This window comes from Natator depressus, chromosome 10 (genome assembly GCF_965152275.1).
Source record: "Natator depressus isolate rNatDep1 chromosome 10, rNatDep2.hap1, whole genome shotgun sequence".
Lineage (NCBI taxonomy): Eukaryota > Metazoa > Chordata > Testudines > Cheloniidae > Natator > Natator depressus.
In genome coordinates this window covers 9,993,021-11,027,326 of record NC_134243.1, presented here as the reverse complement: position 1 = coordinate 11,027,326, position 1,034,306 = coordinate 9,993,021, and the positions used below count along the sequence as shown (strand labels likewise).

The 1,034,306-nt window shown below is 41.8% G+C and overlaps 7 protein-coding genes, 1 long non-coding RNA gene and 1 pseudogene across 10 annotated transcripts; 3 read left to right on the top strand and 6 right to left on the bottom strand.

Moving 5' to 3' along the window:
• Window positions 1-17,115: 17,115 nt before the first annotated feature.
• Window positions 17,116-87,503, bottom strand: CARD11 (caspase recruitment domain family member 11). Of its 2 annotated transcripts, none has more exons than XM_074965179.1 (24): window positions 86,900-87,503; window positions 55,458-55,670; window positions 54,655-54,792; window positions 53,483-53,808; window positions 52,792-52,971; window positions 50,685-50,837; window positions 50,099-50,224; window positions 49,394-49,588; window positions 48,562-48,741; window positions 47,629-47,680; window positions 46,360-46,475; window positions 45,085-45,188; window positions 40,466-40,518; window positions 38,792-38,924; window positions 37,958-38,159; window positions 32,570-32,696; window positions 31,265-31,505; window positions 30,755-30,851; window positions 29,557-29,646; window positions 28,111-28,243; window positions 27,091-27,318; window positions 24,448-24,572; window positions 23,423-23,538; window positions 17,116-22,883 (listed from the first exon to the last, which is right to left on the bottom strand). In XM_074965179.1, the coding sequence occupies exons 1-24, from the start codon at window positions 86,910-86,912 to the stop codon at window positions 22,679-22,681; spliced, it is 3,546 nt and encodes a 1,181-aa protein (XP_074821280.1). In that variant the 5' UTR covers window positions 86,913-87,503; the 3' UTR covers window positions 17,116-22,678. The 2 variants fall into 2 exon arrangements, with proteins under 2 accessions (XP_074821280.1, XP_074821279.1); XM_074965178.1 differs by lacking the exon at window positions 86,900-87,503 and adding an exon at window positions 69,983-70,189 and having other exon boundaries at window positions 27,091-27,270.
• A 29,408-nt stretch (window positions 87,504-116,911) lies between these two features.
• On the bottom strand, window positions 116,912-148,241 carry LOC141994366 (uncharacterized). The gene is made up of 4 exons (XR_012641109.1): window positions 148,150-148,241; window positions 119,188-119,269; window positions 117,820-118,050; window positions 116,912-117,141 (listed from the first exon to the last, which is right to left on the bottom strand). It is a non-coding gene; the product is annotated as an uncharacterized LOC141994366 (long non-coding RNA).
• Window positions 148,242-190,148: 41,907 nt separating this feature from the next.
• On the top strand, window positions 190,149-846,040 carry SDK1 (sidekick cell adhesion molecule 1). Its single transcript, XM_074965177.1, has 46 exons — window positions 190,149-190,233; window positions 190,762-192,173; window positions 434,135-434,294; window positions 450,834-450,940; window positions 455,528-455,675; window positions 561,782-561,915; window positions 635,232-635,343; window positions 636,314-636,504; window positions 647,491-647,574; window positions 652,056-652,250; window positions 653,421-653,537; window positions 653,807-653,974; window positions 657,871-657,973; window positions 660,053-660,229; window positions 674,223-674,359; window positions 685,380-685,527; window positions 686,408-686,548; window positions 690,732-690,913; window positions 700,951-701,066; window positions 703,338-703,530; window positions 706,497-706,595; window positions 713,416-713,607; window positions 717,156-717,277; window positions 733,337-733,446; window positions 736,366-736,516; window positions 738,680-738,917; window positions 744,599-744,714; window positions 745,543-745,732; window positions 748,549-748,647; window positions 758,311-758,505; window positions 763,336-763,537; window positions 767,125-767,228; window positions 768,091-768,161; window positions 774,591-774,726; window positions 776,452-776,511; window positions 778,507-778,608; window positions 806,221-806,336; window positions 807,693-807,879; window positions 809,363-809,500; window positions 814,748-814,909; window positions 816,197-816,322; window positions 824,984-825,148; window positions 827,788-827,925; window positions 831,436-831,556; window positions 831,950-832,079; window positions 841,675-846,040. The coding sequence occupies exons 2-46, from the start codon at window positions 191,699-191,701 to the stop codon at window positions 841,945-841,947; spliced, it is 6,831 nt and encodes a 2,276-aa protein (XP_074821278.1). The 5' UTR covers window positions 190,149-190,233; window positions 190,762-191,698; the 3' UTR covers window positions 841,948-846,040.
• A 24,315-nt stretch (window positions 846,041-870,355) lies between these two features.
• Window positions 870,356-891,587, top strand: LOC141994802 (cytochrome P450 3A24-like). 2 transcript variants are annotated; one of them, XM_074965176.1, is made up of 13 exons: window positions 870,356-870,553; window positions 873,023-873,116; window positions 875,232-875,284; window positions 876,446-876,545; window positions 877,098-877,211; window positions 879,100-879,188; window positions 881,230-881,378; window positions 881,993-882,120; window positions 883,072-883,159; window positions 885,426-885,586; window positions 886,166-886,392; window positions 888,425-888,587; window positions 888,991-889,095. In XM_074965176.1, exons 1-13 carry the CDS (start codon window positions 870,483-870,485, stop codon window positions 889,078-889,080), a joined length of 1,527 nt encoding a protein of 508 aa, XP_074821277.1. In that variant the 5' UTR covers window positions 870,356-870,482; the 3' UTR covers window positions 889,081-889,095. The 2 variants fall into 2 exon arrangements, with proteins under 2 accessions (XP_074821277.1, XP_074821276.1); XM_074965175.1 differs by lacking the exon at window positions 888,991-889,095 and adding an exon at window positions 891,423-891,587 and having other exon boundaries at window positions 870,360-870,553.
• Window positions 891,588-906,848: 15,261 nt separating this feature from the next.
• On the bottom strand, window positions 906,849-923,825 carry LOC141994365 (cytochrome P450 3A9-like; annotated as a pseudogene).
• A 5,276-nt stretch (window positions 923,826-929,101) lies between these two features.
• Window positions 929,102-945,465, bottom strand: LOC141994364 (cytochrome P450 3A9-like). Its single transcript, XM_074964574.1, has 13 exons — window positions 945,395-945,465; window positions 942,327-942,420; window positions 941,759-941,811; window positions 939,416-939,515; window positions 938,713-938,826; window positions 938,305-938,393; window positions 937,155-937,303; window positions 936,197-936,324; window positions 935,307-935,394; window positions 933,479-933,639; window positions 932,317-932,543; window positions 931,081-931,243; window positions 929,102-930,479 (listed from the first exon to the last, which is right to left on the bottom strand). Exons 1-13 carry the CDS (start codon window positions 945,463-945,465, stop codon window positions 930,381-930,383), a joined length of 1,536 nt encoding a protein of 511 aa, XP_074820675.1. The 3' UTR covers window positions 929,102-930,380.
• Window positions 945,466-951,471: 6,006 nt separating this feature from the next.
• LOC141994363 (cytochrome P450 3A19-like) lies at window positions 951,472-961,762 on the top strand. The gene is made up of 6 exons (XM_074964573.1): window positions 951,472-951,496; window positions 953,252-953,339; window positions 955,602-955,762; window positions 956,342-956,568; window positions 958,601-958,763; window positions 961,598-961,762. The coding sequence occupies exons 2-6, from the start codon at window positions 953,276-953,278 to the stop codon at window positions 961,691-961,693; spliced, it is 711 nt and encodes a 236-aa protein (XP_074820674.1). The 5' UTR covers window positions 951,472-951,496; window positions 953,252-953,275; the 3' UTR covers window positions 961,694-961,762.
• A 17,907-nt stretch (window positions 961,763-979,669) lies between these two features.
• Window positions 979,670-995,848, bottom strand: LOC141994362 (cytochrome P450 3A9-like). The gene is made up of 13 exons (XM_074964572.1): window positions 995,778-995,848; window positions 994,001-994,094; window positions 992,953-993,005; window positions 990,772-990,871; window positions 990,269-990,382; window positions 989,863-989,951; window positions 989,088-989,236; window positions 986,609-986,736; window positions 985,844-985,904; window positions 984,481-984,641; window positions 983,376-983,602; window positions 981,290-981,452; window positions 979,670-979,762 (listed from the first exon to the last, which is right to left on the bottom strand). The coding sequence occupies exons 1-13, from the start codon at window positions 995,846-995,848 to the stop codon at window positions 979,670-979,672; spliced, it is 1,503 nt and encodes a 500-aa protein (XP_074820673.1).
• Window positions 995,849-1,001,099: 5,251 nt separating this feature from the next.
• LOC141994361 (cytochrome P450 3A9-like) lies at window positions 1,001,100-1,018,350 on the bottom strand. Its single transcript, XM_074964571.1, has 13 exons — window positions 1,018,207-1,018,350; window positions 1,014,721-1,014,814; window positions 1,013,962-1,014,014; window positions 1,011,618-1,011,717; window positions 1,010,911-1,011,024; window positions 1,010,509-1,010,597; window positions 1,009,378-1,009,526; window positions 1,008,420-1,008,547; window positions 1,007,530-1,007,617; window positions 1,005,788-1,005,948; window positions 1,004,336-1,004,562; window positions 1,003,099-1,003,261; window positions 1,001,100-1,002,497 (listed from the first exon to the last, which is right to left on the bottom strand). The coding sequence occupies exons 1-13, from the start codon at window positions 1,018,275-1,018,277 to the stop codon at window positions 1,002,399-1,002,401; spliced, it is 1,536 nt and encodes a 511-aa protein (XP_074820672.1). The 5' UTR covers window positions 1,018,278-1,018,350; the 3' UTR covers window positions 1,001,100-1,002,398.
• Window positions 1,018,351-1,034,306: the final 15,956 nt, after the last annotated feature.

Here is a 1,034,306-nt window from a genome sequence, read left to right as displayed (position 1 = left end):
CTATGTACAGCACACTGCAGTAATCCAGCGCTGAGGTGACAAAGGCATGGATTATAGGAGCAAGAGCTACATCTGAACAAAACTGCCACAGTCTCCTGGCCAAGCACTGGTGGAAAAAAGCACTCCTGGACTTGCTGTTTGTGATTCCCTGACAACAGGCAGGGATCCAATACCCTCTGGCTGCAAACTCAAACAATAAATAGTCACACACCCTCAATCAAGATAGAGAGAGATGTCTCCATATGTTGTTGCTTCTCCCCCCTCTCTTGTCCCTCTCTCAATTATTGAATGCACAGACGTACAGGGAACAATTAAAAACAAGGTCATCCTTTCTGGAAGTGTACAGACTGAACATTAACCACACATGATGCTGTTGTGAGCACTCCAAACCCTTTTAGTCTTAGTAAGTGCAGTGACTTAGGCACTGCAAGAATCTGGAGCAGCAGAGCATAGCAGTTTGTCACAAACTGTCCTCTACTCACTATTGCAGGACCTAATGGGGGTTTTGTCTTTCAGGACCTTTCCTCTTTATAGGGGTTGAGATGGTGCATTGGACCTATCTCCATGGGCTGGATGACTCTAATATATTACATGTAATTCACCAATTCAGTCACCAGATGTCACCAATGTCCCACAAAGAAACGAGTCAAAAGAATAAGATGGGGGGAAAATCCTATGGCCGTTCAGAGCAGCTGAGAACACAGGTGTCACTCCAGCTGACATCAGTGAGATGTGCAGGTGCCCAACACTTGTGAAAATCAGGCCCGAAGTGCCTATAAAGTGAGCAGCCTGGTACTTTCTCATTAGCTCCAGAACTCTCCTTTAGTATAATGCTGACACCACTTCCTCTCTGCACTCCAGGCTGCTTCAGGGATTCAAGGGATTTAGAGAGTTCAGACAAGTACCAAGCTTAATTTTCCTGGAGACTATGGTCCCAGATGAATTGCTCAGCAAACAAACCAGCAGCTAGAGAAATCTCAGCTCCCATTACTGGATCCACATTAACAATACTCACTTGTGGGTTGAAGTGGCTTGTCCATTCATTCTTCCATCCAGCAGAAGGAAAAGGTCCATCCCCCCTCAGCACTGCGGCTGTTCATCCAATCATTGCTAAGCTATTCTCACTGCAGTGCAGAATGAAGTTTGATCACCATTGCAAAACTGCTACAATACCTCTTCTGTCGTCATGCTGAGAGGGTGGGAAAGAACCTCACTATGGCTGGGCAGTGCTCGTGTAGCCACCTATTGATGTCGTTGCTAATTTTGTGTGTGTGTGCAGCACCATTAAGTGTGTGAGCACCCAAAGAAAACAGCTTGTAAGCAACATACTGTGCTCAGTCTGCCACTACTCCTCAAATACACCACGCTCCCCATTTCCTTGACTCCTGCCTATCTCCCCACCCCATGACTCCCAACCATTCCTCTCCCCCATCCTTCCATTTAGGAGACATCAAAACCACAACCAGTGCATGAGTAAATTAATACAATGTAGTGACCATAATACTGAGTCTTGTCTATCAATTTCATTCTCTCACTCCCTCTGTCTTCCTCCACCTCCCAGTTTCATCCTTTCTTTATCTCTATTCCATACCCCTTTGTTCCTTCTCTATTAGTTCCTCTATTATTGTTCTTTGTGTCTTTTTCCTCCTCCTTCTGAGGTGAAGAGCTAGCTGAGAAGTTGAGCATATTTCTTACCTGCCTGTCTCTCAGTTGCTGGCAGCATAACGAAGAGGAAAAAGTAGAGTGAAAGATGAGTGTGGGAGAAGAGAAATAGGGGCAAGGTGGAGTAACAGTCTCTCCATTTCCCTCACCAGCTGTGCAGCAGTTGAGTTCTGAATAAAAAGATGGTTCTCGGGGAGCTGTTGGGTGATGTCACAGGGTGGCTTGCCCCTTTAGGGCTGGAGGCTTGGTGCCAGCCAACCCTGAATACCGAAGGAACTGCTCCAGTCCACCTGTACTGTGCATGGATGGGGCCTGATGGAGGACAGGTGATTCACCTATAAAAGAACATAAGAACGGCCATACTGGGTCAGACCAATTGTCCATCTAGTTCAGTATCCTGTCTTATGACAGTGATCAATGCCAGAGGCTTCAAAGGGAATGAACAGAACAAGGCAATCATCCAGTGATCCATCCCCTGTCATCCAATCCCACCATCTGGCAGTCAGAGCCCGAGGGACTCCCAGAGCATGGGGTTGCATCCCTGACCATCTTGATGAATAACCACTGAAGGACCTATCCTCCATGAACTTATCTAGTTCTTTTTTCAATCCAGTTATAGTTTTGGCCTTCACAACATGTCCTGGCAACGAGTTCCACAGGTTGACTGTGCGCTGTGTGAAGAAGTACTTCCTTGTGTTTGTTTTAAACCTTCTGCCTATAAAGGCAGCAGGAAGCTGTGCATAGACAGTAGAGAGGATGGAAAGACTCTTGCAGTGAAGATCCTGAAATGAGGGGAAGTTGCCCCACCCAAGAGGACTGGGGGTAGGCTGCTAAAACAGGAAGAACACCCTGCTACCAGAGCCTGAAGGCTGAGGTCCATCCACGTAAAATCTGAGCACTGGTGAATTAAGACTGTGCTTGGAAGGAGGGCTGGGAGATCCCTACCAGAAGAAGAGAAGGAGGCGGGGGGCAGATATTGAACTGGGAATTCGGCTTGGAGGGCCAATGTGAGTAAAGACTAAATAAACTGGATCCCATAAAGGGAGTGTTCTAATTACCTTTTGAACTGTGCTGTTGATTTATTGAAGCAGAGGCAGGGTCCTACAGAGTGACCTTTGGTCATGAGTGGGTGCTAGGAGGCAGCTGACCCACTACGGGGGGAATGCTGTGGATTGGAGGTTGTGAAGCAGTTGGGAGCTCAGTTGAATGAGGAAGAAAGTAGTAAGCTTGAACCCCCAGCATCCCTGTTTTACTCTTCCAAGTTGACCCACTGCACCTAGAAGGCCCAGAAGAGGACACAGTCACAGAAGAGAGCACAGGCATAAGGTAACTGAAATGAGGAAGGGTGGTGCCATGGTCCTGCCTACCTCCAAAGCATCTACCAAGTGGGCCGGACACGGAGTGGGGCAAGTGCTGCAATTCTTGAAAGAAGGCAAAGCTGCCACTTCTGGCTAAGCCAGAATTCCTCATAGGGGACTCCATGGATAGCACAGCCCCTCCACACCCATTCTGTCCTCTAGTGTTACAGAATTATCTGGAGGCAACATCATCCTATTGTGTCCGGTCAGGAGAATGAGGTGTCACTATCATTTCAGTTAAGAGCTTCCTGTGAACAGAATCAAAATTAATAAGTGTTACTTTCATCACACACTGGACACTTACCCATGCTGGGGACACTGATTAGCAAGAACATGACATTGCAATCACAGTTGCACCTGCCTGGTACTGGCATTACTAAAGATGCCACTCAGAGCTGCTGTGGAAAACATGTTGAAATGGATCAACAAACCAAGTGACAGCCAGTGTCTTAAACTTCTGAGCCATGTGGGGTTATAGAACTGGGAAACTTGAGAGGAGGAAATGACAGAATATGTAGCAATGGAATCCCTGTTGATAAATCACCTGAGTTGTCCTTTCTGATCAGTGGGTTAGGCAATCAAACTGAGTCAGATTACCAGGCTACTATTACTTCAGGGCAAAAGCAGTCATGGTTTCTCTTAGTTTAGTTAAAGACGCCATAGAATTGCTTACTATACTTTTAGATGGCAAAGCTGAGATTTGAAGGAGTTTTATGATCTGAGCTCCCTTTGCTTCTCTTACATCAAGGTGATTGTGACTATCACAGCCCAGATGAGGAGGTGTTCAGTTTCCAGGTACACTTCAAACACTTAACTAATCTGGTAGATTTGTAATGTTAAAAGACCAGGCTCCTGTTCCAGTCGCTGTGTTGCCTGTGGTTTTATGAGAATCTCTTGACAGCCTTCTCTCTGTGTATTCTTGATAGCTGAATAAAAAGAAAATGGTCAGACACAAATTAAACAATGAAATTCATGCGGAGGAATCAGAAAAAAATTGTTCAAATGGAGAGGATGCTTTCTAGAGATCTCAGCAATGGGACCAGAGGCTCCCAGTATGGTAATTCAGGTTCTGGTATTGGAATCTTGACTGAATAGTCTCCACATGTCTGATCATCCCTAATACAACTGGCTTTTTTCTTTCAGGGCCCTATCCTTCAAAGCACTAGTACCTGTAATCCCCAAAGAACTCAATGTAAATTGATGTTATCCAGCATCCCCAGGATATGACTCTTAATTATGAATTTGGCTCCCAGCTTCTGCCTTTTTTCCATTTCACTTTACTTTCCCCCACAGTGGAGCCTGGGAATATTCAAACCCCTATCCCACACAATTGGCGGTAATTTGGGATCTGAAGTTTCCCAAGATGTAATGGGCTCCATGTTCATAATTAAGGGCTTCATTGAGCTATTGAGGGCAGGGGAAGAGACATTTGAAACAGGACTGGACAAAGCACAAGAGAACAGGCAACAATCCTGCATTGGTCACAGTGGACTGGATGGCCAGATGGCCCAATAGCATGTTCCAACTCCTGTGTGATTTCAGTACATTTCTATGTTTAGTTATTCCTTCTTTCCCCTTTCTTTTGTTAAATTCACAAACACAGAGTCAGTTCTTGCTCTGTGTAATTTATTTCCAGCATGCGTTATGCTGCGGATGGTGCACCCACCACTAAACAGTGCGGGAGCTTGAGACAGACCTGGAGGGACAAAGCAAGTCTGTTTCTTTTATAAAATTTGTAGCAGAGGGATTTTTTGTGCGTGTTCTTTGTAGCACTCATTTTTTGTCCCCTAGGGGATGAAATTGGAATAAAAGAAATATGTAAATTGTGGCTTTTTACCCAATTAATCTTCATTCGCAGACTAGTTGGCAGCAGCCTGTTCTTTCCACGCAGCGCCAGCCACTGTCACTCAATTAACTTTCAAAACACTAAACCTCCTATTAGTCTCCAAATTATTAGTAGTTGAAAGAAGCTGATATTTTTAAATCTAATTTGTGGCTTCCCCATAGAATTTCTGCAACATGATACGTATTGTGTACCCTAGCAAGTGTCCTGATGAGTATAAGGGTAGGCCTCGAGTGCTCACAAGGCCTAGGTTCTGAGTATAGGGATATCTTGAGAGCATACAGGGACTGTGACTTATGGTTCTGAGTGCAGGACTAGGTCTTGAAAGTACAGGGACTGAACCGCCAAGTTGTGCTGGGATGATGTGTTGTCATCAGAGTACATGGGCCTTTGGGGTCCAAGCAATGGGCCTCTCTGAATGTTTGGTTATGTCCCAAGAAAACACAGAGGCTGGCTCTTTTATGTTCTGCCTGGGAGGATGGGTCTTGAAAGCACGCAGGGTCTGGAATCTGAGAATGGGCATATGTCCTGGGAAAGCATGCATAGTGGTGGGCTTGTGGCTTCTGAGCATGGGAGGTGCAGCCCTAAGTAGTCCTGTTGGTTCACACTTGTCCGTGGGTCGTCTATATTATAAAACCAACCACTCAGTAATAACATGAGAAACGGGGAGAAAAACAACTTGGCAAAAATGACAAACGCAAGCCAGGGAAAATGGAGCTCCCTGAGAACGGAACTCATCACAATCACTTCTAAACTATGCCTGGTTTTTTCTGCAGTGTTTTTTAAAATGACTTATTTAGTGATGCTGAGCCAAATATCTCTATGGGTAATATAGAGCTTCCCAAACCAGTAGGAAATTAGCAAGGCTTAATATGTGCATGACCTGATAGTGAAGCTCAAATATAAAGGGGACAACAGATGTTCTCTTTGGTTATTCTCTCAGATTCAAACAAGGGCTCTGTTAGTTACTTAAAAAAAAGAAGCCAGGTGCTAGCTGTAAAAAGGTTACAATGATGTCAATTTTATTAATCTATTGCAGAGCTGTCCAGTGACCTGAATCTTGGAGGTGACACTCACAAATGCAGGGCCACCCACTTGCCTGTCACCTACTTCTTAACACCTGCACTTTAAGAAGAATGAAACACTGTCCCTAGTGTTTGCATGAGGTCATTGATGGGCTGGTATGTTGGAGGTCCAGCCTTGGTGTGGAGATCAGTATTCTGCTCACTCTGCCTGGGTTCGTTTCAGAGAACAGACAGAACAACTGGAGCATGAAGTTTGGTGGTATTTGAGTTGCCACGGAGCGAGTCCATCTCTGAGGAGAATCTGAGCTCTTTTACAAGGATCTCCTGGCTCCCCTCCTCTAATTTATGGTGTGGAATCTGCCCTTGTAATTTTGCACTGAAAATTGCAGGTGGACAACCTTCTCTTTCCACTTCTACACAATATTTTCAGGGTGTAAAAACAGCAGTACTTACAGTAAGAGTTTGCCACTTGAAAGAACGTGCCACTGCCAGACTGTATGCATGTGTCCATGCATAGGGATAACCCTCATTTTTCACTTTATAGATGTGCATCTAACATAGATTTAAAATGCTAGCCCACAGTGCTTGAGAATCTAGTTGATCCTGTGAAATGTTTATTCATTGTCCCCTGGATGGGGTGATTACCAGCCTTCTCTAGTCTTCTGCAGAGATTCCTGTGGAAAGGGGACGCTTATTAGCAGAAAAGTAAATTTCCAGAACAAAAGTGCAATAGATATTCCTCCAAGTACTGACCTGGCATAATATTGCTTAGCTGGTGAACAGTTCGGAGGTCACAGACAATCGCATGCACCCAGACAAGAGATTACTAGCTAATTTGGGATTTACTGGTCTCTGATGAGGAGGAGGGGACTGTGTAATTTAAAGAAAAGGTAGTAAATGCTGCAGAACCTGGCCAGCAGGAAGGCGGAGGAGAGCTGGCAGAAAGCTAACCAGAGGAGTGATCAGCATTTCACTGAGACGATATGTCTGAGTCCACACAGAGGAGATTAAGTATCCTATCCCCTTAATGCAGAAAGGGATAAATAAATCAGGCTTTACTGCAAGCAGGGTGGCAGGGAGTTAGTTAATAATGGAAAAACATATTTCAATTCACAAAGGAAAAGAAATGAGTGAGAAAGTAAACTGGAATAAACAGAAAGCAGTTTGAAGAGCACCTGGGGAACAGAGACTAAGAATCTGGCAAGCAGCCTCAAGCTACTTACTCTACAGCAGGGGTCTGCAGCCCCAGTGGATTCACAAACCAGGTGCTGTGTGATCTAGCCAGCTGAGTTAAGAACAGAAGCCTAGTAGCCACTCCAACCTCCCCCAGGAAGAAAGTAAGCTGTGGACCATTCCACTTCAGCAAAGTGGTATTGCTCTGCATTGCCACATAGAAGCCTAAGCTTTTTATGTCCTGTCCAGCTCTCGCTCTCACCAGCAGCAAATCTGGTGGAAAATGGCCGGGATGTACAGACAAACCGGGTTCTGTTGTAAACTAACAAGCTGTTAAAAATAAAAAGCTGCAAATAAAGATTCAATTTAAACTTGGGGATAAACTCATTCAGCTAAATCCTGACAGGTGCTGAGTGCAAGGCTCTGACTTCAATGGCTAGATTGCACAGAAGCTGACCTCTGGGTTTTACCCACAGGGCAGAATGTGGCTGGTTTTGCTACAAACAAACAAACAGACAAACTAAGAGAATTGATAACTTGGTGTGCACCACTTAGTGGCAGTGTTAGGGGGCAGCTGCAGGTCGGAGTATGGTGGTGAAGCACCTCCCCTGAGTCACTCAAGAATGAAAACTAATTGATGAGCTGCCATTGGACTTATGCTGAGTTATGCCAGCTGAACATATGGCCCTGCGTTTATATATATATCTGCCCAGTGGTACGGGAGCACAATGCATGGGCAAATATTCTCCTGGATGAAATCTGACCTGACTAGCCAAGGGTCTATGGTTACCACCCTCTAGTGTCTGGCACACAAGGAGACTATAGACCCTAATGCTAGTGACAGTTTATTGATGGAGGTTATCTTTTACCTCAGTGGCTCTCAACCTTTTGAGACTGCTGTACCCCTTTCAAGAGTCTGATTTGTCTTGTGTACCCCCCAAGTTTCATCTCACTTAAAAACTACTTGCTAACAAAATCAGCCATAAAAATACAAAAATGTCACAGCCACACTATTACTGAAAAATTGCTGACTTTCTCATTTTTACCATATAATTATAAAATAAATCTATTGGAATATCAATATTGTACTTTCATTTCAGTGTATAGTATACAGAGCACTATAAACCAGTCATTGTCTCTATGAAATTTTAGTTTATGCTGACTTCATTAGTGCTTTTTATGTAGCCTGTTGTAAAACTAGGTAATATCTAGACGAGCTGATGTACCCCCGGGAAGACCTCTGCATACCCCCAAGGGTACACGTATCCCTGGTTGAGAACCACTGTTTTACCTCAAGTGATAAAAGCCTGTGTTTTGGGAGCAGAAGATGGTGACTACTAGGTCCTGGGCAGCGTGTGTGCAGGATAACTGGTCACTGCTGTGTCTCTGTGTAGCACTGTGTCACCTGCCAGTGCACATGAGCATGAGAGAACAGGTCTAGGTTTTCCGCCCCATCCATTATTACAGGAGCACAGCTGTACGGCAGCAGAGCAAGAGCACAACTGCGGGTGGAATGGTGCAAGAGGGAAGTGAGAGTGCTGCCTTGCAGCAACTAACTCATGACTCTGTATTTAGAGCTCTTATTTATGTTCCAAGTTACTTTGCTTGCAGCATTGTGCTGACAACTCCTTGATTCCAAAGGCATTTCAGCCTCTGACCGTGAAGCAGAACAATGCACTGTTCCTGTTAAACAGCCTCCCCACCCCACCACTGTTGTCAGAATGCAGGGATTAGATGCAGAATAATGCAGTCCCTGCTCAAACCTCCAGCTCTAACTCAGTCTCTGGACATTGCTGCTCAGGGATGCTGGAACAATTTGTATAGTGGGGGTGCTGAGAGCCATTGAACCAAACTGTAAACCCTGTATATGATGGAAGCAACTTCAAGCCTGGGGGTGGGGTAGCCCTCCCAGTACCCCTAGTTCCAGCACCCATGTTGCTACTGCCATAATTTTGTGAGGAAAGTGCAGCTCAGCGGTTTGAGAACAAAAGCTGGTGAGTCCAATTGAATTACAGCTCTAGGAGGCAGCTGGGATCCCCCTGCGCAGGACTATTAGTGAGGCTAGCCAGGTGTAAGGGGACTGTTGCCCGCTTACTAACATTCAGTGGAGGTGTTTTAATTGCAAGCTCCCAGTACTAAAAAGCGGGAAGGGTCGATGGGGAATCCGGACCCTGAGACTGATAGTCCCCAAGAACAATGGGGAGAGGCCAATGCTCCAGGTCAGCCTGAATGACAGGGCGGGCAGGCTAATCAGGGAGTCAGGAGGCCAGGGAGGTCCCGTCCCCCGTGAGAGCTGGATTTGCGTGGGTCAGACAGAGTGGGGCTGAGCTAAGGAGAAAGCAGCGGCCCAAGCTGAGGTGGGGAGCAGAGCTGTGCTAGATCCAGAGGGACCAGAAAAGCAGCCCAGAGAGAGCAGACCCTGCCCTGGGAGCAAAGCTGCAGCCCCAAAGCCAGAGGCACAGCCCAGAGAGAGCAGACCTGTCCTGGGAGCAGAGCTGCAGCAACCAGAGCCAGAGGGGCCAGAGAAGCAGCCCAGGGAGCTGGAGGCAGAGCAGCAGCAGCCGCCGTGCTGAGACAGAGTGGTGGAGCTGGGGCTGGAGCAGTCCGGAGCTGGGTGCGGTGAGCAGCTCAGGAGACCGAGGGGGACCCTGGGCAGCAGGCCCAGCACAGGGAGACGCCTCAGCCAAGAAGCTCTGCAGGCCAGGCTTGGATTGTAACCCTGACAGGACGGGGGCGACGCTGGGAAGAAGGGTCCTACCACTTAGAGCCTGAGAGCGTGTGGCCACCACCGGAGCAAGTGTCCAACCCACAGCATCCCTGCAGCAAAGCCAAGGCCAGAGAAGAAGGCCTGGGACTTACAAGGAACAGACTGTGAACTGCCCTGACATTCCAGAGACACTGTTTGTGATGTTCCCTGCCACAGAGCGGGGTGATGTGTTTCCTTTAACCTTTCCCATTTTTCCTTATTCTTTTTAAAATTAATTGTTGATTAAATAACTTGCATTTGCTTTAACTTGTATGTAATGGTCAGTGAGTCAAAAAAGTGCCCAGTACAGAGAGAGTACCCCGAAGTGGGGACACCCTAGCCCCTGTCCTAGGTGACCACAGCGGGGTTGGGGGTCGAGCCCCCCAGGAATCCTGGGCCCAGCCTTGTTGGGGTTACGAGGACTCTGCCAGACAGGAGAGTGGAAGGGGAGTCCTCAAGGGCAGGGAGGCCACTGGGTAAAGGAAGTGGGAGCAAGGACTCAGATCCTTTCGCTAGCCAACTTCACGGGGTAGTACAGAAGCCAGGAAGGTTCCCCACAATAGCGGGACTATTCCCCCGCTTACACAGGGAATGAATTTAATGAAACAGATATCATTTATAACCTAGGCTGGAAGAGGAACAGGTGACACAGGGGGGAGTTGGGTGTGGGTGGCAGGACCGGATAGAACAAGGAATCCAGAATAACCCAAATCAAAGTGCCTCCAACAGGAGGGAGCAAGATGACAGCGTCTTTGATAAATCTGGAATGTTTTAGCAAATGGCTGCAATGCAGTGTGGATCCAAGGAAATCATTCCATGTAAGGGCCAGATGACAGAGACAAGGCAGATGACACAAGTTACAAGATGGAGGTATTTCCCTTTGACTCACCACAGCCCGTTTATAATATTTTCAGTGTAATCTGCCACACTGAGATTTTCTGAGCTGTTGCAAAAGGGACATAAGACCCTCTGGGGACACGCGAGGTACATATCATGCATAAAGGCTGCAACTAAACACTGCCTCTATCACTATGAACATGTCTGGAGAAATAGGATGGTGCTCAGAAGAAGGAGAGGGGCTCAAAAGTGTCCAAAACCATCATAGTCCATCATTCCAGAATCCAATCATCAGGATGTCATGAATAGATAGTACTGACATTCTCATCGGATCATCATGTTCAGCTTGTTTTATGAGGATCCAATTTTGGCATTAAATGGATATTTACTGGCAGCAAAAAAAAAAAAAAGCAAACAATGCTAAATATCAGTTGAAACAGAGTGAGGTACGGTTCTGTGGCATTCCCAGTCTTGGAACATCCCCCCCATTAGTTCAATATTCTTTGTAATACCACACTAGGGAATACAGCTGGGCTCACAGTCAGGCCCGTGGTTATCAGGGACAGGGAGCTGCGGAGTTCATACCGGAGACATGGAGATGAGAAGATCTAGGGAGCAGTAAAGCGTTCGTTTATAGCCAGGAACACATGATGGATAATTAAGAGGAAGTTACAGTGGTGTTTACAGCAGAGGCTGTCAGACTTGGGGCTCGCAGCCGGAGGCCTGCAGCTCAGGGATGATTAGAGTGATCTGGGACACACAGCAGAGGGGATGAGACTTGGAGCTGGCAGCAGGGGGCACAGGAATCAGACAGAGTTCAGAAGAGGCGGTGAAAAGTGCCTGGCCTCTTGGCTTTACGTACGTTTTTACAGAAAGTAAATCAATATTGCCTCACTCCAGTGCACTTGTATGATATGGCTGAGTTACAAGGTGATCAGGGCTGGAACATGTCTTGTCTGAACTGAAAACAGCTTAACCCAAAGAGATTTTTTCTGCAAAACGTATGAAGTGGTCTATTACCCTATCCCCTCTTGGCATGACCCAGAATTTTATCCTACATCGCAGGAGTTAGGAGGGAGAAAAATCCCGTCCTACGACTAAAATGATAATTCATTGTCATTCGGGGCATTTTAAAAGGCTGTTATTGCAACGGGGGCATTAAAATGGGATTTAATATACAACAGTTGGAAATCAAAGATAAGGGGGGTTTCTAAGAGACAGAGCATTATAAAAGTAAACACCTAACACTGGGGATTTGACCCCTTAGATTGGTCACATCATTAGTTCACATACATATGCACTCCTGTGCGCACACATCTGCATGCCCATTGCTTCTGGAAACTGAAGTTAACCCCTTTCACCACTAGAGGAAGATAGAATTCTTTTAAAAAGTCAATAACATCTTTTGTTGGCATAAATGCACCAAAGAAAGAAAGGAGAGGAAAAATCTTGAAAACCTTTGCAGCTGATTCTGATCCAAGCCAGCTGCAGTACATCCTGGGCCCTAATAACAATAATAAAAAAATATGAATGAACTAGTGCCAGATTTACAAAGATATTTAATGCTTTCACCAATACAGCTCAACTGAATCTTATCCAGACTTCTGTACTTGGTCCTGGTTAAATCCATCACTAATGTCTAGGTACCTCACCTCCTCCCATCACTCACAAGGCTGTGCTTGTAAAAACACATTTACGATACCAACTCCTCAAACGCTTGTTTCCTAACCCTGGGTGTGAAACTTCACGTGTGAGCAAATATTGGCTTGATTGATGGGGTCATCTGAGTTTCCACTGACTGTGGCCTGGTGGCCCATTGTGCAATCACTCAACTACCCCTCCCGCTGCTCCAGAAACCCAGTAAGAAAACAATTATTTGGTGTAGCCCAAGGACCTCAGCCACAGGAGGTGAAGGGACCATCATAAAAACTCAGTCACCCCACTCAGATGCTATGGGACAGCAGAGCACTATATGCATGTGGTACTGAGAGGCATCTCCAACTTCAGAAAACAAAGGCTTCGGCCAGTGGGGCTAAAGGAGCTATCTGAGCAAGTAGCGGAAGAATGGTTCTCTCTGATCAATTCTGCCACGCTCTGTCAGAAGGTAGTGGTGACACACTCCTTCCCCCTCCCCAATCAGTACAAAACAGCATCTGAACAAGATAAAGCACATGATAAGACAGAAATTCCTGTCTGAAGGAGACTCACATTTCCAGTAACAGTGAAGAACCACCCATGGAAACTTTCAACGCAGCTGAATAGTTGTGGTTTCTTTTATGAACTTTATTAATGAAACGGTGCTAAGGGCCTTTGTCACCTGACAGCTGCCCCCTCACTCCTGACTTGGGCTAATTATAAAATACAAGTAGAAAAACAACTCTCTCTCATCTATTTTCATTACTTCCCTCCACAACTGCCTTTCACACCCATGACTGCAACCAACCCTGGGCTTCCTGTTGTATTCCTTGAATAAGGCAATTGCAGAATAAGTGCAACCACAGGCTCAGATGATCGAAAATCGCTAGTGTGAAATCTTGGTCTCCAATAAAACCAATGGGAGTTTTGCCATTGACTTCAGTATGACCTGGATTTCACCCCTAGTACCTGGGGACTCTAGGTTCACCACTACTTTATTTATGGGGCTCAGATGTCTATTGAGGGCGATTTGTAAGTCCTGTTGCAGCCTCAATCCTCCCTTTATTGATGCAAATGTCAACTTCCACGAGAACATTTCACTGGCCACTTCACACCACCACCAGCTCCAATCTTTTAGATCCGCCCTGCTCTGATAGTCTAGGCAACAAGGAGGAAATCTGCAAAATTTGCTCCAGTCTGTTTGGAGATTAAAGTCAAATTGCCAGGAATGGTGATTTGGGAGATTAATGGAGATCCAGGGAGGAAGAAGGCCGAGTGTATTTCATCACCAGCACAATCTCCATTCTTTCCACTGCAAGACAAAAGCGTCACCATGAAGCTGCCAGACCATCCTTGCCCTGAGCCAAATGTAACCATGCAAGTCCTATCCGTTTATCAGTTTATCCCCCCACCTGCTGCAACCCTGGCCAATATAGAGGATCTGTCAGACATAACATCTTGGGCTCCGGTTTTCAGGGCACCCATGGAGCTCACTGATTCCAGCAGGATTTGTGGATAGCAGCTCTGAAAATCTGGACTTCCATATGTCTCAGAAGGACTCCATTTCTATAACAACTCCACTACTCTTTCTGTCCCTTAGTAGAGAAGTTACTGACCCCTAGCCATTGGAGAACTAGTTGTTCTTACGGCCATAGTAGGAATAGCAGGTGCTAAAAAGAGAATCACAATAGGTACCCACCACACATTACAGTTCAATCTCTTTTGAGGCACACAAAGTAAATAATAGTAATAAACTATGACGGGAAAATCAATCAGTACAAACGAAGCACCGTCCACAGCCTTCTCTGTCTCACTGTTAGTGCTTTGATTAATGAACAGCATCTGGTAATGAGGGGAGCAGCTCACCACCAGGGTGTAGAGAAGCAGCAGTGCTACAATGGCAGAGTTCAGACTAAGCAGCATGACGTTGTCTTTAGAAAAAGGCTCATTTATTCCAGGCTTCTAGAGAGAAAAAGACCATTAGCACGGGAGGGGCCGGCGCATTCCAGGGCAGAGCTCACTGGGAGCAATGCCTATGGGAGCCACTTGGTTTTCAGTTATGTGTTCTACCTGAATATTTAGAGGCACATTCTGATCCCCTTACTCCCCCTAAATAGAACTGTGCCCCACTAGCAGCCCCATGGAGGGACGTGAGTACAGGAATCAGAATCTGGCCCTTACTACTGTATTTAATCATAAATTTACATTGGTGTGAAGAACTCAGGCTAGGTCAGAGAAGGGACTCAGCTTAATTCCTTCTGGACCATATTTAAGACCAGCTAGAATGAGGTGCAAATCAATGGAGTTATGTCCACTTACACCAGGAATTAATTGGGCTCTTTTCTCCTCTCTCTTTCACCTTATTTTGCTTAATTGTGAATTATTCTTTACTTTTGACAGCTTGGCTTAATTTTCTTCCTTCCTGCACATTCTGGTCTTCTCCGAGCACAATGCTAGGACTCGGTCCGTGTATGTTCTGGCCTTCTCTGAGCACTGTGCTGGGACTTAGCCCTTGTACATTCTGGCCCTCTTTGAGCGTCACACCAGGAACTGGCTCCCTGCATGTGTTGGCCCTTTCTGAATGCCACACCAGGATGGGAGTCCTGTGAGTTCTGGCTCTACATGGGCTCTGATGGGACTTACGTGTGCTTCCATGGGCATTTCCTCGCTGTTTTGATAGAGCCATAATAAACAAAATTACTGCGGGCTGTGCTGGTGATTCCTTTTGGTTTCTCCGGACCCCTTTGTTGGCAAAATGAACCGGCTTGTAGAGCACTTCTCTCCTGAGAGCGCAGGGAGCACCGTGCTTTAGTGAGGTACTTATAAGAGGAATAGTTATGGTGACTTTAGCTCAGAGAGGAAGGGACATTCTCCAGTGGATCAGAGGTACCTACCCCTTCCCATCAAGAAATGCTTCCAGAGTCTACTTGTCAGCCCTGCAGTTAATGACAAGAGAAGCGAATGGGAGACAGTGCAAGACAGACGCCATCCTTCTCCTAGATTGCGGTCTGAATTCTTCCACTCTCTTGTTCTGTGTTTTCCCTTTTCTCCACCTTCTCCTGAAGCTGCTTACCATTGTGCAGATTGAAATAGCAACTTCATGTGATGCAGGACACCCCTGACCAAAGCTGACAGGTTCTGGTGCAGAAAAGGGGAAACTAACTCTTTTAGCCCTTTAGTCTGGGGCCTTGCTCCGTGATGAACTGCGTAGGCTGAACTAGCCCGCACATCCTTCCTGATAACCTCCAACCTGCTGTCTGCTATTTACATACTAGCTGATTCTGGTGCTGCAGTTACTTTGCTAGCTGGCTTGTCATTCCCCCCAGGCCTGATCTGCAGCCTAGGGTTTTCCATATGAAAGCACCACCTCTCTATCTCTCATGAGGTCTGTAGTTTGGAATAAAATCAATACTGCTGTTTGTTGCTAAATTGACAAACGGCTTTTGATACTAATATCTGATGAAGCAGCTGGGCTGGTATAGATATTTACACTCAGAACAGTTTTTCTATCACCCACCAAATGTTTTTAAAGGGTCTTTTTTTCCTCAGTGACTAATGGCGCATTTAACCCCCGAGAATCTGCTTGTGATCTGAACATCAGAGGGTTGCTGCAGCGGAGGAGCAGAAAGAGACGGCGGGGGAGGAAGGGGGAGTGTGTGAAACAGGACTCATGCAGGAGCTTCCTGTTGTTCTAAACTTGGCTTACTGGTAAGGTTTTCAAGTCAAACTAGAAACCTCACCTGATAGGGCAGCTGCCACTCAAATGCTAGACAGGCGTATCAGAATTGGCCTGTGTGTTCATTCAGAGCCTTGAGCCTATTTCAATGTATCACTCTATATATCTATGTGACTCAGCATTGTCCTGTGGCTAGGGCACGAGTCTAGCAGTCAAGAGACCTGGGCTCTATTCTTGGCACTGCCACTGACCTGTTGTTTAACCTCGGGCAAGTCCCTTCACGACTCTGTACCTCTGTTTTCCCCATCTGTATGATGCAGATAGCAATACCTTCTTTTACAGATGGAAATCCTAAGAGCTAAGTGTTATTGTTCATCTTGGAGACTCAGGGGTGGGGGCCTGGGGCCAGAAGAGATTTCCCTAGAAAGACTCAGGGGACAGTCTCTGAGAGCAGAGGAAAGTATCACGTGGAAGGGTCAAGGATGATCCTTGAAGGCTAATGGTATCTCTGCAGAGAGACTGAGCGCTATCTCCAGAAGCATAAGAAAACTCTATGTGCCTTGCAAGATTCTATGAGCAGCAGCATTGCAGTGGCTGAATTAGATGATCTGCTCAGGAAAGGGACAGACAGAATGGCCACACTGGTTCCATCAGGTATTGTGTGGGAGCTACAGAGCTCTGCCAATAGAAAAACTACTACTCCAGACTGAGACATCTCAACCAGATACTCTGTTAACATGGGGCTAAATGGCAATTTAGCAGCGAGGGCAAAATAACCTGATTTGTTTCACTTGTTGCAAAAATCACATTGGGATTCAGGTCTTCCATGCTGAAAGACTGTTGCACTGACCCACAGTAGATTTGCCTACCCATCTTCGGGCCTTTCCTTGTGTGGATAAATCTGATAAAGCCAGTTCTCATCTGGGATTATTGTTGTTGATGACCCCTCCCCCATTTTAATCATTTGGTGCCACACACCGCCACACAGCACAGCTCTACAGTGAAGGACCCTAGGGCAATGCAAGTGCACTGCAGGCCCTGATTAGATGCATTTATAGATGGGCTGGCCCACAAGAACTTTGACAACTGGACAAGGCAGTTGCAATGGGAAAAAACAAAAGAACTTGTAAGAGACGAACCAAGCATTTAGTGGCTGGCAGTTTTCTTGTACATTTTAATTTTGTTCAGTGGGTAGAACAATAGAAACAGTGCTACATTAAAACAGAAATTGCAGTGCTGCACATTGTCTTACAGGCCCTGTAACAAGACTGTTCTGATGTGTGTGCGCATGTAACTCACCCTCTGATTTACAGGGGGACTAGATGTACAGAGCAGACCCATCAGGGCAATAATCCCTGGATAAAATTGCAAATGATTTGGGTTCCAAGGATGTTATTTCTCAGAGCTGCAAGTCTCTTAGCACACTTAAAAGGGGAAGTAGTGAACCAGCCACAAATGCAATCAGTAGGTCTAACAATATGGCTAGATTAAATCCCAGTGCTCCAGCTCATTCAGCTTTAAACACAGATGCAAAATGCTCGATTGTCACTGTTGCAGAAGCCCTAAATCCCGGCTGTGCCTTGCCTCCCCAGAGTCATCATGAGATGGAGTAATTACTGCAGCTTAAAAGCCCCAATTTTACGTAGCCATTTGGCATGTCCTAATCCTCCTGAGAGCACTGGGTTTACACACAAATTCTGAATCCCACAGCACTGAATTCAGTCTGCCTGGATACAGCATTCTGATTTCAGCACCTGGTCACTGCTATAGTCCTCCAACCTCAGGCCATGAAAATGGTTCGGCATAAACCAACACAAATATATAAGTGACGTACAGACATTTCTATAATTGCAGCTGACCTCCATCTAAACTTTGTAGGGAGGAGTCTGCTTTGTGCATGCTCTCCCTCCCTGGCAAATTGTGCTACCACTGCTGTCTGCTACTGCAGAACAATTGACAGGTTAGCCTCCAACCAGCATGCTGATGCAAAAGAAAAACAAATAGTGTAATAAAGTTTGCATGAAATTCTTACATGCAACAATTCCCCACTGTGCTGACCTGTATGATACTGACTTACATAATACAGCATAATTTAAGAGTTGGGCAAAGCAGAATGGAAAGTTGTCTTTAGTTTGCTTTTCTTTATTATCATAAATACTGCCCCACATCTGATGACTGGAAACCACTATTAACGTTACTTTAAAGCTATATAAATACACTTTAATACCCCACCCACGACTTACTGGTACTTTACCAAAAATATAGTAAACATAGCTTGTTTTACTAGAGCTCTGTGGGAACCAGAATTTTTGTGTGTGGAAAATTCCATTATTTTTGAGATATGTTTTTGTTCTAAATTGGAGCAAAACATAGAATTTCAAAATTTCCTGTGAAATTAAATTTTTGAAAATGTTTTGTTTTTGGTCAATTGAAACATTTCATTTTGATTTCAACTTAAAAAAATGAACATAAACACTTCAAAACCAAAAATCAAAACATTCCATTCTGAAAATGTCAAAATGGAATGTTTTAACATTATCAGAAGGCTTCATTTTGATTTAATGATATTTAATCAAAATGATCTTCCTTCTGTGGAATGTTTCGATTTTCATGTAATGCACTTTTTGGTGGAAAAACATACCATTGGAAAATTGTCGACCAGCTCTTCTTATTGCAATTACTTAAGGGTAAAGAAATAGATTTTCCAACAGTTCATTTTTTAAAAAGATTTTTATTTCCTGGTTCTGTAAGTGTTCTTAGAGAATAAATAGCTCATCAAGTGACAAGGCAATTACCTTGGATGTTGGAAATCTCACCTTTTCAATTTAAGATTTTGAAGAAAGTTGAGACATTTTCCAGCCTCCAATTACAAACCTTCAGCAACTTGTACTTTAAGAGTCTGATGTAAACTTTGCTTACTTACTATAGGCCTATACAAATCAGATGCATCTTCAGTAGAGATGGGCCTGAGCCAAATCTCCAGATTCAAACCCTGGATTCCAATTTTAATGTGGTATATTGAAGCTTGAATGTTTCTTTAATGGACTGCCTTATTGATACTATTTACTTGTATCGTGGTAGCACCTAGAAGTCCCAGTATTGGACCAGGACCCCCATTGTGTTACGTGCTGTACAAATGAAGAACAAAGAGACACTCCTTGAGCTAAAGAGCGAACACCCTGAAATTTGGGAAAGCTTGGATTCTAATCTGGATTTCAAATCCCCACACCCAGGAGAGTTCAGACTGGGATTTTTGGCCCATCTTTATTCTACAATAAATTAAACCAATTTCCAATTAGTTGTCTGGTGGGCAATTTGCTTAGTTATTGCTTCTAATCCCTTACAAACTCTGAATAAATGTTGTCTGCTACCCAAGGATGATTAACAGATTGGCTGTGCTCAAAAGAATGTCCGGGTGACTGTGGGAGGTGGGGTTGGTAATTTAAAAAGATACATCACAAATAAGAACTAGATGAATCAAAAACCTGGAACTGAGCCCCAGCTCCAAGGGTGGATCTCAAACCTATCTCTGGAGCAGGCGGAATCCAAACACAGATGCTGAACACCCTCAAATTTGGAAAAAAACTCATTCACATTTTAAGCCTGCATGTTTGAATATGTGTAGATACCAGAGGTTACTTTGCCCCATCACAGAGAGGTGGCACTTGGATCAGGATCCAGATCCTCAGCTGATGTATATTGTCATAGATAACTCCACTGACTTCAATGAGGCTATGGCAATGTACACCAGCTGTGGCTCTGCCCCTTGAGTTCACATCTGGGGATCAGATGGGGAATAAAGCTTCCAGCCCACCTCCAATAATTCAGCCTGGAAAAATAGATAAGGATTACACATACTATACAGGTTGCCAGACACCTGTGTAAAGGAATTGGGCGTAGTAGAACTGGGAGCTCTGCCTGTTGAGCTAGGGATGACTCCACTAGTTCACACCAGCAGACACTCACAATTCCTTACAGTATCAACGGCCTTGGGAAACACAGTAGGTGCTTTAAGGTGCCAGGAGACTGCATCTCTTCCATGGAGTCACTCCTTTTACAAAAAGAATTCATTCTATCGTCTCATCCAACCGCAGTCTCTATTGCCACCTTCCCATAGTCTCTGCATAAAGATGGTTCAACACTAAGACTTGTGATCTCAGGACATTACAAATACCTGGAAAATGCCACTCTGACATGTATCCTAAATGATATTGCCTTCAGCTCTTGTAAATGACAGGTGACCTCTAGAGAATCATGCAATGTGCTGAGTACACCAGTTATTTGTTACCCCCTGCCACGGAATGGCTGCATGTCATTGCATATGTATACGATAATCTGTAAATAACTTTGGGATTACAAACTACTAGGAGTGGTATAATCTCTCTACTCCCCACACTGCAGAAGAGGGCAGATTCCCAGCATATGGAGTGGGACAGACAACTAACTATTCTCAGATAAATACTTGCTATGAACAGCTTTTCAAACATTAATGATGTGATGGGCACAGTAGCAGGGAATGAGAGGGAAAATAGGCAGTGATTTCTATAAGGTACCATAAGAAAAAATAAATAAAGTACACCACTGCACGTGTAGGCCCAGTCTGGCAAGCTGACCAGGTCAGAAAAAAGTGCATGACCGTGGAGAGGCACCCAGCACACATGAACATCAGAGACACCTCCCAAGGAGAATGCAGTCCACTCATCTAGCAACTGTGACAGTGCCAGATGTTTTGCTTGGGCTCTGTGTGCCTTTTTATTACCAGCTGCTGCATGCTGGCCTGAAGCACTGAAACCAGGGACTTTGGATGAGCACAGGAGCAATGACAACTTTCAGGGTAGAATCCATCTAAAAAGGGAGGCGAATGGGGAGGCTTGGATGACTCAAGGGAAAAGGGATATACAGCCACAGGTCCCTGTTTCATTTATTCCAGGTCAGTAATGGTGGACATCATTATTATTGGAAGGCTGCTGTGAACATTAATTTGGTGGTTTCAATCCAGTGCCTAGTGTACAGGCGTAACATTTTCGAAAGCACATAAGTGGCAAAGAAGCTTACGCCCCACTGACTCAGCAGAAGGCAGTGCTTTGAAAACGGGGCCTACACTCCTAAGTAATTGGGACGCTTTTGAAATTTTTACCCCAGCTGTCTACAGCCAAGTGTGATACTCATTGGCTTCCATTCTGGCAATCATGGCAGAGGCCAAGGTCATGAAAACTGAACTTCCCCTAGAGGAAGAACTTCCTCCATCTTCCTCTAAAAATGCCCCCTCCCATTCAGAGCAGGCATGTTGGCAGATGGCAGTGCTGGGGAAGCATGTAGGTCTCTGGGGTAAATGCAGACACCCAGTTTCCAGGAGTGTTAGTCCTGCACCCTCCCACAGCACTAAAATGCATCATCTTCTTTCTTGCCACCTCCCTATTGGGAGTCAGCGACTTTTATAGCCTTCTTCCAAAACTCATGATTGTATGCCTGGCTGTCATGCAGATTGGTCTCTTTGAGGTCTACAGATATTTGGTCTACATACCGAATCTTCGGTCTCCTCTTTTGTCCTCTTCTGTCTACAAACATTGCAAGAGCCATCCTACCGATATAGCTCTCAGGTCTCCATACCGACATAACCTAATCTTCCTCAATTTGTCTTCAATCAGCAACCCACATTAGGCCCCTTACAAACTCATTACATTTCCTATCACAGAGCATCCAACCATTTGACAATCTCAGCATCTTCATTTCCATGGCGGAGAGCATACTGATTTCCTGTCTTGTGGCTGGCCAAGTCTCTGTTCCGTAGATTAAGATAGGTTGAGTTATAGTTTTATACACTCTACCTTTTAATTATATTGGCATCTTTTTGTCACAGAGAACTGGAGTCAGCTCCCATCGTTTGCACCAAGCAGCTTTAGTACTAAAATATGCTTTTGAAATTAAGGATTGAAGTGGTGGGACTAGTAAAATAACAGTAACAGGGATAAACTAAGTGAAGTGTGGGCAGATTTGGAAAGGTTTGATTTGCCATTGGGGTGCTGGGAGTTTGCTTTGTTGAGGGTGCCATGACTAGGCAGGCTCCTAAAAATTGCTAAACAGAACTGAGGTTTAAAGATAAAGGGAAAATTGTCATTTTCATTCATTCCAGGAACAATGATTATTTTCTTTCCCTCCAACATGACTGCACATGCATGTACACACTGGGCGGTGTAGCTGCTGAGGGTATCAGCTGCAGTGTTTCTGTTGCTACTGGGCACCCTGTAGCTTCTTTAATGGAACATACTCAGCTTTTCACTTTGGATTGGGCGTGGGGCACTCCATAGATTCCATGTCCTTCAACCTGACCCTCATCCTTTATCTCCCTATAGATTTCACTACTCTGGTCACGTGGGGAGATTAAATGAGGTCCATCTTTATACATAATAAATTACCTCAAGCTCCCTCTCGAGATCTTTGGCCTTCTCATATGTTAAACAGCTGCCGACTCTGAGTGGGGGATCCAGCGCTATGCTGGTAGCCGTGTTCTCATCCATGTCCTAGCTACCTAGCATCTGTGACATTGTTAAACACACAGCTCTGATTCCATTCGACACACAAATTCTGCCAGCAGCAAGAGTCCCCAGCCAGCAAAGACGAAACAGGAGCGGCCGGCACTGCATCAGAGAATTCTGAAAGCCCCAGCTCCACTTTACTGTGTCCTTTCATTGCCACTGAGCTCCACTTTATTTGCTGCTATTTTTATAGCTGATCTTCGTCTATCCAGATGGTTTTACGCTGCTCTTCCCCAATCTTCTCCTTAATTATTCGGATGAGATCCTCAATACTGCTCCACATGTCTGCCTCTAAGGGGGCATAAAGGCATGGTAGTGCCTCCAGTTCTTTCTCCTTCTGGCGACACATGCGTAGGAACTCCTCCTCAGTCTCTGGCTTTGGCAACAGCTTCCTGCATCAGATGACCAAGCCGAAAATAAGCAAAATAGGTTTATGTTTAAAGTGAATCCCTACAATCTCCCTCTCTCCCAGCAAGAGTTGACGTAAAGAAGGGCAGAGGAGAGCCAGAACATCACAGCTACTTCGGCCATGTTCTCTCCCACCAAAACTGACATGGGGAACAATGAAGGAGTGCTCGTTGTAGGGAAGTTATCACTACTCCAGACCCAATCTTTCCCAGCAGGAATCACTGTAGGGAATGGCACAGGAGTGCTAAGTATGGGGGAGCACACAGATATTCCCGTTCAGTGCCATCCTCCTGCAACAAACATTGCCATCAGGAGTGGTGATAGAGTGCTGGATTTGGGGAAACTCATAGTTACTCCAGTGGTCATATTTCTAGGGAGGAGTCATGAGAGGAAATAGTGCCATACTGAAGTACTAGATTAGCAAGAAGAAGCTCTGTCTCTCTCAATGATAAAGTCATTGGACTATAGTGTTATTCAGTGACAAAGACAGAATAGCAAATGTTCGAAAGATTTGATATGTTACCTGAACCTCTTGATGTTTTTCTCTGAGACTCTGATAAAGATAATAATAGGATATATCTTGGCTTTGATTAAATCCTTTGTGCAGCTTATTCCAGCTTCCAGTAGACAATGCTTATTCTAAAAACAAAGTCATAACAGGGTCATGAGGGAACATCCACAGCACTAATAGCTTGTGATACAGACAGACATATCTCCACAGGGTCAGGTGAATTGCTCTTCATTCATCAGACCTGATGTAAAACCTTTAAATCAAATGTACATTTCAGGTCCAAACTCCTCCCATGAATTCAAAACTAGCCAATCAGACAAAAGCTAATTTTAGTACTCAGTATGAGAGCTCTCCTTTTGCAAAGATTTAAAAATGAGTGACTCGATTTAAAGATAACAAACAAGCTAAAATACTATAAATAAAAAAATAAAGTCATACATATATTATATATTCACATGCACAGGTGTGGTCTTTGTTCAAAGAGAACATATACTGTAATTTCTTCTGAAAAACAACCAACTACTCACTTTAATCCTCCTTTTTTTCTCCACCGTGTAACAAATACACTGTATTTGAAGCTATCTCTCTGTCTTTGACAATGTTATCTTTATACTGCATATCATTGTCTCTCTGTGTGTCCCAGTCTATCCTTTTCCTTGTCTAGGTCCCTGTCTCTCTCCTTTGCATTTGCACACAGATGAAACAAAAGGGGGACTGACTAGGGAAGAATGGGTAGGAAATGAAAGGGTATTTCACTATGTCAAGGTAGGCCATCAGAGAGAGAGAGAGCGCGAATGTAAAAGGATATGGTTAAGGATCAAAAAGAAAGGAAAAATAACTGCACAAAGCTAAAGCTATTTGGGGAAAGATAAATAGAAATCTGGGAAGAGGATGAGAAAGGGAGAAAAAAGAAGTTACTCTGAAAACATAAGCCCTTAATGTGGCAGTTAATTGACCACTTTGTTTATGAAAAGCAACCCGCTCTGTAGACAGACTCACAGACAGCCTAAATACTGGCTACATTCCACTCCCCTCACCTTGGCAGTGACGGCCTCAATATTGGCAGGTACAATGCATTCATAGGTGTTTGGATTCTTCTCTCTGGAAAAGATGACAGTCTCCGTCCTTTGCTTCTTTAGGAACTCTTCCTTTGTTACAATATCTGGAGAGGGAAGGGGATGAAGGCAAGGTTAGTAGGTTCACATAATATGTGCACCTAGGAAACTGTCCAGCAGGAATTCAGACAAGACTCTCTGATGGTACAGTGAAAGAAGACCAAGAGTCTTTCTGAGTGCTGATCTCATTTCATTCATTTAATTGAACTGAAGCCTTGGCTCAGTACCTCAAATATGGCCTGCCCCAGTGAATTTCTGAGCAATCACCACAACACAATCAAGGCACCAAATGATGACAATATGATGCAGTAAAAATTATACCAACACCTAAGATCCAAGAGCAATTATGTTCCACAGCACCAAATCACAAGGCTGGAATATTACATAGTAGCTGAGACAGCATTTCACACAGTAATATGTTACTATATCACCACATTATTACTGATGTTGCCATGGGGCCAAGGCGTCCAAGTGCCATTGAACTAGGTCTTGGACAACCACATAACAGAAAGATGGTCCCTCCCCCAAAGAGCTTACCCAGCTCTTGTAGTCATACTAAATAAACACTGCAAACCAAACTCTATAGCATTGTACAGAGCCTGCGAATCTGAAAATCAATCTGACTAGCAACAGACAATTTCACTGTCCAAGGTGCATGAAATGCAGAATAGTAAACAAACCATACATATATCAAAGAGTAAATTAGACTCTTAAAAATACTGTATTTATATTAGTCTAAGTTGTTCATAATAACACAGACCAGGGTACTTGGATTTCAGAACAGATGGTTTTTAACCTAAGAGTCTCTCTTCATGAGGTAGTTGTGATGGTCTGGGGAATCTGTATAATTTATTATTTTTGTATGGGATTATGAATTCTTTGTCTGTAACTCTACCAAGCTGCAAACTCCATTTTGAATGTGGGGCCTTGTTACCTTCTCTGTGACCTCTTTACCTCTGTGTTGGACTGAAATTCGAAAGGGTATTGATACAGAGCTGACAACAGTGGGTCATTAACTCAGATGGTCTTCTATTCAAATATAAACATCCTGGACTATCGACAGGTTCCCAACCAGGAAAATTGGTTTGTCAGGGGAGAGATCACCTGGCAATGAAGTCACTGATAATGGTCTGGGATCATCAGAACATGCTGGTTGAGGAGTCACCTGACCGAAGAACTGAAAGGCTAGGAAAGGGCTCACAGGGAGACACACAGAAAGTGTGGGCAGGAGAGGGGAAGAGGATGGACTGGCCAGCCAAAGTTGGCATGGGTGAGCCTGGGGAGAAGGCTACATGTTTCTGAACACAAATCATGCACTGCAACGGAAGGATGCTGGATGGCCTCAAAGGACTCTGACTCCCTAATGCTCCAGAATGGTGGAGAAACTAAGGCAGTGCAATGCACGTAGGGTTTATTATTTGTGTATAGGGATGTATGTCTAATGCTATTAAGAAAGAGCAATAATGTGTTAGAATCCTGTGCGAAGTCTGTATGTGCTATGTGCTACGCCTTACCACGTGCCCCCAAGAGAAACCCAGAAGCCTCAAAACTTCAGGTGGAGTTCTGAAAGAGGGTGTGTTTAAGCTATGGCAGGAGTCTGAGGGTGCGTTTTGATTAGTTGCTGTGGAATTGTTGCAACTTAAGCTGTTGCATCCCTACTGTATTACTCAGAAGCACTTGAGCTTCAGCCCAAGACCCCACCAATGGGCTAGCTAGCCCAAGCCTACAGCACCAATTCAAGCTAGAGATTTGTGTGTGTGGATGGGAATTGAGTTAGTGGTCACAGTCAAGTTATAACCCGAGGTAACTGTGCTGTGAAGACATATCCTGACGGCCCAGCACTGGTTCTAGGGACTGGGCTGTGCAGTCTAAGCTCTCGGGAGGGGGTGCCAGATTAAGATCTGTATGCTGAAGGTGTGTTAGGGACCCTAAATCAGGGTAGTGACTGTACTCTGTTCTTAGTCTGCAGGCTTAAAACACAAGGGATTCAGCACTTGGATCCTCATAGCTGTCTGGTGAGTGGAACTCAGGTGGCGCTTAATTGGAGCGGTGACAGTAGTATCCCAGAGCAATCACGTACAGGATACTGCTTTGAATGGTAAACAGTTAACGAGAAAGAGTTTCACTCAGAAACCCAGTCTTTGGAGAAGATCAAATGCAAGATCTTCATGCCCTGGACTGGAAAGAAACCTATAATTGCTTGGAAGGAAGATATTCATCATTATAGCAACAGCTAGACACGAGCCGATCAAAATGTCACATTACCTAGAGTTAAACACATTAGTACTGACAAAGAGCACTCACAACATGCCAGTCCCTGGAGTGTATCATGACAACTATAGAACATGTACAACATTCACAGACAACACCTCAGGACCATTTATGATGGATATCTCAGACACATTCAGAATATTCTTACAAATTGTCACATTGCAGGATCCAGAGCTACCCTGTGTTGTGACATGGCAGCAGGAGTCCCCAGCAGTTGGCATTTGTGTACCTACAGTAAAAAGGCTTGCTAAATTTAGCATGTAAATTTAGCACTGCAATCTTTTACACAATTACCTGGCTTGCACATGTTGAATTCCAAGGCACCTCCAGAATTGAGAAGCTTCTGCACCAAGGTCTTTGCAAGCATAGTGGGAGTGAAGAGGACCGGGCGCCTGCGGTCACAGTGGATTGGTCGCACCAAACTATAGGGGATCAGACTTAGGCTCTTATTGATTTCACTTTCTGAATCCAAATCTGAGTAAAGAGGAGACCGTTTACAATCTAGTTTGTTCTTCACCAGTACTGGGAGAAGGATGTAGAAGAATCACATATGTTAGAGAAGGGAATTGCATGTTTGGTCATTTTATCAATCCCTCCACCCAGAGCAGTACTGTCCCCTACAGTATATTCTCCAGTGCAATGTCCAGTCTAGTTGTAAATGACTCAAGCAATAGGCCCCTCGTCATTTTCCTCGGGAGACTATTTCACAGCTAAATAGACCACTCAGTTAGACATTTTTCCTGATTAACAGCTTAAATTTTCCTTTGCTCAACTCTAATTCACTACTTGGAGTTATGCCTCCTTGGAGGAAGAACAGGAGAGAACCTAGGAACAGTTGTCAACAAAATAGGCAGTTTCAGTCCAGCGGACTTGTTTTCAAGGGCTATCTTCCCCCTGCCTCTCCAAAAAAATCCAAGGATTGAGTCACATGCAGAAGAACATAAAAATTAGATTTCAGAGTAACAGCCGTGTTAGTCTGTATTCGTAAAAAGAAAAGGAGTACTTGTGGCACCTTAGAGACTAACCAGTTTATTTGAGCATGAGCTTTCGTGAGCTACAGCTCACTTCATCGGATGCATAGCATATCGTGGATATGCTATGCATCCGATGAAGTGAGCTGTAGCTCACGAAAGCTCATGCTCAAATAAACTGGTTAGTCTCTAAGGTGCCACAAGTACTCCTTTTCTTTTTTCTTTTTATAAAAATTAGAGATGGAAAAGGCCTCGGACCTGATTGTGCCCTACCTTCCACCTGTGTAGTCATTTAACCTATGTCAAGTGGGTGTAAAATGTTGTCATGCTGTTATGTCCTTACCTTCCAGTTTATCAGGCAGCAGCTTCATTGCTTCAGAAGAGGTCCGGGCCAGACTGGAGGGATAGCCAGTGACAATGCGGACTCGCTCATTGCTGTTCATACGTTTGTATTTGTTTTCAGACCTGCTAACAAACTGAAAGGAGCAAACAAAGAGGCTTGACCTTCATCCATTCTATGGAATTATATTCTTTATTCTTCCACATATTTGTTTGCTCCATGTCCCCTTCCATTATCTACCAGATTTGAATTACCTCAAAAACAAGGCTACAGGTTCACCAACGCTTCCACAGAGCTGCTGGCTGAATTCCAGGGCTATTTTAAACAACGTAGATCTGACCTTCAGCTTTTGTTATTCCCTTGTGGGATTTTTTCCCTCTTGTTCTCTCTACTTGTGAGTCATGTTCTATTTCTTTCTCAAAACCCTTCGGCATCAACCGAGTTACTACAGCTGGACTCACTGGGGAGTAGCATGCCCACTATGAATGTTAGCACAGCAGTTCCACAGACTCTCCCCATTTCTGTACCCTTAACTTATTGCAACCCCCAACATTTAGCTTGTCAGCACTCGACATTTTTTCCTATAGGAGAATTTAACACCTAACAAAATGCTTCTTTCATCCACCATCCACCCAAATATTCATTCCCCAACCTGGGCATTCTCTAACCTTCCGAACCACGCCCTTAGGGATTTTTGTTAATAATGTGCTCTTCAGTCTAGCAGAGAAAGGCATAACATGGTCCAATGGCTGGAAGCTAAAGGTAGATAAACTGAGACTAGAAATAAGGTGCAAATGTTTAAGTGAGAGTAATTAACCATTGGAACAATTTACCAAGGGTCATGGTGGATTCTCCATCGCTGACAATTTTAAAATCAAGATTGGATGTTTTTCTAAAAGATCTGCTCTAGGAATTGTCTGGGGGAAGTTCAATGACCTGTTATACAGGAGTTCATACTAGATAATCACAATGGTCTCTTTGGACCTTGGAATCTATGAATCGTACCATTCACCCACCCATTCTCCATCCTCTCCACGATATCTGCCCCTGCAATTAAAAAGCTATTCTCTTCTGGGATTTCATTCTCCTAAGTACCAAGAAAGTTAGTCTGGCCAAGAGAATTTATTGTCATGCTTCAGATGAGGTCCATTTCAGCCCTTCAGGGCAGGGCTGTATGATATATCCAGATTATATTAATAATGGAGATGAGAGTATTAAAAGCTAAAGGTCCCACATGATAGGGACAGTTAGAAAGTATAAATCAATCAGATTTCTCATATGTTAAAGTTCTTTGTCACAATCATAAGCACTTCTACAAAGTCTCCAACATGGGAAGTTAGACTCAGAGAACATGATACCTGAGAATGTCACAAAGAGATGTCTGACTCAAAGCTCCCAGTGAAAAATCATGCTCTGATGTTTTGTAGAGGAGAATTTTAACTTTATTACCTGTAAAATTTGTCCCAAAAGGAAGCTTGCACGGGAGAGGCGAGGGCTGGCTTTGGGGTCATTCTGTGGGTCCTCTGGCTGCAGTGTATTCTGATAAGAATTGTACAGGAAAAGATCAATTTCAGTAAATTGCAGCATCCAAAAACAAAACAGGCCTTGAGCAGCTATTCGGCTATTTACAGTTAAGGAGATAGTGACTCATTAGCATTCATATCCATTACAAAGTCAAGGAGTGCTCTGTACAAACTACAGACCTAGCACTGCCTATGATGAGAAACTCTGCTCCTGTTTCTACTTCACCACATGCCTCTCTTCAGAGGAAGCTCTGTGACTGTGTCTGCACTAGAGATTTGACCAGAGGCCACCTGTGCAGTGACTAGTTTGCTGTGGGATGGCAGGGCTATTTGCATCCAGTAACGCTTTTATGCCAATGGTTGCCATCTACCCTGACACTTGATCAGTGGAGACTGGAGGACCATCCGGTGCTTTGCCTTGTTTGAAGTCTAATCCGAATGGTGATTGTAGCATCTCTTGATTATTGGAAGCATTCTTACGTGTGATCCCAAAGTGTGTTAAAGGAGGGCTAGGTGCACACAAGGTGGCTAATACAGCAGAAAACTAATGTACTAGTGTAGATAATAGGAACTCTTGGGGCTAAAGGAATAGACTCAACCCAGTATCACTGTGAGTAGGGGAAAAGGTCTGAAGACCTGATGCACAGAAGATACAGTAATCCCACTTCTCTGCACGGGATATACTTTTGGAGGAGACAGATTCTTTGGGCCTGGGACAAAGAGAACTCTAGGGGTTAGATGCTTGTTCAAGATAGGAGAGAAGAAATTCTGATTATTAGCTCTAAAGACATAGCTTCTTCCCCAGGTAGGATTGAGGGAAAGACCTTTGGGAGGTTTGAGGTGTGGAAGACTTAAAGAGACTAGAGACCAGGGAGAGTGGATATTAAATATGTGGAGACTTCTCCCTGCCAGCATCAGGAGTTAAAATTACACTGGAGCTAGCCTCTGAGCAGGGAACACTGTGGGTAAAAGGAATGGAGACACAAGACAGTTACCCACAGGGTGGACCAAAGGAAGCTTACAGAGAGTGATTCAAAACAGGAATGTAATGTAAAGATGAAGTAGTGATCAATAAAGAATGCTGGAACAATTGGTGTGGAAAAACCCTGGCTGTGGAGACCTACCCGGAGTGCTCGAAGAGTGTTGGATGAACTTTCCGTCTCATCCCTGCTGCCTCTGTGCATCAACCGCTGTAGCTTCACCAGAAAGAGTTGCTGGGCTCTGCAAGAAACAGTGGACATGTGGATCAAGAAGATGCATTTGAGACCATCTAGAGGAAGAGTGGATGCAATGGTCATTGTTTGGGAAAAGACTAAAGAGAACAGCAGTGAGGAATGGCTGAATCACACAGTAAAGACATGGAACAAAATAGTCAGCAGGACTGTGGTACGGAGCTGAGGAAAAGGGGGTCTCCGTTGTACATCTTCCTATCCTGCTCTCTGAGAAACTAACAGTCTCTTAATAAAATCTGGAAACCCTTATGCTCACCTTTCAACCAAACACCCGTCCTGACCACCAACTCTGAGAGTTGCACCTCCCCCCATTATAGCAGGTACTGATTTACACAACAGTGCTCATATAGTTGCTGCTCATGGTCATGGTCACTGTCCTATTTCAGCCTGCATTATGCTCACCTGCTGTAGCTGGGGATGGTCCCCATTTCCAGGTTCCTGTCAGTGAAAGGGTCAACTCTGGCACACAGCCACTCACACTTCCCCTGGTACATGGTGTCAAGAATATGCACAATCTCATCACACTTCACCGACAGGGAGCAGCAGTCCAGCTGGCTAGAGATGTTCAGATTCAGGCGGATGTGAAATGAGTCCCCTGACGTGATCAATCCTTCTTCCAGTTCCGTCAGCAGTTTCCTGTAACCTGTAGCAACAAAGGAAGGAGCCAAGCATGGTCAATCTGTGGCCAAATGCTGCTGTATTCCTAGCTTTCAATGAGTAGGCACCGTTGTGGTAGAAGTTCACCACACTGAAATCCTAGTTTAAATTGATAGGGCACTTCCGAGAGGAAACTCATACTTCTAGAGTGATAGCTGGAATGGTCTGGGAGCAGCTCACGCTGCAGGTATCCCAGTCCATAAGAGAATCCTGTTGTAAGGATACATTTCTGATAGGTTATATACAAATCATCCATAAAACAGTGAACTTCCCAACAAAGTCACAGGCTGAAAAGCTTAAGCTGCATCCTGCAAATATAACATGAATTCTACCAGGCGGTCTAATGGCAGGCTATTCACTTTATTAGCAGCTGTAACTGGCACTCCCACAATCTGTAACATGCTTTATCTGCAGCCAAGTGGTGCTCAGAAAAGTGTGATATTCTTTTCTACTTAAACATCAAAAGAAAATCAAAGCAATCACTTCCAGCATGATCTGTACAACTGAATTCCCCTGACCAGGATAAAGAAGGGGCCAACAGAGCTACACAAGTAAAAAATGGGCTTTGGAATGTAATTTTTAATCCAAAATACCAAATTATTACTACAAGCCATGATCATTAAAACCAAACTCCATTCACCATGCATGCACTTCAGCTGTTAAAGATAAGATAAAACTGCAACAGTAATAAGGTAATCTCCAAAGTGTAACTGTTAAATCAGACTTTAGAGGTGTAAAAGAAAACTTAGCACACCATGTTACATCACAGAAAATAGTATACAAAAATCATCTGGCGCATTGTGATTATTGTTTCCAATGACCCACCCACTAAGCTCTGCAGACTCTTGGAATGCCAGATGTATGGCCTATTTCTGCTTTCAGTTACATTGGTGTAAATCTGGAGTAATTCTATAGAAACCAATGGATTTACCCCAGGTTTACACCAGTACAACTAAAAGCAAAGTTTGGCTCAGTGGATTCTGATTTAGCAGTGGACTTGCCTTAACTAGAATTCTGGCAATCTGTGATGAGCCAAACTTCAGGTCTTACCTTCATGGTTTGGTTTATACTGGAGTGTTACTGATCCACTGCACCTCTGAATTGTCCAGTGAGCTTCTTCCTTTGTGCAGGTATCCAAGGGAACGCTCTGATTTTCCCCTTTGATGCAGCCTTCCAGCTAGATGAAAGAGAGACTCTTAGCTGTGAGCTCAGTGTGTGAGCCAACTATGTCACCCATTACATTCTATAGTTTCTTTCTAGATTAAACAACCTGCCTATTTTTGCTAGCAATGCAATTAGATTTAAATTATTTGTCTGTAGCTTCTTTTCTCTCCTCTAGAAATTCTAGAAGTTGATGGAACTGTAACTCCATGATAATCCATGTTTCTCCAGTAGGAGTCACTACTGGGAATGGTATAGGGATGATGGCTTTAGGTTAAGCTGGCAGCTATTCCTTTCCCAGCTTCTCCTATCAAGAGCGGCAATAGGGAAGGGTGTAGGAATCCTGGTGGTGGGGGGAAGCTCATAGTATGTCCAGTTGCTGCAGGAGTTATAGTAGGGAATGGTGCACAAGCCATGGGGCTGGACAAAACACAGAGCTACCACAATGACAGCTTCTCCAGGCAGAAGTGGCTACTGGGTATAACAGTTTAAAGGATAACAGCTCATAGACTCGTAGACATTAAGGTCAGAAGGGACCATCATGATCATCTAGTCTGACCTCCTGCACACTGCAGGCTGCAGAACCTCACCCACCCACTCCTGAAACAGACCCCTAGCCTCTGGCTGAGTTACTGAAGTCCTCAAATCATGGTTTAAAGACTTCAAGTTACAGAGAATTCATCATTTACACTCGCTGAAACCTGCAAGTGACCTGTGCTCCATGCTGCAGAAGGTGGCAAACCCCGCTCCCCTCCACCCCCCCGGATCTCTGCCAATCTGACCCAGGGGAAATTCCTTCCTGACCCCAAATATAGTGATCACTTAGACCCTGAGCATGTGAGCAAGACCCAACAGGCAGATACCTGGGAAAGAATTCTCTGTAGTAACTCAGAGCCCTCCCCATCTAGTATCCCATCTCCAGCCATTGGGGATTTTTGCTATTGGCAGTTGCAAATGGGCCACATGCCATTGTAGGCAGTCCCATCATACCATTCCCTCCATAAATTTATCAAGCTCAGTCTTGAAGCCAGTTAGGTTTTCTACCTCCATTGCTTCCCTTGGAAGACTGTTCCACAACTTTACGCCTCTGATGGTTAGAAACTTTTACCTAATTTCAAGCCTAAACTTTTTGATGGCCAGTTTATATCCATTTGTTCTTGTGTCCACACTAGCATTTAACTTAAATAACTCCTCTCCTTCCCTGGTATTTATCCCTCTGATGTATTCATAGAGAACAATCAGCCTTTGTTTGGTTTGGCTAAACAAGCCAAGCTCTTTGAGTCTCTTCTCATAAGGTAGATTTTCCATTCCTTGGATCCTCCTAGTAAGCCCTTCTCTGCATCTGTTCCAGTTTGAATTCATCTTTCTTAAACATGGGATATCCAGTGTGACATTCTATACCTTGGGGGAGCGTCCTGTAATCCCCATATTCCTCATTTTTATATCATCATGATCTTACATATAAAGCATGCCTTGTAAGGTATCAGGGGAAAGGTTATGATCTGCTGAAAGTAATTTCTCTATCCATATATGTATATCATTAATGCATATGAAGTTATGAGAATTGTGTTGTATGATTGTCACTAAAACATGCTGTAAATTGGGGAATCAGCCAGATATTAACTCCCCAGATGCAACAGCAAGGAAAGTAACCAATGTCTGGGAGGGGTGTCATACAACCACCAGCAGCCATTGTACAGCAAGGAAGCTACAATTCAATGACTCACCTGCACGAGGCCACACCAGGGGAATTGCTCAACCTTGCCTAGAGACTCAGTAATGCCCACCAGACATGCCTGAATTTGTGTGTTCCCCAAGCACATGGGACTGAGGGTATAAAACAGAACAGAGCAGGCCCATGCTTCGCCTTTCTTCTGCCCCCACCTATGCTGCAAGCAACCAAGACATTCGGAAGAAGACTGAAGACTCCAACAGAGTAGACTGGTCCAGATTTAAGGGACAAATCTGTATATTAAGAACTGCAATATCCAGTGGGGTGAGAAAAACTGTGTAGTCTAGTTGGTGCCCAGTCTAATAGGGTTAAGAGTTTAGACTGTGTGCTTATATTTTGTTTCTTTTGGTAACTAACTCTGACTTTTTGCTTATCACTTATAGTCACTTAAAATCTATCTTTTGTAGTCAATCCATTTGTTTAATTGTTTATCTTTACCAGTGGGTTTGCTTAAAGCGTGTGGTAAATTTGCTCAGGTTTTATACAAAGGCTGGTGTATATCCACTTTCCATTGATGAAGAGGTGAACCAATTAATGAATTTGCACTGCTCAAGATGAGCAAGACGGTATATTCCTGAGGTACAGTGCTGGGAGCTGGGGGGATTTGGCTCTGGTGCCTTTCTCCATGTGATTCATGAGTGGCTCTGGAAGCATTCATGCAATCTAGCTGGGTGTTGGGTCTTCACATGCGGTTGTGCTGAGTGATAACAGCCCCTGGAGGGATTTGCTGCAGGTCACTAGCAAGGCATTCTGAGAGACAACCCAGGCTGGAGAGAGTTCAGGGGGCACAGTTCAGGCTGCACCCTGGGGATCCCATCACATCCAGAATTGCACACAGTATTCCAGATGAGCTCTCACCAGTGCTTTGTGTAATGGTACTAACACTTCCCTGTCTCTACTGGAAGTGCCTCACCTGATGCATCCTAGGACAGCATTTTTCATGGCCGCATCACATTGACAGCTCATAGTCATCCTGTGATCAACCAGTACACCCAGATCTTTTTCCTCCTCTGTCCTTCCAACTGAAAAGTCCCCAACTTACAGCAAAAATTCTTGTTGTTTGTCCCTAAACATGATCTTGCATTATTAAATTGCATCCCATTTCTATTATCCCAGTTTACGAGGTCATCCAGATCTCCTTGTATGATATTCCGGTCTTCCTCTGTATTGGCTATACCTCCCAAATTGGTATCATCTGCAAATTGTATTAGCACACTCTCACTTGTGTCAAGATCGTAATAAAACTGTTAAGTAAGATTGGTCCCAAGACCGATCCCGGAGGAACTCCACTAGTAACCTCGATCCAGCCTGGCAGTATGACATGTTGTAGTCTCCCCTTTAACCAGTTCCTTATCCATCTTTCAACTCTCATATTAATCCCCATCTCCTCCAATTTACCTAATAATTTTCCATGTGGAACTGTATCAAATGCTTTATTGAAATCCAGATAGATTAGATCTACTGCATTTCTTTTGTCTAAAAAAATCAGTTATCTTCTCGAAGAAGGAGATCAGGTTGGTCTGGTAAGATCTATCTTTTGTAAAACCATGTTGTATTTTATCCTGATTACCATTCATCTCTATATCCTTAACTACTTTCTCTTTCAAAATTTGTTCCATGACCTTGCATACAATTGAGGTCAAACTAACAGGCCTGTAGTTTCCTGGATTACTTCCCCCCACTTTTTAAAAAAATATTAGCTATTCCTTTCTACATTGCTGTGTCCATTCTTACTTGATTTTCCTTCCTCTTAATGTTAAGAGCAGACATGGAGATTACATGAGCATCTGCCAACCATCTCCCCCTGAGTTCCTAATTTAAAGCTCTTTTAATGAGTTGTGACAACCTCCATCCCAGAAATCTATTTCTCTTCCTACTCAGATGGAGTCCAACCCATGAGAACTGTCTTCTGTCCATGAATGCCTCCCAATGGTCAAACATCCCAAAGTCCTCCTTATAGCACCACTGCCTGAGCCATCTGTTGATCATCATAACTTTGTGTCGCCTTCGTTCTCCTCCTCTAGGGACAGGAAGAGTCCCTCTGCACATCAAACGAGCCTCCATTTCCTTATATGTTCCAGTGAGAATCTAGTTGTGTCATTTGTTCCAACATGAAGGATAATCAGTGGATTCTTTCCTGCTTCCATTAGGATCCTCTTCGGCCTCAGGTCCACATCCCATATCTTAGCTTCTGGCAGACCCTTCTGTTCTCTGGTTCAGCCCTCGGGACAAGCCTGTCTGTTCTTCTTAGTAGGGAGTCCCCAGTCATGTAGACCTGCCCTTTCCTGGTGATGGTATGATTTTCCGGCCTTCCTCCTGTTCTTTCTGGCTGCGAGTCCTCTTGTCTTCTATTCTCCCTTACAATCTTCTGCAAGTCATCCTGTATCCTCCTGAGGCTCTGAACTCCGGCTATTTCCATTGACTCTTCCCCTCTTCTTGTAGGACTAGCAACTCTTCTCTTCTTCCTTGCCCTCCCTCCTTCAGTTACAGCCTGCTGTGCCCCTTCTTCATTTTCCAACTTGGCAAACCTGTTCCTGAGCTCTATTTCTCCTTCACCAGCTGGTCTTTTCCTCAGCCTGGTTCTTGTAGTCACATGCTTCCACTGACCACTCTCCTCACCCATCAGACTCTGCTCTGAGTCCTTTCAGTCTAGCTTGCATCTGCAAGTCTTGACTTTCCCCTGCAGCCTCCTCTTGCCTTTGCTCCATCATCTTCTGGAATCCCCCTCGAAACTCAACCATAGTTTCCACCTGCATCTCCATGCCTCGGATCTTCTCTTCCATCAGCTCTATCAAGTGGAACTTCATACAAACAAAGCTTTTTTCAGGTACCCGCTGTAGGATCATGTACATCCCACAGCTTCCACGTCCGGTCATCTTCATTGTCTCTTCCATGGCTTGGGTCACTACCACTGCTGCCTCTGTACCTGCCATAGCTTTCCTGCCTAAATTTCTGTGAAAGAAAAAACAAAGACCCAAAGACCCAAAGAAACACCAGATCAAAATCAGAAGACCACCCATCCCTACCCCCATACTCCCCTTACACACTCCCACTCAAACTCCCCTGTTTACAGCTCTGTTTGCTGCACCTGTGCCGCTGGCTGACTGTTTGGCTGCCCAATCAGGGCTCTGTTTCTCTCACAGCATGCTGCCTCCTACCAGCCTCTACAGACTGAACAAGAGAAAACAAACAAGCAAACACACAAGACAGAGGTGACAGGGAAAGCTCACGGCCACTCCCGTGCTAGTCTTTTCCAAGGGGTATCACTATAATGAAGGGTGTACAAGGAGGGGACAGTCACTCCTGTCCCAGCTTCTTCCAGCTGGAGTCATTGTAAGCTGTAATTGTGCAGGTGTCTGGGAAGCCCACAAATACACCCACTTCCAGACTTGCTCAGCAGGATTCCTGATTGGATCTAAAGATCTAGGAGTATTGGCTGCAGAGACACTCAAGTTTTGTCATTACTAGAGAATTAAAAGAAGAAAAAAGAAACAAAGGGATTAGTGCAATGAGCACACACTGTTCGTTGTTTGTTTAATGCTCACCAGAAGCAGCTGATGTCCCTCCCGGAGGCCTGCTTTCTCTGCTAGGGATCCCAGCTTGACAGAGCTGATGAAGGTTCCTTTGTCATTGCCCCCCAGCAGAGTGATTTCTGAGTTGAGGCTGTCTCCATTCAGTGTGATGCGCTGGATAGTGTGGCAAGAGTTCTTAATGCGACCAACAGACGTCACAGAAGGACGGAAAGGTCTGTGTTCATGAAACAAACAAACAGCTTAGACAATGCAGTTCTCAGCTTCTCTCAACTAGTCTGGGACCAGCAGAGAAATTCTCCACTCAGGATAAATGTGGGGAGGGAACGGGGCATGCAAATGAGCTTTCTACATTTATCAAGCACTAGGATCTAATACCCCCGAGAAATCTGTCCTCTCTGCTACAATACTACATAAGTCATACTAGAGAGCTGCATCTGGGCACCTCCTAAATGCCCAAACAAAACTGAACAGCTTCAGATATATAATGGCACAGCGTCTAGTAACTAGCAGCAGGGAGACAACAAGGTCACTAGGGTGAAGCTACTTTCTTCAGATCACTTGCCTCCCCTGATTTTTCTGAGATAATCTTGACAGTCAATCACAGCCTCAGTTTGCAGGATAAACGGTCCTCACATAACGTTCTTGTGTTGCTGCACTGTGACATGAGGACATAAGGAAGCGAACTGCCCATGCAACATTGTGATATCACCTTGCCATACGATATCCCAGCCTCTGGTATTCATGGAGTGATCTAATATCTTGCATTTAAAGATGGCAACCTTACCCTGGGTAGCCTTTATGCCCCCAGATCAGCCTAGGGCAGATAAACCAGCATCCCCAAAATACCTTTCCAGAGAGAACTTCCTAAAAATGGAGCTGACATGCTCAAGGTCATAGGCTTCCATGCCTTCAGACTGGTGAGAGGAAGAGGAGGAGTGCACTGAGGGAGCTCCATGAGAGTATCTGTCATGACTGTCATCTGAAAAAGGACACAAAAATCAGAAGGAATTCCCAATGCCATGAGGAAACAGAGACTGGGGAAAGGTGCAGGCGTAGCTGATCTCAGGGCAAGGATTGGGGAGAGACACATTCTTTTGATTCACAGCAGGGAATGGGATCCACCAGCCCTGGAGGCAGGAATGAGAATCCCCCTCATCCAAAGTCTATCTGGTCACTCTCAGCTTCATATTTCTGTCATGCTGTCTATTAAGCCTGGAACAGTCACCTAGTCCTTACCAGCCAAATGCCCTCTCTCTCCTCCAAATCAAATCCCTCCCTAAGACCACTTCTTCAAGCAATCGCTCCCCCCTCCTTCTCATCACTAATCACCACCTTGCCTTTCCTCTTCTGAAGTGCAAACCTGGGCTTTTTCTTGTGCTTTTGTGTCCCATCTTATTTAGACTGTTAAATCTGCAGGACAGAGGATGCATTGATATCTGTAAGGCACCTTGTAAATTAGCAGCCCCACAGAAATGGTTTTCCATAAATGCTCCAGGGCCACTGGAACAGTGAAAGAATGATGGAATGTAACAATCCCTTTGAGAAATTCTTTATAAACATTAACTAATGGTCCCAACAGCCCAAGAAGAAAAGCATCATTATCCCCACTCTGCGCAGGGATAGACTGAAATACAGAGTCGTTCAGGGACATGCCCAAAGATCACACATCCGTCCTGGACCAGAGCCAGCATGAGAACTCAGGAATTCCTGGTTCCCAGTCCCTTGCTTAGTCCACACTACCTCTTCCTTCAACAGCCAGAATCCATTCACCATTCCCTATAGCAACTCCTGCTGGGAAAGGCTGGGCTCAGAGAACTGCTCCACAGCCATTGCCCCTATATAACTTCTCATTGTGATTCCCGCTAAAAGAGGTTTGGACGAAACAAGCCGCAGCTCCCTCTACAGCCAGTGCTCCAACACCATTTTCTAAAATACAAGGTTCAATTGTCATTTGTTTCCTTTTCAGCACTGAGTGTCACTTCTGGTCACTACAATCCCTGCATACTGGGGTCTATTCCATATTCCACATGAAAAAAAGAGTCTTGTGTGAATTGATTTGGTCTTAATTGTTACATTTTCCAAAAGGTGTGAGGGTGGGAGTCCTTTATATCCCTGCTGAGGTTCTACCTGTGTTAATGGAGGTCAGTGAACATCAGGCATCCCTCTCCTATCCCAGTTCTGCCTGTGATAATGGAAAGCCAGTGCATATCACGTATCCGCCTTCCTCCAACCATATGTAACACCGACAGACCCTGGGAGCAAACCTCGGGAGCTAAATGCATGAGCCTCTACTACGTGAGCTAAAAGCCACACAGCTGTTAGCTAAGGCTGTAGCAGACTCATTAATCTCTTTCTAAGTGGTCTCAGTGCCATTAGATGGGACAGAAGACCATATCCAGGAGGTGTTATACCTTTATGTGATCATAGGGGCTGGTGGATAGTATCTGCATCTGGTGAGTTAAGGAACGATGATCATGGCTCAGAGCTAAGGTTACGAACTGGTATCCTCCCCTCACTTACCATCTAGTTCCAAAGTATCATAGGCAAAGCTGTCATTGTCCTCTTCAGCCAGACTGGAATTAAAAAACAAAGAGAGAGAGAGAGAGAGACTCACTTTTCAAAATTCAGCCGGTATCGGTAGGCTCTGACTGAGGAAGCTCTGTGATGGAAGAAGGTGTTGAAGGTGGCAGGTGAAACAGCAGGACAGCACCAACAGACTAAGCTTTACAGACACATGTGGCACGGGGAAGAAGCAGGAAGGCTGCATAGGAAACATTATCTAGAGAGGCCTGTGGAGGAGAGAGAGGCGCGGGAAGCAGCAGGAAGTTCAGAAGGAAGAAGTGTTAACAGAGAGGTAGTGAAGGTTCTGACAGGTGGAAGGAAACTGTGGTCTCTGGTGGCCTGAACTGGTTGATCTGCACTTACTATTTCAGTTCTTCTTTTGAACACTTTGATGCAGTGCATGCATCGTACCTGCTTTAGACGGCAATGTGCTTTATTCCACACTGGGTCCAAAATGTAAGGGAAGGGCTTCAAGTAGAGCAATAAAAATGATTTATTTTAGTTATACCTTTGAAGTGTACTTGCAGTATTATAACAGCTGCACGGGTCTTTCTGAGGGACCTTTGACAATGGAATGTCTGGTGAAATCAGAGGAATGTCTGGGTGTACCTGGCTATGTGCAGAACCTCCCACTCCACAACCATCGTCCCAATCCAAATCCCTTTGAAATCGGTAAGATACATCACTTCAGTGGAAGTTGGATCAGGCACCATGACAAAATACTAGCCACTTCGGGTCTTGCTGACATCTTTATTAAAAATAAAAATAAGGGGCCAGATTGTGATTCCCTTACATGTTACTGAACAGCACCTTCCTACACAATAGGTGACTTCACAGGGACTTCTTGAGAAGGGAGTAAGATGCTGCTCATCATGAAGAAGATCAGCCAAGATTAAAAACAATGCAATTTCCATTTCTGGTGTTGACTCTGACTTGCAGCCTCACTGCTGGAAAAAACACAGGCCCAGCACCTGTCGTATCAGTCACTCTGAGACCTGACAAACTGGTACCAGCACTGGGCTATTTAGGGCATTGCATTAGTTGCCTTTTTGGTAATAGGCTTTCCTTATTAGACAGAAGGAAAAGGAGAGGATAGGAAGGTGAAACAAGGTGGGGAAGGAAAAGGACACATAGGAGATGACAAAGTCTCACACCTAGCTTGTATTTGGCATTAGCTGGAGTCAGTGTAGATGGTGATGTCATCTGGTCCCTCTCTATTGGCCCAGTTAGGACACCTTTCAGGATCGGATGACAAAGGTCAGGGGTCCCAGGAGATGGTGGGGGAAGTAGCCATGATGATGAGGCTTGCTCCTTCCCTATCTCCTGTCTTTTACTCAGCTAGTTTTATGGTAGCCAGCTTACCCTGCTATCCCCAAAGTCTCTTAAGGACCCCAAAAGGGAATGATGGGTGGACTAGCCCATCCCCTCATTATTCTGTCCACCAATTAGGCCTAATTTCCAACACATCAACTTTGGTTCATTAATTTCCGGTCCCACACTTCTCTTGTTTACCAGGCATGATCTTAACAGTCCTTGAATTATATTAGTAGCACCTTTTGTTTAGACTAATTCAGTCTGTTTCCCTATTGCATCTTTTCTCTCCAACATTTGTTATTATAGGTTATTGTGACATTTTATGAAATTTCATTCACTTTTCACCACTGAACTCACAATTAAGGTAAATTTGTAGGCCCAGTTATTATAGGTCCAGCCAATTGAGTGATCCAATTGGCTAAATATGTAGACTCTAACTCTGCTGGACACTATGCACATCTGTCTTGTCAGACAGAAACAGGATGTGCTGCTGGGACAGCTTGCATGAAGGAAATGTGAGTCCCTCTCTCTCTCTCTCTCACAAACACACACACACAGCTCCACAAACAACCAACCAACCAAAAAACCACCCCAGTGCCGTAACATCTGGAACTAGAGACAGTCATGGGTCCAAAGGTTTGCGAACATGGCAGATACTATGATTTTAAGATGGCATTATAGTTTTTACTGCATGCTGCAAATGTTAAGTTTTCGTTTGAAAAAACTAAGACAAATTTTCAAAAATGGCCACTGATTGTGGGTGCCCAGCTTGAGATACGTTGGTTCTGATTTTAACAGGCTCTGAACCCTCTGCTCCTAGTGACTTCAAATGCACAAGGGCTTGCTCCTCTGAAAACTAGACCCAAGCTGCCTCAGCCTGGGCATTCAAAAACGGGGGCAGCCCAACTCAGTGGCCTAGATGTCTATCTTTTTCACATGCTGACACACAGCCAACACCTTGTACGCAGATGGGCTGCTCTCTCCTCTCAGCTCAACCATGCTGAAAACTGTCTCAAAGAGATGTGAACTCTGCTTCCTCTTCCACCCCATTTACCTCAATGAGGTGTGAACTTCAGAACCTCTTTGGGACCATTTATGTGTTAATGTTACCAAAGCACTGGCATTTGCCTATTCTCTCTCCTTTATAAAAATAGCTATCACATGCAACCCTCTGGCCCCCACAACAGCACAACTGACAGAGGGCACAGTTAAACCAAAGAGAGTCAGGAAATGTGAAAAATTAAGTACCTATGGCAACATGTTGTACATTTTACAGTAAACATGTAATGAAACAACCAAAAATGTAATACCCTAGATTTTAAGAAGAAAAATAGAAATAAAAATGCTACATATGTGCAATGTACCAAAGTTAACATTTTAGTAAGAACCTTAACTTCTGTATTTCTTGCTTTTTAAAATTTCCACGGATGTTAGGAGTGCTGGATGAGTTGGGATTACCAGTTAACATGAATAAATGGATTGCAGTAACTGTTTTTGTAGCCAAAAGAGTTATTCTGAGAAAGTGGAAATCTGCAATTCCTCCCTCAAACACAGACTGGCTTAGTAAGCTCTCTGCTACTGCATTAATGGAAAAAATGACTCTGATTAATAGAAATGCTTGGGAAAAATTTGGTCACACATGAAACTATTGCATACATTAGCAGCATATATTAGTCCCCGATACTCACAGGTTATGTTCTCACTTATTTATCTAGATAGTCACTTTAAAAATTGATACCCTGCATGACCTCTATGGGTTCAGGTTTGTGTTTCTTGGTTTGTTTGTTTCTTCCAGGTTTTACAAATAATGAACACTGAATTGTGTTATTTATATGGTATTTCCATGTTGTGCATGCATTTATATATGTTTTGTTTCGTTATATGTTTATATAAAAATAAAGTTTAAAAAAATTTCCACTGTGTGTCCGGAACACCAGTGTTTTGCATTTCCTAATAAAAGACCAATATTTGGTGTGACAACAATAGCAGCAGTTGGGGTGCTACAATCCCATATGAACACATATCAAGGTCAGGTCCCAGGACTTCTGCTTTTTTTTTTTTAAAAGGAAGTCTGAACTTAAATGACACATCAGCAATTATGATGAACTGGGAAGTATCTGTATTATTTGTTATGAATATGGTTCAGGCTTCTGTATGTTTGGTTATGATGGAGGTACTTCCTATGGAGTTTAATTAAAGAAACCAAGAAGGACTGGTAAAACAATGACACAGATAACAGTTAGTTGGGGAATACCCCCTAACTGACTTCATCGAGACTAGAATGGATTACTCTTCCCAAGGTTAAAGCCTGGAATCAAGGGGGACCCTACCCTCAAAGACCTTAGAAAAGGGTGGGGGGTTGCAGAAGCTAGGAGAGGCTGTTCACAGTGTGTCAGTGAAGAGCTAACAGGCTGACAAACACAGCAGAAACTGCAGCACGGTCAGTCTGTTTCCCCCTGCCAGAGATGGAGAGAGCTGGGCTGAGGGGAATTTACAGAGGTGTAATGATAGCCATGCATAGGCAGGCCATTCGTCTGGTTTTAAACCAGACAGCCCTGCTTTTCTAAATCTTTGTCCCCTGCTGAGTACTGAGACTAAACCACCCATAGTTTTGTCCAGTATCGGACGAGAGATGCCGTAATGAAGAGTGCATTGCTCTGCCCTTGCCAATGTAATGTCGCATGCACTGTGTGAGACAAGTCACGCCGGCAGGGGCAGGGTGGCATGCTCTTCAAAACAGCACCCCCATGCGGCATGACCTGACCCGAACCATGCACATGAGGTCACAACAAGAGAGGTAGGGTTATGCCGGCGAGGGCAGGGCCCATGCCATTCTCAGAAGTACCAGAATGTCCGCTACTCCAGGAATGTGTGAGTGGCCATCCTACCCATGCGTGTAGGGGCTTTTTATTTTTTTAACCCTGGGTTCTATGTACTTTGCACCTTTGAAGAATGAATAAAGAAAGCTTTGTTTTGAAGATGCTGTTTCTGTATCACTGCAAACATATGCTTGTCACAGGCTCCTCAAGGGAAATTCGTACCAGTGTCAAAACCAAGCTGGGCCTGTATCATTAACATAGTAGGGAGCCATGCATCCAGCCTGAGTCTGGTTGGACCACAGGATTCCACTCAGAATGAGGTGTGGGAAGCCAGGCCAGTCACCTGAGGGGTGTCTTGGGAAGGACTGAAAGGGGTAGGAGGCACAGTTAGTTCTATAGCCTTAACAATGTTTTTACCCATCTTTCACCAACACAGCTACTCACCTGCAATGAGGAGCATCTTCTTTGCACCGTCGGACAATTGAATCATTTCCTGGAGGTTCTGGAGTGGTGGACATGATACTGTGGTTGCGATTTCTCAGGGTTTGCTTTTATTTTAAAAAGAAAGAAAGAAAATCCATGTTAAGTGTCATCCATTTCTCATTTTCAGAGTAACAGCCGTGTTAGTCTGTATTCGCAAAAAGAAAAGGAGTACTTGTGGCACCTTAGAGACTAGGTGCCACAAGTACTCCTTTTCTTATTTCTCATTTTAAAGGTCATAAGTGTTTTGGTCTGGTGCTTTACTGACAGTCTCTGTCTTATATGGAGTAGGATAAACTCATTCCATGGTCACAGAGTACAATGCACATGAGCAATGCAAAGTGGCTGATTCACTGCAGAGTTTTAGCTTTAACCTTGTTAAGTGGGACATATGTTGCATTGTGAATACATGTATCAGAGGATACAGAAAAAGAAGGAAAAATACATGTCTACTCATTCTAAATAAATTAATAGCACCAGTTCATAAACTATTCTAAACTGCACTATAATCAAGACAGTGTAATTCATCAGTGTATCTGACTAATAGTCCCAAGAGTATCCCTATAAAGACAGCTGAGCTTATTATGAGTGGCAGAGGGTCCCCCACTGGCTAGTCTAGGCTATAGTTTTTAATTTCCTGGGGGCAGCATTTCTTACAGTGCTCCGGCAAGGTGTTTTGTTCTTCATCAGGTCTTTTATTAACACTCTGCAAGATCATTCTAACTACACCTGCTGTGCCAGTGCTCACATTGTGTATAATGGCATGTCTACCTTGGGAGATTATGGGGCTACTGCAGAAATGGATTGGTTAGTGTGTGCAGAAATTAGCAGCTGCTAGCTGCGCCCCTTCTCTGACCCACTGTGGGTTATGGACATGAAGGGCATGAGAAACTCCAATAGAATTTCAAATGTTCCACTAAAATCAATTACAAAGCAGCCTTTGAAGAAAAGCCTCCACCTCCTACACTAAGTGTTAAATGGAGAGATGAGATACCGAGAGCCTGTAAAGTCCTGTTGAAATATCTTTAAATAAACATAAGCCAGGTATGTGATTTTGGGAAAGGTTAATAACATGGTTCTAATAAAATGCTGGTAAAAAGGATTAGGGAACTAGTGACAGGGCCCTGAGTTTGATTGCAGCTGGGCTGCTAGTGCAGAGCTAGTGCTAGAGTGTGGGAGCTCTGAATCACATTACAGGGAAGGTCACAGACAAACAAGGGGCACCCGAAGGTTCCTTACAATTTTGCCAACTTCACAGCCGCTGACTGAGTTATTGATGGAAACAGGATTGGAGGAACTGGTGTCTGTGCGGCTGCTGCTGGCATCAGCCCCATCTTCATCCTGTGCTCTGACTGCTGTGCTCACAAATGACAGAGACAAAGGCAGAGAGGGAGACGTACACCAGAGATATTTATATTAGATCTGCTTCAGTATAAAACTCTTCCTCACATTCCCAACAAGACGTAGGATTTTCCAACCATTCGAGCTTATCTTCTGTCTGTCCCTTCATTCTCTTTACTAAATGGGAGATTGAGGAAGCTCTCCATTGACTTCTGATTCTATCACCCTTTCCTCCTTATCTTGTTGGGAGATGCTCTAAAGCAGGAATATGCACACTTCTGGAGACCACCCTGCCCCTCATTCAACCCCTTCTTTAAAACACATTTCTCCTATGAGGTTCATGAACATTAAAGAAATAGCTTATTTGTATAAAAACTTAAATGAGCTGGAGCTGATCATCTGCTCCATGGGTGGAGATTAATCCATCTGCTCATTTAACATACTGTGTGTCTGAACTCTACTGATTGTCTGCTTAACATGTAGGCTCCAAGGAGCAGTGACCATGTCTTCCTCTACCTTTTGTACAATGCTGAGCATACTGCCTGCACACAACAAATAATGCACATACTCCCTGCTCAAACCATTACTTTTTGTTAAGTGTCTGTTAGTTAAATGCAGGGCACTAGGAAAATTCAGACAGCCAAGATGCACATGGTAATTTGGCGAGATTACAGCTAACTGATGGATATGTAAAAATTAATATCAGCAGTTAAAAATGAGTTAAAAATGGACTCCAGCTTGCCAACAGATAAGGGGACTGTTTAGATGACCCAGTAGATTAGGGGACCTTCTTACTCAAAGATTTCATCAATATTCAGAATCAGAAGAATGGTTTGATGATCTTTAAAGTAGATCTAATTTTGTCCCTTTTTAAATTATAATCAGATAGAAGATGCAAGTTAAAAGTAGCTAGAAAGCTGAGACTGTCTATGGGACAGGATAAAGGAGTCTATAGAGTGACCATGGATGGAAAGAATGATCAGACAGCCTCTCGTCAATTTGAAATGATGATTAACATCATTTAGTGCAAAAGAAGACTGTTCCTTAGGTCTCTCAGGTTTAGTTCTGAGTTCGCCCTGTTGGCATGTTTGTTAGAACAAACTGACGCAGATGGACTAGATGAGACAGACTGAGACAGACAATTGGGACACTGGTGCTCTCTCTGACCTTGAAAATCTGATGCTTTGCTTGTATTGATGGGGGATTTAGCTCGTGGTAGCTGAAAGAAAGAAGACAGAAATCAAGCCAAACTCAGGGTAGGTGTCACATTCACTGTAAAACAGAGACCTCCCTTCCTTCCCCTTTGTCACACTGCAGAGTCTATGTGCCTTCATCAGATAGGGCCTGGAGAAGAGTTATTTAAACACCAAATGCACTGCAGTTCCCATATTCTGGAGAGGGAATGACAAAAGATGAAGTGGGTCTCTTGTGACTGGTTTCAACAAGCTGCTCATACAAGAAGCCTCCCTTTGCCATATAAAAGGGAAAAATGGACCTCTACTGCTTCCGGCAATGAAGGCAGCCGGGGCTCAGAAAGGTTAGGAAAGGCAGAGAGAATTCAGATGAGGACACAGAGAAAGAGCAGCTCATACATTCTATACCAATCTTAGATGGTAGGTTTTTACAATTCATGAATGCAGTGGCAGCCACAGTCAGCCCAGTAGTCAGGGAAGTCAAGGGCCTCAGTCAGGCTGCCGCTTATATTTGAATGAGTAGGACATGCTTCATGTAATTCCGAATTAGCTAGCTAATTTTGCTCCAGATTTTGTTTATTTCTTCCAATCATTCCTTCCAGATGATGCCAGCTTTTCCATCGGTGCTGCATTTCCCACCAGCCATTCCACATGTGCTGGGCTTAGGGCATTAAACCAATTTTCAAGACATACTTTTTTCACTACTATTAAGGAGGCAAAGATCCATTTTATTGAAGCCACAGTGAGAATATAAATGAGCAGCACGAGTACAGAGAGCATGGGGAGGAGGAAAAGGGGGCAGCAATTGTCTCGCAAAACCTGATTGCTTTCTTCCCAACAAAGCCTGACTGTATCTCCTCCACAACCCATCTGAACTACACAGTTCTGGTCTCAGATTGGGACACACCTGGATTCCCTTCAGGTTCATTCTTCTCTTAAGTCGAGACTGATCAAGGAGGAAGAATTTATTGTCTTCTGCTGACTCTTCAGAGGTGGAGGAGTCATCTGCTTCCTGACCATTGGCTTTGGGGCTAGGAGCACCAAAGGTCTGGGAAATCATGGTAACTGGCAGATTCCTTGGTAAACTCTAGAGATAAAAGAGAGATTTTAGTGACCTTTTTCTGAAGGCTACTGCCAAAAGCATAGCACCACTTCTGGTGGCCTCCCTTTAGTACATCTGGCAGGACTGCCTGTGGACCGAGTGAGGCCTGCATGCTCTGTTGTCATGGTGTTCAGGCCACATACCTGTAGTTCAAGTGGTTCAGCCGCTGTCTATCGACCAAACAGATTGTGGTTCAGGTCTCAAACTAGAGACTGAAACTGAAATTCACAGAAATTTCTGTTCGTCTTTAGCAATAGTTCATGGCCCGTTACCAGTTTACCTATTTGCAAACTTCATTAGAACTAGCTCCTCAGAAAGAGTTGTTAGGAGTTTCCTTCCCCAGTATGCAGGTAATCCACCCTCTACATTTCCTCCTCTTCCATTTGGTGTCAAGGCTCAGCAGAAGTGAACTGCCAGTCTCGTGGTGGCAGAGCCAAGTTCCAACCCTTAGCCCTGGAGGGCTTCTCACAGCATTGAAACTGAATAGAAGAGAAATTTCCCTCAACTGCTTTTTTTCAGGCTAGCATTGCTGCTCACAGACGGAATAAAAATAAAATCCCATCCTCCTCTACATCATGCTGTAACTGAGACAGAGCCATGAAGAGAAGAGAGCACAGCTAGCTCTTCCTGGACCTACCTGGTCATTACAGTTCTCCTTAGAGAGTCGTCGGAGTTTGCACTCCAGGTTAACAATGCAAGCCTCCTTTCGGACTGCCTCGATCCGAAGTTCATCATTCCTCTCCTCCAGCTCCCGGATCTGCTTCCTGTACTTGTCCTTCTCAATCAGGCACTGTGAGTACTGGGTCTGTGCCTCATCTCGGGAACGGAATGCCTGCAGAGGAAGGAAAACACTGCTTCACACGTGTGTCACTTGGGTTCTCGTCTTAATTTAGATTGCGCCGTCTTTGGGACAGGGACTGTGTGTTTGTACAGCTCCTAGCACAATGTTTGGGACCTCTGTGCACTATAGTAATACGATTAATGAAGATGATGATGGCTGACAACTTTTAGTTGGCAGCAAATGTTGCAGAGTGCTAACCAAAAACCTTGACACTAATAAGCAGCTTACTGTGTTGCCATTAAAGAGTCAGCACCCACTGGCAGCTGCCACAGAACCTCGAAGAATTTCCCTATGCTTAGACTAGTAGATAATAGCAGTATTGGAAATGCCACTACCTAGCAAGTGTTTCCTTTTTTTAATAGCAACCATTATATGCAACAAATGTAGTGACAGTTTGGGTCCAATTACCCCCAATTCCCAGAGGTGGCTTCCAACAGAAACAGAAGAAAGAGAAGATCCAATTTCTCATTGTTACTTCGCCCCCCTCCAAATGTGATGTACCTGGTCTCGCTCCTTCTCTACCTCCTCGAGCTGTATCATCACCGTGGTCATACGGTGCTTGTACATCTCACAGTCTTTCCCCAGAGTTGAGCACTTTAATTCCAGGTCTTCTTTCTCCTCAAGATACTGCAAATGACACAGACTAATCAGTAAAAGCAGTACATCAAAGTAGTCGGGAGGTCTGCCCTGTGCCACGGAGGAGATTCCTGTTCACCTCCAGGTGCACACTAATCTATACATTTGCTTATATAAGACATAGACACATATGGCTAGAGTGTAGCTCCATGGCTGTGAGGAAGCTCAGACTACTGCAGTCCAAGCTGATGCTGATGGAGTCTTGTAAATTACCCCCACAGCAGTGAATGTTGTCTATGTGAAAATTAATTGATTTCAAGGAATTGCACCTGCCCTGCCCAGATGACCCTAGACAGATTCATGTGAACAGCTCAGGATGGGAAGTGAGGACTGAACCAAATTGCTACTGCACTTCTCCATCAGCAGTCACCTGCAGGTATCACTGGTCATCGCAATCAGAGATCCCTCAAAGAGATCTGATCCCACTCTTTCAGTCTTGTCTTTCTCTCACCTTGTCTCTCAGATCCTCCACATGACGGATCTCCTCCTGGAGATAAAAAATCTTGTTGACGAGCTCCTGGCGGTCCTCTAGCGCCTCCTTACGGTCATGCTCCAAGATATCCAAGATGGCTTTGTCCGAATCTGGCAAGCTACGTTTGCCAGCCTGAGGGGACAAGGTTTAAAGATATAGGACAGGAGGAGAGAGAAAGAAAGAAACAGAGGGGTGGGGAGAAGAAAGAAAGAAACAGACAGTAGAAGAAAAAGAAGAGAAAATGAGATTGCAGCGGGAAAGTAGGAGAAAGGAGGGATATTTGTTAATGTTTTGAAAGCTGAACAAAGCCCAGCTCACTGTCAGAATGGCTGTGGAGAAGGGGTTGTTTTTACTGGATCTGATATAATTGGATACATTTTGGATGCAATGACAATGAACAGCCTCTCCTTTGCTCCAGGCCCTGCATTCAAAACCTCTCTCTATTAATCAGCCCACACTGAGCACAGAGTTTGCCCTTTGCCAAGGAGCAGGGCCCAAGAAAACATGTAGAGGAATTTTTAAAGCATGCAGACTTTGCATGACTATGCTTAATGAATATTAAACACATGCCTAGAGTCACCAATGCCCCTGCCTAGAACTAATACTTCATTTTCTACAATGTCCAGAAACTTTCTTTTCCCCTTTAGGAATTAAAGTTAACAAGATGACTGTTGGCGAAATAAATTGCATCCAAAAATAACTACATAAACCGGGAATCAAAGACAAAAATCTTAAGCAAGAAAAATTGCATATTTATTTTAAAAATACTTATACTAAGTTAGAGAGTCCACTGACATTTTGGTTACTGAATAAAATAAGTATTTCTAAAATAAGTTGGCTTTTTGTTATTTTGAGAGAGTTATTTTTTGGTGATTATTTCCTTATTTCCTTGTGTGTCATAGTAATCATCATGTTAATTTTTTAACAGCATATGAGTCTTCAGATTAGATCGCATCTCAATGTAAGATTGGATAGTTTTATACCTTTTTTTAAGATTTGAGCTTCACCTTGTAGAAAACTAAGGCCTGGTCTATATTAGGAAATTAGGTTGGTATAACCACATCGCTCAGGGGTGTGAAAAATCCACACCCCTGAGTGACACAGTCAAACAGACCTAATGCCCGGTGTAAACTGCGCTAAATCAATGGGAGAATTCTCCCATTGACCTACCTCCTGGGAGATGGAGTGCCTACATAGCATAGGTAGCGTCTTCCCTGAAGCACTCTAGTGGCGTAGCGGTTTATGGGAAGGCAAGCCCTAAGGCTTCTTAGGCACTGCCAGAGAGGCTACAGTTCTGCTCTGGCATAAGAATGAGTTGAGAATCTTTAAAAGGTTTCATTCTAAAAAGGAAAGTCTGTTCCTGCAAGGTGCTGAGCACCCACATGTTGAGATAGATCCTGGGGTCTGGCCAAGCCCTGCTTAGCACATCACCTGAAAAGGAGGGCTAAAGTGGCTGTGCCCTCCTTTATGCCCTTCCCTTACCCCAAACCTGGAGCTGGCCACCCCCGGTGAAGCCCCCAGTGCAAGTTAGAGTAGTTTTCTGCAATAACCCACAAGGAGGTCATCTCAGTAGCTTGTCCCTTCTGGAGAGCAGAAACATTCTGAACAGGCCTCCTTTCCCCAGTCAAATCCCTTACTCCAGCGTGGGTGATGACATAGGGCTGGCTATGCAGACCCTGCACCAGAAGAATTTAGGGGAGCTTGCTAAGGTGGTTTTGCATTGGTGAGGTTGGGCAAAACAACTCCAGCAGAGCCAGGATTTGGCTCATTGATTTCAGTAGGAATTGAGAGGGCTCAGCACTTCATAGCAGACACTCAGCATCTTGCAGGATCCATCCCTGTATTTGCATCTAGCTTTACTAGGTTAAGAATTCCTTTTGCTTGTGCATCTGCTTTATATGGGGTAATCTGCAGAAAGTTGGGGGCTGTGTAACCTTTTGGTCTTTGCAAACACGGTGATTGGGTTCATTGCAGTTTTGGGGGCACAGCTTCACCCCACATTTCCCACCAGTATAATGGGGGGGAGGGTGTACTGATTACGAGGCAGAGAGTAAGAGGACGGGGTGTAATTCCTCCTCTGGTTTACCTGAATGATAGATTGTAACTCTTGGATTTTGGTCTTCATGATCTCATTCTCCCGCTCCAATTCCAGAACCTGTTCCTTCTTGGGTCGGTTTTCAATGTCATTCTTCAGCTTCAGTGACTGGTTCCTCTCCAGCTTGCATTCCTCCTCCATCTTATTCAACCGATGCTTCAGCTGGTCAATCTAGGACACCCCAGGAACAAATGAAAAGCAGAGAGAGGCACAGAAAAAAAAAGATTATCCAAAATACATCAAGCCTCTGGTATGTGCTTCTCTAAATACATCCTCACCTCTAGCTGAGTGCATACAAAACATGGACTTCATGCTCTTGGGGTGGTTAATTCCCAACAGCTCAATACAGTGCTAGCATGGTATGTTGGAATCCTTGGATAATCCACCATGGAACTTCAGTGCATCCTTGGGTAACTGTCCCAATATATTTTTGATGCTGAAAAAACAATGTTTTTCCTTTCTCCATAGGCTGGGAAGTGCCACCCCTCACAGGGAATCTTACACCAATACACATCATCTCAGCTTAACATTTCATTATGCTGTGAGCCTCTAACCTGGATAAGCAAAGCAAGGATGAGTTCTACATACCTTTAGCATAACTGAAAATACCACTGAGCCAATTGCTACACTTCATCCTCCATCTGTGATTTAGACCCAAACCAATCCAGAGCATCTCTTTTACCTCTAACTGGAGGTCCCGGCTCCTCATCACAGCCATGTTCTTCTCTTCGCTCAGCTGGGCGTATCTCATGGCCAGGTTGTAGTTCTCATCCTTCACCTTGATCAGCTCGTCATTGTAGTTGTTCCTTTCCTCCTTCATCTTGTTGTATCTCTCCTGGAAGGTCAGTAACTCTATATTGTTCAGTTTCAGCTGCTTCCTGTCATCCTCCAGCTGGCGGGACTTGGCCAAGAGTTCACAGCGCTGCACATCCTTTGTCTTCACCTGCTGCTGTAGCTTAATGATTTCATTCATTAGGAAATGGGTGAGACCTTCATGTCCCTCCTCCACTGAAAAGAATGAAACAGCCCATCAGCTCCAAGGTCTTTTGCACTGCACTAGAGCAGGTTAATAATGTGGGTTCAGGCAAAGTTGGAACAGCACAGGTGGGGAACAAACAAATGCACACACACAATACACACACAATGAAATATACAGACACAGTCAAACTCACTACCAGACACACAAATACCAAACATAGACAGTACAATCATCCATATATGCACCCCATCATATATAGAGTCACTATACACACACACACACGTATATTTATAGTCATGCATGCACACGTTCAGAGTACACACAGACATCATATGCAACTGCATATGTACACTCAAACTCATCTAGTCAGTCTTCACACACATTCTAATACACAGGCATATATACTACAATGGTGAATACACACATATACATGCACCTGGTTTTGGACTTGGTGGAGCAGGTTCATGTACACCCATTGGACCTGATTCTGATCTCAGTTATGCTGTTGCAAATCCAGAGTATCTTTGTCTATTTCAACAGAACTACCCCAGACTCACATCAGTGTAACTGAGATGAGATTCTGGTCCCTAATTTATTTCCGTGAGGCACCTTGTAATGACTACCATTCTAGAAATGGAGGCAGACTGGGTAGCACTCCTACTGAAGCTCTTCAGCTTCACTGCAGCAACCAGGGGTGTTGCTTTCACCAATAGCTTAGTCAATGCTATGCCGTACCAGACCAGAGAGTGAGAGGTGGGAATGAGCTACCACCCGTCACTACGCCTCATTAACACTTCTCATCTGAAAAAAAAATCGGAGTCTTCTCTCATGCCTTGACTCCAGCCCTTATTTCCTCAGGTACTGATCCTACTCACCGACAATGGTAGAAAATCTCCGTGTGGGCTCCTTCCCCGTCACCAGTTTGTAGAGTTCAGGATAGTAAAACTCCAGGCTTTCTAAGAAAACTACATAGCCCCTTTGCCCCTTGGTATGAAGGATGTCCAGCAGTCGGCCTAGGGACAACCCAAAAATAGTGCAATGAGAAAGGACACAGGAGTATTGGGAACAGGATAATCAGATATTGTAACCCTGAGGTCAACCCCGCTTCAGATTGAACAGTCGCTGGCACATAAATACACTCCGGAAAAGCCAGTCTTGTCACACTGTGCGCAGCAGATCTCATGAAGCTATGCCATGTATTCTCCATGTTTGTGCGGGCTGTTACTCTGAAGGAATGGGGTAAGGAAGGTAGCGTTTGGATTTGAGCCTTTGAAAGACAGTGGTATTCAACACAGCCCACGCTGTACAGTAGTGAAATGCCAGAATGGCAACCTTTCCACAAAAAGTGATGCTCAAATCAAAGGGTTGCTGCTGACTAGCCCCAATTGACAGAGATATCTGGGCACCTGGCATGGAAGTGGTTGCTGCCTATCATAACTGCAATGGACTGGCAAATGTAGGAATGAAAGCTTGGTGAGCGCCATTCTGTACAACACAGGCTTGGCCATAGTCACTATTACCAAACAGCTCTTCATTTTCGTGAACATCAGATTTTTCCCAAAAATCTAACTTAAAGGGAACAGAGACCCCTTCGTAGATTTTAATTCAACGCTGGGGTCAGGTCAAACCCAACCCAGGAAATGCAGCACATAGTCTTGGCTGTTCAGGAATGAATTACCTGCTCGGTTAATTTTGGAGAGCAGCATATGCGAGTTGAGCACCTCATCCTCATCTTGCTCGTCGATGACTTTACACTGACGCAGATACGGGGTCAACTTGGCTGGATTGATGTACCGGCTCAGCATGTGCCGATTGCACTCTACATTCTCCCACAGGGCTTCCTCCTCATCTTTCAGCATCTCTAGGCAGTCATCCATTTCTGGCTCGGCTCCTTAGCAAGGGAAACAAATCAGCACGGACTCAGGGGGGTTTCAGTCCTGTTTACCATTCTGAGCTGCCCTGTCACATACGATGAACTCGGCTGCACCTCCCAGGAATGCTGATATTGCCCTATATTAAAACTGTTTGTGCTGAAGTGCAACCTGTCTTCAGCTCATCTGAGAAGTGACAGCTTAGAGAGGTTCTAGCTAGACTCTGAACGACGGCATATTGCTCAAGTGATGCTTCTGCATCCCAGTGAACTCTATGATGGTCCCTAAACATCAGAGAATTCCTCTTCTGAATGGTTACTGTGCTGCAGGAAGTGTAATGGAAGAAAGGGGCCTGAATTTGCAGAGCTCAGCAGCCCAAAGACATGCAGTCACGAAAGTACTATGGGGCATTCACTCTCCCCCCGCCCCACGCAGGTTTAGCTCAGCTTTACAGATTTGAGCATGTACTCTTTCAGGTGTATGTGCAATGTGCAGGTACATGTGTAAGTGACTGCATCTGAATTTCCAAAAGTAGCTATATGCATGCGCAGTACATGGTGGCTGTCTGTGAATCAGTGCATGGGCATGAATGTAAGTACCTGTGTGCGTACAGGTATCTGTGTGTGTGTGCATGAATGGGTTTAAATGTGTGTGACACCATCGGAGCATGAAAATGTTCTTGACTCATGCAAATGTGGTCACATAATATTTGACCTGTTGCTAAGCGGTCTCCTGCCAACTTTTTCTCGGTGACCAGCTCATCTGGGGAGGTTACAGGGCAGGCAATGAGGTGAGAAAACATGTCGCGAAGTAAGTCAGCACACAGCAAAAGAAATCTCCCAGGAATCAGGGAGGAACGCTAGGTACTCTGAATTTTAAATGTTTTTATAATGCACTCTAAACTCAGCAATCAAGTCAGAGTTAGCCATTCTCGCTGGCTGGACTCAGCCTGTCTTCAAGACGTTAACAGCAGCCTCCCATTACTATATCACAGTAGTGCCTGGGAGAGCCCAACCCAGACTGCAGATCCACTTTACAAATACATAGGGAGAGATAGTTCCCCCCTGAGGAGCTTACAATCTAAACAGACAGGACAGACAAAGGCTGGAGGAGATGGGGAGCTGAGAGCACAGAGAGATTTAGTGACTTGCACAAGGGGCCGTCCACAAATTACATAACTCATTGGGGTCCTTAATCTCTGTGTTTGTTCCAGCGTTCCAAGGGGGTGGGTGGATCTTAAAAAAAGTCACCAAAATGTGTTATGTAATTAATGGACAACCCCTAAGTTCACAGGGAGAAAGTCTGTGGCAGGAGCTGAACCCAGCTCTCCTGACTCCCAATACAGGGTTTCCAAGACCTTCCTTCCTAGCGATCTGTTTGAGAAAATAACTTTCTATGTGCATGGCCTACAATCAAGTGTAATAAGTGTGAAGAATGCTGCATACAGCAGATATATCATGTAAACACCACAACACCCTCAGATGGGGAAAGGAAAGGCAGAGACAGTCTCCTTAAAGCTCCTTCCAGAGGGCTCAGATCAAGGATGCGGTAACAGATTTTTGGATGGAACTAGGAGAAGGAAGTGCTCTGGCCCTACTGCAAGCAATCCCCAAAGAACTCTGTCGAGCCCTGAAATCCCACCAGGGACAAAAGGAGGTTAGGGGCTCTATCCAGGAGGTTTCCTTAAGCCAGATATTGAAGCTTTTAAAAGGATAGGTTTCAGAATAGCAGCCATGTTAGTCTGTATTTGCAAAAAGAAAAGGAGTACTTGTGACACCTTAGAGACTAACAAATTTATTTGAGCATAAGCTTTCGTGAGCTGTAGCTCACGAAAGCTTATGCTCAAATAAATTTGTTAGTCTCTAAGATGCCACAAGTACTCCTTTTCTTTTTTAAAAGGATGTGATCGAACAACAATGTGCTGTTCTCCAGGTCTGAGAACAGAGTTCTGCTTTATGAGACTTTTCTTAGTAACTGACTTTTAATCAGTAACTAATTAGCTCAATAGCAATAAATGATTTTCCTTGGGCCAGAAGAGTTCTCTTCAGTGTGTTATGACTTCCTCAGCCTCCAGTTTTAGGAACTGCAAAACTGCCTGGCAAACACTGGGAATCACTGGGCTGAGCCAGCCTTTAGGTCTATGAAGCCTGGGGCCGAAAGCGCCTTCTAATGTGGGGGAACTAGAAATTTGACACCTTGTCTACGTGAGATTTTTCTGAATATGGTTTACTGCTAGAACTAGAATGCAGAATACTGCTAGAATGCAGAATAACATTATAACATTCAAAAACCAGTCGGAGAACACTTCAATCTCTTTGGTCACTCGATTACAGACCTAAAAGTGGCAATTCTTCAACAAAAAAACTTCAAAAACAGACTCCAACTAGAGACTGCTGAATTGGAATTAATTTGAAAACTGGATACAATTAACTTAGGCTTGAATAAAGACTGGGAGTGGATGGGTCATTACACAAAGTAAAACTATTTCCCCATGTTTATTCCCTCCTCCATCCTCAGACGTTCTTGTCAACTGCTGGAAATGGCCCACCTTGATTATCACTACAAAAGGTCCCCCCGCCGCCACCGCTCTCCTGCTGGTAATAGCTCACCTTACCTATCACTCTTGTTACAGTGTGTATGGTAACACCCATTGTTTCATGTTCTCTGTGTATATAAATCTCCCCACTGTATTTTCCACTGAATGCATCCGATGAAGTGAGCTGTAGCTCACGCAAGCTTATGCTCAAATAAATTTGTTAGTCTCTAAGGTGCCACAAGTACTCCTTTTCTTTTTACAGTAAGGGAGTATGCACACTGCTTTGTTGATGCTGTCTGTGGTCACTTGGGTGCCTTTGGCAGTTGTTACAGTGCCATCCAAGGCCTTCCTCCCCATGCTGGGGTTTGGTGGTGATCTCCCTTGCAAAAATCCAGTCCAGCTCCTCATAATATGGACAGGTAGTGGGCGCATTACTGTAGGTCCCATTCTTGCCTCTTGCCAGAGCTCCTTTATTTTGTAGCAGCACTGGCCTGTGTCCCAGGACTACCCCTTCTCCTCCATTTGTTTCTCTTTGCATCTAGTGACGCTGTTCAGATGGGCCTGGATGATCTACTCTTGCCAGAAGGCAAGGAAGTCCAAAACTGCCAGATGGGAGCACGAGGAAGCACAGGGCATGGCTGCTATATTGGGTATGCGGCTCCAGGTGTGTAAACTCACCACAGGCAGGAATTGCAAAGGAATGCACTTGCCTGAGTGCCAGCATTTAAAAGAAAAGATGACATCCATTCAAAACAACCCCAGAACAGAGGAGGGCACACAATCCAGATGTGAAGCTATGCAGTTTCGACAGCAGTGGGAGGACTGCCTGAAGCGAAACAGTTAATCCAAACTACAGATGTGTTCACAGGAACATTACACTGAAAAAACTCATTCTGGAATAGTGATATTTCACTTCCAAAGTAGAATAATAAGTGTGGGATACGATGCCAGAGAATTAAAACAGAAAAAAGTATGTGTGTGTAAGGTAGTTTATCCCCGCCCCCCTGCAAAAAACCCTAAAGTTCCATGCACACAAGGCCTAAGAGTATCGTAGCTTTCATTCTTTTAAAGCTAAATTTCTAGCCCTTTTCCTTTAGAGGATGGACCAAATGTGGGCCAAAGCTTGGAACTAAAGATCACAGGGCTAGTCTTTTGCATCCAAAAGCCCAATGCCCCAGAACCTTTGATTTTTGATAGGTTCCCAAAAAGCTCACAGCTGGGCCCTGAGGGGAGCAATATAAACTCTTCTCTGGAGTTCACAACACCCCAGAATCTCTTCTAACCTGCTCTTTGGAATCAGGAGCTGTTACATTCTTTGCCAGTGCTCCCTTGGGACATCACTGAGGATCAGATCCCTCCATGAGATGATTCAGAGCGGAGTTCACTCAGCAATACCACTCTATTGCAAAAACGTTTTCATAGGAATTAAAAAAACCCCTCCATCAATATCCCCCACATTTAGGAATATAAGGATTTCATTATAAAACAAGGATTTACTACACATGCACTAGCCATCAAAAACATCCAAGAGGCGTGGTCCTCCGTCTCCATACAAGAGCCTTTTTGCTTCTTTCTTTACAACTCCCACCTTTGAAGTCCAGCATGACAAACATCCTTGACTCCTCTCAGAGCTGCTGCTTGGTCTATTACAGGGGCTATTAGTGAGTAAAATACAGCACCCTCGTCCCTTCAGGAGCTCAGGGTTTTGCTGTTGTGGGATTCCTTGGGTCCGATTCTGTTCTTATTTACAAGAGTGTGAGCCTGGAGTAACTCCATTGTCTTCCATAGAATTACTCCAGCTGTTCACTGGAAAAACTAAACGTGATTCTATGACAGCACCAAATGTCTATTTAACCTAATACTCTACAATGAATTAAATAATAGTGAGAGGCTGGAGCCTTGGTGCTCTGGTCAGGAAACAGAGGAGGTCAACTGAAGGCCAATGAAAACTAACAAATTCACTGCATGAGTGGCTAAGCGTTTTAAATGGAGAAGAGATTTCCAGCAGCACACACTTCCTGCATGTCTGAAGTGCATTATTCCCTGCCTCTGCCCTTCCTTCTTCTGACACCTTTGCAGAGAAGCTGTTTTCACTTAAAATAAAAACCAATTAAAAATGACAGATTTCAATGTCCTTGAAATGTGTAACCATTTATTGCATCTGATCTTTATAAGCATTCTCTAGCATCTGATTCCAGCACTTCTTGAGTTGTAACCTGACACCTTCAGAGACTATTAAATACCATGGAAACACTTTGGCATCCATCACAAATCACAGGTGCAAATACACAAACTTGGGCTGACTTGAACAGTGAATTGGCCATAAAGAAATAAGACTAACCACAGCAGTTGAGAAATTGCTCTCCCGCTGTTCCTTTCAGTGTTTAGTATACAAGATATTCTTTAACAGTTGGAGATCTTAATCCAATAATAACCTCCAGCTAGTCCTAACTATTTCAAAGGTCTTTGTGGATTCAGAAGAATAAAAGACAGAATCCCTTTTTACATTAAAAGAAGCATTCTCTTCCCCTCTCTCTTTCTCTCTCAGCCTTCTCCTGGCTGTTTCACACAAACGCACCTTCCTATGTGTTTGCTATTTTTTTCTTTTTGTTATATTTTTTGACTGAACAAATCACCTCACAGTTAAAGCTCTTCTCTGGTCTCTCTCAGCCTTCACTCTTTCACATGCCAGGGACTGCTCTCCACTGATCAAGGGGAAAAAACCGCCCAGGCTTCAGAGCCAGGGTTCCATAAAGCACTCATCTCCAGGTCAGATCTAAAGCTTCATTTTTAGACAGATAAAATGCTTGGGGTTTAATTCTTATTCTAACAACAGCCAGTGAATGAGTTTAGCTTTGAATCCTGGGGTCTCTTAGTTAGGCGGAAGTCCAAAGGCAGGACAGGCAAAGAGCTTCCCTTAAAAGCAACAAGAACAGCATGGGAAAAATGCTGGGGATGGAGGAGTTGTTGTTCTGCAATTCAAGCGAGCATCGCTAAAACACTGTTGTGAAAAAGCTCTCATGGCCAGACTTCTATTCAACACAGCAGCGTTCACCATGATGGTGCAGAAGTTAATCCCTCCAGCCCCTTAATTGTTTCCATTACTTTGCTCTGAATTCTTGCCACTCTATCAGTCCTGAGGTGACCAGAACCAAACCCTACTCTCTAGAACTGAGTGGGACCACAGTGTTCAGCTATCTCTGTGGGTCACTTGGTTGCTCCTTCGTGAGATATGAAAAAACACAGGGTGCCGTGCAAGTGAGGAGGAGGAGGAAGTTTATTCTGGAAGTGGTGAATTATCTGGGTCTCTTGGACTTCCGCATTTTGTTCACAGATGTTCATAGTGTGGTGGCAGTTAAAAAGAAACCACAACACAGAAAATTCTCATGTTAACTACACATTAATATACAAACGGGGTGGGGGTGGGGAGGGAGTGGGTTACTGTTTGATGCTAAATAGTTGAAATAAAAGCAAGGTCTTAAATAATATTTATAAAAAAGAAAAGGGTTATATAAGAAAGATAACATTTTAAAGCTGGAACCTGCAAGCTGTGTGCCTATTATCATCAGCAACACTTTGTGTGTATGTTTTAGCTCATTCTCTTCCTTTGTATGTTTCTTTGGCACACAAGGGACAGGAAGTGCCCTCCTAGCATGTGTCTGCAGAGCACCTAATACAATAAATCATAACTAAGGCTGCGAGTTTGTCACGGAGGTCACAGAAGTCACAGATTCCGTGACTTTCCAGGACCTCCGTGACTTCTGCAGCGGCCAGTGCGACTGGCCCATGGGGCCACCTGAGCAGCTCAGGCAGCCCCTGGGTCAGCCGCAATGGCTGCTGCTGGGGCAGTCTCAGGTCACCGTGCCTCTCTCCCCGAGCAGCAGGAGTTTGGAGGGGGGTGTGTGTGTGTGTGGGGGGGCCCCTCAGGGCTGGGGGTTGGGGCACGGGAGAGGGTGAGGGTGAGGGCTCTGGGTGGCGCTTACTTTGTCGGGGGGGGGGCTCCCCAGAAGTGGCTGGTATGTCTGGCTCCTAGGCAGAGGCGCAGCCAGGGGGCTCTGTGCACTGCCCCTCCCTCCCGGCACAACCCCTGCAGCTCCCATTGGCGGCCAATGCAGCTCATGGCCAGTGGGAGCTGGGGAGCTGGTGCTCGGGGTGGCAGCAGCATGCGGAGCTGGCTGGCCATGCCTAAACCTAGGAGCTGAGGGACAGGGTTGTCGCTGCTTCTGGGGATGCATGAAGCCAGGTAGGGAGCTTGCCAGCCCCACCAACCCCCCAGCACCAGCGGGGGTCCTGGGCTGCACGCCACTGCCGCCCTCCCCCCCAGCACCCGCGGCGTCCCAGTCTGCCCCCCCCAGCACCCGCAGCACCCCATGTCTGCCTTCCCCAGCACCCGCGGTGCCCCCCGGCCTCCTCCCCTCAAATACCCATGGCACCCCTGGTCTGCCCCCCACCTCAAGATTTTGTCTGGGGTATATAGCAAAAGTCATGGACAGGTCACAGGCCATGAATTTTTGTTTACTGCCCGTGACCTGTCCGTGACTTTTACTAAAAATACCCTTGACAAAAACATAGCCTTAATCATAATAATGACAGCAGAGAGCTTTTTTCATAAGCCCTCTCTTTGGATAGATGCAGCTTTGCAGTATCAGAGCAACATACAACAACAACAAAACACAATAAAAAGAGAAGGATTTAGTGCTATTTTTTCTCCCAAAGGAAAATCAGATATGTGAAATGTGATAGGGAAATCACTTCTTTTTTCTTAAAGAACCAGGAAAAGTGTTTTTTGTCTTGACTCTGCCACTAGTTTTTCATATAGCCTTGGGTAGGTCATTGAAGGCCAAATGTTCAAAAGTGGCCTCTGAATTGCAGGTGCTGAACTTTAGACAACCACAGCCTAGTTTCAGAGGTTCTGAGCACCCACCACTCTCACTGATTCCAGCTGGAGTTCTGGGTGTTCTGCACTACTGAAAATCAGGCCCCTTTTATTTAGATGCATAAATATGGATTTAGATACCTAACTCTGGGCACCACATTTGAAAAGTTTGTCCAGACAGGTGTCTAAATTTGGATACCCTAAAGGAGGAGAACCTAAAATCAGAGCCTGCTTTTGAAAATTTGAACCTTAGTCCTGGTCTACACTCGTGGGGCAGGGGGCGGATCGATCTAAGTTATGCAACTTCAGCTACGTGAATAACGTAGCTGAAGTCAACGTACTTAGATCGACTTACCGCGGTGTCTTCACCGTGGTGAGTCGACTGCTGCCACTCCCCCATCGACTCTGCCTGCGCCTCGCACAGCAGTGGAGTACAGGAGTTGACGGGAGAGCGCTTGGGGGTCGATTTATCGCGTCTAGACTAGACATACCCTTAGTCTCCCTGTGTTGCAGTGTCCCCATCTGAAAATGAGGATAGCAATAAATACCAACATCACAAGGCAGGATTCATTAGTAACTGCAAAGCACTTTGAAATCCCAGGATGGTAGGTATTCGGGAAGTATTATTTATTATTACTACAGTATTATTACTTCAGATTCTGAAACCCTCAAAGTATCTCTAGGAGGCTGAGAGCATTGCTGGATAATCAGGGTTGAAAATAGCTATGTTTCTGCTTTACGTAGTTTGGGTGGACACTGAAACAACCACTGCTATCAGCACTCCCTCTCTCTGTCTATAAGAGAGTCAACCAGCTTGCTAAATGCCCCAAGGTCAACAAAATGTAGAAGATATAAAATGACGGACCCATAAAAAATAGAATAGAAAGTTTTAAACACAATATAGTTTTCCATTAGCATAAATACCTTCTATCCACTTCTCTTACCGAGTCAGGCTTCTTGTAACAAATAACTTACAGAGGGAAAGAGACCATTACTAGATTTGCAGGGAATCAGTGAGGTAAAGCTGGGTCCTTGTCATAAAGCATGCCCTCATCCCAATCAGGAGAAGGCTAACAAGCTTCTCTGGGCTCAAATGGTACCAAATTGGCACATCTGCAAAGCGTGTTCCAGCTAAAGGAAGCAAGCTTAAAAAAGAAAGCTTGTCACAGGAAGAAGCAGCAACCAGGAGGAAAGCTGGTGTGTCTCAGAAGTAGTTGACTCTTGCAACAGAGCAGCTGAGAGGGAAACAGCTGACAAGCCTCTGCTGCCTACAAGGACTTACTAGTCCCAGGACAACCTGATCACTGCAGGGCAGGGGTTGAAGATAAACCCTGACCCAGGTCCATCTGTGCCAGACTGACATACAAATCAGACCTCTATAAGGGAACTCAGAGGCTGAATGTCCCCTTAAGCAGGAGATCCCCATAGCGCCATAGAGTTTGGAGTAAAGTTCCCAAATGGGGAAAGGACTCTGGAAGTGAAAGAGACTCAAACTGCCTGAGTGTGACCCAAAGGAGAGGCTCAGCCTATCACAGTCGTCACTGAGGACAGTTGAGAGGCACGCTCATACATCACTCGATTTCACTCCCAGTTCACAAGAGAGTTACCCGTTATTCAGTTTCCCTCTGGGTCCACAAGGAACCAACTATCATTTTCAGTACACATCAGAGAAGCGAGGGAGGGACAATCCAAATCAAACACCTACACTGTGGTTCAGAATGCTCTAGAAGCAAACCCAACTCACTGCTGGCAAAAGGAGAGAGAAAGAATTCCTCTTCACTTTTCATATTTATCACTTCCTCAAGAGATTCAGACCTAGAAGAATAAAAAGGAGAAATCTACAAAGTTGTCCCTATATTCATGTTTATGTCCTTACGAAATATTAAACGAGTGGAATAAATCCCAGGAGATTAGTTCCTAGTCAGGAGTTGTAAACAGGAGAGAACAACTGGAATGAACCTCAGAAGAGTTCTACTTTCCCAACTAATAACAGAGCCACATAAAACTCCATTCCACCAAAAGTGAAAGAATCATGCATGGATGAAGCAAGGATCAATTATTATCGTTATTGCGTAGTGCTCAGAAGTGGCTTTGCACTTCACAGTCTAGAAAAGATGACACATATCGAAGACAGAATGCTGGCAATTGTTCCACATGCCAGGATAATCTTGGTTAATATCTGAACCATACACACTCTTGCTTATTCCATTTAGTTTTACTTGGGGTTGCATGGGGATTCCCATCCCTAGCTTTAATCTATTTTGTGGAAGGGCAAATTGGTCCTTTACTGAAAATGCTGGTTTGTCCTATAAGATGTTGCTGTGGAGGTCATGTGTTCTCCTAATCAGTGCAATAATATTTAGTATGTCCCTGCAGTGACTTCAGTCCGGTACAAGATTAAGATTCATGTTTTCTGCAGTTCTCTCCATCTGGTAAGATATCTGTGGTCCAGGGCAAACCTACTGTACATTCCTCAAGTCTGTTAGCGTTAGCCCTTCAGAGTTCTTATCAAGTTCTCATACAGGAAGGAAAATGACTAATTTTGTCTGAATAGCAAAACCCACAACAGATTGTAATAGCCCAGACAGGCAGCATCCAATCAGATTTGCCTGCACAACATCCATTACCAATAATAAAAACACAGAAAATGGAAAAAACCCTCCTTCGCAAACAGCGGGGTAGCTACTCTTAGGCTTTTTTGCCACCCTTTCTATGTGTATTCTCTTCTATGCAGGTATTTCTATCCCACCCACCACCATAGCATCTGAGCACTAGTTGTGTGAGGAATCATTCTGAAAAGCATCTGTGAGTGACTTAGGAGTCTACATCCCATTTTGAAAGCTGTGAGGCTATGCCTGCACTTAAAATGCTATACCAGCATAGCTGCAGCTGTGCCACTGTAGTGCTTCAGGGCACACACTCCCTACAGTGCCGAGAGGGGTTCTCCCATTACTGTAGTTAATCCACCTCCCAGAGAGGTGGCTAGGCTGTAGCTCGCAGTAGCTAGGCTGACAGAAGAGTTCTTCCATTGACCTAGTACTGTCTTTACACCAGGATTAAGTCTGTGGATTTTTCACACCCTGAGACATAGCTATGCCAATGTAAATTTTCAGTGGAGACCAGCCCTAAGACAATGAGACTTGGGCTCCTAAGAGTCTAAGTCATTTTTGAAAATGGGATTTAACTTAGACTCTTCTGAAAGCATTACCCATGGCATTTCCCAATACAAACAAAGAGAAAAAGGAATGATTAAACCTGTGATCTGGACAGACAACTTGACAAGTAGGACTTGTGGCACCTTAGAGACTAACAAATTTATTTGAGCATAAGCTTTCGTGAGCTACAGTTCACTTCATCGGATCACCCATTGTTTCATGTTCTCTGTGTATATAAATCTCCCCACTGTATTTTCCACTGAATGCATCCGATGAAGTGAGCTGTAGCTCACGAAAGCTTATGCTCAAATAAATTGGTTAGTCTCTAAGGTGCCACAAGTACTCCTTTTCTTTTTGTGAATACAGACTAACACGGCTGCTACTCTGAAACTTGACAAGTGTTACTCCTGGGGGAATTCTGCGCCACTGCACAATGCAGAATTTTGCAGAAATTAATGTTGTGCACACAGAATTTCCTTTTCCCCCCACAGAAATGGGCTGCAGAGATGCTCGCTGCCACTAGGACAAGTGCAGAGCCCAGCTCGCAAATAGAAGACAAGGCCGGGGGAACTGGAGGGTTCCCAGCAGCTGCAGTTTCCAGCACACCCTGAAGGAAGGAGGGGGCAGTGCGCAGGAATCTCCATGCAAGCCCGGGACCCAGCATCAGGCTGTTTCTCCCTCTGGATCCCTGGCCTCTCGGGGGGGTGGGGTGGGGGGTAAACGATAAGAGTGTCTGGGCTGGGGGGGCCATGAGTGCTGTGAGTGTCTGGGCTGGGAGGGCCATGGCTGGGCTCTAGAGGGGAGAGAGTGTGAGTGTCTGGCCCCCCGGCTGGGCTCTGTGGGGGAGGGAGCAGAGAAAAAGGAACTGGGTTGTTGTAGGGTTTCTTTAACTTTCTACTTCTGGGGGAATTTTTGTGAGTGTCTGTATTGTTACAGACATACTTGCTGACAGGTATTTTGAAATAAATTACCAAAATAACTGAAACTGGTGTGATTATATAGTGAAATTTTGACAAATAAAATTTGCAGAATTTTGAAGAATTTTAAAATCTTGTGCGCAGAATTTTTAAGGTGCAGTATTCCCCAGGAGTGTCTGAAGAAGGAAAGGTGAGAGAGAGGGGAATGCAGACAGAGACAAAGAGGAGACACAAGAGAGATGGGGATGAAAGTAAGAAGGGTTGTAGTAAAAATGGAGAGAGGTGAGAAGCAATTGGGGAGATACAGGGAGTGTAAGATTGGGAGGTCCGGAGACAGACCTTGGCATGTTAAAGATTAGGGTTAGTTCAGAGCATGCAAATCAAGCTAATGGCACAATAATTTTAATAATTTACCACAGGAATCTACTTCATGCATTTAAAAGGATTTGAGAAGCAGCAAGCAGAGAGACGAAAGCTTGACACTTAGTAAGTACTTTAATTTACACATCCTCTATGCTACTGTGCATGATGATGAGGACAACGACAATGAGGATGATAGTGTAATACAAACATGTTTAAAAACTGGAATTTTTTTGTTTGAATGCAGCATTTAGCTGCTGACACAGACACTCTCTTTTTACTTGTGTGTGGGAAAAGCAGAGGTATAAAAAGAGGCTGTTGTCCTTGGGTAGTACATGGCTCATGAGATACTTGATCTAGGGAAAGGTGTTGAGATTGCGGAAAGCCCGTTGCCAGGCTTCACACTTGTTTTTAGTGGTGGTGAACAGTCTGCTTTTACAACTGGGATCTGGACTCCAACGAGGCTAAGAGGAGGAAGAGTTATGAGTTAAGAGGAAGAGGAGGACAAGATGCTAGGTAGAGGAAGGTCAATTCGCCAGCCTTTCAACTCAGGAGATCTGGGTTCAAAATTCACTTTGGCCACCAGTGCAAATGAGTCTGGTGATTTTAGCTTAGGTCTTATTGTTAAGGCTAAGATTTTGTCACACATATTTTTAGTAAAAATCACGGACAGGTCACGGGCAATAAAGAAAAATTCACGGAAACCTGTGACCTACCTGTGACTTTTACTAAAAATATGCATGACAAAATGGGGAGCTGTGGGGTCCCCACACCATCCCAGAGGGCCCCAGCTTGGAGCTGTGGGGTCACCCCACTTCCCATGGCTCCCAGCTTGGGGCACCTCAGCAGCTTGCGGTGACTTGAAGCTCCAGGGCACCCCCACCGCCCGTGGGGAGCTGCGTGGCACCCGCCCGTGATGGCTGGGAGCTCCCGGGGGCCTTGCCACCCGTTGTTTGCCAGGGACTACGGGGCACCCCACCGCCCACAGCAGCTGGCTACGGGGGCTGGGGGAGGAGGGAACCCTGCAGCTCCCAGTTGCCGCGGGCTCAAGTCACGGAGGTCTCTGGAAGTCATGGATTCCGTGACTTCTGTGACAAAATTGTAACCCTACTTATTGTATATATTTGTGTGTGTGTTCGTCTCCATCATAAACTAGCACATAACTCGGGTACAGTGAGCCTTGGCTCATGATTAAGTTGAATCGACAGAGCTGTGTGGGAACCAAGGTTGGGACAGAGGTTCATTCCCACATTAGCAAAAGCTCCCACTGCCCTTGCGTGCATTATAGCCGGTTTTCACCAGTGCTATTAGCATCTCCCTTTTATGAGTACAAATAGATAAATATTAAGAGAGAAAGAAATGTAATTGTACCATATACAATTATCATAGGTGTTATTTACTTAAGTTTTGGCTTATTGTAAACCCATATGTTACCTGGGTTAGAACATGCATCCACAAAATTCAAACTTGCAATGTTTCTCTCATCCAGTGAGGTCAATGGGATTCTTGTTGAAAGTACAGTATTCTGTCATTTCCAAACAACCAATTCATGACATGGAATGTCTGAGAGTCAGGACCAGATTGTCTCATTTTCCAGGAAGTGTCCAAATTCAGCAAGAAATAAGACAAACTCATGTGACATTCCAATGAGCAGAAAGGCCCAAATTTTCATCTGTTACATTCATGTAATTCCGCTGTCTTCATCTTGGCCCAGATAAATTCATGAATAATACTTTACTCAAAAGACTGTATGAGATCCAATAACACCATACTGTTAGGAATGTATTGTCACACTCCCGCTCACAAATGAGAGTACTACACTGTGGCTAGACAAAATACAAGAAATATGAGATATGAACAAGTGACAAGCTGACTGACAGTTTCAGCAGACAGATGGATCTTTGCAGACCTACTACTCCCAACACATAAGGCAATATAAGACACAAAACCTCACCACTAAAATAAAATATCACAGTACAACAATTCTGTCCTTTCTTGGGAATATGACAGCTATTTCAAACATCTCAAGTGCACTATACACAGGTATAATGATTTCACACCTAGCTCTCTATATAGAATCAATTACTTGTATGTTTACCAGCTGTTTACCACTGAATTTGTCGTCCCAAAAACCGCTCAGCATCCTATGACCAATGGTTGTTAACATCTGTGTCCTACTTCTTGAACCTCAGATATATAGTATTCACCTAACTACTTATTCAATTTTGTACCTCCCTGTAATTAATGCCTTCGAAATGCCAACAGTTGTAATGTAAAGACTACTCTTTGGTGCACCATCCATTAATTTACTAGTCCAGGTGCTCACACCTTTCTTTCTCAGATCTGCCTGAAGAATGAAGTAAATGCCATACATAACACAGGCATCAGGTATCTTTCCAAGCCAGAATCAGTGGGTCAAATGATGGGATATGATGCTGTGCTACAACTTAGCAGAGGGTGTGTTAGCCTCTGGGGGGCACATACTTACTCAACTGGTGATAGGCTCCATTCTCAGTCATGAAGCTCCTTGGAAATGCCTCTTGATGGGCAGTGCCAGTGTTCCTCAGACTGCCTTTATGGTATCCCTGGCTTAAAGCCGGTAGTGCCATGAGCTCTTCCCAGCCAGCGAAGCACAAACCACACATAGAAATCTGGATGTCACTTGGCAAGGAAAGTTACTCAACAGATAAAATGCAACACTGCTGAGGAAGGACAATGCCCTGCTAGGAGTGAGAAGCAGCTCCTGGCAGGTTACCTGCTGTTCTGCTGGTTAGAAAGCTGTGCCTTTCATATAGAACTGGCTGAATCTTTTAAATAAGTTTCATCTCATTAAACTGGCTTCCCCTCGTCGTGACCCCCTCTGATCCCCTCTCCTTCCTCTCACTCTGCGTCCTGCCTTTTCACTTGCTGCTGCAGCGGGACTGTGTGACACAGCTCCGGAAGCGCACACCCACCATCCTCTCTCAGAAATGCTGTGTCTATATATAGCAGGTGGAGAGGTGTTGGGGGCTGCCTCACTTCCCCATTTCTTCTAAACAGAGGCTGTGGGTGACTTTAAAACATGACACCTCTGTAGAGGGAAATCAAAGAGGAAGTGTCTCATGGAGATAGAGAGCTCTGCTCTGGATGTGATGGGGGAGACGGGTGTTACCTGAAGGCAGCCCTCTCTTCCGCAGACATTGCAACAGAGGTCCTTCTGCAGTGACATGTGCATCAGTGAAAGGGTGGGGAAAAGAGAGATGTAATGCACAAGATCACTCCCAGCCTGGGAGAACATTCCCTTGAGACAGCCTATTAGGGAAGCAGCATGATGAGCCCCACTGTAATGAACTCCTAACTCCTTAACAGGTGGGACTGTACTTTGTTCCTGTAAGCAACGTTCTCCATTAATCATTATCCCACTGCCAGGGAAAAGGAATAACAGCAATACTCAGGACCTTTATAGCAGGTCCTGTAGCATCAAACATTACTGTTTGTGCTGTGCAGACATTACTTAGTTAAACAAATACCTTTGTGCTGCTTTACGCTGAAACTGTACACATTGCTTTAGCCAAGGAGAATAAGATGAGGTACAAACTCCAGTATGGAAAAGTTGTTCCCAGAAGGACTAGTGAAACATGGCAATTCCACTTTCACCACAGAAGAGGCCAGTTTGTACAATTCAGAGTCAAGCTGCATCACTGATGAAGAGTGGAGAAGCCAAGAACTGAATGAGTCAGAAATCTAACTACCGTCTTCTCCTAAGAGAATGTGGTCATCATGAGGAGCAGTATGGGGAAACCCAGGATGAAGGAGTACTATTGACTGAATTCCCCTTTCTCACCATAGGAAAGGAGCAGTTAGGAACTGCCAGATCAGATCAGAACAGTGCTCCATCTACATGCATATCCTGTTTCTGAGAGTGGCCAGTACCAGTAAAACACCCTTTCTGGACAATACTGTAAAAACATGGCGGGGGGTGCGGGTGGAAGAATCCTAATCCCAAGCATTTAGGGAGACTTCTTTTTAAAGGCACGGTACCAGAGTATCATTTGGGCCCTTAAAAATTTCCCCTTTTGTATTTGGTTTCTCTCCTGAAACATGAGGAACAACAATCCTTACCCATGTTTCTTCTAGCTCGTGGAACTGAAGAGATTGCAGGTACAAGTTATACGCCTCACTATCTCATTTCACCCACTACCAAGGGTTAATTATGTTTTATGCAAAAGAGCTATTCGCTTTCATTAAACGTGTTGCCTTTGAGATCCATTGATGGTCACCTTCTTCTTGTAATCTGAGAATGGGTAAATAATTCCCACACTTGAGGACTGAATTCTTTCAGCTCTCACCTCTACTCAAGAGCCTTAGGACTAGATTTTTTATTTTTTTTCAACAAGCTCAGAACCCACAATCAAGATCATATTTTGCAAAGAGCACAGCTGCCATGTAAGCAGCAAAATAATGGCTGGTGTGACTCAGGGACCCCTTGGTGTCAATTGGCAGAGGACATAAGGGATGCATAGGAGTTTACAGGGATAGCCTGGGTCTGATATCTACATAATAGTGCATCAAAGGGTGGGATGTGAGGTCTCTACCAACAGCTAGTAACACACTGGTTGTCCTAATCATTGCAAGACGTATGAATGGATATTTAAGCAGCTATGTGTCTACACTGAAAATGATATTCTTAAGGTATGTAAGTCATAAGACAGCTCCCCAGAAGATGACAAACAGGTTTGCATCAGGCAGGGGGTAGTAGACACTTCTCTCTCTGGCTGATCATTGTGTGACTTGCAGTTTAATCTTGGCTGGAAAATGCTGCAAAGACTTTAGATGGGCTAAACTTCACTAGACAGGAGAGTATATCAGTAATTAAGTCTTGTGTATCATGATGTTATTTTACATGTAACCTTTTGTTTTCAACACTTTGACTTGCTGCTTCTCAAATCTCTAAGCTTTGTTAAATAAACTTTTACTTGTTTTCACTTCAACCATATTTAAGTGCTGTGTGTTAAATAGAGCAGTGATCTGAAGGAAAACTGGTAAACTGGTGCACAATACTTCTTTGGGAGCAGCTAATCTGTGAATACTGTGAGTGTTCAGTGGAACAGGAGCTAGACACTCCAGGGTGGATGCTCAGAGGGCTCTGGGGTTGGAGTGTGCTGATCACTAACCCGCAGAGGGAATGTGGGACCTGCACACGTCTCGAGGGAATGCTTGTGTTGCCGGTGGAGTTGGGGAGCTGACTCCTGGTAGGCACAGACAAGAATTCCTCATGCTAATGGCAGGTGGTGGTGGGGTGCCTCACAACCCTAGATGCCCTCGGGAAATATCACAGCTGGACTTTTGAAAGACCTAGCCCAGATGGTGAGGAAATCTGGTCCTATGTGTCACAATGGGCGGGAGCTGCTGGGTACCAAGCCCTTCAAAAAATCTGTCCCTTATTTAGGTTCATAAATTGCCTGAGCTCTTTGAAAATCTTGGCTCAGTTATAGATGCTGAGCACTTGAAAATCTGTCCCTTAAAGCCTTCTTCAGATGTTCGCTTTGCATGAATAGGATGCGGCTATAGAGCACTTCTTGCATACAAAGCTTGCTGGGAGTAGTAGTTTATAGTTCTGGTTTGCTGACACCATATAAATTCTACACTACTACAGAAAAACTACAGATTCCAAGAGGAAGACACTTGGCACCATGAATCAATGCTTATGTGTGGTAATATTTAATCCTTGGGAACCCAAGACACAGACATTCTACTGGTGAGTAGATGGTGGTAATCATTGTCAGTGGACCAGTCTAAAGTCTTTTTCAACATATTATCTCCCATCACAAACAAACTTTTGAGAGTTAGATTAGTATTTACATCCTGAACCCTTCAAAAAATCAAAAAGGTTCTTTCCCCTCTTCTCAGCAACACTGCTTTCTGAGAAGAGCAAACTGAATTGTTTTTCTTGCATTAAAAAATTAATATAGTGTAATAACTACATGGTTTCAGAGTAGACTCTCCTTCCATCATTATTTGTTCTATTTATCTTCCTTGTGAAAGCCGGTAAGTTTCATCTTTGCAGCCGCTCTACTGCTGACTCAGCTGCCTGAGCCAAAATGCAAAAAAAAAAAAAAAGAAAAAAAAAACGGGGACTATTTAAAAAAGGGTCAATGATTTTATTTTCTCATCATAAATATGAAATTTAATTAGCAGCTCACTGCTAATGAAGTCACCGTGGAAAATGAGGTGACAGGCAAGCATAAAACACAACTGTGATGCAGCAGCCAATTTAACTCCTGCTTTGCCCTGCCAGAACTTCAGCTCTTCTACGGCTGTTGTGCCCCATTTTTCTTTACTGGGAAGGATTCTCTGTCCTTGTGGTAGCAATCACTCCAGTGTGAAACAGCAACATAAACAGTGCAGAAGAGGAGCACTGGGGGGCTTACCAGAGTCCTACAAAATATATAGAAACCTAGTGTCCCTCACAAGAGTCTTCAGCCCACATCCAGGCCTCTGTGGGCTGTGCACCTTTCCCTCTGGGCTTACCATGTCTCTAGCTCCCATAGCTCCAGAGGGAAAGAGGTTGTGTGAAGGGGTAGGGTTCCCGAACTCGGGCTCCAGCCTGAGCCTGAATGTCCACACTGCAATTGCCTGAGCCAGCTGACATGGGCCTAAGACATACCCTAAGAGCAAGGGGCTTGTTCCCGGGAGTGTGTGTATGTGTGTTATTCTGCCAGCTCCTCTGACGCGGCTCCTGAGCAGCAGAAGACAGAAGTTCTTGCAACTGGGTCTGTGTATCAGTGTGAGTGTAAGGGGGAACGAGTGTGCCAGGTTCCTGCACAATCACACAGCCACAGCTGCCTGTGGTAAGTTCAGAGCAAGGATGCACAGGTCCTTTTTGCCCTAGTGGAGGAGCACAAATTGCCAAAAAAAAACCCAAACAACCCTGTACAGAGTCATCACTGAAAAGCGGGGAAGCACTGTGGGAGAACACTGGGAGAGCTGAGTGAACCAGTGCAACCACAAAATCTGCACTTCCCACCTACTCTATCAGTAAAAGGTTGGAAATGAATTGGTGGGGGTGGAAATGTTCACAGGAGCTGCCCGGGGCTAGTGCAAGTGAAATGATTTCTGGACTATTTGGGAAGCATTTGGAGCAATGCTGTGGGTGGGCAAGAGTACTGCTGGTACTTGAACTAGCTGTAAATGACAACCTTTTCTCATTGCTGTATGCAGTGTTGTTGTAACCATGTTGGTCCCAGGATATGAGAGAGACAAGGTGGGTGACGTAATATCTTTTGTTGGACCAACTTCTGTTGGTGAGAGAGAGAGAGAGAGAGAGAGAGAGTCGAAAGCGTGTCTCTCTCACCAACAGAAGTTGGCCCAACAAAAGATATTACCCCACCCACTTTGTCTCTCTAATATTTTCTAAAGTAGATGGGCCTTAACAGCACTGGCCCTGGTTACTATTTAATTCTTAAAAAGAAAAGGAGTACTTGTGGCACCTTAGAGACTAACCAATTTATTTGAGCATAAGCTTTCGTGAGCTACAGTTGCAGCCGATGAAGTGAGCTGTCGCTCATGAAAGCTTATGCTCAAATAAATTGGTTAGTCTCTAAGGTGCCACAAGTACTCCTTTTCTTTTTGCGAATACAGACTAACACGGCTGTTACTCTGAAACCTATTTAATTCTTCTGGCTTCATTGCTGAGACTTCAGGGCAGGGCTTGAAATCCTGAAAGACGCAGGATTGAGGTTGCATACAAAACAGTTTGCCTACCAATGTGACATACCCAGTGGCTAAGAACCAGCAGCATTCTACCCAGTGTGGAACTGCTACAGAGATGGCTCGGGGCTGCTGAGGATTTTCCAGATGAAACAGGATCTTGTCGTCCTCAGCGTGGCCTAAAGGCAGGGAGTTTACATCTCTGATGTTTGTTTGGAAAAGTAAGAGCTTTGTAATGCTGGCCCAGGAAAGTGCCAGGTGCTGATACCTGACCGCTGGCAAAGCCTCTCAGATCAAATCAAGCTCACTGGGTGTTCGCACAGCACTTTTCAATGGAGGATCACAGAGCATTTTACAAACATCATTTAACTCTCACAACACCTCCATGGGGCACATAAGTATCATTATGCGCCCTTTACATTTGGGTAGACAGAGGAACACCGTGAATTGGCGGCAGGGCCAGGAATACATCCAGGAATTCTGATGCCCAGTTGCCCTACTCTAACCACTGCACTGCCCTCCATTTCTCATCATAGATTTTTCCCCAGCTGAGATTGCAGCCCCTATTTATACCCTGACGAAGAACAGTGAACAACAACTCAGATTCTGGATTCTATTCTCACCCTCCTCCCTGCAGACAGTAGCTGAAGCTGGATCTGAGCAGGTAAAAAATAAAGAAACCACCTGCCCTATTTTGGCATTCTGGCTACTTCTATTTCCTGTCTCTTTTTGTAGCCTGCCTGTTCAGAATTACTTCTTACCAGCTGAGGATGTTGGGGGAGAGAGGGCTGGAAGAGTGATAACACACCAGGAATAATGAAAATGGAGTTAGCAAAGATAGAGGTGACTTTTCACGTTTCCACTCACCAGCAGTGATTAATATGAAGCTTTTACATGCTAATGTTTTCCTGCCTTCTGCCAGTAATAAATAACCAATATGCTTTAATACCTAGTTATTATTCATCCCTTTCAGATATTTGGATTTTGATTCTTTGCTGCAGCTCAATCACATTGAATTTCTTTAACCGGGACAGCTCCATTAAGGCGCCTCTCCAAGGACATCCTGGCAGGGCTGGTGACAGTAATGGATAACATGGCACATGAAAGAGAGGAAAACTACAACACAAAATATTACTAGCCATGGGGAAACATAAGAGAAAACTCCAACATACACAAAACTACATTTAAAGTAATGTTAGGCATGTAACACAAGCCAATACAACGAGAAAACGCACAATTACGCCTGACACTCCATTCTTAACTTGCTCTGTAATGTCTGGGCACTACAGCAAATAAGTTATGCTACTTAATCACTGTTTGACATCCTTACACTACCCGAATATAATGTGGTGAGTTAAGAAAGCAATGGCACCATTAACTATGAATTTCCTTGGGTTTTTCTTTTAACTCATCTGTCACAACTTTAACTTTCGTGTGTTAATTATTTTGGTCTTTTCAGAGGTTTTTTTTAGAAGAAATGAAGGGTAACATTATCAAAAGCACTTGAGTGACTTAGAAGTCTCAATCCCACTTTCAAAATTTTAGGTGCTTAACTCCCATTGGGATTTTCATTAAAATACGTGGGACTTTAGGGTTACCATATTTCAGGTTTCCGAAAAGAGGACACTGTCGGGGAGGGGCGAAGGGATCTGGAGGAGAGTACATTTGGGGCAGCTGGAGATGATACGTGCAGCAGGGGTACTCACTGGAGGTGGTGGTGGGGGACAGCGTCACTCCCTGTCATGGTGGCAGGGCAGCTGGCGCAAGTCCAGGATGCAGCAACAGCTGTCAGTCAGTGCCTCTCTGCAGGCCCCCACCCTGGGCTAGGAGCTGGGGCCTGGGTGGGTGGGATCTGCCAGCTGTGGCTGCAGAGGAATGGACCAATCAGCTGTCAATGCAGGGAAGGGACCCATCAGGAAGTGGACCAATTGGGGTTCTTTCTGAGCTGCAGCATCTGGCTCTGAAAAAGTCCTGGACATTGCCTGTTATTTGAATAATCCTCCCAGACAGAGGATGGGGCTCAAAAAAGAGGCAATGTCCAGGAAAACTCAGTGTATGGTAACCCTGCTTATGAGCCTAAGCCACTTAGGTGCTTTTGAAATTTTTATCCCAAACAACATTCATAATCATAAAAAGCTGATTAATGGACATTCATTTCTAGGATACATGCTCTGCAGTAATCTGCCAATATACCCCAATCCTAACCGGCAAAACTTCTACTATACCAGTGCTGAGGAGACCTTGGGAAAATTCAAATTAAATTTGGCAGCTTCAAATATAGGTAAGAGTATGCTTATAACATTTTCAGATGATACCAAATGGGGGAGGGGGAGAGGGAAAGGGTTGCAAACACTTTGGAGGACAGGATTAGAATTAAAAATGACTTTGAGAATTGGTCTGAATTCAACAAAATGAAATTCAGTAAAGACAAGTGCTAAGCATGTTCCAGATGAATGGAAGAAATTGAAAACAATACTATTGATGAAGAAAGGTGATACAAAAGAACTGAGCAATTACTGTCCGATCACACTCCTCTCACAAGTGTATTAAGTCTTCACCCGTGTCATACTCAATCAGATTAAGCAGGATCTTGAAATGCACAAAAGCAGAGAACAAGCTGGTTTCCGCTAAGGGTATTCAACAATTGATCACATCCACTCATTTGAAGTGGAATGCAGTAGGAGGAGAAAGGCGGGGTGGCCAAGTTTCAACAAAATAAAGATTTCCCTACTGGACGATGAACTGCCCATGAAGAAAAGGAAAGAACTGTTTAACTCCACTGTTCTGCCAGTAATGATATACGGAGCAGAAAGCTGGTCAATGACAAAAGCGGAGGAAGAAAAATTCGCTGTCACCCAGATAGCAATGGAAAGGCGAATGTGTAAGATATAGCTCCATGATCATATACCGAATGAGGAGATCAGAAGGCATACAGAGGTGAACAATGTAGTGCAGGCGATGTACGATGCAAAGTGAAGGTGGGTGTGTCATGTAGTCCGCAGGCAAGACAATACGTGGACAACCCGCATCAGTGACTGGATCTCCAGAGACCACAAGCGACTGATGGGCAGAGCGAAAATGCACTGGGCTGATCCCATGACAAAACTCTTTGGCCAGAAATGGAAAGAACATGCTTGCAACAAAATAGAATGGTGTGGCATTGACTTGCGTTCGTAGAGGGACAGACGAGGACAAGCCAGACAAAGGTGACAAATGCAAAATACTTCACTTAGGAAGGAAAAATCAAAATGCGCAACTACAAAATGGGGAATAACTGTAATACTGCTGAAAAGGATCTGGGGTTATAGTGGATCACAAATTGAATAAGAGTCAACAACGTGATACAAGTGCAAGGCTAATATCATTTTGGGATGCATTACCAGAAGTGTCGTAGGTAAGACACGGGAGGTAATTGTCTTGCTTTACTCAGCACTGGTACATAGCTGGAGCACCAGTGCCAAGGCCAGACACCAGCTGGCCTCAGCTGGAGCACTGTGTCCAATAGTGGGCACCACACTTCAGGAAAGATGTGGAGAGTCCAGAGGAGAGCAACAAAAAAGATAAAAGATTTAGAAAACCTGACCTGTGAGGAATGGTTAAAAAAACTGGGCATGTTTAGTCTTGGGAAAAGATGATGGGGAGACGGGGATCTGATAACAGTCTTTCCATATGTTAAGGGCTGTTAGAAAGAGGATGGTAATCAATTGTTCTCCATGTCCACTAAGATAGGACAAGAAGTAATGGGCTTAATCTGCAACAAGGGAGATTTAGGTTAAATATTAGGGAAAACTTTCTAACTCTGAAGGTATTTAAGTTCTGGAATAGGCTTCTAAAGGAGGTTGTGGATTCCTCATCATTGGAGGTTTTTAAGCAGGAGTTGGACGAACACCTGTCAGGGATGGTCTAGGTTCACTTGGTCCTGCCTCAGCCCAGGGGCTGGACGTGATGACTCCTAGCCCTACGTTTCTATGATTCTATCAGTATTCATAAATTCAACCTTTTCTTCTTCTTCTTCTCACAAATCAATAATGGGCCCATTAAAAACAAAATTCAGATATATATGAAATTCAGGCAGGTGAAACCTAGATATCAGAAAAAGAAACAGAAACAAAGAATGTTTACAATTTGTCAACTTTTATCCAAATTGGAATTCTATCCCTTGCTTGCCTCCAGTAGCTAATGTTTCAAATGTAGGCTCAGGATCCCATATAGGGTTGGTGACACCTGTAATTTAACAGGCTCAAAAGCCATTTTTCTGATGTTATCCCTGAAACAGCTTCAGGTTGACACGCTATCAGGTTGTGACTTAGCATCAACGCCATGATGATGCAACTTTGAGTCATTGTGGCTTCCACATTATAGAAAAAAGGTCGGAACCTGTTGCCACAGCTTTCTGACAACTTGCCAGCCTCCAAAGTGATGGTTAAAATTACCAGCATTTCTGCCCAGACTGTCAGCCATGAATATCATTTTCTGATTGCTTTCTTCAAGTGGAGAGTTCAACCTATCCTCAACAGTAATGTACATAAAAGGGCAGCAGATTCTCACACCTGAGCAACACCCCTGAATTCACTGACATTGCATGTCCATAACTGTCAGCAGCATATAACCAGGAGCTCCTACTGTCATTAGCCCCAACAAGCACAGGGGAGTCATACAAACGCCAACATGTACAACAACACTCCAAGTGGAGATGCCTCAGAAGTCCCATCCTCCCTTCTGACCAGAGAGTTTCAGGTAAAAATAAACTGACTCAGTGTTTCCAGCCCTATAGGAAACATAAGGCCCCTTTATTTCTTCTAACAATCAAAGCAGAAGAAAAAAAAAGCACCCCCTTTCTGACTTGAGACAAGAGTTTAAATACTTCGTGTTTCATATTGCACCAACATCTTTCACAGCAAAGGCTGCACAAAGAAGCACAACTCTCCCAGGTCACCAGTGAAATGAGTTTGATAATCTCAACAAAGTGGATCTTTGGGTTTGCTACAAAGCCATTAGAGATTGATGGAACTGCAATTCTTTGCTCAGGAGAAGCCAATAAATAGAAGCTGCAGTGTGGGAGCAAGGTCTGGAATGGAAGAGTTCATTCTTGTTCAGGACTAAGGTGCAGTGGTAGAGTTTTGGAAGAACCCATAGAGTGCTGCAAGTAGAAAGTAAATAATCCTATTTAAAACACACACACAGTAAAGTGACTTCAGGTGTTTTCCCAGCTTACTTATGCTCAGGATTCAGAATTCACAGAGGGATATATTTTAAGAGTTTCTTCATGGTTATTTCTAATTTTTATGGAAATGGCTCTTCTGCTTAGGTGTAGAAACAATATCCGGAAACCCATTAAGCAAACCTATAGCCATTAACCAATCTAGCATTGCACATACTGATATCTGTTACAATGATCATTATGTAGAAGGATTTTATGTATCACATATAAATTTTTCAGAATTAGTTTATGAACATATGTCCACAACATACTCACAAAACAAAAGGGAAACAATCTGTTAACTGCTAATGGCATCCATATACATACTACCACAATATAGCCTATTCCAGCATTCACAGAGCAAATATCCTATTTTATCCACATTAATGAGGAAAACTTAATCACCAATGAAGGACCCGATCCAGTGCCCACTGAGGTCAATGGGAGTCTTCCCACTGACTTCAATGAGGTTTTGATCAGGTCCAAAGACTGTTTTTCTAACACTGATAAGGAACCTTCATGCTTATGAATTTTCTCACAACTCACCCAATTTACTTTAAAATGTTACTATTTAGGAGGGCTCAAAGAATAGCGTGATATTCATGAAGAGAGAAAGTATATTTGACTATGCCAAACCAGACATTAGACACCAGAATCCAAGCATCTGTCATCGCTATACCTATTTACTTTACACAGAGATTCAGTCACCGAAGAAACAAGTATTAAGCCTATAGTAATTTTTTACAGAACTAAACTAAAAATTTAAACTAAAAAGTCTTTAAACTAAAACATTTAGTTTGACATTTCTGATAGACTTCCAGGGATGTTTGACACATTCCTCTTTCCTGTTGAGTTGCTACACAGACCCATCACAGCTGATTACATTGGAAAGCAATGCAACATACAGCAGTGAAAGCAGATGAGGTTTAGTGGGGCTTTCACAAGAACTAGCCCTCTGCCACACTTGCACAGGAACTACATACATTATGCCCAGCTGTTAATGGTGCTATTCGTTCTTTACTTTCATGAGCTTTGCAAAATTTACTAGGTTTTTTTGTATAAAAATGGAAGAGCCCTATCTGCCAGTGATTTTAAAGGCAAAACTCCTCACTGATTTCAGTATATAGTTTTGCATGTGAACTGATGGCAGGATATGGCCCCCACTAAATTTTGTCTCTTCTGGAATCCAAATATTTGGCAGGAGAATGTGGAGCGGAAGAGACGTCTAGATTTAAAGTAAAATCCGAAAACCACTTTTAACTTCAACTGAAGTCATTGTGACAATCCTCCAGAAAGAAGTAATTCACCAACTACATTTAGGACACGTCCTATGTGAAATGGGTATAACCCAGTTCTGCCAAAGCTGCAATTTAAACGGACTGACATTGTTTTCCCTTTTTGTCTGCAAGGGGCAAAAGTGAGGGGGGGCCAAGAGGAGAGAAAAAAGTGACTGAGGAAGCTAGAACAGACACACTTTTTATTACCTTGTTGGATCTGTGCCACAGACAGCAATCATATAAATCTTATAGCGACCATTATAACTCCTGAGCCGTTGAACAAATCACAAGCTGAAAGGTTACTCTCCTGAAAATATTCACCTCCATTAAAACTACTGACCCAGAGAGGAGGGTGAAGGCAGCATTTCTGAGGAAACGTTGGGGCGGGGGAGATGGAAGCTGTTTTACGTGCACGCTTGTAAAAATCCATCATCTGTACTGAAAATAAACTTATTCTTTTTCTTGTTTCCTTTTTTAAAAGTACAGGCACTGTACCATCAGCCATGAGGGCAGCACTCTATCAGCCCAATCCAGCTTCTGCGGAAGTCAGTGGGCAAAGCTCCTATGGGGTGCCAGGGAAAAGTCAAATGGAGAACTTTATTAACTGTTTGATTTACGGAAACACTTTTTGTCAGTTTCTGGTGTGTTTTCATAAATTCATCAAAACTCTTGACATTGGAGCATGGAGCATTACATTCTGGGGGTGAAATTCTCCTCTCTGTTACACTGAGGGAATGCTACTGACATCAATAGAGTTGCACTGGCAAAACCATGGAGAATTTGGCCCAAGGTTTATGTTAAAACCAATAAAGGCTTGATCTTACATTCCTTGCACGCCCAAGGAGTTTGGGATACATAAGGAGTCAGGATTGGGCCCAAAATGTGCTAAAAGTCTGTTAAAGCAAAAATTCAAGATAGTTTATTATAAACATTACACTGGAAATACCACATTTGCTGTTTTTGCAGCATTGGAGATTGTCTACAGAGGGGGCTGGTGGACTCTTGAAGTTCTCACAAAATGCCTTGGAAGCTCATCCCAGAAAACACCAGGCTCCAAAGGGGATGAATTTGTACATAATTCAGAGAAAATAAGGTCTGGTCTACACTACGGATCTAAACCAGTATAACTGCATCACTCAGGGGTGTGAAAAATCCACACCCCAGAGTGATGTAGTATATTGACCTAACCCCCAGTGTAGACAGTGCTATGTTGGTGGAAGAGCTTCTTCTGTCAATATAGCGACTGCCCCTCAGGGAGGTGGATAAACTGCGCCCATGGGCGAGCTCTCTCCCATCGACAACTGCACCAATGCAGCATGTTAAATGTAGACCTGCCCTAAGCGTTTAAAAAACTGTTATTTGCTTTTTAACAGGAATCATAATTTGCCCGAGTAGCAAAATGAAGATTCAGAGAAAAACTGTCTAAACCCCTCATTTTCATAAGTGGTCCCAATTGCCATGCTGCTTTCCCTTGGCTATGAACTGGCAACAGCTCTTGGTCACTAAAGTTAAATTAGTTGGGAGAGTTTGTTCAATGAAGGGTCCAAATTTAGTTGCTGCAAATCAGAATGGTGATAAATTGACAGAGGTGCATGGATGAAGACTGTACTGTTTCCACATACATTATAGGGTTTGTTATTTGCTTAGTTCAGGGCCATCTCTTACTGGAGACAGCGACATGAAAACGTCTTGGAGTCAAAGACTTATGTCCTGATTCTCCATTCTGGAGTAACTGTTCTCAGTGCAGTGGAAGGGAAGGCAAAGTGGCTTTAACCTTTAGACCTATATTGGAGCAGACAGAGGAAAAGCTAGGGGTTAAGAGAAGTTGTCCATGCAAATTCAAAACTTCTACTAGCTACAATGACAAAGAGCCCACCTCAGACCCCTCCTGGTAATTAATGAAGCCACTGTAAGTAAGCTCATGAACTGAATAACAGCCAAGACATTGTTGCCCTGGGGAGAGATTTTCAAAGGCCAGTTACTTATCAGGTGTCCCAGCCTGCAACTTGGTGCAGTGAGAGGGAAATGCTCTGAAACGGGAGGTCTGATTACCTATGGCGATTGTATTGTAGTCCCACAATCCTTGCAGGAGGACATAATGAAAGGGTACACGAGAAATGCCAGGGCCTCACAAAATGTCAGGTGTGGTGACCCAGCACACAGAAGAACCTCAAATGCCAGGTGGAATCATGCAGAATGACTAAAATGGTGCAACTGAAAGCGTGGGGCGGGGTGGGGGGAGAAGAAGGAGGAGCAAGGGGAGCTACTAAGACTGGGGAAGGGCAGGGAGCTGGCTCCAGCCTGGGAAGAGGCTTCCTGGTAGTTCCTACAGCCGTTCCTCTGTGGTTAGTGCCCAGTGCCCCCTGAGCTCCAACACACACTTCTTAGCTACTGGCCCCCTGCCGCCCTGCTCAGGTGCTGGTGACCTGTGCAGTTCCCCACCCCAGCACCTGATGCATGTGTTCCTGCCCCTCCCCCATGCTGGGCTTCTCCACCAGGACCCACTGTGGCTAGTGTCTGAAAGATAGGCTTGGGCTGGGCTGGGGAGTCCTACCTGCTCCCCGGTGGCCAACCTGATCTTGTGCACCTTGGTGGCCACTCCAGCCCCTCCTTCTGGTCCCCCTCTTGTCTGCATGAGATATTGTGGGGGTGGAAAACATCGGGGGGCAGATAGATCCACACCCCCAATATTTTCACTGTGGGGGCACTAATCCTCCCCCTCCCCAGTGCCCCTGACTCAAAGTACTTTTCATGCCCACAAAACTAGCCAACAGACCATGAGATATAATAGCATGAAAGGCTCCCAGATAGTCGATTGCTTGTGATAATATTCTCGACTTGTAGAAATTCTACTTCTCAGTAGGCCCACAAGCCAACAGGTGATAGAAAAATTAGACTGCAGTTGTTTCAGCATTCCGGAAGGAATGGTCACTCACAAAAGGCCATAGATTGCCAGCTCTGCATCCCTGAAACTCTTGGGATGCTGTCACATTTCAAGCATGCTATTTGCAGCCCCTCCCTTCCCCCCACCCCCGCCATCCACAAGATTTTACTTTAAATCTAGACATCTGAGAGAGCAGGACAGAGTGCTAGAAGAATTCCAGAACATAAAGACCCCTTGTTACTTCTGCTGGGATATGGGGCAATTTCCTTGCTTTACGCTGAGAAATCTGAAATCAGAACAACACCGCCAGCCCTGGAAGTAAATCTTCATCTTAAATGGCCCTGGTTTAAGGATGTGAGGGTGTGAGATGTCAAATCTAAGAAGTCTCAGGCCTTGCTTTTAAGTGTCACAATCCAGTCCAAAACGTATCCAAACTTAAACCAGGACACAATATCAGCTGTTGTCACTGCGTGTACTTTTACCCCAATATCCTACATGTTTGAGATGGATCAAAATTCTCAGTACATAAGAAACAGGGAGCCTCTTCAGCTGTTTCTAACCTCTGCTGAATTGTTGTGAGGTTCTGGTAGCAATCACACCTTAGTCTTAATGGAGAGACACACACTTATCGGAGTCTATATGTTTGGGATTTGATAATCCAAGAGAATCGACAGGACAACCTCCTCCTCAAGGCTCAGAAAGTCCTGAGCAGAACCTTTGCAGTCAGGCAGAGGGAACAGTGTAATTGTTTCTCTGTTTTAATTAAGTTCCTTGTCCAGCTTTTGAAGCACATATCTCGTTCTATGATTCTTTACCATTCTCCAAGGACATTTTGGACCAAACCATTCCCTTTCTCTGCCCACCCTCACTCCCCTCACTGCTCTGCTCATACAGCCTGCAATGGAAGGGGAAAGCACAGATATCGCAGTACTTCCTCCAAATTTCCTGCAGGCACCACTGGGGGATGCAAAGGCCGGGAGGCAGCAGAGAGCTGGACCGCCCAGGTGGGCTCCGGTCCAGTATGGCAGCACCAGGAGTGAAAGGGAAGAAATGGACAAAGAAAAACTGGGGGAGAAGAGCAAATAGGAACATGGGGGAAGCAGGAAGATAAGTGGGGGAGACAGGGATACATGGGGGAAGGGCTGGGCCAGAACTTGGGGAGCAATGGGAGGACAGACAAACTGGGAGGGGTGAGGGGAGAGATAGGAACTGTGGGAAGAGGAGAACACTTGCAGCAGGAGAGAATGGGTCCTTTTCAGAGGAGACCGTATATATGTACAAACGTGCATGGAGAGGAAGCAATGTGCGTATAAAGGGAGATACAAGGAGGCTCTGTGCTTGACAGTCAGACAGTGTGGGGAAGGGGGAGGCTGTCTGTTGTGTATTAGTGAGACAGTTGGAAGAAACCTGCATAGGCATGTGTGTGTGTGTGTGAGTGAGTGAGAGATGGGGAGATTTTAAGGGGGCTGGGGAGCTTTTGAAACAAATCCTCCAAGTGTGGACAGGTGCAAAGGGAGGCAGCATGTGTTTGGAAGGGTAATTTTGGGGTAAAGCAAGAGCAGTGCACAAGACTGATTTTGCAGGGCAGGCAGCCCTATGTGTGAGAGAGATTTTGGGGAGAGGAAGTGGAGAGAGATTAGAGGAGGGGAAGAACAAAGAGATGGGAAAGGGGAACAAGACAGAAAAGAACAAAATAATAGAGGGAGAGGGGAGAGAAATTAATAACTTGGGGGAAGAGGTACAGCCCACTGCAGAGGCTAAAAAAAGAGGAAGGTGATGGAGGAGGATGAAAGGAAAAATAGGAACAGTTGTCATACAATAAAGAAAATATGTTGGATGGAAAATAGACGTAAAAAGATGGCAGAAAAGATAATAGACTATATATCAGGGTCAAAGAAAACAGAGTGGAAGAAATGAGAAGTACAACTATAAAGCAAGAAAACATTCAAAGTGGTTTTATTACTTAGAGGAAGCATAAATCCTCAAACAAGAGTTTTACAGAAAGGGGCAGGATGGATTGTACTGTGAGTGTGAACAGAAACTTCCCTATCACCAGCCCTGCTCAGTCAATCTCCTTCCCTCTTACCTACCCCCTAATTCTTCCTCCTGATCCCCCCAAAACATTTTGATTTGTGCTTGCACCTATGAATGCAACCTGGGCTTCATATATCTGTACATGCAAAGTGGAGCTAGACCTGCCGAGGGTGAGAAAGGAACTCGCAGAAAGACTATCAAAGAAGTCTCCTCGGGGGGGGGGGGGGAGGAGTGAAACTGAAAGCTGAAGTGATCAGAACCAAGTGCCATCCCAGCTGACAATGGTGTGGAGCTGGTCTGGCAGGTGGCTGCTTTCCTTACCTTGGGCGCTCATGAGTGACCAGGCTCACTTGCTGTCCTGCTGCTGGGTGAAATTCACTAGGTCATCTCCATGCACTTGTCAGTATCCCTCTCCAGGAGCCCTAGAGAGGTGAACCGTGCTCTGCATCTGCTGGGACGGAAGGGAACGGCAAGGGCCAGAGCCCTGCAGATAGCCAAGAGTCTAGGGAGAAGAGGGCTCTGGAATACAGGATGCAAGTGCACCAGTGTCAGAATGAGCAAGTGGCAAGACAGAAAGTAAGAAAAAGTGTGTCACAGGCTGGGAGGGGCGGAGAAGGAAAATGCAAAGACCTGACAGGAAACCAGACTCTATTAATCTGCACAAGGTTAAAAAAAAAAAAAAGAAAAGAAAAGAAAAAAAGAAGAAGAAGAAGAGCTCTGCTCTGCAGTATAGGGACTGCTTGCAAAGGCTTCTGGACGCAGGTGGAAGCAGAGCCCAGAGGTGCGCACTGCAAGCAAACTCCAGCCTCTAAACCAGAAAGGGATTGGGCAGCCCAGCAGCAGCACAACCACAAACTACAGCTTTCGGTGGAAGTATCAGATTGCCTCCCTGCCTCTTACGAGTCTGCCTGCATCACCAGGGCTCAGAGTCTGCACAATCTGTTCCCCTTTGATGCAAAGGCAGACATGGCAAATGCACATGTTACAGGTATTGCTCCTTTCCTAGCACAAGGTAATAGCCCTTCCCTGCCCACAGCCCACGCCAGCCAGAGGGGGGAAGGGAAAGGACGAATGGACACTTCAGCCTGCAGTGAAAAATAAAAGATTCAAGAGCAGCAGTTTCAGGTAGAGTTTGCGGGGTTCCAGCGTTTCCAAGTTCCAGAGGCTTCTCCAGGAGACATCCACCTTATTAGCTGCTTGTTCATTTTGTTGTTTTTAAACACGGGGAAGGGAGGGGGAATTTAAATACTATTATTTTTAAAATAACATTTTACATGTTTTACCAAGGAGGACCAAATCTCTGTTGACTTCAGTATAAAGCAGGGCTTTGACTTGCAGAACCTCTGCAGGCTTGATGCTGGGCTGCTGGCTCAGGGCCATACGTGGGCAAACCCCCATATACTGGGGTCTTACTGAGCACCTTCACCTTCCAAAATGTGGAAAGAGGCCTCTTACCGTAGGCACAGCCACAAGGAGTAAGGGGGAACAGAATGCAACAGATGGTAGCAGTATAGTAGTACACTAACTCCCCAGCAGGGGGCACTAGGGCAGCCATAGAGCTGGACCCACCTTGACGCTTCATCAGGAATCAGCACCAGGAGTTAAGTGGGAGTAAAGAGACAGATGAAGAGGAGACTGTGAGCGTGTGGGTAAGGGAGCCACCATGTGTGTGCCCCAGTGTGTGGGGGGAAAGAGACACTGGTGTGTGTGTATTTGCTGGGGGGGAAATAGGAGAGCGTGAGAGATGCTAGATGAGTGGAGAAATCAGAGAGACTGGAAATGGGGAACCTAGAGAGAGAAGAGAGCAAGGGCATGGGGAGAGACCACTACACTGGAAAAGAACGAGGAAGGGAGAGACGGAAAGAGGAACAGTTGGTATGCTATAAAGAAAAATACAGTGGACGGAAGAACAAATGTAAAAAGCCAATGGAAAAATACTGAGAGACACAACAGGGTCACAGACAACAGCAAAGGAAGTGAGGGGGCAAAGTGAAAAGAATGAATGCAAGGCAGAAAATGCAAGTCTCAAATACTTGTATTACTGAACAGAAAACTTACATCCCTCATGAAAGCGTTTTTTAGAAAGGGGCCAAATGCGCTGTGCTGGCTGAACTACATTTTCGTAGGGCAGCAAAATGGCGAGGGCCAGCCTGCCTCTTCTTCCCTGTCCTCAACTTTAATTCATCCTCTTGGTTCCCCCACTTTGCATCCACACCTCCGCCTCTCTCCTTGATGGCTGGGGAGCACTTGCAAAAGCTCCCCCAAGGGGAAGGAACTGGTGAGGGCTCAAACTGAAGGGGAATCCAGTTTCCTGTTAAAATGCTGTAATTACTTTAATAAATAGAACAAGAACCCAAAGATCAAAGGATACTGGAGTTCCTCATTTCCAGCAGAGAGCTGCAGCACAGTATGACACACAGCCCAGTACACCTCTCATTACCGCCTTCTGTTCCAGTTTTAAATGAGGGCCATCTTTTACCAGACCTCTCACAAACATGTCCTCGTCAGCCTGTGGTGAAACCTCTGTACTGCGTGTGTGCATTTACAGAGAGGATTAGTGGGAGACCGAGGAATGCTGCTCAGCTGCATGCTTCCTTCTTTGAGCAGGAAGAACCCAGTGAGAGGACTTGGGGGATGGGAGCGTGAATTGACCCCGCAATGTTTTGGCACTTGCTTAAAGTTCCATAAGCCTCAGAGCTGGAGGGGGCCATGACCCTATTATTTTTAAGCAGTGGTCCTGTTCTACATCAGTACAACTGCTATTGGAGTGGGCCAGAGCATCGCTCCAGCTGCGTGCCACAACGCCATTGAAGTTGACCCAACTGCCCTTTCATACGGACAGAGGGGCAGCCGAGCCTAGTGGTGTTGTGACCAGGCGCATGGGGAATCTGCCAAGAACTTGACTCCTGGCAGCGCTGGCTCATGCGCTGGTGACTGAATTACAGTCAATTAGTGCCTACATGGGGAACAAATACTTAATAATGGACTCTTCAGTCTAACAGAGCAAGGTACAGCATAATGCAATGGCTGGAAGCTGAAGCTAGACAAATTCAGAATGGAAACATGTAAATTGTTAACAGTGAGAGTAACTAACCATTGGAACAACCTACCAAGGGTCATGATGGATGCTCTGTCACTGACAATTTTTAAAATTAATATTGGATGTTTTTCTAAGAGAGACACTAGGAAATATTTTGGGGACATTCTATGGTCTATGTTATATAGGACGTCAGAGTATATGATCGTTCTGGCCATGGAATCTATGAAGGAGAGAGGGGAGGTTTCCTGACCTAGAGAGAGCTGGACTCTCAGAGGCAGGAGGGAAGCTGGAATTTGCCTCGTACACTCCCCAAATATCTGAATTGGTGCTACTGGCAGAAGTGCCATTTAAACACTGCATTCTAAGAGGTTCTGCAGCTTTTGGGGAAGTGTGGCCAACAGGCTGGGGCAAAGGAAGGAAACAGAAGAATATTTTTGAGAAAACAAGTATAGTACTAAGTTCTGTTTTATGCTTTCTACTCTTTTCACAGAGGAAGCTGATATGCAGATGCACCAGGGGAACCATTTGCAGCACAACTACTGGGACTAGCTATGCCTGTAGCTCTCACTTCCACACAAATACCAGGCAGTTCAGAGCTGAGATTTCCCAAAGATCTTTCACATAAATACCAAGCCACAGTTCCTTTACAACACTGATAATCCCTCCCTGACTCCCAGGGGGAAAATGGGTTGGAAATAGGGCATAAGGGAATTAGGATCTGTTCCTGGTTTGTTTTGCAAGGTGCTGTTAGGTAAACATAAACAGCTTTCAAAAGACTCAGTAACTTGTTTTAAAGAAGAGCCAAGCATTCACTGGGCTCAGAGTGGGGTCTTATAGACTGGTTAATTATCTGCTGGGGCTTTAGTAACCCTAAGGATCCTGTCACTGAAATCTGCAATGATTTAAAATTATCCTTAATCATAAAATGGAAGCCCCATACACTGAGATTAGCCCAGTGTGATCCAGCCCCCAGACACAAGGTCACACTCAATCCCAATTTCTTTCATAAGAACTTTTTTTTACCGTTGATCCCGATTTTCAGTGTCATGGAGAAGGCTCTTGAGCAAGTGGTATTTTCCCCCTTTAGCTTCTTAGTCCAGATTCACTCAGCCTGGTACGGGAAAGTATAAATTGCATCTCTCTGACAAGAAGGGATCTGGCATTGGAAGAAGTAATTCACCAAGAGGGAACATAGGTGGTGTGTCCACTGCCACTCTTCATCAGGATAGCTATAAGGGAAGAGGAGTTTTAGTTTCCTCTGGTGGCTCCATAGAAACCCTGCCAATGGAGGCTGCCGAATGAGTGCGCCCTTCGGCTGCCCTGTCCATAACCCTCCCCCCCAGCCCAACCCCACCCACTTTTGGGGCTTTGCTCATGCCCTGCACTATCCCACTATACCTTCCCTCCCTGTAGGACTTTATCCATTGGGAGCCTTGTATCTGAGTTTACACCTTCAGAAACCAGTATAAGCTGGAGGTGAAGCTAGCTCATTTGGTCTACCAGGGTGGCCAAGCAATAGAGTGGATTTAGCACATTAACAGAGTCCCTTGTCAGGTTGCTGGACTTGCTTTGTATGCAACCTTCCCATTAATGCTTCCAAGACATAAACTAGAACTCTTGTGGTCTGTAGGCAGGCATCCTCTCTTTGACTAGGCCATAGGAGCTGTGCAAAGCCTCTCTCTCCACTGGAAGATCCTCTTTGCACAACTTCCCATGTTCCTCTCTTTCCATGGCAGTTAGATCACTGGCACCCAGGAAGGCATTCTGTAGTCCAGCAATAAAGCTGCTGAATGTCTTTGGATATTCCCATGCTGGAGAGGCTGACCAGAATCAGCCATGGGATGCAGAGGAACACTAAACTATCCAGCTCTTAAATTGTCATCCCTGTGCTTCTCTTCCTTCTCCCAAGACAGTAATCCCAGCCCATGCAAAGACTGCCCTTAACTCCTAGAAAATCTTTCCTTATCAGCATAATAGTTCTGAAAGTCCCTGGATACAAGAAATGCATTTCACAAGCTATTGATCTGAGAAATAATATAATGCATTTGTCCTGGAGGCCATAGCTCTGTGCTCTTGTATATATGGTTAACACAACTCCTTTACAGCAAAGAAACAGAACTAAGGAATACCTTTCATGACAGAGATGTCAATTTCCTGCAATATCCTTGAAGAGCCTTATTGTATTACGTTTATGTATTATTGCGGTCCAGGATTGTGTGTATCCTCTTTAGTGGGGAAATGTGACAGAGGTGAGACCTGGGAGTTCAAAAGTCTATACTGAAATTGTGCCTGAGAAGTATTGACTTTTGGGACAATAAGTGTTAAATCGATTTCCTGGGAAATCCCTAGGGGAAAGTTAACCCAAATTCCCCAAATCCAGTTATAAAAAAACGCAGCCTTTTGAAGCAATACCCGCAGAGGGTAATTGTCTGCTGATTGTCTGTTACAGAAGGCCAAGAGCAAAGGCCAAACTGTATAAAGAAATAGATGATCTGTCCAGATGTTGTTCTGGATCTAAGACAGATACGAACTTTAACCATGGGGAAAGCCCAATTCTGGGTTTTGAAGGACTGAAACCTACCAGAGTCCTAGGTTGAAGTTGGGGGTGGCCTTTGATAAGTTTTTAGCATGTGTGTAGGCTCTTTTATTGTCTTAATATGTTTTATCTGTAATGCTTTTACTGTAAGAATAAATGTGCTTGCTTAGAAGGAGCTGTGTAATAACTTATAACTGTGGGCAATACACGGGTCATAGCCCTAGGCCTTTTTAGGCTGTCTGGCTTGTGGGGCTATCACAATGTAAGTCAGGGAGCTGGGAAGCCTTAAAATCGCTGCTCAGGAGGGAGAGAGACATGGGTCTCCACCCCACAGAGGTGATGGTTGGGAGCCAGAAGTCTAAAGTGGGTGCCCTTGGTAGACCATGCAGGGGGAATCCAGGCATATTTTATTATTATTAGCGTTTTTAATTATCCTAGATCAATGGTTTTCAACCTGTGGTCCGCGGATTTCTGGGGGTTTGCAGACGACGTCTAAGATTTCCAAAGGGGTCTGCACCTCCATTAGAATTTTGTTAGGAGCCCACAAACATAAAAAGGTTAAAAACCACCGCCTTAGAACATCATTCTTAATTAAAGATATTCATAATTTATTATGTCGCTCTGGAGGTTTGACTCAGATGTATTTCCCCATTCATTTCACCACCCTGTGGACAAGTAGCTGTTAAGCCTTCAGCTCTAACATCAGATATCAGAAATGCCCCTTGATCTTAAAAAGCAATATGCAGGTGGATTTTTGTAACACCTATGGGGATAATGGTTTAAATCCAGCAGGAAAATGTTCCCATCTGTATGCTTATGATACACATTCAAATAGTGTTTCAATTGCCTGAACTATGAAATATTGTGCTAGTGAGGCATATATCACATGGGCAACAGATAGTATAAAATTTTCTCTCATATGACTGTACAGGATTTTATGTATTTTTGCACAAATTTGTAGCCATTAGTGACTGGCACAGTATTATTGAGTCTAGCAGTGTGTGCCCGTTCTTAGTACATTCACCCTTGTTCTGTAAGGTGTTGGGGTCAAATCCCACTCCAGGACTTTGGTTTGTATCCATCAAGACCTCACAGTAAAGTAATGATGGGTGGCAACTAGAGATGTAAAAGGTTAAACGGTTAACTGGTAAGCATTAGGCTTACAGTTAACCCTGGTGACCCTGCACCAATTGGAGGGACCCCAACCCTGGCCGCGTCAGTCCAGCGGGACCCCAGCCCCAGCTGCGGTGGCTGCTTGGAGTTACCCCAGCCCCAGCTGTGCCAGGCCAGCCGGAGCTACCTCGTTTAATGGTTAACCGATATAATTTTAATCATTTAACTGGTTAACTTTTTAAACCGGTATTTACATCCCTAGTGGCAACCTATCAGAAGAGCAACCCTCAGCTGAAATGGTGAACTCGGATCCATTTTGCCTGCCTCGGGGTTGCATAGATGAAGGTTTAAGATACTATGGCACTCTTTCCAAAAGAATACGGGTTTATTTAATGTCTGACTCTAGGCTAACAGCCCCACGCTGCTACACAGACATTAGTTACTAATGCTGTGTGTGAGCTATTTCTCAGCACGCTAGCTGCACTATTGACTTTAATTATACTTTCTATAGGGCTTCAAATCCAAGGATCTTAGTTTTACAGATCAAAAATTTAGCCTCACAGCAACCCTGCGAGATAAGTATTCATATCCCTGTTTTATAGATGATGAAGCTAACTCATATGTAGGGAGGTTAGAAGTCTTGCCCACTCACCCAGGAAGTCTATAATGAAGACAGGAGAAGAACTTAGGACTCCCAGATAGCATTGGTCAAAAATGCCAATTTTTTCGTCTTCAAAATTTCCCATGAATATATTTGGTGAAAAATGAAAAAAAAAAAATTAAAAATAATTTAAAAAAAGTTTGGTTTCCAAAACAATATTTTCGGTTATCTCTGCCCACACACAGAGTGTGTTTGGGTCTTGTAAACCAAAAATATTGTCCAAAACCTGAAAACATCCAGTTTCCGTCTTTCACTGAAAAACCTGAAAATGTCATTGTTGTTGAACCATTTGTTGTAAAAAAAAAAAAAGTTTCCACTATAGCCCTGATCAGCTCTATTCCCAGTCCGAAGCACAATGCCATCCTTCTGTCTATGCAGTGACTCCACTGTCAATACGTACTCTTAACGGATTAAGCTGGGAAGAATGTTAGGACACCCAGAGTGAGAAGGCCACTCTATCAAAATTAAAATCGAGCAGCACTCGGGCTTGGCAGGCTGCTACTTCTTGTTCCTTTATGTTAAAGTGGAAATTTTGCAGTCTTCTTCACAGGTCAACATTTATTTTAATTAGTAATTTGCCTGTATTTTTAATGGAAACAAATTGAAAACATCTGCACAGTCTTAATGATTGTGAGTTATTCTTAATTTTCTCTCTTTTTAATTCCATAAAGCTTGCATAAAAGGTCAGGAGGAAGCAAATCTTTGCTAAGTGCCATACACAGAGGGATCTACTACATCACAGACATAGTATAATAATAATAATTAACAAATCCAAACCCCTTCCAGTTCTGTGGGGAGGCAGGATTCAGTTTAAAATCCTGTTTCTGAACCCACCCCCCCGTGGTGTTAGTTCCAGTTTGGGTCTGAAATCAGAAGATACTTGTTTTCTGGGCCCATTCAGCTGCAAATACAACAGCTGTTTTTATGAGAAATCTCTTGAGATCAGCTGATCCCACAAAATTTCTTATGTCAAATCCCAAAAGAGCTTGAAAATTTTCGCTTGCTCCTAATTGGACCGCAGTCTTTTACCTTAATTTAGCTTCCAACCTGAACCATACTCTAAATCTATTTTGCATTTATAAGCAATTACGTTTTTAGAGGATCTGGCCGAATGTAAGATAGGTAGCAGGGAAGTGACTCAGAGAGAACTATTAATAGCATACCCAAGTAAAACCTTCTACAAATGCACCTCCAATGCAACTATATGAGTAAGTTTGGGGAGCAAACGTGACATAATTCTATGGCAAATTGGAAAAAAACCCAAAACCCTGTAATTCCAAAAGTGGAATGCCATAGGAGTCTACCACAGAGCTCAAAATAAGTGCTATCTGAGGAAGACAGGAGCTGATGCAATTGTAAAGTTAAAATACGAGTAGATCCAGCTGGCTATCAATCACTGTTTGAAAAAATAATTGTGTTTCAGATTTATTTACATCCTGTCAGATTTAGACTTCCCTTGAATATCAAAATTGTAAACAGGTTTCTCTTTGTCTATAAATACAAAGGCTGAACTTCAGAGTTATAATGGGAAAATATCCCTTGTGGAAAGGAAAACCGACGAAGAGAGGGATATGCAGTAGAAGTTGCATTAAGGTTGTTTGAATTTCCATCATCACGGTGGAGGGTGATACATTCATTTTGGTCATTGCTTGAGATATTCTCGGGGTGTTCCTGCTACTTCCCTTTTTTATTTGTGGGTGTGTGTTGTTTCAAAGCATGAAACTCTTCTTTTCCACCCAAGGACATTTGAAGTAAGCACTGTGCCACCCAGCATCAGTACACTATGCATCAAGTGGACTGCCAGGCTATTTTCTGAGACGAACCACTCGTACGCAATGCAGTAGTCCCAAATGTCGCATGTTCCTATGTCATATCCCAGGGCAACGGAAAGCCTTCAGGCAGACACTGACTGTTATAGCATTGTCATGGGAAATCAGCAGAAAACCAGCAGGACTTAATCAAAAGTTTGTCACTTAACTTCAAGGGTGAAAAATGTAGATCCCTGCTTGTCCAGGACTAAAAACTGCGAAGAGGGCCTGAAGGTGAAATTCAATGCCATTGGAAAGACACTGAATCCCTGTAGTGGCCCCTCCCTCTCAGGCTCGGAGGGAAGCCACTTGGATTCCTGCATCAGGCAGAAAAAGCACTATTAATGAGCAGTGTATACGCCCTGACGCTCTGGGTGGGGCCGAGGAACATGTGGTCTTTAGCCCAGCCTCCTGTCTAGGCCAGACAGCAAACATAATCTGGGGCTCTGACCCTCAGGCTGGGGCAGAACAACAAGCAGCCTGTAGCTTCAGCCTTCTGGCTGGGGCATGCCACCAACAAGGTACAGGCCTTCTGACCTAGGGTGAGTAGGCCACCATCCCAAGGGTGGGGTTGGCAGCAGGCAGACCCTGGCCCACCCTACTCCACTAGGTCCCAGCCCAGGCCTGTAACAGAGGCAGGTGGTCCCCCCAGTGGGTCAGCAGGGATCCCACCAAAACACGCTGACTCATTTCCGGGCAGCACAACTGGACTAACGTCTGGTTCCCCTGGGCTACTTCCTACTGCCCTCCGTTGGCGTGGCTCCGTAGTCTGCAAGTCCTCCAACTCTTCTGGATAAATGGTGGACGGCAGTCCCAGCAGCTCCTCTCTGCATTCAGTCCTCTGGGGACAGGGTGCTACAGGGCTCAGCAGCAGGGCCACAGTCCTGAACTGGGCTAGAGACGTAGGCCTACTTTCCTGGCTCCCACCCAACCGAATTGAAGGGCCCACCTCTGAAACTGCCTGTCCTGCCGCTCTGCTTCCGGCTCTGGCTTGGCTCCACCCACCAGGGGTCTGTAGTGGCAGTTCCCTGTCAGGCTCAGAAGGAAACCACTCAAAGGTGCGCTGCTCCGGGGCTGGAGCACCCACAGGGAAAAATTGGTGGGTGCTCTGCAAGCACCCACTGGCGCCAGGGAAAGTTGGTGCCTATGAAACCACTCGGCCTCACTACAGTCCTACAACTAAGGAAATACATTAGTAGTTTGGAGAAAGTAAAAAACCAAAGGAAGGAGAAGCTGGTACGTGTTTTGTTTTAATAAATCTATTCTGACAAAACATCAAGGCACTGAAGTAAAAATGATGCAATATACACGGATGATGCATGGACAGTTGGGAGGCAAGAGCAAAGACAATAATAAAAAACTAAATGGAAAAGCCTGGCTTTGAAAATTCTGGACACGGGATATGAATATAGGAATTAACTTTATGGACCAATCTAGAAAGTAGAAAGTGAAAGAAACCCTGTAATGGAGTGACCTGCCCATAAATAGAATTTAAATGGCAAAACAAAGGAAAGATGTTACATGTGCTGAAAACAAGCAGAATCTATTATCTTCCACTTATTCACCCTATTCCTCACTTGTAAAGAAACCATTGCAGGAAGAGGGATTGGAAGCTGCTAGACCGCAGGGCAAATGTGAAGGGAAGATACTCTTAGTTTAGGACCTGGAGTCTGCAGAAAAAATTTGGGATAGGTTAGTAACTTGACGGCAGTTGAGGAGAGGTTATCAGGGTCCAGAGAACCAGTTTTCAGACCTTTGGACTATGATATAAACATATTGTTATAACTGTTATTTCTCTTTATGGGCTCATTAAAATAGGACAAGATTCAGGTAACAAGTTACAGGGTATTCAGAAGTCAGTTTAGACAGTTTAGATGCAGTATGTTTGATTGTTCTATGACTTGTTGCTTGTGAAAGATTTTATCGTATTTGGTTCTATTTGTTCTTTTCAGGCTCTGATGTTCACTTTTTAACTGTGTGCCCTCCAAAGGAATGAAACTAACTTTAAGTGTGGAGGAACTCTCAAATTGCTTATAAATAGCACTCATATTTCACTCACTATTATACTTACATGCGATTAAACATGGCTGTAAAATTATATGGCTGCTATTTATTAACCCGTAATACCTAGTTTTACTTATGTTATGTTCTTACGTTTTACATTTTTCATAGTCCTCTTTGAAACAATGGTACTGATAGGTAGAAGCTAGGCTCCCTCGATGCATGATATGTCTATGAAATTAAATAATTTTGTGTGTATATATATATAGATAGATAGATAGATATAGCATTTCCATCCAGCCTGGTTCCAATGCTTTTTACACACACTACACATTGTGGGCCAGATTCTGATCTCCATTATATACTGTAAATCCATCGTCACTAGGTATGGCCAAGTGGCTAAAGCAGTGGACGGGGACTCAGGAGACCTGCCACTGGTTTGCTGGGTGACCTTCGGCAACTAACTTCCCTTCCCTGACCCTCAGTTTCTCCATCTGTAAAATGGAGGTGATGATACTGCTCTTTTGTGAAGTGTTTTGAGATTTAGAGATTAAAAACCAGGCCTCATCATCATAATCTATGGAGTTACTTCAGATTTACACTGTGGAACAGGTTGGAATCTGTACCACAATATGTAACTGAAATCTAAATGTATATAAAGACTGAGCACAGGTGTTTTTTGTGTTCACTATATAACTCCAGGTTCCCATTATGATGATGATTTATTGCAGTACTTCCCAGAGGCCCTTATCAGAGCTGGCGAGGCACTGCACAAATTAAGTCCCCAGTTCAGCAATTTATAATGTAGAGGGAGACCGCTGTGCCCCTTGTGGCTCCCTGCCGGCACAGCGTTCTGCCTGCACATTGTACATTGCAGGTTTGGGATCAAGGAGGTGGACACTGTCCCTTCACCTACAAGCTTAATTTCAAAACAGAATTTGTGCCTAAATTTGGGGTAACCTTTAGTGAAGCTCAAATGTTCTGGAGAAAACATACAATTGCCCCATATAATTATTTCGGAAAGATAACCATTATGCATCCATAATTTTATAGGTCATGTAGCTCTCAGAAGCTGCTCAGCAACCTTCAAGATCAAGCTCCTAATGAGTACAATACAGTGCATCTTGGGAAATGATTTAATCTTTGTCCAAGATGAAATAGCTTTTTCTCAGTATTTTATTTTAGTGGTTACAGCTCTGTTGCATCCTGTTTAGCACTACACTTGAAGGACACTCTGAAACTAAAATTTAGCATGTGGTTGGCCACCTATTTGGTGGTAATACTCTCAGAGAGGATAGTCCTTGCCAGCTGCACTGGCTTCCTCTTCTCTTTCAACTGAAATTCAAGATGTTTGAGAAAAACCTGTATGGTTTGTATCCTGGCTACTCGAGAGACCATCCCTCTACTCATATATTGGCCTCAGAGTTGAGGTCATCCAAGGCAAGCACAGCTATCTGTCCCAAGACTGAATTAGCAAATGGTACTGGTGTGATGTTCTCAACAATAAGTTCTGTTCTCTGGAATTTGCTTCTCTGCTTCCCAGAGCATGTTGACCTTTAGACACAAGGCAATGGGTGTCCCTTGGCACAAGCTTTTACCTGGGAACAGTTGTATGGGGGAGTTATATTTCTTTCACTTTTGGCTTTCATTAAAACTGTGTTGAGAAATGGGTGCATTTTATAAATTAAATACATATGCTGAATATGGAAATTCATTCGGAAGAAAGTTAATTAAGAGAAATGAACAGGTGGTTGCCTGGGGCAGCTTAATTTAACTGTGTATTTTGCAAGTGGCCATGGGCTTGGAGGGGACTATATTTTCCAGTTGTATTAGGGCAACAATATGCTATAAGGCCTGAGAGCCCACTGAGCCCAGGAACAGGTGCTCAGCTCTCTTTCATGGGAGCACAGAGCTGGAACACCCTGTTAGACAAACCATAAAGTACTCTCATTCTGTGACAGTTTAGGGACTGTGAAGACATGGAGAGTGGGAAGGATTTATTTAAAAGGAAAACAAAGGTCTGCATTTTTAATGAGCTGGGAACCGTTACATTGATGCCAACTACAGTCCTGACTGCCAGAGACATGAGTGAGACAGATGGCAAAATTGTGACCAACTTTGGAAACAAAAACAAACTACCACCCAAATCCTGCAAAGACCCCAGCAGATGCCCTCTCACCGGACCCCTAAAACAAACAGTGGTTTAGTTTATGGCTTTATTTGAATCTGGTTTTGTCCGGCAAGATGTTTCTGAACAGCTCTGTAATATATGACTGAATTTCTTGAACACTTGTAATTTAGTTCAAATTGCTACTCACCAAAGGAGCTCTGCACACTAAAACAAACAAGATTCATACTTATATTCAAGTGTACTGTAATACAAGCAAAATTAACTTAGGTAAATAAGATCCTACTGTCACAGTAAGCATGCATGCATAAACTATTCTGTACAAAGAAAAATAATCCAGAAACAGCAAGTACCCAGTAATAAAGAGAAGGACTACAGGTTTTATTTTTATTTTCATGCTGCAGACAAATAAAGAGAGGCGAGGAGGGTGGAGTCATTCTCACTGGGGTACAATTCAATCCAATTTATTTTTGCATCCTTCATACAGACATTTAACAAAATGCATCACTTGTATGTGTAGGTAGAGACTGTAAAGTATGCAGGTCACAATATAGTATACAGGCAGCATCTGCAGACACCACGGCAGTAATGAACAAGGGTACAAAGGATAAAGCTACGCCTACTCTTAAACCACTACAGCACTGGTGTAGCTGCAGCGCTTCAGTGTAGCCACTCACGACAGCGATGGGAGGGATTCTCCCGTCACTGTAGTTAATCCACTTCCCTGAGACATGGTAGCTAGGTCAGCAGAAGAATTCTTCCACTGACATAGCGCTGTCTACACTGAGGGTTACGTCGTCCTAACTACGTTGCTCAGGGATGTCGATTTTTCACACCCCTGAGTGACATCGCTGGATCAATTTAACTTATTGGTGTAGACCAGGCCTTAGTTTCATGGAAAATAGCTGAACAAGGGGAAACAGCCAGACTGCTTTTGGAGCGTCTTTTTGCTGGTTTTATTAGCGAGGAGTAAGAGCCGGGGCCAGGCAGAAGAGAGTGCACTGGAGATGGAATTTGAAGGGAGTCAGAAAGTCAGTAACAAACAAGGACATTCGAGGTGATGAGGGAAGCTGAGAGAAGGAACCGCTGCCCACTGTGGAGAGACAGAGGTGGGGCATAGGAAGAAATCTTGTACATAAAATGTCTACAGGTCAGGCTGGAGAACAGGAGGAGATAGTGAGGCATGAGAGGCTGAAGCTTAATCCCTAGAGAACCACGGAGACTAAGAGGAAGACTTTCTACCAATTGCTTGAAATGGACAAGGAGTTAATATTTCTGAGCAGGAGATGGGCAACAATTGTAAGTAACAGTACTCTGCACCTCCATTAAGCCTTTCATTTGAGGCTCTCAAAGCACTTTGACTCTAAATAAACTTCACCCTGTGGGGCAGGTAGGTAACAATTATTCTCCTCCTGTCATAGCTGGGTAAAGTGGGGGCACTGATAAGAACAAAATTTGCAAAAGGCTGCATGGGAGAAAACTGTGATCTGGGTGCCAATACAGGGGCACAAGTTGGAAAGGGGCAGCTAGATTGTGTTAGATCACAGCCAAGTTCCCTGAGCATTCTAGGACTAGTGTGCTCTAGGTGAGTCCTGATTCCCAGCCCCTCCTCTGACCACTAGACAACACTTCTCTGATCTTCACAGAGAACATGCCCAAGTTCCAAGCTGCTATTGTATAAGAACATGACGACCCTGAGTCCTCAACATGTGTCATTAAGAGATAATTACAGCCATACACAGAAAGAGATGAAGTCACAAAAAAAAGTGTTGACAGAGGAGTGATCAGCCTAGGATTAGATACACAGGTGGGGGATCTGGAGCTGAGTAGTTAGCATTGTAGAACTGGGAGATGTGAGAAGCAAACGATATGTCAGAGTCAAACCAAACTCCCATGTTAGGTTTCTGGCACTGGGGGCAAATATAGCAGTGAAGGTAGTTTTGCTGGGAGCACATTTATTGCCATTCAGAAGGATTTCAGTTTTGGATGTGTTAAGCCAAATAATCAGAAGATATCATCTGGAGGTAGGTCCCCAGAAAAAATCCGTATGAAAGATCTCTGGATTAACAACCTAACCTACACTGCACTAATTATAAACAGAAAGAGGGACTGAGATGGAACCCCTGGGATTTCTTTAGTGGCTACATATCTGGGATCAACTAAAACGTTCTGGGCCTGGCATATTAATGGAGTGCACACACTGATGCACACACGTACACTGAACAACTGGAAATGGGGATCAGCTGGCAAAAAAAAGTATAACTATGTGGACAGGGAAGCAAAAACAAAGGATGAGGCAGTGGTCTCACAATAGGCTATTTTCCTGATCCTAAAAGCTACCCTAGTCTAGGAACAGGCCTGAGACACTGATTTGAGAAAGCCAAGACCCCTGTGCAGGGCTTATCCTGAAGATAATAGATTCTACCTCAGGAAGGAAAGAATTAAATGAATTTCTCTCTCATACACTCGGATGACTGAGCAAGGAAACAGAGAGGACAATGGTTGCCATTTTGTCTCAGAGAAAGAGCCTCATTGATACTGACCTACATGTGTAGGAAAATGGGGACATGACACTTTGTGCAGAGAGACATGAAGCACAGGAATACATAGCACTGAGACCTCCCTGCAGTGCCCCTATCAGACAAGGTACAGCTTGATACCTATTTGCCATACAGTTGTGCCCTGACTTTCCTTCAGCAGGGGAAACCATGGCTGACACCCCATCAAACTCAGAAAAAAACCCTAGGACTATAGCAAGTAAGAAGAGGATTAGTAGCGATGAATTAACAAGGAAAGAGAGTGAGAAGAAAGACTTGGAAGATGTTCACAGTGCTTTCGGCTGCAGTTCTCTCTTTGCAGAGTCTAGTCCAAAGTGACAGCCCTTGCTGGAAGCTAAAACACAAGTGTTCAAAGGGGTGGAGAAGTGGATTTCACTTTTATTTTTTGCTGAGTTGAAAAGTGTCACTTTTCATTTTATTTTTATAGTTGCCTGAGACCATTGCAGCTCACCCCATATTGGCTGTCTCTGCCCTGGAGAAAGTGGACGACATCTGAGAATGCAATAACTGTGTGGTTTATCGGCCCATTACATGGTATCCTATGAAAATTACCACAGGCTTATCTATAACATTTGAGCTTTATGTCAGCTAGATGAATCAGTGAACAGGGGGGTGGCTACATTTGTTTATATAAATCTCAATAATTTTACACTAGAGAAGCAGGAGGACGATGTCTGCTCTGATAGGTCTAATAGGAAACCGTGATCACCACAGAGGACATTTGAGGAACTCAATGCCCTTGAAACGAGACGGGGGTGGGGCGGGGAGGGGGGAGGAAGGAAGAGGAACCAGGGGTGTAGCGGAGAGCAGACCAACTTTATTTTTGGAGTCCAGAATAGACACATTTTTGGCAACTCAGAATGTCTCCATATGCTGGGGGTGGGGAGGAGATACTGATTATTTCTGGCATAACCCCAAAGGCAAAGTTGGGGCACTGGAACAGAAAAATAATTCTTTTTGATTGCAGACAGATCTTAGATTGACCCACTGCAGATCATTTGATGGAAGAGACTCCTTTGGGGATAATGGCACCTCTCTTTTCCTCCATTGATTCTCTAGTGCTCCCAGGGGAGAGGAAAGGGGGCCATACTACTGGATAGGTCATGAGCGAAGGCTAATTAATTCTGTCATGGTGCAAATAAAGAGAGAAGAAAAACAGGAAGGAGAAGTGTTGGCAGATGCTCTGTGAAAATGAACTTTACCAGGGCTGCATTCACAGAGACCATATGATTTAAGCAGAAGCTAAATCTCTCGCTCTGCAGCTCTCTCTAATTGAGATGGAACAACTGTCCTAGACAGTCACCTGGGGAAAGATACAATTATAGTTAGGAAAATACAAAAACACAATTAACATTTTAGGCCTTGATCCTGCAAAGACTTAGGTAAACGTTTAATTTTTCACATTGTGAACAATCCCAGTGAAGTCAGTGAGCTGCTCAGAGTACGCGGAGTTAAGGCTGTGCACAAGTCTTTGCAGGATGGGCACCTTGGTTTGGATTTTTAATGTCATGTTACTCCATGAAGGTGGCAGATAGACATGAAAGGCTTTAAAAAAAACAAAAGTCTTTTTAAGATTGTTAAGATTCAAGAACCCCCATAAGCCAGACTGATTAACACTTGTTCCTCCCTGACGACACCTGAAGAGAGGTTAACATTCTTGCTATAGTAAAGGATTAAAAGCAGTACTGGGAGGCAGATCTCTCTGCTGGAAAAAGGGAATGCAGTGTCATGTCTCAAAACAGAAGCATAAGGAACAAGAGCCAAATTCTCAACTTATTTACACAAGTGTAAATCCAGAGTTATTTCATTGGCTTCATTGTAGTTACTCCATATTCACATTGGTGTATCTGAGATCAGAATCTGGCCTCAAATAAGCACTCATTCTGCTGTGGGTCATTTCCAGCACCAGACTTCACCAGTGTGAAACAACCCAAGGCCAGCTCAGGACGACAGTTGCCAACTTTCACGCGGTAAATAAGCACAATAAGCCAAAAATCAAGCTAATCCCATTTCAAAACAAGGCCAAAACAAGCCAATCCTTAAGAACCCCAACACTCTACATCAGAGGTTCTCAAACTGTGGTCCGCGAGCTCCATTCAGGTGGTCCGTGGATAGTTCCCTCTAAGGTGCACACCTGGGCGGCCGCACACAAGAGAATGAAGGGCCACCCACCTAATTAGTGGAGCCTCACAGGTGTGGTTCCACTAATTAGGTGCCTGGACCCTGGAGAAGATGCACATGTAAGGTGAGGTGGTGGCCTTGGGGGGAATAAGAGGTAGATGGGAAGGGACAGTGGGGTGAGAAGAAGGGGTGGGGGGAATTTGGGATGTGCAGGGCTGCGGTGGCCAGAGAAAGAGGCGACTTTCCCCAGCTCCAGGGCTGAGGCTGCCGGGGAGAGACGGCCCTCCTTCCCAGCCTCAGCTCTGTGGCGGAAGAGAGACCCCCCACCTCCTTCCCAGCACCAACTCGGGGGCTGCTGCGGAAGGGTAGAGAGGACACATCAATCACATTAGAAAGGTAAGACTACTGATATTAAAATATGAGTTGTGTGCTTTAATTTGTAGAACAAAAAACATTAATTATTATTAAGGCTTTTTTTATATAGACGTTTAATCAAAAGTGCTTTACAATAGTTAGCTAACGGTACAAACAACATCTGGAAAGATCATTAAGTGGTCCGCCGAGATCCTCAGCAATTTTCAAGTGGTCTGCGAAAAAAAACTTTGAGAACCACTGGTCTATGTGACTAGATCCCCCTGGTGTGCACTCTGGGACTGTGGTGGGCCTGCTGTGCACCCCGACTCTCTCCCCCACTTGTCCCTGGTTGCCCCTAGCTCCTGCTTGCCCCCAGCCCCTGCTTGCCGGGAGCCAATCAAAAAAAAGGAAGCAACAAGCTACAAGCCAAAAACTAGCCAACAAGCAACTCACAAGCCAATTAAGCCAAAACCAAGCCCAATTTCTGCATTTTTTTCGCAGGCTTGGCATGTCTGCTCAGGACAGAACAAAGGAGAAAGAACCTACAGCATGCGTTTGTGCAGGTCTGACATTCCATCCAACAGAGGGTACCTGCTATACAAACACACACAAATGTTTATTACCCATGCAACTGATGTAGAGGAAAGGGGAGATTTTTCTGCATGTGAAAAAAATAGGTGAAAAACAAAGCTCTTTCATGCTGCGTTTGTAATGGTGGCTCCCTCTGTTGCGTTGCCACAAAGTTATGTTAACAAACAAACAAACTACCAGGTATCTTACATTATTTCCCTGTGGCTGTAGTGCAGATCATTTCAGACATTTTGCTTTTTATTCAGAAAGTTAATGATTTCAAATACCTTAACAGCACAAAAAACATAACAAAACAAAACAAATGCTAGACTGGAAGTTTGAAAGGTCTGATTTAAACTCATAAAAATTAGGAAACTCAAGAGTCAGAAGGAAGGCTTTCAGGCTAGAGAGAACTCCAAGATATGTTTCACTCTCTCTGTTACTTTTTCAGATTTGTTTTAAACTAAATTATTGACTCTTCCACTTAAAAAATATATAGTTGAGTTTAAACAAAGGCTTTCGCCCTACAGGGCGTCTCACCCTCTTACCTGTAGAGCCCTGCAAATCCAGAGATATCCACTTTATATCCGCATCTGCGGATCGTTTGTGTGGACCGAATGCAGGCACAAATTTTGTATCCAGGCAGGGCTCTACTTACCTCTACTTTCAGTTCCCATTTAAAACCACATGGAAGGGGAGGACCTACCTTGGATATTTTAAAGGTATCCTTAACCTCAAAAGCGTGACATACGCTCCTCTCTGTGAGGCAGAGTTGGTGGTCCAGGACTGACTGGGGAGTCACCTGTTGAACACACAGAGCCTGAGAATCTGAGTTATGCAGGTTCAAAGCCCTTGGGCCACCCACGTGCAATGTACAACTAACTGTCTCTGTTCTCTCTCTCCTACTAGTGGCAGGCAGCAAAGCTGCCTTAGAATGGTGCCTTGGTGGTACTGGTTTCTCCTCTACTAGCCGCACCCATGTGACCCTGACTCCTTCTGCCTTCTCCAGGTCAATTCCTTTTCTCAGGTGCTTCCTATGACACATGGATGTGGATGGGTGGGGCTGGTGGCAGCTAAATTGTGGGAAGGAAAATTCTGCATGGTCATCTTCCCCACCAGACTGCACAATGGAGGGAAACAAAGTGCCCAGATTGCTGAATTTGACGCTGCAATACTTCTCCATCACCAGAGATTTTTAAGAGCAGGTTAGACAAGCACCTGTCAAGGACGGTCTAGATAATACTTAGCTCTGCCATAAATGCAGGGGACTGGACTAGAGGACCTCTCAAGGTCCCTTCCAGTCCTACAATTCTGTGATTCCCATGGCCACAAGCACATCAAGCCAGTAGAATCTCACAAACTCTCACTTAGCTACTCCAAAAAACTATTTATTGTTACCTTGGACATTTCCCACTTCAGGAAAGATGTGACAGATGAGAGCTTTAGCATGGTCTCTTATTACAGTGACTTTGTTACGCTCACAAAATATGCTGCAGCACATTTACTAGTGTGCTGTGAAGTATTATAAATAATTAAAACTAAGCCAGACTTGTCAGAAATAAATGAATAAAGCTCATTTTGCAACGCAGCATCCCTGATTTATTTTTTATTGTGTTCACTTACAGCACTTGCTAATTCACAAAATTCAGTAATCCACAATGGGTCTCCCAATCATTAGTGAGGTTCTGCTACACAGGATTATGTTTTCACTACAGGCTCAGCTAGGAGAAGTAGATGAGTTATGAGGAAAAAAAGCTTTTATTCAGAAACATATCTTCAAAAATAAATATCGGATACCCAAAATTACTAACCAAGTTAATTGCTTCTTGGATAAATGTTCTATTTTCTTTTGCACCATTCTGGAAGCCTCTTGAGGATCTTATCTTCTTTTATCTGAGACTATTGTGCTTCTGGGTATTGCAGTACATAAAGGCACATAATATCGTGTAGAATCACATTCTAATAATCACACATAATATTAAAGACAACCACAGCAATATCTACACCTCGTGGGAGTGAGAATTCTTAATCCTGACTATCCAGGCTTCTGCCTGACTTTCAATGTGTTCGTTTGTGAGGAATATAATTAATGTTGCTTCTTTTTAAAGTTTTGTTTCACAGGTTTGTTGTTGTGTCATTGTCTGTTTCACTGATATATTTTGCAAGACAGCTGTGCCCAAGTCTAGGAGAGGATAAATATGCATATTGCTTCTCTGATGTTACCAGTGATATGAAGTCATGTTGACAGGAAAAAAACCCTGCTTTTTCTGCTTTGTTTCATATTTCTACAAAGCAGATTCTGTTTGGATGCTTATGCAAACCCAAGGGCAAGTTCTCTCATTACCAGTACCTGTGTAACCCTACTGAAAGCAATAAAGTCGCCCCGGTGTCAGTGAGGTTAAACATTCAGCCCACAATCCTTTTTAAACATGAACAGACCCAGTACAAATGTACTACTACAAAAGGTAAATGTACCATATATAAATGACTAAGCATGCATGACCAGATGTGGTCTTGGAGTCATTTCGGACCCTTCAAACCCCATTCATTTTATAGCATACCAGCACCTCATTGTGGCTCACCCTCTACCAGAAGTTACACCTTTCACAGGAACAGCTCACTGGCCCTCTTTTGCTGGAAAAACGCTCAAGCAAATTGGAAAGAGTCTGAAGTCCATGTGAGAAATGCAAAGTGCTAGTTTGCTCTCAAGCTTCTTGTCTTATTCTGCCAAAGGTTCCAAAGCTGCTGCATGTTTTTTTAATGCTGTATATTGAATTAATTCATTTAAGTAATTCACACTGTCTAAATATGAATTATCCTACAAGAATTCTCATCTTCCCTTTGTGAGATTTCTCAGGCTCATTTAGTAAGGGTCAATAGTTTTTACTGCACATATGTAATCCTTCTGCCCGTCAGAGTTGGCAGCAACAAGGGCCAGGTTCAGTAGCTGGGCGCCTCTAAGAGGCAATACTTCCCCTCTCGCAAGCAGAGTCGGAGTGTAGCAAAAGCCTTTTAATAACAGAGAGAAACAATGTGGCATTATGTTGGGGAAACACCACCAACAGGATTCATAATACAACCCATGAGCAAAAAACCCACCCCAAGCAATTTGGGGCGTGTCCTTTCCCTTTGGTTCTTGAGTCCAGCAACCCAAAGTCCCAAAAGTCCAACAACCCAAAAGTCTCTGTCCCTGGTCAGTGCAGCACAGCACCAGAACTCAAAAGTTTATCTGCAGAGTTTTACCTCCCAACCAGGGTGGAGATGGGGGGAGGGGGAGATTTAAGGGGCACCTTATGTGGTCCAAAGCTGATTGCCCCACCTCTCCATGGGGCTCCGCTCCTCTCTGACAGCCATGCCCCATGAGCTGCTCCAGCCATCCTACAAACTGCTCCGCTCCACCAGCCACTCTGGTCTGCCAGCCATTCCACGAGCCGCTCCAGCCGTCCCATGAGCCGCTCTGCTCTGCCAGCTGTCCCGCAAACTGCTCCGCAATATATCTTCAGGGTCCCCCACTACTTAACACAACACTCAGTGATTTCAGCTCTTAGTAAGTTTAGCTCTTTTGTGATTTCAGCCTGTAGTAGGGGAACCTCAGTGCTGGTGCACCATTAGCCCAAAGTGAATTCAGCTCAGCAGCCTGTAACTAGACTCCTAAGGAAATCAAAATTAGCTCTGATATTCCACAGTGAAAAGAGGAGGAAGTGCAATTAGCATGTAAGGCCCTCATCATCAGCCCCATACCACCAGATATTAATACCTGTCCCCAGCCTCTCTCAATTCACTGAGTTTTGGAACCTATGTCCCTTGCCTAGCGAGTGCTACTTAGTTGATGGCGAGTCCCTCCATCATAACAAAAGGCCAAATACAGTTCCACTGTCCTTGATTCACATAATCAAGATAATTACAATTTATTCTTCCTGCCCCAATAACAGAGAAACTGGGGATCTCACAGCAGCCAAAGTGACCAGTTGGGCAGCTGTGGGCTCATGCCAGGCGGGGTGGGTGTGTCTATGCAAATGAGATCAGCCCCTGAAGTTCTTTTCCACAACTTGCCACACCTCACCACCAGATGTCAACCTGACTCTGCTTACACATATTTTCCACTGATAGAGAAACTTCAGCAAGGCTTAAAAAAAATGCTGAGATGAGCTATTCCTTCATGCCTCTCAAACAGGATAAATCCCTTCAGACACTAGGGATGGGAGTGGTCCGGGAACAAGAGCAGGGGAGAGGGAGTCCTGACTCCCGGGTTCCATATGTGCCGATTCCGTGGGTGCTCTGGGGCTGGCATGCCCTGAGTGTGCCGCGCCCTGAGCATGCCGCGTTCCCGCCTATCTCCCCGCGTTTCCTGCCTGGCCATCGCCAACAGCTGTTTGGCGGTGTTAGCACACGCCGGGGGGCTGGAGGGGGGGGAGAGGGAACATGTCGTGCTCAGGGGTGGAGGATTTGGGGAAGGAGTTGGAATAGGGGCAGGGACTATGGGGAATGGTTTGGAATGGGGGCAGGGAAGGGATGGGAAGAGTCGGGGCGGGGGGGCCTCATGGAAGGGGTGGAGCGGGGACAGGGCTGGGGGCAGAGGTGGGGGTCGAGCACCCAGAGAAAAGAGGGGAACTCGGTGCCTATGCTAGGTTCTAGTTCCAAATCTGCAATTAGCTTGCTATGTGATCTCAAGTCACTCCTCTGGGCCTCAGTTTATCCATCTGTAAAATTACAGTAAACACTTATGTATATCACAGGCCTTCTGTGAGAATGAATGGTCCCAATCTTGCAATCTTTGGGTTGTCATAACTCTTACCAAAGTCAGTGGTAGCTTTGCCAGCATTAGGCTGCAAGGCTGGGCACACAGGCCCCTCCTGCAAACAAACACTCACTAACCTGCATAGTGTTTTCTGCCATGAGTAGTCTCTGCATTGACATCCAGGAAACCACTTGTCAAGGTTCCTCCCCCACTCTGAACTCTAGGGTACAGATGTGGGGACCTGCATGAAAACCTCTTAAGCTTACTTTTACCAGCTTAGGTTAAAACTTCCCCAAGGTACAAATTAATTTTATCCTTTGTCCTTGGAATAACCACTGCCACCACCAAACTCTAACTGGGTTTACTGGGAAATGTAGTTTGGACACGTCTTTCCCCCCAAAATCCTCCCAACCCTTGCACCGCACTTCCTGGGAAAGGTTTGGTAAAAATCCTCACCAATTTGCATAGGTGACCACAGACCCAAACCCTTGGATCTGAGAACAATGAAAAAGCATTCAGTTTTCTTACAAGAAGACTTTTAATAGAAATAGAAGTAAAGGAATCACCCCTGTAAAATCAGGATAGTAGATACCTTACAGGGTAATTACATTCAAAACACAGAGAATCCCTCTAGGCAAAACCTTAAGTTACAAAAAAGACACACAGACAGAAATAGTCATTCTATTCAGCACAGTTCTTTTCTCAGCCATTTAAAGAAATCATAATCTAACACATACCTAGCTAGATTACTTACTAAAGTTCTAAGACTCCATTCCTGGTCTATCCCCAGCAAAAGCAGCATACCAACAGACAGACACACAGACCCTTTGTTTCTCTCACTCCTCCCAGCTTTTGAAAGTATCTTGTCTCCTCATTGGTCATTTTGGTCAGGTGCCAGCGAGGTTACCTTTAGCTTCTTAACCCTTTACAGGTGAGAGGATTTTTCCTCTGGCCAGGAGGGATTTTAAAGGGGTTTACCCTTCCCTTTATATTTATGACACCACTCATGGTAGTAACCACTACATCCAAGAGTACATGTTCACAGCATCAGGCCTATCATCTGGAAAACATATTGAGATCCTTGGATGAAAAAGCACTCTGGAAGAAATCCAGCCTTCACCTCCATAACTGCAAAGGCTCCACCCAGTGGAACAAGTGTGCTCTGCTGTGCAATGGAAAGTGCTCAATGTACGGAGAGTGCAAAGGAGATGATCTCCCACTATGCAGTATGGAGCTTGGTGAGCTGCAGGAGGGAGGGAGTGAACACTCATGGGGCTCATAGTTGGCAAAATGTGAGCAGACTGGGGGAAGCAGATCATCCTGTCCTATCTCACGGTGGGAGACAACTGGCCTACTCCAGCCTAGCAACTGGGCTAGCAAATTCTTCATGGAATAGCTGACAAGCTGGTCTGCAGCTTGCAGGAAACAATTTCTTCCTCCCCTCTCCACACCTAGTACCCGATCTAGCTCCCACTGATCTCAACAGAAGGAATCCCAATGACTTCAATAGGAGTAGGAGCATGCAGCTGGCTACTTGTGGCATGAACTGAGCTCTGGGTTTGAGCCTATACACAATTATTATTCCAATCTGATCATCTTTATGCTAGTCCTGGATTTATTTTATTCTTATGAGCCATTACTTAACAGAGCATGCGATGCAGAAATTAAGGAACTAATACCATTACTGCTGCCCTATAGTGCATGTTCATATGGCTGCAAATGTACAAAATGTCAGCTTATATCAAGTAAACTGAAGATGCTTCTGGGCCCAATGGAGCATTGCAGTGATTTAATTTGTAAAAATTATCTTTCCCAATAATTACGTTTCTCGTGCCGCGCTTTCAGCACTCAACAGTTTGTTTTTCAAAATTTTTCCTTACTGAGTTTTAAACATCTACAAATTATGAATGCCAAACATTTAACAAAGCTACAGAGCTCGAGCTCTCGACACAGACAACAGTTTTTAAAGGAGCAAGTTTATTATGGCTGAACTTTTACACAACCTCCAGAAGTGGAGGCATCTATTTCTTACAAATGAAAGAGCTCTGTTATCTATTTCAAGGCAATTAATATTAGTGACTCAAATACTGAGACTCAGGCCTCTCAAATGTCCCTTATTTCGAGGGATGTCACTCAGTTTCAGTCCCAGAGTTCTCCGCATTCCACACAGTTTGTGTCCCTGCACTTTTAGTATTGCAAATTATTTCCTCAGAAAGAATCATGAAACTAAGATTACATAAAGAGCTATTTACACTAGATGAATGAATCTCAGAGTTGTAAGTTCCGCCACATGTAAATTTTTTGTCTCTCTCATTTTAGAGTCTTTGTCACACATTGCATTCAAGTGGGGAGGCTGAGAGGTATGCTGATGTGATTGTCATTGTCTAGGCAAAAACACCATGGCTTGAACTGGGAGCATTCAGAACTAAGTGCATGAGTCTTCAGAACTTGAGATAAAGATCTAGGCTCTCTGGGCAACATTGTAACAGATTCTAATCCTCTGTGCATCAGCCACAGTGAAGGACACATCACATGCACTGACCAGTGGATTACATACTTCCCTGGGACAGAGGAAGTCCATCTTGAGGATCTGAGTCTCACAGCAGTGGAAATCCCAGATGAGCAGTTATGCGATGACCACCATATTTTCATAAATCACTATAGCTTGAACTAAAGAACCAGGCTCCCAAGCTAAGAGCTGTAACAGACCCATTGCACACAGAAAAGGGACACATAATACACATTGACTAGTGAGTTACACTGTGACTTTGATTCAGTCAGCCATATTTATGCTATCATAGCTTAACAACCCACACCAGTAGATCGCAGCACAGAAACACAAATACATTACAGTGTCCATTCTTCTTTGATAAGGAGACACTGTTTTAACTTTTTTCACTCTATTAGAACACTAGAAAAAATCCCACTTAAGTGGTGGTGAGATTTCCTTTGACAAACAGAAGTGGATCATATCATCAGATCATGTACGTTGTCATATCTCCATTAAAATCAATGGACTTTTACAATGGTCAGTTTAAACCAGACGAGAATCTGGCCATAATGAGATTTATTTTAACGCATTTGTAATGCTGGTTGAAATTAATATGAATTTTTTCTTTGTTTGCTCATCTCAATAATAAATTAGGCCAGCATAATGTGCACAATGGGCCTTTCATCTGTGTCCTAAATAAATATTAGCCTTTAAAAAAAAATTATCCGGATTGTAGTGATTGATTAGAAATCCTGGAGCATTTTGGAGCAGATTACCCTATTTTTAAAATCAAGTATGGGGCCTAATCTACTTGACAGTGTGTCTAACTCAGAGCCCCTTTACATGTCAGAAAACTTATCAAGTTAAAAGTTAAAAAAAAGAAGACAAAAAGGAAGGTGAAAAAAGAGGGGTCACATACCAGCTGTAGAATCACAGCTGAAATAAAACACAGTTAATCAAAGTGTTTCAGAGACATCTGCAGGCTCCCTTCCTGGGAGGCCTCAGCAGTATTCTTCAATTATAAAGAATCTCATAACTGGAGCTATTCAGAAAGCTTCCGGGTATAATTTGTCCTGTTCTAATTTATTAGAATGTCTCTCTATATCACTTTTCTTATTTTAACAAAGAGGTCTTTAAACAAATAGAACTAAAGGTAGGTTTAATTTGTTTTGCCCAGTAAAGAATCCTTGAGAAAATCAATTCTCCTTTACAAGGATGTCCTGGCAGGTTGGAAGCCCCATTATTACACTATTGTACCTTTTACATCCAGGTTTATGTGACATATGGCATCGTTTTTCCTCCACGATTTCAGAAAACTATGTTTAAACAGCATTAAAGGTCTAACTTCAACTGACAAAAGTCAGGAAAAACAAAGTGAGTGCTGACAGCCTCTTTAACTTGTCCTATTATAGATGGAAAAAGCAAAACGAGTGGGTAAAGAGCAAAGTGTTGGCAATAATGTAGAATTCCCGCCAAACCCTATATGTTATTTAAACAGAGAGCATTTTCTCTTTCCAATGAATGGGGATCTATCCACGTAACTCTCATGGACTATTCAGTATCTGGGCTGTTAGGTCCAGTCTTGCAGTCTTTACATAGCTAAAACTCTCAGAGAAGTTAACAGGCGTTTTGCCAGCGTGGGGACTAAGGCCCTGATTCAGCAAGCATCCTTGTTTAAGAATGCAGTTAAGCACATGCTTAAGTCCTATTTAAGTTGACAGAATTTAAGTATTTGTTTAAAGTTAAGCACACTTTCCTAAATCACAATCAAAGGGCTGCAGAACGGCGCAGTGGGACTGTCATTAGAAACTCACTACCACTATCGAGTATCATCAACCCTGTATTTCTGCAGCCATGTGATCAGCTAAGTTTATGTTGTACCTTCCATCTCCCCACCTGCACTCTGTCTACTAATTCATTGCCACTGGCACTATTTCTGACCACCTAAGCCTCTGAGCAGCTTCCACTTCATTTAGCCAAAAGAATCTTCCACAAAAGGTATTTTCTTCTTTCCTCCCATGTGTTTAATTTCCTAACCCGAAATTACACTGATCTAAGATCCAGGATAGGTAATATTTAGTGCTGAGCCAGTGATAGATTTAAAATCTGCTGGCTAGAAATATGTACTGCATTTCAATAGGGAGATGGGAATCCCCATGTTCCAGTGGCATAAAGTTTTTGTTTTTGAGGGGTTTTAATTTTATTCTAGTTTTTTTTTATTCTATCATTCTGAGGCCTGGTAGATGATAACTAAGGCAACTTGGCTACACAGATGTAGGGATATAAAAATAATGCCAATGTGTGCCAATGCAGCTCTAAGAACAATTTAAAATAACCTCTACAATAAAATGAGGCATAAATAGAATACATGCTGGTGTATGATGATATAAAAGCATTTGTCTGGGATGACCTGGTTGTATTCAGGGGAGGAATCCTATTCCTGTAGTCCAGGCTGTGTCACCATAGTTGATCTCTTGACACTCCTTTGCTACAGTTTCTTCTGACCTTTTACCATGCAGCACCAAGGAGCCAAAATGCCCTATAGCGTAGAAGCAGTGGTTGGAAAGATAGTCTAACACAGGGTTTCTCAAACTTCATTGCACTGCGACCCTCTTCGGAAAACAAAAAATTGCTACACGACCCCAGGAAGAGGTACTGAAGCCCGAGCCCCGCCGCCCTGGAGTGGGGCCGAAGCCAAAGCTTGAGGGCTTCAGGCTTCGGCTTCAGTCCTGGGAGGTGGGGCTCAGACTTTGGCTTCAGCCCTGGGCTGCAGCAAATTTAAACACCAGGCATGGCGACCCCATTAAAGCGGGGTCACAACCCACTTTGGGGTCCTGACCAACAGTTTGAGAACTGCTGGTCTAACAAACTAAGTACATTCAGGCTCCAATGCTACACCCACCTCCATGTCCACTTGATTGTAGATCCTGGACCAGGCTCAACAGGTGTAATGCCCAGGGTGGGCTAGGGGGCAGTCCAGAGCAGCAGTCAAGTGTGTGAGGGTGGTCCGATAGCCAGCAGGTCAATCCATATTAGAGGCAGTCCGGGGCAATGATCAGAGTTCTCACAGGGGTCAGAAGCCGGAAGATCCAATCCAAGAAGCTGGGTCAGCAGTTAGGGAGATGAGGTTAGGCAAGGCAGCAAGACTGGGGCCAGTGAGGCAACAGGGCAAGGCACTCTAGGCAGCAAGCAATGGGCGGCTGCTCAGACAACTTCCTCTTCCTGTTGGGCGCTTTATATAGTGCGGGTACCCAATGAAAGTGCTGCCTGTCCATCCAATCAGGGACCTGGGGAGTGGTTGCTGTGAGTCTGTAGCCTTTAGCACCAAGGCTGTTGGTCGGGGGCAGCAGTGCAGGGACAGCAGCTCAGGATATCTGGTGTCCTCCCCAAGTTGTGACTATGGTGCAGCATCACCTATAACAACTCATTGTGCTGGAAGAGAGCCCAGCCCAACATCTGGAGGGCGGTCTACAATGCCTAGCCTCCCTTGATACAGAGATCCTCCTCTGGTTACAGAACCTGGACCTCGAGCTCTGATGCCTGCATATGAAAGACAGAGAGACCCGAATAACTCATATGTGGCTTCCTCCACTTGTGAGAAATGCAGCCAGGATAACTGCCTCATGTCAGGGTTTCAGGATTTATTAGGCCCTCAGAACTGCCTCCAAACTCAAGCCTTTTGGCACATGATGCAGCCATGGTGGTTTCAGCCCTAAGGGCAGGGGTGGAGCATGGGCAATGTGACAATGCAGGTGAATCTCTGCCTACCCTGTGTACTGCTCGGATGGGCTCCAAGAAGCTGGGGGAGAGAAGCCATCAAATGCAAGGGTCCCTGGAACCAGAGTTACACAGATTCTACTGCAAAGCCCTACTCCCAGCCCCAGAGTTCCATCCCATTGACTCCCATGTAGTTCCACACACCAAGGCTTTGGGCAAAGTAGAGTACAAATGTGTAAAAGTTAACAAAACCATTCAAAACCTCTCAGCCACACTTATCAATCATTGTAAATTTCACGTCAGACTTGTAGCAACTGTTGCCAAGAAAATACATATTTGCATCTACAGTCACCAGACCCTGACCTTCTAACTGTAACAAAATAAGGATCCAAACCTGCAATCCCTTATGCGACTGGTTGACTTCAACAGGGCTATTTACATGAGAAGGTTTTCAGGGTTGGGCTTAGCCTGACATAAGACATGTCCTTACTTTCCCCTTGTTTTAAATCTACATTTGCATTATCTATTTTCACTGGCTTTTAAATTATTTTAAATAATTATTAGCTCGGCTGCCCCAGATGGCTTTTCATTTTAATGTTATTGTAAAGCAGTGGCCTTGGTATGATAAAGCTCTATAAAAGCTTGTTATTTTGGTTAGCAAATAAACCCAAGCATGGCGGTGATATTTAATTCTTCTGCTTCATATAATGCTCTGTTGAGAAAACCACTGCAGAAAAGAAAAAAATAGCTGTGTGAGGCATGCTATTAAATATAAAAAAATACGTGTGCATGTAATAAATAACAAGCAGCTGCAAATTACAGGGCTATAATTCCATCAAGATGTTCTGATGACATCATAAACCATGGGAGAGAAGTTCAAGTAGATTGTGTAATCAGCAGAACTCAGAGCAGGAATTATAGCCCTGTAATTCACAATTGGTCTGCTTTATATTTTACATAATACACTGATATGAGTCCCTGTGGGTCCTGCCCCCCCCAGAGTCCTGGATTATGACAATTCTCCCTGCCCCCATATTCTTTGATAGCTCCTGCTGAGGCCTCCCCAACTATAAACGTCATCCCCAAGCGGTTTCTGTTTCTGCCTGCTTTCCACCAAAGTGCCCAATTATTATTACTACCAACTCCCCCATTCAAAAAATGCCAGCAACCCCTACAGCTACCCCAAAAAACATTCAGTTTCTGAGGCTGCCTCTTTCCGACAGTACCCAAACTGGGCTACGTTCTGCTATCATGCCACCGTGAAAACTTGAGGAACACCACTGAAGTCAATGGAACTACCCTGGATATACACTAGTGTAACTAAAAACAGACTCTGGCTCACTGCCTCCAAACCAGCCTACCCCATGCCTATGACGGTTATCATTTTAGTGCCACTTCAACCTACCTCTCATTCAGTGTAGTTTATCCTGTCTCTCCAGCATCAGATCCTTGACAGGCACTAGACTGCTTGACCTTGACTGCTCATGGCTCTTCTTCAAACACTGTTGGAGAGTTCTCATAGGTGCGCTTTTGTAATTTATGAGTGCAACATCACACAGATGAATGTTGATTTGAGTGCATGCTATCATACCCATGATTATGAGGGCCTTTTCCAGGAACTGCAGTGTCCACAGCACTGTAATCAATATATCATAGTTCATCGATATACTAAACAACCTGCCTCAACCCCCCCCCCCCCCACACACACACTATTTTTAGAGAACATTACGGTTGCAAAGCTAGACACCCAACAGTAAAAAAATTACAAGGTTAAGGATGTCCACGAAACTTTAGTCCATGAAACCTTTAACTTCCAATAAAGCTTAGTGGGGGTTGAGTGGAGAACTTCCTTAGGACTTGTTTACGTTGGGGTACCCAGGAAAATTAACTCAAATTAACTAAAGGTGTAGATGAGTAGATGATACTGAGATGTAGATGTAGATGAGTTAAACTGCATTAAATCCCTGTATGGACACACTCAATCAGAATTAAAGTAGCCTTAATTTGGTTTATCTTAATTCATTTTAATTAACTTCCAAAGTGAATTAGGAATCCAATTCTTACCTGTGAATTTTCATTCTAGGCTCTCCCATGGCAGACAATTTTCACAGTGGGGCACTCCCCATTTCATGGCAACCGGAGACAGATCAGATCTTTCCTTTGAGCCTGAGTATAGGACTGCCCCTCAGGAAGAACTCTTCAGAACAATAGCTTCCAATACTAGCTATATAAAGGTTCACAGGTGCTATTCAATTCCAATCATTTGCAGCAGAGCCTTGACATGAAATTTAGGGATTCCTCAGAGGAACACCCTTTTCCCTTTCAAACTACTTAACCAGCAAGCAGTAGCTAGAAACCCCCCCAAACATAATGCAATCCTCTGAGTGAGGGTCAGCGTGCTTGACGTGGCAGTATCCTGGAATGAAAATTCACAAGTTAGAATTTTTCCTTTCTCAGTCCTCTCCATGTCATGAAATTTCCTTCACACTGGGATGTAGCAAACAGTGTCATTCCTAGGGAGATAGGATGATTCAGTTTACCTATGTAGAAATGAAAAGGCACCTGGTGGTTAATGGAGAACCCTGTTTCATAATACCTTTCTACCAAATGTTGCACCAGCAGATGTGAGGACGTCAGTTCTATAGGATTTGAGAAAGTATGGAGGAGAGGCCCTGTAGCAGCCTTACTGATCTCCTCATAAGATGCATGTGATGTCTCTGCTTGCAAAACAGCTGCACTTTTCACAGAATACATAGTACTGAGAGTGTCGTACCTGAGGTTTTGAATGCCTCTTCTATATACACCTCTATTCCTTTGTAGACTCTGTTTCCATCTAGCTGATGCATGTCTTCTTCCTTCAATCCAAAGGGCAACAATACCACTTATTATATGAGAAAGATTGTGGTGACGGAGATGGAGGCTGGTTAGTTCACAGAACTACCATGTCTGACAGAATGTGTAACCAAGGTTTCATAAAGAGCACACCAAGTTCCAAAACCCCCTTTGGCAAGGCGGTGATGAGTAGACAAGCTACCTGCACTGAGAAAAGGACAAAAACTACCAACCTCGATGGAGTAAGGTAACTTTATTAGGACTTATGACCCACAGATCAAACTCATGACATGTATCTGCGCATGGGGCCAATGAAAGTGGTAGCCCTCAGTAATCGGTTGTGTGCCAGTGACTAGAGATTCTTATGGGTTTCTTATTGCGTAATATGCTTGCAGTTCCTGACTTGTCTTTCCAAAAATTGATAGCCTTGAGCCCCATGGGTAGGCCATCTTGTAAAAATGCAAAACTGTCCTTTGCTTCAGCTGACTTTGACTTTGTGTGTGTCCCTTATATCACCAACATCTAGATAGACCCCATTTGTGAATTTCCTCCAAAATGCTAGGAAGGTGTTTATTACCTTCTTAGAATGAGTGACTATAGTTCCTTCCTCTCAGCTTCCCAGCTGACAACTTAGGCAGCACTAGATATTGGTGCAGGATAGGTCCCTGTTGTACTGTTTTGTATGGGTGTATTAGGAGCTTGAGAGGAAGTTCCAATTACATCTGACTAAGGTCTGAGAATCAAGATCTGAGGATTAATGAGAAGATGACTACAGTCATAGTGGCCTGTTCCTTTACAATTTTCTTTACCATCTTTACTCTCACTGGCTGCAGGGCGGAAAGCATAAAGGACACCTTTAGCCCACTGAGGTAAAGATAAAGCTATGTGACAAAGCGACCATAGCGTCCACTTTTGACCATCTCTTTCTCACACAGGACTTCCTTTTGTTTTCTTAATTGAGTTTTGATGGACATCGGTTCCATTACTAGGTTTCCAGCCCGGGCAGCGATGCACCGAAAGGCTAGCTGATCTAGATGGCCTTACCTTGGTTCTAGGTACGTCTTGCTGAGCCAGCTGACTCTGACTTTTCTTTTTGGTGTGGGAATCCTGAGAAATAGATAGAGCTTCTGCCCAGGACATGGACAAGGCTACTTTCTCTAAGCGGTGCTGAAGGTTTGCTGCCCTCATAGTAGTTGTATAGACATCATGCTTAAGAATCATCTGCTGAAAATGGAGGACTGAGCTTGGGGGCCATAGTATGAGACAGGTTATACTACACATCTCCTCCTTGGGCCTCAACCTCCCCAGAATCACATCAGACTCCAAATATGTTCCCTCTATATGGGGTCTAATATCTGCCCTGATGACCAGCTTCTCTGGACCTAACATCAAACAACATTAAGAATGAAGTCACCAATGCGTTCTAGTGACGATCTTCTTTATTAAGAGGCCACAGCAGGCTTAACCTTAGGCAGAATAATGAAGATATTTTAGTACATTTAGGTACAGGAAGTTCTTGATAGGGAATTCCTACTCCACTTAAAAACCAACCTTCAAAATCCAAGTGAAGAAGAATTACACAGCTCTTCAACTTCGCTTGGTCGGTGGGTGGTGCGTATATTTTCTGAAAACATAATGTATGCTTAATTCTGGGAAGCTTAGTTGAGAGGCCAAGGCATCTTGCTCAGAGCCCCAGCTTGAGAGAGCTCTCATTCTCTTTAGAGGAGACACTCTCTCATGAGAAGTTTTAAGACTTTGTGCTGCCCCTTAAGGAGCTGGTTGTGAGCAATATCCTTCACCAGTCCCTGAGCCAAACCCCTGCAAGAAAGAAGAAGGGCCCCTGTAAAGGCGTTACTAGGCAGATTGAGAGTCTGCAGGCATGCATCCTGTATGTCTCCCTAAAGAAAATAGTAGCCACTTTATGACCTCCTGTGGGACCCCAAAAGGCTGGAAGGGGAGACAAGGTGGGGCCATCTCCAAGGGAGGGGGAGCTGAATCACTTCACCCCATGCTGCCTGCTATGGGGTCTCAGCTGAGTGGGGCTCAACCACACAAAATGAGGAATGAACCAGACCCAACGGAGAAAATGATTCATTGGTATCAGCAAGGTTGTAGGAGCTGGCACCTGCTGTGACAGGTGAGGTTTTGCAAGTAGAACAGCTTGTTGGAAAGGGGAATGAAGCTTTCTCAACCATCTCACACCAGACTTTGCCTACATGCTGGCTGGGAGCAGGAATTTCTTCCTCCTAGTTGCTATGGGACAACCTTGCTTTCACCTAATATTAGGTGCAAGAGAAACTTTCCTGCTTCTTCCATGAGCTGTGGAAATTGGGGTCCCATGCTGAGGGGAAAGCTGGGGGGGGGCTTTAGAAAACTTCTCCCCAGTTCCATGCCACTGATTCCGGCTTGGTCTTGCTCAATTACGTCAGTGTGGCTCTTGACCACACAACAGATGGGAGATGGGTTTCACTGTAGCCTGCTCAACTGTCTCAGCATGCACAGTGCCCACTGTCACACACAGCCCTCAGTAAAGCACCCTCTTCCGGTGCTTTACTGAGGGCTGTGTGTGTGACAGTGGGCACCCTCACCAGGCTGCTGTGTTGGGTCCCAGTCCACGGAACTCACATGCTTTAAGCTTCCCTGGCTCTCAGCAGGCTGCAGCAGGTACATTTCCTGAGCACAGGCGCTCGTCTGTTACCCTTTCATGGAAATGGAACCACACAGACCAGATGCCCTCGGCCCCCAGGACTAGCGATGACCTCTTCCCTAGATTCCCTCGTAGGTTAAGCACACCCTTTCTCAGAACATTCGCGGTGAGGGTGCTATGAATTTACAGTTTAACCCTTCAGGGACATCTGACAGCGAAAGCAAACATATATTAAAGGCTTGTCTACATGAACATTGAGCTCGTGGCAAGCTGGAGTGTGCAATCTACCCTGCACAACTCTGTCTATGTGCACCCTGCTAATGTGTGCTAAGATTTCATGAGTGTGCTTTAATATACTCCAGTTTCATAGACGATTAGGTTGGAAGAGACCTCAGGAGGTCATCTAGTCCCATCTCCTGCTCAAAGCAGGACCTACACCAACTAAATCATCCCAGCCAGGGCTTTGTCAAGCTAGGCCTTAAAAGCCTCTAAGGATAGAGATTCCACCACCTCCCTAGGTAACCCATTCCATGCTTCACCACTCTCCTAGTGATCTAGTTTTTCCTAATATCCAAACTAGACCGCCCCCACTGCAACTTGAGACCATTGCTCCTTGTTCTGTCATTTGCCACCACTGAGAACAGCCGAGCTCCATCCTCTTTGGAACCCCCCCTTCATGTAGTTGAAGGCTGCTATCAAATCCCCCCTCACTCTTCTCTTCTGAGACTAAATAAGCCCAGGTCCTGCAACCTCCCCTCATAAGTCATGTGCCCCAGCCCCCTAATCATTTTTGTTGCCCTCCGCTGGACTCTCTCCAATTTGTCCACATCCTTTCTTTAGTGGGGGGCCCAAAACTGTACGCAATACTCCAGATGTGGTCTCACCAGTGCCAAATAGAGGGGAATAATCACTTCCCTTGATCTGCTGGCAATGCTCCTACTAATGCAGCCCAATATGCCATTAGCCTTCTTGGCAACAAGGGTACGCTATTGACTCATATCCAGCTTCTCGTCCACTGTAATCCTGAGGACCTTTTCTGCAGAACTGCCTCTTAGACAGTCGGACCCCAGCCTGTAGCATTGCATGGGATTCTTCCATCCTAAGTGCAGGACTCTGCACTTGTCCTTGTTGAACCTCATCAGATTTCTTTTAGCCCAATCCTCCAATTTGTCTAGGTCACTATTGACCCTATCCCTACCCTCCAGTGTATCTACCTCTCCCCCCAGCTTAGTGTCATTGGTGAACACAAGTGAACACCTGGCCCATGTCAGCTTAGTGTCATTCACGAACTTGCTGAGGGTGCAATCTATCCTATCGTCCAGATCATTAATTAAGATGTTGAACAAAACCAGACCCAGAACAGACCCCTGGGGAACTCCACTTGATACAGGTGTAGCTGTTTCTAAACTAACTCATGGGAATGATGGTCAGGATACACAATAAAAATGCCTATGTATACCTCCTTATAACCATTGCTTTTTTATTTGCTGCAGCTAAGTGATGGATGCTTACAAAAATAAGTATTGTTAAGCCTGTAACAATAGCCACTGGAGTCAGTGGATAGTGACCTGGCCATGTGACACGAGGCAATAAACTATTACCCCTGGCCCATGTCAGGTGACTGGGGCCAGGAAATAAAGAGCAATCTGTTGCCAGCATTCCTCTGTGTCAGGCCTTTATTACAAAGCCCTATCTCCAGCAGCTCTGGATTGTAATTGGGGGAGGCAAAACATACTATATCCCTCATACAGAACCACCAGCCTAAGAATAAATTCCAGCAAACCATTAACTCCACAAGAATCAATGAAAAACCAGAGGCCAAGCTGTATCTATATAAGATCAGAATTTCTTTATCACTTGTCCTATATATAGACACACACTGTTAATTCCATACCAAAAGCTGTTATCACCTCTCAAGCAGCATGCCAGAAGTGCTAAGCCAGTGACCACCATCTTTATCTTTGTCTCAGTCTTCATCCTTCCCTCCCCCACCTCCAGCCCTTACAGAAAAAGCAACAACTAGTCCACCCCATGAAGCCACGCTGAAGGCCTTTTCAGTCACTGTTGATGGACCTGGACTGGTCATTTTTGCATATTTCATCTTTATAGCCTTCACATCAAATTCAGAGTAAAAACCTAAAAAGGACTAATATGCACCAAAGGCAGAACCAAAAAAGGAAATCACCTTCCAACAAAAGGGCCTAGGAAAAATTATGTATACTCTCTCTAAATTCCCTGTCCCCACCACATGCAGGTTTGCTTTGACATCTTTAATCATTTTCTTTATATACTATTCTTTAATGAGTGATGCTCAAGGAAATACAATACCATTGAGAAGAGCATGTGCAGTATTCTAGCATGAGGGCATAGAAGAACAGGAAGAAAAGGAAGGGCTGCATTTGTGTGTGTCGGGAAAGATCAAACAATAGGAAGACAGAGTGAAAGGGACTGGGGCATAGGCGTTCTTACTTAGCAGCTGCAGCTGGGTGGAGGTCTGCCTACCAGGGACAAAAGTCACCGGGCCAGAGTTAGAGGGAATCGTAAGACCTGATTCCATAAACAAGAGCCAGGGTCAGAGACCAGAAATAGTACCAGGTTTGAATCAAGAGGCAGGAATTGGGGTCGAAGTCGGGCTGGTGTCAGGGTTCAGAGATGAGGCAAAGTCCAGCATAGTAACAGGTCAAGGTCTGTATGGTTGCCCAGACAACTTCCGGGGGCAACCCCTGGGGTTAAATATGGGCAGTGGGCCAATCAGAGGGCTGCAGGGTACTGTCATTCTGGGTCTTCCTGGCAGTACTTCCTGCGGTGCCTATTCTCCACAGTTCTCCCTTTGTCCCACTAGTCAGAGCTTCCTTTACAACAGCACTACTCCCTAGAAAGCTGCTCTTCTATCACTAGAACACGTGACACTTTTGTCACATGTGGTCTGCTGAGCCCAATTCTAATTAGGCTTAACTGGGGGGCCACTTGTACAGAGAGAGTTAGGCCCACAGGGAAAGATTCAAAGCTAAGATGGGGAAGGTTACAGAAGCTTTTACACAAAGCGTGAGAGGATGCCTGACAATACTTAAGAAAAACATCCCTCCAGTTGTCATCACAGGCGGTGTAAATATTAGCTATGTGAACTGGAATAAAAGGGCCATTGTCTGAGAGGACGCCAAGTAATAGATAAGAATGGGATCATTCTCGATTTGCATACAAATTAGCTAATATTTTCCCCTTCTCACATAGAGTGTGAAAGGCCAAAGACTCTCTTTCACCGCCAAAACCTTCAAGGTCTTTCACAGCTGAGTCCAGCTTATGTTTTATTCTTTAGACAAGTTGTTTACGTTTTCATGAGCTTTGCTAGCACATCTTAATCCTGATGAGCAGTACCTGCCTTATTGCCGGCTCCATCAATTCTGCCAATATCCCTCAAGCAGCAGCTCACTTTTCCAGTCCCAGCACACCAGCTCAGTCAATGAGCCTCCACCCTGCTCTGGAGTACCCCTCATACTTCACACCCAGTCTTGCTTCCTCTTCCCCTCCACTTGGTCAGTAGCCTTCAGATCTTTGTAGTTCCCCTGCTATTCTAACCATAGCCTCTCAAGCTGTTCTGTCAATGCACCAAGGTACTAACCTGCAGGACCTATGTAATTTCAGCCTTGGTTAATCCTAAACAATCTAAATTCCACAGTAGGATTGTATGTGATATAGTTCTGTGAGATCAGGTAATTTCCTCCCTGAGTTTATGATACATTTCAGTGATGTGCTTCACTGTCTGTTGCAGAGGCTCACAGCAGTAAGGAAAGAGGAGAGGGAGCCAGTTAGATGGAAACTTTTGAAATCCAGTGACAGCTCTTTTGTGCTTATTGATCCCTCCCCTTAGTTAATCCTGTAGCCCTTTCTCATGTTGTTCATACGGCAGATGGATAAGGCTGAGAAGTCAGACACCATGTGGTTCCACTGAGAGCACAAGCATTAGAGAGACTATAAATGCGAATTAGGAAAACTATCACTTTCCAGATTGATTTTTATAAAGTATTTTAATATTTCAAAGAAATCCTTCTAAATGTTTTAAGAGCTTTAAATTAGAAGCTGTAACCTGATCATAAATTAAAAACCAGCCTTTACCAGTGAAAAGCACTGCAAAGTTATTTATATGTTTATAATTTATTTCCATTTCCCACCAAGTTTTCTCTGGAGACTATGATTCTCATCTCCAAGAGAATTGTAAGAGAGAATGCAGCATTCATGCTAAATCTTCTACTACACCTAATTTAAGTATCTGCAACACTTGTCATTTGTCCTCATGCACAAACATCCATCCACAGAACATGAAATTTTAAATATCAATAAATATTCTGATGTCCACACAAGCAGAGCATCTAATTTCCACATCAGAACGCAGATAAGTAGGAATACAGGTGTATATTCATATCCAAAAGGAATTTCAGTTGGTGCAACATCTCAAGAAAAGAGATCTAGGCATGTGCAGGAGCAGTGTTAATGCGAGTTTCCCTCTACAGATGCAGATGAAGCTCAGACTCACAGTTGTGCAAACAAGGTAAGACTGAGTTCTGTATTATTATATTATTTGTATTACATCTCTCATCTGAGTTGGGCACCCATTGTGCTAGTTATAGTACAGACATACAGAAAAAGATAGCTGAACATCGGCAAGACTGGGGGGATGCTAGTATGAAGAAAAAACAAGCTGATGAACTTGCCTCCTCTTTGATATACCCCACTATTGAGGGCACCTTCCCTCAGACTGTTAAATAATTTCACAGCCTTGGGATTTGCTTCAGGCTTCTCAATGTTAATGGGTGTCCTAATAGCCATTGCAACAAAACACACCCACTTCCATCTGTGACTGGCTAGAAAACTGAGCCCCATCCAACTGGCCACAGAGTTCCACACATTTCTATTCTGTAAGTCTCATGTCTGCAACTTGTTCTATTTAGGAATGAAGACACCCACCCTGAGTAAAGTCCAACTAGTACAAACCATAGCAGCCCAGCTACTCAGCAACATAGGTCACCATTAACACGTCTCCCCAGTACTCTGCTCTCTGTGCTGTCTCTCTATTTACTGCAGAGTGCAAGTTAAGATCTCTGTCCTAATAGTCAAAGTTCTCCATGGGTTTCATCTTAGCTATCTGAGAAACCTTTTCCTCTGTAATTATGACCTCTCATGACAGATACATTCCACTAGAACAATGAAACTGTCACCAAACATATGAAAGGTTGTAAGAACAGGAGGCAGACTTTTCACAGAAGCTGGATCTACACTCTGGAACTCATTGCCACCAGAAATGAGAACGACCATGGACCTCACCACATTCAGAACTAAATGCAAAATTTTTTTTTAAACTTAGCATTAAATTAGATTAAACAAACAGTTTACAATAACATCCCCCCCCACACACAAAAAACCTCCACCATGCTCGGTACTCAGATATCGTGGGGATGGGGCCCATAGAAATAAAGAGTCAGACAGACAGCAGTTAGAATTACTAGAGACACGATTTTGATCATGCCGTAAGAACTGGAAGAAAGGTACAGTCATTGCTTTGCACACTACAAAATATCTACAAGGCCTCACGTTTAAACATCGCTTTGTTTCATTTAAAAAGTCTCCCTACTTTGTTCCGTGTAAATTAAAAGGTAGATGATTCACCAATTTTCATCTTGGTTCCACAAGTTATTTCATGGCACACCATACCTGCCAAACCAACAGCTCTAAAGCGCCACCTAATGGCCTTAGAGTCAAGTACATATTTACGAGACTTGCATAGCAAATAAAACCTGGAGAGAAACCAGCCACATTGTTTTGGGATTTTCTTTGCATTTTTGTAAAGGATTTATCCAAATGCCTGGCATGTCATTAGTAATTCTGAAGGTCTGCAGGGGAATAATTCCACAGTGGCTCCTTAAAACTGTTTGATAAACAAGCATTTTGAGTATGATAATGAGGTTAAAGCCATCGAATAATTAATTAGAGTGGTTACAAACTGCTGAAAACTTTGATACTCAAGTTGCCTTTGTTTAGTTACAGTTTGACTGCCAAATGACTGCAATTTCATACGCATTTGTGCTGAGTGGCAGTGACATGCTCAGCCCTGCTAAATTAATCTCAGTTATTTCTTTTATTTATTAAGATATTTGCACAGGGCAGGATCAATTTAGCTGATATAATCTATTTAGCAACGCAGCCCTGTTTTCAAGGTAGGTTTGTGCCTTGAAAGGCATACTGAAAATACATCCATCCATACATACTGGAGCCACGGATAACATTAACAACTGTGATACAATTCACAGAAACTACATGAGAAAATTATAATTACATTACAAAAGAAATACCACAGTAGCATACGCTAATGCACTTAGCTGTCAAACAAACAGGGTTCTTTAAACTGATTGAGTATTGAAAAGCATTATAAGACTGATAAACAGATACAATTTATTTTACGTAACATCTTTCATACTGCAGATCACAAGCTACTTTATAATAATTTACAAAAGCGGTGGAAGAGCTACATGTTAAATAAATGACTTACATTTGGTTACGTACTTAGTAGCCAAACACTGAAATACAAAGGAGGTAGTAGAATTTGCATATACTCTGCAAATTAAGATACCTTTGGATCAATGCCAGTTTACTATCATTTGGATACCTGGTTACACTTCAGGGAACAGGTTCAATGGAAGATTTAGAAAATAGAGATGTTTGGGTGGGACTACATGGGGTTTTATCACAAACAATACATCCCACTATATGGAATTTGATGGCAAGAGGTTCCCTCAAAACTATATTTATTTCAAATATTACAAAATATACATGTACATAATACTTTCCCTTTGTTTCCAGCAACATATCTAAATGAAGCAAAAGCGGCCCTATACCTCCACAATAATAGCAAATGAATACAAAACCAGATAGTAATTTAAAGTCTGTTATTTATTTTGAAATAATTGATAGTTGTTTCCCATTTCCTTTCAAACAGCTCTGAATTCCGTGTTGCTCTTGCTGAGACTTGCTTCATTATCAAGTTCAGGTTGAGCCATTCAGTCTTTGGGTCCTGTCGAGTTAGTGCATGCCATCAGAATTGCTTTTTTTGGCTAGCGTTAACAACAGTAACAGAGCAATTATATCTGTTTTATGGAGTTGCAACACTTCAGTAATATCTCTAGGATACCATTGTGATAACTGAGCCTACAAATTTATTCTAATTGTGAGCTCAATTGTAAAAAGTATGTTAAAGTTCATAAGATTTCACAATAGCCTATAACAACAAATATTGATAAGAAACGGTATGAAAAGGTGACAGAAAAACTGAATTAATGTAAACAAAAAGACCTACTAATATAACTCAAGGACTGTGTGAAGATCATGCCTGGTAAACAAGAAAATGTGGGTCCAGAAATCAGTGAACCAAAATTGGCATGTAAGAAACGAGGCCTAATTGGTGGACAAAGTAATAAAAGGATGGGCTATTCCACCCCTCACTCTCTTTTTAGGCCCTTAAAGAAAGAGACTTTGGGGGGAAAAATAAGAAGAATAGATGAAAGCTACTGAAGCAAGCTTCACTATCATGGCTGCTACACCCCCCACCATCTGCTGGGATCCTATGCCTTCATCATCTTGGTCCTAAGGGATGTCCTGACCAGACCCATCCAGAGAGAGGAACCCAGATAACATCACTACCTATTCTGGTTCCAACTGAATCCCAAACACCAGCTGGGATGAAATCGGATCAGACTTCAACAGCTTCAGCTAACTTCTTCTCTTTTCCCCAAAATGACAGTTATCATCATCTCTGATACAATCTAAGAGACTGTCAAACAAGAGGCTTTTCCTTTTAAAAACTCTCTCCAGCTAAGGGGAAAGGGATGTTGTTAAAATGAAACCCATATTTAATACTTACTCAAATTTTTTAACTGTTTTTACTTCTTTTCTTCACCTTTAATAAAAAGTTAAAAGGATTTTTAATGATGTGTTTGTCATGGTACTAAGCAGGCTGAAGTCTCTGTATACTAAAGCCTGAACCTTGCTTAACATTGTTTAATGGTGCACAGTGACTGGGTTATGTTAACACCTTTGGCTCATTTATTCCATCTAATTTAATACAACAATTGTGGTATTTTAGGAACAAAAAGTTCTATGGTGAGCATTAGGCTTATATAACTGACACAAACACAGTAACACTGCATGCTTAAGCATTCCCACACATGGTAGTGACCTCCAATAGAATGGAACTTCATTTATAGTGAAGTAGGATGAACATTCTAAATTCCATGCATTCCAATGTGTGCATTTAATTCCAGGTCTAGTGACCCTCTTCTGCTTATTGTGAAGTTCTTTTGTGGGGAAGAAACTGACAATTATACGAGGTTTCACTTTGCTTGGAAGGAGACAGATGATCTTACTTAATGCAGCATTTGAAAGAGATGCAAAACCAAACTAAATTAATTCTGTGAACACCTAATGAGATATGGTCCAGGCTCTTTTATTTGCTTAAGGATGGCTGTTAACTCATTACTGGCTAATGTTTTATGTCCTTCCGTACTGATATTCCAAACTGGAGCCATATAGGCCAGGTCCTCAGGTGTGGCTGAGGAATGCATAGAGCAGGGGATGCAAAGGTGATTTTATGCCACATTCACATTCTCTTTATACTGATCCAGCTGTGCACCAGACCAGTCCCCCATCATAAATTAGAACAGCCCTAAGACTACTCCATCCCCTACATAGGCAGCAAGGGATATAGGGGACACTGCTAGCTTTCTACCACTAGAGGATCTACCTTGCATTGCATAATCTCAGGGACAGCTTTGCTGGGTTCAGGGCGATACTTTGCCATGATCACAGCAAAAAGCAGCCACAATAGGGAAGAATTTAGGCCACATATCTTACGCTCCTTTACAGAGGATGGGACTCCAGTGTGGTCTCCAGCACAGGATCTCTCCTACAAAGTCTTTAAGCACAAGGACAATGCCACACTAACAGAACTAGAGACGCAAGGATGTAAGCTAATGAAGACTTAATCCCCTTATTCTGCTGGCTATTGATCTTTGCCATGAAGATGGAGCTGGCACATGTGATTCAAACCATGCTGCAGGCTGCACTAACTGACGGGACCAAAGGGATAAGGAAAGAATGAGCTGGTCCAGAACCAGAGCCGGATGACAGGGCTGGCCTTAGACAGAGGGAACTCAGCTGAGCATTTGTTGACATTTTGGCTTTGTGTTTGCTTTCCCCATTTCACCACATTCACACTCTGGAGGTTTTGCACTGATTCACACTATCCCTTCTCCAACAATAGCACCCAGGGGCTGCAAGGTCCCCTGCCAAGCCAAATAATCACTTCCAACAAGGGGTGCCAAGCGGTAGCTTGGGGCCTCACAAATTGTAAGCCCAGCCCTGACAAAAGATAAATAAGGGTATGTCTCCATCATAAATGGAGCATGTAATTGCAGCATATGTAGACAGACTCAGCACATGTAGACACACTCAAGTCAGCTGTGAAGCCATGGTAGCACGGGTTTCAGTGCGGGCTAGCTACCTGAGTAAGTGTTATGCTATACAGTACCCAGAGTCCTAGGTGGGCTTGTACATCCTGCACGGAATCCCATTCTGCCACATCTTCACTGCTATCGACGTACCTGAGCTTGGATATCTCTACATATGCTGCAATCAGACTGCCCTACAGACATAACCTAAAAGGCAGAAAATTCCCCAAAGGGATTGAAGAGTCCAGGCTAGAGGCATTTCTAAAGAGATGCAGTTTAAAAAAAACAACATGGTATATGCATATGTGTTGTCCCTACCTTATTACCAGTCAGTGCTGGTGCTACAGTCATGTACACTAAGCCTTTAAATGGCTGCAGTTTTATCTAAGTATTATACTCAACCTGCCTTGTATTGTGTCACTGGTATATTCTGCTAACAAGTGGAAGATGCATTCGTTATACCTCTAATTACAGCAGGAATTGAACCAAATGCTCTATCTTAGTGGAGACTAATTTCCACTGCAGGTGTCCGTAATTAGCAGAGCATGAGTCCGTTGATGTTTGCAGACACAACCTTTCCAACTTTTTATTTGGAAACAAACTTCCCGAATATACAGCTCCCCCTTAATGTATGTGTGTAACTTTCCACTGTAATTCTGCATAAATATTTTAAAATAAATCAATAATGGTTTCCTCCAGTGATAGAACATAAATGAAATTTGCAGGGAAAAGAAAAAATATTTTTAGTGAAATCTGTTGAAAACTGCATGAGGTTTGCATGGAAATTCTTCTCACCACTTCCCCTCCTGTTTCCTATAATCATAAATAATTCACCACCAAAATCCCCATCCTGAGCAGGGACTGAACAAATGAAATAAACACAAGACCTGCAGATATCTATGCGCTTTGCAAAAGGCGTAAACAAAATTCTACTTAAACTAGATTTTCACTTGTTGGGAAACTTGCATGTAGATGGAATTGTGCTTGAGAGGCTGAGATTGATTCCCTTATCAGGCTCAGTAAGTTGGCCAACACGAAGCAGAGTGTTTGCAGTGAGCTCCTGTATTTCAAACGTGGGGAAGGAAAAGTAATTTCACAGAGATGGTTCCAATTCATGGTAAACATACGTTACTAAAACAGGTGAACAATTCAAACATCACATATTTGCCAAGGTAGAGGACTGGGCCAGGCTTTCTGCTGTCAACTGCAAGATGTTGCTAGACCTTTCTGCGTCTGTCTCATCATGCTCCAAAGATCTTGAAGGCAAAGAACCTTGTTACTGAATAATCCAGTTTTAGATCAGTGGAATACGATTTGCAATTGTAGGATGATGTTGTATACTTTCATGCTATTGGTGTCAATATCACTCATCCCCTCCTCCCTCTCTCCCCCGCAGTTCAAACATCATTTCTAGTAGAAGAAACAAAGCCATCTAGACAGAATACTGTTTCAGATCGGGGGAGCCTGTTGAGGCCGCTGCTCCTGCGGTGACGCCTCTCTGATCTCTAGGGGTTAATTTGAGAATTACAGCTTGACAGTGGGATAGTGTCTTCTCAAAGCAATAATAAATAATAATAACCACCAAAGTGTGAACTTGCTTAACTCTTTTTAGTTCTCATTATAGAGACACAATTATAGCACTGGCTGGAGACATGTACTGTGTGACAGGCACTGCCTCAGCCCTGTCACAGCATTGCATTCTCCCCTCACTGAAGTTGGTGTAAATCAGGAATTGAAGTCAATGGAATTACATCAGTGCTGAAGCAACTTGGAGGAGAATCAAGCCCAGCATTTGGCCAGAGTGCATTAATCCTGACCTGCAGCTGCCTCTTTTAATCTACTAATGGGTGATACTGAAAGGAAAGAGTCAATAGAGATAGATAAGAAAGGAAAAGCAGAAAGAATATAACAATAGGAGGAAGGGAAGAGCTGTAGAAAGAGAAAGGTGAAAGGCATCTTACCAGAAACACCACCTTTGGTTGCTCACATTGAGGGTAATGAACTTAGAAAATCCAACTCAGGCCAGGTGTCAGGAAGTGGGACAAGTGACAAGAACCACCTGACCTGGAAAATGCATTTGAAAATAATAGATGGAAAGGGCAAAGCATGTTGCATTTCTTGTGGCACAAAAATTCTCCCTGATTGAATCACTTTTTTTCCTCAGAAGGATCCATGGATTTAGCCCACAGTCCTAGAATTAGGATTCAACCCTCGTAGCACATCCATTTGTTCCTCTTCTCCCCCCCATTTAACTGTGAATTAACTGCAAAGACAGCACACGCTCAGCAAGCCTTCCCAATGGAACCTACTCCAACTACTCCTTGTCACAGCCCAGTCCTCAAGTCCTGGGTTTTAACAACCTTTATTTCAGTTTCCTGATCTAAAACTTCTAAAATACCTCTAAACCACTGGTACGGCCCCAATAAGCTCTTCTTGTCACTTCATTCCTGACTAGCAATTCCCTAGCTGTTCTAGTCTCAGGCCCCTCCTGAGCTATTACTGCCAGGCACGCTCAATACCTAGGGCTAGATATTCCCAACTGGTATAAACTGACATAGCTCCACTCAAAACAGTGAAGCTATGGGGATTTACATCAGCAGATGTTGTTTCTGATGTCAAAATGCTTCCTAAGGGCAAATTCATCATCCTGTGACTTAATCCAGACATGAACCTAGGTTGCCATAGATAAAAGGTTTATGCATTAAATCACAGCTGATCTACTCCTAAACACTGGTATAAACTCAAAGATCATTTTCCCCAGCATGTGCATTGTGCTTTGACATAATTTACCAGCAAGTTAGGGGAAAAAAAGAGAACTGGAGTTCAGGTCATTACATTATTCTGCTGTTGACCCTACTTGTCCCAAAACAGCCTATATGTTGAAGGACGCTTTTGTGTGTATTGTACTGGAGACAGTCATTACTGATTCATCTACAGGGCAAAAACACCAGTTTTGTGAGGCCACATTTACCGTGTGGTTTGGTATTATCTGTACAGAGGACCCCAAATCATACTAATTGTGAGACAACTGCATGAAAACTAGGACTGTAGCAAGGTTCCATCACACAGTTACAACAAGGTTTTGTCCCATCTACACAGGCAAGACCAAATCACATTATGAAACTATGAGGGGGCTATCATGTTATAATACTGTAGCTGTCCTGCTGAGTGGTTGCAGATGTCGGGGACATGCAGGTTGGTTTCCCATTGGAGAAGAAGTCAGTGTCATGGAGGCATTTTTTAAAGCATACCTTGTTTTATTTAAATTATATACATCAGTTCTTGAACAGAGGTGGTCACAAATGGTATGCAGAAAACCCATCTTTAAGAAATCTCAGCCCAACATCAGTGCCCAGTTTTTAGGGAGCAATTCTTATTAATTATTTGCCATAAAAATTGACTAGATAGAGAGATGAAGGCACAGAACAAACTCTCTTGATATTGGCAACTGCTCCTCCCAAAAGAAACTACAACCCAAAACAATCAAGAATATAGCATTTCTTCAAAGACTCAACACTAGCTGTTAACCATACCATATGATGATCAAAAATCCAATTTGTGGCATAACCCGGTCTTTTGTAGGAGATGAGAGAAAACTGATGTCATCAAAGGGGAAATATCTCAGCTTTGTGAAAGATTTGCATGGGTAAATTCTGCAATTATTAAAGGTACCTCCAGGCAACCCAGTTAAATTCAATAGGATTGCATGGGTATAACTCAAGATAGAATGTAACCTGCAATTCATAATCTATTCTGTACTCTGCAGGAGTCTGTAGCTGCGTTGTGCTGATATTTAGCTGTTCTATTATGAGCTTCTTACTTTGATATGAATGACATACATTGATGATAGAAAGCCTGGGCAAAGTTAAACTCAGGGGGACTGCAAAAGGGTTTTTTGTTTGTTTATTTTTTAAAATTACTTCAAATCCCCTTCAGTGGTTTTATTTTGGGGACCAGGATTTTTTAAGGGATCCAGAAGAACTTGCAGAAAATATCAGCTGCCTATCTTACTTTCTGAGTTATTTTTTTTCCAAGCAGTTTGTTGCAAGGTAATTAAACACACCCCATGCTAACAAATTCTGTCTCTGTGGAAGCAGAAGTGAGAGAATTTGCTAGTAAAACAAAATAAAACAGTTGTAAAAGAAGATTATGGATGTCATTGGGTTGTGCTGCAGCACTGATCTTTGGGAGATAACACCAGTAGCCCACTCCTCCATCCCAAAGTTTGTGGGGGAGAGGGTACACTGATGACCATCTTCTGAAGTCCAGAGATAGCAGGATCATAGAATGTAGCAATTAATTCAACACATATGCACACCATCAGCTAACTGTACATATGCAGCATGGGATATCAAGTCACAATATTCAGCCCTCGGACCATGGGTCTATACTGGGCCAGGTAAGACTGCAGCTGCACTAAATTTAGGTAGCATATTTTTTACTGTTCTAGAGCCCAGTGCAAAGTATCCAGTTGACAGCAGTGAAAAAATATATGCTAGCATGGTTAAGCCACTATAGTGCTTTGGTGTTACTGACTATTTGGCTGTGTGACATACTGGCAGCAAAATTGAAGGTCTGAATGAACATGGAGACTCGGTGCTTACTGGGTTGCATTTGAAAAGGGGATGCCTACCCTCAAGTCCATTGACCCAGCAATAGATATGCTCCAAAGCCCCACTGAACTCACAGAAAGTCTTTCAATGGGCTTTGAACCAGGCCCAATGTGGGGAAATCCAGGAGGACTAATTCCCTTTTTGCTTCAGCAAAAGGTATCCCTGCCAGGTCAGAGTTTAGGATTTAGTTGATGAAGCAGGGTTAGGGGAACTCAGGACCGAATGCACATAAGAACTAATTTCTGTTTCATCCCAGGACAAGGTGATCCACCAGATGGGAGCTGGGGTACAAAGATGGAACAATATGGGGGGAAAACAATGCTGAATGCAGGGAGGCTGAATGGCCTTCTTATCCTAGAAGGGAGAAGTCACACCAGGTGAGTGGTGCAGTGCACTGGTAGAGAAGGATTGTGAAAGCCCTTGGTTGATTTTGCTTGAAAATTCCCTTAACATCTGCTTCCTTCATCTACCCTTATAAAAGTGATCCTCAGCACAATGACAACAGTGGCTTTTGATACATTGGCATCCTGTTTCTCTTCATCATTATTGTGAAGCTTTACTGGTGGGGAGGTGCAGTTATTGTCAGTCTTCAGCACTAGGTAAGGTGTGAAGCTCACCTTTTCTATCCTCACTCCTTGTCTGTTAACAAGTGAGAACCAGCTTGTGCTGGAAATGGCTGATCCAAAAGACAGGGGAATTTTCATCTCTCCCATCATTCCAAGCAACTATTTCTGACTTCCCTCAACAATCAGACAGCTCTGCTGCTGCTGCTGTACTGTTTGCATTTAGGGCTCAGTCCTGCAAGGTGCTGAGTACTCCCGACTCCCACTCAGCACCACAGATAAGTATTCAGTACATTGCAAGATCAAACCCACAGAAAGCAATACCGTATCAACTCACTCTCTCCAAGGCGTGAATCTGATCACAGACCCTGTGTGAAAGAGCCATTGCTCTACCCACCACCTCATGTGTCTGCAAAGCCTTTGCTGCATAAACAACAACAATCATCTCACCCTCACATTTTGAACCTTCTTCTAGCCAAGCCATTGGGCCAAGTGAATATAAAACTTGAAACATAAAGAAGCAAGCAAGCTCTCATTTGCAATTTTCTCCCAGTGAACCCGCTAACACTGAAGACAGCGTTACAAATTCTCAGAATATTTAACTGCAATCAAGGGATTACCCTCCATCATTATCCTATAACTAAGAACAGGTTAATAGCTGTCACTGCCATTTCTAAATAGAGTACTATATAATTATGGGTTGTTAACGCACATCCCCACCACAGCATATCTGTAACCTAACACAATAACAGCAGTTATGTTTCACAAGACACTTTGATTTCTTGTAGTCTTTATGAGATTTTAGTAATCACAGTATTTATGGGAAGTGGGGGGAGGAAGAGGGTAAATCTTTTTCTTCTTTTTTTAAAATTTTTGTTTACCACACAGTTCTTACAACTTTTCTGACATGCGAGAACTGCCTGGGGGAAGCCAGTCTCTAGCAAAACAGCCAGTAAGCAATTTATTTACTGTAAGAACAGGGGTGTAGTTACCAAAAAAAAAGGCACATCTCACTTCACAGGTGTGTGCGCGATTATAAACAAGTGATAGAATGATGACCAGGGGCTGGCCTTTAATAACCCCTTTCCCTTCCAAGCACCCTAATTTATTTTCCTCCGTATAAATCCCCTGACCACATACACCTTTCCTTTCCTTTCCTTTCTTCTTTGGAATGTTAACAAGGGAGAGGTGCCAGCTGACTCTTGTTATTTGTGCCTTGCTCTCTGGCTCCTCTGGTCTGACAGCAGCTGTCCATCTGCAGAGGGATTTGGGGTGGAAAGGGACATCTGCCATGGTCTGTAACCCGAGGGTCTCCCCACCCAGCACATGAGACGCCTAGTCAAAGGCCAAATGCTGATCTTGTTTGCCCAGTGCAATCCCAGTGACTTCAATATGGTAGCACAGGTTGCAAGCAAGGGTGACTTTTTGGACCCCAGTGGGAAATAACTGGGTATATGTAGGAGCTGCCGTGTTGCATGGGCCTAAAACAGCATGAGCCTAATTGCCCTACAGAGCATAAAAAAGGTGCATACAAATATTCATGATCTGGGGGGGGGTGTTCAGTTTAACCCTCCTATCCCCCCAAAAAGTAATGTTCAATAGCCCTTTTCACTGCATGCCCCAGTAATGAGGGATGAGTTGAAGCTGCCATAAGTTCCTTTCTATTATGACAATTCTTAAGACAATAAGAAGCAAGAGCCAGCACTAATGAGATTCCCATAGGGGTCTTCCCCATACCATTCAGGCAAAGTGTCCATTGGCTGCAGCAAAAGGAACACTGCAGGCATAGCGTTTGCATTGGCCTAGGTGGGTAGGGCATGATGCAAGCAACTTGTCATAGGTGACTGCATGGTTTTCCCCACAGTAAAATGGGTGTTAATTACAACTATTACAGAGAGGCAGCATGAGCCAGTAGAGAGTGACTGCCAGGTCCAGCTGGTCAATTTTTTTTGGACAAAACTTTACCTTTTGTGCAAACTGAAAAGTTTCATGAAAACATATTGGTTTCAACAAAAATTTAAAATGGGATGATTTTTATGGTCAAGGATGGAATTTCTGGTCAAAACAAGAAACTGAAACCACTGAATAGTCATTAGCCCAGTGATCGGAGCACTTGCCTGGAATGTGGGAGACCCAGGTTTGTGTTGCTGCTTCATATCAGGCAGAGTGTGTGTGTGTGTGTGTGTGTGTGTGTTCTTCTAACACTACATAGCCAATGATGGAATTGCAGGGCCACTGTGCCAAGGCCTACAAGCTTACTGCATAATATATCAGAGTCTAGACTACAGTGTTCCCTTTGCTCCTTTTACAAAGGTGCTCCTCCTGAACCTGTCCCATGGAAGGGTGAGAGAACCCATCTCCCCTACAACCCTATACCATCTGAGCAAGTTAAAACTGCTGGCGGCAGCTTTAACTTGCAGCCTCTGTATACACTGTTTTACATGGCTTTTGGGTGCAGCATGTAGTGACCAGCATGGACCCCACACCTACTTTTCATTTGACACTTTCATAGTGTCCCCCTTCCTAACCAACATGTCCCTCGTACGTACAAGTTCCAAGAACAGCTGTGGCCTCCCTCACCCTTCTGCTGAAGGAACAAAGGGTCTATCTTACATACCTGCCTAAATCGTGGGGATCAGCTATAGGTATTTTGTGAGCAGATACCCTGACTTCAATGGGAGCCAGACCACTTATGCTAGGGTGGTACAAACTTATGAATGTAGTCCAGCGTTTCATCTGTAGCTTATTTCAAGGGAGGGTCTTTGCTGCAAGGAAATGCACTCCCACACATATTCTCTTTCCTCCCCCAGCCGCCACTCACAAATGCTCCTGCCTTCACATGAATCTCTTTGCAGCATACTAATTAAATATTTCAAATGGTTTTATCCATGGTTAAGCAAAGATAAAATTTTAATGATTTAATTAGCAAGCTCTAGGAAAAAAAATAATAATGAAGAAAGGCAGGTGCAACTGTCCTGGGCTTTCAGTGTCTCTCTTTCATGTTGCATTAGAATTGCAGGAAGATGCAACACTTGACAACCATTCTCCTACTGCGCTCTGCAGTGGAGACCCCAGCCCAGGCCCTTGGGGAGATTGTACTGTAGTGAGTTATGCCAGCTCTCAGCTGTGTGTCAAGAAGGGCATCTCCCTAGCACGAGGCGGCAATTTTCCGGTAGGGGGAAAACAACTCAGCTCTCATTTGGCCCATTAGCCTTGAACTGAAGTGGAAAAGCCTGATGCTATTTTCCAAAGGATAAACTGAAAACAGGTTCTTTTTAACATCTCCTCAAGATTTTGGTATTTTTCTTTACGGTTTACTGCTTTACCCTCCCAGGCCTCTGCATTCAGGGCTTATTAAAGGAAATTCCAGTTCTGTGTTACATGTTTTGGAGGAAAAAAGTAATTATCCTGTTTGAATAATTTACTTATTATAATTTGGATATTTTTCTTCCGCTTTGTTCTCCCTCTCAGATTAGTCTGTGCAAATTGCTGCACAGGTATTACTGACACAGATCACGATACAAAGGCTGTCTGAGTCTGCCTCTGGGATACAGCTATTCCAATCAACCCTTTCTGCTTCCCCTCCCCAACCACAGAGAAGTCAGTTATAATATTCTTCTTCATAACATGCACTGTGCTCTAATATGCATATTGAATACCAAAGGCAGGCTAGGAAGGAGGGGGAGGGGCAGAGAGTCTGGATTGTTCACTCATTAGAAAGTGTCCCCTGTTCAGAGATGTTAAATATGCCAACAGGCAATCTCGGTAGAAGTCAGAAGGACCAACGATGTGCTTCGCTACTGCTTTAAGAATTAGAGGAGACCGAGCACAAGGAGGGCACAGAGAACATGCATTTTACAGCAATTAGAATTTCAGCCCATTGTAATTTATACATTTATTTAATCATCGTTTTAAGGTCAGAAAATTTGCAGTTGGCAGAGATCTCATTCTGTCAGATGCCACAAAGCCTGCTCCAGAAAGACCAAGGCTTTGTTCACAACTGGTTGTTGGAAAAAGGGGTTGCTGTGCAGTCGCTCAAAGCACTGTGAGATCTATATCTCATGATAGCCATTCTTGTCAGTCAGACTCCCCAGTCAGAAGGAATAGCTGGCTACGGTCTGTGTGTGTGTGTGTGGTTACTCATTTGTTTTGCGCTATATTTTATTGAATCCACTCTATTCTAGTCTGGTTCTTATACAACGCAGGCGTAGTCTCTACCTAAAAATTAGACTGACCTAGCTAACATCACTAAGTGGGGTGAAAAATTTTGCACCCTGTGCAACACAGTTGGGTTCACCTGACCCGCACTGTGGACACGATTAGGTCAGCGGAAGACCTCTTCCATCAACACAAGCTACCACCTCTAGGAGAGATGGATTACCTACCTGGACAGAAAAAACCCTTCTACTCTGGCACTTCAGTTGCACAACTGCAGTGCTCTGGCTCTGCTGCTGCAGTAAATGTAGTGTAGACGCGGCCTCAGCACCATGATATCTGGGCACCACCTGTGCCTTTAGTCTGCGAGTCCTTTGGAGCAGGGATTCTATTCTACGTGTGGCACATTCAACCAATTGTAAACCCCTGGATACAACTAATAGCACTATATACATTATTAATAATAAACCAGTGATAATATGGGTGGTGAGGCATCTGGAAAGGTAAGAAGAAGAGCACAGGGAGCACCTGTAGAATTTATATGAATGTAGAGAGAGATTGGACTGAGTACCACGAGTTCTACTTAAAATTCAAAGTTCTGGTGTTTGGCTTCAGAAGCAAACTGGGTGATATGTGTATATCCTAAAGTTCCTTTTTCCTGCACTTTTTTATACTGCTCCCTGTCTATGAACCGCATGCTTTTCAACACCATTCTTTTCCCTAGCGGGAAAATGACAAGAAGAAATAAGGTGCACATATCAAAAGTGTTGCAAACCATATTATTCTGTTCCACTTCAGCTGACATTTTCCAGTTAGTCTGTTTTGTCCAGCCTCCCCCTGCCCAAGAGTCAAAGGGTTTGATGTTCTGGAGCCAATGGAGTTATGCTGATTTACACTAGCTGAGTATTTGGCCTTTTATCTTTAAATATTAAGTAAACAAGAATCATGACTTATATTCCCAGTATTTAGACTGGATAAGACGACAGAAAAGCTTCAGGCCACACCAGACCCTTGTCGTCTGTTACATTTTTTGCTGATCTTTCTCCAATACTTAACGGATCCACAACATCCCTGTCATTTCTAGGGAGCCTCTGTCTTTTCCCCCTACTTTAAATAACCCAAGTTATGGCTACAATTTTTGCATGAGAAAGACTAGGTGGGGTTTCCTTTGGAAACCCTCAGTATTAACCCTTAATCATCCGGAAGGATTGTAACACAAGGCATGTCCTCCCCCACAAAGGATAGGTGCACAATCTCAGCATTGATCCTTACCCTGATGACCTGGGGACTGAAAAACAGGGATGGGGAATCAAAGTATATCTATCTTCCTAAGGATTTTCTGTAGTGTCTATCACTGTAACATCTAATTATTACCACGTAGCATGGTACAGCACTGCCACCTTAGTTCATTGATGTTAACAATGGATTGAAGCTTGTGATATAGACGGGCACACACTAGCCATTTGTGGCCTGTTTTTCAGAGGTTCCTAGTGTGACAGATTGACAATTTCCTGCAATGTCTCTGAATTAAGTTAAACCTTATTGAATAAGGGTTTATACCTTTGGGGTACATTGTATAAAAACTGCAATTGTGTATATGTTATTGTGGCATTGTACATATCTTCTGTAATAGGAATGGGGATGCTAATATATTTCCTCTGTTATCAGCCCTTTGGAGCCAAATCCTGGAAGGTGCACATATCCTTGTTCAAACTGGATTCTCCAGGGACCAATAGACAAAGAAAGGGTTTTTGGATAAATACCCTGGTTTTAAACCAGCTCAAGTCCTTCTTCCTGATCCAGCAAATGGACAGGACTGCTGGTCCACAGAGGGCCACGATCCTTAGGTTAGGGTTGAAAAGGGCTGGGCATACTGAGGTCCCATCAGACTGAGTACTTATTCTGAGCTGAAGCTAGGATGAAGTGGTAGCCACAAGGAATCTCCCTTGGGTGGGGATTTGAAAGACTACTCCTGCCAGAATCCATGTTAGGGTTGCTGTTAACTCTAGTAAACATATTAACATGTGTGTAGGTTCTTTTATTGTTTTAAATAAGTTTTCTCTGTAATGCTTTTTATCTTAAGAATAAAATAAGCTTGACTAGAAAGAACTCTGCGGTACTTAAAACTGTAGCAATTACATCTGTTGACCATCTCTGAAGAGAAAGCAAGCATGTGCCTTGGGCAACCTGTTTGTGCTGGGAATAATGCAGCGAAGGCAGGAAACTGTACAGCCTGGAAATACCTCGGTCAGAAGGGAGAGAGATGCATATCTCCACCCAAGAGAGGTGTGGGTGCCCTTGCTGGACCATTGCAGGGAAATACAGGTACAGTAGCCCTGTGACAACTAGCACCCAACGATCTTACTGAAGCAAATGTGTGTTCTCTGCAGAGGAGTTGGTGAGGAGAGTTGGCAGGAGAGCAAAGAGGAGCCACAGAGATATAAAATATTTGGGATCTGTGCATTTTCTCTGGCTTTCCATATGAGTTAAAACACTGTGATTATTTTCAGTCCTTTTGAAAATGGAAAAATCTTAAGTTACAGGTGAGATTGACACTGATGAGAACATGGCCAAGGCATGGAAGCTCCACGCTAGAATTACTAACTACTTTGCTGCATAGGCATGGCCTGTTTTGAAGAACTAAGCTGGACAGAAGCAAACCATGAAAGTGCAGCAATATCTTTAAAAACGTTGAGCAGAGATTCTCAGAGTGGTGTTGCTTTAGTAAAACATCTATCGGCATTTCCATTATAATTCCTGTTTAGTTCAACTGTGAAAATCTGCTTGGGACTGAGACTTGTGATTTAAATTCTTCGCCTGGGAATAAATTTTTACTTTTACACATTTTGAATATAAATTCGGCAATAGCTCAGTTAGAGGAGAACAAAATGGTCTCCTAGAAGTTTACCTGTGACAGAAGTTGGGAAGAGCTGGGGGATTTGCACATTTGAACAGTGAGAAAAATCCCATTACCACCCTGACTGACTTGTGCATATGCATGATGCCTGACATGAGGAATTAATTCATAGGTTACTAGATATTCTACAGCTGTGTCAAGAAAGATGGAATGAGTAAGAAAGTTTAATAAGCAAACCTTCTGAATGAAACTATATTTGAGCACTTTGATGAGCTTAACTAAGAAATTTTAAAACATTTCCAAGGAATCAAGGTCTTGGTCTTTATCCTCAAGGCACTTACTAGTCTGAACTTGGGATACTGAAAAAAATCACCTAAAATCTCCAGGATGAGGACTGTGGTCAGCAACTCCATTCCTCTGGAACAGTGGAGATTTATGGCGCCAACGTAAAGCTCATTTGTGCAGGACTCAGAGCTTTCTCAGGGGCTGCTCTAAGATTACTTGTGGCACCTTAGAGACTAACCAATTTATTTGAGCATTAGCTTTCGTGAGCTACAGCTCACTTCATCGGATGCATACTGTGGAAAGTATAGAAGATCTTTTTATACACACAAAGCATGAAAAAATGGTTGTTTACCACTACAAAAGGTTTTCTCTCCCCCCACCCCACTCTCCTGCTGGTAATAGCTTATCTAAAGTGATCACTCTGAGTGATCACTTTAGATAAGCTATTAGCAGCAGGAGAGTGGGGTGGGGGGAGAGAAAACCTTTTGTAGTGGTAAACTCTCTCTAAAGAGAGTGATCACTTTAGATAAGCTATTAGCAGCAGGAGAGTGGGGTGGGGGGAGAGAAAACCTTTTGTAGTGGTAAACACCCATTTTTTCATGCTTTGTGTGTATAAAAAGATCTTCTATACTTTCCACAGTATGCATCCGATGAAGTGAGCTGTAGCTCACGAAAGCTAATGCTCAAATAAATTGGTTAGTCTCTAAGGTGCCACAAGTACTCCTTTTCTTTTTGCGAATACTGACTAACACGGCTGTTACTCTGAAACCTGCTCTAAGACTGTGAGGTGAACTCCCACAGGGAGTAAGAACCACCATAAACATCACCAATATTTAATTCTAATTGGGTCTTTGCTAATAAAAACACATGGTGTGTCATACATTAATTTAAAAAATCAAATATTCAAAAATATTGTTTTTTAAATCCACAAATGATTTTCCCCCTGAGGAGAGCCTGAGAAAAAGATCAACCATACCTGACAGAGGGTAGTTATATCAGTTAGTGGGCTTCTAGAAGGTGCTCAGACACCGTGATGATGGACGTAGTACAAGAACATTAATAGAACAGAACAGAACCTATTCATTCCGAACTGATTGGGAAAACAATACTCTCGTCCATTATTTTTAGCATTCTTTTCTGATCTCTCTCTGGGTGAGGGGTGGGACGTTGCTTCCCCTCCAATCATGGTTACAGAGTGAGCTGCACCACTGTCCCATCTCTGAGGGCAGTCCCCTCTCCCAGACCCTCCAGCCCAGGTGACAAGCCCCAAGCTTTCACCTCTCTCAGGGTGGACTCACATGGTTCTCCCACTCAGACCCAGTCCTGGCTTACGGACCCCTGTATACTAGAGATTACCAGAATACCTGACTTAGGTTCAGTACCAATAGCTTTGCTCTCTGGGGCTTGTGAACAGTGGCATATACAAAGGCTTTCTGATTTTTGGTTTTAACGGATAAAAACGGATAAAACTTGCTAATACGTACCCCCTCCAGCACCCCAAGCCCCTCATCCCTGGCCTGACCCCAGAGCCCAAATCCCCAGCCAGAGCCCTCACCCTCTCCCACACTCCAGCCCCCTGCCCTAGCCTGGTGAAAGTGAGTGAGGTTTGGGGACAGCAAGCGACGGAGGGAGCAGGGATGGAGCGAGTGGAGGCGGGACCTCGGGATGGGGCAGGACAGGGCCTCAGCTGAGGGGCTGGTCAGGGTGTTCATTTTTGTGTGATTAGAAAGTTGGCAACCCTACTTTGAGGGTGTCAACAAGGGTGATCCAGTTGGTATAGTATACTCAGATTTTCAGAAAGCCTTTGACAAGGTCCCTCACCAAAGACTCTTAAGGAAACTAAGCAGTCATGGGATAACAGGGAAGGCCCCGTCATAGACCAATAACTGGTGAAAAAGACAGGAAACAAATGATAGGAATAAATGGTCAATTTTCACAATGGAGAGAAGTAAACAGTGGGATCCGCCGGCACCAAGGATCTGTACTGGGAACTGTGCTGTTCAACATATTAATTATTTCTTTGGAAAAGGGAGAGAATAATGAAGTGGTGAAGTTTGCAGATGATACAAAATTATTCAAGATAGTTAAATCCAAAGCTGACAGCAAAGAATTATAGATCTCACAAAACTGGGTAACTGGGCAATAAAATGGCAGATGAAATTCAACATTGATAAGTGCAAAATAATGCACAATGGAAAAAAAATCCCAAATACACATCTATAATGATGGGTTCTAAATTAGCTGTTACAATCAAGAAAGAGATCTTGGAGTTATTGAGATAGTTCTCTGAAAACTTCAAGGGTAACAGAATGTTAGGAACTATTAAAAAAGGGATAGAAAATATGACAGAAAATATCATAACTTCACTATATAAATGCCTGGTGTGCCCACACCTTGAATACTGTGTCCAGTTTAGTCACCCCTTCTCAAAAAAGGATATAGTGGAACTGGAGACGTTTCAGAGAAGGGCAACAAAGAAGATCCAGGTTATGAAATAGCTCGCATATGAGGAGAGGATAAAAAGATTAGGGCTGTTCTGCTTAGAAAAGAGATGATTAAGGGGTGGGATATGATAGAGGTCTATAAATCATGAATGGTGTGGAGAAAGTGAACATAGAAAAGTGTTATTTACCCTTTCCCACAATACAAAACCCAGGGTGAAATTAGTAGACAGCACCCAATGAAATTAATAGGCAGCAGGTTTATCTTTAAACAAGAGGAAGTACTTTTTCACACAATGTACAACTAACCTCATGCCAAATGCCATGGGATGTTGTGATGGCCAACAGTATACCTGGATTCAAAAAAATAACTAGATAAATTCATGGAGGATAGGTCCATTAATGGCTATTAGCCAAAATAATCAGGGATGCAACCCCAAACATCTGACTGACAGAAGCTGGGAGGGGAAGACGGGGTGGATCCACGGGCGCCGACTCCGTGGGTGCTTTGGGGATGGAGCACCCATGGGGAAAAATGGTAGGGGGGCTGCCAGTGAGTGCTCAGCACCCATCAGCTCCCCCCACAGTGCCTCCCACCCACTGCCGGGCCCCACCAATCAGCGCCTCCCTCTCCCTCCCATGATCAGCAGTTTTGCGGTGTGCAGGAGGATCTGGGGGGCGAGGAGGGAGGAGCGGGGACAGGGCAGACTTGGGGGAGCTGGTAGAATGGGGTGCAATGAAGCAGGGCAGGAAGGGGTGGAAAGAGGTGGGGCAGGGGTGTGGCCTTGGGGAAAGAAGTAGAGTCGGGGTGGGGCATGTGGGCAGAGCCGGGGATCAAGCACCCCTGGCACACTGGAAAGTTAGTGCCTGTGGGTGAACCTCTCAAAAACTGCCCTGTTCTGTACACTCCCCTTGAAACTCTGGCACTGGCTACTGCCGGAGACAGGATACTGGGCTAGATGGACCGTTGCTCTGACCCAGTATGGCAGTTCTTATTGTTTAATTTTCTCCTTGTTTTTCCTAATAGCCCCTTTTGACTTAATTCCCTACATTCAGGAAACTTCCTTTACAGCTACTGGACAATGGTATAACATACGCAGAAGATGTAAATAATACAGACCAGGCCTATGTCCTCCTCCCCACTCCCTCAATCAATTTTATCTTCATTTCTCTATTGGATTATATTGATTACTTTAGCATTTAAAACTGACAAGATCTAAAAAGAATTTAAAATACAAAATTTAAGGTTGCATGAAGGGACAATTGTGTCTGAGTTACCATCTGACTTTTGCCAAACACTCAACAATCACTCCCAAAACATCTGGAAAGTGGTTTACACAGAAGCAGATCAGAAATTGGATATTGGCTATCACAATGGCTGGACATATGATCAGCCAATGGTAAATTTAAGATAATTTTTTCACTTTCTTCTTTTGCAGAAATTGCTTTATTGGAGATTCTGTTAAAACTGATTACAAAAAAATGTGTGAAGAGAGAGAATGGAATATTCCATTAAAACCCCCTTGAAAAAGTCAGAATGCACCTTTTCATATATGCACACTTTTTTCTCTTTCAGTCTGTGTAAGTGGACTTTAATTTTACTGCAGTCACTGTCTATCACTGCTCTCAAAACATTCTGGTAGCAGCATGAGGCAAACAAAACTGGAAATGACATAGTCCTGGATATAACACATGTGTAGGGTTGCCAGGTGCCCAGTTTTCAACTGGAAAGTGTGCTCAAAAAGGGGCCTGGCAGTGTCCAGTCAGATGTACTGACTGGACACCAAAAGTTCGGTTACTGTGGGGCGAGGGGAGGCGCTGGGTCATGGGGCTGGGGCTGCCTCCTACCTGCAGACAGCTCCTTGTCAGGCTGCAGCCACTCCTGTCCCAGTCCTGGAGCAGAGGGAGCCCACTGAGGTGGAGATGATCCAGTGAGGAACTGTGGGAGAGGAGCAAATGAAAGGTGTGGGACCTTGGGAGGAAGAGGTGGAGCGGGGGGGGGAAGAGGCGGGAAAGGGACGGGGCCTCAGAGGTCCAGTTACCAGCAATTAGAAAGGTGGCAACCCTAAACACGTGACTGCAAAGTGCTGAAGGTGGCAGAATCCTGGACATATGGTATAGGCCCACAAACTTCTGGAAATTTGTTCAGGATGTTAGGCACATATGCACAAGATGCCAGAGACGCCATGTTCCAGCACACAATTCCAGACATGTCAATATTCATATGTCCACGGAACAAAAATGTGTAATAAATCCTGAACAGCAACTGTGCCCATTCACCATACAAACAGCATGTGTGTGTTTTTCCACTGTCAGGAATCTCATCGATAATCCTACAGATTGTTTTCCATTTCCCCTCCGGTATTATAATTTCTGCCAAACTGTTCCATCACCATAGAGCCTAACTGTAAAATGATCGAACAAAGAATAAAGGGACAAACTTGCCAGACTTGACTTTGACTAGTTCCTATGTTCTTTGTCTAGGTGAGTGTGATAGGTATTTCTTCTCCAGGCCTTAGTGGACTATCTACTTGGGGACACACCATTATTTGTCTCCTTCTACAGTTCCCCACAGCTGAGAGCTTGCATGACAACTATTTTCAGCAAACTAGAAGACTGATATGAGACTTCGTGAAGGAGTGTGAAGAACTGGCTGGAGCCTACAACTGGGTCACCTGGAGTGTAATCAAGCAGGCCTTGTCCCACTCTGGGGCTGAGCAATTTAAACAGGAGCAGGAAGCAGCAGAGCACAGGAGAGTCCAGGCAGGCTACAGTGGGTGGTGGTTTCTCTCTCCGGAAACTAGTCTTCAGGAGTCTATTCAGTGACTTGGTTTTGTGGATTTTAAGTTTGGGATCTCTGAACCAGGGTCCTGATAAACTGTTTATTGTAATTATTCCTGTCTTGAAACCTTGCTAACCTAATTAAAGAGGGACATGCTATTTGGTTAGCACTTCTCCTTGCCCCAACTGGGGGAAATTAAGGCAACGACACAGCTTTTCTGGTGATCCCTCAAGCAACCTCCTCTGAAAAAGCCCTCGAGGTCAATACATTCAGGCTGGAATGGACCCAGAGAAGTGAATTCCAGAATTGAGCGTCTTCCATGGAAAAAGTTCTGGCCTCAGCTTCCACATGAATACTTCTAGAGACCATCAATCAATTAATCCATCTCAGACTATTTCAAATGCCAGGGTAAGACATGAGGAGAGAAGTGGTTTCTAAGCTACCAGGACCCACACCACTACAGACGTTATACTGTAGATCCAAATCAAGACCTTGAATTGTATCCAAAGACTAAATGGATGCCAGGGCAATCTACAGAGAACAGGGATAACTTGGTCCATTATGTAAGTAGCAAGTGGCATTCTGTGATCTTCAGGTGTAGTCCCAATATAAAGTACACTGCAGACATCCATTCTGGAAGTGATAAAGCTATGGATAATTGCTGTGAGGTCTCTGGAGACTGTGATTATTTTAAAGGTAGAGGAACCCAAATGAAATTCAAGGAAAACAGGTAATATTTCAAAATTCTGAACACTTAAAAAAGTTTCCTCTGCTTAAATTAGTAAATATTTTACTTAAAGATTTACACAGGAAATTAAATTTTCCTATAAAAAGTTACTGTGCCAAATCTTGAAAGTAAATTAAGTCATTAAAGTATGAAAGTCTTTTTTACATTAAAATCTCAATGCAACCTTAACTACAGATTCCCTGCCAATGTCTATAAAATATCTAATGTTACAAAACATTGGCCAAAATTTTCCAAAATGGGTGCCTAAAGTTAGACTCCTAAATCCTTTTTGCCTGAAAGCTACTAGGCACTCACCACTTTTGCTAATCAGGCCACTTACGTGTCTAAATATAGACTTAGACATTAAGTAAATAATCATCACAAGCCTCCCCCCTGCTATCAAGTATTAATATTATCTGAGGTAGTAATATTATCTTACGCACCTATAGGTTTTGTTTCCCAGTGCCAATACCCCCAGGTGTGTTGTGACATTTAATCCATCACTCTGCAAAGTGCTGTGAGATCCCTTGATGAAAGGCACTAAAGATGTGTTTCCAGGATCCTTTTCAGAACTCTGGGAATATTTAAAAACCATGGGAGCTAAAAAGGAAGGAGGGAGACCCCTGCAAAGCCCCTTCTTCCTCTATATGATTTACAACACACGCTCTCCAAAGGAAATATAAGCAATTCCCGTTTATATACACTGCCAATCAGAATTCTGCCAACCGGAGCTCTTTTCCCTCTACCTATGCTCTCTTCTATTTTTGTTTTTCTCTCGCACTCTTTCTTCCCTTTAATGGTAAGGAAGGCAGACCTACTATAAGATGTGTACTTTTAAGGAAAATAAGATACAGCATCTCACTTCTAGCTTATTAGGACTATTTTACTTTATTACTCTCTGTACATATGCTTGTTTCTTTTAAACTTTTTTTTTTTTTTTAAAAATAGCATATGCTGAAAAAAGAAAGGAAAGTGTATGTTAAGTCTAAGGCCACCAAAACGGGATAAAATAATTAGGCAATCTTCCAGCAAAGTCACAGTAAAAGGAAGGCACTAGCTTTTGTTGCATATTTGATCTGTCCAGAGCTTTTTCGTATATGATGACATCTGGTTTACAGCCTTGGTGCCCGATTTAGTGAATAATGAAGATTGTCTCATTAACTCTATTAAATAAACAAACCAAAATGTTCTAGTGACTGCACAGGTTGAAAAGGCTATCTCTACACTGAAACTAGAGGGGCTGCTCCTTACTGTAAAAAGCATGGCTGGTTTGCAAACGTTCAGTTAGCCGGTCTCAGGATACTCAACTTTCAGTATAGAATGAAATTGGAGCTGAACTTCTGCAAAACAAAACTCTAGTGCCCTGTTGCTCTCACGCTGACTGGAAAACTTAGTCACTGGAGAAGCAGGAAATAAAATACAGGGGGAGGGGTAAGTAGACAATAAAACCTATTCTCTCCACATATTTTCATTTGCAGATTGATATTAAAGCCTACTGAGTGGTTTTTAGTTACATTCAGACAAAACCTTGGCTTCGTTTTCCCTATGAAGCTTTAACTTCACTCACTGAGAATAAATATCACTAATTCTGCATAAACAAAAAACGCCTCTTCTGAATTTTTTGTAATTTTAGTTTTTAAAAAATGACAATGGTGTAGCAGTGAGGCAGAGCAGCGCAGGGAGACCAAGTGGAGGACAGGAAACTGTTCAAGCTTTCATGCGGGAGTCTTGCGTAAGAAGAGGGAGAAGTGGGGAAGCAGGCTGAACTCCTAAGTACATTAAAACAGCCCTCTGCCAAAAGGAAAGCAAAGAAATTACACAGCACTTAAATGCTGGTATAAATCAGAGGAAAATCCTCTGACCTGAATGGAGTTACAGGAGGTAAAAGTGTTGTAAGAGACAGCAGAATAATGCCCAACATGTGCAAAACAGTTTTCTGCTGCAATACAGAGGCCAAAGCTACCCTACATTTCCGTTCTAATATTCACATACATACCTACACAAAACCCCCTCTCCCAGGTGCACAATGTGGGATGGACAGAGCAGGAATTCCATTCCACTGAGATAAAAGGTCTCACTCCTTGTTGGCCAGGTGTTTCTGATAGTGCAGCGCTTTAAGCTCCAGCTGTATTGCAACAAATTAAAGCCACATTCATCCTATTCATCATACTGATCTCCCCGTCACCAAATTCTCCTCCTCTTCCTGATGAAGGCAAAAGATCTTTCAAGCAACAGGCCTCTGACATGCTGTAGTTTGTCCTATGTTATCTTTCCGGTCTCATTTTGGATGGGTTTCTGCTTATCTACACTGATAATAGGGTCTGAGAATTGCCATTTTTCGGAAGGAGTGGAAAATAGGACAGAAAAGCCATATTGGCTTCATACACATACACAACCATATAAAGGCATACACGCTTACATATAGAAACACACTACATAAAGAGGATGATGGGAAGTGAGAGATATGAAATTGATAAAGTCACCATGCAACTGGCCTCCCACACATTTGTAATGTGGTATAATGGCCATAAATATAATGATCTACCAATATGTTGCTTCCTGTTCTGTAGTGGGTTCCTATAAGACTTGGGGAGAGATGAGGAAAATCTCCCAACAGCCCTCCTTAGCACAGAACATATATGGTACCATATGGCTGCACTGCTACCACACACAACCTCCAGCCTATAGCTACCTCTGCAATACCTAATATTTCCTAAGATCTCTAAACAGTAGATTATCAAAAAACAATGCTAAACAGAACTGGGAAGGACATATGTAAAGGAAAAATGGCCATGCAACAGTAAGTCACAGAGCTATTGGCAGGAGCATCCATGCTACATAGGACACGGGTGCGGGGGCGGGACACAGTGAGGAAAAAAATGTTGGCAGCCCTTAGGAAATGAGGAACACTCACTGTATATGGTATGTCTCCAAATCAGGTTCGCTGACTAAGACAGCACTAAATACACAGACCCTCAGATGGAAGGTGCAATAAAAGTGCAAAGTATCGTACCAACGTTTCTGCCAGCTGTGTAAACACAGGGAACCATCTGCCACTGTTAGAATATAATACATAGGAGATCTAGGACAGCAACAGGCTCAAAAACATGATCTTCCTAAGTAGATGAGGCTGGATTGGGTCCTAGCCTCACTGACAATAGATCTGTGGGTTAGGACACAAGCTCCTATGTCTTTCCCAACAGAGCACCTGCACTTAGGGTCTTAGATTAATGGGTTTTATGCTTATGCCTCTAATGCTCTCAGACACCGCATGCGGTACTTGAATCTCAGGGGATGACAACACTCCAACATAGCTTTGCGGTGGATGTTGGCTTTCTTCACAATTTCCACCATAAAGGAGACTGTGTGCACAACAAGAGAAAAAACAGCAAAAGTGTTTTTGTGGCCTAATAGTATCTGATTTAAAAATCTTGTATTGCTTTGTTTCTGCTTTGCTAACACTGCATTGCAATGTATGTCATGTCAAACTGTATCACATTAAAGTATGCCATACTCTTACAGTACCTAATACAATGTCACAATTACTATAACAAATATACATTACTTCAGACTGACTATTCACTATCAGTGCATATGTGAGAGATCAAAACCTCAACTCATGAGGAATGAATGCAGCTCAGTAACATGCAGAAAACAGGAGCTGGGGTAGTTTCTATTACTTATAGCTAGGTTATTATTCTGTGTCAGTAATGCTGTCTTGCAGAGGTTACTGCAAACACTGACTATTTATTCTTGTAAGCAGACTAACCACTTGTGCAACATATTGGAAAACATACATTATAAGGAAAGAGAGAATGCCAAGGCAGAAATTGATCTACAAATCAAAAAGGACTAAATCATAGTTTCATATTGTGAATGCTTAGCACTTATATTGTGCCTTACATTTCCAAACACCGTACAAATATTAATTCTCAAGAATGACTTATTTTTGAAAACAAAAATAGTAACATCTCAGTGATATCTTGTGTCCCATTATTAAACTGTGGATGCTGCAAAGCATGTATTTAAGTATATATTAATCCATAAAATTGTACAATTATGGAAAACAATCCACTTAAACGCAAACTGCTTATATACATAGCAGGCACCCACTCCAAATCTTTCTCTCATGAACCCAGGGGTGAAAGTAAGTTAGAGGACTTACCAGTACGCCAGAGTACTGAGCAGGGGGCGTGGCCTCAACCGGAAGAGGCAGAGCCTTAAATCCCCAGGCCCTTTAAATCTTGATTTAACCCTTTAAATCTTGATTTAAAGGGCCAGGGCTCCAGCTGCGGTAGTGGCGGCTGGGAGCCCGGGGCCCTTTAAATCGCCCCCGAGCTACCAGCAGCAGAGGCGGCTCGGGGGCGATTTAAAGGACCCAGGGCTCCAGCTGCTGCTACCGCAGCAGAGCACCGGGCCCTTTAAATCACTGAGAAGCCCTGGGGGCTCCCAGCTGCCACCGTTACCCCAGGGCTCTGGGGTAGCAGCTGCCGGAGCCCCGAGCCCTTTAAATCCCCGCCTGAGCCCTGCTGCCCGAGCCCTGGGGTAGCGGCAGTGGCGGGGCTTTGGCGGGGATTTAAAGGGCCCCGCTACACAGGGCTTTGGCAGCAGGGCTCCAGCGGGGATTTAAAGGGCCGGGGCAGTAGGGGTGGCTGGAGTTCCGGGGCTCTTTAAATCCCCACTGCTGCTACCCCAGGGCTTTAAATTGCCCTCTCTGAAATCCGGTCCTGGTACAGCGCACCGGCTCTTACCGGTACGCCGTACCGGGGCGTACCAGCTTACTTTCACCTCAGCATGAACCACATGTTGATTCCCCTCCATAAAATGTGTATATTGTTTATATAAATAACCCAGTTAAGTGCTTGCCTAATTGTGTCACGAGTTGCCTTCCCCTATAAACTGTGACTGCATAAATATATAGGTAAAATGCACTGCATTGGTGGAATGTGAAAATGCAGCACTTGCATGAAAAAAGTATCACATGGACTGCTAATTCATCAGTGTTACTGTGACATACTATGAAAATCAACCTGTGGAACTCATCGGCACAAGAAATCACATGCCAAAAAGTTAGTAGGATTCAAAGAAAGGATCAGACTTTTATAAAGGTAATGAGATCGTCCACGATTATAAGGGAATATAAAGCCTCATGCTTCAGGGCATAAACCAAACAATTAACTGATGAGGGTTATAAAGGACTTTTTCTTACAGACAAACTATTCCTTAAATGTTTGTTATGGGCTTTCCTGCACCTTCCTCTGAAGTACCTTGCACTAGCCACTGTCAGATACAGGATATTGGTCCAGGTGGACCACTGGTTTTGATTCAGTATGGTAATTCCTATATCCTAAAGAGCAACTATCAATGCTTTTGTAACATTCATTGTGAAAGCCAGAATCAATCAAAATCAAGTCCAATACAGTAATTACTTTAATGTTTTTTAAAATGAATGTACAATAACATTGACAGTGTTAATAGGTTAACTGAATTTTTAATTTGAAATGTTTGTATTAAATGTGACACATGGGTACCATACAGTACTATGGTTTAATTCTTTTTTTTTTTTTTTTTAATCTTTGCTTCTAAAAAATTCAGTAACCATGTTACAACACAGTGGTTTTTATACAGGAGTTATTAAGTGCTCATTAGCATACTGTATACTTTTGAGCTACAAGTATACTTTGGTAACAACCACAATTAAAAATCTATATCTTTTAGTATATTTTCAAGCATGAAACTGCCTTATTTAGATGAAGGCACATTGTGCATATGTGCAGACTACTGCGATGGCTCAAGAACTATGCAGGTAAGAGTGCATTGTATATACACAAGAACAAAAGAGTGTACCTCTTCTCATGTTCATATACTGTAAGGCCTTTTCCATTAAACTGTATTCTCTTGATGTCTGTCTCTCTCTCCCCCTTTCACACACACAAAAGCACATACATGCTGTCTACATTTCTCAAACTATAAACTTTTCCCACCTGCAATGTAAAGTTATAAGTGATAGCCACTGGAGGCTAACTACTGAGAATTTCTTTATATGCACTGAAAAAAATACATAGTTTCTTGGCTAAATACTAAGGCTTTAATTAAATCACAGGGTTCTGCTGACATTTATAACTTGCTCCAGCTTCTATGATTTCAGCACAGCACCATCTTTTGAAAGACAGACTGGTGTTCAACTATAAAACATGTATTATTCTAAACGTACAAATACGGTTGTACCCACATGAGCATTAACCTAAAGGAGAGCTGTTCTTTCTGGTGAGAATTACTGATGCTATTCACCAGGATGAAACGTGTTTCCTTGCGTGTGGGGGAGGAGGCAAACCTGCTTTATACTTAAAGGCAAATCCATAATGGAAACCAGACCAAAAATGTTTCAGATCAAAGGTTACCTTTCTCTTACTACTATTGCAAGATCTTGTACTTTGTACTGTAAGGAAAGGTTGTCTGGGTTCTAGTGAGTCTTGTAACATGAGCTAGCAGCACCCTTCCCAGAGGGCAGTGTTTTCATGGGATATATTTCATTGTCATAAGCAGCATACAATTACAGTAAGAAAAACCATAAGCTTGAAAAAGCTCAGGGAAAGCTTAAAGAAAGCCAATGGAAAAGAATTAGGCCACCGGGGGAAAAATCCCTGATAATGAATATTAGAGGAGATAATGACAATAAGGAAAAGAAGAAAGAGATGTTATTTCTTAACTGTGCTTTGGATTTTTTTTTGTTGAAGTCCCCAACCATCCTTAGTTCAGCAAGAGAGATGTGATGTGTTATGCATATAACTGCAGCCTCTCTCACATAGCTATATGTTTCTAGAACACACATTTGTTTTTGTTCCTGCTAAGTAGGCAAAAGCCATGATATTTTGGGAGGGAGGGAACAGAGACAAATCACTTGAAATTAAGAGGGAATGGAGGGGAGAGTTCACTTGCATTAATTCCCATTCACAACCACCTTCATGCTTGAGCCAGAATCATTCCTCTCATCTTTATTATTATTGCCTCTTTTTCTGATACCAGTGTCCCATTCTGACACCAACACAGTCCCTCTGACAAGCAGCAAAAGGCATTGGAGCCTTGGAGGTCAGCTTCCCCATGGAGAAGAAATCAGTGATGTAAATTCTGGGTATATTATAAGCATAACTTGCTTTATTTACACACATATACCAGTCTTGAAATGAAATGGTCAATCAGCAAGCAAGGCTATCCCTCCCAGAAATCTCAGCCCAACACCAATGCCCTGTTCCCAGGGAGCAACTCTGCCATAAGAAGTGACTTTAACATCCTCTTTCCTCAAATTGCCTCACTTCAAAAACCTTGTGTTACATAACCCAAAACTAAGAGCAACTCAGCATGTCTTCCTAAGGGTCAAAACTTGCTCGGACACGAAGAAATATAACTTGAGATACTGTGTAACAGCTCCACCTGGGGACACCTGCCATTACATTATTTGCATGATGCCTGGCACTGACCACTGTTACTATGGGGTACTTATGGAAGCCATGGGGTTTAAAGAGAATCTTGAAGGAAGAATATGGGGCCCCTGTCATCACCAGTTTCTTTACACTTCATCGCACATGGGTGGAAGATTTTTGACTGACACTTACCAGGCTATTACCAAAATGTTCAATGCTTCCATGAGTAACCTCTAGTGAGAGGTTATTTAAGTTTTTCTTATGTCAACAACTCTGCTTAGTCTTTTAACAGCTTGAGATAAAAAGGATGGCACTTGGTACGGTTCAATAGTTTCACTGGTTTCCCTATTTGGGAATTAGCACTGACACCCTATTGCTCTTCAGGGGAATTTTTTCCAGGTCAATTCCCAAGTAACACTTCAGCAGCAGCAGCATCTCTCTCTCTCTCACTGGTCTTAGACTATTCCAACAGAACTTGTGAGGCCTAGAGAAGAGGGACTCATTGTAGTGGTTGCGGTCACCAATGTTTTTTAGAAAGTGTGCATGTGTGAGAGTTGATTTTTCATCTGGCTAGTAACCCAGGAGAATGGCAGAGGAGGGATGAATATGGGGATTATTGCAAAGAAAATCCAATAAATTAAAACATAACTAAAAAAAGCAGGTTTTTTGGATGTGGTTAGGGTTGTGAATGGGACCCACAACACCATCTGAGAGAAACAATCACAAAGGAGAAAGCACACTGAGCCAAATTTTATACTCAGGCCCAACCATCTCTGTTGACTTTCAGGGGATTGTACAGTTGTAACAAGAACCGTAATTTGATCCTTTGAGAGGCAATAGGAATCAGGCAATCTAGTTAATTTTTGGAGAGAGATGTTCTCAGGAAGCCAACATAGGGCCCAGATGTAAACTTTTATCTGAATCCAAAACCAGCCACAGTACCCCTCCTCCAGCTGAATATTTCACAAAATCTATGCAAGTAGAATGAGTTTGTACCTAAGTAAAGACAAATCTGATTCTAAATACTTTGAGCCCAATTCTCTACTGCCTTGCACCTTGTGTAGTCATTTATACCTATGCCAAGTGAGTGTAAAATGCCACTGTTGCCAATCACTTGGCAAAAGTGTAAATGACTTCACAAAGCACAAGGCAGTGGAGAATCAGATCTCTTATTTTACATATTGCTCATCTGTAAATAGCATTTCTGAAGTGCCTCTTGTCTTCTTCAGAAATCCTTCAGTTTACGTATGTCCCTGCCCCTGCTTTTTTCATCCATTTATTTAAATGAATCCTGTTTTGGAGGAGCAGATTTGGTAGATGAAAGTCCCACCTGTACTTTGCATGCTCTGGATCCTGAAGACATAACACTATTGTATGTCACACATTCATCCTTCTGTACTGAAGCTCTGTCAGTTTTAATCCTAATGCATTATCTCCCCTTTTTGTTTTGCTTTGCTATATTTGGTTTTTGTGTGAGCATATTTTTTTTAACTTTTAGTCAGGCCAACACAGAAGCAAGTCAAAACGTGCTGCTTATATTCTAACCTAATGCCAGCTGATTTCATGTGGGCTGGCTAGTAGCCAGTCTCCTAATGGATTTTTCTGTGGTTTGCATGAACAGAGGTCACAGGCTGAAATCCTGGGAAACCAGCAACATATTTCCATAAATGCTTGATAATCTAAATCCAGAGTAACTGAACAACCATTTCTCCCTCTGTTTCCCCAAGATAAATAAGATGAGCTGCCTGACCTTGCTTTCCATTCCAAGTTTCCATCTGGAATAGGTCAGAGATAGGATTTCCTCAGTGGAGGGAGCCAGCCTATTGCACACCCTTCCTCGTTATTTGCAGTGCACCACAATCCCTGAGTTACTAACTTCAGATCCATGAAAGAGACTCTTTCTGTCAGCTAATCTTTATTGATTTCAGCCTTCCTTTTTACCACTTTTTTAAAAGTCTTATCTTTTTGTCCATTTTTTTGTTTGCAAGAATGGCTGATCTTTTTGGGGGGAACCATTGAGTCTGGGTTGTATATAAATATTATTGGAGTTTGTAACAGCAATCCTGATGCTACAGATGGATGTCACAAAATTGATAAATATAAATTCCATCGCATAGATGGACCCCAGCCACAGCAAAAAGTGGTATGAAAGTGAAGAATGAGATACCATATATCTTTTATACACCAGTGTAGGAAGATTCATGATTCTCTCTTCTACAAGGCGTCCAAGCCTAATTAGATAACCTGAGACGTCCTACTCTGCGAAGGGCACCAGAATAACAAGAGACTCTTTCAGTATATGAGAAAACTGGACAATGAGGTCAAAAGAGGCAACTTGACTTTCTTTACGAGCAACTACTTTCTCCATAAACACTATCTACTTGTTTCTCAGATAAATACAGAAAGCCAAATTCTGCCTGAATTGTACAAATGCAAGCCCTATCACATTTTTTGTTGTTGGTTATTTAAAATCAGTGGGATAGCTGAGGTAAATGAGGTTAGAATTAGGTCCTGAAAAATATTTAACTGTCTAATGCACTAGCCCAGTTAACAGTTTCACGTTTGTCCTTCTACAGTATGGGGTAGTTCCCTCCTACTCACATTTAGCCATTTAAACTCTGAGCGCTACTTTCCCAGGCTTGGCCCCAACTGAAAATCAGCCCTGAGGAACTCCCATCTTCTCGGTTCTAGAGATTGCCATTTTTTCTGTCATCAGATTTCACCACTCCAAAAAATGGTGGTTGCAAACATCAGATTCTGACCAGAGGAACAAGTGAATCGCTTCATTTGAGTCTGATGCCAACACCACTTCTTGCAAGGAGGACTTTGTACAATGAGCAAATACCACTTCTTTTCCCTGTCACTTCACTTGGACTAGTGGGTGAGAAGAGTGAGAGGGAAGAGTAGTATTTGCTCATTATACAAAAAGCCCAAGTGTGTCATTCCTATTTAGTGCCGGATTTTCATCAGTCTGGGCAATGGAAGAATCCCACATCACAAGGCCAAAGCATTCAATCAGTCAGCATTCTGTGGTTTTCCTATTGATCCTTTTCAAACAGGGAGAAAATGTTCAACCTTGAAGTTCCTGCACATCTTCCCCTTTCTTTGCAATGAAATCACCCAAAGAAATAAATGATTGTTCTAAATAAAGCTCAGCCTTGCTGTAGCAATATACATGTCTGCTAATGTATGTGACTGTCAGCCAAAATAAGTTAACCGCCAATAAAAATCATTTTAATGAAATTAATTATTCCCATGTCAGCTAAAAGAGACAGGTGCACTGTCACTTTTCCTTCACCCAGACTTGGCAGAGCAGTGTGACAAAAGCAGGGAGTGTTCACCTGTACTGGGAATGACCCTAGCTTGTAATATCAGTCCCTCCCATTCATAAACATCAAATTTATACATATAAAACAAGTGAAAACAATTATAGGATTCTTCAGGTTTATGTACTAGGCAGCCACACCTCTAGGTATCTACTTACCTCACTAGGCAATACAGCAAAGCATACTAATGGAACTTTTAGTGCAGGGTAGCGGGGTCCAGAAAGATGTGTGTTATGGATGGCAAGCTGGTGTGCTATGGACTTACACCTTAGCTTGCCGTGCACTAGGTCTACCTATAGACAAACACTGAATAAAGAATTTGAAAAACTGAAGGAGATAAGTAAAGAAGCTCCAATCCTGAGGTACTATGACAGTAAGTACAAAACTAAGTTGTCCACAGAAACCTCTAAGGAGCATATTGGCACGGTCCTCTTACAGCAGTTCGGTCAACACTAGAGACCAGTAGCTCATGTGTCATAGGCACTAACAAAAACTGAGTGTCAATATGCTCAAATAGAGAAAGAGGCTTTGACTGTGCCCCATACGTGTAAAAAGTTTCATGTCTTTATTTATGGAAGCCCGTGTTAACTGAAGCTGACCACAAACCATTTATTGCCATTGCTGGAAGGGACATGGCAAACATCCCCTTCAGAATATAGATATTATTTTTTCAGCTACAAATGCATGATTTGCAAATTAAATATAAATCTGGGAGAAAGTTGGTGGTTCCAGACACACACTCTAGAGCATTTGACAAAAGCGCAATGTATAAAAGTCCAGAGCTAGATTTTGCACGTCAATCTGATTTAAAAAAACCTGTCCAACGTCAGACGAAATGTGGACTGTGATTGTCAGAGATACTAGTCAGGATGAAATCCTTCAGCAAGTAATTAAGCCTATTAGCACAGAGTGGCCAGGTCAACAGGTTCTCAACTCCTATTATCAATTTAATGGGGAGCCTTCAGTACTCAATAGGACCTTTTCTAAAGGCACCAGGTTGGAAAGTCCTCCTAAAGTGTTACATAAAAATATGACTAATTGAACATTGTTTAGTTATAAGTATTTGTAACTGTGATATATTAGTTGTTGGGGGTTTTTAAAGTATTATTGTTATTAAATTTTCAGATGGAAAAGAAAGATGTGGTATTAGGGACTATGCCTTTAAGGGCTGAACTTCCCATACAAGAACCTGGATGAGGTGCTGCAGAATTTCATATTGTTGTCATGCAGACAGTTGGCACTGATCACAGAATACAGCAAAGCTTTTGCAAGCACCTTGAACTCCACAGTCAAGTCACTCACGCCAGTCTTTTCACAGAACAGACAGTGAGATCCTGAGTTGTAGAGCCCTTCAAATCTGCAGATATTCGCTTTAAATCTGCAGACCATTTTTGCAATTGCGGCTCAGGTGCAGATACAAATTTTGTATCTGTTCAGGGGTCTGCTGAGTTGAGATCCTGGGGTCTGATCTCCAGTAGTTCTGAGCACTCACAGCTGCAATTGAAGTCTTTGGGAGGTGTGCTTTGAGCATATAAATTTGGGTACACAAAATTAGTGGATACTTTTGATCTTAATCTCTCTGTGCCCCAGTTCCCCACCTATAAAATGGGGATAATGCCTCATTTCACAGAGGTGTGGTGAAAATAAATTCATTAGTATCTGTGAAGCACTCAGCTACTATTGTGATGAGCACCACAGAAAAGCCCACAAGGAAATTAGTAATCTGTCGTCAGAGCAGGGTTTGAATAATGTGCAGTAAATAAGGCATGGGGCCACACATCGAACAATGAAAAGAAAAAAGTATATTGAATAGTATCTTGTTAAGTGATCACTATGCATCCTGTGCACTGAATCAGGTTGGGGTCTCATGTAAAAAATAGTATGTGATCATGTAATTAAAGACAGTAAAGACCATATTTTGTAAATCACTGGGCATATTTACAGTTCTATATATGGATGATTATTAATTCTTTAGACTCTGGTTATGACACCATAGTTAAGACTGAATTTCATTGTGCACCTAAAGCAGGGATTCCATGTCTTTGCTATGTATGAAAAATAAGTGTATCCTCCCCAAACTTACAGCACTTACCCTGTGTTCAGAATGAATTCTGAGAATTTACAAGTAAAAGCATTAATTATTTTATAAGTTAAAAATAATTAAAAACTGGGTCCTATATTAAGATAGAGTTTAGGTTGAGAGTACATATCAGTAACTTAAAGGTAAAACAAACAAAAACATGTTGTAATTATCCCCAAACCAAATATTACCAATCTTAGCATTAACCACAGTCTAAGAGGTAAAACTTAAAAGAAATCCAAACACGTCAAGGTTTGGAAAAGAATAGTTAAGGCACCCACCCTTCATTCTGCTCTGTAGTGACACTCTGAGTTGGAGGGAAGTATGTTAAAAAATAATCAAATGCATCTTTAAAAGTCAATTTAATCTAGAGCTACAAACATGAAAATGTCTTAATCATAATCATATAGCTATTGCATGGTGTCACTACACGAGAAAGTTAAGGTTGTTTGTGTACCTTCACTCTGCATTTTCATACCTTAACATATTTGGATTTCTTTCAAGTGTATCCTTAATCTGAATTTTATAGGTTTGTAATGCTGGGTTTTGGGATAACTACAACTTCACATCTAATAAATAAATAAATAAATAAAAAATCTTTGACCCCACTTGCCTCTCCAACTACCATCTCATTTCTCTTCTTCCTTTTGTTTTTAATTTCACAGAATGTGCTGATTATAAGTGCTGTCTGAAGTTCCTCTCTTCCAGTTCCATCCTAGACCCTTTCCATTCCAGCTTCTGCCCCTTCCATTCCACTGAAGCCACTCTTGTTGACATCTCTAATGACCTGTACCTAGTGAAAGCTCAGAACCAGTACTCCATCCTCAGCTTCCTTGACCTGTGAACTGCCTTTGACAAAGTTGAACATGCTCTTCTTGAAATCTTGTCCTCCCTTGGCTTCCAAGACCCTGCTTTCTCCTGGTTCTCCTGCTTCCCCTTCAGTTGCTCCTTCAGCGTGTCCTCTGCCCTCCAACTTTCTCTGGGGGCTCCACAGGGCTTTGTCCTTGGTCCCCTTCACTTCTCCCTCTATATCCTATCTCTGGGTAAGCTTATCTGCAATCACAACTTCAGCTACCATCTCTGCTGATGACTCAGAGATCTACCTCTCTCTCTACTCCAGACCTGTCTTCTTCTGTCCAAATGAAAATCTTGGCATGTCTCTCTTACATTTCCTTGTGGATGTCGAGCCACCAACTCAAGCTAAACATGGATACAGCAGAGCTCTTAATCTTCCCCTGCCCCACAAGCCTTCCCACTTCCTCCTTTCTGGATCATGGTGGACAACACCACTATCCTGCTCATCATGCAGGCCCATAACCTGGGCATCATCTATGCTTTGGACTTATCTGGTATTCTCATCCAGGGTATGTCTAAGCCTTGCCAATTCTTTTTGCATAACATCTCTAAAATACAGCCTTTCCTATCTATCCACACAACTAAAACTCTCATCTAAGATCTCATCATCTCAATTACTGCAACACCCTTCTCTCTGGCTTTGACAAATGTAATCTTGTTCTGCTCTCCACCACTCAAAATACTGCCTCAAAGATGATATTCCTAGTTCATCACTTTGACCATGTCATAGCTAAGATGGTGAAGGACACAACCCCATGCTCCAGGTGTCTTTAAACCTTCAGCTGCCGGAAGCTGGGACTGAACGACAGGGGATGGATCTCTTGATAAACTGTCCTGTTCTGTTCATTCCCTCTGTGCCATCTGCCGCTGTCGGAAGACAGGATTACGGGGGTAGATGGACCATGGCTCTGACCCAGTATGGCCATTCTTATGTCACTCATCTCTTTGAATCCCTCCGCTGGCTCCCCTTTCTCTGTGGCATCAACCTTTAAGCTGCTTGAATTCATTTCAAGCAGAGGTGCAATAGGGAGCTGGGAATCTGGGCTCCTTCCTTGGTCTCTGACTGGAGCTGGCTGACTTAATGGTTGAGCCACTTCCCTGCTGGCTTAAAGCAGGAGTGGCTGGGCTGAATTTGAGTGGTGTTGTGACCCTGTGCACCAGGTCACAATACCACTGCTACATGGACAGCTGGGCCAAATTTGAGTGGTGTCGTGACTCTATATGCCTGCTTGGCTCCCCCTACTTTTGCAGTCTTTCCAGCGAACATGGACACCAGACACCCCCCAGTCCCTAGGGAAAAACAGAATGGGAGGCACCTGGAAACCCCAGTCCCTAGGAGTGTGAGAGGACTGGATCCAGGCTTTTGGTGCTTCCTGGAGAAGCAGAGATGCAGAAGGAGGATAGGGTCTGGGTTCCCAGAATTGCCTGGCACCTGGTAGGGATGGTGCTCTTCAGCCTTACCAGCTTTCTGGGTATGAGCTCAGGGCTCGGTATGGAGTAGGGAGACTTGGGGCTGGGTGTGGGGCAGTGTCGGAGGAAGAGCATAGGGCAGGATGTGGGACTGCAGGAGTGGAATGTGTGCAGAGCTGGATGAATGGGGGAGAATGTGGAGCTTGGTGCATGGGCAATGTAGGGGAAGAGCATGGGTCTGGTTGTGGGGGCAGCAGGCAGGAGTGTATGGAGTTATGTGCAGAGTGGAGAGCATGGGTCTGGGTGCAAAGATAGCATGGAGGGCTCAGGGCTGGTGATGGGGGAGTAGCAGGGAGAGAGCTTGGGGCCGGATGCAGGGGCAGCAGCGGGGAACATAAGGGACTGGCTGCATGGCAGTGGAGGGAGAGCTCTTGGCCTCCTCCTCAGGAAACTTCTGCTTGTGTCCCTACTTTCAAGGCCCTTCACAGTTAATCCCCACCCTACCTATCAACTTTCAGTTGTTACTGAGCTCTCCATGCTTGCCTCCAATTCAGCAGTCATGCCTAGTGATGAAAGCAAGAATTCAGCCTACCGGTTAGAGCTGGGTCCAGGGTGGGCAGAGTCGAGGAAATGAGTCACGGGTCAGTACTGAAAGAACAGAAGCCAAATGCTAGAGCCAGAGGAGGTAAATCAGCTCCTTAAGCCAGAGCTAGGGGTCAGGGCCAGAAGTCTGAAGCCAGAAGGGAGCAGGGGCTGGAGCGGAGTAGAGACTGAAAGCAAGCTGGAGCAGGTGCAGGGACTGGAACAAGGGCAAGCTCAGCTCTGGGCATGGTATGCGTTGAGCAGCCACTGAACTGCTGTGGGGGCCAGGCCTATAAACAGGACTTCTGAACCAGCAGGCAGTGCAGCTGGGCTCATTAGCCGTCTAGCAGCACAGTTATTCGGGGAGCAAGCCAGCAGCTGTTCCTAGTTGGTCTGGTCCCTGAAACCCTGCATTCCAGCCTCCACCACCCTTGTTCAATATTCAAACACTGTTGTGCTGTCTCCCATCCTGCCCCACTTACGTGGCAGATGCTCCCCCTAAGCATTGACAAAGCCACCTCATTATTCACTTTCAAATTCCCCCTCAGAATTCTGCTTTGCCATGATGCCTACCAAAAAATTGACAACAATTAGGCTGCTACTGTGCAGCCTTTAATGTTGACCAATATTTGCCACTGTTTACTTATACTCCTCCGTCTGTCTCTATCCATTTGTTGTCTTATGCTTAGATTGTAAATCACTGGGGGGAAAGGACAGTCTTTTTGTTCTGTTTTTGTACAGCACCTAGCACAATGGGTCCTGGTCCATAACTAGGGCTTCTAGGGGCAATGATAATACAAATAATAAAATAAACAACAACAACGTTTTTTACCCTTAAGGTTACTGATCTGTACTCTCAATCTTAACTCCATTTTAACCTAGTTTTTTGTCTGGAAATATACAGATTTGCTGTGTTATCATAATGGTATATTGAAGGTGACAGCTACATATTAGTGGTGGAGGAGTTTAGCCATACAGCAACTTATATATGGGTAGGGAAAGATCATAATGCTCTAGACAAGGCTTTGTTGCTGAATAGAAGTACACAGAAGTACTTTTTTTTTTATCACAACATTCCAAGAGAGAACTGGAGCATCTACTATTCTATTTTGCAAAACTGTTGAATTGTGCACTTGAGATGGTAAATATGGACAGCATGATAAACAGACTGTTTTTATTCCAGGAAAATATTTTGTGTTGATGTTTTTTGTCGTAAGATGCATAGAAATAGTTGCCCTGGGGCAGGACCCCATTGCACTCAAGTTGTCAAGTTTAACACAGATATGCTATAGAAATATCTTTAATAAATAAATGAAGGGTTGGGGCTACTTGCAAAGTAGGATACTTGCTATTTCACAGGCAGTTCAGGCATTTTTTTTCTGTGCAATAGCAGGCTGCCATAAGACATTTAGAGGGTGATTTTCATCACCTGCAGGATAAACAAACCCAAGTTCCCCACGCTCAATCTCTTTCCCATCTATGTTCTCACACATCAGCACACTAGTGAGGACATGTGCCCTGTCAATTTGTTGGGCTAAAGCACTGTGTTCAAACAGATCTTAGAATACAACTTCAAGTTTATTTCATGCTGCTGCCTGTTTTATTATTTGGAGATTTGAAAAAGCTTGGGGGAAATGAACATCCAACTTAGAATGACATAACAAAAGTACTGTTTCCCCACCTGCTAGCGTTTGCACCCTCTTAATATATTTGCTTCACAAAGGATAAACAATAGGATTTTAAAAGAAATACTCCATTAATTATTTGATCGGCATTATTCTCTTTTGCCTAATCTGATGTGAAGTATTGGAACACAACAGAAGTGTTAGAAGAAATATTCTTTTCCTTGTTGTCATTTTTGGGCAACAAATATACAGTGGGATTCTATTTGTCTGGCTAAACCACAGAAAAATGAAGGTACGATCAACAGTTAAATTGGTTAATATCAGCAAGGAATTCCCAACAGTGGGTATTTTGTTCTCATGACTTCAACAGTTGGGAAAACTAGTGACAGTAATTAGCAGTAAGTTTGGTTTGCAGAGCAAGGGATGAAGGGAATAACGTCAGCGCAGCTGTCTTTTTCACAGGTACAAGGAAAGCAGAGCAGATGCTCAGCTAGGCTACTTCGCCCAGTTGGCTTCGTGGACAGCACTGGAACAGTCTTTCTTGACAGAGCTTTCAGTCATTTGGATGTTGTTATGGGAACTGCAGAATTAGAGCCAAATTGGAGGTGGTGATAAAAGAAAAGAAAAAAATTGCTGTTTCTCTTCAAACATATTTTGGTTGTTCGCCATATGCTTGGAACAATAAAAATCAATGGGTAGCAGAAATATTAGGAGCATTTAGCCATTGTCATGGATTATGGGCCAGGTTTTATATTTGATAAGATGGTTTAAAGAAAGAATACTGTAACATCTTATTTTCTCTTCTATGTTAACTTGTGGAAACATGCTGTAATTTTGGGTCTGTGCAGAAATTCAATACTGATCAAATATTTTGCTTTTGCTTTCACTTGTCACTTAAGCTAATGTAGTATATGTCCAAACCTTATTATTTATCGTACTCTAACGACTCTTGCCCACATTTAATATTTTATTCAGAGTAGCCCACTGATTTCAGTACAACTGGTCATGGAGTAAGGCACCACTCACCATGGGAAGAAGTATCAGAATCAGCTCCTTGGGGTGTGGGTGGAAGGGAGGACGGAGAATAAGAGAGAAGAGCTAAACACTTTACTTTGCTGAATATAGGCCCCAGCAAATATTATCCTGGAAGGACTGCTGCAATCTCTACTATGCAAATGAGTGCCCTACAAAAAGCTAATTACAGAAAACTAGTAACCAGAAGACAAAGGCAATACACTGTTTAATTTAAACAATTCTCTAATACTGTCATCAGCACACCATAGTTCATGCTTTGTAACTAGCAACTGCTCCAGAACTAAAGAATTATTTACCTAATCATATTCATCCACCCTTGAGTAAAGTTTTTCAGCTGAAGTTTTTATAGTGTGGCATGATTTTAAATTGAAGGAACATAATGGGGTTAACATAGCTGAGTGCCAATACTTAACAGCCTTTTAACAGAAACGTTTGTCATGAAAGAAAAGTGTAACTGAAGAACAAAAACCTCTACAATTTGGATAGCAGTTAAGAGACTCTTATTGATGTGAAATTCTGCACTAAAATACAGCTAGAAAGCACTTGAACAGAAAACAGCAGTGGAATTTGTCTTTATGGAGAGCAACTTGTATGGAAAATAAATCACTAAGGGCCGGATTGTGCCACCCTTACTCATGTTGAGTAAACCTCACTCCACTAACTGTAACTGATTCAATGGGACCACTCGCAGGGTGACATACTACTATGTGAGCAAGAATAGCAAGAATCTGTCCCTAAACATGGTACTGTCTGCAAAATATTCTAATATATTGTGACATATTTCCCATGGGATGAAAGTTTTCTGATATTCTATATGTCTGTGGCCATGTGTACACGCTTTACACTTTTGTTAATTTTATGTCTGATTAATGCAAAACTTACAAAAATATATTTTATAATTAACATTTTTTGTCATTAGAGGCACCCTGCAAAGAGACTTTGCAAACATATCCAATTTCATCTATAAACAGCACATTAAGTAATTTTAAAATCATTTGGAAAAAACCCTAAAAACTTCATTACAGAATTCAAATTACAGAACTTATTCATGCCAGTGTTAAAATACAAACAGACCCTATACAATTCTCCAATAGAAATTACTGACCCATTCTTGAAAAGTAAATCCAAGAAATACAATTTGTCTCGAGGCTTTTGATAAGATTTTAATCATTTAAAACTTTCCTGGTCCCAAGTAAGGCTCCAAGACAGTTTTGATCCATTGATGAGTTCTATCTAATATATTCCCTAAAGTACAGTTCCCCTAAATCTATTAGACATTTACAGCCTTTCAGAGAGTGCTGCCTAAGATGCTCTATCACACTGTATTAACTTGACAAGTAATGTACTGCTATCCTTTATTTTCATACAGAGAACTATATTTGACCTTGAAACTACTAACAGTAGTTTACTATAACCTCCCTTAAAGGGCCGTTGTGATGTATTGCCATTAGATATCATACTGGACTTCCAAGACTTGCAAATATCCTTCTAGGAAACTATAGGATTTCTCACCCTGGACCAGACCACTGGTCCATCAACATTCAGTATCTTGCTCCTGACCAATACCCAATGCTTCAGAGAAAGTCAAAACAAAAAACCCCTTCCCATGATACATCTAGCTAATTATGCAACACAACTAATGGAGGGAAAAATATCCCTGACCATCTGTCTTTTGCTCTGTGGTTTCTACATAGTGCCTAATACTGCAGAATCTTAGCATTGACTCCTGTGGTGATCACTTACCACTCGCAAACATAGATGCAATTTCTCTTCTCTTAACATATATGATTACAAATATTAGTGGTCATAAATTATCCTTCCCTTATTTGTTCCTCAGTAGCTTTCAAAAGAGCACCCATATATAACTGCGCTCATGTAAAGAGATGAAATACATTAAGCATAGTCGTAAACTCACCTTTCAATGGCCTTTGTAAGTTTATGCCTCACAATAAGCTTCCAGGAATAAGAGCTATTTGTACATTAATATTCACCCGAATAAACCCTTTGTTCCAAATAATTTAACTATACTTAGCTATGTAGAAAGACAGTGAACTGCACTGACCAGGAAGAGAGCTTTGCTCTCATCTTTCTTTTTCAGAACTGCTCTCCACTCAAGTGCTTATCAGCCAACCTGTGCTACCATGCCACCAAAATGCAAATAAGATTAAAAGAATCCATCTCCTCCACCTCTTAACTGTGCTGCTCTGAAGGAAAAAGATTTCAATGTACATAAAAGAAAATCTAAAATTGGAACCATTTAAAATGGTCTTTATTATGAAAATGCTGTATCTGCAGTGTTGGGTAACAATATGGGATTTATTGTTTGGTCGACTTTCTAGGGAGTTTATGGTCAGCTATATTCTAGAAATTTTCCAAGGATGTTTTTAACTACTTGTTGCTAAGATAAAGAACCAGAAGTGACTGTAAACCTGCACAACTTGTCACTGAGATCATCCAACATGTGTAAGTAAAGAACAATGTCTCCTCATATAGCACCAAATTCTGCTCTAAATGACATTGGTTTAAATCTCGAGTAACTCCTCTGAAATTAAATCCTGCAGAGATTTACACACATGCTTCATTTTCATCCCATTGGACTATATGGAATTCCTCTGGCGCTTAAAGTTAAGCATGTGTGTTAAGAGCAGAGCTTTATTCTGGATTTACACCAGTGTGACCAAGTAGAAATGGTCTCAAAATTACTTAGGAGTGGCCTAACAGCTCCAAGTATGTACAACTGTTTGATGAGAACTCTTACTGATTACATGCAAGTCTCTGAGACTTCAAACATCCATAACAGGAGTCAGACTTCATCAAGATACTCAAATGTTTAAAGCTATTTGCTTGGGCCAAAAAAAGACGCATTTTGTAAAAAATTAATTAAGAGTGAATGAAACAACTCTCTGAACATATGGTTTTGAGTTTTGCCAACATTCAATGCCAATTTATTTTTTATTAATCTATGCTTGTAAGATGTCTGAGCCACTCTATAAATCAGGTTTCAGAGTAACAGCCGTGTTAGTCTGTATTCGCAAAAAGAAAAGGAGGACTTGTGGCACCTTAGAGACTAACCAATTTATTTAAGCTCATGCTCAAATAAATTGGTTAGTCTCTAAGGTGCCACAAGTCCTCCTACTCTATAAATCCTCTCCTTTCGAGAGGCTAAAAACCTAGAGTCTCTGGAAACAAAAGTAGGATGGTGTCCTTGATCAGATGCTTTTGTCAAATGTCAGAACTAAAAAGGGAGACTGCAAAATATTTCTTTATTTACATTTTTAAAGCTCCACTTGTTTTGGATTTTTCTTAGAAGATTTAAATGTCTTCCTTCACCAATTTAGTTCTTACCTTGGCTACCAACATGTTTCCCCCACCCACCTACATTTCTATTGACAAGTGGAATTAATATATCTTTCTTTACTTTGCTTGTTACTCAGCTTCACTGCTCTCTGAGCCCAGCTGCAGTAGGTGCTGACTGCTATCTATTCCCATTAACTTCTACAGGAATTGAGGGTACTTAGCATCTGACAGTATTGGGTGAAATTCTGGCCCCAACGATGTCAATGGCAAAACTCCAATTGATAGAGTCATGATTTCACCCCAGGTTAACTAATTGCTCCTATGTGTCTTGATCCTTCCTGTACCAAATGAAGTTAATGGCAAAACTTCCATTAAATTGCAGTGGTGCAGAATCACGCTCACAGAGCTTGAAGAGGGAGCATACACATTATTTTTATGTAGGGCCAACATATAAACATTGGATTTTGAAAAATCTCTTTCAGTAGGAAGGAACAGATCTTGTTTAAACTTTTAAATTTATAGAATTTTTATAAACAAACAACATATTATGACACATTTCACAACTCCCAAAGCATGTACTCTGCATGCTTAAAGAAATCACATAGATAAGTGTGCATCAAGACTGGATTTAGCAAGCATCATAAATATCTTGAAGAAAGGGAGTATATCTATCTTATCTATTTAATAACTTTTAGGTCACTGTTTATTGCTGGGGAGAACAAAAAAAGAGAGGGAAAACTATGTCAGTGATTAAAACAAACCTGTTTACTACAGGAAGAAAAAAGAATAGATAAACTGAAGTAGTTACATATTAGCCACAGAAACAAGTCAATGTACCATTAAAAAGTCTGACTTTTCTAACTTTATTTTCTCCTTTCATATGGTAACAGCGTCTACCCAGTTTGGTGAACATTCACTAAGAATACAAGAGTCAGTAGGCTGTATTCCTTCATTTAAAAACAATATTTTAAATGTTGTACTGCTGCTTTACAAAATACCTGCACCTCAGGCAAAGTACAACTCCTGGGCTACTTGATGTGTTGCAGTCAGTATGTCATAAGATTATACTCTGATTAAAGGGAACACTGGAACATCAGGGGAATGCTGCAGGAGTAGGGAAGCAGCAGCAACACATTGTATGTGATGAGAAATAACACACTTAAGAAAGGAGTATTGTACAGAACACACGGTAAAGCAATATATTTCTGCTTTGACTAGGGCTGCTTTTGGGTGCACCGTTTGTTTCTGCTAGTTTGTACAACGTGGTGAAATCTCTGCACAGGATCTCTCCTATACATCTCAGTAAGGCAGCAGCAAATATCCCTTGAGGGTATGTGGACATTAAAACATAATGCGGAGCCTCATAACCAGCTCTTAGTGGACTGCTGGCTTCATGCTAAGCAGTCCATGATGGGAGTCTCCAACACTGGCATTTCAGCAATGACTTAGGAACAACTGCCCCTTTTTTTCACCACCCATTCTTATTCCAAACTACTCAAATGTATTATAGTTCTTGTTTAAAACACCCAACAAAATAAATGCCATACACGAATCATGTTGCTATGCCACCACTTTCAGATAACAGCGGCTTAGAAGTCTGATCACTGAGTAGCCTAGCCTACCTCCATACTGTGATTCTCAGAGGGTTACTGTGTCCATGGAGTACTGTAGGGAATCATTTTCATCTTGTACTGGTAGATTCGCTCTTTCTCTGCATCTTTACCACAGATACCCTGTTGTTATGGTTTGTTGCCAGACTGAATATAGACTCATAGACTTTAAGGTCAGAAGGGACCATCACGGAATCATAGGATTGGAAGGTACCTTGAGAGGTCATCTAGCCCAGTTCCCTGCACTCATGGCAGGACTAAGTATTATCTGACCATCCCTGACAGATGACTGTCTAACTTGCTCTTAAAAATCTCCAACGATGGCGATTCCACAACCTCCCTAGGAAATTTATTCCAGCACTTAACCACCCTGACAGTTAGGAAGCTTTTCCTAATGTCCAACCTAAACCGCTCTTGCTGCAATTTAAGCCCATTGCTTCTTGTCCTACCCTCATAGGTTAAGGAGAACAATTTTTCTCCTTCCTCCTTGTAACAACCTTTTTATGTACTTGAAAACTGTTATGTCCTCTCTTCTCCAGGCTAAACAAACTCATTTTTTTCAATCTTCCCTCATAGGTCATGTTTCTTAGACCTTTAATCATTTTTTGTTGCTCTTCTCTGGACTCTCTCCAATCTGTTCATGTCTCTCCTGAAATGTGGCACCAGAACTGGACACAATTCTCTAGTTGAGGCCTAATCAGCATGGAGTAGTGGAAGAATTACTTCTTGTGTCTTACTTACAACACTCCTAATAATACATCCCAGAATTATATTTGCTTTTTTTTGCCACACTGCAATCATGATTTTGTGCAATCATGATAATCTAGTCTGACCTCCTGCACACTACAGGCCACAGAAGCTCACCCATCCACTCCTGAAATAGACCCATAACCTCTGGCTGAGTTACTGAAGTCCTCAAATCATGATTTAAAGAATTCAAGTTACAGAGAATCCACCATTTACACTAGATTAAACCTGCAAGTGATCCGTGCCCCATGCTGCTGAGGGTCTCTGCCAATCTGACCCAGGGAGAAATTCCTTCCCGACCCCAAATATGGCAATCAGTTAGACTATGAGCATGTCAGTAAGACCCACCAGCCACACCTGGGAAAGAATTCTCGGTAGTAACTCAGAGCCCTCCCCATCCAGCATCCCATCACCAGCTATTGGAAATATTTGCTACTAGCAGTCGCAGATCGGCTACATGCCATTGTAAACACTCATCATACCATCCCCATCAAACTCAGTCTTGAAGCCAGTTAGGTTTTTAATTTAATTTTAAATCTAGAAGGGACAATTACGATCCTCTAGTCGAGTGGTTTTCAACCTGTGGTCTGCTGACCCCTGGGGATACACAGAGGTCTCCCGGGGGTACATCACCTCATCTAGATATTTGCTTAGTTTTACAACAGGCTACATAAAAAGCACTATCGAAGTCAGTACAAACTAAAATTTCATACAATGACTTTTTATACTGCTCTATATACTACACATGAAGATGTAACTATAATATTTATATTCCAATTGATTTATTTTATAATTGTATGGTAAAAATGAAAAAGTAAGCAATCTTTCAGTAATAGTGTGCTGTGACACTTTTGTATTTTTATATCTGATTTTGTAAGCAAGTAGTTTTTCAGTGAGGAGAAACTTGGGGGTAACACAAGAGAAATCAGACTCCTGAAAGGGGTACAGTAGTCTGGAAAGGTTGAGAGCCACTGGTCTAATGGGTCTACAAAAGGTTGTTGTTACCATAGAACAGTGGTTTTCAACCGGTGGTCTGTGGACTCTGGAGGTCCGCAGACTATGTCTAAGACTTTCATAGGGGTGTGCACCTCCATCCAAAATATTTTAGGGGTCCACAAACAAACAAAAAGGTTGAAAACCATGGATCTAGTCTGAAACGCTGCATCACAAAGGACAAAGAATCTTGCCCAATAATTTCTGCATCAAATTCCTAACTTCTGTTACAACTATAGCATGTCTTTTAGAAAGGCATCCAGTCTTGATTTAAAGACTTCAGGTGATGGAGAATTTGTAAATTGTTCCAATAGTTAATTAACCTCACTGCTAAAAACTTGTACCTTATTTGTTGTCTGAATTTGTGTAACTTCAACTCGCAACCGTTTCGTCTCATTATACCCTTGTCTACTAGATTAAAGAGTTATTCACTATCACAAATCTCTTCCCTACATAGGTGCCTGAATAACACTGACCTGAGACTGGGTCCCCATGAGACCCCGTAAGAAACACCTCCAATGGATGATGATTCACCATGTCTGATTACTTTATAAAATCTATCACTCAACCAAAATGTATGATTTCATTAAAAAATTATTAATTTGTTGGACAAGATAATTTTCAAAAAAATCATGTTAATTGGCATTGATTAAGCTACCATCTTTTAATTATTTACTAATTGCTCCCCCATCTCAGCCTTTTCATAATTTTGTCTGGATAGATGTCAGGTTAACCAGCCTATGGCTACCTGGGACATCCTTCCCTTTTTAAATACTGCTACCACATTAGTTTTTTTCTAGTCCTCTGGAACTTCCCCAGTGTTCCAAGCTACGTTAAAAATTAACATTAATGGTTCATAGAGCTTCTTGGACAATTCTTTTAATATTCTTGGATGTAAATTACCCAGCCCTGCAATTTTAAAAGTGTTTAACTTCCTCCCTATTTGCTGAAGGAATAGAAAGTATTTCATTGTCACTGTAAGATATGAATTCATCATTCTGCTTCTCACCACATAAAAAAAGAGAACTATAATAGAACAAAGGGGTGACTGCAGGTCTATTGTGCAGCAGCCTAGGTACCAGCCCCCTACCTTTTATCAGCCATATATGTGAATATTCTGGCATTTGTGGGTTGTTGCATTATAATCTTTATATTTACTTCAATATACTGTATGGGCATACATGTTACTATTGGGTATTGGAGTTAACCTAAATTTGGTACATTTTTGTTCTCATAAGATGGACTCTGAAATGCTCTTCAGAAGATCACCATGAAGAACTGCAATGTGCACACTCTGGAATATGTTATGGGCTTGATTCAAAGCTCGCAGGAGTCCATGAAATGACCCCTATTAACCTAAATGGGCTTTGGATCAGTCTCTTCTACAGATATAAATCAGAAGCAATCCCACTGAAGTCCACAGAGTTGGATCAATTTAAACCATATGTTAGTGAGATCAGAATCAGGCTCTATATTTTCTTAGTCCTCCAGACTTGGCTGGATCCTGTTTTGCTATTTGTTAGATGCTGCAACAGGTGCACAGCTGTGACTAATGAGAGATTTATATGTCATGGCAGCTCCCCATGCAGTTTTGTAATGATAAGGGCTCTGTAGGACAGCTCTACTGGGGAGCTCCTTTACTAGCGATGCTTGATCTTAAAATACTTAAAAACTGATATATATACACACACACACGTGCGTGCGCACACACATACACACACAAAATCAGGAACTATATCAATTTTAAATATGAATCTTAAGGTTTACCATGATTATTTAGAGTGGTATGTTTTAAATGGAGCTTATGTTCATAAAGCAGCAACTGCAAAAAACTTCATACAGTTATCCCTCCTAATGCAGTTTCCACTCAGAAAATGCTAAGAAGGCTAATGGCATTTTGGGATGGACAAGTAAGGGCATTGCCAGCAGATCGGGGGACGTGATCGTTCCCCTCTATTCAACATTGGTGAAGCCTCATCTGGAGTACTGTGTCCAGTTTTGGGCCCCACACTACAAGAAGGATGTGGAAAAATTGGAACGTGTCCAGTGGAGGGCAACAAAAGTTATTAGGGGACTGGAACACATGACTTATGAGGAGAGGCTGAGGGAACTGGGATTGTTTAGTCTGCGGAAGAGAAGAATGAGGGGGGATTTGATAGTTGCTTTCAACTACCTGAAAGGGGGTTCCAAAGAGGATGGATCTAGACAGTTCTCAGTGGTAGCAGATGACAGAACAAGGAGTAATGGTCTCAAGTTGCAGTGGGGGAGGTTTAGGTTGGATATTAGGAAAAACTTTTTCACTAAGAGGGTGGTGAAGCACTGGAATGCGTTCCCTAGGGAGGTGGTGGAATCTCCTTCCTTAGAGGTTTTTAAGGTCAGGCTTGACAAAGCCCTGGCTGGGATGATTTAGTTGGGGATTGGTCCTGCTTTGAGCAGGGGGTTGGTCTAGATGACCTCCTGGGGTCCCTTCCAACCTTGATATTCTATGAGCTTATTCCTTCCCGTTCTCCCATCTTTCAGTCAATAACTGTGTCTGGCACACAGCTTCTTCTTCTTGATTCCCCCTGCCCAAAAGGTAGCAAGAGACATAAATGATAACAAGAAAACATTCTACAAATACATTAGAAACAAGAGAAAGACCAAGGAAAGGGTAGGCCATTTACTCAATAAACAGAAAGACAATAACAGAAAATGTGGAAATGGCAGAAGTGCTAAATGCCTTTTTTGTTTCAGTTTTCACCAAAAAAGTTAGTAGTTATCAGATGTCTAACATAGTGGGGTTGGATCTATGGGGAAAGAAGAAGTTAAAAATTACTTAGACAAGTTAGATGTCTTCAGGTCAGCAGGACCTGATGAAAACCATCCTAGAATGTTTAAGGAGCTGACTGAGCCATTAGCAATATCTTTGAAAACTCATGAAAGACAGGAGAGACTTCAGAGGACTGGAAAAGGGCAAATATAGTACCGATCTTGAAAAAGGGAAATAAGGACAACCTGGGGAATTACAGACCAGTCATCTTAACTTCAGTTCCCAGAAAGATAATGGAGCAAATAATCAAGCAATCAATTAGCAAATACCTAGAAGATAACAAGGAGATAAGTAACAGTCAACATGCATTTGTCAAGAACACATCATGTCAGACGAACCTAATAGCTTTCTAAGACTTTTGATACTGTCTTACATGACCTTCTCATAAGGACACTAGAGAAATATAGCCTAGATGGAGCTACTATAAGGCAGGTGCATAACTGAAAAAACATTCCCAGAGAGTAGTTATCAGTGGTTCACAGAGAAGCTGGAAGGGTATATCAGGTGAGGTCCCGTGGTAGAGTTGCCAACTTTCTAATAGCACAAAACCGAACACCCTTGCCCTGCCTCCCACTCACTCGATCCCCCCTCCCGCTGTTGCTCGCTCTCCCCCATCCTCACTCACTTTCACAGGGCTGCGGTGGGGGGTTGGGGTGTGGGAGGAGGTGAGGGCTCCAGCTGGGGGTGTGCGCTTCAGAGTCAGGCCAGAAATGAGGGATTCAGGGTGCAGGAGGGGGCTCCAGGCTGGGGCAGGAAGTTGAAATGTGGGAGGGAGTAAGGGATCCAGTTAGGGGTGTGGGGCTGGGGGGTTGGCGTGTCGGAGGGGGTGAGGGGTGCGGACTCTGGGAGGGAGTTAAGGTGAGGGAGGGGGTTCTGACCTGGGGTAGGGGAGGCTGTTTAGGGTATAGGCTCCAGCCAGGTGGCACATACCTCAGGTGGCTCCCAGAAGCAGCCAGCATGTTTGGCTCCTAGGTGGAAGAGCCAGAGGGCTCTGCACACTGTCTGCACCCGCAGGTGCCACACCTGCAGCTCCCATTGGCCATGGTTCCTGGCCAATGGGAGCTGCGGAGCCAGCACTCAGGGCTGGGGCAGTGTGTGGACCCCCCGTGGCCGCCCCTCCACTAGAAGCTTGACATGCTGGCTGCTTCCAGGAGCCGTGCAGAGCCAGGGCAGGTAGGGAGCCTGCCTTAGCCCTGCTGTGCTGCTGACCAGACTTTTAGTGATTTGGTCAGCAGCGTGGACTGGAGCCATTAGGATCCCTTTTCGACCAGGCATTCCGGTTGAAAACCGGATGCCTGGCAACCCTATCCATGTGGGGATCAGTCCTGGGTCCAGTTCTATTCACTATCTTCATAAATGATTTAGATAATGGCACAGAGAGTACATTTATTAAGTTTGTGGATAATACCAAGCTCAGAAGGGTTGTAAGTGCTTTGGAGGATAGGATTAAAATTCAAAATGATCTGAACAAACTGGAGAAATGGTCTGAAGTAAACAGGATGAAATTCAATAAGGACAAATACAAAGTATTCTACTTAGGAAGGAACAATCAATTGCACACATAAAAAATGGGAAATGACTGCCTCGGTAGGAGTACTGCAGGAAGACATCTAGGTGTTACAGTGAATCACAAGCTAAATGTGAGTCAACAGTGTAACACTGTTGCAAAAAAAGCAAACATCATTCTGGGATGTATTAGCAGGAGTGTTGTAAGCAAGAGAGAAGTAATTCTTCCATTCTACTCCACACTGAGACTTGTGTCCAGTTCTGGGCACCACATTTCAGGGAAGATGTGAACAAATTGGAGAAAGTCCAGAAGAGAGCAACAAAAATGACTAGAGGTCTATAAAACATGACTTATGAGGAAATATTGAAGAAATGGGTTTCTTTAGTCTGGAGAAGAGAAAACAGAGAGGATACATGATAACAGTTTTCAAAATACATGAAAAGTTTTTACAAGGAGGATGGTGAAAAATTGTTCTCCTTAACCTCTGAGGATAGGACAAGAAGCAATGGGTTTAAACTTCATCAAGGGAAATAGGTTTAGGTTGGACATGAGGAAAAACTTCCTGTTAGGGCTGTCAATTAATCGCAGTTAACTCATGTGATTAACTCAAAAAAATTAACTCTGATTAATCGCAGTTTTAATCACACTGTTAAACAGTAGAATACCAATTGAAATTTATTAAATATTTTTGGATGTTTTTCCACATTTTCAAATATATTGATTTCAATAGCAACACAGAATACAAAGTGTACAGTGCTCACTTTACATTATTTTTTATTACAAATATTTGCACTGTAAAAATGGTAAAAGAAATAGTATTTTTCAATTCACCTCATACAAGTACTGTAGTGCGATCTCTATTGTGAAAGTGCAACTTACCAATGTCAATTTTTTTGTTACATAACTACACTCAAAAACACAACAATGTAAAACTTTAGAGCCTACAAGTCCACTCAGTCCTATTTCTTGTTCAGCCAATTGCTCGAACAAGATTGTTTACATTTGCAGGAGATAATGCTGCCCTCTTCTTATTCAGAAAGTGAGAACAGGCATTCGGATGGCACTTTTGTATCCTGTATTGCAAGCTATTTATGTGTCAGATATGCTACACATTCGTATTCCCCTTCATGCTTCAGCCACCATTCCAGAGGACATGCTTCCATGCTGATGACGCTCGTTAAAAAAATAATGTGTTAATTACTTAGTGACTGAACTCCTTGGGGGGAGAATTGTATGTTTCCTGCTCTGTTTTATCTGCATTCTTCCATATATTTCATGTTATAGCAGTCTCGGATGATGATCCAGCACATGTTCATTTTAAGAACACTTTCACTGCAGATTTGACAAAATGCAAAGAAGATACCAATGTGAAATTTCTAAAGATAGCTACAGCACTCCACCCAAGGTTTAAGAATCTGAAGTGCCTTCCAAAATCTGAGAGGGATGAGGTGTGGAGCATGCTTTCAAAAGTCTTAAAAGAGCAACACTCTGATGTGGAAATTACAGAACCCGAACCACCAAAAAAGAAAATCAACCTTCTGTAGGTGGCATCTGATTCAGATGATGAAAATGAACATGCATCTGTCCGCACTGCTTTGGATCATTATCAAGCAGAACCCGTCATCAGCATGGATGCATGTCCTCTGGAATGGTGGTTGAAGCATGAAGAGACATACGAATCTTTAGCGCATATGGCACGTAAGTAACTTGCGATGCCAGCTACAACAGTGCCATGCAAATGCCTATTCTCACTTTCAGGTGACATTGTAAATAAGAAGAGGGCAGACTTATCTCCTGCAAATACAAACAAACTTGTTTGAGCGATTGGCTGAACAAGAAGTAGGACTGAGTGGACTTGTAGGCTCTAAAGTTTTACATTGTTGTGTTTTTGAGTGCAGTTATGTAACAAAAAAAATTGACATTGGTAAGTTGCACTTTCACAATAAAGAGATCGCACTACAGTACTTGTATGAGGTGAATTGAAAAATACTATTGGTTGAACAAAAAGTAGGACTGAGTGGACTTGTAGGCTTTAAAGTTTTACATTGTTTTGTTTTTCAATGCAGGTTTTTTGTACATAATTCTACATCTGTAAGTTCAACTTTCATGATAAAGAGATTGCACTTCAGTACTTGTATTAGGTGAATTGAAAAATATTATTCTTTTGTTTTTTACAGTGCAAGTATTTGTAATAAAAAATAAATATAAAGTGAGCACTGTACACTTTGTATTCTGTGTTGTAATTTAAATCAATATATTTGAAAATGTAAAAAACATCCGAAAATTTTTAAATAAATTGTATTCTATTATTATTTAACAGTGCAATTAATTGTGTGATTAATCACGATTAATTTTTTTAATCGCTTGACAGCCCTACTTGCTGTCTGTCAGGGTGGTTAAGCACTTGAACAAATTGCCTAGGGATGTTGTGGAATCTCCATTATTGGAAGTTTTAAAGAACAGATGAGACAAATACCTGTCAGGAATGGTCTAGTTATAATGTAGTCCTACCTTGGGTGCAGGGGACTGGACTGGACGAGCTATTGAGGTCCCTTCCAGTCCGACACTTCTGTGATTCTATTTTCTTTTAAGGACCCTAAAACAAAGTGATGGGCGGAATAGCTTATCCTCCACATTAGTTTGCTTACCAATTACGGCTGATTGATTTCTAGTCCCACACTTTTCTGGTCTACTAGGCATGATTTTAACACAATCCTTGAATTACATCAGCAGGGCTTTTTTTGTTTGGAGTTATTCAGTCTGTCTCCTTTTTGCCCCTTTCCTGCCCATCAACATTTACTGTTATAGGTTATTGTGACATTTTATAAACTTTCACTCAATTAGGGTAAATTTGTAGGCTCAATTATTACAAGAAAACATTTTAAATTACTACTATATCTGGATAAAAAAAGATGTTCAGAATAAATTAAAGTAGCATTATAAGAAGTGACCACAAGGCTTTGATGCTTGCTTACTTCTTTAAGGATTCATTTTTACTTTTTTACTGCACTATTCCCCCTTCATTTCATCTGCCTTAGTATTGCTGCAAGTGCAACATTCTGCCATTTGGTTAAGTTAATTACAGTTGAATACTGCTATGGCTTTTTCAAGGAACATGTATTTCAGATCATGTTTACTACTGAAAAGTGACAGTCAGAATTTGAATCAAATGTGCACAGCCAGATAAACTTTATTACACATTAAAATAAATTTCTACAACTTACCTAAAGAATGTGCAGGAACAGCCCCTTGGAAAATCTTTGTAATTAGCTACTTTTAAATAGATGACAATGGATATGGACAAGTCAGAATTTCTGTTACTGGGAAATATTCTTCCCTTCCAAAGCAAAGAACTGCCCTATTGACCTTGAGTCAAAGACTATACTTATTGGTACTCCTGAGATGGGAACCATATAAATGTACACAGCCTGACTTGCTATTTAAACTACTTTTCTGTATGTATGAGCAGGATACGAATGGCAATAACTAATCAGGTGAGCAAAATTATTGTTAGTGTTCTTCTTGCTCTGACCCCAGGCCTAACTTGACTACATTCAAAGATATAGTCTATTTGCTGTTGATCACCTTTAAATGAATAACTCCATGAAGAAGGGAAGAATCATGTCACTCAGAAGAGCAAGGCTTGAAAAGCAGAGAGGTGCTGATTAGATGCCGGGTGAATAATGGAGAGTCAGTCCAGAGAAGGGGTGAGTTGATTTATGCAAGGATGCAGCCAAGGAGAACAGGGCAACAATTAAATTATTTTGGCTGCTAAGGATAAGAACCTGTTGGTGAAGATCCTCAGCACCAACTGCCTGGGAATAAATATACTAAATGACTTTAATATTGTGCCAACACCCCAGAACTTGTAAAGTCAGCTAGCATATTGGCTCATCTGCTTTAATCCTCTGTCTTCATCTCCCTTGAGTCACACAATCTAGTTTAGCTTTTGTTTCGGCCACCTGGAGTTACGAGATTTAAGCTTGATGCCTAAACTTGAGCCATCAGTAAATTCGGAAAATTCTTGTATATGCAAGTATATGCATGCACAAAAGATTAGCTACCAACAGAATATCATTAAAAGATAAGCAACACTCTAAATACAGGTAAAAACTCCGTTGAAATCAACATAATGGCAAATTACACTGGATTTGAATCTTAGTCTAAATCACTACTAATTAATACCTTTTTATATCCTTCCAAAAGAAAAATAATTTACAGTTAGGTCAAGAAGCCTATACTGTAATCACTATAAACACCTAATGTGTGTTTAGAAACTTATGCTCTCATTTCATGATCCGTTTATTGTTCAAGTCCTCATAATAATTGTTTTCATCCTTCTTTCTGTTATATCTTTATTACCTTGTATTAAATATGATTTTTTGAAAATTACTCCATTATAATCATTTCAACCAATTAAAAAATGCAGCCTTGTAATAATGGAATCAATATATTTATTTCTATGCATTTTTCAACTAACAGTTACAGTAACTCAAGTATATACTAAATTTATTTTAAATTAGGTTTTCTTTGTATATGTTTATATATTTCTTTAAAGAAAAATACTGATAATGTAACTTCATAATATCAAAATTCAACAGGTATCCTTCCTTACTCAAGATAAAATAGCTATGAACAGAACGTATGTATATCATACATTTTGAAACAAGTCTTGTATATAATAAAAATATTATCATTTGTACTTCTATAGTGCTTTTCAAAACACTTCAGAAACTTTAACTGAGCCCTCACAACACCCTTGCAAGGCAGGTAAGTGATACACAGGGATTATTTCTTCCACCATTAAAATGCAGCTCTCTCTGCGGTGAAATTCAGCACCTAACAGTGCAAAGGAACACTCCAGAACAGTTTAGGTCAGGAAATGAAGAAAATTGTGATCAGCTGAAACTGCACTGTAATTAAGGTAAAAAGAATATAATCCCGTAGCTGCCTTTTTGCCAAAACACTGAGGTCACCTCTTCTCATATAGAAACTGCCATGGAATCTTTAATTATTACAAGTGGTCAAGACTTCAGTTTTGTGTCTCGCCTTAAAGACGGGACCTCCAGCAATAGTACACTCATAACATTATGCTCAGGCACTGGTTCATTAATGGATCAGGGTGTAAGTGTACTGAATCACCAGCACCTCTCCCTGCAGCCCTAGGTGTTCCTTGGAGGTCTCCCATCTGGCATGACCCTGCTTAGGTTGACATATTACTGGAATTCAGCATGAAGTGGTATGACTGCAGGTTTAAATGTAATTTATTAGAAGCTTTCTCTTTTGTACATATGATCAATTTTTACTTGTATTTTAATCTTGATCACTAAGTAGATTCAGAGACCTGCAGGCAGACGCAAAAGGAAGATCAAAATTTAAGAAATTTAATATGATGGAAGAAGTACGGTATAAAGGTTTGGTACAACCTATACATTTTGTGTCTATAGTATTTATGGACAATCCCAGCCATTGCTCAACTTGCTCAGGTCACCTTTGCCTGGGGCATCGTCTGAATCATGAAAGGTAATCATTGCTGCCCGTTGCTGGATGTCCAGACCGATTGGTGTTTGAAGACTGCAGACTTGTTAAAATAAGTCTCTCTCTACATTTTATCCAAACTCGTCTGGAGTAGAATCATTACAGCCCCTGTGGTCTTCCTCCTGGAGGCTCTAAGAATGTTTTCAAACATCTACATTTCAAAAACGCAGAACCTGTTGTCTTGATCCTTTATGTTACTCCGCTAACACTCTACTCCACAAAACACAGCAGGGGAACATGGCCAGGTCATTGTAAGTTTCTTCTGACAGGGAAATGGGATGGCCTTGTGTTACATTGGCATAATGCAGAAGATGGGGGTAATTTAGAAGCTACACTTACCCTTTTCTAGAGACTGTACAGACACTGTCCATATCTGCTCATCTGGCTTTTGAATATAGTAAACACAGCTGTGTTAAAGCACTATGAGGATAGGTCTTAAACTCATAAAAGCCATGAAAAGTGGAGTTCAGTCAGTCTGCTCACTCTGCCCTTAACTCTTACCGCTGTGCCTTAGTATTGTAGCTCTACTGTTCTCAGATTCCTATGTCTTGGCACAATGGTACTACGCAGTAAGTGAAGAACTTTTAACTCTGAATTTGCTGGCATCTTGGAGCTTAGGTTCAAATGCCATCCAGAGTCTGAGCCTATCTTCTATGGTTAACTGCTTTTTAGTAAATTAAAACCAAACAGAAGAAAACACAAGACTGTTACTGTGTTTGTGTAAGAGGCATTATAACTCATATCATATTAAGTTCTTTAAGCCCTAGAATTCTATCTGAATTCTTATTGTTATTCCTGAGCTGTCTTCTTTGCTAAAGACACTTCCAGAAGTATGGTGAGGTCATTGTATAATGCTTCTCATGGGATTCCCAGCTATGTAATGTGATATTTTTTCATTCTCTTCCAATCTTTATTATTGATGTTGGAGCAGATTTACACCATTAAAGCAGAGCAGCTGGCTAGTGACGCTTGGGACTACCCCCTTGTTTAGGAAGATTTCAGACCCTCCAATAGTTTACTATACTCAGACTGATTTAGTGGGTTCCAAAATCATCCTGTTTGTAAAACAAGTTATTTTTCAATCACATACCTGTTGTTTTCTAAAGCTTTGTCTCTTGGGAAGAAAGGAAGAGTATTCAAAGTAGTATAAAACCTTTTGGGACAACCATATAGTTAAGTTAATGCAATTGTTTTTCCTAGTGATAAATTTGCACTGTAATTTTAGATTAAAGCAAAATCCAAGTCTAGGAATAAGCTCCAGCACTCAGGAAGCTGGGAATTCTTATTGTCACCATTATACAGACAAGTGTTGTAGAGAACCCTTCTGTGTATACATCAGAAACTTGAATTGCTCTATGGTTTAGCAGCTTATTGAAGATGGAGCAAAGGAAGGCCTGGATGGAGATCATAGAGCAAGATATGCTGTTCAAGTACAAGAGGATAAATAGTGTTCTTGAGAGTTTGAATATTAACACCTATGCTGGTGCCACTTCTTTGTTCTATGGTATTACCTGTCAATGTAGAAATGTCTTTCCTCTTATCTTTCAAAGCTATTGCTGTTTTTTTTCTTTACCAGCTATATTTTCTGAGTACAGTAAAACATCAAAGAAAACATCTTGGTGAAAAATAATATATGCTGGCATAAAATTAGTCAGAAATGCCTTTTCTAGAAGAATGTATGAAAGGCAATGACTAAGTTTAATGACAGGACTAACATAAGCAACAAAATCATAGTGATTTCCTGGTTGGAAAACTAGAATTTGGTGTGATTTGCAACCTTGCAATTCAGTATTATCCATCAGTGAATGGGATAGTTTTAGGAAAGTAAGATGGGATACATTTGTTGAAAATAAATATAATCAGGCACGTTTGAGATACTCTCTCCACAGGAGTCTGACTGGCTGACAAAAGTCACAACTGTAGCAGTATTCAGTACAATTGTATGAGTCACGACAAATTAACTATTTGTGACAAAATTATAAAATTTTTGTTAATGTCAGAAGTACAGTTACAACAAATACACCCAAGCCATATGAGTAACATAAAGATGCAAGTTATCAATTGGTTGCATGGCAATTTGTTTCCCCCTTCTCTTTTCTACCAAACCAAGAACTGTGTTGTTTATCTTTAGTTAAGTTCCTCCATAGAGTGGTTGTATGATCCTTCTTTTTTAGCTAAACAGCTGCCCTTAGGTAGCTGGCATCTCTTCGGTAGGTGAGTTTTTTATTCCTTCCCCCACCTTTTCTCTGCCCTCTATTCCCAATGTTTCTCTATGCTCTCATCACGTATGTAAATAAAATGATACAATATTCTACAATGCTGATACAAAACTATATAGCTTACAGTAGAATTGGTATCATGTTTGCATTTTAGACATTTTTAAATTACAGAATCTGCCCCATATTTATCTTTTTTTCTCCATTATCTGCCTGTCTTTTTATACCATTGGCTCCATCTCCTTCTCTTCTATGCTTCCCCCCACTACTGGTTTGCCTTCATAAATCTCCAATAGTTGTCTTGGTCATATGAGAGAGCTGATCTACTGCCTTTCCTGCCACTGGTTCAGCAGTTTGCTCCTCACTCATAATGTACCTTAGGGAGAGCGGAGAGCAAGTGTAGAACGGCAGCATGGAAACAGCAAAAGCAATATTACCAACATCCAGGCAGGCACCTCACATTGCAACACTTAAAAAACCCCAAAACCAATTCTCCAAAACAACAGAGCTGCATTTTAGAGATATGGCCAAAATGGTATTGTCTTCAATTGTCTTAGCTTAATACAATTTAAAAGCCTTCTAAACACTTGTTAAGATGAAGGCTAGCTTCTTTGAAGTCAGGCTGGTTGTGTTGCAGCCTAAGTTCCGCTCAGCCCCACTAGCTGGTATCCAAACATGTTATTCTGTGTCTTAGCAAACCAGGTAAGAGGGCTGTTCAACTGTGTTAAACTAATATGATTGAAGAAAACACCATTTTTGCCCTTCAGGAGACCAAAGGCACTTTACCAGGTCAAAAGAAAGTAATCAAACACACACTGCCTCCCTACTGAAAATAAAGGGGGGAATAATTTTAAAGAGACATTATCAAGTTGAAGAGATTTTTTTTAAAAAAGCAGATACCTTTATTTGTTACTAAAAGCACCCTGAAATACTAATTTTAAAATGTTTTAAAACTGATTTACTGTTATTTAGATGGTGTATTTATTTTTTTAATTTCACTCAACTTCATATGCTTGGAGGATGAAAATTGACTAGTTTAGTTTAATTTTCCTGTTTTTAGACACCAGCACAATCCTGTGGGTTTGAGACTACTATAAATGAATGTTTAATTCCAAGGAAAAACATGGCTTCAGTGAAAACAAAATTATGGAAACAAACATATTAATGCTAGATTTTCTATAACTCGTCTTTTATAAAGCCTTAATTTGGGGCCTAAACTGCCCGACGATTATTTTAACAACCGCTACTTCTTCAGTAATGATAACCACTTTCAACTTCACCATAACTCAAATAGAGAGTACCTGAGCCTTTCTTCCTACATGCAGGAATGTCATTTCAAGAAAAAAAAAAAAAGAATTGGGGTGTGTGGCAAAGTTGCATCAGCACATAAAACATTATATATCATATTATATCCTCCAAAGTCCAGGAGGGGAGCTAAAAAGTGGAGCACATATATATATGTCAGGGGGAAGTTGCCCTATAGGAAATGACACCTACTGATTTCAAACTTAAATTTTCAGACCTTAAAATCTGAAACTGAACTTCCAGACTTGTCAGGCAGATCTACAGTCATAATACTGCTTTGTAGTAATTAAAAACCCAATTAAGTGTATTACGCATTCCCAGTTAGGGAAAATTAGAGCTCCACCCCTCCGTCCAAACAACTAGTTTTAAAACACAGTTTCTCCCCACTACAGTGAATTGTTGATAGCTCAACAGAAATTATAAACACAGTTGTACCCCTGAGATCAGTTCTCTACAGTTTAAAACAGGCTTGGCTCAGCTTGTACTGTAATGAAAACAGACCTAAGGGAGGGATGACTATAAAAGTAGAGCCCTGAGTTTTATAATTATTCACCTGTTTCATACCAGAGAGGGAAAATGTACTGGGACACAGTGTATCATGCATCTGGTTGTTAATAAGGTTGGGGCTGAGATATAGCTTGTATCTTTCGGTTACTAGGGAGAGGTTACAAAGCACTGGGATAGCATAGATCTCCAGTTAGTGGATATGGAACACAGTGGGATATCGGTATCACAGAGATGTTAGATACTGGAGTGGAAAGAGTTCATTTGTAGGGGCAGAGACATACTATACACTAATTCAATAATGGAAACAGAGAAAGCCTGGAGAAAAGCTGGGATATATAATGTATTTATTAGATAATAAGTGGAAGAGGGAAAGAATGTGCAGGGCACTGGCTATCATGAGCCTGATACTGACTGGGGGTGTTATAATCACCTATTAGTTACTGCATAGGGAAAAATGTGCACCCGTGGCTATTAGATATCAATGAACCTGTTACACATTAGGGAGAGGAAGGGGCTAAAGATAGATTGCACCTGTCGGATACTATGTAGGAAAGAGGTGTGGAGCTGGTAGATATCATGCACCAGTTTGTGAGGTAGCGTGGGAGACTTTCCTTTTTATTATGCAAGAAAACAGGGGAGCCTGGAAAAAGAACTGGCTTAATTTAAAGGCCTCTCATTTCTTTGCCAAAGCTTCCTACATCCCCTAATAATACAAAAACCTCTTACATTTGACGTGACAGTTTACTGTGTGCCCCTGGTGAATCCAAAGCAATAGATATCTTGCCAAGGTATAAAAAAAAAGAGTTGGGAGCAAACCTAGTTTAAACATTTGCTGGTCTATCAAATAAAACAAAGCTCAATAACTTTGCAGCGCTGCTAGCCCTTGCACGCTGAGAAGCACCATACAAAGAGAGAAGGGGGGGTGTTAATTTGTACCTCTAGGCTCCCTGGTTTTCGTCAAATCCCTCTTTTTGCTCGTTGCCGCAAAAAATTAATAGCTGCAGGGGATGCACAGACAAAAAGATTCTTGGCCAGCGGCTACAGCAGTCTCACCCATTCTTTGCTGGGCGTGCCTACCCTTTCGGCTGCAGAGGCTGGCTTGCAAACCGAAAGGGGGCGCAGCGAGCGCGAGGACCAGGGGCAACGTTCCACCAGGCTACCGCGCGCGGCCGTTAAAGAACGCCCCACCCCTCCCGCTCTCTTTTTCCTCTTCCCCCACGCGTCTTCTGGCCAATCAGCCGCCTGGCTGGAGGCGGTGCCTCGGGAAGGGTCGCGGGGGAGGGAACAGAACCGGTGGAACTGAAGGTCGGGACGGCTAGCGTTCCTTGCGGCGGCTGGAAGGTCCCGCGCTCGTTGCTAGCTAGTGTGTGAGGGGAGGGGAGCTGGCCTGCCTCCCTCCTCCTCCTCCTCCCCCCCCCCCCGCGCCTGTACAGAACGGGCGCGCAAACCTGTGTGAATACACCCAACCCCCGCACATCGCCTGCCTCTGACAGCCCCCCCCCCCGCTTTGCTTGGCCCCGGGAGGGATGTTTTCCTCACACAGACCCAGCCCTCCTAGGTGTAGGTCAGGGGATGAGGGAGGAAATGGGAGGGCTGAGGGAGGGCAGGGGAGGTGGTGAGATGGGGTATTTATGGCTGGGGAGGAGAGATGGGAGGTGAGTGCGGATTGAGTCAGAGGGGTTGGGGGAGAAGGGAGGCGCTGAGGTAGGGGACACGAGAGGAGTGTCCGGACGCAGTGTAAAGTGGGGGTGGGGTTGTGAAGTGTGGGCGAGAGGGGTAGGGTTGATACCAGGTGACAGAGAGCGAGAGGTGAGGAAAGTTCAGGCTCAGGCTTGTGGCGGGCAAGGGAGGGAGCTGGCAGGATTTTTGTTTGATCCGTTTCCCTCCTTGGTGATTTGTTTTACTTTTGGTCCTGATTCGCTTTTTACTGTTTGTATTTTAAGAATCAGGACAAAATCTGTGCAGGAAAAACCCTCTTAAAAAAAAAACTTCCCCCCACTCTCTTTAAGGAGGTGGGGGAGCAATTCCCACTGTTTGTTTAAATGTTAAACCTTTAGTGTTTACTTTTTTTTTTTTTTTATTGTGTAGGGGTTTATTGCTGCTGCTGCTGCGATAGAGCTTCCCCCCTTGTGTTTACAGCCTCTGTGAGGGAGAGACACACAGGAAGAACCAGGAGCCCTGGGCTGAACAAACAAGGAACGTAGGAGGAGTCCATATAAGCAAAGGGACTGGAAGGATTTCACCTTGTTGCTGCTTGTTTCAGGCGATTTTGCGTCCTCCTCCTTCTTGAAACGCCCCAGCAGAGGGTTTCTTTGTTGCTTCCACAACCAAGCAGAAGCAAAGGCTTTGCATGTTTTTGGAGGTGGTTTTTACTGCGGTTCCCTTGCAAGAAACAGACCAGCACCTTCCTGCTAGGAGGGAAATCTGATCAACTGAGGTTTTCCCCACCTCCGGCTGAGTGTGAGAGTTCGAGTGACACCCCCACTGGCCTGTAGCTGACTTCAAATCTAACTGGAATCACGCATAGGGCTGCTAAATTTACCTGGTCAAGGACCCTTCAAACCCTCATATTGATGACAGATTTGTAGCCAAAGGAAAATCGGATTATTATAATTGTGGAGCACTGGGGGGATATCTGGAGACTACTCTGTCTGCACGGCTAATCTTGAAATTGTCTGAAATAAATCCTTAGTGCAAGGAGTAGTGCGATATTTCCCCTTGGTTTTAGGTTTATTTTCTTCTTATACAAGAATTTAACACTTCTGTAGCAGGGGTTTCACGAGGAATGGGACATATACAGAAAACTAACCTGCTCCATAAAAATCACAAGTGGGAATAGTTTCCGTCATCTTTGCGGTATGGGAAAGGTGCTCTTTGAATTGTCTGCTAGTGGCTCTCTAGATGGATCAATTTCTCTCTGGTTTTGCTAGCGATATGATGAAGGATCCAGATTTATTGGAATACTAACGCCAATAAACTTACTCTCTCAGCGTTGAAGGCATTGGATGTGACGGTGCAAAGAAACATGTGTTTCACATTTCTGCCTGGTTGTTTTGGTGCAATCAATACCTCCACAAGATACATTGATTTAGATGGCGATTATAACACAGTCATGCACACGGCGTGCTGCCTTCGGGTTGCATGCAAAGTGAGCACAAATCACCAAGTCCTCCGTTCTTGTAAACCGGGGGTTTCTGTTCCCCCCAAACTTCAGGATGAAGGCAAAGGGCGATCTCCTCAACCCACCAAAGAGAACCCGGCCTCGGGGCGTGGAGTGATCAATGGCCAAAGAGCTGACAAAACTGTCATCAGGCAGTCGGATCGACTGGGGATCCGTGAAGAAATAATGGTTGGAAGAAAGGTGGATCGAGAAATTATTGCACGAAGGAATAGCTGGAGAGACCGGATGATGATAAAGTTAAACTTCTGTTTCTTCTTCTGTCGCGGATGGTGGGCGTTTCTGTTGATTCAGCTCCACATGTTGCAAGCACTGGCACAAGGTAGGGCTCAGAGACATTTTTGTTTGGAGAAACGCTGCATCTGCCCTTTAAGACGTAGAAATCCTGTTCAGGCATGGATGTAGCCTTTTGCTTTAATCACAGAGAACAAATTTCAGAAATCGTAATTAACAATTGATTTACTATATAATGGTATTTTATTTATAAATAGCCCTTTCTTTATAGGAACAAGCGTTTACCCCCTTACCTAATTCTGTTAGTTTACTACCCCGTTTCGACCCTCTAGATAAGTATCAATAGCTATATCGGGACCTCGCTGTTAATCGTCACACAACCTTGCATGTTATTTAATTGGAGATAAACATACGTTTCTGTTATTTCTTAGGCAGCAGAAGAGTTAACTTCTGTGTGAGTTTAAAAAAAAATTGTGACTGACATAAGTTGTCAAGAGAAACGGACTCATAAATTCACCTACAAGAACTAAATCAGGCATGTAAACAAAAATCTTTAAAAATAGTACCAATGCATGTGAACTTTGATTCGAGTCTTGTTCATTTCTTATATTGTTAAAAAACAACTGCGATTGATTCGTATCTGAGTATTTTCAAATCAGAGATCCTTGCTGTCAAATGAGTCTCTTGTAAACAACCAATCGACTTCAAATATCAAGTGGCAATCACCTTCCATCTAAATTTGCCTCTTTAAAAAAATCGCCAAATGCAGGGTAATTCTAAATAATCCTCTGACAGAGTAAACAATAAGTGGTAGGCGATGGCATTACGGTTGGCTGAGCAAAATAACATGCTGAACAAATGCAGCTTTCACTTTCTTTGCTGTTTTGTGTTTTATTGCTGAGTGTATTGTGTGTGCTCCACTAGTGTGTTCGTCTCTATAGGGTGGGCTGACGAGTCAGTGATTAAAACTTAGAAATTAATAATATCTTTAACAGGAGAAATGAGTCCTGTGAACAAATCTTTAAAATAAAGTACCCTCTCTGTTTTGATTAACCCTGTATTTAATAGATGCTTATGAATTTCATTTTTAAAGTCTAAAACAGTATATCTTGATTTAGTCAACTAGCCTTTTACAAATAAAATCAGTGGTTTGCTTCTCTTTGAACGGTTTGTGTGGGTGCTCACTAGCGCTTTAGTTTTTGTACATAGGGGAGAATGCTACAGCTAAAGTTTAATAACTGGATAGTCTGTTGAGGGAGAGGGCTATGAAACAAAGTTTGCTGTAATCTGTCTACTCAGCCTTTACTATTGCACCCTTTCAAACATTTTCAGCCCCAGGGTATGGAGTAGTTCTAATCCACTGTCTAATAGTGAACTCCACCCTCATAAATCTGTCTCTTTTGAAGTTTTGTTTATGCTGTCATTCCTATTCCCAAACTACTTGTGCTGAGGCCTGCAAACCTTAACAGAGGGTATTGTTATAGTAAAACAGAATGTACTTAAATCTAGTTAATGTAATCCTCTGCAAATTATAATTCACATTTCTTCTCTTTTTTTGTATCCTTGGTTGACATCTACCAATGTGACCTTTTATTTTGAGAGGCAAATATTTTAATATATCTATTTAAATTAGACTTCTTGAGACTAGCAGTGAAACCAGTTTTACATGTAGATTCCTGAATCAATTAAATTGACTCTTTAAAAAAATATTTTCGATGAATAGTAAAAGTAACCTTCATCTTGCAGTAAAAACTATGCACATACACGTGTGCAGTACTTAATATACTGAAACAATATTTCTTTTAGTACCATATTTCAAAGTTTACTAAGCACATTCAAAATGCATCTTTATTGAATTTGTTTGGGATTTGTACAAAGTCTAGTGTTACAAACTATCCTAAACTTTAAAAAAGCCCTAACACCAAATCAGTTTATTAAATGCATAGACAAAGCATTAATTAAATAAGCAATAGGCCTGCGAGGGGGTAGAAAGATAAACTACTTTCTCCTTCAGTAGAAAAGCACTTGTGCAACTACATGGGGTTCGGGTTTAGTAACTATTAGTCTGTGAAGTATGAACAATTCATTCAATGAGGTGCCAACAAAGGGTGGGCTACAGGAAGGAACCTGGGCATTGCAGTGTTGAGGGTCTGGGCCCCTAACTTTTAGATGCCAAGAGAATCGCAAGAATACTACTGTGATCCACAAAGCTGAGTTAGGTGCCTAGGTTCCCTGTACAGTAAAATGGGGAGAGATAAGCACCTTAGAATGCAATCCACAAAAGCCAGCATGCCAGATAGGGACCTGCTTAAACTTGCCAATGGGAGATGGTGGTGAGAGTGGTGTGTCCTAAGTCCCATCCTTCTGTTGGAGATAGGTGCTTGAGCCTGGGCTACAGGGAAACACCTTCTCTCTGCTTAGCAACCCATGAATGGGAATCAGGCTCCTAAGGTGATGCTTGTGAAAATGAGTTAAGCACCTGCCTCACGCCATACAAGATGGCTGCAGGAGGAGGTGTTGCCGGTGCTGCCATCCACCTTATAGCTTTTAGCCCAGTGGTTAGAGCACTCATCTGGGATGCAGGAGACCTAAGTTAAGTTCCTCCCTCTCTGCCAAAGGGGAAGAAAAGATGTGAACAGGGGTCTCATCGCTCAGGAAAGTTGAGGGTGACCAGACAGCAAATGTGAGAAATCAGGACGGGGTGGGGGGTAATAGGAGCCTATATAAGAAAAAGACCCCAAAATCGGGACTGTCAGTATAAAATCGGGACATCTGGTCACCCTAGCAGAGTTCTCTAACCACTGAGCTATGGGATATTCTGATGTGGGGCTCCCTCAGTGTCTCCTGCTAAAGTTGTTTCAGTATGGATGAACTATGATGCAGGGGGACTGGACCTAGGGTCACCCCCATTCCAGATTAGTGTCCTAATCACTGGACTAGCGAATCCATCTCACATTTTCTCTCTCTGTCTGGCTCAGTGACTAATGAGGTATTTATCTACAGTGGAACAGCCACTGGGCCAAAAAGAGAGTGTGTGTGAGAATGATTCTGTAGTCCAGTGGTTAGAGCACCCATCTGGGTGCTAGGCAAGCCTGTGTTTAGTCCCCATACTCTGATCACTCTTTTGTTATTTAGCCACAGTGGAACAGCTTGAACAGGAGAGACTGAGGAAGCCCCACATCAGTATATCCCATTGCCCACAGTAGTATTCCTTTTAAAATGTGATGTAATAAAAAACAGTACCAGTCTTAATGCGATGCACTTCAAACAGGTTATCACAAATTTTAAATTCAGTGACAGGTTGCTGTTCTCTATGCTTTCTGAATTGTATGATATATCCATCATTTTTATATCAAATTGAAAATTCACATTATAGAAGATATGTCAGTTTATGACAAAAGCTCATGTATCTTGAAAATGAAAGTTCTGGTACAGCTACACAGGGTTTCTAATGGGATGATGAGTTGGTCATATGGACAAGAGTATTACATGACTCTCTAATCTTTTTATCTGATAAAAATAAAATACAGCATTCTAAATGTGAAGTCTATGGCTGTTAGGATCTGAAGTCTTCACAGATGACTGTTCCAGCACTTTTAAAATTAAACCAGGTACACTGAAATGCACTATCAGTTCTCTTCCCAGTAAACTGAATGGAAAGGATCGAGACTAAGTATTTAATATTTTCTAATAAACAATAAAATATTTTTGTGGTTGTAACTAGTTTGAGTACTGGCCACAACTGCATGATCTACATAGAACTTTGGATTCAGAGATGAACATACAAATAGAACATTTTAGCAATATGCTTTGCTCAAAGTTTTCATTGCAATTTTCTTAGGCTATGTGAAGAGGATATTTAAGCATTAAATATTCATCAGCTTTTCAATCTTCATTGATGGCTAACTGTGATACTGGCTTATTGTGGTGGATTTTTATTTTAAAATTAATCCAGTGCTTACGAAAGGTACAAAGACTGAAAGTACTGGAAAGTGAAGTCTTCCCTTCAACTTGCAACATTAGTGCAAGCCTTCCCATGTTGGTCCACCAATGAGCTTGAACTTGTTTGGATAGACAACCTTTAAGGATGAGAGTGTAATTTAAAATTTTTATGTGTATTCAGTCCTTGGTCTTTCTGCGGAGCCTGCCCACCATAATGCTTGTGGTGATTTTTGACAGGTTTTCCCATTAGGAATGAGCTAGTTAGCACCATAGAATCATAGAATATCAGGGTTGGAAGGGACCTCAGGAGGTCATCTAGTCCAACCCCCTGCTCAAAGCAGGACCAATCCCCAATTAAATCATCCCAGCCAGGGCTTTGTCAAGCCTGACCTTAAAAACTTCTAAGGAAGGAGATTCTACCACCTCCCTAGGTAAAAAATTATTCATAGAATATCAGGGTTGGAAGGGACCTCAGGAGGTCATCTAGTCCAGCCCCCTGCTCAAAGCAGGACCAATCCCCAATTTTTGCCCCGATCCCAAATGGCCCCCTCAAGGATTGAACTCACAACCCTGGGTTTAGCAGGCCAATACTCAAACCACTGAGCTATCCCTTCCCCACCAAATTATCATAGGCCATAAAATAGCCATAAGACAGTCATTTATAACCACTGTTCGTCACTGTTTAGGAATTTCAGGTTCAGATTAGCAGATTAGTGATGAAAGGCTTCAGATCACATTAACAACACCCTAACTTAACGAGTGCTCCTGTAGGTAGCTACTGTATTTTAAAACGAAGGTCCTGATCCTGCAAATTACTCTCGTTGGGTGGATCCCTGTGACTATGCAGAGCCCCACTGACTGAACAGAGCTCATTACAGGATTGGGCCATTAGTGTTTAATAGCCCTGGTCTACACTACGAGTTTAGGTTGAATTTAGCAGCATTAGATCAATTTAACCCTGCACCTGTCCACACGATGAAGCCATTTTTGTTGACTTAAAGGGCTCTTAAAATGGATTTCTGTATTCCTCCCCGACGAGGGGATTAGTGCTAAAATCGACATCGCCGGGTCGAATTTGGGGGTAATGTGGATGCAATTCAACCGTATTGGCCTCTGGGAGCTATCCCAGAGTGCTCCATTGTGACCGCTCGGGACAGCACTCTCAACTCAGATGCACTGGCCAGGTAGACAGGAAAAGCCCCGTGAACTTTTGAATTTCATTTCCTGTTTGGCCAGCGTGGCAAGCTGATCAGCACAGGTCACCATGCAGAGCTCATCAGCACAGATGACCATGGAGTCCCAGAATCGCAAAAGAGCTCCAGCATGGACTGAACGGGAGGTACTGGATCTGATCGATGTATGGTGAGATAAATCGTGCTATTAGAACTCCGTTCCAAAAGACGAAATGCCAACATATTTGAAAAAATCTCCAAGGGCATGAGGGACAGAGGCTATAACAGGGATTCGCAGCAGTGCCGCGTGAAACTTAAGGAGCTCAGGCAAGCCTACCAAAGAGGCAAACAGCAACTCCAGGTCAGACCCCCAGACATGCCCCTTCTATGATGAGCTGCATGCAATTCTAGGGGGTGCCCCTACAACTACCTCACACCTGTACATGGACTCCTGCAGGGGAGCCTCACGCAACAGGGATGTGGGTTTTGGGGACAAGGAAGATGAGGAGGAGGAGGAGGTTGAAGATAGTGCACAGCAGGCAAGTGGAGAAACCATTCTCCCCGACAGCCAGGAACTGTTTATCACCATGGAGACAATACCCTCCCAACCCGGGCTCTCGGACTTTGAAGGTGGAGAAGGCACCTCTGGTGAGTGTACCTTTGTACAGCCCCTCCTTTTAAATGGCCAACCCAATGGGTGCTTGGTATGGGAAATGAGGGTGCTGCTCTTTGAAACCATTCCCACATGTTACGAAGGTTAAAGAAGCCAAAAGACTGTGGCTTACCATGGCTGCCTGCAAGCTGAAGTCTGTTGCCCGGCCCTGCGTGTGTGATCTCTCACACCAAACCGGTAGGCCCTCAGTATAAGAGGCAAAATGCAACCTTGTAAAGAAAGCACATGTGCTATCTAACGTTAACAGCTTGGTTCACTGTGAAAGAGTCTACCCATTGTTCTCTAAAATATGTCTTTTTAAATACTGCTCTCCTTTTTTCCCTCCCGCAGCTGCAAATATTTCAATGCTCCCCCTATCATCTCCGTCCCGGAGGCTAGCGCAGATAAGAAGGCGAAAAAATTGCACTCGAGATGAAATGTTCTCTGAGCTCATGCAGTCCTCCTGCACTGAAAGAGCCCAGCAGAATGCGTGGAGGCAGACAATGTCAGAGTCCAGGAAAGCACAAAATGAACGCGAGGACAGGAGGGACGCGTGAGCGGATAGATGGCTGGAGCAAGAGGAGTGGTGGCGGCAGCATGATGAGAGGAGGGAGGAAGCAATGCTGAGGCTACTGGAGGATCAAACTGATATGCTCCGGCATATGGTTGAGGTGCAGGAAAGACAACAGGAGCACAGACTGCCACTGCAGCCCCTGTTAACCAACTGCCCTCCTCCCCAAGTTCCATAGCCTCATCACCCAGATGCCCAAGAATGCTGGGTGTGGCGGCTCCGGGCACCCAACCACTCCACCTCAGAGGACTGCCCAAGCAATGGAAGGCTGGCATTCAATAAGTTTTGAAGTGCAGTGTGGCTTTGTCCTTCCCTCCTCCCCCACCCCTCCCGGTCTACCTTGGCGGTTATCCCCCTATTTGTGTGACAATTAATAAAGAATGCATGAATTTGAAACAATAATGACTTTATTGCCTCTGCAAGCGGTGATCGAAGGGGGGAGGGCAGGGCGGTTGGCTTACAGGGAAGTAGAGTGAACCATGGGGGCAGGTTTTCATCAATGAGAAACAAACAGAACTTTCACACCGTAGCCTGGCCAGTCATGATGTTACCCGGGATTCTTTCAACCCAAAGCTCTTGGTAACTTCTACACTGTGCGAGGTGGTGTCAGGAAATAAATCAGGGGAGACACGGCTGTCCGACCGATAGATGGCTGGCACAAATAGGACAACACAAGAGTGCTTTCACTTAAAGCTAAATTTTACTTAGTCTCAAGCACTTATACACATGTCCGCAACAGGTTAGTAAAATACCTCCAACCTTTGATAATTACCAAAGCTGAGTGTGGCTCTCGAGTGGCACAGTGGCAGCCCGTCTGCTAGTGGGGAACACAAGATGCATCCAGAGGGAGAGTCCAGTCCTGAAGAGTCCCACCATCTCAAACTTTTCCCCTTTATTTATACATTAGTAATAGAATGACATGTCCCTTAAAGAAAACTTGTTAAGCAAGCAGTTCCAATGGGCAAGCAAGAGGCTCCTTCTGATTATCGATTAACCATAGATTCATAGATACTAAGGTCAGAAGGGACCATTATGATCATCTAGTCTGACCTCCTGCACAACACAGGCCACAGAATTTTACCCACCCACTCCTGTGAAAAACCTTTCACCTATGTCTGAGCTACTGAAGTCCTCAAATCGTGGTTTAAAGACTTCAAGGAGCAGAGAATCCTCCAGCAAGTGACCCATGACCCATGCTACAGAGGAAGGCGAAAAACCTCCAGGGCCTCTTCCAATCTGCCCTGGAGGAAAATTCCTTCCCGACCCCAAATATGGCGATCAGCTAAACCCTGAGCATATGGGCAAGATTCACCAGCCAGATACTACAGAAAATTCTTTCCTGGGTAACTCAGATCCCACTCCATCTAATATCCCATCACAGGCCATTGGGCCTATTTACCATGAATATTTAATTTCCAAAACCATGCTATCCCATCATACCATCTCCTCCATAAACTTACCGAGTTTAATCTTAAAGCCAGATAGATCTTTTGCCCCCACTGCTTTCCTTGGAAGGCTATTCCAAAACTTCACTCCTCTGATGGTTAGAAACCTTCATCTAATTTCAAGTCTAAACTTCCTGGTGGCCAGTTTATATCTATTTGTTCTTGTGTCCACATTGGTACTGAGCTTAAATAATCCCCCTCCGGTATTTATCCCTCTGATATATTTATAGAGAGCAATCATATCTCCCCTCAACCTTCTTTTAGTTAGGCTAAACAAGCCAAGCTCCTTGAGTCTCCTTTCCTAAGACAAGTTTTCCATTCCTCGGAACATCCTAGTAGCCCTTCTCTGTACCTGTTCCAGTTTGAATTCATCCTTCTTAAACATGGGAGACCAGAACTGCACACAGTATTCCAGGTGAGGTCTTACCAGTGCCTTGTATAACGGTACTAAAACCTCCTTATCCCTACTGGAAATACCTCTCCTGATGCATCCCAAGACCGCATTAGCTTTTTTCACAGCCATATCACATTGGCGGCTCATAGTCATCCTATGATCAACCAATACTCCAAGGTCCTTCTCCTCCTCCGTTACTTCTAATTGATGCGTCCCCAGCTTATAACTAAAATTCTTGTTATTAATCCCTAAATGCATGACCTTACACGTCTCACTATTAAATTTGATCCTATTACTATTACTCCAGTTTACAAGGTCATCCAGATCCTCCTGTATGATATCCCTGTCCTTCTCTAAATTGGCAATACCTCCCAGCTTTGTATCATCCGCAAACTTTATTAGCACACCACACCAGGTGTGGGTTTTCCCAGAGTTTGCAGCCTTGAGGCCCCAATAAACATTCTTGGGGCACATCCTGCTCTTCTAAGATGTATGTATCAGCAACTTCAACACAATTCTTATCAGGAAGGACACGGGGTCAAGCTGCCCTCTCTGTGGCACCCAAAACCCCCCCTCCCCTCCTGCCTTGGTTAAACTGAGACTGCTGAATGGCCAATTTACAGCCTGCTGACTTGGCTGCTTTTAGCAATAAGCCATAGTGGTTTCAGGCACTTTACTGGTTTGCCAAAGTCTCCCCGTACAATGAAACTGGTTTTCAAAGCTTCTCTGATGCGCAGTGCACCCTGCTGCACTTCTAACTGCTCTGGTGTCGGGCTGCGCGTATCAGCGGCCAGGCGATTTGCCTCAACCTCCCACCCCGCCATAAATGTCTCCTCCTTACTCTCACAGATATTGTGGAGCACACAGCAAGTAGTAATAACAATGGGAATATTGGTTTTGCTGAGGTCTAACTGAGTCAGTAAACTGCACCAGCACACTTTTAAACGTCCACCATTCTACACTTGCTCAGCCTATAGTTGAACAGCTCCTGACTACTGTACAGGGTGCCTGTGTTTGGCTTCAAGATCCATGGCATTAAGGGGTAGGCTGGGTCCCCAAGGATAACTATAGACATTTCAACATCCCCAACGGTTATTTTCTGTTCTGGAAAGTATGTCCCTTGCTGCAGCCATTCAGACAGACCAGAGTTCCTGAAGAGGCAAGCGTCATGTACCTTTTCGGCCATCCCACGTTGATGTTGGTGACATGTCCTTTGTGATCCACCAGTGCTTGCAGCACCATTGAAAAGTACCCCTTTCGGTTTATATACTGGCTGCCTTGGTGCTCCGGTGCCAAGATAGGGATATGGGTTCCGTCTATCACCCCACCACAGTTAGGGAATCCCATTGCAGAAAAGCCATCCACTATGACCTGCACATTTCCCAGAGTCACTACCCTTAATAGCAGCAGGTCAGTGATTGCGCTGGCTACTTGGATCACAGCAGCCCCCCCAGTAGATTTGTCCACTCCAAATTGATTCCCGACTGACCGGTAGCTATCTGGCATTGCAAGTTTCCAGAGGGCTATTGCCACTCGCTTGTGAACTGTGAGGGCTGCTCTCATGTTGGTATTCTTGCGCTTCAGGGCAGGGGAAAGCAAGTCACAAAGTTCCATGAAAGTCCCCTTACACATGCGAAAGTTTCGCAGCCACTGGGGATCATCCTAGACCTGCGACACTATATGGTCCCACCAGTCTGTGCTTGTTTCCTGGGCCCAGAATTGGCGTTCAATGGCATGAACCTGCCCCATTTCCACCATGATGTCCAAATTGCCAGGGCCCGTCCTTTGAAAGAAATCTGTGTCCATGTCCTCATCACTCTTGTCACCATGCTGCCGTCGCCTCCTCACCTGCTTCTGCAGGTTCTGGTGCTGCATATACTGCAGGATAATGCACGAGTTGTTTACAGTGCTTATAACTGCCGTGGTGATCTAAGTGGGCTCCATGCTTGCCGTGTTATGGTGTCTGCAGGAGAGCAGAGTGGCAGCAGAAGCGGTCGTTAGATGATGATGGTTTGCCGCCATACTGCACCGTCTGTTACCAGAGCAGGAGAGCAGAGTAGCAGCGGAAGCGGTCGTTCAGTCGTTCGATGACGATGGTTTGCAGCCCTACTGCACCATCTGCTGTCAGCAGCACCCAAGACACAACACTGGTGGCTGAGCTGAGCGGGCTACACGCTTGCCGTGGTATGGCGTCTGCACGGAAAAAAGGCGCAAAACGATTGTCTGCCATTGCTCTCGTGGAGGGAGGGGCGACTGACAACACGGACCCAAAACCACCCGCGACAATGTTTTTGCCTCATCAGGCATTGGGAGCTCAACCCAGAATTCCAATGGGTGGTGGAGACTGCTGGAACTGTGGGATAGCTACCCACAGTGCAATGCTCTGAAAGTCGATACTAGCCTCGGTACTGTGGTCGCGCTCCGCCGACTTAATGCGCTTAGTGGGGACACACACAATTGACTGTATAAAATCGCTTCCTAAAAAAACGACTTCTATAAATTTGACCTAATTTCATAGTATAGACATACCCTATAGTGCCATGTCTACTAGTGGATTGGAATTGAAGTACTACTGTTTGTTTAAATATGATGGAGGTTGCTAAAGGCTGGGATACATTTTGGGGAGTGTCTTTAAATACTAACAACAAATGATCTCACTTTTTATTAGGATTGAATGAATACTTTTTAAAATTTGATGGTAATGGGTAATTTTGAAAAAGATAAAAACCACTGCAAAGCTCTAAGCATTTCTTAAGAAGAAAAACAGTATCTTAATATTTAAAGAAAGAGAAGCTTGTCTGATTCTTAGTTTAACAGAGATGAAAGTGTAATTTTTCATGCCACTTGATCAAATTTATAATTTAAAATTGTATAAGAAGCAGAATCCTTATTTAAAGTGGTATTAATATCCATTATGCTTTTGATAGAACCTGTGAAATGGATGGTTGAGGAATGTATTTTCATGGGGTATGGTTTTTGTTAATGCCAGTTTGTAATCTGGTGGGATTTGTAAACGTGTTAAGTGCAAGAAACTTGTGAAACAAATTGTACGCTGCATTTGATACAAAAAGAGGATGAGGAACTTGCAAAGGATACTTAGCAAATTATGTCAAGAGATAAATAGTTGTTGTGTAAGGGGAAAGACAGGCAGGCAGATGAAAGGATGAACTTATTGAAGAGCAGAAGGTATGGCAAGTTAAATGTTAGGAGAGGTATTTTTAGTCTTATAACAGCCTTATGCTATTTGTCAGAGGGCCATCAGATCACAATACATTTTCCTTTTGTGTTCCCTTTTCTTAGTACGGTTTTTACGTCAGTTTTCAAATGTATGAATTCTTCTTCCTGTGCATTTAAATAGATTTATTAAAATGGATTCATTTGTATACTTTGCTAAAAAACTTAAATCTAATATTCTAAGCATCATACATAGCTGCTAATTTACTCATATTTTGAGTGAAGTGCCTCAGACAAATTAATGAGAGAAGACCTTAAAGGTAGTGTGAGAGAGGATGGAGAGAGTGTATGTAAGCCACACCAGAGATATTGGTCTTGTTGCTTAATGCACTACTGGAAGGTGGATGACATAAGAATCCAAATGGAATCGTGTGATAATAGGGGTTTATACTCATGCCATTGTTCCATAAGCTGCATTTATAGGGCCAGGTCATCAACCCCCACTAAAGTCAACATGCACTACTGTAGTGGTGCAAAGTGACTGTGAAGATGTCCTAAAGGAGGAGCTGAGGATTCGTACATTTTAGGGTAATTGTCAGATGCCTCTTGTGGCATCATCAGTGCAGAGGGCATGGTTGGTCCAGCAAAGGGCATGAGAGGGTAGAGTATGATGCTCTTGACTGTTTTCTGACGACTGGAAAATAGGGGACTGTTTTAGCAGATGTAAGTTTAAACAGTCTTATGGCCTGATTCACCTCTGCATTACTCTGTTTTATGCTGATGTCACCGGTTTCAGTGAAGTTAAGTTACAGTGGTGTAAAACTGGAGTGATGCAGTATTGAATCAGATTCTTTAGGAAAGTTTGAACCAAATGTGTTCAGATGACTTTGTGATAAAAATGTTGAAAAAAAAATCAAATGTTTTCTGCTTTAAAATGCCCTATTTGAATCAACATCATAAAACTTCAAATTCAACATATAAGAAAATTATTCTCCTGTTTTCCCTTCCTCACCTATTGATGATATTCAAAGGAAACCAGCAAAGCTGGTGGCTTTTCTTCTTGACCAAACACCTACTGTAGGATGTTGGGAATAGACTGGGAAGTTAGTTTTGGGGGTTCCCCAAACCATCTCACGCAACTGCCTCACAAAGTTGTGATGTCTTCATCAGGTTTCTCTCCTGATTAGTTCAGGCTCCCTCACTCTAGGAGTACAGCTTCTACTTAGTTCAGGCTCTCTAGGAGCTCCCCTCCTCCAAAACTTTCTTTCTTCTCATGGGTCTCCTCTAACTGAGCTGTCATAAGCCTTTATTTAATTAGCTTCCTTATTTACTTAACTCACTGTCATACACCTAAGCAGTTAACTAGGGGATTAATTGGGTTGGCTGAATTCCCCTGTGAAGGATGTCAGAGGTGGGTAGGGCTTCTGACCCCTTCACATGGCCAACTACCCTATGTCATTATGTTAAGTGGCATCATATTGGTAGCCACATGGTTCAGCAGGATTGGAATCTATAGATCCACCACACAGACCCGTCACTTGAACTAATGGAAAAACTGATAGCAGTAGTAGGTTGTCATCTTCAGTATGGATCAGCACTAGCATGGTATGGGACACTTTATCAGTGGATTTCACAGATATTAGCAGATGGCAGAGGAATGGTGAGAGACAGGAATCTTGGGTTCTATTCCAGGCCCTGAAGTGGAGTATGATCTGGTGGACACAGACTCTTCTACCCATTTCTCCCAAGCGTGGTCCCTTTTGACCCATCTGACTCCAGTTTCCATATCCAGCATGTCCCTCAGGACATTCTGTTTCAGTCTCTGTTTCCCCACCTATCTCTGTTCCTGTCTCTTTGCTCAGTTGCTCCTTGTCCTCAGTTTCCTTGCCTAGACTTTCCCAGTCCTGACCCTCAGCCAGCTCAACATCCAATCTATTTCTCCCCTACTCTGGCCTCCATTAACCCCTCCCTGCCCACATTCCACATCCCCATTGGCTCCTTGTCCAATCTCAGTGTCCCATTCCCCTTTCCCCTTCTTCCCTGGCTCCTTGTTCCAGTCTTCTTCCCCTGCTAGTCCTAGTTCTCCTGCCCCGCAACCTGGCTCTTCATCAGATTTGATTCTCCTCCTTCCCTCACTTCCTTCCCCCTACTCACTGTCTCTCAGGTCCAGTCTCCTTGCCTAACAAGTTCCAGTCCCCTTTGCCTGGCTCTTCCTTATCCCACTCTCTCCTTGTCCCATATACTTCTCCCCTGTACCCCGGGTCCAACTCTTGTTCCCTCTGCATCTGAATCAGGCAACTTTCTCCTCCATGTTGCCTGGTCGCAGCATGGGATCACTGAGAGCTCATGAGAGACAGTATCCTAGCTCTCAGTTGACATGCCCATACATAGAGGTTACATGGCCTGCAGCAGCCCAGAGCTGCAATGGCATGGAAAGTCCTGCTCACTGGGCTGAATAACGCCCAGTGCAGATGGAATTACTGGGGAATTCAGCTGCTAAATCTCAGAAGTCTCTACTGGCCATGTGCAAATTGTGATGATCAAAGTCTTATAACTTGGCCAAATTTGGGCAGATTTTCATGGGAACAGTGAAAGGCACATCTCTGATAACTAAGAGCTTCTGTCCATCTTATTTAATATCTTTGCTCCAGGGTGCTAAAGTTTTTCACAGAAAAGACTGCCAGAATTTTTTAACATGGCCAAGATATTCTCCCCCCCTCCGCCCCCACACACATTGTTTTCAGAAACAGCTGAAACATTTTGTCTGAAATTTAAACAAAACAAAACAGCCTGAGGCAGACACCTAAAACAGAATAAATAGATCAGCCAGTTGGTTAAACTTTGGCAAAGTTCTAAGCAACTGGAAAAGAGAGTGTTGGGCAACCTTCTTAATAGGGATTGCTACCAGCTCTATTTCTAATCCCAACTATAGCTATTTTTCTTCATACAGCTAATTTTTCTTCATAACTTACAACTCTGGCATCCTATATTCCATTGCTGAACAATTTCAACAGTGTCCTTTCTATAATTATTTTAGTTTGCTGTGAAAACATATAGAAGTGCCTATCCAAGACTGTAAGAGTCTTTTCCAAAAATTTAGAAAGCTGTCCAATCAAACATGACAAACAGAATAGTTAATTCAGTCCACAGATGCTGAGGAGTAGTTTTTAGATGCAGATAAGTTTTATAATCTTCAAATGTGCCATTATTATTAAGGTAAAGTGACCCAAGTTTTATAAGACACAATGTATACTTTGATTAGTATCATCTCCACTTTCCCTAAGTGGTTGGAAATCAATTCTTACATTGGCTGCTCAGTCATAACAATGAAAGAAGCCATGGTGCACCATGCACTTGAAGATTAAGAACATAAGAGCATAACATAGTCTATCAATCTGAGGCCAATTGTGTGTCAGCATGAGCTGCCAGAAGGCAATAGAAAAGGTTTAGAAACATATCTAGAGGTGGTCTTAGCACTTGTCGGGATAGGCGTGGCTGATAGAGCACTGGGAGGTGTGTTGGGCCCAGGTCCACAAAGGAGTTTAGATGCCTAAAACGAAGATTTAGGTGCTACTGCAACCCACAAACCACACTCATTCAGCTGTTACCTAAATTTGTAGGCACCTAATCTTACTAAGCACCTACATTTTTGCTGTAAAATTTCTCAAAGCACCTAAGTTTCTGCCTCTTGGCATGTGCATTGCTGCCTCAGGTTGATTTCTGGACACCAATGTCACGCCTGAGCCCCATCACGATCCTCAATTCAGATAAGGTGGATATTTGTATTCTTCCTTCTATGTCGCCTGTGGGGCCTGATCCCATAAGTATGCTCAGCGCATGTCTAACTCCACTCAAAATGGCTAAGAGAAGAGGAGGCCTATCCTGTAGCTCAGTGGTTTGGTTATGGTAGACCCTGGTTCAATTTCCTCCTTCCCCCTGAAAAGGAGGAGAGATTTCCCAGGTGAGGGCCCTAACTGCTAGATTATGGGATATTTTGATGAGCTGTCTCACAGTCTCTCCTACTGAAGTTGTTCCACTGTGTATTAAATATGCAATGGACCACAAAGCTCACAAGAGTGACTTTGTAGTCCAGGGGTTAGAGCACTCACCTGAAAGCTACTTAAATCCTTTATGTGGTGGGGGAGGATAGAATGGGGGGGGGGTCTCCCCCATCCTGGGGAGTTCCTAACCCCTGGGTTAATAGGGAGTCTGCCTTCCTCCCTCCTGATGTCTTGTGTAGAGTTTGGTGTATTTTGCCACCATTCTGTGGAGAAACAGCTTAGGCACCTGTTTTCAGGAGAGGGTCCTGTGGATTGCAAACAGAGATAGGTGCCTCCTGCTAGCCTGGATTTAGCAGGACTTGAGAAGGGCAGGGTTTAGAACACACCGTTTTTGTCAGAAACTGTGATTGGCCAGTTTCAGCAGCTCCCTACCTAGTGTGCAGGCCTTTGTGGATCCCATTCCAAGGCCCCTATCTTTCTCCATGCATTGTATAGGGAGCCTAGGCACCTAACGCAGGGTTTGTGGATTCCAGTGATTTTCATGGCACCTAAAAGTTAAGCATTGCAACACCTAAGTCCCTTTGTGGTCTGAGCCTTGGTGCTGGAAGAAGAGCTGTACTCTGCCTAGGGTGACCAGACAGCACGTGCGAAAAATAGGGACAGGGCGTGGGGGATAATAGGAGCCAATATAAGAAAAAGACCCCAAAATCGGGACTGTCCCTTAAAATCGGGACATCTGGTCACTCTAACTCTGCCTGAAAATGTCTGGAGTATGCAAGGAGCGAGTGTGCTATTGTGGGGGAAGGGTCTTGGAGGAAGGAGTCTCCTAAGACAGTGGCTGTGAAGGTTTCCAGATTACTGTATCCCTTTTAGGAGTCTGATTTGTCTTGAATATCCCCAAGTTATACCTCACTTAAAAACTACTTGCTTACAAAATCAGTCATAAAAATACAAAAGTGACACAGTACACTATTACTGAAAAATTGCTTACTTTCTCATTTTTAGCATATAATTATAAAATACATTAATTGGAATATAAATACTGTACTTTTACATTTCAGTGCATAGTATATAGAGCAGTATAAACAAGTCATTGTCTGTATGAAATTTTAGTTTGTACTGACTTCGCTAGTGCTTTTTATGTAACCTTTTGTTAAACTAGGCAAATATTTAGATAAGTTGATGTACCCCCGGAAGACGACTGCATACCCCCAGGGGTACATGTACCCTTGATTGAGAACCATTGTCCTAAGACAGTGTTGCACTGCGGCTATGCTTATCATTTTGTCTAGGGGAGGTATCCAGACATAAAGATCCAGACATTATGTGAGGGGGTGTACAGTTCTTTTAGCAACTCTGGAGGATTCTGTGGCTACAGTGTGTTCCAATTCAGTGGTGCTATTATGGGGAAGACCTTACGAAACCAGAAAATAGCATGGTATTTTTTTGGATTAAATTCCAGAATGGATATTCAGAGTCCTACCTTGGAGAGCCTCTCTCATATGAGGTAATTGGGTGGATGAGAATCTTAGAAAGAAACTGGACTGTTTTAATGCTGGAAAGAGAGAAGGGTTTGTTTTCTTGAAGCTGGGGCAGGCTGCTCTGAAGATGGATTTGGTTTGTTTATATAGCATTTGTGTGATGAACTTTTAAAAAAAATATGAATATAAAGATTTTTACTATCAATTTATAACACATTTCTGAGAACTTCACATATTGTTACCAGAAAGGTTGTCACAACGGTTATTATAAAACAGAGAGATTAAAGAAAAAATGTTTTTACTGCATGTTATGTGTAGACCAGTTTTATGTTCCCAATCTAGTGAATTAGTTTCTCATTGTATGAGTTTTTCACTCAGTAACAGGAGATAGAGAAAAACACTTTAAATGCAACACAATGTGATATTACAACTGCAAAAATGTCAGGTGGAATATCTGGAATTGCTTTTAACTAACTTTTTTTTTAATTGACTAGATTGCCAACTTGAAATGTCCCTTTAATCTCTAATAAGGGGAATGTGGCCATTGACTCCTATTGGTTATGTTTATAATTGTACACAATAAGCCTTATAAAACAAACATAAAACCCCAGAGAGTACCCTGGGACTCTTGCAAAGTTTCTCCTGAGCTCTGCTGATGCTGGTCTTAACTAATTAGTTCAAGCAGTTGATGTAATAGTCATTCAGTAGCACAAGATACTTTCCTTCCTATGGTCATAGTGCCCTAGGGTAGTGGCTCTCAACCTTTCAAGATTACTGTAACCCTTTCAGGAGTCTGATTTGTCTTGCATACCCCAAGTTTCACCTCACTTAAAAACTACTTGCTTACAAAATCAGACATAAAAATTAGGGCTGTCAATTAACTGCAGTTAACTCACATGATTAACTCAAAAAATTGTGATTAAAAAAATTAATCACAATTAATCAGTTTTAATTGCACTGTTAATAGAATAACAATTGATACTTAATACATTTTTTGGGATGTTTTTCTACATTTTCTAATATCTTGATTTCAATTACAACACAGAATACAAAGTATACACCGCTCACTTTATATTATTTTTGAGTACAAATATTTGCACTGTAAAATGATAAACAAAAATAGTATTTTTCAATTCACCTCATACAAGTAGTGTAGCACAATCTCTTTATCATGACAGTGCAACTTACAAATGTCGATTTTATTTGTTACATAACTGCACTCAAAAACAAAACAATGCAAAACTTTAGAGCCTACAAGTCCACTCAGTCCTACTTTTTGTTCAGCCAATCGCTAAGACAGACAAGTTTGTTTCCATTTATGGGAGATAATGCTGCCCACTTCTCATTTATTATGTCACCAGAAAGTGAAAATAGGCGTTTGCATGGGACTTTTGTCACCAGCATTGCAAGGTGTTTACGTGCCAGATATGCTAAACATTCATATGCCCCTTCATGTTTCGGCCACCACTCCAGAGAACACGCTTCCATGACGTTTATTAAATAAATAATGCGTTAATTAAATTTGTGATTGAACTCCTTGGGGTAGAATTGTATGTCTCCAGCTTTTTTACCAGCATTCTGCCATATATTTCATGTTATAGTAGTCTCGGATGATGACTCAGCACCTGTTGTTCGTTTTAAGAACACCTTCGCTGCAGATTTGACAAAACGCAAAGAAGGTACCAATGTGAGATTTCTAAAGATAGCTACAGCACTTGACCCAAGGTTTAAGAATCTGAAGTGTCTTCCAAAATTTGAGAGGGACCAGGTGTGGAGCATGCTTTCGGAAGTTTTAAAAGAGCAACACTCCAGTGCTAAATGACAGAACATGAACCACCAGAAAAGGAAATCAACCTTCTGCTGGTGGCATCTGACTCAGAGGATGAAAATGAACATGCATCAGTCCGCAATGCTTTGGATTGTTACTGAGCAGAGCCTGTCATCAGCATGGATGCATGTCCTCTAAAATGCTGGCTGAAGCATGAAGGTACATATGAATCTTTAGCACATCTGGCATGTAAATATCTGGTGATGCCAGCTACAACGGTGCCATGTGAATGCCTTTTTCTCACTTTCGGGTGACACTGTGAACAAGAAGTGCACAGCATTATCTCCTGCAAATGTAGACAAACTTGTTTGTCTTAGCAATTGGCTGAACAGAAAATAGGGCTGAGTTTTACATTGTTTTATTTTTGAATGCAGTTATTTTCTGTACATAATTCTACATTTGTAAGTTCAACTTTCATGATAAAGAGATTGCACTACAGTACTTGTATTAGGTGAATTGAAAAATAAATATTCCTTTTGTTTTTTTTACAGTGCAAATATTTGTAATAAAAAATAAATACAAAGTAAGCACTGTACACTTTGTATTCTGTGTTGTAATTGAAATCAATATATTTGAAAATGTAGAAAACATTCAAAAATATTTAAAGAAATTGTATTCTATTATTAAGTGTGATTAATTGCACTATTAATTTTTTTAATCGCTTGACAGCCATAATAACAATACAAAAGTGACACAGCTCACTATTACTTAAAAAATGCTTACTTTCTCATTTTTACCATATCATTATGAAATAAATCAATTGGAGTATAAATATTGTACTTACATTTCAGTGTATAGTATATAGGTAGTAGAAACAAGTCATTACCTATATGAAAGTTTAGTTTGTACTGACTTTGCTAGTGATTTTTATGTAGCCTGTTGTAAAACTAGGCAAATATTTAGATGAGGTGATGTACCCCCTGGGAGACCTCTGCATACCCCCAGGGGTAAACATAGCTCTTGTTGGGAACCACTGCCCTAGGGAGGTGCCAAGCATTTCTTAAGTTGGAGGCTTGAAGTATCTAGCTATGTTTACTTGTAGACACTTAATTGTTAATTAATTGGTTTCCACTGAATGCATCTGATGAAGTGAGCTGTAGCTCACGAAAGCTTATGCTCAAATAAATTTGTTAGTCTCTAAGGTGCCACAAGTACTCCTTTTCTTTTTGCGAATACAGACTAACACGGCTGCTACTCTGAAACCTGTTATTAAATAGCTGTTACAATAAAATATTTTGTTCTAAATAGGGCTTCCATATGCCTTTGCAGATCTATGGCTTGATCTGTCAAATGCTCCATTCTTGGAACTCTAATTGACTTCAGTGGGAATTAGTGCACAGAGCCTTGCAGGATTGACCCCACTGGGCTATACAGTTGGGAGGGAAAGAGTTTCTCTTTTAGTGTGCTTTTTACCATTATTTCTTAACAAATACTTTATTGCATTAAAACCCACTTTGCTATTGCAAGACCTCTCTGCATTATTATTTGGCTTCTCACAATGGTGTTGTGTATTGTATTTTACATATTACTATTCTCATTTCAGAGGTATTATTTTACTCTGTTTTGCTATAAAAATAGAAAATATTGTTTAATGTTACTAGAATATTTTTCGTTCCATACTTTGTTGCCAATCCTGTGGCTTACCTGTGTGTTGCCAAACATGTACAAAAATATATTTTGCCCATGAGATTCAATGTTAACAGCCTGCTCACTAATATTTAAGTATAGGTTTAGGTTTTCAAAAGTGTGCAGTGTTGGTAAAACTCCCACTGACTTCAGTGGGAACAGAGTTAGTCCAACACTGTGCTTTTGAAAATCCCACCTTTTATGTTGCACAAATGATTGTATGTGTTGATATAATGTAGTACCCTCTGGCAGTTCAGCTATACTACAGTCTTATTTTTTAAAATTAAAATGATTGAAATACAGAGTGGACATTTAACATAATACATTTGGAAGTTTAACTGATGGATTTAAGTGACTAGTTGATCAACTAAATCCTAAAAAATAAAAAAAATGTCTTGAATGGATGTACTTGAATGTACTTTTGTGCATTTGAAAACTATACATGAGGATGGAATTCTGTCAACACATGTCCATTTAATTTTCAGCTATGTTTCAGGGCTGCATTTTCCCTTTTGGGGAGATTTTCCTCCTCAGCTCTGCTTCATTTCTGAAGTGTTTGCAATGGTTGGTGCATTTTTCTAATAAGGACAAGGCCCTAAGTTACAAGGTGTAGTGGGGAAGGACCTACCAATCTGAATAGGCTAGCACCTAAAAGCATTTATGAATTCACCTTTTATCTCTGGAGACTTGGTTTCAAACATAGGTTAGGTCATAATTGAATGAGTTTGGTAGTCTCAAACTAGTCCCTATTAGACTTTTTTCTAAATTCCTGAAGTGCAATATAATTTGGCTTGATAACATTGCATATTCTTGGAACAGTAGAAGTGTTAGAGGTTAGGAGGGGTGAAGTTTGTTGACAGAACTGCTAAAAAGAAACTAGCACTGTCTATACCATGCCTATTTCTAGCCAGTCCTGCCACTTCCATCACTGCGTAATGAAATTCACTCCCCAACATCTCCCCCACCCAAAATAATTAATGGGGAATCAATTGTCTCAACAAAGTGAAGTAGTTAATTGTTTTATGCTAAAGAAAATTTCAGACATGTAATTAAACAAATCCAAAAATCAAGCAGAACATATTTATCCATTCAGTCAATTAGAATTCTCAAGTATTATGGAACTGGAAATTGGCACAGGTAGTTGTTTTTGTTTTATTTTTTTAACACAGCTAATGTGTTCCTTCTGAAGAACTGGTACTTCCATCTACACAAGCCATCACAGTGATATAAATTGTCCTACCAGCAGATGGAGAAGGGGAAAACATTTCTGTGACATGATCATCCCGCTCTCTCTAAAGGTGACCGACTAATCCTCTTGATTTGTTTTCAGATCTCCTCACAATCTGGCTAAGCACGAGTGCGCACACTCTCTCTATGTAATTAGAATTACCTTTGGTAATTTCCTCACCAATCTTTTACTTTTTAACAGGATTAAGCAGGTTTGTTTTGGATGTTCTGTAATGAAGTTTTATTTTCCCCTCATTCTTTTTGGAACACACTGTGTGGAGGTAATTGTCCAGGTGCAGTATGTTCTGCTTTTTCTTAAATGGGTAGAAGCTGGATAATCATCTCTTGAGTCAAAGAGAGGATAGCTTCTTGTCCATTGACTCAGTGGAAATAGACTTAGTGTGTGCTAATGCCCATGGTTGCACTGATTCTGCAAGGCCCCAAATCTGAACATGACCTCCCAGTGTGATGCTATGGTGCAAAGAGCTAATGTAATCCTGGGACACATAAACAGGGAAATCTCGAGTATGATTAGAGAGGTTATTTGCTTGTATTTTTTGGCACTCGTGTGATGGCTGCTGGAATACTGTGTCCAGATCTGGTGCCCACAATTCAAGAAGGATGTTGATAAATTGGAGAGGGTTTAAAGAAGAGCCACAAGAATGATTAAAGGATTAGAATGCATGCCTTATAGTGATAGATTGAGCTCTTTGAGTGTATTTCGATTAACTGAGAAGGTTAAGGGGTGATTTAATTACAGTCTATAGGTATTGATAAGAAGAACAAATATTTAATAATGGGCTCTTCAGTCTAGAAGAGAAAGGTACAACCCAATCCAGTGGCTGGAAGTTGAAGCTAGACAAATTCGGATTGGAAATAAAGCATACATTTTTAACAGTGAGAGTATTAACCATTGTAACAATTTACCAAGGTTCACGGCGGATTCTTCATCACTGAGTATTTTAAAATCAAGATAGGATGTTTTCTAAAAGATGTGCCCTAGGAATTATTTTGGGGAAGTTCTATGGCCTGTGTTATACTGTTACAGGAAATCAGGCTATAGGATCACAGTGGTCCTTTCTGGCACTGGAATCTGTGATTATATGAAGTCCCATGTTGGAGTATGATAGAAGATGCTTTGAGCTCAGTAGGTTGTTGGTACATCAGTTCTGCTGTAGATGTAGTAGCTAGTGGAGTAAGGTGAACCCTTTCTGAAGGAAACTCCTGGATGTGAATCAGTTCTGTTTTCTTGGTTGCTTACTATGCTGTTCATGGAAGTTGATGTGGCCATATCACACAAAAGATTAGGAACTGCCAGTGCTTTTGGGAAGGGAGTCCTTCATCAGATAGCTTGATACTTTAAAAAACTCTTTGTTTTGTAATTTTTTAAAATGTTGTTGAACAAAATAACAAGTAAGCAAAAGTTATAGGAAATGTAATAAAACAACAAAATGTATCATAATACATCTAAGTCATCCAAAAAACTGAAAACATTTTCCTAGTGTAAGATTATGCTGCTGCATTCTTTTTTCCTTTGCATGCAAATAAGGTCCTGGATATTTTTGCAGATAATGACTTGTAGGCTAAGCTTTTAGTTCAAGATAGACCCACTTAGCAATGATGGTGATGACATGGAGAAAGGGGTTAATTCCTGCATGGTATATTTCCCTTAGTTCTTTTCTTTTGTGGCCTTGATCCTGATCTGTCAATGCAAAGTTTTGCCTGAAGTTTTAGAATTCTTAAGGCTCTCAGATGAGTGTGGCATAAAAGACAGGGTGGATGGATAGAAAGCCATTTTGTCCTGTAAGTTCTGTTTTCCCTTTTTCCAAATTTGTCTGTTGGGGTGTGTGTGTGTGTTGGGGGGAGCATATCAGCATATATACCATGGTGATCAGCTCTCTACAGGAACATAAATTCCTTTCCACTATTTCAGCGTCATCATGTGGATGTTGCTGATAATACAGCAAAAGATGATAATACAGATATGGATGATAAATAGGAATGATGATAGGAGGAAGGATGGCTTTGTAGTGGAATAAGACTCTGCCACAGACTTTCTTTGTTATCTTAGGCAAAACACTTAATCTCTTTGTATCTCAGTTCCCCATCTGTAAAATAGGGATAGCATGTCTATTTTGTCTATTTAAATTGTAAACTCTTTGTGACTGTCTCTTTCTATGTGTTTGTATTGTTCATAGCACAATGGAACCCTGATCTTATTTGGGTCTCTGGTTGTTCACATAATACAAATAATAAAAAATGTGAACTCAGCAGATACAAGTGGTGGTACAAGAACCAACAACCCTGATAAGGGGGAAATCCTTTATGACCAGTTTATGCTAAATGTAAGAGGGGATTATAGTGTTTATTATAAGCCACCCCAGATATATTTTGAAGTTATACTCTTTAACAAGTGATAAGGTATATATGCTGATTAAGCACATTCTTAATTTGAAAGATGAGTTGCTAGAGGAGGAAGGTTGGCAGACAGAGAACATACCTTGGCTGGCCAGAAAAGCAATTCTACTTTTTTACATTTCAGCACACTATCATTACTGCTTGAAGAGAGAGTAGGCTGCTCCAGATAAATCATTGTCCTTTAGACCTCTTTAGACACCTTTCAAAGGATAAGACTGATAGCCTTCAAGAGTAGACTCTTATGACTCAGGTGTTACCAAGAAAACTATTCTCCAAGTCAATTGGGTAATGAACCTCATAGATCAAAAGGCAGAGAGGAGTGTTTCAGGGTCTCTGTGCAGATGGCCAAGGCAATGTGGTTACAATTAGTTTCTGGGCAAAACCGAAGAACTCTTTTCTCTGGGTGATCAACCCCTTTTACTCCTGGTACAGACTATTTTCTACCATGCCTCATAACTCTTCCATTCTGAGATTCAAAATTAAGTAAAGATCAACATCTATTAGTTCAGAATGTTGTGGTTATGACAACAAATTCTTGTATCCCCTTAGTATTGTGTACATAGGAAACATGCCCAGTGCTTTTTGTGGTTTTTTTTTTTTAAAGGAAAATGTCAATGAATTAATGAGGAAAACAAAAGCATTTACAATTTTTTGAAAGAAAGTAGAATATATTTATGTATACCAATTATACACACACATATGCACACAAAATTTATGCTGTTCAGTTATACTGGTACTGTTTTTGTTTATAGCCATTTTTAAAAGAATGTTTATGGACTAAGATACTCTCAAGAAGATACAAGAAATGGGGCAAAAATAACACTTAATGAATAGCTGACTTAAGTTACTGATTGTTTGTAGTGTGGCCTAGGGTATAGAGTGCTGAAGCGGGCCTCAGGAAATCTGGGTTCTACTCCCAGAGCTACCACTGGCTTGTAGGTGGCCTTGGGCAAGTCACTTGTTCAGTTTTGCCATCTCTAATATTGGGATAATAATGCTAACCACATTTGTAAAGTGCTTTGAGACCTATGAATGAAAAGCACCGTACAAGAGCTAGGTATTATTATTACAGGGAGAAAAGAAAGACTTTTTCTATAAGAAGAGAGCTATCATTTGAATTTACCTTAGTGTGAAGGCCCTTTGCACCACTTAAGCCTTGTAGAGGGGGCTGCCAGCAGATTGGCCCTACTAGGAAGTCTTCTCACTTCTTGTCCACTGTGGTGCAGACTCCAGGCTGGCATCACATAGACTGATGAAGAGGGAGGCAATGGAGGTTTCAAAGGGGAGGGGCCACAAGGGATGCATTTATGCTGATACAATGTCCTAATGCCTTGTATGTGGGTGTTGTTTCAGTTTATAAACTGGCATAGCATCTAAGTGGGGGGCTTACCCCTGACTTTTTGAGGTGGTGGTGGATTTCATTCCCCCAATACTTTGCCTGCATAAAGACTGATTACTTGGGCTTTATGAAGTAAAGTGACTTCCACTTATTTATGTGCTTTTACATGTAAAGACATATTAAAGGCATATCAAACTTTTACGAGGAAGAAATCTAAAATCCACTTCTCTTTTGGAGGTATGGTTTGGAAAAGATATTAAAGAAAAATGCTGCAAAGACCTGCAACAGTAATGCAGCCCTGTGCGCTCAGAGAATCACAGTTTTACCCTTGCTTTCCCCTTGCTCCAGGGGGACAGGCATCTGCACTTGGTACAAATTGCTTCTCACCTCTGTGGTTGCTATAGGGCTAAAGCTCCACCCCCTCCCCACCTCTGCCTGTCCACTTCCCCGCATCTGCACAGGAGGTGTAGTAGCAGCCTGACGGCAGCTGTTCTCCCCCTTGCACAGGCTCTTGTGATGATGCAGCCCGCTTGGGCTTACATGGGGAGTGAGTCCTTATATCTCTTTTCTCCTCTGTGCGGGAGTGCAATAAGAAATAAATCATCCACATATAAAAACACTATTTACTTCTCTTGTTTACAACAAGTTTAGTTTACTTAGATGCCAAGTAAGGCTGATCCATCCAACTTCCACATTTTATGGGTCAATATTTTAAGGCATCCTTGACACACATTTACACTGTGCAAACTTGTACTAATAGTCAAAATTAAGTTTGTCATGCTGGTTTAAAGTTCCTTCTTCCTGGCTGTCAGACACGGAACTAACTCGTTAGTCATTCTCTAACTGAAATCTACACAGAATATCCTGTCTGTGACTAACATTATCTGAAGCAGGGCTGTTATTGTGCTGGAAGACCAAGTTCACAACAGATAATCAGAAAGATTGTTACATGATGAATTATCCCAGATGTTGTTTTTCAAAAATGTCAGATAACACTAAGAGGCAAAAGATCAAAAGCAGTAATTTCTGTGCTATGCCTTCTGTCAAGTCATTTTTATTATCCCCAAGACGTTAGATTTTTTCTTTTTCTAAAAGGGAGTAGTAAGAGTTGCAGTATTTTTTGTGGCATTATGCATGCATGTCATTCAAACAATAGGCATGGCACACACCTGTTTTTTAGAAGTATATCACAAAATACTGTAATCGTCTCTTACATTGTCTTTTTTTAAACAAATATTTCCTAGCACACTAGGTGTATTTAAAATAGTTAGGAAAATGATTACAGTTTACTTTTATCAAAGGTGCATCCTGAAATTCTCACAGCAAGATTTGATCCTGCTCAGTTTGTGGGGCAGTCTTTAAAGCTGTCAATCATAAGCTGAGCCTCTGGAAGAACTAATCCATTAGTTCATTGTGAGAAATTTTGCCCATGTAAGATCATTTGAAATTCCTGGTTTGTTTTTTACTAGTGTAGCGCCTTTATCCATCTGGTTACCTCCTTTAACCCCAGTCTCCTTATGGATTTTGTTGGACAGGCCTGGGTTCATCTGGATCCTGACCCCCACCTTGCACCTTCCTGGCAGAGTCACTAGGGCAGGTTGGAAGGAAAATTGTAACCACAGGGTAACCCTCACTTACTTGCCAGATAGTTGGATACTCCCAAGAAATAACACAAACACACACAATATATTCAACAGAGTAATTATATTAAATAGGAAGTAAATATAACATGACAGGGTAAAACACTACTCTCAAGGTCACCAGTGCTTCAATAGAAGGTTCTGCCAGAATAGCCACTCCCATCTGAGCCTCTAGAGGTTTGCATGCTGGTACTCAGAACTGATCCTGTCTTCATACAAACGTTTAACTCCAGGTTCTGGAGAGCACAGTAAATTGTCCTTCCATCTTTCTCCCCAGCTCCAGTGCAAAGAGAAATTGTGGCATCCTTTGCACATCCACAGAGCTCTCCAAACATATATTCACCATGCAGCTCAGTTCAGAAAGACAAATGTTTTGTTTGTGCTTTCTTACTTCGTGTCAAAGGGAAAGGTTTCAAAATCATCCATTTTTAGGTGGCTGAGGTATTGTATGGTTTTGACATGCAATTCAAAAAGTGTAACTTCATCTTCCAATATCAGAACTCACTCTCTCAGAGCTGTGGCAACTTCATGAGCAGGAAGATTATATGCCTCATATGAGGAAATCTGTAAAGCTGCCATTTAGTCATATGTTCTTCAAATTCAGCCATCTGGACATCACTCATTGACTGACGTTGTCCTTTGTAGATGAGTGATCCTCACTGTAGTAACCCAGTAACTATTAGGAAAGGCCTGTTGCCTTTTGAATCTCTTCATAACTGTAGATAGTTGACCCTCCTCCACTCCAGTGGACACTGCTGTGAAAATTCTACTGTCATGAATCTGTGGACATTTTTATGAATAAAAATAGGAAAATTATCTCTGCCTTACTTGAAAATTTACTATTTTAGAGTAATGAGGTCCACAAATCCACCCCACCCTCAATGGGCTGTTACCTGGGGAACGATGTGGGATTATTAATTGGTACTCAAGAGTTTGTTTTTTCATTCAATTTGTTGCTCTGCAGGAGGATTGTTCTGTTTAGTCATAATGCTTAATTTTTCCTTACCAATATAAAATGAACAGTTTTCCTAGGCTATGGAAATGTTTTAACTGGCAGTTTGTCAGAGGTGGAGCCATACCTCCCCTGTCACTGATTGATAGGTTTAGTCTGCCTCCAAGGTTTTATAGAGAGGAGACCCAACGTCATGGATTTATGGACCTTATTATTCCATCAGCCCAGTGGTGTGGAGGCTGCAACCTGGTTAAGATGGTCCTCTTAGTGGCTCCTGTAGTCATCTAGATAGGCAGCAGAGTAGGTGCTTTGGGGCTGTAAGGCACAGTCCATCAGCCACTGAAGGTCAGTAGGGCTCCATGGAGACCGAAGAGCATCCGTGTGAACTGGTATAGCCCGGTCAGCGTGGCAAAGGCTGTTTTCTCCCTAGAGCTTGAATTTAGTGGGATTTGCCAATACAGTACTCCTTTGTGAGATCCAAGGTGGTGATAAACTGGGTATCACCAAGTCGATTGAGCAGCTCATTGATTCAAGGCATCGGGTATGCATCATATTTCAAGATGGGGTTCACCCTTGGAAATTGATGCAAAATCTAAGATCCCATCTGGTTTCAGGATCAGAACAATGGGACCGTGCCACTTGCTTTGGGATTTCTCAATTATTTCTAGCTCCACCATGGTTTGAACCTCCTTTCCCACTATCTCACGCATCTGTCACAGAAGGGGTTGGGAGGTCTCATGGACGACTTCTCCTGGGCTTGTTAATATAGTATGATGGGCGAGGGAAGTTTGGCCTGGCAGGGGTGTGAAGATTTTGGGGAAAGGCTTCAATAGACTCTGGGCCTGCCTCCGCTGTTCTTTGGTGATTGTGTCCCCCCAGTTGCAGGTTTCCAGAGTCTGTTGGTTGGGGATCTGGGGACGCAGATCTGGCTCAGGGAGATATGGGGCAATTAGCAGCCCTCATGCTACTGCCATGGCTTTAAGAGGTTAACATGATAAATCTGTCGTTTCTTCCATTGGTCAGGTTGCCGTATTTCATAAGTGACCGGCCCCACTCAGCGAATAATTTCATAAGGTCCTTTCATCGGGCCAGGAGCTTTGATTTGTCCAAGGGAAGCAGGAGGAGGACCTTCTTGCTGGGTTCAAAGGTTCGTCTTCAAGCTCCCTTGTTGTACATCAGCTCCTGAGTTCCCTGTATGGCCTGGAGGTTTTCTTTGACCAACTCCCTTGCTTGGATCAAATGCCCTTGCAGCTGTAAGACATACTGAAGGAGGCCCTGGAATGGAGATGGCATTTGTTCCCAGGTCTCTTGCATAAGGTCTAGCAGCCCCCATGGCTGCTGACCACATAATAATTCAAAAAGGGAGAACTTTGTCGAAGACTGGGCTACCTCTTGAATGGCTAGAAACAGGGGTGGGACAAGCTGAACGCACTGGCAAAATTCCTTGGGAGGGAACTTCTGTAGTATGTCCTTAAGGGTCTGGTTAAAATCCTTCACCAGTCCATTGGTCTGTGGATTGTAAATGGACTTCTGCAACTTCTTTATCCCTAAAAAAATCACAAATCTATCGGAGCAGTCTTGAGATAAAATTCATGCCCTGATCTGTCAATATTTCACGGAAAGGCCTACCTGGGGAAAGATTTTAAGAAGTCCCCCAGCAATGGTTGAGGCTGTGATGTTCCACAGGGGGATAGCTTCCAGGAACTGGATGGCATGATGAGGATATACTTGAATCCTGCAGCACTCTTTGTAAGGGGCCCCATGAAATCCATGGTGTCCCTCTTGAATGAGGTCTCGATCACTGGCAATGGTAAGAGGGGGGCTTTTGGTACTCCTTGTGGGGCCACAAGTTGGCACTTGGGGCAAGAGTTGCAGAATCCTTTATATCCTGGTGTATCCCTGGTCAGAAGAAGCGGGTCAATGTTTGGTCTAAAGTCTTCACTTGTCCTAGATGTCCTGCTACAGGGTCATCATGGGTAAGCTTAAAGACTGTATGTTGGTGGCACTGTGGTACAACCAACTGGGTCTGAGTGTCTTGGATCTGAGGGTCACAGTAGATGCGGTAAAGGCTGTCACATGTCAGTTGAAAGCCGGGGTCCTGCATCACTTGATGGGGTTCAGTCACTTCCCTGTTGACACAAGCCAACAGTTCATAGGCCCAGCTGAGTGTGGGGCCTTCCCACTGGTCCCAGTTGAAGTCAGTTCCCAAACTTGGGGACTCTTTGCAAGTGGGTGGCAGTCGCAGTTAGTCTCCCAGGTTGGCTGGTCATCCAGATCAGGGTGCTTGGGAGGCTCATCTGCTCCTGTGAGGGAATCTCTCTTGAAGTCCATCTCAGCATGTGGGGTCCCAACGTTCTGCAAATTCCTACCAGTCACACCATAGGATGACAGGGTATGCTAGCTTCAGTGCCAGCCTACCGTCATGATCCACATCACCCCATTCACTGTCATATTGACCCAGGCACTAGGGTATGGCCTCACATCTCCATTGACGCACTGGAGCCAGATAACCCCAAGGGATGTATCTGATGTTCTGACAAGATTCTGACGGACAAGGGTCGGCTCACCACTGCCCACAGCCCTTCCATGTCCAAGGGGATCGTCATGTTACCAGCGGGCTGTTTGTGGGCCCGCGATTCCCCAGTCCAGTCATGGCCAAAGCTGCAGTCCATCATTGGACACTTGCATTGCAGGTGCCCAAAATGGCCCGAAATGAAATGGGCTGATTTCAGGCCACCTGGGCCTATCTTCAGGATTTGGTGAGTGTGTGGGCTGGCCCAGGGTTGGGGATCTTCCCACCACGTCGGGACCTCTGCAAGACGCCAGGGGTGAGCGCTGAGCATGGATGACATCCCTCCTGTTGGGGCATCTTGGGCCTGGCCAAGAGTCGTTCTTTTAACCCTGAGTCCTCTCTTCCGGCAGTAGGGTCATCACTGGTATCACAGGGCAAGGACCGGGGTCGTAGGGGTCTCTGTCAACAAAAAGTCTTACGTCAGGGAGACGGCTGCTCTCAATGTTGTCGGATGGTGGTGAAGGATCCAAGCCCTCTCTCAGAGTGGGAGAACATTTGTAAATTGTTCGAGTGCCACTTGGTCCGCATCTTTGGTGCTGGAGTGCTGCTCAGGCTGTAGGTCACCACCAGCATGCATCTTTTAGCTGTTGCACTGCCATTGTTGGCCAGGTGCTGGGCAGGTAGGTCTTTCCCCGGAATCGTCACCAGAATGTCTCAGGTGCGATGTCGAGAGCTTTCAACTGCCATTGGGCTTCCTTGACTGGCAGTGGCACTGAAACAATTTTTACAGTGGGGTGCTAAAAGCCATTGAAAAAAACTGTAAACCCTGTATATGATGCAAACCACTTCAAGCCAGGGAATGCTGCCATGCCCCCAGCACCCCTAGCAGTATGCTGCTTGTGCCAGGCCTGTTAGATACGGGGCCACTTGGCAGCTGAGGTAACCTGCTCAAACGTAATGATCCGGGTTGTCCTTGGACCCCATCTTCACCAAGCCTACAGGTACGGCGGGGACAGCCAGTGGTGCTGCTTCTCTGGGGTTTGAGCCTCCGGGGTTAGGTAGCAGGTCAGAGAGTTGTTACAAACATTGTAGCTGCTGCTCCCAATGTTGGGCCCCCAACTCTCAGACCAGCTGCTGCTGCTCATTACCGTTTTGTTGCAAGAGTTGTTGTTGTTGCTGAAGCTGTGCCACAAGTTGCTGCTGCTGGCTCTTGGCTAGCCGCTTAATTTTTTGACGTCCATTCTTTGTGGTTGTGTAGTTCACTTCTGCCTTAGGCTCAGCCCCTTATCTCAGGGGTGTGGTGTTGCCCACATTCTACACCACATGTAATGGTCCGTCACGGTCGAGTCTGGAGGGACGCCACTCTGTCTCTTCGATGCTGACACCAACAGTTGGGCTTCTGGGCCTCTGACCAGGGTAGAGTAACAAACAGTCTATAGCCACAGCTTCCCAGCTGGGCAGACAGGAAATAATTAATTTATAGGCTCTGGCCTACTGGACAGGGTAGAGCAACAAACAGTCTATGGCCACAGCCTCCTGGCTGGGGCAGACAGTAAATAAGCAGTCTATATAGCAGTGATCCCCAAACTCGGGGTGCAGAGGAACTATATAGCAGTGGTCCCCAAAATGGGGGTGTGGAGGAACTTTCAAAGGGGTGCAGCAGGGCCCGGGCAAGTCCCCCCAAGCCCGCTCTGCCCCCAGCCCTGAGTCCAAGCCCTGGCTCCGAGTGGTGGCCCTGGCTCCCACCCCCTGCCATGGCCCTGGCTCCTGGCTCCCAGCCTGGGCCCCGAGCCATGGCTCTGCTCCCTTTGCTGCAGCCCCGCCCCCAGCCTCATCCCCCAGCTGTGGCTCTGCTCCTGGCCCCAACCCCGCCCCCAGCTGCATCCCCAGCTTTGGCCCCCTTACCTCTGTTTGCACCCCCCACCCCCACCCCCGAAGTCGTGGCCGCGCTTCCGACCCTGGCTCCCGGGGGGGGGGAGGGCACAGACAAGGGTATGGGGAGGCATGACGTGAAAAGTTTGGGGACCACTGGTCTATATACTCTGGCCCTGTGGGCAGGGTAAAGCAACAAACAGTCTGTGGCCACAGCTGTAGGCCTCAGGTGCGTTGGTCACTGGCCCCAAGTGTGGGCTCTTGGTGAGAGGGGGTAGGTGGTCCTTGCCCCCCCATCACTCCACTGGGTCCCAAGTGGCAGGTAGTCCCACCACTGGGTCAGTAGGGGAACAACCGAAACTTGTTGCCTCGCTTCCCAGCAGCACAAGCTGATCAGTTTCTGGTTCCCCTGGGCTACTTCCTACAGTGGTGTTGCTCCGCTGGCAGTTCTCTCTCTCTCTCTCGCTGTTCTGTAGTCTGCTGGCATTGGCTCTAGCAACTCCTTGCTGCCCTCAGCCTCCTCCATTGGCAGGGCACTGTGCAGCTCAGAGGCTGATCTGGGATCCTGCAGAGGGCTCGAGACATCCACCTGCTTGCCTGGCCCAACACCAACTGAGCCGTAGGTCCCTCTCTTTATACTTCCTGTCCTGCCCCTGTGCTTCCAGTGTGTGGGGGAGGGTGGGTTTGGCTCCGCCCACGATGAAGGCGTGTAATGGTCCCTCCCTCTCTGATCTAGAAGGAGGCCACTCTGCCTCACTACGAAAGGACTGCTAGTCAGTCTGGATTAATACAGTGCAGTCATAAAGGAATTGTTGGGTAATAAATGATCAGGTAAGAAATAAGCCTATTTGAAACATGCCCTGCAGGTTTTGTAGAATTTAGCGCAAAGCGTTCATTCTGTATATTTGTACTGTACATTTTTTAGATTTCCTAACTTTGAAATGAGCAAATGCATATCTTCTTTTAGGAACTTTCTGTGTTTTTTCAGTGTTATTGTCATAGCACTTCCTGAATAAACCAGCTCTTGTATGAATGTGCACTATTGTGGAATAAGCGTTGGCTGTCATTTTCTTTGTATTAATGGTGTACTTGTGGTGTGTTTACTTGGAAATCATTGCAGCATGAAGTGAATAGGCATCAGTGCTTTGGTAAATTATGGCATACTCCACAATCTTTATTCCCCATCTGTCAGTGACTGTTGGGGCTGGGTACAGCTAGCCCATTCAGTTGTCAGTTGCATTGAATATTGAGTTAATGTAAAACCAAAGTCTATACATATAGTAGAACTGTTCTGTGTCACCCATCAATGCATGACAAAGTGGATTAATTCCCAGCTTGCAAAGGCAGTAGGCATTATATCATTAGGGAAAGGAAAAGCAATTTTCTACTTTGCGAAGTGATGTTACTTTTATTATTTTTGTAGACAAATTATTACTTATATGTAAGACAGAAGTTGTAGATTAACTTATTTTTATAGCTATTTTTGGTCTCTTACATAATTCAGTTTTTGTTTCAAAATGATATTTTAAAATCTCTAACTGGCTCTTTAGTATTCTTGCTACACAGGTTGATTTTTCACATATCTTGAGGGATGTTTTTTGTCACTTGGGGTCAGGTTAAATAATTATCTCTCTTTTGGCCTTTTTTGTCATCTGGCTGTTCAGAAGAATGGCCTTCAGGGTGCAGTGTAAGATGGGAAATACTGTTCCAGCGGCAATAGCTTAGCATTCATTTCCCCCCAAACACTTGTCACTTGGCACAAGTAGAACTGAGAGAAGCAACAGGGGAACTGTCTGAAGCAGTGCTTTGAGCAAGGAAGAAAGAAAATACCCTGAAAGCGGAGTTAAGATGCAGAAAATGGCATTTGTAACCTTCAGATGTGTGCATAGTGTGTTCTCTTAACATAGGCCTTCTAATATGTCAGTTTTCATAATATTCATTTTGAAGTCCTCCTTTCTCTTCATTTTTATGATTTGCTTATTCCCAGTTCGTTATCTGCTTTAACTTTTGAGAACTTCCACTGTATTAAGATCCTTCTGATAGTTACTGTGTTGAAACTTCTAACCTCTGCATTGATGATTATTAGTACTTCTTGAAGGATTGCTTATGCAGTGCTTAACTGGATTCTAGACACATCAAATTGCCAAATACAGTAGATGTTTATTTCAGTTAATCATATTAACTTGTTTTAAATTGATCTCTTCAAAATTCATTAGCTATCTATTTCCTTTTTTTCTTCATTAGATGTCTATTTTGTATAATGTGAAAAATTGCACTGTGGTTTAATAATTTTAGCTTCCCATTTGGACCATAATAGCTATTCTACACATGTACATATTCCCCCTGCTCCTTTGTTAGGTGTCAGAAACTGAATGGAAGGAGTGACACTTGAAGTAATCAGCTGAAAAATAGTGACCATCATAAACAATAAGATGTCACTCAGAAGCCAAATGATATATCATAGTTTGGATTATTTTTCATTTTAATTTAAGATAGGTACGTTAATGTATTATTTTGTATGATATGTCATGGAGTAACGTGGGAAAAAGTCAAAACTATTTTTGTGATCTACATTTATGTACTGCTGGGTTTCAGATTTCTAAGCATATTTTAAATTTGTTAATGCATCTAAAGGAGGTTTCATTTTAGCTTATTTAGGGCAGAGCCAAAAGTATAAACTCCTTCTGTAATCATGAATGCAAATCCCAACTTTCATAAATCTGTGTTGTCAACTGTAATATTAGAGTAAAAACACTGGAGTGCTTATTGAATTATTGAATTATCCTTTGTTTCTGTGTGTGTGTGCAATAGTTCTATCAGAAACAAAGATTATAGGGTTGCAGCAATGCTTCATTTTAAAGAAACAGGTAGCTACAAGAAACAGGTTTCAAACTTTTTTTTAGCTTTGGCTATGAGTTTGGTAAAGGAGGGCCTATCGTCATGTTTGGTCATTGCACATGCTGTTAATGTTCGTAAAAAAATGGAAGAGCATTAAGTCCTTTACATATAATATTTGGAAACTTTAAATTTTTTGCCTAACGCTATACACAGGAAAGTGAATGCAAAACTTGTATCTGGTGTGAACTTCCAGTAAAGTCTAGGACAGTTCCCAATAAATCCTTTGGGCATGTGGAAACTAATGACATTTGAATTAGTGTTGTAAAAACAAAGATTGTGGCTTGATTTGATTAGCATTGTAATTTTAATATTTTCAGTTGTAGTTTAAAAATATAGTTGATTTTAATTTCAGCTTGAATATACCCCAGTCAAACTGCCTCAGTCCAGGTGTTAAATTATCATTCAAAATAAAGTTTTTTTTAATTTGAAAATATTCTTCTTAAGGATTATTTTACATTCTGTGAACTCTTTTGTTGATATGATGGGATTACTGATACAGAATACTTAAAATTTTATATTTTAATAGGGAGTTTTAAAAGCATGACTTGCACTGGTCTGCAGCTTTTAAGCTCTTCATTTTTTGTCTGGGTAATTAATGTGTAGAACAGGGCTTACTAATAAGTATCACTGAAGTTATACAGATTGATCCCAGTAAAGTTCCATTCTTTAATGTCAATGTGTAAGTTGTTCTCCTTTCATTACTATTGCTCTGATCTAATTTCTTGCACAGATATAAATCCCTTTTTTGTGTGTGTGGAAAGGGATATGGTTCAATAGGGTTCAAGAACTGAAAAATTAGTCTGTCCACTTAAATTGTTAATGGGCAATAATTCCTTTTCCAAGTAAAGAGTCAGTTTAAATGTAAGGCATTTATAATGGAATCACTTATCTTTTTGGTCGTGTAGATTTTATTGGTGTTCATAATAAAATCATATGGTCTTGCATTTATTTAAGAAAAAGTTATGAGATTCCTGGATCCTAAAAAGGTTCAAGAGGATAAAAAAGATGAAGTACTCAGCTGATAATTGTCAAATTTGAAAAAAAAAAAAAAAAAGGTAAACATAGAGGAATAATTTATTTGCATGTTTGGAGCAGAGGGAAGGAAAGGGGAAGTTTATGAGAGAGTGTGTGTCCTCATATGTGTAATACATATTTTTTAAAAATGAATACTTAACTAAAGAAATTTTCTATACTTGGGCTGAAAATTAATGTCTGCATTGCAGAATGCACTGAGCAGTTTGATGGCTCATTTAGTACATTACCATTGTCTATCACTGCAGATCATTTTTTACTAAATTAAAATCACCTGGTGCACACAGTCATATGCTTTAACCAGTTCTGCTGGGGAAAGTATAAGCTGTTGACTAAAATTAAATATTTTTTCCAAGGGTTATGTCTAAGTCTTAACTTGAGATGCATATTAATGCAAGTGTCTTAGACAAATACAGTCTGTTGAATATTGAATGAGAAGTGTGTCCATTTAATGTGATTGAAAGGCCTAGTTTTAATAATTGGATCATCAATAGAAGGTGAAAAATTTAACAATGAAGAAATAAAGCGAGAGGATTCAGTACTCTAAAATCCATTTTAAATGCAATCATTTGGATATTTGGATTTATTTAAAAAACTTAGAAAAAAATGCAGGATTTCTGATTTAAAAACTGAAAACAAGTTAGTTGTTTTAAAATAACATTACATTTAGCAATGGAAAATAATAAAGAACTAGCATAACATCTTAAAAATCAAAATGAAGTCTATCATCTTTCAGAACAGTCTGACTATGGAGGCAGCTTCCACTTCTTCATTGTAGGGCGGGTATGTCTGCAGTGCCTTCTTTGGTCACTGGGTGGAAATCCAAGGAGTGATGCCCATCCTGACAGGAGCAGCAGTGTGAGTGGGGCTGACCAGGGAGACCTAACTTTGCTTCAGCAGCAGAGTTCCAAGACAACTTAGACAGGGAAATGGAGGAGAAAGAGAAAATAAAGCAGAGGATTTGGCCTAGATCATGAGGAGTTCAGAATTTTTCTATACTTGGACCAATATTCCAGGATTATTCTGATATGTGTGTCCCTCATTCATTAAAAAGAAATATTCTAGTCTCTTCCCTTCTCCTTTCCCAAGATCCAAAGAAGAGACAATAATCATTGTGATCCTTCAGCAACTCATTCGGATAGGGCTTATTACCCTGGTTTGCGTACATTTTGGTTCTCAAGAGGATGGAATACATATGCCTTGTCCTGGACTGAGAGTAGCTAAACCAATTAATTAAATTATAAATGTTGAAGGTAGGCAGTCCTTTTACATGACCCTATCAGCTGTAGATAAAGAGGAATTTCTTCCATAAGTTTCTCACTTCCCCATCCCCACTGCTCCTTTCTCCCACTCCCCCGAAGTACCTTTCAGTTACAGTATGGCATTTGTATTTCCAGAACCGGTCCCTTCTTTTCAGCCTGTCCTCAGTTTCCTGTATATTTTACAAAAATAATGGCCCACCTAACAGAGAGAATGTTCATGTAGGAAGCATCTTCAGGTGGCCTCATCAGAAGATGAATATAATCTTCCTATTCAAGAACACAGAAACTAGATCCATCTTGTACTTATGTTTCTCATGAAAGGATCCAAACCTCTTGTAAGTTCTGTGCCCACTTTTATTCCTGACCTTATAACAGTCCCTCCTGTCCATTCTTTCTTGGGCAAGACAGTTTGGAGAGACTGGTACCCTTCCCCCTTGGAGTAAAATCATTCCTGAATTGGTGGCTGGACAAATCCCCCTTCATTGTACTTAGCAAATTCACATTACTGTTGATGTCAGCTTCGTTGTGTGGGAGGCCCCATTCAGCTCCTATGTTAGTGCACGGGAAATCAGTTAGCAGCAGGTTGAGGACTCTCCAAATCAGTGCTCTGGAACTTTGAGCAGTCTGCCACACTTTTCTGTCCATGGAAAAAGTCATGTCAGCATCATTACATTTTGGTTCATATGGACAAGTCGATCGTAGCCCTTGTTCCTGCTTTTTGACCACAGCAGCTGGTCAATGTTTGGGCCTTGGGAATGTATGCAGTTGGAAGTAGAAATTGGTGATAGTTAGGTATTTCTTTGCTACAGTTTTGTTTATTTAAAAAGAATGTACAAAGTCCGGTGTCTCTGAATACAGAAGAACTAAAGGAGCAGTTTCTTAGCTCAGCCCCTCAGTCCTAGCCAACATCAGATCCTAAAACTCTCTTTCTCTACCTTTTTTCATACCACATTGTGCTTACAGGTTCCTGCTTGGCTTTTTCTTGCCTCTTTTCCTCCTCCTTTCTCTCTGTTCTTGTCTGTGATGTCAGTATTTCTGTTCTTTCACCCTCCCACATACACCTGTCTGAAACAATACTGAGCCCAAAAGCTCCTGGGTGGATTCACACACACCTTTGTCTTAGGTGGGTCTTATTTTTACAGTTATCTTAGGTGTGAACTCACCCTTCAATTATCAACCTCAACAGGGCTTTTAACCCAACCCATAACACACATCTAAATAGCCCAGGGAGGATCAAGAGTAGCCCCCTCCTATACAAGTTCCTTATACTGTTCATGTGATCAGAGAATAAAATGAAATCTTTGATGGCTCTGCATATTACAGTAAAGCAAGATCAATAGGAGAACAGGCTAATGAGTAGTTGGTTCTTTCCAGGACAGTGATCTCACAGGGACATCTTCTTGGGACTGATCACCAAGATGGGCACTCTATCCTTGGACCTGCTTGCGTATCTTAGATATTGCCGTAGATACCCTGGCTTGGCACATGGACTTAACCATATTCTGAATGGGGGAGTTTGCTTACAAATTTCCACTCTTCCCTCTAATCTGGAAAGACTTGGAAGATTGCCAATGGGGAGCATTTTTCATGGTCACTCACTATAGCTTCATAGTGGCTGAGATGGTCCTGGTTTATTTATCTTCTTTATCTCTCAGAGGGCCATTGAATTAGCCAGCACATTATCAATAGATTTGTTTGTTAAATTGCAACCAGTTACACCTCTGTAAACCCTGTGAAGGTAGTGGGGCAGCACAAATACCACCGAATGAGATTGCACAGGTATAACAGAGGGCCTAATTTCTCATGTATGTACTTTTATTACTGGTGTTGGTGTTCCAAAAGGAAAGAACCCAGGTTGACTCTCATCTGCCAGGTTGAGCAAGACTGTCAGTTACCAAAAAAACCCCTTTTTTATTTGTAAATAGAAATCATTGAAAGACAATAATCTTGGAAGCACATTACCAATTTTACAATCTCTTTTCAAAGTAGAACAGAGCTTTAAAGTTCAGGCATGAGCTAAATCAGTACTAAGGGACAATACTGGGAGGTTTCATATGGTGAAAATTTTTTGTGTCTTCCAAGGCAGTCACCTATCTTAGGCCTCCACTTATTATAATTTATTATTTATTTATGTAGCACCAAAAGTATGGTACACTAAGTGCTTTACAAATAATTTAAAAGACAAGGTCTCTAATCTCAGAGTTTATAGAAATCTCAGTTCCCTTCCTGAAGCCTAAATTCAGTCTACCTGTAATGTTGGGACAAGATTTTAAAATGTGCATATACCTGACTTGCATATTGGGAGTTGCATATGTACAAGTTGAGCTTGGATAAATTTGCAAATGTGAAAAACTAGTCCTTGGAAAGTGGTTTATTTAGTGGGCATTTATTGGCTAGAATGATGGAGTTATCAGCCCTTTTCTGTATTCTTTCTCCCTATTCTGAATTGTTCATTCATTAGAACACTTTTTGTCCTTTGTACCAGTTTCCTCCCTGAAATCAGTCTCCCTTCCACTTAAAGGAATGCTACCAACTTAAAACGCACATTGCTATCTAAAAATTTAATAACCATAGTTAAAGCAAGTAACACCTAAGACTTCTGGAGCTAAGAGAATTTAGACATTATTTCTACTTCTTTTTTTAAAAAAGTGGTTACCCTGTGCATTTGACAGCATTCTGTATATAGTTGGTTTCACTTTTTCCCTTATATAGTTAGTCAATGTCCCCTTTATTTAGGTATGTTCTTCACACAGCAAACATTTAACAAAATGGGAAAATGTGATAATTAAATCAGCAACTTACGGGAGAACTTAGAGGCAGATGTAATATTTGACACCTCTAAGTTCATAAAAGTGATTAAATTTTAGATTGACAGATACCTTTAAAATAAGGAGCTGTTCTGCTTAGTGTCTATCCCAATCTGAAGGGAGAGTGGAGAGGAAAAAAAACCTGGTTGAGGTTAGACATGCACAGGATAGGGTTGTTAAGCTTGACCACATCAGAGTCCAGGAAATTGCCTTAAAAGTCACAAATCAGACCCCTAGAACTTATTTTGTTCTGGACATATGATAAGCTCTGTGAAGTTGTGGGCATCCATTGTTCCTGTCATAAATAAGGCTCATTTATCCTCTTTCATATCCTTTTGGGCTGAAAGGGGAGATGCTTCAGCTGAGTAACTGCGATGTTGTTACTTGGTGTTTTCACTCCATGCTTTCACTAAGAACTTTCACCTCATTGTGCTACTTTCAGCAGATGTCACCTTTGTGAATCATTACCTCTGATCAGTTTTTTAAAAAAGATTTGCTCTTTTCCTTTTAATTGGAGCCACAGGTTAATTTTGTTGATTGGGGCTCCTTTTCTTGAGTTCTGAAGTAAGTACATGTTACTCCCACTCCCGCCCCAACTCTTAATTTTATGTAGGCTCTGTTTAACTAAGGGCTCTTTCTTTCCCCCTCCCTGCCTTTTTGTGTTTTTTTTTTGTGGGGGGGGGGTTGAGGGGTGAGAAGGAAGGAATACTATGCCAATTCCATCTCTTTGCACTGACAACTAGGATAGGGAAAAGGAAATTTCGTACTTGCTAAGTATTTTCTGTGTTGTAGCTCCACCAATCAAAAAGTTCTGTGACATCAAAATAGTTATGTTACTCACTAATCTAAAAGATTTTACATCACTGTAAATCTTGCACTGGAGAAGAAGAAAAGATGGTGAGGCTTGGCTGGCTATGGGGAGTGAACTTGGAAGAATTCTATTGTGTGTCACTCTGCCTAGCAGATGGATAAGAAGGAGCCCAGCATTGCTGCGCAACTCATGTTACTAGCTCACAGAAAATAATTAATAGATAAATTATTTTATCAGAACCAAAGTCCTTTTTTGTATTTAGCCACTGGGAATTATTCTAGTTGCCATATCTTAAGAATTGGAAGGGATTTTTCTTGTCCTGTTTAAATTCCTGGCTCACTGTTGTGCTTAGACCACAGGTGGATGGATGTCCATGAACCTCTTTCCACTTTTGACACCTCTACAGAGGTAAAAGTGTAGCACATTTAAAACAATATGTTACTAAACTCCTTGAATCCAGATTTTAATTATGTGGTCTGATGTCATACCACAAGTTATCACTCAAGTTAAAAAAAATGGAAAGCAACACTATTAACGTTAAAGAGCAGTTATTCTGAGATTCTGCTGTCACTAATCCCAGTGAGTGAATACTCCCTTGTCAGAATTTCATGCCTTCTGCTTTGCTACTGGTCAACGTATCAGCAAATTTTACAGACAGAACATAATTTTGCCATCTACAAGTATACTTAGAAGCCCAGTGTTAGTGGTCCTCCCTGTTCAGCATATTCATTACTTGTGAAGGTTGCTGTAGGAACATGTAGAAATGTGGACTTCTCCGCTTCTATGAGTTGCCATAAAAATAGAACTTCTTTCTTCCTAGGTTCAGTTTGGAAGATTGAGGAGCTCGTGGTCCTTTTATGTTAACAATCACTTATGTACCATTCCATGTTTTCTCTGAACTGTAGGTCAGCTTTATCCATTTTTTGCCTCTGGCGCTCCTCTGAATACGAAAGGATGTTACTCTTTCTATAAATTAATCTATTTTAAAAGTTCTGTTGCCTTAAGATGCTGGATCCAATTATTCTGCTTGTGCTGTTAGAAGACCCTTAATGTTAACTTTGTAGGTCCAGCAGTGCATCAACAATGAACTACAATGCTAAAATGAAAACCCAGAAAGATATACTGAATGTCCCCACTAACCAGACACTTTTAACTTTACTCTTTTATGTTCTTTTTCACTCCTTTTGTGAAATCTTTAACACATCAGCACTTCCTGGTTTGCTAATGACAACCTAGAATTCATCCACAGCATCACTGATACCTGATGTATCAAGTAACCTAGGGTAGTCAATCCTTAAATTTAGCATGCTTGGTCTCAGAGGAGAGCTGAATAATTTAAAAGAAAGTTTCAGCTTCAAGTAAAAATTTTAAAAATACATTGCATTAATATTATTTGGCATAACACTGCTTTTTCTGCTGAAATACTTCTACAGTTAAAAAGATAGGTGATAAATCATTCTTCTTTGATTTTTGCTAATAACTTCATGTGTGGATCATTAATTCCTGCATCCCCTCCACAAAAAAATAAAAATAAAAAAGCTTAATGGAAAAAATGGTATTGAACAGAGAAATAAATAAAATAAATTTACTTTCCTTTTTTAAATAATAAAAGTAAAATCCAAAAATCACATTGCTGCTTTTTTTTTATTATTATGAGCAGCAAACATTGTTTTCCTCATTAAGAATTTACCTGGCAGTTGCTATTTAAATGCCCAGTGGAGCTACTCATCAAGCCTAAACTGTTTCAAGTCCCAGCACTGTCATGACAACAGACTGTGAATCATTGAACACAGGGCTATACCTATACAGCTGATGTTAATTATGTATTTACACAATTTGCAGTGTCAATAATATGGATTTAGGACTTCCAATTATTTAAAGGGACATTAAAGATTCTTATAAAAAGGGATAATGAACATTCAGTTTCAGAACAAGTTTGTTGACAACATAGCATAATTTTAAACACAGAAAAATGGTGTTCAAAGATTTAGTAATATATATGTTTTTCTATATTACTAAACAACAGTTTAGGAAAAAATGAAATAGGTTAGCTTGGGTTTGTAGCTAAGGACATTGTTGTTTTAAAAGAATTGCACAAGACAAAAAGTCTATATAGATATACTGCCCACTTTGTACAGAATAATCTTTTATTTCTTTCATGCTTTGTGTGTGTGTGTGTGTGCGTATTTATGTGTGTGTATATATATATAGTGCATCATAGCGGGGTAGACATGAAACTACTTTTCTATTTAAAAGAAAAAAAAATCATAAAGCACAAATCTGAGGGTTGAAACTTCGAAGACATTTGTGGTCAGAGTATACTAGAGACTAAACCATTCTCATTCATGCCAGCTCGTGTAGAAGTGTTGATAAGGACATTTGAAAGGTGAATAACGTGTGGATTCTTAGAATAGTACCTGAGGAAAAGAGAAAACTCCGATGTCTGGATAAACTGAGAGAAATTTTTTTAAACTTCTTCAGTAATTTTCATTAATAAGCTAAAATTCTTTTATAACTGGTCAATTTATATATTTTTAAAACAGTTAGGGACTTGTGGTTAATTTTGTATCAAGTGATTGGCTGGCATAAATAATACTTGATATAATGCAAAATGTACATTTAGTTAATACTAGTAGTTTCTTTCTGAAAGTTTGGTATTGTAGTTATCCTAATTTAACATCAGCATATATTGTCATCTAAGGCAATATAACAAAATACATGTGGAATTTCAGTTACATTTTTATTGGAAAGTAACTGTAAAAGTTCATCAGTTTTGCATAGAGATTTGTTACTTTAAGCCTGAACACCCAATGGAGATGAATGCAACCTGAGACAATAACTTTGAAAGGTATGAACTACTCCATGTCAGTGGATATTTCTGTCCTCTCTCCCCAATGCTGGAGAGTTTCTGATATCTGTTAAGCAAGCCTGTTCTCAGCTCTTCACCCAGTGTCAGTAGTGCGGTGGTGCATGGTCCGAGCATGCCTATTCTAAGCTTCCCACCTAGAGGGGCCGGGCTTCCCAAAATGCTGAATTATGTGGGAGGGAGCTCTGGGACCCTCCCACCCTGCAGGGTCCTAGAGCCCAGGCTCCAGCCTCAGCCTGGAAGACTACACAGCAATGAAACAGCCCCGCAGCCTGAGCCCCGCGAGCCGAAGTCAACTGGCACAGGCCCGTCACAGGTTTTACTTTGCTGTATAGACATACCCTTGGTTCATTAGCTGTTGTTGCATAAACACTATCAGAAGCATCACTGAAATTGTATCTAAAGTTTAGATGCAGGCGCACAAAGGTGCTTTTTCTTCTATGGAAATTTCTAGTCTTGTTCTACTTTAATACAGAGTGAGGCGTGGTCTACACTTAAAAATTAGATTGACCTAGCTACGGTGCTCAAGGCTGTGAAAAATTTAGTACCTTGAGCGCCTAACCTCTGATGTAGGTTGGCTTAACCTCTGGTATAGATGCAGCCACATTGACAGAAGAAGTCTTCTGTCGCCCTATCTACTGCCTCTTGAAGAGATGGATTAATTACATTGATGGGGGAAAAACCAACCCTTCTGTCAATGTAGGAACATCTGCACTATGGGGATACGTTGAACTGCAGTGCAGTAGCTGTGCCACTGCAGTGGTTGCAGTATGGACATGGCCTGAGTTGCACAAGCACACTCCTTCAGTATGGCTGAAATAGATTTGCTTCATTTTGATTAATTTTCTAAAGGCAAATTAACTAAAATACTACACTGCTGCAATTCACTTCAGTCTATGAGCTGGTCTACATAGGGACACTCAGAAAAGTTAAGAAGAATTGACTAAAGGTGGAAAGCTAAAGTGCATAAATTAAAGCTCATTAAACCTGTGTATAGATATTCTCATACAGAAGAAAAGTGACCTTAACTCACTGCAACTTAATCCTCTAATGCAATCAGGCAAACAACTACATTGACAGAAATAGATGTTGGATTAGAAATCTTCCTCCAAGGAGGATTAAGCTACAGTGAACCATGGCCATTTTACGTCTGAATGAGGAAATCCACACAGGGATTTAATGTGCTTTAATTTATGCACTTTAACATTCCACCTTTAGTTAATTCATCTTAACTTTCCTGAATATCCATGTAGACAAGCATTATGAGCCTATTTACCTTTTCCTGCTCTACTACTCCAAATTCTCAAGATGGTCTTACAGACACCTAGTACACTTCACCCTTCTATGTCAAGTAGTTTTGACAAACCTGTTTCAATTGCACTGAAATATGAAGAGATTTACTAACTTCATAACCAGTTTCATTTTTCAGATGGATATGTAATTGTCCTTATATCTTTTCTTCTTGAGCTGCCCTTTAATAGTGAAGGAGAGGGAAAAATACAAGCTGTTTACTCAGCACAGTCTCCTTCTCCAAGCTTCCAAGTTCAGTGTAGCTAGCTGGATATGTTTTACAAACTAAACAATATTGTCAATCTGTCCAGGATTAAAAATCCATTCTTCCTATTCTGTGGAAGCCTCTGGGGCAGAGGTGAAGCTGGTCAGGAAGAGCTGTACAACATGGCAGTCTGAGCTTCCCTAAATATCTAAATAAAGTACTACAGACTGGATGCTTTCGCTTCTGCTGATATGGCCCCTGGTCAGGGAGTGCTCAGGACCTTTTTTTTGCCCAGTATGGGTTTAATCCTTCTCAATTTAGTGCATTCCCTGCATTTTCTGGTGTCTTAGTTTAGCAATCCCAGAAAGGGAAGTATTCAGACCTCCATTAGCTTTGAACAAGAATACTAAAGATGCAGAAACAGATTTTACCGTGCAATTGGATTTCTATATTTGATGATTCCAATTTATTTCAGAACTACTTATCTGAGGATAGGCCAATAAAAATTCATTCTTTAGGATAAGTTAAAATATAAGGTTTAGTTTTCTTAGCCTGAAGTTCAGCTGCATTCTCCTTAGTCTCTAGTAGTTAAGCTTAAATTTTTTTGTTGTTGAGAGAAACTGAAAGTTATTCACATTAACAGACGGGTTATAAAGAGTATGTATTCTACCATATTATAGGATGTAGCTCTGGGAATGCCATATTAACTAGTATGAGCAACTCTTGGAAGGGAGGGCCAGCAGAGGACACCAGAGATCATGCCTGTTTATTGGTTATTTTCTGCTCAGTGCATCGATGAACTCCAAAGTGCAATCTGTCAATTCTGAAATTCAAAAGTCAATTATAAAGTAATATAATATTAAAAATATAAATGGCTTTACATACAGCACCTTCTTACCTTTTTTGGCAATGGTGCGTTATAAATTATCTAAATAAATTTATTTAATTTAGTTGAAGTATAATCTCTCTTTTAATAATCTTAGTTGCAGTATAACCTGTCTTTTTATAATACAGAAAGGATGCAGGAGGACTAGTTTGTGGCATTTCAAATCACCACAGAATCACTTTACCCTTTACATTGAGAATAGTTTTTTAGGTTAATATTTATAAGGTATGCAAAAACGGTATGGCTGAGATTTTTGAATATTTTTCAGTTTGTAAACATGCACAATAAAGTGCTCCTATCAGGCTGTGGATCTCCTACCAACACTTTAAATTACAAATCTATAATACATATCCCAATCAGCTTTACCCCTTTACAAAAATCTAGCATTCTTTAAATAAGACAAACCCACATCCCTTCCCATGTGAACCCTAACCCTCCCGAAAAGTCAGGTAGACTTTGCAGCATGCCCAAAGGTCAGCAGATAGCGGGGCAATGAATCCCAAACTCAGGAGGTCCTCAAGGAGAATACCCTGCCAACCCCCTCTTTTATTATACCACTGTTTTTCCAATAATAGCTTGTGTTGGTGGACTTTTCAGTTGATGTCAGGAGAGTGTAAGAAGACTTATGCCACAAAACTTCTCATTTTATTGAAAAAAATCTCAACACTTTTATTGAACACTAACTTCCTACTGCCTATGCTTGGCAAAGGAGAGAATTACTAATATGCAGTCAAAATCCATAGAGCAAAGATTATATTGTTTTACTGGTGCTTTGCATTTTTTATTTCAGATTCCTGAACTTGGCTCATTCTATCTATGTTCTGCATAAGTTTGGGTTTTTTTGTCCTGCATTTTTACTAAATGTATTCTGCCACTGCTGAAATTGTTTCATGAGTTTGCACAAAGTACAGCTTCTCAGTTGCATACCATGTTCCAATTTCTTAGGTCTTTTCCCCAGAAGCTCTGCTGCTGCAATACTATTGAACAACTTTAAGCAAAATGATAAAATGTATTTTCTTCCTAAATTTGTACAAGTACTCCTTTTCTTTTTACAGGTCATAGACTTTCCCCAAAATAATTCCTAGAGCATATCTTTTAGAAAGACATCCAATTTTGATGTAAAATTCAGTGAGGGAGAATCCACCACAAATTTTGGTAAATTCTTCCCATGATTTACTACCCTCATTGTCAAAAATTTAAACTTTATTTCCAGTCTGATTTGTCTAGCTTCAACCTCCAGCTATTGGATTGTGTTATACTTTTCTCTACTAGAGTGAAGAGCCTATTATTAAAGATTTGTTTCCCATGTAGATACTTATTGACTGTAATCAAGTTATCCCTTAACCTTGTCTTTGTTAAACTAAATATATTGAACTCTTTGGGTATGTCTACACTGGAATTAAACACCTGTGACTGGTCTGTGTCAGCTGACTCGGGCATGCAAGGCTAGGGTTGCAGTGCTATAAAATTGCAGTGTAGACATTTGGGCTCATGCTGGAGTCTGGGCTCTGGAACTCGCGATGGGTAGGTGTGACGGTTTGGGTCACAAAAAACCCCTTCGGACTGCCACCTGATGTGCTAAGACTACCTCTGAGCCTGTTTTCCGTGCCAGCTTGGGACTTCAGTGCCCTGCCTGGTTGTGCCAGACACGCTAGCCTGCTACAAACACAGACCCAGGTCAGAACCACATCCCCCAAAAGCTGCAGGCTTAACTGAAAACAACTTAAGAAGTGCTCCTGTCTCCAACACCCAGATGCCCAGTTCCCAATGGGGTCCAAACCCCAAATAAATCTGTTTTACCCTCTACAAAGTTTATACAGGGTAAACTCATAAATTGTTTGCCCTCTATAACACTGATAGAGAGGTATGCACAGCTGTTTCCCCCCTCCCCCCCCAGGTATTAATACATATTCTGGGTTAATTAATAAGTAAAAAGTGATTTTATTAAATACAAAAAGTAGGATTTAAGTGGTTCCAAGTAATAACAGACAGAACAAAGTGAATTACCAAGCAAAATAAAATAAAACACGCAAGTCTAAGCCTAATACAATAAGAAAACTGAATACAGATAAAATCTCACCCTCAGAGATGTTTCAATAAGCTTCTATCACAGACTGGACGTCTTCCTAGTCTGGACACAATCCTTTCCCCTGATACAGTCCTTGTTCCAGCTCAGGTAGTAGTTAGGGAATTTCTCATGACTGCAGCCCCCTTTGTTCTGTTCCACCCCCTTATATATCTTTTGCACAAGGCGGGAATCCTTTGTCCCTCTCTGGGTTCCCACTCCTTCTTCTAAATGGAAAAGCACCAGGTTAAAGATGGATTCCAGTTCAGGTGACATGATCACATATCACCGTAAGACTTCATTACTCACTTGCCAGCACACAGGTATACAGGAAGACTTACAAGTGAACAGAGCCATCTACAGTCAATTGTCCTGGTTAATGGGAGCCATCAAGATTCCAAACCACCATTAATGGCCCATACTTTGTATAATTACAATAGGCCCTCAGAGTTATATTTCATATTTCTAGTTTCAAATACAAGAATGATACATACATACAAATAGGATGACCACACTCAGTAGATTATAAGTTTTGTAATGATACCTTACAAGAGACCTTTTGCATGAAGCATATGCCAGTTACATTATATTCACACTCATTAGCATATTTTAATAAAATCATATAGAGTGTAGTGTCACAGTAGGGTCTCAGTGCCTGGGCTACAGCCCGAGCCTGGATGTCTACCACTGCAGCTTTATAGTCTCACAGCCTGAGCCCTAGTCAGCTGATACAGGCCAGCTGTGGGTATTTAATTGCAGCATAGACATACCCTTTCAGTCTATCACTGTGCATGTTTTCTAATCCTTTAATTATTCTTTTGGCTCTTCTCAGAATGCTCTCCAATTTATCTACATTCTTGAATTGTGGGTAACAGAACTGGAAACAGTATTCTAGTAGTGGTCACACCAGTGCCATATGTAGAGGTAAAATAACTTCTCTGCTCCTCAAGATTCTTCTGGTTATGCATCCCAGAATCGCATTAGCGATTATTCAGACAAAACTGAGTAAAGGAAAGTTTAAGGAATCACTTTATAATAGTGAAGTCTATGTTTCATAGTATGTATCATTGTCCCAGGAACGGTAGTGGAAGTCCCACCCTTGAATAATATAAAACTAGACTGGACAAAGCACTTGAATGTATGGTAGAGAAATATCCTGCATTGGTAGGAAACTAACAAGTTGAATGACTGTCTTCCATCTCTAATTACTATTCACGCATTTAAAATTAACACTTGTAAATGTATTTTTTTAAGTTTCCAGGTTGCTGCCTCTTATTGCACACACAGAAGCCATTTGATAGCTTCTCCCTACTGTTCATTAAAATGTTTCATGGAAACTAATTGTGTAGTTCAAAGAATGTCACCAGACTTTTTGGACTAACAACCTTCCTAATCCATGTGGTGTCCTTGATTAGGGTTCAGATATATAGCCTTAAATCACTCTTAATAAGTAAATTAACCCAAACTAAAATCCTTAGAAAACTGGATGGAGAGTCCCAGAGCACTCTATTTTTGTCTTCCTTGATTGTTTGTTTTCTTCCAACCAGTCTGCTTAGATGATAAAAGGATTCATAGAAAAAAGGATTTATTATCTTATAAATTCTTTTCTAAGAGGCCTATGTTACTACAGATGTCTGCCCTAGAATTCAGGGATTTTTTGTTTTGTTTTGTTTTTAAGACTGTACTTAAATCTTGATGGATGGAAGATCTCAAATAGAGAGAGATGGATGATGTGACATTTCTCACTTCCATTTGATTGATCATCAATGGAAAGTGAAAATGGTCACAACTTTCAAACATAAAGATTGTCTTGAGGGAACGGTGGATAGTCAGCCTGTAGTTGTGTAATCATATTTCCAGAAAGGATAAAGGAGAGACATATTTTTCTTTACAGACTCGCAATTGTACAATATTTTCTGTGCTGTCTTAGCCTTATTAACATTAGTTAAAACAAATATTTACCTGGAGAATGATTGCAAATATAGTGGCTGGGGCACTGATTGATTGCAGCTGAGATATATATGACAGAAAGTAAGAAGAAAATGAATAGACAGCAAGAGAAGCAGTGTGAGTTTAGCCCTGGGAGGAAGCCAAGAGAAAGAGTTTCTTTTGGATAGAGTACTTGCTTTCTTCTGGTGTCCATGCCTTTTGGCAGGACAGCTTGCATGCTCTAACGATCCCCAAAGTCTGTGTCCGCTGGGGCTTTTTGCTCCCGGTAGGTTCAACCATGCTGGACTTGTCTGTGGGGGACCGGCCACACAAAACAGATGCCCTGGTCCTCCAGGTTGGGGGTTTGGCACACGGCTAACAATCCTATCCCATAAAAAACAAAATATGTTACGGAAACAGTGCCGGAGAAATTGACCATTATGTTTGTGATGGCCTTCAGGAGTCAATGACCTATGTGATTGCCAGTGGTGAAAGCCGAAAGGAAGCCACTGGCATGAAGACTGAAGTGCTCAAAACCCAGACAAAAACCAAACTTGTTTTTTGGAACTTGTGGACATTTACGAAACAGGGAAGCTAGCTCAGGTCACAGCAGAGATGAGACGCTACAGCTTACACATCCTGGGTGTCAGCAAGATCAGATGGACAGAATCAGGAAGATTAACAACAGCCTTGGGAGAAACTTTGCTGTATTCTGGATGGGATGATGGACAACCCTGAGGGTGTTGCCATCCTTTTGAAGAAGGGAATGGAGCGGTCCCTGCTTGAGTGGAAATCCATCAGCAGCAGACTTATGAGAGCTAGACTGAAAAGGAAACACAGTAATATCACCCTGATTCAGTGCTATGCTCTGACAAATGACAGTGATGAATAAGCAAAGGACAAATTCTACCTTACATTACAGATGGAGTTAGAGAGAGTATCACGCCATAACCTATCATCATGCGAGACCTGAATGCCGAGGTCAGTAAGGACAACACAAACAATGCCAGAACAATGGGAAGACATGGGTGTGGCACCATGAATGAAAAAGGAGAAAGGCTTGTTGATTTCTGCAATATGAACAATCTAGTAATCGGCAGAACCCTATTTCAACATCGTGAAATTCACAAGCTGACATGGTGTTCTCCAAATGGCAGACAAGAACCAGATTGACCATATGACACTCACTGACAGATGTGAAAGTGAGAAGGGGAGCAGATGTTGGCAGCGACCACCACCTGCTGACAGCCTCCATCAAGCTAAAACTGAGACATGTGGGTTCACCAAACAAGCGACATAGACATTATGACATTAACAAGCTAAAGTTCCTTGAAATACAGAAAGCCTTCATTCTGCAGTTAAAGAACAGATTTCAGACACTTGAAGACCTTGATGAAGAGGAGGGGAATGCAGATGAGGGGACCAACAAGAAGTGGACAAAGTAACAACAATCTATAAACAGAGAAGTGAAACTTTTCTAGGCTACCAGCAGAAGAGAAGAAAGGAGTGGATTACACCCAACACCATAGAAACCAGACGAGCCCTGAAGAAAAAAGTTTTAGACACAGAATCCCAGAAGCTAAAGGACAAATACCATAAGCAGTATAGCAAGGCATACCAGGAGGTCAAACGCCTTGTGAGAGCAGACAAATGACACTATATTGATAATCTGGTAACACAAGCAGAGGATATAGCTGCTCGTGGTGAACAAGGAACTGTCTACAAAATGACGTGCTTTATCAGTGGTAAACGGCAGACACCAACAAATAGTCTCATTGGGGACAAATAAGGCCACCTACTGACAACAGAAAAAGAACAAGAAATGCACTGGACAGAGCATTTCAAAAAATTGCTCAATAGTGAGCCACCTAAAGAGTAAGCAAACATCCGGAAGGCAGAAGAAGATCTTGATATTAACACAGAAACCTCAACTAAGGAAGAGATCATTCAAGCTGTCAAGTCCTTAAAAAATGGGAAAGCTCCTGGCAAGGATAACTTGAATGCAGAATTGTTTAAGGTAAATCCTGAATTAGCAGCATCTATCCTGGCCCCTCTATTTACATCAGTCTGGGAAAGGGAAAAAGTGCCAGATGAGTGAACCAATGGGGTCATAGTGAAGATAGTCATAGTGAAGATACCAATGGAAGGAACTCTCAGTGATTTGTAATAACTGGTGTGGTATCACACTTTTATCTGTGCCAAGCAAAGTACTGCATAAGATCATAGTACAGAGTATTTCAGAGGCAGTTGATAGTGTTCTCAGAAAAGAGCAAGCCAGTTTTCGGAAAGGGTGTGGATGCACAGACCAGATCTTCACTCTATGAAACATAATAGAATAATGCTTAGAATGGCAACGGCAACTCTGCATAAACTTCATAGACATTGAGAAGGCTTCTGATAGCATTCACAGGACCAGCCTATGGTGCATTCTGTGGGCATTTGGAGTCCCTCCCCGTATAATCAACATAATTAAAAGCTTCTATTCCAACTGTACATGCAATGTTGATCACAGTGAGCTCAGTTTTGAAGTCAAAACAGGAGTACATCTGCAAGTCTGCAATCCTCTTCAACATTGCCATTGACTCCTATGTGAACTCCTCACATCTGAGGAGTTCACACAGGAGTCTCACATTGACTCACATCTGTGAAGTCAATGTGAGACTTTGAATCAATCTCACATTTGACTCACATCTGTGAAGTCCAGGTCTTCAAGGGATGAGAAGCGTGTTCATTGAATACCTCTTGGCATGTCTTCTGTTGTACGTCGCATTACCCAGTCAATCAAAGTTTGAACATTTTGTAAACCTCAGAAGGTGTTTGGTGGCCTGATTTTTAAATTGTCATAAAAGTAAATCTTGAGTATATGGTTACAGTGAAATGTTTATTTTCCAACATGATAATTATCAGACAAGAACTGTATTCCAGACAACTTGGCAGATGGTGTTCTCTTAAATATGGGTTGTGTCAACAAAAAGAGACAGCTACACAAATGTTAACCCTTAAGGGATAGAACAATCTCTGTCTTGCCACTCTCCCCCTACCCACTCTTCCCCCCGCCCCACTATTTTGTTTTGAAGAGAATATTGAAATGGTAATTTTGGTCTAATTATTGAAAAATATTGCATTTAAAAAAAATTATCAGTGCAAACCTTTCCAAGTTCTCAAAACTCTCTAGAGAAACACAGCATACTTTGGAAGCTGATATTTAACATGTAGTTGCATAGATGAGGTGTGAAAAATGCACTCTTTGCCTCAGGTCAAGTGTATATCAATTGCAACATCATGAAAATGCTGACATACTGAATATTGGATTCTCCAGTGTCCATCTATGCCATCCCAGTCAAGTGAGTTTTGTCCTTCTTTTCTCAATGGGTGAAGACAAGGAAACAGTTTAATATTACTCTCTATTTGGGGGTGGGGAGGGCTTCCTCCTTGCTATACTCCAGTTATTCTTGTTTCCATAAGGTGAAAAAGCTTGCCTGACTTGAGTGACTTAGCTTACTAGGAAAGGTAGATATACTTTGTTCTGTGTGGGGTTTTTAGCTTTAGACTAATTAACTTAAATTTTGTTTGTTCCTTTAATGGAACTTTAGTAAGCTCTCAAAAGTGCTTATCTTTTCACAGAAAAAAGAATATCTGCCATCCCTGCCTTTAAAGCTTACAGTCTAAATTTGACAAGACAAAAGTAGTGGTGATTATAAACAGACAAAAAAGGGAGAATTGGCAGAAGGACAAGGGTTTAAATAATAAGATAACATGATTATTTAATAAGGCATTTATACTTCTCCATGGTTCTGTCTGTTAGATCAGTCTGTGAATTCTTTTTACATCCTCTTCATAGGTGACGTGGTGTAAGTGAGTTTTTAGTGCTGATTTGATCCGAGGTGAGGGAGCTGGCTTGGTGGACCACATGTGGAAGGGGCTTTAATGCGTTGAGGTTAGCATAGAAGAGGCATGAGATGGGAGTAGGATATAGAAACGGGTCATCATGATTGGCTTCACTGGTGAAATGGAAAGGACTGAAGCGTCTCTCTCTCTCTCTCTCTCTCTCTCTCTGTCTCTCATATATAGCATCTGCAGAGCAACATTCTATAGATGCAGTTGTAGGTCCATAAGCCATTTCAAGGCCTTCTCTGTGATGTTGTGGATATGATCTAATTCACCTTTGAATCCATATTTGGGGCAATGCATTATGATGTGTTCGATGGATTGGATGTTCTTACCTTAGTTGCACGAAGGGGAGTCTTTGATTTTTCACTTGTACATCAAGTAGCTGCATCTTCCATGGTTTGTTCGGATGCACTTCAATGTGGTGCAAAGTCTGCGTGGCAGGTTGAAACTGGGAGAGTGGCTTGTTGGGTCAGTAATAGTGTGCTTGTTTGGAATGATAGATGAGGTCCATCTGGCTGGATGCAGAGACATGAGGTGATCACCTGTGGTCAATAGTGGTTTTTGTGATTTGAGGCATTGTTGGGGTAAAGTGAAGGCTCACATCAACATTACTCAAAAGTCAGTGGGAACAAGCTGGGGATCAAGTGCATGGGTGCTACCAACATGCCTTGGGCCTGGTGTATTCAGTTGCAGAGTACTGTGCACTGGTATGGACAAGAAGCTGCCATACCCAACTTGTGGATAGGGAGAGGAATCAGACCATGCAAATCATCACAGGAATTTTAAAATCAACATCTCTACCATAGCTTTCTGTATTAGCAAACATTGAACCTCCAGCTATCTGCTGAGATATAGAAATAGTTTTTGGTACATTTAAGTTCTCGTACTATCACCCATCCATCTCCCTCCACCTCAGACTGGAGCATGGTGCAACAGAAAAGAAAACGAGGTCAGAGATATAGGCTGACAATGTTTGCTGCTTCAGGATAGTTATCTGTGAGCCTAATGCTCAGAAAGAGACTAGCCTTGTTACTCTTTTTTTCAACATGCGTAGGAGGTACCTCTCATGTTGGATGGAAATAAGTTATTGGCAGCCCAATGGGTGAAAGTTCTACTGACTCAGGGTGGTGAATGCACCATTTTGAGATAGAAGAAATAATTTCCTCGTAAAGAGAGTGACTTGCCTGAAAGCTAGTAGCTCATGGTACTTTCCACAAGGGTGAGGGGAATCAGTTATTCAGCAGATGAGTGGATTTGTAGACGTTCGGACTCAGGCCGGAGCCCAGCCTAGGATCCTGTGAGGTGGGAGGGTTTCATAGCTCAGGCTGCAGCCTGAGCCCAAACATCTACATTGCAATTAAACAGTCCCTTAGCCTGAGCCCTGCAAGCCCGAGTCAGCTGTCTAATCTGTGGGTGTCTGAGGCATAACTGAGGAGCAACTTGTTGATGTTTTGAAATACCTTTAGTGGGGAAGTAAAGGCATGTTTAGGTGGCTCTGTCTTCCTGCTTTTACATAGGAGTTCACTAAAAGCAGGAGGATCCCATTTTCTATCATCAGGAAGCGTTTGAACCTCATTTTACATATGTAATGTCCTCATTCTAATCCAGTGTCTCTACTGGTGGGGGTACCCCAGAGATGTCTCACACACTCTGGTCTATGTGATCAGTGAGCTAGTTAATTCAGCCCTAACTGAATTGGTTTTGCATCATACTATTTTAACATCATGTTATTTATCAGCTAGGATATTTCTTTTTATTCTGATCAAAGAAACAAGTCAGAATCTCTTAATGGGATACTTAGACTTTGGTGATAAAGACAGTATCTTAACTTTTCCATTTCTTAATTTCATCCCATGAACTCTTACTTACTCTATCTACTTGCTGTTGTCAGAGGCTTGTAGATGGTTATCATATCCTCCCACCCAGTAATAAATTAGCTAAGATTTGCTTATTTAATTCTCTTAATTATTCCTCATAAAACAATCCTCACAATCTCCTCACAATTTTTTGTCATTCTTTTTTGAGCTTGCTCCAATTTGTATCTTTCCCAGAGCTGAATGCAGTATTCCATGCCCTGTGCCTTGGTTTTCTCATCTGTAAAATGGGGGTAATGACAATGATCTCCTTTGTAAAGTGCTTTGAGATTTAAAGATGAAAAAGCACTATATAGGATTATGCATTACTATTGCATTCTAGGTGTGATCCCATTGAAATCGTGTAGAGGAACTTGTCTCAGTACTATGACATCATATTTCAGTGCATGCAACCCACAATTTCATGTTTTTTGTTTTGTTCTGTTTTTTGAAGTGCTGTTTTATTTTTCCTATTGACTGTCACCCTCAGGTCACTTTCAACATTAGTACTTCCCAGATTTCTTTCTTCTACTGAACATTTTTGCATTTGGCATTTTTCCTAAGTTGTACTAACTTGCATTTTGTCAAGATGGATCTCATATGTGCTGCCTATATTTCCAACTTCTCTAAGGCCATGATCCAACAAAGTGCTTAAGCATGTGCTTAACTTTCAAATACATTAACTTCAAGGAACTACTCGTATGATTAAAAGTGAACTATGTGATTGAGTATTTTGTTGGATTGAGGACAAGATCTCTTTCTTTTACTATTACGGAGCAGCATACCACCACAGTTCAGATTGCGTCCATTCTATTATCCATTTTGAGATAGATGATCAATGTCAAATACCTATTGTACTTTGCGAACTGCTTGGATTTTCCAGGACATTTTGAAGAAAGTCCTTGTTATAACTAGAACTATTTCAAAGAGCACCATATGACCAATTTTTTAAAAGGGACTAATGTTTTCTTCAGACTCTTTTTAAAATGTACTAGAATAGTATGAGGTATTAAATGCATATAATGTTTTTCTACAAGAAGTTGGGAAAAATGTTTATTAAAAGGTGCACCATGTTTTGTATAAATAAATAAGGTTAAAAACTTACTATTTTGAATATCAACATAACTTGTGTTGACACAATGTTACTGATGACATAAAGTATGAGGACCTCATAGGTCTTATGTTGAGACAATGATAGAGGATTTAGGATGAAACAGTGTATCAGACATACTATTTAGTATGATTTGAGAAGATTCAGAAAATATGATTTTTACCCACCATGCAAGGATCTGATCCCAACACAGCCCCTCCTTGAGGTGTTGCAGTGGATTTGCATGAACTCACTCAGGTCCAGTTACTCCAGCAGGGGCATTCCATAGAACTCTGCCAATGTTGGGTTCTAAGTTGTCTGGCCAAGCCCTTCTGGATACTTCTCCCTCTTTTAAAATTCCAGGGAACAAATAAAGTGCTCAGTAGCAGCAACAGTAAATAAACAAAAGAAAAAAAGATACCAAGAGTCACAGCCAGGACACTGATCGCCCTTCCTGAAGAGGGGCCTTAGATGGGCCACAGTCCAACTCAAAGTCCGCTAGTTCTTTAGCAAAAATTATAGATTACAGTCTCCTCACTTCATCCCAAGAGATCTGCTTTCCTTTTAGTCAAGGGCATGGCCTCTGCTTGCTACCGGGCTTCTTCCTGGAAGCTGAGAAGCTCAGCAATCTGCTCCCCTCTCAGAGGTAATCCCTACTGAGCTGAGTCTCCTTTTAAACTCCTCCTCCATTCCTACATGACTTGCAGGTGCAGCGGGGCAGGGCTACTCCAGCCCAGAGCAACTCCTTAATTCCTGTATGCCCCATGTCACCACCCCAAAGTTATTTTTCCTCCCTTGGTATCCTGCTGTTAATTGATTTAACTCGTTAGACTGTTACACTTGGTAAAGCAACACTTGGTAAAGCAACCCCCCATTCTTTCATGTATTTATACCTGCTCCTGTAATTTCACTCCATGCATCCGAATAAGTGGGTTCTAGCCCGTGAAAGCTTATGCCCAAATAAATTTGTTACTTTCTAAGGTGCCACAAGGACTCCTCGTTGTTTTCACCCTAACATCCTGAAGAAATAAAGTGTCTCTTTATCCCTCTGTAGGGCTAGACCACAGGTAGTGATTTATGAGTCTGCTTCTGCCTTTAGGTAATGAATCTGGTCCTTTAGCTCATGCACTACAGACACATGCTTTTAGATCCAGATGGCCCAGATTTAATCCTTGCAGACATGTATGGAGATTTCATTTTTTGTGGACCTGGGATATTGGAATGATCTTCCCTTGCTGGCCTACTTTGCAAGTATGCACTAAAGCAATTAGGTTTTTGTGTAGCCACTAGAGTGGAGACAATTTGTAATTATGCCCCTATTCAGGTCTCTGGATTTAAAACCATGAGCCTTTATTGTTTGCACTGAAATACCAGGTCCATTAACTCAAAGACAGTACCAGACTCATAAAACTCAATAGGTGATATAGCTGTTACAGGGGAACAAAGCCAAACTGTGTTAGCATGGATTACACAATATTTTCTGTAGCAAAGGAGGCTCAGGGCATTTTGGAATAACCATTACATTACTATGGTGGTGTACAAAATAGGGTCAATGTATTATTTGTTGACAAAATTTTGTTCATGTATTAGCAAGCATGATTGATGTCATTCACTGCTGGCTCTGAGTGTCAGGGAGCTTGGTCTCTCCCATTGGAGCCTGTGCCTCCGTTCCTCTGTCCCACCCCTGTTTGATTCTCCTCAAAACCCAGATTCCAACCTCTTTCACCCCAACTTCTGCTTCTTCCTGATGGGAACAAAAAAGTACCAAGTTTGTGTTAATGTGGTCCTATAGTGCTATGCTAGCAGGGTCTACACAGGACAATTAGAGTGAAACATTTCAGAGCACTCTACAAATCACACCCCCATAGTCTGGACTGCAGCACCATGTAGACAAGCATAAAACCAGCAATCACTCATGTGAGTGTAAGGTTTTACTGCCTTGGAAACTCTTCTGAGGAATGCTGCTAAAGTTAAAGGCTATTTTATGACTGGAATAGTCCAGCTTAAAATAAGTATTGGAAAAAATGCCGCTTCTCATTCCAAGTGTCCACCAGTCCATGGAAATTAGAACCTTCACCATGAAGACTGAAGGGAGTTCTTAGAATTATCAGTGCTGGCCAACTAGGGCCTGCTCTCAACATGTTCTGTTTAGAACATTTTGCCCTTGTTGTGTGGACAGGCAAAGCACTTCAGCTGATACCCAGCCTTCTTCGGGAGAATTTTCAGATTTCTCTTCTTTCAGTTTCCCTCATAATTTCCAACTGTTATTGAGCCACAACACAAAGCAATCTGTCAGGACAAACTAGAAAATTAACTGAAAATAAAAATCCCTGAATTTGGCAGATCAAGAAGATTCCACTGTGATAAATGAAGTAAACCTTCATAACGGAGTGTAATAAATGGGCTAAATTCCTAGAGCTCAGATTTACACAGAAGGAAACCTTACAAGAGAGACAGAATTTTCCTACTCTGTCCTGTGTCCTGAAATGTTAATGGTCCAAGTATTGCTGTTTCTGAGCAAGAGTTGACCTCTTAAAATGCAGCTGCTTGAAAAAATATTCCAGGGAAAATATCTTGCAGAGAAGCTAGGCACATCAAAAAATATCATTAGAGTAAGTGAAAATATCAATTTTAATAGCACTTCTGTTGCACTTGCATCAGGGACCTTGGTACTCCTTTCTGAAGTTTTATGCAATGCCTCCAGCATTCAGCATGAGGAAGAGGACATTGTACCAAGTTTTTCCTTGGCTAAACAATCTGTCCTCAAAGAATATGGTCATAATATTATCATTTCCTCTGCAATATGAGGCTATATTGTCTAAAGATGAAGATATTCAGAAAGCTGCCTCACCCTGAATAAGGAATCTGAATTCCTAATTTTACATTTTCTACTCTCTTCTGACAAGTCTTTTGGAATCTACTCAATCAGGAAAAAGTAGGAAAACTCGATCAAAAAGTAAAAATAGAAATAAAAGGTATTAATTTTTGTGTTTCTTTGGATATCAGTTTAAATGGAGCCATCAGTATATAGTAATTATGCCCAAACTTCAGTACAGGATAAGTAAACACATAATTAATATCCATGCACACTCTTCCCAAAGTGCACAAATATTTTGGGGAAAAATTAAATAGGCTTTTGAGAAGTTAAATTCAAGAGAGGTATCAGCTCTCATTCTAAAATTTCTTAAGATGGCATGAATATAGGCTTGAGACATTTCACATATGGCAACACTTAGTATTCTTGGTCAACGTGGAATTCCATCCTCACATTATAAGATTAATTTATGCTCTTAACTTACACTATCTTCATCTAAAATATCTAGACACCATCAAGCTCTAAAAATAAATACAAACGGAGAACAGCCCAAAGTAAGGGGTGTTGTGGAACTCTCCTGGGGGATACAATGCTTGATCAAAAATTCACTAGAGTTTACTTAAACTCTGTTTTAAAATTAAAAAAATTAATTGAAGTATGGGACAGTGAGCAAAAGATCAGATTTAAATTGAAACTTTTTTAATTAAGCTATTTAGTTTTATTTTAGCACTAGTTAAATGAAATTGAAGTGCTAAAAATAGTTTTAAGATACATATAGTTCTAATATGCTGGTCTAATAAAGTGTAATAAACAAATTATGAAATTCACATTGTAATACCTAGCAGTTACAGATTCATGGTAATATGAAGCTGTTCAATTGCAATCCATCTGAAACACATTTTTTTTTAAGGGATATACATATAATATGGACTTTGTGACTGATTACTTATGCAATTTGTTTCCGAATGAATACCCTTTATAAACTACAGCTTATGCAATACAGAGGATAACTTTACATTGACTCAAGAACCTCTGAGGTAATATTATTTGTTACATAACATTACTATTGACAGTATGTGACATAAAAAGGACCTTTAGGATAGAGCCGAAAGAATGTTTTTAGAACATTTACGGTAAATGTTCTTTAAATCCTTAAAACCTTTAAATTTAAAAACAATATTAGGGGCTTTTATGAACATAAATATTTGTTTTCTCTCATTCTTGATAACTAAACTGTTATATGTTTGTGAACATGAAAATCTTTACTGTGGATTAAAAGTTTTGCTGTGAAGGACTGCTGTTCATGATTTGCCAAAATCCAAAGTACAATCAGTCTTTTAAAGGAAGGACTCCAAATCTCGTTCTGAAGGAATCCATGGATATATTTTTTTAAAGCGAATTGTTCTTGTGTATTTTCCATAATTCTGTGGTTAATTAGTGAGAACATTCATTGTGCTGATAGTTTTCACTCCTTTTGCTTAGCAATAATCCTGCCTGTTAGCATGCAAAAAAAAAAAAAAAAAAAAGGGAAATCGTCATATTGTAAATATTGTCGTGTGGATTATGCATTTTTGTTGTTAAATGGTTAAAGAAAAGAGACAGAAAAAATGGGAAAGATAAGTTCTACTTATACACATAAGATAGCTAACAGCAATCAAGACATGAAATGAGCTGACATAGGAAAATTGAAAGATAGTGAGGCAAAAACTAAGTTAAGGATTTAGAGCCCATCAACAAAACACTTCAGAGGGTATCTATGGGAAGAGAACTTCCATGGTTTAATTTGAAGTGTAGTAGGATTATTAGAAATGAACTGTATCACACGAGATCATAAATTTCTTTATGAATTGGTACCATATGTCAGCCTGTCAGTTTGCAAATATTTACAGAATGAATATGTCTAATAGACACATCTCATTACAGCTTCTATTTTGATTATCAGAAAAACCCATGTAACAATAAATGGGTAAGAAACAGAATGAGTTTAAAGGGCAAGTGTAGTTTCAGTTGCAATTGCAACCTAAACAGCCCCAAATTGTAATTTTTAAAGCTTTTTATTAATTCTTCATTATATTATGTGAGGTGAAAGAGATGGCAGGTTACATGGAATGAAGGAGTAAGAATTCATACAGGAGAAGGATTCTGTCATGAGAACAAGTGTTGTATGTTGGTTTGAAGTGTTATATTGTTCAGTTTTTCTTTGTGGACCAAGAAAATAGCATTTCTTTGTACTGTACTTTATTTAATATTTTAACCAATCTTACTGCTCAAAACAAGATTATACAATCTGAGCTAAATTGTGTAATTTATGCACTGCCCTCCATTGTGGGCAGTAAAGAGCTTCCAGAATGGATTGTCCCTCGTAATAGCTTCCAATCGATGGGTGAATGCAAGGGGGGCAGGCATGCTACATCCACCCTTAGACTGATGCAACATGCTCCTCTCTCCATGTCTTACTGGAGTAGTCTGCTCCTTCAGAGACACTTAACAGGGAGCAGTCTCTGCATTCCCCTTATTACGGGGAATGTGATTTCCCGTAGTCCTTGCACAGGAGGCACAAAGCTGATGGAACCACTACTGTATTTGCATTCCCATCTCAGCACACTTGCATAAGGCTCAGGTATAACCTTAGCCCTAAGTGTTTTGGCTTAACAACTGGAGAACATTCTTTGTGAGAAAGGTCTTCAAATGGAAGCATTACTTCTTAAGTTATCTTTTTTTATTGTTTTCATAGTTGGTGCATTAACATTTTCTGATGTTTCCTCCTGTACTTTTACTGCACCAGTAGCTTGCGTTAGAGAGTGCTTTCTGTCCCTTTGGCAGACTAGAAACCTGCTACGGGCATATGCACAATTAAGGTATTACGTGTTTCTAAAAAATAGAGCTGTCTTGTGGAAGTCCTAGAAAGATACTGGTGAATCTCTTGGCAAATCACTACCTGATACACTTAATTGGTCGGCAAATAATTTCCCAGTAGCAAAATTCTATCTTTCTCATTTATCTTCAGTGAACAAATGTATAAAAATAATCTAATTTCAATAAAAATATAAACAAATGACACAACAAAGAAAAACATAATGGGTTTGATTCTTGACTGACTTTCACTTTGCGTAGTCATTTATCCCTGTGAAAAGTGAGTTCACCACCCATGCACATTAGTGGACAGTTCTGGTCAGCTTTATAGTCATAAGTGTAGTGACTATGCTAGTTGCAAGGCAATGGAGAATCAGGCCCAATAAACTGGATTTTTGTTGTTGCTGTTTTGTTTCAGCTTGGTATGTTTGAAGAACTGAAGTCCAGTTCTCCAAAAGTCAAAGGAGGCTGTCACATTCCAGGGTGCAGTCCAGATCAGTGATGGGTTGTGTCACCATCTGCCCTGCAAACGTAGCTACCTCACAATGCTTTGCTGTTGTAGTACCAACCTGGGTTGCTCACAAACAGTCAAACAGCATGACAGTCACATCCTGAGTATCTGTGTATAGCTGCAGTCCTGGTACAGCAACTCTGACCCCAGCAGCCTATCAGCAATACATCAGCAACATTCCAGCATCCAATAGCCTTTGTTATTACGTGCAGGCTGAGCCCAACACACTCACAGTCCCAAATTTTCCCCAGATTTGTTCTGAACTGTCCAATATTCTGGACAGTTCATATATTAAAGGTCTGTTGCCCTGTAAGGGGTCAATATCCAACAGCATGCTCCTTTAAATGGAGTCACCGAACAGCTCACTTTAAACACAACACTGAATTAAGTTTGATTAAAAAATAAAGTTTACTTAACTACAAAGAGAGATTTAATATATAAGTATAAGGTATTAAAGTCAGAAATGGTTACAAGAGAAATAAAAATAAATGGGTTTCTAGTAGCTAAAACTTAACAAATTAGATGTGGTTCAAGGTAAAATCCTTACCACATGTTCCCAGCAATATTGCTAATCCAATTTTTGTGTCAGGATCTTTCCCAAAATCAAAAGGCTGGTTCCTTTGTCTTCTTAGGTGAAAGAGAGAGAGAGAGAACCTGGAGTATTTTTGCCCTTCACTTTTGTAGTCCAGTCACCCATTACAATGCATTTTCCTGAGGGTTACCCCTAAATGTAATTCCTTCCCACTGCTTGAGTCAAAAAGGGGTAATAGTTTTTTGTAGCACACTGGACCTAATCACAGTTGAGACACTCTCGTTTCTGTGATTTAGGGCATGTCTATACTTATGGCTAGATAGATGCAGCGGTGTCGATTTAGCGGGTCTGGTGAAGACTTGCTAAGTTGATGGCAGGCACTCTCCGGTTGACTTCTGTACTCCAGCTCCCCGAGAAGAGTAAGGTAAGTTAGCAGGAGATAATCTCTTGTCAACACAGTGCAGTTTAGACCCCTCTGTAAGTCAACCTAAGTCATGTTGACTTCAGTTACGTAATTTACAGATTACAGCTGTAGTGTAGATCAGCCCTTAGTAGTGCTAAATTCTGTGTATGTTTTAACAGGTTCCAAAATCATGCCTTCCTGTATGACTTAATGAAATACATCTAATAATGGGCCACATTTTAATATATGTTTAACACTCTCTCAAATATTTGCTCTGTGAAGATGGCAAACACAGTAACATTTTCGCAGTCTCTTCTGATTTGTAACAGAGAAGTACCACCTGCCATTTATGGGCTGCAAATGGATACCTTTAACACTTCATATTCCAGATTTATGGATGTTCAAAAAGCTCCCTTTATCTGTACATTCCTGAAAAAGATGACAATGACCATATACCACATGTGAACAAAGGCAGGGGAAAACACATGAAACCAGTTTACCCGATAGGAGGGTGTGTGTGCGTGTGTGTAATATATATACTAGGGGTAGTCACATAAAAAAAAAGGGGGGGGACGGCAACAAGTACAGGATAAAATACAAATGAATTGAAATATCTGAAAGAGGAAAACATGACAAGCTAGTATGTTGTGGTGGAAAAGTATATAATTAGAGTGGGAATCACAGAAAAGTAAATGTTCCTTTTAAAACATCAAAATTCTTTGAACTTTGAAAAATAGTATGTAATAAAATTTAGTTATAAAATTAAATACAAAGAAAAAACAATCTGTAAAATAGAAACAAATGTGCACCCAGAAGTTAAAGGAGATGGCATTTTAAAGTAATATGCCAAGGAATTTAAAAAAAAAAGGCATTGTGCCAATTTTTGCTGCTTTATGATGTATTAAGAAGGTCTGAAAGGTGTGGTAGGTTTGAGTTTTTAATTTTACTTTTTCTGCATGGTTTTTAAACTTTGAAATAAAGTTAAATATACTCTTCCCCGATTTTGTTGGTGGACCAGTAGGAGGAACAAGATATGTTTATAACATCTTAACTGAAGTGCTTAGGCTGTTTGTATATTTTACAAAGGCTTCATTGATTCATAATGATAGTAACTGAAGTTAAAGATTTCAGAGTGGTAGCTGTGTTAGTCTGTATCACTCTTGCTAAGTCAATTCACACTTGGTAAGGCAACTCCCATACTTTTATGTATTTATACCTGCTCCTGTATTTTCCACTCCATGCATCTGATGAAGTAGGTTCTAGCTCACGAAAAGCTTATGCCCAAATAAATTTGTTAGTCTCTAAGGTGCCACAAGGACTCCTCATTTTTTTTTTGAGGTTAAAGAGGTACGGATCAAACAAACACATGTGGAAACTGAAAAAATCACTTCCCCTTTAACCATCTCAGTTTTCACTCTTACTTATGCTCTTATCATGTCATTATATTATCTCCTATAATCTTAATGTAAAGAACACTTTTAGACTTTCTTTTATGCATAATGAAAAAGGATTCAAGCTCAGTTTGTTTATTTTAACTTTGCAGGTTACTTTAATAATTAAAAAGAAAAGGAGGACTTGTGGCACCTTAGAGACTAACAAATTTATTTGAGCATAAGCTTTCATGAGCTACAGCTCATTTCATTGGATGCATCCGATGAAGTGAGCTGTAGTTCATGAAAGCTTATGCTCAAATAAATTTGTCAGTCTCTAAGGTGCCACAAGTCCTCCTTTTCTTTTTGCGGATACAGACTAACACGGCTGCTACTCTGAAACCTTTAATAATTAAAAATATCAAAACTTAGAGGTACTAGTTTTAGTATGGGGATGCTTCCTGTGGTCGTCTTTTGCTGCAGTAGAAGGAGGTGTGTAGCAAGCATTCCATATGAACTTGTCAGTCAAAAGTTGGGGGGGGTCTTTGAACTTTTATTTACAATGTATAACCCAACATATATCCTTTGACTAGTGGAAAAAGCAGGATATGTAGGAAAGTGAAGAAGCACAAGATGGCAGCTGAAACTACTGCAAATGCAGCAATGTTGTCAGGAATTTCCCTTTCCTTTAGCTCTTGCCCCCTGTGACGGTACACACTTGTTCCGCACTGGTACTGCGAGAGTTAACTCTACTATCTGGGCCGAGGAGGTCACGACCCCGCAGCCCTGGTGGGCATGCTCCGGCTGGAGACTAGGTATAAAAGGGAGCAGCTCAGCTCAGCTTCAGGCTGACCGCTGAAGAGAGAGGATGCATGCTGCAAGCTCCAGCCCAGGAACCACAGAAGCCCCAGACGGCGGAAGCCAAGGATGCTGAGACTCCAGACGACACCCAAGGAGTGGCAGAGCTGTTGGGAGCCGCGCTGACCAAGGAGCGCAGAGACCCTGGAGATGCCGGGACCACGACATCAGGAACTGGGTAGGAAATAGCTTTGGAAAACTGGCTGTGGTGCCGAGTGGGGTCAGCAAGTTTTGGACGGATTCCCCACTGATCCACTGACAGGGCCCTGAGCTGGGACCTAGTGGAGCAGGGAGGGCCTGGGTCCCCCTACCCAGCTGCCACCCACCCTGGGGTGACAGTCCACTCCCCTGACAGGCCACACAGCCCCACGGAAGGGGCAGTTATACGGACTCAGGCCAATAGGCTATGCAGTTCCATGGAAGGGGCAGTTATACTGACTCTGGCCACGAGGCCCATGCGGCCCTTAGAACAGCCCTGACCGAGAGAAGCCCTCCGGACTTTTGCTATTACATATTTTGCCATTATTGAGAAAGTTTGCTTGGAAGAGGGCAGAGATATTGCTTGGAAGAGGGCAGAGATAGATATGACTATCAGAATGTGGGCTTAATTACCTTAACCCTCTAGGTCAATGGTATAAGCAAACAGTATTCAGAATAAGGTTTTTAACCTTTCCATAATGCATTAGACCATTTAATTTTTTAGATACAGAAATCAATTATTTAAAAAAATGAGTAATTTGAACAATGGTTGATTGCTAAAATGTATTATTGCAAAGGGAATTATCTTTTTAATTATGATTTGGAGTTTGATATTTAACTCCTGATTCATCTGCTTAATGAAAAGTAGGTGTTCTAATTATGCTGTATTTTTCACATAGTGATGAGAAATAATAGAAAAAGTAATATCTAATATATGTTTTGTGAGTTTATGAGGTTTATACCAAACTGATACTGGTTTTTATTCTGAACATTCTGAAAGAGTAAATAATCAAATATAATACATTACTCTTATATATTTTTCTAGCTAGTATTTGGCTTCTAATTCAGCTTTGTACGAATGCTACAATTACACATTTGGTATGTCTCTAAATTCCCTGAGTAGCTCAAAATTGGTATTCGGAAAACTGGTGAGTATGCAACTTCATACTTTTTAATTCAGAAGATTTGGCTGCCAACAATAGCACTTTTACTTGTCCTTCAAGCAAAATAAAAATTCCCAATAGTAAATCATTGAACTTTCCTCCAAGATTAGTTGCAAGTCTCTGTGTAGTCAGTTGTTTTCAGTTGAGTGTTAATAAACCCTGTAAAAAAATGACCATAAAAAGTTTAAATTTAGTTGCTGCTGGGGTATAAAAAAAGGACAATTATTCCAATGAGATTCCCCGTCCCAGTTAGCTCTAACTGAAGCGTGTATTCCCAGAAGGTTTAGATTTTGTAAGGGTCTTTGAGAAAGTAGCCTTTAAATATGGGAAGGCAGAATCTCTGTTTGTTTGGGTAGTGCTGCTGTGGGGTGGTGGTTGTGTGTGTGTTCCCTGGTTAATTTCAGATGAGGTGGCCTTGTGTATTGCAATCTATTCTGCTGCTTCCATCCAGCTGACTGACAATGCCATTTTCACAATATTTCTAGCATAGACAATGTGAAACTTGATAGAGTTCAAATCCATGTCTCTTCTTGGTAGCGCTCTATAGCAGTTAATTTAGTTTGCCTAAATAATTCCTCATGTCATAGCCCAGCATGTATGTATGCAACAATTTGAGTTCAATTAAGTTTTAATTTATATTTCTATCCCATTTTAACAAGTAGTGACATCTTCAACCATTTGCTTTATCTAATGATTAGAATCACCCTTTTTCATGCCATAGGAAGAGGCCAAAATCTAAGTAGCCTGATCATATTTATCTATTAAATATTGACATATTGTTCTATATCAGTGTTTTCTGACTGTGAGATCCTTTCTTCTTTAAAACATAGTTGGTGACCGTACCATTGCTTCTCACTCTCCTGCGGTTACTACCTCATTCCGTTCAATCGCATACACTTTTAAAAAGTGTTGTTGCCACTGCTATTTAGAAAAATCTGATCAACTTTTGCACAATTGATCAGGGATCATTTAAGACCAAGGTTTGCTCCTTGGTACACAATTCCAATCTTATATAGTTCTGCCCCTCCATGCCCCCTGCCACCCCCCGTAGCGTCATGGCTTCGCCTTCTGATTTCTGGTCATTATCACTTCAAGAGTTAGACACTAAAACTGATGCTAGTATATAGCTCTAGATGCTCAAGAGGGAGAGTAATAAGAAGGTAGGAAGAGTGTGATCAAGGGAAGGAATATTATAATTCTCTCTCAAGTTAGCTGCCACTGATCCTCAACTGCTGGGTTGAGCCCTTTCATGGCAGTGTCAGGAGGTAAGTACAGCAATTAGTCTTCCTGAACCACAATGTGAAGCAGACTGCCCAACACCTGTCTGATCCACATTTTCTGCTCCCCAGCAGGAGTGCATAGCACTTCTGTGCTGTTGCCTTTAGAAAAAGAAATCTTCTTCCTACTTTTTTTAATCCATTTTTTTTAAATAAATCTCTCTTATTGCTTTTTCTTCTCTTCACTCAGCAGCATGCAGAGCTGTCATGTTTTACAGTATCTTTAGAGCAGTAAGCTTTCAGAATTGTAGAGAGAAAGTAGAAAAAACGGCCAGGTGTAAGGCATCTCTCTCTCAGTTCTTAAGGTTCAAGAATTCTTCTTGGATTCAACCTAACACTCTCTATATCAGGGGATTTTTCACATCCCTTAGCGATGTAGCTGTGCTGATGTAACTTTTCAGTGAGACCAGCCCTTAGAAAGTAACAGGAATAAAACCATGAGTGTTCTGCAAATATCCTACTTAGGGCATGTCTCCATGAGGACACTTAGGAAAGTTAAGGCAAATTAACTAAAGGTGTGAAATGAAAATCCATTAGTTAAAGCCCATTAGACCCCTGCATGTTCACTCTTCATTTACAAGTAAAGTGGCCTTAGGCCTGTTCTACGCCTAAAATTTAGGTCAACCTAGTTATGTCGCTCAGGGGTGTGAGAAATTCACACCCTTGAGAGATGTAGTTAAGCTAACCTAAGCCACAGTATAGACAGTGCTAGGTCAAAGAAAGAATTCTTCCGTTGATTTAGCTACTGCCACTTGGACAGGTGGATTTAGTACAGTGACTGAAGAACCACTCCAATCACTGTATTGCTACAGCTGTGCCACTGCTGCATTTCTAGTGTAGACATACCCTAAATTCACTTTAGCTTAATCCCCTAAACTAATGCCTCTCTACTTCCGAATAAGTGTCCACACCGGGGTTTAGTATGCTTTAACTAATGCACTTTAACTTCACACTTCTAGTTAGTTCATTTTAACTTTCCTGAGTGTCTGTCAGACCTGCCTGTAGAAGCTGAACTTTGTACGTCAAGCTGTTACAGCTGAACCATTCAAGCCACTAGTGGACACTGAATATATAGATGAATGGCTAATGTCTTCAGGAATTGGAGTCCATTCACTACCTTAGCCTACCTAAAAGACAAATTGAATATTAATTTCAAATGCGGCAAAGACTAAATTAAAGAGAGGAAATATTACCAAATGTTTCTATGAATGTTTGAGGATTTTAATTGTGAAAACTCAACTGTGGTTGATTGTTGAATGGAAATTACCAGGAAGTTGTTATCAAGCTGTGACAAAAATGCTTTAAAGGTCATACACAAAACACAATTATATTTCTCAAATGAAACAATAACATGCATTGTGAAAGCAAAATAATTTGAAGTATTTTTAATGCTGAATAATGCATTATGACATTTGAGTTATTTAAATAAATCAAAATGTGTTGTTCTTCCTCTTAATTGAACTTTTCCCCTTCCACTTTGGTATGTTCTTTAAATACAGAAGTTAAAAGTCTCAAAATTTAGAGGTATAGTCACCTCACCTGTTCATAGGGTTATGCTAGACGTACCCAAAAATTAACTGGTTCATTCTTCAGTGAAAATGTTGCTGTTCTTATACCAGTATCTTTGAAACAACTTTTAGTTGAGTAACTAAGCTTTAAACTACCTAATTGTTTATGGTAGAATGATAAAATGTAATCCATTAATTATATGCTTTCATAATTTTTAATTATTTTATTGTTAGTTTTATAAAATGCATCTATCAGAGTCCCAGAGTGAGTTTACAATTAAACTATTTAAAAATCACAACTATTTTACAATGTCTGGTGTGACTAATATTTTAAAAAAAGAACTCTCACAAACATGTCCCTTTTTGTCTGTAATAAGACCATGTACTGAGATAGATGTAAGGGAGGGAGTGAAGGATGAGGAAGATAAGTTTTGGTCATCCTACTTAAACTAAACTGTTTTTTTCCCCATAATTCAGGAAAGAGGCAACAATCTTACATTAAGCAATACATGCTGGAAATGTTTACACTTTGTTTTGGACAACTATATAGAGCATATTAATAATATAACAGAGCATTCCACTTGGGTAATTTGGAACGAGGGGGAGAGCATAATGGATAATATTTTATGAGGGTATTTTCCCCTATTATAACTTAAAAAAACCCTAACAATTGTGGCAAACTGGTAAATTCCAAAGGAAAAGGATTTTGCTTTTCAGATGTGTTTTTTATGAAGTAGGGGTAAAAGTAATTTCTGGTAGGGATGATTTAGCAATATTTAGAGAGGGGGAGAAATCACCCCAACCCTCACTTCATTTGGTGTCAATCTTTTTCTTGAAGCGCCCATGAACTCCATACCCTGTCCAGCACATCATTGCACCCACTCACCCCAGCTCAGGAAACAGCCTGAGTGAAAAGGCAAGGCTTACACTGTATTACTGAAGAACAGCACATTTGGTCTCTGTCTAGGACCTACAAGTTTCACAGTTGAAAATTTCTGTTCCTTTATATAAATATAATACCTTATCAATTAAATATGTTTATTTAGATATTTAAAACATGTTTATAGTTTACAAGTAGAAAACTGGATGGAGCAGTGCAGAGATGTAGTAGGGGATCCAGGGGGACAGTGGTCAAGAGCCAGTGTGGCTTCTGACAGTCTGTAGTAGGGCTGAGGTTCCAACTCATCAAACTATTTAAGCATTCATATATGTAAGGTCATCTTATTCAATAAAAAACGTAAGAATTGGCTGAACTATACACATGTGCTTCATTCCTATTGAAGTCAATGGAGCTAAAACACACGCTTGAGTGCTTTGCTTAATAGGGATGGGCTTAAAACCCATTCAGTATTCAATATTTGCAGAATTGGGGCCCAGGAGAGGAGCTTCAGTCTTTTTTACTTTTGGAGGTTATGACCCTAATAGCATCCTAGTGCCAAACAGCAAGGGGCTCACTGGTAACTGGTAATGAGTTTCAGCTGGCCTGAACAATTCAATGTGCCCCAATTCACTATGGTTATAATCTGTATTTAAAAGGTGTCATGTCATTTGAAAACTAATAACTCACTGATTATTACTATTCTTGCATGATGTATGTACATAGTATATATTAAGAATTATGGCTATTCACTGGAATTATGCCTAAAATGTGTTTAAACCGGGCATGTCAGGGGGTGTTGGTAAACAGATCTACCCGAGACAAAGGAATGTATTTTCTTCTCTGACCAGCCCAATCATCAGGCAGAGACAATGAAGGTCTATTTACATATTAGGTAAACAAAGCTATCAAGCTAACAAGTGGGGGAGCAGACAGCCTGGTGTCTGTTCTCCAGCTGAGAAGAGAAACTTTATCTGGGCTATCAAGACAGGAGGCTGAACCTCAAGCAATAAGCAATTGACTCCACTGATTGTATACAATATTACAGTATTATAAAAGTATAACGAGCGAGGTGTTTGATGAAAGACTGACACACTGGTTATGAATATCATCATAAAAATGTATGTGTTAATATTATATAAGGAATTATGGATGCTCACTGATATTAGGCTTTACAGTCTATGTCCAAACAAAGGGAGAAACTGATCTGTTGCAGACAGGAATATCACAGCTATTTACTTGTCTCCTATGTAATTAAACATGGTGGAATTGAAACAATGGAAGCCCTATTTAAATACAGGGGGATGGGAAGCCCACAGGAAGGGAAAAACAGCAAGAGGACATCCTGCCTCTTGAAAGATGTTCATTGAACTTTGAAAGATATAAGACAGAAGCATCCATCACTAGACAGACAAGGAGCCAGAGCTCTTGCAAGCTGAGAAAGATGGATGCTTCAAACAAATGGAGGGGTTGAAGTCTCTGGAAACGGAACATAGGTGAGAAGCCATCTTGAACAAAGCCTTTACCTTGTTAGATTAAGTTTTAGACTTTTAGATGCACGTTTTCACTTTTAGTTGCTTATAATTCTTTCTAATTTTATTCCTTTTATGTGGGATCATTTAACTTATGTCCTATTGTTAATACAATTATTTTATTTTTACTATAAACCAATTCAGTGCTGTGTTTGAAGGGAAGGGTGTATTTTACTCCAGTTAAGTTAATAAGCTGTAATGTGTTGTTGTCTTTTTAAAGGAGCTATGAACCTAATTATTTATCTGAGCAGTTCAGAAGGGGGCTGGACATTTCAGGGCACATGGTTTTTGGGAAATTCAGGACTGAGAGTGTGTTGGGGTGGCTTTGCTGGTTGTAACCAAAGCTGGTGGAAGCCAGAGTGGGACTGTGGGGCTGTCAACAGGCTGCTGGGGTCAGAGCGGCTCAACTAGGGCTGTGTAGCATGGCAGAGAGTGTCCCAGGCTGGGAGCTTCAGTAGCAAAGCACTGTAGGGCACTCAGGGTTGCAGGCAAATGATGACACCACCCTTATTGGTCTGGATTGCATCCAGAATGTGACAGAGGTGCATACGAGGGGAATTCTTCTGCTGATGTTAGTAAGCTATTTGGGACAGGAACTATCTTTTTGTTCTGTGCTTGTAAAGCGTCTAGCACAATGGAGTCCTGGAGCAATAGTAATAAAAATAATACAAATATTACAAATTACAAATTAATACAAATATTAATAAATAACAAGAGCAATTCCTCTCTTGCAGACTTCCCAGGAGCTAGGAGTAAAGTTCTGGTTGTGTGTACTTTCTTGTAGCCCATCCAGTGAAACACTGAATCATTTAAATACTTGTATTCCAAGGTTTTCCTTTTGAATCACCAAAAAGTAATTTATAATTGTTAACTCATAAACCAACAGGTTTTTTTTATAAATTCTCAGAAAATTTTGTTCCAAAAGAGTAAGTGAATCTAAGGTGAATACTATTGTTCATATATTATTCAAAAATAAGAAATTGATTTAGACCCTGATTTTCCACTGCTTTGCACCTTTCCACCTGTGCAAAATGGCTGTTAAATACTACCAAATGGTAGATTTTACAATAACTTTTCACTTTCTTTGCACAGCTGTAAATAGCTACACAAGGTGCAAGACAATGTAGGAATCAATCCTCCTATCACTGCTTTAAGTGCAAACATCAATGCAGTCATCATAATTATATCATATAATGTTTGTCATCAGATTCATTTGTCTTCATCTCCACTTGTCATCTGAAGTTGTAGAAGTCAGAACTTTGAGCTTGTAAGCCAACGAATTTGTCACAGTAGCTGGATGGTTCTTCTAAGAATGAATTCTTCCATCAAGAACGAAGTAGTTAACATTTATGTTTAAACTGTCTTCTTAGGTCTCAGAGTTAATTGCTCATTTAGATGAATGTGGCAGTTCACACCAATCTGAGCTATTTCAGGGTGGCTACAGATTTAAGAATGTGAACACTCCATTGTTTTAAAAATGGTTCACATTTTGGGGTGTTCTTTGTGAGGATTGCACAAGTGCCAAGTGAGGGTGCAATCTTGTATGAAAAATCTTAATGGTGATGACGCATGTAAAGGAAAGAACCCAGATTGACTTTCAGATCCCACCATGAACTTGTTAGGAGCCTCAGTAGTGACTTGTTAAGAGCCTCAGTAGTGATTTTGAAGGTTCCCTGGGCTGGAAGCCAACTCATTCTTGTCAATGTTCTTACATGACTATGGTCAATTACTGCAGCATTCAACAGATGCAGACCTGGTAAATGGTCCAAATCAGGCCAGTCAATACATTATGTGATTCTTTTTAATGTTATAATTGGTATTTTAATAAATGTGTTTTGATTGGACAAGAATGTAAAAGCTGTTTTGGAGTATTTTAGAAGACACAAGTTTACTGTGGTGTAACTTCCTAACCTTGTTTTTCAAGACTAATAAAACTGAGCTTTCAGTGTGTACAGTGAATGAATGTTTAAAAATAACCAAATAAACTGAAAAGAGGTATTGTGTTGTATGTATATTGGAAATAATGCATGTGCATTATTAACTTCAGGCATGTGCTTAAATCCATACCTACTCAGCAAAGCACTTAAGTGCTTTGCTGAATCAAGGCCTTATTTAGGAGAAGTCACACTGAAGAACAAGAGGTGGTTAATGGGAGGTGGTTAATGGGAGTGGGTTCAAACTGATGACTTGGCCTTGCTGAAGCATGTTTAAGGTATGGATGTGGTCAAATATATTAAAGAAGCTATCTGATAACAATTCTGACTTCCTGGATTTTTTGGGAGAAATAAAACATACTTTGAAATTCTGTGGCAAGAAATGTTATACATTATGAGTTTTAATTTCTCTAAACGCCAGGCCTAGAGCCCTTCGTAATAGTCCTAGGAAATCTTGTTGTTCATAGCATATTCATTATGCAAGAAGAAACGACTTTTAAAATTCCCACAGAAGGACAGGGAAAAAATCACACAGTGTGGTCTGAATTTCAGTGACCAGACCCAATCAAGAATGGTTGCAAATTGGATGCAGCACTAGAGTGAATCCAACCCTTTGTTCAAATTCATCTGTAACATGCAGAATAATTGCTTTAATATATAATTTCTTTTTCCTGTTGAGTAGACTTAGAGCATTAAAATCCCTTTGTTTTAAAATGATCTTGATATTCTTTCCCCCCACTTATTTAGCCATTTTATTTAAAACAGCAACAACAAAAACTTTGAACAAGAAGTTTTATAGTGATGTTTCTGATCAGTAAAAGTGAAGGTCACAAATATTTTTATTCGGTTAAGGTTTCGAATTACAGCATGATTTCCTGTGTATTTCCCTAGTGTGTTTTTTAAGCAACAATACACGTGCTCTTTCTATGAGTTCTCTTCATATTATTAAAATAATTAATTCCAGGAACTTATAAAATAGAAGCTCAATTTACATCTCCTACCATTGGTTTTGTACACACATCTGATTAAGAACTATCCTTTGGAGATGATGTTGGAGGAGCTAGTGTTTTGCTCTGATTTGTTCAGAGAACAAATCTGCTGTTCTTCCAAGCAGTCATGATGATATTTAGATTGTCTGTAAACTTTAAATTACTAAACCACTTTTATCCTGTGTCTGAACATATAGACATTATTGTAAATGTTCTGGAAAATAATATAAATCAAACTAATCTGGTTTTCCAATATGGGGAGCAGATTCTGTTGCCAAGAGATTTCCATGCTTGTCCCCTTAAGCTCCTAGTAAAAAGGGCCATACAATCTGCATGAAGAAGAATTACTATTAACACCTTTTGAGGAAAGACTTCTAAGAAATTAATCAAGATTTCAATTTTTTTCCAAGGCAACATAATAGAAATATCAGGACTGAAGGAACCACAAAATCTCACATACAGCGTATGTTCATCTTGAAAACTGTAAGGGTATTCAGAAACATACTGTATTCGTATAGACTAGATATAATAGTTTTCAGTGCAGGTAAGTTGAAGTGTTCTATCAAGAACCAGGAAAAATGCCTGAAATACTAGAGGTGTGACTGACCCCAGATCCTAGTAGAGAGCCCCCTCTCAACCACTCACTGGATTTCTGTGAGGGAAACCAGCTGCTGGGTCTCTGGGGGCACAGGCTACAGAGGGTGTGTGTGTGTTTGTGTGTGTGTAAGCAGCGCCATGGCCTGACCATCCTTTCACTGGGCCGTACCTGAGTGGCGCTGCAATTCTGTGTGCAAGGTTGAAGCACCACTCACTCAAATGTGTCCTGGCTGCCCCTCCATTATGACAGATGAATCTGAGCCAAACCTGAGTGGCACTGCAACCCCATGCAGCTGATCGTAATGCCACTTAGTCAGATTTGGAGGAGGTGGGTAGGGGGGCTTGTGGGCCATGAGGACTTGGGAGTAGGGAGTCTCAGGCTGCTGGCAGGGGCGCCTGAGTGGAGTAGATGATTAAGCTTTCTTGGTTCTTGTTTGTAGATTTTTCAAAATAGCTTGTTCAATCATCTCCTTTATATTTTTGTAAAACAAGGTGTAAGATGAAAGGTAGTATTTTTGCATTTGGGTCATCTTTGGAGTATGGAAAAAGAAGGCAAGATCAATAATTTTTTTTTTACATAGAGTGAAAGAGACCTTCTGACACAAATAAACCTACAATCTTTTAAGTGTGTGACCCAAATAAATAAATAAAAATCAACAGTTTGTTTTCTCATCAGTCACTATTAAATATACTCTGACTTCTGTTAAAAATAGAAAAAGTCACTATCTTTAAGAGACAGAAAGGTTATACTGTTTCCCTGTAAGTTAAACAGGGTCTAACAGGTTGATGATATTCCTTCAAAAAGATGTAAATGGAAAACAAATGTGACTTTTTATATTGGAGTCCCTGAATTAGTGTTTGCTGTGCTCTCTCCACTTCTGAATTATGTATGGATGTCCATAGGTGTATTTTATATGTGTTTAACTGCAATTTTCTTTAAATGCCCTTTTGGTACCTAGTTATTTATTCTCTATATATTTTTGCATTGCTAGTCTGTCAGTGGGAGGGATTTTTTCCTGTGAAAACATGATTATTATGACTTTGGAATATGGTAATATTGGACTTAGTACTTAGATCCGTAAGGAGAATTACTGCAAATCTTTTATTATGCTTGTATCTTTATAGATAATATGACAGAAGACAAGATGTTACTGTGGCATATGACATTTAGTTTGATTTGAAGACTCCTTTTAAAAAAATATAGACTGCATTATTTCAAAATGGTGGTTTTTTTCTTTTATAGTCAGGTCCAGTATTCCTAACGATGAACTACTTTTATAACCCATCTGCCACTTGTAAATATCAGGAACAAAGACCAGGTTCACTCTGATGTTTAAGAGTCCCTTTTAAAATAGATCAGCAGTTCTGAAACTTCATTGCATCACAACCCCCTTCTGACAACAAAAATTACTACACGATCCCAGGATGGGGGCCAAAGCCTCAGCCTGCCTAAGCCCTGCCACCCTGGGTGTGGGGACAAAGCTGAAGCCTCACCATCCCATCTGGAGATGGGGAGGAGGGGAGTGCAAAGCCAAAGCCCAGGGCTTCAGCCTGTAACCTGAGCCCCACTGTCCAGAGCTGAAGCCAAAGCCTGAGCCCCGCAGCCCAGGGCTGAAGCCCTTGGGCTTCGACTTTGGCCCTAAGTGGTGGGGCTCAGGCTTCAGCCTCAGGCCCCAGCAAGTCTAACACCAGCCATGGCAACACCATTAAAACAGGGTCAAGATCACAGTTTGAGAACCACTGAAATAGATAATATGTCTGGTTTGAGCTCCTCTCTACAGCCATACTCATAGTTCTGGTTCCAGGGAGAAAAAATAAATACCTTGGTCACCTTTAACAGTATTTATCTTCCCCTCTTGCAGGCACACACAGGAGTCTTGGTAAGTGGGAGGTGAACTAATTTTATTTTGGGGGAGAAAGCAAACTAATTGGTGTATGGTCCAGCCCCCCCAAAACTCTGTGTCCAAGCAAAAGCGCTATTTAGGCTTCACCCACAAGTCCTGTCCAACCTAGTCTCAGTCAAGTAGGCTTAGGGTTCCATTCAGCTGGTCCTCTGAGTTGTAGATTTGTTTCAGCTTGCCATTGTTCAGCTTGATTTTCTCTGGCACCTAGCTGCCATCTGGTTTGCTCCTGCCATTCCATGAGATTGGCTTGGGTCCATAGCTGCTTGCTCTCACCTGGTATCTGGAGGAGTCCAAAATGCTCAGGTTGAGCCCCTCTTTTCAGAGCCAAGATGAGACCAGAAGGAACCCCATATTCTTCCTCTGTCCATCTTGGGCCTGTATACCCGATCTAGTCCCCAGGATTTCCAGATCAGAAGTCCTCATTGAATAATCCTCCATGAATTTATGCATTGCCTTTATTAAACAGATAGTTACATAGCTTATTTAACACAGTTTGAGGGTAGAATATGGGGAAACTGCATATGGTACAGATTTGAGCACTTTATGGAACTCCTCTGAAGCACATCTAAATTATATCAATCGTTAGGAAGACTACCCATTTTTCCCTTTTTACCTATTGGGGGAGCCAGAGATTAGAATATACAAATGACCTTGTCATCTGGTATGAAAACATCATCAATCCTCTCATTTCATTTATAGAGGGAGTCAAAGAGTTGTTTCCACAAGCCTGCCAGCCTTAGTGCTTACACTTTCCTTTGCTGCTTTTGATGCAGAACAGCACAGGAACAGGATTTAGTTCTCTCTGCTTTGAAGAAACTGACAGGACTGTTCTGCCTACAGGGAGTGACACAGGCATCATTTTCTTTCTACAAGGGACATTCAAAATTTATCTTTTCTGCAATTAAGCCTTTTCTCTGTGGGCACACAATAAAAATAAGTAGTTTTCAAAGTGTGGTATGTAAAACATGTATTGGTGGACTGTGAAGAACTGGCCAGGCATTTGGTATTAATTCTCTTTGTTTCCATCTTTTAAATTATATGCAATTAAAATACACTAAGTACTTTCCTAATACTTCCAATATAAGCAATTGTTGTCGTTGCTACAGGAATAATCTACAATCATGAATAGGAGGGGAAGTGGTCCATGGAAAATCTGTCTATAAGAATCAGAATATACAAGGAAAAAGTTTGAGAACTTCCGATCTAATTGCTTTTAAGGCTCTGTGTGTAGGAGGAAATACTCTGTTCCACATCTGTGATGGCCCACCACTTCCAAAAGCACAAAATGTCAATATATTGGCTGGAAAGAAAAACAGGAAGTTCCAGGTGCACCCAGCCAAAGCATAGCTATATTGAGATTGGAAGCTTAACTTTCTAAATTGTTTTTATTTTGTTTGATCAGTAGGAGCAGTCCCTCAAGCATTACCAACTTCTACTCTCATCTCTTCAGACACTTGTAAAACAGACAAGGAACATATGGGAGGTCCTACAGAGTACTTGAGGCAACCAACACTATAAAAACTTAGAGTTAAGTCATCTCTACTGCAACTTTCAAACAGGCCTCTTTCAAAACTGCCAAAGCTAATGACATCAGAGAAATAACTTATGTCCCCCTAGCCTTCTCCTGTACCTTCATGGTTCTGTGTCAGGCATACCTTTTTTAGACAGCAGCAGTTTCTTCCCACAGGAGGGAAGCTTCTCCTATTGTCTTGTTAGATATATTGCTCCATGAGGAGAAACAGGTACCTTTTCAATGCCTGGCTTTCCACTACCTCCACTTTCCCTCTCAGACTATAGTATCATTTCAGAGAACAGTTTTTATGGTATTACCCTTTGGGACCTCCGAGCTTTGAACCCTTTGGACAGCCTCTCCAACCTCCCTGTACCTCCAGAGGATAACCAGGAAACTTCTCAACCTTTCAGAGACCCTTCCAGGCCATAAACTCCCAGGAACTTCCTGCTCAGAGACCTAGACCAGGATCTCTCCTAGCTAAAGGTTAAAGAAAGGTCTTCCTCCCATTTCCACTTTACCTTGTGAATACAGAAAGAGAAGTTGCCTACTGCACAATCTTCCCCATCTTCAAACGGAGAGAATCCAAGTTCTAAGTTTGTAATAAAGAAAAAGAAAATTGTCCATATCTGTAGAGGCTTCTGAGCTCCATCCTAAATCCAAAAGACAGAAGGTTTACAATATTAGGACACAGGTACTCCATTTTAGGAAAAAAGATGTCCATCAAAAATGGGGGAAGTGGAAACGGTGCTCCTATGTTTGTACAAGTGCATGAGGAGGAAATCAATTTGTGTAAGATTAGAAGCCACTATAGTAATATTTCTCAATGACTAGATGTGTGCATGCAGCAGGCTGATGGCACAGGAAGTAAATGGTATGCTCAGGTGAACACAAATCAGCATCCAGTAGAACTCTTTATCTCACCTTTCAAGAGTATGAACAGACAATCTAGGGGAATTGATCCTCAGTAAATACTACTTTGTTACTCTTCTGATCTTCCATTATTGGGGAACATAGATGTGATGGGAACTAGTTTCTACTAAGAAGTTCTGAAGTCTACAAAAGGGGTTCAGAATACAAAGCAGAAGGAAATTTGAGAATAAAAAAACCTCTTCATCAGGGTATTGCATGATCGTAAATTTGTGTGCTGTTGGAGCAAAAATGTGGTCTTATAAAATTATATAAGGGGAAAATGTACCTTTGTCCAATTAAATGGAAATTATTATAAATTCTGTTTGAAATATTAACAGTGCTGTAGTGAACAAAGGAGGGCTTGCAAGGGAAGATGTGAAGTGTCCTATTCCAAAACTAACATCCTGTTTAATAAAACAAAATTCCATTTAATATACAATTCCTGGATTTAATTATTAATTGGATGTTAAACTGTGAGTGGTAAAATTAGAAGAGGAATGTTGTAGTATTTGCCTTATCAAAAACTTGCAAAATGTGTACATGGGATTGGCCCATTGAACCTGAAAATAAAGTTTTAAACAAAAAGATTTCAAAATGGTTAGCTAGATTAGTATTTACGTTACACCAGTGGTGGGCAACCTGCGGCCCGTGGGCTGCATGTGGCCCATCAGGGTAATCTGATTGTGGGCTGCAAGACATTTTGCTGATTTTGACTGTCTGCAGGCACAGCCTCCCGCAGCTCCCAGTGGCTGCGGTTTGCTGTTTCCGGCCAACGGGAGCTGTGGGAAGTGGCGGTCCGCAGAGACGTGCCACCGTTTCCTGCAGCTCCCCCCCATTGGCCAGAAACAGCGAACCGTGGCCCCTGGGAGCTGCGGGGGGCTGTGCCTGCGGACAGTCAACATCAGCAAAATGTCTCGCTGCCCACAATCAGATTACCCTGTTGGGCCACAGGTTGGCCACCACTGCTTTACACAGTTTGATGGATTGCCGGGAGCCTGGTTCTGGAAGGTTTTACAGCTCATGTGGTTTCAACATCCGTCTGTTCTGCTTTCTGCATTTTTGTTTAGATCTCATTAGTTCTTTTTAAAGCAGTAAACATTTTCCTGGAGGCAGAGAATGATTCTTATGTGGAGAGGTGTTAGTGAATCCCTCCTGTGCATGTGTGTGTTTGTTTTATTACAAGTTTTGACAGCCTAGTGCTTATATGGAGTTTTCTCAGTCTGCTAGTTCTGTTGGTTTAAAATAATAGCTTGATTTTGGGATCTGTTTTTATCTTTTACACTGCCTGTTATGTGGGTTGAGAATGTGCAAGGTTATAGTAAGTTAGTGTTCACGTTGTTAAGAGAAATGCAATGCTATCTTTTGTTGTTCATTTCACATAGATAAGTTCGTGATGCTATTGTGGCTTAAAAGCAACTGCCATGACACTGTAGAAGATCTTGCCAGGACTCATGACAAGTTATCTTTCAAGTACTTTGTTTTCTACCTTTATATTATTTATTATCCTTACTGAACTAAGAGAGTACACCAAGGCTATTTGGTAAATACTGATTTCTCTGATTTCCCCCCCTCCGCCCCCTGCCTTTAATCTCTTATCTTCACCAATACCTATGTTAATGCACCTCTTAGTGAATTGATAGCAGAGCTATAACTAAAGCCTTCTTCATAAGTGATCTGCTGAACACCTGTTGTATGTTATCAGAATGTTCTCTTTGTATTAGATCTATTCTCGATCAGCAAACTTGTTGCTCAATAGCCACAACTAAAAAATCAGGTAGAACCTGATTTTCAGAAATGCTCAGCAATTACAGTTCCAGCTGAATTCCATAGATGCGATTAGTGCTCAGCACCTCTGAAATCCAATTTGGTTTCCAGCATGGCTTCATCCCATCCTAACTTGACCTAGCTGAAGAGTGGTTGGGGAGCTACTTTCTGTGGTATCATTACACTGTAAATACATGGGGATTTTCTAGGGTACATTAATGCTGATATATTTCTATCTGGGGGCATGACTTGAACTTCAGATAGGAAAATATCATTATTCTATGTGAGCAAGTAAAGAAAACCTGGAAGTGGGAATATTATCAACACCATTTAAAAAAAAAACAAAACCCTGTGAGGAAGATTCTGCCTGGGCAACAAAATGGCAGATGAAATTCAGTGTTGATAAATGCAAAGTAATGCACATTGGAAAACATAATTCCAACTATACATATAAAATGATGGGATCTAAATTAGCAGTTACCACTCAACAAAGAGATCTTGGAGTCATCGTGGATAGTTCTCTGAAAACATCCGCTCAATGTGCAGCGCCAGTTAAAAAAGTTAACAGAATGTCATATTGTCTCTGTATAAATCCATGGTACGCCCACCTTGAATACTACATGCAGATGTGGTTACCCCATCTCAAAAAAGATATATTAGACTTGGAAAAGGTTCAGAAAAGGGCAACAAAAATGATTAGGGGTATGAAACAGCTTCCATATAAAGAGAGATTAATGACTGGGACTTTTAAGCTTGGAAAATAGATGAGTAAGACGAGATATGATAGCGGTATATAAAATCATTACTGGTGTGGAGAAAGTAAATACAGAAGTGTTATTTACTCCTCATAACTAGGACCCTATCAAATTCATGGTCCGGTATGGTCAATTTCACAGCCACAGGGTTTGAACATTGGTAAATTTCATGTTTTCAGATGTTTAAATCTGAAATTCCACTGTGTCATAACCGTGGAGGTCCTGACCCAAAAGGGGATTGTGAGAGGGGGTGTCGCAAACCTGCTGTAGGGGAGTCATGGGATTGCCACCCTCACTTCTTTGCTGCTTCAGAGCTGGAGCGCAGAGCTTCCTGCAGCTGCAGGAGGTTCCCAGAGGTGGAGACGGGTCTGATCTCCCTCCCACAAGTCCTGTCCCTCCCCAGCCCAGCCAGAGCTAGGAGCCCCCTTTGCTGGGGTGCTCCCAGCAGCACAGGGAAAATCGGACCCAACTCCACAAATCTCCTCCAGCTGCAAGAACCTCTGGGGCTTCTGCCCAGTCCCAGAGTGTCCTGCAGCAGGGGCAGGCATCCAGAGGTGGGTCTGATCTCCCTCCCCAACCGGGCAGCTACAAAAGGATCTCTCAAAACTGGGTGATTGGGCAACAAAACGGCAGATGAAATTCAATGTTGATAAATGCGGAGTAATGAACATTGGAAAACATAATCCCAACTCTACATATAAAATGATGGGGGTCTAAATTAGCTGTTACCACTCAAGAAAGAGATCTTGGAGTCACTGTGGATAGTTCTCTGAAAACATCCACTCAATATGCAGCGGCAGACAAAAAAGCGAACAGAATCCTCACAAAATTGGGGTTGGGATGCGGGAGTGGGTGAGGGCTCTGGTAGGGGCTGGGGATGAGTACTTTGGAGGGGAGGAGGCTGCTCTAGGCTAGGACCGAGGGGTTCGAAGGGCAGGAGGGGGATCAGGGCTGGGGCAGAGGGTTGGAGTGTGGGAAGGAGTGCAGGCTATGACTGGGGGTGCAGGCTACGACTGGGGGTGTGGGCTCTGGGGTGGGGCTGGGGATGAGAGGTTTGGGGTGCAGGAGTGTGCTCCAGGCAGGGGCGCGGGGAGAGGCTCAGGGGTGCAGGCTTCAGGCGGTGCTTACCTCACGCGGCTCCCAGAAGCATCACATGTCCCTCCACCAGCTTCTATGCGTAGGTGTGGCCAGGGGGCTCTGCACGCTGCCCCATCCGTGGGCACTGCCCCTGCAGCTCCCATTGGAGCATTGGAGGGGACCATTGGAGTGGGCCATTGGAACTCGTAGGAGCCAGAGTGGGGCCATGCCGCTGCTTCCGGGAGCCACATGGAGTGGCCCCCGACCCTGCTTCCCAGCTGGAGCACCGGCGAGTAGCAAGCCCCAGATCCCGCTCCCCAGCGGGAGCTCGAGGGCTGGCTTAAAATGGCTGGCGGGCCGTAGTTTGCCCACCCCTGCTTTAGATAATCACTTAACCTTCTCTTTTTGAATATGTCGAGGAGCCCTCCCTTACTTTCTTTTGGAAATTTTTCCTGTTAGCCAGGAATCTGAGGGCTTGTCAGAGGGTGTGATTTGTAGAGCTCTTTAGAGTGTTATGCTCTAACTGCCCCCTTTAGAGCCTGCTGGTGTGAAGTAAAAGGCACCTAACCTTAATGTGAACTAGATACCTTTCAGTTTGCCCCAGCAGGGTCTATGCAGGGTAGTTAGAGTGCAGCACATTAGAGCACTTGATATATTACATACCTTTAATTTGCTTTGTTAGTGCGGTGTAGACAACACCTCAGTAAGTTTGGGGACTGTATTCACCTGGAATGCTTATGTGCAGTTTTTCCCAGATAAGGTGATTTCAGGCCTGAACCAGAATCTGGTCCCATAAATTTGTTTTTCACTTGAACCAATCTGTTTATTTGATTTCTGTGTGTGCCAAGCCCCTCCACAACTAGAAGAATCTGTTGCACGCCTTATTATTGTTTATGCTAACCATATCCAGGAAGAAAGTCAATACAATTTCAGAAATAGTTGGGTGATCTAAAAAGGGGCACAAGTCATCCATAATCACTGTTTTCGTACAGATAAATTCAGTACTTTGGCTTGCAAATTGTTCATAAAATATTGCTCTCCTTCCGCGATGGCTTGCTCAGGCAGGCACATGGCTATTTCTTCTGCAGAACAGCACAGTGCTTCATTCCAGTAAATTTGCTCTATGGCTATGTGGTCTTCAGTGTATTCTTTTATCCATTACTTTAACATACATGCTGTTTTTCTTCTTGATTCAGATTTCTTGATGTTTTAAATTTTCCTGCCATTTGTAGAGATTGTTTTTACTGCTGGCTACTTCCCAGATGTAGTGGCTCATGGAGCAACAGGTGCTCACCAGGGAGTACGATAAAATGTACTTACTTACCCAGCTGTAATTTTTCCTTCTCTGTAGTGGACACCTGGTGTTCCCTGAGACCCCAGCCTCACAAAATCTTCCATTAAATTCCTGTTGCAGAGGAAATATCTGTCTTTATTTTTTCCCTTTATGGAGCATTCCTACAGAGAGAAGGAGAAGTCTTGGATTTCCCTCATATTGGAACCAGAATTTGCAATGTCTTCATTTCCATTTTTGTATAATAAATGAATAAGTAGATAAAAGATAAAATTTTCTGCCTTCATTTGGCTAATTTTTTAATGTTTGTTTATAGAATATATATAGTTTGTTTTCTCAGCTTGGGCAATTGGTTAGGGAGTTAGAGAGGTAGTCACTTCTCTGAACGGCAGTTGGTGGAGCTTATACATTGTGAAGCTAGAGAGAGAGGGGTTTAAAAAACAAAAACAACCCCCCCCCGCCACAAAAGAAGAAGAGCATCCTTTTGAAAGATGAGGAGGAATAATCCTGTTGTAATGGATGATGGAGTACCAGGTGAGCGCTTCAGAGGAGGAAAAGTTATGGATGGGCAAACAATTGTTACTATTTTTGAATAAGAGATCCTTCAATGTGTTCTCAATCCTTTTCAGGATGAAGGTGTGTATAACTAAGTAAATACATAAAAATTATATGTAGATATATGTAAAATTATTCCTTTTGGGAAGTAGTAATTTGTGCATGCACAGTTAATTGAAAGTAGAGTTTGATGTATATTTCTAATCTCAGGTCAATTATAGTTTGAGTATGGTCTTTTCATTTGGCTCACAGTCATCTCTGTAGTTCCTTTATTTGAAAGGACTATTTTTGCATTTATTGACTATTTTATAACCCTCTGTATGTGGTTAGTGGTTGTTAAGGCTGCAAGTCCGTGACTTTCCGTGACCTCTGTGACTTCTGCAGAGGCCGGTGCTGGCTCCAGCTGCCTGAGCAGGGCAGCCCCTGGGCCAGCAGCAGCAGTTTTGGTGTGTGGGAGGGGGCTCAGGGCTAAGGGCAGGGGTCGCTTACCTTGGGGTGCAGGGACTCCCTGGCTCCCACTGGCATGGCTCTTCAGCTCCTAGGCAGAGGGGCCAGGGGGCTCTGCGCACTGCCTGCGCCCTCAGGCCCCACCCCTGCAGCTCCCACTGGCTGCAGTTCCCAGCCAATGGGAGCTGCCAGCGCTTGTGGTGGGAGCAACGCGTGGAGACCCCTGGCTCCTCTTCCGCCTAGGAGCTGCAGGGACATGCGGAGCTGGGTAGGGAGCCCATGCCAGCCCCACCAAACAGCCCCCCCCAGCACCAGCGGGGGTCCCGGGCTGTGCACTGCTGGCCCCCCCCCCCCGAACCATGGGGTCCCTGGCCATGCACCGCTGCCCTCCCCAGCACCAGCGGGTGTCCCGGGCCACCTCCCCCAGCACCCGCAGCATCCCACCCAAGCTTTAGTTAGGGGTATATAGTACAAGTCATGGACAGGTCACGGGCCGTGAATTTTTGTTTACTGCTCGTGACCTGTCCATGACTTTTACTAAAAATACCCGTGACTAAAATGTAGCTTTAGTGTTTGTTGATCACTGCTTGCTACTTTGAGTTATGATTTCTATTCAGAGAAGTGGATCCATCATAAGAGAAAAGCAAAGTTTGATTTCATATATGTAATGATCAATTGTTCAGGACAGACTCTCTCTGTGTTTACCTAGTATTTATTTACTTATTTATATTTATACAACAAATTAAAAGGACTCCTCTTCTAGACATCCCTGTCATAAATTATATAAAAAAATAAGTTAAATCATCTGCAGAACACCAAACTCCGTCCCCACAAATCTGATTTCCCTCAAAAGTCCACCTTGTAATTTACCCTGAAGATCAATAGATTTGGGGTTTTCAGACCTAGTGGGGGGATCTGTTCTGTAGAGATTTGGCTTAACATAGGATTTCTGTCAAGTCAGGAGAAGAGGAAAAGTCAAATGGAGCTAAAAATGTCACAGAATGTCATCAACATAATGCTTATGTTTATTTAATCAGTTTAAATGATAATTGTCCTATTTGTTGCATCTTCTCACCTTTGGAAGTACTCCTCTGGGGGAATCATGGTTGATTGAGCCATCAGGAAGAGCTTTAAGTTTTAGTTTGACACACAAATGAAGGAGGAACTCTGCCTCACCTCCATTTATTTGACTGGATGGACATGCTTTATGATCTCTGTCCAGAGTAGTGGATCCATATTGGGAAAAATGAAATTACAGGAAACCCCCTTCTTTTGTCTTTCTAATAACTCACTTTTAATTAAACAAACTGATGATTTTCTGATGGTTTTTAATAGAGTGAGAAGTAGTTGGTAGTTCTTTATTCAGTAGTTCAATAACTTTGTAGTAGTACATCTAAATGTTCTTATTTTACGTATAGTATTTGTGTTTCAAAATTCCTAAACTTGTTATCTGCAGTGCCAGATCTTTTATTTTTATGTTTGAAGTAATAATTACACTTTTTGTGCCTTAGGGCCCTTGCTGGATATTGGCATAATTGAATCTGTGGTGGTGTATGTCAAAATGCACCTTTTCTTTTATAAGAAATATATTAAGCTTTTTTATTTTAAGAACAATAATTTCTGACTACTCTCGTATAACCCAATTGAAAATACATCAAATGCCATTCAGTCTATACACCTTGTTTTTATTGAATAATGTAATTACAGAATTTCACTGGAAAATGAAATTATTTATTTTTATTGTTTTTATACAGGATTTTATGTCTGTCTTTCCATAGTTGCTCTAATAGAAAATTGAAAGATAAGTGTCTCTTGGGCTTCTTATTGTGGGATTACCTCTTTAAAATTCGATGATCTAAAAAGCTTATAACCTGTACACACTTGTATAACCCCAGAGCAATTCTCAACATTCTGTTGACTGTACTGATTATCTTCATAGCCTTATTGCTCCTGAATTTTTAAGGGGGTTGTGGTATTTAGAAAGTTAAGGGAAACTCTGAACTGATTAATAATGTCATCATTCAAATATAAGTTTCAGAATATGGCATTGATTATTACTGGGTAAATTTAGATGGTGAAGAAAGAGAGGGATTTGTAGCACTGGCTAAAATCAGGCATAGTATGCATATACATTATACTCATTTTGCCTGAGTAGTTCTTCTAAAATGTTATAGTACCATTGCTGCCATCTCATTTGCAGTCACACCTAAGTAGGATATTGTGTGATTGTATTTAGGATCATGTCTAAGCAATTGTATCAGATAACATGGTGGCTTTGTAATGTGGACAAAGGAATAGCATGAGACTGCTTACACCAGGGGTTCTCAAACTTTTGTACTGGTGACCCCTTTCACATAGCAAGCCTCTGAGTATGACCCCCCTAATAAATTAAAAACACTTTTTTTTATATATTTAACACCATTATAAATGCTGGAGGCAAAGCGGGATTTGGGGGTGGAGGCTGACAGCTCACTATCCCCCATGTAATAACCTCGCGACCCCCTGAGGGGTCCCGACCCCCAGTTTGAGAACCCCTGACTTACACCCTTTCACTTGTTTTAGGATGGAATTTGAATCCAGCTTCTTAGAGGTAAAAAGCAAGTGCATGAAATTGTGCTATCTGTAGTAACATCCTGGAGTCCTGAGCATAATGCAGGGCTCCCTAAAACCTTTCAAATGTACCAAGAAATGTCTTCTTAATATAATTTAATAAACACTAGCTTCCAAAATTCATCTGTGAAGAGTAGAAATTATCTTTGTATATTTAATCAAATTCATCTTAAAGGTAACCAGAAAGTATTGTTTTAAATTACTTTACTGTAGTGTTATGTACTGAACACCAAACAAGAATATGAGGGGCCTTCAGAGCACAGATTATTGTTAAGGAAAATTCTCTGCATCTACAGCATACTGGTTTGGAATGAGTTCAAGGGCCTCTCATTAGTTCCTTTTTCTGTAACATCTTGTATCCCATTGTTGTTCTGCCTGCCACAGTAACACACTAAACAGTTAGTTTCTAGCTCCTTTCTTCAAAATTTAACCAGAAAATAACTGGCTAAAGGAACAGTAAATATGCTTTCATTAATATACACAGCTTGTGATTAGAGCACTACTGACAAGTCTGGCAGACAATTCTAAGACCTTCTTATTTGGTCTTGGCTCTAGAGGTACAACTTCACAAACTGGTGGTTTGACACATTCTGGCCTGGCCATCAACAGACTTTAGTCTTTTATTCTCAAAATGTAAGACTTCCCATTTTGGGCCTATTGAGTCATTTGTGTGCATCGTAATAGATAATTCCTCTGTAGCCATCTACAGAGTTTTTTGCAGGGGTGAACTCATGCAGCTCCATTGATGGCGTACCAATCCACTGCAAATATATCTTGGGCTTTGTCTACACTACAGGGGAAATTCGATCTAAGCTACGCAATTTGAGTTACGTGAATAGCTCTCCCATCGACTCCTCCTACTCTTCTCGATTCTGTGGAGTACAGGAGTCGATGGGAGAGCGATCTGCAGTCCATTTAGCAGGTCTTCACTAGACCCACTAAATTGACCGCTGATGCATTGATCGCCACTCATTGATCCCCCAGTAAGTGTAGACAAGCCCTTGGTGTATATGGAGGTAGTGTAGGCTAATAATTCTGTAAGGCAGAATGTTAGACTCTGATTTAGTGGAGGGGTAAAATGAAAATTGTGAAGTCAAGTATGTCCGTGAGTTATCATCAGTGAATTTAAGGTGCGGAACTTAATGCTGGATTTAGAAAAAAAGAGGATCCTTTTATAAAGAAAACAAAAAAGTTTAGAGTCACTTTTGTGCTGATAGTTGCTGTTTTATTGTCCCTATTTGAGATGTATAGCCCAGAACCCTTCTGTTATGTAATTAAAAACCCCTAATATATATGAAATTCTTCTTTAAAAGGGCAGTTTTGCTGTGCTTTTTATGTGGAGGAAAAAAACAAAGCCTTGTAATGGTCTATGGCAACTGTTGCTAGGTGCATTTGGAGACTTTATGGGAAACAGACCTACAGTACATATGTAATGTACATTTATAATGGCAAATACAGTTTGCTTCTGAAAATCACTCACAAATAAGATTGCCTACAAGTAACAAAAACAGCACTTCCTTGGAATTGTGTTCTGGGATTAACAGAAAAACACTGTCTCTTGTGGGATTGTGGAAGTCAAAATTCACTGAAGAATTCATGATGTAGCAGACCAATAATGTCAAGCCATTTAGTGCATGGTTTCTGGGCCTCTTTCAGTCTGCAACTCCAGATCTACCTATGTTCCTCCCACACCCATCTTTCACTCTTATCTAGGAGTTCTTTGTATATTTTCAATCTAAGACCAAAAATGCTGTGGTACATCATAATTTATTAAAATAAATTCAGATTTTCTCAATATATACATGGAATGTAATTGCCTAATTTCACATTAAAATATATAATTTATACATTGTTATAAGATGTCATAAACTTCACATTCCCCAATGTTTTTATAGCTAATACTTCAGGATGTCACATATAGCCCTAAAAGTGGTATAAAATTCAAAATTATTAATAGAATTTCAATATTCAATGATATATAGACCCTGATACTGCTGTCAGGATCTATGTGGGTAGACCGTTGTGCCCATGTGGAGCCTAGTAATTTAGATGATTCTGTTCAATAATTCAAAACAGTAAAACAAAATATTATCAAAATATATCCAGCTCTGTGTATGCACGTGCATACACAATGTGAAAAATAGGGAAACAATTTCTTTAGAAATATATGTTAAAGACAAACAATATATTTATAAAACACTCCTCTTGAATGTGAGTTATACCATAACTGATTATTCACTGTTTTTTCAGAAGTAGTTACATTGGAAAAACTAGAAATGGGTAGAACAGAAGAAAATGGGCCTAATTCTTGGGGCTGGCCAAGCTATGCTAGATACACTATCTTGATGGGGAGGGGAAGCAATCATCTGATTCCAGTCCATAAATTAGAGTAGCCTCAGTTTATATTCTGAAGATTATTTTTATAGAGTCTGGAAACATTTATTTTTAAATGAAAGCTTTAGAATCTCTAGCATATACCTCAACTCTCAGAAGACAACTTTGGATTCACCAGGGGGTTGAGCACTGGTTGGGGCCTGAAAATATTTTCTAGCAGCTGTAGTGCTTACTACTTTGAATAATCCTATCTATAGCAACATCAGGTAAGAGCATCTGCAACAGCATAGCACCCACCTCTCATGAGCATCCCTTCTGGTCAGGTGTGGCTGCAGTCTTTAAACAGTCCTGGCCCTGGTGTCAGGCCATACCCCCAGTGCTCTCCCTGGAGGCAACGATTTTGCCCTCTTGGTCTGTTCGGGCTCCAGGTGGGCCTCTTAGCAGTTCAGTCCCCCTTCCAGGGGTTTATCACTGTTCAATTATAGGCCACTTCCCCATGGCCTATAGGGGAACCTGGGCCCACCCACTACTCCAGCTCCCAGCCCAGGGACCCTAAGAATAGAGGCCATATGCCACCATGTCCCTTTAACAAAACTGCTTTCAGTTCCCTGAGCCACTTCCCCACATCCCCAGCCTTCACCGATGCTTCACCCGTAGCTCAGGGCTCTTCTGTGTTCAGGCCCAACAGCCAGCCAGGAGCTCTTTCTCATTCCCCCTGTCCCTGCGAGCACTGAGCTGTCCAGGGTGCTGCCATTCCTTTTGGCCAGCTCAAAGCACAAACTGCACCCCTCCAGCTCCAGCAAGGAATTACTTGTCTCTGGCTCTGAAGCTCTTTTTATATGGCCCTCCTGGGCCCTGATTGGCAGCTCTCTGCAGCCTCTTTGGTTGGCTAGCCCTTTGCAGCCTCTCTAGACCACTTGGAACACTTAACTCCATTGCTCCTTTCCTGGGATGGGTGTGGCAGGACCCCATGGCCTCCAGCATGGGGCTTCTGAGCCTAGTCCACCCCATCATAGCATCTTAAATAGTTTTCTGGAAATATCTGATCAGTTTTCTAAAAATAATGCTGATAGGGGTTAATCAACTTGTCATGATGGAATAATTTTCTTCCTTATAAAAATGAACAAAAATGAGACACTAAATAACAGTTGGTACACAACTAGGATGCTCGCCATTTGGAGACATAGCTGCAGTCACTATAGAGAATTTTTTTTGACAGATAAGCTATGTGCTTAAGAAGTTAAATGTTATGCTAAGACTTTGGAAAACAGATCACAATGTACAGTGCTGCATTCACATAGAAGACATAAACAACATTAGCTGCACCATATAGGTCTGTTTGCTAAAACTCTTATAGCTATTGTGTAGTATATGCAGAGTTAATAAACTATATACCAAACACCCTTAAGTTTTGACACAAACATTAATTTATTTCTTTTAGTGAAAACAGTTCAACTAGTGTTTTAATTTAGAAATTTACATTTCCTTTTTTTCCCTCTCTCATTAAGATGGTCTTCTGTTATCTTTTTCTTCTTGGTGGCCATCAGCTTGGCCAGAAGGGTCTCTGAAATCAAGGCCCTTATGTTGGAACTGCCTTACATGGTGTTCTTCAAGGACAAGATCCAACTGCGCCTCCTCCTGGCCTTCCTGCCAAAGGTCGTGTCACAGTTCCATAGCAACTAGACCATTTTCCTGCCAGTTGTCTTTCCGAAGCCTCACAAGAACTCTGAGGAATGGAGTCTTCTTTCATTGGATGTTAGGTGTGCCCTCACCTTCTATATTGAAAGGACTAAACCCTTCCGCAAATTCACACACCTCTTTGTAGCAATAGCAGAAAGGATGAGAGGGCTATCTGTGTTAGCCCAGAGGATCTCGTCCCGGAGAACTACCTGTAATTGGGCTTGCTACAAGCAGGTGAATGTCCTGTCACCAGCCTATTAAGTGTTCACTCCACAAGAGCACAGGCTTCATCAGCAGTGTTCCTCACACAGGTTCCCATCCAGGACATCTGCAGGGCTGCAACCTGGTCATCGGCATATACCTTCACATCTCACTATGCTATCACCCAACAGGTCTGAGATGACACCAGATTCGGGAGAGTGGTGTTACAGTCAGCATGTCCATGAACTCCAAGTCCACTTTCTGGGTACTGCTTGTAAGTCACCTCACATGGAATGGACACGAGCAAGCACTCGAAGAAGAAAAACAGTTATTACCTTTCATAACTGTTGTTCTTCAAGATGTGTTGCTCATGTCCCTTCTGTGACCCACCCTCCTGCCCCTCTCTTGTAGTTAACTTGCAAGAAGGAACTGAGAGGTTACATGGCCAGCGGCACCCCTTATACCGGTGCATAAGCGTGTGGCACCAGAGGGTTCTAAAGCCAGCCTGACAGGTACCACTGAGGGAAAAATCTCTGGTAGTGGTGCACGCAGTGCACACACACCTAACATGGAATGGATGTGAGTAATATATCTTGAAGAACAACAGTTACAAAAGGTCAGTAACGATTTGTTTTCATCTGCAACTAGCAGGTGGAGTCAGGAAAATAAATCAGCAATTTCAAAAGGTGTGGAGACACAATACTAAAACAATTACCATCATTTACACTGAAGAAGCAAATGCAGCCATTTTGTTGATAACACTGACATCTGAGCTCAATTTAACATTCTCTCTTGTCCTCACTTGAAGTAAGACAAAATTCCATGCTAAACCACACCTGTATAGAATACTAGATATGCATAGGGAGTGTCAGTTAAGAGCGATAGATTCATATTAGGAGAATTAAAAATTAAAGGTAAGAAAACTAATCTTGCCATTGTTCTGAAATGGATGCACAGATCAAGACAAAAGCCATAACTCATGAGAAGTAGCTTGAGGACATGCATATCTGGACTGTTAGCCACCACACAAGTGCAGCTGTAGGAATTTCCAACATGTTCCTCCATGTCCTCTGGAAATTGTGTAATAACCAGGTAGAGAGCTGTCAGTCCAACACAGAGAGCACTTAAAGTGCTAAGGCCCACCTGATGCCTTTGGGACATAAGTAAATTATTATAGTAGTTTTCTGCCTGGGTCTTTATTAAGAGTTTTCCACCCTTTACCTGCAATTGCTTAAGGCTTTGTGGGTTCAGGCAGGTTTTGGTGAGGAAGTAGACTGCCAGTGTTGGTTCAAAAATGCTCTACTGCTGATGTAAAACTGTTGCCAACAAAGTACAAGGGCAGCTTGGACAGAAGCATCACTCTGACCTTGAGAAGACAAATTCAGGTCCTAAAACTATTTTGCTGAACCCTCTTGATATGTCCACAATCTATTGGGCAGCAAAGTAGGGCACAGCTAAGATTCTGGATACATGAGCAGAGGAGTTGCTGCTGAACAATATTGGTGGGGAGGTAAGGGAAGAAAACCTCTGATGCTAAGAGAATATGTCCCAAGTGCTCTATTCCATTTTAAAAGAAGAATATTTTTTGAACTGGAAAGCATACGCAGGAGCCATTTGTTGTTGCTGTTGGTCTGCACAACTGCTTCAATCACTAACAACAGCTGTGGATTTACTGCTAAGTTACGGGAATCCCTGCCCTGTCCCCAACATGCTCCAGTGAAGATCTTCTCCTTTCCAGATGGGTGTGGGCCAAGCTAGAAGAAGAGGAAGAAAATGAGCAGGAATAAATAAAGGGAAACTTGTTTGGCAGGGTAAAAATTCCCTTACAACAGACTGTCCCGCAGGCAGCAGAAGAAGAAACATTTGCCCCTCTCCACAGAGGCAGAGACACTGATGAGGACACAATCAGTTCAGCAAATATACTATCAGGAGGAACCTTTTACCTCCAAAAAGGAATTATGCTTCAATTTTGCAAATATTCATAAGTTATAGGTCCTGTTCAGAAAAATGGATCTGTTACAGGAGAAAGTTGCTTCCTGGACCCTTTTGTGGTTTAATAATTATGTCTAGCAAACCTAATAATAAACTTCCTTGAACTTCTCAAGCAGAAGTACGGCTGTGCAAGTCCTCTTGCTAGGGAAAGGTTATAGCACTGGATTGACCTGTCAAGTAGAAGAGCAAAATCCATAAATCCAAGTTACTGTAAGGAAATTGCAGAAATCTGATTTACAGGTCGGATTTTTTCATCATCATAATAATAATAATAAATAATAAAAAGCCCTAACCATATTGTGTGTGGGGAGCAATTGACATTTTAAAAAAAGATTCTCTTTAATCATTTTGTTTTGGATAAAAATATCATATATGGCTTTTCTAAACCTTGCTCAGCAATCTCCATTCATGTTTGATAACTAGTGGTGTGAGCTCATAAACTCTGCTGCTGGCGAGGAAGCGTCTCATTAATCCAATAGGTATTTTTATTAAGCAAATGAGAACCTTATGAACCTTTTTTCATTTTGTGATGAAGCTTTTCCCTCCAGCAAGTTCTGAGATGTATATCTTATACTGAATTTACTGCATATGTGTTTTTAAATACTAAGCCTTTGGTCGACGCAAGTTACGTGGGTGTACACCTGCCAAAATTAGTGTATTGCCTACCTCTTGCTCCCCTGGCTCATGAAGCCATATACTGGCTGCCTTGATAGCCCCAAGGAAAGATTCAACTACCAGCTAAGCAGGTGCAGAATGACAGTTAAATGTGCTTTTGTTAGATTGAAGCGACGTATGCTCACTGGATTAGATCTCAGAGAGAAAGAAATATCTCAACAGTTACAGCTACCTGTTGTGTGCGGTGTGATATATGTGAGGCAAAGGGAGAAAAGTTGCAACTGGGGTGGAGGATGAAGGTGGAGCAGCTGTCTGCTGAAATTCCAACATGGAGCTTTGCAACTACAGGAAGTCTTGAAAGACCTCTTTTATGGTCAGCCTGTGCTTGTCTGCACTCTGGCCCTGAGGGTTTGTGGGCTGTTAGGAATTGTGTAGTGCATGGTGTATGTTTATGGATATAACACTGTGTCTTATAATGAACCTATGAACTATTCTGTTTTGCTATACATTTATAACTGTTGCACTCATTCACTGAAACTATGAGTTATGCGGTGCTTACTGTACATTTACGCATATGACAGTATTTTCTTAAACCTGTGAGTTCTGTGGTGCAGTACACATAGGAATACTGGATGGTTTGAGTACTGCTATACATTCTGCAGTATGTGTGGTGAACTAAGAAAGATGAATTTATTTTCAAAAATTGAATTTTATTGACTGTCAAAAGAAGTGAAAAAAACACTGTACAAATAAAATAGGACACTGCAATACAAACTTCCAATTTAAGTGAACTGAACATTCTGTGGGTGTGGAGGGGACACCCCTCAAGGTCACATTGGTAGCAACTACAAGTAAAACAAACAGATGTATCATTGTATTTATAGTCATAACGGAGTGTAAAAAATAAGTATCAATGCTCCCTTCCCCCATTCCCACTACATTTTAAAATAAATCTCTGCACAGCAACACTCTCCAGCCCAAGCCATAGTGAATATTGTCCGTGAAGGGGTTGGGGGGAGGAGAGAAGGAGGGCATTAAAATTTTTAGTTGCATGAAACAATTTGGTCCCTATTTTCATGGGTACAAGTATACGGCAATGGCACTGGAAAAATGGCACTATTTTCCACAGGTGATTTTAGCTGATATCTCACTCCTGAGGATCACAAAGGCACAGAGAATGCAGCTGCTGCTGGCTTCCTGAAGCCACCCAGGCTGTTATGCCACTAGACTGTTTACTGCAATGGGTGCCAGCAGAAGTTATCACGAACTGGTGTGAGAAAGTGCCCTGCTGCAGAGGAAGAAGTAAGGTGGTCATCCCTAGACACCTTTGGGAAGATTGCAGAGTACTTCTGTGAAAGTTTCATCAAGATCTCTCAGGAAGATACTAGGGACATCCCTATGTACATCAACAAACTGTTCTGCATGCCGCTTCTCCCTCCCGCCCCCATCCTATAGGGGAATGAAAAGCAGATAACAACTCTACCTGTTTTTTATGCTACCTCTTCTCATATGAATAAAAGAACGAAAAGTCGATACATGTGTCTTTGGTGACTTGGAATGAGCCCGATGCTGTCTTTTCATTTAAACATTGCAAGGGAAGATTTATACACACACCTGAGGTTCCTTCCCCTGCATCGGGCTTGTCCATGCTTGGCTGATGGGGCTGGTTAGACTGCAGGGGAGTCTCAAACAGGTCCTAGCTTGCGGCATAGCTGGATTCCCCTTCGCACCCCCCCCCCTCCCCTGCCACGTTTTCGTGCTCCTGCTCCACCTTTTCCTCCTCTTTATTCATGGCAGGGTTCTCTGTCTTGGGCTCCACTCAGGTATCCACAGTGGTCTGTGGGGTGCTAGTGGTATCTCTGCTGAGTATGGTTTGTAGGTCATCGTAAAAGCAGCAGGTTTGAAGCTCAGCACCAGATCAACTGTTGGCCTCCCTGGCCTTGTGGTATGCCTACTGTAGTTCCTTCACTTTCATGTGGCACTGCTGCTCATCCCTGGCCAGAATGTTCATACGTTGGTGTCTAAATTTAGGCACCTAAATCTAGGTGCCTTTGTCTAAGTAAATGACCGGATTTTCAGAGGCTCATGGTGTGAAAGTCTGAAAAATAGCTCCCTTGCATTACTGCAGCCACTTACACACACGCTTCACTTGACTTCAGTGGGACTACTGGTATGGTTAAAGTAAAGCATAAGTGTTTGACGGATTGGGATTATATTTCATTTTCTAAATATGGATTTAGTTGCCTGACTTTAGACACCCACATCTGAAAATTTTGGCTGAGCTTCCACCAATATGTGTTATAATTTTGTTGGAGCTGCATTTTCTTTTGCTTGAGATAAAAGGTGCTAATTCAACTGTAAAAAGTCTGGTAAGAGACCAGATTCTTGGTAGTTTAACAAATAATTTAATATGGTAGCCTGCTCAACTAGCATTTTATACTATCAGTAGAACAAAAATGATATTCAGATCCCCAAAGGGATCCTGCCAGACATTGTGATTCAGAGCAGAGGTGTATTCTGCTGTGCTGCTTTTCTAATAAAGAATTTTGTCGCTGATCATTTGCAGTCTGTAGAGTCAGGCTTGTCATTACTACTTATAATTTGCAGAGAATACCGAATAAAACCATTATATTTTAGGAATTTTCTTATACCACATATAAGATTTCTGTGTAGTCATCATTAGCATTTCTTTTCAATACATAAGTCAGGAAAAGATTAAGTCAGTATACTAAACAAATTGAAGAGATCTGAGAAATTTCACCTGTCATTTCCCTTCAACTTAGCAAACTACATTTATTATCAAATAAAGTGCTCTAATATTACTTTATGTAACTGTACTGGAAAAATTGGTTGTCTTAGAAAGATTAGTTTCTGTCAAAAAAAGTGGGCTCATTTTTGCTTGAGGAAGGAACTCTGGGCATCACAAATGTTTATTAAAAATGAAGATGACTCCTGTGGTGACAGCAACTGACAGACTTAATAACACTACCTTCTTTAAAGTTACCATTTTAACTCTGTATAGCAGAGGCTTTTGAGAAGTGACAAGCTCCAGCTCTTTCCTTGAAGTAATTTTACAGAGGATGTTTGACTGCTACCTGCAGTTTCAGAGTTATAGTTAGTTGTTTCTTTCTCACATATGTAAGAAACAGATCGGTGTGCTATAAATGCACTCAAGTTTAACTTTTGCTTTCTTTAAACTGACACAGTTGCATTACATGTTAGAGGAGTAAAGTAATTTAGTGAGTGAAAAAGCTACCATGTTTCCAAAAAATTTCCAGATTCAGCTGTTTTGTGGGAGATTCTTCAAAAACATTGTAATAATTTATTAGGCAACTAAATGCTTATTGGGGCAGGAACCTTGTCATTTTATGTTTTTATAAAGCAGTATGCACACCAAATATACTGCATGAATAATATTAATCTGTAAAATATAAATAATTCCTGTGTAAACTTAAAAAGTTGAGGATGTTGGAATGGTAAAATGTTATTGCTAAAAAGCTTAATAATAATGTAATTCTTCCTGAATGGTGCTAAATAGAATATTTCAATAGGCTTTTGGATGTCAGTATATGTCGTATATTTTGTTCTTTCTTTACTAGAAAAGCTTAGTCAAGATAAAATGTTTTTTTTTTAATTTATTTTCAGTTTTGATTGAAAGGGAATAATACAGTGAGTGACAGGTTGTTGTGGTGTTGGTATTTGCTTTATTTTTATGATCCCTAAGTCTGTGATACAGACATATAGCCGTAATACTCTAATATGTTGATGAATCCTGTTGCTAAGAAGGACTATAACTGCTCTCAAATGGCTTTCAGTAAATATCTGAGGAAGTGTTTTAATAAAATCTTAGTCACTCTAATTACAATTAATAGTAAATCAAGTGCTGCTCAAGGAAAGGTAAGGTTTAACTGACTTTTCAATCATTCTCTTTTAGCATATGTTAATCAGATTACCAACCACTTTTGCAACAAATAAAAAGTATTTTATGGCAGAAATGCATTTCATCATCTGCAGAAAGTGTGACGCAACTGCCTTTCTAAAGCCCAAATCTTTGCCAGAATGTAAAGGAATATGGTTTGATGAGATGTTTGCACCTCCTGAAAAGTTTGAACATGACCATGGTTTTGTCTGCACTTCTGCAGCAATTACATATTAACCCTAGTCTGCTCACTGTAATGTCTTCCTATAAAACTTTAGAGGCATGCCAGTTTTAGTGACCAGGCCCTAATCATAATATATGCTGAAGGGCCTATAAAAATGTAGAGCTCCCCACATTTTGGGATCCAAAACTACGAACTCCCTTTCAACATACCTGAGGAAGCTTGGTGCTGTATATTTCCAAAGAGGTGCCATTGTTGCCACTATACCATTTTCCCTTTAAAAAATATTTTTAAAGCATCTTTATTTCTGGTAGATCCAAGCCACATTTAGCTTTAATTCTCCAAGACCTCCTGTACTCTTGCTCTTCATTGGCTTCATTTACCAGTTTGGAATTAGTAGGAAGGAGAAGGGGAAGCTCAGGTCTTCTAGGTCGGGGTCTTCCTGTGTTAGTATGTATTTTATTAGTGTGTATCCTGGGACTACTGAAAAGACACTTTTCTGGGATGGCTCTATTCTCAGCATAGTTTGTGATATTATTTACTGGGAATGAGCTGTGATTTACTGGGAAGTGGGAGTTTAATACTAACTACCTGTTTGGGCAATTTTTAGCCTGCAGAAAACAAATAGTTACTTGTTCTAAACCCACCCTCCTCATCCCAAAGGAATTTAGGTATGGATCCCCCATGCACATTTTAAAGTGGTTATTTACTGCAGTTATGTTCCTCCATGGTGAGGAAAACTGACTGGAATTTTGGTGGTATTTACAGACTTGGGAGCAATTATTCAGACTTTTATTAGTAACAAAACAAACAAAAGAGTTCCCACAAAGAGCACACTACTAGTGTGATCTCAGAATGAAGCATTTATCAAATAAAGCATATGTTTAATATTACTGATGTTTAAAGTTACTGTGGGAGGTAGTTGCTCCTTTTGTATTTACTGTACAATATATAAAAGTTACTTTGTGGTAAATACTTTCCTTGTGGGAAAAAAGTTCAAAATAGCTTTGTATTACAAAGGCATAATTTAATTCTAGTTGTAATCATCAAGTTAAAATCAATACCACTTTTCTAGAGCACTTCATATGGAAGCATATTCTTAAATACAATGGTATAATCAATAATCAATTGGACACTTCGTTTTTAGTAATTAACTTTATCTAGTAATTTTTCAAAAGACCCTACACGAGCTTATACCATACAATAAAGCTCTTTCATCTCATTCTATTTACAGATGGACACAAACTTAGACAGGACAAAATTACTTTCTGGATTCTGGATATATATGTTTTTTCATTTGCCCTCTTGGATTTTTTAATTGTCATCCTGGGAATGTGTGTTCAAAAGGTTAAGGCCTAGCTACTTTGCTACAATCAAGTCAACAGTATTTTTTAAAAATCAACTTGTTAGCAGATCTGGCACATTCAGGTATTGTGTAACTGTTCTGGTAAAAAGAAAAGGAGTACTTGTGGCACCTTAGAGACTAACAAATTTGTTTTAGCTCACGAAAGCTTATGCTCAAATAAATTTGTTAGTATCTAAGGTGCCACAAGTACTCTTTTTCTTTTTGCGAATACAGACTAACACGGCTGCTACTCTGTTCTGGTAAAAATATTGTTTGCAGTCTAGTTGAAGCCATGTTGATTCCAGGATATTAGAAAGATAAGATGAATGAGGTAATATTTTTATCGGACCAACTTCTGTTGGTGAAAGAGACAGAAAATGGTCCAATAAAGGATATTAACTCACCCACCTTGTCTAACTGGTATAAATACAACATTTTATTTAATTTAAACATATGACACAAGGCAATTACATGCCAATTTGTTAGTGGGTAGCTTCCTATTTTCATACCTGGCCTGGCAAACTAGCTGAGATCTTGAGTATCTCCCACCATTTTAAGAGGACACAGCGGCAAGGGAGTGACCCCAGGCTCTGATCAGAATACTTTTCTGAATTTATTCACCCCTATAAACATAATGATATAAAAAATCAGTGCTGAACTTCACAGATGAACTTGATTTTAAATAAATAAGGACATTTTTATTTATGTATTTGATGGATAACCTTTTCTGTGACACTTATCACTGTGGAATCTTAGTGCCTCACAATTATTGATGAATTTATCATTTCAACACCATTGTGGGGTGTGAAAGTATTATTTCCATTTTACAGATGGGGAACTGAGGCACAGATGGATTAAGTGATTTGCCCAAGGTCACTCAGGAAGTCGGTAGCAGAGCTGGAAATGGAACCCGCATCTTAAGGCATGCTTAAAGGCAACAAAGCAGAGTTTTCCTTTTCTTTTGAAAACTGAAGTAATTTTTTTCTATTTCTGAAGAACTGATTCCTCATACTGACAAATTTCCTTCAGCAGAGTCAAAACTAAAAACATTTTTGCCTTGCCTTGTTTTCTCTAACAGTATTATCCATGTTCAAAGTATTTACGTTTAGTAAAAAAACAATGATCTAAAACAATTTTTTCCCAGAATGATAGCTCTTAGAAATGTCAAGAGAATGGTTGTTGTTGTTTTGTTTCAAACAAACATTCACTAAGGGCTAAATTCTGCCACCCTGACTTATGTTGAGTAGTATCTTGCTAAGTGAGTGGGGGTTTGTTCTATGTATGCTTAGTCATAGAATCCAATTTCTTAGCCTCCATTTGAGAGACCTACTGATATAAAATAATCCTATAAATCCACGCCCCCCCCCCAACCCCCCCAAACCAAAACAAAACAACAAAATAAGGGACCAGTCTTGGTCTTCTTTAAAAGCAAGGAAATCCAGTTAATCTTATATAGTGTTGGGTGCCCAGTCTAATTATCTCATTTCCTCCTGTTTCTTAAGAATAGTGGAGGACAAGAGGTATAGCACTAGAAGAGCGGAGGACAAGAGGTATAGCACTCCTGGAGAGCTCACTGGGTGATATATATGCAGTGAATCTATTTGCTTCTGCTTTCCTCTCTAGTAGCAGACTTTATTGTTGCCAGAAAAAAAAGATCAGTCAATTCGGCAATCTGTCACACATACCTCAAACCAGGTTGCAGTGGTCCTAGCAAAAAAGCCCCATTTCCTCTCACCTGCTGATGGTAATGTGCAGAGGAGTAGAGGAGGGAATAGAAGCAAGAAGGTGGGTGGTTCTGCCAATGTAAGCAGTAGTATGAGAAATATAGCTAGCCTGCTGATTTCCTTACGGCACAACTCCCTCTCACGGTAGTGTTAGTATGGGATGATGTTTTTCCTCTGGACACATCCTCAGTCCTGGATATGTGGTGGGAAGAGCTGGGGAGAACAGCTTCTTCTCACATTCCTTTTGATTGAAGCTGCTGCTGAAGTTGGAAATAAATACAACTTCCCCTCCACTTATGCACTGAAGAAGATGAAATATGTAGACAAGTTTGTGACAGTTTGAGGAATGTCTCTGTCTATGTCCAATTATGAATTCCATTTGTTATTATGAGCACTATTTATGTAGCAAGGTGAGAGAGACCAGAACCAGAAGACTCAGCTGGAGGAGTGGGGAGAGCATGCATAAACCATTAGGAAGTCTTGAGAGGTTCAGCACTGATCTCAGTGTTGAGGGCAGTTGGACTCCAAATTACCATATTCAAAACTGGAAGTCTGGCCTGAGAACCCAGAACGAGAGAGAGAGAGGATCTGGACACTACTCAGGCCCAGCTGATATATAGCAATGATGGGCAACCTGTGGCCCATCAGGATAATGTGATTGCGGGCTGCAAGACATTTTGCTGACATTGACCGTCCACAGGCACAGCCCCCTGCAGCTCCCAGTGGCCATGGTTCACCATTCCCGGCCAATGGGAGCTGCGGGAAGCGGGAGCCAGCAAGTCCCAGTGGCCCGCTGCTTCCCGCAGCTCCCATTGGCCAGGAACGGCGAACCACGGCCACTGGGAGCTGTCAGAGGCCGTGCCTGCGGACATTCAATGTCAGTAGAGTGTCTTGTGGCCCACAATTAGATTACCCTGATGGGCCACACGAGGCCCACTGGCCGCAGGTTGCCCACCACTGGTATATAGCATGTGAGATTCAAAGGTTGGATCCAACACAGTAGACCTGTGACTATCCAGTAGGACTGAATCAGCCCGGGCTGTATCAAAGAGTCCTTCCTTTAAAACGAACAAACAAGCAACCCCACACATACAACACCAGGAAGGCAAATATCAGATATTTGTAGTGCAAAATTCTGTTGTCGTCTACCGCACTGTGTGAAAGCCACTTGAAAGATCTTCTTATCCATATCTATACTTCAGGATGATTTGATAATTGATTTGGAGTTTTATAAACAGAGAGTTTAACTGACAAACCATTCAGTAAGGTTGGGATCAACTTTCCATTTTTTCAGTTATTCACACTGAGATAGGTAAGACTTCAGTGAAAAAAATACCAGTAGCAGTTTAACTGTACTTTGGACTCAAAAATGTGTCCATTTCTGGTCTTAGTTTCATCTGTTGTGAATTCTAACCAGTTTTTCAATACTCTGACTCTGCCAAGTCAAACAAAATATAAAAGAATGACTGTCCAAGCAAATATTAATCTCTGAATGGCAGGCTCTAGAGACAACCATCTAGTGCAAACACGCAGGGGAAACCTCTTGCCATGCCAACTTAACAAAGTAAAAAAAAAATCCTTGGCATGCTGCTCAATGCTTAGCTGACAAGCAGATGTGATCATAAATTTTAAGAACAAACTCAACAGCAGCATCTTACTTATCAATCACATGTCTGACAGTGTTGTGGATTATGGGAGCAATGTAACTGGCTTTGAATAAGATACCTTAAAAGTCTGACATTTCAAAATTTTGCTAGAGTCACTATGAAACAGGCCTCCCTTTTTTTAAAAGTAACATTCAGGGTGAGAAAATGGCCAATCAAAGTATTTAGCTGTTTTTAATTTTAGCTATTTTGAGACTCTGAGGGATTCTTTCCCTTTTCTTCCTGCTTACAGGAGGAGTTGCTGTCTTGCTGCTCACGTGGTTTCTAGTGTCATCATCAGGGAGCTGGGGCCAGAAGAAGCATTAAGGGGGTAACATTCTGCTAATGAAACAGCAGTCTAAGTAGTACAATGAAGAGTGTCTTGTACCAATGGCATCTAGAGCAAGAACAGTGGTTCCATCTGCTTTTCACTTCACCGAGATACTGGCAGGCAGTAAGCCATGTGATACAGAGAAAATAGGGTAGTGTAATTCTTTACATCTCTATATTTTACTCTCATTAGAGCTAGAAATAATTATAATGTTTAGCTAGGTGCCTTTACAAACATTAAATAATCTAATAGCTATGATTAAACTTTCACTTGGTAAAGTTATTCGTGTTTGGAAACAAATTACTAATTTCTTATATGGCAAGGAGCATATATAATAGAATAGTGATTTGGAAGTATCAACTACAAAAAAGTCTGTAAATAAAGATAAAGAACTAGCAGAGGGCACCTGAAATCATTCTTGGTTATTGATAGTGATGGTTGTCCTGCAGGCAGTACAAAGAACTGCAACCCATTCATTTTGTGTCTGTACACTGATATCAAGATAAACAATTACTAGGCAGATTTCTATTTCCTATTCAAGAATGCCCCAGGAAATTTGTAAGGGATGCTTAACGGAAGCAGTGCTTTCAGCACATATTTCTACCCTTCAGACTCTCAGCTGCCCCAGCTGTATTTACATAAACATTAATTTTGGTCTTTGCATCACTGAGAACAAGGGGAATATACTTATTTCTTCCATCTGGTGGCACATTAATAACATTACAACTCGTAGAAGCCACATTCAGAGCAGCGATATCTTGGTGGTTTCATCCCTTCAAAACCTTGCAGTTTTAAGAAACTTGGACGAGAGTACTTTGAATCCTGCTCAGAGCCTGGTGTATCTGGTATTTACTGGTAAAGTATATACACTGTAGTGAGAGTATTCCTATAACATATATCTGAAATCTTGCACTATTTGTCATTTCAAAATGGAAAGGATGCAGTTAGTTTAGCATCTGGACAGCCAGTGGCAATAAGGTGTTTCTTGACTCCCCTCTTGATCTCTTTGCCTTAGGGAATCAGTTTTCTCCAGGAGTCGTATCTCTCACAGAAAGTAGTTCATAATGAGAAAATGGCTCCAAATCAAGGAACATTTAAGCTGAAAAGTAAAACAAATACTGTACTGAGCACTGTGCAAGAAGACAGCTGCTGATCTGGAAAAGAAGCAAGTAAGTCTTACAGATAAATTTAAAGCCTCCATACTTGCTCTTGGGCCTTAAAGAGGTGATTCCACAAACCAGCAAATCAGGGCAGTCAAACTAAAGCCTGTTCTTGAGTTAAGTGGTATGACTTTAAAAACTAGTGAGTGAAGAACCTGGTGTTATATGACTTTGGGACACAGTAAATAATTTGTTATCCCCAACCTGTCTGGTCCCAGTGTACTATTTCAAATAACTTTTTTTTAAAAAAGATGATTATACTACACATTCCACACACAGAAAATGTGTCCTGGTTGATGGAGAGCAATTAATTATTTAAAGGGAGACTATTAGCCTCTGACTTGGCAGGTGTAAATTGTGAAATGATTTTTATCACCCCCAAAATGATAATCAATCAGCTGAATATGTAGAGCATCCCTAGAGCTCTATGAAGCCACTAGATGGTTTAAAGCAGAGACCTAGGTTTGTTTGGCAAGATTTTTGGCTAAAGAGTTTTTAATATTTAAACATGATTCATCAAACTCCAAAAAGCTTTCAGAGGCTTTAGTGCTAAAAGAGGACACTGAAATAATTGGTAATAGTGAAGTTACGTAAAGCCCTTAATTCAATATCATTGGGAAAATTTCCCTTCTAGAATATCCAAAATAAATTCTTCATGGACAAACTTTTCAGTTGCATGAAAACCCTTTTTACCTTTGGCTGGCACATCCTGTGGACTGCTGAGCCTATCTAGGATTTCTTCCTTATCACTACATGCTCCCCTCTCATTCTAGATAGTTTGGCAATTTATTACTTAAGGGATTACTATGCAGATACCATTTTTTCTAAACTGGCATACAGAAACTGGCAAAATATAAAATTGTACTTTCTAACTGACCTGCTGCATTGGCAATGTGCCATTTTAGAATGATGTTGCTTGTAAAGAATCTCACTATGGGTATTCCATGTTGAGCTAGTTTCTTATAGCACTTACTTCCTTTCTCTACATGTTGATGGTTTCCATTGCCATGACAAGTTTCAGGTATTGCTAATAGCTTGTTGAAGCATTTATTTGAGAATGAGCAAAACTCTGGAAGTCTAATCTGAGGAAAATATTCTTTTAGGAGGTTTCCACTGGAGAGTGCTAAACAGTCCCCTTTCGTGAACAGGATGCTGTTGCCTGTGCAAAGGTACTGCTGTCCATTAGTCCTAAAGGGGGATGCACCTGGAACAGTAAGACAATTAACTGGAAGGGTCTCCATGAATGACAGACACAGAGATGGATTTAAGCAGCAGGCCACTACTTCATGAATTAAACTCTGGGGTGGGGTGTGATATCCCCACTCTTCAATCTTACATACCAGGCATTTGACTGGGTCCACTGTCGGGTGAGAGGGCTCCCAATATTACTAATTACTCAAGTTAAACCCTCCTTGGCCTATCCCATCTCACTTCTGAATCCTCTCACCTTCCCCCCAGATAGAGGTTGCAACAAGCTAAACAGTCTTACCTTTCCTTATATTAAACTTTCAAGTCCTCGTCTTTTCATTATGATGCAAGGAATGCAAGAACCCTCTGGATCTCAGACAGTTTGGCCCAATGGGAAAAATTCCTTCTTGATCTCAAAACATGTCATCAGTCAGTACCACAGCATCCTGAAAAACACATCTCCTGTACTCCCCCTGAGGTGAATGACTGAGAGTGGGGCAGCTAAAGGGGCACAATTCTTTTGAAAAGCCCAAGAAGGATTTAAATAGAAGGATGAGGAGTCGGGGTGGAGTGCAAGAGCCAGTCAGCACACCCAGTCCCCCCTGCCTGGCCAATGGAAGATCGAGGATCCAAGGAGGAGAAATCCAGCTCTTCCCTCCCCAACCTTGCACTCTCCCTCTCCCCTATACCCTTTCTGGGTACTGTGTCTTATCCCTTCTGAGCTGACTAACAAACCTTCCCATTGAGAGGTAAAACTCCAAGAAAAGTAGATCTGAGAATTCTGGAAAATTGCAATAGCCTCATTTGTAATTGAATCCAAGTCACCCTGATGAAAGATACCAAAGTACTGTCATTACAGTCAGTGACAATAGTTTGCTCTCTACTTCATATTTCTGCAATGACAATTCAGATCACTATAATGAGTAGACACATCTGTATGAAGGGAGTGCCAAACCTTTTCAAGTTTTCATAAAGGATTGTGATCTGAATAGCTGTCAGCCTGAAGGGACAGAAGGGTCTGTGACCCATTTCAGAAGGAGAATACTCATGGAAACAATGGAAACCCCCACTGAGTTCCAACAAGAACAAAAGACAGAAAGACTGGCTTCCTAAGGATTCAATCATCTCACTGGAGAATAAAATATCATGTTGGAAACATGACAGACTTCATACATAACCAATCAGAAGAGTAGAAGAGTAATTCTGAATCAGGAGGTAATAATTACATTGAGGTGAGCACAAATTAATGTGTTATCAGACCTATGGGTTTAAGATATAAGACTGATTAAATTCAAAGTAATTTAATCTAGTTAAAATGGTGGATACTAGGAAAGTTTGAAAGATCTGGAATAATTGACCTCTTTTAGGTACAGAAGAGGAGCCACAAAGTTCAGGTGTTAAATACGTTACCTCAGAATTGGTCCAATTACCTGATTTTTCACATATTTTTTCTCCAAAATTAATTTTTTTTTAAACTTACCTAATAAAGGTAGTTCTCAAGTGGCCCCAAAGATCTGGTACTGAAATCTACCATTTAAACAGGAAATTCTGAACTAGGGCACAGTATTTTTCCAGACACCATTAAACTGAACCTGGTTATTGAAAAAGCTGGCATTCATTTTCCTCAATGGACAACGCCTGCAGCATGATCCATACCCGATTTACCTTGGTGTGACATTGGATAGGTCATTAATGTACTGCAACCACTTGAGGAAGACGGCAGCCAAAGTCAGCACTCAGAACAACCTTCTCAGAAAATTGGCTGGTTCAACCTGGGTTGCGACTGCGTGGACACTCAGAACATCAGGCCTTGCCCTCTGCAATTCAACAATAGAGTACTGTGCTCCTGTCTGGTGTCACTTATCTCATAAAAGGCTGGTCGATGTAGAGCTTAACAAAGCTATGGGTATTGTTACCAGGATTTTACAGGCAACTCCATTGCCACAGCTACCAATACTTAGTAACATAACACTGCCCCATATTCGCCATGAGAAGGCCTCTTTCATGCTGCTGGCCAAGATCCATGAGAATAGTGACTTGCCTTTGTATGCAGACCTCTTCAACCACTCGCCAGCTCTCCTGTCTTCTAGATGCTCTTTATAGTCATTTATGCCACCACAGGACATGACGGTGGAATCTGCTTGGCGCAACGAGTGGTCAGCAGCAACAGTTGTTAATCACTCTCTTGTCACTGACCCAAATATCTGTCCACCAGGTTTTGATCTGCCAAGGCACCTGTGCTCATCTCCAAACCGGTTTCAAACAGGACAGGGGCACTGTGTGGCCAATCTCTTTAAATGGGGTTTTCTAATGACCTGCGATGCAGCTGTGGTCAACATCAGACTATGTTGCATATCCTTGATGAGTGTCCACTGACATACTTTGACAGCAGGCTCTCCACCTGGCTGACGATGACACCATTAAATGGCTGGGCAGATTGCACATACGCTGATATATGAGAGAGGATACTGCAATTCTCTGTTACATTAATCTAAGTAAAACCTCAACTCAAATTATTCTGGAGTCTGTACATTGGGTGGGTGTATTGAAAAAGAGATGAATCCAAGAAAGCAGAAGATTTCATAGATATCAGTTTTTACTTAGGATGGACTTACTTCTTAGGGCTTAGTGTTAATATGTTAGGAGTGCAGTATGATGCTTTGGGAGTTCACCCACACCAGTAAGGGGCTCTGTCACTACCTGCCCTGTAACCCTCACACAATGACCTCACTTTGGCTTCCACCAGCCTGGTTACTCCTTGCAGGGAAACACCAACAGCCCTTCCAGTCCTAAAACTACCCAAAACCATCTCCCTTGCAGTGTCTAGTCCATCTTGCTGTACCCTCACAGAAGTAATTAAGTTTGCTATCTCCAAGGAGACAGAATACATACCAGCCTGTTAGTTTAGCTGGAGGGCCACAGTTCAGTTTAATACACAGCACTGAGATGTTTTTGTAATATAGTTACAAGTAAAACAAAACAAAACACGCTTTCTAGTGATAAAACTTAACTTCAGCAAGTTACAATCATTGTCTAAGCAGGTTTATCACCTATAGTCAGTTCCTAGAGACTTCAACCCTCTTGCCTGAAGGATTCACCTTTCTCAGTTTACAAGAGCTCTGGTCTCTTGTGTTCCCCAGGTGATGGATGCCAAAATGGCTTTCTGCCTTTGTTTGTATTTCTCCAAAACGTATTGCCTCTGTTTCAAGAACTAGGGAGGCTTCCTGGGAGTGCAAGCTACATCCCCCATCATAATCATTAAAACTGCAGTCTTCCCCCTCCTGCTTGTTTAGTTTGATGGCTTTATTTACCTTTTATGTAGATATACTTTTCATTGTCCTCTGAGGTGTTACCTGTCTCGCTTTACATAGGAGACACAGGAAAATAGGCAAAACAACTTTCCTGTGGCTAGGACAGGCTGAGTGTATGCACTGCTTGCAAAACACCTTTTAAGAACATATTTCCAGGACACATCTATAATTCATTATACTCTGCCTGTACATACATCATGCAATAATATTCATGACCAGTGAGTTACTGGATTGCATATGATACCTTACATGACACCTTTTAGATACAGATTATGACAACACTATGTTTGGGCAATGAGTGTACCAGGCCTGATGTGATTTATGGCATGGTGTGCACTCTGCCAGTTGGCATTGAGGGACTTCCTGGGTCATATGCAGGTATTTCCATTGAAAGTATAATTGCACTTGACAGTTAGATTAGCCATTTGATACATCCACATAGTAAAAGATATCTAAAAGCATCAAATGGACTAAAACCCTCACAAATTAGAAAATGTTTAATTTGGGCACTGAATTGAGTTCTTCAGGCTATTATGAGTCAACCATTTGAACTTTTAAAGTTAATTTGAGTATATTTTCCATTTAAATTGCTTTTACTCATTGCAGTAACATCAGGCAGGATAATTTACAGATCAGAGGGATTGTTTCTTTAGAAGGTCAGTACTATGTTTTTCAACAGTATAAAATAATCTAGGAATCTCACCTTAATTTATTCTTAAAATATTTGAAAGATCACAACAGCTAGTATTGACTTCCTTCTGTCATACTTATGTGAGGAGAAATTATGGCATAGACTAGTTAGTAGCGTGGTGAAGGTGCACATTAAAAGGACAACTGAATTTAGAAAGATGTGTGCTCTTTTAGCAACATTTCATCCTAATGTCAAAGGTAATAATGGGTCAAGATCATTTATTTCCAGCTGGAACAGGGATGTATTTTCAAAGCATAAACCTCTAAGGGACTGTCTTCACCCCATGGTATAAGAATTCAGTCAACTAGAACTATAGCATTATCTTGGGCAGATAATCTTATGTACTTTTAGTATAAATATGCAGAAATACTATTTGATCTAATATTCATACTTGTGATAAGTTTAGTAAACCAGATTGGTTCTACAAGCCTCAAGTTAATGCAGTATTTGTAAGAGGTGTTCTACACACGGCAGTAACTCAGTAAAAACAATTAAGATGGGGATATTTTATCATGCTTCCTTTTATTCCCTTACTTTCTGTGGTTAGAAGCTTGTTATGACTTTCTCCTCATATAGTTCCAATGACTGTATCACAGAAGTGTAGAGAAGTAGTGGGATGTGGTAAATATGAATTGGAATCCTGCTTGCTGGCAGGACAGAAAAATGTTGCTATCTTATCAGCAATACATTTTCTCCCAGTTTAGAAATAAGAAATAGTGTGCTGCAAAGATAGTGACAACTTGAAAAATAGTTTTAGTATAAACTGATTAAATTTTTGTAGCTATTTGGCTCCTGTATTTCAAATTCAAGCATAATTTAAGTACAATAGTTGACAGATGTCAGGCATGCTAACAAAATTTTGATACTTATATATTCTATTTGGTAATTCACTCTACAGAAAATGAGACCTGTTTTTGTCACAAAAGGCTTATTAATGAAGGGGATGATGACTAGTTACACAAAAGCTGGTATTAGCTGGGTATGAAGTTTAAGTAATTTATTTTATAGCTGGTATGTAGAAGAGTTGTACTAGCCCAGTACTTACATGCCCTTAATGCCATCATACAACATTGACAAGAGGAAAACTAATTTTATTGTATTTCTCTGGGTAACCTTGAAGATACCAACTTTATATTTTTCAGTGAATAATTGTGCCCTCATTTTAAAGTCCCATTTCATAAAGCTCTTGTGCCACTCAGCTAGCATCAGTCACAATTATATAAATCCACATAATGAAATGCAAAGAAATGACTTCAAATTGCATTAGTACCACAAGAAGTATTAAGTATCCATAAGGCTTATAGACATGCATGTACACCATTTGTAAACTGAAAAGGATTAGCATCAAAATACGGACATAGAGCTGTTGTTCATTAAAACAGCATTAGTTTATAATCTAAGATAAAAAATACCAGGTTGGAAGATGTAATTCCATACGTAATAATTAGTTCACATTGGAGTCCTGTCAGTTGAAAAGTTCACTTCCTGAAAAGCTCCACCGATCGTACTATTAGAGTCATGATGCCTGTTTCAGACCTCTGAAATCACAAACTTGACTTCTTCATTCAATTTGCCCTCTTGTAAGTAAAAGAGTACATCAGTCCTAGAGGCATTCCTTTAATTTTGAGAAAATAAATTTGTAAATAGTCTGATATGTGATCCCTGAAACTTAAAGTTCTTACAGTACCAATAGATATTGCCATAGTTTTAATTATTTTGGGGTGGATTTTTTTGGAAAATATGCTAGACTGAAAAAACTGTACAAAAATCCTTTTTCAGAGTCTAGTATTTTAGTAACATTTGGTCAGAAATCGGATTGAAAGGTAAATTATTCCCAAACTTGCACAGAAACTAAAAACTGATTAGGAACTGCTCTGTTATCTTCCCATAATTCTTAATAATGAGTCTAAAACTTCTCAGCCAGACTGGTTAAAAATACATAATTGCGGGAAACCTTATGCCAAACAGGATGGGCTATTAGGCTCTACTCTGTAGAGAGCCATCACAAGACCTGTGTCCCATTTAAATTCCATTATTTTAAGGTCTTAAGTTGTGCATAGGACATGCTGAGTCTTTGCCCAGGGGAAAATTTCAGCCGTAGGCCCCAGTTCATAAAGGTACTGAAACACAAACGTAACTTTAAATCTATGAGTAGTCCATCCTTAAAGTTAGGTATATGATAACTTGATGAATAAGGCCCTTAGTGAGAAACACACTTCAGGAAGACTAACAAAATAAAATGAATACATTTTACATTTGCTTTAGGAGATGAATGCTAGATCTGTTAACTTGTAGGCAGATTTGATTTCATTATCATGCCAAATCCCAAAGGGATGTGGGCTCTTTGCATATCGACTGCCACCTGGATCGATCTCTGGTTACGTCCTTAAGGTAGTCTGGCTGGATATCCAGTGTTATGTCCATCACTAGAAATCTTTATCGCACTACTGAAGCATTTGACACACACGTAATCAATGGGCATGTAGTAGCATTCCTTGGTAAATATGCTTGGAATTCTTTGATCTTCCACTCAGATAATATGTCCATACCAAGAAAGCTGCCAAAACTGAACCCAGGCGGATGGAGGTGGTTGCTGAGTTCAGCTTCAAATATCTTCATTTCTGATCCTGTCCTACCTCTTAATATGGAGAAGCAGATGAAGACAGTGAGAATGGAAACATCAGTCAAGTATTCTTCAGCGTTCCTCAGTGCCACATTTCGCTTCCATACAATAAAGTTGATATAGTCATGGTTCTACAAATTCATAGATTTGTGGCAAGCTTGATGTCATGATGTCCCCACAGAGTTTGGTGAAGGACCTTAAAAATGGCAGCAGCTGCTGCTATGTGAATATTCACATATTTTGAGCATTTTCCAGCACTGTCTATGATGTTGCCCAAGCATTTGACAGTTGCTGCCTCTTCAGTGTTCTGTCTGTACAGGTTAATGCTGAGCTGATTTTAATTTTGACCTGGAGGATGCTTGATGAAAATGTCCAGGGATTTAGTTTTATCCAGATTAATGAACAGGCAGTGCATGCTGCTACTTGCCTGACCAGACCAGCCACCAGCTGCAGCGATTAACCAAACTGAGCCAGCAAGACAACATCATCAGTGTATTCCAGATTTCAAAGCAGAATAGTGTTCAGCTCAATGCCACAGACAGCTGCCTCCTCAAGCTTATCCATCATCCAGTCAATGCCAGTATTGAACAATGATAGTGACAGAATGCAGCCTGGCTGATCTCCCATGGAGATACAAAACCTTGCCATGTTTCTGCCATTGATGCAAACACAGCTTTCTGTTCTGTTATAGAGCTCTTCTATCAATAATGTTCTCTTCCTAGCAATTCCGAGTTGCCTCATCAGATCCCACAAACTTGCTTGCTGTGCTGATCAAAGCCTGGATGGAAGTCTTTAAAAAGTGCTATGCATGGTTTATTGAATTCAGCTATCTTCTCAAAAAGTTGTTGCAAGGTAGAGATCTGGTCAGCAGTGGAACTACCAGATCTAAAGTTGCACTGAGTATCCAGCCAGTGCCATGAAGTCTGCCTGTTGATTGAAGACATTAACAGGGAAGTGAAGACTTTCCCTGGCACCGACAACAGTGTAATACCTCTCTAGTTGCTACATTCAATTTTATCACCAATTTGACTTAGCTGAATGATGAATCTGCCCAACTGTCATAGAAGTTGCCTAAAGAAGGAGAAAGACAAAAAGGAACAGCATGCTGTATCCATAATTTCATTGACTATGCAAAACTGTACAGATAAAAGTCAGTTGTGGAAATAAACTCACTTCAGCCTCAACGAATGAGAATAACTAGTTAAATATCAGACTGAATTTCCGAGGGCTTGTCTATATGATGGTGGGATAATGTGCACTACAAGGGTGTGATTTCTATAGCACACTAATATGCTGTGCATTAATTGGTCCATGGAGATGCTGCTGGTGTGCACTATGGGTATGTTTACACAGTGAAGAAAAAGCCATGGCTGGCCCATGCCAGCCGACTTGGGCTCACAGGGCTCTCAGGGCTCTGAGACTCTCCAACTTCACAGGGTCCTAGAGTCTGGGATCCAGCCTGAGCCTGGAAGTCTACACAGAAATGAAACAGCCCCACAGCCCGAGCCCCTTGAGCCCAAGTCGACTGGCATGGGCCAGCTGTGAGTGTCTAGTTGCTGTGTAGACATGCCCTAAATGTTCCTAGTGCACTTTAACATAGTGCTGCTTGAAACAGTACTTGTTAAAGTGCATGGGGAACTTTTAGCGTGCACCAACAGGGCAATGCACAAAACATTAGTGCTCTTTAGAAATTACATCCCCATCATGTGCATTACACCACCATGTAGACAAGGCCTTAAGAACCACATTTGGAGAAAAAATGTCGTTATCATTTGATTATTTGAAAGGAGTTTGGGGGCAGAACCCTGATCTTATTTAAATAATGGATTAAGCTATTATTTGGTCCTGGACACTCAGTCTGACCCTATATATAGGGCCCTACCAAATTCACGGTCCCATTTTGGTCAATTTCATGTCATAGGATTTTAAAAATAATACATTTCATGATTTCAGTTATTTAAATCTGAATTTTCACAGTGTTGTAATTGTAGGGGTCCTGACCCAAAAGCGAGTTGTAGGGGAATCGCAAGGTTATTGGTGGGGGGGGGGGGGTTGCGGTACTGCTAACATTCCTTCTGCACAACTTCTGGCTTGGCGTTGTCTTCAGAGCTGGGTGCCCGGTCAGCAACCACCCAGTTCTGGCTTCCCAGTTCTAAAGGCAGCACAAAAGTAAGAGTGGCAATACCGTGACCCCCCTAAAATAACCTTGTGATCCCACTGCAACTCCCTTTTGGGTCAGGACCCCCAGTTTGAGAAACACTGGCCTCCCCTGTGAAATCTGTATAGTAAAGGGTAAAAGCACACAAAAGACCAGATTTCACGGTCTGTGATGCATTCTTCATGAATTTGATAGGGCCCTACCAATATACCACTATATTGATTAGGTCCTGTATGATTACCCACAGGACCAATTATAGCATACCAATCAGGGAATTGCAACAACTGTCTTGGTGAGAATGTCCAGCCTTTAGGACAAAGACCAAGGCATCACTCTTGCAAGCTGCTGTGTATGCAGAATAGCTTGCAGGATCAAGGCTTTGCATATAGTAACAGTTTGGAACTACTAGAGAGGATATATTTTTCCTCAGTTAAAAAATTATTTTAAAATAACAAGCAAACTTCTCATTGTAAACCTCAACTATAGTATCAAGCCAGCAACACTAATAACATATTATACTGTAGATGCCTTCTCTTTTATGGATGAGAGTGTCTATCTTGCACATAATGGGTTAGCTTCAAGTCACAGTTGTGGGAAATAAGACTAGTATGACTGACTTTCACATTTCTTCCCAAAAATTTCATAAATATGTAAGGAAGACAATCCAGATTGTATTGGGCAACTGGATGTAATTATAAGTTTTATAAACAGAATAATCAAGAGCATGACTTTTGTTTGACTCTAGTCAACACTAATTTTCTAGTGCCTTTCCGGGAAACTCTTCCACAGACTTTTTTCTTTCTCTGGAGAGCAACGTGTTGTAAAATTTCCCTTTCCCACAGGCTGAGAGTAGGTTTCTCAGGGCTTTATTTAATTCTCTAGGATGTGGATCTCAGGGAGGTGCTCTCCAAGTTCAAACGGACTAGATAAAGTCACCTCAGTCAATGCCAGGGTTTGATGTCCCTCAATTTTGTGATTTGCAGTGTAGATGTATATAGTTCCTACTATCTTGTTCCCGTTCTTGATCTGCTCAAAGCACTCCCTCTGCCCAACAAACTTCTTTTTGAGCTACTATAGTTTATGATATTGTCCTTCAGTCTATTGTGAGTTCATTCCAAAAATATATTACTGTGTTCAGCTTCACCAGCAGATTACCCCTGATATCTTTTAAATTAAATCTTAGGAATCATAAGGAAGAAAAGTCTGCATTACATAAACGTCAGAAAAGCACTTAGCTTCCTTTGTTGCACAGTCTCTCAGTCTATTCAGTCTTTTCTATTTAGTACTCAGGCAAAGTGATTTATAAGTTGAAATGTGAGTGGAATACTTCTGAGATGGAATGAGAATGGAAAAGCCCAAAGTCATTTATTTCTCTGTTTTTATTGAATATAATTTCTTTTTATCTGAGTTCTTCACTGTGTTAAAACTACAAATACTTGATCATCCAATTATTGCACCTGGGTTGCGTTGTCATTGTTGAAATTTGTCCTTCCAGTGAGCAAGTCATTCAGCACGGAGAGGGCAACTGAGCAGACCAAGTACTTGGAATGGATAATAGATAAAGACAATCATTTATGAAGTTTAAGTTTTATAGATGGTGTGACAATGAAATAGATTGATTCCCAATCTTCTTGGAACTAAACTTTGTTATTCAGCTCCTGGAGTGTATGTTGTATATATCAACCAATTTTAATTAGGATATACTGTTAATTTAATGTTTTTCTGTATTCTACTGTTAGCTCCTAAAGTAATAGGAGATCAAATTAATCACCTGGCTTCATACAGTGAATGTAGAACCAAGCTGGCTTGTTCCTCTCAAAACCTAAAGAGTCCATCTTTTAAATTTGCCTGTGTTGTAGAGGAGTAATGTAGTTATGAGGTTTTGCCTAAGAAAAGGCTTAGACAAAAGTCACTGTTTATCCAGTTCTTTGAGTCTTCTACCAGCACGAGACATAATGGATCCATTCATCAGGTTTGAGTGATCTGTGCCTGAGAGGAAGAGTGGGGGAACATTGCTGTATGCCACATTTATGTCTCTCCAGTATTGGTGTTACCCAGGAGCTGGTTGGGTCTCCATCACAAATTAGAACAGACTCAGGACTGCTTTAACTTACAGCTGGCTGTAACTTCTTTCCAGGAGCTATTCTGCCAGCAGACAGTTGCTAGCATTCAGTGACATTCTGGCCATGCTCCCTTGCCCTCCAAGCTACACCTCTGACAATTTAGGACAGATTTGAGTCTTATTTGCATTGCTGGAATGGCACAAAGCAGCTTTAATGAGAGGCTATGATATGACTCTGATTGGTATTTGGTATGAGTTTAGACTGCCTTCAGATATGGAAGTATTTTAAGATGCTATTTTTGTGTAGTCTGATTTACTGAAACTTACCTCTGATTCAGATCCTAGAGGTGCTTTTAAGGGTAGGATCTGAAACCTGGTTGTAATCAGGTTCAGTAATCATCCCTGATGGACAACACTCTTAGGACTCCAGCTGCAGAATTAATGATACAGCTTCTCCAGCCAGTGCAATAGTTATTTTAAGTTCTGCATTGATTAATCTAATTTACCAATAAATTTACTATTAATTTTGCCTTTAATTCTAGATTCTCTGTTTTCTCTAATAACTCAGATGGGGAGCAGCAAGGTTGTGGTCAGTAAGCTTCCTTTCTGCAAGTGTAAGATAGAATTAAAAAGGTTTAAGGGATAAATTCCTCATTTGTAAGTACAGTATATACTATACAGCATATGCTATAGCAGAGAATTAGTGTAATTATGTTCTCATGATAGTTGCCAAGTAGAATGCTACAGTTTGTAGCCTGTCAGTGTTATAGTTGCTGATATCATCTAAACTACAAATAAAGGATGTTAATATGTAGATTGAAAGAAGTGGACCTGAGAAAATAACGTTTTTCACTGGTAGACTTACTAGATAGTTTGGAAACAGAAAAGTCAGGTGAGAAGGACTGCTTTTCCCTCTTTTTATCTATATCAGGGGTTCTCAAACTTCATTGCACTGTGACCCCCTTTTGACAACAAAAATTACTTCCTAACCCCAGGAGTGGGGACTGAAGCCTGAGCCTGCCCAAGTCCCACTGCCCCGGGCAGGGGGGCCAGAGTCCAAGCCCCACTGCCCTGGGTGTGGGGGGCCACAGCCTAAGTGCTTCAGTCCCAGGCAGGGGACCTGTAACTTGAGCCCCATCACCCAGGGCTGAAGCCCTCAGGCTTCGACATCAGGCAGTTGGGCTCGGGCTTTGGCTCTAGCGACTCCATTAAAACAGGGTCGCAACCCACTTTGGCATCCCAACCCACAGTCTGAGAACTGCTGGTCTATATTATGAAGAGTGGTCTGTCTAAAGGGGAAATGTTAACTATTTTGAACAGTACTACTTATTTTATTTTTATGAGTTACTCTTAATTCAAAAATCCTGCCTTTCACTTGATGACTATAATATTGTCCTTGAGGAGCTTCTTACGCAAATAGGATTGTCAGATGCTCTTCTGGTTTTCCTAGCTTGGTAACTGTGAGAATGAATCACACTTCTGTTGTTTCTGTTAATACTGATCCACAGTACACACATTTTTTGTCATTTTTCCAAGGTTAGAATCATAGAATCATAGAATATCAGGGTTGGAAGGGACCTCAGGAGGTCATCTAATCCAATCCCCTGCTCATACTTACATAGAATCTCATCTTCTGACTAGTGATTACATATCTTCTCTAAAATTATTTCTTTTGTAGTCCCATTGGAAATTACTTAGGGACTATATAATGTCTCAGAAATCTAGTTGTCCCTTTAGGTTGCTGATTGTTGATGGTACTTTTTTTAAATGATCTGTTAACTGATTTTTTATAAAGACATTTTACATACCAAAGAAGCTATGTTAGTATGTGTAGAGCAATACAGTATGTTGCTTTCACTAGTATAAGATAGTAATAAGTTATCATAGTAAACCTGAAATGAAATGAGTCAAAGTTCACGGCATTTATAAATTGTAAAGAATGCCAGTAACAACAAAAGATTAGCATAAATTGTTAGAAGTTAAAACTAAAACTAAGTTTATTGTTAAGAACTCTCATTTGTCTTAGTGGGTGAAATTTAGCTACTATACAGTAAAAAAAAAAAGTCCTTTAAAAGAAGAAGCTGGCATGGCAGTGAAGTGAAGATGAACCTGTAGACATGGTTGTCAGGACAGGAATATATTATTTCAGTATCTAAATTAAAAAAAACCATACTGAAGCTATATTTTCCCTTCCCTGCAGCTCTAGTCAAAGGTTCATGCCCATTTCAAAGCCGTATATAGCTTATTATTGAATTTTTTTTGCATAATAAATATTGCACTGCTAATGGACAATGACATGGGTCATATGGGAGAACCAAAACTTTGTGAAAGTTCTCATATTTTATAAAATTAAATTTTAGATAATCCTCTGGAAAAAAATATTGAGTGAATGGATAAACATGACACTATAGAAGAGTGATTACCAAATTACAATTTGCAGACTGCCAGTGATCTGTGGATCTTTTGCTGGTGCTCCACAGTGAGTTGGCATATTATATGGTGCTGACACTCCTCCTTGTGTGCAGCTGCTAAATAGCATTTTAAAAGATTAAATAGATTCCTAATATTGTTTAGCCATTTAAGCATTTGCTACATTATTGTTTATTTGTATTATGGCTGTGCATAGCAGCCAGGGCCCCATTGTACAAATATGTAACTAAGAGACAGTCTTTGCCTCCAGTCACAGGAATGTTATTCAATTGCCAACACAAGGGAAGGTAGTGTTCAAGGCGCTCGCTCTGTTAAGACACGATACAAACAGAAAATGCTTAAGGGATAGGATAAGAGAATCGGCTCTAGCTAATCATGTGGGATCCATTTTCTGGATTCAAATAGTAGATTTGTCATTATCTGGTTATCATGGTTTGTTTAGGGCTCTGTGAAGTCCTACAGCACATCATGGAGGATGAGTGGAAGTAGATAATAAAAAGACCATATGTCTAATCTTAGACCCTATGAACTGTCAAAAATGATAGAAAGATTGGCATGTATTCCCAAAACATAAAAAATATAAGAGCATTAAATTGGGTTACATTTGGATGCAGGAGGGAAACTGGCATCCTAGAAAGGATAAATGCCTTTACATCCCAGTGAAGGGCAAATAGAGAATTTCTTAAATATTTGGAATTTTTTTGTGAGGGAGTGGTCCAGTTCTCAGTTACAAACTATATGTTGCATTTCAAAACAGGGAGCCTCTGAGGCTTTTGTTAGGAATTACAGAAAACAGAAATTGAATCAGCCAGTAAATCTTTCCCTTAAGAAAGGTGATGAAATGTTTTTAATACCCAGTTAGTTTAATAAGACTTAATCAGATTCACCTTTATCCCTTACAGACATCCCCATGAGTGTTGTCATTATAGTATACCAGTTTTATGGGGGTCTTGTTAAATTAGTTTGGTTACAGTTGGGACTTAAAATTTTACATACTATCTGCATTATACGTATAAAAGATTTCACTTCTGAGTATTGTAATTGAGGAACATATTACTTCCTCCAGGTAATTCAGAATGGACAGTGATCTTTTCTCTCTCAAATTGCTGTTAGATGTAGAACTCATGCGTTTGGCCCTTCAGCTCTGAAGAAAAGTTAGAGGAAACAGAAAATTGAGGATTTTACAGCAGATACTTCTGTGACAGGTTCCCCGCGGGGTCCCACCACAAACTGGGGTACCACTGAGCTTCCCTGACCCACCAGCCTGGGCTCCCTTTACACTGTACTGCTGTGACCAGCCTGCACTTTCACCAGCACACATACAGGTAGGGACACACCCAACTGCAGTTACAGGCAGACGCTGTGAGCAGCTCTGTATGGGAAGGCTCCAGCTAGGGAACTTACCAGCTACTCAGGCATGCACCTCATCTGGAGTATAAACCCAAAATTATACTGTCTTGTGCTGCACAGGGAACTGTACAGTGTAAGCTCATGAAATTCACCTACCTCAATGTGGAGAGGAATACACAACAGCTTTCTGCCCCGAGTTATGACGCTCACACACTGGTTTAGACAAAGTAAAAACAAATTTATTAATTGCAAAAGATAGATTTTAAGTGATGATAAGGGATAGCAAACAGATCAAAGCAGATTACCTAGCAAATAAACAAAAAACACAAACAAAGCTTAATAGATTAAATAGATTGGATATGAATAGCGGATCCTCACCCTAAGTGATGATATAAGCAGGCTTCAGATTCTTAAGGGGCAAGCTTCACTTGCCTACAGCTTGGGATCCCCAGATGTTCCTTTCACAGGCTAAAAATCTCTTTAGCTTGGGTCCAGCACTTCCCCCCGTTCAGTCTTTGTTCCTCAGGTGTTTCCAGGAGTCTCTTTGGGTGGGGAGTCAGTGAAGAACCAAGATGATGTCACTCCCCTGCCTTATATAGCTTTAGCGTATGGTGGGAATGCTTTGTTTCAAAGCTTGGTTCCCATGACAGTCAGTGGAAAAATACTGATATCCCAAGATGGAGTCCAGCACCAGGTGACCTGATCACATGTCCCTGTAGTGTCCCAGTAGCCATGACTTGGAGGCTGTCTGCAGCGCCTTCAGGAAGGCCCCCAGGAGAGAGATAAGCTTCTTCTAAGGCCTATTGCTTTCTCTAATGGCTCTTCCCCACCCAGCTTTTCAGAATGAAAGCATCTTGTCTAGTGGGCGTTCCCCAAGTGTAAACACATTTGTAATACAGATACATAGTCAATATTCCTAACTTCAGATACAAAAATGATACATGCATACAAATAGGATAATCATATTCAGTAAATCACAACCTTTTCAATGATACCTCACATGATCTATCTTGCATAAAATACATCATAACTATGTCATAATCATATCATAATAATATCACTGTGAAGAATATAGGGTGCAGTGTCACAACTTCTATTACAGATATTTGCTGTGCAGTTGGGGCTGATGACATTTTGTGAATGAATAGACAGATTGACAGGTAAAGTGTGCTCACAGCAGTAGGTACTGTAAATACGGATATCTGACTCTTCTAGACAAAGCCTGCTGTGGGCTGCCTCCATTGCTTTTGTATGAATTGTTCAGTTAATAGTTATTTCAAAGTTGGGTGATAATGCTATTTGTGTACTCAACAAGTCAGAAATAGGTTAAAATTCACAATCTCCAGATCTGCTAAAACCAAGGAAATGGGAGTGATGAAAAAAATGATAAACTTATTGCAAATTTTTGTGTATTTTGAAGAACAATCTCTGTGTTGGTTATTCCTATTAAACAGTAATGTATGGTTTTGTTGAAAGCTAAGAAAAGTTTTATCTGTGGTAGGACTTTGGAGAAGCAGTTTAGTTTTAAGAAATTCTCATGGGATTTGGCACCAACAAATGGAATTCAGAATAAATACTGAAGTTTGTGTAATAAAAAGCTACTGGAAAGAGTATTTTTAAGCAGCTTTACTATTTTATCTTTAATTCTGCACATTAATGACTTAAACTCTGTCCATTGGACTTTCACTTCATGGCCTGCAGCAACAGCAGCAGAAGCTTATACCCTAATTTTACAACAAAGATATCTATCTTTGGGGATAGTTAATGGACCAAATTTTTTACTCCTGATAACCCACTGGAATTGCTAGGGATGTACAGGCCTAAGTGAGGGCAGAATTTGGCCCAGTTTTCATATAGAAGGTAAGGGTTTAAATGTTTCTTGGTGGACACAAATTTTTGATGCCCCTCTTAGTGTTATTAATCAATCTGGCTCTTTTCCTAGGTACTGAGATATAAATATTATAATTCCAGTTTTGAAGGAGGGTGATAAAATTGAACCTTCATGTTATGGACCGATTAGCCTTATTGATGTCACAACTAAATTCTATGCAAGGTTTTTGCTGACCAAACTATTGCAGTAAGAGGCTGAAGTTTGTTATTTTTGTGAAGAACAGATTGGCTTCTGGTTTTCTCATTCTGTTATTGATCAGTGTTTTGTATTGTCTCCCTTTGTCAATAAATATGTAAATATCCCAAAATCAAAAGCTGTATGCTGGGTTTGCTAACCTTTGGGCAGCCTTTGATTCCTTACATATGAATCTTGTGAGCCGCAAGATGCTTGAAGAAGGGATTGAAAATGAGTTTGAAGTAAGTTTGAATTTTCTTATAAGAATCCTTCACTTCTCTACTGTCTCTCAGGACAGACAACATGGGGAACTGAGATTGGGACAACATGGGGCAGAACTTCTTCTCTGAGTAGTTTCAGAGTAGCAGCCGTATTTGCAAAAAGAAAAGGAGTAATTGTGGCACCTTAGAGACTAACCAATTTATTTGAGCATGAGCTGTAGCTCACGAAAGCTCATGCTCAAATAAATTGGTTAGTCTCTAAGGTGCCACAAGTACTCCTTTTCTTCTCTGAGTAGTGTCTCTATGAGTGCCACTATAGGTGTATCTGCGCCCCTGCACCTCTAATTGGAAATTTCAGGTAGCAGTGTCCATTCAGCCCACACATTTGCTCTCACTTATGCTATACTATCGTGTATTTAGCTGTAACACTTTGAGTACCTTTCCTAGACCCGAAGAAGAGCTCCGTGTAGCTGGAAAGCTTGTCTATCTCTCTCACCAACAGAAGTTGGTCCAATAAAAGATATTAATTCACCCACCTTGTCTCTCTAATATCCTGGGGCAGGGTGTGTTAAACCGTGAGGCCTCCAGCAAGGAGCCTCAAAGGAGCTGTTACACCCTGTCACAGCTCCTCAATATATCTATGTAATATTCCCCTACCTGAATGAACAGTTAGATCACAAGGGGTTATTAAAAGAAACCAATCGGAAAAGGTAAAACAAATGCCTAAGGTAAGAAGCATTCCCTCAAACAATAGCCAGGTTTATAGCCTTGATGAGGGACTCCTCAGGTTCCAGTGCTGTTTGGTCAAGGCTGAGAAGAGAGAGATCAAAGAACACTGATCTGTTGAAAGGTGCCCCTTGGAGAAAAAGAGCAGGGAAGGGTCAACAGGCAAGCTGACACAGAGGCAGCAGGCTGACTGAGAACCAACTAAGCAGGTTATAACTTGGTCCCCAAGATAATGGAGGACACCAAGGTTGTTATGTCCACCTAGGGACTTGAGAGGAATAACAAGTGTAGATAAGACAGTATGTGTGTAGGTTTTTTTGTTGTTTTACATTCACTTCTCTGTGTACCTTTGGGCAAAATAAAACATACTTTCTTTTGGAGACGCTGCTGTGTGACTGTTACTATCAGCAGGCTCCCAAAGGGAAACTCTTGCAGGCACCAATCCCATAGGGCCTACAAAGTAATAGAACATGGTTGGCAACCAGAAGGATGTAAGCCAGAGACCCATTGTTGCAATGAATCATAAAACTAGTGTCTATTTAGTTCATGGTTTTTAATGTCTAGCAGAGATATGAATTTAAATTTAAATAGCTCATCTTTTGAAGGGGTTGTGGAGCTTTCCTTTGAGAATGAGGACAGAGGTCAGATATGGACCTTCAAAAAGATGAGCTTTGGAATTTAAATTCATAACTCTGTTATATACTAAAAAACATGGCCTAAATAGAGACACTGGTTTTATGGTTCATTACAACAATTTGTAACAAACCGTACTGCCTGATAACCCTTAACTGCCCACTTCATTTTTAATTGATTTTCTACAGAATGTGTGAACCCCTTATGTTTAACAATCTGTCCCAACTTGTATTTAGCTCAGACACTCTGGCTATCTTCCCCAGACCTGAAAAAGAGCTCTATGAAGCCTGAAAGCTTCCCTTCCACCTGCAGAAGTTAATTCAATAAAACATTATCTCACATATGTTCTCTCTCTCATTAGAACTATCTATCAGTCATATTGTTTATTTCTGTCATTTGTCATTTAAAATGTAACAGTGCAGCCATGTTGTACATGTCGGATTATAATTGTAGCATCACAATTAATTCTGTTCCACTTTGTACAGTCCCCCCCCCCCCAGAAATTCACACAAACATCTTTTTTTTTTTTAAATTGACACTTGTTCCGATACTTGCAGCCTGAAATGGCTAGAATATTTTTTGTCAAATGTAGTGGCTCAGGAAGAACACTGTAATGTTCTGATGAGTTTTGCTCACTCATTGTAAGTTCAGTGCTCCAAACTGACTCCTTGAGCTAATCATCATTGTTCCTTTAAATGGTCATATTGGCCACTTGTAAGATTCTTTACCTCCCTTTTCCAAAACAATGTTCAATGTTAAATCAGCTGTATCGCAAGTACTGACCACTCCTTTCTACTTTACCATGCCACTACTTTGTGTTTTCTCTCTAATGTTCTGCATGTTTTGTTCGATTGTAAAAAAAAAAAAAAAGTTCTATTTATTGGATACCAAGTATATTAAATTTTATTATTTGTGGTTCTTCATACAACTCAGAGATAATCATGCTTTTAACAACTAATTTTATTTCTGCTGAGATTATTTAATTTTTACAATATTTAAAAAAATAAAGTAGAGAGAAGTTGCCAATTCCCCGCGCTGGAAGAGGTAAAGTGCACCCAGTCTTACTACAGTTACTCTCAGTGAAGAGGAGCTGATCTTCTTACATTCCTTGGAAATGAACATATGGCCTTCCAAAGACATCTTCCTGCCAATTGCCAGTGTCCCCTGCAAGTGCAGAGAGTGAAAAGGAATTATGTCTCCACTCTTGAGTGAAAGATGTTTACCAAGTAGGCCCTTTCCTCTTGCAATGAAGCTCTACAAACTCATTTTTTGTTGGAGGAAACTCAACTCTCCGGGTATACTATGAATACTTCTGAATGTCAGTCTGTGTTTCAAAATTTCACTGTGTACCAGTACTCATTATTTAAAGCACAAATAGAAGGGATCTTTTTACTGCACCTTTTTCTTCCTCTCTGCCTGATATAAAGTTTGTTTAAAGATGTAGGAGAAGAGACGCAAGGCCAGACTGATCTTTTTTTTCCCCCTTTAGGCATTTGCTTACCTCTTGTTGTCTCCTGTGTTAAAAATCACTGAAAAATACTGTTTTTTTTTAATTAGTACACTAATATAAACATGACCAGCACGTGATTTAGCTGATAAATAAAGTCACCATGGATTAGGTATTGATTTGGGAAACCAGTGTTGGAGCTATTCTCAGCATTTGGAAAAACATCACCTAAGTGATTTGGAAGCTTACTCTATTATCTCTATATAGTTATCACTACTGTAGTTATAGAGCTCCAAGTAGTATTTTAAAACAAAATTAACATTTTGTTAAGTTTAATTGAAAATTAAAATTAAGTTTAATTGAAAAACTTTACATATTTTTAATGTTATTGACTGAAAGCTTTGCATGAAATCTTCAAACAAAAATAAAAAATTAGCCCTAATATCCTCTCTTCAATTCATTTAATTGAAGGAAATAATACTCATAGGACACATTTGATATTGTATGTATTGTGAGTTTATGCTGTATTTTTCTTATCTCTAATTTGCAATGAATCTTTGACATTTAGTTTTAGAGTGCACAAATTAGTTTTTATTGAACAAATAAATGACAATAGCTTGATTCACTTGTAGGCTTTATACAAAGTATACTCTGAATATCCCTAAACCATGGATACATAGTTTAGATGGCCACAAACTATTGAGGTGTCTATCTTGCAAACACTTATGTTCACACTTGAAGCCAATGGGATTACTCATGTTCTTATAGTTCAGGCACGTGCATAAGTATTTGCTGGATCAGGGCTTCAGTCAGTAACTTCTGAAAAATTGAACTTAAGGTATAAATCTTAAATGATATAAAATCTGATATGTATAAATGACAAATGATTATCTGTTTCATATGTAAGGCCTAAGGTAGTTCAGTAAAAGGCTTATTCTGAATGATCTATCCCTTTTCACCATGGCTGACCATTTTAATTATGTGAACAAGGAAAGGAACAGAGTTTAATTGAGGCTTTAAATTCTAGCAGGAGATGTGTGTGCATGTTATATATTTCTCAATGTACCACCTTCACTTGCAAGATTATCCCCAAGAATCATATATTATAATAGTTTCATAGTTAGTGAACATTAGTAATGTAAAATAAAATTTAAAAAATAAAGTAAATGTCCTAGGCAAAAACAGAATAACTTCAATCATTGCCAAGGTTTATCTAAATCTTTCAGGTAATCACAGTGTTATTGTAAAGTATAGTAATTCATTTCTACACTAGATTGGTTTATTACTTCTACAGTAATTTCTCTGTAAGCAGTATACAGGTGTGTGTGTGTGTACACACAAACACATAACCTATATACATTCTGCCCCCAAATAAGTGTGTGTACACACATACACACTTAATTCAAGAGAGGATGAAAGGTAACCCTACTGTATTTTAATGGATAATTCTGATTCCTCTTACCCCCAGCACAGAAAATATACAGATTAAACAGGACAGCAACTAATACAAAACTTTCATTCTGGTGCCTTTCAGCCAGCCTAGTTTCACTTCATTTCCATTCCATTGTTTTCTCAGTCTCTCTCCTATCTTGCTGGGATGAGGCAGCAGAATACAGTCTTTCCTGCATTCTGAAGTGGTTTCTGCCATTATGCCAAAGTAGCAATCTGGGTTTCCAAGCTACCCAGCCTGCACCAGGGAGGACAGCCAGCTTCGCAGGGACTCGCATTAGCTGGAGTGTCCCACTAGGGTCTTGGAACAGAGTGCCTGAAACCTGTTAGTTGACTCTCCTCCTCCTATCATCTGCACAGCACATTAAAGTGATCTTCACCTCAGGGGTTGTTGCTTGACTAAACAAGGACTTTGCCAGATCAAAGGTGAATATAGGGAATCCCTATTCCCCCCCACTCCCAAGTAGCTCCTACAATTGGGCCTCCCCAGAGTGTTATTTCATTTTGGTGGGCAGAGAATAATTTATCTCCAAGTTCTTCAGTAGGGTGGCCAGGTGCCTGGTTTTCGACTGAAAAGTCCAGTTGAAAAGGGGACCCGACTGTGTCCGGTCAGATCTACTGACCGGACACCCAATGTCCAGTTACTGCAGGCAGGAGAGACCCATGCCAGCTCCTATTCAGCCAGGGCCACCTCCTACCTGTGTCGGGCGGCTGCAGCTCCCAGCCCTGGCTCCACAGGTGAGTCCCTCCTGACCTGGGTGGGGGAGTGGGAGGGGAAAAGCAGTGAAAACAGGGAGGAGGGGAGAAGAAGAGTGGATGGCGTGCAGGGCCTCAGGGGAAGTGGCAGGGCGGGGCCTCGGGATGAGGTGGGGTGGGGGAGGTTCCCGAACTCCTGCTGGAATGTACAGTTTTTAAATAGTACCAAGTTGGCAACGCTATTCTTCAGTATGCCCAGGCCTGCTTTTCCTCCTTTTCTCTGCTATTCACATGGACAGAGGAGTGGAAAGTCCTGTTTTCTTGAGTCTAAAGTAGTGGTTATAGATGCTCAGAAGAGGATTTCTGAAAAAAGACGGGAACATTGTTATTAAATATGTACCTGGTACATTTAAGATTCACCCATTAGGGAACAGGAAGATGATTTATCTCTCTGTTTTTTTGGATGAAGCCCAAAGGGAGGATACCTTGCCTATCTACTCTTCAGTTAAAAAAGACTGACAATACTTGTTGGGAATCCCCAGATGCCATGGTTTATGTGGCCACACCAGTGCACTATAGTGTAGACAGTAAGCCTTAGGAGCTCTGGTAATCAAACCTACCTCACTCTGGATGGATCCCTCAGTGACAGCCTGTATGAAGCCTTGTATGAGACCAACGTTTTATATAAAATCATTTCAGGAAGAAAGATCGGTTTCCTCTGTAGGACTTTTGAGTTGGCTGGGACTCAGCTAGAGTGATTTCTTTAGGCCTCCTTTATCTCTGGAGCTTGTGTACATGGTAGGGCTCACGGGGGCAAGATTAGTTTCATTTTCCTTATGTGGGGGCTCAGGTTTAAAAAGTTTGTGAAATGCTGTTCTAATCCAATGCTTTCTGAAAATGCAGTTTTAAGCTAAAGAACCAGCAGCTTTGTTTAATATGACCTATCAGAGAAGAAATCTACATAGGCCAGATAAACTCTTAAGTGTTCTATCTCAGGATACACTTTGTCTTGTCTTAAACCACAGATTTATTCTTGAGGGAATATCATTACTTTAGTCAAAAGCCTGGGTCCATTATATGTAGTTATTTCCATGACTTTGGATGGTTGTTTCTTCCCAGTTTCAAACTGGTCAGCTAGAATGACAATAGAAAAAATATTCCTCATCAGGAATCATAGTTTTTCCAGCATTTCTTCTGGAAACACAGTCTTGGTGCTTGAATAAAAATGTTTTGCTGCATGGGTCAGTCTCTGGCTCTTTTATGATTTGTAGAGAGACAAACCTATAATCAATAAAGGATATTTTAAAAGATAAAGCTGCATCAGTTCATAATTGATACAGAAATCATCACTGCAGTTTGAACTATTTTCTATATGACAGGCTATTTTACTTCTTGTCCTACAACTTGTTACTCCAATTGAAGGATATTAGTGTGCAGTCATTTTTTATGTTCAAGCATATCAGTATTAACTACTTTGCTGAAGTTCGTTCAAGTTAAGACCTCCCTCTCATAAATCCACTTGGGCTATGTCTAATCAAGTTATGTTTTTAATGATATCCTCTAAAAATTCATTTATAGTGTCTTTCTCCACACACGCTGGAAAGCCAACTGGTCTAACAGTTTGCTGATTTTTTTTTTTTAAATGCTTGCTACTTCCCAGTCTTCAGGCAAGGGGACCATTAGCCCCTGTTACTAAGTCCATTGATCATTAGCCTTTGTGGCCCACTGTGTCATCACAGCTCTCTCATAGTACTAGCACCCCCTTCTATTGGTCACTCTGGAATTGTGGTGGTTTCTCTGCCAGTTAACTCAGCCCTCTGGCTGGGTAACCATCTTAAGTTCACCCCTTTCAGGGTCACAATTGTCCAAAGTAAAAAGTCCCCAAAATGTCTTAATACAAAAGATCCTTCTCCCCTCTCTGGGGCTGTTCCTCAGTCTGTCTTTGAGGTTCAGCCTGCATCCCCCTTCACTGGGGCCAGTAGCAAAACCCAGTTCCACCCTTGACTCTGGGTTTAAGCACAAGGCCCTATATAGCACAGCTGAGTCAGCTCCTTTACCTGTATCATGATTTTGCCTGGGCCATTTCCTATCTTGGCTCTTTACTTCCTCTCTGGATCTCCCAGTCTCTTCACTGTTTTGATCAGGATCTCTCCCAGGCCTCCCTGCCTGAAGAGCTTGCCTTCCTACTCTGAGTTTCATGTCGTCATGTCATGTCATGTCATGTCATGTCATGTCATGTCATGTCATGTCATGTCATGTCCTGCTCTGACTCTCTTTCCACAGTTGCACCCTGTCAGTGCTTAAAATCTGGCTCCTTTTATACAGGAATCACCTGATTCCTCACAGGCAGGGCTAATCCTATAATTAGGGCCTGATCAAATTCAAGGCCATGAAAAGTGCATCAGGGACCGTGAAATCTAGTCTCCCCCCTGAAATCTAGTCTTTTGTGTGCTTTTATCCTAAACTATATAGATTTCACAAGGGAGACCAGCGTTTCTCAAACTGGGGGTCCTGACCGAAACGGGAGTTGCAGGGGGGGGTGCAAGGTTATTTTAGGAGGGTCACGGTATTGCCACCGTTACTTCCACGCTGCTTTCAAAGCTGGGTGGCTGGGGAGCGGCAGCTGTTGGCCAGGCACCCAGCTCTGAAGGCAGAACTCTGCCAGCAGCAGCACAGAAGTAAGGGTGCCAATACCATACTATGCCATCCTTACTTTTGCGCTGCCGCCTGCAGAGCCGGGCAGCCAGAGAGTAGTGGCTGTTGGCTGAAAGCCCAGTTCTGCAGGCAGCAGCACAGAAGTAAGGGTGGCAATATCATACCAGGCCATCCTTACTTCTGCGCTGCTGCTGGTGGCGGCTCTGCCTTCAGAGCTGGGCACTCTGCCAACAACCGCCGCTCTCCAGCTGCCCAGCTCTGAAGGCAGCGCCGCCGCCAGCAGCAGTGCAGAAGTAAGGGTAGCAGTACCGCAACTCCCCCCTACAATACCTTGTGACCCCCACACAACTCCTTTTTGGGTCAGGATTCCTACAATTACAATACTGTGAAATTTCAGATTTAAATAGCTGAAATCATGAAATTTATGATTTTTAAAAACCTATGACTGTGAAATTGACCAAAATGGACCATGAATTTGGAGGGCCCTATCTATAATCAGGTTTGGCTTAGCCCTAGATTCCCCAGCTATGGGCAAACCACCTTGTTACAGTCCCCAACAGATACTGCTTATTCCAGTTTATTGAGAGAATCCTTTATCCCTCAGTAACATCTTTTTGGACAGCCTGTACAACATATGAAAAGGTTTTGACATTTTTTGATGTAGAGCATTTTAGAGTTTAGAGCAGCTTGTTCCAACTGTAGTGTATATGTGCCTTTTCACTCACTTCCTTTCTTCTAAAAATATGGCCAGATCTTGTCCTTCATCTCTTTGTGCATTTTGCCCTTCTCTCTCTTTATGAACAGGGGGAGGGAGATGTTCATCCACCTCCTCTGCACTGTCTTTCCTGCTATTGGGGTTCAGGAATCTCACACATGGCTGCACTTAGTTCCCCCACTAAGCCCTTGGGGAATTTGACTAAAAGTTAATGCTTTGTGGAGTTTTTGCCTTTGCTTCTTGGTCTCCTCCTGCATGCTTTACCAGTCGTCAGGCATTGGGCAAAGGTGTGTGTCAGCACTCCTGAGGAATAAGGCTCATTTTGAAACCTCAACTGATACTTCTTCTGTGAGACCTCCAACTGGTCCAAATTACCAGCCTTCATAGCCTCTGTGGCTACCTCTTCATCTAGCACCCGGTATGCTGCTTGTGCCCATCCCATCAGAAAAAGGGCCTATGAAGGGTTGGATCACAGAACCCCCTATGGACTGCCACCTGATGTGCCAAGACTACTTCTGCCCCTGCTTTCCTGCCCCGTCAACTTAGGACTTCAGTGTCTTGCCTGGTTTGAGCCAGACTCGCTAGCCTGCTGCAAACCCAGACCCAGGTCTGAACCACGTCCCCTAACAGCTGTAGGCTCAATTGAAAGCAGCTTACAGAAGTGTTCCTGTCTTTAACACTCAGATGCCCAACTCCCAATGGGGTCCAAACCCTAAATAAATCCATTTTACCCTGTATAAAGCTCATAAACTCATAAATTGTTTGCCCTCTATAACACTGATAGAGAGCTATGCACAGCTGTTTGCTCCCCCACCCCAAGTATTAATACATACTCTGGGTTAATTAATAAGTAAAAAGTGATTTTATTAAATACAGAAAGTAGGATTTAAGTGGTTCCAAGTAGTAAGAAAACAGAACAAAATGAATTACCAAGTAAAATAAAATATGCAAATCTAAACCTAATACAGAAATACACTAAATACAGGTAAAATCTCACCCTTAGAGATGTTTCAATAAGTTTCTTTCTCAGACTGGACACCTTCCTAGTCTGGACACAATCCTTTCCCCTGGTACAGCTCTTGTTCCAGCTCAGGTGGTAGCTAGGGGATTCCACTTTGTTCTGTTCCACCCACTTATCTATCTTTTGCATAAGGCGGGAATCCTTTGTCCCTCTGGGTTCCCACCCCTCCTTCTCAGTGGAAAAGCACCAGGTTAAAGATAGATTCTAATTCAGGTGACATGATCACATGTCCTGTGAGACCCCCCAAGCATTCATTCCTCCCAGCCTGACGCACAGGAAGGCCTGCCTGCAAACAGAGCCATCCACAGTGAATTGTCCTTATTGATGGGAGCCATCAAGATTCCAACCACCATTAATGGCCCACACTTTGCATAACTACAGTAGGCCCTCAGAGTTATATTTTATATTTCTAGTTTCAGATACAAGAGTGATACATTCATATAAGTAGGATGACCACACTGAGTAGATTATAAGCTTTGTAATGATACCTTACAAGAGACCTTACAAGAGACCTTTTGCATGAAGCATATTCCAGTTACATTATATTCACACTCATTAGCATATTTTTAATAAAATCATATAGAGTGCACCACAGGGCCAAACAAATATCCCTGGATTCCTCCCAATAAGCTTCAGTAACTACCAACTCAAAAATGATCAGGTAGACAGTGTGTCATCTTCCAATCCAGTTTGGGGGGGGCTAAGACTTAATTAAGGCCTGCTTTTGTGTTAATCATCCTGTGAAGCACCTGCTCCTGGAATTGTTAATATTGTTGCTATTGAGTTGTAGCCTGGGCTTATTGCTCCTTCTTAAACTGCAAAAAACATGCTGCTGTTGCTTCCATGATTCCATCATCTATTTCAGGATCTTTCCATTCTTTGGACAGACGATGTTTCATACCACTTCTGGTACCATATGTAAGCAGCTGGAGTGCCTCCTATGTTCCAGACAGAGTGTACAAACCCTGGATGTGATGAAAACTTAGCTTATTTGTGGGATTTTACTTAACTAACAACAAAATACAAACCCAAGCCTAAGCTTTCTCTTGATAATGGACATCTATAGGGTTTTCTCCCGCAAGACCCCCAGGGTTCTGCTCAGAAAGTCACTCCAAACATTCATATATGCTAGTTTGGAGCTAATAGGACCCACCTGCAAGCAGAAATAACCATCTTTTTAATGGGTTCCTACCAGCTGACATTAGGGCAACTTAGCAGAAGGGCTCCATGTCCCTTTGAAATTCCTAAATCCTGAGCCCAGTTAAAATATGTAACAAATCTTTTTGTGGAATCATGTTTTTAATGGCTGAATTCATTTTGGAAGGCTATGCAGAAGAAATGTATTTAAAGGAAATCTGAATAAACTCTTGCCCCCAGTTTATTTGGCAGAACCTGGTCAAAGTAGTCAAATATTCTTTTTTTTTTCTCTTTCTTTTTAAAAAGAATCCCAAATTTTCTTGATTAAAGTTGTTGTGGGCATTGTATTACATGGTGAGATAGCTCTGTTCCTGAGATACAAGATTCCAGAAGATACAAGATACCAGCAATGCCCTTCTGCTATGTACATTGGCCAAACCGGAGAGTCTCTATGTAAAAGAATAAATGGACACAAATCAGACATCAAGAATTATAACATTCAAAAACCAGTCGGAGAACACTTCAATCTCTCGGGTCACTTGATTACAGACCTAAAAGTCGCAATTCTTCAACAAAAAAACTTCAAAAACAGACTCCAACGAGAGACTGCTGAATTGGAATTAATTTGCAAACTGGAAAGCATTAAATTACGCTTGGATATAGACTGGGAGTGGATGTGTCATTACACAAAGTAAAACTATTTCCCCATGTTTATTCCCCCCCACCCCCCACCGCTGTTCCTCACACGTTCTTGTCAACTGCTGGAAATGGCCCACCTTGATTATCACTACAAAATTTTTCTCTCCTGCTGGTAATAGCTCACCTTAACTGATCACTCTCGTCACAGTGTGTATGGTAACACCCATTGTTTCGTGTTCTCTGTGTATATAAAATCTCCCCACTGTATTTTCCACTGCATGCATCCGACGAAGTGAGCTGTAGCTCATGAAAGCTTATGCTCAAATAAATTTGTTAGTCTCTCAGGTGCCACAAGTACTCCTTTTCTTTTTGCAGAAGTCCATACAGTAATTAGAAAGTTGGTCTCTGGCTTGAAAATCTGCCTTGGAATTGGTCCTCTTGAGCATAAGTGCCAATGACATTTTTGAGATTATTTCTTTGGTTTTGTTAAATTAACATTTGAACATAGATAGCCAGGGACATTTATTCTGTCAGTCCAATTGTAGACACTGTTAAGTAAAAGCAAAAACTATTTTTGAATATAAGCCTCTTGCATATGCTCAGACATGCATTTTAAAACAAAAACTCGTTCTGTCTCTGAGTGTTCTCATTAAAGGCACTCATCACATCTTGGAAACACTGAAATCTATACATTAGGATGTTTCAAATAGCCTTCAGAATCTAACTTTTTTTTAACATTTATCTGCCAAGTGTATTAATTAAGTAGTATGTAACCCACCTATTGTGACACTCTGTCTCTCTCTAGTGGTGACTGGATTACATATAGAGGTTTATGAGCATGCTACAGCCTTGGTTTACAGAGCTAACTCTTTTTTAGCTAAAGCAGTAGAGGCTCATGCTTTTAGAACAAGAGGTCCCAATTTCAATCCCCTACTGACAACCCACCCAGCAGTGTGGCATTACAAGTACATAGTATTCTATACCCATGTTTGAGTTCAAAAAATGTAATGCTTATATTTCAAAATAATCCAAGAAGTAAAGATTTGAATGTACCAGGGACTTTTTTTTTCATTTTACATTTACTTTGATCCTGGAAAGCATAGTACTGAGAGACCATAATATTTTACTATTTGAGCATTTTAGTTATTGTTACCAATTTGATTTCAAGGCAGGTGTCACAGGAAGAAACCAGTTATCAAACAGAAAATTTTAATAATGGATGGTCAAGCTTGAGTTGAGAAGTTCTGTTAGAAATGAACTACCTTTTCTCACTAACCAAAAAATACATTGTACCTTAAGAAAGAAAAACTGTGGGCCTTGCTCTACCTTCTCTCTCACCTTGTGTCTCCATTTACACCTGTGCAAATTGGATGTAAAATGCTACTATTCTGTTTTGGAGGCATTCTACCTCTTTGCCCAGGTTTAAGTCATGGCACAAGGTACAAGATGATGAAGAATCAGGCTTCCTTATTTTAAAGGTCCTCTCCCTGCCTTTCAAATATTGTGGGTAGTTGATACATTATTGGAATTCAGTGACTGATAATTTGTTGGGCTTCTGTTTTCCAATTAAAGTTTATATCTAATGTCATTCTGCTATGAGTTACTGTAATTTTGAGTAATTTTCTGAAACTCAAATTGAGATTAGCCATCTGGTCACTGGATTTTTTAACACCCTGAGGTTTTTTAGTTTGTTTGTTTTTTGGGTTTTTTTTTTCTTTAAACATTTGATTAAATGTTACTATTAGGAAACCCATTTATCTGAAAATGAAAAGTGCCACTTCTTAGTGTATGTACGGTGTTTGTTTTTTATCAGCAGTATTTAACTTTTTTAAATTGGTTCTCTGCTTAAGAGGAACAATTGTTAGCATGACTAAATTCCACAGTTAGTGGTTATTTCCAGGTTGGTTTTCCAATGACATTTTTTAGCAAATGCCAAGGTTTTCTCCTTCTTTTTTTTTAATCCATTGACCTTTTTTAGGTTTTGTACTCTCCATTCTGCTGCCTGATTACTTAAGAATTCACTGAGCAGTTCGCTTGAAGGCTGTTCTTTTTCGTAGCCACTGGCATGAAAATGCATCTGTCTGTCTGAGTGAGGCCTCTTTGATCTTCAGAGAGCTTTAACTAAAAGCAGATTAAAAAGAAAGCTGTCAGGCAATTTTTTTCCTGTGAAATTGGAAGTACTTCCTAAGATTTCAGGTCAGGTGAGGCTTTCCCTTCTCAAGGACTTAAGATTTGGGAAAGTGATCAGACTGTTTTGACCAGCATTCTAAGATACATAAATGTGTGTGATGTACAGCTTTAGTGCTGTGCCAAAAACCAATGCAGGGCATCATATAATCATATGTTAGTTAAAACCCAGAGGGATAACGATCCTGCTAACCCCTGGATAAAGTAGTATTTAAAAACCTCATTAAGAACCTAGAGTCCAATAAAGTAATTAAAACTGAATCTGTCTCTAAGTAGTCTGAATTTAATTCCTATACTAAGGTGCTGATTTGCAGATAAATCAAGTGACTCCTTAAAGTACCTAGTACCTTTGTTTGTTTATAGGATAAGGACTGCAGAAATTTACTCTGCAAATCTTGGGATGTCTTGAAATCCACTGCAGCAATATGAAATATTCTTTTGCAAATACATGCCTACAAAAGTGGATTGAAGGAGCCTTAATTAAAAAACCCACATAATTACATCTTTTTCGTTGTTTTTCTTTTGAGCCTGTGTATTGATAGTAAAATTATATAGAATTTGCTCTACTGAATCAGACCGTTGATCTGCCTATAGTAGTCAAATATTTTGCCTCCAGTAGTGGCCAATTCCTGGTTCTTCAGAGAAAAGCAAAAGACTCTTAGGGCTTGTCTACACCTACAGTGCTGCAGTGGTGCAGTTGTTCTGGTACAGCTGGGCCGCTGTAGTGCTTAGTGAAGACATTACCTACACTGACAGGAGAGCTTCTTCTGTCAGCATAGGTATTCCACCTCCCCGAGAAGCAGTAGCTATGTCAATGGGAGTGTTAATTCCAACTGGAGTTTTAAAAGCGGCAAAGAGTCCTGTGGCACCTTATAGACTAACAGACATATTGGAGCATAAGCTTTCGTGGGTGATGACATGCATCCAAAGAAGTGGGTATTCACCCACGAAAGCTTATGCTCCAATACGTCTTTAGTCTATAAGGTGCCACAGGACTCTTAGTCTGGATCTGTAAAAGTGGCAAACACAGCTACCCCTCTGATACTGGAGTTTTAAGTTATTCTCCATAATTTTTACTGACTAAAACAATTTAGCATCATCAGCAAATTTCACCAGATTGCTAACCACTTATTTCTATAAATCATGAAGTTAATTAAAACACTGGGGGTAAATACTCCACCACTTACCTTTCCACTTTGAGGAGAACTGTTAAGATTTTTCAAGGGGAAGTGATCTGTAAAAAAGTAGTACTATAGTATTTTTCTTGTGTCCCTTATTTCACTGTAAACTAGGGAAATCTGATTATTATTTTATTGCACAATATAAGGAGTTTGTGTTACTTCTAGTACATGATAGTTTTTATTTTCCTTAGTTTTAGTAATTAGTTAACAAAAGTATTTTGATTTTTATATACAAGTGCTTATTAATTATTTTATCATGAGAAAAATGAGTGAGATCCAAGTGTTCTATTAATGCATTTCAGTCTGGAAATTTTCTTATAATTGGCTTGGCAAGTGGAATGAGTGAGATTAGTTGCTAATGAGAAGATAAGTATAGTAATTTTTGCATGATATAAACCTGTGATTGTCAGTAGGTAGAAAAAGGAAGTTAGATTATTTTCCATGAGACCTTGCTGCTTTGTGAGAAATCATTAACATCTTCTGATATTGTAAATTAGGTTATTTCACACCTGTATTTTTATCACTAACCATTAATGCTCCAGCCACAGATTCTGATGTTTTGCTAATTAGGGAGACATTAATGAAGTAAGGGATATGAACAATCATTTATGGCTTGTTCTAGTAATCTAAACAAAAACCTAATTGCATAAATTTATCTTGTACGTCCATCCTTTGGCAGGATATTTGTGAAATGCAGCGAGTGTCAACTTTTCACAAGCAACAGGTGTGACCTATATACATTCACAAGTCTTTCTAATGTTAAATTGCAAATAACTTGACTTGACTCATTATATGAAGTGATAGATTAATGGCTTGTTGAAATCCAGGGGCTCCTATAAGCAAGGATTTTGCATTTATGCTCTGATTCATTTTCCTTGAATTATTTATGTAGCTAGTTTCTGCTAGGTAACTACTGTGTGTTATTATTCTGAACTTCTACTGATTGTTCACAGATTTCAACATCGTTAAGTTTCTGTGTGAACAAAATGAGGCACTTCTCATCTCCTGTTTCAAATTCAAATGTATTGTCCTCATCCTCAAGGGCCTTCAAAATCCCTGACCCTGCCTAACTCTCAGCTTTCATCTTCTCCTCCTGTCTTTCCCACTGTTCTCTCTACCCAAACCACCCTGGCATGGTACCATTCCCTATTTATTGCCTCTTAATGATTTCTGTTTCAGATTTCCTTAATTTAGAAGTAAAAATAGTTATCTAATTTAGCAGCCCTGAGATAAGAGTCAAGCTAGCATTTTAGCTTCTTATTCATCACCACCAGTAATGAAGTCTTTACAGACCAAATCGTACCCTCGCTGAGACCTGTGCAACCCAACTGATGTCAGTGTATTTACATAGATTTAACTGAATAGAACATAACAAACAATTCTGTTAATGCACAAGAAGGAATGGAATCCAGGTCATTGTTGCAGCTTGGGGCAGTCTGGGCTCGAGGCTGCCCGGGCTCGAGGCTTCAGCCCCTGCGGCTCCTGCAGGGGCTCAGGGTGACCCAGTAGGAGCTTCTTCCATGGCTGGGGCACCCATTTTTCCTGGGGGCTCCCAAATTGGCCAGGGTCACTTGCCTTAATCTGTCCCTGGCATGGACTCGCAGCTAAAAGCCCCCAGCTGGGCCACTCCGAGCAGCATGGAGGAGATCCTGCCCACCTCCAGCTCCAGGGGAACCTCCTCTACCTGCAGGAAGCTGGGAGGGTGCTGCCTTCAGAGCCCAGCTCTGAAAGCAGCACAAAATTGAGGGTGGCAATCTGGGGACCCCCCCTACAAAAACTTTGCAACCCCTCCCCCGATCCCATTTTGGGTCAGAATCCCTATGGTTACAACACTATGAAATTTCAGATGTAAACATCTGAAATCATGAAACTGACCAATTTTAAAACCCTCTGGCCATGACATTGACCAGAAAGGACCTTGAATTTGGCAGGGCCCTAATTATGTATTAGTCTGAGATACGGTGAGGATATGAAGGTTTTAATAGATACTAACATCTGAAAGAAGGATCTTTTTTGCCTCAAAGCCTGTGACTTATATCTGTTTCTTGGCCAATAGATGTTATTACATTATCTATGTTGTTCAGAGCTACTCAGGTACAAATTTGGGAAAGAACTGAAAAACAACATTTCAAAAGACTTAATTAGGCATTCCATCATTTGGGGGCTTTAGTTATTGTAAAAACAGGAGTTTTTTCATGAATTCATAAAACTAGGAAAAATTCTCAGAAAAAAGGCAGGATTCTTTTTTAAAGCAAAGCAATATCAAAATTTGCCACCTTTGCAAGCTTATGAAAACACAGAAGCAATGTTAAATTACTAGTCTCAAAATACACCAGTTAATTATTCCAGAGCTAAAGTGCTAAATAAAAAAGTGAAGTAAACAGTTTTCTTAGAGGAATGTTCTTGGAAGAAAGTTATGGTTAGATAAAAAAATCTTGCACCAAGGCATGTTATGAAATAGTGCCCACTATGTATGAAGCAGTCAAAAGTTAATACAGCTAATTGCTGGATTTTTAAAAAAAACTTACTTTATCGCTTGTTTCTTTGGAGGGACTGATCAGAAATGATATAATGTCAGTTGCCTTCTAGCTGGAATTATTTTGATGTTTAGGTTTAGATTCCAAATAACTCAAATCTTTCTTCACGGAAATTACCACAAGTGTAGTGTATTCTTGTCAGTAGCAGTTTGATCCTATAGCTGCTAGGTTTCTTTAGCAAGTAGGCAGATACTTTAACATGAATGATGGGTTATGAAATTCCGTTTATAGGGAGTAAACATATTTTAGGTTAATAGTTCTTATAACTGATGCCAATTAAAGGAAAGAAAATGAATTATTTTTCTCTTGATAGCTCTCCTTGAATAGCTGTCTCACTGGGATTGTGGAGAGATCTTTGCTAGCCATGCCTACTAATCTGTGATATCATATCTAGTATGAAAGGAAGTGGCATGTCCCTGTTAAGTCTTTTTATACTTGCACTTTTGGCCCTAGGGAAATTGTTCTTGGCTTTTCTGTATCATTTAAGATGTGTGTAAAGGAGCTCACATCCAAGTGTTAACTCTTTTGAATAGAACACCAGCACTGATTCAAAAGTATTTTTTTGTCTCTAGTGCCAGAATGAAGAACTTTCTCTGCCATCTCTCAGCTAAGCCTCCCAAGTACTGTTCACAAACTCCAGGCAGAAAGAAACCAGCTCAGAACTTCTTCCACTGATCCAAGACCCATCATGTTAAAGCACATAAGAGAAAGGAGTGGTTTCTCAAACAGCCAGAACCCAAACTTTTGAGGGCCAGTCTTTGAAGAAATAGCTTAATATGTTCTCAGAAGTTTGAGTCAGAAACTTCCAAGTGATTTTTTAAGGCTAACCCTATGTAGAGCATATTGCAGTAATCCACTCCTAAGGTAACAAAAGCATGAATAATTATGGCAAGGTGAATATCAGAGAGAATAGGTGATGATCAGTTTATCAGGAGTAGACAAAAAAGCAGCATAGGCCATCAAGGCTATGTGGCAATCCAGGAGTAATTATGACCCATAAAGTACCTCTAAATTGCTAATCTCAGGGATAAGTATGGGGGAGCTCCTTCAGTAACATTAGAAGACCTCCCCACCAGTATGTCCTGCTTTATGATCTAGAGCAGATGCTTTTGCCAGCTTACCAGTGTCACCTTCAAGTTGTCTGGCTTGAGCTCAAGCTTTCCTACTTTTCCCCCTACTTTTTTCTCGCATTCCTAGATCCCATCTTTTTCCACAAGAAGGTTGTTCAGTATATCCAGCTGTGTTGAAGTACCATTCCTGATCAGAATAAAGGATTCATGGTTATTCACTCTAAAGATGTCCTTGTTCTCTTTTGGGTACTGCTCCTTCTGAACACATTGAACATCTCACACATCTCTATTAGCTTAAATATAATCTTTCTTTTGTACATTCAGAAAAAAAATAAATACCGAACTAATACTAAGCCTCTTCCCTTTGTACCTACAGCATGAAGAATTAACCTTTTTCTGAGTCTTCCTGCTGAAACTTTCAGTGATGTAGAGCAGTGGTGCCTATACTTTTCCTGTTGGGCCCCCCTTACCAGTAATGGAATCTATCTGTGCTCCCGCCCCCATTACTGCACAGTTGGCTCAGCAGAGAGGCTTGGGCAGACAACAGAGCTAGGGGCAGAACTGGGGATGGGGGAGAAGCTGGGGCTAGAGCTGGGCAAGTGGCAGAATGGGAATGAGGGCAGAGCTGGGCTTGGGATGGAACAGGGGGAAGAATGGAGCTGGAGCTGGGCTGGGGCTAGTGCAGGGGGCAAAGTGGAGCTGTGGCTGGGGATGGAGAAGAGTTGCAGCTGGGGCCGGAGCTGGGCTGGGGGAAGAGTGGGGCTGGGTGGCGCTCCTGCCCCCTGTGGGGGCTGGCCTGTGCCCTGCTGTGCACGCCCTCAAATGTTCCTCTGTGTCCCCCTACGGGGGCATGCCCCACAGTTTGTGGACCATGATGTAGAGGGAAAGGATAAAGAAACAAATATCAGTTTCCCTAAGGGGATCATTCAACTCTAGAAGTTCTGTTATGGATAATAGCAATTGAGCATGTGAAACAGTTTAAACATTTCTTCAGAACTTGTCTTATTCTGGACTACATAAGAATGGCCATACCGGGTCAGACCAATGGTCCATCTAGCACAGTATCTGTCTTCTGACAGTGGTCAGTGCCAGGTGCTTCTGAGGGAGTGAACAGGACAATTTATCAAGTGATCCATTCCCTGTCATCTAGTTCCAGCTTCTAACAGCCAGACGTTTAGGGACATCCAGAGCATGGGCTTGCGTCCCTGGCCATCTTGGCTAATAGCCGTTGATGGGCATATCCCTAATTACTTTTTTAACTGATTTCAGAGTAGCAGGCGTGTTAGTCTGTATTCGCAAAAAGAAAAGGCACTCTAAGGTGCCACAAGTACTCCTTTTTTTTAACTGAGTTATACTTTTGGCCTTCACACCATCCCTGGCAACGAATTTCACAGGTTGACTGTGGGTTATGTGGAGAACTATTTCCTTATATTTGTTTTAAGCCTGCTGCCTATTAATTTCATTGAGTGACACCAGATTCATGTGTTATGTAAAGAGGTAAACAACACTTCTCTATTCACTTTCTCTGCATCATTAATGATTTTATAGACCTCTATTCTATCTTCCCTCAGTCATCTGTTTTCCAAGATGAACAGTCTCAGTCTTTTTAATCTCTCCTCATATGGAAGCTGTTCCATACCCCTTATAATTTTTGTTGCCCTTCTCCATACTTTTTCCAATTCTCATATCTTTTTCTGAGATGAGGTGACCAGAATTGCATGCAACATTCAAGCTGTGGCTGTACCATGGATTATATAGTGGCATTATGATATTGACTGTCTTACTATCTAGCTTTTTCCTAATGTGTCCTAATAGTCTGTTAGCTTTTTTGACTGCTGCTGACCATTGAGCAGATGTTTTCACAGAACTATCCACGATTACTCCAAGATCTTTCTTCAGTGGGAACAGCTTATTTAGACCCCATCATTTTCTATGTATAGGTAGGATTGAATTTCATTTGCCATTTTGTTACCCAGTTTTGTGAGATCTCTATGTAACTCTTTGCAGTCTGCTTTGGACTTAAATATCTTAAGTAATTTTGTATTGTCTGAACATTTTGCCATCTCACTGTTTACTTCTTTTTCCAGATCATTTATGAATATGTTAAATAGCAGTGATCCCAGTATAGATCCTTGGGGGACCGTAATATTTACTTCTCTCCTCAGTGTAAACTGTCTGCTTATTCCTTTTTGTTCCTGTCCTTTAACCAGTTACTGGTTTGTGAGAAGACCTTCCCTCTTATCCCACGACTCCTTACTTTGCTTAAGAGCCTTTGTTGAGGGACCTTGTTAAAGACTTTCTGAAAGTCCAGGTACGCTATATCCACTAGATCACCCTTGTCCACATGTTTGTTGACCTCCTCAAAGAACTGCAATAGATTGGTGAGGCATGATTTCCCTTTACAAAAGGTGTGTTGACTCTTCCCCCAACATATCGCGTTTATCTGTGTGTCTGATAATTCTGTTCTTTGCTATAGTTTCAAACAGTTTGCTTGGTACCAAAGTTAGGCTTGTAAATTATGCCTGTAATTAACAGGATCGCTTCTGGAGCCTTTAAAAGAAATTGATGTCACATTAGCTATCCTCTAGTCATCTGGTACAGAGGCTGATTTAAATGATAGGGTACATACCATAGTTAATAGTTCCACAATTTCATATTTGAGTTCCTTCAGAACTCGTGGGCAAATACTATCTGGTCCTGGTGACTTCTTACTGTTTAATTTATCAGTTTGTTCTAAAACCTCTTCTACTGACACTTCAATGTGGGACAGTTCCTCAGATTTGTCACCAAAGAATGGCTCAGGTGTGGAAATCTCCCTCACATCCTCTGCAGTGAAGACTGATGCAAAGAATTCATTTAACTTCTCCACTACAGCCTTGTCTGTCTTGAGTGCTCCTTTAGCACTTCAATCATCCAGTGGCCCCACTGATTATTTGGCAGGCTTCCTGCTTCTGATGTACTTAAAAAAATGTTGGTGGTTAGTGTTTGTGTCTTTAGGTAGCTGCTCTTCAAAGTCTTTTTTTGCTTGCCTAATTATACTTTTACACTTTACTTGCCAGAGTTTATGTCCCTTTGTTTTCCTCAGTAGAATTTTACTTCCAATTATTAAAGGATGTCTTTTTGTCTCTAATCATCTCCTTTTCTCTATTTAGCCATGGTGATATTTTTTGGTCCTCTGATTTTTTATTTGGGGTATACATGTAGTTTGAACCTCTATTATGGTGTTCTAAAAATGTTTCCATGCAGTTTGCATGCATTTCACTCTTGTGACTGTTCCTTTTCATTTCTGTTTAACTAGCCTCCTCATTTTTGTATAGTTCCCGTTTTTGAAGTTAAATGATGGTTTGGTGGGCTTCCTTGGAATTTTCCTCCCACAAGGATATTATATTTACTAATTTTTAAATGTATGTTACTACCTTTTCATAAATGCCTTTTTAATACATAACATTTTTGTAGCACTTTATATCTTCAAAGCATTATTCAAACATAAACTAATGCTTAAAACAGTCTTTTGAGGTAAGTAAGTAACTATATTACTATTATCCCATTTTACTGATTGAGACTGAGGAACAAGGAGACTAAGTTACTTGGCCAGAATTAACCAAATGAGTCAGTGAGTAAACATGTTCTTCCTGTATGTTAGTTCATTGTTACTTAACTGAAATATAGAGCATGTTATTCAAAATTCTGTTGCCTCTAAATCAATCACTTTCATATGAACACTTATCAAATTATGAAATAGCTATTTAAAGTTGCTTTCAAAATGATGGAGAGAGTATTAAATTGAAACTTGAGCAAAATCAGCTAAATTCAAAAGCTGTTGCAGCATGTATCAAAAGCTTAATGTGGTAGTGAAAATGAAACATTAAATGCATTTTTTTTTACTGTTTTCAAAGATGACAAACCTTCCCCAGGGGAAACTTTAAAAATGTAGTTAAGCATACAGCGTATGAGGATGCTTTGTAAAACAGATACAAGATGATTATGTTATTTCTGTTAGCTAATTGTTAGTGAGGACAAATTTGTGGCCTGATCCTGTAAACATACACATGAGTAATTTTATTCATTGTCCCTTGACTAAGAAAGTACGGTAATATATTTACAAATATTGGGAAGAGATGTAAGAGAGCACCTTTGACTTAGCCATATTCGTGAAAATCCAAGGAATACTTATACTTGATTGGAATGTTTTATTTGACAATTTGATTAATGTATGTAGATATATGGATGCTAGTATAGCATCCACCTCTGTCATAATTTTTAAGGGTTATTTACCCCAAGAAGCACTGACTTTTTCAACAGCTTTCTTAAGGTTTAGAATTAATAATACTGAATATTAAAATACTAATGCTGGGGCTACTTGATACCTAATTACCTGAAAAAGCATCTTGTTCCCTGTGATATACTGTCATACTTGGGATCAGCAGAGAAACTTGAGCTGGAGTTCCCTCAATAAAATGGAGATGGAATCGCTAGCAGGGCATTCTCTGTCAAGTGTCCTCCATTTTGAAAATTCCCCTCCTCTCCCACCTTGTCTGCCATACCCCAGATTTGTTAACTTTCCAGGTACTCTTTGTTGAGGATGTTGAGGAAGGTGTTGGCTGAATGGACATTCTTTTATTTATGTTGTAATTTTTAATTTATGGGATTGAGAACCAGAGCACTGGATATGTGCCTGCAGATGTGTTTTAATTATTTGAATAAATAAATAAATTTGTCAGTGCTCACAATGAGCAATTTTATGCCTTCTTTGTCTAACTTATAAGGTGTGTGCGTGTGCGTGTGTGTGTGTGTATACATACTCACATACAGAGTAAATGCTTAGCAGTTCTAAAATAATGTTAATATTTAATATCCTTGTACTGTCTGGGGAAGAAAGATTATGTAAAAAACATTATGTAATCTACTATTAAGTGTCAGAGCCCTGGAATTCTGTGGCAGTTCAGTGCAAAAAGAAAACTTTTCACATATTAGTTCAGAAATACTGATGCTAACTATCCCTGTTTCCCTTTGACAGTGCACTATGAGTAAAATAACATAGGATTTGCAATGTCAGATTAGATCATTGGTGTCTTCTACTATATTCTGTAGAATTTAAACATTTTCTGGCTCTCCTGACGTTCTTCCCTTGTTTCACAAAATAATCTGACCCTCACTTTAAATCCATTGAACCAGAAAAATTAGCTTAGATTGCTAGAAACATAAACATGGTCATCTTTTTCATTTTTGAAACTTAAATGTTGGCAGTTCAACATGATGTCTATAATTCTTCTGGAAAATGCATGAAAGGCATGACTGTCCATTAACATTTTTAGCAGGGCAATATAGGTGGGTATGAATGATGCTTTAGAAATAATTATGACCATTTATATCATTGATATATTCCTGTTATACAATTGCAACAAATCTTGTACACAATATGTCATGTAAGGCGTCAATGGAAAAGTTATGATTTGCTAAGGATGCTTATCCTGTTTATATGCATGTATCATCTTTGTATCTGAAGTTGTGAATATTGGCTATGTACTGGTATTATACACATGTGTTGTTATCCTGGGTAACACCCCCTAGATAGAATTTACATTGAGGCCAGACAGAAATATATTGATGGCCCATCAAAGACACTTAGCTCTCACAATGGGCCATAGACGAAACTCATCCCACCCAGTAGGTCTTCCTTCAGACTCCGAGAGGTGAATAGCTACCCCTTGGAAGTCATCAAAGCATATACGGTCATATGATATGCTCCTGTGTCCCTAGACTCCATCTTGGGCCAGTAACTTTCCACAAACAGAGGCTGTTGCCTTTGTTTGTGACAGTAAAATTCCATGCACATGGCAGAGAATATAAAAGGACCCCCCGAGATACCTCCATTTTGTCTTAATTTCCTGCTTCATTTCTCTGGGCTGGATTTCTAACAAGGAAGCTTTGCACAAGGACTGATGAACCCCAGTATGTTTGGGTAAATCTAGAGAGACTTTTGCAAGCTCACAGTTTATTCCATCACTGCTATGTTTCTGATCTATGAACAATGAAAAATTACCTGTATGTATATGATCTATTAACCATTTACAACTCTCTTCTTTTCTTTTATTATTAAACCTTTAGTTTTTAATTACTAAAGGATTGGCATCAGTGTGATTCTTGCGTAAGATTTGAGTTACATATTGACCTGGCTAAGTGGCTGATCCCTTGAGATTAGAAGGCCCTATATTTGATTAAATTGTTTTTCAGTAACCACTCATCATAGAGTCTTGTATCTGGGTGATGGGTCAAGGTCTGGAATGCCTAAGGAGACTGCATTGTTGGCTTCTTGTTAACCAGTGTGGTGAGACAGAAGTTTACTTTTGTTAATCTAATGATAGAATAACCACCATTCTGGAGGGAGTCTGCCCCATTTCTCAGCAGTCTGTCCTGAATTTGGTATTCTCAGCTGTGACCCTCTGAGGCACGGTGACAGTATGCTCTAATAAATAAAAGGAGATTTACTCATCCAGGAAGAGAAGATTCTTGTTAACTTTGTTTCAGTAAGTCCTCTAGAGATATATTTAGTCAAATATGCCTGTTTCCCCTTATGAGAGAAGAGGGACTATCCTATAGTTTGCAATGATATAACAAATCACAGGAAAGAATAGACATGCACAAAAACCATATTCATTAAAATGGAGGAGACCAGCTGATCATATATCATGATTTAAGCAATATTTCTGATCTCATACTCTCTGAGATTAATAATTACAAGATAAAAGCCCTGTATTTAGTACTGTATTCCTTAACTGGTTTGGACATTTATTTTACTTTACAGTGATTTAATATTTACTGAATTTACTGTGTTGTATGTCCTAGTGCTCCTGAGGAAATTCTGAACCATTGCATGTGTGCAGAATTCATGTGGCATGCAGAATATTTTCCTAACAGAAAATATGTTCTGCCAAAAAGGTGTTGTAGTTACTCCTTTTGCCCACCAGGGGCTGCTGTGGTGACAGAACAGAGACTAGCCACTCCCGGGCCAGCGCCAGCTGTGGAAAGGGAGAGAGCAGTGGCTGCCTTCCTCACAGCACCCTGCCTGTGGGACCAGGTCAGGAGGCAAGGGATATGGGGGGATGCACAGCATGGGGCACCTGGAGCTGCTGGGGGGGTCACAGACTGGGGTTCAGAAGGGCTCATGGAGGGGAACAGACTGGGGCAGGGGCTGGATGGGAGTGGGGGCACAAGGGCACATGGGGATAAGGGGGTGGCAGAGTGGGGGTGCAGGGCCACATGGGGATTAGAGGGTGGATGAGTGGGGGTGCAGGGCCACATGAAAATGGGGGATGGGGTGCAGGGACACATGGGGGAGGAGGGTGGCTGAGTAGGGGTACAGGGACACATGGGAAAGCGGGCAGATGTGTCTGACTGAGGTCAGACAGGGTCTGCATGGGGAAGGCTCCCTAACAATTGCTTCCCCCCCACCCCCCAAAAAAAACCCCTGTTACATACTTCTCACACCCAACAACCCTTCAGTTTCACACCCAAGCTCCTTCCCAGCAATTACTTCCCTCTCCCTCAGCTCCTCTGTTACCCCTAACTCCCTCAAGCCTTTTCACTGCTTTTCAGGGGTGCAGGAAATACATTTCTGTATTCTATTTTAAATAAATTATTACTCAAAATTCTGTAATAATATTGCTAGTAAGGAATCTATTTGTCAAAAAACATTTCCTGAATCTTTTTTGTTGTCTATATTGTTACAGACATACTTATTGACAGGTATTTTGAAATAAATTACCAAAATAATTGAAACTGGCATGATTATGTTGTGTTATTTTGAGAAATAAAATATGCAGAATTTTGGAGAATTTTAAAGTATTGTGTGCAACATTTTTTAATTTTGTGACACAGAATTCCCCCCGGGGTAGTCCTAGTCAATATGGCTATTTTTACTATTAACAGAATGTACACATCTAAGCTAAATTGCAATATCTGGAGATGTGAGAAATTTTGTACTGAAATTATATGAAATTGATTCAGTGCTATATACCCAGGCTTTGTAACTTTAAAAATACGATTCAATAAACTTTAGCTAATACTAAGAAAGTTTTATGCACATTAGCACATCAGAGACATATGCTATATTTTATTTTTTAATTTGTGCTCTTGTATACAAACACCTAAAGAGAAGTGTAGCTCTAATTTCCTTAGTGTATGGTGGGAACATTTTAAAATGTCAGAGCAAATAGTTCTTATTTTTCTGTTTCATTGTTTCACATAAAACACTTAACACTAATGGAAAAGTTAGTTTCAGTGGGTAATTTGTCATATATAAATTATATGAGAAGTGTTCTATTCAAATGGTGTTTGACTATTTTTGGTGTTTCTAGAATAAAATATTTATTAGTACTAAGGCTATTAAACATTGCAGGGCTACATATTATAACTATAGCTTGAGGGGAAATAGACATACTGTACTACTTGTTTTCACTTGAGTGATATTAGTTCATTTATTTTTACTTTGTTATGCTTTTAGGGAAATAAAATAACATTGTAAGGAAGGTTTTCAGGAAAAAAAAATGGAGTTTAGGTTTTAATTGATCTGCTGAAGCAGGTATCTACAGCCAATGCTGACATTTAAGCAGGATGGAAGTTATCTGGATGGTCAAAAAATCTTGAAGACATTGATAAGGACAACCATGGCCACTGGGAGCTGCGGGCGGCTGTGCAAATGTAAACAAATGGTCTGATGGGCTGCATGCAGCCCACAAGCCACAGGCTGTCGACCACTGTGTTATGTGCTCATCCCCTGCTCTCACATACCAGGCATTTAACTGGTTCCAGTGTGCGGACACAGGGCTCTCAACATATAACCAATAACTTGCAATAGACAGTCCTTGAGTTAGGACTCAGCTCACTTATGAATCATCCTCTTCGTCCCCACACAGTGGTTACCAAAAGGGTCTCCATCTCCTATAGGCACAAGATCCACCAGCAAAATCCTGGGTGTCATTTACCTCTGGGAGGTGGACTTTTTAACCTTTATCCTCACTAGACACCAGACACAAGTTGCAATGAGCTAAACAGTCTTACTTTCCTAGTATTAAATTTTAAAGTCCTGTTGGTTTGAACCTGACTGTGCTTCCGTAACGCTGTAAGGAAGACAAAAGGACCATCTGGACCTCAGCCAATTTGCCCCAACAGGAAAAATTCCTTCCTGATCTTAAACCAGCCAAATGAGCATACTCACAGCATCCTAAAAACACAGCTCCTATACTAGTAAGGGAAGGCAGGGTGCTGCAAATAAAATAGGCAAGAGGCTTTTAAAATGCCCCAGAGAATTTAAATAGGCAGGGCTGGGGGCATGCAAGAGCCAGTCAGCCCACCCAGTCCTCTTAACCCCAGCCAATGGGAAGGTGGAGGACCTGAAGAATGAAGGGCCAGCCTTTGTTTTGCCAAGTAAGTGTTCTCACATTCCTACACACACTCACATTCCCTCCTCTCCAACCAAGATCCCTCTCCCACTGAATGTGGGCATGGGGTGGTGGGGTGTTTTTGTTTGTTCTTGTAAGTTAAAATTCTTGTAAGTTAAAAACTTTAAAAGTGTGCTTAGCCTGCGTTGCACTTTTTTATCTCATAATGATATATGATCTATATCATCATTCATAAGAACTTTGATTGTATAACTATAGATATAATATCTGCTTTATGATGAAAGGAATGTAACTTAGTAGTCATTGCTATTCTATAGTGAGTTTCTGAAGCAGCAGGAGAGAGATTATTTTGCAAATCGTAATATAATACCAGATATGATCTAGCCTGAACCTGTAATATCTGTCCCCTCACAGAAATGACATTTAATTATGGTAATATCTTTCCTGATAGCTGATACACAGCATGGTGTATGTTAAAATTATGCAGTTTGTGGTAAAATATTTTAGAGCATTGTTTAAAAATATAAAGAATGAAAATGTTCACACTTTGGGGAAAACGCTAAGAAACTTCTATTAACTGTAGGGACAACAGCTTGGGGTTTGTTTTCTTTCTTTCCCCACAAAGGTAAAATAATTTGACAAACACTGTCAAATATGGTAACCCCATCTAATTCCTTCACTGCACATCTTAATCCCTGATGGACTCTTCTCAAATAGATGGGCTGTGAGGTTAGGGAGTTTTTAGATGTGACGCCTTTGCAGCAGTCTCCCACTGACAGATGCAGTGACCTTATCATACAGACAGCTCTATCCAGTGTGACAGCCCAGCCATCTGCTTGTATCGATTATAATTGATTTAAAGAAACTGATCCTCCAAAGCTTGGTGCAGTTAAACCCCACAGCTAAACTGACATACATTTTATTTGGAGATTTGAATCTTAAGGATTTTTTCCTTTCATTACAGACTGATTTCTAAACCACAGTTTTAAAAAATGGTTGTAAAACAATCTGCCTTTGTTTTTTCAAACAGTATATTTAAAACTCAAGACAGAGGCAGTTCAAACTCCAGGGGGAAGGGACAAGAACTGGAATTCACTACTATTGAAATAGCTAATGACTGCCCATTTTTTAAAAAATGACAGGCTCTTTTGTATGCTTCCACAAATTGAGGATAAATGTACTCTTCAGTTCTCCAACACTGTTTACTGCTTCCATGAAAATGTTATGTTACATATATATGTGTGTGTAAATATACTATGACAAAGTTCCTCCTCTGCCTTGGTGGGTCCTGCGCTTATTGGCGGATTTTCTTGCCTCAGAGGTTCACGGCAGCCCTCAGATTGGCCACTTTTGCTAGTGCCTCAAACCTGCTGTTCACTCAGTTTACCTCATCACTGGCCAGCATGGAAAAAGGAAGAAGAAAAATCCCCGCAGTCTCTGCTGATCCACCTACTGGATCGGGGAACAGGCCAGAGACCTTCCCCTCTGGTGGAACCCACACAGTCCAGTTCAACTCCTCCAGTATCAAGTAGGGAGTTGGAGGGATGGGGGGAACCGGGCCCGCCCTCTACTCCACGTTCCAGCCCAGGGCCCTTTAGGTTGCAGCTGTCTACAGTGGCTCCTGTAACAGCTGCGTGACAACTACAACTACCTGGGCTACTTCTCATGGCCTCCTCCCAACACCTTCTTTATTCTCACCAGAGGACCTTCCTCCTGATGTCTGATAATGCTTGTACTTCTCAGTCTTCCAGTAGTATGCCTTCTCACTCTCAGCTTCTTGCGCCTCTTGCTCCCAGCTCCTCGCACACACCACAAACTGAAGTGAGCTCCTTTTTAAACCCAGGTGCCCTGATTAGCCTGCCGTAATTGATTCTAGCAGCTTCTTGATTGGCCTGGTTGTTCTGGAACCTTCCCTGTTACCTTACCCAGGGAAAAAGGACCTACTTAACCTGGGGCTAATATATCTGCCTTCTATCACTCTCCTGTAGCCATCTGGCCCGACCCTGTCACAATACGTAATATGTATATAACTGTCCACAACCCAGCTATGTCTTATGATAATGTATTTCATCGTATAGATAAGTGAAAATATATAACAATGCACACAAATTATATGCAACAATATATATACTGGCTGTGCCAGTTTTCTCCTTTAAGTTTTAAATCACAGAACCTATCTAGAATAACCGTAATATTTTTTTAGTTGTATTTTCCTATGCAGTTCAATAGATTGTATTACAATAAAACATCTGGAATATTTTATTTTAATTTTGAAATCTCTTACTTAACATTTAATCAAAAAAGTAGTATTTCTAATAGTGAAGAACTGTAGTATTAGTTTATGGTATGAAACAAAGTCCTGGAGAATGTCTGGCTTAGGGGTGGGAAAGTTTGGAGTGAACCATACACTGTGAAATGCTACTATATAGTCCCCTCTATCCTGAAGGATCCCAAAGCACCAAACAGGAAACACTTCACCTAACGTTAGAGTGCTGCCACCTCTGAGTAGGAATGTAGCAGATGTTTAACACTGTACAGTAAGCTACACAACAGTTTAAAACAGGTGGTGAAGAATGTTGTATTTGAAAGAAATTGCAAGGCAGTCAGCATACTGCAAAGATTGAATGGGCATGGAGTCTAAATTATTCTCTCATTTCTAGAGGTGATCCCTTCGGGTCAGGTTTTAAGTACATTATCTGTGCAAGCATGCATACCTGCTCACAGATTATACCTGTTTTGTGGGTAGAGAGCTTTAGTCTGCAGTGCTGTCAATTCAGCACTTTTCAGAAACTCTAATGGGGAGATCTTCAAAGTCACAAAGGAGAGTTAGAAGTTAAGTTTTGAAGTCTCATCCAAAAGATGACATATGTGATGCCACAGTGGCCATTACATCATCCTTGAGAGAACCACTTTCTTGAGGTCTCAGGACCAATGGGAAGAAATATTAAAATCTACCTATGTAGAAACAGGCTGGGGAATCCAAAAAAGACAACATAATCATGGTGCAGCAGAGTACTGTTCTTCTGGAAAATAAGAATGTAAGGAACATGAAGGGACCAATGTGTCTTCACTAGAGTACTTGCAGATCGGACGTTTTTAAAAGATAAAACTCCAAAATCCACAACCAGTACTGTAAATGGAAAAGGGAAGAGGCATCCAAACAAATGCACTGTTTATTAAGACTTGCAAGAAAAAGATAAAGAAAAGGAAAACATAGTTAATGATAACTAGATGTGTTGAGGGATTATGAAGAGTTTTTGTGCATGGTGAGAAAGGTGCTGTGAAGAAGGGAGTTCTATAAAAATGAAAGCGATAAAATTAATTATAAATTCAAAAGTAGCTAAAATACCAAAGTCCTTTAGGAAATATTATTCAAAGAGAAAAATAAAGCAAGCAATTTAAACAACTAAGAAATGTGGAAGACCTTACAAAATAGCTATTGATAAAGAGAAATTAAAATATGTGTTTAGGTAACCCTCCCCTCCCTCTGAAGAAGGATAGATGTGCCTCCTTGTGGAAGTAGGCAACATTGCCCCTAACATTTGATGAAAGTTACTAGAGTGAAGTGTTTCAGAGTAGCAGCCGTGTTAGTCTGTATCCGCAAAAAGAAAAGGAGTACTTGTGGCACCTTAGAGACTGACAAATTTATTTTTTGAGCACAAGCTTTCATGAGCTACAGCTCACTTCATCGGATGCATTCAGTGGAAAATACAGTGGGGAGATTTATATACACAGAGAACATGAAACAATGGGTGTTACCATAGACACTGTAACAAGAGTGATCAGGTAAGGTGAGCTATTACCAGCAGGAGAGCAGGGGGTGGAGGAAAAACCTTTTGTAGTGATAATCAAGGTGGGCCATTTCCAGCAGTTGACAAGAACATCTGAGGAACAGTGGCGGGGAGGGGGGTGGAATAAACATGGGGAAATAGTTTTACTTTGTGTAATGACCCATCCACTCCCAGTCTTTATTCAAGCCTAAGTTAATTGTACCTGATCACTCTCATTACAGTGTCTATGGTAACACCCATTGTTTCATGTTCTTTGTGTATATAAATCTCCCTACTGTATTTTCCACTGAATGCATCCGATGAAGTGAGCTGTAGCTCACAAAAGCTTATGATCAGATAAATTTGTTAGTCTCTAAGGTGCCACAAGTACTCCTTTTTTAGAGTGAAGTGATATACTTCTCTTTTCTCCAGGAGCTTACCATGCTGCCTTTGCTGGTTTCACAGGTTTTGTGGGCCTGGGAGCTTGGATGGCATTTTGTTTTGGTTACGCTAGATTGCCAGATTGACCATCTATAATTAGGTCTTCTAGTGAAAGTGGAAATTGGGGGGGAGGGAGAAAGCTGCAAATGTTCCTTTTGAAATTCTGCAGTAGAGTAGTACTGTGGGTCCAGTTACATCAGCTGTAGAAGGTCAACTATAGTTTATCTATAAACACCATAGATTAAAATCTGTGTTTCAGGAGTATAGTTGCCAGTCTTGATGATGGTCATAGCAGTAAAGATTTAAAAAAATGTTTAATAAAACTTGATAGTCAAAAATACTTAAAACAAAAAATAGTAAACACTGGTGTTCTGGGAATTTGGCAGCTAACTTTTTGCATTAGTACAGTAAGCTCAGTAGACTCATAAGAGCAAAAACATTTATGGTAAAGTAATCCACTTTTTGCTCAGCTGTCTTCATTTGCTATGGCATGGTTAATGTCTTATTTCACTGTGCAAGCTGCATGTACTGTGCAGCATTGTCCTCTGACCCAGAAAGGTAGCTAGTGGTTGAAATATCAACAAGCCACCAATTCACTATCTAAAATGCAAAAGAGACCCTGCTTTGACCTCCATGCTGTGTGTACCTTGAAAATGTCTTCAGGTTCTTATAGAATCAAAACTTTGGAAAATATAGTTGTTGAAAGGTGAAATCTTTTAGTGGCTAAGAACATTTCATTTGCAGATCAAATCTTTTTTTATTGATTGGAATTACTTGATTGCAAAGTTAATTATTTAAAATTAGATTTTCCCCCTTTGGTCTACTATTACATATTGCTTTATTAATTTAAGAATTTCATCATGTCATTATATATGCAGTTGTGTATGTATTATATTATACTATTAAGCACTGACTTTGAGCCAAAAACAAAACCGTTATGAATTCAAACTAATGTAGTTTGCATTTCTAATGCATTTCTGTTGGACATCCAGCACTATTCATTTCTAAGCACCTTGCAAAATGCATTTCTGTCAGACACCCTGAAATCCCACAAGATTCTATAGGATTCCCCAAACTGCATTGCACCATAAGTAATTTAAGGTGATGATATTTTATACAAGCAGAACCCTCTAGAACAGCTGTGTTTAATTGCTTGGCTGCTGCTGAATTTTAAACAGACTATACCTGTCCTTTTGTGCTACCTGCCTAATATAACAGGTGTGTCTTGTCATTCTGTTGATTTGAGTATCTCTGGAAAGCTGCCTCATGGCTATTGAAGTGAAGAACCAGCAACAAAAAGATTAGATTTCTGACAGCTTTTCCACTATTAAATCCTGTTTTTAAGGATTTAGAATTTTATGGCCAAATTTTGTTCCCAGCTAAGTCTTGGGGTAATAGCATACTTTTTGCTTATCAAATGTGTCTAGGTTTATAACTGCAAAAAAGTAGCAGTAATTTTTGTGTGTGCGCTCACATCCTTTTAAAAAATGGCTCTATTTAATGAATTGAAATGTAGAGTAACTAAAAACTCCAAACTTTTTTTGTTCTTAATAAAGAAAAGCAGTTTACTGCAGTTGCACATGTTTTCAATGATAAATATTAAGTATTCATGGGTAACTTTTGTACGATAAATGCACTGACTCAATAAATGTACTTCTACTTTGATACCAGCAGTTGGCAAGCATTAACAAATACTTTGGGTGTCTTTCACCTTACTCAGGAGCATTGATTTAGGGATCTTTCCTTAGGGTCAGATAGGTATCTCACATATCAAAAATTGAAAATTGAAAGGGTAGTGGAGTAGTGGTAGTCTTCAATCTGTCTCCTACCATGTTTCCTTTCTAAGGTAAAATAACAGTAAGAATATATTGTGATTTTTCTATTTCTGGCAGTATTATGTATAGAAGAATGTTAATAAAGATTCTTGTGTTTCCTTTTTCGGGTTATACTCATATATTTGTGTAATGTTAAAACACCTAAAAAAAATTAGATGACTGCTAAATTGTATAAAACTTCCTAATGGGAAAGACCCTATAAACACTGGACCTCTTGTTAACCCTCCTGTTTGGGGCAACAAAATATCTTGTTAGGTATGGAGTCTCCTTGACTCTATATGAATGCAAATTAAGTACAATTTTAAAACTTGAATATAAAAAGTTATGTATGAAATACACAGTCAATGTATTTATACACATTATCAAATATTCAGTGTTTCCAGTAAACATCATTACAGGCAGTGATGAGCTGCCAAAATCTTAACAACAGGTTCCCTCCTCACCCCACGAGGGAGTCTTTGCCCACCCTGGCCCCGCGGGACTCCTGCCGCATCCAACCCACCTGCGTTCCTTGACGACCCCCCCCCCCAAGACCTCTGTGCCATCCACCTTCCTCCCTTGTCCCCTGACTACCCCCAGAGCCGGGCAGGAGGGTCTTGTGGGCCACCATAGTGGGTGCCCACCCCTAAGAGCCAGAGGCACCTGCCGGGGGGCAAGGTGGGGAGTCCTGGCGGTGCTTACCTGGGGCAGCTCCCAGGAAGCATCCAGCAGGTCCCTCTGACTCCTAGGGATGGGGGAGCGTAGCTGGGGGGGAGCAGGGGGAGCAGCCGCTCCCCCACTTATCACATCAAAAGTGGCGCCTTAGGTGCCGACTCCCTGGGTGCTCCAGGGCCGGAGCACCCACGGGGAAAATTTGGTGGGTGCAGAGCACCCACCGGCAGCTCCCCGCCCTACACCCAGCCCCAGCTCACCTCACCTCCGCTCCGCCTCCACCCCTGAATGCGCTGCCCTGCTCTGCTTCTCCGCAACCCCCTCCGCCCCAGCTTCCCGCGAATCAGCTGTTCGGTGGGAAGCTGGGGAGGGCTGAGAAGCAAGCTGCGGCTTCCCGCTCAGGCCGAGGGTGGCGGAGGTGAGCTGGGGCGGGGAGCGGTTACCCTCCCCCTGTTGATTTGTTGATCAACCCCCCCCGTACTCCCCCCCCCCCGGGTTACCTGCTGCGGCGCAGGCGACCCTCCTCACGCCCCCCCGCCCCAGCTCACCTCCACCTCCCTGGGCCTGAGCGGGAAGCCGCGGCCTGCTTCTCAGCCCACCCTGGCTTCCCGCGCAAACAGCTGATTCGCGGGAAGCCTGGGGGAGGCGGAGAAGCAGGGCAGGGCGGTGCGTTCAGGGGAAGAAGCGGAGCAGAGGTGAGTTGGGGCCGGGGGCGGGGCGGGGAGCTGCCGGTGGGTGTTCTGCACCCACCAAATTTTCCCCTTGGGTGCTCCAAGGCTGGAGCACCCATGGAGTCAGCACCTAAGGCACCACTTTTGGCTGGTTAAATTTAGAAGCCCTTTTAGAACCAGTTGTCCCTCACAGAACAACCGGTTCTAAAAGGGCTTCTAAATTTAACAACCGGTTCCAGTGAACCGCTGCAAACCGGCTCCAGCTCACCACTGATTACAGGTCATTATTATAAATGTAGCCTATTTAAGTAATTCTAATGTTGTTAGACATGTTCAATGCAGCGTGTTAGATATTGACGCCATTGTTTTGTCTAATGTGGTTTTTTTTAATTAAAATTACATAGAATTGTTGGGAAACTTACTGCAATCATGTCCTCACTTGCAAGTGGTGAATGAGCATAAAGTAGAAATATTTAAATTATATATAATTGCTAGGTTCTTGACAACAATTTAGTTAGCTCTACAGAGAGGGAAAGGGGAAGAATGGGGACTCAAGGATTCAATCCAGGGTGTTAAAAGGAATTGGATTATTTGGTTTACAGTGTCCTTAACAGATTCAATTTCAGCCAAAGATAATTAAGGTCTTGTCAAAGTTGTGTGCATCACTGACAGACACGCAGAAAGACATGGCTCCCAAGAGTTCAGTAAAATGATATAGAACAACATGGAATAGCTGTTCAGAGATTTAACTGGTATTACATAGATTTAATGAGAATTAATATTTTTAGAGTTTTTCTTCACTGATGTTTGTTCATTAATTATATTATTTTTCTTAAAACAAGTTACGTTGAGTGCTTGAACTATAGTAATCCCTCAGTGTTTTTGATTACTCTAGTACCTCTCTAAAACTCTCAACATTTCTCTGTATAATTCTTCATTACTGTAGGTCTGGATTCGATTTTAAAGCCTTTTTTATGCAATGAACACCATTGCAGCTAAAGTCAGTCTGGAAATGTTTGGTTTCATTACTATTTGAAGCTAGACCAAGCTATATTAGCTGGAGAAATTCACTAATCTACCCTTCAGTTCACCATCTCAGCACAGACTATTGTTACCAATTTCAGCTCACTGATTTGTTGTCTACACCTTATATGTTGCAAAGGTTGTTGACTGGCAGTACTTTGTTTGCCAGACAAGGATTCTACCACAATATCATAACCAAAGAGGTTCCTTCATGATGCAGCACAGGACAGACTTAGTTCTGTTTTCTTTTACATAGGTGATCTGCTGGAAGTCCAGGTCATCTTTTAAATAAGAGTATGGAAGCTATTTCTTCTTAAGCAGGAAGACAACAGGAACAAAAATCCCCTGAGGTACTCAGGAATTGGTTGAAGTCCATAGAGAGTTTAGAATTGCAGCACCCTTTTAAACTATTTTAACTGCTTTGATGGAAAGGAATTGCTTGCTATAAAAAATATCACAACTAAATGATAACAGAAACTTCCAGAGGGAATAGATAGTTCTTTTGGAACTCATACAGAAACTGTAGGAATTTTGAGAGAGACTTGATACAGCAAGAAAAGGTGCTGTAAATGAAACAGAGGAGAAGGTAGACTTAGACAGGATAATCCTTCCTCCATCAAGAGCAGTTACTATTATAGGAATAGCAGAATGACTACGCCAGGCATCTGGAGGGTACTGAAGCTAAGGAAAATACAATTGCATTTTGCCATAGGATGAGAAAAGTTACCACCAGGATGGTGGCTATTGGAAGCAGTAAATCTGGGGTATTCCTTATAACTTGGGAAGTTTCCAACTCTTCATGGTAAATACAGTCCTAGGCTTCCAACAGCCCCCAACAAAAGCATATAAAGGAGTTGGTGACAGCCTGTTTTTTGTTAGAACTAGGAGTTATAAAAATCTTAGTCAGAAATTCTCAGTACTATATTCAGTTATCTTCATTGTAAGTAATCTTGAGTGTCATATTATCTCTCAAGAAACTCAGCAGATGCATAGTACAGTCAACATTCCAAATGGATGCTGCATCCTGTCTGTGAACTATGATTTTTACTGCCTCTTGGCTTGCAAGGACAGGATATGCTCTTTTGTTACCCAAATCTGTTATCTTCAACACATTTAATACATTATTTAAACAAATATGAATTGAGATTCTGAAATCCATAATAACAATCTTTTAGAGTACTTCATAGATTTCTGTAAGATCTGCAGAGGTTATCTACACATGCCTGGAAGGTCAGGCAGCAGAATAGTCCACTGGTTTGTTATTTTCACAACCATTATCAGTATTGAATCCTTCTGTTTGGTCTCTAAACAACACATTGAGTTTTAACAAAGCTTCTAGTGACTGTAGGGGCAAAAACTAGAGGAATTCAGGTTTACCCACCTCGAGGGGTTCATATTTACCCATAATAATTTATTATTGCTCAGGGAACAAGCCAAAGAAGCCACTGCAGTTCTGAGGAATCAGAAACTCATCCTAAAATTGTACAAGTTCCACCTGAAGCTGACACTTCACCACTTCATTGGACAAAGGTTCATGTACATATTGCTTCCAGCAGAGGTTTCCTAATGGAGAGAGGTGTTTCAAGGTGATCTAAATACAAGTCTCTGTTAGACTATGAGGTACAAGGTACAATCAGGCTCAGATTAAAAATTTTCCCATTTGACCTTTAAAAATGTTCATGAGGAGCAATTGGTGTTTTCTCAGCATGTCACCGCTTATGACTCTGTTACAAGTCCACTATTCAAATAAAGGTGTCTGATTCTATGTGACATTGCTTTCCAAGCTGAAATTTGCAAAAATAAATCAAATTAAATAATAAAAGCTACCTTGCTTTTGTGATGTGAACCTTTTGTAAATGGCATAGCACTTCTTCATGTCTTGGTGTACTTTAAAGTGAATGGTATATTTACTCAACCAGGAAGAATAAAATTATTATTTGAGTTATATCATTACCTATTTCCTTTGAAAGATCACATCTGGTGGGTTGGTTCACACTCTTTAGTTGTCAGTTCATCCTCACTTAAACATCTATTTAGCTTTAAGCATGAGAGTAGTCCTGTTGACTGCAATAAGACTACTCGGGTGCTTTGCTAAATCAGTGCCAAAGAAACACTATGGCATAGGAGGCAGATAGTCCTCGACTCACTCATTGACCTTAGAGAGGTTCTGGGGAGAAGTTCCCTTCCAAACACCACAGAGAATTACTATCCCATTTGAAATCAGTCTTAGGGAAACAATATGTGAAACTACTCAGCCCATGCACTGTCTACAGAAAATGAAAAAGACAGCAATATCAGCATCCTAGAGATTTAGGCAATACAACTGGTGCTTTTATAATTACAGTGCCTCCTTGAGAAGAAAACTTTTTTGCTAATGTCAAATGTGACAAAGCTCTGTCCTTGTCTCCGTGGGTCCTGCATTTCCTGGCAGATTTCACTAGCCTCAGAGGCTCACTGTGACCCTCCACGTAACCCTTCTCTCTCTAGAGACAAGGGTCACAGTCTACTGAGCCATTTTCATCATAAGCCAGTGAGGGAGGTGAGGAGAAGCTATCCTCCCTTGCACAGTCTCTGTTGTCTCCCAGTCTCAGTGATTAATCGGGGGGGGGGGCAAAGGGCGGAGCCCGGGCCCACCCTCTACTCCAGGCTACAGCCCAGGGACCCTAACAGTATCAGCTATGGTAGCTGACCTTTTAGAAACGTGACACATACAATTCCCTGCGCTACTTTCCCACAGCAGCCCCCACTTCCTCAAGCTCCACTTCACCCTTACCTCAGGGCCTCCTTCCTTGTGCTTGATATGGTGTGTACTGCTCAGTCTCTCCAACAGCACAACTTCCTCCCACAGCTCCTGAAATCTGCACCCAACTGACTAACTGGGAGGCTTTTAACTAGTTTCAGCCAGTCACCGATTGGCTTCAGGTGTCCCAATCAACCTAGCGTTCTCCCTGCCTTCTGGAAAGTTCTTAATTGGCCCCAGGTGTCTTAATTGACCTGAAGCAGCTGCCATTTAACTTATCCTGGTACCAAGGATTTGTTTAGCCTGGAGCTAATATATCTATCTCCCACTACTTTTCTATAGCCATCTGGCCTTGCCCCGTCACACAAAGTACACCACTGTGGTGGTGGACAGGTATAAAAGGAATCAGGCTATCAGGGAATTAATGTTCCTGTTTCAGTGAACAAAATAACATGTTTTCAGTGGACAGAAGAACAAATTCTCTTGCTCAAGACCAATCATGTAAAAGGCACTCTAAATAGGATGGTAAAGATGTTCATCTGAAGCATGTCAAGACCAGGGAACTGGTCATTGAATCCTGCAGTATTATGGTTGATAACATACAAATTTCAGACAACCACACTTTTGCTCTGCTTGCAGAGGTGGACAAGTATTAAAGTCTGATTAATCAGTAATGGAAAATAAGATCAGTGGATTCACTAATCCAGGAGTGATAACCTACTGTCTAAGGTTTTAGGAGTATAGATTAGGGGATAGAATGGCTTCCGTATGAGGAGAGATTAATAAGACTAGGACTTCTCAGCTTGGAAAAGAGGCGACTAAGGGGGGATATGATAGAGATCTATAAAATTATGAGTGATATAGAGGAAGTAAATAAGGAAGTGTTATTGACTCCTTCTCATAATTCAAGTACAAGGGGCCACCAAATGAAATTAATAGGTAGCAGGTTTAAAACAAACACAAGAAAGTATTTTTTTCATAGAATGCACTGTCAACCTCTGGAACTCCTTGCCAGAGGGTGTTGTGAAGGCCAATACTATAACGGGGTTCAAAAGGGAGCTAGATAGATTCATGGAAGATAGCTCCATCAATGGCTATTAGCCTGGATGGGCAGGAATGGTGTCCCTAGCCTCTGTTTGCCAGAAGCTGGGATTGGGTGACAGGGCATGGATCACTGATGATAACCTGTCTGTTCGTTCCCTTTGGGGCACCTGCCATTGGCCACTGTCAGAGGACAGGATACTGGGCTTGATGGACCTTTGGTCTGACCCAGTATGGCCGTTCTTATGTTCTTGTGTTTACCAGAGCAGTACAGATTATTAAACAGGACAAGGCCAAAGTAATCCTACTTTCCAGTTTCAGCTTCCTGGTACATTAGACAATGGTTCTGAACTGACATTCCTTGCATCCCAGTGTGACACTGCACCCCATATTCGTCATAGTACTATTATGATGATATGATTATGGCATAATTATGATACTTTTTGTACAAGACTGGACATGTAAGGTGCCATTGGGAAAGTTATGATTTGCTGAATATGATTATCATATTTGTATGCACGTATCATTTTTGTATCTGAAGTTATAAATATTGAGTATGTATCTGTATTTCACATGCTGTCACACCTGGTTGACGCCATTAAGCAATGCTTCCAGTCTAAAGAGCTGGTTGTGAAGGGCCCATTCAGGATAATTGGCCATTAGGGAAAACAATAGGCCTCAGGAAAAGCTTATCCCCCGCCTTGTGAGCCGTCCTGTGGATGTTTTGGCCAGCCTGTAAGTAATGGCTGCTATGACTCTGCAAGGGCATGTGACCAGGCCACATGACTCTGGACTCCATTTTAGGATGTCTGTATTTTTCCACAAACTGGTCTGGGAACCAAGTTTGAAACAAAGGGATTCCGGCTCTATTCTAAAGCTATATAAGGCAAGGAGTGACATCATCTGTTGTTCTTCACTCCCCACACAAGAGGACTCCTAGAAACACCTGAGGAATAAAGACTGAACTGGGAGCAGTGCTGGATCCAGGCTAAAGGGATTTCTAGCCTGTGTATGGAAACCTAGGAAACCCAGGTTCTCAAGCAAATGCAGCTTGTGCCTTAAGAATCAGCAAGCCTGCTTGTATCATCACACAGGGTGAGAGACTACTAATTCATATCCAATCTGTCTAATATGTTAAGCTTAGTTTGTGTTTTTGTTTATTTGCTAGGTAGTCTACTTTGATCAGTTTGCTGTCCCTTATAATCAATTAAAATCTATCTTTTGTGGTTAATACACTTGCTTTTGCTTTATCTAAACCAGTGAGTTTGAATAAAGTGCTTGGAAATCTTAGCTCAAGGGGAAAAGGTTGTTGCATTTCCTCTCTACATTGAGGGGAAGGCAAACTGGATAATAAATTCATACTGGTTGGGGTTTTGACCAGGGCAGGATGGTACAGTTCTGGGGTCCTAGGCTGGGAAATTGGTGGTTATTTTTGCTGTAGCCTCTCTATTGTTGGTAACTGCAGCTGGTTGTGTTCCTATCTGTATGAATGCTGGTGGAAGTGTAGTACTGGGAGCGGGTCTGCAGCTTGTCACAGGAGCACAGTGTGAGAGGGAGCCCAGGCTGGTGAGTCACAGGGCTCAGTGGTACCCCAGTTCCAGGTGGCATCCCAGGGGGAACCCTTCACACCTAGTTTCTGCTACGACCACAGGATAGTCTGCTTAGACAGAGAACTTTCATATAGAGGAATCCTGGAAGCCACAGCCTAGCTACTGTCTACATAAGGTATTTGTAAGTTACCTATCACCTTGGTATATAAACATATGAAATTATGACATTTCTGCCTACAGTGAGACAACGTACTCCTAGGGGAATTCTGCACCACTGTGCATGTGCAGAATTCATGTCCCCTGCAGATTTCACCCCCCCACCCCCACAGAAAATATATTCTGCTGGGGAGACACTTCTATTACAACTTTCACCAGGAGCTGTTGTGTTGGCAGCCAGCTCAGGGGCTGGAGCAGCCAGCTGTGGAGAGGGGAGGAGGGACAGAGGCTACATTCCTCAAAGTGACATGCCCGCAGGGCCAAGTGAGGGGGCACAGGATATGGGGAGGATGGACAGAGTGGTGCACATGAGACTGTTTGGGGGGGGTCACATAGACTGGTGTTCAGAAGGGCTAGTGAGGGAAGAAAGACTGGGATGGGGACACAGGATCCAATGGGATGACAGCATTGAGCCAGGATCTGAATGGGTGAGGTGCAGGGCCACATGGGGACAGAAAAAGAGGCGGAGGAGGAGGAGTGTTCAGGGACACATGGGGATGGGGAAGGAGGAGTGACTGAGTGGGGGTGCAGGGACACATGCGTACGGGCAGATGTACCTGACTGAATGGGAGAGGCTATGGGTCAGCTGGGGTCTGCATGTGGGAGGCTCCCCAACTCCCTAACAATTTCTCTCCTTCCCCTCCCCAGAAAAAAACCTGTTCCATACTTCTTCCACCCACACCCAACAACCCTCCAGGTTCACTCTGAGGCTCCTTCCCAGCAATTAATTCACTGTGCTTTAGCTCCTCCATTATCCCTCACCCCCAAGCCTTTGCACTGCTTCTGAGGGTTTCGGAAAATACATTTCCGTATTTTATTTTAAATGAATTATTACTAAAAGTTGTGTATTAATATGCCTAGTAAGGAATCTATTTGTCAAAAAACAATTCCTGAATCTCTTTTTGTTGTCTGTATTGTTACAGACTTACTTGCTGACAGGTATTTTTTTTAAAAAAATCACCAAAATAATTGAAACTGGCCTGATTATATTATGACAGGTTTCAGAGTGGTAGCCGTGTTAGTCTGTATCAGCAAAAAGAACGAGGATACTTGTGGCACCTTAGAGACTAACAAATTTATTTGAGCATAAGCTTTCATCGGCTAAAACCCACTTCATCGGATGCATGCAGTGGATAATACCATAGAAAATATATATACACACAGAGAACATGAAAAAATGGGTGTTGCCATACACACTATAATGAGAGTGATCAATTAAGGTGAGCTACTATCAGCAGGAGAAAAAAACCTTTTGTAGTGATAATCAGGATGGCCCATTTCCAACGGTTTACAAGAAGGTGAGAGTAACGGGGGGAGGGGGGGGAGAAGAAGCATGGGGAACTAGTTTTACTTTGTGTAATGACCCATCCACTCCCAGTCTTTATTCAAGCCTAATTTAATGGTGTCCAGTTTGCAAATTAATTCCAATTCAGCAGTCTCTCGTTGGGGTCTGTTTTTGAAGTTTTATGGTTTGGCTAATGTACATGGCAGAGGTCTTTTTGAAGCCTTTTTGTTAATAATATTGCAACCTTTAGGTCTGAAATCGAGTGACCAGAGAGACTGAAGTGTTCTCCGACTGGTTTTTGAATGTTATAATTCTTGACATCTGATTTGTGTCCATTCATTCTTTTACGTAGAGACTGTCCAGTTTGCCCAATGTACATGGCAGAGGGGCATTGCTGGCACATGATGGCATATATCACATTGGTAGATGTGCAGGTGAACGAGCCTCTGATAATGTGGCTGATGTGATTAGGCCCTATGATGGTGTCCCCTGAATAGATATGTGGGCACAGTTGGCAACGGGCTTTGTTGCAAGGATAGGTTCCTGGGTTAGTGGTTCTGTTGTGTGATATGTGGTTGCTGGTGAGTATTTGCTTCAGGTTGGGGGGCTGTCTGTAAGCAAGGACTGGCCTGTCTCTCAAGATCTGTGAGAGTGATGGATTGTCCTTCAGGATAGGTTGTAGATCCTTGATGATGCGTTGGAGAGGTTTTAGTTGGGGGCTGAAGGTGACGGCTAGTGGCGTTCTGTTACTTTCTTTGTTGGACCTGTCCTGTAGTAGGTGACTTCTGGGTACTCTTCTGGCTCTGTCAATCTGTTTCTTCACTTCAGCAGGTGGGTACTGTAGTTTTAAGAATGCTTGATAGAGATCTTGTAGGTGTTTGTCTCTGTCTGAGGGGTTGGAACAAATATGGTTGTATCGTAGAGCTTGGTTGTAGACAATGGATCGTATTCTCTGTGTGTGTATGTGTATATATATATATATCTTCCTGCTGTATTTTCCACTGCATGCATCCGATGAAGTGAGTTTTAGCCCAAGAAAGCTTATGCTCAACTAAATTTGTTAGTCTCTAAGGTGCTACAAGTACTCCTCATTCTTTTTGCTGATTATATTGTGTTATTTTGACAAATAAAACATGCAGAATTTTAAAATATTGTATGCAGAATTTTTAATTTTTTGGTGCAGAATTCCTTCAGGAGTAATAACATATCAAGCAGCTTGATTACTCATCAAGAGGGGGATGGAAAAGGGGAGATTCTTGGGCAAACTGACACCTAAAAAAAGTTACTGTTTATATGCCATATATTGTTTTTCTGACCCAACAGACTGTCATGACTTTAATATATTCATATAGGCCATAGCACTTTAAGTGTCTTTTAATTTCACATTTAAACAGTGGTGCATAAAATTACCAAAGAGCCTTTAAAATTTATTCTATTGCCTCATGTATTACAGTCAAAGATTGCTTTGTTTTTCTTAGCAGGATGGGAAATGTTGCATACTGTTTGACTAGAACTGGATATATAACTGATTTTTCAGTTGCTGGCAGTTCTGGAAAATAATATTAAAAAATTTGTTTCATGTCAAACCAAAAAGAATTTTTAAATTGTGATTCTAACAGTTAAATAAAATTCAGTTTGGGTTGAACAAAATATTTCATTTCTATTTCAATCATTTAAAAACATTTTTTGATTGTTTTTGTATTAAAGAAATTTTTAAATGAAAAGTCATTTTGAACTGAAAAAAACAAAACATTTTGTTTCAATGTTTTGGAATTTAAAAAAAAATGTTTTAAACTGAAACAATCTGGTGAAGTGACACGAATTTGTGGAATGTTTCAGTGTTGCCAAATCTGCATTTTTGCCTCCTCCCCACATTTTTACCGGGGTCTGTTTGACTTTAACTCGCAATAGCAAGGAAATTCACAGTTAAAGCTGGACATCTGGACCAATGCTTCTGCCTTCAGTGAACACTGTGGCTGAAATGTTCAAACTTGGGTGCCTTATATTAGGCACTTAAATACATATTTAGCTCCTAAATAAATTGCCTAATCTTCAGAAGATATGAGGACCTACAACTTTTTTTTTTAATTAGTGGGCATTCAGCACGAAACTGCTTTTTTAGGTTTCTAACCTTAGGCATCCAGGCCTGGGCATTTTGGCCTGTCTTTTTCATTTTAATAGAATATTCTGAGTTAATGCTTGTAAAGTTGACCAGAATTGTATATTGTATACTTATACGATATTTATTTAAAAGCACGTTGGTAATTTAATTAGAAGAAAACTTTAATTTATTTTACTGGACTGAAACTTGAACTTTGCTTTAGATTTAATTCATGGCAGTCTAAAGAAATGTTTCAACTTTTAAATTTTGGAAACTGCTTTGTGACCCTTTTTAATAATATTACTTCTCTTCCAACTTATCTCTCACTTGGGGCTTGATTTTGTGAGCTGCAGAATGCTCTGAACTTAGGACTGCGGCCTTGAAGTCAGTTTTAAATTTGTGGTTATGACCTCTGTATTCATAGGAATGTGATGTCTCAAAGAGAGAAAGTTGACATCAAGCAAGAAATAAGCAGCAAAGACAGACGCAATAAAGATCTTGTTTTCACTCACTTGTTCCTCGTCATAAAATGCTTCAGAATTAAAACACAAAGTATGACATGTAACAAGTGTCACTAAAAGAATTTTTAGTAAGGTGGTAATGGAGAAAAAGAGATCACAGTGCATGTGCTTCATAACTGACCAATAGAGTTCCAGATGCACTGCTTCATTACTCATAATATCCTTTTTTTAAACATGGTTTGAGGTCTAATAGGATTTGTGTGAATCATGATGTGGTAAATATGTCCTTGGGGACATCTGTAAGAAGAATTCACATCAACAAGTGTCTGCCTTTCTATGGCGATCTGATTACTGTGTTGAAATTACAAGCCGCATTTTAGACATGGTTACAGTAAAGGTTACAGGTGCTCTTTGGAGCTAAAACTTCATTTTGGAGCAAAAGGTCCCCAAGGGCTGGTTTCATTTATTTAATTACATTTTACAAGACATGGGTAATAGTTTTAGATCAAAGTATAAAAACCTACTTCCAGGCAAATTTGTAATGTAATTCAAAGTGGTAAATTGCTAAACTCTTTAACATTTGTTTCACATGACAGATGAAATATAGAGATGTGGATTGAAATGAAATAATAGAGTTCAAGCTTCATATTAAAATAAATAAGCTGAAAAATATATCTTTAATTTTAACAGCAGACCTTTTTGAGAAGATAGAGGTATAATACTACATAAAATAGTTCCTAGAAAGCCTTTTAACTTTACTTTTCCTTTTTTAGTCCTGCAACCTTAATATTTTGGACAAAAGTTGGATTGTTGTGAATCTAGTATCTTTTTAAAAAATCATTTGGTTTCAAATGGATCTTACTGTAGTAAGGCTGATTTCATCAATTTTACACTCTCTCTCCCTATTTAGATGAGTATACAGCTATCTTTATAATTTTATTTTTCGTATATAAACCATGGAAAGGATATTATATTGTCTTTTTGCTGGAAAAGAAGTTCCTCAAGTAGTTTCCCTGTCCCAGGGTCTTGGGATTTATTTATATCGGAAGCATAGCACAATTCCTCTGTTAGGTCCCTTTGAGCTTGGAATTTAGATGACTGCAGTTTTTTTTCATATCTGTTAGGTATCTTTGAGAAGTCTGCCATATTATCTACTTAATCTTAGTGATTCTCTCAGTGCAGCTAAAAGTTGTGATTCATCTAAGTTGTTTTCTGTCTTGTGTTCTTCCACCTTCTTAAAATTTAGTCTATCTAAATAAAGTACAAATACAGAACTTCTTAATATTCAAACTGTTATTGTCTGGAACTTGAAAAAGAACAAAAATGTATATTTCAGATACTAATTTTTAAATTTACTTGAATTAAAAATAAGGGTTTATTAGATTTAAAAATTATTTCTTAAAATGGAAATAAATTGGTAGTTATTCTTTGATTTACCCTTTATCTTAGGTTTCTCTATAGTACCTATCAATGTTATAAGCAAGCACTTTGTCATATGGTTATATTTAAATTTTATGGTGGGAGTAATAGATGTATCAGTAAGTCTTTGCAAGGAGGAAAACGAGACTCTGGGGGCCAGATTCAGTACTTAAGCACGTGCTTAACTTTACACATTTTGAGTAATACCAATGACTTCAACGAGAAGTCCCTAGGTAGTCACATTGACTTTGAATAAGTTGCTAGTGTATTTTCCCTGTTCCCTGCTCTTGGGATCTGTTTAATCATTTCCTTCAATAGAACTACTTAAATGCTGAAAGGCAGGCAAGTGCTAAACTACTTTGCTTAGTCTGAGCCTCTGTGAGGAAGGTACATAGCTGAAGTGTGGGTAGTGAGGTTTTTAGGGATTGCTTTTGTTTTCTTTTGAGGGAATGGGAGATCGGATCGGCTAGAGTTCATTAGGATCTCTGTAAGGGAGTGGTTGGAGGGCCATCTCTGGAACAGAAGCAGTACAGTGTGGTCTGTGATGGGAAGTAAAGAGTATTTGGGAGTCCCTTGTGAGTATAAGAGCTCATGGTTTCTAGAGTTTAAAGGCAAAGAACAACAGAATCTAGTGGCATAATCCACTTCAGATATAACTTGCTATGGATTGAGTGGCTTCTCCTTTACATCCCTCAGCTCCACTTACTGATCTGTTTTTTAATTTGTCAAGAGACAAAGGTTACCTCTTGCCCCTCTACTGGATCCATTTTGAGTGTTTCCTTGATTAAGAAAAAATGTGTTGGCTCCTTCCCTTTCCTCATCTCTTGAGTTACTTCTTTGTGAGTATTTTTACTTCCGGTTTAATCTTTTATTCTTTAAACTTGCAGTTAATAATTTAGGGAGTCTTTTCTTTTGTATCAGTCTGGAGGTCTCAACTGAGAACCCACAGTAAAAATATTAAACTCTGTTTCTAAAGACCTGTCACCATATTTAAGCCCTTTTATGTAACTAAGAATTAAAGTTGCTCCATTGTAGCCTTCTTTCTCAGTTTCTTTATATTATCTGGCATCCTTTGATCACTATTAATAAAAACAAAACCCAACTATTTATTCATTTATCTGTCAAGAGTGGATGGGTACAGTTTGGGAAACTGCAAACTACTTATATGTGGTATTTAAAAGCACAATGGAGTACCAAAAGGTAATGTTTCCAAATGTTTCTTGGCCCAAGCATGAATGGATCCATCTTATCAACTACTTGCCGAACTATTTTACTAGTGGGCAGGACTGTTAGCCTAAAGGCTAAATCAGTGGTTCTCAAACTTTTGTACTGGTGACCCCTCTCACATAGCAAGCCTCTGAGTGCAACCCACCCCCTTATAAATTAAAAACACTTTTTAAAATATATTTAACACCATTATAAATGCTGGAGGCAAAGCGGGGTTTGGGGTGGAGGCTGACAGCTCGCGACCCCTTATGTAATAACCTCATGACCTGAAGGGTCCTGACCCCCAGTTTGAGAACCCCTGGGCTAAATCAATGTGGTGCTGAGAAAGCATATGAATAATCTGGAATTTTAAATGTGGACACCCATTTTTTTCAGTCTCAGTAATGACTGATGGTGTGATTACATCCGAGCCTTTTCTCCATGGGCAATGGGTATAATAGGCCAGGAGAGGCTAAGCTTCCCCAAACAGCTAAGCTGTGGCCTCACCCATGCTCTGGGTGGCTCGGGCTGGCCGGAGCTCAGGGCGGCTTGGGCTGGCCCACGGGCTTTGGCCAGCTGGTGGCCTGGGGCTGCCAGCAGCCTGGAGTGGCCCAGGACTTAGGCCGGCCTGTGGCCTGCGACTCGGGGCAGCTGGGGTGGGCAGGTCACGGGCTAGCCGGCAGACTGGGGCTCAGGCCAGCCAGTGGCCTGGGACTCTGGGCAGCTGAGGTTGGTGGGCTGGAGCTCGGGGCTCCTCCAACTCCGGCGGGCGAGGCAGAAGGGGCAGGGCAGGGGACTAGCCTCCACAAACAGGGGGTTCACATGCCACCCATGTTCTTCTCAGATCCAAGTTATATCTGATTTACATTTGTATAAGCAAGAGGAGAATCAAGCACATTGTCTTTAATTAACTGACTCAACTCAGCCCCCCAAATATTTCTTGTAAATCTATCATTTAGAAGAGAGCTGTTATTTGGAAAACTGTAGTCTTTTCTATTTTAATTAAAAAGGAAGGGAGGGTCCTCCACATTCCTGCCAGAGGGTTCAGCATACTCCAGTTTTCCCTCAACATAGTTTTTCAAGCAGAGAACTGGACAGGTCTTCTTTTGCAGGCAGTCAGTTACTCATTAATGAGCTGCAGTGATTATTACTGAGTGCCATGAGGGATTTTTCCTTTCATTCCAGAGAACTCCAGCCCCTGATTGCCCAAGGTTTGAGCCTTGGATGAGCAATCTAGTCAGAGTTTCTTGCTGAATGGCAATGCAGAGCAATGCAGTTAAGACTGTTGGGCTGAATTGTCTACAGTTCTGAAACTATCAATTTTGCCTGCCTCACTTCTTTAAGTAGAAAAAAATTCCCAAATCGAGTTGCTGGTCTGAGTTGTAGTCTCACCAACAGACTTCTAGTTCTGAGAGTTTTCATCCAAGTTTTAGCTTTAACTGATTTATCCAGCTTCACTGAATTAGAGTTTATTTCCATAGAAGACTTTAAAACATCTTTCCCCTCTTCTACTTCCGTTTTTCTGTCTTAATCCACAAATCTCTTTTGAATGGACTAGAAATCTGTGGACCACAAAGCTTGGCCATTCATATGGATAAAACCCAGTCTTCTTTTCCCCTTCAGGAATGGTTACCTGTTGTGACTGTGGTGGATAAAAGACAGTTGAAGCAAGGGATAGTGCTAGGTTGCCTTTCTCTCACTAACACTTTTTTGTGTACTTGTGGTGCCTTAGAGACTAACAAATTTATTTGAGCATAAGCTTTTGTGAGCTACAGCTCACTTCATCGGATGCATGCTGTGCAAAATACAGTGGGGAGATTTATATACACAGAGAACATGAAACAGTGGGTGTTACCATACACACTGTAACCAGAGTGATCAGGTAAAGTGAGCTATTACCAGCAGGAGAGCGGGGTGGGGGGGGAAGCCTTTTGTAGTGATAATCAAGGTGGGCCATTTCCAGCAGTTGACAAGAACGGGTGAGGAACAGTAGGGGGGAAAATAAACATTGGGAAATAGTTTTACTTTGTGTAATGACCCATCCACTCCCAGTCTTTATTCAAGCCTAAGTTAATTGTATCCAGTTTGCAAATTAATTCCAATTCAGTAGTCTCTCGTTGGAGTCTGTTTTTGCAGTTTTTTTGTTGAAGAATTGCCACTTTTAGGTCTGTAATTGAGTGACCAAAGAGATTGAAGTGTTCTCCGACTGGTTTTTGAATGTTATAATTCTTGACATCTGATTTGTGTCCATTTATTCTTTTACGTAGAGACTGTCCAGTTTGCCCAATGTACATGGCAGAGGGGCATTGCTGGCACATGATGGCATATATCACATTGGTAGATGTGCAGGTGAATGAGCCTCTGATAGTGTGGCTGATGTGACTAGGCCCTATGATGGTGTCCCCTGAATAGCTATGTAGACAGAGTTGGCAACGGGCTTTGTTGCAAGAATAGGTTCCTGGGTTAGTGCTTTTGTTGTGTGGTGTGTGGTTGCTGGTGAGTATTTGCTTCAGGTTGGGGGGCTGTCTGTAAGCAAGGACTGGCCTATCTCCCAAGATCTGTGAGAGTGATGGGTTGTCCTTCAAGATAGGTTGTAGATCCTTGATGATGCGTTGGAGAGGTTTTAGTGGGGGGCTGAAGGTGATGGCTAGTGGCGTCCTGTTATTTTCTTTGTTGGACCTGTCCTGTAGTAGGTGACTTCTGGGTACTCTTCTGGCTCTGTCAATCTGTTTCTTCACTTCAGCAGGTGGGTACTGTAGTTTTAAGAATGCTTGATAGAGATCTTGTAGGTGTTTGTCTCTGTCTGAGGGGTTGGAGCAAAGGTGGTTGTATCGTAGAGCTTGGCTGTAGACAATGGATCATGTGGTGTGGTCTGGATGAAAGCTGGAGGCATGTAGGTAGGCATAGCGGTCAGTAGGTTTCCGGTATAGGGTGGTGTTTATGTGACCATCGCTAATTAGCACCGTAGTGTCCAGGAAGTGGATCTCTTGTGTGGACTGGTCCAGGCTGAGGTTGATGGTGGGATGGAAATTGTTGAAATCATGGTGGAATTCCTCAAGGGCTTCTTTTCCATGGGTCCAGATGATGAAGATGTCATCAATGTAGCGCAAGTAGAGTAGGGGCATTAGGGGACGAGAGCTGAGGAAGCACTGTTCTAAGTCAGCCATAAAAATGTTGGCATACTGTGGGGCCATGCGGGTACCCATAGCAGTGCCACTGATTTGAAGGTATACATTGTCCCCAAATGTGAAATAGTTATGGGTGAGGACAAAGTCATGAAGTTCAGCCTCCAGGTTTGCCGTGACATTATCAGGGATACTGTTTCTGACGGCTTGGCTGCTACTCTGAAACTTTTTTGTGTGTGTAAATTCTCACTCTTCTGAAACTTTTTGAAGAAGATAAGAGAATAGACCATCTAATCCAGGGGTTCTCAACCTTTTTCTCTCTGAGGCCCCCCTCGACATGCTATAAAAACTCCAGAGCCCAGCTGGGGGACGGGGAAGGAGGGAGCTCGGGGCAGGGGTCTTAGGCTTAGGTGCAGTTTGACATCTATGGGTGTGCAGGGGCCAGTGGGGCTCAAGCCACAACCTCATGGCAGGGTCCAGGGAGGAGCGCCACCTCCATCCCCCAATTCACTTCAGCAGGCCACTCGCCTGTTTGGGTTGTGGGGGGCAACCAAAAATTATAACTCATAGGTATGGGGGCTTAGCTCTAAAAATTTGAAAACAGCTTAAGGCACAGGAAGGGGGTAGCTAGGAGCTGTGTGCAGGCAGTGGGGTAGCTCAGGATGCAGGGAGGTGTAGCTGGGGCTGTGGGTGCAAGGAAGGGGGTGGCTAGGGGCTGTGTGCGGGCAGGGGGGGTAGCTCAGGGTGCAGGGAGGGCGTAGCCTCAGGGTGCAGGGAGAGGGATACTAGGGGCTATGAACTGGGAGGGCTTCCCTGCAGTCCCTGTTCCCAGAGGGGTCTGCCAGCCGTGGAGCTGGGTCTCCCCACACGGGCGGCTCTTACTGGCTGCCTCTGCGGGAGCAAAGGGACCTGGGACTCTGGAGCTTCAACTCGGGGCACCAGCAGGAGAGGAGGGAACGCTGCCGCTGCCTGCTCCATGCACCAGCCAGAGCAGCAGCTGCCCCGCACTGCCCCGTGTAAGGGCAAAAACAGCAGCCGGCACATTTTCCCACCAATAGCAGTTACCTACTGAGCCCGCTCAGTTCGGTTGAGCATGCTCAGTACAACCTAGATAGGAAATTCTGTCAGGGAGCTGTTTGTGCCACTACACTTGGGGCTTCAGCCCCATAGGGGGCGCCGGGGACCGGAGCTTCAGCCCTGCGCCTCCCAGCTTCAGCCCCATGGGGGGGGCCGCCGGCAGGGATCGGGGCTTCAGCCCTGCATGCTTGAGCCCTGTGTGGGAGCGGTAGGGCTAAGACTCTGGGTTTCAGCCGCAGGGACCCCTTGAAAGGGCTCACGGACCCCAGGTTGGGAACCGCTGATCTAATCTACATGTCATAAGAGGTAGAACAAAGACAGGGTTTTAAATCAACTAGCTGTGCAAGTACAGTATACCTATTTGTATATGATTGGAGACACTTGAGTACATTCCTGTTAAAGATTTCTTGACTCTTACCAATCTGTGCTGTATCTATATCGGTTTCAGAGTAGCAGCCGTGTTAGTCTGTATCCGCAAAAAGAAAAGGAGTACTTGTGGCACCTTAGAGATTAGCTTTCGATGAATGCATCCGATGAAGTGAGCTGTAGCTCACGAAAGCTCATGCTCAAATAAATTTGTTAGTCTCTAAGGTGCCACAAGTCCTCCTTTTCTTTTTGTATCTATATAGGCATCAATAGGCCATTTTGATAATAAAAGATTCTTAGCAATGCAAGAAGCATTGTTGATAATGTCATGCATTTTGGCTTGGTGTCATCACAAGTAGTATTTATCAAGCTTTTAGGTATTATACAAGTATTTAAAGCACCTTCTACTTGGATTCTTAAGAATTATTGTTGAACAGTAAATGAAAACAAATGTCCTGCATTTTTCTAGGATTGTAACACACTTGAAAACCATACTTAATTCAGATAAAGAGAGAAAAATTTAAAAGTGCAGGTAGCCTCACTGATTATCAGGTAAAAAGTTGTAGTATTGCTTGTAAATGGAGAAAACTAGTTCTGAAGGCAGCGTGGCATCACTAGCACCACCTTTATCAAATTCATGTGTACGTCATCGTTTGAGTGGATTCAAAATCTTCTACGAAAATATTCTCCTCCAGCCCTGTCTCACCCCAACATCCACATCCTCTGGTCCTGCTCTCATGCTGTGAAGTGACTCTGGCAGAAATTCTGTGACTAGGCTAACATCGTTCAATAAAAATTTGTTCTCTCCTTCTTCAGTTCTGCCATCTTCCTTGCTAAACAATTTTACTTTTCCAACTTAATTGAATCCCACATCCACAATCCCAACTGCCTTTTCACCACCCTTAACTCCCACCTCAAACCCTCCGTTCACTTTTCTGTCCACACAGGATCTTGCAGAGTTCTTCAAAGATGAAAACTGAGAAAATATAATGTGTCCTTTCCCTTCTTCTCAGCTTGCCTTTCCTTCCTACAACTCTCACCTCCTTCTCCCTATCACAGACACAGAAGGTGTCTGCTCTTATCCTCTAACTCCTCCACCCTCCCCAGTGACCCCATGCCGTCCCCTGATCTGCTTCATGCACACTCATCCTCTGCCTTACTCTTCTCCTTAACCTCTTGCTCCATCCCCTCACAATACAAATGTTTTAGTTTCTTCCATCTTTAAACCCCATCTTTTATCCCATTTAACTCTCCAACTACCAACCAATTTCCCTTCTCCCTTTCATCTCTAAGCCTATTGAACACCCTAGCTACATTTACAGTCTGAAGTTCTTATCCTCCAGTTTCATTCTCCACACTCTCCAGTCTGGCTCCTGCTCCTTGCACTCCACTGAAACTATGCTGGCTGAAGTCTCTAATGACCTCTTCATAGCTATAGCTCTGAACTGGTACTCCCACTTCTCATCTTCTTTGACCCGACATCCACCTTTGACAGTCAACCATGCATCTCTTGTCCTCCCTTGTTTTCCATGACTCTGTCCTTTCCTGGTTTTCCTTCTACCTCTCTAATCAATCCTTCCTCATGTCTTTTTGAGGATCTTCCTCATCTGCCCTCCAACTTTCTGTGGGGGTTCCATAGGACTGTCCATGGTCCCTTTCTCTTCTCCTTCTATACCTTATCTCTGGGTCATCTCATTGGCAAACACAAATTCAACTATCATCTCTATGCAGATGACTCATACATCTGTGTCTACTCCAGATTTGTCCCCTTCTATCCAAATCAAAATCTTGGCCTGACTCTGTGACAGCTCCTGGTGGATATGTAAGCCATTAGCTCAAGTTCAACATGGCTAAAACAGATGCTCCTAGTCTTTCCCCACCTTCTCCACAAACTTTCCCCACTATCTCTTTCCTCAATCACTGTGGAATATACCACCATCTTGCATGCCATGGCCAGTAATGTAAGTGTCCTCTCATACAGGTTATGTCTAAATCTTGCTGATTCTTTTTGCATAACATCCTTAAGATACAGTGTTTCCTATATATCCACACAGCTAAAACTCTCACCCCACCTCTCATGATCTCATCTAAATTACAGCAAAATCCTTCTCTTGGGCTATTACAAATGTAGTTTTGCCTTGCTTATATCTATTCAGAATGCTGCTGCAAAGATCATTTTCCTAGCCTATCTTTTTGACCATGTCGTTCCTCTCTTTGCATCTCTCCATTGTCTTCCCCTTCTTTCTCACATCAAACGTAAGCTGATTGTCTTCACTTTCAAGGCCCTTCATGATCGATCCACACCCTATCTTCTCATATTTGCTATTGAGCTGCCAATGCTTACCTTCAATCAGCCCATGATGCCAGCCTCCATTGCCCACTTGTTAAAATTTTCAAACAAGCATCTTTGTGCTTTCTCCGACGCTGCCTTTCATACCTGGGAGATGCTCCCCAGAAACACCTACAAAACTACCTCATTATCCACCATCAAATCCCCCCTCAAAATTCTCCTTTGCTGTGATGCCTATCAAAAACTTGACAAAGATTAGACTGCTGGTGCACTGAGACCACTTCCTATCGTACAGATCATTATTGTTGTATTGTTTCCTTATACTCTGTATACTCTGTATCCAACTGTTATCTCTTGTCTCATACTTAGATTAAAAGCTTCTTGGAGTAGGAACCGTCTTTTTGTTATGTGCTTGTACAGTGCCTAGGAGAATGGGGTCTCGGTCCATGACTAAGGCTCCTAGGTGCTCTGATAATAAATATCATAAATACTAACAGTAATAATATAATATTTCACAGGGGAAATCTCAGTCAGTAGAATCTTGAATCTTATTTATTTGGGTATCATATAAAGTCTAGAGGGGATGTGTAAACATGGTAAGACATACGTACATACAGAATAATTTCACCATGAAATATGAGAATAATCACAAATATCAATATTCAACAATTAAATGTAGAGCTCAGTTAAGACAATGTGCTTGAACTTCCAGTTATAAAGTTCAATAAGGAAATTATATTTTATTTATTATAGACATATCAAATGGGAAAACTCCATTGGGTTGTTGATTACTGGACTTTAAAGAATATCCCAGGCTGTTAAAAGAAAATAATGAATAATAAAAATAATATGTATGAGTTGTCATTTAAGTCTTTACATATTATTAACAAATTTGATGGCAACTTTGTTATGCAAAGACAACTGCATCTTGTACTTATCAAAATAAACAAAATAGCATCACTATAAATTAGAAGGTTGGGGGGATTTTTTTTTGCTCATCCCGTTTACTCCCTCCCCCCCTTCTCTTGATAAAGTAAAATGACACAAAGGAAAACACAATATACACATAAACAAAAGAACATTTCAGAATAAACCACATCCCTTTTATTCAGCAGTTCTTAAATTAACTGGGTAATAACCTTTTTTCAAATAGACAAAGGCACATAAGAATTTTATATTCTATCTCAAATTCATCTTGGATATAAGTTAATGTGCACATCAAAAAGGAAATGAGAATCTAAGCAAACACCTCAGTACTTAAATTCTTGCATAGAGTGTAATAATATCCCATCAAAGAAATGAATACTGAAAGAGCCTATGAATTTAACCAATTTGCATCTACAGCCAAATAACAGGCAGATTTTTTTAGGTTTTTAAAAGCAGTATATTCTTTCTTTTTTTTTTTTAAAGGAAAAGGTTAAAAGCTAGCAAAATCCAATTGTAAATCTTGCAATATAAATTAATAGGACTGCAATGATGATGGTGATGATAAGGTGTCAGTATTATGTCTATTATAAGTTTAGTACTAAGCAAAATTTAGGGAAAAATATATAGAAAATGGAAATTAAAGGGCCTGAAATTGACTCTTATGGTTATTCAGTGTAGGTATAAAATGAATAAATAATAGTCAGTCCTACATTGTTTTGTGCTTTTCTCCTGCAGAGCAAAGAGAAGAGAGCACAAGTTAATTAACAAATCTTACTTGCATATATATTGATTTCATCTGTAATAGTCATGAAACAATAGGAAATAAAGGGCATTAAGCCATGTTAATTTTAAGGAGCACAGCAGTGAATTAATGTTAATTTATGGTCAAAAACTGGAAACATTTTGTGTAGAATAGTAAGGATAACTTCTTTCATGGTAGAGCTCTCTTAAGGTATGTCTACACTAAATCTGGGAACAAGCCTCCCAACCTGGGTAAACAGACTTAAGCTAGCAGGGCTTGAGCTAGCACTCTAAAAATAGCAATGTGGATGTTCCAGGTTGGGCTCTCAAGGTCCTCTGAGCTCCAGCCCAAGTTGGAACATTTACATTGCTATTTTGACTCTGCTAGTTCAAGCTCCGCTAGTGTGAGTCTGTCAAATTGGACTGGGAGACTCACTCCAAGCTGAAGTATAGACAAACACTCATGGCCTGATTCTACAACCCTTGTCATATTGATTAGTATTTACCCATGTTGTCCCAGTAGAGTTACTTGCCCACATGCTCAGGGTCTAATTGAATGCCATATTTGGGGTCAGGAAGGAATTTCCCCCTAGGTCAGATTGGCTGAGACCCTGGGACGGTCGGGTTCGTCTTCCTCTGCAGCATGGGGCATGGGTCACTTGCAGATTTAAACTAGTGTAAATGGTGGATTCTCGATAACTTGAAGTCTTTAAATCATGATTTGAGGATGTCAATAACTCAGCCAGAGATTAGGGGTCTATTACAGGAGTGGGTGGGTAAGATTCTGTGGCCTGCAATGTGAAGGAGCTCAGACTAGATGATCAGAGGTGGGCAAACTATGGCCCGCGGGCCTCATCTGGCCCATGGGACCGTCCTGCTTGGCCCCTGAGCTCCTGGCCCGGGAGACTAGCCCCTCCCCCGCTGTCCTCCCTCCCCTACAGCTACGCCGCTGCGTAGGCTGCGCTCTGGCCAGCGGGGCTGCGCGCTCATGCAGGGCAGTGCGTCTGTCTCCAGCCTGGCACGCAGCTCCAGACATGCTGCTCTGAGCGAAATGGTAAGGGGGCTAGGACCAGGGGGTTGGATATAGGACAGGAGGTCCCAGCGGGCAGTCAGGGGACAGGGAGCAGGGGGTGGCTGGATAGGGCAGAGGTTCGGAGGGGCAGGGGACGGGGAACAGGGGGGATTGGATAGGAGGTGGGGTCCCCAGGGGCCTGTCAGGGGGCGGGGGTGTGGACAGGAGTCGGGGCAGTCAGGGGACAGGGAGCAGGGGGATTGGATGGGGTGGGGTCCTGGGGGCGGTTAGGGGTGTGGGTCCCGGGAGGGGGCGGTCAGGGGACAAGGAACATGGGGGGGTTGGATGGGTTGGGAGGTTGTGAGGGGGGCAGTCAGAGGGTGGGAAGTGGGAGGGGGCAGATAGGGGGTGGAGGCCAGGCTGTTTGGGGGGCACAGCCCTCCCTACCCAGCCCTCCATACAGTTTCATATCCCGATGTGGCCCTTGGGACAAAAAGTTTGCCCACCCCTGGACTAGATGATGCTCCCTTCTGACCTATGAGTCTATGAGTAAATGCTACTCAGTGTCAGTAATGGTTTAAGACAGGGGTGGGGAACCTTTTTTCTATCAGCAGTCACACACAGCCCAGAGTGGGTGGAGGGGGTGGAGGCTCGGGGCTTCCCCCCGCAGCAGGGTGAGCCAGCACTTGTGGCTCCAGCCCTGTGGGGAGGCACAGGGCTTCCCCTAGGCTCCACGGTGGGGCCAGAAATGAGGGGTTCAGAGTGCAGGAGGGGACTCCGGTCTGGGGCAGAGGGTTGAGGTGCAGGAAGAGGTGAGGGCTCCAGCTGGGGGTGTGGGCTCTGGTTTGGGGCTGGGGATGAGGGGTTTGGGGTGCAGGAGGGGGCTCTGGGCTGGGACGAAGGGTTTTGGAGTGCAGAAGTGGGCTCAGAGCTGGGGCAGGGGGTTGGGGGGCAGGAGGAGGTTCAGGGAGTGGGCTCCAGGAGGGAGTTAGGGTGCAGGAGGGGGTTCCAACCTGGGGCAGGGGGTTCAGGAAGAGGGCTCTGTCTGGGCGGCACTTACCTTAGGCAGTTCCCGGTTGGTGGTGCAGTGGGGCTAAGGCAGGCTCCCTGCCTGCCGGGGCTCCGCACTACTCCCAGAAGCAGCTGCTATGTCCACCCCTAGGCGGAGGGGCCAGGGGGCTCTGCAGGGTGCATCCACAGGTGCCAGCCCCGCAGCTCCCATTGTCCGGGAGCCATGGCCAATGGGAGTTGTGGAACTGGCGCTGCGGGCAGGGGCAGCGCGCGGAACTTCCCTGATCACCCCTGCTTCTAGGGGCCACAGAGACATGCCGATCACTGCTGGGAGCTGCGCTGAGCCGTCCAGACTTCTGGCAACCTGGTGAGCTTGGGGGGTGCTGAGGGTTCAGAGCTTCCAGTCTGCGGTGCGCAGACTTGCCACAGACTGGAGTAAAGGAAGCAGTGGGCTGAATCCAGCCCATGGGCCGTAGGTTCCCCACCCTTGGTTTAAGAAACATGATCTGAATCTGCAGCACTCTGCAATTTTATTATTCAATATGTACAACATTGTGTGTATACCACTCTTGACAGTCTTGTATGCCTAGCTTCCTCACCCAGTCTTGAGTGTGTTCCCAAGACTAATGCCTTTCTGTTTCCATGGGCCTAATTCCTTTTCATTTTCCATCACCTAGAGCAGCAGTTTCTTCTCCAGCACCATAACTAGATGATGTGAAAATGAGCAGAGATGCAATTTCATGTATAAAGATTGTATTAGTTGATCTGATTTAATATTATTGACAGACTGATTCAAATTTACCCATAAATTTTCTTCTGTTTCCAAAGAGATTTAATACATAGATTCATACAGGTAAGAAGAGGAAAAGACTAATTATATCCACCAGTGCTTCTCCTGCAAATTCAGAATTTAATCAAGCCTCTTAGCCCCTGTTCAGCTGTTGGATACTTTTGCAGTCAGACTAAAGGGATTCTTTCTTTCACCAAGAATGATGCAATTTGCATGAAGTCTAATATATGCATGTCTCACATGTATCTGTCCATTTTCCAGCATGTTCCAAGGTGCATTTCCAAGATGGAATGAGTGTCCCTTATTTAGTACTCATGTTTTTAAGGGTTCATTTCCTTTCCATCTTTTTCTTTGTCAAGCCATATTTCTCCAGTTTACAGTACTGATTATTTTGGAGATGAAGTTTTTCTGCCCATATTTTTTGCCTAGTATGTTTAGAAGTACATTTTTTTAGGAAGCTGGGACAAAATCTCAGAATGCTTCTGCACAATCCTGTGCAGTTGATAATAACTAGTTAGTATGGATCCCATGTTTTTCTTGAATTAACAGAGGAAACCTGTCTTTTACTACCTTTTGACTCTGCACCCTGGATTTAACTCATGAATTTAAATATATATTCTTAACCAGAATTCAGTATGAACCTTATTTTTACAACTCAGATCTCCTACCTAAAATAGTTCAGCAATATGGTTTTTAACATATTTTAATTCAGCAATAGGATTTTTACTAGTCCTTCACACTTCTTGTAATCTATTGTTCCCAGTTTAATTTATTATAATATTTTACATGATCCATTATTGTAACAAGCACACTGACAACTCTGTCTGAACTACATATTATAACATTAAATTACATTGCACTGTATGTTTAAGTAGAGCTAAACAAAGTCCCGTTAGTACAATGCTTATTATGATTTTACTTTAATATCAGCAGGACTTCTCTAAAGAGTGTACATTACATCCAAATGATACGACATCCAGTCTCTTACATTTCTACATTTATTGTTTAGTTTAGCTCTCTAGTTTAGTATAGGCCAAATGCTACTACCGCAGAGTTTCAAATGAACTGATAGATGACCAGAGGTGTCTTGACCAGACCTGCCCACCTATTCTTCCTAATCCAAAGCATTTGGCATGCTCCAGGAACTCCCTCCCTCCCCATGCCTTAGCTTTTTCATATACATTATAAGATATGAATGACTGGTATAGAGAAAGAGATATATAAGGGGTTTCCCTTTCTTATTTGTCCACAGTTTCATGACACTGGGTCTCTGCTCCATGCAGCCTTTGAGGCAGACAAAACCTGTCAGTCATTGGCAGGGGAGATGTGGCTGTACCTCTGACAAACTGCTAGTTTTTTGTCTATCTCTGTAGCTGCAGGTAGGCAAACCAGCTCATCCCTGCTGCAGAGCAGATTTAAAAAACAAAACTTCAATTGACTTAAGATCTCGATGGGATTGCCCATTTCCTGTAGTTATTGGGACTCTCCGTACCTCCCCACCCTGATCACCCAATCAGAGTACAGCAGGGTAGAGAAGAAGAAAGGAAAAACCAGAAACTGTGTGTTCTGCATCTCTCCAGTGATTGTGGCTGGATGGAGATCTGTGCCTATTGTGTCTCCTGCCCCTCTCAGGCCAGGGAAGCATATTCTGAAGCCTCCCTCCTCAATTAGGAGAACTCCCAGAAAGCAGCCAAATCCCCAAAGTCTGCCCCAAGACCAGAACAGTGGCAGTTCGTTTCCCACCCATGCTGTGGAAGGAGCATAGGTTGAATCACAATATGAAAGGGCCAAGGAAGCTTCCTGCTCATCCCCTGCAGTCTTTGTTCACAGCAGCAGTTGTCCAGCCCCTCACCCTGTGGCTGCTGTGGCAGCCAGAAGGTACTAAAATGGATCCAGAGCAGACAGAGACTGGTAAGGAGCCCTTGCTGTGAATGCCTCCCTCCATTCGACAGCATGCCCCTCTCTGTCAGCTCAGCTCTGTCTGCCAGTGCAGCAAGCAGGCAAAGGAGAAGGAAGAAAACCTGTCTAATAGGGAAACTAAGACCATTAAGTGACATTACCCCTCTGGTTCCAGGCTAGAACCTCATTTTCCTTTAACAATAAAATTATAAAGGAGGAATGGGAGCTTCCAGGGAAGGCCAAAAGGCTGAGGGCAGTGGCTAGACAACACAGTCCACCAATCAAAATCAGATCTGGCCTCGCTCCCTAAAGTTTATGCGGTCCTGTCCTCTCTGGTAAAGGACACAACAATTCCATCAGAGAAGTCCCTGCCACCAGAGAACCTTCCAGATAGGAGGGTTGAATCAGCAACAAGAACAATTTTTGAAGCTTCTTCAGCTGCCCTTAGAGCTTTGAGCGCTACTGATGTAAAACACTATATGTTTTTGCCAGACTAGCACGGTCTAGCATGGGTTGAGAATCTGGCTGACACAGTACCACTAAATTACAGAACAGCCTTAAATCTAGGCACATCTCTAAAAAAGATATCCTTAGCTGTTGCATTGGTATCTGCTGCCTTCCTGGTTGCTTTCCAATATGCTGCAAGGGCCATGGGCTACAATGTGGTAGCATGCTGACATACATGGCTCTGGAACTGGAAGTCAGACCCACTGGCTATGCTGCTTTTAGCCACTTCAAGATTCTCTGAAGGCAAGCTATTCAGTGAACCCATGGATTGGGTGTTAGTGGACTTATCGGAAAAGTCAAAGACCTTAGTCCCCTCAACAACGAATGAAGGAGAGAGACGGGAGAGGCTGAGGAATTCCATCAAAAAAGTCTCTTCTGGGATCAGTGGTCTCCTGTGTGGTTATTCTTAGTGATCTCATGCTCTCGTGAGGCTGCCTTAGAACTTCCTCTCATCCCTTCATCAACAATCTTTTATCCACCTCTCAGTGAAGGTCTCTCTCCCCAGGAGGATTCTCAGGTCATTCAGATGGTGGATGAATCCAAACAATTGCAAATCAGACTTTCCAATAGGTGAGACTGTCAGGACATTTATCACCACAGATGACAGCGTGGAGGGACAAGAGACACTGATGGAACCCAAGCCTGATCCAAACAAGAAAGGAATACCATATAAACCAGTGAGCACTCAGGGCAATCCATTATGATCTTTAAGCTCTGCTCTCATATCTGGATCCCTCTCATTTGCTGATCATGACATACAACACTTGAGCCATGTCATACTTCAACAGACAAAGGGGAGCAATATCTACAGTCCTTCAAAGGAAAGCTCACCTGCTGATGACTTGGGCAGAGGAAAATCTGTAGTCACTCTGCTTCCTTGACATCCAAAACTCACAGTAGTAAATGTATATCACATATTAAAGGTTTCCAGGACTGGCTCATAGGTATATAACTTTTATTTTGAACTTTATAGATCAGCTTTCCATATAAGAGGGTTATCATTTAATTTACTTGCAGCCATTTTTCTCCTCACAATGGCTCCAAATGCACCACAATTTGATTATTAAATTATGTTCAGAGCATTTGGATTAAATATATGCAGTGTGCTGCTATCATTGACCCCTGGATCTTATATAATTGTGAGTTACAGATCCGTAATGATACTTTGCTGGCATGAACCTTGTTTTCTTGTATCTATTAGAGCATTTTATTGCCCTGTCTGAAATTCTGCAGCTTGAAACAGTTCAGCTATTGGTTTTTAACCTTTTTGAGCCATTCTAGAAACTAACAAATGTTGTACAGAGAGTTGAATGTCTTCAAATAACCAAGAGTAATGAATCCTTCAGATTGCTCTCATATATTAAATAGGATCTTTTATAAAGCTAGGAAAAAGATCTTGAGTCCTAATTACCTACATTAAATTAGTCCAGTGTGCTAATTTGTTTTCAAAATAATCCCTTAATAAAATAAAACCCTGTACTTCAACTTATAGTGATTGTGTGTTAAGTATATGTATTTCTCTTTCCTGCAAGAAAAAAATAATGACAGGAATGGTGGAGAGCGTGGATGTAGTTTAAAAACTGATAAGCAGCAATGAAGAATATTTTGTGCTTCATGATCCATTGTTGATTTCTGTATCATTCCTAGTATAACTGTCATTATTTCTTTAAACAGTATCTAAATGAGGCATAGTGTGATGGACTGGGTTTAATTTAAAGAAGAAAAGTGGAAATGACATCTAAGAAAATGAGGGGCAGGAGCAATTGGTGGCAGTGTAGAAGAGTGCAAAATAAAATGCAACAACAAAGCAATGCTGGAGAGCGCTAAGCACCCGTCACAGAAATCTGATTGGAATATAGGCTAGATGCAGAGTATGTAAACAAGACTTGGAGGGGAGTAAAAACAGTTTGTGCATCAGAGAGAAGCTGGGACCAGCTTGAAGAGAGTTGGCCTCCTACAAGTAGCTCTTAGAATAGGCAAATTCTGAAAAGAACAAAGCTCTTTGGAGAAAATCTGGGAGAAAGACGGAAACTTTTGAGCATCCAAGTCAGTAAGCATTCCAACTGATTCCCAGCTTGCCACCAACAGTGCAGATAAATTCTTCTGTGTAACTATAAGAACCCTGTATGCCAGACACTAGCCAGTTGTAGTGTTACTGGAGTATCCTGAGAATTTAAGAGTGGAGTTCCAGGGACAAATCCAATGCAAAGCCAGGATGTATAATTGGATATGACCAAGGAAGAGAGTATATTATTATAAAATGGGTACTTTGTAAGCTATGTATGACTGAAAACGAACAATTGTGAAGCTGTGCATAGAGAATGCTGGACGAAGTCCCAGAGATTCTTTGACAGGTGCTAAGGGTATTGCAGGTAGTGACCAATGGGAGACTGAAGAGAAAGACATTTGGATTGAAGCCGGGGCAAATAGCAGGAGCAATGCAGTTCTGTTGTTTTATATGCCTAACAGAAATCTCAGACTCTACTAGCTGATTCTTATTGCAATCTGAGCAACTTTGTCATGAACTTTGCAAAGCAGCCTAACTGTTTAGTTTGTAAATCATTCCTGTGCTCTCTGAGTAGCGTGACCAGATGTCCCGTTTTCAAAGGGACAGTCATGTATTTAAGCCCTCCTGCAGGTGTCTCAACTTTTTCTTTAAAACGGGCAAATTGTCCTGTATTTTCTGTCTCCCCCCTGACATCAGTACTGGCAGGTCCTGCAGCTGGCTGGATCTCCCCACCAGTGGTCTCTGGGGGAGACCAGTGACCAACGTTGTGGGCGGGTGTGCAAGGTTGGTGGCAGGGCGAAAATACAGTGCATGGGGCCAGCTGCTCCCCGTGCTGGTCCTTCAGCACAGCCCCCGCTGCATGCTCTCAGCCAGCAGGGCCCCATCCCGTTTCCGGCTGGCACTGGCTGCGCGCTGCAAGCTGCAGTGGTTGGGGTGTGTTGGCAGCCGGTTACGTCTCCTCTGCTGCCCACTCATTGGCCCTTTACGTGCTTCTCCTCTCGCTGTCTTCTCCCTGCTTTGTCCCTTCACCCACCCCCAGCCCTGCTGCTCCTCCATATTCCCCCCCAGCGGGGTGCGTCCCACTCTCAGTGCTGGGCAGAGAACCAGCCCCTGGTCTGAATGCTCAGCTCACCAACAGCCTGGCTTCCCCCACTGCCTCTGGCTGGGCCGGTGCCCCAGGAAAGCCCAAGACCCTCTGGCTCAGCCAGGAGGAGCTGAGCCCTGCATGTGCCAAAGCCCCACACAGCACTGGCACGGGGAAGCCTCTCCGCGTCTCAGCTAAGCTCTGGAGTGGAGGGTGGGGAGGGGGAGATTGGAGGGGGAAGCGATTTCTAGTCTGTTCACATCCCCAACCTGCAGGATCCACAACTGCCCCTGGGGCAGGGGCTTAGCACCCTCTTCGCCCACCCTTCCAGGGTCCTGCTGACAGGGAGCGTGGGGCTGCTCTGTCCCCTAGGCACCCTCCTCTCCTGAGCCACCTCTCTGGCTGGTTCGCTGAAGTCCCCGCAGCCAGGTTCCCTGGGCCCTGGTGCACAACGCAACCTTAGGACTTAACCCCTTCCTGCCTGCATTGTAGCCAGGGGACTGGAGTCGGTTGGATTATGTCAGTGACCACCAGCAGGTTGGAGGTGTTAGCTGCCTTTCGGCACTGTGGGGGCAGGAAGGGATAAGCTGCTTCCAGCCACATGGGAGCGGGGTTGGGGAGGGGGGGAAGAGATGAGCTCTGCATAGATACAAGCTTGGTCATCCCTTCCCCCCTTCTTCCTTCCATGTGGCTGGAAGCAGCTCCCGTCCCTTCCCTCCCACACAGTGCCAAAAGGCTGCTGCTGGCCTCATTTTGGGGTGAACCCTGGCAGAAATCTTGGGAGCGGGGGCATGTGACCCTGCATGCCCCCCCATGTGTTGTCTCAGGAAGGTGTGGTGCCAAGTACAAGGAGAGGCAGGTCCGTCCTGGAGTTTCAGCCAGGCATGGAGGGTCAAGAGCGCCGGGCAGGGAGGGTCATGTCAGTTGGTCATCCTCACTGTGTGAGAAAGGTGTACGGGAGTGTGTGCATGTCATCCCTCTCCCTGTGTGTGGGGGGGGAGGAGGAGGGGAGGGGTGTGTGTGTGACCCTTCCCCATGTGAACCCTAAAGCCTTAAAGATAAGAAGGTAAATAAAAAGAATCCAACTACGCAGTATTTCTTTTTAACAGGGGCTCAGTCAACATTATGTTAATTTGAACATTTGTATGATTGATTGCTGTTGAACTCGCTTGAATACGAGTAATTTTACCAGGTGTCCTGTACTCACCATAGGAAATATGGTCACCCTATCTCTGAGGTTACCTTATACCCCAATCTTTGCAATAAACTGAAGCCTTAGCCAATCTGAGTAAAGTACTACCAGTCATTGAGACAGACTGTGACATTTGGCCACTGGCTATACTGATCAGGAGACTTTTTGCTCTCTGTTCCCCATATTCTTTGAGTATCAGTTCTCAGACAGCACACAAACTTGCACATACTGGTAATACTTCTGAAAAGAAATATTGCCTCACAGTATATGTTTGGACTTAACAAAGCTACTGCTGAAGTCTGTACTGGCTGTTTTGAAATGGCACTGGCCAAAAGTTGATTGTATAGAAATAATAGATGCATATTCATAGTAGTTAATGTGAAAGAGCTGTTAATGTTAATAGTAAAACTTTAGATTATTTCAGAAAGTATTGCAAAGTGTTTAAAGCAAATCTAGTGACAGGGGAAATAAATTACTGATTATAAATGGTTAAAATCCTGGGTCTCATTTAAGATAATTTTTGTAATCCTATGAAAAACAAAAAGGATAATTACTATGTATTTGTTTCATGGAATAAAGGCACACTCCAACAATTGTTTTGTTGTGTAATAAATACATATTTGCTTTACCAAATTTAGTATTGAGAAACTATAGTAATAAGAACCATTAATGGTAATGAGTATTGAAAATTGTCATTTTTGTCTAAAAGAAGAAAAAAACCCTTCTTTCTTAAAGTAAATAGTCACTCCTGACTGTTAAAATTGTGTGTGATTTGAATCTTTCTGGAGAGTTATTTTGAAAAGCCTAATCAAGGGAGAATCTACAGCTTACAATAAAAAGTATGTGCACAGATGCTAGCTGGTCAGATAGCTACTGAAAACACAAACTTTATAAGTAATAAGTCCCATACAATTTTGATAAAGTTGCTGTTTAACTTACTTACCTGTCACTTGAATTGACAGTTTTATCGGAGGTAGGTGACTGCTGCAATATTCAAAATAATTTATAATTTTGTGTACAACATTGCAGCTGTAGCTCATACATATAAAAAGATAAAATATTTAATAAACTATGCAAAGTTAATGACAACTTTTTAATATACAAAAAAGTTTGTAGGTTTTTCCCTTCTTGAATGACAATGCTCATGAGGTGTAGCCTGGGTGGCAATATGAAGTCAAAGATGGCTTTAGGCCAGCTTTGTGCTTTCCAAATTCTGGACCTGGTCCCTGATTCATCATCCCATAGCCGTGTTATGGCACCTCAAATGGACACACGATGGTTGCTCCACAAGTCCAGGATAGCTGGAGTGTAGTGTGCTCTGGCCATGCTCTCTCCTGTCCTGGGGCATGTCCCTGGTATATACCACATTGGAAACTGCCTGGCGTGGTGGTGTAAGGCTTACCTACCAGCCTTATGCCACTGGGAGGACTGTTTTATTAACGGGTGGTGTTTATTCATGTATAGTTCAGAATGTCTGGCTTCTATGTTTTGGCTTTATTTTAATTTTTTGCTTTCCAATGCTTTTCATTTTTACACTAGATTTACAGGAAGATATTGCCATTGTGGTATTCCACTCTCTTTAATATATATTAGGGTTTTTACTTATGTCAAGGTTCCTTCCCCACTCTGAACTCGAGGGTACAGATGTGGGGACCTGCATGAAAGACCCCCAAGCTTATTCTTACAAGCTTAGGTTAAAAACTTCCCCAAGGTACAAACTTTGGCTTAAGAAGAAAAGGAGTACGTGTGGCACCTTAGAGACTAAAAAATTTATTTGAGCATAAGCTTTCGTGAGCTACAGCTCACTTCGTCGGATGCATGCAATGGAAAATACAGTGGGGAGATTTTATATACACAGAGAACATAAAACAGTGGGTGTTACCACACACACTGTAATGAGAGTGATCAGGTAAGGTGAACTATTACCAGCAGGAGAGCGGGGGAGGGGGGGCAGAAACCTTTTGTAGTGATAATCAAGGTGGGCCATTTCCTGAGAGCAGGATTGTCTGACTATGTAGACTCCTTCTTCAGGCCCAATGCTACTAGCACTCCCAGCTATCTTAGAGACACCACTGACTTCCTGAGGAAACTACAATCCATCGGCAATCTTCCTGAAAACACCATCCTGGCCACTATGGATATAGAAGCCCTCTACACCAACATTCCACACAAAGATGGACTACAAGCCATCAGGAACAGTATCCCCGATAATGTCACAGCAAACCTGGAGGCTGAACTTCATGACTTTGTCCTCACCCATAACTATTTCACATTTGGGGACAATGTATACCTTCAAATCAGTGGCACTGCTATGGGTACCCGCATGGCCCCACAGTATGCCAACATTTTAATGGCTGACTTAGAACAGTGCTTCCTCAGCTCTCATCCCCTAATGCCCCTACTCTACTTGCGCTACAATGATGACATCTTCATCATCTGGACCCATGGAAAAGAAGCCCTTGAGGAATTCCACCATGATTTCAACAATTTCCATCCCACCATCAACCTCAGCCTGGACCAGTCCACACAAGAGATCCACTTCCTGGACGCTACGGTGCTAATTAGCGATGGTCACATAAACACCACCCTATACCGGAAACCTACTGACCGCTATGCCTACCTACATGCCTCCAGCTTTCATCCAGACCACACCACACGATCCATTGTCTACAGCCAAGCTCTACGATACAACCGCCTTTGCTCCAACCCCTCAGACAGAGCCAAACACCTACAAGATCTCTATCAAGCATTCTTAAAACTACAGTACCCACCTGCTGAAGTGAAGAAACAGATTGACAGAGCCAGAAGAGTACCCAGAAGTCACCTACTACAGGACAGGTCCAACAAAGAAAATAACAGGACGCCACTAACCATCACCTTCAGCCCCCCACTAAAACCTCTCCAACGCATCGTCAAGGATCTACAACCTATCTTGAAGGACGACCCATCACTCTCACAGATCTTGGGAGACAGGCCAGTCCTTGCTTACAGACAGCCCCCCAACCTGAAGCAAATACTCACCAGCAACCACACACCACACAACAAAAGCACTAACCCAGGAACCTATTCTTGCAACAAAGCCCATTGCCAACTCTGTCTACATAGCTATTCAGGGGACACCATCATAGGGCCTAGTCACATCAGCCACACTATCAGAGGCTCATTCACCTGCACATCTACCAATGTGATATATGCCATCATGTGCCAGCAATGCCCCTCTGCCATGTACATTGGGCAAACTGGACAGTCTCTACGTAAAAGAATAAATGGACACAAATCAGATGTCAAGAATTATAACATTCAAAAACCAGTCGGAGAACACTTCAATCTCTTTGGTCACTCAATTACAGACCTAAAAGTGGCAATTCTTCAACAAAAAAACTTCAAAAACAGACACCAATGAGAGACTGCTGACTTGGAATTAATTTGCAAACTGGATACAATTAACTTAGGCTTGAATAAAGACTGGGAGTGGATGGGTCATACACAAAGTAAAACTATTTCCCCATGTTTATTTCCCCCCAGTACTGTTCCTCACACGTTCTTGTCAACTGCTGGAAATGGCACACCTTGATTATCAGTACAAAAGGTTCTCCCCTCCCCCACTCTCCTGCTGGTAATAGCTCACTTTACCTGATCACTCTGGTTACAGTGTGTATGGTAACACCCACTGTTTCATGTTCTCTCTGTATATAAAATCTCCCTACTGTAGTTTCCACTACATGCATCCGATGAAGTGAGCTGTAGCTCACAAAAGCTTATGCTCAAATAAATTTGTTAGTCTCTAAGGTGCCACAAGTACTCCTTTTCTTTTTGCGGATACAGACTAACACGGCTGCTACTCTGAAACTTTGCCTTGTCCTTGAACTGCATGCTGCCACCACCAAGCATCTTACACAAAGACCAGGGAAAGAGCCCACTTGGAGACGTCTTCCCCCAAAATATCCCCCCAAGCCCTACACCTCCTTTCCTGGGGAAGGCTTGATAAAAATCCTCCACAGTTTGTACAGGTGAACACAGACCCAAACCCTTGGATCTTAAGAACAATGAAAAATCAATCAGGTTCTTAAAAGAAGAATTTGAATCGAAGAAAAGGTAAAAGAATCACCTCTGTAAAATCAGGATGGTAAATACCTTACAGGGTAATCAGATTCAAAACATAGAGAATCCCTCTCGGCAAAACCTTAAGTTACAAAAAGAAACAAAAGCAGGAATATACATTCCATTCAGCACAGCTTACTTTACCAGCCATTAAACAAAAGGAAATCTAATGCATTTCTAGCTAGATTACTTACTAACTAACAGGGGTTGTGAGGCTGCATTCCTGATCTGTTCCCGGCTAAAGCATCACACAGACAGACAGACCCTTTCCTCCCCCACTTCCAGATTTGAAAGTATCTTGTCCTCTCACTGGTCATTTTGGGTCAGCTGCCAAACTAGCTTACCTTGGCTTCTTAACCCTTTACAGGTGAAAGGGTTTTGCCTCTGGCCAGGAGGGATTTTATAGCACTGTATACAGAAAGGTGGTTACCCTTTCCTTTATATTTATGACAACTTATTTTAATAGGTGAACTCCAGTTATTGAATTTCATATGGGAAATGTAGCTCTTCCCGCCAGCTTGTGCCTGCATTGTGGAAGTTAGAAAAGAGTCAGCAGGAGGAGAGTCTCAGGAGGGATTTGTGAATGACAGCATGACATAAAGCAGCTGACTGTCGTCCATTATAACAGGAGAGATTGGTTTGTAAACTAGGCGAAACAGAGGAAACTTTTTCACATCAGGTCAGTTTGCAGCACTGATTTGGATACAGCTTACTGTCATTCAGGAGATTATTTACTGAGGACTGGAATTTTGTCTGTGTACATGGGGAGGAGAAGGCATTATACTCACACTTCTGCCATCTCTTTTTCAACAGCTGCCACAGCTGTGAAAAGAGATTTATCATAACCATCTATACTCCACAATTCAAGCAGTTACTAATACAGTTTTCAATTCTGTAAACATTTGACATAGTCTGCAGCTTTTGTATCATTTAGAATAAAATTATGTAAATATGTAGCTTTTGCTTTGGAATTACAGATTGAAAGTGGCATGCATGAAATCATTGAAGTTCTGAAAATTAATCAAGAGTGGTTCTGGTGTGAAACCATATTAATTTTTATTTAATTATTTATTTATTATAAAGCCATTAATCCAATATAATTGAATTAGAAAATTTTGTTTGTCTTTTGGCATCCTCTAAGTACAAAGTCTCAATCTCCTCCAGCAAGGGAATATTGCACTTCTTTATATTTTAGGAGAATTTCAGTATAGATAATTGAAGCTCCTCTGAAAACATTGGGGGCATACCATTAATTTTCAATCAGTGTTCACTGCAGAAGCTCAGAAACCCAATATGTGTCAAATTAAAATAGAAATTTGAAGCCCTCCAATTATTTCCAATTGCTCAACTTGCAGTATATTGTTTGTTTAATATATATGCTTCAATTTGAGGGTGAATCAAGGTGCAATCTTGTGTGATGACCTAAAACACCCAGAATGAAAGTTTTTTGTTTTGTTTTTTAAGTTCACCTTCATATAAGGATGAGAGGCTGTTTCAAAGTCATGTCTGATTACAAACTCCAACTCCTTCAGGCTCAGATATGTAACAGTCTCTTAATATATACTAGGTAACGACTCAAGATGAACCCAATTTGTTAAGAAAAAAGGTGCTCACATGTTAAGGTGGTAAAGTTGCCATTTCTCCGATGTAAGTGTGGTAAATAAAAGAGGGAAGGATTTCTTGAAAATACAAGGTGGCACCTGATAAGTATTACATAACATACTAGATTGTTTCAGGTGTATCTGGATTTCTTCTTCTTAATGTCATGTTTTAAAATTTTCTGTTAGAGCAATGGTTAACCACTGCACTGGTTAATAAGACCACGTCAGAACTTTCACTGCAAACTGGACTTCTCAGACTATTGAAACTCTGAACTCAGACATACAATTTCTCTTTGGGCTGTAGCTTGACATTGAAGACCTCAGCTTGGAAACATTTTTTGTTGTTACAGAATTTTTGTTTAAACAATAAGCTTTATTTTTGTTTTAGTATTAGAATATTTCATAAATGATAAAATAAAAAAGCAATTGGCCAGTTTTTAAATGACATTTGAAACTCCAAATAAAAACTGTTTTTATTTTTAAAAATTGAGTATATAGTAGTATAACTGTTTTCAATATTGCAAAACAAATAAAACAGTAATATTGTAATGAAATTGCTGGCTGCAAGTGTTGGGTTACTTCTCCCCACTCTGGTTGAGCTGGAGGGAAAGTTCTAGCCAATGGAGTGGATTATGTTACCCAATTCAACAGTTAGTGGGCTCCATGATCACCAGACTAACAAGAAAAGGAGGAATTATCCTGAGATCAGGAGGAGATCAATCTAAGGAGGAACCTGCACGACAGCAGGAGCAGTAGGCTAGAGGGAAGTCTGGATAGTAGACTGAATGGGAGCTGGAAATGGAAAACTGAGAGCTGGGCTCACTGTTCCCTCTAAGCTGTGCGCGTGTGCACACAGATCTTAAACCCCATGCACATGGCGAAACACCGTGCGAAGTCTGGCTTCGGTGGCTTTTTTTTTTTTTTCTTCAGCGGTGGCACAGAAGAAATTTTTTGCACACGGCCTGTTAAAAATTAGAGGGAACACCTGGGCTAGTAGTAGTCACAGCAGGAAGATATAAGGCTGTAGCCCATAAGCAGGAGCGCAGTGTAGAGATATTACAATGAGACATGTTCACACTTATACCCCTTTACTAGACTGTCCCTATGAGCTGCGCTAGGAGCTATTGGGTTGATCTTTTATTTTAACTTAAACTAACTGTACCTGGATATTTGCACTGCTTCAATTCCAGCAGCGCTAGTAAAATAATTCTCTGTTACACAAAGTGTGTGAATGTTTATGGGCAGCTACTAAGGACTAGTGATAGAACTGCCTAAAGCTTGGAGTGCCTGCATTGCTCCTCTCTGGGAACTTGGTACCCAGAGCATGCTACCCAAAATCTAAAGGGAACTGATGTACTGTAACATTCACAGTGACACATTGCAGTATGATTGGTTATGTTATCTTCCTCATGTTGCCCAATGTCACACACAATTTTAAAATATTTTAGTTGTAATTTTTTTCTGCATTAAATAGTATCCTCTGCAATGTAGTCACTGCCACATATATTTTTGGGCATTTAACACAGAATTCTCAGTCGTAGACAGAAGTCCACCGTCTGATCCAGTAGCTGCACGCACCTCGACATGTGAATAATTTTATTCATATGAAGTGTGTGTAGGTTGGTCCATTAGGGTGGCTGTGGCCATCATCATAGCTGCTTCCAGTGCACTCATTTGCTTTCAACAATTTTCATGGCTAAAATCCATTAAATTGAGCTGGTGATGTCAAACGATGATAATTTTTCCAAAAGAAGTCTTATACCTAACATGACCATCTCATGGAAGAAACTGATACATTTTGTAAAATGTTAGAACCTTTGTAACAGAAATGTCTAATTCCAGATTTGGGTTTTCCCCCCCATGTACTCAGTGTTTCATAGTGAATATGTACCAAATATCATGACTGTAAGTCAAGGGGAATGCAAACATTAATTGTATCACTTCACCTTGTACATTTATCTGTGTCATAGTGATGTTATAGATGATGCATAGCCACTCACAGATAAATTCACCTGTTCCTATTTTCAATTCCATGTAACTTTTTCTTAAATTTCAGGCTGAAATTTTCTCAGTCTTGTTTATGCTTGTAGGTGAATGTTTTTGGAAAGTTTGAACAATAACTGTTCAAGTATTTCTGAACATCGAGATAGGGGGCAAAAATAAGGTGTTGTCATTTAAAATTAATTCACAAAATTGTTATAATAGCTTTAGAACCTGTTATTAGGGTTAGAGACATGAAATTTGGTATAGAGATAGTCATGTGCCTTTTGGTGGTTCTAGGAACATCTGCAGTGATTTGGGTGAATTATAGCTGTTTTTTAAAAAGTATATTCACAGTGATTTCTTTTTTTAACGCATACGGGTTACTTTCACTAATGATCCACCAATATTCTATTAGAAATTTACATGTATAGGTAATTAGTCATTTATCTCTGATGTATGTGGAACAAAGGGGAGTTGTGAGGCAGTATTTAATTACACAGTTGCATGCTATGTTTTTCTTCAGTATTGATCCCTGCTTTGTTAGGACATAACCAGACAAGAAGATGAACACCCCAAACACCCATTGAAATCAATGGAAGTTAAGGGTGCCCAGGACTTCACAGGAATTTTCAAGCACCTTGCAGAATGGAGATCTCAATATTCAGGTTGGACGATGTTTGGTGAATGAAGCAGGGACTTGTATTGAAAAATAGGTCCTGGGTATCTGTCCCTTATTTTTGGCCAAATTTTACTTGTAGTTACTATAATGTAACTATGAATTTACTCCAGTATGATGGAAAACATATTTGAACCCTCACTGGCAGCTCATGCATCGAACAGTGAGGATAAAATTGAATATTAAACAGCTGCTATCAAACTTTTAAATATTGTGGTTATGTGGAAAAAATAGTGTATGACATGAGTTCTCAACCTTTTTCCTTCTGAGGCCCCCCCAATATGCGATCAAAACTCCACGGTCACATGTGCCACAACAACAGTGTTTCTGCATATAAGAGCCAGGGCCAGCATTAGGGGGTAGCAAGCAGGGCAATTGCGTGGGGCCCTATGACACAGAGGGCCCTATGAAGCTTAGTTGCTCAGGCTTCGGCTTCAGCCCTGAGTGGTGGGGCTCCAATGAGTCTAACGCCAGCCCTGCGTGGTGGACCCCCCCCCCCCGAAACCTGTTTGCAGATCCTCAGGGGGCACAGACCCCTGGGTGAGAACTGCTGGTGTTTGATATACCAAGCACAGTATCAAAATGCATACACTCAAGTGGATGCTACCTTAGCTTTGGCATTTTCTTACACTCTAGTTACCCACAGGCTATTTCCCCAAACTGCACTTTCCAAGTTGGTTTGCAGACAAAGAAAGGGAGTTATTGCAGGTTCCTCCATCAGTGGTTTCCAGGCAGCTGCTCATGTGCTTTCCTACGTCTTTGCCTGTTTCCTTCTAGCTACAGAGCAGCTGCAGTAAGGTCTCTATACTCTCTGGGACCAGGGAGGAGCATATATTGACATTTTTGTTGGTCTCCCCTACTGCTTGTTTCGTACATTTCACATCTATGTGCATTAATAAGTTGGGAACATTTGGTTCTGAGTTTCTAATAAAAGTTTGATTCTTCCGCAGAATGCATCAATAGTTTAAGCTTCATTGACTTCAAGGATTCTGATTTTTTTGTACATTTAAACTGAGTTTCTATCATTTCAATTCTCCTTGATAAAAAGGTGTTCTCTCTTATAACTGCAGTTGACAATGCCTTTACAGGATCAAATTTAATTTTTAAATCTTTCTTGAGAGGTACTTACAGCTTTTAAATTCTCTTGTCTGGATTCCAAAGAAGTCTTCCCCTTAGAAATCCAAGGACCATGTCCATTCATCTTTGCTTTTGAATGGGTTATAGCTGCCAGAATAGATTTAAGTGAAATTTTTCTGCAATTTGATCTACACTAGAAGACTCATTAGCAATAACAACAGGGTAGAAGTGGGAATAATAGCTGCCGTGGATTTGTAGTTCCTTCACCCGACATCAAGGTCTAACCTTAAGGCTCAAGGAAAACTACTGCTGGCTTAAGTATTCTAGAGAGGTGTGAATGCCTGACACCATCACACAATATTCAAGAAGAAATACACCAAGGAAATCACTAAGAGATAAAAAAGTCTAGAAACTAACATTTAAAAAATGAAAACTCAAGCAAGCACACAGTGATTATTGTGTTCACCGAAATGCAGTTCAGACAACAGATTCAACATCATGGGCCACCTATTACATAGTATTTAGACTACGAAGAAGATTAAACCAGGCACACTCTGGGATCTGGCTGATTAACTCAATTAATGTTGGTGGGGTTGAAATGTGTTCTCCAAAATGTTTAACTACTGGTTTTTGCACGTACGTATTTATGCTATAGCCTATATTGCTTCTTCTAAAGGCTATTAGCTTATCTTATGAAGTCCTGTAAAAGTTTGGAAATGCATGTCCATTATATAGTATTGTAAGCGGTTGGAAATCAGGACAGACAGAAGTTTTAATGTACATTAGATTGCATTATTTAATGGAGTTTCTGACTGGTATGGGCTATCACTTTGACTTTCCAGGTAAAATTTATGTCGTATCTTAGCTCTTTTCATAATACATATTATAACAATATGGTTTATAAAAGAATCTTCCCTGTAGAGACGTTCTGTGATATTTGCTAAATAAGGCCTGAAATGGACAAAGTTTCAGATCAGAATTGTTAGTTTGCTTCCAGCTTTTGGTAGATGTGTTTTTATTGGTTTTTGTTTTTGTTTTTTTGTTTTGTATCTGTAGAGTCTTTGTAGTAAAATAACACGGGCATAACAACATGATAAATTAAAATACTTGTCCCGAAATGGAGTTTTAGAAAGAGCTATAAAAAATATTGGCACTATGTAAATAATTAAACAAATAAAATGGATACAACATCATTACAGGATGAAGTATCTTCAGCAGTGTTTCCTCTCCCCCTTTTTGGGGCCAGAGGTTGAGTGTTACTAGTTGCAAAAACGCATGAATCATTAAGAGTGATCATTTCAGAAGTGCTCGCTGTTGGGCTAATTGCTTCCAATGAAGCCACTGGGAGCAGAGTTAGGCCAGCATTGAGTGCTTTTGAAAACCCCTCCATAAAATGTTGTGTTTGGACAAAAATATCAGATCATCGAAGCCATTTTCACAATCTGATATCGATTAGGTCATGGGAATGTAGATCTCCATCTAAATGTTGACAAAAGCAAAAACACTTCCAAAGCTGTAAGGTAACTTCTGACCTTTAAAAGGTTGATTAACTTAATCCAGAAATAGTAATATAGCCAAATGGGAGAAAAACTGAACTTAACTGCACAATTTTGAATGTTTTCTGCCTTTTTCCCTACCATCTCTATGTATTACTCTATATTATTGTAACAGGTTTCAGAGTAGCAGCCATGTTAGTCTGTATTCGCAAAAAGAAAAGCAGTACTTGTGGCACCTTAGAGACTAACAAATTTATTTGAGCATAAGCTTTCGTGAGCTACAGCTCACTTCATGCATCTGATGAAGTGAGCTGTAGCTCACGAAAGCTTATGCTCAAATAAATTTGTTAGTCTCTAAGGTGCCACAAGTACTGCTTTTCTTTATATTATTGTAGTAGTTCTTTTACTGGGAAACATCAGAAGATAGCATATCTCAGTGAGTAGTATTATTTACTATGCTTGTTTTTTCACCATGTATATATTAGCTTCCATGGCGATGTGAATATAACTATTCACAAGTTTTTCTTTTAGTAACAATTCTAGCAGTTGCCATTATGATGCAGTGTAGTTATTCTACATGATAACTTAGCTTTCCAACCTGATGATATCTGCTGGAAGAAAAGTGTAAGCTATTGTTTTGATCTTTCATTTTGTTGATTAAAAGTGAATTTAACAATTGGGTAATATGTGACAATGTATGACATCTTTTTACTTTGATAAAATTAATCCTTAGTGTAAACCTTGAGCAAAGCACTTGTAACTGAAGTAATATTGGTGAAATGTTTTCTGAAATAAGTTTCTATTAGCAATATTATTTCACACAAGTAAACAGAAAAACTTATTGAAACAAATAACTTATTTATCTTGATCTACAGTTTCCCTCTCTCTCCAAGTAAACTCTGGTGCTAAGTTCCTTCTTTGCATCATGCTGTTTGTGTGATCTGGCCCTAGAACTAGCTAAGGAAACAGGATCACCTCAGAGCAAGGGTGTCTCTATGGTAGTGTTGAGCTGATGTAGGGGTTTTTATGCCATTCTCCCTCCTTGCTGCCAGAGTAGCAACAAAAAGGTCGCACCGCTGAGATGCCATTGTCATGTGTATTCTGGATACACTTTCAGCTCTCTAGGGCTTTTTGCAGGCATTGAAAGTTGTAGCTCCCTGAAGACTTTTCTACCTGGTGTAATACCTCTGCACATCGTCTGCAGTAGGATCAAGGGAGCCCTGGACCTCTGCTGTGAAGATTAGCCATACTCCAGGCTCTGGCCAAGTAACTGAATTAATGGAGAGGAGTTGAAATATATTGTCCAATAAGTTTGAGGCACAAGAATTGTGTGCAAGGAAGTAATGTTTTGTGTTGACTGGTGGGCTCAATAATGTATCATTCACAAGCTTCCATTCCAACCACTTTTTTTGTGTGTGTGTGTGCATCTTTCAACAGACAACAAAGAACAGATATTATCTACCTTGGAATAATGGCATACTTCCAATTTCACAGTACGTGATACAGTGATTTTATTCTGACAGCTGTCTACTTATGGACAAAGAGAGCTGCTGTGTGTCTAATTCTTTTTAATGTTTGCAAAATATAATACTATGAAAATTATCTCTTGTACCAAAGAAAATCAGAATTTTTCCCAGAGCTGACTGCTTCACACCTTACAGCATTCAGAGAAAAGTAGATATCATTGCTCTGGTATAAAGACCCATCATCAAGCACACAATGCATGCACACTGATTTTATAATGGTTGCTTCCTACTGGCTGTTATCAGAGACCTCTTTTGCCTCTGTGTAGTCTCTGTGTATGGTTTTGGTTTTTTTTTTAAATGCTTATAATATTGAATGCTATATCACAAAGAAGCTGAATTTTTACTTTTACAGAAGAGCTGCTATGGTTCATTATCAACAGTGAATGATCCTAAAACTAAATAAAAATACTTTTCATACAAGCAAGAAGTATATGTGTGTAGCTTAAGGAAGGTGTGTATATTATTCTAGCTTTTACCAATTTTCTTCTGCAAGCAAAGTAAAGCAAACTAAGAAACAAGGTTCAGGAACCGTATTCATAGATTTAATGTTTCCTCAACTCAAAGCTCTGTAAGAAAAGGAACCATCCGTACAGTGCAGATGTTGGAATCCCAGTCTTATAAACACTGTATCAGTGCCAAAGTGAAGCTCACCACACCTTCATTTAAAAATCATTGTCTGATCTAAAGATATTGCATTATGTGTTGTCTTTCAAGTCCATTAAACAATACTTCAGTTGTGATGATAGCACCTCTCCATTCATTCATTCATTCATAGATTCATTCTAGCAGTCCTTAATGCATATCTACCTAATGAATAGAGCTGACTGAATTATTCATCCAGTACAAATTAAAAAATAACAAACTTATTTTTGTGAGCCAATTCTCCTTTCTGTGAATGTATTTATCTGTGTCTGCTGAATAGTTCAGATAGACAATGGATTTAGCCTGTGGATTGATCATAATTGGTTCATTTCAACTGTTTGCTGTTTGTTATTTGTGGTATGTAAATGGTCATCTTGGTCACCAGGTATTGTTTTTCCTCCCTGCCTATAGGGCTGAATGCTTTTAAACAAAAAAACAAGAAATCACTAATAATTAAAAAAAGAATAATTTTGTTTGCACGCACAAACCCATGTATTATTATGAAGAACTGTCATTCATCAAACATTTATGTGAACAAAAAGCTGTCCATGCCTGTTTGAAAAGAGCAAGTAAAAGGGGGCACAAACATAGTCAATCAAAGTAACACTTGAAAAGATTATTTGTTTTTGCAGTATTCAGCTAGCTCTGATCCCAAAGAAAATGGTGCATGAAGATGAAGTGTAGCTATATTTAAGACTGTATTAATAGTATGAAAGTGACATTTTTAGTTTCACCAGCTAAATGGTTGAAGTGATTTTAAATAGCAAAGAAAACAAAGTCAGCATTTATTAAACTGCACATTTATGCAGGTTTTAACCTTTACATTTTAGTCTTTCTTTTGAAATGATTTTGGTCTCTACCTCTAGCCTTCAGATGGGTCTGTCTATTTGAAATTGTTTTCAGATGTCAAGAACAAAATTAAAGATGTTGGCACAGGTTGGCACAGATCAGGGTAGGTCTTCTTATTACTAGGTACCACACATCACCCTTCATTTTCAGAATGTCTGGTCTTGAGTGTCAAATGTTAAATCTCATGTGATTGTTGCCCACAAGCATCTAGTAACAGTGTTTAAATGTATAATTGTGTGCCTGTGTAGTGTAAATTATTTTGGTCTCCTGTACCCTTCCTACTTGACTTATCGCCACTAAAAGTGAACTTTCAGAACAAATGTAGAACAAGGAAGGCATGGCCCTGTTGTATTGATAATATCAATTTGACAGATGTATTCTGAATTTTGCCTGCAGCTATTTAAAATGGGAAGCAAAGTCTGAAGTGTTTTATGTGAGTTTTTTTATTATTATTATTATTTTATTGCTTGTAGAGGCTAGTATTGCACTTATTTTCTCAGAGAAAAAACAGCCTTTCTTGTAACACACTTGTGGTCCTGTTGACTCCCAAGTGGAATAAATGTATTTTAGTGCACCTTCATATAACTTTACTGATTAAGAGTTTACCTGCAATAATGCACAGGGTCCATTTTCTTTTACAGTATTATAAACCAGTGGCCAAAAGGCCAGATGAAATAAATGTTATGTTTATGCTGATTATTAGCAAAATTTGTTGGCTGGAAGCAATAAAGAGGGGTTACTAAAGTCACTCCAGAGCTTTGTGTACACAATTTCGTTATTTTGTCATCTAAAGATAAAATCTGCTCTGACCATATTTTATTTTGTTCAACATGTAAATCACTTAAGCAAGCTTCCCCTCCCCCCCCAATAAAGCTATATTTGATATTTGTAAACTATGGAGTACAGTTACACAAATAGCAGATTGTGGCCAGATGTTGCAAGCTGAGAAGAAACACATGTAGAAAACTATATAATGCAATTTAACGTATGTTGCTTTAATTTAAAACTTATCAATTTTGTTGTTGGCCTCCTGATTTGGCACTTGTCCAGTAAGTGTTTTCTGTAATCATAGAACTTGCTAATTTAATGTATTTGCAACTGAAACCAATTTCAAAACTGCCACGTTTAGTATTGCCTCAGGATGTTAAGCAAACAAAAAATGCAACTAATTTACATTCTAGTGAACCAATAATAATGTGTTATTATTTCAGTCTATTTTATTTTAGGTCAGGCACAAAGATTTCTGGGTAAGCATGTATTTTTCAAAGATCTGTTATTACAAGTAGATCCTGAATTGTTTGTAGTCAAAGGGAATCTTTTCATAAACTACATGAATGTAAGATTAAAGGAGTTGCTTCTCTTGCTGAAAATTGTATAAACAGACAATGTTCATATAACACTCTACAATTTTTTTAAAAAGTAGATAAAGGTATTTAGAATGTGAAGTAATTTTAAGATGGTTCAATTTTCAGCCTACAATGCTCGGCTTACTGCAAGCTATTTTTCCTTCTGTAATCTGAATGCTAAAAATAGTAAGATGAGGTATATCCAATGTACCCTTCCTTTCTTTGTGCCTTAGTTACATTACAAAAGAAGGTGAAGGAAAGCAAGTGTCCATCACAGAAAGCAGCTCATTGTCTCAGCCTGTCAGTATCACTGTGATACCCCCTCCCAGAAAATGTGTATCCTGCCTCACCTGTTAGTTCATTTTATAAACTCCTCTATCTTCACAGTAGGTAATGTAGCAGAGTATTATCATAGGATTACAACATCCATTGGTTTACATTACAAAATACATCTTCATATTGTATCTGACTAAAGCCTCCAAAATCATTTATTTCTAAATGTACAAAGATCTCTTTTCTCCTGTTACCCAACATATATTGACATTTCCATTGAACTTCCCCTACGATTTTTTTCTTTAATTTTTCTTGTATTGGTATAGAGTATATTCCTTGTATTGGTTTTTGCTAAATCTTTTTTTAGTTCCAAAATTACAATAGCCTCCATGCCTGCTTCAAATGAATGTTTTTATTGTATTGGTTTAGGTTGGTCAAACAATTGCTATGCATGCATATGGTTTTGTCTTGCAATTGGGTATATGATAAATTGTAGAGGCTAATGGGAGAGATGGGCTGCTCTGCGAATCATGAGGCTCAAGAACATACAGACTAGGTTATCTTCCAATTGGCTTAACACCAAATATCCAAAACTTGAAGTCAAAGTTAAGTGTTATGGATTGGGGGGAAGCAGTAGATGTGACATGTCTAGATTTTAGTAAGGCTTTTGATACAATCCCACATGACACTCTCATAAGCAAATTAGGAAAATGTGGTCATAGATGAAATTATCATAAGATGCATTCACAACTGGTTGAAAGACCATACTCAGAAAGTAATTACCAGTGGTTCACTGTCAAACTGGGAGGGCATATCTCGTGGGGTCCCACATGAGTCAGTCCTGGGTCCAGTACTAGTAAATATTTTCATTAAGGACTTGGATAATGAAATAGAGTGTATGCCTATAAAAATTGCAGATGACACCATGCTGGGAGGGGTTGCAGGCACTTTGGAGGACAGGATTAAAATTCAAAATTAAAATTGACGAATAGTATGAATTCAACAAGATGAAATTAAATAAAGATAAGTCCTTTACTTAGGAAGGAAAAATCAAAAGCACACTTACAAAAGGGGGAGTAACTGGCTAGGTGGTGGTACTGCTGGAAAGGATCTGTGGGTTATAGCGGATGACAAATTGAATGAGTCAACAATATGATGTAGTTGTGAAAAAGGCTAATATCATTCTGGATGTATTAACAGGAGTGGCGTATGTAAGACACAGAAGTGATGAGGCCTCAGTTGGAATACTGTGTCCACGTTAGGAAAAAATGTAGCCAAACTGGAGAGAGTCCAGAGAATAAAAATGATAAAAGGTTTAGAAAACCTGACCTATGAGGAAAGGTTAATAAAACTGGGCATGTTTACTCTTGAGAAAAGCAGACTGAAGGGGGACCTGATATAGCAGTTGTGGGCTGCTATAAATGAGGACTGTGATAGATTGTTCTCCATGTCTACTGAAGGTAGGACAAGAAGAAATAGGCTTGCAGCAAGGGAGATTTAGGTTATATATTAGGCAAAGCTTTCAAATGATAAAGGAAGTTAAGCACTTGAATAGGCACCCAAGGGAGGTTGTGGAATCCCCATCATTTGAGGTTTTTAAGAACAGGTTGGACACATACTTGTCAGGGATGGTTTAAGTTTACTTGGTCCTGCCTCAGTGCAGGGTCTCTGGACTTGATGACTTCTTGAGGTCCCTTCTAGCCCTATATTTGTATGATTCTATGATCATTTGGAAATTTGTTATTTTTTTCCTTATGTCCCCATTGGTGCTTTGCTGTAGCAAGAGGTCAGAGCTATTGCTGGGCAGTGAACTGTTCTTAATTGTAAAAAATTATCTTCTTTGAAATAGTTGGCAAGTGTATTTCCTCAGTGAAATAAAAAACATTACTTTTTTTTTTTTGCTTTGTTCAGTGGCAGTTTGCTTCTTGGGAAAAAGCATATTATTAGGATACATTTCAGTTATCAACGTTTTTCTTATCTAGTGGACCTTGCAAGAGTGACCTCAGAAGAGCGGTACACTATAATGTAGTACCAGTAAATATGTGTAAAATGTCATATATAGCCTTCTCAGTCTCCCACACAATTTGCAGAATAAATTAGTTTGATTAATAGCTTTTACTTTTTACAAACAACTTTGTTGTTTTGGTTTACAAATCTGTCTGGTCCAATTTCTAAAGTGTTATTTAGATGATGCATTTTAATGTATACAGCAGAAACAGAATACTGAAGGGACTTGTGAGATCTTGCAGAGAATCAAAGAAATCAGTGGTACGGTAGATTGTCTCCTGCAGAGAGTGATTTTACAAAACTGGCAGACATGCCCAGGGCTCACTCTCTACAGGACACAGGGGCTCTCGTAAGTCAAGAGTTAGAATTAAGAAAACCCTGTTCTGTTTGGGTGTAAGCTCAAAAAGAAGGGGACAGATTGAAATACTTAGACACTGTACAGTGTCTAATTTCCTAATTCTTAGAGTGGCTCTGCATATTCCCACTTATAGGTTTTGTGCCTCCCAGTGCAGCCTAATGGTTGAACCTTTTCCAAGCAGTGCTTGTTGGAACACATGTGCATACCCTCTTATTCCTCCCTTCAGCATCTTCACATGTCCTGAGGGTGAGGCTCTGCATTCTCTGCCACCTCAGTTCCTTCCAACTGTTGCACCAGACAAAAGCGAATTGATCCAGTCCATTGGATCCGGGGGTTTCTCCTACTGAGTGCCTCTGGATAATTTATAATAGTTTAGTTTAGCGCACAGTGTAGATTAAGGCAGTTATAGTTAGTTAGCAAAATTTGTAGGTTTGGTTCCATGTAATCACAGAACCAAAGAAGAAGAAGCAGGGATTTAACAAATGTGCTTCATATCCAGTTGTATTCCTGATGTCAGATGACCACATTAGGTGCCTTAAGTGCCACAGGGAAGGTCATTCTCCTTCTGAGTTGTCATAAATATAAAGGGAAGGGTAAACACCTTTAAAATCCCTCCTGGCCAGAGGAAAAACCCTTTCACCTGTAAAGGGTTAAGAAGCTAGGATAACCTTGCTGGCACCTGACCAAAATGACCAATGAGGAGACAAGATACTTTCAAAAGCTGGAGGGAGGGAGAAACAAAGTCTCTCTCTCTCTGTCTGTGTGATGCTTTTGCCGGGGACAGAACAGGAATGGAGTCTTAGAACTTCGTAAGTAATCTAGCTAGATATGCGTTAGATTCTGTTTTCTTTAAATGGCTGAGAAAATAAGCTGTGCTGAATGGAATGTAGATTCCTGTTTTTGTGTCTTTTTGTAACTTAAGGTTTTGCCTAGAGGGATTCTCTATGTTTTGAATCTAATTACCCTGTAAGGTATTTACAATCCTGATTTTACAGAGGTGATTCATTTACTTTTTCTTCTATTAAAAGTCTTCTTTTAAGAACCTGATTGCTTTTTTATTGTTCTTAAGATCCAAGGGTTTGGGTCTGTGTTCAGCTATGCAAATTGGTGGGCATTTTTATCAAGCCTTCTCCAGGAAAGGGGTTGTAGGGCTTGGGGAGGATTTTGGGGGGAAAGATGTTTCCAAGCGGGCTCTTTCCCGGTTATATATCTGTTAGACGCTTGGTGGTGGCAGCAATAAAGTCCAAGGGAAAAAGGAAAATAGTTTGTACTTTGGGGAAGTTTTAACCTAAGCTGGTAAAAATAAGTTTAGGAGGTTTTCATGCAGGTCCCCACATCTGTACCCTAGAGTTCAGAGTGGGGAAGGAACCTTGACATGAGTGTTCTATTTGATGGACCTTTACATCCAGAGCACATAAGGAACAGCAGAACTTAATGAAGCTCTTGCTGCTAAACTGTTGGATTCTGAGGGATTGTCAGATCTGAAGACTAAGACCTGTTTCGGCTCTGGTTGCTTTGTCTAGCAAGACTGAGATACCTAATGGATCCCGGAGATCAGGATCTTTGTCAGATCTGGCTCCTGTTCCTGTTACATCAGATCCTCCTCTTAAAGCTGTCAAGGCATTGAAGGCACTGTCTAGCTAGCTGCTAAAGAACCTAGGTCTGTGTCTGTGAATGTGGAGTTGGATGGGCCACGCTGAGAATGCCAACTCAGGGCAGACTGGAAGATTTAGGGCAGACAATCCCCAAGACTGGTGATTTATTCTATAATTAGATTCACCAAGTCAGTAACAGAACAACTGCTGTAATACCACACTCATTAATCAGAAGTCATATACAGTCCCCTTTAGGCAATCCAGCGTTTGGCTCGCACCTAGACAGCCAAGTCTAATATAGCGAGGGGTTATCAAAAACCTTATTCACCATACTTAAAGTTCTACCAATCCCAAAGGACCAGACACATTTCCCACCAGCTCAATGAATGTTTCAGATCTTACCCAAAGGCACACTTACAGCCAATCATTAATTAAATCTAGGATTTATTAACAAAAGAAAAAAGAAAGAGAGAGAGAGTTACATGCTAAGAGATCAATATACATACAAATGTGTGTGAAGTCAGTTTCATAGCAGAGATGGTGAGGCTGCTGATTTGTAAAAATCTTTATGGAATCAAGTTAAAAGGTTATAGTCCAATAGGCAGTTCAGGTGTTGAGTCTGTTAGAGTTTCTCCATGAGAATTCCAAGGTAATCCAGATGTCTACTTGGAGACCTCAGTCCTATGGCTTAAGCCTTCCCTGTTAAAGTTTAAGCAGACCTGAGATTAAAAGGATCAGACCCGAAGCTTCCTTTATAGTTGAAGCAAGCTAGGTGCTCACAGGTAACTCCACCTGGTAGGCTTTGATTCATAGATATTAAGGTCAGAAGGGACCATTATGATCATCTAGTCTGACCTCCTTCACAATGCAGGCCACGGAATCTCACCCACCCACTCCTGCGATAAACCTCTCACCTATGTCTAAACTTATTGAAGTCCTCAAATCATGGTTTAAAGACTTCAAGGAGCAGAGAATCCTCCAGCAAGTGACCCATGCCCCATGCTACAGAGGAAGGCGAAAAACCTCCAGGGCCTCTTCCAATCTGCCCTGGAGGAAAATTCCTTCCTGCCCCCAAATATGGTGATCAGCTGAACCCTGAGCATATGGGCAAGATTCATTACCCAGATACCCAGGAAAGAATTCTCTGTACTAACTCAGATCCCATCCCATCCAACATCCCATCACAGGCCATTGGGCGTATTTACCATGAATATTTAAAGATCAATTAATGAATCAATCGATGAAAGCAAGCTGACAGTTTGATCTCTACTCAATAGGTACTTTCTCAGACAATACAGTTAGCAATAGCCATTCAAACTATCAAGACAGTTCACTATGTGGAATTACAAGTTTCAAAGAGAAATGAGGACAATACTATTATTACACCACAAGTCCCATCTAAATGTAACAGCCCCTGTTGCTTTCTGAATCAATAGAATACAATAATGAAGCATTATGAGACAGGAACAGGATTTTAGCATCTACAAGCTCATTAGATCACATTGTTAAACTTCTAACAAGATACATATAAACACAGACAAGTACATTTAGCATCTGCTCTTAATTCTCTAATTCTCTTCAGCCTTTTGGACAGTTTGTCACTCCTCCTATGGGTATGTTTCCAGATCCCAGCTATTGGAAAGATTGGCAGTCCTGGGCGCCATAGCCTTATTGGGTTCCACCACCTGAATTCTTAAATCATCCGACTTATGGGTTGAGATATGACATCTCATATGATAAGGATCTGGTGGCTGGGGAATCCTTGGATCCAGTTCTACTAGATCTATCTGCAGCCCAGGCAGTAGTGGCTCATACTGTGTCTGAAGAGGAGGATGAGGAGGTGGCTTCTCTTTTTGAACAGGATCAGATGGATACAGACTTTGATCCTGATTTCTCACTTGGTGAACATGTGGGTGTTGCTTCTACAGTGTCTGTTTGTGAGGATGATTTTCAGTTCTATGACCTAGTGGATCATATGGCATCCACTTTGAATTTACCCTTAGTTGCTTTGGAGGAGGTGTCACATCTGGTATTTGACTTTGTTGTTGCTCCTTCCAGGAATAGAATGTTTTTACCCTATACTTGGTGGTCTTTTGCCTCCTGTTTGTGCTACCCCTGCTTCTTGTCATATCTCTCTAAGAAAGTGGACAAGATGTATCAGATTCTTCATGAGGGGTTTTTGTATTTTTACTCACTCCAAGCCAAATTCTCTGGTGACTGCTACTGCCAGTAATAGGCTCAGGTCAAGCCCATTCGATTCCTTCAGACAGAGAGGGGAAGAAGATTGATGCTCTTGGGAGGTATTTTTTTCTTCCTATTCTCTTGGATTTAGGGTGGATAATTACCAGGCAGTGATGGCCTATTAACAGTTCCCTCTGTGGAAAAAGATGTCTTTGTTTGTGTAGGATCTCCCAGATTATAAGAGGATATTAGCAAATGCAATATCAATGGAGGGACAAAATGTGTTGAAGCATGCTTTTGGGGCTTCCTTTGCCTCTGACTCTTCAGCCAGAGAATGGACATCTGCTGTTACTTTGAGGAGGCATGCATGACTGCCTTTGTCTTCACTGACTGTAGATATTAGAGTTAAAGTGGAGGACTTCCCTTTTGAAGATCATAGTCTTTTCACTAACAAACTTTATTAACTTTTAGAAAATTTGAAAGAAACTAGACTGATGCTAGAAGGAGACTGCATATTCCTTTTTATCAGAGGCAGTCCTATCCTCAGTCCTTATCTTATTGTTCATCTCAGACATTAGCATCAATATCAACAGACTATGTCTTCTTCAGAGTCCTAGAATAAAAAGAAATCATTCTGGTTGGGAACTGCAATCAGTCAAAACTATCTGCGCCTTCCTCTTTGACTTCAATGAATACAAGGCCTCATATTTGATGTGAGGGTTGGGAGTTGTGGATCAGTTGGCATTGGAGCATCTCTTTGTTTGAAGACAAGCTAGCCCATTTCATCAACAGTTGGAGCCTTGTTACATTGGACAGGTGGGTCCTAGAAATCAAACAAAAGGGCTGTGCAATAGAATTTGAAAAATTACTATGACAGTCTATACCTCAAGTTCATCCTTTTTCAAAATTGTACTATGACATTCACCAGGGTACAGCCTGGACTGTTAAATAGCTGTGTCCCCTCAATTCTCCAATCTGGAGTGCCTTTTACACTGCTTTGCTGTGAGAACAACCACTCCTGATCCTGCTCACACACAGCCTCTACCATGCAAAATTACTTCCAGCTGAATTACATGAACGTACTGATGAACATTACTAATGTACTGCCTAGTGGTTAATCTCCTGCAGCTCCCATTGGCCGGGAATGGTGAACCGTGGCCACTGGGAGCTGCGGATGGCCGTGCCTGTGGACAGTCAATGTAAACAAACTGTCTCATGACCCGCCAGCAGATTACCCTGATGGGCCTCATGTGGCCCGTGGGCCACAGGTTGCCCATGACTTCCCTAGATGCTAGAAAGATTTTAGCCTATTATTTAAATAGAAATAAGAGTTTTAGGAAGTCATCCAGGTTATTTGTTTCTTATGCTAAGAATCACATGGATTATAATGTATCTGCTCAGACTGTTTTCAGTTGGGTTTAACAACGTATCATTGAATGTTAGAAGTTAGTCTCAGTCCTGGTGCCTTTTGTTGTAAGGTCTCATTCTACTGGGGTCATGTTAGCATCTTTTGCTTGTCTTAAACATATTACTATTCGAGAAATCTATAAGGCTGCTACTTGGAAGTCAGTCCATACCTTTACTAAACATTATGCTTTGAATCTGGGTGCAAGAGTGGATGCTAGATTTGGTAGAGTGGTGCTTCAATTGTTATTTAATTAGGACTCCATTTTCCTCCTCATGAATTTTCAGCATTGCTTGCCAAACTACCCACAAGTGGAAATGTGCAGAGCCACTCTGTTCATGTTCACACTTCCTGCCCACCTTCCCCGTTTTCTCAGAGTCCTATTATGGTTTCTCTGGGTTGGCGGTGTAAGGAACTGAGGCAGTAGAATTTGCAGCAGCCCCTTATATACCTTTTGCCCTCAGGACATCCGGAGTTGTTGAGAGGAGGGCCAAGAAGGAGTGCACATGCTCCTCTGATAGGCACTGCTTGGTGAAGATTCTGCAAGTAGGCTGTACTGAACAGTGCAAAACCCATAGACATGAATATGCAGAGTCATCTTGAAGAACTCCAGTTACAAGTAAGCTTCATATTTTCTGCCAGCAGGACTTGACAAGGTTCTTAGTGTTTGATTGGTTTAGGTTCCAACAGAAACTAGTAGATGTTTCAGGGATTAAAGAAGAGAAAACAGTAGAGTCTCATCCAGATCTTTTCAGAGAATACATAAGGTGCAGTCTGTTTTCAGGTCACTGGTACCACTTAGGAATTTTAACCTTGTTTCAAGAATTCAAATGGAGCATTTTTTTAAACAAGACTAGTAATAATCATAACACTTCTCATGCCCAGAAGTATTTATGTTGAGGAAAATCAGGTTGGTTGGGGGTGGGGACCACAATGCAACACATGCATCATACAGTATGGAACCATGTCTGTTGTTTTTTTCCCCATGAAACTAAAACTAGTGTGATACTTCACATCATTCCCCTTTATTTCTCTGGCTTGATACAGGAAGTGGTATTTTACTTCATTCTATACCAAAGATTCCAAAATCACAGGAATATGTATTAGGAACAGGAGCCATTATGGAAAATGTTTATCATTTTGGACAGATTGTTGACTTCCAAGTGGGTCAGAAAAGAAATGCTACAGCTCAGACTTAACTGAGGTTTTGTAGATAAGTGAATGTCAGCTGGTATATATAGTATATTGAGTGGAAAGAAGGATCCTGATAATTTCAAACTCTGTTCTAATAGAGAACTGGCTAATTTGTTGACTTACAGATCAGAGACTTTGGGCTAGAAATGCAGGTCAGGTGCTGGGCTTTGTTAGATAGTAGCTGGCCCTCTGAAGGGGTCAGAGGCCCAGCCTACCTCTGACAGGCTCCACAAGGAGTAATGAGATGACTCAAGTTTACCTGGGAGTAGTTATCTCACTGAGTAACTGGGAGACAGTTAATAGGCAGGGAAGGACCTGGGCATGATAAAATGTTAAGGACCTCAGAAAGACTCCTGACGAGAAAGGAAACTCTAGAAGAAGGGAAAGGAGTACTAGTGGCACCTTAGAGACTAACCAATTTATTTGAGCATAAGCTTTTGTGAGCTACAGCTCACTTGCATCCGATGAAGTTGCATCTGAAAGCTTATGCTCAAATAAATTGGTTAGTCTCTAAGGTGCCACTAGTACTCCTTTTCTTTTTGCGAATACAGACTAACATGGCTGCTACTCTGAAATTTAGAAGAAGGGAGCTCCCAGGGAGTCTGAATCAGGCAAGAGCTGTGCTCCTAGGATAGAGAGACTTCATCAGGTGGAAGCTGTACTTTTTAAAGTAGGGAGATTATGCAAGGCAGGATCTGTGCTCCTGGGGCAGGGAGCCTGAGTCAGACAGAAACAGTGTTCCTAAGGCAGGAAGCCAGAGTTAAGCAGAAGTAAATCTTCTAGGGCAGAGAATGTATAGGGGGATCCTGGAAACATGGCAGCCTACCTAGGCTGGGAGCCTAGGGAGCCTACCAGGCTGGGAGCCTGGAAGAAATACTTCAAGAGAGGAGAGGCAGATACACAGTGGACCCTGCCTAATATGTGGAGTGGTCCTGGAGAAATTTCAATCTTAGAAGAAGATTCTACCCTGGCAGCATCAGGAGACCTGAGGTGGGGACAACCAGATTGATGTGCCTGAACAGGGGTGAATACTGAACTCCAGGGAGGTGGCAGATGGGCTGGGTGGAACTGACTGAGTCCCTTACCCAGGAAGCTGAGATAGAAAGGGGGTTGTGTATGCAGTTTAATACCAAAAGCTGGCCTGGACTTGTTTACACTCCAGGTTGAGGTTAATCAAAGCATGACTTGCCTGCAGTGCTTTGCTTGACTATGGGGGTATGTGCCAGGGTGACTGTCCATGTCTTTACAGGAGTTTAATAATTGTTGTTTCATAAAACATTAGATACTGAGGCTCCCCAATGGCAGGTTTTGAGCATGCCTGTGTTGATCTCCATTGCACATTGAGAATGGGTGCATAAAAAGCTTTTGCAGAAGTACTGTATTGCCAATTCCAAACTTTCAGAAATCATGTCAGATGGTTTTTGAACTTCTTGGTTTGTTTCCTAGCTTTTCTCCACAACTGAAAGGGCTAAACATTTATTTTAATGAAATTTGAGATTCTAATGTAATTACATTACTCTAGGACCTGGGGCTTTGCTACAAATCTGATAGGTGAATCTACTAAAATCCTGAGAGTTTCCAGTGCTGTAAGCATCTTGAGATCAATTTAAGCCTATTTCATTGCATATCTGAAATTAATTTCCAATTGAATGTTCAACTTTCAGTGTTCACACCCTCAGATGCTTAAGATTCTTGAGTAAATATTTTATTCAATATTAAGATTTTTTTCCCATATGGCTTTAGGGAACGACTGTATTTGTGTTATAGGAATTAAAATAGTCTAGTCTAATTTGCTAATAGTACAGGGAAACAGGCAAACAACCGTTTTGTGGTGGTTTTGTTTGTGTTTAAGCTATATGGATGAGAGTCAGCTGAACCTGAACTTGAAACCTTTTTCTAAAATCGCTGTACTGTTTAGCACATTTGTAAACTTGGGTTTTGCTACAGGACTTGAGAGCTGCAGTTGAAATATTACTGATTAACAGCTGTGACATCAGTTGTTTCTCCTGAGTTGAATCCACTGTGCGGGACTGAAGTCATAACTCCTTGGCATTTCTGCTTAATCCAGCAGAATGGAGTAAATTTCCTCTTTTCCTTTTGAAACATAAAGTTCCTCCTGATATGTATGTTGAACTGACCAAGTCTTCCATGGTATAGGTGTCTCCACGGAAGAGAGCTGATGTTTCCTCTTCTGTTCTTTATGATACAGTCTGCCACAGAATGCCTTTTCTCTTGGCAATGAATGTCCCTTCTCTCCTCCCCCTCTCCAGGTATCTTGTTTTTGGAATGTATTCCCTAAGCACCAGAGGTTTCTCCTCAGGTTTACCTACAAACAGCAAAGTTGAGTGGCTCCTCATTTGCTCATTCAATCTTGCTGCACAATAGATTGTCCCCAAATGAGAGGTTGAGAGAGAATATCAGAAGGAGATTGTTTAGGCTCAAATTTCAGCATAACTTGCTATGGACCTTATCTTCTTCTGCTATAGAAGTCTTCAGTGCCATCCCACTATTTCATCTTTGTAGTTGTGGCTCATGGTTGTCTCCTTGTATGAACTCAGGTTTTCTAAAGAGTTGTGATAAGCTGTCATTAAAGTCTCTTACAAACAGCCAACCAGGGACTCTCCTTATTTTCTAATTTTCATGGCTTTTACTTTGGTGAGAAGGTTAAGTGTGCAGAAATTCTCTTTTGTAGATCTCTATTTCCAACTCTTTGGTGGGGTGGTCTGCAGGCCAGCCCTAGACTCTATCAAACTTGTATAACTGAGCTCCACCGAAAGTAGTTGATTTTTCTCTTCTTTTCCCAAAGCCTTTTGACTACTTAGAAGTGCATTTTCACTTTGGTCTGGACAATTTTAATCAAAACCATTTAAATCTGTGTTTTCTTCTGGTGTTTGCAGTTCCATGAAAGTATTACATTATCCTCCAAGTCCTGCTTTGGCAGACAGACCAAATTCTCTGACTTTTTTTTTCATTTGAGTTTGCAGTTTATTAAAGATATAGTGTAAATCCTATTTAATCTCAGGCCAGTGCTAGTCTGAGAAGATTGCTCAGTGTGGGGTTGTGGTTTGTTTTGTTTTTCTTTTTGCTTTGGCTTCACCCATAGTCACCGTTCTTTTCTTTATTTGTAGTGATTTTTGTTTCCTATTTCATTACTCTCACTAGGTGATTAATGGATGATAGTCACTGTTTTCTTCTTCCCATGACCTTTGTCCAGGCAGTGGATCCAACTAAGGAGATTCTGGTTATGCCTAATTTAGTTTTCTGTATGAATTTGATACAGCCTGGGATTCTTTCATTTTCAGGTCAGAACAAATTAAGCTGAAATGTCATGTCAACACAACTGTCTGTTTCTTTAATTCTGAATTCTAATTTTTCTTGTGTTGTGTTGCTTAACCTTTGCAAATACTACGAGAATGTCATCATTTTAGGAAGCATGTCATAGATTCACAGCGTTTAAGGCAGACGGGACCATTAGATAATCTAGTCTGACCTCCTGTATATTGTCACAGGTCATTAAATTGACCATTCTGTATTGAGCCCAATAACTTGTCTGACTAAAACATAACTTCCAGAAAGGCATTTTGTCTTCATTCAAAGACATCAAGAGACATAGGTGCTGGAACAAGGTATGCTGGGGGTGTTGGCTTGAAGTAATTTCTATGATATACTGGGCTTAGAGTTTGGTTCAGTGGCTCTCAGCGCCTACACTGTACAAATTGTTCCAGCACCTCTGTCAAGAGATGGAGAATACACCATTTCCACTGGTAGTTTGTGTCAATGGTTAATCATACTCACAGTTAAAAATCTGTGACTTTTTCTAATTTGAATTTGTCTAGCTTCAACTGTCAGCCATTGGTTCTTGTTATGCCTTTCTCTGCTAGATTAAAGAGACCTTTAGTACACAGTATTTTCTCCCTTGTGGAAGTACTTATGCACTGTAATCAAGTCACCTCTCAATCACAGTTGCCAACTTTCAAATGGTAAACAAGTACCCCAACTTTCACAATAAGCCAAAAGTCATTTCAAATCTCATTTCAAAACAAGGCCAAAACAAGCCAATCCCTAAGAACCCCAACACTCTATGTGACTAGATCCCCCCAGAATGCAGTCTGGGACTGTGGTGGGGCCCTCTGAGGACTCTCCCTGACTCTCTCCCCCCTTGCCCCTGCTTGCCCCCCCCCTTGCCCCTGCTTGCCAGGAGCCGATCAAAAAAAGAAGCAACAAGCTTCAACAAACTACAAACCCAACAAGCTACAAGCCAAAAACTAGTCAAAAAGCAACTCTCAAGACAATTAAGCCAAAAACAAGCCCAATTTCTGCATTTCCTCCCCCTCCCCCCCGCCCCGTGTTTGGCATGTCTGCTCTCAAATTTTTTTTGACAAGATAAACTGATTGACTTCTTTAAGCATCTCTACTCTTCAGTTTTTCAGTATCCTCTTTTTAAAAAGTTGACACCAGAACTGGATACAATGTTTCACTGTCTAACTAATGCCATATACACAGAATCACCTTCCTCCATCTCTTCCCCTGTTAATTCATCACATTGTCCCTTTTTGCCCAAGGATCCCTTTTTGCTTTGGATCCTGATCGTTCTTCTTATGGTGGATTTTTATCACTTCTAGGAGTGAGTTGCATTGTCAGAACTTTCACAAAAGAGATCCGATCTCTTGGGCTCAGTTTTTCTGTGTTTGACCAACAGTTGTAGCACTGTCATTGAAATTATAATGCTGTGTGTATTAGGCTAATCTAAAATATGATAGCGACATACACTGACATCAAAAGCAAAAGATGATCTATGCAAACATTAAAACAAATTATAACATCTATTTTCAAAATGCGGTTTTAAATTCTCTCTCTGGCTAGCTAAAAGTTAAGCTTGTCTCGCTTTCAAACAAATCTTATTTTTCTTTTTCTTGTCATTTGAATGCAAGTATGTCATTTACTGACGTTAAAAAGAGCAGCAAATGCATTTATCTATTACTACACTTGACAAGCTAAGTAACATTTTATGTAAGTAATACTGATTTATAAAATGCAGTACATGTAATTAACATTAGAACTGTCAAAAGATTAAAACAATATTAAATTATCTTTTGTTTATAATCTGAAGAAACTAAATAATGGACAAGTTTCCTCATTAATAAGCTAAAAGCATTTCTGCCTTGAAATATGTTGGGCTGAATTGTGTTTTCAGGTTCAATGAAATGTTTCATCCTATTCCTGACAAGTATAAATTAGGTGTTTAGTCAGTATTGGGATTTTTGTTTATCACTCCTTATGAAGGCAAAGTTGCAATAATAATATATTAAATATTCAGGATCAGGGTAATAGTCCAAGAACCTGGCTAAAGATTCTGGCCTGCTGGCTGCAGAACTCTCCTGCTGAGTGTGCTAGAAAGGGTGATCAAATTTCTAAATGCCTATTTCTTTCTGGTGCTTCCCTTGTGTACATACTTTGTATGAAAGATCTTCTATTGCTAGGGGAGTCCATATTTTACTATACTACAATTCATAGGTGCATTGCACAGTTTCCAATAATGTGAAATACAAAGTCTAGCTGCTTGACAAATTAATTTTTATTGTTTTCTGTTTAAAACATGTGGAGTATGCTGGGGGCCTGGGAAAAAGGGATCTATGAGCCCTCTTAATATTAATGGGATCTTTGTTTCCCAGTTTTAATTTGTCTTGGAAAATAACATCTGTGTGTCCACAAGACTTCTCCCTTCAGTCTCCTCTGGAGTACCTTTTAAACCTTAAGTTATTCCTGTATTCTCTATTTTTCCATGTTTTCCAGTTTTAATTTTGTCTTTTTTTCCCAATTATTTGGATTCTTTCATCTAGATTAGTAATCCTGTCGAATTGCTCACTTAATTTTATCTCCACATCTGATATTTCCCCACTAATCTAATTTCATTTTTCATATCTTTAACATAAGACCAGGACTCTTCCCTCATCTCCTTATCCATCTTTTTAATTTCTAACAGCAGTCCTTTCAGGTCAGCCTTAGTGACTAGTGCTGCTTCACCTGTCTCCATTGTTTGCAGGAGGCGGAGTTACACTCTTTTGTGACTCTTTGTTTTAGTGGGGACAGATCTTTATGTCGGAGGACTCCTTTCCTTTCCTGGCTTTCCTCCTTGCATGTTACACCTCTTTCATGGTGTCTGCTGCCACATTCTTTCCCAGCCACAGTAGTACAATTTTACTTATTTAATTTTAAATCTTATTGCACTCATCCACCGTTTCTTTATAGGATAACAAAGGTCCAGTTCAACATTTGAGTTTGCAGAGCCATTTTTGCTGATGGCACTGGATTCTGTTGCTGGATTTTTATTACTGACACACTCTGTATCTCAAAGTGGCACCCTGGAACCCCCATATGCACCACTGATATTGATTTGTACAAAGTATGCTTTGTGAGGTATCATTTTAAAAGTCTTGATCTGTTGAACATTAATATCCTGTTGGATTGTATGTGCTGTCATTACATGTGAAGTTATGAAGTAATGCTGTATGTGTCACTGAAATATGTTGAGGTTGGGAACCCCCACAACCAGCCTTTCAGGTACAACAAAGGTGTAGCCATCAGTAGTCAGACAGCATTAATGTCTCTTCAACACCGATCAAGAAAAGAATCCACTATCCTAGAGACTTCTTGAAGGAGGCAGGTACGCTCTGGGGGTAGACTAACCCACATCATAGCAAAGATCCTTCCAGCAAGCTGGAAGAAAATATAAAAGACAGTAACATCACTTGGCCTCTCTTTTCCTGCCCCCCCAACTCAATACCTGGAAGAATGACTGGAGGATGAAGACTGATCTGGGGAAGGGTGGTCCCAGGCTGGGAAAAAGTCCCAGCTTGTGTATTGAGGATCTGTAACCTGCTTGTACCACTATCAGGGTGAGACACTGATTCAAATCATGTTTAGTTTGTAGAACTTAAACTGTGAATTTATTTTTGTTAAGTAACCAACTTTGATATTTATGCTTGCTACTTATAATCACTTAATTGATTTGTAGTTAATAAATCTGTTTTATATTTTACCTAAAAAACAATGTTTTGGTTGAAGTGCTTGGGAAATCCCAGCTCAGTTTACAAAGATTGGTGCATGTTCACTTTCCATTGAAGAAGTAGCAAACTAGATAATGAACTTACACTTGCCAGGCTTCTGATCAGTGCAAGATAGTACAGTTCTGGGGTGCAAGGCTGGGGGAATTGGCTGGATCCTCCCAACTGATTCATGAGTGGCTGGGAGATCATTCATGTAATACAGTTGGGTGTGTCCCTGCCTGTGGATATCTGTGTGAGTGTCATGCCTATCAGAGGTTTGTAGCTTGACATCAGCATCACAGTGTGAGAGTCAATCCAGGTTGGTGGGTTTGGAAGGCTCAGTGGTTCCACAGTCCAGGTTGCACCTTGGGAACACTCAATCACCCAGAGGCTGCTCTTTGGGACTAGGATTTGCCAGCTTTCTTCAGCCTCCCTCCCTCTAATCCCTGCACAGATCAGTGGATTCAGGTTGCCTTGGTTCTTATCATCTTAACCTTTTTCATTTATTCCCACCTTATTTCAGAGAGCAGGATTAAGCCACCATCTTCTCTGCTGGTTTATCCGCACCCCTCTTTAGTCAGTATTGTTTAAAATACTTGGTCATAAAATAAATATGTGCCTAGGGATGACACTAAAATCTTACTTGGATAGCTTCCTAAAGGATCTACTAAAGTTGAGACAAGCTTAGTGCCAAATTTCCAAGGGTGCTTTGATCTGGCCTTGAATTTTGTGTCTGCACTTTTGTATGCATCCACGTATGTGTGCTGCAATATAGGTGTGTGCAGATTGTTATTTTTGAGGGCTCAGATGTCTATGTGGCTGTTGTTGTTGGTTACAGGTTCAGATGCAAACCAAACCGAACCAAAGCTTGCTGAAGTTGATGGGGAATTTTTCCGTTGACCTCAGTGGAGTTTGGATCATGCTGCTTGTCAACATTGATGCCCTAATTCAGCAAATGACTTATGTGAACCATCCCATGCCTACTCAGCATAACACTTAAATCAACTACAATCAGACCACTCAGATGCTTAAAGTTGAGCATGACTTTAAGAGATTTATTGAATCATGCCTTCCCATATATATACATTTTGCTAGACAAAGACACTTAAAAGTTATGTACATAAAATAGCAATAGTAAGGAATGCACATAATTTTATAACAAAGAACAACTGTACATAAACCATTTCCACTTTAGCTCCTAAAGACTGTGCCAATAAATCTATGTTACCTTTCATAGATATTCTCAATTGCTTTGCTATTTGGAAATCAGTATCATGGTGACTTTCTCCTCATAATAGGGAATAGGCCTACTTACTTGGCTTCCAGGTCTGGCAGTGCCTCTGCTGTGCCATTGTTTGCTGCCACTGCAATAGGGTTTCTATTCTTGGATTTCCAGAATTGGAGGCTCTATCAGCAGCATAACCTTATGACTCATAGTATGTGATCTAAAATATCCAAATAAGAGTGTTTGCTGCTCTGCCAAGGGCAGACTTTTGAAATGAACACGTGTTCTGAATTTTTTCCTCTTTTCAGCTGTATTCAAAGGGGTCATTTGGATCTCTGATAATGCAGTGGAGTGTGTTCAGCACAAGGTCCTTAATGCCCTATTGGAAAGCAATAGATTACATGGTACCAAGGCTAGCTGCTCTCTGAAGTATTGGTGGAAGTCTTTCTGCAACAAGCTTATTTCCTGTTCAGTCTCTATTGAGGAAGAAACTGTCTTCTGCCTGCTGAGATTTAAACTTTAGCAACGTATTTCCTTCAGAACTCTGTAAGTCACTGGAAACATCACCAGATATTAAAAAATCAAAACCATGATTTCCTATTGAGTCCGGCCTGAAGTGTTGTAGATTGCTGCATTTCTTTGTTCCCTCCTTCCTTGATTTAGTAACATTTTAGGACAGAAAGAGGCCGTATGATGCTAGGCTCATCCACCTGCTTATGTAACATTTATACTCTGTCATGCCTTTTTTCATTTAAGTGCATTTCTAACTTTCTTTAAAATATGTTCATGTTGCAGCTGCCTTCAATACCATTTTTCACAGATTAGCTACATAAAGAAGTTCTTAGAGCCTGATCCCTTTTTTTAGTGTTGGTTCTTATCCTTTTGTTTCTGAGCCTGCCACCTATTTGAACAGTTTAGAACCATCCACCATAATCTTTCTAATTAACATAGAATAAATCAAACTTTTCCTAAACTCCGTTTATAAGTATAATCCCAGAGATTCTTTATGTATCCCCACTTCTTCCCCCTGCCCCACACATTCTGTCCTATAATACAGAGCTGAAAATTGTGAAATCACTCCATAAGTGATCCCACAGGCTCTTAGCAAGGATGCTGCAATGGGAATAAAGCACACGTGAAGAGACTGTGTTTACAGATGTTCAGAATAGAAATAAAACTCTAGCAACTACCAGAGGTTGAGCTCTTATGTTCTCTCAGCCTGCAGAAAACCCTAACAGAGCCGAGTGAGCTTGAGCCACAGTGTGTTCTTGTATGATACCATGGCAGGCTGATGTACTGAGGCTCTTGCTGGATCTGCAGTGTTTGGTTAAAATGTCAGTGACTTATACAAACATGAACTTTTACTAAATTGCAGCTGCTGAAGCAGATCTAATTGCATACCTGAAACACTGGCTCTTATTGCCCAAGTGTAGGCCTTTATTTGGGCGTTCTTTTTTTTTTAGGTACTAAGAGCATTTGTACTGAGTTTCCTTTCGATAATCTTGTAGCATTCAAAGAAGCTAATAACCTTGCATTAATTCTGACAGGGCTATGGGAGGTGTACAGTTTTCATGAGATGATGAGTTCTCTGTTTGAGTTCTAGTTAAGGGACAACTACCAATAATCTATTTTTATTAAGACTGCAATTTTGTCAAATAGAGAGTAAAATGCTTCTAAATATCAGGAGTCTTCCCACTTATTCTCAAGGCAAATACTCAACTAGTCCTCTTTAGCTTTTATTTCTGTTCATTAGAGGAAAGACTTTTCTGCCAGTGCCTTGCTTTTCTTGCAGCAGATAAACTTGAAGGTTTATTTAAAATGAACAAGAATATTGAGATTATGGATTTTCATAGTAGAATCTGGAGTTTAATTTAGTATGTTTCTGCAAATACAGATAGCATTGTCAAATAGCTAGAGAGCAGGGGGCTGGGAGTCAAGAGGCTGAAGCCTGCAGTTGCCAGCAGGGACTTTCCCTCAGGCTCATAAGATGGATTTTAATATCTACTGGGGGGCAGGAAGAAGAGAGCTATAAAATGGCAGAATACCATTGCAAGACTCAAGAATTTTAGCCCCATCCTTTTTGCAGGTGATGATGATGATCAGCTGGGAGTTAAATGTCTATTCCTATCTCACTGTTGTAGCCACATTGGTCTCATGATATGAGAGACACAAGGTGTGATCGGTAATCTTTCATTGGACTAACTTCTGTTGGTGAAAGACACAAGCTTTTGAGCTCCACAGAGCTCTTCCTCAAGACTCTTTTACTAACAGAAGTTGGTCCAATGAAAGATTACTTCACCAACTTTGTCTGTCTGTCTGTCTGTCTCTCTCTCGGAAATGGCTTATTACCCCATCCAAATATGAGTGGTGGGAGTTGACCTCTCTTGGGTTGAGCAATCAAAGATAACACCAAGGAGCAGCCAAGTCTAGGGAGAAATGTTGGTTTGGTATTTTTTGTGTGTGTGTCTGTGTGGGTTTTATGTCTTTGTGAGTAAAGTCAAGCTCCAGGAAGTTTTTGTTCTCACCTGCTACAATTTATGAGTACTCTGTTTTGGAGCAGGATGGGGACACCACCTGCTAAGAGACTCTGATAATCTTAAAGTTACATTATTTGATACATTTTCTCTGCCACACCATTAATAAATGTTTAAGAGGCACTCAGCAAGGTGAGCCAAGACCCTAGCAACAGTATTCTGAACGTAAATTACTATTAAATGTGTGTGTTTTGTTTTTCAACAATTGTAATTTCAACAAACTTTTATTCTCCTTCTCTCTCTTTGCTTGACAGTTTCTCAGTTTGATCAAATGCCCTTCTTAGGAGGGTGAGAGAAGTCACTTTTAGTTCAGATCCTTTGATTTTGTTACAGGCTGTTCTTGGATTATCTTAAGCCAAGAAGACACACAGAGGAGAAAGAACAGTAAAATAGAACATCTGGTTCTGGGTTACAATTCTGTTGTTGGAAAAACCACATGTACCTATCATTCAGGGGTGCAATTCAGACCAGTGAGGGGTTGTCACGACCTGCTCTGTAACCGTGGATGCCTCACAATGCTTTGCTGCTCTAGTTCCCAGTGTGGGCTCACAACTAGCCCACCAGCATACAGGTCACACCCTGAATGTCTGTATATAGCTGCAGCCCAGCTCCAGCAGCCTGCCAGCAACATACTGTTCGCACTCTCTAGCTTCTACCAGCCTTGGTTACAACCAGCCAGGTGACCCCAACACAGTCCCAAATTTCCCCCAAACCATATGCCTGGATTGTGTCCAGCCCTCTACTGGACACCTCAAAGAAATGATAAGGTTTGTTGCTCTTGTAAAGAGACACAACCACATCACAGCTTATTAACTTAACTGGGGTAAGTACACCCTTTCATTTAAACACTTCACTGAGTTGGTTTATAGTAAAAAATAAAACAATTTTTATTAAAAATAAGACTTGGGTTAAGTGAAGCTAAGTAAAAAGGAATAAAGTTAGAAAGGGTTATAAGCAAATAAAAGTGAAAATATGCATCTACAAGGCTCTCTCACATGTCATTTTTCTTCCAGCCATGGCTAACTTACAACCTTCCCTAAAAGTACATGGTGCTGGCTTCCCTTGTTATCTTGGGTGAAAGATCTCTTGCCTAAGCAGGTTTCTTGCCTCTAGTCAGTTCCAGAGACTTCAATTTCCCAATTTGGTTAAAGGACCCATTCTCCTCAGCTTGCAAGCGTTCTGGTCTCTAGTCTGTCTAGTGATGGATGCCAAAGATGGCTTCTTTCCTTGTTTATATCTTTCAAAGTTCAATGAACTTGTTTCAAGAGGCAGGATGACCTCATACTGTTTTTTCCCTTCCTCTGGGCTTCCCATCCCCCTATATGACATCCATTTAAATAGGTTTTCCATTGTTTTTTGATACCGCCATGCTTAGTTTACATTGGAAACTGGTAGATAGCTGTGGTATTCCCTTCTGTCTGGGCACACTGCATAGCCTAATATCAACAAGCATCTACAATTCCCCACACAGTGCCAGTATAATAACATTTCACAATGATATCACCAGTGTTATTAGCTTTCAGAAAATACCTCACTCTATACAATCAGTTGATTCAATTGTTTATCACTTGAGGTTTAGCCCCTTGTCTTTATAGATCAGTCAACCTTTGAAATAGATTCTCCTGAAAAGAAAACCCCAGACCAAGCTTGTCTTTCCTGCTGGTGTAGGCACCATGCTGTCTTCTCCTCCAGTTATGTGTGAGGTTTGCATCTACTCCTTGTTAGCTTGAGGGGGTCTGTCTACTGCTTGTATGTAAAATGAGGTAAACACAGATTCCTTTGTTTAGGATAGACCTGTTTAACAACTCCCCTGAGGTACATGATTAACACACCCTTTACTTATAACTCCAGTATATAGTCATAATTTAATACCTATTGCATGCATACATATATCACACGAGAATATTTATGATCAGGTGAGATCAGTTTTAAAATCTCACAAGGCATATTTTGTTCAAAGATTACTATAAAAGTACATAGGCTGTGAATACAGGGGTGCTTAGTGTCACAGAATGGTGTTGCTTTTAGCTTGCCAAACTAATCACAGTAAAATGTGGTGATGTTAGACTGTCCTTGTTGGCAAAATGAGCGTATTACTAGACAGAAGGTGGTAAAAGAAAAACTGAAATGGGAGAGGTGGAAATTGACATGCTACCAAGGGAATTTCAGAACCTGAGGTTAACATCTCAGGAATTGCTCAGAAGTTAGCCATGAAGATAGTGATGGCAGCTAGTTCCCTTGTCTGGTCAAGACATATTTCAGGCTTAAGAAAAAGAAAACCGAATGGTATAATGGCACATCCCTTTCAGCGTTTGGTGGTGGTAACCAAGATGGTGATATCCTTAGTTCTAAACACAATGAGGTTATTGGTCATCCTCAGCCCTTGTGACAGTGCCCAGCTCCTATAAACATTCTGTTTTGTTCACTTACAAGTCAGCCTCCTATTGGTTCATAATTTTATGATTCCAGCAGAACATACCTGTTTAGCCTTTGATTAATGTAGGTTGCAAAAATGCCAAGTCACTAAAAACAAGTTCTTTTATTCAGGCAGCTACTTGGTGAGTCATGTACAGAGAAACACTAAGACTTTTTGTTTAGCACTTACATACAAACAAATACAATAGTAACCATAGAAAAGATAGATAAGTGTAGCAAAATGACCTTTTGCATTGCACATACTCACAGCTTTGTGGAAACCATCAGAAGTGAAGATGGAAAGAATAAGATGTGGAGAAGCATTAAGTGGGAATGAAAATGTCATTCCAGTGTCTCAAGTAGGGGTTGGTCTGACAGCCTTTTATATAGGACGGATTGATTTGAACCAACACTATTTAACTCATGATTTTAAATTACCAGGTAGAAAGCCTCAATTTAAATCAATTTTAATCAACTTTTCTATTTCTACTTTAGTTATTTTCAAAAGAGAGGTGCATTCTCATTGGTTGTTTTAAACATTAAAACATGTTTGATTTACAAGCAAATAGTCTTTCCTCTAGATTTGGTACATATTTTTGCTGTGTAGGAGGATACATTAACTATATACATTTAAGCAATGTATATAGGTTAATATGTATAAATGCTTATTGTACATTTCAATATGTTAGAAAATGGTAAATTTTAACTTTTTGCTCATGGTTTGTCAAGCTGCATTACAATGGTTACTGGAATTTAATTAAACAAGTTTTTTTTTATTAAACAAAACTACTTTAAATGTTTTGGATACTTAAAAGCTTATCAAAACATGTTTCACATTTACAGCTAAATGATTTATTAAGAGGAACACAGATATTAACTGTAGTCAATTAAATAAACTGATTTCAGGTCAGCCTGGGAAAATTTTCAAATATGACTAAATGAAAGGTGACTGGAGCTTAAGTTTCTACTTGCCTAAGTCTCTGGAAAATGTGTGTAAGTTACTGTCATAAATATAAAGGGAAGGGTAACCACCTTTCTGTATACAGTGCTATAAAATCCCTCCTGGCCAGAGGCAAAACCCTTTCATCTGTAAAGGGTTAAGAAGTTAAGGTAACCCCACTGGTATCTGGCCCAAAATGGCCAATGAGGGGACAAGATTCTTTCAAACCTGGAGGGGGGACGACAAAGGGTTTGTCCTGTCTGTGTGATGCTTTTGCCAGGAACAGATCAGGAATGCAGCTTTACAACTCCTGTTAAGTTAGTAAGTAATCTAGCTAGAAATGCGTTAGATTTCCTTTTGTTTAATGGCTGGTAAAATAAGCTGTGCTGGATGGAATGTATATTCCTGTTTTTGTGTCTTTTTTTGTAACTTAAGGTTTTGCCTAGAGGGATTCTCTATGTTTTGAATCTGATTACCCTGTAAGGTATTTACCATCCTGATTTTACAGAGGTGATTCTTTTACCTTTTCTTTTATTAAAATTCTTCTTTTAAGAACCTGATTGATTTTTCATTGCTCTTAAGAGCCAAGGGTTTGGGTCTGTGTTCACCTGTACAAATTGGTGAGGATTTTTACCAAGCCTTCCCCAGGAAAGGGGGTGTAGTGCTTGGGGGAATATTTTGGGGGAAGATGTCTCCAAGTGGGCTTTTTCCCTGTTCTTTGTTTAACACGCTTGGTGGTGGCAGCATAGGGTTCAAGGACAAGGCAAAGTTTGTACCTTGGGGAAGTTTTTAACTTAAGCTGGTAAGAATAAGCTTAGGGGGTCTATCATGCAGGTCCCCACATCTGTACCCTAGAGAACAGAGTGGGGAAGGAACCTTGACAGTTACGCAGACTATCCTTCAAACTTTTAAAAGTAGTAGATCTCATCCTCCCCCTTGTCATTTTTATTTCTAGCCTAGAAAAGAGAGACAAGTTTTTCTGCTTTTTCAACTCCCAATCAATTTCTTAACATTGAAGGAGTTAGTCCAAATTCTTCCTGTGCCTGCACAGGAGGCTACTGCTGTTAAAAGCTGGTTTAGCACTTCAACAAACTCTGGTTCCAGGTGCTTAGCTAGTGCCTTCCAACAGTTCAGTGGTATGACTTTCTTTAAAACATCATCAAGAAACCTGTATTAGGTAGCTGGGGTACATACACCCCATGACAGAAGCTTTGCTCATGTAATATCATTATGTGAGAATTTCAAATCATAATAGTATTTAAAAAAACAATCAGGTATCTTAATGGTGATTTATCTGTTTTGAAATATACGCTTGGAGAATGGCAGTAAAACATTTGTTTAATTTAATTGGTGTGTTCAACGATTTATCACACTTACAGCCAAAACGATCTGAATCACAACTAGCGACATATTGGCTAGAACAGCCTTCTTGCAGAGCAATACTGCTAAGGAGACACCAACATGTTAATGTACCTTTGACATTGTAGATGGTGATCTTCTACTGTGTCTCAACGCTGTATTTTAAAAGTTTAAACTCAAGCATAAGACTAATTTAAAAAAATCTGGGCCCCTGAAACTAAGCCATTCAATTTGGTCTCTATGCTGTAAGGGCCCAAGATTCAGTGCCTGACCTTCCCCATACTCCTAAGCCATACAAGATAGGCAGGTTCAGTTGCACAGGGCAATAAATCTTGCATCCAGAACTTGTGTGTGTGGGGGGAGGGGTGGGGGAGTTAAGGGAATAAGAGATGGAAGTTTCCTTTTGAAAAGAAGGAAGAGAAGAGACTTGGGATGTGTCCAAGCCAGGGCATGATAAAAAGAGGTTTTGATTCCCCAGGAGGTTCTAGTTATCAGCTGTCAATCAGTACAAAGCTGTTTGCACTCCATGCCATGTGCACTGAAGCATCAGTAGTAAATGTTACACCAGCATTTTAACCTGTCTTTGATGGGGTGTTGCTCTTGTCTGTGGTTAAAGATTTGGCACTGTTGACAGTACTGGCCCTGGAAATGAAAATTTCTGGTATATCCGTAGCATTATAGGTAGGAGAAATGTAACTTGGTGGAATCAAGACCATTATCCATAGAAGAAAAAATCCATAAAGGGAAATATAAATATATGAGTTTAATTTTGATTAATTCATAACATAAGACTCTGGATATTATTCAGCATGATACTTTCAAAATGTATGTAAAATAACAATGATGAAAGTGTTTTCTTTGTTGATTTCATTATTTTGCTTGCTTGCTATTTTATATATTTATATTCCATTTCTTTTTATTGCATTCTTCTTTCAAGCTCACTGAAAAGATTTTTCTTTCTTTCTTTTAGTCTGTTAACCCCATGCTGTTCCACTTTGGTTTTCTTAATTCTGTTGTTATTAATTATTATTATTATTACTATTTTTAAAAGTAAGCTTAAAGTAAACTGCTATAGTTTTGTGTCATCCAGTTAGTCATCTATGACCAATCACAACCAATCGCCAACCAACAGGATGGACTGCCTTTTAGTACTCATCTTTCCGTGTTGCTCAAGTTGGCTTACATACACCCTGCTTCTTCAGCACAGCCCTTATCAAGGTCCACTTTACAGACTAGAAATAAGATCTTGAGGGTCAGATGCTGCAGGACAACTTCTGTACAGAGGAACTGGAGATAAATTTCCCTGAAAGGAGCTGGTTCAGGTACAAAGCTCCTACTTAAGATCCGTTGACTCTCTAGATCTAAGGCACTCCTCTATCTAAGGTACTCACAAGGACCCACTTACCATAGTATCTGAGCACCTCATAGTGTGAACTTTTATTTATCCTCTCAACAACCCTAAAATAGGGAATTGGTGTTCTTTCATTTTACAGAAGGAGAATTGAGGTGCTGAAAATCTAAGCGAGTTGCCCAAAGTAGAAACTTGAACCTAGATCTCCTGAGTCTCAGGCTAACACCCTTACCACTGGACTATCCTTCCTCTCGTTGTGCTTTGAATCTGAGGTGAATATTTTTTGAGATAATAAGTATCACAGTTTAGTGGCTGTTTCCCATGATATTGTATCTCAAGAATGGAATCCAGTTGCCAGACGCCTTTGTCATTTGTCTCTCACTAAGCTATCACTATGAAGTAATGTTCCCTCAGTTAAATTTTTAAGATCTCAGCAGTGGCCTTTAGAACTATTGCTCCCAGTCCGTTCTTACAGGGCTATGCAGTTAGACCTCCTCTTCCTCCTGGAGACTAACACATTTATTTGAGCATAAGTTTTCGTGAGCTACAGCTCACTTCAGTAGCTACTGTACTACTGTACAGTACTACTGTAGATCACGAAAGCTTATGCTCAAATAAATGTGTTAGTCTCTAAGGTGCCACAAGTACTCCTTTTTTTTTTTTTTTTTTTGCGGATACAGACTAACACACCTGCTACTCTGAAATCTTCCTCCTGGGATTCTCTAGTTGTAGAACCTTTGCCTGACTGATTTTTCAGGGCAGATATTGAGTATTGGACAGCTAGCTCCTTTTATCTGATACACCATACCTGCTAGAGCTATCGAGAAATATATAGTAGACAATCAAATACAAAATAATTGTATTGTATTTATATAACACCATCTACCAAAAGGGCGGAAGGATGGCCCACTGGCTGGGACACTGGCCCAGCTTCAATTCCCTGCTCCACGATGGACTTCCTGTATGATCTTGGACATGTCACTTAGCCTCTCTGTGCCTTACATCCCTACAACCAAGACAGTCACAGGTTACATATATCTATCCAAAGCATAGGGTAAGGCTAGTTTGCTGGGATCATCTGGGTATATCTCACCAAATTATTTCCCTGACATTACCTTGGACCTTGGTGCACTTCCATTCTTCCTGTAGTTTAGTCTCCTGTAATACTTTAGTCTAATCCAGGTTATTAGGTTCAATACAGGGATAACTGGGTGGAATGTAGTGGCCTGTGATGTTCAGGAGATCAGACTAGATGATCAGGTGGTCCGTTCTGGCCCAAAATTCTATGACTATCACTGACTTCTTTCAGAGAAAGAAAAGGAGTACTTGTGGCACCTTAGAGACTAACCAATTAAATATGTTGATGATCTTGGAACTACAGTCTGAGATAAAATCCATCCAGGCTCTTCATGTGCTGCAGATAGAGGGAATAAAAGATAGGTAAAATGGCTAATTAGGCAGTGTATTCCAGTTGGTGAATCACTTGGGCATAGGAGGAACACTGACAGATTTTTTAGCAGATATCCAAACCATGAGGTATGATTGTTTGATCCTATTTTGAATTCAGTTAGTTGTATGCCGTGTCTCTCTCCTGCTCCTTTGGGAGGGTGCTGAGAAAGATAAATTAGAGCCAGTCAACTGTCAAGTTAGTAGTGCCAATCGGTGTCTAAAGAGTTTGGACATTTTCAGGAGGCCTGAAAATAAAGACGACATAATCCACCACACAGATCTGCTGTGCCTCGACTCTTTCCTGCATCCCAACTGAAATCCACTTTTGCTATCAGCCCTTGAATATGAAAGGAACATGCTAAAGAGACTGGGGATCTCTAAGAAAATCAAGAAGATTCCATTAGCATCTTGGTAGCATAGTGAATATAGTTCAGGGTGTACTTGATGCGTTGTGCTAAGGAACCCCGTTCAGCTACAAATCTGACAGCTTCACTGTTCTGTCTTTTCTGCTTGCAAGATTTGAAAAAGGCCTTTCCCTCTGTTTTCTGGTTTATCATCCTTAGAGAGGAAAGGTTGGAGGTGTTCTTGTGGGTCCCCATCTCCTTGCTTCTTAAACTGTCAAACTTTTTTTTCCCCCCCTTACACACCCAAATGGATCTTCCTTGCCTCCCAGGAGCCTGGTCAGAGCCCTGGTTCTCTGCCTTTATCCCTTCAAACTGTTTTATTTAAATCCCCTCTTCCTCTGTCCTGAAGATTGGTTTCTTGGGGATCATTGCTTTATGTAGGTAAGTCTAGGTCTTAGCAACACTCCCCTACAGTTTGTTTGTGGGATAAAGTAATCTGTGCTTATCCCAATTTCCTTCCCAAAGTTTTTTATCCTCTTTCTGTCCACGGTTATGGCTTACTTCTGTCCATAATCCTTAAGCAATGAAAGAGAAATTATGGCATAGTCTCAACATATATCTGGCTTTACAGTTTTATTTAGACAGAGTGTATAACTTCAGGTGTTCTGAATCCCCTTTTGTTAACTTTGAAGGCTAGAGGAAGGGCCACAGAGTTTCTGTATATGTGATAGCAAGGTGGACAAATTTTCCCTCCTACCCTGTGTAGTACACACTGAGCCTTACTCTGTTTGAACTATTGCACTGTTCTGGGATGAGAGAGGAAAGGTTACAATAAGGGAATTTAGGGTAGTTTATGTTCAGTTCCCTGCATCTAATCTCTAGAAATTAGGTTTGATATTCCTGTACCTGTGGCTATACCCTCTGGTAGATGCATGTTCCATATTGTAACTACTCGGCCTTTCCCAAATCAGTAGTCCTTAGTTTGGGGCCCCAGCTGTCTTCTTTTAATTTGTTTGTGTCCTCTTAGTACTTCAGTTGGAAAAGTTTCTTTCTATGAGATCAAGATAATTATAGCATCTTCTACCTTTTCAGAAAGGGGTTAGGGGTGTTAGGTGCCCAACTCCCTCTGAATTTCAGTTTCAGTCAGATTTACCAGCAGGTAAAGCTCCAGTCAGGTCAAGAAGAGTTGATTACCAGAACAAAACATATAAAAAGAAGCAAATAATGTGAATGTATAAGGCTTTGGTGTGCAGGAAAAATATGCTTCTGGGCTATGCATGTATAAACGCTACTTTTGCTTCTAAATTATACCCTGGCTTTTTGGTGGTGAGGGGGAAAATTAATTAATTGGTTTTATACAGTTAAAATGTATGTATTTTATTAATATGTTCAATTTTGCTTGTGTAGCACTGTGAATAGAAGGGAGGGTTGAATGGAATATACAAGCACAGAAGTACTCACTTGAAAGCTGAACCAAACTTCAGTGCAGTGAAACTGAAATAGTGCCTTAAAGGAACTTGTCGTGGGGCTCCTTTACTTCTTTTGAGCTCTGCTGAACCTTGAGTTGCCCCGGTCCCTCTTTGGATTGGGCTTTTCTGTCTGTCCAACAATTGAACTAATAAAGAGAGACTCCCTGTGTCATGTTGAATTGCTCAGCTGTGTCCCCACATTCTAACTAGCTTCTGCATCCTTCTTTTCTTCCTGAGTCAGCTTTCCTCATTCTGGCTGAACTTACACTTCCTAGAGTGGTTATTCTGGGTCTGCCATATGGGAGTCATAGTTAACTTCCCCCTAATAGTCCAATTTGAAATTTAAATGCCTCCCACTTTAACTGCCTCTATTTAACTCTGTTTAAAACATGCTTTGGGGGCATAAGTATCACTATACTCTCTAAAAAGAAAAAAGAAAAGGAGTACTTGTGGCACCTTAGAGACTAACCAGTTTATTTGAGCATGAGCTTTCGTGAGCTACAGCTCACTTCATCGGATGCATAGCATATCGTGGAAACTGCAGAAGACATTATATACACACAGAGACCATGAAACAAAACTTCCTCCCACCCCACTGTCCTGCTGGTAACAGCTTATCTAAAGTGATCATCAGGGAGGGCCATTTCCAGCACAAATCCAGGTTTTCTCACCCTTCCCCCCCCCCCCCCAGACACACATACAAACTCATTCTCCTGCTGGTAATAGCCCATCCCTCTTTGAAACCTCTCTTTATAATGCGCATGATAATCAAGGTGGGTCATTTCCAGCACTAATCCAGGTTTTCTCACCACCCCCCCCCACACCCCCCTCCAAAAACCACACACACAAACTCACTCTCCTGCTGGCAATAGCTCATCTTACAATGTGCACAGCAATAATCCAAGTTTAACCAGAACGTCTTGGGGGGGGGGTTGTAGGAAAAAAACAAGGGGAGATAGGCTACCTTGCATAATGACTTAGCCACTCCCAGTCTCTATTCAAGCCCAAATTAATAGTATCCAATTTGCAAATGAATTCCAATTCAGCAGTTTCTCGCTGGAGTCTGGATTTGAAGTTTTTTTGCTTTAAGATAGCGACCCTCATGTCTGTGATTGCGTGACCAGAGAGATTGAAGTGTTCTCCGACTGGTTATACTCTCTATAAATTTATACTCTCTATAAATGAACACCAATACTGAAAATATGGCTAGTTCTCCATGGCACTACACTTGGCTTCGAAGAACACACAGTCATCAAGGCTTTTTGGCTACCTTTTCTTTTAGGAGCTTTGCTCAGTATCTTATTTTCATTTTTTCTTTTAGTGAATTTTTAGTGATTGCTGATTACATAATTGAATTTGTTAAACTAATGGTGAATGCTTGATGAGAAAATCAGGAATAAAAGATTAGAGGATAAAATGACTTAAAGGGTTTAAGTAAATTTTCTGGATCATCAGGATAATTTATATTGTGTGCTATATTCTTTTTTAAAACATTCCAGTAGGTCTATTAAAATTTAGCTTCAAAGAAAATTTGATTGAATTCTGAAGACCACTTTAATACAATACCAGCTTGATTATAACATTTGAAATCTGAAAAAAACCTCTTGGTGGGCTGCATCAGCAGTGAGGTTTTAAATCATTGTGGATAAGGCTAGGTGCAAAGTTTTGGACAGCAGTTTTGCTCTGACTTTTAAATAAAATTGTTTTTTAGAAAGGGTAAATGCTTACATAGGAGTGAAGTAACAGAAGGATTTTTACCAGCATAATGTCTGCTTCTTATTAACATGGATGTTGAAACAGGAACAAATAGCTTATTAGGGCAACCATTTATTTTGCTGATGTCCATTTCATTGGATATTAATCTCAGTGGATGGCTCAATAGTCTCATAAGGAAGAAATATGACAAATGGTCTTATTCCATGCATTTCTTTACACATCTGTGGTTAGCTTGGTTAAACAAAATCTGCCACTTTATTTACTTAGCAAAACTCCACGAGAATGGATATATGTACTTGAATGCTTTTTATTATTAGATTGAAGTATTAAAATGTATTTATCCAGTTATATACAGTAGAACCTCAGAGTTACAAATACCCTGGGAATGGAGGTTGTTTGGAACTCTGAAATGTTTGGCACTCTGAACAAAACATTATGGTTGTTCTTTCAAAAGTTTACAACTGAATATTGACTTACCATAGCTTTGAAACTTTACTATGCAGAAGAAAAATACTTCTTTCCATTTATTTATTTATTTAGTACTTTACCTTTAACACAGCACCCTTCTGCATTTCCTTCTTTTTGTTTTGTTTTTTGGTGTGTTGGGTTTTTTTTGGTGGCTGCTGCTGCCTGATTGTGTATTTCCAGTTCCAAATGAAGCATGTGGTTGACTGGTCAGTTTGTAACTCTGAGGTTCTACTGTATTTTTTCTTATTATTGATTCTCTGTACTTACAGCTTTCAATACATTTTTAGAAAAGTTAGACATATTGGAAAAAAATTTTCTTTCTTTTGCCTTGGATGAAATTGATGGGATTTGATTCCGTATGTCTGACATGTTCTGTACCAAGTATAAGACAAAAACTGTAGAATCTTATTAATTTGCTCTAATCACTGACCCATTTGGAATTAATGAATTGTTGAACATTTTCAAGGAAGTGGGAAAATATAATTAAAAAACCCCAGCAAGGATGATAACATCATAGAATGCACTGTCCATTTATTTTAGTAATGGCTATGTGGCTGGGTTTAATTTATGATAGTTATAAAGCAAAATACCTGGAAATGTGCCATGACTTATTATGCTAAAGTATTGAAATCTTTCTGCTGTTAAAACTTTGAGAAGTTTCTTTGCGGTAATCTGTGCATTTCATAATTTTCGCAGTTTTACTGTTGTACCCAAAATTATCTGCAAATGAAGTTTGGGTGACTATTTACCAAAACAAGAAGAGATCCATAATTTTCATATTGATTGACTGACCAGAGAGATAACAAATAGTGCATTAGGTCTTTTCCTCAAACTGTAAAGCTATAACTTTCAGTCCTTCAGTAGTAAATCCATGCAGTGTGCTGGAGAATGAAAATGTTTGAGTTTGATATAAAATAAGTTTTGAAAGGAAGATTAGCAGTTTTAACCAAAAGGTTAGTCGCCCTGGGAAATTCAGCTGTCTAAAAACCAGAGTGCGATTAATAAAGGTCCCATTCAGGCTGATTGCTCCATTCATGCTGAGATTTCTAATCCTTCCTCAGCTGGACTCTAACCTGATTGATAGCGCTTATTATGATGGCTTAATAAATTTTATTGTCACTTTACAAGAACGTTTTAGAGAATTTGTGTGCTAGTGGCACCCCTTGTTTATGGTACAATTGATTCTTCTGGTATCTGGGGGTGGATTATTATTTCTTTTTTTAAAAAAAAGGAAAGGGAAAATAAAAGAGAAGGTCAGGTTAGGATATAGATTACAGTCATTAGGTCTCTCAGCTCAACTAGTTTATAAAAATTTGGGGGGGGGGCATTCTTTGATGTCCTGTTGTCAGTTTGACAATTAAAATACAAAAAGTATTCAAGTTAATGTGGTAAAGTGGATAATGTAAGATATTTACTTTATTAGTTCCTTTATGTAGACTATATATTTAAATTCTTTAAATTTAAAAATATAATTATATTGATAAATTATTGCTAAATCATTGGCAAAATAGAAGCATATACATAAGAAAAACATAAGATCTAAATTTTAATGTACTATAATTAAAACCTCTAAACATCTAGGATAAACATTGCCATTAAAAATATAACCACCACCACAACAAAAACCCCATGCACTGCTAGAATATAATGTTTCATTGATTCTTAAGAACAGTATTGCCACAAATTGGTAACATAATCACAAGATATCTATTTACAAAAAAAAGTGGGGTGGAAGAATGAATAACATCCGAGTTACTTTTTTTTTTTTTTTTTTTAAGAATTCATATCAGAAAGCACAGAATAAGATACAGTAGCATCATTGTACAACCCAGTCAAGTTAACGTTAATCATAATATCATTACTTTTCATTTTAAAAAGTAAAAAAAATTAATAAATACATATTTTTGTCTAGAACAATAACACCAAATTTGTTTGGAAAAAGTACTGAAAGTTTTTAAAATGTAATGAAAACAAAACTTTATAAAATGTAACTGAATTCAAAAATCATCTGGTGTAACTGAGTAGACATTATGAGACCCAGATAGATATAATTTTCCTCCTTAATAATTTGGAATATCCATGCACTTCTCCATAATTCTTTCTCTCTCTCACCATTAATGGGCATAAAAATCACAATAAAAGTTCTATATTCAATCAGAAGAATTGGGTATGGCAGTGGAGTGAACAGAGCTTATTTTAATAGGGATTTTTAAGTATTAAAAATGATGAGAAGGAATCATTCAGAATGTGATATTAATTCTAAAAATGTAATTTATATATCTAATTCTATGAGTTTTTAGGTAATACTAACATATAAATGCTACATACTTTGGTATTGTTTTCCAGGAGCTCAGCTTTTATGATCTACAGAAAAGTTATAGAGTAATAGAAATGGGATGAAATTTAATAGTGCAAAGTGCAAGGTCATGCAATATGGAGTTAACAAAGAGTTTTTGTTATAAGCTGGGGCTGTATCAGTGGGAAGCACAGAGGAGGAGAAAGACCTGTGTGTATTGGCTGATCTCAGGATGACTACGAACTGCCAATGTCATAAGACTGAAAAAGGCTACTGCAGTCTTAGGAAGCATCAGGTGAGGTATTTCCAGCAGCAATAGGGAAGTGTTAATACCATTGTACAAGGCACTGGTGAGGCCTCACCTGGAATAGTGTGTGCAATTCTAGTCTCCCATGTTTAAGAAAGATGAATTCAAACTGGAACAGGTGCAGAGAAGGGCTTCTAGGAGGATCAGAAGAAGGGAAAACCTACCTTATGAGAGGAGACTCAAGGAGCTTGGCTTGTTTAGCCTAACCAAAAGAAGGCTGAGGGAGATATGATTACTCTCCATTAATGTATCAGATTAATAAATACCAGAGAGGGAGAGGAGTTATTTAAGGTCAGTGCCAGTGTGGACACAAGAACAAATGAATATAAACTGGTCATCAACAAGTTTAGGTTTGAAATTAGGTGAAGGTTTCTAATCATCAGAGGAATGACGTTCTGGAACAGCTTTCCAAGGGCATTGGGAGCAAAAAGCCTAATTGGTTTCAAGACTGAGGCTGTTACATTTATGGAGGGGAATTGTCTGATGAGACTGCCTACAATGGCTACAGTGCCTTGCTAGTACTTACCTCTCAAAGGAGCTCTGGCATGAGCATCTCCACTGATTTCACCAGCAGCTATATGTTGGGTTCCTTTCAGGTTTTTGTTTTTAATTTTTTTTTCTTCAGTACACAGGTGAAATTGCTTTCACACCTGATTAAACCTCTATCTCTTCATATTTTTTGTACTGAAACTCTGTGATCTGGAAAGCAACATATTTGTATTTATGCACTATTACACCAATGGGAGCTGAATTTTGTAGACTTTCTTGTTGAATAACTTGGTCTAATTTAATTGGAATTTGACTAGTGCATAAAACCAGCGTTGACTTATACTCTACTGGAAAGTAATATTGCTATAGTTTAACACTGATAGGAACCTAATTTAATGGAATGTTTAACTGAATAATCTGACAGACAAAAAAGCAGTTTTGACTCAATTCCGTATTGACTTTTTTTCTTTCAAGCTCTATCTGGACAGTAACGTATTCTATTAATGGGGCTCATTTTGTATTCATATCAGGTCCACATTTTGTGTAATGCGGTAAATGTAAAGTTTGTCTTAGTTTTCTGTTAGAACCGTCCTATATGAGCAACAGAAATTCTTTTATATTCTTAGGTTTTTAAGTTGCTTATATTTTTTTAATTTGTCCTCACAACACCCATGTGGGTAAGGGAAGTATTATTACCCCCAAATTACAAATGGAAAATAAAATATAAAGACTGAAGTCCTTGATTTCATACAGGGAGATTAAGGCAGTTTTTCACCTGGTGTAAATTGTCATAGCTCCAAACTTGAGCAAGAGCTATGACAATTTAAACCAACTGAGGCTCTGCCCCTAAGTGACTTGCCCAAGGTTACACAGGAAATCTATAAAACAACTAGGAAGAGAGTCCAGATTCCATGCACAAATAGGCCTTGCATGTTTACTAAATAGGCTCAGTACCATTAATGGGGTATTTTGTCAGTGTAATTTAAATAAAAAGACATACCCAGAATAAGAAAATCTGAACATTCAACTTTCTTTTGATCTGTCTTTTCAAAATGGTCTATTAGTAGTGGTAATGTCTGGTTTCAGGTAGTTTGGTAGTTGATGATAGTTTGAGCTAACTTGACTGTATCCGTGATTAGATAATATCGGCCAGATCCTGCTTTAGTGAATGTCAGTGGGTGTTTGTTTGGGCTCAGAATGTTTCAGAATCCTGTTGGATATTTCCTTCCACATGAAAGAGGAGCATCTTTTTTGTTTGCATTAACAACCCCTAATTTCATCTAATGGACTATGGTTAGCAATTGTGATCCACAGAAGAATAAGAGTTTGCATGCTACATCTATCTGACCCTTGAACGTTATTAAAACACCCTAATTCAAAACCTGTGATTGGTCACAGAAAATATAATTTAAGACACTGTAGTTAGAGACAATATTGAAAGATATATTAATCTTGCTATTTTGTAAGATGTTTTGTTCTAAGCTGATCTTTTGTCAGAATTCTTCATTTGCCCTGAGACTTGTCCTGCTGTGATGATCACTTCCGTTCAACCTTGGTTTTCTGATATTTTTTTTTCAAAGGGATTTTTAAAGTTTTGTGAGTGGATTTAGTGTTAATGAAAGTAAGAAACTAATAGCAATGGCTACTACCAGACACATTAAACACAGATGTAGGCACTGTGTAGATTTCTGTTGTATAGCTCTGATGAGCAGAGGCTCAAGAATATGTTCCAGGTTGTCCAGTGCTTTTGCCATGTAAATAAACACCTACGAAGAGGAGCCTAGGCTGAGGATTCCAAACTTGTTTTTAACTTGTGAACCAAGCAAAATTTTAACCAGTAGCATGTTTCTAGATACAGACGGTTGATGCTTAGGAGGTTGATACTTAAGTACTGGACAGCCTAGTCCCCTATTTTATTAAATAATTTAGAAGGAAATTGGCTAAATATTGGTGGCCTAAAATCAAGGATAATATCCATTTTCATAGTCATGAAAACATTTTTTTCTCTTGTATGTTTCAGATGACGTTGCACCCTACTTCAAGACTGAGCCTGGTTTGCCCCAGATCCATCTAGAGGGGAACCGTCTTGTACTCACGTGCCTTGCGGAAGGCAGCTGGCCTTTGGAATTTAAGTGGTTACACAATGACACTGAAATCACTGCCTACTCCACTGAATATAAGTAAATGGATTTTTTTTAAAATATCATTTTAATTGCAATATTTTTTGTGATTGCACTTAGAAAAGATTTGCTATTAGTTACAATAACACAGTGTGGTAATGATGACAGGCAGTGCCAATGCATCATGAAGAAAGTTGGAACAATGGCACTATATAAATAAAATGTGATGCTATGTACAGTAAATTGAGTGGAAGTTTGAAAGTGTCTTGCTGTTTTGCTAAAAGAATGCTTATAACTTGCTACAAATCAGGCCCTAAAATAGGAATGCAGTGGAAGGGAAATGCTTACAATATCATCTTCAAAGATTTCTTAAATGATGCCTATATAAGTGTACTCACCTTTGAAAATAGAAATTTTCCTGGTACAGTAGTGTCTTCTAAAACAACAAAAAAACCGTGTTTTAAATTAACAAAAGGCTTTTCATTTCACTCTCCATTTTCACTTCACTCTAGCTCCTACTCTAGTACCTTGCTTCTCCATTTTGGAGACCAAGTATGGTGGGTTGAAAGCAGAGCCAATTTTACACAGTTGTATGTTATATTGACTTAGCTACATTCCCCTAATAGAGAACTGAGTTCAGAGGGGCTATTGTCCTGGCCAAGCAGGAAGAAAGACAAGATGCAAGGAATGTGGTTTTAATTCGGCCTCAACTACCCAGCAAGAAATTGTACAGTGCAGGTCATCATTCCTTCCTTAATCATTTCCATGTGTTTGGGGAGAGCTGCCATCAGCCCTCCCCTCTCCCGTTTTGGCCCCAACTCATTGCTGGGACCCCTCAGCCTTCCCCTCATATGAAGATTTAAAGGAGCTGGGGAAAGGAGGTTGAGTCCCCAATTTACTAGATGTTAGAGGCTCCAGCTCCCCTTCCTCAGCTTCCCTAGGGGGTGACTTCCCCTAAATCCAACTCCCTGGTTTACCAGGGAGCTATTCTTCCTTATGGAACAAGTATCTGCACTGGACACCTCCCATCTGCTAGGTTGTGACAACCCAACCAGGCCACTGACCTGCTGTGGGGAAGGAGTGGGGGAAGCCTGCTCTGCCCTGGACAACCTAGTGAGGGAAAATTCCTTTCCAGCAGAAACAAGTAACTAGTGCAATGCCTACAGCAGATGATAAAACCTGTTTATTTTCTGATTACATGGCAGGGAGGATGGGTGCTGCTGCTTCAGGGTGAAAGATGACTGTCTGCAGGGAATGGAGTAGAAATACCCCTCCCCCAGATGCACATGGGCCAGTGGCCCACCTGAGCTCATTTCAGTCAGTCCCTGACTCAGGTGATGCTCTCCCATCCTCCCTTCTTTAGCCCAAAAGGGAGGGATCCCTGAAAGTAGCCAAGAATCTTCTTCTCACTGGCCAGACAAAGCCCCCCTGCATTCAAAGTTATAGGAAGTGCAGAATGAAGCCTGTAGTATAAAATCACCACTCTTTTTATTTCTGCTTCTATGAATGTGAAGTTTAATTTTGAAATTAAAAAAAAGCTGCATCCTTCTATTTACATACTCACGGTAAACAAAAATGGTTCATAACATTGTATGTGGAAATAATGCCAGTGCATACATTCTGATAACTATCTATTTTAGAGTTTTATACCACTGCCCATCTCCATAATGTGTGAATGCCTTCCATGTGACATCAACAGCAAAGTTCCTGGACTTCAGGACGTATCTGGCACTTCTCTCTTCCTGGGCTCAGATATTTATAACTATTTTATATATTCGCTTTGATATCACTGCTTCTATCAAAATTGCTTCTTAAAAATCTCTACTCACACCAATAATTGTTCTTGTAATTCAGTTGCATAAACAGACTAGCTCATAATTCATTTTTGTAGATTTTTCAAAAATATAATTTACTAATATTCAGCATAATTTTTCATATTCTCTGCACTTCCAATAACAACAGCAACAACAGACTTTTAAAATGTTGAACATTTACATTGAGGAGGAGGAGGAGGTGACATCTCGGCACCTGTACCATAAAAATGCACAAACATGTGCACCATTTTTAAACAGTATCCACAATTGTAAAGAATTAATCTGATAATACATCCAATCAAAATTCACCCTACAGCGGTTTCCAAGGTAACTAACACATAGTTATTAGAATATAAGATTGCACATGTTGAAAGAAACAAAAAATATGGGTAGCATTTCTTCTTTTTATTAAAAAAAGATTTTGAATAAAGTTACAAAAATACAAATTGGTAAAATAGTAATACAATGCAAACTGGTAAAGCTTCATGCTGGCCACTTGAATACTTTATGTGACATATATATTTTCCTAGATTTGGGGTTTTTGAAATTGGGTTTTACGTCATTGAGAATAAATTAAATGCAATTAATAAAATGAAGTTTGCTAATCTAAAAGTTGTCACTTTCACCTATTTCCATTTCTCTACTCCCTCCTTTTACTCTTTCTTCATAAAATCATAGATAGTAGAATTGAGGGAGCCCAATCAAGTCTCGTTGATCCTTTAGCAACACAGGATTGTTACCTATCGAGAGTGCCTCCATCTTTCTTGGATTATTTTTTGGATTTTATCTGCATGTCATTATTGTTTTTCTGTTGCCTTTGCACCTTGCAAAGCAAGGCATTTTAGAACATACAGTCCCCATACTTATGTAGGCCACACCTCTTTCATAAACATGTAGCGTAGCAGAAATGTGCATTACAGGGCTCTGCTGGCCACATTGTGGCCACCTTTGCAGTATACAGAGTTGCTGGTAGTGCAATATTATTTTAGGATACAGTTGCCACCAGAGTAGACATACAGAAGGAAGCACTACCATTCTCTATCAATCAGGTAAGTGACAGTAACTCACAAGGGAACATTTTCTCATCATCTCTCCTTCACCTCTACTCGCAGGAGCATGTTTCTTAGTTCACAATACTGGTTGTTTTTCTGCCTCTTAAGATAGTTGTTCACTATGGAATGGGTCCATTTTAATTCCATTTATACTTTCAGCTTTGTTTGAGGGGCTGCAGTGCTTTGGGGCTGTTTGTGGCACGACTGGAATGACCATTTCATCACAAAGCATTAAAGACACACACAAGCAGCTGCACCACTTGCAGTAGAACACTGTAAATCGGAATACTGAAGTTAAATCACTTTGCTCCGCTTCCTTCACTGGATAGTCTATTTGCAGTATCTCATGCCAGCATCACAGTTTCTCTTCTTTCAGACAGTACAGATCCAGCCGAATGACATACCCAGCTGACTGTAGCATATTTATGGAATAAAGCCTGTTCCCTCTACTGAAGAATATAATAACCTAAGTATTAAGTTTTCCTACATTATCTACTTTATGCTATCCCATATGCCTGTGTTCTTGGAAGACAGAGGTATTCTTGCCTTAAGTCTCATCTACTTCTTTTAGGACTAGCTCTGTTAACGTCTTCATCCAGATCTATTCTTGTCTAGTATAGAAAGACAAATCTAAATTTCCTTACTGTGTATAAACTTAGATAGACTTATCATTTCTTCTGATTAAGCCCAGGAAAGGGTTTCTTTCTATAACTTTAATTTTTACCAGGACCTTACTGTGGAGAAAAGAAGCTTGCTTTTCCCCAAAACCAGTGGTTCTGTACTGCATAGAATATGTGGGTTTGGGTAATAACTTTTGGGGAATAATTAACAGAATTCCCTGTATCCTCTTTCAATATAGTAAATGCCAGTAATATACCTTCTACCCCAAAGAAGGGAATGCTTATGGAGACATTCAGAGTCTCTATTTCCACATCAACTTTACTTCTGATTGCACTTCTGCTAAACATTAAGGGATTCTACTTTGTGGGACCACTTATGGTTGAACAGTTTTGTGAATGCCAGCTATTCAGATATGTCAAAACGTGCTGTACACACACCATGGACTGTGGTGTTTAGGTTATAAAATGGAGATTTTTAATATTTTTTCAGAAGAAAACATCTAATAGGATGATTAATCACAGCAGGAAGCATGAGCATCACTGAGTCAGTGCGACACTTCTTTTGATTGACAGGAGCAAAGTTGACTGCAGTGTATCAGCAGCAGGGAAGCTGGTAGAAGGATCTGAAACCACTAACTGTCACTGAAGGGGTAAGAAGGAAGAGCGTAAGGGGAGGGCAGGACCTGGGACCTCTGGGGTGGTATCAAAAGGCAGAGAGTAGGACTCAAGAACGTTAAAGATGCTTGGATGAGTGAGAAACTTCTTATTTTCTGCTCCTGGGAAAAAAAATCTGAATAACAATATGCCTGACACATGTGAACTGAAACAAAAAGTTCAGATTGCCATGGTATTCAGTATTCAGATTTGTGCACATCTGTAATAAATTAAAACAACAATTATCATTTTACCATGTACTGGTCTTGTAACAAACTCAGATCAGTGGACTGTAACTGTGTGTGTGTGTGTGAGAGAGAGAGACCACATACCAATTACATACACAGTACCTTGTTTCTTATCTTTATATTCAATTTAGTCTAATGAATTTCAGGCCAAGATGTAAGGCACGGTTATTTTATTTAGCACTTAACTGTTCTTGTTTTTGATATCTAATTAAAGCACATTTGCTACAGCTATATGTGCTTGAAAAGCTCGTAAAATATGAACTATTGATAATTACAATAACTGTTACAAAATATTAATTTTGCAAGCTAAATAAAATTTATTAATTTTAATAGCTCTCTGTAACCCAAGGTAAGCACAAAAGGGTTGTGAACTTGTATGAATGAAAAACCTCTAGATTTGCTGTCTTCATATTCATGTGCTCTCCCAGGAAGGTTTTTGTGCTGTATGTATGTTGGAATGTATTGCAAGAAAGGGCACGTTTTGACATAAAGATTTTGGTTGCAGGATTTAAACTCTGGATGTGATAAAACTGGTTCTGGTTTCATCTCAGGAGATAAACATCCTCGTTAAGCTTGAAAGCTGCAAACCAGTAATGCCACTGCCTGCCAATCCCCATATATCCTTTGGGGATTGTCTAGTGCCCTTTTTCCACACTTGGAGTGCAATAACCATGGACAAGTGGGTATTAAATATCATCCATTCTGGCTATGTGATTGAGTTTCCATTGCCCCCTCCAAAACCTTTTGCTCCACCCTTTCAGGGGCCATCCTTCTGAGTAGATTCTCAAACAAGAAGCAGAATCTCTTAGAACGAGGTGCAATAGAGCCCTGGTACCTCTACAGTACTAGGGGAAAGACTTTTACTCAATGTACTTCCTAGAAGCATGGCCTGATACCCATTGTCATTCTCCACTATCTCAACCATTTTATTTGGATACTCAAGTTTCCAGTGGTGACACGGGCACATACCAGGGTGGATAAAAATCAATGATTTTTTTTTCAAAAATATGGATTTTTGAAATTTAAATTGAATTTTTTTGATAAAATGCTTTTTGCAGGAAAAAGCCTATCTAAAGATAGTTTTAATTAAGATATATTATAGCTCAAAGATATCTCATCATGGAATAGGGATTATGAATTCTAATTTGATAGTATAAGACAATATATTCATGTAATGTTTAAGAAAAGTTTTGTAAATGAGTTTCAATAGTTCATGGATTAGGGACCCAATCTTATGGAGTTCCAGGGGCTTCTGTATAGATTATGTAGGTTAATCTTTTTATCTACCCAATGGGACTCAGTGCTCAGTCTAGAAGATACCATCAGAGATGCTTAGTTTTGCAGTTCTCAAACTGTGGATTTGGGTCTCCAGCGATAACATGCTTGTTAACAGCAAAAATGATTTTAAATAAATAATATATAGAGGTGAGAAATAACAGACCTCAAGGCTATTGTTCCTCTGCAAATTTGTGTACATAGAGTCAATCCCTTACCTCTCTCTAAAAGTGCAAAGTTTCAAAAAGTTGAATGAATAGAAGATTGTTGGGGGAGGAATAGATCTGGACAAGGAGAAGAAGTCTAGAGATAAATGTGAGAAGGGAGGAACGGGCAGGAGAAACAAAAGTGAAACTGTTTGTTTGAGCAGCATATTCCAGAAGCCTTGAGGTCTTTCTGAGTGTAGCCTTCATTGATTTGAGATCTACCATACCATTCTCTTACTAGAAAGGAAAACCTATAATGGCAGCAGGCCATAAAAGAGACCCAGTTTGGGAATAAGAACCATTCAAGAAATATACGTTTGCTGATGATGTTTTAAAGAAAGACATACCAGTGAACTGGTGGAAGTCACTTAAGCATTTGGATTGAGAGACTGTTGAAGTGATAATCTCACTTTTAACAGCAGTAGCTTCTTCTGCTGGTGTCGAAAGAATATTTTTTTCTTTTGGACTAATTCATTCCAAACTGAGAAATCATTTGGGACCTGAAAAAGCAGGAAAGTGTTCAAAAACAAACAGGAAAATGAAGGTGAAGACGACTGTGTTAGCTGCAGAAACCAGTATTTTAAGTTTCTCGTGTTGACCTGGCTGACATAGAGATTTAATTTGTTTGTTTTTTTTAAATATTTCATGTAACTATTTTAGTTAAAAGCAATTTTAACAAAAACAAACCTGATTTTAAAAAACGTGAATGATTAACTAAATTCAAAAATTCATATGCTTGTTTTGTTAAAATATTGTGTGTTTGCTGTTGAAGAAAAAAATACAGAATACATAACGTTGTTTTAGTTAAATAAAACAATTTAAATGTCTGTCTGGTGATGTTCTCCTCCTAATACAGCATGGCAAGAAAATCTTCCAAATATTAATGATTAACCTGTTGAATTGGAGATATTCATCTCCCAATGACTTCATAAATACCTGCTTCAATGACCTTTGGTAAATGAAATAACCAAACAATCATTCATTTTCTGATTTAGCTGTAAAACTAATCTGAAAAATTTTCATAATAAATCACTTAAAAATGTATAGTGTGTACCTTCTAAAAATGAAACCTACATCTATCTCTGAGTTGTGAAGAATATGTATTAAGGTTATAACTACCGACAAGAATGCACTTTTATGTAGAAATCCATGATTAAATCGAGTCTTCCTGGCTAGTGATTTAAATCAAATCCACCCTGGCACATACCATCCCTAGAAAAGGACATGTGCTTTACAGCTCTTGATATGAAGGGCATGTACTTTCAGGTGGACATTCACCCTGCTCCCAAATGTTTACTCAGGTTCATGGTAGGGTTCGACCACTTTAAATACAGAAAAGGAGTACTTGTGGCACCTTAGAGACTAACCGATTTGAGCTGTAGCTCACGAAAGCTTATGCTCAAATAAATTGGTTAGTCTCTAAGGTGCCACAAGTACTCCTTTTCTTTTTGCAAATACAGACTAACACGGCTGTTACCCTGAAACCTTTAAATACAGAGTAATTAGAGTCTTTGCACAGTACTGTCTTAACACAAATGATCCTGAATGAACACCTTACGTTCTCCAGGTTAGAAATTATGTATGCAGAGCATGGCTAATTAAGTATGCAGAGCATGGCTTTTGTAGTGACTTTGCATACACTAGTTTGTCTTACATATTTATAGATGAACCTTATAACTTTGTGGCATGAGATAGACACGTCACAATGAAAAACAAATCACTACTGGCTGACTGAAGTAAGGATATTGGTTAATACACATTAGCATGCATCAAGTCTGAACTAGTATGTCTGAACTTCAGACATCATTCCCCCCCCCCTTTTTTTTTAATTAGAACAAGACTCCTTGGATCTCATCCACTCCTTTGTCCCAAATTTGGTGATCTTGGAGGTTGAAGCAAATGTTATTTAGCTTATCATAAAGGTTTTTGAGCAGTAGCATGATCTAGTTTTCTATCTGGCAATCTCGGTGTTTTGATGTGTTTTAATTTTAGTGGGCCACATTTTACTTTAAAAAACTATATGTAAAAGAGGCTAAATCGGTAGATGGATAAGGCTCTGGTAACATATTTTGAATAGACATTAGTCTTTCCAACAGCTTTTTTTTAAAAAAGAGTTTTTTTTTTTCTGAATTTGCCTTGTATTGGCATCTTTATGGTCACAGCTATAAAAAGCCTTTCTCCAGTGCTTAATTTGTGCCAGGGTATGCCAGGGCTGAGCCTGGTACCTCTAGGCTTGGTAGTTTATATCCCCAGCACCTCTGGGCATGCCACGTCGGTTATGAAAGTAAAAAATTGCTTGAGACCTGGACCTACTTGCTTGAGCTCCGGCATGTCTTTCATTACAAATCAAGCACTGCCTTTCTCCTGCAGCCACACTGTCTTTTAACTTACATTCTGCATTTAAAAAAAAAAAGGAAATTTGAAAAAGTCTTCTAATGAACTAAACTTCAACTTGCAGTTCTGCATAGATCTTTGGTCAAGGTTTTGTCCTTGAATCCCAAGATCTCACAATCACTCTGGCTGAGTAAGCCCTTATGTTCTGGAACAGGAGCTTTTTAGGTTTCTTTGCTACATGCCACTATCCATCTTGCAATAGAAATCTTCTAGGCAGCTAGTCTCTACTTGGCTGTTCCATTCAAAACAAATAGGCTGTCCATCTTTCTAAATTACTTGCAGAAACTTTAAGTGCCCTGCTGGCATCCAGATAATGGAAATTCCTTTTCTCTTGTGGTTTAGAATGCATACAAAATGAAAGCAAAATAATCTCTTGATCACTGTAAAAATGCTGTACATTTTTTGGGATGAAGTTATATTTGGATCAACTTTCTGCTTATGAATTTTGAAAGTATTATATTTCTGTCTCTAGCAGAAAATGCTGAAGCTTTTTTAAATGTGGAGAACATAACATAAAATGGCTTTTTTTCAACAGCTGAATGGATAATCATGATTTAAAAAAATAAATCAGTTTTTTGGATTACAATATTTTTTAAAAATATGTAATCATTTTTATTTATATTTTGATGATTCTCTGTGTTCTTCCTATCTCATGGTCTTAAATCACTGAAGTAGATGTTTTGTAATTGTTTCTTTAGTTTCCTAGTTTTAGAATTGTAAAATTTCATATTTTATAAGGTGGTATTTTCTGCTAAATTTCATACATAAAATGCTTATATCTTCTAAAAAAGACAAGTCTGGGGCTTTATTAATATCCTTTCTGTGAGAATCACATAAACTCAGATCCAAAATTGATAAGCAATTATCCCATGCTATATTTTCATCCTACATGACCTTCTGGTATATTGAACTTCTAAAAGTCAAGAAAGCTGAAGAGATTCAACCTGGCTAAACCTCTATCAGCATTTTCAGTTTGAAGTCAATGGGACTTGTGCTCCTATGTCACTTGAGAGCTTTTCAAAAACCCACTCTCAAGTGCCTAAATTTGGACTAAAGACCCTAACTTTAGGTGCCTTGTAGGACTGTCAAGCAATTAAAAAAATTGAGATTAATCGTACTGTTAATAGAATACCATTTATTTAAAATTTTTTGGATGTTTTCTACTTTTTCAAATGTATTGATTTCAATTATAACACAGAATACAAAGTTTATTTTTGATTACAAATGTTTGCACTGTAAAAAACAAAAGAAATAGTATTTTTCAATTCACCTAATGCAAGTACTGAAGTGCAATCTCTATCATGAAAGTTGAACTTACAAATGTTGAATTATGTACAGAAAAATATCTGCATTCAAAAATAAAGCAATGTAAAACTTTAGAGCCTACAAGTCCACTCAGTCCTACTTCAGTCAATCGCTCAGACAAACAAGTTTGTTTACAATTTTCTGCCCGCTTCTTGTTTTCAATGTCACCTGAATGTGAGAACAGGCATTCTCATGGCACTGCTGTAGCCAGCGTCGCAAGATATTTACATCCCAGATGCGCTAAAGATTCATGTTCCTTCATGCTTCAACCACTATTCCAGACAACATGCGTCCATGCTGATGACGGGTTCTGCTCGATAACAATCCAAAGCAGAGTGGACCAACGCATGTTCATTTTCATCATCTGTGTCAGATGTCACCAGCAGAAGGTTGATTTTCTTTTTTGGTGTTTCGGGTTCTGTAGTTTCCACATCAGAGTGTTGCTCTTTTAAGACTTCTGAAAGGATGCTCCATGCCTCGTCCCTCTCAGATTTTGGATGGCAGTTCAGATTCTTAAACCTTGGGTGGAGTGCTATAGCTATTTTTAGAAATCTCACACTGATAGCTTCTTTGTGTTTTGTAAATCTGCTGTGAAAGTGTTCTTAAAATGAACATGTGCTGGGTCATCATCTGAGACTGCTGTAACATGAAATAGATTGCAGAATGGGGTAGAACAGAACAGGAGACATATAATTCATGCGCAAGGAGTTCAATCACAAATTTAATTAACGCATTATTTTTTTAACAAGCATGGAAGCATGTCTTCTGGAATGGTGGCCAAAGCATGAAGGGGCATATGAATGTTTAGCATATCTGGCACATAAACACCTTGCAATGCTGGCACCAAAAGTGCCATGCGAACGCCTGTTCTCTCTTTCAGGTGACATTGTAAACAAGAAGCGAGCAGCATTATCTCCTGTATATGTAAATGAACATGTTTTTCTTAGCGATTTGCTGAACAAGAAGTAGGAGTGAGTGGACTTGTAGGTACTAAAGTTTTACATTGCTTTGTTTTTGAGTGCCACTATGTAACAAACAATCAACATTTGTAAGTTACACTTTCACAATAAAAAGATTGCAGTACAGTACTGGTCTGAGGCGAATTGAAAAATACTATTTCTTTTGTTTATCATTTTTACAGTGAAATTATTTGTAATCAAAATAATAATATAAAGTGAACACTGTACACTTTGTATTCTGTGTTGTAATAGAACTCCACATATTTGAAAATGTAGAAAAACATCCAAAATAGTTAATAAATTTCAATTGGTATTCTATTGTTTAACAGTGTGATTAATTGTGATTCATTTTTTTGATATAATCATGTGAGTTAACTGCAATTTATTGACAGCCGTAAAAAATGGTCTATTTTGTTTGTGTGTGTGTGTGTGTGTTTAAAAAAATTCATTTAACTTCATTAATGTATTGGACATCTAAATAACTTTTCATTGTTAATGCTGAAGCAATTTTGTTTTGAAATTACAAAGATTTTATACCTCTAAGAGGGACATTTTTAATAAAGATGCCATTTTAGCCTCATAATTCTGCAATCACATATGTTCATATTTTAAGACCATGAATAATCCCATGTAAATCAATCGGACTAGTCACGTGAGTGAAGTTACGTTCCTGTTTAAGTGTTTGCACAATCAGGGACTTAATTTTCAATTTAATATTTATTTCCTTTAGCAGTTTGGGAAAATTCAAATACGATTCCCTAGCAGTAGTGGCATTTGAAAACAGTGTTTATAATTTAGTTCCCGATAAATTTGCAATCATTTTCAAATTAGACAAACTTCAAACTGATTGAAATCACCTTGATTTCAGTTGCTCCATCATGTTTGACTGATTAAGGGTATCAATTAGAGATTAAAATGGAGTTTAGTCGATGCTTGAGCATTTTTTTTTCTGACTGGCCATAATATACTTGCTGTTCTCAGAAATGTCAAGTTATCTAGACAGTGGTATGGCATTTGCATGTGTATGGATATGAATATTTTGGATTTACTGGTAATGCCACTAGCTTCTTGATGCCAGAGATCAAACAAATGGCATATTTTGTGTTGGTAGTGTTCTTTACCTGCACTAAGCCTCAGAAAATGTAGGTGAATGGCTCAGGTTGGAACATGTTTTTAGACTTCCTCCAAGTCCATTTTTCAGAGTGGTAGCCATGTTAGTCTGTATCTGCAAAAAGAATGAGGAGTACTTGTGGCACCTTAGAAACTAACAAATTTATTTGGGCATAAGCTTTCATGGGCTAAAACCCACTAAAACCAAGTCCATTGAGACTGCAAACTGTCAAGACTGGACAACTAAGGAGTTAGAGTGCAACATCTGCTTGAAAACTTCTGATTTAATAGAATCATTGAATTGTAGGACTGGAGGAGACCTCAAGAGGTCATATAGTTAAGTGCGGTGTACTCATGGCAGGACTAAGTATTATTTAGCCATCCCTGACAGTTGTTTCTCTAACCTGCTCTTTAAAATCTCCAGTGATGGAGATTCCACAACCCCCCTAAGCAATTTATTTGAGTGTTTAACAACCTTGACAGTTAGGAAGTTTTTTCTAATGTCCAATGTAAACTGCCCTTGCTGCAATTTAAGCCCATTGCTTCTTTTACTCTCCTCAGAGGTTAAGGAGAATATTTTTTTCTCCCTCCTCCTTGTAACCACCTTCTAGGTACTTGAAAACTGTTCTCACATCCCCTCTCAGTCTTCTCTTCTCCAGACTAAAGAAACCCATTTTTTTCAATCTTCCCTCATAGGTCATGTTTTCTAGACTTCTAGTCATTTTTATTACTCTTTTCTGGACTTTTACCAATTTGTCCACATCTTTCTTGAAATGTGGTGCCCAGAACTAGACACAATACTCCAGTTGAGGGACATTGCTGTCCATATTTCAGCTCTCTTTGAGAGGGTATTCTGTAATGAGGTCTTGACATGGCAATAAGGAAAATGGCTCTGAGCAAATGACCACTGCTAAATTTGGAGATTGCCTCCAGGGACTGGCTTGGATTCATGGATCCACAGATATTCAGGAGTACTTAGGGAAGTATAGGAAGAATGACTTCTCTCCTACATCTGTTACCACTGAGGTCTGGAACTGATGATAATAAAACTTGAATTCGTATTCCCTTTGTCTGAGACTGAATAAGTTCTGTTTTTATGATGTTTCTGGCAAAAGGTTGGAGAAGAAAAATATTCCTGAGATTAAGAGTCTTTCCAGTCCTGAATAGCAGAAGCCTTTCATAGGGAATCTGGTTAGTCATTTTTGTAAACCAAGATCTGAGCAATAAAAGTTGGCAGGCATAAGCACTAGTCTCTGTGATCAAGAGTCACATCACTGGCTCCCCATGGCACTGCGAATGAAGTTCAAAAATCTTGTCCTTGCTTTTAAGGTTCTACATCATAAAGTTCCTGTCTAGATCTTTTTCCCTGTCTGTTTAGCATTCTTCCTCTTAACCTCCCGACATGCAGCCAGTCCCCCAGTTATACCAACCTTGATTCCCGTTTCATCTGCTTCCATAAAAGGCTTTTTGCCTTCTTTCATGCTGCCATTTGCTCATGAATCACTGTTCCAAAATATTTTGGAACCTTTTGCCTCATTCAGATCGCTTTTAAAAGCATATTATTGAAGCATTATATATAAAAAAAGACCCACGTTTACACTCAGAACAGAAACTAACAAAAAATATGTTGAACCCACATTATGTACATATAGCTAAACCCAAAGACTGTGGAATCGGCTCTATAATCATCTCCTTCTTAATCTCTCCTTCCCAATGTATGTTACAGCTTCGCTTGTCTGAGCCATCATCCTGACTGTAAGAATTTTGGGTAGGGACTTGTCTTTATCTTTTTTCTTCCTTTGCAGCATATGGGAGCATTTATTATTATTTTGTTATCTAACACTTATATTGTGATAGCATCTAAAAGCCCCAGCCAGGCACTGTATAAACATATAATAAATGGCAATCACTGCTTCAAAGAGTTTACAGTCCCAAAGCAGACTGGGGTGGGGAAAATGGGATAGCAAATACATATTTATGGGTGCAATGAAATAACTAACAATAGTTATGGTATAATTGTGATGTCAAATTTAACCGTTACCAGAAACTGATGGTATCTGAATTCAAGGGGACAATTTGCCATTTTAAGACTGTGGATGCTTCTGAAAATGAAAACCTGCCTAAATCACAATACCATCCTTCCATCTCTTCATGAGGACTTGATGGTATAGGTTCCGTTGTTGAAATAGCAGCATCCACCTTTGGAGCTACTGACCAGAACCTGTATTGGGAAATGGGAAAGAGAGGTATATGGACTTTCCCTGAATGTAGCATAAACAAAATGCATTTAAATTGACATGATCAATAACCACAGGATGCAGGTGGACATCACAATTAATGGTCAAGTGTGAGGCAGTAAATGCATTTAATTACGTGGGATCATACATATCCAATGAAGGAGGCTGCTCCAAAGAAATCTGAAGACTATAGATAGCTTGCTCAGCCATTGTCCCCCTTACAAAAGTGTGGAAAAACCATGGCATCTTGAAATGTATGGGGGTTCGACTAATGAAAAGCTTAGTTTTTTTCCATAGTGACTTATTGATGTAGTTCCTGGGAAACTAATGCTTCTGACAAGAAGAAAATCGAAGCCATTGAGATGTGGTGCTGGTGAGGACTCTTGCATCTCTTTTGGACAAAAAAAGAAAACAAATGCTTGTTAGAAGTATTATAGAGAAATGAACTCTGTTGTCAGAAATCAACAAATGCAAACGTATGTACTTTGGTCACATCAGGCGTAGAAATGGAAATAACTTGAGAAGTTATCATGGAAAGCATGGTGATGGGTCATCGTAGTAGGGGACAGCCAGCGGGGAGATGGATAGATGATTTGCAGCAGATCACTGGGAGGTCAGCTGCTGAGTGTGTGATGTTAGAGATGGATCGAGAATGCTTCCAAAAATTCTACTATGTCACCAGTATTCAGACATGAATAAATAGGCTTTACACTTAAATTGAAGAGCCTAGAGCTAAAATTTTGGACCTGCTTGAAAATTGGATGTTAGAGGAACTGAGAGATCTTCTTTTTAAAAGAAAAGTTTTAGTAGGTTTCTAAGACACTTAAAATGTGCTCATAATCCACTAGAGAGTAACAGAATGATCCCCCCCAAAGTGTGGGAAACTAATTCTCTTGTGCATCCAGTTGCATTTAGGAGTTCCATTCCTGTGCTGGATATTTGGTAGGTGAATGGGGTTGAAAAGGAAAAAGACCAATGGCTTGAGTCCACTGCATTGGGTTATAAGTTGTATAACAACTTCCTGCCGTGGTATACTTGCTTCAAGTGTAAGCCGATATCTGCATCATTTTAGAGCATATGCTGCAACGATTTGTGCCAGAAAGTGTGTCTCCACTTGCCCTACTTGACACATGGGAAGACAGTAGATCCAGAGTTAGAAGCTATCTCTTATGTGGGTTTAGATGGTTTCTTCTTTGCAACCTTTAAAGGGGTTTAAAGGGTTTTCATTCTGATACACAAATAAGTCTGAGAAAAGGACATCAAAGCAGCACACTTCTGATCCACTCGATCTGGTCTACTGGCAGGAAATCTAGCTCTGCAGTCCTGGCTTGCTGCAGATGAACACAGGAAAAACGAGTGTTTTAATTTTGGCTCCATTTAAAACACAAGGGGGGAAAAATCTAGTGGCCAAACAGAAAATAACAAAATATTTTAGAAAAAGTAAACTAAATAAATTTTAGCTTGTAAGAGCTATAAACTATAAAGAAAAACTAAAAATAAAAATGACTTGTCAATGTCCAATTAAGTCACTCTTTTTTTTTTTTTTATGGTTTATGGTGTTCAGCGTTAGTCTTCTTAGCAAAAAAGAAAAACATTAGTCATATTTAATCGCTGAAACTTGTTGATTTTAATTTGATTGTAGTCTACCTTACCTAGATACAAATGTGTATTTAGTGGTAATTATAATACAGGAATCATAGCTGGTGACTCAGTTCTATATTTATTTTTAAAAATGACTTTCCCTACCTCCCTCATTTTCATTGCATCTGATTCTGTTCATGGATTATTTGTGTGTGTGTTTGTGTGTGTGTGTGTGTGAGAGAGAGAGAGAGAGAAAATGAACACCTTTTCCTCTAATGGCATAAAATTGTAAAGATTAAAAGTCAGCAGTATTATTTTTCCTTATTTTTTCATAAAGAGTTTCATTAATCCTGCCATAAGATCTCCAGAAGGTGACCTGAGGGTATATGTACTTTGATTAATATTTGTTTAATGCAGGATTATCTATATTACTCAGATGTTTTATTCATATTACAATTGTGCCTATCAGTTGATTTTCAGGTTGACTAGTCGGATATAGTTGAACGAAGAAGATGAACAATTAGTAGACTAAGTGACTTTTAAAGTGTGCTGAGGGGCAGAACAAATACAATATATAATGCACCTTGTCTGTTCAGTACTCTTATGAGTTAAGTTGGTCGCACAGTATAGTAAAAGATTTTTCCATACCTGAATTTTAATGTTGTTGGAAAGCTTTGCCAATGCCATTATTTAGATTTCTGTTTTGTTATAGCACCTCTGGGAAAAGTATTAGACTTTTCTTGCCTTATGGATGAAGGTAAATTGAGTTGAGGGAAAAACTCAAATCAATACTACTAGGCAAAATGTTGAGTCTAGTTAGTCTTATCATAAATGGATCTTAAGACTGTAAGTTTGCCATACAATTCAAATGTTTTGTTCTTGGATCTAGTACAGGATGTATCAGGGGATCATTGATAATTTGAGAGTGCAAGTCATTTATGCATTTTTGTTCACGGGAAAGAGGTGTAAGATATGCATGAGGCAATGTAAGATGTTAGAGTAGGATGTAGAAACTCAACACACAATTTAAGAGTGGATAGGACACTCTTCTTAAGGCATAACCTATTTTTGGAAATAGATAGTAACATTTTCATCCATAACAGAGGATATGTTATAACTCTGCCTTTCTCTTTGTGTCTTGCAGATACATTATCCCAACCTTACAGAGATCTCATGCTGGGTTTTATCAATGTGTGGTGCGGAACAGGATGGGGGCGCTCTTGCAAAGGAAATCTGAAGTTCAAGTGGCATGTATGTGTTATCCTGTAACTTATTAACAAGCCAATTAAGTTCTTATGTGCAGGAAGAATAATAAAGCAATAATGTTTGTCAATTCATTACAGGTATGTCTTGAGATAAGTCATATGTTTAAAAATTGTTATATTGCAAGAATTTTCACATTGACAGTGGTTGCCATCTGGTAGGAAAGTTCGAACTGGAGCAGTGTGAAATGTGTGCAGCAAGTACTGAATCACTCAAACCGAGACTGGATTAGAGGCTTGCTATGGCTTACCTTCCAAATCTCATGGGTCTTTTTGCACAGCCAGTAAGCAGGGCTGACTTCCCCTTCACACACAACTGCAGTAGACATAATCAGGCCAGGTAAGGCCAGGCCTTCTGGGAAAGGAAAAAGAGGGATCTCAAAAAGTGGTTTAAAAGGGGAGACAATATTTTGGGGCTAAACTATGGAGAAATGAGGCCTCCCCCCCAAAAAAAACACCTAAAATGGCACAAACGTGGAACAATAATGGAGGGAGTTGACAGTTTAAAGTCACTTATAGCTGAGCTTTTAGTGTGTTGGAAGTAAAGAAAGAAACTTTGACCACCAAGCAAGGAACAAGAATTTACTGGAAATCCATAAGGATTTTGAGACATGGTGATACCTTGGTGATTATGGCCAGCAAAGGTACTACTCTCTGAGAAGGACAGATTGTCTTCTCCAATGAATCAAAACACACAAAAAGGAGCTTTGGAGCTGATTTGTCATGTAGCTGATATAAAGGGCAGGCAAGCACTGATTGATTGATCTTGCTTTCTGTGTCCTCCAATTTTAGCAATGGCTCCTACTTGCAATGGCTTGCTCTGGAGGGAAATAGGGAGGAAAGATGTGTCTCAATATAGTTTTAGTTTAAACACACTCTTCTCACAGGAGTATTGAGAAAGGCCTCCTAAGAATCCATAAAAGTTCTGTGGTACTGTCAGGGCCTTGCAGGAAAAGAAGGAACCCTATATAATTCCCTAGCTAACATGCTAAGCCTAGTGGAGTGCTACCTGCCCCTGGATTTAGTATAGGGCTGGCAACATCAGAAGATGGAGGATTTCCATTGGCTGCTGTTTGTGGGGGAAAGGATGTCAGACAAATTTCTAGCCCCAACACAACTCTTTTGGGAGACAGTGGCCCTACTGCCAGTCCTCTCTTCCTGGTCTCCAACAACAGAAAATGGAAAGAGCAGCCAGTTGTCACGCTCTACTCTCACACTCCTTCAAAGACTCTTGGGAGGGAGATAACTAGAGACAGCAGGAGGATGATAGGAGAACACCATGCCTTTCCCCGAAGACATCAATGATAGAGACCCTAGAACATGAAGGAGGCATGGAGCTATTAGGAAGACAGGTACAGAATACCCAAGGAAGAGAGAGGTGGGATGTTGCCTTGGAGGTTCCAGTTAATCACCCTTGCAATAGAAAATTAATGGGTTTATTCACAGTCAATACCTCACTAACTAAACTCTGAAATTCTGTTCCTGAACATGATTGTGAACCAAATTTGTATGATATTCATATCTGTAGTTCAGAATACAAAGGCTGTCAGACTTGACCTCTGATTTGATTTTTGACTTTCATTTGGAAATGTTAGTTGATTTTCTCAATCATTGGTGCTGAATTACTTGACTTGGCTTGTAAAATATGAAAGATGACATAATTCAGTGTACTTTTGCTCTTGTTTCCTCCATTAACATCTAGAAAATATAAATCAAATAACTTGTTTGAAAGTATTTTTAAAGAATTAGACTGTGATCAATTCATTACTCTTTAAAAAGTATGTTTGAACATATGCCAGCTTTGGACTTAAATTCAGCTTCTTACTTCCAATCCTCCTCCTTTCACCAAAACAATAGCATTCTTTTGAAGTAAATACTTCAAAATCTATAAGTAAAGTACCATTTGTTTGTAACACTACATGTTAGCTGTCTGATGCATAGGATACTGTTCCTTAGGGTACATAACTGGAAGATCAGCAATAATAAAATAGATAATGGTTGATAAATGGAAGTAAGATTAAGTAGATGAGTTGAATTCTTTTAGTCATAACCATTTTCAAGTAAGTGAGTAGACTGTACTTTAAAATGAAAAGTTGTAATGAGAATAATACATTGCACTCATACACTCTTTTACAAAGTTCAAGTAATTTATCCCTTAAAACATCAGTCTCTAATAAGTATTCTTATTATCTCAGTTTTACAGATATAGAGATTGACACAGAGGGTTTAAGTGACTTGCCCAAGGTCACACAGCAAGTCAACAGCAAAACTGAGATTATGACTCATAGACTGAGCATGGAATTGGGATTTCCCAAGAGTGTGCTGCAGCGGCATAGTGATTTTGCAGAACATAAAAGTACTATACAATTGTTTTCCAATTTAAAAAAAAAAGAGAGAAGACAGGAGTGGAGGAGATAAAGCATGAAGGATAATAGCACAACTGGAAATGTGGTATAAGGATAAATTTGAGCATCTCTATTCTGATGGTTATACCCAAATGGTCAATAAATGCAATTTCACAAAAAACAGTGAATTCCCAAATCAGACATATCCTTAGAAGCACAACTTCCATCTCAGAAGGACAGAATGAGTCCTGCTCATTTTAGTCTGTTTAGTATTGTCTCTATTAGCAATCCCGCAAGATGTGATGTTCTACACCTATAATCAAATGGTACCCAAGAAAGGTGTGAAATTCTTTCCTTCCTTTGAAAACAAACAATAAAAATTACAGAAACTATTTCTTATTTGGTCTTCACAACTGACTGTCCCCTGATTAGTATACATGAGGGACAAATATGTCAGCTACGGTATAAAATAGCTTTTGAAAAATCACTTTGGTCCATTGTTGAATTATCTCTGTAAAATACAATCATTAAAACTGAATTCTATTGTAAATATTAATCTGTCACCATTATATTTAATATTATTAAATACCAAAAAGCCAATTTTGGTAACAAGAGTCTGAATTACTGTAAATCAACACAAATCTGGAAACTCAGCACCCAATGTTAAGATCTGTTCCTACAGATTAAAATAACTTTTAAAATATCATAGAAGTTTTTAAAAAAATGTGTTAAATACCAAGGGACTGGATTTCTGTACCTAGTAGTGACCGCTGCTATCTTATGACTTAACATTTGCAAAACTTTAATTTTCAAATCTAAATAGTTTTAAGTAATGTGCATGCAAGGAAGTACCTCAAACTTTGTAGTGTTTTACTGTTGTCACTTTCACAGTATAAAAGTCCTCCAATTTTTTTTCAATTCATGCTCAGAAAAATTAGTTGAGATATAAATGAATGAAAAAAGATGTTTATAAAAAAATGCTGACCAGTTCTTTTTGGGCTTAAAAATTCCTGAATTCTGAAGGCTAGACCAGTCACATGACAGTGAGATTAATTAGAACTATCTACATGGTTCAAAACTTCTTTTCAAGTAGGTGATCTGATTAGTTATAAACAAAAACATGGAGCAACAGTGCTGATTATGTCTGAATAAGTAACTTGCAAATCACAAAGATGATTAAAGACAAAACAAAAGCAGGAAGAAAAAACATAGCATTTTTAAAAGGGTTTTAGTCTCTTATTTCCATTCTTAGACAGGGCTGCAGGTTCATGTTCTTCTGCTGTCCCTGCATCCCTTTCTGCTCCAGAGAACTTGAATACTGACCCCTTGGCCTTTGGGAGATGGGAATTCAGTGGGGAAACCAAAACAGTTATTTCTGTACACCAATTCGTAATTTATAGAAAAATAAAATGTATACAGATTTTTAGATGGCAGAAGAGTAGAAACCTGCAGCTCAAAGACAACGCTCAAAAGACCAAACAAAAGCAGGAAGAAAAAATGCAGAGTGTTTTTAATGGACTTCCAACTCCCCGGTCCTTTCCCATAAAAATATAAACTACATGAGTGCACTTGTGGGAGGACCCATAGTAGAAGTTTGCATTTAAAAAAAAAGTCAAATACATAGATTGGGTGTTTGGGTCATGGAAGGAGGCCAGAAGAATCAACAGCTAATGAAATATTGCAGATAACCATGGCCTTGATCCTACAGTTCTATCAAGTGGGCACACAATGGTCCATCAGCGTGAATCTGATTGGCTATTGGTGTGACTAGACCATGATACAGTTATGCCTGTGGGTTTAACAATAGACTGAAGGAGTATCATGATCAGAAAGACTTGGGAACAAGAAAACTGTGCTAAAGACTTCATAAAACATTTACACTACTTTTGCATTTACATTACAAAGTATTTTATCCAATGTAAGAATATATTCCAAAATTATTTGTACATTAAAAATGACACTTTCTGGTTTAAAAAAAAAGTCAGTTATTGCAATAGGACACGTTAAATCGTGTAGCAGTGCTGAGTGATGCACTTGTGTGCTCTGGAGGTACTGTGTTTTGCCTTGTGCCTCACCACACACCTGAAATCTGCATTAATCAACACTATTGTCAGATCTTTTTACTTATTTTACGGCATTGCCATCATTATAACTTTTTCTCTGATGCCTTTTAAAAGAAAAGAAAGGGGAGAAGAAACTTCCAAAACTTTGAATATAACTTTTCTCTTCAGATATGGGAAATTTCATGGACACAGACCAGAGAAAAACAGTGTCACAAGGACAAGCTGCAGTTCTAGCCTTCCTGCACATCATCAGCTATCCCAAACCACAAGTGACTTGGTTTAGAGATGGCCACAAGATTATTCCAAGCAGCAGAATGTAAGTTGATGTGCAGTTCAAACAATTAAAGATGTGAAATCTGACTAATTACATTTGTTAACAGCTTACATTTTAAGCAGACTAATTAAGGTTGAAAGAAAATGAAGTAGTCATGAAGTAGCTCATCCCAAGTTTGAGATAAATGGCTATTTCAAGACTGGCTCTGAAATTCCTAAGTAATTCAACAAAATAATTCATGTGATCTTAATGGTGGTTGTACAGCAGCGGGCAGTGGTAATGGAGAATGGCTGCTTTCTCCTCCTCCCATTCATTTTCCTGGTGTGCTTTAGAGAAGTAAGTGTTTGTCCCTGGATTGTATTTATTTGAATGCACTAATTTAATGAATGCTGGTATTTACTTATAAGGCTGCATTTTATATTGAGCTCTGCTTGATGCTATTTTCCTTGACAATAAAACTGTAATCACTGATTATTTCTCTTTATTCTTTTATCCTACTGGCAGTTTTATTTCCTTTGGTCTAATTAGCAGTTCATCCACTCGTGGCAAGGTTGTTGCACTGTGATTAGCTAAGCATTATCTCAAGGTTTACTAATTTATCCCTTACCTAAGACATTTAAAATGCCAATGTCTATCAATACACTCATGCGTTTATTTAAAGCTTTGTGTGGTCAGCTGGAGTGTTAAATTTTTTTTTTGTCCCTGCCTCTTTGTCAAATTTAATAGAGAATCACTGGGTTTTTTGGAGAATGAGAATTTCGAAAGGATCCAGTAGCTGGCAGCTTATGGTGAGAGATATTTTTAGGTTCCAGGATGGCTGCTGAGCGCTAAGAGTTCTTAGTAGGGAAAAAAGGCTTTTGAGTTTTGACTTTTTATCTGGAGAGTCATACTTTTATAAGAGCATAAGATCAGCCATACTGGGTCAGAACAATGGTCCGTCTAGCCCAGTGTCTCTGACAGTGGCCAGTGCCAGATGTTTCAGAGAGAATGAACAGAACCAGGCAATTTCAAGTGTTCCATCCCCTGTCATCCTGTCCCACCTTCTGGCAGATGGAGGTTTAGGGACACCTGGAGCATGAGGTTGTGTCCCTGACCATCTTGGCTAATATTTTACTGCAGTCCATTTATACACTTTGTAAACATGAAAGCTAGTGTTACAGGCTCTTTTGAAAGTCAGTTGGAATTAGTGTGGTAAAGGATGTGGAGCAGCTCTGTAATGAGTTATGACTATATGGCCTGCTAATTGGGGTAGTTACTGTACGGCTATATTCAGTTATTGGAATATTTAGTGTATATATGTTGGTTTAGTTTAATAGCAGCTAGTTGGGGAAACAAACTGGAAGCAGAAACAGTACGTTGTTCCAGATGAAACATCTCCTGGTAAACACTTCAGTGGGGCTAAGAGACAATGCCTGAACTCTTTACCTGTGAGGAATATACTCACTGACACCAGTCAAGTTACAAAGCTTGTTTTGCTAATGCTGGGAACAAACAGATCAAAAGAGCTACAGACAGCTAAAAAGTCTCTTTCCAGAGGTCAGGCATTTCTTTGGGAGCTGTTTGCAGGGAACAGATTGACACAAGCAGATACCTGTTTGAGTGTCTGAAGGAGCAAAGCTTTCTTAGGCCTTCCATCAAAGGGTGGGAGAGCTTTAGGTAAGACAGATATGCATATAGGCTGGCTGTTTATTTTAAAATCCTATTTCTTGTATCTTATGCTGCTTCCAACTGTTAAGGTTAAACAGTATTTTGATCTAAGAAGGCTGTTTTGCATCCCTGTGTTAACCACTGGTCACGAGCTCCTGACAGGAAGAACTGCAGGTATCAAACCTAGTCAGACCTATTGGGATAAGTGTAGTGGATACCCAGATAGTGGTTTAAGAGTGGGAGAATCACAGGATTCCATCTTGAGAGAAGTGAAGGCATGAAATCTGAGACCTCAGGGGGTGCAGTCAGAGGCTAGAGAAGTTGTCAGATGTGCACCTAGCCCTCTAAAAATCAACTTGGAAGTTTAGCCTTGACCTCACCCATCACGTAGAAGATGGAATATTTGATTCTGGAAATTTTAAACAGTTCCTAAAGGAGAAGGTTAAGGTCAATGGAAAAACTGGAAACCTGGGGAACATAGTTCACATTGAACGTTTTAAGAACAAGATCACAGTCATATCTGCGAAGCAGTTCTCTAAAAGATATCTGAAATACCTCACAAAGAACATCCGATGAAGTGAGCTGTAGCTCACGAAAGCTCATGCTCAAATAAATTGGTTAGTCTCTAAGGTGCCACAAGTCCTCCTTTTCTTTTTGCGAATACAGACTAACACGGCTGTTACTCTGAAACCTCTCAAGAAGAACAGTCTTCATGACTGGCTTTGTGCGGTCGCATCTGATAAGGAGACAGGAGCTGCACGGCTTCCAAAATGAGGAAGGATGAGAGTCTGAGGAATAAATGAAGCTTTTACTGAAAGCTTTATACTCTTAAACAGCATACAAAAGACTAAACATCTATTTATGACAGCACTTTAACTTATTGGTGAATAAAGGTTTTGTACACTGTTTAAAAAAAACCATGAAAATGTGTAATGCCTCCCTTATGGGGACTGAACTACTTGCCTCTGGGCAACAGTTTTCTGAGCAGCAGCCCTCCAATTTTAAATAAGGCCTTATATACACACAAGTTGTATCAATTTAACTGAATCAGTTTAGAAACTGATCTGATTAGATTGTTTTGACCCTTTGTGTGGATGCTCTTAAATTGGTTTGAGTGCTTTATATTCCTAAATCAATACAAATCACTTTATATCCTATTAAGAGTGTCCACAGAAGGGGTTTGCACCCCTCTACCTAAATCAATCAACTATTCAATCAGCTACAATATTTCCCAATAATGACAACATTACACTTTATGCAGGCTAATGAAACATTCAGGGCATGTCTGCACTGCAATTAAAAACCCGTGGCTGGCCGATGCCAGCTGACTTGGGCTTGCAGGGCTTAGGCTAGGGGGCTATTTAATTATGGTGCAGATTTTGGCTTAGGCTGCAGCCCACACTCTGGGACCCTCCCACCTCACAGATTTCTAGAGCCCAGGCTCCAGTCCAAGCCCAAACATTTACACTGTATTTAAATAGCCCCTTAGCCCAAGCCCCACGAGCCTGAGCCACCTTGCATGGGCCAGCTACAGGTGTCTAATTGTGGTGTAGACATACCCTCAGTGCACGAACTGGAGAGAGCATAGGTGGTTATTCCATGCTGAAACTTCTTATTGCCACCCCAAAGAAAAGTTGACACTTATTTTTTCACTGTCACATCATTTAAGAAAACCATTGGCTCAAAGACCAATTATTGGAACTGCTTCTCATTTACACTAAGGCCCATCCACTGCTTTGTCAGTGTAAAGTGGACTCAAAGTAAGCATACTTTAAAGTTACACACCCTTTAAGGTCCCTTTATATTTCCAGAATGGTGTAAACGGGTGTTAGTGTAAATGAGAACCAGGCCCATTAGGAATACAGGGATAACTACCATTATTCAATCGAATTTACATCACTGTAATAGAAATCCAGGTGAATGTACAGGCTTTGTCATTATTGTATAAACTTAAAAGATCAAAATTAATAATAGTTATGCAAAAATATGAATTCTTCAGCAGTTCGTAAGAATCTGTCATTTAATTTTCCATTATTGGCATTCGCAGTGGAGCTGACATAGCAGTTTTAAAGCAGCTAATGCTCATTAATTTGCTTTTTTTTAAACTAATATTTTCAGTTTTTTTCCTGCCAGTGTGTTAATGTTTCAGTTGAGCCTGTTCAGCATTCCCATCTTTATTTGTTTCTGGGGAACGCAGGTAGCAGAAGATATTATTGCATTGTCGTAAATTCTGGCATCACATTATTATTTTGGAGGTATTTTACAAATATATTGAATAGGACTAGCCTTTGTTCTTTTTCTTTTCTAATGTCAACTTCACATCTTAGCATGGTCTCCAGTTGTAACAGATACTTCTTGAATTTAGAATAAGCAAATGTAACCGTTCTGCCTGTCAGAGTTGGCAGCAACAAGGGCCAGGTTCAGTATCTAGGGGTTCCATTCCAATAACACAATGCAAAACCGGCTCGAGCCCCCACCCAGTGACCTGGGACAAATATATACCACCCCCGCTGGGCGCCTCCAAGAGGCAATACTTCACCTCTCGCAAGCACATAGTCTGAGTGTAGCAAAAAGCCTTTTAATAACAGAGAGAAACAATGTGGCATTATGTTGGGGAAACACCACCAACAGGATTCATAACACAACCCATGAGCAAAAAACCCACCCCAAGCAAATTGGGGCATGTCCTTTCCCTTTGGTTCTTGAGTCCAGCAACCCAAAATCACCCAAAGTCCCAAAAGTCCAACAACCCAAAAGTCTCTGTCCCTGGTCAGGGCAGCCCCAGAGTTCAAAAGTTTATCTGCAGAGTTTTACCTCCCAACCTGGGTGGAGATTTGGGGGGGTGGGGTTTAAGGGGCACCTTACGTGGTCCAAAGCTGATGGCCCCACCTCTCCATGGGGCTCCGCTCTGCCAGCCGCCCCATGAGCTGCTCTAAGCATCCAACAAAACTGCTCTGCTCAACCAGCCACTCCGCTTGCCGTCCCACAAACTGCTCTGCTCCACCAGCTGCTCCGCTCTGCTCTCCATCCCGCAAACTGCTCTGCTCTGCTCCACCAGCCGCTCTGCTCGCCGTCCCGCAAACTGCTCCACCATATATCTTCAGGCTCCCCCACTACTTAACACAACACTCAGTGATTTCAGCTCTTACTAAGTTTAGCTCTTTTGTGATTTCAGCTTGTAGTAGGGGAGCCTCAGTGCTGGTGCACCATTAGCCCAAAGTGAATTCAGCTCAGCACCCTGTAACTAGACTCCTAATAGAATCAAAATTAGCTCTGATATTCCACAGTGGAGAGAGGAGGAAGTGCAATTAACATGTAAGGCCCTCACCAGGGGGGCCCATGCCACCAACTATTAATACCTGTTCCCAAGTCACAGAGTCCCATGTCCCTTGCCTAGCGAGTGCTACTTAGTTGATGGCGAGTCCCTCCATCATAACAAAAGGCCAAGTACAGTTCCACTGTCCTTGATTCCCATAATCAGGGTAATAACAATTTATTCTTCCTGCCCTAATAACAGAGACACTGGGGATCCCACAGCAGCCAAAGTGACCATTTGGGCAGCTATGGCCTCATTCTAGGCAGGGTGGGTGTGCCTATGCAAATGAGATCAGCCCCTGAAGTTCTTTTCCACAACTTGCCACACCTCACCACCAGATGTCAGGGTGGAGCTCATCCTGACTCTGCTTACACAAAGATAATAGACCAATTTCTTATTCCTCTTACTAGGTCAGTTGGTTAGACTGGAGAAAAAAACATTGATTCAATGGATAGATTAGTCTTCCCGTTCTTCCACAAGTAAAAAGTCATGATGATAATCCTGCTGTGTGAGAGTGCAGAGCTGTGATATTTACTGGGATGGGGCTTCCTTTTGAGATACAGACAATTTCTTTCAAAGAGAGTGGATTTTAATTAATTTAAATGGCAATGAAACTCATGGTGGAAAGATTATTCGACTTTGTAGAAAATAACTGTATTAATTCAGATGTTAACCAGTAGCTTAGCTGCATTGATTAGATAACAAATTCTTAAATTGTGTTAAAGCCACAGGATATAGATCGGAATAATGGCTTAATTTGTACAAGCTTTTCACTTTCAAATCCACTCTGAAGATCTTTAGTTCCTGCTGCATGCAATCACAGGTGGGCTGATGTAAAGATAACACAAGCATATGGAGCTCATCATATCTAGTAAGAAGCCTTTCATGTAGTCCTGAGGTTGCTGATAAAATTCCGCATAGAAGATGACTGATATGCCACAGAACATTTATTCAAGTAAAACAATGGAGTATATTTACAGTATTTCAAAGTCCCAGATACTTTCAAAGCCCCTGAGTTTGTTTTCTTTCCACCCTATTTCAGTGTATTCATGTGTGGTGTGTAATACAACAAACCAATACAAATTTTGCCTATTGGGAGTTTTCTTTCATCAAAGTCTTATTTTGATATTTTAAAGGTATGTTTATGCACCATCAAAGAAAAGCCATGTTACTTCATCTGTAATAAAATTTGTACGATGCTCTTAATCATTATTCTCTTCAGAATAAGGGAAACTTGACAATGTATTCAGATGAATTCATATGGTGGCCAAAGAAGGTGTGTTCGTATAGAAACATCATAAAGGATTAGAATGTTTTGTTCATTATTTCATTATGGAATCTTCGTTTAGCACAGGATTATGAAAATCTTATTTGCAGCACAGGTGTTCTATTACCTGAGTCACCAGTTTCCTTGCTGCATTGTTTCCTCTCATGTGTCCCACTTTTCTCCACCTGTTCATGGGCCATTTGGAATTTTTTATGAAGTAAAAATATTTGGGAATCAAACTTCATTTTGCAGAATGTTGGTCAAATATATTGCTGTTCAGAAATACTTTTCATATGTAGCTAGCTAATTTGTTTCTACCAGGAAGTGGTAACTTTAGTCAACACTCAAAGTAAATTTGAGAAAGTATTGGAAAAAGTGTGGAAATTCAGTGGAAAGACTCCTGTTGACTTCAGTGGACTTTGGATGAGGGCCTTAAATATTGTAGCAGAAGACCAAACTTTGGGGAAGAGCACAAAGAGTTGAAGCGATACACAGCTATTAAATTACTAGATGCAAGTACTACAGAGTAGGAGTGAGGAAAAAGGGAGGAACAGTGCAAACCTTCATTTGAGAGGAAAGTAACTGGAAAGTGACACTTGGTAGAAGATGGAACCAAAAGTTATCCAGAGAAATATTTTTCTCTGTGGCTAAGCTGTCTTTGCTTTGGAAACTTACAGTTTCTCAGACAATCGGCATCTGGTTTAAGTAGTTTACTGTTCTTCCTTCTTTAATCTTTCTGTTCTGTGAAATCTATTCTCCCGTTAATACACACACATGCAACATTCATTAAAGTGTGGATTTGAAAACCAAGAGTCTGATTTTCAGCTCCTAACTGGGTGCACGTTTGCAAGGGATGCACCTTTCTAGCCACACGTGCACAAATCAATTGTTTTCACACATCCCTCCACATATATACATGCAAAAATATACATACCAACCTACACCTAAAATTAATTTCTTGTCCAAAATCATATCTCAAAAGCAAAGAAAAATCTGTAGATGCCTTTATGAATATGACTAACTGGGTATTAAAACCATTTCTTGCAGTTCTGCACTGGTATTTATAACTGAAAATTTTAAATGATATAGTAGGGGCATGAGATGAAATCATCACTTGAATATCTGCCCGGAGCAAGGGGTTTCATGTAGTTGTACTGCCCTAAGAGCAGCCTGAGAAGCAGATTGTGACAATGAGGGTATGTATCCACAGCCAGTAGAGGTGTGGTTGCTTCTCATGTAGACATACCCAAGCTAGCTTTGATCTTCCTAGAGTAACAATAGCTATAAAGCTGCAGTAGCATGGAGGGTGACTGCTGAAGTATGTACCCAGGGTCCTTGGTGGGCAGGTGTTAGCCGATGGCCAAGGATGTTTGGTGAGGTGCCAGCTATGCCCGTTTTATACCATCCGTGACTTTAACAGCTAGGACGCACTGTCCCTTCGCGGCGGGCAGCCCGGTCTAGGCTGACGGATGCCCCAAGGTCCTAACCTCCCGTGACTTTAACTGCTAGAGCTCAGAGCTCCTTCGCAGCGGGCAGTCAACACTGACTGACAGGTGCCCCAATGGCAGTACTAAGAGCCTCTCCACACCCGTGACTTTAACTGCTAGAGCTCAGAGCTCCTTCGCAGTGGGCAGTCAGGATTGACTGACAGGCGCCCCAAGAGTTTGCCCCGTGGAGGCGGCACAACTCAACGCTAGGCTCTTAGTACTCTCACCTAATGGCCAGGCTTTATAGCCAAAATGGCTGAGGTTCTTTAATTGTGTTGGCTGCTTTACAGTAAACCAGAGAAACAAGTCAGGCTTATGCACAAATGGTTACCAAAATTTATTAAACTAGATTCTAATCATGTGGTTACAAAATTGCTAGTGCCTACTTATTTAAATGTAGAGATGTTACACACACAAACAAGTTACAAAACTGAAGCTACAATCCCAAAGAAAGAAAACAAAGTATAGAGCTCTATTTCAAAATATGTGTACACTAAAGATAGGAGATCAGGTGTGGGTGCTTCTTACCCTCCTTGCATCTCTCGATTCCAGCGGTGCCAAGCCAGGATCGGTCACTCAATTCCGCGGAAAGACGAATAAGGGACAAGGCTTAGGGACCCTCTTAGCTGCAGAAGCCTTGGGAGGCTGTCACTTATCTGACCAGCAGATAGATAGTGAAAAAGCACTCAAAAATCATGGTGCTGTAGGTCCCATGCTTATACCTCTGTACTCCTTTATTCTCTTTCTCCTTTCTTATGCCAAATTGGGGCTGGTCTGTCTGGGTGACGCCAGCGCTCTCAAGAGTAGTTTACACTTGCAAGGGAGAGAAACAATAAGTTTCGACTACCGGACATTCCTTTTATTAGGGTAAATATTTTCCCACCTAGGATGTTGGGGTGTGTGCATCACGCTATTTAGTAGGGGCTAAGAGCCATGTCTGTCACAGCTCCTCTGTCTGCTGTGAGCCTAATTGTTGTATATGTTCCCAGAGGCACATTGTAGCAGCACACCTGTGCTTCTCACAGCTTCAAAGGCTGTGCTGGAATTTATGTTAAGTGCCCTGTTGTTTTGGCTCCCCTGTGTTCCCAGCCATGCTGGTCTGAGAAACGGGGGGGCTGGCTGTCTGGCTACAGCAGGACAAATCCATGCCCCAACCAGTGCTGCCATGGCTTCACGGCTGCTGTTGCTCGATCTAACTAGATTGCAAATTTGGGTAAATCTGGAGATTCTGTAGTCCCACCTCCTGGTTGCAATGTAGACAAACCTTGAAAGGGACATGGACTTCAGTGAGACTTAAGCATATACATACAGTTAAGAACATGCTTAAGTGCCCTTCCTAAAAAGGGATGCTTTCCTAAATTGAACCCTTTGTGATTTTCACTGTGGAACCTCAATTTTGCATAAATATTTATTTTTCATTTATAGTATTTTACATTCTTGATCCCCGTGCCTTTTCTAGATGAAACAGTAAAGTTTTACTCAGTACAATCCACCCTAGCTGTTTCTGAAGTGCTGCTAAGCACTGCAGTCTGGCTATCAGAAAAACCTGACAACTTCATGGACCATGGCCAGTAGCAAAGATCAAAGAAGAGTCTGGGCTGTGATGTTTGTAGGATGGAGAGGGAGGCTGGAGGCCATAGTAAAGATAAACTTGCACTCTTTTGGATGGGAAAGGGGAGTGAGGGGGAATCTGCTCTTTGATATAAACACAATCAATGCTCTCCTGGAGAAAATTTGGGTCAAATTTGTTCACTGATTCATAGATTATAAAGCCAGAAGGGACCATTGTGATCATCTAGTCTTACCTCCTGCATAACACTAGTAACAGAACTTCCCTGTTTGAAGTAGAACGGATATTTTAGGAAAAAAATCCAATCTCGATTTAAAAATAGCTATTGATGGAGATTCTATCACAGTCCATGGTAAGTTGTTTCAATGGTTAAGTACTCTCATTGTTAAAAATGTGAGCCTTATTTCCTATTTGAATTTTGCCTCGCTTCAACTTCTAGCCATTGGATCTTGTTGTACCTTTTGTCTCCTAAATTGAAGGGCCCCTGATCAAATTTCTGTTTCCCACTCATGTACTTATAGACTATGGTCAAGTCACTCCTTAACTTTCTCCTTATCATGCTAAATAGATAAAGTTCCTTGAATCTAACTATAAAGGGCAGATTTTCCAATCCCTTAATCATTCTCATGGCATTTCTCTGAATCCTGTCCAATTTATCAACATTCTTCCTGAATTGTGGACATGTAACAATTTAGATGGCATATAGGGGCCCAAAGGTGTTAATATAACCCAGTCCAATATTAAATGATTTTTTAAAAAGGCTTGGTACACAGAGACCTCAGCCTTCTTAGTACCATGGCAAATTTCCCATTAAAAATATTTTTAACCCTTTATTAAAGATAAAAAGGGAAAATGGTTATAGCATTTGAAATATAAACTATTAAGTAAGGCCTTTTTTTTTTAAGCAACATCCCTTTTTCCTTTTCCCTTTAGCTGGAGAGAGTTGTTAGAAGGAAAAAACCTTTGTTTTGACATTTTCTTAAATGGTATTAAAAAGGGTAATAACTTTCCTTGGGGGGGGAGAGAAGTTAGTGGAGATGGGGTGGAGCTGTCATTGCTGCTGCTGTTAAAGTCTGCTCCTGTTTCCTAGAAGACAAAACAAGACAAGCACACACACCCAAGGAGAAAAAAGAACAGCAAAGATAGAAAATGCAATCTCTGGTGTTGGCTCTCTCTTCCTTATTGCTGGAGAAACAGGCATAGCACAAGGTCTTATCAGTCACCTAACAAACTTATACCTGCATCAGGCTGTTCAGGGCATTGCTTGTAGTTGCCTCTTTCTGGTCACAGGCTTACCGCAGTGTTGCAAATATACAGTCTTGCCCGGCTAAGCCAGACTCTTATTAGACAGAAAGCAAAAAGAGAAGGACAGGAAAGAGAAGAAATAAGATGGGGAAGGTAAAGGAGACATGGGGGCAGGGATGAGGGGAGACAGTCTCACATCCCTGGTGGTATTCAGCTGGAGACAGTGGAGGTGGCGGCATGGGCGTCGGATGTAATAGGCTGGACAACTGGGCCACAGTGCCTGCCCCCCCCCGAGACCCTCACCACCACTTCCACTCCACCCCCCACCCACAAGGTCCCCGCTGCTCCCCACGTCCCTTTGGGGGACTGAGGAGCGATGTGGAGAGCCAGTGGCCGTTGGAGTGAGGAGGCTCAGTTGGGCACTGCTGGGGCCGGCAGCTTGGCAGGAGGGTGGGGTCTTCAGGGCTTGGAGGAGCTGGCGCTTGGGGAGGCTGCCGGCGGCTCTTAGTGGGCCGGGGGGAGGGCCATCAGGGGCGGGGAGAGCTGGCGGCTCAGCCTGGCCCAGCCCAGCGCTCGGGGAGGCTGCTGGCTCAGCCTGGCCTGGCTCAGCGCCCGGCCTGGTGCTCAGGAGGTCCAGTGGCTTGGCCTGGTGCTTTGGGGGGCTGGTGGCTCAGCCCAGTACTGAGGCTGGCCCAACTATGGTGGTGCTGGGGCCAGCCTGGCACTCAGGGGGGCTGGCGCCGGTGGCTTGGTCTGGTGCTGGGGTGCGGGACGTGGTGGGTCGAGGGCGCGGCTGGGGTGGGTGGGCCGGAACTCCTCTGGTCCGGGGGGCCCTCAGGGCTTTTCCTTTTATGGGGGGAGTGGGGTGTTGGGGCTCCGGCATGCGGGGGACAGGGCCTTGCACAGAAGGTGCAGAGCTGGTGGGATATCCTCCCCAAAGTGGGGGTTCAGCTGCTGCCCATGGGTGGGAGTGTCATCTGGGTCCTCTTCTTTCTCTGGACCCATCTGGTCAGGACTCCTACTGGGGTGGGGAGGTGGCAGTGATGGTGGACAATGTTTCTCCCAAAGTCCTTTCTTCAAGGACCCCAAAAGGGAGTGATGGGTGGAATAGCCCATCCCCTCACTATTTTGTCCACCAGTTAGGCCTGAATTCTGACATACCCATTTTGGTTTCCAAGTAGAGGATTTCCAGTCCTCTACTCCTCTTATTTACCAGTTATAATCTTAACTCAGTACTTGAATGTCATTAGTTCCTTTTGTTAGTACTAATTTAGTCTCTGTTTCATTTTTGCATCTTTTCCCATCAACATTTATTGTTACAGGTTACTGTGGCCCTGTATGAACTTTTACTTACTTTTTACAGTTGAGCTCACAGTTCGGGTAAATTTGTAGGCCCAGTTATTACAATGCACACCAGAACTGGACACATTCCAGCAGCAATTGCACCAGTGCCAAATATAGAGGTAATATAATCTTCCTACTCCTCCTTGATATTCCCATTTATACATCCAAGGATTGCACTAGCCCTTTTGGCCATTGCGTCACACTGGGAGCACGTTAAGCTGACTTTCCACCATAACCCCCAAGTCTTTTTCAGAGTCACTGCTTCCCAGGATAGAATCCCCCATCCTCTAAGTATGGCAGGAAATGGCCCACCTTGATTATCATACACATTGTGAAGAGAGTGGTCACTTTGAATGGGCTATTACCAGCAGGAGAGTGAGTTTGTGTGTGGGGGGGGCAGAGGGTGAGAAAACCTGGATTTGTGCTGGAAATGGCCCAACTTGATGATCACTTTAGATAAGCTATTACCAGCAGGAGAGTAGGGTGGGAGGAGGTATTGTTTCATGGTGTCTGTGTATATAATGTCTTCTGCAGTTTCCACAGTATGCATCCGATGAAGTGAGCTGTAGCTCACGAAAGCTCATGCTCAAATAAATTGGTTAGTCTCTAAGGTGCCACAAGTACTCCTTTTCTTTTTTAAGTATGGCCTATGTGCTTTGTTCCTGAATGTATAACCTTACGTTTGGTCATATTAAAATATATAGTTTGCTTGTGCCCAGATCACTCAGTATCAGTGACCTGTCTTTGTTATTTACGCTTTCTCCAATTTTTGTGTCATCTGCAAACTTTACCAGTCATGACTTTGTTTTCTTTCAGGTAATTGATAAACATGTTAAATACTGTAAAGCCAAGAACTGATTCATGCAGAACCTGACTAGAAACACATCTACTTGATGATGATTCCCCGTCAACAATTGTATTTTGAAACTTGGCAGTTAGCCAATTTTTAATCCATTTAAATGTGTTTCAAGTTAATTTTGTATCATTCCAGTTTTTAAAACGTCATCTGGTACCAAGTCAAATGCCTTACAGAAGTCTAAGTATATTACATCAACACTATTCCCTTTATCAACTACACTTGTAACCTCTTTAAAAAAAGATACTTTAGAGTCTTAATGGGCTAACTGGCTTCTTTCATACTCCAGCAATTGTTGCTTTTATACTGAAAATTGTAAATAAGGATTCCAAAGTTAGTTTATGTTCTGAGACCAAAGAATTCAGGCACTGGCATTGCAAAGAGCAGGCATATGTTCATTTACCTTGCTCCATTTACTTTGCATAACAAAAGGTGGGAACAGTCTTGCATTAGACATGTAAACAGCAATATCCTCATTTGAAAGTTCCAGTTATTTGAATTTTACCTTTACACATTTGTAACTTCTTTTTCTTCCTTGGAAAATGAAATGTATAGACTATCAGTCTGGGGTTTTCTGTTCCAGGAGGAGGTAATTTCTACTGGTGTTTATCAGATTAGTATGCAAGAGCATGTTTTGTACCATGCTAGGCTCCTACTTAATTGCAGGTTCTTGTCTTCAAATTGCATCCTGTGGCCTACCTGACAAGAATGTTAGCAGAGTCTCCTTTTATATGTTGTTTTCGTTGTGTGGTTTTCCTTGAGATATGAAGTTTATGGTTTAAACATCTAAAATCTCCAGTTAGTTTTGCAGTAGTATGCTTTCCTAATAATAATCTTAATTGTTACATCTCGGGGGTAAACTGTATCCCAGGTGATTTAGAAAACAATATAATGCATAATTGCATATATTTAAATAGTTCAACGTCCATTAACTTATTACTCTTTCACTTCAATTACTTTAAGAAAGATTTGTCTAAATTTAGCATTTGAAATGGAAAGAACATAGTGATGTCAAATGTTTTTCATTTTTACTGGACTTTTAGTGTACATATTTATTTTTATTGACTTATGAAATAGTGGCTCTGTGTTAATACTTCTGTTAAGTTGTGGTTGTCATTCATCAGCTTCAGTAAAACTCTTGATAATTCTGAAAATGGAGTCTTGGTTTAAATGTATAATAAAGTCAATCTGTCACTATACACATACATATATAATGATTATGCCATAGATTGGGCCTTTTAAATATATATTTAAATATTTTAACTTAATTTTATTGAATTTTTATATAGCATAATAAAAAAGAAACCCTAACATTACAGCAGAAGTTACCAGGACTCAGGTAAATATTTAATTATTAAAAGGTAATTTGAAAGGACTATTACAATGTGTTCAGGAATGAAATATTTTAGATATAAGATCCAAGCCTGGGAACTTTTCTGCAAAAGAGCAAACTAGGTTCATTTTGCTGTGTTTTAAGTTGAAAACGAGTTGACTCATTTTATAATATAATAATAAACATATCTGTCTCTGGTGTTTTTGTAAATTCAGGTATAAAAATATCTTTGTTTTTCAAACTAAAATTTTGTGTCAGCAGTAGTTTATAGTGGTCCTGATGCAAAGCCTGCTAAAGTCAGTGGAAGTCTTGCCATTGATTTTCAATGGATCAGATCCATTGTGAGCTAGTTAATGTGTATTTCTGAATATTTGTTTACATTTAGAAAAATTTAGACTTCAGGTGTAATATATGCTTGTTTCACATTACTGACTGGGATAGTGGCAGCAAGAATGCAAGTAGGGTTAGTTCATCTTTTGTTATTTTGCTATAATTCTTTTAAAGGCAAAAATAGCTCTTCTTGTGAGGTGACCTCTCTTTGGCCTCTAAGGATTTGGTTAAACTAATTGTGATTTTTTTTCCCGTTTCTTCACTGAGATTTTACTGCATTTTACTTCATTTTCTAATGGTTGATATTTACATTTTTTTTATTGTAGCACATGTCTAGTATTGAATTAATGTCCCCTGGTGCTTTTAAGCACTAACCTAAGTGTGCCCAAAAGATGTCACTCATGGCCTGTTGTATTTTGGGGTGGTCATGTTTGCTTATAGTTGTAGGAATTGCTTGAAGATTTCCTCAGAAGTTTTCAAGGTCCAGTAGACACGAAGAATCTCCTGATGTCTTTCAAGTAGATGCCCCACTGGTATAGGATCCTGCTTCAAGATCCTTCTCTTCAAAGAAGCCTCAGCATGCTGTGTCCCTGAATGAAACTCTGAAATTATTGAAGTGCTGCACAAATAGAGCTTAAGCAGAGAGAAAGGGGAGGTGTTAAGGCATTCAAGAGCCCTTTTGGAATGACGGTATGCTTCATCCTCAGTATTCTCTTTAGATACATGGTCCTCAGCATTATTTGTTGAAGGGTCTACAAGATAAGGTTTTGAAAAGCAGTCTCCAAATTATCTTCTTATGAAGGTACTCAAGGTACAATATAAAGAAAGTCTTAAAGAAATTTGTTTAAAAAACCCCCCAAGCCCAAAAACTAGAACTGGTGAAAACATACAGAGTGGATTTATTTAAGGTTCTTACTGACTCCAAGAGATCAGGAGAATCACAGCATGGAGAGAAGCTAACAGAGAGTTTCTCCAGAGTTAAGTAACTGAGTCAGTTATTAACAACTTGGAATTTGAGGTAGAGGAAATAGTGCAGTGCCAAAATTGCTGATGACATTTCATTTGTTAATCATAATTAGGGAGGATTATGAGGAACTCCAGAGCATGTGATAAAACTAGGTAACATGCAACATGATGGCATTTAAAATTCAATATTCAAATGCACAGTGGTGTGCATCAGAAGGAAGAACTTAAAATACTCATACATCTTGTTAAAGTCCTGAATTATTTGTAGCCTCACAAGAAGTAGTATCTAGATATCATTGTGAACAGCTCAGTGAAGACACTTGCTTTAGGCATTGTAGCAGTCAAATAAATACATTTTTGTTCTGCAACTAGATAAGAATATGGACAATATTCTGTTTCTGTAATATAAAATAATGGTATATTCTCACATTGAACACTGCCTGCATGTTTAGTAGCCTCATATGAAAAAAAAAAATGACAGCGGCAGAATAGAATGACCTAGTGATTGATGTGTGATGTTGCACTCCATATTTTTATAAAAATATGTTTATAAGTGTGGATATGATCTACCTTGAATATGCTTTATGCACAAGGTCTCTTGTAAGGTATCATTACAAAGCTTATAATCTACTGAGTGTGGTCATCTTATTTGTATGAATGTATCATTCTTGTATCTGAAACTAGGAATATGAAATATAACTCTGAGGTCCTATTGTAATTATGCAAAGTGTGGGCCATTAATGGTGGTTTGGAATCTTGATGGCTCCTATTATCCAGGACAATTGGTTGTAAATGGCTCTGTTTACTTGTAAGACTTCCTGTATACCTGTGTGCCAGCGAGTGTGTAATGAAGTCTCACAGGACATGTGATCATGTCACTTGAATTGGAATCCATCTTTAGCCTGGTGCTTTTCCATTTAGAAGGAGGGATGGGAACCCAGAGAGAGAGACAAAGGATTCCTGCCTTGTGCCAAAGCTGTTAAAGGGGGTGGAACAGAACAAGGGGGCTGCAGTCATGAGAAATCCCTTTTGTTACCACCTGAGCTGGAACTAACAAGAACTATACCGGGCAAAGGATTGGGCCCAGACTAAGCGGGAGTATAGTCTGTGAAAGAAGCTTATTGGAACATCTCTGCGGGTGAGATTTACCTGAATTCAGTTTCTTAATGTATTAGGCTTAGACTTGCATGTTTTTGCTTTATTTCACTTGGTGACTTACTTTGTTCTTTCTGTTATTACTTGGAACCACTTAAATCCTATTTTTCATTCTTAATAAAATCACTTTTGTTTATTATTGAACCCAGAGTAAGTGCTTAATACCTGGGGGAGCAAACAGCTCTGCATATCTCTCTATCAGTGTTATAAAAGGGGTCAATTTATGAGTTTACCCTGTATAAGCTTTATACAGACTAAAACGGATTTATTTGGGATTTGGATCCCACTGGGAGCTGGGTGTCTTGGTGCTGTAGACAGGAGCACTTGCTAAGCTGTTTTCCGTTAAGTCTGTAGCTTTGAGGGCGTGGTTCAGACCCTGGGTCTGTGTTGCAGCAGGCTTGCGCGTCTCGCTCAACAAGGCAGGGTTCTGGAGGTCCAAACTGGCAGAGAAAATGGGCTCAGAGGTAGTCTCAGCACATCAAGTAACAGTCCCAAGGGGGTCTCTGTGACTGAACCCGTCACATGATGTATGTCAATTAATCAATGGAATAGAAATGTTCAATTCCTTTGCTCATGTGCCTGTTGTTGCTATGAAAATCTTTACATATGTCTTTGTATGTCACTAAAATTACTGCAGTTTTGTTGTCTCCTTGCTAAGGCAAAAAAGTGAAGATTTTAAGAGCGATCCCTGTAACTATAGCTCTAATCAAATATTTCAGTGTAGAAGATGACAAAGGTGGAAAAAGTCTGAAAATTACTTATTAGGCTTTGAATCTAGGTTAGAATGTTTTGCCTTGATGGTGACAGTTCAGTGTAATGTTCCATGTACAGATTTTTCATTTGAAAACAAACATCACTTCATTTTACATGAGCAGATTCATTGCCAACAATGCATTTCTCTACAAATATTATCCTGTTACACAATTTACACTGGTCATGCATAATTGCATTTCACATACACCAGATAATACTTTAATTAAAACTGTGATAATTAGCATGTATATTTAATCAACAATAAATTCTGAGACTGCCAAGTCTTTAGTGCATTAGCTGAATAATACGTAACTTTTTTTAGCAGAGTTTCTAAATCTGCAGTTATGAATTGGAATGGGCAGCTCTTTTGAGCAAGACAGATGATAGTACAGTACCTGAATAATCTGGGTTGTCTCAGTATATATGCAGTTGTACAGACTTCACATACAGTTTAAAAACAACCTCTTTTAGTACTTGGGAGATGGTGTTTTCTTTGGGGGGAGGGGACTCATGGAATTATATCCTTAAACTCATCCTTTTCTTTGCCAAATGCTGCATAGAGTACTTTCCCTTCCAAGGTCCAGCCAGGACTAGAAAACAGCTGATATAAAGTTTTGTTATTCCTCTAGGGCATCTATTGTGAAAATTATAGGTAAATCTTCCAAATTTTGCTCTAACACTGGTACAACTTGAGCAGTGGTAGATAGAGAACTAGTGCAAATGGTTTGCTATTATATGTAGTGGAAGAAGGACACTAATACTTCAGAATAAAGGAAGCTGGGATTATTCTCTCAGGCTGAGTTGACAGGATTCCATCTCTCTGTTCTACGGAACATAGGTTCATCCCTTTGCTCATAGTATCTTCTGGAATATGTTCTCCACTGGATAGTAAATGTATAGCTCAGAGATGATTTCATTACATCTACTTTACATTTTGTACTAGAACTAAAAAGTGCAAGTACATTTGTAGGAAAAAAGTGAATTCTTGGGGCATGTTTATTTACTGTGATGGGCTTCTTAGACCAAACTGTACCTGGAAATCCTTCAGTGCAGTCTTCAGTAATCATAGACTCCAAGGCCAGAAGGGGCCATTGTGATCATCTAGCCTAACCTGTATAACACAGACAATAGAAGAACTTCCTCAAAATAATTCCTAGAGTATATATTAAAAAAAAATCCAATCTTGATTTAAAAATGGTCAGTGATGCAGAATCCACCATGACCCTTGCTAAATTGTTCCAATGGTTAATTAACCTCACTGTCAAAAATTAATGCCTTATTTCCAGTCTGAATTTTTTTAGCTTCAACTTCCAGCCATTAGATCATGTTATACCTTTCTCTGCTAGATTGAAGAGCTCATTATTAACGTAGATTGAGCTCCTTGAGTCTATAACTATGAGGCATGTTTTCTAATCCTTTAATCCTTGAATACTGCCTGCAGATGTGGGCACCCCACCTCAAGAAAGATATATTGGGATTGGAAAAGGTTCAGAAAAGGGCAACAAAAATGATTAGGGGTATGGAACAGCTTCCATATGAGGAGAGACTGATAACACTGGGACTTTTCAGCTTGGAAAAGAGACCACTGCGGGGGATACGATGGAGGTCTATAAAATCATGATGGGTGTGGAGAAACTAAATAAGAAGTGTTATTTACTCCTTCTCATAACACAAGAACTAGTGGTCACCAAATGACATTAATAGGCAGCAAGTTTAAAACAAACAAAAGGAAGTATTTTTTCACACAATGCACAGTCAAGCTGTGGAACTCGTTGCCAGAGGATGTTGTGAAGGCCAAGACTATAACAGGGTTCAAAAAAGAACTAGATAAATGCATGGGTATTAGCCAGGATGGGCAGGGACGGTGTCCCTAACCTCTGTTTGCTAGAAGCTGGGAATGGATGACAAGGAATGGATCACTTGATGATTACCTGTTCTGTTCATTCCCTCTGGGGCACCTGGAATTGGCCACTGTCAGAAGACAGGATACTGGGCTAGATGGACCTTTGGTCTGACCCAGTATGGCTGTTCTTATGTTTTTATGTTCTTAATCATTCGCATGGCTCTTCTCTGAACCTTCTCCAATTTATCAACATCCTTCTTGAATTGTGAGCACCAGAACTGGACAGTATTCCAGCAGTGGTTGCACCAGAGCCAAATATAGAAGTAAAATTATCTCTACTCCTCCTCAAGATTCCCCTGGCTTATGCATCCCAGAATCACATTAGCTTTTTTGGCCACAGAGTCACACTGGGAGCTCATGTTCAGCTGATTATCCGCCATAACCCACAAATCTTATTCAGAGTCACTGCTTCCCAGGACAGACTCCCCCATGCTGTAAGTATGGCTTACATTCTTTGTTCCTAGATATATACATTTACAGCTGGCCATATTAAAACACACATTGTTTGCTTGCTTCCATTTTTCCAAGCGATCTAGATTGTTCTGAATCACTGACCTGTCCTCTTTGTTATTTACCACTTCCCCAATTTTTGTGTTTTCTGCAAATTTTATCTGTCATGATTTTGTGTTTTTCTTCTAGGTTATTAACAAATATATTAAATAGCATAGGGCCAAGAATTGTTCCCCATGGAAATCCACTGGAAACACACCTGCTCAATGACGATTCCCCATTCACAATTACATTTAGCCAATTAGCCAGTTTTTAAATCCATGTAATGCATGCTGTTAACTTTATATCATTAAAAATTAGAATAAAAATGTTATGCAGTACCAATTCAATTGCCTTACAGAAGTCTAATTATATTACATCAACACGATTACATGAATCAACCAAACCTGTAATCTCTTAAAAAAAAAAGATATCAAGGTAGTTTGACAGGATTCGTTTTTCATAAACCTCTGCTGATGCTTTAGAGCAACACAGTGCAGGAGACTATGCCGTTACTGAATTACAGTACTGAATACTGAATAGAGATCAGCACTGTGTCTGTATCGCCACAGTTTGTTAACCATAGATGTGGAGCTGGTGAAAGTAAGGAGAATGGGAAGCTAATCCTCATTCGACAGGAGCCTTTTAGTATTAAAGATGATTCAGTTAACTCTGCTTAGGTTAGGAAGTTGATTTACAAGTTTGTGTAGGTTCTTAGAGGCAAATGGATTTTGAGAGTAAATATAAACTGCCAAAAGAGAATGAATAACATTCCTCTTTCAAAGGGTACCCGTGATATGTCTTTTCAAGAAAGAATCTCCAATTTGTAGGTAGGCAGATTATAGGATTTAAAAACAGAGTTTGAGTATCACTTCTGTGATTTATGTTATCAGAATTATTTGAGATTAAGTCAAATAACTATAACAAATAGTAGGTTTTATAAAAGCATTATTTCTTTTAGAGATGACTGGATATCTACCTCACCCTCATATATTGTGCTTTCTGCAAGTGAATTATTCTTATCGTAACCAAGACAAAATTTGCTTGGCTGTTTTTGCAATAGCCATTCTTGGAAGTTGGTTGTGCAAACAGAAGAGTCTTGCATTGTGCCTGAAAAGTTGAAATACTTCAGATCTATACTCTTGTGACCACCTCACATAGGTTTACTTTTACAGAAATAGATGCAAAATGCTTGTGACTTATCAAATGATACACTAGGTAATGCCTTGTGTTTACCAATTTTATTTTATTAATTGAAACTGACTCATGTAAAATGCATCTGTTAGTACTGGTTGCTGCAGACTATGATGAGACATTAATTTTGTTCTTGTGCAGACGCAAGCAAATCCTGTCTGGTTCAGATGCCTAGTGAATATTTTTATGATGTGTAAAGATGAGTAAATTAGTAATAACATGATGGGGATTTTTGATGAATGATTTTAGAATCCTGTCAGTTTGGGGAAGATTCCTTTTCATATAAAAATTTTTAAGCCTAATTCAGAAAAAAAAACACAACTTTCGGATATATTGTGGCTTTTTTGGTCGATTTGCACCAGGTCAACTTTGACCAAATTCAACTTGAGTTCTAAGAATTTGGTCCATTGAAGCAAATGTGAAGCAAACCATACATTAATTAAAGCTGGAGAGGAAGGAAGGAGCTGGCAGCCTGCCTGTGGCTTATCTCTTATCGTTAGTTGTGAGTGGAATCTCTAGCTGTTTTGTGTCTGGCCTTCATCTAGCAGATTCAAAATGAATATAAATAAATTGTAAATGCCTTGTCTGAGATTTCATGGATCTGTTGATCTGTAGGAGAAGCATGATTCTTGTCTCTGGTGAAACCTTTTGATGGAGCCTAACAATTAAAAGTGAGAAAAACATTGCCTCAAAATACTCATGTAGAAATCCATCTCACTGATGTAAGTTAAAATTGTCCCCTCTTTTGTGAATGTGTGCACACATATTTAAATATTGCATGAGCTTACTATTATTTGCTACTTTACAGAAGTCACAAGTTTGGTAGCATTTCAAAAAATCACAAGGGAGATGGGGGTCAAGCTGTCTCGAGTGTCTCAGAAGCATGCGTACCAACCTCTGGGCAGATTGTTAAGAAGCAGGTTACAAACCCCAAACTGGTTGTGAGTTCTATGCTTAGATTTCACCAACAAAGTATCGAGTGTGAATTCCTCAGGCATTATAACAGCCTTAACATGGAGTCACAGACAGACCCCTTGGTACTCCAGTCTATCTTGCCACCCAGACAAGAGTAACAGAAGCTGCTGTAATATGCAAGCTCTAGAAGTCCTTTAGGGTTAACCCAGGCCAAGCACTGAGAATCCTTCGCTTATGCTTAGAAATCTTGCCCACTCTAAGTCGAAGCAGCATAGAGACCCAGTTGTTTCTTGTCAGGGGGTTTTATTCCCTTCCTCCCAGAATTCAAGCTGATGAGTTCACTTGCGGGGTCTGCTCTTCATGGGGTGTCGGGGGAGGAATGCAATGAACAAAGTCTTTCTCCTTTGATTTTTCATGATGGCTCATTTGGTTTCAATGGGCCTTCTTATGTGTTGGTCCTAACACCTTCTGTATATTCCCAACAGCACCTGCCATTACGTTAATTAATGCTTCTTTCCTGTTTAGTGAGTACACAATTACGGAGGCTTACAATGCAAACAGTTGATCTAACCTGATAACATGGGGTACATGCTAAGTGAGATTAATACATGTAGTATCCTACAAACATTTCATAAAGTCTAAACACATTTTGATACATCTAATACCTATTTTAATAATACTAACACACAGGTGAGCAAGACTGGTTTCCAGCTTTGAATTCATCAGTGTTCAGCTGGGGCCTAAGGGCCTTGGCATGAGTTGGCACTTGGTCTGCCAGAGTCACAATGAGTTCCTGACCTGAGGAGCCTACAATATAAAGCCCCGCCTCTGCACATTTTTATGCATGTGTGTGAAGTTGTATGTGTGTTTGCAGGATTAGGGACTAAATGATAGGCTTGATAGAGACATAAGGATGTGACATACATTAAAAAGTAGGGAGAATGAGGAAGGACATGGGTTATAGATACCTGATCATGTAGATATTCAGTTCAGGCAACTTCCTACCTGTTGTACGAATATATATTACTGGCTATTACAGTTCTCAAGGCAGAGTTGGGGATAGAGTGGGAGGGAATGGTTTAAAAGAAACCTATGTTTGTTATGTTTTGTGGGCTACTCTCACACATGATTAGGGGGTACCTTACTGAAATCAGCCAAACAAAAGATTTTTGTGTACAATACAATAATTTATATACTCTTTCTTTGAAAGTTCAAACATACACTTTGAAAGAGACTGTTTACTAAAATGTCTTAGTGGTGCTGATGAAACTGCATTTGCAGTTGTCATTCAGCAACCAATGACATTTGCAAGAGTTCTACCAACTTTGTTTCTGGCTTCCAGCTGCCATGTGTTCTTATTTCCACTCCCTTGGGAATACAGGAAAAAGAGTGAGGTGCTTTTATAATAGATGCTGGTTCAAAACACTGATTATTTTAAAGCATCATTTCTCATTTTTGGCAATCCATCACCTGTTTCCATGGGAACCAGAATGGGAGCAAACAGCCGCCAGAAGCAGAGTTTATTGGAACACTTGTAAATTTCAGTGACTGCCAGTAGACAGCTGCAAATGCTGTTTTCCCAACAGCACCTGCAGACACTAGGACAGAACACCCTTCCAAAGCCCAGTGTTAACTTTGTAAACATTTTACTTTAAAAAAATCTTAAAATAAGGAAAACATCATATAGATTTTTCTCTTTATTTTTCCTAACCTAGCATAAGTGTTAAGATCAGGGAAAAAGTAAACTGGCCAATAGTTCCCAACACATGGAATTAGTACTGGATAGTTGCCGTCAGAATCCTTGCGAGCTGAACTGAGTGCTTCCCTTTATACTGCCCATTAACCAAATACATGTAGTAAACCATTATAGCAGTGTGCATTAAAACGTTGTTTCACTGTGGCTCCTTACTGAGGAATAGAGCATTACAAGAAAGAAAATCAGGCAATTAGTTGTATACAGTATCAGCATGCATGTCTACATCATTTTCTCATCTCCTTTTTTATTAGAAAGCCTTAGTCTTTTAATCTGCTACTATATGGTGCAAAATAGAGACAGGGTCAGTTGGGATCCCTAGCAAAGCTGTTCTATTACAAGGTGTTACACTCCGCAAACTACCCTACCCTCATCTTCCTGACACTACTCTGTCATGCCAGCTGGATGGGTCCCAGGAGGGGGTGTAAGCAGGTGGAATAAGTTGTGTACTGATAAGTGTGCTGATAGAGAGACTCAGTGAAATAGTGGATGGAGGTTTCTTGTTAAACAGGAAGAGAGAGGAAACTGTGATGTGCCCCCTCTAGGGCGAAGATGCCAGGGGAGACTTCTTGATTTCTCCAAGGCCTTAGATTATCACCACAGAGCTCAGATAGCATGAAGCATCTCATAAAACTAATCAAGAGGGTAGCAAAAAAACAGTCTCCGTATCCAGCTCCACCTGTCAGTTGCCAGTATCCTGAATCTTTCTTCTCAGTCAAGCTTCAGGCCAGTGCACAATATATAGACAGCACTTGTTGCTCTGATGGATGACCCTATCCTGCCCTCAGACATGGGAAATACATCCATATTCATTCTGCTATGGTATTTGATAGCACTGATCACAAAATATTCATATGCCATCTCCAAGAGGCTGCAGAGGTAAATGGAAATGCTCTGAAAAGGTTCAGGTTCTTCTTGTGTGTGTAGGAGACAGAATTTTCACTGGAGCTGGACCTAGACTATGGATGTCAGTGCCTCAAGAGATAATAATTACCATTGAATTAACCACTTTTAGAACTAAATGCAAAACCTCACCTCTTTGACTTTGCTTTTCCTCAGTAATTTCTTTATACCCAGAGACACAAACTATTAACAATTCAAGCTATTTCTCCTTTAGGCTGGGAAGAGGGTTGATTATTTTGATTTCTTTTTAAAATATTTGGGTGGCATTCAGGCACTATGGTGACAGGGATACATAAAAGTACTTGGATAAGCAGGTGATACCCCCTACAGTATACAACACTGGAGAATGAGCAATGAATGTCATGCTAGCATTTTAACTGTGTGCCAGGGCCTGCATAAATTGCTTTCCCCTCGTCTCCCACCCGCCACCCCCAGTAGATTTGGCAATATTGTCTAAACTGACTCTCAGTAGACAAACAATATAGTATTATGATTTTTTTTTTTGCTAAGATACCATTTTGATTAGAGGGGTGGAAATATGACCTTGTGAATTGTGTCTTCACAATGTGTCGATTTATTTAGATTTCCATTAGCAGGGGTAAACTGATATATTATTGATAATTTAATGGACAAGTAGCTTGCAAAATCTTTTTGTTTAATGGAAGCAAAAAGAAGTGAAGGTTTAATAGTTTAATGCCTGATAGCTTTTAATCCATAGTTGTCAGTGTTAATTTCATTGAATAAAAAAAGTTCACGGCACTGAGCTTTACTAATCAAGATACATAAAGGTACAATTTCCCTTGTCACCTTCTTATTGTACATGATAAACCAATTTAATTCAGAAAAAACTCCACATGGGGAAAAAAGGCCATTCCATTGAATTAAGAGCTAAAATGTTAACGTCATTTAAAAACGTATACAGTTTTCTCTGCTGAAAAATATCTAAGCAACCTCCTGATATATTGCATTTCAAAAAAAAAGTTGTCATGTGCAGCTCGGGTCATTGATTATGCCATGCCTTTTAGAAAAACGAGGAATCCCATGGCACCTTAAAGATTAACAGATAGTCTTTAATCTGGTTAGTCTTTAAGGTGCCACCGGACTCCTCATTGTTTTTGTGGATACAGACTAACATGGCTACCCCTCTGATACTTGATGCCTTTTAGAGTTATTTTGTTATTCATTGGTAGGGGCTAATGAATTATGGGTACTCTGAGAGTTATATTATAGACCCTGGAACTCACAGTTCCCAATGGGATATTTGCTTCATCTTTTCAAATAAATGACAGTAGTTATTGCTAGGTGCTACGTTTTAATCATCATCATAGCAAAATATATGTTTATTAAGTATTCCAAATATTTTTTTTTCTGTTCTGTGGGTAAGTTTGTGTTAGGTAATGACAGGCAAGTTTTTATGTCAGAGCATAATAGACACCCAAATCATTTTAAACAATTTGCCTTATTTTATCTGAGTCCCTTGAGTTATACCAAGAGCATATGCATTAGGTTAGAATGGGGAAACAATATGAAAATTGATCTAAAATGTCCAGATAGATGCAGATTGATCCACTAATCATTTAAATCTTGCAGTCCCTAAAGTTTCATTCATGCCTGTGAAATAACATCATAGTAGTGTCTTTCATGGACAAGATTATCAAAGCACTTTAAAAAATCTGGATTATTCTTTTACGTCCATGTTTTAGTAAATGGTCATCAACGTTTCACTCTCATGGAAATATTGAATGTCTCCTCTTAGTAAACAAAGAAAAGGGATTTACCAGAACTACATAAAATAATCTGAATTTGTACTTTATAAAATGCTAACATAAAATCTAGTCTTACGCATTTTTAAATTTTATTTTGGGGGTCAACCTTTTTAAAAAAATTCCCCCATTTTGATTCTTACTACTTGTTCCAATAGGGTATCCCATTCCATTAACAGAGCCATAACTCCTGATTTATTGGCAGTGGGAAGTAACCCTCCCGCTCTGTGTCAGCTCAGCTATGCTTGCCCAGGGCTATGCTCACCCAGTCCCCACCCATATGCACAGGAGGGGAAGTAGCAACCTTGCAAAGGGTGATCTCTTTCTTCCTCATGATGCACAGCAGCAAAATGCCCTTTAGCAGAACAGTGAATAAATAAATACTAGATATTATTCTTTGGTATTAAAAGGTTAAAAAAGCTGGACATTATCCATAATATTAGTTAGAAATTAGAAATTTAACTTGACTTTGAAATAAAAGTATCAGTCTCATTTTGTCTTAGTCTGGTGGTAGCAGTGGCATTTTAATTTATATGAAAGTGAGGGAGACAAAGTGAGAATCAGAGTCAACTAAAAAGAATAAAATGGGGTTGCACAACAGAATGGAGAGAAATACGTCACTTTATACTTTAATATTAGTATTAATAGTATAATAACTGTTACTACAGCAACTAACACCTAGAAGCCCCAGTCATGGATAACGACTCCATTGTGCTATGTGCTGTACAAACATAAAACAAACAGATGTTCCACGCCCCAAAGAGCTAACAATCAAAATATAAGGCAAGAGACAGCAGATGGATAAGGCAGAGAGGGAGTACAAGAAAAACAATGAGGAGTCCGGTGGCACCTTAAAGACTAACAGCTTTCGTGGGTAAAAACCCCCCCTTCTTCAGATGCCTGTATCTGTAATTTTCACTCCATGCATCTGAAGAAGTGGGTTGTTTTTACCCACGAAAGCTTATGCCCAAATAAATCTCTTAGTCTTTCAGGTGCCACCTGGACTCCTTGTTGTGTTTGTGGATACAGACTAACAGGGCGACCCCTCTGATACTAGGGAGCACAAGGAAACAGTGAGATGACTGGTCAGCAAGACAGGCAGTAGTTTCAGCACACCAGCTGCCTAGTCATGGTCAGTTTTGGGGTTTTCTTTGTAGGCATCATGCCAATGGAGTGTTTTCAGGAAGGTTTTGGAAGAGGATAATGAGTTAGTTTTGTAGATGTTTATGAGCAGCTCCTCCCAAGTCTGAGGGCAGCATGGGAGAAAGTTTAACAAGTGGACAATGGAAGCTGGCACCACAGATCAAGTGGAGGCAAGAGTCAACATCTCAGTAGCAAATGAGAGGTGATAAGTACAGTGGGGATAGACTATGGAGGACCTTGAAAGGTGAAGACAAGCATTTTTGATGCAATAGTGAAAAGAGAGCTAGTAGAGGGATGCAAAGAGAGGGGAAACATGGTCAAAGCGAGAGGCAAGGAGGATGATCTTTGCAGCAACACTGGACAAGATTGCATTTGTCAAGGCCAGAGAGAAGGATGTTGCAATAATCGAGATGCTGGGCTACTGGGTGACCTTGGGCAAGTCATTTCACCACTCTGTGGGCCTCAGTTTTCTTATCTGTAAAATGGGGATAATGAAGCTTACTTCATAAATCACTTTGAGATCTACTGATGAGAGGTTCTATATGAGAGCTAGGTGGTGGTGGTGGTGTTATTATTTATTCTCTCTCTACATCTCTTGGCCAGTTTCTGATACCTGACAGCACTTTGCCTCTTATCCTATGACTACTTAGTTTCTTAAATAGCTTCTGGTGAGAGACTTTGAAAAGACTTTTTGAAAATCCAAATAAATTGTCTTCTGGTTCTCTTTTATACACTGGTCTGCTGTCATTCTTTAAGAATTCAATTGAAGAGCCAATTAAAGTAGATGACAAAGTGTGTATGTATATATATATTCATTTATCATTACTGTGGAAATTCCCATTCCAAAGGCACTTTCATAGTGATTCAGTGTGGACTTAACAGAGACTGAATCCCCTAAAGAAGAATCCTTAAGCCACTTTATATTCTTATATATTAAGGACACAATATTGCAAGGTGCTGATCCAGCAAAGCACTTAAGCACATGCTTAACTTGAATGCATCCATTGCATTCACATGCATAAGTATTTGCAGAATCTGGGTTTAGATTGTAAGATTAAAAAAGTACACTTGATTAAGTATAATCTAATCAGATCAAACCAGCACAGTTTTTATCAGAGAAGATTATGCAGCTCTTACATAAAGATTATGCAATTCTAATAGTTGATAAACTAGGAGGTAAAATGACTGAATGTATAAAATTTACTAGGATTTTTAAAAAAGAACATTTGATAATCTCACTCAGAATAGACTACTAGTGGTGAATAATAAAGGTTTTTGAAGAAAAAAAATTCCAAACTCCTTGATAAGGTTCCAAACCAGGAAATCAGTACACTATATATATTATCCATTGTTTAAAACTGAAACAAGCTTTGTATTTAAATAAAATGCATATAACCACCTCAGTAATAAGAATAAGAATACTTCCCCCTCCTATGGTGGCGTTTTTTCTGGAGCTCTCAAAAATTCTGAGAAATCTGAACTGCAGACTTTCCGGTTTCTTTGCCAGGCTAAATGTCATCATCATAAATACAGTACCATATGCTTGAGTTTGAAAGAATCATTTCATTTTATATGCTTTTTTTCATTCCCATGCTTTATATTATGGTAATTGTGGTGTCACTTATTGTTGCAGAAAAAACCAGAAAATCTGGTGCTCAGATTTCTCAGGAATTTAAGAAGCAATTTTGTAAAACTACTGTGTTAATTACATTTTTTTTCAAAATAGCCATTTAATAGATTCTGCTTTTGGAACCCTACAAACATGTTTTTAACTTGGAACTCTTCAGTTTATCTTTGGAAAATGTATAACCACAAGACAAGGGAGTGAAGTCTTGTTGCAGATTAAAAACTGCCAAACAATAGGAAACTATAGTTGATGGTTGCCCTTCAGAGTGAACAGAACTTGATAAGATTGGTTCTGGATCCAATATTTTAATGTATTCTTTAATAATTTTGGCAAAGGAAGATACATCCAGTTGATTAAATCTGCTGATGACATTAAATTGTTGGTTTTTAGTCAAACTTTGTAGGACTGAGAAGCTCTAGATGTTTAAACTTGGTTGATTGGGCAGGTGGATGCCTGAAAAAAGTTAACTTGAGTAAATGTAATATATTGCACATTGGCAAAAAGTAGTATAAACTTCTCAAATATGCTGATGGGCTTTGAATTTGTGGGATGCTCAGAGGGAAAACTATGGATAGCTCAATGAATCATTATGGATAGTTCAATGAAGATATCTGCCCAGTGGGTAGTGGCATTACAAAACAAATAGGATGCTTGGGTGCCTTAAAATAGGGACACAAGATATAGTAATGCCATTATACTGAACTAATGGTATGCTTTTGTCTGGGGTAATGTATCCTGTTTTGGACATCTTCCCTTAAAATATATATAGCAGGGATTGAGATAGCACAAAGAATGGCAATGCAAATGGTTAAAGGTATGGAAAGACTTTTCTCCATAGAGGACATAATCTACTCTGCTTTACACTCTGGATCTCAGTTAACTTCAGTGGTAATCACAGCTGAATTTGGACTAGTCTGAGAAGATATCAAAAATGTCAGGATTATTCTGTACTGAGGCACAGTATTCAAAATAAAGACACAATGAAAACTCATTAATCTCTTCTTTTAGTGTGTCAATATATCAGAGCAATGGTTTACTCAATAGATTTAGAACAGATAAAAACAAATATTCCTATATTCATGCCCAACCTGTAGAATTCACTGCCACAGGAGGCCTTCAGCTCAAATGCTGTAACTGGCTACAAAAACATTGTTGGAACTTTTTATGACCACTAGTATCATAGGCGCTAACATAATGATAAAATTAATCAAATCTCATGCTTCAGGGCATATGCTAATACTTACTAACCTACTTCACAGGGGTATTGTGAGGATTAATTAGTTAATGTGTCTAGAGCATTTGGAATAGTACCGTGTAAGTGTTCAGTGTTACTACATGCTGATCATCTGAGAGGCAGAGGAAGAAATTTGGCCATGTGTACAACACTGTACAAATGAAAACATGCATTAAGAGTTTTTTCACCTTTTCCTGATGATGCCGATATTGGCTACTGCCAGACTTTTTAGATCAGTTATATAGTCCCATATAGCATGCGCTACAGTATGTTCCTCTAAATCATCATATCTGGCAGTTTCTACATTTTTTGGCACTATGCAACATGTTTATGAGCAACATTCTTCCTATATCGCAAAATTTGTAGCAAAGGCAGGACTTAAAACCCCTCAACATTTTACATGAATTTCCTGACAAACTGCCTAAATGGCCAGTTTACAGCCAGAGTTACAAAATTGACACAAACTGATGCATAGATGAAGGAAAAGAACAGTTTAGTGATAATGCTGGGTATAGAACAGGTTGAAAATGTCCTGCATGGGGTCCTAAAGGTATTGCCTGTCTCTGTCTGAAACAGACTGTGATATCACCTAAACTACAGTATTTCAATTCAGTGGTAGTGAACAGTGTCTTTGTAAAGTGCTTTATGGGGTTTGTGTAGTTAGTACTACTTTTGGATGAAAGATGTATAAGAGTGAGATATATAGACTCATAGACTTTAAGGTCAGAAGGGACTATCATGACCATCTGTTCTGACCACCTGTACATTGCAGGCCACAGAACCTCACCCACCCACTCCTGTAATAGACCCCTAACCTCTGGCTGAGTTACTGAAGACCGATGAAGATCCATGCCATTCGTGAGTTACTAGGTCTCCTGAAGCTAAATGCCAAAACAAATGATGGACCTGCATGAAGTCTTGCCCTTTCATTAACCACTTCATCCAGTCAAAAAGAAAGTTAAGAAGTGAAGAATAAAATTGTCAAAGGAAGGATAGCAACTATATGGCTCTTTCTGAGCACATGTTCAGTGGAGTTTTCCATCCCACCACCCAAGGAAGGCCACTCTGTCTCCAAAGAAGCTCTCCATTTTCCCTACCCACGTTGGCCCCTCAAAAGGTGTCCTGTAAACCAGTGGTTCTCAAACTTTTTTTTTCACGGACCACTTGAAAATTGCTGAGGGTCTCAGTGGAGCACTTAATGATCTTTCCAAATGAAGTTCAGGAGGGCACAAAGATGGTTGAAAACCACCTTAATACCCCTTCCTCCTGACATGCAAGTTTTTTGTTGCCTCACTAAGAAGCACAACAGAAAATCTCACTTTGCTGTAGACAAGGCCTTAGAGACATTAACTGTGACTTGGAAGAATTATATGATCTTTGCCTTTTAGTAGTGTGCCATTTTTGAAAAACATTGTCTGGCAAAATCCATTGTGGAACAATTTTATTGGGGTGGTTTTTTTTTTTGGCTGTGATTTTAGCCTTTCAGTGTAAGCATAAATGTGCTTTAGTTAACGTTATTCCCAGTTAGGGTTATACTCTCTGAAGGTACAAGTTAAAGAAGCTGTAAGGAGCTAATTTAGTGCTTGATTGCCAGTGCAACACACACATTTAAACCAACACTACAATGTAAGGCAAGCCCACAAATGAGACTATTAATAGAATTAGTGATTATGTGTTTTGAGCTACGGGGAACTGGAAGCCTCTGAGTTTCCTCCCAGAGCCAGATTGCTTTTGCAAACAAAGAAGATTTCCTCATGTTGAGTTCTACTGGATAAATATGGTGACAATTACTTTATAAGGGTTGGCTGTGGATAAATGTTTTTAGTATCTGATAGTAAATATTAACTCTTTTAGTCTTTTACTTTCTGTATATTTGATTTATACATTATTCTTTAGCATCTTTAGGTTATAAACAAAGAGTGTGTTGAATTCTAAGGTCCAGAACAATGGTCCTTGATTGATAAGTAACCCTATTCAGGAATTCTATGTGTTAGACTGTATTTTACAATCTTCGGTGCCTCTATGTCCATAGAACTCCAGATAGTCTGGGAAACTATTCTCTTTATATAGATGTGCTTATTTAAGCATATGTAAACCTGGGAAACTGATAAGGGATAATTTTTACAGCAGATAAAAAGAATAATTATGGGGGAAGAAAGACCCACTGAACTATATTTTCTTGTTAGTCCTCTCTGCTGTAAATAATTATGCCTTCACAGATAAATCAGGCAAACTGAGAATGTATAGAAATGACATCAAAACATATTTCTTTTGGCAAAAAAGGTTTTCTTTGTTTGGAAATCCTATATAATGACACTAATATGGGAATTTAGTTGGGGAATGAATCTGCTGCATCCCTCCAGATACAGTGAAGGAGAGACATATAACAAGCTCTTTATCATCAATCATCATCATCATCATCACATCAAAAGGTGATAATGTATCTATTCTTTCAGTATTCTGTATAGTTCTTTCGGTATTCTGTGTAGTGCTGTACTAATCTCTGATTAATAATCTTTGATTAAATAATTCCAATTGAGCCCCTTATTCGACAATCTTGAGTCATAATTAACTCAAACATGCAACAATGTGCCCTTATACACAGGGATTTTGCTAAACTCCATACCTACTTCTGTCCTCAGAATTGAAAATGAAAAAAGATATAGCCTCGTTTGATCTAGGGTGCCTGGATGTCCTGATTTATCTGTCCTGAGAGGCTGCTTTGATATTCGGACTGATTTTTATAGAAATTACATTTTTGTCCCAGCTTCAGCGTACTTCCACTAATATTACAATGTTGAATCCACATTATTCTTTCTGGAGCAGTCCCTTCTCCCAGCAGCACACTCTTCTCCCTTACAGGAACACGAGGCCCTGCTGCCTCTGTCTTGGGCTCTGGTACATCACCGGCTGGCTTCCCTAGTAAAGCATGGGTACATTGGTGTGTTGTACCAATAAATTCAAAACCAGCAGGATCTTATTAAAGGGAAAAAGGCAAAATACCACATTTATTGTGAATACAGAAAGAATCATAGTGAACAGTTAGTTACAGCTATAACATTCCATTCAATCTCATATTTATTCACACATTCATTCACACACACACACTCACACACACACACACACACACAGGTTCTGCAAGGTTGTTATCATAGTTACCAGCCTTAGAGTTGCTCATGCCAAGCCACTGGCCAGGTGGCCTGGACATGAGGAGGGAGCAGGGCCTTGTCAGATGCTCATCTGATGCTCCTGGAAGTTGGTTTGCAGAATCAGACCCCAAAGTTCTCACTTTTTAGAGTCTCTTTTTATAGGAATTTCTTCCTAGGCCAGTCTGTGGGAATCGCTTCATCATGCTGTTGCTGAATCAATCAGCAGATGGCACATTCCTGACGGCTCCGTGCTGCTAGATGTTATCTTGTTCTTTGGTTCTCCCATTCTTGAGGCTGTTGGGTGGATTCCAGTCTGCCCTCCGGGGGTCCTCTGGTTATTTCCACTTGACGCCTTCTTCAGCCGATGGACACTGGATTCTTAGGCTGGCACCTCCCTGATCATTCAGTTCTTATCCACACCAAGCATCCATCCACATCCATCCTCTATCTCTATTTTAATCACAGTTGTTAATACAACAAAAGGGCGGGGAGTCTCTGGGTGCTGTGTCTGTTGTTAGAGTATTGCTTTGAGTCTCTCTCTGTGAATTGCTTTGAGAACAGACTCTGTCTTAGAATGTACTAACACAATTAGCAGCTTGCAAGTTTCACATACAGAGGGAGAGAAACAGTACCAAAAACCAAGAGACCTCTTAATTAGTAATACCCTGGAATTTAAACTATGGGGAATCAAACTCATTTGTGATTTTAATACAGAACTTCTTTAATATGATCCAACATAATCCCCCTTTTGACACTAAGATTTATAATCGTCAGTGTCACTTTCTATGTAGCCAATTCAAGAGAAGGTACCGTGAGGCAATTTGAGTTTGTGATTCCAATTCATGCCACATACATGATCCTAGTGATGTATCTTTACTACAAGGTTCTGGGGCAACAGGCAAGGTGAGGCACACCCACTTTTGAGGAGTCCATTCGGTACAACCTCTAGTGTCCAATAGCTTCCCTCCCTCCCCAGCCCACTGGCTCGAGGTCCAGGGTAGCCAGAAGGATCCCACGTGTAATATGGGGAGTGGGCTAACCTTCAATACCTTTGCCTCCAGGGACTGTTGGTGTGCAATTTTGACAACAATTTCTCCCATTAACAAGTCTGGTTTTACAATACTGGAAACATATTGCATCCATTCATATTGATAAGTGTCAAACAATGATCTCTTTCTTTGTTTTAACAAATGCATCAAACCCTTAATATTTCCCAATATGACCCAGAACATTTCGTGTTCCAAAGTAGCTAGTGCAAGTATCTGCATTTCAGTGCATCCCATAGCTATGGCTGTGTGGTTTCCTATTTCTAATATTTTTTTTTTCTTATGCATAAGCCATGTGGTAGTATTAAGCCATTGCCAAAGATTCCATCGGGCTTTTAGGTTACCCAGACCAATTTGGACCAAGTCTACGTTGGCATGTACTTGTTTTTGTATCAGGCTGTCCTGTAGCTGGGACAGAAAGCTTAATTTATTTTTAAGTTCCTGCAGGTCTTCAGTATTTTTTTTTTTTTTAAACACACAACAGTGCTAGCAACAAGACAAAACACAAGACAAAACATAGAACACAAAACACAATTTCTATTGTGACAGTAGATTCATGGTTTTGGGTTGCTTTTCAGCTGGCATTAGCTTTTCCTGATTTTCTGAAAGACAAAAAGAACATGTTTCTACCCCTTTTGGGGTGGCAGATTATTGCTTAAAATATTTCTTTTACAAATACCCTTGCTGATTGCAGGCAAAACAGAGGAATTGCCCCCACATTTTCCTGTTTTTGTTCTATAGGCAGGCCAGGTTTCAATGGCTTTTATCTTTTAAGGGTTATGGGGAAATTATCCCACTGTTTAGTCATTAAATCCCTGAGTTTTCCTTCTTATACTGCAGACCAAGTTAATAATGTTTTTCCTGCTGTGTTAAGCTTTAAGTTTTATTTACAGGTAATAACTGAGAAGCATCATTACCATACGACGTTAAAGGGTTTTTCCAAAAATCATACACACTATACATTGTTACAGGGATACTTATTATCATTAAATTTATTAAAATTATCTTGTTATCCCATGCCTTTTATTTAGACAATTTGTTTGCTGACCAGGTATGTCCTTTATCTGCAGCTCCTTTGTGCTGCTAATTCTTTCCTTCCTTTATCATTTAGGTAATTTGCATTTTCACAGAAGCTTCCTGCTTTTGGATTTAAAGCCATCAGCAGCTCACTAAAAGGGACACCATCAACTTTCACCAGAGTTTTGATTACTTTTAACTTCTGCTTCCAAAACACACAGCAATCTGAAAAAGAAAACCCAACCTATTGTGGCTCCCTTTGGAGCCCTAATAGCATTTTAATTAAGTAGCATGGTATGTTTGCATTTCTTTTGCCCCTTCTACAATATACCCTGCACATGTTCTGGGGCAAATGCACATTCCTTCCATAGTTTAACTTCTATAACATTATCCAGATCCATTTTTACATAAGGTGTCACTATTTCTTTTTTTGCTTACAGAGGTTTCATGTACCTTTATCAAAGTGACAGTCTGATTACTCAGAGCCATTTTAAGACTCAGTGTTTCTAACATTGCTTCTTTTTGTTTTGTGCACCTCACCCCTGCTGTTGCTTCAGAGGGGCACTGTCTTTAATTTTTTTTTTTTGTACTACAACTCTCATCTGCTATTTTGTTACAAAAACAAACAAACAAAAAGAATCCAGAATTTTTTTTTTTTATATTCTCCTGATTTTGACTGCACTGCTGCAGCCACAACTTAAAAACATTTTAAATTTTGTAAAGCATTGAGTTACCTTTTAAGGGTTAAATGCCAAATCCCAAAGCCAAACAACACTAATTACCTGTGTCTAGCAAAAAGGTCTGTCAGTTTTGCAACTTTGAATTAAAGAGTCAAATGGATTTTTAGTGGCATTATTTAAAACAAAACCAACTGGTCCTTAGAACTTTACATATTTACACACACAGAGATAGATACATACACATTTTCTTTAACATCCCTTCCACACTGCTCTGGTTTTTTTACATCTTACATTCCCTTTATACATTTGAGGCAGCTAAGTTCCAATAGAACCCTCTTATGTTCTTTTAGCAAATTTGACTAAATTGTCCAGTCAAATGATTTTAATCAGTTTATTTTTGCCTGGCTAATTTACAGACATTCCTTTGGAAAAGGGCCCATTTTTCTTTCAGAATGGCTGCAAAGAAACCAAGAATGCTCTTTCTCTAACACTTTTCCTTTTTAACATTTTCACAAAGTTTAGCTGCTTAATTCCCTCCAGCCTCTGCAGAGTTAACTTTTTTTTTTACTCTTTCTCTTTGTAATTATGCCTGGGGGTGCCATACATAGGACCTTCTCCCCCTTTACCTGCCTCCCTCCAGCCTCTGCAGAGTTAACTTTTTCACTCTTTTTGTATTCCTGGAGTGCCTCTTTCACTATTTTCAGCTGGCTTTGGGTATTTGTAGCCAGCACCTTCCAATTGTCTGCTCCCTTTTCCGTTTGTGCCTTTTCCTCTTTACATGAAGACAAGCGGAGGGAAGAATCCTTACATGCCTCCCACAACAACCAAATTGCTGCTGCATCTCTTTTGGCAGCACTAGAAGGTTTGTATATGAGGATATACTGAGCCAATCTATCCTCTAGGTCCGAAATAATGCAGAGATCAGCTAGGGCTTGTTTAGTCCAAGGACTGTGCCCAAATTTTTGAAGGTTTTGTTTAAAAGGTGTAATTTCTTTAACAAAAGGTGAGGTTGGAGTTCCTTCTGACTCCATTCCTCCCTCTGGTACTGGCTTACCCTGTTTTCTTTTAAACATCTTAACATGGATATTTCAATCTCTTTGTCACTGCTGGTATTACTTAGCAAGTGACACAGCCTAGATTCTGAAATCATAGCTTAATCTATGCGTTTTTCCCCTGCTACCTTCCCGGAGGCCAGCAGGTCCCCTGCTACCTTCCCGGAGGCCAGCAGGTCTGGTTAACCTATTTCTCCCTGCTACCTTCTCGGAGGCCAGCCGGTCCGGTTAACCTGTTCTCCCCTGCTACCTTCTCGGAGGCCAGCAGGTCCCCTGCTACCTTCTCGGAGGCCAGCAGGTCTGGTTTAATCTGTTTTCCCTGCTACCTTCTCGGAGGCCAGCAGGTCTAGTTTAATCTGTTCTTCCCTGCTACCTTCTCGGAGGCCAGCAGGTCCCCTGCTACCTTCTCGGAGGCCAGCAGGTCTGGTTTAATCTGTTTTCCCTGCTACCTTCTCGGAGGCCAGCAGGTCCCCTGCTACCTTCTCGGAGGCCAGCAGGTCTGGTTAACCTAATAGAAATGCCTAGCTCACTAGAGCTGGCGGTGTGCACACCAATATTTACAATAACTGAGGTCTTTTACCAATATTCCCCCTTTCGCAATTCTCCACCAAAATGTTGTACCAATAAATTCAAAACCAGCAGGATCTTATTAAAGGGAAAAAGGCAAAATACCACATTTATTGTGAATACAGAAAGAATCATAGTGAACAGTTAGTTACAGCTATAACATTCCATTCAATCTCATATTTATTCACACATTCATTCACACACACACACTCACACACACACACACACACACAGGTTCTGCAAGGTTGTTATCATAGTTACCAGCCTTAGAGTTGCTCATGCCAAGCCACTGGCCAGGTGGCCTGGACATGAGGAGGGAGCAGGGCCTTGTCAGATGCTCATCTGATGCTCCTGGAAGTTGGTTTGCAGAATCAGACCCCAAAGTTCTCACTTTTTAGAGTCTCTTTTTATAGGAATTTCTTCCTAGGCCAGTCTGTGGGAATTGCTTCATCATGCTGTTGCTGAATCAATCAGCAGATGGCACATTCCTGACGGCTCCGTGCTGCTAGATGTTATCTTGTTCTTTGGTTCTCCCATTCTTGAGGCTGTTGGGTGGATTCCAGTCTGCCCTCCGGGGGTCCTCTGGTTATTTCCACTTGACGCCTTCTTCAGCCGATGGACACTGGATTCTTAGGCTGGCACCTCCCTGATCATTCAGTTCTTATCCACACCAAGCATCCATCCACATCCATCCTCTATCTCTATTTTAATCACAGTTGTTAATACAACAAAAGGGCGGGGAGTCTCTGGGTGCTGTGTCTGTTGTTAGAGTATTGCTTTGAGTCTCTCTCTGTGAATTGCTTTGAGAACAGACTCTGTCTTAGAATGTACTAACACAATTAGCAGCTTGCAAGTTTCACATACAGAGGGAGAGAAACAGTACCAAAAACCAAGAGACCTCTTAATTAGTAATACCCTGGAATTTAAACTATGGGGAATCAAACTCATTTGTGATTTTAATACAGAACTTCTTTAATATGATCCAACAGGTGCATCTGATACAAGTGCCTCTTTCCTGCCTCATTCAGCTGCTCCAGCCCGGCTGCTAACATAAGCCATGCCACAGCTTCTAAATCCCTTCTATGTGTACACCCTCTTTTCTTGACAATATTAAGAATCCCTCATTTAAAAAAAAGCCATTTGAGGAGAAAAAATGAGGATTGACAGAAACACAATACAAAATGTTAATTAATTTCTGATGTATTGGTTCTCTAATTGCCTTGTTAAACAGAATATTGAATTTAGAATGAACGTTTAATTGCAAGTAAACTATTACCAGTAAAAGAAAGCATTTCAATATTTTAAAACCTGTGTCAGATATCAGAGCCGTTGAGATGGGGAAAGACCTCTGATATTTTAAATGCTGATTTTCTAAAGAAAATATAATTTACAGTCACAAAATTCATTCCATATATTAAATGGCTCTTTTGGATGTAGCTGTATATTTTAAAATTCCTTTGAAGAGCTTGATCAGGAATGGTGGCCTCTTTTTTTTTTTCTTTTCTTTTTTTAAGACTGAAAATTAGAAGGTGAAAGAGAAATGCTACTTGTATTTTTGTTCCCTGAATTTCTCTTCTCTAACAATGTCAGACCAATTTCTGTAATGAGACTAGACTCAGTGAGTGAAGTAAAAATCATCCATTCCCTGCCAGCATTCTACACTCCCTTTGGAAAATAATGATAGTGATTCCGTGCAAGATTGTGGTTTTTAAATTGCTTGTCTGCTAATTATAAGAAAAGCCAAGATTCGGAGATCTGTGTAGTGCTAATTACTTGTGCCTTTTCTGCCCAGTGTAATTTACAGTACTTTTTTGGAATGTCACTTGCTCCTCGAGTACTTCTGCATGAGCTTTGTTTCAGACATTCAGATTTCATCTTCAACTAATGAAATAGAGGAATCTGGCAAACATTAGGGCAGGTTTTCCCCTCCTTTTTCCCTGGCCCCTTTTGTGTGCTTCTTCCCCCACCTGGTCTGATATGTGCTGCTGGGAATGGAATGCATATTGCCACAGCTGCATATTTCCAACTCGAACCCAGGCAGTACAGGCTGTTGTGTTAGGCCTTGTTTACACTACACTTATTCTAAAATCTCCCATTGGCTCAGCTCCAACATGGGGAATACCAGTGTAGAAGAGGCACCAGAGACCATGAGCATTTTAAGCATCAAATTCTACAGACCTGCTCGGAGTGGTTAGACAACATGATGCTTAAAACTCTAGGAGCCACTTGAAGCCATTGTTACCACCAGTGAAGTAGAAGTGCTGAATGCAGCAATTGGAAAATTTTGGCCAAATTGTACATATCCCCTTAAATACAGCAGTTGTTTTCTGGCCGCATTGTTTTGGTTTACCTTCCCTATCTATTCACCCTACCTCATTTTCCCATGCACCTGCAACGTATGGGTTGGAGACGCCCACCAGTTGCTATATAAAACTGGATTCATGTTCTGTGAAATAAATGGATTCCCTCTTACTATTTTATTAATGAAAAGTTTGGATTCATGTCATGTAATTCAAATCACGTAATCACATTATTCCAGGAGCTGGGTCCCTAGGTATGGCTTTATAGTGCTCTGGGTGTTGTGGGAGTCAGACCTTTCTGCCACAAGACTCTCAAGTTTCTCTCCCAGATTTCCGAACCAGGTGCTGGGAACCCAAAGGGAACAGTAATTGCTCTGTTTGACAGTAATGCAGTGTGTGGATGTGAGGGCAAACAGTAGCCAAAACAGGGTAACTAGTGTGGATGCACTGCATCATGGCTCTTTACGCTACTGCAGTCCCATCGGTTAAGTTAGCAATGGAACAGTTCTCTTGTGTAGATGGGTGCTCAATGTCAGGGCCCATAATTTTAACCCTTCCTTTGTTTCCAATATATACCACTCGTCATCAAAATGAATTCTTAAAGGAAATTTTGTGTGTAACCTTGTCATGCACCAAACAAAACAAAACATGGACAATGATGTATGGAAACCCCAAGCTCCTTAATACGTTTAAATGTTCAAAAGGTAGCTTGAGGACTCTTACTGAACGTGAAATCAATATCTCTTATTTCTCATTATAATCTAAAGTAATTGCATTTATAAGTAACATTCAATTAACATGAGTACTACTAACTTTGAGTACTCCATTCACAGATGTGCTATAACAGATTGTCCTAACTTGATAGCAACCAATGACAATCTTCTAGGCGCTCTAATTGGCCTTCAGAAATGAAAAGTGGAGTTTTACTAATTTAACAGTCAAGTCTGTTACAACTCATTATATAGCTTTATGTAATCATAAATACACTTTTTATAAAGAATTAAAAGAAGGTAATATATGTAATGCCAATCATCATGGATTTATGGAAAACAGATCCTGTCAAACAAACTTGATATCTTTTTTGATGAGATTACAAGTTCTGTTGATAAAGGTAATAGTGTGATGTCATGTACTTAGACTTCTATAAGGCATTTGACTTGGTACCACACAACATTTTTATTTCAAACTAGAATGATACAAAATTTGACACAGCACACATAAAATGGATTAACAACTGGCTAACTTACAGGGCTCAAAATTTAATTATACACAGGAAATCATCATGAAGCGAGTGTGTTTCTAGTGGGCTTCTGAAGGGATCAGTTATGGGTCCTATGGTATTTAACATTTTTATCAATGACATAAAAGAAAAGAAAATCATCATTGATAAAGTTTGCAGGTGACACAAAGATGGGGTGAATGGTAAATAATGAAGAGGACAGGTGACTAATACAGAGTGATCTGGATCACTTGATAAGCTTGGGCAGAAGCAAGCAACTTGCCTTTTAATATGGTCAAATGTAAAGTTATTAATCCAGGAACAAAGAAGATAGGCCATACTTACAGGATGGGGGACCCTATCATGGGAAACAGTGACTCTGAAAAAGACTTGGAATCAAGGTGGATAATCAGCTCAACGTGAGCTCCCATTATGATGCTATAGCCAAAAGAGCTAATGCAGTCCTTTAATATGTGAACTTGGAATATTGAGTAGGGGTAGGGAGATTATACTATCTCTGTGTTTGGCACTGGTGCAGCCACTGCTGGAATACTGTTTCCAGTTCTGGTGTCCATTATTCAGGAAGGATGTTGATAAATTGGAGCGGGTTCAGAGAAGAGCCATGAGAATGATTAAATGATTGGAAAACATGCCTTAAAGTGATACACTCAATGATCTCAATCTGTCTAGCTTAACAAAGAGAAGGTTAAGGGGTGACTTGATCATAGTGTATAAATACCTACCTGAGAAACAAAAAATTGATAATGGGCTCTTCAATCTAATCAACAAAGGTATAACAAGATCCTATGGCTGGAAGTTGAAGCTAGACAAATTCAGACTGGAAATAAGGTGCAAGTTTTTAACGGTGAGGGTGATTAGCCATTGGAACAATATACCAAAGGTTGTGGTGGATTGCCCATCACTGGCAAGTTTTAAATCAAGATTGGATGTTTTTCCAAAAGATACACTCCAGTTCAAACACAAATTTAATTCAGGGAAGTTCTATGGACTATCTTATACAGGAGGTCAGACTAGATAGTCACAATGGTCCCTTCTGGCCTTATAATCTGTGAATCTATGAATTATGGCATAAACTGGTAAATATTATGAATTCATGGACAAGTAAGGATTGTATGAGTACCATGTACTTACCAAGGCAGTAGAACTGGGTGAATAAACAATTTTTTGGTTTGTTGGCAGCTTCAAAAAGTTGAAAAAAAGTAGTTTGGATTTGAAAGACACACTTCATTTTGGCAAAATTGGAATGTTTTGTTATGATTTTAACCATTTTTAAACTTATTTGAAATTTTAAAAATAAATTATAAGAGATTTTGAAATGAAAAGTCATTTCAAACCAACAAATCTACACATTTCATTTTGAAAATTTTCATTGAAATCAACATAAATTTGCCAAACAAAGAAAATAGTATATTCACACCATGACTAAATCTTACTCTTAAAATTCAGATTGGCTTGGATGGAAGAATCTAAGACTGGCTAAAAGACATTGAACATAACAACAGCCATACTGGGTCAGATCAATGGTTCATCTAGACTAGTATCTTGTCTTCTGACTGTGGCCAGTGCCATATGCTTCAGAGGGAATGAACAGAGCCAGGCAATTTTGAGGGATCCATCTCCTGTCGTCCTGTCCCAGCTGCTGGCAGTCATAGATTTAGGGACACAGAGAGCCTGGGACTTGAATTTAGTCCTTATAAGTCATATAGCATGCTTATAGGTCCACCATACGAGCCCCTGGCTCGGGCACAATTAGAACATCTCTGTATCAAATCATCATTCTTAATAGCTAGCACCTCTTCTAGGAGAGTTAATGTGCTTACTGCTTGAGGGCCACTCCCCCACCTACAGGACGGTATACAGAGATAAGTTGCCATGAGGCCTCAAGGTAGCTTTATGCCTATGATGTCTCAGAAGAGATGTACTGAACACTGCTACTGCTTTGCTAGGAAACCAGTACCTGTGGGGTTGAAGGCACACTCCACTAAGGCCAAGGCTACTTCCATAGCCTATTTAAGAAAAGTTCCCCTGGTAGAAATTTGCAAAGAAGCCATTAATTTGAATGCACAGAGGCAACTCTCTAAGAACAGCTACTAGTAAGTAACCTCTTCTCTCTTTTTTTGGTGGTATAACAGTATCTACATTAGGGGTTTTGCTGATATAAAAATATCATAAAAATCACACCTATAACCAATGTTACTGTAACGGTAAACGTTTTCATTATAGACCTTGCCTGAGATTGTGGTGGCCATTTTAACAAGTACGTAAAGTGAAAACAGATCCTTGGACTCTCTTACTCCCTGTGCATCTGTCCAAGAGTTGTCATAATTTGTCCCATTGTCATCATGTTGAAATGCTTTGAGATTGCAGTAATATGAAGATAGTCCACTCAGCCTCAAGAGAAATGGGAAGATAAGCGATGTGTCATTCCACAGCAACACTTGTTGTCTGATTATAAACAACACTGAATTACAAATGAACAGGGAAGGTTTAACAATTTGTTCAAAGAAGAGGTTAAGTAAATGTGGTGGTGGTGGTGGTGGTGGTGGTGGGGAATATGGTGACTGAATCAAAGCAGGCTCCACCTGAACCACTGCTCTCCAGAGTTCAGATTTCACAATCTCTGCCCCACATGAAGAGGTTCCAATCTTTGCCAGTTTCTACCACTGGTGTGGATAGAGTCAGACAGCAATTGCGTGACCTTAGTGAGGAAAGGAAAAGTAGGTTAAAATAGAAAAATATTTTTTTTCACTTTCCACATGAGAAATCCATTGCACACTACAAATACCTATAATTTGTCCATGGTGAATTACTACATCCTAAATTAAGAAGTAGGCACACCTATGGTTATATTAAATAATTGAGGACATTGTTATACTTGATTTTTAATTCTGGAATCACCCCTTTTGATCAGATGGTGCTAATGAATGACAGTTTCTCTAAAACCAGAGTTTGCAACTACAATAAAGTTTCTGAGATTTCAGCAGTCAAAATCCAATTACATTAAATATTAAATTGATTGTGCACTACGATGTACTTATACAACTTTAAAAAAGAGATTGGAATGAACTAAAGATTTTGCATTTTCATGCCCACCAAGCATGCTGCAATGAGGTTCATTGGTAAAATCACATGAGAAAAACTTATATAGCAACTGCCTGCACTTCGCCTGGCTCTAGTAAGTGTCATCAGTCTTTGTACTAGTGCGGGGTATGGTTAGACTAACAGCAATGCTATGAAGAGGGTATGAACACCAAGACACAGCATGAGAAAGGATCTAGATCTAGGAATACATTTAGCAAAAAGAATTAATAGTGATCAACATCTGGAGACAAATATGGTCCTGCAGGAGTACGTAATCTATAAAAGCAAAGAGGATAATAAAATTCAGGGTAGAAATAAACGATAAGATTAGAAGAGACATTTCAGCTTTTGAGCTCTTCTTATGGCTGTAGGAAAATAATTCTATTTTTTTCCACAGCCTGAAATGGTCTCATGGCCTAAGTGTCACCTCTTATTTTGTTTTCCCTTACTAGTTTGAATTAACCCTTTGTTCTGTCTTTTGCAATCTGTGCACTGCTAAAAAGTAGATTAACTGTTTCTATTTTTACTTTTAACAATCTTCTTGTTTTCTATCAGTCTAACTAGTTCATGAATTCAAAGATAAATAGATTGGTTTATGCCATCCACTTACAAATGCAATCAAGATCAGGAAGAACCATAAGAATAATTAAAAGAGTTGGAGAGAGATATGTTTTATAGCTTCTGTTAACAGGAAATCGTTCCTTCTCTCATAGAACAGAAGTTCTTGCCTCTTTCCCCATTCCATTGCACAATTGTTTTAAAACCCTTAATACACTTTTATTGGATAATCTTGATTAGAATAAAATCTCACAAACAATTGTGTCCCCTTCTCTATTCCCTTCCAGGCCTAGCATCATGTAGTTGCTTTAAATTAATTATACTAATGCATTATTTTGTCAGAAATCAGTTACTCACTTACTATATGATTAAATCAAAGTAATAACTTAAAATAATAACACAGAGCTTAATTGTTTTCAGTAAGTCTTGGAGATGCATGTACTTTTTATATTTTTGACCTTTTGTGTTCTGATAAAACTCACTGATCGGTGCTTAGGAAGATTTCTTAGTTTGCAAAGTGAACAGAAGCACTGTTTATTACAAGCTTTACAATCTGCCTACTAGCAATATTGATCATGATAGAGGTGTCTTCTTTTGACTGACATTCCTGGGAATGTGATTTTTAGTCTTTACAAGGGTGGCATGACTGCGATAAGAAACAAGAATGGGTCTTTTACTGTTGTTACAGAGAGACACTGATGTTTCCTGCCATTGAAGTGTATTGACTTTTTTATTTTGGCTTGCATCATAAATAGGCTTTGGAAAAAGGTACGACTTAATGATTGTTTACATGGCAGAAAGAGAATCAACTTACTTTTAGTTTAAAAGGCAACCTCATTGCTGCATTGATTTTATCTGACTCCTGTTTGTTTGTGTGTACTGATCTAATGTATAATCAGAATCACTAAATAGGGAACACAGTCAGTAACTACCATTATATGTTATCTAACAATAGCAGGAAAGTACAAGGTTTGTTTTCAAAAGCACAGTGTAAAACTTGGCTTTAACCTTTTCAACTAGCTATTAAAATAGCTAAGAATAAAACGTCTAGTCACCGTGTTATAAGAACATAAGAATGGCCATGCTGGGTCAGACCAGTGGTCCAGCTAGCCCAGTAACCTGTCTTCCAATAGTGGCCAGTGCCAGATGCTTCAAAGGGATTGAACAGAGCAGGGCAATTTATTGAGTGATCCATCCTCTGTTGTCTAGTCCCGGCTTCTAGTAGTCGGAGGTTTAGGGACACCAAGAGCATAAGGTTGCACCCATGACCATATTGTCTATTAGCCATTAATGGAGCTATCCTCCATGAACTTCTATAATTATTTTTTGAATCCAGTTATTCTTTTGGCCTTCACAACATTCCTGGCAATGAGTTTCAGGGGTTGACTGTGTGTGGTATGAAACCCTTCCTTTGGTTCATGTGTTATGTGAAGGGGTAAATAGCACTTCCCAATTCACTTTCTTCAAAACATTCATGATTTTATCATCTCCCCCGTCAGTAGTCTCCTTTCTAAGCTGAACAGTACCAGTTTTTAAAAATCTCTCCTCATATGGCAACTGTTCCGTACTCCTAATAATTTTTGTTGCCCTCCTCTGTACTTTTCCCAGTTCGAATAATCTTTTTTGAGATGGGGTACACACAGTATTCAAGCTGTGGGCGTACCATGGATTTATATAGTGGCATTATGATATTTCCTGTCTTATTATCTATCAGTTTCCTAATGGTTCCTAACATTCTGGTAGCTTTTCTGACTGCCACTGCACATTGAACAGATGTTTTCAGAGAACTATCCACAATGACTCCAAGATTCTCTTTCTTGAATCATAACCGTTGATTTAAACCCCATAATTTTCTATCTGTTGTTGGGATCATGTTTTCCAGTGTCCATTACTTGCCATTTACCAACATTACTTTTCATCTGCCATTTTGTTGCCCAGTCACCCAGTTTTGTGAGTTATTCTTTGTAACTCTTCCCAGTCTGCTTTGGACTTAATTCTTTTCAGTAATTTTTATTGCTGCAAACTTTGCCACTTCAGTGTTAACCATTTTTTTCAGATTATTTATGAGTATATTGGACAGAACTGGTCCCAGTACAGATCCCTGAGGAATACCACTATTTACCTCTCTCCATTCTGAAAACTATTTATTCCTACCCTTTTTCCTATCTTTTAACCAATTACTAATTCATGAGAGGGCCTACCCGCTTATCTCATGACTGCTTAGTTTCCATAAAAGCCTTTGGTGAGGGTCAAAAGCTTTCTGGAAGTCCACCTACACAGTGTTGACTGGATCATAGAATATCTGGGTTGGAAGGGACCTCAGGAGGTCATCTAGTCCAACCCCCTGCTCAAAGCAGGACCAATCCCAAATTTTTGCCCCAGACTCCTAAATGGCCCCTCAAGGACTGAACTCACAACCCCTGGGTTTAGCAGGCCAATGCTCAAACCACTGAGCTATCCCTCCCTCTCCTTGTCCACATGTTTGTTGACCCCCTCAAAGAATTCTAATCGATTGGTGAGGCATGATTTCCTTTTACAAAATCCATGTTGACTCTTCCTCAACATATCATGTTCATCTGTGTGTCTGATAATTCTGGTCTTTACTATAGTATCAACCAATGTGCCTGGTACTGAAATTATGCTTACCGGTCTGTAATTGCCAGGATCGCCTCTGGAGCCTTTGTTAAAAATTGTTACATTAGCTACCCTCCAGTCATCTGGTACACAGGCTGATTTAAGCAATAGGTTACATACCACAGTTAGTCATTTTGCAATTTCATATTTGAGTTCCTTCAGAATTTGTGGATGAATATCTCTGCTCATGATATTTATTGCTGTTTAACTCATTGATTTTTTTCCAAAACCTCCTCTACGACACCTCAATCAGGGACATTTCCTCAGATTTGTCACCTAAAAAGAATGGTTCGGGAGTGGGGATCTCCCCCACATCCTCTCTATTGAAGACCAATGCAAAGAATTCATTTAGCTTCTCTGCAACAGTGTGTTCTCCCTTAAGTGCTCCTTTAGCACGTCGATCATCCGTGGGCCCCACTGACTGTTTGGCAGGCTTCCTGCTTCTCATGTACTTCAAAAAATGCTTGCTGTTAGTGTTTGTATCTTTAGCTAGCTGCTCTTAAAAATTTTTCTTGGCTTGCCTTATTATACTTTCACACTTGATTTGGCTGAGTTTATGCTCCTCTCTATTTTCCTCAGTAGCATTTTTCTTCCAGTTTTTAAAAAATGTCTTTTAAATGATGTCTAAAGGCCTCCTTTACTCTGCTGTTTAGGCACGGTAGCATTTTTTGGCGCTCTTACTGCTTTTTTTAAAATTATTATTTGAGGTCTACCTTTAGTTTCAACCTCTGTTGTGGTGTTTTTAAAAAGTCTCCATGCAGCTTGCAGGCATTTCACTCTTGTGACTGTTCCTTTTAATTTCCATTTAACCAACCTCCTCATTTTTGTGTAGTTCCCCTTTTTGAAGTTAAATGCTGCTTTGATGGGTTTCTTTGCTTATCCCCCCACAAGGATGTTAAAAGTAATAACATTATGATTGCTATTACTGAGTGGTTCTGCTATATTCACCTCTTGAACCAGATCCTGTGTACCAGTTAGGACTAAATCAAGAATTGCTTCTCCCCTTTTGGGTTCCAGGACTAACTGCTTCAAGAAGCAGTCATTAATTCTGAAGGCTCTGAGATGAGTTCACTCATTTATTCCACCAGTCACAGGGTGGGTGAACCCTTTAGACCTTCAGCTTTGTGTCTAAAAATATCAGTTAAAAATTGTCAGGAAGACTTTTAATTGAAAAACCCTAATCACGACAAGCGCATATATTGGGATCAGCCTGCTTCAAGTATGAACCATCTTCCCAAATGATCTTTCTGTGTAATGTATCATATTTGCCATGGTTGTCCCTGGAAAAATCTAGCTCCCTGTTAGTACTAGTGTTTACTACCAAACATTTATTGTTGGAGTCCTTTCCATTGTATGAGTTTTACTACCAGTCTCCTCCAGGATTTGCACAGGTAGTTCCCAACCAATTATATGTTGCTGCATCATTTTCAGGATTTCTTTTTCTTTTCTTTTCTTTTTCTGACCTGCTTTTCTTCCAGGTGAAAAACAGGAAGGCCTGTATATGTCTAGATTTTTATAAAGTAACCCATCACGGTGATATCTGACCACCTACATTCAAGATTTTTTTCTGTCAATCACCCAGAGATGTTTCCAAGAGGCTGCTTTTGTCCTTTGTATCAACACTCTTCAGGGACTGCACTGGGCTGGTTCACCATGGCTCAGTAAGCCGTAACGTTTCCATGGTGGCTATCACCCTATGCTCTAGAATCTAAACTTTATGAATTTTTTTAATTAGTCTGTAGCCTTCCTGGAACTTGTCTTCACTAGCTATTTCACTTGATTTATGATTTGACTGTTCTTTTTATCTCACTAACAGTCCAGATACAAAACCCCTCAACTGTGTGTGGTTGGTGGAATTACTTGAGACAGCTGGCATATGTAGAACTATAGGGCAGATCTTGAGTGAACTTCACTTGAGAGCTGCTCACTTGAGCTGTCTCTAGTATGGACTCAGGTTAGCACTGTGACACAACAATCAAGACTTGCTAGTCCTCCAATGCCTTCCCACAACTCCTTAGGATTCCCCCCCCTCCACCCTGTGACCTATCTTGCCATCTACCTATTCTCAGTTCCCTGGTTGGAGGTCACATACCACTGAATACAGAGCTGCATCTTGGTCCTCAGTTGCATGTTGTTTCCTGTACCAGCAGCTTCCCGCATTTCTGGTACAGAGCTCTGCCTTTCAGGAATGCCTGCTGTGAAGTCATAGAGTATCAGGGTTGGAAGGGACCTCAGGAGGTCATCTCGTCCAACCCCCTGCTCAAAGCAGGGCCTAATCCCCAACTAAATCATCCCAGCCAGGACTTTGTCAAGCCTGACCTTAAAAACCTCTAAGGAAGGGGATTCCACCACCTCTCTAGGTAACCCATTCCAGTGCTTCACAACCCTCCTAGTGAAAAAGTTTTTCCTAATATCCAACCTAAACCTCCCCTACTGGAACTTGAGACCGTTACTCCTTGTTCTATCATCTGGTACCACTGAGAACAGTGAGCTGCTCAGTGAGCTGCTAGGTGGCCAGAGACTGAGGCTATGTCTACATTAAAATGCTAAAGTGACCCAGCTGTATACCGTAGCTGTGCTGCTGTAGTGCAGATACTTACTACAGCGACGGAAGGGGTTCTTCCATCGCTGTAGTAAATCCACCTCAGCCAGACTAGCAGTGCCTACACTGGGGCTTAGGTTGATTTAATTACATTGCACAGGGCATGACATTTTTCACATCCATCAACTGGGTAGTTAAGCCGCCCTAGCTTTGTAGCATAGACCTGCCTGACACCAAGGCATTAGTGAAACTTTTGTCTGAGGCTAGCAGGACCCATAACTTCAGAAGAAAGAACAGAAATGCAAAGCTCTGCCAGGAGGTGTTTGACTGTAATAAAATGTGAACTGAATATAAACCAATGCCATGACATTTGCCTGAGTATGCAAACACATGGAAAAAACCTCTGAGAGATGTGTGGATTGCCCCATTCATATCAATGGAGTGTCAACATTGAAGACTTAGGATGACAATGTAAATATTAACATTTTTAAACACTATCACCAGTGATCAAAACACACAAGAAAGAAGTGCCTCATTTTTGTATTTCAGTATATGTTCACATTGCAAATAAAAGGTGTGCTCGTAACTCAGGTTGGCTAATCCATGTTAACTAATTCCAGTTAAAATAGCAGTGAAGACATAGCAGTTCGACTTTTAACTTGGGTTAGTTAACAGCTTGAATTCAGCTCTATGCTTCCCTGTAGGCTTTAACTCTAGCTGCTAATATGAGTTAAAAGATGAGTTGCCATATCTTCACTGCTATTGAACCCAAGTTAGCTAACTTGGATTAGCTAACCTGAGTTAAGAACACATCTTTTATTTGCAATGTAGACATACCCTTAAAGCTTGTCTGCATGGGAAAGTTAAACCAGTATAAGGTTGGGTGTACATTTAAATCACTCTGCTTTGTAATTTGGTAAAGTCCCATATGGACAGTTATTCTGGTATAAGAGTACCTTTTCCCAGTTTAGTTTATTCACTAACCTTGTGTCACTTTGGAAGCAGTTTAAGCTAAAATGAAAAAAGCCACTCTTATTCTGAATATGAGCATCCACATGGTGTGTGTGTGTGTGTGTGTGTGTATGTGAGGTGTTTATACCAGCCTACAACTATAGCAGTCTAAGTTTACTGGTATAATTATACTGGTATAGTTGGAAAATTTTCCCATGTAAACAAGCCCTTATTTTGGTGTCATTGCTGGAATTTGTGAGAATAGCATACTCTTTTTTTCTCCAGTCAGACCCCTTTTGCTCTGGACCAGACCCTCCTTTAAGTGACTTTACCAGCTGCTGGCAGGACATGCTTGAAAAAGAGGGGAGAATACAATTGTGTAATATAGGCAGCTATTTCTTCTAGGAACATACCCTCTTTAGAGGACAAGGTGGCATGACTCAGCTCAGTTTAAGCTTCATCAGATCCTTAGGGGGATTTTCTGTCTGGAGAATTTCTCCCCTCCATCTTTTGTAGGTTAAAATGGAGCAAGGAAATGAAAAGAAACCTCCTTGCAGTTCTCATGATGGCAGAAATGCTTTTTTCTTTGTGTGTGTGAGTGGGAGGAAGGACACAAGTAGATTTAAAAGACGAGGTGGACCATAGCAGTGGTCCAGTCAACTGAACTTCATCTATAATCTGGGAATTTTGTTACAATTGTGTAAACAAATAACACTTATGTTATGTTTGTACTTAATGACGAAACTGTTGTGATTAGTTGTAATTGCCTGGCATGCATCCTGCAACCCCTACTCATATGCATGAATAGCTTCATTAAACTCTATTGGGTCTGCTCTTGTGGGTGAGATACTACTCACCATGAGAAAGGATGCCAAAACCAGAACTGGACAGTAAAAACGTAATAGTAAAAATATGGGGATAATTAGAAAAATCTTAACCACAATCAGATGTAATGATCAGAGCAGCTTTTATATCACGTTACACTTTTCCTTTATTGGCAGTCTTGGCCTCTAGGAAAGTACAGTAATTTCTTTATCATCAACTGAGTCTTAATCATCACAAATTCAGTGTCATTCAGAATAAAGAAAAATGTTAAAACCAGGTTTCTCACTTGTGTTTTGATTAGAGTAGAAAATAATGGGACTGTTTAACTGCAACTATATAGTGTTAAATCTTGTGAAAACATTTTGATTTTAGCACCAGCTTTGATTTTAGCATCAGTTTGTTCAATGTCAGCTCAGCTTTAGGGTTAGCACTTAGCAGTAAAATGCTACTGCAGTGCTAGCAGAAATCTGTATCCGTTTTGGTACTACAAAAAAGTGTTTATTAATTTTGGATCAAGATTACAAGCTGTTGAGTGAACTCAACTCCCTTTGAAATTAATGGGAGTTGAGAGAGCTTAGCAGTTTGCAGGATAGTGTCCTTTATTAACTGATTTCAGAGTAGCAGCTGTGTTAGTCTGTATTCGCAAAAAGAAAAGGAGTACTTGTGGCACCTTAGAGACTAACAAATTTAGTTGAGCATAAGCTTTCTTGAGATGAAGTGAGCTGTAGCTCACGAAAGCTTATGCTCAAATAAATTTGTTAGTCTCTAAGGTGCCACAAGTACTCCTTTTCTTTTTATTAACTGAGTGGGTGTAATTTAGACAGGAGAAAGGTAACTATTTAGAAACTAGAGATTGCCAAAATAAGTGTTTAGTAGCACAAAAGGATAATGGAAGTGTATGCTCTACACATCAAACTTTAAATCACTTTAGCTAATATGGCAGTAAGTTCAGGTTGTATTAATTTTCTATAGTCACAAATACAATGCAATCGCTGAGCACTAGATTGAATCTAGCCCTGCACTGGTGTTTTGTGGGCAGAAGGGTTGTCCTTTCCATCTCCAAATGCCCAGGAACTTGTGCAGGAGTGCTCAAAATCTCAGGACTTGTCTATTTGGGGAAATTGACCAGAATAGCTATTGTGGGATAGCTATTTCACAGCAGTGCAAATTGGATACTATTAACTTAGGCTTGAATAGAGACTGGGAGTGGCTAAGTCATTATGCAAGATAACCTATTTCCCCTTGTTTTTTCCTACCCCCCCCCCGTTCTTGTTAAACCCTGGATTTGTGCTGGAAATGGCCCAACTTGATTATCATACACATTGTAAGGAGAGTGATCACTTTAGATAAGCTATTACCAACAGGAGAGTGGGTTTGTGGTGGGGGTGGGGTGGGGAGAAAACCTGGATTTGTGCTGGAAATGGCCTAACTTGATTATCATACACATTGTAATGAGAGTGATCACTTTAGATAACCTATTACCAGCAGGAGAGTGGGGTGGGGGGAGAGAAAACCTTTTGTAGTGGTAAACACCCATTTTTTCATGGTTTGTGTGTATAAAAAGATCTTCTGTACTTTGCACAGTATGCATCCGATGAAGTGAGCTGTAGCTCACGAAAGCTTATGCTCAAATAAATTGGTTAGTCTCTAAGGTGCCACAAGTACTCCTTTTCTATTTCACAGCAGATATTCCAGAAAATCTCCCTTTGTGGATGCTGCTGTTTTGAAATGAGTGTCCATCTGGGGAGCTATTGTGGAACATCTGTGTTACTTTAAATAATTCACACCCTACCTTACTCTAGAATAACTTCTCTGTGTAGACAAGCCCTGAGTAAAAGTTAAATTCTGATGGTTGTTATAATCTTCTTAAAGGGATAGGGATCATTGACCTCCCTTTCCCCAGTGCAACTGGACCCTTTCAAAGGACATAGCAGTGGTCACTTGATATGTACACAAGCGCATGTGAGACCACCTACTAGAGGACTATACTTCCACAGCTTTGCTGTCCATTGCTTTCTGTAGCTTTGCACAACAGTCTATCCTTACATTGCTTGCATATATTCTAGCACTCTCTTTTCAAGTCAGTTTCCATTCCTTAAATCATGTCAACATCAGCAAGGAAAATAAGAGTGAATTCTTACTTTTGTTAGCATGTACCCATAAATAGACTACTCAGCTCACGTTCAGTACCCGACAAGGATGTTCAAGTGAGAGACTTTTTTAATGGAGAAAAAGACAGAATAATAACACTTTCCTATATTGGGAAACACTTTAAATTGATGCTTTTAGATAGATTTTATAAATCTGCTTGTCTGTTAAAAAAAATCTTTTCAATGAAATTTTGATTGTCTGCTACTAGTTGTGAAGTCGTGAAAAGATATGTAACGTATAATAGCAGGGAAAGATAAGATAAAGGGCCAAACTCAGCAGTGATGAGTAAGATTGTTGTTAGAACCCCTTCCACTAGTGGATACCCTTTTATGCTCAGCTAGCCTCTTATGCTATTCTGTTGATGTGTGATGGGGTATAAGTGGTCATATCGTATGCAGGAGAAATGTGTAAGCTAAAGTAACCATAAGTCCTACCATTTTACCTTTTGTACCTTTTTATACTTCCAACTTCTCAGGTTGTAAGTAATACACAGTTAGACTCCCTCACACCTTGGAGAAGGATTAGGTAGGTCTAAGGAAATAGGGGATATAATTTATACCACAATACACACCATTTCTGAATTAGGCCCAAATACACTGAATTTGTTTTTTTAACAGAAAATATGTATCCAGTGGTATAGGGCTCTTACTGAGCTGAAGGTTTAAAAATATTCTATGGACCTTGCAGGGCTTAAAGAAAATCTGAACAGACATAATGAGATGTGAATGGATGCTGAGTTTGTCTTTGGAAAAATCACATACACAAAATATTCATTTCTAAATTAATTCAATAGAGCATAATATGAAACAAAGACAGGTGCTGCTATTCCAACTCACTTACTAAGATTGTGTTGGAAAGTACTAAGTTGTGCCTGTAATTTGCTTGGCATTTTTTTCTCTCTTAGACTTGGAGCTGAAGGAAAGCCTATCAAGTAATAATAAACTTTGGGTATTAGAAAGACATCAGCCAAGATGGATTGAAATATGTAGTCAAATATTGTTTCCCTTCCAAAATCAGGGGATATGATCTTTCCTTCTTGGGCAAACATAATCACAGTTAATTAACCAATAACCCCATTTGTAGTTTTAGACAATGTTTGCAAATACCAAAGGCTGAAGGCCAAATTATTTCTGAGATGTATGAGACATTTATACTGGTTACTCATGATGCATCTAAACTATTTCAGTTTATATAGTTGGGTCTTTGGGGAGATAAGAGTTCTGTCATAAAACTGCTTGTCTATTCCTTTACAGGAACAGATGACAATCATCTTACAGCTATGGTTTGTCAGAGTGAAAAATGCCAAAAGCCAAGCATATTCATCTGCACCCAAAATAACCTTTATTTGGCCATTGCTAATAGCAGCATTGAATCGAGTATGCTGTGACATCTTAATGGCTTTCCTATTTACTGGTACATATACCAAACACAAAAATGACTCCTATACCACACCACTTCCTTTGTCCATATATTTGCATGCATGCGTGTTTGTGTGTGTGTTTGTTATGTACTATAGAGGTACCATAGTGGCTCTGTAATTAAGGTTGTTTTAAAGTTTTAAACTTGCAAATTTCTTACACTATATTATTCCTATCTAAGAATCCTCCTCCAGTTTACACCATTTATTCTTTTTTCAGAGTAGCAGCCGTGTTAGTCTGTATCCGCAAAAAGAAAAGGAGTACTTGTGGCACCTTAGAGACTAACAAGTTTATTTGAGCATAAGCTTTCGTGAGCTACAGCTCATTTCATCGGGTGCATGCAGTGGAAAATACAGTGCGGAGATTTTATATACACAGAAAACATGAAATAATGGGTGTTACCATACACACTGTAACTAGAGTGATCAGGTAAGGTGAGTGATCAGGTAAGGTGAGCTATTACCAGCCGGAGAGGAAAAAAAAAGACCTTTTGTAGTGATAATCAAGATGGGCCATTTCCAACAGTTGACAAGAATGTGGGAGGAACAGTGGGGGGCGGGGAAATAAACATGGGGAAATAGTTTTACTTTGTGTAATGACACATCCACTCCCAGTCTTTATTCAAGCCTAATGTAATGTAAAAAACTAGTAACAAAGTAGAGACTCCAACAAGAGACTGCTGAATTGGAATTAATTTGCAAACTGGATACAATTAACTTTAGGCTTGAATAGAGACTGGGAGTGGATGTGTCATTACACAAAGTAAAACTATTTCCCCATGTTTATGAATGTTCTGAATATTTACAAGAATATCTGTTAAAGTATATGCATTTTAAAAGGTACACCTGTGCAAAGCAAGTGTAAAGAAGATGAAAAGTGGCATCATTCTCATTTGGTAGTATGGTGTACTCACTCTGCAGAGGTGAAAGTTGGTGGAGAATGAGGCCCTGAGGTTTTGTCATTTTTATGGTAAGAGCGACAGATATGTTCTATGCATACAGCTGCCATCTGGGGTAGATGCTGAAGCCACTTTCCCATTAGAGGCTGCATCAGAAATCCACACAATGGGCTATGCTACCTCGTGCTTACTTTTGGATGATCCATACTCATGTCAGAGTTTTTGCAGAAAACTGCCTTGATATTTCTCACTAACTCTTACAAAGACTCAAATTTACTCAACTTGTTAATTATTTACTCAGTCCATGAATTATGTTACCATTATTTAATATTTATGTTACCATCTCATCAGGAGACTCCAAGCAAGACTGGGGCCCTATTGTGGTTAGTGCTGTACAAACACACAGGTAGATGCAGTCCCTACCCCAAAGACCTAACAATCTAATAACTGACTCAAAAGAACAACATGAATCCTTCAAGACAAGATTTCATGTAGTGAATGTGCAATTAGTATGGATCAGAGCTGTGCTTCTCAACAAGTACAAATTACTGGGCTAGATTCACCACTGTGATACGCCAGTTCCATGCCAATGTAATTCCACTGGAGTCAGACCACCATAAAATTAGAATAACAGAGCGGTGAATCAGGCCCTCTTGTTCTGTGGTGTTCAGATAAACCTAGTGTATTATTTCCCTCCCTCCTCCCCCCCATGACTACTTCCCTGCTGTTTAAGTTCCTGTTCTTGCTGTACTGCAGAAACGTGTTGACATCAATGACACTGTGATCCAAGGTTCCTCCCCCACTCTGAACTCTAGGGTACAGATGTGGGGACCTGCATGAAAAACCTCCTAAGCTTATCTTTACCAGCTTAGGTCAAAACTTCCCCAAGGTACAAAATATTCCACCCTTTTGTCCTTGGATTGGCCGCTACCACCACCAAACAAATACTGGTTACTGGGGAAGAGCTGTTTGGACACGTCTTTCCCCCCAAAATACTTCCCAAAAACCTTGCACCCTACTTCCTGGACAAGGTTTGGTAAAAAGCCTCACCAATTTGCCTAGGTGACTACAGACCCAGACCCTTGGATCTTAAGAACAATGAACAATCCTCCCAACACTTGCACCCTCCCTTTCCTGGGAAATGTTGGATAAAAAGCCTCACCAATTTGCATAGGTGACCACAGACCCAAACCCCTGGATCTGAGAACAATGAAAAAGCATTCAGTTTTCTTACAAGAAGACTTTTAATAAAAATAGAATTAGAAATAAGAAATCCCCCCTGTAAAATCAGGATGGTAAATACCTTACAGGGTAATTAGATTCAAAACATAGAGAACCCCTCTAGGCAAAAACCTTAAGTTACAAAAAAGATACACAGACAGAAATAGTTATTCTATTCAGCACAATTCTTTTCTCAGCCATTTAAAGAAATCATAATCTAACACATACCTAGCTAGATTACTTACTAAAAGTTCTAAGGCTTCATTCCTGGTCTATCCCCGGCAAAGACAAAATGTAGACAGACACACAAACCCTTTGTTTCTCTCCCTCCTACCAGCTTTTGAAAGTATCTTGTCTCCTCATTGGTCATTTTGGTCAGGTGCCAGCGAGGTTACCTTTAGCTTCTTAACCCTTTACAGGTGAGAGGAGATTTCCTCTGGCCAGGAGGGATTTTAAAGGGGTTTACCCTTCCCTTTCTATTTATGACATGGTTAGTGCTGTACAAACACACAGGTAGATGCAGTCCCTACCCCAAAGACCTAACAATCTAATAACTGACTCAAGAGAACAACATGAATCCTTCAAGACAAGATTTCATGTAGTGAATGTGCAATTAGTATGGATCAGAGCTGTGCTTCTCAACAAGTACAAATTACTGGGCTAGATTCACCACTGTGATACGCCAGTTCCATGCCAATGTAATTCCACTGGAGTCAGACCACCATAAAATTAGAATAACAGAGCGGTGAATCAGGCCCTCTTGTTCTGTGGTATTCAGATAAACCTAGTGTATTATTTCCCTCCCTCCTCCCCCCCATGACTACTTCCCTGCTGTTTAAGTTCCTGTTCTTGCTGTACTGCAGAAACGTGTTGACATCAATGACACTGTGATCCTGTCATGAGATTTATTACTGTGGAAAGGAGAGGCAAAACAAAACTTAATGCAGAAGGAAACAAAATGGGTAATGAGAATATTTTATAGACCATAATTTCATTATTCCACACCTCAGAGCTTAATCAGATGGTCTAATGTAAAACGGTGTTAGAGAAGGTCAGATGGGAAGGACACTACTCAGTATCTATAATGAGGACAGCGAAGAGGTCAGAATTTAAAAGGGCAGTTAGATTTTTGCAAGAAAGATGATAAATAAAATACCTCTCCCAGCATACATGGTTATTTCATGCACTTAAAATTAAGAATCACTGTTTTGTACAAGTTCTTCTGTGAAAAGAAGAGCTGCGGATTTAAAAAGGTGTGTCAGGTCTTTTGTGTGAAGGAAGTGCTGAATTAAAAAAAAAATGAAGAAAACCTTTTGTGCTGTCAAAGATCACAGGCAGGGTTACATAACATTGTTTCCACATTCCTGTTTGAAAACATATTTCACTGTATCTTCTTGGGTGCTCGCAGCAACCTACACTGCTGGTGGGAGGGGAGATCTGTAGCAATAACAAGAAACTGAAATTCAAGTCAGTGATTCTGAGAAATATCTTAATCTTTACCAGAGTTAACAGGTTTTTTTCTTGTGATATCAAACAACTAGGATTACATGGCTATTTATTTATTTTCTGTTAAAACTTAAAGTCAAAATCATAGTTCAGATTTCTTTCACAGGAAGATATTTATACATAGTTATTCATGGGTGCTGCTTGGGCCACTGTAAAATGGTGTAGATATGTGTAAGAAGGGGAGTTAGACTCCAAATACCTTTTCACCTGTAATGTAATTAGTTTATTCACCTAGACTAGCTATGTGGGTATATCCTTTGAAAGCATTGATTAAAGCACTTTCCATGGTCACCATCCACTGCCGCTTGAATGGTGAAGACACCTGCTTCCATTCTACCTGTTGCAGAGTTAAGTGGAATAGAATCAAACCTCCTGTAAGAGGTAAGGCACTGTGAACAAAAACCTGCTTGGGTGGTACTGTCTTGACCCATGGGCCTCAAGCCCAGCTCCCTTGGGGTCACTGCAGCCCTCTGCCTAGCAGCCTGCTGATTGTGCCTTACCTGGGATCCCATAGTACAATTAGCAGACCCCCAGAGTGGCTGGTTGGCCCACGAGCCCTACTTAAGTCAGCAGCAGGAACAGGAAGCTGTTTGAACAACGGAATTCTCTCCTGCGCTGGATTGTGTGCCTTTTACTTCCACTGAGTGATATCCTGGCCTCTGGTTTGTTTCCTGCCTTTGACCCCCTGGTATCCTGACCCAGCCTGACTCTGATTCTTGACTTGTGGTTCTGATCTCCAGTTTGTATCCTGTTCCTGGGATCCTGACCCAGCTAACTTGATACTCCAATAGAATCATAGTCTCTAAGGCCAGAAGGGATCATGATAATCTAGTCTGACCTGCACATTGCAGGCCACAGAACCTTGCCCACCCACTCCTGTAATAGACACATAACCTCTGGCTCTGACTAGTAGGTCTGGCTGCCCATGATCTGGCTGTCACAGGTACAAGAGATGAAACAAGCAACTTTCCCAGAAGCATTAAGAGAACTGGCATGTTTAAACATTCTTATAAGAGAACTGTCAGTATGATAGTCCTCAATAAGAAAAGGAGTACTTGTGGCACCTTAGAGACTAACAAATTTATTTGAGCATAAGCTTTCGTTGAGCTACAGATCACTTCATTGGATGCAGTGTTGCATCATCGCATCCAATGAAGTGAGTTGTAGCTCATGAAAGCTTATGCTCAAGTAAATTTGTTAGTCTCTAAGGTGCCACAAGTACTGCTTTTCTTTTTGTGGATACAGACTAACGCAGCTGCTACTCTGAAACCTATGAAAGTCCTGTAACTGATCGGGTCGGGGGGTGGGCAGGTGTCAGGAAGATGTGTGCTAGTTACATTATACTGGTAAAACTCTGATTTTTTTAAAGCTATTTATAAGGCCTCATCAAAAACCCACTGAAGTCAGTGTGCAGGGATCAAAAGGGAAAAGAGTCCAAGTATTGTGGTTCTACATAGTGTGTACAAAATTAACATGGACTGTGCAGGAAGAAGAAGTCACCTTGAAAGAATAACTAAAGCACATATTTTGCTGTTTTGAATTAAATAAAAACACACAAACCAGAGATCCATAACAAGAGGCAACCTAGTTAGGTGTCTTGTAGATTATTGCTGGGAGTACTTAGCATATATAGGAAATTTTTATTTTCTATTGATAGATTTTATGAGATGGTTTACAAGTACCTCATGGTTGAAGGGGTAAAATTGATTTTGGTAACTTGCCTTCCACAAGACTTATTCTGTGTTGTGTAGGGCTGTAATTTTTACAATCCATTTACTTAATTAATTTAATAGACCTATTTTTTTCCTGTGATGTATTCCTTCAAGGGCTTTAAAATTCTTTTTTTCCCCCTGAGTCCTTTTTGGTTAGCTTTTTCCCCCCCTTCCCAAGGCTTTTCATGCCTTTTGCTTTAATACTTACTTTCAGAATATAAAGACTTGAATATATTTTTACTCGATGACTTCACTGGATTAAATACAAAAATATGGAGTACAAAATATCATAAAATTGCATACCTTTAGTATCACCTGGCAAGGTGACAGCAACAGAAGAGAGGTAAGCATTTGGGGGCTATTTTTTGTTTTTTACAGTGATGCCCAAAACATGGATCCATGTTCAAAGAATCTAAAAGGCATTGGTGTGGAAAAACACTTTTATTCTTATGTACCTTTTGTCTCTTTTTCCAGAGTTTTGAGATTCTGCCAGTACCTAAAATTCTACTGTAGAGTTGCCCCATTTTTGATATACCTGGTTAGGATTTTAGTTTTCCAATAGTATACCAGCCTCAGGAAAAAATGATTCAACTGCGCTCCTCTTCATATGCTTCATGATATATTGTGCAGATTATACAGAGAGACAAACCTTTATCCTTTAGGGCTTGCCTTTTTGTAAGAAAGTGATAAGGTTTTTTGTTGGAAGGATAAATATCAACGATTGCAATTATCAGTAGTAGCAAGCATTTAAATGGTATATATATTAACTTTTTTTGTCACTTTAGCCTCACATCCTGCCTGTTTCCTCTCTACTCCTACCCCATGGACACATGTTTTCTCTCTCTCTCTCATTATATGTATGATGTGCTTTCTCTCTCACTCTCTTTTTTTATCTATATCTATATCTCTTTATCTCTCTATCTATCTATGATGTGATTTTAGCATTTTTAAGGGCACCCAGAGCATTGGAAGGGGTTCTGTTGCTTGGTTAAGAATCAAAGTAAGTGTTGCATGGGTGCTGTAGCATCTGATCTCCTTCTCCCTCCTCTTTCAGTCATGGTTAGGAGCATGTACCAACTGTTTCTAACTAGTTGTCAAGATTCATTAAGAGTTGTACCCGATTTTTTTCCTTCCCATTTAGGGCAGAACCAATAGTTTTCATGATTTTTTTTAGTCCTTGCCTGCCCCAAAAGGAAATGGCCTCATCCAAGGATCAAGTATTTTTGCATGACTGTTACTAGTTCATTAGGTCTGCTTTATTGCAAATGTGTGTATGATGGCTGAGGGTTTCCCTATTTCATTCATATATCACTAGCTTTGAAACACTCCGTATTTTAATCTGTACTGAGTGGGCTGCCAAAGTAAACCATTTGGAAGAAATCGTCTATAACATGCTATCTGAGAAGCATTTTCTTGCAAGCCACAGTGAGTGTCATTGAAATTAGTAAAATGGAGTTCTCTATGGTGTATGGCTTTGTATATCTGAATACTTTGTAATCATTTGAAGAAGCAGTTGTTTCTAGGAATTCAGTCACACTCCATTGTGGCTAGGGATCAGAACTCTGACATAGTATGTTTTTTCTCATCATCATTAGCGTCCTCCTAACAGGTGAGGTCAGATTGCTATTTATCAAACAACTAGTTTCAGAACAAGAACAATACAAGCCTTTGGCATCCTAAAGGAAAACTGAACTTTATAAGTAAAAGTTAAATTATTGATTTGATGAAGAAAAATCAATTTCCACAAGAATATCTTTTCTTGTGTGCACCATTCTTTGCAGACATTTGAACTTTGTGAAAATGTATGGCTGGAGAATTTGTAAGTTGTTTGGGAACATAGTTTCTGAACAGCTATTGGTGGTATAATGAGAGATATGAAGAAGGGTCAGAAACAGAATCTTTATTCAACTGAACCAAAACTTTTATAAGCCCAAACTGTTATTTTTAAGCCACTGTCTTGGTTGGTACATGCTAGGGATTTGTGTCAGGTTCATAATTTAATATTGTACTTTGTTTCTGAATACCAATAGTTATTGCTTTCCCCCAACAAATTTTATTCTGTCATAATACCTTTAAACCATATCAGGTAATTTAGCATACATTACTAGTTCCCTTTTATTTTAGATAGCTTGGGAGATGCTGTTGTATGTAGTAAGGAAGAAAAGCTTTTAGAAAAAACGCAAGAATGATAGCTTATTATTTAGTGAATCATTTCAATCAGGTGCTGGAAGTTTTCCATCATTAATTTCATTTAATGCCTCTGAGATAAGCGGATGGAGTTTCTTTTCCTGGGACGCGTAGGTAGGGGAATAAAAAACAATTTTCCCTCTACACCCATACCCTCTTTCCCCCAGCAAAAAAATGTTTGGTTATTCATGGTGTACTGAATAATATCGGCATGACCTGGTTTCCAGGCAACCAGAAAACCTTGTCAGTGGTAACAATACTCAATGAATAACTCCAAGATGATGAAAGAAAGGGTCTCGTTTGACAAGATAGCACCTGTTTCATTGTAAACAGCCAGTGTTGAAATAATGATGGCATTAGTCAGGGGAACACAAGAGGTTCAAAAGGGTTTTTGTGACTTTGAAAGTGAATTGCAGCACAGGGAGCCATCACTAGTTTCCTCTTTAGAGATTAGTTGTTATCCCTGTTATTTATTTGGCATCTCTTTTGTGATTTTTTTTCTCCTCCTAATCTCTTTCTGAACTCTTGCTATGGCTGGTTGCAAATATGGATGGGCTTACTTCTGAAAAGTGAATTTATCTAACAATATGAGTTGTAATAAGGTATATGAAAGCTCTGGTGTGTAATGAGAAAATGATTACAATGTTGGCAGAAATGTTTCAGTTAGTGATTGTTCCCATGTGTGTCATAAACAATACTTCACTGATCTTAGTTAGCTAGTACATTAACTTTTCTCCTGCTGAACTGTCACCCCTTGCAGTTATATAGCAGGTTAGTAGATTCATAATCTTGTGGAGTGGAAAGATGCAAAAGAAAAGTAAGTGGAATGTGTGACAGTGTAAAAATGGAAGAAATACAGACTGAAATGATCTAAACAGGGACCAAGTGTGAGGGAGAGTGAAGGCATAAATGTAGAGAAGCTATGGAAAACCCAAAAGCAGTGCAAGCACAAGGCGGCAGGAAGATGTGGAAATTACAGAAGCAGCTCAGTAGGGGACAAAAAAATGTAAAAATGAAATATTCAGATGAAATAATGCAGGTCTAAGACAAAGTAGAACTTAAAATTTTATCAGGAGGGAACTAGCAGTATAAACATTAAGGGACATGACTTAGGGAAACTGGATGGACCAGGAAAGAGTTTTAATGCCTCATGTGACTGGTACCCACAGCAAGTCCTTTCATCTCTAGGTCAGTTGTTGAAATCTAATCAAAAGTTGTTAGTGACCAAGATTCATTGCCATATTATGGTGATTTGGTGAGCTATGTGAAATGAATTTGTGGTACCTGGCTGTGTCCATCAAATAAGTATGAGATTGTAATGGCTTTTGATCACTGCCAACTGTGGCTAGATGTGCAATAATGAAGAGGTAAAAAGCCCCATATCCCTAGTCTATCCAATCACCTTTGTCAAATTAAAAAAAAATGGCATGGAAAGAGGAGAGAGGGAAAACAGATGAGATTTAAATGAAAAAGGTAGACAGTAAACTGGGTTGGAAAAAGCAAACACAAACAAAGTAAACAGAAGAGTAAAAGAGGGGCATTAATTGTATGTAGAAAGTACATCACCTTCTCCTTGCAGTTCAACTCTGACATGCCTCTGACTTGGAAAGGAGAAAGCAATTGGAAACTGGTTTGTCTGTGAAGCAGCAAACCTGGAACTGGAAAAAAAAGTAAACTGGTTTGTATTTGTATAGAAAAAAATGGTAAACTGGAATTAGGTATCAAATGGAACCTCAGAAACAGGACATAAAAAAAGGAAAGACAAACAGAGCAACACTTCACTCTGCCCTTTGTGCTCTACCACTTTCTTTCCAGTTCCATCTAGCTTCCCTTTCTTCTGTTTCTGGTGTTGCCTCCTTCTCCTTTGTAATTTGTTCAATTTTATCATAGCAGCTCCCTCCCAGTGTTGGGTACTATGCCTTTTCCACTCTAGCACAGCATCTTCCCTCACCTTCTCTGTGCAGTCTAGATTGTCTCTTTTCACCAAACCAGTAATGGAGGTGTGATGTTGGGACGGTCTGAAATTAGAACATTCAAGAGCAGAAAACTAGAAATTGAGAGGGATCAAGAAGGGAAACAAAAGAGCCTGGAATGTTTCACAGCTGACATAGTAGGAAACTGAAATTACTTTGAAATGGAATGATCAAGTGACAACAGACAGGCAAAAATCTCTACTTCATCAATTTTAATGCCCAAAATTTGAGGGATTTTTTGAAGTTTTTTTGTGAAATATTACCCAGAACAAATTCCCAAATTTCCATCATAGATTCAACTTTTCCACAGTGTACTAACTTTGCTGGTTTTCACCAATCAGCACAGCTTCTTATGACCGGGTGATCAAACTTCCACCATGGCTTTGCCTCTAGGCAACAAACATACATGATGCTGGAGTGTGACAGAATACAAAAATAAACTTTATCTCAGGAGGGAGAGAGGGGGATTTGTGTATAACTTTCCACCCCAGAGGGTTTCAGAAAGGACAGAGTAGGTTCTAGGAGAGTTTCTGGGGGTTCAAGGAGTATTGTGTGCTTGGTGTTTATATGGGGAGGTGGGTCAGACCTACACATTGTATCAGTCCTGAACTTTGTATAGCTTTTCAATTTTAGTGCTAAAATAAAAAGGCTTTCTGATAGCCTCTCTCCAGAAACTAGAAGAGAAAATGCACAGATTTGCTTTTCTTAAAGTTGGGTAGAGACTCTCTTTGGAAAGAATTCTTTTCATGCAGTTCAGCCTGCAAGCAAATGGGAAAATATTAGAACCATCTGATGCATGCACATAATGGTACATGGCAAAGTTTGAGGAAAGCCTCCAATTTTTAAACTGTTAAAATTCAAATGCAGTTCAATAACTGACTTAAAATACTAAAACTGCTTCAAAGAAAGAAATGGATATAGTGAATGGATATAGTGAGTAGTGTTGCTTTCGGACTTACTTATATGGTGGACCCCATGGGACTGCTCAGTTATATTTCCTAAGGCTCTGGTTAGGTGTGAAGTGTTGATGGGTTCCTAAATTGAGCTAGTCAAATGCCAGTTTGAGACTGATTTTTTTCCTGCTGAAGTTACTTTTGTCTGTTTGCAACCAGCAGTCAAAGAGTGGAGTGTCAGTGTCAAAGAAAGAAAGGGGAAATCTTCCCAGAGTGTACCTGTTTATTCACCTTCAATAGACTTCATTAATACTTACTTCAGAGTTATTCAACCTGTTGCTTGAATCCCCAGGAGTGGTTGGAGTAGCCTGGACTCTTTCCTGTTCTTCTAATTCACCTATATCCACTTCACATAAAGAAGACAATGCAAGTGGAACTATTGCCTACAAAAAAGATGTAACTTTAGCAATTATTTTAAGAACATGAAATAAGTCTGTTAAGAAAACAGACAATGTTCAAGACTCCTTAGTAAAACAAATTTCAGAAGATATTGTGGTAAAATCTGTGGCTATCCATTGGACTAAATTGCAAATGTTGTGGGCAGGTGTAAAAATGCTAATTGAAGATTGAGACAAAGTGGGTGAGATAATCTTTTATTGGACCAACTTCTGTTGGTGAGAGAGACAAGCTATCGAGCTTACACATTATCTCTCACCAACAGAAGTTGGTCCAATAAAAGAGATTAACTCATCCACCTTGTCTCTCATATCTCGGTACCAACACTGCATACAACTAAAGATAATGTTTGTTTTCAGAGAAAAGCTCAAAACACTGAACATTATTGAGAATATAGAAACAGAAGTTGGTGGAAAAGTTCTAATAGTTTATCAAACTTCACTGGCAGAGAATGATTGGATAATCTCTAACAAATATTAGCAAGGGAACAACTAAAAATAGTGAGTATCCTTAAATAGTGTCCTTTTACCTCTTTTTATTGTTAGTGTTACTCTTCATTCTCAATACATTAAATATCACAAATACCATAAGTATCTTACCCACTGTTAAAACACTATAAGAAAACTTTCTTTAGGGTATTCGCTGTACACTCAGCATATTTTCAAGAAGATCTGAGATTTATTGAGGGGACTCCTCCATCTTCTTGTTAAAGTATGTTATTTGCTGGTCAAGTGTAAAAAGTTATTTTCTATTTTGGCCGTTGTGAGGGAATGAAAAGTATCTGTCCCAACAGAACAGACATCAAATCCTTGCATTGGGTCAGCTATCATGAGGAATGCTATAGTAGCACCTCTGTCAAGCAGTAGCAGAGGTCAGGGCCTTGCAGGTAAGTTTCCCATTGGAAGAGAAATCTGTGATTCTTTCTTTAGTGTAACTTGTTTTATTTACACTGCATAATGAGTCTCTGAATGACCATGGGGGTCAGCACACAGGTAATCAGTCCCCAGCAGTTAGGCAATCCTCTCTTTCAGGAATCTCAGCAAAAATACCTTTGCCAGGTTCCCAGGGAGCAACTCGCCTCCAAAAAATTCTCTCTAATTAGAGAGGTTAAGGCAGAGAGCACATTTCACTACCGCTTGTGACAGCTCCGCCTAAAAGAGCTGCATCACAAAACTAACAGTAACACAGCATTTCTTCAAAGACTGAACAGTGCTCATGAGCTAAGAAAAAGGTCCGGCAGCACTGTCTTATTTCCACCATAACATTATTATGGTTTTTCTGCTGATAGAGACTGGATCTATGAGAAGACTCAGCTCATAAAATATTTGTTCCCTAAGCAATGCAAACCCATAGATAATTTTTTCTGGTGTATAACAAAGGGACATGCTGAATTAAGCTCCTGGGCCATATTTGTTTGTTATATGGATGAATTGCTGTTGTTCGTTAAAGAAAAGAGAAACCCACTATTTCTACTGAGTGGGAACTGGATCAGTCTCCTGAGATCAGTATCAATGATAATATGGCAGGTAATTGAATTGGGACACAATTAATCTGGTAGAGTGGACCGGGTTGGGGCCAGGTTGCTCCACTTCCTGCTGATTGCAGGGTGGGCCTGACCCCGCACTCACGGGGCGGTGGGAAGTGGAGTGACCCGGCCCCAGCCCACTATGCTCTGCTCCCCTGGCTCCCAGCCTTGGGGGGGGGGGCAGGGGAAACCACCCCGCTCCAGCACTCTCCGGCGGAGCGGAACAGGCTGGGACTGGGTCGCTCCATTTACCGCCACCTGGAGAGTGCGGGGCATGCCCGACTCCTGCTCCAGGGAAGGGGTGGAGTGGGGTGGGGCTGGAGCAGAGCAGGGGTGGGAAGAGGCAGGGTGGGGGCAGAGGCTTTGGAGAAGGGGTGGAGTGGGGACAGGGGCAGCTTTCCTGGGCGGCTCAGCCGTCCGGGGGAAATCAGGCTGGCCGCTGGAGCAGCTCTCAGCTACATAGAGCACCAGGAAATTTGGGGCAATTTGGTGCCCCAAATTTCCTGGTGCCCTACGCAGCTGCATAGTTTGCGTATGGGTAAGAACGGCCCTGGGTGGACTATAAAGGAAGGGGATGGGGCTTGGCTCCCTGTCATGCCAGAGATAGGAGCCCTGAAACCCCCTGTGTCCGCTCCTTTAACAAATACCTCCTTTAAATACTTTACCAATCAAATTATCTGATCACTGTATCCCTTCCCTATGGAGTACCTGCACTGGACATCTACCCCACATCCATATAATGGAATGGGGGAGAGGCAATACCACCATAACTCATGTTTGCCCCTCCCCTCGAACCTGCTGTGGAGAAGGCAAAAAACAAAAACCCCACTTTGCCAAGGCCAATCTGGCGGTGAGGGAAGAAATTCCTTCCAAGCCCACAATGAAGGAGTGACTAGTGCAATGCCCACAGTGGATCCTGAGGAAACCTGGCATTTTATCCCTTCCATGGGTGGATCCTGCTCCGTCTGGTCCAGATAAAAGAGGGCTTCTCCTGCCCGGTCTGTACTTAGATAACCTCCTCTCTCTTCTGGTCACCTGAAGGGATGGGTCAGTGTCCCCAGGCTGATCTCCTCTGCAGCTGCTGCAAGATCACTCCATGCCTACTACTTAAATAGGTACACACCTTTCTCCAGCAAGCCAAACAGCCCTCCAGCTTAATGGGCATGTGTGGTCACTGACATCAGTAGGAGCTGTGGGTGTTCATTCAGCACCTCTTTGGCTTTGAGTGATTGGATCCAATGTGCTAATATTGATATATGTTCAGGGATTGACATCACTGACAAACCCACCACATTTTTTTGGTGACAGTTCTAACGTTTTATTCCTGAAGACTGGCCTCTTGAATCTTACAAAACAAACTAACCTGGATTTTCCATGTTCAGGAAGTATTATCATTATGTAATAAGATCAGATTTGCCACCTTAGTATTTCATATACACTGGTAATGTAAAATATGCAAACTAATTTTCCATCCATCTCAGTCTGAATGCTGTGCAAATTCATGCTTCAGTAATCTGATCCATTTTAGACATACAGTCCAAATATCGTTACCTGCAAACTGCATGATCTCCCATTCCTTAGATCTGTTTTATTTTAAAGATTTGAGATTAGGGAGTTAGCTAGTACCCTGGGGAATTTATTTATTTATTTATTAATTCAGGGAGCTTTTCCCAATGCTGCTTATGAAAGCTTTTTCAGAATCAGACCTATCTGAAAACTGCCTTCCATGGTGTTTCACCTAATTCACAGTGAGAAAGTACTAGCACTGTCTAATCAGTGTCAGAAGTTTGTAACTGCACTTTCTCCGACATTTCTTTTGTAAGTGGAGTGATCATCTGTCAGGTTTTTACCTGATAACCAGGATCAGGAACATTGCTTGTGTTTTAAGTGATGGTTCCTCTTGGATAGCTTAAAAACAACTGAAAGATAAAACTCTTTCAGTGTCTCTCACTATTTTGACATAGTTTGATGTCTGATTTTTCTATGACAAACATTTATTCAGCACATCTCAAAGAAATTAGGGCAGCACAGGGGAGGGAAAGGTCTTATACAGGAAGTTCATTTTTTATTTTCTTTTTTAAAACATTTGGAAGTAAAATGCAGACAAAAGCGGGGGTGGGAGATGACCCTCTTTATTCCGTTAGTGCTCTGAGGGACAGAATTTGGTGGTGGAATGGGAAAGTACCTACAGTCACACCTATGGTGAACTCCTAAAAGGACTTTCTAAAGATGATACTTAACTACTAGGGAAAAACATCAGAGTAAAGAATCATGGTTGAATAAGGAGGTAGCTTTACTTTTAAAGTTAACTTGTCATTTCATAGATTACCTTCCATTTTATTAAACCACATGAAACTGTGCAATAGTAGATATGTTGTTGAATTCTCTTGTACTTATCCTTCATTTCTATGAAGAGTTAAGCTTTGAGTTTTATGATCAGTTGGTTAAAAGCCTGCATTTCAAAGGCCTCTTAGGTTGAAGGAACAGCTACAGATGGGATCTGAGCTTGTGCTTTTGCTGTCCAAAAGCCATGGCATATTTCCCATTACCCAAGAGAGCTGACAAATTCTTTCTGGAACTCCCAACAACTAACCCTGAGCTTTTCTTCTTTTGATCTGTAAGAGGGTATTGCAGCTGCCTGTTTGACATAAAAGCTTGTTTATTTTTTCCTCCTTTCCTAGTTGAAACCATATTGTATAGTAGATACAGCAGCTTTACAAATTCAATTATACTTCTGTCATCATTTCCTAGTCTTAAACTTTTGTCCAATTTGGTATAATATGGACTATTGCCCTAAACCCCATGCCTCATCATCCTATTAATCATTACTGTATGGAAATTTAATTTTGAGACTTAGGATTCATGACAAGTGTACTTAAACCAATCTTGTAAGGGTGATTGGACACAAACATTCTCTTCAATGCTTTGAACCAGTTTGAAACCTTCATATCAATACCGTTAGAGTGGGTGAATGACTTGCCAACTCTGATTGATACCCCCTTATAAAATTAAGTTGCACATTACATGAAGAATAGTATCTATTTAATAGGCTTTTCTCCACTGACAAAATATGCAAAGGTGTGTAACAGGGAGCCTGAAAGATGTTCTTTCAAGTCTACAAATATTTTACTAAAACTTAAAATCCAAACCGTAACCTTTTACTTTTCCACTCTGAAATCTTTCTTACATACAGTGTGGTCTTCAGCAATAGGTTTAATGAGCTGTTGGGTTAATATCTTGTTTGTTCCTTTTACTCTCCTATCTAATCATAAATGTATTACTTCCCACTGATACTATGAATTGATCAATGAACATGCAAATCACCAAAATAAGTAAATTGTTTTTTCAGCACTTCTGTAAATGTTGATTTGACCCTCATATCTTAACAGACTATTGGGTCTCTCTTCTCCTTTGAAATTTTTCTACTGTATTTACCCAGTGCATAAGTCTCTAAATATCATTATTCTAAACTAGAACTCCTCTCTGGTTAGTGGACAGTTGATGAAACAGACAATGTCTGTAGACATGTTTTGCCCCAGTGGATATTTTCCTTGTTGACTGAATACCTTGCAAGTCATTAGCAATGAGATTACTGGAAGTATGTGGATTAAAGGCTGAGGGGAAAAATAAACTCACAATAGAAAAAAAAATCACTTGAGAAAATACACCTCACAAAGTTGGGAGGCAAGTCAGTTTAACCTTCTCTCACTTTAGTGTTCATATGTTCAAATCCAGAGATTTAAACTTTGGTGAAGAAACCCCAGTAGGCTGTTAGAAATCATCCAGAGAGCAAGGCTATTTGAAGAACAGACACAAAATGAAAAGTGCTAGAATTTATATTTGATTACTCGTTTGTTTTATGTGAGAATGAGACCAGTTAGGGGGCAAGGCACTTGATCACAAATAGCATATATAACTACTTTTTAAATGGAAAAAATGTTCCTCTCTCTTTATCTAGAGATTTTTTAAAAGGAAGGAGTATGCATGTATAATAAAAGTCATTAAACAGGCAACACTTGCCAACTGATACCACACAGTTATCTCCTATTCTAAAAATTAGAAGAGAAAAGGTGAAATTTGGTAGTCTCAGATAATGCCATTTGAACAGTTGGTAAATATTGCTTTCAGGGGGGATATGTTAGTGCTCAGCACCTTTGAAAATCAGCCACTTATTTCAGTGTGTGCAGGTAAATATGGATTTAGGCACCTGTCACGGGGTCACCCACCACACTGGTGCCTCCTGCTGGCCATTTTGGGAATTAGCTCTGGTCAGCAGGTGTGCCCTCCGGTGGTGGTGGCTCTCCCATCTTTGTCGCCACCTGCAGACCCACTGCAGTTCTAGTCTCACTGCCTCTGCTTTGTGACACAGCCCTCTGGAAGGGGGGGGGGGAACCTGGATTGTGAGAAAGTCTAACCACTTCTCAGAACAGCTTGGCAGTCCATAGCCTGGCCACTTCTTCAGTGGCAAATGGGTGGGTAAGTAGGTGGAGGGACCCAGGCCTGCCCACTACTCTGGGTCCCAGCCCAGGGACCCTGTAAACAACAGCTTCCCGCTGCTCCTCCTTTCTTTCTCTACCAGTCTGTCTTGATCCCCTGGGCCACTTCTCCACAGCCCCAGTACCTTCAGCTCTTGCTCCTTCACCCTCTTCCCAGGGTCACAGGCCTACAAGTCCTAGCAGCCCTGTTCACAGTGCTAGTTTTGCAGCCCTCTAGGAAGCCAGTCCCCTCCCTTGAGCTTCCTGCAGCAGCCTGCCTTGCTTTGGCCTGCAGCTTCCTTTTATATGGGCCATCTGGGTCCTGATTGGTTGGTCCAGCTGCTGCCCTAATTGGCTGTTTCCTTGCAGCCCTCCAGGCTGGGTTTTAACCCTATCAGGGCCAGTGCGGGGAAGACACACCTAATTGTGGAGACCAAGTGTGGTGTAAAGGTGCACCAGTCAGAGACTGAACAATGAAGTTTCAGCTATGAGATCTCATCACATCTTTCAGGGCTTGGTTTAGTCCCAAAACACAATCTCAAAACTACTGGATACTAAACAGCTGAGGCCTTTCCAACTTCATCCCTTTAGTAGCTCTTCCTGACTACTGTGGAGATACCCATAGTAGGTTTCCCCTAACCATGGTTCTCTCCTGTCTTCTCTTCCTGCCTAAGAGGCAGAAAGGCTTACATCTGCCTTGTTCCTACTTACGTGCCCTGCAACTAGAACTCCCAAATTTAAAGGGTTCTGAGTCTGTAATAGGGGCACTGGGATGTGCAGATGTGTCCCAAGGCCCAGTGTCATTACACCATGACTGAAATTTTTGCCTGAGTTAAAAGCCCAAATCTACTTTAATATCCAACACTTTTCATTCTATTGCAAATTGCATCATGTTGTAATATTCAGTACACAATTCTTCACAACTATGGTAATGGAAAACCAACCTTTGAGTTGCAACACTGACTTACAACCAGAAGTGGTGCATTCAAAATAGTTGCAATTTTTACCTTTAACTGTTCAGCCATTATTAAAGTGATTGGAGACCATCATGTAAAATTGGAGCTTTGAGTAATAATACTGTGAGAGATGAGGATGTGCTTTCTTAATAAGAGACTGCTCACTTCCCCAAAGTTGATTTACATGCTCTCTTACATGTGCCTCAGAAACAGAGTGTGAAAGTCAGGGAGAACTGGAAATGTTGTAGTTTGTCTTCCCCCAGGATACTGGTTAACACAGAGAAGAATGACTCTTCCATGCCAGAGTGATGACAATAGATTATTGTTTCAGTTCCCCTTTAGCTGATGCTTGTAATTTTATTAACAGTTTTTTTCTGGTTGTAAATACCATCCTTGTCAAATCAGCTAGAAGTAAGAAAGGAAGCAGAGGAGGCATAATATCTTCTGGAATCTGAACAGAAAAGCTGTTGCTTTGAAACTCTGGAGGATACAGAGTAGAATGGTGTAACAGGATTACACTGTATTAAATGGAGGGTAGATCCACAACTCAGGAGCAGTGTTCTAGTGAGTAAATAAAACAGGGAATCAGTATACTGATAAACTACTTTATGATCACTGCAAGGGAAAAGTTCTGAGGTGAGCCTAATAGATATCAATGTAGATACAGATATAGATACTTACAATATTTTATTGAGCAACTAGGTCTCTTTTGCAGTTTTTTCATTGCCATGCTGTCCACGTATTTATTTTTACATCCATTTTAAATGGAACAACAATTCAGAGGAATTGAACTTTATTAATTATTACTTATTATTATGTATTATTATTATTATTATTTATTATGGTAGTACACAATATACTAGGAACTGTATAAACATACAGAAATATATAGTCCCTGTCCCAAAGACCTCAAAGTCTGAAAGGAAAAATATAATGAGTAGTGATCACAGTAATGGCTAACGTGCAATGTAAATTTCATGTTTTTGTTTTCAATCCTGCACGTATAATCTCTTCCCAGCTTCCTCTCTACTTAATCATAATTAGTTGGCAGTTGCTTGTAGAAGTAACAACAATAATGAGTCTTCTTGAGGGTTATGAATGAGGAACATTAGATTCATGTTGAAATTTCCAGCTGCATTGAAGGTGGGTTCTGGAGGATGATATATCTCACACTACTTATGTGGTTATCTGTTCTATGAGTTGGCAAACATACAAATGCACATACATATTCTGTATCCTACCCTTTCTATGTTGTGTTCAATAATAAGTTAAGTCACACTGAGGATACTTGTATTGAAAAAGGCTCACAGAATGTGTTTTGGCTCTCTTATATTTATTGATGCTTAGATACCACAGTGACAGGTGCCTTAGAAACATCTAAAATAGATTAAAGGTCATTCATATTAGTAACTTTAACTGTAGAAGCAGTCTATCACCAAAGAGAAAACAAACGTGGTCTCAGTCTTCTGGCAGAGATGACAAGATTAGTATGAAATCTATCTGGTAGGACTCCATTCTACCAACAGGGATTAGGACAATGAGATCAAGGAATCAAACCAGTTCTTGTTACAATCCTAAGGCTGTTATTCACTAGTCCTGCTTAATAAACATAGAGTACCACTGTGGGTAACAAACATCAGATTCATCATCATGGTCTATGCATACATTGCATGCAATGTATCATTGTGTGTGGTATCTTACACTGTGACAAAATATATGTAACAGTGACTGATGCTCAAAAGTGAGTTGGCATCTACAGGGAAGCATTAGTATGTGACTAACCTCTTCACAACAATAGCTTGAATTTCTTACATACAAACTTCATTTTACGCAAATGCCTAAAAGTGTCTTCTCAAAATATTCTCTCCCCTCCCATGGGATCAATGCCCTTATGATAAGGATACTATTTTACACAAACCCTCATTAACTGAACCTTTCCATACATCTTCTATCCACATCATGCACTATCAGTGTACTGATTTCATTAACACAGGAGATAGATAACAGAAATGTGTATGGAGTTGATAGCAGCTTTTATTAATACATCAGTCAAGCTGAAGCTCATCTCTTGAGTGTCCCAGACTGCAGCTTTATAGACATTGAGCATAATACTGTTTTCAGTTATTCCAGAGTAAATTCAGTGTAATTCCATTGACTCAAGTGGAATTATGCCACATTGTTCTTGGTGTAACAGAGCAGAATTAGACCCACTGAGTTTTCCCACTGGCAAATATATCTGACTGAATAAAAGAGAAATGTGTGTATTTAAAACAAATAAAAATACCCTGCAGTTTAATTCCTAAAGGTAATACAACTTCTAAGCAGCTTATAAGGCTTTTAAAACTTCTGCTGGAAAAATCCATATCTACCTTTATACCTCCTTTTTTACTCACTGTGGACAAAGTCCATAATTATGTATTTTATATCTGATAAAGAGAGATCAGTACAAATTTGTTTTGTTTAGCAGTTATTTTTCTTTTACTCTGCATCACGAAGTCATGCACACATACAGAGTATAAATATACGTGTTCTGTAGATCTGCAGAGATCTGTGCATACAGTATATAATGTATTTCAAAAGGCTCACAATTTTACAGGTTTTATTAAGAGTCAGATAAACTTGCACTGTATAACTGTAAACTGTACACTGTATAACTGTATGTAAAGATTTATTTGAAATCTGAACTGAATAGAATTTTTGGAAGCGGGACACATCTGACACTAACTTTACAACAGTGCTTTAAATGTATTTTAATCTGAAAGTTAACTAGTGTAAAAGTGGCACCTTCTTACAACGCAGCTCTGTTCCTTGAACATATTCAGTCCTATCTATTTACTTTTTGTCAGAAGTAGGCTTTTACTGTTTTTATCTTCTGTTAGCAATGTTGCACCAAAACCAGCTATTGAAATGTGAGACGGATTCTTTTCTGAGTTTTGCTTAATCAATGGAATTGCTAATTAAGTTTCAAAGCCAAGGTCAAATTCTTCCCTGAGTTACTCCTGTGCTAATCCAGAGGAGACAACCAATTACTCAAGTAAAATCCTGTGCATTATGATCGGTGGTTATGCAGGTGTTTTTCAGGACATAATTTGCAGACTACGAGGTTCCACAGGTGCAACTAAGCAGAATTTGAGCTGCAGAACCTTTATTACTGATGATGATATACAAGAAGAGGGAGAGCCCAACTTGATTCTCAAATTCATTTGGAGTTTGCAGGGCTGGTAACTAGGAAAAAAAAATCCTTACTTAGGAACTGAGAAAATTTAATCAGGATGTAATTAGTAAACAGAAATCTGCAATGCCATATTTGCAGTCATTTTTTCAGAATAGAATCACATTTTAAACAGAAAGAATGAGTTCATAATTATCCAACATATGGAATAAGGTTGAAGGGTCCTTTGGGGTCCATTACATCAAAGTGCTGCAATGATTGTATGTTTCTAGACAAAATTTTACCAGTAAAACACTATTCAGATAGGAAATTAGATGGCAGAACATCATTTTTATTAAAGTAACTTAATGACTTTAGGTTAGGAGATCTTTAATTTTGTGGGTTTAACATCCTTGACACTTAGTAAGATTTGGGATCCCATTGTAACAGCTGCTTTATTACATGGCATTTTAATTGACTGCCTTAGAGTAATATTGAATTAACAGAAGAATGGTAAACTATTGATGTTTTCTCCTTCTTCCCCTCTTCTTCCCCCCTCAACAAAGAAATCTGCAGGTTTTCATTTCTGATTGTACTTTTTCTGTATTGACTGATATGAAATAAACATACAGTTGGTCTTACAGAGCAGTTCAACATCAGTTGGTCAAACACATTCTGAATCGAAAAGGTACAGCGCTGAAGTTTGCCAAGCTGCCTTTCTTAGGCTGCAGAAATCAATTGCAGCAGAGCTGCAGTTGTTTAAAAAGGGCCTGCAATAAATCCCTGTTCCTGAGTGGTGTAGGCAAATCTGTCTTCTGTGTTATGGTTTACAGGATTACAAATGATGCTAAGGGGAAGAAGTAGGGGGAGGAACAATTGCTTTTGTAGCTATAAAAAATGATGTCTGTTGGTGATTTTGGTGTTACTAGTACAATAGCCAAAAATTCTTAATCCAAGATTTACATATCCTGCAGGAGTAAACAAAGTTCAGTAATGTACTTCCAAAGTCATCTGAGAACAGTAGTTCCTGAAGACAGCTTGTTAGTAGCTTTCATTTTGGGATAGGCATATTAGTGTCACTTGACAAGAACTTTAGAGTCTCACCCTTTAATACAATACAGTGTGGGGGAAAAATAAACCAGCTAAATTAAATCACTAAGGAAATCTATGATGTCTGTGAGCACAAGAATAAAAGTCTTTAGTCTATGCCAAAAGAATGAGAAGTGTGACATTTGCAGGAGAAAATGTGTAAATAGTAAATAATAAATGCCCAAAAAGTTTTCCTTACAAAACTTTCTCAGTGTAATATTTTTCAAAGTGAGCCATTTTTCAAACTTATTTAACCTATTTTCTACACTATGATCATAGAATCATAGAATCATAGAATATCAGGGTTGGAAGGGACCCCAGAAGGTCATCTAGTCCAACCCCCTGCTTGAAGCAGGACCAATTCCCAGTTAAATCATCCCAGCCAGGGCTTTGTCAAGCCTGACCTTAAAAACCTCTAAGGAAGGAGATTCTACCACCTCCCTAGGTAACGCATTCCAGTGATATCAAAAGGAAGATGACTCTTTATCACACATCATCAAAACACCACATTCTGATGACATAACTGATCAGTGAGAGCTGTTTCTGTGAATTCAACGCAGTAAGAGCTTTTTAAATAGAAGGGTCTTGATGTCAGAATCCATCTCACTTGCCTCCACTGTGTCAAGTAATTTGTTTTCCACTAGCACAGCTGATTTTGTTTGTTTGAAGGGGTGTGGGGTTTTTTAAGTCTTTTTGTTGTTGTTTGTTTCTAAACTGAACACCAGTTGTGGGTATACAGAAATTGAACTAATTAAAGATCTGTTTATCAGCCTATACTTCTGCCATTTTTCTGCCTGTCTTTTGCTGTATGGAATTGGGATTTATTAAATGTCCGTTAGGGGATACTGCTACCACTAGTGCACAGGGAAGGTTTTTTTTGCAAATTATTATTAAAAAGCTGTACAAGGTTTACAAAAAGAAGTCAGTGGAGGGTGGGGGTATGTTTCGTGCTCTTACATTACTCTCCTTAAAACTCTGAATCCTTCCTTTCCTTTCCCATCCCTTGTCTCTTCCCCATTAGAACCCATTCATGCACTGACTCTTCTATTTGCAAGTCACATTCTAAAATGATACAAATGTAAATGTTAAGATACAATATACTTCTAATGGGCTTTTAGTTCCTAAAACTGAAATTAAATTGTACTTGGCCCTATAAGTTACATTTAAACTATGTTAAAGGTTATGGTGCAGAACAATGAAAGACACTTTGCAGTGAAGGTCAAGTGAAATATTACCATAATTTATGTTCCCCAATACTGAGGCACAAATGGGAATGACAAAGGATGAGAGGTGGAACCCTCTGATGCCTAACTACTTCATGTTTAAATATGGACAATGGAGTAAAAAGAAAAATCAATTACTTTTGGTACTGAAAATAAAGAGAATGCTACAGTCTTTGAATGTTTAAGAAGAGTCTGAAGTTCAAGTGGCATGTGCATGTTTAATATGGATTTCTGCTCACTCATTGCAGTTGCATTAGAAATGAGTCTCCAATAATCAGACGCTGGAAAATGCAGGGCCTGACTCCTGTGTTGTAGTCCTTACTCGTACAAACAGTCTCATTGATTTTAATGAGAGTACTGAAAAGGTTGCTGAATGTAGCCCCTAATATCTCACCTGTAGCAAGTATCTCCTGTCAGAGACTGAGTCCTAGTCTACAATACAGATTTAGGTCAATGTAAAGCAGCTGACGTTGACCTAACTCTAAGCATCTGCCCTCAAAAATTAGCTCCCACCAATGTAACTCGCCCACTACACTGACTTAACTCCACCTCCATGAGAGACATAGCACTTATGTTGATGTAGTTAGGGTCAACGCAGTATCCGTATAGACCCACTCCTACCATGAGTTATTGACTGTATGGTGGGATCCTGTAACCGCACGCTAGATCCATTTAAATAGCTGGTATGGAAGAGGGTGTAGGAATACTGTGCCCCTTTTCTTTGTTAATAAAGCTGTGGCCTGTTGCTTAAATCCATTGCTGTTTGTCTTTTGCCCATGTGTCCTGATCAGTCAGAGCTCTCAGAATCTCTTTACAGAAATTCCCCTCCTTGTCCTACACTTGGCAAACCCTCTACCAGCCCTTTGCTGCATGTGTAGGGACCTTGTATGTTGCCACAATAGAGTACAGCTGAGAACGGGAAAGAATCTCTCCCTTGAATGTTAACCTCTTCCCAGAAAGGTTGTTCTGTAGGGTCTGTCTTTTATGCATCAATATGTGACTCCAATTAATCACAAATCTCTAGCCTCTATTATTCACAGGTATCTAAAAGTTCTGTGTAAATACCCATAGATTAGTTCTCTACTTTTGCTTCATACTGGCACCCTATAGTATTGTGTAACCCTTCTGCAAGGTGGAGCCAGCAGCAACCAGGATCACATTCAATATCTAGGGGTTCCTTTTCAACAATGCAACACAAAAACGGCTCAAGCCCCCAACCAGTAAGCTGGGAAAATTATGTACCACCCTGGATGCCTCTGAGAGGCAATACTACCCCACTCGCAAGCACAGAGTCTGAGTGTAGAAAAGAAACTTTTCATGAAAAGGAGAGAAATCACCCATCATTAATTAGGGAAAACACCACAAGCAGGATTCATAAACATAAAACTGTGAGCAGGACACCCACCCCGGTGCGCGTTGGGCAGTGCTTTCTGCCTCATGTTCTTGAGTTCTACAACCAAAAGTTCCTTTAGTGTGCCCCCCTCTGCTCCCTCACCATACCCCACTCACAGCAGTTATCCTTGGTCAGTGAGGACCCAGGATTCAGAGGTGCATCTGTGCGAGTTCACCTCCCACCCTGGGAAGAAGGCACCTTGCTCACTCCACCATCTGAGAGCTTGTTCTGGCTGGCCGCTCTTGCTGGCCACCTGCTCGCTGCTTTTGCCAGTGGCTCCTGCCGGCCGCCTGCTCACCACCCATCAGTCACTTTCTGCTGCCACCTGCCTCTCTGCTGTGACTTCTGCAGGTCAGTCTCTCAATGATTTTTAGTTATTTGCAGACTGGGCAGAAACATAGTTCCACTACAACTGATTTTAGATCTGATTGAGCATTTAAAATAACAAGGAGGCTTCTAATGAAGCCTATTTAGCTCTTTCTTTTAATAGTGGGGAGGAACAGGTTAAACAAGACCAGGGACCCTTGGGGAGAGTCCACATCTCTTGGCTGAGACACCTGTCCCCATCCCTCTTCCTTTCACAGGGCTCTGGCATTCGAGCCCTTGGCTTAATGAGGTCCTTTCAGCTCAGGGTGACCCCCTCATTTGGGACAGGTTAAGCACAGTTCTGCTCCCCTTTATTCATACAATAATGACAATATTGATAACAGCATTTCACTACCCCAGCATTCAGTACTAAAGTGTTTTGTAACCCAACACCAGCCAAAGTGGATCACTTTGAGCAACACACCGCTCTATCTGCTGGATATCTAAGCAGAATAGGTGTGTTCATGTAAATGCAGTTTGCTCCTGAAGTCTCTTCCCCCCTCCCAGCTAGCTGCCCAGGGAAAATTCATTCAGACCCTGCTTACATGTGCTTTATGCTATATGATATCCATGTTCTCTGCGGTATTTTTAAAATTAACTATTGCAAACTCACTGTAAAAGGAAAACTGCTGGGAGGCGCTCATGTGGTGTGTGAGTATTTAGATGTCTCTGGAGACTGGTAATGGGATATTGAACCTTTCACATCTATGTCTATGGTACTGACCCATTCGGGGACCCAAATGAAATGAGCTCATTATGTGCTCTTGTAATCTACAGTACTTGCAGCAATCAGTCTAATTGTATAGACTTTCCTACTGGAGTGCTAGCTGAACTCTTCGAAAAAGGCCAGACGTTCATAGAAGAGAAAGCAAATCAGACAAACTTCAGCAGCTAATTGGAGGACTCCCAAGAGAGTGGCATGAACATATTAGGACCTGTCCTGAAGAAATTCATGCGTATGCAGAGGGCCACCACATGGTCTGTTCACTACTTAAGCTCCACTTTAACCCTGCTTAAACAGTGCATATACCTTTTTTGGCCTTCTTCACAGGAGTGACTTTCCCTGTGTGAGTGCTTGCATATTACTATCGGTTAAGTGAATTGGATTCAGTTTCTTCTAGGAGCACCAACATTTGTCAATTATAGCAGGCAGAAAATGTTTTGCTTTTGTTCCTCTTTAAAAAGAATGTACTGAAATTTGGCCATTTTTACTTCTGTCTTTTCTCCGGGGATTTGTGTTCTGATGGAGTAAAAGCTGGCAGCAATATTGCATTGTATTCTGACACTCTATGAGTAGCTCTAAAGGAATAACAGAGGAAGGCAGAAAACTGGAACCACACAATCAGATGTTTGTTCATTTTGCGGTTTTGAGCAGAAATTGTTAATTTATTTGGAGCTGACTTCAGGGTCAGTTTAGAAAACAAAACTGTTACCCTTTGTCAGTGAAATAAGATTTTTTCCCTCTCTCCTACCCATTACTGCAGCAGAGCTCTTCTTATTCATTTAACACATATGTGAGCTTTCCCTGTAACATTTTATAGTAGGTAGCTCATTGTTATCTCCCTTCCCCCAGAAAGTTTCCCATGATGGCCCCTTAGTGCATTGAGGAATATAATTTTTCATGGAGCTGTGCAAAAATCCTGTGTCATCTAGTGTTCTGTTGCTTTCTTACTGCAGTTGTTATCTCTAATCAAAAGTAATAGTTCTTTTGGGGAAAAGTTCACACGGGCATCATTTCCCCCTGCATAGGGCTTCTTCTCCTCTAGTATCATTGTAGTTCCGCAGTCAACTTTGAACATACTAGGTGATTTATTGTGCAAATTCTGATATTTTTATTGTAACTTTGCATTAATTAATGCCCATGTATAATAAAACCTTTTGGAAAACTGTAGTATTATGTCCCATATTAAATTCTGCTAGGTCAATTTCGTTATCTGTTGTGTGGCTTCTCTGAACTATGATAGCCTCTCATTTGCCAGTGTTAGCATGGTGTTTCTACATTTCCTAATTCCAATTTCAACCGGGTACAGTATTTACATTCATAATCTGTTAATGTGGTTGCTGCTGTAATAAACAGAACAACAAAACCAACTATATTGATTGTACTGAGCTGCATTTAAAAATACAGACAGAAGAAGCCTACCCATTCTCTGCTTTCAGGGCTGTACTAGAGAATAAACTCTAAATTAATTTCCCTTGCTACTAATCTTTTAGAGCTATCTTTTGAGCAGCCTCGGTGAAAACTCCATAAAGCAAATTTGAACTCCTTCCAGTTATAGAAACTAGAAACAGGACAAGGCTTTATTACATGAGATGTTCTTTGTGCAATGCAAATGTTTTGCATACATCATTTGGATTTTTTTGTCTCAAATATTTTATTTAAAGTAATAAACACTTATACAAGCCCTTATTCATGAAAACCTTTATAAGGATGAAGTGGGAAGTCTAAAAAGGGAAGTCTGCACTATGGTACCACTACAGTCATTCAGCAAAGGTAATAGGTAAGATTACTGTACGCTTATACTACATAGGAGACAACAGTAAACAACAAAATTATAAAACTACCAACTCCTAACATCAAAAGTTAGAAACCAAAATGTGCATCACATGGAGTTTTACAAGTGCACATCTGTTACACTGAACTGGCTACTGTGCATTTGTATACCACTGCCCTTTACTGTATAGACTTTGAACTTCTGAACTGAGTCATACAGCTATAAGTTAATGGAGATTCTCCTTTAACTCAGGTGGGAGGAGCCAATGCTTTTGGAAAAGAAGAATTCAAGTTCAAGCTATACTTCTGCTGTGAAATTGAATGGCCATTGTACGCATCGTAGTGACAAACAGGACACCTTAGCGTGGTAGCCGTGTTAGTCTGTATCAGCAAAAACAACCAGGAGTCTTTGTGGCACCTTAGAGACTAACAAATTTATTTGGGCATAAGCTTTCGCTGGAGCCCATGCAAGCTTATGCCCAAATAAATTTGTTAGTCTCTAAGGTGCCACAAGGACACTTTAGGTTGCCCTAGATTTGTTACACTACAGTGAAAGGCAGGTAGGAGTCAGGAGTAGAACACACAGACTGGAACCTTCAGTTTAAATATAGAAAAAATATTGTGGTTTGGCAAAAACTGAGTTTTCCATAACAAATGATACCAATGTACTGTATAATCTGATCTTTGTTCACTTTTTATATATTCCTCTTTGGGAAAATCCTGAGATCCAAGATATTTTTAGAGTACTCTATTATAGATTCAATAGATGTTTTGATAATTCTAAGATAACATTTATGCTATTATAACAGAAAACAAAGGATTTTTTTAGAAGATTGACAATGAACAAATGTAATTGAAATTCCTTCCTTCCCCCTCCACCCCTCCTAATACAAGGCAACTATTTTAGCAAGTTTGGTTGTGACCTTATTTAGACAAAGGTGTGGTTCTAGAAGGTTCCTTTTCCTCTTTCCTTTGCATCATCAAATATATACAATAATGTAACTTATGTTCACAAAAGCATAATTATATAATAATTCTGAAGTGTGCTTCCAAAGTTAATGCTTAAATCTGTTAAAGTTTTATAAATGGTAGGCATACACTGTATGTACTTGATAATAAATATTTTGATTATTGAATAATATTCAAAACATTCCACAATTATCTGTAAGCCTACAAGTATTGAGCAGTAAAAACATATGTTGTGCTAATGTCAAACATTACAACATTGTAAAATCACATTTAAAATACCCTTAGAATCATCCTGTTGTAGAAGCTCAAAAACAAAAAACAAAAAATGCCACCCCTCTGCACCCTCAAGTTGTGAAGTTGGCTAGGAGAGGGAGAGCACTTGCAAATAAGCTCACAAATGTACTATTCTCAGACTTGCTGAATTCCTTCTCCTGGCCCTAAAAGATATGAAATTACTTGAATTCCTGATTTGGAAACCGTTCAGTATAAACACAGGTTAACGTTGAATGGGCTCCTCCCTGACTTGCTTCAACATTACTTTTTAAATAACAAATTAGCATGTTTTGAGAACGGGTGAAGAATCAGAACTGCCCTGATAATCAATATATAATTTGCCTAGACACAGATCACTAGCCATGACCAAATCACTGTCTTTCATCTTTGTTATGATGTTAGAGTGGTGTCCAGCCTCTTCAGCCTGAGACCCAAACCTTATTTCAAAACGTACAGGATGCCACATTTAATACTTTGGGTCACATTCTTTGTCCTGTTGTTCCACTCTTTTTGCACCATTCAGGGAGCTCACAGGAGTAGAAACAGCCCATGAGTTCCTTGCACACTTCTCTCCTTCCCTGCAGTCCCTAGAGTGTGGGGAGAGAGTGGCACACTACACTCTGGCTCTGCCAAGCTGGCATATGGATTCTGGGGCTAGAGCAGAGAATCATAATTGATTTTTGGTTCCCAGCTTTGCCTCTGTTTACTCTCTCTTCATCTACTATGAATGGCTCTGAATGTGTTGTGAAAGAGGAAAGCTTCATTCAATAGGTGCCTGAGTCTAGGGGAGTTCCCAAAGTCAGAGCTACTCTTTTCCTCCAGTCCCTCTGTTGCAAGAGCCAGCCAGCAGGGAACTGCTGAGCAGCTGCAGCAAGGAAGTGACAGCAGCTGCCCAGAGCTGCACTTCCTGCTCAGACTAGAGCTGCTCCTGGGGCTGCAGGAGAAATGGTAGGAGGCATTTGAGGAGACATTGCCCCATTTCAAAAGTGCTGATTTAAAAACTTCCCTTTACAAAATACAAGGCACAGCTCAGGGAACATATTTTCAGTTTATATTCACTTTCTTCAGTTGCTCAAGGGTCACAGATGACTTCTGGGTTGCCACAGGTTAGATACTACTATTCTAGGGCAGTGAATGCTGCCATTAACTTATACCGATTGTCAAATCCTAACATGGCTGCCAAGTAGGGTTGCCAACTTTGTAATATTTAAAAACTGGACACTTTCAGCAAGAGTGCTGGAACCTCTCCTCCCACCTCTTCTGCCCGAGGTCCCGCCCCCTGTCTCACCTCTTGCCCCAACGCCCCACCCACATTTGCTCCTCTTCCCCTCATCCTTCCTCGCTCACTGCTTTTCCCTTCTTCTCTCCCCACAGCCCAGGTCGGGAGGGACGTGCCTGCATAGCTGGGGCTGGGAGCTGCAGCTGCCCAGCACAGGTAGGAAGTGGCCCCAGCTGAGTAGGGGCTGGTGCAGGTGATGACCTGGTGCCTCCCCACCCGTAGTAACTGGATTTTGAGTGTCTGGTCAGTAGATCTGACTGGACACGGTTAGGTCCCGATTTTGATCAGACTTTCCGGTCAGAAACTGGACATCTGGCCACCCTACTGCCAAGGTAACAAAATGTAAATTAGTAGTAATAGAAATCCATAAGGGGCTTACATGATTTGTATGATGCCTTGTGAAAACAGAAAAAAGAAAAGGAGTACTTGTGGCACCTTAGAGACTAACCAGTTTATTTGAGCATGAGCTTTCGTGAGCTACAGCTCACTTCATCGGATGCATAGCATATCGTGGAAACTGCAGAAGACATTATATACACACAGAGACCATGAAACAAAACTTCCTCCCACCCCACTGTCCTGCTGCTAACAGCTCACTTTAGATAAGCTGTTAGCAGCAGGACAGTGGGGTGGGAGGAAGTTTTGTTTCATGGTCTCTGTGTGTATATAATGTCTTCTGCAGTTTCCACGATATGCTATGCATCCGATGAAGTGAGCTGTAGCTCACGAAAGCTCATGCTCAAATAAACTGGTTAGTCTCTAAGGTGCCACAAGTACTCCTTTTCTTTTTTCTTTTTACGAATACAGACTAACACGGCTGTTACTCTGAAACTTGTGAAAACAGGCAGCCTTCCATTTTGATTATGTGTAAATATCCTTCCGTCTTGCCTAATGACATTTCTTCCTCCAGGTCATTATTATTTTGTTTTGGAAGCGTGTCTCTCTCACCAACAGAAGTTGGTCCAGTAAAAGATATTACCTCACCCACTTTGTCTCTTTATTGAGGTTGAAACTTGCCATGGGTACCTAAGTCCATAATCAGATATTTAATAATAACAATCATAAAGCCATCCTACCACTGGTTGGGGAGTTAGATGTAAATAAGTAAATAAAATGCTCTCCTAGATAGCACTGCCTCGGTGATTTTTGCAATAGCTCAAGAATAAAGCGTAAGAATTTAGTTGTGATCTCTATGAAATTCTCTTCTGTTTGTAGAGAGCTAGCTGTTCAGCCAGGGTAAAATATACTTCCACTTTAAGAAGTATGGGGTTTTCTCTGAGAACAAACTGGGTAGCAGTTGAGCTGTGTAGAGTCAAGGAGTATACTCTTTCCCTTTCCAACGTGGGGTTACTAAATCAGGCATTTTGCAGCTGCTGAAGCGAGATCCTTGTGTCATTGTTACAGGACAAACTGTGCTTGAGACCCAGTACCTCTCAAGTGCTCCCCTCGGGGAGGGGGAGGGTACACCTTTGTACCTTCACTCCAGCTTGAGCAGAACCATGAAATTCAACCACTCAGGGACTGGATCTCTTGGCAGCAGCGCAATATTTCTCAACCATGTTAATGACACAGGCCCAACTGAGTGTGGCACCTGTAAGCCCTTTTACTCTGCGGGTTTATGACTAGTGAGCTGATTAAAGCAAATCAAAACAGCATCTTCAAAACAAAATATTCATTCACCCACAGATACAAAGGGTAAAAACAATGGTATATTTCTCCTTATCTAATCCTTCATCTTTCCTCGCAACTTTGGTGCATTTCACCTAGTGCTGTGCAGTTACCTCTCTCTGTATTCAGAGAAGCAGACTGCTGCTGTCTCTCTGCATGCCTGTCATGCCCTAAGCAGTCTCTGACCACTCACTTAGCCCCCACCATTTTTTAGGCCCACGGTCCTCTAATGTTTGTTAGCCTACTTTTGATGCTAGGCTTAGTCTTGGGAAGAGTAAACCATTTTTGTCCTGGCAGGAGTCAGGTAGGGGGTATTCCCCAATAAACAGCTTCCCCATTGTTTCCTCAAATACTCTTATCTGTGTCACTGTTTTACCTGCCCTGCTTGGTTCCTTTAACAATCCCTTTTAACAATCTAACTCCATAGCGAATACCCCATCATAAACAAACACTGACACATGCACAATATTAACAAGAAATAATACAGAGATTTCCCAGCATGTAACACCTTGTAAGAATTGCCTTTAGAGAGTGTGGATATTAAAAGCAAGCAATCTGTGGAGCTACTATGGACCAGCAGTCAGAGAAACCACTTTCTCTGTTTTGAGACTGACATGTTTAAAGAAGTCAGGATTTTTAAAAAGTGTGGTGTTTTGCTGGTAGTGTTTAAGGTTCATCAGGAAAGATTCTGAAACAGCTGAAACCATTTATTTCTTTTACTGACTGAAAACTAAAATAGCTTTACAAATTTCAGCAGTTGGTTTGTTTTGTGTTAGACAAAACATATACATCCAGCTGTTGTATTTTCTGTTCCTGCCAGGTAAGAGCATGATGCACAGACTAAAGGAAGTGCATCACAAATGCTTACTATATCAAAGCTTCCGTGCACAGTAGCAAAATCTCATTGTGTATATTATCTTTCATCTACGTTCTTACACCACACCCATCACTGTGTATGTGGCTTCTGTGCTTCAGTAAACTGCATACCAAAAATCTATCTTCATTGTGCAGTTGCAGGTTTTGTGGCTTATTGAAAAGTAGCTTAGCAAGAATCTGCTGTATTGCACTACGTGGTCACTTTGTGAATCAGACTTTCTGATGGCTCTTATTGTAACAAGATTTTTTTTTTTAAATTTGGTACTATTGAGCAATCTTTGTCAAGACCTTCCTGTACCACCTTAGTCTACATTCAGTGGGGGGTCTATTACAACTGGTACATTTGGAAATATGAAAACTACTTATCTGTGCTTTGTCTTTGAAGATAGAGTACATGGTTGCAATAGAAACTCACTTAGCCACCCACAGTCCCTAAGAGATAGGGACATAGTTTTGTCTGAGGTATTATGGTTTATTATTTTGAAAAGAAGTGAGGAGGGGAACTTAATGGCTGTTAGCATGCACAGGTTGCAGACCTTTGAGCTTTGAGATCTGAATCTGCACAAGATTCACAGGGTGGTGTCCGTTTATTACAACTACAAAACCTCATAGCACAAAACGTATAGATGAATAACTTGTTAATGTATCAAAATACTCATTTTAAGACATTAAGAGCTACATAAGAATATAATTATTTAATATGCATAATACACAACACTTAATATGTTTGACATTGCATATCACAAAGCATAATGGCCATAGATTGTAGCTCCAGTAATAATGGTTTTATACGCACCAATTGATAGGAGCTTTGAAGCAGACCCCTGAATTCTGCCCTTTGCAACTTCTAGGCAGATTGCTGCTGTGTTGATTCTGTAGTCCTTGTCAGCTATTTGGCAATCTCATTTTTCTATAGTGTTTTCGCAGAGATGAACTGTGTCGTTTTTAACCGTCTGCTCTCCTGCCACTTATTTAGCTGTTGGAAGCAAAGCTTGAATAGGAGAGCAGGCTTTGAGGATACTATTTCCTCCATGGTCATATGCCTTTTCTCTCCCAAGAGCTCTTGAAGCACGGAGATGATTTAAATATATTAAAAGACTAAAGTGAAATCAGAATTTAAATAGTTGCTTTTTAATTAGCATTAACATTGTTAGTTTCCATAACTACCATAGAAATTCCCTCCAGGATGACACTTATTTTACAGATAATCTTTAATTTAGAAGAAATTATAAGATTCTGCAAATATTTGTAGAGACATTGGGACATATTTATTAATTAATGGCCTGAGCATTTAAGCACATGAGTATCTTTATTCATCTGACTAGTCCCATTGAACTCGATGACTTGTTGATTGTTTAATATTAGTATTGCCGTAGTGGCTAGAGGTCTCACGAATCCATTGTGCTAGGCACTGCATACACATATAATGAAAAGATAGTCCCTGTCCCAAAGAATTTATAATCTTAGTGTATGACAAGAGACAATAGGTGGATACAAGAAACTGGAGAGAGCCCATGGTAACAGTGAGTCTAACATGATCAGTGTAATAAATAGCAGGCACCCCCACTGCTTGTCCTTCTAGACATTTTCAGCTGTTTTGTTCACAATCGGTATAGCTAAGATTTGAAGGAGCATAATGTAATGGCTTTGTGCATTTTTACAGACATTTCCTCCCCCTCATGGGAGAAAGTGTGAAGGTGCTTGTAGGAAAATTTGAGTAATGGCCTATAAAGGCTGACACCATTTAGCAGAACAGAGGTAGTCATCAAGTAAAGTTAGTCACATGGTTGTGTTGGCAGGAAATGGCACTTAGGCATGCACTGTGCATACCTACAACTATGTGAGCCTAGGTGATGTGTAGAAATGCTCACTGTGCATACACAAGCCACGTAGCCGCACACATACATGGCCAATTAAATGCATAATAAGCCACGTGTACACACAAGTACACAATTTTTACAAGCATCTTAGATATTTGCATGCCTAATTTTGGTGTGTGTTGATTTGGAAAATCTGGTTCAGAATTTTCTAGCACAAGGGGGTGCAGAACGGGAGAGATTGCTTTTCCCAATCAGGTACTAGTTCTCAACATAGAATGGTACCTGCATTTTTTAGAAGTGGTGTGGTAGAACAATAACAGGTTTAAAATGAAGCTGCTTTTATACCAACTGGCTAGTTTTTATAGTATTTTATCCAATTAGGGTTTAATTCCATTAATCACAAAGTAACAACCATAGTGCATCAGCCTGCATTCTTTGAGCCTCCAGCCAAACACCTTCGGAAGTTAATGGGAGTTAACAATGGGCAAGGAATGCAGGATCAGGCCCACAGTGCAGCAAATCTTTCATATCCCTTTATCTGCAGGCAGGTTCTTACAGATGTAAAAACCTCCCTAGGAAACTGCTTAATCTACATTAAATGAATACGGATGTGACTCAAAGCAGGAAAAGAATTGAAATTCACAGCTCTGTGGGTTTAAACTGCCGTCTTTGCATACTACTTTAATGCTACCCCGGCGTGCTTCGTTGAGCCTGTGTGCAGATGATTTGATCCTAAATTGTGAATTTCCATTCTTATGTGGATGTATGTTTCATCCTTACAATAAGAATTACCACAGAAGACCATTCTGTAAGCTCCTTGGGGCAGCAGAGATTCTGCCTCTCTGTAATAGATAGCTACAGTAAAACTTCCAGAATTAAAGGGCTTTTTTAGTTGATGATGTTCCCTTCAGCCAGTGAAGCATGGGGTTTCTTCAAGCCACCAGCCCTCCTTCTTCTGAAGGTAGCACCACTCAGATGGTGTTCGTGTTGCTGGTTCCTGTCACTTTTTCTTCATACCTGGACTGGTAACAGGCTGTATCTTTCTACAGAGTGAAAAACTGAAAGCTTGTTCCAGGGTATGACTCTCTAGTTTCCTCCTCTGAAGTATGCAAATGTATGGCAAAGAGTAGAGACTGGGGGGTGAGGGGGGAAGACATTTGTTGTACTCATGATTTTTGAGTGAAGAGTACTACACTGAACACTTTCAGACTATTGTCTAGGGAGCAATACCTTTAGCTCTGTTGAAATGTGATTCTCTGATTATAACGATCCATGTTCCATGCATACACTACTAACCTGTTTGAGGCATGGGGAATTGAATCTAAAACAGCTGCTTCAAAAACTCAGGCTGTCCGATGAGCTAAAGGAGCAATTTCAGCACTTCAGTCGGAACAGGGATCTATAAAGTAGCAGATCTGACACTTCTCCCATGGCACATGTATATGTTAGCATGCATATGCATAGGGCACACTCTGATAGTCTTTTAAAAAATTACATGTGGGTTTTTTGTCAGTGATCCCCAAGACTGCTTAGAAAGCTTATTGAGGTAAAAACTGAACTTAAACATATCAAATACCCAGAGAGAACCTGCTTCAATACAGAAATAAAACCCCATCCAACTGCATACCCCTAGTTGTCACCTACCACTCCACACTGGAACCTGTGTGGGGTATCATCAAACAGCTACAACCCATACTTGATGGAGACTCCATCCTCAAAGAAATTTTTCCTGAACCCTTTCTTCTGCCCTTCAAACAACCCCCTAACCGCCCAAAGCTCATCTGCTCTCTTCTTCCCCTCCCCTTCCCAAAAGAAGGTAACAGGCAGGAACTAATATTATCACTAAGAATACGAGTTGGATAATTCTAAGTGTAAGAGAAGGTGTTGTCTGCATTCCTCTTAAGCTGCATTAGGAAGCAGTAGAATTTATTTTTGTCTAACCTAAGTAAGATGTAATGTAACCTTTCATTATTCATCTTTACAGTAATAATCAAACCATCCTTTCAACATTTACAAGGTTTGTTTAGAAGAAAATGAAATAAATACATTTATCTTGTTATTTTCAACTGAAAAACCATCTCCTCTTTCATGTTCTATTCCTGCAGCAAAGGGATAAGGACACTTTAATGTTTTCCTGCATCTATTTGTATGTTTTTATTGTGTTGCAGGATTAGTAGGATTAACCTGATGCTGCTGTTATATAAATGTGAGTAAGTGAGGCGAGATTCTCAGTACAGAGTGAAGTGGGTAATATAAATCAGTAATTTAAGGTGATGGCAAAAAGAATGAGGAGTACTTGTGGCAACTTAGAGAGTAACACATGTATTTGGGCATAAGCATTCGTGGGCTAAAACCCACTTCATCAGATGCATGGAGTGGAAATTACAGTAGAAAGATATATATATATATATACAGAGAACATGAAAAGATGGGGGTTGCCATACCAACTCTAACGAGACAAATCAGTTAAGGTGGGCTATTATCAACAGGAGAAAAAAAACTTCTGTAGTGATAATCAGGATGGCCCATTTCAAACAGTTGACAAGAAGGTGTGAGTAACAGTAGGGGGTAAAATTAGCATGGGGAAATAGTTTTTAGTTTGTGTAATGACCTGTTTGCTGACCATTAACTCAGCAATGACACCTCTTCTCCGGATGAGGGGATTAACAGCCAGCAACATTCTGCTGAGTTGTAGGAGCAAATCCCTAAAACTTGAGCAACAGAAGTGTCCACGGGTGAAAAAAATTGTAGTACAGGCTCTGGGGCATCACAGGCTTTCATTTTCTGGTCTGACTGTTATCTAGAGTTATGTGCATTGGTGATACAGGGCACATTCTGTTCACAGCTCAAGAAACATAAGACAGTTTGGTAATTCACAGGCATATTTATTGGGATTTGTAAATTCTTATAACTGAGTATTTTCAACGCTGAGGATAAAAAGGTTGTACATGGCACATTGTAGCCATAAACCCAGAAAAACCAAAGTGCATCCAATGACAACAGATCAGTGTTCCACTGGACTGCTCACTGAGCATATCTTTTATGTATCACCCAACATATCTGAACAAAGCAGTCTTTCATTTGCATCCTCTGAGTTCCACATTGCCCTTCACGTTAAGGAATATGTTGTGGTGCTTCCAGTCTCAATATTCAATAGTGCTGTGACAAAGGGGGTTGAAGCTCTTTGCTCCCCACATATTTGACAGATACTTTTAAATCTGAGGTCACTCTCATTCTATCCTGGGGCTGGCAAGATTGACTGAAAAAGCTTTGTTCTTCTAACATAATCAAGTTATACTGGTCTAAGGAATTCAAGTATTTGTTACTGTCCGACTGAAGTGAATTTTATGTCATTAACTCACAAGTCAAATAGGCTATAAGTCATATAAACAACCAATCTATTGATTTAATTTAGAAATAAACGGCGTTGATAGATTACCTACCTTTCTGTTCTTGGGAACACAGCCCAGGCTGAAATAAAAAATCCTATGACCTGCTGTGTTTTAATCATACATAATCCAAATTTTTGTTGGTTATTGAACTCATCTTTTAGTTTATGGACTCAAAGGCAACACTTTGGTTTCAGGTACAAATACAAATGCACTCTTTATGGGGCTATCAGAATTTCTAAGAGGCTATCTCTCAGAACATTTGTTTTTAAAAGGCACTGACATAAGTGAAGTTTCATGGATACTAATATGTGTACTATTGCAACTGGTGGGAAGAAGAACTTCTGATCATAAGGATATTGAAAACGTAAGGCCATTTCATGCTTCCCATATCAGTACATTACTCCTGGGGGAACTCTGTGCCAGAAAAATAAAAATTCTGCGCACAATATTTCAAAATTCTGCAAATTTTATTTGTTAAAATAACACTACATAATTAGGCCAGTTTCAATTATTTTGGTAATTTACTGTCAGTAAGTATGTCTGTAACAATACAGACACAGAACAAAATTTCCTGAGGAGTAGAGAGTTAAAGAAACCTCTGTGACAACCCAGTTCCTGTTTCTCTGCCCCCCAGAGCCCAGCCGGGGGGCTGGACACCCACAACCCCTCCCCCTCAGAGCTGAGCCATGCCCCCCCAGCCAATTCACCCACACCCCTTCCCCCACATAACCCAGCCATAGGGTCCCCCCAGCCCAGATACTTGACCTCTTCACCTCCCTGAGCCCAGCTGCAGGCTCCCCCTTGTCCAGATACCTGCATCCCTCTCTCCCAGAGCCCAGTTGCGGGGTCCGCCCTTGCCCAGGTACCCGCATCTCCTTCCCCCCAGAGCTGTGTCCCCCCCAGCCCAGATACTTGCACCCCCCAGAGCCCAGTCGCAGCCCCCCCCAGCCCAGACACCTGTCCCCTCCCCCTCCAGAGCCCAGCCATGCCCTTCCAGCCCAGCCCCCGCCCCCCCGTGCCCCTCAGAACCCAGGGATCCAGAGGGTGAAACAGCCTGATGCTGGGTCCAGGGCTTGTGTGGAGTTTCCTACGCACCACCATCTCGTTCTCTCAGGGCGTGCAGGGAACTGCAGCTGCTGGGTACCCTTTAGCTCCCTCTCCCTCCCCCGGTAGTGTCTTCTTTGTTTGAGCTGAGCTGGGCTCTGCTGGGTCCAGTGGCCCCTAGTGGCGGACAGCAGCACTGCAGTCCATTTCTGTAGGGGAAAGGAAACTGCAAAAAACATTTAATTTTTGCAAAATTGTGCATTGTGCAGTGGTGCAGAATTCCCCCAAGAGTAGTACATCCACAGAATTCTCTGCCAGCAGGTCCTTCTCTGTTACTACAGGAGGAGATGACCTGATCCTTTTTTATATAATTTTACTTTCTCTCTTAAACATTGGTAGGTTTCACCTTATTCTATTCACTTGTTAGGGTTTGGAAACCTTGATCTGTGCCCTTGAAGATTTGACCTCTCATTGGGTATCATTTCTGCTCATTTTTACATAATCTCAAGTTTATAGAATTCTGCAGCAAGCAAGTTATAACACAAACTATGGTGTACCATGTCATTATACTTCTAAATACCTAAAATACTGTAGAGATCCCAGGTGGGTCAGGCATTATCTTTTATTGGTTCAATTTCTGTTTGTGAAAGAGACAAGCTTACACAGAGCTCTTCTTTATAGGTCCTTGGCTTTCTATTTGACAAAGAATTGATTATGAAGTGTTACTAATTGTATAGAAGTCATTACATAGAATGTCACAGATATCTTAGTGATTTGGTGGTCCCCTCCATTCCCAGAGCTCCCTGTATTCTGCTTCATAATAGACTTTTAAGATCACCGTATGGTTGAAGATAATGTTTGCTTGCCATCTTGCTTACCATATATCCTGCCTGTGTTATAAATATGGAATTGTTAGTTCATTTTAAATCTCTGTTAAAGTCCTATTTGTTTACTCGTCTATATTTTACCATTTGTTTTGTAGTTATTGGATTAAAGCACTCTGAGGTGTTTGCATTGAGGGCACCATTCAAAGTAAAGTGAATGATGGACTGGCTTGAAAACAATAGTACAGAAGAGAGGCTTTCAGCAGAGAAACGGAATTTACAGGGACCAAGATAAACGTGTACATTACTGAATATGTATCTACAGTAAATACAAAATTGTTCAATTCGAGAGATGGGGGATTGTAGTTAGCAAAGTATTGCAAAACCACTAGTTATTGGAAGACAAGTGTTTGAAATATAAATACACCGTGAGTGGGTGGATGGGTATAATTAAAGAGATATTAAAGGAATTTTAAAATGAGCAGGCAAAAAGAAGTTGTCTTTAGCCTGCAGTCATGACAAAACTTCTGATAGTCAAACTGAAAAGCAGAAGTAAGGAAAATTAAGACTAATAATAACAACATTTATATAATCCTTTACATCTTTGAAGTGCTATACAGACTAACAATTTCATCCCCAAAATACATTCCTGAGGTAAAAGTGTCAACCCCATTTTACTAATGGCAGAACAAATACACAGAGAGGTTAAATAATTTGCCCAAAGCCATACATCATTGGCAGTGCAAGAATTAGACCTCTGTCATTTTTGGCTCTGAGTCCTGTGCTCAGTCAAGGTTGTGTCATGCTAGTATGTATGTTGATGGTGGGCAAGTAGCAATATTTGTGCAAGCCCCCAGATTTGTACATATATGATGAACATCAAGAAATATTAAACTTTTTATACTCAACAGCAACAGCAGAAGTAGTGGTCACAGCAAACTGCAATCTTTTACAGTGGTACCACCAGCCACTATATTGCTCTTTAATTTAATGTCATAATAAAAACTTATTTGAATAAATTGCTCTGTCATCACCCCATACCACTGTACCTGTCCTACTTCAAATGGAGCCCTGAGATTTTTAACACATGTGACACTTGTTTCCTTTTAGCATTCTCGTTGTTGTTTTGGTTTTGGATGATATGGAGGAAAACTAGTGCTTGTGAAAACGCTGGATTACTGGACTGACAACCCTGGAGAATAAAGTCCTCAGGTACATCACAGGCTATGGCAGGACATACTTCTCCATGCCACCATATCTATTTGCCCTAATTCTTTTCTCCACCTATAGAGTTGAAAAGTAGTTTAGTTCCTGTCTTCATTCAGTTCTTCACTTGTCTGTTGAGATAGCCAGGACCACTGCCAAGTTTGGAAGTAGTTTTTGTGAAGTGGACATTTGTCTTCTGAGAGCTGAGGAAGAGTGAGGCCACTAGGTCACTTACTAATACCTTACATATAGAATAGCACCTTTTTTATCTTGAAGGGTTCCAGAATGACCTACAAACGACTGGATACTCCTTCTTCGACATGCAGTAACATCAGGAAGTGAGGTCTGCAGGCAGATTAATACATTCATAGATTATCAAGCCAGAAGAGACCACTGTGACCATCTAGTCTGTCCTCTTGTATTACACAGGCCATAGAATTTCCCTGAATTAACTCCTGTTTGAACTGGATCATATCTTTTAAAAATTTCCAGTGATCAAGAGTCTACCACAACCCTTGGTAAATTGAACCAAATGGTTAATTACACTCACTGTTAAAAACTTGCATCTTATTTCCAGTCTGAATTTGTCTAGCTTCAATTTCCAGCCATTGTTATACCTTTGTCTGCTAGACTGAAAAGCTCTCTATTACCAAATTTTTGTTGCCCATGTAGATACTTATAGACTGTGATCAAGTCATCCCTTAACCTTCTCTTTTTAAAAACTTTTTGCTTCTTGAATTTGTCGCCATAAGGCATGTTTTCCAATCATGGCAATTTCATGGCTCTTTTCTGAACCCTCTTCAGGTTTTCAACATCCTTCTTGAACTGTGCTCACCAGAACTGAACACAGTATTCTAGTAGCAGTCACACCAGTGCCGAATACAGAGATAATGTAACCTTTACTCCTACTCGAGATTTCCCTGTTTATATATCCAAGGATCTCATTAGCCTTTTGGCAACAGCATTGTATTGAGAGCTCATGTCCAGCTGATTATCCACCACAATACCCAAGGCCTTTTCAGAGCCACTGCTTCCCAGGATAAAGTTGCCCATCCTGTAAGTGTGGATAGCTGGCACGAAACACTGCCCAACTTGTGTGGATGTTGAAGGAGGAATAGATTTTTAGCCAAGAAAATTGGGCAACATCTATTGGAAAGATATAGCTGAATTGTGTTTGTCGGGATTTGAACCTGTGACTCCAAAAAGTATAGATGCTTCAAATGCTGTGGTACAAATGGTTAAAACCAAACATTCTTGAAAAGCCATGGATAAGATTCTGCTTTGAATTACACTGTGAGAACAGAAACAGTGTGTTCAGGGGAGAGTTACAGAAACAAATGGAAAATGGCAGAAGCAATGCCAATGGCAGATGCAGAATTGGCAGTAAATAGACGTAGGGGCATCAAGATTAGCAATGTTACGGCACTTCTAAATTTATCTGGTAAATAAATTATTAGGGAGTTGAAGATTCATCTCTGTCATTGTCACTTAATCCATCATCTGTTCATTGTGATGCCCTGAGGCAAGAGGCATGCCATTGATAATTTGTTTTTGTTCAATACAGTTCATTGTCATGGCTCACTTTTGTAATTATTTTCAGGACTAGCTATCAATGAAACAGTGCTAGAAACATATAAGTAGCGGCGCAAGTAGATTTTAATTCTTACCGGTACGCATAGGTGACTCATGGGAGGGACATAAGGGGGGGCACCAGTTAAAGAGGGGGCACATGGCCTCCTCATGTGACTCCCCCACATGACTCCTCCCCACTCCGCCCCCAGCCCAGGGCCCCCATGCTCTACACATCCCCTCCCTATCCCACTTTTCCTGGGGCAGGCTCTGTCCTCCTGCTGTGCTGGATACCAATTTCTGAACTGCAGGGCTTTCCCGGGAACCACAGCAATGCCGCCAGGTCCTCCGGTGCGGCTGTACTGCCCCATGTCCCTCCCTCAGCCCTGTCCTCCAGCAGGGCTGTACAAACCCCAGACAGGAGATGCAGCTGCGTGGAAGGCTGGGGGCGGTACAGACATGCCGGAGGAGCTGCTGGCGTGGGGCTGCCCATCGCCCCCACATTCTGCTCCTTTCACCACTGTGGTTCTCGGGAGAGCCCTGCGGTTCTGAAAATGTGTCTTTCCGGTACAGTGTACCGGCAATAAATACCTTAATGGTACGGCGTAACTAACTGAACCTGCTTACTTGCACCACTGCATATAAGACTCTTCCAGCAGGAGATCTTTAAAACCAAACTACAAACTATAATAACACTACATTATAGTGATCTGCTGTAGCAGAAAGGTAGGTGCTATTTGATAACACCAAAAATATTCCTTTCACAATAGAGGAGGTAAAAAGCCAATGTAGAAAATGAACAGAGAACTCTCTTTTATTCAGTACAAGAAAATGCTTCATAGTGAGGCAATATTTACTTGTATTTGTATCTTAAAATTGGCCCTCCAAATCTCAAACTAATACAAATAGCCTCTTGCTCATCTTTAGTGTAGTCAGTTAGCTTTATAGATCAGTGACCTGTGAATACCTCCCAGCAGCCAGATTGTGTTTAAATAATCCATTTATATATAAGTATTTCCACTATTCCTCTCTCTAGTGGTTGCTAGCTATGTCCATAGCAACAGATAGTGATGTTTCAAGTGGAGTTCAATGGGTTGATTGTATGATAAACCGGAGAGAGAGCAGAAATCAAATATTCTGTTGACGCACACATACCTTGATTACAGTAACAATTTTATAAAAGAAAAAAGACTTGAAAAGAAAATTGACTTTTTCCCAGAATTTCTGGCTTCCATTCTTGACGGAGTTTTCTGGTTTAGCTTTAAAGTTTGGGATGTGCTCTTGTAGTTTGAGGAACACTGTTACAATAGCATGTCCAGGAGAACAGTTATCACTACACCGTGATTCAGATAGATACCACTTGCACACTGTGATTCAAGCATAGCCATTACAGGTACTGATGTCTGCTGGACTGAGCTCTTGTTACTTAACAATAATTAAAAAATTAACAAAAATTTGTTTTCTGGGGGGAGAGGGATGATTAAGTCTCTTTAAAGAAAAACTAAAATTCAGGGCAAGCTTGAAAGATAAAGAACATTTAAACAAAACCTAACTTATGTCGCTTGGCATTTTCTGTATTCATTAGTTTATTATAGAAGACATTTGCTGTGAAGAGGAGCTTTCTCTTTCACTGCACAGCATCTCCTTCACAATTCTGCAATGCTGTCATCATCCTGTATTTAAGGTATCACTCTGTGATGTCCCTGAGGGTGCTTCTTCTTCTTCATCCACTCTATTTGCAGTGGGAAGGCAGCCCTGCCTCAGTTGTCTATTTCCCCCTTTTTAAAAGGTAGTTACACTCAATTTTATCTTGCCCCTCACTTTGCAAAAAAAGGCAATATCTGGGGTGCTAACTAACATGGGCATAATTTAAAAAATATATTTGAAATAAGTATTTTGGGGAACACCTCCTGAGAACCCCCCATTCCCAAAGAAGGAATGAGCCTTACGTCTTGTTGTAGTACCTGAGAGAGAACCCTTAGGGCTCCTTCCAGGCGGCAGGAGCAGGGAGGGTCTTTCGTTGTTGACAGCTCTCATGATTTTATCAAAGTCTTGCAATATTTGGTGGCTTTTTTAAAGCCACAGTGCCTGGAATCATGTGATTACATGAGAATCTCAACTTTCAGAGGTTTTTCTAGAAAACCATCTTGGCTGCAAAGGAAAGTTTGAAAACTTCTCCCGAGTGCATGCTAAAAACGTTTTTAAAAAACAAAGACAAAAAATCCAACACTTATATTTTTAGGCTAATCCCCTGATTTTTGGGGCCTTGTCTCATGTTTTTTGAATGCTTGGGGTTCATAATACTGGGCTGTCAGTCCAGGAACCCCAATCTCTAGAAATACTTAATAGGGAGTAGAGGGAGAGGAGCAGATGCCACTAGAGATATAGGCATGATCAGTATACCAAGAAGGCTCTGCTATTTCATTAGTAACATTCCCTCTAAAACAGTATTGCCATGGGGAGTGGAGCTCATGATGGGTATAGGGGGAAGTGTAAGTCAAAGCAACAGCCAGGGCCGTCTCTCTGATTTCCTTTCTGCTGAGGCAGTCAGAGCTGCCCAGCTTCAACTCTGCATTTGGCAGGTTGGCCCCCTAGGCTAGCAGACAACCAGCTAAAAGGTCTTAAGACATGTTAGCCTGTACTTCAATGAAAGTTTTCAATTGTGTTAAACTAACTCAATTTTGCTAACATGATTGAAAAAAAACACAGTCTTTTTATGCATCAACTCATCCTTGGGTGCAGAGCTGCAGGCTGGGGAGGGATATGTGCAAACAGTGCCTCAAAGGAGTTTTTAACTCCCTTTATATCCTGTAGGAGGATAAAGATGAATGGCATAGGAGAGCAGCCAAGTATTGCCTGTCTTCTGTTGCCTTATTTCCTGTATTTTACAGGCTCTGTAAGAACAGAGATCAAACAATAGAAACAACCAGTGGACGACCTGCTTCAATTTTCTTCCCCAGATTGTCTTGGTGGTTTCTAATGTGCACTGGAAAATTCTGGGGGAAAACAAACACTGTAAATGATTGGTATATTGCAGTTAACCCATTCGCCATCTCTCTCCTCTGCTTGGGGAAGGTCTTAGGTATGCTGTGAAGGTAGTGTAAATAACACACAACTGTAAATAAATTGCACAGGGTGTTGAACCAGTAAGAGGGTCTCCATGTAATTTGTGGACTGAGACAGAGGCAAGACCAAGGCAGCCCTGTTACATGGGGGAGGGGTTAAGTAAACTGGAGAAGTCTCCATCTCACTGTGTTTACAGCTAATCTGTCCCGATTGGCCACTAGTATCCTACCAATGCCAACACTGTTTTTGGTTCCTTTTCTTTACTGTAGGTCAGCTAATTGGTTTTGTTTGGACCGTTTTGACTGAGTTTTGGGAAATGGCTGTTCCACCGTATACGTATGAATTGCATATTTCTTTTGTTAAGTGTGAAAGTAAAAAAGAGGATACTCTCTCTTTAAAAACAAATCTTCATGAGAAATCTTGACTGGCTACAAAAACCCTAGAAATAAAAAAACAGGCTGTCAGCTAATGACTGTCCAAAAGGCCTCTAAGCAGAAATGTCCAGAAGTTAGAATTTGGTTTATGTTCTGTTTAGTACACTGCATTAATTGATTTATGCAGTATTAAACATGTGTGTTTGTGTGTGTACTTAATAAGTACACAGCTGTTTTGCAGTATTAAGTACCTGAAATCTGAATATTTTGTTCTGCTCAAGAATGAGATCTGTCCAGGACCCCTCATACTCTGTTGCTACAGTTATGTTATAATATAGCCAACTTCATAATACTTTAGTATAGGATTGAGTGCTGATGAAGGTGAGCTCTTAGTTTTATTTAAACATATATTTTTCTTCTGTCATTAATAATTACCAAAAGTGCCAAGGAAATTTTGGAGGAAAACATGGTGAAATTCTTGCTCCACTGAAATTTGAAAAAAATTCCCATTGTCTTCAGTGGAGCCAGGATTTATATATATTTATAGCCAGATAATGTATATTTATATATGATATTACTGCATATGTTCTGAGGCCAAAAATCCCTCTGGGAATCCTTTAGTATTTACATCATCATTACGCTATAATCTCTGCATTTCTTAGTAAAATCATTGTTACTGGCGGGGTATCAGCCCTTGTGGAGAAGGATCAGCTCTGGTTACATTATATAAACAAAAGTTTTTAAAAGAAATACAGATTTTATGGAATTAATGTCTTGTAAAGAGGGTTTTGATGTTTGTATTAGCTGGATGGTAGCATTGGAAAAGAGGCTTTATCAAAGGCCTTTTTACTAAAATATTGCATTCTGGATCTTGAACAGATGGCTCTGTTTTAAGCAGAGGCTGAATCAGGTTATTCTGTGGTTTTGGTTTTATTACTGCAATGATTTAGATTTCCAACATCTGTTTATCCACCAATCTGTTAACTAACAGTCTAGCAAAATATGACTTTCTGAAAATTAGTCCCTTACATTAAAAATTACTGTTTCTATCCATTGGTTGCGATTTTCTATGCAAAAATCCAACAGTTTAGTAATCTGAAGATTTCTTTGAGATATTTTGTTAAATGTTAAAAAAATCCCTTAGTAAATTTATCTTAAAATTTCCCTTGCCTTTCATTCCTGAACAGTGGCTATATGCTTATTACCCACTATTTTGGGAATTCTCAACCAATCACTTACACTAGTTAAATCAATAACAGCAAGGTAATTATGCATCACTCTTTCCAAAAGTGCTACATCACCTATAAGGCTTTTGGCTACAACTGTAGCTGGTATTGGATCTACCTGAAATGTATTCCAGTATTTAAAAATAATGTTCCTTATTGCTGTATCTTTTTGGAATAATTGCAATAGGAACAAATATAATATGCATGGTATTTAAAGATGCTATCATTATTATTTAATAGGAAATTTCTCTTTATCCTGTTTGCTTTATTAAATGCAGTATTGATTACATTTTATATCCTCATTCTGTAAATCTATGAAACATTTCCTTTGATTCAATTTCCAAGTCAATTAAGCTAATACAGTTCCATTCAACATGGAAAAATTGACCCACAGGGATATTTCCTATATCTTTTTTGAATACAAACTTTCAAATGTGATACAATGGGCCATATATGCAGCTGGTGTAGATTGGTGTAACTCAATTCTATGCAACGACACTGCTCCAAGTTACACCAGCTGAGGATCTGGCTCTCTGTCTTTATCAGGAGGTTCAGCTGTCAATAATTATGGGTGTCTTTACAAATGGTTACTGTTATCTGTCTTCTGATTATAAAGTCAAAATGTCATGGGTAAAATATAACAAACATAGCTTCTATTTAAACAGTCTTCCCACAGTTATTTTGTTCCTCGTTGTTCAGCATACAGCAGTTGGGAATACATGTTCCTTCCATTGCTGTCCCTTTTATGAAGAAGAACATTTCTCCAAAAATAAAATAATTGTGAGTTAATATTAATGGAACCAGACCATGCAAAAACACTATAAAAGGAAAACTCCTTACTGATCTATTGGAGTGAGAATAACTCATAATGTTCACAGGCTATTTGAGTAATGTTAGTATGTAAACTTTTTCCATCTAACATAATCAATCATTTACACCTGCAAATGTTCCTTTAACATAGATGGAACAGAATTTTTTGCATTTGTTCACAATTTTGTTACATAATCGATAATAAGAAAAATCCAGGTCCCTTGATGGCATCTCAGAGAGTATTTCTAAAATGATAGGTTTTCCCAGGGGGTTTACTGAAAGCATAATATTGTAAAGAGAACATGTTAGATGATACTGTTGGGAACTCAGGCTTGTATCCTTTAAAAATTTTTTTGCTTATTTCACTTTCCTAGTCAATGGGACTACTACCAATACATCAGGTTAAGCACATGCACACAGCTCTGCAGACTCAAACCCTCAGTTGTGAAATCTTTTTTTCTAACAGCAATGTATTCATTATGATAGGATTCAGTAGTTAGTTCATCAATGCCTTTGAAATATTGGGCTTGTGTTATGAGATAACCATTGATTAAAAAAAAACCCCATTTGTTAACAATTGTAAAGTCCCATTTCATATCTTTGGCAACTGCTCTTTTCCTAACAATTACAGTATAATTTTCTAATTTATTTAAAGCTCTCTTCTACAGCCAGTTTATGGGGTGGGTGGGACACACATTCCTCTGTCAGTGCCTATATATATATAGCTTCTTAAAAAATCTGTGAAACTGTTAGTGCTAGGAGGTTTAGATTAAGATTTTTATTTTAATATGCCCTCTAACTTCTTCAGTCTGTGAACCTTGTGAAGTAGTGAGATAAATATTATTATTCCAACGTTACAAGTGAGGAAATCAAGACACAGAAGGATGAAGTGATTTGGCCAAGATAACAAAGGGTTCCATTCTACCACTCTTACTTCTGCTGAATTATACCTTACTCCACAATGAGCCCCCATTACTTTCAATGAACTAGAGTGTGTCTTGTCCTACATAGCTGCACAGGGGTGTAAGATCCTTCCACTCCCACTAAACATACCCTGTGAAGCTGCACAGGACCAGTCCAGATAGCAGTTCTAGCATAGCTGAAAGAGCAGAAGACTGCATGCATGATATTGCTTTATGACCAAGTGGACAGAGAGGGTCAGAAAGAGAGCATAAATATGTATCCCCACCCGTATGGGCTAGCCAGAACTGTTGGGGCACGCAGTGGGGATCAACAAAGTTACTTCCCTCTGAGTCTGGGCAGAGATTGTGCCCCCAACCCATATTCAGGGCTATGATTTAAAGGTACCCTTGAGCCTAGTGGACTACTCAGAGTACTGTGACTATGGGTGGTAAATTTGGGCCCAATGGTAGGAGTTTCTTGCTTCAAGTTCCATATTCAGATCACTAGACTGTGCCTTTATCAAAGTCAAAATAAAAATGACTGCTGCCTGACGCACAACTCTGCCACTATAATGCTATGGGGTTCCTATTTAATTTTCATTTTATCTTTGAGCTTCTCATGTCCTCCTAAACTCTCTATTCCAGTGTTTCTCAACCTTTTTGATACCAGGGACCAGCTTGCTGCCTTCCTAAACTGTGTCAGGGAGATCTCAGGGACTGGCACTAGTCTACAGACTGGTTGTTGAGAAACACTGCCCTATCCACACTAAGACCGTATCATGTCAGTGCCTCTTAATGGCTCCAACCCTGGAAATCCAAAAAAAAGACCCAATTCTGAACATGAAGTTTAATCTTCTAGGTGGCAGAATATTGTGCTCCTGTTATATGGTCAAATCAGAGTTCCTCATCTTTTATAATTTGTGAATGTGGCATTCTGAATAGTTAATACGGCTGCCTTGCACCATTAGTGATAGCAGCGCTCGTGTTTGGTCTGTGTTGTCATTACAAACTAGTTAAGGAGAACTTAACTTGTGGAAAGGAACAGATTCAATGGAGAGAATATATTTATTCCAAGCACTTATATTTTTACATATTTGATTTATATTTTATCTAATACACTCAAAAGATTATACAGCACATGTAAAATGCAAACATACTGATCTTACTGCAGTACAAATGATTAGCACTGTCTTACAAGGGAGTTTATGAAGACAACTGTTATGTAGCAGCTCTAAGAAAGAGTAAATTATATTAGACCATGACATTTATTGACTCCCCTAGGACTACACCACCACCTACTACAGAACAGTGCTGTGCTTTCATACCTGGTTTAGATTAAATAGTTTTGCTCTTTGCTACCTCTATGTACATGTTTCTTCAGCTGAGCATGTTAATTAGTCTCTTGCTCTTTTTGTATCTGTAACTGAGATAATTACGCAGGCCATAAATATAGAATATTTATCTCCTGAAATTCTGTTGCCTCTGATTTTTAACTGAACTGGGTGCTCTTATTCCCAGAGTGCTGATCTTCTCACTTTCTGAGACGGTTTTCAGTCAAACTGGATTTGCAGCAAAATGGTGTTTGCCAGGAGCATTGACCATAACTATATGGGTTACCTGTTCTAACTCTTTCTCTCATCATTCCTTAAATAACTTTATTTTTTATATATCACTTATTGTAGTCTTCTATATTACTGGAAGCATCTTGAACAAGGAAGAGAAAGAGAAAAGGCTCAAACATCACAGACCCAAAAGTTCTTGAATCCTTCCTGTGTTTGTGTTTGAAGATAAAGTCTTGCTGTTGAGTTCCACGCATCTCTGTTTGAATGACCTTTGAATATTGAGTAGTCCTGCCAGGTTCTGTTCAGCTTATGCTTAGTTACTATCATTGTTCCTGTTTTAACATGATGCTTTGTTTTCCTAAACAGAGCTATAACACTGGAGAATCAGTTGGTGATCCTTGCAGCAGAAGCAACAGATGCAGGCGGTTACTATGTGCAAGCAGTCAATGAAAAAAATGGAGAGAACAAGACGAGTCCATTTCTTTATCTGAGTGTAGTGAGTGAGTATTGAAATCTCACCAAAATTGCTTTGGTATTGAGGTCACTGAAAATGTTCCCAAAGATCGGCATGCTGAAAAGAATTTACTAACAAAGAAATCCTGAAAGGAGCTATGCTTCTCCTGGGAGGTATGGAGCACACTCAACTCCCAGTAAAGTCAGTGGGAGTCCAACATTAACTGGTTTTACACAAGATTTGGGGTTTGGTATAGAAAGACCTCAGCCTGCTTGGTACCATGGCAAGCACACCATTAATAATCCTTTTTAATGTTTTATTAAAGATACAGAAAAGAGGGAAAAACAGTTAAAGCATTTGAACAAATATTAAGTAAGGCTTTCATTTTATCAACACCCCTTGTTCTCTTTCCCTTTAGCTAGAGGGAGTTTTTAGAAGGAAACCCTGCGTATTTGACAGTCTCTCAGATGGTATTAAAGATAATTACTGTCCTTTTAGGGAAAAGAGAAGAAGTTAGTTGAGATGGGCTAGAGCTTCTGCTGTTGCTGCTGTTAAAGTCCAATCCCATTTCCTAGAAGACAAAACCAAGACATAAAGGCACAAAAGGGGAGAGAGAAGAACAGCAAGGATAGTAAATGCAGCCTTTGTCTTTGGTGTTGACTCTCACTTTCAATCTCACAGTTGGAGAAACACAGGCATAGAAAATGGTCATATTAGCCACTCTGAGACCTGGCAACTTGTACCAGTATTAGGCTATTTAGGGCATTGCAGTTAGCGGTTTCTTTATGAGCTGGTGAGGACATCTCTCAGGATTAGGACAAAGAAGGCCTGGGATCCCAAGAGATGGTGGTGGTTGTTGTCAAGCTGTCTGGAGTGACTCAGGAGCATGAGTACCAACTTCAGGTCAGGCTGTGAAGAAGCAGGGCACACACCCCAAATTGGTTGTGAGTTCTGTACTTAGGTTTCACCAAGTGTCAAGTGTGAATTCCTCAGGCACTACAACAGCTTTAACAGGGAGTCACAGACAGTCCCCTTGGAAACTCCAATTGATCCTACCACCTAGGTAAGCTTGCCTTTGTGAAAAATAGTCCTTTGCATCAAAAAGGGTTACTCCCTGTCCCAAAGGACCAGTCACTCACCCCAGGCATGATTTTAACATAGCCTTTGAGTTTTGTCAGAAGGCCTTTTTGTTTGGATTAATTCAATCTTTTTGTCTCAACTTTTGTACCTTTCCCCCTCAACATTTGTTGTTGTAGGTTTTTGTGACATTTTATGATCTTTGACTCACTTTTCACAGATGAGCTCACAATTAGGGTAAACTTGTAGACCCAGTTATCACAACAGGTCCTTCTCAACAATCAGCCAGTTGGTTTTGAACCATACCATACTAATCTGGGGATAAAGCTTGACCGCTTTCTGGCCTGTCAACAACAATTGAGAAGGTGTGTACTACTATCCAGTCAAGGGTCGCATTGCTCCACAGGCTTAAGTAATGGGGGGAAGAGGAAGGGGCAAGAAACTATCTCTGGCATACTTCTAAGATCTTTCATTTACCCTATCAATATTGCTTCTGTCTTATCTGGGTTGAGTCTCAACTCACTGTTATCAACAGCCTAAGGCTGGCCACACTCTGAAAAGGTTGGCATAGCAACATGGGGATTGGATGAAAAAGAGGAACAGAGCTTTGTGTAATCTGCATCGTGATGATTGTGCAGCCCAAATTGCCACACCGTCTGCCCTATTTTCTTCACACATGTATTAAACAAAAAGGTGCAAATCAATGAGTAGTTTCACCAGCTGTGGAAGTTTAAAGCTCAAGTCAAGTTCCATTTTCTCCGTTATTGTTTTCCCAACTTTGGACACCTGGAAAAAGTGCTGAATACCTACCTGCTGGAAATTGGGACCCTTTAAGGTGTCAATTTGACCACCCAAAAACTGAGGCACACAAAATAGAGATAATTAAAAATGTAGCCTAGAGGTCCAATCCAGCTCCCTTTGAAGTCAGTGGAAATATTTCCATTTATTTCGAGGGCAATTGATCAGGTCTTAGATGACAAAGGAGCAATTTATGAGCTCAGATACCACATTGGTGAGTGCTATGGAAATATCTATAATAAATTAAACAGAAATGGGAGAGAATTGTGCAAATAATAGAAAACGTGCTTGATGGGCTAGTGACTGCTGGTCTTTTTGTTCTGAAGAGGTTTCATAGTCTTATCTCACAAAAGCTAGAGTGAATTATGATTGTATCCAACAGACAGCATGGTAAGAAAATGTCAGTTATATGTCAAATGCAACCTGAACCAAGAAGTCATAGATTAGTCATCAATTTAAAATGTCTTATCTTCAACTGAAAAACCTATTTACAGAACTAATAAGTCATGATTTTTATAAACTATGGTTTCAGAGTAGCAGCCGTGTTAGTCTGTATTCGCAAAAAGAAAAGGAGTACTTGTGGCACCTTAGAGGCTAACAAATTTATTTGAGCATAAGCTTTCGTGAGCTACAGCTCACTTCATCGGATGCATTCCGTGGAAAATACAGTGAGGAGATTTATATCCATAGAGAACATGAAACAATGGGTGTTACCATACACACTGTAACCAGAGTGATCACTTAAGGTGAGCTATTACCCGCAGGAGAACGGGGGGGAGGGCGGACCTTTTGTAGTGATAATCAAGGTGGGCCATTTGCAGCAGTTGACAAGAACGTCTGAGGAACAGTGGTGGGGGGGGTTGCCTAGAGGGATTCTCTATGTTTTGAATCTAATTACCCTGTAAGGTATTTACCATCCTGATTTTACAGAGGTGATTCTTTTTACTTTTTCTTCTATTAAAATTCTTCTTTTAAGAAACTGAATGCTTTTTCATTGTTCTTAAGATCCAAGGGTTTGGGTCTGTGGTCACCTATGCAAATTGGTGAGGATTTTTATCAAACCTTCCCCAGGAAGGGGGGTGCAAGGTTTTGGTGAGGATTTTGTGTGGGAAAGACGTTTCCAAACGGGCTCTTTCCTAATAAAATAAAACCGGTTAGACGTTTGGTCGTGGCAGCGAAAGTCCAAGGGCAAAAGGTGAAATAGTTTGTACCTTGGGGAAGTTTTAACCTAAGCTGGTAAAAGTAAGCTTAGGAGGTTTTCATGCAGGTCCCCACGTCTGTACCCTAGAGTTCAGAGTGGGGAAGGAACCTCAGACGTTCTTGTCAACTGCTGGAAATGGCCCACCTTCATTATCACTACAAAATGTCTTCCTCCCCCCCCACGCCCCGCTCTCCTGCTGGTAATAGCTCACCTTAAGTGATCACTCTGGTTACAGTGGGTATGGTAACACCCATTGTTTCATGTTCTCTATGTATATAAATCTCCCCACTGTATTTTCCACTGAATGCATCCGATGAAGTGAGCTGTAGCTCACGAAAGCTTATGCGCAAATAAATTTGTTAGCCTCTAAGGTGCCACAAGTACTCCTTTTCTTTTTATAAACTATGTATCCCAGCTTCTGTGTAAATCAAGGAGGAATTTTGGCTAGTAAAGCCTGGGAAATAGCAGTTTGTGTTCTGTTACCATTTCTGTCACTTGACTTGCTGTGTAAGTTTGGGTAGGTCATTTAAACTCTCTGATAAAATCCTCAGCTGGCGTAAATTGGTGACTTCAACAGAGCTCTGTGTTGGAGTAAGGGTATAGCCCCAGTATGCTGCTGTTGCTATATGACTTTATACCAGTGATGGGGCCTCCCCAATTAATATAGCAAGTATAATAACCAGCAGTTTGATGGGGTGTTGTGAGGCGTAATGTTTATAAAGCACTGAGCTCCTAGAATGGAAACACTATACTATTTAGATGGAAGTATTATTTTCATCATAAAAACTGTGGAACCTTGCATATGTGTGACTTCACCAGTGTCACATTACTGGTCAAGCTCCCCAGAAGGACAGTCACTAAGCTGCTGTTTGGACCCACACATTGGGCCCATGGGCTTTTTAAGCTCCCCTGGGTCTCAGTGGGCTCCAGCCACCATCTTTGGCCCATTTGGCACATTTCCTGCACAGAGACTCTGTCTGCTGTCCCTTTTTGGCCCTGTGGGCCAGCTGTGCTAGGCCCCAAAACCAGTGCTGAGCACCCTAAGATTCCCCAGTAACTTAAGCACATGATTTCCCGGAGCACCATTCTGGTGGACACTCTGGTTGATAGTTTACCCCTTCAGGGGCATGTGATACTTGAAGCAAATAGACACAAATTTGGCAAAAGGATTTCTAATACTTACTTTTTATTTTAGATAGCACAAGAGACAAAAAAACCATCCATGCAAAATAAGAAATATCTGCACACCGTTCTCGCTTCAGTTTCCTCATGACTTGAGTTTTCTTTGGGATTTGGTAAGAGTCCTCTAGGGAGTCCAAGGTCCTTCCTCTTTCCATTCTCTTGTAAATGGCTTCTCCTTCAGAACATGGAGTCTCCTGTCTGACCCTGCAGCCAGCATCCTTCAGGTTGACTTTTCCAGCAATCAAAAAGCTTCCCTTTCCCTCAGGAAACATGCCCTTTATTCTTGTCCCCCAAATTTCTCAGCCTCTATGGTTTTAAAGGGTTGTACCAACATCTTGGTTCCTTTGTTCCCCTCCTGGGGATTTTCTGCTCTTTCTCCTCGAGAGATCTGGAGAGAGCTGGTTTCACCTTGGCAACAGCCTCCCCATTGTTCTGCAAGGACCTGGTATATTCATCTGTTGATAGTCCTTAATGACTCTCATTCAAATATAGGCACTCAGTTGCCACTCCATCTTCTTAGCACAAGGAGTATCTATGGAAATAACTAATTTCTTGAGACCAAGTAGGAATATAACAGTAACTGAGTAAACTGATAGGTTTCAGAGTAGCAGCCATGTTAGTCTGTATCCGCAAAAAGAAAAGGAGTACTTGTGGCACCTTAGAGACTAACAAATTTAGTTGAGCATAAGCTTTGGTGGGCTACAGCCCACTTCATCGGATGCATGCAGTGGAAAATACAGTAGGATGATTTTATATACACAGAGAACATGAAACAATGGGTGCTACCATACATACTATAATGAGAGTGATCAGTTAAGGTGAACTATTACCAGCAGGAGAGAAAAAAAAACCTTTTGTAGTGATAATCGAGATGGGCCATTTCCAGCAGTTGACAAGAACATGTGAGGAACGGTTGGGGGTGGGGGGAGGGAAATAAACATGGGGAAATAGTTTTACTTTGTGTAATGACACAGCCACTCTCAGTCTTTATTCAAGCCTAATGTAATGGTGTCCAGTTTGCAAATTAATTCCAATTCAGCAATCTCTGACTGGAGTCTGTTTTTGAAGTTTTTTTTGTTGTAATATCGCAACTTTTAGGTCTGTAATCGAGTGACCCGAGAGATTGAAATGTTCTCCAACTGGTTTTTGAATGTTATAATTCTTGACATCTGATTTGTGTCCATTTATTCTTTTACGTAGAGTCTGTACAGTTTGACCAATGTACATGGTAGAGGGGCATTGCTGGCACATGATGGCATATATCACATTGGTAGATGTGTAGGTGAATGAGCCTCTGATAGTGTTGCTGATGTGATTAGGCCCTATGATGGTGTCCCCTGAATAGCTATGTGGACAGAGTTGGCAACGGGCTTTGTTGCAAGGATAGGTTCCTGGGTTAGTGTTTTTGTTGTGTGGTGTGTGGTTGCTGGTGAGTATTTGCTTCAGGTTGGGGGGCTGTCTGTAAGCAAGGACTGGCCCCTCTCCCAAGATCTGTGAGAGTGATGGGTCGTCCTTCAGGATAGGTTGTAGATCCTTGATGATGCTCTGGAGTGGTTTTAGTTCTTGTCAACTGCTGGATATGGCCCATCTTGATTATCACTACAAAAGGTTTTTTTTCTCTCCTGCTGGTAATAGCTCACCTTAACTGATCACTCTTGTTATAGTGTGTATGGTAACACCCATTGTTTCATGTTCTCTGTGTATATAAAATCATCCTACTGTATTTTCCACTGCATGCATTCGATGAAGTGGGCTGTAGCCCATGAAAGCTTATGCTCAAATAAATTTGTTAGTCTCTAAGGTGCCACAAGTACTCCTGTTTTTTTGGGGTAAACTGAGTTGCACATAATTTTGATAAAAATAGAGAAATTTCTCACATTCTCCACTCCACATTTCCCCACTCCTATCCATATAGTGACATATATACCATGTAGTGATATCATCATCAGTTGGTTCCAGGTCCTGTTATCTACTCTGTTCCCTCTTACTCACTCTCTTATATACAGAAATAGAGTAATGCTTTAGCACAGATCATCAGATCACTTCCTGAAGACTTTGGTTTGTCAGTGAAAATAAATAACATACTTTTGATCTTATCAGACTTGGCAGAACAATTAAAGATAGAACTGTTCATTAAAGTAAGGCCATCACAAAACTCTGATGCTTTCTCCAGGGGCACACACTATGCACCCGAACATAGTGAAGCTTGAAGCATCTTTCACATGTAACATAAGCCAGCTGGAAGTACAGTGGTAAACAGGAAATTTCTCTGCAGTTTCTACCACTTGTAGATGAAAGTAATTTGGAGTTTATGATGCTTCTTGATGAAATTACAGGTATTCTAGAACTCAAGCTTCATGAAAGGCAACTATAAGTAACTATCAAGCATTCTTACAACTACAGTACCGACCTGCTGAAGTGAAGAAACATATTGACAGAGCCAGAAGTCACCTACTACAGGACAGGCCCAACAAAGAAAATAACAGAACGCCACTAGCCATCACCTTCAGCCCCCAACTAAAACCTCTCCAATGCATCATCAAGGATCTACAGCCTATCCTGAAGGACGACCCATCACTCTCACAGATCTTGGGAGACAGGCCAGTCCTTGCTTACAGACAGCCCCCCAACCTGAAGCAAACACTTACCAGCAACCACACACCACACAGCAAAAACACTTACCCAGGAACCTATCCTTGCAACAAAGCCCGTTGCCAACTCTGTCCACATAGCTATTCAGGGGACACCATCATAGGGCCTAATCACATCAGCCACACTATCAGAGGCTCGTTCACCTACACATCTGCCAATGTGATATATGCCATCATGTGCCAGCAATGCCCCTCTGCCATGTACATTGGTCAAACTGGACAGACCCTACGTAAAAGAATAAATGGACACAAATCAGACGTCAAGAATTATAACATTCAAAAACCAGTTGGAGAACATTTCAATCTCTCTGGTCACTCGATTACAGACCTAAAAGTTGCAATTCTTCAACAAAAAAACTTCAAAAACAGACTCCAAGGAGAGACTACTGAATTGGAATTAATTTGCAAACTGGATACAATTAACTTTAGGCTTGAATAGAGACTGGGAGTGGATGTGTCATTACACAAAGTAAAACTATTTCCCCATGTTTATTCCCACCCACCCCCCACAGTTCCTCAGACATTCTTGTCAACTGCTGGAAATGGCCCACCTTGATTATCACTACAAAAGGTTTTTTCCCCCCCGCTCTCCTGCTGGTAATAGCTCACCTTAAGTGATCACTCTGGTTACGGTGTGTATGGTCACACCCATTGTTTCATGTTCTCTATGTATATAAATCTCCCCACTGTATTTTCCACTGCATGCATCCGATGAAGTGAGCTGTAGCTCATGAAAGCTTATGCTCAAATAAATGTGTTAATCTCTAAGGTGCCACAAGTACTCCTTTTCTTTTTGTGAATACAGACTAACACGGCTGCTACTCTGAAACCTATAAGTAACCAGGTTCACAAGAAGGTGTGATCCCCACATATGTAGTTGACTGAGGTTTCTGCTGTCAGTATATAATAAAATGATAAAGATGATAAAATAGTACTCTGTGGTATCACTTCAATAAAAAGGTGAGGTTCTGAGAATCCAAGCTATACTGAGATTTAGCTATTAACCTAAATAGAAAACTATAGATAATAAGAAACACTACACCAATATAACCCAGTCTAGGAACTTTAACAATGTGCAGTTATATTTTCAATCTCTCTCCAAATATTTTATGAAAAATCAGAAAGAGCATAGCCCTGGTATATGAGTGAAAAGGCAAGATTGCAGAAGGTGGGCATATGTAAGCTGTTTTGACAGCATAGACACTGCTGGTTGAATTGCTTTTGCAGCACTAATCATCTGGAACTGCAATTCAGGACCTTGCTGCTGGACCTTCTTGTTAAGCTGTGAAATATTGAGGTGCATGTCGTTTCAGTAGATATATTAGTAAATTAGATATTCTCAAGACCTAGTCAAATTGCTAGGAAATATAGAGCGTTCTGCAGACTTGGACATCTTTTTTTGATGCAGGCTTTGTAAAAACACAAAACAAGATTGATGAAAATTGTAAAAACCTTGCCAGCTAGCATTTCTGAAGAGTCAAAAGATAATAAAGACAATTATCATTTAATGAAGATAAATTTCCTCCCTGAGCATTGGGAGTGTAAAAAGGAAACCGTTGTGCAATTGGTAAGATTGGAATAGTTGGGGTCTAAAAATTATACTCCTGGCATGGTTGTATTGTAATTAATTTAAAATACAAGGATGTCATATTATCATTCCTAGCTTCCACTTGCAGTAAGAAGGTATTTTATTCTGTGGTGGTAGTCACCTATCAGATGAAGCTAAATAGACCTAATTATCCCTGGCTGAAACCCATTTAATTATTCAATTAACTGTTATCAAAACACAAAATTTAAAAGACAGAAAATATTCAACTTCAGAACGGCAGGGTACTGATTTTTCCCCAAAAGTATTTGAACAATAAAATAAAAGGATCTTATTACATTACAAGATGTCTAGGTGACTGTCAGAGTCCATGGAGATCAAATAACTATAAAAGGGTTTTTACACAATGAGCATAACATTTTAGAAATTAATTGCAACAAATGGAGGCAAGGTATTTATTTAGTTTTGGCCCCATATCTAGATTCTTTTATCACATTCCTGTCCACACTTCATGGCACCCCAACCTCATCTTTCCTTATTTTCTTTTTATTTAGATAACTAAAAAAAACCTCTTATGACTTGTCTTAATTTCCTTGGCAAGAGCTAATTCTGGTTAACTTTTAGCAATTCTCACTTTTTTTCCTACCATTTTCTAAGCTCTGGGATGTAGCTTTCTTTTCTGATCAATCCCTTCTTCCATTCCCTATAGGCATTCTGCTTACTTCTAATAATATTTTTGAGGTAGTTGTGCATCCAGCTGGGTCTGGAGCCTTTCCCTACAAGTTTTTTCCCCTTGTTTAGGATGCATTTATTCTTGAAATACTTCCCTCTATCAGTATTGTTAGGAAGATAAATCATTAGCAGGTCCCGAGTCGATATTTTCCTTTGAGGAAGGAAGCGTTCCTAAACCATAATTTCTCTTATTCACCATCAAAGTTTACTGCAAGCTAGAAGAGAGGATTCACTTAGAGGTTTTAATGTGAAGTAAAATCAACAGATGTTGAGGGTATAGAGGGGGGCATTTGAAACATATTGTTGCATGAATTTTTCATAGCTAACTCCAGCATGTCAGGTGTAGGCAGAAAAAAGGAATTGGCCAGACCCTCCTGAGAACAGACATTTCTATTCTGAGGTCAAACTCAAGCAAGCTCTATGAACTTGTCACACTGTTTTTAGTCCTTGCCATGGGACTTTTACATTCACTTAGCCTCCATGGATTAGTTCTGCTGAAATAAAATTGATGCTTCAATAAGACATTTTTGTCTAAAGAAAAGGTACATGGGATGGAAGCTGAGAAGAGAAAATTACATTTCTGAGCAATGATTGTCCTTTATAAGCCGTCCATTCTGATCAAATGCGAGGAAAGTCCAGTATAGCCCAACTCTGGGTGCTCCATCAGCTGTTCCATTTTTATTTCTTTCTTGAAAATAATGCCATTTCATTTCCCCTCCTTTTCTTCACAATATTTAAAATTTCTCCTTGCCAAGGAGAATTTCCAGGAAGACTATCATTGTGAGTGTTCCATCTTATCAGGCTGGTCTTTATGTGCCGTTCATTCTGAGAATTGATTGGCTACAACTTAAATAAATTTCAGAGGGAGGGCTAGATATTTTCTTAAAAGTCAAATATATATTTACAGTAATTGAAGTTATAAAAAAAAGATTCCATTAAAATGTTAAAGGTTTGACTTTTAAATCACAGAAACAAATATTAAAGTTGGACTATAGCTGATCAAAGCTAGGAATTTTAGCGAAGGCTGTTATCACTAATTTAACCCATTATAGCTACCTGGGATATTGAATCTGATATGTTGATATTGGACTACATCATATACATTAAATTGGAATAATGGTGTGCATTTAGGACATAATGGCAATCTTAAACTCCAAATTTCATGACTCCCTTTAGATTGTCATATCTTTTCCTGTAAGGAAAGCTTCCCTGCTTTTTAACAACATCTGTATAGAAAATAAATTATGTATTACAAAGAATATATCATTAAAATATTGAAATAATAAATATTAGCTAATAATTATCTCTGGAAGTTTTATCTCTCTTCTGGCCTTATATTCTTTTAGTTGCCTTCCTTCCTGTAGAATAGAAGGCAAAGTGACAATCTTATGTCCCTCTGTTCCACTGCACTATTTTGGCAATGCTTCACCTTCCCAGCAGGTTGCATTCCACACATTTCACATCTGCTGTGCCTCCCTGGCCCAGATTGAAAACATCTCCCCTGCTGATTTGAACTTGAATTCCAGCTGACTTCACACCTGGAGACTGGTATTCAAGGTTCACACAGCATGAGGGGAAGGTGAGATTGAACTCCAGACCAAGGAATGAGGTAATGAGCAGATAAGATCAACTTATAACTACAGTGTTAATATTTTCAAAGCCAATGTCATTATTTTTGATAGTAGATAATATTTCTGCAATAAAAAAGGCAGGTGAAATTTCCTTTAAAGTGACAAAACAAAACCCCAAATCTTTGAAGTTTGAGAGTTTTCGATTTCTAAATCAGCATAACAAAATATTGAAAAATCAGAAGCTGCATGTCTGTGAAATGTATCATTTTAAATATTATTACACTGGCAAATGTGTATCCAAATTGCAAGTTTTTCAAAATGACTACTCTGTTCTTGAATTGGGTGAGCCACTCTGTGCTTCTCACTGCTGCTGACTGTAATATGGAAAATAAGTGGGTGGAAGAGGAAACAATCCATCCCTTTTCTCCTAGCTCCAGTCATAATAATAGGGGGCAGAGCCCCTTCCCTTGTGCATTTTCATAGTTCCATTGACTTCAGTGGAGCTATGAAAATTTATACCCACTAGAGATCTGCCCCAGAGCATGTATAGATTATGCACATTGCTCAGCCAAATAACTGGCTTTGTTTTTTGAAAACCTAGCCCTTATTTTAACATGGGTTTATATTATATATTGAACTTTGTGAATGTAGATCTATATATCTAGCTATATAATACATATGTATAATATATCTAGGCTGTCACCTAAATCTTTTATTTATATCTGACACATGCAATTAATCTCTCCCTCTCTCTAATCAGTTTTGCTATTACATTTATTGGAGTGATTTGTCTCCTATTTTTGCCACTGCTCTGTAAGTGATATGTGAAATTAAGAGATTCTTAGAGGACACAAACAGGGAAAATAGAAAATTGAATTTACCTTCCAATCATTTTATAAAATGTGACATACATCAATTATACATGCCAGCTAGGGTAATGCCATGTTCATAGAATCATAGAATATCAGGATTGGAAGGGACCTCGGGAGGTCATCTAGTCCAACCCCCTGCTCAAAGCAGGACCGATCCCCAATTAAATCATCCCAGCCAGGGCTTTGTCAAGCCTGACCTTAAAAACTTCTAAGGAAGGAGATTCCACCACCTCCCTAGGTATTCTAAGGAAGGAGATTCCACCACCTCCCTAGGTGTACAAAGCATGATGATTTTCTGGAAGACCATCATAGCAGTAGTGCCAAAAAGCTTTTATCCACAGAAAAGTTTTATTATGACAGTGGACCTATAATTTGTAACATACTGATGTGCCTAGAAAAAATATTTTAATTATGTTCTGCAAATTATGGTGAAAACATACCAAATGCCAAATGAATTAGGCTTGTATCAACATCTTAAAAAGTACAGTCACTTCAGTGAGATATAGCATATACATTTTTATGTCAGTCAGGCCTTGAGATATAAGTAAATTCATACTACAGTTGTAGGGTTAATTTTGAAGAAGAAATTAAAAGCATGAAGAGTATATGAATGGGTAGAAGAGATGGGTAATTAATAATCCTGAGTCTCTTCAGAGATGGGATAAATTTCATGTGAAGTAACCAGATAGTCCTGTTCTAGGTACTGTACAACTCGCAAAATCTGTTTACATTTGGTTCTTAAGTATTTGGGTTAGGATACATAAGTTCAGATTCTCAGCTGTGGCTGAGGAGTGCTTGGCCTAGTTGAGGAGGGGGCAAAAAGATGGCTTAAAGCAATATTTGGCTCCCTGATCCTGGAGCCCTCTGGTCCCTAGCATAAATTAGAGTGGCTTTATTATAGCTTTTTTTCTTGGACAGTCGCCCTGTACAGTAGCCAGGGTATGTGCATAGGCAGCTACTCGGGCAGCTCTATGCCACTCAGAAATCCCCTTAGTCTGGGGGATATCTTGTGCGGCCTGACTGCTGCGTCAGTTTCAGGGCAGCTTTGGATCATTAGAGTGGTGGAGAGCAGCTTGAGAACACTGGAGAACCAGGGCCATTGACCCTTGTAAATCAGTTTTATTTTTCATTCTGATAAAAATTGTTTTCATTTCATTATGCTGATTGGATGTTCAGAAAACCACAGATGCTGGAAATGGTAACAGGAAAAGGATTAACTCCTACATCCAAACTCACCAATTAATAGTAATAAAAGATGTATCATAACACCAAGAAACATACTCTGTTCTGCTTTCTACTGTGTTCTGCTCTGGTTAGATATATTTCAGAGTTAAACCATTGCAGTAATAAAGCTATTGACAAATAACTACTTGTCACCTTGCTACATAGGTCCAGCTATATCTCCTTGGAGTGTGAGATGTCACAGTAAAGCAGGGTCAGGCCTGGTTATTAGGTGGATAGGAGACTTCCGAGAAACTTCTGTGTGCTGCAGAAAGTGATAATGATCATTGAATAGGTGGCACTTTCATGACTATGTCAGTTTTGAACCAGTACACTAGCATGGCTTTAGAGGGCATTGGGCTTCTTGAAGATGGCAACTTTTTGATGGGAAATAAAACTAAGTTCTTATCCACTTTTGATCATTCAAGCTCTCATGCCAGTTTTTAGAAATCAGGAGCTAACCTTTATATTCTGGACCAATTCCATCTTAAGTGTATTCTGCCTACCAAAAATCCCTTGTGTAGTTTCAGTTGGCTACATCATTACTTCATTTCCTAAACATTATGTGCTGTTAAAGAGCTGCAACCTTGCATCCCTGAATTGTCTGAATTTTTCCTGTGTAGGAAGTGATAACTATGTATACTTCAAGTTTGCAAAATACTTTGGGATCTTTGAAAAACTCTTTATATGCATTAGTAATAATAATAAATTATATATATATATATATATAATTATTATTTCATTTATTGGAGTAGAGGGAGCCATTAAAACTGAATAACAATATCCCATGCTGACCATTTCCTGGGACTGTATGACTAACAACAAATAATTTAGAACGGTCAGTTTTTCTCAACAATGTATTCCCACCCAAATGATCAACATAAACTGAAAATTTTTAAACTCCCAGATAAGAGAACTTTATTAAACAAGCTTTAGAAGCATTTATAAAATGTTTTTTAATCAAGATTTTATATTCTCACCTCTACCAAAGAGAAAAAGATGTTTTGGTTTATATTTTTCTACGTTGTTTTATTTTTGTTGTTGTTGTTGTTTTTTATTCTGTGAAGTCTAAAAAAGAATAGCTTCCAGAGTCCTACATATCAGTTTATCATCTTCTTTTTCTTCAACGCTTAGCTGAATGGTCTGCCATAGCAATCATTCCCCATTTGGTCCATTCCTGTGCAGCTGCAAGGGCTTAATGGGTCAGAAGTCCAACATCAGAACAGACTTGATGCACCCCCCCATGTGATAGGGGGTCTACCTCTAGGCTGCCTCTACCACTCAGTTGGTGGAATTTTATCCCGGATGTTACAAGCTGCCCAGAGAATGGCAGTAGCCAGTACGTCTTGTGATATTCTGGTGACATGTCCAAAAAGCAGAAGATGTGGACGATGGCCCCGGTAGCCTGTAGACCGAAGCTACCATTAACGTCTGTGTTATAAATGAAGTCATTGCACTTTATGCCCAATATACGACATTGGCGTTTAGTGTGGAAAGCCTCCAGCTTTGCCCAGTCTGAGTGGCAATAGTGTCCATGTTTCGCATTCGTATAGCAGTATGGAGAGGACACAGCTCAAATAGATCCTGAACTTGGTTGTCATGCTGAGATCGTCATGCTGCAGATGCTGTGATGCCAATTCAGTGAAGAACCTCTGTATCAGAGTTGGAGGAAACTGGTGAGTATAGAACCCAAATAGCAAAAGCTGGAGACTGCTTCAACTGTTTCATTATTCAAGGAGATTGGAGTCGTGGGAGGACCTGACATAGGTTTTGCAGCTTTGTCTTTGACCATGAACCATGGAGCCTAACCTTGGCCAACTCTGGCCTCGCGAAACCAGTCGTGGCTCTTTACTAGAAGAACAATGTCATCAGCATAGTCAAGGTGTGAGAGCAAGAGATCACTAATCTTAATGCCTATGGACCTAACGGCATGCTGCATTCTGAAATCCGTTGCCCGACAAAGGAGTTGAAGGCAGTGATGAGCTGCCAAAATCTTAACAACCAGTTCCTTCCTCACCCCACAAGGGGGTCATGGCCCGCCCCCACCCTCCGGGACTCCTGCCCCATCCAACCCCCCACGTTCCTTGATGCCCCCCCTGGGACCCTGCCCCGTCCACCCCCCACCCTTGTCCCCTGACTGCCACCAGAACAGGGCAGGAGGATCTTGTGGGCCACCGTAGTGGGTGCCCACCCCAGCCCGCCCCTAAGAGCCAGAGGGACCTGCCAGGGAGCGAGGTGGGGAGTCTTGGTGGTGCTTACCTGGGGCGGCTCCTAGGAAGCACCCAGCAGGTCCCTCTGGCTCCTAGGGTGGGGGAACGTAGCTGGGGGGGAGCAGGGGGAGCGGTCACTCCCCCCTGATCACATCAAAAGGGACGCCTCAGGCGCCGACTCTGTGGGGGCTCCGGGGCTGGAGCCCCCACGGGGGAAATTTGGTGGGTGCAGAGCACCCACCAGCAGCTCCCCTCTCCTCCCTGTGCCCAGCCCCAACTCACCTCCGCTCCGCCTCCACCTCCTCCCCTGAACGCGCTGCCCTGCTCTGCTTCTCCGCCCCCCCCCGGCTTCCCGCGAATCAGCTGTTCATGTGGGAAGCCTGGGGGGCTGAGAAGCAAGCGGCGGCTTTGTGCTCAGGCCCATGGAGGCGGAGTTGAGCTGGGGTGGGGAGCGGTTGCCCTGCGGTCCCCCCCCGGGTTACCTGCTGCGGCGCAGGCGGCCCTCCTTGTGCCCCCCACCCCCACCCCAGCTCACCTCCGCTCCGCCTCCTTGGACCTGAGCGAGAAGCCGCCGCCTGATTCACAGGAAGCTGGGGGTAGGGGGCGGCGGTGGAGAAGCAGAGTGGGGTGGAGCATAACTCAGGGGTGGAGACGGAGCGGAGGTGAGCTGGGGCTGGGCGTGGGGCGGGGTGGGGAGCTGCCGGTGGGTGCTCTGCACCCACCAAATTTTCCCCGTGGGTGCTCCAGCCGGTTGTTAAACTTTTGGCCGGTTGTTAAATTTAGAAGCCCTTTTAGAACCAGTTGTCCCTCGTGAGACAACCGTTTCTAAAAGGGCGTCTAAATTTAACAACTGGTTCCAGCAAACTGGTGCGAACCGGCTCCAGCTCACCACTGGTTGCAGGGGCATAGACACAGCCCTGCCTGACACCAGATACTGATTTAAAAGATGCCAACATTCCAATTCCAGTTTACTCCCTTTGGATATTGCCTTCTGATCTTTTGTATGAGTCTTTCTACTAATCCAACCCATTAGAGTATGTAAGTAGCTAAGATGAATGATTAGAAAAATTTCTGTGTAATTTATACATTCTGATCATCTAACCTATATAAATCGGGAATTTCATCTGTCTGAAGTTGCCGGGAAACAATGGAAGGTGCCTGCGCAATTTCAGATCTCATAAATTTCTAAAGGTTTACATCAGGAGCCATATTTGCCTGTAATGTCAAAAATTCTAGAAGCTGTAGCCTTTTCTGTGAGATTTACTGAAGGCCACATTAACTTAGAATTGCTATTTTAAGAAGAGCTAATCACAATTATTTTCTTGTGGTATGAGGCTGCAACAGCTCTATGTGATTTTGTAATAAAATAAGATTATATGTGATCAGTTCTAGGAGTTATAGTATGAAACCATATAGGTATCTTGCTCAGCTTCTCAGTGATCTTCATGTCAAAATATAATCATCATGTAATTTCTTACAAATGAAAAGATGTAATTTAAAATGACATGTTCCAAGGATCTGAACAGGGCTCACATGTTCAATCATCCAAAGTAAACAGTTTAGGAGATATTTGACAGCAAATAAGTTGAGGTTCTCTTTTTTATCTACCCCTATATCAGAAAAGTTTGCTTATAAGTCTCTCTCTTGTTTTATGCATATTTATTTCTTAGCAGAGTAGCTCAATATAATAAGCAGTCAAGGAAAAATAGTTCTATTAATGAAGACTATGATATAGCTGAGAAACAGTATATTTTAAAAATCTACTGCTTTCCTCTTGCATTTTTGACAAACATAATCTGAAAAAAATAAACTCGTGAAAGATCAGGGATTATTATTGTAATAGATGTTCATGTTAAAGAGTTTCTTTTTAATCTTTAATCAATATAAAACACAGAACCGGAAAAGGAATAAGCCTGGAAAGTCTCTTTGTGTTCTGATGCCAGCACTATCATTCTGACAGCAGACCTATGTGCTGGGAGTATAATATTATTACTATTATCCTATTAGAACTGGATACATTCATGGAGGTTGAGTCCATTAATTAAGGAATGGTGTCCCTAGCCTCTGTTTGTCAAGAGGGTGGAGATGGATGGCAGGAGAGAAATCACTTGATCATTACCTGTTAGGTTCACTCCCTCTGGGACACCTGGAATTGGCCACTGTCGGTAGACAGGATACTGGGCCGGATGGGCCTTTGGTCTGACCCAGTATGGCCATTCTTATGTTCTTATGTTATTAACCATGTTTATTACAGTAGTGCTTAAAGGCCAACCAAGCATGATGCCCCAGTATGCTGGACATTGTACAAGTATATGTATTCAACTCTAAGCTATATAGGCAATGCCATGCAAAAAGGCAATATGAATATATTAAGGTTGGAAAGTTAAGCATTCATAAGATAGGAAATGCCAGATTCAAGGTTGCCCATGGAATCTTAATTCTATCGTTTGTGCATATGCATTATGATACTACCTGTAACATGATCACATCCTATTTTTTTCAGTCGGACCTCTGCTTCATTCAGTTCACAACATGGACAGTGCTTAATGAATTAGTGAGGATTCTGTAGTGAGTGAAGTTGTTGTCTGTAGGACTCTTACAGAAGTTGAAAAGTGTGCAGTAAATGAGACATGGAGAGAATGGATAGTCTTGTGGTTAAAGCATTTGATTGCAACCCAGGAGGAGAATCATAGAAATGTAGGACTGGAAGTGACCCTGTGAGGTCATCTAGTCCAGCCCCCTGTGCTGAGACAGCGCCAAGTATATCTAGACCACCCCTGACTAGTGTTCGTCTAACCCATTCTTAAAATCTCTGAAGACGGGGATTCCACAACCTTCTTTGGTAACCTATTCCAGTGCTTAACTATCCTTATAATTAGAAAGGTTTTCCTAATATTTAACCTAAATCTCTCTTGCTGCAGATTAACCCTTTACTTCTTGTCCTACCTTCAGTGGACATGGAGAAAAATTGATCACCATCCTGTTTCTTACAGCCTTTAACATATTTGAAGACTATTATCAGGTCCTCCCTGAGTCGTCTTTTCGGAAGATGAAACATGCCTGTTTTTTTAAATCTTTCCTTATAGGTCAAGTTTTCTAAACCTTTTATCATTTATTTTTTTGCTCTCGTCTGGCCTTTCTTCAATTTCTCCACATCTTTCCTAAGTATGGCTCCCAGACTTACTTTAGGAAACAGTACTCATGCTGAGGCCTCACCAGTGTGAGTAGAACAGAACATTTACCTCCTGTAAAATACATACAATACTTCTGTTAATATGCCTCAGAATGATGTTAGCCCTTTTTGCAACTGCATCACATTGTTGATTTGTATTCAGTTTGTAGTCCACTATAACCCACATCCTTTTCTGCAGTACTACTGCCTAGCTAGTTATTCACCATTTTGTAGTTGTGCATTTGATTTTCTTTTCCTTCCTAAGAGAGGTACTTTGCATTTGTGTTTATTGAATTTAATTTTTGTGAATTCAGACCAATTCTCCAATATGTTAAGATTATTTTAAATTTGAATCCTTTTCTCCAGAGCACTTGCAGTGCTCCCCACCTCCCCAGCCTGGAGTCATCTGCAAATTTTACAAGCATACTCTGCACTTCGGTAACCAATATTTTCATAATAACTTGAATAGTACTAAACCCATGACAGACTCCTGCAGTCCCCACTTGATAGGTCCTCCCAGCTGGACAGTGAACCATTGATAATTACTCTTTGAAAATGGCCTTTCAACCTGTTATGCATCCACCTTATATTAAAATTTCATCTAGACCACAGTTCCCTAGTAGCAAAAGTCTTACTAAAATCAAGATATACTATGTCTACAGCTTCCCCTTATCTACTAGGCCAATAACCCTATCAAAGAAGGGAATTAGTTAGTTTGGCATACTTTGTTCTTGACAAATCCATGTTGGCTATTACTTATCACCCTATCATCCTCTAGGTGTTTACAAATTGATTTTTTAAATCAGATGTTCCAGTATCTTTCCAGATATTGAAGTTAGGCTGACTAATCTGTAATTCTACATGTCCTCTTTGTTCCCCCTTTTAAAAGAAATGTATTATGTTTGCCCTTCTCCAGTCCTCTGGAATTAAACATCTGTCTTCCATGAGTTATCGAAGGTAATCGCTAATTGTTCCAAGATTGCTTCAGCTTCTTCCTTATGTATCCTAGGATGAAGTACATCAGGCTCTGCCAACTTGAATACTTATCTAAATATCCTTTAACCTGTTCTTTCCCTATTTTGGCTTGTGTTCCTTCCCCCTTGTTGTTAATATTAATTGTCTTAAGTATCTGGTCACAATTAACCTTTTAGAGAAGATGGAAGCAAAATAGGCATTAAACACCTCGGCCTTCATGATGTCAACCATTATTAGCTCTCTTTCCCTGCTAAGTAGTGGATGTATACTTTCCTTCATCTTTCTCTTGCTCCAAATGCATTTAAAGAACCTCTTCTTAGAGCCTCTTATGGACCTTGTTAGACATAACTCATTTTGTCCTTTAGCCTTTTTGATCTTGTCCTTGTACGTGTTTTTGAGGGTGCCTCTGACAACACGTATCCAGCAGTGCCTTCACCACTGAGTGGGTTTATCATGTATCCCTGTCAGTGATCATTTCACAGCTATTAAAGAAGGTAATTGGTAGTGAGTGAATAAAGTTGCAGATGGTCTTTTCAAGGTGATTGCAAATATTAAATCAAGTCTTTAACAGATAGGTGAAAGGGTCTGTGAAACTGAGAAGAGAATATTCTGAAGATCATTGCAAAAAATTGGGATAGTTGCATTTGCTACTTATCTGCCATGCCTCTGGTCATCACAAAACACTGGGAAGCTTGGCAAATTGCAACAACATAAGACAAATGGGCCTACTGAAGAGGAGGAACCAACTATGTATCTGGGGTTTTTTTTAGATTGTAAATCCCTCTGGCCTGGGATTTTTTACTTGTAACAAATCTAGCTATGTACTTTGGTGTTTATTATCTCATGCTCATCATTAAGACTGAGCATCTACAGATCTGAATAGCCCGATGCACACCTATGATACTATACAATTAATAACAATCTTGGTTCTCTCCTCCTCTGCTATTCAAATCATAAGTGATTATGACAAATGCTCACTTCCACATAATCTCTGCTTCTGCAGCACAGCCAAGAATTACGATTGAGTGTATTTTAATTTTAATACGGGAAACTTTGTGTCACAATAAGAAAAGGCTATTTTGGCAATTTTATTTTAGCTAAGCATGCACTGCCTTTTTTTAGATTTTAGATTGGAAATTTAGAAGAGAACTTTCTATTGTGTGTTTATCATTTATTATCTTTTGTTTGACTGGAAGCAATTGGTTTGTTTAATAATTTAAATTTCTTTTTTTTTTAAGAGAATTCTTCTCCTTATCTAAATTTTGTTGCACATTTTGTGAGTCCATTCTTGTGTTAAAAATCTAAAATGTATTGTTTTTTCAACTAAATGAATATTATATCATTTATGGCAATTTCCCTGGTAAATTTGATCCACAATTCTGTTTTTCTATTCAAGTAATATTTATTTTTAGTCATACTGCTTAGAGTTGTGTGCTTGCATTTGTCCAGACAAATTGGAGTATTTGTAGTATGCAAGTGTTGAAAAAGCTGTTCTAAAAAAAAAATGAAACATTAATTATTAGTCCAGTCCTAGTGAATGTAACAGGCATGTTTTTGAGGAATGGACTGTTTAAACAGATGATCACCACTCCAATTTAGCTGGGAAAAGGCAAACTCCACCTTTCACTGCAAATGGAAAACAGCCACGAAATGACATAGATTTAAAAGAGAAAGCAGTGAGAATTTGTTTCCCATTTAAAAAAAAAATCTTTATCCATAAACACATGCAAAAGCAATATGTTGATCTTTGACACTATATTATGTTCCTTTGCTCTGAAGACATCTGGTACATTTCCAGCTATGAAAATAATTTGAGTAGGATTTTGGAAACTAACCAAACATTTGGTGCCACTCTTAGGATTTAAGATTCTGCTTCTTATGCCCTTCTTTAAAATGAACAGCCTATACCATAAGGTATGTAGGAATTGATGTGTATAAATATGTCCTAGAGCTATTTCAAAAGAATGTACTATCCCTTATATTAGAATGAGAAGTTTCCAAAATTTCTATCTTCCAATCTCCTTAATTGCTTGAATCAATCTTAATAAAATTGTAGTCCTTCCTAAATATTAAGTGCATTAGAATTGTTGTTATAATGATTTCTGTAAGACGGTTAGTGACTTACTTACCAGATTGATATGTTTTAGGTGGTTGTCATGACTCAACAGTACTATATCAATGTTGTCTTAAGATGGGGCATAATTCCTGTATTTTACAACTGTGTAGATGCAGGTTTAGTTTTGCGAAATGCAATTCATCGTGAGTAACAGATAAACTCAATTTTGCTTTCAGATGCAGGGGTATAACCTAATCAATTCAGTTGAGTTTAGTATTGTACATGAGGTTAGCATTTAACAGTGCCTTCTATGGGCTCAATTACTGATCTCAAGTTGTGAAGGACCTAATGATAGTGATGATTTAATTCTCCTTTAAAAAATACATTGAAGTTTTGACTTGGTGCTCTTGAACAGATGAGCAAAATAGCTATCACCCAGAACAAAATGATGGAATAACTATGTCTCATCAATTTGAAAGAGTTTGAATTCAATATGTGGGCCCAGGAAAGTATCTCCTTTTGTAAGATCTTTATTTGAATGGAGCATTTGTCTTTTGATCAATATAGTGGAAAATATAATTTGAGCTATACTTTTTTTAGATTTTTATATTATAGATATTGGGGGACTGGTTCTGCAAACATTCGTGTGAATAGTTCTTTCTTAGTTTGTGGTTTCTTTGGCTTTGATGGGACTACAGACCTTGGTAAGGACTACTCATATGAGCATTTGCAGGACTCCTCGCATGTAGTCTGATGGGATACTACTGTATCTCAAGTCAGACAAAAAGGGGACGGTTCTCATTCAGATACAAAAACATAACTCAGATTGATGCTAAGTGAAAGTGCACATACTGAGGTGAGAGTACAACCAAGAAAGGGTATTAATTGAACGTTTGGGCTGGAAGAAGAGTATCTTCAATTAATAAATTGATTGTGAAAAGCACTTAGTATGAGGGGCCAATCACAACAATGCAATGTGAAAGTTCGGTGGACTATCTCTGGGTGCATGTGGCTTTGCCTTATATTTATGTGCTTGTTAAAGAAATCCCAATAAAAGTAAATGTGAATTGGTAAATTCCAGATTTAAGTTTGTGCATAAAACCTTAACCCCTTATAAATTATATGGATTCTAAACACTGTAAAGGAGGCATGCTAGAACTTTTGATTATCTGCTGTCCACTAGTTTTTGTGTAAAGATATTAAATGTTTTCTATTATATAGTTTACACCAGTAGTTCCCAAACTTGTTCCGCTGCTTGTGCAGGGAAAGCCCCTGGCGGGCCAGGCCGGTTTGTTTACCTGCTGCATCCGCAGGTTCAGCTGATCACGGCTCCCAGTGGCCGCGGTTCGCTGCTCCAGGCCAATGGGAGCTGCTGGAAGCGGCGGCCAGTATGTCCCTCGGCCCGCGCTGCTTCCAGCAGCTCCCATTGGCCTGGAGCAGCAAACCACGGCCACTGGGAGCTGTGATCGGCCGAACCTGCAGATGCAGCAGGTAAACAAACCGGCCCGGCCTGCCAGGGGTTTTCCCTGCACAAGCAGAGGAACAAGTTTGGGAACCACTGGTTTAAACTGTTATGTTGGAGCTGTGAAGGGCTTGGATTCAGAAACTAAACTAGAGATATTGTCTGTGTTGCCAACAAAACAAACAGTTGTATTAGACAGGATGAGAGAAGGTGAGAAACGCCACCTTTGATTAAACTGTGGATGAGAAATCTGATATTATGTTCATTGATGGAGAAGGCAATTTGCACTTCACAGGCTAATTCAGAGAAAAATTATGGAATCTGGCAGACTTCTTTGGACTTCGTAATGTCTGCTGAATTCCTATTTCAAGTATAATGCAGAATTTATTTTGATAAATTACTCTGGGACAATTATATATTTTGGTTATAGATTGGAATGTTGCTGATATCCTGCCATCACCTGTGTTGCACATATGGTCGATAAAGTAGCTGGGCTATTTATTTCTTCTCATTGTTTTAAACATTCCATCTATCAGTGTACATTCATAAATAAATCTTTTCTAAAAGGCTGTTACAAATGCTCTCAAAGGGAGTTTATAATGGAAAAAGTGACAGATCCTTAATTATGGTCGCAGTGAAAGGCACACGTGTGTGTGTGTGTGTGTGTGTGTGTGTGTGTGTGTGTGTATGTATATGAAAGAGCATATGCAGAGAAAGGTGGGAAAGGGAATGGAATAATAGCCTGTTTTCAGAGGTCTGGAATGACTACATAACTTCCAAGTGGAGGAGTGACCAGAAGCCACAAGTGACTTGTGTTAGGGTATTTCTAGCAAAATGTAGGTAGATTGTATATTTTGCTCCTCACCTTTGTAGTGTAAATACCTGCTAAGAGAAGGAGTTTTTAATTTTGTCAAAAGATTTTAAAAACTGGTTGTGGTCAGTGAAACTTAAAATACATAGACTATGAACATGCTGGTATTATGGCTAATAGCTCAGTCAATTCTCTAAATGAATCTTTTTATGCACAATTTCTTTAGGGTGAATATAATCATTTCTCTACACTACCTTTCAGTAGTTTACATCCAGTAAAGGTGTTATCTGGAAAGGGGTACTGTGCCTTTAAAACAGAAAGGTTTATGAAGTCAACTGACAAATCTTTATTGAATTCTCTAAAAGATAGGAATTTAATTAGGTAGTCATCCTGTGTTAGAGTTTCATATGGGACTGATAATTCGTTTCAGTTTCATGTTAATGTTTATAATGTTGTAAGCAATCTTGGTGATTTTCGGTCTCTCACTGCAGCACTTATGTTAGTTTCATGATCTATCAGTAGGGCTGGAAGTTCAAAACTAATCTTTGTATTACAGTTATAGATATTAGATTTGTCACAAATGGTTATCTTTAATGGGATAATATTCTAAAAATATTCATCACAAGTGAACTACCATTTAGATCAGTAATATTTGTGATGTGAACACTTGCCAATCATATTTTAATAAGAGCATTGCAAACAAAGTCGGATTAACCTGCATGAGTTATGTGATTTATAGGAAGGTTTATGAATGACTATACACACCACACAAGTCAAACTTTCTGCATAGACAGTCTTTGTGACTCTAGAAGTAGTAGTCTTTGAAAAAACACTGGACTGCAGTCAATCACTTCTACAATTTTGCTCTGTTTAGCACCTTAGTTTGCATGCCTGAAATCATTCTAAGAGTTTTACAGACTACGTGTACTATTAAGAATAGTGTATACTGTGAAACATGGTAGTTTTTGAAAAGTCAGATGGGAGCTAGGTTTATTTTATTAGAAGAATGACACAGCAATATGGATTATGTGGTGTCAGTGCAGACACGGTTACTGAGATACGAGTTTTAGAATGGAAATAGAGTTGAATTGAATTGCATGATCAGTGCAGAAAGAAGGGAGGCATGCATTAAAGTAGTTGTGTACTAACTCTGAGTTCCACAGATGGAAAGAGAGTGCTTATGTTTAGTTCCATAAGTTACTCACTTTGATTAGCCTTTAAGAATAACATTGTAAGGCTTTTCTCCTTTTTATCTTTGATCTCCTTGGGATCCGTGTAATCCATGTTTTAGAAAGGAATCCTGGCTAACAGCCCATGCAGATTTGTAAAGCTGATCAACACTGCATGATAAATGGCATAAAATACCACTGAAGAATTCAGATCTTGTCTGGAGGTGAGGGGGTGGAAATGTGCTGCATCAGAGAAGCACTTATAGCTGTGGATGCATTGCTGCTATCAGGCACAGCAATTGTAAACATACCAGCTTTATGAGCCTTGCAAAAGATGGAGAGCAGTAACATTTGTTTAAAGAATACATTGTATGCAGTCCACTCAGAAGCTGTCAGTCATTTCAGGAAAGGATGAGAAGCCTTTGTAAGGAACCTGACTTTTAAAGGGGTTATTAGAGATAAGTCTCCTGCTAAATCAATCTGCTCTCATGAACAGGGAGGGTCATTTGGAGTATATTGAGTTTTACCCTGGTTTGGTTGAGGTAATTGACTGTTGCAAGGTGTTTTTTGTTTCTTGCATGATCCTCAGTTTACCACCTACTGCTATGGTTTCACGAAACTGTAAGTGAATAAGAAATGTGAAAATAATTCTTAAAGAAAGCTAGTGTTATTTCAGTGCTTGGAGAGAATTTGGTCATTTATAAAGGGATTGATTTATGGTGCTCATTGCTGCTCATTCAACATCTGATTATTATTATTATTTTATTATATTTTTTTGTGAATGCTTCTTTACAAGATACCATCATGACCCTGAAATAATTCACAGAGACTGATTTGTAAAACATTCTGAATCAATTAAGGCTTTAATCAGCAAGCAGCAAACTTCAGATGGCTTCTGGACTAATTTTACCATCTCCCATCATCATGAACCTAAGCTGAGAAAAGAAAACAATTAAAGGGGATGTAATTATCTGTCCTGATTAGTGAATTAGAAGAGTTTGTGTTTATTCTGTCCCTGTGTAAAAGGGGAAATCTGCTTTGAAAAAACTGCTGCTGAAATGCTAAGGTTTTCAGTGCAAAGTTCAGATGTTTGAGAGGAAGATGCAGTCAACGACTGTAACACAAAATGAACAACAATATATCTAGTTACCAAGCTTGGGAGAGTCTGGCCTCTCAGCAGGTGCTCTGCACGATGGTATGCAAGACCTGGGTTTGAGACTGTCTTTGGTGCTTCTGCTGTGCAGGGTAATTGGTGTCACCACACGTTTGGGCTTTTGAAGCAGGATTTCAGTAACCATTTCTTTTCCAAGCTCTCCTCAGATGGGTCATTTCAAATGACCAAACAGTGGTAGTCTCACAGAGGCCAGCGTGCTTGTATTTAAGGCAGTGTGGAGCAGTGCTGGGTAAGAAATGGTGGGGCAAAATGCACATCTCAATGATCAGGTTGGCAACTTGCTGTGACATACCCAGGGTACTATCTTGACTAGTGAGTGCTTATGTCACTCTTGACTTCTAACGTGGGATGCCCTTTATGCTGCTTTGCCACTGTAGTCTCCAGTTCTGGACTGCTCACAAACAGCCTCCAGCATGCAAGTCATTCCCAGCTTGGTCTGTGTGTCCAGCCACACCGAGGACTTTATCTGCTTATACTGCAGGGTGACCCCAACATACCCCTACTCCTAGATTTCCCCCCAGAAATGGGTCTTGTACTTTCCAGCCCTCTCATGGACAACACAAGTTTATGCAAAGTCCATCATTTTATTAATAGAAATGATATGCACATATTCTTTTATCCCAAATGGAGTTTCCCAGACACTTCAATTCAAATACACCGATTAGATAAAACAATAAAGCAAGTTTATTAACCACAAACAGATAGATTTTAAGTGAATACAGGTAATGAGGCATAAAAGTCAGAAATGATTACAAGAAAAATAAAAATAAAATGCAACAGTGCCCAACTTAATAAACTAGGTTAAACTCAAAGCGAAGTTTTTCTCTCTGCATGCTATCAACAGTCTTATTGGCTAAACTTCTTGGACCAAGGCCCCTTTCCCAGTTGAATGGCTGCTCCCTTTGTTCCTTCTGGTACAGTGAATCGATGGACAGAGAGAGAGAGCAAGGAGGATGAAGGGTACATTGGCGTGTCTGCCCCTTCTTTTTATAGTCCTGTCTTCCCTTTGAGAATCATTTCCATCTGGGAGCATGGCAAAAAGCAGAGGGTGGCCAGGAATTCCATGCTGTTTCTTTGCTAAGATGTAGATTTTTTTCCCACTGCTGCCTTTTCTTCTAAAGAATAGCCACTTAGCAGGTAGTGGCCCTGTGACTGGTTCCCCTTGGGGTGCCACCTGGAACTGGGGTACCACTGAGCCCCCCGACCCACCAGCCAGGGCTCCCTTTTACACTATACTGCTGTGACAAGCCACCAAGCCCCCTCCAGGGTCCAGTCTGCACTTTCACCAGCACACATACAGGTAGAGACACACCCAGCTGCAGTTGCATGCAGATGCTCTGACCAGCCCCTGCATGGGAAGGCTCCAGCTAGGGCACCTCCCAGTTCCTAAGGCACATTCCTCTCTGGAATATAAGCCCAAAATTATAATGTCTTGCGCTGCACAGTGTAAGCTCATGAAATTCGCCCCCTCCCTCAATGTGGAGAGGAATGTGCAACAGCTTTCTGCCCTGAATTATGATTCCCACACACTGGTTTTAGATAAAGCAAAAACAAGTTTATTAACTACAAAAGATAGATTTTAAGGGATAGCAAACAGATCAAAGCAGCCATTACTCGGAAGGCTCGCCTGGGGAGATAAGCATCTCCTAAAGCCTATTGTTCTCTCTAATGACCCTTCCCCACCCACTATCTAGGTTGAGAACATCTTGTCTAGTGGGCGTTCCCCAGGTGTAAACACATTTGAAATACAGATACATAGTCAATATTCCTAACTTCAGATACAAAAATGATACATGCATACAAATAGGATGATCATATTCAGCAAATCATAACCTTTCCAATGGCACCTCGTATGCCTTGCATAAAATACATCATAATTATGCTATAATTATATCATACTAACCTCACTATGAAGAATATGGGGTGCAGTGTCACAGGCTCATTGACCTTGTTTACACCTGGCTGAGCTGTCAGCTTGCTGTATGTCTTTGAGGAACTGGTTTGGCCACTCCCCAGACTTGGAACATGTTTTAGGGCTAGTCTACACTGGCAACGCTAACGCGCTGCTGTGGCAGTGCTTTAAAGTGGCTTGTGTAGTCATGGCAGAGCGCTGGGAGAGAGCTCTCCCAGTGCTCTAAAAAACCCCACCTCCACGAGGGGTGTAGCTACTAGCCAGGCTCCCAGCGCCGGTGCACTGTCTACACTGGCGCTTCACAGCGCTGAAACTTGCTGTGCGCAGGGGGGTGTTTTTTCACACCCCTGAGCGAGACAGTTGCAGCGCTGTAAAGTGCCAGTGTAGACAAGCCCTTATTAACACCATATGGCGAATCTTCTAACTTTACACAAAGTGTTGCCACATGTCTTTTACCAGGACAATAACGACCAGCAAATTATGAGTTTTCAAATGATACCTCTCAAGGCCTACTTTGTAAAAAGATTATTACAATAGTGGACACAGGGGTACATTCTGTCACACTTGCCCAGCCTAGGATGCCAGGTTCCTCCTGCCACCAAAATTAAGTGATTGTTAAATAGAAAAATTTGGTAGTTTGTTTTTGAGAAAGGCTTAGAAATATTATTTGGATAATTGTTTCTTGAAAGAAAAATTCAAGTTTCTAGGTAATAACTATCATGAAGATGTGGCTAGAAGAAAGGCAACGACATCACTGTGCATCCTCTTGAGCAAATGTGAAGGGTCCCATTAGAGATATGTGGTTAACGATAGCTGGGTTCCTCTAGTCTTGCTTTTTTCATGTTATCTCAGTTCCTGGCAAATTGAATTCTTAAGGTTGGATTGCTGCATTTCAGGACCACTTACCTTTTCGGAGCACTCTGCAGCCCATTTTGGTAAAGCCCCAAAAGCTCTGAATTTAAATAATGGGATCATAGTGAACTAGGGAAGCCATCACATCTTAGAGTGCATCCCCTGTAGGTGCAAGCTATATTTGTAGTCCCTCAGTACCTGTGTACAATGGAAAAATAATACTGAGATTTCCCTCTTACCCTAACTCCCCTCCACATGTCCCACATTTGTAGGTTTTTTCTTTGTTTTAAGATTTGGGAAAATTAAACTCTTTATCTCTCTTCTCCTCTCTCTCTCTAAAAGTCAGAAAAATATCACCCACTTTAAGTGAATCCAGACTGTGGAAATCAAAAATTCTTTATACTTTGTGGCCTGCCTAGACAGGACCCATCTCTGTATTCCTTTTCAGTTCTGTCCCATTTCAAAGGCTTAGCACCCCTGGCCTTTGCACTCCCAACTCTGACACTATCAAGAGGCCTGAGATTTTTTTAAGGCAGTCATGAGGGAACAAGACGTCCTTAAAAGCCTTGAAATCAGTGAGGTTTTGGCACATATGGAGCAGCTTGCGGGGTAAGGTCCTTAATGTGCAGACTGATTCCTCCATGCATCTGCCACAAACTCCTATGCCAGACAACTGCAAAGTATCTAAGGCCAGAAGAGGGAACAAGTAATGAGTCTAGAAATGGTAAGTGTATTCATGGAAGGAGTTAGGGGAACAGTGTTGGAGATTTCCTTTAAAATAGGAGAAGAAAAATCTGTGATTCCCTAGGAGACTCAAATTATCACTCCAGAGCTTCTTGTTAATGTGCTGTAGTTGGTACTTGACATCACATGGCACTGGAGCATGAGCAGTAAACATCTCACCAACATTTCTTCCTATCCCTTCTGAAGTGGCAACATTGTCTGAACTGGCCTTATGCAAGAGATGTAGCTAGATTGATAGGTGGTGGTGTAGAAGTTACGCAAAGGACATTGACGCAGTGATCTACTGTACGAGTCAGTAGATAGTCAGGTTGTAGGTATGGTGGGAGAAAGCTTAGAAACATATCAGAGCAAATTCATGGTGTGCTGCCACCACCAGCAAAATTCCTGTGAGTTCATGATTGTGGGAGGCAGAAAAAAATGTGAAGATACATATAAAAAGCATTGTTATTTAAAGGGGTCTGTAAATGAACAGGAATTAATTAAGAATTAAGCACTGAAGGGTACATGGGTCCAGGCACTGGCAACAAAGGTATTTACAGTTCATAGGTGAAAATCCACAAAAAAGTATGTTAGCTATGTGTCAAATGAACTGATAAAACTGGGGTAAAGATGATTTCACTTGTGTGTCGCTTCTGTTTTGGCCTTTGTGGAATTTTTCTAACAATTTCAGTTTAAATGAGGACAAAATATAGAAATATTTCAATTTACTGTAAAATTTTCTCTTATTCTCTAGTTTTTGTTTCTGTAAAAAGACTTTATACTTCTCTTATTGCTTTTCCATTGCATTAGCTGGGTTTTTGCTAAACTGAGAGATAAGTAATAGTCTGCTAGGAGATGATATTTATCCTTTATATCTTCCCAGAGCTGATCAGAATCCACAGATTGCATAAAACCTCTCATAACCCCCCCTTTTACAACTCTACTGTAATTTCTTTTTGAATGTTTACCAGAATGTTAATCCTGACATATTTAGATGCCACGATGAAGGATTGCCACTGCATTCTGTGCAAAGTTCAGAATAAATGTCCAGAAGTCTGGTGAGTTATAGGTCATTTACAGTAATTGGACATAAATGTAATTAAGTAACCTCAGTATTATCCAGCAGGAATTATAACCTTTATTGTTTATTAATAAACAGTAAACAAACCTATCACCAATCACTGATTCTGAAAAATTTGCCACATAATTTATTCCAATAAATGGAATACGGAAAGGGTGAGTCTTTTGATAGCACTGGTGTTATTAAATACTGTTGAGCAAAATCTTCAGTGTAATGAGATTAAAACTGTCTACATAAGGAAAATAAATTTCATTAAAGAAGAGAGAAAGAGAGAGGACTGCATTATCAATGTTGACTTTATAGTGTTGGCAACACCCAATTAAAGGCTCACTGTTTTTTTGAGACTTAATTTACATTACTGTTAAATGAATTAAAAACTCAGTAGATGTACAAATACCAAATAATATCCTATCCGCCTGCTAGAACACAGCCAGTGCAAAGACCCAACAAGGCTCTCATTTATGCAGAATAACACACATTTAATTTTAATCATATTGTAATTTATGCTGCTTTAATGAATATATTTGGCTTTCAGTACAATAAAACTGGTTATCACATTATTATAAAGGTAATGATCGATGCTGTTGTCTGCTGCATTTCACTTTTCAATTAGGAGGATCCATAATGATACATATATGTGAGAGAAGTGTATATAGATTTCCTAAAGACCTTCAGTTTTACTATTCACCTAATTCAGTACTGTATATTATCTGCAACCGATGCGTTATGCGTCTTCTGGTAGGATCTGGAGTCCTCTTTAAACACCATCTTCCCCTGCAGGAGCAAGAAACAACTGTACCTACATTATTTGCCTCTGTTATCTAATGCAGCAAGATGAAAAAGTAAAGTCTGCAGTGTCCGTGATCTACACATAAAAAATAAATTATTCTATCAGGTGCATGCGAGTAGCTGGTGAAAGGGAAATCTGAAGTCTATTTACTTTTGTCATTAGTGAATAGGATCATGCTAATTGTGACTTGTTCTGTTTCTGGAATTCATGCTGTAGGGTCTTTTCCTTTTTTAAACAAAGGAAATAGAAAGCAATGTGTAGCATTGTTGTGAACAAAGATTTTCCCTGTTTTTCCTCACTGAGAAGCTCAGATGTGTATGGGCATGTAGAAGAATCTGCCCAAAAGACAGTCTGTCTGCTTAAAGAAAGAGATTATGGTTGAAATAAGTTTTCAAGTTAAATTAAAAGCTATCATAGCACGTCTGCTGCATTGTTTTTTAGTTCCTTTTATTCCTAGTGGTAAGAAAAGTAAAATGTTATTAAAATTGATATGAAAAATGCTAGGCAGGGTTTCTTGTCCCCATGATAGTACATTTTCAGAATGTATCTTTTGGCTTTGTTTTAGATAATTTTGCAATTGGGCTTTCATCCTGTGATGAATGTGATTTTTGGATTGTGGACTGTCCTTTCCTACTGTTCTTGTCACTTGCTTTTCCATCCAGGCATAACTTGTAAAAATGTGCACTCATTCAGTAGCTCTGTCACTGTTGAGACTTCCTACATGCTCACGAAGCAAACAAGTTATTGGTGAGTCTTTTGGGGAGAGTGGGGAAAAAGTCATGCTTTCCTTTAGAATGTTTTCTGTGTTTCTTAATGCAGGCATGTTTAGTGTTTGCTGTATGGAGAAATTTATTGTATCCTAGAGAGGTAGAGCTCAGATTTCTGAAAAATACCCTAAAATGCTGCAATATAAAATCGGGACCAGGGAGAGGATGGCATATCTCCCAACATTTAAAGTGGCTAAAGCGGGACGCAGTGCCACTCCGGTTTGGCCCATCTGCCTCTCTGTAGATGGAGACAGAGAGGCAGACAGGCCAAATTTAATTGGCATTGCGACCTCGCACACAATGTTGCAATGCCACTCAAATTTGGCCCAGCCACCTCTTCTTAGATAGAGATGGAGGAGTGGTTGGATCTACGGGGTCAAAGCAGGACAGTCCTGCAAAACTTGGAACTGTTGGGAGGTCTGGAAAGGGGTTAACTTTTTTGTGCAACATTTTCCCAGTTTGTTTTGCTCAGTGTTCACTTCCTTGTAGGCTTCCAAGGTTCTGGATGTTTCTCAGGTTGGCTTTCAAAATGCACTTCTAACTTGAGATTTCTAATTTTTGAAATGTTGAGCATTGGATCTCTTTCCCAGAAGTAACATTGTCACCATCTTTAGTGATTTTTGCTTGTGGAGAGAAAACATGGAAGGGATAACGCAACACTTACACATTTATACACATGTTTATAATCTATTTTATACTATACCCAGATACACACACCAGGTATGATGGGGGCATGAATCACTTGTGCAATATGCACACTGATTTCTCCTCTACAAGTGATAGGATTTAATGATGATTTCCATATGTCCCAACATTCCCCCAACTCATAGTCTAGCCAGCATGGAGGGCTAAATTGAGATGTCAACATCCTCAAGAAGGGCAGCAGTTGTTGGGAGCAGTACATATAAGAGTAGGTTAGTGAGAACACATAAATGCAGCCACTCCATTTTTAAAAAAAAAATGAGTCAAAATACAATGGGGAAGGCTCAGCCATTCAGGGTAATAGAAATAATGTCCATGTGACTTATGAACCAATCACAACCGACCAATCTAGCTTGACATTTAAAAAGTAATATGAAAATTTGCTATCAAATTTTCAGTTATCCTAATAAAATATGATTGTGTGTAGCATGAAGTGTACTCATACATTTCTGACATTTAATAAAATTGCTCTAATTGTTTGGACATTTTGCAAACTTGCGAACAGGTAAATTAGGATGCAAAAAATTGCTACAAATATTTCTCCAGTTAGAAATTGAGCTGATTCTGGAAAATTAGCCATCTCGCCAGTGTATTTTTTCCCACCTGGTTTAATGGAGTTTTCAATCGCCTAAGTAGATGAATGAACAGGTGCTTTACAAATCTAAATAAATAAGGTTCCCTTATATTTATTTATTTATTCATTCTCTTTCTTTAGGTTTATTGCAGTTATAATTACCATCCAGAGCTCTGCGCGCTTTCACAACAGTTAAAACTCAGTGATTAAAATAGTCACCACATATTATAAAATAATATGCCCATATAACTCTAACTCACCAACCAATAATGAACATTAGATTCCTGTTACACCATATACCCTTCCTCCTCCCCAAATGCTTGATTGAAAAGATGGCCTTTGAAGTGTGTGTGACGTTACACTCCGTATTCTTCATGTCTATATGCTTATGATCTGGATATGACATAACTAAGATGTACTTTATGCAAGATGGCTCATGTAAGATATCATTGAAAAGGGTATGATTTACTGAATGTGATTATCCAATGTTTATGCCTGTATCATTTCTGTATCTGAAGTTAGGAATAGTGACCATGTATCTGTATTTCAAATGTGCCCCTTTGGGTGTCACCCACAACTAGTCCTTCAAGTATAACATAGAAAAAGTCAGACTGGGCTGGTGGCCTGTTAGGAAGAAACAAGAGGACTATGAAGATACTAATCTCTCTCCTTCCTGAGAGTCCCTGGGACTAGCTGTGACACTACTAGGTCTGGGGGTCCTGCCACCTAGTCCTAAACACTATCTTGAACTTCTAGTAATTTTCCACTCACATGAGGGGGAGGTCAAGTTTGGGAAACAAAAGGCTTCCTGCCTTATGTAAATTCTATTTAGGGCTGGGAGGGAAGGCATTCCAGACTCTCCTCCATGGCCTACCCAAGAAGAAGGACTGCTGAGAGAACCTGAAGGGACAAAGAAAACAACCTGAAGGGAAAGGCAGGGGTGAGTCCAGACTGAGACAGGGGTCCAGTCTGTAAGAAAATAACTAGAACTCTGAGCTATAGAAATTCTGCATCCTGCCTAAATTCAACATTTAGGGTGAGAAATTACATTTTATAACCTGTTTCTTTAGATAATCAAGCTTAGTTTGCGTGTTTTGTTTTATTTGTTTAGTAAGCTGCTTTGTTCTGTTTGCTACCCCTTTAACCACTTAAAATCTGCCTTTTGTAGTTAATAAAATTTGTTTTATTATTAAACCCAGTTTATGTAATTTATAACAGGGAGGGGCAAGAAGTCGTGCATATCTCTCTTCACACTGAGGAAGAGGCGAAATTTGATGAGTTTGCGTTGTGCAGATTTTTCTATACAGTGCAAAACAATATACTCCCAAAAGAGGTGTGTATGTGAGTGCTGGGTGAGCCTTCTCACACACAGCTGACTTCAGTCTGTGTCTGCAGCTGGGTGTGGCCCTACCTGTGTGTGTGTGTGCTGCAAGAGGCCGGAGAGCCTAATTCAGTAAAACAGAGAGGGAATCCAGGCTGGTGTAGCTGGAGAGGCTCAGTGAAACTCCAGTACATCAGGTGGCATCCTGGATGGGGGCGGAGGGGGTCCGACCCATCACACTGTGTCCAAAAGGTTAATGGAGCTGTGTTCTGATGGGGCAGTAGTGGAAATGCTTGAACCACTGCATGAGTTCCAAACCCACGGGCAAAGAATTCCTGACTTGCAGTCCTCAGCAGTTATGGGCAGTATGGTGTGGAGTTCCGTTTCTCTTTCTCTATGGCGCTTGTGAGATGGGGAGGGCTGGGTGTGTTTTCCCTGCTTTGTGTCCTATAGTTTAATGAGCTACATCATATACCTGGGGTTGGCAGAAAAGGTGTGGAGGGAAATTACAACAGTACTACTACATGTTTTACAATAGGATCTAAAGTCCCCAATCAAAATCATGGTCCCATTGTGCTAGGTGCTGTAAAACACAGAATAAGCGACAGCCCCTGCCTCAAAGAGCTTACAATCTAAATAGACCTAGATGTACAAAGGGTGGAAGACAGCAAGTTGTATTATCCCCATTTTACTGTGATGAAGTGAGGCACTGAGAGATTAAGTGATCTGCTAAGGTCACATAGGGACTCTCTGGCACAGCCTTTAATTGGACCTAAATGGATCTTTTGAGTCCCAGGCTAATGCCTTAAGTTCTTGGTCACAAATGCCCTGCTTTTCCAATCTCAAATTTCATTGTGATGTTGTACCTTTGCTCTCCAGTTGCCTACCCTGATTATTTAAACTGGATTTCTTATGTGATGTTACCTCATGAAAAGACTGGAATGAACTAGACAGAGGCCAAAGAGGCAATGTTTGGATCCAGATAAGGTTTAGAGGAGAGTTTGGGTTATGAGTCCAGCTCAAGGCTGGCACTGAACTAGATTTCAGTTCAGATTTGATAGTGCTGAAGTCTCCTATGCTCTTCTCCTGAGATTTTGCCCCAATGTGATAGAAATCTTGTGAAATGAAGTTCTGCCACCTTGAATGACAGAGTCTTACAAGAAGAGTCATATTAATGAGATTTCAGCAATTTCTGAGACCGAAAATAACATTTTCCTGTTTTGGATCCAAAGCAGAAACATAAGATCAAAAATGACCAAGGTTTTGACTTTGAATCCTCCTCCTTCCAGTTGTAAAGGGATTCAGATTCAAGGTTCCTGATTTGAATCCTTATCTAGTATTTAATTTCCAGAAAAAAAATGTTTATGGTGCTCCTATATAAAGAAGAAAGGAGAAATAACAGGAATCAAAATGTAGTTTGGTCACTTATGCAGCAACATCCACAGTAAGATTTGGAATTGGCAAAGCAGGACATTTCAGATCCAGCAGTACCTTTAAGCATCAAATTAGGTGGATTGAGTGGGTTTTACTCGATGGAGGAAAAGTCCTCCTTTCGAAGGAGTACATATTTTGGATATTTGGGTTTATTATGTAATTCTGGAAATTTGCTCACAGATGGGTGGATTTAAAAATAAATCAAAAAGAAGTAAATTCTCTTCACACACTTTTATGTTCTCCTGGTGATAGCCAGTTTGATTCTTCAAACCATGAAGAATTGGTAGGTTGAAATGAAATAAAAGGAAACAACGTTTAAGGTTTCTGCTTGCCTGATAAAACAATGAGAGAGGAGCTTGAGTCCACATCACCTACCCCAGCTTGTTTTTTTCTCTTTGCAGTATAGTGCTTATTTAGGGCCAGCTAGTGGTCTGGAATCCCACTTTGCAATATAAAGGTAAAACATCCTGAAAATTATATCTTGCAGAAGTAGCATCATGCCCTTTGCATTGCAATCCTGCATTGTGATGTGAATGAGCCTTGTGATGAGGATAAGTTTGGCCTAGAGAACATACTATTAAAAGTGGCAACACTGCTTTCATATTTGCATCATGTATATCAATTGCTGCTAGGGTTGCCAGGTGTCCGGTTTTCGACTGGAAAGTCTGTTTGAAAGGGGCCCCGTGCAGCGTCCAGTCAGTACTGCTGACCGGACACTAAAAGTCCAGTTACCACAGTAACTACAATCGGACTCTGCTGCCGGGAGGGTGGGAAGAGCAGCTGCTGCTGCTGGTTAAGAAGGGACCCTGACAGTGCACAGCGTTTGAGGAGTGGGGCCAACAGCTTGGCTCACCACCCATAACAGCCTATCCTGCCTTCTTAGCCTCTCGGGGCCCTGGCTCTCTCCAGCCCCTTGCTCCAGGTACTGACCCCCCAACTCTGCCCTGACATGCCCCAATTGGGCAGGCAGGCTCTGCATCAGCCCCTCCCAGCCGAGCTCTGCAGGCCACACGTGAGTGTCAAGGGAGGGGAGTGTGAACAACTTAGTGGGGAGTGTGAGTGGTGGGGGTGGGGGGAAGTGAGTGACGGGGGGGGCATGTAGTCTCTGGTTTTGAAATACTGGCAAGTTGGAAACCCTAGTTGCTGCTGAGAACTCTGGATGCTCCCCTCTCCCTAGACATCTTGAAGATGTTCTGATTCAATCTGAACAATGCTTCCATTTTTTTCTGGGGGAAGCTAATGCAGATTTGTCTCTTCCTTCTGTATTCCAAGAATGGCGCTTCCTCCCCTTATCACAGGGGTTAACATTCTTTAATAAATAAATACTCCTTATTCCTCACTCCAGGAAAACTCCCATAAATGAAAGATTTGTCTGAGTAAGATGTGAGCCAGGAATACTGAATAGGGCCTATAATAATCATAGCAGAAGTTTTTAAAAGGAATCCATTGTTCTAATGTCAGATCAGGGGACTCTGATTTTTGTAATATCATAACAGTTAGTTCTATCTCTTTCTCTGCTACCATGCAATTATTTCCCTTATTCCCCTTTTACATTGCTGGAACAAGCAAAATTGGAGGTGGAGAGAGGGCTACTGTTTGTAAAACCCCTTGTTAAGAAGGTGCTTTGTTTCAGATTTTCAGTCCGTGAGCTGCTGTCTGGTTTTAACTCTAAACTGGAGAAAGACTCTAACCCCTTTTTCAATCACCCGTAGCCATCCTGCCTCCATTCATAGACAGAAGCCTAGGCTTAGTCTTGTTGTTCGTCTGATAGCTTTCACAGTCTCTTTGTTGTCTCTGGTTAATGTACCATATTTTTTTTATTTCCCTCCCCCCCCCACCCCCTTAAACAAATATTGCCAGGCTCAAAGTGCTTCTCCTGCTTGTAGAAAAGTTATAGCCTGGGATGGAGCGTAACTGTGCTCTGATTAAAGTGATTAAAACTATATACAGCATGCATAATTAACCTTTGCGCTGGCTGTCATGGGGAGCTGATGCATGGAGCAGATACAGTATCTATCCATGGCAGGAGGCGTATGCTACATGACCATTTTTTTTCCTGGAGAATTTTAATCACTTGAGATAAAGAGCCAGGAGAGAGAGATCAAGGCTGTATTAATCCTCTCAATGGCTTTATAATTTCCCCACTATTCTGCTGCTGGTAATCAAGAAAAATAATGCTGCCTTAATCCTGGATGCCAAGGTCAATCATCCCTGAGCATTTTGATAGTAAGGATGTCATTATGAAAAGTTTTTTAATGAACATAATTTCCCATGCATGCTTTGGGGGCAGGGATGCGCGTGGGGATTTCATACTGGTCGTCCTCTAAAAAACTAACCCAAAGGGTTCCCCTTCGTCCCTGTTCCTGGTGAAAAAAAGTTAAAAAAATAATTGGTCTGTTTTGGAAGTAAATTCTTCATGTGTGGTCAAGGCAGCCACATGAGGCAATGAGCATTTGGAAGGTACAGTGGGAGGGCAACACCAGGCAGTCAGCAGGTGAAGAGAGGTAGCAGGAAGGCTGTTCCAGGTGATCAGCAAGTGGACAAGGAAGTACAAGGATCACAGTAGACAGCCATCAGGAACATAACACTACTTAACATTAGTTCCCTTCCTGGAATTATGCCAAGCTTCTGCACAGACGTGCAATGACACTTTAGAGCCACATGCTCCCTTTTAAGAATGTGCAAGCTAACGATCTTTTGGGTCGCTGCTGCTGCTATGACCTTGCCAGGTGGACATACAAACTGGAAAGAGGCTGCTGGGTCTCAGAATCCTGTTGCCTGACTGGAATCTATTTTGTCATGACTTTGGAACATAGGAACATTGCAGAGATCAGGTTCCTGCTGTCTTTACCTGGCACTTTATTCATTTCATTAAGTGAAAAGTGTTTTTAAAATCTGTTTTTCTAAAAGCCTGTATTCTGAATACTTAAAAAGCCTGCAGTGTAAATTATATTATTTACTGTGACATTTAATATAATCCTGCAATAACTTCAAAAATATAAAAGAAGAAAAGAAGTGTCCATCGTTAAGACTGAGTACTCCCATCAATTACAGTAACTAAAAAGACAGACATGCGGTTAGTGCTGCAATTATTAGTAATATGGAATGCATGCTTTAAGAAAATAAGTCTATTCTCTTGGTTTTGGTTCTGGTTTATTTTTAGATACAGAATATTCAGTTTTGGAAAAGCAATTTTGTACTTACAGCTCAAATTAGTATGAGGCATGATTAGGATGATTATTCCATACTCCCATGTCTTACACCATTGGTCAAAAAAAATATTCAAGCCCCACCCTCTAGAAATATCTGTTGTCACAGATCGCTAGATCCTGGCCTTCTCTCAATTTCACCAAGGTCCCAGCTTAAAGTCAAAGGGATATTAAAAGAAAAAGCATTCAACGTAAAAAGGATCTTTGGATGCAAGTGAGGTAACAACCTCTGGCATCCAGACTCCAATGTATCCTTAACAGTTCCAAGCTCATTTACTGCTAGTCTGAGCATGAAACAACGCTGATCACTGTAGAAAAATATTAAATGGAATAAAAAACATAGCCGAGTAAAAGTAATGTTAAGATTTTGACTTAATCCTACAAAAGCCAGGAATTTCAGGGTAAAGGCCTCTTATTCCTCAACTCTCACTGCTATATCTATTGTTATTGCAGCCCATATATTGTATCTACGATCACATACTGTTCTCAGCCTCTAGGAATACCTGGGCAGACCAGTTAGCTTCCTTGCAATTGTATGAAATCCTTTATCAGGCCTTTAAAATCCAGGCTATTGGGATTCAGGTGGCATCAATTCCTGGAAATACAGGAGTTTTGTAATACTGGCCTTTTGTAATTTAGCACTTTCATAGGAGGATGCAGAAAATTCATGATGGAAGAAGCTTTAGCCACTGGATTTAGGTAAGAAGGTGTCACAGGTTAGATTCTCTAGAGACAATGCATATTGTTTTATCTTGAATGTGGAAGTTTGGGGCTTTTTATGGCAAGATGAGTTATACAATCTAAAACATCATTTTTCCCCCCCACAGAGAAATGACAGGGTTTTCGAGGGGCACAGCCAAGAAAGTTTTAATAGCTTTTCTGAGTGATAGTTTGGTTTGACCAAAACAAATGGCAGCCTCTCCACACAGTACTTTTTGAAACCATAATATCCTATAAGAAGATAGTATATTAAATGAAGCCAATTCCAATCCTTGCTATTCCAATCCTTGCTATTCTCTAATCCTTGCTGAAGTATTTGTAGAACCAGCCTTTTGCTAAAATACAGCCTGTTTTATTTTTTAAATAAGATGCTTCTCATGTACATATTGCACAGGAAGCCAAATACAATCTTTTTCTATGTCCGCCTAATTGTATTTGTTTATTTTAGAATGTATTTGAGGGTGGTGCTCATTACATGGACATAGACACGGATATGCACATTAGCACTGTTTAGGATCACATGTAGTGCATATAGCAATTAATGTGCAAACAAACACAACAGGTTTGTTGCAGTGGAACCCAAAATGGGCTCGGTGTTTTCCAAATTTACAGGAGGACACAATCCCTATTCCAAAGAGAATACAATTTAAAAAACTGCAAGTAAGTCCTGAGCTGCAACATTCTTGCTACTTGAGTCCTGAGTTTATACTGGACAGAAGTGGTAATGGTGCAGAATTGTGTGGTAGCTTTGTTATGTGAGCAAACGGGCTTTTTTTTTTAAACGGAATAACAATATATATATTTTTAAACTTACTTTTTTTTCCCTTCTATAGGCCTCCTCTTGGTCTCTCCTGTAGGAACACAACTACCACTGAAAATTAGGCCACTTATTTAAGTACCTAACTCCTGGAAGAGTTTTGCCTCAGGCCATAAATGCCAGTTGCTCATTAATTCCGCAGAAATGCCATGGGCTAAGGTTGTTATTGCTAATCTAATTCATTTGTTTTGTTATTAAACAAAACAAAAAAGAACTTGTTACCATTTTCCCATGGAGTCCTCATTTCTTCTGAGAACTGCAAGGATAATCAGTCTGAATATAGCCCTGCTGTGGTATGAGGATTTTCTAGATAATTAATATACATTCCAATGGCCAGTCAGGTTTCCTTTCCTCAGTTCTAACCTGGAATCTGGGTTATAATTAAGAGCTAATGTCACTGGAATAGAACACTGTCACAGGATAATGGTCTCCTGCTGCTAGATAAATGTCAAGGCAAAGCAAGAGGTATTTCTGAAATAAAAAACATCAACTGCTATGGCATTATTAAACCAAGTAAGTGATATAGCAGGAATTATTTTGTCAGATGAATGCAGATGCAGAATGGTTAGTTATTCATTGTTCCATTACTGACTTGCCTAATTTGGAGCAACTAAAAGAGCTAACTTATTGTATGCTTCAGGAAAGCAGATGGCAGGTGAGCTAAAAAAAGTTTTGTTTTTGTTTTGTAAAGGGAAATATTACTTTAATAACCACCCTGGTTTCTGACTGTCTGAAGTTTTTTCTTTTAGTTTCTAGCAGTGAATAATTGTCAGGTGTTCAACATTCTGAGTGTCTGACACACAGGAAGAAATAGTGTGACTCGAGTTGAGTTTCTGGTTGTCTTCTCTGTGCTGTTTGTTATGAAGACAGTGGGTGAATCCCTATTCAGAAGAGACTGACACCTGTCTAACCCAATATAATGTTTTCTTATTGACACTGCATCCGAAAGTCTGCGCGCCGATAGCCCAGATGTTATCTGCAGCAGTCTGTACTAAAAGCAAAAAGGGAAACAAAATGAGCCATGCCCTGCAGAATAGTTATATTGGCTAATTGCACTGCAGTGGATTTTACAAAGGCTTTTGTGGACCAGAATACAGGGCACATCACTGAATAAATCAATAGCAATACATTAATAGACTACTGCTCAGTTCTTCATTCACTCAATGAAAATCCTTGATAATGACATTTTGTTCAGTATATCATTTCAAAACAATAGTCATTTCACCACAATGGTAATGGCTTTGATAAATTATACATGAATGGGATGCTTGAAGTTAGACTGTAGATCTGATTTGGGGATATCAGTATTCATGGACAGGATGGTTCTATTAGTACTAGATGTTGATGTACTAATATGTTGATACTAGAGTATTAAAATTTGAGTAAGAAGTTTGCAATTTAAGACCCTCAACAATATACAGTAGTATTCCAAAAACAACAAAGCCAGAGGTACATTTCAAAGATTTTTATCTTTTTTTACATTGATATCTTTGTGTATCTACTGTGAGATAAATTGTGCTTAATTTATCTTCTCAGTATACTGTACTTGAAAGTAAAGCTGGAGTAGACAAACTCTGATGTGATCTGAAATCTGAAACAATTAAAGTTTGCTTTGAACTTATTTAGCAATTTTCATCCAAGGATCCCAAAGCACTTTACTATTACTAATATTAATAATTATAATAATAGTTAGTTCTTATATAGAGATTTTTATGAGTATCTCTCAAAGCACTTTACAAAAAAGGTACATATCATCCCAATTATCCTTATGTTACAAGTGGAAGATGGAGATACAGAGTGGTGAAATGACTTGCCCAAGATCATCCTGTGACCATCAGTGGCGGAACCAAGATTAGAACTCAGATTTCCTGATTTCCAGTCCAGTGCACTTACCACTAAATAAAACTGACTCCTAAATACAAGAAAAGTTATTTTCTAGAGTATCTAATAGTTTGCCCTCAAAAATGAATCTCTACTGTAGAGGACAAGGCCGTGTGAGTGGTCAGAGAGGAGAGCACATATCAGCACTGGTCAGATGAAAGCTCATGGCAAGGATGATGAAATGGAAATAGAGACAAAACTTAAAGGCAAGTTCTACTAACACTGAGATCTTTTTCAGTGAAAGATGAAAAGGTGGTATCTTAGATCGCATGAATTTTGTTCTTTCTTTTCCTCTCCCAACCCTTAAAAAATTGTAGTATTTTGAAAGAGGCCTCCCTGAAGTTTTTATATTTTTCTTTGTACGCCAACTCTAACCGTACTAAACTTTTCCACAGTGCATTAAGAGTTCTTAGGGGCATGGTCAACTTTGTGTGTTAATGTCACAGGGCCAAATTCCACATTCGCTTTCACCAGAACAATTTCATTAATGACCAATTAAAGGAGTAACTGAAGGAAGAATATGGCCACAGACTTGACTGCAGGTGTGAAATATTTTATTGTTGGGATTCAGAGCATCCTTGGCCATGTTAATACTCCTTAATGTCTGCTAGAGCATCAAACAATAGCACATCACAGACAGTGCTAAAGAGAAAAAGTGGAATAGATTTTGCCTTATTTCCCTTAAGATAGCACAAGAAGAAGACAAATCTTAATAACAATCCCCTAGCTTTTAGGCTGGGAACAACTATTTTTTGTTGATACAGAATCAACCTATTTTAGGTGATTTGTCTGGCAAAGAGAATGTTTATTAAAATCAGCATGTTTTTAACAGATATTAGCAGCAGTTTATTTTTAATGTATTTTGCAATTTTTTCCATCACTGGATTATTTTGATTAGTTCTCAACAAACGTAGGAGAAACAAATATTACTAGTTCATCATGGCACTCAATTTATCTGCAAATGCAGCTAGTGCATAATGAGGCTTTTTTTGGCAGGATCTAAGCAATAAATTGGAATTATAGGGAAGATAACATAAAACTGAAGAATAAAATGTTGGAAATTAGGTAATGGGAAAAGAAAGGAGTCAATGCGCAGAGAATTTATGGGTGCAATTCCCAGTAAGGTTAACAGGAACTGTTCACATAAATCTCCCCCACATAACAATGCCAAGAGGACACCCCAAACAAATTACAGTTATGAATAAACAACAGGATAGGTACAGAATGTGATGCAATGTAGGGGAGTATGTTTTCACTTTGATTTGCAGGGATTTACATGCAGGGTTTTGTGATTATAAAAAATGGTGAATGAATATAGCACATGCAGGAGCAAGAAACTAATAACCATGGTTTGAGCCATGCATCTTGCAGAAAGACAGCCCTCTACATTCTTCCCCTACACAGCTCTGCCAATGCCCCTGAGTCCTAGCCATTAAAAGTCCAGTCAGGGTGCTGCAGGGCTAAGGCAGGCTAGTTACTACTTCTCCTGCCACCGTGCTGGATCCTGGAAGCGGCCAGCAGCAAGTCCGGCCACTAGGCAGGGTGGGCCATGGGGCTCCACGTGCTGCCCCCACCCTGAGCACCAGCTCCGCACTCCCATTGGCTGGGAACCATGGCCAATGTGAGCTGGAGTGGCGGTGCCTGCAGGCGTGGGCAGCGCACGGAGCCTTCTGGCCCCCCCGCGCCTAGGAGCCGGACCTGCTGGCTGCTTCCAGGGTGCAATGCGGTGCCCAGAGAGGCAGGAAGCCTGCCTTAGCCCCGCTGCACGGTAACCAGGAGCCACCCAAAGTAAGCATGTGCCCCAACCCTGAGCCCCCCCCAAATCCAGAGCCCCCTCCTGCACCCCAAATCTCTCATCCCTGGCCCCACCCCAGAGCCTGCACCCAGAGCCAGAGCCTGCACCCCAACTCCCTGCCCCAGCCTGGAGTCCCCTCCCGCACCCTGAACTGCTCATTTCTGGCCCCACCCTGGAGCCCTCACCGCCAGTTAGAGCGCTCACCCCCTTCCGCACCCCATCCCTCTGCCCCAGCCCAGTGACAGTGAGTGAGGGTGGGGGAGAACGAGCCACTGAGGGAGGGGGAATGTAGTGAGTTGGAGGTGGGGTCTCAGGGAAGGGGTGGGAAAGGGGACAGGGCCTCAGGGAAGGGGTGTGGCTAGGGTGTTCGGTTTTGTGCAATTAGAAAGTTGGCAACCCTATCTCTGGCTTCAGGTATGTCTATACAGCCCATAACAGCAAGCCTCCTAGCCCAAGTCAAGAGACTCAGGATAGTGGAGCTCACACTAGCGCTTAACAATAAATGTCTAAACAGTGCTTTGAAGTTGTAGTTCAGGCTTGTGCTTAAGCTCACTTCCTCCCTAGGCTTCAGAGTCTGAGCTCCAGCCTGAGGCAAGGCAACAGCATCGACTGTACTGAGTAAGAACTGTGTAGAGCTGGGTGTCACCAACATATTGATGGCACTGTAGTCTGACACACTTCAGAATCTCTGCTAATGATAGTACAGTGTTTAGAGGCTGAATGCAAAGTTTCCAGTCTCACAAGAAATAATGGAATATAGCAGTTAAAATTATAATAGATCTGGTTTTCTTTGTGTTTGGAGAAGGTCAGTTGGTGTTGTTTCAGATTCTAGTAAGAGGGTACAGAGAGTGAAAAAAGCAGGGGAAAAGCCACAGGGTGAGAGACAGGGGAAAAGAGCAGGGGAAAAGCCACAGGGTGAGAGACATAGGCATGAGGACCTTAGGAAGCATGCGGGCTAAACAAACCACAGGTCAGAAGTAAAGAATTTTGCTGAGTAAAAAGCAAGGCAAGACAGAGGTAGAAAAGGACACAGAACTGCAGAAAATATCTGGCTGAAAGGCCTGCACAGATGACATGGGATAGATTGCTAACCCACAAAAGTCTCTGGCCATCTATCACCTTCCTCCATCATTCTGGCCAGCAACCCAGGTGAGGATAATTTCCTTCTAGATAATATGGTAATTTGTGCTCTAGGTAGGTTAGATTGGATAGATTTTTGGTCACATTTTTAGAGCTAGGTCACTTTATATGTGAGTGTATATTGTACTTCCCATTGCAGAATGCACAAAAAATGTGTGGCTATTAAACGAGGGTGGTTTCTAAACAAAAAATATACAGTATATGTATTTGGACACTTTGGAGAAACAAAATGTTTGGGAATTCTCGAATCTGAAAAGCAACAAATGAGCACAGATTATTGTGTGACAAAGCCTACAGATGTCCAGAATCCCAGTTTCAATGAAACCTCAACACCATAATTGGTGAAGATCCTGCTTACAAATTCTCACCCGTAGCCCTTGCTATGAACATTCATAGATTAAACTAGGCAGCTCCTTTTTTAGTTTTACTTCATCTCTGCTGCGTTTGCTCCTGGGGCCATCTACAGTACATTTTCTAAGATTTAGAGAACGAGTGAAAAATTACAGAACATGAAGCACCACAGAAATATTCTTTTAAGGTATTGGTTTTATGAAAAGGAAGAGAGGACAGATTGAACTTTGGGTCAGTTATAATTGAAACCACAGTGGTCTTCAACCTATAAGCTGTTGAATGCCTTTTTGACCCGGAAGTCAAAAACTGTGGGTTTTTGGCAAACTTTGTTGTTGTTGAAACATTTAAAACATTTTAATATTTCTTACCCTAATTAGGTTTTTCTGAACATGGCAGCTAAACAAAAGGCATACAGTGAGTTACATTAAAAGCTAACAGATTTATTTGGGCATAAGCTTTTGTGGGTAAAAAACCCGCTTCTTCAGATGCATGGAGTGAAAATTACAGATGCAGGCATAAATATATATTGGCACATGAAGAGAAGGGAGTTACTTCTCTTCATGTGCCAATATATATTTATGCCTGTATCTGTAATTTTACCCACAAAAGCTTATGCCCAAATAAATCTGTTAGTCTTTAAGGTGCCACCGGACTCTTTGTTGTTTTTGTGGATACAGACTAACATGGCTACCCCTCTGATACATAGTGAATTACATTGATGTTAAATGTGACAGCTAAATGCTCTTTTTTGCAATGATATTTGTCAGTTATTTAACAGCTCATAGCCAACTTCAGGGGAGTCTAGGGGATGAATTGAAAAAGGATTATGTATCCAATAGAACTTACAGGAAGAATTTTAGGTGCATAGAATATAGTTACTGTCACTAGACAGTGGCCAGGACACCAGAGTTAATGTACTCTTGTAAAATGTACTGTGGCCAGGACACCAGAGTTAATGTACTCTTGTAAAAAGGCAGGAGATCTCAGTATCCCACCGCAAAAATTGTATCTTCTTTACCCTGGAAGTCACTAACGCCATTATGGGGCATTAGTTCAGTACAGACTCAGAGGGAACAGTGCTGAGAATTTTTGTCAGACATAATTTTATGTTAGCATCAAAAGGCTTTAAAAATCATTAATTTATTTATAATTGAAAATTTGGGATTCTGCTTTTCATGACTTGTACTGATACGTGTAGGGTGTGATCAAGCTATTCTGTAACATTAAAAGTTTAAAGTTTTTCTTGTTAAAATTAAAATAAATTAAGAAATTTGTTAGGATATCTAAGAGGTATTTATCTAGCAAAAGAAGTGAAACACTGAATTAACCCTCTTGCACTTTCCTTAAATTGAAACACACAAAACTAGTAAGCTCAAAAGGTGACTTGTCAGCTGTGTTTTGGGTTGAAGACATACATGTGAGATGTGGGTTGGTGTGAATGAATTCTTTCCTCTAACCCAAAGACTTTATTCGAAGTTTTTCCTGCTGTTAGATACTACTAAGCATAGAAATGGATAAGAATCTACCTCTTCAAAACATTTCAGAGAAGAGTAATCAATTTCAGAATACTAGCAACTCCGGGAGCATCAGGGGGCAGTCACAGGAAAAGAAAGCGCCACATACAGCCCCATGATTGCCGAGAGAAACTGTTGTTGTTTACATATGTGGAGGACCAAGGGGAATTCAGTTTGTTTTTTGAAAAGCAGGCTTTGCAACCTCTATTTTGAGAAATGCTATGTGGACATTAAGAAGTAATTATTGTTTTGAGGGAGGTCAAATTTTTGTTTTACCAACGTTGACAGTATCTTTTTAACTCAACTTGTATCTAAACAATGCAGGAGCGTAATCAGAGAGTATAATGTTGCATATCATATATGCTACTCACTACTTAGGGATGTCCCTACTCAGGACAGTGATAGTCTGAAACGCCCTAAATACACTGCAGCAATTGCATTTAGTTGTGGATGTTTTCAAGCTCAATAATTGAATTGATGCCGTTCCTTGTATCCTGGGATCTAACTTTACTTTTTTCTTTTGCCCTCATGTCTTATTTATTGATGGGAGGCAGAAATTAACTGTATCTTTTTAAGTACTAGTACCCCTAGAAAAGTCTGCGATACATGTGGTGTACAATGTTACATAGAAAGCATAAATTTACTAACAAATAAATAAGGGCTAGGTGCACACAAATGAATAAAATGCATTCACAGACTGAAAAGCTGTCTGAGAGGAGTGTTAATTTTTCTTGAAAACAGTGATTGAAGAACTATTTCGTTCTTTGCTGTAATGGAATGACAAACTATATGAATGGTTCTTTGGCACTGTGCTGCATCAGCAAACGGTCTTCATTTGATTTTTCTGTGGAGTGTGCAGTGTTTTGTGTCTCTGTTCAGCAGCCCATGTGCAGAATCACAGGGTTATTTTTTTCTTACTTTTTTTTTAAGACAAACAGAACCAAAGTAGACTCTTTTGCTATGCTGTTGCCTTACCCTAGCACAATAGTCTATTCATGGCCATCTCTTATCAAAAATGTTGTTCAAGCAGAATTAGATGCACCCAAATTGCTCTGTGCCTACAAAGGCATTCTGTATTTACTAGTGAATTTGACTGTGCTAGTAATATATCTGCATGTTATAAAAGCCGGACAGGGTCATTAAAATACAAAGCTATGGAAATAAATGTCTGGTTCCTTATTTTTTACATAACATAAATGTGTGTATGCCATGTACTGTGTGTACCATGTCACCCTGATCATGTATCACTTTTGATGCCTTGCTCCTTAATCATTTTTGCATCCAGTCTGAAATAGCTCTCCTGGTTTTCAGAACTCTCCACAGACTTGCTCTATTCCATCTTTCTGATCTCTTGTTCATTTCTCCTCCCAGTTTTTCTGTCTGTGCAGCCAGCCATAGAGAAGGGGGGGAGGGGAAATGCTCAGGAATTTTGCAGAAGCCTATGTGCATTAAAAAGCCACCATTACCCATAGAATTTAGTGGCACCACAACTAGTAATAAAAAATCTTGACCTGGCTTTCTGACATCTCCTAGTGGATGTCTAGTGGTCAGCTAAAGCTCAACATGGCTGAAACAGAGCTCTTAATCTTTACTCCCAAGCTCCTTTCTCCCCAACTCCTTTCTCAGTCACTTGATTACTGTGGTGATAGTCTCTCAATCTCTGTAACTATGGACAACACCAACATCCTGCCTGTCACTGAGGCTTGTAAACTGGGCATCATTTTTTTACTTGGTCCTCATATCCAGGCTATGTCTAAATCTTGCAGAATTGGTCTGCATCACAACTTGAAGATATGGCTTTTCCTATCCATCCACACAGCTAAAATTCTTGTCTGGGTTCTCATAAACTCATGTCTCAATTACTTCAATAGTGCTGCAAATGTTTTCCTAGCCCACTGCTTTGATCAAGTCACCCCTCTCTTTGCATCTCTCCACTGGCTTCTCCTTCTCTATAGCATCAAACTGCTTGTCTTTACTTTCAACGCCCTTCATGGTCCATCTCCACCCTACCTGTACTGTCCTTTGCTGTCAAGATGTCGACTCTCCCCTTCAATTGTCCATGATGCCAGCCTCCATTGCCTGCTTGTTTAATTTTCTAACAAGTGCCTTAATGCTTTCTCCCATGCTGCCCCTCTCATTTGGGAGGAGCTCTCTGTAAACATCCACAAACCTATCTCATTATTCTCCTCCAAAACTCTCCTTAAAACTCTCCTTTGCCATCATGCCTACCAAAATCTTGACAATAGTTAGGTTGCTTGTGGGCTAAAAGCACTGTCGTCATGCTGACCAATATTGTGTCATTGTTTCCTTCTACTCCTCTGTCTGTCAGTCTATCCATCTGTTGGCTTTTGTCTTAAATGGGCAGAGGGACCATCTTTTTGTTCTCTGTTTGTACAGCAGCTAGTGCACTGGGGTCCTGGGCCATGACAAGGGCTCCTAGGCATTATGATGCTAAAAATAATCAATAATATTATCTTTGATCAGCTTTCCTCTGTGCCTCGTGTCACATTTTCCCATGTTGGTAGAGGGAGAAACCCTGATTGATTTATTTATATTTTTATATTGATTTCTTTGAGCAAGATAACAATGGTGAACTAATAACATATGGGTCAAGTTTGTGGAATATAACACATCTGAAGATCTGGATATCAGTGGGTGCATACTTCTTCACAGCTGAAATTCTCTTTGGGAGCCTTAAATCTTAGCATTCTAGAAATGAAAAAAAAAATTATTAAATTAATTAAATAGTACTGGATTTTAGTACTGATCCAAAAATAATGTAATATCAGTGTAGTAAACTATAGTGTTTTGGACCATGACTAAAGAATAACCAAATTATTAACTACTCACAAATTGAGTTACTGACAGCAAACACAAGTCTTTGCAAAGATGAGGAGCAACAAAAGTTTAAAATGATTTGCTATGCCCAGTCCATGATGAAGTAATTAGCCCTAATGTTTTGCTGTTTTGTTGTGTTCTTAACAAACTCTTTGGCACATCCTTACTAAAATATAAATATTAAAGTTAACATTTCAAGAAGAGAGTTAACATTTCCAAAAACTCAGTATCTTCAAATTTAGAGATAAGTTGGCTCTTGAGGGTCTTGCAATTTGTACATGTTTAGTTCTGTGGCATAGGAAAGCCCCTGTATTGAAAAGCTTTATTATTATTATTATTATTTATTAAACAATCCAGATTTTGATACAACTGCCCTGTATCATGAAAAAATCCTAAAATATAAACATTTGATGATGTGAAAACTTTGTATCACAACATGGCAACAGTCTTGTCCCAGAAAACAAAAGCGGTAATCACATTTTGCGTTTATCCATGTTTTTTCAGCAAACGTGCAGTTAGTTTTAAAAAAAAGTGTTTTTTTGGTTGCACTTAGATTGAAGTGCATGAAGATTACAGGACACTATTGAGTATAATAGTTTGTCCCTGATTATATTTTTTTCTGTGAGATAAGTTTTTCTTGGAGATATATTGAGCTCTCACATCTGTGAAAGAGGGAAAGTCTATGAGGAAATGTTTACTATCTTTGGTTCCTTTGCTGTACAGTTAAAGTATTTTATTTTACTCAATCTCAGGACAGATTTTAATCTTTTTTTGGTATTTCAAACACCATACAGAGTCTCACCTGGATTACATAGTGGCAGGTTGTAAATTAACATCTTATATGATAAATAATTATTTTGCCACATCATAATTATAATTTTATGATATTGCCACCTTTCTTATGTTTGTAAAAAATTGTGTAGAGTTTGGCTGCATAGTAGATATTATATAGTCCAACCTCATGTACACAGTTGTGAAGTTCAATGTATTCCAAATCCTATTTTTTTAATAGGGCATAAATGGATAGAACCAAGGGAAGACGTAGATGAGAAGTATCTCTGTAAGTCTGCAATACCATGGAATGATTACAGTCAACTCTGATTTGATGTCAGAATTATTGATTTCCAAACCTTGCAATATAAGATGAATTTACTTAATTCAGTGAGACAGAAAGAAGAGTGTATTGGGGGAAGAAAATCACAATGGAGTAAGAGACCAGGAAAATGGCAGGAGAAGTACTATGGACTTGTCATTTATTGTTTTATTTCTTTTTGTAATACTTGTAGTTGTGCATGTGCCTAGAATATAGATTCCTCATTTTAAAAGTCCATAACAATAAATAGTACAGGGAGAAGTATATTGGTGGTGGGGGGAGGGAAGCGAGGCTGACATTCACCACCAGCATAAATAGGTGTAATGCCATTGACGTCCAATTAAGCAAGTGATTGATTAGGCCTAGGGAGACAGAGAGAGGGGAAGGGATGATGGCAGTGGTTTTAGCATTGGCTTGCTAAACCCAGGGTTGTGAGTTCAATCCTTAAGGGGGGCATTTAGGGATCGGGGGCAAAAATTGGGGATTGGTCCTGCTTTGAGCAGTAGGTTGGACTAGATGACCTCCTGAGGTCCCTTCAAACCCTGATATTCTATGATTCTATGAATGTAATTAGTATCTAAGACAGCTCATCCGCACTAGTTAATGCTTTGAATTTATCTTTTTCTTCTACTCCTATCACCTTGTTGCTTTGGCTTGCAGTGTATATACCTATTTCTCTAAAGGGTTTTGACTTTCTCTCTTTCTAAAATATTTTATGATACTTTATATGAAAGAGCCTATATAAAAATAACATGCATTGAATGGAGTGTGTATATGGACACAGATAAACTAAGAGGTTGTGACAGACAGTGCAAACAGAAGTTTGCCAATTTAAGGGAATTTTCATGCTTCTATAACTCACATTTCTTAGATCTAAAAACTGAAAGGTTTTCAATTGCTCCATAACAGCATCTAATTGCTTTGCTATTTATAAAAAGAAAAATAAAAAAAAATTTCTAAAGCATAGAAGTTCAAAAACCTGCTGCTGTGAACACCCAACAATCTTTTACAACGATAAGTTTATAATGATTTTTAGCCTGAGGACAAGTGATGTGCATTTGTGGCAGCAAATTGACACGATAGAGTGTAACGGCTCCAAAAGAGCTATTACAGTCTTTTGGGTAATTAAAAGCTAGATGGAATATTGAGAAACGATCCATGCAATCTGATTGGCTAATTTCTTTGCTTTTTGTGGATTTAAATCATTTTTGACCATTTTATCATTTTTTCATGTGAGTTCATGTTGTTTAAACCACCATGAAATCATATTCAGGCCCAATGTTATGTGAACTGAGTTGTCAAACTTTCGCAGCTTTTTGTGTATTCTGTATGTAATTTTTGCATCTCAAACCATATGTCACACTTCTTCTGGGCAAAGGTAATGTTCCACTGACCTGACAGTGAGAACATATATTTTATTTAGAACTTTCTAAAAAGTATCACACAGATTCTCTGCCCATTCTGCTCCCTTTGCACTGCTCAGGTAGAGTCAAGGGAACATAGACCGATTGCATAGACTTTCCCCCAAGTGTGATGGAGTCCCACAGTGGGCATAGGACTGGCATAACTGCCTCCTATTCCAGTCTTCCCACAGCTCTCAGGGTGTTTCAGAATGGAGAAGAGGCGTGGCTAAAGAACACTGGTCTCCACCTGTCCTCAGGTGGTGAATGGCCCTTGGGAACCATTGCTCTAATGCTACCCAGACTCTTCTAACCAGTGTCTCAGGGCATGGCTGGACAGAAAATCAGGGTGATCCCTGACTGCCCCTCACCCCTTTGCTGTCCTCAGTTTGGCCCTAAGTTACAACCTAATACTGTATATTATTGAGTTTTAGTGAGGCCTCTGGAGTTCTGTGGCACTTCTGAACCAATTTCTGCTGCTGCATTAGTGAGGGTACAGCTGTATTTTATAGATTCTGCTGCATTACTCCTGCAGTGTGGAAGTGTGCCTGCACATTCCACTGTCGCAGAGTACAGGAACTGTTTTTAATCTTTTATTTAAATAGCTTAGATGTATGTTTTCAACTTTCTCAACTCTCAATTAAGCTTTTTAAATAAAAGATGAGAAGACTGAAGATTGCCAGCGTATGGTACCGGGGACTCCTTAGGAGATATGGGGCTTTTTGGAAGAAAAATGAATGACTTTAAAACATAAAATCTCCTGCTTCTTACCATTCCATTATTATTGCTTGTTGAAGCATTAGTGAGCATCTCCAAAACAAAGAAAAGAAGGGACAAGACGGGGTTATGTATGGAGTGGAATTTAAGTACGGAGGAAGAATTTGCTCATTGATGCCAGATTTAAAGGCATTTCTGCAGTCATCCATAGATTAGACAATATTTCCCGTGGCCACAGAATTGGGGTACAGTATAGGCCCCGAGGTTTTTTCTCCTTATATGTATTATTCTGAACATACTTAAACCTTAAAATAAGCTCTGCGATGCTATGCACAAATTATTTCCGGTATTATTCCTTCTGCTGCATCCTAAGGGTAATCCTTTGTGCCACAAATACATTCTTATGGATTTCCACCAGTTTTTCCCCTTTGGATTTCTTCTCCCACGAAGCATGCAGTTGTGGCCAAAATTAGCCCAAGGACGACTCCAGTCAAACAAGATTTTCTTCAAAACCCATCAGACCTGCTCCTAAACTGCTCCTAAGCAAAGCTCATATGTGCCATGTTTCACTCATTTGGAGGAAAAATCTCTAATTTTGAATGACTGTTATTATTTATTGAATGCAGTCAGTGTGATTAGAGTTGAATAAAGATAAAGGAATACATGCGACCAGATCTTCTGCTGGAGTGAATTGATTTAGCTCTTTTGAAGTCAAAGAAGTTGGGCCTGACTGAAGATCTGGACCATCAAGTAGTTTGCAATCTGAAAACCAGATTTTCAAACCTGTGCACATGCACAGATACTGACTTGTACTTGGGTACAGGAGTTTGCTCTGTATTCCTAGACTGAATTCCCACTGCTAACTATTTTTCTTTCTTTAAGCCCTCTGACTTGTACCTTGGTTTTGATGCATTCTATAGTGTTTCATTCAGAACTATATTGTGAGTGTGGCTCCATCTGAACTGCTGAGTCCATAACTTTGTACAGTAATTAATAATGATCTTACACACACACTGCCATGATATTTTAATTCCAGTAGTTACTCTAATTCCTTCTACGTGCTTTATTTCCCCCCCTCTCTTGCGTATGTGACAAAGCTTTTTGTTTGGAGAGGAAGGGCAGTCTCTCCAATAAATAGCCCTCTTCTCTTGTATTTCAGGCTTTGGACTCTCACTAACTGTAGCCATTGTAATTTTAAACGTCTGGCTGGTGATGCAAAGAAGCCAACTGCATACACTCAAGTGGGTCAGGACCTACAAGTTCCAGCCTCTTAATCTGACCCTTGGCAATGCCTCTGTGGGTTGACATTCACTATTTTATTTTTTTCTTATCTTCTTAATTGCAGTTGTAGTGTAAATCTGTCTATTAACACAAATGGTTGAAGTAAAGAAAAGAAATGCAGCTATTGCTGGGTGCTTTGGCTCTCAAAGTAGCTTCTCAGCTCTATGGCTGTGTTAGAACCAAGCATGGAATCAATGCCACTGATAACTTTTCAGTCATATGTCATTCCAGTGTTGAGTAGGAGCACTGAAAATGTTTTAAAAAACAAAAGCTTCAGAATTGTGATAATGTTGACATATCATTACTATGACTGACATGATAAATAAGTCAGGTCGTAAGGAATAATGCAGCAGTGAATCCCTGGCCACATGAACTTCCTGAGGGAAAAGGGATCTATTAAATTTTCTTTATAGAAGTTGCAGTCAGTGGTGTATAAACAATGTATCTATAGCAACCTGTTCATTGCTCAAGTTGTTATTGGCAGGAGCTGTCACATTTTAATAGTTATTAGAAGAAACTGTCACTATTAATCTGCAGTCTCTAAGATTAAACAGGTGTAATCCTGAAGCAGATCACCAAATAAGGGCAACATGTCGTAGTGCTTCATTAAAGAAGTATGGGCTGGATGAATGGACTATAAGGTGGATAGAAAGCTGGCTAGATTGTCGGGCTCAACGGGTAGTGATCAATGGCTCCATGTCTAGTTGGCAGCTGGTATCAAGTGGAGCGCCCCAAGGGTCGGTCCTCGGGCCGGTTTTGTTCAATATCTTCATAAATGATCTGGAGGATGGTGTGGATTGCACCCTCAGCATGTTTGCAGATGACACTAAACTGGGAGGAGAGGTAGATATGCTGGAGGGTAGGGATAGGATACAGAGGGACCTAGACAAATTGGAGGATTGGGCCAAAAGAAATCTGATGAGGTTCAACAAGGACAAGTGCAGAGTCCTGCACTTAGGATGGAAGCATCCAATGCACCGTTACAGACTAGGGACCGAATGGCTAGGCAGCAGTTCTGCAGAAAAGGACCTAGGGGTTACAGTGGACGAGAAGCTGGATATGAGTCAACAGTGTGCCGTTGTTGCCAAGAAGGCCAATGGTATTTTGGGATGTATACGTAGGGGCATTGCCAGCAGATCGAGGGACGTGATCGTTCCCCTCTATTGGACACTGGTGAGGCCTCATCTGGAGTACTGTGTCCAGTTTTGGGCCCCACACTACAAGAAGGATGTGGAAAAATTGGAAAGAGTCCAGCGGAGGGCAACAAAAATGATTAGGGGACTGGAACACATGAGTTATGAGGAGAGGCTGAGGGAACTGGGGATGTTTAGTCTACAGAAGAGAAGAATGAGGGGGGATTTGATAGCTGCTTTCAACTACCTGAAAGGGGGTTCCAAAGAGGATATTTCTAGACTGTTCTCAGTGGTAGCAGATGACAGAACAAGGAGTAATGGTCTCAAGTTGCAATGGCGGAGATTTAGGTTGGATATTAGGAAAAACTTTTTCACTAGGAGGGTGGTGAAACACTGGAATGTGTTACCTAGGGAGGTGGTGGAATCTCCTTCCTTAGAAGTTTTTAAGGTGAGGCTTGACAAAGCCCTGGCTGGGATGATTTAATTGGGGATCGGTCCTGCTTTGAGCGGGGGTTGGACTAGATGACCTCCTGAGGTCCCTTCCAACCCTGATATTCTATGATTCTATGATTAAAGGCATTATTTCATCACCGGATTGCCATTCTAATAATATGCTAAGGAGGGGCTGTGGACTGTGGCTTTCATTTTTAAATTTAGTAATTTGATAATGTGCATTAAAGAGTCTTCTCCCCCAGAATCAGGAAGGTTCATTAAGGACTGGAGTTTTTTTGAGATTTAGTAGCACACACTGTCTGTATGCAGCTAGGCACCTCATTCAGTGGCTCTCCAACATTCAGGACATTGCTCGTTATCTGTCAGCCAGATCAAGGATTAAGAAGACTCAAAAAAGCTGTCTAAATGTAAACAGGTGGAAAATCAGTGACACAAGTCAGGACAGACTAAAACTGTCAGCCAAGGGCCTGGCTAATAAATTACTCAATGGACAGCAGGGCTCTGTGGCTTTAGCCCTGGTTGAGGAGAATCTTGACCAATTTTAGGATAGTATTCCCGGCATTTAAAGGAGTTTCAGGGTAGGTTGAATCAAGCCCTCAAAGATGTCAGAGAACCAAATCCTCTCTCTTTCAAATCTAGGGGATTTGAGTCCCATTGAGCCACCCCTACATACAATACCTCTAGGAGAAGGTGACCATATAGTTGGTCTTATTGAGGCTCTTCCTTCAAAAGATGCTCCCAGCGTGGACCCCAAGAGACTCAAAACTATTCCTGACTTGCCTACATTTATACTTCCCCTTCCTCTAGAAAGGCCTTGGTTTCTTCTGGGACATATGGGGATCTGTCACCACAGACAAATAGGTAGCTGTGATTCACAAAAGTAAGTGAACAGAATTCAGTTTCCTTGATCTCCATTCCCCAGGGAATGCCATCTTCCTTTCTCAAAAATCCCTTCAAGTGCTCCAGGATTTGTGATACCGTCTCTCACTTATGCTCCATAAGCACAGTTGTTCCAGTTCCACACTCAGAGTAGTGGTATTCAAGTGACTAGGGAGAAACAGACTGATCCTCAGTTTCAAGAAGCTGAACCAGTGCTAAATGTCCTCAAAAGCCATTTCCCGATATAATCTAAAAAATCTTGATCATCCACTCAGAGATATCTTAGTATCAACTGACCTTTCAGATACATGTATTTATCCATGCAACATCTCTAACCATGCATTACCAGCAGTGTTTCTATTTTACCAAAGAAGGATCTCCAGCCCTACCAACCTAACTCACACCTGCACCATGCGTACTGACCAAGGGGTTGTTGATAGTGGCAGCATTCAGGAGTGAATGAAAGCAATGGCATTTTACCTGGCTGCTCACTTCACCCTAGTTGATTGGTTGATTTGTTATGCCTGGAGACTACTACAGTTTACAATGATCTCTGGGAGCTGAAGCAGCTGGGGCATAGATTGGAGAGCTGTCAAGAGAGCATCTTGGAGTCTGGTCATTTTCTATGCACAAGTCCTAAGCTAGTGTTTAGAAGAGTTGTCACTGAGGGCAAGAGATGTTATTTGTCCTTGGCCATTAAGAGCCAAATTGGGCTGCCTTGCAGTGGCTCTCTAAGCTGTTACTTTTTTTTTTTGATTCTCCAATATTGTATTCCACAATCTAAGTTTTCATTTAAAAGAGTGTCTAACCCATATAGTTATGAAGGTAACTTTCAAACTGTGAACCAAGTATAAATCAATGCAGTGCTGTGTGCCTGAGTCTGCAGGCAGCGTGAAATAGCTTTGGAAGGTCTGAACCATCTCTTTTGTTCTCATTTTGACACCATGTGTGGTGGAGCTTGGGGAGAATAACATGGACTTATTTTTTTCAAAGCCAATCATTGTTGGCCAGAGACACCATGAGGAACTGTCCAGCTTAGTGCTTTCAGGAAGTGTACAATTGCATTTAATCCAGACTGCCTCTCAGCATTAATAATTCTTTCAATTAAGCATTGTGGTAAAAAGGGAATCTGGGGAATGCAAAACAATATAGGCGCATGGGGCATCTTCAGAGCCACAAAATCAGTATGGATCTTGGTTATCTGCTGATATGGGGGGGAAGAAACCCTGCTTCTTCCTCCAATGAGAGAACGTGTAAGACACTCAGAGAGGGAAACCTCAGAGTTTCCTGTCCTCCTCCCCATGCAGGAGCTGAGATGACTCAGTAAAGAGGAGAAGACAGATGTTTATCTGTTGTTGTCTCCTTTACATGTTGCTCACGCTGCACTTTCCAAGAGCACATTTGACTTCTTATGTTTTCCTCTGGTGATAAATTTTAACTTTCTAATAGTAGGAGCAAAGGTTTTATTTATGCAGAATTAAATTAGCTATTTAAAATGTTTAGCTTCACTTCCTTGCTCCATTTTACATTTTATGTATTCCTACACATAGATCTAAATATGAAAGGGCAGAAAAATTCTTGGTGTTTGAAATGTTTGCTGTAAAGGATTTTTCATGACAAAGTAGGCTGTGACTATGGGAGTTAAGGGAAATAGGTCTTTTTCAGTGAATAGTGTTGTTTCCTTTTGTCTTTAATATTAGTTACCACTATTATTTGTAAACTTAATATTTTTTGATATTTTGTGGGTAAGAAAAAGAGACAGTCTGCCTGCAATTCTTTGTAAAATGTACAATTTTTAAACTGAACCTGCCTTTATTAGGTTCAGCCACCTGCTCTGATTTCAAAGACACTTGTTGTATGGTCTAATGTCATGTATAGAAGGTTCATAATAATTTCCATCAGGAATGAAGCTAGTGCTACTCTGGCCACTATTCAATTAGTTATGAACCTAAAACTGCTGAAAAACAGGCAGGACGGCCATGTGGGAGGAGCAAAAGTGACAGATTTGCTTCCCCCCCACCCCATTTGAGAGGGCACTCAAGTGACACTGTGACCTATTGCACAGAGTCACAAGGAGGGGCAGCCAGGCCAAACCTGAATGGTGCTGCAACCCCATGAACCAGGCCCGGAGTGGGGAGCTGGGCCCAGCCCTGCAGGACAGGAGCTACTCCTGCAGGGTGAGTGTGGGGAGAGGCTCACTCTCCAGTCCATTCCCTCCCAGTCTTCCTGAGGCCACCCCTCAGTGGCAATTTTTTGGAAGGATGGGGCAGGGGCAGTTTCAGATTTTGTTCCAGGCACCCAAAAACCTCTTTGCACCCCCAAAAATAGGAAGTCCAGAGAAATGCTCAGGGCCTCAGTCCTGCAAATACTTGTGCACATAAGTAGTCCAACTGATGTAAAAACATAAATGTGTCACTGCTTCCAGGATCAAAGTCAAAGTAGTGAACAAATAAGAATATAAAAAATCAAGTCTACATCAGTACTGGTAAAATAAGGCTCTTTTAGTCATCTGGGAAACCAGTAATATAGAATGAAATAGCACAGGAAGGAGAACTTTATATGTACACCACTATAGGCAACATTGTAAAGCCACCATAGAACAGTAAGATGAAATACCAAGTTGTTGGTTTTTTTTCCCAAAAATAAGAAGTGAAAATTCATCGATTTTTATTTTCTTTTAGCATCAACAGTAGTTCAGGATTATTTCTTGAAAGAACTATTGAGAAAGCAAAACTTTAACATCGTCAAAAATACTCCAGACAAACAGTCTTAGGCTTCTTTTATATCACTCTTAGACCTTGTTTTGTTGGATTTTTGGGGCGGGGGGCTGGTTGATTTCTGTTTTGTTTTTGTTTGGGCACGGGGGGGTTGTTTGGATTTTCTGAGGGATTTTTGGCTAAATACATGACACATTTTATTTTCCTAAACCCACTCTGTATAAAAAAATATTGGGATCTTGAATTAACCAAAATCCCCTGGACCCATTTAAAACTCTCCTTAGTAATCACTTTGGCTTTGCCAGCTTCTGATCAACTGCATCTCTCCCTCTGTGGAGTGCTTCTAAGAATCCGTAAAGATGGCCGATTTTTCATGTCTGTGATCTATTCACTTAGTGTTTCCTTTTGTCACAGACAGTTGTGGCTGCTCAGAATTTGTAGAACTAATAGCAAAATCAAAAGAGGACAGAAGTCACAACGCAGAAACGGGAAAACACTGTGCAGTGTTGCTGACTGACAGGCATCCTGTAGAGACAATTCTGTTTGCCAATCAGCAGAAACCAGTTACCTATTTCTACTTAGGGCTTCCATTTTCATTTCAACTGCCTGACATAATTTTAATCCATATCTGAAAGGCATTTTATATGTGTGAAAGTGACTCTCCTTTCACTAACATGTCTGTCTGTCTATCTATCTAGAATATGTAAACTTAACAATTTATGGATATAGTGGTGGAGGAGTCTGTTTTGTTTTCAGAAGACCCCTGTTACACTTTTCTATTTCTTTTGCTGATGTGAGAAGGTTCTGCCCTAATTCCCTCCCCCCCCCCCCGCCCCAGATAGTAAAATCGTAGTGATGGTATTAATTCCAAAGCAAATCTGAATGGGGTTATGTTGACTAAAAGAAAAAGCAGTGTAACAGACTGGCTGACTACAGGACCAGTTAGTTTTAAGTAGATAACCTGGGGCCATATCTCAAACTGTCTTATACTAGCTGAGCACTATGTTTCTACAGTCTAGGAGCAAAAGTATTTCTACTTAAGATAGCTGGGGTAGACAGGAAAGAAATACATACATTTTCACTTTCTTTTATCTTTCTTTCACTCCTAAGATTTTCCTGTTTATCTGCACCTCTATTGTGACACCCTACAGTCATTGTGATATAACAACTTCAAACAAGAAGCAGCACAAAGTAGAGGTTTGCAGGGGTGGGTGATTAGTGGGAAGGGAGACATGAATTTTCCACAGCCACAAGCTTCCGTTTTCTTCTATTGAAGTAACTGCCATGTGCAGTGAGGGGTATTCACCATTCATATTGCTAAAAACAATTACCCATCTGTTCCCTAGAGGGTAAAAAGCCAATATGGGATCCAAGAGACATTGTGCTCCCGAACGCTGGTCTTATCTGGGAACACCAGATAGAAGATAATCAGTACATTAATGCAAGCAGCCACTGTACTGGGCAAGTAAGGTGCATCTAACAATTTATTCGTAACAATGCTGACACTTCCCGTATTACAGAAATAATAACAACAAAAAGCCCTGAGTAATAACTTCCCCTTAGTTTTCTTTTTACTGTACTTGCAGTATTCTTGCAGTATGCATTTATATACTGTATATAAATAGATACAAAAACCCACATCATCTTTCAAAAGAGAGATGCTATTTTATTTTATTTCTGACTTCAGAAAATTAAATGCTTATCCATCTGTGGAATTATTTTTGAATGAATATGTTTGTAGGCTTTGTTTAGCTGGCTTATTGTTTACCATTTTGGAATGCTCTATGTATTCACAGTTGTTTTGTTCTTGCTACAGTGGAAATACAGCAAACTGTATTTTTCTCCTTGCTGAGATCTGCAGTGACCTTCTAATATAAAATATCCAAAAGTTTGGTAATCACAAAGGCTGCATAGGGAAAGCATCACATTTGGAAGAACTTCTGTGGTTAAAAATGTTGGGGGGAGGGGGGATTTCTTTACATTGGATAAATTATTTCTGATCTGTTTATGGTTCTGCCCTGCTTTTAGGTTTTACAGTACACTAAATATGTAAATGAAAGATTTTTATTTGCTTCTGGAACTCTATGACCTGCACAACTTATTAAAGATTTTATTTCTTTGTGGAAGAGAAGAGGGAAGTAGCCTGGTTTGATGAGGTGAATGGGGAACTTCAAACCATATGGGGTGGACCTCAGGCCCCTCGTAACCTATTTCTTAAAATATTATTCTGACAAGTCATTCCATATGCTTGTTTCAGTTAGTTGTTGGAGGAAGGCTGTGGGGTAGCTTCTTGTTGTTCAGTTCTGTTCCCATTATGAAAATGATCAGAAACAACAGACCTTTGGGAGCAAGGTAGCAAGCTGGATCCCAAAACATGTTACACATATAAATAGAATACAGCAAAAGTTGACCTTGAGCTTAAAATGCTGTACGTGTGCCTTTTGTATTGAACAATGTTTTGTTCAGCAAACAAAAAGCAGCTATGTTAGTACAATTTTCTAAACATCTTTGCATAACCCTTCCCCTCACCCTTTAATAAATGGATTCATGTTCATGAATTACAGGGTTTGAAGTGGTGTTATGTGACATTTTCATGTATGAAAAGCATTTAGATGTAACTAAATTTCTTCAAGGACCTGGGGGTGGGTTTTCTGTGGATGGCTTTGACTGACACATCGCTTATCCAATGACTGATTTTCCTTGGTGGATCACTTATCATGTAAAGAACAGGTGGTTTTTAGAAACTTATAACTAAAGCTGCCTTTTTGTCATTGGAGACATGGATTCTTTGATTTTTATTTTTTTAAAAGCATTTAGGACTTTTGACATTTTACTTTTTCTGTCCATGGGCAAGTGGATGAGAGAGTAAACAGTTTCAGTGAGAACCTTAGGAAGCTGCCATGTTAAAATCTGGACTATGTGGAAGGATAAGACAGATAAGAAACTCTCATAGCCCTTGTCCTGCAATCAGATCCCCATGGGTGGACCTTTGCACTGGTGCAGAGCTCCACTGACTTCAGCAAATCTAGCCCTGGCTGCTCAGGGAATAATACCAGTGTCAAGGATCTTCCCTGGGTCTTTTGCAATGTAATATGCTAACCATCTAATCACTGAACCACCAAACTAACCAGTCAACATTCTCTTGATTTAGTGCAATTCAGATGACTGAGGAATTTGTTACTGTTCTGAATAATTAGGGTAAAAATGGCATTTAGAATGTGATCAGTAACAAATGAACTCACAGACATCGTGGTGATGGCAGTCGTATAAACAGATGAGAAGGGTGGACATCTTTGACGTAGTCTGTGTGAGCTCTAATGGGTTTGCTATGTGCTTAATTTGTAATGCCAGGGCTCAAGCAATTTTTTTACTTTCATAACTGATGCGGCAAACCCAGAGGTGCTGGGGCTATGAATTGCCAAGCTTAGAGGTGCTGGGGCTGGCAAAAATTAAGCACTGGTTTTCTATAAAAATTGATTCAGGAATAGTGAGGTGACTCTCCTTGTAGCTCACAAATCTGCTCACATTACACATATGATGAAGTCCCATTAGCTTCAGTAGTACTCAATGTGAGTACTGTGAGAAGGATTTGGCCCAACATTCTATAAAAAAAATTCCCTTCCTGAGCAGAAATTCCACAGGGTTTTGGGCAGAGAGGCAGGAATCCCCTACAGATTCTGCCTGAATGACCTGCAGATCTCTATTGTTTCTGCTAATATCTTTTGATTAGCATGGATTGACACTAACTGTTCAGGTTTCCCAGATTTGCAAAGAAAGTATGCTCTGACTTTGCACCATTTATTTTCAAAGCTGAAAACCATCTACATTAAAACAAGTTAATTAAAAAAAATAAGTCTTTACGTCAGAGAATTTTGTTACTCATCACCTGGATTCTTCCTTTACCTGTTACAGCCTGCCATTCAAATGTTAAACTGTGAATGCATCGAATTTTATAAACCAGAATTGTTTTAACAGTTAAGGCCCTGATCCATCTCCATGAACCTTCACACCCACCTAGATTTCCTTTGATTTTAGCGAAACTGTGCGCGAATGTAAGGGTCAACATGGATACTTTGCAGGAAAAGGGACCAAACTGAACTAGATATTTCCTTGGCAGCTGTTGTTTCAATTTTTATACCCAGAAATTAAGCTATTATTTAATCTTACATGATTTCTGAAGTAATTTTATCTGAAAGTGGCTCCTCACCCCTTAAAATGACCCTTTCAAAGTGCAGAGTCAGCAGAGTTGCTCTTCTTTATCCCTGTCATTTTTCTTAGCCCAAGAAATGGCAGATGAGAACATTTTCTTTGTTACATCTCATTCATTTGAAATGGAGGTGTGTTCAAATATGTTACAAATGAGGGGGGGAAAGAAACAGCTAGATAGTTTGTCAAATTGTCATATTTTATTTATTTTCTCTTGTTAAAGAGAAGAATCCTGAAGTATATAAAAAGAGATACAAATGGTTAGAGAGACAAGGTGGGTGAGGTACTATCTTTTATTGGACCAACTTCTGTTGGTGAGAGAGACAAGTTTTGAGCTTACACAGAACTCTTCTTCAGGTCTGGGAAATGTACTCAGAGTGTCACAAGGTGGAATAGATTGTTTAGAAGATATCGAGTGCACTAAACACCCCAATAGCTACTATCGATGAAAGAGACAATTACTACGCTCTCAAATGAACTCTCACAGAAAAATATTAAGACACAAACATCTTATCACCTGTGGGTGAACACTTTTCACAAAGCGATCACTCTATATGTGACCTCTCAGTCCTCATCCTCAAAGGAAACCTGCACAACACCTTCAAAAGATGAGCCTGGAAGCTTAAATTCATAATTTAGCTAGATACTAAAAAAAAAAAAGGACTAAATAGAGACACTGTCTTGATGGCTTGTTACAACAATCTGTAACCCACTTACTTCCACCACCACCCCCATCTTTTTCTCTCCCTTTCTGCCCTATGACTGGAGAGATATTAATCAGCTACTTCACCTTGAATGGTCTCTTGAAGTATGTTTTAACTACATACGCTGAACATTCTGTTCTACCTTGTATTTACCTGTGACACTCATTTCCCAGACCTGAAGAAGAGCTCCGTGTATGTTCGAAAGCTTGTGTCTCTCATCAGCAGAAGTTGGTCCAATAAAAGATATTACCTCACCCAGCTTGTCTCTCTGATATCCTGGGACCAACACGGCTACAACAACATTGCATGTAAAAATGACTGTACATATGAAGATGAAATTGAAAATAAAATGTGGCACTATATTCTGTCTCATTTTTCTTCTCTTCCTGCTCTTGGACAGCAAAAAGTAAAAGGTCCCACATCTAGGCTTCCATGAAAGCTGTCATTATCTTTGGTAATACAACTATGCCTGGCGCCCAGCCCTTCCTCTTTGTTTCTTTCCTCAGTTTTGGTCACTCCACTACTGAACCTCTCTGGCCTGAATTTAATGTTTTAGAACAGATTTTTTGCTTTTCTCATTATCTATTCATTAAATTAATTGGCAATTCTGTTTGCCTTTGTTTAAATTAGAAACACTAACAGGTAGTACAATAAATTAACTCAAATCCATTGTTGAGAAAGGGGGTGATAAATACATGAAACGGGTACATGAAACACATGGGCTAGAAGAAGAAAATGGGGTCCTGTTCCAGCAGAAAGTGACTCTTAATGTTTGCCCCAGATGTTCATGTGCAGCAAAGCACCGTTTTCATAACTTTTGGAGAGCTGTCTGTGTGAACCTCCCAAACCTCCCAAGGATGTGTTGTTCCTTGACTTTAGCAAAGCTTTTGACACGGTCTCCCATAGTATTCTTGCCAGCAAGTTAAAGAAGTATGGGCTGGATGAATGGACTATAAGGTGGATAGAAAGCTGGCTAGATTGTCGGGCTCAACGGGTAGTGATCAATGGCTCCATGTCTAGTTGGCAGCCGATATCAAGTGGAGTGCCCCAAGGGTCGGTCCTGGGGCCGGTTTTGTTCAATATCTTCATTAATGATCTGGAGGAGGGTGTGGATTGCACCCTCAGCAGGTTTGCAGATGACACTAAACTGGGAGGAGAGGTAGATATGCTGGAGGGTAGGGATAGGATACAGAGGGCCCTAGACAAATTGGAGGATTGGGCCAAAAGAAATCTGATGAGGTTCAACAAGGACAAGTGCAGAGTCCTGCACTTAGGATGGAAGAATCCCATGCACCGCTACAGACTAGGGACCAAATGGCTAGGAAGCAGTTCTGCAGAAAAGGACTCTCTAATAGTCTAGGACCAAACACAGCTACAACAACATTGCAATCATCATGCACTATGTCTAATATTACTAACACTGTTATTACTTGACTTTAGCAAAGCTTTTGATACGGACTCCCACAGTATTCTTGCCAGCAAGTTAAAGAAGTATGGGCTAGATGAATGGACTATACGGTGGATAGAAAGCTAGCTAGATCATCGGGCTCAACGGATAGTGATCAATGGCTCCATTGCTGTTGCATCTGGTATCAAGCAGAGTGCCCCGAGGGTCGGTCCTCGGGCCGGTTTTGTTCAATATCTTCATTAATTCATTAATTAATTCAATATTTTCATTAATGATCTGGAGGATGGCGTGGACTGCACCCTCAGCAAGTTTGCAGATGACACTAAACTGGGAGGAGAGGTAGATACGCTGGAGGGTAGGGATAGGATACAGAGGGCCCTAGACAAATTAGAGGATTGGGCCAAAAGAAATCTGATGAGGTTCAACAAGGACAAGTGCAGAGTCCTGCACTTAGGATGGAAGAATCCCATGCACCACTACAGACTAGGGACCAAATGGCTAGGAAGCAGTTCTGCAGAAAAGGACCTTAGAAAGGAAAAGGGTTACAGTGGACGAGAAGCTGGATATGAGTCAACAGTGTGCCGTTGTTGCCAAGAAGACCAATGGCATTTTGGGATGTATAAGTAGGGGCATTGCCAGCAGATCGAGGGACGTGATCGTTCCCCTCTATTCGACACTGGTGAGGCCTCATCTGGAGTACTGTGTCCAGTTTTGGGCCCCACACTACAAGAAGAATGTGGAAAAATTGGAAAGCGTCCAGCGGAGGGCAACAAAAATGATAGGGGACTGGAACACATGAGTTATGAGGAGAGGCTGAGGGAACTGGGATTGTTTAGTCTGCAGAAGAGAAGAATGAGGGGGGATTTGATAGCTGCTTTCAACTACCTGAAAGGGGGTTCCAAAGAGGATGGATCTAGACTATTCTCAGTGGTAGCAGATGACAGAACAAGGAGTAATGGTCTCAAGTTGCAATGGCGGAGATTTAGGTTGGATATTAGGAAAAACTTTTTCACTAGGAGGGTGGTGAAACACTGGAATGTGTTACCTAGGGCGGTGGTGGAATCTCTTTCCTCAGAAGTTTTTAAGGTGAGGTTTGACAAAGCCCTGGCTGGGATGATTTAGTTGGGGATTGGTCCTTCTTTGAGCAGGGGGTTGGACTAGATGACCTCCTGAGGTCCCTTCCAACCCTGATAGTCTATGATTCTATGAACCTGTGTTTCCTTCTCCTGAGCAGGTGCCTATTTTTCTTATTTTAGGGTGTCATAGAAAAATATAACCTCAATTCCACTGATCAGTTATTTTTAAATCTTTTTAAACCCAAGCAGTCATATTGCAGATTATATCATTGAAAATACAAAAAGGTTCTAGTTATTGACCATGGAGAGGGAATCAAAGTGTCCAGCTTCCCCTGCTGGCTGTCTGGAACAGGCTGCAGTACCTGTTGCTTCTTGTTTGCTTTAAAGACTAAAGCTAATTGATACCATTGCTAGAGTATAGCTTTTGTTCCCTTGACTAATGTTGAATAAGACTACACATTCCATCCAGTTAGATATTTGATATTAAAGCTATTTGAAGAAATGAAAAGCCACCTGAGTGTCCTCTAGATAAAATGTCTTGGTGTATATATTTTCTCAAGTTAAAAGCCCTAATGATGTGTAGGATGATAAGTTTCTTAGCAAAAAGAAACCCCTCACTGTGCATGGGGGAAAGTTAGGTCAGTGACAAAGACTGAACTTCCAAATTGCTCTTTTTGCACACGGAGTTGTGAGAAGGCAAGTTCAGAGTGTAGAACAGAAATTTCGTCTGCGTTTGAGTTCTACTGCTGAGAAATAACAGAGAGCTGTATAACTAAACAGAGTCTTAATTTCCTCAGCACTACATGGGACAATGTAAAGAATTTATTTCTGGAATGTTCTTAAAATACAAGCGTGGTTCATGAACTTGCGCAGGAGTGGAGAAGAAAGCAAAGACCCTCTCCCCTCTTTATACAGGCAGGGAGAGGTCACTCACAAGAGCAGTCCTTGTATTCCCTGCATCTGGGTAGCACAAGGACTGCTCACTTCTGCTTTTCTTCAGAGCAGGATCCTGACAAAAGAGTTGGGACATGACTGTATGCCCTCTCCTAGCCTGTCGATACAGGGCTGGTGCACTGTGGGGAATGACGGAGCAGAGTGCTCGCTCCCTGAGTGCAAGGAGTGACCTGGAGAGATTGCGCCAGCATGAGGTCCAATCACTCTGGTGCCTCTCTTGGGACAGTGTGACCCTGCACCATCCCCCACACAGGGCTCTGGCTTAAAAAGCCAAGATCTTGCCCAAAATGTATTTTCTATAGGTAAATTAAATCTCTGTGGAGCCCCATAAATTGTCTCTTATTACTCCTGCGGATTGGGCTCTAGAGAACTCCCTCAAAGATTTCAGAAGCTTCTCAGCTCTGTATTTTAGGCTCTGTCATATGTAATATAATATATAACGTGCCTTGTTGCCAGGGTATCTGAGGCAAGTTTCCTGATGAGTGGAGTTCAGTTCTCCATTAATCTTTCCCTAGGGCTAAAACTAACAGTTCTTTCTGTCTGCATGAAAGTCATTACAAAGAAAAAAATACTTTTTAAAAATGTGTAAGGCTGTTAAGTGTTTAAACATTTGGACATATTTATATGGTGGATTTTAGCTTATTTCATGTTTCTGCTAAGCTCTTGTTAGTTTGTCTATATTGTCTATAAGTTTTCTTCAAATTTGTCAGACAACGGAAACAGCTCACATAAAATATTGTCTTGCATAAGAGCTATGGGTTTACATGATTAATATATTTCCTATTTTCTTATAGAAAGCTCTGGATCCTGAAAACACTTCTACTTGTGCTTAACCTCAGGCACCTGAGCATTCCTATTGAATTCAATGGAACTAGTGACATGCCCGAAGTTAAGCACATGCAGAAGTGTTTGAAGATTCAGAGTCTTACAAAATATGTTATTGCTTTTATGATTTCAGTATTTGAGGGGTACTTCACTTTTCATTAAAAATTGGGTGTACTTTTGTAACATATACACTGTATATAACACACGGTGGAAGAATTTGATTGTATGCGATGCAATCTTGATTGCCCCTAGTTTGAGGTGACTGCATTTCTCATGAGTAAGCTTGGTGTAGGAGTCAATTTTAATCTATAACTATCTGTAATTGTACATTTCAGCTGACGCACTGAAAGTGACCAAAAAAATATCAATTGGTGACAGTGAGCATGCTTGCAGGGACTGGGTATCATCATCCCCGCAGCTGTGACATGAGTCCTCTCCAGCTCTGACGTCACAGGAGTGAGTGAGCAGATCCCTCACAGCAGAGGGCCCTCTGCGCTGGTTCAGGGCTGGTGACACCTGATCCCTGCAGGCACAAGGTACGGGAGGAGGCAGATCTAGCGTGATCAACTTTATTTCATGACCCCAGGAGGAGGGACAAAGACCTGCGCCTGCCTGAGCCTGCCGTCCTGGGTAAGGGGCCCAAAGTCAAAGCCTGAGCCCCACCGCCACGGATATTGGGACCAAAGCTGAAGCCAAAGGACTTCAGTCCCAGGTGGGGGGCCTGTAACCTGAGCTCTGCCATTCAGGGCTGAAGCCCTTGGGTAGTGAGGCTTGGGCTTTGGCCCCAGGCCCCAGAAACTCTAATGCCAGTCTTGGCATCCCCATTAAAATGGGGTCGTGACCTACTTTGGGGTTCTGACCCACAGTAGGAGAACGACTGGAATAAAGATGCTGGATTTATGGCTTACTACAACAATCTATAACAAACTAACACTCCCCCCCTTCCTTTCCTCCCTCTGAACGGAGCGTTGTTAATGGGTCACTTTACCTCGAATGGTCCCTTGAAATATGTCTTATCTACTTATGCTAAACAATCTGTTCCATCTTGTATTTAGCAGTGACACTTTGAATTAGTTTCCCAGACCTGAAAAAGACCTTTGTGTAAGCTCAAAAGGTCGTGTCTCTCACCAACAGTAGTTGGTCCAATAAAAGATATTACCTCACCCATCTTGTCTCTCTATTATCCTGGGACCAACATGGCCACAACAACAGTGCATAGAAAACCTGAACAGTTTCTGTCTTACCTATCTGAAATTGGTGGTCCACTTCTCCCAGGTTGCATTGAAAAATGGTTTACATACTGTTTCTATGGTATTATTTCCTTTCTATCTAAATTTAGATGTTCTGGTACGTTGTACTTTGTAGGTTTCTACAAAAGGATTTCCCTTAAGGCATGTTATGGGCACATAGGTATCCACTACATGGTTACAATTGTGTTGAGATTTATACTTTCCGAGAGCCTTTAGTCTTGCTTCATCATGTATTGGCCACACACAATGAAATGTTATGGATTCCGTCCTGCAAAGGGAACCATGTGGATGCCCCTGCTGAGACCCATTTGCAGGAGCAGGGCCATAGTGGATTTCAGCAGGTGACTCTTTAGTTGTACAAATGGAACGTTTTGACTGTGCTTGAGTATGAACTACAAATTTGTATGCTGCCCAGTTAATGTTTGTACAGTGGTTTGAAAATTTAGTGTTCTATGTATTTCTATGTATTATTTCTGCAACTGACATTTCTAGGTATAGTACCTAGCAACCAAGCACCAAGAATTGTGATGAGCCCCTATAATGTGAGAATACAGCATATTATATTGGATATAGTAATGGGCACATTAGCTTTCCATTAGATAACAGTTAGAAGAATATTGGCTTTCTATGTCATGATTCAAAAGAAATATACTAGATCCAGATCTGTATCTTCTTAACCCCACATGTTCAAAAACCATTATCAGAAGGCTAATTCTTCTAATAGATTTATTCTAGGACATTGTGAATATGGCTCAAATTCTATTCATTAGTGTTCTCATTACAATTATTAATAAAGAAGTAAATGAAGCCTTGCCTATGTTTCTCTTGTTGCAAGGAAAATATAGTGCACTTCTAGCTCTTGTGCTTATCTGTTTATTGCACAAAGAGCCTGTTTCATATGGTGAACTCCTGGACGGTAGCACAAAGCCTACTTCTATTCTTTGGTTGTTTTTGGAGTGGTGTGAACCAGTCCTCCAAAGGTGCTGATCAGCAGTGAACATGGTTTTCCTCTTTTATAGGTGAAGATAAGTAGTAAGTAATGCAAAATTAGTACCTTGCTTGTTGACCTTTTAGCATTTACTGCTGCTAACTTTCCCCTCACACGAAACCAGTAGAGAACAGTTATTTACCACCTGCTAATAGCCACCCCAGCAGTCCCAGTAATTTTGCAAAAAGAGTTCTGAATGGAAACAGAAGTAAAAATCACTAACAATTTAAATCTTTATGGGATCTTTGGCTATAACAGTTAGTGGTTTGCTTTGGGTGTAAATATACTGAAAAGGAGGAATTACTAAATGCTTACTTCAGGAAAGCACCTCTGCTGAGGATGCCACTTTGGCACAGGCCCAAAGTTGAACACTTGCTTAAGTGCTGTTGTGAACGGGGATGGACTTAAGTACTTCTGGGGCCTGAGGTGGAACGACATGCTTTCTTCTCTCATCCTGTGCCTTCCACTGTCGGCTGAGAATGTGTTAAAGAGTAAAAATCTTGTCACTGTGAGATTTAGAATATTTGTTTTGCAAAATGCTGCTTTCTTCTCTTCTCATCCACCCACCCCCATTTTAAATGTCTATGGGTCTACTAAAAGGCCTGTTCCGTCCAAAATGTGAAGGAGAGAATCAAAGATTTTTTGAAGCACTAGATATGTAGCTCACGAAAGCTTATGCTCAAATAAATTGGTTAGTCTCTAAGGTGCCACAAGTACTCCTTTTCTTTTTGCAAATACAGACTAACACAGCTGTTACTCTGAAACCTAGATCAACACTGAAATTTCTTTCCATTTTCCGCTCTTTGTGGCTATATCATTGTGTCAGAGACAGCAGAGTTTGGTACCTTTTATTTGCCGGTTTCCCATTGCCATTACCCATAATGATGGATTTTGCATTGGTAAGCCTCCTTAGCATAAAGCATTTGATGAGCCAGTTTGGATTTGCCTCAGTTTAGATGCATTTTCATTTATTTTCTCTATAATTCCTTTATTGAAGTCTTTATTTTTGGAAATCTTTCATTATTCTCTTATTCAAGATACCCTCCCACCCTTTCCTCCCCTCCAAATGAATAGCTAGAAGCAAGGCAATAATACTTCGGCATTTTAATTCACTTATTAAATGCATGTACAGAAAATTTTAAAATGAAACAAGTAAGGCACCAGCCTTTTATCATTTTTCTAGTGTCTATTGACTGTTGCATAAGCTAAATTATTTACAGTTTGATGCCTCACAAAAGAGAAGCAGATTTGGGTTATTTACTTCTCTGATAAGAAAAAATGGATTGAAGTTGCTGTGATATGTTCCTTTGTTAATTTTATATTTGTTCCCTGGTGTACAAAATCTTTTTAAAGAACTAATGCAAGACTGGCAGGCTCTTTTAAAATGGTAAAGAAGTTGTAAGATTAAACAAAACATGAAAAGGTCTTAAAAATATAAGTCAGTGAGGGTTTGATAAAAATAAGTGCTCAGCAGTTGAAAACCTTTAGGATGCTTAATTTGTTTGCTTTATATTTGAGAGTAGTCCTTGTGAGTTATGTGTTTTGAATTATTGTCAGCAGGGCATTTTGAAAGTGTGTGTTTGTACAGTATAATGAAAGTAAATGAAAATGACCATATTGAAGATCTCCTTCTAATGAGGAGATTACAACTCTGTAGCATGGGGCATGGGTCACTTGCTGGAGGAGTCTCTGCTCCTTGAAGTCTTTAAACCACGATTTGAGGACTTCAATAGCTCAGACATAGGTGAGGTTTTTCGCAGGAGTGGGTGGGTGAGATTCTGTGGCCTGCGTTGTGCAGGAGGTCAGACTAGATGATCATAATGGTCCCTTCTGACCTTAGTATCTATGAATCTGTGAATCTATAAGAGTGAAATTTGCAGCTGTGTCATTTTCTGAGATCCTTTCCTGGAATGTTTAAGTCATTGCTGTTTGCAAAAGTACAGTGTTTTCACAAGGTTTTTTTTCTACCCTTTGTAGATGCCAGCAATGTGTCTGACACCATGGCTCCTGTCATTGTAGTCCCTCCACGCAACACCAGTGTGGTAGCAGGGAGCAGTGAAATCACACTGGAATGTGTGGCCAATGCAAGGTATTGTAAATATAGTAGTAGTAATAATAAGGAACTGTCCTCTGCTAAAAATGGAGTGAGAACCTCTTTTTTTTTTAATTTCATGGTTGTAATAAGCAGAATATAGCACACAGCTTGCTTTGCACGACTGATAAGGAATCCATATTACTTGTTTAACACATAGATTATTTCTGGGAAAATAAGAAACTCGACATAATTAATTTCCCACCTTTATTTATGCTGCAACAGAGTAAAAATGAGAAGGTAGAAATGTGACATTGGCCCATCAGCAAACACTTTGTAACAGGTGTCCATAATGTTAGTGGTTAATCCTATGACAGTTATAGATTAATATTCTACACTAAATTATGAAGGGGATCCTCGTATTTTCCTCACCCCATGTAGATAAAATGGGGGACAAGGCAGAGTACTGCAGTTACCTGTTACAGCTGTTCTCAGCTTACAGTTTTTACAATTAACTTTTTGTACATACCATAATGTAGAGTGTAGGTTAGGAATCTCACTAAAGGATAGAAATTGTACCTGTTAAAGCCAATTGAGTGTTGGGAGTAGGCTTGAATCCTAAGAGAGGTAAAGGGCTGGGGCCTTTGGATGATAAGAGGTCCAGCTGATTTCCTCTCCCTCTGAAGTCAGAGATGTTCTTGGTACAGTTAGTGCTACCTCTGTAACTGTGCTATAATGAAAGCCTCGCCCATGTAGCTGAGTCCCATAGTAGTATTTATTTTTAATGCTGTTTGCTTAGACAAATCAAATCATTAGCGCTTAAGTTCCAATTCTATAATAACTAGCCATCTTTGTTCAGTAGTACTTGAGCAGTCTGTACCCTTGATGAGTGATTGTTAAGACCTCAGAGTTATGTCTGAATTTATTTTTAAGTGTCGATCAATCTGCCAGGGATATTGGGAGAGTTAGGTGAGTTATATTCTCTGTGTATTCTTGGTGATAATCTGAATGTTTTTTACTCCCACAGACCTGTTGAGAAACTGAGCATGACCTGGAAGAGAAATGGAATAAAAATAAGCAGTGGGGTTAACAGTTTTGAGAGACGTCTTACTATCACCAATCCAACCACTGCTGATATTGGGATGTACTTCTGTGAGGCAGAGTTGAAAGACAGCACTGTTGAGCCAGCAAGAGCAAAGGCCTTCCTCTCTATAATGGGTAATTCTGAAAGCAGTCTCTTTTATAGTAAAGCAGAGTTTGGACTCAGGTATAATAGGAAATAGAATTGATATTTTAATATTTCATCAACCTTACATCTGAACCTCTCCTCAGTGAATGGGACAAACAAGGTGAACTGGGATTTTCTTCCAAATTAATTCTGCTGTTCGTCTCCATGAATATAAATTAATTAAACATACTTTTTTTAAGCATTGATGTGACTCTGAATACCCTTTCAAACTTAAATGTAATCGTGAAGCTGGGGAAACCCAGTACTAAAATCCTTATCATGCAGCTTCCACATCTCGGCTTTTAGCTACATTAAATCCTGATTAACTTCCAACTTGCTTACTTCTTGCTTTAACATGTCATGTTGCTGTTTTTGCAAGAGGATCTTTTAGGAGAGCTTTTGTATATTGCCCTTTGCAAATTCTAGTCCCAGGGTGAAGGACATTCCCAGGCACATGTGCTGGCCGATGTCACATGAGAGAGAGAAAGACGAAAGTTGAACTTCAGTGTAACAAGCCATGTCTTCAGTGCTTAATTTGTAATGAAAGAGGTGCTGGGGCTCAAGCAATTTTTTTACATTCATAACTGACGTAGCAAGCCCAGTTGTGCTGGGGCTATGAACTACCAAGCCTAGAGGTGATGGGGCTCAGCCCTGGCACAAATTAAGCACTGCATGTCTCTGCTAGTCTCTGGGCTCTAATACTTAAACTGCATTGTTACATTCAGGCTAAACTTTTAAACTATAGCAGCTTACTAAATGCCCATGAATTTATCATGGACTTTTTTATGTTTCCTTTCCAGTTTTTACTAATTAGCAACATGTGTGTGTGTAAATTAAGCTTTCTCCAGCTGGGGTTGCCCATGTGGCCCTTGACTAATTAATCGTGGCTCAATCTTTGAAGCTGCTCTAGGTGCTAAACTCCCACTGACTCCAGTGGGGGAGCTCATTACCACACAGGAGGGCCTAAACACCTGGGAGGATCAGGCCTCAACAATATCCATTATCCATCACTTTGGAAGATATTGTGAAGGCTCAATCACTAAACCTGTGGCTTTATTGAATGGATTAGGCAGGAGCAGTCTGGTTACAATTCAGAGGAAATAAAGATCTTGCAAATCGAGGTGTAGGGATGCTCATTGGGGAAACAACTAAAGAAATGCAGAATTGTGTCTGGCTTGATAAGAGAATGCATACTGTAATAATACAGTGGTTTTGCTCCAATCCTTTAAATATGGAGCTTTTCTAAATGTTGGTGACTAAATGAAAGTCTCTCCTAGCATCAGGTTTTTTTTGTTGAGCACATTGGACACTTTACCAAGCTTGGTGGGATTTCTTAAAAGGAAAAGAAAAGAGAAGCTTTTGAATTACAAGCCAGTGCTGATTTCAGACTCTGGATCTAATTTGATTCTTTATCAGATATCAGGACAAATGACAGCCATACAAGTATCCTAGATAGGTAGATTATTGCTTTGTTAATGACACCCTGGCTGTTGATGTTGATCAGAATTGATACATATAGTACTTGTTGCACATTATAGTTTAAATGGAAAATGTTATATTGTAAGACTCTCGCATATAGGCTTCATTCTGTAAAAGTGCTTTAAGGCACTTTATGTAAGATGAGAAACAGCTCCTTCCTCTAGCAAGATGTGTTCCAGTTTCATTTTGCAGCACTCTTTCCCTTTATATTTAGATCCTCCTGTATGAACTTTAGTTCCAGCTTCTTTCCTCTGTATTCAATTTCTTACAATTATTACCTTGCAGCCTTTAAGGAGCAGGGACACAATTCATTTATTTATGATTTTGATTTAAGCCCTTTTTTATTCATAAGATTTTATTGTGACTAGTTTAATTTTGCTGCTATGCTGTCAGATCCTGCCTACTGTAATACTTAAAGCAGCCTCTCAGTGTAAAAGGTACTTAAATATAGTTAAACTAAAACTGAGAAAAAAAATCACTGGGGGCTCATAGTAAAATGGTGATGCCACCTTTGATTAGGAGCATGTCTACTCTCTTCTTGTTAGATGTTTTATTTATTTCTAGCCCAGTATTAGGGGGCCGTCAGGGAATGAAGTTATGAAAAGAGCCATAGATATGAACAAACAGATGAAAGAAAGCAGAAACAAATTGGTTACCAATTACTTTTATTTTGTCCTGATGGAACAAGACACTCTAGTTGCAGGTGTTTACTCAATGTGTCAGCATTACCTGCTACGTTTCTTTATTTATGAGTTTCTTGAACAGCAGGATGGATGTCTAATTCCAAACAGGAAGCAGAATCAAGGGATTAGTAGTTAATTCATGAAGAACTGTTCAACCTCAGAGTTCCAAAATGGAACAGAGCAACTGTTTAATTAGCAAGGGAATGGATTCTGGAGGAAACTGGAGACAAGACTCAAACAGCAGAGGCTCCTTCTGCTAATGGCATATTCTTTCTCTGAGCTTTCTTTCGAGGTGTTTCCCAATCACTTACATTATTAAAATCTGTTTTAGTAGCAATTACAGGGATTCAAGTATGCCTGTCTATTTACATGTATAAAATATTTGTAGAATGCACAAATTGATACCACATCACATCAAGAGCTGCACTTCTGGGCAGGATAATATGGAATTAATTTAATGAGCAATCTCATGCTTACAACAAAAAATTGTGTTAATTGAACAGTTTTTATTTTTTAGTTATTATGATATATCAAATGCACATGCTCAGACGATGTAGTGATGAGAGCCATATAAGTACTGGATGGATGCATACCTGGCTAGGTAGATCCTGCAATTACCATATTGAACAGCAACAAGGAAAAGATATCAAGAACATTAAACAGATTTAAAATAGACAAAATGTTATAAAACACATGATTCCTTCCATTCCCCAATCAATATGTCATGCAACTAAGAGCCCGTTCCAGAGGTACTGAGCATCTCTAGTTCCTGCCGACTTTTAATAGAAGCCAAAAGAATCCAATGCTGAAGGACTTGTGGTCAATTTAAACCCCAGTAGAACCTGCAAGAATGTTTTTTTTTAAAGTACACTTGAGTTGTATATTAAAATCACACATAGAATTTGCAAAATCTGAATACATAGTGTATTAGAACAGTGCATTCACAAGTATAAAGCCTGCTAGCCTCTTGCTACGCTGCCATTTTCCAGTGAAGGTGGAAACGCTCCTTCTGACATCTTCATATTATTTCAGCAAAGATAAACTGAGGCCGTTCCAAACTCTGGTTTTATTAGCTGCAGATGTTAGAAATTTTTTAAAGGGTAGCATGTTCCTCAGTTGGCAGAGTAACAGTTTGGGGAAGATTTGTTGCAGACTAGATAAAAGCACATTTGTTTTACCACTAACCATCTGAAGATTAAGTTATTGAAAGAGTCTGCTCATGACCAGACTCATTTAAAAACTGAGCTAATTTTTAAAAATCTTTTGCTCCAGTTCTTCAAATTACTTTAACAGTTATTTTTAAACTGACTTTTTCTATGGGAGATTATGAATTCCAGGACTGAGAAAGTATGGAAAATGAAAATGATTGTGCTTTAAAGCAGAGAGAGATTGAAAACAAAATCTGAACAAAATGAGAGAGAGAGAGAGAGAAGCAGCAATACAAAGACATCAGAATGGTCTTTTGGGACAGAGTAGCAGTATAAAATTTTGTGCCAAGTATAAGGGAATTGAAGAAAATATGATGGAACAGAGGAAAATTGCATGATGGAAGATTAATCTTTCTTCAGTATTCTTTCCGTAGCTGGAAGCATTGGCCAGCATTTTCTTTCTTTTATTTTTCTTTTCCTTCTTTGTTTTCCCTTGAGAGAGCTTTTGTATCCTAGCTGGGTATGTTTATTTCCAAGAATAAGATCCTAGGGGGCAATACGGAACAAAAGATGGGAGAGACGTCTAGGCCTTTCCCCTTTTGTGAAGGCAGCATGGAGTTTTATCAGGCACCAAGGGTACAGCATTGCGAGTCCACAGGATTCGGAGGCCAATCTGAAAACAATTATAAAGTTACTACAGAGGGCTGACCTGGTTGGAAGCTGAGATGAACTACAGTTTGGTTGCCAGACACAGGTAGGTGGCCCATCATGACTGCCCCTCAAAGTAAGAAGCAAGGACACCACAAACCAAGCCTAGAAACCAGAGGAGGGAATTTTAGTTAAGGATTCTGTTTTTTCATAGAGGAAATAAAAATACAATACATGGCCCTTTCAAGGCAGGGAATTCTGGGAGTTACCTTGAATATAAAAGCCACTTGACTTGCCCAGACTTGAGTTCAGGGGCGCAGAAAGAGAAAATCTTTGGGGAGATTACCTAAAGCATCTGGAAAGAGTAGACCTGAGTTGTTCCTGGGCTTCGCAGACTGTTGAGCTGTATTTAGAATCCATGTGTCAGCCTTTTAAGAATCTTTTTTGCTTCATTATTTCATTAGATTTATTCTGTGGTTGGTACCTTTCTCCCTTCTTTATTTTAATTTTTTTACAAAGATCTTTCAGATGTGTATTTATTTGATTTATTCAGGTGTCTGTCATACATTAAAAATGCAATCACATAAGAAGATATTAGGTTCTCCCCACTCTGGGGACAAAAGTGTGCTAGTTACAACCATGCTTGAAGACAATTGTTGCTAACATGGTAAGGGATTTTTCCTGAGATTCATATTCTCCAAACCACATTATCAACTACCTGGAGGTAGTCTGTGTAGGTTTATAACAATTCTGTGATTGATTTCAGACAAAGAAAAGTCCTGGTTCCAGGAAACTGTTATCAACATTTGTGTATAGACATGGGTGTATGCAGTGATGAGCTGCCAGAAGCTGAAGATCCGGTTCCTTCAATCGCTCCGGGTCTTCGGCGGCACTTCGGTGGCAGGTTCTTCACTCGCTCTGGGTCTTCGGCGGCACTGAAGGACCTGCCGCGGAAGTGCCGCCGAAGGCCCAGAACAAGTGAAGGGCCTGCTGCCGAAATGCCGCCAAAGGCGTGCAGTGCCGCCAGGTGAGTACAAATTCACAGGGGGAGCCGAGAGCTTGGGCAGGAATGTCAGGACAGGAGTCAGAGGAGCCGAGAGGTTGGGCGGGACGGGCAGGTCAGGAGTCAGGGGAGCCGAGAGCTTGGGTGGGATGGGCAGGACAGGAGTTTGCCCACCCCTTTAACAACCGGTTCTCAAGCGGCTGAAAAATTTAACAACTGGTTCGTGCGAACTGGTGTGAACCGGCTCCAGCTCACCACTGGGTGTATGAGATGGTTCTACTCCCAAGATGGACAGATTCTTATCCACCTTCACACTTTGTACTCTAAGTTACTTTAAAGCCGCCAGTCCCATCTTCCTTACAGGATGTTCAGTGACTAATTTAGTTTACATTAATAATGGAGATAGATTCCAAAGTTTCCACTCAAATATGCAGGGCTGAATTTCTGACTGATATGGAGTATTGGCTTGCGGTGGAACCTTTGGGGCTTTTTCTGCTCTTTCTGACTTCCATGCATGGATCTTAGTTTAGGTCACACATCTCAGATGCAGCTTGAAGGGTGTGTAATGGATGCTGACTGTTATCTTTAGAATTTTAAAATCATTCTCCATGTAACTCTCTATGTGGGAGAGGTTTGAATAGTATCAGATTTTGCAGGCTCCCAAGGGGATTGTGGGGAGACTGTTTACAGAATAATGTCAACAGTACATAAAAAGCCTCAACAACTATTAAAACTACCTATTTATATTCAGATATCCCTTCTTCCTTTTGCTTGTTCTTGGCCCTTTAAGATAGACCCAGTATCTGTACAACTATAGTATCTGTTCTTCTGGTCTAATATCTAATCTACCCTTTCTTGTTAAACATCACCCTGCACTGTCAGGAGGGTGAACCTGATGATTCATTGTGTCTCTTTCACCTCTTACTTCTGATTCTATAGTGAATGTAAATCAGACAGTTGGCCTGATCCCAAGATATCACTGCCATCCTCTTGAAATTTGTGTTTCTGGGTCTCCTGGTATCACAATGTGTAGTTGGGTGGGCATTATAATTTCACCACACATTTCCCCACCTCATTTTTCCCTAATATGACAAATGCTCAAATTCACATATTGTGTGATTTAAACCAGTCATTAATCTCTACCCTCTAAATATGTAATAGATTCATAGAGAAATACAGGATACTACTGTAGAATATTATTTGACGCAATGAAACGTCATTGTAACTACCCTGGATGCGCTCCCCCTGGCTGAGGCTCATCAGGCTGTTGTACTGGACCCAAACCTTGGGTCCTACATATGCTTAGCTTGCTGGGGCTGGGCAGAGTTCAGGCCCTGTTTACTGGTTCTGGGTGAGACGGGTTGGGTCACAGAAACCCCCCCTTGGGACTGCCACCTGATGTACTGGGACTACCTCTAAGCCCATTTTCCCTGGCAGCTTGGAACTTCAGAGCCCTGCCTGGTTGTGCCAGACACACTAGCCTGCTACAAACATAGACCCAGGTCTGAACCACGTCCCCCAAAAGCTGCAGGCTTAACTGACAACAGCTTAAGAAGTGCTCCTGTCTCCAACATGCAGATATCCAGTTCCCAATGGGATGGATCCACACCCCAAATAAATCCGTTTTACTCTGTATAAAGCCTATACAGGGTAAACTCATAAATTGTTTGCCCTCTATAACATTGATAGAGAGATGCACAGCTGTTTGCTCCACTAGGGATTAATTACTTGCTCTGGGTTAGTTAACAAGTAAAAAGTGATTTTATTAAATATTAAAAAGTAGGATTTAAGTGGTTCCAAGTAATAACAGACAGAACAAAGTAAGTTACCAAGCAAAATAAAATAAAACACACAAGTCTAAGCCTAATACAGTAAGAAACTAAATGCAGGTAAATCTCACCCTCAGAGATGTTCCAATAACCTTCTTTTACAGACTAGACTCCCACCTAGTCTGGGTCCAGCAATCACTCACACCCCTGTAGTTACTGTCCTTTGTTGCAGTTTCTTTCAGGCATCCTTTGGGGTGGAGAGGCTCTCTCTTGAGCCAGCTGAAGACAAAATGGAGGGATTTCCAGGGACTTATACAGTCTCTCTCTTGTGGGTAGAAACTGCTCTCTCCCCCTGTGTAGAATCACCGCTACAAGATGGAGTTTTGGAGTCACATGGGCAAGTCACATGTCCATGCATGACTTAGTTCTCTACAGGCGGAGCCATTGCCCACATGTTAGCCCGAACATTCCCAGGAAAGCTCAGATGCATCTATCAAGATCCGTTGTTAGCCAAGTACTTCCATTTACTTGAATAACCCCTTCACACTATGTTGACCAAATCTGCCTTAGGTACTTTCTACAGCAAACACTTTAAATACAAGCATAGAGCCAATGCTCATAACTTCAGATATAAAAACGATACATGCATATGAATAGGATGAATACATGCAGTAGAACATAACCTTTGCAAAGATATGTTACATGGCGTATCTAGCATAAAACATATTCCAGTTATGTCATATTTACACGCATAAGCATATTTCTATAAAGCATTATGGAGTGCAACATCACACTGGGCGTCTAGGCACACATTCCAGATGCAGATCCTGTGTCAACACCACTCTTGGCACTGGGGACCCTGTGGTCTAGTTGCCTTGACCCTGAAACTAGAGCCAGCTCCCAAGCCTCCCCAGTGGCTGTCACATGCTGTCAGAGTTCCTCCAAAGCTGTGGGTGGACCCTCTAATTTATTGTTTTCCTCTTCCATGGTTATGTGACTGTATCAACAAGTGACACCAACTCTTCAAAGGAATTTTTAAACACACCCTTTAATATTAGGCAGAACAAGAGATACACAGATATAGGGAAAAACGAGGTCTGCATGAAAACCCCTGCCTCAGTTTCCTCACCACTCCCAAAAGCTCTTTGGGATTTGGTCAGAATCTTTTCAGGGCCCTGGAACCCTCCTTTCTTCCTTCATCTTCTGCCCAGTCTTAATCTGCTTTTGTTTCTGGTCTCTCCTCCCAAAATGGCTGGTGAGAGAGAGCCCTTCTTTTATAAAGTTTGTCAGGTAACTACCATAATTGATTTCAAGTCCTTCATCATGGGATCTCACTTGGAAGAAAAGGTTTATCTGGGCAGTAGCTCACTCATTCTCCAAGGGAGCTTCTATTTGAACAGGACAAGATGCGTCAGGTTAACAATCTGATTACTTTGAATTGCCCTCTGTCAGTGCCTTTATGAATCCCAGTTCAGGATGGAGGCAAAAAAGACAACAGGGAAGGCACAATGCAGTTTTACAATCAAAATAGTATTCATGAAACAAAATGGAGGTTGTACTTTGATATAGATACATACAGGCATATACTAATTCATGACACTCAAAAAAGCCCATTTCAGAGGGAAATAGAATTTTTTCCTTTTAGGTTACCAGTTTGAATTTGGTTCTAGATCTATTACCATCTGATAGCTATTAGTCTCAGTGAACACATTTGTGTCACCAAAAAAACAAAACAAAACAAAACACCACCACAAAACCCCAAACAAAACACCATCATAACTGGTTGTTATGTTGGCAGTTAGCAGCTGGAACTTGCATTGCACTGGCAAGGAGGCTAAGGCCCCAGCCCAGCAAAGCCACTAAGCACCTACTTCACTATTTCAAAGGATTGGGGCCCAAATTATCGTTTTCCATGCTATACCTGGTTCTGTAGATAAGCAGAGTTCACTCTCCAAGGCTGTAAAGCTATAGTACTTTGTATAGTACTAAAAATCATTTAAGTATGCCTAAAAACACATGTAAATGATTCAGTGTGAGTTGGTAGCAATTGCACTGATATGTTATGTAGGGTTTTTGGCTGCTTATTGTTGGTTCAGTTGTCCAAGGTATTAAGCACTCTATCCTTGGTCTCGCAAAGCACTTAAAAACGTTTTATTTTAAACGATGTGAGTAGTCCCGATTAAGCCAATGAACTACTTTAATATTGCCAGCCCAGATCATTCAAATATCATGCATCAGACCTTCAGAAATCATCAGATAACATTTCATAATTTTAAAGTCAAACAAATAAATTCTGGGTTCCTTTTATTTGTCTTCTGCGTTTTGAGCCTTCAGACTTCACATTTTTAAGCTTTCCTCCACAACCATGAGGACTAGAAACTTACTCTTTTTTTCTTTAAGTGAAAGTTGAGATTCTTATGTAATAACTTAATTGCAGGAGTTGGGACCAAATGTAACAAAATTTGCAAAAAAGTCACAAGAGTTTGCAACTGTGGTACTCTTGTGTTTAAAGTTAAACATGTTCTTTTGCTGGATTGCAAAGAGAGTGCTCAGCAACTTGAATCATGACATCTATGACCTGCACTGTGATCCTACAATGAGTTTTGGTTTTATGTTTAGCTTTTCAATTTGTGGTTTAGAGTAATGAACGAGACTTCATATGCAATATATAACATCTTATTATGTGTGTTATCAGTAGTCGTATAGCTGGGCATTCAGGATCAATAAGGTTTACACATTTATATTATTAAAATGTAAGAAATCACTTGGACAGTTCAATTTATTGGTTTTGCCTTGTAGATTTCTAGACAATTTCACATCTTTGCCCCCTCAATCTCTGCACAGACTTTGAAAACTGATTTTTTGACTTTGTTTAAAAGGAATATAGAAATGTAACTTCTGTAATGGATCCTAAGAAGAATGCCACTTCTCTACATTGGAGAGAACATTTTCTAGTGGTTGGAGCAGAGGAGGGGGGATTGGAGTCCTGAGTTCTAACAGTGGCTCTTTTACTGACTTGATGTGTGGGTATGAGCATGTCACTTAACGTCTCTGCAAAATGAGTGTAACAACACTTAGTATACCACCAGAGGTACTGTGAGGAATAGTTAATTAATATTGTAATGTAATATACATTGAGATTGTTGTATGATTTTATTCTATTTATGAAAACAAGTCATGCCATTTAGTTAGTACTAAGTGTGCAAGTCTGGACCGTGGAATTATTTATATGTTGTTGGGGTGGGGTTGAGATGTAGACAGCCTAAAGCTACCTTGGGCCGTCTTTAACCCACTACACTTTTTCTCAAATATATTTGTATTCTTTGAGAGGAAAATGCATGACAAATCATATCCTTTTTTTCTGTATTTTCCACTCTTTTAAGAGGCAGTCAGTGCATGGTGTTTGTGCTTAGTTATGCTATGATAGAATTGTAGTTATAATCAAATAAAATGCTTCTGAAAACAGTACTCAGATGATAATCACATTGAGTAGAGTATGACAGTTTTTAGTTACCATGATAATCACTGCAACCTTAATGCCTGTGGTACTTTGACACAATACTCCTGAAATTTCATCCTGCATAGATTAAGTAGTTACATGACAGTGTGTTCTACAATCCCCCATGTCTAGTCTTTGTTTAATGCAACCTATAATGTCTTTTGTTTAGTCCTAATGATAAACTGTCCGTTTTGTTGGTTATTACTGCATGTTCAATTAAAGCATTACATCTGTTTGCTTTCAACAAATAAAACTGTTAGGGTTATTTTTTAATATACTGTGCTTACTTTCTGATATAGGGTCACTGACATGGTATGGTACTTTATTTGACATGCTTCATTACTTTGTGAGAAGCTGGTGTTTAGCTTAGATACTGAAGCAAACTATTCTATAAAATATTATGCTGTAAATATAAACCTTTATGAACCTCTTGGGGTGGCCCTTCTAAACAGAGAATTAAAACATTCCATGATTCAAACCTATAAAATGAAAAGTAGCCCCTGCACTGAGTATTAATTTGTGGTGTGAAACCCTAAATTTAAATTGGCATTGGCTCAGCTATCTTTGAAATTCATATTCATCATAGCAAAAAACAACAAAAAGCCCTCCCATGATCCCCAAACAGGAGATGAACTAGGCAATTTGTATTATACTATATTAAATACAGCATTTGCGAGGAAACTATATTAAATTCTTTAAATCAACTTCAGTTTTCATTTTGTTGTTTATTTCCTTTCTGTTCTAAAGAGCCACCCTATTTCACTGCTGAGCCTGAGAGTCGAATTTTGGCTGAGGTGGAGAAAACAGTGGACCTCTTATGTCAGGCAATGGGTGAGTGCGCAGTACATAAAGTATATGAAGCTGCTTAAAATGAGTACAAGCTTGGAAAAAATAAATGCACCCTCTGTTGAACAAGGCACCCAATACCAATTCCTAACATTTTGGGGTAGATTTCAGTCAGCTATGACCATTTACAGCAGTTGAGGAGCTGCCCCTTCGCCTTTAGAAAATTGGGCTGTTCTTTTAGTTTTGTTTTGTACGTGTGATACAAGTAAGTGGAATTTTGGTATAAGAGCTGGGTAACAACATTAATGCTGCTTGTCTGCTGGGCAAAATAGCCCCTGCTCCTTCTCTTCATGTTCCTTGCTTTAGGATACTTTCTACAATTGTAGTTGGCTAAAAAAGATTAGGGTCTCGAGCCAGTAAATTAACTGAGGTAAAACAATGGCTTTGGGACTCATAACTTGGGACGCCGAGAAACAATCAATAATTCCAATACTTAAACCTCCTTGTTGAAAATTATGGTGCTTTTACACTGAGTAGAAATGTCAGTTGCAGTAATGTTCAAGTGTAGTTACACTTCTACAGAAGCACTCTTTCTTTCCGTTTTTAATTGGAAGGTGTTTTAATGCCATAACAACCCTCAAAATACTTACAACTGGACTTAAAATGAAATGCCTTTTTCGATACAATTCCAAAGAAGCAGAAGCATGCCCTCTAATTAAAAAACAGGAAGCATCATAATCTAGTGATTAGAACAGTGAACTGCAAGTTTCTAACCTTGAATATTATGTTAGACTCTGTCACTGAATTGACTTATGAACTTGGCAAGTCATTTAGCCTCTCAGTGCCTCAGATTCCCAATCCTGTGGAGGTCTCTGCACTCAGCCTTTGCACACTGTGAGTGTGAGAGACAGATTAATTTCACAGTATAAGTAGCGATTAACTATAAATAAAATTGCAACCTGCACAGACTAGCTTTTTACTTCCTCATAAATGGAGTTTCAGTATATCCAACTATACTGTAACCAGGCTGTGGTGTATATCTCTTGATGTTTTGTACATTTTCAATGCACTTTTTTTATCCTGTTCCTTATTTACTTATAGAAAGTATGGAGCTGCAGGCCTCATTGGTGGTGTCATGGGAGTGCGGTTAATTAGACAACAGTTCTTCCTGTGTAGACAAGTAGATGGAAGGATACTTGTGGGACACATCAGCAGCCCACTGGGAGATGCTGGTGCTATAAAAAATAAATAACAAAAATAATAATTTAAACTTCTCTAGTCTTTAATTCATGTTCTCAAATCACGTACAATTGCTAAAATTCAGAACATGGCTATAAGATAGTTAAAGATTGTTAGCCCTATTTACAGGTGGGGAAACTGAGCCACAGAGCGGTTAAGTTACTTGCCCAAAGTCATATAGTGAGTGGTAAAGCCAGGAATAATGTCCAACTTTTCTGGCTCCCAGTCTCCTCTCTAACCATTAGATTAATTTTCTAATCTTGGCAGAAGTGCTTTGGAAAATGTATGGCACTCTATAAATGCCAAGTATTATGATAATTTTATTTTATGAGTCTTTAGATCACACTGCATCCCCTCAAACAGCAAGGTAGGACTAAGGGTTGGCAAAATGGTTACATGGAGGAATAAAGATCTTTAAAATGTTTCCTTCTCTAGATTTTCTGTTAGGAAGGCTCAGGGAGAAATAAAGACAAAATTCATAATTGTTTTTTCTATTTTTAAAATTTTCATTGCAAAATGAAAAAAGGGAATTTTGTACAATTTTAGAGGCAGTTGTCTTTAAGAAGATCACTAAAAGCCCAAGTGAATGCTATTGACAGGCTCCTAAATGCTTAGATAAGATCCTTGTTTATCCATATGAGATAAGATTCATAACTGTGGGGTAGGGGAACGTATCCACGTCTGAAACACAGGAAATAAAGAGATGGTAATATTCAGTTTGTCATCTGAGGTAGTGATGGAAAGGTGTATTTCACAATGATTATAGGAGTAGGATTTTTTTTGTTAGTGGGAGGGGATTTGAGGAATGATTCTAATGTTAAAGGTAGGGGTCAAAGTACTGAATGCCAGGTTTCATTATCTGAATGCCCATCAAATTTAATGTGTGGGAAAAAGGAATTGTTATTATTTAAACTTGAAATCATTTCCAGCCTCTTTCATATCAGGAGGACTATTCCATTCTGTTTCTTCATTACTCAGTGATAATTTGTATTTGCCATGGGGATTTTCAAAAGATGAATAACACACACACTGAGAATTCTGAACATTAGAGTTTATACTAATTTTGTATATGGGCTGTTGTATGAAATTGAAATTGTGCCTGTTGCATGGTGGTACAGAGCATCTATTCATATCAAACACCACACACCTTGTACAGTGGATTTCTTTCTGAGATGATTATCAGCTTCAGGGGTGATTTTGGCAATGGATGCATGTTTGTATAAACAACATTAGGATGAAACAAATATTCTTTTTCTTTTTCTTATTTTTTGTACATTTTTATTTGGGTAAATATAACTTTGTCCACACCCAGAGGATTAGTAAAATTGAAAGGAGATACGAATTGACATGTCATATTAGTAACTTTGGGATTTTCAAAATAATGGTAATATTGTGCTCTTCCATAGTGCCTCCCATCTAGGGATTTCAAAGTCTGTTAACATTAGGGTGAAATTCACTGTCTGCTCAAGGCTCTATGCATCACTTGGGCCCCATCCTAAGGGCTTAAATGAGGCAAAAGTCTTTCACTAGAGTGAATTTCACTCATTAAGGAATTAAACCTCACAGCTGCCTGGTGATGTAGGTAACTACTATCCCCACTTTACAAATGTGAGACACAGAGATTGCTCAACACCTGTGAAAATCAGGCAACTTCAGTTCCCATTGACTAATTCAGTTGCCTAGATATTATTGTGATTGGTGCGTTAGAGATGTATAAGGTAGACAGATGGATGACAGACATGGACTGTAATGTGGTCTACAAACCCCATACTGAGTATAGATGGGAGAGTTGCAGGGAGGAGAGTCTCTCCTGTTTAAAGCAAACAGCCTGATCATACCCCCATGCAGCTACCAGAGCTGCCAGTCATGGAGGCAGGCCCCCACAGCTGCAACCAATAGAGAAAACAAGGCCTGCTATAAAGAGGAGAGTGAAGAGCTAGAAGAGGAGGCAGAAAGATCTGGGGGGTAGCAAAGAGATGACAATGCCGCCTCTAAGAAAACAGCCAGGCAATTGCAAGGCCTAAAATTGAAGGACTGATAGAATTAACTGGTGGTGAAGGTCCAGGAACTGACCTGACTGAGAACAAACTAAGGAGGGTCAGTCAGGAGAAGTGGAGACACATCCAAAGACCACACCAGGAGACAGTGACTCTTACCTTAGAATCAGTCAGTGGTTCAGATTCTGGGCTGAGTTCCAATTGTGCCCATAAGCTCAACACAGCTTGTGGTGGAGACTAGGGGTGGGCCAATGTAGTTTGAGCATTTATGCCCTCCCAATCTTGGGGTCATCCAGTTCCATCATAAAGTAAAGCAACTTTACAGCCGGGAAAGAAGAGGAAGAGCCAGGGACTGCTGGAGTGGGAGGACAATGCAGGGATCATGCTGGAAGTGGCATAGGAGCTTCTATGGCTACCCTACACCACTGGATAACTCCACTAGGAAGGGGAAATCCCCCAGTGGCCCGATCTGCTGAATTTACAGCCACTTTTGTGCAGCAGACTGGTGCGAAGTAGCTATAGCATAAGTGAAAACCCTTGCCAGTATTTCTATATAAATGTGCATGCAAGAAAAGAGAAATACGCAGTAGGAGGTGTTATTTTTAAGGTAGGATTTCTGTTTACACTTTGGTTTGCATTAATGCACAAATGTTTCAACCACGGGTGAAGCAGAAAATGAATCAAAATAAAAATTTTAAAACAGTCTTACTGAATACTGTTTGTACATTATCGCTTAAAGATATACTGCCAGTTATCATGAAAAGGATGGTTAAATTAAGAATTAAAATACCTATTACAGTCACTTCAACATTTCATTGCTAATTTGTAATTTGTCATTTTCTTTTAATTTTGACAATTTCACTGTAGCGGCATATAAGATTTTTATTCAGGATGAAACTACACTATAGGAATTTCTATGTCACAAGCGTTGCTATGGTTTACATTTACAGGATTTTGTTTTAAAACATTTATCCTGAAGTGTGGTGTGAAGTATGATTATGAGGAAGAAAACATGATAGGGTTATCTCAACACTCTATGATTATTTGCTGTTTTTGTCATCACGCTTTCTACAGTATATTATTGCCGTTGATAACATGACCTGTATTTACCATTGATCAAACAGTGCTTTTGTACTATATCTATATCTATTTGGGTGGGGCAAGTTAGGCTACACTGGGCTCAATTTTGCGCTCAGATATTTGAATATAGCATTGCTGCGTACTTTGATTGTACAGAATATTCAGTGATCTGCAAAGAATAATAGTGAATTGGTTTTGTTCGATATGTAGGCATTCCCGTTCCCACTCTAGCCTGGTATAAGGACTCTGTTCCTATCAACGAGCTACAAAATCCTCGTTACAAAGTGCTAACGAATGGGGGGCTGCAGATCCAGGGACTGCATCCTGATGACTCCGGAATCTTTCAGTGTTTTGCCAGTAATAAAGCTGGAGAAATACAGACTCACACCTACCTGGATGTAACCAGTGAGTAAGGAACTATGGTAATGATTAATGAGAGCAATGTTCCCATTTCAGATAATTGATTGAAGGGCCACAATCATTTGTATAGTCTTCTGGACAGCTTTGTGGGTGCAGTGGATTGATTCAGATTGATTGAATTAAATCTATAGAGGCAACACCTGCACTTCCATAACCTTGTAAGTGTTCTAGAGCTAATGCACTCATTGTGGCCTGATCCAAAGCACACTGAAGTCTATGGAAAGACTCTTATTGCCGTCAATGTGTTTTGGATCAGGCCCTTATTGCTACATTTTAAAAAAAATTGGGGGGGGGTGAATTGGGGTCTCTCTCTCTTCCTTTTAGTTCTATGGTTGAGTTTTCCTATTCTAATGCTTTATATAATTCATGCTACTGTTTTATGATTGTGTAGGATGAGACTTTAGGTATATTTTGCATGGGGGGAAAAACACACATAAAGTCAGAAGTTCGAAGTAAAACATATTTTTCAACAGTAAAAACCAAGTTAAATGTTTTAGTTATTGAATCACTCTGTCATCTTATTTGTTGGGAAAATTCCATGGTTGCCAATGTAATGAGCTTTTTTTAAGTTCAAGGACAATATACAAGTACTGACCAGAATTCTTTGGGCTTTAGAAAACAGATCTGCAACAGTTCGATATCTATGTGGGAAGCGGCAGTAAAAAAATGTAATAAAGTGCACCTGGGGGAAAATAAGAAAGAAAAAACTTAGACAATGTATTGAATGAGAATCAGATTCTAACTATTTTTGGCTGACATTTAACTTTGAAAGTTAATGTCATTCTCAAGTTACTTTTCATCTTAAAGAACTCTGTATTATGAAGATGAAAGCCAATAGTTTTGTTTATCTAGATTTCTGTATTCCCCAAAACACTAATTTTACAACTTTCCACTTTTATCATTAAGATCTCTTGCTTGTACTTATACAAGCACTGATAGATTTTATTTTCCGTTTAGGTAATAAACTGTGTTAGATCATTCCTAGGAGATGAACAATGAAAGGTTACAGTCACTGCTGAAGGGTTTTTATTTATTAGTGTCATGTCCTTCTCCACGATCGGCTCTATAAAAGTGGAAGCAAACCACTCCAGGATGGTAGTTTAGGGATTGTTTTGATAGATGATCCAATGAATTTTTTTACTTTTTTGATTACAGATATTACACCAACATTTACCCGACCTCCAATGGACACTACTGTTACAGAAGGGATGACTGCAGTATTAAGCTGTGAGGTTACCGGGGCTCCAAAACCAGCCATAACATGGAAAAGAGGTAAACACTTATTCTGTTGTGAAACCATAGTGAATTCCTGCTCTGTTCTCCTTTCGAATACTTTGGGAGAGTCCATTCAGCATGCACTTCTCACTTTTCTCTAGTTTGTTCTGTGCAAGAAGGGGGTGTGTGTGTGTGTGTGTGTGTGTGTACGCGCGACAGTGTAAGCACCGTGTGTGGTTTTGTTACTTAATCTTTTGGAATTTCATCGCTTAATTCATGCATTGCAAATAACAAGAGTCATGCTGTTTCGTCGTCCTATGTTTCAGGGAACCAGATCTTAGCCAGTGGCTCTGTCCAGATTCCCAGGTTCATTCTTCTTGAATCTGGTGGGCTCCAGATTTCTCCCGTCTTCCTCCAGGATGCTGGCAATTATACCTGCTATGCAGTCAACTCTGAAGGAGCCCTGAATGCTTTCTCTATCCTGACTGTCTGGAGTAAGGATAATGCTTTATTTTAAATCTAACATTAATCAAGGATTAATCGGTTTTTGGTGTGCACTCAGGAAATTGTCAAACTATTATGCAGTTCCATTTTATAGAAAAACTTGTATAAATTAATAGGAATAATGTGTCTATTTAAAGAAATCTTTCACAAAAAGGATAATTTGATAGGATGGATATAAATTTTGTATATTTGGATAGCTATTCAGGATGTTTTTGTGAAAGAAACTGAAATTTAATAAAGAATTAGTGTGAGTATGATCTCACGTACACAGGTTTTACACTGGTGTAATTTCATTGGCGCTGATTCTCTGGCAGTGAAAAGCAGCCCTAAAGCTGACAGAGCTGGCCACTTCTGGATTCCCCCTACCTAAAGGAACCTTCAGATGGTATAGAACGGCCCTCATAGCTTCTGTGCCACCAGCTCCCTGACGGCTGCCACAGGGTGTGTGACCATGAGGTCATAAGTGATCCCTTGCTTATATAGTTCCCTCTGACAGTTGTTGACAGCCAGTGCAAAATACATCAGGCTTCAGATGCTCTAAATTGATTTAGGGATCAGCCTGGTACCAATCAGACTCAGGTTTGGCTTGCCCTCCACCACTACCTGGATTTGTACTGAGTAACCCCTTAGCTGATCTACAGAGTCTGACCCATTGACTTCACGTGAGTTTCTCCTGGTGTACGGGAGCTGAGATACAATCCCACTCTGGGAAATCCAAGCTACAAGTTAAAAAAAGGAAGGGTTAACATGTTGCCGTTAACAGCAGAAAAAAAAATCCTGAGTTAAGAATAAAAATCCTTTTTATAAAAAGTATATTGCTCTCCTCTCCTTCCCTCTCTTCGAAGTGCAGCTTGGGGACTGATTATCTTTGGGGCGGATGGTGCACATTTTACATCTATTCATTCCCAAAAGAATGTAAACATTCCACCTTATGATCTTGAGCATATCTGTGGAATATACTGGCAGTAAATGTAATGTAAGACACACTTGTCATATATGGATGTCATATTGATATTACTGATTATGCATATGGTTTAAGTATTAGGATGTGTATTGCTTGGTATTCAGATGTATTTAATGGCGCACAGCAGGGGGTCTCCATTATAATTCATTTCTCGATGGAGCAAATACCTGTAATAGATAGGGTCCCTGTTCATTTTTTCTCTCTTGCTGAACTTTTATGATTGAATATAACTACACACTACATGTACAGCAATGAGAACTCCATTACAGAGCTAACAATCTTACACAGGTACAACAGAAATAATACTGACATAGTACATGGTGTTCATAGACTCATAGAATATCAGGGTTGGAAGGGACCTTAGGAGGTCACCTAGTCCAACCCCCTGCTCAAAGCAAGACCAAACCCCAGCTAAATCATCCCAGCCAGGGTTTTGTCAAGCCTGACCTTAAAAACCTCAAAGGATGGAGATTCCACCACCTCCCTAGGTAACGCATTCCAGTGCTTCACCACCCTCCTAGTGAAAAAGTTTTTCCTAATATCCAACCTAAACCTCCCCCACCGCAACTTGAGACCATTACTCCTTGTTCTGTCATCTGCTACCACTGAGAACAGTCTAGATCCATCCTCTTTGGAACCCCCTTTCAGGTAGCTGAAAGCAGTTATCAAATCCCCCCTCATTCTTCTCTTCTGCAGACTAAACAATCCCAGTTCCCTCAGCCTCTCCTCATAATGTGTTCCAGCCCCCTAATAATTTTTGTTGCTCTCCGCTGGACTCTTTCCACATTTTCCACATCCTTCTTATAGTGTGTGGCCCAAAACTGAACACAGTACTCCAGATGAGGCCTCACCAATGCCAAATAGAGGGGAATGATCACATCCCTCGATCTGCTGGCAATGCCCCTACTTATACATCCCAAAATGCCATTAGTCTTCTTGGCAACAAGGGCACACTGTTGACTCAAATCCAGCTTCTCATCCACTTTAACCCCTAGGTCCTTTTCTGCAGAACTGCTGCCTAGCCACTTGGTCCCTAGTCTGTAGCACTACATGGGATTCTTCCGTTCTAAGTGCAGGACTCTGCACTTATCCTTGTTGAACCTCATCAGATTTCTTTTGGCCCAATCCTCTAATTTGTCTAGGTCCCTCTGTATCCTATCCCTACCCTCCAGCGTATCTACCACTCCTCCCAGTTTAGTGTCATCTGCAAACTTGCTGAGGGTGCAATCCATGCTATTCTCCAGATCATTAATGAAAATATTGAACAAAACCGGCCCCAGGACCGACCCTTGGGGCACTCCGCTTGATACCAGATGCCAACTAGCCATTGATCACTACCGTTTGAGCCCGATGATCTAGCTAGCTTTCTATCCACCGTATAGTCCATTCATCTAGCCCATACTTCTTTAACTTGCTGGCAAGAATACTGTGGGAGTCCGTATCAAAAGCTTTGCTAAAGTCAAGTAATAACAGTGTTAGTAATATTAGACATAGTGCATGATGATTGCAATGTTGTTGTAGCTGTGTTTGGTCCTAGACTATTAGAGAGACAAGGTGGATGAGATATGTTGGTGAGAGAGACAAGCTTTTGAGCATACACAGAGGTTTTCTTCTTTGTGTAAACTCGAAAGCTTCTCTCCCTCACCAACGGAAGTTGGTCCAGTATAAGATATTGCCTCACCCAGGTTGTCTATAATAGTATGATATCTCTACTTGTACAGATCTGATTCAGGTGGTCATCTCTTGTACACCTGTGATTTCTCATTTGTTACGGGTTATCATCTCTACTGGAATTTGGGACTGCATTCCTTTTATCCATCCATCTTCCACACTTTTCTGTCTACCTATTTCAGCTGATGATATGAGCTGCCACCACCTCTTTGCTGAGCATAATAGAGATCTTTCACATTTGATCTAGTTGCTATAGTTACAAGCAATTATTATGTTCTGTGTCTCCAGAGGTGTTTGAATGAAGATAGTTTTGCAATATTTGGGAAAACACCTCTTTCTTATGAGCCGGGCCAGCTCCAGGCACCAGCTTTCCAAGCAGGTGCTTGGGGTGGTATTCAGAATGGGGCGGCAGTCCGTGTCCCGCGGCAGCAATTTGGCGGCAGCTCCGCCACTCTTCCTGCTGCGGCGGCTTTTGGGCAGCCGCTCCGCCGCTCTTCCCGGCACGGCAGCAATTTGGCAGCTGCTCCGCCGCTGTTGCAGCGGCAGCAATTCAGCAGTGACTGCTTGGGGCGGCAAAATTGGTAGAGCCGCCCCTGCTTATGAGGAACATTCATGCTCCTTGAAACTGCTCTTCTTCTACCCTCATTGCATAGGCTTGATGGGATAAGGTGCCATTTACATTTTCCTGTTTCTGAATAATTTTTAGAGTATCTTCTTTCCTTGCATGGTTTTTGACTCCAAATAGCATGACTGGGCTCCTGAACAACAATATATTATTGTTGACTTATATGGCACCATAGATGTTCTTGGTACTTTATGACTTTGGGATTGCCAGTAACTGGTTGCAGCAAAGACAACAAATAACATTTAGTACTCCTCTAGCACTTTTCATATTCAAAGCACTGCCTGCAGATTAACTAAAAATTGCTCATGCTCGTGTCCTCTGCTGCTTCTCTGAAGTCTCTTCATCACATACTTAGGACCTCACCTTTACATAGTTAAATTAGATTTGGGGGTGGGGGGGAGAGAGAGATCCACATAAAGTAGTCGTAAGAGTGTCCTGCCTGTTAGATTTAACTACTGGGCAACTTTCCATATGCCATACAGAAAGCTTCATGCTCTCAAACTCCCATTGCCAGAGTGAAAGAGAGCTTCTTGCCCTGAGTGACAAATAACTCATTCATTGCCTTTTGAGAAAGACAAGATAAAAGTCTGCAATTTTACCTGAACAGTGGCTTCTGTTCTTTTCAGATCGCACTTTTATTGTTCGCCCTCCTGAAGACAGCACTGTTATTAAGGGAACCACTGCCACTCTACAATGTGATGCAACTCATGACCCTAGAATTTCAATCAGGTTGGTGGTGTCCATTATTGTTTGTGTGGCTTATCTGAACTTAATTTTACAAACTATCTGAGTGTCATTAGGTGAGAAGTTTCAGGATTCCAGATTTCAGCATCAAACCCTTGATTACTGCATCATAAGGTTGTAGACTGCATCATTAATCACATAAATTCCATTTTCTACTTCAGTCTTATGTATTATTTACAATGAACTATGTTCCACTTCATGACTTCAATACAGCCTTCCATGATTTTACTGTCAAGGTTAATACACTATCAATAAAACCAACTTGTCAGAAGCTGCTACTTAATGAGAGTAAAGCCCAAAGGGATCAAATAGGACTTCAGAAGTGTTTACATTGGGGGTGCTGAAACTCTAGGAGAGGTGTTGTCCCCACTCTCTGAAACACTTTAATAACTAAAGGCTAAATTCTCATTGAATTTAACCCGGTATAATGGAGAGCAGAACTTGCCTCTAAACTAGTAGAGCTGCACACAGGATTTAGAGGAAGCTCACTGCTTTTAACAAAATGACAGCATTGAAATATGCACAGTTTAAAGGCACCACACATGAATGAAAAAAAATATTTGTGGCTCTGAGGATTGTTTTCAAAATGTTAGAAAACGACAGTGCAGAGAACCTATAAAATTATGTAAACACTTTTAGACCATACTTGATTGTATGGCTATGGGCTGTGTATACACATGTTTTGTAGCTGTATATATGTATCTAAATCTACACACACAAGGCTAGATCCTCTGGCATGGCAGCCACTTTGTATTGTGTTACTGGTGTAATCTGGCAATATACCTGGTGTAACTAGCTCAGGGAGGATCAGTTCAGTGTAAGTGTGATCCTACACCAAACAGAGGGGCTCTTAAACCACATTCCTTCCCTTCTGCTGTCATAACAAAGTATGGGGGGTGTGGCTGGAGAAATAGGGAAGGCAAGGTGGTTCTATTTTACACTGATACTGGGCTGCATTTTTGGCCCCTTTTGGTTAGAACAATAGGGTGAATGGTCTGCACCAAATATCAGCTGGATCAGGAGAGTGCAAAGGAGAGCTTTAAACAATCTTTGCACTTATACCACCTCCTGACTTTCACTTTGTGCATTTTGGCCACACCCAAGGATCTGGCCCATAAACACATACAGTATAAAAATCACAGTTGGGTAAATACTTGTGGAAAATTTTCGCAGTATTTGCTTAAATTGAAAAAATGAATTAACTTGGGCCACAACTTCCTTGCACCACTTTTGTATTCACTTTTTGCAAATATTTTTGTGACTGAGTTTTACTTGTACAGACACCTACTGGAAGGCTATTTTAAGCTTATGTTTGGGCGTCCATACCTGAAATGAGACAAGGAGTACTTGTGGCACCTTAGAGACTAACAAATTTATTTGAGCATAAGCTTTCGTGAGCTACAGCTCACTTCATCGGACTAACAAATTTATTTGAGCATAAGCTTTCATGAGCTACAGCTCACTTCATCGGAGGATGCATCCGATGAAGTGAGCTGTAGCTCACGAAAGCTTATGCTCAAATAAATTTGTTAGTTAGTCTCTAAGGTGCCACAAGTACTCCTTTTCTTTTTGCGGATACAGACTAACACCGCTGCTACTCTGAAACCTGACATACCTGAAATGGTATTTTTTTATGGAATGGGATAGTGTTTGATATCACAGAGATAATGAAATGAGTCAGATGAAGATTCAATCACACTGCTTTTACCTAAGAATGTGTATTAAGTTACTTGCAGTACAGTACTTCATAAAGGTTTTACCAGCACCTGTTAAAGATGGCCTACAAAATTCACTCATAATTTTGCCACTCATGGGTAATATACTCATTCCCTATAGCTATTCCATCATCTATACATTGTTTGTATATATCACATTTTCTTTCTGGTCACTGGTCTAAGATCAAGGTCGGAAAAGTTTAAAGGTCCTGAAAATATTTGTAGTGGTCTATCAGTTTAGCTCCATTTTTACTGTAGATTTTTAACAGCTGATATCTCCTTGTTGTACAAATCTTTCTGAGCTTTCTTAGTTGTACTTGTTAACATTTTGAAACATTGTAACATCCAGGTATGTTTGGAAGAAGGACAGCATGGTAATAAACCCATCTAGCAGTTCCAGAGTTACAGTAGAGAAAGGTGGTACCCTCCTTATTAGCCAGACCTGGTCAGGTGACATCGGAGACTACACCTGTGAGGTTATTTCTTTCGGAGGAAATGATTCGAGAAAGGCTCGACTAGAAGTGATGTAAGTATTCCGGCTGTCTGGCTTTTGATGGCACATTATATTTGGTTTTTAATTCTCTTGAGCATTTTGTACTGTTTATTTCTATTACTTTTTAAAAGAAAAAGTTAAGGCAGTTCTTGCTAATGACACTGCCTTAAGAGAACCTCAGTTTTGTGTTTGCATGCCACAGTGCATGGACTTCCAAATGGCAGAAGCCAGTTAGTCCTCCTGGGAGCCACCATGTATGGACATGTGTGCCTGCTGTAGAGGTTTTGACAAATAGCAATAATAGCTCAGCTCAAGGGACTTGAAGTTATAAAAATGCATCTCCTAGTTTTTTTTTCTTTCCTCACAGCTCAACAGATCTCAGAACTGTTGGTCTCTGAGGTATTTTTTATTCTCCTGCTTGCTTTGCATTTCTAAATTTTTAAGTAAAGTTTCCTCAACCACATGCATTTCTCGGCTCTTAATGATAGTTTTAAAAAAGACCTTTAAAGTGCAGTCTTCTGCAAAAGGACTGTTTAAAAAAAAGGCATTGTGGGATTCTGTATCTTCTGTCTCTATCCCTTTAGATCAAATATGATCAGTTTACAAGTAAGATGTCTTTTTCTGTCTGCCAGCCCAGCATATTCAGGCTATAGTCTGAAAATCAAACTATTTTCTGGCTTGTGCATCATCAGCAATAATAGATAAATATTCTGCAGGCCAAATTCTGCCTTCAGTTTTACCAGTGGACCAAATTTTGCTTTCACTTACACCAATCTAAATCCAGAGTAACTTCACTGAAGTCAGTGTAGTACAGAAAGCAGAATTTAGCCCATTATCTTCTGTGACAAAGTTCCTGCTCTACCTAGGTGGGTCTTGCGCTTATTGGCGGATTTGCTCGCCTTGGAGCTTCACGGCAGCCCTCAGCTTGGCCGTATTTCTGAATTCACAGTCCAGGTCGACTCCTCCTGTGTCTGACCAGGAGTTGGGAGGATTTGGGGGGAACCCGGGCCCACCCTCTGCTCCGGGTTCCAGCCCAGGGCCCAGTGGAATGCAGCTGTCTAGAGTGCCTCCTGGAACAGCTGTGCGACAGCTACGACTCCCTGGGCTACTTCCCCATGGCCTCCTCCCAACACCTTCTTTATCCTCACCATAGGACCTTCCTCCTGGTGTCTGATAATGCTTGTACAGCTCAGTCCTCCAACAGTGCACGTTCTCACTCTCAGCTCCTAGTGCCTCTTGCTCCCAGCTCTTTCCACGCACACCACAAACTGAAGTGAGCTCCTTTTTAAAACCCAGGTGCCCTGATTAGCCTGCCTTAATTGATTCTAGCAGCTTCTTGATTGGCTGCAGGTGTTCTAATCAGCCTGTCTTAATTGTCTCCAGAAGGTTCCTGATTGTTCTGGAACCTTCCCTGTTACCTTACCCAGGGAAAAGGGACCTACTTAGCCTGGGGCTAATATATCTGTCTTCTATTACTCTCCTATAGCCATCTGGCCCGACCCTGTCACACTTCATTAAGGGCAGAATTTGGCCCTGACATTGGTATTTAATTAACAATTCTGATGATGATGTGTGAGCCAGAATAGAATGTCCTTCATTCACCCTTAGCTGTGTTGATTCTGTCTAACCGGAGTAAAATGCAATAGAATTGTATTGGTATCACTCAAGTCATAAGCTATGACACTGATATATGTATGGAGCATATCTGTTGAGTATGAAGGTAATGTTTTTATATAGTCATTTTTCTGAGTTAAACTGCACTTTAGTGTAACTAAAATAGCATCTGTTTCTGCTGGTCACTCCTGATCGTCTCTTAGAGAAGATTCTTATGGTTCCTCTTACTGCCTGGCAGTGTAATGTGTTCCCATTTGAGATTTGCTACACGGCGCTCAGTTTTATACAGCATTACTCACAGCACCAAGGCTAGATCAGATGCCCATTTTGAGAGAGCTGTCATACTTTCTCTTGCTAAATAAGCATTCTTCCACTCTCCTCCTGGAGTGCATTTCTACTGCTGGGTAGCCTCCAACAGTGGGAGTTTTTGAGGACCATTCCAAATATATTACCTCCTCTCAACCATCTTCACTTTCCATTTATCCAGACTTCTTTGGAGCCTTTGTGGGCTTTGGCAATGTGTGTGGTATTTTTTTGAAAGGTGGACAGGCGAGAAGGAGGAAAGCTGCCACATCTTTATAACCAAGGCTTTGAAGCCGAGCTACAAATCTGTGTTGACATGTGTCACACTCCTGTGTCTTAAGTAATCTGAATAGTTCTCAAGTCTATTCAGCAAAAGGCAGCCTTTTATGTTGTGTTCTGGAGCAGCTGCACCAACAGATGCATTCATCCCCAGAGGATGGTAGGTGGTGGTGATGTCACTGCTCGCCTCTGGGGGTTTTATCAATAAGGAACAGTGTTACACCCCATAGAACTCCGGCCAGTGGAAGTTACCTGAAAGGGGCATATCTCTCAAGTGTCCTGGGCCTGTCCCTCTCTGCAATCCTGCCCACTTTCTACTCTGCTGGCTAGTTTTGGGTCCCCATGCAGAGTGGAGTCCGTTGTCACTCTGTCCTCACTCCTTGGGGATATTCTGCTACTGATAGCCTATACCCAGGCTTCTACCACAAGAATCCAGGGAATGGATCAGACCCAGTCTGTTTAGAGAACTCCAGGAACTGGCAAGTCATTCAGTTATACTTTTGAATTGTAATATTTTTATCTCAGTGAGATAAAGTACTGCAAGAACACAAAGGAATACTGTGTCTTTTGACAACTTGCATTATTATTTGGCTCAGTAGCACAAATCCACAAAAAACAGAGACATATATAATACAATAGAAGTGAAATTGAGAAGAAAATACTTGGGAAGGAAATTCTTGAAGTAAAATTTTAAATTAAAAAACAGCTGCTGTATGCATGATAGATCTAGGCAATTCCCTATTCTCACAAATAACTCTTGTGGAGAATATTAACAAACACTGGATGTACATTCTTATCTGTGAGCATTCACATCAAAGGCTTTGGCCAAATGCTCAAAAAGAGGCTCTCAATCAGTGATACCCTTGAGTATTATATCTTAGTTAACTTTGCAATCTGTTAGAGTTGCCTCCTTCCTCCACCCTGGATACCTGTGTATCTTTCCTCTACCTCTATGCAATTAGAGGGATATTTTCTGAAGCGTCAGGATCCCAACACAGGCTACCAGGGCCAAGGGACAGAACAGGGGCAAACCTGAGCCTTAGGAGTAGCTGAGGAGTTCATAGTCAGGGATAGACTGGGGTAGATATCAGGAGTCAGAGTCAGGTTTCAGGATCCAAGGCAGGAGGTGAAGTCCAAATCAAGCTGAGGCCAAGCCAGGAATTCAAGACCAAGGAGCAGGAACGGTCATCATGGCTACAGAAGATCTGTGCTGTTGCCTGGACACTTCCTGGAACTTTCTATATAGTGCAGGGAGAGAATCAGAGGCCGGGGGCTGCTGTAGGTCAAGCCATTAAGGTGGAACTTCCCATCGTCTGTGTCAACTGTGGGTCAAGGAAAGTGGAGCATAAGGTGATTACAGCTGCTGTGGATGGTAGCCTGGAGTTGCCAGCTGTCTGGTAGCTCTACAAGCCTGGGTTCTAGACCCATGGGGCCCTACACTAAGGTGTAAAGGACACAAATGCATTGAAAGTCAATCAGTTCAAAGCCCGTATTTGCCACAGACTTTGTGTGACCCTAGGCCATTTAATATTTCTTTGACTCAGTTTTCCCATCTGTAAAATGGGAATGTTACATAACCCTAGTAGACCTCCCTCTGCTGAACACTCCAGGCTGTTGTGTTTGGCCTCCACCTCAACAGACTCCCTGTGCTTTAGCCTTCCCTTGATCTGAGTAGGCTGCAGCCTTATTTCTTTCCTTGATGTCCTTGGCACATTTCCTCGGCACAGGAGCTCTGTCCATTCCCCTTATGGAAATGGGACCATGAGGCCCAGCTGCTATATGTACCAGGACCAAGTCTAATCTCCCATATTCCCTAATAGGATAAGCACATCCTCTCCCAGAATTCCACCCTGTGGGCACTCTGGAGTTACAGTTCACCTCTTCAAGGACACATGATGGGTTCAGCACATAACCCGTACAGACTTTGCAAAGGTTTCTAAACACAATTATTCTTTGCTTTAGCTAGCAGAAGAAATATATAGTTCTAGACAAAACAATAAACACATGCTTCCCTGCTTCAGATCTCTCACTAGTGTTTAGCATTCTCTGAGCATAGAGCAAAATCATCTAAGATCCACCCCACTTTCTGCACTACTTCTCCTCCTAATCATGAAGTGTGTCTCTCTCCTGTCAGACTGTTTCCTTCTCCTCACTTCCAAAATGGCTAGTGAGAGATCCTGCCTTTTATAACCTCCCATCCCCTTTGTCAGATGACCCTCTGCTCAGCCTTATCACATCATCAGGTGATCTGTTGCTTAGTAACCTCTCCCCTGGAATTCAGACCAGAAAACTGGTGTGCCATGGGTTAGGGTAGCAGCCAACAATTTGTCCAACGGTGTGCCATTTGAATGGATGATTGTCAAAGTTAAATGTCCTTCTGTTATTAGCCTTGTGCCAGGTGCATGAATTTCTCCTTTTGCAACTTTTGCATTTTAGCTCAATATGGAGACAAAAGATAGCAGACAAGACAACCAAGTTCCACATTCAGAGTGGATTTTGCAGTCTGGTACAGATATACAGAAAATCCCCAATATCAACCAGAATTCATAAGCTGCACATAGGCAGATTCCCTGAATCGTCACAAGGAACAACAAAGCTTCCTTCTCCAACCCTTTGTCTGTCTTGTCTATTTAGAATATAAGCTCTTTTAAACAGGAGCTATGTGTATATGTGATGCCTAATAATGGGTCCCCTACTATGATACAAATAATAGATACCATTAATTGGTGCAAACAATACAGAGTGTCTTCCCTGATGCATATCGCTTATAATATGAGGTTTTAATTTTTGATTTATTTTATGCTTGCAAAATTTTCTCAATTGCAAATAGAGAAACATGTGCAGATTGAACTTCTGTTTCTGTTGCATCCAAAACTCATAATGTTTGATCCTGAAAGTAATTGCGAGTAATAGAGCATGCCAGCTTCATTCATCTTGTCTTTATAGTCCTGCCCAATAAGAAGATATAAACAGAGGAAACTTTCCATTTTCCCATAGCTCAATAAACTCAGGGAAGATCAGGCTGGATCTCTCCAGACAATAAGGTTTGCTGATTCCAACTCAGAAGTATGCTAAGGGTTCTTGATACATTTAAAATATGTAACAATATCTATACCTGACATTACCTGCTGCACCATACCCTCCTCCCCCACCATTCATTTGAGGAATATTTTTCTGTTGAATGAATGAATGTGACTGAGAATCATGGTAATACCCTACACTGTTGGGAAAATAAAATCTCCCCAAAGACCAAAAGCTTTTTATTCTCCCCCCCCCCCACTACAAAGGAAATTACTTGTTAAAAATTTAGGACGGGGGGGGGGGAAATACCCATAATACAAAATAGACAATTTATATTTGGCAGCCATTCATCTTGTTAGCTTTAGTCCTTTTTCCAGAGTTTTCCACTTCCATTGTTCTTCCCCAAAACTGGAAATCAAGGAACTGGAGCTCTAACCACTTACAGCAGATATCATCCTATGGACTTCAAAGTACTCCTAAGTATTTTCATTGTCAGTCACTTGTCGGGGAATTTTGGTTCCAGATAAATAATGGTAGATCTTAGCAATGTGCAGTAACAAAAATCAAAATGACACCTAATTAAAAAGCCATTTGCTATGGATTCCATATCCCACAGTCATCTAATATCTTGACAGTCCCTTGCCTTTTCTACCTTCAGTCTCTGTGGGATGGAGCAGAAAACCCCACACCAGCAGAGAATGGGTTAAAGGGAGCCAATAGGCCCAGCTAGCCCCACCCTGCTACAGCTGCTATTCCTGCAGCCAATGCCAGGCCTGGAGGGGGAAGAGACGGAGAAAACTCTCAGCTAAGGGCTGACTGACGAAGACAGGGGTGCAGTTCCGCGTCTCTGCAGCCACGACAACCAATGAGAGAGAAGTGCTGCATCCCTGACTGGAAAAGACTGTTGAGGAAACTGGGGAATGCCCAGTAGTGATTGGACTCTATTTACTTGAAGGACATTGTGGGGCCACAAAGATCACAGAGGGCTGAAGGTCATAGAAACACCCAGCGAACATAGGGAATAGAGACTTCCTCCCCTGCACTGAGCTACCTGCAGCTGTGGCAGGAAGCCAGAAGAGTCAACCAGGAAGCGTTAATCCAGGGAAGCCATTAGAGAATTGGTGGAGAAGGTGTGCATTGACCTAGACCCTGCGTAAGGGAGTTGATCAAGCCTAAAAACCAAACACACAAAAAGCCCCCAAAGACCCACACTTCAAACAAACGTGTCCCTACCTTGCTACAGTGGATATGGATCATTTGCTAAAATGAATAGCCAAGCAGAAGGCACAACAACAGCAACTCTTTCAACAAATGGCCAGCCAGCATCCGTGGCAACTACAGCAGCAGCTTGCACAGCAGGTGGTCACCGTACCACGGATATCCACCACACCGGAGCCTATAAGCCTCAATCCAGCAGTGGCCCCTGCCCCTGTCAGGCTTGTAGTAAAGCCTGCAGAGCTGCATCCTGCTTCTTTGCCAGTCAGCCCTGAATTGAGCCAGGTTCTTTCCTTTTCTTCCCCCTTCAGGGATGGCATTGTCTGCATGTATAGCAGCTGTAGCAGGGTGGGACTAGCTGGGCCTTTAGGCTCCCTTTATCCTTCTCTGCTGGTGTGGGATTTCTCTGCTCCACCACACTGTGTATTTCACAGTTTCATGGGAACAGGAAGGAAGTCAGGCAGAAAGCCTCCTCCTCTCTAAGGAGAAGGTTTTTGTTGTTTTCGAGCTCTCTATTGGGCTGTTACCCAGGATATAAAAATTACTGACAAATCCAAATTGGAAAAAAAACAAATACAAAACTATTTTTAACTATTCACCATCAAATGTAAACTAGCAATAATGATGGTTAATTTTTAAAAGTATGTGCTTTTTTAGACCAAGAAGACAGAGTAAGATACAAAAACTCTCCCTCAGGCATCTGTGGATTTGACCTCCATGGAGGTAAATCCAGTGTTGGCTCCAGGAATGAAATCAGAAATAAATCTGTCTGATTTGACTCTGGCCAAACTTGTAATTTCTCAATACAGCCATGATATAGGCTTTCAAGAAGGCACACTCACCTGAGTGTCTGTTCTCTGTATGGAGTACAGTAATCATTCCTGTGTTAGGAGTTTGGTGAGACAAATGGGAAAGCTCTGAACAGAAGACAGGCTCTTCATTTAATATGTTAGAAACATTTATGACGATGCCATCAAGGCAGTGTGATTTGTTAGATTTCCTACCTTGCCTTCCTAGGAAGTTGTTGGGCCATCAGCTGAGCTACCTGCTCCAGAATTAACCTCTGGCAGTTATGAGCTGACTCAATATTACAGTATTTGTTTCTAACATGTATCATCTGCAACTCTCTAACATTATTCTCTAGCCCTATCACCATGACTGCACATTCATTCTTGTTTGCATAACCCCTATTCTAATTGCTTTGTCAAAGTCCCATCGCATGACCATCACATGACCTCAGTGGCTGTCTCAACCTCAGACATGACAGTATGAGGCAGATGCAAAACTATATCACCATAGCAAGTCTTCTTGTGGAAGTTATGGAGAAAAATGACCACACCTGAGTCCTTAGCGTGAGAGGTGCATGGACTGAGCTCATGATATTTCTTATGTGAGAACTTCATATATTCCTATTTGTAACTTGGGAGAGTGAGAAAAAAAATCAGTTCTTGAATTAGACTAATGACAACTGTCCTAGGAATGTTCCATGCCCCATACATCATTGTCCCAAAAGTCTCGTTCACTTCCTTGGTTTGTTCGAGGCAGAACAGTCCTAGGTGGAAGTTCCTCTCAATCTAAAACACAGTTTAAATTATCATGCAAGCACGTGACTTTCAGTATGTTTAAGCAGCAAGGGAAAGCAATTTCTTAGAGAAGAAAAAAAGCAGCATTCTCTTTGGGGGCATGAATATTCATGACGTTGATGGGGTTTCATTTATCATTTCCTTGCACGCTTTCCTCTTCCTTTGCCACCATCTCTTATGCACAAAGTGTAAGTGTTTTATAAAGTGGGGAATTAATATTTGTTAATCTCCACTTTGGGGCATTTCAGAGAGAGCAATACATTTCCCCACTCCAATTTCTTTTTAATTTTAAATGTTCATTTCTCATCAGGTGTGTTTCTTACACACACTCTGTATCTGCCTCAGGGGGCTTAACTCTGTGCACACCATCTGTTGCTAGACAAGGTAGACCCTTAAGATTAAAGGAAATTACATTAGTGGTGCTAGGTGTATTGCATGAAAGTTACAGTTCATGGTGTTAGGGCTCTCTGTGAACAGAGTGCACCTCCCATTTCCTTCACGCTGCTAACTGATTGTCCTGCATATTAGCATTATCATTTGGTGTGAATCTGACAGAATAATCAACTCAAACCAAATCCTAAGAAAAAACATGTTTAAATTCAGTTTATGCTTAAAAAGAACATTAACTCACATATCACTACCCCAGACAAATCTCCTGGGTCTCTAGACAAGCTTGACAGTCTCCTTTTTATCTGTCAGAAAGCCATTTTAGGTCCCTGGACAAGTTTCACCACAGAACTGAGAGTGAAAAAGGATATGTCCATTTTCCTCTGTAAAATCGTTCAATACTTACCTCCCCCCACCAAAGAAAAATGCTATCCTGCAAACTCTTCCCCAATCGAATAGCTTCTTATATCCCCAAATGAACTTAAATGCAACTCTCTACATTTACAAGAAAACAGGATTAACCAATCAGTATAAATACTGACAACATCCTTAATACATTCAAATAATTGTTTATGAAGTGCTTAATAAAACACTTATTTGGGTGGAGATTGTTGCAACCCCCCCCTCCATAGCCACTGCTCCTATGCGATGCCCTGTGCTAGTGTCTTCTTCTGGAAGAGTCTGGGGCTGCAGCACATCTTGGCCCCATTCCCCACAGGGCCTTGTGATAGATGAAGGAGGGCTGTGACACTGGTGAGCAGCTACGCAACCAGCCATTTCACTCTCCTCCCTTCAGCAGGTTCCTTTGCCAGCTTAATCGCAAATGTGTTTTCTGAACCAAGGTGCACAGGTTGATCTGGGATTAGGATGGAATACAGCACAGGACCCTTAATGTGGTTTAATGTTTAATTCAAAAATAAATAACCCACCTTCTTCCTCCCACAAGAAATCTGAAATTCAGAGCATGGTTTGCAGTGCTCTGATTTAAAGATACGGTCTGCATTGGAATAGTTTGTAGGTTTATATGTGCAGGCGAAGGAGTTTGTTGTGCTTTTTAGAGAGCAGTAAATATCCAGCAGTTTAATGAATTAAGAAAATAAATGAGTCCATTTGCTAATTCAAGAATGTCAAGTACAATTATGGCTTTTTGCTCTGACTGGCATAGGTCAGCAATAATGGATGTTGAGGAAGAATTTACAGTCAGCTCTGACAGTGGGAGGAGAGGTAGATCAAATGGGTGACAACCAGCACTCCCTCTTCTTCTGCTTTCCCTGACTGAGAGAGCTTGGCCCTCAGGGACTGAGATGGCAAGAAATAGAACTCAGGTTTATAAAATATAATGACTATCCCTGTTTTGTATGCGTTGTAGATCAGCATTCAATGAATGCACCAGAATTTGGTTTCCGCACCTCATTGTACAGCCTCCATCACTTTCAGCCAATGAATCCAAATGAAGTATTTTTCGTGTTGCATGTATTTTTAGGAATTGCACTTTTTAATTGAGGTTGTGGGGTTTTTTTTTTTTAATGTTCATTTAGCATTTCCATGGAGTTTCTGCAGGCATTTTCTCTACATTTTCTGCTTAGATGCTTCCAAAATCAATTTTATATGAGGGAAAGATTCTACCAATGACAGTTAAAAGCCTTCATCCACCAGTAATCAAGCTGTTTTTTGTAGCCTAAAAATACATATGCTAATTTTGATTACTAACTCTGTTTGGATAGTGTCAATGAGTATGAAAAATTCCATGTTAAATAATGTCTCTCGTGTGTTTTACTTTGTATATGTTTTACTTCTATGCATTGCTAGGATATCCTTGTGTTTTTTAAAAAAGAAAGAAGTATTAACCAAGTTGTCTCAATTTAAAAAAAAAGTTTGAATTTGGCTTTTTCCAAAGCAAGTCACAGTTCCATTAGCTGTTGCACTGTCAACCATAGGAATCTCAGCATAAATTACATTTTAGAAACAGGACAAAACTGGATAATTCAGAGATCTATTTTATTTATTTATTTATTTTTCCAGTGGCTACTGGTACGTATACAATTATCGAACTGCACGGTCTCAATGAGTGGATGAGATGATGGTGTAGGGAGGTGGAGTTTAGATTTATTAGGAGCTGGGGAAACTTTTGGGAAAGGGAGAACCCATACGGGAAGGATGGGCTCCACCTAAACCAACATGGAACCAGACTGCTGGCACTTAAAATTAAAGAGGTCATAGAGCAGTTTTTAAACTAAGGGCTAGGGGAAAGCCAACAAGTGGGGAGGAGCACATGGTTCAGACAGAGACATTCCTTAGGGGAGGATCTATTAATGGAGATTCACTATGTTCTAGTAAGGAGGAGAGGATAGAAGATGATAAAATACAGGTAGGATCTGATGAGAAACAGTCAAATGAAAAAAATCCCATTCAATTACAGCAGACAGCTAAAAAGAGACAAGTTTTTAAAGTCCTTATATATTAATGCTAGAAGTCTAAATAGTAAGATGGTTGTACCAGAGAGCATCATATTAAATGAAGATATTTATATAATAGGCCTCACAGAAACTTGGTGGAATGAGGATAATCCATGGGACACAGTAATACCAGGGTACAAAATATATCAGAAGGACAGAACAGGTTTGCTGGTGGGGGAGTGGCACTATATGTGAAAGAAAGCATAGAAATCAAATGAAGTAAAAATTTTAAATGAATCAAGCTGTACCATAGAATCTCTATGGATAGTAATTCCATGCTCTAATAATAATATAGCAGTAAGGATGTATTACCAACCACCTGACCAGGATGGTGACAGTGACTGAAATGCTTAGAGAGATTAGAGAGACTATTAAAATAAAAGAAACTCAGTAATAATGGGGGATTTCAACTATCCTCATATTGACTGGGTACATGGTACCTCAGGACAGGATGCAGAGAAAGTTTCTTGACACCTTAAATGACTGCTTTTTGGAGAAGCTAGTCCTGGAACCCACAAGAGGAGAGGCAACTCTTGATCTAGTCCTAGGATCTGGTCCAAGAGGTGAATATAGCTGGACCACTTGGTAACAGTGACCATACGATAACTACATTTAACATCCCTGTGGTAGGGGAAACACCACAGCAGCCCAACATTGTAGCATTTCATTTCAGAAAGGGGAACTACACAAAAATGAGGAGGTTAGTTAAACAGAAATTAAAAGGTACAGTGCCAAAAGTGAAATCCCAGCAAGCCGCATGGAAACTTTTTAAAGACACCATAATAGAGGCTCAACTTAAATGTATACCCCAAAATAAAAAAAACACAGTAAGAGAATCAAAAAAGTTCCACCGTGGTTAAACAACAAAGTAAAAGAAGCAATGAGAGGCAAAAAGGCATCCTTTAAAAAGTGGAAGTTAAATCCTAGTGAGGAAAATAGAAAGGCACATAAACTCTGGCAAATGAAGTGTAAAATATAATTAGGAAGGCCAAAAAAGGATTTGAGGAACAGATAGCCAGAAACTCAAAAAGTAATAAAAAAAAAAATTAAGTACATCAGAAGCAGGAAACCTGCTAAACAACCATTGGATGATCGAGGTGCTAAAGGAGCACTCAAGGATGATAAGACCATTGGGGAGAAACTAAATGAATTCTTTGCATCAGTCTTCACGGAGGGTGACCAGATGTCCCAATTTTATAGGGACAGTCCTGATTTTTGGGTCTTTTTCTTATATAGGCTCCTATTACCCACCAACCCTGTCCTGATTTTTCACACTTGCTTCTGGTCACCCTATCTTCACAGCTGAGGATGTGAGTGAGATTTCCAAATCTGAGCCATTCTTTTTAGGTGACAAATCTCAGGAACTCTCCCAGATTAAGGTGTCATTAGAGGAGGTTTTAGAACCAATTGCAGTAATAAGTCACCAGGACCAGATGGTATTCACCCAAGAGTTCTGAAGGAACTCAAATGTGAAATTGCAGAACTATTAACTGTAGTCTGTAACCTATCGTTTAAATCAGCTTCTGTGCCAAATGACTGGAGGATAGCTGATGTGACGCCAATTTTTAAAAAGGGCTCCAGAGGTGATCCCAGCAATTACAGGCCAGTAAGCCTGACTTCAGTACCTGGCAAACTGGTTGACATTATAGTAAAGAACGAAATTGTCAGACACATAGATGAACATAATTTGTTGAGGAAAAGTAAACTTTTTTTTTAAGGGAACTCATGCCTCACCAATCTACTAGAATTCTTTGAGGGGGTCAACAAGCATGTGGACTAGGGGACTCCAATGGATATAGTGTATTTAGATTTTCAGAAATTCTTTGACAAGGTCCCTCACCAAAGGCTCTTAAGCAAAGTAAGCTGTCATGGGATAAGAGGGAAGGTTCTCTCATGGATTGCTAACTGGTTAAATGATAGGAAACAAAGGGTAGGAATAAATGGGCAGTTTTCAGAATGGAGAGGGGTAAATAGTGGTGTCCTCCAGGGGTCTGTACTAGGACCAGTCCTATTCAACATATTCATAAATGATCTGGAAAAAAAGGGTAAACAGTGAGGTGGCAAAATTTGCAGATGATACAAAACTACTCAAGATAGTTAAGTCCCAGGCAGACTGCAAAGAGCTGCAAAAGGATCTCTCAAAACTGGGTGACTGGGCAACAAAATGGCAGATGAAATTCAATGTTGATAAATGCAAAGTAACACACATTGAAAAACATAATCCCAACTATATGTATAAAATGATGGGGTCTAAATTAGCTGTTAAAACTCAAGAAAGAGATCTTGGAGCCATTGTAGATAGTTCTCTGAAAACATCCACTCAATGTGCAGCAGCAGTCAAAAAACCAAACAGATTGTTGGGAATCATTAAGAAAGGGATAGATAATAAGACAGAAAATATATCGCCTCTATATAAATTCATGATACGCCCACATCTTGAATACAGTGTGCAGATGTGGTCACCCCATCTCAAAAAAGATATACTGGACTTGGAAAAGGTTCAGAAAAGGGCAACAAAAATGATTAGGTGTATGGAACAGCTGCCATAAGAAGAAAGATTAATAAGAATGGGACTTTTCAGCTTGGAATAGAGACGATGTAGGGGGGATATGATAGAGGTCTATAAAATCATGACCAGTGTGCAGAAAGTAAATACGGAAGTGTTATTTACTCCTTCTCGTAACACAAGATCTAGGGGTCGCCAAATGAAATTAATAGGCAGCAGGTGTTTTTTCACACAACGCACAGTCAACCTGTGGATCTCTTTGCTAGAGGATGTTGTGAAGGCCAAGACTATAATAGAGTTCAAAAAAGAACTAGATAAATTCATGGAGGATAGGTCCATCAATGGCTATTAGCCAGGGTGGGCAGGGATGGTGTCCCTAACCTATTTTTGACAGAAGCGGGGAATGGGAGACAGGGAATGGATCACTTGATGATTACCTGTTCTGTTCATTCCCTCTGGGGCACCTGGCAATTGGGCACTGTCAGAAGACAGGATACTGGGCTAGATGGACCTTTGGTCTGAGCCAGTATGGCTGTTCTTATGAACAAGTCTGATGTTATATGAATGTCTAACCTTCTACAAGCATCAGGACAAATGAAATGTAGATTGATTTTCTGTGGGATTTATCCCTTCATTTTTTCTTTTCTTTTCTTTTAAAATAGTGAGCTGCCTCACTCCCCTCAGAATCTTCTGGCCATCCTGAATTCTTCATACAGCCACAGTGTGATGCTTTCCTGGGTGCGTCCCTTTGATGGAAACAGCCCGGTTCTCTACTATATAGTAGAGTTGTCTGAGAACAGTAAGTGGAGTCAATACATTGCAACCTCTTGTGTTTCTTAACTATTCAACCTTCATTTCAGGCTTCGCTTTTACCAGAGCTAGTGACAAAATCTTAGTGCTATTTGCATATCCAGAGAGAAGTATGGTCTCCGCACAGGACTGGGAACAAGAACTCCTGAGTTTTAATCTAGATAAACATCACATCAGAAAGGTTATGAAGAAAAACAGGCATGGTCTGGTGATTAAAGTAATCAGCAAACCTGGACTCCATCCCCAGCTCTGCTAGTGAATTGCTGTATGATCTCAAGCAAGTCACCTAACCTTTCTGTGCCTCAGTTCCCCATCTGTAAAATGGGGATAGTAATACTTTTTCTCTCACCCTCTGTCTGTTTTGTCTATGTATTGGAAAAGGGATTCTCTCTTGCTAGGTGTTCATATGGCTCCGAACACAATGGGGCCCCAATCTCAGATGTAGGCTCTAGACACCATGGTAATGTTAATAATTATTTTAATGGCTTACCAAAGATGCTGGAAGTGGAGGTAACGATGCACTCTGCCTTCAAGACTCCCATCCTTAATGCACATACAGTTTCACATGTTACCTCCTGCTTTCCCTCGTCTGCTATTTTAACGCCCTTCCTCTAAGTTGGCAATTGAGGCTAGTGCCTAGAAGGATACCTATCTTCATAGGTTGCAAAGCTGGCCATTCTGAACTGTCACTCCTCACAATTCCCTCAGGCTGCCACTTCATGGCACTTTGTTTGCAGTGTTATCCAGGGACATAGCTAATGCCACTTTAGAATTTGACTGAGGGTTGAGGTGTACAAAGGGCAGTTATTTTGCTCCTCTTTCCCGTTTTGGGGGATCAGTCACCTTAGCGAGACTCTCTTGTCTCTACTACCCTGAGAAGTGGAAATGCAGGCCCCAAAAATGGATTTCCCATGGCAAAGCAAAAAGCACTGTTTTTGTACCATCTGAAAGTTAGCTACTGTAAATCTAAAGGTAAATAGTGATTATTTCAGATCATCTCGTGAATAGCACCTTGTTTTGCTACATGGAGAACCTGGGGTTGGGATCATTCTTAAGACTCACTTTTAGGCTGGAGGGTATGGATCTTCAGACTTAAAGGTTCCAGAATTGATTATTTTAACATCAACCAGGCAGAGTGCTTTGAAGTGCTACTCATAGCCATTGTCATGGAAGCAACCCTTGAAAAGATTCTTGATGGGTGATTCCTAGCCTATTTAGTATGGAGCCCCTTAGAACACTCTGGAACAATGTGCAGGTGCAATGTGATGCTTGCTGGAGGCACTGCTAATTAGGTGGTCAGCCTCCTTCACCAGCTGAAGTTTCTTAGTGGCCTTCAGGTGTAACCTTGCAGTATTCCAGTCTGGTGGTCTGAAAGGCACCACACAGTAATTCACCTTACAAAATATGTAAGAAGTTCAACAAACGTCTGAGAGAGTTCTACAGAAGTCATGTGAATAATACCTCAGAACTCCACAGGGTCCTCTTAACTCTTACACAGAGTGAGATAGCTCCAATAATTTTTATCTGAAGGCATTTTAATCTACCACTGAGTGAATCTCATCACAAATCATAGATGTGTGTACTTGAGTAAGATGGATAACTGCACAAAAAACCCCCCAAAAACCCAAACCACTTGCGTTCTATGAACGGAGTACCTTCTCTTCAAGTGAGAATTGTTTCTCTTCCAGGGCCACTCTATACTATACTGTACTTTGAGTTTTCACTGTTTGTTTTATCTACATTGCTTTCATGTTCTCTCACTTCATAATCACTTGTTTACACAGGGCAGAGGGGGCTCTGAGTTCCTGAATGTCCGTGCCCTTGTTTCAGTCCTCTCCTTTTATGTATTAATACTCATTTGCTATAGATTCCAAAAGGACCATAAGCAATGTCAGCAGTGAGTTTGGTTTGTATCATTGATTTTAATTAGTGCACAGCTTCACGGTTTCCATCTTTTTTTTTTTTAATCTTGAAATGTATTGATTGAGAGTTATTTTCATCTGATGAGTATATGGTTTAGCCTTAGTTGGCAGCTACCGATTTCCTACTTGAGGTAAGCTTGGCACCGTGTCTCTCCTTTCTTTTTTCAGCAGTGTTCCTGATCAATGCTGAAGTGTGATACGATACTGTTGACATAGCTTTGTCTCATACATTTTTGTAAACAAATTCTCCCTTTGTTTTTCATAGACAATTTTCTTTACATTTTTTTTCTGCCTGTTCTTTTTGGGCCACAGTTGCCTTTTCATATACACAAAATATTGGGGATTTTTTGCATATGCCCTCCATGACCTCATTTGCTTGTATCTGTAGCTCTTTTACTGTCAGCAGCAGTGCAATATGTTAGGTATCCTATTCCCCATTTGTTGTTATATAGATGAAGACTGGTGGGGTTATTACTTTTCAGTTCCCAGTGATGAACAGAAATCTTCTTTCTGGATTCTGTGCAATTTTAATACACGGATTTCATTTTACAGTGTTATAGTTGCCAATATGTGTTCTGGATTTTGTTGATTTTTCTTTTGACTGTTGTGGTTTGAATAAATTTCCAATAGCTTTAACATCCATTGCACATTTTAAAGTACATATAGTGAGTGAATACATAATAAAGGTATCTGTTATAGAAAACTAGCTGAAGAAGGCTCAAAATAATGAGTGAAAATTTCAGGGGACTAATAACTAGCTTCACTGAAGAATGGCATATCGCTCCACCTGGCATGGATTAAAGCTCTTTTCCATTGGTATCGGTGCAGTAAAGAGATGTAAACAACTGATTTTAATTGAGGGGGGGGGGGAAATAGCAGCAGAATGTATAGATGGATTGCAGAAAAAGCATCTGATTCCATTCACCTTGTTCACCTAATCTTTAAAATGAAGTATATGTACCTGGCAGGATACAGCAGTTTTCAGACTGTAATTAGTCACAATAGACCACCACCATGGGTGATTTTTGAGTCATAGGGCTTCAAAAATGTTGGATTTGGGGAAAATGGGTAGTTTGATTCATAAAATACATTTTCTGGGAAACAGTCCTTAAGCATTCAAACTATATGCATATGAGAGTAAGAACCCACATTCACAATAGACATTCCAAACAAGTGATTGCGTGGCTTACTGTGGATTTGTACTGGCATCATTCTGTATGCCTTCATAAGATGGTTAGCCACTGCTTTGGTGTACCTAGGAATTCTGTGTTGTATATATCTTTGAAGAGTTAGAGGTTCATTCATGTTATTGCCAGGGTGTCAATGTTTCTGGGGTTAATCAAAAGTTACTTCTACTTGGTAGCTATCTGAGCAAGCATTTATGGAGCTTTGTTGGATGCAACTTAGGTGAAAGCCTGTTTCTCTTTTACTGTATTCTTGGATATTTGTGCCTTGAGATATAATAGGATAACTCAGAGCCACTTGATAATGAGGTAAGGACCACATTAAATCCTTGCTCCTAAAAAAAAATATGCACACGCTTAACATTAAGTCTGTGTATAGTTCTACTAACTCAGTAGATTTACTCAAATGATTAAAGATAAGTAGTTGCATAAGCCTTTGCAGGATCAGGATTTAAATATATATGTCTTGAAGGCTATTTGTTAGGACCATGACTTATTTCTACATAAGGCTTAGAGGATGGTGGTCCATAAGGCCTTAGAGCAGGGGTGGGCAAACTAGGGCCTGTGGGCTGGATCTGGCCTGCCAGTCATTTTAAGCTGGCCCTTGAGCTCCCGCTGGGGAGTGGGCCTGGTGCTTGCCCTGTTCCCATGGTCCAGCCGTGGTGCAGGGTCAGGGGCTGCTCCACACGGCTCCTGGAAGCCACGGCATGGCCCCGCTCCGGCGCTCCAGCTGTGGTGCAGGGTCTGCTCCACATGGTGCCCGGAAGCAGCAGAACGGCCCCCCCTCTGGTGCTTCAGCCAGGGAGCAGGGTTGGGAGCTGCTCCACATGGCTCCTGGAAGCAGCGGCATGGCCCCCCTCCGGTTCCTACACAGACCAATGGCCCTGCTCCAATGGCCCCCTCTGGCGCTCCAATGGCCCCCTCTGGCACTCCAATGGGAGCTCTAGGGGCAGTGCCTGCAGACAGGGCAGCATGCAGAGCTGCCTGGCTGCGCCTCTGCGTAGGAGCCAGAGAAGGGACATGCCACTGCTTCTGGGAGCTGCTTGAAGTAAGTGCCGCCCAAGCGCCCCCCTGCATCCCAACCCCCTGATCCCAGCCCAGAGCACCCGCCTACACCCCAAACTCCTCATCCCCCGCCCCACCCCAGAGCCTGCACCCCCATCTGGAGCCTGCACCCCTTCCCCCACCCCAACCCCCTATCCCAGCCCTTATCCCCCTCCCACCCTCCAAACCCCTCGGTCCTAGCCCAGAGCACCCTCCTACACCCCAAACTCCTCATCCTCAGCCCCACCCTGGAACTCTCACTCCCCCAGCCCAGGGCCCCCTCCTGCACCCTGAACACCTCATTTCTGGCCCCACCCCAGAGCCCACACCCCCAACCAGAGTCCTCATCCCCTCCTGCACCCCAACCCCAATTTTGTGAGCATTCATGGCCCGCCATACAATTTCTATTCCCAGATGTGGCCCTTGGGCCAAAAAGTTTGCCCACCCCTGCCTTAGAGGGTGGTGGTCTCAGACCCAAGTGAAATCCCTAAAATTACATTTGAATAATAGATCCTAGTGGATTCCTGCAGGCTGGTGGAAGCCTTGAACTTGAATCTTTCACATTCTCAAATTGTTATGAACACAGATGTATTTGGGGAGACAAGAGAAACTTTAGTACTTTCCAGTAGTCCAGGCTATACAATAGCATCTTGAAAAGGGGAGGCATCTGAAATATAGTCCAGAGCTATGGAAATCAGCTTTCTGCTAAGAAAACAATAGTTCTGTATCAACAAGCAGGAAGGAATAGGACATCCATCTTGAGTCTTTTAACTCAGTTGATATCCCCTAAGAACAGCAGGCAGACTTCAAATGTGTAGAAGAAATTCCTCTTGGTAAGTCACTTGTCTTAGGAAGGAATGTCACTGGTGTCAAATAAGTGCCTCCAAAACAGAAATTCTTTGACAATCAAAACAGAAGCTCTTGACAGGTCAAGAAATCAAATGGTAAAGTATAGTGTCACTTTCTTATTTTCATGCAGCTTAATTTGAAAAAAAGATAAGACAGCACTAATTCAAATAGCCAGCATGTCTGAGCAGATTGACAACTAAATGAGAAACTTTTTCAGCCAACAGCAATTAAATTGGAAGACTGAGTGAGCGGAACCCAGAGTATGTTCTGGGCAGCTTAAGTTAAATGAAAGATTAGCACTGTCTGCTCAATATAATGGAAGTTTATTTAATAGATTGACCTGGCAAGTCTTTTGTCACCGTGGAACTTCTCCAGGCTTTCTGGGTCAGGAGACTGACAGTAATCCCTGAAGGAAGGGAAAGTGGGTGTTGAAATTTTTATGGAAGGTTTCCTATGTCAAAATTGTTCTTCTACGTGGTAAAACAAGTTTCTTTGCAATTCTGTTTTGGCTGTGCATTTAAGCTGGAAGAACAGCCTTTCAAAGAGTTTAGTTTATTGAGTGTCAAGAGATGACTTGCTATTTAAATTTTAAAGATACTTTGCAAACCCGCTGTATCCGCTGCTCCATGAGCAAGCAAATCCTCCCCAAACCACTTTTCTGAACAAATCAGAGTACCCAGGAGATGAATAGGGTTCATTTATATTAGTTTTCAGTTTAATCTCTCTTCCTGCCAGATCTTTTATCTTCCACCAGGAGAGGAAAAAGAATAAATAAAGTATTCTACAGCTGCAGTATATAAACAGACCAGAGCCCCAAGGTGCTGAGGAGATTAATAAGCCCCGTTGTTGAATCAAACTGTTCACTAGATCGAACTGTTTGGGTTAAGCACTCTCAAGTGGTGTTTACACTAGCAGTAAACAAATGAAACTGAATTGTTCCAGGAAATGGGCCAGTGCGAATTAGCTCATTTAAGGGCATTCAGCATTCTTGTTTGTATGTGCTTTTCCATTTTCTTGATTAAGTGGCTTCAGGGAACTTACTAAAGTCAGCCATACCTTAACTCCTGCTTCCCATTAATTTTCATTGTGCACTTGGGTGTAGTAAGGTGAACAGTTGTTTGGCCACGGTCATAGGAGAAGTTCTATGAAAGGCAAAGTAAAGAGTGCAAAGAGAAAACTTAGCCTATGGTTTTCATAGTTAATAGGGGTAAGCATATTCTCACAATGTAGGTTGCTATCAAGCTCTTGTAGTCAAGATCACTGTCAGCAAACCTTTGCCAAACAAACACCTACTGGTGTGAGAAATCTACTGTTCTGCAAGTATCTATCCAGGATTCCTACTACTTGCTGTGTCAGAAATCACATTAAGATGACTTTGCTCTCAGAAAGCTATTACTATAGTAAATATATTTTGAATAATTAAAAGATGCAGCCTATATAGCCCAACTGGCATCAAGCCTGAGGGGGTTTTAACTAGTTAAAGAACCAGCCAGCAAAGCACTGAATTAGTGATTTGCATGTTGGTGTGACATTTAAACACATTTGGAACATCTCATCTTCATTTGCAGGCAGTGTATGGTTTCATCTAGGTGATCTGTTAGGGACTGCAGTGTAGTTCTGTACCGTATGCACAGATATGTTGCCAAAATCTCTGGCTAGGTCCTCAGTTGTTTTCAGAAATGATTGTAATTTTGAGTGTGGAATGTGAAAAGAGCTGGTATTATTAAAAACTGAACAAGTCTTTAAATCAGCGGACAAGAACCAAATGTCACCTCTTCTTGACTGCCCCAGTCATGCATGCCATGCTGTGTAATAGATGCTAAACTGTATATATGTTCAGCCACTAGGTGGCACTGCAGCACACATTATTTAAGCTACCCTCAGCCATACTTGGCAGAGCATTAAAGAACTTATAGTGAACAGCTGGTATGTCCCTCTCTGAGAAGAAAGCTGTGGCCACTTCATATCTAGTACACAAGCATGACCTGCTAGTAGCAGACCTGCAACCTACCATGTATAAGAAATACATGATGTGGTGTCAGAAGTAAACTAGCCCCAGAGGAAAACAAACAGAAGGAACAAAATCAACAGAGGTTGCAGACTGGTAAAAAAAGCAACAAAGGATCTCATCAACATGCCACTCTTCAATGCCTCAGAGAGTTTCAGCTTTGACAGACCTTCACAATGGACAGACTGGAAGCAGTATTTTGCATGATTATCAGTTGCTACAAATCTCTAAGGAAAATTAAGAATTTATGCTATTGGGAAGGAGGAAGAGCAATCTTTAAATCCTTTGCCTTTACTGAAGACAGTCAAAAAAATGACTATGAAAGTGTTCTGGCTATGTTTGATGCATACTTTGTCTCAGAAACAAGAGGTTTATGAAGGAGCATGTTTTCATCGGAAATTTCAAGGGCCAGGGGAAAATGTTTAATATTTTTAGGAGTTCTGCATGCATTAGCTGGAAACTGATTTTGGAACTGCAAAACATGAAAATATCAGAGTTAGTGGGTTAAAAGATAAAAATTTGTCACAGCAGGTGCTATTTAAAATAGACTTAATTGTACACACAGCTATTCAAATAGCCAAGCAGTCTGAGTTGGTGAGACAGCAAAACCAAGAGCAACTTATCAAACCTGAAAAACAATAAACTAGCTTGGATGCTGTTAACAGATGCAGAATGATTGCTACAAGTCATTACCATAAGAACCCTGAGGCAAGGAGAAAACTCCCACACTATGACGGACAAATTCCAGTCAAACACCAAAGCCTTATACTCAAAATGCGAAAATAAATCATATCCCATGGGATGAGGCATGTCCAACCAAAGGTGCAGGGTGTAATAAGTGTGCAAAATATGGATATTTTGCAGCTGTTTGCCACACTAAAACAACCAAAGAGCTTCACATTACAGACAATGAAGAGCCATTGTTTCTGTGGATCTATCGTGTGTGATGACTAATGCTAAGATTTTGTCATGGATATTTTTAGTAAAAGTCACGGACAGGTCATGGGCAATAAAGAAAAATTCACGGGGTCCAGTATTTATTTTACTAAAAATATCCATGACAAAATGGGGAGCTGAGCTGTGGGGTCCCCACATGGCCCTGGAGTGGCTAGGCAGCTGCAGGGGTCTGCTCGAAGCTCCAGGGTCCCCCACCAGCTGTGGTGGGCTTGGAGCTCTTGCGGGGTGGGGACTCTTTATCTCCCAGCTGTTGCATGCTGAAGTCACAGAGGTCGCTGGAAGTCAGATTTGTGACTTCCGCGACCTCTGAAAAAATCTTAGCCTTCAGGATTACAAAGAGCCTGTCTAGAGAGTGAAACTTAATATTCATGGAAAGACTTTAAAATTGACTCAGGAGCAGATGTCACTTACTTACTACTTGTTACTTACACTAACTTCAGTTATCTCTGAAGGGACTTACAATAACTTTCAAACCTCCCCGCCACCCCCGAAGCTGAAGTTACCTGACCCAGCTCGGACTTGTCCTGGAGGTATTTTGAACTGCATGGGTCAGTTCACCACAGAAACAATAGCTTTGCATTCAGAGTGCATGTGATCAAAGACTAGGGTTACCATATTTCAGATTCCCAAAAAGAGGACATTGCTGGAAGGGAGGGATGGTGTAGGGGGTACAGTTGGAGGTGCTAGAAGGGTCCTGTGGTGGGGGTCCTAACAGGTGTTGCTCCCTATCATGGTGTGAGGGCAGCTGGTGCAAGCAGTGACAGCTGTCAGTCAGCCCCTTCTTATGGGACCTCCTCCCCAGGGCTGGGAGTTGGGACCTGGGTGGGTGGGATTTAGCAGCTGTGGCTTTCAGAGGAATGGACCAATCAGCTGCAGGTGGACAGGAGGGACCAATTAGGAAGTGGATCAATCAGGGCTCTTTCTGAGCTGCAGCTTGTCTGCTCTGCAAAAACCCCAGATGTTTCCTGTTATTTGAAAAAAGTCACCTGAACAGAGAAAGAGGGCTCAAAAAGAGAGGCTGCATCCAGGAAAACCCAGACAAATGGGAACCCTATCAAAGGCCAACAACCTTCTTAGGCATGATAACCACGATGGGCCTAATGAAAAAGGTGGAAGAACTCAGAGAATTTGAAGATATTGGACTTTTGAAAGGAGATCCAGTACAAATAAACTTGAGACACAATGTAGTGTACAAACACCTCTACCAGACAGACTTTGAAAGAGACTAGCTCGATTTATGCTAATTCAGAAGACATCATTACCTGATCATACTGGTCTATTTTCCAAGTGCATAGACATAATTAACTTGAAAGACAAAGCATGATGCAGTGTTATTAAACTCAAGTGCACTTCTGCTCACTTCAGTATTCCAGAACTAGTGACACACAATGGACTACAATTCACTGCAGCAGAACTTAAGTCATTCTAAACTAAATATAATTGATCATATTACTAACAGTCCACATTACTCACAAGTGAATGGAGGGGCTGAGAGACCTGTAGAAACAGTCAAGAAAATCCTACAGCTGGAAGAGCCATTTCTTGCTCTGAGTTACAGATAACAGCAAAAGCAGCTACTGGATCTAGTTCTACACAACTTCTGATGGGAAGATAACTCAGTAGTACTGTTCCAACTTTGGAGATAGTCTTTTCCAAAGTGGCCAGACATGAAGAGAGTTGCTAAATTGGATAAAAAGGCAACAGCATGCACCACTCAGAGAACTACCAAGTCGAGAACCTGGTGACTGAATTCATGTCAAATTGGAAAGAGAAAAACTTCAGCTGTCATAAAGAAAAAGAATTCATTGTTCAGATCATGTGTGATGGAGGCCAACAGTGGAGAGTTCAACAGAAACTGTTAACATCTACAATTTGTTCAGAACTGAACAATCAGAGAAAATTCTACAGATGGCAGACATAGAACAAGAAGATGATGATTCAAAGATTCCAAACGGAGCACAGCCAATTGTTGCAGCAAATGGGCAGCCAGATTACAAAGTTGCTATGCATTCGGGTCATGTAATTAGAAAACCAGTATGATTCAGAGACATTTAACAGATTGATCTGTACTGAACTTCAAAGACAGCATGATAGTGTAAATTTTGTAAATGGTAGGAATGTAGAATTTAAGGGGGAGATATAATGGAATGCTAACCTGTATTATACTGATCTGTCACTAGGTGGCACCGTGTATACCATACCTTATTTAAGCTAACTTCAGCCACATCTGTTCACTATAAGAAGAAAGCTCTGTGGCCACTTCATATCTGGTACAGAAGTGTGACCTGCTAGTAGCAGTCCTGCAACCTGCTGTGTACAAGAAATATATGACATGCTAAGGTGAAAAGACGACAGAATATTTAATTTCCAACATATTTCATTTTTCACCTCTCTGAAACTTGGGAATGTAATTCAGGCAGCAGAGAAGCTCAGAGTGTGAAGTACGTGAACTGACAATGGAGGTTTTACACTACTGCCAGAGCAGTTTATTCCAAGGAGCCATCCTAAGAAATGATTAGACTGAAAATAAGACAATACATCTGTAGAAAACATCCAGGCATGTAGAAGCCTTCCCAGGCCTTGCAGCAAAGAGCTAATTTGGATGACAGTCACTCTTCCACACCTGCTAAAGAGCTGGGTAGAAAAATGTTGTAGACTAGCTGCGAATTTCATTACAGCCCTTCAGCCAGAGACTCATAGGTGTGGTGTTGTAATGGCTTGCTAAACAGATGGGTCACGAAATACATGGCCCATCTGTCTTTATTATGCTCATTTCCTCTTTTATTAAAATGAGAATGAATACAGTTTTTAGGTATTACACAGTGACAAGTGTAGCATCCCTTTCCAGTAGACAAATGTGCAATCTGCTGAACCATGGGGATAGACAAGAAGGTTTCTTTTGTTCATCTGAGGAAAGAAGGTTCTAAAGTTCCTTTGAGGAAAGAAGTTAAAGGAAGCATATTGCAGTCATAGACATTCACTCACTTCTTAAGGTGTTTTAACAAGCACCTCAATATTATTAACATGTGTGTGTTCCTCCACCAGACTCTCCCTGGAAAGTGCATCTATCAAATGTTAACCCTAAAATGACCAGTATCACTGTGAGTGGATTAACTCCAGCCCGTACCTACCAATTTAGGGTGTGTGCTGTTAACCAGGTGGGCAAGGGCCAGTACAGCACTGAGACCAGCAGGTAAAGTAAAAGTAGATCCCTATGTAAAATGCACAGCATGTGAAGTAACCCCTAATCTGTCAGTTGTTCAGAATTGTTAAAATTAAGTTACCTTTTGTATCATAGTGGGGGGATGTGGGCACTCAGGGGATACCCCTAGTTACATGAAGTGCCTAAGAACTTTGAACAGTATTTAGCCATCCTGGCAGTTAGCAGCAGCAGCATATTCTGCATGCACTGGGGACAGAGGTCCATCCATCTTTGCAGAGTAACAATCAAACAGGATCATAGAAGGAGATGGAGTGAGTGCACGTAGGGCCAACATATTTTTTTCCTGTGGTTAAAGACTCAGTGGTTAACTCTGGACTGGGCAGAGCACTCACCCAGTCACTGCATTTCACTTCTGTAATTACTTCAGTTGCGACATAGAAGGATGGCTTCATCAAGTTAAGTTTCAGATGCATCCCCCTTCCTTTATAAACCAAAGCTTGCTATGAGTTTGAATTGTAGAACAGCTGAGGTTTAAATGGCTTTTTCAAAATTTAGGCGTTTGATATGAAAAATATTGAAAGAGTCAAAGGAGTCACAGATTCTGATCTGAGCTCTAACTCATTCAGGCTTGTAATGTTTTTATATAGTTGGAGCAGCATGGGGGATTCAGAGAGAATAAGGTTACCTCAGCTGTCCTCCTTGTTGCTTGCTTAACTGATTTTCTGTTATGTTGATTTGTTGTAACTATTTCATGCAAAGTCGTCAGTAGTTTGGTCAGCATTATGCTTCTTTCTAGTCTTTGGACTTTAGTAAATAAAGCTGGTTCACATTTAGTGGACACACAAAATAAAAAGCTGGAGCTTTGTTTTTATCTCAACGCCCACATCCCATCACATTCTTTTGTGCTTAGATTGATGTTACCTGAAGAACCGCCAAGCGCTCCTCCTAAAAACATAGTAGCCAGTGGACGTACCAATCAGTCTATCATGGTTCAGTGGCAGCCTCCTCCTGAAAGTGAACATAATGGGGTTCTCCATGGGTACATCCTAAGGTAAGTGATTTGTGCTCTAGCCTAGAGGGATCTTAATATAGAGTCTGGCACTAAATATCTTAGTGTGTTATAGGTGGACATCCTAGTGGTTTGACAAATAAAAAAGAAAGAATGTTTAAAAGACAATTTCTAATTTATCATTACTTATTATTTGCACTGTGCCATATGTGTGCATAGTGCTTTGCATACAAAGCAAAGACTCCCTACCGCAAGTAGCTCATAATTTAAGTCAGACATATCACACAAGTGGAACAGTGGCATTCTGGGTTCTGAAAGAACAAGGATTCTGCCAATAAAGTAGATGGCACAGATCAGGTGAGCCATAGCCAGATTAGGGTTTGGAGTTGAAAATAAATTAAGTAAATAGTCTTTGTGCAGCCCAGCTATACTAAGTTAATGAAAAGGGACTTCAAATGGGTAACTGCTACTCTGAAACTTATTTCATCCAATTTTTCCGCTTATGTATGGAGAGAGTGTGGCTCCTAAAACAGGTATGATCATATTGAGAGACTTCCCAGAGCACATTCATTTTCTAGTCTCTTTGGGAGTCAGTAACCAGTCCAGCTGGACTCAGCGATTGCATGGTTCCAGTTGGCTCGCTAACTGTCCCTGCAGTGAGAGCAGGCAGCGTGGCATTCACTCTGCTCAGGAAGGCCTTGTCTGCAAGATTATTTTCTGGAAAATCTAGCATTGTACAACCACTGGTATAGCGCCATGGAAGGTTGGAGCCCCAGTTTAGACAGAATACAGATTGCTGGTGGCATTTTTACCAGTGTCCTCTAGAACTGCTAAAGGATATGGTGGTAAAAATGCTCATGCCCTGTTTACACTAGTGTTACCACTTTGCTACTGTTGATGGAGCTGCTTTGGTGGTATTGCTGAGGGTGGAAATTTCCTGCCAAGCCTAGTGCAGACACAGCTGAAGAATGTTAACTGTCTCCCTGCCACCCAAGTAATGAGGTCTGTATGCCCAATCACAGAGGATACAACTGTGGTTTATATAACCCTTGACTTTATGCCTGCACCCCAGCTTTCTCACCCAGCAGTTTTCCAAATGTCAAATTTGTAAAAAAAAAATTTTGAAAGTAGTAAAAAGATGTGTACACAACACACACTGTATTTGGTGAGCTCTCACTATGGTAAGCTTTGCACTTCTATGCTTTCTACACCACACCTTTTTTATTGTCATCTTTTTCTGTGTTATATCTATTCTGTAGACTATCTGCTCCTCTGGGCAGGGATTTGTCTGCAGCAACTATGGTATCATGCACATCTATGGGTCCGTCTATAAATAACAAACGGTAACTGTAGGCAACACTGTTTGCACGCCATCAGTCTTGGCCAGTTTACTACATGTCTTGATGAAAGCCTGGTGAATCAGAGTTTAAATATGCCAAAGACTAAAGCTGAAGCTTTGAGTTCAGATGGATTGCTGGGGAAAGCTGCAGGCCCTTATTCTCTACTGGGCACAGATATAATGGAGAGGGGCAGCCCTGGCGAGCCGGTTGCAGTTCCCTCATTCAGGGCTCTGGTTGTGGTAGAACAGGAGGTGTCCTGCTCTGCTTACACCACTGAGGTGCCTAATGGCAGTGTAGTGTCACGTTTGGTGGAACTCAGCTCTGCCATGCCCCTTTCTGCCGCTACTGTGCCCCTTTCTCCCCATTTATTCCAGGGTTGATGCAGGAGGTTAGTTTAGGAGATTTCCCCCTGCAGAGGAAGATGTCTTCAATGGGAATTTCTGGTTGGTAAGCAACCTTGGTGGATCAGAGAATCTGTTACCATTTTCTCTGGGCGCTGATATACTGTTGAATGAGTGGGATCAAACGGCACTCTAGTGGGTCAGCTAATCCATTCCTTTGCTTTGTCACAGGATTGGTTTCATTATTCCTAAACCAGCCCTAATAGATTGGTAGTTAATCTGTCCTTAAATACCTCTGGAGACAGCAATTCCACAGCCTCCCTACCCGTTGCAACTTGCTCTACTGTCTGACTGTTTCATATAACATGCTGACTAATTTTTAGGTTAAACATTTCCTTCTGCAGCTCATGCAAAATTAGCATAATTGATCCCTGTCCTCTCTAACATCCCTTTTCATATTAGTAGAGAGTTATCCAGTCCATTGGCATCAGTCTGTGTGAGTTTGTGGAAAACATTATTTAGACGTTTAAATTATTGTGTCTAGGCTCCTGAGTACGGAAACAAACCATTCAATGGGAATTTAAAATTGTCATAATAAAACTTTCCCCTGTAATATTCCAGGGTTATTCTTGGGATTCAAAATGTGAAGGTTACAGGAAGGTATCTGCTGTTAAAGGGATTTTCTGTACTAGTTTCAGCTGAGTTTGACTACAGTAGCTCTGTATTAAAGGTGCCTTTTTAAAATTAAGAATGGAAAAGACCCACTATAACATCAGGTCCATTGCTCTGTCTTTGCAGCAAAGAGTCCCACCATAGAGGATGTATTGGACTTAAACTGACAGAATGCCTGATCTTAAAAGTGAGGGTGCACTGCACAAAGCCTATAACAATAGGCATCAAAGTGTACATATAGTGAGAAAAGTCACTAGGACATGACATTTCTGAACTGGCCTTTTTCCTCTGCTCTTTCTCCCCAGCAGTGTGTTGTTTTTATAGGGGTGTCATGCTAAGAGCACAACAGATTAGACCACAAGAGCACTCCACATTTTGACTGCTACCTGTGAGAGAAAACAGAGTGCTGAGTAACGAATTGACATTGCCAAGATTCATACAACCTTCCTATCATCTCATAAGTGGAGGAAGGGGAGGTCTTGCATTGAATGGAGGCAGAGAGAGCCACCTAATAGTCCCAGGGAGAGATCCTGACATTGCTTTACTATATTTTCCTTGTGATTTTGTGTTAATATTTCATGGAGCTATGCTAATGTAGTCTCACAGTACAAAACATGACCAAGTCAGGAAGCCACACTGCTCTCCCAACTCTTTGGGGTTGTCTGTATCACTGCTATTGGGGGATCAAGAGCTGCACGGAGATCTCTCTAGGAACAACAAAATCTCTATAAGAATTAGGCCTTGTCTAAACACAGGGATTGCACTGATTAAACTTACATTGGTTTAAAATCGCACCGTAAATGAACCAATGAAACTCTCATGTAGATAAGCCTTTAGTTATTGTTAAGCAGGGGCTCACTTAAAACAGCATAAAAATAGTCTGATGAATAAAAATCCAAACGTTCCCATATTTGCCTTTTCACAGAATGACAATGCTTCATTTGCAAGTCATAATGCCATTTGGTCTACTTATTTCTGATATGTTGATTAGCATATTGTAAGTATCTACTACACAGCTTGTTTCCTAAAGGGAAAAAAACAAACAAACAGTCTCACTTGAAGTGTTCAAATTTCCAAGGACTGTTTGAGAGGAAATGATAGAGAACAGTGGATTCTCAGAGTCCAAAAGGACACACCAAAAAAGGGCTCTAAAATATGCATCCAATTCTATTTTCCATAACAACTGCTACAGGGAAACGTATTCAATTGCTCCACCTCTTTGGCAGAGGTTCATCACTATATAGATATATTACTAATCCTTATTTGGCAAACTGTTTCATCTCCATATTGCCATTCTTCTGATTCCCACTCTATAGCAAGCTCTTCAGTCCCTAGGCAACTCCTGTTTCAGGCCTTGTTATAATCATGCTGTGAAAGTGGGTTCCTGTTGCAGGCTTGAGCTGACAGTCCCTTAGACCAGAAGGTTTGAACACTACCGAGATCATCTTGCTTTTCAGGTTTAGAGACTGAGGAAGAAAACATTTCTCAAACTGATTTACATCAGCACCCTGATAAAAATCCTGTCCAAGATATTTTTTATACTAAATCATAGCTTTTACTAGACAAGCCACATTTTAAAAGCTATAATTTTTCTACAGCCATAAAACAGGATAAAATGCCAGTTTTGTTTAGCCCTGAGCATGTAATTTCATTGAAATCAGATTATAAATACTACAGCAGTCAAGCAGGCTATGGTCTTATCAGGGGTTAGTCTGGTTTTTTTTTGAGGACGTTCTATTATCCTATGTATAATTCTGCAGTAAAAGTATGAATATTGCATCTTCAGAGAGGAAGCTGTTTTTCTAGTCAGTGCATTTGATAGAATTGATGTCTTTTAACTGACTGCATTGAATTTTCCTTTTCTGTATGCAGGTATCGCCTGGCAGGCCTCCCTGGGGAGTATCACTATAAGAACATCACCAGCGCAGAGATTAACTACTGTTTGGTAAAAGACCTGATCATCTGGACTCAGTATGAAATCCAGGTGGCATCTTATAATGGAGCCGGGCTGGGACCATTCAGCAGAGCAGTGACAGAGTACACTTTACAGGGAGGTGAGCTCCACTGTGCAGTCTAAACTGCAAATCCTTTGCAGTCACTAATTTTAGACAGGGTGAACAAATAGTGCAAGGATTTGTCGTATGTTTACCTTTATGAAGGAAAACATACTCTAGAGACAGGATTGTACAGGAGAGGTTCAAGTGAGATAGAGGCATTACCAAGAGGAAAAGGGAGCCATAATTCTTATTCTCATTTACACTAAAGCTCCTTTATACCTCTCTGGCAATATACAGGTGCCCTGAAGTGGGTGGGAATTACATCTATAACGAAAGGATTTGTAATTACTTTTACACGTACTGAAAGGCGTATTTACACTACTGGATCAGTATGAAGAATCCTTAGCATAATTGAGAGTCAGGTCCTTAAGATGTCCATTGATTTCCAAGATTGCAGGACTGGATTTTGAGCAATAGACAGTCTCATGATATCTGCTTTAGTAGGTCATAAAAACAATTAAACTATTTGAAAAACTAACACTTTTACAGTGCATGCTAGTTTATAATCAGTGAAGTATATGTAATGGTTTGTTAATTGTTGGTAGGAGTACATTATGATGTGAATAAACATATTGTGAATTATAGAGAGATTTTAAAAATAGACTATGCAAGTGCAGCACCAGTTTACCAAGACAGTTAAAGAGCAAGGAAACAGTCCAAGTTATCTCTCAGAGATAGCTGCTGTTATCTTTCATTAGTTCACTATCTGTTGTCATTTGTAAGGATATAAATCCTCTGTTACAAACGAAGTGCAGTTGGTCCTGCATTCAGTTTGACTGGTAGAAGTATTTATAATGCAGGACAATCTGCAATGCCCTATTTATCTTTATGTAATTCTTACCTAGTACAAATGAAAAAGCTAGGTGTTCCCTTTTTAAGTAATTCACAATAGCAATAAATAGCTCCAGAATGGATGTTGCCATCCCCTAATGCATGCCTTGCGGAAGTTCTTGCGGATATCCTCAGGCTTTCAACCCACTTTAAAAACAGTTTGAAGCTTTTTCACATTTGGAGTTGAACAGAGGGGAGGCTGCACAGCCCCAGTCTAATCTGAAGCAGAGTTAGTATCATGTTTCCATACGTTAAGAAATGTATCATGTCCTATGCCACTCTCCCTGCAACTGGAGAATGTACAGACACCTGTTTGTGACCATTTATCACTGCTGACTATGCCTCCTAAACCAAACCAGGAACGTAAATCAGAGCATGGGTGGAAACTGTTTTATAATCCATAATATAGTTTAAAGATGAGCCTAAGAAACCTGCATCTATGCACCTTGCCCACCTCTCCACACATACACCCCACTTCACACACACTAGTGATTCAGCTTGCACTGGCAAGAACCTTCCTGTCTGTGGATAGAAAAAATACTAAAATACCTGGCATTAGCTGAATGTGCCATGCAATCAACACCCTGGCAGCAAATGAGTGCTCAGAGCAGATCAACACGTTAATATTGAATTCCCCTCCACCTCCTACCTCATTGGCCACGTGAGCTGTGGCCTTGCCCTTGAATGCACATGATTGGACTTATTGTTTTATTGTTTATTGTTATATAATTTTATTATTTTTGGCATTTAGTAGTGGCAGCCCAAGAACCCATAGTTGACGATCAGCTGCTCGGAGCTCTTTTAAAATAACTCGTGGCCAGTGTCTAAGTGAGAATGTAACTTGCAAGATGCCTGAAGACCTGAACTCTCACAGAAACTGAGTTATAATGTCAGTCAGGTCCTTTGAGATATATTGGCAAAGCATGCAACATCCTGAGGTCTAAGGGTTTGACTGTTTCAAAACCCCAAAAGTCTTTCAGTGGGATATTCATCATAACCCTTTGATGCTGTGTATGTGTGTGTATATATTATATATATGCATGCCTTTCTTCATCAGGGTTTCTCCAGCTGTTCCTTACTTCTTTGATGTTATCTTTGACAGGGATTTGTGCCAACTTTCTGCACAGAGTAGCTGTTGCTCATTTGAACAGAGTCCTTCAGGACTTTTCATCACTGTGTGAAAAGTTGAGGCTTCCGAGTATCTCTGCACAGAAGCGTTATTTCATATACATAAGTCTTTTGGCGGGTGATGCAAGTCATTTCCCTTGCTGTGTTTGGTCCAGGAGAGAGACAATGTTTCTTCTCTTCACTCTGGGATCTGGCACTTCGATCGCAACAATCTTATTGACTTCTTAGGTGCTCTCCCTTTGAACAGCTCCTCACAAAGTTAAATGCCAGTCCATGGATTTACATTAGCCTTCAAATAACTTACATAGTAGATGGACATCACATTCCCCACCCACTTTCAGAGCCCTCAAGGGTCACCTTTGTGATGTGTCTGAGAGACTGTGGCTCCACACTGAGGAGAACTACACCTGAGTCTCCAGTGCTCAAAAGCTGCTCCCAAACCCCAGGGAGAAAGTTATAATTTCAATATACATCTGTCTGATTTTGTGAGGAAACAGTCTGTAACATTGGTCCCATTTCATGCCATTTTACTCAAGCTATTTCTCCGACAAGTGTGGCAATGAGAAAGAATTTGTTGTTTTAAATACTTGGGAAGTGCTATGGTAATGGGAGTACGGGGGCAAAATAGGTTCCTAGGTGGCCTACTGTACTTAGAATGTGTAATACGGAAAATGCCCTCCAATTATGGTAGGGCAAAACTCAAAACTATGAACACTCAAAACCTGCAGACATTATGGACACGAGCCATACTACCAGGCAAATTGACTCAAGATGTTCTTTTTAGAGGAGATAAATGAGATTAGTAAAGAGAGTGCCAATAACAGTGCCAACAGGTTGAAGAACCATGCTTGCCCAGCACAACCCAGAACTACCAAGATTATGTGAACCCTGCTCTATTTTATTTTCTGCAAGAACTGAAGTACCAAAGGGACCAGGAGAAATGACACCCATCCCAGAAGAAAATGCCTTTGTGACCCACTCAGAATAAATTTGACCACTTAACATTGCTTCAGGAAACCAATAGGTCTACTCTAAATGAGCCAACTGGAAAAGAGAGGGGCCATTCATGCTGGTCCTGAAACCTGAGGTTTAAGTTGTTCTCCGATTAATTCTTTTTGACTGGAAAGTTTAGAGCAAAAGGAAATGCATCTCTTAGAGACATAGCGTTTAGGCCAGAAGAGACCACCAGATCTAGTCTAACCACCTGTGTATTGCAGGCGGTCAACACCACCCAGCACCTACACACTAAACCCAACAATCAAAATTAGACCAAAGTATTCCATCAACACACCCTGCTCCCATGAGAGGGGAGGAGGAGAGAATGAGACTCACTGGCCAGTTTAGCAGCCCCCTTGGTATTCATGTTGTATGTGACAATTCACCATTTTTCCTCCAGCTGATAGCAGGAAAGTTCTGAGGGCCAGTCTTGTAGCCCAAAGTTTCAAGACATGGATATGCAGTCTGATCTCTTTTCTTCTTCCAAAGCTGTGCAGTTTAGAGACGTCCTCTATTGGATGCATCTGTGCTTATCATAAAGGTTAGGAACAGTTGAGTGAATGGTGCTGCTTGAGTTCATGAAAGGTCAGAATCACCAGATTAGTGAATCCTTGACAGACATGATAGGGAGAGGCAGAAGAGCTAGAGGAGTATACTGAAGATGTTTCCTCCTTAGCAATATGAAGGGAGTCATAAAGGAAATCTCGTTCCCTTTCATTGAAAACTTGTCAGCAGGGCTGCCTTCTGTGTGTAAAAAATAGTCCTGAGGAAGAAATGTAGCTGCTATCCTTGAATCAAGAATATCGTCTCCAAGTGTTGGGTTCTTTGTTCTTTAAAAAATAGATTTCTCCCTGTTATTCCTTTAGGCCAAGTTGTTGAAACAAAGAGCAAGAGACTTGCAGAGGGGAATCTGCTTAGAGCAGGGGGGGGCAAACTTTTTGGCCCAAGGGCCACATCAGGGTTGTGCAACTGTATGGAGGGCTGGGTAGGGAAGACTGTGCCTCCCCAAACAGCCTGGCCCCTGCCCCCTATCCACTCCCTCCCACTTCCCGCCCCCCTCAGAATCCCCCGACCCATCCAACCCCCCCCTGCTCCCCATCCCCTGACTGCCCCCACCCCCAGAACCTCCATCCCATCCAACTGCCCCCTGCTCCCTGTCCCCTGACTGCCCCTTAGGACCCCCTGCTCCTTATCCAAACCCCCCCCCACTCCCCTCTCCTTTACCATGCTGGAGCCAGCCATGCTGCCACGTTGCCCAACAGGAGCAGCGGGCCAGAGTGCTGCCCGGGCAGCAGTGTGGCTGCGGGAAAGGGGAGATGGCTGGGGAGGAGCCAGGGGCTAGCCTCACCAGCTGGGAGCTCAAGGGCTAGGCAGGACGGTCCCGCGGGCCATAGTTTGCCTACCTGTGGCTTAGAGCAACCAGTTGTCTACGGTCAGATTGTGAACTGCTGCTTTATGATTTATCAAGATGGGAGGGAACAAGGAGCTCACTTCCCCTTTATGCCCCTACACAGAAGGGGCACAGAATTACAGGCCTGGATCTCAGGCCAGGTGCTTAGGGAGAAAATGCTTCATTCCCTAAGGGGGTGTATCAGCAGCTGCACAATAAGAATTGTGTGCTTTTGAGGCAAAATTCTTTCCGGAGCTCCCACTGGGGCTCTGCAGCTTAGCACCTGAAACCTCTGCATTAAAGGAACAACCAAATTCTCAGATAGAGAAAAATCTTGGCATCCTGAAAGCCAGGAGCTTGGGATCTTTCTGCATGCCTTTGTTGAAGATTTATATTTAAAACTGGTAGTCTGTCTATCTGAATCTGTGTGCGATTTAAATGCCTATTCACACATAGCTAGAGACATGAACATGTGTTTATCCTTAATTCCTTCTTATTCCCATAATCTTGTTGGCCAACCCCATTTAATGGCTTTTATCTACAGTGCCTCCGTGTCCTTTTCTGCTAAGAGTAGTTTTAGAATGTTTTAAAATTCAAGCAGTTGAGTTCTAATACATTTCTAGCGAAATTAACTTTACTGGGAGGAATATAAAGGTTGGTTCTGTCATACCAACTATGCTCTGAAATTCAGGGATGTCTCAAAGGTGTCACACAAATTTGGAGCTGTACTCCAATGTGAGATCTTCAGTATAATCACAAACATGACCAAAATTAGGTTTAAAAAAATCCAGCATGCAATTACGTAAGGATTTCTTTGTAAATACTTTGTGTTCAATAAGAAACAAACATGATTTAGCCAGATCTGCATGGCTAAATACTGTGTATAATTAGAGATACCTTAGTTGCCAATTTCAGCTCTTGCTACTTACTGATGATTTAATCTGGAGCATTGTTTGAGAGATCAGCCATGATGTAAATGTAGCACAGCTCAAGTTAATGTTTTAATATACACTTGTTCAGATAACCATGGAGGTCAATTTTAACTTCAGCACATAAAGAGAGAATTTAGCGTTATGCTTTGAAGTAAATTCAGGATTATATTGCCACATTTTTACTGATAAAAATGGATTGTAGTATGCTTATTGTATGCAATAAAATTAAGCTTATGCCCATTAGCCAGCCTTGTTCTCTCCATTTTTAAAATGCATTAAGATGTATATGTTGATTTTCTATAAAGAATTCCAAAGATAAATTATACCATAAATCATGCTTTCCAGCATACCAAAGGTTTTATTTTTCTTCTTGTAATAGGTATTTTTGGACTAGAATGATTTATTCTAATTTCAGAACATTCATAAAAAGAAATGGAAAAAATGGTTATCCACATTTCTAAAACTTTTGTAAAACACTTCTAAGTGTTTGCCTGGCCTTCTTAGAAGTTTACTAGCATGAGAATTATAAATGAAACCCCATGTTTTTAGGGCCATGCTTCTTTTCTGTTAGTAAATTCTCAATGCTGTGGCAAATGACAGTTCCCACAACGCAGATTTCCCAGTTCCTAAAAGGCCCTCTGAACTCTTAGGATAAAATCCAGGCATCACTGAAATCAATGGCACCAGGATTTCACCCTTAAAGAAAAAGGTGATGTCCAACAAAATGCCAGCTTATTCCTATTTTGGAATGTGCAGGATATAGAAAATGTTTTAGAACAACTTTTTTAGGAATGTGCTGTTAGGACTGGCTTGATATTTAACTATCATATATCCTGCATAACAATATTCAGTCACCTTTCCATATATTCGTTGTACTCTATGAACAACAAACTATTCCTAATGGTATTCTCTGATTTATATGAACGAGTGTTAGAATTTAATTTTTCTGTAGGCATATCTGTCAACCAAAACATTCAGATTTTATACACACACCCACCCACCCCCCCCCCAATATAGTCAGAATTAATTGAGAAGGAAAAAGGGGAGAGGATGATGCTTGATTTACCCCTCATGTCAAAATACCGTGCAGGAAGATATTACAATCCATCAATGAGCTGTTGTCAAGGCTGATTCCCCACTCTGGCACTTCGAGTGCAGAAGGTGGGGGTCCCGCAAGGATTTTAAAAATTAATACTGGCCACTCCAGACTTGTATTAAACTCCCAGGGTTACAGCTTCTCTCTGACCTTGGATGGGTAGATGCTGCCACCACCCAAGTGCAGAAACCACTTTGAAAACAGAAAGGTGCACTTGGGAATTCCTTCCTTTGGGGTACCCTCAAACCCTTTCCTACACCCGTCTGGGGAAGAGCGGAGAAAGAAAAACAAAGGAAATCAGCTGTTACCACCAGCTAATTAAACATGCACAAACCTCTTAGGGCTCAAAAACCCAATCCTGTTTTTAAAAAAGGTAAATATTTATTAAAAACAAAGAAGAAAGAAAATACATCTGGAACTTAAGCTTTTTGCTAGATCTAAAAAAAAATTACAAAAATTAAACATCAAGATAGCTCTCGAGGTTCAGCTTAAAGGTTACAAGCAAAACAAAAAGCATCTGGAGTTAGCACAGAGGAGTCCACAAGCCAATAAAAAATAAAAGAAATAACCCTAATTGCACCTTTCTAGACATTCCCTAATTTATTTACATTTCTGGGGTTCAGATAAGCAATCTTTAGGCATGATCTGATGGTTTTTCATACCTGGCTTAAAGCTTCTCACAGCATAACTGCTCTCCTCTTTCCTAGAGGACAACACCACACAGACAAAAGGAAGTTTCCCCCGCATTTTAAAGAGTTCTAGCCCTCCCATTGGCTCTTTTGGTCAGGTGCCCACTACTTTCCTTTTACCTGTGGGCTTGTTAACCCTTTACAGGTAAAGCAAGTAGAGAACAGCTACTAAGAGGAATTTTATGGCTAACTGACTGGCTGGCTGTCCATAAAAGGGAGCTCCCCACCCCCCTTCATTTATCACAGTTGTTCATAACTGTCTAATGTCAAACTAAGTGTAAAAAGGTGTTTAAAACAGTTTTCTCCTATAATAGGAAATCTGAAAAATATATTCTAAAAATAATCAAGAAATATACAGGAAGGCAGGAATTTTAATTTACAAAATAAGCTTTTCTAATGTGAGCCATCAAATATACAAAACACTACACAGGGACGCTATGAATAGGACTATACACACACCACAGGGCTCCAGTGACATGAGAGGTTTCGTCAGAGTTTTTGATAAGAAGAGGTTTGTTTATGAGTGTTACAGGGTGGGACTCACCACCTCCTGCTAGTCATCCTGGGAATTAGCTCTCGGCCGTTCCAGTCCACCTTCAGCTAGTGGCGTCACACCTGCCCTCACTGCTGTCTCCACTCTTTGGACCCGCATCGCTCCCCAGACCGCAGCATCCTCTTCTGGGCATGGCCATCTGGCTGTGCCCCACTCTGCTTTCTCCCTCCCTTCCAGGGCAGGGGAGGACAACAGTCTTTAGTCCAACCACTTGCTTCAGCAGCCAACTGCAGTCCAAAGTCCAGCCCCTTACCTCAGGTGCAAACTACAGTCTGGATACTGGCCACTCTCCTCATTGGCAAGTGAGGTGCAAAGAGAGGGAGGGGGAGAGACCCAGGCCCTCCCACTACTCTGGGTCCCAACCCAGGGATCTTTTATCCAGCAGCCACCTACTGCCCTCCTCCAACCTGCTGCCTATTTGCCCTGGGCCCGTTCCCCCATAGCCCTAGAACCCTCTCAGCCCTTGTAGCAAGGCCCCAGCCTGGCAGTGGTCAGCCAGAAGCTCACCCTCACATTCTGCTCTATATATGGTGTTTCCTCAGGCAGCCAGTCCTCCTCCCTTACCTTCCAGGGAGAGATTCCACTCTGCTCTGCTGAGCATTCCTTTATATATGGCCCTCACTGGCCCTGAATGGCTGCTCCAGCAAGCCTTCCCCGTATTGGTGGGCTCAATAAGCCCTTTCCTGATTACTGGGTTCTGCGCAGCCTCCTTGATGCTGCTTTTAACCCCTTCTGCAGCTGCCCCACCACAATGAGGGATAATATTTCCTAAGCTATGTATCATACAGCTGTAATGCTATCAAAACATTCTCATGAATCTCTAAACCATAAGAACTTTATAATGGCAAGAGATAGCATTATAAGCCTTATAATGCATACTGGGGATTCTAATGTATGGTAGGAATAATGTTCTACTTTCAGTGGTAATTTACAGCATTCTGACCCCAAACTTGCTGATTTTGTAAAATCCATGAGTAATGACATCAGAAGTCAGTTTAAGGGTATAGATTTCTGCTTAATCAATGTATGGTGACATACTGTTACAGTGTATATAGAAGGGCAAAAGGGTAGTAAAGATGTAACAGAAATTCCAAGCCATATAGTCATCAAGGAATTTCAGTGACATAAAATTAAACAGAAGAGTGATGCTTGAGTAGTTTATAATGTCATTCCTGAAATGCTTGGTTTATACCCCAATTTTCCTTTGTAGGGCCCATCGGAGGAGATCCTCAACTGGTATAAATGTGTCATGGCTCCATTGGCTTCTATGCAGCTGGGACTAATGTATACCAGCTGAAGATCTGCTCTCTTATCATTAGCTGATTGTGAGTTTTAGTAGTTTGGGGTGGGTTGGTTTCCACTAACATTTTATTTTTATTTCCACTGAGCGTAGCTTCTGGTGGATAAATAATCGTTTGTGCTTTTTCAGACCTTCTGGTGGCTTGTCTTGCTTTTTAGTTCCTCCATAGCAAGAGGATTTTCCCACAATGCCTTTGAATCTTTAAAAGCTTATGACCTGATTTTGAAAAGCAGGGAGCAACCACAACTCTCATTGCACTTAGTGGGAACTGGGGATATTTCTCAGACTCAGGTTATTAATTTTTCCTAGAAAAGTCCAATTTGAACATAATGAAAACAGTACTTTTAAAGCATCAAAAACCGTGGTGGAGAATTCTTCCCTTTATGGAATATAAACAAACATGGCCACCAATGGATAGGTCTCTGAAAATATCTATTATTTGTGACCTATATTATTTTTGCTAACTTTCAATGGGTTTTGGCACATCTTGGTTGAATATGCATATATTATATGAATAAATACCATAATAGGATGGAAAAAGCAAAGGAGAAAAAAATACTTTATTCCAGGGGATAATCTGTATTTCACAGGAGATTTCTTCATCATACATTTTTCAGAACAGTAAATGATATACAGATGCAGTCTCCTTATTATGATTCCTCAATTAGAATTTTTATATGTTCACATTATATCTTTGCTTGTCTACTTAGAAGGCTTGTTTGATTTTAAAGGGCTTAGGGAATTTCTTGGTGAAACCATTGATTGCCCTTAAAGCCATGGATAATTGAAAGAGATGTATTCACCTATCATCATCTAACCTTCTGTCTCAAGCCCCTAGGAGAAGCTCATCGGTGGAATAATAAGCCACAAGAACTATTTCATCCCCTCCCTTTACCCATTAAAGGAATCTCCACTAGAAAATGAGAAATAATGCAATTACCTTTCTCTTTAAGTCGCTGCTGGGCACCAAAATCATAAATCACACATCCCTTTTCTCAGCACTGTTGTTATTTCCTGTGAATCATGAATGGCAACTAAAGGTTTCTAAATTCATCTCTTCTTCTCCTCCCTGTCTTTCCACTCCACCCTCAATCTGTCTTCCCTGGTGACTTTGAACAGTGCCTACAGCTCCACCACAGAATGTGCAAGCTGAAGCTGTGAACTCCACAACCATCCAGTTCCTATGGAATCCTCCACCACAGCAATTTATCAATGGTATCAATCAGGGATACAAGGTAAACCAAAGTTTGGATCAAGGCAGCATAACTTTCTTGATATATAATTTTCTTGGGGCCAGATTGGAGAATTCCATGTATCTCCAGAGCCCTGCTGTATATCATCAGAGACAATGTCTTACATCAGAAGGAAGCTTATGTTAAACTAAGTGAGCTGTTGTCACTGCTAACATAACATCTGCTGATTATGTAAATTCTCACTGAGAGGACGGGAACATTCGATCGGTTGCAAATCCTAATTCCTTTGATGCTAGGGTAGAGATTTTCAAAGGCATAAATGGGAGCTAGGTGCCCAATAACTTGGACAGTCAATGGGAATTGGGTGCATAAATGACCTTTGTGCCTTTGAAAATCAATTCCTATATTTCTATCTACTCTAAGGCAAAATTCCCACTGACCTCCCTGGGGCCAGGATTTCACCCTAAATTCTTTTTTCCAGTTTCCCATATTTTAGATTTTCTCTTTTGTTTCAATCAGATGCACTTAACACATGTAATTCCAACTTTCAATCCAGCAATTTTGGAGACTTTTGTTGCATAGCTATTTATGTAAGTTGCAAATTCCTTTGCAACTGTATAAAATGACTAAAAGCCTGATATATACCTATCAACAGATAGTGAAAACTTTATTGAAACTGTCAAAACCCTATTTGCTTGGATTTCTTTAATTCCATTAGATTGCAACAGCTTTATAGTTCCTGCTTCTCATGGGAATTCTGAATTGTATTATGTCGGGCATGGAGACAACATTTCTGCCACATTTATATTTACCACATAATTTTTTTCATGCTTTATAAATTACTAGTTGAAGTCAGGTATCTTTTCTTTTCAAAAGGGTTTCACCAATTACATCTTTCACTGGCACTTTATAGGTCTGTTTCTTAAAGAAACCTGTAAGGTGCCTAAATATAAATGCCCTGATTTTCAAAATTGCTGAGCACCCAAAAACCCAGTGAAGTCAGTGGGAGCCACAAGTGCCGAGTACCTATGTGAAAAAGGCTAATACAGTCCTAGGATGCATCAGGAGAGGTATTTCCAGTAGAAACAGGGAAGTGTTATACAAGGCACTGATGAGACCTCATCTGGAATACTGTGTTCAATTCTGGTCTCTCATGTTTAAAAAAGATGAATTCAATCTGGAACAGATGCAGAGAAGGGCTACTAGGATAATCCAGCGGCTGGAAAACCTATTTTGTGAGAGGAAACTCAAAGAGCTTGACTTGTTGAGCTTAACCAAAAGAAGGTTGAGGGGAGATATGATTGCTCTCTACAGATGCATCAGAGGGATAAATAGCTGAGAGGGAGAGCGGTTATTTAAGTTAAGTGCCAATGTGGACACAAGAAAATTGGCCATTAACAAGTTTAGGCTCGAAATTAGGCAAAGGTTTCTAACCATCAGAGGAGGGAAGCTGTGGAACAGCCTTCCAAGGGGAGCAGTGGGGCAAAATCCCTAACTGGCTTCAAGACTGAGTTTGATAAATTTATGGAAGGGATGGTATGATGGGACTGCCTATGATGGCATGTGGCCCATCAGCGACTTCCAGAAGCAAAAATCCCCAACAGCCAGAGACAGGACACTAGAAGGGGAGGGCTCTGAGTTATTATAGAGAATTCTTTCCCAGATATCTGCCTGGTGGGTTTTGCCCACATGCTCAGCAGCTAACTGATTGCCATATTTGGGGTCAGGAGGGAATTTTCCCCTAGGTCACATTGGCAGAGACACTGGGCGGTTTTCGTCTTCTCCTCCAGCATGGGTCACTCGCAGGTTTAAACTAGTGTAAATGGTGAATTCTCTGTAACCTGAAGTCTTTAAACCATGATTTGAGGACTTCAGTGACTCAGCCAGAGGTTATGGGTCTATTGCAGGAGTTGGTGGGTAAGGTTCTATGGCCTGTAATCTACAGGAGGTCAGACTAGATGATCACCATGGTCCCTTCTGACCTTAAAGTCTATGAGTCTATCAACAGGTTACTTAAAGTGCTCAAATATGGATATAATAACCTAACTTTTTGCACCCAGCTTGTAAAACCTGTGGCCATTTATTTTTAAAACATGCTTTTTATTCTCTGTCAAGAGTTGGTAGTAAGGTACATATCCATTCAGTGAACCCAGTAACAAGATTATCTCAAGTTGCACAATGATAGAATTTACAATTGTTTTCACTCTATTGTTTTTTGTAATTGGACTAACAAGGTCTTGGCAATGAAGTGTATTGTGAAAAGAAACAACTTTTAATGAGTGTTAATCTATATTTAAATTTTCTCTATTCCAGCTCCTGGCATGGCCAATGGCTGCACCAGAGTCTGTGACCGTGGTCACCATTGCTCCTGATTTTCATGGAGTTCACAGTGGCTGCATTACCAACTTGAAGAAATTCACTGCTTACTACACATCAGTTTTGTGTTTCACCACACCAGGGGATGGACCACGAAGCCCACCACAGCTGTTGTGCACTCATGAAGATAGTGAGTATAGCCAAGTCCAGCCAGAAATCACCTGCAGTGCCTGAAAACGGTTCTGCTAAAGGTGATGGCCAAAATTTTCAAACCTTGGTTCCCAAGATTAGGCTCCTAAATCCATATTTAGAAAATAAATAAAAGAATAAAAAAATAAAATTCCATAAAAGAAAGTGACCTGATTTTCAGAGGTGCTGAGCACCTGTAGCACCCACTGAAATCAATGGGAGCTGCAATTGCTTGGCACTTTAGAAAATCAGGCCACTAGAAATTAAAATATTTAAATATTCAAATATGGATTTAGCAGCCTAAAGTTAGGCACCAGAAGTGAGGGGGGTTTTTTGCCAGTAAGTACATTGAAAATGTAATTACTTTATTTGCATGCTGCAAATGTTTTATACAAATATTTTTTATGTTCAGGTATTTGGAAGGTGAGTTCATTGTTCTGATCCTGTCCGCCAAAGCAGGCTCAAATCTGTACCAAGGGATGAAAATGAGTCTGGTAGTTCAGGGTGGAGGTTATTTGCTGCATCTCAAACCCCACACATTTTAGCCCAATTTGGTTCATGTGGAAGTGTCTGTTCAAGAGAGGTTTTGGATTGATATGTCTGGAGGGGTGAGGGTGGGGGGGTTGTTGCAGGTCAAGATTAAATTGCAGTGGCAAAGCTGTGTGAAGGAGGCTTGCACAATTGTCTGTCATCAATAATCTTAGCTCTGGGCAGTGTTTTTAATCCTCTTCCCCTCACTGAGCATTGTACTGGCAGCCCAAAATTTAAAAGTCAGTTAGAAAAAACTGCTTAAGATATCCAGGTTAGCTAGTGGTTTTAGAAATATTGTTTTGTCTTAATAACTGTTGGTTAGGCTAGTCATTGTTCTTACAAAGAAGAGTCTGGGTATGGGCAGCATAAGCGTTCAAGAAGTAAGACTTCAAACGCTGGCCCAGTTGTCCATGAGGGAGTGTTGAAAGAACATAAAAGAAACTAGCTACTTATCCAGAGAAGTGTGATATCTCTGTGCTCAAAGAGCAGATTTCCTGCTGCTAGAACTTTAAAACGTTAGCAGATCACTGAAAAAGCATTATAACTGTCAGGAATCTATGAGCCAATAATTTAACCTCATACGTGTTTACCGAAGGATTAAAGCTGGAAGACAAGGAAGAAAGAGGAACAGTTATTGTATTTGCCTAATACTGAGTAGGTGGTATGATTTTTTAAAGACTCTACAGAGAATAATTTCCTTGGAGTTCAATTGCTAAATGGAGAGCTGCCGTTAGGATATTTGTACATACTGTATGATCTGTGCATTCAGAGGACACACCAAATCCTTAGTGTGGCTCCAGGACTTGAGTATAGGTTGACCAGATGTCCCGATTTTATAGGGACAGTCCCGATTTTGGGGTCTTTTTCATATATAGGCTCCTATTACCCCCCCCCTCCCGATTTTTCACATTTGCTATCTGGTCACCCTACTTGAGTATTTGAGCTTGGTGCTTTTATGTGGATTTCATTTCATATTTCACTGGACACTTCTGCATGGTGAAAAAAGATGCAGACTTTAAATCTAAAGAGAACATGATTCTTCCAGACCTCTGCTCACACTTGGGTTACTTTCTGCCTTTCTTTACAACAATGCTTGTTGATTCTTCAAAAGAATTTGTTTGCCGATCAGTTATAGATCAAACATGAACTGACATCCAATAAGACCCAGCTTTTGGTGGCTTAATATAACCCATGCCATCTTTTCAGAATTGTACAACAAAATTAAAATTGGACTGTAACTGCAGCAGCAAATTGGATTGCAACTTTGTGGGTAGGGATATCAAGGCCAGGGATATAGATACCCACTCCTGAATATTGCATACCTACTGTTGTTAGATATTCCTGAGATTTGTACCAGAGTAGCAGTTCTTTCTGTAATGCTTTGACTACTGGCTATTGGAGAGCGGTCTCAGAGGTTTCCCTCTCTGGGATTGCACAATTGCAAATGTGGCTATAGCCAGCCTACTGGCAGGCTTTCTTTTTTCATGGTGGAAAGGGAATGAGAAACTACACAAAAGTGAAGAGGAAATAAAATACAAATTTGCAGCCCAGAAATTCCCACCTGGTGTCAGCAGAGCTGGAGGACAGCATATTCGGGTAGGAATCCAGGTAACAAAAAGCACAGTGAATATAAAGTAAGCCAAAAGCTCCCTTTTCCAGTTTATCGATTGAAGAGAGAACAGCAAGTTGGATCAAAAATCAGTCAGGTTGTCTTCCCTGAAGATCAGAATTGAGAAAGGATAGTGTATTCTTGACAGTCATTCCATTTTGTAGTTTCATTGCACACCAGGGAACTGAACATTTCAAGAGCTCTTGAGCTACACCATAAAAATCCTTTAAAAGTTTTACAAAGTTGTATACACTTTACAGAAGATAGTTACCATTATACTGGAGATTTTTTAGAGCTGTTTTGCAAGAGTTTATCCAAGTGCTGATTGGATAACACTGACCTTGATTCGTGAAGTTAAAAGACCCTACCCAAATGAGAATTCTGCTGATACTGCTTCTGCAGATACAAGGCCTGATAACTCAGCCCCTGTAAAGGCACAGGAAAAGACTATAGTCTGCATGATATTGTTGAGGGAGAACAGCAAATACAGTTGCTTTTCAGGATCCAGCTAGCCTGATTGTTCTAATTAGATTAGACCAAGAAGAGAGACGGACAACAAGTTGTGTGTAAATCTCCTGCTGCCAGTCTCTTTAGTTCTCTGCACAGTGAGGATGAGGACTGGATAAAATAATTTATGTGATGATAGCCAGAGTGATTCTTATGACCTTGCATTCCCCCTCTCCCTTGCAGCTCTTACAGATGTCTCCTGCTGGTTTCCACTGGCCCTGTCTCAGTGTTTTATTTCTTCAGTGCTAACCTTGCCGCATGAATCACATCAAAAGTAAATGGGGATCTCCTATTAACAGATTTCCCTTTCTGATTGCCAGAGCCAGGAGCTGTGGGACACCTGAGTTTCACTGAGATTCTGGACACGTCTCTCAAGGTCAGCTGGCAGGAACCTGTAGAGAAAAATGGCATAATTACAGGCAAGTATCAGATGTTATCCTTTAAAAGAAGGTGTTGGAATGTATTGTTGCAGTGAAAAAAATGGCTGGATAATAGAACATTTTGAGAGAGCTGCCTACCAAGAATGGACGCTTCCCACTTCCTCTTTAGGTTAATTGAAATGTCAACTAGGGCATGTTACAGAAGGCACAGGTCCAGTTACCACCAGTCCATGATTGTGGCCACTGAGAGTGCACTCGGTATTAGAAATCAACTCCCCACAGAGTCTTCAAGCTTGTTAAATCTCCCTCCCGTTCCACCTGCATTACTAGATTTCTGAAACTCTTTGAGACTCTGTTTGACCCTTGGTGCTAAGGATCAGGACCTCCTGATGCTGAATTTACAGCTGGGAAATCCTGATTGGCAGTGCTAAGAGGTTACAATTAAGATGAAATAACAAGTTAGCAGAGTCCTTCACACTCTGATCAAGCTGTCTGGCTACGGGTCATTTGACAGAAAGACTTGAACATTATTGCTAAAATATAGAATATATTATAACAGCACAGGTTTCACACTCACATGCTACTTCACCCTTTCCTGCTATATATCCATATACTATACGTCAATGTGGTTCAGAGAGCAGCCACTCACTTTTCTGACAAGGGGAGTACATACCTGAGAAAGTTCGTGCAACTTATCCACATCGGTAATATTGTCATCAGATGGAAAGCCTTAGAGAAAACAAACAGTGTAGACGATGAAAGATCTGTTTCTCAAAGGAGTATGATTTTTCAAAAACTGGCTTCATTCCAATTTTGAAAAAGCCTGAAAATTTAAAAATTCTCCAGTGACAGGGTATATAAACCCTACACTTGCGTGGAAGGGGATAAGGCTGCTTTGGGCTGGAGTGGCCCTGCCTCTCTGCATTGGCAAATGGTGCCAGGACTGGAGCAGGAGTTAAAAGGAGGGAGCTCCACTCAGAAGAGGGTGACCCTGGGAAAGGAACAGGCTGTTGAGTTTCTCCAGTCTCAAAAAGAGGGCGGAAAGCCAATAGAGCCTCTGCCCTTTGTGAAGGAGGTGCGGATCTCTTGAGCTCAAAGGGGGGAAAGACTGAGACTTGCATTGAAGACCCAGTAAGCGCTGAAGGAGACTACAATGCTCCCGGGACCCTGTGAAGTAAGGGAGGCCCATATTCGGAAGGGAGCTGCCTAGTGTTATTTCCCCATTCTTTTCCTTCATCTCTTTACTTGACCTCATTTGCTCACTGCAGGCTGTTTCGTAGTTTCTTCTGAGAAGGGAGGAGACAGCCAAGAGGCTTTATCTGGCTGGTTGAATGCTGGCCCGCTAGAAGGACATAGCCCTGCAGCACCCACTGGGGTGGGGGTAATTGGACTCTCACCATGCGCTCCCCTCAGAGCTCCTAAAGGGGGCACTGTACTAGGACAGATCCATGACATCTCTGCAAAGGAATTTTTATTTAATTGTTTTGGGTCCATGAAACATTTTGTTTTGACAAAATTGCAACATTTCATTTCAAGTTTTTTATAATTTTGTATTATATTGAGCATGCGTACCACATTCTGATGGCTCTGAATAGAGGTAGCTCTTCTGAAGTTTTGCTCAGAGAAATCATGCCTTGATCTCAGTGGTCTTGGGGCAAAAACTGATGGTTGCAGAAAGCAGATCTGTAACCGTTGGATAAATCTGGCCAAAATCTTCAAACCTGGGTGCCTAAAATTAGGCACCTGAGTCCATATTTAAACACCCAAATAAGTGGCCTGGTATTCAGAGCTGCTAAGTGCAATCAGCTCCCACTGAAATCATTGGGAACTGTAGGTAGGTTTGACACACGTCCCGTTTTCAGCCGAAATACTCGGTCAAAAAAAGGACCCTGGCGGCTCTGGTCAGCACTGCTGACAGGTCCATTAAAAGTCGGGTTGGTGGCACAGCGGGAGCCCGGGGCTAAGGCAGGCTCCCTGCCTGCCCTAGTTCCTGGTAGCTCCCGGAAGCGGCCGCCATGTCCCTGCAGCCCCTCGACGCATGGGCGGCCAGGGAGGCTCTTTGCACTGCCCCCGCCCTGAGGGTCAGCTCCACGGCTCCCATTGGCTGGGAACCGCGAGCAATGGGAGCTGTGGGGGCAGCACCTGCGGGCACGAGGGCAGCGCGCAGAGCCTCCCTGGCCGCTCTTGCATCTAGGGGCTGCAGGGACCTGGTGGCCACTTCCCGGGACCCACAGTAAGCACCGCCAGGACCCCACACCCTCTCCCACATCCCAACCCCCTACCCCAGCCCGGAGTCTCCTCCCACACCCAAACTCCCTCCTGCAGCCTGCACCCCCCCCAACACCCTACCCCAGCCCCTCCTTCTCCCCAAACCCCTCATCCCTGGCCCCACCCCAGAGCCCATGGCCCCAGCCCAGAGCCCTCACCCCTCCTGCACCCCAATACCCTGCCCCAGCCCAGAGCCCTCTCCCACATCCTGAACCCCTCATCTCTGGCCCCACTCCAGAACCTGGCCCCACCCCAGAGCCCTCAGCCCCTCCCGCACCCTAGTCCCCTGTCCCAGCCCGGTGAATGTGAGTGAGGGTGGGGGAGAGCTAGTGACAGCGGGAGGAGATAGATGGAGCAACAGATGGAGTGAGCGGGAGTTGGGCCTTGGGGAAGGGGCGAGGTAGGGGTGTTCGGTTTTGTGCGATTAGAAAGTTGGCAACCCTAGCTGTAGGGTCTCAGCACATCTTAATAGAAGGGCACTTATTTAGAAAACTAAATATGGGTTTAGATGCTTAACTTTAGGCACCCAGATTTGAAAATTTTGGACCATGACATTCTTTGAGGATCAACTTTAAAGATAAATATTTTCTCCAATATTTACCAGTTACATATATTCAGTTGTATACATGAATTCAAGTGAAGTATAAAAATAAAATGTGTAAAGAAACACATTAGCCATATCATTTTCAACTATAATCTCCTCATCTCTCATAAGGGTCAGGCACTTTTGCCAGTTTGAGTAGCTATGTTCAGTTTATCTAATTGCTCCAGTACTTTGAAGTGGATATGAGATTCTTCTTTAGTTCCTGTCGTAAATGCTTCTGTGATATTGTGGATTATTTCAAACAGCTGCCCTATTCTATCCCAGAGGTGAGTACATTTTGGTTTGGGGATAGGGGAGTGATTACTGGCTGTATGTTACTAATCTGATTTAGCCTGTCATTTCTGTTGCTGCCATCACTGTAATATCTAGCATAACATGCTAACTATGTGAAGTTTGTAAAGCATTCTGGGTTCCTTTGGGGTGAAAGATGCTATACAAATATAAGATATTATTATTACTATTGAATGGTTTCAGTGTTGCTTTGACAATTCCCCCCAAATTAACACTGCACTTAGCAATCTGCCCTCTGCATAGCAGATCACAATATATTTGCTGCTCCAGAGCTGCTCTGCTGGAAACAAGCTGCCATCTCCCAGAATGATTTGGAAACCTGATGGAGCGAGATGATGGGCTGTTTCATACACAGGGTAAATTGTTTTAGAAGAAAAGAACTAAAAAAAAAGCGCTGTAGTTTATGAGGAAATACAGGCAGGAAAAAACATGGCAGCCAAGGTTTATAACTTCCCCTTTTAGTGGTGTACATTGTGTTAAGGCTGGGAGAAAGGGATGGCAAAACCATTAATTTCCCTGAATGGCTCAAGGCTTTTACACAGTGTTGCTTGGAGATGTAAGAGTGCTTAGAAAGCCACTGCTTCATCACTTCTGCTCATTGATATAATTTACTATGGCTCCTTTTTAATTCTGGTGCATGGAATGAGAGGAAAACACAGGGGGCATAGCAAGGCAGGCAGCCAGCCTGCTCTGCGAAACTGCCCATAGCTCTCATTGTAAATTTCAGTATCTTCCTCTCTCCTTCAGTAAACTCTGATTTGTGAGAGCCTGGATGTAGATGGACAGTTTGTGATTGGATGTACTGGTCTCTTGTAGAGAATTTACTCCAGATCAACAGAAAATTATTTCTGAAACACCTCTGGTCGTTAGTTTTGGTTAGACAGCAGTTTAGGGAGAAGGTGTAGTGCCAAAGCATAAGGAAGACTCTGTGTTACCTTTTGTCTTCTTGCTTACACTCAAACCAGATGAAACCATTGCTGTCCAGCCCCATTGGACTCCACTGCACACATCCCTGGCATAGATTATGTCTGTAAAACAAAGAGGGCATTTTTTCCAGCCACATGTCCCAAAGTTCTGCCCATCTGTCAGTCACTGGTGCTTAAGTGCTATGTCTTTTGGATACTGTTTTTGGAGTTCCTTTCCTTCATTGCTGTGTTTCTTTGTTTGTTATCTTGCCTGATTTCACTAGGCTTCATTTGTGTGTGCGTGTGCGCATTTTGGTTTGTGTTTTTATATGGATAGACTCTAATTGTTTTATTATTGGAATTGAAATATCCACAGTAAATGCTGCCTCTGCTTTTGCTCTAGATTGGCATTGTAAATGATACGTCTGGGTGTATTTTTCCTGGTGACTCTTTTTTCACTAAATAAAACCATCAATAATACTTGCCCAATATGCAGCAAAACTGGATCTCTTTCCACATGCAGTACAGCTTTGGAGTAGTGATGGGCACCCCATAATATGTACAGAGGTGAATCCTCAAAATTTGGTGATTAGCCAAAGCTTCTCCTAAACATACTACATCAGCAGAGGAAAGTTCACATTGTTTAACTTAGGACAGGATATTGTCACTTGTCCTTTGGGCACAGATGGATAGGAAAAACATTGCAAATCCCTTATTTATCGTTTAGTTTAAAAACATCTTCAAACGTTTTATTTTGTTTGTGCATTATGGGTGAAATTCCCCCTTCCCCACACACAGCCTCAATAATCAGGATGCTAAGCAGGAATGGAGAAAATATCAGCCCTCTCCACAAATCATGGGCAGATTGCAGGGCTGCAGTGCAACTCCTCTCTGACCACTACCCCAGCTGTGAACTGCCCTTTGGCAGCTTCTGGGCTAAGAGTGGCTACTGATTGTGTACCCCATGCAGCGGTTTTCAGTCACAGGATTCTGCATAGTTGCGGTTTTGTTGGTTCACCTCCCAACCCCCAACCCACCATACTGGTCTATTTGGAGCAGCAGAGTGCCCTCCTCTGAGGTGTGCAAGGGATGAAGAAGTTCCCCGTGAGATCATTCTGCCCATAACCCCATCACTGGACAGCAAAGAGTGGGGAGAGCCTTGCTCTTAGTCTGTGTTTCTGTGACCTTCACCCTTTATTAATAGGTCAATAGACCCCTTGTTCAAAGTCTGCATCCTCATAGACTCATAGACTTTAAGGTCAGAAGGGACAATCATGATTGTCTAGTCTGACCAGCTGCACATTGCCAGCCACAGAACCTCACCCACTCACTACTGCTCTTAATGATTTTTTTCAATAACTATCTGTGCTACACAAAGTATGATCTCTCTGGGAGATAATACTGCTTGCTTCATGTACGTTAATGAAACCCCACAACACCTCTGAGATGTAAGTTGATTATTATCATTCCCATTTTACTGATGGGGGAAACTCAGGCACTGAGTGTTTAAATCGCTGATCTAGGATTAGCATTCAGGAATTCCTGGTTCCCTCTCCAGTATCTAATTTGCTAGATCATGTTGCTTCTCTGAAGTAAACACTTCTGATTAAAATCACTGGACATTTTGTTATTTCAACTTGTACGTATTAATCACTTATGATGTTATCGCTGAAAGCAACGTGAGTTGTCTGAGTTCAGTCAGCACTGGGAGACGTTGAGGAAGGCATGTGGTTGGAAGGCCTGGTTTTCCCTTGCCAGTGTGTTCCCAGTACAGTCAGAGGGGTTCCTTTCTAATACTCATTTGAATCACATCCTTTGATTTCGAGAGCTGCACGTATTTTTTGCCCTGAGCCAAATCACAGGGGCTGACACAGTAAGGTTCAAATGTCCTCAGGGGAGAATAAAGTTGCCATAGGAGTAGGAAGGGGCAGAGCAAGCAAGGAGAACAAGGAAGAGAACAAACACATTCAGAGACAAAATTGAGCAAATCAGGCTGTAGAAACTTTTGAAAGTTCCTGGAAGGCAAATGGATATAAAAGAGATAAGACAGGAAAGATTTAACAGGCTGGTTCCAATAGAAGAATGTGGTGGAGGGTCAGGCTTTGTAGGGATTAGGATGATAGGTTAGTTACACTAGGTTTTTAAAGGACAGGATAATGATTCACCTTGCTAAAAAGTGTATGCAGCAGGAAACTATGGGGAGTAGAGGTTCTTCCTGCAAGATCATTATCACCTGATTTGTAAGTATTTCTAGATCCTCAGCCTAGGAAAGGAGTCGCCCTGGTAGCTGTGCATAGATTTTTCACTGAAGTTTCCAACTATTTGCTGGTGAGAAGAGTTTGAGTTTTTCAGTGTCTCTTCCTATTCATTTTTTAGAGTTCATAAATTGAAATCCCACCCTTCGGAGAAAGATTATTCCTGGGATTCCTCAACCTTTTTATTGTGTATGCTACATACTGATAGAAGGCTCTTCCATGTAAACCACCTCCCTTCCCCTTTGGAATTTCATGGTCACATGATATCCCAGTCGCCGCCACAATAATTGCTCATGTGGAAAAGTAGTATTGGAAAAGTATGTATTTTTAATTGGCCTTAATGCATTAAGTGCGTTTTCCTTTCTGTACAAAGGTATCCATGCTGGAGGAGAGCCAGCAACATGACCAGCTAACTCTCCACAGCCCACCAGCAGCAAGTGCTCCACCACAGTGTGAACGTCTGGATTATCATGGATAGGAAGACAAAGAACACACCATTGTTACAACTCCTTGACTTCTGTGTAATTGTTTTCTAGGCTACCAGATCTCCTGGGAGGTGTACAGCAGGAATGAATCTCGTCTGGCTTGCACTCTAGCCAACACAACCCTTGAATACAAAATCACTGGGCTGTCGTCTCTCACCACCTACACTATTGAGGTGGCGGCTATGACTGCAAAAGGCACTGGGTTGGTCACCTCCTCTACCATTTCCTCTGGAGTGCCTCCAGGTTGGTAAAACTACAGAGAATGACCCAAAGTATACTGACTCCCATGTGCGGCCGTTTCCAGGAAACACTGGTTTCCTGAGTACAGTAATAATAATTTTTTTATTTTTAACGACGAAGACACAGTACAACATAATTAAAGAAGTATAGAAGGGATGGACGAATGAGAGGGAAAGGTAATAAAATAGATACTTATTATAGAATCTTTCTGCATTTATAAAGTAACATAAGATATGGGGCAAGCAGTGATCGTTATTAAAAAAATCCAAATAAACCACAACTTTGGGGGGGAGGGAATTTAGATGCTTTTTAAAAATGAAGAAAGATTTTTCTCTTTGTAAGGATTAGAACTGCAGTGCACTTGGACTGTAAGATATTTGTGTGATGCAAATAAAAAAATATTTACAAAAGTGGGAAGTGTTGGCATGCGAGAGATCTTGTAGAAGAAGTAGTTCTGCATCCTAGAGCTTAAGTTGCAATAGTGGGACTGCTAAAATGGGAGTGGCAATGTACAGCTACCTTTCCAGATGAGATTCAGAGGAGGAGGTCTCAAATGCAGTAACACTGTTTGACTTAGATCTGCTTTGAAAATCTAAATCAGCTTGGCTATTTACTCTGAGGTGTCAGGTCTCTCTCTGGTGTTACCTAAGATTTTCATTTCCTCTAGAGCAGTGCATGGCCTAACTCCTTTTGTGCATTCCGATGTAGATGTGTCAGTACGTTTAGACTAGTTCAGTGCAGTTTGCCTTCGTGCCACTCCTACAAATATATACTAGTACATTTTGTCCCATTTTGGCAAGGTCATTTACCAATCATACTTCCTGTGAATATGAAATATGAGTCAAGAAATGCTGTGTGTTCCTGTATCCTCACAACGCATGCCATAAAAGTCTCCTGTTTTAATTTTGCAGTTTTTTACATAGTACAACATTATGAATGATTACTAATTATAATAATAATACTTGGTAGTGCAGTTGGAGTTTCTATGCTGCTTAGAATGCAATCTACAAAAAAGGGTATTTGGTCCAATTTTACCACATTCTTGGGGTCTGACTTTGTTGATAACTCAAATACCAACATCAAAAAACATGTACAACTCTACCCCAATATAACGTGACCCGATATAACACAAATTCGGATATAAAGCGGTAAAGCAGCACTCGGGGGGGGGGCGGGGCTGCGCACTCCAGTGGATCAAAGCAAGTTCGATATAACGCGGTTTCACCTATAACACGGTAAGATTTTTTGGCTCCCAAGGACAGCGTTATATTGGGGTAGAGGTGTAGTTCAGCCTAAGCTTTCTGCTTAAGCTTGGCTGATCATGGGATTTCTCTGGAGAGACTTCTCTGTCCTATACCCCCATTTCTTCTGCCTAAAGAGTCACTCCCACCTAACTTATTTCCAGCATGTAGTTAACAAACCTGATCTGCCACACTGAGTCAGCAGATACTGGTCAACATTTCTCTGCAGAGTTCCAACACCTGTTAACTAGGTAGGTTCTCAGAAATCCCTATTCCAAGAACCTTCCATCTCATAGACTCATAGACCTTAAGACCTTAAGGCTAGAAGGGACCATCATGACTGACTAATCTAATTGCCTTCTATGATGAGATTACTGATTCTGTGGATGAAGGGAAAGCAGTGGATGTATTGTTTCTTGACTTTAGCAAAGCTTTTGACACGGTCTCCCACAGTATTCTTTTCAGCAAGTTAAAGAAGTATGGGCTGGATGAATGCACTATAAGGTGGGTAGAAAGTTGGCTAGATTGTCGGGCTCAAAGAGTAGTGATCAATGGCTCCATGTCTAGTTGGCAGCCGGTGTCAAGTGGAGTGCCCCAGGGGTCGGTCCTGGGGCCGGTTTTGTTCAATATCTTCATAAAGGATCTGGAGGATGGTGTGGATTGCACTCTCAGCAAATTTGCGGATGATACTAAACTGGGAGGAGTGGTAGATACGCTGGAGGGCAGGGATAGGATACAGAGGGCCCTAGACAAATTGGAGGATTGGGCCAAAAGAAACCTGATGAGGTTCAATAAGGATAAGTGCAGGGTCCTGCACTTAGGACGGAAGAACCCAATGCACAGCTACAGACTAGGGACTGAATGGCTAGGCAGCAGTTCTGCGGAAAAGGACCTAGAGGTGACAGTGGACGAGAAGCTGGATATGAGTCAGCAGGTGCCCTTGTTGCCAAGAAGGCCAATGGCATTTTGGGATGTATAAGTAGGGGCATAGCGAGCAGATCGAGGGACGTGATCGTTCCCCTCTATTCGACATTGGTGAGGCCTCATCTGGAGTACTGTGTCCAGTTTTGGGCCACACACTACAAGAAGGATGTGGATAAATTGGAGAGAGCCCAGCGAAGGGCAACAAAAATGATTAGGGGACTGGAACACATGACTTATGAGGAGAGGCTGAGGGAACTGGGATTGTTTAGTCTGCAGAAGAGAACAAGGAGGGGGGATTTGATAGCTACTTTCAACTACCTGAGAGGTGGTTCCAGAGAGGATGGTTCTAGACTATTCTCAGTGGTAGAAGAGGACAGGACAAGGAGTAATGGTCTCAAGTTGCAGTGGGGAAGGTTTAGGTTGGATATTAGGAAAAACTTTTTCACTAGTAGGGTGGTGAAACACTGGAATGCGTTACCTAGGAAGGTGGTAGAATCTCCTTCCTTGGAAGTTTTTAAGGTCAGGCTTGACAAAGCCCTGGCTGGGATGATTTGATTGGGGATTGGTCCTGCTTTGAGCAGGGGGTTGGACTCGATGACCTCCTGAGGTCCCTTCCAACACTGATATTCTATGATTCTATGATCATCTAGTCTGACCACCCACTCCTGTAATAGGCCCATAACCTCTGGCTGAGTTACTGAGTTACTGAAAAACTCAAACTCTTCTCCTCAAATCTTGATTTACTCTAGTTCAAACCAGAAAGTGCCCCATGTTCTACAGTGCAGAGAAAGGCAAAAAACCCACAGGATCTCTGCCAATCTGACCCAGGGAATATTTCTTCCTGACCCCAAATATGGTGATCAGTTAGACCCTGAGCAAGTGACCAAGACCTAACAGCCAGACACCAGGATCTCAGAGTCTCTTACTATCATTTATATATTAAGCCTCTATACATCTTATGAGGTTGGTAAATATTATCTCCATTTTATAGATGGGGAACTGAAGCACAGAGAGTTTAAGTGATTTACTTGAGGTCACACAGCAATTCACTAGCAGAGCTGGGAATGGAGCCCATGTTTCCGGACCATTTTAACCACCAGACCATGCCTCTTTTTCGTATGTAGCCTTTATGGTGTGATGTTAATCTAGATCCCTCAAGACAGGGATATGTCATTTTATTAGTCTGTAAAATGCCATGCATACATATGGTGCAGTATAAATAATATAATTATATATGCCTGTGTAGAAAATTAAAGTATTTGCTCTATTATAAGTGATATACTGTACTACTTGCTGAAATATTGAATGTCTACTTATTGATCTGCATACTTGTACTCTAAATCCCAAAGTATTTCTACCCTTTTTAATTTGTTTTAATTTCTACAGAACTCCCTGGTGCCCCATCTAATCTGGTTATTTCTAACATCAGTCCTCGCTCTGCCACGCTTCAGTTCCGGCCTGGGTATGACGGGAAAACCTCCATCTCCAAGTGGATAGTAGAGGGGCAGGTACGTACATGAAAGAAATCTGTTGATGAGGTTCCTGATCAGTAATAGATCATCTGAATCTTCCACTGGTATTCAAATAACGTTTTTTATCAGCTTCAGATACAAGGTCTTGACCAGTGGACTGACTGTTTTGGTGATGTTTGGTCTCTTGGGAGAGAAAGTAGAGGTTAAAACCCAAGAGAATTCAGAAGGGTTAGCCAGGAAATGGCAATGGAACAACCAGAGGGAGAAAGGGGTGGTCTGTATGTTTTAATTTCTCTGCACAGGCAGAACAAAAAGATCAACAAAGGAAACACAGGAGCAAACTGAAGGTTTCTTGTGTGGGTCCTCAGATATTTACCATACATAATATATCTGAGAGGTCTCATCCTTTGCATAATTCACATGGACCTTTGTAAGGAGCTTTGTATGTATTTTCAGGGAAAGGTAAGATGAAACATAAACTAAGCGGCAAAGAGTCCTGTGGCACCTTATAGACTAACAGACGTATTGGAGCATAAACTTTCGTGGGTGAATACCCACTTCGTCAAATCATTACCATGTAATGAAATATGCCTGTGTTTCCTATCCAGGTCTTTAGATATGTATAGGGTGAATTGTCTTCCTAGTTAGTTTTAAACAACATTCCTCCTGGTTTCTGTCATTATGCCTTGGAGGAAATAAACATTTCTCAGTTGTTCTCCTGACAGATGAGTTGTGCTTCTTCTTTTCTGCCCACAAATCTTTATAAATAATATAATCTGTTTTTGAAACCAAATGTTGGCTTTCTTCAATCAGTGTTATCGCTTTAGATATGTTGATACAATTCATTCACTTGGTAATGAGATCATTGTGAACTAATTGGTACATTTTGATCCATTGACCTACACTTTATTGCATATTACAAAATGAAATGGTGAAACCTACAATCTGATGGTTTGGCACATTCTGAGCAGCATCTCTATCATGGGACACCACAAGGATGTTGCTGGGAACTTGTTAATTTGTGAGCTACATTGGATCACAAAACACTATTGAAATAAAATGAATCTCAAAGTCTTAAAACAGTTTAATAACAATTAAGGGCAAAATCCTTTCCTCCACATCCATGGAGGGTCCCAGATGCAACAGAGCTGAGAGGCCTTCTGCTGTGCCAGGTAAGGGTATTCTTGGAACCCCAACAGGAATCCACACAGTATGCATGCTCTGAAGCCACGCTCTGTGTGAGCTCCCTCACAAAGAGGGATTTTGTGGCCAGGGGAGATGCAGGACCTGGATGAGGAGTGGGAATAGTGTCTGCGAAAACACAGATCCACCAGCCATATTGTCTTCTGTAGAAAGGATCTCACCAGGACTGACCGTGGAGTAGCACTCCTACTGCTGTGCAGCCTGGGAGTGAGGAAGGATTCCTCTTCCATTGCTCTCTTCGAATGTCTCCTCTGCACCAAACCCAGCTCTGTGGACTTGATATGGTGGGAGGACTTGCCCATGAAGGCTTTAAAACTGTTACAGCCCACAGTAATGATTTATAGTCTTTCTGATCTTTTCCCTTCACTGACCTAACTGCATTTTTAATAGCATTATTTTTGTGGACAAGGTCCCCTTTTAATTGTAGCATTCTATGAAAAAGAACCCAACTAAATCAGGGATGCTTTGAGCCTGAGATTTATCACTCATGAATTACTGAAGGAATGTTTCCAGTCACTGGTGCGTCTGCTGAAAGCCCCTGATGCCATGACACGGAAACAACTGCGAGTTTAAAAATAGAAATTGCTAGCCTGAGCAAGGCGCTCTTCATGCCTCTGGCAATATAGTGAGCTGAACAGCTTCTTTTGCTTCTTGTGTTGTTATATTTTACCTTTCAGAGACTCTGTTTTAGGGTAGTGTTTTTCCTTTGTCATTTCCCCTTACATTTGAATGTTACAGTTAAAGCACACATGGAAACAGCCTGTGGTTTTCAAATCTAAAGCTTTTACTGTTTCTATCAACTAGAATCAAATTTAAACATCTGATTTTCACAGTATCACAAAACTGTTTTAAACTGTCATCTCTGCAGCAGTCATGGTGGTGGTAATGGCTGCTGTACCAATACGGTTACATTTCATTCCTAAAATTAAAATAAAAAAACACTTAATGCTTCTTTGTGCATTGTAGCAATATAATAGCTGCTGTGCCCAGAGGCTCCAGCCTCCAAATGATTCTCCTGTGGTAGGGGGATGCTCAGTGGTTGCCTGTTTAGGGGGCATTGCCAGGGGAAATGAGGTGTGGCTATTGGTAGCTAACGCAGATTTGAGTAGCCTTTAGGTTGCTCTAATGTGTGTCTTAGCTCCAGCCTTTGAGCAGAATGCTCCATGCTCAGAGGAGTGCAAAGGGCTGCTGTGCTGCCACCGCTGAGGATCTGGCCTACAACCTGTTATAAATGCAGCAGTGTGCCTTAGGTAGTACACTGGTCCTGGATTCCATCACCTCCGGGATGACTGAGGGCACTTGAGGAGTCACTGCTGATTTACTCTCTTGTAATTTAGATCAGAGTCGGAAGTCAATATCCATATGCGAACAGGACGGTTTTACTGCCTGCTAATACCTGGGTTCAAACTTCTGTATTTCTGCTGCTAGAGGAATCTTTGTCACCTGAGAACTTGTGGGGGATGGAGTTCTCTATGCCGCTTTACTCTGATAGTGATCTCCTCAGCTTTTCCAGGAGAAATACAGAACTCTGAATGGAGGTATTGGCATATAAGCAAGGAAGAAATTAATTTTGCAATGCATTGTTTTGTTTGAAACTGTCTTCATTAGTCTGCACATGGACAATGCTAGATTACCGATTAGGATACCTCTTAAACTTCTTATTTATAGTCTTTTGGAAAACATAAAATACTCCAACACAATTCAAGGACTTAATTCGGCAATACTTACTTATGGGAGTAATCTTACTCATTATAAGTAGTTCGATAGTCTTTAGTGAGACCACTTGTGTCAGTCAGAATTATTGGACTTGTCCCAGCCATATATCACGTCACAATATCTGGTATAAAAAAGATTAAAAAAAAAAAAGAAATACAAGCTGTAGGACTCTAATAGTAGCTACTTAGTTAAATTTAGGGACTTAAATAATTTGTTTTTGTTTTCATCTTTTTAAAGTCTTTGGAGTTCCTCTTAAGCTTCATACTTGACAAACCCATCTCAGCTGTGTGGGTGTGCAGTGTACTTACATTCCATGGAGTGCTGTTGCCTGCTGTATATTTGGATCACTAGCTTTCTCTTATGCAGAATTAAAAGTGCTCTTTAAGTTTCAGTTTTCAGTGAGGGAGGTCATTGTTTTAGGCCCACAGGCAAAGAATATTTAGCCCATGGTTGTGTGCTGGATACCCACACACGGGCCTGATCCTGTAAGACGCTGACCATCTTCTGAGAGGTGCTGTGCACCTTTTACTGGCATTAGCTTCATGAAGGAGGCAGCATGGGTCAGTGACGAGGTCACCAGTCTGGGCATCAACGGCTCTCAAACCCTTCAGGAACTGCTTGGCACCTTTTAGAATCAGGCTCAAGAGGTGCTGAGGAGCTGTTGTTATAATTGTTATTGTATTGATTGGCTTCAAACAGACACCATAGGGAAAATTCTTGCCTCATTGAAATCAAGGGGAATTTTGCCATTGATTTCAATGGGTCCAGGACTTTACCCTTGTCACCCAAATTTAGATCTTTCCCCAAATACGGAATTTCCCCCCAGAAATACATGGGTTTGGTCAATATTCAGTCTTTGATCATGGAAAGCTTTGAAGAACAAGATCTAGTAGAATATCAAGGCTAGAAACAAGTGCTTATATGCCAGTAGAAATCTGGGAGTTCCCTTCTATTCAATGGGGTGGCTGTTGTTTAAAATTCTAGTAGATGGAAACATCTGATACTGTCATTGTGACACTTGTATGGAAAGAGTTTGAGAGGTCAAATTTTATATTCTAATGTAGTGGTTTTCAACCTAGTTTCATTTGTGAACCCCTACAAAATTTCAAATGGAGGTGTGGCCCCCTTTGGCTATCTTAGACATAGTCTGCGGACCCCCACAGGTCTGCAGACCACAGGTTGGAAATCGCTGTTGTAATGAATGAAACCGGATTGGATGTGTATAACTCTTATACTTGGGGAACAGATATAAAACCAGGTGTCTTATGTGAGCAATCACAACCAGCCAGCACGGATCATGTTTCAAATATTGAGAATTAATTGCTTGCGGTGAACTGTATGCAGCCAAAAAGAATGGATGAAAAAAGTACTGATTAATTTAGAATAAAGCATCAGTCTGAGGAATCTGCAATATGCTCATGAACATTTCAGGAATAGAGAGAGAAGCTGATTTTGTCAAATAAATTATTCATTGTGAATAATTCATTTAGGGCCAAATTGTGACCTAGCTAATGCAGTGCAATAAAGGCGTACCCCCTTGCAAACCCACAGTGGCCATTTGCATCATGGGTAACAATGCATTAGGACAAAGCTACTATTCCCCCCACCCCCACGTAGGAGGGCTGCATTGTATCAAGTATAGACATATTACTATTCACTCTCTCTCCGGAAGTGCAGGGGAACAATCTCCCTCCCAGGCTGTAGCTCCTGGGGCAGCACAACAATGTGGGCTCATGACAAAGCATGACTGAGGTCTCAGCTGACCTAAGTATGATATTGTACTCTCACACTCTGTGTTTTATGGGAACTTGGTAACCATGAGGTTATTTTCCTTTATTTCTGCTTCTGCAACCATGAAATAAGTTTAATTTACTTTGACCTTTTGACTTCATTCCCTGCACTTAGCCCACTATTCCATCTCTACTGGGTCTTCTTCCAATATTCCAAATCTCTGAGCCACTACAAACAACTTCCACCAGTTGTTTGTAGGGCTGTCAATTAATCACAATTCATGCATGTGATTAATGTAAAAAAAAATTAACTAGATTAAAAAATAGTTGCGATTAATCGCACTGTAAAAAAGATAAACAAAAGAAATCTTATTTTTCAATTCACCTCATACAAATTCGCTCATTCCAATTTCTTGTTCAACCAATTGCTAAGACAAACAAGTTTGTTTACATGCACAGCCGATAATGCTGCCCAGTTCTTATTTACCGTGCCACCTGAAAGTGAGAACAGGTGTTCGCATGGCACTGTTGTAGCCGGCGTTGCAAGTTATTTACATGCCAGATATGCTAAACATTCATATGCTCCATCATGCTTAAACTTATAGGCTCTAAATTTTTACATTATTTTGTTTTTGAGTGCAGTTATATTAAAAAAAAATCTACATTGGTAAGTTGTACTTTCACAATAAAGAGATTGCACTGCAGTACTTGTAGGAGGTGAACTGAAAAATACTATTTCTTTTGCTTATCTTTTTACAGTGCAAATATTTGTAATCAACGATAATAATATAAAGTGAGCACTGCACACTTTCCATTCTGTGTTGTAATTTAAATCAATATATTTGAAAATGTGGGAAACATCCAAAAAATTACAATAAATTTAAATTGGTATTCTATTATTGTTTAACAGTGTGATTAAAACTGTGATTAATTGCAACTGTTTTTTATCTCACGATTAATTGTGATTATTTTTTTAATAATTTGACAGCCCTAGTTGTTTGTATATATAACAACACCCTGCCACTAGAACATTTTCCTTCTTTCTTCCAATATATGGTAGGAGGCTGAGTCAGATAGGAGCAGGTGCAGGACATATTATATTCAATTTTTGGATGAGTGACCTTTTTAAATGTCTAATACTGCATGAACTCTTTGAGCTAAAAACACTTGTTTCATAACATTGGGGAGCTTGAAATCCCAGCTTGCAAGTAATATGCTGATTCCCTCCTCTTGTCCACTGGTGTATCTCCACTGAGGTCAATGGATTTACTCCTGATTTACACCAAGGAAAGTGAAAGGAGAACCAGGACCTTTAATTCTAACTTTGGCTGGGATTGCGATATCAAACATTAAAATCTCATCACCCTGATTTATAGTGAATCGACATGGCATATTTCTTAAGAGGTTTATTAAAATTTATTAGCAGTAGTTTTCCTCTTTCATTTTGTACAGTTAAACCGATAGTACTGAAGCAAACTGGATTTCCAAACCAGAAGTACAAAAAATAGTCAGAAGACCATTTAAAAACATTTTTAAAATTGGTTTTCTGTGAAACAACCAGCATTGGCAAAGTAGAGAAGGGTGTGGTGTGGACATGAAGGCTTTATTGACATCTGTTCAGAATAATTGACTTGTGGCTTTACCACTGATGAGTAATGTGGTCATTGCAAACTCGTGTCAATAAATCCTTCGTATTGCCACACACCACTATGTTCTCCAAGATATATTCAGTGCCTAATATAAAGGGCATATATGCTACTGATTTTGGAGGGGCAGTTCCCCACCAAAAATACGTTTTAGATCCTGTCTGTTGTTCCTCATTGTTTCACGTTTGTATTCTCTCCATGCTGCAGTCTAGTTTCATCCTGATTCTCTCTTGCTGGATTTCTTGGGACTCTGGCAGGAGTCGTGTGTAAATGACACCACAGCGAGAGTGTCTTGCTGGGTGTTTTGCCCATCCCATCAAAAATTCAGTAGATTATTATTACATTAACAGCTGCCAAGTTTGATTCACTGTGGGTATCAATAATGCTGTCACAAAGTGAGTAGAAGACTTGTGGCAAAGTATGAGGTCCCACTGGGATTAGGTATTGCAGGATGTCATGGTGTAACTGTCCCCTTTAAGGGGAGATGGAGCCAGCCTGCCTCTCCCAGTCATAAATAATTAGTTCCTTCCCAGGCTGAGGGGATGGGACTAAGGGGGTCAGGTGATAGGCTAATGAACAGCTGGTCCTCATAAAAGAGCTGAAATAGCTCAGTTTGGGCAGGAATCACAGGGAGCAAACTGGGCTCCTACCGAAGACCCGAGTCAGGATCTGCAGGAAGTTGGGTACTCCAAAGGAACCAGCCTGGGGGCCAGTGCTCTATCATGGACAGGGAAGGATGCTCAACAGGGGCTGAGAACACTGCTTCAGGTGAAGTAGCCCAGGAGGCTGAATGTTCTATACTGGAGCAGGGGAAGGGTAGAAAGGGAGCCCAGAGGTGCCAGGAACAGGGGCTCACAGGTCAAGATGAAGAAAAGCCCACAAGGGAGGAAGAACCTTTTTGTTTGGGCCTTTTCTTACCCCAGAAGGGGTTAAGTTTGTTTGTGACTTGGTTGGAAGGCCAGACTACATCTCCTAACTGACCAATGTGTGGAAGGCTGAGGAGACCCACCTCAAGGAAGGAAACTGAGGCAGGGAGCACCAGCTGTGCCACGCTTAAGCAATAGGAAGCTCTATGAGGCGACCCACAGGGTCTCAGAACTGTGGGAGTACGTACCATATGTGCTGAGCGACAGAGAGCACACACAAAGTATTTCTGCTGGTTTGAGAGAGATTTCCTGGGCATATAATGGAGAATACTGTCAGAACTGGAAAACAGATTTTCAGCCCAGGAAAATGTTTAAGTGCTACCACAATATGGAGCCATAACCTCAGTGAGTTAAGAATGAAGTGCTTACTTTAACTGAGAATTACTCTTATTTCACGGGTTAAATCAAAGCCTCAATGTTAATGGAGCTATTCGGATTCATCCACTGTATAAGGTACTTCTTCTCTATTTTCACTTTAGAGCTTGGTAAATAAAGTGTCTGGAACTCTGACAGTTTTATACTTTTTCCAATCTTTAAATCAAAAATGGCTGAATCAATTTTAAGTATTCTTTTGTAAGGAAAATATTGCATCTGGGCTGACAACCTCTGTACCAAATTTCCTCCCAAAGTGACTTCAAATGCCTGTTTATAAACCTCTACAATGAAAACTCTGACATACCCTGAACTATAGCAGAACACAAGTTGCCTCTATAACATATAAAGTATGTCTACACTACAGACAGACACCCACAGCTGGCCTGTGCTTGCTGACTCAGGCTCTGGCTAAGGGGCTGTTTAATTGCGTTTGGACTAGGGCTGTAGCCTGAGCTCTGGGACTCTCCTACCTCGCAGGGTCCAAGCCTGAATGTCTACACAGCAATTAAACAGCCCCTTAGCCTGAGCCCCACAAGCACAATTCAGCTGGTACGGGCCAGCCGTGGGTTTTTAATTTCAGTGTAGGTATCCCCATGGAAACATGTTCCATTTACAGCAGTTGGTACTTGATAACCATTCTCAGGTTTGGAACCATATCCACTCTTTGTATTAGCATTTCTTGTAAAAGTGAAGAGGCGAACACCTCTGATTTTTCACTCCAATATTTACTGATAATTCATTGGAATTATAAATCTGGTACTGTTCTATATTGTCTGATTTCTAAAAGCATAGAACCATAGAATCATAGAATATCAGGGTTGGAAGGGACCTCAGGAGGTCACCTAGTCCAAACCCCTGCTCAAAGCAGGACCAATGCCCAACTAAATCATCCCAGCCAGGGCTTTGTCGAGCCTGACCTTAAAAACCTCAAAGGAAGGAGATTCCACCACCTCCCTAGGTAACGCATTCCAGTGCTTCACCACCCTCCTAGTGAAAAAGTTTTTCCTAATATCCAACCTAAACCTCCCCCACTGCAACTTGAGACCATTACTCCTTGTTCTGTCATCTGCTACCACTGAGAACAGTCTAGATCCATCCTCTTTGGAACCCCCTTTCAGGTAGTTGAAAGCAGCTATCAAATCCCGCCTCGTTCTTCTCTTCCGCAGACTAAACAATCCCAGTTCCCTCAGCCTCTCCTCATAAGTCATGTGTTCCAGTCCCCTAATCATTTTTATTGCCCTCCGCTGGATGCTTTCCAATTTTTCCACATCCTTCTTGTGGTGTGGGGCCCAAATCTGGACACAGTACTCCAGATGAGGCCTCGCCAGTGTCGAATAGAGGGGAATGATCACATCCCTCGATCTGCTGGCAGTGCCCCTACTTATACAGCCCAAAATGCCATTAGCCTTCTTGGCAACAAGGGCACACTGTTGACTCATATCCAGCTTCTCATCAACTGTAACCCCTAGGTCCTTTTCTGCAGAACTGCTGCTGAGCCATTCGGTCCCTAGTCTGTAGCGGTGCATTGGATTCTTCCTTCCTAAGTGCAGGACTCTGCACTTATCCTTGTTGAACCTCATCAGGTGTCTTTTGGCCCAATCCTCTAATTTGTCTAGGTCCCTCTGTATCCTATCCCTACCCTCCAGCATATCTACCACTCCTCCCAGTTTAGTGTCATCTGCAAACTTGCTGAGGGTGCAGTCCCCGCCATCCTCCAGATCATTAATGAAGATATTGAACAAAACCGGCCCCAAGACCGACCCTTGGGGCACTCAGTTTAATACCGGCTGCCAACTAGACGTGGAGCCACTGATCACTACCTGTTGAGCACGACGATCTAGCCAGCTTTCTATCCACCTTATAGTCCATTCATCCAGCCCATACTTCTTTAACTTGCTGGCAAGAATACTGTGGGAGACCATATCAAAAGTTTTGCTAAAGTCAAGGAATAACATGTCCACTGCTTTCTCCTCATCCACAGAGCCAGTTATCTCGTCCTAGAAGGCAATTACATTAGTCAGGCATGACCTGCCCTTGGTGAATCCATGCTGACTGTTCCTGATCACTTTCCTCTCCTCTAAGTGCTTCAGAATTGATTCCTTGAGGACCTGCTCCATGAGTTTTCCAGGGACTGAGGTGAGGCTGACTGGCCTGTAGTTCCCCGGATCCTCCTCCTCCCCTTTTTTAAAGATGGGCACTACATTAGCCTTTTTCCAGTTGTCTGGGACCTCCCCCGATCACCATGAGTTTTTAAAGATAATGGCCAATGGCTCTGCAATCATATCCGCCAACATCTTTAGCACTCTCGGATGCTGTGCGTCCGGCCCCATGGACTTGTGCTCGTCCAGCTTTTCTAAATAGTCCTGAACCACTTCTTTCTCCACATAGGGCTGGTCACCTCCTCCCCATGCTGTGATGCCCAGTGCAGTAGTCTGGGAGCTGACCTTGTTCATGAAGACAGAGGCAAAAAAAGCATTGAGTACATTAGCTTTTTCCACATCCTCTGTCACTAGGTTGCCTCCCTCATTCAGTAAGGGGCCCACACTTCCCTTGATTTTCTTCTTGTTACTAACATACTCTTAACATCTCTTGCTAGCTGCAACTCCAAGTGTGATTTGGCCTTCCTGATTTCACTCCCGCATGCCTGAGCAATATTTTTATACTCTTCCTGGTCATTTGTCCAATCTTCCACTTCTTGTAAGCTTCTTTTTTGTGTTTAAGATCAGCAAGGATTTAACTGTTAAGCCAAGCTGGTTGCCTACCATATTTACTATTCTTTCTACACATCGGGATGGTTTGTTCCTGTAACCTCAATAAGGATTCTTTAAAATACAGCCAGCTCTCCTGGACTCCTTTCCCTCTCATGTTATTCTCCCAGGGGATCCTGCCCATCAGTTCCCTGAGGGAGTCAAAATCTGCTTTTCTGAAGTCCAGGGTCCATATTCTGCTGCTCTCCTTTCTTCCTTGTGTCAGGATCCTGAACTCGACCATCTCATGGTCACTGCCTCCCTGGTTCCCATCCACTTTTGCTTCCCCTACGAATTCTTCCCGGTTTGTGAGCAGCAGGTCAAGAAGAGTTCTGCCCCTAGTTGGTTCCTCCAGCACTTGCACCAGGAAATTGTCCCCTACACTTTCCAAAAACTTCTTGGATTGTCTGTGTACCACTGTATTGCTCTCCCAGCAGATATCAGGGTGATTGAAGTCTCCCATGAGAACCAGGGCCTGCAATCTAGTAACTTCCATTAGTTGCCGGAAGAAAGCCTCGTCCACCTCATCCCCGTGGTCTGGTGGTCTATAGCAGACTCCCACCATGACATCACCCTTGTTGCTCACACTTCTAAACTTAATCCAGAGACTCTCAGGTTTTTCTGCAGTTTCATACCGGAGCTCTGAGCAGTCATAGTGCTCTCTGACATACAGTGCAACTCCCCCACCTTTTCTGCCCTGCCTGTCCTTCCTGAACAGTTTATATCCATCCATGACAGTACTCCAGTCATGTGAGTTATCCCACCAAGTCTCTGTTATTCCAATCACATTATACTTCCTTGACTGTGCCAGGACTTCCAGTTCTCCCTCCTTGTTTCCCAGGCTTCTTGCTTTTGTGTATAGGCATTTAAGATAACTCGCTGATCGTCTCGCTTTGTCAGTATGAGGCAGGAGCCCTCCCGTCTTGCGCTCTCCTGCTTGTGCTTCCTCCCGGTATCCCACTTCCCCACTTACCTCAGGGCTTTGGTCTCCTTCCCCCGGTGAACCTAGTTTAAAGCCCTCCTCACTACGTTAGTCAGCCTGCTTGCGAAGATGCTCTTCCCTCTATTCGTTAGGTGGAGCCCGTCTCTGCCTAGCACTCCTCCTTCTTGGAACACCATCCCATGGTCAAAGAATCCAAAGCCTTCTCTCCAACACCACCTGCATAGCCATTCGTTGACTTCCACAATTCGACGGTGTCTACCCGGGCCTTTTCCTTCCACAGGGAGGATGGACAAGAACAACGCTTGCACCTCAAACTCCTTTATCCTTCTTCCCAGAGCCACGTAGTCTGCAGTGATCCGCTCAAGGTCATTCTTGGCAGTATCATTGGTGCCCAAGTGTAGAAGTAGGAAGGGGTAGCGATCCTAGGGCTTGATGAGTCTCGGCAGTTTCTCTGTCACATCGTGAATCCTAGCTCCTGGCAAGCAGAAGACTTCTTGGTTTTCCCGGTCAGGGTGGCAGATAGATGACTCCGTCCCCCTGAGGAGGGAGTCCCCAACACCACCACCCGCCTCCTTCTCTTGGGAGCAGTGGTCATGGAACCCCTATCCCTAGGACTATCATGCCTTCCAATCGTCGGAGTCTCCTTCTGCTCCCTTCCCTCAGATGTATCATCTAGTTCACGTGCCGCATTAGTACCTGTGGAGAGAACGTGAAAACAGTTGCTTACCTGTATCTGCGTTGCTGGTACATGGACACTCCCCTTTCTTCTTCTGGATGTCACATGCTGCCAAATTTCTTCACGTCCTTCTGTCCCCGCTGCACAGCCTACTCTGAATCTTCGGAATGTTGTGTCCGTAGAAGCATATCCTGATGTCTGTCCAGGAAATCTTCAGTTTCTCTTATGCAACGCAGGGTCGATGCTTGTTTCTCCAGACCTTGAACCTTCTCTTCCAATATGGAAACCAGGTTGCACTTTATAAAGACAAATTCGCTTCTGTCCTGTGAAAGAAAGACAAACATGGTACATCCTGTGCAGGTAACAACAGCTGAATGCTCACCATCCATATTACATTCCTTCTAAGAGCTTCCTCAGGTGCTGTAGTAATTACTCAGAGAAGCCTGCAAGATGAAAGCCTCAGTGGGCTCTCCCCAGGCGAACTCCCAGGCAAACTCCTTCTGTTAGCCTCTCTGCTGTTTGCAGCTCAGCTGACTGGCTTTTTATAACAGTCAGGCCCACTCAAGGCTCACCTGCGACAAAGCACTCCCAATTCATTACCCTCTCAGTGATAATTCCCTTGGCAAAGGGACGGATGGCTTATCATTATGTGATGGCTGATGTTTAGTGTCTTAAAAGGAATGAATTGATGGGCATTATTATATTTATAATGCTGTAGCACACGCAAGACCTAGTCAGGATTGCAGACCCATTGTGTTCAGAGGCAAACTACAAGATAGTCCCCTGAATTGAAGTGTTTACATTCAGATAGCAACTGAAAGGTCTGCAAGGGGCATTATAAGCAGGCGGCATTCCAGTCCTGCTCCTAACACAGTACATGCATGTATCTGTGTGGGTCTTTTCTAGACTTAATCCTTTCCTAGAGTTGCTTTTATTGTTATCTGAAACAACAACAACAAAATATAAGCCTTAACCTAAACTTCCTCCTGTTCCTAAAGAATTGTTTTCCCTGAAGGACCCCTCTGTCCCTGCCCTTAGTTTTCTCTGCCTGAGGAAGCTCCTTTTAAACTCCTTTGTTTGAAGCTGATAGGACACTTCTGAACTGACATCAGAGTGATTTAGCAAAAATAACTGCAACTTTGTGCAGGGTAGGTCCTAAAACCATGTATCAGGATGAGTAACCAAAAAAGTTCTGCATCTCTGTATGTGGAACCTGGGACGCTGTTAGAGACATCAAAACACTTAAACACAAAAGTCCACCTTTACACATTCTGCTGTAAGCGTGATTCCTAACATTACTGCTAAATTCATAATTTTTTACCTAATTAACAGTGGCCTATAACAGTATTTATGTCTGTCCGGTCATCCACAGCACCCTCCAGTTGTCTTCATTCGGCTCTTATACAGGGGAAGTGCACTCAGAGTCCTACTGTTGACTTCAGTGGAGGTAGGATGAGGCCCTGTATGTGGAAGTTGTCCTGCTGCTGGTACCAGAATACTGGAAGATGGGTGGGATGTTGCCGGGTTTCCACAAAAGGAGTTCTCTGAGTCTGTATTCTATTTTTCTTCAAAGTTCTGCTGAGAGATCTGAGCATCTCCTGCAGTTGTTTGCTTCTACTCCTCCTCCTTTCATCCCCCTCCCTGTTTTTATCTTTCACCAGTGTACAGGTCTAAGCAAGGTTAATAATTACTGTCTGTAAAGCCATTCTGCCCATAGCCTCCAAGGCCCTGAAGCAGGTAATATGCCACCTGTTACCCAGCTGGCTTTAGAGTGAGGAAACTTCCAATGTGCCAGACTGGTCCTGGATCTGCCTTTTCTCAGAGACTGCACCAATCATCCTTATCTGATACAGAAAGCTTTGTTCTGATATGGGGTCTCACTTGGGACATCCTTTCTGTGTCTCGCCAAGATCTTAAACACACAGAACCTTCACTGTTATCCAATCAGTGAAAGATCCTTAATGTCTCCAGCTTCACAGGCAGCTGGTAAATGCATACCTGCAATACAGGCAGGGAATTGGACACCTCTCAAGCTTGATTCAGTGTCAATTGTTTACAAAGTCTCATGGGCCTCTGTGGTTGAGCCATGTGGTCCTTAATGTGTATTAATGACCTGCCTGCTGCTGCATATGGATTGGAACCTGTGGTGTGTTTTGCTGTGCAATAAATATTCCAAAGGGCTATTATTGTTCTTAAGTTTTAAAAAGAAGACTCTAAATAACTGCAGGAGACAGAAAAAGAAATTTTGCTGTCTTTGAAACATTGTGGATTGTTACCGCATACTTACTGCGGCAATTTGAGGTGATACCGTTAAGAGCCAGGAGCCTTTCAAAAATAACCATTTACCAAAGATTTCCGATAAAATTAATCAAAAACTCATTTTAGAAAGTATTCTCTGCTTCTGCCGTAAAAATTCAGCACCCTCCCATTTGGAGTTGTTAAAGAAAACTTTTCTTTTTATCAGATATTTATTCCTTGGGCTCAGTCTGGGGCTGTTCAATTTCAGAGTGGAGAAATGATTTGTGATGCCTTCTCTATGCTTCTGTGCCCTGGTACTGTGCAAAAATCTCTGTAATATAAAGAATTGGGATCTTTGCACAGAGCGTTCAAAATTTCCCAGACTTTATTTTTTCTGTAAGAAGTTTCTAGTTCTTTTCTGTGAAGTTACCAATGATCTCCTTGGGACTGGCCCTAGGTATCTGAGAGACCTCCTCTCCCTCCACGACCATGACTCTCCTTGAAAGCTGTTGTCCACCAGAATGATCACAAAACCAAACGCTTTCTGAATCAAGTGCTAAACTGATTTCTTCCGTTTAACTTTCCCTCAATTTCTCCATTCACAAGCTCATAGACACACAACACACCAACTCATACCCAAACAAAAAAGAAACTTATACGTTAATCAAGATACTTCTCCTATAAGAAGAAAGAGAGAATGAGGTAGAGATTTATTTCTATTTTAAATAGTTAGCAGTACTACACACTACAGTGATGGGGCCATGTAAGTATCTTGATAGACAATGTGCACGAGTACACAGTAGCTGTCCAGAATCTGTTGCCATAAAGAGTAAACAACAAGAGTACTCATTTCCCTCATTTAAAGAGGCACAGAAAGGTAAGCGGAATGCAGAATTCCTGTATGGTGTTAGCGGGTGTAAGATTATATTAGAGGGCTCTCTGCTGCAGCTCTCTGAGGCACTCCTGAATCACCAAGCTAATAACTAATCCTCCTCACTCTCTTTTCCAGCTCCCTCCCAAGATTCTTGCTATCGCTCTATCAGGCCTGACCCAGTCTTCAGCATACTGTTGCTGCCAGCTTCTGAGACCTAGTGCCAGACCCTGGCTCCCCTCTTATCCACTGGTGTCTCTCTTTTAAGTCCTGATTGTTCCTACTTCAGTTTTTCCCTGGAGATGGCATGTGGAACGAAATACTTTAAATTCCCATGAGCACGAGCTGAGGGGCTGTGCTGAGCTGGCTCTTGGCCACAGACAGTGGTTAATTAATACAGAGCGCTGCGTATAGAGGAGCGTGGTCTCAGCACAGAACAAAGCTCCTTTGTTCTTCGTCTTCTTTTGTTCTCTGACTTCATTACTGAGGGGCCCTTGCTTTGCCTCCACTCAGACCTGGTTAATCTGCATCAGTTACTGAACTTATTCTGATGAAGTCAACTCTTCATTTTTGTTATAACACTAGCGAATGCTTTTGCCTTCTAGATACTAACATGCACACGAATCACACATAGCTTTAGCCCTCTTTACTCTGGATTGTTAGGATGTGTCTTTGCAATAGGTCTCACCAGTGAATCAAAAGTGAAATCCCAGCAGTGATAAGGAAGGCTGGAAGTGCCACTGTTTCATATTTACTATTGCTGAGTGCCACAGCACATAAAATAAATGTTAGCTATTTACTCTTGATTTAAAAAGAAAAGGACAAAGCTTATGCTCAAATAAATTTGTTAGTCTCTAGGGTGCCACAAGTACTCCTTTTCTTTTTGCGGATACAGACTAACACAGCTGCTACTCTGAAACTCTTGATTTAAAGGTATCCGCCCTTCCACTGCAGCAATTAAACGTTGCCAGTGTGGACATTGTGTTGTCTGGTTAACATTTGTTCCTCCACTTCTCAACTATAGGTTGGTGTTCTAGGAGAGGAGGAGGAGTGGGTGAGTCTATATGAGGTGGAGAATGAACCTGATGCCCAGATGCTGGAGATACCAAACCTCATTCCATACACTCATTACAGGTGAGGACAGCTGGTAATTAAATGCAGTATTAACAACCTAGAAAACTGTAGCATGGAGGAGCTTTTCCATTCATAAGCAGCTGACTGTAGTTTGCAATATGAATGAAAGGCAAAAGTTCACACCCCATAACAGTTACAACCTGTTTAGCGCATTTAAATTTTGACCTACGCATACTAAAATAACTAATCGTGATGCAAAGGGGAATAAACCAACTAAATGGGGCTATTGAGTAACTTCTTAGATCATGAGTCTGAGGCCTTGTCTATACAGAAAGGATGCACCAGTTTAACTAAAGCTGATTGATTACAAATCAGTCTAGTTAAACTGTCACAATCTCCTATCTACACACTTACATCAGGTTAAAGATGCTTCTATTGATTTATCTTAATTTGGTAATTTAAACTGGCTTAAAACTTTGCTTACAGGAATTCACCAAATTATGATAAATCAATATATGTAAAGTTTAAACCGATTTTAGTGCATCCAATGTAATTAACCTGGTGCGGTTTTCTAGCATAGACAAGGTCTGAGAATGGGGATGCCCAATCCTAATGGAAAATGCCTACATTAAATAGTGTACTAATAAAAGACTTAGTAATCAGGGACTTCTGGCAGCCAGGGCAAAGCAGTTTGCTACAGACACTGTCCACTTTCACACCACTGAAAGGTCTGTTACCTGGGTCACATAATAATGTGAATTGCTAAGCAATAAGATACAAACAAGGTGAAGATCTTATCATTTGTAATTAGTTCAGTGCCTGTGCACTAATTTTCTTGATTTTAGTAAAAACCACCAGAGCATATTGGACTCTTCCTCCCAGTACAGCTTATTGTCAATCAGTTTTATCTGATACATACGGACCTGCCAAGAATTTCTAAAAGCTATTTCCAGATGTGGGAGATTTCTAATAAGGCAATTTTAGAAAAAAGTGTATTATCAGGATGTCTTTGTAGTCTTTCATGATGACAATGGATAGTCACTGGGCCAAAGAAAGAGAATGAGAAGGATTCCATGGCCTGGTAGTTAAGGCACTCATGTAGGATGTGGGAGGCACAAGTTCAAATCCCTGCTCCAGTGACTCTTTAATTGTTTATATAAAAAGGGCAGCTTCAAAAGGAGAAACTGAGAGAGCCTCATACCAGCATATCCCCTAGCCCAGTGGCTAGACCCCTCTCTGGTAATGGGGGAGATCCACATTACATTCCTGTTCCTATGTTAGGTAGAGGGGGAACTGAGCCCAGGTCTCCCCCATCCCAGCTGAAGGCTAAAGTTAATAAGGGATGCAGCATACCACCACCTCCTCCTCAGTGAATCTAGTCCTCCTTTCACTTTTCAGGAATTTTGATAAAAGGAAAAGGAACAGAAATGTTCAGGTCTAAGACATTTCAACATTGCCAAAATGTTTCATGGAGGTTCAACTCAATCTTTTCAATTTGCCGAAAAATTTCAAAAACCATCATTTTCAGTTTGGCCCCAAACCATTTTTCCCCCAGATTGCCTGCAAAGTAAATATTCACTCAGCTCTGTTCATAGGATCATTGAAAGAGATGAATTTCCCAGCTGTCACCAGATCCTTGAGGTTATCAATGGTACTGTGCTGTCAGGAGAGCCAGAATGTTAGTGCTAGAGCTGGGTGGGGGGGACCCTCTTGTACTCCTTAGCCTGGTGGTTAGGGTACTGGCCTGGATGTGGAAACTCAGATTTAAGTCCCAGCCCTGCCTGAAGCAGAGTGGTCTGGGATGAAAAACTCTGTTTTGAATAAGACAGAGTAGGGATTCAAATCTGGGTCTCCCACATCCTTGGCCAGTGCCCTACTACCAGGCTACCTACATGCTCGCTCGTTCTCTCTCTCTCTCTCTCTCTGACATTTCAACACAATTCTGTTTTCATGAAAAAAATTGCAAATTTCAAAACCTCAAAAATTGCTGAAAAACAGAGTGGTCATCCTGCCAGCTCTAGTTACAGCATGCTGAAGGGATAAATCATGGGCCCTAATTATCCGTTAGACAGTCTTTGTCAATTGAGCTTCTTTTCTACACTCTTTGCCAGTGTTTGAGTGTGAAATTAGAGACGATGTTTGTTTGATGTATTGCTTTTAATGCACTTCCTAAAGTGATCAAAGCAGATAGATAAATGGTGCTTCATAGTCTAGCTCAACCCTTATCCAAGTCCAATCATTAGAGCCAGATTTCCACTGTTCAGTATAAACAAATTGAGCAGCTACATGCTAGCCTTAAATAATTGGAACTGCAAGACCCTCCTGTGTTTGTCACCTGTGGGTATCTGATGCCTACAGCAAGTCTTAACTTTTTTGTGATTCCTTATGAAGTTGAAAAAGGTTTTCATGCCCCTATAGGGACTCCTGCTGTAGAAGAGATCATTTGGAGCAAACAGGATGGCTTTTAAGCTGTGTATCCATATTAAATAACTTAATCATTCTTGTGCAGGAAAGGAGACAAGGCAGTCCACAGAGATATATCAGCCCTCATTGAATTGACCATTGAAGGGAAATGTAACTGATGCATTTCTGATATTTGCAAGGACATTATGATATCCAGATACCGATATTTGTAACACCCTTTCTGAATGTAACACGGAGGCATCTCAATGGAAAATCAGTTAATGCTGGCATAATCTCCTCAAATTTGGTATAACTAACATAATCTCCTTATATTGCCCATCTGTTTCTAATAGACACTAAATTAGTCTAATTTTGAGGATCTTGCCGTTGTTGCAGTAGTGGACAGGGCGATGAATTTAATGGGTATTCATGAGCAATGGCATTTATGTCTCAAATTGATGACAGCCTGGTTTTCTTTCATATTGGTGTAGTTCCGGGCAAGAAATAGCATTTGTTCAGTTTTCAGGTTAGCTTTGCTTTGGAACATGTTTGCACTGTGCTTTCTTTATGCTTTAGATTCCGGATGAGACAGGTGAATATTGTCGGCCAAAGCCCACTCAGCCAACCATCTCGTGTCATCCAGACACTGCAGGCACCACCAGATGTTGCACCAGGAAGTGTTACTGTACGCACTGCCAGTGAGACTAGCTTGTGGATCCGATGGATGGTGAGTAAATGTAAATTGGAGAGTCTGGGGGAGATGCTGACATTTGAGGTCTCAGTTTCCTCAGAGAATGTGTCCAAAGTTCATGAATTACTTTTTCATTCATTTGACCCAAAGAGCAACAGCAAAAATATTCCCTTTCCCAAATTGTCTGAAATCTGAGATTTATCTAAGTGCTTTACTAATCAGCTCAATTCCCCACTTCCTTCGCTTACAAGGGAAATATATGCCTTGAAGTAAAAGGCCAGAGATGTGCGTGCCCTAGCTTTTGAGGCTCTCCATTTCCTCAGCTTCAGTCAGCACACACAGGCAATATGAATACTTGAGCTCATTTGCTGCTTCTTGCCTCAGAGTTCTTCACTGAGTTCTGATCACTAAAATATGGTGATCTTGCAGATATTGCTACCAAGAGATGTTAGCGAGGTTGGGGGTGGGGGGGCATCTGAGATCATTTTAAAAAAAAAAGGTTGATCATGTGATGGTGAAGGGAAGATGAAATGGGCTGTCCATAGGAAAAAAACCCAGAAGTATGTTGTAATGATAAACTGTTAAAGAACTAAAATTGTAATAAGTTAAATGCTGCTTCTGTGTTACACTGATATATATCTAGAGTAACACCCTTTATTTTTAGAGAGTTACTCTGGTTTTATGCTAGTGTAACTGAGAGCAGAGTATTTCCATATGTACCTACACATCACTTACGTGGAAACTGTATCCAGGTGATCGATTGCAGAGCTATGTGATAAATTGTGGAACCAGGTGATTAATTGCAGAGCCATTCGCAAATGAATTTATCATGCACCTTTGACTGCCTCAGTTGCCCATGAAAATATCTCACTGGGATTTACTCTAATATTCTAACTCCCTTCAAATAGTCACCTTTCTAAATTATAAATCTGACCCCAAAATAGTTCCTTCTGCTGCAGCTTCCCCCTCCCCCACTCCAAAATGTGACTAGATAGGAGCAGTATTTCACTGGAAAGGCGAGATCCCAGCTTCCAAATGGCACCCAGAACTTGTCTAGACCTTGAAGGGCTGAGATGTCAGGCTTATAAATGGGACATTAGTATGTATAGAAAAGCTATTACAGTTCATTTGGTCATTGAGCTGCATAATTCACTTGTGGCTTCACATATGAGTAACATGCTCATCCCTAACCCATGCAATCACACCTTAATAGCATATTAACCTTCATATCTGTGGTCTGTGCTCTGATCATTTAAGAGCATTTTAGGGGCTTGTTAAAACTTTCATTAGGACTGTTTTATGTTCATCTACCTGTACAGCTAGATGTCTTATTTACCATGAGACCAACAGTGCAGAGGTCAGAGGGAGCCACAAACACATCTGAAAATGACCAAGTTTAGCTTTTCTACACAGCATAATGTCAGCATTTTAAAGAATGATATCGCTGCCCTTCAAGGCCAACAATGAGTTTTGTGACCCTTTGGGAACTTCTTTCCAACTGAATGAAGTTTACATTTCTAGTCCTACTGGGCCGCAGGATAGAATATTTTAAAGCTATGAAATGTTAATGTAGAACAAAACCTGTTACTGAAGCAGTGTTGAATCTTGCTCATACTTGATCTCATACAGATATAATTTTAAGGGGGAAAATCCACACTCGGGTGGAGCAGGTGATGACATTTCTGGGGCAGGTTAATTTTTCTTTTAAGAGTCTGATGCTGCTCAGGGAGTTGGAATGTTAGAATAAATCCTAGTTAGATGGATTAATAGGCAGAGGGCCAGTGAAACAGTCTGAGGTGCATAATAAATTTATCACATGGCTCTGCAATTTATCACTAGTTTCCACAATTTATCCCATGGTTCTGCAATTTACCATACTGGTATTACCTCCACATATATGGAGTGAGGGGTGTATGTAGGTATGGGAGGGGCAGAGAGAGGTGTTATTTGCTATAAAATATTTAGGTAGGGTGGCATGGAAAAAAATTAAAAATATTACATACAAAATAAAAAAATATTATAAATGGTCAACAAAGGTAAACAAAATGTATAATAAGCCCTCAACCTCTCACAATTCTCTCACCTTCTTGGAGTATTTGTTAAGTATATGAGTACAAAAGGCAATGACATATGATTTGAAAAGCATAGTCCACCCATTCTGTGCAATAATTTTGTGCTCCTCTTATTATTAATGGCCAGCCTCTCCCTGATGCTCAATATAATGGCAACCCAGAGTCGGTGGGCTACAGGATAAAATTGTGGCGTGTGGATCTGCCGTCTCCAGTGCTCATGAAGGTTATCGGTGACCGGCTAGAGAGGGAATATACTATTGAGGATCTAGAGGAGTGGGTAGAATATGAACTGCAGATTCAGGCCTTCAATGCCATTGGAGCAGGACCATGGAGTGAGGTCGTGAGAAGTTGCACGCGAGAGTCTGGTAAGTAACAGGAGTATATGTGCTTCTATGAAGAATGGGCTCAGTGTATTTCAGTATCTTCAGCCCTTTCCCTCAACCTCTCTTTCTTGCAGATCTACTAAACCTAAAAGTGCACTCTACTGATCCATTGGTGGTAAAAAAGACACATTTGCTAGCCAGGCAGCTTGATGGGGAAGATTTTAAATGAAGTAGATAGTAACCAAAGAGGAAACTAATGATCTGAGCTATCAGTGCCACCTTCCAAAATTGTGCCCGTAGATCTGCATAAATGTAACCCACATATGCGCAAGCTAACAAGAGCATAGAAATTGTTCTGTCCACCTGATCTGAGTATGCAGATATTAAACTAGTTTAGAGACTTCCAGTTGCCAGAAGAAAGCAGTCTCTATAATATCAAGGCAGTAATAAATAACTGGTAACTGTAGCAACAGCAGAAGCTAGATCTTGCAAAGCTGTTAGCTAGGGAACTTCAGACAAAGCTTCTTTCTCTGACCCAGCCTGCATGCCTATGACGTAAATTGATTTTATATTGCAGGTGAATAATTAGATGGAGTGATCCTACTTGGATAAAATACTCAATAGTAAAAGTGAATTACTCTTGCATGTGACCTGTATTTAAGCAATGCTCATGTTTGTTATTTTTCTTCAAAATCATTTAAACTTGAGTGCTTTGAAACTTAATACTGTACATGCTGTGTGTGTATATGCGCATCTGCTTGTAAGTAAATAAAGACAATGTGCCAAAGCTACCAATGGAAGCAACAGGTGCTCAGCACCTTGCATGATTTGGTCTCCTGGTTCAGACAGCTAACCTTTGAACTAACTGAAGGTAAAAGGTTAAACAAACTCTTTGAGCCCCTTCCTTTTAAAGTGTTGGGTTTTTCCTAGTAACTGGAATGTTATTGCTAGGGGTATTTTAAACAAGACATGTTTGTAATGGAGTTTGAGATAGTATGTCCCAGAATAAAATAGTTTTGAAGAGCTCCGTATCATTATAAGGAGATAACTGCATTTCCTCTTTTTCTCTATTGCTGTTCAAACAATTCCTCTGAAAAATAACAGATACTGAGATTAAATGATTTCATAAAACCTTGGGATGATAGTGGTCCAGATCATCCATTAAAGATCAAAGGTTCCATGTGTATATTTCAGCATTTTCTCTCCCAAAGTTAAAAAAATATTTAATTTGGCAAGCAATTCTAGAGGAGAAAGAAAGAAAACTGGAATCAAAATGATGCTGAACACTGGTTTGGGTCATAAGGACTAGTTTGTTTGTTTGTTTGTTTGTTTTCCATGTATTTTCTTTGGTGTCTGTATCTGTTGCGAGAATAAAGCATCTTGGTGCACAGTTAAGAATCATACATTAGGCTGCATCTTTTCAGATGAAGTGGCACAAGAAAACAAATGTTGGTGGAGCAACCTGCTGTGTTGAAAACAAAAACTTCATCAAGGCTGAAATTAACCTGACAGGCCTTGTATTCATGGGCATGGCTGGGCTAAAGTGTGAGTAGGGTACCCCTAAAGCCAGAGCGTGGAGAGGGAGGATTCAAGGCAAAGCAAGTCCCATCAGCCACTTCTTTCAGGGAGTGAGCATAATAGTAATACTTAGCATTTATACAGAGGTCTATACGCTCAGAATGCCTTACAAAAATTCTCCCAACATTCCTGTGAGGTAGGTAGAAGGTGGGTAAGAATTGATATCCTATATTACAGATGGGGAGACTTAGAAAGACTGATTTTAACTAGAATTGTGGGTGCTCAGCGCTCTTGACAATCAGGCCAAAGTTGACTCATCCAAGGCCATGCAGTGGCAGAGCCAAGACCGGAGCCTGTATTTCTCAACTGCCAGTGCAGAGCTCTAACCGACAGCCCAGGGTGGCATCCTGAGAAGTGAGTTCAGGCACTAACCTCGTTCTTGGTATCCTATATGTCAGTGCAGCTGGATGAGTCCACGATCCTTATTAAAAAGAAAAATTGCATCTGGATGACTGGTTTTTCTAAGATTTGTGATTATGTCACTGTTAGCTGAGCACACGTGCTAACCATAAGTTGCATGTCACTGCAGCTACTCTGTCTTTTAATGCATTTCATTATAAAGAAGGCTTGAGGCAACCAAACAGACGGAGCATGGAGAAGCAATATTGCGATTGGTTGGGGGATGGCTTAAGAGTAGACAGCAGGAAGGATGAACAAAGTGAAAGGAAGATCCACATCCTGGATACAAAAACAGGTTGTTGAAGAGGAGAGAGAGATGAATTTGGGCTTCAAAAAGGACAGATTTTATTGATCCAAAATGTTTTTATACTCTGGGAACTTAAATAATTCCGTTAATTTCACTGTGTAATATAATCACAGAATGACAATTTACAAACTCTATTTCCACTCATTGTGATGGGAATTGGTTTTCAAGATTACATATTTCAACTACAGAAATGCTAACTAGACCTTCACAGCGTTCATACAACCTTGATTCGAATGTTTCTTTCTTGATCCATAACCTCATGTTTTCACATAATTCATCTCAAATGCGCCAATCCACTGCCCTAGTATTTGTGGGCTCATAATGCTCCCTGATTACGTGGCTGTGCATAGCCACTCGTCTTACAAAATCAGCTGCTACACAAGCACAGTCACGTATCTGTGGGAGGATCAAGTTCTTAGTGTTTCAGACATTGATCCTCAGGAAGCAATTAAGATTCTGAGATAAAGCATTGCTTTATTGCAGAAATAGGGCCAAATCCTCAGTTGGTGTAAAGAAGCATTGTTCCATTGTAGCTGATGGAGCTATATCAATTTACACCGGCTGAGGATCTGGCCTATAAAGTCTAACTCGCTTTATAGACAAAGAGGGTTTTATGGTGCAACACTGTTATTTTTACCATAGCTATAGGTCTGAACCCTCACCTCTAACTAACATAAGATGTACAAATTATCAGCTTTCAAATGTGACAATGATTCAGTCAACTTAAATGAGCTAATACAAGGAACCAGTGGACCACTCCACATGTGGCGTCTTCTAAGACAGTTGAATTTTCCTGGTCAAATCCAAAATAGAGACCAATAGTTTGTAAGGATTGTCACTGAGATAGATAAAGAGATGAACTATGAATCGTTGTTGCATTTTCAGTATGAGACTGTTCGAGTCAAGACAGGGATGTATAGTCCTGCCACAGTGAGGCACTCCAGGTACAATGGACAGAATGAGGCTATGGTGATGCTGAACGTAACTGCAAAACCATGAGCTTCTGCTAAGATCCAGTGGAAAATACCAGTAGATTCTCTGTAGTTTCCCATGTCTGATCACGCAAAGTACCCTGTGAAGTTGGCATTACTTCTGACTACCTCATGAAGAACAGTAGATTGTCTCAACATTTAGCTTCAACTTCATGTCTTTTTTTCAACATTGTATTCTGGTTGTGGCACCCAATGAAAAACAACCATAAATTCAACCTCCTTATCACTAAACACAATACACAAACACACACATTCACGTTCCCTGTCTAATGATCATCTTGAATCTGGTTCCCCCTTGGAATAGAAACATGACCATCAAAAAAAGAAGTGCAGTGGAGTGCCAGAACAGACACAAACTAAAGATTTGGTAAGCACCTGATACACAAAAAAAGCTGCCATTTAGGTATTGTGCTTACATTCCTAAGATAAAGTTTGGGGAAATATTTGCCGTGTCCATTACTGAGAGGTGAGAGAGACCATCAAGATTTGGGCTAGCAAATCTTCAGAAAGCTCCATGTCCTACATTGTTAGACTTAGACTCCTCCTAGCAGCAATAAGTGATCATATACACAGCCTAAAGATGCATGCATACATTGTGGGGACAACTTCAGCCGCAACCTTCTGTGAACTCTGGAGAACTTATGGCAGCTGACCAAAAAGCAAAAGATTCTTCATAAAATAAAGAAGTCTTCTCTTGTAAAAAGGAAAATTCAAAGCAAATAAAATATGAATAAATCTGGCTAGAAAGGGGCTGCTTTCCTTTACACTTTCTCTGATTCCTTTCCCTCTCCCTCCAAAGTAATTCATGTGGGAGTAGCTCTTTGTGAAGATCTACAGATAAAGTTATGGCAGGGATCCAAAGACATTCATGGCTCCTGGCAATCTGTTTTCCTCTAACATAATTATATCCTTGTGGGGGATAAATCTAGAAGAAGATAAAAAACACTTCAGCATAGAGAGGGGGAAAAAAATCTGATTTCAGTCTGCTGCATTGTCATGTGACGGTGCTGTGTTTCTCTTGTCCCAAGTAACTGGTAACAGGAAAATTGTTTCAGAAATGACTGTATATGCGGTTAACCTTCAGTGCACTGGGGTGCAGGTTGGTGAATTTTCCCCCCAATATATATTAATTCTTGTGTCATACTGATTATACTGTTCTTGCCGCTTACAGCCTCAGGAGAGAGCCCTCCATAACAGCTTTTCTTCTGCTTTCATTTGGACTGCAAGGAGAGTGCTAGCTTTTTCAGGGGCACTGCGCTCCCTTGGTGATGCACTCAGAACCTTATTCAAGCTTTCTTTTCCACGTGTGCTTGTGTAACATTCTCTTCCTTGGCAAATGAATGGTCTCTGAAGCTTAACAGGTGTATCATGCTTTAAAAAAGGATTACGCCCTTCAGACATTAGAAATGCACAGAAAAAAAGATGAAAGAGCCGAAATAAAATCTTGTTCGTTGAACCTTTAAAAGCAGCCTCCAAATTTAATTGCATAACTGCATGGTGTTAAACTTGTGGTTGTGTGGTTCTTCTGTGATGCCTGGAGAGGTAATATAGTCAGAGGATGCAGAATCCCTCCGCTCTCAGGTTAGTGAGGAGTCCATAATTTCAGTTGCAGTCGTATTTCTAGTTTCATAAAGCCCAATAATTACATTTTATAATTTAAATGAAATAGACATGTCTTTCTTTTATACCCTGCTGATCCAAGCCAAGCTCCTCAGTGATAGATCTACAACATTGTCATTTTGTACACTACACCCTAATCGAAAGGCTTGCAGGTTGGAGCAGTCCTCAGTAAATCGGGAGGTCTGGGCTCAATCCAAAGGCTGAAATTGTTGCCAATTCTAGACAAGATGCTGTAATTTCCTTTCAGATAGCATAGGAAGCAGGGCAGATGTAAAACTTCTTGTTGGAACAGATTTGCACCTTCAGATAAATTTCCAGCATATAAGGATCTCTGGCTTTCAACGCAGGGAAATAAAACGTGTGACAGAGATATTGAGAAAGATATTTACATTAGTCCAATGTTAACTTGATTCTCATTATTATAAAGTATATAGAATGCTGAGTGTTTAAATCCCAATTTCCATCTTTATCATTATTTTATAAAAATAAAACAAATGAGCACCCAGGAATGGACTGTCCATAGTTTAGAACCTTTGCTTGTTCACAAATGTCATGATCTGCAGGAAGAATTAGTGTAGAAGGAGGGATAGAGCTAGGAAAAATAGGATGAGATTTAAGAGGGGGAAATATAGTGTGAATATCAGAGAAAAATGGACATTCATCTGTTTTAGGCTGTGGAGAAGTCTTGCAACGGACACTGAAAACTAGACTAAACAAGACAGATGCAAATGCTCTGTAGGGAACAATCCTGAGCTGGCAGGGCGATGGATTAGGTGACATAATAGGGAAGACCTGTCTCTAATGTCTGTGATTCCATATGATTGCAGTTCCTTCTGCTCCCCCTGAGAATGTGTCAGCTGAAGCTGTAAGCTCCACCCAGATCCTACTGACATGGACATCAGTACCTGAACCAGAGCAGAATGGACTTATCCTGGGCTACAAGGTACACAGTTGAGATTTCATGCTGTCAAATGTTTTAATACATTTGCTAGGCTGTTTTTCCGTTTGATAGTTATTATCTACCAGATGCATATTAATTTACCCATTTATCTTTTGAGAAGGGTCAGGAAATGTGCTCTTTCTTCAGAGGAGTGATCTGATTGGTTTAGGGTATGTCTACACTTGGAGCTGGAGATATAAACTACACTAGCTCTGATCAAGCTAGCATGCTAAAAATAGTGTTGCCACAGTGATGTGAACAGCAGGAGCGGGCTAGGTACCCCAACTTCATACAAACTCAGATGGGTAAGCACTCGGGGCAGCTAGCTTCTCCTGCTGCTCACATCGCATGTCTACTTTCTGTTTAAAGCATGCTATGTCTCCTTGAACTGGAATTTACACCTGCAGCTCAAAGTGGAGACCATAGAAAGAGATATCAGTCAAGATCCTGGAACAGGCTTGCCCATACTCACCTCATCATCCCAGATCATTGCAGTTCAGTCACCAGAGATCAGGGCAAAGTATCCAGCAGAGTTGCATTGTTTCTAACAATGCCCTTTGTCTTCTAAAGTCATAATCTCTCAGGTTCAAGCATGCAGTATCACTGATTTCCCTTTACATGTACAGCAGTTCATGGCTTACCCTCTGTGTTATATACAGCCAGTGCTCATGTCTATGGGATTACCTGTTTACTCTGTGCAAAAGAGTGCAGTTGAATCTGTTGTTTTATATTTTAAGATCAGGAAGACCTTAAAATACATACAATCTTTCTTGCAATCCTTTTGAATAATGATTGATAACCATACTTTTTCTGTTGTGTTTATTCTTGCAGATTCTGTTTAAAGCAAAAGATTTGGACTCTGAACCAAAGACCCAAATAGTGAGAGGTAATCACACCCAGTCTGTCCTGCTGGCCAGCTTGCGGAAATATGTGCTTTATGAGATTCAGGTGCTGGCGTTCACACGTATTGGAGATGGGGTCCCTAATTTCCCTCCAGTCATCGAGAGAACCAAGGATGATGGTGAGTTTATGGGTCACTCAAGTGTTCTTCCCATACATTCTAGCATTTCTTTTTAAAATCAAAGCTGTTTTCATTATGCAAGCTTTAAAAATATAGCCTAGATTTGCTTACAATTTTAACATAAAGAATCTGATCCTTGACTAGTGTCAATTCTCACAATGTTGGGGGCAAGCTGAGGTTCTGGGCCCAAAAACTGAAAGCATTTCCCCTCATAAATGACAAAAGCAAAAAACTCTATTTCTCACTCATTCAAACGTCATACAGTTAGTTCCAGGTTGGAGTGAAGTTTGACAGCCCAATTATGAACTTCTACAGAACTACAATCTTAGCACTAAAAAAAGAAATGCTATAATAGGACACAATAAACAAATTTAGCCCTGACTGGGCCTGAAGGAGATATGGAGTTTGGCATTCCAGTAAGAGGATCTATACCAATGTTCTGCAAAAGAATACCCTGTGCTGCCTTTACCGGGAAAGGTACTTTGACTGGGCATCAGGGAATGAGAGAAGTCCAAATGCATGCACAGCAGCGAGGGGGTTTCCCCCCTTCAGTTCTCTCCTTAGCCATTGGCTGGGTAAGGGGGGATGGGGACAGTTGAATGCGTGCTGCGTTCCCCTCCCCACCTTGCCTATTTGAGCCAGCTGCATGGGCAGCCCTGGCTCAGGCATGCTGGCTGCTGCAGAAGTCATGGAGGTCACAGAAAGTCACGGAATCCGTGACTTCCGCAACCTCCGTGACAGACACGGAGCCCTACTTATAACACTGTTATAATTGCTGATTCGTCATAACTTGCAGCTGGTGCCCAGGAGTAAAGGCGAGAAGAGCCAGCTTCCAGAGGTCAACAAGACCTCTAGGATTGTGCAGCTGGACCTTGCTGTCATGAAGTAGAAGAACTTTGAAGTCTTTCAGGACTGAGGTTCCCCACTCATGCCTTTGTGGCCTCTGTCACTCCAGCCTCCTTACGTGGAGAACCAGGGGAAAGAGGTTTCACAACTGAACTGAGTCCCTGAGTAGACCAGGAAGGATGTACCTCAGCTTATTTTTTGGTTTGTGGTAAAAGCCCTGGAACCCTCACTGGAACAAATTAATTAAATGCCTCATATGTGAGAGTGGCGCAGGCAATGAAGTGTCCCTCCACAAGGTAAAATTAATAAAGTTGCAGCCTGCTGTTTAAACCCAACCCACAGGTCTGTCAATCATTCACCTTCTTGTTCTGGTCAATAAGAGACTGATCTTTGAAAAGTGACCATATAAGCTTCCCTTTGTAATCCTCCCTTCTCCCCGCGCCCCCCCAAGCCCGGCCACAGTGCTTCCTATGAGCTCAAAGATTCCTCTGTGCAGTTTGATGTGCTGAAAGGACTAGAGCCACCCCCTGTTTCTGTTTAAACTTGTCCGTGTGATGAGAGTATTCCTGGTGTATTTTCACTGCAGTTTCCATTAGCAGTAAAAATATTTTTCAGCTTTACAGATGTCAAACACTTAAAGGTGACCATTTTCTCTGCATTTTCTGTAGAGTATAAGCAAGTAAAAAGAATGTGTCAGTTGAAAACTCTTTTTTTGTATTCATCCTAATAAAAATAAATAAAAATAAAAAACCCAAATACTTTTGGATCTAAAGCTCCCAACAGAAATTAAATAACTGTAGATTTCCATAAGAAACTTTATTTAAGTAATTACATTGGACTGAGAACATGTTCAGATTTCTGATTTAGTACAATATTTTCTGCAGTCCACAACAAAGCACTAAGGATGTGCCTTGCACATAGGAAGAGCGCAATTACCCCCAATCATTGCTTTAGTCATTCTCCTAACACACTAGCTGTGTGGTAACTTGGCCTTTTTCTAAGAGACGAGGCAGAGAGGAGATTATTGTTGCAAACTCTACAGGGAGATGGTGCGTTCACTGAATTCCATAAACCAGAATGTAATGAGAAATGTTTAAGGTTGTTTGTCAAAGACAAGCTCATTATACCAGTTCCCTCCTAAAGTACATGTTGGCAAATGTCACAAATTGTTCTTCCATCTCCAAACTCCTGACATAAACATGTTGTGTCTTCTTTCAGTTCAATTTAATTAAAAGTATCATCAATGAGAGTGCAGGTGAGATTTGTACTTAAGGAGAATTTCAGAGCCTGCGTATTTGTGAATTCGCATAAACTCACCTTGTGAACCTGAGATGGACAACCTGGGTGCCAGCCATCTGTGTTAATGGGCTTCTGACCTCACAAAGGTTCTCGAGCCTAGACACGCGTACATATGTAAAATCAGAAGGGAGTTCAAAGCTAGGGCTGCCAACACAGTTAGACGATATTATTCAGTTTCAACAGGCATGAAGGGGATTAAGCTGACACATTATCTCTCTCTGTAAAGGTAGTTCAGTGCCTCGCACCCTAGAATATAATCAGCTATGTAGTGACTTAGATGAAGTGTGTAATCTGATTGGCTCACAGGGATTCCCAGCTATGCTGTTATGAGATCATTCTCACATAGGTCAGAACTCATCTGTCAAAGCATCCTTGTAACACACTTTTATAGGAGCAGCAAAACATTCTAGGGTGTGTGGTTGCGGTATTATATTTACTCTTCTGTGGTGCTAGAGGCACCCAGCCTTTCACAGAATTCCTCACCATGTAACCAGTGTGTGAATGTACAGCATCATAAGCTCACAGCCATCTCTGGAGTTCTGGTTAGATACTGCTTGGCCTGACGTCTGTATAGAGTAGACAGAGGAGTTTTTAAACAAGCAGTTGTCACAGAACTAGCAGTTCCTTTGGTACGTAATATCCACTTTTGTGATTTTGGTTGTTCTTTTCAGCCCCAGGACCTCCTGTAAGGCTGGTGTTCCCTGAAGTGAGACTGACATCAGTACGAATTGTATGGCAACCACCAGAGGAACCCAATGGAATTATTCTGGGTAAGAGAGGCAACATTTAAATTTCCAAACACAACGGTTAGGAAGAGGCGGAGATAGAACAGAAGGAGAACTATGAATATGTGCTTATTCTCCTCTTGCTTTCAGTACTAGAAAGCACATCCAAGCCAGTTCACAGGTGAACAAATGAAAATATTACATTGCTGTCAGCTGAGACGCGTGGTACCCCTTGATGGGATTTGGAAGGGTCAGTGAGATTCTGTATAACTAATGTAACACTCTTCTGATCCCCAGGGTGCACATTTGCATGAGTCAGATGCACGTCATCTCATGGCACTATATTTAAATTGTGTCCCATTTTTCTGTTTTGTATCCTTTTTAGATGAGTATCTGGGGAGTTGCCTCCTACTCTATGGCAGGGGAAGAGTTGGTTTTTCCCTTGTGATGCCAGGACCACCTAAGCTCTTAGTTGTATGTGTTCTTGTGTTTTGCTTTATCACTTTTCTTTGGAGAATACCATCTGTCAGGTCACAAGGAGTTAACTCACAATTAGCTTTTCATCAAGAGCAATAGTAGTAGCTAACTGAATGACAAGAATCTGTGAAATATCTTCTCACCTTTCCTTTACCCTGACCTCTCAAGATGGCTTTCCAGCACACAAACCAGCAGTCACTTTTACAAAAACAATGTGATCTGTATGAAGATGTTTACAAGATATTAATCCATTCCTGCCTCTAATAATAAAGTACTGAGTAGTTAAATAGCACTTTTGTCTTCAAAGCTCTGGACTAATATTAATAATCCTCCCACCAGCCCTGGTAGGTACGTAGGGATGCTAATCCCCATTTTAAAAATGGGGAAATTGAGAGCCTGACTTCTCATCTTGTACTCATTCTTTTAGACTCTGCTGCCTTGGTTCTGTCTCTAGGGTTACCTGGCATCGCTGTAGTTTGGGTTTGTATTTAGAATTCTGAGATAATTTCCCATAGCATTAGGATAATTTTAAGGGAGGCCCATAGTTTGGGTTTTACTAGGTTGACAGTGTCCCTTTAAATTACAGGCTTTTTTTTTTTTTTTTGCATTTTGTTCAAATCTTGAGTCAATCGCTGTAGAAACTGCTCAGGTTCACGTCCTCCAAAAGTGCTCAAGTGAGGAAATCCTGGCACCTGAAGCAGCAGGCAAGTCGTCAGATGTGATTTGAAGGCAGCTGCTGCAGGGATCTCCTGAATACAAGAAAAAAAGTCTTTGCATGAAAGTTGGCACCAGTTAGCTGTCAGAGACAGAATCCTGCAGTTTGAGGTGTTGGGTGTCTGTCTGTTTTTTAAATAAAGGAGAACTACCTCCTATGTGCTTATTTCCAATGGAAACTAGGATTTGAAGCATAGAATGTGTCTACAGAAAATCCCAACTGATAAAGAATATTGGGAAAATATTAAAAAATACTTTATAAACTGTGCCTCCTCTGTCACACTATGCCTCATTGCTGATCTTTGCCTTATCTGTTTAGACTGTAAGCTCCTTACAGGAGGGACTATCTCTTATTCTGTGTTTGCACAGGGCCTAGCAAACTGCAACCCCATTCTTGTATGGACTCTTAGGCGCTACCTCAATAAACATGGTAAATAATAACATGAGGGTCCAAGGAAGGAAGTAGTTAGTTGGCAATGTCACAATGAAAGGGTAAGAATTACCCACATAGGGTATATCTTATCCCTTCTAACAAAAGAAGAGTACCCCAAAAATATGTGAAAAATAGCATAGCCCTGCGACACTGTTGGAAAATGAAGGTTACAATTTGCTCTTTTTTCCTGTATTGTTTTTTTAAATCTCCTTACTGCAGTGAACTTTTAGAAAGCAATTGTAACCATCACAGCCAAGTGTACTGAACTGGAAATGTTGGTGAAAATAGGTTAATACAGTTCTGGAGGGCGCCCTGCAAACCATCAGGGGTGCTGGAAAGAGAAAATGTCTTTTTTTTCCCCTCAAGAGCAACATTAGAATCAAAGGCTTAGAATCAATGTTTCTGCTCTGCTAGTGTGGCCCTCTGAGCATTCAAACACCTTTGTAGCTAACATTTTTGTAATCCATATTAAAACATGTTCTAGCATTTCAGAGAGGGATTAGCAGCATGCAACACTGGCAGGCACCTAGAGGGAAAAATACTTGTTTGTTTAAATATTTTACTATGGAGAGCTGCAGATATTTCTAACTCCTCTTTTGGGAGTGTTGAAGTAACGACCTGGGCCCCTACTCTTCCTTCTTTTCTGCATTCCATCCACTTGCCACGAGACACAGTTCCTTTACATACTATTTAAACAAAGTGATGCATTACTATGGATATGTGCTCTTCATATCTGTGAGCGGTTCACTGAGAATGAGAGCTCATTCGGCACCCTTCCAATCCCTGGTTAGTATTCCTCATGGTATCCTTGTGTCTAACATTTACCTGCAGCTTATTGCAAAACTGTGTGTAAGAACTCGTCTGAGAATTAGAACAAAAATTGGATGTAATCCATTTTTGCAAATTCACATTTTAATCCTGTATTGCGTTTGCACGCACCCTGGCCCTTAAATAGCACAAATGGTAAAATAAACAATCAGGCAGGCTATAACTTTTCAATATCATTCAGCTTTTCCTAAGTTCTATGACAAATTAGTGAGTGTTTATCGCTCTGATGCATCACAGCCCATGTGAGCAGTGCTGTCGGTTCTGAAAGGTTTTGTATGGTGACGAGCTTGAAAGATGCTTTAGTATTCACTGTCTGTAGTCATTCTCCTGCCTGTTTGCTTTGGGGAATCAAGTGGTTGTGTTACAGTGACCTAACATTTAACAGGCAGTTTAAACTGTTGCCTTTTATTCAGTTCAGAAAGCACAGCCATATGAAACTGATTGCAGACACGCAAAAAGTATTTTAAAAGATGCTCAGGCAAATGTAAGCACATTTAAAAAAAAAAAAAAATTCCTAAAGAATATATCTATTTTTTTGTTATGCACTGTGGGCCTGATCCAAAGCCCACTGAAGTCAATGGAAAGGCTCCCAGGGATGGTAGTGGATTTAGGGTCAGGCATTATGTGGGAAAAGAGTAAGGAAAAGGCTAAAACAACTTAAAGTTAAAGTCACAGTTTCAGGGCAATTGCATCTGTATTCCTACTCTAGGGTCCTGGCTCCTCAGCCATCACCTCTCTTGGGTAAAGACCTGTGTTCCTCTCCCTTCTGATGGGTTTTCCAGGCTGCATAGCTCCCTGCCTACACTGAGATATTTCCAGCAAGCCAGACTACCTAAACAGGCCAGCGTCTGCACTTTGCTTCTCTCCAGAGGCTATGAACAGCTGTAATTGCTCTCACAAATTACCACAGCTCTTTGTAGGCAAGCACATTTATTCTTAAGGTTAAAGCATTCAGAGAAAACATTAATAAAAATGAACCTAGACGCATGCTAAAAAGCTTACAAGACGTCACCCCACCTGCAGCCTCAGGCTGTGGTAGGTGTCAGTCCTGCAAAACCCACAACTATTTTTTTCCGGGATTACAAGTTCATTACGAGGTCAGATTCAGAGCCAGAACAACGAGAAATAGTTCAATCTTCCCTTTATATAGTTTGAACCTTTGATCACAGTTTGGCTTTACATAACAGGTGATCCAAAAACAATCACCCTCTCCACAGGGCATAGCTTCAGAAGGCTGGGGGTTTTGTATAACTGGATGTGGGGAATTTTCACTCAACTCTCCCTAGGTATTCTCCCATCAACCTAACTACTACCTCATGGGGAAGTGGATTACCTACACTGATGGGAGAAGTGCTCCGATCAACCTAGGTAGTGTCTTCACTGAAGCACTGCAGCATTTTCCTTGTAGATATTGCAAGAAATTGCTGTATCTGTCATGGTTACTGTGATTGGCCCTCTGGAATATCGTTCTTCTAGAATATCTTCCTGTCCCAGAAGACTTACTTGAGCCACCTCTTAAATCTTTTACTCTATTTTCCCCATGACCCTCTGGTTTCTTATATCTGAAAAAAGCCGTATTGTCATAATCTGTGTGTAATTTTTTTCATTCTGCATTTAAGTTTTATTCATATTTCACTGACTCCGTTCAGTAATCTTTCCAGCTCTCCTCTCTGCCAGATTTCTGGGACTCTTTTATCCTTTGTTCCTTTCTGAGCTTCCTTGTTCATCTGCAGGAGCCTTTATAGCTCCTTTCGCAGTTATTGCTACATTGCTTCTTAATGCCCTGAGGCATGTATTAATTTCACTTTGAACACTTTCCATTTACCTCTATTGATTTGTCTTGTTTGATTTTACCCAACTCTTCCTGCATTCTTCCATCCTTTTATTGCTAAAATTCAGCAATCTAATAATTTTACCATTTTAATTTCACTTCATCTTAACTTAACCAAGCTCGACTGTGGCTTAGACCTCCATGCTTCAGATATTGCCTGTGTGTCACTCAAAAATAAGACAAGACTTGCTCTTCCATGACTGAGCATCTGCTGGGTACTCTGGAACATCAAAGGATGACATAGTAGAGAGTGACCCAAGAAACTAAAGATGCAGATTCCAACTATCTTTCAGGTGCTTTCGTGATAACAAGAGTGAGTTGGACTTTAGATGTAGACTTCTGAGGAAACATCTGAGGGAAGAAGGTTGGAGTCTCTGATTGCATCAATTCTTTTTGAAACCAGCAAGAAGGGGAATGCTTTCCCAGACTGCCAGCCAGCAAAGCAAATGTGGGAGAGAATGACGATAGCTTGTATTTTTTCAGATTGCACTGAAGGAGTTTGTATAGCTGTCAGAGACAAGTGAGTCTACTTGTTAATCTTCTAAACAGTAAAACTAGCATTAACAGTAGTGAGAATTTGTTCTTCTAAAAACTTGGTTATTATAATTCCCTGTATGTCAATCTATTTCCTTGATTCATTTGTACATCTGTCTATCATTAGTCTTAGCATTTAGTAATACACTTTTTTCTTTGCATTCATGTCTAATACTTAAAATTTTATAGTTCAGAGGGATTAGAACAGGTAGGAAAGTGACCAACAATAATTTGCCTTTGATAACATACTTAACCTTTAACAGCTAGATAGTGAGTTTGCTTTTCTCTTAATAGTCCATGTTTTGCCTCCAGGCTCTAGTCTTGCTGTTTTACTACTTGTTCTTATCTTCTCTTGTTGTACTTCTTTAACTATCTTATCTGCCTCTTCCTGCATTGCTCTTGCTACTGTATAAATTCCACAATGCATTCTTTCTTCTGTTTCCCCCACTCCGGTCACTTGTATCTGTGCTCTCAATTCTGCTTTCTGTACATGTACAGAAACAGAAAAGATCACAACATATCCCTTCCTCTTCCTACTGATCTGTCTTTCTCTGGACTTTAAATAAGACAGACTACTTTAGTGTTAAAGATGCTGAAATACCATGGTGATGAGTGCAGGACGGACAAGAGGCTTGGAACCATAGGTCAAAAGGGATAGATTATATATACTTGCCTGAAAAGTGTAAGGCTGGAAAGTTCAAAGATGGGTACCTCTGAGACATCACTGGGAGTTGTGAGTGCTCAGGACCTATGAAAATCAAATCATTTTTTGTTTAGGTACCTAGTTTTAGTCACCCAACTGTGAAAATGTTAGTCTTAATTTCCTGATAGCACTGCAGACCAGTATACCTTTGAGATAGCAAAATGGAATGTCTTCTGGCTCATGGGTCATCAACACACTTGTTAACTGAGCCCTAATTGCACCCTCTTTATTAGTGATGCAGCAGCCAGAAAGTACATAGCTTGACTTTCAGATCTTAGGATGAATTTCAGAGCTATAAGCTTGGAAAACCATCTTTATACTCATAAAATGAAAATATTTGATCTGGAAGTCACAGAGAAATGTAACGGGGGTGCTAGCCAACACCTGGAAGAGATCTATGTGACTACTCCTCTATAAAAAGCAGCCAGAGGTTGCAATGAAGTAGGGAGAGATCAGGAAATTGTAGAAACTACAGCGAGTGTGAAGGGCTTCTGTAGGGGAGACCTGAGATAAAGGGTGTGTCAGAGAGGAGCCCAGGCATCACGAGGCACCTGTGAGGAAACCCAGATGACGTTTGGGTCTCAAAGTTTGGGCCCTAGATGCTGCTGCCCAAAGGCTAAGGCTCCAGCTAGGAAGAGCTGGGAGGATGGACTGTGACAACCATCTGGGACAGAAGACCAAGCTGTGCCTGTGAGAGAAGGCACCCGCACAAAGTATAGACTTCTGTGTGATGATGGTCTTTATTTTGGGACCCTGTGGTCTGTTAAGAACTATTTCTGTTATTAAACTGTGTTAATGACACCCCAGGCAAAGAATTGTTTCTGCTACTAAACCCGCCCCAGGTAGGGGTGGTATTAATCCAGAGGGAAATCTATGTGTTGTTCTTAAGGGACCCTGAAGAGAGGGAAACAGAAGTAGGATGTTGCAAAGCAAGCTCTGGTCATGAAAGGCTGCTTAGGAGATGGCCAACCCTGTTACAAGAGACAGTAAATGTAGAGCCTCACCATGTCATGTTATAGTCACTGTTCATAGTAGGACAGCACTTTAATCCACACGCTCAGGTTTCTAATCTGTGCTATCTCAGGTGGCCCTGTAATGTTTCTGAGAAAACTACCCAACCTCTTACTATTCACCTTATTTTCCAAAGCCAGAAGTTTCCAACTTGGGTGCCCAAAATTAAACACCGAAATCTATGTTTATGCACCTAAATAAGTGGCTATATATACAGAGGTACTGCAAACTCACAGCCCCCAGTGACTTCAATTGGAGCTACAGGTAATCTGAAAAGCAAGCTGGTTATTTAGATGCCTACCTTTATGCACTCTGGTTTGAAAATGTTGGTCTTCCAGTCTATCATCTGTATATGTCATTATTCTTATATGGGCTGAGACCATTGGCTCCCTCTCTCTTTTTTACCTGCTGTAATTTGAATACCAAGGAAGACTGGTCTCCTACCCTTGTCCATGTGTAGCCACAGGGTCTGAAACTCTGGGTCACAGCTGCATACAGTACTAGCATTCAGAATCCCACTGCTAACCATTGCCACAGCTTTCTTTATAGCCTCCAAAGAAAAAGACAAGGAAATATAAGGAAGAGAAATGCCATCAGTAACAACATGGAATAGGATGGCCCCACCTGGATCACCCTTCTGCAGCAGGCCATGGCAAGACAGTCTCATTTGCCTCGGTTTCCCCTTTCAGAGTCCACATAACTCCATGCAAACTTAACCTCTAGTCCATCAACATTACCATTACCAAAATATAGCTCAAATCATCCCCACCAAAAGTCCCAAATAGTCTATTTCCCACACCCAGTGTATATAGTCCTTAAAACCCAAGACATCTTGCCCCTAGCTCCCTCACATACCACAGACTGACACCTTCAGTCATGCCTGGACACTGTCCGTCCTCTCTTTTCCTTGTTCCAGGACAGCCACCCCAGCCCTTCCAACTGGAGTGTAGCCCCACTCTTCCTAGCAGGAACCCCACAGCCTCTCTGCTGGGAGCATCTTTCACTCCCCCTAGTGCTCTCGTGGTTACCCTGGGTTCAGCTTTCCAGCCCTGGGGATGTCAGCAGGTAAGCTCCTCTGCCGCTCCCCGGTCTTCAACCCTCTCTGGTCCTGGCTCTCCGGCTTGGAGATGCCAGCCAGCAAATGCCTCTTGCAGCTCTCCTTGTCTTCAACTTTTCCCCAGGAAACACCTTCTGCTTCCTTCCAGGACGTCCTCCAGTCCCACTGGTCTTTGACAGCTCTCACCTGCCCTTCCTGGCTGAACCAGTCTGCTCTCATCTCTGGGTTCCTGACTAACCCAAGCAGCCCTCCTAATTAGCCAAATGGGAGCACCTGCTCTCATACCTGGGAGCTAGACCTACTTCATTTACTGGGGCCAATCACCCTGTGACACCCCATCCCCATCATCACCACTGTCTGCATACACATATAACACCATTTGTATCCCAGGTAAATTCTATGGTTCACAAGATAATACACATACTCATATATAGAATTCACTCTGAAAAGTACATTAATTCTCTATTTGTGCATCTTCTTTCTTTGTTAGTTGGGTGAATGACAATCACTGCAGTTTCCCAGTGGGAGATAGATGCCATCAATTTTGTCTAATGTCCACTAATATCCTTAGTTTTCCATGCGTTGCCCTTCATGTATGAAACACTCTTTCTGCTCTTATTGCAATCAAGATTTAGTAGCCATTCAACACTGTAGCGGGGATATAAAGTTCAGGGGGGAAAATCAGTGTCTCTGCAGAGCTGTTTGTATTTCAGAAGATCAGCAAAGGTTTGGCAGAAATCTGTCACAACTGAATTCAGCTGTTTTATTTTGTAGGGGTTTTTTGGCCATTACCCTCTCTCGCGTAACTTGATGAAGCATTTAACAGTTCTGACTTTATTCAGCTTGGACAACAGAGCACCACACAAGTTCTAGTATGAATTGATTTTGGAACATAGTTGCTGGACTAAAAGTTGCCAATGCGCTCCAGGAGAAAGAGAACCTGGTGCAGTTGGTAGTATTTCCAGAATGGGTTTGAACATTTGGTATTCTCTCTTTGGGGGACAGTTGTTGTTTGTGGTGTGTGAGAATCCTGGACACACTAGTTTGCACAGTTGGATCATTAATAATGTGTGATAAACTGTAAACTCATAACCATCAGAAAGGCCTGAGAGGAGATTAGAGTCGACTGAGCAGAATTTACTAAGCAGATGACGTGTGGTATCAGCTTTTCAGCATACAGGGTATTTTTCAACCAGGACCCCACAGTCTCCTGATCTTCTAAAAAAAACAATGAGGAGTACTTGTGGCACCTTAAACGCTAACAAATTTATTTGGGCATAAGATTTCATGGGAAAGCTTATGCCCAAATAAATTAGTTGGTCTGTTTAAAATGTAGGTAAAGAAGCAAGCTTTCGTGGGGAAGCTTATGCCCAAATAATTTTGTTAGTCTCTAAGGTGCCACAAGTACTCCTTGTTTTTGCTGATACATACTAAAACGGCTACCACTCTGAAACCTGATCTTCTGCAGTGAAGGAGAAGAGCAGGAACACCAAGTGACTAAAAGAAAGAGGCTTGTACCATCAACTACAGCATGAATTCTAGATCTACACGTGGGCAGGAAAGATGAAAAAAGATATCTCCAAACAGATGTGAGAATTAACTGAGTGTGAGATATGAATGTTGCATTACCTAAGCAATCTGAATACCCATATTTTAAAAAATTCTCAATCAGCATGCTCTGCTCTGCAGTAAATGTGTATGTGTCAGCGGGAGGGGAACAGTAAGGGGAGATTAGTTTCAGTGAACTGACTTGGCCTGTCAAAGTCAATTGTATGGACTCTATTGGTTCCTGTGGCATTCTCTCAGTGTACCAATATGCTCAGGAAAGATTAAACTGTTTTCATATCCCATTCTGGTGAAGGATGAAAAGTGAAACGAGTTTCATGGTGGATTAATACTCAGAAGGCCCTTCCATTCATCACAATGTGTGTAATTTCCCTGATAATGTACTGCATCTGGCTGGGGGAGAGGGTGTTATAAAGCTGAATTACTTTGTTTTGCCTTCAAATAAATAAGTAATTAGGATGAACTAATAGTCTTGGCATTTTTCCCCCACTAAAAGATTGAAAAACAACCCTAACCTCTCTTCGCTCTTCTGCTTTTTGTTGCTATGAATTCAGGATATCAAATTGCATACCGCCTGGCAACCAGCAGCCCTAACAAGTTCACCACAGTGGAAGTTGGCTCAACAGTCAGACAATTCACAGCTACCGATCTCAGCCCTGAGTCTGCATACATCTTCCGGACATCTGCCAAGACCAGACAGGGCTGGGGAGAGCCTCTGGAAGCCACAGTAATCACTACGGAAAAGAGAGGTAATCCCTGTAGCCATCATAGCTTCACTAGTACAATGAATGTGATGAACTGTGTAAAAGAGGATTCTCGGAGACTGAACTTTTCCCATCAAGCAGTGTGTTGATCATGCACAACCCCCTTCTGCAGTCAGATATTTTCTTTCAGGTCTTTGCTGATCGTCTAAATAAAACATTTAAGTGGCAGTCTCGGGGAAAAAAAGAGGATTAATTGCACTAATTAGGAGAGGCAGCTGTGAGCAGACATTGTGCAGGCTTCCCCCACACTGCTCTGCCACTGCATCTTAGTTCTGATCTAAGGAGTTCCCTGTTATTCCATTCTTTGGCTCTAATGCACACTGCCAGGGCACCCCCAGATTTTAATCTGGCTCAGAATTACTATCTACATTCCAAATCCAGAGTCACTTCTGCCCTCAATTTACACCTGTGGAACCTCATTGGTGACAGTGAGGTTGCACAGATGTAACTGAATCCAGTTAAATACCAAGGAGATGGGTTCCTCAGAAATATTATAGAAAAAATAAGATATGACAGAATCTGATCTGTAGAATTTTTGGTACTGATATTTTTACATCAGCAGGAAAGAATCCCACTTGCCTTGGAGATCTTCAGTTTAGTCTGTGGATCTGACAGAAAAACTTTTTTTTTTTTTTTTTTTGCTTATAAATGAAGAAAAGTTGATTGGCCTGAAAGAATATAAGCATGGAATTCCAATATACCAATTATACAAAATCACTTTTCAGAGTAGAACCACATTTCATGAGGCGGCAATAACAATAAAGCCCCAACATAAGCAAGCCTGAATGTTCAATTGGTAGCCCTCCTGCCTTGGAGTAAAACGATTGTGGGATCAGCTGGCAGACTTTGGCTCTTGCCTAGTTCTGACATAACAGTGCAACACTAGGGGGGTTTTGCATTTTATTTCTCAGTTCATAAAATATGATTGTCCAACAAGTTCTAGATCTGAACCTGAATCTGAATCCTTCCAGACATGAGGGTCGCTATCTTAAAGCAAAAAAACTTCAAATCCAGACTCCAGCGAGAAACTGCTGAATTGGAATTCATTTGCAAATTGGATACTATTAATTTGGGCTTGAATAGAGACTGGGAGTGGCTAAGTCATTATGCAAGGTAGCCTATCTCCCCTTGTTTTTTTCCTACAAAACCCCCCCCAAGACGTTCTGGTTAAACTTGGATTATTGCTGTGCACATTGTAAGATGAGCTATTGCCAGCAGGAGAGTGAGTTTGTGTGTGTGGTTTTTGGGGGGGGGTGAGAAAACCTGGATTAGTGCTGGAAATGACCCACCTTGATTATCATGCGCATTATAAAGAGAGGTTTCAAAGAGGGATGGGCTATTACCAGCAGGAGAGTGAGTTTGTATGTGTGTATGGGGGGGGGGGAAGGGTGAGAAAACCTGGATTTGTGCTGGAAATGGCCCTACTTGAAGATCACTTTAGATAAGCTGTTACCAGCAGGAGAGTGGGGTGGGAGGAAGTTTTGTTTCATGGTCTCTGTGTGTATATAATGTCTTCTGCAGTTTCCACGATATGCTATGCATCCGATGAAGTGAGCTGTAGCTCACGAAAGCTCATGCTCAAATAAACTGGTTAGTCTCTAAGGTGCCACAAGTATTCCTTCCTGTACCATCAATGTGAGGGGCATGAACAAGGCTCCACCATCCCTGTGTATTTCGCTGTTCTCTGGAATGGCTACTTTATTGTGTTTCTATAATTTTTTTACAAGCATACCATTGTTGGCCTATTGCTCCACCCCCAACCTGGAGGACCAGTGGGGCTGGGTTTTTTTGTCTGGTCCCTACCATTTGACCTGTCCAGCTTGGATGGCCCCCCAGGGGGTAAAACTTCTACTGGCATAGCTCTCAGGGACAGTGGCACACACAAGTTTTCCCGTCGCATCAAGGTGCTGTCCCCAGGGAAGGAAAATAGCTGTAGAAAAATTTTAAAAATACACATGCTAACACTCCCATCCATCTTATGGACTGATAAGCCCAAATGGAAGGTTAAACAATGCATGGAACTTTCCAGTAAAGTGTAGATGAGAACCCCAATGTCCTGGGAAACATTCTCTTTCTCAAAAATAGCCATTCTAATTTCCAATGCTGCACATTAGCTGTTGCTGAGCACATAATAGCTCACTGCATAATTCCCACTTTCACTACAATAACAATGTTCTCCATTATCATCAAGCCCGTAGGGATATCTTGAATGTGAGAGTCATTATATAAAACAAAACCTTTCCCTCTCTAATAGCTGGCTTCGTGTCCCTGCATGTATCCCATAAAGTTGAGACCAGCTGTCTGGTCTGTGTGTCTGGGAGAGAAAGAAAAATGGTGAAGCTCATATCAATAAGATGAGAGGAAATGCATAAGTGGCAGCTGTTCAGTTAGGAAACAAACCAGAATATGAGAGTCTTTATAGTGTATGCTTTCATGAATGAATACTCACTTCTCCACTAATAAAATTCACTTAATATCAAATAAAGATGGAAGTTTCAAAGGAGTTTAAAGTAGATAGGCACCCAAGTCTCATTGAAACTCACTCGGGATTGGACACCTGTTTTAGGGCAGTGGTAACCCAGCTGGATTAGAACGGCCCATGCTGTGAGCTCAGCCTCAGTCTTGAAATGGTTCAGCAATAAACAAACTCCAAATTTGGCTGTCCGCACCTTTCAACTAACAACTAAACATAAAAGCTATCTATTTTGTTGCAGTGTTTTAAGCAAAGGCTTTGATCTGCCCTGGGATTCTGGGCTAACACTTAGGAGCTCCTCTCCTGTCCCAGCATTTCCCCCCATGACAGGAGGTGAGGCAGGCAAGCCTTCTGAACAGGACTGCTGGCTCCCGATTGGTCAGTGTCTCCTCTTGGCCCTTCCAGGCTCCTGAAGGACGAAGGCTTTTTGGTTGCCCAACCTGACTGGATTTTCCTTAAGCTGGGGGGCATCAGCACTGCCATCTCCAGCAGGAGGTAGAGAAGGCATGATAGACCCCACTACAAAGGTTCCTATGAAAATCGAAGTCTAAAACTTTATATATGTGGTGCTTGTCATGACTTAATTATCACAAGGTGCTTCGTGGCAATAGTTATAGCTAGACAGCATGGTATTTCTTGATCCTTTGGATTTACACTTTACTATAATGCCCTTCAGGATAGTGACATCTGCTGGTTAGAGCAGAGCTGATGAGCCTTGAGATTCTCCATTGTTAAACTTAACAAGAAACTCATGCCCCTGCCTGTGAAAAAATTCTGTTGAGTCATGTGAACTGGCTTAGCTACTTCTGCAGGAAAGTTAACCTTTGAGTTTGCTTGTGGATGAACTCCGGTAATGGGGGCCCTCTGTAGGAATAGTTTCCTACTAACAATCAGGGAATTTATTTTAAAAAAAAGAAGAAGATGGTAATGGGTCATCAAGACTTTAACAACAGACTAAAACCCTGTCATGGGAAACTGGATACAATATGTGATCTGCCCCAAATTGCAAGCCAGTTAAAGTTTACCAGATGAGAGTATTAAACCCCCACAAGACTTTACCAGCTACTCACTTCCTCTGATAGAATAACCCTGAACACCTGTCTAGTCTTGCCAGTGCAAGACAGTGACTTTTACGTTTAACTCTGCAATCCACACTACTGGCACTTGCTGACTCTGCATGGCTAATAGCTTACAATTCTTTTGGCATTCATGCATCAGCAAGAGTGTGCTGCGGAGAAATGCCAAGCCATAAAGGAAATGTTTTGAGTTGGGGTGGGGGAAGAGGGAATGCTCTTCATACAAAGCTAGGAGAATCATGCAGTCAGAGGTGTGTGTTTATGGAAACAAGTGCTGATTAAGTTGAATCATGTCACTTCTTGAAGGCAGGTCACTATGGTGTCTCCAGTCAATTCCTGCTTTATTACATGCACACATTTTAATCAGAATCAATAAACTTCATGATAGACAATTAAACAATTATTTCTCTCTCTATTGAGTTTCTCAGTTGAAATCGATGGGGTGAGCAGATACACTGACAAGGTAGAGGAGATCTATATTCAAACAGTTAGATACTGGCTTCTGCAGCACCTGCATTCCCATTCTTCACCTCATATGAAAGATATTAACTATTAATTGCTCTGGAGAGTTCCCCATCTGCACTGGGACTAGCTTTCTTGCCTCTGCAGGCTCAAGGTCAATAAGTGTGAAGGAAGAAGGAGGGGTGGGTCTGACTAGTGAGCTGAATGAGGCTCTTAGACTCCCAATTCTCCACTCCACCAAGCTGTGCTCCGACATCGTGGACAACAGCAACCACAGGAAGATGGGTGTGGTTTCCAGATCTTTGACCAGCTGGCTCAAGTGAAAGTTAGAGTAACAGTGTGGCCTCTTTTACTTCTGCTGCTGGCCCATGAAGGATAAGGCATAGTGAAATTTGACCACCACACTCCAGCACACCCTGACGCATCCCCTCCTCCCATGTATGCTGGGGCAAAGGAGCAATTCTTTGTCCAAGAAGGTGTATGTAGAAGGTGCATGTGTTCTCTGGTCTCTAGAGATATAAAATGTATTGATTACAAGATCAGCTCCTCAGTATCTGGCTATTTGAGGGCATGGCCACCCAAAGGTGTCTTTTTTCCTAGGGAGACAAGAATCATTCCTAACACTCCTCTTTGCAGCTGAAACTTGAGATATGGTACAGAATGTCTGCTTCACTGTTTCATGCAGCAAATCTAAAAGCAGCAGTAATCTGTTGCATTGCATCTGGGAAGCTCCATGAGCACCTCTAGATTGGTGCTATCTTGAGTTTCCTCCCACAGTAATACCCATTGTTTGTTTAATTGCAGAGCGGCCAGCACCTCCTAGAGAGCCGAAGGTACCCCAGTCTGAGGTGTCATCACTGACCCTGCAGCTACAATGGGTTCCTGGTAGTGATGGATCTTCACCAATACGGTATTTCACCGTGCAAGTGCGGGAGCTACCAAATGGAGAATGGCAAACCTATTCCTCTTCCATCAGTCATGAGGCAACATCCTGTGTTATTGAGAGGTATTGTATAACATCAGAGTGTCATAGAAAGTACAATACTTACCATTCCAAATATTTTATAATTTCAAAGCACTAAGCAAACATTAGATAATGAAACCTCACAACCCTTCTGTGAGGCTGGTAAGTAATGGTCACTATCCCTGTTTTAGAGTTGGCAAAGCTGAGATACACAGGTTTAGTAATTTGCCTAAGGGCATCCCACAAATGTAATTCAGAGTTGATTTTGTAGTTAACCATTTCTAGGCTCCTCCCCCAATGTTTAGTATACTAGACGATAAAATCATAGAATTGTAGGACTCAGAGAGACCTCGAGAGTTTATCTAGTCTAGTCTCCTGCACTCAAGGCAGGACTAAGTATTATCTAGACCAGTGGTTCCCAAACTTGTTCCACCGCTTGTGCTTTCCCTGCACAAGCGGCGAACAAGTTTGGGAACCACTGATCTAGACCAACCCTGACAGGTGTTTTTCTAACCTGGTCTTAAAAATCTCCAATGATGCAGATTCCACAACCTCCCTGGGCAATTTATTCCAGTGCTTAACCGCCACGATAGTTAGGAAGTTCTTCCTAATGTCCTACCTAAGCCGCTGTTGCTGCAATTCAAGCCCATTGCTTCTTGTCCTATCCTCAGAGGTTAAGGAGAACAATTTTTCACCCTAATCCTAGCAACAACCTTTTATAAACTTGAAAACTGTTTTCATGTCCCCTCTCAGTCTTCTCTTCTCCAGATTAAACAAACCTAATTTTTTCAATCTTTCCTTACAGGTCAAGTTTGCTAGACCTCTAGTCATTTTTGTTGCTCTTCTCTGAACTTTCTCCAATTTGTCCAGATTTGTCCAATGTGGCACCCAGAACTGGACATAGTACTTCAGTTGAGGCCGTATTAGTGCAGAGTACAGCAGGAGAATTACTTCTTGTGTCTTGCTTACAGCACTCCTGCTATTACATCCCAGAATGATGTTTGCCTTTTTTGCAACAGTGTTACACTGTTGACTCATATTTAGCTTGTCATCCACCCGCAGATCCCTTCCCACAGTACTCCGTCCTAGGCAGTCATTTCCCATTTTGCATGTGTGCAACTGACTATTCCTTCCTAAGTGTAGTACTTTGCATTTGTCCTTATTGAATTTCATCCTATTTACTTCAGACCATTTCGCCAGTTTGTCCAGATCATTTTGAATTTTAATCCTATCCTCCAAAGCACTTGCAACCCCTGCCAGCTTGATATCATCTGCAAATTTTATAACTATACTTTCTATGCCATTAACTAAAACATTGATGAAGATATTGAACAGAACTGGATCCAGAACTGATCCCCATGATATGCCCTTCCAGCTTGACTGTGAACCACTGATAAATACTCTCTGGGAACCCTATAGTCGCTCCATCTAGGCTGTATTTCCCTAGTTTGTTTATGAGAAGATCATACGAGACAATATTAAAAGCCTTACTAAATTCAAGATATACCACATCTACCACTTCTCCTCCCGCCCCACCCCGCCCCATCCACAAGGCTTGTTACCCTGTCAAAGAAAGCTATTAGGTTGCTTTGACTGATTTTGTTCTTGACAAATCCATGCTGACAGTTACTTATCACTTATCACCTTATTATCTTCTAGGTGTTTGCAAATTGATTGCTTAATTATTTGCTCCATTATCTTTCCGGGTACTGAAGTTAAGATGGCTGGTTTGTAATTCCCTGGGTTGTCCTTATTTCCCTTTTTATAGCTGGGCACTATATTTGCCCTTTTCCAGTCCTCTGGAATCTCTCCCATCTTCCATGACTTTTAGAAGATAATCGCTGTCATGGAGGACAGAGCACTGACTTATTAGTCCACCCAGGGGTATAAACAAATTGCTACTACCCTTTGTCTAACTGTGCAGGAAAAAGAAAACTTGAAGACTGTAGGACAAATGCAGACCTGATTCGTTGTCCTCAGTGGAGTTACATCAGGCCTGAATTATGCCTGATGTCTTTCTAGTCAAGGCCTCTGAAATCAAGGAGACCAGCTATGTATTTTGGAACTGACATTGTAGTTACTGAAAACCAAAGATCTGTATTTCAAGAAAGACCATTTAAGTTGCTGAAGTTTTCTAATAGGGTAGAACTAAGGAAAACATTTCTTCTCCACCTTGCTAAAAGCATTTTCCTGGGGGAATCCAGAAAAGCAATATTTTGAGTGCCACTAGACTATTGCCCATCCCTCAATAGTTAATCATCCTGTGAAGGAATGTGTTACCCCTCTAAAGGAAAGACTGGAGCCTGCAGCTGGGACAGCCTGGAGTGTAATCAAGGAGACCCTGTCCTAGGGCTGGGCTATATAAATAAGAAGAGGAAGCTCAGCAGGGGAGTAGAATCCATTCAGGCTGCATAAGGTTTTTCCTCAGGCTCCAGCAGACCAGGCTTACGAGACTCAGAGGGTTGGTGTTATGGACTTCAAGTTTTGGGAGCTCTGAACCAGGATCTAGTGGTGAAGACCTTATGAAATTTGTTGTAATTGCTCCTTTCCTGAAGCCTTTTTATAAAAGGATGTGCTGTTCTGTTAATGTGTGTTGAGTTCTCCTTGGCCTGAGCTGATAAAGCAAACCTTTTGCTGCCCAATCTGGAAATTAAGGTGGGACACACCTGCAACACCGCACTGGGACACGAAGGAGTGCAGGGGGATGGCTCACCCCTTTACACATTCCTTCCCAGTAGGTTTTTGGACCTGTAGTCACAGTTGCATTTGCTGGTTGGTGGACAGATAACTACCAATTAATTAACTAAACTCCCCATAACTTGTAGCCCTGAAATTGAAATTCGTGAAGGTGACTCAGAAGCAAATCTTCCCCCTCACCAAGCTAGAAGAAGCTTTGCTAAGGTTATATCAGTTGGAAGTTGCTCTTTGCATATGTTAAAGCCATGCGTATACAGAACTGTAGTGAATCTGCAGTCACGGTCCATACTAAATAATTCAGGGAATTGCATTAGCTTGAAATTTAATAGGAATGAAACATGCCAATCTTGCAGCATGACAGAGGATTAACTGGGAGATTGGTGGCCTCAGGGTTAATGCCAGCTGTGCTATTGACTCACTGGGTGGCTCTGGGCAAAACATCTAATCTCTCTTTAGCTCAATTTCCCTATCTGTAAAATGAGGATGATAGTCTTTAGCTGCGCCACAGGTGTGTTGTGAGGATATATTAGATAAAATACAAACAGGGCTCTGAAGATCTGAAACACTAATATACATCTTGAATTCTATTATTATTAATATGCCCTGCCCTTTTCCAGAACCAAAAGCTACCATAGATATGTCTGTGAATCATAGCTATGGCTATTCTGTAGACCATCAAGAGCACAGAAAGCCTGTGTTTAAGAACTCTGTCCAGTCAATATTTGAGAAGGTGATGACAACAGTGGAGAGTTTGAGCAAATCCAGTGCTACGAGGAAGAAGGACAAGGCCAGATAGAAAGGGAGAAGTCTTAAGAGGAGATGAACTACTCTAATAATTTAATTTGCCTTTGGGCAGGTTCTTTGTAAGAGGTTTGGTCTCAGACAGCTTTTGAAGAGAATTCATCCCTCATCCTCATTGTTATGTTTTACAGGCTGAACCCATTTACCTCTTATAAGCTGCGTCTGAAAGCAACCAATGATATTGGAGATAGTGACTTCAGTGCTGAGACAGAAGCAGTCACTACTCTGCAGGATGGTAAGAGAGATGGAGAGGGAATATGATCCTACCCTTGGCATGGGATGGGGCATGGGTAGATCTTGCTATAACCTCTAGAACACACTTTCCAGTGGATTTAATTCCATTTTGTGCCTTAGACAGTGGTACCCACCCACTTAAACACAGTTCTGTTCACAAACAATTGATATGGGTGGTAAATAGCTTAATTAATAACAGGCAGCTTTAAGTGTTCTGGTGTGCCCTCTGAAAATGAACCATGTTTTCAGGAGTCTCCAAATGGAATTAAACTCTGTTTCATTGGTTTTCAAACTCTGTTCCAACCATTATCTTTGCAGAAATTGAATAATTTACAAGGGATCATTAAAAATAAATGTGGAACTGTGCATATGTTTGAAGAAATGTCTTCAATTGTTTTCACTCATGATCCACATTAGGCTGCAGTCCATCCAAATGGCTGAGGTGTGTTTAATTTACTTTGAGTTTAGTTACAGGGAATCCAGAACAGTTTGGCCTCCTTACAATCAAATGGGTAAAAACTGCAAAAGAGTCTCGCCTCCTTAGCAAACCGTAATCGTTTATTCTGCTGAGCAAACCTAGTGCATTCCACTGTGGAGAGCTGTGAGCTCCTGATAAGCTTTTCCTTCTTTATTCCTGAGATGATACATACTGGGTGTTGAGAGGTAGCGTAGACAGAGAGGAGGTATGGTAGGTAACTGGCCATGCGTAGGAGTACTCTTGTTCACTCTCTTTCCATTGAGCAACCTAACACTGAAGCTGGGACAGAAAGGTCAGTAGTGAAGGAAGGAGGCGTTGATGGAATAAGTTTTCTGTGTTTTGCCACACTATTATAACCTTTTATTATGTTTTGGGTTTTGTTTAGTTCCAGGTGAACCTCCATGCTCTGTGTCAGTAACTCCCCACACTACCTCCTCTGTCCTCGTTCAGTGGCAGGTAGGTAAAATACAAAAATTACTAGAACATTTCTGCAGTGACCTAAGATTGATGATCCTTGTTGGCCTAATGGCACAATGCAATGAATAACTTCTCTGCAAAGCCAGTATTATAGCACACTAGAAAGACTGCAGCCTAGTTCCCTACTGCTGATCCAGTTATATATTATGATGAAAGATGTAAATTTCTGGTTCCTGGCTTTTACTCTAAGGGGGACTGGATAGTTATGCACCTTGAGGGAGACCGGAGACATAAAGGGGTTTCTACAGATGCCTGAGAATGTTTCTCTTACAAGTAGTACTGTCATCTTGTTGATAATACTAGGTATCACAGTTTGCCTGTACAATACACAGCAGAGTCATTGTCAGAGTTGGTAAGGATCAGGGAACAAAAATCTCATTCAGTTCAAATTGCATATAATCTCCTTCAGATGATAAAACAGGCAAATATGCTGTGTCTGAGACAACATTCATACCTCCAAGGAATTCCACGTATACTTGAGCTCTTTCTTTTTGAGGTCTAAAGAATGGAAGGTTCTCCAGAATAATGGATGCTGAGAGTAACCATGCCATCTCTGCTTTAGAAATGTATGCATTTTCAGTTTCTATCCTATCTTTTCAGTCTGGCCTTGATCTACTTAGATTTACTGGAACTCTTTGTATGCTATTACCCGAGACTTCCTCTTGCTAGTCAGCATTAATATAGAAAACCCAATGGGTTAACACAAGGTATCTGTTACCTGTGCCAGAAATTCTGTCCCACCCCATGCCTAAGATAGACTTCTGCCCAAATAAGAAGTGCATCTTTGACAGGTTGGATACTAGTGGAAACATACTGTTTACAGTGTAGATCAGGCTTCCTGCATGTTGGAAGAATTTTCTTTGATGTATGAGGGCCTGTTTATTGCTGTGCAACTGTACTTAGAAGGTCTGGCTATTCAAATGAGTAGTGAGCACATTTTCATGCAGCAACACACTTTGTAACTCTCTCACTTTTACTGCATGTTGACAAATGGAAGACATACTGAACAACTTTACCAATGGAGCTAGTGTAGGTATCAATCAATAGCCCCACTTCCAAATCAATGTAGTCCTTTGCAAGGACAAACAGGGAATGTGAAATGTAATGCACAATAAAAAAACCACATTTGTCCAATTGACTGATTATTGGGGGGTAATTAATGTGAAATAGGTGGTTGTTTAGGTAACTAGATGCTTTTTATTTCATGAAAATGAAATGGGATAGTTGTACCAGAGTCATGTCAAGGGAGTTGCAGGCAATTACATGTCATTACTACATGTCTTATATGGGATCTCAGTAATTCAGCTATACTTTATTTTTCAAATAAATAAAAATCTCAAATCCCACAGTAGCCTACAATAAACAGGGCATTCTACAGCAGTGTTAAAGAATAATGTAAAACTGAAAACACCAGCCAGTCTGAACAGAGAAGAGGGGAAAGAAGAGACTGTAGAGTTCCAAGCAAAGCTGAATTTTTAACTTTGAATTTTGTTAATAACTCACAAAACAAAATCCAAATGCACTATCTGTATTTGAATCCACGTATAGACTCATAGACTTTAAGGTCAAAAGGGACCAGTGTGATCATCTGGTCTGATCTCCTGCACATTGCAGGCCAGAGAACCTTACCCACCCACTCCTGTAATAGACCCCTAATCTCTGGCTGAGTTACTGAAGTCCTCAAATCATGGTTTAAAGACTTCAAGTTACAGAGAATTCACCATTTACATTAGTTTAAACCTGCAAGTGACCTGTGCCCTATGCTGCAGAGGAATGTGAAAACCGCCCAGTGTCTCTACCAATCTGACCACGGGGAAAATTCCTTCCCTACCCCAAATATGGCAGTCGGTTACTCCCTGAGCATGTGGGCAAGACCCACCAGACAGATACCTGAGAGAGAATTCTCTGTAGTAACTCAGAGCTCTCCCCATCTAGTGTCCCATCTCTGGCCATTAAGTGTCTTTGCTGCTAGCAGTCCCATCATACCCTCCCTTCCATAAATTTATCAAGTTCAGTCTTGAAGCCAGTTAGGTTTTTTGCCCCCACTGCTCCCCTGGGAAGGCTGATCCAGAACTTCACTCCTCTGATGGTTAGAAACCTTCACCGAATTTCGAGCCTAAACTTGTTGTTGGCCTGTTTATATCCATTTGTTCTTGTGTCCACATTGGCGCCTAACTTAAATAACTCCTCTCCCTCCCTGGTATTTATCCCTCTGATGTATTTATGGAGAGCAATCTTTTCCCCCGAGAGCCTCTCTTGGTTAAACAAGGCTAAACAAGCCAAGCACTTTGTGTTTCCTCTCATAAGGTAGGTTTTCCATTCCTTGGATTATCCTACTAGCCCTTCTCTGCACCTGTTCTAGTTTGAATTCATCTTTCTTAGACATGGGAGATCAGAATTGCACACAGTATTCCAGATGAGGTCTCACCAGTGCCTTGTATAATGGTACTAACTCTTTCCTGTCTCTACTGGAAATACCTTTCCTGACGCATCCTAAGACTGCATTAGCCTTTTTTCACAGCCACATCACATTGATGGCTCATTGTCATCCTGTGAGAAACCAATACACCCAGGTCTTTCTCCTCCTCTGTCGCTTCCAACCAATAAGTTTATGGCAAAAATTCTTGTTGTTAGTCCCTAAATACATGATCTTGCACTTCATGCTATTAAATTTCATCCCATTTCTATTACTCCAGTTTACAAGGTCATCCAGATCTTCTTGTTTGATAATCCTATCCTCCTCCATATTGGCAATACCGCCAAACTTTGTGTCATCCGCAAATTTTAATTAGCGCACACTCACTTTTTGTTCGAAGGTCAGGAATAAAACTGTTAAATAAGATTGGTCCCAAGACCAATCCTTGAGGAACTCCACTAGTAACCTCCCTCCAGCCTAACAGTTCACCTTGCCTTATGAACCATTGTAGTCTCCCCTTTAACCAATTCCTTATCCACCTTTCAATTCTCATATTAATTCCCATCTTTTCTAATTTAATGAATAATTGCCCATGTGGAATTGTATCAAATGCCTTATTGAAATCCAGGTAGATTAGATCAACTGCATTTCTTTGGTCCAGTCAGTCCATTATTTTTAAATGTAACTGGTAGAAAACAAGTCCTTTCCATCAAAGCCAGTTACAATAATAATCTAAGATTGATTTTAAAAGTTCTAAATGATGTTACTGTTAACTTCAAGATTGTGTATCACTTTACTTCCACCTTAGACACAAGAGTTTCTGTAACTCACATGATATAAACAAATTGTTGTTATTACTACTGCACACCATCCAGGCAGCCACTCATAATCACTTTACCTACCTCAGCAGATCCCTTAGGCCTTTCTCCAGATAGATAAAAATCCTAAATAATCCATTACATCAAAAGCGGACATTTATCCGTGAAAGACTGATAGGAGTGGAAAGACCTGACCTTTCAGCAAAGTACCCTTTTCAAGGAAGAATCATCATTTTCATGGCAAAGAGAAAAACATCCTGGGCAATTTATCTTCTGAGTATCCCTGTGCTATATTTGAAGGAGGAAAGGACTGGGGAAAACATGAAAGCATAAATACAAGTTGGTTGTCAATGGATTCATGTGGAATTAAAGAAATATCCTTTAATTAGATGTATAACATAACGTGGCACATTAGTGTCCCTCATATACTCTTATTCAACAGTGTTTACCTTTTTTACATTATATAGGAAATGGTACAGTAAAGTATTTGTCCATAAAAAAGTCTCATGTTTTTTGAAGTGCTGTATGACGCTTCTCATTAAATAAAAATAAGCTGCCTATGTTGGATGTAAGAAAGGGCCTTGCTATTCTACTTTGACAGGACTAGGCCCCTCACAAAATTCTCCAGGCTCTTTGTGGCTTATGGGGAGGGGGCTAGCGGACAAGTAGTGTCCATCTATCCAGATGGATAGCCAAGTGCATCAGATCATGTTATAGACTGGCAGGGGCACCTCTTCCTGGCAGCGAATTAGCACATTGCACAAGGGCACCGGCTACGTCGGTGACCTCTTTAGTGTGCATACTCCTCAGAGACATCTGCAGAGCAGTAAGTTAGTCTTTTCTTCACACATTCACAAAGTGCAGGTGACCAGGGATGATGCTAGATTTGGCAAGGTGCCAGCGCAGTCACTCTGACTGTGAATGCCTTGCACCTGCCTCCGGGAAGTTCTACTGTTTAGGAGTCACCAGCTGTGGAATGTGATAAGGACTATCACTCGATACAGAAAAGGATGCTACTTATCTGTACAGTAATGGATCTTCTTCAAGATATGTAGTCCATATACATATTCCATGACCCGCTCTCCACTCGTGCTACTGCCGACTCCACAGGCCAGGGGCTCTGAAAGCCGTGGAAGAACTGAGGTGGGCGGGGCAGGTCCGCCCCTTATTCTGTCACGCAAGCTCCTGAGGAAATGAAAGGTGCATGTGCTGCCCCTCCAGGCACTGCTAACTAGAAAGTTCTTCAACACATGCACACTGGTGTGATGCAATCACCAGCTGTGGAATATGTTTACAGACTGCACATCTCGAAGAACGTCTGTTACGGCACAGGTAAGCAATCCCCTTTCCCCTCAGCCTTAGGTTATGCACCAAGCCCCCCAAAATACCTTTTGCCCTAATACAGAGGCATTTTTTTCTGTAGTACAGTCAGTTCTGGTGGATGTCTTTTTGTTGGTGGTAGTATGGAGCAGGGGGTGTTATGTTCTTTTTTTCTTTTCATAGCAGTATGCTAGACTGTTACCAAATTCTTCTTTAAATTTCACAGTACTTGCCTCTCTCCCTGTTTTAAATGATTGAATTATTGGTTTTCACTTTCTTCTTTAAAATTACACAGGGTGTTACCTGGTATTGTCACTACATTTCACCCAAGTAGTTACTGTTTCAGTGATGGACAAAGATATTTCTGTGTAAAGTTTCCAGTGTACATGGAGATCTTTCTGGAATTTAAAAGCAAGATCATTATAGCTACAGGCATGATCATTTACCCTTTCAGTTCCTTGCTGCTTAAATTTGAGAGCAGGGATCTTTAGAAAATAAGGGCTCAAGGTCACTTTTCTTCTCTGCCACATTAAAACTACAGTGAGCTCCTGAAAAAACATTTTTTTTCCAAACCATCATGACTCCCATGTCCTGTCTATATCTAAGTAAGTCACTCAGATAAAAAAATCTCCTCTCAATATAATGGATTTCTTAGGCTTTTTTATCTCTAGTTGGAGAAGGACGTGGGGGACTGCAGTAGCATTCCTCTGCTGAGGTATAAGTACTATTGAGTGGCAGAGTATGTTCTAGAGAAATAACAAGTGTATGGGTGGCCAGCCTGATGGCCCTACATAATTACCATATAGCTATGCCAGAAATCCATATTTAGTTCTCAAGTTAAATTTCTTGTTCTTCAACTTAGCCCAGTATCCAAAGTGGATACCTTGCTGATGTGAGAACAGCAACGTTGGGCTCCATTCACTCCTCAGCCATAAAGAAGATTCTTTGAAGCAGGAGGCTTGGAGTGAGTGGAAAGAGCAGAATCCTGGGGGTCCCAATATATTATGTGCAAGACTCCTTGGGGAAAAAGAAACATAGTCTGAAGGAGTGTTATAGGTGAGACTTATATTCATGGCACAAAAAGGGAGAGACCGTAAACATCCTTCACTTCCTAAATTGCAGCTATTCTCATGACTTGTGTATTTCTTTGTTTGTTATAGACAGACCCATGTGGCTTGAGGGATGTGTGTCCTGCACTAGCCAAATGTAAATGAGTGGCAGTACCTAATATGGAAGTAGGGCCATTACCAAAATACCTGGTTTTCACCTAATTAGTTAAAACTACTGATCCTTATTCCGCTTCTCATCAGCTACACCTCATCTCCAACCATGCTGAATCCAGAAGCTGTCCTCAAGGAGAACAACCAGGAGAGAATCGCTGTTTAATAATAACGCCGTTGCCAAAATTTTGAATTCCTCTTCTGCGGCTAAATGTGTGAAAAATTGGCTTCCTTTTCTGCTGTTTTTGTGCCAGACAACATGTAGCCACAGCTGTGTTTTTTTGCCATTGGTTTGTCCAGACAATTTGTCACACACAGGCTCTTGTGCATTCAGGATGTAGGACGCTCATGTTCGTGTGAATCATATAAGCCGTGGACTACTAAATCCAGGGCATTTTTTAAATACTGTCTCTGAGTTAAAATAACAACGATGCCTTTAAATGTTGTTTTATAACTTCCATGAATGTTTTTCTCTTGTATTGTTGAGGGATCTGTTTTCACCATAGAAGTTTGAGTCCCTGTCGCACTGAACCCAGACTCTGGATGAGACTGTCTAAACCAATGTCTTAAACTGTCTGATGTTTGTTGCATTGAACTTCTTACCAAGCACATTCCTAATGTGAACTTCTTGCAGCCACCAAAGGTTGAGAGTCTGAATGGCTTGCTGTTGGGGTATCGGATTTATTACCGGGAGCTGGAGTATGAAACTGGGCCTGGAACAGAGTCCAAGACTATTAAAATCCCTTCAGCTTTACGAGCTGAGCTTACACGTGAGTAGACACACTCCTGTATTAGAAGCTGATAATCTACCGTTCCATCAGAGTCCGCACCCCTCATTACTCAGTGGAGAGGATGTAAAGATGTGCCATGGGTGCTAAATTATTTAACGCTTAAGTACAAAGGGCAGAGATGTTCAAAGATGCTATTAACTATGGTCTAATCTGCATTATATTTAATGGCACACTCCAGTCCATGCCAGCATGCTTGAAGTGGCATTTTCTCTCCCTCTTTGTTTCTCCTCCCTCCATGCATACTCTGATTTCCTGCTTTCTCCTATTTCCATCTGGTGGTTACTGTGGTACACTATGCTCTGGCTTCATACACAAAAGGTAGCAGATACATTTTCCAAAATGTATTATTTCAAAAAAGGTTTTTATTTATTTTTTCCGGTATGACCAAACAGCTGATGGGAATATTTAAAGTTTCTAAGTGTTTGTCATTATTTAGGGTCAAAATGGAAAGGAAATAAAATAAATAAAAAGCAAAAAGAAAAGGCGTACTTGTGGCACCTTAGAGACTAACAAATAGTCTCATCATATTGGCGTATAGGTTAACAATAGTCAGGAAACATTTTATTGATGGAAAGAATACTGAGAAGGAGAAGAGTAAGAGAAAAATGAAGAGGAGATTTAAAGAGAAGAAGGAAAGTAGGAAGGAAGAATAAAGCATAAAAATCAGGTGGGAGAGGAGGATCAAGTGACGGCTCAGTAGCTTGAGAGATGTAGACTAGCAATAAAATGTCATCGTGACAGATAAGCTTCTGCCATGATTGAAATCAATGGGATTACTCTCAGAGTTAAATACTACGCACTGTGAGTAAGGGTGGCACAATCTGGCCCAGCAGGATTTACATGATATGATAATGTCTTGCAGCATTTCTCAGAACTGGGAGAACCCATTCAGGCTGTCTCTTATAGACACTATTATGATAATATCTATAGAGAGTAGATTTTCTTTGAAATAGCTTATGCATCAAATTCTGTCCTAATTTACAATGGGATTGTACATAGTGTAAATCAGGGCAGAATGTGGCCCTAAAAGTTCTATAACTGATTTTCTAATAGTATAAATCACCCTACTGTGCTTTTTCTGGAAAGACAGAAAGAGAGAGAGAGAGAGAGAGATTTTCAAAGAAAATTCCCTCTTCTCTTAAAGCAATACAGTGATATTTGTACCCATGCATACCTCTCCCACATTGACCTGCTGTTTTTATACAGTTTATTATTACTGTAAATACCATGAAAATGAAACTGTGGGAAACTTAGTTTATGCTTTAAAGAAATAAATCCCATATAAATTTAAACATTAGCTGTTTATGTCCCACATCTGGGGACTTTATCCTATGATGCTCCACATTTAAGCTTTGGTAGGCTGAGAACTAACAATTCAGTGCGGTGTTGGGAGTTTTCCCCATAGAATTTGCCTCCCTTATACTGATTTGTTCTATTTAATCTAAGGAATCAGTACATTTCCCTGTGCTGTATATTTGTGTGATTCTCTCTGTGGTGATGAAATGAAACAGCCCCTTGTGAGTGAGATGCTTTTGATGTGTTACGAGAGAGTGATGTGATTTTATTGCCCTTCAAGGTAGAGTCCTAAAGCTCAAACTGCGTACGTGTGTGCTGCATCATTTCCCTCTGTCTCTGCTGTACATCATTTGCAATAACTGTTTCCCTGCACTGTAACAAGCTTTCTGCTTTGCTTACCCTGAATAGCCCAAAGCAGCTTCCAGACAGTGAATAGCCCCTCTGCATTAACGACGTATGAATTAACACGTAAGTGCACGCTGCCTTGACTTTTTGTAATGATTGGGAATACACCATGGGCACACTTGTATGGTTCTCCTCACCAAATCATGCAGAAACCAACTCCAGATTAATGACTCGGCTTCCTTGAATTGCTTTTCTTTAAATGCTTCTTTCCAATATATCAAGACATTGATGATGCAAGTAGGTAACAGTTTAAAAACAAGGCTGCTGGGAAAGTGAAGCATTATTGACTCTAACATCTCAGTATTTCTGTTGCTAAATGAATTCTGATTGTGTTCGCCTCATATTTCACAGTCCATCTGAGTTTAGCTGAGTCACATCATTAGTCCTTTGATTCGAGCACTGGGATGCTCAGGCAGTCCCGCAGTTAGAGGGCTAATTTAGAAAGGGCCCAAAGAATGCGTATGCAGCTCAGAGGTGTGTTCAGTTGGAAATGAAAAAACAGGGTTCGACAGAGTTAAAAGGCAAATTGCTTTCTGGTGAGGATGGTTCACTAGGCAGGTTTGGCCCCAGGCTTTTAAGTTACAGATTGTTAGGGGGGGAAAGAAGTGAAGCCCCAGCCCCACAAGCATTCGGATGCCTGAACTCTCATATGTTCTGTTTTCCTGGCATTGAAACCCTTCTCGTGATTTTTTAACAACAGCAGCAATAAAAGTTCCTCTGTGTGAGCTGACAAATGCTGCAATTCTTATCAAGATGGCTGTTTCCTATGGTATATCAATGTTTTATTTATAGGTCGGCAAAGCCTTAGCGATGTATCAAAAAATCATCTACTGTGTATCTGAAACAAGTCAGAGATGCTGGACTCTGACTCAGATATGTGGGCAGAACACTTGTAAATACTTCTGTGAAGCTGAAATTAGAAGGACCCCTGTGATCAGATGCATTGAACCTTTACTGAACTGTTGGCCTGCCATGAGCTACAGAGCTGGGGGTGTAGTGTGATTCATAGATAACAGAGAAAAGGTATTGACAAGGGGAGAAATTCAGACCATATCCACAAACACACCTGTGTGAATAAACTCAGTGCTGATTAAAGTACAATTTTATTATACCATTGATCTGTCTTTCCATATGCTTTTGCTATGGGACCCTTTTAGGTGATAAATATTAACTGTAAAGACGGTTATTTCATTTTCAGTTGCAAATCCTGGAACTCTGGGCAGCGGCAGCCAGCCCTCTGTGAGGGTATTTCCATGATTCTATTCTGCCTCTTGTCTTTCCCTTGTTTATTAATTACCGTAATGCCATGGGTTTTGCTAGCTTCTTTTCTCCCTGCTGTCACTCTTTCCACAGCTGTTAGTGTATTTCCTAAGGTCAGCTAAGAAATTGTTGCCTAGTGGCCAAATGGAGCATAGAAGAAGTTGATCTTAAAAAGGAAAGAGATTTCAATGTTCAAACTGTGATTGCTGCAAGAAAAAGAATTCTGTGCAGCCCTTTGAATAGGACTACAAATTCCATCCATGAGTCTCCCTCTGCACCCCGCTTCAGCAGCAGCAAACAGTAATGATGCTGCTGTTGACTGTTCCCAAGGTGAAACTCTTTGAGGCTGGGGGAAGGCCTGCAGCTATGAAATCTCCCACCGGCAGACATGAGGATGAGTCTTTTGAACTTTTGGAGCACAGTGCAGAGTCCATTCCATGCACATGCTTCCCCCTGAGTAATGGCAGCTGTGGAATAGCCCAGCAATGTTACCTCCCTCTAGTCACCCACCAAGTATTATCCCTTTTACAGAAGCAGCAAAATGAGGAAGCAATAGGAAAGTCAGGTCCTTTCTTGGGGCAGATATTGTGTCTTTCATAATTATGGAAGTACAATAATGATGTGTGAATTAGATATGGTTATAGCCAGGGAAATACGAACTTTTCAACGACTTACTGTTTCTAGTATTCTAGCACTGTATCGAGTGAGAGACAGAATTCTGGGTATAAAGCGATGAGAGAGTATTAAGTGGGATGTTAAAAGTGCCCATTTTTTTAATCTGCTGATTTAAATTTCCAGAGCTGAAGAAATACAAGAGATATGAAGTTGTAATAACAGCATATAACATCATTGGGGAGAGCCCTACCAGCACACCTGTGGAAGTGTTTGTTGGTGAAGCAGGTAAGCAAATGGAAAATTAATTGATTTAAATGGAACCTGAGTTTTTTCACACTTTCAAGGTAGTTGAGACAGGAACTGAGGAATTTGAGAGATTCCCCAGATAGCTATGATTCCTAAACAATTTTCCGCAGCACCTCCTGCTGGCAGAGGTTGGGACTGGAGTGCGATAGTCATTTGCTGTTCAGAAGCCCAACACATCTAGAATACCCAAAATAAAGAAGGAAAATGCCTCTTGGAGAAAGAGGACAACAACTGTTTTAGCAATTTCCAAAAGATTAACATCTGTACCAAATTAGCTGGGAAAGGGAAACAGGAAGTGTGAGGAAAAGGTGACTCAATTTAAAGAAGTAAAAAGTGGAGATTAGGAAAGGAAGAGGGGTCATAAAACAAGAGAGACATTGGAAGTAGATCCTTTTTTTACAGCCCTTTTGCATGGCAATGTTTTCTGTGCATGCACCCCACAAATAAATAAAACGTTGAATCCGTGGATTCAGCTTATTGGTAGTTTGGAGCTGAAATTCCCAGTCACCCACAAGACAATGAATACTCTTTACCTCTGCTTCTAATCTAACCAGCTGCAAACCCTCCCTCAGCACCTAGATATCTGTCTTGCTATGCAACTTTGCATTACTTAGCATGGATCTAGTACAGAAATGTACACTGCGCTTTACAAAGGGTAACTTGCAGATCAAAGTACAGTCCCTGTCTCTAAAGGGCTGAGAGTCTAGAGGCACAAGTCATCACAGTGCTCATAACCAAATACTTACCATTTGAATGCTTCATGAAACAGGGACCCTGTCCCGCACAGTAATTTTTGCTGGAAGAGGATGGGACTGGAGTAGCTGTGAGCTTCCTCAGCTAGCACTTCTGTACCATTCCCCATAGCAACTTCTCCCATTAGAGTCTCAGGTAAGATGGGAAATCCACCACCACTTGGTCTCTTGCCCATTCAACTATATGAACCAATTTGATTTCACTTTTACTCTTTTTCTTAAATCTAAGATTTAAAGGTTTGAGTTCGAACTCTAGAGATGGCTTTTTATTGCTACATTAAATACTAGATTTCTGTGAACTAAGAAAAAAAATTATTAACTCTGTTTAATCTTTTTTTTATTTCAGACATAGTTGCAATGTTCACTGTTATATAAAACTTCATCAATTAATCAGAGGCAGCCCTGCTCTCCAGTTACAGCTGGAGATACTTACATAATTGAGATATTTCAGAGTAGTAGCTGTGTTAGTCTGTATCCACAAAAAGAAAAGGAGGACTTGTGGCACCTTAGAGACTAACCAATTTATTTGAGCATAAGCTTTCGTGAGCTACAGCTCACTTCATCAGATGCATGCAGTGGAAAATACAGTGGGGAGATTTTATATACACAGAGAACATGAAACAATGGGTGTTACCATACACACCGTGACGAGAGTGATCAGGTAAGGTGAGCTATTACCAGCAGGAGAGAAAAAAAACCTTTTGTAGTGATAATCAAGGTGCGCCATTTCCAGCAGTTGACAAGAACGTGTGAGGAACAGTGGGCGGGGAGGTGGGGGAAATAAACATGGGGAAATAGTTTTACTTTGTGTAATGACACAGCCACTCCCAATCTTTATTCAAGCCTAATGTAATGGTGTCCAGTTTGCAAATTAATTCCAATTCAGCAGTCTCTCATTGGAGTCTGTTTCTGAAGTTTTTTTTGTTGAAGAATTGCGACTTTTAGGTCTGTAATCGAGTGACCAGAGAGATTGAAGTGTTCTCTGACTGGTTTTTGAATGTTGTTATTCTTGACATCTGATTTGCGTCCAGTTTGGCCAATGTACATGGCAGAGGGGCATTGCTGGCACATGATGGCATATATCACACTGGTAGATGTGCAGGTGAACGAGCCTCTGATAGTGTGGCTGATGTGATTAGGCCCTATGATGGTGTCCCCTGAATAGCTATGTGGACAGAGTTGGCAACGGGCTTTGTTGCAAGGATAGGTCCCTGGGTTAGTGTTTTTGTTGTGTGGTATGTGGTTGCTGGTGAGTATTTGCTTCAGGTTGGGGGGCTGTCTGTAAGCAAGGACTGGCCTGTCTCCCAAGATCTGTGAGAGTGATGGGTCGTCCTTCAGGATAGGTTGGGAGAGATGGGTCTTTGATTTGATTTTGGCTCTGGAGACCCATTTTAAAAAGATCACACAATAAAAAGTGAGGGTTGCCAATAATGGGAATGGGAGCTCACTAATCCACTGGAAGATATAGATTATCATACCATCACCAGTGGGGCACACATAGACAAAAGGAGACCAACACCAGTTCAGCATACCCCAGCTAGTCTGTTGATGAGTGCTGTTAAATGGCTGCTGCATTCAATGCCACAGGTTGTAGTATGTGGTGGGTAAAGTGAGTCCTTTTGTAGTTTATACCACTCTTCTGGAAGGAAGGTGCCATATAGAGAGAGAGATGCTAGGTATATATTTGGGGGGAATATGTCATTTCTAAATTTAGAATCCACTATTCTCAGAAAGTTAAGATCTTCTGGCATTGTTTTCATCTTTATATCTAGTGCTGCATGGAGCACAGTCAGCACTAAATTACTACTACACACTCATTGAAGTGCAGTTCAAACAGTCTGCATTAAGGGTTTATCCTTAATCTCTACCCTCTACGTATGGTGGAAGCAACTTTCTGCACAGGAGGATTACCTGCAGATCTGCCCCTTCCCTCTCTGTTAGATTTGAATTATTCCTATTTGTTTGGATTTTATGTATTACAATAATGCTGCTTTTCAGTACTTGGAGCATGCTTGACAATTATTTTAAATGCCCTAATAGATGAAGAGATCTGTGGGTTACCCCAGATCAAATCAAACAACCCAGTAACAACACAACTATAACAAGACAAGAAGGAATCACCTCCCCACCAGAGTCCTACACCACCACTACTAATCAACCTTACCCAACACCCATCTCCTCACAGGCAAGGGTCCTAGCCATTGGGTACCCATTGTGATGCGCTTGGCAGTCAGGGCAAGAAGGAAGATGACAATATTTCTGTGAACGCCACATGCTTGTTGACAAGACTGGGCAGTAATGGTGATACTCTGTCTTCTGATTTGAGCAGTGAAATAGTGGGGTAGATGCAAGTGGCTTTTTCCTAAGGGACGAGCACACAGACCAGTAGATTCCTCTTCTCAGTGGACTAGAAGATGCTTGTAATGGTCTAATGTTGCCTTTTATATCCAGCCACAGCTCTGCCCTGCTCATTAGTAAACTGTGTGCAGCTCCTCACAAATAACAGAAAAGTGGAAAGCTGCTACTTACAGAAATTAGAAAGGGAGTCACAGCCCCTTCGGCAGGCCCCCTTCTCTCCTTGTTAATTCATTTAACAGTTCAGCTGTCAGGGTTCCAGCTTTGTTGGAAAGCCAGTGACTGTTCAGTGAGAGCCTAGGTACTGATATTAATCCTGGTCCTAAATACAACTGCTACCAGAGGTGGTGGTCTGCTCGAGTGAAATAAAGATTCCTTTATAGCTGCTGCTATGCCAGGAGCATTGGCTTGTTGTTGTTATCTGCTTGTGGGGTGGGATCTGGAGTTCCAATATCTGCATAATACTTGAATAGAAATCACGGATTTAGGATAGTCATGCTTCCCCTAATTTAGGGAGGCGAATAAAATGGAAAGCAGCAGTACAACTCCTTTGCTGGCAGGCATGCGCACACTGGTGCTTCCTCTCATCCAGCAGAGCTGCCCTGGATGAAATATAATGGAATTCTTAATTTTTTCTAGCAGCTGCTGCTGGAGGTGTATGTTTGTGGGGAGGAAGTCATGGAAAGGGTGAAATATGCCAAGGAATACTTTCCTTTCAACAGGGGATGGAGGGACTTGTGGGAAGGGGAAAGTGATGCATGTCATTATAACTGACGGTGACACCGACTGCCCTTCATGCTTCACGGGAGCTGACGCATCTGATTTTTTTTCTTTTTAATTTTTTGAATAATTGAGCTCTGCCAGCGGGCTCGGCACAGGAAGCAAAAAGATGCAGCCAAGGACTGGGAGATGCAGACCCCCTTCCTGGGAGTCCTGTATTGAAATGCTACCTTGGTTGCTTTAACATCAGCTTTTGGGAAAGTGTCTGTCTTGCTTTCACTTTGTCTAATGAAAGTTGCCGTCTGGACAGTAATAGGACCATTTCTTCCCCTCCACCACCTCCTGACTTGAATTTGCCCCCACAGTACAAAGCTTACAGAAGCCAAAGCAAATATCTTTTTCCCACTGTTACCCGTAATTATTTTCCTCTGCCTCCCTGCCTGCAGCACCACAAATGTCCCTAGAGCTCGTGAACTTGTTTATTTTTCATCCCCCTGCCCACCTGCATCTGAAGCACTGATAATGCACCCCAGAAAGCTTTGTTCCTGTCCATTACAGCAGGAAAAGCATTCAGATTCTTCTGGGATGCCTCTGGACTGGTACAGACAGGCGAGGAATAGAAAGAGGCTGAGGAGTGCCAAGGACATGAATAGGAGATTGAGACTTAGGGGAACACAGGGTGCAGTGGGGGTAGGGGGACCTGAATATTTAGGTGGGAGAACAGGGATGGTGCTCAGGAAGGAGGAGCAGGTAACAGCATTTTGGGGGATGAAGGCTAAATTCTAGACACCGGTTCAATGCTGTGAGCTGCTCCCAGCAGGGTGCTTTCTGCCTTTGATTCTTGTTCTGCTACGGGAGGAGGATGTGGGTGCAAGGACTTATCCTCATTGACGGTTTTCATTCCCTGATGTAAGCCCTCTCCGTTACTTTCAAATGTCCTTCCAGAATGGCCAATTTGGCATCATTTCCCCACACCCGCAATTACTCGGAGGGAGAAGAGAGGGAATCTTCCCCCACCCCCCATCTCAAACCTCCCAGCCCTTACAGAAAAAGGGCTTCCTCTTGTTCCCTTTCCAGAGTGTAGTTGAAATGATGCCTCTGGAGAGAGGTCCCGGGAAAACCAACACTTCAACACATTACAGCTGGCAACTTCAGTCATTCTAACTTGGCACTCTTAGCTGCTTTCCCTCTATCTGTGTGGGGCATGTGTGTTGCAGCCATAGGTGCTGGAAATAGAGGTGCTGAGGGTGCCTCAGCACCCCCTGGCTTGAAGTGGTTTCCATCATATACAGGGTTTACAGTTTTTGTCAGTGGCTCTTAGCACCCCCGCGATACAGATTGTTCCAGCGCCCTTGGTTGCAGGTATGTATGTGAATGACTATGCATCTGCAGATTGGAAGTACAGTGCTGCCAGCAATGCTGCAAGAGTTAGTCGGACATTTCCACTCTAAACCATTTTGAGGGAGGTTAAATATCTTGGCCATTTCAAATCGCATCCGTTTAAAATGCAGGATGCAGTTTGTCAGCCTAGCCGCCGTTTTTTCTTCTGTTAAAGAGGTCGGGGTGAGGAACCGGTTTCATTTTGGCCAAGCTTTAAACAAAGTGCAGCTTACTTTAGCACCCACGCTGCCTAAATAAATCTGCACTATAATATCTTGTACTGGCAGTGGGCTGATCCCTCTTAGCACGCAGAAGTACCAAACTTTTGAAATGTAGGAAATATTTTAATTTTAAGAGTTATCTTCTGACTGTGAGTAAAAGGCTTCTTTGGGTGAGGTGCGGGGAATAAGGAGTATGTAAGATGTTGATTTTCTATTTAAATCTGAAGGGGCTGCAGAGCCTTCATGGTGAACAGTGGTACTGGGACATTGCCATTACACAGTGTGGGGTGCTGTTCTCCAGCAGAGATGTTAAATCCTTCCCTCAGCTTCTTGAGTAGGGAGAGGTTTCGGCTGACTCCTTCCACCTTGCTGCCTAGTTTACCTGCCCGTGCTATGCCACTCTGCTTTGCATAGGGGCCTAGCAACAGCAGCAATGCATCTGTGAAAATGACTGACAGTCTGGTCTCTGAAGCACTGTACTGGGGTTCAGAGTTAAGGATTGCTAGCTAGTTTCCCTGACATTGTTGCTTGAAAGAATGGAGTGAAAGAGAAGCAGAACAAGAAAGGAAAAACTCAGGAAGGTGGAAAGAGAAAATGGAGGGGAGGGAGAGTGTTTTATCTTGACTGGGGTTTCCAGTCACATACCTTTCTCCAATCTCTTGTGCCTTACAAGAAGCCAATAAAATAATGGCTTATATCTTATATCTAAATGGCATGGCCCTCTGGGTGTGTGATCAGCCATTGGACTTTACAGGTATTGCCTTGTACCAGCATTTCTCTGGTGATCCCGTCAGCTTCTGTGAAATGTTTTATGCTTCCATAGTCTCATTCTGTACATGGGCATCACTCTGGGTTTGCCTGCACTAAGCCCAGGTGAGACCTATAATTCACTATCGATGCAGCCTCACTTGTGGCAACACTGGTGTGGATAGTGCACAGCATCTCTTTGGACCCTGGAAGGTTGATGAAAACACCTGAGCCTTCCCTACGTTAGAGTTTTCACCACTGCACTGGAGTTGCATTGATGGTGAATTATGGATATGAATTGTACTAATCTAGACAAGGCTTATCTCTATCTCCTCCTTCTATCACCCACCCAAGCTACTCTTTTAGAGGTAATTTTAGGATCTCACACTTTTTGTAGGAGATCAAAGAAGTTTATTTATTAAACACCCAAACTGAGTAACTTCAGCTCTGTAGATGTTATAATAGAAAGGGAGAATCTAACCAGACCAGTGCAAGTCCCTGGAAGAAGTGTCCTAATGTAAATGTGTCAAAAAGATATCTCTGCAGGTTGCTGGGGACTTCAATCCATTGTCAAGATGGAAAGGAAGGAACCAGGAGTCATATTGCTGTCAGAGCACGTTATTCTACCATATAGAAAAAGGAATTTTAAAACAATGCATTGAAAAATGTCAAGATTGAGACATAGTTTTATCTGACATATTTAATTCCCCATCAAGAATGCAGAGGCTTACTGAAATCATTTGCTTTATTTTCATGCTGCAAGTAAAAGCAGCTGACTGAGCACCTCATTAACAGTTCATTAAGCTGTTAATATCAGTCATACATGGCCCTCGGTACAACACAATGCTTTATACAGTGCAGCAGTTTCTTGTTTCGCTCTGGCTTAATTGCCGCCTTCTATCATGTTGCGATCCAGGAAAGATGTTAGTGTCCGAGCTAAAGGGATAAACATTTTTTGATCAACAGAGCTTACCATCTTTTCCCCTGTTACCATTTATTTATGTCCCATTGTACCATACTTTGCCATGCAACTCTTGCCTGGACGATTAACTTACCTCTTACAAACCTGACAGTCCCCTGGCAGCTCTCAGCAATGACCAGCTGAAGACATAGACTGTAGCTACACTAGCATGTTTCAGAAAAACTACCATCATTGCACTACCACCCATGTAAGCAATGGTGGGAGTACTAGTGTAAAGCAGCTGATAGCACTGATACTGTTGTGTTGTATAACCCTGATAGGAACTAAGTGCAGGGACAGAGGATGCTGTGGTGAAACTATTTGTGCCCAGTAAAGCTGCATCTGCACTAGGTCTCTTTGTTCTGTATTTGTCCAGGGCCTATGATGGTGGGGTCCTGGTCCATGACTATGGTCCCTATGTCCTACAGTAATACAGTAATAAAAATGGTAGGAAATGTGCTAGTGGATACATGGCCTTAATGCGAAAATTAGCAAGACTCACTCACTGAAAGTAAAGAAATTAATTTCCCTTAAAAAAAAAAACCATGAACAAGCACTGTTAAAATAAAATGGGCCATATATTGCAGAGATAAGGTTGGGGCTATGACAAAACCACCTCCGCTTTTGGCTTATAACTCATATTCAAGCGGGGATAGGCTTTAGATTTGGACTCTGGTTGGCTCAAGGGTTAACCCTGCAATCAGCTTTTGTTTCCTCTCACTTTCCCGTCCTGCTCTGCTTGCATACACTCATCCTGGGATAAGTGAGCAAGGTATTGTGATGTTTCTCTTGCACACCTCAACTCCCTATGGTCCTGCCATCTCACTTTTCCTCCCGTATGATTGCTGTGAACCTAGGCACAGGGGAATCTCTGCCCAACAGATGAAGTATCAGCCTTCTAATAAGCACGCTTTATGTGTATGTCAGGGCTGTTCTTTAAATCTATAATCCCCCAACTACATATACACCGGATATCAAGTTTAAAAACTGTACCCAGGCAATCACTACACTCTCCAATGATCTCACACAAAAACGTGATTTAAAAAAGCCCTCCATATCACTCAGGGGTGAACACTTTTCACAAAGTGATCGCTCCATATCTGACTTTTCAGTCCTCATCCTCCAACCAGGACAACACCTTCAAAAGACAAGCCTGGGAGCTTAAATTCATAATTATGCTAGACAGACACTAAAACTCATGGATTTAAAGACACTGGATTTATGGTTAATTACAAACAATCTGTAACCCCCTAACCCCCTTTTTTTTTTTTTTGGCAGAGGTGTTAACTGGCCACTTCACCTCGAATGGTCTCTTGCAGTATGTGTTAACTACTCATGATAAACAATCTGTTCCACCTTGTAGTGTGCTGTGACATTCTGATCACCTTTCCCAGCCCTGAAGAAGCTTGAAAGCTTTGTCTCTTTCACCAACACAAGCTGGTCCAATAAAAGATACTACCTCACCCGCCTTGGCCCAGTCTCCCTGCCTTTTCTGATCCGCTCTGTGGGTGTCTGATCGGGCACTTTTGAAGATGTGCTGTAGACGTTTAGAATTTCTAATTTGGGTTAAACACTTGAACATGAGTCTGGCATCATCTTCTGAAACAATATAGTGTTTTCGCAAAAAGAAAAGGAATGTTGTTTTTTTTGCTTTCAGATTTCAGCATCCTGGCCATTGTCAGGCTCTGAACTGAAGGCATTCTCAGCCATTTATCAGGGATTGAAAGTAAAAAGGCCTTGATCTTCCTCATGAAAATGTGAATTAGCAACCGACTGAAATTATATGGCCATAGCACGCACAAATATTCAAGCTAGGAAAAGCTAGCTTCTACTGAGTGCAAGAATGTTACAGTGAAAAAACTCCAACACCCAGAAAATGCAGGGCTTAGTCTTTCCCCATTTGGACCCCAAACTCCTCCAGTCACATTAGCCTCGTTGCAATCCTGCAGCCTCAAATGAACCAGATTTGGCTCCTGAACCCTAAATGAGCCAAAATTGTGACCTCTTGTCTGATACACTTCTAAGTTTGGAGAGAGTCTACCTTAGTTCCTGATTTTCCCTACTAATTTTAAGACTGATATGTTGTTGTTTTTTATGTAGTGTTGTAGCCTCATTGGTCCTAAGATATTAGACAGACAAGATGGGTGAGGTAATATCTTTTATTGGACCAACTTCTGTTGGTGAGAGAGACAAGCTTTCGAGCTACACAGAGCTCTTCTTCAGGTCTGGGACTGTGGCTGTTAGATACAAGGTGGAACAGATTGTTTAGCATCAGTGGTTAACGCATGTTTCAAGGGACCATTCAAGGCGAAATGACCTGTTAACACCCCTCCAGTCATAAAGAGGAAAGGGAGGGAGGGAGAAGCAGCTGCGGGTGTGTGTGGTTGTCAGTGGGTTACAGATTGTTGTAATATGCCATAAATCCAGTCTCTCTATTCAGTCCATGATTTTTAGTATCTAGCAAAGTTTTGACATTTTTGTGGGTTTTGAAATTTGAGTGTTGGGTGGTGTGTGTAAAATCAGGTTTATAATGGGAACTCTCTCAAGAACTATCACACACCTCACCACTTTCCTTTCACCAGGCATTTGCTAACATAAACACATAGCAACAGGTATAGATATATTAAAAAAAAAAATCCACCTCCTGCCCACACACACACACACACACACACACACGTAACCACACCAGTACACTCCACTGCGTGTGCTTCTCCCTCTGGGGAGAAGAGGAGAGAACAAACAATGCTTGACAGATGTTAGTCAGACAGCTGAACTCACTACTGGAAGGTGCTCAGATACTATGGTAATGAGGGGGGGCATAAGAACCTACATAGAATGAAATAGAACTCAGCTGCAGCCTTAACTATTTGAGGGGCTGACACGTCAAGGTGAGGAGTAGTTTCATTTGCTGTGAGGATGGAGTTCCCATGCAGACTAGGTAGTCTTTCTGGCTTAAATATGTGCATACATTCTCTCATAGTGCAAAATACCATAGGGTCACGTCACAACGAATAGTCAGGGAAGTACCAGCCTCTTCCAGTGTGGGAGCTTAGCCTCCCTCACCGCAATGCCTGCCCTTCTCCATGGGCTCCAGCCCCTGCTCGTCCTCTTCTCCTCCCCTCCCTGAGGTCCTGCCCCAGGGCCCCATCAGAGGGCAGAAGCCGAAGCCAGGCAGTGCTCACAGCCGGTAAGAGTCGCCTCGGCAAGGGGGACCTAGCTCTGGGGGCTGGCAGAGCCCTCGGGGTCCAGGGCTCTCTACAGTTGCTGTTCCCCGGACCCTGAGGGCTCTGCCAGCCCCAGAGCTGGGTCCCCCCTGCCGAGGCGACTCTTATTGAGGTCCAGGGAGCAAGAACTGTAGAGAGCCCTGGACCCTTCACCTGCCCTGGATGGCGTGCCGTGGCGGGCGGGAACATAGGCTAGGGCCTGCTTTCAGGCATCCCTGCCCAGGCTTACTTCTCCGATGCTGCTCCAGTGCTCTCTCCGCTCTGCCTTCAGAGCTGGGTGGCTGGAGAGCAGCAGCTGCTACGGGATGGCGGGGGGGCTAAGGCAAATTTGGGGTTGGCTATAACCCGCACCACCGACCCTGTGAATAGAACCCACAAAACAGGAATCATTGGCCAGCAATCTTCCTCTGTGTTTCACCGTCTTCACACAGTTCTGAGAGGCACGCCATACCACATCCCGTCCAGTCAGTCACATTGTCAAACCACACTTTCTGTGGGCACCCCCGAGCACCTGGCACCAGATCCTGCAAAACTTACTTTGGCAAGCTTCCTCTGCTCATCAGACCCAATGTTTTGCAAACTCAAGTTTTCTTCTTTGGCTTAAATGGAGAAATGCTGTTAGAAGATACTGTACATTACCATTATGTTAAACATGAAGGACTTCAGATCCAAACCATAACTATGCTTTCCAAAGCCGCAAAAGTGGCTAGTCACCCCGTTATTGCTAGAGGACATACCATGTTTGTATGTGAGAACAAAGAACAAATAACTGTATAGCACACAGTGCCACTGAATAATGCATTCATTTGGTCTGTTCAAGACGAAAAGTCATTACTCTTTCTCCAATCTGTGAACCACAAGGTGCATGTGGACAGCCCAATACTCTGTTAATAGCACCAGATTTGAGACTCTGGTCTGGCCCTTTTTTCCTAAGGTGGCAGGAAATGAGTCTGCTGTAGATGCAGCCCACGGTGGGTGGTGGGGAAGGGTGTAGCAGTTCTTGGCATGGGCGACTCATGGGAGGGACACAAAGGGGGACACCAGCTAAAACCTCCCCACGTGACCTGCCATGTGACCCCCCACACACACACACACACATGACTCCTCCCTGCCCCCAGCCCAGGCCCCTGCGCCATTCTCGTCCCCTCCTCATCCCACATTACGAGAGTGGGGAGCTCTGTCCTCCCACTGCGCCGGATACCAATGTCAGGCAAAAAGAAGGCAGCCCTGCACCGACAGCTCCTCTGGCATGGCTGTACTGCCCCCAGCCCTTCCATGTATCTGCGTCTCCTGGGGTCTGTACAGCCCTGGCAGAGGACAGGACTCGTAGCTTGGGGCGGTACCAGTACAGCTGTGCCAGAGGAGTGGTCAGCGCAGGGTGCTGGCTCCTGGGTGCAGTGGTCCCACACCAACAGCTCCTCCGGCACAGCGGTACCAGTACCGCCCCCAGCCCTGTCCTCTGGCTGGGCTGTACAGACCCCAGGAAATGCAGCTGCGTGGAAGGGCTGCGGGCAGGGAGAAGGCAGTACAGCCCCACTGGAGGAGCTGTCAGTGGCACCACGTTCTGCTCCTTTCGCTGTTTCAGTTCCCTCCTGGCTGTGCCCACCCCCACCAGGCATCTGGAGAGGGGCATGTGACCCTATTGAACTTCCCAGGCATCGCCTTTGGATCTTGGGCTACCCCAGGCTATGTGTCATCTTGTAACCCCCTGCCTCTAGCAAGAGGGAGCCTTGCCTGTGATAGTTGGGTGTTAGCTCCCCAACACCACCAGCCCTGTCTTTGCCTTGCAGGTTAAGATTTTTAAGACCAGGTTAGACAAACACTTGTCAGGAATGGTCTTACTAGTACCTAGTCTTGCCATGAGTGCAGGGGACTGGACTAGATGACCTCTCGAGGTCCCTTCCAGTCCTATGATTCTATGTCCCTGACTCCCCTTAGATCATTCCCCTGTGATATCCAGCTCCTGACACTGGGTCCTCACAGAAATCCCAGATCCTCTGCTCTCAAAGGAACAGTGTCCGCAGTTTACTGGTTTTACTGTAAATCATCACTCCTGTATCACACACAGGACTTGTGAGCAATAAAACAAAAGAAAATTGATTTAAGAAAGAATAGTGATTCCACTACAATTAAGAGAGAATGATGGAAACAAATGGTTATAATATAAAACAAAATCATAAAACATGGACTAGGGCCTACACGGTTACATTTCCCATCTAATGAAGTAGGTTTTCCCCTTCTGAGTTCAGCCTGGCTTGCTTCTCAGGAACCAGGATCCAATCGTTCATGAAACACCCCTGCTCAACAAGAGGTCTCCTCAGTGAAAGAATACAGAGTGTCTTTTTCCATCCTGTGACACACTGAGTGGTTCTTTTGCCTTTTTTCATGGACAGGGTAATCCCGTCAGTTATGTTTCTTTTTATCTTCAAGTCCTGTCGATAGTTTGCAGCTGTCTTTGATGGTTTTCCATTGACCGTTCTAGGATGGGGCAAAGGTAGACAACTGAACCTTGCATTACATCATCTGCTGATCAGGGAGAGGTGACATATCCATCCTGCTTGAATGGGTCATGAATGAGACTAACCTTTACCCCAAGGCCATAAGGCATAGTTTCAATACAGTAGATCTTCCGAGTTACACACGCCTCGGGAATGCAGGTTGTTCGTAACCCTGAACAAAACTTTATGGTTCTTTCAAACATTTACAACTGAACATTGCCTTATTACAGCTTTGAAACTTTACTATGCAGAAGAAAAATGTTGCTTTTAACCATCTTAAATTAAGTGAAACAGACACAGAAACAGTTTACTTCTTTCCCTTTATTAGTTAACCCAGTACTGTAATCCTTTTTTTTTTCCTCTGCTGCCTAATTGTGTTCTTCCAGTTCCAAATGAGTTGTGTGGTTGACCAGTCAGTTCACACTATGCTTCATTGATAAATACCATGAAAGTGATGTATTAGGGATAGTGAGTTTGTCAGTTCTGAGGCAGGAGTTGCTTGTAAAGAACAGTGAACCCTTTGCCCATTGGCACCAGTGGGTCTCTGCATCACAAAGGGCGTGTCATTGTGTTGCTCTACAAGGTGACTGTATGTAGGGAGCAGTCCTGCTATGGCAGAGATATGAACTAGCTGGTGTAACAGTATTTTCCATCTTTAATTTCTGAGATACAGAAGTGGTGCTGACTGAAGGAACCCCATCCATTTTCCTTTGTCTGAGAGACAGCCCTCGTGACATAGGGTATTAAGGGAGTGAGAGGAAAGTGAGGAAGGTCAGGGGATTCTAAGGTTTCTCTTCTACTCCAGGAGGAGTTGGCTTTTATACCAACAGTCTTTGGTATTTAATGTATGGTTTTATACTTCATTTTACACTTGCTTTGGTTTGTGAGTTTTATCCTGTAGCCCTGGCCCTCATAGCAAGAGTGTCTGGGATGATGAGGTGAAGGAGGGAGCCTTTCATTCGGGAAGATGAAGGGAAAAGAGCAGAAAGGTATCATTTTAAAATGCATATTCTGCTGTGACTGAATGGTACACATGTATTCTAATTTCCCTTTGATTTTGATAGGAGAAAAGATTACATGTAAAGATTACAGCTGTTTTAGCTCCCTCTAGTGACACTTTGAGCTATACCGAATCCCGAGCAAATGAAATTTTCAAGGATCAAGGACAGGATGGATTTTGAAGCTTGGGTCTGTAATTAACGGTCATTTAATTAAATGATATAGTATTCAGTATTACCATCTGCAAGAAATTGAAAATCATGATTTGGGCCCCCCAAAAGCCATGAGATTTAATATATATATTGAGTTTTTGAGTCTTCTGATTTGTGAGCGCCTCCTGCCCATCCCCAGGCTCTGTGTGTGCATGTGTTTGTGACAATTAGTGCTGACACTCTCCCAAACATATTGGGTAAGGTGATTTTAGATCCTGTTGTTGGAGCTCTCACCCTGACATCTGCCTGTCCCCTACCCAGCAATTAATCCTGTTCCTCAATTCCCCCACATCGGTTCTGTCCCCCCAGCCTCTCCCTCAGTTCAGCCCCATCCCATTGGTTCAGCCCCTCCCACTCCATTGCTTCCACCCCATCAGTTCAGACCTCTTCCAGTTGCCCTATCAGTTCAGCCCCTCTCAGTTCAATCTCCTGCCCATCCTCACCATTGCTCTTCCTGGGTTTCTTCACACACACACACACAAACCCCAGGCCTGGGGGCTGCTGCAGGGTCCCCTCGCCCCATTTCAGGTCTGTGGGGGGCAGCTCCAGGGGCTCCTTCCTCTCTGCCCCTTCCGAGGCCAGGAGCTGCAGTGGGGAGGAGAAGAGGTGCCAAGGAGTAGAGGTTAGTAGAGAGACTCTGCTGGCTTCCAGCAGGGATTAACTTCAGGAGGAGGCTGGAGCTTCTTGCGGCACCCTAAGTCAGCTTCAGCCCCCATCACTCTCAGAAAAATGGCAAGAGTTGGCAACACTGATTACTAGGAACATTCCCTACATTCTTAAATTCTGGCTATTCTCATGCTTTGCTAACTTCCCTGATGGGGTCTCTGAGATACCCTAACTGCTTCTAGAGGGAGCTAAAATGGCCTGTTTTCAATGACATTCTTGAGTAGAGAAATCCATATATTGACTTACAAGGTAAAGCAGTCAATACTGGGGAAGCTGGGACCCTTTCCTAGTTGATACAGACAGACCCACACATGGAGGATACAGTATATATTTGGCTAACAGCTCTCACATCCCTGTGATACCAAACATACCTGGACACCTATCCTGATGAAGAGCTAGCACAGCCTCTCCTTAATAGAACTATATATGCACCTCTATATATACCCATAAGCATGTGAAAAGTCTGTGGCCCTGATTCTACTCTCACTCCTACTGGTTATACACCACTGCAACACTACTGACTTCAGCAGAGGATTAGAGAGACAAGGTGTGTGAGGTAATATCTTTTATTGAACCAACCTTGATGAAAGAGAGAAGCTTTCGAGCTTACACCATGCTCTTCAATCTGAAGAAGAGCTCTTTGAACGTTTGAAAGATTGTGTCTTTCGCCAACAGAAGATGGACCAATGAAAGATAATACCTCAGCCACCTTGTCTCTCTAATATCCTGGGGCCAACCCGGCTACAACAACACTGCAGTCAGTGGACTGTAACAAGTTGACACTGTTTGCATGAAACACCCCAGTCTATTAGCAGATGTTGATCCTGCTAATAAATGTTAAATGGATGCTGCTGACTCACTGATGTAGATGACTTATTACCCCATCTGGAGATAAAGGTAGTGGGAATGGCCCTCAACAAAGACAGGAACTAGGATGTGGGCTGAGCAGGGGGAATTGTGGGGGCAGGCAAGCCTGAGGAGAAGACTTGAACAGAACTTTGTTAATTTCTTGGTTAATAAAGCCAGGCCCCGGGAAGGATGTGAGTTTTGACTCCCCACAAGGATAGACTTTGTTTTAATGCAGATCAGAAAAGGCACCTTCTCACATGGTGTTATCCTAATTTATACTGGTGTAGTAAGGGAGAAGAGAATCAGGCCAGTATGTTCACACAATGTCAAACACCCAGCAGTGTCTTTGCCACATATTCTTGCATACTTGAACAACCTTCAGTACATCCTTGGGGCTGAATTCTGAATTGTGCTGTCAGTGGAGCTGACTGTACTCTCAGGCCAGGTCTACACTACGAAATTAGGTTGAATTTATAGAAGTGGGTTTTGTAGAAAGCGTCTTTATACAGTCGATTGTGTATGTCCCCACACAAATGCTCTAAGTGCATTTAGTCAGCAGAGTGCGTCCACAGTACCGAGGCAACCGTCGACTTCTGGAGCGTTGCACTGTGGGTAGCTATCCCACAGTTCCCGCAGTCTCCGCCGCCCATTTGAATTCTGGGTAGAAGTCCCAATGCCTGATGGGGCAAAAACATTGTCGTGGGTGGTTCTGGGTACATATCGTCAGACCCCTTCTTCTCTCCCTCCCTCCATAAAAGCAACAGCAGACAATCGTTTTGTGCCTTTTTTCCTGGGTTACCCGTGCAGATGCCATACCACGGCAAGTATGGATCTCGCTCAGCTCACCATCACCGTATGTCTCCTGGTTGCTGGCAAACGTGGTACTGCATTGCTACACAGCAGCAGTTCATTGCCTTTTGGCAGCAGACAGTGCAGTATGACTGGTAGCCATCGTCGCCGTACTCCAGGGTGCTCTTTTAGCCGACCTCGGTGAGGTCGGTCAGGGGCGCCTGGGCAAACATGGGAGTGACTCAGCCAGGTCATTTCCCTTTTAAGTTACATCTCATGGCGATTCAATCCTGCCAGCAGCCCTACTGCACCGTCTTCTAATGAGCAACCAGGAGACGACGATGGCCAGCAGTCATACTGCACCATCTTCTGCCAAGCACCCAGAAGATGACGATGGCCAGCAGTCGTACTGCACCATCTGCTGCCAGCAAGATGTATAAAGATAGATGAAGTGGATCAAAACAAGAAATAGACCAGATTTGTTTTGTATTCATTTTCTCTCTTCCTCCCTCCCTCCGTGAAATCAACAGCCTGCTAAACCCAGGGTTTTGAGTTCTATCCTTGAGGGGGCCATTCTGTTTCTCCTTGATGCAAAGCCACCCATTTTGTTGATTTTAATTCATTGTAAGTCAACCCTGAAAGCCATGTTGTCAGTCGCCCCTCCCTCCGTCAGAGCAACGGCAGACAATCGTTTTGCGCCCTTTCCCTGGATTGCCCAAGAAGACGCCATAGCAAAGCAAACATGGAGCCCATTCAGCTCACTGCAGCAGTTATCACCATTGTAAACACCTCGCGCATTATTGTGCAGTTTATGCAGAACCAGCATCTGAAAAACCAGGCGAGGAGGCGACAGCAGCGCGGTGATGAGGACATGAATTCATATTTCTCTAAAACTGCAGTCCAATTTGGAGATCATGATGTCACTGGGGCAGGCTCATGCCATGGAACACTGATTCTGGGCCCACATAGTGTTGCAGGTTTGGGATGATTCCTGGTGGCTCGGAAACTTTCGCATGCGTAAGGGCACTTTTATGGAACTTTGTGACTTGCTTTCCCGTGCCCTGAAGCACAAGAATACCAAGATGAGAGCAGCCCTCATGGTTCACAAGCGAGTGGCAATAGCCCTGTGGAAGCTTGCAACACCAGACAGCTACCGGTCAGTCGGTAATCAATTTGGAGTGGGCAAATCTACTGTGGGGGTTGCTGTGATGCAAGTAGCCAACGCAATCATTGAGCTGCTGCTATCAAAGGTAGTGACTCTGGGAAATGTGCAGGTCATACTAGATGGCTTTGCTGCAATGGGATTCCCTAACTGTGGTGGGGCTATAGATGGAACGCATATGCCTATCTTGGGACCAGACCACCAGGGCAGTCAGTACATAAACCGCAAGGGGTACTTTTCAATGGTGGATTGCAGCACTGGTGGATCACAAGGCACGTTTCACCAACATCAACTTGGGATGGCCGGGAAAGGTTCATGACGCTCGCGTCCTCAGGAATTCTAGTCTGTTTAAACGGCTGCAGGAAGGGATTTACTTCCCAGACCAGAAAATAACTGTTGGGGATGTTGAAATGCCTATAGTTATCCTTGGGGACCCAGCCTACCCCTTAATGCCCTGGCTCATGAAGCCATAGACAGGCACCCTGGACAGTAGTAAGGATCTGTTCAACTATAGGCTGAGCAAGTGCAGAATGGTGGTAGAGTGTGCATTTGGATGTTTAAAGGGTCGTTGGCGCAGTTTACTGACTCGCTCAGACCTCAGAGAAACCAATGTTCCCATTGTTATTGCTGCTTGCTGTGCGCTCCACATTCTCTGTGAGAGTAAGGGGGAGATGTTTATGGCAGGGTGGGAGGTTGATGCAAATTGCCTGGTTGCGGAATACACGCAGCCAGACACCAGGGTGGTTAGAAGAGCACAGCAGGAAGTGCTGCGCAGCAGAGAAGCTTTGAAAACCAGTTTCATGACTCTGTGACACTTCTGTTTGTTTCTCCTTGATGAAAACCCACCCCCTTGGTTGCCTCTAAATTCCCTGTAAGCCACCCGCCCTCCCCCCTTTGATCACAGCTTGCTTGCAAAGGAAATAAAGTCACTATTGTTTAAAAAACATGTATTCTTTATTAATTGATTATAAAAATAGGGAGATAACTCACAAGGTAGCTCGGGTGGAGTGAGGGAGGAGGGTAGGAGGGAAGGAAAAGGCCATTTTAAAACTTCTTGAATGACAGCCTTCTGTTGCTTGGGCTGTCCACTGGGGTGGAGTGGTTGGGTGCCCGGAACCTCCCCCGCCCACGTTCTTGGGTATCTGGGTGAGGAGGCTATGGAACTTGGGGAGGAGAGAGGGTGGTTAAACAGGGGCTGCAGCGGCAGTCTGTGATCCTGCTGCCGTTCATGAACCTCCACCAGACGCTGGAGCATGTCCATTTGATCCTGCAGTAGCCACAGTGTTGCCTCATGCCTCCTCTGATCTTCCTGCTGCCACCTCTCCTCACATTCATTGGCCACTTTCCTGTACTCTGCTATTGTGTCCCTTCACACATTCTGTTGAGCTCTGTCAGTGCCGGACGACTACATGAGCTCAGAGAACATTTCATCCCACGTGCGGTTTTTTTGCTGCCTTATCTGAGATAGCCTTTGGGACGGAGGAGGGAGGCTTGAAACATTTGCAGCTGCTGGAGGAAAAAAAGGGAGTGAAGTATTTTAAAAGATACATTTTACAGAACAATGGCTATACTCTTTCACGATGAACACTATTCACGTTACATAGCACATGCGATTTTGGTACAAGGTCGCATTTTGCATCTTATGTTGAGTGCCTGCGGCTCTGGTGCTAGAGATCACACATGTAGTGCCGGGCAACAGAATTTGGCTTGCATGCAACCATGGTAAGCCATAGTCTTTCAGCTTCTGCAACCTTCATAACAGCAGTGCTCTCCTCTCCCATACCAAGCAAAGCACGTTGAGTTGGCCATTTAGTGCTGTGGTTTTCCTGTTAACGTGCAGCAGCAGAAACCAAACTAACCCCCCACCCATCCAATTCTCTGGGATGATCGCTTTACCCCTTCCCCCACCACGTGGCTGGTATCAGGGAAGATCCCTGCTAGCCAAATGCGAACAGCTCAGCGCCAATGCCCACCCCGCACCGTGTGGCTAACTGTGGGGAGGATTTCTTTTCAGCCACAGGCAAACAGCCCAATAGGAACGGCCACCTCTGAATGTCCCCTTAATTAAATTCCCCTATTTCAACCAGGTTACCATCAACGATATTACTCTCCTGAGGATAACACAGAGAGATAAAGAACGGATATTGCTTGAATGCCAGCAAACACTGGGACCATACGCTGCCAGACTTTGTCATGCAATGATACCAGATTACTTGCTACTAGCATGGCGTGGTAAAGTGTCCTACCATGGAGGACGGAATAAGGCTGCTTTCCCCAGAAACCTTCTGCAAAGGCTTTTAGAGTACCTCCAGGAGAGCTTCATGGAGATGTCCCTAGAGGATTTCTGCTCCATCCCCAGACACGTTAACAGACTTTCCAGTAGCTGTACTGGCCACGAATGCATCCCAAGTCCTCAGGGCTACTTAATCATTAAAAAACGCTTGCTTTTATAACATGTATTATATTTTAAAAGGTACACTCACCAGAGGTCCCTTCTCCGGCTTTGTTGGGTTGGGAGGTATTTCAGTCAGGGTGATAAAAAGATCCTGGCTGTCGGGGAGAACGGTGTGCTGTGTGCTCTCCTCAAGCTTGTCCTCCTCCTCCTCATCTTCCCCATCTGCAAAATCCTCAGGCATGGCGGAGAGTACCCCATCATCGGAGTCCACGGACAGGGGTGGAGTAATGGTGGCGGGCCCCCCTAGAATGGTATGCAGCTCAGCGTAGAAGCAGCATGTCTGGGGCTCTGTCCCGGATCATTCGTTTGATTCTTTGGTTTTCTGGTACGCTTGTCTGAGCTCCTTAAGTTTCACACGGCACTGTGTTGCGTCCCTGCTGTAGCCTCTGTCCCTCATGGCCTCGGAGATTTTTTTTTGCATTTCGTCTTTTGGAACGTAGTTCTGATAGCACGGATTCCTCTTCCCATACAGCGATCAGATCCATTACCTCCTGTTCGGTCCATGCTGAAGCTCTTTTTCGATTCTGGGACTGCATGGTCACCTGTGCTGATAACCATGCACAGGTAGTCATCAGCAAAGGTGACCATGCAGAGCTCATCATTCGCCTGGCCAAACAGGAAATGAGATTCAAAAGTTCCCGGGGCTTTTCCTGTACACCTAGTCAGTGCATCCAAATTCAGAGTGCTGTCCAGAGTGGTCACAATGGTGCACTGTGGGATAGCTCCCGGAGGCCAATATTTTCGAATTGCGTCCACACTAACCCTAATTCGAAACGGTGCTGTTGATTTCAGTGCTAATCCCCTTGTTGGGGAGGAGTACAGAAATCGGTTTTAAGAGCCCTTTATGTCAAAAAAAATGGCTTTGTTGTGTGGATGGGTGCAGGGTTAATTCGATTTAATGCTGCTAAATCTGACATAAACTCATAGTGTAGACCAAGGCTCATTTATACAAGTTTCACACTGATTTAACTCCATTGACTTTAATGCGGTTAATCCTAATTTACATTGATGCAATTGAGAGCAGATTTTGGCCTTTGGGTTTAACCCTGTCTATTCATTTGTAGATACCTAATGTTTGTAAGACTGTTATTGTTCCTCCCAAGCTTTTGAAGCGAAAAACTGATACCCAAATAAGAAAATAGTGTACAATTTAGGTCAAATGACCCTATACTTGTTAATTGTATTATTTTTGAGAATTCAAGGATATAATATATATGTACTCTGTGTGTATGCATGTCTATATTATTACACATATAAAATTAATATGGAACTTGTGTACTTAGAGGGACATCGCCACATAATTTAGTCCCAAAATATGAATTACCTGAAAATGGCTAGAATTGAGTGGAGAACATCCTCTAGATTCTGAACATCTGTTTCTAAAAGATCCCATTCTGTCAGTGAAAAACTGCTTCATCTCTGGCTGTTTCTATAACATGAACTAACTAATCATCCTAGTTACACAGCTATGGTGATAGCGTCAGTGTTGCTGGAGGAGATGCAATAAATAGTATGGCATACCACACCTTCATTCCACAAAGGTGCCAGCTTTGATTGCCCAGTTCAAAAATTTTCCAAGAACCATCTTGGCGCTGTCTCCCATGCTGCCCCTTGTGCATGGGAGGAGGTACTGCAACATTTGAAAAGCTGTCTCTTTGTCCTCCTTTAATTTATTTCCTTAAAACCTTCCTCTGTTGTAATGCCTGCAAAAACTCCACAATAATTAGGCAGCTGGTTTGCTGTGACCACTGCTTGTCATGCTGATCTCGATCATGTCTTAGCTTCCTTGTGCTCTTGCCCCTTCGTCTAAGTTTTTATTAATCCACCTGTTCTCTACAGTCTTATACTGTAAAACCTTTAGGAAAGTGGATATCTTTTTATTATATGTTTGTACAATTTGTAACACAATGGGATCCTGACTTCTTGATGTTAGCATAATACAACTAATGATTAGAGGGGAGTTAAAGCAGCCAGGTTAATTTCAAGCTCTTGTTGAAGAATAGAAAAATATAAATAATGCTCACTAGATAAAAAAGGATCAGATGTGTTAGCAAAATAGAAACACAGAATTGTTTGAAACTTGTGGAATCAAAGAGAATCATGCTAAATAGCATGCTGCAGTCCATCTTTGTTTCATTGCATCCCTCCCCTCAACTTTCAACTGAGTGTTATCTGTTTAAAAAGCAAGCTCCTGAGGGCAAGGATTTTGTCCTATACTTGTCTTTAAATTGCCTTGTATAATATTGACATTATATAAACAATAATAAAATAAGTAGAGAGAAAATTCTCAGCTACCCACAAATATCACAGACACAACAGTAGCAGCAGAGTGCATTTCATAAAGAAAGTTATTATGTTTAAACAATAAATCACAAGGATTTGTAGCCTATGGAGTGCTACAAAGCATCATAGCAACTGTCACTAAGAAAAGAAATGAAAGGCCAACTGCAACATCATATTGGTGAGAAGTTCCACGTGCCACACAGCCTTGAGAGCCTCTACACTAACAAGAAGTAATGCTGGGCTACATATGCAACAATGTTTTGTTGTGTTGGGTTTTTTTGGTAATTCTCCCATCATTCAAGTAGATTGTAAAGCCAGAAGGGACCCACTGTGATCACATATCTAGTCTGACATCCTGTATAACACAGGCCATAGGGATTCTCTGAATTAATTGCTGTTTGAACTCATGCATAGCTTTTAGAAAAACATCCAATCGTCTTTTAAAAATTGCCACTGATGGAGACTCTACCACAACCCTGGGTAAATTGCTCCAATGACTAATTGCTTTCATTGTTTAAAAAAAAAAGTGCTCCCCATCTCCAGTCTTAATTTGTCTGACTTTAACTTCCCATCACTGGATCTTGTTGTACCTTCATCTACTAGATAGAAGAGATTATCAAATTGTTGTTCCCCTTGTAGGCACTTTAAACTGTGATCAAGTCACCCCTTAATCTTCTCTTTGGTAAGCTAAATAGTGAGACTCAAGGAGCTCAATCAGTGCAAGGCATGTTTTCCAATCCTATAATCATTCTCATGACTCTTCTCTGAACACTGTGCAATTTGTCAACCTCCTTCTTGAATGGTGGACACCAGAACTGGACATGGTATTCCAGTAGCATTCACACTAGTGATAAATACAGAGGTAACATGACCTCCCTACTTCTAGTCAATAGTCTCCTGTTTATTTGTCCAAGGATCATATTAGACCTTTTGGCCACAGTGTCACACTGGAAGCTCATGCTGAGCTAATTATCCGCCATGACCTTCAAGTCTTTTTCAGGTTTCAGATTGGCGGCCGTGTTAGTCTGTATCCGCAAAAAGAAAAGGAGGACTTATGGCACCTTAGAGACTAACAAATTTATTTGAGCATAAGCTTTCGTGAGCTACAGCTCACTTCATCGGATGCATCCACTGAATGCATCCGATGAAGTGAGCTGTAGCTCATGAAAGCTTATGCTCAAATAAATTTGTTAGTCTCTAAGGTGCCACAAGTACTCCTTTTCTTTTTAAGTCTTTTTCAGAGTCACTTCTTCCGAGGATGGAGTCCCCCATCCTGTAAGTACAGCCTACATTCCTGGTTCCTAGATGTATAGCTTTACATTTGGCCATATTAAAGCACATATTGTTTGCTTGCTTCCAGTTTACCAAATGATCCAGATTTCTCTGGATCAGTGACCTGTCCTATTCATTATTTACTGCTCCCCTAATTTTTGTGTCATTTGCAAACTTTATCAGTCATGATTTAATGTTTTCTGCCAGGCTATTGATAAAAATGTTAAATAGCATAGAGTCAAAAACTGATCCCCATGAGACACTACTAGAAACACACCTGCTCGATGATTCCTCATTTACAGTTACATTTTGAGACCTGTCAGTTAGCCACTTTTTAATCCACTTATTGTGTGCCATGTTAATTTTATATCTGTCTATTTTTTTATCAAAATATAATGCAGTACCAAGTCATATGCCTTAGAGGAGTCTAAGTATATTGCATCAACAGTGTTACCTTTATCGACTAAACTTGTAATCTCATCAAAAAAGATATCAAATTAGTTTGACAGAACCTATTTTTCATAAATCCCTGTTGATTGGCGTTAATTATATTACCCACCCACCTTCATTCATTGAGTCCTGTATTAGGTATTCAGCTATTGATGTCAGGCTGACCAGTCTATTTACCGAGCTTGTCCTATTTACCCTTTTAAGCACTGGCACAGCATTAGCTTTCTTCTAGTCATCTGGAGCTTCCCCAGTGTTCCAACAATTACTGAAAATCAGTGTTAATGGCCCAGTGCAACTCCACCAGTGCTAACAATACAGGGAACTCTCTTGTAGCCTGGCCACGGCATATTTTAACCACCATGTTATGTAAAGGTGATTGGCACTTGCAGCTCCCATTGACTTTGCTGTGGGACAAAAATTAGGCCACTTGCATTTTAGGTGTCCAAATACAAATGTAGGTGTCAAACTTTAGGCACCCATGTTAGTAAATTTTGGCTCCAGCTTTCATCTTTTTGTGTCTCCATGTGGTATTGTTGATTTGCTGTCCTTGTGCCATTCTATTAGCATCATACCAATTCATAATTAGTATTATTACTGAATTAATTATTATACAATCTGCTCATTCAACTCCTTACCCTGTCTCTGTGTTGCTGAGTGAGCTTTTAAAGACAGCAGCCTCAAAGGTAAACTGAAATCCTATTACAAAAATAAGTGCTTGCAAAAAGCTACATGAGATCCCAAAAAAGAATACATGTGCAGACTTAGAAATGACAACTAAATACATTTTTCAAAGGAATTGAAATGCTTTTTACCAGCCAAGAGCTGAGTTCAGGCCCTCAGGGTTCTGTGTCTCTCCTGATAAAGTTGATAATGTCACTAACAGCTACACCAATGTCAGGGATGCAGTTCCCACTCTGCTTTATGTTTTAGTGAGGCCAGCAGCTATGAAAAACTGAATTCCTAGATGGTGAAAGGCCTTTCAGCTCACCTTTAAAATGTGTTTGCTTGTACTGGTAAAGTCTGCCCATGCGTTCAGTGAAGGTTTTGGGGTCTCAAACAGGAGTGATTTTAGGGACGTGTTTCATTCTTTTTAAAATATTTCACTTTGCCCCTAATGTAATGTGCTGTCTGCAGAGCATCAGGCATGCACAGCACTATTCTGCTGTCCCTGTTTATTTCAACAGGAAATCTGTGCATGTAGGGAGAGTGAAGCATCTGAGTTTGAAAGTTCGATAGCGAGACAGACTCATATGGCACCAAACCAAACATAATTTGCATGTCATCAGGATTCTGGGGTTATAAATAGGAGCGTCGGGGTGGAATGATCACTGGCATTTTTAAACATTGTGTTGTCTAGACATGCTCTGAAAAGAGTTACATGACACGGTTAAAATGGCAGGAGCCTGTGTACGCTAGCTCTCCGACTGTTGTTTGCAGCATAGGAGCTGCAACTGGTTCTAGCCCAGCACTGGGATTTTGAAGAAGAATGCTAGTGTAGATGTGGCCTCAAAGTACAATCTCTCTGTCAGTACAATACATCCAGTTGTGTCACTATGTAGGACAAAAGTAGATGGTAAAGCAGATCTGTTTTTCTCTGTGGTTATGCATATTTCTGTTTTCCCCAATATGTCGTCATCGCCAGATCTCAAAGATGTATTTGCAGGTTTCTATTGTATAATACGCTCAGTTGTGTGCTCTGATGTGTGCTATAAAGCCCTCCACATCTGAGAGTTTCAGAACTAAGGTAGCAACGTGAAGTTGCACTGAACATAACCATCAGGTGAGCTTGCTGCTATGTTCACATCACCAGTGAAATCTGGAAGAGGGGTTGGATTGCAGAGCAGCAATTAGATGAGTTCACTTGACTAAACAAGCCCAGCTTGTGTTTTATTTATAGCCATTCTCACCTCCTGCATTTGACATATCCAACTAAAAAAAACACTAAAAAATAATAATAAGCAAACAGTTTTAACTGAGCACCAGGATAATGACCCTGCTCAATTTTGCCTTTCACATTTTAATTGTACAACAATAATTTTGCAATAGGGTTGCCGATGGCAAACAGGCAAAAGACATTAACTTTATTTATGTTTTGGATTATTAATGTGGCTGTTAAAATTCCTCCAGTTAGTTTTGATTGAATTGTTTTTGTGGCTTTTTTGTGCGATTCTGTCGTTTAATGGAGCGGTAAATAAGAATTTCTGATAATGAGCCCAAGCATCTGTCACAACAACCTGGCGCTGGTTATTAACATTTCCATTAACGGCAGGGTGGGCAGTGATAATATAGAAACCACACAGTTAGAACAAAATAAATAGTTGGTGTCAGGCTGAGTGGGTGTTAATTACTATTTTATTTTATAACCCTGGAAGGCAGGCGGGTATAGGGAGAGTCTGACTTATGAAGGTCATTCTTTCTAAAGAAAGAGCTCTCTAGAGGAACAGATAACCAGGGCTATCTTACTCGGGTGGTGAATATTTTATCACTTCTATTTACAATCTATAAATGGGCAGGAAGCTCAGACACTGTGGGCAAAGGCTGCAGTACCATCTGCACATGCACAAGGAGAAGGTAGGAGTGGTATTGTTTTATGCTCTGCCCTCTCCTTCCCATTTTGGGAGCTCAAACAGGACATGTTTAGACATCTTTTCTGTAACCAGAACATGCTGTTTGTTAAGAGCTGCTGTAGGCTAAGACAGAGGATCTAGGAAACAGACCATCCCCACCCGTCACTTGGGAAGAAGTTTCACTTGCACTGAGCTGGATCACAGCAAAGGGAAAAGATTGTGTGACCCAGGTGCGCACAAAGAGGAGAGATTAGTTTTCTGGTATGGTGCAGTACACAGGAGGAGAAATGGCAAGCATGTGAATAAATTACACATTCAGCCAGAAAGAGACACAATTCCAGTCTGTGTTTATATTTTAAGATACAATGAAATCAAAACTAAAAAGTATCAAAATCCATTTACTGTACAGAAAATGTTACTTTCAGTAGTTTGTTTCTAAAGTGTTCTGGAGATAATTTTAAAGATGCTAGTCTTTTAAAGATGCACTCCTCTTGCTTTTTGTGTTTGCAGCCCCAGTTGTGTGAGCCTCATGGCAGCAAACTGCAATAGCATAAACAGGACATTATGGTGACTCTTGCTAAGGAGAAAGGTTGGGGAAACCTGAGCTACTTCTCTATATGTTTATCTTCACCAATTGGCCATTCAGAAAGGCAAAGTCACCGTCAAACATTTGCCTTTGAAGCTTAGATGAACGCCAATAAGGAGATTTTTCTCTGCCATTTTCTTCTTAAAGAACTGCCTGGTGGACTGAGTGTGCTCAGCTGGTCTGTATGAGACAGAGAACACAGCCACCTCCAAGAGGCCCAAGTGATTCTCATTCCACACGCACTGCAAGTGTTTATCTGAGACTTCTCTGTGGTGTTAGATGGATTTAAAGCTGATTCTGTTTCTTAGCTCACTTGTGGCATAAACAAAGAGACTAACCTGGTTACTCCATAAATGGAAAAGTACAACTTGGATATCAGTTTAGTTCTGCTTGTCACTATTAATTCTCCTTATTTCCTTCTCTTACTGTCTCTCTCTCTCTAGCACCAGCAATGGCCCCACAGAACATCCAAGTAAATGCTCTTACTGCGAGCCAGCTAGAGATCACCTGGGACCCACCTCCTGTCGACAGCCAAAATGGGAACATACAAGGCTACAAGGCAATAACTTTTTCCTACTGCTTTCATTATCTCACTTGGCTTCAGAATTACCTTTGCTGCACGAGGCAGACTAAAGCAATACTCAGGCTACAGTAATGAACATGGCATTATGTCCCAAAACCAGAGGGAGAGAGAATGAGGCAGAGACAAAGAGAAGGGGGTACTACTATTCAATGGAAATTCAGTGCATACAGAGAGTTGGGGAGCTCAGTGTAGGCAGGGAACATGTCTGCTCCAAATACCAAAGGCACAAGAAAAGTGGGGGTGGGAACTGACAGCTGTTATGAGACATCAGGAAATCTATAACTTTCTCCGAGCTGTAAGAATGAGCCATGTCAGATTTCAGAGAGTTTATTTCATGTCCTTAACTTTTTAACAAAATTAAACAGTAGTATTTATTGCACTTGGTTTGCAGAAACACAAGGCACGTTGCAGAACCATCTTGTTTTGTCTCTCCAGATGGGAGAGGACCCTTTGCGAGTGGAAGTGGGCAAGACTACAAACGCTGGAGGTTGGCTTGAGTTCAGTGTCTGGCTCTGCCTTTCTCCATGTATCTAGGTCTGCAAGTGAAGGAAAGCCGAGCCAGTGAGAGAGAATAATCTGGCATTACTTCTTGGCCATAGCAAGCAATGTTATATATCAATTTATACATTTTCTCTCTTGTATGTGTATAGATAGTTCTAATAGCTTAGCTTGTCGAGCGTAGGTAGACTCTTGGCTCGGCCCTGACTTTATGCCCTGGCCTGTTGTATAGTTGTCACTGCTAGGCCTATCCACAAGCCGTGCTACCAATGGCTCTGGAGGTAGCCTATTGGAATCATCATCTCTGGAGTTTAAATTGTATGGCTGCAGGATAAGTATGGGAGAAAAGGGGAATCGGGGGGAAGTACCTACATGAAAGCTAAAGAGAGAGCCTTTTTCAGAGGAGGTGGATCTGTGTCTGGGACTAAGGACTTTCTTGTGTAGTTTGTAGCCATACCAGAATGCCAGCACTAATGGGCAACTCACACCTGAGAATGGTTTGGTACCTGGCCACTTATTCCTGTGTTCTGGAAGGTCTTATTTAATGTCATTAGGCCATGTCACATTGTCTGTACACTATTTTTAAAAGGCCTTTCTCAGGAAACTCTTTTTGAACCCAAGGGGAGTTTTCCTCAGTAAAAATAAAATAAGGCCTTCAGGATTGGGCAAAGAGTGAATAATACTATTATACCCTATAACTGAATGGTCCAAAGCTAAAACTGCCAACGTCTTACTGGTCATGGGGAAACAAGAGTACCTGTTTTACAGCCTGCATCGCAATGAGACTGTAATCTGAGTGCAGGATTGACTTCAACATCTCTCTGTTCTTAACAGATTTATTACTGGGAGATGGACATCCAGAATGACACTGAGAAAGTGAAGGTCCTTTTCCTCCCAGAGACAACAGTTCGGCTGAAAAATCTGACCAGCCACACCAAATACATGGTCTGCATATCTGCCTTCAATGCCGCAGGGGATGGACCAAGAAGCAGCCCCAGGCAGGGCAGGACTCACCAGGCTGGTATGAGATTATTTTTCTTTTCCAAACCACAGTTTAACCTGTTTAGAGATAATGATCATATAACTGTTCATCTGTGTGTCTAAGGAAACAAAATACAGAGCTATAGGATGGTTGTGTTTTAGATCTGATCATTGGGTAAATTATTATATCGTATTGTTATTATGGTTAGGCAAACAATTTGGATCGAATCAGAGTCAACCCTTTGGGAAGGGATTTCAGAATTGATGCTGCAATATGAAGTAGAACAGGCTGGGATAGCAATAGAATCTCTGTCACAAACTGGTCCAACAAAAGGCTATGGACCTGATTCTGATCTTACCACTGGAGTAAATTAGGAGTAACTTAGTTGTAGTAAGTGGAGATACACTGATAAAACCATGCGAGAGAAGAGTCATGCTCTTTTTGTTTTTTATTGGGCCTCTGGCATTATGTACAACTACAGTAAGTAATATCTGTGCTGGAGATGCTGATCCCAGAGGGACACGTATTCTATCGATGTTCCGTAGTCATTAGGTTCTGTGAGGGAGTGTGCACCAACAGCAGACTCCCTCTTATTGTCTTTCTGCCTCTGAACCCTCACTTTTTTATCACTGGGGAAGACTATACAATGCCCTCTGGTTCTCTTTGGGTCACATTACTAGCCAAGAAACTGATATTCCGCAATGGGAGTCTACATCCCCATCTGAAACTGAAGATTGTTGCACAGGATTGAGAATGAAATTCACCCCAGTGCAGAGAGCACACACAAGGCACCGTGCACCATTTAAACCCTCAGGGCCAGGCTGGCCTCTCTCCACCATGCAGTGGCAAAGGGCTGCAGCAAGCAGCACACAGTAACAGTCCCTGTGCTCTGGGATAACAGAAAATGCCATCCGTGTGCACAAGATTTGCAGGCCAACAACTCCATATCAGAAGTTTGGCTGCTTAGTCAAACTGAGACCCCCAACATGAAAGCATGTGAACGCTGATGCATGCACGTAAGCTGGGGATTTGCATGCACACATACAAACAGTATACTTGAGTACAGACCTGACCAGCACATGAACTTTGGGTATCTTGTGTGTTCAATTCACATACAGCCACTTAACCACTTGGACCAGAAGCCCTAAACTTTTGATGTTTTTCCCTGACTCATTTTTATGTCTTCCAATCCCAAAAAGGTTGTAGAAAAGGCATTCTCACCATCCTGGTGATGCAGTCATTTGGAAATGAAGCTCTCTGCTGTTCTCTTGTGTCATTCCTTCTACATCTTTGTCATTTCCTCTTCCTAGCCTGTTTAATTTCAGTTTTGCAATTTAGTGTCTGTTGATTTTAGAACACTTTTTATATTTCCAATCAATTACAGGAAGACCTGATGCTGTCGATAAATCCTGTTCTCATCTTATTTCCTTTAGATTCACACTGGGTAATATATACCGTTTCATAATACTTATATCAGAATAAATATTCCTGCTGCAGTTCAGTGTGTTTGTAATCCTTTCAGCTCCCAGCGCTCCTAGCTTCTTGGCATTCTCAGAAATCACTTGCACGACACTCAATGTGTCTTGGGGAGAGCCGACGGCAGCAAATGGAATCCTGCAGGGTTATCGAGTGGTGTATGAGCCCTTGGCACCAGTCCAGGGTAAGTAAGCCCCAAAGAACCTATATATTCGGGCTAGGGAAAAAAGCACCATCCTGTCTTTTATCTCTGTCCAGCTTGCCATTCTTCTCCATCCAAGCTCTACATGTAGCTGTCACAATTTAGGAAAAGTGTGGGTACTCTTTATGAAATCTTTGTGAAATTATGAACTCTGTGTATGTATCTTTACTAAGCTGCAAAATCCATTTTGAATGGAGGGCTAGTTGCCTCTCTGTGGTCTTTTTAGGTATGTCTACACTGCGCATTAAGCCCAGGCTCTGACTCCAGTTTGAGCCCAAGCACCCCTTTCATCCATGCACAAATCAATCTGACTCGGGTCAGCGAGCACTGAGGACCCTGATCCCAGGGCCTTGCTAGGAGGGTGGGTCACAGCCCAAGTCCCTCTGGCACTCGGGTCTAGAGCCTGTCATTTTGCAGCTCAAACTGCAGACCTGAATCAGAACACCTGCATAGTGTAGAAATCATGTGATAGCACGGCTGTGAGACCTGAGTTCGGTGACTGTAAGCCCAGGTTTACATTGCAGTGCAGATGCTTGAGCACGGACTTGGAATCACTGAGTTCACTTACTATTTTTATTATTTTATTGCAAGTATTATTTTGGTATAGATTTGTGTACTTCTCCTGCTATTAAAGGAAGAGTAATGCTGTGTTTGGGTCCTGTGCAAAGTCTGTCTGTTTTGTATACTACACCTGATTGTGTGCCCCTGAGAGAGTTAAACTGGAACCCAGAAGGCTCATACCTTTGGTGAGATTCAGGGAGAAGGTGTGTTTAAGCTGGGGGGGAGCTGTGAGGCCTGCTCTGGTTCCAGGGACTGGGCAGTGGATCGCATGGTCTAAACTCTCAGGAGTGGGTGTTTGATAGAGAATAGGCACCCTGAGAGTATGCCTGGGGACACCAAGACAGAGACAGTGTTCAGAGCTCTGTTCAGACTCCAGAGACTGAACACACATGGGATCCAGCAGCTGTGTCCCCTCACAGCAGTCTGGTGAGTGGCCAAGACGGGGTGCCAGCCTGGAGCTTTGACAGTAGCCATGTGGACGTGGGTGGTTGGGGCAAATGTGGGTGTTCCTGCTTTGCTAAAACTGCTCTGTAAACTATATAACTGTGGGATACAGCTTTTTTCCATCCTCTCTCATTTCCCTGCAAAGATGTATTCAGCGTGTTCTTGAGTGGCTTGAAAAGCCATTACGCTGCCATTGTTACTCTCTGTGGCAGAATAGGAAACTCAACATATTCGTGTCCTGATTGTCTCCCTGTGCTTCATCCCAACACTGCAGCCTGGGCCTTGCCACAGAATACCCCTCACTGAGTCCCATTTGTGTTGCTGCTGGTGAACTATATCATTTGTATCATAAAACAAGGGTCGTATTGGCATCGTGTGTTAGCTTTCAGTGGCACTTTAGAAGAGGAGAATGGCAGTGGTAGAGATTTCATTGTATCTGTGTGTTTATACTGAGTTTTCAAATTGCATTTTTAACCCAGCACTAGATATAATCCCACCTGACGACAGTATGACAGTCACAAATGCATTATTAATTTGCCAGAAGATCGGCAGAGAAGGAATTGGCAATCTCTCTGAAAACAAATGTAAAATCATTCTAAAGATGATTTACAGAAGATTAAAATGTTTAGGGAGGGAGTTATTAATATTTTTTATATTCCTGATACATTTCCAGTAGTTCAATAGGATGTGTAGCTTTGGCAGAGTGATAGCGGGTCGAGTAATTTCAACCATTGCCAATCCATTTTAAACTTCTTTCAGAAGCAAGAAGGGTATCAATCACTAGCATTTGTTTCTGCTGTAAGGAATAAAGTATTTCTTTATAGCTGACTTTCCATGTCTTGTGCATGGGGAAAGTCATACTCAGAAATGAAAGCAGGAGAATAAAAGCACCTTCACCCTTTGTAGAGTTTTAGCATGAAGAGCTAGTGCAGAACGGATGCATAATTCTGACCAGGAAATGTGGACAGGGCATAAAGGACATTCAGATACCTTGGAGTTCTCCTGCTTCTTATTCTCTCATACATAAAACTTAAAGGGAATCCATCTTTTATGTGGAAATATTAGTGTTTCAAGTACTCTTGTCCAGTACTGAAATAGTTCTTTCATGAAAGCAGTTGGGCTTTCTCAGCAGTCAATCAAATCTCATGCTTCAGCGTATAATCTGATTGCTTGTAGGGTCAGGAAGGAATTTCCCCCTTCCCTGCCCAACATCTACAGATTTGCACAGTTGGCAGCTGCATTACTTGTGAAGGGATTGCCTTCTTCTGAAGCATCAGATTCTGGCTTCTGCTGGAGACAGGATATCAGACTAGATGGATTACTGATATGGCAAAAACGGTGTGTCTGATCAGTTGCTGGTGATGGATGTCAGGGTAAAGGGATATTATGCAGCTGCCATTACTGTGTACAGTGGAGGAGCACAAATTGATGAACCTTCATGAAAAATATACCTGCTAAAAATTTCTGGAGCTACCCAAGTACTTAACCAGTTCAGAGGCCCTTGAATGGGCAATTCACAGAGTTCAGAGTTGCCCTCAGGATTCCAGCAACATGGGACAGGTAAAGTCCAAGCTAAAAGCACCACCTAAAAAGTGGTCATCAGGGACCCAATTCATGTGCAGCTGGATGCTGGAGAGAACAGAAGGAGCTGCAAGAGGACTGCAGCCTCAAATGCCCCTTGATCCATCAGAACCCATTCCTTGTAGATGTGTTGTCCCCCTTTCGCTCACAGTTGGCCAAGAAAGAAAAGTTCATGCTCCGGTGTTGGAGATCCAATTGCTGAAAATAAAAAGAAATGTGTGATGTGTGTGTCTGGGTACTGTGTTTCACAGTATGTCTGTGAAAATACTCTCTGGATTATCCTGAACTTTTGTTTCAGTATTTGTTGTCTTCCCTTTTAACTAGTTGGCATGGATGGCAATTACAATGTAGGGGGGACAAGGAAAAATGAGACTCCAGGAACACCCTCTCATCTCCATATTTGATAGCAATAAATCATTTTCCCTTCCTCTGTTCTACTTCTCAGATCCCTCTCTCTCCTTGTGCATCTAGTTTAACCCACTCACCCTTATCTTCACCATTTTCTGCTCTTCCCTACCATGTCTGTTTGTGCTGTCTTCCCCTTCTCTGGCTGCCCCACTTGTACCCTGAATGCTACCAAATCCTCCTCCCTAAATCTGTCTTCTTTGTCTCCTCTTCCAACTCATGATTTTGTGCCTTTTCTCGTAGGACTTGGAACAACCTCTCTCTTACTGTGCTCTAAGCACCATTTAAAACCTTCTTCCTAAAGTCTCTTCTCTAGTGCTGTCTTCTCCACATCATTCATATTTAGACGTACAATTTTATGTTTTACCAATAACTGACAACAAAACTACCCTGGAGCCTTTTTTCACAGTTTAAGGGTGGGAGGGGTGGAAAAGCTTGTTTGAAATTTCAGAGGTTCTTGCTTTTCAGTGTTTTGCCAGATTATGTCTCCACATTTGTCACTGAGAAATTAAATAATATACCTAGATGTAGAGGGAGAAGTTTTGCAGCTTAGAGCTTTTTCTCTTTTAAATAAGAAAGGATTCTTTGAATAGGAAGTTGTAATTGGGATGAAATTTTGATCAAAAACCCTTTGGAAAACATTTTTTAATTTAACTAGTACAACTGCATCTTGAAAATGGATGATAATTTGCATAAACTTTACATCAAAAACTGGAAATTCTATTCATAATGTATTTCCCTGAATACTGCAAAACTAGTACACTCCTCCTGACAGAGCAACCTTTCTTATTTGTCTGGAAAGGGCTACATACATTTATTTCACTGGCAAATATTAAAAGAACGTTGTCAACTCAGATTAGCCCCAAAATTTTGTAAAACAACTTGTACAAAACTTAAGAAATGTTTCCATGTAATTATATTAGAATATTCCAGTGAAAACAGTTGTTTTCAAATAATCACGCCTCTGCAGTTTTGCAACGTACATAGGGCATCATTGAGAACCTGAATGTGAAACTGACTCTAAATGTTAGTGAAAGAAACTAAATTGATTTTCATTGTTCTATGAGAGAGGAATGCACGTGAAAGAAAGTGCTGCATAAAGAGTGAAAAGTAAATTGAATCCTTTAAATTCTTGCAGGCTTAATCCAAAGAGATGACAGTAACATAGTTAAAGTAATGTGTGTGTGTGTATAGAATATAGGGTAAGGCTCTACAAATCACAGCACAGAAATCGCAGCGCTGGAGAATGTGCCACTGAAGTAATTTTAAGTCACATTTGCGCCCTCTTGATCCTGGGCTCCTCCAGGAGCGGGAGAGTCCCTCAGTGCAACTCCGACAATCTTGAGGATCTGTCTCAGCTATGACAACCTCCTGGGGCTGCCCTGTGGACCGTAGTGCTGCCCAGAATCTCTTCAGTGCTGCATGCTACAGCGCCACCCCTGACACATCATTCCCATACCCAGTCTTGCCCCTGGGGATCCACCCCTTATGCCATGGCTTGTGAGGAGGTCCTTGGAAGACAGCCTTAGGTTTCTACCCCACTGTGCCTCTACTGAGGGAATTCTTCCCAGACCAAGCCATGACTTTTAGGGTCCCTTTATGCTACTCCAGCCCTTTTTCCCCGGCCTAAAGAGGCCTGAACAGGGGGGAGGATCTCACTGTCCCGTTAAATAATAATGCAGCTGATGAGATTCACCACTGCAGTGCACTTTCTGTGGTCATTTACTTCAGTGTAAAACACTACTGAGTCATGGTAACTGTTTATACCTATGGTGCACTCACTTCACACTGGTGTAAATGAAAGTACAAGGTGCAGGGCAAAGATGAATCTGGCACAGTATTTTTTTGCTTGGACTAGTGTTGCAAGGTACATGGCAAAGAGACACCACACGGAAAAGCTCTGGCTTAGGAAGACCTATGCCGCTTGCAATCCCCTTCATTTACCTCCTCCTTTTTTCCCAGCGTAATTAGTGAGGTTGCATATAGTCTCATGGTAATTTCCCAGTTGTGTTGTAAGGTTTTTTTCTTGTCAGCACCCACTTATCAAGCTTAAACTCTAATTACACTTATCTGTGCTGAAAATTGGCTATTATCACTATTTAAACTCCCACTAATTGTAAGAAATACTTTCTTAGCAAACTGTGAGATAATTTCACTTATCTAGACATGATAAGCTCTGCTCAATTGCTTTTTTGCATTGAGACTCTCTCTTATTTTTCATCTCGATGGCTACTCCAGGGGTGAGTAAGGTGGTGACTGTGGACATAAAAGGAAATTGGCAGCGTTGGTTAAAGGTCCGAGATCTCACCAAGGGGGTGACCTACCTATTCAGAGTGCAAGCCAGAACCATCACCTATGGACCTGAGCTACAAGCCAACATCACAGCTGGGCCAGCAGAGGGTAAGTGCAACCTTAGCAACATGCAACAGACCAGAGCCAATTATATTAATTCAATCCAACAGCAGAGAGTAATACAGTGTATGCGCAAATACATTTCCAGTCCGAGGAAGAATTGAGTCACAAGGGCTCTAGGCATGATTTAGTGGGTTCATAACATTCCATGAAAAACGTTTTTCCTTTTTTATGAAATCCAGAAAGACTGACTGCAAAAACCTGTGCAAATAAACTGAAAGACAAACCGACTAGCTAAGGGAATTCAAAGGTGTGCCTTGACAGCATGGTCCTGATTCTGATTGCACTGATCACACTCCTGATTCAGACCTGAATTAACCCAACATAAATCAGTGGTGTTTCCTGGGTGTAAAACTGATGAGAGTTCAGAAACATTCCCTTGTGTCTTTATGCTTTGGCTTACACACATGAATGTATTAGCCATATGCAAAGAGTGAGGAACAGCAGGCTTAACTTCAGACTCCCTGACTTGTTGGTTTGTGCACCAAGATGTTTTGTTGTTAAACAGATGATTCATTTTAATCATTATGTTTACAGCAAGAAAAATTAGTCTTACAATGATCTCTGCCTGACTGGTAGTCCTTAAAGCATCTGTGCAGTATTCATGCACGATTCTATTTTGTGTCTCCCTGCCCTCTTAATCAAACAGAAGCTACCCTCCACCTCTCTCATTGCACCCCTCCCTTGTGATCTCATCTTTTGAAGGTGCTATATGATCATAAATAGCTCTCCTATAATGTTTGTGCAACAGTTATAATGTTCTTGAAATACCTTCTGCACCATGTGAGTGCGATGGTGATACATGATGCTGCAGTTTAACTCATCCTCATGCTCACATCACAGGCATTATAACTACTGGTCGGATGTGTGAATGACGTGGTATTGAATGACTGAAGAGGTAGCATGTCTTTGCTGCTGCTCTCTGAGTTTCCAGGGATGGTGCTGGGGTGACTCTGTAAGCAGGAATACCAGGGATAATATGCAGATGTTTGCAAAGATGTAAGTGGTGAAAGTACAGGGTTTTTTGTTTTGGGGTTTTTTTTGGTCTGCTTAGTTGATGTGGGTACCCCTGTAAAACCCAGCAGCTGATATTTTAATCTGTGGTGCTCGAACCGGGGGAGATTTGGGCCAGCACCCTATTAAACTGGTTTACCCTGTGTATATGTTTGGCTTCTGTGTGTGGTTTTTATGTGCATATTTCTGAAGATGTTACAAAGTATAATGTGATCAACTCTCACACCCCCTGATGTTTGCTATTCTGGTCTCATCCCTTAGGGTCTCCTGGTTCCCCTCAGGAAATTCTGGCTACAAAATCTGCTTCTGGGCTGACTCTGCAGTGGACTGAGGGAGATTCAGGGGACAAACCCACAACTGGCTACATCATAGAGGCACGGTCATCAGGTAGGAGGAACTACTGCTGAGGAAAAAAAAATCCATAAAACGTGGACAGGATTTGGTGGTGGGAACTTGTTCCCTTTAGTCCACACCATAGTCCTAGCCACAGTGTAATAGTTTGGAAGAATTTATTTGTCCATGAAGCAGAGGAATGGGACCTTTTGAAGAAAGATAAGAAAGACACAGCTCTTCTTTTCTAAACGCCCACCACCAAGTGTTTTTGACATAGTTCCTATTTTTGCCTTCTGTAAACATATTGCTATGTTAATGGTCTTATTTCCTCCTGCTTGGAAATAGTCACAGAAAATTGCCATGAGTACTGTGCCATTTTTCCTCATATGTCACCAACAAAGCTGCCAGTTAAGGAACTAATGTTATTCATAATTTAAAATAATGGACATGTATGCAGTCCCTTTAATGCAGAAGGATCCTCAAGCACTTTGCAAACTGTATGTTTGAGGATCACAGCTCCACCACTGAAATACACCTCTTCTGGGCAGAATGCAGCAGCTATCCTGGATCAGTAAGAAAACATGGCTTTTTGCAGTGGACGTACAGAATAACAACATCTCCGATTCATTCTACAGGAGGAATGTGATCAACACAACAAAGTTATTATGTCATGGGATCTTTACTGACTATGGGTACGTCTGCACTTTGAGCTGGGGGGAGACATCCCCATGCTCGCCCTAAAGTTAGAGTGTAGCCACAGCAGCACAACAGGCTAGCCGCCCCAGATATATGCCTAGGGTCTCTGACAGGCACGTATTATCCGTCCCTCTACTCGCACTGATGTGGCTACATTTTGGTTTTAGTGCGCTAACTCAATGAGAGCTCGCGTGGGTATGTCTCCTCAAGCCCCGAATTCCAAGTTTAGACACACCATATAAGGGGTCAAAGCCTCATTTTTGTATCTGCTCTGGCAGATGGCACCTTCAGCAGTGTCATTCTAACTAATGCTGGATGTTAATTCAGACCTGTGTCAGAGAGAGGAGTGCCACCGATGGAATTCCACTAAGGTTTTTCGTTGGCACTCTCCCAGTACTGATTAGCTAAACCATAGGCTGAATTATTGTGATCTTCAGCCCTAGGGATATAGGCTTCCCTCATGAATTCCAAGGTTCCACTGTGATTCCATTACCTTTTCCTATTTTCGAGGACTCAACCTTGATCATGGTTTTCAAATAAAACTAATAAAATGTGCACATTCTTCAAGGATTGGAGTATCCAAGTTTAACAAGGCCTTACGGGGACTGGGTTTGGGCCCTGCTGCTGCCTCAGTTTCCCCTTCTTGGGCTTCCCAATAACTGCACCCAGACTTCTGTGAGTTGAGCAAAAGCTCATCTTGGGTGAGGTGGTTTATTAAAACAATGCAGTTTAAATGTAATATTAAACTAAAACAAATTACCTCCCACCCCCTCCATTGTCTCTTCAGCCCCTTACTGGTCTCACCAGTTCTTTCCACAACCCAGTTCCTGCTGCCTAGCATTTCTTCAAGCCAAGCTTCTTAAAGCTGTTGACCCTCTTAAAGTTTTTGTTCCTGACCCCACTGCAGGTAGCTCCAGCCAGGCCTTCTCCTCTGGCTGTTAGGGAGAGCCTCTTTCCCACTCCTCTCTGACCTTGGTCCCCCCTGAATCCCCGCAACAGCCTCCTTGCAGGTGTATCTCCCCAATTACCCTGGTATCAAGACTTCAAATCCAGCTCTCTCACCTCCCCAAATCACTTGAAGCAAAGGTCAGATTTATCCTAGATTTAGATTTAGCAAAGGTCAGATTTATCCCTGTCAGATTTATCCCAGACTCTGGGCTTCTCTGAAGAGACCTCCCCTAGGTCTTTCTTAGTCCCTATTTTCCCTTTGTCTAAGGGAGCAGACCCACTCTTATAGGAAGCCTCATCCCCAGATTGCCATCATCAGATATTCAGTCACCTGACCCAACTACTGGCCCAAGCCCAAACTCATCAGCTAGGACCAGACAAGGCACAGGTGGGGCTAAGTCAAAAGCCCTTAAAGGGCCCATCCTGTAACACTCAGACAAAACAGTCATTGAAGCTTGTTAGCCAACTTTTACCAGTCCAGACAAATGGCGCTCAATAAAACAAGAGTATTTGAGAGTGAGGCCTACATCCCACTTACCTATCACATACTAACAAGAAAATTTTAAGTTCTGTGCTGAAAAAACAAGCATACGTAAACTATAGGAGATCCATTAGCTTCAACGTTCCTTTAAGATATCCTGGTGAATCCACTGTCAGGTCTTGCTGTAGATGGCTAACCCTGAGCTCTAATGTGTTCCCCTAACACTGTGGAAACAAATTACAAGACTTCAGAAGGAGCATTTCCATGTAAGCAGATAACACTGCAGTGCAATGGCTACACCACAACTCCCTCTCATTGTCATGCGTGGCTCATCATTTAAGTGAATGTTTTACATTCACTGCCTAGGGATTCATAGAACGCTGGCGCTTTGTGCGGAGAGAATGATCCTTCCATGGCAAGCCTGAGCCACATTAACACACATTAACTCTACTGAGCCTGCAAACAAACAGGGGAGAGGTGAGGTCTCTTAGTGCTCCTGCTCTCAGGATCTGATTGTTAAACCATTTAATTTCTCCTCAGATTATTTTAATCCTATTCATGCTGCTGTAGCGTGTGAACTGGCCATTTGTATGCTAGATTCCAGTTATTAGTTCTGGTTGAAGCTGTAGAGAGCATGAAATGTGATCCAAGTGAGGAGAGGGACTAATTGCAATGTTTGTTTATTTCATGCAGGCTTCAGCTTCCTTTAAATATCTCATTCGTCCTCATCTCTGCATGCAGGAATTTGCCATCTGAATTTAGAGCTCAGCAAAAGAAGGGGGCTAATTTCCACTGCCCATGCTGGGCATTTCAGAGAAACATCTTTTTTTAATATAATGCTAAGAAGCTGTTCCTGCCTTCTGGGTTGTTACTGAGCAATGAAACGCAGGTTGGAGAGACTTTTTGGTTTTGTTTTTAAACAGTTGCTGTTTCAGAGAAGAGCAGTTGACATGTGCCTTTCACATACAAAGCAAGAAAGGGGAAGTCTCCATCTTTCTGTGACCAAGAACAGAAGCATCTCATAGGCAAATAAAAAGCTTTAGCATGATGTCAATATTTAAACACTGTACCATTATCTTAGGGCTTTGGATCTCAGGTGTCATCTATTATAGGCCTCATTACCCAAAACATTAACTGCTGTATCATCTCATTTATCCTGCTGTAGATCTTTGCCAGAGCTGCCTTCCACCAGGGAAGGAGGGGGCTTAGTGTAATAAATGCTGGCCTCTGCTCTGAGTTGCCGCTTTGTCAGGTTGTTCTTTGCACTGCTCTGTTTCAAGAGGCCCTTCTGTCCTGCTGCCTTTTTCTTTTTATATACACAGGTAAGGGTATTTATCCTGCCTCTCTGCTATTCCCCTGGATCTATGTCAGGTGACCAGCCTGCCTACCTCCTCCACATCTAGCATATAATTCAGACACTGGCACAGAACAGACAAAGCAACATTTTTTCAGAGATTTCAGGGCAAGTGGGAGAATTTTCAGAAAAACAGAGGTCTCTCCCCTCCTGCCTCCATCCTGTGGTAGGAGAAATAGATTCCAGCTCAGTTCCTCCTGCGTTACAGTAAATTCCACTGAGAAGTCTCTGGCGCACTCACAGTAAATATCACCTAGGCCACGTGTGTAATGTGTATCAGATCATGCCCTCTGCTTTTATGTGCAGAGAACAGGTAGAGAATGGCAAACCTGACCAAATGGCCCTAATTTTACCACAGGGAAGAGTTAAGTGGCTTTATCTGCATTCTGCGACACTGTGGCATCCCGTGTGCTTCCCCTCCATGTGGCTGGAGACTTGTGGCTAGTGAGGAGAGGGGTGTAGTCTGGGGAGCACCATTTTGCACAGAGTTGTCCCCCTCCAAGCCCACAGCTTTCCTCATGGATGATGTTGCAGACTCCGAGCCCCCTGCTACTGGCCTCCCAAAAGGTTCCTGAGGGATCCATGCTGCCATGGATATGTGGAGGGAATGGTACAGAGGCATTGTGCCTTAATGCCTATGTTGGCCTGCTGCAGATGCTCTGAGATCTGTGGGATTTCCTTGCAGATCATAGGATATCTCCAGGGTAGGCAGGCCATGGATCTGCCTGCTTTGTGGGACAGACGCCCAATGCCCAGGACAGGATGATGCAAAGTTTCCTGGTGCTGACCTGGTTTTTCCCTGTAGGAGGGCATGGCTTAACCCTATAGTAGGAAAATGCTTTTAAACATGCTTTCAGTTATTGTGGTTTCTAATATAGGCCAAATAAGCCCCCAATTGCCATGAAGCCCATATTTAGAATATAGACAAATCAGGCAAATATTGTATCTTGTCCTCAAAATTGCTCTTCCCAGAGGGCAGACATTTTCGGGAAGAACCGTTCCACTCAGCGTGGGGGTTTTCCCTCCCCTAAATGGCTGAGGCATTTTGTTTCCCGGAACCCTGTGGACTGATCTCTCTCTAGCTCGTCTCTGGTCTCTTGAGAAATGTTTCTTTTTTTTTCTTTTTTCTTTTTTTTTTTTCATTTTCTATTTATTTTTAAGCAAATAAGTAAATTCCTTGTTTAACATGGACACAAACCAGCAAAATTCAGTAAATTCAAAGTGAAGGATGCAGCTGCATCTCTGGCTCCTGCCATGGGGCCTTTCATTTGCTCCTGCTTCCGAACTGCGTGCAGTGATGGTTTGTCAGCCTTCACTTTCCATTCTTCTCCTTTTGTTAGTTGGCATCATAACCCAAACCTTTCCCTTTACTCAAGAAATTAACATTTTAATCTTGTCATTTGTGGGATGAACACTGATCAAGTACAGGAGGCCCTAATGATCAGTAGCTTCTATTCTTGTAAATCTCCTGATGTCTGATTACTAGTAAGTTTTATAACACAGCTTTCCGGTTACACAAAGAGAGAAAAGCTAGAGTTTCAGAAATGAATAATTGACAGGTTTCCATCTAGCCCAGCTCCAGCATGCCAGTCATTTGTCACCTAGCCTGTCTTATAAGAACCAGAAGCCTCTGTTACTGACTGACAGTTTTATGCAGCATAGAGACCCTGATTAATTGTCCATGATATCAAGCTTTTGTGTTGGTGTGGCGTCTGTTTGAACACCTGCAGTGCACAACACTGCTCACCATTTCAGAGGAATAAACTGTGTGCGTAGCCGAGGCTCAACATGACGATAGGTAGGAGGGATTAGTGTCTTTTAGAGCAATTAGAGCCTTCTCGCCACACACATGCGATTGCCTCTCAACGCTGATGGAGAAATCGAAGCTGGAAGATAGAGATCAGATTCTTGTGTCGGCAGGAAATGAGGCTGGGCCTTGATGCTCTGTAGCATTTATAAAAACAGGAAGCAAAAGAAGATTGATTTTTCAAAGGAACTCTCCTTTTGGTGTCATATATTTACCCCTCCTATCAGATTCCACGTACACAATGAAAGGTAATAAGAATTGAAGGAATGGACAGATGTTATTGAGGCAAAAGCAATTGAGAGTAATATGACTGCATCCCCATCACCAGCTGTGCTGAATCTCACAGTACGTTAAACAGGAATTGAGTGGGACTGGCTAGCCTTGCATCTGTTTTGGGGGTGTTAGTCAGTGGTGCAAACTTTGCTTCTCTTGTTGGTTTCTCTGCACTGATACACTGTTGAGCTATTAGTTTTTGGCATGCAAATCCTTCCTTACCATGACCTGTGTGGGAAATATTGTGTACAGTATGCTAATGATTTTCCACTTAATACAGAAGCCAATCTGCCCCCTCCACCCCCCACTTAGGTATCTCATTAATGAATTCTCTCTCCCATGAGCTGCTGACATTTATAGCAAATGTGTTTTGGGGAAGAGGGAAAGTTAAATGCAATGAGGGATTTCATAACTACATGCAGCGACACCGGATAGCAAAGTTTGCCGTCAAAATAAGCAGTCTTTTTAACCCGACTGTGCTGTCCATCTACAGGCAGACCCAAGTATTCCTGTCAGGACTGGGACAAAGTCTTGTTGGCCAGGTCTTAGTCTTGAAAACCCAAAGGACTGGATTGTGTCTGGTGTGTGCATGTGTTGTGCATTGCAGAGAGAACAAGGAGCCTTCCTCCACTTTCCTGCCTGCAGTGCATGGGTTAGCCCCAACTGCAGTCCTTCCTAGCGTTGTGCAGCTCTGCGTGGGCTGGTTTCCTATAGGGCACAATCTGGCCCAAACCAAGGGTAGTTTGAATCCGGGTTCTCTTTCTTACAGGTCCCCAAAGTTTGGAATGGGGGATGTGAGGTAAATGGCTCCATTTTGGCCCAGCTTCAGGAGGCAGTCCCCTTAGGATTGGAGCAGAATGTGAGCCAAAAGTGGAGGCGGTCAGAGCAACTGGAATTTCTCTGATACGGCAGTTCTCTGAAGAAATGCCCACCAGCAAACTTCCATGGATAACCTGATATAAACTTGCATCTGAAGGGTTTTTTACCCACGAAAGCTTATGCCCAAATAATTCTGTTAGTCTTTAAGGTGCCACCGGACTCCTTGTTGTTTTTGTGGATACAGACTAAAACAGCGACCCCCGGTACCTGATATAAACTACAGCTGTGTCCTCTCTCTGCCACCCTCCCCAGCATGGGCCCGGGGCAGGGCAGAGGCAGAAATGCCACCATCAGTCCTCAGCGGGTAATTTCCCCTTGGATGCAGGCTGCACTCTGAGGTTGACTTTCCAGCTCCCTGCAGCAGCTCTGCTGAATTTAGCACGCTGTCTATACAAATAATTTCATGGACTATTTTAAGAACAACAGCAAGAGAGTGGTAGGTTTGTTTCTGTTGAAATTAGTGTTGGAAAAATCGTTATTTATGCTGTTATTTTTTTCCGCCATCTAAGCAATTTGCGGTGCTAATGAATTGCTTTTAAAGCAGATCACAGTGGGCTGAAATTCTGTATCAGTATTTGCAAATGTGTTTATGAAAACTCATTCAGTTCTAGAAATTATGACAATATTTTATAGAATCAGATGCAGGATCTAGTGTCAGTGATTGCAGCAAACACTCTTTGAAAATGTATCCACACTCCACCCACTTCAAGTAAAAAACATTCCAACCATTTTTTATTACATTGTTAGCTTTGCATGGTGAAAATAATCTAGCTTTATACTGCCCTACATATGGGAAGTCAATATTTTATCTTCTGTTTTACACACATTGTAAAAAAAGTAATTCATAACAATGGTACATTATGATAACTTCATTAAACTCTGAAAATGCTGGTGAATAATGTATTGGTCTGAATTTTAAACATGACAGAAAAATTGCCTATTCGTTAGTATTTCTCAAATGTGGACAGAATAATAAAATTTTCAGCCTCCTTGTTCAGTCCACTTGGGACTGCCAATCATCTTGATCAGAACAGGTGCAGTGTGGGGGACATGCAGCGCATTACAAATTAGTATTTACTTATGGCAAAATTAAAACATTCACATGGAAGTGCACCTACAGCATAAATCATTCAGTTCTGCCCATTGTTTTCTGTTGCAAAGGAATAGGCTAAGGGCCAAATTCTGCTTTCACTTACACTGGTGTAATTCTGGAATAACTACAATGACTTCAATGGACTTGTGAAATCTAGAGTAAGTGAGAACAGATTCTGCTCCTGACATTGCAGCATCGGAACATGACACCAATGATAATGCTGCTGGCTTTTACTTTACTATTATACTGGTGGCACCTCTAGTCAGAAGGAATCATGGATGTGGTAGATTCTCAGTGCAGAGGGCTTTCTTTCAGTGCAGGTATCTCATACATTGTATTTGTGCAGACTTTGTCTTTCTATTTTTATATTGTCATTAGGACATACTGGGGGGGTAATGGAAATTAATTACCAAAAATGTTAAAATAGAATTAATAGTCATTGGGCCAGGTCCTGGAAGCCATGCCAGTTTACATCAGCTGAGGATCTGGCCCATTGACCTCAGCGCTGCAGCTTGAATGCTCCTGTAGCAATAAGCACTACTCCCCAACACACAAATGGTGCCTATATTTCATCAGTGGGAAGTCAATGGAAGCGGTAGGTTTGCCGGTCATCTCTGGAAAATAGGCCACTTAGCCTGATGTTAGGGTCCAAAATTCAAAATTGTTGGCCAGAGTTTTTAATCACAGTTGTAATTTTTTATCCTAACACTGGCAGTAACCATCTTGTTGAAAATGACCTCTTTTCATTGTGCTTCAAGTAGATATGAGAATATGACTTAAGTAATAGGAAAACAATGCGATACACGCTCTGGATGGTTATCAATATAAATATTAGTATGGCTATTGAATATCTAGATTATCTAATTGTGCACATCTGGGGTATAGAACAGAGAGGATTTCGTCACACTCCAAGTTCTATCTGTAAGTTTCACCCATGTGAAGGTTTCACGTTTGGATCCTGACATAATGTAAAAGTAATCACAACCTAGAATGACTGTGGCTCAATAGCCTACCACATTGGTTTGATTTATTTGCTGTGTTGGACAGCAGTAGTTCAGGTATGCACGGAAATTGCCTCGTGTTGAAACACATGATTAATAGCAACTCATTTCCACAGAGCAGGAGAAAGAGTGTCCAGTAATAATGCTAATGATGCTCTTTTTTTGTGTGTGCTGTTTTCCTAGATGAAGGACTGTGGGATACGTTTGTGAAGGATATCCCCCGCAGTGCTACCTCCTACACAGTCGGTCTGGACAAGCTAAAACAGGGGGTCAGCTATGAATTCCGAGTGGTTGCAGTAAATGAGTTTGGCTATGGAGAACCAAGCATCCCATCTGCATCAGTATCAGGTAATCGTGCATTCTGTATTATACTTTCTCCACTAGGCTTCCTTTGTGGGGAAAGAGGAGAGAGAAAACCAGAGCCAACGGTTAAAATAAAGCACTGAGGCCCTTCTTAAAAACTGTGCTACTTTCCTTTATGCCATGAAACCCCATTGAAATCACGTTAAAACCAGTATGGTGCAATGATGAATCAGATGCTGATTTTACAGTGGGCCTTTCTCTCAAGGGAAACCATTTTGTAGGAAAACAGGTGCCTACCACTTTAATATTTGCTGAAGAAACTCCCCCAGGAGTCCGCATGTAAATTAGCATGTATTGCAACATGACTATACAGTTTGTGATTTGTTATCTTTTTCCCCCTCCTCAATTCCATTTCTGTTTCTTCTCTTCACCTGGGTCCATTCCCTCCCCAGTCTCCTGGAGTAGATAATTTCTATATTATTTTTGTATATATCGCTCTCAGAAATGTGCTAGGTGAAATTTACTGGCAGAGTAAACTGTATCCTTCCGCTGGCAATTCAAATTCTCTAAGGGCCCTACCCAAAACGCACTGACCTCAATGGAAAGACTTCCATCACAACATCACACCCTAAGTCTGTACGGGTTGGATTGTTGATGTTCTTCACACACCTTCCTGCCAGCTCTGTTGTGGTTATCCCCAGTGTGTAGAGATGTGGCCTGAACACCCTTCAGAAATCTCTTTGAACTCAGAGTTCAAGACTTGCCAGAAGGAGAGTGATGGGACTTTGTGAGGTAAACTAGGCTGATGCTTGCTATGTTCCATTGGTATCCCCGCAGCTGGAGTTTGGTGGCCTGTTGCAGAAGCAGGAGAAGCGGCCCTGGTTAAGGCCTTGCACAGGTGTCTCCTTACCCTTGCTTCCTCCTTCCAAGTTGCTTTTAGGCAAACTGTTAAAACGGCTTTGTGATTCAAAATTCTGGAGCTTCCTGGGGGCCTGGCAGTGCCAGTATCTGAAGCAGGACTTATCTCTTTGCTCCTGGTGTAAAGAACACAAATATCCCACAACAGCTGCACAGCAGAAAGGGGAAATAAATGATACTATCGCTGTTGCTGTTGTGTTCATTCCCTTCTTTGTCCCTGGGTAACTAACCACTTAGCCCCTATGAACTACCTCTGGATTTCCGCGTGAACTGTCTCATTGCATTCCTCTCCAAGCACAAGGGAGAAGGGGAACCCACTTCACATATTAGCATGTTTCTCCATTCTGTCGTTTCACACAAAATCTAAAGGGATGTTGTGTAGTTGGAATCATGTCAGTCCCGCTATCCTCTCTTCCCATTAGTAGTTGTTTCCTCTAAGGAGCTCATAGAGTTTCCCGTTCGTATGTTCTCCACTTGAGCAGAACAATTTAATTCACTTCCTTTTGATGCTCTAAAGTTTATCTCAAATTGCAGCATGAAAGAAAGAAGTTTCTACTGAGACTCACAGGCTTAAAAGCTGTAAAGCATTACAGGCTAGTCAGCCTCGCTGGCACAGCTGGATGGTCCATTCAGCCCCCAGCCTGGCCTGTACCACTTGTCTTTTTGGCTTTTTTGGTCCGTGCTGGCCTCCCAGCAGAGGGGAGATGGCAACCGCTTTTCACTGCTACAGAATTCCCAGTGCCCTGGGATGAATCAGGCCCCCCACATCATAAGGCTCATAACACGGCTGAGTTTAGATCCAGGGAATCTGGGCAGTAAAGTGCTCTTCAGAGCCGTAAGAAAGCTAGGAGAGTGTGTGTGGAGGGGGGCTGCTGGCGCCCCCTGCTGCAGGGAGCCGAAGTTCACCACTGGGGGCAGCTGCGACTCCACCATGGGCAGCTCAGTGGTCTGGGTTCAGCTAGGGCTTTGGTCCCAAGTGAAATAGGTTTCCTGGAATCAGCCATTCGAGCAGGTATTTCTCTGTCTCGCTAACTACAATGTAGTTATGCACAATTGATAATCTATGCCCTAGTGGGAATGCTGAGATGCCCTGAAAAAGGGGATGACTGGAAAGGAATAATAATAATTAATAATAGTTACCATTTTTAACCAAGGATCTCAAAGCACTTTATAAAGAAGAGTAAATGTCATTTACCTATTTTGCAGTTGGGGAAACTGAGGCATGGGTGGAGTTAAGATGGGCCACATCAAATCTGTGGATAGGAATAGAACCCAACTCTCTGAATAGCCAGGGTGCTGCTGGTCAGGATGGTTTAAACTGACAGCAGGTGAGGGATAGAGCTAGAATAGCAGGGATGTTGAGAGTTTGGGTTGAGGCACATTGGCACTGGAGAGTGCTTGGACATTACCCACAGGCACCAACTGTATCTCTTGCGAGCGCTGTTGGGTGATGTTCTGGGAAGGCCCAGTCCTCCAAGTGAAGTGACATTTGAGGTGAGTCAGCAGGGCTCTTTTTGGATCCAGGACTGGAGTATCAGAGGCCAGGAAGACCTGAGCACTTTGGAATTGCTATGGGGGAGAAATAGGCACAGGACCTTCCTCTGGCACTAATCCAGCCTCTTAGCCCCATCCTTTCCTGAGAACTAACAGGGGTACAGATTTCAATGGGGAAAAGGTAGGGAGATGTTAGTGGGGCTTAGGGGAGGAATGTGTAGGAATTGTTATTAGGTGGAAGGGTCCTAAACCTTTGTTTATTCTCTCTGTAGCCCAAGTGGAAACCCCTTTCTACGAAGAGTGGTGGTTCCTGCTAGTGATGGCTCTGTCTAGTCTCATCCTCATCCTGTTAGTGGTGTTTGCGTTGGTCCTGCATGGCCAGAGCAAGAAATACAAGAACTGCAGCACAGGTGAGATAGTGGCTCCATTTCACTTCCAGTCCCTCCCATGCCACTGACATTCTTTTTCCATTTGAACCAGTGACTCCGGCAGCGTGAAATCTCTCGCTCTCTGTGTTTCTTTGGAGCAACCAATCAGGTCTCCGTGATCTCTAATCTGGGAGAAATGGCTTGTGCTTTTCCATGGGTACACCCCATATAAATATTTGGTGGAGGGATGTATTTACAAAGCACGGATGGTGCTGGGAGTAGATAATATCCCATCGATGATAAATGGTGTATGTGGGTACCCCATGTCTCACCTCTGTTCGTTAGTGCTATAGTTGTCATGGCAGTGAGGTCTAATGGCTGACCTGAATTGGACTTTAAGGCACTATAATATAATCTGAGCCCCAGGCCTCTTAATTTGCCTTTAGGAGTGATTTTTTGACAGTCACCTCTCTCACAGAAAACAGGACCAGCTGGTCCATCACTAGGAATGTTTAAATATTCCCCTTTCAAATCCCAGATCTCTGGCTGTGGAGCTTTTAAAATCATTTTTGCCTTTCCCCCCTTTAGTAACCTGAGTTCTGGCAATGTTGTTAGTGTGCATGTTTCTCCAAAATCCAGGAGACAACTACGTTAATTCTCAGGTGCTAATCAGACTAATCAACAGGAGCAGGCAGCAGAAGTCCCAGCTCTCCTGATGCTGAGGGGTTAATCGAATAAAGGGATATGGAAGGAACCTCCCACTTCCCCTGGCAGCATTCAGTGGTTCAGCCCAAAGGAAAGATTTATTTTTTCTGTATAAATTCACTTCTAACAAGTGTTAGTAAATCAAATTTTATCCCCATGGGATTTAAAATGTATGAATGCCATGGCATTTTACAAAGCTGATACTAGTACAGATTCCTATGCACGGCACATAGAAAATCTCTCATCTTCCTACTTGTGCTCTACATTTGGAGGACAGACATGAAAAGACAGTTCTGATCTGCACCTTCTGATATCCATGTTCACACTGAGCCTTAATGTAACATTGTGATTGAAGCTGAGGATAAAATACCTGTCTACAGCAGTCTGGCAATATGACACCAGCCTTTCTGCCCAAGACACCAGCAGAGCTCAGACCTGTGGAATTACACACTATGAGCACAGGAAAAAATCTCTTGCCATGTCTTCCTCTCTTCTTCCCCCCTACCCCCCGTCTTTTGTCTTTGTTCTTTACTTCCATCAAGAGCTCTTTAATGACCTAAAAATCAAAAAGGAATCATACAAAAAGTGGGAACGTGGACAAATTGCTAAGGAGGAGAGCAGAAGAATAGCACAAGCATGTATGGACAAAATGAGAAAGGCTAAGACCCAAAATGAGTTACAACTAGAAAAGGACATAAAAGGGAATAAGAAAAGGTCTTTAATACATTAGGAGCTAGAAAAAGATGAAGGAAAGCATAGGTCCTCTACTTAGCAGGGAAGTAGAGCTAATAACTGATGACATCAAGAAGGCTGAGGTGGTTAATACCTATTTTGCTTCAGTCCTCACTGAAAAGGTTAATGGTGACCAAATACTCAATACAATTAATATTAACAACAAGGGGGAAGGAACCAAAGCCAAAGTAGGGAAAGAAAAGATTAATGAACATTTAGATAAGTTAGATGTATTAAAGTCAACAGGGCCTGATAAAATTCATCCTAGAGTACTTAAAGAACTAGCTGAAGCTATCGCTGATCTTTGAGAACTCATGGAATATGGATGAGGTTCCAGAGGACTGGAACTTAGTACCTATCTTTAAAACGGGGACCAAAGAGGACCCTGGGAATTATAGACCACTCAGCCTAACCTAGATACCTGGAAAGATAGTGGAACAAATTACTAAACAATCCATTTGTTAGTACCTAGAGGATAATAGGGTTATCAGGAATAGTCAGAATGGAATTATCAAGAACAAATCATGCCAAACAGACCTAATTTCCATCTTTGACATGGGAATCTTTCCCCCCAGTGGATAGGAGGGAAGCAGTAGACATGATGTACCTTGATTTTTAGTAAGGCTTTTGACACAGTTCCACATGACATTGTCATTAGCAAACTAGGGAATGCAGTCTAGATGAATTTACTGTAAGGTGCGTGCACAACTAATTGAAAGGCCGTACTGAAAAAGTAGTTACCAATGGTTTGCTGTCAGACTAGAAGGGCATATCAGTACTGGGTCTGGTACAGTTCAATATTTAAATTAATGATTTGGATAAAGGAGTGCAGAGTATGCTTATAAAATTTGCAGATGACACTAAGATGGGAGGGGTTGCAAGCTCTTTGAAGGATGGGATTAGAATTCAAAATGACCTTGACGAATTGGTCTAAATTCAACAAGATGAAATTCAGTAAAGATAAGTGCAAAGTACTGCAGTAAATGGGAAAAATGGGGAGCAACTGGGTAAGTGATTGTACTGCTGGAAAGGATCTGGGGGTTATAGTGCCTCACAAATTGAATATGAGCAACAGTGTGATGCAGTTGGAAAAAACACTAATATCATTCTGAGGTGTATTAACAGGAGTATCATATGTAAGACAAGGAAGGTAATTGTCACACTGTATTTGGCACTGGTGAGGCCTCAGCTGGAGTAGTGTATCCAATTGGAGGAGCCACACTTCAGGAAAGATGTGGACAAACTGGAGAGAATCCAGAGGAGAGCAACAAAAATTATAAAAGATTTAGAAAACCTGACCTGTGAGGAAAGTTTAGTCTTGAGAAAAGAAGACCGGGGGTACCTGATAACAGTCAAATATGTTAAGGGCTCTTATAAATAAAGACTATGATCAGTTGTTCTCCCGGTCCACTTAAGGTAAAGCAAGAAGTAAATGGGCTTAATTGGCAGCAAGGGAGACTTAGAGTTAGATATTAGGGAAAACTTTCCAATTATAAGGGTAGTTAAGCTCTGGAATAGGTTTCCAAGGGAGCTTATGGAATCCACATCATTTAAGAACACCTGTCAGGGACAGTCTAGGTTCACTTGGCCCTGCCTCAGTGCAGGGGTCTGGACTTGATGACTTCTTGAGATCCCTTCCAGCCCTGCATTTCTCTGATTCTATGATTTCCCCCATCCTGTAATTTCTCATTTACATACCTTCTCTCTATTGCAGCTCCAAACCCTTTTTCTCTTCACTGTCCACCCAGCCATTCTCTCTTTCTCTGCTCTCTTTCCTTCCTCACTTTTTTCTCTTCCCATTTGTCTCCTGCTCTCACTTCCCTCCTCTTTTATCTTTCCCTTCCCGCCTTCAGTCAGTCTCTCTCTCACGCCTTTTCCTGGTCCGCAGCCCACTGCTGATCTTTTGTCTCCTTTTCTCTCCCACTCCTTGCTGAGCTATTCTACCACTATGAAAGAAGGGAAAGAGCATTATGGAAAGCGAGGATACAAAAGTAGCCATAAAAGGAAGGTCAAGGTTTGATGCTTGTTTGTAGTGGTTCTTTAGGTTATCACTAGGCATGTAGTTGGTGGGGCAGTGCCTTTGTCTTTGCTGATTGTTTCATTGTTTGACTGCAGGTAAAAACATCTCGAATGTGGAAGAGTCGGTCACATTGGATAACGGAGGCTTCACAGCCCTGGAGCTCAACAGCCGACACCTCAACGTAAAGAGCACTTTCTCCAAGAAGAATGGGACGAGGTAGGATGACGGACCCTCTTTGTCTCAGTTTTGGCCATAGCATTCAGTTATTGTCTAGCTTCATACCTACCGCAGGACAAGCAAAAGGGATTATGGGGTGGAGCTCTGTTTGGAGGATATGGTGAAAACTGTGGGCTAATAGCTAAGCCTCTGCCCCAGAATGCAACATCAGCCCCTGATGGTAGATGGCATGATCAATGATTAAAGAGATCTAGGCCTGGAATGGGACACTAAACTTCTCATTTCAGGGTTAAGGTAAGTGACTGTGTTTTTGGAGTTCAGAGGGGGGTGGGAACTGGTAGATATATTGTGTCCAGGTATGAAAAGGATTGTAGAACATGTAGTTCACCCATTATTTAATGTGCCATATGCTTTCTCCTGATGTCCACCTAGGTCCCCTCCTCGCCCAAGCCCTGGTGGGCTGCACTACTCAGATGAGGACATCTGCAACAAGTACAATGGAGCAGTGCTGTCTGAGAGTGTGGCCCTGAATGAGAAGCCCTTGGAAGTGTCAGAATCAGAGGTGAGTACATCCCTTATCCCTTGCCTCTCCTCCCATAATGCAGTGCCAGGGTCTTGCACAGTTACTGAACTCACTGCATGCAGCACGTTCTCTGGAATCAGATTTCCATACCTGCATTATGCTACTTTTGCATCAGTTTTTCATATTCAGGCACAGTACTTCAGGGTGCTCAAACGTTAGGGTCTCATGGCCCCTCCCCTCTAAAATAGCATCTGTCTTTAAAACTGAAATGCCGTGGTGAAGAATAATGAGTAGGTGCCAACCAGAAAAACTTGGGGTCATGTCAGATATTTCATAATCTCCCAATATTATTAATAAAAGGCAAATGCAAGCAGTTGGCTTCACTGGTTAGGCACTGAGCTCCCTGCTCTCCCTTTGATGTTATCACCCTGAAGCTCCTGGAAAGAAAGCATGAAAGCACATGTTGTGAGAAGTCCGTACATAACCAGCTCTGCGCATCTACTGTCTGAAGTGACATTTAATCAGAAATGAATTTCACATCATGGAACTGGCCCAAATGTGGGAGATGGTTTGGAATTTACAGTGAGTATCTTTCACAGCTGCTAGGCAATTCCAGGCACTACTGAGGTTCTGTAGAGCGGGTCCTTTATCTGTAAAAATTCTACATCACCTTCTGTTCAAGAATCTCTAAGCACTTTACAAATGTTCATTGTGATTAAGCCTCACAATCCCCTTGTGAGTTAGGTAAGTATCCTTGTGTTACAGATACAGAAACTGAGTCACAGAGGACTCAGATCACATAGCAAATCATTCTTAGAGCCAGGATGCAGGTTTTCTGATCCCAGTCCTATGCTCTAACCACAAGGCTACTCTGCCTTCCTTTCTGTTTGCTAGTGGTTTTCAAACTGGGAATCACAAGCTCTCGGCAGGGGGGTACGCAAGAAAATTCCTATAATGGCTGACAATGCATTTTATTTAGTAAGACTTGGCAGTCTAATCCTAGATATATTATAACCCCATCTCGGATGGGGTATGGAGCAGACTACATTATCTGGAAAGGGGTACGCAGCCTAAAAAGTTTGAAAACCATGTATTCTGTGAGGAAGACGGTACTGTGTGCTATTGCTATGTGTTTGACAGTCCTCTATTTTCTGTCTCACATTCGCTTTATGAAGCACTTATAGTCTGTATAAACTCAGCAGCAGCCCTGGCTTAAAAGGCAGGCTTTAGAACTGGCAGTGAGGAATGTGCAGAAAGGTACATTTGTCTCTAAAATTGGGTGCTGTCCGCTGAAATCTTGATGAATCAGAGCAGACAGCACAAGAAGCAAGAAGTGGGCCAAAATATTCTGAATCTGACCCTTCCGGCAAGAATAAACCAAAAGCAGCGAGTGGGGAAAGAAGATGACAGTTTTCATCTGCAGCTTTTCTGTACCTGCAGCTACAGCTGGTTTGTTTGTTTGTTTTTTTCTTGCTGGTTTCCTGGCTCTGACCTCTTGTTAATTACCCTGGACAGCCTGCCATTTTATGTTGCCCTGTGACTGACCCTCCCTGCAGTCAGTGTTCCTTGTTGTAGCTCAAGTAAGCTGCTCTCTTTGTGATGTAGACATATTACCTACAGATTAAACCCATGATATCTGTGGTCATGTCCCTGTAACAACCCATCATGAAACCTGCCATTAATATGGTTTGTGAGCATGATCATGAATTTAGCACTGGCACTTTCTGACATTTAATTTCAATATTCCATGTGTTGTTTTCTGTACAGTGCACAAAAACCTTCTCACAAGTCGTCATTTCTGGCACTGTTTACACAGGATAGACAGAGGAAAGTGATTTTTATCCTTGCTGTTTCCTTTGCATTCCTTTCTGTGCATGCTTCTATGCAAACAAAATGTGCTACCCATTTTCTCTTGGGGCTTAGATATGCAGCCTTTCTATATAGTGTCTTTGATGCTTGCTTGTTTTTCCGTGGGAAATGCTTTTAGGCATGACATGTTAATGGGCTGCCAACAAAGGTATCAGTAAGGGATGCTGCCTTTTGATCAGCCTGGAAATGCTGTTTAGTTTGCGATCGTTGACCACTTGTATCATGCAGAATTTGAGTGTCTCTTATCTCTTCCTATTTGGTGTTTTCTGCTCGTTTCGTTTCAGTTCTCCTGGGGTTTCTTAGGAGACAAGCTTTATTTTCCCAGGATTTCCGTCATCTTTAGCAGAAAGAGATGTTCTCCATGATACAGATGTCTCATTTCCATGTGGGCTCTGCAGAGGCTTTGTCCTTTGCAGCAGGAGATGTTCTGATACTGTTTTCTTCTGATGCCTCTTTGTGTGTGTCTTGGATTCCACTTAATACAGTGTGCAGTTGGCCAGCTAAGGCCAAAATTGTGCTTTTTGCTTTCAGCCCAGATGTCATCTTGTTGAATTTTTGCTTTAACCTCTTAGCCTGAAGTGCCAAGATTTGGCATGGTGGAGAGGGAAATCAGCTGCCTCCACATCCCGTGGGGTCACTCAAATGTGAACAAGGCCATCATAAGAGACTCATGGACTGATTCTCCACAGTTAGATCAGAACACAGCTGCCTGGGAGCACTGCCTCTGAGCCCCCCCAGTGAAGGAAAAAAAATGGGGCAAGAATATACAGTATTCAAATATGCATATGTAAAAATACTAACATACACTCCATGTCCTAGAATCCAAGTATTTGCAGTGTTACAGAGAGATGGAAATTATTTAATTGGCATCTACAGTAGATGGGGCGTCGAGTAATGAGAGTAAGTGCCAAATGATAATTAGTGATAAAAAAACCAAAGCTCTTGGATACAAGCTCAAACAGGTTAGGCTCTCTGCAGATACGTTCAGGAAGTTCTGAGGTCTGTGCGTAGAGTAGTCACTTGGCACAGCTCACCTTTCACCAGGCTAGGGGAGGAGCCATCATTTTTGGGGAGGTTGGAAGGTTGTTTGTTTTTTGTCATTTCCTAAAGAGTTTCTCCAGAACCTGATGCTTTCACAAATGATCTAGCCGTGCTGAATGCTAGTGCTTACAATGGTACATTGGTGCTCTGTGCACTATAACTGAATTGTGGTTTCTCAGCTTTGTATGAATGTAGTTTGTTATTCACTTATAATTCAGTTTTGAGAAGGAATTAATTAGTATCCAATAAAATTCTCCAACTGATTTTGATGAAGATGGTACCATGTGGAAGCCAGATGTAGGTGGCACATTAATAATAAAACCTACCTCTCCCAAAGGCTACGTCCACACTACATGCCAGGGGTGTGATTCCCAGCTCTCATAGGCATACTTGCGCTAATTCTCGTCAAGCTGGAACGCTAAAAACAGAAGTGTAGCCGCGGTAGCACAGGCCACAGAGGCACGGGCTCGGTGCCCCAAGTGTGTATGCACGAGGTTCAGGTGGGTTTGTGCTCCAGGCGCTAGCTCAGGCCACTACAGCCGCTGCCGGTGCTACTGCTGCTACACTACTCTTTTTAGCATGCTAGGTTGATGATAGGTTGTGTGCATACTTCTATGCGAGCTGGGAGTCGCACCTCTAGCTCATAGTGTAGATGTAGCCTCAGTGAATAGATATCAGAGTGTCCACAGACATCTCTTTACCTGTCTGTTTTTGTCCTTTCTCTTGCTCCTTACTCTCATTATGGCTGACTCATTTCATTTTGCCCAGTAGGGTGCAGCCGGTTCATGCACTCACAGGGGAAAGTGATGACCGGTCCTGCTACTGTCACTTGGCAATGAGATGAGCTGTTCATAGGGCAGGGAGGAAGAAGTGGAGAGTGAGGAAAAAGTAGATGTCACAGGAAAAAACATCCCCACCTGTGCCTGTATTGGTGCAGGCTGCCGGCTGGTCTGCTCCTATTTCTACTGCAGTCATTGGCAAGGGCTGCTGTGCTCTGCCTTGTTGGTTATAAATGAACATATACGTGAACACTTCAGCTCCAATCACTTTTTAAGAAATTTGACAACCCAGAACTATTTGCAAATTTCCCATAATACTAACCCACTGGTCCCTCATTTGTCTCCTAAATAGCATTTGTGTCTTTCATCTTACCAATAAAATACTTAAATTGTCAGGTATTTTCTTTATTTGTTGCTTCAATGGCATGCACGCACCTTTGCTGTCAGATTAGAAACTGACAACCACATCCAATCAAATTCCAGCCTACCATAGTTTCCTAGGTAACAAACCCATAATCATGGTAAATGGCTGCATACAACAGGGAAAACAAATAATAATAATAAAAAAAACCCTACAGCATTTCCTTGTACTCAATAGTTTTGAATCATTAAAAATAATGTATCCATTCCACGAATGATCCTGTAAGCAATCTGGGTCATAATGGGAGACAGTGGGGAAAATATACCTTGATACTCCCTGGTTTACCAGCACAGAGAGAGACCCAGGACTTGAGCCAGGAGAAACTTTTTGGATAAACAGTTTGTTCACTGAAAAATGCAGTTTTGGTCAACCTGAAACTGTTCCCAAATTTTACATGAATTCATCAAATAGTTTTGGCGAGGGGGGAGGGTCCAAGAGCCTAGGCTCCAGCCCAAACCCTACTGTCTACACTGCAATTTTATAGCCCCGTAGCCCGAGCCCACAAGCCCGAGTCAACTGACACGGGTCAGCATGGGTGTTTTATAGCAGTATAGACATACCCTATGTAACTTGTATCATCTATGTCTGGCCCGGAGGTTGCCACCTTTCCTTTCAGATATGGACTTTGCCACTATTATCCATGTGTAAGCAGGGCCTGAATGAACTCTCTGCTGACAGCTAGTTGGGAGGGGGAGAGACTTCAGGAGCAAACTGTATTTACATGAACACATCTACTCTGCCAACATACCCAGCAGATAGAGCTGTGTTACTCAAAGTGATCAACTTTGGCTGGTGTTGGGTTACAAATCACTTTAGTACTTAATGCAGTGGTAGTGAAATGTTATTATCAATGTTGTTGTCTTTATTGTATGAATAAAGGGGAGCAGAACTGTCCTTCACCTGTCCCAAATGAGGGGGTCACCCTCAGCTGAAAGGACCTCGTTAAGCCAGGGGCTCAAATGCCAAACCCCTGTGAAAGTAGGAGAGGTGGGGACAGATATCCCAGCCAGGAGGTTTGGACTCTCCCTAAGGATTCCAGGTCTGGTTTAACCTATTCCTCCCCACTGTTCAAAGATAGAGCTAAATAGGCTTCATTAGGAGCCTTTTGTTATTTTAAGTACTCAATAAACTGAAATCACTTGTGGTGGGACAGTGTTTCTCTCCAGCCTGCTGAGAGCTAAAGATCTATAAGAGACTGACCAGCAGAGGTCACAGCAGAGAGGCAGGTGGCAGCAGAAGGTAACTGATGGGCAACTGGTGAAAGTGATGAGCAGTTGGCCAGCAGCAGCGGACGGTGAAAATGGCAAGCAGGCAGCTGGCAGGGTGGTCAGGCAGTGAGCAATTATAGCTGGCAGGCAGCCAGGTGGCAAGGGATCGTGGTTGGTGGGGAGGCCACCAGACAGGAACAGCAGCTGGTGGACCAGCCAGCCAGAGCAAGTGCTCAGATGGCAGAGCAAGCAAGGTGCCTTCTTCCCCAGTGGGAAATGAACTCACACAGATGCACCTTTGAACCCTGGGTTCTCACTGACCAAGGATAACCACTGTGAGTGGGATATGGTGAGGCAGCAGAGGGGGACATAGTAAAGGACCTTTTGGTTGTAGAACTCAAGAACATGAGGCAGAAGACTTTGCCCCATGCACTCTGGGGTGGGTGTCCTGCTCACAGTTTTATGTTTATGAATTCTGCTTGTGGAATTTTCCCTAATTAATATTGGGTGACTTCTCTCCTTTCATTAAAAGTTTCTTTTGTACACTCAGACGCTGTGCTTGCGAGTGGGAAAGTATTGCCTCTCAGAGGCGCCCAAGGGTGGTGTGTAATTTTCCCAGGTTACTGGGTGGGGGATCGAGTCGGATGTATGTTAAAAAGGAACCTCTAGATATTGAACCCAGCCATGGCTGCTGCCAGCTGCACCTGGCAGAAGGGTTACACATGCTTTTGTTGCCTCAGGATTAGACTATTGCAACGCACTCTACATGGAACTACACCTTAAAACCATTCAAAGACTGCCGCTGCTGCAGAATGTAGTGGCATGCTTTCTGAGCAGGACATCTTGCTGGGAGCATGTGATACCAATTGTGATGGGTTGCCCCCCACTTCGGGGTGCCACCTGATGTACTGGAGTCCCACTGAGCCTGGCCGTTCCACCAGCCTCGGTTTCCTCACCCTGTCTTGCAGTGCCAGGCCCTCAAGCCTCCTGTAGCACACACACAGGTAGGGACATGCCCAGCTGCAGAAAGATACAGACACTGATTTCAGCTCTGTGTGGGAAGAATCAGCTAGGGGATTGCCAATTACTCAAGTGCCCACTCCCTCTGGAGTGCAAACCCAAAATGGTATTGTCTTGCGCTGCACAGAGAACTGTATAGCGAAAACTCATGAAAATCATCCCCTCCCTCAATGTGGAAGAAGATATGACAGCTTTCCTCCCCCTCCCCCAGTTATGAATTGCACAAACTGGTTTAGAGAAAACAAAACAAGTTTATTAACTACAAAGGATAGACTTTAAGTGACTATAAGGGATAGCAAACAGATCAAAGCAAATTACTGAGCAAATAAAACAAACAGACAAACTAAGCTTAATATATTAAAGAAACTGGTTAAAGTAGTAATTTCTCACCCTAAATGTTGGTTTAGACATTCTTTTCACGGGCCAGACACCTTTTACAGCCCGGGCTCAGCTCTTCTGCCCCCCCTCAGTCCCTGTTTCTTAGATGTTCTCAGCAGTCATCCTGGGCGGGGATTCAGTGAAGAATGAACCGGATTATCTCACTTCCCTGTTTTAAATAGGATTTACATATCATGGGAATCCTTTGTTTCCCAGTTTAATCCCCATCCCCTACTAGTGGAAAAATACTAGTAGTCCAAGATGGAATCCAGTACCAGGTGACATGATCACATGACCCTGCAGTGTCAAAACAGCCAGGAGTCAAAGATTGTTTGCAGCATCCAGGAAGCTTTTCAGGAAGGTGGGAGATGAGCATCTTCAAAGTCCTATTGTTCTCCCTAATGGCCCATCCAGGCTGATTGCATTCTTTCTGGTAGGTGTTCCCCAGGTGTAAACCCACTTGTAATTGTTACCTAGTCAATATTCCTAACTTCAGATACAGAAATGATCCATGCATACAAATAGAATAATTATATTCAGTAAATCACAACCTCTCCAATGATACCTCACATGACCCATCTTGCGTAAAACACATCTTAGTTATTCCATATTCTTATCATAACAATGTCTGTATGAAGAATATGGGGCGTAGTGTCACACGAACGCTCTGGGATCTGCACTAGCTGCCTATTGGTTTCCAGAGAGAGTTTAAGGTATTGGTTACCTAAATGGCCCAGGGGACCAGCCAGCCTGAGAGATTGCCTCTTTCCCCATGCAATACTGCCATAGCTGCAGTCAGCAGAGGCACTAGAGATGGATCCATGTGTGATAAGACTCTGGAAATCCCTTAGATCTGAAATAGCCCAAATTTGGTGACATTCCAGGCATGCCACAATAGACATCTGTCCAACAGGGTTTTTGGATGAGGCTGAGAGTTCGCTTCCCAGGATGATGGCAGGGTGGAAAGGAGCATTTTGTCGTTAGCAGGCTGGCTGAGTTCCTTTTGGAAAAATTGCTTAATGCTACTGGGTTTGGTTTTGTTGTAATTATTTAATTATGTGTCAGTATGCCTGGAGTGTTGTGTACACATCTATTTTATTATTCAAAGTGAAATAAATAAGTAATAAAAGTACAATAGCTCTGGTAGTGCCAACCCTCTGTTAACAGCACTAGGATATTTTTTGCAAAATTTCCATTGTAGAAAACACTACTATGTTATAAAAAGCTGGTCTGCAAAGATTTTCAAAGCACAGTGGTTAAATGGCCTAAGACCTGTCTACACACTGTTGCGGGGGAAATGGGCACTGAATTTACTAGTGTCAATGCATCGTTACTGACAAAGAAATAGGATGAAGGATGTGACATCCTTTTTTAACAATAGTTTACAGGGCATCTGATGCTTGTTCTTTGGGGAATGTTAAAGGGTGATTAAAGAGGGATTTGAAGGAGGAGAGGGCAGTCGTGTGGCCTACAGGAGATGAGTGAACATGTGTTTGCTGTTCAGTGTCACAGATCATAATGACATGGAAACTTCCTAGAGATAAACCAACACTTTATAACCAATGCCAGTAACTATAAACTGCAAACTCTAGTTATCCATATATCTGTTGTATTTCTTAAGCAACTACTGCTTTGATATCTAAAGACTTTCAGAAACAACCAGACTATCAGAAAAGAGTAAAGCAATTTTTGCATTACAAGCCCGATGGTGTTAAGAAAAGACCTAAATTATGGAAATTTTTGAGCAAATATTTGTCCATTTTACATGATGTCTGTTCTTGGTGGGAACAGAAATACAAGACAAAGGTGCACCTGAAATGCATCCCTCATGCAAGGCTTTGCCTTTGTCTCTGTGTTCTGATGAGATCTACAAACCAGTTGAGATTCTGTCTGCTGGGTAACAGCAGCACCATTTCAAAAGCAGGGCAGACCTACAAAGCTTGTTTGATTGCACCGAAAGGAGCTTCCAGACTCCAGCTAGCTGGTGGAGGGAGTGGGGGTGCTCCTTCGCTGGCTAGCCACCTTGTACAATTGTTTGTTGGAATAAGAATCTATCTGAGCACAGTCTAACACATGGACCATCCCAGGAAAAAGAAAAGGAGTACTTGTGGCACCTTAGAGACTAGTACTCCTTTTCTTTTTGCGAATACAGACTAACATGGCTGCTACTCTGAAACATCCCAGGAAAGCAACCCCACCACTTTGGAAATGCTCTCTTTCAGGTCTGGTGCTCAGTTATCTTTCAATACTGCTAGTTTTGTAAAAACAAACTCATAAGGTGCAATAAGGGCAATTGTTCTGTGCTTGAAATCAAATGTGATTTTGTTTAATTTCCTTTATAACGATGTAGCTAATTTCAAAAATCAGTGGGGCTTGTGAGCAAAACCCAGTGACATGCGGGTGCCTCAGTGTTATCATCATAAACAAATAGCAAATTTGGCTCGAGCCAGGGGATTTGCATGGATATTTTTTTCCTATATATTGAAATGTGATAGATACAGAGAAACTTTTTCTGCTCAACATTTAGTAAGATTTCAGTTGTCTTGAAATTGAAACTGTGAGCATTTTGATGAAATGATTGAAGGCTTTTTATTTCACTATGACATCTGTACATTCCCTTGCATCTTCTGCTGAAATGGAGCTTGTTACGCGTACAGCAGTACTCCCAGTGAATCAGGACAGATCTCTGTCTCTCCTCCAGCCAGGGTTCATTTCTCTCCAGCCCAGTTCCACTGTCACAGAGCTGTGCTAAATCAGAGCACCGTACTTTTCTACATGTGCTGCACTTAGACTGCAGACCTGCCTATCCTGAAAATACAGGCTTGTGGTGTATGTGGTGGTGATTTTGTACAATCTGTATTAGTAAGGAACAAGCTAAGTCCTGGATGCTAATGGCTGTTTTCTCTCTAATGCTGCAGGCCACTGACTCAGATTACGAAGATGAGGTGCCAAAGCACTCTTTTGTGAACCATTATATGAGTGACCCCACATACTACAATTCTTGGAAGCGTCAGCAGAAGGGTGTGAAGCACCCGACGCCCTACAGGTACGAAGAGTGTGCGGCGAGTGAGACAGAACCCTATTTCCAGACTGTCATCACAACGCAGAGCACAGGTGGGGTGTACACCCCAACAGGACAGCCTGCTCCCGGCTCACGGACTCCAGTGACAGGGTTCTCCTCCTTTGTCTGACACTGGGAGTGACGTGACAGCACAGTGGAAACTCCTGTGGAGATGAGAATGACCTATCACAGTGACTGTGTGCGTGATCGGTGCAGTGAACTGTGGGTAAATTTCTCTATCAGGGTAGAACAGAGGTGAACATGAATGAGTCTATTTTTCTGAAGACAATCAACTCTTAAAACCCGGAGCTGAACTTGCTAAACTTTTGTTTAAAAAAAAATATTCTGAAAAGGTACAATTTTAACCACTTGTGAATAGCAGGGGGAGTTTTTAACCACTTTTGTAGCACTGCTTCAGGAAGCAGTTCCCCTATTCTTCTTCTTTCCTCTTTCCAACCAAGGAGGTGAATTCCCTTGATGCAGTGTGTGACTTTGTGGTGTAATTTGAGGAGAAAACACAGGAAACCTCCCAAACTCTCTCCCCATCCCCCATCAGGCTCAAGTAGGAATATTTAAAGAGGGGGGAATGTTTTTCATGAAAAACGACAACATTCTTTCCCCTGCTCCTTGTCACCATTCTGCCTCCACCTTAGAAACACCAGCTGATTAGTTTACAGTGATATCACTTCTCTTGCCAGTAGGTTCGCTATGGGTGTTTCTGATAACGAATATCTTACCTGCTTTTCTATCCTACTCAAACAGGGTTTTTGAATTCCTAAAATATTCCCACTCCCGGGCTCCTCTAAGAGGAGACAGCTTGAAAGTGCTGTAGATGGTACTGGGTGAAGCAGTAGGGTGCTGTTCTGATGTGGGGTCCCTTTGTTCTTGGTGTGGCTCTAACCCTCCTTTGGTAGACTGCATGTGCCATTTCAATTGCAAATTTGAAAGGAAAAAATAGCAAGCAGAGGGAAATTTGAATGAACGTGACAGTTACAAACTGGGGGACATGCTAATTGATAGATTGGTTTTCAGTAATCAAAGTTGTCCTTCCTTGTCGATAGAAGCCGACCGCCTTCCTCCCCATCATGCCGCTCTTACTTGATTCTGCAGCTCTGCACACTGCTCTGTAAAAAGTACATATTGTTAATTGTGTCGGTTTGATTTTTATTTGATACAAAGACACATCACACAAAGGGGCTGAGTTTTGTTGTCCACAGGTGCCTTTTATTGATTGTTGCAGCTTTGTACATGAGAGAAGCAACAAAATGTCTCCAAATAAAGTTCAACGGGTTTTCAAATGTTAGGGTTGCAAATTACCTCGTGCACATTTACAGGCTCGGTCTGTGCACCAAACCTCCAACCTTTAGAAATGAGAGAGCTTTTTTTGTTTTGTTTTACATCTGTTTTGTACTGCCCCGTTTTTGACCCGCAGAGCTGCAGGCTTTTACCCAAGTCTGTTGTGTTTATCAGCAAGTGGTTGTTTTCAAGGGGAAACTCTCAGTGATTTAAAGAATCCCAGTCCAGTTTTTGGATTTAGGAACAGTCCTGTAACACCATTTCTACATGAGGTGTTTGAAACAATTACTGTGAACTAATCATGTCCTTGGCACTGCTGCCATCTGGCAGTTCCTTCCAGATGTGTTTGGGGAACAGCCATGAAAAATTGGCACTGCTGCAACTTATTAAGGCTCCTTTAGGGCGGGTGTGGAACAGCCTTGGCATTACTATCGTTGCTATTTGTCCACATCTCTCAGCAGAGGCGTGAAACAGCTTTGGCATTGTCTCGGCTGCTCCCTGCCAATGGCCTTTAGGGCAGGTTTGAAACAGTCATTGCATTATTACTGCTGTTACCTGCCAATGCCTCTTCAGGGCAGATGAGGAATTGGTTGGGCATTGGCACTTCTTCTGGACAGGTGTGGTGCAACCACAACCTCAGCACAGCTGTTACCTTTTAGTGCCTGCTTAGGGCAGGCGACCTTAGTACGGCTTTATCCTTCAGTACAGTACTGCAGCTCTAGGTGCATACTCTGTGTAGCCTTGACATTGGATTTATGTTCCTTTCCAAACGCTCCAGAAAAGAAAGCGATTCCAAACCAAAAACTTGAGAGAGTGCGTTTAACAGCTTTTGAAGTTGAGATAACTATCCACAGTTCTTGGGCTGGAAAGTGTCTTGGAGAGACGTGCTTGAGGGAAGAAGGGAGCATCCCTCTCTTCCACTATTGCTTGTGCATGGGGCTCCACGGGGGACAACTGGAACTTACTGTGAAGGTGAATGTAGAAATGGAGAACATGGAAGGAAACGACTGCCTTTCTGTGCACTTTGACTATTCTCTTAAGCCATATGGACATTGTTTTAATTAATTAACTGAAAAGAATTTGTTTGAAATCTATTATTTGAATTTTTGTTTTGTTTCTTGGGGAAAATTACATGAGTGAAGGTTTTGCTTTGACTTTTTTAATAACTTCATTATTTCCTGTGATTTGATTTTTTTCACCTTTATTATTTCCTATGTCTGAGTACGTATTTTTAGATTTGGTTTGGTTTGGGGTTTTTTTGTACAGAATTGTTTCTATAACGTAGCTGCCCTGGCAGTGTGATTGCTGTTGGAATTTTAGTAAACCTGCACTGATCCAACAGCTTTGAGGGATGATGTTACCGGAAGCATGTTTCAGGGCCATTTCTGGTAAGATACGTGAATTGGAAGGGCTTAGATCCAAACCTGGAAAGGCTTAGGTCCAAAGTCAGGCTTAGTTTAAGCAGGTGCATGCCACAGATGACAACACCAGGTCTGAATGTGGCACATGAGAGAGCACTTCCTGGAATAGTGCTACCACCACATTGCTTTGTATCCCAACTTCCATTCTCATTGAGCCAACAGCTCGTGAACAGTGCATGATAAAAGGAAATGGACCTTAATGGCCAACATTCCCCTGTGGCTTGAAGAGGGGAACGGTGAGAACTTGATAGGGTGAGGTGAAGGGAATACTCCTCCTTCCTTAAACCCTTCTGCTACTTAACTGTCAGGAATTTTGTTGAGTTTGTTGAGGGCCTGCTGAATTGGCTGTATGAGAACTCTGTCTCCCAAATAAAAATGTCAAGTGTGATTCTTTTAGGACCTGTTGACACTAACAGAGTAAGTTCTACTCAGTTCTACTCTAACAGTCATTTCCACATCCGTACATTTATTTAAGTTACCCTATCCATAAAGAATGGAAGTGCATGGCATTAGTTACTCTTAGCAAATGGGAATATAATGTGCATTACCCCTCCCACTACCATGTATTTTAGTTAAATACATGATGATGCTGAACCTCCCATCATCTGCTGTTAGCATTCTGTAGTTGAAAAGGTATGATTAATAGTTGTGTTTTATTTACTGGGGTTTAAGCAAAATTGCCATGTCTGGCAAGACGCACCCTTAGTTAGCAAGAAAGTCCTGTTTCAAAGCTGTGATCTTTGGGGATCAGATCCTTTAAAGTCATGTTTCAAGTTTGAGGAAAACTCAAGACACAATTCCACATTTTAGCCAATAAGAACTGAGTATGCAAATAAACTAAAGCACACTATAGGCTGAGATAGCTGTATGTCAAAATCCTTCTATGCATCATACCCACCTTCCACCATATCACTGTTCGGAACAATCTTTTAATTCAAAGCTTACATTTAAAAAATCCGTTTCGCTCTTTTTCTCCCTCCCTCCCTCATGGATCTATTAAAAAACAAAAACAGCATAATTAACGAGTCCATGCAGGAGCACAGAGGGACATCTCTGATCTGATGGAAACATATTTTTCTTGTGGTAGCCTTCAAATATATCAAAGCTCACACAGGAAAACAGTGCATAATATTACACACCCATCTCTGGGCTCAGATGACACTGCAAACCACTCAATGATGTCATCTTTGATGTGAGCATATAACCTGAATCTCAAGTTTCCCATGTAACGAATCTAACTCTGTTGGAAAAACTCACACAGATTAAAATCCCCTCTACAAATCTTTTGTATCATTTCTGCATAATTTTAAGTATGTATTTTTCTTAACCTCTGATTCTGTTTCATAAACAACACTGTCCCCCACCAAGCCTCAATCATTCACTCACTCTTTTGAAATGCTCTACAAGATCTCTGTTTAATGTATCAACCGAGAAACAAGGTGGGTGAGGTAATATCTTTTATTGTACCACTTTCTGTGGGTAATAGAGACAAGCTTTCAGGCCACACAGACCCTCTTCTTCAGGTCTGGGAGAGGTACCCCCAGCATCACTGCATGATTTTTAGTGTCTAGCAGAGTGTGTCCTGGTCTGTGGGGAGCTTGTTTCTGGTCTTCAAACTCCTCTGGCCTTTAAACAACACCCCAGCCTTTCCAAACTCATCATCAAAAGCAAGCTCCTCACAGACCAGGAAACACCAACTCAAAGCAGCAACAGACTCTGCCAGAACAATAGATGCAACATCTGCAGACGTATATCTGCTGCTACAATGACCAACAAACCCCCCCTGCGTACACCTTTCAAGACCTATGGATCCTCTACATGTCTATCCCAACTTGTGGTGTACAGCACTTCATCCAGTGCATAAATGCCCTACTAACAGCTATGTGGATGAAAACGGATAATCACTGTGCTCTCACATGAACTCACACAGGAAAATGATAAAAGACAAAAACACCCTATCATCTGTGGATGAACACTTTTCACAAAGTGATCACTCTGTATCTGACCTCTCAGTCCACATCCTCAAAGGAAACCTACACAACACTTTTAAAAGAAAGCCTGGGAACTTAAATTCATTACTCCGCTAAACGCTAAAAATCATGCACTGAACAGAGACACTGGATTTGTGGCTAATTACAACAACCTGTAACCCACTAACCCCCCTCTTTTTATCCTATGACTGCAGAGGTCTTAATGGGCCTCTCTACCTTGAATGGTCCCTTACAATATGTGCTAACTACTATGCTACACAATCTGTTCCACCTTACATTTTGCGGTGATGTTTGGAGTACCTTTCCCAGACCTGAAGAAGAGCTCTATGTGGCTTGAAAGCTTGTCTCTCTCACCAATAGAAATTGGTTCAATAAAAGATATTACCTTACCCACCTTGTCTGTCTAATATCGGGGACCAACACAGCTACAGCTACTGCGTACAATAATGAATGTATCAACCCTAATTTCTGACAATTGCTGAAATCATTTGTTATGCTGCAGTACTAATGAAGAGACAGGAGAGGGCACTGTTTCACTTTAATCAATGACAGCCTCTTGCTTTTTTCTTCATCGTCAGCAGTTGCCCACGGACGTGAATGGAAAGGGGTGAAAAGTTCCAACAATATTTACTAAAGGAATCGTGTTGCTTTTGGAAGTAATTGCTGCCACTGCAGAGAAGAAGGAATATTTGAAAAAGGGGACTGGATAGTTACCCAGTGGGAAATGTTTTGCCTTTATCTGAACGCTAAAATACAGGCCTGTGACATTTTCCAGATTGGCTGAGATCTCATTTGAATCCATACTCCCAGGTCAACATCAGATTGCTGCAGGATTTGGTAGGAGCAAGCATCTGTCTTTGGCTCCTCCATGTGAAGATGCACTGACTATCCTTATCATTGCTGCCCTCAAGAAATCCATGGCTTACACAAAAGGCTCCAAGATGCTCCTCAGTAGAGGTAGCTTTTTGTTCATACGTAGCACTGCTGTCTTCCTCGTTTACGCTTCACAATCCTCATAATCAAAACACATTAGTCTGTGATATGTTCACTCATTGCAGAAAATGAAATGATCAGGATATGAAAATAAATCGCTTTGACAGGCCTACTAGAAATCAGCTGAGTCTTGAAAACGAGAGCTGTACAAGAGACAGAGAGAGCGTGGACGTGATTTCAGACACTGCTTTCTGTCTGAGAGCTCCTCCATAAATAGCCAGCAGCAGGGTGTGTGCATTAATGGAGTACTTGTGGCACCTTAGAGACTAACAAATTTATTAGAGCATAAGCTTTCGTGAGCTACAGCTCACTTCATCGGATGCATTAATTGATGAGCTGTGGAGGAGAAAGGCCATTACAGAACTAGGTGCTGGTAGGCGCCTTGTGTTATGTACAGACTGGGAGTCAAACCTCAGTGTTTGCCAGTTTCCAGTTAAGTGAGACATAACTAAAGCTCATTTGGGGAGCAGAGTTGGTGTTGTTTTTTGTGTACACAAAAGCCACTGATTAAATTGGTTGTATGATAATACTATCCACTGAAACGTTCTCACTGCAGAAAGTCATCCGCCAAGTTTGGAGCTGAGTTATTGCAGGGCATGAAAATGATAGAGAGATGCACGGTGAGTCTGAGATCTGCCATAACTCGCTCAGAAAGGTTCTTCATCTTTGTAGATAACCCTCCACCCCCAATAGCCAAACAAACTTGGTTTGCTTTCCAGCTACTGGAAGTGGAGTGCCTGCACTCATAAGCACACTCACCATGCATGGGACAGATGAAGGAGGAGTGGATTGGATCAGACAGAATCAGTCAATGACCTTCCATATTCCTGGATAAGGGCCATACTTCCATTGTGATGTTTCAGGATCTGACCCAGGATTATTATCCTCTCAGAGCTGCCACAGGCACATTTTTAGTAGTGTCTTGTTCCTCGAGGTTAGTCGTGACTTGTTAGGAGAATCATGATTTTCAACCCAGTTAGATCTGATCATTGATCTTGGCGCTTATATCTTTGGATTTGGAGCCTGAAGCAGGATTGCAGCATTTTATTAGCAAAGGTATTCTCCATGCATGTGTGTTTCTCTGTGCTGTACACTAAGCCCAGGCTCTGACTCAGGTTTGAGCCCCATCCCCTCTCTTCCATCCACACACAAATCAGTCTGACTCGGGTCATCAAGCAATCAGGACCCAGGTCCTTGGACCCTGCTGCTGGGGGTGGGTCAGAGCCCAAGTCCCACTGTAAGTCAGGTCCAAACCCTTTCATTTTACAGTGTGTATGCAGATCAAGCCACAGTCCCAAGTCAGATGGTCTGAGTAGTGTAATATGGACATGTTAGCATGGCTGTGAGACCTGGGTCCAGCAATTGTAAAACCAGGTTTACAGTGCAGTGTGGATGGGCTTGCAAATACTTGGTATGTCTACACAGCCATTAAACACCCCCATGGCTGGCCTGTGTCAGCTGACTCGGGATCCCGGGGCTCAGGCTTCCCTGACCCCGACAGGGTCCCAGAGCTCAAGCTCCAGCCTGAGCCCAAACGTCTACATCACAATTAAACAGCCCTCATTGCCCGACTCCTGTGAGCCCGAGTCAGCTGACACAAGCTAGCCATGGGTGTTTAACGGCAGTGTAGACATACCCACCAGGTTCACAAGCCCAAGTCCCACAGACCCAGGCTTAGTGTGCAGAGCAGATATACTTTAAGGCATCTAAGGCAAGTCTGGAAATGAGATCTTCCTAGTAAATGCGACAGGTGGAGTCTTGCAGGTAGGGGTATGGTACGTTTTCACTAGACCTAGCATACTGTATATGTTAACCCTGTGAATAGCAGGCACTGCTGTGATCTATGTCTATATGTAAGCGGGGGAATAGTCCTGCTATCGTGGGGAACTTCCTTGGCTTCTGCACTACCCCGGTGAAGTGGGCTAGCGAAAGGATCTGAGTCCTCGCTCCCACTTCCTTTACCCAGTGGCCTCCCTGCCCTTGAGGACTCCCTTTCCACTCTCCTGTCTGGCAGAGTCCTTGTAACCCCAACAAGGCTGGCCCAGGATTCCTGGGGGGGCTCGACCCCCAACCCTGCTGTGGTCACCTAGGACAGGGACTAGGGTGTCCCCACTCCGGGGTACTCTCTCTGCACTGGGCACTTTTTTGACCCACTGACCATTACATACAAGTTAAAGCAAATGCAAGTTATTTACTCAACAATTAATTTTAAAAAGAATAAGGAAAAATGGGAAAGGTTAAAGGAAACACATCACCCCGCTCTGTGGCAGGGAACATCACAAACAGTGTCTCTGGAATGTCAGGGCAGTTCACAGTCTGTTCCTTGTAAGTCCCAGGCCTTCTTCTCTGGCCTTGGCTTTGCTGCAGGGATGCTGTGGGTTGGACACTTGCTCCGGTGGTGGCCACACGCTGTCAGGCTCTAAGTGGTAGGACCCTTCTTCCCAGTGTCGTCCCTGCCCTGTCGGGGTTATGATCCGAGCCTGGCCTGCAGAGCCTCTTGGCTGAGGCGTCTCCCTGTGCTGGGCCTGCTGCCCAGGGTCCTCCTCGGTCTCCTGAGCTGCTCACCGCACCCAGCTCCGGACTGCTCCAGCCCCAGCTCCACCACTCTGTCTCAGCACGGCTGCTGCTGCTGCTCTGCCTCCAGCTCCCTGGGCTGCTGCTCTGGCCCCTCTGGCTCTGGTTGCTGCAGCTCTGCTCCCAGGGCAAGTCTGCTCTCTCTGGGCTGTGCCTCTGGCTTTGGGGCTGCAGCTCTGCTCCCAGGGCAGGGTCTGCTCTCTCTGGGCTGCTTTTCTGGTCCCTCTGGATCTAGCACAGCTCTGCTCCCCACCTCAGCTTGGGCCCCTGCTTTCTCCTTAGCTCAGCCCCACTCTGTCTGACCCATGCAAATCCAGCTCTCACGGGGGACGGGACCTCCCTGGCCTCCTGACTCCCTGATTAGCCTGCCCGCCCTGTCATTCAGGCTGACCTAGAGCATTGGCCTCTCCCCATTGTTCCTGGGGACTATCAGTCTCAGGGTCCTGGTTTCCCATAGACCCTTCCCCTTTTAGTACTGGGAGCTAGCCAACCAAAACACCCCCACTGAATGTTAGTAAGGGGGCAACAGTCCCCTTACATATACAGCATGAGGTCTCAGGTAGCAGGAAGGTGCAAGAAAACTGTACATTGAGTTTGTAGCCACACAGTTGTGGCTCTTCAAATGGAGATTTAGTCTTTTGATGTGTCTGCTGTCAGTTTAGGAAGTAGAACCAATGTTTCATAGCTTGTTTCAAGAATTAGTCTCTTTTTACTGTACTGTGGTATTGGGTCCTGCTTTTACTTTGGGTTTATTTTCTTCAGGATTTGACCTGTTTTTTGTCCCACTCCTGTTGTTAGCCTCACTCCCACCACTCCCCTCTTTTATATGAAAAAATTATTTCTTCTTTTGCAAAATTGCTTCTGATTAAAAGAACCTTTTTTTGAACATGAGTGTCCTGGGTACATTTGTTTTTGAAAACTATTTGCTGCAAGCTGGCAGTTATTTTTGGTTTGCAGAGCGTTCTCAGTGTCTTGCCAGTACACTCTTGGTTTAGCTCTCAGAACAGTGAAAATCTAACATGGGTGAAATCACAAGCTGATAGTTCTAGACTGTAAAAGCTTATAATCAATCTCCTGCTGCTTTTCAGTTAAAATGATACTTCAAGTAGTTTAGACCCAAAATGTGATCAACCTTAAATTGTTGTTAAAAATGGTGCGATAAATTTCCTCCAGATTCTGAATATTAGGGGGAGGGGGAGCAGCCAGGAAATGGAAAGCCAAACGGCATCCATGTTGTATGGTTCTCTCCCTTCACGAGACACGTTTGGCTTCTCCCTGCAGACTTTCAAGCAGCAGTGAATCTGTTCCCAGAAGTGTGCTGATGTTGATGGGGCCAGATCCTGAGCTGGTGTAAATCAGCCCAGCTCCATTGATTTCAGTGGTGTTCTGCTGATTTATACGAGTTGATGAGCTGACAGTAGAAAATCAGCGGAGCTACACCAATGTACACTGCTCAGGATCTGGCCCCAATATCAGTGTTTGCCAAATGGAAGAAAAGAGCTGAACCTCTAAGGAAGGCCTTTTATTTTCCAGCTCCTGCAAGGGACATTATAAATAATCCAGCGTTGTATAAACACAGCAGCCCGCTGGTAGCTCATCATAACCCAGAGATATCAATTTGCCCGTTTTGAAGATGAAAATCCTCTCTCTGCAGAACAGTGCGAGCAAGACACTATTCTACAAAATTGCCACAAAAGGCAGCCGTGCTTTTTTGAGGTCATTCAGCTCCAAAGCATATCATCCTCCCACTTCCAGCCTTAACTGTTTTCAGCACACGTTTCCCCTGCACATGATTGTGTGTTGAATAGCAGAGCATGGATATAAACACTGCAGAATGTAGGAAAGCTGCCATGGCATTTGCAGCCTAAACAATCTCACAGAAAAATGGCTTGGCTGCCTGCCCCAGTCTGAACAGTGCAGGCAACGAATGACTTGACGGAACCAAGAAATCTGTTTTGGTTGCTGACTCTCTACCTGGTAACTGTCTCCTTGTTTCCTCCTCTTCACCATGTAGTTCCACCTTGTAGTAACCACTTCCTCTGTGGTTATTTTACTTCGCTCCCTCCCCTTTTAATTTCTCATTTTTTTAAACTTTTTCATTGAACTTACCCTTCCGGTTGATTTTCTTTTGTATATTTTCCTCCTTTGCTTGATTCACTCGTTATTTTCATTTCTTGCCCATTTCTTCTTTCCCATCTTGGCCCTTCTATAAAACCAAAAGAAACATCTTTATAAATGCACATTTATGTTCCTTTGGATGCACATGGCTTAGAGAAAAGGAGTCCTCCTTCCTCCCAGCCTTGCCTTGCCATTACAAGCCAAGTCAGCGTGAAGGAATGGCTCATACTGTGAAGCAATCACATGTGCTTAACAAAGTATTTTAGAGGGGAGACTTATCTCTTCTATATGATTTCTAGTCTGCTTCCCACCTCCCCCTCTAAAGGCCTCTGCCCAGTATAAATGTATGTTCCTCCCCACAACTGCTGCTCTTCCCGTCTGGTGTTTTTCAGGAGTACAGCGTGCTCTGCTTCTCTACAAGCAATGGTTGTAGCACCCCATAACTGTGCATGTGCACACAGTGCTGCAAGCGTCAGGATGAACTGGAAAACGCAGGACAACAAAACTAGGAGCTGAAGCGGCAACTGTCCTATGTCAAGAATAGGGCAGAATCCTGTAGTAGGGGTCTCCATTGGAAAGAGGTCATTGTATAAACACTTCAGACTCTCTTAGTGCGTGGGTTCCTAGATGAGACTGGGAAGAGGCATATTTGTTCAAGACATTGGACCTCTGCTTTGGAGAAAGGAACTAAGTGCATCTGCTTATTTCCATTCATGTAGAAGATCTGTGGGCCAGGTGTAAGGGAGAGCTCAAAAAGCAAGGAACATGTTGACTAGAGGCAGATGATTACTGGCTGGGGGTAAATCAGGCCAAACCATGTCTGAGGGGTACAGGGAATGGGCAATGGGGAGGGAACCAATTTGGGGAATGTCTACTGAGGCAGAGGATATAGGAATGGGGGTGAAAAGATGGTAGGGAGTTTCCAGGCAGGGTGTTGTGTAGGACACAACTCAGAGATAAAGACTATCTGGGCTTAGGGGCAGTAGGTAACCTTGGTGGCACAAGACACCCCTTAAAAGGAAAAAATAATTGAAAATATGTTTAAAAGAGCCTCAGATATGGGGCAGGTGCTGGGTATGCAGAAAATTTTGCCCTAACTGAATAAGAGCTTCAGGACTATAACTAGCCACAATAAAAGCAACATTTTTGAAGTTAACGTGTCTTTTGTGTCTGAAATGGTTGAGTATCTGAACAGCAGCAAAAAGGTTTAACATAACGGGCCAATTTCTCTGCTGGCCTAACTCCACTGAAGCCCATGGAGTTTCACTAGCAGAGAATCTGGCCCAATAAATGGAGAAGTTAAGAAAGCTCCAGGGTATGAGAGTGCAACGAGATAAAAGTTCAGGGAGGAGGAAGCAGCCAGCACAAAGCCTATAATATCAGGAAAGGGTATTTCCCCAAATTGCTTAATAACCTGGTGACTGATGAGGAAACAGCTTCCTACAGGTGTTACTCAACAGCATGTGATTTTGTGACAAAGCAGGAGATGCTGTCTGAGGCAATGGCAATGAAATACATTTGTCCTGCCCTTTATTCTTGTCCTTGTGAAAAAGAAACCATGCATAGGCAAGACATTAATTATTTGTGCACTATCCAAACAGAGAACTCATGGTCAGGTATAAAGATAGCCATGAAAGGAAGTATATGTAATACTACTGGGCACCTATGTAGCACCTTCCTTTTAAGGATATCAGCATGCTTTACAGTCAGTTAACATAGTGATTTCATTCATGCTGTACCAAGTGAGTTAATTAGCCTTTTATCAGTACAACTCTCTGCTCTTAAATACAAATATTTTCTTGATGTTGGGGTAGTTTTTTAGCCATGCACACTGAGGGTCTGGAGGGTGTAAACACCAAGGAGATGAGGAATGTTTTTATTTGACCCTGGCTGGAGGAATAGAACTAGGAATAATGGGAAGAATTTGAACTATGGAAAATTTGGTGTGAAGTGCAGGATAAATTTCCAGACTGATCTATTAGCCTGTGGAATGATCTCCCAGGAGACGTGAAGAAAACCCTATCATCTGGGTCATTTAAAACTAAACTGGACAAAGCAGCTAAGAATAGGGAGCAATCCTGCATTAGCCATGGCAGGGACCGGACAAGAGGTGGAAGAACTTGGCACAACAATCCTGGGTATGAATTGACTAACACCTAGTTGACTGACATATGAGGACTCATTTATTAGTTCATGCAGGTGTTGCCGCCTCATGGAAAGAAATTAACGAGGTAAGAGAAATGTGCTTATTTCTTTCAAAAGTAAGTAAGGGTTAAAACCATCTATTAATACTCATGTTCTGTTGCTATGGCAAATGCTTCCCCATCAGGATGAGTGAGCAGCTTCCAGTCACCCCTGCTGTGCTTCTCAAAAGTAGCATGCCCAGGCATGCCCTGACCTGGAGCAAGCCGCACAGCTTGCTAATGTGATAACTATGCTGAAATGACTGCAGACCTAGGAGGTTACATCACTCACCGATGAGGTCGCTGTTTGATCAATATGCACGGTACTCTCTCTCTCTCTCTCAAAAAAGATGGCTACTTTATTCACAGATACTGGAGATGGCAAGGTAAAGTGCAGATTCTGCTCTTAGTCAATGGGTTTAGATTAGCGAAACTGAGAACAGATTCTGGCCCTAAAACTCAGTGTTGCCGACTCTTGAGATTTTTAATTGGGATTCTTATGATATTTGATGTTTTTCTTAAATCCCCAGCTCTTGGGGTGAAGAGATTATGAGAGAATTCATTTTAAAAAAAAGAGTTTCTAACCCTCCTGGTTGCAGAAAAAGCTTGTCACTGTGACCCGAGTGCACCCTAATGGCTCAGAAACCAGAAGACAATGAACCCAGCGTTTGTTGTTTAAATCTCATGAGTTCCTAAGCCAATTTCGTGATTTTCTGAGGCCTGACTCATGAGTTTGGAACGTTTCGGGGTTGGCAATACAGAACACCCCTGACAAAGTAGAGGAGAGTGTTTTGCTCAGTGGGTGAGGTCATACAACATGAATTCATCGAAGTGATGTAGTTGCTTTGGCCATGTTTTTTTGAACTGTTCTGGGTGACTGCTAAGGGGAGCCCCAGTATCCTGAGCAGAGCTGTTATCCAAGGATTGCCTTCTTGAGATGTAGTCTCTCTTCGTGGAGGGGGGTGGAGTGTGAGCAGTTAATTTCATAAGAGCTGGGCGGTAAATACAAAAATGGATGGCGGGGTACCATGATGCAGAATAACTAGAGAAATATGCTTGAATTTCTAAAAATGTATGAGGCCGCTTTCAGTGGGCGCTCTGGCCCAGGATTATAAAATATTGAAGGCTTTGATCGTAAAAAATCATTTGTTGCGCTTCACCGACCAGCTCGAAAATTTCCAGATAAAAATGCAAACGTTCCATTCTTACAGAAATCAATTTGCAACACAGTGTAAACAGTAACTGGTATCTAATCTCTGGCTGTCGAGGAATTTCTAGCATGCTCATCCCAATGTCTCAGCACCCGTGCTGCTGTCTAGCTCATACACAATGTTTACACAGTAAAAAGAGGATGCTGTTAAACTCTGCTTGTTGTCTACAATGCTCGACCATGCAAGAGACTCTGTGTTGATTCCCAGCCCTACCGTCTTGATTCCTGGGAACGGATGTGTGCAGCATTTTGCATTGTTCCATAGCAGTTTCCTTCCTATGAATCACTGGGAACCGAAGGACATAAAGCAGGTGACAGTTTGGAGACAGAGACCTGTTAGACCCCTCCAGAGGAGGATGAAGATTTCCTTAAACTCAGACGATTGTGTGCATACCAGGCTAGAAGAGAAATATCTATCATGATATATTCATGACTGGTCACTATTTAAGGAGATGATTCTTCCTCTTCATCATCCCCCTCCCATCCCTCAATCAGGCTTTGGAAATGCACTGATTATTCTGGAATAAAAGCAACTTTTATTCTGGAATAGATTGTCCACCCAGGCAACTATTCCAGTCAAATTCCCTAGGTAGGCACACCTAATATCTGCCTACACATGAGTTCCCACAGCAGCACCAATGAGCATTACTTTGGAATCCCACCACCTTATCTCCTCAGTCCTCTCCCTTCACCTCCCGGATACATTACTCACTGGTGCTGTTTGAATCCTCTTTCAAAAGGACTCTGCTTGCTGGGAAGATGCAAAGTGCACTATCAAGAAGCTCAGATTTAAACTGTGTCTGAAGCGCAGATGACACTGTTAAGATGTACTCCATGGCATTAAAAATGCGGCATCTCCACCCTGCCCCTGAATGGGTCTCTGGACTGCACTGGGTTCTCTGATCGTAGGTGAACCAGGGTTACCTGCTTGGAGGTTTGAGACAAGGAAGGCACATTGCCACTTGGCTGTGCAAAACGCCTTCCAGGTATTCAAGGGACCACAAGGAGCTGGGCCCTTATTTCAAGTTGCTCCTTTCTGGCAAAATCATTTTCCAGTTATAATTAGGTCAGAAAGAAAACAGCTGAACGACCTGCCCCTGGATGCGGCATTTGATCGCATGGAGAGTGCTCTAGCCTTTCTGTTCTTTATAAATTGCTGTGTGCTGTAATTCTGGCTATGAACTATAATTCTCTCTCTTCACTGGGAAATTACAGAGTATAGAGGGGGAAATGCTCTTGAGCTGTCAGCACTTCAGGAGCAGAGCAATTACTGATTTAACAGAAATAGATTCTTGCTCGGGCAGAACAGCCCGTGGTATCACAATGCAGAAGTGATGGGAACATGCAGACATGGTGGGCTTTGTCCCGGGGTCCATGAGAAAGAGGTGAGAAGTGAACGCCAACACTCAGTCACTCCCTGAAAGTGAAACCCTTGGAGGAAGTTATACATCTCATGCTTGCCCGGGTAGTCTCTACATATTCAGGAGTGAGCAAGAGGCTCATTGGAAGGTGGGGTTAGTGGGAAAGTGCTTCCTGGCCTGGAAGGAAAGGAAAGGAGCATCACACAGAATAATCAAAGGTGGGGCAATCAACTAATCTAAAGTTGCTTCATTAACAAATCTAAAGTGTTGCTTTCTTCTGTGGGAGATGGTTCTGTGTTGCAATATGATCTTTTCAAAGGGCGAAGGGGAAATGAGGAACCTTGTGGCTACATTACTAACGTTCCTCGTAGCTGAAGAGCAATGGGAGAGGGGGGCCGCAGGGGACTTCTCTCCCGCTGGTCATCCTCTAGCCCATCCTCCCCTGGGCAATGCAGGATTGTTCCCACAAAGCTCTGTTCAGTCTAGTATTCAGTGGCCTGAGTGGCAAGGATCCCACTGCCAGAATGTCTGTAGTGGCTCACAAGCAAGAATACCAACCCCAGGACTGAGAGTTAAGAAGCAGGGCACAGACCCGAAACTGCTTGTGAGTTCTATAATTAGATTTCACCAACCAAGTAACAAATATGAGCTCCTCAGGCACTGCACAGCCTTACCATGGAGTCACAGACAGTCCCCTTGGGCATTCCAATCTATCTTGCCACCCCAGCAAGCTTGACTCTGTGCTAGATGGTCACTTTACACCAAAGATCACAACATATTCAGGTTACTCCCAGTTTCAAAGGCCCAGTCACTTAACCTAGGTCAGTTTGCACCTTAGATTGCACACCAGAGACAACGCTGGTAGCCAATCCTGTAATTAACTAAAGGTTTATCGCCTAGGAAAAAGAAATGAGAATTATTTACAAAGTTAAAGCAGATAAACATACACCCACAAATGAGTTGCGGTCTTAGGTTTCAGAAGGTGATACAGCTCCTGAAATATGCCAGTTCTATACGTCCAATAGGGCTAACCCAAGTTTGTCCTGGAAATCTCTTGCTTATGTTTAGGAATCTTTGCACCTTAGAGTCCAAACAGCATAAAAAGACCTAATTCCTTCTGGTCAGGGATTTTTCCCCCAGCCCGCTAGAGTTCAAGGTGATGAGACGAGCACTTCTGCCACAATGACCCATTTGGGTTCAATAGGCCTTCCTGATGGCCAGGAGATAATCCTTTCTATAGAAATGCAGCATTTTGCATTAGGTGACTTTTTTCCCATTTGGTGAGTTACAGCATTTCAGAAAAAACATTCAACAGTTATAGAGCAAATACTTAAGTATTACTTTATAGCGTGGGATGCAGATAGTATAACTAGGATTAATGCATGCAGCGTCCTACAAGCCTTCCATACATTCTTATAACACTACTATGTATTTTGACTGTACTAACCCACAGGTGAGCCAGACTGATTGCTTGATATGCACGTATCAGTGTTCAGTGGGGCCTGGGGCCTTGGCATGAGCTGGCACCTGGTCTGCCAGCATCACACCCACCTTTCCCTGGGGGAGGCTATTCCAGCATTTGCTAGGGTTGATTTTACTGGTTGTATATTTGCTTTTCTCCCTTATCTGTAGGGTCCTACCAAATTCACGGCCATGAAAAATGCATCGTAGACTGTGAAATCTGGTGTCCCCCATAAAATCTGATCTTTTATGTACTTTTATCATACTATACAGATTTCACAGGGGAGATCAGCATTTCTCAAACTGGGGGTCCCAACCTAAAAGAGGGTAGCAGGAGCAGGATGTCACAAGGTTATTTTAGGGGGGTCGTGGTATTGCCATCCTTACTTCTCTGCTGCCTTTAGAGCAGGGTGGCCAGAGAGTGGTGGCTGCTGGCCAGGTGCCCAGCTTTGAGGGATGCACCCTGCCAGCAGCAGCGCAGAAGTAAGGATGGCAATACCACGACCCCCTACAATAACCTTGTGACCTTCTCCCCCTTTTGGGTCTGTACCCCTACAGTTACAACACCATGAAATTTCAGATTTAAATATCTGAAATAATGAAATTTACAATTTTTAAAATCCTGTGACGGTGAAATTGACCAAAATGGACCATGCATTTGGTAAGGCCCTACTTATCTGACACCTCCCCAGTTTTGCATGTTTTCAAAAATAATTGTCAATCTAGGAAGTTCATTAGCCATTTCTCTTAACACAGTAGGAGCCATCTCCCTGGGCCCCTTTTGAGGCCCATCTGTGCTACAGCTGCAGCTGTAATGTTATGGTCACCATAGTGTGTTTATAAATAAAACAGTTCATTTAGTGTTCGCTCTGAGCCCTTGAAGGGCTATATGGACATGTTCATGGAAGCTACTTACTGGGTTCTCAGAATGAATCAGCCTGTGCCCCTGGAACGGTGGTTTTTGCATTCACACCTTCCTACCATGCTGCTCATCCATTTCTGAATCAGTGCAATGTGGGAAAATTGGGGCAACTATCCTATAGTGTGCCCTGGGGTAGAGCACCCTGAGAAGGACACAGAGCAGCACCAGCCACATATGGGGCAATGCACTCTGGGATGTTCGTGGCACAGAGAAATACAAGCGCAGAAGAAAGACCAGCCAAAATGATTGTATAGACATGGTTGAATAGGATTTCCTGTCCATATTGCAAAATAAGGGTGCTGAACTGGTTAATGGCTGAACCATGCACCTGCTAAAGACTCTGGCAGGGGAGAGACATGGCTGGCTACCACAGTTACTAACTATACTGTGTGCTGACACAGTCAGACCATGCCGCTAACTAACAAACATAGGTGTGGTACCGGACCTTTGCCTGGAGTTCTATCTGAAACCTTGAAGGGTTATTTTGACACGTTAGTGAAGCTGCCCGCTGGGTTTAACTGGGTTCTCAGACTGAATCACTCTGTGTCCCCAAACTAGAGAAATAATCCTTTATATCACAGTGCATCTAGTGGAGGTTCACACCCATCTCCCTATTCACTGGGGTCCTGGGGCTTTATTTCTTATTCAATAGGGAATGTAATGGCACGCTGTCTGTAAAATTTGAGTAACAATGGCATGGGCAGGAAAGTTAAGAAGCCACTTCTACAACAGCTCATGGAGCCAGGGAAGAAGACTTCTTCTGACTCTTCAGGAATCTATAGCATCCTCCATAGCTAGAGACACTTAACCCCTCAAAGATACCACTTCAGTTGCAAGCCACCTCCTCTAATAGCTAATGGTGCACTTAGACCCCTGAAACAGAGGCTTGTACTAACTTGGTGAGGTTCTCGGGGTGAATGGCTCTCCAAGAGAGCAAGAAGCCAGGGTTCTGTTTGTCCCTGGCCAAGGTCAAGACCATACATGGTATGTTCCGTAAAAGGGTGAAGTCACACGGGAGCATGCAGTTTGTCTATTGCAAAACTGCTGACTCCCACGGCTATCATCACTTTTTCTCTATTGATATAATGTTACTTCATGAAGGTTTGGAAACACCTCTGCCACATGAGATCAGTGGAAAGTCATGTTAATTAGTGCACTCGTTAATCAGTAATGCAGTTCGGGGTGTGCCGTGTTTGCTGTTCGCCTACCATGGCGATAGTGTGCTGTTGGTGTCACTCTTTTCTTAGCAGCAGAAGGTAAGTCCTTTGGGCCAGGGACTATCTTCCCATGTGTGTGACAAGTGCCTAACCCATTGTCGGTGCTACCATAATACAAACAATAATCCAGCCCTATCCCAGATGGGCTCTCATACAAAATGTTGATCCTCCCCCTTCCCACCACCTCTGGTCCCTCTCATCAGCGGACAAGGTCCCTATTTCCCTTCAAAATATGGAGCTGGCAAGCCATCTCAGCAAGGCCTTCAGGGAACCAAGACTCCCTCATCCCTCCCCACACCACCAGCCTAACTGTGCAGGCCTGTGTCCCTCTAAATACGAAGAGCCATGTTCTGGCCTTTCCTGGTTTACACCCTGTTGATTACAATGGGGTTGCACAGGATGTATGTTAGGACAGGATTCAAAACCTGGCCAGGTTTTTACCTAGAGAAGGGACTGATACACCCCAATAATCTCCTCTTGAAGCACTGAGGACTATTCAATAAAGGCACTGAAATCCTTCTCAAGTCCCCAAGACAAGTAACCACAGAGTCTGGATAACCTACCCTTATGCTATGAGAAATAGGATATTTCCCTCTTTAGGTGCCAAATAGCTGGTTTTCTTAATATTCCATGGTATGGCAGAGTGAAGAATCTGGCCCTTGGTAAAGGGTCAGTCTTTGCATTTGGTGCTATGGGACAATCTCGGTGGATTCCGGGGAGGATCTCTTCCCTTTAGTAAGGGGTTTTCTATCACCCATGTTCAATGAAATCACTCCACCTTGGAAGCTCAGTCTGGTGCCATCTTGTTCTGTCAATTTTTTTCACCCGAGGTGGCATTTTTGGTTCTGATTCTCTCAGCCAGGAAGCTAGAACAAATCGCATTTGCTTTTCTGGCAGATTCTCATTTGTCACCAGTCATCCTCCCCAAGTAGACTTGACTGCTGTGCCCAGTTCCATCCCAAAGAAGAATCCTGGCTTTCACCTTCATCCAGAGAGCAACCCTCCATTCCTTCTGCCCCAGCCCCCTGTGGGAGAAGGAAAGGTCCTACACTCACTCAGTGTGATCCAACCTGGAAGTATAAAGGAAAAGACAAACAACTCTTCCACGAACTGATTGCCCTTGTGGCTGTTTTGGAGCAGCATATACAGTCCCCTTTCTCAGAAGGAAATGAAACTCTGAGAAAGGATCCCTGTGCCCCCAATCAGCAAAAGTCCAACAGACTAAGGGGATAACCTCTATGTAAGAGCTTCACAAAGCAGCCGCTGGAAGTTCTTTGCTAAGGCCTGGTCCAGGGATCTGGCTTTCCTCTTCTGAATGTGGCTCACTAGTACTGCTACTAGACAGAGTCCATTGTTAGGGTTACTGCAGCTAATTGCTGCAGGAAAGATATTTTCTCCCAAACAGTACAAAGGGTTTCTGTGTGAGCTGCTCCAATGACCTGCCTGGTTGTTGTTATTCTGTATCCCTGATGCATGTTAACCATTTCTATTAGTTTGATCAATCTAGAGAAGTTGGTTTCCTATGCGTGACAGGAGCAGTGATGCCTTCTGGTGGAAGACTCTTCTGTCTTCTGATCTGTCCCACAGCTGGTGGACCTATTAGCATGGATCGTTGGAGCTGAAGCCCATTTTGCAGGTAGGGAAACATTACCCAGTATGGAAGGTGCTACATTGAACTAAATCCTCTTTTGTCTGGTGCCCCATCTCTTCCTTACCTTCTGTCTGGGCCAGTCCACTCTCCCTCCTTGGGGAAACTGGCTTTGCCATCAGCTGCTCTCCTGTGATTTAGCAAGGAGGGGGATGAAAACTGGAAATACAGGCTGGGTTCCCACTAAAGCCCGTGAGAAAATCACAGCAGTCATTAGCAGAGGTTACTGGAAAATCAAAGGGTTTGTGTGTAGGAGATGGAGCGCAGCCAGCCCTTATTTGGGATATTTACTACTCTTTTACAGAGCTGTGCTCTCTCAAATGGCTTGTTCTTCAAAACTGAACACTGGCTAATTCACCTCCCTCCCCATAACTGTGGTCTCTAGTCTGCTTTCTGTATTAAGCTGGATATAATTGCTCTGGGGTTTGGAAGAATCTGCATCATATGACAAGTGGGAAGGGTGGCTGTAAAAGTATGTGGCATAATCAGCACTTTTGTGGAGCGTGTGAGGCGAGAAAAATAAAAGAACCAGATTTCTGAAGGGCGGAAAAGGAAGCATAAAGTTAAAGAGCCAGAGTTTCTGGCCCCAAACACTCACAGCCAGCCCTGATCAGTGGAGAGCTGGAAATTTGCTGCAGCCTCAGAATTTGGAAATCAGCCAGGCTCCCCCAGTAAACAGACTGACTGATTAGCAGATAAATCACTGTGCAGGTTATGGCAGCGAGAACCTGTGGCTGCCTGTGATCTTGTCCTGCCAGAACCAGCACCACTTCATCTCTCTTTCGTGTGGGCTTTAGCTAGAGAGCTTCTGCAGCTTCAAAAAGACTGGCACTGGATGTGTCTTATGGTGTGAAAATAAGAGCTTGGGCACAATACCAATGGCCTGTGATGGGATGTTAGATGGGGTGGGATCTGAGTTACCCAGGAAAGAATTTTCTGTAGTATCTGGCTGGTGAATCTTGCCCATATGCTCAGGGTTTAGCTGATCACCATATTTGGGGTCGGGAAGGAATTTTCCTCCAGGGCAGATTGGAAGAGGCCCTGGGGGGTTTTCGCCTTCCTCTGTAGCATGGGGCACGGGTCACTTGCTGGAGGATTCTCTGCTTCTTGAAGTCTTTAAACCACGATTTGAGGACTTCAATAGCTCAGACATAGGTGAGAGGTTTTTCGCAGGAGTGGGTGGGTGAAATTCTGTGGCCTGCGTTGTGCAGGAGGTCAGACTAGATGATCATAATGGTCCCTTCTGACCTTAGTATCTATGAATCTATGAATACCGTAGCCTCCCCCAGCATCCCTACCAACTTAGCCCTCGGGGGTAAGTCTACACTGCAGCTGGGAGCGTGCTTCCCAGCCTGGGTGGAGAGACTCATGCTAACAGGGCTGAAGCTGGAATGCTAAAAATAACAGTGTGGGTGTTGTGCCTGGGGCTCTCACGTCCACCCGCCTCCCTCAGCTTGAGAGCCTGAGCTACAACACCCACACTGCTGTTTTTAGCAAGCTAGCTCTCGCTTGAGCCCCACTAGTGAGTGTCTGTCTACCAAGGGGGCATGTCTCACTCACCCCTGACAGATATAAGAGAGCGGTCCTATTGAAAATTCCAGGGGAAGTGGGCAGGCGTAAGCCCGCCCACAGCTAAAGGACCCTCCAGGGAGGATCCACTGAGCCCAGGAACTCAACTGATTACGGGAGACAACCAAAAAGAAAAACAAGGTTGGGTGTGCAGGTCAAAGGGTCAAAAAGAGAGAACCTAAAGAGGACACCAAGCAGAGAACCCCGGACAGCAACCACTGCTCCTCGAAGGTGTCAAGGGAGACAGTGGATGCCGCCCAGAGGAACTCCACTGGGAAGTGTGAATGGAGGGAGGACCAGGAATAGGCCCCACAGTAACAAAGAGTGGAAGGCAGATACATCAGCCCTAGAATGATGAAGGCCCTGTTCCCTAGGAGCTGAAAAAGGAAACTAGAGACTCCTGAGGTCAGTTAAGTGCAACCAATGACCTTTAAAAACCCCTCTTCCCATGAGAGAGGGGAGGGGAGAGACAGGCTGCAGCCGGGGTAGTGGCAGCAGGAAGGAAAGGCTTCCCCTGGGTGGAAGACAGCCACCGTGGCTGTGAAAGGCTGACAGTGGCACACCAGGTGGAGATGATCCCTTCGTCCAGTTTTTCTTTGCAGAGAGGCTGAAACAATAGCTCTGAGGGATTCAGGTGCCAATAATGGTACTTTAAATGTCAACTATTACTGTTAACTGCAGCACTGCCTGTCTTTATGTATCACTATCACAGCGGGTCAGAAAGGAATGGGAGTATCATCCTGAAGATTTGCTCAGTCTTCTCATTTTGCAGAGGCCTTTCACTGGGATTGAAGAGGGGTGCAATTGGTTGCAGTTATCTGAAGAGGGGGCTGTAATGAGGATCACTCACCACTGAGGCACCTTCTTATGGCTGTGTGTGGGGATTAGCGCCTTTCAGGCCAGGCGCCCGCCCCTTTCCGATAGATGCTCACACCACGTCCCTTCTCGCTCTCCAGGGCTTACAGTGCTCCCTCTTCAAGCCTCAGCCCTTCGGCAGATCACTGTAGAGCCCTGCCCTTCTGGAGCATGAAATTCCCATTGGATCAGCTGTCCACATGCTATTCCAGGCAGTCATCTGGTTCAAGACCAAGTCTTGTGCCACTTCCCCAGTGGCTGGTAGGGGAACCTGGGCCCGTCCACTATTCCGGTGTCCAGCCCAGGGACCCTATGTCCAGCAACAGTGGCTTGCTCCCAGACCTTGTTGCTATTTCCCTGGAGTCCTTCCTACGTCCCTTCTCTATCTTCTGCCCTCTCCCCCTGGGTTTAACAGCCCAAACTCCCTCCTCCCAGGGAGTAACTGTAGCCTACTTCCCCTGCAGCCCTCTTCCGTTCTCAGCTTCCATTCCTTTACGCAGACCCAACCTGCTCCTTCCCAGGCGAACGTCATCTTCCATTAGGCTTTATTGCTCTCTGACTGATGCAGCATACAAGGTTAATTGACATAATTTAACCTGCTTTGCCTTGAGTGGGGGTGGACACCCCATCACAGGAGCTCAGCTTTGAAAAGTTTGGGAGACACTGCCTTAGGCCATGTACGCTACGAAGTTTGATTGACAGAAGCTACATCTACATGCAGCTGGTGCAATCACTTGTGGGACATGTTCACAGTGCTGTGTGGCATAACAGCAGTTCACCCAGGGATTTCTGGGAACTAGGGGTCAAATTCCTACAATGCCACCTTCTCCATCCTATCATGCTCATTCCATCTCATAATTCTTGTGCCATTTAACAAACTTCCACAGTCCTGTGCGCTGCTTTTCGGTCTCTCCACCATCTCTCTGGCAGAAGCATGGACCCTGCAGAGCTCAGCACAATTCTAATGACTGTTGCTAATACAGGACACACAATTGTACAATATTTGTGGAACTTCGGTGAGTATTACTACAATCAGTTGTGTGAGGAGGAAGAAGAGAAGATGTTCAACGACAATGACTGAATGCTGCTGGACACGGCAAATAAAAATACCAGGTTGCTGCTGGCATTCATGAAGCAGCTCCACATAGTGTCTTCTGGGCCCAAGACATGAACACTGTGTGGTGAGATGGCACAGTAATTCTGGTCTGAGACAACGAGCAAGCAGTGGCTGAAGAGATTTTGGATGCAAAAGGCCACATTTCTGGATCTGTGTACTGAGCTTGCCCCAACAATCCAGTGCAGAGACACCAGAATGAGAGCTGCCCTGACAGTGGAGAAGTGAGTGGCAATTGCATTCTGGAAGCTTGTAACACCATCTTAGTACCTGTCACTGGCCATTCAGTTTGGAGGTGAAAAATCTACAGCGGGGACCATTGTTATTCAGGTGCACAAGCCATTATTTGTCTCCTGTTGCACATGACTGTGACTCTTGGCAATGTGCAGGAATCAGTGGATGGATTTGCAACAGTGGGGATCCTGAGCTGCAATGGGTTGAGAGATGGGACACATCTCCCTATTCTGGCACTACCCCCACCTTGCCAATGAGTCCATAACTGTGGTTATGGAAATGCTGGGGGAATCTACTGTGGGCTGGTCAGGGGAGGAGCAGGATGTTCACATCTTTAAGAACATAGGACTTTTCCAAAAGCTGAAAACAGGGACATTCTTCCCTGATCAGCACATTCCTATTGGCAATGTTGAAATGCCAAAAGTTGTTATGGCAGACCCAGCCTATCCTTGGCTCATGAAGCCATACACTGGCCGCCTTGACAGCACCCAGGAAAGATTCAGCTACCAGCTCACCAAGTGCAAGACGACTGTTGAATGTGCTTTTGATAGATTCAAAGGTCACTGGCAATGTTTACTGACTAGATTGGATCTCAGTGAGGCAAATATTCCTGTTGTTAGAGATGTGTGTTATATACTACAGAATATCTGTGAGGTAAAGTGGGAAAGGCTACCAGCAGGGGGGAGGTTTGAAGTGGACTATTTGCTGAATTTGAACAGCCAGACACAAGGACTATCAGAAGAGCCAACTGTAGAGCTATAGAGGTCTTTTAACAGTCAGCCAGAGCAGTGCTGTGTGATGCTTTTATTAACTAGTGAGCCTTGGTGTGTACAGAGCTTAAATATGGGTGGGTTATTGACTCCTGTTACAAATTTTGTAAAATGGTATTTATGCTTGGTGTGAACTAATAAACAAATTCCGAGTTTCCAAAAATATAACTTTATTGTGTGCCAAGAAATGGGAGACAACATGAAAGAGCAAATATAGAAGTTAAACACATTTTAGCACCACTGTAAGAGGGTGACCCATACTTGTAAAACCCAAGGAAAGGATAAACATGCATATTAAAAAATATGACAAAGGTTCATTCATGTTGCAACACAAGTAGTGCACTGTGCCCGGGGCTGGCCCTGCGGTTATCACTAGTCACGCGAGGTGTAGTTAGGGTTCTCCTGTTTTCCCCAGGTGTGCAGTGGCCATGAGGGTAAGGGTTCATGCCATGCTGCCACCTGGTACGTTGGGGGTTACAGGAAGCAGTGACCAGAGGGTCTCCCAGGAACTGTAAAACCTGCTGTTCCAGGAGTATTTGTGCATGAAGCTCGATAATGTTCTGCAACAGCTACGTTTGTTGCTGACCAAAGCCGTAATGTCCTGCTGCACCTCTCTGTCCTTTTGCCTCTCCTCCCACAACAGATTTCTCCATTCCTAGTCCTGCTCCTTGTTCTCAGCCACTTGCCCCCCTCTAATCCCTGCGTTCACTGTCAGCAGCTGCAGACAACTGAAGGATCTCGCAGAATGTATCCTTTCTGGTCTGCTTCTTTCTGCTCCTGACCAGGTCACACATTCAGCAGGCGTGGAGGGGACACCGTCAAAGGCTACCCTGCCAAAAGCTCCTGATTAAAACAGACAGATACAGCATTAAATTTACAGTCACAACGGAAAGGGAAAGATAAGTCTCAACATTCCCTTGCATTATTTCTATAAACACCTTTCATAAGAAGTGGTAATTGTCACTTTAGCTTTGGAGCACCACTCTGCAGCGCAAGTCATGGTGAGTACGCCCTAGTGGGGTACTGGGGGCAGGGGGGAAAGGTCTGTTGCATGGAAGGATTAACCGCTGGGTGCCTCTGGGTGTGAGTATAAGGAAAGTGCAGTGAATATTGCCAATATTTTCACAGGCAGCAGTGCTTTGGGCTGATGTCTCACTCCTGAGGGTGACCAAGTCACAGAGAACCCAGCTGCTACTGATGTTCCAAAGCTGGCCAGGACCGTATGCTGCTAACCTGTTTACTACAATGGTGCCAGCACAAGTAGTCGCAGAATGGCATGGGAAAATCTCCTATCGCAGGGAAAGAAACAAGGCCTCCCTCCCTAGAAATGTTCAGGAAAGGATTGCAGAGTATATCCTTGAAAGTTTCAGAGAGATTGCTCAACAGGATAAAAGGGACATCCCTGGTCACATAAACAAAGTACTCCACTTGGCCCCCGCCTAGCCGAACAAGCCAAAAAATGGAAGAGCTGATGTTGCCTCCACCTCTTTCTTCTCCCTCTGTCCGAGCACAGGACACTGATCTTATGTGTACTGTGTAATGCAGACGGCCAGAATAATCTGTATGAATTTATTTTCTAACATTTCACAAGGAAAGTGAGCAATCAAGTCAATGCCTTTGTTCTCTAAACACGCAGAGGGGATGGGTGCCATTTTTAAGTGGGGAAGAAGGGGCAGGGAGGGAGAGAGGGAAGACTTGGGGCAATGAATAGGTTAAAAAAACACTTATAAGGAAGAATGCCTGTATACACTTACCTGAGCTCCCTTCCCCTTCATCAGCAGGTTCATCTGCACTTGGCTCTGGCAGAGGTTCAAACAGCTCCTGGCTGGCTTCATGGTTTGTGTCTCCCACCATTTCCCCCGTACCCCCATCCGCTTCTTCCTCCTCACTGTGCAGTTGCAGGGATCTCCTGGTCAAGTTCTCACTAAGTGTCCACAGTCCGACGTGGGGTGCTAGTGGGGTACCTGCCACATATGGCATGTAGTTCACTGGAGAAGTGGCAGATCTGCCAAAGTTTCTTTGCTTTCGTCCCCTGCTGCTGTCCGTCTCTGTCCTACCCCAGTTTCAGCATCCCCTGTGCAAGCTGCATGTAGATATCTATATTTCTTTGGCTGATCCTTAGCTTCTCCCCACAGGATGAGGAGATCCAAGAGTTCTCACCTGCTCCAGGCAGGAGCACATCTAGTAGCAGGTGTGTGGAGCTGGCATGGTTAGTTGCTTGCCAAGGTGGGCTAGTAGTTGTGCTCAGGGCTTAAATTCAGCTGGAGCTCGGTAAATATTTTCACCCCCCTGGAGTTTTAATAGCATGGGGGGGGACCCTCTGGGGACTACTCTATGAGAATTTAAGCTCTGGTTGTGCTCGTCAAAGTGGGCCCTCAGGAAAAGACATTTTAAAAACAGGCTGGGGGAGGGGGAGGATAGAAAAGGGGGAGAGATGGACTTCCAATGTCTGTGACCCCTGGCCAGTGAAGTTCAAAATTGTGACTGAAGCAACTACTGTTGCAGGGACAGAGGCATTGTGGGAGAGCTGCTGGAGGTCTATGAGGGTTGATGCAGGTAATGCAGTGTCTACACTTGCCCTGTGTCAATGGAAGTAGGTTGACTGTGGCTCTGCGTTGTTCAGGGAGGTGGTGTTATTGCGTCACTGTAACGGGGTACTTGTATCGGTGAGAGACAAATTTAGGTGCAGACACATGCAAAAACTAGGTCAAACAAGTCGGCTTAGGTCCACCTAACTCTGTAGTGTAGACCAGGCCCTAGTCTGTGTCTTTCTGACCAAGGGATCTTAGCAGACCCAGCTGCAGAGACCCATTTATCATTCCCTCTTCTCAGTGGCTAAGATTGTTACATTGTCTCAGCAGGTTCTGGCCAAGATTTCCAGACCACAATCTAAAGCAGTGGTTCTAAACTTGCAGCCTGCCGACGGCCCAGTCAGCACACAGGTCTAAAGACACAGGGTTGTAGCAAAATAAGACAAGAAAAGAGAGTGGGTAGGTTATAGGGAGACAAATGGTCTGCTTCACCCATCTAGCCTGGAACCCTTTGGCTGGGTGCCACTTGGAGAGTTTCTGTATAGCACATCCTCTTGTCCTGTTCTCCTCTGACCCCATTCCAGGCAGCATGTCAGAGAAGTGGCTTTTTGTCTCCATGTAGCACCCCTTCAAAACTTGACGCCCAGCACTGTTCTATATCGCAGGTTAGTTCAGAGTGCTTGGAACCCCTAAGACTAATCCCCTCCCTACTCACCTAGGTGTTCCTATCAGCGTGGGTAGATGAACAGAAATGGCCTTTTGGGTGCATTCACTGTCGCTCACTGGTTTATCCCTCCTGCTGTAGTCAGAGCAATGAGGTGGCCGTAGGCTGCGTTTCAAGACTCCAACACAGGGCACCTCTCTAGCTTAGGCAAAAGGGAAGGCAGCATGAGGGATCTTATGGGTAGGTTGGCTACAGGCCAGTAGGCTTTGCTAAGGCACCTCAGAGCTCAGAGGATACTGAGGGAGGCGATGCAAAGAGAAAGCAGATACAGTTGTTCTCAGGCATTCAAGGGAGAAGCCCATTTGAGGGTTAAAGATTGTGCAGTGAGAGTAAATAACTTACTAAGTCATGTGACCAGGAACATCCCTTGCAGAAAACCTGCTATACTCGGCTGGAGGGCTGAAAAACTTTAAAGAGCAGAGAAGCCTCTTTGGAGCTGAGAGTTGTTCGCTTGGAGCAGGCAGGGAGTCGAGATGAATTTCCTTCCGAGTTTATCCCTCGAAACCTGGATTTTACTCATTGCCTTTGTGAGCCTCTTGATGCTGTAAGTAGCACCCCGCCTCTAACTGGCCACGGGACAGGGGATTTTTCCTTGTTGTTCTGCCAGCGTTTTCAAGGCCTTTGGGAGAATTTAGGGGAGGAGCAGACCAGGGAATTGATGGACATTCAGCTAGAGAAGAGGGACTGGCCTTCCTAACAGGGAAGTGCATGGCCTTCACTGGACTTCAGGGAACTCCTTATGGGTAGAGAAAAGAGAAATAGGGGGAGAGGATAATACACAGAGGAGGGGGGAACACCTTTTGCCAAAGAAACTCAGCAGAAGACACTCTGGTTTGCATCTTGTTTACTGTGAAGCAGAGCTGGTCCTTTCGGTCCCACAATCCTGTGGGCACAGCACCTCCCCCCTTCAGCTCCCCAGTTTGGGTTCGCTATAAATACAAAGACAGAACCTGACTTTCGGTTTAGAAAAAGAGAACGTCTCTCACTCGTTCCACAGGGACCCTTAAGGTAGGTCTGTGCTACAATGCAAGCAGCGCAGACACTTGCAACAGCAACAGAAGGGGCTTTTCCATCCATTCAGTGAATCCACCCGTTTGAAAGGTGGTAGCTGAAGAATTTTTTCCTCAGTCTACCTTGGGGCTTAAGTTCGCTTAACTACGTCTCTCAGGGGGTGTGACTTTTTCACACCCCTGGGCGACATAGCTAGGTCGACCTACGTTGTAGGTGTAGACCAGACCTTAGAAATGTACCTAATGCACTAGTGGCTTGCAAGCTCCCTGATAGCCATAGGTCAGCAGGCAGCATGACCTCTAATTGCAAAGGGGGGCAGCCCAAAAATATGAGAGGCAGTGAGGTCTAATGGCAAGGGACCAATCCCAGGTTGGATACTGACTCTCTGGGGCTTCGGTCAAGACACACAGGCCAAAGTGCTCAGGCTAAGGCTATGTCTACAGTGTTATTAGAAACCCGCGGCTGGCCTGTACCAGCTGGCTCGGGCTAAGGGACTGTTTAATTGCGGTATAGATGTTTCAGCACAGACTGGAGCTCAGGCTCTAGGATCCTGTGAGGTGAGAGGGTCCCAGAGCTCGGGCTGCAGCCTGAGCCCAAATGTCTACACCGCAGTTCAACAGCCCCTTAGCCCGAGCCCAGCGAGCCCGAGTCAGCTGGCACTGGCCAGCTGTGGATTTTTAATTGCAGTGTAGACTAAAGTAGGTCCCCCAGAACGGAGAGGGGAAGGTTTACGTGGCTAACCTTACAGCCCTGTCTGTAAGTGCTGGCCTCCCCTCCAGGAATGAGGCCTGGAGCTCCTCGGGCTTCTCTCCTGGCTCTGTTGTTGTGGCAAAAGGTGGTGTTTCCAAAACAGCAACAACCACCTGTTATACTATATTGAAATAAAATCTAAATGCTTCTTGCAAATGAAGCAATGCCCCATTCAGGTCTTTCATGCTGCTTCACTGAGCTAAGGTAGCAAAAGCCCAGGGAACAGAGATGGGAACATCCACTCTGCAGGGTCTCGTGCCCATCAGCAGGGTACATCTGGGACCTTTCCAGCTCACCCTTATCCAGCAAGAAGGTGTCATGTCCCCGCACCAGGCACATCGGGGCAGGTTTCCAAATCCTCTGTACCTGCTGGGGATTCCCATGCTGCACCCTTTACACGTTGGCAATGGAACACACTTTGTGCCCTTATAAAAAAAAATTATACGGGTAACAGCTCCAAACTGCAGAGCCCCTGCTGAAACTGCTATGCTTTGGACAGTGACTGTAATCTGCTTTGTCAGAGCATTCTACCTGCATTTTAAACACCCGCGCTACTTCATGTAGGAGGCCACATGGAGTAACATGGCAAGGAAGCTAAGGCAGACTATTGGGACCATCTGGAAGCTGACTCCTTGCTGAGCACTGCAGGGGACAGTATCTGTGACACAGAGAGCTGGTGCAAGGCCCTCCACACTGTTCAGCTCTTGCATAGGGTAAGCACTTAGGGGCTGCAAGCTGATCTCTGAACAGCTGATAGCCATGGTAAGAGCCTCTGCGCTGGCTCCTTATAGTACCAGTCAGAAAGCCATGCACGGGCTGCTTTATGCTGATCCCGTGGCTACTGTATCCTGCATGACTAGCGCTGAAGGGCTGTGGAATGCTGCCACATTCCAGCCCATAGACAGGAACAGCAGCTGCCCCTCACCCTAGCACTGGACTAGGGGGTGGGTTTCTTCTCCCCTCACTCCACCTGCATGGAGTATGATCATCTGGGCTTTAGCTGGGTGGAGAGGATTTTGCCATATGGAGAATGGCGCAAGAAGGTAAATGCGACTGCAACACGCTTATACCCTTCTCACTAGACAGAGAAAGAGACAACTAGACAAAGCCCTGCTCCTTCGTACATGCATTCTCTCTCCATTATTTCAGCAGTACCTAAGTGACAGTGACAGTTGTTTAAACCATCAGCACAAAGGCCATTCACGTATAAATGACCTGTCGTTCATGTATTTGATCTCTGTTTGCTCCGCAGTTATGGGATCTGGCCATACAGATTCTTTAAGAAGCTGGGTATTCCTGGGCCAAGGCCTCTGCCTTTCATCGGAACATTTCACGAATACCGGAATGTGAGTGATGGGAGTTTATGCTATCTGCCCATTCAGAGGATAATGGCTCTTAACTAATCTGTGGTCGTAGGGTGGGGGGTGTCTCTGCCTTGCTCCTGTGGGAAGGTTTAATAGGAGGTCTATGCCTGGTGTCTATAGGAAACTCAGGGCATTTCTTCATGGGGATCTTCAGGAAAGTTAAGCTGAATTAACTCAAGGCATGAATCTGAAGTTCCTTAAAGGCCACTTTACTTCTGAATGAAGAACATCAACAGAAGGGTTTAATGTGTTTTAAATAATGCACTTTAAAGTCACCCCTTTAGTTAATTCATCTTTCCTGAGTGTTCCCGTGTAGATGTTCCCTTAGAGAAAATTGTACCCCAACCATGGGAGCAACTTGGCTTCAGAACTTTAGGAGAGGGGAACTGATGTCAAGTCTGTATTGTGGTTCCTAATTCACCATTGCTAAACCCTGGTCTATAGTAATAGTTAGGTCAACATAGTTACACGAGTCAGGGGTGTGAAAAATCCACACCCCTGACTGACATAGTTACACCAGCCTAACCAACCGTGTAGATGCATTTTTGTCCAAGGAAGAATGCTTCAGTCATTGTAGCTACCATTGTTCTGGGAGGTGGTGGTGTTGCCCCAAGAGAAAAGGCCCTCCCGTCGGTATAAGCTGCATCTATGCGACGGCGTTATAGATAGTTAGGCCCTCTCCAACGCATCATCAAGCATCTACAACCTATCCTGAAGGATGACCCATCACTCTCACAGATCTTGGGAGACAGGCCAGTCCTTGCTTACAGACAGCCCCCCAAACTGAAGCAAATACTCACCAGCAACCACACACCACACAACAAAAACATTAACCCAGGAATCTATCCTTGCAACAAAGCCCGTTGCCAACTGTGTCCACAAATCTATTCAGAGGACACTATCATAGGGCCTAATCACATCAGCCACACTATCAGAGGCTCGTTCACCTGCGCATCTACCAATGTGATATATGCCATCATGTGCCAGCAATGTCCCTCTGCGATGTACATTGGTCAAACTGGACAGACTCTAGGTAAAAGAATAAATGGACACAAATCAGACGTCAAGAATTATAACATTAAAAAACCAGTCAGTGAACACTTCAATCTCTTTGGTCACCCGATTACAGACCTAAAAGTGGCAATTCTTCAACAAAAAAACTTCAAAAACAGACTCCAATGAGAGACTGCTGAATTGGAATTAATTTGCAAACTGGATACAATTAACTTAGGCTTGAATAAAGACTGGGAGTGGCTGTGTCATTACACAAAGTAAAACTATTTCCCCTTGTTTATTTCCCCTGCTACTGTTCTTGTCAACTGCTGGAAATGGCCCACCTTGATTATCACTACAAAAGGTCCCATTCCCCCGCCGCCCACGCTCTCCTGCTGGTAATAGCTCACCTTTCCTGATCACTCTTGTTACAGTGTGTATGGTAACACCCATTGTTTCATGTTCTCCATGTATATAAAATCTCCCCACTGTATTTTCCAGTGAATGCATCCGATGAAGTGAGCTGTAGCTCATGAAAGCTTATGCTCAAATAAATTTGTTAGTCTCTAAGGTGCCACAAGGCCTCCTTTTCTTTTTGCGGATACAGACTAACACGGCTGCTGCTCTGAAACCAAACATTACATTGAAGCTTTTGATAATTACACTTTACACCTAAGGGCAGGAGAGATGTTCTCTTCGGAGAAAGATACATGGTATGCCACGGGAAATGGCTTGTCCCTAAAATGCCCCTAAAAATAAAGCATTGACAATTTTTTCATGTGGTTTTCCCTTATTTCCATCCAACAAAGATGGTCACCCTAAGTGTAGGTGATACCTTTAGGTTGGATTCACACTTAGGGGTTGTCTTCCCTGCAGAATAAAAGGTGTGTTAGCTAACTCAAGTTAAGAACACACCCTGTTTTTGGCAGTGAAGACGTATCAGCTCCTCAGGGCAGCCCACCTTTCCCCTCTGCCCACCTGACCCATCTCTGCCATTTATTTCTGGTTTGCTGCAGAGAAATGTATTCCAATGAAACCCAAGCTGCAGCCCTCCTTTGCTCACTGTTTACCTGCAGACATCTAACCTCTGTCTCTCTCTGGCAGGGAATTCTGGATTTTGACAAGAAGTGTTTCCAGAAATATGGTAAAATTTGGGGGTGAGTTTTCCACTGCACAAAATCTCTAATTCATGGGTGTCCCGGGGAGGCACAAACTGCCTCTCTCTGTGCTCTCCCTTGTTCCTCAGCAGCAGCGCTTTCAGAGATGCCGTTTCTGTCTGTGGAGTGCTTCCCCTTCCACCTAAACCTGAGATAATGGCACCTCCCGTCAGTGCAGTCCAGACTGTACCCCTGTGCTCCGAGTAAGCCTTTCCAGCCAAGGAAGGGAGACCGCCTTTCCCCAGCTTTACAACTCCCTCAAGAAATCATGGCTTCTAGATCCCAAAATGAGCCTGGAGCCTTTGAAGTTGCCATTCTGTCTGGCCCTCACAGAGCAGAGCCTCAGCTGCTGCTGCAGGTTTTTATCTTGCATATCAGCTCCTCCTACAATCAGGGCACGAGCTACCTTTTAGTCCTGACTGCCTCTTTTACAATGCAGGTTTTGTGTGGACAGAAGTACAGGAGGCTTTCTCATCACATTTCCCTTAGGATCCTCTTGGAGGGAAATTGTTGCACAAAACTCTGAAAAGTTTCATGAGCTCAAAACATTTTTAAAAGATAAAAGTGCTTGTGAAATCTGAGACACACACATGCACCACCGGCCCTCCCGCCCCTGGGCCCAAGCCTTGGATTTTAATGTTTTTCTACATACTTTGATTTAAAAACAGACACTGCAGATGTTTGGGTTTTTTCCCCTCTGTTTGTCTGAGACGCTGTGCAGAGAAATCCATTTTTCTTCCATTTGGGCTAATCTGGGTGGATTTATTAACACCAGGTAGCAGCAATGAGGGAAACAAAGAGAGATCAGACAGCACAATCAATACAGTGATAATCAGCATCCCCCTGCCCAAACACACCCCGCTTTGGCAATGCTGTTTTCAGCAGTGCAGATATTTGCTAGAAATGCTAGATATCAATGCTTGGAACTATTCCTCCACCCCCTTTTCTCCTTTTTACTGAGTAATAAAACAATTTCAGAATCTTATTCCTTTTGATGGGTTTTAGGGGAGTTTGCAGGGGGCGAGGGGGGGAGAATTGAGGCCTGTTGGTATTGGGCATTGTAAATTAGTATGGATGATTATTTATTCATAACTAAACCAAGACACTCCTGCTCTATCTGATACATGCAAAGGACTGATTCAGAGTTTCTCTTTGGCCTAGATTTTTTGATGGCAGGCAGCCAGTCCTGGCTATTCTGGACCCTGTAATCATCAAAACCATCCTGGTGAAAGAGTGCTATACCCTCTTTACCAATCGCCGGGTAGGTATCCAGTATAGGCCTTTCCTATGCAGACCTGATGCAGCACATGTGTGGTGGGAAGGCAGGGTTTCTCCTAGAGCAATGCAAACTTTCAGTAACACGGGTTGCTCACAGGACAGGCCTGGGAGACAGGACATCTGCATTCTATTCCCGGCTCTGCCATTGACTCACTGTGTGACCGTGGGCAAGTCACGTTCCAGCTCTGTGCCTCAGTTTCCCCATTTATAAAATAAAGGTAATGATACCTACCTCACAGGGGGTTGTAAGGCCTGGTTGATTGTTATTTGGAGTGCTTCAGTTCAAATATACTGTAGCATTGCACATAATTCATTGTTTCACCCACCAGGCAGGGAAAAGCCTTTGCTTCCATATTGCAGTAGTACGATAATGGGCCTGATCCTAGAGTTTCCTGGTGCAGGCAGCAGGGGTCCCATTCCTAAGGCGTTGTGGGCATGGGCAGAGTTCCATGTTCAGGACGACCATGTAAAGGTGCTGGTTGAAATCCTATGCACTGTATAAACAGGTACCTTTTACTTTATTCTCCCCATTTAGGTCTTTGGTCCAAGTGGAGATTTGGAGTCTGCCCTTACGATAGCTACTGATGAGCAGTGGAAAAGGATCCGCACTGTGCTCTCTCCAACGTTCACCAGCGGGAAGCTAAAGGAGGTGAAGTCCGGATTACATTAATAGTTCCAGCTTGGGCCAGTGGCTTGAAGACTATTTGGGTTTGGTGCCTCAATACAGAGCAACCTGGAAAATCATCTTGCTGTGCCACCCATCCCCTTGCCAGACTCATTTTCCAAAAGGGCCTCCGCCAAAAGCAACCATCCTTATGGGCATTTCAGCAACATGATGTTTTTTCAGTCAGGGTGAGGGTGGTGGGTTTTTCCCCATTCTGCCCCTCATCATGGCTTTCTCAGTAAGGAACTGACCTCTGGGGAATGAAATGGCTACATTCTCTTTCCAAGGTTTGACATACAAGGTTTGACAATCTGTTGCCGGGGATCCCACCATTGACCTGAGATTTCTTCTTGCTGATCCCTCTTCACGAAGAAGAAGGCAGCACAATGGGTAGATCTTCAGTCAGAGCGCTGGGGGTGCGATTCCCAGCTCGAGGAGACGTATTCCTGCCAGCTGTGATCCAGCTAGCATGCTAAAAATAGAGTGTGGCCATGGAAGAATGAGTGGCAAGACAGGTTAGCCACTCCAAGTGTGTACCCATCTGAGATAATAGGTACATACTCGGTCACTCTCACCGCCATGGCTTGTCACTCGCACACTATAGAGCACCACCCCTCCTTTACCTTTCCATAGGCTCAAGGCATAACGCCGGTTAATTTAGTCACCCCACCCTTACCCAGTTCCGAGGGTTCAGGGCGTAATCTTCTGCGGGTTTGTGGGGCCTTTTACCAGTGAAAGATCCTAACACAGTAATATCCTTAACCTCTATTTATTAACAGTTACCAAAACACAATACACACACTAAGCATACAATGTTCACCACTCCCAATAAGGCAGATGAATTTTTCCTGCTGGCCAGTCAGGGTCAGGTCATCTGGGGCTCCAGCTTCTGTGTGATATAATTGGCTGTGTGTTGAGGTCTGGTAGCTCTGATTTTGGGCCGTGTCCTGTAGTTAGATTCCTAAGAACTTCCTTTTGGACCCCAGTTGATATAGTGAAACTTGAGTCCTGCTTAGCTGTACTGTAACCAATCATTTTAAACTAAAGTACTACCAAACAGTATTTTTCATCAATCACAGCCCATTATGAAACAATTCTTTAACCAATCACACCCCACCATCTTAGTTGATTTAAATCTTGCGAAATTAGTTATTCAACAGACAGAAACAATTAAAGAATCAGAGACCCTACAGATAAAGTTTACAAATGGTGAAAATCTAAATGAAACACTTTGATTTTGTCAAAATGAAACATTTTGTTCAACCCGAAATGAAATATGTTTTTCAACTGTTCAGTTTGCCAAAAATTTAAAAAAAAAAAAATCTCGTTTTCAGTTTGACCCAAAACAGTTTTTTCCCCCCGATTTTTGGGAATTGCCCCCAAACCAGAAGAAAACAGTATTTGCCCAACACTAAGGGTGGGTGCTTGACTGCTGGTGTCAAGGAACATCCGTCTCCCTTTCCACACTGTAGCCTGGAGGCACACTACATGGGTTTCTCAATCCTTTTCAGCTATGCTCTCCCTTCAGGGCAGACAGCTACAGAATCTACCCGTGTCACTGATGGACAGCACCCTGTTGGCCTTTGCACCAGGTGCTGCTTTCTGGAGGGGAAGCTGGGTGTGTTGTCGGGGGGACGGGACCCTTTTTAGTTCACACCCAGATGATTCGGTGGACCAACTATAGAGATAAGAGCAACCCTGTTTTTTCCCAACCATGTCTGAGCCCTGACTGTAATGATGCCCCTCTCAAACCAGAGTATTGATCACTATTAGGGGACAGCCAGCAAATAGCCAGGCTGAGCTACCTAGCGGTGACCCTGCCTCAGGAACCGGAAGGCGTCTGCAATGCCTTGTGCTTTGGTTTGCATTTCAGATGTTTCCTATCATGAATCGCTATGGAGAGATTTTAGTGAAAAACATCCAGGAGAAAGTGGATAACGATGAGTCCCTGGAAATGAAGAGGTGAGTAGCTTTGTTGGGCTGGCAGGAAAGAGCCTGTGTTCACAACAGGTGTGGGGAGCAAGTCTTGGGAGTTCATAAGAGAGCCCCAGCCCCAGAGTTTGGTTTGGCTCTTTCTTACCCTAAGCATGCTGCATTTCATCTCTGTGAAGTATAGCTGAGTTGGAGAGGCCATGATAGCCTTCACACAGCATCTTCCACTCAAAATGTCCATCACACTGTAAAGATGAGTTTACTTTTATTTAAAATGCACATGGATATCCTGATGCTTCCACAATAGGAACCAGGCCCCCACAAAATATTTCCACATTCCCACTTTTCTCCCCCACCTCTCCTGAGATGTGACACGAAGACAATCTCCATAACAGTCCTGCTCATGGCACGTTTCTCGGTTGCACGCTGCCCCTCTCTGCCTGGATCAGACCACACCGGTACTAGTCAGTACACTTCTGTGGTTTTGCCACTCGACTAGCTGTTGGGGGGTAGAGGGGGGGTGCAGAGTCTCGTTGGGGATGGGAGAAATCAGGCCTATCCTAGAAGTGTGACAAACTGCAGACGGGGAAAAAGCATTTTAAGGTTATTTTAAACAGTCGCTTTTACAGATGAGAGGTGTGTAACGATGCTGGTTCTGGCGGGACCCAACTGAGAGTGCCAATTCAGGACAAATTGCTTAAAGCGGGGCAGTTACAGCCCAAGGCTGGGGTTTCTGTGCACACCAAGGCAAACCAAACCAGCCAAACAGAGAAGACTTTGGTTTTACCCCACTGGCTAACCACAAATCACACAAGCAATTCCCTTAGAAACCCCAGTGTCCCAGTATCACCACCAGTGCCACTCGTTATGGGGACAAATGGTTAGGAAAACCAATACCCCAGTAAAAGAAAAAAGGTTCTCTCGATCCAAAAGGACCAAGCCCCAGACCCAGGTCAATATACAAATCAGATCTTACCCACAAATCACGCTGTTGCCAATCCTTTAGAATCTAAAATCGAAAGGTTTATTCGTAAAAGGAAAAGATAGAGATGAGAGCTAGAATTGGTTAAATGGAATCAATTATATATAGTAATGGCAAAGTTCTTGGTTCAGGCTTGCAGCAGTGACAGAATAAACTGCAGGTTCAAATCAAGTCTCTGGAGTACATCCACAGCTGGGATGGGTCTTTCAGTCCTTGGTTCAAAGCTTCAGAGTAGCAAAGTTCCTCCAGAGGTAAGAAGCAGGACTGAAGACAAGATGGGGGAGCTGCAGCAGCTTTTTAGATTCTCTTGCCATGTGGTCTTTCTTTCTTTGTTCCAAAGACAAGCTGTCCATCACATGGCATGGAAAAACCTCAGAGTTCTGTCCATAGGCATGTCCCTGCATACCTTGCTGAGTCACAAGGCGTCTCTGCCTTCTCTCAATGGATCAGTTGTACAGCTGATGGTCCTTAATGGGCCATCAAGCAGGCTAGGCAGAGCTGACACCAACTTCTCTGGGGTGTCACCCAGAAGCATAGCATAAGTTTCAAATACAGACAGTATAGAGCCAATATTCTTAACTTCGACTACAAAAATGATACACACATATAGACAGCATAATCATTGTCAGCAAACCATAACCTTGTCTTAGACACCTCATTTTCCCCCCTTTATATAAGATTTGGTGCCACTACAGGACCTTGGTTGCAACAATGATCTATACGGTCCCAGATTATGTCAATAACGTCACAAGGTGCTTGCTCTGAAATGCTGATGGAATTTAGAGCTTGTTCTTTGCTACCGTGCACTGCAGTTCAGCTCCATCCACCTACTGTCCAGTGTGCTGGGCTCATAAAGAGAGAGATTGAAGGCAATTTAGTCATAAAGGGAACTGGCAAAAACTGGGGAAATGTGTCCTGTTCGTACCCAAAGTGGGGCAAGGACTTGATTTTGACAGGACCAAGGTGCCAGGGTTTGGGGGGTATTGAGTCCTTGAGGAGGGGAAGTTCTCTGTGCTGAGGATTCTCCCAGGGAGGATCCCCTTGTCCTGCTGAGTTCCTCGCATTAATTTTCTCCACCTCTCTCCTCAGCATCTTCGGCACCTACAGTTTGGACGTGGTGGCCAGCACTTCATTTAGTGTGAACATCGACTCCATGAACAACCCCAACGACCCCCTTGTCGCCTACATCAAGAAGTATCTCTCATTCAATTTCTTTAACCCACTGCTCCTGTCAGTAGGTATGAGGATCCTACACACCTAAAGACTCAACTCCTAGATTAGTGCCTTAGGGCCTGTGTACCCTATCTCCCATCATCTCCTTTGGGATTTCAGGGTCCCCTTCACTTTTCAGGAGGTGCTCAGCCCCTTGTAAGATCAGGCCCTCCCTGACAGATTTGTAAAGATACTTATATAGAGAGATTGTCCCCCATTCCTTTGGCCAGCTCAGTCTGCAGCACCCAGGCAAAATAACTGGATACAGAGGTAAGAGGGAGAACTTTTATTCCCTTGGCAGGACAACTACACTGAATGTGGCACCACAGTTGGCTAAGTAGAGGGGTAAATGTCAGGAGATTCTCAAGTGAAATTCCCACCCACGCCACAGTGGTGGACTCCTATAATCCCTCTTGACCAGGGGTCTGAACTAGGTGAAGTAAATTGGGAGTCACCAGTTGTCATTAGAGCCAGAAGCACCGGAAAAAGGTGATTTGGCAGGCTAGTTGTCCTTGGCAAGTTACCCAGACCCTGCCCACTCTCCCGCTGTGCCTTGGAGCACACATCCCACGGCAGCCCTCTTTGCTGAGCTGCAGCCTGTTAACCAAAAGGGGAACTGTTTCCTTTCTCTCCTTTTCAGTGATGTTCCCCTTCCTGATACCAGTGCTGGATAAGATGAACGTAAGTCTGTTTCCCTCAGGCTTCCCGGACTTTTTCCTCAACATTATCCAGAGCATCAAGAAGGAGCGGCAGAAGAACGACCACTCGGTCAGTCTGACCCACCTCGTCTTCCTTAGCATGCATGCGCTTGCTCTGAGAGTATGACTAAGATGGAGATGTAATTTCCAGCTCCACGAAACAGACCCGTGCCAGCTCCGATGGAGCTTGTGTGCTAAAATTAGAAGTGTGGCTGCAATAGCTCAAACAGCAGGAAGGGTGAAGTGCCCCAAGTAGAATTCCATCTGAGATGCTCGGTACATTCTCAGGTGGCTAGCCCCTCCCACTGCTCATGCTGCTGCGGCTATGGTTCTATTTTTAGCACGCTAATGCAATTGGAACTAGCGCGGGTATGTCTCCTCACACTGGAAATTGAGTAGTCATACCCTGGGTGGGGAAGGTTTCTGAGCCCGTCCCCAGAGGCGACGCTCCATACTAGCACTCAGTTTACCAAATTTGGGTGAGACTGGATAGGTGTCCTGCTCAGGCTTTCATGAGAAGAAAATAATCCCCTTGCTCAAAATGGGTCTCCAGCCTGCACCTTACGGAGCCTCCTATCCACCATACTTTGAGGTCTTCCTTCGCATCCTCCTTATACTGCTGGACTGACGGAGGAACTGGGGCTGAAGCATCAGAGGGGAAGCCTGTGCTGGACTAGCCTTTCATTCCACCCACTGCTCCTCTGAGGGTGCACCTACACAGCACAGAAAGGTGTGATTATAGCGCAGGTGATAGCTTTAATTTAGTTAGCATGGGTAACAGTAGTGAAGATGTGGCAGCATGGGCTTCAGTGCAGGCTAGCAGCCCCAGTACAAGTATGCAGGGAACCCTGGGTATGTACTCAGGTTGCTAGCCTGCACTGAAGTCCCTGCCACCGTGTCTTTACTACTATTGTTACCTGTGCTAGCTAGATTAAAGCTAGCACAGGCATGCCTACCTGCACTGCAAGCACACCTTCCTTTGTGCTGTAGCTCTGCCCTGACTCTGTCCTTCCATCCCCAGGTCCGGGTGGATTTCCTGCAGCTGATGGTTGACTCACAGAGCTCAGATGGCAGCTCTGAATCTAATGAGAAGACACACTCCTATAAAGGTAAGGCTGCAGGCCCCTCCTCCTTCCAGCCACTAGCTGGGATATTTCATATAGCGTTTTGGCGGGGCAGGGTTTTAGTACACATCAGGAGAATGATCAGAAATTCCTTCCCTCCCACCCCCATCAAAGCAAGTTCTGTGCTTTCCAGAAATCCATACTGTGATCTGGATCTCTCTCAGAAATAGAGAAAGGGAATTGACAACTGGAGTTTCAGAGATGCTGAGCACCCACAATCCCTACTGGAGCCAATGGGAGTTGTCAATTCTCAGCGCTCTTGAGAATCAGGACAGTAATGATTTGTGCTACACATGAAATCGGATAGAATCAAACCTAATGAGTGAGGGGCAAATCCCGAGGCACTTAATCAACCGAACTGGAGATTTACCTGTGTGAAATCTGAGTCAAAGCCAGCAGGGCAGATGACTCAGGAGTTGACCCTAGGTGCTCCAAGTTGCTATAATTTTAAAAAAAATCCTTACTTCTCTACCCTTGTCTCTTGCCATATCCTCCTGTACTCTACCAATGACTTTAGCCTTGATCACTCACTTGTCCGTCATTCCCATCGCTCTTTTCATCCTGTCTTCCTCTGCACATGGAACGCCCCCCCGCACCCCCCGGAAAGCCAATAACTACTCTCCCTTCCTGTATGCCATTCCTCAAGACCCTATAGAAGAAACTCGGCCAGCAGTAAAAGGGAGGCCAAGGGTAATCAAAGAGTTCCAATGTAGCTATTATATTTTAAAACAATTCATAATAAAGTATAAAAATGTGTGTCATATAAGTAAAATTTGGACATAGTGTGACAGGGTCAGGCCAGATGGCAACAGGAGAATAATCAAAGGTAGATATATTAGCCCCAGATTAAGCAGGTCCCCTTTCCCTGAGTAGGATAATGGGCTGTTCCAGAACAATCCAGGAGGTTGCTGGATCCAATTAAGGCCGGCTAATTAGGACACCTGGAGCCAATTAAGAAGCTACCAGAATCAATTAGGACAGGCAGGCTAATCAGGGCACCTGGTTTTAAAAAGGACCTCACTTCAGTTAGTGAGGTGTGTGCTAGGAGCTGGGAGCAAGAGACGCAAGAAGCTGAGAATGAGAAGGCATACTGCTGGAGGACTGAGGAGTACAAGCGTTATCAGATATCAGGAGGAAGGTCTTGCGGTGAGGATAAAGAAGGAGTTGGGAGGAGGCCATGGGGAAGTAGCCCAGGGAGTTGTAGCTGTCACGCAGCTGTTACAAGAGACACTGCAGACAGCTGCAATCCACAGGGCCCTGGGCTGGAACCCGGAGTAGAGGGCGGGCCCGGGTTCCCCCCATCCCCCTCAACTCCCTATTTGAGACAAGAAGAGGTGACCTGGATTGTTGGTCCCACCAGAGGGGAAGGTCCCTGGCCTACCCCTGACCCACTAGGTGGGTCAGCAGAGACTGTGGGGATTGTTCTCCTCCCTTTCCCCATGCTCGACAGTGATGAGGTTATCTGAGTAAATGGCAGGTTTGAGCCACTAGCAAAAGTGGCCAGACTGAGGGTTGCCGTGAATCTCTGAGGTGAGCAAATCCACCAATAAGCACAAGACCCACCAAGGCAGAAGAGGAACTTTGTCACAATAGCTTGATTTTATCCCTCTCCTTCTTCGTTTGTAAACTCTTTGGGTTTGGGTTTGTACAGCGCCTTGCACGATGGGTCCCTAATCCTGACTGTGGCCTCTGACACTGCTGCAGTAGAATTGTTAAATAATAATTATTGCAGAGTGCTGCCAGCGTGCTTAGCACAGTCCAAACCTTCCCTCAGGAGCTTGCAGCTCACCTCAGAGCCTAGGGGAGAGTGTCAGACATCTGTCCACCTATGAATATCTCTGTTGTGTTCTTATATTTTCAAACCCACTGTGGAGCAGGAGTGCAGTTCCACAAACCCTCTCCAGAGCAGGGTCTCTCCTACCCCTGCTCTTCAGGCTGCTGTGTTGCAGTGAATAAGCTCAATGGGCCTGTTTCCCACCTCACGGACATGGATGTGACTCAGTTGATTTTAATGGAGTTACTCCTGATTTACAGCAGGGCGAGAGGGGAGTCAAGTCCACCACTTGCCTCTGTTGCTTATTGGATTCTAGAGGGGTTAACCCATGTCAAATGGAACTTTTGCTGTTGTGCCTAAATGATCAGCAAAGGAACTGTAGTAAATGGATGCCTGGGTAGGGCTCTCATCTGAGCTGGGCAGTGTATAGGAGGGAGGCTTCACCCTCCCTGTGTGCTTTCTTGCCTCTTTTTCCAGCTCTGTCTGACAAGGAGATTATGGCGCAGGCCCTTGTCTTTATCTTAGCTGGTTATGAGACCACCAGCTTCACCCTCAACTTCCTCTCGTATAACCTGGCCACTCACCCCGACGTGCAGCAGAGACTGCAGGAGGAGATTGACGCCGCTCTTCCCAACAAGGTTAGAGGGGTTTGCAGTGCTCTGTGTCCAGCAGATGCACTCTGGTCGCTGCTGCGCGGGGGCTGAGCTGAACCTGGGTGGAAGGCGGAGCATCTGTTCTGTACACAGGAGGTTTCCCCCACCAGGGCTGTCAATCCTACATCATGCACCACTGTGACCTGGGCTTCCTTTGGCCATAGCATCCCAGTCTTTCGATAGCATCTGGGTGCATCAGGGAGTAGAGACGTCTAGGGAAGTTCCCTCGTGTGACCTGCCTGTCTGTGCCAGGGGGCGCCTGGAATGGCGGGGCAGGACCAAGGATGGGGATTGAGGGGATCTCACTAGCCCCAGTTTAACCATTGGCATCCCCATGCTGCAGTATTTAAAGGAGCAGCCCTCTGGGTCAGCACTGTACCAGTACCTCAGCCTCATGCTAGAGGGTGCTGTCCTGCTGGAGGTGGACATGAAAATTTGCCCCCAGGTCCCATGGTCATCCCGATTTGTTTAGCATGGCTACTGTGCGTATATGCAGCCAGGCAAGCCCTGAGATGGCCTCCTCTGTACCTGAAAATCTGGTTCCCTCTGTCTTTCCCTCCCCAGGCTGCTCCCACCTATGATGCCATCCTGCAGATGGAGTATCTCGACATGGTAGTGAATGAAACCCTCAGGCTCTTCCCCGTAGGTGGGCGGATTGAAAGGGTCTGCAAGAAAACCATTGAGATAAACGGAGTGACCATTCCGAAAGGCACCGTGACAATGATCCCAGCCTACGTGCTGCATCAGGACTCGGAATACTGGCCAGAGCCAGAAGAGTTCAGGCCCGAGAGGTAAGGGCCAGGGAGGGGGAAGAAATGCTGCTTCCTCCTGAAGTGTGTGGGTGAAAATGGCAGCAAAGGTGGGGGAAGCGTGACTATGACATTTAAATGAGGCATTTATTAATGTCTGACGTCCAGTCCTGCCGTTGCCGCGCGGGGAGTTTTATGATCTACATCCATAAACTGTGCATGGAATTTAATGAACTGTATTGAAGAAAATGACACTGAAACCAGCTCTCAGCAGCTATAGCACTGAGGGCTTTATGGCCAGACATTAAAGCCAGAGCAATCGGGTGACTGGCACAGTGCCATGCAGATCAGCGATGGAAGGGCAAAGAGGTGTTGAAAATAAAATTTAATTTTCCAGTTCCCATTATGAAATGTTCCCTGCTCAGGAATTACTGATGGGTCAGACCCTGAGAAATGAGGCAAGAATCTGATGGAATTAGGTGGCCTAACCCTCACTGGATTGCAAAAGGCCCAGCAGCCATTCCAAGTTGGCACAGAGAGCCAGGAATAATTGTCTCTCTCAATAATGATAGTAAGAGCTGGCATTTATATAGCAGTGTTCATGTGAAGAGCCCAAACTCTACAAACTATTGCAGACTAATCCCCAGTCATTGAAATGCACCCACCTCTGGAGTGAAACAGGGCAGCTGTTTAACAGTGTGTGGCAGCACGGGGCCAAAGTTTAGGAGGAGACGTGAAGAATAACATGTCCAGCTGAACCTGCATGAGGAATCTTAGACAGACGAACTGTAATTACCCAACGGGATTTACGCACAGTGATGAGAACTGTGCTAGATGGCCAACTCTGCTCTAGTATCAGATACATGGCTGGCAAGTGGTGCGACTGAAGGAAGATAGCACCACTTTTCAGTGGATAACGTAAAAATGACTAAAGAACTAGAAGTTCTGCGCAAGTTACTCTGAAGTCAACTTAACCTCTTTGCGATGAGCTCCAAACAGCTCTCCCAAGCTAGCCATGGTAGGACCACCTCAGCAGTTGGATGGGCGAGATCCAAGGAACACCTGCCATTGTGTGTGTGCGCTCTGGGAAGTAGTGTTGGGAATTCAGCAGGTGGAACACGATCCTCTGGGTCAGCATTGCACCTGTACCTCAGACTGAAGCTAGAGTGCTGGCCTTCTGGAGGTACTGTTGGTTCAGATGCAGTGTAAAATAGAAATTTTGTCCACTTGTGGTGATTAATGTTCCCGTGCTGCTTTTCATAAGAGTATGGGTATTCTGGATAAAGTCCAGCCTGGGGTATAATAATCTACCTTGCCTACATTTCCCCATTACAGTTAGATAGAGTATTCTTCTTCACTTCCTCGTCTAACCGTTTGTGTAGTGTTGTTGTATGCCATGAAACAGCTGCTCAATTCTACCCCAGAGTCTGTATTTCAGTGGTGATTGTCGTGAGCCTTACCTAGTTTGTAGATCCATTTAAATCTGTGAAGTACTTTGGCATGGAAAGTGCTATAAAAATATAAGTTGTCATTCTGACTTAGGATTATTGAAATGTTTCACTGGCAAAGCTCTTTTATTTTACTGATCCTGTCTTGTTTGCAGCACAAAGAAAGAATATCTCTTCTCTTCTGAGCGGCATGTCTCAAAAGCTAGCTCTTGTGCAGACCGGACAGGGAGAGACACTTGCTCTGTTTGTCCATTTACTTGTTATAAGAAGAAGATCTAGAGCTGTTTTTTGTGATATGGACTCTGGGTTTAGTTTCTGGACGAGAGGAATTTCAACTTGAGTTCTGAGAAGAGTTTCCATGAAATCACAAGTATATTCTAGGACTTCCTGCTCATTTGAAAGCCCTGGAGATATACAGCTAATTCTAGGCACCAGCATGGGAGGGGGTGGGAGGGTGTTGCACGGTGATGGAGGAACATGGAAAATAGATAAGTTCTGATTGAAATATGCAAAACAGGCCTTTGCCTCCTCCCAATCCATTGAGCATGCCAAATCCAACAAAGAGGACAGGTCCTGAGACAGTAGTTTCTCCTAACTTGTTTCTTCTTTTCTCTGATTGGAACCAGGTTCAGTAAAGAGAACAGAGAGAGCATGGACCCCTACATTTTCCTGCCCTTTGGAGCTGGTCCCAGGAACTGCATTGGAATGAGGTTTGCCCTTCTCAGCCTGAAAGTGGCCATGATTGTGCTGTTGCAAAGGTTTTCCTTCAGAACCTGCAAAGACACCCCGGTGAGAATCCATCCTTGTATCTGTATTGTTTGTTTTACTACCTGTGATGGTCCTCACTCGTGGGGAGCGTTGCCTAGTGGCCGGGGCTTAGGCCTTTCGACCTGCAGAGGGGATTTTGATAGGGGAGCCCAGCCCCTCCCACCTCACCAGGCTCTGGCCCGGAGCTGTTCTGCTCCCACCTCCTCCAGCCTGTGCATCTCTTACATGCTCTTACATCCCAGTAGGGCAGGGCAAGCTGAGTCCAGAGCAGCTCCTTAACCCCTTGTTGCCCAATGAAGGGTTTGTATACCCCGTCGCGCTACCATAGTCTCGTTGAGATAATCACATGTGCGCATTGTCACCTGTGTCTCAGAACAGATGGGGCACTGTGTCTCTCACGCACATAATCCCTTTCCCCATTCAGAGGCTGATAGATTCTGGAGCACTGAACCTGGTAGGCAGAGTTGGTTTTACCTTCACACTACGAAAGCAGGAAGATTTCACCGTGGATTAGAGGCATGTGGTGGTGTTTGGGTTTTTTTTTTTGTTACCGTGGTTATTTGAGTTAACATTGAGTCTAAAAGGACCCCAAGACTGTGAGCTGATTAAGGGTACATCTACATCTACTCATTAAAAATATACCCACAGCAGCGAGTCTCACAGCCCGGGTCTAAAGAAGGGTTTACGGCACTAAAAAGAGCCAAGTAGACAGTCCTGCTCAGGCTCTGAAGCCAGAGACGGGGGTGGGTTTCAGATCCTGAGCTCCAGCCCGACTGGGAACCTCTACATGGCTATTTTTAGCACCATACCACAAGCCCCGGGGGCCTGAATCTGTAGAACTGGGCTCTGAGACTCACTGCCGTGAATGTTTTTTGCAGTGTAGACATTTGCTTAGACATCTGAGAACAGATACCCTCAATATTGGGAGATCTTATATAGAGGAGGCAAATTCTTCAAACAACCTCCTTCCTCCTGTCAGCATGTCCTCAGTCTTGCTTGGGCTTCAGCTTCATACATGTACCGGTTGAGCAAGGCACGCAGAAAGTTGGAGATGGTGCTATTTATATTTGACATAAAGTAGGTGCAATTTGCTACTTGAAAGTATATGTCAAATAATCCCTGCTGTAAGTTCTTTGTCTGTAACAGCTTCGGGAGCAGTTTGTTCTGTTCCCAGGCTAAGCAAGCATTATTCTTAGGTTTTCAGAGCAGGTTCTTGCAACTTCAAATTCTAGATTGGCTTTCTGTGAATATTCTACAACGCTCCAGTAGAATGTGCCGTTTCCAAGGACGCCCTTGTCCACGAGCTTGTTTGCTGGGGGAAGATGAGCCCAATGGCCAAGAACATGCTCAAACCAGATTTGTTTGAAAAAGTACACTGATATTTACAGAAGTTTTTCTTGGCTGTGAGTGCTCAGCTCTAAACTCTACTGACGTGAGCTGCCGATAACTGACCTGTTACCTTGGAGGTAAAAGACTGTAACAGCCCATTAACAATCCACTGGCCTCCCCGGCCTCCCCTGAGTCTAAAGACACTTTTCTAGTCCTGAAATGGATCCGCTAATTTAATTAAAGGAAGACTATTTAAATTTGTATCATATCACTAATGCCAGCAGCTTTATGTAGCTCCTCCGGCTTTCCCACCAAAATACCACTCCAAAATATATGCCCAAAGAAGCTGCTTTCCCCATGAGCTCAGTGATGCAGGCTGTGCTGAGAGCCAAACTTCAGACATCAGGAGGTTACTCAGGATTCCTGGTCCAAGCCCATATGAAGCCTGAAGCAACCTGTTGCATTGTTGATGTGTTCATGTTGTCTTGTTGGGACGGAAGATGCTGGGTATCTTGCTTGCACTGGTGAATCTCAGCAGCATTGAATCCCCTAGGTGCTAGACAGGGAAATAGACCATCTCCGCCCATCCTCTGCTAGTGCAAGACTGTTCCCAGCACTCCATCCTCTGCTGCTCTATCCAGACTAGTTTTAAAAGTTTCATGGTTCGATGCTTCCAGCCTGTCCTTGGGACAGACAGTTCCACAGCCTGGTGCATCTCACTGACAGGAAGTTTCTCCGGCTATTCAGTCTGATAATCCTTTCTTAGTTTTGTTCCATTACTCCTGTATGTCACACACAATACCTCTCCCTCCTTCGTGTTTACACTCATCAACTATTAACAGACTGGTACCATGTCTCTGCTTAGTCATTGCTCAGCCAAGCTTGACAGATTTACCTCGTGAAACCTTTCCTTGTATGTCCAGTTCCCACATCAGTTGTGTGGTTCTCCTTTGAGCTCCTCCCAATATATCAGTATCTTGTGGGGGGCCAGAATTGAAGGCAATATTGCTCCTGCTACTGGAGAACATTATACCTGTACTGCACCCTTCTCACTGGACCTGTAGCAACATATTTGGCAACAGTGGGCTCATGCAGTAGGTCAGAAAAATGCAAATGAGTGAAAGCAAAGGGTGTGAGACATGAGTGGGTGCTTTGTAGGGTATGTCCACACTTGGAGCTGGCAGATCAAGGATACGTATTCATGTTAGCACTCTCTGAGCTTGCATGCTAAAAATAGAGTGTAGCCTCTCTGAGCGCGTGTCCGTCAGAGACCCGAGGTATGTACTCGGGGCAGTTAGCTCCTCCTGCTGTTCACGCTGCCATGGCTACCTTCTATTTTTTGCATGCTAGCTCGATGACAGCTAGCGCCTGTATGTCTGCTCAAGCTGTGAATCATAATCCCAAACCGACATGTAGACATTCCCAGGGTGTTGGGCTTTTGTCAGAAGGAGTATAAGGTCTGCTGTGTCCCTCCCTAGCTCCCACATTCACTGGCTTTCTTTTCATTTTTCTCTACTAATGGTGAAGATCCCTCTGGTGCTGGACACAAAGGGTTTCTTGCAACCCAAGAAGCCAGTCATTCTGAAGATGGTCCACAGAACCCATGTCGATCCAGAGGAGTAAAAGAATTTGCAACGGATCAGAGGCTGCTGCCAGCTGCTCCTTCTGCCTCGTTTGTCTCTCTATCAATCACATGAGCATAGGAATGAGCCATGTAAAACTGTACAGGGAAAGCAAAGCAATATCTAGAAAAAGCCCCAGCTGTCATGGAAGCAGGGCCTTGTGACTATACAGCATACCAAATTTGATGGGCCCTTCTGTCCAACAGGAGATTGTGCATGGCTTTTCTACCAAAAAATCCCACACAAAGTACAGGCTGAGCAGAGTTCAATTTTTATAAAGCAATAATAGAGACCCAGGCCTGTTTCTCATTGATACCAAGACCCCTTTATGCTGTTCAGACAGTCTAAAGGGACCCTTAAGGGTATGCACCCGCTTTCAGGCCCCCTTACACTGCCAAAGCAGGGTTTAGCATAAATGAGAATCAGGCCTCGAGCACTGAGACAAAAACTGTGTCACCTCCCATCTGGCTAGACTCATCCGAAGTTGAGGTTGTTATGACTCCGTATAAAAATCACATGCCCCAGGGTATTTTACACTGCCGCATGGGTAGACATACCTGAGCTAGCTTTAATCTCACTAGCTTGAGTAATAATTGCAGTGAAACCAGAACCACCGGGGCTGTACAACTGCACCTGGGGACACAAGCAGCTAGCCTGTGCTGCTGGGGCTTCATTATTTCTTTTGAGCTAGTTCAAAGCAAGCTCAGCTATGATTACACATGCTCCACTCACACTGTTGGCTCCAGCGTAGATGGACTCTTAGTCTATGCTATGGACACTACAGTGGCATAGCTGCAGCGACACCACTGTAGCATCATAACGTAGACGCTTCTGACATCAATGGAAGGGGGTTTTCTGTAGGAATGTAGGAGGTAATCCACCTCCCTGAGAGGGAGTGCAGCTGAAGCCTGACATGAGTATTTAATAGGTGGGCGGGGGGAGGCCTCATTTTTTGGAAGACAGCATTAGGAAGGTAAATGAATCATCAGGCTGAAAACAGGACATTTGTGCTAAATACGATAAGTAAATAGGGTAGTAGGCTGAAGAGACAGAATGTCAGAGCCAGCGAAGAGAAGAGGGAGAACACCCCGGGGACTATTTACTATGAACTAGATAGCAAGGGACCAAATAAGTTAGGAATGTAGAGATGAGGTAAAGAGGAAGTCAAAACAAAGGCAGCATGTGGACAGATGCACACGGTCCAGGGGTTGGTCTCGGAGGGAGCTAGGTTGATGAAGGAATTCTTCCATCTGCCAAGCCAGGTCTACACTGGAGGTTAGGATGGCTTAACCATTGTGCTCAGGGGTGCTCAGGAATTTTTCACACCTCTGAGCTCCATAGTTAGGTTGATCTACCTATTAAGTGTAAACCAGGTGTCAGACATCAAAGAGCCTGCTGGCCTCAATGGCTATGTCATCTGATGCTGCAGTAGCACTGTCTCTGCCGCTGCATCAGAGGTTTCTGCTTGGTTTGAAAGACTCTTTGGTGTTGTTTCTGACCCTAGTCCAAAGTCACTGCCAGCCTTCTGGGTAATCTGATGCTTTAGAAGGAGAGGTCAGGATGATGTTGGGTCAGGTGGGTCTCTCTCTCTCTCTTAGTGCCGGTCAAAGTGGTGAGGTTTCCTTTCATACATTCCCCTTACTGAGGCTTTGCTTCTGCTTGGTTGCTTCACACCAGTGTAGCTACACATTGCAACCCCCTCAGAGCAGATGCTGTATAGTGGTATAAAACAGGGCTTGGAACTTTACTGGGATAAGCTGCATTGATGCCAACCCATTTTGTAGAAGTGCAGTGTGCCCACACTAAGGGTTTGCCCCAATGTAAATACATCAATGCTATACCGGTGCAAATTACCCTAGTCTAGGAGAGCCTGAGTACCCCTCGTATCATGACCATCACCCTTTTTTGCTGAGCACTGCCTTTGAGACACCAGCAGCACTGCTAGGTTCAGGTACTTTTATGAAGCTTGTTGGATATTGGACCCTGCTCAGCAATTTTATTCAGACATTGTCAGTTTCTTGTGGCACTTTAATTGAAATCAAGGTGTAGAGCAAATTGCCCATATGTGACTGTTGCTGCCTATTTTGTCCCCATTCCTATTTCTTGCCAAGTTGGCCCTATCTGTTTTCTGGTTTTACAACCCCAGCTGGGTGGTGACATCCAGGGCGATTTTCCTGGATCATGTGATGCTGCAGCATTATGGCTCTGTCAGGTGTTAAAGTGACCACACCCTTGCAGGAAGTAATGCATGTGACCAATTTCTAGAGCTGACTTAGCTAGATTCTGGTATGTTTTTAGGTAGCTGTTATTACTAAAGACTTGTAACATGCCTCAGCTTGCAGATGAGTTAACCAGAGCAGCCTAGGTATAAGCAGTTACCATTTATAAGCAGTGGTTTGCAGAGTGGGAGTGAAGCATATTATGTGTTCTTTCTGTTTGTTTGCTTATTGTATCCAGTGGTCTCCTGTGTAATATCTTTACACAGATATTAGGCTAGTTATGATTTTTTAACTTTGTTCTCTATTATTCCATTTTATAACTTTGATTTGAATTGTAGGAATACGGCAAGGTGCAGCGCTGGGAAAGACTTGGGTTTGGAAGAAGGATGTCTCTCTCTGTTGGATACTGAGAGCAGAGAAGGCTCACTGGACCTTGTCATTCTTAGATTCCAAATGAGCATAATGCTGAATGCTCTGTATAATATGTGGTGTGATTTCATATTTATTAATCCAAAAAGTACTAATAAAAGGATTATTAAAATAAAAATCAACATCATTCCTTATCATTTGCACTGAGATGATGCCAACATCTGATTCCACTCCCCCCTCTTCCACACACAAATCAATCCTTTTCCAGGGCATTGGAGCCAGTGTCCGTGCAGTTCACAGAATCTTGTTACATCTCCCAAACTCAGGAGGGTTGGGCTTTGTCATTAGCTAGATGGGAGGCTTCTAGGGAAATCCCAGGTGATGCAGGGAAGTTACATTAATGAATGAGGTGGGGACCCTCTTCCCTCTGAGTCAGGAATGAGCAAATACCCCAGTATGAATCAATGAACTACTGGAAGTGCCATCTTTTAAATGAGATGTAAAACCGAGCTCTTGACTTTCTGAGATCTCATCCCTTGGCACTTTCCACAAGAGTACACTGTTCTAATTATTGTATCCTTTCCAACTTGTAAATTAGCTCGGCATATTCTGTGATATAATACATTTCACATCCTTTTATAAGATGTATGGCACATTATTTCTATGCACTATTTAACAGCTGCCACGGTTTTCCCTAAAAATGGCTGAATTTCAGGGTGGGAGAAGTGATTTCCATATATGCTTTACAATCTGTAACATTTGCGATGCACTTAGGGATTCCTGTGTGATGGAAAATCGTTATTATAATCAATCTTTACTGTAGAACACAAAGCATTATAGCATTATGTCAGCAGCAGGAAGAGCCACTTCTGGCTGCAGCTTAGAAACACAGATCCTAAAATTGGATACTTCTGAATCCTATTAACCAACAGAAATACACCAATCCTTTGGAAAAGGCTGCGTAAAGCTCTGGAGACTGTCTAAACGGCTTTTATACCAACCATCAATTTTCGGAGCTTTCTTCTACTATTGCGTAGTGGCTGGCTGTACAGGAACACACATGTTATTTTCTCGATTCTTGTATCCTTGTGGAATTTGGTAAAACGCTACATTCGGGAAACATAACATGCTTTCTATACAGGATGACATTCCCAATATAGGGCTTTCCTTACCTAAAGGGAGATAGAGGAGGATTTTTTTTTTTTTTAATTTCGGGGAGCCAGCTATGAACTGGGAGAGAGAACACTGAAAATGCAGATATGGATTCTGACATCTGAGGTTACTGCTTCCACCTTTTGTTTCATAATCCTCAGTGATGCAGCTTCCTGCTGCTGCTTCTACCTGAGAGCAACCCCCTTTACATATTTTAAGCTCTTTCTCTCCTCTCTCTTAAATATAAGGCACATGCAGCTAGACCAGCAAACGCTGAGAGGGAGCCCAAGCAAGGCTCAGCCCTCTGAAGGAAGAGCCAAAAGGGGGAATCCACTGACTCTGTGGTGCCAAGGCTCAGGAGGTTCTCTGGTCCCTGTTTGACAGGTGCCCCAGTCTGTCAGATGGAACAGTAGCAGGACCCAGTATTGCAGTTCAGGAATCACAGCTATGAATTCATAACTCAGCTGTATTTTGCTGTCTGCTGCACAGAAAGCCACATCCCAACCAACCATGTTCGCCTACATGTCCAACATCTTTCAAAGGGGCTTTGAGAACAGCAAAGGCGCTCTCCGCTCACTCCATTGCTATATTGTGTTAAGTCACATGTCTCACAACTAAGCCAAACACACTCATATGTATAAAGTACAACCGTACTGATAAGATCTTTCAGGATAGTCACTTTCTTTCTCCCTCTCTCTCTCAAGCAAAGCATTGCAACAACATGGTAATATTAGTAATATACAGTTTTATATAATATAAAGTATATAAAAAAGTAATATACTTTTCTGGCAGTGTCAAAGGAGTTCAGCCACTCTGATCGCCATTCAGAGCTGTGTTTGTACCCTGACAACCTTATCCTGCATCATTACTGCTGATTCAGCTTACAGTTTCTACAGTTTTGTTGATGCAGCACAGCTCTACATATGGAGAATTGGATGGTGAAACTCACTCCACTCTGTCTCTTGGTCACAGTGCATTTACACTCAATTCAAACGATGTAATAACTGAAGTGCTGATACATGTGGCAAGCTTTAGACTGAATTCAACAGGCTTTAAGAATAAAACTGCAATCACAGGATGTTACCCTCTGACAGCTGCTGGGGCTTATGTGAAATGACTCCGTGGTCTCACCCAAGTTAGTTCTCAACAGACGTGTGTTTATGTCACACAACCAGCAGCAGCCAGCTTGCTGAAGGCAAACAGGGTGTAACCGTGCCTCAATGGGTCACAACCTAGAATGCCAAAGTCAGGCCAAACTGCTGAGAAATAGGGCCAATATACCCCAAGACTGGTGGTTAATACTCCATAGGATATACCAAACCAGCCACAAAAGTAAACGTCTGTTTCACCACAGTGGCTAACAAGAAGTCAGGAAAGTAGTTTCCTTAGGTATTCCAGTCCTTGTATCCCCACCAAAAACATTGGATTTAAAGTTGAGTGGTTCTTTAAAGCAGTCTCATCAATCAAAAGGTTCTTCTGATCCCAAAGGACCAGCCACACACCCAGGTCAATATAATACTTAGATCTTACCCAAAAATCCCGCTGATGCCAATCCTTTAGTATCGAAAGGGTTATTAAGAAAGAAAGATGAGAGTTAAAATTGTTTAAAGGAATCAAATACATACAACAATTTCAAAGTTCTTGGTTCAGGCTTGTAGCCGTGATGGAATAAACTGCTGGCTTAAGTCAAGTCTCTGGTTGCTTCCAGATCATTGGAAGATCCTCAGTCCCTTGGTTAGAATGCTCCCATTAGCATAAATCCAGAGGCCTGAGCAGGAAGGAGGCTGGAGCAAGGAAGAGGCAAAATGGAGGTGTTTCCAGGGCCTTTTGTAGCTTCTGCCATGTGGAGGGAAACCCATTGTTTCAAACAAAGCCCTCAGGCCAGCTAATGGAAAATTACAGGTAAAAAATGGATTTTGGAGTCACATGGGCGAGTCACATGTCCATGCATGACTTTGCTTAGTCATGACAGAAGTCATGACCTACACCTCAAACAGCATGTTCACAGGAAAGTCCATTCAGGGTAGGTGGGTGTCTTCCCTTGTGAGTTAAATGTTCTTTTGATGGGCCACTCAATTTGAATAGTTGCTCCAAGATGTGCTGGCTAACTACCTTGTGGGCGTTACCCCAGGAGCAAACATTTGAAATCCAGGTACAGGGCCAACGCTCATAACTTCAAATACAAAAATGTTACATGCATACAAATAGCATAGGCATATTCAGCAAATCATAGCCTTTCCATAGTCACCTTCCTTCACAACCTTTGTACAATATTTATTGCAATTATATAACAGTGGTAGCAACAATTATCGACATGGTCATAGTTTAATCAAATAACGTCACACAGGGTAAAGATTGAATGAGACAGAACCTGAATTCCCTGATCAAGTGATCTGTCCAAGGCAATATTCAGGCAGCATGGGGTAAATTTGCACCTGCTGTGCCTATTCTCTGGATAAACAGAAGACTTCCATTTCCAGTGCTGGCACCTGCCACACACAATAAACTCCTGTCAAACTAACATAAAAGATCACAGTGCAAGAATAAATTCCATACTGTCGCTTTTTGTCATTCAAACTTTTGTCACTGGGGGGCATGTTTTCACACCCCTGACCTACAAAAGTTTTAAGGATGGAAGTGCAGTGTAGATAAAGTCTCACACGCTTCCAGGGACTCACATGATATTGTTGAGTTATTCAGATAGGTTTAGGCCAAAGTATAAGTGTGGGATTCAACTTGGAAACAGGCATGTAAGTACTTCTGGATTACGGTGCAGAATATAGGCTGGAATTGCTGCTAATGTCCCTAGAGCTAGGATGAGAATCCAGATCTCCTGATTCCTAGACCCATGCTTCCTATTGTAAAATCAGTCTCTAACATCCTGCAGTTAGCCCATCCCATGTAAACATCCAATTACTCCTTCCTTATATGGTTTTCTGGACAGGCTGAAGCCCGTGTAAAAATATTTTGATCGTTCATTTCTAAATGACACTCTTTAATGCCCTATAGGGATAATATAAACCTGTCTGACAAGTTACAGTGAAGTGTACAACGTTAAGTAAAATACGGCTTGATTAACCATGTTTTTACCGTTTACGTAAACATGTAGGTTGAATGTCATATGTCAGAGTTCTACTTCTGATTGAAGGCAAAGGCAAATAGCTATGTATTCCACCATCACACCCAGCACACAGCTGCTTGCAATTAAATTACTGGAAAATCCTAGCATGTCAGGATGGAAAATACTTGTTAGATCAGAGCTACCAAGTCCTCCTGACACTATAGGATTGGTCCCTACAGTATAATCTCAAATGTTTAATCCTGGCTAGTTTCATATGTACCAGCAGTGGGCCTTCCATCACCTGTTTGGCGGACTGTTCCATAGGGAGGCCCTGCTCTTCCTTATAGCATGGAATACAGACCTTACCGAAAAGATTAATGGATGTAATAACTTACAAACATTCTACAGAATCTAAACACTGAATACATTCTTATAAGACTAACACCTACTTTGAGCAACACTAACACATAAGTGATCTGGTTTCCAGCTATGAGTTTGTCAGTTCTTAGCTAATGCCTGTAGCCTGGCAAGAGCTGGCACTTGGCCTGCCAGTGTCACATAACTGACAAGTATTGTTATTTGATACTATTAAAGTCATCATTTCACAATATCAAGACCACATGTAATTCCTCACCCCATTGGTTTTCAGTAAGAAAAGGGAGACATACTAATCCAAAATGAAGAATGGATCAAAGGCATCAAATTTCTTATCTTCTTAATCTGCTTAACAAAGGGATGACTGGGGTTGATCACTGAGTCAGTAACAGAGGGGTAGCCATATTAGTCATATTAGCCAAATTAGTGGGTTTTTTACCCACAAAAGCTTATGCCTAAATAAATATGGTAGTCTTTAAGGTGCCACCAGACTCCTTATTGTTTCACTGAGTCAGTGTTTACAGTAAATGAGGTAATGACATCTATAGCCAAGCTGCAAGGTCCAAAGGTGCTACAAAGAGAAAGAAAATGGAAGAAAGAGTGATGTCTTGCTGGGGTGTTAAGGCTACTTGACTCTGCCCTGCCAGCTCCCCGCATCAACTGCTGCCTTTATTAAATGTCCTTTATTAAAAGGCTGCCCAATTCCCCCCAACAAGGTTAAATTTGTTGACAGGTTCTCACAATCCTCCATAGTCTTTATTAAATAAAACAACACAGCTTTATAGCAGCAAACATCACTTTGTCGACTTTGTGACCCACATCATTAATAAATACATTTAAAAATTAATAAATAAGGTGATGTGGTGACTGGTTCGGTTAATTCTCAAGATTGACTCCTTTTGGATACCTGGGATCCAGCTTTCTAGTTAAAAGTGGCATGTGATGGGGTTTCCCCAGCACTGGCTCCAAAAGGGTAAAAAGCCCAACAACAATTAGAGACATTCTCCACACCTGGGGGTTGATTGATTGATTGCCTCCCAGCCAGAGGGGGCAGAGTGAGGTGATGAGCCGTTATTCACCTGGACCTTATATGAAGCCTGAGGGAGCTGAGTTGGAGAAACACTGCAGAGGGGATGGGACTCTCCTGTAAGGGATGGCTCAGTAGTTTGGGCTGGGTTGTGGCTGGAGAGATAAGCCACATGCACCTCTGCAACAGTCTATGTGTCCTGGGCGTATCCTGGGGCTGGTGTTTTGGAAAGGGAAGAGGGAATAGATGGGACCCACAAAGAAAGCAGGGTCCAGGGTGGCCAGCATGGGCTGCCTGCCATGGAAAACCATTAATCTATATAATATGTTAAACTATTCCACCAGTGCTGTGAGTAGAATGAGAGGAGTTTAATGACAGTGCTTTACAGGGGGCTATGATTTGTTTTGTTTTTAGGCTGGGGGGCATTGTGAATGCACTGGATATGTGTGACTCTGTATGAGCCAATGAGCTCTCTCCACCCAGGACAGCACAGTAACCAGGAGGAAATGTGTGGACTAGGTGAGTCTAAGGTTAGGATTTTTCCATGCTGGGCACACGGTGTCATGTACGCTTGCAGAGAGTGAAGTAAATCCTGCGGTTTTATCAAATAGACAATATCTATGTGTCAGGACACTCATGCATTGCGCCTTCCTTTACACAACGTTGCTGGAATTGCGTGCTCCCACCAAGTCTGCAGGTTTCCTTGCAGTTCCTCAGTCACTGACTGCAGCCAAGGAGAGCAGGGAGACTGTCTCCCCTCAGAGCTGCCCAAAGGGGCATCTTGCCTGTGAGGTGCTGTAGTGGGTAGGCAGAAAGAAGCCCTGCATGCAGGGGCCTTGGAAGAAAGCAAGGGGGACGGAGACTCGAGGGGAAGGAGCTGAGGGAGGACTAGAGCCTTATGGAGGATGGGCAGAGGGGTATTGTGGGGACTCGAGGAGGAGTGGGCTGTATGGGGATGGAGTCCTGAGGGGGAATAGGCTAGGGGGCGCTGGGAGGTCAAGGGGAGCTCCAGGGGAACACGGTGTGCGGGGAGACGGGGCACAAGGGGGCATGAGGAGGAAGAGACTGAGAGGGACAGAAACCTGAGGGGAAGCAGGGTCTTGTGGCATGACCTTGAGATCCCTCCAGCTATCTTCTTCCACTTGGACACCAGGATTTGAGCTGGGAGCAGAGCGGGTGTACACTGAACACCATGAGCTGGGGGCAGTGCATGTAACACCGTGTACAGCACCGGAAGAGTCAAGTCAGTGTTACTGTGATAGAAGACTATTCCCCCCAAGATTTTCCCATATATCTGAAAACACTCCTCACTGAAGTTCACAAACCCCTGCAAGAAAGTGGGGGACGGGAACTGGGGTTATGAGCAGGGTTAGCTCACAGACCTGTGCTAACAAGGGAGTGTAATTATTCAGTCAGCCCAGGGGTTGTGCCACTTTAACACTGGAAGCCTCATGTAAGTCACTTTACAGTACTCCGGGCACATTTCAGAGGAAGACCCCATTTCTTGAAGAAAATGAATGCCCAGATTCCATACCTGCAGAGTAACGAAGAAAAGTGTGTGTGAAAGGTGAGCGACAGTGTTATAGGGAGTAAAATGTTGTGTGGAACCATTGGATTTCCATATAAACTTGGGAAGCTGGAAACCCAGGCTGCGTTCCCGGGGAGGGTTTTCCCCTCAGTCAATGCCAGTCCCTCAGCAATGTGTGGAATTACCTCAGACCTAGGGGGTGGGTGTGGGTGTGTTTTAAATCTGGTTTTATTACTTTTAGGACGTGGGTAATGTAAATGGTATTTTATAGTGCAGGAGAATGTGCACGCCATGTAATCAGTCATTAATCGTTACATAAAGAGCTAAAAAAACGCTGCCCAGTTGATCCACGCTCATCTCTCTGGTCCGCTCATGTGTTTCAGGCTGTGTGAAAGGAGTGTTCATTTGACTGGCAGTTGGTTCAGTGCTCTGCAACTGGCAACATAGGAGCGATTGGCTGGGGGTGGGGGAGGGGGAATGGACTGCTAGCAATGTTGGAGTTTGGGAAGGAAAAAGAAGGGGAAACCCAGATCAGGCAGGAGAGAGAGGTTGCGGCGGGGCGGGGGAGGAAGTGGTGGGAGAGAAAATGGGAAGAGCAAAAGAGGAAGCACAGGGGAGAAACAAGAAGATGTATTAATCTGTGGGTGTAGATGGGACTGTAGAAAATGTCAATGGAAAAAATCATCAAGCCTATACCCCTCTAAGCACAGTGTCCAGCATCTCCTTCCCACCCCCACCCCTGGACAAGTCTGTCAGGAATTTTTGCATCAAGAACAAAAGTGAAACATCAGCAAAGCACATTTTCAGAAGCAATAAGGAAAATTATACTTGAAGTGCCAGCAGAGATAGCAATATAAGAAGAATCCAGATTTCTATAGAAGGAAGCTCATTTTCATTCTCTCTGTTGTCCTCTCAGTCTCTCTCTTCTTTGCTTTTCCCTGAATTCACGTGAGTCTGTGGTTAAAATGAAAGGCACAGTGCTTCTTTTTGCTTCCACTCCAATATGCCTCACTGTCACTCTGTCAACACTTTGCTGACATGTGAAAGGACTTGAGAATGTACATTTTGGGGATAAAGCAGAGTCCAATAGGATTTTGCTACCACCGTTTGGGAATGCTTAATAATCAATTTCAGAACTTTTTTCCAGAGTGCACAAGTTGCTTTTTCTCAGTAAATCCCCCTACTCATGTTACTTTCTTTCTGTCATGCTGGTGTGAGAAAGATCCTGTACTGCCCCAGCAAGCTCCTTCTCATAACAGGAATTAGAATGATTACAACTGTCTATATACAATCTAGAGAACTTAAAAAGTAAGAAATATATTTGGAATAATCTTAAAAATTGTGGGAACTTCAAGTGCTAATGAAATGCATCAGATTACTAGGACTTCAGTCAGTCTTCTGTGTCTCCTCAAATCAAGTAGATCATGACCAGAATTAGTACAAGCTACCTTGCACTGCCCTGACAATGTCCTTCAAGCCGGTCCCATAAAGACCACCTCTGAATTTGAGAACAGAGTTTATACTCCATTCCATTCAGTCCTCTCCTCTACTGAGATTGGAACATGTGGCTGGTTTTTGTGATTTGGACATCTTTACTCTAGGAAAAGGACAGAGACCATCAGCTAATTGTGACTAGGCATAAAAATGGTGGTAGTTTGAGGACATCATTGACACGAGTCAGAACTGTACCAGTGAACTTGAGGTTAAAGGCTCCATCTACAACTATCTGTACTGTAAGTGTAGAGGAACACTATATCTACGTTTAAGTTAATATTTCACTAGTAATAACTATTCTCCAAGATAATGCAAGAACTACAGTAAACATAAACTTCTGCTATTGACATTTAATCGTTTCCATCCCTCTGCAAATGTCGAGAGGCTAGAAGATGACAGGTACCCAGTCATTACTAGCATTTCTGCAACACCACAAGTCCCTCTCCACTCCTCTATTCAGGCCCTCTTCCTTGAAAGCCAATAGAGCTCTCAGATGATGTGCTAGCCAGGCTTAGGTTGGTTCAGTATGACAACTCTTGGACTTCACTTTCATGACTGAAGATGACACAGAAGTCTGGAAAGTGTTGGGATTCGCGGGAACCAGCCTGAACAGTCAGATTAGTGTGATGCCGTTAAATCACAGTGGCTCTAATTTCCTTTCTTGGAATCTTATTAATGTTATCTTGCTACCCCATAATACATATAGTCCCATGTGCCAGTGGTGGCAGGTTATAATTGACCTTTACCAGCGAATTATTCATATTTTTCATTCTTGAAAGCATGAACAGCATATACAGTTACATTACTTCATTTTTATGGACTCCATGCATGTGCTGTTCTTACTGTATTGTGGCTAGATTAATAGTTTCTCATTCTAATTATCATCTTTAGGAGCATATGTTTCCATCACTAGACACCATGTGAATCCTCTTCTGAAGCTGCTAACTAGCCCACATGTGATTTTTGCTGGATATGTTTTGCTATTCCTGATCTTTCTTTCTCCTTCATTGTGTCTGGAGTGGCTGTTCTGGTAAAGTATGGCACTCTTCTGAGTGGGGGGAAAAAACATTCTTCCTCTGCTGCTGTTTTATGGGTCACTTCTGCCTATTTACTGGCTGCTACTTGTGCCTTACTCCAATGTGGTTGGCTTGTGAAATGCTAAAAGAGTGGTCCCCTAACCATCTAAGAGGTAGAGTCCCTACCCCACACTTTTAGCTGAAGGTTTTCTAACTCCTTGCCTGAGATGAATGACAGTTGGAGCAAGAGAATGCAGCCTTTCCATTATTTTCAAGTATGCTGTTCTGAGTGTGTACCAAGGCACAAGCAACAATTGCTTATCAATGAAGTCCTTTTTCATTCCTTTTCATCTTCCCCTGGGAAGTCTTCAGTGGCTCATGGAACCCTGAGTAACACTTTAATTTCTCCCACTTTGGTTCTTGCTCCTATTTGGGGGCATCTTGTTGGTGCTGCCATTCTGGCCAAGAAAGATGATGGTCCTTAATCAAGCAGAGAAGTGACTGTTGAGTGACACAAAGCATTGCCTCTCCACATGGGCCAAGGGCACTCGATGCTCCAGCAATGTTCATAAAAATATTTCCATGCATTTGTTTGTAAGCTGCCTTTACCCAACCAGAAACGATATCCCCTGGGGGGTGGGGGGAAGAGAGAAGAGACGAAAAATATGTGAAAAAGTTCCTAGAAGAAGAAAAACTACTGTTACTGGGTTAGAAAGAACTTAAACAGATTTTGAGGATATTCTACTGCACAGTGAGACAGAATAAACTCCTCACCATCCTCCATCATTCATTTTAAGAAAAATCTCCAAGGGCTGATTAAAATGGGTAAAGAAATTAGATAGAAGAAACATGTGCATGTGTGAGAAATGTTTGAAGTCGTCTTGTTAATTTTTTCATAGTACAATTAAACAGCTACAGCCATATTTTGTCCTTTATACAAGATACAAAGTCATAAAAAGGATGATGGAGCCTGTTTACGGTAGCTACTAACAATGGTACGGCACGTTCAGGCCCACACATTTAAGCAAAGAGAATCATTCCTCCATTATAATTTTTTAACGACTGTATAGTAATAGTTTCCCTGTGGCAAACAATGGTAATGACCGTCTGGAATCTGTCGGTACATTTCTAGAGCATCCATTACCGTGGTATCTGGGCACCATTGATCACAGCTCGTTAATACTGATGTTAACAGAAACTAACATTCCATCAGGTTCCTGTGACTGTTTCTGAAGGTGTCAAAGCGAGGATACCCGTAGACCTATTCAAGCTGAAATCCATTTTGGGTGCAGGGGTTGGTGCGTAGGTATAGATTCGGGGACAGAAGTGTGAATGTACAGTCCATGACAAAGCACCACAGTCTTGCACCTTGAAGAAAACACTGTATCTGAAAAGTGCTGTGGGAAATACAAGAATATGTACTATTTTTTCTCCTTTAGTTTGTGAGGTATCCCAGGGGGAACTCATCTGTAGAACATCATGAAACCAAAAGGATGTTGACGGGAACAACAACTACTTCACTTGGCTAAGGAACAATATCTTCATGAGGTTCTAGCCAGAAATACAGGAAGCATTTCTTGCCCAAAGTACAAGCGTAGTGATACGATTTGTGACAACTGTGGCGACTCTTGTGCCCAATCCCACAACAAGAGGTGGTCATGTGGGAAACTGCATATCAAATCTATCTAAAAGGCTTTTTATCATATTTACTTCATTCATTTGACCAAGTGGATTACAAGATGGAAATGAAATTAGTAGTACAGTGTGGAAGTAGTTTATTAGATTGAGTCCATTCCTATCGCTTTGACTGAACTAAGCAATTAATCTCCTCATCCAGACGATGAGGACTCTCATCTCAGATTGTTTAGCACGCACATGCCAATGCTCAGAATGTCTTAAACACAAATTTCCAATATAGTTTATCTTGTGTCTAGTCTGAATGAAGACCCATAAGACAATTGGTCTTCTCTGTTGATTAAACGGGAACTTCCTATAGCCAGTGCTCAAATATTTGCCCCAAAGCAAGCCCATTTATCAAGATATGTGGAAGCTGTATTATGTGTAAAGCAAATGCTTTTGTTTTGGAGATTTTGAGCAGGATAAATGATCAAGATTATCAGAGATTGAATTGAGTAGAAGATGCTATATATTCATAATTTCAGTAGTCAAGAGTACATATTTCTTTCAAATGACAAGTGATGAACTAATTCATAATATAAAACAGACAAATGAGCTCTGCTCAACATATTTTTATTGATTTCGGTCATCTCTGTAAATTACCACTTTATACAATAGATGCATTACACAAGCGATTAGTTAGCAGAATATAGCCTTACTGCAGCCAAACAGTTTGTTTGCTGAACTGTATCCAGACAAGAACTATTTGCACTATTCAAAAAGAATCTTGTCATGCACCCATTTTTCATCACCAATATTCCCATTCAATAATCAATAATAATAACTGACTCCTGTTGGTGTCAAACAAGTCTCTTCTGCATCTTGAAAGAGACTGTACTTTTCTCCCTTTTGGGAAGGAATACCGTGAAAAGAGAGCCAGACCTGGCCTGCACTGAAATTTAACAGCACCTGACTCAGCACAGTTGCCAGCAGTCATGTCTGTCAACAAGGGTTAGGTGTGGTTGAGTTTCATTAGCTAACAATACTGAACATGGTTTGCCCTTGCTTTTCATATGCAGTGTTGTTGTAGCCATGTTGATCCCAGGATAGTAGAGAGACAAAGTGGGTGAGGTAATATCTTTTATTGGACCAACTTTTGTTGGTGAGAGAGACACAAGCTTTCCAGCTACACAGAGCTCCTCTCCAGGCCTGGGAAAGGTGCTCAAGAGTGTCACAGCTAAATACAAGATTGAACAGATAGTTTAGCATAAGTAGTTAGCACAGTTTCTAATGGTTCCTTACCTCACCCACTTTCTCTCTCTCTCTAGTCATGCTTTTCTGTGAATATTTAGCAACTGTTTTCTGAATTAAGCTCTTGTGTGTCTAAATCAGCTTCTCAGAACAATGTGTACAGCATCTGTTGGTACAGCAGCTATTGGCCTCTGAAGAGCTGCTATAAAACGCCACTGGATTTTACTCCTTCGATTCTGTGGTTCTGGAGACTAACTTCAGAATGATAGGTTCCACTGGAGTTATGAATCCTTTTGAAAGCAGTTTGAGAGGTATCTGCAGCAATTAGAGAAGATCATTTAGATCCCACTGAATAAAAGACAGATAAAAAGGGGACATAGGACAGAGGCATTTTGTCCTTGGGAATAGGACTGTTTCTGGCCTTCTCAGGAACACAAACCCTTGTATATCTGTGTCACGGGTCTTTGGTTTTCCCTGTTTGATTTAGCACAGCAATCTAGCAGAGCAAGATTTGTGCTAAACATGGATATTTCACTTCACAGTGACTTCATGCAAACTTCCTGGGGTTCACAGCCTCCCTCTACCACTGGTTTAGTTGACTTGTAGGTGTAAACTAAGCCAAAATCTCTAAATGAAACTCATATTGAAAAGGTTTGTCTGATTTTGGGGTAGAGGCGGGCCTGGACCAAACCACATATCCAAATGGCTTATTTTGCAAGTCAGAGCATTCCATTAACATTTTGGCTAGGATTTGGTGAAGGTAAAATTAGAACTATCAGCATATATATCACTGCCTTTAGGTAGAATGGTGTCTTTCTGTGTAGTCCTAGTGAAAGGAAATGAGTTGAGTCCTGATGAAACTAAATGAACCAATAACATTCACTTGCCTTCCTACAACAAGTTGTCCAAGAGAGAATTCTTTTGGATGATCATATGGGCACCTGCTGAAATGTTATTTGTGGAGATTGGTTATTTATGATCATTCTTACAGTCCCCTGCTCCCTTTGTCTCCATGATTCACAGCTAAATATTTCTCCATGATGTTCAGGGAAGGAGATAAATGTGCATTTCTGAATAGCAAGGATCCTAGTTCCAGGAAATGACAGATTCTCGACAAAATCCTCTCTCTAATATATCTGTGTCACAGTATGTCTGCATTACAGTACTCCTAGTTATAGTTTGTGAAGGCCTTTGGCTTTCATATATGTAGTGTTCATCTCAACAAGAGCTTGTTTCCTGCTAAAAATGTTTAAAGCCTGTGACCTTCATATTTGTCAAGGCGGGTTATGACTTTGCATTGGAAGTCTGGCAATATTTTGACTCAAGCCATTGTTTTCTTCGTTACAATGTTACGTAGGCAACTAAGCAAAAGGGGGGTTTGGACTTCTAAGGAGCCACTTTACTAAACAGATGAAGGATGAGCCATGATTTGCAGAAACCTCACCTTAAGCTGCCTAGGGACTTGAACAACAAAAACAAGGACTCATTGATAATGTGTAAATGGATAGGAGTCAAGCCATTTCATTTCTGAATGGAACACTATGCTGATATCAACTAATGTACTTGATTGAAGGTTTCCACTAAAGCTGATTAATCCTTCTCCCTCTCCTCTGCCCTCTAATTTCTCTCTCCTGGACAGTCTCTTTCCCCTTTCAGAATATTCCATTGCAAATTTCAGATTACTTCACATTAAATATGGTGTATAGTCTGCCGTGTATTATACCTGTACGCTTTGCATCTTGTGTTGCATATTTCTCTTGCACTGTATCCCACTGTTCTAGCCAAATAATATAAAACTGCCTCAATTTAACTGTTTTTGCAAATAACTGCATATAAATCTGGATTTCTCACCGGAGTTTCTTTGCAGGGTCTGAAGCTGAAATTCTGCAGCAGACTGGTGATAGCAACTTTTATGGAGAGGAGAGCAAATCTCATTCCAATGCAGTTCCTGGGTCCAGCTCCAAAGGGCAAGTACATGTAAGGATCCATGGTCTCTTTGTTCTCTTTACTGAACCTGGTTCCAGATACAAGCACCTGAGCGTTTATACAGGAACTGAGACAAAAATTCTTGCCTGCTGTAACTCCATTGACTTTAGCAGAGCTACCCCAGGGATGACTTCACCTGAAAGGTCTTTTTTTTTTTTAAATAGAGAGAACGTGCTCAGTTTTGGGGTGCAGAAACATGATCTGGTTTTAGAAATAACTTGTATTTGCCACACAAATGGTCTAACAGTTACCCAGCCCCTTGCCATGTGGAGGAATTTCAGTTCAAGATCAAAGTTCTATGCTTTTTCCCCAGGACTTCATGGGAACTTCATGAAAGCAAAGTCAGGGGTTGCTTCACAGCACCAGGGCCCTTCCTGGCCTCTACAGAGGATGTCCTGAAGAATGGCTGAACTGCCCTGTTTCAGGCAGGAATGAATCTTGGGATGAGTTTGGGTGGGGAAGAGGCTATTTCAAATGGGAACAGTTGGCAACGTTTCATGAAAGCCCAGGGGCTAGCTATAAGAACTTGCAGGGCTAAAATCTGGGACTGTGGTCCCCTGATGCCTCCACAGGAGGCTGGGCTCCTGTCGGAAGGCCCCGTAAGGCTGAGCCCAGCAGGAAGTACTGCCCAGCAGATCCTGAGTGGCAACTCCTTGCAGTCCACTGATTGGCTGGCATTGGTACTTAAGCCAGGCAGCCATGACTGGGAATTGTCAGAGCAACAGTACAAACTGCCTGGCTGTCTTGCTTCAGACCCCATGTGTGAGAGATCTCAGACTCCGGCTTTTGGCCTTGCCTGTCTCTTGATTTACCCTCTGGCCTATCTGGGACCCTGCCTGCCTAATGATGCCTATCTCTTGATTTGCCCTCTGGCCTGTCTTGGACTCTGACCCTCACATGGGTGTTGTGAGATGTAACTGAATAATTTTTGTGAAATTTTTTTTAAATCCTCAGGTGGAAAATGCTATAGGGGTGTGATGTATAATTGATGTACTGATAAGGAGTATACACCGCTGGTCTCTACCAGATGGAATGTCAGACCTACTGAAATATGTGCAATCATGACACCCTCTCACTGGCTAATGGAAGATGTAATGCCTAATGCTGCTGAAGGCAATGAGGATTCTTTTTAATTGGAAATGATAAAAGCCAGTGTTTTTTTTGGACAAGAAGTTCCTGACTTTTGGGCACACTTTTGATTATATCTGTTTGGCCATCAAAACTTGACAAAGTACATAGAAGTGTCAAGTGGTGTCAGAAATGAATTTCAACCTCAGGCTGGACAGGAAAGTGAACAGCAAAAACAAAGAAACCGAGCTGACAATCAGCTTCTCTAGGATACAATAAGTTTTCCTGTGGAGGTTCAGTTGATAGTTCTTAAAACATCTGAGTGAGAGTTCTAGGCAAAGCTTCTGCAGAGTAATGAAGTCCCATTAATGATTGTGATTACCAGTTATATTCACCTTCCAGCTGTTAATGATGTTGCATTGCAACAGTACCGCCTCATCATGGCATGGTCTGTCATTGGTCAGGCTACTGTAAAGTGTAAGTGCAGGGCCATAGACATCAGTTAGCTGGATCAGGCAAAATGTTTCTCTATATCTTCTATGTATGACTGTTATAAAGAGGAGTGGCACCTTGGAAACATGAGCACTGAGTTCATAAAAGAAAGACCAACAGAACTCAGGTACAGTTGCTCATACTGGGCATATAATCTTGTTCCTGTTGAAGTTAATGGGGATTTTGCAATTGGCTTCGGTGGGAGCAGGAGCAGGTATTCTGATATTCTCTGGAGACTCTCTGCCTGCCTTGTTATAAACAGTTATGAAGGTTAACCATGACAAGGAATTTCTTTGCAAGAGACTGATATTTAAGAATGACTTTAAAGATGTCAGTACTGTATATTACTACTTCCCTATCAATATAGGTTCTGTACCTTTCAGGTCTGAACTCCTCTGGTTCTGGCCAGTATTCTGGCATATGATGCAGAAGGAAGGATGGGATCATAACGACAGTGCCCTTGCAAATGGTCACTCCATTTATCTCTACATCTTTCTTGCAGACCCTTTCAATTCGCCCTCCGAAAGGAAAGAGCCTGAGGGTTTCACTCAGTGTCATGTCAACATACTCCATCTGCATCAGGGCATCATATGTGAGAGGCGCCTTTAGTGGAAAGCAAAAATGTTGGTCAGGCATGAGGGAGTTTACACATCTTGTTTTAATCTGATCAGTGTTAAAACCATCCTGTCCTCCCCAATTTATCTCTTGTCAAAGTACATGTCCTAGGTATACTGGGGGTAAAGCTGGGAGTTCACTTTGATTTTCCTTTCCTCAATGTAAGGAAACAGGAATCTGTGCCCATTTTCCTTATGCTGAAAGCTTAGATGGAAAGGGACCCCACCTAAACACAAAAGCTGTTTGAAAACAAAGCTTGTAGTTAAAATTGGCAGTTCTGAGCCCCTTGCTGTGGCCAAAATATTGGTGAAAAGTGGCTTCACTGGAGAGAGGCTGGTACAGGAGCCCAGTGTAAGATTATAAACACAAGTTGGTACCTGTGAAAATGCGATGTTACCATATTGCCCTGTCACTGCTCCATGTTTGTTAGCCAATCCCCCCTCAATACTATGCATATGATTTCTCTTCTTACATTCTCCCCTTCCCTCCTCCTTTGCCTCTGCCCCATAAATACCTTATTGTTGAATAGCAGGATTAAGAAAACAAATGTAAATTGTCCCTTTTAATATGCATTGTTGAATGGTGGGATTTTGAGGAGAGATAAATGGCTGAAGTTGGTGGAAGGAGGGAGACATAAAGACAAACAGATACAGAGAAGACTTATATGTGGGTTGGTGAAGATTTCTTTTATTGTTTTCTCACTGTCCTTCTGAGCTCCCAAAGGGTTGGTGAATCAACACTTAGAATATTTTTTTAATATAACCATTTAATTTCTTTAAAGAACAGTGTTGCTGACTTTGAACTAGAGGAGAGGGATTTCCCATAAAGAGATGCTACATATCACTGAGCATCCAATACTCTTACCTGGTTGGGAAGAACAGAGTCTATCTCCTCCTGCAGCTTCTGCTGTACATCAGGGTGAGTAGCTAGACAGTAAACCAAGTAGCCAAGAGTGGAGCTGGTGGTCTCATAGCCAGCAAAAATAAAGATAATTGCTTGTGCCAGAATCTCAACATCAGTCAGGACTGTGAAGAGATTATAAACAGGCAGAAAAGGTGAAGTCCAAATTCACAGTATGTAAACTGTGCTGTTTGGGGCACAGTACATATTGTATTTTATATACATACACACAGATGAGGAAGGTTTCTTTTATTGTCCCATGTGCAGGAGCACAGGGTTGAGGTAGGTGAATTAGATGCTAATAATTGATTTGAGTCCCTGGTATTGAGAGTTGGCCTATTCAGAAAACACCAATCAAAACAAGGAAGTCAAGTTTGCTGTAGTTCTTCTGCAGGTATTATAATTATATAGTTCGCTTTAATAAAAAAAATCATGTAACATGTATAATCCTGCCACAATCCCCATGAAAGTTTCTCCTGATTAAAGCATCAAGGCCTAAAGAAATTACTAATTGCAAATTATGGGTGTATGCATCATCCTGTGGCCTGATAAACTTGTTCGGCCGCGAGTCTGGTGTAAGGTCACTGAGCTCACTACAGCCCTGAAACCTGGAGCGGGAGGCAGAGACCTTGGTCTGGAGTTGGTGTAATCATCACATCCTGTAGAGCAGGGAAAAGGCTACTGAAGGGGTTAAAATGAGAATGTCTGTGTTTGGATCTCAAGCTCATCCCTCACCCCGAGACTTGAGTTCTACAGGGAAAGTAAATGCAGTCCCTGTGTCCCTCTGAAATGACCCTGCTAGCTAATGAATAGTCAATTGCTGGGCTCCAGAGCCAGCTGTGTCTTCTCCCCTTTAGGCAGAGAAGGGGTGTCAGATGTGAGGCTTTTTGAGGAAGGTGTGAGAAAAGAAAAAAGGGGGGAAATTCTCTCACATCATCTGCCTCCATCCACCCCAGAAAAGAACTGAGAATATTTGCTCATAGTGATAAATACAATGCTGACAAATATTTGGGGGAGCGAGGACAGGCAGTTTATCCCTGGGTATATTGGTACATACCACCCCAGTATCTTTTATTGACCAATCTTAATTAATATGCTGTAGAAGATGCCATGGAATGCGCTTTTTGTTTTAACTGCAGGAAAGGAGACAAGTTACCTCTTTTATACAACACTGTTGTGCAAATGAGCACATGAATGAGTATAAATCTTCTCCCCAGCTGCACAAGATGAACAATCCAATTCCCCTCAGTCCAGGAGCCTCCAAAGGCACTCATGATTGTAAATAATTTCATGGTTTTACCTTTATTTGGGTGATCCAACCCATTGCTCTTGTGACTGGTGTTTAAATTCTGGGAGTCAATCATCAGCTGCAGGAAATCCACTCGGTCCTGGGAAGAGAAGTAACATTCAGAAGACAGCTGACAGTGAAGATGGCAGACTTGGACTCATTCGCACAAGGAGCAGTGAGCAGAGCTTAGAACCACAAAGCTAAACCTCTTGTGGCAAAATACCTTGTTCGCCTCACTAGGCTCAGTTCTTTTTAGCCTTGGAGACTCAGGTTTGGGGCAAGGCAAAGCCTTATAGGTGGCACAGGGTCCTGCTACTCCTCTCCTCAGTCAGTCCCTTGTGCTTATTTTCCTTCCCTCCTGGGGAGCAACTGCAGCTTCCCTACTGGAAAGGTTTGGTGTCTTGCTGCAAACAGCCTACTGACAGCTTCCCTGCTCCTCTCAGTCCTTCACTCTCCCTCTCCTAGCACCCAGGCTAGGGTTTAAAAAGGTCCCAAGTAGTTGGAGTCAGCTGAAACTAAGGTTCCCTAGCAACCCCCTTTCCAGCTGAACCTTATTGCCCCCCTGATTCTCTCTCCTCAGTGGATAGGGAGGGGCCTTTTAAACCCCTGGGACTAATTATTACCCCCCTTTTGTAGCTGTTTGTCCTGGGTTTACCACACTCTTTAGTCCGGATTGCTTGGCACCCTTATATGGCTTTACAATTTGGGGGGGAAATAATCACAGTAAGTGTATTTCAGAAGTATCACCTCTACAATTGGGTTTAATATTCTCCCTGGGACTGGATTGAGGAAGTCCTGAAGGGTAATAAGAGTGACTCTGTCCTCTTAGCTTTCGTGTGGAGACCACATCTTTTATGGGACTCAATATTCAGCAATATGGTCATTTGTCATCATTACTATATCTACTGCTTACTCAGCTGTATCCCTCCCTCTCTCTGCTCCAGCGTCCCTAGTCCACTCCATGGGTGATCACATCTTCTGCCAGTTTGCTGTCAAATCAAAAGCATTGCAAGCCCAAACTGCAATTGCTTTTACCCTGATGTAGCCCAAGGTCACTGCTGCATTCATTCTGTTCTGTGACTCTGCTGGGACTTTAGTTCCAGCAAAATTCTGGATGTGTTGTAATGCTGGCTTCTGGTCATTATTTGACTTTAGTTGCATTTTCAATGCTGTCACGTGAAGAATTTTTCACGTGGGCTAACTGAATGGATAATATTCTTTGGTTCCATCATTGAAAAAGTCTTCCTTACCGTGGGGGTGTCTCTCTTGCGCTTTTCCTTTATTTTGGTGATTGACCGTGCGAAGAATTCCAGGGCATCATTTGGGAAAACGCCCACATTCAGCATCTTAAGAAGAGGAGTAAGGAATGGAAATACATCTAGAGTATAGCGAAATTCATTGTGAGAGTGAGGCAACCTGGGCAAAAAAATCCATTTCCTTAAGTTATCAGTGGAAAAATATAATCAGAACAATGACATTCTTAGCTGAACCAGGCACTGAGCAAGAACATCCTACAGTTCAGTGATTCAAATCCAGCTCCAGATAGTAGGAACCTAGTGCCCAATTCACCCCTGAAGCAAATGGGCACCACTCCCATTTACATAGGCAGATGTGCTGACATGGTACAGTGTGTGTACTACCCAAAGGCAACAGGGAGTTGAGAGGGATAATCCTGCCCCAAATGCAGTTCCTTCTTGAGCTCTGCCTGGGGCAATGCAGCTTCACACTACCCCTTACTAAGGTTGCTGCCTCACTGCTAGGAGTTAGCCCTGTGTATGAATACCTGCCCCAAGAACATTCCAGTCTCTCAAGCAGGACCGGATTAACTCTCCTGTGGGCCCGGGGCAGTTAGATTTTTATGGGGCCCCTGTATACAAGTCTGTTTCCTAATTCAAAACAAAATGATCACAATTATGGCATTGAGGCTATTAAATTATACTATTATACGTTATACTAAACTTTGCCTTTTAATTAATATAAAGCTGTTCTGTGGTTACATTTCAGTCTTAAAACATGTAGAATATAGTTAAATTAATTCAAAATAGCCTACTTCTTACCTTAGAACAGCTGTTATATTAGTTTCCTTCTGGGAGGCAGTTTGGGTGCAGGAGGGGGCTCCAGGCTGGGGCAGAGTGTTGGGGTACAAGTGAGGGGTGCGGGCTCTGGGAAGGAGTTTGGTGTAGGAGGGGATTCTGACCTGGGGTTGGGGTGCAGGAGGGGGTGCAAGGTTCCCGACCAATGGGAGCTGCAGGGACGGTGCTGGGGGCAGGCTCAGCATGCGGAGCCAGGGGCTGAAGAGACATGCCACCAGCCAGCCACTTCCGGGAGTGGTGTGAGGCTGCAGCCTGCCTGAGCCCTACTGTTCCGGTGCCCTGGGCTGCAGTCCCTAAAGCCCCTGTATTAATCCGGCCCTGCTCTCAAGCCGTGTGTGTCTGGTGTCTTTTTGCCATTGAGACTGGGGTCGATTATGCTCTCTGAGTGCAGGACATTCCTCCAGCTAGCACTAGCAATATTCCACAGAAATAGCTTCCCACCCCAAGAAATCTTTGGAAAAACCAAACTAATAACAAAGCCTGGCATACTCAAGATGAAAATATTGTTGCCCTTTTTGTCCTGAGCAGCTAGTCAAGCTTTGGGGCTGGAAATAGAAACTGGTGGTAACCAGGCATTTCTTTGAAGTAGTTTTGTTTATTTACAAAGACTGTACAAAGTCCTGTCTCTCTGAATGCAGAAGGAACCAAGAACAAAAGGAGCAGTTTCTTAGCTAACAGTCCCCCAACCTCTGTAGCCAATATCAGACCCAACATCATGCTCTATCTTTTTCCAGGACCAAATTTCTGCTTACAAGCTCCTGCTTGGCTTTTGCGTGGCTCTTTGCCTCTTCCTCTCTCTGTCCTTGACTGTGACCTCAGTATCTGTGTGTACTCCCACACCTGCTGGTCACAAGACCCAGTTGAATCCATTGCCCCTGCGGTGCTAGTTTCTGGGCAGACTGTATTAGGCTTTGTTTTAGGTGTGGCCCCTTAAGTGTCTCATACAATTATCTTAAATGGAGGACACACTCACACTTCAGCTTGAATGAGGCTTTACCTCAACCCATAACAAGGTTTCACCCGGCTCATAACAATATTCTGAAAGCTTTTGAAGTTTGTTTCAGACTGGCTTGAATGTTCTCAAATCCTTTACTGTCCCATACCCTAAGAACCAGCTCCAGATCTCCACTACACTGTTGTGACCCTTCCTACCTGCTATACAATAGAATGGCCAAATGTTGGTGATCTTTGTGTCAACACAACTCCACTGACTACAAAAAATCTTGCCTCTTCTAGAGATTACCATAATCATTGGGCATAGCATGGGTATAAAGAAGTATAATTTGACAGAGATAAGACCATCCCAGTGTAATCATAGGACTGGGAGGGACTGAGGAGGTCATCTAGTCCAGTCTCCTGTACTTATGGCAGGACTAAGTAATCAAGGTGGAGAGTTTAGTTTCCCTAGACATTGGCTAAGGTATAGAATGGAGCAGTATGTACTGTTGCTCCACATATCCTTACTGAACGTCTGGATCACAAACTTGGCTGGAGTTTTCAATGAGCAGGAGCCAACTTACATATGAAAATAAAGAGTTGGAAAGAGAAGTCAAACTTCACTAGTTTCTTAATCTCCTTCACAAATGGGTCTTGGGGGTTGTTCATGGAGTCAATATTCACACCAAACGAAGTGCTTGTGATAACATCCATGCTGTAGGCACCAAACACACTGAGAAAAGATGGAAAATAAAATACTGATTGTGGACTTAACATTTGAAATAGGTAATTATAACCTTTCACTTGCTTCCCATATGACACCTCCTTAAAGAAAACAAAACCCTCAGGAGGAATTCTCTTTCCTTCTTCTGAAAACAAAGAAAGATAGGCAATACTAGTATTGCACCTGTGAGGAAACAGGCAAATTTCCATAAAGCCTCATTCAGAACAAGCATAGCCTAGAATCTCGTAATCTTCCTCAGAGTATGACACAGTTATTAGCTCATGTGTAGGTATTCTGGTGGAATCAGGCCTGCTCAAGTGCTGTGATTAGCTTGTCAGCGAATGGCTGTGGCCCTTGAAGCCCTAATACTAAGACAGTATAGTCTGCTTGTTCCAGTCGTAAAATCTGTGGTTTTGGAACCAAGTATGCTAAGTTCTGTCCCGCATGCTGCCTGTATGGTGACAATGAATTTATTACCATTAGTTTTATTTATTATTTGCACGCCGTTAGCACAAAATACTTGGTGCACCCCAGACAGACACAATCCCTGCCCTGAAGAGCTCACAATCTAAAAATCACACCGTATCAACAGCTGTTCTCAGACAAGTCCCAGCCTTGTAGGACAGAATTACTCACTCTTTAACAGCTATGGGTTCATCCTTTTCCACTTGCTTCTGAACATTTCTCACCAAAACCTTCCCATAATGCATCATGATGGGAAACATCTGAAATATGAATCAGAGCACACAAATAAAAATGTCCTATATATAGATAATTAGTATAGTAACTTTTCCTCTTGTTTAAAACATGGTTTCTAATAGCCTAGCAGAGAATCATAAACATTCACAAGCATCATCTCTTTCGGCTTTCTGGCATTTTCATTTTAATCCTTTTCCTTTTTACATGAGGAGGCGCAAAGGAAACAAGCTGATTTAGAAATCTGATTCTGACAGAAGAGACCAGACCATTGTGACTATCTTTGCCTCAGTGCTGTCTGCACTGACCCAATGGTTTAGTTTGTGACTGCTCTTCTGGGTTTTACCTCCTTTAGCTTCCCACTGGTGAAGGTTGGAGAGAGCACAGTGCGAATCCTCTTCCACTGCTCATCCTCAGCGATGGAGACAGCCGACTCCAGCAATCCTGTTGGACCAAATCTCTGGGGGGGAAAGGCAAAGCACAGAAAGGATCATATCTAGCTCTCATTGATTGTTTCAACTGAGCAGAATTTATCCTGAGTATTTTTTTGTATTCCCAACTTTTGTATTCCCTAATAGATTCAGCCGCTTTTGAAGTGCAGTCAAATAGGTTTCTTTGAGAACCAAAGTACCCTATTCCAACTGAGCTTCTTCTCCCTCCTTCTTTAGTGCAGGAGTGGAGTGACATGCAGTGGGAAATGAGCTTAATTCTGGATGTACATTCATTCTCCTATACTAAGAGACTCTAAAGCTTTCCAATACTGTGTGTTTCTAACAGTAATTGAGATTGTTTTCATTTAAGACTTTATTATGTCTTAATGAAGAAGGTTAAAGATTGGAAACCTACCCGTCGGTTGGTAAAAGTGGTGTAGCACTCTTTCACCAGCACAGTTTTAATGAGTGTAGAATCCAGGATGGCCAGCACAGGCTGTCTGCCATCGTAAAACCTATGGAAAAATAACACATTGCAAAACCCACCACTGTCAATGGAGAATAAGGAATTAAATGGAAGCTCCTTCATCAAATTTTCTATGATGGCTACAAGATCTAGTCTCCATGAGCTTTTTATAGTTAAGTCTGTGACTGGATATGAAAAATAGAAATATTTTTTCTGTAATCTCTTTCATTTATAGTCGTCAAGGTGCTACTGGTAACAATAGGTCAAGGATTTGCAGACAGAAATGTGGTTTTTAAATTGATGATGCTCATTTAATTTCATCCCATTCCTCCTAGTTATGCCTTTTTCTAATCCTCTCAACACCTCCAGTGCCTCCTTGATGTTTACATCCTTCAAATACATGTAGACCATTCCCTACAAGTCCTCATTTTGCCAAGCAGTACATACTCAGTTCCTTAATCTCTCTTCATAAATCAATCTCTTCATTACCACTGGAGCTAGAATAGACTTTTTCCAGAATTAGATTTGTACTGAAAACATCTTTCCAAAACCAGACAAAAGACACAAGTTTTTCTGTGACACAAGCACCTTGTCCTGTGTCATTAGGGAGCATTTCTACAATGTAGAAATAGAAAGTTTTTTACAAAAAAAGAATGTACAGCAGGATGTCACCTTGACTCATAACACAGTGTGAAAATTATGAGATTTCTTCAAGTTTCTTTGCAAATCTTAAAGAAAAGATTCAGGCGTACAGGGGACTGAACACCTCCGACGCCCACTGCAATCCATGGCAGTTTAAGGTGCTGTAAATCATCAGTTGTTAACTCTTGCAATTTTAGGCATTTGTGTTAAGTTTCTGATGGCGTACCAATTTCTGGCATCAAACTCATGACTTTTGCCCGTCTTCAAAATGCCCACCATTTCCCATTACTTTCAAAGTGTTTGAAGCCTGAGGGTGCCCTTCGTGAAGATGGCTTCCATATCTCTACTTTGCGTGTAGAAGCGAGGCCGCCTCTAGTAAAGATGTTTGCTCTCTCACATTGTTTCCAATGGGGTACCCTCAGGAAACATGGCTGTCCTTGGGCTCTGTACTGGGAATTGTAAGGAGACGATGGGAAGGAGAGAAGGCAGGAAGATGGCTGGTGCAAGGATATGTGGACTGCTGTAGGGAGAAGAGTAATGCAGGTTGCAGAAGGAGACTAGGGCAGAGGGGGCTGTAGGGAACAGGAAGGAGGATGAGGGAGCTCAGAGAAATAGGAGCGGCAGAGTGGAAGACCCACTGCCTATCGTGCTGACTGGTATTGTCTCGTTGTTTCCTTGTCCTGTTGTCTTTTGTCTTATTCTTGGATTATAAACTCTGTGGCAAAGACTGTCTTTTTGTTCTGTGTTTGTAAAGCTCCTACCACAATGGGGTCCAGGGCTATGACCTGGGATCCTATGTGCTACAATAATACATAATAATAATAAAGATTAATGGGTAGAAGAGTTTGTGGGGAAAAGGAAAGAAAATTGGGGAGGGGTGGGGCATTAAAAGGTATTTTCCCTAGACTCTGAAACTCTTTCAGAGATGTTACAGTGAATAGATATATTCATTACTGAAAACAGCAAGGTGTGTTCCAGGTTTAGAGCCTGAGTTATAATCATAGTGGCAAAAGGTGAAGCAAACATCCAGTGCAGAATAAGACTGGTGGTAATGCAGATGTATTGCCCTTCATCAGGTCAGGGTCAGGACAGATGTGACAAGGCAGATCTATCACTCTATCTTAGATGCTATAGAACAGTGGTTCCCAAACTTGTTCTGCCGCTAGTGCAGGGAAAGCCCCGGCGGTCCGGGCCGGTTTGTTTACCTGCCGTTTCCGCAGTTTTGGCCGATTGCGGCTCCCAGTGGCCGCGGTTTGCCCCTCCAAGCCAATGGGAGCTGCTGGAAGCGGCGGCCAGTACGTCCCTTGGCCCACGCTGCTTCCAGAAGCTCCCATTGGCCTGGAGCAGCGAACTGTGGCCACTGGGAGCTGCGATTGGCCAAAACTGCGGATATGGCAGATAAACAAACCGGCCCGGCCCACCAGGGGCTTTCCCTGCCCAAGTGGCAGAACAAAGTTTGGGAACCACGGCTATAGAAATATCCATTAGCGACAGTATTATGGCTGTTTCTCAAAGGAGTATCTGGGGTATATAAACCCTTTGTCACAGGTTTTAAACAAGGAGAATAGGACACCTGAGTTATAAACCCTGATGGATCCTGTTCCTATTAAAGTCAGTGGGATTTTTGTTATTGACATGACTGAAAGCAGGATCCAGTCATTTGGATCCAAATCTGAACACCTTTCATCTGACAGGCCAGGTAAAGCTCTATATAACATGATGTTAAGATCCCCTCTTCTGGCGGATTATTTTTCACCATCTGATTTAGATTTTGGATGAACTTTAAAGACCCTGAGCTGATGAATACTGTCTAGTAAAATACTTACCCCCAGATTTTCCCATATTTCTGAAAGCAATTTTTGTCAAAGTCCACTAAACCCTGCAGAAGAAATGTTAAAATGGAATTAGAAGTGGAGGAAGAGTACTCAGGCAGAAATTTCATCAGCTACATGGCAGAAACTGCCTAGGGACTCTTGAGGATCTACACTATGAGCAAAGGCTGCCCTCAGATAGACAGGCACATTGACTTTGATGGTTAAATCATACATGTACCTATGCGCATAGTTCAGCCTGATGTTCGGTACTGTGATTTCTTTTTTAAACTACAATCATAGGTGGGTTGGCTTGATGGGTCTGCCTGTCTGCTGGATCTGCCTGTTGCTTGGTGGGTCTACCTGTCATTCCTGGGATGGGTTGGAGGAAGGAAAAATTCTACCGTGTTTGGTTAGGGGCGTTCAATCCAACAGATGCCCAAGTAGTTTAGTAGTTAATAAATAAACAAATAAAAATTTTCCAGTTATGCAGATACAGTGTAATGGTCATAAGGGACAGCATGCTGCCCTTTTAAGAAGGAGCCATGTACTTCTCCTTTCCCCGTGCCATATAAGGAGGAAGCAGGAAGCCTGCTGAGATGGGAAAGTGAAGCTAGAGCTGGCAGCTGGGCTGAAAAGACTCCTTTATCGGCTGTTCCTGAGGCCTGTGTGATTTCCCAACAACCTTGTGAGCAACAAGACCCTCCTAAGAACATCATTGGATATGTGTGCCCATATTTCAAAACTGAACTTAAGGAGACTGTAAGTAAATGACAGGTTTCAGAGTAGCAGCCGTTTTAGTTGGAATCCGCAAAAAGAAAAGGAGGACTTGTGGCACCTTAGAGACTAACAAATTTATTTGAGCATAAGCTGTCACTCAAATAAATTTGTTAGTCTCTAAGGTGCCACAAGTCCTCCTTTTCTTTTTGTAAGTAAATGGTGTACCCAGAAAAAATGGTGTAAATGTAAATGGTGAGTCTGCAAACCAGCTACACCTATGTTTGTCTTTTTTGAGTTAGCACCAAGGTCTCACTGGGTCCTTCACTTGAGCTGTATAGGATAGGTGTCATGGTCTACATTACAGAGACTCTGTGCTGTCGTGGGTCTTCACATGCCAGCAGAGAAGCTTGTACAGGATACATCCATCAGTGCAGTGTAAATGTTTTGGTACTGTAATATAAGGGACGTGTATTTCTGGAGCCCTCAGTCACTTACTTTGCGATACTCCAAGCTGGTCCCAAAGAAAGGCAGGGGTGTTGGCCCAGGAATACCCAGTTTCTTAAATAAACCATAGGGTCAGATCCCATATCTGTAAAATAATAAGAATCTGAAGGTCACATAACAATGACAATTGGCTGTTGGATCTCAAAGCTATCCAGGGGCAGCGGAGCTGTTGCACTATAACAGGAACAAAGCTGTGGAAAATTTGGTCCAAAAATTAGTATTTTGTAAATCTGTTTAATAAACACAGCCAGTGATAAGCTTCACTGCTGTAATGGACCATCAACGAGCGAGCCCTGAGGTAAAAGCAATCATCTCATAAAGGAATAATTGTTCCAATAGAATGGGTCCTTCAAGCCATTAGCAAAATGCAAAAGAGAAGCCTCTCTAGGCTCATTGCCAGCACAGGGAGAGGAGCCAATAAAGGGAGAGAGAAACACAGGGGAAAAAAAGCTTACATATGTTTATTACGGACAAACCAAAGCCGAGCCAGACATTATGTCCTGAGCGGAGCTTTTATAAGGCTGCACTTTAATTTCATGTATTGTTCTCCTTGTGCTTAGCCCAATGTTACTGCAGTGGTGTGTCGGGGAGCCTAGTCTGATGGGTTTCTGTTTGGATTCTGTTGACAGCTTTGCAGATTTCTCTCCTCTGAAGCACCCTTTTTTTTGGTGTTGTAAAGTTATTACTCCTACCTCAGGGCTCTCTGCTTCTCTATAAAGATCTGGGCTGCAGCATTTTGAAGCTTGTCTTGGGCTGTGTTGAAAGAGCTTTTCAAAATATTTGTTTCTGGATGGAGGTTACCAATTTCCCATGGAAGAACTTTATCACTGGGTGAATGTTATAGCTCTAATGTTTACCAAGGAAACCTTAGCAGAGGCTTTATTTAGGCCAGAACAAAGTGGGGGGGGCGGGGGCGGTTAAAAAGGGTAAGTATATTGAAAGGTTGACTTCTTGCTGATACTGTATTTTATTGTGCATCATACTGACACTGGAAATTGTACAAGATGTTTATCAATATTTATAATTCATTCCATGGATCCCAAAGCAGTTACAGACTCAGCAATAGTCCCCCCACTATCTAGCCCAAATTCTGCCACAGTAAATCCTAGAGGAAGTCCTTGAGGCTCAAACTCATAGCAATTCACAAAAGTACTGTTTGCAGATCTCCCTAGATTGGATTATGGCTGGACCATCCCTTTGCCAATATGTCTTTCGAAAAGGTTTGCTAACCAGAGAGCCCTTCGAGTTCAGAGGCTACAGATCCTACAGCAGTGGTTCTCAGCCAGGAGTCCGGCGCCCCCTGGGGGGCTGCAAACAAGTTTCAGGGGGTCCGCCAAGCAGGGCCAGTGTTGGACTTGCTGGGGCCCAGGGCAGGAAGCCAAAGCCCCACCATGCGGGGCTGAAGCCTGGGGCCCTGGACCGTGCCACCTGAGGCTGAAGTCGAAGCCTGAGCAACTTAGCTTTGCGGGGCCCCCTGTGGTGTGGGACCCTGGGCAACAGCCTTGCTTGCTACCCCCTAACACCGGCTCTGGCTTTTATATGCAGCAAAAAGTTGTTGTGGCACAGCTTGGCCGTGGGGTTTTTATAACATGTCCGGGGGGCCTCAGAAAGAAGCAGGTTGAGAACCCCTGTCCTACAGGACTGACATGCAGCTTGCATTTCAGGAGACCATTGGAATTAAGGCATTGACAGTTCTCAAGATCTTGAAGGAAACAGCACAAGAAGAGAAGCTTTAGTTCAATAGAACTTTACTTACAGTATCAGGAGAGCGAGGAGGGTGATCAGAAGAGCCCAGGTCTCAATGGAGAAATGTGGAAGGAAGCTCATCCTCGCTCTGTACTCCTCTCGCTGACCAGTCTAACTTTGTTTCTCTCTTCTCTGCCCTGGATTAGGTTAGCGCCCTAGGGAAAATGAGAGAGTTTCACGATTTTGTCTGCTACTCATATGACGCAGTGGCCTCTAAATGAGCCTTGGGTTCTGCCTTTATTTCATGTGAAAGGGGAGGAGGAGTAAATGCCAGAGCTAGTGGAAAGAGGCCAATCTGGAAAGGTTATGTTATCTTACGATGTAAGAGCACCTGAAACTAACCTCAGAGGTCTTAAATTTCTTCATAACAAATAGTTCAATCCATAATTAGTCAGCAATTCCTAACCCATGTGAGGGAAGTTCCTTTATTATGGTGACAATCTCATAGACTTTAAAGCCAGATCATCGAGCCTGACCTCCTGCATAACACAGGCCAAAGAACCTCATCCAAAAATTGCTACATCAAATGCATAACTTCAGTTTGAGCTACAGCATCTCTTTTTACATTACAATCAAATCATTTTAAAAATTCAAGAATAATTATGTTTATTTAGTATCCAAATGCCTCTGGTCTCCTTAAGGGAAATAAATATAAATACAGTTACAATTTAAAAAAATAAACCCTGTTCCCATTAAAATATTTCTAAAATCCGGAGTCAGAGCTGGCTTGAGCAGGAGTTAGAGTTGCAGTAACCATACGATCACATCTCATGTGATCCCATCAGTTTAGTCAGAATTTAAAATTTTCATTTAAAAAAAAAACGTTGCTAGCCCTACTGAAGAAAACCTGTCTCATGTGAACCAAGCAGGAATGTCCTCCTGAGTCTGCAGGCAGAGAGACTGAAACAATGGGCATGATTCTCCACTCTCTAACACCAAGCTAACATCGGTGACATTGCTCAGGATTTAGACCAGTGTGACAATGTGAATTTCCCATTCATGAATGTGGGGGTATTCACAGTTTATACGTCATCACTGTTGACTGTTGCACTGAGTAGAATTTGGGCTTGTGAGCAAGACTTGAGGAGAGCAATCCAGAAAGCACCATGAATGGCAGCATCTGATCTTATTTCAGGAGGATCCGTATTGCTTTCCACCTTCCCCTGGCTTTTGCTGAGAGCTTTGGATACAAATCAGTCCAGATTAATGTCTATTAACAACAACTGTCTTAAAATTATTACATGTGTTATGTAGACAAGTTAATGACAGGATTCGGTAAGCATGTGGCAAATTCGTATCCTATTCTCCTTAATGCAGGGAGATTGGACTCTGTCATCCAAAAGGCATTTTCCAGTTATCCAGTATTATCTAGGATTCGACAATAACAGTGATTGGCCATCTCCAGGATCAGGGAGTTAGTTGCCAAGGTTGTGCATGCCACCTTCTGAGCTGTGCAGGAGACAGCTCAGACCCAGTTCAGGATATGGAGTGGAGACTTGATTTTTTTTACTGGCTTTCCACAGCAGCCAGTTCTTTACAAAGCAATCCGAGATGAGCTGATACCCCATAATCCTATTTGTTGTGTTTTTAAAGGTCAATCACGTGAGTCCTCAAGTGAGGACAGAGTCCCTTTAGCTTTTATTGATACAGTAAATACCATATCCTGTCAACAAACTGGTGTAATCATAAGGGCATGCAAAGTTCATTAACTAAGAGACACTTTCTTCTATCTTATGCAAACAAAGAAGAAGGCCATAAATTGGGCTGTCAGCTTTTCTCATTTCCAAACCTAGATCTCCTGTAGAAATTGCTATGGGAGGAGCTCTGGGGGAAGGTAAATCCCTTGCAAATCCTCCAGCAGGGGATCCTCTGGGTTCCACAGGAGCCCAGGGTCTTCTGTGATGAGGCTATGAGCCTCAATGCCTCTTCTAGGACCACTAACAGCGCTCCTCAAGTCCCACATAGTGTGATTAGCTTATTTAGCTGGCTAAATAATAAAGCTGAGATCTCCATTGGCAACAAACTCAATAATATAAATACCTTGTGTTCATTTTAACAATTTCAATTCTGCCCACAAAGAAAAGGGAAGAAGCGACCATCTTATAACGTCATAGTGGTTTTATTATGTAGTGTCTGCATGGGATATATGGGAGAGGTTGTACATGCCGCGGTATGTAATTTCCTTGCAGATTTTAAAAAGCATATGATCTTTCGGAAATGTCCATTATGTGTGAGTAGATTCCAAGTGATTTGGCATCCTGATAATTCTCCAAACCGATTTATTAATGACAGCAGGGGAAGACCGAAGAAGAAGAATTCCCAAGTAACAGAAAAAATCATCTGCATGCAAACTGCTCTTTTGCTCTTTGTATACCTTTTGTTTATTTGTAGGCTTGCAAAGCTGGACTACTTTCTTAGACTTATTACTAGGTGCTCAACAGATAAAAGGGAGAGGGGACAACCTTGCCGCATTCCTCCTTCCAGCTGAAATATATGTAAAAGAATTCCATTTGTCAGCGCCTTTGCAAAAAGGGGTATTGTAAAGGACTTCAACACAGTTAAGAAAAATTGGACCAAAAATTAGTTGTGCAATTAACAAGAGACACTCCACCCAGTCAAATGCAGCCCTAGGGATAAAATTATTGATGGACTACCTAGTAACTGGGCTTGGTGAATTAAGTGAAATATTTTTCTTTTGCTATCAGCAGCAATTCTGCCTTTCACAAAACCAACTTCACTTTTGTAAATAATTAAAGGGATTGCATCATTTACTATAGGTGCTGGAACTAGGGATGCTGGGGGTGCTGCCGCACCCCTTGGCTTTAAGTGGTTTCCATTATACACAGTTTGATTCAATGACTCTCAGAACCCCCACTATACACATTGTTCCAGGACCCCTGTCATTTAGGCAGGCTGCTAGAAGTTTGGTGAATATTTTCTAATCTGTATTTTACAGAGACATAGGAAGGAAATCTTACCAGTTATGACCAACACTACCTTTCTCCAAAGTTAATAAGAGCCATTCTTGTATCATGAGAAACACTCCCCTTTTGAAAAGTTTCAGCAAAGACTTTAAGTAGGATAGGAGATATCTGTGCAGAAAACCTCTTCTAGAAGCTTGCCCGGATAACCACCTACCAGTGGTAGATTACCAAGGTTTGAATCCTGTATTACTTTTTCACTCTCTTATACTGATATAGGATTTCCCACTAACAATACTAATATGATGAAACAGTGTTTTTAAAATGCCTTTGAGAAACCAATCAAATTTAATTTGGTCAACTTAATTCTCAGAGCAAATAAGGCTTAATAAAGTTTTTTTAAAACTACTCATGTACATTAGAGTTCAAGAGTGACACTCCCATTCTGAATTAGGCTGGGGTTTAAGAAAGCATCCATGATGAGGAATTACAATTAAGCACTTGCTTCAGCACCCATCTTGAATAGGAATGGACTTAAGAGTCAATGAAGGATTGTGTGTGATTAGAGCACTAGTTTAGGGCTTGGGATACCCAGATTCAATTTCAGTTTCTTTGCTTTGCCACTACTGTGTGACCTTGGGCACGTCACTTTGCCTCTCTAGGCCTCAGTTCCCCATCTGTAAAATGGGGATAATAGCACTGCCCCACTTCACAGGATGTTGTGCAGATAAATACATTGAAAGATTATGAGGCACATAGATACTACAGTGATGGGGCCATATAAGTACCTAAAATAGAATTACCTTGCATGTGCTTAAGTGCTTTCCTGAATAAGGACCAGAATTATGGGATGTTGTTCACAGCTTGTTCCACTTTCTTCTTTTTATTTTTTTGAGTTATTGGGGAGGGTTTTAAAGAGGAAGTAAAACAGAGATGTGCCCTTAAATTAACTCGCATGCTATATTGCATTTGGAAAACAAATAATCCGACATAGAAAGCGCTTGGCCACAGCAATGCAAGATCTGATGCAAAACAACGGTTCAGACATGTCAGCTGTATGCTATGAGCATCAATAGGAAAGGACAACATCCTAATAGCAGTAAAGCCGATATAAAGTTGATGTGAGGGATCACAGCCCTCAAACCTGTGCCTATAGGTTCCTAGCTAGTGCACAGATCACCTGAGCCACTGGAGAAGAGGGCTAATGAAGCTCTAGCTCACAAATGGCCCCACCCACAAACTTCCTGGTTGGGGGAGTTCTCCAGCCCCAACAGTTGGCTGGGATGCACTATTTAAACCAGAAAGAGGCACAGGAAGTTGTCTGAGCAACTAGGTGAATCCTGGTTGGGTACTGTTATTGACCCTGCCTACTTACCTGACTACTGCCCTCCTTATCCCAGAGCCCTGTCTGTTCCCAGTTCTTGCTTTTCTGCCTCACTCCAGGTCCCTGCCTTTATGCCCCTTCCCCTGATGCTGACTGCAGCTCCAACGTTTTTTGGCTTAGCACCTGCCTCTGACCCTGGCTCTGACCACCCCAGTCTCTACAGTTAATGTTGTGAATTAACATGGACTTCTTGATATGCAGAAGGTAAACAAATGGGATGTTGCAGCCCAGACAGTAGAGTCTCTGGATTGAAAAGGAATAAACTCACATAAATAGGGTAACTAGCTGGCTAGTAGATTGGATAGAGTGATCACCCATATCACATACCTAGACAGTTTTTTGGTAGCTGAATAAATGCCAAAAGCGATGATGGTTAACAAAGAACTTTAGAAAATTCTGGGATATGCAGGGAGCAGCCTGCATTGGCAAAGCAGTTTTACGTATCTAAGCCACTGTGGATGTAATTTTCTTCTAGAAGATGTATTAATGTTATCTTGTTACATAGCATATATATGACTCCATGTGCTCGTGCTGGCAGGTCATAGCTGGCCCTTGCTGGAGAATTATCCATATTTTTCATTCTTGAAACAATGAACAGCGTATAGTGTCTACACAGCAGTCGAATGCAGTTTACCTACTCCACTTTTAATTCACATGTAGTTAATTTGGATTAACTTTCCTGAGTGTTCTCATGTAGACAAGCCTAGCGTGTTACCATATTATAGAGTGAGCATCATTACTTACAACACCTATGACATGTTGTTTCTAGTGATTTTTATGAACACAAGAAGCATTTCTTCCCCAAAAGAGGAACTTAGTAAGTTATATTTTGTGTGTTTGCTGTGAATATTCTACCTCGTCCTATGCCAACCAAAACAAGTTCTGTGGAAAGGGCATATCAAGTATATGCCCAAAAGGCGAGGTTTTTGTTATCACATTTATCTGAATCACTTGACTAAGTGGCTTACAAGATAGAAAGAAAATAAATGTAATAATTTTATTAAGATGATGTTAAAATAAAAAAAATGGTACAGAGTTTAAGCATAGAAGTTTCTGGTTATCAGGGAATAAGGTACAGATTATCAAGGGGTGCAAAATTCGGTTTAGGATCAGATAGCATAAGGAATACATAATCTGCAATATCCCCAATTGGGGGTAAAAGGTTAGCATGTCAAAGTACAGACATTGAGATATGAGGGTATGTTGTTCATATAATGGCTATGTTCAGGTGTGGAGTATAATGAGTGGATACGATGATGAGGATGGATTTACCCTTATTTGGTGAGATGCCTACCTCTTATCTTGAGGATCTCTTCCTATCAGTTTGACCTTACTAAGTGGTTGATCTTGCAACCCATACAATAAGTAGGGCTCATATCACAGAGTGCCTAGAACATAGCAGTGCCTACAGTGTCAATAACAATGCCTAAATAGTGCAACTTTCATTGTAGTCATCTTGTTCATTGTCGTATGGCTCTTCCTTGGTCTCTCCCACATTCAGAATTTTGCCCTGCTTTATTGATTAAGTGGCAACATTGTGTGGTTAGTGATCAGATTAATAACCCTGCCCTAAAGTGATCCACTTAAGCAAAATACTAGGTAGGAGTCGTATTATTTGTAATACATTTTACAGTAAGAACGGAAGCTTTGATCAAGTTAAATGAAGGACCAAATTCAGTAAATTAAATGGAAGATGCTGTATGTGGGTTATTTCAGGGGTCCAGACTGAATATTTTTTCAAGGCTGAAGTGAACAAATTATTCAGAATACACAAAAGAGAGTCCTTTCACAAACATTTGATGAATTCTGTTCTCTGTACATGTTACATGCTTTTGTTCCATTAACATATGACCCAAGAGAGATTTGGTTTCCAGGATAATCTCACCACATCCCAGTAAATTCAACAGCCCAACAGTTTATACACACTTCTTCAAATATCAGTACAACTCACAAAACTCTTGGCATTCACCCGCCCCTGCCCCCAGTAGCTCTAGTGATTTCTATTTCCAGCAAAAAAGTTCCCACTGCCTCTTGGATGAGACAGTAATTCCCTCTCCAGATGGAGGAATCTCACTAGAAAGGAGTCAGAGAAGCAGAGCTGTGCCTCAGTAGAATTTTTCCTTCATATACATTCTCTAAATCGTAGATGGTATAAAAGCTATTTAGAGTCACTGTCCAGGTTTACATTTCTGACAGTCACAATTTTTCTGTAGATATTTAGTAAATGCCTTCGGAATGAACGGAAGCTCTTCTTCTGCATTTGTGGCAGAGACCCAATGATGTAAAGCCTCTGCTGGTACTCTGGAGAGCTGCTGTGAACTCTGTTGGGTCTTATTCCTCTGGGTGTGAGGTATAAGCTCTGGGGACTAACTTCAGAACAATAGGTTTCTCTGGTATCAGGAATCCCCGGTAATTCAGCTTGAGTGGGATCTGCAACATTAGCAGAGAAAAGAACATTTGTAGCCCAGAAAATAAAATATACACAGATTATCAAAGAGACATTATGCCTTTGTTTTCTCTTGTTTGCCCAAAATCCAGTCCAGGTTCACTCAAAACCTGCCCCACTGTTACTATAAGTTTTACAAATTTGGACATACTTTTGGTTTTCTATCAAAGCCCCAGTCCAGGAGAGTTTACTCCTTGCTTGGGGTTTTGTTATGGAAGTTTCATCCATCCCCAATGGGCCCAGACTAATGTACTTGAATGAAGGTATCACGAATGCTGATTAACCACTTTCCTCTCCTTTCTGTCCTGTAATGTTTCCTTGGTTGCTATTTTTTCCCTTATAGAATAACTCCTACGATATATTTTAGAATACTGTATAATACACACAGGCATGCAATATACAATCTGCTACGTATTACACTTCTATGCTCTAACATCTGTGTTGTACATTTATTTTGCATTTTTCACCATCTACCATCTGTTTACCCAAATAAAGTATTTAAAACTGTTTTTAATTAACTCTTTCCAGTGAGTAATCATCTGGTTTTCACATCTGAGTTTTCAAATGTAAATCTGTGTTTCTCACCTGGGTTTCTTTGCAGGGTCTGAAGGTGAAATTCTGCAGCAGACTGGCAATAGCAACTTTCATGGAGAGGAGAGCAAACCTCATTCCAATGCAGTTCCTGGGACCAGCTCCAAAGGGCAGGTACGTGTATGGATCCAGGACCTCTTTGTTCTCTTTACTGAACCTGATTCCAGTCACAAGTGTAAGAAAGACATTAGGGAAGCAAAGAAAAAGGAGGCCAAGTATCTCTCTCTATCTCACTCTCTCTCTAAAAGAACCTCTGATTGTGTGTTAGAGAAACTTTGCTTTTTTATAACTAGCACATCTTTGGTTATCCCAGCAGTCTAATAGTTACACAGCCCCTCGGCTGTTTGGGGTGGGGTGAGGCAGAGGATCTGAGTTCAAAACCCAGATTATGTCCTTTGCACCCAGGCTAGCAGCATCGTGAGTTCCACTCTTTCAAAATGACCACTACTTCTTTCCTATTGTTTCCTGAGAGAGTGAAGCCAGCAGACATCTTTGTTAAGAGCAGCCTGTTGTTTCAGTCCTATTGGGAACAATGGGAGATAGGTGGCCATTTTGAAAATGAAATCTAACTGTGGGCAAGTATGACCTCAGTCCCACTGAGACCAGTGGGAGATGGTATCAGTTTGAAAGAGGGCAGTTCTACGTGGAAGTCTCTACAGCCAACCCCTTCTGAAGGAAAAACTTTCAGTGATGAATACTAATGGAAAAAATTATCTTTAATCCTAATGGTTTTCAAATGTAGTTTATAGAAAAGATTTCAGTGAGTTCTGACTATATGGGAAGTTTTGAAGTGTCAGTATTATTCTGTAGTTGAGATGGGAGAAAGAAATAGTCTGACAATGGGTGCTAAATTTCTCAAAAGGACCAATTTTTTAAATTAATTTTAACTCCTAAATTAATCAACCAATATACTTGCACAATCTCAGATAGCTCACTCTGTACTCAGAGAGGAAGTGCTGTACTTCTGAGGAGAATATGCTGTATTCTTCATATGTAACAGAGTTGTTAAATCCCTGCTGTAAGTGCAAAATTCAAGTCGGCCTTAACTATGGACTCATGAGTGGTGTGTCTTCACAATGATGAATCCTCTCCAGCTTTTGTATTGACAAACAGGTGTTAAGATTAAACACAACAAGAATTTCTTTGTAAGAGACTGATATTTAGGAATGAAGTAATATCGGTAAAAGAGATAATTATATTGCTCATTCCCTATTGATATAGATTCTGTACCTTTCCGGTCTGAACTCCTCTGGTTCTGGCCAGTATTCTGGGATACGATGCAGAACAGAGGGTGGGATCATAACCACAGTGTCTTTTGGAATACTCAGTCCATTTATCTCTACGTCTTTCTTGCAGACCCTTTCAAGTCGTCCTCCAAGAGGAAACAGCCTAAGGATTTCATTCACTGCCATGTCGAGATACTCCATCTGCATCAGGGCATTGTAGGTAAGAGGAGCCTTCAGGGGAATGGGAAAAAGATTGTCAGGCATGTGGGAGTCTAGATCAGATTTCCATGTGATCAGTGTGGAAACCATCATGTCCTCCCCTCTCATCTGTTACAGTGCACATTCTACATTCAATCCTGAACTGAACATTCAGTGTGAACCTAAGAATTCACCTTAATTTTCCTTTCCTAAATAATGTAAGTTACTGGAAATCTCTGCCCATTTTTGCAAACAAAGTTTGTACTTAAAATCAGCAATTCTCTGAGCCTCCTGGTGTGGCCAATGCGTTTCTGAAAAGTGGCATCTCTTGAGACATGTAGAAGTCCAGTGTAAGAGATCACAAACACCATAATATGAGTACCCATGAATAATGGTATGAATTTCCTGAGTTGTTCCAAGAATACTCCATGTCTCCCATCTAGCATCTCCTTTCCATGAGCGTAACTATCTACTCCTGATCGCTCCTTGTTTCCCTTTGCTACTGCTTCATAAACAATTCATTGTTGTTTAGCAAGTTAAAGTAACTAGAGGTAATTTGCCCCTTACTGAGTGTGTGAATTCTGATGAGAGAGATAAATAGGTAGCAAAAAGGGTAGTATGGGGAAAATATATAGACAAGCAGATATAAGAAAAACAAGATGTCTGTCTGTGTGTCTCTCTGTGTCTGTATATATTGGTATAATATACATATATGACTCAGTAAGAATTTATTTTATTGTCCCATGGGCAGAGTTACTGGTGTGGGTTTGAGATTGGGGATTTAAAAATTGTACTAAAGACTGATTCGCAATCTCTGGTGTTGCCAGGCTACTGTTATCCGTGTTCATCATCCCCTCAGCCTCCCTTCCCCTCATATATCATCTGGAGATTTTGAGAAATGCACAACAGCTATTGTGCGTGTAATAGTTACGGTGCGGAGTTTGCAATGGCAGCCACCATTCTCTTACCTTGTTTGGTAAAACTGAGTCTAGCTCGTCCTGCAGCTTCTGCTGCACATCAGGGTGGGTGGCCAGCTCGTAAGCCAGGTAGCAAAGGGAGTTGCTCGTGGGCTCATATCCAGCAAAAATGAAAATAAGCGCTTGTGCCAAAATCTCAGTATCAGTCAGGCCTGTGAGAAGAGAGGAAAACAGGTAGAAAAGCTGAGGCCCAAACATTACAGCACATAGGCTGCGCTCTTTGCACATCGTGTATTTTATAAAAGTATAGATGGCCAACGATTTATTATTATTAAGGCTAAAAAATTTTCACGGAGGTCGCGGAATCTGTGACTTCCAGCGACCTCTGTAAATTCAGCCCTGCCGGCCGGGAGCTGCGGGGTCCCCCCACCGCTCGCTGCAGCAGGAAGGACCCGCAGCTCCCCGTGGCTGCAGGCGGCGGGGTCCCCTGCAGCTCCTGGCGGATGCGGGTGGCAGGGCTCCCCTCGCAGCTCCCGGCAGATGTGGGCACCGGGGCCGCAGCTCCCGGTTGATACAGGTGGCGGGGCCATAGCTCCTGGCTGCTGGCAGCTCCCGGCAGACATGGACAGCGGGCCCCCCCTCTCCCCGGAGCTCCGAGCTGCTGCAGACGGTGGGGACCCCCCGCAGCTCCCAGCAGACACAGGCGGTGAGGCCCCCTGGAGCTCCCAGCTGCGGCGGGCGGCGAGGCTGCAGCTCCCAACCGCCTCGGGCAGTGGGGGCTCCCCCACCGCTCCCAGCCACCGCAGGGCCCCACCCCCTCCCGCTCCTGGCTGCTGTGCGGGGAGGGGGCCCAGAAGCTCCGAGCGGCTGCAGGGGTACCCCGGAGCTCTGAGCCACCGTGGGCACCGGGGATCCTTCAAAGCTCCCGGCCGCTGCAGGTGGCAGGGTTACCATGGAGCTCTGAACAGGGGGACCCTGGAGCTCGGAGCGCCCCCGCAACTGCCCAATCTTTGCAGGCAGCGTGGGGACCCCGCAGCTGGGCTCCCCGTTTGGTCAGGGATATTTTTCGTAAAAGTCAGGGGACCGGTCACTGGCAATAAAGAAAAATTAATGGAAGCCCGTGACCATCCCCTGACTTTTACGAAAAATATCCCTGACAAAATCTTAGCCTTAATAATAATAATAATCACTAATTATTATTATTATTATTATTATTGTTACTGTTATTATCCCATAGGCATGGCTCATGGGTCTGGTGGGAAAATTAAACAGGGACTAATGATTGCTTTGTAACCTCTGGCATTGTTGATTAGTGTATGCAGAACACACAAAGCAAAACATGGGTTCCTGCCAAGTGTGCTGTGGTTCATTTTCAGGTTATCTAACCCAAGTATTCTGTGGTTACATAAATGTCACAGGACACCTGCTATCTCCCAGTCCTGAGAAGAATGGAGGATATTTCTATCCAAGCTGTAATTGAAGCAGCTGTATTTAAAAGAATTGTGAATAGTTATGCAATGCAAACGAATAGCTGGGGAGCAGAGCTGGCTTTTGCCTCTTACCATATTGGCAGGTACCAACTCCGTATTTTTCACTGGCCAAGGCTAACGATTGTACAGCAGGAGTTGGCCTGGAATGCATGTCTTCTATTCTACTTGTGGAAAAAGTGTTACATAAAAGGGATGATCACTTGTCCCCATCTAACTCTGTGCTGGACAAAAATGTATGTATAGTCCAGGTGAGTCAACGAGTCCTCTCCCCAGCTGGAGACGGCAGGATGAACAATTTATTTTCTCTCCAGTAGGACACCTGTTCCTATTCCCCTCACTCCAGCAGCCCCCAAAGGCACTCACAAGTACGAGTATTTTTATGGTGTTACCTTTATATGTGTGAATCACTCCATTGCTTTCATAGCTAGTGTTAGAGTTCTGGGATTCCATCATCAGCTGCAGGAAATCCACTCGGCCCTGGGAAAAGAAGTAACCGCTCAGTGGAGAGCTGGTTTGGTGAGAGATCCCCTAGGGAAGGCTCACAAAGATGAGTCTCAGAACACAAAGATTGTATTTTAAAGTCCCCAGGAGTGGCCAGAGAGGACCCAGCAGAATGTAAATGCCTTTCTTGTTACAGTAGGTCAAAACATGAAACTCTTATGCTTCTGGGAGGGTTCCATCTGCCCAGTCCCAGAGAGATGTCAGCTAAGACAGCAGACTTGGTCTCTTGCTGTTGCAAGGAACGATGACTGCAGAGCTAAACTACTTTTGTTCACTTTGCAAAGCACCCTCATTAATGTAGCTGTGCAATTTTAGGGGAAAGTAATAACTACATCTCAGTAAGTGACTTTTACAAGTAGCTCCCTTAAAACAGGATTACTCTGGGGGAGACGAAGTCCAGCAGGGAGGTAAATCTGATTCTGTCATTTTTGGAGAGTGAAGACCACATCTTTTGGGGACTGTGCTCCTGAATATCACAATATCAGTGACACTGCACTGTGTATTGGTGCACAGCTCTACTGCTTGCTCAGTGGAGGCTCTCCCTCTGTCTGCTCCAGCTTTCCAAGTCTACTCCTACGGGTAGTTTTCTGTAAATCGTAATCTTTGCACACCCAAACTGCAATCCAGTTTGCATGGGTTTTACCCTGATATAGCCTGAGATATCACATGCTATTGTGGTCCTTTGCTGGACTCTAACTCAAGCAAGTAAGTGTTTTTCTCTTGGGCTAATTGAATAGAGAATGTTCTCTGACATCATGACTGGGAGAGTCCTGCTAACCCCTTTGGCCTCTTTTTCACGGTCCTCCTTCATTCTGGCGATCGACTTTGTGAAGAATTCTATGGCATCTTTGGGGAAAACATTCACATCCATCTTCTTAAGAAGGGGAATGAGGAACGGGCATACAACTAGAAGGGAGACAAAAATAACTGTGATTGAAGCAAGGTCCAGGGAATAGAAGTCCATTTCACCTAAGATATCTATGGTAAAATATTAATTAGAACAACTGAAAAATGTTTATTAGAAAGATGAGGCTGCATCTAAATGACGGCTCTATTTGATCATTTCTCCTGTGTACTGGGGAGCTCACTGAGGGCCTGTCTGCCACCATGTTCCTCGTGGGGCAGATGGGTTCCACGCTCCTTCTTCTCAGGTTTCTGCACAAATGATATAATTTAGCCCTAAATGTAGATGAAAGCAAAAGGAACATTCCACTATGTCACACCACGTCTGACTGGAGGCGCTGTCACTGAGACTGGGGAGTCATATTCTGAGTGCAGGACATTCCTCCAGTTTGCACTAGCAACACTACAGCGATATTGACCAGAATGAAAATAAACTAAAAGTTTTGAAATTCTTCCAGTCATTTCAGACTGACCTCAACGTTCTGATATTCACTAACGTCTCATGTCCCAGCAAACATCTCCAAACCTTCCCCACAGCATTGTGATCCTTCCCACAACCTATAGACCAAATTCTGAGCTTACTAGCACTTGCATAACTCCAGATGATTCTCATCCGTGGGATTGTATGGGTATAAATTACAGCAGAATTTGTCTAAGGTGACCCTTGAGACTTTTATCCTTGGCAGTAAAGTTGCCTAGTCATTGGCTTATAGGCTAAGGTATAGCCACTTGTATTGTATAACTGATAGACCACTTGTCTGATTCTGATGCTGAAGTCACGGTTCCAAACGAAACACTTAAATGGAATTTTTAGTGAGCAAGAGACAACTTACATATCAAAATGAAGAGTGGGTGAAACAAGTCAAACTTCACTAGCTTCTTGATTTCCTTGACAAAAGGATCTTTGGGGTTGTTCATGGAGTCAGTGTTCACACCGAAGGAAGTGCTAGTAACAACATCCATGCTATAGGTTCCAAAGATGCTGAGAAAAGACAGAAAACAGAACACAGATAGGGGAGTTAATGTTTGAAATAGGTAATTACAACTTTTCCCTCCCTTCCTATATTGCATCTCCTTAAAGAACAGAAAACTCTCATGAGACTTTTCTTTATGCTGTTGTAAAGAGGGGGCAAGGTACTCAACACAAGTAGAACATCTAAAGGCAAAGGGATAGAGTTTCATGAAGTTTTACCTACAGTGCTCAGAATCTAGAATCTGGTAGCCTTGCTCTGGATATTACACAATGTAATGTATTGGCCTATGTGTGTGTCCTCTGGTGGAATCAGACCTATTCAAGGGCCTGTGAATGTCTTGTCAAGTGGCTGTGGCCTTTTAAGAGGCTAGGAGCCCTAGTTCTGCTGACAGCTGATATTAAATCTGTGTGCTCCAGTGGTAGAATAAATGAGCTGTGAAAAATAAATAAAAATCAAATAATAATATATTATTTATTATTTATTTATTATTTTTATTCCGGTAGTGCCCAAACATGCTGGGTCAACGCAGGCAAAAAAACACAGTCTCTGCCCCCAAAGAATTCACCTTCTAAGAACTTTCATGGAAGCACATATTTACAAACAAGTTTTGTCTGACCTCCAAGTCTCGGCTTTGGTCCTCATGTATTAAATAGCAGACCTCAGAGATAGTAAAGGTCTGTTAGACCATCCTCTCAAACTCCTTGCCAGTGCAGGGTTGTTCCCTACGCTACATTTTCTAGTGTTTTTTCCACTCTAGTTTAAAATGTGTAAACTTTGGGGCATCCACCAGTTCCCTTGAGAGAATGTTCCACAGGTTTCACCCCAGGGAGATTTTCTTGACATTTAACCTCTATTTTCCCTTTTAAATTTCATTTTAGCCCTTCATATAGTCCTGTTCATCACTTCAGAAGTCTGGTTTATTCAAAGAACAACCTGCATTGCCAGTAATGAATGAACCAAAGAGTTGCTAACAAGATATGCTGTTCCTGTTCCTGGAAGAGTTACTCACTCCTTAACTTCCACGGGCTCATCCTTTTCTGCTTTCTTCTGAACATTTCTCACCAAAACCTCCCCGTATTGCTTGATAATGGGAAACATCTGAAATACACATTACAGGACATGACTTAAACATACCAAATGTTACTTCTTCATTAAGCCTAGCTTCTGAAAAGCAGAGGGGAGGTTCATTAATACTTACAGACTTGATCCGTTTCTACTGTCAGGGGCTTTTTGTTTTAATCCTTTTTCCTTTCTTTCTTTCTTTTTCTTTTTTTTACATTAGGAGGCACAAATGAAATAGGCCAGTTTAATCATTTGAATCGGACTGAAGAGACCAGACCATTATAACTATCTCAGCCTGAATGCCACCTGTGCACTGACCCGAGGGTTAGTGTGTGCCTGGTCCTCGGGGTTTTACCTCCTTTAGCTTCCCACTGGTGAAGGTTGGAGAGAGCACTGTACGAATTCTCTTCCACTTCTCATCCTGAGCCATGGAGACAGCCGACTCCAGCACTCCCACTAGACCTAAATTCTGGGGTGACAAAGGCAAGTTTTTAACTGTCAAGAAATTATTGGGTTTCTCTACTAAACATAAGAGTGCACAAAGCAATCCTTTTCCCACCCCATGTACACACACACATACACTTCCCCAAACTGGTTACACTTAGGCAGATATACCCACAAGAAGACACCAACTCTACACGCACTGGGGGAGACCTCTACAAATGTATACACACTAACTCAGACTGGTGCGCATGCACTTGCGTGCACACACACACACAATCCAGCTCTCATTTATACTGGTGTAACTGAGAACTGACTTTGTCCTAAGTACTTTTTTTTTATTTAATAAATAAAAATAAACAACCTAAGCAGCTTTTAAAGTGCAGTCAAACAGTTTTCTCTGAGAGCCAGGGGATCCAGTTCCAGGTGAGGTCCCCCTGCTCCCTTGTTCCTTTAGGGATATGCAGTGGCCACTTAGATTAATGCCGGCTGTGCATTCGTTCTGAATGCATCTCCGAAAGATATCTTGTGTATCTCTACAGAGTTTAACTACAGTATTTGATGTTCTTATGGCTTTATTGCATCTTTCTGATGAGTATTAATGATTACAAGCCTACCCGCCGGTTGGTAAAGGTGGTGAAGCACTCTTTCACCAGCACGGTTTTAATTATTGTAGGATCTGTGACAGCCAGCACAGGTTGCCTGCCTTCATAAAACCTATGGGAGAAAAGAAATAAAAATCCATGATTAACTACTATCAGTGAAAGTCAGGAGTTAAACAAAAGCTCCTTCCTCCCTGGTTTCAGAGTAGCAGCCATGTTAGTCTGTATTTGCAAAAAGAAAAGTAGTACTTGTGCCACCTTAGAGACTAACCAATTTATTTGAGCATAAGCTTTCGTGAGCTACAGCTCACTTCATTGGATGCATTCAGTGGAAAAACTGGTGTTTCTCTGATAGCTACAAGTCCTAGTCTTTATTAGCTTCTTTAGCAAAGTGCACTGACTGGAAATACAGATATATAGAATCATAGAAATTAGAGATGGAAAAGGCCTTCAGGTCATCATATATTCCTGCCTTTTCCAGCCACTGCAGGAATGTTTCCTCTGAGAGACTATGCCTGTCTGAAAAATCTCTCTCACACACACATAAATATCCCCAAAAGACAGCCTACCTCTATCTTTTCTGAAAGAGACCCAGCATCATATTTTAGTCACTTCAAAAAAAGTAAGTTAAATGGAGTTTTAGGTGCAGTACTACACCCGTTCCCAGTTCCCCCTGTTATGCTTACAGTACTACAGTTGTGTTTTAAATCAGTTTTCTGTTTCTTGTAGTTGCATTAAAGTCCCACACAAAGAATAGGAGGAACTGACTATCCAGGGGAAATGGTGAAAATGACTATCTATATACAAAGTGCTGTCAAACGCAGATAGTTAACAAACTGAAGCTACAGAGAGAAATACTGTATTTTCTCGACTTTCTTTCATTTATAGTCATCTGGGTGCTACTGGTATCACTAGTAAGTAAAAGATTTCAGGCCAAGCTGTCATTTTTAAATGGGTGATGCTCATTTAATTTCATCCCTTTCCTCCTAGTTATACTTCTGTCTGCCACCCTAAACTCCTCTCCCTCTTTGGTGCTTATGCCCTTCAAATGCATGTAGACAGCTCTCTACAGTTCCTCATTTTCCCAAGTAAAACATTTATTCCTTTCCATTTTTCTCAAATCAATCCCTCCCCTCTCACTGGACCTAGAATAGGATTTTTCCTGTAAGAGATTTGTACTGAAAAATCTTTTCCAAAACCAAACGATCAATAGTACAAATTTTTCTGTCGTACAAGCCCCTCATGTGGTGTCATGCATAACTTGAATTATAACAAAAGGTTTATCATAAGCAAATAATGTTCAGCAGGATGTCACAGTAACTTATCACACAATGTGAAAACAAAAGGATTGCTTCACTTTTTTTTTTTTTTTAATAAACGTTCAAGAAAGGGTCCAATCCTGTAGAAGGCCAAACACCTTCTAAAATCAATGAGAGGTACTGAACACAGAGCTACTGAATCCTAAAGGCAGTAGGTACCTTCACTTTCACTCTTTGGACTGTACGTTTCCAGACTCTTATACTCTTGTTATGATGTTAGCAGTAAATTTCTTCCATCCTTTTGATTCACGTACTTAAAACTTTTCAGCAGGTTGCACTGAAATACACCTGTAGATTGGCTTGAATTCTTGTTTTAAATCATGGTTTTAAGACCAGATTTTTCAAGATTTATTATCCTATAATGGACGTAAGGTAAATGTGGATTTATATGGGTTTTTGAATGGATGGAAAAATGTTATAAGGGCCAGTTGGATAGATTGCAGAAGATACCAGAGCATGTAGCCCAAGTAATAACCGCAGTGGCAAATGTAGGGAATATCCAGTGTAGAATATCCAGTAAGAGCAGCGGTAATGCAAACGTATCACGCTTCAGCAGGTCAGGGTTAGAGACAGAAACAGAGTTGGTAGAACTGGGATCTGTATACAATAACATCATATCTGTGTAGTATCTGGAATACATATACCTTCCTTTACAATTTGCAGTCCAGGAGAACTGGACTTCTAAGTTACAAATTTCCTTTTATGTCAATGATAGTTTTACCATTAACTTCAGTGGGAGCAGAAGCTGGCAGTCTGCATCTGGTATGGAACAGCTTTCATGTGAGAGTTCAGATTAACATGTACATAGCATGTCTGTGGCTTGGATCCTGCAGTCAGATCCATGTGGATGGATGCTTGCATCTGGGCGCTGCCCCATTAACCTTTTTGGGGTTCCACATGGAGAACAGGGTCCAGTTACAGGATTCAGGCCTTTGAGATCTCCTCTTCCAGTGGATTTTTTTCACCCTCCAATTTGGATTCTGACTATAGGATAACGTGAGGAGAATACCAAACAGTATTGGTTGGTCAACATACTCACCCCCAGATTTTCCCATATTTCTCATAGCATGTACTGTCAAACTGCAAGAAACCCTGCAGAGAGAGAATGTTAAAATGGAATTAGAAAAGAAGCAGGATTTCCAGGGCAGGGGCTGGGAATGGGGCTGTCGTGGGACTAAACATCTAGAGCTAGCAGCCAGGCCAAGCACTCCTGTGTGCAGCTCCTGAGACTTGTGTGACTCCTAATGTCTTTGTGAGGGATAGAATCCTTTAAGAACATAGCTGGATCTAGTTATTCTAGGGGCGTATCATGCTTGAGGTTAAGGAGTCTGTAAGTAAACTGTTTGCAAGGAATTCAATAAATAGTGACAGCAAACCAGCCACCTACATGTGTTCACCTGGTTTAGGCAATCACCCCGGGGCTCACCATGCCCTTCACACTATAATCTGCATTACAGAAATGTTATCCTGCATTGGGTCCTACACACCCTGTGCATTAGCACAGAGCTTACCACACAGGAGAACTCATCAATGCAGTGTACAAATCTAGCTATTGTATGATGAAGGACATATATTTCTGGAGCGAGGAGAAGCCTTCAAACACTCACTTTACGATACTCCAAGACAGTTCCAAAGAAAGGCAATGGCTTTGGCCCAGGGATACCCAATTTCTTGAAAAAACCAAATGGCCAGATCCCATATCTGTAAAAATAACAGAAGAATCTGAAGGCTTCAGGACAATAATTGCAGTGATGTTGGGGCTGAAAGATCTCAAAGCCTATCCAGGGGAAGTGAAGCTGCTGCATTAGCTCAGGACTGAAGCACCCACTTTGGAAGCTGGAAAGTGTGGTCCAAAAAATTTGTGCTTTGTAAAGCTATTTAATAAGCGTAGCTTGTGATAAACCTCACAGCTGCACCACAAATCTTCAGAGAGATAGCCCTGAGGTAAAAGAAAGCCTCTCATAAAGGAATAGGTGCTCCAGTAAAAACGGGGTTTTCGACCCATTGGCAAAATACAAAAGAGAAGCCTCTCTAGGCTCATTGCCAGCTCATGGAGAGGAGCCAGAAAGTAATGACGAAATGAGAACAAAGCTTACCTTTTTCTTTTCTTTTTTTTGCAGAGAAATCAAAATGGAGCCGGAAGTTAAGTCCTGAGCACGGCTTTTGTGAAGACTGTACTTGAGTTTCATGTATTGTTCTCCTTGTGCTTAGCCCAATGCTAGTGCAGTGGTGTGTTGGGGAGCCTAGTCTGATGGGTTTTTGTTTGAATTTTGTTGACAGCTTTGCAGATTTCTCTCCTCTGAAGCACCCTTTTTTGGTGTTGTAAAGTTATTACTCCTACCTCAGGGCTCTCTGCTTCTCTATGAGATCTGGGCTGCAGCATTTTGAAGCTTGTCTTTGGCTGTGTTGAAAGTGCTTTTCAAATACTGTATTTGTTTTCAGATGGAGGTTACCAGCTTCCCAAGCAAGAGCTTTGTCACTAAATGAACGGTATTGCTCCAGTTTTTGTCAAGGAAACCATACCAAAGGTCTTGTTTGGCCCAGAACAACAGCTGCCATACAGCCTGCCTTTCTTCCAGGTGACTCCTCCCTGGGACACCAGGAGCCATGCTGGGGTAGGGAGCTGTAACTCACACCTCTCTTTATTATTACTACTTTGTATTTGTATGATGGTCATGCCTAGAAACCCCCGCTGAGATCAGTCCCGTTGTGATAGGTGCTCTACAAACATGCTGTATGACAGTCTTTGTCCCCAAGAGCTTACAGTGCAGACAGCCAAGACAGACAAAGAGTGAGGAAAAAGGAAATACCATTATCCTCAGTTTGCATGTGGGGAACTCTTGCCAGAGCATTTGCCAGTTTGGATGAATCTGGTCCAAGTGTGCCTGTATCTACAGGGAATACTTGCTCACCACTGTACTACAGCGATCTCTGGGGTTTAGCATTGCCTAGTGGGCTTAGCACGGGCCTGTAAGAAAGGAAATGTGGGCTTTTTTTTCAGGGTATGTCACTGGCTTGCTGTGACCCTAGCACAAGTCACTGGCTCCATTTCCCAATCTTTAAAATTGGGATGATGACCCTTTCCTCCCTCCCAGGGCTGTTGGGCTCAATTCACCATTTGTAAAATGCTGTGAGATCCTCAGACAGATGGTGCTACAGAAGTGATGGGTATTAGTAGGACAGGACAGAAATGTAGCCAGGAGAATAACACACTTGTTGTAACCATTACATTTTCAAACAATGAAAACAAACAGAAGGGCCTTCATCTTAGTTTGTTTGAGATCCAGGCTATCCCAAACCCCGTGTAAGGGATGGAAAATAGCATATTGAACCGGCTTACATAACTTCATTGCACAGGAAATAAAGCAATGTCCTGAACAGCACCACTGCCCTAGACAGACTCAAAAGTGCTCAATTGTGAATCATAAGCCTTATGTGAATAGTCAGTGGAAGTTCTATTTCAACTCAAATAATGGAGGCATGTATTTTTGGAGCAGTTCTATCCCTGTTGCCACAATGAAATTCCAAGTAGCTACCGAATGCAGCATGACAACCAAGAAGTCTTGAGTGGCCACAGAATTGCTGCAATATGAAAATGTGGGCCAGCGAAGGTGAACAGCTTCTCCCAAACTGAAGATCAGAGTGTACCCCCGGAAGGGTCCTTGAATGGCTCCTCAATGCAAGTAACACAAACAATTTCAGGAACAGGGTTGATAGTTTCAGAAGGCAGATGTTATTGACTAGTTGCCAGTGCAGAGCAAATAAGTGGACCGTGCTATGGATCACATTGATCATTAGGCTCTATACCTAAAAACGTGCAGTCTTTGTCTGACTCCGTTCTAGTCTGTATCTGTGCTGCTTTTCCTGCATCACTGGAAGTAGTTGCGAGGAACAGTCTTAATAAAAAGATTCCCTCAGCAACTTCTTAGCAACTTCAAGCTTGCAGTAAGTCACCTGCGAGCCATTAATAGCAGAACAGCATTGGCAGGTGAGAAAACCAGGGTCCACTTCCACTCCCGCCCCCAGTTGTGGTGCTAGCTCCCAGCCCCGCGCCTGACCCTGTCCCCAGCCTTGGCACGGCTCCACTCCCGGCCCCACCCCAGCCTTGGCCCTTGGCCCTGGCTCCATTCTTGGCCTGGGGCCAAGGCTGAGGGTGGGAGCAGGAGTGAAGCTGTTGACAGCCCCGGGCGTGAGCCTGACTGCCAGCCCCCACTGCGGCCCAGCTGCAGCTCTGCTCCCACACCCAGCCTCAGCCCCTGGCCCCGTCTCTGGCCCTGGCCCCAGACACGGAGCCAGATCCACCCCCAGCTGCATCCCCCCAACCTTGGCCCTCTTACTCCTGGCCACATCCCTTCCCCCCACTCCCCTGGAGCTGCAGCACTGCTCCTGGCTCTGGGGAGGGCGCAGACAGGGCATAACTCTCAAAAGTTTGGGGGCCACAGCATTAGAGGTTTTTAAGAGCAGATTAGACAAACATCTGTCAGGAATGGTCTAGTTATTACTTAGTCCTGTCTTGAGTGCAAGGGACTGAACTAGATGACCTCTTGAGGTCCCTTCCAGCCCTACGCTTATATGCTTCTGTGAAAAGACCAGTAACATTTAAATTAACAGTGGTTCTCCTTCAAGAATTTGAAAACAGCACAAGTAGAAAAGCAAAGTGTAGAATTATACTTACAGTATCAGGAGAAATAGCAGTGCAATCAGGAGAGCCCAGGTCTCAATGGAAAAGCTAGGGAGAAGGTTCATTTTAGCTCTGTACCTCTCAGTTTCTTGTTCTCTGTCTAACTTCTCAGTTGTTGTGTTTTTCCCTCTCTCTGCTCTGATCAGTCTTGGGACTAGGGAAAGAACAGTGTCGCAACTTTTTATCTGTTTGTCTCTAAACACTTGGCTCAGTGACCAAATGAAACTTGAGCTGGTCCTTTATGTAATCAATAGGTGGAGTGAATGCCAAAGATAGTGAAAATGCCAGTCTAGACAGGTAATGTTACCTTTAATAGCTCATGACAAAAGATATAATGTAATCTCTAGGAATACAAAGATCCTCAGTACAAGTTCTTTAATATACACACAGTCAGCTATTCCAGTTTTCTCTTGATAAAGTTCCTCCTGTGTAATATTTAGTTTTAATGAGTAACCACCCAATGGGCTCCTAAACAGAAATAAATATTGTCAAAGTGACAATAAAAAGACAAGATACCTATATAGAGAGTGTGACGGGTTTTCCCCGGGGCTGCCACCTGGAACTGGGGTACCACTGAGCCCTCTGACCCACCGGTCTGGGCTCCCTTTCACACTGTACTGCTGTGACAAGCTGCAAAGCCCTCCAGCCTGCAGTTTCACGAGCATTCACACAGGTAGGGACACACCCAGCTGCAATTACACACAGGCTCTCTAACCACCAGCTTCCCAGCCTAGGACCCCAGAGCAGTACCGTCCTGCCCTGGTCAAATCTGGCCAGTATATGGGTTTAATACCCGGTCCGCCTCTCCCTCAATGCACACTTGTGGTAACCAAGCAGAGATTTTCCCCAAGGACTCCAGTCAAAGCTCACTGGTTTAGATTAAAACAAAAACAAGTTTATTAACTACAAAAGATAGATTTTAAGTGATTATAAGTGATAGCAAACCGATCAAAGCAGATTACCTAGCAAATAAACAAAAAATGCAAACTAAGCTTAATATACTAAATAGATTGGATATGAATTACCAGATTCTCACCCAGAGAAATGAGACAAGCAGGCTGCAGATTCTTAAGGGGCAAGCTGCACTTGCTTTACAGCTTGGAATCCCCAGGTGTTTCATTCACCAGCTAAAAATCCCTTTAGCACTTCCCCCGGTTCAGTCTTTGTTCCTCAGGTGTTTCCAAGAGTCTTCTTGTGTGGGGAGTGAAAAACCTCAGATGATGTCACTCCCTGCCTTATTTAGCTTTAGCGTATGGCGGGAACCCTTTGTTTCAAAACTTGGTTCCCAGACCAATTTATGGAAAAATACTGACATCCCAAATTGGAGTTCAGAATCATGTGGCCTGGTCATATGTTCTTGTAGAGTCATAGCAGCTGTTACTTACCGGCTGTCTGTAGCGTTCTCAAGAAGGCTCACAAGGTGGGGGATAAGCTTCTCCTAAGGCCTGTTGTTTTTCCTAATGACCCATTACCCTGAATAGGCCCTTCCCCACCCACTGTCTAGACTGAAAGCATCTTGCCTAGTGGGCATCACCCGGGTGTACCTATATTTGAAATACAGATACACAGTCAATATTCATAACTTCAGATACAAAAGTGATATGTGCATACAAAGAGGATAATCATATTCAGAAAATTATAACTTTTCCAATGACACCTCACATGACTTATCTTGTATAAAATGCATCATAATTATGCTATAATCATATTATCATAATATCACTGTGAAGAATATGGGGTGCAGTGTCACAGAGTAATCCCAAGTGAAGGCATGAGAGTTGTATTGAGCAGGAGTAAGAATGGATATTGTGCAGTATATGGTAGCATCCTTTCTCTAGTGGCCCAATCAGCTTCTGTAGAATTTAAGGGTTCAGAGTAGCAGCCGTGTTAGTTTGTATCAGCAAAAAGAACAGGACTGCTGTGGCACCTTAGAGACTAACAAATTTATTTGAGCATAAGCTTTTGACGGCTACTGTTCCTCACACGTTCTTACCAACTGCTGGAAATGGCCCACCTTGATTATCACTACAAAAGGATCGCCCCACCCCACCCCTCCCCGCCCACACTCTTCTGCTGGTAATAGTTCACCTTTCCTGATCACTCTCATTACAGTCTGTATGGTAACACCCATTGTTTCATGTTCTCTGTGTATATAAAATCTCCCCACTGTATTTTCCACTGTATGCATCCGATGAAGTGAGCTGTAGCTCATGAAAGCTTATGCTCAAATAAATTTGTTAGTCTCTAAGGTGCCACAAGGCCTCCTTTTCTTTTTGTGGATACAGACTAACATGGCTGCTGCTCTGAAACCAAACATTACATTGAAGCTTTTGATATTACACTTTACACCTGAGGGCAGGGGAGATGATCACTTCGGAGAAAGATACACGGTATGCCACGGGAAATGGCTTGTCCCTAAAATGCCCCTAAAAATAAAGCATTGACAATTTTTTCATGTGGTTTTCCCTTATTTCCATCCAACAAAGATGGTCACCCTAAGTGTAGGTGATGCCTTTAGGTTGGATTCACACTAAGGGGTTGTCTTGCCTGCAGAATAAAAGGTGTGCTAGCTAACTCAAGTTAAGAACACACCCTGTTTTTGGCAGTGAAGACGTATCTGCTCCTCAGGGCAGCCCAGGTTCACCAGTCTCAGTTCCTCTGTGCTGAAAATATGACTGAGGCTACTGGAACACACTGAGATCTTCCGCTGTGTCTCTCAAAGGCTCTTTGTAATGGGGAGTGCTCATCTCAAGAGTGCCCCCTGGTGTCAGGGAACAATGATGCAGGGGTTTTCATCTTTAGCACCCCTGGCAGGCTATCTGTTTTTCACCATTCAGCCCCTCCAGCTGAGAAGTGACTAGGCCCAAAAATAATAAATGTCCAAGTGCAGTCCAAAGTCCCAGAGTCAGCCTATCCTCTGGGTCCTGTGCTCAACCCTTCCCTGGGGTTCCACTGCCTTTCTCCAGCTCTGTCCCACCCAACCTAAGTCTCCCTGAGGCCTCTAGCCACTGAGGGTACATCTACATAGCGAAGAAAAACCCAGGCTAGCCGACTCAGGATCGCGGGGCTGTTTCATTGCTGTGTAGACTTCCAGGCTCGGGCTGGAGCGCAGACTCTAGGACCCTGCAGGGTGAGAGGGTCACCGAGCCAGTCCTGGTCAGCTGGCGCGGGCCAGCGGCAGGTTTTTCTTTGCTGTGTAGACGTATCCTAACAGTGCCCTTTGCAGCAGCCCGCTTGCCTGAACTCTCTCAGCCCGTTTATAAGGCCCAGGTGTCCGTGGAGTTATCACCCCATCCATTTTCAGTCCCGTCCTCTCTGGCTGACAAGCTAGGATCTGACTATTGCCCAGGTGGACTGAATGTGCCCAGCTGGCCTTTAACCCTTTCACCCCATCACACTCTTCTCTCACCCTTTGTTTCTGGATGGGGTTGTAACGCTCTGATCAGTGTTGGGATGATGGCAGATAGAGCTCTGATCTTTTGTTTGTACAGCAGCTTAGAAAATAGCCCAGTCCTACCCCCTCTGGGCTAGATTTGACATAGCACTACAGCCCCTTGTGCCAGCTAAGGTTGCAGGGCAGGCATGAGGGCCCCCCCAGGAATACCTCCAGCACAGGGAGCCCCTAGACGTGACTCTGACAGCTAGGCGGAGCTGCTCCCCTACAATCACAGGGGCATTCTGGGATATGGAGTGGGGGCATAGCAAGGGTTGGAGGAGGCATGGCTGGGCCCGGCCTGCTCCTTGAAGATTCACCTCCCCTGCCAACCCCCATAGGGGTCATTGTAGTCAGACACAAATTTGAGCGGCCCTCAGGGCTCCTGTAGCCTGTGCCAGGTGTCCCAGGGAGGCACAAACTGCCTCTCTCTGTGCTCTCCCTTGTTCCTCAGCAGCAGCACTTTCAGAGATGCCGTTTCTGTCTGTGGAGTGCTTCCCCTTCCACCTAAACCTGAGATAATGGCACCTCCCGTCAGTGGAGTCCAGACTGTACCCCTGTGCTCCGAGTAAGCCTTTCCAGCCAAGGAAGGGAGACTGCCTTTCCCCAGGTTTACAACCCCCTCAAGAAATCATGGCTTCTAGATCCCAAAATGAGCCTGGAGCCTTTGAAGTTGCCATTCTGTCTGGCCCTCACAGAGCAGAGCCCCAGGCTGCTGCAGCAGGTCCTGTCAAAATCAAGTCCTTGCCCCACTTTGGGTATGAACAGGACACATTTCCCCAGTTTTTGCCAGTTCCCTTTATGACTAAATTGCCCTCAATCTCTCTCTTTATGAGCCCAGCACACTGGATGGTAGGAGGATGGAGCTGAACTGCAGTGCACGGTAGCAAAGAACAAGCTCTAAATTCCATCAGCATTTCAGAGCAAGCACCTTGTGACATTATTGACATAATCTGGGACCGTATAGATCATTGTTGCAACCAAGGTCCTGTAGTGGCACTAAATCTTATATAAAGGGGGGCAAATGAGGTGTCTAAGATAAGGTTATGGTTTGCTGACAATGATTATGCTGTCTATATGTGTGTATCATTTTTGTAGTTGAAGTTAAGAATATTGGCTCTATACTGTCTGTATTTGAAACTTATGCTATGCTTCTGGGTGACACCCCAGAGAAGTTGGTGTCAGCTCTGCCTAGCCTGCTTGATGGCCCATTAAGGACCATCAGCTGTACAACTGACCCACTGAGAGAAGGCAGAAACGCCTTGTGACTCAGCAAGGTATTCAGGGACATGCCTATGGACAGAACTCTGAGGTTTTTCCATGCCATGTGATGGACAGCTTGTCTTTGGAACAAAGAAAGAAAGACCACATGGCAAGAGAATCTAAAAAGCTGCTGCAGCTCCCCCATCTTGTCTTCAGTCCTGCTTCTTACCTCTGGAGGAACTTTGCTACTCTGAAGCTTTGAACCAAGGACTGAAAGACCCATCCCAGCTGTGGATGTACTCCAGAGACTTGATTTGAACCTGCAGTTTATTCTGTCACTGCTGCAAGCCTGAACCAAGAACTTTGCCATTACTATATATAATTGATTCCATTTAACCAATTCTAGCTCTCATCTCTATCTTTTCCTTTTATGAATAAACCAAGGTGCCAGGTTTGGGGGGTATTAAGTCCTTGAGGAGGGGAAGTTCTCTGTGCTGAGGATTCTCCCAGGGAGGATCCCCTTGTCCTGCTGAGTTCCTCGCATTCATTTTCTCCACCTCTCTCCTCAGCATCTTTGGCACCTACAGTTTGGACGTGGTGGCCAGCATTTCATTTAGTGTGAACATCGACTCCATGAACAACCCCAATGACCCCCTTGTCGCCTACATCAAGAAGTATCTCTCATTCAATTTCTTTAACCCACTGCTCCTGTCAGTAGGTATGAGGATCCTACACACCTAAAGACTCAGACTCCTAGATTAGTGCCTTAGGTCCTGTGTACCCTATCTCCCATCATCTCCTTTGGGATTTCAGGGTCCCCTTCACTTTTCAGGAGGTGCTCAGCCCCTTGTAAGATCAGGTCCTCCCTGACAGATTTGTAAAGATACTTATATAGAGAGATTGTCCCCCATTCCTTTGGCCAGCTCAGTCTGCAGCACCCAGGCAAAATAACTGGATACAGAGGTAAGAGGGAGAACTTTTATTCCCTTGGCAGGACAACTACACTGAATGTGGCACCACAGTTGGCTAAGTAGAGGGGTAAAAGTCAGGAGATTCTCAAGTGAAATTCCCACCCACGCCACAGCGGTTGACTCCTGTAATCCCTCTTGACCAGGGGTCTGAACTAGGTGAAGTAAATTGGGAGTCACCAGTTGTCATTAGAGCCAGAAGCACCGGAAAAAGGTCATTTGGCAGGCTAGTTGTTCTTGGCGAGTTACCCAGACCCTGCCCACTCTCCTGCTGTGCCTTGGAGCACACATCCCACGGCAGCCCTCTTTGCTGAGCTGCAGCCTGTTAACCACGAGGGGAACTGTTTCATTTCTCTCCTTTTTAGTGATGTTCCCCTTCCTGACACCAGTGCTGGATAAGATGAACGTGAGTCTGTTTCCCTCTGGCTTCCTGGACTTTTCCTCAACATTATCCAGCGCATCAAGAAGGAGTGGCAGAAGAACAACCACTCGGTCAGTCTGGCCCACCTCGTCTTCCTTAGCATGCATGCGCTTGCTCTGAGAGTATGACTAAGCTGGAGATGTAATTTCCAGCTCCACGAAACAGACCCGTGCCAGCTCCGATGGAGCTTGTGTGCTAAAATTAGAAGTGTGGCTGCAATAGCTCAAACAGCAGGAAGGGCGAAGCGCCCTGTCATAAATATAAAGGGAAGGGTAAACACCTTTAAAATCCCTCCTGGCCAGAGGAAAAACCCTTTCACCTGTAAAGGGTTAAGAAGCTAGGATAACCTTGCTGGCACCTGACCAAAATGACCAATAAGGAGACAAGATACTTTCAAAGCTGGAGGGGGGAGAAACAAAGGTTCTCTCTGTCTGTGTGTTGTTTTTCCAGGAACAGAAAAGGAATGGAGTCTTAGAACTTAGTAAGTAATCTAGCTAGATATGCATTAGATTCTGTTTTGTTTAAATGGCTGATAAAATAAGCTGTGCTGAATGGAATGTATATTCCTATTTTTGTGTCTTTTTGTAACTTAAGGTTTTGCCTAGAGGGATTCTTGATGTTTTGAATCTGATTACCCTGTAAGGTATTTACCATCCTGATTTTACAGAGGTGATTCTTTTACTTTTTCTTTAATTAAAATTCTTCTTTTAAGAACCTGATTGCTTTTTCATTGTTCTTAAGATCCAAGGGTTTGGGTCTGTGGTCACCTATGCAAATTGGTGAGGATTTTTATCAAGCCTTCCCCAGGAAAGGGGGTGTGGGGTTTGGGAGGATTTTGATGGGAAAGACATATCCAAGCGGGCTTTTTCCCTGTTATATATTTGTTAGACGCTTGGTGGTGGCAGCAATAAAGTCCAAGGGCAAAAGGTAAAATAGTTTGTACCTTGGGGAAGTTTTAACCTAAGCTGGTAAAAATTAGCTTAGGGGGTTTTTCATGCAGGTCCCCACATCTGTACCCTAGAGTTCAGAGTGGGGAAGGAACCTTGACACGCCCCAAGTAGAATTCCATCCAAGACTCTAGGTACGTTCTCAGGTGGCTAGCCCCTCCCACTGCTCATGCTGCTGCGGCTATGGTTCTATTTTTAGCACGCTAATGCGATCAGAACTAGCACGGGTATGTCTCCTCACGCTGGAAATTGAGTAGTCATACCCTGGGTGGGGAAGGTTTCTGAGCCTGTCCCCAGAGGCGACACTCCATACAAGCTCTCAGTTTGCCAAATTTGGGTGAGACTGGATAGGTGTCCTGCTCAGGCTTTCATGAGAAGAAAGTAATCCCCTTGCTCAAAATGGGTCTCCAGCCTGCACCTTAAGGAGCCTCCTAGCCACCATACTTTGAGGTCTTCCTTCACATCCTCCTTATACTGCTGAACTGATGGAGGAACTGGGGCTCAAGCATCAGAGGGGAAGCCTGTGCTGGACTAGCCTTTCATTCCACCCACTGCTCCTCTGAGGGTGCACCTACACAGCACAGAAAGGTGTGATTATAGCGCAGGTGATAACTTTAATTTAGTTAGCATGGGTAACAGTAGTGAAGATGTGGCAGCATGGGCTTCAGTGCAGGCTAGCAGCCCCAGTACAAGCATGCAGGGAACCCTGGGTATGTACTCAGGTTGCTAGCCTGCACTGAAGTCCCTGCCACCGTGTCTTTACTACTATTGTTACCTGTGCTAGCTAGATTAAAGCTAGCACAGGCATGCCTACCTGCACTGCAAGCACACCTTCCTTTGTGCTGTAGCTCTGCCCTGACTCTGTCCTTCCATCCCCAGGTCCGGGTGGATTTCCTGCAGCTGATGGTTGACTCACAGAGCTCAGATGGCAGCTCTGAATCTAATGAGAAGACACACTCCTATAAAGGTAAGGCTGCAGGCCCCTCCTCCTTCCAGCCACTAGCTGGGATATTTCATATAGGGTTTTGGAGGGGCGGGGTTTTAGTACACATCAGGAGAATGACCAGAAATTCCTTCCCTCCCACCCCCGCCAAAGCAAGTTCTGTGCTTTCCAGAAATCCATTCTGTGATCTGGATCTCTCTCAGAAATAGAGAAAGGGAACTGACAGCTGGAGTTTCAGAGATGCTGAGCACCCACAATCCCTACTGAAACCAATGGGAGTTGTCAATTCTCAGCGCTCCTGAGAATCAGGACAGTAATGATTTGTGCTACACATGAAATCGGATAGAATCAAACCTAATGAGTGAGGGGCAAATCCCGAGGCACTTAATCAACCGAACTGGAGATTTACCTGTGTGAAATCTGAGTCAAAGCCAGCAGGGCAGATGACTCAGGAGTTGACCCTAGGTGCTCCAAGTTGCTATAATTTAAAAAAAAATCCTTACTTCTCTACCCTTGTCTCTTGCCATATCCTCCTGTACTCTACCAATGACTTTAGCCTTGATCACTCACTTGTCCGTCATTCCCATCGCTCTTTTCATCCTGTCTTCCTCTGCACATGGAACCCCCCCCACCCCCCGGAAAGCCAATAACTACTCTCCCTTCCTGTATGCCATTCCTCAAGACCCTATAGAAGAAACTCAGCCAGCAGTAAAAGGGAGGCCAAGGATAATCAAAGAGTTCCAATGTAGCTATTATATTTTAAAACAATTCATAATAAAGTATAAAAATGTGTGTCATATAAGAAAAATTTGGACATAGTGTGACAGTGTCAGGCCAGCTGGCAACAGGAGAATGATCGAAAGTAGATATATTAGCCCCAGATTAAGCAGGTCCCCTTTCCCTGAGTAGGATAATGGGCTGTTCCAGAACAATCCAGGAGGTTGCTGGACCCAATTAAGGCCGGCTAATTAGGACACCTGGAGCCAATTAAGAAGCTACCAGAATCAATTAGGACAGGCAGGCTAATCAGGGCACCTGGTTTTAAAAAGGACCTCACTTCAGTTAGTGAGGTGTGTGCGAGGAGCTGGGAGCAAGAGACGCAAGAAGCTGAGAATGAGAAGGCATACTGCTGGAGGACTGAGGAGTACAAGCGTTATCAGATATCAGGAGGAAGGTCTTGCAGTGAGGATAAAGAAGGAGTTGGGAGGAGGCCATGGGGAAGTAGCCCAGGGAGTTGTAGCTGTCACGCAGCTGTTACAAGAGACACTGTAGACAGCTGCAATCCACAGGTCCCTGGGCCGGAACCCGGAGTAGAGGGCAGGCCCGGGTTCCCCTGATCCCCCTCAACTCCCTATTTGAGACAAGAAGAGGTGACCTGGATTGTCGGTCCCACCAGAGGGGAAGGTCCCTGGCGTACCCCTGACCCACTAGGTGGGTCAGCAGAGACTGTGGGGATTGTTCTCCTCCCTTTCCCCATGCTCGACAGTGATGAGGTTATCTGAGTAAATGGCAGGTTTGAGCCACTAGCAAAAGTGGCCAGACTGAGGGTTGCCGTGAATCTCTGAGGTGAGCAAATCCGCCAATAAGCACAAGACCCACCAAGGCAGAAGAGGAACTTTGTCACAATAGCTTGATTTTATCCCTCTCCTTCTTCGTTTGTAAACTCTTTGGGTTTGTGTTTGTACAGCGCCTTGCACGATGGGTCCCTAATCCTGACTGTGGCCTCTGACACTGCTGCAGTAGAATTGTTAAATAATAATTATTGCAGAGTGCTGCCAGCGTGCTTAGCACAGTCCAAACCTTCCCTCAGGAGCTTGCAGCTCACCTCAGAGCCTAGGGGAGAGTGTCAGACATCTGTCCACCTATGAATATCTCTGTTGTGTTCTTATATTTTCAAACCCACAGTGGAGCAGGAGTGCAGTTCCACAAACCCTCTCCAGAGCAGGGTCTCTCCTACCCCTGCTCTTTAGGCTGCTGTGTTGCAGTGAATAAACTCAGGGGCCTGTTTCCCACCTCACGGACGTGGATGTAACTCAGTTGATTTTAATGAAGTTACTCCTGATTTACAGCAGGGCGAGAGGGGAGTCAAGTCCACCACTTGCCGCTGTTGCTTATTGGATTCTAGAGGGGTTAACCCATGTCAGATGGACCTTTCGCTATTGTACTTAAATGATCAGCAAAGGAACTGTAGTAAATGGATGCCTGGGTAGGGCTCTCATCTGAGCTGGGCAGTGTATAGGAGGGAGGCTTCACCCTCCCTGTGTGCTTTCTTGCCTCTTTTTCCAGCTCTGTCTGACAAGGAGATTATGGTGCAGGCCCTTGTCTTTATCTTAGCTGGTTATGAGACCACCAGCTTCACTCTCAACTTCCTCTCGTATAACCTGGCCACTCACCCCGACATGCAGCAGAGACTGCAGGAGGAGATTGACGCCGCTCTTCCCAACAAGGTTAGAGGGGTTTGCAGTGCTCTGTGTCCAGCAGATGCACTCTGGTCGCTGCTGTGCGGGGGCTGAGCTGAACCTGGGTGGAAGGCGGAGCATCTGTTCTGTACACAGGAGGTTTCCCCCACCAGGGCTGTCAATCCTACACCATGCACCATTGTGACCTGGGCTTCCTTTGGCCACAGCAACCCAGTCTTTCGATAGCATCTGGGTGCATCAGGGAGTAGAGACGTCTAGGGAAGTTCCCTCGTGTGACCTGCCTGTCTGTGCCAGGGGGCGCCTGGAATGGCGGGGCAGGACCAAGGATGGGGATTGAGGGGATCTCACTAGCCCCAGTTTAACCATTGGCATCCCCATGCTGCAGTATTTAAAGGAGCAGCCCTCTGGGTCAGCACTGTACCAGTACCTCAGCCTCATGCTAGAGGGTGCTGTCCTGCTGGAGGTGGACATGAAAATTTGCCCCCGGGTCCCATGGTCATCCCGATTTGTTTAGCATGGCTATTGTGCGTATATGCAGCCAGGCAAGCCCTGAGATGGCCTCCTCTGTACCTGAAAATCTGGTTCCCTCTGCCTTTCCCTCCCCAGGCTGCTCCAACCTATGACGCCATCCTGCAGATGGAGTATCTCGACATGATAGTGAATGAAACCCTCAGGCTCTTCCCCGTAGGTGGGCGGATCGAAAGGGTCTGCAAGAAAACCATTGAGATAAACGGAGTGACCATTCCGAAAGGCACCGTGACAATGATCCCAGCCTACGTGCTGCATCAGGACTCGGAATACTGGCCAGAGCCAGAAGAGTTCAGGCCCGAGAGGTAAGGGCCAGGGAGGGGGAAGAAATGCTGCTTCCTCCTGAAGTGTGTGGGTGAAAATGGCAGCAAAGGTGGGGGAAGCGTGACTATAACATTTAAATGAGGCATTTATTAATGTCTGACGTCCAGTCCTGCCGTTGCCGCGCGGGGAGTTTTATGATCTACATCCATAAACTGTGCATGGAATTTAATGAACTGTATTGAAGAAAATGACACTGAAACCAGCTCTCAGCAGCTATAGCACTGAGGGCTTTATGGCCAGACATTAAAGCCAGAACAATCGGGTGACTGGCACAGTGCCATGCAGATCAGCGATGGAAGGGCAAAGAGGTGTTGAAAATAAAATTTAATTTTCCAGTTCCCATTATGAAATGTTCCCTGCTCAGGAATTACTGATGGGTCAGACCCTGAGAAATGAGGCAAGAATCTGATGGAATTAGGTGGCCTAACCCTCACTGGATTGCAAAAGGCCCAGCAGCCATTCCAAGTTGGCACAGAGAGCCAGGAATAATTGTCTCTCTCAATAATGATAGTAAGAGCTGACATTTATATAGCAGTGTTCATGTGAAGAGCCCAAACTCTACAAACTATTGCAGATTAATCCCCAGTCACTGAAATGCACCCATCTCTGGAGTGAAACAGGGCAGCTGTTTAACAGTGCGTGGCAGCACGGGGCCAAAGTTTAGGAGGAGACGTGAAGAATAACATGTCCAGCTGAACCTGCATGAGGAATCTTAGACAGATGAACTGTAATTACCCAACGAGATTTATGCACAGTGATGAGAACTGTGCTAGATGGCCAGCTCTGCTCTAGTATCAGATACATGGCTGGCAAGTGGTTCAACTGATGGAAGATAGCACCACTTTTCAATGGATAACGTAAAAATGACTAAAGAACTAGAAGTTCTGCACAAGTTACTCTGAAGTCAACTTAACCTCTTTGCGATGAGCTCCAAACAGCTCTCCCAAGCTAGCCATGGTCGGGCCACCGCAGCAGTTGGATGGGCGAGATCCAAAGAACACCTGCCATTGTGTGTGTGCGCTCTGGGAAGCAGTGTTGGGAATTCAGCAGGTCGAACACGATCCTCTGGGTCAGCATTGCACCTGTACCTCAGACTGAAGCTAGAGTGCTGGCCTTCTGGAGGTACTGTTGGTTCAGATGCAGTGTAAAATAGAAATTTTGTCCACTTGTGGTGATTAATGTTCCCGTGCTGCTTTTCATAAGAGTATGGGTATTCTGGATAAAGTCCAGCCTGAGGTATAATAATCTACCTTGCCTACATTTCCCCATTACAGTTAGATAGAGTATTCTTCTTCACTTCCTCGTCTAACCGTTTGTGTAGTGTTGTTGTATGCCATGAAACAGCTGCTCCATTCTACCCCAGAGTCTGTATTTCAGTGGTGATTGTCGTGAGCCTTACCTAGTTTGTAGATCCATTTAAATCTGTGAAGTACTTTGGCATGGAAAGTGCTATAAAAATATAAGTTGTCATTCTGACTTAGGATTATTGAAATGTTTCACTGGCAAAGCTCTTTTATTTTACGGATCCTGTCTGGTTTGCAGCACAAAGAAAGAATATCTCTTCTCTTCTGAGCGGCATGTCTCAAAAGCTAGCTCTTGTGCAGACCGGACAGGGAGAGACACTTGCTCTATTTGTCCATTTACTTGTTATAAGAAGAAGATCTAGAGCTGTTTTTTGTGATATGGACTCTGGGTTTAGTTTCTGGACGAGAGGAATTTCAACTTGAGTTCTGAGAAGAGTTTCCATGAAATCACAAGTATATTCTAGGACTTCCTGCTCATTTGAAAGCCCTGGAGATATACAGCTAATTCTAGGCACCAGCATGGGAGGGGGTGGGAGGGTGTTGTACGGTGATGGAGGAACATGGAAAATAGATAAGTTCTGATTGAAATATGCAAAACAGGCCTTTGCCTCCTCCCAATCCATTGAGCATGCCAAATCCAACAAAGAGGACAGGTCCTGAGACAGTAGTTTCTCCTAACTTGTTTCTTCTTTTCTCTGATTGGAACCAGGTTCAGTAAAGAGAACAGAGAGAGCATGGACCCCTACATTTTCCTGCCCTTTGGAGCTGGTCCCAGGAACTGCATTGGAATGAGGTTTGCCCTTCTCAGCCTGAAAGTGGCCATGATTGTGCTGTTGCAAAGGTTTTCCTTCAGAACCTGCAAAGACACCCCGGTGAGAATCCATCCTTGTATCTGTATTGTTTGTTTTACTACCTGTGATGGTCCTCACTCGTGGGGAGCGTTGCCTAGTGGCCGGGGCTTAGGCCTTTCGACCTGCAGAGGGGATTTTGATAGGGGAGCCCAGCCCCTCCCACCTCACCAGGCTCTGGCCCGGAGCTGTTCTGCTCCCACCTCCTCCAGCCTGTGCATCTCTTACATGCTCTTACATCCCAGTAGGGCAGGGCAAGCTGAGCCCAGAGCAGCTCCTTAACCCCTTGTTGCCCAATGAAGGGTTTGTATAGCCCGTCACGCTACCATAGTCTCGTTGAGATAATCACATGTGTGCATTGTCACCTGTGTCTCAGAACAGATGGGGCACTGTGTCTCTCACGCACATAATCCCTTTCCCCATTCAGAGGCTGATAGATTCTGGAGCACTGAACCTGGTAGGCAGAGTTGGTTTTACCTTCACACTACGAAAGCAGGAAGATTTCACCGTGGATTAGAGGCATGTGGTGGTGTTTGGGTTTTTTTTTTTGTTACCGTGGTTATTTGAGTTAACATTGAGTCTAAAAGGACCCCAAGACTGTGAGCTGATTAAGGGTACATCTACATCTACTCATTAAAAATATACCCACAGCAGCGAGTCTCACAGCCCAGGTCTAAAGAAGGGTTTACGGCACTAAAAAGAGCCAAGTAGACAGTCCTGCTCAGGCTCTGAAGCCAGAGACGGGGGTGGGTTTCAGATCCTGAGCTCCAGCCCGACTGGGAACCTCTACATGGCTATTTTTAGCACCATACCACAAGCCCCGGGGGCCTGAATCTGTAGAACTGGGCTCTGAGACTCACTGCCGTGAATGTTTTTTGCAGTGTAGACATTTGCTTAGACATCTGAGAACAGATACCCTCAATATTGGGAGATCTTATATAGAGGAGGCAAATTCTTCAAACAACCTCCTTCCTCCTGTCAGCATGTCCTCAGTCTTGCTTGGGCTTCAGCTTCATACATGTACCGGTTGAGCAAGGCACGCAGAAAGTTGGAGATGGTGCTATTTATATTTGACATAAAGTAGGTGCAATTTGCTACTTGAAAGTATATGTCAAATAATCCCTGCTGTAAGTTCTTTGTCTGTAACAGCTTCAGGAGCAGTTTGTTCTGTTCCCAGGCTAAGCAAGCATTATTCTTAGGTTTTCAGAGCAGGTTCTTGCAACTTCAAATTCTAGATTGGCTTTCTGTGAATATTCTACAACGCTCCAGTAGAATGTGCCGTTTCCAAGGACGCCCTTGTCCACGAGCTTGTTTGCTGGGGGAAGATGAACCCAATGGCCAAGAACATGCTCAAACCAGATTTGTTTGAAAAAGTACACTGATATTTACAGAAGTTTTTCTTGGCTGTGAGTGCTCAGCTCTAAACTCTACTGACGTGAGCTGCCGAAAACTGACCTGTTACCTTGGAGGTAAAAGACTGTAACAGCCCATTAACAATCCACTGGCCTCCCCGGCCTCCCCTGAGTCTAAAGACACTTTTCTAGTCCTGAAATGGATCCGCTAATTTAATTAAAGGAAGACTATTTAAATTTGTATCATATCACTAATGCCAGCAGCTTTATGTAGCTCCTCCGGCTTTCCCACCAAAATACCACTCCAAAATATATGCCCAAAGAAGCTGCTTTCCCCATGAGCTCAGTGATGCAGGCTGTGCTGAGAGCCAAACTTCAGACATCAGGAGGTTACTCAGGATTCCTGGTCCAAGCCCATATGAAGCCTGAAGCAACCTGTTGCATTGTTGATGTGTTCATGTTGTCTTGTTGGGACGGAAGATGCTGGGTATCTTGCTTGCACTGGTGAATCTCAGCAGCATTGAATCCCCTAGGTGCTAGACAGGGAAATAGACCATCTCCGCCCATCCTCTGCTAGTGCAAGACTGTTCCCAGCACTCCATCCTCTGCTGCTCTATCCAGACTAGTTTTAAAAGTTTCATGGTTCGATGCTTCCAGCCTGTCCTTGGGACAGACAGTTCCACAGCCTGGTGCATCTCACTGACAGGAAGTTTCTCCGGCTATTCAGTCTGATAATCCTTTCTTAGTTTTGTTCCATTACTCCTGTATGTCACACACAATACCTCTCCCTCCTTCGTGTTTACACTCATCAACTATTAACAGACTGGTACCATGTCTCTGCTTAGTCATTGCTCAGCCAAGCTTGACAGATTTACCTCGTGAAACCTTTCCTTGTATGTCCAGTTCCCACATCAGTTGTGTGGTTCTCCTTTGAGCTCCTCCCAATATATCAGTATCTTGTGGGGGGCCAGAATTGAAGGCAATATTGCTCCTGCTACTGGAGAACATTATACCTGTACTGCACCCTTCTCACTGGACCTGTAGCAACATATTTGGCTCAGTGGGCTCATGCAGTAGGTCAGAAAAATGCAAATGAGTGAAAGCAAAGGGTATGAGACATGAGTGGGTGCTTTGTAGGGTATGTCCACACTTGGAGCTGGCAGATCAAGGATACATATTCATGTTAGCACTCTCTGAGCTTGCATGCTAAAAATAGAGTGTAGCCTCTCTGAGCGCGTGTCCGTCAGAGACCCGAGGTATGTACTCGGGGCAGTTAGCTCCTCCTGCTGTTCACGCTGCCATGGCTACCTTCTATTTTTTGCATGCTAGCTCGATGACAGCTAGCGCCTGTATATCTGCTCAAGCTGTGAATCATAATCCCAAACCGACATGTAGACATTCCCAGGGTGTTGGGCTTTTGTCAGAAGGAGTATAAGGTCTGCTGTGTCCCTCCCTAGCTCCCGCATTCACTGGCTTTCTTTTCATTTTTCTCTACTAATGGTGAAGATCCCTCTGGTGCTGGACACAAAGGGTTTCTTGCAACCCAAGAAGCCAGTCATTCTGAAGATGGTCCACAGAACCCATGTCGATCCAGAGGAGTAAAAGAATTTGCAACGGATCAGAGGCTGCTGCCAGCTGCTCCTTCTGCCTCGTTTGTCTCTCTATCAATCACATGAGCATAGGAATGAGCCATGTAAAACTGTACAGGGAAAGCAAAGCAATGTCTGGAAAAAGCCCCAGCTGTCATGGAAGCAGGGCCTTGTGACTATACAGCATACCAAATTTGATGGGCCCTTCTGTCCAACAGGAGATTGTGCATGGCTTTTCTACCAAAAAACCCCACACAAAGTACAGGCTGAGCAGAGTTCAATTTTTATAAAGCAATAATAGAGACCCAGGCCTGTTTCTCATTGATACCAAGACCCCTTTATGCTGTTCAGACAGTCTAAAGGGACCTTTAAGGGTATGCACCCGCTTTCAGGCCCCCTTACACTGCCAAAGCAGGGTTTAGCATAAATGAGAATCAGGCCTCGGGCACTGAGACAAAAACTGTGTCACCTCCCATCTGGCTAGACTCATCCGAAGTTGAGGTTGTTATGACTCCGTATAAAAATCACATGCCCCAGAGTATTTTACACTGCCGCATGGGTAGACATACCTGAGCTAGCTTTAATCTCACTAGCTTGAGTAATAATTGCAGTGAAACCAGAACCACCGGGGCTGTACAACTGCACCTGGGGACACAAGCAGCTAGCCTGTGCTGCTGGGGCTTCATTATTTCTTTTGAGCTAGTTCAAAGCAAGCTCAGCTATGATTACACATGCTCCACTCACACTGTTGACTCCAGCGTAGATGGACTCTTAGTCTATGCTATGGACACTTCAGTGGCATAGCTGCAGCGACACCACTGTAGCATCATAATGTAGACGCTTCTGACATCAATGGAAGGGGGTTTTCTGTAGGAATGTAGGAGGTAATCCACCTCCCTGAGAGGGAGTGCAGCTGAAGCCTGACATGAGTATTTAATAGGTGGGCGGGGGGAGGCCTCATTTTTTGGAAGACAGCATTAGGAAGGTAAATGAATCATCAGGCTGAAAACAGGACATTTGTGCTAAATACGATAAGTAAATAGGGTAGTAGGCTGAAGAGACAGAATGTCAGAGCCAGCGAAGAGAAGAGGGAGAACACCCCGGGGACTATTTACTATGAACTAGATAGCAAGGGACCAAATAAGTTAGGAATGTAGAGATGAGATAAAGAGGAAGTCAAAACAAAGGCAGCATGTGGACAGATGCACACGGTCCAGGGGTTGGTCTCGGAGGGAGCTAGGTTGATGAAGGAATTCTTCCATCTGCCAAGCCAGGTCTACACTGGAGGTTAGGATGGCTTAACCATTGTGCTCAGGGGTGCTCAGGAATTTTTCACACCTCTGAGCTCCATAGTTAGGTCGATCTACCTATTAAGTGTAAACCAGGTGTCAGACATCAAAGAGCCTGCTGGCCTCAATGGCTATGTCATCTGATGCTACAGTAGCACTGTCTCTGCCGCTGCATCAGAGGTTTCTGCTTGGTTTGAAAGACTCTTTGGTGTTGTTTCTGACCCTAGTCCAAAGTCACTGCCAGCCTTCTGGGTAATCTGATGCTTTAGAAGGAGAGGTCAGGATGATGTTGGGTCAGGTGGGTCTCTCTCTCTCTTAGTGCCGGTCAAAGTGGTGAGGTTTCCTTTCATACATTCCCCTTACTGAGGCTTTGCTTCTGCTTGGTTGCTTCACACCAGTGTAGCTACACATTGCAACCCCCTCAGAGCAGATGCTGTATAGTGGTATAAAACAGGGCTTGGAACTTTACTGGGATAAGCTGCATTGATGCCAACCCATTTTGTAGAAGTGCAGTGTGCCCACACTAAGGGTTTGCCCCAATGTAAATACATCAATGCTATACCGGTGCAAATTACCCTAGTCTAGGAGAGCCTGAGTACCCCTCGTATCATGACCATCACCCTTTTTGCTGAGCACTGCCTTTGAGACACCAGCAGCACTGCTAGGTTCAGGTACTTTTATGAAGCTTGTTGGATATTGGACCCTGCTCAGCAATTTTATTCAGACATTGTCAGTTTCTTGTGGCACTTTAATTGAAATCAAGGTGTAGAGCAAATTGCCCATATGTGACTGTTGCTGCCTATTTTGTCCCCATTCCTATTTCTTGCCAAGTTGGCCCTATCTGTTTTCTGGTTTTACAACCCCAGCTGGGTGGTGACATCCAGGGCGATTTTCCTGGATCATGTGATGCTGCAGCATTATGGCTCTGTCAGGTGTTAAAGTGACCACACCCTTGCAGGAAGTAAGGCATGTGACCAATTTCTAGAGCTGACTTAGCTAGATTCTGGTATGTTTTTAGGTAGCTGTTATTACTAAAGACTTGTAACATGCCTCAGCTTGCAGATGAGTTAACCAGAGCAGCCTAGGTATAAGCAGTTACCATTTATAAGCAGTGGTTTGCAGAGTGGGAGTGAAGCATATTATGTGTTCTTTCTGTTTGTTTGCTTATTGTATCCAGTGGTCTCCTGTGTAATATCTTTACACAGATATTAGGCCAGTTATGATTTTTTAACTTTGTTCTCTATTATTCCATTTTATAACTTTGATTTGAATTGTAGGAATACGGCAAGGTGCAGCGCTGGGAAAGACTTGGGTTTGGAAGAAGGATGTCTCTCTCTGTTGGATACTGAGAGCAGAGAAGGCTCACTGGACCTTGTCATTCTTAGATTCCAAATGAGCATAATGCTGAATGCTCTGTATAATATGTGGTGTGATTTCATATTTATTAATCCAAAAAGTACTAATAGAAGGATAATTAAAATAAAAATCAACATAATTCCTTATCATTTGCACTGAGATGATGCCAACATCTGATTCCACTCCCCCCTCTTCCACACACAAATCAATCCTTTTCCAGGGCATTGGAGCCAGTGTCCGTGCAGTTCACAGAATCTCATTACATCTCCCAAACTCAGCAGGGTTGGGCTTTGTCATTAGCTAGATGGGAGACTTCTAGGGAAATCCCAGGTGATGCAGGGAAGTTACATTAATGACTGAGGTGGGGACCCTCTTCCCTCTGAGTCAGGAATGAGCAAATACCCCAGCATGAATCAATGAACTACTGGAGGTGCCATCTTTTAAATGAGATGTAAAACCGAGCTCTTGACTTTCTGAGATCTCATCCCTTGGCACTTTCCACAAGAGTACAGTGTTCTAATTATTGTATCCTTTCCAACTTGTAAATTAGCTCGGCATATTCTGTGATATAATACATTTCACATCCTTTTATAAGATGTATGGCACATTTTTTCTATGCACTATTTAACAGCTGCCACGGTTTTCCCTAATAGTGGCTGAATTTCAGGGTGGGAGAAGTGATTTCCATATATGCTTTACAATCTGTAACATTTGCGATGCACGTAGGGATTCCTGTGTGATGGAAAATCGTTATTATAATCAATCTTTACTGTAGAACACAAAGCATTATAGCATTATGTCAGCAGCAGGAAGAGCCACTTCTGGCTGCAGCTTAGAAACACAGATCCTAAAATTGGATACTTCTGAATCCTATTAACCAACAGAAATACACCAATCCTTCGGAAAAGGCTGCGTAAAGCTCTGGAGACTGTCTAAATGGCTTTTATACCAACCATCAATTTTCAGAGCTTTCTTCTACTATTGCGTAGTGGCTGGCTGTACAGGAACACACATGTTATTTTCTCGATTCTTGTATCCTTGTGGAATTTGGTAAAACGCTACATTCGGGAAACATAACATGCTTTCTATACAGGATGACATTCCCAATATAGGGCTTTCCTTACCTAAAGGGAGATAGAGGAGGATTTTTATTTTATTTTTTAATTTCGGGGAGCCAGCTATGAACTGGGAGAGAGAACACTGAAAATGCAGATATGGATTCTGACATCTGAGGTTACTGCTTCCACCTTTTGTTTCATAATCCTCAGTGCTGCAGCTTCCTGCTGCTGCTTCTACCTGAGAGCAACCCCCTTTACATATTTTAAGTTCTTTCTCTCCTCTCTCTTAAATATAAGGCACATGCAGCTAGACCAGCAAACGCTGAGAGGGAGCCCAAGCAAGGCTCAGCCCTCTGAAGGAAGAGCCAAAAGGGGGAATCCACTGACTCTGTGGTGCCAAGACTCAGGAGGTTCTCTGCTTCCTGTCTTGAGAGGTGCCCCAGTCTGTCAGATGGAACAGTAGCAGGACCCAGTATTGCAGTTCAGGAATCACAGCTATGAATTCATAACTCAGCTGTATTTTGCTGTCTGCTGCACAGAAAGCCACGTCCCGATCAACCATGTTCAGCTACATGTCCAACATCTTTCAAAGGGGCTTTGAGAACAGCAAAGGCGCTCTCCGCTCACTCCATTGCTATATTGAGTTAAGTCACATGTCTCACAACTAAGCCAAACACACTCATATGTATAAAGTACAACCGTACTGATAAGATCTTTCAGGATAGTCACTTTCTTTCTCTCTCTCTCTCTTTCTCAAGCAAAGCATTGCAACAACATGGTAATATTAGTAATATACAGTTTACTTTTCTGGGAGTGTCAAAGGAGTTCAGCCACTCTGATCGCCATTCAGAGCTGTGTTTGTACCCTGACAACCTTATCCTGCATCATTACTGCTGATTCAGCTTACAGTTTCCACAGTTTTGTTGATGCAGCACAGCTCTACATATGGAGAATTGGATGGTGAAACTCACTCCACTCTGTCTCTTGGTCACAGTGCATTTACACTCAATTCAAACGATGTAATAACTGAAGTGCTGATACATGTGGCAAGCTTTAGACTGAATTCAACAGGCTTTAAGAATAAAACTGCAATCACAGGATGTTACCCTCTGACAGCTGCTGGGGCTTATGTGAAATGACTCCGTGGTCTCACCCAAGTTAGTTCTCAACAGACGTGTGTTTATATCACACAACCAGCAGCAGCCAGCTTGCTGAAGGCAAACAGGGTGTAACCGTGCCTCAATGGGTCACAACCTAGAATGCCAAAGTCAGGCCAAACTGCTGAGAAATAGGGCCGATATACCCCAAGACTGGTGGTTAATACCCCATAGGATATACCAAACCAGCCACAAAAGTAAACTTCTGTTTCACCACAGTGGCTAACAAGAAGTCAGGAAAGTAGTTTCCTTAGGTATTCCAGTCCTTGTATCCCCACCAAAAACATTGGATTTAAAGTTGAGTGGTTCTTTAAAGCAGTCTCATCAAACAAAAGGTTCTTCTGATCCCAAAGGACCAGCCACACACCCAGGTCAATATAATACTTAGATCTTACCCAAAAATCCCGCTGATGCCAATCCTTTAGTATCGAAAGGTTTATTAAGAAAGAAAGAAAGAAAGAAAGAAAGAAAGAAAGAAAGAAAGGTGAAAGTTAAAATTGTTTAAAGGAATCAAATACATACAACAATTTCAAAGTTCTTGGTTCAGGCTTGTAGCCGTGATGGAATAAACTGCTGGCTTAAGTCAAGTCTCTGGTTGCTTCCAGATCATTGGAAGATCCTCAGTCCCTTGGTTAGAATGCTCACATTAGCATAAATCCAGAGGCCTGAGCAGGAAGGAGGCTGGAGCAGGAAAGAGTTAAAATAGAGGTGTTTCCAGGGCCTTTTGTAGCTTCTGCCATGTGGAGGGAAACCCATTGTTTCAAACAAAGCCCTCAGGCCAGCTAGTGGAAAATTACAGGTAAAAAATGGATTTTGGAGTCACATAGGCGAATCACATGTCCATGCATGACTTTGCTTAGTCATGGCAGAAGTCATGACATATACCTCAAACAGCATGTTCACAGGAAAGTCCATTCAGGGTAGGTGGGTGTCCTCCACTGTGAGTTAAATGTTCTTTTGATGGGCCACTCAATTTGAATAGTTGCTCCAAGACGTGCTGGCTAACTACCTTGTGGGCGTTACCCCAGGAGCAAACATTTGAAATCCAGGTACAGGGCCAACGCTCATAACTTCAAATACAAAAATGTTACATGCATGCAAATAGCATAGGCATATTCAGCAAATCATAACCTTTCCATAGACACCTTACTTCACAACCTTTGTACAATATTTGTTGCAATTATATAACAGTGGTAGCAACAATTATCAACATGGTCATAGTTTAATCAAATAACGTTACACAGGGTAAAGATTGAATGAGACAGAACCTGAATTCCCTGATCAAGTGATCTGTCCAAGGCAATATTCAGGCAGCATGGGGTAAATTTTCACCTACTGTGCCTATTCTCTGGATCATAGAATATCAGGGTTGGAAGGGACCTCAGGAGGTCATCTAGTCCAACCCCCTGCTTGAAGCAGGACCAATCCCCAATCAAATCATCCCAGCCAGGGCTTTGTCAAGCCTGACCTTAAAAACTTCTAAGGAAGGAGATTCCACCACCTCCCTAGGTAACGCATTCCAGTGTTTCACCACACTCCTAGTGAAAAAGTTTTTCCTAATATCCAACCTAAACCTCCCTCACTGCAACTTGAGACCATTACTCCTTGTTCTGTCATAAGCTACCACTGAGAACAGTCTAGATTCATCCTCTTTGGAACCCCCTTTCAGGTAGTTGAAAGCAGCTATCAAATCCCCCCTCGTTCTTCTCTTCCGCAGACTAAACAATCCCAGTTCCGTCAGCCTCTCCTCATAAGTCATGTGTTCCAGTCCCCTAATCATCTTTGTTGCCCTCTGCTGGACATTTTCCAGTTTTTCCACATCCTTCTTGTAGTGTGGGGCCCAAAACTGGACACAGTACTCCAGATGAGGCCTCACCAATGTCAAATAGAGGGGAACGATCACATCTCTCGATCTGCTGGCAATGCCCCTACGTATACATCCCAAAATGCCATTGGCCTTCTTGGCAACAAGGGCACACTGTTGACTCATATCCAGCTTCTCGTCCACTGTAACCCCTAGGTCCTTTTCTGCAGAACTGCTGCTGAGCCATTCGGTCCCTAGTCTGTAGTGGTGCATGGGATTCTTCCGTCCTAAGTGCAGGACTCTGCACTTGTCCTTGTTGAACCTCATCAGATTCTTTTGGCCCAACCCTCTAATTTGTCTAGGTCCCTCTGTATCCTATCCCTACCCTCCAACATATCTACCTCTCCTCCCAGTTTAATGTCATCTGCAAACTTGCTGAGGGTGCAATCCACACCATCCTCCAGATCATTTATGAAGATATTGAACAAAACTGGCCCGAGGACCGACCCTTGGGGCACTCCACTTGATATCGGCTGCCAACTAGACATGGAGCCATTGATCACTACCTGTTGAGCCTGACAATCTAGCCAACTTTCTATCCACCTTATAGTCCATTCATCCAGCCCATACTTCTTTAACTTGCTGGCAAAAATACTGTGGGAGACCGTGTCAAAAGCTTTGCTAAAGTCAAGGAACAACACATCCACTGTTTTCCCCTCCTCCACAGAGCCAGTTATCTCGTCATAAAAGGCAATTAGATTAGTCAGGCATGACTTGCCCTTGGTGAATCCATGCTGACTGTTCCTGATCACTTTCCTCTCCTCTAAGTGCTTCAGAATTGATTCCTTGAGGACCTGCTCCATGATTTTTCCAGGGACTGAGGTGAGGCTGACTGGCCTGTAGTTCCCAGGATCCTCCTTCTTCCCTTTTTTAAAGATGGGCACTACATTAGCCTTTTTCCAGTCGTCCGGGACTTCCCCGGATCGCCATGAGTTTTCAAAGATAATGGCCAATGGCTCTGCAATCACATCCGCCAACTCCTTTAGCACTCTTGGATGCAGCGCTTCCAGCCCCATGGACTTGTGCTCGTCCAGCTTTTCTAAATAGTCCCGAACCACTTCTTTCTTCACAGAGGGCTGGTCACCTCCTCCCCATGCTGTGCTGCCCAGTGCAGTAGTCTGGGAGCTGATCTTGTTCGTGAAGACAGAGGCAAAAAAAGCATTGAGTACATTAGCTTTTTCCACATCCTCTGTCACTAGGTTGCCTCCCTCATTCAGTAAGGGGCCCACACTTTCCTTGACTTTCTTCTTGTTGCTAACATACCTGAAGAAACCCTTCTTGTTACTTTTAACATCTCTTGCTAGCTGCAACTCCAGGTGTGATTTGGCCTTCCTGATTTCACTCCTGCATCCCCGAGCAATATTTTTATACTCTTCCTGGTCATTTGTCCAATCTTCCACTTCTTGTAAGCTTCTTTTTTGTGTTCAAGATCAGCAAGGATTTCACTGTTAAGCCAAGCTGGTCGCCTGCCATATTTACTATTCTTTCTACACATCGGGATGGTTTGTCCCTGTAACCTCAATAAGGATTCTTTAAAATACAGCCAGCTCTCCTGGACTCCTTTCCCCCTCATGTTATTCTCCCAGGGGATCCTGCCCATCAGTTCCCGGAGGGAGTCAAAGTCTGCTTTTCTGAAGTCCAGGGTCCTTATTCTGCTGCTCTCCTTTCTTCCCTGTGTCAGGATCCTGAACTCGACCATCTCATGGTCACTGCCTCCCTGGTTCCCATCCACGTTAGCTTCCCCTACTAATTCTTCCCTGTTTGTGAGCAGCAGGTCAAGAAGAGCTCTGCCCCTACTTGGTTCCTCCAGCACTTGCACCAGGAAATTGTCCCCTACCCTTTCCAAAAACTTCCTGGATTGTCTGGATAAACAGAAGACTTCCATTTCCAGTGCTGGCACCTGCCACACACAATAAACTCTTGTCAAAGTAACATAAATGATCACAGTGCAAGAATAAATTCCATACTGTCGCTTTTTGTCATTCAAACTTTTGTCATTGACGGGGGTGGGGCGTGTGTTCACATCCCTGACCAACAAAAGTTTTAAGGATGGAAGTGCAGTGTAGACAAGGTCTCACATGCTTTCAGGGACTCACATGATATTGTTGAGTTATTCAAATAGGTTTAGGCCAAAGTATAAGTGTGGGATTCAACTTGGAAACAGGCATGTAAGTACTTCTGGATTACGGTGCAGAATATAGGCTGGAATTGCTGCTAATGTCCCTAGAGCTAGGATGAGAATCCAGGTCTCCTGATTCCTAGACCCGTGCTTCCTATTGTAAAATCAGTCTCTAACATCCTGCAGTTAGCCCATCCCATGTAAACATCCAATTACTCCTTCCTTGAAGCACATTTATATGGTTTTCTGGACAGGCTGAAGCCCTTGTAAAAATATTTTGATTGTTCATTTCTAAATGACACTCTTTAATGCCCTAAAGGGATAATGTAAACCTGTCTGACAAGTTACAGTGGAGTGTACAACGTTAAGTAAAATACGGCTTGTTTAACCATGTTTTTACTGTTTACGTAAACATGTAGGTTGAATGTCATATGTCAGAGTTCTACTTCTGATTAAAGGCAAAGGCAAATAGCTATGTATTCCACCATCACACCCAGCACACAGCTGCTTGCAATTAAATTATTGGAAAATCCTAGCATGTCAGGATGGAAAATACTTGTTAGATCAGAGCTACCAAGTCCTCCTGACACTATAGGGTTGGTCCCTACTGTATAATCTCAAATGGTTAATCCTGGCTAGTTTTATATGTGTCAGCAGGGGGCCTTCCATCACCTCTTTGGCGGACTATTCCATAGGGAGGCCCTGCTCTTCCTTATAGCATGGAATACAGACCTTACCAATAAGATTAATGGATGTAATAACTTACAAACATTCTACAGAATCTAAACACTGAATACATTCTTATAAGACTAACACCTACTTTGAGCAACACTAACACATAAGTGATCTGGTTTCCAGCTATGAGTTTGTCAGTTCTTAGCTAATGTCTATAGCCTGGCAAGAGCTGGCACTTGGCCTGCCAGTGTTACATAACTGACAAGTATTTTTATGTGATACTATTAAAGTCATCATTTGACAATATCAAGACCACATGTAATTCCTCACCCCATTGGTTTTCAATAAGAAAAGGGAGACATACTAATCCAAAATGAAGAATGGATCAAAGGCATCAAATTTCTTATCTTCTTAATCTGCTTAACAAAGGGATGACTGGGGTTGATCACTGAGTCAGTAACAGAGGGGTAGCCATATTAGTCATATTAGCCAAATTAGTGGGTTTTTTACCCACAAAAGCTTATGCCTAAATAAATATGGTAGTCTTTAAGGTGCCACCAGACTCCTTATTGTTTCACTGAGTCAGTGTTTACAGTAAATGAGGTAATGACATCTATAGCCAAGCTGCAAGGTCCAAAGGTGCTACAAAGAGAAAGAAAATGGAAGAAAGAGTGATGTCTTGCTGGGGTGTTAAGGCTACTTGACTCTGCCCTGCCAGCTCCCCGCATCAACTGCTGCCTTTATTAAATGTCCTTTATTAAAAGGCTGCCCAATTCCCCCCAACAAGGTTAAATTTGTTGACAGGTTCTCACAATCCTCCATAGTCTTTATTAAATAAAACAACACAGCTTTATAGCAGCAAACATCACTTTGTCGACTTTGTGACCCACATCATTAATAAATACATTTAAAAATTAATAAATAAGGTGATGTGGTGACTGGTTCGGTTAATTCTCAAGATTGACTCCTTTTGGATACCTGGGATCCAGCTTTCTAGTTAAAAGTGGCATGTGATGGGGTTTCCCCAGCACTGGCTCCAAAAGGGTAAAAAGCCCAACAACAATTAGAGACATTCTCCACACCTGGGGGTTGATTGATTGATTGCCTCCCAGCCAGAGGGGGCAGAGTGAGGTGATGAGCCGTTATTCACCTGGACCTTATATGAAGCCTGAGGGAGCTGAGTTGGAGAAACACTGCAGAGGGGATGGGACTCTCCTGTAAGGGATGGCTCAGTAGTTTGGGCTGGGTTGTGGCTGGAGAGATAAGCCACATGCACCTCTGCAACAGTCTATGTGTCCTGGGCGTATCCTGGGGCTGGTGTTTTGGAAAGGGAAGAGGGAATAGATGGGACCCACAAAGAAAGCAGGGTCCAGGGTGGCCAGCATGGGCTGCCTGCCATGGAAAACCATTAATCTATATAATATGTTAAACTATTCCACCAGTGCTGTGAGTAGAATGAGAGGAGTTTAATGACAGTGCTTTACAGGGGGCTATGATTTGTTTTGTTTTTAGGCTGGGGGGCATTGTGAATGCACTGGATATGTGTGACTCTGTATGAGCCAATGAGCTCTCTCCACCCAGGACAGCACAGTAACCAGGAGGAAATGTGTGGACTAGGTGAGTCTAAGGTTAGGATTTTTCCATGCTGGGCACACGGTGTCATGTACGCTTGCAGAGAGTGAAGTAAATCCTGCGGTTTTATCAAATAGACAATATCTATGTGTCAGGACACTCATGCATTGCGCCTTCCTTTACACAACGTTGCTGGAATTGCGTGCTCCCACCAAGTCTGCAGGTTTCCTTGCAGTTCCTCAGTCACTGACTGCAGCCAAGGAGAGCAGGGAGACTGTCTCCCCTCAGAGCTGCCCAAAGGGGCATCTTGCCTGTGAGGTGCTGTAGTGGGTAGGCAGAAAGAAGCCCTGCATGCAGGGGCCTTGGAAGAAAGCAAGGGGGACGGAGACTCGAGGGGAAGGAGCTGAGGGAGGACTAGAGCCTTATGGAGGATGGGCAGAGGGGTATTGTGGGGACTCGAGGAGGAGTGGGCTGTATGGGGATGGAGTCCTGAGGGGGAATAGGCTAGGGGGCGCTGGGAGGTCAAGGGGAGCTCCAGGGGAACACGGTGTGCGGGGAGACGGGGCACAAGGGGGCATGAGGAGGAAGAGACTGAGAGGGACAGAAACCTGAGGGGAAGCAGGGTCTTGTGGCATGACCTTGAGATCCCTCCAGCTATCTTCTTCCACTTGGACACCAGGATTTGAGCTGGGAGCAGAGCGGGTGTACACTGAACACCATGAGCTGGGGGCAGTGCATGTAACACCGTGTACAGCACCGGAAGAGTCAAGTCAGTGTTACTGTGATAGAAGACTATTCCCCCCAAGATTTTCCCATATATCTGAAAACACTCCTCACTGAAGTTCACAAACCCCTGCAAGAAAGTGGGGGACGGGAACTGGGGTTATGAGCAGGGTTAGCTCACAGACCTGTGCTAACAAGGGAGTGTAATTATTCAGTCAGCCCAGGGGTTGTGCCACTTTAACACTGGAAGCCTCATGTAAGTCACTTTACAGTACTCCGGGCACATTTCAGAGGAAGACCCCATTTCTTGAAGAAAATGAATGCCCAGATTCCATACCTGCAGAGTAACGAAGAAAAGTGTGTGTGAAAGGTGAGCGACAGTGTTATAGGGAGTAAAATGTTGTGTGGAACCATTGGATTTCCATATAAACTTGGGAAGCTGGAAACCCAGGCTGCGTTCCCGGGGAGGGTTTTCCCCTCAGTCAATGCCAGTCCCTCAGCAATGTGTGGAATTACCTCAGACCTAGGGGGTGGGTGTGGGTGTGTTTTAAATCTGGTTTTATTACTTTTAGGACGTGGGTAATGTAAATGGTATTTTATAGTGCAGGAGAATGTGCACGCCATGTAATCAGTCATTAATCGTTACATAAAGAGCTAAAAAAACGCTGCCCAGTTGATCCACGCTCATCTCTCTGGTCCGCTCATGTGTTTCAGGCTGTGTGAAAGGAGTGTTCATTTGACTGGCAGTTGGTTCAGTGCTCTGCAACTGGCAACATAGGAGCGATTGGCCGGGGGTGGGGGAGGGGGAATGGACTGCTAGCAATGTTGGAGTTTGGGAAGGAAAAAGAAGGGGAAACCCAGATCAGGCAGGAGAGAGAGGTTGCGGCGGGGCGGGGGAGGAAGTGGTGGGAGAGAAAATGGGAAGAGCAAAAGAGGAAGCACAGGGGAGAAACAAGAAGATGTATTAATCTGTGGGTGTAGATGGGACTGTAGAAAATGTCAATGGAAAAAATCATCAAGCCTATACCCCTCTAAGCACAGTGTCCAGCATCTCCTTCCCACCCCCACCCCTGGACAAGTCTGTCAGGAATTTTTGCATCAAGAACAAAAGTGAAACATCAGCAAAGCACATTTTCAGAAGCAATAAGGAAAATTATACTTGAAGTGCCAGCAGAGATAGCAATATAAGAAGAATCCAGATTTCTATAGAAGGAAGCTCATTTTCATTCTCTCTGTTGTCCTCTCAGTCTCTCTCTTCTTTGCTTTTCCCTGAATTCACGTGAGTCTGTGGTTAAAATGAAAGGCACAGTGCTTCTTTTTGCTTCCACTCCAATATGCCTCACTGTCACTCTGTCAACACTTTGCTGACATGTGAAAGGACTTGAGAATGTACATTTTGGGGATAAAGCAGAGTCCAATAGGATTTTGCTACCACCGTTTGGGAATGCTTAATAATCAATTTCAGAACTTTTTTCCAGAGTGCACAAGTTGCTTTTTCTCAGTAAATCCCCCTACTCATGTTACTTTCTTTCTGTCATGCTGGTGTGAGAAAGATCCTGTACTGCCCCAGCAAGCTCCTTCTCATAACAGGAATTAGAATGATTACAACTGTCTATATACAATCTAGAGAACTTAAAAAGTAAGAAATATATTTGGAATAATCTTAAAAATTGTGGGAACTTCAAGTGCTAATGAAATGCATCAGATTACTAGGACTTCAGTCAGTCTTCTGTGTCTCCTCAAATCAAGTAGATCATGACCAGAATTAGTACAAGCTACCTTGCACTGCCCTGACAATGTCCTTCAAGCCGGTCCCATAAAGACCACCTCTGAATTTGAGAACAGAGTTTATACTCCATTCCATTCAGTCCTCTCCTCTACTGAGATTGGAACATGTGGCTGGTTTTTGTGATTTGGACATCTTTACTCTAGGAAAAGGACAGAGACCATCAGCTAATTGTGACTAGGCATAAAAATGGTGGTAGTTTGAGGACATCATTGACACGAGTCAGAACTGTACCAGTGAACTTGAGGTTAAAGGCTCCATCTACAACTATCTGTACTGTAAGTGTAGAGGAACACTATATCTACGTTTAAGTTAATATTTCACTAGTAATAACTATTCTCCAAGATAATGCAAGAACTACAGTAAACATAAACTTCTGCTATTGACATTTAATCGTTTCCATCCCTCTGCAAATGTCGAGAGGCTAGAAGATGACAGGTACCCAGTCATTACTAGCATTTCTGCAACACCACAAGTCCCTCTCCACTCCTCTATTCAGGCCCTCTTCCTTGAAAGCCAATAGAGCTCTCAGATGATGTGCTAGCCAGGCTTAGGTTGGTTCAGTATGACAACTCTTGGACTTCACTTTCATGACTGAAGATGACACAGAAGTCTGGAAAGTGTTGGAATTCGCGGGAACCAGCCTGAACAGTCAGATTAGTGTGATGCCGTTAAATCACAGTGGCTCTAATTTCCTTTCTTGGAATCTTATTAATGTTATCTTGCTACCCCATAATACATATAGTCCCATGTGCCAGTGGTGGCAGGTTATAATTGACCTTTACCAGCGAATTATTCATATTTTTCATTCTTGAAAGCATGAACAGCATATACAGTTACATTACTTCATTTTTATGGACTCCATGCATGTGCTGTTCTTACTGTATTGTGGCTAGATTAATAGTTTCTCATTCTAATTATCATCTTTAGGAGCATATGTTTCCATCACTAGACACCATGTGAATCCTCTTCTGAAGCTGCTAACTAGCCCACATGTGATTTTTGCTGGATATGTTTTGCTATTCCTGATCTTTCTTTCTCCTTCATTGTGTCTGGAGTGGCTGTTCTGGTAAAGTATGGCACTCTTCTGAGTGGGGGGAAAAAACATTCTTCCTCTGCTACTGTTTTATGGGTCACTTCTGCCTATTTACTGGCTGCTACTTGTGCCTTACTCCAATGTGGTTGGCTTGTGAAATGCTAAAAGAGTGGTCCCCTAACCATCTAAGAGGTAGAGTCCCTACCCCTCACTTTTAGCTGAAGGTTTTCTAACTCCTTGCCTGAGATGAATGACAGTTGGAACAAGAGAATGCAGCCTTTCCATTATTTTCAAGTATGCTGTTCTGAGTGTGTACCAAGGCACAAGCAACAATTGCTTATCAATGAAGTCCTTTTTCATTCCTTTTCATCTTCCCCTGGGAAGTCTTCAGTGGCTCATGGAACCCTGAGTAACACTTTAATTTCTCCCACTTTGGTTCTTGCTCCTATTTGGGGGCATCTTGTTGGTGCTGCCATTCTGGCCAAGAAAGATGATGGTCCTTAATCAAGCAGAGAAGTGACTGTTGAGTGACACAAAGCATTGCCTCTCCACATGGGCCAAGGGCACTCGATGCTCCAGCAATGTTCATAAAAATATTTCCATGCATTTGTTTGTAAGCTGCCTTTACCCAGCCAGAAAAGATATCCCCTGTAATCAAATAACTAACTGGGGTGGAAAGAGAGAAGAGACGAAAAATATGTGAAAAAGTTCCTAGAAGAAGAAAAACTACTGTTACCGGGTTAGAAAGAACTTAAACAGATTTTGAGGATATTCTACTGCACAGTGAGACAGAATAAACTCCTCACCATCCTCCATCATTCATTTTAAGAAAAATCTCTCCAAGGGCTGATTAAAATGGGTAAAGAAATTAGATAGAAGAAACATGTGCATGTGTGAGAAATGTTTGAAGTCGCCTTCTTAATTTTTTCATAGTACAATTAAACAGCTACAGCCATATTTTGTCCTGTATACAAGATACAAAGTCATAAAAAGGATGATGGAGCCTGTTTACGGTAGCTACTAACAATGGTATGGCATGTTCAGGCCCACACATTTAAGCAAAGAGAATCATTCCTCCATTATAATTTTTTAACGACTGTATAATAATAGTTTCCCTGTGGCAAACAATGGTAATGACCGTCTGGAATCTGTCGGTACATTTCTAGAGCATCCATTACCGTGGTATCTGGGCACCATTGATCACAGCTCGTTAATACTGATGTTAACAGAAACTAACATTCCGTCAGGTTCCTGTGACTGTTTCTGAAGGTGTCAAAGCGAGGATACCCGTAGACCTATTCAAGCTGAAATCCATTTTGGGTGCAGGGGTTGGTGCGTAGGTATAGATTCGGGGACAGAAGTGTGAATGTACAGTCCGTGACAAAGCACCACAGTCTTGCACCTTGAAGAAAACACTGTATCTGAAAAGTGCTGTGGGAAATACAAGAATATGTACTATTTTTTCCTTTAGTTTGTGAGGTATCCCAGGGGGAACTCATCTGTAGAACATCATGAAACCAAAAGGATGTTGACGGGAACAACAACTGCTACACTTGGCTAAGGAACAATATCTTCATGAGGTTCTAGCCAGAAATACAGGAAGCATTTCTTGCCCAAAGTACAAGCGTAGTGATACGATTTGTGACAACTGTGGCGACTCTTGTGCCCAATCCCACAACAAGAGGTGGTCATGTGGGAAACATATCAAATCTATCTAAAAGGCTTTTTATCATATTTACTTCATTCATTTGACCAAGTGGATTACAAGATGGAAATGAAATTAGTAGTACAGTGTGGAAGTAGTTTATTAGATTGAGTCCATTCCTATCGCTTTGACTGAACTAAGCAATTCATCTCCTCATCCAGACAATGAGGACTCTCATCACATACTAATGCTCAGAATGTCTAAACACAAATTTCCAATATAGTTTATCTTGTGTCTAGTCTGAATGAAGACCCATAAGACAATTGGTCTTCTCTGTTGATTAAACGGGAACTTCCTATAGCCAGTGCTCAAATTATCAAATATTTGCCTAAAGCAAGCCCATTCATCAAGATATGTGGAAGCTGTATTACATGTAAAGCAAATGCTTTTGTTTTGGAGATTTTGAGCAGGATAAATGATCAAATTGACCAGAGATTGAATTGAGTAGAAGATGCTATATATTCATAATTTCAGTAGTCAAGAGTACATATTTCTTTCAAATGACAAGTGATGAACTCATTCATAATATAAAACAGACAAATGAGCTCTGCTCAACATATTTTTATTGATTTCGGTCATCTCTGTAAATTACCACTTTATACAATAGATGCACTACAGAAGCGATTAGTTAGCAGAATATAGCCTTACTGCAACCAAACAGTTTGTTTGCTGAACTGTATCCAGACAAGAACTATTTGCACTATTCAAAAAGAATCCTGTCATGCACCCATTTTTCATCACCAATATTCCCATTCAATAATAATAATTAATAATAACTGATTCCTGTTAGTATCAAACAAGTCTCTTCTGTATCTTGAAAGAGACTGTACTTTTCTCCCTTTTGGGAAGGAATACCGCGAAAAGAGAGCCAGACCTGGCCTGCACTGAAATTTAACAGCGCCTGACTCAGCACAGTTGCCAGCAGTCATGTCTGTCAACAAGGGTTAGGTGTGGTTGAGTTTAATTAGCTAACACAATACTGAACATGGTTTGCCCTTGTCCACGCTCACTGCTAAATTGTGTTCCAAGCCCATTCAGCTAACGTTATTGCTGACAACTCTGTTCAGATTTGATTAAATTTCATACCGTAGACCAGGTAGCAGAGGATAACTTTGTGAATGAGCTGTTGCTCTTTAGTGGAATCTTTACTTTGTAAATACATTTTATACAATCAGAATTAGAAAAGCCATTTACTGTATAATTACTGTCCAATGACTCAGATTACATTTCTGACAAACATGCTTTTTATATGCAGTGTTGTTGTAGCCATGTTGATCCCAGGATAGTAGAGAGACAAAGTGGGTGAGGTAATATCTTTTATTGGACCAACTTTTGTTGGTGAGAGAGACACAAGCTTTCCAGCTACACAGAGCTCCTCTCCAGGCCTGGGAAAGGTGCTCAAGAGTGTCACAGCTAAATACAAGATTGAACAGATAGTTTAGCATAAGTAGTTAGCACAGTTTCTAATGGCTCCTTACCTCACCCACTTTCTCTGTCTCTCTAGTCATGCTTTTCTGCGAATATTTAGCAACTGTCTTCTGAATTAAGCTCTTGTGTGTCTAAATCAGCTTCCCAGAACAATGTATACAGCATCTGTTGGTACAGCAGCTATTGGCCTCTGAAGAGCTGCTATAAAACGCCACTGGATTTTACTCCTTCGATTCTGTGGTTCTGGAGACTAACTTCAGAATGATAGGTTCCACTGGAGTTATGAATCCTTTTGAAAGCAGTTTGAGAGGTATCTGCAGCAATTAGAGAAGATCATTTAGATCCCACTGAATAAAAGACAGATAAAAAGGGGACATAGGACAGAGGCATTTTGTCCTTGGGAATAGGACTGTTTCTGGCCTTCTCAGGAACACAAACCCTTGTATATCTGTGTCACGGGTCTTTGGTTTTCCCTGTTTGAAGTTTACAACAAGATTTGTGCTAAAAATGGATATTTCACTTCCAAGTGGCTTCATGCAAACTTCCTGGGGTTCACAGCCCTCCCTCCACCACTGGTTTAGTTGACATGTAGGTGTAAACTAAGCCAAACTCTCTAAATGAAACTCATATTGAAAAGGTTTGCCTGATTTGGGGGTAGAGGTGGGCCTGGACCAAACCACATATCCAAATGGCTTATTTTGCAAGTCAGAGCATTCCATTAACATTTTGGCTAGGATTTGGTGAAGGTAAAATTAGAACTATCAGCATATATATCACTGCCTTTAGGTAGAATGGTGTCTTTCTGTGTAGTCCTAGTGAAAGGAAGTGAGTTGAGTCCTGATGAAACTAAATGAACCAATAACAAACATTCACCTGCCTTCCTACAACAAATTGTCCAAGAGAGAATTCTTTTGGATGATCATATGGGCACCTGCTGAAATGTTATTTGTGGAGATTGGTTATTTATGATCATTCTTACAGTCCCCTGCTCCCTTTGTCTCCATGATTCACAGCTAAATATTTCTCCATGATGTTCAGGGAAGGAGATAAATGTGCATTTCTGAATAGCAAGGTTCCTAGGTCCAGGGAATGACAGATTCTTGACAAAATCCTCTCTCTAATATGTCTGTGTCACAGTACGTCTGCGTTACAGTACTCCTAGTTATAGTTTGTGAAGGCCTTTGGCTTTCATATATGTAGTGTTCATCTCAACAAGAGCTTGTTTCCTGCTAAAAATGTTTAAAGCCTGTGACCTTCGTATTTGTCAAGGCGGGTTATGACTTTGCATTGGAAGTCTGGCAATATTTTGACTCAAGCCATTGTTTTCTTCGTTACAATGTTACGTAGGCAACTAAGCAAAAGGGGGGTTTGGACTTCTAAGGAGCCACTTTACTAAACAGATGAAGGATGAGCCATGATTTGCAGAAACCTCACCTTAAGCTGCCTAGGGACTTGAACAACAAAAACAAAGACTCATTGATAATGTGTAAATGGATAGGAGTCAAGCCATTTCATTTCTGAATGGAACACTATGCTGATATCAACTAATGTACTTGATTGAAGGTTTCCACTAAAGCTGATTAATCCTTCTCCCTCTCCTCTGCCCTCTAATTTCTCTCTCCTGGACAGTCTCTTTCCCCTTTCAGAATATTCCATTGCAAATTTCAGACTACTTCACATTAAATATGGTGTATAGTCTGCCGTGTATTATACCTGTACGCTTTGCATCTTGTGTTGCATATTTCTCTTGCACTATATCCCACTGTTCTAGCCAAATAAATTGAGGCAGTTTTATATTAACTGTTTTTGCAAATAACTGCATATAAATCTGGATTTCTCACCGGAGTTTCTTTGCAGGGCCTGAAGCTGAAATTCTGCAGCAGACTGGTGATAGCAACTTTCATGGAGAGGAGAGCAAATCTCATTCCAATGCAGTTCCTGGGTCCAGCTCCAAAGGGCAAGTACATATAAGGATCCATGGTCTCTTTGTTCTCTTTACTGAACCTGGTTCCAGATACAAGCACCTGAGCGTTTATACAGGAACTGAGACACAAATTCTTGCCTGCTGTAACTCCATTGACTTTAGCAGAGCTACCCCAGGGATGACTTCACCTGAAAGGTCTTTTTTTTTTTTTTTTTAAATAGAGAGAACGTGCTCAGTTTTGGGGTGCAGAAACATGATCTGGTTTTAGAAATAACTTGTATTTGCCACACAAATGGTCTAACAGTTACCCAGCCCCTTGCCATGTGGGGGAATTTCAGTTCAAGATCAAAGTTCTATCCTTTCTCTCCAGGACTTCATGGGAACTTCATGAAAGCAAAGTCAGGGGTTGCTTCACAGCACCAGGGCCCTTCCTGGCCTCTACAGAGGATGTCCTGAAGAATGGCTGAACTGCCCTGTTGCAGGCAGGAATGAATCTTGGGATGAGTTTGGGTGGGGAAGAGGCTATTTCAAATGGGAACAGTTAGCAATGTTTCATGAAAGCCCAGGGGCTAGCTATAAGAACTTGCAGGGCTAAAATCTGGGACTGTGGTCCCCTGATGCCTCCACAGGAGGCTGGGCTCCTGTTGGAAGGCCCTGTAAGGCTGAGCCCAGCAGGAAGTCCTGAGCAGATCCTGAGTGGCAGCTCCTTGCAGTCCACTGATTGGCTGGCATTGGTACTTAAGCCAGGCAGCCATGACTGGGAATTGTCGGAGCAACAGTACAAACTGCCTGGCTGTCTTGCTTCAGACCCCGTGTGTGAGAGATCTCAGGCTCCGGCTTTTGGCCTTGCCTGTCTCTTGATGCCTGACTCTTGGTTTACCCTCTGGCCTATCTGGGACCCTGCCTGCCTAATGATGCCTATCTCTTGATTTGCCCTCTGGCCTGTCTTGGACTCTGACCCTCACATGGGTGTTGTGAGATGTAACTGAATAATTTTTGTGAAGTTTTTTTTAAATCCTCAGGTGGAAAATGCTATAGGGGTGTGATGTATAATTGATGTACTGATAAGGAGTATACACCGCTGGTCTCTACCAGATGGAATGTCAGACCTACTGAAATATGTGCAATCATGACACCCTCTCACTGGCTAATGGAAGATGTAATGCCTAATGCTGCTGAAGCTAATGAGGATTCTTCTTAATCGGCAATGATAAAAGCCAGTGTTTTTTTGGACAAGAAGTTCCTGACTTTTGGGCACACTTTTGATTACATCTGTTTGGCCATCGAAACTTGACAAAGTACATAGAAGTGTCAAGTGGTGTCAGAAATGAATTTCAACCTCAGGCTGGACAGGAAAGTGAACAGCAAAAACAAAGAAACCGAGCTGACAATCAGCTTCTCTAGGATACAATGAGTTTTCCTGTGGAGGTTCAATTGATAGTCCTTAAAACATCTGAGTGAGAGTTCTAGGCAAAGCTTCTGCAGAGTAATGAAGTCCCATTAATGCTTGTGATTACCAGTTATATTCACCTTCCAGCTGTTAATGATGTTGCATTGCAACAGTACCGCCTCATCATGGCATGGTCTGTCATTGGTCAGGCTACTGTAAAGTGTAAGTGCAGGGCCATAGACATCAGTCAGCTGGATCAGGCAAAATGTTTCTCTATATCTTCTATATGTGACTGTTATAAAGAGGAGTGGCACCTTGGAAACATGAGCACTGAGTTCATAAAAGAAAGACCAACAGAACTCAGGTACAGTTGCTCGTATTGGGCATATAATCTTACTCCTGTTGAAGTTAATGGGGATTTTGCAATTGGCTTCGGTGGGAGCAGGAGCAGGTATTCTGATATTCTCTGGAGACTCTCTGCCTGCCTTGTTACAAACAGTTATGAAGGTTAACCATGACAAGGAATTTCTTTGCAAGAGACTGATATTTAAGAATGAATTTAAAGATGTCAGTACTGTATATTACTACTTCCCTTTCAATATAGGTTCTGTACCTTTCAGGTCTGAACTCCTCTGGTTCTGGCCAGTATTCTGGCATATGATGCAGAAGGAAGGATGGGATCATAACGACAGTGCCCTTGCGAATGGTCACTCCATTTATCTCTACATCTTTCTTGCAGACCCTTTCAATTCGCCCTCCGAAAGGAAAGAGCCTGAGGGTTTCATTCAGTGTCATGTCAACATACTCCATCTGCATCAGGGCATCATACGTGAGAGGTGCCTTTAGTGGAAAGCAAAAATGTTGGTCAGGCATGTGGGAGTTTACACATCTTGTTTTAATCTGATCAGTGTTAAAACCATCCTGTCCTCCCCAATTTATCTCTTGTCAAAGTACATGTCCTAGGTATACTGGGGGTAAAGCTGGGAGTTCACTTTGATTTTCCTTTCCTCAATGTAAGTTAACAGGAATCTGTGCCCATTTTCCTTATGCTGAAAGCTTAGATAGAAAGGGACCCCACCTAAACACAAAAGCTGTTTGAAAACAAAGCTTGTAGTTAAAATTGGCAGTTCTGAGCCCCTTGCTGTGGCCAAAATATTGGTGAAAAGTGGCTTCACTGGAGAGAGGCTGGTACAGGAGCCCAGTGTAAGAGATTATAAACACAAGTTGGTACCTGTGAAAATGCGATGTTACCATATTGCCCTGTCACTGCTCCATGTCTCTCAGCCAATCCCCCCTCAATACTGTGCAGGTGCTTTCTCTTCTTACATTCTCCCCTTCCCTCCTCCTTTGCCTCTGCCCCATAAATACCTTATAGTTGAATAGCAGGATTAAGAAAACAGATGTAAATTGTCCCTTTTAATATGCATTGTTGAATGGTGGGATTTTGAGGAGAGATAAATGGCTGAAGTTGGTGGAAGGAGGGAGACATAAAGACAAACAGATACAGAGAAGACTTATATGTGGGTTGGTGAAGATTTCTTTTATTGTTTTCTCACTGTCCTTCTGAGCTCCCAAAGGGTTGGTGAATCAACACTTAGAATATTTTTTTAATATAACCATTTAATTTCTTTAAAGAACAGTGTTGCTGACTTTGAACTGGAGGAGAGGGATTTCCCATAAAGAGATGCTACATATCACTGAGCATCCAATACTCTTACCTGGTTGGGAAGAACAGAGTCTATCTCCTCCTGCAGCTTCTGCTGTACATCGGGGTGAGTAGCTAGACTGTAAACCAAGTAGCCAAGAATGGAGCTGGTGGTCTCATAACCAGCAAAAATAAAGATAATTGCTTGTGCCAGAATCTCAACATCAGTCAGGACTGTGAAGAGATTATAAACAGGCAGAAAAGGTGAAGTCCAAATTCACAGTATGTAAACTGTGCTGTTTGGGGCACAGTACATATTGTATTTTATATACATACACACAGATGAGGAAGGTTTCTTTTATTGTCCCATGTGCAGGAGCACAGGGTTGAGGTAGGTGAATTAGATGCTAATAATTGATTTGAGTCCCTGGTATTGAGAGTTGGCCTATTCAGAAAACACCAATCAAAACAAGGAAGTCAAGTTTGCTGTAGTTCTTCTGCAGGTATTATAATTATATAGTTCGCTTTAATAAAAAAAATCATGTAACATGTATAATCCTGCCACAATCCCCATGAAAGTTTCTCCTGATTAAAGCATCAAGGCCTAAAGAAATTACTAATTGCAAATTATGGGTGTATGCATCATCCTGTGGCCTGATGAACTTGTTCGGCCGCGAGTCTGGTGTAAGGACACTGAGCTCACTACAGCCCTGAAACCTGGAGCGGGAGGCAGAGACCTTGGTCTGGAGTTGGTGTAATCATCACATCCTGTAGAGCAGGGAAAAGGCTACTGAAGGGGTTAAAATGAGAATGTCTGTGTTTGGATCTCAAGCTCATCCCTCACCCCGAGACTTGAGTTCTACAGGGAAAGTAAATGCAGTCCCTGTGTCCCTCTGAAATGACCCTGCTAGCTAATGAATGGTCAATTGCTGGGCTCCAGAGCCAGCTGTGTCTTCTCCCCTTTAGGCAGAGAAGGGGTGTCAGATGTGAGGCTTTTTGAGGAAGGTGTGAGAAAAGAAAAAAGGGGGGAAATTCTCTCACATCATCTGCCTCCATCCACCCCAGAAAAGAACTGAGAATATTTGCTCATAGTGATAAATACAGTGCTGACAAATATTTGGGGAAGCGAGGATGGACAGTTTATCCCTGGGTATATTGGTACATATCACCCCAGTATTTTTTATTGACCAGCCCTAATTAATCTGCTGTAGAAGATGCCATGGAATGCGCTTTTTTTTTTTACTGCAGGAAAGGAGACAAGTTACCTATTTTATACAACACTGTTGTGCAAATGTGCACATGAATGAGTATAAATCTTCTCCCCAACTGCACAGGATGAACAATCCAATTCCCCTCAGTCCAGAAGCCTCCAAAGGCACTCATGATTGTAAATAATTTCATGGTTTTACCTTTATTTGGGTGATCCAACCCATTGCTCTCGTGACTGGTGTTTAAATTCTGGGAGTCAATCATCAGCTGCAGGAAATCCACTCGGTCCTGGGAAGAGAAGTAACATTCAGAAGACAGCTGATGGCAAAGACGGCAGACTTGGACTCTCATTCTCACAAGGAGCAGTGAGCAGAGCCTGGAACCACAACGCTAAACCTCTTTAGTCCGGATTGCTTGGCACCCTTATATGGCTTTACAATTTGGGGGGGGGGGAAATAATCTCAGTAAGTGTATTTCAGAAGTACCCCCTCTACCATAGGGTTTAATATTCTCCCTGGGACTGGATTGAGGAAGTCCTGCAGGGTAATAAGAGTGACTCTGTCCTCTTATCTTTGGTGTGAAGACCACGTCTTGTCCGGGGACCATGTTGCTGAATACTGAGTATTTGTAGTCCTGCACTGAATCTACTGCTTACTCAGCAGTATCTCTCCCTCTCTCTGCTCCAGCATCCCTAGTCCACTCCAAGGGTGATCACATCTTCTGCCAGTTTGCTGTCAAATCAAAAGCATTGCAAGCCCAAATTGCAGTTGCTTTTACCCTGATGTAGCCCAAGGTCACTGCTGCATTCATTCTGTTCTGAGACTCTGCTGGGACTTTAGTTCCAGCAAAATTCTGGATGTGTTGTAATGCTGGCTTCTGGTCATTATTTGACTTTAGTTGCATTTTCAATGCTGTCACGTGAAGAATTTTTCACGTGGGCTAACTGAATGGATAATATTCTTTGGTTCCATCATTGAAGAAGTCTTCCTTACCGTGGGGGTGTCTCTCTTGCGCTTTTCCTTTATTTTGGTGACTGACCGTGCAAAGAATTCCAGGGCATCACTTGGGAAAATGTTCACATTCAACATATTAAGAAGAGGAGTAAGGAATGGAAATACAGCTAGAGCAGAGAGAAATTCATTGTGAGAGTGAGGCAACCTGGGCAAAAAAATCAATTTCCTTAAGATATTAATGGAAAAATATGATCAGAACAATCAATCTGACAATATTTAGACCCTTTTCTGAATGGTTCAAAATCCAGATTTTACTGGTTGGCTGTTCAGATCCAAATGACATTCTTAGCTGAACCAGGCACTGAGCAAGTACATCCTACAGTTCAGTGATTCAAATCCAGCTCCAGACAGTAGCAACCTAGTGCCCAATTCACCCCTGGAGCAAATGGGCACCACTCCCATTTACATAGGCAGATGTGCTGACATGGTACAGTGTGTGTACTACCCAAAGGCAACAGGGAGTTGAGAGGGATAATCAGTTCCTTCCTGAGCTCTGCCTGGGGCAATGCAGCTTCACACGACCCCTTACTAAGGTTGCTGCCTCACTGCTAGGAGTTAGCCCTGTGTATGAATACCTGCCCCAAGAGCATTCCAGTCCCCCAGGCAGGACCGGATTAACTCTCCTGTGGGCCCAGGGCTATTCGATTTTTATGGGGCCCCTGTATACAAGTCTTTTTCCTAATTTAAAACAAAATGATCACAATAATGGCACTGAGGCTATTAACATTATCCTAAACTTGCCTTTTAATTAACATAAAGCTGTTCTGTGGTTACATTTCAGTCTTAAAACATGTAGAACATAGTTAAATTAATTCAAAGTAGCCTGCTTCTTACCTTAGAACAGCTGTTATATTAGTTTCCTTCTGGGAGGGAGTTTGGTGCAGGAGGGGATTCTGACCTGGGGTACAGGGTTGGGCTGCAGGAGGGGGTGTGAGCTTCCCGACCAATGGGAGCTGCAGGGACGGTGCTGGGGGCAGGGTCAGCCTGCGGAGCCAGGGGCCGCAGAGAGGTGCCAGCAGCCAGCCACTTCCAGGAGTGGTGTGAGGCCACAGCATGCAGGTAGCCTGCCTGAGCCCTGCTGCGCCAGGGCCCCTCTTAGCCCAGGGCCCTGGGCTGCAGTCCCTAAAGCCCCTGCATTAATCCGGCCCTGCTCTCAAGCCATGTGTGTCTGGTGTTTTTTTACCATTGAAAACTGGGGTCGATTATGCTCTCTGAGTGCAGGACATTCCTCCAGCTAGCACTAGCAATATTCCACAGAAATAGCTTCCCACCCCAAGAAATCTTTGGAAAAACCAAACTAATAACAAAGCCTGGCATACTCAGGATGAAAATATTGTTGCCCTTTTTGTCCTGAGCAACTAGTCAAGCTTTGGGGCTGGAAGTAGAAACTGGTGGTAATCAGGCATTTCTTTGAAGTAGTTTTGTTTATTTACAAAGACTGTACAAAGTCCTGTCTCTCTGAATGCAGAAGGAACCAAGAACAAAAGGAGCAGTTTCTTAGCTAACAGCCCCCCAACCTCTGTAGCCAACATCAAACCCAAAAGAACGGTCTGTCTTTTTCCAGGACCAAATTTGTGCTTACAAGCTCCTGCTTGGCTTTTTCTTGGCTCTTTGCCTCTTCCTCTCTCTGTCCTTGACTGTGACCTCAGTATCTGTGTGTACTCCCACACCTGCAGGTCACAAGACCCAGTTGAACCCATTGCCCCTGCGGTGCTAGTTTCTGGGCAGACTGTATTAGGCTTTGTTTTAGGTGTGGCCCCTTAAGTGTCTCATACAATTATCTTAAATGGAGGACACACTCACACTTCAGCTTGAATGAGGCTTTACCTCAACCCATAACAAGGTTTCACCCAGCTCATAACAATATTCTGAAAGCGTTTGAAGTTTGTTTCAGACTGGCTTGAATGTTCTCAAATCCTTTACCGTCTCATACCCTAGAAACCAGTTCCAAATCTCCACTACACTGTTTCAGAGTAGCAGATGTGTTAGTCTGTATTTGCAAAAAGAAAAGGAGTACTTGTGGCACCTTAGAGACTAACAAATTTATTTGAGCATAAGCTTTCGTGAGCTACAGCTCACTTGATCGGATGTGACCCTTCCTACCTGCTATACAATAAAATGGCCAAATGTTGGTGGTCTTTGTGTCAACACAACTCCACTGACTACAGAAAATCTTCTCTTCTAGAGATTACCATAGCCATTAGGCATAGCATGAGTATAATTTGACACAGATAAGATCATCCTAGTGTAATCATAGACTCATAGGACTGGAAGGGAACTTGAGAGGTCATCTAGTCCAGACTACTGTACTTATGGCAGAACTAAGTAACTTAGTTTCCCTAGACATTGGCTAAGGTATAGAATGGAGCAGTATGTACTGTTGTTGCTCCACTCATCCTTACTGAACATCAGGATCACAAACTTGGATGGAGTTTTCAATGAGCAGGAGTCAACTTACATATCAAAATAAAGAGTGGGGAAAAGACATCAAACTTCACTAGTTTCTTAACCTCCTTCACAAATGGGTCTTGGGGATTGTTCATTGAGTCAATATTCACGCCAAACGAAGTGCTTGTGATAACATCCATGCTATAGGCACCAAACACACTGAGAAAAGATGGAAAATAAAATACTGATTGTGGACTTAACGTTTGAAATAGGTGATTGTAACCTTTCACTTGCTTCCCATATGACACCTCCTTAAAGAAAACAAAACCCTCAGGAGGAATTCTCTTTCCTTCTAAAAACAAAGAAAGATAGGCAATACCAGTATTGCATCTGTGAGGAAACAGGCAAATTTCCATAAAGCCTCATTCAGAACTAGCATAGCCTAGAATCTCGTAATCTTCCTCAGAGTATGACACAGTTATTAGCTCATGTGTAGATATTCTGGGGGAGTCAGACCTGCTCAAGTGCTGTGATTATCTTGTCAGCTAATGGCTGTGGCCCTTGAAGCCCTAATACTAAGACAGTGTAGTCTCTGTTTGCTCCAGTAGTAAAATCTGTGGTTTTGGAACCAAGTATGCTAAGTTCTGTCACCCATGCTGCATGTATGGTGACAATGAATTTATTACCATTAGTTTTATTTACTATTTGCACGCCGTTAGTACAATATATTAGGTGCGCCCCAGACAGACACAATCCCTGCCCCGAAGAGCTCACAATCTAAAAATCACACCGTATCAACAGCTGTTGTCTGACAAGTCCCAGCCTTGCAGGACAGAATTACTCACTCTTTAACAGCTATGGGTTCATCCTTTTCCACTTGCTTCTGAACATTTCTCACCAAAACCTTCCCATAATGCATCATGATGGGAAACATCTGAAATATGAATCAGAGCACACAAATAAAAATGTCCTATTTATAGATAATTAGTATAGTAACTTTTCCTCTTGTTTAAAACATGGTTTCTAATAGCCTAGCAGAGAATCATAAACATTCACAAGCATCATCTCTTTCGGCTTTCTGGCATTTTCATTTTAATCCTTTTCCTTTTTACATGAGGAGGCGCAAAGGAAACAAGCTGATGTAGTAATCTGATTCTGACAGAAGAGACCAGACCATTGTGACTATCTTTGCCTCAGTGCTGTCTGCACTGACCCAATGGTTTAGTTTGTGACTGCTCTTCTGGGTTTTACCTCCTTTAGCTTCCCACTGGTGAAGGTTGGAGAGAGCACAGTGCGAATCCTCTTCCACTGCTCATCCTCAGCGATGGAGACAGCCGACTCCAGCAATCCTGTTGGACCAAATCTCTGGGGAGAAAACGCAAAGCACAGAAAGGATCATATCTAGCTCTCATTGATTGTTTCAACTGAGTGGAATTTCTCCTGAGTGTTTTTTTCTATTCCCAACTTCAGTAAAGTACCCTAATAGTTTCAGCTACTTGTGAAGTGCAGTCAAATAGGTTTCTCTGAGAACCAAAGTACCCTATTCCAACTGAGCTTTTTCTCCCTCCTTCTTTAGTGCAGGAGTGGAGTGACATGCAGTGGGAAATGAGCTTAATTCTGGATGTACATTCATTCTCCTATACTAAGAGACTCTAAAGCTTTCCAATACTGTGTGTTTCTAACAGTAATTGAGATTGTTTTCATTTAAGACTTTATTATGTCTTAATGAAGAAGGTTAACGATTGGAAACCTACCCGTCGGTTGGTAAAGGTGGTGTAGCACTCTTTCACCAGCACAGTTTTAATGAGTGTAGAATCCAGGATGGCCAGCACAGGCTGTCTGCCTTCATAAAACCTAGGGAAAAAATAATACATTGCAAAACCCACCACTGTCAATGGAGAATAAGGAATTAAATGGAAGCTCCTTCATCAGGTTTTCTATGATGGCCACAAGATCTAGTCTTCATGAGCTTTTTATAGTAAAGTCCATGACTGGATATGAAAAATAGAAATATTTTTTCTGTAATCTCTTTCATTTATAGTCATCAGGGTGCTACTGGTAACAATAGGTCAAGGATTTGCAGACAGAAATGTGGTTTTTAAATTGATGATGCTTATTTAATTTCATCCCATTCCTCCTAGTTATGCCTTTTTCTAATCCAGTCTCAACACCTCCACTGCCTCCTTGATGTTTACATCCTTCAAATACATGTAGACCATTCCCTACAAGTCCTCATTTTGCCAAGCAGTACATACTCAGTTCCTTAATCTCTCTTCATAAATCAATCCCTTCATTCCCACTGGAGCTAGAATAGACTTTTTCCAGAATTAGATTTGTACTGAAAACATCTTTCCAAAACCAGACAAAAGACACAAGTTTTTCTGTGACACAAGCACCTTGTCCTGTGTCATTAGGGAGCATTTCTACAATGTAGAAATAGAAAGTTTTTTACAAAAAAAGAATGTACAGCAGGATGTCACCTTGACTCATAACACAGTGTGAAAATTACGAGATTTCTTCAAGTTTCTTTGCAAATCTTAAAGAAAAGATTCAGGCGTACAGGGGACTGAACACCTCCGACGCCCACTGCAATCCATGGCAGTTTAAGGTGCTGTGAATCATCAGTTGTTAACTCTTGCAATTTTAGGCATTTGTGTTAAGTTTCTGATGGCGTACCAATTTCTGGCATCAAACTCATGACTTTTGCCCTTCTTCAAAATGCTCACCATTTCCCATTACTTTCAAAGTGTTTGAAGCCTGAGGGTGCCCTTCGTGAAGATGGCTTCCATATCTCTACTTTGTGCGTAGAAGTGAGGCCGCCTCTAGTAAAGATGTTTGCTCTCTCACATTGTTTCCTATGGGCTATCCTCAGGAAACATGGCTGTCCTTGGGCTCTGTACTGGGAATTGTAAGGAGACGATGGGAAGGAGAGAAGGCAGGAAGATGGCTGGTGCAAGGATATGTGGACTGCTGTAGGGAGAAGAGTAATGCGGGTTGCAGAAGGAGACTAGGGCAGAGGAGGCTGTAGGGAACAGGAGGGAGGATGAGGGAGCTCAGAGAAATAGGAGCGGCAGAGTGGAAGACCCACTGCCTATCATGCTGACTGGTATTGTCTCGTTGTTTCCTTGTCCTGTTGTCTTTTGTCTTATTCTTGGATTATAAACTCTGTGGCAAAGACTGTCTTTTTGTTCTGTGTTTGTACAGCTCCTACCACAATGGAGTCCTGGGCCATGACCTGGGATCCTATGTGCTACAATAATACATAATAATAATAACAGTTAATGGGTAGGAGAGTTTGTGGGGAAAAGGAAAGAAAATTGGGGAGGGGTGGGGCATTAAAAGCTATTTTCCCTAGACTCTGAAACTCTTTCAGAGATGTTACAGTGAATAGATATATCCATTACTGAAAACAGCAAGGTGTGTTCCAGGTTTAGAGCCGGAGTTGTAATCATAGTGACAAAAGGTGAAGCAAACATCCAATGCAGAAAAAGACTGGTGGTAATGCAGATGTATTGCCCTTCATCAGGTCAGGGTCAGGACAGATGTGACAAGGCAGATCTATCACTCTATCTTAGGTGCTATAGAAATACCCATCAGCTACAGCATTATGGCTGTTTCTCAAAGGAGTATCTGGGGTATATATACCTTCTGTCATAGGTTTTAAACAAGGAGAATAGGACACCTGAGTTATAAACCCTGCTGGATTCTGTTCCTATTAAAGGCAGTGGGAATTTTGTTATTGACATGACTGAAAGCAGGACCTAGTCATTTGGATCCAAATTTCAACACCTTTCATCTTAGAGGCCAGGTTAAGCTCTATATAACATGATGTTAAGCTCCCCTCTTCTGGTGGATTTTTTTTCACCATCTGATTTAGATTTTGGATGAACTTTAAAGACCCTGAGCTGATGAATACTGTCTAGTAAAATACTTACCCCCAGATTTTCCCATATTTCTGAAAGCAGTTTTTGTCAAAGTCCACTAAACCCTGCAGAAGAAATGTTAAAATGGAATTAGAAGTGGAGGAAGAGTACTCAGGCAGAAATTTCATCAGCTACATGGCAGAAACTGCCTAGGGACTCTTGAGGATCTACACTATGAGCAAAGGCTGCCCTCAGATAGACAGGCACATTGACTTTGATGGTTAAATCATACATGTACCTGTGCGCATAGTTCAGCCTGATGTTCGGTACTGTGATTTCTTTTTTAAACTACAAACATAGCTGGGTTGGCTTGATGGGTCTGTTTGTTGCTTGGTGGGTCTACCTGTCATTCCTGGGATGGCTTGGAGGAAGGGAATATTCTACCGTGTTTGGTTAGGGGCGTTCAGACAATCCAAGAGCTGCCCAAGTAGTTTAGTGGTTAATAAATAAACAAATAAAACAAATAAACAAAATAAAGTAAACAAATAAAAATTTTCCAGTTATGCAAATACAGTGTAATGGTCACAAGGAACAGCATGCTGCCCTTTTAAGAAGCAGCCATGTACTCCTCCTTTCCCTGTGCCATATAAGGATGAAGAGGAAGCCCGCTGAGATGGAAAAGTGAAGCTAGAGCTGGCAGCTGGACTGAGAAGATTCCCGAATATGCTGTTCCTGCAGCCTGTGTGATTCCCAATGACCTTGTGAGCAGCAAGACCCTCCTAAGAACTTCATTGGACATGTGTGCCCGTCTGTCAAACCTGAACTTAAGGAGACTGTAAGTAAACAGTGTACCAAAAAAATGGTGTAAATGTAAATGGTGAGTCTGCAAACCAGCTACATCTATGTTTGTCTTTTTTGAGTTAGCACCAAGGTCTCACTGGCTCCTTCACTTGAGCTGTACAGAATAGATGTCATGGTCTACATTACAGAGACTCTGTGCTGTCTTGGGTCTTCACATGCCAGCAGAGAAGCTTGTACAGGATACATCCATCAGTGTAGTGTAAATGTTTTGGTACTGTAATATAAGGGACGTGTATTTCTGGAGCCCTCAGTCACTTACTTTGCGATACTCCAAGCTGGTCCCAAAGAAAGGCAGGGGTGTTGGCCCAGGAATACCCAGTTTCTTAAATAAACCATAGGGCCAGATCCCATATCTGTAAAATAATAAGAATCTGAAGGTCACATAACAATGACAATTGGCTGTTGGATCTCAAAGCTATCCAGGGGCAGCGGAGCTGTTGCACTATAACAGGAACAAAGCTGTGGAAAATTTGGTCCAAAAATTAGTATTTTGTAAATCTGTTTAATAAACACAGCCAGTGATAAGCTTCACTGCTGTAATGGACCATCAACGAGCGAGCCCTGAGGTAAAAGCAATCATCTCATAAAGGAATAATTGTTCCAATAGAATGGGTCCTTCAAGCCATTAGCAAAATGCAAAAGAGAAGCCTCTCTAGGCTCATTGCCAGCACAGGGAGAGGAGCCAATAAAGGGAGAGAGAAACACAGGGGAAAAAAGCTTACATATGTTTATTACGGACAAACCAAAGCCAAGCCAGACATTATGTCCTGAGCGGAGCTTTTATAAGGCTGCACTTTAATTTCATGTATTGTTCTCCTTGTGCTTAGCCCAATGTTACTGCAGTGGTGTGTCGGGGAGCCTAGTCTGATGGGTTTCTGTTTGGATTCTGTTGACAGCTTTGCAGATTTCTCTCCTCTGAAGCACCCTTTTTTTGGTGTTGTAAAGTTATTACTCCTACCTCAGGGCTCTCTGCTTCTCTATAAAGATCTGGGCTGTAGCATTTTGAAGCTTGTCTTGGGCTGTGTTGAAAGAGCTTTTCAAAATATTTGTTTCTGGATGGAGGTTACCAATTTCCCATGGAAGAACTTTATCACTGGGTGAATGTTATAGCTCTAATGTTTACCAAGGAAACCTTAGCAGAGGCTTTATTTAGGCCAGAACAAAGTGGGGGGGTGGCGGGGGCGGGTTAAAAAGGGTAAGTATATTGAAAGGTTGACTTCTTGCTGATACTGTATTTTATTGTGCATCATACTGACACTGGAAATTGTACAAGATGTTTATCAATATTTATAATTCATTCCAAGAATCCCAAAGCAGTTACAGACTCAGCAATAGTCCCCCCACTATCTAGCCCAAATTCTGCCAGTATACAGATACAGTAAATCCTAGAGGAAGTCCTTGAGGCTCAAACTCATAGCAATTCACAAAAGTACTGTTTGCAGATCTCCCTAGATTGGATTATGGCTGGACCATCCCTTTGCCAATATGTCTTTCGAAAAGGTTTGCTAGCCAGAGAGCCCTTCGAGTTCAGAGGCTACAGATCCTACAGCAGTGGTTCTCAGCCAGGAGTCCGGCGCCCCCTGGGAGGCTGCAAACTGGTTTCAGGGGGTCCGCCAAGCAGGGCCAGTGTTGGACTTGCTGGGGCCCAGGGCAGGAAGCCAAAGCCCCACCATGCAGGGCTGAAGCCTGGGGCCCTGGACCGTGCCACCTGAGGCTGAAGTTGAAGCCTGAGCAACTTAGCTTTGCGGGGCCCCCTGTGGTGTGGGACCCTGGGCAACAGCCTTGCTTGCTACCCCCTAACACCGGCTCTGGCTTTTATATGCAGCAAAAAGTTGTTGTGGCACAGCTTGGCCGTGGGGTTTTTATAACATGTCCGGGGGGCCTCAGAAAGAAGCAGGTTGAGAACCCCTGTCCTACAGGACTGACATGCAGCTTGCATTTCAGGAGACCATTGGAATTAAGGCATTGACAGTTCTCAAGATCTTGAAGGAAACAGCACAAGAAGAGAAGCTTTAGTTCAATAGAACTTTACTTACAGTATCAGGAGAGCGAGGAGGGTGATCAGGAGAGCCCAGGTCTCAATGGAGAAATGTGGAAGGAAGCTCATCCTCGCTCTGTACTCCTCTCGCTGACCAGTCTAGCTTTGTTTTTCTCTTCTCTGCCCTGGATTAGGTTAGCGCCCTAGGGAAAATGAGAGAGTTTCACAATTTTGTCTGCTACTCATATGACGCAGTGGCCTCTAAATGAGCCTTGGGTTCTGCCTTTATTTCATGTGAAAGGGGAGGAGGAGTAAATGCCAGAGCTAGTGGAAAGAGGTCAATCCGGAAAGGTTATGTTATCTTACGATGTAAGAGCACCTGAAACTAACCTCAAAGGTCTTAAATTTCTTCATAACAAATAGTTCAATCCATAATCAGTCAGCAATTCCTAACCCATGTGAGGGAAGTTCCTTTATTATGGTGACAATCTCATAGACTTTAAAGCCAGATCATCGAGCCTGACCTCCTGCATAACACAGGCCAAAGAACCTCATCCAAAAATTGCTACATCAAATGCATAACTTCAGTTTGAGCTACAGCATCTCTTTTTACATTACAATCAAATCATTTTAAAAATTCAAGAATAATTATGTTTATTTAGTATCCAAATGCCTCTGGTCTCCTTAAGGGAAATAAATATAAATACAGTTACAATTTAAAAAAATAAACCCTGTTCCCATTAAAATATTTCTAAAATCCGGAGTCAGAGCTGGCTTGAGCAGGAGTTAGAGTTGCAGTAACCATACGATCACATCTCATGTGATCCCATCAGTTTAGTCAGAATTTAAAATTTTCATTTAAAAAACAAACGTTGCTAGCCCTACTGAAGAAAACCTGTCTCATGTGAACCAATGCAGGAATGTCCTCCTGAGTCTGCAGGCAGAGAGACTGAAACAATGGGCATGATTCTCCACTCTCTGACACCAAGCTAACATCGGTGACATTGCTCAGGATTTAGACCAGTGTGACAATGTGAATTTCCCATTCATGAATGTGGGGGTATTCACAGTTTATACGTCATCACTGTTGACTGTTGCACTGAGTAGAATTTGGGCTTGTGAGCAAGACTTGAGGAGAGCCATCCAGAAAGCACCATGAATGGCAGCATCTGATCTTATTTCAGGAGGATCCGTATTGCTTTCCACCTTCCCCTGGCTTTTGCTGAGAGCTTTGGATACAAATCAGTCCAGATTAATGTCTATTAACAACAACTGTCTTAAAATTATTACATGTGTTATGTAGACAAGTTAATGACAGGATTCGGTAAGCATGTGGCAAATTCGTATCCTATTCTCCTTAATGCAGGGAGATTGGACTCTGTCATCCAAAAGGCATTTTCCAGTTATCCAGTATTATCTAGGATTTGACAATAACAGTGATTGGCCATCTCCAGGATCAGGGAGTTAGTTGCCAAGGTTGTGCATGCCACCTTCTGAGCTGTGCAGGAGACAGCTCAGACCCAGTTCAGGATATGGAGTGGAGACTTGATTTTTTTTACTGGCTTTCCACAGCAGCCAGTTCTTTACAAAGCAATCCGAGATGAGCTGATACCCCATAATCCTATTTGTTGTGTTTTTAAAGGTCAATCACGTGAGTCCTCAAGTGAGGACAGAGTCCCTTTAGCTTTTATTGATACAGTAAATACCATATCCTGTCAACAAACTGGTGTAATCATAAGGGCATGCAAAGTTCATTAACTAAGAGACACTTTCTTCTATCTTATGCAAACAAAGAAGAAGGCCATAAATGGGGCTGTCAGCTTTTCTCATTTCCAAACCTAGATCTCCTGTAGAAATTGCTATGGGAGGAGCTCTGGGGGAAGGTAAATCCCTTGCAAATCCTCCAGCAGGGGATCCTCTGGGTTCCACAGGAGCCCAGGGTCTTCTGTGATGAGGCTATGAGCCTCAATGCCTCTTCTAGGACCACTAACAGCGCTCCTCAAGTCCCACATAGTGTGATTAGCTTATTTAGCTGGCTAAATAATAAAGCTGAGATCTCCATTGGCAACAAACTCAATAATATAAATACCTTGTGTTCATTTTAACAATTTCAATTCTGCCCACAAAGAAAAGGGAAGAAGCGACCATCTTATAACGTCATAGTGGTTTTATTATGTAGTGTCTGCATGGGATATATGGGAGAGGTTGTACATGCCGCGGTATGTAATTTCCTTGCAGATTTTAAAAAGCATATGATCTTTCGGAAATGTCCATTATGTGTGAGTAGATTCCAAGTGATTTGGCATCCTGATAATTCTCCAAACCGATTTATTAATGACAGCAGGGGAAGACCGAAGAAGAAGAATTCCCAAGTAACAGAAAAAATCATCTGCATGCAAACTGCTCTTTTGCTCTTTGTATACCTTTTGTTTATTTGTAGGCTTGCAAAGCTGGACTACTTTCTTAGACTTATTACTAGGTGCTCAACAGATAAAAGGGAGAGGGGACAACCTTGCTGCATTCCTCCTTCCAGCTGAAATATATGTAAAAGAATTCCATTTGTCAGTGCCTTTGCAAAAGGGGTATTGTAAAGGACTTCAACACAGTTAAGAAAAATTGGACCAAAAATTAGTTGTGCAATTAACAAGAGACACTCCACCCAGTCAAATGCAGCCCTAGGGATAAAATTATTGATGGACTACCTAGTAACTGGGCTTGGTGAATTAAGTGAAATATTTTTCTTTTGCTATCAGCAGCAATTCTGCCTTTCACAAAACCAACTTCACTTTTGTAAATAATTAAAGGGATTGCATCATTTACTATAGGTGCTGGAACTAGGGACGCTGGGGGTGCTGCGCACCCCTTGGCTTTAAGTGGTTTCCATCATACACAGTTTGATTCAATGACTCTCAGAACCCCCACTATACACATTGTTCCAGGACCCCTGTCATTTAGGCAGGCTGCTAGAAGTTTGGTGAATATTTTCTATTCTGTATTTTACAGAGACATAGGAAGGAAATCTTACCAGTTATGACCAACACTACCTTTCTCCAAAGTTAATAAGAGCCATTCTTGTATCATAAGAAACACTCCCCTTTTGAAAAGTTTCAGCAAAGACTTTAAGTAGGATAGGAGATATCTGTGCAGAAAACCTCTTCTAGAAGCTTGCCCGGAAAACCAGCTACCAGTGGTAGATTACCAAGGTTTGGATTCTGTATTATTTTTTCAGTCTCTTGTACTGATATAGGATTTCCCACTAACAATACTGATATGATAAAACAGTGTTTTTAAAACACCTTTAGAAACCAATCAAATTTAATTTGGTCAACTTAATTCGCAGAGCAAATAAGGCTTAATAAAGTTTTTTTTAAACTACTCGTGTAGATTATAGTTCAAGAGTGACACTCCCATTCTGAATTAGGCTGGGGTTTAAGAAAGCATCCATGATGAGGAATTACAATTAAGCACTTGCTTCAGCACCCATCCTGAATAGGAATGGACTTGAGAGTCAAGGAAGGATTGTCTGTGGTTAGAGCACTAGTTTAGGGCTTGGGATACCCAGATTCAATTTCAGTTTCTTTGCTTTGCCACTACTGTGTGACCTTGGGCACGTCACTTTGCCTCTCTAGGCCTCAGTTCCCCATCTGTAAAATGGGGATAATAGCACTGCCCCACTTCACAGGATGTTGTGCAGATAAATACATTGAAAGATTATGAGGCACAGAGATACTACAGTGATGGGGCCATATAAGTACCTAAAATAGCATTACCTTGCATGTGCTTAAGTGCTTTCCTGAATAAGGGCCAGAATTATGAGATGTTATTAACACCTTGTTCCACTTTCAACTTTTTATCTTTTTGAGTTATTTGGGAGGGTTTTAAAGAGGAAGTAAAACAGAGATGTGCCCTTAAATTAACTCGCATGCTATATTGCATTTGGAAAACAAATAATCCGACATAGAAAGGGCTTGGCCACAGCTATGCAAGATCTGATGCAAAACAACGGTTCAGACATGTCAGCTGTATGCTATGAGCATCAATAGGAAAGGACAACATCCTAATAGCAGTAAAGCCGATATAAAGTTGATGTGAGGGATCACAGCCCTCAAACCTGTGCCTATAGGTTCCTAGCTAGTGCACAGATCACCTGAGCCACTGGAGAAGGGGGCTAATGAAGCTCTAGCTCACAAATGGCCCCAACCACAAACTTCCTGGTTGGGGGAGTTCTCCAGCCCCAACAGTTGGCTGGGATGCACTATTTAAACCAGAAAGAGGCACAGGAAGTTGTCTGAGCAACTAGGTGAATCCTGGTTGGGTACTGTTATTGACCCTGCCTACTTACCTGACTACTGCCCTCCTTATCCCAGAGCCCTGTCTGTTCCCAGTTCTTGCTTTTCTGCCTCACTCCAGGTCCCTGCCTTTATGCCCCTTCCCCTGATGCTGACTGCAGCTCCAACGTTTTTTGGCTTAGCACCTGCCTCTGACCCTGGCTCTGACCACCCCAGTCTCTACAGTTAATGTTGTGAATTAACATGGACTTCTTGATATGCAGAAGGTAAACAAATGGGATGTTGCAGCCCAGACAGTAGAGTCTCTGGATTGAAAAGGAATAAACTCACATAAATAGGGTAACTAGCTGGCTAGTAGATTGGATAGAGTGATCACCCATATCACATACCTAGACAGTTTTTTGGTAGCTGAATAAATGCCAAAAACGATGATGGTTAACAAAGAACTTTAGAAAATTCTGGGATATGCAGGGAGCAGCCTGCATTGGCAAAGCAGTTTTATGTATCTAAGCCACTGTGGATGTAATTTTCTTCTAGAAGATGTATTAATGTTATCTTGTTACATAGCATATATATGACTCCATGTGCTAGTGCTGGCAGGTCATAGCTGGCCCTTGCTGGAGAATTATCCATATTTTTCGTTCTTGAAACAATGAACAGCATATAGTGTCTACACAGCAGTCGAATGCAGTTTACCTACTCCACTTTTAATTCACATGTAGTTAATTTGGATTAACTTTCCTGAGTGTTCTCATGTAGACAAGCCTAGCGTGTTACCATATTATAGAGTGAGCATCATTACTTACAACACCTATGACATGTTGTTTCTAGTGATTTTTATAACACAAGAAGCATTTCTTGCCCAAAAGAGGAACTAAGTAAGTTATATTTTGTGTGTTTGCTGTGTATATTCTACCTCGTCCTATGCCAACCAAAACAAGTTCTGTGGAAAGGGCATATCAAGTATATGCCCAAAAGGCGAGGTTTTTGTTATCACATTTATCTGAATCACTTGACTAAGTGGCGTACAAGATAGAAAGAAAATAGATTTAATAATTTTATTAAGATGATGTTAAAATAAAAAAAGTGGTACAGAGTTTAAGCGTAGAATTTTCTGGTTATCAGGGAATAAGGTACAGATTATCAAGGGGTGCAAAATTCGGTTTAGGATCAGATGGCATAAGGAATACATAATCTGCAATATCCCCGATTGGGGGTAAAAGGTTAGCATGTCAAAGTACAGACATTGACATATGAGGGTATGTTCTTCATATAATGGCTACGTTCAGGTGTGGAGTATAATGAGTGGATACGATGATGAGGATGGATTTACCCTTATTTGGTGAGATGCCTACTTCTTATCTTGAGGATCTCTTCCTATCAGTTTGACCTTACTAAGTGGTTGATCTTGCAACCCATACAATAAGTAGGGCTCATATCACAGAGTGACTAGCACCTAGCAGTGCCTACAGTGTCAATAACAATGCCTAAATAGTGCAACTTTCATTGCAGTCATCTTGTTCATTGTCGTATGGCTCTTCCTTGGTCTCTCCCACATTCAGAATTTTGCCCTGCTTTATTGATTAAATGGCAACATTGTGTGGTTAGTGATCAGATTAATAACCCTGCCCTAAAGTGATCCACTTAAGCAAAATACTAGGTAGGAGTCGTATTATTTGTAATACATTTTACAGTAAGAACGGAAGCTTTGATCAAGTTAAATGAAGGACCAAATTCAGTAAATTAAATGGAAGATGCTGTATGTGGGTAATTTCAAGGATCCAGACTGAATATTTTTTCAAGGCAGAAGTGAACAAATTATTCAGAATACACAACAGAGAGCCCTTTCACAAACATTTGATGAATTCTGTTCTCTGTACATGTTACATGCTTTTGTTCCATTAACATATGACCCAAGAGAGATTTGGTTTCTAGGATAATCTCACCACATCCCAGTAAATTCAACAGCCCAACAGTTTATACACACTTCTTCAAATATCAGTACAACTCACAAAACTCTTGGCATTCACCCGCCCCTGCCCCCAGTAGCTCTAGTGATATCTATTTCCAGCAAAAAAGTTCCCACTGCCTCTTGGATGAGACAGTAATTCCCTCTCCAGATGGAGGAATCTCACTAGAAAGGAGTCAGAGAAGCAGAGCTGTGTCTCAGTAGAATTTTTCCTTTATATACATTCTCTAAATCTGATGGTATAAAAGCTATTTACAGTCACTATCCAGGTTTACATTTCTGACAGTCACAATTTTTCTATAGATATTTAGTAAATGCCTTCGGAATGAACGGAAGCTCTTCTTCTGCATTTGTGGCAGAGACCCAATGATGTAAAGCCTCTGCTGGTACTCTGGAGAGCTGCTGTGAACTCTGTTGGGTCTTATTCCTCTGGGTGTGAGGTATAAGCTCTGGGGACTAACTTCAGAACAATAGGTTTCTCTGGTATCAGGAATCCCTGGGAATTCAGCTTGAGCGGGATCTGCAACAGTAGCAGAGAAAAGAACATTTGTAGCCCAGAAAATAAAATATACACAGATTATCAAAGAGACATTATGCCTTTGTTTTCTCTTGTTTGCCCAAAATCCAGTCCAGGTTCACTCAAAACCTGCCCCACTGTTACTATAAGTTTTACAAACTTGGACATACTTCTGGTTTTCTATCAAAGCCCCAGTCCAGGAGAGTTTACTCCTTGCTCGGGGTTTTGTTATGGAAGTTTCATCCATCCCCAATGGGCCCAGACTAATGTACTTGAATGAAGGTATCACTAATGCTGATTAACCACTTTCCTCTCCTTTCTGTCCTGTCATGTTTCCTTGGTTGCTATTTTTTCCCTTATAGAATAACTCCTACGATATATTTTAGAATACTGTATACTACACACAGGCATGCAATATACAATCTGCTATGTATTACACTTCTATGCTCTAACATCTGTGTTGCACATTTATTTTGCATTTTTCACCATCTACCATCTGTTTACCCAAATAAAGTATTTAAAACTGTTTTTAATTAACTCTTTCCAGTGAGTAATCATCTGGTTTTCACATCTGAGTTTTCAAATGTAAATCTGTGTTTCTCACCTGGGTTTCTTTGCAGGGTCTGAAGGTGAAATTCTGCAGCAGACTGGCGATAGCAACTTTCATGGAGAGGAGAGCAAACCTCATTCCAATGCAGTTCCTGGGACCAGCTCCAAAGGGCAGGTACGTGTATGGATCCAGGACCTCTTTGTTCTCTTTACTGAACCTGATTCCAGGCACAAGTGTAAGAAAGACATTAGGGAAGCAAAGAAAAAGGAGGCCAAGTATCTCTCTCTCTTTCTCTCTCTCTCTCTAAAAGAACCTCTGATTGTGTGTTAGAGAAACTTTGCTTTTATAACTAGCACATCTTTGGTTATCCCAGCACTCTAATAGTTACACAGCCCCTCGGCTGTTTGGGGTGGGGTGAGGCAGAGGATCTGAGTTCAAAGCCCAGATTATGTCCTTTGCACCCAGGCTAGCAGCATCGTGAGTTCCACTCTTTCAAAATGACCACTACTTCTTTCCCATTGTTTCCTGAGAGAGTGAAGCCAGCAGACATCTTTGTTAAGAGCAACCTGTTGTTTCAGTCCTATTGGGAACAATGGGAGACAGGTGGCCATTTTAAAAATGAAATCTAACTGTGGGCAAGTATGACCTCAGTCCCACTGAGACCAGTGGGAGATGGTATCAGTTTGAAAGAGGACAGTTCTACGTGGAATTCTCTACAGCCAACCTCTTCTGAAGGAAAAACTTTCAGTGATGAATACTAATAGGAAAAATTACCTTTAATCCTAATGGTTTTCAAATGTAGTTTCTAGAAAAGATTTCAGTGAGTTCTGACTATATGGGAAGTTTTGAAGTGTCAGTATTATTCTGTTGTTGAGATGGGAGAAAGAAATAGTCTGACAATGGGTGCTAAATTTCTCAAAAGGACCAATTTTTTAAATTAATTCTAACTCCTAAATTAATCAACCAATGTACTTGCACAATCTCAGATAGCTCACTCTGTACTCAAGAGAGGAAGTGTTGTACTTCTGAGGAGAATATGCTGTATTCTTCATATGTAACAGGGTTGTTAAATCCCTGCTGTAAGTGCAAAATTCAACTCGGCCTTAACTATGGACTCATGAGTGGTGTGTCTTCACAATGATGAATCCTCTCCAGCTTTTGTATTGACAAACAGGTGTTAAGATTAAACACAACAAGAATTTCTTTGTAAGAGACTGATATTTAGGAATTAAGTAATATCGGTAAAGGAGATAATTATATTGCTCATTCCCTATTGATATAGATTCTGTACCTTTCCGGTCTGAACTCCTCTGGTTCTGGCCAGTATTCTGGGATACGATGCAGAACCAAGGGTGGGATCATAACCACAGTGTCTTTTGGAATGGTCAGTCCATTTATCTCTACGTCTTTCTTGCAGACCCTTTCAAGTCGTCCTCCAAGAGGAAACAGCCTAAGGATTTCATTCACTGCCATGTCGAGATACTCCATCTGCATCAGGGCATTGTAGGTGAGAGGAGCCTTCAGGGGAATGGGAAAAAGATTGTCAGGCATGTGGGAGTCTAGATCAGATTTCCATGTGATCAGTGTGGAAACCATCATGTCCTCCCCTCTCATCTGTTACAGTGCACATTCTACATTCAATCCTGAACTGAACATTCAGTGTGAACCTAAGAATTCACCTTAATTTTCCTTTCCTAAATAATGTAAGTTACTGGAAATCTTTGCTCATTTTTGCAAACAAAGTTTGTACTTAAAATCAGCAATTCTCTGAGCCTCCTGGTGTGGCCAATGCATTTTTGAAAAGTGGCATCTCTTGAGACATGTAGAAGTCCAGTGTAAGAGATCACAAACACCATAATATGAGTACCCATGAATAATGGTATGAATTTCCTGAGTTGTTCCAAGAATACTCCATGTCTCCCATCTAGCATCTCCTTTCCATGAGCGTAACTATCTACTCCTGATCGCTCCTTGTTTCCCTTTGCTACTGCTTCATAAACAATTCATTGTTGTTTAGCAAGTTAAAGTAACTAGAGGTAATTTGCCCCTTGCTGAGTGTGTGAATTCTGATGAGAGAGATAAATAGGTAGCAAAAAGGGAAGTATGGGGAAAATATATAGACAAGCAGATATAAGAAAAACAAGATGTCTGTGTGTGTGTGTGTGTGTGTGTGTGTGTGTCTCTGTGTCTGTATATATTGGTATAATATACATATATGACTCAGTAAGGATTTATTTTATTGTCCCACGGGCAGAGTTACTGGTGTGGGTTTGAGATTGGGGATTTAAAAATTGTACTAAAGACTGATTCGCAATCTCTGGTATTGCCAGGCTACTGTTATCCGTGTTCACCATCCCCTCAGCCTCCCTTCCCCTCATATATCATCTGGAGATATTGAGAAATGCACAACAGCTATTATGCGTGTAATAGTTATGGTGCAGAGTTTGCAAGATTGCCGTGGTATATTCTACACCTGGTACTTTATGTAACACACCTGAAATGAGCATATGCCATTTTGGAAGCAAGTTATTGGCTCTCCTTTTAGTGAAAGCAGAACTTTCTTAAAGTGTGCCCACCAAGAGCTTCCACAGGATAGCAGAGTCAGTATTTATTAAATGGTAGTTTTTTAGCACATGTATTTAACGTCTTTAAAGAACAGTCTCCTTAACTGGACTTAACTAGAGGGAAGAAACTGGCTTTAAATAGGCTCTATGCAATCACCTAGCGGCCAACATTCTCTTACCTTGTTTGGTAAAACTGAGTCTAGCTCGTCCTGCAGCTTCTGCTGCACATCAGGGTGGGTGGCCAGCTCGTAAGCCAGGTAGCAAAGGGAGTTGCTGGTGGGCTCATATCCAGCAAAAATGAAAATAAACGCTTGTGCCAAAATCTCAGTATCAGTCAGGCCTGTGAGAAGAGAGGAAAACAGGTAGAAAAGTTGAGGCCCAAACATTACAGCACATAGGCTGCGCTCTTTGCACATCGTGTATTTTATAAAAGTATAGATGGCCAACGATTTATTATTATTAAGGCTAAAAAATTTTCACGGAGGTCGCGGAATCTGTGACTTCCAGCGACCTCCATCAATTCAGCCCTGTCGGCCAGGAGCTGCGGGATCCCCCCACCGCCCGCTGCAGCAGGAAGGACCCGCAGCTCCCCGTGGCTGCAGGCGGTAGGGTCCCCTCGCAGCTCCTGGCGGATGCGGGTGGCAGGGCTCCCCTCACAGCTCCCAGCAGATGTGGGCACCAGGGCCACAGCTCCCGGTTGATACAGGTGGCGGGGCCACAGCTCCTGGCTGCCGGCAGCTCCCGGTAGACATGGACAGCGGGCCCCCCCACCTCCCCGGAGCTCCGAGCTGCTGCAGGCAGTGGGGGCTCCCCCACAGCTCCCAGCCACCGCAGGGCCCCACCCCCTCCCGCTCCTGGCTGCTGTGCGGGGAGGGGGCCCAGAAGCTCCAAGCGGCTGCAGGGGTACCCCGGAGCTCTGAGCCACCGTGGGCACCGGGGATCCTTCAAAGCTCCCGGCCACTGCAGGTGGCAGGGTTACCATGGAGCTCTGAACAGGGGGACCCTGGAGCTCGGAGCGCCCCGCAACTGCCCAATCTTTGCAGGCGGTGTGGGGACCCCGCAGCTGGGCTCCCAATTTGGTCAGGGATACTTTTCGTAAAAGTCAGGGGACCGGTCATGGGCTTCCATTAATTTTTCTTTATTGCCAGTGGCCGGTCCCCTGACTTTTACTAAAAATATCCCTGACAAAATCTTAGCCTTAATAATAAAAATAATCATTATTATTATTATTTTTATTATTGTTGTTATTATTATTCTTGTTACTGTTATTATCCCATAGGCATGGCTGATGGGTCTGGTGGGAAAATTAAACAAGGACTAATGATTGCTTTGTAACCTCTGGCATTGTTGATTAGTGTATGCAGAACACACAAAGCAAAACATGGGTTCCTGCCAAGTGTGCTGTGGTTCATTTTCAGGTTATCTAACCCAAGTATTCTGTGGTTACATAAATGTCACAGGACACCTGCTATCTCCCAGTCCTGAGAAGAATTGAGGATATTTCTAACCAAGCTGTAATTGAAGCAGTTGTATTTAAAAGAATTGTGAATAGTTATACAATGCAAACGAATAGCTGGGGAGCAGAGCTGGATTTTGCCTCTTACCATATTGGCAGGTACCAACTCCATATGTTTCACTGGCCAAGGCTAACGATTATACAGTAGGAGTTGGCCTGGAATGCATGTCTTCTATTCTACTTGTGGAAAAAGTGTTACATAAAAGGGATGATCACTTGTCCCCATCTAACTCTGTGCTGGACAAAAATGTATGTATAGTGCAGGTGAGTCAACGAGTCCTCTCCCCAGCTGGAGACGGCGGGATGAACCATTTATTTCCTCTCCAGTAGGACACCTGTTCCTATTCCCCTCACTCCAGCAGCCCCCAAAGGCACTCACAAGTATGAGTATTTTTATGGTGTTACCTTTATATGTGTGAGTCACTCCATTGCTTTCATAGCTAGTGTTAGAGTTCTGGGATTCGATCATCAGCTGCAGGAAATCCACTCGGCCCTGGGAAAAGAAGTAACCGCTCAGTGGAGAGCTGGTTTGGTGAGAGATCCCCTAGGGAAGGCTCACAAAGATGAGTCTCAGAACACAAAGATTGTATTTTAAAGTCCCCAGGAGTGGCCAGAGAGGACCCAGCAGAATGTAAATGCCTTTCTTGTTACAGCGGGTCAAAACATGAAACTCTTACGCTTCTGGGAGGGTTCCATCTGCCCAGTCCCAGAGAGATGTCAGCTAAGACAGTAGACTTGGTCTCTTGCTGTCGCAAGGAATGATGACTGCAGAGCTAAACTACTTTTGTCCACTTTGCAAAGCACCCTCATTAATGTAGCTGTGCAATTTTAGGGGAAAGTAATAACTACATCTCAGTAAGTGACTTTTTCAAGTAGCTCCCTTAAAACAGGATTACTCTGGGGGAGACGAAGTCCAGCAGGGAGGTAAATCTGATTCTGTCATTTTTGGAGAGTGAAGACCGCATCTTTTGGGGACTGTGCTCCTGAATACCACAATATCAGTGACACTGCACTGTGTATTGGTGCACAGCTCTACTGCTTGCTCAGTGGAGTCTCTCCCTCTGTCTGCTCCAGCTCTCCAAGTCTACTCCTACGGGTAGTTTTGTGCAAATCGTAATCTTTGCACGCCCAAATTGCAATCCAGTTTGCATGGGTGTTACCCTGATATAGCCTGAGATATCACACACTATTGTGGTCCTTTGCTGGACTCTAACTCAAGCAAGTAAGTGTTTTTCTCTTGGGCTAATTGAATAGAGAATGTTCTCTGGCATCATGACTGGGAGAGTCCTGCTAACCCCTTTGGCCTCTTTTTCACGGTCCTCCTTCATTCTGGCGATCGACTTTGTGAAGAATTCTATGGCATCTTTGGGGAAAACATTCACATCCATCTTCTTAAGAAGGGGAATGAGGAACGGGCATACAACTAGAAGGGAGACAAAAATAACTGTGATTGAAGCAAGGTCCAGGGAATAGAAGTCCATTTCACCTAAGATATCTATGGTAAAATATTAATTAGAACAACTGAAAAATGTTTATTAGAAAGATGAGGCTGCATCTAAATGATGGCTCTATTTAATCATTTCTCCTGTGTACTGGGGAGCTCACTGAGGGCCTGTCTGCCACCATGTTCCTCGTGGGGCAGATGGGTTCCACGCTCCCTCTTCTCAGGTTTCTGCACAAATGATATAATTTAGCCCTAAATGTAGATGAAAGCAAAAAGAACATTCCACTATGTCACACCACGTCTGACTGGAGGCGCTGTCACTGAGACTGGGGAGTCATATTCTGAGTGCAGGACATTCCTCCAGTTTGCACTAGCAACACTACAGCGATATTGACCAGAATGAAAATAAACTAAAAGTTTTGAAATTCTTCCAGTCATTTCAGACTGACCTCAACGTTCTGATATTCACTAACGTCTCATGTCCCAGCAAACATCTCCAAACCTTCCCCACAGCATTGTGATCCTTCCCACAACCTATAGACCAAATTCTGAGCTTACTAGCACTTGCATAACTCCAGATGATTCTCATCCGTGGGATTGTATGGGTATAAATTACAGCAGAATTTGTCTAAGGTGACCCTTGAGACTTTTATCCTTGGCAGTAAAGTTGCCTAGTCATTGGCTTATAGGCTAAGGTATAGCCACTTGTATTGTATAACTGATAGACCACTTGTCTGATTCTGATGCTGAAGTCACGGTTCCAAACGAAACACTTAAATGGAATTTTTAGTGAGCAAGAGACAACTTACATATCAAAATGAAGAGTGGGTCAAAAAAGTTAAACTTCACTAGCTTCTTGATTTCCTTGACAAAAGGATCTTTGGGGTTGTTCATGGAGTCAATGTTCACACCGAAGGAAGTGCTAGTAACAACATCCATGCTATAGGCTCCAAAGATGCTGAGAAAAGACAGAAAACAGAACACAGATAGGGGAGTTAATGTTTGAAATAGGTAATTACAACTTTTCCCTCCCTTCCTATATTGCATCTCCTTAAAGAACAGAAAACTCTCATGAGACTTTTCTTTATGCTGTTGTAAAGGGGGGGCAAGTTACTCAACACAAGTAGAACATCTAAAGGCAAAGGGATAGAGTTTCATGAAGTTTTACCTAGAGCTCTCAGAATCTAGAATCTGGTAGCCTTGCTCTGGATACTACACAATGTAATGTATTGGCCTATGTGTGTGTCCTCTGGTGGAATCAGACCTATTCAAGGGCCTGTGAATGTCTTGTCAAGTGGCTGTGGCCTTTTAAGAGGCTAGGAGCCCTAGTTCTGCTGACAGCTGATATTAAATCTGTGTGCTCCAGTGGTGGAATAAATGAGCTGTGAAAAATAAATAAAAATCAAATAATAATATATTATTTATTATTTATTTATTATTTTTATTCCGGTAGTGCCCAAACATGCTGGGTCAACACAGGCAAAAAAACACAGTCTCTGCCCCAAAGAATTCACCATCTAAGAACTTTCATGGAAGCACACCTTTACAAACAAGTTTTGTCTGACCTCCAAGTCTCGGTCCTCATGTATTAAATCGCAGACCTTAGAGATAGTAAAGGTCTGTTAGACCATCCTCTCAAACTCCTTGCCAGTGCAGGGTTGTTCCCTACGCTACATTTTCTAGTGTTTTTTCCACTCTAGTTTAAAATGTGCCAAACTTTGGGGTGTCCACCAGTTCCCTTGAGAGAATGTTCCACAGGTTTCACCCCAGGGAGATTTTCTTGACATTTAACCTCTATTTTCCCTTTTAAATTTCATTTTAGCCCTTCAGATAGTCCTGTTCATCACTTCAGAAGTCTGGTTTATCCAAAGAACAACCTGCATTGCCAGTAATGAATGAACCAAAGAGTTGCTGTTCCTGTTCCTGGAAGAGTTACTCACTCCTTAACGTCCACGGGTTCATCCTTTTCTGCTTTCTTCTGAACATTTCTCACCAAAACCTCCGCGTATTGCTTGATAATGGGAAACATCTGAAATACACATTACAGGACATGACTTAAACATACCAAATGTTACTTCTTCATTAAGCCTAGCTTCTGAAAAGCGGAGGGGAGGTTCATTAATACTTACAGACTTGATCTGTTTCTACTGTCAGGGGTTTTTTGTTTTAATCCTTTTTCCTTTCTTTCTTTCTTTCTTTTACATTAGGAGGCACAAATGAAATAGGCCAGTTTAATCATTTGAATCGGACTTAAGAGACCAGACCATTATAACTATCTCAGCCTGAATGCCACCTGTGCACTGACCCGAGGGTTAGTGTGTGCCTGGTCCTCTGGGTTTTACCTCCTTTAGCTTCCCACTGGTGAAGGTTGGAGAGAGCACAGTACGAATTCTCTTCCACTTCTCATCCTCAGCCATGGAGACAGCCGACTCCAGCACTCCCACTAGACCTAAATTCTGGGGTGACAAAGGCAAGTTTTTAACTGTCAAGAAGCTATTGGGTTTCTCTACTAAACATAAGAGTGCACAAAGCAATCCTTTTCCCGCCCCATGTACACACACACATACACTTCCCCAAACTGGTTACACTTAGGCAGATATACCCACAAGAAGACACCAACTCTACACGCACTGGGGGAGACCTCTACAAATGTACACACACTAACTCAGACTGGTGCGCATGCACTTGCGTGCACACACACACAATCAAATTCAGCTCTCATTTATGCTGGTGTAACTGAGAGCTGACTTTGTCCTAAATACTTTTTTTTTTATTTAATAAATAAAAATAAGCAACCTAAGCAGCTTTTAAAGTGCAGTCAAACAGTTTTCTCTGAGAGCCAGGGGATCCAGTTCCAGGTGAGGTCCCCCTGCTCCCTTGTTCCTTTAGGGATATGCAGTGGCCACTTCGATTAATGCCAGCTGTGCATTCGTTCTGAATGCATCTCTGAAAGAAATCTTGTGTATCCCTACAGAGTTGAACTACAGTATTTGATGTTCTTATGGCTTTATTATATCTTTCTGATGAATATTAATGATTACAAGCCTACCCGCCGGTTGGTAAAGGTGGTGAAGCACTCTTTCACCAGCACGGTTTTAATTATTGTAGGATCTGTGACAGCCAGCACAGGTTGCCTGCCATCATAAAACCTATGGGGAAAAGAAATAAAAATCCATGATTAACTACTGTCAGTGAAAGTCAGGAGTTAAACAAAAGCTCCTTCCTCCCTGGTTTCAGAGTAGCAGCCATGTTCGTCTGTATTCGCAAAAAGAAAAGGAGTACTTGTGGCACCTTAGAGACTAACCAATTTATTTGAGCATAAGCTTTCGTGAGCTACAGCTCACTTCATCGGATGCATTCAGTGGAAAAACTGGTGTTTCTCTGATAGCTACAAGTCCTAGTCTTTATTAGCTTCTATAGCAAAGTGCACTGACTGGTGCACATACAGATATACAGAATCATAGAAATTAGAGATGGAAAGGGCCTTCAGGTCATCATATATTCCTGCCTTTTCCAGCCACTGCAGGAATGTTTCCTCTGAGAGACTATGCCTGTCTGAAAAATCTCTCTCACACACACATAAATATCCCCAAAAGACAGCCTACCTCTATCTTTTCTGAAAGAGACCCAGCATCATATTTTAGTCACTTCAAAAAAAGTAAGTTAAATGGAGTTTTAGGTGCAGTACTACACCCGTTCCCAGTTCCCCCTGTTATGCTTACAGTACTACAGTTGTGTTTTAAATCAGTTTTCTGTTTCTTGTAGTTGCATTAAAGTCCCACACAAAGAATAGGAGGAACTGACTATCCAGGGGAAATGGTGAAAATGACTATCTATATACAAAGTGCTGTCAAACGCAGATAGTTAACAAACTGAAGCTACAGAGAGAAATACTGTATTTTCTCGACTTTCTTTCATTTATAGTCATCTGGGTGCTACTGGTATCACTAGTAAGTAAAAGATTTCAGGCCAAGCTGTCATTTTTAAATGGGTGATGCTCATTTAATTTCATCCCTTTCCTCCTAGTTATACTTCTGTCTGCCACCCTAAACTCCTCTCCCTCTTTGGTGCTTATGCCCTTCAAATGCATGTAGACAGCTCTCTACAGTTCCTCATTTTCCCAAGTAAAACATTTATTCCTTTCCATTTTTCTCAAATCAATCCCTCCCCTCTCACTGGACCTAGAATAGGATTTTTCCTGTAAGAGATTTGTACTGGAAAAATCTTTTCCAAAACCAAACAATCAATAGTACAAATTTTTCTGTCGTACAAGCCCCTCACGTGGTGTCATGCATAACTTGAATTATAACAAAAAGTTTATCATAAGCAAATAATGTTCAGCAGGATGTCACAGTAACTTATCACACAATGTGAAAACAAAAGGATTGCTTCACTTTTTTCTTTTTTTTTTTTTTACAAACGTTCAAGAAAGGGTCCAATCCTGTAGAAGGCCAAACACCTTCTAAAATCAATGAGAGGTACTGAACACAGAGCTACTGAATCCTAAAGGCAGTAGGTACCTTCACTTTCACTCTTTGGACTATACATTTCCAGACTCTTATACTCTTGTTATGATGTTAGCAGTAAATTTGTTCCATCCTTTTGATTCATGTACTTAAAACTTTTCAGCAGGTTGCACTGAAATACACCTGTAAATTGGCTTGAATTCTTGTTTTAAATCATGGTTTTAAGACCAGATTTTTCAAGATTTATTATCCTATAATGGACGTAAGGTAAATGTGGATTTATATGGGTTTTTGAATGGATGGAAAAATGTTATAAGGGCCAGTTGGATAGATTGCAGAAGATACCAGAGCATGTAGCCCAAGTAATAACCGCAGTGGCAAATGTAGGGAATATCCAGCGTAGAGTAAGAGCAGCGGTAATGCAAACGTATCACACTTCAGCAGGTCAGGGTTAGAGACAGAAACAGAGTTGGTAGAACTGGGATCTGTGTACAATAACAGCATATCTGTGTAGTATCTGGAATACATATACCTTCCTTTACAGTTTGCAGTCCAGGAGAACTGGACTTCTAAGTTACAGATTTCCTTTTATGTCAATGGTAGTTTTGCCATTAACTTCAGTGGGAGCAGAAGCTGGCAGTCTGCATCTGGTATGGAACAGCTTTCATGTGAGAGTTCAGATTAACATGTACATAGAATGTCTGTGGCATGGATCCTGCAATCAGATCCATGTGGATGGATGCTTGCATCTGGGGGCTGCCCCATTAACCTTTTTGGGGTTCCACATGGAGAACAGGGTCCAGTTACAGGATTCAGGCCTTTGAGATCTCCTCTTCCAGTGGATTTTTTTCACCCTCCAATTTGGATTCTGACTATAGGATAACGTGAGGAGAATACCAAACAGTATTGGTTGGTCAACATACTCACCCCCAGATTTTCCCATATTTCTCATAGCATGTACTGTCAAACTCCAAGAAACCCTGCAGAGAGAGAATGTTAAAATGGAATTAGAAAAGAAGCAGGGTTTCCAGGGTGGGGCTGGGAATGGGGCTGTCATGGGACTAAACATCTAGAACTAGCAGCCAGGCCAAGCACTCCTGTGTGCAGCTCCTAAGACTTGTGTGACTCCTAATGTCTTTGTGAGGGATAGAATCCTTTAAGAACATAGCTGGATCTAGTTATTCTAGGGGCGTATCATGCTTGAGGTTAAGGAGTCTCTAAGTAAACTGACAGGTTTCAGAGTAACAGACGTGTTAGTCTGTATTCGCAAAAAGAAAAGGAGGACTTGTGGCACCACATCTTCTGTATTTTCCACTGAATGCATCCGATGAAGTGAGCTGTAGCTCACGAAAGCTTATGCTCAGATAAATTGGTTAGTCTCTAAGGTGCCACAAGTCCTCCTTTTCTTTCTAAGTAAACTGTTTGCAAGGAATTCAATAAATAGTGACAGCAAACCAGCCACCTACATGTGTTCACCTGGTTTAGGCAATCACCCCGGGGCTCACCATGCCCTTCACACTATAATCTGCATTACAGAAATGTTATCCTGCATTGGGTCCTACACACCCTGTGCATTAGCGCAGAGCTTAGCACACAGGAGAAGTCATCAATGCAGTGTACAAATCTAGCTATTGTATGATGAAGGACATATATTTCTGGAGCCAGGAGAAGCCTTCAAACACTCACTTTACGATACTCCAAGACAGTTCCAAAGAAAGGCAATGGCTTTGGCCCAGGGATACCCAATTTCTTGAAAAAACCAAATGGCCAGATCCCATATCTGTAAAAATAACAGAAGAATCTGAAGGCTTCAGGACAATAATTGCAGTGATGTTGGGGCTGAAAGATCTCAAAGCCTATCCAGGGGAAGTGAAGCTGCTGCATTAGCTCAGGAATGAAGCACCCACTTTGGAAGCTGGAAAGTGTGGTCCAAAAAATTTGTGCTTTGTAAAGCTATTTAATAAGTATAGCTTGTGATAAACCTCACAGCTGCACCACAAATCTTCAGAGAGATAGCCCTGAGGTAAAAGAAAGCCTCTCATAAAGGAATAGGTGCTCCAGTAAAAACGGGGTTTTTGACCCATTGGCAAAATACAAAAGAGAAGCCTCTCTAGGCTCATTGCCAGCTCATGGAGAGGAGCCAGAAAGTAATGACGAAATGAGAACAAAGCTTACCTTTTTTTTTGTTTGTTTTTTTGTTTTTGCAGAGAAATCAAAATGGAGCTGGAAGTTAAGTCCTGAGCAGGGCTTTTGTGAAGGCTGTACTTGAGTTTCATGTATTGTTCTCCCTGTGCTTAGCCCGATGCTAGCACAGTGGTGTGTTGGGGAGCCTACTCTGATAGGTTTCTGTTTGAATTTTGTTGACAGCTTTGGAGGTTTCTCTCCTCTGAAGCACCCTTTTCTGGTGTTGTAAAGTTATTACTCCTACCTCAGGGCTCTCTGCTTCTCTATGAGATCTGGGCTGCAGCATTTTGAAGCTTGTCTTTGGCTGTGTCGAAAGTGCTTTTCAAATACTGTATTTGTTTTCAGATGGAGGTTACCAGCTTCCCAAGCAAGAGCTTTGTCACTAAATGAACGGTATTGCTCCAGTGTTTGTCAAGGAAACCGTATCAAAGGTCTTGTTTGGCCCAAAACAACAGCTGCCATACAGCCTGCCTTTCTTCCAGATGACTCCTCCCTGGGACACCAGGAGCCATGCTGGGGTAGGGAGCTGTAACTCACACCTCTCTTTATTATTACTACTTTGTATTTGTATGATGGTCATGCCTAGAAACCCCCGCTGAGATCAGTCCCATTGTGATAGGTGCTCTACAAACACACTGTATGACAGTCTTTGTCCTCAAGAGCTTACAGTCCAGACAGCCAAGACAGACAAAGAGTGAGGAAAAAGGAAACATCATTATCCTCAGTTTGCATGTGGGGAACTCTTGCCAGAGCATTTGCCAGTTTGGATGAATCTGGTCCAAGTGTGCCTGTATCTACAGGGAATACTTGCTCACCACTGTACTACAGCAATCTCTGGGGTTTAGCATTGCCTAGTGGGCTTAGCATGGGGCCTGTAAGAAAGGAAATGTGGGCCTTTTTTTCAGGGTATGTCACTGGCTTGCTGTCCACTCCCACCCTCCAAATTGCTCTCATGGATGCTGTTTTCTTGCCTTGTCTTTCCACTGATCTTGCAGAGCGTGTGTGTATAATAGCATGAGCTCATGCCATTTACTGCATATCCTCTCTGTAGGGCAACCTTTAGACTGTAAGATCATCAAGGACCATCTCTTACTACATGTTTGCGTCGCACCTAACACAATGGGCCCCAAACCTAGCCGGGCCCTCTGGCAGCTACTGCTAAATAAATAATTAATAATCCCAAGGGTTTGGTGTTAATTTGTTTTAGTAACCAGATCCTAACAATTCATGAGAATATGCCAAATCTCTCCTCCTTGAGTTAAGGATGGGTGGACCATCCATTTGTCCAGATGTCTTGAAATATACTAACCAGAGAGGCCATGCAGAATTTCAGGGGCTGGGGATCCTCTGGATATAGAATTTTTGTTTTCAAAGATTCCATATCCTAATATTTCAACCTAATACCTTTTTTTGACAGGGTAACAAGCTTTGTGGATGGGGGGAAGCAGTAGATTGGGGTATATCTTGACTTTAGTAAGGCTTTTGATACTGTTCCGCATGACCTCCTCATAAACGAACTAGGGAAATATAGCCTAGATCAATGGTCTCCAGCCCTTTTACACCCAAGATCACTTTTTGAATTTAAGGGCAACCCAGGATCTACCCTATCCCTTCCCCAAGGGCCCGCCCCTTCCCCAAAGCCCCACCCCACTCACTCCATCTCCCCCTCTCTCCGCCACTCGCTCTCCCCCACCCTCACTCACTTTCACCAGGCTGGGGTAAAGGGTTGGGGTTCAGGAGGGGGTGTGCGCTCTGGGCTGGAGCCAAGGGATTTGCAGTGTGGGAGGGGACTCTGGGCTGAGTCTGGGACAGGGAGTTGGGGTGCAGGAGCGTGTGAGGGGTGCAAGCTCTGGGAGGGAGTTTGGGTGCAGGAGGGGGCTCCGGGCTGGGGAAGAGTGTTGAGGGGGTGCAGGAGAGGGTACAGGGTGCTGGCTCTGGGAGGGGGACAGGGCTGGGGCTTGGGGTGGAGGAGGGGGTATGGGGTACTGGCTCCGGGAGGGGGCTCAGGGCTGGTTTGGGGTGCTGGCTCTGGGAGGGGGCTCAGGGCTGAGGTGCGGCCTCCCGCTGGGCAGCACTTATTGCTGGTGGCTCCCGGTTGGTGGTGTGGCGTGGCTGCCGCTAAGGCAGGCTCCCTGCCTACCTCGGCTCCACACCACTCCCGGAAGGGGCCAACGTGCCCCTGCAGCTCCTTGGGGGGAGGGCAGCACATGACTCCGCACCCTGCCCTAGCAGGGTGTGGAGGAACATTCGGGGGATGCGGCAGATTGGGCCAGCCCCCATGGGAGGTGGGGAGGGAACGCCATTCAGCTCTGTCCCATCCCCAGCTCTGCTCCAGCCCCACCCCCAGTTGTGGTGCTAGCTCCCAACCCCGCTCCTGACCCTGTTTCCAGCCTCGGCACAGCTCCGCTCCTGGCCCCACCCCAGCCTCAGCCCTTGGCCCTGGCTCCATTCTTGGCCAAGGCTGAGGGTGGGAGCAGGAGTGGAGCTGTTGACAGCCCAGGGTGTAGGCCTGACTGCCAGCCCCCACTGCGGCCCAGCTGCAGCTCTGCTCCCACACCCAGCCTCAGCCCCTGGCCCCATCTCTGGCCCTGGCCCCAGACATGGCCCCAGAGCCACCCCCAGCTGCAGCCCCCAACCTTGGCCCTTTTACCCCTGGCCACATCCCTTCCCCCTACTCCCCCGGAGCTGCAGCACTGCTCCTGGCCCTGGGAAGGGCGCAGACAGGGCATAACTCTCAAAAGTTTGGGGGCCACTGCATTAGAGGTTTTTAAGATCAGATTAGACAAACACCTGTCAGGAATGGTCTAGTTATTACTTAGTCCTGTCTTGAGTGCAGGGGACTGAACTAGATGACCTCTTGAGGTCCCTTCCAGCCCTACGCTTATATGCTTCTGTGAAAAGACCAGTAACATTTAAATTAACAGTGGCTCTCCTTCAGGAATTTGAAAACAGCACAAGTAGAAAAGCAAAGTGTAGAATTATACTTACAGTATCAGGAGAAATAGCAGTGCAATCAGGAGAGCCCAGGTCTCAATGGAAAAGCTAGGGAGAAGGTTCATTTTAGCTCTGTACCTCTCAGTTTCTTGTTCTCTGTCTAACTTCTCAGTTGTTGTTTTATTCCCTCTCTCTGCTCTGATCAGTCTTGGGACTAGGGAAAGAACAGTGTCGCAACTTTTTATCTGTTTGTCTCTAATCACGTGGCTCAGTGACCAAATGAAACTTGAGCTGGTCCTTTATGTAATCAAAAGGTGGAGTGAATGCCAAAGATAGTGCAAATGCTAATCTAGACAGGTAATGTTACCTTTAATAGCTCATGACAAAAGATATAATGTAATCTCTAGGAATACAAAGATCCTCAGTACAAGTTCTTTAATATACACACAGTCAGCTATTCCAGTTTTCTCTTGATAAAGTTCCTCCTGTGTAATATTTAGTTTTAATGAGTAACCACCCAATGGGCTCCTAAACAGAAATAAATATTGTCAAAGTGACAATAAAAAGACAAGATACCTATATAGAGAGTGTGACGGGTTTTCCCCGGGGCTGCCACCTGGAACTGGGGTACCACTGAGCCCTCTGACCCACCGGTCTGGGCTCCCTTTCACACTGTACTGCTGTGACAAGCTGCAAAGCCCTCCAGCCTGCACTTTCACAAGCATTCACATAGGTAGGGACACACCCAGCTGCAATTACACACAGGCTCTCTAACCACCAGCTTTCCAGCCTAGGACCCCAGAGCAGTACCGTCCTGCCCTGGTCAAATCTGGCCAGTATATGGGTTTAATACCCAGTCCGCCTCTCCCTCAATGTGAAGAGAACAATGCACACTTGTGGTAACCAAGTAGAGATTTTCCCCAAGGACTCCAGTCAAAGCTCACTGGTTTAGATTAAAACAAAAACAAGTTTATTAACTACAAAAGATAGATTTTAAGTGATTATAAGTGATAGCAAACTGATCAAAACAGATTACCTAGCAAATAAACAAAAAATGCAAACTAAGCTTAATATACTAAATAGATTGGATATGAATTACCAGATTCTCACCCTGAGAAATGAGACAAGCAGGCTGCAGATTCTTAAGGGGCAAGCTGAACTTGCTTTACAGCTTGGAATCCCCAGGTGTTTCATTCACCAGCTAAAAATCCCTTTAGCACTTCCCCCGGTTCAGTCTTTGTTCCTCAGGTGTTTCCAGGAGTCTTCTTGTGTGGGGAGTGAAGAACCTCAGATGATGTCACTCCCTGCCTTATTTAGCTTTAGCATATGGCGGGAACCCTTTGTTTCAAAACTTGGTTCCCAGACCAATTTATGGAAAAATACTGACATCCCAAGATGGAGTTCAGAATCATGTGGCCTGGTCATATGTTCTTGTAGAGTCATAGCAGCCGTTACTTACAGGCTGTATGTAGCATTCTCAAGAGGGCTCACCAGGTGGGGGATAAGCTTCTCCTAAGGCCTGTTGTTTTTCCTAATGACCCATTACCCTGAATAGGCCCTTCCCCACCCACTGTCTAGACTGAAAGCATCTTGCCTAGTGGGCATCACCCAGGTGTAACTATATTTGAAATACAGATACATAGTCAATATTCATAACTTCAGATACAAAAGTGATATGTACATACAAAGAGGATAATCATATTCAGAAAATTATAACTTTTCCAGTGACACCTCACATGACTTATCTTGTATAAAATGCATCATAATTATGCTATAATCATATCATCATAATATCACTGTGAAGAATATGGGGTGCAGTGTCACAGAGTGATCCCAAGTGAAGGCATGAGAGTTGTATTGAGCAGGAGTAAGAATGGATATTGTGCAGTATATGGTAGCATCCCTTCTCTAGTGGCCCAATCAGCTTCTGTAGAATTTAAGGTTTTGTTTTTAAGCAATTATGTTTTTAGTCCTAACAGCTCTGAAGAAAATGTATCTACCACAACCCAATACAATACTGTCTGCTTTCATCTGTAGATCATCTCAGACAGAAGCTCTAAGAGAAATCTGAATTGCCCCATTTATCTCAGTAGGGGGCTAACAATTTTAAAGTCTACATTTTAGAATAGTCTACACTCTTTGGTCACTGATCATTTTAGCAGAAACATCCTGATATTCTGGGACCTGTGAGCAGAGATTGTGTAAGGGTACCATAACTTCCAAAAAGTCTCACCTGTACCCAGGAACCAGCCAACAGCCCTCTCCTCATAACAACCCAACACAAAAACCATGAAACCAAAACTAAAAACAGATATGTTGTAAGTATTTCCCTGAAGGATGGCACAAATATATTCGGGTGCTTATGGAATGGGAATAGCTTTCCAGAGACACAGGCACATGGTGTCAGAAGATTATTAAGGTGGGCAGTTCTAATGCAGTTAGTTGTCAGAACAATAGGTAGGGCAGCAGGATGTGTCCTTCAGGTAGGTGGGTCCTATGTTATTATTTAGGGCTGTACTAAGAATAAGACTTTAAAGTGAACACACTTCCTTAATATTGACAGGTTGTCTTTAAAAGGTCCCTTACTGAATTCCACTGCAGTCTAACTTGTAAGTATTAGGAGCATTAAATACCTGGGTGTCTCCAAGGACATTGCTGTGGTTGCTGATGTGTAGATTGATGTCTGGATAACATCAGAGAGCAGCATGAGTGGCAGGGTCTGACCTTATCTCAAGAGAATCTGTATTTCTCCTCACCTTCTCCCAGCCTCTGCTCTAACCTCCAGATACCAATCAATCACAGATTAGTGTCTAATAACAGCAATCTCCTTAAAAGTGTGACATGGGTAGACAAGTTTTTGACAAGGTTAGATAAGCTTGTGGCAAGTTGATGTTGGTTCCTTGATGCAGGTTACACTGCTTGATCTCTAAGAGGCCTTTTCCAAGCCTATCAGCTAGGATTCTATAACAATAATTATTTTCCTCTGTTTCTCCCCTTGCAAAATTTGTCATTTCCTTGCAGTGAATTTAGTGCTGACTAAAGGTGCCAGAGTTGCCATATCAGAAAGCAAGAGATGTTGTTTATCCACAGAACAAAAGTGCTGTTAGCTTTACCACTCCCTCAGTCCCCACTCCCCACTCAGACCCGACCATCTTGTAGGGGTAAGAGCAGTTCAGACTCCATGCTCGTTGGGGTCTTGGCCTCACTGCTGGGACCACCAACAAGACTGACAGTGCCAACCCTGAGTATTGGTTATGCACTGGGGGCACAAGACCAACTGGACTGTGTCTATTGACTTGTTTCAAACTGGCCTTGAAACAGCTGATAGATAGTAACTTCTGGTCATATTGATCTGGGCCAAATGAAAGTCAGTGACCTAGAGATGAATGATTCAGTCACCCACCTCCAGTTCCCTGATTCATCCACTTAGGGACATAACTTTACACACACACAAAATTATGAGGGGTGCTTTTCTCTTTGTGTGCCTGTCAACAGCCTACTGCATTTGATTCAATGTGGATCAGCCTGGATGTTCTCCTGATTCCAGAGAGCGAGCAAGGCCTGGTCTCCCTAGGCATATTATCTCAGCTTCTGAATGGTAGAGAAGTAGATTCCTTTGTTCTGCGGTTTGCAAAGTTCAGCTATTCAGGCAGTGGTGTGAGAGCTCTTTCCAGCAAAGCAAGTCACAGGCATTTTAAACCCCTGGCACCTACTGGGCAATGTAGCCAGGGAAGTTGACTGTCTCTGATTTTACATGGGAGATAGGGATGCCACAGGTCAGGCACGCAGAGTGGCATTCTCATCACAGGGGAAAGTGCACTGTGGAATGTCTAACAGGACAGAGTTATGGGTGGAGGGAGACGAGATTGATCTGTTACAGCTGGATGGTTAGAGGGTGCCAGTCAACAAAACAAAACTACCAAGTACCTAACCCATTACAGAAACTGAACCAGGTATCAGACTATGCAGCTAGTATGGGTGGATAGGATACACTGATTATTAAGTGTGCTGTGTGGACACAATCTGTGATTTTAGCCAACTCACTGCCCACCTATAAGCATGGTAAACCACTGCTGTATGGACAGAACTTAAAAAGGGGATAATCATTTTTATCTACACAAGAGTGTTGTGAAGTTTTATTAATGCTTAGAAAGAATTTGAAGGATGTTATAGAAATGCTAATGAATAAACAACCCAAAGATACAATTTGAGTTTTTTTCACTGCATTTAGGGAAAACAGTAGTATTAGAGATGTTCAAAAAATGGAAAAAATCCATTGTGTGGGAAAATCTGAAGTGTTCCATTTGTTTCCATTTTGCAGGGTTTGGGGCAGAACAATTTTTTGTTTTGTTTTCTAAAATTTTCATCAACTATTTTTCAAAACATTTTGAATTTTGAAATCTCAAAATTTCAGATATTTTGGAATTTCAAATTTTCTGAAATTTGCAAATTTTCATTTTCCCTCTCTTACAGTCCTGTTCTTTTTTTTCTGCTTTGCCACTGAGTGCAATTAAATGAATAATGTTTAAACTTTTTCCTCCACACTCCCACACTTTTTCCTTTTTCTACTCTGTAACGCTTCAAAACTTCCTCAACTTCTGAAATGTTAGTGGCAAAATTACCATGTTTTGTTTTTCCTTTGTCCGCTCTTTCATTTCCAGAGTTGTAGAAATTTTGAAACTTGCAGCATGGGACAAGTTAAAAAGAGAACTCATAAAGCCCTGGACATCATTCTTTCTGTTGCATTCAGTAAGAAAGGGAAAAGGAAGGAGAAGGGAAAAAACATTTTGAAAATTTATAATTTTCAGTTTTCCAAAACTGAAATAAAGCAAAACTTTTGATTTACTATGAAACAGAAAATGTTTTGTTTCAAAATTTCCTCATTGGAAAAAAAAGGCAAGTGATATTTTCTGGGAAGAAAAAAATTATTTTCAATAAAACACCATTTTTCAGTGGGAAAATTTTTTGATTGAAAAAATTTGACCAGCCTTAATTACTATAGAATTGTAGCCTTTCCATGGGGGCTTACATTGTTTTTAAGATATGATAAAGTGAGTCCAAAGGAAAGGTCAGAGTCCCTTTAACTTTTACAGATATATCCTTTAGTCACGATAACTTAAGAAGCTGAGTAGCTAAACACACAGTCCTATCTTATGCAAACAATAAAAGGATATGGGGCGTATAAGAGAACAGCAAAAGATAACAACTTTTCTCACATCCAGACTTAGGGCAGATCACCCCTACTGTAGAAATGCACTGGGGAGGACATCTGTGTAGCAGAGAACTCCATGAGTAGGGGCTCCCTGGGATTCACTTGACTCCAAGGCCCATCATTCACAGGCTTTGTGTCCCAACTCCTGGTTCAGTTCCCTGGCATTGAGCTTCCTTTGGAGCCTCACTGTCAGGGCTTACCTTCCCCATTGCTGCTGCCTCTTGGAAACCCCCTTAAAGGGGGCCCCTCAATGTAGAAGGGGATATGGGAGAGTTATTGTAATGTCAGGCCATGTTAGCTCCCTCCTGGTTTTTCTGCAGCACATGTGTGCACGCCAATGAAACAACTGTCCTGGCCTTCCTGCCCAGCCAAAGTTCCCCAACCACACAGATGGGGCACCACAAAGGCAGAAACTGGGAGAGTAAGTGTTGTGAAAATATGACTGCTTACCATGGAAAGTGTGTGTGTGTCAGGGTGGGAGGAGAACTACAAGGAAAGTACACTCCGCCCCTTCCCCCAGCCTAATACTGGCCAGACAATCTGGTCCCTTTTGCCTTATTTCATTGGCAGAGGGACAGTGATCCTGGGCTTCTTTGTGCATTCATGATAAGACACTTGCCTCAGGTTAGTGGAGGACTGAAAGTCACCATTTTGTTCCCTGAGGTGTAGAGTTCTCCCATGAGAGGGACGCTCTGGGATTTCTTGTTTTCAGACACTGGACTCCAGTGTTTACAGTGCAGAAACTCAGTGATTTATGTTCAGAAAATGAGAGATCAAACTGAAATTCTCACTGCTTCTGAGTTTCCCATTTCTCCCCTCATCCCCACAGACTGCCCTTTCATTCTGTTCAGCCACTGCAGGTCGGTTGGTCGGTCGTTATCCTGGCACTTTCCGCACCATTGATCATTTTGACACACCCCTCTCTTAACAAGAAAAGGAGTACTTGTGGCACCTTAGAGACTAACAAATTTATTTGAGCATAAGCTTTCATGAGCTACAGCTCACTGTAGCTCATGAAAGCTTATGCTCAAATAAATTTGTTAGTCTCTAAGGTGCCACAAGTGCTCCTTTTCTTTTTGCGGATACAGACTAACACGGCTGCTACTCTGAAACCTTCTCTTAACAGACATTTCCAAGCAGGCTATATCCCGTCCAAGTCTGAAGTGCTTTTAAAAGCCATACTTTACAACAAATTCTGGAGAGAATTGAGCTGCCTTCCCACCACTAATATCTTTAAGCTGCTCAGGCTAATGTGATAGCGTCTTTCAGAAAAGAAAAATAACACATTAAACTGTCCTGAAAGCATCCCAATTCCCAATTAACTTTTTATATGCTAATTTGTATATGTGTTAAATTGCTTCCATATGCTCCACTATCTTCCCCAACTTAATTGGTTCTCTCCAGCCAAGCCATAATATGGGGTTCAGATGCTGCATAGGCAAATGCTGATGGTTGGGAGGAGGAACAATTGATTTTCCCCTGGCCTCTGCAAAGTTTTGGTGAGCCATGGTAAAATATTTCAAAATGAAGACTAAATTTTGGTTTAAGTGATAAAAACATACTGCTTCTGGACACAAAGGGAAGTCAAGTTGCTGTATATCTGAGGGTCTTTAATGATAATATATGACCTCCTAGCTGTAGATAACGTCAGTACTCCCATTCAGGCATACTTCCTTGGGTTTTAAATCCTCCCTGAATATGCAGCAAAATGTAATGAATTCCCCTGGACACTAAGGGTCACATCCTGAGCTTTGGAGCTATGTAGAAAGTAGGACATTTGTCAGATGTTTTGCCAGTTAAAGTCATAACTCTGAAGCTTACCAACCTTTTTTCATCTCCTTAAAATATGTAATTATATTCTTTCTCATTCTTTAAACCATACCATTCCCTGGATAATTCAGTAATTGTCAGGAGCACATTTTGCTGCCCAATCCAGTACAAATGAGTGTTTCAGAGTCTCCCAATTTAGCCTAATAGAATTAACTGAGAGTAAGTAAAAGAAAGAATTTGTCTTCTGCTATCTCTGCATCTGAACACTTAATGTATGATGCAATAAAATACAAGGCACTCTCTCAGAAATGAGCAACAGGAAATATCCTGCACAAATGAAAAATAAAAGAGATCACCAACAGGGATGTTAGGTTGATTAAGCAACTGTGATCATATGTTAGGTTTGTCTAGTAAAAAATGCTCACAAGGCAGGTTTTCTTGGCAGCCACAGAACCAGATTATGTGAACAAGGCGTGGAAGAGTGTGAACTGTGAGGTTCCCAGGATATTCGTGGAGACTGGTGGTTCTGTGGTACAGCATAGGGTCATCCATTATAACCAGCCTGAGTTTTTCAGGGACGATGGAATACCTCCGTCAAAAGCAGCAGCCAACATCTGGACTGTGAGGGACTGGATCAGGCAGGCGGGACTTCTGATACTATGCAGTGTGGGTGGAGGTGCAACAAAACTAATCACTGGCACCCCAGTGGCCAGTATCCAGTGTGGTTAAAAGAATAAAAGGAAAAGTTCCCGGAAGTAAAAGACCTGGGATTTTGCTGATGGGCCTTGTGCCCATGAGATAGGGGGAGACCTTGTGGCCTTCGTGGACCGAGGTAGTGGTGGTAGGACTCAGATAAGCAAGCTGTGTCCCAGTAATAGGCTACCCTGAGTTATGGGTAGGGCCGAACCAAATTCGGAGTACATTTTGGTCAATTTCACAGTCATAGGATTTTAAAAATAGTAAATTTCATGATTTCAGCTATTTCAATCTGAAATTTCATGGAGTTGTAATCGTAGGGATCCTGACCCAAAAAGGAATTGTGTGTGTGTTGAGGGGGCGGGGTTGCAAAGTTATAGTGGCCGGGGGGGGGGGGGGAGGGTTGTGGTACTGCTGCCCTTACTTCTGCACTGCTGCTGATGGCGGCCCTGCCTTTAGAGCTGAGCTGCTGGAGAGCGGCGGCTGTTGCCTGGGTGCCCAGTTCTGCAGGCAGAGCCGGCACCAGCAGCAGCGCAGAAGTAAGGATGGACTGGTGTGGTGTTGCCACGCTTATTTCTGCGCTGCTTCCTGCAGAGCTGGGCCCTCAGTCAGCAGCCGCCGCTCTCTGGCTGCCCAGCTCTGCAGGCAGCAGCGCAGATGTAAGAGTGGCATGGCATGGTATTGCCACCCTTAATTCTGCGCTGCTGCTGGCGGGGTGCTGCCTTTAGAGCTGGGCACCTGGCCAGCAGCTGCTGCTCTCCAGCCGCCCAGCTCTGAAGGCAGCCCAGAAGTAAGGGTGACAATACTGTGACCCCCCCTAAAATAACCTTGTGACCCCGCCCCCGCAACTCTCTTTTGGGTCAGCCCCCCCAATTTGAGAAATGCTGGTCTCCCCTGTGAAATCTGTACAGTATATTGTGAAAGCGCACAAAAGACCAGATTTCACGGGAGGAGACCAGATTTGATGGTCAGTGACGCGTTTTTCATGGCTGTGAATTTGGTAGGGCCCTAGTAATATATTATGTGATCGGAGCCCTGAAACCTCTGTGCTGGAACCACTTAAAATGCATTATATGTGAGAATAGGTGTGACAGGACAGGTAGTGTCCCTCCCTTCTGGGGACTATAAGTTTAATATAGTTGTGGCCTGCTGCTTAAAATCCATCCGTGCATTTGTCCTCATTCACCACCATGTCCAGATCAAGTCTCAGCAGTATTTCCCAATTCCAAGATCTTCATTTTATAATCATTGTTTCCAGGCAGTGTCATCATCCTTCCCAGATGGAGGGAGGGTGCCAGCCCGGAGGGCTAGACTATTATTCGGATGGCTATTGCTTTTGGGTGTACAGGGCCATAATTTCCGCTGTGGAAGCGGTTATGAAAATGCTTTGTTGTCATTACACAAAGCAAACCTCTTCTTGTGTATGTTAAAATCTGGTACAGTGGGTGCACTTGAATCATTCAAAATGGTGGTTGGTGCCAACTGTAGTTGTTCAAATCAGATAGTTAGGCATGGGATTGCCCAATTTCATATGCAAAGGGATGTATATTTTGCCCAGAGTATGAATAAACCAATATCTTCTAGGATCTGGGCACAAATGACTATGCATTATTATTATTCATTTTCTCTACCATAATTCCAGTTTCCCACAGTATGGCTCACCACACTATAACCATAGGGGAAAGGTTAAATTTCCATTCAATCACGGTCACAGTTCTACTAGGTAGTAAGAGTTGTGTGATTTTAAGTCTTTATAATAATAACAAATAAGTAAAAAGTCTGGTAATACCTGTAATAGGTGGGATTTTAGGTCACAGATCACTTTTATATCTAGTTTTGCCAATATTTTTAGTTCCTTTGTGCCTTTTGTAATGTAATGGCTGTGAGTAACCACTGCCCTCTGCTGGATGAAATCAGACCTGCATAAGGGATTGTAATCATGTCAGTCTCTAGCGGATTGTTTGGGGAAATAAATAAACACACGCACACACATGCACCAAAACTAACAGCAGCTAATGGAATGTTTTTTTACCACTCAGTGGAAAAGGCATGTATGGTTTGTTTTTAAAGTGAATGTTCAGAGGTGTATTCTATGCCATTTTGTTCAATTTAGCTGATAGCAATGGTTTAGTTATGCAGAATTTTGCAATCAGTGGCCATTTTTTAACAAATTCATGTGTTAGAGAACAAAAATAATTACTTATAACATATGCACGCACATGAAGAAAGCCAAGCTGAGAACCCTGGTGGTCCTGCCACTTCAGAAGCACTATTCTCTACAACCTGGCTAGTTGCAGGGATAGGTCTCATAGCTTCTGTGTGGTCCTGCCACTAATGGATAACATCACTCACTCGTATGCACAAGGCCAGTACATTACAATATCCTCCACATATATAAGGAAGATCCATGTATGCTGTACCCTCTCCAGCAATGTGTGATTCTATATGGCTTAATACACCACTGGAGTTGTATATCATCCTTATATACTTTTGGGGCCCAACCTTGCAAACCACCTACAGCCAAGCATCATCTGACTGAAGTCAGTGGGACTGAGTATGGTAGTAAGTGCTATGCTCAGTAGTACAGGTTTTGTATTGTGTGTCACCATCACAACAGACTAGGTAGGTGCATGTGTTTATTCCCTGCCTCCAACTCCTTCCTGGTCAGCTACCTAGGACTGCCCCCATGTATAGGTAATGTGTACAGGGTTATTTCAAGGCATTTTCCATCACACATTAATACATCCTGGCTGATCTTTTCTTTAAATAGCGCTGCTTCAGTATCTACAGTTCTGTGTAGCTTTAAATTGGATCCTCTCTTTGTATTCAATTTCATTTGGGACTCTAGCCTTGCATAAGTTTAGTTTATGGGAGTTCAGGTGATTCAGTCTATGTGGATTGTTATTCAAATAGCCTATAATAGTCCCCTCTATAGCATATATTTATAGTAAGATGGCTATATTGTAGGAAGAAGGCTGTGTCTTGGTGATTGCAGTTTATGGATGAGTCTGAAAGTTCAAGGGAGTTTGTGAGTACCTGGACAAGTGACTGCAACTCATTTAACCTCATGGATTCAGTTCATGAGGTTTCTGGAGTTTATTTATTTGAACCTCCAAAGTTTATGTAGTTACTGTGTCCTGTTGGACATCAAAAGGACTGATCTGATCTCATTTCTATCAGTAAGCACATTCCTTGCAGCCTGATTTGCCTAAGAAGCCTATTTATTTTTTTAATATTTAATTGGTAACCAGAATGGTCAACAGTATTACAAAATCATATGGGGCAAGGGGGAAAAGATAAAATAGCTATTGGCTGAACATGCCAAAGGATTCCGAAAATAGAGATGTCAGAAAAGATGGAAATGTCTACTCAACACATTATAAGAAATGAAAAATCATACAGCTCCAAAACAGTAGCATTGTTTATGGGATCCCTGGATTTGGGCATTTCAGGACTGTTTCTAGATCTGTGTCCCTCCAATACTCCCCCCACTATGCCCACCTTTTGGCTTGGTTCCCTGGTAGAACAAGGAGCCCTGTCCAGGCTACAGCGCTCTCAGCAACAGAGAACATTTGACTGTGGTTCTGAGGAAGTTCCCAGTTACTTCTTCCTCCCAAAGGAATAAAGTCCACAGATCTTTTGGGCTGTCTGAAGAGTTTATCTCTGTGGTAAGAACTCCTGTGCTGCTCCCAGGTTGGAAGACTTTTATTGCTGTTCTTTTAATTTAATGAGACGAGTACTTTAGAAAATCGCTCCCTGTGTTCTCACCAGAGAGCTGTGGAGTCTTTGCTGCCTGAGGCTGGAACTACACATTAGTTGGTATTGATGCCTCTGAGGTGAGTTCAGGTGCAAATCTGACAAGACAGGTATAAATGGCAAGAACAGAAATAGAAGCTTTAAAGCAGAATTAGTCCCCCAGGTTGACACTTGTGCCTGTGGGCCCAGCAGCGGGTCAGGCTTTTGGGGCCGGGGGAGGAAGCAAAGCAGGTAATAGGGGCTTCAGAACCGTTCTTTACCGTTTAAGGGCCTGATCCTGTAATCCTCACTCCCATGATGAGTCCCACTGACATCAATGCAGCCAGATACTTGAATGAGGATTTTGAATCAGGCTCTAATTGTGGAGTTCTGAGCTCATTCATTACAAATGGTTTCAGATTTTGCACGGCTATCATCAGTTGCCTCAGGCAACTCCAAATTCACCTTTAAATTGATTTACCCATTTTGAGAAGCCTTTAAAAAACATTTTGAGCTTAGTAGTTCTCATACCCTGAGTCAAAGGTCCATTTTATCCTTTCCCTATGCAGTCAAACTCCAGAGTGGGCTGTTTCCTGTTATCTACTGTTTCCCAACTGATCAATGAATTTATTAACACTGAGTTCCATTTCAAATTTGGACACTGTTAGGAGAATGGATGCTTACACCTTCCTGTCTCTCGCTGGACTGTATCTACTGCCCCAGCAGCAATCCTCTGCCCTGTCTGCTACCTCTCAGCTTCCTGGGGCTAAAATGTATGACAAAGACCTTTAAAATCTAGGACAAAGACCTGAACTGAAGAGCAACAGTGATAAATAATGACAGAAGAAGCTTGACATGATGGGGCATTTCATTTCTTCAATATCAATTATTTTCTGTGCTTTTCTTTTTGGAATTCATCATTTTATTCTTTCTCAGTGATAAACAGTGAAATATAACATTATCTGTTAAACTCTTATGATGGGACATAAAACTAATGATGCTCTGGACAGCTTACAGTCAGAAGCATAAATACAGCGAAGACAAGACACACTGGAAGACCCAGAGGAGGGACTTAACTTTCAGGCATTCTTGCTGTCTCTGTAGTTCATACTTCCCAACGGTCCCACATTTTGAGCAACGGAGTCCTAGAGTTATTTACGTTCCACACAAATTTGGGGTCCCCTCTCTTTTAGGGTGCAAAGTTGTTTCCATCAGAAATGCAGAATCACGTAACTGAGGTTGTAGAAAGAGTTATTTGCACTGAAGGAATTAATCCTACATCATTTTTAGTTTCCTGAATGAAATTTTTTGGTGACCCTTATTTTGAACACATTGCAACACACATTTGGGACTTGGCAGCATGAAAGGTATGCTTTAGTTATCTAACTAAACTTCACTTCTGAAGATGCAATAGAAAGGGAATTTGATGTGGGTTAGGGCTTCTGGGCTAATTGGAAGCAGCAATCTAACTCCAGAATGATGTGGGTCCCAAAGGAGCCATGTGCTGTTGAATCCACTAGAGTGGAATAATATGAAACTCTTGGTTGTCCAGCGGAATTGCTGCCTCTGGAAATCCCAGCACTGCATGTCAGGAGCAGCAGCCCGAAGTTGATACAGAAATGAATCGGTGGCCCCGTTGTGCCTCTCTGAAAAAAAAAAAATCTGAATTCCACCTGAGAGATTCCATAGAGAACAGGAAATGGGAAGCTGCCCACAGAGCCTCAATGTATGACTCTAGAGAGACATACAAGGCTAAATTCTGCCCTGACTTACACCCCATCATAGCCAAGGAACCTGCATCCTGTCTCATTTACACCAGTTTAACTCCATGTACTTCAGTGAAGTGAGAGAAGAACCAGGCTTAGTCTACACTACAGAGTTAGGTGGACGTAAGGCAGCTTACGTCAACCTAATTATGTCAGTGTTTACACCACAGTGCTGCTTCCACTGAAGTAAGTGGCCCACTACACCAACATCATAACTCCACCTCCATGAGAGGCGTAGTGCTTATGTTGATGTAATTAGGGAGACACAGCGTCCATGTAGACACAGCATTACTTACATTGCCTGCTGACTGTCAGTCCCCAGCAGGGCTGACAGCTGGCGCCGTACCCCCTACACCGGCACTGACAGTCTAGCTGTCAGCCAGGCATGGGGCTCAAATCTAGACAACCCGCTGCCCCGCCCCAGTACTGACAGCCCGAGTGCTGCTTTCCCACTGTCCCAGCATCAGTCCTAACATCCATGCAGGGATGAATTCCCCTAATAGTATATAGGTAGGCTTGGAAGGGTTTGTTTTTTATCGGTAAATTTCAATAAACATTGATTTCACCATACACAAAAACCAACAAAAATATTTCCATTGATGATCATCTAAATTTACAGAGAGCCAAAATAAGAAAAATGCTGCTTGAGAACGTATTGGAGTTTGATTTGAGATATTTACTTGGTATACTTTGACATGTGATATTGACAATTTACATTTTAACCATTATCAAGCTTTAAGTTTTTGAATCTCAACATCTACGGTCATTAAATAATTATCTGACCTGCCCATTGTCTGACACTCCCCGCATAATTTCGTGCAACTGTGAAAATGTAAATTGATAATAAAAACCTTCCAATAAAAATCAATATTAATATCTGTATATATATATGTATAATTTTGACAGATATATATATAAGATATATAAGAAGACGAAGCTGTTCTGTAAGCAATAACAAATAATCAGCAAGGCGTAGATATGGTGTCTTGTAGCACCACACATTGCAGTCTGAAATGCAGATTCATCCCTGCGCTGCTGTGCAGTGACAGTGTGGAAATTGTTTGCCCCTTCTCTGGTCTGGGGAAGCAGGGAAGCCCTGAGAGTCTCCTAAGTTATGCCTCTCTTTGAAAGGCCCTATAACTCTTTCTGGAGAAGCAGAGTCATTGAGGCATCAAGCTGCTCCAGTCATGTCCCCATTTCCTTGCACCTAACACCCCACTGCTACCTCCATCTCGCATCCACTCTGGGGCTCCCGTGAAGGTAGCACAGAGCTGGGCAGCAGAGCTGGGTCAGCAGGTGGGTCTAGAGGACCCCAGTCCTGGGGTAGTGATGGAGGCCTTACTCTTGCCTACCTTGAGCAAATGGCCACAGGCCAATCAAGAATCAGCCCTGAGAGTTTTCCCAATTATTTAAATGGGAGCGGATTCTGTCCATTAGAGTATATTGCAAAGGCGCAATGACGTGTTTCAATCACCCTCACTCTGTCGGAGATATATATCATTGCACAGTGAAGTGCACTTTTAGTATGAGAGATTTTTTCATTAATCAGGTCTCTGGAAAAGCTGAACCCACTAACCCTGTAATTTTCCACGCTGGGAAGTCTCAGGTTGGGGAGCTAACTATTCTTAGATTTGCTTGTAACTGTTCAGCTCCATTTTAAGGTAACAGCGAGCAGAGGAGAGAGAGAGTTCTCTATTTTAATCAAATAAAACTTTTTGGATCCAATATTTAGAGCTTCATAGTTCACTCCATACCACTGCACAGGGCTGAGGTCCTGTAAGCCAAGCAAGAAGCTTGGAGCAGGAACAAATCAATTCATATTATAAAACAGCTGTGTTAGAACCAAACAATGCTGCAAAGTGCTGAGGGACCTCCACGCCTCATTGACCTCAATGGGAAATGAGGATGCTCACACCATCTAGGAGGAACGCAACCCCTTTCAGGATCTGGGACGATTGTTGGTGTGTGTTGCCTGGATGAATTAAAGGGCTACAGAGGTAGAGAATATGATTCTCTTCTTATCTCGTTTCAAAGTCCAAGTAATAGCTATATTGTTTCAAAACCAAATGATTTTTTTTAAATTAACAGTAGTAGAGTTCTCATTATCACAGCCCTGCAAATAAAGCTGTGTGAGTCAGATGGGGAAGGGTAAAGACTGGTGAGAAAACTGACTTCACTTTCAAATTTGCAAGAGATGATCTTAGGCAGTAAGAAAAAAGAGAGTCTCAAAAATTACCAACAAACCCCACTTTTCCAGCCTCCTTTTAAAGGTCTGGTTCCCTGCTTCCCTCCAAAAAAAAAAAAAAAGTTAAACTTCTGTGAATTTTTTTAAAAGGCAGTCACCTGAATGTGGATCAGTGCCTTTCAAAACAGGAAGCCAGCCAGACCAAACACTTTGGCCTAGATCATCCCACCCACTCCTGTCCACAAGAGCAGTCCAGCTGCTTCGGCAATGCCATTCCTCTACCAACGTAATGGTACTCCTTGGGTCCACACAGAGGGAGGAGCAGAGGCAGAGTGGGCCCCAGGGGAGAAGTAGATGGGCCATGAACGATGCACATAATTCCCCTCTTGGCCTTGAGAACTAAGATGGTAATGATTATAGTATCATCTTTTCCATGCAGCTTCCCACCTCCCCTAGGGATCCATGGGAGTCCCTGGTAGTGAGGCCCCCAAATAATTAGCAATGTTGACATTTGAATTGACATCATTAGACTTCAGATTAAACATGTATTTGAGATGAGTGGAGTAATTTACACCTCTTTTAGGGGCAGATGATGCTGTCCTTTACCCATCGCATGCAAAGTCTAAGTGGACTTTGTACAGAAACTCAAATTCTTCACTCCGCTGCTACCCTGGACCTCCTGGGGGTTTGGACAGGGTAAGGCAGCTTTTGTTGTACAGTCAGGGCTCTGCCGAAGCCCTCCTCACAAAAGCTCTCAGGGTGATGTGGTGAATTGGTGCATCTCTTACCA

Coding starts and splice junctions, on each gene's coding strand:
- CARD11 (XM_074965178.1), bottom strand. CDS start 70,139: ATGTGTGGTTTGTGCTTCGCTGGCTGGGAAGAGCTCATGGCACTACCG. Junction 38,925..40,465: donor TGATACTTTGGAACTAGATG/GTAAGTGAGGGG, acceptor GTCCTTTTTCAG/ATGACAGTCATGACAGATAC. Junction 31,506..32,569: donor GTATAAACCAAACCATGAAG/GTAAGACCTGAA, acceptor TTGTTGCTACAG/GTTACAGGAAACTGCTGACG.
- SDK1 (XM_074965177.1), top strand. CDS start 191,699: ATGTGTTTCACATTTCTGCCTGGTTGTTTTGGTGCAATCAATACCTCC. Junction 657,974..660,052: donor GACCCTAGAATTTCAATCAG/GTTGGTGGTGTC, acceptor TGTAACATCCAG/GTATGTTTGGAAGAAGGACA. Junction 701,067..703,337: donor GTATCAATCAGGGATACAAG/GTAAACCAAAGT, acceptor TCTCTATTCCAG/CTCCTGGCATGGCCAATGGC.
- LOC141994802 (XM_074965175.1), top strand. CDS start 870,483: ATGAATTTCCTTCCGAGTTTATCCCTCGAAACCTGGATTTTACTCATT. Junction 882,121..883,071: donor GGCAGAAGAACGACCACTCG/GTCAGTCTGACC, acceptor TTCCATCCCCAG/GTCCGGGTGGATTTCCTGCA. Junction 888,588..891,422: donor GAACCTGCAAAGACACCCCG/GTGAGAATCCAT, acceptor CTAATGGTGAAG/ATCCCTCTGGTGCTGGACAC.
- LOC141994364 (XM_074964574.1), bottom strand. CDS start 945,465: ATGAACCTTCTCCCTAGCTTTTCCATTGAGACCTGGGCTCTCCTGATT. Junction 935,395..936,196: donor GTGAAAAAGAGGCCAAAGGG/GTTAGCAGGACT, acceptor TTCTTTTCCCAG/GGCCGAGTGGATTTCCTGCA. Junction 931,244..932,316: donor GAGGAGTTCAGACCGGAAAG/GTACAGAATCTA, acceptor GACTGGAATCAG/GTTCAGTAAAGAGAACAAAG.
- LOC141994363 (XM_074964573.1), top strand. CDS start 953,276: ATGGTTGACTCACAGAGCTCAGATGGCAGCTCTGAATCTAATGAGAAG. Junction 953,340..955,601: donor GAAGACACACTCCTATAAAG/GTAAGGCTGCAG, acceptor CTCTTTTTCCAG/CTCTGTCTGACAAGGAGATT. Junction 958,764..961,597: donor GAACCTGCAAAGACACCCCG/GTGAGAATCCAT, acceptor CTAATGGTGAAG/ATCCCTCTGGTGCTGGACAC.
- LOC141994362 (XM_074964572.1), bottom strand. CDS start 995,848: ATGAGCTTCCTTCCACATTTCTCCATTGAGACCTGGGCTCTCCTGATC. Junction 990,872..992,952: donor AAATATGGGAAAATCTGGGG/GTAAGTATTTTA, acceptor TTTTTTCCCTAG/GTTTTATGAAGGCAGACAGC. Junction 986,737..989,087: donor CCCACTCTTTATTTTGATAT/GTAAGTTGACTC, acceptor TCTCTGCTCTAG/CTGTATTTCCATTCCTTACT.
- LOC141994361 (XM_074964571.1), bottom strand. CDS start 1,018,277: ATGAACCTTCTCCCTAGCTTTTCCATTGAGACCTGGGCTCTCCTGATT. Junction 1,005,949..1,007,529: donor AGTGACTCACACATATAAAG/GTAACACCATAA, acceptor CTCTTCTCACAG/GCCTGACTGATACTGAGATT. Junction 1,002,498..1,003,098: donor GACCCTGCAAAGAAACCCAG/GTGAGAAACACA, acceptor CTACTGTTGCAG/ATCCCGCTCAAGCTGAATTC.